The 937,712-nt window shown below is 44.3% G+C and overlaps 1 protein-coding gene across 1 annotated transcript; it reads right to left on the bottom strand.

Annotated features, from left to right (window-relative positions):
- Positions 1-110,132: 110,132 nt before the first annotated feature.
- Positions 110,133-743,144, bottom strand: DRP2 (dystrophin related protein 2). Its single transcript, XM_069213379.1, has 23 exons — positions 742,979-743,144; positions 594,192-594,334; positions 499,222-499,378; positions 419,399-419,519; positions 362,606-362,874; positions 338,886-339,032; positions 327,558-327,636; positions 311,451-311,511; positions 310,580-310,641; positions 308,550-308,624; positions 296,489-296,690; positions 289,456-289,541; positions 252,627-252,784; positions 237,851-238,017; positions 236,266-236,377; positions 229,771-229,907; positions 207,034-207,099; positions 202,585-202,650; positions 201,273-201,416; positions 199,263-199,500; positions 196,559-196,682; positions 142,739-142,825; positions 110,133-110,958 (listed from the first exon to the last, which is right to left on the bottom strand). The coding sequence occupies exons 1-23, from the start codon at positions 743,090-743,092 to the stop codon at positions 110,939-110,941; spliced, it is 2,835 nt and encodes a 944-aa protein (XP_069069480.1). The 5' UTR covers positions 743,093-743,144; the 3' UTR covers positions 110,133-110,938.
- Positions 743,145-937,712: the final 194,568 nt, after the last annotated feature.

Here is a 937,712-nt window from a genome sequence, read left to right as displayed (position 1 = left end):
CAGATGCCTGTCTGAGGGGTTGGCAGCAGCAGCAGCTGCAGTGAAACCCCAGGAAGGGCAGTTTGGCAGTACCAGGGTCTGTGCTACAGACCACTGGGATCATGGGATTGTGCCAACTATGCCAGGATGGCATAGAGGGGGCAATTCCATGATCATAGACATGTTACATGGCCATATTCGGAGTTACCATTGTGAAGCTACATATAGGTAGTGACCTATATGTAGTGCACGCGTGTAATGGTGTCCCCGCACTCACAAAGTCCGGGGAATTGGCCCTGAACAATGTGGGGGCACCTTGGCTAGTGCCAGGGTGCCCTCACACTAAGTAACTTTGCACCTAACCTTTACCAGGTAAAGGTTAGACATATAGGTGACTTATAAGTTACTTAAGTGCAGTGTAAAATGGCTGTGAAATAACGTGGACGTTATTTCACTCAGGCTGCAGTGGCAGGCCTGTGTAAGAATTGTCAGAGCTCCCTATGGGTGGCAAAAGAAATGCTGCAGCCCATAGGGATAACCTGGAACCCCAATACCCTGGGTACCTCAGTACCATATACTAGGGAATTATAAGGGTGTTCCAGTAAGCCAATGTAAATTGGTCAAATTGGTCACTAGCCTGTTAGTGACAATTTGAAAGAAATGAGAGAGCATAACCACTGAGGTTCTGATTAGCAGAGCCTCAGTGAGACAGTTAGGCACCACACAGGGAACACATACATATAGGCCACAACCTTATGAGCACTGGGGTCCTGACTGGCAGGGTCCCAGTGACACATAACAAATATACTGAAAACATAGGGTTTTCACTATGAGCACTGGGCCCTGGCTAGCAGGATCCCAGTGAGACAGTGAAAACCCCTGACATACACTCACAAACAGGCCAAAAGTGGGGGTAACAAGGCTAGAAAGAGGCTACTTTCTCACACAACCCCCCCCCAAACGAAGGACAATAAGGCTAACCTTGGCCAGTTGAGACTTTATTGTCTAAGTGGTGATAAGTAGAGAGTAGCTCTGCAATAGACTGGTTACTCCCTTTATCATCCACTATATGGTTACTTCCCTGTGGGGATGTAAACCACCCTGTTTGAAGTTTTTTTAGCTAAGCAACAATGTGAAGATGTATTTTCAGAGTTTCTATCAGTAATTTTTAGTTTAGAGCAGTGGGAATTATCCACTGAACCTATTTGTAATGATGGAAATGCCAGACAGGGATGCTGTCTCAGAAAAGCCATAGCTGGGCAAAAACTTTGTCCATATGGCTGGAAGAGAGAACAGGGATGCTGTTTCTCTTGAGTTGGAGCAGGGCAGGGATGCTGTCCTATGAGCTCCACACTAGGGCAGGGATGCTGTCCTAAGTGTTGTGAGGCAGTGCAGGGTTTCTGCACTAAAGTTTCTCTGGGAGGGTTGGAGGGATGCTCCATGTTAACTAAAATGGTGCTCTTTTTCTCACCAATGTTAGTTATCCCACAGAGAGGTACTTCTACCTCAGGGAGTCCAGCTTTGCCAGCTGATGATTCCCTTGGAACAGGTGCCACCCCAGGAGAGGTTTCTCCCACCACAGGAATGGTATCCTGAATGGTAGGGTGGTTAGGGGATACTGTGATACCCTTTTTACCTGTTGATGGAGAGGGATCCTGAGTTTTCAGGCCTTTTCTCCTTTGCTTTTTCATTTCAGTAGAAATGAGAGGGAACAATTCCTCTGGGATGCCCAGCATGGCTGCATGGGCATAAAACTCTACATCAGCCCAACCTGAGGCCTCTAGGTCATTACCTAAGAGACAGTCTACAGGTAAGCTAGGTGATACCACCACCTGCTTAGGGACAGTAACTCCACCCCAACTAAACTGAATTATAGCTAAGGGAAGAAACTTAGTGGAGTTATGGACATCAATAATCTTATACTGTTGTCCAATGATTTGTTGATCAGGGTGCACTAGGTTTTCAGTCACCAAAGTGATACTGGCACCTGTGTCCCTGTAGGCCAAGGCCTCAACACCATTTATTGAAACTGTCTGCCTGTACTTATCCATTGTAAGGGGACAAGCAGCCAGTGTGGCAAGGCCAATGCCACTAGGTGTTACAGAAACTGTCTTGGGAGTAACTACCCTAGTTTCTACTATGGACCCAAAAGTGAACCCAACTACACCCTTAACTTGACTGTTGCCAGCAGTCCCACCACTAGTACCACTACTGCTAGGGGCACTAGAGCTTGATGTATTAGTGGTGGTAGGCTCAGGGGGTTTACCTGGACAGGACTTATCCCCTGGCCTATGGCCTCTATTTTTACACACAAAGCACCAAGGCTTTTTAAATTGTGTAGGTTGAGAAGAAGAGGAAGAATTTGTTTTATCCCCACCCCCTGAAGAGTGTTTAAGATTTGAAGTGGGATCTTTGGTTTTACCCTTATCCCCATGCTTATCTTGAGATTTTTTACCATCTTTCTTCTTATTGTTCTCTTTGTCACCCCCTGTATGAACTTTTCTGTTCACCCTTGTTCTGACCCATTATCTGCCTTCTTTCCCAATTCTTGGGGAGAGGTCAGATCAGAGCCCACCAAGTACTGGTGCAACAAATCAGACACACAATTATTAAGAATATGCTCTCTCAGGATCAAGTTATACAGGCTGTCATAATCAGTAACTTTACTGCCATGTAACCACCCCTCCAAGGCCTTCACTGAATGGTCAATGAAATCAACCCAGTCTTGTGAAGACTCCTTTTTGGTCTCTCTGAACTTTATCCTGTATTGTTCAGTGGTTAAGCCATAACCATCCAGGAGTGCATTCTTAAGAACTGTAAAATTATTGGCATCACTTTCTTTCACAGTAAGGAGCCTATCCCTACCTTTTCCACTAAATGATAGCCATAGGATAGCAGCCCACTGCCTTTGAGGGACATCCTGTACAACACAGGCCCTCTCAAGTGCAGCAAACCACTTGTTAATGTCATCCCCCTCCTTATAAGGGGGAACTATCTTATGCAGATTCCTGGAATCATGCTCTTTTGCAGGATGACTATGGGGAATACTGCTGCTGCCACCATGGGTTTCTAAACCCAGTTTCTGTCTCTCCTTCTCTACTTCTAAAGTCTGTCTATCCAAATCCAGCTGTTGCTTCTTGAGCTTCAGTCTGGTTTGTTCCACTCTCAATCTATTGAGCTCCCTTTCTAACAATCTGTCATCAGGGTGGGTGGGAGGGACATGTCTTGAAACAGAAGTATGGTGAGAATGGACAGAAGGAGACCTGTCCCTTACTGAGGGCACCCTAACAGCTTGGCTGACAGTGTAATGTGAGAGCACATCATCTGTATGATGTGACTCCACCTCAGTACCAACTATGCTAGACTGTCTTGTAATGGGAAGGCTAAGAAGTTTCTTTCCTGAACCTTTACCTGGGGGAGTCCCTGGATCAGATTGGGAACCATTAGCTATTTTTTCAACAGATGGGGCATTTTTAGCCTTATCTTGTTCTCTAAGCATGTTAAGTAACAATTCCAAGGAAGGATTCTTCCCTACACTCAAACCTCTCTCTATGCAGAGACTCCTTGCTCCTTTCCAGCTAAGGTGATCATATGCAATCTTAGACAGGTCAACATTTTGGCCTATGCCAGACATTTTTAGAGAGAGTTAAAGTGATAGAAAAAGAGAAAAAAGTTTTCAGAACTTTTAGAAAGACAGAAAAAACTTTTTAAACTTTTTAGAACTTTTTAGAAAGTTAGAAGTACTTTTCAGCACTTAGAAAAGAGTGAAAAGAGGAAATGCAAAACTTTTTGGCTATGTGTATATACACTGAACTTGTTTTGTATATTTTTCTCTTATGAAAAGTACAATGACAAGAGTGGTAAGTAGTCTCAAAGCACTTATCCCACCGCTGCACAACCAATTTAGGAGGCTGGACTGGCTTGTAGTGGGCACCAAGGGGTACTTGCACCTTGCACCAGGCCCAGTTATCCCTTATTAGTGTATAGGGTGTCTAGCAGCTTAGGCTGATAGATAATGGTAGCTTAGCAGAGCAGCTTAGGCTGAACTAGGAGACGTGTGAAGCTACTACAGTACCACTTAGTGTCATATGCACAATATCATAAGAAAACACAATACACAGTTATACTAAAAATAAAGGTACTTTATTTTTATGACAATATGCCAAAGTATCTTAGAGTGTACCCTCAGTGAGAGGATAGGAAATATACACAAGATATATATACACAATAGCAAAAATATGCAGTATAGTCTTAGAAAACAGTGCAAACAATGTATAGTTACAATAGGATGCAATGGGGACACATAGGGATAGGGGCAACACAAACCATATACTCCAAAAGTGGAATGCAAACCACGAATGGACCCCAAACCTATGTGACCTTGAAGAGGGTCGCTGGGACTATTAGAAAATAGTGAGAGTTAGAAAAATAACCCTCCCCAAGACCCTGAAAAGTGAGTGCAAAGTGCACTAAAGTTCCCCCAAGGACAAAGAAGTTGTGATAGAGGAATAATGCAGGAAAGACACAAACCAACAATGCAACAACGATGGATTTCCAATCTAGGGTACCTGTGGAACAAGGGGACCAAGTCCAAAAGTCACAAGCAAGTCGGAGATGGGCATATGCCCAGGAAATGCCAGCTGTGGATGCAAAGAAGCTTTTACTGGACAGAAGAAGCTGAGGTTTCGGCAGGAACGAAAAGGGCTAGAGACTTCCCCTTTGGTGGACGGATCCCTCTCGCTGTGGAGAGTCGTGCAGAAGTGTTTTCCCGCCGAAAGAACGCTAACAAGCCTTGCTAGCTGCAAATCGTGCGGTTAGCGTTTTTTTGGACGCTGCCGTGGCCCAGGAGGGACCAGGAGGTCGCAAATTGGACCAGGAGGTAGAGGAGACGTCGAGCAAGACAAGGAGCCCTCTTAGCAGCAGGTAGCACCCGGAGAAGTGCCAGAAACAGGCACTACGAGGATGCGTGAAACAGTGCTCACCCACAGTTACACAAAGGAGTCCCACGTCACCGGAGACCAACTTAGAAAGTCGTGCAATGCAGGTTAGAGTGCCGTGGACCCAGGCTTGGCTGTGCACAAAGGATTTCTGCCGGAAGTGCACAGGGGCCGGAGTAGTTACAAAAGACGCGGTTTCCAACAATGAAGTCTGGCGTGGGGAGGCAAGGACTTACCTCCACCAAACTTGGACTGAAGAGTCACTGGACTGTGGGAGTCACTTGGACAGAGTTGCTGGATTCAAGGGACCTCGCTCGTCGTGCTGAGAGGAGACGCAAGGGACCGGTAATGCAGCTTTTTGGTGCCTGCGGTTGCAGGGGGAAGATTCCGTCGACCCACGGGAGATTTCTTCGGAGCTTCTAGTGCAGAGAGGAGGCAGACTACCCCCACAGCATGCACCACCAGGAAAACAGTCGAGAAGGTGGCAGGATCAGCGTTACAGAGTTGCAGTAGTCGTCTTTGCTACTATGTTGCAGTTTTGCAGGCTTCCAGCGCGGTCAGCAGTCGATTCCTTGGCAGAAGGTGAAGAGAGCGATGCAGAGGAACTCGGCTGAGCTCTTGCATTCGTTATCTAAAGTTTCCCCAGAGACAGAGACCCTAAATAGCCAGAAAAGAGGGTTTGGCTACCTAGGAGAGAGGATAGGCTAGCAACACCTGAAGGAGCCTATCAGAAGGAGTCTCTGACGTCACCTGGTGGCACTGGCCACTCAGAGCAGTCCAGTGTGCCAGTAGCACCTCTGTTTCCAAGATGGCAGAGGTCTGGAGCACACTGGAGGAGCTCTGGACACCTCCCAGGGGAGGTCCAGGTCAGGGGAGTGGTCACTCACCTTTCCTTTGTCCAGTTTCGCGCCAGAGCAGGGCTAAGGGGTCCCCTGAACCGGTGTAGACTGGCTTATGCAGAATTGGGCACATCTGTGCCCAAGAAAGCATTTCCAGAGGCTGGGGGAGGCTACTCCTCCCCTGCCTTCACACCATTTTCCAAAGGGAGAGGGTGTAACACCCTCTCTCAGAGGAAGTCCTTTGTTCTGCCATCCTGGGCCAGGCCTGGCTGGACCCCAGGAGGGCAGATGCCTGTCTGAGGGGTTGGCAGCAGCAGCAGCTGCAGTGAAACCCCAGGAAGGGCAGTTTGGCAGTACCAGGGTCTGTGCTACAGACCACTGGGATCATGGGATTGTGCCAACTATGCCAGGATGGCATAGAGGGGGCAATTCCATGATCATAGACATGTTACATGGCCATATTCGGAGTTACCATTGTGAAGCTACATATAGGTAGTGACCTATATGTAGTGCACGCGTGTAATGGTGTCCCCGCACTCACAAAGTCCGGGGAATTGGCCCTGAACAATGTGGGGGCACCTTGGCTAGTGCCAGGGTGCCCTCACACTAAGTAACTTTGCACCTAACCTTTACCAGGTAAAGGTTAGACATATAGGTGACTTATAAGTTACTTAAGTGCAGTGTAAAATGGCTGTGAAATAACGTGGACGTTATTTCACTCAGGCTGCAGTGGCAGGCCTGTGTAAGAATTGTCAGAGCTCCCTATGGGTGGCAAAAGAAATGCTGCAGCCCATAGGGATAACCTGGAACCCCAATACCCTGGGTACCTCAGTACCATATACTAGGGAATTATAAGGGTGTTCCAGTAAGCCAATGTAAATTGGTCAAATTGGTCACTAGCCTGTTAGTGACAATTTGAAAGAAATGAGAGAGCATAACCACTGAGGTTCTGATTAGCAGAGCCTCAGTGAGACAGTTAGGCACCACACAGGGAACACATACATATAGGCCACAACCTTATGAGCACTGGGGTCCTGACTGGCAGGGTCCCAGTGACACATAACAAACATACTGAAAACATAGGGTTTTCACTATGAACACTGGGCCCTGGCTAGCAGGATCCCAGTGAGACAGTGAAAACACCCTGACATACACTCACAAACAGGCCAAAAGTGGGGGTAACAAGGCTAGAAAGAGGCTACTTTCTCACAGGTGCCTCCAGCACTTTTAACTATTTCAAAGGACAGGCAACAGTCAGGATTGCAGCCCTTTATGAGCTGTGAAAGAGATGGTTTTCAGAGGAAAGGAGGGAGGCGTTACAACACAGGAGGGTTCCTGCACCGTGGACCTTCAGGAGCACATTCAGCTATTAAAATACAAACAGCCTTGGGTGAGCTAGTGAAATCAATTTTTGCATTTTTTTCAGTTTTATGTAGCACAAACTCAACCCGAATGTATTGGAGTGCTTTACATGAGCACCAATTGCATTATGTATGACGTAGTCCCAGGGCCACTGGAATTATGAGGCAAAGATGGACCAAATTATGCGTCAGAGTTTACTGATTTATGATGCAAGAAAATGACATTTTTGCAGCATAGAACAGCGTATTTTGAACCAATATCAGTTCATTATTTTGTCATTTCTACACCTTTTAATGCTGTCTGGGCAAAAGTTTCACCTAATTAGTATTAATTTAACACCCAAATACATCAATATGCACCTGAAAGGTGAAGAGTCAACCTTTGTGAAGTGCCTGCTGCTGCACAGCAACACGTTCAGCCACAATTTTAGTAACATCTGATCTTATTGAGCTATAAAAAAAAAAAACTTTTTTAAATTAACATCTGCAAATTATGCAGCAGATGATGGAATATACGTCAAATGTGGCAAATCCATAACTATGCGAAACATAATGCCAGTGGCCCTGCACATTCCTATGTTAGGCAAAAGGATATTAAGTGGTTTGCCCAGAATCACAGGATGCTGTCTTGATGCCGAGACTTGAACCTCGTTCCTTAGCTCCAAGTCGGCAGCTCTGGCCGTAGCGCCACATCCTCTCCCCTCCTCTACCCATGCTCAGGATCTATGCCCATGGTATTTATTTCTCACAATAACCCTGTTTTGGAGTGTTGCCATATTGTCAGATCAGTGGTCAAGGCACAGGGAGATTAGTATTTGCCCATGATTAAACAGCTGGTTAAAATAGTAGAGCCAGGAGTGCATTGAACTGCTACTTGGTGCAAAGGCTATATATTTATCACTGTACTGCATTTAGGGGTCTAAACCATTTGACTGGGCAACTCTCTCTCCTGCAAGGTAATAATGAGTAAATTTTTTAAATTACAATAGCAGTTTTTACATTGAATCAACATTTTCCCAATCTTGCCAAAAAGGGAGCAGCAGAGCAATATGTTAAAAAATGTAATTGCCCAAGAGCACATACAATTTGGCCAAATAGGAGGCTGCGCTTCCTAGTTCCATATTTCCAACTAGTCCACTAGATCACATCTGGGGGTCCAAGTGAGTCTGGTGGCAAGGTGAAGGGGCTACCCCTTCCAGGAAATTGACACTCTGGTCTGGGCCCTGCCCAGCTTTAGAACACAGAGTTTATTTCCACCACAAAGCTGAGATGGGCTGTCAAATATTTTAGTTCCATAGTTAAAATATTTTAGTTCTCTAGTTTAAACGCATCCACTGAAACTGACAGTATCCAATAGCAAGTAGTCAAGGCTTACTCCAGGAGGGGGGTAAAGGGATTAGAATTCAAAGATAATATGAAGAGTAATGACACTCGATAAACTTAGTCTCCTGCTGAGTTGTCTTTTAACATGATTTGCTTTAGAGGGAGGATGTAGAATTAAACCCCAAAATCCTCTGTGGCTCATAGTTCCTCTGCTCTACAACAAACATTTTCTGATGTCTCTACACAAGCAATGTCTCTTGAAATGTGCAGGTGTCGCCAAGGCACAAATTGTCCTGTAAAGTGATAATGGAAAATTGGGCACCCTACTTGGCCCTCACAGCGATGGCTGGGGACCATAACTGTGAGGCACAAGGAAGAGGACTTTTCTATTCTGCACCGCCTTGCAGCACCAGACCATGAATGTGAGGCCCAGGGCAGCTGGACCACACCCCATGGGCCCTCCAGCACTAGACCATACCTGTGAGTCCCAGGGCCTTGGACCACCCTCTCCTGTGCCTCACAACTTTGGATCATAGTGGGGTGATCCAGAGTTAAACCATTGTTGCGGAGCCCAAGGGAAAAGGCTCCCATATTCTTGGCCCCTTCTAGGCCTTGCAGAACTAGATCATGGTTGTGCGGTTTAGGAGAGTGGAGGCCCCTAACCTATGCCTTGTAGCCATGGTGCATCATTGCAAGGCCTTCAGGAGGGTCTCTGTACCCCTAAGCCTCGTAGCCATTGTTCATTGCTGCAAGGCCAGTGGGTAGTGGTGCTCCCTCCCTTAATCCTCTCACCACTAGACCATAAGTGAGCTCTGGTGCAAGGTGGCCTATAGCTCTGTGCATGGGTCTGTGTCAGGGGCATAGCCATCAGTAGTGCATCAGGCTCAGTGGCATTCAGCCAGTGGGTGCTAAGTGAACGATGTTCCCAAATTATTGCTTTAGTTTACTGTGCAGCCAGTGAATGAGAGTGAGGAGATGCTTTTAATTTTCACTAGGGTGCATGGCACCATTGCTGTGCTACTTGCCCCACTTTCATAGGCATCACAACCATGTTCCACCCTCCCCTCTACCTCGCAGCCATGGTTAGACACTCAAGGGAAGATGCACACACCCATGAGCTTAGCAACAATGGACAGTGGCTGTGAGGCCATTGGGGGCCCTCTCAGGGATGTAGCTAACAGAACTACAGCAGGTACTGTAGCACCAGAGCTCACGGATGTTAGGAAGCCAAAGCATCCAATTTATGGTTGTGTTTTACTGACCGGCATCATTTTCTTGGATCATGGGCCATTGCTGCCTTACTATGCCATGATCCAGAACTGTAAAGCCCAGGAAGGCACATCTCCCCTACGCCTTACAGATATGGTACAGTGCTGAGTGGCCACTGGGAGGGAGCCTGCTGCCCTGGGGTTTGCAGCACTTGTCCATGATTGTACTGCCCAGGGGAAGAGGCCCATCTGAAGGGCACAGCTATCAGAAGTGTAGCAACTGCAGTGGGACCAATGCCTTGTTGGGTTATGGATCCAATGCACCCAAATCATGGCTGTATTTTACTATTCTGTCAGTGACCAAAGGGTAATTGGGAGGAACACTTTATCTTGCTTGCACCAGGGCTGATTGCACCATTGATACACCACATGTTCCATTCTCCTGGGTCTCAGGGCATTGCCCTCTGATGCAACATCGCCTTGAGACCCAGGGGATGAGCCCCTCTCAGGGGTGTAGCTAACATTAGTGCAGCTGGTTCAATGAGACTCAAGCCCAGGGGTGATATGGGCCCAATTTACCTAAATTATTGATGTATTTCATGTCTAGCCCAGGGGAGGGGGACTTTACTGGGGCCTGTGGTATCATTGCTACACCATTGTCCAGTGCTTGGAGGCCTACCAAAGAAGGGTGGTAGGGTGCAGGACTGTTCTTCATTTTTGATGTTTGTTCTACATCCTGTAGAAAGCTCCTGCAGGATACCAAATATCCATTTTTTTTGCTTGCCAAGAGACTGATACAGGCATTCAGACTAATAAATACGGGATTTAAAGTACACCATTTTCTGGAACACCTAGAGCAATCCAGGCAAGTTTGATGCCCCAACATTGACTATGGGAACAACCGCTGAGCTGAGGTGGGAAGGGGCCTGCACTTGCTAACATGTTAACAGGGAGGGAGAACTTCTGTCAAAGGAAGTGACCCTACACAAGCCATTTTATTAAAATGTTTACCTTTAGGAATGCGAAAAGGAGAGAAAACTGAGAATGAAGCAGCCCTGAATAAACTGGCCCCACCCTAATATCTTTACTTTAAGATAAGTCACCCTGTGAGATAATCGCAGATAATGAAGAAAAGGTCCAGAAAGAACATGATTTGTACAAGCTCAAAGAATTTGGTCAAGTAGAAGAACTAAGATTGCACGATACATAACTTTCACAGTATACCACATCCTTGACCTGTTAAAGAGAATAGGTGTCTAATTTAAGACAGGATGTAATTGGATGAAAACTCCAAAATGAACTTGGTGATGTTTGGTAACCTCCATATAAACATGTTCTTTGTAAAACCACAAGCACAGTATGTTTCCTGCTATATAATGATGGAAAGTTAGCTTCTGTACTTGGGAGTGAGCCCTTGGGATAGGTGGGTGGGGTGATTGTGTAGCCTGTTCTTCACTTTTAGAGGTTTTAACAAACATGATGTTGGTCTCTGTTACCTTGCAGCGTTATAAATGTTTTTCCTGGCCAGAGGCTAGTGCCCCATGAGATCAATGGAGGTCCACCAGGGAGGGCCTACCCCAATTTGCAGACCTCTGCTCTTCACCATTTATTTTAATGTGTTACACACTTTCAATTTGGGAGATTTTACTTTGTTGATAAGGTAAGGATTGTTTAGTTCTATATTGTTACATCCCAAGACGTTCAGTTGAGCTTTTTTATTCTTTTGCTCTGGTTTAGACATAAAAATACTGGTCAGATGCAACCCTGGAGGCCTGGCCTCCCTCCCTTGGGCCTTCAAACCATGGTCCAGTTCTGTGAGGCCCAAAGAAATGGGCTGGTTAGTCAGCCAGACTTGCAGCATTATTTAATTGCATTTGAAAGTGTGATTTCCAGGTGTTCTGTAAAATTGGGAGAAATCATCATACGCAAGTTAAAGGAGATGAATCTCAAAACTGTTAAATATACATTATGCTATTTAACAACAGGAAATAAACTCTGGAACCATGAAAGTATATTCGTAATTAGTATCTGAAGATTTAAAGGCTTCAGATAGCATTAGAAGGGGGTTGTGGCTGTGTCTCATGACATATGATGTTAAATAGTTTTAGCCTACATTTACTGGTGTTTTACAGCGTCTTGGTTGATGCCTTTATTAGACCTTAAGCATTTTTCAACAGTTTTATTTGCTTTCATATTTTTCTTGAACTTATCTTATCTGGATATCTGGGAAACCATCTATCACACTAGCCCCCTTTAAGGGCATTGAAGATACAGCAGCACACCTCACTAGGGATTGAAGAAATGTAATCACATTAGTTCACCTTGTTAGAACTAAACAGATTCCCCTTGCCAGCCCGCAGCATATTGAAACCCAGCTGCATCATCTAAAGTGCCATCACAATGCATTAAAATTCCACAAATCAGTTACCTTTCCTGTCACTCCTTGACTTTATGATTCTCATTGACCCTGTATAGTGCTCCGCTGCCTTTTTGCTAGGTTTGCACTACAGAAGTACCACATACCTGCCTACTTGGAAGACAATATTACCATTACCAGTGTCTCTCCACACAATCATAGTAACAACATCTTCAGACTGAAGAAGAGGTGCTATAAAGAAAATAAAAAAGCAAAAGGCCTTTCCCATCTATGCACCAAGGTTTTGGAAGGATATCCCCATATCTACCCAGGCAGTCTGAACCCAGATCCAATTTAAAAACAATGAATACTCCAAAAAAATAATAATAAACTACATCAATATGCAGTTAATGTCGACAAACCTTCTACTCCGCCTATCACATGGTGACTGTGTCCTTGACCCTTGACAGGATTTCACAGCATTTTGACTAGGTGTGCGCTACATACCTACTTAATGCAATCTGGAAACAAATTGTGAACATATGATCACAGATATACTTTTTGTATCGACCTTAGCCGAACCTTTCCATCCAGTGTGACTAATATAATGTATTTCCACTTGACAGAAATTTAAATCACGTGTACTTTTTTTAATTAATGTTAATGTTTCGGTTTTTATTGTTTTACTGAAATCCAAACCAAGAAATTTGCTTCTTGTGAATATGCTTTAACCATAGGCAATTGATGCCACTTCCTGTGATTTCAAGGTCTATGTAAATTGGAGGGACCTCACACATTCCCTTTCTGCCCAGGTCCCCAAAAGTCCTAGGGGCATATTTATACTCCGTCTGCGCCAAATGTGTGTCAAAAAAGTGTAAACCTTGCCCCATATTTAAACTTTGACGCCCGAGCCCACGGCAACCCACCTTTCATTAATTATATGCAAGGTAGGCGTTCCCGTCCAAAAAATTACTTTAACGGCCGTGCGTCGTATTTATGCTTTTGGGCAAAAATGGTGCACGGACGGGAGGCGGAGCCAGAGAATGACGCACAGCCCAATTTGGTCAGGGCAGGTGTTAAAATGGGGCAAACACACCTGTATTTAATCAGAACACACAGAAGCAACAGCAGAGCAGCAGAGCAGCAAAAGGGAGACATGGAGGTGCTTCTCATCCAGTGGGCACGCAGACGCAGAGCCCAGCAGCAACAACAGCAGCTACCAGAACACCAGCAGGGACCCCAAAGGCAGCGCAGAAGGCAGGAGAGGATATTCCGCGAAAGAACAACCGTTCATGGCCTTAGGGAACATGACATCATCCAGAGGTACAGGTTGAACTGGCAGGCCATTCAGCAGCTGCTGCGAAACATAGAGCTACAGTTGGCACCCACCTTGCTGACACCCCGCACCATCCCAACAGAAACCAATCTGCTTTCCGTACTTCACATGCTGGCAAGTGGCTCTTTTCAAACAACTGGTGCCCTGGTTGCTGGAATATCACAGCCATCATTCTCTGCCTTTTTGCCCAAAGTACTGGATTCCATCATTGGACTTACACCCTGGCACATCTGCTTCCCTAACACACTGCAGAAGCAGCAGGAAACAAAACAGGGGTTCTACCTCATTAGTGGCTTCCCACACGTCCTTGGTGCAATCGACTGCACACATGTACGCCTTGTTCCACCTGTTGCAACTGAACACCTCTACCGCAACAGGAAGCACACACATTCCATCAATATGCAGGCCATTGTCGATCACCAAGGATTGATCACCAACATCGTGGCTAAATATCCTGGGAGTGTCCATGACTCATTCATCTTCCGTCACTGCACCATCAATAACCACTTCCAGGATGGACGATATGGCAATGGACTACTTGTTGGTAAGTACAAAAACGTACTTATATACACACTGCACAGCAACCCCCTAGGACACACAACACATACACCACAACACCAACATGTGGACAGGAACAGACTGAGGTTGTCACACCTCTAGCGATGTTTCTTAGGTCACCATTGAACCTGTCACACATCTGAAATTACTGTACAGCCGAATGTTAAGATGTCAATGATCACAACGTTTGGAGTGGTTTGCCTAAATGTCATCTTGCAATTTGTAAGCATCTCAATAATGTTTACATAAATCCATTGCATGAGTCTAAAGGTATGGGATGTCCAGGGTACATAGATGCTAACATGTTACCACCACTGTCAATTTTAACCTGTGTATGGAACTATCATCTCACCCCCAGTGAAGATACAGGGACACCAGTATCACAAGTCACAATGGTAGGGAGGGGACACTGTACTGCAAATCCCAAAACATACTGCTGACAACCGGTCAACAGCCAAACACTCGTTCAGCCAAGGAAACAAAACAATGTTGATGGTGCATCCTACTAGCCTAGGATGCGACATAATAACACAAAAGAGTCACAGACAACACAAGACAACTACTGCCATGAAAGGTGATTTCAATGGGGCTAGCTACATCAACATGATCCCATTCATTTTATCTTGCAGCTGATCAGGGGTATGGCATCCAGCCATGGATAATGACACCTATTGGCAACCCGAGTACTGCAGCAGAGCGTGCCTACAATGACACACATAGGAGGACACGCACCATAGTCGAGAGGACCTTCGGCATCCTCAAGTCGAGGTTCCGGTGCCTCGACATCACTGGTGGTAGCCTCCTATATTCCCCGGAAATGGTCTGTAAGATCATCTTTACATGTGCTATTCTGCACAACATATGCATAAAAAGGAACATTCCCCTCCTGGAACCCGAGCCACACATGCCTGAAGAGGAGGCAGAGGATGATGGTGGCCCGCAACATGAGGGGGAACAACAAAACACGGCCGCTGGTTTACGTAGGCGGCAACATATTGCACCTATAATAATCACCATATCATCGTTTGGCTATTCATTTTTGCACACCTTTATCTCTAACTATCAGATTAAGAGTGTTGCCTCATGGAGCATTGCTGATATACCGAATAGGACACTGAAAATCCCAGAGCAAATCTGATGCGTACCATGCAACGGTCACATACACACACACAGTAAATAACATATATCCTGTACATTTCACCTTTGGAAGGGCATTAACAGAGGACCACACCTATTTCATACATACATGTTGAAACCATGGTTCATCGCAGCATATGACTCACAACTAAGACACCATCACTCAATAAGGGGAAAACAAGCCTCATACATGAGGCAGTTGATGTGCTTTTGCATCAGTAACAGGAATGTATGACCAGACCCTTGACAGCAGTAAGTCCAGCTGCATCCAATCTTTGCAAGGACTATCTGTGACCAGAGTTCCATAGAAGCAGAGCATAGACATCACAAGTGCCACACATATGAGCAGCATTGTGCACATGACATTCCATGTACATGTCAGCCCATTTCCTAACTCCTGACACACCCATGCACCTGGTCACAACCCACCTGTCTGAAGAGGTCCCTGGAATAGTAAGATGTGTACCCTGATATTCCCTCCTCTACACACACAACTTGTCAATAGCAATCCAGTGTGCTACACCCTTTCCTATGGTATACCATGGTCATAGAACATCTGACTGCATGGACGTCAGGTCAATTAATACACTGGCTTCTAGTTTTCAAGCCCTGTTAGCACCTGTAGATTGCTTCCCGTATGAAAATGTCTGTTGGCCATTAGAATGCAAATCTCACCTACAGGACTTGTAAAACAAATGGATGCAGCCCACACCTGTGATCACCTCCATGCACACCACCCATTTCAACAAGCACTGGCCCTGCTGATGCCTGGAACAGCATAGGAGTTGCCATTTTGTCAAATACCATTGAGCATTGCTACGAATTAAGCTGTGTAACACAGCCCTTGGGTTCATTTGTCACCTTCAAAAACACAGGACGTACATAGTTTTACATGTCAACTGTCTAGTTCGTCCTCCAAACAGTCTTAGTCAGACCACTGATTATGTAACTTGTTAAATTGCTGGATCCTGATTCACCCTGCATCCTGTCAGCCTGACTGGCATCTGTCTGCGCATCACCCTAAAGTTTCCCTGTGGCTACAGATGTACCACACTTGCATTAGCAACCCTCTCATTCCTGAGAGGGTATTTGGGCATGTGCTTCATCAATGCATACCCAAATACATTGTATAGCATCATCTGCCTTTTAATTGTACCATATTTGTTAAATCCCCTGTGAATACCAAAATCCATGGCCCATTCCTTGTCTGGGTCTCATTTATGCATGAATGACAAAGTGTGACAGTTTCCCAGGGCCATATGCAGGGATTCGGTACAGGGCCTTCAGCAGAACCAGCAGCCTCTGATAACGTCCATGAAAAATCCACACGTCAGGACCCTGACAGTTCACACACAGAATTACATTGCTCACAACATTTTGATGGGCCGTGTGTGGTGAATAGCTGCGAGAATAATCAGCACAGAGGCTATGATGTTCACAGATGCAGAGGGAATTGCAGAGGCTAACCTGTGCACAAATGTTGTAATGACACCTGCCGCAACATGACACCTGAGACATTATCTCACTCAGCACACCAAGGTTGCCATGTTGACTGTCTCATTACGCGTCTTCAGTGACAGGGTGGGACCATCCCCATGTAGGTTCTTATGTCCACATCCACTTTACTCACATTGATCAACAAAGGATACTCAGTAGATACTGGAATAGCTGCCACTGACTCATGATGAGACCTAGACCTAACTGTGACAAATTACACCCCTAAAAATATACAGTCTCAACATTGGACCACACACATGAACAAGACACCTCTGTGCAATTGATCACTGGAAATATGTGGACACATGCTGCCTCGTCTGCTGGTCCACCACAGCCACTGGAGAGTTGTGGCACAGTTATATGACCTCAACTGTGGCGTCATATTACATTTGTGGTTCACCTTTGGCTGTCTGACCCAAATACATGGTACCCACTTCCTCTATGCATGTGTCTGACCCACTGTGGGATTCACCAACAAGTGCCTATGAAGCTGTTACCACATTCATACAAGCATATGTTCAATAATGCATCATGTGATGCACACACACACACACTTGGTCAACAAATACATTAGTTGCCACCGCACACACATTGAGCCATAGGCATTGAGGTATTGTACATATGTGTGTCACATTGCTATCATCTGCTGATGCCAAACATGCCCAAATTGTGCAATATATATATGTAGGTCACACATATGGCCATCTAGTGCGTCAGCCAACCGTCAAAATACTGTTAAGGAAGTAGCGGGTCATGGTCCGCTGCAGTATGATGTATCACATGTGAACATACACCATCAACACCATAGTGGGTGCCATCAGCCTATCTCTGATGTGTCCCAAATGTAACATAACAGAAAAACAGAAAAAATGCCCCAAACCAGTTCATGTACTGAAATTTTGACGTTGCTAGCGTTATGCGTCATTTTTCCCCCACAAATACTGTTTGTGTGTCATAATTTTTTACGCACAGGAGTGAAAATTAGGCCGCATCCAAATAATTGTACAGACTATTTACTATTATTTGGATGCAGGATAATTTTCACTCCTGTGCGTTGAAAAATATGACACACAAACTGTATGCGTGAAAAAATATGACACATAAGGCGAAAAACGGCAGACATTTTATGCAGGAAGTGATGTGATAGGATATCCTGTTTACAGATCATGTACAGTGGGTGTACTTTCACCTTGCAGTCTGTGAATCTTCTAGACTGTGTGGCTGTTTACTGAGTGGTGTCCAGTGATTTTGTGCTTTTGTGTCCTGTGTGCGGTCTTAATTGTCAATTTGTGAAATAAATATTGTTGGTGTATAGTGTCCTACTGTGTGTTGTTTACATTTGTCCAGTTTACTAGTGTTTTTGTTGTTTGTGGGAGTCTGTTGTGGGTAGTGCTAGTTTGGGTATAGCTGGGCTCCTTTAGTGGTTAAGTTTACTTTTCATCTGTTTTTCTACCCCTACTTTCCCCTTTTTCCCCTTTCAATTTCTTTAACCCCTATTCCCCTTCTCATTTGCAGGATGTCTGGTAGGCCACATCTTGGCAGGATGGGTGAAGAGGAGTTTTGGGGCTTCATATGTCTTGTGTGCCATTTCTTACCACTGATGATCGAGGCAGGGTGATACAGGGGTATCACACTGAGGCACCAGAATCCGGTGGGGAAAGGTGCTGCATCACCTGCAGCGTGTGTATGCCAGCCAGAGGAGTGACCACCAGCTCTGAAGCACCGGTGGGCTGACCTCATCACCAAGGAGCAGGATCTCTTGGACCACCTGGGAATCGTGATTGGTGGCACTGTTGGTGAGTACCAGTCATGTAAATGTGCACGATTAAATGCTCTGTAGTGACATCAGATGATTTGTACAATATCTGCCAGCTAACTTGCTGACTGTGTGTAATGCTGTGGAAACATACAGGGTACTTGATGCACTATGGGAAGGATCAGAATTGCTAGCTGTCAGGTAGCACGTGCTCTGCAAACTTACAGGATACTTTTCCGTTAAGTAAATTGGTGCTGCCTTTGTGTCAGACAACCAAACAAAATAGGGGCCAATCATGTCTACATAGGCCACATTTGCCAGAGAAGTAAAGATATACTAAAATATTGGGTAACTTTGTTGTCGCAATAGCTAGACTGACTTTAGAAACACTACATGATGCAGAAAATAAGTGCTGGCTTCACGTCAATTGATGATAGCAAAGTGGCCCAGACATATGTCTCATGTGAGTCCGGTGAATGTGGAAGGAAAGAGTTCACGGAAGTTCTATGGATGTTAGGGATGATTGTGGTCCTTCATCTTTTTGGATACATGTGAGATCTGGATTTGAAAACATTGTGAAAAGGTGTAAGGTGCCCTCAGCTAACATTTTAGACTGGTATTTGGAGTGAGTTGTGCCACGTTCCAATTAGGGATGGCAGTCCAAAGGTATGCACATGGCTTCACATCTCCATGGTTGTTGCAAATCACCATTGCAGGGCCACATCAAATGAAGAAACTGTAACATCAGGAGGGCTTACAAAAGTCCCTGCCCCTCTGTACATTGTACCTATGTGTATGAAATATGTCATGGCCACATAGGCTTTTTGACTGGTAATGCAGTCCTCAAGTAACCAGGCTTTGGATGTCTTTCTTGGATGCACATGATGAGATGATTACACTCCATTATTTTTTGTGGTCACTAATGACGGGGCATGTTTGCCACCACATGATAGTTAGGGCCACTGCATGTGTGCAGATATGTGTGTAACTGTCACAGGAGACCCATGCTATGTACATGTTGGCCGTGATATATCAGATGCAGTATCATCATGTCAGAATGGCTGTCACTTCCTTATTCAGCTTACACATTGTATATGTCTTTGAAATTGTTGGTCAGTGCACAGATTTTGAGCACATTTCTTCCTTCCATGCCTTACAGGTGGACTGGCATCCTACACTGTGGGAGAGGTGGGTACATTTGAGGACCCCGACCACTCCAGTAAGTGTCGATATGTCTGTTATGTGTTGTGTTTGCTGGTTATGTGTGATTGACTTGTGTGTGTTGAACGCATAGCAAGGTGTGATGCGTTGGCCAATCATTTGTCTTGTTCCATGAGTGGGATTTCAGTTTCTCAAATGTTTTGAGTTGCCAATTCTTATCCTATTGTATTATCTAGGGATTGTAGGTCATTCCTGTAGGCCCCACAATGAGTACAGGGGTTAGTCATGGGGATGACACTTGTATCAACAAGAGTTGCACTGGAAGTCAGCTCAGATTTAGTCAGCCTGTCAGACCCACATTCTCCCAGATTGGTACAGCAAATTGCTTTCCAACAGACTTCTGCTTCCCTAATTACCAAGGTACTTATTAAACTGTAGGTAGAACTTACCAGCAGCATGTACTTCCACATGTTGTGCTACATGTATGTGGAACTTGAGTGCAATGGCATAGGTGTGCATGCTAATCATGATCATTGGTGTTCTTGCAACTCTGTGTCTGGTGTAAGTCATGCCTTACTGGAAGTATATGTTGTGTACCAAGCTTTGCATTTCCTGATATGTGTGGCGCTATGATTGGTCAAGGGTTTGCAGACTCCTAATTGTTGATTGACCTTACCTGTGGTGTGTGTGTAGAGCCAAACACGTGTGGAGTTTTCTATACACTCCTCGGTGTCCATGTTGCTTGGAATTGTTCGTTGTTTCTCCACCCCACTCCTCAAACACAGGCATGGGTTTGTGAATAGGGTACCTAGGACTGATGCTACCAGTATGTTACACATACATTTGAATAGTTGACTGTTTGGTCGGAACCTAGTATACACACTCCGGTATGGCACATGGGTACTATACTGGCAAGTCCTGTTACAACTTGCAGACCATGTGGCTTTAGTTTTGCATTCCGTACACTGACATTTGTAGCCGAGGTATTGGCGGAGGATATGCAGCATGATTTTTAGCTGATAACTGGCAGAACTCAGATGGCAAGTCAATGCCAGTTGTTCCCCATCTTGCAGGTTTTGGATGTGCTATGTGTGATGTGACCTTTGTAGGCTGGCCTGCCATGTACTTAATCAGGGACATTCAATGATCTGTATGGTGATATGAGCTGTTACAAGTACAGTAGATGTATTGTCTGATTGACTTCTTGTGCCATTTCACACAATGCAGTTCCTAATGTAAATTATTTGCATTTGTCTTCACAGCTGCAAACATGACTCCCGACCAGGTCTGTGAGTTCCAGCGGCGGGCCATGAGATACCAGCATATCCTGCTGGTAGAGTCGGGGTTCAGGAGGATGGCTCGTCGATACCGCCATGAACGGGCCTCTGGGGCATGGAGGGCCTTCCCAGAGGGTGGCCCTACTTTGCCCACCACACCCACCACCAGCACAACCACCACTTCAACCCAGGTGGCCCCACCCACAGCTGGGACTGTTGTCCCCACGTCTGCTGTACTTCCAGGCCCCAGCATTGCAACAGCTGCAGGACAGCCCACTGGGCCTTGGCTCCACATGCTCACAGACCTCCTCCGCCGGTACCCAGACTGCCCCAGCTCCATCAGTTGACCCTGCAGCATTCCACAAAATGGAACGGAAGATGGACTGTGTCTTGAGGAAGATAAGCAATCTGAGCCGGGATGTTCGCCACATTAACAGGCGTGTGAAGTCCATAAAGAGGACCCTCCGGAGGGCCAACCTCTAGACTGTTGTGACAATGGACATGATTCCCTCTCCTCCCTCCTCTTTCCTTGTTCTCATACTTAGTGGGCTTAGGGTGCTTAGTGTTAGGTTAGTATAGTCTGTTAGTTTAGTTAGTGTTAGTGGGTGGGGGCTGGGGGTCCTGATTCTTTCTATTTTTACTTATTAAGTGTGTCGTGCTATGTTGGGGTTCTTGTGTGTTTAATAAAAATAAAAAATAAAAAAATAAAAAGATATACAAAAAAAGATATATTTGTTTAGGATAGTATGTGTTTAGGTTAGTATGTGTTGTCCTCCGTGTGTCCAGTCTCATAAGGGGGGTTGATGTTTAGAACGTTTCGTTACATGTGATAAGTAAGCTTAGCTTAGATTAGTTAGGGACATTTGTGGGTAATGAGTAGTCAGGGTAGATTAGGGTAGGTAAGACTTTTCCCTCAGTTTCCTCTTCTGTGATTACCATTTAATAAATATATAGTTAACCCTTTACAGTATTTGTTAAATGCTACTTGATCATGACCTTGGAATTAGTGTACATGAATGTTGTTCTATTACATTTGTGTCCTATGCTACAAATAAATCCCAACTGAGCTGTAAGATTGGCAGCTACCCCAGAGCTACCTTGCAAAGTTTCCACCATTCGTTGCAACCAACAATCGCAGTTAATATGGATCCCAACGTGTTTCTGTCGATAAGTGTGTTTTCTACGTCACAAACAGGGCTTCCAGACTTGGTATTTGGGGGAACAGTTTTAGGTCTGACTGCAGTGTGATGTTCAAGGACACCCTTATAAGATGAGTTCTCGTAAGCACTCTTGTATTCTTGTCTTCATAACTCACATTGATCATTTGTGACACAGTTCAGCATGATTACCTATTTGGATGTAAACTCAGACAGCTTCATTCATGCAGTTTTTGTAGTGTTTGCTTAGATTTGTGTGCACTGTTATATGTGTTAGTATTGCATGGTGACAACATTTTGCTGCCACTATTTGATGACTTAGATATCCCTTGAGGAAGCATTATTCTGTCCAACACAGCATGATGGTGTATGGTTTCTCACTTCATCAGTTATTACCCTCAGGAAGGGCAGAGTATGATGCAATCATGGCCACTATGCAGATTTATCTGACTACATAATATCAGGACAGTTGTATTGACAAGCTACGTAATTTGACAGTAGGCCCATTTCAGTTATCTACTGCACAGTTGATATGTCACATTACCCAGAGACAGATTTGTTGTGTAAGTGCTATTTATTGAAAAGTGCTGTAGTGCTATATGTACATTGTCCATGATTGTGAGTCCATTATAGTGACATCTTACATTGTGATCCTACACAAGGGGTTAAGGAAATGATTTTGACATGCTGGGGTGATGTTTCAGACAGTGCAGAGGGACAGGATTTGTCAATGAGTAAGAGAGAGACAATCACTGGGCAGGCTGACAAGATATACAGTGATAAGAAGAACAGTCATTAAGTAGAGTTGTTGTAAGACTGGCATGTTACAAAGCTCAGGACCTTGGTAATAGTTGGCCATGTGGCAGGGAGTAGTGCTTCTGGGTACTTTTCCGTGTGAATGTGATCTGTTCCATGTCTTCTTCTTCTGATGTGTGTGTTGCCTCCTCTGTCCTTGTTGGTGGTGGTTGTGAAGGGGCAACACACACCTCAGTGTTAGAAGACGTGGAGTCAGACATCCCAGTCGCTGCTACCTGTGAAGGTCTTAAGGGCAGTACTGCTGCAAGGAGGATCTGCTGATTCTTAAGAATAGCAGCCACATCACGATGGTAGGCAGCCAGGTCGGCCCTGAGGGGTTCAATGTTGCATTTGTGCACACGTTGACAGGATTGCTGTTGTAGGTGTTGGGTCAACTGTATTACAGCTGTGCTGATTTCCTTCAGGGTTTTTTGCTGTTCCTGCAAGATCGATGTTAGCACTTGCATAGTTGCTGCCTGATCTGCAGATGACATCATGCACGAGCGCACCCCCCTCAAGGCTGGCTGCCATAGTTTGCATCCCTACCCGCATCTCCTTGGCCAGCTCCCGCTGTACTCCGACTACAGTTCGCTCAAAGCTGGTGCCTGTGTCGTCTGAGTCCTCAGTTGTATTGGAGCTGGCAGGTCCTACAATTGGGGTGGTGGGTGGGTCCTCTGTGATGGCTGCTTGTTCTGTGCTCCTCCTTGTGACCGAAGGTAGGGTGTGGGGAGTTCCAAGGACCTCTTGGATGGTCTCCTGGGGAATGTTTGTCAGCTCGTCATCCATATCATCAGGGTATTCTGGGACAAGCATATCCGCAGGAGATCCATCTTCCTCTGCAATGAAACGGGGTACAATTAGTGTGTCTGTGTTGTGGCATTAGTGATGTGACATGCCTGCCTTGTGATGAATTCACATTGTGATCTTGTTTCGTGTTTATTGCTCCAGTCTTTCAGATGGGCATTCTCCCAGGCCTATGGCCCACCTGCATGTCACATGTATAGTATTAAGTTATTGGACTTCTCTGCATCATCTCCTCTAGTATAGTTTTAGGCCAAATAGTGAATTGCCACCTTTTTGTCCTACTCAACCCTCCCCCTACTTCCATTCTCATGGTGAGGCCTTTCACTGGCTGTGGGTGTTCTGATGGCACTGGCAGCACACTTAACAATCTGGACCTGCCCTAGTCTCTGATCTTTCACATCCACTGAAATGTAGTTGACATATAGCATATCCTATGCATAGCAATGTTATGGCACGATATGGATGTTGGCATTGGTAATGTATACAGCTGATGTTGGGAATGTGTGGTACATTGGATTGCCCTGATAAGCGTATCAGTGTCCTAGTTCCTCCTCTGACTGTGCATGTGTATTTCAGTGACCAGTTACATGTGTCCTCCCCCTCAATTCTGTTGTCTGAGCAGTATGACATTTGGGATGTTACATTGTGACCCAGGCACAGGATGGACCCTGACATATGCAGCATGGGTATGTCCTTAGTGCTGTGTAGCTCCTATTGTTGTTGACATTGGCTGATGTTTGCGACAACTATGGGCATTGACATTTGACAGTACTGGGGCCTTTGTCTTTTTTCAGGGGATTACTGGAGCTGTCATCCTCAACCCTCTAATTTAGGTGTGCATGATCCATGGGGAGGTTACTGCCATTGGCTACTTGAGCTGCACACAGAGCAGAGGTGGTAGTGGCAACTGTTGTCGCAGTTACATTCCAGTTGTCGGTATGGCTAGAGGTTGTTAATAGGGCCCTAGTTAATGTAGGGGGTATGGTGGCTGATGTGTGCAGGGATGTCAGTTTGACATTGTGCCCTTCCCTCCTGGCGTGGCTTTACCTTTGCTCCATCGTTGGCATGGCAGCATGCCCCCATGGGACTGTTGTTGGTGTAGTGTAATGGTGTGTCCCAGCTTCTGTCTGTGCAGGCCATGCCCCCATGCCATCCCCCTTTACCCATGCCACTCCATGTATATGATGACTTCCATGCATTTTGTGGTCAGTATCCCCCCGTTGTAGTTGACATTAGTGCATTTTAATTCCCCATGCGACTTACCCTGCATGTGCGTTGTCTCCTGGTAGTCTGCGCTGTCCTCTCCTTGAATCCCTGTGACGATCTCCTCAGGGATGACGGCTGCCACAATCTCCTCCATGTGGTCCAGGGCCTCCTGGTGTGCTGGACTCTCACCTCCAGTCTGCAGTGCTGCCTTCCTGTTCCTGGCTATCTTTTCCTTGGTCCTGCGCTTGCAGTCATGCCAGCGTTTCTTGCACTCAATGGCTGTTCTGCGTACTTCTGCCACACTGTTGATCTTGTCGACAATTTGTTGCCATATAGCCTCTCTCCTACTAATTGGCAATTTTGAGGTGACAAACAGTTGGTACTGGTGTTCCGTCACCTCTTTAACCAGAATTTCCTGCTCCTCTGCACTGAAGCAACACTTTCTTTTCTTCTTAAAAGTGTCCTGGTTCTTGTGTGGGTCCTCCTGGCTGGTTCCTGGTCTGTTGTCATCTCCCTGGGGTCTGTAGAGGCATCTGGGATCCATTTTGGCTCTCCTCTGCTGAAAAGGCAGTCTTCTCTGGGTTTTTTGACGCTATTGCATCAAAAAACGTTGCATATCCGGTTTGCGGGGTCGTAAATCGACCCACAGTCATTTCCGCAAGTCGTTGTTTTGCTTTACGACTTGACACTGCGGTGTGCATAAAAAGAAATGACTCACACCTGTGGTTTGCGCCGCCGTGCATCAAATTATAAATTTGACGCCCGCACGACGCAACAAAATTAGCATTAGCCAGCGATATTATAAATATGGCCCCTAGAACCAGCCCTGTCGAACAGAACTGAGGGTCGGTAAGCCTGAACGGCCTCACCAGACGCATGGTGCGCCTAGTTGCGGATGTTGCCGGAAAGGGACTCATGGTTCAGCACAGGCCGTTTGAGGCTTCTGACCAATGTTGAGCATTTGACAAGAGGATTCCTACTTGAACGAGGAGCATCAAGAATGATTTGACCCCTCTGGTGTTTCCTCTGTTGGCTGGCCAGAGCCTGCCTGGCTCACTTGCGGAACGTGATCTTTACCAATGTGAGGGCAGAAGTTGGGGCCTGCGGCTCTCAGCCAGATTGAGCCTCAGGGCCTGTCAGGGAAGTGACTTCACTCACCAGGTTCGTACATTTGTATGCTCAAGGACGCTGCAGAGGACTGGTATACTGCATTTCTTGGAAAGGGAGTCTGTTTACTCAGTGGCCCGGTTTCTGGTGGTGTTACGCTGGGAAGGTGCGCTGACAGGATCTGGTTGGGTCTTTCTGGCCATGTCCAGTTGGCTGCAGATGTTCCCTGCCTGTACCAGGTCTCTGGTATGGTACTCGCCGTGTGGCAGACTCTCCACTGTTTCACCACTAAGCACTGTTGCTAACCATGTGACTGAGCTCTTGGGCTGCGGTCTTGTCTTGTCCTGCAAGGGGAGTTTTTCTGGTTGCAGGCCAGGGGGCTTCAAAGGGGACAATGTGAGCTTTCAAATATGGGCCATTGTGACAGGCATCAGAACATTGACCACAGGAGGTGCTCACCTTCTGCCGGGAGCTAGACAATCATAGTTGCCCTCCCCCTGCTCCCCTCGTTCCACCACACTCAGGCTGATTCGCATGGGGAACTCTGCTAATCGACTTCCTCAATACTGTGAACTTTCAGTGTGAATATTGACCTCTCCTCTTGGAGAGGCTGAACACCCTACATAGTTACACCTGATGAGTCACTGGGCTGGCATGATGGGGGAAAGTGACCACCGACAAGCTAGAACATGATAAGCATCACACTATTGCACCCGTGGGGGATGATTCACTGTGGCTATCGGAGTCAGTGAAACAGATATCCCAGTGATTCTAAGGGAGGTAAAGGGCAGCCTGTGCATGATAGATGGCAAAATTGACACCCTTCGCCTTGGAATGGACAGGTTTGAGGAGCATGTTGACAAGTAGGAAATGCGCCTCACCCAAGCAGAAGGGTGCATATCCAATATTGAGGACCCACACCAGTGAATTAGGACCACCCTCACATCTCTTACCTGTGACCTTAAGCTCTTACAAGCAAATACAGAAGATCTTGATGGTCACTCGCAATGCAATAACATCAGGATTTCAGGTGTGCCCCAAACCACACAAATCAACAACACAGAGCTCTTTGTGGAGGGATTGACCATCTTGCTGTTGTAGCACCTTTTCCAAGGTGTTCATGGGGGAAGAGGGCTCATCGCTCCTTGGCCCCCTGACCTCGGTCTGGGCAGGTGCCTAGACCAATGATTGCTCATTTTATGAACTATAAAGATTGTGATCAACTCATATGCCTCAAAAGGGCTATCCTGGAACTACCACATGAGTTGGATGGGCCCTCCGTTTCTTTCTATCCTGACTTTGCTCCTTCAGTGATGGAAGCAAGGAAATCCTTACTAGAAGTGAAAAGACAGCTTCAGGCTTGATCAATCAGGAACTCTATGCTTAATCCTTCAAAACTTTGTGTGAAATACAATGGGAAAGCCTTTTTCACTCAGCCTTCTCAAGCTTTGGAATTTATAGACACAGACTTTTAACACGAGGGAGTGACCATCTCAAGCTCACTTGGTCCAGCTTGGACCAGGAATGGCTGCCTTTGTGGCACTTCAGCTCTTAGTGACAATGATTGTCCTGATAGTATTGACCTCTCTGCAAATCCTGTTTAGTGCACTGTGTGTTGTGAGTTCATTAGATATCACTTACTGGCCCTCCAAGTAAGAATAATACTCAGTACCTCTAGTGAACCAGCCTCCTGTTTTGATGTTTTCGAGTAATGTTGGACTATGTCTGGTTGTAAGTGTGATTGTGTTATTTTTCTGTGTTTGAGTGCTAAATTGTAGTTACAAGTACAAACGTACTGCTATTGATTCATTCCTGGCTACTGATTCAACTTATGATTGCACTGGACAGTAATAGGCTTTACTGGCCCTGGTGCATCCCAGCTTTTAGGCACCCCATATGTGTGGAGCACATATTAGGCGTCAAATTGCAGCCTTCTTTTATATGTGGTATAGTAATTGGTGGGAGTTGGGTAAGTCACTAAAATTTGGGGTTTGCATGGGTGTGGGAAGATTGAACCAAAGTTCCATTTGAATGGTTTTTGCCCTTTCTTGTTAATTTGCAGAGCAAGGACTTGGCCCCGATTTTTTTTTTTTGCCATTCGTTGCGGTACTCAATACTGCAGTACACACTATTTGCTCAGAAATGTTGTTTTCCAATATTTTATGTTGCTTTCCAGTACTCTGCACCATAGTATACACCCTCACTCATGCTATCTTACGGCATGGTCCTGTATGATGTGTGGTAAAATTGATTAGCTGGCATGTGCGGGGTATCTGTAATCCACGCAGAGCTCGGCACGTGCTAACATACCTTAACAGACATGAAACCGACACTATTGCTGCAGGAAACACATTGCTCACTTTTGAACCCACACAGATGTGCTGCGTGTGGGGACCGCACAGATATTTTTCATCCTGTTCAACATACTCTGGAGGAGTAGTCACACATGTCCGGAGGTTCCTGAATTTCTGATTGGTTTAATTTATGCCTGACACCTCAGGATGTGCGACCATAGTAACAGGCTTTCTCAATGCATATTAAGCATTGTTAGTTATTATTTACGGACCACACATAGACCATGTGGACATCTTTGATGCGGTAGTTGGTATATTTATCTGGAATGACCTATTTTTTAGGGGAGACTTTAATGTTAAACTGGCTCCACAGGTTGACAGTACCACCTCATCCTTGTGGAATCCACCCGTGAGCTGCGCTGGCTCTTTCTCATACTATGTGGCTTTATGATTTAGTGGACACATGGCGTGAGCTGCACCCAGATAGAACCAAATTCATGTTCTACTCACCGGTGCACGTCTTGTGCCCCATATTGATTTCTGGCTGCTAACCCATCAATTAGTGTCTCCGATAGAAGATACATCCTAGAACCACATTCGACCATTCAGCGATTATTTTGAGACTGGAGACACCCTTTCTTCCACCTCTGTTCCTTACCTTGTCTCTGAAGGTGCGTGAAGCCATAATTATAAACTTAGCCGGTATCTGAGGAATCCACTTTATCAGAGGAGTTTGTATTTCAAAAAGTTCAGCCATACTAAATTCATTACCAAAGAGCTAACTAACCTTTCCCAAATACAAAATGTTTTGATGGAGTTTTGAGAGGTGGCAGATGGGAAGGTACTGTCCCTGGGCAAACATGCTTGTGAGAAATTGATTGGAGAGGGGGGTAGGCCTGGTTGGATGTTAGTCTGCGTGATCAAGAATCAGCTTACATATACCTGCACTAGTGATGCTGACATTTCTGCTGCACCTACATTCTCACTACATTCCAAATTTTTTACACCTGTTTAAACTCTGTTAGGAAGGGGAAGGAAGCATATTTAAGAGCATATTGGCATGGTTAGATAGAGTGGCCCTTGCATGGGTGGTAGCGAGAACTGCTCAACCAGTACTTAATTTGAGCCAGTGGTTTCCTGTGAGGGCTGGCACTTATTTTTCAGCCTCAAACATTTACTCAAGCATTTACTGCAAGTAAAAGCCTCAGATAGGAAAGACGGAGGAAGAGAAAACCGAAAAAGCTTCAAAAAGGAAAAAAGCAGAAAGCTGCAAGAGTGAGTTTAAGGGGCAGGGAGTGGTTGTGCATGAATTAAAGAGGCCCAAGAAATCTTCAGGATTATGCTACCACAGTATTCTGTGCTCACACATGAGTGAAATCAAGTTTTATTAATAAATTAGTGACATAGAAGTAGCAGATGGCGGGTAATAAATCTGTAGTTTTCTAAAGCTTAACAGAGAAAATAAAATGTACACATTTAAAGTGGTGGACATTTGTGCCTAACAATCGTATTTTGACATCACATTTAACATGAAGACATGCATTTGCAATTTGCAATTTGAGTGAGTTATTAATAAACATTAACCTGAAAATATTACTTTCAAGTAAAACCAGAAGAAATCAAATATTTTATGAGTATTAATTGAATATGAATTAAACACACTCACATTGAAATAAATGGATTCCATAACATGTGACCACGGCCATGGCGGATTGGGCCAACCGGGGTTGATCCGGCGCGGTCAGAATGGCCCAGGAAGCACCGCCAGCCTGTTGGCGGTGCTTTCTGTCGTTCGCGGCCCTGGCGGTCTTTACCGCCAGGGTCGGAATGACCCCCTATATGTTTAAACCGCTTTGACATAACATAAGTAATGCCTCAAATTAAATAATTTGCTTTGCATATTGGATTTGAACTTTAAGGTGCACAATAGGTTTTATTATTACTACTGTATATTAAATGTATTATTGTGCTTTTAGGTTTCTTAAGGCCTTAAGATTCATTTTGCAAGCAGTCATGGAACGATTGTTTGATTATTCTTTCTCCTCTGACCTGAATTCTTTCTTTAGGCATCTAATGAAATGTTGAATGTTCTATTGTATTGCAGGAGAAGAGCATGATTCACATTTACTTAATGTAACAGTATTTGTTCTAGCTGTTGAACTGGGCAGGAAACTACAGTGCTCATGCAAAAGAATATTAGTTTAATTTATTGTGGATCGCATGAAAGGAACTGTAAGTTGCAAATTATTGGAAAATGTAATATTTTGGCAGAATCCTGTAACCGGCGGAAGATGACAACACACTTTTGCTGAGAATATTTCTAAAAGTTGCAAACTTGATGGTGCCATCTACAGTGATTGGATGCTGAAACTGACACCCAGTATGTGCCCACCTGAAGGACCAATCAAATGGATTTTGGCTATTTTAATTAGTGAAGCACTTTTGAACTGAAGTTAGTTCCTTTCTGAATCTCCTTGAAGGCAGTCCATTCTTGTCTTGCAGCTGTTTACAATTCTGTTCATGTCTGTCTGCTCTTACATTCCTATTCTTTAAGTTTCCTGTTGGGTTTCATCATCATAGTCTTAACTGACCTATTCTGTTATGTGGTTCAGTACTAATAAGACTAACTAAATCTGAACTGCTGATTTGTCCTATGTGAAGCCTGTGTTCTGCACCATCCTGAAGCTGCTGTCAACCGACGACGGAAGATGGTGACCACTCTGTTTTGATGAATGAACGCTGTATGCTCTCCCATGAGGCGAGATATAACTAAATGTGGTTTCTTATTTCCTTTTTAACCTAGTCACATACACCAGCATATTTTTATAGTTAGTTTTCCTAGTTAGATACTCAGCAAATTATTTTTGCTGCCTTTTATTTTTGCTTTTGCCGAAATGCTTTGGCCCGTTCCCTCACATGCTAGTCCCAATGTTGGTTAATATTAGAACTGGCCTAGCTTTGAAATTAATTGTTGAAACTGTGTTTTGATGATTTATTGATGTCATTGATGTATTTAATTTTAATACCAAGGGTAGGTCGCTCCCCCTGCCGCTGCAGCTCCACCAGCCCAGGCTCCTGACACCTCCCAGCAAGACCTGCTAAAAACAGTAAGTACTCCCCCCCGCCCAGCCCCTCGCCCAGCCCCGCGCTACTCACCTCTCTTCTCCTGTACCTCTGTCTTCTGCCTTCCGCTCCCTCCTCCAACCTCTCTCCGCACCTCTGCTGTCCTTCTTCCCTTCGCTCTCTGCTCCTCTTCTGCAGCCCTCTTGCTACGTGTTCTGCTCTTCCTCAGCCCCGCTCCTCTTCCTCACCGCGTTCTCTTCCTGCTTCTTTCTTCATCCTTGGTCTTCATCTGTGTTCTTCATCTGTGTTTCTTCTTTCTCCTCTGCACCCCGACCTGCGTGTTCTCTCTTCTTCTGTGTCCTTCTTCTGTGTTCTTCATCTGTGTTCTTCATCTGTGTGTCTTCTTTCTCCTCTGCACCCCGAGTCTCTCCGGACTCTTCTCCTCCTCTTCTTGACTCTTCTCCCTTCTCTCTTGACTCTTCTCTCCTCTTCTTCTTTACCCTTCTTCTTGACTCTTCTCTCTTCTGTTCTTCACTCGTCTCTCTTCTGTTCTTCACTCGTCTCTCCTCTCCTCTCCTCTTCTGTTCTTCCTTACTCCCCTCCTCTTCTGCTCTTCCATACTCCCCTCCACCTCTGTTCTTCCTTACTCCCCTCCACCTCTGTAACCCCCCTCCCCTATCTTTTCTCCCCTCCCCTCTACCTGACCCCCCCACCCTTGGCTTTCCCGCCACCACCTCCTGCTCGGCCCCGCCCCCATTCGTCGCCCCCCTCCTGCACCGCTACAACTCCAACACCCTCCACGCCCTCAACCTGGGGCGCTCCAGCACCTGCTTCCTAGCCAACCCGAAACGTACCCACGGACCCTTCGCATGCCACACCTGCAAACTCACCTTCCACCGCGAAACCACCCCGGCCGCCAGCCCACGCGACAACAACCACCTCAAATGCATCCTGATCAATGCACGCTCTGTCCACAAGCACGCCATTGAACTCTGGGACCTCCTGGACTCCACCGCACCGGACGTCGCCTTCATCACTGAGACCTGGATGAACACCTTTTCTGCCCCCGACATCGCCATAGCCATCTCCGACGGCTATGAGATCTCCAGGAGAGACCGCACCAACCAAGTCGGTGGAGGAATCGCCATCGTCTTCAAGGACTCCATCAACGTCACCACCTCCACCGAAGACACCCCCCTCGCCGCCGAACACCTACACTTCCAGATCCACACAGACCCCAGGACCACCCTCAGAGGAACTCTCATCTACAGACTCCCTGGTACTCGCGCCCTCTTCAGCGACTCTATCACTGACTTCATCTCCCCGCACGCCCTTGCCTCGCCGGACTACATCCTCCTCGGTGACCTCAACTTCCACCTGGAACAGAACAACGACCCCAACACCACCGCCCTGCTCGACAACCTCGGTCTCAAGCAACTGGTGAACACCCCCACCCACATCGCCGGACACACGCTCGACCCCATCTTCTCCGCCAGCAACCACGTATACTTCAGCCACTCCTCCGTTATACACTGGACCGCCCACAGATGTGTCCACTTCACCTTCCGACGCTTGACGCGCCACCTCCGCACACAATCCATCCCACGCCGACATTGGAACAAAATCCCCGCGGAACAGCTTCTCTCCACTCTCAGCGACAACCAACCCACCTTCTCCACCGACCCCCAACGACGCAGCCCTCAGCCTCACGCACTGGATCACCAACCTCAGACAACCTCGCAGACAACCTCGATCCCCTCAGACGCCTCCCAAGACAGACCAACACCAAGAAACCTCTCTGGTTCACAGACACCCTCAAGGAATCTAAAAAAAAACTTGCCGCACCCTCGAGAAAGCCTGGCGCAAGGACCACACCGCAGATAACATGTCTGCCCTCAAGAACGCCACCCGCGAACACCACCAACTGATCCGCGCCACCAAAAGAAACTCCTTCACAGACAGACTGGACAAGAACACTCACAACAGCAAAGAACTCTTCAACATTGTCAAAGAGCTCTCCAACCCTAATGCCAACGCCATCACGCCCTTACAAGACCTCTGCAACTCCCTCGCCACCTTCTTCCATCGTAAGATCACCGACCTACACGACAGCTTCGGACACCAGACCCAGCCAACCACCACAGAACCTACAACCCCAGCCATCACCCTCAACGCCTGGACTCACATCAACACGGAAGAGACCAAAGCCACCATGAACTCCATCCACTCCGGTGCCCCCTCAAACCCCTGCCCACACTTCATCTTCAACAAAGCCGACGACATCATCGCCCCGCATCTCCAGACCATCATCAACAGCTCGTTTGCTTCTGCCACCTTCCCCGAGAGCTGGAAACACGCAGAAGTCAACGCCCTACTGAAGAAACCTACGGCGGACCCCAGCGACCTGAAGAACTTCCGCCCCATCTCGCTCCTCCTCTTCCCCGCCAAAGTCATAGAGAAGACCGTCAACAAGCAACTTACCAACTTCCTGGAAGACAACAACCTATTCGACCCCTCTCAGTCCGGATTCTGAGCCAATCACAGCACAGAAACCGCCCTCATCTCAGTCACAGACGACATCAGAACTCTGATGGACAACGGAGAAACAGTCGCCCTCATCCTCCTCGACCTCTCGGCTGCCTTCAACACCGTCTGCCACCGAACCCTAATATCCCGCCTCCGCTCCACCGGAATCCAAGGACAGGCCCTGGACTGGATCACCTCCTTCCTCTCCAACCACTCCCAAAGAGTCTACCTCCCACCTTTCCGCTCAGACCCCACCGAGATCATCTGCGGTGACCCACAAGGCTCCTCGCTCAGCCCGACTCTCTTCAATGTCTACATGAGCCCCCTTGCCGACATTGTACGCAAACACAACATCAACATCACCTCCTACGCCGACGACACCCAACTGATACTTTCCCTCACCAAGGACCCCACCAGCGCCAAGACCAACCTGCAAGATGGAAGGAGAGACATCGCAGAATGGATGAAACTCAGCCGTCTGAAACTGAACTCAGACAAAACGGAAGTCCTCATCCTCAGAAACACCCCGTCCGCCTGGGACGACTCCTGGTGGTCCACGGCCCTTGGCACCGCACCTACCCCCTCAGACCACGCACGCAACCTCGGATTCATCCTTGACCCTCTTCTCACCATGACCAAACAAGTCAACGCCGTATCATCCTCCTGCTTCCTCACCCTCCGCATGCTCCGAAAGATCTTCCGTTGGATCCCCGCCGACACCAGAAAGACCGTGACCCACGCCCACGCCCTCGTCACGAGCCGCCTGGACTATGGCAACACCTTATACGCAGAAACCACGGCTAAACTCCAGAAACGCCTGCAGCGAATTCAAAACGCCTCCGCCCGCCTCGTCCTCGACATACCCCGCAACAGCCACATCTCCGCCCACCTGAGACACCTGCACTGGCTTCCCATCAACAAAAGGATCACCTTCCGGCTCCTCACCCACGCACACAAAGCCCTCCACAACAAGAGACCCAAATACCTCAACCGTCGCCTCAGTTTCTACACGCCCACCCGTCAGCTTCGCTCCGCCAACCTTGCACTCGCCGCCGTCCCTCGCATCCGCCGCACCACGGCAGGTGGGAAATCCTTCTCCTACCTGGCGGACAAGACATGGAATTCCCTCCCCACCAACCTCAGAACCACCCAGGACCACCTCGCATTCCGGAGGCAACTCAAGACCTGACTCTTCGAGTAGCAGTAACCCCTCCCCCCTAGCGCCTTGAGACCCTCACGGGTGAGTAGCGCGTTTTATAAATGTTTTTTTGATTTGATTTTGAATGTGCATATCATGTTGTTGCTAATCTACATAATTATTTTGGAGTGTCTAACTGTGTGACGCTTTGGTCAGTTTGTGGTTTTTATGTATGTTTCTGACTTAGTTGTGCACACCATTTATGTGAGATTGATTTTGGGATTATAATAAAGCTTTGAAACTTTATTCGGTTTGAAGTTTGATTTAGAGTTAAATTGTTATGGTGTCCGGAATTGTTTATGGTATATTGTAATTGATTTGTCATTGAATGTTTCTGACTACTACAGTCTTTGCCAAGTCCAAAGATTCAGTCAACCTCCATAGGTGAGAGAAGAGATGGTGTCTCACCTGCACGCTGGTGGTTGTTGAACCCGGAGCAGGAGAGAAAAAAATCCTTTCTGGGGCCCCAGTAGCACTCCAGCATACATTTAAATGTAACTGCTGCGTGTTTCAGAGGAGAGCTTTGGGTACTGGCACATTTGTATTTACAAATTAAGCACTGTGCTTAACATAATAATATAAATCATATATAGACTTGTTGGTGCAGCCCTATATATCTGCCACGGATAAAGGTCCATTGCCTGCTTCCACCATGGAGGCAGTGATTACCATATTGTGAAGCCAGGGAGTACCCCACGTTCTGTTCTTCTCTTTTAAATATCAGTAGTAAAATACTGGCTAAAATTCTTGTACAGTGGCTACAACCTTTAATGCGGTTTCTTGTCCTACCAGAACAATCTGGTTTTATTCCATGGTTGACAGCTTTTAATATACGTTCAATAATAGCTCTTCTACATAGAGTAGGTCTGCAAACCCATCTCTTGCTGTTTTCATAGATGCCAAAAAGGCCTTTGTTTCGCTGGAATGGGCTTTCATTTTGGAGGAACTCTGGCTCTTAGGGCCTGGTTCTTATTTCTTGAAATAGATTTTGCTTCTCTTTAACTCCCCCATTGCGGGGGTCAGAATAAATGGGAACTACTCTGGAAGGATTTTGATAGCCAGGGGGACACGGCAGGGCTATCCACTATCACCACAAATTTTTGCTTTAGCCATCGAGCCACTGGTCTGTTTTGTCAGAGATTTTCATCATGCCTTGGTCCACAAATAGTAGGGAAATCCCCTATTATTTCATTATATTCAGATGATATAGTGCTGTATTTGAAAAAGCTGAGGAGAACTTGGCCCGGGTTACCAGGGAAGTTATCTGTTTCCGTGGCTATTCAGGACTGCAGATAAACTAGGATAAAACAGAGGTTCGCCTCACAGACTTTCCCTCTGACCCAGTTTTGGAGTACCCCCTCAGATGGTGTCCAGACAACCTCAAATACCTAGGAGTGTTTGTTACTTGAGCTGTTCCCTGGCTTCGCAATCACATTAACTTCCACTCTCCATGATGAGAAGAATTGCCCTTATTAAATCATGAAGCTATCCCAATGTCTATATTATTTTACTTGCATTGTAACTTTCATAACAACACCTTAACACCTTCCATCAGATAACGTAACACCTGTCTAGAGTCCACCCAGGATTGCCAGGGTCCTAGCGACACATGATATCAAAGACACTACATCTCCTCCTTTGTTAAATAAAAATTACAAACACTACTAGCATCATATGTCCTCAATAAGCTACCAAAGGGATTGCACAGGTCTGCCAGATTGGGTGGTATGAAGCAGTTGAGATGTACCGTCATCAAGCATCGATGACATAGTCTCATATATGCGATCTGGATGTTCAGGCGGGGTTGTCTTGCTTGTGATTTTAGGAGCTGACGAATATCGACTTAGGTGTTTCAAGTGTGATGAGTACCATATGATAAATTTTCTGGAATGATGCACTGTCACCATGTGTCCTTTGCACGTCACGACCCCCAAAGGGTTGACAGCAAACAAGTGTCTGTTTTCCTCTTCTGTTTCTGTTTGACCAGTAGTCAGCCTCCTTCTCAAAGAATGGGAGCATCAGCACTGATAGGCATATGTCTTAATTTTGCACTTTTGAGAAGAATCTGTGACACAAACCTTATCTGCATTCATCAATAGGTCCGATGTCTATTGTGGTAGTTTGGTTCCAATGGCTCTCCCAAGAAGCAAGTTAGCAGGGCTCTTACCAGGTGTGGAGTGGGGAGTTGGTCAATAGGCACAAAAGTCTTGCCACAGGGCTTGGTGTAGATTGAATCCCTCCATCGGCGCTAGCTGAATTACCCCCTTGATGGTACCCATAAATCATTCAGCAACACCATTGGCTTGGAGCCAGAGAGGTGTACTCTTTTGATGCTTGACATTGAGTCAATCAAGAAACTCCTTGAATTCTTTGCTTTTGAAAAGCGGCTGAAAGATGTCAGCAAGCTGCTCAATTACTTTATTTTCTATTGTCAATGAAAAGTCTTCCACCAAAGGAAAACGTACCATGAGATGATGTCTATTTTCTAGAGCCCCAAAGAAATCGACTGCAAGTCTCTCCCAGGCATGTACAGGAACGTCAGACATTGCTAATGGATGCTGCATCAGCTTTACGAATAAGCAGTTTTAAAGGTGGCATTCTTTTAGTTCTCTTTCAACTCGTTCATCTAGGTGAGGGAACCACACTTGGGGCCTGATTTATGAAAAGTTAGCACCGCCTTTACGTCATTTTTTGACGCAAAAACGGCGCATACTTACAAAATAAAATTATAATCATGGTATAATTACATTTTGTAAGTTTGCTCTGCTTTTGCATCAACAAATGATGTAAAGGCGGTGCTAACTTTTCATATTTCAGGCCCTTGGTCTCTTAGGGCTATCTCGGAGCCTCTCAATATGATAACCTCTCTGGTGCTGGATAGCTCATCTTGTACATTTGTGAATTTTTGGAATTCAACATCATCAGAAAAAAGTCAAATACTTTATGAGGTCTTTCAGGAGGAACATGCGTTTATATGTTTTGGTAGCAACAATAATCTGTTAAATGGATTGAGCTGTTGGCAGTAGTGGCCGCTGCAAATCTCAAGCAGAGGGGTGAGGGGGGGAAGGGACAGGGATACGGGGGGCTGGGAAGGAATAACAAATAATTTAAAAAATAGCTTACCTCTTCCTGTCACTACCGCCAGACCTGCCACCTCGATACTCTTCTGGTGTCCCAGCATTCACTGCTGGGACACCATCACAGTCTCACCAGCAATTCTGGGACTGCCTTCATACAAAACCTTGCATGAAAGCAGCACCAGGATTGGTCTGAGTGGCAGTGCCTGCCGCTCAGAGACAACCCTGGGGTCTGTGCAGTTTCTCCTGCCCGGCTGTTCAACACCGCTGGATTGGAGAAGCCTAAGTGCATAAATGTGTTTGGCGGGACTCAGGTGGCTGGCTAAACACACATGCGCACTTAGGTGCACTCTCCCCTCTTCCCACCTCCCATGGCCCAGCCCGCGTCTCCCTGCACTGTTGGCTTTGCCAGAAGCAGAAAAATAAAACAATAGTAAACTATTGTTTTATTTTTCTGCTTCTGGCACAGCCAGTGGGGTGATACTCTTCGCCATATCGAAGGAGCCGCCCCAGGTTTTTGGCGTGCTGGGTCTGACAATGAAGTTGAGATACGTTCCTGCTGCTTTGGATGTCGAACTGTGGTGGTGTAGCGGCACTCATGAAAAGTAATCAGCAGGGTTTTTGTCTTTCCCTGGCTTGTGTACAATCATGTAGTCATACTCTTGCAGTTGCAACACCCACCTCTCGATGGGACATCTCAGCTTTCAGGTTTCCAAAGATAGTGAGCAAAGCCTAGTGGTCTGTGATGATAGTGAAAAGGTTCCCATATAAAAACACATGAAAATGTGTGTAGGACAACTCAATGGCTAGACTCTTCTTCTCTGGCTGGGAGTAGACATGTGCTGTTTTAGAAAGGCTTATACTGCAGAGGCAATAATGTGTCTCTGGACATTAGGATGTGCATTGTGTTGAGCAAGAATTGCCCCAGCCCCACTGGGCTCACATCTACTGTGATTTCAGTATGTAACTTGGGGTAAAAATAGGCCATTTCAGTTGCATTCTCAAACACGTTTTGTTTCTTTGAAACTGTCATCGCATTCAGGAGACCACTGGAATGGGACATTCCTCTTTGTTAAGTCTCTCAATGGGGCATTCACTGTAGCAAAGTGACAAATGTACTTTAAGCCATAACTGATCTTGCCTAAGAAGGATCATAGCAAGGTAACATCTTGTGGGTGCAGGTAGATGACAGTGCTTGCACCTTATCCTGGTGAGGAGACATTCTCCCATCAGAGAATATGTGCTCAAAGAATTTGTTTGGTTTTGTGAAATTCACACTTTGACACATTCAGAGTGAGACCTGCATCAGCAAGTAATTGGCACACTTGCGCAGAACCTTGTCATGCTCCTTTTGTCTTGCTCCCAAATACCAATATGTCACTACTGTAATTGAAAACATGCGTCACAGGTTGAATAACTTCCCGAATAACATCCTGAAATATCTCTGCAGCAAAAGACACCCCAAAACTTAGGGCCTGATTTATAGAAAGAGTGCCACTTTTGCATCAAAAAATGACGTAAAGGTTGCACTAACTTTTCATAAATCAGGCCCTCAGTCTATTGTATCTGAACAAGCCAACATGAGTAGAAAAAGTAGTAATGTACCTACAGTTCTCTTCCAGCTCATTTCAACACGAATGCGGACTGCATGTTCACTGCCCTCTTTTGGCACCACAACTCTGGGTGAAACCAAAAGCATTTGACCAGTGGAGCGTTTCTATGACGTGATGCTTCAACAGTGTTCCTAGTTCTTTCTCAAAAGCTGCTTGTAAGTGAAAAGCAACTCCTTAGTACTGTTGGACAACAGGGCGAATGTCTTGCACTTTCATCTGCTTGGGTCTTCCTAAGACATGAAACAACGGTGGGAACTGACTCACAATTTCAGCCCAAGCATGTATGTTGTAGATGAGAGATGTCAGTCCCATGTCAGCAGCAGTGGCAAAGCTAAGTAGACATGCACTAGATGATGTTCCCTGCAGGCCATGCATTGGTGCTTGCACTGATGTCGTTTTATGTTGCAAGGCTGCTGTAAATGACCCTTGACTGTAACAGTTTAGAAGCAGCCCACGTGTATACCTTCATGTTTAATGGAGTAAGTTGTGGTACAGGAGACAGGCTGTTGAACTTTTCTACTGACACACTACAGTCTATAATGATGGTTATGGTGTGACTGTTCACCTTTAATGTAATTTTAGGGCAGTGTCCAAATGAATTTTGTCATGTCATTTGGGGCCAGATGTATGATCACGGCCCAATGCGATTCGGTAATAGCGATTTTTAAGAAATTGCTATTACCGACTCGCAAAGGGCCATGTATCACATTTGCGAATCGGTAATAGCGATTTCTTAAAAATCGCAAATGCTATTACCGAATCGCAAATTGCAATACCGGCCCCATTCGCAGCTATGGGTCTGTTGGCCCATAGCTGCGAATTTTTTGCATTTCCAAAATTGCGATTTCTGAACCAGAAATCGCAGTTTTGGAAATGCAAATGGCCAGGGTGCTGGGGGCCTAAGGCCCCCTCTCCTGCACCCTAATTATTTTTTTTTTAACATGTAAGGTACACACATGCCAAAAGGGCATGTGTGCTTTACATTTTAAATTTAAAAATGCAGTTCTACTGCATTTTTAAATTTTGCACCAGGTTACCACCTGGTTGCAGATCACGGTATTTTGCATGTGCAAAATACAATTCTGCGAAAAATTGCAATTTGCGATTTTTTGCAGCATTGCCTTGCGACCTGGATTTTGCGAATCGCAAATTGCGATCCGCAAAATCCAGGTCGCAACGCAAAAAATCGCAATTTTTGCGATTTCTACTTCGTGGTCTGCGAATACCTTTCATGCATTGCAGACCACTCTTTTGCACTCGCAAACGGACGATTTTACCGTTTGCAAGTGCAAAATATTTTCATACACCTGGCCCTTGGTGATTCATTTTTGACTTTTGATTTTCTTTTCAAGCAGCTAATCCTACATGTCATTCCTCAGCCAGTATCATCAACATATATCTGTTTTTTTCGCTAGTGCTTGATAATGATGTTGAAGAGCCTATCTATGATCAACTTGACTATGATTGACTGTACTTGGTTTCTACTTGTCCTGACTGATGTTGCCATTTGGCCTTGTGGACATGGCAAGAATGCTTCTGGAATCATCTGGCATCCATTTTCTCTTCTCGCTGTGACGGATTTGTTTTCTCTTTTGCTTTGCAGACCATTATGAAGTATTTTTTCCCCACATCATTTGCATGTCTGTCCTATGGCTGGACATTTACCTTCATGGGGAAATGAAAACCAATATCGGAAGGATAACTCTTCCTTCTTCAGAGACATTGACTTGTGTGCATCTATTTTGTGCTTTTGCTTGCTTTTCATGCTCAGTGCGATTTCATTTTGTTAACCATTTCTATTAGCATTTTGTGCAGTGTTACAAGTACAATTTTTGGGTCAATGTCATTGGTGATCCCCTCATATGGTTACGCAGGATAACATAAGCAAACTCAGGAGTATACAGTTCAGGTCCTATACACCATTCTTCAACATAACAACAAGTAACCAGTCATTGTGCTCTCAAGAATATGTTTGAAATAATTGTGATTTAGTGTCCTATCCATGCAGGGGCCACGTCATGCATGTGTGGGTGGGCACGGAGGGATGGGCTATGTTCAATCAGTTAGGTTCCATTCTGGAAATCTTCTGCTTCCTCCTGGTGCTTGTACATCCAAGAGTAGCACCATCCATTTGACTGCTACGTGGTACTTGAACAGGCAGCAGACTTCCTCCTGTCTCAATGCTACTACCTCAGCTTATCCTCTCTTGAGTGTCTCTGGGCGGCAGTGTGCTACATTGGGCAGTGCTGAAGCTTTCCAATACATGGCTGTGAGTATACAGGCTATTAATAACGCCAAATCAATGAATCTGTTTGTGACCTTATCTACCTTCGACCATTTAAACAGCCCAACAAGTGACCCCCTCCAACGTGCATACATCCATGCGAACAGTCACCTCTTCTATTTTGTTAAATAATGAGGTCGACAACTCTACTGCTTCAGGGTAGTCCCAAAACATATGTATCATATCAGCCCCCATTTGTTGGCACCTTGGGCAGTTTGACGTAGATCCAAACAAGGGGGGAGAGGGAGGCCGGTGTGAGATAAACCCTATGTTATATGTTATATTGAATGTACTGAAATGTTGCATTATGCAATACTTTCCCAGGGTTCTCTATTACTTTCTCCCACTCTTTACTGGAGAACTCCCTACCTAGATCTCTTTCCCAATCTCAGCGGTCATAGCTCTTGTGTGGCATGTGTGAGTGCTCAGACGAGCCAAGTAGTGAGCATACGTCCTCCTCCCATTATGTGTAGTGTATGTATTGGTGGTGTTGGTCCAGTTCAATGTCTGTGATGCCCCAGGACCTTACTAGCTCTGCCAATAGGCACGCATGTGCTAGGAAAGGCCCTGCTGGGAGCCCATATTCCTCTTGCAGCAGTCTTTAGGGTTTTAGTAAGCCTTCCTGTAATAATGTACCTAGGCCCGTATTTATACTTTTTTAGCGCAGCATTTGTATTATTTTTTGACGCAAAAGTGGCGCAAACTTACAAAATACAATTATATTTAGTAACTTTCTGTCACTTTTGTGTCAAAAACTGACGCAAATGCAGTGCTAAAAAAGTATAAATATGGGCCCTAATGTACTAACACCTGCCTCATTCCAAATGCTCATCCCTGGTTCACCCACCATGCTGTTAAGTGTGGCTATGGACTGCAATGGCATTTCAAGTGAATAGTGAGGCATTCTCAGCATGAGTCTTAAACTATAGTTAAAGCATTTGAATGCTATCTTCAGTAATCCATTAGCCCCTTGCTGGAGTCTTGCATGCAGTAGGAAGGTCTGCTGTGTCACAGCACACACTTGGGGAGGTGTGGGAACTCCCTGCTCTACCGTGTTTTACGCGGTGCCAGCCAATGTGCAGACCACTGCAGTTGCACTACCAAATAATAATGTTCAAAGTTTGGGGCCCCTAAGCCTCCCTTAGTGACTGGCAGCTGCAGTTTGCGTAGTGCTACTCAGTGATGATCCTTATTGCAAATAAAAGCTCCCAGTGCTGAGTGTAGGGCATGAAACGTGGATCTTGCTATGCGGACTGGAAGGTTTTGAAAATAGTAAAGCAGCCAAGGGAGCATTACCATTTTGGACAAGGACATCCTACCCTGTACTGTAAGTGGCAGTGTGCCCCAAAAAGCCACCTGGAGCCTCAGTGATATTATGGCCTTTGTGAGGTTCGGATCAATTAGACCCCTAGTCTCATGGTAGATGTTGATACCCAGAGAAGGGAACATACAGGTTCCCACTTTAACGGCTACAACTAAATCCTTTTGGGCATTATTTGGGTTTAATGGAAATCAGCAGGATTTAGCCCAGTTCAGTCGCAAACTGGATGTGGCTTGGAACTCTTGTAGGCTAGCCTGAATTGCCTAATGCCTCTTTGAATGTTTCAGACATAAACCAACACATCATCCCCATATAGTGAAATTGTGTGTGTTTCCTTAGTTATTGGATGCCCCATTCCCTCCCCAGTTGCCGAAATTTCTGAGCCAATGGCTCCATGGCTAAGACAAAGAGTAATGGGTACAGCAGACAACCTTGCCACATGCCTCAGCTCACCTGGAGTAATACATTGCCTGATTTTTACTCTTGCCATTGGTTTGACATATAATAGCCGTATCAGCTCTATGCCAAATGTGGTCAGAGTAGAGAACAGGTATTCCCAGTCCACAGTATCAAACACCTTTTCCAGGACTAATACCAGGTGTGCAACAAACGGCAACTGGACTGAAGCAAATTCCAGACCTCCCAATTATAAACCCATTCTGGTCCGGCTGTACCAGTCGTGTCATATGGTCATTCAAAAGGCCCGTCAGGGCCTTACTAAATATTTTATATTTGGACCCCAGCATGGACAATGGATAGTAGGAAGCAAACTGCATGGGATCTTTCCGAGGCTTAGGGAGGGAGTCTTGAAGAGATTCCCAGCGGGACTGTGGGAGGCAGCCCTCCGCCTGCACGTCCTGCACATCCTGCACGTCCTGATACAGCTCCAGCTGTTCGTTCCCCTCATGAAATTCTATAGGGGAACTCATCCAACCCTGTTGTCTTATTGGTTGCCGCACCTCATACAGATCACTGCATTTCTTGTATCGTGAGGGATGCATTAAGTACCTCTCTTTCCTTTGGGGTCAGTGTTGGGAGGTAGACTCTGTTTTATTACGCCCCGTTCATGCTTCCATATCAGCAGCTTATCGATCTGCCCATTCTTCTGCTCTTGTAGTCATTAGCAACTACGTGACTCTCTCAACATTCTTCTAAAGGAATCTGAAAGGCAGCCATCAATGACTCTGAGGTGCATGGCTTTTTCATCATTAATGTTACACAACTTACAGTGTTTTAAAAATGCATCAAGTCTCCCACCAAATGTATTCACCCTTTCACCCTCTTTTTAACATGTTTGGTAGAAGATAAACCTCTCTTAGTAGACATTCGGCATCTGGATGGAACTTGACATTCAATGCTCCTTTTATCTCTTGGTACGATGTTGCATAAACTTGTGAGATTTTCTTTAGTACTTCTTTTACTCCATCATGGGCAAGGTTTTTCAAATATTTAATGATTTTCTTATTGCCTTCTTCTCCTAGCGCATCTATGAAGTCATCAAACATTTCACTCCATGCAGTCCACCTGGCACAGATGTTCTGTTTCTTCGCTGTATCAAACAAAGGTGGCAGCTTCAGGAATGCAGCTGTGTTGTGCTTTGCGCTCCCTTCTGTCGCTATTAAGAGCACATGCTGTTCAGTCAACATTCTTCTCGCAAAGGAGGACCAGAAACATCCCCAAGCAACTTCCCGTTGTTTAGGCTGGTTGCATTGTCTAATTTTCAAGGTTGTATAGCACTTCACTTGCTTAAGTTTCTGATTTTTGACCTGGTTGTCACCGCCTTCAGCATTTGCTTCATATTGATGATGGATTTCTGTTATGGCACAGCGCAGTAGCTCATCTTTCAGCCTTACCAGCAGGTTTTGGTGGGCTTTTCAAATGTGCTCCTCTGCAGGGCCTTCAACTTCTTCAATGGCTGTGTAGGGGCTGTAGTAGGTCCTTGACTCAATATTTGCCAATCACAGACCACTATGCATCGATTTGGAGTGCACATGGCATGCACAAGCAGTTTGCTCCACCTTTGCAAACTCTCAGGGAGAACAGTTTTGTTTCTCCATGGCACGTTCCCCCTACTCGTCGTCAGTTGTAGTGTCTTCCCCAGCCTGCGTGCATGCAAATTAACACACCACACATAGAGCTCTGTAATAGACATCTTTATTCTTCAACACACTATTGCACTGTCATAACTTTCCTAACCACACATCAACAGCACCCACCAGATTTTTTAATTCCTGTCTAGAGTCCATCCAAGACCGCAAGGGTCCTAGCTCCCATGATATCAAAGACACTACAGAGGTCACTCCTACGATCAATTTCCATGCAGCCAGCTCTGACTGCAATCGTTATAGATGTCCTCTGTGTATCTTGTAGGGCCTGGTGGTGGTTTGCTGGTCAACTGGGTCTTGGGATACCTTACTCGTTTAGTGCACAACCTGTTTCTTATGCCTACAAAGGAGGAAAGCACTGTATTGCTATTATGTTACTTAAGAAATGCAGGACGATCTGTTTGAAGAAGGATCCTTCCTGTCTCTTCAGACATTCAGGGCTAAGGGAGGGAACTCACCACTGTCCATCTTGCTTTATTATGGGTTGTGTTCTGCAGTCTGTGCAGCATTCAGTGATTTTTCCCTCCCCTATGGAAGAGGTGGCATTATTACCGGCTTATATGCAACGGGCGGAGACGGGCAAGCCTATTTCCTTCTTATATTCTGCACTCATTTATGCCAGGGTTTTTGCTTCCTTCAGGGCCAGGTGGGGGTTAGAGGTAGACCTGTGTCTGAGCATATCTGACAAAAGCTGGGAGTATTGCTGCTTGCATGTTACAGAATCCCCATTTAACTATAAACGTAACATGATATAATTAATAATTCTCCACAGAATGTTTTACACTCCGATTAGGTTTGTGCGGGGGAATGTGACTGGATGTGAACGAAATGGGCTACCAAGTGCCTCCTTACTTCATTTGCCTTGGGAGTTTCTCAGGGTTCAGCAATACTGTGAGGACATGTTCGTTCTGTTGAACGAGATGCTGGGTCTACAGTTTGCCCCATCACTGCAGCTCACCCTCTTGGGTGATACTTCTGAAATAGTTGGGTGTATGGGTGGGTTCATTTCTATATCTCTGATCCTCACCAAGAAGTATTTTGCATTAGTGTTGATGCAATTTAACACACTCTCAAGTACCCGCTGGGTGGAGGACCTGACATACAGCTGTGAGCAATCAGAGGTATACGTGGGATGCTATGTCCTACCGTCAGACCCACAGCCTTTTGGCCCCTTTCAGATCTAACTCATTGCAAGGAACTGACAATGAAAACGTCTAGTCATGATTTGTTTTTCATGTGCATTTCAGGTGTACATTAGGGGTGGGTGGTGTACTCTGCTCCGTTTGCGGAGTTTGCTGAGTTTTTCCCACTCTGTGCACTGCATAGCAGAGTTTTTTTTCTTTGTTTGCATTTGCCAATGTTAAGTTGGTGAGCGAGGAAAATCTAACTCAAACCACCTCCCAGCAAGATTTCTCAATGCGGGTGGTCACGGATGGACGCTACTGCTTGAGTTGTGAAATCTTCCGCTCGCGTTGAGGAAGCTGTCGTTTGAGTAGAAAATCTACTTAGGCGGCAGAAAAGAAGCAGCGCTCTCTTGCGCTGTGCGTGGTGTCGTTTGTGCTGATTTTATAGAGCGGGACAAACATCTGGCACTAAAAATCAGCTCCAATGGCACTACCTAAATGCATTCCACTGCTGGCGAACTCCGCGTAGCCAGAGTTTTATGGCCACTTTGTGCAACTCAATGAACTCCACCCAGGACTAGTGTACATATGCCAAACTGTGACACTGTATCAGTTGGCTAAGCTACAATGTGCTTCACTTATGGCCTCATTTATGAAAAGTTGGCGCCGCCTTTACGTCATTTGATTATACAAAATATAATTGTATTTGGCATAGTACACTTATTTCCCAGAACATAGGTAAACAATACTAAGGGCCTGATGTATGAAAAGTTAGCGCTGCCATTATGTCATTTGTTGGCGTAAAAGTGGCTCAAACTTACAAAATATAATAATTATATTATATTGTTGACTCCAATTGGACCGGTGCCAGCACTACCGGAGTATAGCATCTGTCCTCTGGCCCATGATGTGGATCTCCAGTCCTGTTGCGCAGAAGGTAGAGCAAGCAAAAGCCTGTTGCTCTCCCCTAAAATGGATACTCTGGAGGGGCTCAGTGAGCCAGCCTTCCTTCCTTCTCTCTCCCTTCCTTCCTTCCATCCTTCCCTCCCTCGATTAAGTGGGCTTCCAAGTCATGGGCATAACTACTGCTGTTCCAGCAAGATGCACAGGTTTCAGATGGCTTCTCCTCCCTTCTGGGGGATTGGCTATCTGACTGATGCAAGTTCTGGGTCTATGTAGTTGTTCAAGTAATCAGAGGAGCCCTCACTCCTTGGCCTTGAAGAGCTTATAACCCCTAGTAGTTTGGGTTCCACTTTTGTAAACACTTCCCAGAGAGCAGATGCTGATCCCGCTATCAATACCCAGAAATTGGTTTGAGGTGGTTCCTTTTCGTATTTCACGTTCATTCTGCACCACAGACACAGGGGCATATTTATACTCCGTTTGCGCCAGAATTGCGTCGTTTTTTTTTACGCAATTCCGACGCAAAAGTAACTCCATATTTATACTTTGGCGTTAGACGCATCTAGCGCCAAAGTCCATGGAGTTTGCGGCCTTTTTTAGCGTGGACACCTACTTTGCGTTAATTATATGCAAGGTAGGCGTTCCCGTCTAAAAAAGTGACTCCGCGGCATGTGCGCCGTATTTACACTCCCGGGAGTGGGCGGGTCAAAAAAAATTATGTACGGCCGCTTTTGCGCCGTTTTTTAGCGCCTGGAAAAGGCAGGCGTTAAGGGACCTGTGGGCTCGGAAGGAGCCCAGAGGTGCCCTCCCATGCCCCCAGGGACACCCCCTGTGACTCTTGCCCACCCCAGGAGGACGGCCAAGGCTGGAGGGACCCATCCCAGGGACATTAAGGTAAGTTCAGGTAAGTATTATTATTATTTTTTTGTGGCATAGGGGGGTCTGATTTGTGCCCCCCTACATGCCACTATGCCCAATGACCATGCCCAGGGGACAGAAGTCCCCTGGGCATGGCCATTGGGCAAGGGGGCATGACTCCTGTCTTTGCTAAGACAGGAGTCATGTCAATGGGGGTTGGGAGTAAAAAACGAATGGCGCAAATCGGGTTGCGGCGCAAATTTTGCCTCAGCCTGACTTGCCCCATTTTTTGGCGCCCAAACTCCATTTTCCCCTACGCCGGCACTGCCTGGTGTACGTCATTGTTTTTAACGCACACCAGACAGCGCCGGCGGCTAACGTCATTCAATAAATACGGCGCCCGCATGGCGCTTCAGAATGGCGTTAGCCGGCGCAAATTATTTTGACGCAAAACTGCGTTAGCGCAGTTTTGCGACAAAAAGTATAAGTATGGCCCATAGTCTTTGTAAAATCTGATGCTTCTCACACCAGAGCACAATGCAGTTTAGAGCACAAATTGTGATTCGGCCAGGACAACGCAACAGAAGCACATTGAAATCTGCCCTGAGGTGCTTCTACCAAATGATCAGGACCACCAAACGTGCCACGCTGCTGGACTACATCAATGACAACACTAAGAGAAGTACAGAAGTCTTCACCATCACAAAAGGTTCCACCTCACCAGCAGCCGCCTCCAGCTCAATCATCCCCTTGAAGGATCTCTGGACCAATCTCTCTCAATTCTTCTGCAACAAAATCACCTCTATTTACAGCAACTTCAACCCACAACAGGACCTTGCCAAATGCTTACCAACCTTATCCAAAAAAAACAATGTTGAACACATGGCCCGTCTTCACCCCAGAAGAAACTGCTGTCACCATAAAATCTGTCCGCTCAGGGGCCCCATCGGACCCCTGCCCCCACCATGCCTACTCGAGAGGGATGCAAACAATCAGCACCATGCTTACAGCCATTCAGAATGTCTCTAACTCTTCAGTGACCTTCTCAGATGCCTCTACTTTGGGAACACCCTCCATGCCGGTGGCAACAAAAACGCACAAGAAGACTGCAGACCACTCAGAACTCTGCAGCCAGAATCACTCTCAACCTCCCATGCAATACTCATCACACCACACCTGAATGAGCTCCACTGGCTCCCCAAACTTAAAGAAGCACAATTCAAACTCCTCACCCACACTTTCAAGGCATTATATAACACTGGTGCAGCATAACTCAACAATTGCATCTGCTTTCACAAACCTTCCAGACACCTCCACTCATCAGGATTCCTACTTGCACACATTCCATGCATATGGAAATTCAGATTTGGCATCAATCCTCCTCCTACATCATTACTGTTGCATGGAATGACTTGCCACAACACATAAGAGCCTTCACCTCACTCTTTGAATTCTGCAAGAAGCTGAATACTTGGCTTTTGGAGTAGTTCCACTAGACCCTAGGTTTAACTAGGATACCCTCCCGGGTGATAGTGCGCTCTGCAAATCTACATAACATATTATTACATAACATAGGGCCTGATTTAGATCTTGCCAGATGGAATACTCCGTTACAAATGTGACTGATATCCCGCCCACCGTATTACGATCTCCATAGGGTGTATTGGGATCATAATACGGCAGATGGGATATCCATCACATTTGTAACTGAGTATTCCCCTCTGCAAGATGTAAATCAGGCCCATAGTGACAGTGTTGCTTCAGACAGGACTATCAACATCTGGCTGTCATTAGCACTCCTGAACTAATACTCAGGCAGAGACGAAGTGACAAGCCCTGCTTAGAAGCTTACATTTCTCTATCAACAGAATCTGCTGACTTGCCCCTATTTTCTCCCCATGAACACAAATGGCATTGCTCAAAAAAGTCTAATCAGCAATCTCTTATTAAACAAGGATGACCACAGAATTTATAAAAAACAGGCCTGTCTCCTCCCCCAAACACTTTTAAAACCAAGGCCAATTCAAAATGGATAGTAACGGTATGAGCAATTTTACATTCACACCCACAAGCAGTCCTACTAAGACGCATGCTTTACACAGCACCTACTCAACATACACACAGAGGCACTCATTACAAACCTGGCGGTCGGTGATAAAGCGGCAGTAATACCGCTAACAGGCTGGCAGTCCATAAAATGGAATTACGACCAGGACAGAAACCACAAAAACAGACAGCCACTTTAACACTCCGACCGCCAAGGCGGTAGCAACAAACACCACGGCAGACACCGCCAACAGATAGGCGGAAGACAATGTACTGCCCACGCTATTACAAGGCACCAATCTGCCAGCTTTTCCGGGGCTGTACCAACGCCATCAAAAGCACGGTGGAAACAGTCTTTGGAAGGGAAACCACTCACCTCTCGACACTCAACGAAGAACCAGGACACCATGGAGCCCGAACTACAGGTCCTGCCCATGGTGCTGTATCTATTAATACACCACGAAGTGGAAAGAAGGCTGCAGCGGCGACGACTACCTCAGTGAGTACTGCACCTAGCACACAGGGGAGGGGAGAGGGAAAAGAGAATGACACACACACACAAAACGCAACACCCCCACCCACAACAACATACACACACATATCCAATAACATCACAGATACAACCCGTCACCCCCAGGAAGAACGCAAGGACCAAACTAAATGAGTTTAACTAGTGTAATATTCGAACAATAAGATAGCCCAAGAGAACAGCAAATAAGCAGTATACACAAATGTTTACAGCAAGTACACAAGTCCGTACACTGTCCCATGAAATGTCCGTGGACCAGTGGTGCGAAAAAGCATGGGTGAAGCTCACACATGACACATGCCTCAAAACAGAGAGAACACTGCAGGGGCATCAGGTCGATAAAAAAACAGGCACCTCAGGGGGAAGGGGAGGGGGGGCACCTCAGCCGGATGATGGTACAATGCCACTGCTCCTCGAGGGGGCTACATGCCCACTGCTTGCTCCTGGGGAGTGCAAAGCCACAGTCTCTCAAGTGGGTGGTTTTCCCACTGCTTGCTTCTGGGGAGTGCAAAGCCACAGTCTCTCAAGTGGGTGGTTTTCCCACTGCTTATTCCTGGGGAGTGCAAAGCCACAGTCTCTCAAGTAAGTGACATGTTCCACTGGTTCTTGATGGGGCTTTGTGCCCAGAGTGCTTCATCCTGCCAAGAACTGTGTTAGTGGATGCTTTGTGCCCAGTGATGCTGCACCTGGGGTGTGGCATGTTGACTTTTTCTCACCTGGGTGTCACAGCCACGCAATGTACCTGGAACAGGTAGCATGATGCTCCATGGAGGCAGACCCACATTCCATCCTGCGGCAATTTAGACTGCCAATTGTTTGATCGTGTCAGTGCTGGAGGTGGTGTCTCAAGTGGCGTATCCAGGGTCCAGGATGTCACCTGCAGACTCTGACGGCTGCACACTGGGGATGGGGCTGACGTCCGACAGAGTGGCATCGGCTGTGCACGTGGTGGTGCTGATGGTGGTGCAGGCGGGGGTGGCTGCGTGGGGGATGCTGCCAGTACTGGCCATGGTGCAAGTGACTGTTGGGGTGGATAGAGACACCATACAGTCTCCGGCAGCCTCGGATGGCTGATCCTTGGGGAGGATGCTGCAGATTGACGTTGTGGCAGAGACAGTGCAGGTGGCGGTCGGAGCGGCAGTGGTGACTGTGGTGCATGTGGCTGCCATTCCTGATGATTTGGTGGTCACCAGCCCCTCCCCAGGTGACATAGTGCCTAGAGGTGATGTGCCCTTTGGCTTGTGGCCCTTCCCCATCTTGACAGTCGCTGCAGGGACGTTGGCACTGTCCACTCTGTGTTTGTGCAAGGTCTTGCTGGGTGGGTGGTGTGACTGTCCCCTGCTGGAAGCCGGTCCCTTTTTGAGCTTTGCAGGTGGTGGAGTAGGGTGGTCCTTCTTTACTGTCGGTGGCACAGTGGCAGCTCTGACGGGTGCCCCCTTTGATCGTACTGGAGTAGCAGGGACCACAGGGGATGCAGATTTGGTGGATGAGGTGCTGGGCTGGAATCTAGACATCCTGGCCCTAGGAGAAGGACGGGGGGGAGGTGTAGGGAAGAGATTCAGGTTAGCTAGGTAATTTTTTTTTGACACACTGGGATGGGAAGATGGAGGGGGTTTGGGAGTGCACAAAGAGGTAGTGGTTGTAGGAGGTGTACGTCTGCTGAGTTTGGGTGAAGGTGCATGGGTTGGAGGCTGCTGTGAGGTGGATGGGTGTTGAGTGGGTGTGTGCCTGCGTTTGTGTAGTTTGGGAGGAAAGCTCACAGACACACTGGGAGAGGACACAGGGGATGTGTGAATGGTAGTGGGGGTGGTGATTGCACGTGAGCGGTGTGTAGTGATGGGCGTGCTGGGGATGGAGGTAGTGGCTGAGGATGTAGTGCATGCAGGTGTGAGTGGAGACAAGACTGGGAGGGAGGTGGAGGACGTGGAGGAGGGGGACACAGTGGAGGCAGTGGATGTTGGTGTTTCTGCATGGGTATGGTGCTTGTGTGAGTGCCTGTGGGATGTGTGGTGCTTATGTTTTCCTGAGCCACTTTTGTGTGTTGATGTGTGTGCATGCTGGTCTGATGGTGTGCTTGGGATAGGCTGAGGTAGAGGGGATTGGGTCTGGGTAGTGTAAGTTGGATGGGGGAGGCTGGACACAGGGACAATGGCTGCCATCAGTGCTGAGGCCAGAGCCTGAAATGCTCTCCGTTGGGCCGCCACACCAGAATGAATGCCCTCCAGGTATGCATTTGTTTGATGCAAATGCCTCTCGGCAACCCGGATGGCATTCAGAATGGTTGACTGCCCAACAGTGAGGGATCCTAGGAGGTCAATAGCTTCCTCACTGAGGGCAGCAGGGCTGACTGGGGCATGGCCTGAGGTTCCTGGGGTGAAGGAGATGCCCACCCTCCTGAGTGAGCGGGCACGGGAAAAACGCTGAGGGGCTCCTGGGAGGGCGGTGCTGGTAAGGGGGGTGGCGGCTGCACCTGTTGTTGCGGTGGGTACAGAGGTGCCCGCCACCGCTAGTGAGCTCCCATCAGAGGAGGAGTTGATGTCGCTGGTGTCCCCTCCTTTCCCTGTTGTGGAGCTCCCTTTGCCCTCTGTCCCACTGGTGCCTTCACCCTTCGTGGAATTACCCTCCTGGGCCATGTGGGATGCAGCTCCCTCCGTCTCTGATGCCTCTGCTCCTCCGTAAGGTGATGCTAATGCACACAAAGCCAGGGTGACAAAACAAGAAGGGGGGAAGACAGAGGAGACACATGGTCAATGCCAGCAACACCACTACTGTTGGCGGACACAACACACAGGGAGCAGCCCTATGCCCTAGGACATGCACTAGCAGGTAGTAGGAAAATCACCTGCCCATGGGGGACTATGCCTAACATCATTTGCTGCACACCTGGAACCCACAGGAGCCTGACTAGTTGTAGATGCCCATTAACACTATAGGGGTTGGAATGCCTCAGAGCCTGCCTGACAAGGGACCTACCCTACCAAGTTCGCCCTGGCCTAGGGGAACCCACAGCCCACATCCCCCACCCAGACACCTTGTAAAGCGTGCAGAGTCAGCTGAATGAGACTGTACTCACCCCCTCATGGCTGCTGTGATGCCCTCAAGCGCCCATCCAACTCCGGATATGCCACCACCAGGATCCGGAACATCAGAGGTGTCATGGTGCGACGGGCACCCCTTCCACGTTGGGAGGCCATCCCAGATGGGCCTCTGCCATCTTCTTGCTCCAGTTGCGCAGGTCCTCCCATCTATTGTGGCAGTGGGTGCTCCATCTATGATAGACCGTCAGGGTCCGCACTTCCTTGACGATGGCATACCAAATACCCTTCTTCTGGTGGGCTCTGACCTAGAGGAAAGGTACAGGATGAAATCAAAATACTCTACCGTCCGGACCGCCATACTCATTGCCCACCAGTTCACACCCATGCCCTGACGCACATACACTCACCATCCTCACATGCAGGCCTCAGCCCCCCCACATGTATCTTCCATCCACACCAGTCCATACATTCATGGCCCACGCATCATGCTCACAGTGTACTCACCTGTCTGGAGGGCCGTAGAGTAGCCTGTACTGGGGGAGGACCTCATCCTCCAGTTTGTCCAACTCCTCTGCGGTGAAGGCAGGGGCCCTTTCCCCAGACAAATGAGCCATTGTCGCTTCCAGACTGAGGTCACAGCAGCACTTGCAGTGTAGGTCATCTCCTGTTGAAGGTCAGGTATCAAGTGAGTGAACAGATAGAAAATGGCAGTCACGTCCGCGACTGTGCGTACCATCATTGCCGGCGTACATCATCATTGGCTCCTGGAACCCATAGGGCCCAATGATAACCAATGCTAAATTGCGCAGCGGTCTTCGACCGCCTACCGCGACGCTGCACAATGCCAGCGTAGTTACCTCATTTCCCCTTGTCCCTCCTTCCAGGTGAGGCAGCTGCCATTTCAGTGGGGCACATGGCATGGCACCTTACTGCGTCACAGCACATTTTGGCAGAAATACAGACAAAGTACGCCACACACAAATTTACTCACATTACAGCAAAAACACTTGTGCAACCTATGTGGTACATGATCCTCTGCTCACCATTCTCCTACATAGAGCACATCCACTGGGGCAGATGATGAGATGGCGTCATCCTCCGGTGTACACCTGTCGACAATGGAAGACAGACACATCATTATCACCTACAGACTTGATCGTGCCACAATCCAAGAACTGTGTGCCCAATTGGAGCCAGACCTGATGTCAGCTATCCGCCGTCCCACAGGAATCCCCCCTCTAGTGCAGGTCCTGTCAGTGCTCCATTTCCTGGCAAGTGGCTCCTTTCAAACTACAGTGGCCATGGCATCAGGGATGTCTCAGCCAATGTTTTCTAACGTGTTGACCAGAGTGTTGTCAGCCCTGCTGAAACACATGCACAGCTACATCGTTTTCCCCCAGGTGGAGGATTTGCCCACAGTGAAAGCTGACTTCTATGCCCTGGGACATACCCCCAACATAATTGGTGCCACTGATGGTACACAAGCACACCATCAGACCAGCATGCACACTCATCAACACACAAGAGTGGACATGTCAAACATAAGCACCACACATCCCACAGGCACTCACACAAGCACCATCCCCATGCAGACACACCAACATCCACTGCCTCCACTGTGTCCCCCTCCTCCACGTCCTCCTCCTCCCTCCCAGTCTTGTCTCCACTCACACCTGCATGCACTACATCCTCAGCCACTACTTCCATCACTAGCACGCCCATCACCACACACCGCTCACGTGCAATCACCACCCCCACTACCATACACACGTCCCCTGTGTCCTCTCCTAGTGTGTCTGTGAGCCCTCCTCTCAAACTACACAAACGCAGGCACACACCCACTCAACAGCCATCCACCTCACAGCAGCCTCCAGCCCGTGCACCCTCACCCAAACTCAGCAGACGTACACCTCCTACAGCCACTACCTCTTCCTGCACTCCCAAACCCCCTCCATCTTCCCATCCCATTGTGTCTAAAAAACTTTTCCTGGCTAACATTGACCTCTTCCCTACACCCCCCTGTCCTTTCCCTAGAGCCAGGATGTCCAGATCCCAGCCCAGCACCTCAGCCACGAAATCCTCAAGCGCTGTGGTCCCAGCAAGTCATGTAACATCGCGGACAGCACCCATCAGGGCTGCCAGTGTGCCACCTAGTGAGGCCTAGGATAACCCTATTCTGCCACCTGCCAAGGTGAAGAAGGGGCCCACATGCCATAGAGAAAAGCTGCACCAACCACCCAGCAAGCCATCATCCAAGACAAAAGAGGACAGTGCCAAGGTCCCAGCAGCGACTTTCAAGGTGGGGAAGGGACACAAGACTAAAGGGAAGTCAGCTCAGGGCACAGAGCCTTCGGGTGAGGGACTGGTGTCACCCCTTCTGCAAGACAGAACAGCAACCTGTACGGCGGTTGCCAACGCCGCAAACACCGCCACCTGCACCGCCACTTGCACGGCCACCTGCACTAACACCTGCAACGCCACCTGCACGTCTGCTGCCTCTGCAACAGTCCCCAGCATCATCCCCAGTGGGCAGCTGTCCGAGGCTGCAGGAGATATCCTGCTGTCTCCCTCCACAGGTGCTGACACATGCACCACCGGCGGCATCTCCACAACAGACACCGGACAACCACCGCCACCTGCCCAGCGACATGCTCAGACAGTGCCACCACAGCCGACATGAACATCATTCCCAGTGGGCGGCAGGAGATGTCCTGGACCCTGCACAGACTACATGAGGCACCACAACCAGCACTGGCAGTACCAGCAGTTGGCAGGCAAAGTCGCCACAAGGTGGAGTGTGTCTCTGCCTCCATGGAGTATCATGCTACGTGTTCCGAGAAACTCTTGTGGCTCACACACCCAGGTGAGGGAATGGGAACTGACACACACCATGTGCAGCACTCTGAGCACAAAGCCCCCCTCCCAGAACCAGTGGAGAAAAGCATCCACTACCCCAGTCCTTGGCAGGATGAAGCACTCTGGGCACAAAGCCCCCTCCAGTACCAGTGGAGAAAAGCATCCACTACCCCAGTCCTAGGCAGGATGAAGCACTCTGGGCACCAATCCCCCTCCAGAACCAGTGGAGAAAAGCATCCACTACCCCAGTCCATGGCAGGATGAAGCACTCTGGGCACGAAGCCCCCTCCAGTACCAGTGGAGAAAAGTATCCACTACCCCAGTCCTTGGTAGGATGAAGCACTCTGAGCACAAAGCCCCCTCCAGTACCAGTGGAGAAAAGCATCCACTACCCCAGTCCTAGGCAGGATGAAGCACTCTGGGCACCAAGCCCCCTCCAGAACCAGTGGTGAAAAGCATCCACTACCCCAGTCCTTGGCAGAATGAAGCACTCTGGGCACCAAGCCCCCTCCAGAACCAGTGGAGAAAAGAATCCACTACCCCAGACCATGGCAGTATGAAGCACTCTGGGCACAAAGCCCCCTCCAGAACCAGTGGAGAAAAGCATCCACTACCCCAGTCCATGGCAGGATGAAGTACTCGGGGCACAAAGCCCCCTACAGAACCAGTGGAGAAAAGGATCCACTAGAGAGACTGTGGCTTTGCACTCCCCCGCACCAATCAGTGGGCAACCCACCCACTTGAGAGACTTGTGGGACTGTGGCTTTGCTCTCCCCAGGGCCAAGCTGTGGACATGGAGCAGTGGCGTTGTCCCATCATCCGGCTGAGGTGCCCCCCCTTCCTCCTGAGGTGCCTGTTTATTTTCGACCTGATGCCCCTGCAGTGTTCTCTCCGTTTTGAGGTAGGGATCATGTGTAGGCTTCGCCCATGCATTTTGGGACTACTGGGGCACGGACAATGAATGGAACACTATCCGGACTTGTGTAGTTGCTGTACATTTTGTATATATTGCTCTTTTACAGACTTGTTGCCCTATCTGGATTTTCGATGATTACAGTTGTTACAATCATTTCATTTGGTCCTTGAGTTCTTCCAGGGAGTGATGGGGTTTAAATGTAATGTTGATGCATGTATTTGTGTGTATGGTGTTGTGGGTGAGGGTGGGGGTGGGGGTGTTTCGTGTGTGTGTCACTCTCTTTTTCGTTCCCCCATGTGCTAGGTGCAGTACTCACCGTGGTCGGCGCTGCCGTCTTTGATGTTCCTGGTAGAATAGGAGGTAAACCAACATTGGTAACACCTGTACTTCGGGCTCCATGGTGTCCTGGTTCCTCATTGGGTGTTGAGAGGTGAGTGGTTTCCCTTCCAAGTACTGTTTCCGCCGTGCTTTTGATGGCGTTGGTACCGCCCTGGAAAAGCTGGCGGATTGGTGCCTTGTAATACAGTTGGCGGTACATTGTCTTCCGCCTGTCTGTTGGCGGTTACCGCCACGGTGTTTGTTTCTACCGCCGTGGCGGTCGGAGTGTTAAAGTGGCTGTCTAAGATGGCGGTTTCTGCCATGGTCGCGATCCCATTTTTTTTACCGCCGGCCTGTTGGCGGTATTACCGCCGCTTTAACACCGACCGCCAGGGTTGTGATGATGGCCATAATTTCAATGGCTCACAAAATGAAAAGGATCCACTATGGTTACAGTGAAGAACCCCTATTCCAAGATCTCTCAACAACAAAACGGAGAGAATTCAAAACTGTGACACCTTTACTAAATAAGAAACAAATAAGTTACAGACGGCTTTTACCCGAAGAGCTTCAGATTAACTGAAAAGGAGATGAAAAAATGGTGAAAACTCCAGTGGAAGATAGAAAATTGCTTGGACTTAGTAAAGAAGATGGAGAAAGCGATCAGAAAGGGTCACATGTCTGCACAGACCTAAGATCAGGTGGGAAACAAACAGTAAGAGGTGATGCGAGTCAAGCCCTGGATCAGAGACTCACTTGGTGAAGAAGAGGACATGCTGTGCTGGCCTAAAGGACATGAGTAACCAAGTCGGGGTCCTGCTCGATCCACAGTACCTGAGCAGTGACCACTCCTGTGAGACTTTGGGCTGGTCGAGCAATTAGCGTGACTATATAGGAAATAATGGTCTCCTCTGAGGGTGCAGAAATAATAATTTCCCATCACAATGAGGTAAACTAAGACAGACAAGATGAGGCATCATGCTCAGCACACAGAGATAATGTGCAGACTAGGAGTGAGAATACACTAGCTGCTCAAGGGGGATTGGGAGGAGGGAGTGACAAGAGACACAAACAAGATCCTCAATACCCACAGTACACACACAATGCAGAGCGACCTAAGTCCACGAAAAAAGGGTTTAGAAGATCAGAACACTGCTCATATTCGCATAGAGACTTAGGTATCCTCTGCCCACAAAGGAGACAAAATTGATACCTTGATTTTAGGGGGTAAAAGATTTATCACACAACACTCAATAAGGGAGATGCAGGGACCTTGGTCCCATAGACTTGTATAATTAGGACAACATCATTAAATACATTACTCTAGGAGTCCTACCTTGCCACATAAATGATGCATGCTCTTGTGATATTTGCAACAACAACAGGAAGGTTTTTTTTTTTTTTTTTACAGAAAACACATCTTGTGAAACAAGACCAATTCAGAATGAATGCCAAGGGCTATCTGTTACAGTCCTGGCATTCTGAGGAAACAGAGGAAACCAAAAATGGGTGGAGTGGCCATAGAAATTAGAAGAAACCTCACAATGGAGGTACAACACATTAAAAGAGATAAGATGGCAGAAAATTGATGCAAGTAGTGATAGCTGGACCCCCCCTCACTCTTATCAACATATATGCACCCTTTACTCAACAGGTGCAATTCCTTGCCCGGGTTTTGAGCCCCCTAGTGGGCCCTGCAGAGGGAGGGATCACACTGGAAGGAGAATTCATTCCGATTTGGGACCCTGAGTGAGACTGGGTACCCCACACTCTCCATGAGTCGAGCACAACCTTCAAAAAAATTTGAAGGCACAGTTGGGTTATGGTGAATGCATGCCCCCGGACAGCAAACAATACTCCTTCTACTCGCAGGTACACAAGTCATATATGAATATCGACCTGTTCTTTATCTCCAAAGACCTGCTGAGGAGGATCACAGATATTCAAATTAGGAAAGGAGCCATCTCCGACTATAGGCCGGTTGATCTAATACTATAATACTATAGGACACCACTCCAGACAGGAGGTGCAGAACCTGGAGGTTTCCACCTGATATTATAAGAGATGCCCTAAACAGAGAAGAACTAGCCCAAACGATACACAATTACTTTAATGATAATGACTAAAAAAACACTTCCTATAATACCCATTGGTGTTGCGTTCAAGGCAACCTTTAGAGGAGTGGCCATAATACTGATAGCCAATACAAAAAGACAGGCAAGGAAATGGGAACAGCATCTTATACAGAAGCTAAGTCGAGCAGAAGAAACGCACAAACACCAGCCCACTAAGCAAACAGAAAGGGAAAGAAACAAAATTCATGGGTAGCTTAGGGTCCTTGAAACCGAATAGGCAGAGACAACTCTCCTTGGGTTAAAGCAACCTTTTCACGAAACAGGGAACAAAACAGATACCATTTTGCCAAATAAGCCAAGAGCACAGAACACAGAGAGGTCAAAGATGAAAGGGGAAAATGGTAAGTATTCAACAACTTTTACAGGAAGCTTTACTCATCGGATTTAGAAGACCCTGTATCCAATGCCTCGTATCTTGATGGACTCACATTGCCCATAGACCCAGTAGACTGAGGTTTTAGAATCCATCAAATGCCCAAAACTGCACAAAGCACTGGGCCATGATGGCCTGACAGGTTCCTTTTATAGAGGTTTTGGCATTGCTGAAATCCACCTTAGCAGCTTTATATAATTCCTTCCAGGAAACTGGAATGGTGACCCCCCCATGAGGGAGAGTGATGTGGTTGTGACTCCTAAACCAGGAAAGGCCAGGACAGATTGCAAATCACAAAGGCCCATTGCACTGTGGAATACAGACATAAAAATCTTCACTACAAATCTAGCAGTGTGGCTTTATAAATCCCTCCAGTCCTTGTTGAACTGGATCAGTTAGAGTTCGGCAGAGATAGACAGAGGGCTGACAATGTAAGAAACGTGGCTCACATATTGGCAAAATGTAAGAAAAACACAGATACCAGCCCTGCTAGCATCTTTCGATGCAGAGAAAGGTTTTGATAAGATTGATCTTGCATTGAAATTCAAATGTTCAATTCTAGCAAATTACATTCAGCCAGAGGCCAGAAAATGGATTAACAGGATACCCACCAACAAATTCACCTGGAAGAGAGGCTCCCATCAGGGATACCAATTCTCGTCCCTTCTATTTGCCTTGTCGATTGAGCCTCAGGCTATGTGGATTCGCTCCCACTTAGAGATCTATGGAGTGATCGTCTGGGGCAAATAACATATCATCAGCTTATTTGCTGACTATGACCGATGAAATGGGCCAAGCAATCAATAAAATACCTGGTAATTCACATTGCTATATCTGTCAGCACATGGACTGGGGCCAATTGGACTCAGCTGAAGGCACAAATAATAGTTGACCTGGCTAAGTGGAAATGACAATTCATATCCTAGATGGGGAGAATCAATGAAGTGAAAATGAATGTACTCCAACAAGTACTGTATCTGTTTCAAACCATACACATGGCCATATCACAAGCAGAAATATAATCCTTACAGCACCATATTACCAATTATGTATGGAGGAGGATATCTCAGGGAGTGTCGTGGTTAAACGTAGATTACCCCTTTCTCACAGATATATCATATCCCATACAAACACAGGCAATGACAAAGATGCAGTAATGTTTCAATAGTTTTTATTTAACATAACTGTAATTTGCGATACATTGCATGGGCTTCAATGATTAGGATAATGAATAATGCAAGGAACAGAATTGTGAAGACGAGAGTCATTATTACAAAGAACCCCACCATCTTGCAATGCATAAGAAAGACATACAAGATGTAATATGCCCATATACCCTAATGTGATAGGCCTAACCTCCTACCTAAAGGAGAGCTGGGTTTGCTAAACCTAATCAGCCAATGCCATGTCCATGAGAGGAGCCCCCAACCCTCGCTACCTTGGAATGAGGTCTCTATCTCAGACTCCGCAGGGATACGAAGGCTGGGTCAGCGTCAAGACGACGTGCAGCATCAATATCAGCGATGGTAGCGATGCCCCTGGTCGGAATCCCTCTGATTATCTGTCTAAAGTGTGATGTATTTATACAGATCTACAAGGACCCCTGACGTAGGTGTGTTCCCAAACAATAGATAACAGACATGCTTGGGAGGGCAATTAATATAAACAATCCCTTGAAAGTATAGAGAGGGAAAATCCCTAAGTGTGAACACCTACTGTTTGTTTGTCTTTGTTGCTTGATCTTGACGCCTTAGCGCAGTGACACTGATAATGTAAATAACAAGTGGCCTAACTATAAACAAGGCAGCCATCTTAGAATAATTAAATAATTAAATGGGCTAAGACAGAGCAAGCTAAGTAGGTTAAAAGTCACTAGGTAATGGGGGCAAGAGTCTGCAAGCCAGAGGCTAAGCTAACTCCTGTTATCCCATTAAAACGAACTAGGATTCACTACACATAAAGAGGGAATCTCAGCAAATAAATAAGGATGGCTCTCCTAGAGAAGGAGTAAGGTAGCTTGGCCCTCCAAAACATGATTAAATAGTACCAAGCTGCCCATCTCAGAATATTGGTGGAATGGTTGATGTGCGAGTCAGAAAAAAGATGGACAAAGTTGCTGGAGGCAGGGTTGTCTGGGATCTTCGATAGCTACTCAGGTCCCGGAGACCCAAATGGCCCTACTTCTTAGACATGACTAAAACAAAACTTGAAATATGGGACCGCATTTCCATTACACAGGGTCTATCCACACCAGTTGCACCATATACACCAATCCATGCAAATCTGGAACTCTCACCAGGACTGGACAAGGGGAGATTCAGGCCATGGGAAAAAAGGGGACTACCTTACAATATGCAACATGTTTCATAAGGGGATAGTAAAATCTATTTACAAGTGAAAAAGGAACCTCCCATTGACCAAAACAAAGAGACTGAAATAAGTCCAACAGCTCCACTTGGTAATGCAACATGAGAGCAAGGCGGCCACAATTAGACCTCACACCCTCTTCAGAAAAATGCTGGGCACGTACAAGATGACAAAAGGCCTTATAGGGATGTTGTATCAATTGCTGATGGAAAAGTCGACTGGACCAAAATGGCTTTATCAAGTAGCATGGGAAATGGAACTTGAACAGGCACATATAGTCAATACTTGGGCATACCATTGGCACACCCTTCGCCAAAACTTTAAACGTTTGCAGCATAGAGAGGTAGTATATGAAACACTCATGAGATGCTACTTAATAACTAATAAACTTAAGACTATGGGCCTGATTTAGAGTTTGGTGGAAGGGGTTACTCCATCACAAATGTGATTGATATCCCTTCCCCAGTATTATGGTCCATTAATAGCATATGGACACCGTAATACGGCGGACAGGATATTTGTCACGTTTGTGATGGAGTAATCCCTCTGCCAAACTATAAATCAGGCCCTATGTATCAGACCACATTGGAATGCTTTTGGAGATGTTGGGCAGGGAGAGGCACTTTTCTTCACATCTCATGAACATAATCCATGATTCTGTTTTGAAAAGAAATCTTGAGCCACATAGACCCCGTTTTGGGGACCAGAGATGTTGTTAAACATGACAAGTTAGCGCACATGGGAGGGAGGCTGCAATGGCAGAGTAGTCTTAGGTAATTTATTAGGAGCAGCAAAAAGGCTGATTCCATCAACATGGGTGCCTAGCCTGTGGCAAACAACTGCCCTAGAGAAGTTGACATATTATCTAATGGAGGACCGTGAGACGTTTGAAAGTATCTGCTGCCCCCTGTTGACCGCTTACCTCACTTCCATACAGATGAGACTCTCCATACCAGGATATGCCCAGCCAATAGGAATGTGACCTAATCAAACCCTAGACTCTAACGGTTGGGGAGCAGTGCTATTAAAGAAGGTGAGAGACTAAGCCTACAGTGTGTGCTGGATCTGAAAATACATTGCATTTGTGTCATGAGTAGGGTAAAGGGATGAGGAAGGGGTGGTTATTGGGATGTTTTTTTCTTCCTACTTTCTTTTAGATACTACATACCATTCATGATGGGAGGGCAACCGAGAGGCCTTGCATGGCTACCAGAGAGAAACGCACTGTACAATGGATCTATCCTTATGCTTTGGAAAATATCAATAAGATTTGTAACACACAAAAAAGACATTCACATCCAGAATACAGTATGTAGAACTGAAGCCACCCTATTTATTGTCAACGAGAATCAAGCATGCACTTTCCTCCTACTGGACCTCTAGGTAACATTTGATACCCTGGGTCATAGCATGCCAGAGCCGGCATTTAACTGTCCATTGCTCTGTATTAAAAATTTCAGTTTCACGAGGTATCAGGACAAGGCTGATGAACTAATACAGCTTTGGAGTAAATACTGCCCATAGTAAGATGGTGGCGGCAGGCCTGTTTTTGCCAACAAGGATCTGATATCAGGGCTGGTACCAAACACACATGTCCCAAACGTTGTTGAAGCCTCTCTAGCACATAAGCAGCCAAATAACATAAATAAGAACTGCTGTGGGCATGAGATGAAGGCAAAAGATGGTGTACAACTGCATTGCCTTGAACAGATAAAGGGGGAGGAGAACTATTAATGGATAGGCCCTCTACATATTTATAGAATTCTTAAAATTCAATAGGCATGCTTCTGCTCAAAGCACTATGGGGATCATTTTAACCCCAGCAGACAGTCTGCCGCAGGTGTTGAGGCAAGGGCCTCCACCACTCTGATACAGGACTGTGCGCACTATTCTGAGAGTCATAGTCTAGACATTTATGGTTGTGCAACTGCATTTTGTGTTTGTTTGTGCCTTGGTACGTGAGGCTGAGATTTAGAGCTCGATTTACCAATTGTGACACACTGTTCAAAAAATAACAGTCTTACTTTGTGCAGCTTTCTTTATCATGAGCAGTGATGACACATAGGGCCTGATTTTGTTTTTGGCGACTGGGCTACTCTGTCACAAATGTGATGTATATCCTGTCTGCCGTATTACGATTTCCATAAAATATAATACCACATTAATTCTATAGCAAAAGATAGCTTCTGGAGTCCCCAAGATCAATTTTGTCCCTTGTTTATGAATATCACAGAGGAGTGAGAGACTCACTTATACTTGTGTTCTCATAGTCATGCAGTACATCAGAGGGCACTGCTCATTTTGAGGCAGCATGCAGAAAGGACCATTGACAATAATGCATTTTGTGATGCAGATGCAGACTTCATACCTATCTAAAAATTGACTTGTACACTGTACAGCAGACAGGCAATAATAAAACACAAATTGATGTATGAAGAGATTGCTGCAAGAAGCTAAGCACCCTTTAAACAAAGGAATAAAGACAGAAACAGAGCAATGAAGAATAGAAGAGAAAGAAAGAGGAAAGAAGAAATAAAAAAGGAAATGTGAGCAACAAAAAAGGAGAAGATGGAAGCAAGAGACAAAAAGAGAAAGGAAGTTGAGCGGTTGAAAAATTATGAAAAAGGAATGTAAATAAGAGACAGTAGAGGAGTGAGAAAGAGAGAAAAGGATACAACAAGAAAAAAGCTGTAATAGAAGTGAATGAATGAGAGAGAAAGGAAGGTAGAGAAAGGTGGGGGTAAGAGGAAGCTTAGGAAAAGGAACAAAAAGAAGAGAATGAAAGGGAAAAGAGGAAAAAAGAAGAGGAGAAGAAACAAAAAAGGAGAACATAAATAATTGAGAGAAGACAGAATAACAAAGAGAAAGAAAGAGAATAAAAAAGAAAAGCAAAAGAGTAAGAAAAACAAAAACAGAAGCTAAACAAAGATAAAGAAATAATAGAGAAAAGAAAAAAGGAATATGAGAAAAAGGCAGAAGAAGAGAAAGGAAAAAAGCAAGAAAGTAAAAAGGAAGAGGCAGAAATGGGAAGAATTTAACAAGGAAAGAGGAAGTCAGAAAGAAAAAATGCGAATAAAAGAGAGAAGGAGAGCAAGTAGAGTATACGTCTTGAGGGAAAGGTAGAAAAAAGTAGAGCAAGAATGAAAAACAAAGTAAAAGTAAGGGAAAAATCAAGAAAGCAGAAGGAAATGAAGAGAGGATGAAAAAAGGAAGTAACAACAAATGCGAAAGGAGAGAAAAGGAAGAGAAGTAAATGAAAAGAGAAAATGAAAGTAAACGAAAGAAAAATGAAGTCCCACACGAAATAGGAGGGACAGAAGAAAAGAAGAAAACAAAATAAAGTAGCGAAAGAAGGAAACAAGTAACGAAAATAAAAGGAGAAAGAAAAGAAACAAAGAAAAACTTTTTCAGAAGAGTGTGGGCAATATAGTCCTGCATTGTCAGCTTCCCAGAAGCAATGTACTGTGTTTTACAGTGCTGCCTTGGAATTTGGGAAGCTGCATATTGTCAAACTAGTTGACTGGTAAGTATTATGTGCAAGCTACTCAGAAGCTAGCCTGAAAGCCACAGGTAACTCACAATTGACTTGCTGGAGACGCCTGCTCTACACTTTAAAATGTGACCCAAATAGTGGTGCTAAACCTTTGGATTGCTCCAGGATGGCAAGCCAGGAGAAGGTTAGAAGACCTGGGCCACACTGCAAAACGGAGGGAATACTCAGGTGTACTAAACATAGAAGGCTTAAGTTTACCCAGGAGGAGGTTGAGATTTTGATTAGTGAAGTGACAAGAATAAAAACTGTTTGTCTGTTTGTCACCACAAAGCTCTCACTAGCAATGAAGGCTGGTTTTTGGAGAGGCAAAAGGCAGGGCAACACGAACATGCAGATCTGTGGAGGAATGTAAAACGTTTCATAACTACAAGTGTAGGATAACTGAGAAGCTGGTGCAGAACCAGAGGGCTGCAATGGCAACTGGTAGAAATCCATGCATCCTGAGGGATGGCAGCAGCCATTGGCCCTGAGGTGGTTGATGGAATTGAGGGCACTAACATCACCAGACAGGTCAAGGTAAGTGAACTGAATAATCAAAACATATTTATTATGTACTCATGTTTTTATATATTTTTACAGTTAAAACATGTGTGAAATAAATTATTTGAGGTGTGCTTTCTTGCCTGTGTATAACGCAAGTTTAAAAACACTGGTTTCCCAAAGTTCCTTCTCAATATTTGTCCTCCTTTTATACGTTGACATGTGTAAATCCACGTACTTAGGCCCATATTTATACTTTTTGACGCTGAACTGTCAAAAAGTTTACCCCCGTCTAGCACCATACCAAGACGCCGGTGGGGCATCATATTCATTATATGACGCTAGCCGGTAGTAAGGTCCGGCTAGTGTCATAGAAAAGGACGCTAGCTGGGTGTGGGAGGAGTAGGGGGGACAGGAAGTTTAGCGTCAGAGGATGACGCTAGTATGGGCAGAGGCAAAAAAAAATAATGCCTCTGCCCAGATTAGCGTAATTTTTTGATGTTAAAACATGCCCCCCAGCCCAATGGCCATGCCCAGGGCACAGTGCCATATAGGGGGGCCAGAGTTAGGCCTCCCTATGGCACTTTGAAAAAAAAAAAAAAATACTTAACTAATCTTACCTGGGATGGGTCCCCCCATACTTAGGTGTCCTCCAGGTGTGGGTGCAGTTGGGTGGGGGTGTCCCTGGGGGCTGGGAGGGGCCCACAGGTCCCCTAACACCTTCCCATACCCAGGCATTAAATAATGGTGCTAAACAAGCTTAGCGCCATTATTTAAGGCACTCCTCCTCCTGTGCGTGATTTTTGCACGGGAGGGTAAATAAGGCAGTAGGGCCTTAGAGTCATTTTCTGCCCGGGAACACCTACCTTGCATCTCATTGATGAAAGGTAGTTTTCTGCAGGCACAAAATGACTTTAACTCCAATATTTTGGCGCTAGACATGTCTAGCACCAAAATATAAATATGGAGTTAAGTTTGTGTCACATTTGCATTAAAAAAATTACGCAGATCTGGCGCAAACAGAGTATAAATATGCCCCATAATGTTTTAATTCACCCCTTTATAATTTCTATTTACAAATACTTAAATGCCATATTTGATTAGAAAAAGGAAACGTTTTTAAATATTATTATTACTTAAACTTCATTCTAAGCTAACATTTAAAAAGGATAAAATACATTTAATTATCCTAAATTAAATGTGTTTAGGAAGCATTTTGACCCAATGTAATTAACAATACACACACACACACACACAGACACAGACACACACACTGGTAATGTTTTTTATGACAACACTACATTGATGAATACTTTTATAGAGTCAAGAGTTATGTACCATATAATATTCCATTCAGAAGTGTTGCTTTATGTGTTGCTTTATTTTCCATAAAGCATATATAACAGCACTACAATACCTACAAGCCATTCGTTTATCTACAATAATCCAGGATTGGAATTACAGTACAAATGTGAGAGAGTCTGTTGTACATGAAAACTATAAGTCACACAATACATATTACCTATTGATTTAAAAGCTATGATACACTACATTTTTTCTCTCATCTGCCTCAAAATGAAGCTATGCCCCTGTCTATGTATGGGATTTTATCTAAGATATAGATGGGTAAGCCAACAAATTTACAGGGGAGCCAAGCCACAACTGAGGTGAGGGTCGGTTCTAGCTCAAAGAGCCAGGGCACGATCCGAACAGTGAAACTATTTGGCATGTTAATCATGCAACAAACAAACATCATGTTAAAATATGATAAATTGTCTTCATAATTCAAAAAAGTGTAATTCTTTAAGACACTGAAGCATTTCACCTTAGTACATCAGATTATATCGCTGCAGTGTTTATTAAAAGTGAAAGTTTTTATATGTGAACTTAGAGACATTCCAGTCCCTGCTCTAAAAATAATGCTATTGGTGAATTAAGAGTCATGTCAGTTGTCCTGGGTACCCTATATGTGAATTTTGTACAGCACACAACCTGAACTCACGTACTTGAATGTGCTCTCACATGAAATAGGGAGTGAAAATAATCCTCAGTGAAATAAAGTGTATTCCCTAGAATCACACACGTTGGTCAAGCAGAGAAGATGAGATTCATTCCAAGTTTTCCAGTTTCACACTGTGAAATTCAGCTATTAGGTGGATTTCTCTATCTCATACCAAAGGTTAATGCCTTGTCCTTAATTGTTGGAGGAAGAGAATAATGCATGGATGAGAGGTAGAATCCACTTTTATTTTTAGCAGTTTAGTTAGACATGCCACAAAAGTTTCCCAAGGACATAAGAGCGCTTCACAGTAGACACAGTTATATATTTTTTTAGCACAGAGAGATTTGCTGCGATTCACAAGATGGAGAGTGGAGACTGGAATTCGAACTTGGTTCTCCATTTTACTAGTTTGGCAGCTGTAGTCATTAGGCCACATTGCTGCCATGAAGGCTATACTTGGTTTGGGCTTGACGTACCAAAGGACCTCGATCTGAGCCAGAGCCAGGCATCTGACTCTAGCTTTCAATGTGAAATATATTTAACCACTAAGGAATACAATGAACTATTTAAAACAAAACTTAATTTTCACACAAACGCACCTAGTCAGACTTTGATTACTATAAGGATATCAGATTTGAAGTATGACTACATACTTAAACACCATCCACATAGAATGCTGTTGTAAAGGATCACAAAATACATCATCTGCATACAATAGCCATTGTATTAACCTGCTATCAATGGGTATGTCATAAATATAGAACATACTTCCCCTCATTTTTTTAACCTGCTGGTTTTATAGCTACATTAACATTTTAATGCTTATTTATTTCAGTCTGGTCCTCAGGAAAGGCTTTAAGTTCAACAGCTATTATTTCAACAACGTTGAATTCGGGAGTTCCTCAATGTCGTTTTCAATAAAAGATGTTAGCACCAAAGTTGTTAATTAAAAGTCTGTGGTGAGGCTGCAGCTGATCGCTAGAGAGGTACCTGACAGACTGCTGGTGGTGGTGGAGGTATATGTTTCATTCTGCATGTCACAAGGTTACTGATATGGATGAGGAAGATATTTGAGAACTCATAGAAAATGTGTAACAATTATAGCTTTGTAAAGCACAAACCATAATTTAATGTAAAAAATAAGCCCCCTGTTTCCTCGTTTACAACAGTATCTTCTGTTGGAAATACCTTTAATTGTACAACTTTGACTTCATCAACATGGTGTTCCAGTGTGCCACACTTTTGTCATAGATGGGCAACTTTAGCGCTCTAATTGTTCATTAGAACAATAGGGTACCTGCAGTAGAACACTGGGGAAACAACTGACATCCTGCTGCTACTGGTGGAAGTACATGTTTCACTCAGCACACCAGAATTGTTTTCTGACATTGATGAGGATGATATTTGAGAATTTTGTAGAAAATGTGTTCTCATTTTTAACTTCTAAGGTAGTAGTTCCCAACCTTTTGACTCCTGGGGACCCCCACTGAATCACTACTGGAAGCCAGGGACCCCCAGGCAATTTGTACGATTGAAATTACAAACATTAACAGTAATTTGTAAACAATACACAAACAAGTACACACCAAAGACATACTTACATTACTAAAGATAACATTATTTTATGTTGAAAAAACATGGAAACATACAAAAAATTTAATTGGAAGGCTGGCGTGGCATCTCAGTGACTAACTTTTCAGTGCTTAGTTTTATTTACAAAAGCTGAATCCTCAGGTCATATTCCACATCCCCAAGCGATTTCTGTTTTAATTTTTTAGGTACATAGGATCTGAGAAAGCCTTTTCACATAAATATGTGGTGGGGAAAAAAGTAAAACCATAAGGGCCTCTCATGTCTCCATAGCCTCTTTGTCACATGTAATTCATTTTTATAGCACCTCTCGTACCAGTGTAGGGTGTTGGAGCACTTTACAGGGACTACAAGGTGTAGGGTTCACATGGCATTCACAATGGTAGGCATTTTCTAAGAGTGCTCCGTCTGAAGAAGCACAAACTCAGGATTCAGAACATAACACAGTGGTTAGCATTGACTTTAATAAGAAGAAGGTATTTTTACGCAAGCAAGCCTTTTTTAGCAGCATAAGGAAAATGAAAGATTGGGAATAAAACATAACTTTCCAATTTGTGCCATGCAGTTTGCATGCAGTTCTTTGATGGCAGTTCATAGCTCACTGTGATAGATTATGATTGTAAGTTATGAGCTGCACGGTAACAAAAGCATCTCTGTAAAAAAGCTGTAACCTACTGTGCTATGCACATAAAATACTGTTCTTTGCCTAATACACATTCTTTGCAGCAGGCATATTAACTATCTGTGCTAACTTGATGAGTCAAAACTGTCACTAGACAAAACTCCCATTTCTCTACAGTGGGTACATTAATCACCAGAGTTATCTTGACGCCTGAAAGCTGCTGGTTGTACTAGGAACTTTGCAGACCTTTTAAAAGTGCTGCACAAAAGAAGTAATAAACATGAAAACACGCATGCATGTGTTTCTGTGAGAGGCCCCAGTTGCAGAAGTGCCTTCCTGCTGGCCCAGCCTGCTCACCCCCTGGGAATGTGTCACAGACCCCTAGGGGATCACGGACCACAGGTTGGGAACCACTGTTCTAGAGCACTATCCATAATTTTTCTGACAAAATGAACCCCCACATTTCATTCATTTCTAAAGGAAATGCTTTACATTTTATAAATTTCATTCTATCAAGATGGCTTTCAGGTGTGTACATATTTGTCATAAATACGTAATGCTAGTGTTCTAGTTGTTCATTGGAATACTGAGGTGAAGCTGAGTAATCAACTAAAAGACTGCTGCTGTTAGAAGAACATGTTTTACTCAGAATATCAGACTCATACGGCTGAGTAAGACAGTGTAAACATATAGAAAATGTGTTCTCATTTTACCTTCTGGAACACCTTCCGTAATCTCTATGAGAAAATCATAAGAGAAAATGTTTTGTTTTTTTTTCAAATATGATTTAGCAAATACCTGTAAAGGATCAACATTTTCCATATGGTAAAATTACATTAGAACACACCACAATATTTAAAATTAGTAGGATACCACCAACAAGTGATTTACATATGATTAAAATATGTTATCATCCTTCAAGTGTGTTCCTTTTTGTGACCCTCAAAAACAGGCTTTCATTACAATGTATTTCAATGGGAATGCAAGGACCATGTCTTTGAGTCCTGTAATGCGTGCCAAAACATAGTGTTCGTGTTGTGATCAGCCAATCAGGTGTGACCAATGCCCTTTAAATTGGCCATATCTGGACACCAACAGTCCAGATATCAGTAACTTTTTATGGTGGTTAATTACTTCTTGCCCACCTGAGCACCGTTATAAATGTTAATTTCTCAAAAACTATTGAGTAGATTCACGCCAAATAATGAAAAGCATGCTTTCTGAGTAAAGTTCTAATTTTCTGCCAAACTTTTGCCCGCTTTCTCTGTATTAGAGAACAAACATTCCTTTGGAAATTAAGATAGGAAAGCAAGGTTTTGTAACCTCTTATCCTTAGCCCCCACTGCACGGATCAGTGCAAGAGGGAGCCAAAGTGGATGATCTTTTTTTGTGGTTTCACACGGATTTGTCGAAATGCGCCAAATTTAAGAAAACATACAAAATGCTCTTCCTATAGAAACTCTTTTTTATATTTATTTTAATGAATTGATACATAAAGGCCCTCAATACGAGTCTGGTGGACCAAGCACTGCCAGACTCGCCGTGGACCAACTGATTTGACGGCAGTCAGACCGCCACATTATGACCGTGACGGTTCGGCCATGGTCGGACCGCTAGCACTGCCAGTTTCCCTCCACTGGAGGGTCTAGTGGGGCTGGCGGTCCTAATACGCCAGGGCAGTGCTGCATGCAGTGCTGCCCTGGAGATTACGACCCTGGTCTCCGCCAACTTTTACATGGTGGTTACACCGCCATGTGAAAGCTGGTGGAGACGAGGTGCAGGGGGCACCAAGGGGGCCCCTTCACTGCCCATGCACTTGGCATGGACAGTGCAGGGGTCCCCATGGACAGCCCTGTTGCACTTTTTACTGTCTGCTGAGCAGACAGTGTAAAGCACAATTGGTGCTGTTGCCCCCTACGCACTGTAGCGTTGCTGCTTGTTTGATTACGAGCAGGTGTCAAAGTTGTGGGCTGTTTATCGCTGAACCAGCGGGCGGAAAGTCTGTTTCTGCCTGCCGACCCAGTGGGAAACTCAGAATAGGGGCCGTGGGAAGGTCACCGCCCTGGTGGCGACCTGACCATGGGAGTTTGGCGGACAACCTTTTCTGCCTGCCAAACTCGTACTGAGGGCCAAAGTGTTTAGTTTAGAAAATTGTACTAAGGCATAATGAGTTTTATCCATTAACATGTTTTAGAAAAAAAAATCTGTACAATTTCTACTCCTTTTCTCTATTTCTCCTCCTGTGTGTCAAAATCCTCATGTGTAGAAATTAGACAACAAAGTAATTTTCAGTATCTTTCTTAAATGGTAATTATCCTGCCCTAGCAATATTGTGAAGCGTTGTACAGACAATTATCACTTTACAAACTATTTTTGGACTGTACAATAGCCTCCCACAAGTGTGATCCAAATAACGATCATAAGACTTAAGTATGGCAAATGATCCTTAATGATGGATCTAGTTTTCCTTTGGCACCCCATACCTGGGGTGAGGGCTTGCACGTCGGTGAGGCGGGGGAGCATCCAACTAATTCCCAACAGCAGTTCACTAGCCAAAATCTAAAAAGGCAAGCACCCACTGGCAAAACAGGTCACAATCGATACATTTTGCAGGCCTGGTGAAGCAGTGACAATGCCCTTATCGGGTTGGATGAGTCTGGAGGCTGATCTAGCGGGCAGAGCTGGAGGTACCATCACTGATACCTCAAGAATGCTGGTGGCCATTGCTCGCTCCTGGGACGCTCTGTAGGCCACAATTAGAGCATTTGAAGCTTATGTGATGCTATTGCACCAGGACCTTCACCATGACCTTCACCATGCAGTCAAAGGATTTCAAAGGCAAAAATGAGGGTTTCTGAAGTGGAAGATAAAGTAGCAGATGTGAAAGAGACCATCTTATGCCTTACAACGATATCCAGGGATCTTCCTATGAGATTAGAAGATGCGGAGGGCAGGGCACTTTGAAACAACCTCCGATTTGTAGGATTCCCTGAGGTTTGTGTGGGTACCTCCTTTGAGATGTTTCTGGATCGTTGGCTGAGATTCTTGGTACCAGCAGAATATCTGTCTCCATGATTCATAATTGAAAGGACATTTAGGGCCATATTTATACTTTTTGACGCAAAACTGCGGCAACGCAGTTTTGCGCCAAAAAAATTAGCGCCGTCTAATGCCATTTTGAAGCGCCGTGCAGGCGTCAAATTTATACTTTGACGTACGGCGGCGCAACCAACAGGTGGGAGTCATTATTTCGTGACGCACACAGCGGCATTCCGTCGTAAAGGAAACCAACGTAAAGGCGACGCACATCACTGTGGGTCGATTTACGACAGCGCAATCCGGAAATCGCAGGTTTTTTTCACGCTATTGCGTTAAATTTTTGCGCGAAAACTGCCCTTCAGCAGAGGAGAGCCAAAATGGATCCCAGAGGCCACTACAGACCCCAGGAGGATGACAGCAGACCAGGAACCAGCCAGGAGGATCCATACAGGAACCAGGAAATTTAAAAAAAAAAAAGAAAGTGTCGCTTCAGTGAAGAGGAGCAGGAAATCCTGGTGAAAGAGGTGACGGAACACCAGCACCAACTTTTCATCTCGTCTAAATTGCCACTCAGTAGGAGAGAGGCCATATGGAAACAAATAGTGGACAAGATCAACAGTGTGGCTGAAGAACGCCGCACAGTCACTGAGTGTAAGAAACGCTGGCATGACTGCAAACGTAGGACAAAAGAGAAAATGGCCAGGAACAGGAGGGCAGCAATGCAGACTGGAGGGGGGAGTCCAGCACAACAGGAGGCCCTGGACCACATGGAGGAGATGGTCGCAGCCGTCATCCCGGAGGAGATCGTCACAGGGATTCAAGGACAGGACAGCGCAGACTACCACGACACAACGCACATGCAGGGTAAGTCGCATGGGGAATTAAATTGCAATAATGTAGACTGTAACAGGGTGGGAAATACCTACTACACAATGCATATAAGTCTGCACATATATGAACTGGCATGGGTAAAGGGGCACAGCAGGGGGGCATGCCCAGCACAGACTGAAGCTGGGGCACGACAAAATACAGCAACAACAACAGTCCCATGGGGACATCCTGTAATGACAACAATAGAGCCAAGGGAAAGCAGCGACAGGTGGGAAGGCAACTACCTCAAACTCACATCCATGCACTTGTTTTGTAAAATCTATCCCACATCAACTAGGTCCCTATCAGTAATCCAGTAGCCAAAACAACAACTGCAATGTAACTGCCACAACAGCTTACAATAACACCTCTCATCTCTGTGCAGCTACAGTACCAAATGGCAGGAACCTCCCCATGGAATATACATACCCAAATTAGGGGGTGAGGATGACATCCGCAACAATTCATAGAAATAAGACAAAGGCACCAGTACACTCAAATGCCGAATGTCCATACCTGACACATACATAAGCCAAAGTAAACAGCAATTGGAGCCACACAGCACTAACGACACACACATGCTGCATACGTCAGGGTCCCTCACGTGCCTGGCTAACAAGGCTACATCACTAATGTCATACTGCTCAGACAACACCTGAGGAGGGGACACAGGCAACTGGTCACTGAAACACACCTGCAAAGTCTGACAACCAAATAGGACCTACATACGATAAACAGGCCAATCCAATTAAACACACATGACCCAACATCATCTTCAAACATCAACAATGTTTACATCCATACCACATCCCAACATTGACATGCATAGGTAATGCCACGTAACATGTACAGTTCATGCAATGTGAATAAAAAGTGTATGGGGCAGGTCCTGAGAGGCAAGTGTGCTGGCAGGGCAGTCACAACACCTACAGTCAGTCAAAGTGTATTGTGGCAAGTGTAACGTATACTTTGCGCATTAGCCTCAGGCTGTAGGCCTTTGTGCACCTTACCCTGAATGTACTTTTACTAATTTGCTCACATCTAAGAGCCTCAGAGCACTTTGCACTAAATGCTTCTCATTGGCCTTCCTATCAGTTAATATAGCAAATAGCCAGTCCTAGGGTGTTGTAAATTAGTCAAATCACACTGTTTTGCCTACTTCTGCACTGGAGTTTGCCAGAACATATTCACTCTGTGCCCCAGTCAAGGATACAGTCTGGTACATTGCTGATAGATGTGGTAGGGGTTAAGATTTGGCATTCCTGTGTAGGGAAACTTTGTCATCACGATGACATATGACTTATAAAATCACTTCCTTGTCCCAAGACACGCAAGAGGGAGTTTCCAAACAGAGAAACACAACTAGATGCTGCCTGCCTTGCTGCTGATGCACAACCAGATCACAGGCCATTCCTCTGATATGAGGGATGATGTCTCCCCAGTGATTCCGACAGGCAAGCTCAAAACGTAACATGCTGTGCTATACATAGAACAAGCAGAGGGAGAGTAGAAACTGTTAGGCACCATGATAGCTGTGTACAAATGTATTACTCTCCTGCGGACTATTTCAATTCTAACAGTGTGTATTGTTTGGGCTATTGTGGCTCACACCTAAATATCAACAAGTCAGTTGTACAATGAAACCTCATATTAAACAAATACTGTCTTTGTCATTTGTGTATGGGAACATACCGGAAAAGAGACAATTGTGTAGGATCTGAGTGACCACGACTTCCCTGAAAAGTTTCAAAGATGTCATGCGTTCGGATGTCTAAACATTCCTTTGCTGTGGGAGACCAGAGGCACTGCTAGTTAGTCTGAGCAAAAAGAAATATCAGGGTGACTGAGTTATTTACAAGTGGGTCAGACTTAGTCCCCCACACCATTAGCTATCCTGCTGCCTAGAAAGCCAGTAATCACATGTAGGATAATGCGAGCCCACCCAACAAAATGTCCCTCCATACCAATAGTAAAACACCGAGGGAGGAGTAGGACAAAAACACGCCTATTCCTAAATAATTACAAAGCAACACCTAGAGGCGATCAGGCAGACATGTTTGATAGCTCCACATCATACATGTGACACACAGGTGGGCCATAGGCCTACAACAATGCCCTATGACGGACAGCAGATACCAAGACAAACACAGAGCACAAAGTTAAGGCATCCAAAGGCTTGTATCTTAGTGCAAAATTGTCACAACACAGACACACTAATTGTACCCTGTTTCATTGCAGAGGAACACGGATCTCCTGCCGATATGCCTGTCCCTGAGTTCCCTGAAGACATGGATGACGAGCCCATAAACATCCCACAGGAGACCATTCAAATGGTCCTTGAAAGCCTCCAAACCCCACCTTCAGTCACAAGGAGGAGCACAGAAGAAGCAGCCACCACAGGAGAACCACCCGCCACCCCAATTGCAAGACCTGCCAGCTCCAACACAGCTGAGGACTCTGACGACACTGGCACCAGCTTCGAAAGAACCGTCGTTGGGGTACAGCGGGAACTGGCCAAGGAGGTGCGGGTGGGGATGCAAACTATGGCAGCCAGCCTTGAGGGGGTGCGTTTGTGCATGATGTCTACTGCTGATCAGGCAGCTGCTATGCAAGCCCGAACATCGCTCTTGCAGGAACTTTTAAAAACACAGAAGGAAATCTGCACAGCTGTCATCCAGTTGACACAACAACTACAACTGCAAGCTAGTCAACGTGTGCACGAATGCAACATAGAACCCCTCAGGGCCGACCTGGCTGCCTACCATCGTGATGTGGCTGCCATTCTGAAAAACCAGCATGCCCTCCTTGCTGCTGTACTGCCCTTCATAACTCCACAGGGAGCAGCCCCCGGGATGTCTGCCTCCATGTCTTCTAACACTGAGGTGTGTGTTGCCCCTTCACAACCAACAACAACAAGGACACACCAGGCAACACACACATCAGAAGAAGAAGACATGGAACAGATAACATTCACACGGAAGAGTACCCGGAAGCCCTAGTCCCTGCACCATGGCCTACTCTGACCAAGGTCCTACGTTTTGTCAAAGGCCAGTCTCACTACAACTACACTCAATGACTGTTTGGCAATCCACTGTATGACTTGTCCCCATTGCCAGTGAATGTCTCTCTCCTACTATTTGCCAATTCCTGTCCCTCTGCACTGTCTGTGACATCACCCCAGCATGTAATGAGCATCATCCACACCCCTTCTGTAGGATCACCATGTAAGAATGCACCAGAACGGACTCAGCAAATATGGTGAATGGACAATTTGCACTACAACACCTATAAATAAATAGCACTTGCACACCTATTGTGTCTCTGTGTCATTTCACACTTCAACTGTGCAGTACCTAACTCCAAAGTGGCTGTGTGGCAACTATGTCGATTCTCTATACTACTGTCCTGATTTCATGTATACTGAAACATCTGTGCAGTGGCCAGGATTGCATCATAGCCTTACCATACTGAGTAAAATCACTGATGAAGGAACTAAGCACACACAATCATGCTGTGTTGGACAGAATGATGCACCATCTATCGCTATTCCAGAGAACAAATGGTGGCTGAGAAATGTAGGCACCATGCAATACTTAAATAAGAATTAATGCCACATAATGTAAGGAATCATGAACAAATTACACTGCATCAATCACCCTTACGGAGTATGCTTCCATGAAGGAAAGTCATGCTGAATCAGTACACACATGATGTAGGTCAGCAATGAAAGCAACAATACAAGAGTGTGAACAACTCCTCATCTACAAAGATCTCCCTGAACTTCACACTGCTGTCCGACCTATCAATTTACCCATATTACCAAGTCTGGAAGGACTCTTTGTGAAGTAGGATACATACCAAAACAAAACCTTGGTGATCAATGCACACTACCAATGGTGGGTCGCCCAAATGGTGGATACTTAACAAGTTAGCACACGGGTAGCTGGGATGTTAAACCTCCATTTCCTGGGGATGGTGAGCATAGGACACAAATGTCGTACTAAAACATTCTGCTACACTGATGTCAAGGCCATGATAAAGTAGCACCTAGCGCATCATGTAAAGGGTTAACTATATATTTATTTCTATCGAGTAATACAAGAGGCAACTAAGGGAAAGGTAAACCTACACTAATCTAACCTGACTACTAATAACCCCCAACTGTCCCTAACTAACCTAAGCTAAACTTACTCTACACATGTAACGAAACGATCTAAACATCAACCCCCCACCCACCATTATGAGACAGGACACATGCAGGACAACACTAACTAACCTACACACATACTATACTAACCTAAACAAACATATATTTTTTTGGAATTTTCAGTTTAAAAAAAAATATATATATTTTTTTTTAAACATGAATCCCAACATTGCCCCCCACCCACCCACCCACACAAAAAAATAGGATAGAAAGAATAAGGACCCCCCACCCTCTTCCCTAACACTAACTAAGCTAATTACCTATACTTATCCTAATACTAATCCCCAAAACCCAACTAACAGTAGAAAATAGGAAAGAGGTGAGAGGGGAGGGGTAAAAGTTCAAGAGGGCAAACGTGCTACAGGTTTGCCCTCCGTAGTGTGCGCCTGATGGAGCGGACCCTCTTTTTGATGTAACTCATGTCCTCACTCAGGTTGTCCACCTTTTTAACTAACTTGTCCAATTTTCTGGTCAATGCCAGGAAGGCAGCTGGGTCCACAGGAGGGTCTGTGCTGGTTTGCGTGCCGGCGGAGGTTGATGTTGTGGCAGGAGTTGGTTGGCCACGGGACAGTCCTGCTACCACCACACGGCTGGGTCCAGGTCTGGAGGAAGATGCAGGGTCCATTGCTGCAGACGTTGCTGGGTCCACTTGGGCAGACCTGGTGGATGTGCTGTTGGTGGTTGTTGGTGGCAATGTCGGGGGAGCCTGTGGTGTGGCCCACCACGCCCCGGAGGCCCGATCAGATTGGTACTTGCGGCCCATCCTCCGATACCCACACTGCACCTGCAGGATGTGCCTGTATCTCATGGCACGCCGCTCAAAATGGTTGCGATCTGCGGCACTCATGTTTGCAGCTGTGAAGAGAAAAGGCAAATATTTACCTTTGGATTTGCATTGTGTGGAATAGCACAATGGGTTATTTGTACATTACTAGAAATGTATTAGTTGCAGCAATTGTCACAACATAGTTCACGGAAGGGCTCAGAGGAAGTACATGTGAAGCATGCATACATAAGGGCATATCACACCTAGCATATCCATGTCTCTACATGATGGATGACATCACCCTAAACTACTCATCCAAATCATACCTAAGGCATTTGACATCATGGCAGCACCTCTTCCGCATACTGACTTCACTACATATGTCACTCTATGTGATAACAATCACACTCCTCAATCAATGCCATTTGGAATTAGTTGTGTGCTAAGATTGAACCCATGGGCCATAACCAGATGTCTACACTAGGGGCCAGATGTAGGAAGTTGGAAAATGCGACTAGCAATTTGCAATGCAGAACGGTGTCTCTGACACCGTCTGCGAGTCGCTATGGGGTCGCTAAGACCCACCTCATTAACATCAATGATGTGGGTCCCAAGTTGCGCCACCTTAGCGACTATGGGCACTCACGGGGATGGAGGCCTGCTGGGAACAGCAGACCTCCATGGCCGTGACTGCTTTTAAATAAAGCAGGTTATTTTTCCCCAAGTGTAGGCCGTTTACCTGAAAGGAAAATGAGCTGCACTTAGAAATAAATTACAACAACTTCAATCTTGGATAATTTCACGTCAGTTTGTGGTCCCTTGGACCACTGGCTGTTTTGTACAGGATTATTTAGGTCCACTCACAAAGGTGAAGGGTTACAATGGGGACCCCTTCCAGTTAGCAAGTGGGTTACCATCCACTTCAAGTGGATGATAACTGCGACTCACTTTGCAACCACGTACTCGGTTGCAAATGGAATTGCATACCACTGTGAGTTGCAAATAGGTCTGAAAAACCCCTTCATATTTTGGATTTGGAAAAGCATTTTGCAAATATGTTCATAATCACCAAATACATTTCGGCATAGGAAACAGACGTTTGCAACTCACAAACAGAAATTTATGACATTTGCAACTTGTAAACAGTTTGCAACATCTGGCCCTAGGTACTAACTCAAGTCACAAAAGGTGTCAAGTACGTGTAACATACTGGTTGCTACAGTCCTAGGTACCCTGTTTCACATTAACATCCCAGTCTTTGAGGGTTGTGTGGGAAGAACAACCAACAATCCCATGTTCAATGCACACCCAGGAGTGTATAGAAAGTTCAACAAGTATGTTCCTTCACACACAACACCTATGAATGGCTAGCAACACGTTGGAGTCAGCCAAACATTGTCACATCCAAGGTCCACACATGTCAAAATGATATGACTTAGGCCAACGTGACATACTATCAGTGAGGCATGTTTTACAACACACACAGAGGAGGTAGAACACCCATTCTCATGATTCGACAGAACACCTAGGCCATTGCACTCAAGTCACACACACTTCTAGTTCACCTTGTGGAAGTACATGCCCCCGGAAGATCCAACCTACAGTGTACACAGTCCATCCTCAACTAGGAAGAAGCACTTGTCATCAAAGCCATGTGCCTAAGCTATATGGGAGACTGTCAGTCTGATATGCAGACTCAGTTCATGCCAAGTCTTACATTGACCAGTGTATTCCAAATGAGTCATCCGATTCCCCATTGCGGCCCAACTGGAATGACCTACAGCCCCTCAATCTGAGAGATGGCTAGGTATTGCTTTACAGAAACATAAGTCCTATTTGATATCACACTAAAACAACAATGCCAATGAACGGCCAGCGCATCAAATCATGAATTCTCTTGAACACACAGTAGTCCATCATGCTTCATTACCAAACAATGAAAATAGCACTCAGGCGACACTCACTGTAGGTATCGGGGTCCTCAAAATGTGCCACCTCTCCCACAGTGTACGGGGCTGGTCCACCTGTAAAGCATGAAAGGAAGAATATACTCAGACTGGGTGAACTGACAAATAATTTCAGTTACAATGACACACTGTGAATATGACATGGTAATGATACACTTTCCCACATGCTCATACTGCATGGATGACTTTGTATTCAACATTAACATTGGATGAGTCTCCTGCTACAGTTACATACCCTACTACACACATGCAGTGGCCAGGACAGTCAGGTGTCGTCCAAGTTAACCTTCCATTAGTATGCCCCAACAATAATGTTATCCATACATCTCAGCATGTGCATCCCAGAGAGACATCCCAAAACTGGTTCAATGAGGACTGCATGACCAATCACAATCAAACAGGCTAGGTGGACATGTTCAACACACAGCAACCACACACACATGTGACATATCTGTGGACAACATATCTAACTTCATGTGACGTGAAGGCAACACACATGTATAGCATCATCATGGGTTTCAAATTTTCTGTCTAGCTATGGCGTCTACATATGTAGGTATGTTGTTTCTACATGACTTACTCACTGGCCATTATGACCTGTAGAGTACAAATAGAGCCGTTAACGTGTTGCGTGTCTGACACAAATGCAACACTACATTGCATACAGCTACAGGCATCTGGTATGTGTAGAAAAAATGAGCCATCTGACTGCTAGCATTGGTCTTCATACACATTGTGCAACAAATACACATTAGGGCACATATGTATACCTTTGTAGCGCCGCATCTGCATCATGTTGTCACGCAGAGAGGGGGCAAACTTGCAAAATACAGATATATGTTGTAAGTTGCTGCTGTTTTTGCGTGAAAATGTGGTTAAAAAATGGGGATATATGTGTATAAACATGGGCCTAGGTTTCCCTAGCATTACACACAGTCAGCTACTTATCTAGCAGATTGGGTAACAATCATCACATGTTCCCACACAGATTTCTATTATTCCCATGTAATTGAGTTATACTCAACAACATGGCCACCAATCCTGATTCCCAGGTGGTCCAGCAGGTCCTGTTCCCTGGTTATCAGATATGCCCAGCGGTGCTTCAATTGATGGACATTGCGCATGCTCCCGTAGACCCGGACCAGGTGATGGCGCACCTTCTCCCACCGGATTTTCCTTGTCTCCGTGTGATACCCCTGTATCACACGGCCCCCAGCCTCCAGCATCAGTGGGAGGAAATGGCAAACTAGCCATATGAATCCCCCCAATTCATCCTCACCCGTCCTGGACAGGCGAGGCCTACCTGACATATTGACAGCAAGAGTCATTTACAAATGAAATAAGAAAGTAAAAGTGGGAAATGGGGAAAGGTAGAGGTGTGAAGGAAAATGAAAAAGGAGAAAAATAGCCCAACTAACCCCAAAAACTATGCTACCCACAACAGACTCCCACAGACAATACAAACAAAAACAGGAATAGACAAAACTAGACTAAACAGACTGAGACAATGTTATGCAACAAGAATAGATTCACAAAAAGACAAAATACAAGGTACACAGGACACAAAAGCAGTAAAACACAGGACAACACCTTTCACACAACCACACAGTCTAGATAAATCTGAGACTGCAAAGTGAAAGTGAAAGTTAACTCCCAGTACAGATTTTGTAAACAGGATATCCTATTACATCACTTCCTTGAGAAAATGGCCGCCGTTTTTATTTTCCCGGTATGCGTCATATTTTCACGCATACACAATTGTGCGTCATTTTTTTTTAACGCATAACATTGCAAATAATGCCGAGTCAAAAAATATGATATGAATATTAATAATTTTTTAATGTACATGAGATGACCAACATATTGTCCATGTTGCGTCAATTTTACCACGCATACATCATGGGCGTCATTTTTTTCCACGTACAGTAGTGCACATGATGCTGAGTCAAAAAATATGATATGAATATTAATACTTTTTTAATGTACATGAGATGACCAACATATTGTCCATGTTGCGTCAATTTTACCCCGCATACATCATTGGGCGTCATTTTTTTCCACGTACAGTAGTGCACATGATGCTGAGTCAAAAAATATGATATGAATATTAATAATTTTTTAATGTACATGAGATGACCAACATATTGTCCATGTTGCGTCAATTTTACCACGCATACATCATGGGCGTCATTTTTTTCCACGTACAGTAGTGCACATGATGCTGAGTCAAAAAATATGATATGAATATTAATACTTTTTTAATGTACATGAGATGACCAACATATTGTCCATGTTGCGTCAATTTTACCCCGCATACATCATTGGGCGTCATTTTTTTCCACGTACAGTAGTGCACATGATGCTGAGTCAAAAAATATGATATGAATATTAATACTTTTTTAATGTACATGAGATGACCAACATATTGTCCATGTTGCGTCAATTTTACCACGCATACATCATGGGCGTCATTTTTTTCACGTTCAGTAGTGCACATGATGCTGAGTCAAAAAATATGATATGAATATTAATAATTTTTTAATGTACATGAGATGACCAACATATTGTCCATGTTGCGTCAATTTTACCACGCATACATCATGGGCGTCATTTTTTCCCACGTACAGTAGTGCACATGATGCTGAGTCAAAAAATATATGAATATTAATAATTTTTTAATGTACATGAGATGACCAACATATTGTCCATGTTGCGTCAATTTTACCATGCATACATCATGGCCGTCATATTTTTTCCACGTACAAGAGTGCACATGATGCTGAGTCAAAAAAATATATGATGTAAATTATACTTTGATGGCTAAATATGTGAAACTTCTGGATACAGTTATATTTGATTCTGCATTCTGTGCACTCATGTACGTGAACAAATTATGACGCCCATGCTGTATGCGTAGAATTTTGACCAATTTTTTTTATTATGTCTTCATGTTTTTAACTTGGGGAAGGTGATTTGTCATGGTCAAACGGTGCTATGTGATACACATTTGTGGTTGGATATGACACATGTCCGTTGTTGTATGTATAGAAGGCATTCACACTGTAATGTTTAGGATACAGTAAATAATGTATTGACCATATTTGTCAACATATTTTGGGTAATTGCTGATGGCTATTTTGAAATGATGGATGGGATACCAGGATGTATTCCTTCTCCAAAATGTGTCCACAATTATGATGGTGATGCTTTTATCTGTAGTCCTAACAGGGAGTGCAATAGTCACTTACAGTTTTTATGGGGCTAACCATGGCCCATTATGATTTTGTGTTTCTGATTTGTGTTGGACTTTTGACATGTAGCCCACATGTGCCTTATGCATGTGTTTAGTTCACAAGTACAAGATTCTTGTATGTTTGGGGGGCGGTAGAGGTGGACTTAGGCCACCAGCACCCTAGGATTTGACCATCCAGAATAGCTACTGTATCCATGTGTTTTTTTAATTATCTCATGGCAAACCTGCAGCAGCAGGCTAATGTAAGGCCATATGGTATGAATGACTGTTGACCATTCATTCATCTCATTAGCCCATTTGCCGTTTGCAGTAATGATGATTTGGAGCAAACTTGCATACCATTTTCCAATGACTATGTTTGCAAGACTCTCAGCGTTCCTGATGTGCTGATTAAAATTATTTAGTTGTTGTCTGTGTCCCTTTCTGCATTAACTGGTTTAGTGGCATGTTACATTCTTCCTGCTAGGTTCAAACTGGGACACAACTGTGATGGTCTACTTTCAGATATTAGGTTGATTGTATGACATATGTGTACATGTGTGTTGGAATGTGGATCCACTATCACCTGTCTGGGTGTATGTTGTCACTGTGACTTCATGGTCTCCTCCTGAGTTAGTGGCAGCTAATGTTGTTCCAATTGTGTATTGCTCATATCACACACTTGAGAGAAGCCATTGATGACATGGTCACGTACACATGGATGGTCCCACCCTGTCTCTGAACACGTGTGATGTGACTTTCAAATGATCGAAATTTTTGGGCTGGGTGAGAGACTGTCTCAGGTGTTTGGATCCGGCATGTGTAATTGCAACATTTGGACTCCTGTTGGCCTCTGTGTATGTTAATGTATCATGTCACATCCTACCCTCTGTGCATACATTTGTGATGTTAATTTTGGTTGTCATGATTGTTATAGCAGTATTGCTCAATGAGACGACATTCTTCTTCAGCAATATCAAACTAAAGATGGTCAGAAATGCATAGGCCAAAGCATGATGTGGTGTTTGTTATCTGTGTTTATTTACAAGTGTGGAATACAAGTTATTATGATACATTAAGAAAAAAAATTATTGTCAAGCTGTTGGCGCCTACGCACTCCCGCTGCTGTGTTAGGTTGTTCCCCCTCCTGTTGCAGGCCAGCATCCTCCTCTTCGTCATCCTGAGGCATGTCTGGGTCCAGTTCAAGGAGGGGAATATTCCTTTTTACACATATATTGTGCAATATGGCACAAGTGAGTATGATCTTACAGACCATCTCTGGGGAATAGAGTAGGCTACCGCCAGTGATGTCAAGGCAGCGGAACCTTGACTTTAGGATCCCAAAGGTCCGCTCCACAATGCTGCGTGTCCTCTTGTGGGCGTCATTGTATGCCCGCTCAGCAGCAGTATTTGGGTTCCCAAATGGTGTCATTATCCAAGGCTGGATGCCATACCCCTGATCAGCTGAAAGAGAAACACAGAATGGGATCAATTAGATGTAGGAGGCACTGTTGTACGGATCTTTGATGGCAGTAGTTGTCTTGTGTTGTCTGTGACTCTTTTGTGTACTAATGTGACGACCTATGGTTGTTGGTGAAAACTTTTGCATTGAGTTTTTTTCCTTGGCTGAGCAAGTGTTTGTTGGCTAACTGTTTGTCAGCAGTATGTATTGGTTTTTCCAGTACAGTGTGCCCTCCTTAGCATTGTGACTTGTGATACAGGTGTCCGTGTGTCCTCACTGGGGGTGTGATGATAGTTCCATGCAGAGTTGAAACATGAAAGTGTATTTGAAACGTTCATATGAACATACCCAGGCCATCCCATACCTTTAAACTTATGCATTGTATTAGTGTACAGGTTATTGTGAGACTTCCAATTTGCAAGGTGACATTTGGGCAAGCACAGTCATTAATGTCTTCACATTAAGCTGTAGAGTAAATTCCAATGTGTGACAGGTTCAATGGTGACTTCTGAAACATGGCTAGTGATGTGAGTACCTCAGTGTGTTCCTGGCTAGGTGTTGCTATTGTGGTGTATGTGTTGTTTGTCCTAGAGGGTTTCTGTGCAGTGTGTATATGAGTTTGGTTTTTGTCCTTACCAACAAGTAGTCCATTGCCATATCGTCCATCCTGGAAGGTGTTGGTTGATGGTGCTGTGACGGAAGATGAATGCGTCATGTACACTCCCAGGATATTTAGCCACAATGTTGCTGATCAGTCCTTGGTGATCGACTATGGCCTGCACGTTGATTGAATGTGTGTGCTTCCTGTTGCGGTAGAGGTGTTCTGTTGCAGCAGGTGGCACAAGGCGTACGTGTGTGCAGTCGATTGTACCAAGGACGTGCTGGAAGCCACTGATGGCGTAGAACCCCTGTTTCCTGCTGCTTTTGCAGTGTGTTTGGGAAGCAGATGTGGCGGGGTGTTCGGCGAATGATGGAATCCAGTACTTTAGGCAGGAATGCGGAGAATGATGGTTGTGATATTCCACCAACCAGGGCACCAGTTGTCTGAAACGAGCCACTTGCCAGCAGGTGAAGTACGGCAAGCAGCTTTGTTTCTGTTGGGTTAGTGCGGGGAGTCACTAAAGTGGGGGCCAACTGCTGTTCAATATTTCTCAGCAGCTGCTGAATGGCCTGCCAGTTCAACCGGTACCTCTGGATGATGTCCCGTTCCCTGAGGCCATGCAGGGTTGTTCTTGGGCGGAATATCCTCTCCTGCCTTCTGCGCTGTCTTTGGGGTCCCTGTTGTTGTTGTTGTAGCTGCTGTTGTTGCTGCAGGGCTCTGCGTCTACGTGCACGCTGAAGAAAAAGCACCTCCATGTCTCCCTGTTGCTGCTCTGCTGCTCTGTTGTTTGTTCTGTGTGTTCTAATTAAGTACAGGTGTGTTTGCCCCATTTTAACACCTGCCCTGACCCAGGCGTTAAAATTTCACGTTATTCGTGCTTTGCGTAATTTTTTTGCGCCGCCTACGGCCCGGGAGTCATTTTTGCCCGGAAGCATAAATACGACGCACCGCTGTGTGCGTCGTTTTTTGGACGGGAATGCCTACCCTGCATGTCATTAACGCAGGGCGGGGTGCCGCTTCCAGAAACTGACGCACATAGCGCCATCTACCTTTTGCGCCGGCTCGGGCGTCAGGGTTTAAATATGAGGCAACGTTTGCGCTGAATGTGCGTCAAAATTTTTGACGCACATTCGGCGCAAACGGAGTATAAATATGCCCCTTAGACCCCTGGCACAGAGGCTGCCACTGGGGGAACGCACAGGACCTGTGATTGCCCGCTCTTTGAATTACACCAACAGGAATGCAATCCTGTTGTGAAATCTTCTTTGAATCTCCTGAGGGGGTGTTACGCTGGGTGGAGGAGGTCAGGGTGAGGCTCATACCCCCCGGAGTTTGGAGCTGCAAACCCTGGAGGGGGAGTCCCCCAGCCCTCCCTGTGCAGATGTCACACTTGACAACAAAGCAGGCACCATCTGCGCTCCTCATGGTGCAACAAAAGACCCGCAGTGGATCCCAACTGGGAGGGCAGGCCTCGAAGTCGAATCCCTAGAGCTGAGGGGCGCAGTGGAGATGTACCCCCAAAGTATCACAGGATGACTAATGGACTAGATTGACGGATGAAGTCAGGGACTGGGCTGAAGGTTGGTGGCCTCCCACACCCATGCGGGGTGCAGCCCAGAGGTCCTTTACAATGTGAGATAATTTATTTGCTGAGAATGGGAATTCAATTTGACCTGCTTTGGGTGAGAGAACATTGGAGGCCACAGACACAAAACAGAGACCACCACCAGACATTGTTTTTCCTGTTTCTATTGTTGTGTGAGCCAGTTAGCCCACAGCGAAAGTTGGGGACTCAGTCTTCCTTTTGAGCATCCTAAATTAACACCATAATGCTGAGAAGGGATACAATTAGGGGGATGCTCCACCTGGCACACAGTTGGCACTGGGAGAGGGCTTACCCCATGACAGATACAGCAAGTTCCAGAAGTACGGAGGGGGCAGGATTGTGATATTATGATTCAGGTTTTATAGGTTCACTGTTGACACTGTTGATGACCCCATACCTGCTTCCCCCTATGTTTTGGAGACTTATGAATCCCCACCGTGATGGCCAAGGGTAGCCTTGCAATTTCAGGAGAACTGGTTGGTCTGGTCTCCTGGAATGTGAAAGGATTATTGGCCAAGATAAAGAGGAATGCTATTTTGCCCTGCACCAAATTATTGCAGGGAGACATCTCACTCCTCCAGGAGACTCTTACGCTTTGTGGCCCAGAAAGTATGGACAGATACATTGGGAAGGTGCGTGGCGGTCAGTGGACATATGCATGAGAAGGTAATAACCCTTGTCAGTGTTTGGGCACTGCCCCCCCTCAGGTATGACATTCTTGTAGAGGATAGTACGGCTGCTAGGCAGATTCCCTGAGGGACTAATAGTGTTGGGGGGGTGACTGGAGGGAGAAAGTGGATAAAGCCTGGGACAGGGAGAGGGAAACCCCAGAGGTTGTGCTCTGATAGCACTCTTCATGACAGCAATGTGGCTTCTGGATGTCTGGAAACACGGCTAACTGAGGGATAAACGTTATGCATACCATTCAGGAGTGCACAACACATTTTCAAGATTCAATTATTTCTTAATTCCTGTGGCAGACGTGCAGTGAATTAGACTTGTACACGTACACACCAGAGGGTTGTTGGATCACACCCCGACAGAGATAAGGATGCAGGATAACAAATGATTTGGAGATTGTCTCCCTAGTCACTGCAGCGATAGAGGAATACTTCTCTCACAATTGAGACATGGGCCCTCATTACAACTTTGACGGGCGGCGGAGGCCGCCCGCCAAAGTTGCGCCGCAGGAATACCGCACCGTGGTCTGAAGACCGCGGCCGGCATTCCAAGTTTTCCCCTGGGCTGGCGGGCGGCCGCCGAAAGGCCGCCCGCCAGCCCAGGGGAAAACGACCTTCCCACCATGAAGCCGGCTCGTAATCGAGCCGGCGGAGTGGGAAGGTGCGACGGATGCTACTGCACCCGTCGCGTATTTCACTGTCTGCTATGCAGACAGTGAAATACAAGCGGGGCCCTCTTACGGGGGCCCCTGCAGTGCCCATGCCATTGGCATGGGCACTGCAGGGGCCCCCAGGGGCCCCGCGACTCCCCCTCCCGCCATCTGGTTCCCGGCGGGAGAACCGCCAGGAACTGGATGGCGGGAGGGGGAGTCGGAATCCCCAAGCCGTTCGGCGCAAACGGAGTATAAATATGCCCCTTAGACCCCTGGCACAGAGGCTGCCACTGGGGGAACGCACAGGACCTGTGATTGCCCGCTCTTTGAATTACACCAACAGGAATGCAATCCTGTTGTGAAATCTTCTTTGAATCTCCTGAGGGGGTGTTACGCTGGGTGGAGGAGGTCAGGGTGAGGCTCATACCCCCCGGAGTTTGGAGCTGCAAACCCTGGAGGGGGAGTCCCCCAGCCCTCCCTGTGCAGATGTCACACTTGACAACAAAGCAGGCACCATCTGCGCTCCTCATGGTGCAACAAAAGACCCGCAGTGGATCCCAACTGGGAGGGCAGGCCTCGAAGTCGAATCCCTAGAGCTGAGGGGCGCAGTGGAGATGTACCCCCAAAGTATCACAGGATGACTAATGGACTAGATTGACGGATGAAGTCAGGGACTGGGCTGAAGGTTGGTGGCCTCCCACACCCATGCGGGGTGCAGCCCAGAGGTCCTTTACAATGTGAGATAATTTATTTGCTGAGAATGGGAATTCAATTTGACCTGCTTTGGGTGAGAGAACATTGGAGGCCACAGACACAAAACAGAGACCACCACCAGACATTGTTTTTCCTGTTTCTATTGTTGTGTGAGCCAGTTAGCCCACAGCGAAAGTTGGGGACTCAGTCTTCCTTTTGAGCATCCTAAATTAACACCATAATGCTGAGAAGGGATACAATTAGGGGGATGCTCCACCTGGCACACAGTTGGCACTGGGAGAGGGCTTACCCCATGACAGATACAGCAAGTTCCAGAAGTACGGAGGGGGCAGGATTGTGATATTATGATTCAGGTTTTATAGGTTCACTGTTGACACTGTTGATGACCCCATACCTGCTTCCCCCTATGTTTTGGAGACTTATGAATCCCCACCGTGATGGCCAAGGGTAGCCTTGCAATTTCAGGAGAACTGGTTGGTCTGGTCTCCTGGAATGTGAAAGGATTCTCTTACGGGGGCCCCTGCAGTGCCCATGCCATTGGCATGGGCACTGCAGGGGCCCCCAGGGGCCCCGCGACTCCCCCTCCCGCCATCTGGTTCCCGGCGGGAGAACCGCCAGGAACTGGATGGCGGGAGGGGGAGTCGGAATCCCCAAGCCGGCACAGCAAGCTGCGCCGGCTTGGAGGATTCCTTGGGGGCAGCGGGAAACCGGCGGGAGACCGCCGGTTTCCCTTCTCTGACCACGGCTAAGCCGCCGCGGTCAGAATGCCCCGCGGGGCACCGCCGGCCTGTCGGCGGTGCCACCGCGTCCCGCGGCCCTGGCGGTTACAAACCGCCAGGGTCGTAATGAGGGCCATGGTGTTCTCCCCAGGTGTGCTCTGGGAGATGCCCAAAGCCATGCTCAGAGGTCATGTCATAAGCTTATCTATGGGAGAAAAGCACAGGCGATTGCAGTTCATCACTGACTTAGTATTGAAATCCCAAGATTGGGAAATACAAGCCCATATTTATTCTTTTTTAGCACTGCATGTGCGTCGTTTTTTTATGCAAAATCGGCGAAAACTCAAAAAATGACACAAATGCACCGCTAAAAAAGTATAAATATGGGCCACAGTATCATAGAAATCAGGAATCTGGACCTAGCCCATACCTAAACCCTCCTTCAACAAACATTTCCAAATGAGGCAAGGGCAATATGGCTTGCATCTTGGTCTACCAATGGGGGGACAAATCAGGAATCGAGAACTGTGCTCCACAGCTTTGCCAAAATATACACCACAACTAACCAATATTGTCCTCAGTAGCCCCAGAGGGGGCAACAGTCACTGGCAATGGAAAGATTGCCTTACAATTTCCCTGATACCTTTCAAATCTATACAGCAAGCAGGTCTGTGTCTCACACAGGTTGATGGAGGACTTTGTTAACGACCTTCCCACATGGGGTCTCTTGAATTCAGAGAGGTTTTCCCTAGAATGTGGCCTAATGGCTAGGGCTTTTCTGCAGCTCTAAGGACAATAAATTCTGGTAAAGCTCTGGGACCCAATAACTTGCCCCTGGAATTTTATAAGCCTTACATAAACCTCCTGGGGGACCCTCTTGACTGCATGCTGACGGAGGCAGTGGAGATTCTGAGTCTACCCCCAAGAGGCATAGCTTATGGGGAAACCTGTGGTGAATAGATTCCATACATTACTTAGTTAGGAGGCTAACTTACAAGGATTTAGAAAATGGGACACCAAAGGTATCTTGATGCTGGGCGATGTAATGGAGAAAATGTGTCTCCAATCCTACCAGACCCTACAAGAGGAATTCAGACTGCATTACAGCCAATCTTTTTGTTACCTACAGTTTAGGCATTCTCCATCCCTGTATATCTCTGATTTGGAGGAAGTGTTTAACCCCCTTGATACGAAGAGACTTCTGGGGGAATTGGGAGATTACAAGGTGACACGGGTTTACTGTAAAATTAGTAATAACAAAAAAAGACTCTTTTGGATCATTGCAAGCCGCCTGGTCACAAGATTCAGTCTTGTTTACTGACCAAGTCAGCTGAGGCCAGGGTGGTTCAGCAGCACTTGAAGATCTTGTGAGAGTGTACATTTTCTAATATGTTTATTAATAATTTTGGTATGCTAAATGTATGATGAATTAATGTGGAAAACGGGTGACTTCTGAAAATGGTTGCCACAGTTCATTTTCTGTTCCTAACTGAGCAAAATTCTAATTAAATGTTGTGGTTATTTTCCATAATTCAATGCTTGTATAAAAGTGCATTCAGTGTTTTAATAGTTGTGTCCACAGCTAACCCTAGTGGATTGCTGAATTATGTCTTACAAGGCCATGTTTCAACTGAGCATTGCATAAGTTGAATATTCTATTGTTTGCGAATGTTACTAATACGTGATTTTTTCCTTGAGGATGGAAGTGGAGTTTGTAACAGTAAATGTTTTTCCTGAGCAGGAAAGTTTGGGGCGAGTTGGAACAATGGAGCTACAGACGAGACGGAAACGGAAAAGTTACTGTTGAGAAAATGTTCTAGCTAATGTAGTATTGTCGTATTTTAGGTTATCAATTTAGTTTTCTATTGGTTGAAACGTAACCACCCCATGAACTGACCAATCTTATGTTTTTAGAGATTAGTATAAAAACCTAGGTAGGTTTCTCTAGAGTCAGAAGATGAGATGAGGAGAGAGATTCCAATGTTGCTGTAGCAGTGTGGGTTTAGCTGTTGTTAGGCCCTATTCTTCTGAAGACATACCTGATGGCGTCCCCTTGCTGAAGTAGACTGCTTGTTGCTATTGATCTTAATAACGTATGATATCGAGATGTTATACGTGTCTCTTTTGCTTTGTAGGTAACAGCTGCAACTTATAATTTGATTGCTGCATATTAATGATTTTTTAATAATAACCCAAGTTAAAGAGTTTTTCTAAATTTGTGTTTCTAAATTCTTTTTACATGAAGCCCAACATGTTAATGCTAATTTGTGGTTAGTGAGGAAATTAACTTGAAATACCCCTGACTTACATTGACATCTTTTGAGTGTTGTACTAATGTATACTCTAACATTATTACCACTTTTGGTATTATTAAAAAGTGTAATTCTCTTGGAGATGATTTGTTTAGTTGTTTTGATTAAACTGAGATATATAAGACGTTCTAATCAACCACTAATAATTTTATATGCTTACCATTTGTGTTTGAGAGTTATTTTCGTGACCTTAGCATTGTTAATCTAGGGAAATAAATCTTATAATTCTTCTTAATAAACTGGTGTGGTTATTGTTTGAAGTTCAATATCTTTGTTTATGTAGATTATTGTTGATGCTTACATTACTCATTGATGACATCCCCTTAAACCTATGTCGCTTCGATCCATTGACCTCTAGCATAAAATCCACTTTACAGTATAGATAATAGCTAGGATTCCATGCCGCTGCAGCAATCTCCTCCAGATTGCACCTAATACAATTGAAACTTCTCCACAAAGCCTATTTTACCAACCATAGATTTTGGGTGACGGGGATTATAGACTTACTGGCCTGTCTCCGGTGTGCTAAGCCAGGGGGTGACCTCCTGCACACAAATTGGAGCTGTCTATGCTTATCACATTACATCACATAGAAGAACGCAGGTGCTCTTCTGTCTGGGGTCTGTCCTTGGATGGACGATACTATATGACCCCAAATTGGTCTTATTACATGTGAATTCTGAGTTAGATGCCAGTAGGCACAAGCTCACATTGCTTTGACTGGGGCTAATAGTGGCCCTAAGGGATATAACATGCAAATGGAGGGAGGTGGGCCCCCGGGTAGACAGAGAGTGGAGGAGTGGGCTGGATCACTGAATTAACAAGGAAATACCTGTTTATGAGGCCACAGGCTGTTCCCAGAAGTACACAAAGATATGGGAGGGTTGGGCATGATACAGAGGGTTTGCCCTTTTTCCAGGACCTCCCAACACAGATGTACTTGAATATGAAATTCGGATGATATGCAGAGTGAGGCTTGGAGGTGTGGCAGCGGGTCAGAGGGCAGGACTTAGAGTTTTGCTGCATATGTTGACATGGAAGGGAGAGGGGAAGCGAGGGAAGGGAGAGACTCTTGGTTTTGCACCCTGATTTTTCTTTCTCAAGTTTACTTTCCTTGTACATTGCAAGATACCCTACAAAACTCAGTAAACCGGGCCTAGAAAAAAATGAAACAGAATATATTTAACAATAAGATTGTGTTTGAAAACATAAGAAGACAAATTGACTTACCAAGTAATACGCAATCTCAATGAAGACCATTCTTGAATTATTAAATTATGAGGAGTGTGTGAAAATGTAGGTGTCATGTTTTTTCTCCAGGATATTTTGCATTACTCGTGTGTGGTTGGGTGATGTTCACTCCTTTGCGCATATAAATTGCATGTTTTTCATTTGCACAAATTGTGAACCTGTATGAATTTTGCTTGCGTGCATGGGATATTGAAGGGTAAAATAAGAAGGGATCCTGGTTCTGAAATATTCTATTGACCCCTGAGGGACCACCAGGCAGAAACATGTCAACTAGAAGGATGCAGGAGTAATTACCCTTTCATGCAGCAACAGTGTTACTTTTAACCATCTTGTAGGTAGTCACCATAGTAAAGGGTACTTGAGAAACCTAGGCAATTTTTTTCTCTCATACACCAGGTAATTATACCTCTCGCACACCAAATTCCCCCTACTGCTCAAATACTTTCCACTCAAACAGGGAGCCCATTTGCCCTTAAAATAGTTTTAAGCGATTGCAGAGACCCGAAGATGAGGCATGATACCTGGGTAGAAGTGTGAGGGAGCTACTTACAATTATTTGAATTGTCCGTAGCACAATCAGGTCTGGACATCACATGGTGTACCCCAATTGGGATAGTTTACTTGGAGCTTCCATGTATAGTATCACGCCAGGATTGCTTTCTTAATTTTCCAGGAAATAATTTTCCAAAAATCGATACAAATAGAACTATAAAGTCTGGAACCATGTTCATATGGCACTCACCGGTGAAAGCAAATGTCTTTTGTGCTACCTCACTTTCAAAGAAATATACAAAGCTAGCATACATACAATCTTAGTACTCAATGGAAGAAATTGAACTTTAACAGCCACTTCTCACCTATAAAAATGAGAAGGGACACACGCCATTGTTTTACATTAACTAGCGCAGGATGGATCAGATCCATGGTGTGGGCAGATCGCATGACACAGAGGCGTGAGTTTTGTTCAGTATCCATGCCCAACTAAAGGAGACGTGCTCTATGGTAACTCACTTGAACGGGAATGTTGACATGTAGGGGACAGTTGGTTAAGGTGCTGAGGTGTTTTGTTTCCAGGAGCAATGACGGAGCTTTTAGACATTTTAAGGACGCAAGTATATTTGCAGTGTGTCACAAGACGAGACTGAAGTTGATGTCCTCAGGCGAAAACAGTTACAACAGTGTCATTTATGTTTCATTTGCTGATCACCGGATATGTAGGCTAGACTGAGCTCCATTATTAATTCCGTTTCTTTCTATGTTTTTCTTCTTCATTTTAACATTTTCCAGTTGCTGGCTTACATGCAAACCGGATCTACTGCATAATCAAATCAATCTGATTTAGTTGTAGCTCAATCCAAGTTTGGCTTTATTGCTGAAGGGGAAAACCCCTGATGAAGGAAAGAAATCCCGAAATACATTGGGCATAAAGATATTACATGGAGAGAATACATGATCATGTTTATTGAAAAATCCATAATTTTGAACTATTTAGGAGGAGTAGTGGTTTGTTTACACTCCTAGGAGTGGGCGACAGTCATGGCAAACAAATGATAAATCACCCCGACCCATCCAGAAGAGAGAAGACATAAGCAGAAGCAAAGTACTGGAGCAAAATAGAAGACCTGTCTAATAGGCATCAATGCAATCAATCAATCAATCAATAATTTATAAAGCGCGCTATGTACCCGTTAGGGTTTCGAGGCGCTGGGGGGGGGGGTGCTGCTATCGTTCGAAGAGCCATGTCTTGAGGAGTCTCCGGAAGGTGAGAAGTTCCTGGGTCTGGCGTAGTGAGGTTGGGAGTGCGTTCCAGGTCTTGGAGGCGAGGTAGGAGAAGGATCTGCCGCCAGAGGTCTTGCGCTGGATTCGGGGGACGATGGCGAGGGCAAGGTTGGCAGAGCGTAGTTGACGTGAGGGAACGTAGAAGCTGAGTCTGGTGTTCAGGTAGGTGGGTCTGGTGTCGTGTAGAGCCTTGTGTGCGTGGGTGAGGAGTTTAAAGGTGATCCTCTTGTCCACGGGGAGCCAGTGGAGGTCCCTCAGGTGAGGGGAGATGTGACATCGGCGGGGTATGTTGAGGATCAGGCGGGCAGATGCGTTCTGGATGCGTTGGAGTCGTTTGATGTCTTTTGTTGGGATGCCTGTGTAGAGTGCGTTGCTGTAGTCGAGTCTGCTACTGACGAGGGCTTGGGTTACCGTCTTTCTGGTTCCTGTTGGAATCCACTTGAAGATCCTGCGGAGCATACGGAGGGTGTTAAAACAGGAGGATGAGACTGCGTTGACCTGTTTGGACATGGTGAGGGCGGAGTCGAGGATGAAGCCGAGATTTCGTGCGTGGTTGGCTGGGGTGGGTGGAGGGCCCAGGGCGGTGGGCCACCACGAGTCGTTCCAGGCCGAGGGGGTGCGCCCGAGGATGAGGACTTCCGTCTTGTCGGAGTTAAGTTTTAGGTGGCTGTTGCTCATCCATTCGGCGATGGATTTCAGTCCCTCGTGAAGGTTGGCTTTGGCGGTGTGAGGATCTTTGGTCAGGGAGAGGACGAGCTGGGTGTCGTCGGCGTAGGAGAGGATGCTGAGGTTGTGCTGGCGGGCCAGTTGTGCGAGGGGGGCCATGTAGACGTTGAATAGCGTTGGGCTTAGTGAGGAGCCTTGGGGGACGCCGCAGATGAGGTTGGTGGCTTTGGAGTGGAAAGGTGAGAGTCGGACCTTCTGGGTTCTACCGGAGAGAAAGGAGGAGATCCAGTTGAGGGCTTTGTCTTGGATGCCGGCTTTGTGTAGACGGGTTAGTAGGGTGCGGTGGCAGACTGTATCGAAGGCGGCTGATAGGTCTAAGAGGATCAGGGCTGAGGTTTTGCCGTTGTCCATTTGTAGTCTGATGTCATCTGTGGCGGCGAGGAGTGCAGTCTCTGTGCTGTGGTTTCGTCTGAACCCGGATTGGGAGGGGTCTAGGATGGAGTTGTCTTCAAGGTAGTGGGCGAGCTGTGTGTTGACGATCTTCTCGATGACTTTCGCTGGGAAAGGGAGGAGGGAGATTGGTCGGAAGTTTTTTAGATCATTGAGGTCAGCCTTAGGTTTCTTGAGGAGAGGTCGGATTTCTGCTGGCCCTTGGCACACTTGAACTGTTAGGCACCTGTGGAGACACCATTTCACCTCACTAGGAGCCTGACATGAAACAGAAGAGTTTCAGCAAAAGCAAAGGGGTGTTCATAGATAAAATCATCTGATGTACACAAGTTGAGAAAAGAAAAGGCTTGATCCCTGCTTGGGATCAAGCCTTTTCACAAGAGCAGAACATTAAGGAGCATATTTATACTCTGTTTGCCCCGAATGTGCGTCAAACATTTTGACGCACATTTAGCACAAACCTTGCCCCATATTTATACTTTGACGCTCAACCCCACGGACGTTAAAATTCCTCCATGTGCGTCATTTTTTGGATGCGGGAAACCGCCTTGCATTAATGACATGCAAGGTAGTTGTTGCCGCCCAAAAAATCACATTAAAGCCTGTGTGCCTTATTTATACTCCCGCGTCATTTTGATGCACAGGAGGAGGCGGGCCTTAAAAAACGGCGCCCAGCCTGATGTGCGCCGTTTTTTAACACCTGGGTGAGGGCAGGCGTTAAGGGACCTGTGAGCTCACTTCCATGGTCTCTGACCATGGTAGCAGTCCACAGGTGCCCTTCCCTGCCCCCAGGAACACCCCCTGCCACCCTCACCCACCCCTGGAGGACTCCCATGGATGGGGGGACCCACCCCAGGTAAGTTCAGGTAAGTATATATATATATATTTTTAAAAGTGGCATGGGGGGCCTAATTTGGGACCTCCTACATGCCACTGTGCCCAATGGCCATGCCCAGGGGACTGAGGTTCCCTGGGCATGGCCATTGGGCAAGGGGGCATGACTCCTGTCTTTGCTAAGACGGGAGTCATTTCAATGGGGGTTCTGCGTCAAAAAATGGCGCAAGTCCGGTTTGAGCCATGATTTTTTACTCAAACCTGACTTGCACTATTTTTTGAAGCACAACCCCCATTTTCCCCTATGCCGGCGCTGCCTGGTTTGAGTAATTTTTTTTTACTCTGACCAGCCCGCAGCGCCGGCTAATGTCAATCCATAAATATGGCGCCCGCATGGCGTGTAGGAATGGTGTTAGCCGGCGGTAAAACTTTTGACGCAAACCAGCGTCATCGTTGGTTTGCGTCAAAAAGTATAAATATGAGCCCAAATGTAGGAATTACCGAACACCCCGTAAACTTAAAGGCCACAGCCATCTTCTGATAATAGTTCTGGTGTCCAGAGATGTCATGGATGGGGTCCTAGTGCACAATGTGGCCATGAAAGTAGAAATAGACAGGTGTAGGTCCAGTGACCTGTATTCCTATCTAACAAATGGAATACTAATTCATGCTAGCAATTGACGGACAATTCAAGTCTCCATGATCAAACAGGTATAACACTAAGGAAAGAGTCTTATTTGGTTATAACAATCGAGCTTATGACTGCAGACGATCTGTATGAGCATCACATAATGATTTCCAGAACTGTTACTGAAAGATCCCAATTCAGGAGTTATTGGTCCATTAGCGCTGTTTCTGACCAATAGTTAAATTAATGAGAACCCATTTTTTTCTGGCTAGCTAACAGATACAGAAGCCCAACACCTTAGACAGACAGGTGAATTACTGAGATTTCTCAGTACTTGATAAACCATTCTGTAATATGCATGCCTGTCAATGGTGTATTATCATAGGTTGCATATCATTAAATGTCATATCATATATTGGAAGTTCTCAAGTAATTGAAAGCTTTCTTAAAAGTTGGACAGGCAATTCCAAGCAGGCAAAAAACAGGGAAAGTGCAGGGACACCCACAGGTGACCTTTTTCATTTGCATTTTCCCCACTGGCCACAAAAACATCCATTGTGCTGCCACAAACAAGCCATGGTGGCATCAATTCCACTGGAATAAGCCTTTGCAGACTATACATGCAAGCAATGATGAGCATGAAAATTTACAATACCTGTAAAGTGGGTCTAGGGCTGATAGTTTTTTCTGCCTCCTCTTCACTCTTCTTTGCCTTCTGTCCTGGATGTTGAAGTGAATGTATGCTTGTTTAATTAAGGTGTGCTCATCCCATTCATCTTAGATTGTGATGTATGCGTGAATGGTGTGTCAGTACATCATCAAGGCTCAACAACTGATATTGTGAGATGCATTTGGACCAACTCAGCAATACTCACTGTTGATAGTCTTTAGTGTATGCCTTTGATGAAAGGAGATTTTCGAGTAATGTATGTGAGTTTGTACTAGACCCTCAAGAATGTGCATACTATATGTGATGCAATAGCTTCCATCACCATACCATAAAAGAAATAAGACTGCAAAATATTGCACCACATCAGGGATGGATTAGAACGAGCTTCAAGCACCGGAGAGGGAGGGTGGAATTCAACCGGTTTGAACATCATGGAAGTGTGAACGCATGTTTTTACCACCAAGGTACCAAGAAACAAGTGTGGAATCCTTCTTGAATCAGACAATCAGGGAACAAACAGTGCAGACTGCTGGCACTAGAGCGACATTAAGGTAACACCAAGGCCTTACAGCAGATGCCTTGTAGGGATAAGAAGGACACATAAAGAATAGAAAAATAATATAGTACAAATGAGTTACACCAATGGTCTTTAGCCTTTTGATTTCTGTGGACCCCCACATAATCATTACTGGAATCTGTTGACCCCCACTGAAACATTATTAGAACCAGAGGATAACCACAGAGTCACTTCTAGAAGTTGGGGACTCTAGCCTAAGCATTATCGATGATTTTAACCCCAAAATAAATACTCAAAAATACACAAACATGCATTCATCCAGCAAATACATAAATGGTTAAATATATTTATTTCACAAAAAAATATTTTAAAACACTCAAAATTGTATCTTGAATCTGAAGGGTGAGGCTTTTCTATGTTCAATTTAACACACTCATCAGCCATACTATTTTCTGTTTGATGCACTTGCACTGCTTCCACGAATCAATCTGAGGATACTAAACTACATTTTCAGTCTTCAATTTGAAATGCCTTCACATTTACAGAATGTTTAAAATATTTCGGTTTTGCTTCTTTATTTGTATGCAATCAATACATCTGCAAAACTGAGACTGTCTGCTGTGATCAGAGCGACAGCGATCCAGTATGGCAGAATATTTAGAGTAGGTCAAAGGCAATTTGCATTAAAGTGAATTGGAAATATTTCAGGACTCTAGTACAACAGTTAGGGCAAGAGTGCTTTAGTCCATGACAAGCAGGCTATCTAGAAGTCTGCAAGTCCCGGAGGGACTGCAGGCTCTGTGGATGACTGCCAGCAACAAATGGGGTAGTCCATCTCTAAAAAAGTGTTCCACTAGCAGAGAGATGGTAGGGTTGTGTGTGACAGTCTGACATAACTAAAGAGTGAGGTTGTGTAGCAGTCTGCAAGTACATGAATCACAAAAGGTCTACATGGCAGCGCAGAGTAGGTCAGTGAGGACAGTCTTACAGCATCAGAGGCATAGCAGGTCAATCAGTGAGTCTTCAATCTTCAGAGACAGGCAGGTATACAAACATAATTCTAGGATGGGCACATCAGCAAAGCAGCATATTACTGATGAAATTAAATTAACATATAACCAAGATATGCCCTTGGGCTCATGAATAATTAAAACTATTATACTGGGAATATTAGCGTAATGGGCAGAATCAATAAATTCTAAAGGTAATGCAACTCACAGAGAAATTCGTGACCACATACAAGAATGAGCCCGAAGGTCGATTTCCTTCTTATGGAACTGAGAGGTGACTTGCAATATCATTTTAGCACACAGCAGAGGGCAATTTATTCCTTGTAATACACGGTCACACCATCATCCATCCAGCAGATTGCTTAAATCTTTTGGGCTTGATTCACAAACTGCATTTTGTTTTATGTAATGTAGTACTCATGAGCACCTTAAGACTCTCATGGGTGAGTAGTGCGCTTTACAAATTCCCTGATTGATTGATTGATTGATTGATGTACTACTGCTTACTCACTACAAAACTACAGCTGGTAATCTCCACCTCTACCTCTTTTCCCTTCTGTGTGGAGATCTTGGCACACATAGGTACACGTTTTTGTAGAAAATGCAGGAGGGACAGGGGAAGTGGTGGGGAATGTGTAATAATTACTCAAAAATGAGTGAGATAACAGGAAGTTAGGGAGTGGTTTGGTGCGACATACACAGATAAACAAGACAGCTACAAAACGACGAACATTGCAATATTCAAAATGTAAAATTTCTACAACACTAATGGTATCAAAACAGGCTTAAGTGTACTCTAGCCCAACCTTCGAGTAAGTCAACCACAACCTATTGCCAGCCACTGGTATTGCAACACACTGCCATAGGAAACAACTAAATTATGCTAACACCCTATAGGAACTTTACACTAGTAAATGGAGAATGGCAAAAAATTGACGAGCTGTAAGTAGGTGTAGGATTAGATCTACTTATGATTAGATTTACACATGTAAATGTACCTTTGTGAATCAAATCCTTTGTGTCTTCATCCTTCATATAAAAGAGACAGTATGGTTGCAGACATGAAGGATAAAAGTGTTATATGTGGAACAAAAGTAAATAAAGTACAAAACTGTAAGTTGTGGTAAAAACAAATTAGAATCAAGGTAACGTAAATCAGATTAAAAACGCTATAGCTCAGCATGACTAATAACATGCAGAGAGAATATTTCTTTCTTGTTGAACTAAAGCATGCAAGAAATAAACATATTCCAATCAATATCTCCTTTGTGCTGATTACTGTTTATTTTAGAAAAAGATCATAAGGACAAAACTGTTTAACTGCAGCTGTAATGCTGCACAGTGACCTGCATTTCACCTTGGCTGTTCACTCTGGTAGCAGGCATTATGACATCACAACTTAGATGTAATAAGTTATTACAGTTGAGCAGCTACATCAGTTGCTTATTACAGGTGACTAAAGAGGTCACAACTCGACTGTAATAAGGTATTAAAGTACAGTAATTCCATCAAGATTTCCTTCGCTAAAAAGAGACAAAGTACAATCTAGGTGGTGTGTACAGTTAGTTATAAGAAGCAAGAAGCATTAGAAAAGGATGTAATAATTACAAATGTATTTTCTACACTGTACAAAGCAGAGGAGTGAGCACAGTGAAACAGTAATTGGCAGTAAATGAGAGTAGCTTCCTCTTCCAACAGCTGCCCATGCTTTCTATACAACAAAGTTCTGAACTAATGTTCATGAGTTTTCATCAGTCCCTTGACATGAGAAGCACTGCATCCTGCATAAACAGTGGTGTTGGTTCGCTGCAGCTGTAGCCAGTAACAATGCAAAATGAGGGGCCCACTTTAAGAGACATGTTGGTAGACCTGTGAGATTCCTACCATCACAGAATAACTGTGCAGTCCTAAATATGCCCACAACATAACCCCACAATTCCACTGGCAGCAGAGGTCTGGTTTACTGCATGTGTACATGGCTCTCAGTTATAGTGGCAGGGCTACATGCTACCAGAGTCTTGAGCTGGGTGAGGGAGTTGAGGGGACTGACAAGTAGAACCTCTGGCTTAGAGCCCCATGCACCACTGGGGCAGCACTGGTGTGTGACATCCCTGACTAATGGTACTGATTTCTCACCCTTGCTGCAGCACAGTACAGGAGGAAGAGTTACAAAGTTTTTAGAAGAGCTTAGGCTTAAGTGGCAAAGGGAGTAACAGACAGCTTCTTCCCGTTGAGGCCTTTCTTCTGAGTTGGCTGAAATTCCATATTTAGCCCTAACTGCGTAACCAGGCAAACTAGGAATTATGAGTGAAATGAGATCACTGTACTCCTTATGTTCTCCCTATGGACATTTCACCAGGTGAAGGGGTAATGGAATATCAGTACAAGAAACTACAGGAAAATGGCAATTACACAGAAATGAGGGTTGGAAACAACAAATCCCTGGTAATTCTGCATTTTTCATGGAGGCCCTATGGCCCTACTCAGATATACTATGGCATTCAATTATCCTGGAATTACTGATACATATGGTAACTCTAATTATGGGAGAGAAAATACAGTAGAGATTTTCACAGGCCTGGTAAAAAGAGACTTTACGCATGTTTTATTAAAAGAAAAAGAAAAAAAAAACACCCAAGTTCTGGCATTTTAAGACCTGATCTTCTGAAACCCATCTGTGTATTTTATACATTTCCACTTTCATACAGTCACAGAAGACTTATCTGCAGCAACACTCTTGGTCATAATGTGAAATAAGAAGCTTGCTTTTTAGTGTTAAACCTTTGCTGTGGGAACCAGTGCTAATGAGTGAATACATTTCCAACAACCGCTGGTCAATTTCAAGTTTTCTTATGAAACACCACTACAATGACCACACTTTCCAAGTAGTTGTCCCAAAGAAATTATGGCAATGGATTAATCCATGCTATTTTAACTGAATGTTTTGATGTAGAAGTGATAAAAAGAGGCATGCTGATGGATGTCTTCCACTGATTCGGATCCAGTCATGCTCCACGCAGGTACAGCTTTCAAATTCTGAACACCAGACTGGGCCACGTGGAAGTCTATCAGACGGGCACGATGCAGCAGAAGATAGGAAGGACTGACTACTGTTTACCAATGCACTAAGCTTCCTTTTTTCAATGACTTTTTTTTTCCTGCTTCCACCATTATAGCAAAGCTCCTAGAATGCAATGTGGTCTAGTCCTTTCAAAACAGTATCAATTCCACTTAACTGAAACATTTTTTTACTGTAACAGCAGAACTGGAAATACAGCTATATTTTTCAAAAAAGGTTAGTCGTTTCCTAGTAGAAGGCAACATTTGTATGTTGTTTTGGATTTGCCCTCTGTGCTAAGAAATATTTTATACTAACGTCAGTCCGATAGCCATGCTCATGATGATCTGACATACAAACCTGATCTTACTTAGGGTGTTTTCTCCCGATATTTCTATACAACAAGAAACATTGTGCATCCATCTCAGAGCTTCACCGCGTACCTTTATAATTCGAAACACATTCTTTTTGGTGTACATTGAATGCATTTTCATACCACATTCCAATTGACATTGTGACATATTCCACATTGGAATTAAGAACAAAAAATATATATTCTCTTCTTTAACTTAGATGTTGATTGTTTACAAAGGACCCACAGAAAGACCATGGACAGGACTTTGTGCCTAGAGGCTGGATTGAATCTTACAGTCCTACATGACTTCATTCCTTTCAATACTTCTAACACAGAACCTATGTAATCAAACATGTGAATCACATAAACGAGCAGATACCGATATGCCTATATGCCTCCTCCTTACAGACTACACAGCAACAGAATACATTCCTTTAATGTGTCACCCTAGTATCAGTATTACCTACCTAAAGAGGTGTTCAATCGTTCCAACCCCATATGTAACAAATTATGTATTTTTCATTTAATTGGTTCTGAAATTGCTTTTGAAGCTGTGCACTTCAAGGATATTTGTAAACTCACATGCTAGTTTATATTGGGTCTTTTCCTATGCACATCTCTCAAGTCAATGCTCTCGAAAGACCCAACAAATAAAGACACAAAGCTCAACATCTGAATGCTGGGAAGTGAAGTCAAAGCAAAAAGTAATAAACCATTAAAAGAAACCTGTAACTTAGAAGACGAAAGTACCACATTTAATGAGATATAAGGTGAAAATGTAGGAATCAGGAATAAAATAATAATGTGAGATGATAAAATATCTGGCTGTAGACCTCTGAGAAAAGCAGTACCCTTAACATACTGCTGTGAAGGAAATGTTGTAAAGCGCCGACAGCCTATGAAAAGCTGTATTTTGTAATCATTTTCAGTTTTGAAGTGGCTGCAGCAACTTAGGAAACTGGAAAGTCAAATCTTAAGCAAAATGATTAATTTGAATATATGATGGTTGTTCCATGTCAAAAGGGCGCCTGTCTGAACTCCCCCTCCCCATACAGTGGGGGCCTTTTTTGTCATGTCTAATTGACAGGACTATCCTGTGGTTACCTCTGTGAACGTGGATGGGCCACTATTCAACATTTCTGTGTCTTTGCTACCCTGCACAATAAGTGATCCTGGTGGTTTAAATCTTTATTGTCTTCTAGATTTTTGGGATCACTTAATCTGTGCACATCTCTAGCACTGCCTTCCTAAAGCACCTGCATTATTCACCATGTCATGTACCTATATACATGTTATGGGCCACTGTGAGTAAAATAAGGATACAATATGTGTAGTACTTATTGGAAAATTCCACCACGATAGGCCATGTTTTATTTTCTTAGAAATTAGAAAACTATTGAAAGCACAAAATCCACCACAAAGTAAAACCACATTTACCCTCCCTTGCTAAGCAGCTGGGCCTATTCTTTCCTGGGTGGATGAGAATTGGAAGTTCAGACCATCCCGCCCTCTCAAACTAACAAAATCTGAATCAATTTCTGGTGACGGGGCAACAAAGGACTGCACTGCTTCCTTTGTTGCAAGTGATGGGTAGGCGAAACCCATATTTACTTGCGATGGACCCATCAGTGTGGGAGACCTGGACACTAATGTAAGGGTGCGAAGGGGGTTTTTGTTTTGTGCTTTCTCCTAGGAAGAAAAATAGTCGATCTCAGGCAATATTTTGTTAGTGAATGACTTTAAAATTAGTTTTAAATGCCTAAAGTTCCCATCTAAGCTCAGAAATTTCCACAGTGACCCCTAGAAACTCAAAACATACACACTTTGTGTTCCTAACTCATACCTTCCACAACATCAACAGTTCAATGTACTTTAGTGTAAACAAAACATCACGTTTCGCAGGATATTTAGGAAGAAACCGGCCAAAGTTCTTCTGGGGATTGTTAAGATTCATAATGCTTAATAACGTGCAGATTGCCAGTATGCCCTCAGGTAAATATGAAAAAACAACATTTAAGTTTATGGGAGGACTTTCAAACTGCATTTCCTTTTCAGCTCAACTCTTAACAAAGACAGCAAAGCATCAAGAGCACAGCACTATCTCACTCATGAGATGAAAATAGAGTACATACGCAAATGTAAGATGAAAAGGACACTCCCAAGAGAACTCTCCCATGATAATGGTGCTACGCAGAAGCTAGGTATGTAAATGTGACATGGCTTGTAATGTACCCCCCACCTGTTTTGCTGTCCTTTACAACTCTACCACACAATTCAAATAAATCAATGTACTCATCATGTTGGCTCATTTGGCTTTTCAATAACATCCCATTCCTAATCATATTTGAACTTGCACCTCTAAGGATACACATTTGCCCAATGTTGGGGGATTATCTGGTGTAACACAATCCTGACCAAATATACCGAACAAGAGGACGTGTAATTAAATTTGGACTTAAACCACAAATACAATATCAACCTGTATCAGTTTACTAGCATATATCATTAGAGTTTATAAACAGAAAATTCCTCTTTTTCTATATTTCGCATCTTTCTCTGCTATTCGAGCAGTGACAATAACATCTCTACATATACTACTGTTGAGTGAGGATAAGAATCAATGCATGGAAAATATTTCTAATTAAATGTGGGCATTTAGTCTGATGCTCCATGATGTAACGGTCCTTTGATTCTTTTTATAATCATTTCAAACTGCAGGTATGTGTTGTAAACCTAAATATTATGCATATCGCAAAAAGCGCATAAAAGCTGTGATTCAGTTGCTACAAACAATAAATCCTAGCACCCATAGTTTTTGGGCCCCTGCCACAGTTGCCAAACACCAAGGTTGCATTAGTCTTGATTCCACCTCAAGCTTCTTTCATCCATCAGCCTATACTTTCAATCTATTTATCTCACTCGAGCTAGTTCTTTATCATCCCTGCTCTGAACACTTGTCCCCTGTTTTCCTATTTGTGTTTCTGTCATTCTCCTCTTACTACTTTCAGCTTTTTCTGCCTTTTTCTCTCAAGCTCAGGAAAAATCCAAAGGTGAAGATAAAGGGCCTGATTTAGAGTTTGGTGGAGGGGTTCCTCTGTCAAAAATGTGACGGATATTCCATTCGCCATTTCACGATCCCCATAGGGTAGAATGGAATCGTAATACAGCAGATGGGATATCCGCCACATTTGAGACAGAGTATTCCCCTCTGTTGAAGTCTAAATCAGACCCAAAGTCTGGATCCAAGAAATGAGTGCCGGTGCCCACGAGCTGCAACAAGTGATACAAATTAAGCTTCTGGGCATAAGGGTAGGATAATGATACACATTCGAGATTGAAACCTATTTCATTAACTCTTCTGTTTATGTCTGATGCACAATACACATTGCTACCATTACACATGCACTGTGGTAGTAAAATTATGAAATTCTGTTTTATATTTATTATAGTACGTTTTCTGTGCATAACATCCCGGTTATACCAACACCTTATAAACAGTAGATAGATTGGTGCACTTCCCAAAACATACAGAACCATTTATGATCTGTTTAGGTGTAAGATGTGCATTTCTAAACGTCTGTGAAGACTCTCAGAGTAATTCATTTGTGGGTGTTCACATAATTTGCATTGACTTTGCTTTGTTACACCCACTTTTGCCATTTGTGTATGAAATTAAATGCACATAATGTGTGAATGAATTGCATGCACACAAGTAAACCCCATTCAAGACCATGTTACACACTACTACTATTTTCAGAGAATTGTACCAATGAGCTTTACCTAATTTTAGTAACTTGTTGCTACCACCTTTGCATATGTGGTGAAGTTACCATCAAATTAAGGGCCTCATTTACAAGGCCTGTGACGCAGGGTAGCCACGCCCTGCGCCACAGGCAAAGGGCAGAAATGGCCATGTCTACAATATACTGCACATTTCTCTCCTCTCCCCCTTCGCTGGGGCACAAATTGCAGCCTAACTCCAACGTAGGCACCCTTGCACCATGGTGCAAGGATGCCAGCGTTGTGGGGGATGATTGTTTTTGTGCAGGAAGGGACAACTTTTTGCACAAAAACAATTGCAAGGAAAAGAACAGGGAGAAATAAAGATATTTCTTTCTGTTGCGTCATTTTTATGCCACCCCTGAGGTGGCGTTAGAATTTTATGCATTCCCAGACTTGTGAATCTGGGAATGCATCAGATTCCCTTGGGTTTCATGGGTGTTGCACAGGAATGCCTCAAACATCACTCATGGAACACCTTTTTCACACAGTGTCATGCGTTAAAAGGGTCCATATTTACAAGGCCATGAAAAGCCACACAAGGTGGCTTTGCATGGTCTTGTAAATATGGGCTAGCACACTACGGTGTAAAAAAAATGATGCTCAAGTGGCACAGTGTATCGGTAGACCCTAAATATCCTCTCCTCATAGTTCACTCTTTCAGAAGCAGGTCAGAATACAGGTTGCAGTGACCAATAACATTATGGAGTTCCTCATCTTACATGTGAAACTGCTTAGCTAGTGTACGTCAAATAGGATTTTAGTTTTATTTAATCTGACATTGTGCTCAAATATGTGATAGTCCAAGCATCGGACATGAGAAAAACAAAATAGCAATAGTGTGCTCTAGAAGATAATACCACATATTCTATAGTACACGCACCCGCATCTCTATAGGAAACAACAGACCTGATTACTAAAAATATATTGCTACGTGTACCTAGATACAAGAGTATGTAACAGCACATGCATGTAGATATGCTTAAGGCTCTTTGTTACAAAGCATCCCTTAATATAAGGCTCCAAAGTCAACACCATCAACTCTGTCACAATTGCATCATACTAATTTGTCTCTCTCTCTCACTCTCTCTACAACATGCTAATTAGATTACAATGCACCCATGGTAATGCTGATGTTTCCTTATGACGTAGGTACACTCATTTCTCTCTCTCTCTCTCTCTCTCTCTCTCCAACATGCTAATTAGACTACAATGCACCCATGGTAATGCTGATGTTTCCTTATGACATAGGTGCACTTGGAACAGGACAGAAATCACACCTCTATGACTAGAATGACCAAATTAATAACCATGTCACTATATGATTCAGACATATTTATCTGACGGCATGAGGCATAAGACAACCGTTTCAAAGTAAGCATTATTCATGTCTCTACTAATAGAGCATATTTTTCTTAAAAGGAGAAAAAAATAAAAGACTTATTCAAAAGAGTTTAGGACAAGAAACAGAAAAATAAAATATCAGGACAGAAAGAAAACACACATTTACCACCAGAACTACCTCCTCTGTGGCATAAAAGGGCTAAGTGCATTAGTAATCTTTCAAAAAATGTTTTCCCAAGATTATTCAATCAAAATATCTGTTTGATAAAATCAACTTTTTTAACAGTTAAGACTGAGAATGGCATCTTTGTTTGACTTTTCGAAGTGTACCAACTGAGCAGGTAGCAGACCAGCAGCGCAACCACTTTGAGAGTGGGAACAAGCTGACGTGTTACACATTCTCCCCGATAATGCTCTCCAGCCAAGTAAGTGATGCTCTTCTCTGATATCATTGATTTAGCAAGATGAGAAGTTTGTTGTGGAGTTACCATTTTCAGGGTCTTCTCCTTTCCTTGTCCTTTAATTTCTCTTTAGACAGACCCTACTGCCAAACCATTAAAGACACATCATGCATATGGATGGAGTTTGGAATCGCTCCAGCAGGCAAGTAGGGAGAGCCCTCGCCTGTGCTTTTTTAGCCTATGCCAGTTCACCTGAGATCTTCAGAAACTCGAGAGCCTTGTTGAGGGAGAGTCGGTGTTTCCTCCATAGAAGAACTTGTGTTGGTCATCATGGAGGAGAACAGCTGGTTAGTATTTGGATCCTTCTTACTCACTGAATATATTAGATGAGTGAAGTCATCCCTAGAAGAGAAATACAGCATTTGTCATAAACATTCTGAAGTAATTATTATGTATCAAAGCAGTGTCTCATTACTCGCAATTGAGGCATCTTTCCCTTTTTTGCTTTATTTTATATAAAGCACATCTCGACGAGAATATCAGCACTGTGTACATTTAACAAGGTGAAGATCCACTGCACTGTCACTTTGAAAATTTTTCAATGGGAGTAAATCAAATTAGAAAGAATTAAACGACGATAGGTTCTGCACTTGACAGAAGGTAATGCTGCAAAAGGATGGATAGGTAAGGAATGGAAAACACAGGGAGGTGGGAGAAAAATAGGATAGGTTTGGTGTGGGTGAAGTAAGCAGATGTAAGGCGAGATATAGGCTTGTGAGGTGAATGGGCGGGGAAAACAGAAAACAATGTAAAAAAGTTTTACTGTGCATAGTTTAGGTATGGTTTGAAAAGGAAGATTTTTGGACTTTTTGAAAAAGTAATTAAAGATTCTGAATGTCTTATCCTAACTGGAAGATAATTCATAATTGTAGTCACAGCACTTGAAAAGAATTGTGCGGCTATTTTATCTTTGGTGAATTTCTTGCACTTTAGAATTTGAGCCTGTAGATTTCTCAAGCTCTTAGTGCCAATGGATCGTTTGATGGTTGTGTGAAGGAAATCAGGTTTGTTAAGAAATAGTATTTTATAAGTAATAAGAGTATCACTTTACATTTTATCTTTCATTTTACTTATTTTCAAAACTTGGAACCCAATCGAGATACACAAGAGTAACTTAAATGTAAAGCAATTATTAAAACATTCTAATTATACCCTTATAATGGCAAACCTCCACAATGCAATTTATTTTATGCTATGAATTATTCAATACGAATTTAAGAAGCGTTTCAACAATTTCAAAACTCGGATACAAAACATTTCTTTGGGAGGAAAAAACAATAAATGAAGGGCGTCAGGTGTTGTTCGGGCATGGTATTTGCAAATAGAGGTCTCATAAACATAAGGTGGTACAAAAGCAGGATGGGCCAGATAAAAAGCACATGGTTCAAATCCTGGACACCATTGTTACAAAATATTTCATATATTTACTGATTTGTGCCATTTTGCCGATAAAACTTTTAGGGGCAAAATATTTCAGTGTAGTAATGTCCAGAAACGCCTGACTCCATCTTCCATATTAATTAACTGCATTTTTCTCAAGAGAAAGGAATTAATTAACACTTCAAATATTTCTTTTTTACCACAAAGTTCAACATCCAAGCGTATACTCAAATTAAGAGAGACTTTCTTAAAGTAAGATTTTAGTTGTGCTTCAGATTATGAGCATAAAAAATGCTGGTTTATTTCAAGCAAGCACTGGCCATGTTTACAATTCCCATGACACGACTTTTCTTTTTTCATTTAAAAAATCTCAGTACCCATATGTGTGCAGTACACAATAGTTTAAATTGTATTCTGTCTTTCAAGTAGGAGCCAGTGTAAGACTTGAGTACCAGGGTGTTGTTATCAAACACCGTTTGTTCCAGTAAGATTCTTGCTGCTGGATGTACGACTGCATTGATGACGATCAGATCATTTGACGGCTAATCAGCTATATCATTTTCATAATCAATTTTGGACAGTACTAATAATTGGACAGCTCTGAAGTCATTGAGCTGAACAGAGGGTTTCTGCTTCTTGGTTTAAAACAGGGTTGAGTCCTTTTGTTTAGCATAGACAACTTCGAAAGAGTAGGCATGGGAACATTAGAATTAAGCTAGATTTCCGTATATTTAAACTTGAAGACTGCTACAGGAGAAAAACCCCTTCAAGTGAGCTTAAACAGCCATTCTTTATTTATTTTCACATCTTGTTGATACCTGATTAGGAATTGCCTCGTTTTGTTAGAGTTTAAGTAAATCCGTGGATATCTTAGGTTGACTTTTCTACAGAATGATGTTCATGATGCTAACATCTTGGACAGAAGAGATTTTCAGGTATACTGGGGTCATTAGCAAACTGATGGATGACGACCCCTAGGCCCTCCACAATGCAGCACAGTGGCTCCATACTCATATTAAAGAGTTTTGGAGCTTAAGTCAAACTTGTTTGAACTTCACAATTCAGGGAGGCAGTCTCAAATGTATGTCTTCCAGGCCTGACCAACCATTGTTGATCTATCTGTAGGGAGGGGTGTAAATCAGCTCAGGAGAACACCCTCAAAGCACATGCAATGCTCTAAAATCTGTAAGATGTAGCTGTGATTGTGTTGAAGGCTGCTGAAATGTACAATAGATCCAGTAGATAGGCAGCACCATAATTCAGAACAAAGTGTATGTCCCCGTCGACTTTGAGAGTCGAGTTTTAGCTGCTGCAGCAGTTCCTGAAACCAGATTGATATAGAGCTAGACAATATTGGGCATAAATACTGAGGATAATTAAACATGTGACATGTTACATATCTTAAAGTATTTGTTGTTGCTGATGGCTTTGTCTCACTTGTTTGACGTGAATTTTAATGACACATATCCAGATAGAAAGTATGGTACCTGTCCGCTACTTTCTGTGAATTGTTCTAACTAAGCTTAACTAATGTAAGAGCAGTGTACGACAACTTTCCCTTTGGGGTGATTGAGAAGCCTGGAGATATTGCCATTAGGATATTTGTTGATTTTCAGTAGAAATATATGTCCATAATATCATTTCACTGCCACCTGGTTCACAAAATTTTATATTTTAATGCAAGTTTGTTTAGCATCATGCTTCATTGTGCTTGATAATGAAATACAAATTATGTCAACAACCTGAAACCTGTGTCAGTGCGTCAGACCTTATTTGGTTAATTAACATTAATTTATAAGGGGATGCGTTTGTAGGTCAATGGACCTTTTGGATGCGCTTAGAGTATTTACCATTATGAGACCCCGTACCAACACAAATCAATAACAATAACAATCAATAATATCAACAATCATAAGAGTCAGTAATTTCCACACACCATAAACTCTCGGCTATGTATAACCACACCTTTATTTAAAAGTTAGAATGTTTATTTCCCTGTATTAACAATGCTAAAGTCACGTAACTTAGTCTCAAAGTCAAATGATAAGCATACAGAAACAATACTGGCTTCCCAAATCTCCAAAAGAATCACAGTTTAATCATGGCTTGGACCACTACTCATTCTAAGGTTAAAGTACAAATCAATAGCAAGAATAACTGCACAAAGGAAATGGCATACATTTAGATTCAGCAAAGAAAATACATCAACTGTTATTACATGTAGTGAGCATCATCAGTGAGTACCCTAACTAACCTTCAAATAAGAATAGCATGTTTAGGCTTCATGCAAAACAATTTAGTCACACAAATTTGGAAAAAAATCCAACTATGGCTCTGTCAAAAATAACGGTTGGTACCTAGGGACAAAAGCAAATAAACATAACAATCAATAACATTGTCTTATACCTTGCCTCAGTATGGTTCAGCAAACTGTGACAGTCTTCGTCAATTGGACATACATTCGGTCAGCAAAGCATCATAATTCAGCATTCAAGTTCAGGAAAACAAAGTTTCAGGACGGTTTAAAAAATAAAGGGCAAAAATGGTGAATGGCGTTTCTCCTCCTGGGGCAGTCTGGCTAAGTTAGATTCCCTAAAACTACTTCCCACGTTGCTATTCGTCAAAGAATCATACATTTACGTTTAGTCCAATGAAAGTAGAACCCCAAATCTAAGATTGTACTAGTCCCCTGTTCACATGTCGATGATTGCCTCCTTTTCTCCTGTTCCCGTCATTGGGCTTGTGAGGTAACAAATTCGTATCAGCTTATACTCCAGTCAGTGTATCCATTGTCTGCTCCTGTGAAGGTCGTCTTTACACACACTAAGTTATACAATGTATCCCTAGCTAGCACAGCATTTTCTAGCAAGCAGTTCTCATGGGAAATAATTTCAGCTACTAACATTTGGTCAATGCAATAGAAAATCACCATTTCCAAAGAAATGCACTTTGACATGAGGCTGTGCAACTAAGCCCAAGACCTTACTAATGTAAGGCCTACGATTAATAGAGCATGTACATAATATATGACCATTAATATGACATACTACTACAATAATCCAAACATGAACTCAAAATTTTACATTAATAAGCTGTTAATAAGTACACTTCGTGAATATTGGTGGTCACTCAAGTAGGCACAATTTCAAATGTGTGCATCATTTTTCTACATTAACTCATTTTCTATGCAAATTCAACAGTCAGGATACATGAATAATCATTAGTAAAAAAATCAGAGTTAACAATCCCTCCTCTGACGACTAAATATGTAATCGCATCTACATCTTCCCATAAAATTTTTCTACTTCAGCTAAAATTTGTTATTTCTATCTCTTCTAATTTTTGTTCCCTCTTTGAATTTTCCCTAAACAAATTTCCCTTATCATTTCTTCCCTCCTCTGACCATTCTTCATTTTCTTTAATTTAATCATGCAACACAATCTACATATTCCCCATGCTCCATTTTTGCAAATTACAATAATCAATTTCCCTTGTATTATTTTCAATATTATCCCTTTCCCAATGTTGCTGAGCCAATTTCCCACTGAAGCAAAATTCTTGCCAACTTTCTCCCAAACACCTGGTTCTTTCAGCTCTTTCAAATCAGCACTATCATTAGTCAGATTAGTAAGTAGGCTTCTAATTTCTTTGCTATTATCAGGAATATGCAAGCAGCAATGCTTCGAATTAAGCATTTTGCAAACTCTGCCATGCTTTGCTAAAAGAATGTCTAAAGCAAGGCGGGTCTGAAGAGTCATAGGTCTTACCGCAGCCATTTCTATATGCATTAGGATCATGGCTCCTGAAAAGTTTGTCAACATGTTATCCACAATACTAGAAAATGTTTGAATCTTTATAGAATTCAGAACAATTCCTACTGAAGGAATTATTGATCCAAATATATCTCCCACTACACCAAAAGGAGACTCTCTCTTTTGTTTAATTGATGTAATTCAGTCATTTAGGTAATCTTTGCAACTCCTCCAATTGGAATATCTTTGGGAAAACTATCCCCAAGTAACATGGGCCATACCATCCTTTGGGAATACAGTAATAAGCATTTGAACCACAGATGTAATAAATTCCAAGAATCGCTGGATCCTGTCCTTTCACCATAAATGTCCTTTTACTCTGAAACAAAAACACATGTCTACATTCACTCATTCCCACAAACAAAGTATCAGTATTAGAATTAGGCCTATATACACAAACTTCCCTAAGTGTTGTGCATCTAAAGCTAACCACCCTTGTGTTTTTATCTCAGTATTTGCGTAATCTTTTTTAAAAGTCCTTTTTATCTAAACCCTTTTCTAACTTCTTCTTTAATGCCTTGCTCCTGTCTGTCTGATCTAAAAAGCTCTTTTCTAATGGTGTAAGCAAGCGTGGATCTACTCCTGGTTATAGAATCTTGTTAGTAACAGACTACAACTTATCCCATCAGTGAGGGGTAAACTATGATAGGTAACTCTTTCTTCGGCTGATGAAGAAATCTGCCAGCAAACATAACAATCTCCCACATCCATTGTCTCAACATACTCACTCAATAAGCGATAAAAAACATTATAAGAAAGTTCTACTTGTGCATTGTCTATGTGCAGATACTTCTCATCTAACCTAAACTTCTCTATTTCTGTTATTGCGGTAGTTGTCTCTAAAGCTGACGTATGGTTGGCTTTACTCTTGTCAATAACAGTCATTCCCACAATCAATATCAAGCACAATACCAAACACACAATCGCCAAACCAATACTCATGTATTTACAGCACCTATTCTTCCTACCCAGCTGGCTAATGTTACTCATGATCTGTAAAGAATCAGAAAGTAGAAGAAAAAAATCTTCAAATCTTTCAGCAGTTATTTACAGCTTTCAGTCTCACTTCCAGGATCCATTGTCAAAATCGGTTTAGCAGCTTGTCAAATCAGGTTTTCTTGTCAAATCGCGGCCCATATTTATACTTTTTTAGTGCCGCATTTGCGCCGCTTTTTGATGCAAAAACGGCACAAACTTACAATTGTGGCCCATATTTATACTTTTTGACGCTAAACTGCGCTAACGCAGTTTAGCGTCAAAAAGTTTTGCGCCGTCTAACGCCATTCTGAAGCGCCATGCGGGCGCCGTATTTATGGAATGGCGTTAGACGGCGCAATCAGACCGGCGCTGCCTGGTTTGCGTGGGAAAAAACCACGTAGACCAGACAGCGCCGGCGTAGGGGGAAAATGGCGCATGGGCGTCTTAAAATGGGGCAAGTCAGGTTACGTCGAAAAAATCGTCTTAACCCGACTTGCGCCATTTATTTTCGACGCCCATCCCCCATCAACATGACTCCTATCATTGTAAAGATAGGAGTCATGCCCCCTTGCCCAATGGCCATGCCCAGGGGACTTCTGTCCCCTGGGCATGGTCATTGGGCATAGTGGCATGTAGGGGGGCACAAATCAGGCCCCCCTATGCCACAAAAAATTATTAAAATAAAAAAAAAAAATACTTACCTGAACTTACCTGGGGTGGGTCCCTCCAGCCTTGGGTGTCCTCCTGGGGTGGGCAAGGGTGGCAGGGGGGGTCCCTGGGGGCAGGGGAGGGCACTCTGGGCTCATTTTGAGCCCACTTGTCCCTTAACGCCATGCCTGACCCAGGCGTTAAAAAGCGGCGCAAATGCGCCGTTTTTAGCAACGCCCACTCCCGGGCGTCTCTTTTGCCCGGGAGTATAAATACCACGTAAAGGCCTGGGAGTCATTTTTTAGACGGGAACGCCTCCCTTGCATATCATTAACGCAAGGAAGGGGTTCACGCTAAAAAATGACGCACATTCCGGGAACTTTGGCGCTATTCGCCTCTAACGCCATAGTATAAATATGGCGTTAGTTTGCGTTAGTTTTGCGTCGAAATTGCGTCAAAAAAAACGACGCAATTTCGGCGCAAACGGAGTATAAATATGCCCCTGTATTTTTTATAGTTTGCGCCGTTTTTGCGTCAAAAAGCGGCGCTAATGCAGCGCTAAAAAAGTATAAATATGGGCCCAAGTTTTCAAAAGTCTTTTCAAGTTACCTTCAACGGTCTCTTTTTCTTCTTTGTACTTTCCTCAGCTTGTAATTTCAACAGTTCAGTTCATTGATTTCCTTCAAGTACCAAAATATTGATCTGAAATATCTCCAGAAAACAAACAGACAAAAATTCTCTTTGCCATTCACTTGTTGTTTCATACGCTCATTCAGGACCAGCGTATCTTCGACTTGCTATTTTCTTTCTTTTCAACTTTCGATCTCCATTCAACTCTTCTTCACTCAGGACTTCTCTTCTTGTCGTATCTACTTCCTCCTCAGTTGTTGTTACTGCAACTGCTTCCTTTCTCTTTGCTTGTTACTTTGACCACTTATCTCCTTTCAGTGTACCCTTTGTCAATGCTCTTTTAAGTGTTGAACTTGAAACTTCATCTTGTTCTTCAGGATTTTCTCTTGACGGACCTGCGACTGATTCAGGAGAAGTCAGACCACATTGGCTTTGATCCGCCTCAACTCCTTTACCCTTGGGGTCTAGCATTTGCTCTGTTTGTCTCTTAAAATTGTCTACTTCCGGGAGAACTCTCCTGCTGCCCCAATTGAGATTGGCTCACTGTCACTCTCCTGTAGGTCTTCTCTTTCGTCTCTCACAGGAGTGACTGAACCCTTCTCAATGTGCTCAGATCCAGTCTCCTTCTTCTCTTTTTGGTCGTTGTTGGTACTCTCAACAGCTCCTCTTCATTGTCCAAAGGACATGTCACTTTTCTTGTATGAGTTTGGAACTCCAGCGCACTTCACAGCAGTGGTAGTGATCAGCACCATCTGGAAAGGGCCTTTCCACAGAGGCTCCAAACACTACTTCCTCACATGTTTTCTGATCACAACCCATTCACCTGCTCTCAGGTTGTGTCCTTGATCTTGAGACGGATGCAGTGCGGTAGCTTCCACATGATGAGAGAAAAAGCGAACCACATCAGCCAGACCTTTGCAGCAGTCCAACACCATTTCATCTGTCATGTTCACAAGAGCATTGGCAGGAACCGCTGGCAACCTCATCGCTCTGCCCATGAGGATCTCATGTGTTGACAGTCATGTTTTCCTGCCGGGTGTGTTTCTCATTGTCATTAGAACTAACGGCAGTGCGTCGGTCCATTTCATATTCGTGGACACACACATCTTTGCCATTTTTGTTTTAATAAAGTATTTTTATTTGGCTTTCAATAGGTGCATAGCATATCCAAGTAGACATTACATAGCAGTATCTCTGCAAAGCACCAGAACTAAGAAAATGTAACAAACAAACCCTTCCCTCCCCCTCAAACCATCCCCAGACACATAAACCCAGTGGCACTTCGAGCAATCCCCAGTTCCATATCTCCTCTACCTCCAGTATATCCCGGAGGCCTTTCAGCATTCGATAGTATATGCCTTCCCATTAGCCCATGAGTCAATACTCAACAAGCGGCTACACATCTAAGGAGTAGTATGTCATCCAGTCTCCCAATATCTTCTTGAATGTCCATGGGCATCCTCTGTTTATATAGGTCACCTTCTCCCCCATCATGAACCCATCCATTCCTCCCCTCCACATATCCACTGAGTGGCATTTCTCGGAGCCCCAGAGGTGGGCAATATCTCTCTTTGCCACCATCAGTCCAAGTCCACAAATCGGGTCAAATCGACATCGTTGGGTATTCCCAAAAGGATAAATTTGGGGTCTGGGGGATCTGCGCCGATATCACCCCCTCCATCCCTCCTAATATCCTATTCCAGTACTCTTGGATCAAAGGGCATACCCAGAGTGTATGTAAGAAGGATCCAATATTGCCTCAGCATCTAATACATTTTGGATGCTGTGCTCTTCCCATCATATGCAAACGTTGTCTATCATAGTATACTCTGTGAAGAATTTTGAATTGAATTAGTCTAAGTCTTGACCAGATAGCCACCTCTCTGAGAAACATCAGCGCCGCCTCCCAATCTATACCCTCTAGTTCCCCTAGCTCAGCCTCCCACCCCCTACGCAGTTTTATAAGTATATTTGGCATATTATTATTGATAGTTGCTAGTGCGCCTGGTCCTTAGTAAGTAAACTTACAAGGGGATGCGTATAGGCTGATGAAACATTTGGATCGCATGGAGTATCCTAGCTATGTAGTAATCGATGAACATCAATTAACAATGTAATCAATCAATAGCCACTAAGAGAATCATTAAGCATGAGACAATTGTATCTACATTTCATGAATAACCACAACTCAATTATATGTTTTATCAATTGTATTTCCCTATTAGTTACAATATTAAGTCATCAGGTTAGATCAAACTTTCTTCAATCAGCTCAGAATTAGTTCAATAATCACCACCAATAACATAATCTAATCAGAACTTGAGAGAACATATACTCTAATGCCTCAGCATAAGCTATCAAAGATGAATATATCGGCATTAATAGCAGAGTTCAGCAATCAGTCTGTCAATCATTTGTCACTGTCAGTGTCTCCCAAAGAATCCTACCTAACCCAAATTAGCATTTTGCATGTGGGACTTCATGTGAAAACAATTTAGAATCATGAATTTGGAAAACATCTAACTAAGAGAAAACTATTAAACAGCGCAGTTGGTACCTAGAAAGTAAGGCACAAAAGTTAATCAGTCACATTGTCATAGCTACCTATCCACGAAATGGATCAGCAACAAAGTCAGTCTTCATCTTCAGGTCATCAATTGATCAGCAATGCTTCAGGCTCTCAAGAGCATAAACCCAATGACAGAATCTCGAATTGCATCTTCTGACATCATCAATTCTCTCCTCGCATCTGAAGTTTAGCCCCTTGTCATGACTTTTTATTAGAGTTTTTCAGTCCATCCCCCTAATTCCTAATTGGTGAGTCAATCGGCAGTTATGACTCTAACCTATAATATTAATTTTACAAATCTATGAATTCTAATATTTCGCCATCCCCAATTCGTTGATTGGTTTGCTGTACGATGTTCTCATCATCCAGCTCATCAGGTATCGAAAATGTTGCATCTTCTTCTCCAGTCAGTGCTTCTATTGTTCGAGTCCCGGGAAAGTACATCGAGTCTGTCTTACACCAAACTTGTTACATATCCTAATCCCTCATCTCCTGTTCGTCGGTGCATTGCAGAAAATTCTAGCTAAGCAGATTTTATTAACGTATGCAGTTCAGGGACAGTTCAACGCACCAGCTTGTCAGCAGTGTGCTAGAAATTCAGCTTCTGTATGAGGCCTGGAAAACTAGGCTACAACTTCTGCTAAGTTAACTCTAGAATATAATACAAAGCATAGGTTATACATCTTAATATGACATACTACTACATTATTATTATACATTTTCATTACTTCACACATTTTTAGTCCTTTTAGTACAAGTTCGTATAAGTGGCTGCCATTCCCCGTCATCACATTTTCAAACGTGCACATACATTTTTCTCTAGTATTAATTTCTCTATGAACTTTTATAAACCATAACATATAAGCATTTATTAATAATTTCTAATTATCATATCTGCTTCAACATAGTCTTATACGTCAGGGTCATTGCTTTAGTGACTAAGCCTTCCATTAGTAATCTACCTTCCAGAGGGCTATAGTCAGGTATTCCTTCTCCCGGGAGACCCTCTGCCCTCCATGCATGTCGCAAGCGTGCGTAATGGAAAAACTGTGTCTTGCCAAGCTCATACCAAAGAGATGTAAAAGGCATAATATCCCCCCTTCCATCACATCCCTTACCTTTGAGATACCAATATGGTCACAGCACTCAAAACCTGTCAACGTCCCAATTTCTGACAGCCAGCCTCCCTCCCAAAGAGGGGTCTTCCTGGTGGGGCGACGGTGCCATCCCGACAGCTTAGTGGCTCTAGTCCAAGCCTTTAAGGCCACCCGAGTGGGCGACAAAAGGTGTCTAATCCCCTCTGCCCCATATAAGTAATGTTTACATGATTTCCTTTCCCACTGCAATCTCTCTAGGCGGTAGGCAGGATTATCTCCCGGTAAAAATAGCCAGTCATTTACATTAACCAAGTGCGCTGCCCAGTAGTACGCCTCTTGATCCGGAAGAGACAATCCCCCGCATAGTGATTGCGCTTTAGCATCTTGAGGGCTATTCTTGGGTGTTTCTCCTCCCACAAAAAGAGCTGCACGTCTCGATCTATGGTCGTGAAGAGACCCGGGGGGATCTGGTAGTATGTGTTTTGCAAAACATAAAGAAACCTTGGTAGAGGGATCATCTCAACCATAGCCACCCGCCCAATCAGCTTGAGAAGCAGAGTTCTCCATCTTTCCAAATCAGCCCGGCATTCTCTCATTCCCCTCCCCAGGTTATTAGCATGACAAATTTCCACCTTATTTGTCATATAGATACCAAGTTATTTGAATCCTTCAGTAGTGCTTTGCAGGTGTACTGGGGGAGTACTATGGGGGTTATTCTAACTTTGGAGGAGTGTTAATCCATCCCAAAGTGACGGTAAAGTGACGGATATACCACCAGCCGTATTACGAGTTCCATAGGATATAATGGACTCGTAATACGGCTGGTGGTAAATCCGTCACTTTTCCGTCACTTTTGGGACGGATTAACACCTCCTCCAAAGTTAGAATAACCCCCTATGTCCTCTTGCGGAGCATATAGTATTGTTTTATCCCAGTTAATTCGATACCGAGTGTCTCCCATATTCTTCAAGCAAATGAAAGAGTATAGGTAGGGATATCACTGGGTGCGCAACATATGAGTATGTCGTCCACATACAGAGAAATACATTCTTCTTCATTTTCCTCCTCCTTTAGCCTGAAACCCTGTAATCCCGGACAGGCACGGATCCTACACGCTAAGGACTCCAGAATGAGGGCAAACAATAAGGGGGACAGGGGACATCCCTTCCTAGTACCCCACATGATGGTGAATTCAGAAGATAGGACCCCATTTACTCTTACTGCCGCCACTGGGCTACAGTAGAGCAGTTGCACCCATTCCCTGAATCGGGGAGGGCAAATCCAAATCGTGCCAGTGCGGCTTCCAGGAAAGGCCAATGCACCGCATCAAATGCTTTCTCAGCATCAAGTGCCAAAAATAAATGTGGGTCTTGGCGATCCAGTATGGTCGTCAACCAAATATGCGCTCGTCTCAGATTATGGGGGTCATTCTGACCCTGGCGGTCATGGACCGCCAGGGCCAACGACCACGGGAGCACCGCCAACAGGCTGGCGGTGCTCCCATGGGCATTCTGACCGTGGCGGTACAGCCGCATGGGGATTCCGACCCCCTTACCGCCAGCCTGGTTCTGGCGGTTTTGACCGCCAGAACCTGGCTGGCGGTAACGGGTGTCATGGGGCCCCTAACAGGGCCCCACCAAGATTTTCAGTGTCTGCCAAGCAGACACTGAAAATCGCGACGGGTGCAACTGCACCCGTCGTACCCCTTCCACTCCGCCGGCTCCATTCGGAGCCGGCATCCTCATGGAAGGGGGTTTCCCGCTGGGCTGGCGGGCGGCCTTCTGGCGGTCGCCCGCCAGCCCAGCGGGAAACTCAGAATTACCACGGCGGTCTTTTGACCGCGCAGCGGTATTCTGCCGGCGGGACTTTGGCGGGCGGCCTCCGCCGCCCGTCAAAGTCAGAATGACCCCCTATGTCTTGTGGAGCGTCTGGCATAAAGCCAGTCTGGTCCATATGAACTAGCGGGGAAATAAGTCCATGAAGGAGGGTTGCCAATATCGTGACCAGGACTTTCACCTCCACATTCAAGAGAGAGATCGGTCTATAGGATGCACACGACCACTTGGGTCTCCCTTCTTTATGTATAACGACTATTTCAGCCCTTCTTAAATCAGGGGGGAGAGCTCCTTCTCCTCGGGCCTCCAGAAACATACTTAAAAGATGAGAGGCTAGGAAATTGCATAAGTTCTTGAATAGCTCCGCTCCACTAGGACCTGTGACTTTGCCCGGTCGGAGCCACGTCAAGGCGGCTGTGACCTCTTCTAAAGTAATATCTCCCTCTAGATCTTCCTGTATCTCTGCGTCCAAGATGGAAACATCTATACTGCTTAAATACTCAGTAATGCGGTCAACATTTTCTAGTGGCCTTGCCCTATAGAAATCACTGTAGTAGTAGGCGAAGGTCTCTGCAATATCTTTATCCGAGGACACCCTAGCCCCCTCCTGGGTATCTACCTCCTGTATCCACCTCGCTTCCTTCTCCTTTCTTCTCAGCCAAGCAAGGAGTTTCCCGGCCTTGTCCCCATCTCATAAAGCCTATGTTGGATGGCCTGCAACTGACTCTTAGCCTCTTTCTCTACAGTTTCCCGGTATTCAGCTCTCACCAATTCCAGTTGACGGAGTGCTGAGAGTGTCAACGTTTGTCCTAAGGTTTCCTCAAGTACTAGGAGCCGATGCTCCAGTTTACTCAAGTTTTCATTCTCTCTCTTCGCTTCTGGGCTACTAGATTCTGAGCACTATCACAAAGTACCGTTTTATATGCCTCCCATAGCACCATTGCAGACTCAACTGACCCCATATTATCTCTAAAGTATAGTTCAGTGTCTATCCAAAGCCCACGTGCCACTTCACAGTCCTGTACATCTCAAGTACCCAACCTCCACCTTCTGCCCCTCCCGATCCGACTTCCTAGGCGCCTCATCAAAAGTACAGTTTTATATGCCTCCTATAGCACCACTGCAGACTCAACTGACCCCATATTATCTCTAAAGTATAGTTCAGTGTCTATCCAAAGCCCACGTGCCACTTCACAGTCCTATACATCCCAAGTACCCAACCTCCACCTTCTGCCCCTCGTGATCTGACTTCCTAGGCACATCATCAATGGGAGTGATCCGACAACCCTCTCGCTAAGTAATCCGCCTGTTGTATAGTGCCCACCTCTCTAGCAGGGGTGAAAAGATAATCCAGTCTGGAAAACACCCTATGAGCCCCTGAAAAGTAGGAATATTTTCTTTCTGCTGGATGGGCCCTGCTCCACAGGCCTGACAACCCCAAAGCTGTAGCAAACTCATTGAGTGGGGTAGTAGGGCATAAAGATTTAGTCGTCCCGGATCGATCCATATCCGCCTCCATAACATCATTAAAATCTCCTCCCAGAACATGGAGCGGGGAATTTACCCCTAACAGGATCTTTGCCAATTCTTCCAGTAGGGGGGCCTGGATCCTAGGCGGGACATACGCACTCAACAACATAACCTCCTTTTGTCCCCAGAACCCTTTCACTCCTACATATCTGCTTTCAGAGTCTGACCATTGACGGGTGATGCGGTATGGGGGGGACCTAAGAATCAAGATTGCCACTCCTCTGGATTCAGATGTCTATCCTGGATGTGCCAGCGTGACATAAGGCCCTCTGCCTAGAAAAGTGCACTTTGTGCCCTTAAGATGCCTTTTTATATACTGGGACACTAAGCACTGTTTAACCTTGTCTCCCAGTCTGTTCACATTCCAGGAGAGGACCGTAAGGCCCTGTTCACCCCCCAGGGGAAGCACTGTGCTGTTACTCATGGGGGCCATTTAAAACTACAAACAATAACAAAGCAATTCCTCCTCTGCCAGGGCCCCAAGGAGTGTAAAGGGGGAGCTCGAGAACCAACTTTCCTATGAATAAACTGACCAACTGTCTGTGGGATAACTCTGTGAGGCTGTAACCAAAAAAGAACAAACCCCCCCTTGAATAAAACCCTGACCCACCTCCCTCTCCACCTCCACCGGCCCCTGTGAGTATTCATCCCCTTACACCAGCTCAACAGAAGTCAAGAGGTCTGTAGCCCCCCCGCCCCTTTCTCCCTCATCAACACTTCGAATTAAGAAACTCAGTTAGGGGGGTCTCCCACTACAATGAGCGGAGACCCCACAGAGCAGCACACAGTGCACAGAGGTCTCGCTGCCCCCCCAGAGAGAGCCCAATAGTCATATGTGAGGTCTCTATCAAACGAGGGAAGGTGAAGAAACTGGTCCATAATCTTCCGGCCTCTACTCCTAATGTTGCCTCTCTGGATTTATGGGCCCCCGGGGCTTCTTTTTCAGTCTCTAAATTATCAATGACCTCTAGCAGTGGATGAGGAGACTCCCTGTCCAGTTCCAAGCGGCTCTATGGTGTGATAGAATCCATATCTTCTCTCCTGTCTCTCTTCCGGATACTCATGCTGCAGCTCCCTTCCGAATCAGTTGAATCTGCTCCCCTCGCGTTCCGTCGGGGAAGCCGCCACAGCGTGTCTCCTACACCGCTCTGCCTTCTCCGTCCCCTATGTCTAGGGAGAGACCACTCCTTTGGCCTCGCTCCCTCCTTCTCCTGGAACCCGTCATCAGTACCTTCAATTTGGCAGGGAAGAGGAGCATGTACTGGAGCTGAAGACCGCGAATCTTGGCCTTTACAGAGTCAAAGGTGCAGCTTGCTTCTGAACTTCTCTGGTATAGTCTGGGAAGACCAGGATCTTAGAGTTTTCATACCGGACCTCCCCCAGTCTACGTACCTCTGTTAGGCTCATGTCATGGTCTTGGTAGTTTAAAAACCGGGCAATCACTGGTCTGGGGGATGCCCCTGGAGGGGGCTCCCCCCCCAGTGACCTATGGGCTCGCTTAGTCACAAAACAAGTAGAGAACTTTTCAGGAGGAAGGACTCTCCAGAGCCATGTATCCAAAAACAAGTTCATATCTGTCCCTTCGAGTCCCTCCGCAAAACCTACAAATCGTAGATTGTTTCTCCGTGCTAGGTTTTCTGCGTCTTCCAGCCACCACACAACATCCATATTAAGGACTCTGGTCTCTGACATCTCTTTTCGCAGGTCTCTGATGGTGTCTTCAAGATCCGAGATTCATCTGACTCTTCCTCAACTGTAAAAGATCTCCTAGACTCTTTTGATCTCCACTCCCTAGTCTCGGAAGGGCTTCTGTTTGTCTTTCTACTAGCTTTCCTTCCTTCTCTCTCGCTGTCCTGTGTAATTGTAATTGCAGGAAACAATTTGATCCCCTGTAAAGTCTCAGTTCTCCAAAATTTCTGATCACTGTCCCATCTAGCCTCCGCTAGTGTCTTTTCCACCTTCCTCATCCTTCTCTCAAACGTCTGTTGCTGTTGCTGTCTAGGTACTAATTCCCAGATCTTTAATGCCTCGAATTGTGCTGATCTCGGAGGAGGTTTCAAGTCATATAGCACCCTCTTCAAATTCTCTAAGCTCCTCTTCAATTACAATGTAAGCTGGTGTACCTTCTGGAGGTGCAATATTCCGTACACTCGTTGTAATGTACGCATCTCCCATTAAGGCACTCTTTTAAGCTTTGAACATTTTAATTTTTGCGACCTTTATGTTATTCTAAATCAAATCAGGAAGTGACTTTTAATCCCAGAATCCTCTTCACCAATCTTCTCAACCAATTCATGGTTGTCCACCAATCCATCTGCGACCCTTCTCACTAGCCACCCTATCTCAGCGCGGCTCCAATGACATCACACTCACACATACTGTCTTGCGGCTTGTCCTCCTACCCACCATATTCACATGAAACTAATGCATTATTGCGAGCACTAAACAAAATTTGTCCGTTTACTACAGGTAACACAATTGCTTCAGAAACCTTACAGATTTTTGACTGACGGCGTTTTGCTCTAGCAGCTACTCCTTCTTTCTCAGTTTCCCTGGTTCGCAAGCAAAATTTGACCCACAAATTTCACTCTCAACTGATCAGTGAGCCGGTCCTGGTGCACATAAAACTCACCAGATCTCAGTCGAAAAAATATTTTGCTCACTTTGACTCACACTCTGACTTGTCAACCACGCCCGATCGACCGATTAAACCAGACAAATCATGACAAAAACCAAGTGTCTCATACACTTTTCAATGTACTCCGGAGTCTTAGAGCACACAGGGTCCATATACCAACAACCACGTGGACAAAGTTTAAGCACAAAGCGCCACACACATGTGAAGTTCAACGACTTCCCTACTTTCATACATTGGAGTATGCACACTCTTTCTACAACTTCATTTGGAGTACACAAACTCCCTAAACCCTCACAAACATCACAAGTCACCTTCGATTTGCATAAGCTGTGCAAACGCATAACCTACTTCATTCACACTATCACTAGAATGCTGGGAACATCCTCAAACAATCATTGACAAACTCCAAGGTTCTGGGAAAGTCATTCTAAGTACTTAGGGGCACATTTTCTCTTCACTTTGTACCATCAAATCTGAAAAATCCAAGCTTTCACCAATTTCTCTCACTAAATCTGTGGATTACTTTGCTCTCTGTAGGAGACTGACCATTACCCGACTACCATATCTGGGAAACCTGCTATTTCTCGCTTACCATCTGTGGAGCCAAATATTCTTCTACCTATCCCTGAACTTTATGATGGGCACTAAAAGAGACAAACCATGTACCAGCCTTTATGAAGGAGACTAACCATCACACTCTGCTACCATATCTGTTAGCATGTCAGACCTTATTTGGTTAATTGACATTCATTTATAATGGGACATGTTTGTAGGTCGATGGGCCTTTTGACTGCGCTTAGAGTATTTCCCACCACTAGACCCCGTACCAACACAAATCAATAGTAATAACAATCAATAGCATAGTGTTGGAAAATGGGTTATTGGTAGGGCAGGTAGGTACCTACACCTAGCAACAAGCCACTAACCTCCACATAGGTACAGTTAGGTCTCAGTAAATTAATCCCAGCTCAACCCTTGGTAGCTTTGCAACGAGCGTCAAGGCTTAACTTAGGAGACAAAGTGTAAAGCATTCAAATATCACAAAACAGTAATTAAATAAAACACAGGAAACAGTTTAAAAATCCAAAACCAATTTATAAAAATAGTTTATATTTTTATCTTTAAAATGACACAAAAACGATTACAATCGGTTCAGGGGAACCGGAGATATGAATTTTTAAAGAATTATTACTTTTCTAGCGCTTAGAAACCAAAAGCGCCAATCGGGTCATCTGGTTGCACCTCGACCGGGGCAAAGTCAAACTTTCAGGCCGACCGCGATGGAGCCCTGCTCGGCTACAGGTCGCGGGAGGCCTCGGTTAAAAAGTTACCTTCTGACTTAGTCTTTATTTTGAAGTTTTTCTTCACCGGGACAAACCTGCCAGTTGAATCTGACCTCCTGGAGCCCTTGTCCGGATACGCGATGTGGGTTTCCTCGGTGGAGACTTTTACCTTCGGACTTAGTCGTTTTTTCGAGATGAAAATCCTTCGACCGGGGTAAACCTGGATCTTGATCCGACGTCCATGGAGCCCTTCTCGGATACGATGGCTGGGAGGTCCCGGTCAACTTTTTACGTTCGGACTTAGTCTCTTTTTTGGATGTTTTTCTTTACCGGGACGAACCACGAAGTCAGGCCGGGTCGCGGTTGAGGCAAGCCGGCTAGAATTTCCGCGGCGGGTCGGTCCCTCTCTGGAGCTTTTTTCCAAACATTCTCAAATCTTTTCCAAACTTCTGGGGCTTCACCCAGATGTTCTTTTAAGGTTCTTTTGGGGTCCACAGCTCACCCCAAGGGTCCAGAAGTTCTGTGATGGTCCTTGGGGGGTGCGGACTTCAACTCCCAGAATGCACCTGGCGCAAACTCCTTTTTGGCCACTGGACAGTGGTCAGCTGGTCGCTTTCTTCAGGATTTGGTGCAGGGGACTCTGGTTTAGCAATTTTTCACCTGTAGCAAACAGGGAGTCCCTCCTTGAACCAGTTGAAGCCAGGCAAAGTCCTTCTTGTGGTGAAGCCCAAGTGTGCAGCTGGTGCAGTCCTTCTGAGTGCAGGTTCCAGGTGCAGGCCAGGGGTCCAGCAGGGCAGTCCTTCTTCTTCTTTAGTTCCTTTCTTGTTGAATTCTGGAGGGGATCTGAGGCGTGGGTGCAGGTCTGCCAGTTTTATCCTTGCTCCTGGGTGAAAAGCAGGGGGGGCCTGGTTCTCCAATCAGGGACAGGGTCATCCCCCTGTGATGACCACTTCCTGGGAAGTGTGGCAAAAATCCATCCCAGAAGGCAACAGTCTCTAAAAATCCAACATGGATGAATCTGATTTTTGGAGGTTACATCTGGCTGAGCCCACCCAATGGTGTGGCTAAAAATCATAAACACACCCCTCTCCTGCCCTCTCCTAATCTAATCAAGGGGGCACCTAATTGTGTGGGGTTGCAGGATGTGGGGGTGTTGCTGGGTGCTCCAAATGTCCTTCTCTGCCTTTGAAGACCAGTTTGGCAGCCCTCCCCCTTCCTGCCTCACCATCTGCTGAGGGGAGATTCTCTCCCCCAAGCACATTCCTTTGTGTGAAGCCAGGCCACTTCACACCTAATCAAGGCAGCCTGGCAGAAGCTGCTGCAGGCTGGCCAATCAGAGCACAGCAGCAAAAACAATGCAGAGCTGAAATTGGCATCTTTTTAGGTAAAGGCTAAACTTTTTACCTGAACAAGTTATATTAAATCCAACAACTGGAAGTTGTGGGATTTATTACAACAATTCATTTGATACCAAATTCTTGGTATGTAACATTTAAGGAGACTTTAAAATTTAAAATAAAGTCTGCCCATTCTAGCCTATGAAGGCCATTTACTTCAATGAGGGAAAAACGAATTTGGCTGTTTTTACCTCACCAGGGCTTATAAATCTATTTTTATAAAGTCCCTGCTTATAGTTACATGGCACCCAGCCCTAGGGGCACATAGGGCACACCTTAGGGGTGACTTATATGTAAAAATAAGGTAGTTTAAGACTTTGGAAGTACTTTTAATTCCAAAGTCGAATTTGCATATAACTTTAATTTAAAAGCAGCCAGCAAGACAGGCTTGCTTTTAAAATGACACTGGGCACCTCAGCAGTGCACCTAGGTGTGCACCACCTATGCTGTGGTCCCTAAACCTACATGCCCTACCATATACTAGGGACTTATAGGTAGGTTAACTTAGCCAATTATAATTAGCCTAATTTGCATATCCATTTTACACAGAGCACAGGCCGTGGGACTGGTTAGCAGTACCCAGGGCACCTTTAAAGTCAGGAAAACACCAGCAAAAAGTGGAAAATGGGGGCAAAAAGTTATGGGGCCTCTGCAATCAGCCCTGTTTTCTCACACATAGACAATCATAAGAGTCGGTAATTTACACACCATGAACTCTCTGCCATGAATAACCACACCTTTATGTAAAGGTTAGAATGTTTAATTCCCTATATCAACAATGCTAAAGTCACATAACTTAGCCTCAAAATCAAATGATAAGCAAACAGAAACAATACTGGCTGCCCAAATCTCTTAAATCAAGGCTTGGACCATTATGCAATCTAAGGTTACAGTACAAATCAATAGCAAGAATAACTGCGGAAAAGAAATGGCATACATTTAGATTCAGCAAAGAAAAGACATTACCTGTTATTACATGTAGCGACCATCATCCCTGAGTACCCTAACTAACATTCAAATTAGAATAGCAGGTTTGGGCTTCATGTAAAACACTTTAGTCACACAAATTTGGAAAAACATCTAACTATGGCTCTGTCAAAATTAGCGGTTGGCACTTAGGGGCAAAAGCAAATAAACATAACAATCAATAACATTGTCTTGTACCTTGCCTCAGTATGGTTCAGCAAGCTGTGACAGTCTTTATCAATTGGACATCCGTTCGGTCAGCAAAGCATCAGAATTCAGCATTAAAGTTCAGGAAAACAAAGTCTCTTCATGCAATTCGGAAAAAGTAACAGCAAAGCATTCAGGACGGTTAAGAAAGAAAGGGCGACAATGGGGAACGGTGTATCTCCTCCTGGTGCAGTCTGACTAAGTGAGATTCCCTAAAACTACTTCCCTCATTGCTATTGGTCAAGGAATCGTACATTTACTTTTAGTCCAATGAAAGTAGAACCCCAAATCTAAGATTTTACTAGTCTCCTGTTCACATGTCAATTATTGGCTCTTCTTCTCCTATTCCTGTCGTTGGGCTTGTCAGGTAACGCATTTTTATCAGCTTATCCTCTAGTCAGTGCATCTATTGTTTGCTCCTGGGAAGGTCGTCTTTACACACACTAAGTTATACAATGTATCCCTAGCTAGTACAGCATTTTCTAGCAAGCTGTTCTCATGGGAAAGAATTTCAGCTACCAGCATTTGGTCAATGCAATGGAAAATCACAATTTAATTCTCTAAGCAGCCATTTTATAAATCGCCTAAGAAATGCAGCTTGACGTGAGGCCGTGCAACTAGGCCCAAGACCTCACTAAAGTAAGGCCTACAATTAATAAAGCATATACAGTATATAATACATGACCATTAATGTGACATACTACTACAATAATCCAAACATGAACTCAACATTTTACATTAATAAGCTGTTAATGAGTACACTTCGTGAATATTGATGGTCACTAAATCTGTCACTCAAGTAGGCACAATTTCAAATGCATGCATTATTTTTCTACATTAACTCATTTTCTATGCAAATTCAACATTCTGTATACATAATCATTAGTAAAAAATCAGCATTAACAGCTGTGTGTGAAGGGGTACTTAATTTCAGTACATTCTTATAGCATAGAAAGATTAGATTTGGTAAGGATGGTTCTCCAAGTGAGCACACTCACTACTGAGATGGTGAGCAACCTGAAAGTCTATGCCTTTATGTGTAGATTAGTAAAGTACAACCATCTATCTCACTGGGCGCCTTTTGGCACCAAACAAAGCCAATGCAAAGAGGCGACAGAGATAGAGCACTAGCTATATAATAGAGAATGCCTGAATGACGATAATAAAGAGCCTTGTTTTTAGAGTCATTTTAAAGTTGAGAAGGTAATTTTCATCACTCAGGTGTGCGACCAGCAGTTTTCATGGTGTCACAATGAGGGCCCTGACAGATCTGCCATCCCATTTAACTTATCTCAGCACAATTTCAAGTCAGGTTTCTATAGTGAAAATTTCTGGTCAAGGCATTTAGCTTGACCAGGGTGAAATATTATATGCAATAAACTGAACGATTAAGTACCAGATGTATCAAAGGGTTTTACCTATTCGGTGTCTATTCTGTGTCTATGGGAAAATATGTTCATACATATGGCCCTAAGTCATCTTGTTTTAAAAGGAAGCAGTAGTGCATTTGGTGCTTGACAGAAATGTAGTCATATCTATCCGGATCAAAGGTCACTGCAGCACTTGTGTTTTGAGTATGCTACCCACAAGTATGGCATTCCAGATCCAGGAAATCAAAAGCTTTGAATCACCCCAGGATCAACTGAGTTTGTGTTTTTTCAGAGGTCCATAAAATTAGTTAAATCAAGTTGGATACCAGTAACATCTTATCTGACATTGTATAAAGTTACCTCCCAAAAAGCGCAAACATCAAATGAAAAGCACAATCTGTGTGAGCTGCAACTTAGGTCTTACTCCAAGCTCTTCGAAAATTCTTAAAAGCATAGTATTTAAGACAAAATGGCCCAAGGTGCTTCTCATCACACGTCTGTGATAATGGATTGAGAGCAATGCATTACCGTTGTGGGGAGTTGGCTGCTGACCAAGCATTTTAAGACAGGATGGGGTCATAGAGGCATCCATCTACAAATGACTGGCTGACATACCTACACTAGGAATTGTCTTACACATTGGTTCACAGGGGAAGTTAACATTCAAGAACATTAAAGCATCATTTATGATTTCCTGTGACAGTAAACAGTTGCTTTTTTCAAAATGTATATACAATTTACACATTTGCCTGTAATTCTTGAGCCTTGAATAAATAAGCAAAACCTTTGGATTTATTTCACGTTAAGTGGTATTATTTTACAAACGAGGCACATTCATACCACATCCCTCACAATTTGAAGAATGCCATAATTATGAATCAACACAATAGGACCAAACAACTATTTACATTTTTAGACCCTCACATGCACACCACTCAGGCTGACCCATGTAGGCAATTTTCTACCTTTGCACACACACACAAGTGAACTGGTCATCCTGCAATCAAATGGGCACATTGCCTACTATCTCAGCACTCACTCACAACTGACTGATAATGTATGTAGAAATGTTAATGAAGACTTTATAGCAATACTTATAGTATTGCATACCTAATTTTGACATGAAAAAATATAGCAACAAAAAAGAAAGATGGACGGAGTGCTGAAACTTTTCAAACACCCCCAGTCACTGATCTGCTTTTAATCCATCCTTCTTTTGCTCACCATGCCATCCCAGTTTGGACCCAGCCATATGCAAATCAGTCTTGACACTGTTCCCCATGGGAACAATCCAGCTTGAACTGCCAGGCCAGGTCCTCCCTGGAGCGTAAACAAGCATCCTGGGACCGGTTTCAGGGTATCACCCTTCATCAGCCAGGCTAGCTTGAATGCAGTGGCACAGTGAGCATGGGGCCCATGTCTGGGCATTCCCTTCCCCTAACTGCCATGGTTTATTTGCTGTTCTCAAAGAAATTACAGAGGAAGCCTTGGCTATTTGTTACCTTGAAGGCTCTACCTGCTCACTAGCTGGAGGCTCGACAACCATGAGTCTTTCCATTGTTCATCATAACATCTTTGTTCCGTCACCTCAGAATACATTAGGGCAGAAATTTAATATATTCAAATTAGGGGATAATGCTAACATGGTAGGTTTATGCGATATGCGGGCACCCCTATCATGCAGATTATCCAATAAATAGAGAGCCCATAGGTTTAAAGGTCCCAAATGTTTTAATGTTTCCAAGTTATTTTGACAGACACAGCACAGGATTCCACTCCATTACACCATGGGCAAACTTGATTCCTTGATGGCAAACTTTTCAAAAGATTTTTGTTTTTAAAAAACAAGTTCCCAAAGTGTGAGTTTATTTTTGAAAAACAAAAATCTAATGACTCTGGGAGTCATTATATTTTCCCTGTATCTTACTACCAGGTTTTACCCTAAATGGGGTTGATGGTGTAAAGTCCATCCTCTAACAACCCCTACTCAATTGGGCCACCAGCAGAAGTATTCCGTCAAGGAGTTGTGAGAGAAGGAATGGAACTATTATTAATTGAACTAAAAGTTAATAGAATATGAATCAATATTACCAGTAAGTCAGAGAAAAAGATAGAGTATCAATTACACAGATGAAAATAAACTTACCGAGAGATTTCAATCACTGACTTTATTAACACACTGAATAAACATAGATATGTCTATAGACATAGACATTTTGTTACCTCCTTTCTTATGACCTAGGGACCAATCATTTCAGTATCAGTATTGTACTCTTTGTTACATAGAATCCCTCTTTAGGCCATCTGGAATGATCTATCTGGAGGCTACTCTGTCAAACACTTTCTGCAATTCTTCATAGACCTCACTCCTTTTCACTCATCCACCTTTAGATCGTTTTGCTAAGTTTCAGTCCCTCTGCCCTCAGATCCACCCCACGGAGTACTGTGCCAGCAAAAGACAGTGTCTACCTTCACTTAGAGGTCAGGGTGTAACAGTCTCGGCATATTAGTCATCTTGCATGCTCTGATTTTTAAGCAAATACCTACCAGCCTGTATGTGGGCTAAACAGGTGGGGGTTTGCAGAGTTGACAGCATAAGAAGCACGAACAAGAACCATTTACAAAAGAGACATCCTAATAGATGTGGCACAGAATCACATAGGTGTCCTGCTCCCAGTCTTCTTCCCTCTCCTCCAGGCCATTCTATGCTTTCTGGTCCTTCTCCTGGTCCTTTTTCCAAGTTCTCCTTTTCTGGGTTGTTTCGTTCTACTGATCTTCATATTGGTCCTGGTTCAACTAGTTCTGGTCACCCTGGTACTGGTTTCCTGAACCTGGTGTTTCTGGGTGTAGTCTTTTCTGACCCTCTTCTTCCTATCCCTGCTCCTTGCCCTTCCTTGTATTATACATTCCTGGGCCTCCTGATATTGGTACTACTGATCCTCACCATGATCCTGCTGGTCTGCTGGGTCCTTCTCCAGCCAACCCTGTTGTCCCGGTTCTCCTGAATCTGGCACTCCTGGTTTTCCTGGTTTTGGTCATGCTGATTCTCCTTTCCTTGACCCCTGTCTGCATGGCCCATCTGGTACTGCATCTACAGGTCATGGTCTTCCTTATTAGGTACTGTTAGGCCGGGCCTTTTCATGTTGGGCCTGGGCTGGTCCCATTGATCCTTGTGGCTCTTGTCTCCTGGTCCCCTTGAACCTTGCCAGCCTGATCCTGATACCCCAATCCTAGTTCCCTTGGTTGTGACGCTTCTGATCCACCTAGCCCTGTTCCTGGTCCTACTTATTCTGATCCTTCTAGTCAACCTAATCCTCCTCTATCTGGTCCCTGAATCTTAATGGCCATAGTCCTCCTTTTTCTCCCCTGACTAGTTCAAGCAATCCGGTTCCGAGCCACATGGCTTGGTTATCCTGGCTCTCCTTGTTCTCTTTTCCCCCTCATCCTGGTTTGTTTTTGTTCTAGTATGCCAGGTCCTGATACTCCAGGGTCTCCGTGACTTGATCTTTCTATTTCCTTTGGTTGTGGTCCCAATGGTCCACTTTGTCCTGGTCCTCTTGGCTCTTCTCCTGCTGGCTCTGACTGACTGACCATCTCCTGCTTATTTTCCAGACCCTGTTCTCCTAGTCTACCTCACTCTGTGTGGTTTGCCTCACACTTGTCTTCCTAATCCTAGTCCTCATAGTCTGTCTTCTCTTCCTGGTGTTGTGCCCACTAAATGTAATATTTTTGTTTATGGTACTCTTTGTTTGGGTCTTTGTGTGCCCAGTCCCCTTGTTTATGGTCCTTGGAATGTCTATGCTGGTCCTTCTAGGCCCACTCCTCCTAGCTCTTCGTCTTCCTTTCTGATTCTCTTGCCCCCTTGTCCTCTGACTTGGTAATTCTGATCCTTTTCACCTTGCTTATCCAATTCCTAGTACATTAGTTCCTGCTGGTCCTCTCGGTCCACCTAGCCTCTCGTGATCTGATCTTCATAGGCCTTGCCCTCTTAGACCCTGTCTTGCTGGCTTGGATTTACCTGGTCCTCCTAGCCATGCGCCTTGTCATCATTATCTTCATGGCACTGCAACCAATGATCTGGGCTTTCTTAGTCCAGGTTTTCTTTGTCCTGTGAGTCTGAACCTAACAGACCTTCTGATCCTAGTGCAAATGGGCCTGGACTTCCTGGTCTTTTATATCTCTAGTCATATGAAGCTACGGGTATCTAATTCCTGATAGTTTTGGTCAATTTGGGATCCCTTGGTACTCCTTGATCTGATCTCTGTGGTCTGGGCCCTCCTGGCTTTGGTCCTTCTTTACTGGTCCTCTTTGGTCTGCAGACCTGGGTCCTCTACTCCTGGCCATCCTGGTCTCTCTGGTCTTGATTGGTGTGCTGAGGCCTGCCTACCCCTCCTCGTTCTTACGGTTCATGACCTTCTGTTCCTTCTACCCCTGCTACTTCTGTTCCTTCAGGCCCTTTCCACTGGGTCCAGATCCTCCTATCCCTTATCCTCCTGGTCCTCCCAATCTTAGTGACCCTGGTTTTGGTACCTCTAGTCCTGTTTTTTTGTCCTGTTCCTCATTGTGTATTTGTTACTGTTCTCCTTTGGCATTGGTAATCCTGATTCTCATACATTACGTCTCATTAGTCCTGGCTCATCTTGTCTTAGTCTGCATGCCTCTGTCCATCCTACTGGTTTACCTCCTGGCCCTTTTTCTCCTGCTTGTCATCATTCTCCTCCTGCTGTTCCTACTCCTTTTCTTCCCCAGACTCCCCTCCACCATGACCATATTGAAGTATAGCCTTCAAGCCGGTTTTGATTTTGGACCTCAAAACTGTCAAATAAATGATGGCTCAGTACAGAGAGGACCTTGCCAACTTAAAATACTGCCTAGCAAGTTAATAATCGAAAGTACAATTCCCAAGATACATGTCAGTGTGGCTGAAGGGGCCACTCATTACATTGAGCCAATAGGTATATATGCCTGAAACCCACTCTGCTTCATGAATATTATGAAACATCATGTTTAAAAACAGGCAGCTGAGAGAACTCCTCCTGTGAATTACCCAGATGCATTACTTACTGGCCCCCTGCTTTTACTTCCCCATTTCTCAGAAACCCCATTACGGTGTCTTGATCAATTTACCTCCTGCAAGTGTCCCAATGCACTGTGCCCCCAGGTCTACTGTACATGTTCCTCCCTATGGGGCCCAGATACCACCTATCTCTTTGCAGTCCATGTGTGCTGCTGCTTATTGACTGCTGCTGTTTTGCCAGGTCTGAAATACTACCAAGAATAATCCTTCCTAAAAAAGACTCCTAAAGCTAGCAAAAAGTCTTCTATTAGAAGCCCAAAAGAGCCGAGCCCTCAGAAATCATCAAAAAGAGGACAATTGACAATTAAAAATGTATTCTCATGAGTGAATAAAACATCTACTTAACATGCTTTAAATCATACTCGATATTCTTTATAGACAGCCAAATATTGCTAGACTGCAATGTAAAATACCTGTGTGCCATATCCAGAATCACCTGAAACAGAAGTTCGAGTCCTATATTTCTTATTTGAATATTAAAATAGCATACATTTTAATTCAAAATTGATTTACTGTTTTTACCTCTATAAACTGCTTAGTTTAATTCATCTATTTACCTTTGTACAAACTACTGTACATTTGCAAAGGCACTTCACACATGTTGCATCTCCATCATAAGATGGCCACCACCCTACTTTTGCCTGTGGCCCCTTTTTGCTTCATGGCTGGCTAATTAAAGACTACTTTCACATTATTTTTCTGGCCGCCAGCATAGCTTCCAAGTTTTCTTTCACTGACATGTGACATTTTCACATTTGCAGTGTTCTTTTGTGTGACTTTTCTCTGTGTTATGTGTAACACTGAGCAACACTTTCTTGCAAGACAAATAAAGCATTTATGTCCATGTTATAAGGTTAATGTTAGAAACAATCTACTGTTGTGCATCATATGGGTGTAAAAATGCTGTAAATAGTTCTCAACTCATTTAGTATAGTAGTAACAATGTATCTTTGTTAGAGTACTTAGTAAAAGGTTGCATACTTGCGCATTCACTGCAAAAATAATATGACATGGTCTTCTTGCCATGGTAGACTAATAGAAGGAAAAGGGTCTATGTTTGTGTAGTCAATGCATCAAGCAAAGAAAGGAATGTAAAGTCAGAGTCCAGAACCAAAGAAACACAAGGGCCCTGAATTCAGGGCTGCTGAATACCCACAGAACACAGATGACTGAAAGGAACAGTTACAGAACGAACACTGTAAACGCAAAAAGGAACAAATACATATTTTATTTGTCATGGTTTGTAAGAAAAAATGTGTTTTTGTTACCTATTTTTGTAAACATACAGCTCGATAGATTTTTTTGATAGATTTATTTGGGACACTCAGTGGGCTATTTCGTTTTCACAAGTAGTAATCTATACACAACAGACCTGTGGAAACTTTTTTCTGGAGGCATCTTTTGCTTGCGGGAGAATAGTCAGCAAAACAATAGTCTGGTGCCAGGATAGTGATGGTTTGGACTCTGGCAGGTACAGCACTGCCCCACTTAAAGCCATTCTCAGACACTGGGGTTCCAGTGGACTGGGCTGCAAAAGTATGTGGAAAACGGACTCTAGTTACTAGTGTGATTGCTGGCTGAAATCCTCCAGTGCAGCCAGGCCAGCTCTCATGACCTCTCGTTGGGTGATAGAACAGGTTAGTGTGCATCTGGCCCCTTTCTTAGGACTGGCACAGGGGGGAGCAGTGTCTCAATAGGACAGGGGGTTTCCAACATTTTCAGAAATAAGAGCTACCCATATTTGTTAGACCTGGCAGCTTTTTGGCGTGTCTCCCCTGTCTTTCTGCCTTCTGACCCCCTGGTTTTGGACTCTGTTTTTACTGGTTTATTGTCTCTGCACACTTTACCACTGCTAATCAATGCCAAAGTGCAAGTGCTCCCCTTATAAATTGTACTGTGGATTGTTTATCCATAATTGGCATATTTGATTTACTAATAAGTCCCTTGTACACTAGAGGTGCTTAGGGCCTGTAAATCAAATGCTACTAGTGGGCCTGCAGCACTTGTTGTGCCACCCTCATTAATAGCCCTATAAACATGGCTCAGACCTGCCATTGCAGCATCTCTGTGTGCAGTTTTAAACTGCCAATTCGGCTTGGCAAGTGTATCCACTTGCCAGGCCTAAACCTTCCCTTTTACTACATGTAAGGCACCCCTAAGGTAGGCCCTAGGTAGCCCCATGAGCAGGGTGCAGTGTATGTTTAAGGTAAGACATATACTAGTATGTTTTATATGTCCTAACAGTGAAATACTGCCAAATTTGGTTTTCACTGTGCAAGGCCTATCTCTTTCATAGGTTAACATGGGGGCCCGCCTTTAAATTTCCTTAAAGCGTAGATTCCTTTTCAGAGCAGATATAAAGGTGGAGTTTAGGGTCTCTGAACTCACAATTTAAAAATACATCTTTTAGTGAAGTTTTTTTTAAAATCGTCTGTTTGAAAATGCCACTTTTAGAAAGTAGGCATTTTCTTGCTTAAACCATTCTGTGACTCTGCCTGCGTGTGGATTGTCTGTTTGGGTCAGTTTGACAATTGGGCAGTTTTACACCTCTCTCTATACAGTGACACAAAGGGGGTTGGGGTGTAGCCTGCATATCCTGATGAGCCATCTGAGCTAGAGGGGAGGGAGGAGTGGTCGTTCACACCTGAAAGGACTGTGCATGCCCTCACACAATGCAGTATCCAACCCCCTGGTGTGTGTCTGGGGCCTGGCCTGGACAAGGAAGAATCTCACACACACTTAAGACTTTGCTTTGAAGTTTGCTCACTTCAAAGGCAGAAAGGGGTATAAGAAGAAGACCCAAAACCCCAGACTGTTAGAATCCTTCTGGAATCAAGAGGGACCTCTTCAAAGAGAAGAGGTGAAGAGCTGGAGGAGGAGTACTATCCCTTTGCTGTGTTGCTTTGTTGGACTGGCCTGCAGTTGCTGCTTCTGCCTGAAAAGAGTGCAAAGGGTAAAGTCTGCTGTGTATCCTGTTTGAAAGAGTTCTCCAAGGGCTTGAAGTAGAGCTTGAAGTCACAGGGACACCGAAGACTTCAGTTTCCTCAATCTGCAGCACTGGAAATTGAGTGTTCTGTGCTGCACAATATGAAAAACCACAGCAACGCCACCTATGAAGCCGCTGGCCTGCACCGTGAGCTGCGGACGCCGCACGGGGCCGCACTGCTCCGCTTCGTGACCCTGGTCTCACCGACGCTGTCATCAGACGACTTCATCAAGCCTCTGCTCGCACCGTGACCTGTGGGCCCCGCACTCCAGCAGCTTGCGCCTCCCCGATGCTGCCTTTACCTGCTGACACCCGCGCCGCTGCCTGCACAGTGGCCTGCGGACACTGCTCGTGAGGCGCACAAAGCACTGTCTCATCCGGCACTGCAGCCCCAGTCCTCCAACACCAGCACCATTGACTCCATTGTCGTCACCAGGCATCCCTGCCTGCACCATAGCCTGTGGACACCGCTCGTGAGGGTCACAAAGCACCACCCTGCAACGCTGACTTAGGCCTACTGACGATAGCATTTCCGCAAGATGACGACGCTGCCTGCACCATGACCTCTGGACACCGGACGTTGCACCGCCCTGCTTCCCACCGCAGCCCTGGTCTCACCAATGCCGCTGGATGCCGTCACCGAGCTGCTGCCTGCACGTGACCTGTGGGCACCACACGTAGCATTGTCCCACTTCGCACTGCAGCACCGACACCTGACTTCATCAGCTCGGAGTTCGATCTGCAATGCGTCTGAACTTCAAGGGCCTGAGAACTCCTGCTCTCAGGAGCTCACCGCAAGGATCACAATGCCCTGCAAATCCAAGGTACTGTTAACAGGTCTTCCTGACACCGTAACTGGCCTGCGACACCGCCGCCGGCCTGAACTGTTGGTTTTGTTGATCACAATGCTGTGATAGCCCCAGGTGGAGCTATCAACTTCAAGGAACTGTATTTTTCAGAGAAATCTTACAAAATTTTAATCTTTAGCACTGTATGTTGGATTTTTATCGTTTTGGTCTTGTTTTACACAGATAAATATTGGCTATTTTTCTAAAACTGGTGTGATGTCCTTTTGTAGTGTTTTCACTGTATTACTGTGTGTTATGTGCAAATGCTTTACACATTGCTTCTGAGATAAGCCTGACTACTCATGCCAAGCTACCAAGGGGGCGAGCAGAGGTTATCTGAGTGGGTATCTCCCTTATCCTGACTAGAATAAGGGTCCCTACTTGGACAGGGTGCAAACCGACTGCCAACTAGAAACCCCCAATTCTAACAATATTCAATACAAATCATCCTGAGCTACTAATAATATTGGTGCCATACACATATGAAAATATTATATTAGTGGTCATCCTATGCAAGATTTCCTCAGTGAAGGATTACCAGCAGTAATTTAAAAGCAACATCTACAATTCTGAATGCCCTTACCGGTGTAATACATAACAGCCACAGCTGCAATGACCCTGGCACCAACGTAATAATACCAAGCTAATAATATTAGCCATAAACCGCCAAATACATGATCTATCATTCACATATAGTATGGAAATTATAGGTTTTGAAAACACACACATTTTCTGCTTGAATACTCACTTTTGAATGTTGGTATACAACCAAGCTAAAGCTTCTAGTTAAGGAGGCTGAGCTGCACACAGGAGAGCTACTCACAGGTAGCTGGAGCCACTCTTTGGAGAATGCTGATCGAGGATACGTTACCTGTGGAACTGGGAAAGGCATTCCGTAGCTTGTCCATGATATCTTCTAAACACAAGCCAGTGTCCCGGTTTCTTGAATCAAAATCATCTGGGAAAAAGACATAGGAAACCTTATAATGACTGTATATTTCTAGGAATTCAAAATAAATTGTTAAAATGGTGTGAATGTTATCAGGCTTGTAGTCGAAATGTGCAGGAATGGATAAAATGCTGTGAAGCAACTTAAGGAAGCCAGCCTCCCTAAATACCCCTTCTCTCTCTTTGAGGAAGATACCAAATTTACAACCAAAAGATCCTCTCAGAATTACATCCTACTTTCCATTACTACCGCCACCCCTCCCATCATTAACAGTTTCTGAAGTTCAGAGTGAAACCCTGGTGCAGCAGACCCTGGTAGCTACTGATCAATCTCCACTTTCTCTGTAAACTCATGTCATAAATAGAGCAGTCTTCAGCCAAATTTACATCGTGCAAGTAAAAAATAACCTGGTTTCCGATCAACAACTTGTATTTGATGGGGCCAAAGAATCAAATTGCCCTGATTCTCATCTGGGATGACCTGAAGACCGGAGTCAACAGAAATGAACTTAATGTTCTATTACCATTCCATCTTTCAGCCACCTTCGAAACAGTCCACAACTGTCTGACTAATGAAGCAAGAAAATCAATGTACTTAAGCAACCATTCTAAATACGATTTCCTCCTACCCTTAGAAAACATTAACCATCATTTTATTCCCATGATACTATTCAACACCTTACTGCACCACCTCTGGTATCCAGGAACAGACCTTCATCAAGTCCTTAAACCAAGCTCATCTTCCAACTAGAAATCCCTGTGGGTCTAGTCCCTTCTGTTGTACACTGCTGCCTTCCATTTGTGGAACAATGGATGACAATCTACTAAAATCAAGATCCTCACCTGCATTACCTGAGAGAATTACCACCCTCTGACCATTCAGCTTCTGGAACTTAAACCACCTTTAAAGATATGAACTGAAGTAAGAAACCTGGGAGCATTTATGGACTGGGTTATCCATAGTGACGCTGGTACATCAAGTTACCAGAAATGCTTTCTCCTCCCTGCCAACCCGGAAATGGATTTCCCCACATTTAGGTTTTCCTCAAAATGTCCACAGTGCCACCACCGTTATACTGTCACACCTGGCAACGGAGTTTTCCTTACAGCTCCACTCTACCTATTGTAAATACTATGGCAGTGAGACAACTACTATATCCACATCTAGTCAAGCACATCACACCGGCTCTACAAACTTTCCACTGTATACTCATAGCCATACAAGCCTCATTCAAGAGGTTCATTTTTTCCCAAACTGTCAGGCCGTCTTTGGTGATCCATGCAGCACAGGACACCGCACTCAAGGCTGGCACTGCTTCTGACCATCCAACCCTTCAAGAAAATATGCACTGATGTTAAATCCTTTGAAACCTGGGAAACTCCCTGAAGGCAAAGATAAGAGATATTTACAGTCACCTGGATTTTAGGAAAGAAGTAAACACCAGGTTGTTACGAAATAAGATGGAATACTTATTGCATATACTTTCAAAGTTCCACGCCCTACCCTCTCGGTCCTCATCGATAAGTGTCTAAATAAAGGATTTTGTTGAGCATAAAGTCTGACATCATTGACTTTTGTCACCACTAATAGTGAAAAGACATCAGCAGATAGTTCTCTAATCCATTCAAGATCCATAAAAACACAGAAGGAGGTCAGATAAACAAAAAATGGGATCTCACAGGGTTAATTTTAAAGAAGGTGCCACCATTCAGCCACCCCCATGCTCCACAGTGACAGAGTGGAGATCATAATTTCAGATGTAAGGCAGTCTTGCCACCCCTTTCGGAAAAAATAAAAATTATTGATAGCAAGAAATTAGTTACTTCCTTAATTATGCTGTCAAAATATTGTATTTGCCAGCTTTTCTCACCAGCAGATCACGTTGCCAGGCTGTGAATGAGGCATTGTAATCTTTTGATTTATTAGGCAAAGTTGAAGTGCCTAGACATGCGTTATTGTTACATTGTGACACCAGACATTTTCCTTACTGTATGTGCCCAGGTCTCAAATGGACACAGGCTCCTATGTGTATATGCTGGACCTAACATCAAATTGATGGATGTAGCATTATTTACATTTTAAAGCATATGCGTTCTTAGAAAGTGATGCAAAATGAGCCTGTTTTGAGCTTCACTTTTAAAAGAAGGTAGGTCTGGGGCAAACTCAGTAACATGCTATGGTAATATCTGAATAGTAATGACAGCAAACTTGAAATATGACTAAATGTGTCAGCTATAGCTAATATACTAATCCATGTTTTCTCCCTCCCTCGTAATTATGGACCTGACTTAGTGTTTGGCTGACAGGGTATATCCCGCCCGCCTTTCTACAAGTAAAAATGATGTTCTTTTATAAGGTGGGCAGAAAATCTCTCATGTTTGTTACAGAGTACTCATCCACAAATCTCTAAATCAGGACCTAAATGTGCAGTACACCAAAAAGGTCCAACCTTTTATCCTACCCCTTCACAAAACCCTAAATGGAAAATGTAAATGCAACGCTGCAGGATAAAAAGATGAGTATGCATCAATATGGAGACAATATTCACTTTTATCTTAATATCCCAAATCCTGCAGACATACCAAGCTTAAAAATTCACATGAAAAATCTCACAAATTGAACATCCTCCTCGAAACTAAATGCTCCATTCCAGATAACTCCTTCTGCACTCCAAAGACTCCTTGCCTCATGTTCAATAACTCCTTCGAGCACTCATAGGTAGAGATACATTTCTCTTACCCTGTCCTCATTGTCTAAATCACTTGCCAACATCATTGATGAAATGCTAAACATGACACAACATATCTTTGAAGTGAAGAAAACTGCCTTCTTTCTGCTGTTTTACTTAAGCTGAAACTATACATTTATTCAACAGATTTCAATACTATAGTTAAAGCAATGGTTCCTTCCTATCTGGGTAGTAGTAACACTATACTTTCTACCCTGACCATAACAATTATTGCACCTCTCAAGGCTGCACATCATACAGCCCCCTGTCTTGTTTCAGGCACTAAGAAAGCAAACCATGTTGCACTGATTCTTTTAGACGCCCAATGGCTACACTTGGAAGGTCGAATTCCTTTTGAGATGACTAGTATCATTCTCTAAACCTTGAAGCATGGCCTCCCCTGCTCTATTAAGGACAAACTACATCTGACTTGAAGTCAAAGAGAAACAAGTGCAAATATCACCTATTACTGGAAGTCTCAAAATAAGAAAAATACCAAGACAGTGAACCAGTTCTTCATGTTCCAAACACAGAACAATCTGGAAATGTCTTCTAAATTGTCTAAACCTCAATAGCAACTTATTATTTTTTCAGAAAGCTAGAAAGGCACATTTGTTAAAATGTACCTTATTGTTTAATCTGTTTGACCTTCCTTAGGCCAATACAAGGCCCCACATTATCTTTAAAGGATAATGAAAGACACGTTTATACAGAATTTTGCTAATGTTTAGGCCCTTTCGCCCTCCTTACTTTTTAGCCCGTTTTAAGATTTCTCCTGTTATTCTGTTTTACATAAAGCATTCAGCTGCCCGGTACATAGGCCCATGCTATAAACATACACTAAATCAAATAAATAATATTTATAATATTTTTAATAACCATGAAAGGAAGAAAATGACTTAGCAAGCCCAACTTAGGGTGGATATTGTGGTGTCCCATTTTAGGTCGTGCATTCAAGACCTCTTGTATATACTTCAGTATATACTTCTATACTTCTCTGTGGGCTCTCTGCTTTTTCACTGGTTTGTTTCAGCGTCCTTAAAAAATCCTTGCTTGCTAGTGGTGAACCCTTGCTCTTTGTCCCACCTTTTCCACAGTCGTACACTCCCCTGGAACATGGCCCCAGTACTTGTACCATTCCACTTGTGCCAATGTAGCATGCGCTTGGGGACTACTTTTTTCTGAGGCTAATAGCATTTGCCAGAGCGCTGGCTGTTTCCAGTGACTCCAGTCTGTTTTTGTTAACAGGGCACTAAATCATGTTTTTCTCTGGTTACATGTGCTGTGCACTTAAAGACCAAGGTCAAATATTAGAGGCTGTTTTATGAGGGCGCCTATTTCTGCACCCTGCCTCCCCGGTACAAAGACAATTGATTGTCTTACTCACAGCCCAAGTAGAGAAATAGAGAAAATCCCTACGTTACAATATTTAAAGTAAATTCCCCCAATTCAAAATGGCCATCGCACATCATGCGCCATGGCATAATTTACATCATGACAAGGCTGTCTCTTTTCCTTCGCTGTTGCTTGTTTTGTTTTTTTAATTAATGAATACGATCGGTCTTATTTTCTTTGAAGTTCACTTTTATTCTATTTGAAGGTTGCATTAATTGCTTTCAGAAATGTATTTTGGAATCAACCTAATTTGTGTGTTTATTTAGCTTTAGTTATTTGAGCACTGAATAGTCGGAGGCCGTGCTGCCGTAGCCACATGCGTAGTCAGGAGGGCGCGGTATGCTAGGCTCGCACTCCTGTTCTGCGTGTGCCTTGAAAGCCTATCTCCTCTGTAGTTGCTCCTGACTCCCTGTGACCTGCTGCAAAGTAAAGCTTCCCAATTACATTATTCAATATAACTGCAATTACCACCTACCCCTCGTCCTCTCTCTCTTCCACTGTAAATTTACATCACGGCGTCAGCTAACACAGCCTGAAACAGCCAATGCTTTGATGCTGGTTGCTAGTCATTAAGTAAATGTTCGCCCGGAATTTCGTCCAAAATGAGGCTCACACCACACTTCTTTTTCGTTTTACACAAATCCCCTCTATCGTGTCTCTTTCACAAGTTTGTGCGACTAGATTGGGGCAGAGTTTTTGATCATACGCTCACTAAAAGAAACCTTCCAGGGAAAATTCAGTTGTGCTGAAACGGCTTCTGTGTGCAGTTTAATTGCTCAACTTTTGTAGGATTTCATGTGTGCATCACCTAGAGGTAAGTTGCTGTAGATGGAACAGTTTAGAGAATGAAGCCCAATACAACGGAACCTATTTACCCTCATAGTGCGAACATCAACTGTCTCCCGGCTGCAGGGGCATTTGCATTTTAGGAATTGTGGTCTGGTTTCTTTTGTATTTTAAACCATTTGAATGTATATTACATAGACACATAATTGCTCCCAGCTGGAGTGACCAAATGCTTGCTATTAGAAGCAGCACTTCCCCCTATGAGCAGAAATTATTCTTAATAAATACAAAATGCACCTTCCCCTCTCCACCGTCCATTTATATTTGCATATGCATTTTTTTTTATCCATATAGATGTATTTGCATGCTTAAGTGCCACCAGGTTTCTCAACAGCATTTTGTAGACCCATCTATACATCATGTCATGTATTGGCACTATTTGGCTAAAGGCCCTTTGCAGTGTTCTGAAGGCAGTTCCGGGAATAGAGCCCTGATGCCTGAGACGTTATGGCCTTTGTGAGAAAGATATCAATAGGTGAATTTGGGATGAATTTACTGTGGTGTAATAGGTGTGAGGTTTGCAGTCCGTTCCTTGCCCTGTAAAAGAGCATCCCTCATCAAAGCTCTTATAAAGTTGATGCTGGTGGTAATTAGAATTGTTGCAGATGTTCTCAAGGCACGTATATAATTTCAAATGATGATGAAACTTCTTAACTAAGGACTGCTTTAAAGTGCAGGTCTGCTCGAGTGTCTTATCGGCATCATAAAAATTAATGAAAAAAATAAATATGATAAAAAAAATGTTGTAGTATAATCATTGAGATAATGGTGTATATGCGACCCACATAATTTTACCTAAAAATGGCACACGAGAGCCAATATTTTTTTAATGCTTTAGTATGACGATTTCTGTATTTAATTTTTGGTTTTTATTTTTCACTACCCATCGAAATGGTAAGTTCTACTAAATATAGAACCTTTATGGTTTCCACTCTCTTTTGAAAGATCACATATAAAATCTCAAAATGTTCCTGAAACAAATAAAAGTGTTTGCATGTAAACATGTTCAGAAGTCTATGGAAAAACAGCAAATTTGCCATTACAAAACAGGTTTATTCAAGTCTATGTGAACAAATACCATATGATCTGTTGGGAAATGGCTGTTTTTTTCACATACTTTATGATTGTTGACTACAATAACTTTGCTGAACAATGATCTGAAGGTTATGGAACATTACAGTACTTTTATCTGCGGAGGTGACCTTTTTCAGGCAGCTTGAGTGATGTGAGTGTTGCACAATGTGATTGAGAAGTCACCATCTTGTGAGCTGTGACGAGTTTCAACCGAACCAAAATAATCCCACTCCCAAAGGAAAATGAGATTTCTCTGGCAATTGCTACGTCAGACTGGGTACCTTCCCCACGGAAAATGCAGGTGGTACATGCAGAACAAGAAGCTAGGACAACATAACAGTTGAGAAATAATGATCTCAAACGGCATCTCGCACCAGACGCTAGGTCCTAATTGAGGTTTAAATTAAAATTACTTTTCCAGAGATGCAAACACCAGCTCAGCGGATGGCCTGAATCACAGTAGACATTTTATTATACAGGGCAGCCAATCATCCTATTCCATTTAGCACTATAAATGCACACCCCTGCAACTGTACTACTGCTAGAACACAGGGTGTTGATTGTTAATAATTTAGCACCAACCACTAATCACATTTTGTCCAGGTAGATGTCAGGCCATCCTTACTTTAGTGGGCTTTCCCCTGGGGAAGATTAAAGCACACCATTTTATCACGGCACCTGTGCTTGGGACGTAATGCTGGAGCATCCCTCCATCGCTGGTGTTGATGACAACTCATGCACTCTTCACACTTGTAACATTGATGCACGGTGGTAGACATTGCTCCTTGTGATGCATCCATCATTAGGGTGGCATTGGCATACACAAATAAACAGAATTAACATTGTGCCTTTTCCCAGATGAAAACTAACACACACTGAGCAGAACTGCAGGTGTCACGCATAGGGCCCACCTTACAGGTAAGTCAGGGATTCTAAGGAAAGATATAGCAGCAGGGATAGCTCCTCCGCAATATCGGAGGAGCGTTTCCACCCCCACTCCCCCAGCCAAAAGCCAGGAGATGGAAAATAAAATAATAGTTACACTATCGTTTTATTTTTCATTTTCTGGCTCAGCCAGTAGTACAGGGAGGGGAGGGGCTGGGTCACGGGAGGGGGAAGGAGAGGAGAGTGCACCTAAGTGCGCATATGTGTTTGGCCGGTCATCTGATAACTTCTGCATGAAAGCAGCACCAGGATTGCTAGGAAGCCTGTACCACCAGAATAGGAGCAAGGTGGCAGGAGTCAGAGGAATGGTGAAAAGGGTATTTTTTTTTCTTTCTTTATTATTTTTTTTTCCTCCTTCCTCATCATCCCCCCACAACACCCACCCCCCTTGACGACTGCTGCTGTAATGCAGATGCCAGTGCTTGCCACAAATACAGTAAAGTGCAGGTAAATGTGCTCAAAGCAGCACAAAGGTGGTGCCCATTACCTGAACCAACACAGAGGGCTCAAGCAATTTCTTCCCAGTCGAATCCAAAGCCTAATACAGTGATAACTTGCACCAGCCCACCACACAGTTTGACTAACAGTGTTCTACAAACTGAATGTGACGAACGAGTCCTAGGAGTGAAAGCAAATGGGATTTGCTGCATTGTCCTAGAAGAGAGATGCTTTCAGGAAAAAGCTTGAAATCAACATCTGTGGTGGGTTGAGCGGCATCCTTCTGTACAGTTAAGACCTCTTCTTGATGTGAAAAACATTATCTGGCAACTCATTTGGACTAGGAAAACAGAATAACCCTGTGTTCTGCTCTTTCCAGAAAGCTGGCAGCAACTGGCTTTCTTAAATCAAAATTCCCAACATTTCCCTTTCCCATCATGCCTTTAAAACACTACATAACATTCTACTGTCCCTGGAAACACTAGCATGATGTATAGTTTACTATCATAGAATTCTTTCAATCTTCTAAAATTGCAAATATTTTAAATCGACTTTATAGTTAGGGTTGCGATACTGAGACCTGTTATTAAGTAGACTATGCGCTATTACAAAGATATTGTACATTTGTAGAGCACGTTGCCACCACTTGTGTGGCTTTACATTTCTCTTTTGACACACATTCTCTCTGTAGTGCCTGGATCAAGGTGTCATTCTGTGCTAACGCATTTGGAACACACCATAAAACACAGAACATCGCTAATGGAAGAGAAATACAATATTTGGGATTTTGAAGTGCCAGCCTGACGGAAGAGCCTCATGACATCCTTCTTCTATGTCTTTCTATGTTACTGTTCTCTGTTAGTATTGAGGCAATTTTTTGTTGTCATTGTCAAATTCAATCAAGCCCTATTGAAGAATAGATTTCCATCTTTTATTGTCATTCAAAAAACAATTCTTAAAATAGCAGATAATCATCTTTATTTTCCATCTCCTTATTTTACCAGCATACAGACATATACAGCCATTTGTTTCAAGAGTATACCATTATATCAGGGCTCATAATGCAGTTTAAAAAAAACACTGGTATCAAAATTAACAACTATTAGTGAGTTTTGCTGATGTGCACAAGAACCCCTCTGCATTTTGCTAATGTATGCTTCCATACCCCAGCACAGCTTAGTTATATGCAAGGTCACTGGAATTATATGGCAGGAAACGACCAAATCATGAGGCAGGGTTGACCAATTTATGTGGCAAGAAAAGTCTAATTATGCATTTACAATGCCAATAGCTCTAACTCTCACAAATGCGAGACCTATTGCATTGCAAATGCTTGTTGTCACTGTCACCACCAGGTAAAGCTGGTGGTGAGAGAGAAAACAAAACAGATAATGAACCCCACAAGCAGGGAAAAACTCCCTGGGTGAGGAGTTTCATTAATGTTGTGTTTGTGAGTTTGTTTTTGAAAAACAAAACGTTTGTAAAAGATTTATGGATGGGCATCAAAACAGACGGCAGCCACCAACCAAACATTTTTCACCTTGACATGAATTGCCATGATGGTGGTATAGAAATATAGAGGTATAGAGATCATTGCTGTGCCAGTGTTTACCTTTAAATTTTGCAGACAGTAGTCAATAAGGGTGGGGGATGTAATGTCCACCACTACCCTGATCGACAGAGTGCCATTCTCAAATTTTAGATCACCCCCTATGTCTTATTTTACAGGGAAACAAACAAGAGTCATGATACAGTACGCATGCAGTGTGAAATATACATTTGTGTACAGATGTCTGGTTTTATGTAGCAATTTTAAGATCTTTGCTACAGAAAGCGTTTGCTCCTTCCTCATTATCATATGGCTTTGTTGCCTCCTGAGGTTGTTTCATATTGATTCAATGGCTCACTGTTCCCTGCTCTTGTTTTTGTCCTGCTCAGAAGCATTTAGGTGTTGCACTGTTCTGTATGCTTCCATTCTGGACACTGTTTGCAATCATGGAATTGCTTTTTAAAATTTCTTTAGGCGCTTCATCAGAGTGCCTATGCTCTCTTAATCTCTCCCAAATGTGCTGCTTCCTTCTTCGCTTTGTCCTGTCCCCTTCCTCTCTGTTTCTTCCCCATCGCTTCCTGCTCATCATCATTCTCACCCACACTTAGTTGCTCCCCCACCTCCCCACGTGTCAACCTCGTCTCCTGCTCCTCTATAGCTATTTTTTTAAACTTTTGTTACTTTTTTGCCCATCATGCTATAATCATATTTTCATTTTAAAACGTGTTTTACCCATTTCAAGATGGGTGTCCTAGGGTAAGCACAAACATGTGCATAGTGGGCACCAAGAAATGGGTTTGTATTATTTGTACAAACCCATTTAAAGATGGCTGCCATGGATGCATGTGAATCCATTGAGCACGTCTTTGAATGGGTTTGTTCACATATTAAAAACACATTCCAATATGGCCACTAAGGCTCGCCATGGCCATCTCTGAATGGGTTGTTGAAATATTATAAAGGCACTTAAAAATGGCCACCAAGAATGCACGCTCCCCCACTGCATCCATCTTTGAATGCATTTGTATTCTGTGAACCAAATCACTTCGAGATTACAGCTTGTGTCTACCTAATAAACACAACATTGCCAATGCCTATAGATTTCACAGCTGAGACCTATAGTCTTTACCACGGTTTGTTACAATGTACACTGCTATGAAAACACTGCGCCAGAAACAGCTGAACTGAGACAGAAGCAAAACACTGAGGGGCATATTTATACTCTGCGCCGAATGTGCGTCAAAAATGTTGACGCACAATCGGTGCAAACCCTGCCCCATATTTATACTTTGACGTCCGACCCCGCGGGCGTCAAAATTCCACCCTGTGTGTCATTTTTTGGAAGGGGGAACCAGCCTTGCGTTAATTATATGCAAGGTAGGCGTTCCCTTCCAAAAAATGACTTTAAGGCCTGTGCCCCATATTTATACTTTCACGTCATTTTGACGCACAGGAGGGGGTGGGCCTTAAAAAACGACGCACAGCCTGATGGGTGCCGTTTTTTAATGCCTGGGTCAGGGCAGGCGTTAAGGGACCTGTGGGCTCGGAAGGAGCCAAGAGGTGCCCTCCCCTGCCCCCAGGGACACCCCCTGCCACCCTTGCCCACCCCAGGAGGACACCCAAGGATGGAGGGACCCATCCCAGGGAAGTTGAGGTAAGTATTTTTTTTCGTTTTTTTTAAGTGTCATAGGGGGGGCAGATTTGGGCCCCCCTACATGCCACTATGCCCAATGACCATGCCCAGGGGACATAAGTCCCCTGGGCATGGCCATTGGGCAAGGGGGCATGACTCCTGTCTTTGCTAAGACAGGAGTCATGTCAATGGAGGTTGGGCATCAAAAAAAATTGCGCAAATCTGGTTTGAGGCCTGAATTTTGCCTCAGACCTGACCTGCCCCATTTTTTGACGCACAACCCCCATTTTCCCATACGCCGGCGCTGCCTGGTGTGAGTCATTTTATTTGGCGCACACCAGTCCGCAGCGCCGGCTAATGTCATTCCATAAATAAGGCGCCTGCATGGTGCGTTGGAATGGCGTTAGCCGGCGGTAAAAATTTTGACGCACAACTGCGTTGGCGCAGTTGTGCGTCAAAAAGTATAAATATGGGCCTGAATTGTACAATTCACCTAACGGGGAGGGTCTGTTTCCCTCAATAAAATTGAATCGTCAAGCGCAGGAGTTCGGCTGCTTGTCATGGGATTGGGTGGAATGTGCTAATTGAAGACATGGATTAACAAGCATTGGCAAAACCAAAACTTCACAGCTCTAAAAGTTCAAGCTATATACTTTTTAGTGTCTGCATTGACTTGTCAGAATGACCAACAGTGCATGCTAATGCATGCGTTGTCACAAATAAGTAGATATGCAGGCACATGGCCAGCCATCTAAGAATGGGTTCCCTACTAAAGAAAAGGCATTTAAAGACGGGCATTGTATACACATGCTTCTTGACTTCGAGATCCATGGGTATGCTCGACACACTGGCAACCATTTTTGCACTTTTTGGTTACCATTCTAACACAGGGATGTCCATTTTAGCATAGCATATTTAATGTAAATAAGAAAGTGTCAGATGTGATGCGGCAACCATCTTAGGTGCTTAGAAAATAACCTTCAGTGATACACAGTTATAACTATTGGCCTTTACAGTGCTTGTAAAATTATGCTGCAGGCACAGCCAGCAGCCGCAGCTCACCATTTAAGGTACTTCTTAGATGACTGCCATGTTGTGTCGTAATTAAAACTAACTTTTAACCCCTTGGGTACCCTGGACATAACGGTTACATCATGGGCACCACCTCTTGGGTGCCCAGGATGTTACATCTAGATACGGGGCCTCGGAGGAAGCGCTAGCGCTCCCCCCGGGGGCGTCGCACCCCCCTCCCCTGGTCAGGGATGGAAGGGGAATCGTTTCCCCTTCCAGCCCTGCCTCCCTGACCGCCTGTGGCGTCTGATGACATCCGCGCTCGATCGCGCGCTGACCTCATCAGAGGCTTACGCCGCAGATCGGAGGAGAGATGCAAAAGCATTTCTCCTCTGATCACGTAGAGGGGGCGAGAGAGGCATGAAAGGAGAGGAATGGCCTTTCCTCTCCTTTCATGTCTCTCAAAGCATTTCTGCTGCAATACAATCGGTCATCAGGAATGCCACTAGACTCCAGGGAGTTTACTATTTTTTTTTATTATTGAATAAGGGGAGCGGACCCTTGGGCAAGGGCCACTCACCACGGGGGCATCTTATTTTAAGGTCAATTCAACCTATTGTAGTTAGGCCAATCTGCCCCCGGGGGGGCAGAAACCCCTAGACACCAAGGATATTTTTTTGTTGCTTATTTTATTTTTTTATATGTGGGAGCGACCCCTTAGGCAAGGGTGGCTCCCATGGGGGGCAAATTGTCTTTAGGCAATTTCTGCCCCCCTTGGGGGCAGATCGGCCTATTTTTATTACGCCAATCTGCCCCCAAGGGGGGCAGAAACCACTAGACACCAGGTATTTTTATTGTTGTGCATCAATTTCACATAAGGGGAGCGACTCCTTAGGCAAGGGTAATTTCCCCTGGGGGGGCACATTTATTTTAGGTCATTTCTGCCTCCCTTGGGTGCAGATCAACCTATTTTTATTAGGCCTATCTGCCCCTGTGGGGGAGGGGGAGACAGAAACCACATAGGCACCAGGGACTGGTGTGTGTATGTGTGGGTTTTGTTTGGGGGGACAGCCCCTTGGGCAGGGGTCGCTCCCCAGGGGGGAACATTACTATTGGCCATATCTGCCCCCTTGGGGGCAGATGGGACTATTTTAGAAAGGCCCATCTGCCCCCAAGGGGGCAGAAAGCCCACTAGAGACCAGGGAAGATGTTTTTTTTCAAAATAAGAGGGTGGGGGTATGGCCGTATCCCCATCTCAAATAAATGGGGCCAAAGTTGTTCTGCCCACCAGTGGGCAGATGGGGCAATTGCCCCCAATCCATACCCTGGGTGGGGGGGGGGCAGACAGTCTACTAGATGCCAAGGAATAAAAAAATAAATAAATAGTAAGGTGGTGGCTACCAACCAGTATGGGCATGGTTATGCCCCCACCCCAACTGAAGGGGGTAACAGTCTTTCAGCTCTCCCCCGCACACTAAAATATGTTATCTCACAGCAAGCAAGAGGGCATTTGATTATTTTAGGTGTTGGTTGTACATTTGGGCCATGAGAGCTTGGCTAACTCTCAAAATCGTCCCACTTGGAAAGGTGAGGGCTGCACTTTTTGGACTTTGGGACCTGCCATGTAGAAAAACCCACAAGACCCAGACACACCTGAAAACTAACCATCTGGGTGAGTCCAGGGTGGTGTGCTTCACATGCACCCCGCACCATCTTTTTACCCACAATGCCCTTCAAACCTCCAACATTGCTGGAAACAACAATTTCTTTCCATATTTTTGTGATGGAACCTTCCGGAACCTGCAGGAATCCACTAAGTTCCTACCACCCAGCATTGTCTCATCTATACCGAAAAAAATTCTGACCCACTTGTCAGCCTAGAAATGTTTTTTTTCAATCTGCCCTTTTGGACTCGCTTTGGTTCCCCCTCAATTTCGAAATGTTTTTGGCTCTTCCTTGTCACAAGCACTTGGCCCACCTACATAAGTGAGGTATCATTTTTACAGGGAGACTGAGGGGAACATTTGGTGGTAGGAAATTTGTCCCGGTGCGGTGATCCCACACACAAATGTGGGAAAACTGTGATTCTTTACCTAAAGTTGAGGTTTGTTGAGGATTCTGGGTAAGAAAACACTGGGGGATCCACGCAAGTCACACCTCTCTGGACTCCCTCGGGTGTCTATTTTTCAGAAATGTCTGGATTTGGTAGGTTTCTCTGTATGGCTGCTGAGCCCAGAACCAAAAATGCAGGTCCCCCCCCCCTTACAGTGTTTTGGGGCATTTCCTGTTGCGGGCACTAGGCCTACCCACACAAGTGAGGTACCATTTTTATCAGGAGACTTGGGGGAATGCTGGGTGGAAGGAAATTTGTGGCTCCTCTCAGATGCCAGAACTTTCATGTGAGGAAGAAGTTTTTTGGGGCCAAATTTTGAGGTTTGTAAAGGATTCTGGGTAACAGAACCTGGTGAGAGCACCACAAATCACCCCATCCTGGATTCCTCTAGGTGTCTAGTTTTCAAAAATGCACATGTTTGGTAGGTTTCCCTAGGTGCCGGCTGAGCTAGAGGCCAATAATCCACAGCTTGGCACTTAGCAAAAAACAGCTCTGTTTTCTTTTGGAAAATGTGATGTGTTCATGTTGTGTTTTGGGGCATTTCCTGTCGCGGGTACTAGGCCTACACACACAAGTGAGGTACCATTTTTATCTGGAGACTTGGGGGGAACGCTGGGTGGAAGGAAATGTATGGCTCCTCTCAGATTCCAGAACTTTCTGTCACTGAAATTTGAGGAAAAAGTGTTTTTTTGGCCAAATTTTGAGGTTTGCAAAGGATTCTGGGTAACAGAACCTGGTGAGAGCCGCACAAGTCACCTCATCTTGGATTCCCCTAGGTGTCTAGTGTTTTAAAAAATGCACAGGCTCGGTAGTTTTCCTTAGGTGCCGGCTGAGCTAGAGGCCAAAATCCACAGCTAGGCACTTTCCAAAAAACACATCAGTGTTCTTTGGTAAATTGTGATGTGTCCACGTTGTGTTTTGGGGCATTTCCTGTCATGGGCACTAGTCCTACCCACACCAGTGAGGTACTATTTCTATCGGGCGGCTTGGGGAATGACGGGTGGAAGGAAATTTGTGACTCCTCTCAGATTCCAGAACTTTCTGTCACCGAAATGTGAGGAAAAGGTGTTTTTTGGGCCAAATTGTGAGGTTTGCAAAGGATTCTGGGTAACAGAATCTAGTGAGAGCCCCACATGTCACCCCATCTTGGATTCCCTTAGGTGTCTAGTTTTCAAAAATGCACAGGTTTGATAGGTTTCCCTAGGTGCCAGCTGAGCTAGAGATCAAAATCCACAGGTAGGCACTTTCCAAAAAACATGTGAGTTTTCAACGTAAAAATGTGATGTGTCCATGTTGAGTTTCCTTTCACAGGCATTAGGCCTACCCACGCAAGTGAGATACCATTTTTATCGGGAGACTTGGGGGGACACAGAATAGCAGAACAAGTGTTCTTGCCCCTTGTCTTTCTCTACATTTTTTCCTTCCAAATATGAGACAGTGTGTAAAAAAGGCCTCTATTTGAGAAATGCCCTGTAATTCACATGCTACTATGGGGACCCCAGAATTCAGAGATGTGCAAATAACCACTGATTCTCAACACCTTATCTTATGTCCATTTTGGAAATACAAAGGTTTTCTTGATACCTGTTTTTCACTCTTCATATTTCACCAAATTAATTGCTGTATACCCGGTATAGAATGAAAACCCATTGCAAGGTGCAGCTCATTTATTGGCTGTGGGTACCTAGGGTTCTTGATAAACTTACAAGCCCTGTATGTCCCCACAACCAGAAGCGTCCAGCAGATGTAACGGTATATTGCTTTCACAAATCTCACATCGCAGGAAAAAGTTACAGAAGAAAACGTGGAGAAAAACTGCTTCTTTTTTTAGCTCAATTTCAATCAATCAATCAATAGTTTATTCGGCCTAAATTTAGGCCATTTAAAAATTGGAAATAACCATACATACAAAAAGATAGAAATCGTAAACCATCACATAAAAAGGAAGCATTAACAGTTAGCACACTGTTTATCCAAAAAGGTTAAATGAGAATTCCACAGTTTGTACTTCCCAGAAAGTGCCATTTACCAGAACGGTTACAAGGAGAATCAAATGATATGCCAAATCCTTTCATAGTGTGCTTAAAAAAAAACTGTTCTAGAGCAAATTATACTTAAAAAAATGGATCATAGTGCTTCATAAAAGATGTCATAAGTGGTTAAAACGAGACATTTAAAATGGTACCTAAATCTTACCATTTGCAAAGTGCTATGTGCTAAGATAATACAAATCAATTTAAAACAAAAGGTAGTATACCAATCTTTTCTGATAATACATATAAAACTATTCTAAAACAGATTTATGCATAAAATAGATCATAAAACTTCATGGAATAGTTCCTATTTACAAAAGTAAAAAAACAAACAGTGGAAAGGGGTGCCCTAGGTTGGCCTCTTCTCTTAGTTAAATTGGTCGAATGAATTGGGTCTTGCCGTTTACAAAATAATATATACTAGGGGACTGTGAGTCACTTTGGTTGGGGTAACCCGCTGGAAAGAATGCCCGGAGATACAATCTGATATCCTCAATAGATCAGCACTAATAGTTATATTTAAAATCCCTTTCTATTATAGCAGTCCACATCCGCTAACTTCTAGACCGTTCTTCAGCCATTGGATTGAGATCTGAAATAATCCTACTACGGATTGTCCATGCTGCTGACAAATATTTAGAAACAGAGCTTACTATCAGCATGGAAGTGTCATATTTACATAATCTGTAGACACTGGTTCGGTTTTGTGGTGGCAGTGTTTTACACAGAGGAATGATCCACTTTCCTCTAGGGTGTTTATACAAGGGACAAAAAAATAGGACATGCTCAGGAGTTTCCTTGCATAGATGACAGTTTATACATTTATCAGACATAGGACTATTGGACGACCAACAAGCCGTGAAGCTGTTGACCGCCAGTGTTCCGTATCTGAACTGAAGTAGTAAAGTACGGGCACGGGCTGGTATAGGGAGATCCAGGAAACTTTCAGGCAAAGGTTCGTGCTTGACCAGCAGGAACTCTGCTGTCAGCCGACCTGACCCATTTGAGCTGAGAAGTTCCTCATAGATTTTCCCCCAATATCGATCTTTGATCAACAGTCTGGCGTTAGCAGGAATCATCTCAGGATTCTCCCAATAATGGGATAAGCCCAATTTGACCCAAGCTGCTTTCATCTCCCTTAACCAGCGAACTTTTTCCCATCCATGGCAAGGTGCTATTAGATCTTTAACTGCTGTCCTAAAGGGTTCGAGTTCTTCTGTTTTCCATAATCGAACCCAGTATAGAAGTGGCCTTAAGTATGCTGTATCTTTGATGCTATTTAAACCCAAGTCTAGTCTTAGGGGGAGCATCGGCGTGCCCTTCCCTAGTCTAGATATGTGTCTAAGGAAATTATTTTCTTTGGTTTGAAGGGTGTCCAGTTGTCTATGTGAACCCCAGAGTTTCGCTCCATATAGGGCAGCGGCACGGATTTGGACTTTGTAAACTTCAGAAATAAGAGTCAAAGGGGGGCTTGCTGCAGTACTAGCCTTCCGTTCTAGCACTCCGCATCTTTGGCTGATGGTAAGTGCCCCTTTCCTTATAGCTGCATCCCAGCTGCCCTTATCAGATAATCTAATGCCCAGGTAATCATATTCCATTACCCTCTCCAAGCGGGCTGAATCCATTTTTATATTTACTCTAAGCTTCTTGTTCGGGGCGCTATATATAATGAGTTTGGTTTTCTTAACATTGATATCTAACCCGTAATCTCTGCAAAATTCACAGAACTGGTTGACCAGATTTTGGATTCCCATGGATGTTTTGGCCAACAGGATAGTATCATCTGCATAGAGTAAACATGGCACTTTAGTCCCAGCCAACTTTGGGGAGTCATTAGTACAATTTACTAAATAATTGATACAATTATTTATGTATAAAAGGAAAAGGGTAAGGGCCAGGACACAGCCCTGTCTGACTCCTCTCTCAATGGTCACTGGATCTGTTAAGTCACCATCTTTACCGCTCCTAATTTGTGGGTAGGTGTTCTCGTGTAATCGGACGATAAGTTTCAAAAGACCATATGGAACGCCCATGTTGGCTAATGTCAGCCATAACTGGTTTCTGGGGACCAGATCAAATGCGGCTCTAAGATCAATAAAAACTACAAAAAGGTTGCCCCCTCCTACTTCCACAGTCTTCCATTTGATTGCTCAATTTCAATATTCTTTACTTTCAGCTGGAAAAGGAAAACCTTGTAGGATCTACACATATGACCCCTTGCTCAATTCAGAATTTTGTCTTCTTTTTCAAAATGTTTAGCTCTCCGGGATCTGGCACTGGTTGCACACACATTTCTGTCACTAACTGGAAGGAGGCTAAAAGCACAAAAAATAGTAAAAATGGGGAACCCACAAACTCTGGGTACCTCTAGAATCCCTAGGATATTGGGAAAAAAGGACTTAAATTTGGCATGGGTCTCTTATGTGGACCAAAACTTATGAGGGCCTAAGCATGAACTGCCCCAAATAGCCAAAAAGGCCTGGCACCTGAGGGGGAAGAGGCTTGGCAGCGAAGGGGTTAAAGGCAAACACAAGCACATACATTGCAACCGCTTCACTTTACTGAGTATCCAACACAAGATTAATTGACCACAGCACTTTCTCAAAGTAAATAATTAAGGTATTTGTGTGCAATTACACTAACATTAACAATTTCTCTAGTACACGAATACAACCTGTGTTGTTGTTTGGAAAAATAATAACAGGTGTTTTTTCAACTTTAGTCGGATAAAAGATTGAGTTAAAATTTGCAAAAGATTCAACTTAGTTCGTCATGGTTTCATGGCGATGTTTGCAGCAAATTTACCACTCACTAAGCTTCTGTATCAGTATCTAAACTAGCTGATTAAACAAGATCCCCTGCAACAAATGGATTATGCTACTGAGCTATCTTGCTAGACTGGAAAGCTGTAAATTACATGCAAAGCTCTGCTGAAAGCATATCTAGTAGTGTGAGTCTATAGCTTTATATTGCACATTGATCCCTTTAGCAGAGTGTAGCAACCACGTGAGCTATATCGTTGAGAGTCACAGAATTAGTGTTAAAAAGCCTAATATAACATACAACAATAAGGGTTTCATCTTCTAGAATAAAATAATAATTTACAATGGAACCATATTAAGCGAGTAAGTATAGATGCCACACAACACCAGTTATTTATTAAAGCTAGAAAGGATTCATCTGCAGCAACAAACGATAGCAATATTAGATTAATCATCTGGAAAAATGTGTTACCATATGTGGTAAACGTATGACAATATAGCTGGTCGACAGACTCGCTATGGCACTCTAAAAAAGGCCCTCCTACCCAGATTCACCCAGCCTGCTGTCTTTCCTGCCCACCCTTAGAGAAAATACACGAGTGAAACCTGGCAAAGAAGATGTTTGGTGTTCAGTCCACAGGCTGCACTTCCACAAGTTGACGGAAAGGTGGCAGCAGAGCAGTGGTTGCCAGTTTGCAACAGGTGAAATCTTTACACCGAACCCGAGTCTGAACTCTTCCACAAGTTGACGGAAAGGTGGCAGCAGAGCAGTGGTTGCCAGTTTGCAACAGGTGAAATCTTTACACCGAACCCGAGTCTGAACCAAAGGTGACTGGGTGCCCAGGAAGTCCATTTGTCTGTGTTTTGGACAGTGTAAAAAGTGCTAGGTGTTGGGTTCTCTGATATCAGGCCTCAAAGGTGGGCTATATGCACAAAGTCTGTGAAACTAAGTTCTGAATGCTAAAACATGCATTCAGAATGTTCAAGAAAATTAAAAATAAATGTCTGCCAAGTTTGGATAGCTCACCAAAAAGAGGACAATTTGAGGTGCAAATTAAAACATCACAATTAACAGATCTCACAATTGCAATTAATAACTAGGTGTAAAGTAGCCACGAAGCAAGCATCAGCAACATCTACCAATACCCTGCACTGCACGTGCCATTAAGTAAATGCAAAATACATTTCGAAAACCTCAGTACTTCGAAAGAAATGACTGCCTTCCAGTGCTTAGTTTGAGCTTATTGTTTCCGGTGCGGTGCAACGGCACTTATTTTTTACGAACGGCGCTTATTCTTCTGCCTCAAGCATTTGCTGCGAGCAAAAGACACATATGGAAAAGACGGAGGAAGACAAAAACGAAAACCTTTCCAGTTTGCATTTCTAGAACGCATGGGTAACACGTCTGTCTAAATCTGCCCATTGCAGGTGTTACAGTTTCTCATACATAACCAGTTTCTTCAAAATGAAGTTAGTATGCACTAAAAAAACATACAATCAGGCATACAGGTTCCCAGTCGGAATTCGGAGTCTTTTTTTTAAAACTGTTTTTACTCCTTCATAAATGCCTGACCTGAAGCAGCGGTTAAACCCTGTGGCACAATTCCCTGCTTTACACCAGCACCACAGTTTCTTGTTAACATACAGAAACCACAAAATGGAACTCAGCACCTCACATGCCATCATTTCGTTAAATACATTTTTACTACTGATTTTTTTTTACCATGTGATTCATTTTCTTTTATATTTAATCGTTATTATCAATTTGTTAATATATGTTACTACATCACAATGCATCAAACCAATGCTGCTTCCATTCAAACAGCATTATGTTGCATCGTTTTCCATGTCAACGCGAAAGGCAGAACAGGTTTCACAATCATTAGGTACGTTTGCGCTTAATTATAATTGTACTTCTATGATCTATTCTCTTATTGGCATCTCTTATTGTCACTTATTGATTAGGTAGGCATTCTTTGTGTAGTCGGAAAGCTGTGCCTCTGTAGGTATATGTCCCAAATATCTCAGTATTCGTAGGTCATATACCCAATGGTCTCCCAAATGCGTTATTCCAACAGGATCCCAGCATTTGGGCTTCGTACCTAACCCTCCTATTCACCTTTATTATGGCAACAAGCACCATCCCAGAATCCTGGCGAGACAGCATTTTCCAGCCAATATATAAATCGGGCGAGTGCTAACTACAGATGAATTGCTCTAACAGATAACAATAGCTATGCCTCAGACCTACTCATTGATTTAGAGGACTGTACCAATTGTTCTAATATAGTTCCTAAAACCTAGACAGGCTTCAGAGCACGAATGAGCACTCTAACCAACCTGTTGGGGGTCACCGTCTTGGCAGAGCAAGCAATCGCCAAGTCTAACAAGCTCTATGCTTGTTGCATCGACCTAAAAGCCGTCTTTGATAGTTGTCCGATGGCTCAGTTGGGAAAAAAGATGGCAAGGTTGGGGTGTCGGCAAAATTGCTGGAGACAATTATCAACCTTTATTCCAACACGGATAAAAATTGAGCTGGGGAACAGCCAAAGAACCACCAAACAAATCCACATCAGCATTGGCCTAGAACAGGGGTGTATCCTTGTACCCTGTCTATTCAACATATATGTGGCTGACCTCGATAGCCATCTGGCAACAATGCAGGGAGGTCCCACCAGGCTAGGCAAAGAACACATTTGAAGCCTGCATTACGCCAATGACATCATTCTCCTCAGCAAAACTTCAATCGGGCTGCAGCAGGCCATTGACCAATTGCTGGGGTTTTCCACCAACTTGTGACTGGATCTGAACCACAGTAAAACAAAGGTTCTTTGCTTTACGTGTCTAGGTAACAGACGGCCTAAATTCTCCTTGTGGGCAGATGGTAACATCATAGAATTAGTTAAAACGTATAAGTATCTCGGGGTCCATTCAGACTCTCACTTAACCTACAAACTGCACCTACAATTGAGATGAGCCATAGCCAACAAATGGCCGTTTGCGTTTAAAACCTAGAAAACTAGACTCGAAACACTTTGGCCCATATTTATACTTTGTTAGCGCCGCAATTGCTCTGCTTTATGACACAAAAGAGGCGCAAACTTACAAAAAACAATTGTATTTTGGAGGTTTGCGCCACTTTTGCGTCAAAAAGCGGCGCAATTGCGGCGCTAAAAAAGTATAAATATGGGCCTTTGCCTAATCATCTCCTCCAAGTTGTGAGAACCAAACTCATCCCTTCGACATTTTATGGCTCTGAACTGCTCAAAGGAAAAGATGCTGCATTCTTAAGCGCCTTACAATTGATCCTCTTTAAAAAACTGTTTGAGATTCAGCAGTACATCTTGCAAGCACAAATCAGGCTCGAGTTTGGCCTGCATCATCAGGGCCCATCCAGGCAGGGGGCCCTAGTGAAATTCTGTTGGAGGAGAAGGGCAGCTGAAGCGGACCCACTCATACACCAGTGCTGGTTGAAAATAGAAAGGCTGGTCCAGGATAACGACTCTATGCTCCCAGTACTAAGGCACTCAATTGTAGCACTGCAACTAAGAGAAGCTTGTCATACCCCCAACGGAATGTACTCTCTTTAAAAAAAGACTTACCACCAAAGCAGCCAGACTTTCATCATTGGCTATAGACATGGCCGCATTAGTGAGCAAACCCCATGCATGGGTTTTCATAACGTCATATGCTGCTTGGGGTCCCCAAACATATCTATCTTCCCATTTCTCTGAGGCCATGAATCACGGCCTAATGCTAATACACCTGGGCGTGTTTTCAACAAAATAACTTGTGCCCTCCTGGAAGTAGCCCTGGTCCACCACAGAGTGCCGGCTTTGTGGATACATCAAGGAAACGCTGCTGCATCTATTGCGTGCTTATCCAGCCTTGTTAATACAGAGGTGAAAATGTATTACGGTCATCTTTAAAAGCCTTGCAAATTAGACCATGCCGACCAGTTTTAAACACCCTACTGGGAGGGGACTTGGTGCAATTAGCATTCAAGGCCGTAAAATTCTTAAATCTTGCTGTCAAGGAGCTGTAAAATGTTAGCTCCTGACTGATCTCTTCATCGATCCGTGCATTGAGTCGAGGGCTGAACATTGCTGACCTTGAGGAAGTAACAGGAACATAGCACTTTATACTCTGGGACTTGCAATTATTCTTAATCTGTGTTTATCACTATCTGATCAGGCCGGCGACTTTATAACAAACTGCAAATATCCTGCTCCTTGGGCCCCTGGATCAATGTCTCAAGTAAAAAGCATTTTACTTAGCACATTACAATTGCAATGCAAAAATATTTTCTAGCAATTGGTTTGCACAGTGTGATTGACCTCTTTACTTGATCACTTCATCGATCCGTGCATCGAGTCAAGGGCTGAACATTGGTGACCTTGAGGAAGTAGCAGGAACATAGCACTTTGTACTATGGGACTTGAAGTTATTTTTATTTCTTTTTATTACTGTCTATCAGGTCAGCGACTGTATAACAAAGTGCAAACAGCATGCTTCGTGGGCCCCTACATCAATCTCTCAAGTAAACAGCACTTTACGTAGTCTACCACAATTGCCACGCAAAAGTATTTTTTAGCAATCGGTTTTCACAGTACCATTAGCCTCTTTACTTGATGAAAGATGCATATTATTTAGGAGACAATGTTTTAGGGGATCCTCTCTGAAGTCGTCTTTTGGTCGATGTTAGACTTGGAATCATTGGCATTGTCTCCTTTAACTTTTTGCTTCTACTTCCCAGGTTGATCCTTTGGGCTGGACTCTGTTTTTGCTGTTTTTGTTTACTCTGGACACTTTACCACTGCTGACCAGTGCTAAAGTGTAAGTGTCCCCTGTATACATTATATGTATATATTGGCTTGTCCATGATTGGCATATTTGATTTACTAGTAAGTCCCTAGTAAAGTGCAGTAGAGGTGCTCAGGGCCTGTAAATCAAATGCTACTAGTGGGCCTGCAGCACTGGTTGTGCCTCCCACATTAGTAGCCCTGTAAACATGACTCAGACCTGCTACTGCAGTGTCTGTGAGTGCAGTTATAAACTGCCAATTCGACTTGGCAAGTGTACCCACTTGCCAGGCCTAATCCCTCCCCCTTTATACATATAAGGCACACCTATGATAGGCCCTAGGTAGCCCCAAGGGTAGGGTGCAGTGTATGTTAAACGTGGTACATGTACTTATGTGTTTTACAAGTCCTGACAGTGAAATACTGCCAAATTCGTTTTTCACTGTTGCAAGGCCTATCTCTCTCATAGGTTAACACGGGTGCTGCTTTTAAATGTGATTAAAGCGCATATTCCCTTTGGGAGCAAATGCCACTTTTAGAAAGTAGGCATTTTCTTGCTTAAACCATTCTGTGACTCTGCCTGTTTGTGGATTCCCTGTCTGGGTCAGTTTGACAGTTGGGCTGTTTGCACCCTTCCTCTAGACAGTGACACAAAGGGAGCTGGGGTGTAGCCTGCATATCCTGATGAGCCATCTGGGCTGAGGGGAGGAGTGGTCACTTACACCTGGAAGGGCTGTCCCTGCCCTCACACAATGCAGTCTCCTACCCCCTGGTGTGTGTCTGAGCCCTGGCCTGGGCAAGGCAGGATCTTGTAAACCAGTAATTCCCAACCTTTTGACTTCTGTGGACCCCCACTTTATCATTAAAGGAACCCAGGGACCCCCACTGCATCATCATTGGAATCCGGGGACCCCCACTGAGTCATTTCTGGAAGCATGGGCCCTAATTTGTCAATATTTGTTAAGATTTTTTAATTTTCTAAGCAGTCGCGGACCCCCTGAGAAGGCTCCGCGGACCCCCAGGGGTCCCCGGACCATAGGTTGGGAACCACTGTTGTAAACAACAGAGACATCTCTTTGAAGTAGGCCTACTTCAAAGGCAGAAAGGGGTTTAAGAAGGGTCCCCAAAACCCCTGAAAATCAGATTACTTCTGGAACCAAGCGGAACCTCTGCCAAGGAGAAGAGCTGGAGAAGCTGAAGGAGGAATACTGCCCCTTTGCCTGTGTTAGACTTTTCATCCTTGGCGCGGTCTCCCTTAACTTTTTGCCTCTGCTCCCCAGGTTATTGAAGTGTGCTGGACTCTGATTTTGCTGTTTTTATTACTCTGAGCACTTTACCACTGTTAACCAGTGCTAAAGTGCAAGTGCTCCTGTTTAAAATGTGTATGTAATTGGTTCTCCATGATTGGCATATTTGTTTTACTGTTAAGTCCCTAGTAAAGTGCACTAGAGGTTCACAGGGCCTGTAAATTAAATGTTACTAGTGGGCCTGCAGCACTGGTTGTGCCACCCACACAAGTAACCCTGTAATCATGTCTCAGACCCGCCACTGCAGTGTCTGTGTGTGTAAATGTGCACTGTAAATTCGACTTGGCAAGTGTTTGTAGACCTGCCACTGCAGTGTCTGTAAGTGTATTTTTACACTATATATTCGACTTGGCAAGTGTACCCACTTGCCAGGCCTAAACCTTCCCTTTTCTTACATGTAAGGCACCCCTAAGGTAGGCCCTAGGTAGCCCCAAGGGCAGGGTGCAGTGTATGGTTAAGGTAGTACATATAGTGAAGTGTTTTATATGTCCTGACAGTGAAATATTGCTAAATTTGTTTTTCACTGTTGCAAAGCCTGTCCCTCTCATAGGTTGACATGGGGGCTACCTTTAAATCTGATTAAAGTGTAGATTCCCTTTGGGAGCGGATGGAGATGTGGAGTTTGGGGTCTCTGAGCTCACAATTTAAAAATACATCTTTTAGTAAAGTTGATTTTAAGATTATGCGTTTGAAAATGTCACTTTTAGAAAGTGAGCATTTTCTTGCTTATACCATTTCTGTGACACTGCCTGTTTGTGGATTCCCTGTCTGGGTCAGTTTGACAGTTGGGCTGGTTGCACCTCGCACTAGACAGTGACACAAAAGGAGCTGGGGTGTAGTCTGCATTTCCTGACAAGCCATCTGTTCTAGGAGGGAGGGGAGGAGTGGTCATTTACACCTGAAAGGGCTGTGCCTGTCCTCACACAATGCAGTCTCTGACCCCCTGGTGAGTGTCTGGGGCCTGGCCTGGGCAAGGCAGGATTTCACATTCAAAAGAGACTTTACTTTGAAGTAGGCCTACTTCAAAGGAGAAATTGGGTATAAGAAGGGCACCCAAAACCACAGACTTTAGAAACACTTCTGGAACCAAGAGGAACCTCTGCCCGGAGAAGAGCTGATAGCTGAGGAAGAAGGGCTGCCCTGCCTGTGACTGTGCTTTGTGGAGCTTTCCTGCAGTGCTGCTTCTGCCAGAGTAAGAGGGCAAAGACTGGACTTTGTGTGCCTTCCATCTTGTGAAGAAATCTCCAAGGGCTTGATTTAGAGCTTGCCTCCTGTTGTTTGAAGTCTCAGGGACAGCAAAGAATTCTCTCTGCCAGCACCTGGAGTCTCTGGAGAGACTCCTGCTCTGACAAGTGGTGCCCTATCCCGTTCCTGGGCCCTTGAAAGGAAAGCTGGTGGAAATCCAAGGAAATTGACTTTTGACGACTCCGGACCGACGCTGCTGCTGAATCCGGGGACGTCGCCTGCACCCGACGCCGTGACCTTCGCTGGAACGCGACGCTCTTCTCAGGCCCGATGCCGCTGCAGCCCCGCTGAAGTCCGCGACTCCGTGGAAGTCGCCGCACCACGTCGTGACCGACGCCGCTCGAAGTGCGCGGATTCAACGCTTCGCACAGACGCTGCGATCCCCGACTTTGCGCATCGACTTGTTTTCACTTTTCACCTAAGGTACTGTACTTGGGGGTCTACGCGACTCCGTGTCCGGCGCCGCTGGTGTCAGCTTGTTGGGAACAACTCTGTCACGACACCGTGCTAGCACCTCATCGAAGCATTTTTGTTTCTAAGCGCTATTTTTGAGTTTAATCTTTAAAAATTCATAACTTGACTTGTGTATGTAGGATTTTTGTTGTTTTGGTCTTGTTTTGTTTAGATAAATATTTCCTATTTTTCGAAACCTGTGTTGTGTCATTTTGTAGTGTTTTCATTAAGTTACTGTGTGTGTTGGTACAAATACTTTACACCTAGCACTCTGAAGTTAAGCCCACTGCTCTGCCAAGCTACCAAGGGGGTAAGCAGGGGTTAGCTGAGGGTGATTCTCTTTTACCCTGACTAGAGTGAGGGTCCTTGCTTGAACAGGGGGTAACCTGACTGTCAACCAAAGTCCCCATTTCTAACAGCCTGTGACTGTGCTTTGCTGGGGTGGCCTGCAGTAGCTGCTTCTGCCTGAGAGAGGACAAAGACTGACTTTTTTGTGACTTCAAACTGGTGAAGAATCTCCAAAGGCTTCAACTTAGCTTGCCTCCTGTTGTTGAAGTCTCAGGGACAACACAGATCTCTCTCTGCCAGCACTTGAGCTTTCTGCTGAGAGTCCTGCCTGCCAAGTGGTGCCCTAATCTGTCACTGGGCCATTAAAAAGGTGCAGCTGATGGAAAAGGACAGAAATCCATGCGAAGACCGCCGTGTGGGGAAACATTTGATGCACCACCTGCTTTGCGGCTGATAAACGATGTGCCACCGACCTTGTGGCTAAACTCTACACTCCACCTGCATCGCGGCTGGGAGATTGGCACAACGCAGCTGGAGAAACGACATGCAACACCCACAGCGGCCTCTATTAATGACTCAAGCCCCCACTTGATTTAACGCCGCATAGTGTCAAGAAACCGCGCTATGTGGGGGCTTGAGTCATTAATAGAGGCCGCTGTGGGTGTTGCATGTCGTTTCTCCAGCCGCGTTGTGCCAATCTCCCAGCCGCGATGCAGGTGGAGTGTAGAGTTTAGCCACAAGGTCGGTGGCACAGCGTTTATCAGCCGCAAAGCAGGTGGTGCATCAAATGTTTCCCCACACGGCGGTCTTCGCATGGATTTCTGTCCTTTTCCATCAGCTGCACCTTTCAATGGCCCAGTGACAGATTAGGGCACCACTTGGCAGGCAGGACTCTCAGCAGAAAGCTCAAGTGCTGGCAGAGAGAGATCTTTGTTGTCCCTGAGACTTCAACAACAGGAGGCAAGCTAAGTTGAAGCCTTTGGAGATTCTTCACCAGTTTGAAGTCACAAAAAAGTCAGTCTTTGTCCTCTCTCAGGCAGAAGCAGCTACTGCAGGCCAACCCAGCAAAGCACAGTCACAGGCTGTTAGAAATGGGGTCTTTGGTTGACAGTCAGGTTACCCCCTGTTCAAGCAAGGACCCTCACTCTAGTCAGGGTAAAAGAGAATCACCCTCAGCTAACCCCTGCTTACCCCCTTGGTAGCTTGGCAGAGCAGTGGGCTTAACTTCAGAGTGCTAGGTGTAAAGTATTTGTACCAACACACACAGTAACTTAATGAAAACACTACAAAATGACACAACACAGGTTTCGAAAAATAGGAAATATTTATCTAAACAAAACAAGACCAAAACAACAAAAATCCAACATACACAAGTCAAGTTATGAATTTTTAAAGATTAAACTCAAAAATAGCGCTTAGAAACAAAAATGCTTCGATGAGGTGTTAGCACGGCGTCGTGACAGAGTCGTTCCCAACAAGCCGACACCAGCGGCACCGAACACGGAGTCGCGTAGACCCCCAAGTACAGTACCTTTGGTGAAGAGTGAAAACAAGTCGATGCGCGAAGTCGGGGATCGCGGCGTCTGTGCGAAGCATTAAATCCACGCACTTCGAGCGGCGTCGGTCACGACGTGGTGCGGCGACTTCCACAGAGTCACGGACTTCAGCGGGGCTGCAGCGGCGTCGGGCCTGAGAAGAGCGTCGCGTTCCAGTGAAGGTCACGTCGTCGGGTGCAGGCGACGTCCCCGGATTCAGCAGCAGCGTCGGTCCGGAGTCGTCCGAAGTCGATTTCCTTGGATTTCCACCAGCTTTCCTTTCAAGGGCCCAGGAACGGGATAGGGCACCACTTGTCAGAGCAGGAGTCTCTCCAGAGACTCCAGGTGCTGGCAGAGAGAAGTCTTTGCTGTCCCTGAGACTTCAAACAACAGGAGGCAAGCTCTAAATCAAGCCCTTGGAGATTTCTTCACAAGATGGAAGGCACACAAAGTCCAGTCTTTGCCCTCTTACTCTGGCAGAAGCAGCACTGCAGGAAAGCTCCACAAAGCACAGTCACAGGCAGGGCAGCACTTCTTCCTCAGCTGTCAGCTCTTCTCCAGGCGGAGGTTCCTCTTGGTTCCAGAACTGTTTCTAAAGTCTGTAGATTTGGGTGCCCTTCTTATACCCATTTTAGTCTTTGAAGTCACCTTTCTTCAAAGGGGACTCACACCTACTTGTGAAATCCTGCCTTGCCCAGGCAAGGCATCAGACACACAGCAGGGGGTTGGAGCCGGCATTGTCAGAGGCAGGAACAGTCCTTTAAGATGAGAGTGACCACTCCACCCCTCCCTCCTAGCAGAGATGGCTAATCAGGAAATGCAGGTTACACCCCAGCCCCCTTTGTGTCACTGTCTAGTGCGAGGTGAAAAACAACCCAACTGTCAAACTGACCCAGACAGGGAATCCACAAACAAGGCAGAGTCACAGAATGGTTTAAGCAAGAAAATGCTCACTTTCTAAAAGTGGCATTTTCAAACGCACAATCTTAAAATCAACTTTACTAAAAGATGTATTTTTTAATTGTGAGTTCAGGGACCCCAAACTCCACATGTCCATCTACTCTCTAGGGGAATCTACACTTTAATCATATTTAAAGGTAGCCCCCATGTTATCCTATGAGAGAGACAGGCCTTGCAACAGTGAAAAACGAAATTGGCAGTATTTCACTGTCAGGACATATAAACCACATTACTATATGTCCTACCTTATCCATACACTGCACCCTGCCCTTGGGGCTACCTAGGGCCTACCTTAGGGGTGCCTTACATGTAAGAAAAGGGAAGGTTTAGGCCTGGCAAGTGGGTACACTTGCCAAGTCGAATTTATAGTGTAAAAATACACTTACAGACACTGCAGTGGCAGGTCTGAGACATGATTACAGGGTTACTTGTGTGGGTGGCACAACCAGTGCTGCAGGCCCACTAGTAACATTTGATTTACAGGCCCTGGGCACATCTAGTGCACTTTACTAGGGACTTAACAGTAAAACAAATATGCCAATCATGGAGAACCAATTACGTACACATTTTAAACAGGAGCACTTGCACTTTAGCACTGGTTAGCAGTGGTAAAGTGCCCAGAGTAACAAAAACAGTAAAATCAGAGTCCAGCACACATCAACAACCTGGGGAACAGAGGCAAAAAGTTAAGGGAGACCACACCAAGGATGAAAAGTCTAACATTGAGTATAATGTTTTGACTGATTTTATTCAGCTAGTATTATGTGTCTTAATGGACATACTCTACTGTTTTGGTATTTTATGTTTAAGATCTCTTTTATTGATTTTAGTGGTGCGAACAATACAACTTCTCCCACCTACAACCACTGGCCCGTGGGGAGGAACAGATAGAAAAGGAAAGGTGGATAAATGGAGGGGGAAAGAAGAAGAACGGGGAGGCACATTGTTTGCAGGAAAGTAGAGTCCTCAGTCAATGGGTATGCCCTGGGTGTGCAATGCTGACCGGGAATCCCTTGTTGGGGGAATATTTACTAGTTTGATCAGGAGGGGTCTGCAGGGCTTGTCAATGGGAGGATGCGGAAGTACGACGGGCATGTTAATTCCCTGAATTCCTCTGACATGTATCGGATATATGGGCCCCATGTTTTATCAAAGAGGGGCAGCAAACCAGTCTCTGCTGCTGTCAATTTTTCCATATCCATGAGGGCCCACAACTTGTGTAACCAGTCAGTATGAGTGGGAATGGTCTCCGAGCCCCAGTGTGAAAGTAGTAGGATTTAAGCTGCTCCCAGAGCCAAAGTATTAGCCCAACCCTTAGGTGTGTGAAGCAGGTATGTTTTGGGGTTCAGGAGGCCCAACAAGAAATACCTAGGGAACCGTGGTATGTTAGTGTAGTGTATTTTGTCAATCGCTTGGAGGATTGTGCTCCAGAAAGAGGTGATTTTTAGGCATTGCCACAATATGTGAGTAAGTGTGCCCTCCTGTACGCACCCACGCCAACACATGCCCTTGTTGCGCACCCTCCATTTAGCCATCCGCGCTGGTGTATAATACATGTAATGGGCTATTTTCAACAACATTTCTTTGGTGTTTGTGGCGCGTGCTGTTACTCGTGCCTGGTGAAGAACATCTTGCCACTCCCTATCTGTGAAAGTGCGTTCGCATTCCAGTTCCCATCTATGCCTCGCTGGCGTTGCAAAGATCACAAGTGGCACAACCAAGAAGGCATAGATGTCGGACAAGAGTCATTTGTCCATTTCTCTAGATAGTAGTCACTTTTCAAAGCATGTAAGAGGTTGACTCACAGATGGGCGTATCGTAGGGGAAGTTACCCAATGATGGACAGCTAGAAACTGCCATTGTGTGGTTGCCGGGAGACCATATTCAGCTTGGAGACGGTTGAAGTCCATGACTCCGTCCTCATCAAAGAGATCGCCAAACCTCTTGCAGTTTCTTTCCTGCCAGGTTGTAAAGGCGGAATTGCCCATTGCGTGAGGAAAGTCTTGGTTATCTGTAGGGAGATTGGTGTGAATAGCCCTTTAGTGACCTGTACCTTGTCCCATGTTCCCAGAGTAGCCAGCAAGATAGAGAAAACATACACCCCTACTGGTCGATGTTTCTTTTGCAGCCACGGCACTTTCCAAATATGAACTCCTGCCACTGCCTAGTCGATAAAGCACCAGTATTTCTCTGTGAGTGGTCAGGCCCATTCAACCATGTACCGCAGCTGAGAAGCATAGTAATATCTCAACAGATGTGGGCCTCCCAGGCCTCCCTCTGTTTGTGGCAGGTGTGCCTGGGTCTTTGACATTCTAGCCCTCTTACCACCCCAAATATACTCCAATATAAGTGCTTGCAGTTTATCTACAAGGTTGGGAGGCGGTTGCATCGGCAGGGTCTGTATAAGGTAAGAGTATTTTAGGCATAAGAGTCATCTTAATTGCTGCTAGACAAGACAGACCATGTGCCTTCCATCTCTTCAGTTCAGAGCGCATGGTATCTTATATCCTATTATAGTTGTGAGCTACTGTAGCCTCAAGCGTGAGGTTTATACATAGGCCCAGCTACCTAATTCCATGTGTAGCCCATGAGAATGGGAGATTAGCCTCCATAGCAGCCCTTTCCACCTCAGGGATGGCGAGGTTCAGTAGAGATGATTTAGTGAAATTGGTTTTAAAGCCCGATGCTTTGCTGAATGCCGTCAGTTCCACCATGACCCTAGGAAGGAAAGTTTGAGGGTTGGGATAGTTGGGGAAGCACATCGTCTGTATAGAGCGCCAGTTTATGCAATGTGCCACCCATCAGCAAGCCAAATATGTCTGGGTTCTGCCGTATGTGCTCAGCAAAAGGCTCCATATATAAAGCAAGCAGTAGGGGTGAGAGGGGGCATCCCTGTCGTGTTTCTGTTGAGATAAGCCAAATATGTCTGGGTTCTGCCGTATGTGCTCAGCAAAAGGCTCCATATATAAAGCAAGCAGTAGGGGTGAGAGGGGGCATCCCTGTCGTGTTTCTCTTGAGATAGGGAATTGCTGTGACAATCCTCCATTCACGGCTGCCTCTAGGTTTGTCATAATTGCATCGGATCCACTTGCGGAAACTGGGACCAAGCCCAAGATGCATCAAGACCTCATGGAGGTACCGCCAGTGTACCGGGTCAGAGGCCTTCCTCGCATCACTGGAGAGGAGGAGGGTCGGGGTTCAGGAGAGATGGACCTTATTCAACAGGTGACATAGGGGCATATTTATACTCCGTTTGCACCGAATTTGCCTCGTTTTTTTCGACGCAAATTCGACGCAAAACTAACTCCATATTTATACTTTGGCATTAGACGCGTCTAACGCCAAAGTTCATGGAGTTAGCGTCATTTTTTTGCGTGAACACCTTCCTTGCGTTAATGATATGCAAGGTAGGCGTTCCCGTCTTAAAAAATGACTCCGATGCTATTGTGTCGGATTTATACTCCCGGGCAAAAATGACGCCCGGGAGTGGGCGGGACTAAAAAACCTGCATTTGCGCCGGATTTTAGCGCCTGGGTCAGGGCAGGCGTTAAGGGACCTGTGGGCTCAGAATGAGCCCAGAGGTGCCCTCCCAAGCCCCCAGGGACACCCCCTGCCACCCTTGCCCACCCCAGGAGGACACCCAAGGCTGGAGGGACCCATCCCAGGGAAGAAAAGGTAAGTTGTGGTAAGTTTAAAAAAAAAAAAAAAATTGTGGCATAGGGGGGCCTGATTTGTGCCCCCCTACATGCCACTATGCCCAATGACCATGCCCAGGGGACAGAAGTCCCCTGGGCATGGCCATTGGGCAAGGGGGCATGACTCCTGTCTTTGCTAAGACAGGAGTCATGTTAATGGCGTCTGGGCGCCCAAAAAAAATGGCGCAAATCGGGTTAAGACGATTTTTTTGCCTCAGCCTGACTTGCCCCATTTTTGGACGCCCAAACGCCATTTTTCCCTACGCCGGCGCTGCCTGGTGTACGTGGTTTTTTTTCACGCACACCAGGCAGCGCCGGTCGACTAACGACGGCTAACGCCATTCAATAAATACGGCGCCCGCATGGCGCTTCAGAATGGCGTTAGCCGGCGCTCATTTTTTTGGCGCAAAACTGCGTTAGCGCAGTTTTGCGTCAAAAAGTATAAATATGGCCCATAATCTTTCAGTGTTGTCGCTACATGATCGCTCAGGGGTGAACCCAGTTTGATTAGGATCAACCAGGCCCTGCATCTACGGGCTCAGCCGGCGGGCTAAAATTCCCATAAAGATCCTAGTGTCCACATTCAATAGTGTAAGGGGTGGGTAGGAGGAGCACAGTTGCGGGTCTTTTCCCCGGTTTAGGAAAAACGATCACCATATACAGTTGCATCATGGGGGGGAAAGGGGTGGGTCATGTCCAACATGTTATACAGACGAGCCAACACAGGGGCTAGCTGAGTTCCAAAAGATTTGTAGAACTATGCTCCAAAACCGTCCACACCTGGTGCTTTACCTATTTGCAGACGGTGTATAGCCGCTAGGACCTCCATGGGTATGATATCCCTCTCCAATATGGCACTATCTGTGGGGGGATCTGGGACAGAGAAGTGGAATCTAAATAGTCCTCCATGTCATGAATGTCGAGCTCTTCCGCAGAATATAAGTCTGAGTAAAACCTCTAGAACTTTTGTCTTCCTGACATGTCAGGGTACCATCAGGTAACCGCACTTCTACCCCTTTTTGGCCCGTGGCCTGCATGTGGAGGCGTTGAGCCAGGAGGTGGCCCGCCTTGTCTCCCCCTGCATAGTATTTTTGCTTAGTCTGGAGTAGGGCATACTCCGCCTTATCCCAATCCTGAGCCCATAATTGTTTCCTGTGTGCGGTAAGCTGTCTCCTCACCGCCAGAGACCCTATCCGGCTATGTGTGGCCTCCAGGACCCTTATTTCATCGCTCCTCATGGCATGTGATATTTAATCTTGCTGCTATCGCTATAAACTGACCTCTGATGACTGCTTTAAGGGCTTTCCATGGGGTCGTCATACTGGTTGTGGGGGTTTTGTTTATGGCTAGAAAGTGGGTTTTCGTGGCCCTGATTTCAGCTAAGCTATCCTCGTACGCTAAAAGCATTGTGTTAAGACACCAGTGTATTTTACTTGGGGTGTGAGAGGGAAGAGCAAGACGCAGTGTGAGTGGGGAGTAATCTGAAGTAGAAGCCACCCCTCGCTCAGACCTGGTACCCAGGTTAGTGAAACAGGGAGTGGTGAGGAAGTAGTCTATGTAAGAAAGAGGAGTATGTTCTATCCGCCGGATGCTGTCGGCGCCAGATGTCAGTTGGTCTTGCCCCCTCCATCCACTCCTGAAAACCCTTTGAGAAAGCTCCTGTATGGCCATATCTTTGAGTGGATCTATCCTTCTGGGGATCTGGTACTAAATTAAAGTCCCGCCCACCACATTGTCCTCGTCTGATGTTGCCAAGATCTTCCCCAATGCATCTTTTAGAAAGCATTCCTGACGTTCATTTGGCCCGTTGATATTAGCTATTGTTAGTCTATGCCACCTGGATATCAATATGGAGGGAGAGAAGCCTCCCTGGAATCTCAGCCTATACCTGAGTTACCTTCCCTGGAAAGTTCTTGGCCAGTAGGATTGCCACTCCCACCCGTCTCCCAGGACCTGAAGAATGGAATTGACAGTCAAATCAGCGTGACTGCAGTCTCTTCCAGTCTGAGCGGAGTAAATGAGTTTCCTGTAGTAGACAGAGATCACTCTTTGCATCCCTAAGCTGCAATAGAAGGGCTTGTCTCTTCACAGAAACATTAAGGCCCGAACATTTAGAGTAAGGATGGTGATCATAGGAGAGGCAAGTGTGTGTCGCTATGGTTCTGTCAAATGATCCAATCAGTAGGGTAATGTCCCAGCATACAAGCCCATGATCAATGAGGAGAACATATGCCGCCCCCATAGGGTCAAGGTAGGAAGGTAGCTGAACAAGGAGAAAAGGAACAAACAACCGGGGATAAACTGTTAAGGATGTTCCCAGGCTGGGAACGGGCATAGACATGTCTGGGGATCATCCAGGTCCTTAGTCCGTCTTCGGTCGACCACTACTCCAGAAGGGTCAGAGCTCGTTTTAGTACTTTAAATGTACATGTAATGGTTTTAATTAACTGTGCATGTTAAATAAATAAACTTGAAACTTGAAACTCACAGGTCACGATTGCTTACCCTATTATTTTTGGCAAAATATGGTTCTCAAAAGTCTTGAGGTCTAAGGGTAGGGTGAATGGTGGTACATTAGGTGCCAACTTGTTCATTGCATTGCACCATATCTGCCAGTCAGTCTGTATGTTGAGCTGTCCCTGTGCGCATCCATTTCAATGCTGCTATTCATTTAACCAATATTAGCACCAAATCTGCTTGTCTTTAGTATAAAAACTGTGTAACCTGATAGAGCTAGTATAGGGGTTTATGATAGGTTAGCATGTGTCTTATAGCTAATATTTTGAAGTAGTGTGGCCCAGTACTGCTTAATTGCAGTGTAATACCTGATTATAGTGCACAAAATCTGCATTTGGTGCCTGTCATCTCCCACAATAAAAGCTTATGCCTGGTTAGAATGTTTATATTTTGTAGGGGTGTAATAACGTGGATACATTTTGAAATGTGATTATTCTGTGCTCATTATTGAACTGGGCTAAACAGACCTGTGCGCAGCACTAGTGCCAGTACTAGTCTTCCAGTTTGTCCCAGATCTCGTTCCCATTTCTTTCTTGTGGCAGTCAATGCTGCCTGTCTGCGATTATGAGCTCTGCATACGTGAGTGAGACCAAGGGCAAGATGTATCAAAGGGTTTTTCCCATTCTGTGTCAATGGGAAAATGTGTTCGTACATATGGCCCCAAGCTTCTTCAGGTATCTTCTCTCTTCATAATTTTGGTAAGCACTTTCTATTCCACTAGTGGTTGTGGAAATCACTGCCATAATGCTCTCCCTGCTTGCCAGAGTTTGAAGTATCGAAGTAAAGCAGTGGTTACAACGCACCCCTAAACTTATAAACTACTAGTGTCAAAAATGTTCCTTCTGGGACTTGGACTCCCACAGTGGATAAATATTCTCGGTACCAACCTGCAATGTCAGAGGTACTGCCGGATTATCAAACAGTGGGACTATTGGAAAGTACAGTCGTTCCACTCCAGCTAAGGCTATACATGTTGCAATTACTCGGTGTAATTCTGATCTCCGTTTTCTCAGCCTCATATTATGGGGCTGATGACAGGGCGTACAAGATCACAAGTCTCCCCTCAATATTCGCATATTGGTGAAGGGATGAAGAAACCTAGTGGATAGATAAGAAAACCTGGGTAGCACCACCACTTAATTATAGATATCTGTCCCATGATGCACAGAGGGAAGGATGTCCAGCTGTTAAATTGTGTCGTTAATTTATAAAACACTCCTTTATTATTATTTCTCCTCCATATCTGCAAAAATAAATAGCAAGATACTCTTTGCACAGCTAGTCTTTGTGATTTGGTACCCCTATAATTTTTGGTTTTGTGCACATTACTTTGTTGCTTCTCAAATATCAGCTACCTTCGTGTTGCAGTTTTACTTTTTTGTATGTCTTCTCAAGTTGTGAAAGAAGTGGGCCATGGCTTCAGAGGAGACCTAGAAATGGTGAGACTCAGGGGCACAGTTTTACTCCGGGCTGCTGCAGTGTACTGGGCGCATGTTCTTCAGCTGATGTGTGCTGGGCTGTGATGAAGATGAGGCCTCACTGGCAGACCCATAAAATGTACGGGAACTTTGGGCACCGGCAAGAGACCGGTTAAAAAGGAACATGTTTTTTCTGCAACTGTTTTGCTGGCCTTTACTTTTCAGGTAAATACATATAAATATACAGCACACACTTTAAATGAAAAATAAACGTAAGTTAAAGTTAACAGTGTGAAATGCATTTTTTATGTTATGGAAGCTCAGTAAGTTAATGTATTCACTCTTATATCTGTGTGTGTAACCAGTCACAGAACTGAATCCTGCGTAGGACACGCGGGAATAGTGGCATGCAATTATAGTGCTATGAAGTCCCAATCTGCAACTGAAAGCACAGTGAAAATTCAAGTCATTATTTTAAATTTGTATAAGGCACAGTTTAAAACTGCTAAACGTGCCAAGAGATTTAGGGCCTCATCAGAATGGTGAGGCAAGCAATCTTGCTGCGCCGAGCTGCTTCATTTCCAAGACAAAGGGATGTGCCATATTTAGAAGAATACGGCGCATTCCTGTGTTTCTCCCTGCACTAAATTAGCTGCCTAGTGGGAATGCGCCATGGTGCAAGGATGGCTGCATTGCAGGGGGGATTGTTTTCATGCAGGAAGGGACACCTTTATGACATAAAAAACAATCTTTAATGGCGATTTGCTCCTTCTATGTGTGCTGCATAAAAAGAGCAACAAATTAGGAAAAATAAAAGTATTTCTCCTCGTTACACCATTCTAACACCTCCCCTGGGAATGCGGTAGCTTTTGGAGCTGCCTAAGGTTGACGATTTCTTGTAAATCTGAGGCAGTGTCAACAAGCAATGGTTGTTGCACCCAATCCACGCCCCTTAGCTGCAGAAAACTGCATCGGGCGGCCCATCTCTACAAGGCCGTGTTAAGCCAGGAAAAGTGGCTTAATGCCACATTGTAGATATGGTGCACTGCACAACGCCACCAGAGCGTCGCAAAAAGTGACGCTCCAGTGTTGCTAGGGTCTCGTAATTAGGCCCTTAGTGCGTATGATAAAACAAGGGAATTTAAATATATATATTTTTAGCAATACGCACCTTAGCGGAAACCTCTTTTTAAACGTTTCCATAAAAAAAAACACACTGCAGAGCTCAGCTGATTTTACACTTACGTTACCTCTCAAAAAGAACACATTTTAGTCACCTTGAAGCCTCAGATGACTCCATCAATTAAAACATATTGCAGCTCTTACTTTTGCTGATTAAACAAATGCACACATATACATTTTTTGGGTATCAGGTATCCTGTTGAGAAGGCTTGTTTCTTCTACCTCTCCCTCAGCTCCACAGCATAGGAAATCCCTGCCCTTCCTTTAAACAGGAGTCTCCCAAAGGTCTGCATTATACATTTTGGATTGGTCTTTTAAACGCAATGTATGGGTACTGTTATTGTAAAACTTAAAACGATACAGAATTCTGTTCCCAGTAGATCCTGCACACTTCAGATAAAGGAGGCTTTGCTTGTTTTTCACTGTATCTTGCGCCTCACGGTGTTGCACTCTCTCTGCTTAGTCAGTCGACGTGCTAGGTGCCCATAAAAGGCACAAGCCTCGATTTGGGATCTGTAGGGAGTAGAATTAAAGGGACAATTCCGTTCCACATAATTATAAGAGGTCCAGTGTTCCTCCACCTGGATTTACTAGTTGTGAGAACAATAAACCAGATTTTACTGACAGGAATACAGGAAATACCAGCAGGTAAAATCACTGTGGGAAAATGCTGCATTGTAGCCTGGACTCCTTGCACAATCCCTGCTCAAGCTTCAGACAAGGCACAGGGGTGAGCATTACATGCTTTTCTCCACCAGCCAACATTCGACTCTCCTTCCTTCACCCTCCTCACTATCTACCTACACCTCCGCCTTACAACAACCCCCTGCACACATTTACCTCCTGCTTACAGCAAGTGGTAAAAGTGTGTGTCATACCTCATGGAAAAAGAAATACCTTGTGGATTACTGTCTGGTAAATCCAGTTCCTCGCAGGAATTCAGACTTCTGTGGGGTGTCACTCTTAATCACACAGTACTGGTGGGTTCTGGTAATTACTGGTGCAGAGATGGCACCCTGCAAGTGTTGTGCAACTTGTAACTGGGGCCACAGTGGGCTCCTTAAAGTGCAAGCAGATAGATCAGCAAGAATTAAAGGTCTAGTTCCCACATCCCACCCAAATACACAGCTGAGTACGTTACCACACTTTCACTTTCACAAAACAGAGAAAATGCAAAATTCTAGCAGAATGTAATAGATGCAGGCAAATATATTATATTGCACTGCTATGTGTATAACACCTCCCAAATCTGTGAAATCCTAAAGTCGATATCTAGCAGAAACAATGTTTTTTTTAATTTTCTTAATGTTTTGCACCCATGCACAACATTTGACACTATTTAAACAAAAACTGCAAGAAAAAATGATTTATTCTGTCACCAGATTTTATCAAGTATTCTAATTAATGCTCCAGCCCCTCAAAGCATATCCGATTTCCTGATCCCAGATAACTGTTGTGGGTGGGTGATGTAAGCCCCCTTGTACTGTGAAGTTCATATGGCTTCTTCCTTTCACACGGATTGCTGGTTGATTGGAATGCACTACTGAGCCTCATAACTACCTCACTCCCTGCATTTACACCTCTCAAGGTAGCTCCTTGCATCTCTGCGCTTTTTCTGTGCCCCATATTCTATGTGGTTTGAACTGTACATACACAGACCACTCCATAGATGGAAGGTGCTGGCTTGTACAGCCACGTATACCCTTACGCTTCTCTCTCACACCATGTATAAGCACACCTACACACAACTTGAGCAGTTTGAGCAGTTTAATATCCACATACTGAAATACTACAAGCATAGGCCAGACTGCACTCACACACTTCCCTCCATCTATAAGAATTAAATGCTTAAGAAACCTATCTCTCACTCATCACTCACTCTTTTTCTCTAAATGCACACAGAGCCAGGGCAGCCAAATTTATCAAGTGCATCACCATAGGCCTGACGCATGGCATAAAAAAAAGTCCCCATAAAAGCCACACAACATACATGCGCTGTTCCATTTATTCCTCAGAGTAGCAAGCTACCCCTCCACAAAGGAGCTTTGACACCTCATTACGTGTATGAAACAATGTATAGCTACAACTACAATACAATACAACATATGCAAACCTTACAGCACTGTGATGCTATATCAACCACAATACAGAGCTCTAGGCAAATCTTATATATATATCCCTTCTATAAAATGTACAGACTTTTATAGACCTTTATTCAAAGTAGTGTTTGCACACAGATCAGAACTCTGAGTTGTGCATCAATTACCAATTTTTTCCTGATAGATTTCACTAAAAAACGCAGGACATCTAACAGCATAAAATGCCAGACATAAATGCAAAACATGACATGATCATTGTGGGTTGGGCTTCAGTTTGTGGTGGGGACATCAGCAGTAGTTAATTATGCTACTTATTCAACCCCCACACCAGTTTAGCATCAATTACTGTGTGCACTAAGTATCATCAGTATTCAACATAACCGGGAACCATGGCCTTAGTCTCCAAATCTGTATTTGTGCTTCTATCTTGATAATATCCAGAAAGGTACTTGGCTTACAATATATTGCTCTCAGTTTGGGGTCACCCAAACACTTAGATTGAACATTTTTCTATCCGCTGTAACTTCATAGCCTCTAATAGCCCAAATGATATATGCGTCCAGTCAGGACTCTAAAATCATTATCTGCAATTGTTACGCCTACTTTTACCTGCACCGTTAACACCTCTTTCTATCTTCTACTGCCACTAGGGGACGGAAGAAAGGGATCACACACACTGTATTCTAGAGCTTGGAGTAATCCTTGTATCCTTGGCATGCTAGAACACCCTTCATTGCAAAGTTTTTCAAGGCAACTACCATTTTTTCCAATTCTTTACGTAAACTGGCTTCCTGCACTGATGTAAAACAGGCATCTCATATGAGAACTGTTCAACTTGGGGTGATAAAAATACTATTTTATTTTGATTTAGAACACCACAGATTTCTGACAGAGTAATTAACAGGTGGTAATATTGTTAACTGTTTTACACTCAGTTATTTAATCTCAGGATTAAGGATTTTAAGAATGGAGAGCGAACGCGATAAGCAGGGACAGGCAGGTGGATCATTGAAAGCTGGGAGGCCCCTAGAGGAGTGGGTTAACTACCTTCTCTGCCAATGGCTGCACAGATGACAAAATGGCACCAGGAGGTACCTTTGAATGCAGCAGTGGCCTGACGCACAAGGCAAGAAGACTCAAGACACAACAAAACACTGCAGCAGTCCAGCAGCAGATAAAAAGAAGAGTCAAGGCATGCCTTAATGCAAGAGTGGCCTGACACACATGGCAAGAAGCCTCAAGACACAAAAAAACACTGCAACAGTCCAGCAGCAGATAAAAAGAAGAGTCAAGGCATGCCTTAATGCAAGAGTGGCCCTGCCACTGATGATAAGAAGCTGCTATGCACAGTGGAGTCCTGGACAATCCTCCCTCGCCCCTGATGAGCAAGGCTGATGCAGCCACCAGGTTCCTTCTGAAACGTTTGATGGCTGGATGCAGAGAGCTGGTGATGGGATCATGAAAGACTGCAGCACCGCCTATAGGCGGGGAGGAATGAAAGACCTCCCTAGAAGACTACTTAATATTGAGGTGAAAAGCCATGTCTTGCCATAAAAGAACACATACGTAGTCAAGCAGTTTTAAGAACTGTAATTGTAATTTGTATTTATACAGTGCTGACTACCCCTGACGTGGCGTCAAAGCACTTTGAAGTGAGTAGCATGGTACTCTGGAACCCAAGATTAGAGGTGGGCAGTTAGTAGATTAGAAAAAACAAATATTATTTGTTTTTTCTTTGTGCATTATTTGTGTTAGGTTTGTGCTCATGATTTTGGTGTGTGTAGTGGAGTTAAGAGAAGGGACACATATGCACATTACTCATCCCCATATGCGTGTAGAATATATAACATGGTCTGACATGCACAGTTATATTGTGGAGAAGTATGTAAATGTTTTAATGACATTTCGCAAGAGTTTTAGTAGCAGATATAAATTCCTCTATATATGTACCTATATGTACACAGAATCAGCAATTATGACGTTGTCTGAAATGCATGTCTATTGTAGTGTAATATACATTTCTTTGTCATTGAATGTATCTGCTTTTAACAGGGAGCATGGTTCAATGTGCAACAGTACATGTATAACAACAACTTCATCTCTATATCGTGAGAAGCATAGTTGGTAATGTCTGAGTGTACCGTAGTGGAAGACTGTTGTGAGAATAGTTGTCCTGTGGGGAAGAGACAGTTCTTGAGTAATCTTTGGAAGCTAAGATAGTTGTCAGTGCATCTTACGTGTGTGGCAAGGGAATTCCATAGTTTAGCTGCTTGAACAGAGAAAGATGTCCCACCCATAATTTTTTCTTATATGTTGGAATGTTGAGGCGAAAGCTTTTCTTGAGCATAGGTTCCTTTGCTGTATGTATTTGTTTATTTCCTTCCTGATAAAGAGTGGTCCTTTGCCATGTCTTGCTTTATGTGTCATAGAAAACATCTTGAAGTGGGATCTTCTGGCAACTGGTAGCCAGTGTAGGTCCCTCAAGGCAGGAGGGGTGTGTGCTTGTGGGTTTACTTATAGGTGAAGTCTAGTTGCAGCGTTCTTAATTATCTCTAATCTTCTAATAGTTGACAGTTGAGGCATGATACAGACCATTAGAGTAATTCAGTTTAGATAGGAAAAGCAAGATGGTAGTGTGAACTTTGTGAATTAATTCTAGGTGCAGGAAGATGTGTTTCAGTGTTTTCATTGTGAGAAAGCTTGATTTTCTACCTAGCCTAATTGCGCATTCATTGAAAGCTTTGTGTCCATGGTAATCCCAAAGTTACTTACCTCCTTAGATATTTTTGGTGGGTATTCTAGATCATCAGGCCAGACACAGAGATGGTCATAGGTGTTCCAGTCACAAGAGTGGAGAATGTCTGTTTTGGAGGCATTTAATTTGAGGTGGCTCCATGTCATCCATTGGTCAATGGCCAAGAGGTAATTGAACATTTTAAAGGTTATAATGTTTTTTGTGTTTTCCAATTTCACAAGTATCTGTGTGTCATCTGTGTAGTTATGAAAGTGAAAACTGTAGATCAGATCTGGTAACTATTTCATATAGATGTTGAAAAGCATGGGTGAGATGATTGAGCCTTGAGGGGCTGTTGCGATGTCACCAACACATTGTAGTTTGTAATGAAGCTTTTATTACAAGTCTTCCTTCATAACGCCAACAACTCTGTACACTTCCAATGTCTGAATTAAAAACCCACATTCCATTTCCCATCAACATTATCTTTCTCTTCCCTTCTATTCTATCACATACATTATTTCTAAGAACAACTACAGAGAGCATTCTACATGTAATACAACAGGGGCTCATGCTTTGATGCTGTATGGTTTAGATGAGAAAAGAGGAATATGTATAATATTTGTCCTATTGTGTAGGTACAATGTAATTCAGTCAAGAGCTGTGCCCTCTCTTCCAGCCTCCTCATTTCTTTGGATTAGTGTGTTGTGTCTGTCAAAGGTAGCTGAAAGGTCCAACAGTACACGGGCAGCATACCTGTTCATGTCTACCATGCTTTTAAGGTCATCCTTAAGATAAGGGCCGATTCAGTGCCTGTTCCTGGACCGTATCCTGTTGAGAAGTCAGAAAGGATTAGATTCTCTTCAATGAATTATGCCATTTGGGTGAAAGCTGCTCTTTCTATAAGTTTGCCCAGGACTACTAGTCTGTTTGCTATGGGCCTGTAGTTGCAGATGTTTTCAGTAGAGTTAGGAAATCAGAAGCTTTCCAGAGTTTTTGTACAGGATTGATTGTGGCCAGATCAGTGTTTGAGATAAGCAGGTTTTCTAGTTCTTCCAAATTTAGCTTGTTCCAAGGTTGGTATGTCGTTGAAGGTAAGATGATTTTAGTAGGGGTGAGCTTTGGAATCTTGTATTGGAAGGCAACAAGGTAGTGGCCTGACCATGTGACTGGAATAATTGTTGTAAGCGTGACTAGGTCTGGGTTGATGAAGATGGCATCTAGTGTGCGTCCAGTGATGTGTGTTGGGTTGGGAACAAGCTGTTCAAGGTTGTGTGTGCCTAGGTCAGTGAGGATGGTTCAGGGGTGTGGCATATTGTTTTGTTAAACCATATGTTGAAGTCACCAAGGATGCATATGTTTGAGTATATTGTAAAACCGTTAGAGATTGTATCCAGCAATGTGTCTGGGAATGTTGCATTGCTAGGTGGTGTTTTTTAGGGGAAGAGAAAGTAACATGAAATTGGAGGGTTGAATCTGACAAGAATTGACTCACAATCTTGTAAAGAAACATCCTCAGCTTAGGTGAGGTTGTTTCTGTAAATATAACAGCTAAGTGTTGTGTTTTAAAATGTGCAATTGTAATTTGTCGTTGGGGGTGGGCAGTGTACCTTTATGGAATGTTGGGTGCGTGGAGTTCTGATGACTTCATCGGCTCCTGAGTCAGTTGCTGTACCTGGAGCTGTGAGGACGTTGGTGTTGATGTGGAAATAAACTTCGTGTTCAAGAATATTCCTTCTCTGTTTTTCCCTTCTTTTGGATACAACATAAATTGGCGACGAGCTTCTATCAACACCATCCGGACCCACGTAACTGTTATGATATTTATTTCTTGTCCTCACACTCGTTTACTTCATGGTTATATTAAGCAGAAATCTTTCAGCTGACAGAGTATGCTGGTGTTTTTAAATCAATTTTAAAGCAGATTACAATCTCGTTCAGGAATTTTGTTAAGGGCCTTTGCCTGCTTGCGCCCGGCGAAGTACTCTGGTTTCAGTTCCTGTTGCTTAGTTACGCCTGTTCAACAAACATTTTACTCAGAGGAACCGGTTTAACTCTTCTTTGTTGCTGTAGTTAATGCGACATTGGGTTAATCTACATATTTTTAAACAACGTGGAGCAAATTCTGGTTACTGTAGTGTATGTTTTGGTTTACAAACAGTGATATATAAATCCGCAAATCGTCAGAGGAATTCTGTGTGCCTCTACTGTGTTTATTCACATAAACAAAGAAAACCTGTGCTGGACTTTCTGCACCAGAAAATAAGAATCCACTATCATGCGGACAGGTGCACAGTAATTCGCGCACTCTTCTTTTTAAGTGCACCTTGTGGATTCGTACATATTCTGGTATTTATTTCACTGTTGCTATTGGATGGAGGATATTTCTACGCAATTGCGGATCTTTTCAGTGATTCGCACACTTCTATTCTGACTGCGAGAAAATAAGAATCCACTATCACGCGGACAGGTGCACAGTAATTCGTGCACTCTTCATTTTAAGTGCACCTTGCGGATTTGTACATATTCTGGTATTTATTTCACTGTTGCTATTGAATGGAAGATATTTCTACGCAATTGCGGATCTTTTCAGTGATTCGCACACTTCTATTCTGACTGTGAATGTACAGTGAAAGTACAAATTGTATGGACATGTGGACTTAAAATGTTATGCGGACAGTGATTCGCACATTCATCTGCTTTTCTGGATCTGCAGACCTGTGAATCTGTTTGCAATATTTCACGCACGTATCACGACTACTCTACATTGAAGGCGGTTGCAGATTTGTACATTGATTCGCACACTTATTCAATTTTTATCTTTAGTGGTGTCTTATTAGTCATATACACGTTCATACAGTGTCTATTCCTCGGTATGCAAACAGCAAATTTGCCACTGGCATTTTTGCCTGAACCCGGTATTTCCATGATAAAATGTCAACACTGGTTCAAGTCTTTTGAAAGTTACTTAGTGGCGATAGATGGGGTACATTTTTCTGCGGTTCGAAAGAGGGCGATTTTGTATAATTGCCTTGGTACAGAAGGTCAGAGAATTTTTGATCATCAACCCCAAGTGCAACCTTCATCCAGTGATGGTTGGGATGTTTTTACTGAAGCTGTAAAGAGGTTAGAAAATCATTTTAAGGATGACCTTAGTATAATAGTTGAAAGACACAAATTTTTTACTCGAAAACAATTCCAACACGAATCGATTGATAATTTTGTAGCTGAGCTTAGGGTATTAGCAGCCACTTGTGAATTTTTAGGACCCCTCGATCAGTACCTAAGAGATCAGTTAGTGGTGAATTGTTATGATTCTAGAATCCAAGAAAACATTTTATGTTGTAGAAATCCATCTTTGTGTGAAACACTAGAAATTGCTAGAGGCATCGAGCATTCAGTAACATCTTCCAGAGAGTTAAGCAAAATGAAAGTAAGTCAGGCAGAAAATGTGAACATAGTTTTACAGAAGTCTAAGACAGTTATGTCGGGCACTCCAGATTTAAAAAAAAATAATGTTAAAAGTTCTCTATGCTTCAGATGTGGTTCTAAGTCACATGTTGCCAATTCCTCAAATTGTCCTGCACTGGGGAAAGTGTGCATAAAATGCAGGAAGTCTGGTCATTTTGCTCGTGTATGCAAGCAATCGCAAAAAGTAATGTTAGTTGAGCATCAGCAAGCCATTGACAAGCTGACAGATGGAGGGGAGGTGGACTTTTCAAAAAGATGTGTTTTGATTGTCGATGATATTAATTCTGATTGCAAATTTTCTAAGGATCCAGTATGTGAGGTTAAAATTGGGGAAGTCAAGCTAAGTGACACTGTGGATTCAGGCTCACCTATATCAATTGTATCTGATACAAATTATCATTCACATTGGAGTAACCTTCCCTTGTCAGCTCCTGACATAAAAACAGTAGCTTTTGATGGTCAAGAAATTGATATGATGGGGTATTTCTTAGAAAGGATTTGTTATCAGCAGAAGGCTATTAGTACAAAAATATATGTAGCCAAGAGAGGGTACAATATTCTGGGGTGGAAAGATCAAGGACAATTTGGGATGGTTCTGAGACCGGGTACTGAACGACCTATCACCCTGATTGAGAAAGTGGACATAAAACTTGATACTCTTAAAGATGTCCTAGACAAGCATACTGTGATTTTCAGGGATAAGCTAGGCTCTGTAAAAGGTTATGAGCATAAAATAATTCTCAAACCTGATGCGATACCTGTGGTACACAAGGTGCGTAATGTGCCCTTGAGCATCAGAGGGAAGTTAAAGGAGCACCTACGTGAGCTATGTGCTGATGGAATCATTGAATCGACTAATTTGTCTCAATGGGTTTCTCCGATTGTGGTTGCAGTTAAGAAAACGGGGGATTTGCGATTATGTGTGGACTTGAGGTCTTTGAACAAAAATATTCTAGTTGATTGTTTCCCGCTGCCCAAAATACAGGAGTTATTGGCACGATTGGGGGGTATGAAAGTGTTCTCCACGATTGACCTCAAGTCCGCCTATCATCAAGTTGAGTTGAGTAGGGAGTCTCGTTCTCTTACAACATTTGTCACTCCATTTGGGGCTTACAGATTTTTGCGGATGCCTTTCGGTTTAGCTTCCGCAGCATCTGTGTTTCAGAAGCTAATGTATCAATTGTTTGGGGAAGTACACGGAGTGTTGGCATATCAGGACGATATTCTGATAGGCTCAGAGTCTATTCAGGAACACATACACAAACTTGATAAAGTCCTAGAAATTCTGGAAGAGCACGGGATTACGGTGAGAAAAGAGAAATGTAAATTCATGGTTGAGACGGTTTAATATTTAGGTCACACAATTTGTGCACAGGGAATCCTACCCAAGAATGACTTATTAGGGGCTATTGGAAATGCTCCATCTCCTAATGATAAAGACCAGTTGAGATCCTTTTTGGGTCTTTGTGAGTACTACTCGCGATTTGTTCACAATTTTGCGTATCTGACAGAGCCATTAAGGAAGTTGTTGAGGAAGTGTGAGAAATTTCTGTGGCAGGATGAGCAGGCTCAAGCCTTCTTAACTCTTAAGACTCTCATAATTGAGGCTCCTGCTCTTCATCCTTTCAATGAAGACGTACCTTCTGTCATTACTGTGGATGCGAGTGGGATTGGCTTAGGAGCTGTTTTAAGTCAAATGATAGGTGGCAAGGAATTTACCATTGCTTTTGCGTCCAGACGACTTTCTGAGGCCGAAGTGAATTATAGCACAATCGAGAGGGAGGCACTAGCTTGTGTTTGGGGTGTCAACCATTTTTCAATGTATGTGTGGGGGAGAGAATTTACTTTGGTAACAGATCACAAGCCATTGGTTTATCTATGGAATGACAAAATTTTCAATAAGACTAGTCCTAGATTGACCAGGTTGTTGGCTAAACTTTATGAGTTTAATATGAAAATGAAACATATTCCTGGGGAGAACAATGGTAGAGCAGATTTTCTTTCCAGGTGTCCGGTTCACAATCCAATTGAGGGGAAGCAAATGGAGGATGAGGATGTCATGGTGGGAATGATAGACGGAGTGTTTGTTTCTGGGGAAGTCATTTCCAGGCAGGTTTGGGCGAAAGCTATGAACAAGGACAATTCTCTATTGCTTCTTAAAAAATATATTTGTGAGGGTTGGCCGGCCGGGAATGGTGTTTTAGAAGTAATAAAACTTTTTTGTAAGGTTAGAGAGGAATTGAACGTGGAGGACGACCTTGTCATGAGGGGGGAACGTTTGGTACCTCCTAATGAATTAAGGCACAAGTTGATACAGCTGGCTCATGATGGGCATGTTGGAATCACTGGCACAAGGAAGAGGTTGCGTTTATATTATTGGTGGCCGGGTATGGACACAGAGGTGGAATTTGCAGTTAAGAATTGTAGCATTTGCAAGGGGGCGGATAAAGGTTTGCATACTAGAGAAGTGCCTTTGTGTCCTGTACCGTTTCCTGATAAACCTTGGCAGAAATTGGGATTGGATTTCATTGGTCCAGTTGGGGGTTATAATGACGGGAAGAAATATGTGTTGGTTGCAGTAGATTATCATTCCAAATGGGTTTCGTACAAGTTTTTAAGAGAACCTAACACCACCAATGTGATTGGATTTTTAAAAGAGATCTTTCATTGGGAAGGTATTCCCAGGTTTTTGGTCACAGATAACGGGGTGCAATTTGTATCGCACCAGATGGTTGAATTTCTGAGAAGACTTAATATTAAGCATCTTACAACTGCATTGTATAGTCCGCAGGGTAATGGGCTTGTTGAGAGAGTAAATAGATTACTCAAGGAAACTATTCAATTGGCCATCAGGTCAGGGAAGAGTATACAGGAGATGGTGGCAGAAAGGATATGGTGTTATCACAACACGCCACATTCTTCTACTGGTGTTGCTCCTTTTGTACTTTTGAAGGGTAGACATTCTTGCAATGAACTGTCTCCAGAGTGGGTTGTACAGGAAACTTTAGGAGGTGTTGTTGCTTCTGATATCAATCAGGTGAAAGACAAGGTGATTAAGCAACAGGTCAAGAGCAAATTGAGATATGACGATCTGAAAAGAGTTAAGGAGGTTCAATTTGTTATAGGTGATGTAGTTAGAGTAAAAAAAACTCAGGGGAAGGGAAAGGGATTGTCAAGTTTTTTTCCCACTGCCAAGGTGGTCAGAGTATCCAAACATTCTGTTATGGTTGAGGGTGGCAAATGGTGGAATAAGAGGAATGTGGCGAAAGTGACAGATGTAGCCCCTGGGGTAAAACATTCAGGTGTTTGGGCTGATGTTGAGTTGAAAGATAGTGGTTATGATGGCAGTGCTTTAGGTAGAGGATCAGGTGAGAATGTGGGGTGTGGTAGTTCTCCACATGAAAGAGGATGTGTGTTTTCTGGGCAATTTAGTGATCTAGGAAGAGGGTCAGGAGAAGACATACGAGAAAATAACATGCATGACGGTCGTGGAAATTTTGGCATAGGAAATACTGTGGGGGTGATGGGTGAGGGTGAAGTTGAAAGGTTGGAGGAAGGTGCTAATCTGGAGGGTGTGATGGGTAGGCCCAAAAGAAATGCTGTTAGACCCAAATATTTAAATCAGTTTGTGACGTACTAGGTATTTAGGGAGGCAGTGGGATATTGCCTTTATTGCTTATATACAACTTGCCGTTATTGCCTATGTATAACTTGTTTTTCATTTCTTAGTCTATGTATGGAAGGTTTGGAATGTTTATTGGGATTTTTCATTTCCAATGTATCTTTTGTATATTTTATTGTAGCATAGAAGGGAATGTGTAGCATATGTGTTTGTATTTGTTCTGTTTGTTAAGGGGGAAGATGTGTTGTGTTTTAAAATGTGCAATTGTAATTTGTCGTTGGGGGTGGGCAGTGTACCTTTATGGAATGTTGGGTGCGTGGAGTTCTGATGACTTCATCGGCTCCTGAGTCAGTTGCTGTACCTGGAGCTGTGAGGACGTTGGTGTTGATGTGGAAATAAACTTCGTGTTCAGGAATATTCCTTCTCTGTTTTTCCCTTCTTTTGGATACAACACTAAGCCACCTCCTTTTTTGCCTATACGGTTTTGTGTTAGTTTGTTATACCCCGGTGGAACAGCTTCATTCAATACTGGTCCCATATCTTCCTCAGCCGTGATTTAGATAAGAAATGTAAGTCAGTTTCTCTGTCTATCAATAGGTCGAGTAGGTGGTACTTGTTTTTTTTAACTAGAACGTGCATTCATCAGGAAGCAGTCTATAGAATCTTTGTTGGAGTTGGTGTGAGATTGTGCAGCAGGAGGGTAAGCAGCATCCTTTGAAGTTGTAGGTGGTGTGTTCTGGAGGGCTGTTTTAACTGTTGGAGGACAAAGACAGTATTGTGTTTGTTTATCAATATCTTCCTCCAAAGTCTAAGAAGAATTTTTGTTGGGTCTGGCTGTGTGGGAGGTGGTAAGTGTGCTTGAAACTGAGGGGTTGGGCTGTGGAGTTATGTGTGATATGTAGGTTTGATTAGCGATAGAGAGGGGGATGCCAGGTTATGAAGAGTGTTGTGGAGTTCCTTTCTTTTGCATATGTTGAATATTGAAGGTCTATAGGTGAGGAGTGGTTGTGGGGCATGAGAGTCATGGGGTACGGCTCTGAAATGAGTAATGGATGATAGACGTATGAGTGAGTGTTGTTATGCAAGATTTTGTGTAGGTGAAGTTTGTATGTATGTGTGGTTTTCTTTTAGTGGTCTAGTATTATGCAGTATGTTGGCAGTGACTTGAGGTTGCTGAATTCAATATATTGTAGGAAAAGGGGGTTAAAATTGTGTTGGAGAGTAGAGAGTCTGTGTAGCGTGATGGTGGGTGTTGTGCTGGTGGTGGCTCACCCAGTGCAAAGATAATTAATGTCAATGAGTGTATGTGTATCGGACCACCAATGTTTTCATAATTAACATCAGTGTATGTGTGTGCACACACCACTACTTAAAGATGCAGAAACATGTACGCATTGGCAAAATGCTGTGGAAGCTGTATTGTGTATACATGTAGTGTACTGCCATGTGTTGTGTTTAATAGCGACATGAGGTTTTGCCAGAAAGCTAATGCTGTCTGTAGTGAGACCTAATTAACTTTATATTGCTCTCTGTTAACTCAGAATACTCATATTGCAGGTAAACCCAGCAGGTTAAAGATTGCAGCAAGCAATTCATTGAGCAGTAAAACATGATAAAAGGGACAGTGCCATACCTGTGAGCAATGTGATAGCAATGTGTATCTTTTCCAAATTCAAAAACAGTACTTCAGCTGTCTGACTTCAGGCAGGAGACACTCTGGCTCATTTAGAACCCTGTGGACAGTTCCAGGCCCCCACCCCATGACCTCCTCCTCGGTTTCACTCACTACCACCGGCAAATGTGCCCCCATCTCTAAATCGCTCCTGTTTTACATACATTCATGTGTTTTAAAGCACTTGGAAAGACTGGCTTTACTAATCCACTCAGCTAGCCACATAAAATATAGGGGTATATTTAAGATCCCTTAGCGCCATTCTAACGCTACATTAGCTTTTTTTTAATGCTAATGTGGTGTTATAAGGCCAAAAGCGCTGTGCCATACTTACAAAGTGGCGCAATGCATGCATTGTGCCACTTTGTATTCCATTGCGCTACATTATGCCTGTTCCAGGCATAATGTATGCATATTGGCATTTCCCCGTTGGGGGGGAGGGGGCAAAACAATGGAGCAAAGAAATCTGACAGATTTCTTTGCGTCATTTTTTTCTGGAACTTTTAACGCCTGCTTACAGCAGGCGTTAAAAGGAGGCATCTGTTGGTTACAATGGGCCTCTGGGTGCTTTACAGGATTGGCATACATTTTTTTATGCTAATCCTGCACAGCACTGGACTAGCATAAAAAATTCTGACACTAGTCCCCTAACAACCGCCATGTTGCGCCGTATTTTAAATACAGTGCACACATGGTGGCATTCGGGGAGCGCTAAGGGGTGCAAGGACAGTGGTGCTGCACTGTGTGCAGTGCCACTTGTTTCAAATATTGCCCAGAGAGGCATATTTAATAGCCCTAGTGTCATTCTAATGCCACATTAGTGTCATTTCTTTTAAGCGAATGTGGCGTTAGGAGACCAAAAATACTGCGCCATATTTACAAAGTGGCCAGGCATAATATATGCAAAGGGGGCATCCCCTTTTAGGGGGACCAAAAAAATGGGCCAAAGAAATCTGACCGATTTCTTTGCATCATTTTATTCTGCCACTTTTAACGCCTGCTCAGAGCAGGCATTAAAAGGAAGCTTCCATTGGTTATAGTGGGCCTCTTCATCTCACTCTTGCAGATTTCTGCTTTTTCCCCATTGTGACGCTTTTTCACTTTTCTTTTCCTCCGTCTTTCTTATATGTGTATCTTTCTCGCAGAAAAATAAGCGTAGACCCTCAAAAACAAGTGCTGGTGCTCTGCACCGGAAACAAGAAACACAAATTAAACATTGACATAGGGGCATATTTAAGAGCCCCTAGTGCCATTCTAACGCCACATTATTGTCATTTTTTTACACTAATGTGGCATTAGAAGGCCAAAAAAGCTGCGCCATATTTACAAAGAGGTGCAGTGCATGCATTGCGCCACTTTGTAATCCTTTACGCTATATTATGCCTGCGCCAGGCATAATGTATGCAAAGGGGGCATCCCCCCGTTAGGAGGAGCCAAAAAAATGATGCAAAGAAATCTGTCAGATTTCTATGCGTCATTTTTTTTTAGGCACTTTTAACGCCTGCTCACAGCAGGCATTAAAAGGAGACTTCCATTGGTTACAATCAGCCTCTGGGGGCTTTTCAAGATTAGTGTCAACATTTTTTATGCTAATCCTGCAAAGCACCGGACTAGCATAAAAAATTCTGACGCTAGTCCCCTAACTACCGCCATGGTGCGCCGTATTTTAAATATGAAGCACACATGGTGGCGTTAGGGGGTGCTAATGGCTGCAAGAAAAGTGGTGCAGCACCACTTTCTTAAATATGCCCCATAGTTCTGTTTTTTGCAGCAGGCATATTAACCCTCTGTGCTACTTTATGTTGAGTTAATAAGTGAACTATTTCTAACAAAGGTGCTGCTGCTGAATAGAAGGAAACATATTCATCAGAAATTGATGCTGGGCTGGTCGCTATGCATGCCGCCCTTCTTTACATCCCATGTTTTTTAAACAGGTGTTTGCTTCTGAAAAAATATAATCAATGTTCCTAATGGTTCGGGAGTGTATCTTCCTGCACACGGAAACCACTGTTTATTTCCACAGTCCCTATTCATCATGCCTTACAAGGGGCAGGCAAAATTTGCTTTTGAAAAATGACCCTATATACAAAAGAGATCTCGATGCAGTGAATGTAGTGACTCAATGGCAGATAGGATGTACTGTGAAGTAGCAATGCAATGGAAGTTTCATCGACACACAATCAGTAGTTTACTTTAGCCCATCTATCAATGTTACCTGTAGCCTGCGTTTCAGCTGTGCTGCCCTCTCGCTTCCCGGAAGGATGACTTCCTTCTGATTGATGTGGAGAGGAAGCTGTTGATGACCCTCCAGAGTGGTTTCCTTCTGAGTCTGTCTGGCTCTGATGAAGACAAAAGCATACTCTATTCATTCCTCTCTCCCTTTTGCTCCATCACTCATGATTCAGATGTACACCATTAGAACATTATAAGGAGAGTTTGGAGTGTGTGACATTTTCGCGTTCACAGCCTGCTTATGTATGGCATTCCATGCTTTATGTGTGAACATTATGGGTGACACTTTGAATGGAATTTTATTGCATGTTCTATCCATGTTATAATATACATTTTAGAAATAATCAATCAACAAGACTTGAGATACATTATCCATTAAATAGGCTTTAATTATTGTAGCATAGTTCTAAAAATATATTTTTTGGTTTGTGCACTTTTGTTATCATGCTACGGGCCCCTTTCCATGATTCTAAAGAATTAAATAGTAAATATTGTAAAGTAGCATCAATTAAGCTTATAAGTTTCCATAAATGAGCGATATGAATAAATATGTCTTATACAGTGGACTGTTGAGATTTATCTACATCATGGAAAAGAATGATCTACAGTGCAGTTTGCCTCCTGGTTTGCAGTGAGAGACCCATGTAGAGAACAATGTTCTACTGAGGGCATGAGTGATGAGAACACTTGCATGACTAATAGTTTACTGATCGTGGATTAATCTAAAGTGTGCTTTAATGATAGTTATTGCTCGACACAACACTTGGATTCTCTTATTCATCTTGAACTGTGCAACGTTTTACTGAGTGATGGCCTCAAAATCTATAACGGCAAATAAAAGACACTCCTGCCACTCCATCACAGTGCCCTGACTCCTGTAGCTATTCTTAGTGCCAGACTGAAACACTTCTCCAGCCCGGATCTGTGCTTGCCACTGTATCACATGGGCACAGGTGGACTCGGTCATGGAGCCCCTCTGTTACTATTACGACTCTGCTCATCTTCGAAGAACCCTGAATAGTTGCTGTTACGTGATAGCAGCATCTCCTGTACAGAACACCTTTGCTGTGTTTCTGATGCTTTTTTGGTTCACGCTCCAGGGCCATTCGCAGGAGGCCACTGAATTTCCTTTATAGCAACACAGACTTCACTGGCTGTGCATCAATAAATCTTGTTGTGGTGAGCAGGTCGTACAGCAGGACACACTTGCATACTGGTACTGACTAATCAGTGCCAGGGGGAGCCAGCCAGGTCAGCCTACACTGTACAGAACAATCAAACACAGTCCAATCAGGGTGAACCAGCTGGTCCCATCATAACATGCCAGAACATCCATTGGATGTCGCGTCACCTACCACACATAAGTGACTGTTAGTCTCACGAAAAGGAGCTGATACTACAAAGCATGAGAAGAGGAAATATACTTAGCTTTTTGAATAAGCTGATTTGCGTGGCAGTCTTTCTGCTTGTGGCAGTGCTGTACGTTGACTTTTAAAATGCGTTATTATAATACAAGATCTGCGATACCTCGCAGGGCTGCTCACAGACTGTAGCTCTCACCTCCTGTCCTCGAATAATAGAAAAAATCGGGAAGGTGTAAGAAGCTTTGGGTTTGGAGGAGTGGGACTCCCCTGGAAGGAAGGGAAGTTTGGGATTATCTCTCTTCTGAAAAGTGAAATATACATGAACATACCTCATTTAGAAAGCCCCTAAACATACATCTCATCCGGTTGTACTTTCATTGAAACTGTTAGGCTCTTGAAGGGGCGCAGAGTGATGACAGTTCTTTGGTCATTGACCCACACCTCCCAACCAAGACTTAAGGATGCACGTGGTATGGTGTCTCTAAAACTTGGTATAGCTTAACATAATGTAAGGAAAAATAAAATATTATAACCAAGGGTGCAAAGCTGAAAATTCAAATGACAACTTTGTGAACATTTTTAAGACCCTTTGTGAGCTTTGCAAAATGAGAAGCATGTGAAGTGTAAAATAAAAAAAACGTTACCATCCATTTGTGCCACAATGAAACCATTCCCATTGAAGAAAGCTGCACCAGAAGAATGGTCCAGCTTGCCCTTACAAACGTCTACTGAGTCAATATGCTGTATACTATTGCAATGCGTCCCTGCCATGCGCTGGCACCAATCAAGCAGTGCCAGCTTCTCCCCCATCTCCCTCTAATAGCGGTAACACCCCTGCTTTCCCACCACCACTCGAGCTGCCCCTCCTCCAATCACCTCCTCACTCCTGCCAACACAAGAGATATTCCGTTGTCATAATGCTGCATGCCCACAGCCCGCACTGGAGATTTTCCCTGTTTGGATTTCACACTACACACCCTAATCCGCATTCTATATTTCTGCCTCACCTCCGTGTAGAAATTGGGAGGGTTACATTGCGCAAGTCACCAGTAAGTGAGTGACAGGGTTTCAGACCAGGGATGTCAGCAATGTGTGGGCTAAGTTTCGTCTCGGTGAAGTCGAAAAACTATGTCTAACTTTGCAAAGGGCAATGTTCTTAACGTTGTTCAACTTCACAGCAGAGGTTCAGTTCCCCCCTCACATGACATGACTTAACATAAAATAACATAACATAACGTAACATGAGCACTATGTTTCCAGTGCACTGCACAGTTGTGCATTTAGAAATAGGTATGCTGATGTTTGAGTTTTTCACTAACTTACTGGAAGTAGTAGCTCCCTCAGCCTCTGCAACTGTGACTCCAGCTGCTTGTTGTGGTCTTCAAGGATCTGCATTCGAGTCTCTAGACGGGTCTTGTGCTGCCGGAGAATTCTTGCCTCAGCAAGGAGTTCATCGTTTTGAACCTCACTCCCTGATTCATGAGATCGCTCGGCTAATGTTGGAGACTCTACTGCTTCATCATGCTGCCATTTTAAACGTCTCAGCTCCCCCTGCAAGATTCTAACACAATAAAGCAACCATTCCAATTATTTATTACCAATTTGTTTACTATATATAACATATTTATATGAACTATTTGCACGAGTCAAAGGACATGGAATCAATTCTTTACAAAATGATTACAGCTTCTACTACACAATCAGAAAATAATTTGAAATATAACATCTAGGCATGTCCAGAAGGAAAGCAACTCCTATAAACCTTCCTGAATTAACAGTTTTGTATTTGATTTATGTAGAGTTAAGTTCCATGCTCTAGAGACAATAACTCTAGCATTCCAGAATGGGTAGTTGAGAAATCTGGGAATGGCAAGCAAGCATTTTTGTGTAAGTCATAAAGCATATTGAGTATTTGCCATAGACTTCAATTAGAAGTACCTAGGGTAAAAAGTGCTAAATATGGCTAGCATGTGGTACCACTTGCACTGCTCCCAATACTGCTCATCTCAGGGGCCATAAAAGCAGCAACAAGACCAGGAAGTTCCCTAAACCCAAGAGCCACGTTTACTTTATTTAGGGCCTCATTACGAGGTTAGCCAGCTGACCGTCGGGCTGCCAGCCCCGTGGAGAGGAGACCGATGCTTCTGGTGGTCTCTCTCGCAGGCCGATTACAACGTTTTCACTGGGCTGACCGGCGGAAACCTCTGAAATCAGAGGTTTCCACTAGTCAGCCAAGTGGAAACAATGCAGCAGCAATGGCCTCAGCTCTTCATGGAGCCAAGGCCAATGTCGTTGCACAGAGGGTGCTCCCAGCACCCTTGGAATGCACACTGTCTTCTGTAGCAGACAGTCTGCATTCTGAGGGTGTTGCACAGGAGAGGCCCTCTACTGCCCACAACACAGTCATGGGTAGTGCAGGGGCTCGCCTTGGCCCCCAACACTGGGTTTTCGCCAGCTTTTACAAATTGACTCGTGACCATCACAGCGGTGTTGAACTGAGCACCATCGTGGCTGAGCACGATTAGGACTGCTGCCACCCCATCTGGAACCTTGTTCCTGGTGGTGGCAGCAGTCTTCTGGTGGTCCGACCACCAGGAGTGCTGCGGTCCAACCGCCACCATGAGGCTGGCGGTCTCAAGACAGCCGGTCTCGTAATGAGGCCCATAGTTTCTACTCTTTGCTCTTTCCTTTTCAAGGACAGAAGGGTGGAGCAAGGGAGTCAACCCTGTGATGTGTTTGACCTCACATCTGGCTTTTTGGTGAATCAGCTTCCATGGTATTTGCCTCTGTGGTTTGAATCACATGGACCTGCAGATATGAGATGCAATTTCTAGAATGCATTTTAGCAGACGTGTTCCTTTAGTGAATGCAACCCCATAGAGAGTGGTCCCATCATCTGAACATACACAGAACAAGACTGGTCTAAACCCTTAGATTATTTGTAGATCATGTCTGTATGTAAATCAGCTGAAAACAAGGTAAGTATATGTGTTATGCTGTAATATTAAACCCTTTCATTTATACATATAGGGGGTTATTTTAACTTTGGAGGAGGTGTTAATCCGTCCCAAAAGTGACGGAAAAGTGACGGATTTACCACGAGCCGTATTACGAGTCCATTATATCCTATGGAACTCGTAATACGGCTGGTGGTATATCCGTCACTTTACCGTCACTTTTGGGACGGATTAACACTCCTCCAAAGTTAGAATAACCCCCATAGTGCCTGAAATAAACTGTAAGTTAACAAAGCATCACTCTTTGAGTTAGTGAATGTGTCTTTAAAATGAATTCAGTGGGAGAGTCATTGTTATCTTGTTACTTTCACTGTACCTGTTCTCGTGCTCTAAATGTGCCAAAATTGTTTCCAGGTCCCCCTTGTGCTCTTTGTTAAGCTGTATTTGAACTTGCTGTTCACTGGAAGGTTCTCTGTCTGTGATAGGGCTGGAGTGGCGAAGAAGGTACTGATCATCATCCCTTCACACAAAGAAACACAAGAACTATGATTACTATGATACACACACTCTTCATTTAAGTGGAGTATTTTGTAAGCAATATTATATGAAGATGGTAAGGGTGTGAGGCATGGTCACACACAGAGGGCCAACTTACAAGTGCCAATAGAGTAGTGCGATGTAGAAGAACACAGGGCAACCCTCCACAAACCCACAGGGGAGTCATTATTACATTGGAACATCTAGGTTGAGGAATGCACATCACACATGCTACCTCTGATACCTGAGGATGTAAGAAGCTCCTCAGCCATACATGAATGCAGAACAATATATGAGAATGCAAGAAGTTGCTCCTATACAGCACTGCAGATATGTGTTAGACATAATGAACAATTCAGGTACAGTAATTCGATAAGCTATATCAGTAGAGGTTTCTCAAACACGATAATCAGATTTGTATGGATGTATGAAGCTCTTCACATACTGCACTGTATGGTAACATAAACAACTACTGTCAATGTCACTAGGTCTGGCTTTAATATGCCAATGATTAGAAACACAAGCATTCACAAGTATATTTAGATGGGTTGCATGCACAAATGCAGTTAACACATGAAAGCCTACCACTTTGGCATGGGCAAACTAAACTGTGCTTCAGTGGTGATTATTGCTCCACACAACACTCTCATTCTCTCATTCATTATGCACTGTGTAGCAAGAAAAAGTAGCAACAAAATATGGCTCTCTGTTGAGAATGCATATGGAAGAATACAATGTAACAAGTAGTGTGATTTTTTAGCATAGTTTTCAGATGTAAAATAGTCCCTTGTATATTCTAGTGGAAGCACTTTCTGGAAGATAAAATGATACATCAAATAGCCAATCAGAGGAGGCGAGTGGGTAATATCCATGTGTGTGGAGCCAAAGTCTGCAATCTATGTATTTTTTAAATGACCGGTAACAATATGTCTTGTAGACAGCCATGCTTTCAAGCCAGGCTTAAACAATTCCCTAGTCACTGACATGTAAGGCCCACACACAGCATTAATGGAGGCACCATAAAGAGTTGAAAACTCATTTAAACAAAGGGCTGCATGAAAATATGTGAGAACTTTAAACATGTACCGTTGTTAAAGGGAAATCAGTTCACCACCTGTGTTCTGCGCACCAGTACAGAAGTGAATACTCACATGCTATCATCTGGAGACAAGCCATCACCATAGAAGAAACAATTTTGGTTTTCCATTTCAGCAAGCCTGTGGAACAAAGGAAACAGAACCACCAAGTGATGTGAGTTACAGTTCCATGATCTATATAGTGGACGATTTCTGTTACACCATTAGTTTAAAGCACCGAAGAAGCACCCAATGTCTTATGGATATAAATAAATATTTAATTTTGCTCATCTACACAACCCTGTGTTCAGTATCAAGCTGTTTAATCCCTGAACAGAATAGAGCAAACATAAGAGTTCTGGGTGTGTAGCTACCATACTTGGTCAAGCTGGAAAAACAGGAGTTAAGAAGGACGTTCCTGGTGGCAAGAAACAATCTCATAAATGCCAGTAATAGAACTACAGGATGACTTCTGTAAAAGTCAACTGTCTGCTCATAAAACAATCTATCAAGGGCAGAACCACACAATAGGCTTGAAGCAGGCTTGTGTCACAACGAATTAAGGAGTAAAACCCATAAAGAGATCATAAAAACCTTTGAACTCAAAAGCAAGTGGATCAAGATCAAATTTAATGCATAAAATCTCCTCAATTATGTGCGAAAAAGGCCTAAAAAATGTACATCTTTGCAAAATAAATAAGAAGAAGCTCTTGTATGTTTCAATTACGTACTGGCCAATAGGCACATGAAAGAAAGCTGTACTATCAACCCCTGGTGTTTAAAGGCCCTCCCACCTAGAGAAACATCCTGCAATAAGTCTCCTACATCAATCTAACAGAGTTGCCAAAACAAACGAGGGGAGAGTTAGTTGCTGGTCATAATGTCTGAAACGAGGACAGAGGAGTGGATGTAGCAGTAAGTAACTGAAACATTCCCTCCTCGTCTTATTTAGTGTTTTTCAACTAGATCTTTCTCTAGAAACTGCAGAAAGAACCTTTGATGCACTCATCATAATTTGAGCTTTTACATCTGATACGATAATAGTTAACAGATGTTGAAGGCACTGCCCAAGTAGCAATTTTACATTATTCAATATAAGCAGTCAAGATGCTAATGGCTACGTGGGCAAAAGAAACACTATCTTAATACGCAAATAAGAAATAAGGTACTTGTAGTATATAGTGTGATGATGCAGCTAATCTAGGTACAAACCCTTGAACGAACATGTCAGCATGTGTTTTTTAAATAAGGAAGGTGCATTTGCAACAAGCGTTTAGAGTAGTATGGCTTAATCCACGATTTTACAAACATTAATCTAAAAAGAGTAAATGTGTAAAGTCCCTACAGTGGCATAGTTTTTTAAGTTATGGTTGAGCATCAGTGGTTTCATGTAAATATTTTACCATCAGCCGTGCCAAATACTGCAAACTACTGCACGATACTGACGATTAGTCAGCCAATACATGTTTCTCCCTGTTCAATGGTGCTCCAGCCTAAAACTTTTCGAAGATTATATTGTATTGCAATACTAGCCTTGAAACGTCCTAGGCCTGCAGCTAGTATTTCACGTGCAGGCCGAATACTTTTTCAAGGCTAGTAATATGACTTTTTCAAGGCTTGTAGTGTATTGCAATACATGTCTTGAAAAAACACTTAGCCTGCGTGCCTTTGAAAAGGGTGAAACACCTGTTGTGGCATATCCATTTTTCTTTTTTTCAAAAATAAAAGCACCCTTAATTTCCACCAAGGATCACTTCATGTCTGTGACTGACTTCCCGTGTACCCCACCAGGAGAAGATAAATTGTTCTTCTCATAAGAAACAGTGGCCCAAATCAATCGATTCAGAGGATTCAATTGTGTTGACCCTCGTCTGACTGTGCCATAAGTTACAAATAAGAAACCCACTTTCCTAAAATCAGAAGCTCCTGCAAGATAAATACTGGTATTATGACTTCAAAACTAAGCAAACCTTCTTGTTTTGGGGAATCAAGAGGTGGAAACAACTCTGGTAAGATGATCTCCTGATCTAATTGAAAATGATACTGGACTTTAGGTCAAAAATAAGGGTTTATATTTAACACTAATATATCAAGAAAAACCGTCCAAACCAGGCTGAGGTAATGGCTGACTGACAAAAATGGTTTCCAAGTCTAAACCTGAACCAGTAGCAATTCCAAGAGTTTGAATGGATGGTTCTGGAGAACTGAAAGAACCCAAATCAAATCTTGCAGTGCACCTGAATAGCTAACCGGAACATGCTGAAAGAGAAAAACTTTGCTGCTGTCAAGCCACATAGTATCCAAAGAAGCAACCTGACTTTCAAGGCTCTTTGAAGGTTTTTTATAGCTGCCCACTGTAGCTTGTGGGTAGGCACTACCAAGCAGGTAAAAAAAACGATAAAGAAAGAATAAAAAGCTCATCGCATGAAACTGGATCAACCTTATTCTTCAAACACATTTTTTTAAATGCTGACTAGTTATGATAATATGATTTCAAAGTAGATCACCTTTTGGAATCCTAAACAGCCACAGCTAAATTGCTAAGTACACCCTTTCTCTGGAGACCTACCCATTCAAGCTCCATGCTGTTAAGTGCAGATTTGACAATACCTCCTGACACAGAAGGGGAAATTTAAGAGTCTGTTATTCTTGACTCTTCACCATCTGATAAAGAAGTGGTAATCAAGATGAGCGGGCCAAAATGGAACAATTATGGCTACCAAAGGACTCTTCTTCCTGATCATTGAGATCTCCACAGAAATCTTGAAAATCAGAGGAAAAAGAGGAAAAGCAAAGACACTATAGAGGTCACTGAGAAGATAGGGTATATATGACCATGCCCCCCTCCCCTATTCTCAAGCAAAACCTTGGATAGAGGGCTTTGATCCTGGTGGAAGAAAGATCTAACTTTGTATGACCCCTACCTCTGGCAAGTCCTGTGGTCTGCCACCGGCCTCAGACAAACGCTCTGTGATGAAGGAAACATGCTGCTTTACTGGTCTGCTGCAGTGTTCTCCACCATCCGATATGTATGGCTGATTAGGACAAAAGGTTCAGTTTGGCTCAGTGGAAGATTAGACAGGCTTGTGCTGCCATACTTCTTGTCTTATGCTGCCAAACGTGTTTTACATATTGTCCATCCATGTCAGAACTGCAAATCCCAGGAGGATATGAGGAGTAAACGCTAGAAAATCCTTCTTGGACTTCATTCAATGGCTCTCTCACCTCGTGGGAATCCATCTCCATTTCAGAGGAAAAGTCAGAAAGTAAAACTTCTGACCAGGACAAACCTAGTCTCAGTATCTGAATTGCGCTCCTTCACGGTCAGTTTTGATCCTTATGATTATCGCAGTCAAGCGCAGTCAGATGATCGGGTTGGTTCTTAACACTTTTTGTGCTATTATTTACCTAACAGTTTACAGCTTCATATGGCCAGTTCCACTTATTGGAGTTTGGTCATTTTGGTGTCACTTTGTTCAATAAAATAGTCTCTATTGTTATCAGTTGGAGTGGTATATTTTATTGTGTTGTGGTTTTGCCATTGTAACTGTTTTGGTACTTCTAAATGCTTTATACATTTTCATAAGTTAAGCTTGTCTTCTCTGTGCCATAGCTACCAGGGGTTGAGCTTGATTTAAATTCCAGAAACCTTTACTGGACCCAACAGGAATACAGATATTATTACTTGTGGTGGGCTACCATCCACCCCAGCTAATAATCCATTTTCTCACAGTCTTTATCATCCAGCATCAGACACCTCTATTATGGTCACCAGTCCCCATTTTTCAGGCTGTAGAAAGAGGCACCATAAACCATTTTCCTGAAACCCCATTATTACCTTTCAGACGCAGTGATCAATCTGGTTCCAGTCCCATGAGATGATTTTCTCATCAGTTCCTATAATGTTTAATGCACCAGCTATAAATAGTTCAATTCCCATGCCTATAGTGTGTATTTTGCTGACTCTGCCTGATGCTCTCACCTGAGCCTCTTAACAACTTTTGATAAGCCCTTTTCTTATGGCCGACTTTAACACAGTCAAGCACCTACGTTAGTATCAACGTATTAAATTGATAGTAACACTGGTGCTACCCTCTCATGGCTCTTTTTCTACCAAACAGACTAATCATGGTTCCTGTCTTTGTACTTCTTCAGATGTTCAGCAGCATTATTAACCAAGGGCATCCTCAAGATTCTCCCCTTGGTGCGCTCCTCTTCTCACTTTATACAACCGTCCTCAAAAACATTTACACCTCTATCAGTTTCTCCTTCCATTTCCTATGAATTACTTGTGTAGTGATATTGGCTTAACTGCTAAACATCATTTCTGAGGCGATGATAACGATAGTCACAGATTTAGATACACTTGGTCTGGTCTGCCTTGAGCGTTGCTACCATAAATTGAGAGAAGTAAAAAGGGAATTTGAGACATGAGACTTTAAAACGTATTCATACTATTTCCCACTTTGTTTTCTTGTATGTAAATAGGAGTGTATTCCATAAAATTAGAGAGAGGTAAATTACCTGCTTGCAAAGTGTTCAATCCGGGAGTGTGTGTCTGCATGTGGTAACATTGGGGATGATGCAGGACTGTAAGAAAACACACAGAACGTTAATTAAAAGCATTAGGATGTGAAATACACTACCCTTCCCAACATATGCAGAAAATGTACCAGACTGCTCACTCTATCTCCTCCTCTCTCTCCTTCTGTACGTGCCCCACATACTTCATAAGTATAGGTTTTCTCTGTTCACTTTTTTGTCTTTTACTGCAGAGTATGTCTCTCTTTATTTCTCTTTCTTTTTCCACATTTAAGAAGAACATTCCAAGTAAAATGTTTGTCAGCATTTTAAAATAAAAATGAATCAATAGTTCCCATCTCAACAGCCTTATGGCCTGGAGAGGGCAGGATAAATGTACCAATAGAGTGAATTTCGGGAAAGTTATTAGACTTCATATCCATAGTCCTCTATTCACATATTGTAATTCGTAACTCCAGGTGAGATTAATTTCCACTTATCTTTTGCACTATGCTATTTTTCTATGCTTGTGCAGCATGCATATCTGAAATCAGTTTATTTTAATGAGAAGTATATATTATCTTTAGGAAATATTTCCTTTTAGATGCCTTTTAGGTATGGTCCAGAGATTGTTTTATGGTTCAACTCTCTTTGTTTGTATTTCAAATGCAATGAAAAAGCAATGGCGAGCACCCAGTACTCATTAGCGTGAGACATGCGTAAACAAAAATAAGAACTCAGCATAACAACTGGGCTACCCCACTCCCTCCCTTACCCCCGCACTCACAAACGGGTAGTGGAAGTGTAGTGTGATGTACCTTGTAGCTAGCAGTGTCGTCCTGACTGTGGTCTCTTGGATGAGAACCTATTGCTAAGTCAGTTAGGCAAAGAAAATGGAGGTACTTGGGACATATACATTCTCGAAATTTGGTGGAAAGGAGAGTAATAAAAGGTCGCAAACGTTTGCATTATGAATCGTTTTGTGCAGTCAGGGAGAGTGTCAGCTTCTCCATTCCAAGGATATGCCAGAGCCAATAAAGCTATCCCAAATATGTAGGGGCAGTGTTTTTGCCCCAATGTGACAGAATATTCTGCAACGCTTCACCCGAAGCTAGCCCAATCTGGTCGCCCCTATGGGATTTGAGGGGGAAGGTAAGCACATTGGGTAGTCCCAGAACAACGTAAGCGGGGAAGCGATGGAGCTGTGGTGTGTAGGCGGGTATAAATGTCTTCCAGGATCTGGGTCTAATAAGAAGTGAGTTCCGGGCAATAGCATAATAGGTGCAGTAGGGTCCAGTGGGATCTGAAACCACGTCAGAAGTCAGCACTGCATACAGGATTCCCTCTATGTAAGCACACCGGCCTGAGGTACCAGTGGGTAGTGAATTTAGTAGCGGTTTCTATACTATCCCTATTGTGAGCCGTATGCATTGTGCTGTAGTATATGTCCCCCACTCCTGGTGGGGCAGCTGGCGTCCCAGCTTTTGCTCCCAACACATCGGTTCCGCCGACTTAACCTGCCGTGGGGAATGGTGCAGGAGGCCGTAAAATTCAGTCACTAAGCATCTGTCCAATGCCTTCATTACCAACCACTTTTTGAAAGGAGTGATTGACCGCTACACCCCTTGGCAGACCGTTGGCTGCAGCACCCAATCACTAATTTGATAGTAACACAAGCATTGGATCTCAGGGAGTGCAAAGTCGGTGCGAAACTCGTTAATGTCAAGGGGCCCTCCTCATCAAACATGTGGCTTATAGATTGACACCCAGCCCTCCATCACACCCGAAATGCTGTGTGGCCAAGGCCGGGGATGAAGTCTGCATTTCCAACGATCAGTGGGAAAGGGAACAAATTCAGAGTCCTCTGTTCTCCCACACAGTTCCAGATTTACATCAGAGATTTAGTGGCAGGGGAAAGGTAGAGACTCTTCTGGTAGACAACTTTGGGTAGGAAGGGGACCCTCCACAGATGTTGCTCTGTGGCGGCCTGGTCCATGAAAAGCCAGTGCTTCTCTGACTCCTCCCTAGACCACTCAAACAGGAAGTGGAGTTGCGTTGCTGATAATATTGTAGATTTGATATGCCTAGGCCACCCTATATGGGAGGTCTATAGCACAGCTCTGTGCACATCCACGGATGTCCAACTGTCCATAAGAAGCAGTTCAGGTTTCAATGGAGGAGTTGGAGCAAGCCAAGTGATGGCTCCACTGGGAGGGTCTGGAACAAAAATAGGTTAGTCCGAAGAATTGTCATCTTTAGGGCTGCTATTTGAGAAAGCCAGGAAAGGCGGTGGTGTTTCCATCTGGTCAGGTCAGTTTTTATGTGTTTTTGGAGGGATTTGTAGTTTAGAGTTGCAATTGCCTTGGCTGTAGAGGCTAGTTAGATTCCCAGGTAAGGGATCGAGGTGGTTGCCCACCGAATGGGGTGCTGACAGGTAAGGTTGGCCTCTGTGGCTGGGGATAGTAATAGGGTGAGCGATTGGGACTTGTGAACATTAACTCAAAACCCTGCCGCTTGCCCAAAAGTCTCCAGTTCTGCCAAGAGGCCGGGAGAGAGAGTGTTGGTTATTCTAGGGCCACTAGCACGTCATCTGCATAGAGGCTAACAGTGTGCTCTTTCCCCCGAAAGGGACCTCCTTGATGGCAGGGTTATCTCTCACACGTTTGGTCATGGGTTCCGTATACAAGGCAAAAAGGAGGGGTGGGACTCAGGGGCACCCCTGCTGAGTGCCCCTGTGTACGCGGAACCTGTCAGAAGCATGGCCGTTCATCAAAACAGAGGAAGTCAGACCACCATAGTTGCTAAGGACCCACTGACAAAACCTTCCCACTAAGCCAAAATGCCAGAGCCTGGCTTCTAGCTATGGCCTGTGGACCTGGTTGAATGCCTTCTTGACATCTATGGCTAATAGCATTCTCTTGCAGCTAGAACGTTGGGCCTTGTCGATCAGGTGCAAAATGTGATTCATGTTATTGCTGCACTCACGATGAGGGAAAAATCCTGCCTGGTCCGGGGCAACAAGGCCTGGCATGAGAGGAGCAAGGCTGACTGCCAGGATGCTCGTGAAAAGTTAAAGATCCACGCTGAGGAGGGAAATTGGGTGGTAGGAGACACACTGTTGTTTATCTTTTCCCGGTTTTGGAATAACCACTGTGGAGACCTCCAGCATGGAGGGAGTTAATGTACCAGGGCTTTGAACAGATTTGAACAGCTGCGTTAGTATTGGGCCTAGCGTGTTGCAAAATATTTTGTAAAAGAGGGCGGGGAATCTGTCCGGCCCTGGAGATTTGAGGAGCTTCTGACGAGCAATAACAGATATAACTTCCTCAATCCTGATCGGCTGATCAAGTGCAGAGGCCTGCTCTGAGGTTACTTGCAAAGTGCGAGCTTCCTGTAGGTAATAACCTGTTCTGTCTGGGGGTAGATCCTGTTCCATGTATAGACCTTATAGGATTCACAGAAGGTAGAAGCAATAGATCCGTCCCCTGTGAGTTCAGAGCTGTCTGTCACTATAATGAATGCATGCCTGCTGCTTGTCTCTGTAGCCTCAATTGATTGGCCAGAAGGCACCCACATTTGCCCCCCCCCACATAAAAGGAGTCTCAAAGCATAAGGGCAGCATATTATGCCTTGTCAAGGCCCGCCAACTGCGTGTGTGCCACCTCCAGTTGACGCCAGATTCTTGGGGCTCCTGTGCGTTTGTGCATATGTTCAAGTTCCTGCACCTGACGGGTCAGTCGGTCCCACTTCTCTCAGCTGAGTCTATTATTCGCCACTGAGATTGCTATCAACTCTCCTTTTATGACCGCTTTTAGTGTGTCCCAAAGAGTAGCTTCAGAAACCTCTGTAGTATTATTGATGTCCAGAAAGTCTACAAGAGCCCAGTTGACTCTGCTGACGATCTTGGGTCTGTGTAGTAGTGTTTCACGCAACTGCCAAGGGCTAGGGCGATGTTGCGTTGAAGGCAACGTTAGTGTGAGGGTTAATGCTGTGTAGTCTGAGAAGTAGCGGGATTCTATCTCGGAAGCCATTACCAGACCCCGTAATTCCTTCATGCCCAGGAAGTGATCTATGCATGCGTAAGTTTTATGTGCATGTGAATACAATGTATGGTCACACATATGTGGATGCAGGTCACGCCAAATGTCTCCCACACCCATCTCTTGTAACCAGAGGATAACATCTCTGGAAAGGCCCCAGTGTGACTATAAAGTTGCACAGACCTGTCCAGGTCATTGTCCCCCCCTCCCAAGACCACCAATCTATCCTGCGTAGCCATCACCTCAGTCACAGCGTAGCGCAGAAAGCACTCCTGTCCATTGTAGGATGGTCACTAGAGTGAGGTATGGGTGTCAAGGTGCACGGTATGAGCTAGTAGTCTACCTTTAATTTCAGCTGTTTGGGGATCTATACAACCACTGAGGGACTGGGCCACCAATATGGCTACATCTGTTGTTTTGGAGGGGCAGAAGAAAGAAATTGTTGCTGGAATGCCCACAAGCGTATTCTAAACCAGCCTGTGGCAAAACGATGACTTTCCAGGGAAAGGTCAGCCCCGATTCTTCAAGGTAAGCTATTATGGCTTGGTGTTTAATAGGGTTATTAAGGGCAAGAATTCCACATTAAGGGAAATAAATTATATTATCGTAGTCGCAATGAGAGTATGGTGAATTTGCTAAAACAAGCCTTACAGGTATGGATTCCGGTCACTGATCCCAGCTGTCTGCGCCAAGCATGAACGAACCAGTAAAAAGATGTGTGAATTAAAAATAGTCACATACTGTCAGCGCCTGCGGGGTCACCAGATAGGGTCTCTAACACCGCTCGTCGTTCCAGTGAGATGGTCTCTGGGTCTGGCCGGAGCCCCGGTGACGAAATCCTGGCTCCCTTCCATTATGGGCATTCTGTTATGGGATCCTTGATCACAATGACTGGCCTGTGACTCAGCGGATGAGGATTTCTCAATGTCAAGCAGCTGGCAGGCCTCCCTAAGAGGGCGGAGTTCATGAAACTTGCGATCGAGGCAGAAGATGATTCTGAAGGAGTGGCATCCAGAATATAATATCCCTTTATTCCAGAAGTGAGCAGTGACTGGGCGGAATTGTCAGCATTTCTGTAATGTTGAGGCTGCTAGATCCTGGTACAGCATCAGTTTGTGCCCCCAGAATTGAACCGGGTGGTGTTCCCTGGCCACCCCAGGGATGCATTCCTTAAGGGTAAAGTTGTGGACACAAACTAGTATGTCCACCAGGGTGCTGAGTCTAGTCTCAAAAGGCCAACTCTGTGAGCCCTGTCAATTTGAATGTCTGTCTATGGGGGCAACTCAAGGAGGGTTCTAAAGAGGTCTGTTACATATGCCCCCCACGTCCTTGCCTCCCGTCCCGTTGGCACCCCCTTGACTCTGATGTTATTGCGCCTCAAGCAGTTTTCCTAGTCTTCCGCGTGGGCCTGTAGAGCGATGTGTTGATCACGGAGTTGAATGATCTCCTGTTGTAGCTGTTCAATCTCTTCATCCTAGGTGAGGTCATGGTCTTCGAGTTTAACGACTTGTTCTCCCATCTCCCCAAGATCACGGCTGACCTCTCTAAGATCATTTCTTCATCCTAGGTAAGGTCATGGTCTTCGAGTTTAGAGACTTGTTCTCCCATCTCCTCAAGATCACGGCTGACCTCTCTTGGATCATTTGAGAGGTCCTTTCTCTTCGAGATGTCTTCTCATAAGGAAGCCAATAGTGCCTCCAGGAAGGAATGGGTCACCGGGCCCTCTGCCTCATCAGTGGTCAATGCGGTACCTGGTGATGATGAACGATTGCCTATCGGGGTCCCGGCTGACTTGAACAGAATATCCTTTAAAGTGTGGTCTTTTATTCCCTCAGGCCACAGCCATAGCTCTAAAGACCCTCTAGTATCCAGCATCGACTTCTGCTTCTCCACCCTTTGGATTTAGGATCCGATCTGTCCGTCTGGTGAGCAGTTCTGTACCCTAACACCTTGTCCATTCTCCTTAGGTGACAAGGTGTGCCATCACCCACCACAGTGCAATCTCCATGGAGCATGCTGTGAGTAATGAGACGGGTGATGTGGGGCTATGTGGACACACCGGGCTCTCCAGTGGGGATGCCCTCAAGTCAAAGGCTGTCCTGTCCCAGCGGCCGCCACCACTAGGATGGTGTCCCATGGGTTCTTGGGTGCCCCTCTCTCAATTGGGGTCCCAAGCTGGTACTGTCCCGCAGGGGAGTAGAGCCAGCTGGAAAGCCCCACCACTTAGGTTTTATGTTGTCACCAGGTCTCGGGACCCGCAAGGCGCTCTGTGCCAGGAGGGCTGGTGTTTGTTGATAATGCCTCTGACCCGCAGACCCTCTTGCACCACTGGCAACATGTCCCAAACCCACTCGGACCTCGGTACCTCATCTCAGCTCCACCCAGGATTGCCGCTCCTTCATTCACTGGCTGGTCGGCATGGATCTCAGGGGCAGTGCGGCGCAGTGCAACTGGCCCCCTCCCCCAACAGGGCTCACCTCACACCTCCAATGGGGCTCCCTCTTGGCAAGTCACAAAGGTGAACCCAAGGGGTGATTTGCAAAGTTCAGCAGGGGGGATGGCAGGAGCGCCTTGAAGTCTTACTCCGGAGCCAAGACATTAAGACTCTGGGACCTTTCTCCTGCATCTCTCCTCCACTGCTACTGGCCTTAGCTCTTCATCACATGCTGGCTGGGGCGCGGTTGCAGCATACATGTGATCCCATGAGGCAAGATGACGACCTAGATGTGCCCTTATAGCTCCCATACTGCAGTTAAAATACTGCCAATATTCTTTGGTTTTATTCGCCATCTACACCACCACTAGGTTGGTGTCCCACGGGTTCTTGGGTGCCCCTCTCTCAATTGGGGTCCCAAGCTGGTACTGTCCCGCAGGGGAGTAGAGCCAGCTGGAAAGCCCCACCACTTAGGTTTTATGTTGTCACCAGGTCTCGGGACCCGCAAGGCGCTCTGTGCCAGGAGGGCTGGTGTTTGTTGATAATGCCTCTGACCCGCAGACCCTCTTGCACCACTGGCAACATGACCCAAACCCACTCGGACCTCGGTACCTCATCTCAGCTCCACCTAGGATTGCCGCTCCTTCATTCACTGGCTGTTCGGCATGGATCTCAGGGGCAGTGCGGCGCAGTGCAACTGGCCCCCTCCCCCCACAGGGCTCACCTCACACCTCCAATGGGGCTCCCTCTTGGCAAGTCACAAAGGTGAACCCAAGGGGTGATTTGCAAAGTTCAGCAGGGGGATGGCAGGAGCGCCTTGAAGTCTTACTCCGGAGCCAAGACATTAAGACTCTGGGACCTTTCTCCTGCATCTCTCCTCCACTGCTACTGGCCTTAGCTCTTCATCACATGCTGGCTGGGGCGCGGTTGCAGCATACATGTGATCCCATGAGGCAAGATGACGACCTAGATGTGCCCTTATAGCTCCCATACTGCAGTTAAAATACTGCCAATATTCTTTGGTTTTATTCGCCATCTACACCTCAGCTGTTTTCCCTTGTACCATGCCAAGAGGGTGTAGTTTATTTCCACTGGTGGGGATCTGCTAATGGCAGCAAACTGTGAACAGACTGGTAAGGCCTGGTGGGGCTGACGAGCGCAAATCGACACTCACAGTGCCGGACCTGGCAGAGCATTGACAGCACGGAGTCCCTTACCTGCTGGGCCTGGAGGATTCCTCTGAGGCCCGGAGAGGGGGCAGAGGGCCGGCAGAGGAGGTGGGCAGAGTGGCCTGCGGTAGTGGATCGGCCGGGACTCCTGATCCCTGGGCCCAGTCGCTTCCCGTCCGAGGATCGTGGTGGGGGGAGTGGAGCTGCAGTCATGTCCGAGCAGTGAGTTGGGATCCAGCAGCGGGGCCTGGCCTCGGGAGCAGGACTCCCCCTGCCCACCTGGATCTTCGGGGTCCTGGGACTCCTGAGAGGCCTGAGGATTCTGCCGGCACTGACGGAGGCGGTGAGGAGAGCAATTTGCGGCAGTCCTTGGGGGCCAGTGGGGCATCCCAGCCTCTGGCCTGCCTCTCCATGTACTGGATTGATGCCCAGGGGTGGTGCCTCGTTTGGACCTGGGGTGGAGGTGGTGTCCCACGGCGATTCGCATCTCGGGCGCAGAGCTCCCCTGGCCTGTTGGGGCCTTGAGGCTCCCTGATCTGCTTCAGAGCCGGACCGGTGTGGCCAGTTGCTCTAGGCAGCTGGGCCTATAACGAGGATGGCCAGGCCCCAGTGATGAAAGGTGGCGGTCGGCCTGAACCCCAGGGTATGATTGCATGTTGACTGGGGAATACTTCGGGAATGGGGGCCAATGAATTCCTAGTGCTGCCAAGTGACTTGCCTGAGTGATACCTCGTGGAAGACCCCTGACCCATACTCCAATATAATCTGTAGCGAACGAGAGGCGACCTGTCTGGTGCGCACCGCATACGAGGAGGGATAGGTGGGGGATGTCAGCTGGAAGGCTTCCCATCTTTGCACTCGGTTGCCCCTGCTGCTACTGTTACTCAGATGGGTTTGAGGTGTACCTCCTTATGAGACGCCCCGCAGCTGATGACTCCGTTCTGCCAGTTCTAGTCACCCTAGTGCTGGGCATGAAGGCCACTGCCTTGTGAATGTCACGGCGAACAAAATACTGATATCAGGGGAACAATACAACTTCGGGCATCAGGGTTAAAGATAAGAGTCTGAAGGCAGCTCAGGCAAATAAGATAATCAACTACACTCACTCGATGCCACCCCCTGCCCATTCGGAGGAGGGGGAAGACCATGCATTTGATCAATGTTAGAGTTCGAGAGCAATAGAGCTAGCGAGGGGTCACCAACCTACTCGCTGACACTCCTATCTTGTGTCAAATCTAATCAAGAACGGTACAATGATCACTTCCCAACTACTTTGTGTATCCTTACTAAAGAGGCAATGAATCTGTAAATAGTATGACAAACTAGTCTGAAGCAGCTGTGGAAAGAACAATGCTGCTTTGCACTCTCAAATGTTGAGGTTACACAAAAGAGGTCTTAAAATATATAACCTCAGCTCTTTATAGAGTTCACTGAAGAAAAGCAAATGCAGCTGGGATTGAGACGATGTTGAGTTATATGGACATGGTATCAGATCTTGACTGTTATAAGCATTTGAAGGGTAAGATACCAAATAATCAAACCAAGTCTGAATCTAACCAGCTAAAATCTCTGATAACGTGGTACTTTGGTCAGATAGCGTTCCATTCCTTGGAGCAGTGCACAGAGGAAAATATGCCCCAACTATCTTTTTCTTTGACTCCAGCATTGTTCGCTTAGAATCTTGAAAGTTTAGTAGTTCATGCTTTACAAGAACCTTAGTTGAGCTTTGATGGTTTGCAGGTTTTCATAAAGATCAATCCTACCGATTGCCCGCAGGTCATCTTTGACATGCGTAAACCATCTAAATTTATGGGCCTGTGCCAATTTTAAACTGTCAGTGATCACCTTTTGGCCTAGCACAGCCTCGGGCCTAGACCACACCGACAAGGTCAGAGCTAACCTTATAATTTCTTCTAGATATTGAAGTCCTAATTCCTCATGTAACATTAGGGATGGGGTGCTGCTCGGGAGTGACAAAAGTCTACACAAAAAGCTATTTTCACTGGTCTGAAGGTGGGAACAGTCAATATACCCCCACACCCCTGCACCATAGGAATCATGCAATACAGATCTAGCTTTGTCAATGGTGATAGCGATGTCAGTTGGCATGGACCCTGATTTTGTGGCAAATTTAAACAATGAGGCTATGGATTTTTCTAATTGGACTGCCCAAACACCCAACAAATGTTTCCATGAGCCCGCACTATCAAAGGGGACCCTAAGGTGGCTGAAAGTAGATACACACTGGAGAGATGTGCCATTGATGCTGAAAAGAGGGAGGATCTTGCTCAGAGGCCAACCACACACCATGGCAAAGGATTTTGCTTTATCGGTAGAGATACCCAAATCAGACATAAAAGCCACAGACTAGTCTAGGAGCTTCTGGAGCCCCCGCCCTATTCTTGCCATTAAGACATAATCATCAACAAATATTAATACTACCAGTGGCCTAGTCCTGACCCGTAGAGGGTCTGCTTCCACCTCAGCCAAATAGTCAACAAGCCCATTGATGTAAAAACTAAAAAGGAAGGGGGTCAGCACGCAACCCTGCCTGACCCCGTTTCTGATTTTTATGGGAAATTAGCATTCTCCATTTGCCCTATACCTTACACCGGCTTCCACATCCTCAAGGAGCTGCAAGAGTAAGTGCATGATCCCCGAGTCAGACCTAACATATCCCACAGCCTCTCCCTTACAATATTATCAAAGGCTGCACTGAGGTCCATAAATGCTAAGAAGAGGCAGCACATATTTATTGATCAATAGAGGTTCAGACAATGGTCAGGTGTCCCTAGTCCCTGTCTAAAACCATACTGGGCTATTGTTAAAACAACTTTCTCATTTGCCCAGTTCTCCAGATGGTCCAATAATATTCTGCCCAAAACCTTAGCAGTGGAATCTATAAAGATATCAGCTGGTAACATTGAGGGTTGCCCCGTCTTCCTTTTTAAAGATTGGGACAATTCTGGCTCTAAACCAGAATTTGTGAGGACCAATACTAATCGCACATTGGAGCACATTCACCAGGACTGGAGCCCAGAATTTCAGGTACTTCTAAAAAGATCAACTGGGAGCCTGTCCGGTCTTGTTGCTTTATTGCTTGGACACCTTTCCACAGCAGACGTAACATTCTTGAGTGAGATTCTTAGCTGCTGAATATTCCTTGTTCTATGAGTCTCAACGGCGGTAGAACAGTTGTTATGATAATTGTTTACAGTGGTAAAGTGCTTCACCCAAACATGTCAGTTATAGCCTTATCTATATTAGTAGTGGGGCTATTTGTAAAAAAAAAGGGGGGCGTTCACTATCTCCCAGAATTTGGTTGCATCATTCCTAACACAGGTGACAATTAGTTGCTCCCAAGCCTCCCTTCTGACCTCCTCTTTTCTCATCTCAATGGTTTCTTTGTAGTGTTTTCTGAGAGTTCTAATCTCCACCTTATCCCTCAGAGGATTTTTGACTGCTTGCAAGTGGCTACTGTGTGCTTGGGTGCAGGCTTTATTAAATAATTTTTTGCACCTTGGGACTCAGTGCTGTTGGAATACCGTTAAAGACTCAGTTGCCTTCTTGCAAATTTCGAGATTGGCCCACATTACACTTATTGGATCTGGGTCAGTGCTCAGACACAGCTCAAAGTACAACCTTTGACTCTTCTTAAGAAGTGCCCGGAACACCTCCGGCTAGAAATCAATTCATTTGCAGTATACCCACCCACCTCATTCCTAGAATATACCATCGGAGCAGAAAACTAATTATGAATCGTCGTAGGCAGCTCTAAGTAAAGGCTTAGTTCCAGCGGGTTATTATCACTTATCTGGCACTTCATAATAGAGAACTTGCACACCTTTCTGTTCCATGACTTAGATAATGCAATACAATCAATCAGAGAGCCATTTCCCCTGCCTGTGTACATTACCTGTTTGAAAATTTCTGTGTGAGTCAAATCTATGGCAAGAAGGAAGTCATGAGTTGTCAACAGCCTATTAAATTTGTCGTCACAAGATTTGTGCTTGAAATGGGAAAGATTGCAAGATTCATCATCCCTACTCCACAAATACTGTTATTAGAAACAGAACATAATCTATGGTTAAAATCGCCACCCAAACCCCCATATTATAACAAAGTCCTTGGTCATCCCTGCAAGCGTCATGTCTAGGGCATTCATGAGTGATTCAATTACAGAAACACATTATCATGATAAAAATTGATAAGCACTATCAGTTGAATCCCTGTAATCGACACAAGTTACCTGAAAAAAGGTGGAATCTGCATAGACATTTTTTATCTTAGCTGGCAGGGTGGTACTTGCTAGGGTTAAGATTCCACCACTATGCCATCCTGACATGGACGAGGTTGCAGGGGTGAATATTGAATGAAAACCATTAATATGCGTGTTTGTTCAAGACTGCAGGGTGGTCATTATGAACCTGGCGGTAAACACCGCCCCGCCGGCGGTGGCAGTATCTACCACCAACTGGCTGGCAGTCCGGAACACCAAATAATGAAGCCTATGAAAAGCAAGTAGCGGTCCATCCACACACCGCCATCCTTGTAGTCCGACTAGGATAGAGGAGGCCGCCCACAGGCTGGGGGAAAGGTCCTACCCACCCATCAAATAATGAAACACAAGACCGCCATCAGTTCCGGGGCGGGAACCACCACCAGGCAAAGCATGGCAGAAACAAACAATATAAAAGGGAACACTCACTGGAGGCACACACAACATGCCGACGCAGACATGGAGAGAGAGTTGGAAATAATGCCAGTGCTGCTCCTTGCCATATACCTCCACGAACGTGACCACCGACGAAGACGACAACGGTAAGTACAGCAACTTAGTACATGTGGGAGGAAAGGGCACAATTATACACCCACCCCAGCTTCCCTGCAATGCACCCCCAACCCATCCCACATCCCAAGCCAAACATGCCATAACAAAATGTACTTACCAGACACAAGGCAACATAGACCTGCACCAAAGTACACACATGTGCACATCACCCCTCCATAGTGAAACGCTGTACAATATCACCATATTGTGCCAACAGCACTACTGGGCACTGAAACTTTATTTACAAAGACATTACGTCATATCCAAATAAGTCCATTGGCCAGTCCATTACAAATATCCTGAAGGGCCAAAACAGGCAGAACTTGACTCCCACATGTTCAAAGGGTACTCCACTCGAAAAGGGAATCAATGGGGCAGCCAGACACCTCAGGGAACAGGGGCAGGAGGTTGCGGGGATGGGAACTTACGTCTCGAAGGGGGGGGGGGTTTGGGCTTAGGTTTGGGAGGTGGAGGGGGTTTGGGCTTGCCCTTGGAAGGAGGGATGTGGGCTTGGACCAGGGGGGGTGGCAGAGGGACCTGGGGCAACACAGGGCTTCTTCCTCTCTGGGGAATGTGCACGGGAATGGGAAGGGTGGATTTGGATGTGGAAGGAATGGACTGGGCAAGGAGATGGGCACGTTTAGGGACAAGACGGGGTGGGCCAGTGGGTTCAAACAGGTCAACACAGAGAGGAAAAGCTTCTTAGGGGCACTTGGAGTGGATTTGGAGGCAGGTCTGGGAGTGGAGTTTGAGGGAGTACTCGTACCAGGTGTAGATGTGCTGGACGTGGATGCAGGTGCCTGTAAAGCATGCTGATGTGTGGTGGATGTGTGTGTTGTGGATGTCTGCGAATGTTTGAGAGTTTTGGGAGGAGGGGGGTGGACACAGTGGGACAAGACAGGCTGCTAGTGTACATGGATGTTCTGCAGGTCTGGTGAGTGTGCTGCAAGTGTCTGTCAATGTAGTTGTGGTGAGTGCAGGTGTGGTGTCTGGGATGCATGTCTGGATGTCAGGTGACTGGATGAATGGGGGCAGCAGCAGTGACTGAGGGTGCAGTGCGTATGGGTGTGCATGGTGAGGTCACAGACAGGGTGGGGAAGAGGTTGACACACTGGGGGAAGTGGATGTTGTTGTGTGTGCTTTGGTATGCTGGGTGTGTGCCTGCTTGTGGTGGGAAGTGTGGTGCTTGTGTTTTTCTGTGTGCTTCTTGTTTGTTGATCTGTGTGCATGGCTGTCTGTATGTGTGCTTGGGATGGGTGAAGGAAGTAGGGAGCTGGAAGGGGTAGAGGTGGTGGGAGTGGGGACAGAAAGACCAGGGACACTAGCTGGCGTCAAAGAGGAGGCCAGAGCCTGAAAAGATCTCTAGGCCAGACATGGCAGGTATGCATTGCATTGCTGCATCTGGGATGCTAGACCCTGGATGCCATTCACAATGGTTGTCTGCCCTACAGAGATGGTCCTCAGGAGGTCAATAGCCTCCTCTGTGAGGGCAGCAGGACTGACGGGGCAGGGGATGAGGTGCCTGGGGCGAAGGAGATGCCCACCCTCCTGGGTGAGCGGGCACGGGCAACTGGGAGGGGAGCAACTGGAAGGGCGGTGATGGCATGGGGGTGGCAGAAGATGGCATAAAATAGGTGTGCCGAGTAGGGTCCGCCACCACCAGGGAGCTGCCATCGGAGGAGGTATCAGAGTCACTACCTCCAGTGGTAGTTGCCTCCCGGTGGTACTCCCCTCGCCCTCCAAACCACTGGTCCCTTTGGCGTCGCTGGACTCTGCCTCCTTGGAACCGTGGGCTGCTGCATCCCCACTCGCCGGTGCCACTGCTCCCTCGCCAGATGATGCTGATGTACACAAAGGACACAAGACCACAGGGGTAGAGAGACAAAACAAGGGAGAACTTTGTCAAAACCTGAATATATGTACATCTCTGGCTCACACACACTCCCATCCAGGTCACACACTTACATGTGGCACATACAACACACGTCATGACTGTTCCCCCGACCAGTGGCCATTACCCCAGAATACACCACATAACCCACATGAAACACGGACCTGATACACTGTGCGAAGTACACCCAAGAGAGACCATTCCCAGCCAATGCACTTAAAGGTCCATGAGGCCACAAAGCATACCACATTACAGAAAGGGGACCCCCCCATGAGCCTATTGAGACTGCCCAAACTAGCCCTCACACCATGCCAGGGACTTTGAGGGGGCAGACTGCAGGAACACACCTGTCCAAGTGCCTGGCCCTAGAATACATACATAACACAGCACCAACATACATCCATCTCAGCAGTATCACATCAGTGTATGTACTCACCCCCTTGTGGCTGCTGTTCTGCCTTCAAGCGCCCATCCAAATCCGGATAGGCCACCGCCAGAATGCAGGCAATTAGGGGGATCAGGGTCCGACGGGCACGCCTTTCTCGTTTGGAGGCCTTCCCCAGCTGGGACTCTCCGGTCTTCCCGGCCCAGCGCCTTAGGTCATCCCACTGCTTCCTGCAGTGGGTGCTCTGCCGGTTGTAGACCACCAGGGCCCACACCTCCTTGGCAATGGCTTGCCACAGGCCTTTCTTTTGATGGGCGCTGACCTGCATGGGACACTCAGAGCAAAAAAAACAGACGTCAGTATGTGTGCACCGAATACAGATGACATGTCGTTCCCTATGGAAGGGCCATTGTTGAAAGGCATGTTATCAGCTCACATACAGTACATGCCAGACAGTCTATGGCTGGGCAGTTACACAACAAACCCACATGCATACAGGCATCTGCCACAATCACACACATGTAAGGATGACAGATGCCAACTCACCTGCCCCTCTGGTCGCCCATTCAACTTGGCATACAAGGGTAGGACCCTGTCCACCAGCTTCTCCAGCTCCTTCGTGGTGAAGGCCAGGGCCCGTTCCCCTGTAACCCATGCCATCTCAGGGACCAGAGTCAGGACACAGCAGCACATGCAGTGGAGTACTAGCCTGCACAGGAATCAGGAGTCAAGTGTCAAGGGTCTGACGAAATGGCGTGGGAATTGTGGCGGTGTACTCTGTCACCACCGGCGACGACCATGATTGGCCCAGGTTCCCCACTGACAACCATGTAATCCAATGATTGTGTGCACGGCGGTGAACACCGCCTTCCGCCATGACGACTAACGCCAGCGGAATGACGTCACTTCCACTCTCTCATACCTGGATGGCAGGAGGCTGCCATTTTACTACCACCTCTTCACCATAGCCTGGCCAGGGGCCTCAGCCAGGGCCTCAAAATCTCCACCCTTAGTCGCTTGTTGACATGAGTCTAGGATCCTCACATGTACCCATCTTTGGAAGTGTGTCTACATTGGGATGCCATTTTAACAGAGTTAACTCCGCATACATATGCCTGACGGTGTACTTCATACTTTGTGTCTGTGTGTGTTACCTACGTGTCACACTTACAAAGGTACAGTGACATCATGGGATGCAAGTGTAAGTTGACACTCAGACTGTGTTCTTTCCTCCCCCATAGGTACAGACCCATGTGGCGAGGGAGTGCCCCATCTGTTTACAGACCTCTAGTTGATATGGAAACTATGGAGGAACGTCACATCATTGTCACCTACAGACTCAATAGAGCTACTATCCATGACCTCTGTGCATTAATGGATCCTGTACTGAAACCAGCAAATCGTAATCAGTGTGCCACCCCTACAACTGTGTTAGTGCTATCTGTACTCCATTTTTTGGCTACAGGTTAATTTCAGGTGACAGTGGGCATGGGTGCAGGGGTCTCACAGCCAATGTTCAGCCTCATCCTGTCAAAATTCCTGGATGCATTTGTCCAACACCTGCAAACATATGTCCAGTTTCCCCAAAGTTCTGAACTTCCCGCCACCAAATCTGGATTTTATGCCTTTGCTAACATCCCCATGTGATAGGTGCCATAGATGGAACCCACATAGCTCTCATACCCCCAAGAGTGAGTGAAGAGGTGTACAGGAATCGTAAGAACTATCACTCCATGAATGTACAATTGGTGTGTACTGCTGACCAGTACATATCACATGTCAAGGCCAGGCTTCCATGCTCAGTCCATGATTCCTTTGTCCTGAGAAACAGCAATGTACCACACATGATGGAACATCTACAAGGGGAATGAGGATGGCTCGTAGGTGAGTGTGTATTACACTGGATCTGTACATAGCTGACAGCCAGGCTATATGCAAGTAAAGTCAGTTTATTAAGGTCCTGTTTCACCCACTTTTGCAGGTGATTCAGGCTACCCCAACTTGCAATGGCTGCTGACACTTGTGAGGAATCCCAGGACAGATGCAGAGAGGAATTATAATGAGGCCCATGGACGTACTAGGAGGGTGATTGAGCGCACTATGGGTCTCCTGAAGGCTAGATTCCATTGCCCCCATCTCTCTGGGAGATCCCTGTGTTATGTCCCTGACAAGTTGTGTAAGATAGTGGTGGCCTGCTGCATGCTGCACAACTTGGCTGTGAAGAAAGCTATCCCCCTTCTGGAAGAGGAGGGTGCTGTCCAACCAGCCCTGCAACCTCAGAGAGGGGATGAGAGTATGGTGAGGAAGAAGAGGGGGGAGATCTCAACTCCAGGACCCAGGTAATCCGCCTCTACTTCCAGCGACTCTAATGTACTGTTCAATGATGGTGATGTCTTCACTGCTTAGTTTCAGTCTGACTCATGTAATTGGTGAAGATGTGGTCTATAGTCACTGACACTGTTGACTGATGACTGAAGTGGCAGGTGCCAGGGAACCCAATATTATGTACAGTGTGACATACTTCAGACACTACAGTCCGTTGGATCCCCTCATATTGACGAGGGACATATGATTTGAGTGCATTGGTGTATTTATTAAAAGGGAAAATATACATATTTCGTGGGACATTGATAGGGACGGGGCACATGGTGCCAAGCCATACTCAGGTACATGTGCTCAGCTGTTGGTAGCACTGGGTTTAGGTCCATGAGGCCATGAGATGATGTTATGGCAGTGGCATGTCAACAAGGGAGCACAGTGGCACACCATGGAGACTGTTTAGGGCAGAGTCACTTCCTAGCGGTGGGCTTGGTCTTTGCTGGTGTTTCAGTGGCATATCTGGGTCTGAGGGCATGTTTGCGTAGTTGGAGCTGGGCTGCAGGGGTAGGGGCTCTGGTTTCCTGTGTGTCCTCTGGCAGTGCCACCAGTCCAGTAGCTGATGTAGAGGGCAGGGCAGTGTCCCGGCTAGTGGTGGGGCTTGCAGGTGGGTGGAGGATTCAGGCTGGCTGTGGTACTGGTGCTGCAGCACCCTGGCAATTGAGGCCATGCTGGCACTGAGCTGTTTCCATTGCTCCATGGCCTCCAGGTGTTGTGGTACCTGCAGCCTCTGATTTTGCTCCAAGGTGGCCATGATCTGGCCCATCCTGTCCTAGGTATGGTGGTATGCTCCCAGGGCCTCAAATATCACCTCCTGGGGCTGCTGCATCCATACTTTGGCCACCCCCCTGGGCCATTGATGCCCTCCCACTGTCCCTAGCCCCCTGTGCATGTGTCCCCTGCACAGGTCTGACAGTCCCACTTGCACTGGGCCCTTTGTCATCCTGACTGTTAGTGGATGAAGACTCTGGCCTCTGTACATGTGGGAGAACCTGGTGTTGGGTCGTTTGGCCAGAGCTAATGATGGTAGCTGGGTGGTAGGGGTGTCAGTGGTATCCTGGGAGGGGCTGCTGGAGGGTGACAGTCCAGGACTGTGTGATAGGCCAGGGTATTCCTCAATTTCCAGACATCCCTCTGCACTCTCCTGAGTGGGGCCTCTGTCTTCAGGTGGGGCGCAGGCACTCCTTGGCGTTTCCGTCCGGGTGGCATGGGTGCTGGTGCCTGTGGGTGGGGGAATGGACATGTGGGTGTCAATAACGTTTTCGGCACTTGCTGCACTGCTCTGTCCTATTTGATGGTTATATTCCCCTGTCGTGGTATGCAAGGTCCCTTCGTGTACATTTCTTTGCATTTTATGTGGGGGGTGGAGGTGCATTATGAGTACTGTAGTGCGACTGGGAATACATGCAACAGTAGGACACTGTGCACAGGGGGCTGGATGGAGGTCTGTTTGTGGCATATTGGGCTTGCAGGGTAGATGGATGTGGGTAATGTGCACTGGGTGAGGATGGGGTCTTGGTGGTAGTGAGAGGGGTGGGGTGATACATGCATTATGGGTGTGGTGAATGTTAAGGTATTGTAGTTGACTTACCTGAGTACAGTCCTCCAGTAAGTCCAGTGAGGCCCTCTGGGTGCAGGATAGCCAGGACCTTCTCCTCCCAGTCGGTGTATTCGGGGGTCTAGGTGGGGGACAGCCACCAGTCTTTTGTACGGCGATGTTGTGCCTGGATGCCATTGACCGAACCTTCCCACGCAGGTCGTTCCATCTCTTCCGGATGTCCTCTCTTGTGCGTGGATGGTTTCACACTGCGTTGACCTTGTTGACTATTGTCTGCCATAGCTCCATCTTCCTGGCCACGGGTGTCTGCTGCACCTGTGCTCCAAAATGTTGTGGCTCGACCCTGAGTATTTTGTCCACCATGGTCCTTACCTCCCCATCTGCGAAGCGGTGGTGTTTAGGGGGTGCCATGGTGTGTGTTGTGGGTAGTGTGTTGTGAGTGTATTGTGAGGGTGCTGTTGTGTGGTTGTGTCTGTGGGTGTGGCTTGTAAAGGTGTTTGGGGTTTGTGTGTGTTTTGGTTGTGTATTTGTGTGTGTGACTTGTGTGATGTGTTTGGCATTCACTATCCGCCACGCAGATTTGTGCTTCATTATTTGGTGGGCGGAGGATTTGTCTGCATGGCGGTGGCGGGTGGGATGTACTGCCTTTCTGCCGGTGTAGGCCCTGGCAGTGGGTGGAAGATGGAGGGTTTTTGGAGGTTTGTCTTTTTGGCATCATTATTCGGCGGTGTGCAGTCTGCCGTCGCTGGCGGTCTTCTGTTCACCGCAGCCACGGCGGTCGGCGGTGATTACCGCCAAGTTCATAACGAGGGCCCATTTCTCTTGAAAACAGACAATCTGATGTTGAGCTAACAATTTTATCCAGTTGTTGTCAGTTAACTTATTGTTTATCCCTGGAATTTTCCAAAGGGAAGGCTTATATAATGACTGGAATGGCTATTCTCTGCTTCGCCTGACGGCACTAGGCCTTGGCTGGAGGGTTGCAGAAATCTTACAGGCCTGTCGAATGTTGGAACATTATCATGCAGGAATCCGCCCTCAACATTGGATGCCTTATGGAGTGGCTGACCAGTAGAACTTGCTGCCTTGACATTTACATCTGATAAAGGAGGTTGTAGCTAAGGTCATCCTTTGATGCTCTGCTACTATATTGATCCATCGATTTGGGCTGAAGAGAAATACGTATTTAGAGTGGGAGGTAGGCCCATCAGAGGCGGGCTGCATCTCAGTGGGTGGATCAGCATGATTAGTCTTTTTCCTACGTAGCGGCTTGGCAATGCCTGGTAAACAGTGAGACAGGTCCTGGGGGGCAGTGTTGGGACTCCGTACCTGTAGGTTAATCGGGCAGCTTTGTTTTAATTAACGGAGATAGTTCTTTCAGAGTCTTGTGTATTCTCTGGAGGGCTGTCACAACGAGGCTGAGCAGTTTTGCAAATACCGTTTCTGACTATTGCTACCAAGGGCACTGGCTGAGAAAACTTGCATTCGAGGGGGGCAGGATTTGGCCCTGTGTAACTGAATCATAGTCTAAATGTCCCTCCTATTCTCCATTCATACATGCTCAGGGAATTTTCTGTAGTGATCTTTGGTGCCCGTGTTAAGCGTGACTTGCCTTTCTTTTGGTGGGTGGCGAGTCAGTGACATTCTTGATCAGGGATTTTCCAGCAGGGCTGTTGCCCCTGTGATGCCACTGTAATGTCCAAGTCCCCCTGGAATACATATGAGTTGGTTGTTTCAATGCCAGGCTCATTTTGAGGTTCACTTAGTGTCCCCGCAAGATGGTCACTTATGGCTGGAGCTGTATCTGTAACAGAATTACCTACATGCTCTTTGTTAGTTGTAAGTAATAGGACCCTCCTAGTCTCCACTGCCATTTCTTCCACGCTCTCAATTTTAGAATTGATAAGCATTCACTGCAGTGTTCAAATAATTTGTAATTGAGCTCGCTGTCCAGTGCTCATTGGTCAGGCCAGTGATGTTTCTGGCCTTTCTCTTACTCATTTGTTGTCAGCTACAGGTGATATGAAAGTGGAGCCTCCGTTGCCCGAGGAAAGAGGGATGGCCAAGCCCATCTCTTCTGGGCTCTGACAGACACAGACGGGCCCACTCTTGGCCTGGTCTTCGTCTGGGTGCAAGCCTGGGCACATCCAGTGCCGCAGGTAGAGATATGCGCTTTTAAAGCATGATGCATTGCAGCCCCTTCTCCAGGCACATGGGTTGAGTGGTATGTGGCGAGGCCTGCTGGGGGACGCAGTCCCACCCCAGAAGGTCACAGGTCTCAGGTCTCAGAACAAGCCTCCCCCGCTCTAGGTAGGGAAACGTGCTTCTGAAGTGCCACGGGTTGCAGCCCTTCCTCCAGGCACATGGGCTGAGTGGTAGGTGGCAAGGCCTGTTGGGGGACGTAGTCCCACCCCACAGGTCACAGGACCCAGAATAAGTACACCTAAAAGTCTCCGCAGTATGCTTCATGAAACAATTCCCTTGCTAACCCTTGGTCTATTAGAGCATCCGTGCTTATTGTACATCCCTAGTGTTACATATGTTTTACTCTATCACCATTTATTTGCCTGTAAATAATGAACTAAAGTATTTACCCACAGCATCTGCTTTGGGAAGGGCGTTACCCACAATTCATCCTCATCCCATCTCATCCCATATTCATGTCTATGTGCTCTTCCCTCACTAGCAAATTTAACGTTGTGCTTCCTAATGTGCTCAATTTGTGTCCTTGTTCTTTCCACCGTCGCCCCTGTATCAAAAGGTGGTTCTATATTTACTATTATGATGCACTGTTAATATTCAAGCAATACCATTTCCTTTTAAATAATTGTACTTCATTAATCATTTTACTGCTCGCAGGTGTTGTACGGAAAGTTTTTATTTGAACTAGCAATGTAAGATGAATCAACAATATTGCGTTTATTACAATGAAAGTTACTGTGCTGTTTGATTAACATTTTTGGATTTATACTTTATGGAGAATTTTATCTAACTTAATAATAATTGAAGAGGATTCAGCTTCAACGCCGAATTGCAATACTCATCATTTTGATGCCTCATCTTGGTGCTTTGCTGGTACCAGAGTATTCTGTGAAATTTGGGATTTCTACAATAAGGTTATTTTGTTTATGGTGAAATGCGAGATGTTACCACCATGTTCAATATTATCAAGGACGTTGGTGCTTTCTTAAAGGATTCCTGGAACCTAATGCTTCAATAAACTTGAAAGACAAGAGACTAATTTTATTGAGTCCAAAAGACAATGGTAGTGTGATATTAAAGGCTGTAAGCCTTCTTACGTAACTGAAGCAGAATGCTGCATATTTAATGGCGGCTGGACGTTCAATACATACCAGGCAGTTGCACAAAGGAAGGTCTTCATGTGCAGTTACTTAGCAGATACGAAGGGGAGCAGATGCAAGGTAGGCACCCCTTGCTCCTCGCAGCGACCACTCTCTCTCATTCTACTAGAAGGAGGGTCCCCTGAGGCTGAGCTAGATCCCTGCAATTCTGTCAGCCATGTGTAAGAGCCATCCCTATTTCTTAAGCCCCTGAATGTCCTCCTTTTCCTCTGTGTTAACTATGATGGTGGAGATAAGCAAGCAAAGGAGATGGGTGAAGAGTTGGGTGCGACTAGTAGTCAAGGTGTGGTATCTAAGAATGTTATCCTGGAACCATCTCTAGAGACCAAGAACATCCATCTGCCAAAGTAAACTATTTCCTTCCACTAACAGAGAAGTTCATATTAGAAATAGTGTCCTGAGGGAGTGGCCAGTACCCGGCAAGAATTGAGCGGCTGTGGACAGGTATTCACCAAATTAAACTTTATTCATGTCACCCGAAATACAGACATGTTTGTTTTGAGAAACAAAAATCAGTGCTTCAGCTTTAGGAACGTCTGTGCGCCAGGAGACACTCTCTCTGGGGACAGTGAGTGTGTTCGGCTGTATTAGTTTTGAATGGATGTCATATTTGACTGGTTATTCTTGAACATAAAGTGCAACCCCATTTAATTTCTGGAAGCATTAATGACCCATCTCTAGGTCAGATACTCACGTTTCGATGAAGTCCGCCTCCAGCACAGATTGCACTGGTAAGTATCCTCTCTGCGGGTGCTTGCTGAAGTACTGTTTGGTGCGAAACTTGTTTTTAAGGGTTGTAGCGAAGTCCCTCATGTTCTCAGTTGAAGTGGTCTGCAGAAAGACAGGAAAAGTGATAACAAAACAGGAAGCTTGCAATGTCAGGAATATGTCACTGGAGAACAGCAACAAACAGAAACAGCAAACGTGTACAGGCTCCTGAGTCACATTTACTTATTTTAGTTATTTGAAAATATTTTAGGGAAGTAGATTGAATAAATGAGAAAAAGAGCATAAAGAAAAACTCAAATGGCCGGTGATAATTCTGAAGGGTCCCATAAACTGAGCTTAAATTACCTGATTCATAGAAAATGCAAACTTCATTGTAGACAATTGTCTTTGATTTGCATAGTTTTCCAAAACTTTGGAGATTGTCAGAACTCCTGAACCATAGTTCAGAGGAAATTTGGACTGTTGTAGATTTCTCTGTGTATGCTTGTCAGTACTAACCTCACAGAGTTTACTTGGCTGCATAATGGAAAGCAAAAGCATAATTATCATTAGTGTAACCGGTTCAGCTGCACCAGGGCCTGGGAGCGTGACAGGCAGAGTGCATCCTAGGTTTGGTGTTCTTTTACTAACAAACTAGGAGGGTCCGTTTCTTGTTTGCATTGGGTCCCATGGTACCCATGCTGCACCACTAGTAGGAAAACTGCAAATGAATACACTTTGTGTAAACATGCATTTTTACTTTAAGTTGTTTGTCTTTTTTTGATCACATGAAAATCCATTGTATTAATTGAGTGACTTTGTATAGCATCTATAAGGTCCTAGAGTGTACGAGCATTTTAGGTATAATGCTATGAAGTACACACAGAAGCATTAGCATTAACAAAATCTAAACAACGAATAGGAGCTAAAATAAAAGCAGCGGTCACATGAGCATGGCATACGCAATATGCAATATAAACAACAACGTGGAAAGCAAGCAACACTGTTCAAAGCTATGTTATGAGGACAAGAAGTTATAGTGAGGGCAGTTATAAATCAAAATGCTGTACTTAGTCGATTTGCATCTCCCGACATGGCACAACCAAGTATAAGTACCAGAGAATAAGTACAGTACAGCAACAAAGTTAAACAGTACGTTACGCCTATCAGTGACAGTAGTTAGCAGTTTTAAGATGTGAGTTGTTGGTTGACTGAAGTGTTAGCTCTGGTCAAGCAACAACCACAATCCTTGTCAGGCTAAGACATAAGCAAACACAAAATTAACCTGTGCTTAACCCCTGTTAGCTTGCACAGAGCAATCAGTCTTATCTTGGAGGCAATGGGTAAAGTATCTGTGCAACATTTCAAACAATAAAACAGTGAAAACACACTACAAAGGAGCCCACAACAGAGTTTGAAAAATAGAGCAGATTTTATTAAATAAAACAGGACCATAACGACAAAAATCTAAATAGTAGAACTGAAGATATTGATTTTCAGAGTTTTATGAAAAAATAGCACACAGAAGCACAAAGCTCCATAAATTAGGATTTTAAATCTGATTCCAAAGACACCAAACTTGAAGGAATTATCCCTTCCATTGGGAAATTATGCCTATAAAATGTAATAAGGCAATCCCAATGTTATCCTGTGAGAGAGACAGGGCTTGCAGTAATGAAAAGTAAATTTAAGTTTTTCACTGCTGAGGGCCCAGGTCGACACAGTTTCATGCATGGTGCTGGCGTGGGATGAACTTCTGCGGCAAGCCAAACTTAACAGCCCATTTGCTCCTTAGTTGCCAATTATCAGACACCCCTCTTTTACCTTTAACAAAGAAACCAGTACCCGGGGTAAGCTGCGTTATATACAGCTGACGTCCAAGGGTGCCTTATACCCAGAAGACAACTTCATTGACCCACAGCGACCCTGCAGGGCCCTGTAGCAATGGTCCTCAATAAGTTTACATACTGTCAACTCCCTTCTGTAGCCCAGAGGATTCAAGATACATTCCCTATGTCTCCTCCCACATTACAGGTACTTGAAGAAACACTCACAAGCCCAGGAGACAGCGCCAAAATGAATGCCCAATAGTCAGTAGGCTTGGAACGCTGACCTGGCGACCCCCTTCATGGATAACCAGTGGAAGTGTTGCTACTCACAATCCAGTGCACGCTACCCAGATCACACGTTACGCCTAGTACATTTAAAAATTCTGCATTGCCTATACCGCACCCCTGAAAAAATGCATAAACTAGGATTACTTGATAATGGGCAGTGCAGGCACTTTTCAGCACCTCATGCTGACTTTTTACATCTCACGTGGGATTGCCTGGGAGTGCATAATTTCTGGATCACAGTTTTTGATACACTAGTCAATATTATCAGACACTCTCTGGAGCACTCACCAGATGTTTCACTGCTTGGGTTAGTGAAAGACATACATCAGGACATGCGTAAGTTGACAGCTCCTCTTCTTCTTCTGGTGAAGAAGTGCATGGCAATCCTTTGGGGAAGATGCCCAATGCCGCAAAGAGCCAAACGGCTTGGTGATGCGACCTTTTGCCAAGAACACCTGTCTGTGTACTGGGAGCTAATTCTGGCGAGATCTCGGCCCAAAGATATATGGACCTCAATAGAGCAGTACCTCGGTACCCTGGCTGATGGGGAGGACACGGCCGCTGCCTCGGGGGAGGTGGATCCTCCGGCCTCCATGCAGCTGGACCAGGGCCATCTGTGTGACTCTGTTTAAGAAGGGAATACTACATTGTCAGTGGGCAACTGCATAAGCAATCATGGATCTAGATATAATGTTGTGAAACTGCTTTTTTTGCTAAGTGGACACCCCTTCCCTTCTGTTAAGTTTGTTACTTTATTCATCCCTTTTTCTCTCTTGCTTTAACTCCTGTCACTGATTAGTAATGTCAATATTGTAACTGATGATGCCAAGAAGCTAAACGCCTGGTTCTAGTTTTGGGGACTGTACAAGAGAGTATACTGTCTCTTTTTTGACCTGATTAAAATTCAATAAAAAGATCATTTAAAAAAAAGAGTTTTCCACTACCAGGACATGTAAAACTAAAAAGTACATGTCCTACTTTTTAAATACAGTGCACCCTACTCTCTGGGCTATTCGGGGTAACTTATATGTATTAAAAAGGAAGGAATGAGCCTGGCAATAGGTTGATTTTGCCCGGTCGAAACGGCAGCTTACACTGCACACACAGACTCTGCAATGGCAGGCCTGAGGCATGTTTACAGGGCTATGTAAGTGGGTGGCACAATCAGTGCTGTAAGCCCACTAGTAGAATTTAATTTACAGGCCCTAGGCACATGTAGTGCACTTTACTAGGGACTTATAAGTAAATTAAATATGCTAATTGGGGATAAGCTAATACTACCATGTTTAGAGGAGAGAGCACATGCACCTTAGCACTGGTTAGCAATGGTAAAGTGCTCAAAATCCTAAGGTCAACAAAAACAAATTCAGCAAAAATAGGAGGAGGAGGGCAAAAAGTTTGGGGATAACCCTGCAGAAAGGGCCATTTTTCAACAACAGTGAATAATACTCTGCTTCATATTGAGAAGAAGGACAGAGTTAAATTGAGCAATTGTTTCAGCTCTTGTTTAAAGGACAGTTTTGATGAAATGGTGTAAACAGTGGACGAATGATATTTCACACTCTGAGAGCATACACTGCAAATGATCATTCAGAGCAGATGTTTTATTAATGATATCAGTCTCAAGGAATACAGGGCTTGAGCTGCCAAGCTGATAACATCCTCCTGAGATTTTAGATTTCTTTAACAGGGAGTGGAAGTGATCAGAGTGTATTTGTTTGTGTGTTAAGCAAGCACATTTGAAGACAAATCTGTCTGTTAATGAATATCATCCCAAGTTTAGTAGCACAGGAGTAATATAGTTAAATCAGTGTGTTCCAGAAAAGAGGCAAGCAGACCGTGACATTTAGCTTTGAGGATCATGAGGTGAATGTTTGGAATATGATAGAGAATGGAATTGTCATGGTCAAGCCTCGGTCTGGAAAGTCCTTCCTCTTCCCCTGTCAAGGCTTCAAACTGGGGTGACAAAAGAAAGGGCAGGTCTAATGTCTGATTCCTTTGTGTGTGCAGGAGGCAAACCTCTTTGAAATGTAAGTGGAGCTGGCTACCGCACTCTCCAGACATCCTTCCAGGATAGTCGATCTTGTCCATATGTTGTGTTACTGCCTGGAAGCATTACGCAAACTCCAACAGCACAGTCATTCACAGTCATGTGACCCAGGACACTGGCAGAAGGGGCAAATGGTTAGCAGAAAATGTTCTAAAATTGCTTTAAGAAAAATGGGCAGCTCAATCACCCTGGGACCAGGACAAGACAATAACAAAAGAAAAAAACTAAATTTCCCTATGGGTGTTGTGTAATCCTCAACTTTCACGGCAACCATACAAAATCATCACTAGATTGGTTTGAACAAAAATTCAATCAAAATGTATTCATTTAGTTTTGTTTTTTCTTTAGTAACTTTCTAAAAGTGGCATTTTCATATTTGTGATTGAAAATCCAACGTTATCATTAAAAAGGATTTCAAATACCATTATTTGGAGTGTAAACAGTATATTTCAACCTGATCTCAATCTAAAGATATCACTTATTAAATGTAATGAGGTAACCCAGTAGTAGTCAATGGGAGAGACAGGCCATTCAGTGGAAAACTACTTTAGGAGTTTTTCACTGCCAGGACATATAAAACTTAAGTACACATGGCTTACCTTTTAAATACAATGCTCCCTGCACCATAGCTTTTAGGGCCTACATTAGCAGTGAATTACAAGTACTACAAAGGCAGCTTTAGGCCTGGCAAAAGGTTTATTTGGCCAGGTTGAAATGGCAGTTTAAACCTACACTACAGGCTGCAGAGGAAGGCCTGAGACATGTTTTAAAAGGCAACTTTAGTGGGTGGCACAATGAGTGTTGCAAACCCACTTTTGATTCTGACTCGCATGTGTTGAGCAGATGCGGATGGCGACAGACGCTAGCGGTCCCATATTTAGAAGGTTAAAGTCCCCTTGTGTGTTGCTACAGAGTCTATGTTTGCAACCTGTTGTATTATTTAACAACACTGAGTCCTGATGATGGTCTGACGGACATTACCTTCTCATTTGACAAGCTGAATTGAAAGTCCATGTTATTGCTTGAACTGGGACTGAAAACCAGGCAATTATTGTGCAGGACTGTGTCCTGAGGACGGTTATATCCCCTTCCTGGATCTTCTGTTGGGATCCAATCTTGTGATCTAGGGGGCTTATATACAGTGTTGTTGTTTATGAGATGGACATTTGTTGGATTTGTTATACATTTTTTTGAACTTCCTAAATCCTATTGAGTAATATATTGGATTTTAACAGTAAAGAGTTGTCTTATTCATTAATTGAAGACTGGATCATATGTACACATACTATAGCTAAGCAATTCCTCTAGGAGCATTTTTAAGTGAGACACAAACCCACTACTAGCAGTTAACTTATAGGCCCTGGGTACATGTAGTACCATTTACTAGGGACTTAAAGCTAAATTAAGTGTACAAATTAGGTGTAAGACAACTTTACCATCTTTGAAGGAGAAAGCACAAGCCCATTAGCACCAGTTAGTGGTAAGGTACACAGTTGAAATGCCAACAAAAATGAATTCCTCAAGGCAGGAGGAGTGAAGGCAAATTGTTTGGGTGAAGACCAAGCCAAGGATGTCAGGTCTAACAGTTTTCTAACGCCTGCTTTGTAGCAAAGGCTGCAAACTGCACAGCCTTAGTTCCAGCAACATGGAGTTCAGATGTGCCTTGTCTATGTCACTAATACTGACTAATAGCACTTAAGATTTTCATTCGGAGTTTGTGGTGAAGCTACAATAGAACACAGTGGAATCAACAGACAATTTGTTGCTGTAAGAAGTATGTATTTCACTCAGAGATGCAAACCGTTTTTGAAGGATGAGAATGATATTCATGGCTTTAGAAAAAATGTAAACTCATTTTGGTTTTCTGGACAATTTTTAATACTTTCCATGATAAAATCATGAAGACAAACTGTTTTCTCTCAAAAAGTTACATCAGAACTCCAGGCGATGAAGCAACATTTTTGACTGCAATTCACTGTTCCTCAAATCAGTGTCACACCAAGAATAAGTTAATTTAAATTGTGATTAAAAGCCAATATAATCTTCTTTAACATGTTCCTTTTTTTTCTCCTAATCATCCATTCCAGAGCCTATCGATAGAAAACTCAGGATGTGTCTCAACAGGCGTTTCATAAATAATAGTTTTCCCTCATTACTTTGTTTTGGCTTCCAGAATTACTCCGATCATTTTTTGTGAGCACTGTAAGGATTTGTTGACTGATTAGATGTTATTCACAAGGAACTAATGAGTACATATGTTGAGAGACAGTTGTGTGCTTTGCATGGAAATCAAGGTTCATAAATTCTAACTCACCGGAGTGTAGTACTCCATGATTGGATAATGCAACTTGTTTCCTTTGCTGGCTCTTCCTGTCAGGAAACAAGTCTGGCAGATGTCCACATTAAACTGCTTCAGGCTTCGGTATCTGAGGAAATAAAACGGCATAAGGCAGCATAAAATCGATGAATGTATTGATTTACGTTTGTGCTATCAATTTACCACAAGCAAATGGATACAACATGCAAAATACTTAATAAGAAGAAAAAAACAAGAAAACAAATGACTTATAACATGGAACAAAATAGTACACCATTTAACCTAGAAGAAACATCCTTGGATACAGTCATTTTAATGATTTTTGGGGCCATTGACAAGAATTATATTGAGGCCCCTCTGTTTGGAACAATTGTATATTTTCTTCTCACTTTCAGCATTTTCAAGCCCTTATGATGCCAAACAATGTTGAAATGTATCTTAAACTTTCATAAACTTGTGCATACAAAAACAGCCAAAGTTCAAGTTGCATGGAAATCTAAAAATCTGAAAAGGCAAATCTCAGGCTGGTCAGATCGATTCTCACCTTGTACTGATTAAGGGATATTAAAATGGGTAGCTAAATACACATAAAACCAGAGAAAACCTTGAATAAGCATTGCCAGGGTCATTCCTTTTTAGGGTCGAGCGCAAAGCGCTCTGTCCCTGGTGTAATCTCTCTGGGGGCTTTTAACCACGCCTATCGGTTTGGTTGGTTAATGGGCTTGCCTTTTCCAATTCGCTTCATTTCATTAGTGAAAGGCATGCATACGTCATGCCGTTTATGGTGTTTAGCCCTCCTCGAGAGCACCGACCAACTACTGAAAACATACGAGGCTCCATGTTTTCCGTATGGTTTCTGGATTACTTTTTTCTTTATTTCACAGGCAGCGCAATCTCGCTGGGCAGTAGTCATTCGCTTTGCATGACATCGACCCAGTTACATGGCTATTTGCACTTTTACCGGTTAGATGGATAATTGTACTTTTGCCGGTTACATGGATAATTGCACTTTTGGCGAAATGTTTCACTGCAAGCTAACTTCTGTTTCCTTTTGTGTGTCTCTGTCACGCTTCCTTGGGGCCACAGGCTCGCTTATGTGAAACCCCTTCACAAGCTGTATTCTTGCTGTAACAGGGAAGATCAAAGCACTACTCCTTCAGAGTCAAGATCTTTGGAAAGTTCTACTAACATAATATGGCTGTGTGTGGAGCCTAGAAAGGGGGGAGAACTGCAATTATATTCTGGACGCATTACCATATGTGTAAGACATAAATATGTGAGCCTTGAGACTGGGTGATCTGGGAACTAATACTTTAGAAATGCTTCTTTGGTTTGTTTAATCATTCATTCTATGCTGGAAGACCATCTGCTAGAACTCTCATGGTTTTATAAAAGAGAAAACTGAGATATTGTCAGGTATAGCGGAGCTCCTCGGATGTGCCACAATATTATAGTGTATTATGTATAGTCCCATGAATAGTCCTAATTCATGCAGCGATTATTCAGTTTTATAGTTTGGAGAGGGACCATACAGTTGACAGATATGAAGAGAAACAGTGTGTTCTGAAGTGAATCACAATACCTGAAGCCTTTGATAGGGCACTGTTTGCAAACAGAGCACTTGGTCTGGTGCTTCACCTGTTCAGCAATGGTCACTCTGTGAAGGACAGCCATCCAGACCATGGACTGTGGCTCCAGGCTCACCCACTCCAGAAACTGGGAGGCCTCAATTGTGCCTTTTCCATCGCTCTGGGGGAACAGGAAAGGAGAAAGAATGCTGTACCATAAAATGTGCTTAAACACAGGTCCTAATGTTCCATGCATCTACTGTGATTCAGGATGGACAACTGTATTTTAAGCCTATTAATTTACTATATAAAGAAACATATGTTTGCAACACCAAGGATAATTAACAATGGGCATGCACAAATAGTACATTACTTGAAGACATAGACATGAATAGTACAGCTCTCTAAACTCATTAACCTCAGGATGATCTATGTCTAAAGGAAATGAAGAATGGCAACATCCGAAATAGTATGTTTTGTATTCCTTTCTGAATAGTATGTTTTGTGTCCCTGCAATATCAGTGTTGCTAGAAACAAAATGGCCCGCTTCACCTTTAATTGTATAAAGATAAGAATATTCCATAACATAATTGGGTGTAAATCTAATTGCAGTTTTAATCATGTATGTTTATATGATGTGGAATTCATGCAGAAGGTAAATCGTCTGCATTGTAACTATGGATTTGTTTGAATCTGTAAACTACCAATAAGTGTTACATTTTTTATAAGAAAATATTCTGTAAGCTTAGCCACAGCCCTCAAATTATTTACAACAGAACTATTTTATCGTTTGAATTATGCACGTTTTCACAAACTAAAGTCTAGCTTCTATTAGGATAAGAATCACCAATTTTAAATATACATTACAAATTGAATTTAGGTTGAGGCAAGAATTCGATACCTGTGATTTAACTGGAAATGGCAAATTTCAGGCTGGTCAGATCGATTCTCACCTTGTATGAACGTGTGGATTAAGGGGCATTAAGCTGGACAGCTAAATGCATTTGATGATATTTTCCACTATGTGGCACACTAGTATAGCATGACAAAATGTAAAGACTAGAGCAGATGAGCACAAATACAATAACAACAATAATGAAAATATAAAAGACAAAGGTTAGACCCTTGTCAAACCCCGTCACTTATGAGTATAAAGAAAAAACATTACCACTATGTCATGAAACAAATCTTTACACATAAGGTATTGCAGCGACATTTGTTATGTGGCCCGGTAATATCTTCGGTGTTAAACAATCACCATAATTTACTTTTATATGTGTGTATGTTTCTTGATTTGTTAGACCATCATTTTCTTTGTTTGCTCAACATGAACACCAAAGCACATAATTTTGCATCCATTTTGTGTCTTTATTCAATAATTTGGTAATCTAGTCTATCAAGAACGTATGGTCTACTGGGTTAAAGCTCCTATTTATGAAAAATCAGGAATGTTTGTGTTGATCTGTGCATTTTTTACAATTCTAAAAGCCTCTGATGTACTGCCTGGAAATCTAAAAATATGGTTGATCTCCACATGTACACAAGTTTCCCCAAAGCTTTTACATGCAAATAGCAGAACAACAAGACAAGGTAGTACACTCCAACACCAAAAGTCATCAAGTATCAGTCAGCAGCAAGACAGGACATGCCACTACCAATGAACAGCACAAAGGACACCATAGAGCCTTCGGTGGAGGTCCTTCTTGGCAATCAGCAGAGATTGGTGAGTGCTTCTAGGGAGCCTATTTGTCTCTGTCTCAAGTCAAGGTCTCTGTGAGCTGATTTAGACCATCCGGATCAGAACTAGGCTTGGGCCGAGTTAGCAGAGTTCTGCTACGAGGAACTCTGCGAAGTGCCGAAAAACTATTGCTGTGCTTTGTGGAGTTCCGCGAGCAGAGCAGTCTGGGTAAGCTGCGCTGTTTGCACTGAATTTTCCTGTGCTGTAAAATCAGCATGAACGGCATCACGCAGTGCGCCAGAGGGCGCTAACTTCTTTCTGCCACTTGAGTAGATTTTCTACTTGAGCGGCAGCTTCCTCAACGAGGGCAGCAGCTTTTTCATTGTGAGCGGTCACAGTCTACCATGACTGCTTGCATTCAGAAAACTCACTCCCGCTTGCCAAATTTGCAATTTAGCTTGCTTGTGCTCGCCAACTTAACGTTGGCGAGCAAGAGCGAGAGAAAAAACTCTGCATCACTTCGTGGAGTGTTTCGGAACGACGCACAGAGTGCGGAGTGGGGAAAACTCTGCAAACTCCATTGGCAGAGCAGAATTCTTTACCCATCCCTAATCAGAACCCCTTTGCTGAAGACCCAATAGATTTTCCATTTAACATTTATATTAAAGGAATAATCAATGTCGATGTGCATTATGTGACCTTCGGACTGTTAGGCCCCTCTTCTCAGTAACTATCATCACTGAACATGCATGTTGGTGAAATACCTGGCACACCATTATCAGCCAAGGTTTGTCGGTGGGGTGGCGATTGCAGGACTGGACATGATAAGCCATTGAAAGTTCAGAGACTCAACCAGTTCGAAGGTCAGCAGACCAGGAATGAACTTCTGAAGTGAACCAATCAAGTCTTCCTGTTCCATTTTTTCTAAATGAGTCTCAGGAGCCACAGTTCATGGCCCTAGCCAAGGCTTGTATTGAATATTGCCTTGATGTTTCAGAATTGCTATTTAGCTGAATCCAAGCAACTATGCAAAGAGGCAAGATCCTGGCAGGCAGGCCTCACTCAGTTCAAGAGGAAGGACACCTCAGGAGTTATTACCACACTCACCTGACACCTCCAAGTATTATATCAATGTAGGCTGTTGCGCTACTCAACAGTATTCACTCTGGGCATCACCGCTCCATGGAGTGCAGAGAAAGGAAAGGAATGATCTGCCTCCAGTCATTCCGGAGCCCAAGGAAACATCAGTCTGTTCCTTAGTTGCACTGAGATGAGTGCCCCCAGTCTGGAACCTCCTTCACTTCTCCAAAAGTTGGTAAAAGCATCCCCAGGTCCAGACACAGCCAATTGCGTGGGGTGGCCAGTGGACCTCTTCAGAGAACATCCATTATGCATGGCGCCAGCCTTCGCTTCCTAAAGTGTAGTATTCAGATAAAACTAAACCCAAAGCTTTTAATACAAAACTGCTCTTACCTCACCTATCAACAAGGCTCTTCTATTCTGCTGTAGTGCATCTCTCTGCCATGTTATGTTTCCCCTGGTAAAATAACTATTTAAGACTGTTAAGCCCTCTAGTACCTCAGCGGTTTTACTAAGCCATGTAAAAACTTTAAATAATATTAATACTAACTACAGTGAGGGAAGAGTATTTATCCAATATGCAAAGGCACACAGGGGCAAACAAGCACTCCAAAAGGGAGAAGTCTGAGGGTTCTGAATAACCAGTTTCCATGTACAAGCCCTGAATGGGAAAGTTGACCTCACTAGCCCCTTTCACTCTCTGAGTACATGTTTACAAGCAATCAAGGCCTTGTCAAAGATGGTGGTGCAGGCTGTGTCTGGGTACAGTGCAACACAAGTATCATCATTGTAATATCGATGTGACGGTCCAGCCAGAGTTGTGTGATAATACAAGAGTTTAATATTATCTTAGTATACATGCAAATGTATTTCTAGTATAAAGTGTAAGTTTGAAATTGCGAAATTACACAAAGAAAGATACAAACTATGAAAATTCATGATACTTAGTGAAAAAACACATTAGTAAAACCAAAGATAAGGCTATGCAAAATGTATAAAGTTCATAAATACCTGATGTTAGCAAAGCATGGAGTACACATGAAATGCAGAGATATAGAACCTGGACTTGGAGTCTAGAAATGTAAGGTTCAGAATGCTGTTTGCAGACAATGGAAAGATACTGTATCAAAATGTTGGATCACAATATTACTTCCAAAAATGGGTTATTCTGTATAGTTCATTATTAAGGACCACGGCCATAGAGATTCATGAATATTTAAAACAGTAAATAACAAGGCAAACACAATGGCAATACAATCACAGTACCTACTGCACCTGCAAAGAAAGGAAGCAGCTTGTTAGAGCGTGTGGTTGTGTGTTTTTGGCAACCAGGGAGGCACACCGACTTCTAAGCTTATGGTGAAAAAAAACTATGCAAACCCAGGTTCAAAAGGACTCGCAATTTATCAAAAGGGTCACTATGTTCTAACTGGCTTGCCAGCCAGGAGTTGGGCCTCCACTTATAGTAGGATCAGTGAAAATAAAACAACAAAAGTCAGTGCAGTGAGAAGACTACTTGCCAGGCAGAGAAGCTACTTATCTCAACTTTACATGTTGCAGTGGATCTATTAGTAGGCCACGTTCATCTTTGCTGAGAGACTGGAGGAGCTTCAACAGTTGTTTACCAACATCTGTAGTCATCAAATTTGTTTTGTACGTCATCCCACCTCCAGCCTCTCGTGAGGGATAAAATGACAAATAAAATAAAAAGACCTTCCAGGTGCTTCTGGTCTCCTCTGTTGCTTGGGGGCTTCCATGCAACAAGGGCAGTAGCAGCGACAGGGACATCCCACACAACACCAGCAGAACGTCCATGCTTAGACCCAGCTTATATTCGGAAAACCAGTGAATTAGGCAGATGCCCACTCCCAGTAAGGGTTCAGTGCAACCATACAGTTCAAACATCCACCAACTGAGGCTGAATCAGAATTTCCCTCTTTACAGAGGTGGTTGGGAAAGTCCTTGGCTCAGAATGAAATGCCTGTGGAGAAGCCCAGGTACATTTTCAAGGGGGTAATGTATCATGAAAATATGTTTGTTTCCATATAGGATTCCCACACAAAGACGAACAAAGGATGTAGTGAGGGTGTGAGTATCCTCTGTGGGTGGCACACATCTTCAGTCTTGCAAGGTCTACTCACATACTAACATAAATGTTAAAATTCAGCTACATATAACCTTAATGAGAGGTGCACAAGTAGTGTTTACAAGGCATTTACTAAAAGCATTTTTTCTAATGTTCACAAAGAGCTAAGGCAGTGATGACTGTTTCATTTATGGCTATTTCATGAACTCTAAGTGTCCCTCAGCTGTCTCAAGCTTCTGGCCATAATTTACACAGGTACATTCTGAGTGCCAACAAGGCAACACACAGAATTGGATAAACTGACACCAACCAGGGCTTGAGCAGAGGGGCCAACAGAAGCTATTCCCTGAGACTAGAGGTGGGTGGAACTTGTGGAGTTTCACTGCACAGAATTCCACAGGATTACACAAAAACTCTGTGAGATTCAGCGGAGTTCTTCCCACGCATAGAAATATGCCTGTTGCGCTGTTCACACTCCAATTTAGTGCCAATAGCACGAGCAGCACTGACAAATCAGTGTTAATGGCACTATGCAATGTGCAAGAGTTTACAGCCATTTAAGGCAATTTTGCTGCCACCTGAGTAGAAAATCTACTCGAGCAGCAGCAAATCTACTCCAGAAGCAGCACTCCGACCACGACTGCTAGAGACCGCCCAACCCCACACATTTTAGAACAAATGGCACTAACGTATGCCAAATCTCACTTGCATTTCTGGAGCCTCATGGAAAACAATTCAGCCACTCGGTGGTTGGCGGACTTTGACTTGAAATCCGCACTACTAAAGTAATGTGCAGTTGCCAAACTCATCCGAATAAGCGGGCAGAACGAAACATTCTGCCTACCTGTACTAGAGACTACAGGGTGTGGAGAACGATTAGGGTCTTTCCTCAGGCTGAAATAGGAACACCAGATGCGCAGTTTAAAGAGTTCTTCGGGCTATGAGGCCCCACAAGCTCTGCCAAAGATCATAAATCCAGGGCAGCATCTAAAGACAGCCGGTCAGTGCATGAATTTGGGAAGGTATTTCAATGGTACTCGAACTTTTTTGGTGAGTTTACTTTTGAAAGTTTCATTCCTCATTCAGCCCAGGGGAAATACATTGACGAAATCTCAGCAACTATGTACTATTTTCAATGAGGTGCAGTAGATCCGTCTAGGGCCTTGTTATATATCCAGTCCTACATTCTGCAATAATGACTTTAGTGGTAAGAGCATTACTGGCAGGCATTACTGTCTCATTTAGATAATGCCCATTGATTTTAGAAAATAACTGGCTGTTACATTACTACTGTCCATCATTATCATATCCTCACTCTGGCAGCATTTACCTGCTGAAACCATTTGTAAAATTATTAGGAAGTCTGTGGTATGGAGTGCATCTTCCAGTAATGTTCACAATTGTTGTAAACCAGTAGAAAGGAAAACATGTCTGGGAACCTAGCCAGCAGACATTTTATATGCTGCGGTTCAATATGACCCCATAACATCTACGAGCTGCTGATGGTGCAGTAATGGAAGTAATACAAGAGCAGAGATATATATCTCAGAGGAACATCTGAAGAAACCAAATATGTTAGGCATCTGCTTCAGTTTGGAAGTTAGTCAAGAGGAATTTCCGAGTTCACCTATTTTACTAAATATTTCTTGAGGAACAAGGTGAGTGGCTCCGATAAAAGAGGAGCTAACATATTCGTAAGTCTAAGAGGACAAAGAACATTTGGTGACCCTGATTCTACTTAGGCCATCAGCCTTATTTGCATATCTCCTCTTAAAGGAGGAAAATTGTCTCATACAGTCTAAACCTCGATCACTTCGGCCATGTCTGTATAGTTGTTTTTTTTGGCTTGCTATGACAGACTCTCTAATGAGACATATTTTGACTATAAAGAACTTATTTTAGTTATTACAATGAGATTGCGAGGTAATCACTGTTTTACTGACCCTATCTTTTGATGAAAGATCCTATATAATATTAAAAATCTCCCTATGTTGATTTCGGGACTTGCAAATCATGTTAGAAAACAAGTCCTGCGTAGTTTGAATAATCCGTTTTTGTAGCTGACATAAGATGTAAAAAGGGAAGCGACTTTTCACCTTACAGAATGATCACTTTTAACTTCTATTTTCTTAGTTCATTGACAGCTCAAAGGGAAGAATTGTATTAAAGTTACTGAAGTTTCCTTGGTGCAATTGTGATCTTACAAGTCACTCATTCAAGTAACATGCCTGCAAAACATCTTGGAAATGTTCGTTATTCAGCTTCTTTATGATTGTTTAACTGTGAATGTTTCCCCTGTATAGCTCACTAATGCATAGTGAGTCATTGACCTTTATAAAGACAATTTTAAACTTGTCCGTTCATCGAAAGTTCGATCTCCTGAGATGCTGAATGGGTCTGGAATGGTATATTTGCATTATACCTGTAAAGAAACAAGAACACAACTCTACCCCTTTTTGCAATTAGAGGAAATAATGTTTGGGGTCTGTTACAACAAAAGCGTTGGTTAGGGTGAGACATTTGGCTACAACAGGGAGAGGGATCAATTAGAGGGTTTGGAAAAACTGTCACCAAAATAACCTAGATTTACCACCACGTTGGCTCACATGAGAGCCGGGCAAATGCTTAAAAACAATGAATAATTGGGAGAGACCATCGGGGTACTCTCTCACACTGCTTGCATTACGAGGATTTAAACTATTTAGTGAACATTCGAAATACTAGTGAACTTTGGTTAGAACAGAGAAACGAGAAAATCAGTAGGGAGAAGCATATTTGAAGGTACCCGTAGTCACCAAAAGAGACAGTTGTCTCCAAACGCAAGCCAACACCGCAGCCGAGCCTAAGCTCAATGTCATCCATCACAAGCCAAGGGTGCTGCTGCACTGTTACAGCCAGTCTAGTGGCAAGGAGATGAAACACACACACTGGCGAGACCAACACGTAAAGAAGGAACTTGTTCTTTAAGAGAGGAGAGGACTGTTAAGAAGAAAGGATCAATATGGCTCTGCAGCATTAGATCAAATGAGCAGACTGTGAGTACTATTTTTTGTGCCATGGATGAAGAGAAAGTAAAAAGATCAAAGGGGGACTTCGGTTTATGGGGACAGCATAGATAGCGTGGTAATACACAAGGTTTCCAAGAAGTTGAGAAACCATGAACAGGAGGGAAGGAATAATAAATATTTGTCAGGTATGCCAAAGGCAGTCAGTAGCCATTCGCTGAGTAAATGTCGTCCACAGTGGATAGCTGCTAGTGCGTGAGTGACAGCACCTGGAGAGAGTAGGCAGCAGTGCTATAGAAATTCCTTTCATAATGTGCCTTATATTTTGGCAGAGAAACCCATGTCCCTATTATGAATGGGAATTACAACATAAGTACTTTGTAAGGTGCCTGTCCCTATAGGCTTCTAGTCCTGCATTTGCAGCCATACATATGGTGTTGCAGGTCATGAAGATCGCGAACAGTACAAAACCTGACCAGGTTGAACTGCAGTTGCTGCACTGTGACCCAGCCAGATGATACATCTAGTCTGCAATTTATAAAAAGAGCAGCGCTTAATTTGAGCTGGTGGTTTCCAGTGCTCAGCACCAGAAATGTAATCATCAACCCCAGCACTTTTGACAGACTGCCACATGGTGGGGCTGTTTGTCTAATGTAAAGATGAACTAAACAACAGGTGTTTATTAATTCAAAATACACTAAAAGTGTTTAATAATGGCTGTCACAGCAACATTTGCAGTGCTGGCACGGGGCAATGTTTGGTGCAAGCTGCAGTGGCCTCCTGACAAGGGCCCTGGGTCTTTTATTTTTACAAAATATTAAGCACTGAGAAAGAGATGTGTTTAAAAGTGTTTGAAGATGCCTTTGGCACAGGTGAAACATTGAGCTGTTCGTATAACTTGTTAGGTCATGGGCCCTGGGCCCACATGCAGGGCAAATTATGACATGGACAAGGGTGGTAATGGTACTCAACTAGGCACGAGTACCTGCACTTGGGCTGTTTCATGTGCAGGGTCACTTGACTGGTGACATCTGTGGTGGATGTGTGTGGGGTGGCTGTTAAGGTCCAGCCCTCGGGGAGTGGCTGGTGTGACAAACACTAGAATGTGTCCAGAAGGACACTACATTCCTCCCAAACATTTTTTAAAATAAAAAGAGTCCAACCTGTAAGAAAAAACAAAAACACACAAAGCACCAACTAAGTCTCTCAGCCTCGAGAGACGGTCCGCAAGACCAGAGTGGACAGGTGCAGCTGGGAGCACGCGGGCATCTCTGCACGAATCCATGGTTTAACCAGCTGCTGCTGGTATGAACACTGGGGAGATGGAGTCCGGATCCTTTAACATTTGGTTGGTTAGGTCTGTGTCCACTCACGCACTGTTGGTCAGTCCTGCATGCTCTCTCGGTGATGCGGTTGGTGTCAAACAGTTCAAACTTGGTGCATCAGGAGTGTTGGTGGAGTCCGCTACACAGGTTTCCAGTGAGGCATCCTGACTCCATGGAGACCAATCCGGAGAAAACTGGGAAGACAGCGGTGATGTTTCAACACCTTCCTCTAAAGACCTGGTGTTCCTGGTACTCTGTCAGTAGAACAGCTTCCAGGTCTCTCATGCCAGGATTTCCTCACACTAGAATGGCCTTGAGGCCCTTTTTCACTGGGTTGCATGGGACCACGTAGGCTGTGCGGGCCTCTCATAAGCCAAGCAAAGAGGTCACTGTGGAACCACCAACAGGCCCATGGCCAAGTCGCTCGTGCAACCACAAAGGGTGGATGTCTCATGGTCTGTATGCTCTTGCCAAACAGGACCTAGGTGCGGGTGGGATCTCAGATACTCTGTGGGCAATTGATCTCACACGTTGTCATTCGTGCCCTTCTGGTCTCTTGATGACTTGCAGGGTAAATAAAATATCTAAGATCTATTGTTCTTTTGAGGCTGAACCTCCTCCTGAGGTATTTCCCTGGCTCACCAGGGGCCCTTCTCCAGATGCCACCGCACAGCTATGAGCTTTTGAGTATTTCACAGAAGAACAGGTCTCAAAGTTGATGATAGAGACTAAGGGGGTCATTCCAACCCTGGCGGTCAATGACCGCCGGGTTGGAGGACCGCGGGAGCACCGCCGACAGGCCGGCGGTGCTCCCAAGGGCATTCCGACCGCGGCGGTAAAGCCACGGTCGGACCGGCAACACTGGCGGTCTCCCGCCAGTGTACCGCCGCCCTTTGGAATCCTCCAAGGCGGCGCAGCTAGCTGCGCCGCCGAGGGGATTCCGACCCCCCCCTACCGCCATCCAGTTCCCGGCGGTCCGCCCGCCGGGAACCGGATGGCGGTAGGGGGGGTCGCGGGGCCCCTGGGGGCCCCTACAAGTATTTCACTGTCTGCTTGGCAGACAGTGAAATACGCGACGGGTGCAACAGCACCCGTCGCACCTTCCCACTCCGCCGGCTCGATTACGAGCCGGCATCCTCGTGGGAAGGGAGTTTTTCCCTGGGCTGGCGGGCGGTCTTTTGGCGACCGCCCGCCAGCCCAGGGAAAAACTTAGAATACCCTCTGCGGTCTTTCGACAGCGGAGCGGTATTTCGGAGGGGGGAAGTCTGGCGGACGGCCTCTGCCGCCCGCCAGACTTGGAATGACCCCCTAAGTAAAGATCCCCCTTTGATCCCTGTCCTCATTTTATTTACTCTCATTTAGTTGCTACCCTTCATTTAGTTGCTACCCTCTGCCCTATTTTACTCAGATTTGTAATCAGTCCCTTAACAAGACTACTTTCCCAGAGACCTGGAAGGAAGCAATTGTTATACCTCTAGCAAAAAAAACAGGAATTGAGCCCTCCATCCTCTACACCTTTCGGCCCATATCACTTCTTCCTTTTATGGCAAACATTTTAGATAACTTAGTGAATAGGCAATTGGCAAATGTTGTGGAAAGCAATAATCTCTTAGACCCGTCTCAGACTGACTTTCGAGTCAACAATAGTAGTGAGTCAACATTGCTAGCTGTTTTGGATGATATTAGGCTTATGGTTGATAAGGACAGGGCCGCAGCTTTGATCCTGTTGAACTTATCCAGGGCATTCGACACAGACTCACATAACCTGCTGATTAGGAAACTTTATGATATTAGTATACACTCTAAAGCCCTTAAATGGCTGGGCATCCTTTCTGGAGAAGAGGTATTTTTCCACTCAACTTGGCACCTTCAGATCCCGATCTCACAACTCTGAATGTAGTGTACCACAGGGCTCATCCTTGAACCCTACTCTTTTCAATGTTTATGTTGCCCCAGTAGCAAAAATCATATGGACATGGGGCTTTTGATGTCCGCTCTCATGCAGATAATACCCAGTGGATTATCTCGATGGGTGAGAACATGGATGTAAACCGGTGCAAAATGCACAATTGCGTCACAGAAGTGGCAGTTGGATGACGAGTCAATGTTTAAAGTTAAACGCATATAAGACAGAGATCACGCTATTCGGCGGGGCTCATTCTATTTGGGATACCTCTTGCTGGCTTAGACTCCTTGGGGGTCATGCCTACCCCTACAAAATGGGCCAAGAACTTAGGGATCATGGTGGATGATGCTCTTTCCATGCAAGAACAGGTCAAAGTCACTTGTGGAAAGTGCTTTGGCATTCTTAAGCTTCTCAGAAGGCTCTTTAAATGGATACCAATTACTGGCGCAAAACTATAATCCAGGCTCTGATTACCAGTCACTCGGACTATGGTAATGCCCTTTTTGTGGGTATGCAGGATTATCTCTTTACCAAACAACAGATAATTCAAAATGCTGCTGCTAAACTAATCTGCAAAGTGGACAGATTTGGCTCTGCGTCAGCCTGCTTGACATCTCTCCATTGGCTCACTATGCAGAAAAGAGCTATCTTTAAACTTTCATGCCATGCTCAAAAGGCCTTGTTTAACATAGGACCCGAAATCTTATGATCTAGAGTCAAATTTTATAAACCTTCATGTGACTTGAGGTGGTTACCCAGTGGAACCTCTTCCATTGTCTCTCCACCTTACTGACAACCATCTCCTATTAAGAAAGAAATTAGAAACCTGTCTGTTTTCAGGATAGGCCCTTGGGTTTAGATTTTGATTCTTGCAGTGGTACTTCTAGGTGAAACTTGAGGGAGTTTTATAGTGCCATGATGTCCTCTAGGGGATGAGTGTCAGTTGCTAGCAGGGATACCATCTGCTTCAAGCAGCCAGTGACAGGTGGCTGGACGGTCGCACTGTGAAGGGCGAGGCAGATACACAATTCGCACATGCAGGTGGCTTACTTTTGGTACTCCCCTTGGGCTGTCTCATGTGAAGCCACTGCCCATGGTGCCTGGCTTGCATTGGTAGAAGCACTCTTAGGTAGTGGTACAAGTATTACATCTCTTCACCCTGTGATTTTTCACTTTTGTGCAATTATGGTTGCCAGGTCTTTCTGTGTGACAGGTCTTGTCACACTCTCTTCTCTTTGTTCTCTAACGCGAGATGGCGTCTGGACACGTCTTGTTAGTTCTACACACTGGGACCTCCTGCCAGTCCTGTCTTGTCTGTAGGACTGCAACTCTTCTCCTGTCTTGGAGCACTCACAGGCCCTGTCCTGTCTGTAGAACTGGATGTCTTCTTGCATGTGCAGCAGCCATTCTGTGGATGGCGGTGGAGGTAGGTTTGCTTTGATGGATCTGGTCTGCAGCATCTTCTGTACCTTTCTTCTTCTGGACAAGGCATTCAGGGTGCAATTCAGGATTGCTGTAGAAGATGAGAGTCTCCTTCGATTTGCAGTGGTGGCAGACTGACACTCGGGGATGTGTGACTCTTTTCAAGCCGGTAGTGGGTCAGCAACAGTTTCAGTTTTTGGGCAGTGTGGGGGAGCCCTCTCCCTGAACAGTCGCTGGCCCACTGCAGGGCCGGGCTATTGCAGTTAGGGTGTAGATGATGTCCTTCCTGCATTCAGGCCACACTAGGCCTTTCCTTTCTCTTTTCTCTGGGAAGTATAGGGCATGTGCTGCATCTCTTTTGCTGTCATCTGACTTGCACCCAGGCACTTACTGTAGTTGGAATTGTCTCTTTTGGGGGGCCATCTCTTGGCTCCCTGTATGACTGCGTCTACTCCGCTGAGATGGTGGTTTGCTGCAATGCTCTCCTTGTGGACCACTGAGCTATGTCTCCTGCCCTGCTCAGGGTGGTTTGTCATTGGAGGGAGTTCTACTCTCCGGTCACTACTCATCAAAACTTTGGGAGAGGGAGAAAGTTCGGAGAGTTTCCCCTTTTTTGCACCATGTGGTGGCAGCAGTTTACCACCAGGGGGCGTGCAGTCTCCTTCATGCAGTCTCATATCACTCCTGCCGCTACACTCTCTTCTAAAAAGGGAGGCTAGCAGTTTCTGTTCTTTCTCTCTCTGTGAGGCTTCTCATTAACCTTCTCTGTGCTTGATTCTCACCGGCGGCTAAATGCTAGTGCTCCCAGGACAGTCTCTTCTCCTCCATGGCTGGTGGTACTGCCCAGGGGCTAAGGATTTGCAAACAGGGCTGCAGTGTGAGGTGAAAGGTTTCATACCACAGGTGGTCCTGCACCAGTCTCTCTGGCTTGTGCAGTGTCACACTGTGACCACTAGGTGGCACTACAAACACCTCACAAGGCCGTGGCAGCCTTCCCTCATGCTGTGGGCCTCAGGATCATTGGGGCTATAAGTGCATCTATGTTTGCTCTGTGCTCGTGAGGCCCTAGTCCTTTGCGCGGCCTGCTGTATACAGATGAAGGTATACGGGAAGGGCACTGCAGGCTATTTAATGATGTTTTTTTCTTGGCCCTGTCTGAGTAGCCTGATAAGAGTATGCTAGATGAGGTGCAGCAAAGCCACCTATAAGTGGCAGTTTTTGCTGCGAGCCACGTCGCTCGCTCGGTTGCTGCAGAGGCCGGCATGAGAAAGTCAGTGCCGGGGCAGCCTCGTGCCAGAACACCGCTCTTTCCTTTTTCCCTCATGGAACAGAAGGGCACTGCTGGCATTTTAGTGCAGGCCTTTTTCTCTTGTGGGAGTGGCTTTAGTCTATGCTTGCCAGAGAGCACTGCCTAGATATAGGGTGACAGACAGTCTCTTTACCTCCCTGACTACTGCAGCAGGTGCAGTTTTCTCCCACTGCTCAAGCAAACTCTCTTCACGGGTTCAGCAACCCTATCTGGGAGCTCAGACATGCAGGAGCTGTAGCAGAACGCTGTGCTCAGTCCACCTCATTGGGAGGGCACTCCCCTCATTTCTTTCAATGACCGATGGCAGCATATGGGGAAGCTTGCTGGTGCCTCTCAGGTGGGTTCATGGTGTGTGCCTGGTCATACCAGGGGATCAAGGCATTCAGTCAATAGCACCATCCCCTTTAACAGTGCTCTCACAGGACCTGGGCTCTGCCGGCAGGAGTCGGAGGCAAAAACAGTCTCTTTACTCTCCCCTTTCACAGCGAGGAGAGGGTTCCCCTTCTTGGGGCAATGTGCCCTTTTCTTCAGGGCAGCCGACTTCTCACCAGGCACAATGGCGAGCAGCATAGTGGCATGGCATGGGGGTCAGCATCCTCGTTACCATTGTTATGCCGTAGGCCATAGGCCCACATGCTGGACAAATGATGAGATGGAACAGATGGTAACGGAACTCAACTAGCCATGAGCACGTACACTCTGGCTCTTTTCTTTGCAGGATCACGTGACTGGTGATGTCCGTGGTAGATGGGTGTGGGTTGGGCATTAATGTCCAGCCCTTGGGGAGTGGATGGTGTGACAAACACTAGAATGTGTCCAATAGGGCACTACATAACTGAAGGTTTGTAATAAAAAACTCTGACAGTGAGGGAGCAGTCCCTCTGGCTATACTTCGTGAAGAGTAATTGTGTATAGAAACGTGAGCACATGTGAGGTCGCAATCGTTCATTTTTACAAATATAGGCAATGAAGAACTTACAAAACGAAAACAACTTCGAACACTGGGCTCCACATTGCTTCCTCCAAAGGCTGCCACCTCTCCCAGCTGGCGTGGAATCTGGATGCCTTCATGTAGCAGGGCACTGAGGTGTCGCTGGTCACACAAGCCACTGGGATTGGCCCCCTGGCTGAAGAGATCTGCCATTTCAATCATAATAGATGGGCATAGGAGACAGATGGGGAGCCAGGATAAATAAAGGAAATATAAATAGACAGCAAGTAAATAGCAGAAAGGTACACAGGTCAAGATAAACATTTAAAAAAATAAAGAGGTGGGGGTGAGAGCCCAGAAAGGAAGTATGAGAGAACAAAAGGGCAAGAGAGAGGGAGAGTGAAAGAGAGAAAATAAGTCAATTAGAGTGATGGGGAGACATCAAGAGAAAAAGGAGGAGAGAAGGTGACTTGTAAGAGAGAACCAGCCGGAAATTTGGGGAGGGGCAAAGCAAGGGGGGGCAAGAAAGACAGATAAGCAGGGGCACAACAAGGAGGAGTAAGAAAGAGGAAGCAGGATGTGAGAGGAAGGGGGTAGACAGGAAAGAAAAGTGAGAAGAATAAACATTGAAAGAGGGAAAAGCACCAAGGAAAGAGTACATGAGAGAGGGAGAAAGAGAGAATAAGGCAACAGAAAGGGAGAAAGGGAGAGATAGAGCAAGAAATAGTGATTCAAACAGCAGATGACAAAGAATGAGAACAAGCCATTAGCATCTTGATGATATCGTACACATTTATTGTCAAAACATAGTAGTCCAGCTATTTCATGTCTTTATCAAGCACTGCTGTATGAGAATGGTGTATGCCCTGCATATACACTGCATAAAACCATGAATCTTATCAAATAGGCAAACGTCAGCGAGAGAATAGGCAGCGGAAGACCACTGCATGTAATTTTCAAACCAAGAGGTATATCAGGACTGACTTTACAGGGAACGTGCAGACCCAAGCACCTGTTCAATCCGCCTGCAGTACATATAGGGGGTTATTCTAACTTTGGAGGAGGTGTTAATCCGTCCCAAAAGTGACGGAAAAGTGACGGATTTACCACCAGCCGTATTACGAGTCCATTATATCCTATGGAACTCGTAATACGGCTGGTGGTATATCCGTCACTTTACCGTCACTTTTGGGACGGATTAACACTCCTCCAAAATTAGAATAACCCCCATAGTGAATTACTTTAACCTGATATTTCTCTAAGTTACTGCTTTATTTTATTTTCAGATAGTACCGGTTTTAAACAGAGTACACATTTTGCCCTTTTCTGTGTCTAAGCTGTGCTCCCAACAACATTCAATTTACCTGTAAAGTAAGCAGTTCACTAGCTGAAGGATTTTTTTTTTTTTAAATAAAATTTATCACCATTAACAAACCAACAATTAAAAAAAAATGTCTACAGCTTTAACTTTTAGCATGCAGAGGCTAGTTGTGCTTCTTCGGGGACGATGTAATCAATATGCCTGAAAAGCAGCCATACTACTGCCTGCAATGTAATTACATCAATCTACCTTTACACTATATGGCACCAGAATATTGGGCCAGATGTATGACCATTTCTTTTTGCAACTCGCAAATTGAAATTTTTTTGCAACTATCAATAAGGAAATGTACTAATGTGTCATAGACACATTTTGCGATTCCTAATGGGGCTGCAATTGACCTGCCTCATCAGCATTCATGAGGCAGGTCGCAATTTGTGACCAATTGGGAATGGGCAATAACACAGGGCTGGTGGACTGCCGGGAACAGCAGACCACCATGTCTGTGTTTTGCTTTTAAATAAAGCAACTTTTTATTTTGAAATGCATCAAGCTTTCCTGAAAGGAAATGCTTTTCCAAAAGAGGCATTTCAAAAAGAAAAATGGAAAGTTTTTAAGTGCAACAGACCCTGCCTGCTCTTAAATTTTTTTTTTGCTACCATTCACAAAGAGTAAGGGGTCCCCTTGGGACCTCTTCCCATTTGAAACTAACTTCCTATCTACTTGAAGTAGGTGGTAAACTGCAAATGTTTTGCGACCGCATTTCGGTCGCAGAACAATCGTACATCCCCCTGCAACTCGCTAGTAGGAAGGGACACCATTGAAATGCCCCTTCCAAATAGAGACTCGCAAAGCCTATTTTGCGAGCCGGTAATAGGTTACCGACTGGCAAAACGGGGTTTGTGCATGCCAAAGGCCATTTTAGCTGTTGCAAATGGGAAAAATCTCCGTTTGCAACCACTAAAAACAATTGTACATCTGACCCATTATGTTTTAAATATTGATTGACCCACATCCTTTGAGTTTTCCTCATTCCAGATGAAAAAAGTAAGGAATCTTAACATAATGGGGATCATTACAACCCTGGCGGACGGTGTTAAAGCGGCGGTAAGACCGCAAACAGGCCGGCGGAAAAAAATGGGAATTATGACCGTGGCGGAAACCGCCAACAAAGACAGCCACTTTAACACACCGACCGCCACAGCAGTACAGACAAACAGCGCGGCGGTCACCGCCAACAGACAGGCGGAAGACAAAGTACCGCCCACAGTATCACAACCTACCAATCCGCCACCTTTTCCGGGGCGGATTCACCGTGGATAAAAACACAGCGGAAACAGCCATTTCAATGGGAAAACGCTCACCTCTACACACTCCACGAGGAAGGAGGACACCATGGAACCTGAACTCCAAATACTTCCTGCGATAGTCTTCCTGCTCCTGTACGACCATCATCAACGCCGGCACAGAAGACAATGGTGAGTACTGCACCTACGACATAGGGGAGGGGGGAGGCAAAAGTCAGGGACACACACACATGCAACACCCCCACCCCCACCTCGACCCTCCCCCACTACAACACACACACCAATGCATATCCAAACATTACAGTAACAACCCCCAAACCCCCCCGGAAGAATGCAAAGACAAAAGGAAATTAATTCAACCACTGTAATATATCAAAATACAGTAACCAAATATATACAGATATAATTTCACATTCAACAAAATATACATCACGATTAGTAGTGCAGGTAATGCACCATTCAATGTCGTGGACCACTGGGCCCAAAGTGCATGGGCGAGGCCCACACACGATACCTGAGCAAAACGGAGAGAAGACTGCTGGGGCATCAGATAGAAATACAACAGGCACCTCAGGGGAAGGGAAGGGGAGGGCACCTCAGCCGGATGAGTGCAGCACGCCAGATCCACGAGGGGGCTCCATGCCCATTGATGTATCCTGGGGAGTGCAAAGCCACAGTCTCTCAAGTCTCTACAGTGGGTGGGTTGCCCACTGTTCAATCCTGGGGAGTGCAAAGCCACAGTCTATCAAGTCTCTACAGTGGGTGGGTTGCCCACTGTTCAATCCTGGGGAGTGCAAAGCCACAGTCTCTCAAGTCTCTACAGAGGGTGGGTTGCCCACTGTTCAATCCTGGGGAGTGCAAAGCCACAGTCTCTCAAGTCTCTACAGTGGGTGGGTTGCCCACTGTTCAATCCTGGGAGTGCAAAGCCACAGTCTCTCAAGTCTCTACAGTGGGTGGGTTGCCCACTGTTCAATCCTGGGGAGTGCAAAGCCACAGTCTCTCAAGTCTCTAAAGTGGGTGGGTTGCCCACTGTACCATCCTGGGGAGTGCAAAGCCACAGTCTCTCAAGTCAATAACAGTCTCCACTGGTTCTGGTGGGGGACTGGTGCCCAGAGTGCATCACTCTCCCCGTGACGGTCCCAGTTCCATCACTGCCCCTGCCGCACATGGGCTAGCGGTGCTTGAGTTGGCAGTGCTTGCCCTGTTCAGCGGTGCTTGCCATGGCGGTCTTTGCCCTGTTCAGCGGTGCTTGCCCTGTTCAGCGGTGCTTGCCATGGCAGTCTTTGCCCTGTTCAGCGGTGCTTGCCCTGTTCAGCGGTGCATGACTTTGCTGTCTATGACCTGTTCAGCGGTGTTTGCCATGGCGGTCCTTCATTGCCCAGCGGGGCTGTGGCTGCCGGGGCCCTCCTGGGCACTGACTCTGGCAGTGGCCTCCTGGCCAGTGACGATGGGGCTGCCCTCCTGGGCACTGACTCTGGCGGTGGCCTCCTGGCCAGTGACGATGGGGGTGCCCTCCTGGGCACTGACTCTGGCGGTGGCCTCCTGGCCAGTGACGATGGGGCTGGCGGTGGCCTCCTGGGCAGCGGGGATGATGGTGGTCTTCTCCGCCGTGCTGCTCTTCCCAGACTTTGGTGATTTCTTCTGCCCCTTCCCCACCTTGGGAGGAGTCACAGCTGAGTGGACACTCCCCCCGGGACCCTTTTGAGCGGCTTTGCCGGCTGGAGTCTTCCCCCTCTCCTGTCGGGCACTGTCCAACTTCTGGTGCTTCACAGGGGGGGGACTGGCTGTGCTGTGGCTCCGTGTCACACTGGCTGCCCTGGTGCCCGGTGCACTCCACATACCTCTAACAGGCACTACTGGTACCGGCGATATTTTGGCTGAGGTGCTAGTACGGGACCTATGAAATGGAGGGGGGGGGGTGGTGGGAAAGAGGTCAAGGTTGCTCAGGAAAAGTTTCTTATGAACACTGGGACGAGTAGCTGGAGGGGGTCTGGGAGTGGAGGAAGAGGAGGTGGTTGTAGGAGGTGTAACTTTTGTTGATTTGGGTGCAGGTGCATGCGCTGGAGGCTGTCGTGAGGTGGATGGCTGTTGGGTGGGTGTGTGCCCGCTTTTGTGTACTTTGGGAGGGGGCATCACAGACACACTGGGAGAGGACACAGGGGACGTGTAAATGGTAGTGGGGGTGGTGAGTGCAGGTGAGCGGGGTGTGGTGATGGGTGTGCTGGTGCGGGACCTAGTGGCTGTAGTGGTAGTGTATGCAGGTGAGAGTGTAGATGACACTGGGAGGGAGGAGGGAGACGACGACGAGGGGGGCACAGTGGAGGCAGTGGATGTTGCTGTGTCTGTATGTGTGTGATGCTTGTGTGAGTGCCTGTGGGAAGTGTGGTGCTTATGTTTGCCTGAGCTTCCCTTATGTGTTGAGGTGTGTGCAGGCTGGTTTGATGGTGTGCTTGGGATAGGCTGGGGTACAGGGGATTGGGTCTGGGTGGAGGAATATGGAGGGGGGAGGCTAGAGACAGGGACAATGGCTGCCATCAGTGCTGAGGCCAGAGATTGCAGGGTTTGATGAAGGGCAGCCTGACCAGAATGAATGCCCTCCAGGAATGCATTTGTGTGTTGTGGCCCTCCATGGCCATGTGGGATGCAGCTCCCTCGTGCTCCGGTGCCACTGTACCTTTGCCTGATGATGCTGATGCACACAAGAACAGGGAGAGCACAAAAAGGGAGGGGGGACGACAGAAGAAAGACAGGTTGAGTGCATGGCTTACTGCTACCGTTGGCGGACAATACAGACACAGCAGCCCCTTGCACTACGCCGCGCTGTTGGGCTCTACTGATGCAGTTCCTGGGATATGGCCTACATGGCTATGGTGGACATCAGCACACATAGATGACACAGGGACATGTATACCTGTACTTGGCACTCTACAGAGGTGGGGTGGAGTGCCACATGGCCTGCATTACGGAGGGGCCTAGCCTACGGAATTCGCCCTGGCCTAGGGAAACCCACAGCCCTCCTCCCCCACCCAGACACCTTCACTGCGCGTAAAGTCCGCTGAATGAGAGTGTACTCACCCCCTTGTGTCTGCTGTGATGCCCTCAAGCGCCCATCCAACTCAGGGTAGGCCACCGCCAGGATCCTGAACATCAGGGGGGTCATGGTGCGACGGACACCCCTCCCACGTTGGGAGGCCATCCCCAGCTGATCCTCCGCCGTCTTCTTGCTCCAGCGGTGAATGTCCTCCCATCTTTTACGGCAGTGGGTGCTCCGTCTCTGGTGGCCCCCCGGGGTCCGGACGTCCTTGGCGATGGCACGCCAAATATCTTTCTTCTGGTGGGCGCTGACCTACATGACATGTACAGAGGAAGAAGAGAAGTCATTACCAACTGCACCGTCAAAGTGAGTGGCCCACATCCCTACCCTTGCCATGTGGCACATGCATTCACAGTCCTTCATGCTCGCAGAACTCTGCCCCCTTCCTTCTTACAACCAGGCCTCTCCACCCAGGCATAGCCCATACAACTTGCTCCCTGTGTACTCACCTGTTGGTCTGGAGGACCGTAGAGTAGCGTGTACTGGGGGAGGACCCCGTCCACGAGCTTCTCCAACTCCTGTGCAGTGAAGGCAGGGGCCCTTTCCCCAGACGCACGAGCCATTGTCTCTTCCAGACCGAGGTCACAGCAGCACTTGCAGTGTAAGTCCTCTCCTGTCGGAGATCAGCTATCGAGTGATTCAACAGATAGAAAATGGCGGTCACGTCCGCGGCGGTGACGTCCGCGCCGGTGACGTCCGCGGCAGTGCGTATCATCACTGCCGGCGCACTTCGTCATTGGCTCCTGGGACCCATAGGGTCCAATGTTAACCAATGCAGCATTGCGCAGCGGTCTTCGACCGCCTACCGCGACGGTGTACAACGCCAGCGCAGTTACCTCACATCCCATTGTCCCACTTTAGAGGTCTGGCAGCCGCCATTTCAGGGGCCCACATGGCTTCATTTTCAACTGCATCACACATACCTAGGCCTGGACTCAACACACATACAGACAACTTTTTGGATTATGTTTCGTGTTCTGTGTAGACTGTAGGTACATACCTCTGAGTTGATTGACTGTGTTGGGATGGGTGGTTTGTGTTATTAGTACATTAGTGAGGAGTTGGAGTGATAGGGGAGGGGGTGAGGGTGGGGGTCTGTGATAGCATGCAGGTAGGGTGGGGGATATGATAGTTAAGATTTGACTTACCAGAGTCCATTCCTCCACCGACTTCTCCGAGGCTCTCAGGATGCATAATGGTCAAGACCTGCTCCTCCCATGTTGTTAGTTGTGGGGGAGGAGGTGGGGGTCCGCCGCCAGTCCGCTGTACCGCGATGTTGTGTCTTGAGACCACGGAACGCACCTTCCCCCGTAGGTCGTTCCACCTCTTCCTGATGTCCTCCCTGTAGTATGTCATGGGTAGGTATTAGCAATACTTATTATATATTAATTTGTTATTGTGTATATTTTATCGTTTGTATTTTGTCTTACTTAGTTATGTTTGGTATAGTCCGTCTCCCCCTCCAACTGTGATCATCTTTGTCCCTTCTGGACTGAGTGTTCCATGTAGATGACAGTTGGAGAGGTGAAGGCTGGATGACATCTGTATTTACTGTGGATGGAGTTTCTTTCTCTGAGGATTTATCAATAAACATTTATCTTGGCAAAGCATCATCTTTGAATGTTTTGGAATACAAGAAGCATACTTCATTTTTGGCAACGACTGGGTTTTCTGAACCTTCTTTGAATTTGAAAGAGACTTCAACACAGATACTGCCTGCAAGCGCTTCCGATACATTGATGCGGCATTCGTGTAAGTCAGGAAACAACATTTTGATGTTTTGTTTTGGTGCTTCCGCGTTGCGATACTTTTGACGTTTCAACATTTTTTTTTTCTTCAGCATGCTGTGAAATTTTGAGGCGCCGCCTGCCAGCTTCTGGGAGCAACAACTATTGTTGCTTTGTTATAGTGCTTCTGCGTTACCGTGCTTTCGGCGTTTCAACAATTTTTTTTATCTCAAGAAGCAATTGCGTTGTATATAACATAGCGCAATTGCTAAACGCTTCGTGTCTCCTAGCAACGCATACGCGTGCTAGGAAACATTGTCACGGCTCTCGGCAGCGCGTGCCGCATCTAAGCAACGCGCCCGCGTGCTTAGCAACGAGAGAACATTTTTGTTCATTGAGACGGCTCTCGGCAGTGCGTGCCGCATCTAAGCAACGCGCCCGCGTGCTTAGCAACGAGAGAACATTTTGTTCATTGAGACGACTCTTGACAGCGCGTGCCGCATCTAAGCAACGCGCTCGCGTGCTTAGCATCGAAGGAACATTTCTGACGTGGCTTAACTTCTGAAGATAATTGGCACATCGTTCTTTAAATACTCTGAGGTGCACAGTACAATGAGGATTAATCCAAGACTTTAAAGCAACATTGGATAAAAACTCAAATTTATGTTTATTATCTGGTTTGTTTTTTTTGGCTATCTCTTGGATCTCCTGGCTGAAGAAACATAAAGTATATATGTATATAATATAGTTAAATAAGAAAAAAAAAAAAATAATAATAATTTCCACAAGATGCAGAACATAACACCTCCTCCATTTTTTCTTACATTACCTGGTGAGCCACCTATTGCTTGGAACAAATGGAAGAAAGTCTTTCTCACTTATATTAGGGTGTGTGGGAGTAATTTATCTGCAGACAGAAAAGCGTCACTTCTTCAACACTGTTTAGGAGCTGAAGGTCAGGAAATTTTGGAATCTCTTCCTTCTATTGAATCCCCAGATGGTGCTGATTGGGATGCGTCTTTGAATGAATTTGAAATAATCCTGCTAAAAGTTGATAGACACTACTTACCTAAAGTGTCCATAATTCTTCAAAGGTACTACTTTGGCAAATTTAAGCAAAGTGACTCTGAAACTGTGGAGGATATTTTTACTAGCTTACGTAAGTTAGCAAGCCAGTGCAAATTCGGTACTTGTGTGGAGGAGCGCATCCGTGACCAATTCATGCTGGAATGTAAAAACGATAAAATCAGAGAAGCACTGTGGTCAAAAAGTGAACCAACCTTGGATGAAGTTTTGGTCATTGCAAAACAAATTGAGCACTCGGAGTTATGCATTGAGAACTTAAGAAAATCCAAGCATGAATATAAAACTGTTCAGCTGGTGGAAACGAAGGCTAAATTTAAGACTTCTACCGTAGCAAAATCTAAATTGTTATGTTTTAGGTGTAATTCGCCTTCTCATTTAGCTAATAGTAAGGATTGTCCTGCAATTACTGTTGTTTGCAATAAGTGTGGGAAGAAAGGGCATTTTGCGAAATGTTGCAGATCCCCTGGGAAAGTGAAATCTAAGGTTAATGAAATTGTGTGTGACAGTGATAATGACAAAGACCATGATTTTATTCTTCAGGTGATTAATGACGTAAATTGCGTAAATCATATTGGTTGTGAGTATCCTGCTGACAAGGTAGAAGTAGAGGGTATCAATATTTCCATGATGATGGACTCTGGAGCTAAGTTAACTTTAGTTTCTCTTTCCGACTACTTCAAATACTTCTGTGGTAAAGTAACATTGCTTGAACCTGATGTTACACCATATAGTTATGGTGGAAAACCAATTGAATTGAAGGTTTTTTTTTATGCGTCTATCAATTTCAAAGGTAACAAGATTAATGGTAAGGTATATGTCCCCGTGGTAGGGGATACTATTCTAAGTTGGCCACATCAAAAGCTGTTGGGCATAATTTTGAATCCTAATGCTGAACCACAGGTACAAATACAGAAGGTAAATAATTTTGGAGATGAACTTTTGAGGGAGTTTAGTGATGTTTTTAGCGCCAAAATTGGATGTGTCAAGGGCTACAAACATCGGATAATATTGAAGGAGAATGCTTCACCTATAGCTTGCAAGGTTAGGAACATTCCTTTTAGCTTAAGAGAAAAGGTTAAACAGGAACTTCAGAGACTGTTGTCAGATGGAATAATTGCTGAGGTAGAAGCTTCTCCATGGATTGCACCCATTGTAGTTGCCACTAAGGGCTCAGGTGACATCAGACTTTGTGTGGACTTACGCAATTTGAATAAAGTGGTAGTTGAAGATAAGTTTCCTTTACCCAATATTGCTGAAATGGTTGGGTCATTGGGAAATGCTAAATATTTCACAACCTTAGATCTCAGTTCCGCTTACCACCAAGTACCATTGTGTGATGAGTCTAAATTGTTGACTTCATTCATCACTCCATTTGGTGTTTATAAATTTAACTGTATGCCTTTTGGTCTTTGCTCTGCTGCCTCTGTGTTTCAGAGACTCATGAATGAGATTTTGGGTGGTATGACTTGTGTTAAGTTTTTTCAGGATGATGTTCTCATCTTCACTGACACACTTGAACGTCATGTCCAGTGTGTTAGAGAAGTTTTGAAGATTTTCCGACTGAAAGGCATCACTCTTAAGGAAACCAAATGTAAGTTTTTTAAATCTGAAATTACGTACTTAGGTCATGTCATTTTGGGCGATGGTGTAAGACCTAAAGGGGATTTAGTGAAGACAATTGTTGATTTGTCTGCTCCTGAGAAAAAAGAGGATGTGCAGGTATTTTAGGCATGGCCGAGTTTTATTCTAAGTTTGTGCCGAATTTTGCCAAGAGAAGTTCGTCGATCAGGAATTTGCGCAGGAAAGGAGTAGAGTTTGATTGGTCTGCCAAATGCCAAGAAGAATTTGATGATTTAAAAAAAGCATTATCCTCTGCCCAAGCTCTCAGTAGTTTTCAACCGGGTTTACCATGCTATGTTGCTACTGATGCTTCAGATAAAGGTCTTGGATGTGTGTTGAAACAGTTGAAGAATGGTGAGTTTAATAATATTGTTTTTGCTTCCAGGAGTTTGCGTGGGGCAGAGTGTAAATATTCCACAATTGAAAAAGAAGCTTTGGCTATATACTGGGCAGTTAAAAAATTCAAGCAGTTTTTGTGGGGAACATTTTTTGAAGTACAGACAGATCATAAGCCTTTGCTTGAGGTTTTTGAGAAGAAGGGTTTAGACAACATTTCCTCTCGTATATGCAAATGGGTTGTAGGACTTCAAGATTTTCATTTTGTGGTGAAGTATTTACCAGGGTGTGTGAATAAGACTGCTGACTGTTTGTCTAGATTGACGAGTAAGGATTACATTGAAGATGAAAATGATTCCTCATGGTGGGTCGAGGATGATGTTAAGATTTGTGTAGTAACTGATGGTTGCATTTCTGAAGAGGAATGGCTGCAGGAGACTGAGAGTGATGAGGAGTTGTGTGAAATCAAAAGACTTCTCATTTCTGGTATTGCTCCTTGTAATAGTGAGAATATTGGATTGCAATTTAAGAAAGTTTGGAATGAATTGTCTGTTCACGGGGAGTGGTAATGAGAGGAAGTAAATTGATACCACCCTCGTGTTTACGAAGTCGCCTTATGGATATTGCTCATGGAGGGCATCATGGTATTTGTAAGACTAAAGTGAGGATGAGAAGTGCATATTGGTGGCCAGGCATGGATTTATCAATAGAAAGAATGATTCGTGATTGTGTTGAATGTAAGTTGGCAGACAAATCCATGAAGCTTAGGACTCAGCCTATGGTATTAAAGGAGGTTCCCAAAGATGTGTGGGATGAAGTTTCAGTTGACATCATGGGTCCTATCAGCTCAGGAAGCTCGCCTAAATATGTTCTGGTTGTCATGAATGTATTGTCACGTTGGCCTGAAGTATTAATTACCTCAGAAATTACATCTATGACTGTTGTGAATTTTTTGTCAGAAATCCAAAATGTATATTAACGGACAATGGTGTTCAATTTACCTCCAAGTTAATGTGTGAATTTTTAGATTCTAGAGGAATTGTTAAAAAAAAGTGTGCTTTGTATCATCCAGAATCCAATGGCATGGTAGAACGATTTAACAGGACTCTTAAAGAAACCATTCAATTGGCAAAACAGATTGGTAAAGAGTGGGAAAAAATGACAAAGGATCGAGTTGAGGAATATAGATTTACTCCTCACACTAGCACGAATGCATCTCCTTTTCTAATGTTCAGAAAGAGAATTCCTCACACTAAGATGTGTCCTCCGTGGGTCAATTCCTATGTAAGGAACAATTTGACTATGATAAATGTAAAAGCTTGGCACTAAAGAAAGAATTAGATTGTCAAAACAAGAGGAAAAAAAATTATGACACGAGAAAATCGGTAAAGAAATTGCATGTAAATATAGGTGACCTTGTGAAGATTAAATTACCTGGAAAATTTAGGGCAGGTCAATCTCACTACAGTAAAAATTTTAAGGTTGTCAAAGTCTTCAAAGGTGCTATTAAGGTTGATGATGGTCGTATATGGAACCTTAATAGAGTTGTAAAAATTGGGTGATTGTATCATTTTCATGTTGTTTTGGTGTTTGTTTTCTTTGATGGGAGGGGAGGTGGTGTAGTATGTCATGGGTAGGTATTAGCAATACTTGTTATATATTAATTTGTTATTGTGTGTATATATATATATATATATTGTGTTTGTATTTTGTCTTACTTAGGTATGTTTGGTATAGTCCGTCTCCCCCTCCAACTGTGATCATCTTTGTCCCTTCTGGACTGAGTGTTCCATGTAGATGACAGTTGGAGAGGTGAAGGCTGGATGACATCTGTATTTACTGTGGATGGAGTTTCTTTCTCTGAGGATTTATCAATAAACATTTATCTTGGCAAAGCATCATCTTTGAATGTTTTTGAATACAAGAAGCATACTTCACTCCCGATTTCTTGGGTGCTGTCCCACTGCATTGACCCTGTCCACTATTCTTCGCCATAGCTCCTTCTTCTTAGCTATGGAGGTGTGCTGCACCTGTGATCCAAATACCTGTGGCTCTATCCGGACGATTTCCTCCACCATGACCCTGAGCTCCTCCTCGGAGAACCTGGGGTGTCTTTGCCGTGCCATGGGGTGGTGTAGGTGATGTGTGGGGTGGTGTATGTGGTGATGAGTGTGGTGATGTGTAGTGGTGTGTGGTGTTTTGTGCGTGGATGTTGTGTGGGTGATGGTGTTGTGTGCCTCTGTGTGGTGGGGTTGTCTATGCTGTGCAGTCTCTCTGGCCTTCGTCAAAATTTTTGGTCGTAGGGGTTTGTGGGTGATGTGGGTGTGTGTTTTATATAGTATTGAGTGTGTGGGAGTGGTGTTTGTATGTGTATGAGGTGTGTGTATTTTGATTTGTCCAATGTGGTGGTGTTTTGGAGATGTGTGTGTATTTTGAGCGCGGCGGTGTGTACCGCCAATGGAATACCACGGTTAAAAGACCGCCGCGTGGATTCGTGTGTCGTGATAGCATGGGCGTGTTTCTGTTGGCGTGATGGTGGAGGATTTTTTTTCGCCAGTTTATCACTGACCTTTGGTGTGGCGGACTTGTGTGGGTGTCTGAATTTCAGCGGGTTCTGAGATGTGGGTCATAATAGCTGTGGCGGATTTCCGTGGCCGCAGCGGTGTATTGGCGGTCTTCTGCACGGCGGTAAGCGGCTTTTACTGCCAATGTTGTAATGACCCCCAATGTTTTACTTAATCTTGATCTTTTACCCCTAAATAAACCTACTAACTAGTCATGCTCGACATGATCATTTCATTCTTTCTTCAAGGAACAGAGCAGATACCTTCATGTCACTGTGTCCCCCCTACAAGGTAAGGCAAAATCCAATAGACAAACTACGGAAAATACAGATTAGGTTTGAAAGGAGAGCATTATTTTTTCATCAACTAGTTTGTCATACAATACAAAACAAAAACAGCCTATCAAAACTGCATAGGAAACAACCAAAGCAATGATGAACAATACCATTATGTCAAAATTTAAACAGACAACATTCTTCCTAAAAAAAAAAAACTCTCAGAATGTTACTATATTATCACAACTATTTCTCTTTATATTTGCATAGCAAAAGTTAAAAATCGAACTAACTTCATACCAAGAACCTAAATTAGGCAAGGCTTCATAACGTATAATATATTAATACATGTAGGGCAGATAACAGTGACAGGATAAGGTTGTGCTGCGGCATCTACAGACTTCAAAGGGTCATTTTAGGAAATGCCACAAAACCTCTGCATTCTTCTCACCTTATTTATGCATTTTCAAGCCCCTACAGTTAGGAAAAAAGGGAGGGCCCCAAATGGAACATCATAAAAGTATGCATATAGTTGGTCGAGGATAGGACTGTACAGCCACAGTATTAAAACACATAGAAGGACTAGGTTCGCTTTGTAAGAAGGATTAACCAGAAGGACAGATCAGCTATCTTAGAACCTTTATTTATGTTGGCCTTTTGTTGAGTTTTAGATTAACAGTTAGATATAAAAAAATCTACTTAAGACATAAACATCCATAATTAATCCCAGCTCTGCTACTTTATAGATTTCAACAGGATTGCTCGAGCAAATTTGCCCTTCATTGATCTAACAAAAAAGTGTATCAGGAGAAGCATGTAATCCACGATACTACCAGTCTAAATATTCACCCAAACATCGCCCCAATCAGATTTGATAGACAATTCCAACACAATTGCATCAAACTAGTGTAGTATTTGTTTCATATCTTCCTTGAGGGCACATCATTATATAAGAGAAAAAGTACTCGCTGCTATACATTATGAGAACATTCCACGACACCGAGAAGTTTCATAACCATATAGAGGAACGAGACTGAAGGCCGAGTTCCTTTTTATGATTGTGGAACTCCGAGATGACTTGCAGTTTCCTCATCATGTATGCCAGAGAGTATGGGGGTACTTTATCCCATATAATACATATTCACACCATCACCTTTCCCAACAACACTTAAGCCTTGGTGCATAGATCTTTCATATGAAATAGTGAGCCTGTTTGCAAACATGAAGAATAAAAATATAACTTCTAGAGCAAAATTAAATACATCAAAAACCTGTCAGATATTTATGGCAAAGAGATATTAGAAAGAGTTTAATACAAGTACGTTTTAGGGGAAAAAAAGCTGCAGTAGCTCTGAATGTATAGAAACATGCAGAAAGATTCCAGATTTTCTCCATCTAGGGAGTGCAAAAATAAACATGTTCTCTCTGCTTGTGATTGTAAGTTATTACAATAGTACAGAAAAAAGAAAAGCAACGTTGTGTTTTAAATATCTGCTTCAATTATGTTCTGTGGCCTGACCTACTTTTCACCTCAGCTGCTGGCTCTGGCAGCAGCATTGTGATGTCAGAACTCAACAGTAATAACTAATAATAGTCGGGTTGGACTTCTTTACTTTATAATTGGGGACTGGGTGCGTCACAAGTCACTGATTTATTTTTGTTTGAATCTGTTTTATTGCATTTTAATGTTTTAGCACAGTGCATTGCATTACAATACTGACGTCATTCCAGTTGAGCAATATATATTTCGTAAAGCATGCACTCAAGAACATGTTCTATCATTCAGTAAATACTACATAGTTCTGCCAAGCGTGGTTCCAAGTCACTTATTATAAAGAAACCAGAGACTGACTTTCTTACCGGAATTACGCAATTCCATGCATTATAAAAAGAATATCATACAGCATAAAAAAGGATGCAGGTCCTGCAAGTACTGGACCAGAGACTCTGGAACAAGCTCATACAGCTGCTATTCAATACACTTCAGCAGTTCACACACATCTTTGACTTACCTAACGCAGAGTGACTTGGGAAAGTTACATGAGTTGATATATATATATATATATATATATATATATATATATATATATATATATATATATATATATGGTTATTCTGACATACCACTCGTAAACTGCACAAATGGCATTTAACCCTCCATAGGTTAGGACTATCTAACAGACCATAAAGCAAATGGAGCTCTCTGGAACAGATGGGAAATCCAAACAAAGTCATGCCTGCAGGGAGAGTGCATCAGTGAAAAGCACTGCATCTTTCTGAAATCACTACACCATCTTTCACTGCAGGTGGTGGACTGGCCTGATTTTTTTTAAATAGGGGCATGTATCCACATAGGTACGTGTCATATGTCCCTGAAGGTGCCTTAGAGGTCCCAAGGATACGTGTGCCCACTCCAAAAAGGTGACTTTTGGAGGGATCAACTTTCCAGGTGGCTCACAGACAGTCTAACTCACTCCCAAAAGCCTGTTTGTCCATACACTTGGTTTGCTAATGAAGTGTGGGTGCAGGGTTTTAGAAATAGGGTTTCTGGTTGGCAGGCGGTATGCACCCTGACCAAGCAGGAACTGCAGTCTTAGTCAGGGTAAGTCACAAATGCACCCTAAGTTAACCTGTGCTCACCCCATGGTAGCTTGGCACCGAACAGTCAGGCTTAACTTAAGAGGCAATGTATAAGTATTTGTGCAACACTTCAAACATTATCACAGTGAAAACACCACAAAAAGATTCCGCACCAGTTTAGAAATATAGCACTTAATTTATGAACAAAACAAGACCAAAAACGACATAAATCCAATAGGTATAAGTCGAGATATGAATTTTTAGAGAATAAACTGAAGTGTGGTGCTGAACAGTAAAAAGCACAAATCTGAGCTAGCTGGTTGCGCTAGATTGGGTTAAATCCAAAATTTCAGGCTGACCTTGATGGAGCGTGGATTGGATACAGTCCCAGACAAATCCTACGTAAGTTTTACCTTCTCAAGAATTGAGCCAAGAGTACTGTTCACAGGGAAGAAGTTCACCGGGAGCAAGGAAAGAGTCGCTGGCGATGGAAACGTAGGCCCAAAGAGACACGCGCTGATTATTTGGGTGAGCGGTGTGGTTCCAGTACAAGCAAGCCCAATTACGGAGAGCCTAAACGTGTGATTTCAGGAGCCAATAAACACTTTTGAGGGCCTGGGACTGGAAAGCTGCCTCTTGGGGCTCAAGAGCTGGTTGAAATGGGTACAAGGGCTGTAGCAGGTGAGTTGGAAGTCTTTTGTGTCCTTGAGACTACAGAAAAAGGAGGAGAACCAGCGAGCTCTTGGAGTCACTCAGAGTTTAAGTGAAATGGGTCCAGTCCTACTTCAGCGGGGCAGAGGGCAGCAGGCATGAGGGCAGCACAGCAAAAAAGCGAGTTCTTCCACTGCAGCAGTCCAGAGTGGCAGTACTTGTAGCAGTACAGCAGTTCTTCTTTCTGGGAGATGTCTTCACAGGTCCAGCAGTGTACTAAGTTGGTAGGGTCAGAGGTCCACTACTTATACCCAGTTGTGCCTTTAATGTGGGGTTAACTTCAAAAAATGGTTTTGGAAGTGTACAGAGGTCCTTTCTTCCTGCCCTGGCTCCAGACTCCTCACTTTAAGGTATGCATCCCTTTGTGGGAGCAGGACACTGCCAATTTAGGTGCTAGTGTTCGCTCCTTCCTCTCATCCTGCCCAGGATGGCCCATCAGGGTGTTGATGGCCCATCAGTCACACCTAAACTCCCTTTGTGTGTTGCTGTCAAGAGGAAATGCACATGTTACAGCTGTCACCCAGCCCAGACGTGTACTGGAGACAGACTGCAGGCACACACAGCTAAGAACAGGAAAATACCAACTTTCTAAAAGTGGCATTTTCAAAATTGTAACAATAAATCTGAATTTTCCATCAAAGATGATTTCTTAATAGGATTTCTTATTAGGTAGTAAACATGACATATCTACTCCTTCTCAATTAGGAATTACAGCTTTTCGAATTTGAGAAGGAGACCCCAATGTTTACCTATGAGAGGTGTAGGGGAAACATCCTGAACAACTAGGTCTAAACCACTACTTGCTTGAACCACTACTGCTAAACAACTAAAAAGTCTCTACAACTAAGTACTGAACAACTACTGTCTAAACAACAATTGTGCCTGAATAACAATTGCCTGAACAACTAATTTTAAGGTAAGGTTTTCTTTTAGTTTTTTGTGGTTTATTAGTTGTTTAGAATATATATATATATATATATATATATATATATATTAGTTGTTCAGGCAATTGTTATTCAGACACAATTGTTGTTTAGATAGTAGTAGTTCAGTACTTAGTTGTAGAGACTTTTTAGTTGTTTAGCAGTAGTGGTTTAGGCTATAGTTGTTTAGGACCTAGTTGTTCTTTCACACATTCGAGGGGTAGGCCTCACAGTAGTGAAAAACTAATTTGGGAGCTTTTCACCAGCAGGACTGGTAAAACTTAAAGGTATATGTTTTGCGTTTTAATTATATAGCACCCAGCCTATGGGATACCTAGGAGTGACATATATATATATATATATCTATATATATATATATATATAGATATATATATATATAGATATAATATATATAATAAATATATATATATATAGATATATATATATATATATATAACTCTATATATATATATATATATGACAAAAGGGGAGTTTAAGGCTTTGCAAGAGGTTTTAAATGCCAGGTAGACATGGCAGTGTGACTGCACATACAGGCTCTGCAATGGCAGGCCTCAAGATATGTTTAAGGGCTACTTGAGTGGGTGACCCAAGAAGTGTTGAAGTCCCACTAGTAGCATTTAATTTACAGGCACTGGGCACATGTAATGCACTTTATTAGGGAGTTATAAGTATATAAAATAAATATGCCAATTGTGGATGTATCAATCACATTTTTTTAAAGGAGACAGCACATGCACTTTAGCATTAGTCATCAGTCCTAAGGCCAACAAAATTGTATTCTAATTTTATGACTGTGTGTCCGATGGGTGCCTTGTGGAAAAGCTTACTCTCAAAATTGTAGTTTTATTGTGATAAACTATAGACCTGATTGATGCACTGTGAAATGTTGTCATAAGTCTGGCCTGCTTATTATGAACAGTTATGGCAAACATACTTGGTATAGCTTATTATGGAAGCAAATGGCTTAATTCATATATAGGGAAATGCTATGCCAGATGCCAAAGATCTGGCCTGTGTATTACAGACCTGCCAATTTATAAACGTAATTTACTGTGTGATGGGAAGGGCCTCGTTGGGGTCATGGCCTCATGCCAAGAGATATGAAACAGGCACTCTGCTCCTCACTGAGACTCCCATCCCCACTCACAAAAAACTCCCCGAAAACTCAAAATGTTGCTGAGGCTGTTGCCTATGTCCTGGGGTGTTTTCACACTCCTTAATGGACATCAGCTGCTCAGAGCTTCCCAAGATGAGCTAGAAAGCCACTTTGTGCAGAGGATTCTAGCTCCTTTTCTATGCCAGTAGACAAGGGTTGTTGGGTTGGTCACCCACTCTAATAAACCCTGCGAGTAGAATTTCACTATGCTGATTCTTGTTAGGCCCTATTGAGAGGAGTTGTATATTGTTTTGTCAACTGTAATTGTGTACATGTTTGTAATTTAACAATTGCATGCATGATGGTTGTCGGATTACACACACTTCAGTAGGCCTGTGTTGTATTTGGTTAGCTGGGAAACGTTATGTGAGATTCCTTATGTGTGATTGGTTTAAAAGGAAAAGGCATGCCGAAGCACGTAAACCTTCACTTTTGTGAAAAGCATGTGTTAAAGGCAATAGGCTTTTTTGGTTGAATTGCTTCCATACTGTGCTAAAGCCTGGAGGTAGGTATTTTGATACATGGAATCTCACTGATTACCTTGGTTGGCAAGGGGTTTAGGCCCATATTTATACTTTTTGACGCACAACTGCGCCAACGCAGTTGTGCGTCAAACATTTTAACGCCGGCTAACGCCATCCCAAAGCGCCATGCGGGCACCTTATTTATTGAATGACGTTAGCCGGCGCAGCTGACTGGTGTGCGTCAAAAAAAATGACCTACACCAGACAGCGCCGGCATAGGGGAAAATGGAGCTTGGGCATCAAAAAATGGGGCAAGTCAGGTCTGAGGCAAAATATTGGCCTCAACCCGATTTGCGCCATTTTTTTTTACTCCCAACCCCCATTGAAATGACTCCTGTCTTAGCACAGAGAGGAGTCATGCCCCCTTGCCCAATGGCCATGCCCAGGAGACTTATGTCCCCTGGGCATGGTCATTGGGCATAGTGGCATGTAGGGGGGCACAAATCAGGCCCCCCTATGCCACAAAAAAAAACAAAAAAAAAACTTACCTGAACTTACCTTAAGTTCCCTGGGATGGGTCCCTCCATCCTTGGGCGTCCTCCTGGGGTGGGCAAGGGTGGCAGGGGGTGTCCCTGGGGGCATGGGAGGGCACCTCTGGGCTCCTTCCGAGCCCACAGGTCCCTTAACGCCTGCCCTGACCAGGCGTTAAAAAATGACGCAAAAGTGGCTGGACGTCATTTTTTCAGGCCCACCCACTCCCGTGCGTCATTTTTGCACGGGAGTTTAAATAAGGCGCACATGCCTTAGAGTCATTTTTTAGAAGGGAACTCCTACCTTGCATATCATTAACGCAAGGTAGGTGTCCACGCTAAAAAATGACGCAAACTCCAAGATCTTTGGCGCTAGACGGGTCTAACGCCAAAGTATAAATATGGAGTTAGCTTTGCGTCAGATTTGCGTAAAAAAAAACAACGCAAATCCGGCGCAAACAGAGTATAAATATGCCCCTTAGTGTTGGTGACCCACCTGAACAAACCATGGGAATAGATGATTTACACTATAGGATCTTTATCAGGCTCTATTATCAGAAACTTTACATTGTTTTGACAACTGTGTTTTGTATACATTTCAAATTTTATGGTGGCATATCTAATGGTTGAATTGTGGAAAGGCTTATAACCAAAATAGTAGGTTCCTGCTGATTTCATTTCCATTGCGCTGCATGTCATGTGGCCACTACCTCTAAACCAGGAGATCATGATGAAATGCTGTTGTCCATGGAGTATTATTATTTTACCAATCCAAGATGGCCAACATGCTGATTTGAGATGTGGCAGCCAGGTTGGAGCTTTAAAACAATGATAGATTATTTACAATACTCCTGCAAGAGGGACACGCACTGCTATTGTTTGTTTTGTTATTGCAAGCATATGCCGACTGTATTAAGACAGCAGCAGTTTTTTTTTTCCTATTCCTATTCCTATTCCTTTTTTTAAAATTTATTGTGCACATGTTGTTGAATATGTGTGTGTGAGTGTGTTATTGCAAATGCGCCACAGTGTGAATGCAAGAATTAGTCAGTGGATGCATGAATGGATGAATGAGTGCAAAGATGGGTGACAGTCTACATGTATGATGACCTATAGAATGCCTACACCCACCAGTGACACAAGAGGCACTTTCATTCATAAACTAGTCCTACTGGCATTGACAATGCTTGTTAAGCTGTTAATTCTTTTGAGACTGTTGTTCCTTTAAGGAAGATTTGAAACAAATGTGCTTGGAATACATACACTAACGTACTAGAGATGTCACTATGGAAGTGGATGCTTAGTGAGTGTTTAGCCTTTGCAATTCTCTCTCATTTGATGCAATTAGGTTGAATAGTCTATCAAATCTACATGGTGTTGCTCTTTGGCTGTTTGTATTGTGCTGTACATGCTGCTCTTGATACACTTTTATAGTAAATAAAAGAAAAGCAAACAACTTTGAGCAATCCTGTCAATATCAATGAAATAGCAGAGCTGGGATTTTTTATGTTTACAGCTTATGTTTCATGTTTCATGGCTACCAGTTAAATTAAGGCTCATCTAAATGCCAGCTTAAATAAAGGTTCTAAGATTCGCAGAATGCACTTCTGGTTCATTCTTCCTACTAAGCAAGCCTAGTCTGTATATGTACACCTGTTGTTTTAATCCTGTGTCTATACAGCCTTATCATCACCTGCAATGACTCCCAATTTTAGGAGTAGCCACAGTTTTTTATATTATTTGGTAATATCAACAGTTTGTACAGCCCTGCCAAGTACCACGCATCAGGGGTTAGACTAATGCATTTTAGTGCTGGTGTCTGCATCACCAACGAAAAAATACATTGGTCATGCATTTACAGAGATCCTCGAGACACTGTGGGATTATGAGAGGCACTCAATGGCTTAATAAAAGCAGCCAGCATGTGGAACTTGCTGTGCAATTTACTGCTTAGTATCCTGCCTGGGGAACTCACTCATTACTATAGTGACTCCGGTAGAGTCTTAGACTTCACAGCTAAAACAAATTGTGCTCTGGCTGCCTCAACTCTCAGCTAGACATGTGGGCGCTGGATCATTGGTGCGGGAGATGAATCTTTGTACAAAATGCACACATCAAGCGCTGGGCCAAGCCTCACACTGATTTGGCGTCATTGCAAGTATTTTGTTAAACTATTCATGGTCACTGGCATGAGAGTGGGGTTGGGTGTCACCTCTGTGCCCACTGGATTCTGGATCTGAGACCAGGTCACACACCGTGACCACAGTGTGTCTGCACACTGCTCCCGAACCTTATTGAAACCGTCAGCAGCTTCTAGGTAATCTAATGTATCAGTGCTGCGACTTTGTACTTTATGTTGCATTTAGTATGCATGTAGTATTTTTTAAATGGTATTTTTTCATAGTGCAGGTGCTCACGTCAGATGCGCGATCCTGTAGGCTTGTGGTGTAAGTGTGTGGGCAATGTGCACGATCTCTGGGACACTCGCGCTCAGGGCTGGACTGGGAGCAGAAAGCAGCCCTGGTAACCTTGTCAGACCAAGCCCCAGAAGGGGAATGCTGGGTAGGAGGGGCTGGGTGTGCAAGAGTGAAGAGCTGCTGCTTTTGCTACTGGGGACCCATACTCCAGCAACACTGGTAAAGCGGCCCCCACTAACAAAACCAGCCCACACGGCTGCACAACTGGGCCCCACCCTTCTGCTCTCCTGGGGAAATGCCTGCTATGGCCAGTCCGGCCCTGCCCACGCACTCATTAACACTCTGCAAAATTGCAGTAGATACGGAGAGAGTATGAGAAAAAACACAGTTGTGGTTCTCATTTTTTCCTCATATTCCTACCGTGGCCAGAAAAGTGTGATAGGTTTTGCCTAAGCAAGGCGGGCCTGATGAGGAGAAGAAGCAGAGAATGTGGGAAGAAACAGCAGATGTTTACACCCACAGTTTCTCAGCATATATTCCCCATAACTTATATTTATGGAAACAGAAATGCGTTCCATATTGTATTGCGTCTGCTTTTATCAACTACTAGCTTTGAGATGGCTGTTCCACATGTAAATGTAAAGTGTGAAAGGGGTAATATTTGCAAAGTGATTTTCTTTAACAGAATAAATTATCAGTGTGCAAAACATATAATTTTCAGTGTATTTACTTTTTCATACTTCTAAAGCCCCCAGAGGGCACCTATACCTCCCAGCTATAAGCTGATAAGCTAGGAATTCAAGCAGGAGTAGACAGTAGACAGTAGACAGGCTGACAGAAAAACATTTTTCAAAAATAAGATGTGCACTTTCAAATGTGCCCTCGCACTTACAATAGAAGTGTCTAGAACAACCCTTGCCCTCTCTTCTGAGCTCATCTAACATTTGAACTCTCTGCAGAATGCACAGAGTGATGTTCATAATGATAGGCACAATTTTAATTTCTACTTTATATGTGTGTGAAGAAGTAATACAGAAATGATGAACTATTGATAGCATGGTAAGAAAATGGTGTGTTACAGTTGAGTAGAGAGGGCGAGTGTAGTGGTGTCTGGTGAAAGGGGCCATACAAGTAGTGTGTGCAGGACAGAGTGAAAAAACAGAGATGAAAAGAAAGGAGATGACATGTAAGATATGCAGATTGAGGATTTGAAAAAATGTGGAGAAAAGAACGTAAGTGGAATTTTACTAAGGGACTCTGTGTCCTTTAAACAGAATGGTGAGGAGTGTAGGAAGATGAGGAATCTGCTGTTAGATAAAGTTCATAGAGACTTGTAACCACAGATTCCTTAACTTGTGAATAGATACTAAAGCAGTATCTCCCCAGAAGGTGGGCCTGTGGAATGGATCAGACCAGGAAATACCACAGAACAGAACGGGCAAAGTGCCCTTCCCACTGGACCAGGCTATTCAGGAACATGTGGAGGGATATCCATGTAGCAGCCTTGCAGATGTCCAGAACTGGCACACCATAGCAGTAGGAGCAGCCACTGCTCTGGTGGAATGAGCATGCAAACCTTCTGGATACTCTCTTTAGCTAGCCCATAGTGAAGTTTAATGCATAAAACAATCCATCAAGAGATGTCTTATTCTGCACCAGTTTCCCCTTTTTTGCTCCAGAGAAGCCCACAAAGAGTTGATCATCCAATTGGAAATCTCTGGTACAATCAATGTAAAACTGAGAGCCCTCTGAGGGTGAAAATGATCGACCCACTCCTCCTTGTTACAGTCCATATGTCCTGGCTGAGGTTCAGCTTGAAAAGCGAGTATAAAAAGTAAAACAATTAAAATGATAACACAATGTTTGACTATGTTAATAAACTATTTTCACACAGAATGGCAAAAAAGCAAGATATACTACGTCACAAAAAGGCAAAACATTGCTCTGCATATTAAGCACACTTACAGCCAGGAAAGCAGAAGACCAGGAATGTAAATTGGAAATGTACAAAATACTATTCTACTTATTATGGGAGAGCTACAATCAAAAATGTTGTTATTAACACGAGAGAAACAACTCACCCCGAAATGTAACTGAAATAGATGTAAGGCATATCCTTCAAGATTTAAAAGAGGCTATGACTAGTTTACAAGAGCCCACTACATAAATACTAAAAGATATACTACCTAAAGTATCTGAACACATCATAGGTCAGCTACCAGCAGTACCCACTTTAAAACGCATAGTAGCACGTGCTGAGAAAGACACCAGTGAAACTCCTGCTACCTTTAGAAGATAGGAAGACATTGAAAATACTGATCACTTAACCACTACACATAACAATGAAACCTTCAACCTACATGACAACTATAATAATGGAAAAAAATATGTTTTCTATTGCATTTAATAATTTAAGAATAACATAATGTGAAACATAGATGATGAACTGAAGTTTCAAAATGTGCCATATACCAGTCACATAAATATACACCATGCATGGTGAATATCCAAACATCAACCTACACCTTTTCTTATGCACTGCTGCTTAAAAAATAAAATAGTACTTTTTACAAACTATTACATCACATCAAAATAAAAACTAACAACTACTCTCCACATAAAGCTATAATGCATACAATACTTAAGCAATACCCACACACAACTATACAAGTCTGCTATTACCACTTATAACCAAAGCATTTGGGACATCTAAAAAAATCTGCATTAGGTGTAGAATATGCAATAAGCAACCAGTTTGTCTTTGAAATAAAAAAGTACTTGAACTGGCATATGTTCCTATAACAAAGGTAGCTAACCACTACAACATGCTTATAGAAACCTGATTACACCAAGAAAATAAACAAAAATTAAGTTCCCTAATGGACTATTTTGAAGACACATGGGTTTGCAGACAGCTGTACTCCAGACACAGACACCAACCCAAATTGCAAATACCATGGTGAAATGTCTATGACAGCACAATGGCTCAACAAGCTACAACCAACAATGTTGAAGAGAGATTCCACAATGCCTTCCGAGCTACACAAGAAAGAAACGAGGCAACACTCTACAAATTCATAGAAGCCCTCCAAAAGGAACAAAGCTATTGACAACTAAGGATAGAGCTAACAGTAAACCACATAATACCTAAAATAAGTAAACAGACCTCTCAAATATACGAAATGCCACAATATAAAGTGAGAATCTTTATTATTAAGAAATAAGTAAACTACTTAGAATAGCAAACTCCCTACTATAAACCACCCACTCACCTACGTACTAACCAGTAATTTGCAACAAAAAGCACTGCAACCTAACCATTTTTAAATACACATAAAAAAGCTTATTTTGATACATTCGTCAGAAAATATAGTAAAATAGAAAAGAAGACCGATAAATAAAAATACATTATTTTAGTACGCAATTTAAAATCTACACATCAACAACCATCAATATTAGAAACAAACATAACATAAAAGCAATTAAATCATACACATAAAATGAAACTTCAATACTGAAACTAGAGCAAAATACAAACACGTAAAACAATATAACATTTCCCACCCAAAAATAAATAGAAATATAATACTTGCAGTTGTGCAACTGTGGATATTAGTCCACGTCCATCTACCGAAATTCCAATCCACTACAATGTAAAAAAAATATCTTCCAAAGAACCCAAAAACAAATGCAAAAATTAAAAGTCCAAATCCACTGAATTAATCCACTGTCATTGAGAATGATAAAAAAAAACAAAAAGTACACAATAAGAACCCAGGAAACCTGAAATTGTAAAGGAAATTAGAAAAGTAATATTGGTTTACAATAAACCAACATAAATTATTTAAAAAACATGTTAAAAACAGATCCAACACAACTCCCAAGCACAGAATGGCATTACAATTATACAAACACAAGAATTAATAACATAATATCTAAAATAACACAATAGTAGTACAAAAGTAACACATAACACTACAAAACAATGTAACACAAACTACCACAAAACAATCTTCAAAAACAAAACTAAGACTATAACCCACTCTAACTACATCTGCTCACATTCCACTTTGGGGAATGTGTTGGGCACTATAGGAATTAGATTTACTATTCTCACTCCAATCAAGACCATTCTGGGAAAGATGTTAAACAGATTTCAAATATTATGTACCAACTACACACAATTAAATGAAAAAAATAATTTACAATTTTACCATAAAATTATATAAAAAGCATAAATAGAGCTAAATAAGTAATAAATTATAAACCACATAATGTTATATGAAACATAATTTAAAAAAAAGAACCAATTCAACTTTAAACCATTTTGGGCTAAACACTAATGGGGTCAGATTTACTATTGCCACTCCAATAAAAACTACTTTGGCAAAGGTGTTGAACATAACTAAAATATTAACTACCAATAATAAACAAATAATATCTAAAACAATTATTTTAAATTTTACCATAAAAACCCTATTTGAAATAAAAGGATACAAAACATTAAAAATTAGAACATCAATAACGAAGTTTAGATCACATAACAATTTATTTTTTTAAATGTAACCCACCTGTTCCCATCCCCCACCTAAGATGTTCTTAAAATAAAAAAAAACATTTATCTACTAAATTTGAAATAAAATACAAAAAGAAATGACATAAAAATAACTTTTACCATAAATACATATAAAACAATTTTTTTCAATAACAAAGTGTATAAAACGATTATAATACATATACCTAATAAATCAACAAACAAAACAATATTGTATAACCTTACAACATTATTTTTGTTTATGATCTGTTGTATATTAAAAAAAACACTTAAAATAATATTCTTACCTCCGATATTTATATCCACGATACAACAACATATTCCTGCACTGATATTTCTGTAGCACAATATTGATTTTTGTATATTTTGTCCAATACACCAAATACATAGTTTTGTTGGATGGATACCTGGCTGCCAAGGTAACACTAACGGGGGAGGGAGTTTGAAAGCCATCAGCTGTCACCATTCAATCTCCATGCATGGAGGGGCAGTTTGTGCAGGCTCAGGTGCAAGACCCGGACGTGCTGTTGGGACAGAAGGCCCTCTCGGAGGTGAGTCGGAAGATGAATGCTCGTGGCCAAAAGTTCTATGTACCACAGTATCTTCTCCTAGTCCAGAGCAACTAGGAAAGCTTGGACCCAGTCTCTCTTGATCTGTTTCAATACTCTGGGCAGGAGAGGCAGGAGTAGGAAGGCATACAGGAGTGCTGAGCTCCAGTCTATGTGAGAGGAATCTATGAGGGAGAAATGCCTTGTGAACTCCTATTAGAAATGGGGTCTCTAGTAGGCAGTGGTTTGCACTCTCTCCCCCAGTAGGGACTCGCACTCTAGTCAGGGTAAGGGAGCGACACAGCTAAGATAAACCCCGCTCACTCCCTTGGTAGCTTGGTATGAGCAGTCAGGCTTATCTCAGAGGCAATGTGTAAAGTATTTGTACACTCACAGTAACCCAGTGAAAACACTACAAAGGACTCCACACCAGTTTAGATAAATAGCCAATCTGAGTATCTGAGTAAAACAAGACCAAAACAACAAGAATCCAACATACACAAGCAAAGATATCACTTTAAACAAATGAAATGTAAGTGTAGTTCCTTGAACTCAATGAAGCACTTGACTGAGTCAAGGTACCTGAGATGCATCAAAAACAAAGACGATGCGGCACCCAGTGGAGGTGATGCACCAAAAGAGCTAAAGATGCGTTGGTTCTTTTGTGTTGCAGGGGAGGTGATACGTAGTCCCTTACTGCTAGGCAGGGAAGGTGATGATCAGTTCCTTACTGCCACAGGGGAGGTGATGCATCGTTTGTGGCACAAAGCATCGGTTCAGTGATGCATCGGAAGTCAAGCCGCGATGCGCTGATCTCACAGCGATGAAGCTGGCATAGCGTCGAAGTCAGGACGTCACAGACTGCAGTGATGCAGCGCTCGAAACTCACATGGCTGTGATTCTTCTGATGCACTCTGACGGAAAGCCGAGACAAGCGCTGAAAACCGTTGTTGCTTCAAGCGGGGACCATCCTCCGGTGCAGGCAGTGTTGATGTGTTGAATTCTTGCAGCAATGCTTCGGTTTGGAAAGACGCAGTGAGTCAATACGTGGGTTTTCTTCTTGAAGCACCAAAAACCTCCTTCATGAGCCCAGACTGGATTTAGCACCACTTGGCAGGACAGGGCTCTCAGCAGAGGAGCCCAGAGGCTGGCAGATGAAGTCTTTGATGTCCCTCAGAATTCCTAACAAGAGGCAAGCTACACTTAAGCCTTAGAGAACCTTGGAAAGCAGGATGTGGAAAGCAAAGTCCAGTCCTTTCACTCCCAGGACAGAAACAGCAAGCAGCAGGCCAGCACAACAAAGCAACAGGCAGAGTGGCAGTCCCTCTTACAGCATGCAGCTCTTCTTCGTGGCAGAATGTCTTCAGTCCATAAGTGTTCGAACTATGTTGGGTCAGAGGACCAGTACTTATACCCATTCCTGTCTTAGTCAAACTTCAAAGAGAAGTCTTTGTAGTGCACAGGCCCCAGACACACTACAGGGAGGAAGTAGTGGGAAATGTAAGTAAACTCAATCCCAATGTAGTTAGAAACACATTGGGATTGTGCTTACTTGTATAGACGCCTGCACTGCCAGGTTTTCGAGGGTGGGGTGTTGTATAAGGAAGTTTGGATCTCAGGTGTCAGGCTATGCTGCCTTGTAATTTTTCAGTTAACTGGGGCAAGATCCTCATTTTGCCCAGGTTCTCAGAAGAATATCCAACAGGACCTTGTTAAAGGGGAGAATAAGTTCCAGATTACTTTGGCCTCGATGCAGACTTTAGTTTTGGCCTCCGTGGTAGGAAGTGGGAGGACCAACACTTCAGCTGCCCTCCGAATCACTGTATCAAAATTGTTTCACATTGTTTGAAAAGCTAGTGGAACAAATCCAGGCATTACACTGAAGCACCACGCTGGTTCCTACTACCCTACCCAGGCAGTCAGTAGTGTCCAGACCCAAACATATGGAGTACCATTGTAATGATCATCTTGAATGAGAAGTTGAGGGGTCATCCAGATGTCATCAAGAACAGCTGGCAAGAGGTCCACCGCTCTGTCTCACAACGCATGTGAGTATCATCCCAGGACTTAGCTGATGTTGACTGATTTGAGGGCGAGGCTGGCAGATGAAAACATGCATTTGTCAAATGTCTCCATACATTTCACCTCCCTCTCTGACAATTGGGATTGAGTTTACTTGTTTAGAAGCCTGCACTGCCAGGTTTTCCAGGGTGTGGTGTTGCGTAAGGAAGTATGGATCTCAGGCGGCAGGCTATGCTGCCTTGCAATTTGTCTTTTGACTGGGGGCAAGATCCTAGTTTTGCCCAGGTTCTCAGCAGTACTTCTAACAAGGCCTTGTTAAAATGGGAGGATAAGTTCCAGATTAGTTTGGCCTCGATGTGGACTTTAGCTTTGACCTCCCTGGTAGGAAGCATAGGGACCAACACTTCTGATACCCTCTGAATCTCTGTAGAGAATGATTCTGATTCCACCGAAGCTGTGGCAGGACTAGGGGAAATAAGGCTGATGTCTGGAGAGGTCACAAGATACTGGCATCCTGCAGATCCAAGATTTTATTATTGTAAGGGCTCTCATCTTCAGCACTATTGTCATCTCAGTAGTGATCAGGATCTGAATGGGGGTAATACATGATTGCATATGAATTTGCGGGTAGTCACGGTAGAGCTTCTGAATCTGATAAAATGATTGACTCCACTTCCAGCATCAGGCTTCTGGCACAGTTGGATTTGGGGTTGAACCTGCCTGCACTGCCCCAACTGAAGGCCACCTCGGATCCGTAGGGCCTAAACATGCTCCAGAGGGATCTGGAGCATGTTTCAAAAATGTTCTCTGGGGTAATTTTCAGCTCATGGAGCTGTTGTGACATTGCTGATGACTCTGGGAAGTTGGTGTGCATGAGGAGCAGCATCAGTTTCACAAATTCGACAACCTAGGGGTACTTGTTACATCATGCAACTCTAAATGGTGAAAGAGGCAAGACAAAGGAGTGCCTTGTTTAGACTTCTCATGTCTCTTGACCTTTTTTACTTACCTGAGCTTGGTGAATTTGGCGATAATGGGTAGTGAGATCAGCCTCGGGAGCATGTCTGTACCCCCACTTTGGCTGAGGTCAGGACTTCTTGGACTTCCTTTGGAGTTACAGATTTCATGGGTGTCTACCACCGGTATCTGGGGGTTACAGTCCCTGTGGTTTGGCATTTGTGTTTTTTAAGAGGATATGTCCGTAGCACACTGGAAAAAAGTTAGCAAGAATAGAAATTCCATCAAAGTGATTGGATTGGATGGAGCTCCGGATTTGTGTTGCATAAAGGAATTAACTGACATAGGTGCGCAAGGGTGGCACAGATATAGTGGCCCGACATCACATCCTCTGTGGGACAGACCCAGTGCAAAGCCATACAACACCAACGCCTGACACACAAGGGAATTGCTATGAAAATTCTCTAGCACCAGCCTGGTGCTGTGGAGCAATTCACAAGGGGAAAAATATACAGTTAGAAGTCTCTATCTGAAATAATGTTAACTCAGGGCAGAGGGAGGAACCTAGGTGTGGTGGGATGTGTTTGCTCAATTTGAAGTGACAGACAGCTGCCTAGACTTCTTCCTAATAAATGGAGATAGGTGTGCTATGGAGAAGCCAAGAAACAGATATGGGTTAAGTGTCTCGTTATGTGAGTTAGTAATGGTAGGACAGGAAATGCACAAGATGATATGGTTTCACCGGTTTTAGCCCATTTGGCGCAAAATATACTAGCGGTTATGTAGGCAGTCTATAACCACACGAGTAGCCACTGAGTTTCACTCAATCCACTCTATAGGCTGAATTTCTGTGCTACTAATTTATTAAGACATGTTTCTAAAAAAAACATGGGCCTTTCTTTTGCTTAAAGGGGGCTCTGGACAGCATTTGATATAGAGGTAAATTGTTTTTAGTGGGGAATCTTGTTATGAGAAAATAGAGGAAAAATGATGATTCCTGTCTTTTTGTTCTGTATGAGTAACAGTTCAGTGCGACACCAGCTAAAGGATGACGTAAGTGTTTCTGATTGTACCCCTGTCTATCTCCTTCTTATGTGCAGTTTTTGCTTTCCATTGCAGTAGACTTTTCTACTTACTCCTTCTCTCTACAGTATGTGACTACAACGGGCTTCGCCCCTGTCCCAGACCAGAGGTTGTTATCACAGGGTAAGGGCGTTGTTTTCACAAGCAGGTTGTGCCACAAGGTGGAATAGTGCAGTTTTTAAGATGCACTGACATAATCTAGCAGTGTGTCAGTAAGAGCGTCTAGACCAAGAAACATAGGGACGGGTGTGTTTTTTCCAGCACCAGTTAAAGTAGTAATGTGGGCAGTGGTTTGCAGTGTTGTTTCACTTTGCATGTTCAAATATAGTTTCAATGCACGTCATGACACAGATTGCCTACATATGTCTTGGTATGTTATCTCTCTCTTGTGTTAACATGATAACTTGCCACTCAGATAGGATGTGAGTTTGTTGTTTTTGCAACCTCTCAGGTAGAATAGGTGCTAATTTACTACTATGAAAATAGGGATCCATATCCCTGAAGAATGCCCCAGAGCAGCATAGGCTCAGAGTGAGGGCAGAAACATGTTGGATGTCTTAATGATGGGCTGAGCCATTATACTTATGCCGACAGTCAACCTACGTTTTGAACTATACTAGCGCCCTTAGACACCCTTATTAAAGGTAAAATTACTGGTAGTTCATTAGGTATTTTTACTGACCTGGATTCCAGCTTTATCCAGTAGGCTTTATCTAAAAACGTCCTCTGGTATGTCCGGACCATAAGGTTGAGTCCGCATAGGTGGCACTGTCCTACCAGGGTGGGAATAGGTGGTCTAGGATGAAGCTTGACACAACTAAGTGTGTGGGACCACCTCTTCCATGAAGGTGTTATTCCCTGCATATTCACCAATACAATACATTCTTCATGAAACTATTAATGGTGTTAGTGTCATGACCTGAGTAAGTGTGCCCACAACAAATAAGCTTTCTCTCTCCACACCTTTTGTGTGTACTCCTTAATTTTGGGAGGCTGTGTGGAGGGGTGAATACCTCTCACCTCTAACTTTGTGTTTTGTACTACTGTAACAAATGCCATTCCAGTTGGTTCAATGGTGTCCAGTAGATTGTGGTGCTTATCTATTGTATAAATACAAGTAAGTTCCTTTAGAGCTCAGTGGATAGTCCACCAACCAGCCAAGTCAGTGAAGCCCCTGGCTCACTGAATCTAAAGATCCCCACCTTCCTGGTGAGGATCTCTGTGATAAAGTGCATTCCCTTCCTAGTGACATATCTGGTGAAATATCACTGAAGGTAGCCCTAAGCTATAGAGGGCAGGCTAAATGTGACCTGTCAGTCGAGAGTGTCAAAAGGCTGACCTAGCTGAGGCTCCAGAGACAGAAGCACTGCATTCCCCAGTTCCTTGTTGGGCTGTGGGACCTCAAGCTTGGTGTGCTTGTTGCCCATCTGACACACTGTAAATGAACTCACAGGTCTCCTCCTTGCCCATATTTTATTCAGCTTTGTGTGTGCTTGAAGAGGGAGTTGGTGTGGGCATGCTGTTATGGCAAATGTGTTCACTGTGAAAGTCTTCCATGCATGATCATTGTATAAGACATCTGTGCAGTGGATTATGATAAAACGCTGAAAATAAAATAAAAAATTGAAAAATACATATAATGTCACATTTTTACAAACATCATTACGCTTTTGGCACAAAAAGTGCTAATATATGTCATGAAATTGTAAATTTGCAATTTTCCTACCTAACTACAGCAAAGGAAACATGGGCAAAGGGAAACATACTTATAAAAGCTCAACAGAAAATGAGGAAAGAATCTGAATGTGTTTGTGAATATAGGCAGCGAAAAAAAGGAGCATACACTATTCCCACAGCACTACTTGATTTTAAAACCATAATGCACCGAAAACTGTTTTTTTTATTTTGACCAGTGGTACTTCAATAAATAACATTGTGCACAGTAAATTCAAATAATACTGAGACCTTTCAAGACTGACACAAAAAATGATTACACTTAAAGCCAATGCCACCGACGAAATCAAGTTATACAGAGACAAAATTCTTCATGTGATCTGGCCCCTTATTTAAAACTCAAACATGTGAGCAGTTATATTGACTTTACTGTGATGAAATCTTCAAATACACACAGTAGAGGTTTTGGATGAGTGGATGGTCTTCCTTTATCCGCTGAAGACTGACTAATTGAGAAAGGGACATAAAGAAAATATAGTCTGTCTTCCAGTATACATCAGGCAGTATACTTACAATGTGGATGGATATCCTGGAACAGCAAATTGTCCTCACAGCACAGTTTTAAGGATTTTTACTATGATAAACTCCTAAATACATCACTTTGATACATCAAATCTGTCTGATGTCTTGTTGATTGTGCATGTATTTGCCCACCTGTTATTCCTGGGATCCAATGCTCACTCTCTTGCATGGTGTTATAGACCTTCAGTACAGGGCAACAGCAAGGTTAACAGACCCTTTTGGAAGAATGTACAGCCTAGATGGAAGTTATTTAAAGTTTGAGATGGTCCCAAGGTCTGGGGCTGGGAGTGACACTAGTGCTCCCGTCCCTCCATTTGTTTCCAGTGGAAAGAGTGATGGATGATTTGAACGGCCATTAAGATCTGTACTAATTAGTTACTTAATAGATGTTTTGGAAAAATACGCCTTTTCAAGTATGTGCATATGATGTCATGAAACTCCTTTTATTAGTAACTGTGGAATTTTAGTGTTGCTCATTTGTTGTCCTGTATTACACATACATTAGTGGCAGAGTATAAAGTGACATGTAGCCTGACTCATCCATACACCGCTTTACAATTACATCTTTTAAGCAAAAAGAGACTGCCCACTAAAAAATAGTAGATGCTAGATTACCATTCCACAATTTCAAATGCACCACACCACTATTTTATGGCATAGCTTTCCAATTTTCCTTACAAGAAGAGTCTTATCTTAAGGGAATTGAACCACTTATAGTTTTGGAAGCTGTATTACCTTAAGCTGTATTTATACTTTAAATAGGTTTGTGTGTTATTGCTTTTTCTAATTAGTTTACTCTTTGTACTTATACTAGCTAATGAATAATATTGACATTATTGACATATTATTGACATCATTAAATTTTTAGGTCTCGCCTAGCAGGCATTTTCAAGCTCTCTGATTGAGAAAGAACTCTTGTAGACCATACTAAAACCTATAGCAGGGTTAGAGCCCACCCATTGCTTACTATTGATTGGTGGAATTTTTACTTTCAATTGCTTGCTTTTTATTCTATGGCTTGTGTTTGTTTCTTCGCCCCACACCCAGTCGCCACGCTTCTTTCCCACCCTTCTGATTGGCTAACTTGTATCCTTCCACTGTTCACAGTTAGGGAACTACTTTTCTGTTTTCCCTTCAGCACTCTGTGAGAGTGCTCGTTTTCTAGCTCTCTCCTTTGTGTGTGTCTCTACACTATAAATACCCACAAGCTCCTCCGCATGCTCTGTATTGCTCATCCATCCCCACCCCCAAGCTTGTCCATTGGGGTCCCCACGCTGGCTTTTTAAATTATTCTTTTTTCTCTCCCAGCCTTTGTTGCTCCTTCACACCGGCCAGTCCTCATTGCTTGCTCCACCCATCCACCCATCCACTACTCTTCTTCATCCAATCCTCTGCATCCTTTAATTTGTATTTTTAATTTGAAAATTTTTAGAGGGCTGGCAGCTATTTGCTATTGGGCAACTCCTTCTGACAAAAACTGCTAACACGCAATTAAAATTATATTATTTTATTCACTGATACATGTGGAGTTTGCCATCTCAAATTAGTAAATGAAAAACAAAATAAAATTGTGTCCACCCTATTCTGTAGGCGCACACATGGGGTGATCCATGGTGGGCATAGGTCATCACGCATCTGAGATCCTAAGTAATGGAAGGTTTTTGTTGGCCAATTAAACATGTTATCAGCAAAAAGTATTAGCAAACCTAATAAGTAAAAAAACGAGACCTGTTGGCTTTATCAATGCTTGCTTATGCTTGTTACCTGCACTGTATGTGCATGAGATTAAAACATTTTTTTTTTTACCTTTTTAAATAAATAGTTCTATAGAAAAAAAAGAAGTCTAGCTTACACGTTCGTCAATTGTTTTCCTAATTAATCATACAGTATTAACCCTGTTATCAGACAATATTGCAAAGAGTTCATCAGTGCAATGATTAAACTACCCAGTACCTGAAAAGTTGTGCCTAAGCACAGCTAAGCATCCCTGTCATCTTACAACAGATCATGAGGACAAACTCATTGTTATTCAACATGAAACAAGACAAAGTGCCTGATAGGATAGAATGGGACCATAATATGTCGGATAGGATAGCTGTCCCATTTGTGATTGTGACTGAGTATTCCCCTCCGCTGATTTGTAAATAAGGTCTAGAGTTTCCAATCTGAAACAAGGTTTACGTTGGCAGCTGATTAAGACAAGGATAGAGATTAAAAGTCTTCTTTTCTCACAAATACCTCTATGGCTTTGCTCCCTAGTATTTGCCTGGCAAGATCATTCGATTCTGTACTAGCTGCTTTCTCCACTCTGATCAGCTTTGGAAGAGGTTCCCAAGAACCAAGTGCAAATATCCCAGATTGTCTGCACAGGGTTTCCAACAGTGGAGCGGTCTTTCAATCGAGCTAAGAGAAAACTACTCCTTAACCTCTTTTAGAAAAGCTTTAGAAGCCCCACACCCCATGTTTCTGATGGACTGGTTAGGAATGTTCTCCTTTGTGCCTCGGTACTGTTTGATCTGTGATGTGAGCGTTACAAATGAGTAAATAAATGTCTAAATAAGTATGTCCCTATGTACTTACGCATTTCCCCATAGACACAGGTACATCAGGCTCCATATCTTTACTTCACAGAATGAACATTACGACCTTCATTGCTTGTCTTGAGTCTGTCACTAACACACTAACCTCCGAGTCTAATTAAGGTTCCCCCAAATACCCCTTAATTACGGTGCTTTAACCTTTTGTTACACAATTTCCTGCTGCAAAGTGTATACCTCACAGAACGTTTGGTGATAATTAACTGGATTAATTTACTTGTATTACTCTCAGCAAATTAGGTGTTATTTATTATGCTAGTTTTACCTTAATGCATATACTAATGAAAAATGATTCAAATATCTTGTAAAACATTGACCTGTGCTATCTACCTCTACAATGTATAGCATAACAGAGCTAATCACTCCTCTGCAAGAGAACACAATTCATGCAAACCGATCAGAGTGAATAGCACATTGAGACTAATCAAAGAGCTGGAGCTAGACATAAAATATATGAAAAATACATAAGGAATTCTACCACTTTGCACTTTGATGTCATGGCATCCTTCAAATGCTGCTGATAATAACATAACCTAATATAACATACCATAACATAACAGAACAGAACAGAAAACAACATAACACAAAATAACATAACACACAGTCACTATATGGAATTGCAATGGCAACACTGACTAAGCAGGGGACTAGCATCACATTCCATTTCCACGTTGCATATTCATGTTTGCTGTGATAGTAAGGTTGGCACTTGTGTTCCTTGACTCACATTGGAATTTCTCTTTCACCTCTGTCCCACAAAGACACACGATTCCAGTCTTGAAGGATATAGCTCGCATCTTACCACTTCGACCACTGTGGAGCAAGAATAAAAGGCATATAAAGTTAACTATCCTTAGACTAGATTAAACTCTCAGAGCTACAGTATGAATGCTGAGATATAGGGCAAAAGTAGACTGAGCTCTGTAATAATGTTGCTCCGCACCTTCAACCCAGTGAGATGGCATATAATTGTAATGGGTGGCGTAAGCAAGAAAATTGGCACCTCACCCTTGGGTTTGAAAGTGAATATAATCTATACCTGGGGTACAATAGACCCCTCAGACACCTGCATCCGGGTGGCACGACACCTGCTGCACTAGCAGCTACCCCTGATTGTAACCAATTAGAGATATTTTAATCTATTGCTATAGAAGGAAGTCAGCAAGTGTTCAAGTGATGAACCTCTAGCTTTATAGCAGAGACACTCAACACTAGAAGTTTCTTTCTAGTAGGTAAACTAGCACCTCCAGACATCGGCACTATTTCCTGACTACAGACGTGCAAAAGGAAGAAATATGGGGAAGGATCCACCCTTGGTGTCGGATGTATGGCATTTGTTCAAAGTGATTTGTGCTAAAGAGTATTTGCTGGAAATCAAATGCTTGAAATTGATTTATTCTATAAATTCTGAAACCCCATATGCTTCCAGGTTACATTTTGTTTCTCTCTAAATAATTAGTCTACAAAAGCATTAGAAAGTAAATCCAACAAAAATTCATGATGTCAACACATAAATAGGTGGTAGACCTTCTAAATTTGACCCCAACCGCTCAGGTCTCAAATCCAAAGAAAAACCAAACACTTTATACTAATACAAAATGCAATTTTATACCAATTAGTCTAACACCCTATCACAAAGCCATAAAGGTACAACATAACCACCAGAACACTAGTAACTTTCAACCGAAAAAAAATGTATATGCAAACGACCGTTGAAGAACTCCCAGATGCCCTCACACTTGACTGCAGAACTCTAGCCCATAACTTAATGATTTGAAAAATAAAATTCAATGTAATTTACATTAAATAATGAAATAAAACAGACATCACATTCTGTTAACAGATTGGTTTATCTATTTAAGGAATTTATAAATTACAGGCGATTAGCAAAAATAACAGACCACCTTAATAAAAACTGTAGTAGTACATGACTGAAGTTGCAAAGAACATTGGAGAAAGCGAGAAAGAAAGAGAAACAGAGACAGGTAGAATAATAAGGTACATTCTAAACTGTTGTCTCTCTTAGTCATTTCAGAAGAATATCAAATTGTGTTAAGCCTTAGGTTATCTAGGAGGCAATTCCACAGTCTCAGTATGAAGCGTGAGAAGGAATGGTTCATTTTCTTGGATGACTTCTTTTTCAGCCTTTCCAGCACCGGGTAAGATTTCCTTCTATTGTCTGTCGGGCCTACAGTCATGTGTAGTTTGCCCTAAAATCAGCTGATGTGGGCAAGAGTTTTATTTTGTCGATTAAACACACCATTTTGCAGGAAATTTGAGCTTCTTGAAATAGCCATTGGAGGATTAATAGTACCAACGTGATCTGATCCATGATTTTTGTAGTGCAGGTAAAGGGGTTGTAAGAAGGATAGCCTTGAGAGGTGATATGATTGATTAGGGACCTGATAGTATAGCATTATCTCAATCTAGATATAAAAAGCCTTGCTTGAAAAGCTGATCTGAAATATGTGACAGTAATGGCAGGTTTCAGCATCCTTAGAATAGGAATTGGCAGGAGGCAGTTTTACTGAGTTTGAAGATGTGAGGAGTCATATTTAATTTTTGGTCAAAGACAACCAAGTTCTTTGGAAACTTGGACTAAGACTGATATCAATATTTGTGAGCACACCAAGCCATTTTTGAACCAGAGGTAAATACTCTTTGCACTGTGGGAAGAGAAATTCAGATTTTATAGGATTTAGGGTGTTTTAAAAATTATTTTTATTAGATGTTTGAGATGTAAGGAACAACACAAGATGAGATTCAATATGATTCTAAAACCCAGGTACTTCAGACACCACACAGATTACAAGTTCAGATTTTCAGTCGGTAAGGTGCAAAAATACCACATGTCAATGTTTGATAACATAGCAGGAAAAATAGTTAAATACAGTACACATTGATAGAATACAGTCCCATAGAGTAAAGTGCAATATAACAAATAAATGTATCCCTAAAACACCTATACGATTAAGAATCTCCTGTGAAGCCTTTAGACTCCTAAGTGTTAAGATGCATTAAGTTGGTGCCCTAAGATCCTCAGACCAAATCAAAAGCCTTAAGTCGCCAAATCCAGATAATGACCCAGCACATAATCCACTTTAAAACCTTAAAGTGCTTTAATACCATAAATGCATCATGATTTATTCTATCTCAGAGAAAAGTTCCCTAGTTACAGTTCCCCATCCACTCTGACACTGGTGACCAGATTAGCTCTCCTCGTCTCCTAGCTTTCCGGCCTTTATATACGTTGAGCCCCTTCTCCATACTGTGCATAGCTAGGAATCGTGACTTCCAGTCTTCAAATGTTGGTGGATCTGAACGTATACATCTGGAGGCAATGCACATGTGAGCAACACTGTAGCTATAAAGACCATAACATTTTGCCTTTGTCTAGCCTATCATCCTCACTGAATTCCAACAACACCACTTGAGGAGTGATGCTGATTAGTTTCCCGAGGATCTTGCCAAGAAAGGCCCGACCTCTTGGAGGCAGCTATTTAGCCTTTGGCATGTGGAAAACATATGTACAATATCTGCTTCATCAGCTCAACACCTATGGCAAATAGCATCAGTTCTTCTCCATATGAATAATTTGGCAGGGGTGTAATATAGGTCGAATACGGTTTTAAAATGCTTGCTCTTCAGGCCTTCAGTTAAAAGGGGTTCTCTACTGATGCCCAAAGAGCACTGGAGCAGTGTGCGTGCCACCCCAGTCTCTCTTCCCACCTATATTAGTAAACCATAAAGCTGCCCAATTCTAAAACCTGGCTCCACGCCACAATGATGGGAGATTTTGCGAGTGGAATTTGTTTCTTGTCCAGTTTAGAAATAAAGGGGGTTATTACAACTTTGGAGGAGGTGTTAATCCGTCCCAAAAGTGACGGTAAAGAGACGGATATACCACCAGCCGTATTACGAGTCCATTATATCCTATGGAACTCGTAATACGGCTGGTGGTATATCCGTCACTTTATTGTCACTTTTGGGACGGATTAACACCTCCTCCAAAGTTGTAATAACCCCCAAAATCTCTTACCAGTAGGTATTTAAAGAGTTTGTCTCTAGTCAGGCCAAATGTATCCTGCAGTTCACTAAACGAGCACAGCTGATTGCCTTCAAACAAATCTCCCATTCTTGAAATGCCATGTATCTCAAATCTTTTACCAACACTGTCATAAAATATGGCTGGTAGGTCAGAGGATCTCCTTAGAGGCATATATTGGTTAAACCTTTTGATATTAATTTCCTTTTTGAACAGCTGCCATACTTTGGAAGAAGCCCCTTCTAATATCTTAAACCTGGTCCTTTTATAGCAGCTCCTTTCCACGTTTCTAAAAAAACACCCCTTGGCTTCAAATCCTAGAAAAAGTTCATAGATAGTTGGCCTCTCTGTGTGGTGTACATTAGGCGTATGGCCCCTGATTGAAACTCCTAAGCACTGCAGCATACAGGACCAATAATACAGCTTAAAGTTGGGTGCTGCCCATCCTCCTCAATTTCTGGGAAGAATCATATATCTTGCAGTCCTTCACAGCTTTTTAAACTGCCATATAAAGCTGGAGCATAGACCATCCCACTTGGTCATCCATCTTTTATTCACTTCCAGAGTTATAGCCCTAAACATGCATAGGACTTTTGGGGGGATAAGCATTTTCAAGACATTACAATGCCCCACTGATGACAAATATAGATTGTTGATTCTGCTTAAGTCCTGTCTAATCTTCCCGATCAGTGGTGCTAGATTTATCTGCACCAGCCTGTCAAGGGTGGGTGTTATCCTCACTCCCAGGAATGCTGCACCTTCCATTCCCCTCTGGTCCCCCATGTGTCACTTTCATGATAGAAATCTTCTCCGAGGCCTCTCCCATCAACTGGAGCCTGGCTTTAGGAGCTTGATATAGAGCTCTAATGGCGTTAATAAAGCCAGGACTGAGCCTCTTCCATCTTATAACCTCACAAAGGAACTCCCAAGAGACTCTATCGAACGCCTTCTCAGCATCCAATAAAATTAGCCCGATAGGTGTCTTTGTTACTGCAAATAAGGTGATAACCCTAAGTACATGGTTGTTTGTTCCCTACCCCGTGATGAAACCATGCTGACGGGGAGATACCAGTTTGGCAATCACCTTGCCCAGTATTGTGGCTAATAGTTCAGAATATACTTTAATATCTGCATTTAATAAAGATATAGGGCTGTAGAACCCTGGGTCCATAGGGTGTTTATCCTTTTTCCTACTGACCACAATATTGTATCTTCCAATGAGATCAGAGCAGAGCTTTCTATCTGTACACTGAGGAAGGTAGCTGTCATCATATCAAGAGCTCGGAATGAAAAACCTGTAGAATTCCAAAGGAATCCTGTCCGGTCCAATAGCTTTCCCTTTTGCCAAAGACTGGACCACTTCGGCAACCTCTTCAGGAGTAATTGCCAAAATAAGGAAAACCCTCTCTTCCTCACTCAAGACGTTCCCACTAACTGTGCTAAAAAATGGTATACCTATCTGACTGAGGCGAAATATCTTCTGCATAAAGTTCTAACATTCTTTTTAAATTCAACAAAAATGAGAATAATCAGATTTTGACATTTTCCAGGAAGATTGCGCCCAGAGATATTTTTATCCTATGTCATTTAGCGTAGTGGCTCCATGTAGACGGTAAAGAAGCAAGGTCACAGGACAGAGTCCAGATGAACAATGCATTTAATCATTAGTGAAGTAGAGCTGAAAAAAAATAATTTTTGCAAATTGGATTATAGATAGAGAAAGGAATCCAACAATTTCAATACTTATGATGTATATGTGTGTTTTGGTGTTTAGAAAGTGCAAATCAAGCTGGCTAGAGATAGAAGCTTAACCCTCAGTTCCTGTATATTGTGTAGTGTCTCACAGTCCTTGGTACTGAAGACTGCTGAAAGATCCAGCAATACCATGATTCAGATATCTCCCTCACCAAGATGGTAGCAACAAAAAGGGAAAGATGTTTTAGAGAAATACATTTTCAATGTTTTTTTTAAGGAAAAGGAGTTTGGAACTGCCTTAGGTTTTGGATACCCATCGTGACAGGATTTGGTTTCTTGAGCAATGGGCCTATTTGGATAGAATATAGGATAGTGGGAAATGTACACTCTTCTTATGATTTTTCTGTTTTAAATGTATTAGCATTTCTATTTATTTGAAGGGATCCTTCCATTTTGCAGATACCTTGTCATTCTTGAATTCTAAATGTGCTGCTGTGTATCACTATGTCTTCTTGCTTTCTTCCTTTGTAAATGCTTAAAAATGCACCTTTTAAATAAAATAAAAATGTTATGCTTTGTTTTCAGGTATATAAATGAGAACAATTTAATTTAGATTGAATACATTCAAATGCATTAGGAAATAAACCACCCTGTTCATTCACCTAGGCATGTTTTCTGAGGTCTCAAAATTACCATCTTTGTTTCAGAAAGGTCATAACAATCTTCTGCTAACATTCACAACCAGATTTTGACACTCGAACAAAGGGGGTACTGATCAGGCACTGTACATGCCTTACATCTCCATACAACAGCCATTTTAGTTTTTTGGGCAATTTTGTTCTTTGGGATAGACTAGCAAAGTCACAAAAATCATCTGTTTGTTCTTCCTGAAATTACAAAGTAGCTTGAGTAGACAATCTACTCAAACCATTTAATGGAACCACAAAAGAAACTTTATGAACGCTCAAGCAAATATGAGGATACATGACGCGTGAACTACGAAACTCCTAAAAGGTATAACTAAAGAAATACTAGCAGTTTTCTGGATACATCCTTGGTGTCAGTTATAGTGCACTTCTCAATCAGAAGCCTTTGGGATTACCTGAACCTTAATGATATGCATTTTATTAAAGAATTGGTTTCTGTAGAGTAATATGCTGCTTTTCATGTGTCAATTTAGGCCTCTATAATTGCCATGCATGGCTAAACGTGTCCCTCTGAATGCCCAATTCATAAAAAAAGAACAAAAGTCATAAACCTGCTACTCAAGGATTACTGCTACAATTGGGTCAAATCTTAAGCTTATATTAGATTTTCAAACATTCAAAGGAACACTTCTCTAAATCTATGCAGTTTTTCCTTTCCAGGAGTGCCAACATGCGTAAAGTTTAAGTATACAGAACCAGTGGGGACTTTCTGCATCTGGAAATATTTTAGATTTGCATGAGTACAATTAATTGGTCTCCACTGAAAAAATTTGTTTCTACTTGGAAAACCCTTCCTACACTCCCATTAAATTGGGTGGTGTCCCTTTCCACATTCTTCCCCCTCCCACTAGCACAAGTAGAATTACAATCATGAAAACATGTCTGGAAGGGGCAAGTGAACTCCCCCAGTCTTCTACATTTATGGTTGCTCATTTAAATTTGTAGCTACAACCTCCCGAGAACATTAACTGTCTCTCCCTCAATCACAGTTTTAGGATTGACAGAATCTCACAATACTTGTGGAAAATATGGCTTCCCAAATTTGGCAAGCCAAGAGTAAAATTCTAACTCTACTGATTCTGTGAATCCGGCTAGCTGATTTACCCCTTCAACTGTTTTTTCTCCACCTACGCAGAATTTAAGTACCCAAAATCCTCAGTGAATCTGGTATTGAGTGTACTGATAGGTTAATCCCTGTAAATTTGTGGATGTTCTTTCATCAAAAGTTGGCCTTTCCACATTAGCAAAGTCTCAGTAGGCATGTAATAAAAGTAAAATATAAAAAACTTTTAGTAGCAATGAGCAGTCAATACCTGTCAAAGACGTTGAGCAACCAGTTCAAGCTCATGTCCACACAAAGGGGAACGTTGACTAGAACACCTCTTTCCTCCTCCAGCTGCTCATAAAGTGCAGTCAGGCAGTGGATGACTTCTACGACATCCATCACTCGGTCACTTGATTGCAGCTCATGCTCATTGAATACTTCGGAGGCTGTCTTCAGGGTTACCAAGTCCACTGCAAGGCATAAGCACAGGAAGAAGGCATGGAACCAGGCAGGATTGCATCAATGGAAAAAATGGGAACTTTGCAGAGGTCAGATTTGTCAATAGACTTTGGCCCCCATTATGAGTATGGAGGGAGGCTGAGGCCACCCGCCAAACTCGTTCCGCCATCAGGCCACCTGTGCGGCCTGAACACCGCCGGCCCTACAAAGAGTTCCCTGCAGGGCCCGCCGGTCCTGTGGTGAACAGGGCCTTAACATTGACACCGGCTCCTAATGGAGTCGGCGCCAATGTGGCGGTGCAGTGGGTGCAGCAGCACCTGTTGTGCTTTCCACTGCACGTACTTCAGGCAGTGGAAAGCACGGCGGGGCTGTCCATGGGGGCCCCTGCACTGCCCATGTCAAGTGCATGGGCAGTGCAGGGGCCCCCATTTGGCCCCCGGCACCCCCTTTCTGCCAGCCTTTACATGGCGGGGCTACCACCATGCAAAGGCTGGAGGAATGGGGACTTGTAATCCCCATGGCAGCGCTGCCCTGGAGGATTACAACTGCCAAGACCACCAGCAACAGTATTGGCGGTCCGATGCCACAGTCGTAATGTCGTGGCCGGACCGCCACTTTGGCGGTGGTCTGACCGTGACCCTGGCCATCTGGTGACCACCAGGGTCATAATGGGGGCTTTTATGTGAATAAATGATTGGTCCAACCAAAGATTCACCATAAGGCATATTGTGTATGTTAGGACTGGAATAGTTCAAAAGAAACATCACAAGCCTTTATGCAACTCAGGTTTCTGCCCTATCTTATGCTGTGATCTGTATATAGCTGATGACATTTGATAAGTATTTTAGGATCTACCAGTATCAACACACACTGTCCACTGAAGAGAAGATTGCACACAAAAGTGCAGCTCTCCATTAGGTATGCAAACCTTCACACTGCATTCTTGATAAATGGTATTCCTATAGAAACTGATTTTTGAAAATGCACTCTTGCACTTGGTAGAACACAAGAAGTTAAATTGTTGAATTATTGTTACATTTTCTTTTTGGATAGAGTAACAGAAATGCTAGAACCTGGAATGATTTAAAGAAGGAGGACCTGTGCATTGTTTCTCTGGTTATATGGCTACATCCTATTCATACAATTGATACTCTCCAAGGTTCCAAAAAAAGTAATCCCAACTGTGCCATGTCAACCTTCCAAATGTATACATCTTTAACATTTTCAGTTATTGAAACATTTAGTATGATAAACCTTGAAGAAACTACAACTCTCTTGACTGATCTAATTATCCAACTCAAAAAGGTGAGCTGCATAGTCTAATGATGACTTGTTAACTATAAGTATGGTATAATGCAATAGATCTGGATTCTTTAGACATTATAATACATTTGATTTTATGGAATTACAGATATTGTTTCTTCAATAAAGATTGGTTGTTGGTCAGCTTAATAGGCTATAACTGAATTTCTAAATGAGCACAACAACTGGTGATTTGCAGACCTAAAAAAGGCCACATTATTGATGTCCATTATGACTGCACCTATAAATTAAATAGATATTGTTACAACCTGATTACATTCTGCACATTTAATGATTCCTTCATCAGACCTCTCATACTCTTATTTCTGTTATTTGCATTGCCCTTCTGGTATAGTGTATTATATGTAATACAATGTCAACCTTCCTAAGTTTTTCTTGTCTAAACTCCATAGGATGTGTTAAAATGTGTAATCACAAGTAACGTCAATGGAAAATATGTAGGTGGTAGCAGTTAAAATGAGAAAGAGGTAGGGTTATTCCACATCTGACTGCATAGAGAACACAAAAGGGAAAAGATAAGTGGGTTACTAGAGGAATATAATTGCACTTTGTTTAATCAGAGAATGATTGGGGATGTTCAAACTCAAGTAACACGGATTGATGGATTAAGGAGCTCTATTATTGATTGTGCACTTCTTAATGGAATATTGGTCAGTGCGTACTTTGCTTACAGGATGACTCTGAAGATAGAGTGTGACTGTCATTATTCATAATTTATATTTCTTTATGTACGTAAACTACCAGCTTATAAACAAATATATGGTCAATTGAATGCTGAAGGCTGAAGTCAAATGAGACATGAGGAGGATTTAAATCGGTTGAGACAAAAAACAGGAGTTACTCCATAAGAAGAGTCTAGGGAAAATGAATGGTAAAATAACAGCATAATATTAACAAAATACAGATTAGCTGAAACAGATAGGTAACACAACAATTAATTTGTCTGTTGGGTATTTTAGGGTATTTTTGGATTTGCATAGGAAATCACCCACACCATTTTATCAGGGAACATCATATATTAGGATGGATTACATGAGAATGATATGATGAACAAAGAAGATGAGCTCTCTCCAAAAAGTCAGAATTCTACCAATAAGCGATCAAAAAAAGCAATATTAGTGTTCTTTTGAAACAAAGAAGGTGGGAATTATGCCAGACCAATTGATTTAATTTACATGAAGCAGTCATTAAACATAATAAAATGCCTTTTGGAAGTTAGCAGCTGTTATAATGAGAAATACCGAAGTTATATGTACAGGTTAATATCACACTTAGCAGGACCACATGGCACAAGCTCCTTGCGGTTCCTTTTTGTGACTTTAGCTAGAAAGGTAGTTTTGGATGAGTTAAGCGTTGGTAAAAATATAGGGTAAAGACACTGTCAATAAATTCTAGGCTTTTGGCAATGTTGCCTTTCTATGCTAAGAGCATCACCATAGAGCACCTGATGGAATGGGCCAAGCCTGCATGTACCATTATGGAATGGACCAAGCAATATGTCAACATTGTGTGTCATTTACAGTATTTAGGCTATAAATGTCAGCAAACTACTATTTATCACATTAATAAACCTGCTAAAATCAGCTTTTAATGATGTAGTTTTGCTCTTGCAAATATTGATTTGTTGACTTCTCAACAACACTTAATTCAAATAAAATGCTACAACTTTGGAATAAGATGATAAACAGGGGAACACCATACTAGCTAGATATGAGTCTGAATAATATCAGTTGGGCAAATGAACATTTGATTGAGAATGGACAATACACTGATGTAGCTCATCGTGGGAAAAGAAGACCTAGGATGTTTACTACTTCCTATTCTCTTTTCAAAGAATGTTAGTGCCCTTGTCAGAGTTATTGTGGCTGTACATTTTACGTAATGCACATTGACAAGTACATCAATCCATGTTTAATTAATAAGTAATCTATTAATCAGATGAAGTGCAATTGAACATGAGTCAGTCTGAAATGCAGCATGTATGCAGTTAACTCATACCCTCCTTGCACCTCCTGCGCTATTAACAAATATACATATTTATGGGAAAATAAAATCACAGCTTTTCTAGTATTTAGGTAGTTGAAGTTTAGACATACTCAAACACTATTGTCACTTGGCGATCATGATAAACAATTCTAGCTGTTGTCCCTTGGCTAAAAATACTACTAGCTCAGACAGTCCTTTCCAAGCCTGTGCATCCCTGGATGCCACTAGCCTGGGCTGGGAAGAAGTCATGCCCACTCCATCATGAGCGAATGATATAATGGTGGCCTGTCTTGTGAATATCAAAGACATTGTGCAAACCTAACTTTCCTCCATATTGGCTCAATTGACAGCTATTGGGAAGGAGACAGGGGACATTAAGCCGCTGTATAGACAATCAATTAAACCTTCTCTTTCAGCTACTGTTGCTCCACATGATAATGTTTCAAATCGCTTGACAAGTCTGGCACTAGAAGGTTCAACCATCCAGCAGTGTCTGGATACACAGAGCATTGTTGCCATCTCGACCCCCGTTGGATTGACAGAGACAGCATGTCCCCAAAGCACTGACTACGTTGCTGCTGGACCAGAAAACATAGGGAGCCACATGGCAGAGAAGGGGGGAAAGCCTGGATACATGATGAAAGTGTATGCTTTTTATCAGAAGCAACCTGTTATAAATCTTCTGCCTGAATACTGCCCATATGTGATCATCATAGCAGGTGTTACCTGGCTGCATGAGAACCAGAGAGAAGACTAGGATGAACTTACCAACAAATGTTTGAACTGGCTGGCCCAGCATAGGAACTTCCCTCTTTCTATAGCTAAAGATAAATTTACTCACAAGGTGGGCTGGCTCGGATCAGGGCCGATGGACCGTCAAGGCGATTGCATAGTGGTTAATTTCAGAACCCCTCGGGTAGTGCAAAGTTTATTATTTAGTCAATTAGGGGTCCAGAAAGGAGAAACATCAATTGATCTGCTACCACTGGGCTACTTTTATAATTCTGATTATGTCCAGAGGCACACCACAAGTGTTTGTAATAGTCATACCCACCTTGGTTGGGGGATGCTGTTTGTTTCAAAAGACCAAGCTAGCCACCTAGGCTTATTGTGAATCCCTGTTTCTAATTGCTTTGATGTTTAAAGGGGGTAGATTGACTTACTCCTCTTAGAGCTCCACCTTCCATGGCCAGCCCTGTAATAACTGAGGTTGGGGGCGGGGAGTAATATCAAATAAGGCTAGCAAGTAGGGTGACTTGGGTTTTGAAATTGCAGCTTCGGATCTGCAAGGGCCTCACTTGATCTCAGAACAGTACATAAAGTAAATCCTCTTGGTTGGGCCACCAACTGCTGCAGCTACAAATATGGCCATGGGGCTGGAATTTTCCAGATTTTCAGGAAGCTTATAGGACCCAGTAGTACAGGTTCCAGATGATCAGTGCCAGGACAATTAGCCAATGCAGGATGCCTCTAGTGTCCAAGGGGGTCAAGGGCATAGATGTGCATGTACCCTTGGTAGCTGCTGTGCATGCCCTGCCCCTACTCGTAGGATTGTGTCATCTGATCCTGACTACCACGATGATCTCATAGTTAACATTTCTGATTCCCATGTGAAATGGTTGTCGTAGAATATAGCTGGACAAGCCTCTAAAGCTGAGTCCGCGGACGGGGCTGAGTTTATAGATTTACACTTGATTTCAGGAAACATGGTCTATTAAGTAGGTCTATCGCTCTGGTTATGCTAATTTTAACAAAGTAGCTATTTCAAAAGAAAGGGAAAGACCATCAGGGTGCTTAGTAACTTGGGTGAGCACAGCTCTTAATTGTGGGGTCTGAGAAATTGAAGATCCCTCCCAAGACATCCTTAGTGTACTATTTGGTTGTCCATCCTGTTTTGCCTATATATATATAACATCTATCCAAGGCCATGGGGGTCTTATTGTGTTTCCCCCACCTATTGAGCTACTGTATTCTCACATGGACACTGCCTCAGGGGGGAGTGCTGAATTTTGTGGGCGGGGTCTTCAATTGACAGTTTGAACCCATAGATGGCAGTGGAATCACACTTACACAGGTTGAGGATAGTGCACTGTCCATTCCAAACTGAGGATCCAATTGATAAAGAGGTGGTCTCCTCTGGCAGTTCAAATTAATGCTTTAACCATGTACCAGGGCTTGCATGGCAGGAATGGTAGGACACTCTCTGATAAGAAAGAGAAGCACACATTCAATCGAGTCCCAAGTAGCAGCCTCATTGATTACATTCTGGTGGATGTAAGGGCGTGGTCATTCGTAAGTGACATGGTGGTACTTGATAGGATCGACAGTGATCATAATGCTCTGGTACTAGATGTTGAGCTTCCTTCTGGGAGTGAGAGGACCAGTATAGATGAACCATTTCACTGTAGTTTACAACTCTCCAGCAATAGGCGGAGAGTCAAGTGGTTCATCATGGCTCACAGGGGCAGCTAACAGAAATATACTGCTTCAGGCTGTGGACTAGAATACATATCAGGAGATCCACTTAGATGTAGTATGCACTATTCACAATATAAAGACTATTTTTTGTGACTATTAAAAGGCTTAGCTAGGAGAAGGCCTCCCCAGTCTTCGTACAATAAAGCCTGTAAGATGGCCAGGACTGACCTACTGACTGCTATACAAAAACAGGATAAAGAGGCTAAAAAAGATAAAAGGGAGGCAATTAAGAAGTCCATAGGAATGGCAAAATGGGAGTGGGAGATGAGAAAATAGGAGGGCCTGCTCAAAGCAGCTGAGGCAGGCGACCAGAGTGCTTCTTGGAACTGGTTTCCACTGGAAGTAAGGAAGGTTTTTCTCCAATTGAGATAAATGTTCCTGCTTCAGATTGGGTTTCCCACTTTTCTAACTTATATGCTGTGAATGGTGCTGAATGCACTGCTACATCTGTAGGGGACGTTGGAAACCACTCAGTGGGAAGAAGGCAGGAGGTTACAAGAGTGATAGTCCCGATCTCACTGATGGAAGTGAGATCAGCAATTGCCAAGATAGTCCCTAACAAAGCACCAGGGCTTGATAAAATCCCAGGGGATCTGTTTTTGGGAGAACCTGTTGTTTGGAACCCCTACACCTTGTAATGTTATTTAATTCAATTTTGCTAGAGGCACCCATTCCACCCACAGGGGCAGGGGCTGAGATAATTCCAATCCTTAAGAAAGGGTCTCCCTTAGATCCATGTAACTATCAACAATAAGCTTGATTTACTGCACACAGAAAGGGTTTAAAAGAATCCTTCTTGACCAGTTACTTGCCTGGATGGATGGAAAAGAAATACTATCCCTCTTTCAGGCGGGTTTTTGGAAATGTACTAGCACAGTGGGTAAAGTCTTTAGACTACAGCCTATCTTCTGGAAAATGGTCGCTTTGGGTTGTCGGCGTATCTATGTTGCATTTGTCGACCTGCGAACAGCTTTTGATTTGTTCCCAAGGCAAACTCTTTGGCAGGTCCTGAATATTTTGGGGGACCCTAGCTACCATCTGGCCATTATTATAACGCTTCATAGCATTAATTATGCTCACGTTCGATGTGGCTAAAAGGGTGAACTGACAGAACCTTTTCCTATCGGCAACGGAGTCAGGCAGGGGGTGTGTCCTAGCCCCGACCCTCTTCACGCTTTATGTCAATGATTTATTCTCCTTTCTGACCCAATGCAATGGAGATGCCCCTTGTCTTGCCAGCATTAAGGCTCTGTCCCAAATGTTCTCAGATGATACTTTATTACTATCTAAAACACCAATGGGACTGCAAAACACTCTACATTGTTTTGATAATGTTTGTGCCCAGAGATGTTTGGAAATAAGTGTAGCACAGACAAAGCACATGGTTCTAAACCCTTGTCCCTCCACTCAATCAAATCCTAAGTTACTAGGGGTTCCTCTAGAATGACTGTAGATATTTGAGTACCTTGGGTTGACAGTCAATGAGCAGCTTGACTGGTGGTGCCATATTGATAAGTGCAGACTTAAAATGTTGCCAGAACATTACAGAGGTCATTTTCTCATTCTGTATCCCAAGCACATTTATAAACAGCAGGCACTAGGATCAGCTCTATAATGCACTGGAGTTATGGGGACACAATGACCCAAGTAAACTATTTGCTGTGGATAACTGCTTTATGCGTCAATTGACAGGACTACTGATAAGTACCTGACTCTTGCCCCTCGGGTTGGACTTGGGCCTCAGGCCAATTTTGGAGGTGATAGGAATTAGGCTAGTCCTCTATTGGAAACATATTTGGTCTACACTAGAGCTTATGTCGTACCGTGAAGGGCTAAAGAAAGTCCTGGGTATTGCTGGCTCATCCAATCTCCCTTGGATGAAGTATGTGAAAGACACTCTGGTCAGGATGGGGTGTGGCAATTTGGGGGATGATCCTCTGGGTGCTGCCACAACTAGTAAATATTTTCTGAAAGGGAACTATAGGCAGATTTTAATGTGTAAATCGCAGGTGTATGATGTCCGGGGTAGTCTTACTGACAAATTTTTACTGTTTAAAGATGATTTTATATTCAAGCAGTATCTTGATTAGAGCGATCCTCCTCAAGCCAGGAAGCTGTACCTACAGTTTAGGTTTAGCACTTTACCTCTTGCCTTCTTTACTGTTAAATTGGGGAGCACGCCTGAGTCAGTCAGTCAAACTTGCCTCATTTGTTGGGCTAAAGAGGAAGCCAAAGGGCAAGCCCTTTTCTTTTGCCCAACTTACCAAATGGGCAGAAGGAAATGGCCTATCCCGGTTTGCTGTAACCTAGTGGTAAGGAGGTATGCTGAGGCCTTGCGTATCTTAAAATCTGGCACTAAACAAAGCTCAGACTTTGCTGTATCCCACTATTTACTATACATGTGGCAAATGAGGCAAAAAGCGAGTCAGATGTCAGCCACCTGAGTTGCCTTTGAGAGTTAGGATTTTAAGCCTCTTGTTTATGTAATATCAACTGTACAGCCTCTGTAGAACGGCCGAGTGACCTAGCTAATTGTGATTTTACGTATATCATGCATGTAATCATAACTGTTGATATTTAGTTTTTGGTTTTATGTGTGTATTTTGTTTATGCTTTTATGGCACTGGCTGAATAAAATACTTTGATAAACACTTTGCATCGATCCTGTTAAACGGTTTTATCATATGTATAGAAAAAAACAAAGGTCCTCCTAATGAAACGTGCCTGGAAACTCCTATTGAGCACAAATTTGCTTTTTTATTATAGAGGTAAATTGACTGCCTGGAAGCTGAAGCACTGAAATGGTGGCTAGGATTAGATGCCATAGTTTGAGTAAAGGTCACCCACTTGAAACCTAATGCTGCTTTGACAGTCAGGCCAAATATGAATGATCCTCCAAATATTGTGCACTTGGCACTTGTTAAGCAGGCATGTTCTCTTGAGGCCTACAATATTAAGTAGGGCCCTTCATTTCTAAAGCAATGAGCACCAACACTACTTAACCAAGGTGCAATTGATTATATTTCTGAGAGAAAAACATATCCTCTGAAAAAGGAAGTGACTGTGGCAATTAGGAAATACTTAGAAACTGCTGATTTACTGTTGATCCAGCACGGGGCCCTATTTATTTTCCTGTGGTCTGATAAATCTTTCTTCCCTGTTCCAGGGGTGAAGAGATACATTTTCCAGATTAGTCAAATCAATTACAGTGCAATTCAATAGTCACACATTAAACCTCAGAGTTCAAATTAAAGTTTCAAACAGCTTTATTACAGACTCAAGCCAAGGTTACATATGTGAGTCTCAAAACCATAGAATAGATATACAAAATTTCCAATGAAAAGTTAAGGCGTTGCACAATATTAAATTGAAGCAACATATAAAAGACCAAGGCTTCAATAGCAACAATGCAGAAGATCAATAAAGGTACACAATGTCTAGATTCTGAAATTAAGTTCTCCTGCCGATTCATTGAATCTAGCTTCTAAACTATTTGGAAAAGGTCAGAAAACAGAACTTCAGTAGAATATTCTGTTCGAGAGAGGTGAGGTGGCATAAAGCCACACAGAAAGTATGAGGCCGTAGATTAAAAAGGTCCGCTCTGACCAAGGGGCAAAGAGAATCTGAATCTCTCACTACTAAAGCACACTTAAACCTTAGTTTCCCCAGGTGTGATGACATCATAACCAAAACTCTCATTTGAAAAACAAGACTGCAAATCAATTATATTTAACACTCCAGTCATCCAAAGCCTTCTGCACTCGACTTCGATACACACTTGCATTCAGGAATCTCAAAGGCTATGTCAATTCTAGGATACTCCTTTCATCTGTTAGTGCTTCTCTCAGACTCTCTTATCTCTCGTGCACAACAAATTCCCTGTTAGTTTCTGCACCTACAGCTTTGGAATAACAAGCTTTGACATTGAAGATTAGAACATACAAAAAGAATGTGGGCTTTACTCCAACCAAGCTAAAATTAACACAGATATACTTTAGTTCAATATGTTTCAAATTTATAACAAGTTGAATATAAAATGGTTATAAAGAATAAGATTTCTAAAATACTTTAACAGACATCTCTTGCAAATGAGTATTAAATATGGCTTACATAAAACATTAACTTAGTTGTGGACTTTTACTAATATATGTCAATGCACTGTGTGTAACAATTTGCTTTACACATTACAAAAAAAAAGATAACCACCTCCTTTTCTCATGTTTTAAGAAGCATTTTGGTGCAGCCAGGTTATGCTCCTTCACTATACTAACTGGGAAGGAGACCGACCTAGCCCACTGTAGAGGCTAGGTAGACCTCCATGATTGAGAAAAGAAGCGGTCATTATTGTTATAGTACTTCCATTGCAACCAGGAGAAAAAAAAGGAAATCTGTTTTATTTTGTGTGGGGATATTGCCCTCTTTAAATAATGCTGGGTTATGTCAAGCCATTTTCCATTGTCTAGAAAGATGTTGCAGATTATACAGGGCTCCATAGGAAGATATCTCTCATCTCATCCTTAGCAGCTCCAAAAGTAGCATGTTCTAGTACAAACTGTGGTTTGAATCTGAAGTAACATTTGAGTATGATGAAATTAGTATTTAGATACATACTAGAAATTTGAAAATTACTGAGGATGTTATAGCAATAACTAGTTGTTTGATAGTTGCCTGGGTGTAGATGTATAAGCTAACATGAGTGAGTCATAAGAAAACATGGATTTTATAACCACCATAACTGTTTCTTTCCAAAATCCTGTTGTTATTGGTTTTTTTGCAGTTTAACTACAGACATCTTCAGCTGTCTATTGCAAGCAGCAATGATTGTAATGCTACATAGGGCTGACTTTGGGTGAACATCTTGCTCATGATTTGAATGGCTTTCTTGCTTATCTCTGTTCCCTGCACTTAATTGAACAGCCTTTCTCCCTATTCTTATCTTTGTTACTCCCCTGGAGTGTTTCTTCGTTACTCTATCTTTTAGTGGATGAGTTATATTCTTCCACTGCTGAAATCGGTAAACTATTTTTTCCACTTTAATTTCTCATGAAACACTCAATGAGAATGAGTATCTTGCCACTTGCTTTTTCCACTTGCTGTGTCTGCACATAGAGCGCCACTTTTCTCTTACTCCCCCATCTCACCCTCCCCTATCCCATCCCTCTCCTTCAATTCTCATTCCGACTCTCCAACACTGAGCACTGCTGCTGCACTGGTCATACTCTCTTTCCTCTGCCTCCGTCTATTCCTCTGCCTCTCTTTTCCATACCCTGGCTTTCTCTTTCTCCCATGTCACTTCCCCGCCAACCCTCTCTTGCAACACAAATGTCCCTGATTTGACTTTGCCAAGGCTGGGTACTTTTACAATTGTATTCGCATAAGCAAAACCAATAGCACTGGCCAGTGTTCTTGAAAGTGTATTTAGCATATTTTCACAATAGCAGCCAACACTGCATGATGCAATGCAATAGCTACCGTGAAAGTATAGTATATAACATTTTCATACCTTCAAGATGGCTAACAAATTGGTTCATACAATGTTGCACCTTGTGATGTGGCAGCCATCTTGAGAGCATAGGAAATACACTGTCAAGATAGGTGGTCACTGATACAGTCTTTGCCAATGCTGGCACAATTTTAAAAGCACAGCAAAACCAATGGGAGTGACCAAAAAGCACTTGCGTAGTCATTGTTGTGTGACAAGCTACACATATTGTTTATATGTTTTATGAGCTAAATCATAAAGAACTTGGATGCATTGATTATTTGGAATAGTGTTGTTATTGGCACAGCCAAATTGTCCCCTCCTAATTCTTCTCCCCCAGAATCTGAAATCTGCAACTCCCAACCACCTTTTTCCTTGTAGGAGCTAAATCTAGTCACTGTGCTGAAAACTGTCACTACTCCAAATATATTGCCTTTTCATTTCCCCCCAAGAGAAATCCAGACTAATAACAGGCTGACAACTCAAAGTGTAACCTGTGAGGTCAGCACATCTCTAGCTCAGCATCATTCATCGAGGACATTAAGTAACAACACATGCTTGAAACCTTAAAATAGAGATATGTAGATAACATGCTTCTTACGGCGAAGAGCTTTCTGGATTCTCCGGAGTTTCATAGCGGTCCGGTAGGCTGAAAACTTGATATTGTTTAGGTCAGCTGAATGACAGAATGCAGAAAAACAAAATAACACTAATTACGGTTTCTGGAGTTGTAGAAACACAATAATATTTCACAGTCAAGGCAGCACACGCTGAAGAAAACCTCTGCTGAATACAGATGACTTCACTTTGTGATGTCATGTCTTTCCCCCTTCTTGTGGCAGGAGGGCATCGGAATGGCCGAACAAACAAGATTAAAGCTGAGAGTAACATCAACCTGTTTTCAAATATTCATTATGCAATTATTGTAATTAAAACAACAGAGAACATATTTCCGTCCTCTGAAACGGCTTTGCCTTGCATAGAAAATGGAAAGTGCTGTGTGTGAGAGAGAGAGAGAAGAAGAATGCCAAGGAGAGAGAGAGAGGATGGCATGCAAGGAGCAGAGAGGGGAGAGGATGAACGAGAGAAGCCACAGGAGCTCAAATTCAAATTCTATACATAAGAGTTCCAGGTGTACCATACTGTGAAATCGGGGCATGGAGATGAACTAACAATGGTAAAGAAAGACTGAAGCTAGTAGATAACATGAAGATGAGTGTAATGCATCCATCTCAGCCATAGCCTAATCCTAACTGCAGAGCCTCGGAATGTCCTGACTCAAGTAAGGACCCCAGTTTGATGATAGGATCCCACCTTAAAGTGAAAGTAGCCACTACACACCTTTCTTCTGTAAAACAAACAAAATAATAAACCTCAGATTCCACCCAAATATGTATGAATATCAATCCAAAGAATAAGAAAACACAAAGACTGCACATTCAATACGTGGGCTACTCAGTTCTTTCAAATATTTCAAACGCAGAGGTTTTCTTTGAAATCTTCTTCTGACACATGTTGACACATGCAAATACATTATTTGGTGGTCATTCTTGTTTCCAGTTCGACTTTCTCCCTCTCCCTAACATGTGCCAGTGTTAGCAAAAGCTTCCTTGCATAGCGAAACCCAGCTCGAAGTCCCATATTCTCCCATCCTCATGTTTCACTGCATTTCTGAACATATGAAACATGCTCAAACACTTTGATCACTTTGATCATTTCTCCACACCAACAGGTGCTCTTATTCTCATCATATCACCACTGTCACCACAGTTTCTCTGCTAATGTTCTTCTAATCATAGTATTTGTTCCTCTTCCTTTGTAACTGGATGCCCTTTTTTCTCCATTTACCATTTTTACCCAAACATCAGGTACTCTTCCTTCTTTATTGAGAGGCCATCAATGCATTTTGTAACTTCTTTCTACAGCCTAAGCCATTAAACTTAGTCAGTTGAATTTCTCCTTTTTTGGGCTTTATCAAACTCCCTATCATCAGGGTGTTATAAGGCACTTTTTAATATATTCAGTATATTCAGTACCACACACTTTCAAGAACTCTTCTACTTCCCATGAACAAAACTGCACTTCATTGCACTCCGTTGTCCCTTTGAATTGTGTGTGGGAATCATTCTCTCCAAAAAATATTCTCCAAAAGACTATTCACACAGTTTGAACTGATGTTGCACATCCTTTGAACTTTTGGCAACTTATAATCGAAATCAACAAGTGCCAACAAATAAGGTGTACCTTGTACCTCCTCAATGGTCCTTTAATGTCTTAGGTCATTTCTTCCCAGATTTTCTCTGGTAATCTTCTGAAATACAGTGGAGGGGTGAGTTTTTAGTATTTTAGCACTTCTGCTAAGACTTTAAACAAATGCTAATCATGAGCTCATCTATCGGGTCTACACCCATCCCCCAATAATCTAACACAGTTCTCTCCTTGGCTTTAACCACTTGCAGATAATATTTGTGTGCAAAGCCAGTAAGCTGTTGCTTTAACAACCCAACGGGAATTACTCTAGTGTCCTGGATCAGGAGATCTTCCTTTAATGAAAACTGCAATTAGTAAAGGGGGACAGAAAGGAAAGAAAAACGAAAAGACAGAGCACACACATACAGTGCACTTACTTACCTAAGGTTTGGTAAAGCTCTGTCATCTTGGGATGATCCCAGCATGTGGTCTGAGCTTGGTGGCTGAAACATCAGAAAGCAACAAAATGAAACATAGAAAAAGTATGACATGAGTTATGTAACACGCTGTTCAGTGTTGTGAATAGTTCTCACTTTTAGAACTTGCAGTTTACTGATAACGAAGGAGGGGTCATTAAATGAACGTACAAAGACACATGATAGACATAAAAGGCAAATCAGGAAAACCCCATCATAAAGGTTTGTGTAATAAGTAAATGGTGTTTTACGAGATCAGTAGGTAATTAGATCATATACACTTCACAGACACCTGGATTTGCTGATCGTCCAATGATGTCATAAAACTCTTATTAATTAGTTTTTGACTTGCATGTTTTCTATTCACACGGTTAGTTCAATGGAGTATTCAACTTATTTAAAGTATAAACAAGGAAATGTGAACCTGTTCAGATGAGCTGATCATCTGACATGTGTTTCATTAAGGTCTACAAGCCTATGAACTTTTTCAAGGCTGAAGTATATTCATTTAGTCGAGTCACCTCTTGTACATGTATTATAATAAAATCAGTTACATTAGTCACTGAGGTTCAGTCCTTTTAGAGTCTCAAAACATCAATATAGTGTAACAAAACACATTCAAGCCAAAAACGCATCAATAAAATGTTATGACCTCATTAGATGGTGAATTCATTCATATATCCGAAAACCCAACTGCATATCTGGCAATTCTAATTGTGAAAAGGTATGTTCCTTTTAAGAAGAGCTGAGAAAAGAAATTACAATTAGAAAAAGATATATGAGAACATTAAGCATTACAAATATGACAGTCATTGCCGGAGTTTAGACAGACTCACTTTATGTAGTAGGGCACTTTGTTTGGTGAAATAGCTCTTTCCCAGGGAACCTGGACTGAGGCTGTGAACAGAGAGAGCAAAATGAAAATTAAACCAGTGCTCACCATGCACTATTCTTAAATAATGTAATGTTTCAATTACTTACAGTATTGCAATCTCTATTAATCCTAGTCCCAGTCTTTTTCATCACAATTCCTTACCATTGAGGTGACCACACCTCCCAGAAATGAAGCCTGCTGTTTTCAGCAATTAAATTAGCCCTGCAAACCCCTACCAAGTTAGTGGCATGGGCACTGCAGGGGCCCCCAGGGGCCCCGCGACCCCCCCTACCGCCATCCAGATCCCGGCGGTCGGACCGCCGGGATCTGGATGGCGGTAGGGGGGGTCGGAATCCCCGCGGCGGTGCAGCAAGCTGCGCCGCCGTGGAGGATTCAATGGGGCGGCGGTACACTGGCGGGAGCCCGCCAGTGGTGCCGGTCCGACCGCGGCTTTACCGCCGCGGTCGGAATCCCCATTGGAGCACCGCCGGCCTGTCGGCGGTGCTCCCCCGGTCCTCCGCCCTGGCGGTCAAAGACCGCCAGGGTCAGAATGACCACCATAGTCTTTATCTCAGTCAAGATTGCCATCTACCAAATAATAGTGGTGAACAAATGTTTTAGGAATCGCCCCTCTGGCTGTCTAGCACACATTTAAACAAAAGGACTCCTCACATCTGAATCCTTCAGGTTGCCGTTCTTCTAGAAGGTCTTCCATGAATGCACTCAAGAATTGCCTTACTGTAGGCCAGAGCAGTACTGGACCTAACCCATCTGCACTAACTGTCACAAAAGGCTACCCCATTTCCCTAATGAACATAATTAATTCCAAAACCTTAAACGGTAGCTAACATTCATACAATGTAGCAGAGTTCTTTCCTCCTCTGAAATTGGAGCAGGAAAATGGATGAAAAGCTCAATTTCTGGTGAATAGTGAAATATTGACAAAATTGTTTGTTACCTCAACTTCAACCTGAATATACTGTTCCGGTGTACCTCACCAGGTGACCTGCTAGAGACCTGGAGGAATCATTAGGAGTATCTGCTTCTACAAGCAATTGCGATCACCCATCAAAAGGTGGCATGCTTCACCATCGGGCCTGCCCTGTGTTGGGCCGGTGCTGCAATGCCCCATGGACCCCACAACGGGGCACTTTGCCAGAGATCTTCTTTCAAGAATTGCCTTCGAATGACTGGAAAGCAGATTTGTCCCAGATGATGAGTTAGAAGACTGGACAGGTGGAATCAACAATGGTGAGTCCTCCATCATAATGAGAGTTTCTGATATGCCCATAAAACTTAGCATCCCTTAAGTCCAGCAATGCCACGAACTCCCCTTTGCCAATTAGTGAAATTATGTACTGTGGATTGTTCTTCATGACTGCACCAATTTAACTCACTGATGGACTCATTACTCAACCAGTGTGTATCCCCCCACATGTCTTTAAGCATCAGGACAGTTGTGTTTCATTATGCAGCCTCTGGCAACACACTTTGTAAGACTCTATGGCCAGCATGTGCTTACCAGGCAATTTCTAAGGTCAGAGAAGCAACACCTATCTGGTATCCCACCTATGCCACCAGTCATTTAAGTGGGAAGCAGCTGTCAGACACTATGGCCCATATTTATGCTTTTTTTAACGCCACATTTGCGACACTTTTTGACGCAAAAGCGGTGTAAACTTACAAAATACAATTGTATTTTGTAAGTTTACGCTGCTTTTGCGTCAAAAAGCCGCGCAAATACGGCGCTAAAAAAGTATAAATATGGGCCTAGGTACCTCCTCTACTTACATTTGAGATATAAAGTACCCGTACCTCTCAGCAGCAATGTAATACGTTTAATGGAAGAGTACTGGGACTTTCCAGTAGTAAACATGTACACTGGGAGGGTGAGTATCTGGACTCCACAAGCACTTTTCACAAGTAAACTGGTACTCTGGGATAGTGAGTACTTGGATTCCTGTAATTCTATTTCAAGCATTATACAGCCTCTCATACATGTTAATGAATAATATGACATCTTATATCTATAACTTCACCTCTTCCCCGCATAGCAAGGAATGCTGTGTGGGTTGTAGGGGAGGAATTTTTATTATTCTAGTTTGGTTGTGAGACTGCCAGTCAGAATTGTAGAGAAGGATTTGATACAGCTGACAGAAGGACTGCACATTGAGCATGATGTTTTATGTTGTGTCTGTTTCATGGTTCCTGTGTGGACAGTCTTCTGCAGCTGATCTCTAAATAATTTAATACTTTTAAACAGCATGTTTGCAGTGCTGTTCCGCCCTGCATCGTGCTAACACTAGGAGGAACTGGATAAATGATCTAAGATGCATAGACGACTACGATTGTGCCTCTGCAGAACACTTGGAGCAGCGGAAGCAGCTGGCTGTGCTCATGCCCTTTCATGCCGGACTGTGTTCCCCCATTTCATTTGCGGGTTTGTCCAACACCCCAGGCCCACTCTCCCCTTCTCTGCCACCATCAGGGAGCTGATGGGTGAGTTGAGGTTGGGAGCCCTGGGGCTCTGGGATGCCGCAGTTTGACTTGCAGCCAAGGTGTCAGTTGCTCAGTTCGACTCACAGTTGTGCAGTCTTGGAGTGCCGTGCCATTTTCCTCCCAGTCCTCAATGGAGTGTTCACCAGAGTCACCGGTGGTACTGGAGTAGCTGAAGTCTGGAGGGAACCACAGGTCATTTTGAGCCTCTACTCCAGCTGACTCCAGCCAACTCAGGATCAATTCAGACTCAAGAGTTGCCCATCAGGGTTTTGAGCACATGAGGACAAGTGAGTAGAGGACCAAGGTGAGCACTATCTGGTGGTGCATTCTATTATCAATAGTGAGGGCATAGAACCCCTGCAAAAGCAGTTGGGCATTCATGCCCCCGTGGCCCTACTAGGTGTGCTGTCCATACTCCACCATTATACGTATTTTAACAGGCTGGGTGTGGGAGGCTGGGGTGCTGTAACATGGTGCTAGGGTGGCCTGCCCTAGGGGTGTAGTGGCTGTAAATGTGTACTAGAAACTGTTCCAATGCAGGATTCTCCATTTGGGTTTCTTTTGTATTTCATTGGTCTTCATGAATTATTAATAATCTCAAGCCTTTGTAGGAAGATTGTGCGGGGGTCCATTTGGGGGTCAGGGAGTAAGAGTTCAATATTAGTTCTGGGATTTCTTTAGAAGTTTGTTGAAGCCAAAAGAGATCACAAAAGAAATGCCTAGAAAATATAAAAGCATGGTTAGACATAAGTTAAGAAAGGTGAATACAAAGGCAGCAATCTCCACCACTTAAAATAGGTCTTTTCTGATCAGGAAAAGAGTTTAAGGAGAAGTGGAGGTCTGGAAATAAGTCCATTGAGAGCCGTAAGGTAAAAAATAAATTAAAAAAGAGAAAGGTAAAATCAAGTGTAAATTATTAGTAATGTCACAACATAATTCATTGACTATGAACTTTGATGATGAAGAATGATAAGAACTGCCTGTCTGAGTCTCAAGCATGTCTGAACAAGAGTTTGTCCAAATCACTTGGATCATTTGAATCATCATATATAAATTCTTCCTTAAATAATGTGTGTGTTATGAGTAAACAGTTGGGACTATCAGAGAATAAGGATTGGTGTCCCTTTTCTAGAATCGGGGCCAAAGAATCGAATGGGGTTACTTTGTTTGAACCCACTGTAGAGGTAATGATGAATACCTCATATATGTTTTATAATATAATAACCAAATTCCTTTATGAAAATCTATCCAGAATAGGAATTCTGAGATCGTGAAAACTACCATCACGATTTATTTTGGGGAGACAATAAACAAAAACAAAGGACTAAATCGCAAATCTATGCCAGATGAATATAGAAAGTTTCACATGGGGAAGAAATAAGATAAAGGTCAGTTGCTGAAGAAGAGGTTTTTGGAGATTATCAATACAGATGCAAAGAATCCTCTTAATGTCTTTAAATGAGAGAAAGATAATTCAACAAGCAGAGATGACTCAGAACTCAATTGTGGGAAAAAAATCACAACATAAAGTTCAAGCTGAAATTCATTTCCATATAGATAACAATCTTATGATATGAGAATCAAGTTCATCCTATCAGAAGAAATTCAACCAAGGTTACAGCAAATAAAGTTAAGGAAGAAAACAAAGCTTGTGGAGAAAATGTAATAATGCAGGTAATACACCTCTATGTAAAGAAGTAGCCGTGAAGACAAAGCAGAATGCTGTTTACAATATTATTAGTGATAATTTGATTCTTGTATCATTGCCATGTGATTTAGTTCAAAAGGATCAAGAGGAGGTGCCCTCTGATCATGTTATCTGGCAATTCAAAATATTTGAGGCAAAAATTGCATCATGCCCTGTACTCAATGCTGATAAAATTATACTACTCCCTATATTAACTTGTCATCAAAACTTAGATGATTTTCTTTTCCAAACATGACAGATCTTTTCATGAAAATTTTATGTCACTGGAAGAAACAATGCTTTCACTTATTAGGAATATAGAAATAGGTAGTAATCGATACCTCAGACAGGAACTGACCCTACAATAGGGTCTTCCATGATGCAGGCAATTCAACACATTCTGGAAGCAAATTTCAATATTCTGACTGAAATGGTTAAAGACTGAGACCATATTATCGACCAGTAAACAGCTATATTGCAACTTTTAATAGTAGAGAAGCTCAAAATATCTAGAGAGGAAGAGGTTGCTCTTCATAATTTCAATCGACATGAGCGAGAAGGTCAAACACATGCCAAAGTCAATTCTTTAGACTCTAAAGGATGTGATTAAATGGTGCAAACAGAAATGATAGGCATGGAAAGGGGAAATACTGGTGCAAAGAGGATCATTAAGTCTTATGGTGTTGTGGAAGATATGTTGGAGGCTAGCCTTGATAGGAAGATAGGTAATGAAAATCTCCAACGTACTTGCAGAAACATTCTGGAGAATGTTGCTAACAAAGATGTGAATCCAGGAACCTTTCAATGGTCATGAATTGAAAAAGAGGACAAGGATAATCATGAAAAGACAGAAGTACTTCAACCCTTGGTAGCTTGGCAACGATCGTCAAGGCTTAACTTAGGAGACAGAGGCCCTCATTCTGACCTTGGCGGGCGGCGGAGGCCGCCCGCCAAAGTCCCGCCGTCAGGTTACCGTTCCGCGGTCGAAAGACCGCGGCGGTAATTCTGACTTTCCCGCTGGGCTGGCGGGCGGTCGCCTTCAGGCCGCCCGCCAGCCCAGCGGGAAAGAGGCTTCCACGATGAAGCCGGCTCGGAATCGAGCCGGCGGAGTGGAAGCTGTGCGACGGGTGCAGTTGCACCCGTCGCGTATTTCACTGTCTGCGCAGCAGACAGTGAAATACATTTAGGGGCCCTCTTACGGGGGCCCCTGCAATGCCCATGCCAGTGGCATGGGCACTGCAGGGGCCCCCAGGGGCCCCGCGACCCCCCCTACCGCCATCTGGATGGCGGTAGGGGGGGTCGGAATCCCCTCGGCGGCGCAGCAAGCTGCGCCGCCTTGGAGGATTCAATGGGGCGGCGGTACACTGGCGGGAGACCGCCAGTGGTGCCGGTCCGACCGCGGCTTTACCGCCGCGGTCGGAATCCCAATTGGAGCACCGCCGGCCTGTCGGCGGTGCTCCCGCGGTCCTCCGCCCTGGCGGTCTTTGACCGCCAGGGTCAGAATGACCGCCAGAGTGTAAAGCATTCAAATATCACAAAACAGTAATTAATCAAAACACAGGAAACAGTTTAAAAATCCAAAACCAATTGATAAAAATAGATCATATTTTTATCTTTAAAATGACAGAAAAACGAATAAAATCGGCTAAGGGGAACCGGAGATATGAATTTTTAAAGATTTTTTATTTTATTTTTTGCGCCTAGAAACAAAAAGCGCCAATCGGGTCATCTGGTTGCACCTCGACCGGGGCAAAGTCAAAGTTAAAGGCACACCGCAATGGAGCCCTGCTCGGCTACAGGCCGCGGGAGGCCTCGGTTAAAAGTTTACCTTCACACTTAGTCTCTTTTTCAAAGATTTTCTTTACCGGGACGAACCAACAAATCAGGCCGGGTCGCGGTTGAGGGAAGCCGGCTAGAGTTGCCGCGGTGGGTCGGTCCCACTAGGGAGCTTTTTTACAAAAGTTCTCCAAACGTCCCCAAACTTCTGGGGCTTCTCCCAGATGTCCTCTTAAGGTTATTTTGAGGTCCACAGCTCACCCCAAGGGTCCAGAAGTTCTGAGATGGTCCTTGGGGGTGCGGACTACAACTCCCAGAATGCACCTGGCACAAACTCCTTTTTGTCCACTGGGCAGTGGTCAGCTGGTTGATTTCTTCAGGAGTTGGTGCAGGGGACTCTGGTTAGCAATTTTTCACCTGTAGCAAATAGGGAATCCCTCCTTGAACCAGTTGAAGCCAGGCAAAGTCCTTCTTGTGGTGAAGCCCAAGTGTGCAGCTGGTGCAGCCCTTCTGAGTGCAGGTTCCAGGTGCAGGCCAGGGGTCCAGCAGGGCAGTTCTTCTTCTCCTTTGGTTCTTCCTTGTTGGAATCTGATGGGGATCTGAGGTGTGGGTGCAGGTCTGCCAGTTTTATCCTTGCTCCTAGGTGAAAAGCAGGGGGGTCCTGGTTCTCCAATCAGGTGCAGGGTCCTTCCCCCTGTGATGACCACTTCCTGGGAAGTGTGGCAAAAATCAATCCCAGGAGGCAACATTCTCCAAAAATCAATCATGGCTGAATCTGATTTTTGGAGGTTACATCTGGCTGAGCCCGCCCACTGGTGTGGATAAAAATCATAAACACACCCCTCTCCTGCCCTCTCCTAATCTAATCAAGGGGGCTCCTAGTTGTCTGGGGTTGCAGGATGTGGGGGTGTTGCTGATTGCTCCAAATGTCCTTCTCTGCCTTTGAAGACCAGTTTGGCAGTCCTCCCCCTTCCTGCCTCACCATCTTGTTTCTAGGCGCTAAAAAAAAAAAAAATCTTTAAAAATTCATATTCCGGTTCCCCTTATCCGATTTTATTCATTTTTGTGTCATTTTAAAGATAAAAAGATAATCTATTTTTATAAATTGGTTTTGGATTTTTAAACTGTTTCATGTGTTTTATTTAATTACTGTTTTGTGATATTTGAATGCTTTACACTCTGTCTCCTAAGTTAAGCCTTGACGCTCGTTGCCAAGCTACCAGGGGCTGAGCTGGGTTTAATTTACTGAGACCTAACTGGACCTTAGTGGAGGTTAGTGGCCTATTGCTAAGTGTAGGTACCTACCCGCCCTTACAAATAACACATTTTCATTGCAGCTGCAACTAATCCTGTGAATGCATGGGCTAAACCTTTAACTTCCTGATAGAAACCATGTGTGAGTCTTGTCTTAGAATATAACAGGCATTAAAAGTAACTTCTTGAAATGAGATTTGATTGAAAACCAAATTACAATAGCATCCCTGCAGGAAACAGGGAAAACTGAGAATGTGGAATTTGAGGAGTGTCTAGTTTATGATAAGAGAATGTGTAAAACAGAAGAAAGGCATTGCTATCAGTAGGCTGTCAAACTCTTGGTAGGTTCTGAGGGTTCTGGTGGACAGCTGGTCTTTCAGGGCAAATGAGACCAGTTCCATCAATATAGTACTGTCATCTGATTGGTCACTACCTTAACTATGATTGTGATCTCTCCCATTTGAAATGGTATTTTCCTTCATTACTTATTGGGGCCTTTTCTGCCTTCAAGGCAACAGGTTCAGGAATATTTGGAGATCAAAACTGCACACCGAAGTAAACCCCAACATTGCAGTTTTCCTCTCAATTTATGAAGTTTTGTGGGTATAGAAAGAGTGTTGCGGTTTCCTGCTTTACATTTCATTACTAGTATTTTTGCAACTATTTTGTAATCAACACCGGTAAGCAGTTAAAATTGTCATTTTACCAAATCTAATCACTTTTGTAAAACAGTTAGGGCTGTTTTTCTTAGTGAGGCAGAAAGAGGTGCTAAATACACTTTTCTTTTAAATAGATACAGAATTATTTTTACTTATGTTTGATTATTTATGCAAATTATGGGGGTCATTATGACCTGGCAGTCCGGGTTAATACTGCAGTAGTACCGCCAACAGGCTGGCAATACATACCGCCATATTATGAGATTGGCGGGTTGCCTGCAGCCAACCTGCCACTTCTCCACTCATACCGCCATGGCAGTATGAACCGCCAGGCTGGAGATGCCTATCTCCAGCCCGGCGGCCCACAGAGTACCTCCCATGGCATTATGAGCCGGCCTACTGCCATGGTTTCTCTAGGTGATCAAATGTTTACTCTGGTTGGAAAGCTCAGTTTTCTATCTATTTTTATTTTCACACTTTGAAGCAAACTATTCTCTGCTGCATGTGTTAGTGTTTTTGTGCCCTTCGAAAAAGCCTCCAGCTCAAAGAATCAGGGAGAATATTGTATTTGTATTTGCATTCCCTTTTGTCATGTAACATGAATATAATGCTTGCTTTTGGGAGCCACAATAAATCCTGCATTACCCTTCGTCATCTCAGTCATACTCTAATGGTGTCAAACCTCCGGGACAGGAATTAGAGTTCTTTTATACATCCTAAGACACAGTCATTCAGATTTCCCTATTTTTGCAGGACAGGTTTCCTTTTTGGTTGTTTCTGCTCATCTGGTCTCAGGACACATTTAATATCCCTGCCCCATCAAGAGGGCATAGGGACTCACCATACTGAAGGTGAACAACAGGGTGAAATTCCACAGGCAAACATGGAGACGGTGTCAGTCATTCTGCAACACCCACAGACAACAGAGAGGCTATGGATGTTTAACTTTTTTAAAAGGTCTTTATTGACATCTATACAAATCAGTAACAAGCATTTACAATGCAAGGGGTCTCGCGTGTGCTCATGTTAGAGCAGATCGCGTTGTAAACTCCTAACCCGACTTTTTCACCTATCGGGCAAAAGTGCATTTATGTACGTAACCCGAAAAAGTGAAATCAAGTATGTAAAGCGCTCGACTTCTGCCAAGCGAGATAAATTAAATTAAATTAGAGAAAAAAAAGTCCACAAGCCGGATGGAAAACAGCGAGCCTCGCATGTTTTCTGTACTTGGTCGATGCGCTCGAGGAGGGCTAGCCACCGGAAAAGGCATGACATATGCGTGCCATCGACTAATGAAAGCAAGCAGATTTTATTAGGGAAGCCCACGAACCAATAAAAAACACTGACGTGAAGTTGACAGGGCTCCGAACCCTTTTCTAAATACAAAAGAGTCTTGCTGCGATACGCATGCGCGAGCGCAAGTAACGCAGGCTCGACCCTAAAAAAATACAAGAGGCTAATGCAGTTATCCGCTGTTGCAGATATCAGTATGCACCGATGTTGGTACATAGGTGTCCATCACACTTGTACGATGTAGCAGCATATATGTATATTCTCCTGAAGGAAATAAGCAGGCACTTCAAAAGAGGTACAAATCCTAGTGAAAAGTGATTGTGCAGAACATACAATGGGCAAGCTTATAACATACAACAACTGGAAGGAGGTGGATGGCTGTACCTCAAAGAACTTCACTACTTCTCTTCAGGAAATTATAGAGGCTTCACAAGAGAAATTGATAAGGTACACATGAAGATGCAGAAGGTAAGATTTATGATATGATTCAAAAGACACCTTCCACAGCCAAGTCCTGTAAAAGCAGGAAATCTCCCAGCTCAGCAGACTGTAATTCCCTTCTTTGCTGGGTTTAGGCTCCACCTCCCAGACGGAGAAGTTCATAGGAGGATATCCAAAGTGATAATATATCTATGATAATTCTCTTTGCCAAGTAGTGGAGTGGATAATATTCATTAAAGGGTTTCCAGGGCCTATGGTGCCAAGTACTTCAGAAAGTAAAGCAATTTCACTTCCCAGATCAAATATGTTTTGCATCACAGAAATCATTGGAGTATCATTCTAGGGTCTTAAATGGTTGAAGTTAGTTTACCATCTTAGACACTGATAAATAGTTGTTTCTCATTGGAGCTTTAAAATAATGTATTGCTTTTGTCTACAAGGGAAGAAGGATTTGCTGGTATCTGTAAAGTAGACAACAAAACATAACACAATACCTTAATACAGAACAATATAAGTAAAGCATAACTGAGCACACCACAACAAAACAGTCAAAACATAATAAGATTTGTTCCTCTTTTCAAATGCCTGCTTACTTCCTTCAGTAGAATATACATGTACGCTGCTACATCGTAAAAACACAATGGACACCCGTGCACCAACATGAGTGGATACTGATATCTGCAACAGCGGATAACTGCATTGCTCACTTGTATTTTTTTTACTGATTTATATGAATGTCAATAAGGACCATTAAAAAAAAAAAATAACATTCATAGTCTGTTGCCTGTGGGTGTTGCAGAATGACTGACACCATCTCCATGTTTGCATGCAGAATCCCACCTTGTTGTTCACCTTTAATATGCTGAGTCCTTATGCCTTGTTGATGGGGCTTAATTAAGCTCATTTCAGAACTCTTGTTTCTGCAGGGTCACAGACAATTCTGCGTATCTGCAACTAACTGTCATGTAGTAGGGATATTACAGGGTGTCTCGAAACCAGATCAGAAGGAACAACATAAAGGATACATGTCCTGCAGGGATAGAGAAAACAGAATGACTGTCTTAAGATGTATAAAAGAAGCTTAATTCCTGTCCCGGAGGTGTGACACCATTGAAGTATGACTGAGACGGGATGCTTGGATTTCAAAACACATCAAAAGTCATCTGCCTGACCCGTGGCACAGGATGCTTGGATTTCCATGGGGGACTGCATGTCCAAGCCTTCATCAGCTTGATTAAAAGGAGGGGCCGCCCGCACCTGTGAGCCGCAAAAGGCCTCAAACTTAATCTGCCCGACCCACAATGTGGGACGCACTCAGGTGCGTGTCCAGGCGAAGACAGGGCCAAGAGCAGGCCTGTCTGCGCACATCCGTGGCCGGTGGAGGCTGGACTGGGCCATCCTTCTGAGGCATTCAATTTAGTCACAGACAAACTGGGAAGCCTTGCCCCTTGTGTACATTCTGACTGAAAATGGGCAAACATAAATCAACGGTTTGTACTGGACTACTAGAAATAGTTTTGCAAAAACCTACTAGCATTGAAATCATGTTGGAACTGGCGATTGGGGTGATTTTGAACAAAATTGCTCTAAAAGAGTATAGGTTATCATTTGAGCTGAGGGGCAGTACTGTTCTTATGGAGGATAATATCCCTAGGGAAGCGTGCTTAGTTGGACAGGAAAGAGATGCAGAACATCCTGATTCCTGACTAATATCAGGCCCATTAATGACTGTAATGCCTGTAGCTACCCAGGGTATCGAACAAGTGCCCATGAAATTTAAAAAGCTTCAACCCCACTATTGAGCCTGCAACTAAAAGAAAGAGACAGTGTGCTCGAGCACCGGGGCGGAAGCCCAGTTGAGTGACACAGCGGCTAAGGAGGCTTTGAGTGCACCCCCAACAGTGAGTGCTATTACAGAGGATCACATTACAGGCTGTCAGCTATTCTAGAAGCCAAATTAAAACCAATAATGGACAGGTAGGATGCCATAGAAAAATACAATTAGCTTCAGTGAACACACCTGAATCAGTAGGACCGGACTGACTGCTGAGTAGCGTGTCTCAGGGTACCAGCGTACGTGGGGGCAGAGGAGACCACTGTCAGTTTAGGGCTTCTTGCCCAGCTACTGGACCCCTTCTCCATACTTCACCTATACAGCATGAGGATGAAACTGATAGTATGACTGTTTAGGCCCGCAGAGTAGAGAATAGTTTGTAATAACAATGGTAATGTTACAGGTAATGATCATCCCGTGCATAAACTGAGTAATCAAGTACATATGGTTAATAATGTTTCTGGAAGTAGCCATGTGAGTGTAGAGTCTAACCCAGTGATTCTGAACTTGCCTCCGGAAGCGAGTCCTTGTGTTTGAGTATGGCAGGGATGCAGCCTTTGGAAAGCAACCAGGGGGAGTCTTGGGTGCCTCTACGGAAAAAGTGACTAATTGGCTAAATATAAATAGGGACGTCAATCCTGAAAGAATTCAAGAAATTGTAATAGTTTGGAGAGTGGACTGGATTGGCCATTCCAGGAAAGATATAGCTGGAGACTGTGTTGTCGTCAACTTTAGGCATCCATATAGTATGCAAAATTTATGGGGGCCTTGTGTCCTGAAAAAAACTACAGCCAAGTCTCATATTGTGACGCTGCCCCTGGTTTATTTTTACAAGCCACCCAGACATCTACAGCAGTCATCTACCAACGACTCAGGGCTTAGATCCCTATGGAAACCAAAAGCTGATAGGCCCCCAACGCATATCTTAGCACACCAACTTACACTATGCTTAGAGTGTGGGACACAGTTACAAAGTTCCTGGGATAGAGCACTTTCCCCTCCCCTTATCCTCCCATACATTTCAATCCACCCACCCCTCTCTTTGACACCAGGTCCTTTTGATAAATGGGGGGCTAGGGGGATGCCTCATGATTTCAGGTCTCTTTCATAGTTGGGAATTATTGACTTTAAAAAATTGCCAGTGGGATTTTGAGTTGCTGGATACCAAAAGGTAACTCAACTAAAACATTGGGCATTACACCCTGACATGCGTTTCACAGCCATAAGAGACCTTACACCTATTGAGTAATTTATGAAGCAGACGATGGGCACTAAAGGCTCCAATGTCTTTTTATATGCCCATCTACTTCAAACTCTCCCGCCAACCACCCCACACCATGTTCAATTCTGGAACGGTCTTGTAGATACCACAGTTTCAGACTCAGAGTAGCAGAAATTGCGAAATGACATTCCAAGATGTAATCAGTCATTAGGACTCAGAGAGGCACACCATAAAATGTTGTATGACTGGTATCTCTACCATGCTAAACTGAAGAAGATCTTCCCTAACGTGTTGGATTTTGGTTGGAGGGGATGTGGTCTAGTTGGGGACTTTCAACACATCTGGTCCGGCTGTCTGATTATTAGACCATTTTGGACTGAAATGTTGGCATAAATCAAAATTATTCTGGACTACCCCATTCCTTCCATCTTGATCTTCATGCTCCTGGCAGTACAAGATGACTCCCTACGCCATCAATCCTCAAGTGATCGCTCCATCATGTGGATATGCAGCCAAACTGGAAAAAAGCTCTAGCACCTTCATTATCGCAATGACATGCTAGACTCTGTCAGAGTTAAATAGTGGAAAGAATGACAGATATCCTCCAAGGCACAAATTAGAATTTTGAATACCTCTAGGGAGCTCTTGTTAATTATCTGTCCGAAGGTCTCTCCTTTACCACTTGCCACAGCCATACAAGAGCCCTTCATCTTTTTCACTTTTACACAGGCTACCGCTCTGACCTTCCATACCCCCTTGGTGCAACCCCCATGGCTCAGTCCTTCATCACAAATTTAGATAATAGGCATGTTTGTCCCACGTGTGATCAATATGGTCATTGTTTATTTTCCTTTGTTCTCTTTAGCCTTCGTTTCCTTTGGGGGGGATGTTTATCGACACTAGTCAACACTTAAGTATACAAAGTTGATTATGGACTAACTACACTGTGTATTGCATTGGTGATGCCTTAAATATGTGAAAACCGTGTAACTCATCAGTCATGTACTGTTTCTACGATTGACTTCTGACACGTGCAATGTATAAGTCTGCTACTGTGCCCTGAAAAACCCAATAAAGTTTGACAAAAAAATCATAGTTCTCTTCTCCCTACAGGAAGCTTATAAAGAATTGTAAGCCTTTCCAGTGCAGTCTTCCTCCATACAGTATATCAGATGTGACTTGAATTCAACTAAGACAACCCTATATTCCTCTATAATATGGTCATGTTGTTATATGCATAGAAAGAGCTGCATATCACTGTCTATCTGCCCATGTTTACTGTTCAAATGTAATTTAATACAGCTGTTTAACATCATTACCTGTTTAGTGGATTTTTCCTCTTCCTTTGATCTGACCAGAAAGAAAATTGGTCAATAAGTTTCTACATGTCCAGAAAATAAGACCCAGTTGTACAAAGAATTTGTGTCATGTTTATGTTACTTTTTAATGCAGGCCTCATGCAAAGTCTAAGTTGATATTTACAAACATGATCTGCGATATTTGTAACCAAACGTAACGCAACACAGAGCAATGTACTGCATTGCACTACTTTGCATCAAGGGGACATCCCATGAGTGGTACATGGGCATTCTCGTACAACCATCCATGAGTTTTGACACAATCCCTATAACAAACCCACCCATAAGTTTTGACAAAATAAAGAGTAGTAGACAGGGATGTGCGCCAAAATCCTGTGCCTCCTTGAGGCAGGTGTAAAAAGAAGTAATATTTCTTATTTTTTCCTCTGTGTATGTGTGCTGCCTTCTAGGAGGAAAGGAGCCCTTCCTGTACAAAACCTCTGCTTACCACAATGCAGAAAACCTTGCACTATGGGTCAAAGGTGCCTGCACTAGAGAATGGCTGCCAGAAGTACGCCAGCACATGGAGAGTAGAACTGCGCCACTTCTTAGAAGATATGGCGCAGTCCTGCTTTTATGCAACGCAGCTCAGCAACTTTACTTGCTGTCCTGTGTTGCATGAATGTTTTGTAAATCTGGGCCTCAGTTTCGAGTAAAACTAGAACCAAAGACTTAGCAGGTGGATCTACAGCTTAAGATGTTAAAAAGAAAGCAGTGTATCTGGGAAAGGATGTTGGATGACATTTTTGTGCATTATTTGAATATTATAGGAGTAAGGCTCGGGAAACTGGGATGTGTGAGGATTTGAAAATTGCTTTATATCGTTTATGTTGAAAAAGTGCTGGTAGATTGGCTAACACACTTGTTCCACCATTCAATAACTTCTGCCAAACCCTAGATTTCAGACATGAATAGTCAAGCCAATCAATTTGTATATTTCCTGCCTTCTTTGATCATGCATTCACTTCTAATTCTACGAAAAAAATGAAATACTACAGAAATTATGTTTTCACATTTTATGATTATTAACTTCAAATCAAACAATATTAATGCACTTGTTTCCAAGTGAAAATTGCAAGGTCTCTCTTTGATTCCAACAAAGGCATGGACGTCATTAAGGGGTTGCCAAGTGTTGCATGTGTCAATCCCTGGCTTGCCTCTTGCACCCCCTAGCACTGTTTTTGTGACCCCCTGCCTCAAAGGTGGCAATAGCAGTACCAAGCACAGAAGGTAAATGTTGTTTGAAGAACACTACTTATTTCCTACCTGTCCCGGGGGGAGGACGGGAGGTTACTCTTTCAGTTAAAAATAAATACATTCAGAAGTAGAGTGTGCACTCTTTATAATACAAAATTAAATTAAACAAATCAAAAAGTACACATTTTCTTTAAACTGTTACCACAGTCCACAGTCCCTTAACGTGAATGTGAAAGAATGTTATTGAACAGAATCATCACCTCTATGCTTCACAAGTGTGATAGCTCTGTACAAGAGATTATATCAAAACCTATTATGTATAAAAAGGGGTAATTCAAGCTAAAGACATAGTTCATATGCAATGTATAGTCTCTATATATTGCTAGTATTAGTGGGCCTGATCACTAGTATTTTTTTAATCTCTTTTTTTTCCGGCATCTCTCTGTGACTTAGCTGTACATTTTCTCTTTGAGGCACACAGTAGGCTTCAGTGAAGTCTATTAATATCATTTCATCAGGATAAAGGTCTTGTTACATCATTTATACGGATTCAGGATCAAAAGTTATTTATGATGTTACTTTCTTTGATGTCACTGTGGTCAAAAAGAGTGTGCGAGGTCACTTTTGCAATCCCTGGCGTTATGGTGAATCGAAGTTCATGAACAAATTGCAAGGTGTCCACCTTGCCTTTACCAAAGAAGACAACCTGATGTGGGGAAATGTGAAAAAGAAGCAGACAGTGGATTGTTGTACCCTTGGGAGTGGCCTGTGGAATCTGTACTTCATTCTGTTCGTGGCACAAGCTGGTTCCTAACTGGATTGAGGGGTTTAAAAGCTGTACTCACTTACTGGAGAGGAAGTGCTGCGAGCCAGGTCCGAAATCCCGATGGGCATCCTGCAACTGTTTCAAGCGTTCATTGATGGAGGCCTGTTGAGGTAGAAACAAGTTTAGTTTGGGGATTTACATACTGGATGCCACATGCACCTAAATATTTTCATCTATTACCAATTCAATGTAAATTCCGAAACTGCAACAGTTCACAAGCCCACCATCCTAAGGCACAATGTTCATATTAGATACATATAATCCACATTGCATATGCTGCAAGAGTAGGATCTGCAGAATGCAAACAGTAGCAATTGACAACTGGTACAGTACCTTTGAACAGACTTAGATTGCAGATTGAACCATATTCATAAAAGTATACATCTAAGAACTGTGCGCAGGAAGATTGTTTGTTATGCGCTTGCACAGTTCACTTTGCACAACTGTCATAGTTTTCCACAGAAAGCCAAATAAATGGAAAAAGGAATACACTTATGCAGAGAATATGTGTACAGGGAAACACAGATTACAAATGAGTTACTCCAATAAAGGGATCAGGAATTAAATGATTGCAGGTTCACAAAATTACGTCCTTCAAATGTTACTTTTTTGAATGTCTTCAATTTCATTGCTCAAGAGATGAAAATCATACTTTCAGCTCCATCATCATCAGTGGGACATGCCTAAAACAGTAAATGCAGGATTAAGGCTCATTGAGAAGCACAACCTTTCATGTGTCCCATGTAACTCCAGGCATGATGTCATCCCCACTGTCACTGATTGCTTCCCAAATCCAGCTGGTCATACCTACCCCAGTGCATCTATGCCCCACAGAAAATTTGAGTGGTGATAGCAGGAAGTCATGAACTAGTGCCAATTGTATTTCATTTTCTACGCTTCCCATATCCTTTCTGACAAAAAAATGAAAAGAGACTATCTAAACTGGGACGTAGTAGAGCCAAGTGGTCCTTTCATGTGGCTGAAAAGAATATCTACTTGTTGTAGAACTACAACACAATCAAGGAGAGAAACTTTATACGTTATTTATGTACAGTACTGTTCAACCTCAAATAATGCAAGAATGATCTAGTGATGTACTTGTTGATCTTTACGTGCTTGACTGCAGAGGCTAAGCGGTCAGAGGAGAAGAGTTAATCTTTTTTCTACAGATGCCTGAAAGAACAAATAAAGGCTCTTGTACCCCAAGCAGTCGTTCTGCTGGATACATGCCCCAAATTCATCAATGTTGTGGACAATTTAGACATTAGGTTTACTGGTCGCCAATGAAGAAAAAAGGGAGACAAAAATCCAAGATCATCAAGATTAGTAAGAACACATGAAGGGTGAAGAATAGGAGAGATAAGTAAGCCTATGCATAAAGGTGTCCTGTGAGACCGTCTATCAAAGGCCAAAAACACAAGAGAGAAAAACAAATGCTTGTACTGTAGCAAAGATGGGCACTTCGGTGAAAGTGCCTGGTGAAACCCAAAGGATTGAAATCAGTATTGCTTGCTCAGGCAACCCAGGAGAATCCCACTGGACAGCAGTAACCAAAGTTGTCCTAGTGGGTTTGACATCCAGATATTAGAAACTGCCACAAACAAAAAGATATGTCATCTCACAATGTCAAAAACCAGGCTAATAAACAAAACTTCCCAGAAAATCATAAAGCCAATTATTTTTCCAGTGCCACTGAAAGCATTTTGGAAAAATTCAACTACTTTTAACAAAATTACATTGTCATATCATCAAATATATTGAGCATTTTCTGAAAATCGCAAAGGGACAATTCTTTTCACTTTCTATCAAAGAATGCACATCTCATGTCTCACAACAAAATAGTTTAAAAATTAAGTGATTTGTTAGAATGCCTAGGCAAGTCAGTGTTGGAAATGGCCCTTTTTGCGGGGTCATCCCTAAACGTTTTGCCTCCCTCCTCCTATTTTTTCTGACCTGTTTTGTTGGCTTTAGGACTCTGAGCACTTTACCACTGATAACCAGTGCTGCTAAAGTGCATAGGCTGTCTGTGTAAATTGTATTGTTGATTGGTTTATCCATGAATGGCCTATTTGATTTACTAGTAAGTCCCTAGAAGTACACTAGAAGTGCCTAGGGTCTGTAAAACAAATGCTATTAGAGGGCCTGCAGCTCTGGTTGTGTCGCCCACATGAGTAACCCTGTAAACATGGCTCAGACCTGCCACCGCAGGATCTATGTGTGCAGTTGTAAACTGTCAATTCGACCTGGCAAGTGTACCTACTTACCAGACCCAAACCATCCCTTTTTATACATGTAAAGCACCCCTAAGTTAGGCCCTAGGTAGCCCCATGGGCAGGGTGCAGTGTATGTTAAAGGTGGGAGATGTACTTTTGTGTTTTACATGTCCTAACAGTGAAATGCTGTAAAATTCAGGCTTCACTGTTGCAAGGCCTATTTGTCCCATAGGTTAACATCTTTGCTCCCGCTGATGATGGCCGAAAGCCAGAAACACGTGTCCAGAGATAAGGCATTCGCTGCACAACTTATGGTGAAAAACTTTCTACAACGTTACAGCACCTGCTGCACCCAATATGGTGAAAGACTTTTTGAAATATTATTCAAATTCATTCTAATGACTGCATTTATCATGATGCTTTGGGGCTATTCGAGCTGAAATATAAGACAGGGTGCTCCCTTTTCGATTGTGTATTTAACGGCTCCCGTGAGCCTTAGAGCTGACGAGCTCTGGTGAAGCACCTGTGCGCCTACTGATTGGTACAAAAACCTGGGAATACAATTAGGTGGCATTTCAAGCAACCTCGTCTGCCACACTTTGCTCTCCGCTGATGACGGCCGAAAGCCAGAAACACGTGTCCGGAGATACGGCCTTCGCCGCACCAACTTATGGTGAAAAACTTTCTACAACGTTACAACACTTGCTGCACCCATTTATGGTGAAAGACTTTTTGAAATATTATTCAAATTAATTCTAATGACTGCATTTATCATGATGCTTTGGGGCTATTCGAGCTGAAATATAAGACAGGGTGCTCCCTTTTGGATTGTGTATTTAACGGCTCCCGTGAGCCTTAGAGCTGACGAGCTCTGGTGAAGCACCTGTGCGCCTACTGATTGGTACAAAAACCTGGGAATACAATTAGGTGGCATTTCAAGCAACCTCGTCTGCCACACTTTGCTCTCCGCTGATGACGGCCGAAAGCCAGAAACACGTGTCCGGAGATACGGCCTTCGCCGCACCAACTTATGGTGAAAAACTTTCTACAACGTTACAACACTTGCTGCACCCATTTATGGTGAAAGACTTTTTGAAATATTATTCAAATTCATTCTAAGGACTGCATTTATCATGATGCTTTGGGGCTATTCGAGCTGAAATGTAAGACAGGGTGCTCCCTTTTTGGATTGTGTATTTAACGGCTCCCGTGAGCCTTTGCGCTGATGTGCTCTGGTGAAGCACCTGTGCTCCTACTGAGTGATACAAAACCCCGAGAATATGTTTAGGCGGCATTTCAAGCAACCCCGTCTGCCACACTTTGCTCTCCGCTGATGACGGCCGAAAGCCAGAAACACATGTCCGGAGATACGTCATTCGCCGCACCAACTCATGGTGAAAAACTTTCTACGTTACAGCACTTGCTGCACCCATTTATGGTGAAAGAATTTTTGAAATATTATTCAAATTCATTCTAATGACTGCATTTAACATGATGCTTTGGGGCTGTTCGAGCTGAAATGTAAGACAGTGTGCTCCCTTTTTGGATTGTGTATTTAACAGCTCCCGTGAGCCTTTGAGCTGACGAGCTCTGGTGAAACACCTGTGCACCTACTGAGTGGTACAAAAACCTGAGAATACGTTTAGAGGGCATTTCAAGCAACCCCGTCTGCCACACTTTGCTCTCCGCTGATGACGGCCGAAAGCCAGAAACACGTGTCCAGCGATACAGCATGCGCCTAATCAACTTATGGTGAAAAACTTTCTACAACGTTACAGCACTTGCTGCACCCATATATGGTGAAATATTTTTTGAAATATTATTCAAATTCATTCTAATGACTGCAATTATCATGATGCTTTGGGGCTATTTGAGCTGAAATGTAAGACAGGGTGCTCCCTTTTTGGATTATGTATTTAACGGCTCCCGTGAGCCTTTGCGCTGACGAGCTCTGGTGAAGCACCTGTGCTCCTACTGAGTAGTACAAAAACCCGAGAATACGTTTAGGCGGCATTTCAAGCAACCCCGTCTGCCACACTTTGCTCTCCGCTGATGACGGCCAAAAGCCAGAAATACGTCTCCGGAGATACGGCATTCGTCGCACCAACTTATGGTGAAAAACTTTCTACAACATTACAGCACTTGCTGCACACATTTATGGTGAAAGACTTTTTGAAATATTATTCAAATTCATTCTAATGACTGCATTTATCATGATGCTTTGGGGCTATTCGAGCTGAAATGTAAGACAGGGTGCTTCCTTTTTGGATTATGTATTTAACGGCTCCCGTGAGCCTTTGCGCTGACGAGCTCTGGTGAAGCACCTGTGCTCCTACTGAGTGGTACAAAAACCCGAGAATACGTTTGGCGGCATTTCAAGCAACCCCGTCTGCCACACTTTGCTCTCCGCTGATGACGGCCGAAAGCCAGAAACATGTGTCAGGAGATACGGCATTCGCCGCACCAACTTATCGTGAAAAACTTTCTCCAAAGTTACAGCACTTGCTGCACCCATTTATGGTGAAAGACTTTTTGAAATATTATTCAAATTCATTCTAATGACTGCATTTATCATGATGCTTTGGGGCTGTTCGAGCTGAAATGTAAGACAGGGTGCTCCCTTTTTGGATTGTGTATTTAACGGCTCCCGTGAGCCTTTGAGCTGACGAGCTCTGGTGAAACACCTGTGCACCTACTGAGTGGTACAAAAACCTGAGAATACGTTTAGGTGGCATTTCAAGCAACCCCGTCTGCCACACTTTGCTCTCCGCTGATGACGGCCAAAAGCCAGAAACACGTGTCCGGAGATACAGCATTCGCCGCACCAACTTATGGTGAAAAACTTTCTACAACGTTACAGCACTTGCTGCACCCAATTATGGTGAAAGACTTTTTGAAATATTATTCAAATTCATTCTAATGACTGCATTTATCATGATGCTTTGGGGCTATTCGAGCTGAAATGTAAGACAGGGTGCTCCCTTTTTTAATTATGTATTTAACGGCTCCCGTGAGCCTTTGCGCTGATGTGCTCTGGTGAAGCACCTGTGCTCCTACTGAGTGATACAAAACCCCGAGAATATGTTTAGGCGGCATTTCAAGCAACCCCGTCTGCCACACTTTGCTCTCCGCTGATGACGGCCGAAAGCCAGAAACACATGTCCGGAGATACGTCATTCGCCGCACCAACTCATGGTGAAAAACTTTCTACGTTACAGCTCTTGCTGCACCCATTTATGGTGAAAGAATTTTTGAAATATTATTCAAATTCATTCTAATGACTGCATTTAACATGATGCTTTGGGGCTGTTCGAGCTGAAATGTAAGACAGTGTGCTCCCTTTTTGGATTGTGTATTTAACAGCTCCCGTGAGCCTTTGAGCTGACGAGCTCTGGTGAAACACCTGTGCACCTACTGAGTGGTACAAAAACCTGAGAATACGTTTAGAGGGCATTTCAAGCAACCCCGTCTGCCACACTTTGCTCTCCGCTGATGACGGCCGAAAGCCAGAAACATGTGTCCAGCGATACAGCATGCGCCTAACCAACTTATGGTGAAAAACTTTCTACAACGTTACAGCACTTGCTGCACCCATATATGGTGAAAGATTTTTTGAAATATTATTCAAATTCATTCTAATGACTGCAATTATCATGATGCTTTGGGGCTATTCGAGCTGAAATGTAAGACAGGGTGCTCCCTTTTTGGATTATGTATTTAACGGCTCCCGTGAGCCTTTGCGCTGACGAGCTCTGGTGAAGCACCTGTGCTCCTACTGAGTGGTACAAAAACCCGAGAATACGTTTAGGCGGCATTTCAAGCAACCCCGTCTGCCACACTTTGCTCTCCGCTGATGACGGCCAAAAGCCAGAAATACGTGTCCGGAGATACGGCATTCGTCGCACCAACTTATGGTGAAAAACTTTCTACAACGTTACAGCACTTGCTGCACACATTTATGGTGAAAGACTTTTTGAAATATTATTCAAATTCATTCTAATGACTGCATTTATCATGATGCTTTGGGGCTATTCGAGCTGAAATGTAAGACAGGGTGCTTCCTTTTTGGATTATGTATTTAACGGCTCCCGTGAGCCTTTGCGCTGACGAGCTCTGGTGAAGCACCTGTGCTCCTACTGAGTGGTACAAAAACCCGAGAATACGTTTGGCGGCATTTCAAGCAACCCCGTCTGCCACACTTTGCTCTCCGCTGATGACGGCCGAAAGCCAGAAACATGTGTCCGGAGATACGGCATTCGCCGCACCAACTTATCGTGAAAAACTTTCTCCAAAGTTACAGCACTTGCTGCACCCATTTATGGTGAAAGACTTTTTGAAATATTATTCAAATTCATTCTAATGACTGCATTTATCATGATGCTTTGGGGCTGTTCGAGCTGAAATGTAAGACAGGGTGCTCCCTTTTTGGATTGTGTATTTGACGGCTCCCGTGAGCCTTTGCGCTGATGTGCTCTGGTGAAGCACCTGTGCTCCTACTGAGTGATACAAAACCCCGAGAATATGTTTAGGCGGCATTTCAAGCAACCCCGTCTGCCACACTTTGCTCTCCGCTGATGACGGCCGAAAGCCAGAAACACGTGTCCGGAGATACGGCATTCCCCGCACCAACTCATGGTGAAAAACTTTCTACGTTACAGCACTTGCTGCACCCATTTATGGTGAAAGAATTTTTGAAATATTATTCAAATTCATTCTAATGACTGCATTTAACATGATGCTTTGGGGCTGTTCGAGCTGAAATGTAAGACAGTGTGCTCCCTTTTTGGATTGTGTATTTAACAGCTCCCATGAGCCTTTGAGCTGACGAGCTCTGGTGAAACACCTGTGCACCTACTGAGTGGTACAAAAACCTGAGAATACGTTTAGGCGGCATTTCAAGCAACCCCGTCTGCCACACTTTGCTCTCCGCTGATGACGGCCGAAAGCCAGAAACACGTGTCCAGAGATACGGCATTCGCCGCACCAAGTTATGGTGAAAAACTTTCTACAACGTTACAGCACTTGCTGCACCCATTTATGTGAAAGACTTTTTGAAATATTATTCAAATTAATTCTAATGAGTGCATTTATCATGATGCTTTGGGGCTATTCGAGCTGAAATGTAAGACAGGGTGCTCCATTTTTGGAGTGTGTAAAGTTCAGATTTCCTTTGAGAGCAGATAGAAATATGGAGCTCGGGGTCTCTGAACTCACAATTTAAAAATACATATTTTGGCAAAGTTGGTTTTTAGGTTGTTAGTTTGAAAATGCCACTTTTAGAAAGTAGGCATTTTCTTGCTTAAACCATTCTGTGACTCTGCCTGTCTGGGTCAGTTTGACAGTTGGGCTGTTTGTGAATCCTCTCTAGACAGTGAGATAAAGGGAGCGGGAGCATAGCCTGCATATCATGATGAGCCATCTGTGCTATAGAAGAGGGAGAAGTGGTCACTTAGACCTGAATGGGTGGTGCCTACTCTCTCACAATGCATTCTCCAACCCCCTGGTGAATGTCTGTGGCCTGGCCTGGGCAAGGCAAGATCTTGTGAACAACAGAGACTTTCCTATGAATTATGCCTACTTCAAAGGCAGAAAGGGGTATAAGTATTGGACGCAAAACCCCAGAGATTTAGATTTCTTCAAGATCACTTCTAGATTCAAGAGGAACCTCTGCCAAGGAGAAGAGCTGAAGAACTGAGAAGTGCTGCCCCTGCCTGTGACTGTGCTTTGTTGGGCTATCTTGCAGTTGCTGCTTCTGTCTGTGAAAGGGTACAAAGACTGGACTCTGTTGTGCATTCCTGCTTTGAAGAATCTCCAAGGGCTTGAACTGAGCTTGCTTCCTGTGTTGAAATCTCAGGACCATCAAAGACTTCCTCTGCCAGGACTAGGACTCTCTGCTGAGACTCCTGCCCTGCCAAGTGATGCCCTAATAAGTCCCCTGGCCCTTGAAAGGTGAAGTTGGCAGACCAAGAGCTGAAAATCCAAACACAGACCGCGGTGCAATTTACGACACACCATCCACAACGCGGCTGACAAACAATGTGCTGCCGGCTTCACGGCTAAAATCAACGCTCCACCTGCATCGCTGCTGGAGAAATGACACGCAACACCCGATTGTGACTGCTGATAATGATGCAAAAGGGTAAAAATGTGGTGTTGGTAATATCTCCGGACAATGGTCTATGATTAGCTGCTGCATTGAATTAGTTGAAATAGACTTCTCATTAATAGAAGATGAAATTATCAACAGGAGCTTGTTTTTTACTGATTGGAGACAATCAGATCAGGAAGCTTCCCTGTGACATGATAATATCCAATCAGAGTGTGCAATCATGATCCGTATTTACTCCATTAGATTTCACATATTCTCTAACGTATCTCATTCCATCTTATTGACAAACTGATTCTTTTAATACATTTTGCGCCTAAAAAACTGATTTGGAATCAGAGCCTTGTATCAGATATTTGAGGGTATTATTAGATCTACGTGTTAAATAAAGAGCAAGGTCTTGTAACATCCTTAAAATATTTTTAAAATGGAAATAATATGCAATGCAATAATAAACAATCCAAGCTTAGCTAATATCTAAGGGTGACTCGTCCAACATTTGTCTTTAGGAACTGGGAACCAGATACCCCAGGCTGCCCAATGTCATTCCTGTTTGTTAGCTGTGGCTTACAGGCAGCTTGAGAGATTTCACAAGTCTAATGTTTTTCAAAGAATTCATAGTACGATGTATGAATCATGGAGCTTTCCATCAGCACTCTTCATCTACTGGAGTGTTCAAGTGACATTTACATTTCGCTTCTCCCCACAACAGCATATACGGTGTGGCAGTGGGTCAGCCAACTTCTTCAATTGCCTGTTTTGCGCTGAGTGATGGCATTTTTTTAGATTACATGTGCATCGAGGTTTGACCAGGCGCAGGCTACAGTGCCGGGGCTGGAGCACCAGTCCACTCTTTCACGTGAGTTTTTGTGTGAGTGTGTGTGTACATGCGCCACATATTTTGCTTGCATATTGTGTATGTTCGCAAAAAAAATGAATACATTGTATGGTCTATAGAACAGATCTGTAGGCTTTGCCAATGCTTGTTTTTAATTTTGGTGCATGTCGTTTTTCCCATTTTCAAATGTAAAGCCCATAGTACAAGACAGCAAAACGTTTCCTTTCCCAGTGGAGGTTTAGGCACACATATGTGCACATTATATTCAGGAACGATATGATGATGCCTGTTAGCATGCACAACAGTACACTCTCAGCCTTCCATGGAGGCATTGGAGCATTAGGAAGTTAAGTGTATATTCATTTATGAGACAGAAATGTGCCAATTTTCATAAAACCCTTTCTTGCAAGTACTGCTGTATTTCCGATAAGTCTGGTAATAGGAGTTACTGACCAATCCGAATTACAAGGTCTGTGAGACAACAGACGCCTCCAGATGAAATAATGAAAATGAAACGAAGAATAACCAAAAAAAGAGGATTGACATAAAATTCCTTCATTAACTGTTTAATTCTCTAGAGACTCTCTAGGCCCCACTTGTAATAGCCAGAATCTCTAACCTCTGAACAGTAGTATCAATAATCTCCTGGTGTAGCTGAATTATCTGGTACTACACAGTGCATTTGTAATGAGACCCTAAGAGTTGTTGTTGAAAGCCCAAATTACGAAAAGAAGGCACAGTAGTGAAAATATTGAGATGATGTTAGTGTGGAATACTGAAAAAAACAGTAATTGTGACCAACTTGAACAAGCACTGAAAACTTTAAGAGAGGATAGAACTCAAAATACTCTGTGCCTCTCATTAGAGAGCCCCAACATTTTGGGAGGCCATACAGCAGCGGGTAAACACTGATATTGTAGCAGGTGGTATGTACTAGGTGTGGTATTGACACATAAACCAGTGGGTCACACCCGGAAATTGGGGATAACAAATTAATATTTCAATTTCTTTTCTGTTCTGAGATACAAAACTCCTCCAGGCTGACCAATATTTTGTCACTAATTGTAACTCTGATTCAGGCATTTATTAAAATTGGAACAACAAATTGAGATTAGCTTGCCCATCTGAAAAAGGACCTTTTTATGGTCCACAAATCTAGGCTGTTCTTTTCAACTAATTACCCAGTAAAATAAATATATATCCCATACTTTAAGGAGGCACCCAAGATCCATAAATTCTAGATTATTACTATAATCTAAATACTGCACTATTACATTTGGCTGGATGGTCCTGGGATATCTCAGGCAGACCCATTCTTGAGAAAAACAAGTTCAACTTCAGGAAAAAATGACTAAAATATGACTTGGCTGCAAAGTTTAGATTAAAGGTTGTGTTTTGGATGGATTTTGGACCCGTCTTCAAATGTCTTTCTCAAACAAACTTCAGTGTTCCTTTCATTCCTAAAAATACATTTCCGAATCCAATAGCTCAAAACTTGTCAGAAATAAACATAAACAAAACTGAATTTTCAAAAGTATTTAATCGAGAGGTCACCGAGTACAACGTTGCCTGGCTAGATACTTTATGGCCTGTTGTTAAAGCTTTATCCTCTATAGTAATGCTGAGTTTTCCGTGTGAAAGGATGTTATCCAATTCTGCGGATTGGACAACATTTACAGTGTCTCTGTAGTACAGTCATGCAGACCATACCTACACAGGTCCATGAAGACCCCCTCACTGGGTGGAATGGTTTCTGGGTGCCACCCTCCATGTCACTTTACAATGCCCCTCTAGAAGCAATGGGAGCAAATGTCCCCTCTGTAAGGATATCAAGAGAAAATGTTAGAGGCCTGTTTAACCCCTTGCGTTGTTCTGTAATGCGAGCCTTTGCAGGAGCAAAAGAAAAGCAATTACTTTTATCGAGCACACACGGATGCTAATGAGGGAATGTCCACTTGAGAACTGCATCCTCATTAGTAGGTTCGAGAAAGTGCCAAACTGCTAAGGTATTCTCACAACACAAAGCCCAGTTTGCGGAGGAAACTTGAATTTAAAACATAGACATGTGAATGTTACTCACCTCGCTCGGTATGCAAGGGTCGCCATGTGTTCATACATTAAATATGCTGCTTTTACAGGTGTACTGTTAAATCTGTGGTTTTTAGAGCCCTCTGCCAAACAAGATCCCTTTTACCTGCAGTTGTTTCCAGCGAGTGTTGATTTGCTCCAGTGCCCGTGCATTATCCATAGACAAGTGGACGTCTGAGATGGCAAGCTGGTGCGCGAGGTCATTGACAAGTTTCACCCCATCTTTCATTGGAGAAAGCTCTTCTTTGAACAACTAGAACACCAAAAGCAAGAAAAGGGAGAAAAGGTGCAATTCACTTAGGGGCACTTTAGTATCTGTATTGAGCGGTAAAAAGAGTAAGCAGTGCTTAGATCAAGTTCAATTTTGCATAATCAAGAATTTAAAAAACAGCCTGCATTGACTGATCGAAAATACATGAAGAAAATGGGAAAAGATACACGAGAAAGGAACGACCAATGAATTGATACACAAACATAACAAACTGATCATAACCTTGGTCCACGCGCAGGACTGCAGGGACCAGGAAACCATGAAAATGAGCGCAGCTCGCATCAGTCTTTTCCAGATGGAGCTTTACAGCAACCCAATTACTTTGCTGCATTGGTTACTTTTTATATGAATATAAAAAGAACTAGCAATTTTGACTATTGTACGACAGTTTTGAAAATTGTATAATTCTCCAAGAAAGAGTTACTTTGTTTATGATTACGACGGTGAACAACCAGAGTCGAAGCTTCAGTTGCTTGCATAATCTGGTATCTGGCATTCCACTATGCCAGATAAGCCTTTTTGAGTAATGTTGTTTAGTTAATTTTGCCTTGAAAGAGTGTGATCAGACAAATTCCGATAAAGACCAAACAGCAACATTTCTGAGACTGGTGTTTCCTGATGCAAACCTGTGACAAGTCCAATTTACCCACTGTCTGCAAACACCTTCGTCTTGACTACAGCATATGGGTGACTTCAAGTTTAACCCTTTCACTGCTGTGCCTTTTCCCTACTTCCCCGATCCCCAGTGCTGAGCCTTTTTTTGTTATTTGGGGTAGTTTGTGCTTAGGCTTCCATACATTTTTGTTCACATCAGGTATCAACGAAAACTTGCACCGTTTTTGCCAACATCCTGGGGATTCTAAAGGTACCCAGGATTTATGGATTCCCCTGGAGAAGAGTGATAAAATAGCCAAAATATGGCTACATTTTGCTTTTTTGGGGGGGGGAAAGTAGGAATAAAAGTGCTCTGGATAAAGTGTCTATTTTTTCCCTAAAAATGGCATCAACAAAAGGTTTGCTGTGCTAAAGTCACCATCTTCCCAGCTTTTAGGAACATGCAGAGCTGAATCAAAAACAATTTTTGTTACCACAGTTTTGTCATTTTTCAAGGAAGTAGCCCATTTTCCATATTTTAGTGGTTTCAATCTACTTCCAGTTTGTGGTGGAAACCAGTGTGAAGCTCGTGGGTGATCAAGGAAAGCTGTACATTTTTGAATGGTAGACAAAATTCTGAATTCAGCAAGGGGTCCTATATGTAGATCCTTCAAGGTTTTCACAAAGAAATTAACTGGTGTAATTAAAAACTATTGGAAATGAACAGGAAAAAAGAGACAATGTTTTCTATCTGTAACTTTTGCGGGGATATATAGGGTTTGTAGGTTCTCCAAGAACCTGAGATACTCAGAGCCAACAACTGAGCTGCACCGTACAATGGTTTTTCATTGTGCACTGAGTATAGACCAGTTCATATGATGAAATATGTAGATTGAAAAATGGACATCAAGGAAACCTATGTATTTCTGAAATGGGCATAAGATATGGAGTTTAGGAGCAGTGGTTATTTGTATATCTCTGAATCAGTGGTTACCCGTACAAGCATATGATTTAGAGGCTATTTTTAAAAATGTCTTCTTTTCACTCTCTGACTTACATTTGGAAGGCACAAATGGAGCAAAATCCAATTGGTAATAACAAATATTCTACTATTCTATGCTCCCACACATCTTCTGATAAAAACGGTACCTCACTTGTGTGGGTAGGCCTGGTGTTTGCGACAGGATATGGCCCAAAACACAACATGGACACATCACATTTTTCCACTGAAATATGACCCTTTTTTCCCAAAATGGGGAGCTGTGGATTTTGGGCCCTAGCTTATCCAGCACCTAGGGAAACCTAGTAAACCTGTACATTTTTTTAAGCTAGACACCTATGGGAATCGAGGATGGGGTGCCTTGTGTGGCTATCACCAGGTTGATTTACCCACAATCCCTTTCAAACCTCAAACTTTGACTAAAAAGACACATTTTCCTCACATTGCTGTGATGGAAAGTTCTGGAATCTGTGGGGAGCCACAAACATCCTTGCACCCAGGATTCCCACAAGTCTTCTGCTAATAAATGTCACCTCACTTGCATGGGTAAGTCTAGTGCCAGCAACAGGAAACGGCCCAAAAAGCAACATGGATACATCACATTTTTCCACTCAAAACTGACCCTTTTCTTCCAAAGGGGAGGCTGTGGATTTTGGGTCCTACTCAGGCAGCACCTAGGGAAACCTAACAAATCCGCACATTTTTTTAAAACTAGACAACTAGGGGAGTTGAGGGTGATGTGCCTTACGTGGATCCCAGGAAGTTTTCTTACCTACCATGCCCAGCAAACCTCAGATGTTGAAATCACACATTTTCCTTACATTTCTGTGCTGGAAATTTCTGGAATCTGCAGTAATCCACAAAATTCTTCTCCCCAGCGTTACCACACTTGTGCCAATAAAAATGCTGCAGCACTCAGAGTAACAGATCAAACCAAGGTCAATTCAGCCCTTCGGGTGGAAAAAACACCAAATGTAGCAGGAAGCTAGATCTTAGACCTCGGATTGTGCTTTTTGTGATTTGGTGTAAATCCGTTTTTTTTTTTTTTTTAGAAATGAACGGTCAAAAAATGATTGTATATCAGGATGGTTGGGTCAGCAAGAGGCTCAACAGACTTTCAGGGGAGCACCAGTTCAAATATAAAGAGTTCTGATTGGCCCAGGAAGCTTTATTTCCTTTGGGTCAATTCACTCTGGTAAAAAGTCAAACTCCTCTCTAATTGGCTGTTGCAACAACAGTAAAATGTTCCTGGCAGCCATTAAAGGAAACAGAGATTTAGGGCCCGATTTAGAGTTTTGTGGAGGGGGTTACTCAGTCACAAATGTGACAGATATCCTGTCTGCCCTATTACGATTCCATAATAGTCTATGGAGATCATAATACAATGGGCACGATATTTGTCATGTTTGTGATGGAGTAACCCGTCCGCCTAACTCTAAATCAGGGCCCTAATCCTCTATCCTGAAAAATAAATGGGGGAAAGGTAGGGATATCCTGACCTCCCTATGTCCCATGGGGGCAATTAGAGGGACTCCCCAGGTCAGAAACAGAAAAGACCCAGCAATTTTCACCACAATCCTGCAGGACTATCTCAGGGTCAGAAAAAAACAGCAGCTGAGGGCTACATGGTCTAATTAGGGGAGGGGGGCATGTGCCCCCCCAAGCCGCTAATGCCCAGGGAGACCAACGCTGGGGCCGGCTCACTTGCTGTGTCCTGGGCAGCCCATCCCTGGGACACAGCAGTTTTCCTGCCCACACCTCCTCCAGCCTCACTGGAGAATGTTCAAAACTCCGGCCAAACGGGAGCAAACACAGAGGGCCTCATTACGAGTCTGGAGGTCACTAGAGTGCCAGATTACAACCCTGGCAGTCTGGCCACTAGGGAACCACCAGCTCCTGGAGGTGGCGGTGGTCCTAATGCGCCAGGGCAGTGCTGCAAGCAGTGCTGACCCGGAGATTACGACCTCCTTCTCCACCAGTGGTTTCATGGCAGTACCACTGCCATGAAAATGCTGGCAGAGAACAGGTGCTCATGCACTTGGCATGGGCATCGCAGGCTCCCCCCGGCTAGCACCCTCGCAATGTTCACTGTCTGCTTTGTAGACAGTGAACATTGCGAGGGTGCTGGTGCACCCTGCGCTCTACAGCATTGCAGCCGGCTCGATTACGAGCCGAAGACAATGCTGTAGGTTGCTTCCTGCTAGGCCAGCGGGCAGAAACTCAGGTTTCTGCCCGCTGACCTATTGGGAAACTCTTAATGGGGCCACCGGGGAGATAAACTGTGTAGTAGCGACCTCCCTGTTGGAAGTTGGGCGGACAGTGTAAACCGTCCACCAAACTCATAATCAGCCCCAAAGTTTGCAACCAGTGGGCAGGAGCTTTCTAAATGCTTCTGCCAGCTAGGAGAAGACGTTTGATCTATTTCCTGACTGCACTGATGCAGTGGGTGCCCTGGGTGGACATTAGGGTCCTCATCAGGGCACCCACTTACAATAAATCCATACTACACACATGCCCTGGAGGATGGAGTCCCTGGAGACACCTGTGATTTCAGAAACAATGTCATAAAACATGTCAAGAGTGATGTAATGTGAGGTCAAAAGCAGTGCATGGCAGGGGTGCAAGGTATAGCCAGCTCTACCAACTATAAATGTTGAATTTCTGTGTTCTTTTAGTTTAAATCATTAATGTTATCACTGACATGTTCACCTAACTTTAAGTTTACTGTAACCTTTATATATATATTTCACTCGCTCCTCACATCCAATTAGGAAGTGGCACTCTGGGAGCGTGCTACCTTACTTTATTTATAACAGCACCAAAAAGGGAAACAGAACGCGTTTTGGCATTAAACTGCCTTTGTCACCCTGTTTGACAAATTACACATTGCATGTAAGGAGAAAGCGAAATTAAAGATGTGCACGGAAAGTGCCTTATCAGGCACTGCTGATGGGGTGGAGCCGTCCAGCACTGCCGCCTTCTGTTTGGAAGAAATATATATATATATATATATATATATATATATATATATCACCGAGGCACCTATATGTAAAATTAGGTATAGAAGATGTATAGAAACATATCTTTCGATATTTTGTTCCTCAATATTCTTGTTTATTCTGGGACCTATTCTGGTCACTTATGGTTGTTGGGAGCATAACTATACATAATCCAGCAACTCATTAACATGTTACACTAGACTATACCCCTGTCATGCAGTGCTGGATGGAAAAATATGACTGTTATGTTATATACCATTATTCACATACAATAGTAATTTGTCTGTACTCAAGATGCTTTACAAATTTGAGCCACTCTAACTGCTATTAACTTAAGCACATCACATACCTTGCAAGCAACACTTATGTTCACATGATCATTGCAAGTATCAATTGCCTAAATTATACTGTGTCACTGTAGATCACTGCATCATCACACAGGACTTAAACCCTGCAATCTCAGCACTACTCTGAACAACAAGGGATGGCATCAAGAACGTGGTCAACTTGAAAGCAGCAGGAGCAGCCCTGCCTTTGGATCTTTCTGACACAGTCCACAATCCCACACTGTTTGTGGCACGGGAATCAGTAGAGATTCGGGGCACTTTACTTTGCTGGACCAACACATTTTTGACTAAGTGGCACTTCATTTGATCTATCATTCCCTTTTGTTTCAAACGTTTTCTGTCTAACGTGTTACAAATCTCAAGGATCTACTTTTTCCCTCTTCTTTAATGTGTTTCTCAAACCTCTGCCATCGGTGATATCTTTCTTCAGGCTCAGATGTTATAACTATGTCGATGGTGCACAAATCATTATAAAACTTGATAGCCCAGACATATTTTTCCTGTGTCATATGGACCACCTACGGCCGATCAACCATCTGCCTTAAAAAGTGCCCCCTCCAATTAATCTTTTCTAATGAGCAATCTACATGTGATAATAGATTTAAACTTCTCCCTGATCCCTGAAGTTAAACAAGTTATGAAAAGTTGCTTTGGTATAGGTTTTTTCCTTCGATAGGATTCTATCAAAAGATTAAAGTCACATGATTCTACTGCTGTTCTGCCTGGACTACAATAAAAACACTTGCTTTGGGGAATGCGAACAAATAACTAAGAAGGTTCAAGTATTCCAAAATGCAGAGGTGAGATAGCTCCTTCAGCTAAATTCCAGGTCTTGTATCCTCCCTCCTCTTCCTGGGTGCATGTTCTCAGATGCGTAAAATCAAAGCAATGTGCATAGTTTATTGTGCTATCCATGCTTCAATATCCTGCATCCCTCGCCAAAAAGGCCATACTTAGTAGTAAGTCAGACCACTTCAGTCCAGGATGACTCCCCTATATCTGTCTCATCTTTCAACAAATCTTGTGCTCTGGGAAATGCCTTCTCAATTCAAACAGCTATGATAGGCAACTCTATCAGCAAGAAAGTGAGCAATCAGCAACCATCCCAAATTCTAGAGAGCACTAACATCCTTACTCTTTCCAGATTTATAACTACTTTGTCAAAGCGTATCTCATATTTGGGTGTTTACAGATGCAGAGCAGCTATTCTCATACCGTTCTTCAGCAGTTCATACTAGAGTGCATTGATGCTACTGTACCATTATTACAGCGCATCTCCAAATCTCACCTGATGTTCATTTTATAGTTCACACTGTTTTAATTTTGCAGTCTGACAGGAGTTCACAGGATCCTGATGTCAATCGGAAAGCTTTGTGATCCCGTTAGAAGTTTAAAGTATTAGAAATGAGCTACAGTACAATAGATTGCAACACAATTTATCCTTGTTCCTCACAATACACTAAAGTATGGTTCTGCTATCAATATCTCATAACTGCAACCCATTCCTCAGTTCTTTCCAAAACAAGGAACTCACAGAAATTGCACCATAATATATCATATTTCACTTCATCACTTCTTTATCATCCACTCCGCAAATCCATAGGCTTCTATCACCACTTACAACATTGACTAAACAAACGTTCCATGCTCCCAACCTTTGCCCTGCACGCCCCTGTGCCACTTTAACATCAGTCACAAATCATTTACTGTCCTCCAACCTCTCCCCCTTGTCTAAATACAAAGCAAACATCACAATTCTGACAATTTCCTATATCTTTATGTTTATGAAACACCTGTTCCAACAGCAGCATAACGTACATTAAGGACTTTTTGGACTTATCCTTCCCCCTTCCCCCTTTCCCCTATTCCACTGCACTGCCATTATTGAGACCTCAACCAATTAAAAAGACAAAAATCAGCAGCTTTTCACACGGAATTCCTCGAATTTTCACATACACCCCACAACAATCAAAAGAGCAGAGGATTGCCCCTCCTCAACAAAATACTTATGGTCACACCAAATTCAATATTAACTTGCCTTCCATAATCCTTCAAGCACAACTGTAAATTACACTACTTCACCCCACTTATCAACAACAGCATTGTAGCCTTCAACCGCCCACCTGGAAACAAAGACTCCTTCTTTGAGGACCTTGAGTTTGTTTTATAATCTCTAGCACCCTCCATGTCATTCATCATTCTTAGAAGCCTCAACACTAACTACCACCAATACAATGCACTGTTCATCCTCTAAGATGACTATCATGCACTCCTAGAGACCTTAAGCAAAACTATTACCAGAAAAAGGTCCTATTAAGTTTCTAGGACAACTACCACCTAATTTTGATCCTCCGGTAGCATACTGGTTTGACATTTCGGAAGGCAACAAGAGAACAGAATGTTAAAATAAAATTGAGTCATCCCTCACATCCAGTAGTGCTAGTTTAGGAGTCAATTGGATTGGGGTGTCAAGTATGGCTGAAAGCGTGTTTCCAATGCACAACCGATTTTGGCCAATTTTCGGGCACTGCCACGCCAATGGAAAATTTTGGGCTATGAGAGAGGGGCAGCATGTGTAAGTGGAGCCAGGAAGGATGCCATCCGCACAGAGTCATCGGTGGGTTGTGTAGGTCTTATGTAGGTGAGGCAGTTGTATCTGGCATAGGACTAATGAAGGCAGGTTAGTTAGTTAATGTTAAAAAACGTGGCAGCTTTGAGAAATAAATGCTCTTGCAAGATAATCTACCAGCAGGTCAGATGTGGCTGCCCAACAGAAAAATCAGGTATATTCACAGAGGTCAGTTTCTCTGGAAGGGACTTTGAGTTTGGGCACGTTCACCAATATATCAGGTGAGCCACAGATGACTGTAACTTCCCCAACTTTACTCACCCACAGAGGTATTTTCCTATTTAGAAATCTTAAGGCCACATATTCCAGATTGATGTGACATTTTGTCTTCTGGTAAAGTTGCCCTTACCTTGGACAGTGGAAGACTAAGATCCAGATTACAGGCAATTGTCCAACCCTAAACCTGATATTTCTCGGGGGAGCACAATGTGTTATTCCTTTTATTGTGGATGAGATTTGTGGTCCCTACGCAAATGGGAGTTTGTGCAGGGATCAGAATTACAACATTCGAGGTAAACAAAATGTTAAACCAGCCAGATAGTATCAGGATAAAATGTGTGCAAAAAATTCTATAAATAAAGAATTTGACACAGTAAACAATTGTTCCTCGGGCCATATCCATATTCTGTGGAAACTCATAAAATACTCTGTCGCGGCTCACTGTCCTCTGAAGGGGTGGGGTTGGTGTGGTGCGCTGGAGGGGGTGAGTTAAGATTCAGTAAAATAAATAAATAAAAAGTTACCTCCTCTGTTGCCACCGCACCGCTCCTCTTTCCCTCATTGCTCCAGGCTGCAGGCACAGGCTCCCAGCCTGCCTTACTTCCATTCCTGACGTTGCTCAAAGCAGCATTAGGATTGGCTGAGAGCGCCCAGCCCGGGTGTTCCCAGGCAGACTGGGAGCCTGTGCAGACTCTCTCCAGCCCGGCAACTGTGCCCGAGACAGCTGCCAAACATACATGCACACTGAGGGAAGTACTCTGTGCACTTCCCTCAGTGCTCGTCACCCCCAATGCCCCACCCCTTTACAAGAAAACAATAATAAATACAGTTTATTATCATTTTCTTGTAAACGCTTTGCAGCTGTTGGTGGGAGGGAAGGGGGGGTGACGCTCCTCGGCCCTAACGGAGGAGCCACCCCTGAGGAGTCTGTATTTATAGCACCTGGTAAATACTTAACAATGAGGAAATAGTATTTACCAGATCTTGTAAATGCATGACCTTTCACAGAGGCACTTATATTCAGGGACTATGAATAAATCACTTAAAATCCTTTCCTACTTCATTCCAACGGGCCATCTGCCTGAAATATCTACTCTGCCTTCAGTTCCCACAGTCAACACTCCTGTTTTATTTACACCAGGATGAAAGATGGAGTACAACTTGATTAACATACAACTGTAAAAAAATCCACCATTTAACATAGTGCACAGGCTGCCATTCTCAAAAATACAAACTAGACACTTCAATTCTAAACTCACCAGAGGTCGAAGGCTTCTTTCCTAAATGCTGTTCTATGGTAAAGTCCCTTGGTTCATTCTCAATTCCTCCCTTAATCTCACAGACATCAACAGGTTGGCAACAGGTTGACAAAATCTCACTTCTTCCCCCAGACTCACAAGTAACAAACACTTATCTCTGCAAACCACCTGACAAGATCTGTTTATGTTTTTGGTGTTTCTAGCCAAGACTTTGGGAATGCGGTTCTAGCTGTTTTCTTACAATTTGCTTTTGCCACACTTCACGCAGCAACCAAAGTGCAATAGAAATGCAAGGATAAAATTCAAATGCTGCTTCCTTGCTCACAAGGGGGCGGAGAAGCCACCCCCCACCTTTTGCCCCTCATGTAGAGTAGCTGTCAGGCTGAGCAAAGGTCAGCCTGACAGACACTCTTCATGTTCAGCTCAGGCAGTCAGGAGCGAGACATGCACGATTTGCGCAGACTCCTGGCTGCCTGAGCTGAACTTTGCTGGGCTGAAGAGGTCACAGCTCCTATGGGCGTGACCTCCTCGGCTCAGCAAAGGTGCCTCGAGGTCCTAACCCTTGGTGATGAGGGGAAACGTCACCCATTGACTCCGACCTGGGCGCTTCAGGTTTATGCCGTGAAGCACCCAGGGCAAGTGTCAATCAGTGACACCTCGTCACAGAGTGGGATGGGGTCAGAAGTCTCACTGACCCCATCCCACTCTGTGACAAAGTTGGGACTGCTGCCTTCCCTCATTGGCTGACCTAAGGTCATCAAAAGAGGGAAAGCAGCACTCCCAACCCTCCTGGGACCTCCGAGCTGAAGTTAATTGTGTGTGTATTTTTTAAATGAATGTTTGGTGCATGCGTGTATGTTTGAATGTTGATGAGTGTTGTGACTGCATGTGCTTGCGTGTGTAAATGAATGAATGAATGAATGTGAGTGTGCTTCCCGCACGCCCCCCCTCCCTCCTAAAATTACCGGCCGTCACTGCCTAGAACTCCTTACCCGTAGGAAACAGAGCTGAGCACCCCTGCTTGCTTTCAGGAACTATCTAAAGTCGCCTCTATTCGGCCTCTGCTCTTTGTGAAGTAATTCTTGCCCTGACCAAAAAAAATTACAAATTATCAGGCAAACTGATTTATTATCCTCAGCTGCACATTTTACCAATTTAAAAATTACTAGAAATCATTCAGTGAATTCGCTTCATTTGTCTTTGAACTTATATGCTACATTTTGCTGTTATGCAGTAACACTAAGCATACACTGTTACTCATTTTTTCACTATTCGGTGTCATTTTTTAAGAGTTGTATACAACGTGCTGTAATACCGTTCAGTGCAGAAGTGCTATGTAAGTTGGTTGAATAAATAAGAAAATAACGATTAACATATAGATGACAAAAAATGATCACCCCTTGCTACTGGCGCAGAATATATGTTGTAAAATACATTACGTGCTCAGGCATTCCTAGTTGTTCTGTAACATGTCCGAATCTGTGCTTTGCGTTATAATGAAATGCTATGACATGGCAGGCTTTGTCATAAGCATAAGGTTTGCACTGCCTAAACAAACTATCCTCGCAGTTTCATTCTGCAGACGGTCTAAATATTTTTTTGCTTAACACATAACACTACAAACTACTACTTGCTAGAAGAGCTCTGACATAGCTCTCCACACACAATCTTGTTCAATTGCAGGTTCAGCAACTCCCTGAGAACAAGCGTAGGTAGGTCTTGCTCTCAGTGAAGTATGACCTTTATAAAGGTTTTCTTTCTCACAGTTTAGTGGATTTCACTTTCACTTCTCCAAACATTTCTCCAGTTAAGATGTTCCTTTGCCTCACTGACAATATTCCTTATGTATGCCCTCCTATGTACATCATTGCAATCTACTGCATGCTATAACCAGTTGCGGTATTGATTCTGCTCATGTCATGGAATTAGACAACTTCCATACTCCCTTCTCCAGATAATCCGTTTGGACCCTCTTCCAGATTTGCTGGTACAAAACAAATATTTCTACAATTGCACTTTCGCATTGTGAAATCTGATATGTCATTCAAGGCAAAGACTCATGTAGGCCACTGAATGCTTTAATGACCACAGAATGCTTAAATGACAGTGGCCTGCATCTAGGTTAGTGGCAATGTCAATTTTCTTTCCAATAATTTTGATTCCATACATTTACCTAGCTACAAGCAGTGCTCAATTTATCAAAAAACAACAATAAATAAGTAAGTGCCAGGGCCCAAGACGGAGATTTCTCAGGAGGCTACCGCACCACCTGCTATCCTGGTCAGCACTGGCAAGGACCAGCATCAATACCACCTATTGACCATTGCGCTCTTACAAATGGGACAATTTGGACTTTGCCAGTTAACATTTAAGAATGGCCGTAGCACATTGGTTTTTATATTTTTTTTATCCTATATTGATTTGCTAAACACTCTGCTCACGTGCTTTTAGACAATCAGCACAAGAGTGTGGTAGACTGTCATAAATATGTGCCGGTGTTACAAAATAAGTGCTGGTGCTGAACAATGGCAAATACCACACAAATTAGGCACTGGCTTCTGGCCCATATTCTAAGATAGGGTGATGGAGAAAGATTTGGTCATCAGATGCACCCACTGTAGGATTTATTCCATCTCTGTCCAATATATGCCCAGGTGTCTGGAACTTTGAATGTGCAGTGCCTGTATTAATGAAGTTAATAGCAGTATAAAAAAATTCACGTGCACCAGGTCCAAATGGAATTACTATTGTAATATTTAAAGTGCACGCTCTAGAATACTATATTTCTGTGTGTTTTGGCTGTCACTCAGACTGGTTGCATAACCAACTCATGGAAAAGGTATTATAAAGGTCTTACTACAAAAAAAAGTGACTGCTGTACACCAAGCATTTTCTGGCTAATCACACTGATAGATGTGCAAAGCAAATTATTTGCAAAGCTGATACTATTACATTATCGGAGTAGTTTAAGAAACAGTGAATTGTCAATTACCTAATTGGCCTATGTACATTGGGTGAGATAGTGGCATGTAAGGTGATAATAAAGCCCACAATGAGTTCAGTGTGCTGTACTATTGTTTTGCTGACCACAGAATAGCCTTCGACAGGGTGAACAGGAACAAACTTTGCCAGAAAGTTAATGGTTTGGGAATTAATCTAGCTTTTTTCCACCTAAAAATGTCTTTATATCAGGCACATAGGTGAGGATACAGAACAATCCGAAAGGTTCCCTAACTGCCGAGATTAGGTGGTAAAATGACACAAACTAGGGTATATTTTGGCAAACCCTTTTCAGTTTATACACAGCAGACTGAGAAAACTAATTTAAACCTGCAAAATGTTTTTCTTTATACCCTGGGATGGCGGAGATAAATCAGTGTCTATTTCTGCGTAGTAAAATTAGCTTATTCTAATGGATTAGATCTCAACATCCTTTAATCAAAATAGTAACATTCAGTGATGAGAAGAGCATATAAATGAATACTGAAAAAACGGTTATGGCATTCGGACATAGCTCTAAAAATCTTGTTATGTCAAAGAGATACATTTTAAAAATATAAAAAAATATAAATACCTTGGAGTTACTTTGACAGCACCACTATCCTGAAAAACTCTTTTAAGAAAAGCCAACGCTTAAGACTGGACGCAGGTGGTGGACTTAACAAACAGGTAACTGATCTTTTGGAGGCACCTCCTCTGAAAGGTACTGACATTGCTAGTTACCAGTAATCTTCATTACCCTGAAAAGGTGCCCTCCTCGTTCCAGTCCTAACAAATAGTCCCAACAAACTGAGATTAAACCCTCACCACAGTCATTGCATGCTAGTCTTGTTTTTTTAATTTAAGCCCCCCACCTCCTCCTGTTACATTACCAAGGAAGACACAAGAACACCCAGGGAGGAAAGGAGGGAAGAGGACTGGGATGAGGAGGACCCCTAACTGGGGTAATGAAGATTACCAGCAAGTAACAACTTAATTACCCCACTTGGCATCCTCCTCGCAAGAGTCCTAACAAACTGAGGATATAGCAAGCTCAGAAAGAACACAGAGCACATAAGATGCAATGCAGAACAGGTTTTTATTCACGTCACCACAACATCATTCTGTAGAAGTTGCCAAAGCCTGTGACCTGAAACAGCCTTCCAAGTCAGCACCAATAGAAAGACGGTAATGATGAAGAAAAGTATGAGGGGAAGACCATGTGCCCTCCCTGCAAATCTCCAAGAGGGAGCCTCCGCCCAAGAAGTAGAAACCGCCCTAGTGGCCCTGTCTTTATTCAGAAGGAATGTTAGAAATGGGGCCTCTAGTTGGCAGTGGTTTGCACCCTGTCCAAGTAGGGACCGGCACTCTAGACAGGGTAAGGGAGTCACACAGCTAGGATAACCTCTGCTGACCCCATTGGTAGCTTGGCAGTAGCAGTCAGGCTTATCTCAGGGGTAATGTGTAAAGTATTTGTGCGCACACACACACACACTCACAGTAACTCAGTGAAAACACTACAAAAGTACTCCACACTAGTTTAGAAAAATAGGCAATATTTATCTGAATAAAAAAGGGCCAAAATGATAAAAATCCAACATACACAAGCAAAGATACACATTTTTAAAGATTAAATCTCAGTAAAGTGCTTAGAAACACAATAACTCCAACTGGGGTTATCACAATGTTGTTGACGGAGTCGCTCCCAACAGTCTGACGCCAGTCGCAAGGGACTGTGGGCTGGTCACGGAGTTGAATGGAACCCAGGTACAGTACCTTTGAAAACGATGCAAAAGCAAAGATGTTGCACGGAGTTGGGGAGGTGACGCGTCGTTGGAGCCAGTACAGCATCGGTTCCTTATTGCTACCGGGGAGGGGAGGATTTGGTTCCTTATTGCCAGGCAAGGGAGGTGAGGAGTCGGTTCCTTACAGTTGCAGAGGAGGTGATGGGACGTTGGTGGCGATACGTTGGTTCCTCCCAATCCGGCAGGGTCAATGAATCCAGCAGGTCAAGACCCAAGGTGTCAACTTCGTGGTGTTGAGATCACACCACAGGGCCACAGGTCCTGAGGCGGAGTTGGAGTCAGGTGTCCCAGACATCAAGGACGCAACTCGCAGGACTCACACTGTGGCGGGACTTCAGAGGCACTGCAGCAGCATCAGGCCTACAGTGTTGGTTGCTGTCATTGCACTCAGTGGGCACCACAGCTCCTGGTGCAGGCAGTGGCGTGGAGTCAGACAGCGGAACCAGTTCCAAAGTCGCTCTGGAGCCAATGCACTTGGCTTCTTCTTGGTTACACCAGAACTCATTCCCAAGGGCCCAGAGACTAGATTTGGCACCCCTTGGTGAGTCAGGACTCTCAGCAAGAGAGCCCAGGTGCTGGCAGATGAAGCTTTTGATATCCCTGAGACTTCTAACAGGAGGCAAGCTCAGTTTAAACCCTTAGAGAACCTTGGAAAGCCAGATGTTGAAAGCAAAGTCCAGTCCTTTTACTCCCAGGACAGAAGCAGCAAGCAAGCACAGCAAAGCAACAGGCAGAGTGGCAGTCCCTCCTACGGCATCTAGCTGTTATTCCTGATAGAATGTTCTCAGTCCAGAAGTGTTCTGAAGGTGTGGTCTCAGAGCCCCAATACTTATTGAAGAAGGCAAACTTCAAAGGAAAGTCTTTGTAGTGCACAAGACCCTGCCTTTTCCACCCTGGCCCCAGACACACTCCAGGGGGTTGGAGACTGCTTAGTGTAAGGACAGGCACAGCCCTATTCAGGTGCAAGTGTCAGCTTCTCCCTCTACTCTAGCACAGGAAGACTCATCAGGATATGCAGAGCATACCTCAGCTCCCTTTGTGTGGCTGTCTAGAGTGAATTGACAAACAGCCCAACTGTCATCCTGACCCAGACGTGTATTCTACAACCTGGCAGAGGCACAGAATGGTTATGCAAGTAAATGCCCACTTTCTAAAAGAGGCATTTTCAAACTGACAATTTAAAAAACAATTTCACCAAAACATGTAGCTTTAAATTGTGATTTCAGAGACCCCAAATTCCACATCTCTACTTCCAATGGGAAATTACACTTAAAAGATATTTCAAGGAAATCCCCATGTTAACCTGTGGAAGGGATAGGCCTTGCAATAGTGAAAACCCAATTTAGTAGCATTTCACTATCAAGACATGTAAAACAAATCAGTACATGTCCTACCTTTTAAATGCTACACTGTACCCTGTCCATGGGACTGCCTTGGGCCTACCTTAGGGGTGCCCTACATGTAATAAAACTGAGGTTTTGGGTCAAACTGGCAGTTCCAAACTGCCCACCACAGACACTGCAGTGGCAGGTCTGAGACATGTTTACAGAGCTACTCGTGGGTGGTACAATCAGTTCTGCAGGTCCACTAGGTGCATTTGAGTTACAGGCCCTGGCCACCTCTGGTGCGCTTTACTAAGGACTTCCTAGTAAATCAAATATGCCAATTATGGATGAACCAATTACTAATCCAATTTAGACAGAGATCCCTTGCACTTTATGTATGAGGCTCACCTAGCTTATAGTGGGTACCTTGTGGTACTTACACCTTGTGCCAGGTCCAGTTATCCCTTTTTAGTAGAATAGAGGTGTTTCTAGCAGCTTAGGCTGTTAGGGGTAGTTATGGCAAAGCAGCTTAGGCTGAACTAGGAGACATGCAAAGCTCCTACTATACCACTTATATCATATAGCACAATATCACAAGAAAACACAATACTCAGAGTTACTAAAAATAAAGATACTTTATTTTAATGACAATATGCCAAAAGTATCTCAGAGGATACCCTGACTTAGGAGGTAAGTAATATACACAAATTATATGTACACAAATCCAAAACAGGTAAGTAATAGTAAGAAAAGTTGTGCAAACAATGTAGAATCACAATAGGGTGCAATGGGTAGACATAGGCCTAGGGGCAACACAAACCATATACTCCAAAAGTGGAATGCGAATCACGAATGGACTCCAGGCCTATGGGAGGTTGTAGAGGGTCGCTGGGACTGTGAGAAAACAGTAAGGGTGTCCAAAATACCCCACCCCAAGACCCTGAAAAGTAGGAGTAAGGTTACCCTACTACCCCAGAAAGACAGTTTAGGGGATTCTGCAAGAACCACAACTGCTACCAAAGCACTGAAGACGTATTCCTGGAACTGAGGACCTGTAAAAGAAGGGAACCAAGTCAAAGAGTCACACAAGTGTCCAGGGGTGCAGGAGCCCACTAAACCCCGGTTGAAGGTGCAAAGGGCTGCCTCCGGGTGGAAGAAGCCAAAGATTCTGCAACAACAGAAGGTGCCAGGAACTTCTCCTTTGGTCTGAAGATGTCCCATGGCGTGCTGGAGCATGCAGGAGTGTTTCCATGCAGAAATACCGCAACCAAGCCTTGCTAGCTGCAAGAGTCACGGTTGAGGATTTTGGGTGCTGCTGGGGACCAGGAAGTATCAGGATATCGCCCCTTGGAGGAGGAGACAGAGGGGGCGCTCAGCAACTCAGAGAGCCCCTGCAGAAGCAGGCAGAACCCACAGAAGTACCAGAACAGGCACTTAGAAGATCTGAGGACATCGGTCGACTCAGAGTCACAAAGGAGGGTCCCACGACGTCGGAGTCCAGCTCAGCGATTTGGGCTATGCAGGAAGGAGTGCTGGGGACCCAGGCTAGACTGTGTACAAAGGAAGTCCTGGAAAACTGCACAGAAGCCGAAGCAGCTGCAAATCATGCAGTACACAGGTTTGCTGTCTGGCGTGGGGAGGCAATGACTTACCTCCAGCAAATTTGGACAGAAGGGGCACTGGACTGTGGGAGACACTTGGACCCAGCTACTGTGTTCCAGGGACCAGGCTCGTCAGGATGAGAAGGGACCCAAAGGACTGGTGATGCAGAGGTTTAGTGCCTGCGTTGGCAGGGGGAAGATTCTGTCGACCCACGGGAGATTTCTTCTTGGCACACTAGACAACCCTCAGAGGATGCATGTAAAGAAATGGCTCCCTGTTGCAGTTACCCCCCACTTTTTGCCTGATACTGATGCTGACTTGACTGAGAAGTGTGCTGGGACCCTGCTAACCAGGCCCCAGCACCAGTGTTCTTTCACCTAAAATGTACCATTGTTTCCACAATTGGCACCACCCTGGCACCTAGGTAAGTCCCTTGTAACTGGTACCTCTGGTACCAAGGGCCCTGATGCCAGGGAAGGTCTCTAAGGGCTGCAGCATGTCTTATGCCACCCTAGGGACCCCTCACTCAGCACAGACACACTGCTTGCCAGCTTGTGTGTGCTGATGGGAGAAAATGACTAAGTCGACATGGCACTCCCCTCAGGGTGCCATGCCAACCTCCCACTGCCTGTGGCATAGGTAAGTCACCCCTCTAGTAGGCCTTACAGCCCTAAGGCAGGGTGCACGATACCACAAGTGAGGGCATATGTGCATGAGCACTATGCCCCTACAGTGTCTAAGCAAAACCTTAGACATTGTAAGTACAGGGTAGCCATAAGAGTATATGGGCTGGGAGTCTGTCAAAAACGAACTCCACAGCTCCATAATGGCTACACTGAATACTGGGAAGTTTAGTATCAAACTTCTCAGAATAATAAACCCACACTGATGCCAGTGTTGGATTTATTAAAAAATGCACACAGAGGGCATCTTAGAGATACCCCCTGTATTTTACCCAATTGTTCAGTGCAGGACTGACTGGTCTGTGCCAGCCTGCTGCTGAGAGACGAGTGTCTGACCTCATGCGGTGAGAGCCTTTGTGCTCTCTGAGGACAGAAACAAAGCCTGCTCTGGGTGGAGGTGCTTCACACCTCCCCCCTGCAGGAACTGTAACACCTAGCAGTGAGCTTCAAAGGCTCAAGCTTCGTGTTACAATGCCCCAGGGCACTCCAGCTAGTGGAGATGCCCGCCTCCTGGACCCAGCCCCCACTTTTGGCGGCAAGTCCAGGAGAGATAATGAGAAAAACAAGGAGGAGTCACTGGCCAGTCAGGACAGCCCCTAAGGTGTCCTGAGCTGAGGTGACTCTGACTTTTAGAAATCCTCCATCTTGTAGAAGGAGGATTCCCCCAATAGGGATAGGAATGTGACCCCCTCCCCTTGGGAGGAGGCACAAAGAGGGTGTACCCACCCTCAGGGCTAGTAGCCATTGGCTACTAACCCCCCAGACCTAAACACGCCCTTAAATTTAGTATTTAAGGGCTTCCCTGAACCTAAGAATTTAGATTCCTGCAACAACAAGAAGAAGGACTGCCTAGCTGAAAACCCCTGCAGAGGAAGACCAGAAGACAACAACTGCCTTGGCTCCAGAAACTCACCGGCCTGTCTCCTGCCTTCCAAAGAACTCTGCTCCAGCGACGCCTTCCAAAGGGACCAGCGACCTCTGCATCCTCTGAGGACTGCCCTGCTTCGACGACGACAAGAAACTCCCGAGGACAGCGGACCTGCTCCAAAAAGACTGCAACTTTATCCAAAGGAGCAGCTTTAAAGAACCCTGCAATCTCCCCGCAAGAAGCGTGAGACTTGCAACACTGCACCCGGCGACCCCGACTCGGCTGGTGGAGAACCAACACCTCAGGGAGGACCCCCGGACTACTCTACGACTGTGAGTACCAAAACCTGTCCCCCCTGAGCCCCCACAGCGCCGCCTGCAGAGGGAATCCTGAGGCTTCCCCTGACCGCGACTCTCTGAAACCTAAGTCCCGATGCCTGGAAAAGACCCTGCACCCGCAGTCCCCAGGACCTGAAGGACCGGACTTTCACTGCAGAAGTGACCCCCAGGAGTCCCTCTCCCTTGCCCAAGTGGAGGTTTCCCCGAGGAAGCCCCCCCTTGCCTGCCTGCAGCGCTGAAGAGATCCCTTGATCTCTCATTGACTTCCATTGCGAACCCGACGCTTGTTCTAACACTGCACCCGGCCGCCCCCGCGCCGCTGAGGGTGAAATTTCTGTGTGGGCTTGTGTCCCCCCCGGTGCCCTACAAAACCCCCCTGGTCTTCCCTCCGAAGACGCGGGTACTTACCTGCTGGCAGACTGGAACCGGGGCACCCCCTTCTCTCCATTGAAGCCTATGCGTTTTGGGCACCACTTTGAACTCTGCACCTGACCGGCCCTGAGCTGCTGGTGTGGTAACTTTGGGGTTGCTCTGAACCCCCAACGGTGGGCTACCTTGGACCAAGAACTGAACCCTGTAAGTGTCTTACTTACCTGGTAAAACTAACAAAAACTTACCTCCCCCAGGAACTGTGAAAATTGCACTGTGTCCACTTTTAAAATAGCTATTTGTGAATAACTTGAAAAGTATACATGCAATTGAAATGATTCAAAGTTCCTAATGTACGTACCTGCAATACCTTTCAAACAAGATATTACATGTTAAATTTGAACCTGTGGTTCTTAAAATAAACTAAGAAAATATATTTTTCTATACAAAACCTATTGGCTGGATTTGTCTCTGAGTGTGTGTACCTCATTTATTGTCTATGTGTATGTACAACAAATGCTTAACACTACTCCTTGGATAAGCCTACTGCTCGACCACACTACCACAAAAAGCAGCATTAGTATTATCTCTTTTTACCACTATTTTACCTCTAAGGGGAACCCTTGGACTCTGTGCATGCTATTCCTTACTTTGAAATAGCACATACAGAGCCAACTTCCTACAATGCACCACCAGGAAACAGTCGAGAAAGCCGGCAGGATGAGGCGCTACAATGTTGCTGGTAGTCATCTTGCTACTTTGTTGTGGTTTTGCAGGCATCCTGGAGCAGTCAGCGGTCGATCCTTGGCAGAAGTCGAAGAGGGAAGCGCAGAGGTACTCTGGTGAGCTCTTGCATTCGTTATCTGAGGAATAGCCCAGAGGAGAGACCCTAAATAGCCCAAACAGGAGGTTTGGCTACTGAGAAAGGAGGCTTGGCTACTAAGAGGTGTAAGCACCTATCAGGAGGGGTCTCTGACGTCACCTGCTGGCACTGGTCACTCAGAGCTGTCCATTGTGCCCCAACACCTCTGAATCCAAGATGGCAGAGGTCTGGGACACACTGAAGGAGCTCTGGGCACCTTCTCTGGGAGGTGCTGGTCAGGGGAGTGGTCACTCCCCTTTCCTTTGTCCAGTTTTGCGCTAGAGCAGGGCTGGGGGATCCCTCAACTGGTGTAGACTGGCTTATGCAGAGATGAGCACCATCTATGCCCATCAAAGCATTTCCAGAGGCTGGGGGAGGCTACTCCTCCCCAGCCCTTCACACCTATTTCCAAAGGGAGAGGGTGTAACACCCTCGCTCGGAGGAAATCCTTTGTTCTGCCTTCCTGGGCTGCCCAGGCCCCATGGGGGCAGAAACCTGTCTGAGGGGTTGGCAGCAGCTGCATTGAGACCCCGGAAAGGCGGTTTGGCAGTACCCAGGTTCTGTGCTAGAGACCTGGGGATGCATGGAATTGTCCCCCCAATACCAGAATGGTATTGGGGGGACAATGATCCTAGACATGTTACATGGCCATGTTCGGAGTTACCATTGTGACGCTACATATAGGTAGTGACCTATGTACAGTGTACGCGTGTAATGGTGTCCCCGCACTCACAAAGTCCGGGGAATTTGCCCTGAACAATGTGGGGGCACCTTGGCTAGTGCCAGGGTGCCCACACACTAAGTAACTTGGCACCTAACCATCACCAAGTGAGGGTTAGACATATAGATGACTTATAAGTTACTTATGTGCGGTGAAAAATGGCTGTGAAGTAATGTGGACGTTATTTCACTCAGGCTGCAGTGGCAGTCCTGTGTAAGAATTGTCTGAGCTCCCTAGGGGTGGCGAAAGAAATGCTGCAGCCCATAGGGATCTCCTGGAACCCCAATACCCTGGGTACCTAGGTACCATATACAAGGGAATTATAAAGGTGTTCCAGTGTGCCAATGAGAATTGGAAAATTTAGTCACTAGCCTGCAGTGACAATTTTAAAGCAAAGAGAGAGCATAAACACTGAGGTTCTGGTTAGCAGAGCCTCAGTGATACAGTTAGGCACCACATAGGGAGCACATACAGGGCATACATTATGAGCACTGGGGTCCTGCCTGGCAGGATCCCAGTGACAAATAGGCAAAAACAAACATACATACAGTGAAAATGGGGGTAACATGCCAGGCAAGATGGTATTTTCCTACACTTTAGTACTGGTCAGTAGCAGTAAAGTGCCCAGAGTCCTAAAGCCAGCAAAAACAAAATTCAGCACCCGATCAAAACAGGAGGTCAGAGGCCAAAAAGACAGGGGAAAGCATGCCAAGTGCTGACAGGTCTAACAAGGAAGAACCTCACCAACTACTTCATAGGCAGGGGAAATGGCCTAATGGATCCATCGACTAAGAGTCTGAGTGGAGACCTTCCTACCTTTCACAACAGAGCAGTAAGCAATGAACAAAGAGATACACACCAAAACAGCTTTGTGCGCCCCAAATAATTCAGAAGGGCCCTTCTGGCATCCAGAATGGAAGGGAGGTTAAAAGAAGAATCTACTAACACAGGTACAATGACCTCCTGAGCCAAATGAAAGGAAGAAGCCATTTCAGAAACAAACTGAGTTGAGGCAAAGCACCACCCCTGTCAGAAAAGAACTTCAGATAAGGAAATCTGCCATGAGAGCCCCATCTCACCAAGGCATCTTGCAGAAGTAATGGTCACCAAAAGACCATCTTAGTGGAAAGACACACCAAATCTGCTTCCTCCAAAGTCTCAAAATGAGCACCCTCAACCCCCTGAGAACAAGAGCCAAGTCTCAAAAAGGAACCTCCTTCCAAACAGAGGGATGCTGAAGTCAGAAACTCCGAAGTAGCCTGAAAACCAAAGGAGAAATAGTAGGGAAATCATCAGAAAAAGACTGGAATTCCTTAATTGCAGCCTACTGAGCACAATGGTACTAGGAGTCAGACCCTTTAGAAAATCATCCTGCAGAAAGTCACACATTTGGAAAAAGTAAATGGCCGTCGAAACCTCAGACTGAGTGAAACACCTCTTGGAAAAAGAAGCCCAGTGTTTCTTATGAGACTTAAGGGTAGACTGCCTATGAGATGATTGAATGTCTAAGGCCACCTGAGAGGAACAACCCGGAGACTCCAACCCTAAGCACTCAAGAGCCAAGCTGTCAGATTTGACCAGTAGCACTTGAAGAGACAGACATGGAAAGTGAAGAGGAGAGGGCTGACAATGGGGATGGAGCATCTGACTCTGAGACAGATTCAGAAGGAGAGGAACCAAAGGTTGTCTGGGCCAGAAAGGAGCAATGAGGATTACCCAATCCTTCTCCTGTCTAACATTTTGGAGAACCTGACTCAGGAGGGGAAATCAGATGGAAGGTGTACAGCAGCCCCTGAGGCCATGGAACTGACAGGGCATCCCATGCCTGAGGGGACAGACTCTCTGTGTAAAAAGCTGGGCACTGTGCATTGCCTGGGGAGGAAAACAGGTCCAGTCAAGGATCCCTGAAACTCTGACAGACAAAACGTAAGAGAGGAAGGGACAGATGGTACTGTACTGAAGGATGTTCATGCTGAGGCTGTCTGCCCAAAAATGCAACTCACCTTGAATGTAAACTGCAGTCAGGAACAGAACAATTTACTCTGCCAAATGAAAGCAGTGATGCAATCTGAATGAGGGACCCGTAATTTGCACCAGTCTGCCATTTCAAGTACATCCTTGCCACTTGATTGCCGGTGTGGACCACCACATTGGTGCACCATAGACTGGCCTGGAACCCCAGGAATGTATTCTGGACAGCCATCAACTCCCTCCAATTCGAGGACTGTTGACTCTCCCAGAGGGACCGAAGAGCACTCAGTTCCTAAGAGCCCAACACTGCCCCCCAACCCCACATGCTGTCATCTGTTGTCAGCAGAACAAGAGGTGGCAATTGGAACGGGACCTCCTTCACCAGGTTGTCCCGAACTAGAACAAGGACAAGCTCTGCACAACTTGATTTGTCATGGGAATCAACACATTGTAGTACTGTGAGGTGGGATGCCAATGGCGTAGGATGTGGTTCATCACAGGCTTTGAATGACAATGTGCCCAAGGAACCATCGCTGTGAAGGCTGCCAAAAGACCCTGTACCCGCAACCAACACCATGCAGAATTTTTTGAACATGCCAACAAAGTTCGAACCCCTGACTGAAGGGAGAGCAGTTTGTACTCCAAGAGAAAAGCTGCACCCACTCGAGTGTCCAGACGAGCACTGATGAAAGTCTGTTTTTATCAAAAGCAATAATTATTGCATTCGATTGAGGTCAACAAGTAATGAGGTCCAGAGTGTTTAAAAATTGATCATAATAATGGAAACAGTTGCAAAGATTGTTTTAATATTGTAACTGTATGTTTTTTCTACGGTGGATAAGTGTTACTCAAATGCTAAATAATCTTTGAACGATTCACTAGCATTTTGATTAGACTGTAAATTAGGAATGTGGTTATGAACAGTCTGCCAGACTTATGGATAATACGGTAAATGAAGGGCTTGAGTGAGCCGACCTGGCATTACCTTGGTTGTCTGTATGTGGTCTGGTAAAGAGTCAATGAATAAGTCTCCAATCGACTCCCAGGTTTCACGGACACCTTCTGCTTGAGTCAGTGTCACGTTGAGCTCTTCCATAGCTCCTTTGAGCTCAAGCAACTGCTCCAAAGTTCGCTCAATGTGACGGTGCTGATCAATACAACGCGCAGTAAGCTTCTCCCACAGCTCACTGGCCACATTAGCCTGCTTCCAGACAAAGCGGCTGATATTCTGGATTCGATGTCTTGGTGACACATCTAAAATCAAGATCAACAATGAGAACAATAATTAGATTCTAACGTTATTGACAGAGCATATAGGAATATAACTGCGAATAACATGAATGTTCTTCACTGGGGGATTCTGAGTGAGAGTTTATTGCAACAACACAGTAAGGCTTCCATCCACACTGCAGAACATTTGTTTGACTCTATGATCTCTCTTGATAAGGTGACCTGTTCAATTAACTCTACTGCAGTTGCTTGGTCAAATCAATACTTACTCACTTTGCAAATACACTTCTTTCACATCCTCATGTTGTATGTCATTCATCGAAGCTCACTCATGATTGGAAGAAAACTTACCGGGGATCTATCATTTCTGTCCTAGAAACCTCCTTCACACTTGGCCTAACCTATGCCAACCCCTCTCAAAAGTATGAAAAATATTATTCCTGGTTATCGATCACACTTTACTCCTTTACCACTAAAGCTAAAGAAATGACTATAAAATATACCAAAACCTCTCCTTGGTACAATACATCATTGCATTAACTGCAATGTGCCTCTAGAAGAGCTCCATTTCATGGTTGGTCAGTTATCATCTAAACAAAAACAATAATATGAGAAAATCCTGAGATCCTATAAGCATACCATCCACCGAGCCTACTTGCCATACTACTCAGCTAGACTCCTTAAATCATGTAACACAAGGAAATCTCTAAGATTGTGACCAAACTTTCACCTCCCCGTTCCAACTCCACCTTCACAGTCTCTTGGTGAAAATCTTTATTTTTATTCCATGAAAAAATGATGATATTAAAAAAACCAACAAATTTGTGCTTTTTCAGCCTCAACCTGACACTACTATACTATAAACTTTTCACCTTGTCCAATTTTGCCAAATTACTCAGCAACTGCAATTCAGACTTCCCATTGACCCAATCCTAATTCATTTTTTCTGTCATCTGTAAATGATATTTTGTAGCTAACTCTAATTCTCAAACCAATATCATCACATGTTACTAGGACCATCCCCTTATCTTTTAAACAGTGTATTGCAATCCAACTGAAAACCCCAAATTTAAATCTATCTAGTCCATCCAGGTAAAGGCCAATGGTCACAGTGGACCAAATCCATGAACTTCATGCTGCCAAGCAACTCTGTGCTTTTGTGGAACCTACTAATGCTGTGGACCATAATCAATCTGGCTTTCGCTTCTACATAAGCACTAAGCTTGCCAATACAGCTGTTCTTGATGATCTACATATTGCATGTGATATCTGCAGTGTCAACGTCCTTTATGTATAAGCCATAGACAGTGCAATTTAAAGGAAAAATAAAAACAGGAACCCGTTTTCCATCTGTGCTGTCCACTGTATGAGATAATGATGCAGGCCTAGTTCTTCTATTTGCTGCCCGTACATTAACTTTACATTATCGACAGTTGTGAGTAGGCTGGGTCACAAGTATCATGCCCTTGGACTCAAATAATTGGAAGGAGATTAGGTAAGCATAGGACACAAAACATGCATCTAGAGATATGTTTTATTACGTCTGAAAAAAATCAATAAATGAAGTGCATGTATCTTTAAACATAGAGATTACTAATATCACTACAATAGTCAAAGCAGATTTATTCACTAAACATTTGATTTGCCCCAGGTGTTCACCCACTGACTGTTTCATCAAACTTCAAAATGTGGGCCTGATTTAGAGTTTGACAGTCGGGTTACTTCATCACAAACATAACGGATATCCCATCCACCATATTACAAGTGCTATAAGATATAATGCACTTGTAATAAGGAGGACGGGATATCCGTTACATTTGTGCTCCTACTCCTGTAAAACCTGGTGACTCCACCCTAGAAGGCTGTATTAGGAAAGCAGTGGGAGCTCTTAATAAAGAAATAGAGTGTAGAACAATGACTATGTGCTACGGTACCTTTAGTTTCTAATACCCTACCTCCCTTGGAACCCTGGTTTTGTGACTCTCCAGAGATGCTAAAGAATAACATAATTCATTGGCTCAGTGTGAATCATATATTTCTGGCTCACAGAGCCAATCAAATATTGATTGCCAGAAGAGTGGGATGGATTGGTTTGCTAACGGAAAACCTTAAAGGGCAGTATATCATCATCAATTTTAAGAAACTTAGTTTTGCAGGGGAAACCTTAGCAAGGTCGATAGCAATTACTCCATTTGCAAGGAATATGGTTCTACTTTCAATGCGCTTTTTTACCACCATTTATGAGGTACTGAACTGTCATATAGTAGCAAGACAAATAATCAACAGCTGACTAAGTATGATTTTCTGTACACTTCCCCTATAGCCATGGCCAATAGGTTTCAGGTTCTTAGTTTGCTGCAAGATAATCACTGAATCTTACACACAAGGGGTTACTCTTTCACCCATTGTGAGGAGGTGGTGTAGTTTCGCCTCCTCACCCCAAATCACTATGTATAACTGGATCTGAGTACTGTATTGTAGACACTACTGAGACTTTTGTAACTACTAACAAAGATAACTGTAGTCTTACTGTGTCACCATCAGTGGAACAACTTAGGAGCATATCAAGTTAGGAATATAGGGGGTCATTACAACATTGGCGGTAAAAGCTGATTACCGCCGTGCAGAAGACCGCCAACACATCGCCGCGGCCGTGGAAATCCGCCACAGCAATTATGACCCACATCACGGAATCCGCCAAAATTCAGACACCCACACAAGTCCGCCACACCAAAGGTCAGTGATAAACTGGCGAAAACAAAACCTCCACCGTCACGCCAACAGAAACACGCCCATGCTATCACGACCCACGAATTCATGCAGCGGTCTTTCAACCGCGGTATTCCATTGGCGGTACACACCACCGTGCTCAAAATACACACACATCTCCAAAACACTGCCACATTGGACAATTCCAAATACACACACCTGATACACATACAAACACCACTCCCACACAATCAATACTATATAAAACACACACCCACATCACCCACAAACCCCTACGACCAAATATTTTGACAAAGGCCAGGGAGACTGCACAGCATAGACAACGCCACCACACAGAGGCACACAACACCATCACCCACACTACATCCACGCACAAAATACCACACACCACTACACATCACCACACTCATCACCACATACACCACCCCACACATCACCTACACCACCCCATGGCACGGCAAAGACACCCCAGGTTCTTGGAGGAGGAGCTCAGGGTCATGGTGGAGTAAATCGTACGGGTAGAGCCACAGCTATTTGGATCACAGGTGCAGCACACCTCCATAGCTAGGAAGATGGAGCTATGGCGAAGAATAGTCGACAAGGTCAACGCAGTGGGACAGCACCCAAGAAATCGTGAGGACATCAGGAAGAGGTGGAACGACCTACGGGGGAAGGTGCGTTCCGTGGTCTCCAGGCACAACATCGCGGTACAGCGGACTGGCAGCGGACCCCCACCTCCTCCCCCACAACTAACAACATGGGAGGAGCAGGTCTTGACCATTATGCATCCTGAGGGCCTCGGAGGAGTCGGTGGGGAATGGACTCTGGTAAGTCAAATCTTAACTATCATATCCCCCACCCCACCTGCATGCTATCACAGACCCCCACCCTCACCCCCTCCCCTATCACTCCAACTCCTCACTAATGTACTAATAACACAAACCACACATCCCAACACCAAGCCCTGCATGACACAACAAAGCATGGACACCCCTCACTAAAGCATGCCCACTGCACATACCCATAACACCCCCCCAACCATCATCACACAAGCCCCCACACAGGAATGCTAGCACCGGGGTACACGGTCACCCACCCATTGCACACCATGACACACACACATGCAATAATCATGCTTTTACACCCCTGCAGGACCACTACCCAACATCACCAGACAGGAGGGTCCAGACATCTCTACCCCACCCACAGAAGAGGCCCACAGTGATGACAGCAGCTCTGGCCAACTGGATCCAGATGACCAGCCCGGACCATCGTGGGCCTCGGGACAGTCGGTTCCCCTCGCACAGGCACAGCCCACCACAGACCTTCCACCCTCTGGTAACACCAGCACAGCACCCACCCAGCGGGCCCATACCTCCGTCCCCAGGACACGTCAATCAGCTGTGTGTCCACCACTACAGGGACCCCAGGATAACCCACCACCCCAACAACAACAGGGATCTGGGGGCAGTGGCAGTGGGCACACGGTCCAGGGGACGGAGGCACAGGAACACAGGGGAACTGGGAGGGCTGCCGTGCGACAGGGGGCGGACAGGCCAAGGGAACCCACTCTCCACGAGGCCCTCTCCTCCATCATGGGAGCATACCACCACTCCCAGGAGACGATGGCTATGGTCCTGGCCAAGTTTCAGGAGACCCAGCGCATGCAGGAGGAACAGTATTTGGGGTTCAGTGAGGAACTCAGAACCATCAGCTCCGCCCTGGGCACCATCGTAGGGGTGCTGAAGGAGATACTTAACACCAGGAGGGACCCACCACCCCAACAACAACAGGGATCTGGGGGCAGTGGCAGTGGGCACACGGTCCAGGGGACGGAGGCACAGGAACACAGGGGAACTGGGAGGGCTGCCGTGCGACAGGGGGCGGACAGGCCAAGGGAACCCACTCTCCACGAGGCCCTCTCCTCCATCATGGGAGCATACCACCACTCCCAGGAGACGATGGCTATGGTCCTGGCCAAGTTTCAGGAGACCCAGCGCATGCAGGAGGAACAGTATTTGGGGTTCAGTGAGGAACTCAGAACCATCAGCTCCGCCCTGGGCACCATCGTAGGGGTGCTGAAGGAGATACTTAACACCAGGAGGGACACTGTGGCACTCCAAGGGGCCCCTGACACTAGCATGGACGATGAACTGCCCACCACCTCCGCCGGCGCTAGTGGACAGGAGGCACCGCCACAGGACCACCACACCAGCACCCCACCCCCTGCAGACGGAGAACCACCCAGCAAGCGGTCCCTGAGATCCAGGAACAAGACAAAGCACGATGGCAAGACCCCCGCCAAGAAATGAGACCACCCTGATTGTCATCCCACTGTCCCACTTGGTAACCCTGTCCATATTGGAACTTCCCCAGCTCCACTTCCTATGCCCATATGGGCAATGCACCTGTGAGACTAGACTCTGCCATGGATATACCTCCACCATCACCCCTCACCATTTTACCACCCCCCTCCAATATTTAGCACTTCAATAAACACCCTTGAAGCACAAAACAATCTGGAGTCAGTCTGTGATTTTGAAAATGTGTATTACCAATGAAAGTGACAAAAAATGTTATCGAATGTAATGTCAACATACCTATGTCACACATCACAAGTCCATGAGGAATGTAAGCAGATGACACACGTTGGTAACCACACCTGTGAAACCGTAATGGAAATGTACAACTCAGTTACCATATACTGCTTGAAATTGACAGCCAGGATAGAGTTAGAAGTGTGAAAGTACTTTTAGTAGGCAGGAATGTGTTCTCACCTGTGTGTCACTGGAAATATTGCTGGATAACTGAGTCCCTGTTGTCAATTTCTTCTTCCTCTGCTTCCTCCTCATCACTGTCCACAGGCTCCACAGCTGCCACAACACCGTCATCTGGACCATCCTCCTGCAGAAAAGGCACCTGGCATCGCAAAGCCAGATTGTGAAACATACAGCAGGCGATGATGATCTGGCACACCTTCCTTGGTGAGTAGAATAGGGAACCACCTGTCATATGGAGGCACCTGAACCTGGCCTTCAGGAGGCCAGAGGGTGCGTTCGATCACCCTCCTAGTCCACCCATGGGCCTCATTGTAGAGTTTCTCTGCCCTGGTCCTGGGATTCCTCACTGGGGTCAGTAGCCATGACAGGTTGGGGTAACCAGAGTCCCCTAATAGCCACACACGGTGCCTCTGGAGTTGACCCATCACATAAGGGATGCTGCTATTCCGCAGGATGTAGGCATCATGCACAGAGCCAGGGAACATAGCATTTACCTGGGAGATGTACTGGTCTGCCAAACATACCATCTGTACATTCATCAAATGATAACTCTTCCGGTTCCTGTACACCTGTTCACTCCTGTGGGGGGAGAACCAGGGCTACATGGGTCCCATCAATGGCACCTATGATGTTGGGGATATACCCAAGGGCATAGAAGTCACCTTTAACTGTAGCCAAATCCTCCACCTGAGGGAAAACGATGTAGCTCCTCATGTGTTTCAGCAGGGCAGACAACACTCTGGACAACACGTTGGAAAACATAGGCTGGGACATCCCTGATGCCATGGCCACTGTTGTTTGAAATGACCCACTTGCAAGGAAATGGAGCACTGATAGCACCTGCACTTGAGGCGGGATCCCTGTGGGATGGCGGATAGCTGACATCAGGTCAGGCTCCAACTGGGTACACAGTTCCTGGATTGTGGCACAGTCAAACCTGTAGGTGATGATTAAATGTCGCTCCTCCATTGTCAACAGGTCCACCAGTGGTCGGTACACCGGAGGATTCCGCCATCTCCTCAAATGTCCCAGCTGACGGTGCCTAGGAAGGACAACAGCGACCACAGAGTCAAACAACTCAGAGGTATGTACCCACAGTGCACACAGAACACGAAACAAAATACAAAAAGTTGTCTGTATGTGTGTTGAGTCCAGGCCTAGGCATGTGTGACACAGTTGAAAATGAAGCCATGTGTGCCCCTGAAATGGCGGCTGCCTGACCTCTAAACTGGGACAATGGGATGTGAGGTAACTGCGCTGGCGTTGTACACCGTCGCGGTAGGCGGTCGAAGACCGCGGCGCAATGCTGCATTGGTTAATATTGGACCATATGGGTCCCAGGAGCCAATGAGGAAGTGCGCCGGCGGTGATGATACGCACCGCTGCGGATGTGACCACCGCGGACGTGACCGCCATTTTCTATCTGTTCAATCACTCGATACCTGATCTTCGACAGGAGAGGATCTACACTGCAAGTGCTGCTGTGACCTCGGTCTGGAAGAGACAATGGCTCGTGCGTCTGGGGAAAGGGCCCCTGCCTTCACTGCACAGGAGTTGGAGAAGCTCGTGGACGGGGTCCTCTCCCAGTACACGCTACTCTACGGTCCTCCAGACCAACAGGTGAGTACACAGGGAGCATGTTGTATGGGCTACGCCTGTGTGGAGAGGGCTGGTTGTAAGTAGGAAGGGGGCAGAGTTCTGCGTGCATGAAGAACTGTGAATGCATGTGCCACATGGCAAGGCGAGGGATGTGGGCCACTCACTTCGACAGTGCAGTTGCTAATGACTTCTCTTCTTCCCCTGTACATGTCTTGTAGGTCAGCACCCACCAGAAGAAGGATATTTGGCGTGCCATCGCCAAGGACGTCCGGACCTTGGGGGTCCACCAGAGACAGAGCACCTACTGCCAGAAGAGATGGGAGAACATTCACCGCTGGAGCAAGAAGACGGCGGAGGCTCAGCTGGGGTGGCCTCCCAACGTGGGAGGGGTGCCCGTCGAACCATGACCCCCCTGATGTTCAGGATCCTGGCGGTGGCCTACCCGGAGTTGGATGGGCGCTTGAGGGCATCACAGCAGACACAAGGGGGTGAGTACAAGATCATTCTGCGGACTTTGCGCGCAGTGAAGGTGTCTGGGTGGGGGAGGAGGGCTGTGGGTTTCCCTAGGCCAGGGCGAGTTCCGTAGGCTAGGCCCCTCCGTAATGCAGGCCATGTGGCACTCCACCCCACCTCTGTAGAGTGCCAAATACAGGTATACATGCCCCTGTGTCATCTATGTGTGCTGATGTCCACCATAGCCATGTAGGCCATATCCCAGGAACTGGATCTGTAGAGCCCAACAGCGCGGCGTACTGCTGTGTCTGTATTGTCCGCCAACGGTAGCGGTAAGCCATGCACTCAACCTGTCTTTCTTCTGTTCACCTCCCCTTTTTGTGGTCTCCCTGTTCTTGTGTGCATCAGCATCATCAGGCAGAGGTACAGTGGCACCGGAGCACGAGGGAGCTGCATCCCACATGGCCATGGAGGGCCACACCACGGACTCTGAATACACCAGTGGGACGGAGGGCGAGGGGAGCTTCACGGCGGGGACAGGATCAGCAACCAGCGACACGGACTCGTCCTCCGATGGGAGCTCCCTTGTGGTGGCGGCAAAATCAGTGCCCCCACTTCTACAGGTACAGCCGCCACCCCCCCTACCAGCACCGCCCAACCAGCAGCCCCTCAGCCTTCGCCCTGTGCCCGCTCACCCAGGAGGGTGGGCATCACCTTCGCCCCAGGCACCTCAGCCCCTGCCCCTGTCACCTCTGCTGCCCTCAGTGAGGAGGCCATTAACCTCCTCAGGTCACTCACTGTTGGGCAGTCTACCATTTTGAATGCCATCCAGGGTGTAGAAAGGGAATTGCAACACACAAATGGATTCCTGGAGGGCATTCATTCTGGTCAGGCTGCCCTTCATCGAACCCTGCAATCTCTGGCCTCAGCACTGATGGCAGCCATTGTCCCTGTCTATAGCCTCCCCCCTCCAACTTCCTCTGCCCAGACCCAATCCCCTGCACCTCAGCCTATCCCAAGCACACAATCAGACCAGCCTGCACACACATCAACACACAAGGGAAGCTCAGGCAAACATAAGCACCACACATCCCACAGGCACTCACACAAGCATCACACACATACAGACACAGCAACATCCACTGACTCCACTGTGTCCCCCTCCTCGTCGTCTCCCTCCTCCCTCCCAGTGTCGTCTACACTCTCACCTGCATGCACTACCACTACAGCCACTAGGTCCCGCACCCGCACACCCACCACCACACCCGCTCACCTGCACTCACCACCCCCACTACCATTTACACGTCCCCTGTGTCCTCTCCCAGTGTGTCTGTGACTCCCCCTTCCAAAGTACACAAACGCAGGCACACACCCACCCAACAGCCATCCACCTCACGATAGCCTCCAGTGCATGCACCTGCACCCAAAGCCACAAAAGTTACACCTCCTACAACCACCTCCTCTTCCTCCACTCCCAGACCCCCTCCAGCTACCCGTCCCAGTGTTCCTAAGAAACATTTCCTGAGCAACCTTGACCTCTTTCCCACCACCCCACCCCCCCTCCAATTCATAGGTCCCGTACTAGCACCACAGCCAAAAAATCGCCGGTACCAGTGGTGCCTGTTAGAGGTATGTGGAGTGCACCGGGCACCAGGGCAGCTAGTGTGACACGGAGCCACAGCACAGGCAGTCCCCCACCCTGTGAAGCACCAGAAGTTGGACAGTGTCCGGCGGGAGAGGGTGAAGACTCCAGGAGGCAAAGCTGCTCACAAGGGTCCTGGGGGGAGTGTCCACTCAGCTGTGACTCCTCCCAAGGTGGTGAAGGGGCAGAAGAAATCACCAAAGTCTGGGAAGAGCAGCACGGCGGAGAAGACCGCCATCATCCCCGCTTCCCAGGAGGCCACCGCCAGCCCCATCGTCAGTGGCCAGGAGGCCACCGCCAGAGTCAGTGCCCAGGAGGGCAGCCCCATCGTCAGTGGCCAGGAGGCCACCGCCAGAGTCAGTGCCCAGGAGGGCCCCGGCAGCCACAGCCCCGCTGGGCAATGATGGACCGCCATGGCAAGCACCGCTGAACAGGACAAGCCCCGCTGAACAGGGCACAGACCGCCATGGCCAGCACCGCTGAACAGGACAAGCACCACTGAACAGGGCACAGACCGCCATGGCAAGCACCGCTGAACAGGACAAGCACCGCTGAACAGGGCACAGACCACCATGGCAAGCACCGCTGAACAGGACAAGCACCGCTGAACAGGGCAAGCACCGCCACTCAAGCACAGCTAGCCCATGTGCGGCAGGGGCAGTGACGGAACTGGGACCGTCACGGGGAGAGTGATGCACTCTGGGCACCAGTGCCCCTCCAGAACCAGTGGAGACATGCATCCACTACCTCTGTCCTGCACAGGATGAAGCACTCTGGGCACCAGTTCCCCTCCAGAACCAGTGGAGACATGCATCCACTACCTCTGTCCTGCACAGGATGAAGCACTCTGGGCACCAGTCCCCTTCCAGAACCATTGGAGACATGCATCCACTACCTCTGTCCTGCACAGGATGAAGCACTCTGGGCACCAGTTCCCCTCCAGAACCAGTGGAGAGATCCATCCACTACCTCTGTCCTTCACAGGATGAAGCACTCTGGGCACCAGTCCCCCTCCAGAACCAGTGGAGAGATCCATCCACTACCTCTGTCCTGCACAGGATGAAGCACTCTGGGCACCAGTCCTCCTCCAGAACCAGTGGAGAGATGCATCCACTACCTCTATCCTGCACAGGATGAAGCACTCTGGGCACCAGTCCCCCTCCATAACCAGTGGAGACATGCATCCACTACCTCTGTCCTTCACAGGATGAAGCACTCTGGGCACCAGTCCCCCTCCAGAAGCAGTTGAGAACAGCATCCACTACCTCTGTCCTGCACAGGATGAAGCACTCTGGGCACCAGTCCCCCTCCAGAACCAGTGGAGACATGCATCCACTACCTCTGTCCTGCACAGGATGAAGCACTCTGGGCACCAGTCCCCCTCCAGAACCAGTGGAGATATGCATCCACTACCTCTGTCCTGCACAGGATGAAGCACTCTGGGCACCAGTCCCCCACCAGAACCAGTGGAGAGATCCATCCACTACCTCTGTCCTGCACAGGATGAAGCACTGTGGGCACCAGTCCCCCTCCAGAACCAGTGGAGACATGCATCCACTACCTCTGTCCTGCACAGGATGAAGCACTCTGGGCACCAGTCCCCCTCCAGAACCAGTGGAGACATGCATCCACTACCTCTGTCCTTCACAGGATGAAGCACTCTGGGCACCAGTCCCCCTCCCGAACCAGTGGAGAGATCCATCCACTACCTCTGTCCTTCACAGGATGAAGCACTCTGGGCACCAGTCCCCCTCCAGAACCAGTTGAGAACAGCATCCACTACCTCTGTCCTGCACAGGATGAAGCACTCTGGGCACCAGTCCCCCTCCAGAACCAGTGGAGACATGCATCCACTACCTCTGTCCTGCACAGGATGAAGCACTCTGGGCACCAGCCCCCTCCAGAACCAGTGGAGACATGCATCCACTACCTCTGTCCTGCAGAGGATGAAGCACTCTGGGCACCAGTCCCCCTCCGGAACCAGTGGAGAGATCCATCCACTACCTCTGTCCTGCACAGGATGAAGCACTCTGGGCACCAGTCCCCCTCCGGAACCAGTGGAGACATGCATCCACTACCTCTGTCCTGCACAGGATGAAGCACTCTGGGCACCAGTCCCCCTCCGGAACCAGTGGAGACATGCATCCACTACCTCTGTCCTTCACAGGATGAAGCACTCTGGGCACCAGTCCCCCTCCAGAACCAGTGGAGAGATCCATCCACTACCTCTGTCCTGCACAGGATGAAGCACTCTGGGCACCAGTCCCCCTCCAGAACCAGTGGAGACATGCATCCACTACCTCTGTCCTGCACAGGATGAAGCACTCTGGGCACCAGTCACCCTCCAGAACCAGTGGAGACATGCATCCACTACCTCTGTCCTTCACAGGATGAAGCACTCTGGGCACCAGTCACCCTCCAGAAGCAGTTGAGGACAGCATCCACTACCTCTGTCCTGCACAGGATGAAGCACTCTGGGCACCAGTCCCCCTCCAGAACCAGTGGAGAGATCCATCCACTACCTCTGTCCTGCACAGGATGAAGCACTCTGGGCACCAGTCCCCCTCCAGAACCAGTGGAGACATGCATCCACTACCTCTGTCCTGCACAGGATGAAGCACTCTGGGCACCAGTCCCCCAACAGAACCAGTGGAGAGATCCATCCACTACCTCTGTCCTGCACAGGATGAAGCACTCTGGGCACCAGTCCCCCTCCAGAACCAGTGGAGACATGCATCCACTACCTCTGTCCTGCACAGGATGAAGCACTCTGGGCACCAGTCCCCCTCCAGAACCAGTGGAGACATGCATCCACTAACTCTGACCTGCACAGGATGAAGCACTCTGGGCACCAGTCCCCCTCCAGAACCAGTGGAGACATGCATCCACTACCTCTGTCCTTCACAGGATGAAGCACTCTGGGCACCAGTCCCCCTCCAGAACCAGTGGAGAGATCCATCCACTACCTCTGTCCTGCACAGGATGAAGCACTCTGGGCACCAGTCCCCCTCCAGAACCAGTGAAGACATGCATCCACTACCTCTGTCCTGCACAGGATGAAGCACTCTGGGCATCAGTCCCTCTCCAGAACCAGTGGAGACATGCATCCACTACCTCTGTTTTTCACAGGATGAAGCACTCTGGGCACCAGTCCCCCTCCAGAACCAGTGGAGAGATCCATCCACTACCTCTGTCCTTCACAGGATGAAGCACTCTGGGCACCACTCCCCCTCCAGAACCAGTTGAGAACAGCATCCACTACCTCTGTCCTGCACAGGATGAAGCACTCTGGGCACCAGTCCCGCTCCAGAACCAGTGGAGACATGCATCCACTACCTCTGTCCTGCACAGGATGAAGCACTCTGGGCACCAGCCCCCTCCAGAACCAGTGGAGACATGCATCCAATACCTCTGTCCTGCACAGGATGAAGCACTCTGGGCACCAGTCCCCCTCCAGAACCAGTGGAGAGATCCATCCACTACCTCTGTCCTGCACAGGATGAAGCACTCTGGGCACCAGTCCCCCTCCAGAACCAGTGGAGACATGCATCCACTACCTCTGTCCTGCACAGGATGAAGCAGTCTGGGCACCAGCCCCCCTCCAGAACCAGTGGAGACATACATCCACTACCTCTGTCCTGCACAGGATGAAGCACTCTGGGCACCAGCCCCCCTCCAGAACCAGTGGAGAGATCCATCCACTACCTCTGTCCTGCACAGGATGAAGGACTCTGGGCACCAGTCCCCCTCCAGAACCAGTGGAGACATGCATCCACTACCTCTGTCCTGCACAGGATGAAGCACTCTGGGCACCAGTCCCCCTCCAGAACCAGTGGAGACATGCATCCACTACCTCTGTCCTGCACAGGATGAAGCACTCTGGGCACCAGTCCCGCTCCAGAACCAGTGGATACATGCATCCACTACCTCTGTCCTTCACAGGATGAAGCACTCTGGGTACCAGTCCCCCTCCAGAACCAGTGGAGAGATCCATCCACTACCTCTGTCCTGCACAGGATGAAGCACTCTGGGCACCAGTCCCCCACCAGAACCAGTTGAGAACAGCATCCACTACCTCTGTCCTGCACAGGATGAAGCACTCTGGGCACCAGTCCCCCTCCGGAACCAGTGGAGACATGCATCCAGTACCTCTGTCCTGCACAGGATGAAGCACTCTGGGCACCAGTCCCCCTCCGGAACCAGTGGAGACATGCATCCACTACCTCTGTCCTGCACAGGATGAAGCACTCTGGGCACCAGTCCCCCTCCGGAACCAGTGGAGACATGCATCCACTACCTCTGTCCTTCACAGGATGAAGCACTCTGGGCACCAGTCCCCCTCCAGAACCAGTGGAGAGATCCATCCACTACCTCTGTCCTGCACAGGATGAAGCACTCTGGGCATCAGTCCCCCTCCAGAACCAGTGGAGACATGCATCCACTACCTCTGTCCTGCACAGGATGAAGCACTCTGGGCACCAGTCACCCTCCAGAACCAGTGGAGACATGCATCCACTACCTCTGTCCTTCACAGGATGAAGCACTCTGGGCACCAGTCACCCTCCAGAAGCAGTTGAGGACAGCATGCACTACCTCTGTCCTGCACAGGATGAAGCACTCTGGGCACCAGTCCCCCTCCAGAACCAGTGGAGACATGCATCCACTACCTCTGTCCTGCACAGGATGAAGCACTCTGGGCACCAGTCCCCCTCCAGAACCAGTGGAGAGATCCATCCACTACCTCTGTCCTGCACAGGATGAAGCACTCTGGGCACCAGTCCCCCTCCAGAACCAGTGGAGACATGCATCCACTACCTCTGTCCTGCACAGGATGAAGCACTCTGGGCACCAGTCCCCCAACAGAACCAGTGGAGAGATCCATCCACTACCTCTGTCCTGCACAGGATGAAGCACTCTGGGCACCAGTCCCCCTCCAGAACCAGTGGAGACATGCATCCACTACCTCTGTCCTGCACAGGATGAAGCACTCTGGGCACCAGTCCCCCTACAGAACCAGTGGAGACATGCATCCACTACCTCTGTCCTTCACAGGATGAAGCACTCTGGGCACCAGTCCCCCTCCAGAACCAGTGGAGAGATCCATCCACTACCTCTGTCCTGCACAGGATGAAGCACTCTGGGCACCAGTCCCCCTCCAGAACCAGTGGAGACATGCATCCACTACCTCTGTCCTGCACAGGATGAAGCACTCTGGGCACCAGTCACCCTCCAGAACCAGTGGAGACATGCATCCACTACCTCTGTCCTTCACAGGATGAAGCACTCTGGGCACCAGTCACCCTCCAGAAGCAGTTGAGGACAGCATCCACTACCTCTGTCCTGCACAGGATGAAGCACTCTGGGCACCAGTCCCCCTCCAGAACCAGTGGAGAGATCCATCCACTACCTCTGTCCTGCACAGGATGAAGCACTCTGGGCACCAGTCCCCCTCCAGAACCAGTGGAGACATGCATCCACTACCTCTGTCCTGCACAGGATGAAGCACTCTGGGCACCAGTCCCCCAACAGAACCAGTGGAGAGATCCATCCACTACCTCTGTCCTGCACAGGATGAAGCACTCTGGGCACCAGTCCCCCTCCAGAACCAGTGGAGACATGCATCCACTACCTCTGTCCTGCACAGGATGAAGCACTCTGGGCACCAGTCCCCCTCCAGAACCAGTGGAGACATGCATCCACTAACTCTGACCTGCACAGGATGAAGCACTCTGGGCACCAGTCCCCCTCCAGAACCAGTGGAGACATGCATCCACTACCTCTGTCCTTCACAGGATGAAGCACTCTGGGCACCAGTCCCCCTCCAGAACCAGTGGAGAGATCCATCCACTACCTCTGTCCTGCACAGGATGAAGCACTCTGGGCACCAGTCCCCCTCCAGAACCAGTGAAGACATGCATCCACTACCTCTGTCCTGCACAGGATGAAGCACTCTGGGCACCAGTCCCTCTCCAGAACCAGTGGAGACATGCATCCACTACCTCTGTTTTTCACAGGATGAAGCACTCTGGGCACCAGTCCCCCTCCAGAACCAGTGGAGAGATCCATCCACTACCTCTGTCCTTCACAGGATGAAGCACTCTGGGCACCACTCCCCCTCCAGAACCAGTTGAGAACAGCATCCACTACCTCTGTCCTGCACAGGATGAAGCACTCTGGGCACCAGTCCCGCTCCAGAACCAGTGGAGACATGCATCCACTACCTCTGTCCTGCACAGGATGAAGCACTCTGGGCACCAGCCCCCTCCAGAACCAGTGGAGACATGCATCCAATACCTCTGTCCTGCACAGGATGAAGCACTCTGGGCACCAGTCCCCCTCCAGAACCAGTGGAGAGATCCATCCACTACCTCTGTCCTGCACAGGATGAAGCACTCTGGGCACCAGTCCCCCTCCAGAACCAGTGGAGACATGCATCCACTACCTCTGTCCTGCACAGGATGAAGCAGTCTGGGCACCAGCCCCCCTCCAGAACCAGTGGAGACATACATCCACTACCTCTGTCCTGCACAGGATGAAGCACTCTGGGCACCAGCCCCCCTCCAGAACCAGTGGAGAGATCCATCCACTACCTCTGTCCTGCACAGGATGAAGGACTCTGGGCACCAGTCCCCCTCCAGAACCAGTGGAGACATGCATCCACTACCTCTGTCCTGCACAGGATGAAGCACTCTGGGCACCAGTCCCCCTCCAGAACCAGTGGAGACATGCATCCACTACCTCTGTCCTGCACAGGATGAAGCACTCTGGGCACCAGTCCCGCTCCAGAACCAGTGGATACATGCATCCACTACCTCTGTCCTTCACAGGATGAAGCACTCTGGGTACCAGTCCCCCTCCAGAACCAGTGGAGAGATCCATCCACTACCTCTGTCCTGCACAGGATGAAGCACTCTGGGCACCAGTCCCCCACCAGAACCAGTTGAGAACAGCATCCACTACCTCTGTCCTGCACAGGATGAAGCACTCTGGGCACCAGTCCCCCTCCGGAACCAGTGGAGACATGCATCCAGTACCTCTGTCCTGCACAGGATGAAGCACTCTGGGCACCAGTCCCCCTCCGGAACCAGTGGAGACATGCATCCACTACCTCTGTCCTGCACAGGATGAAGCACTCTGGGCACCAGTCCCCCTCCGGAACCAGTGGAGACATGCATCCACTACCTCTGTCCTTCACAGGATGAAGCACTCTGGGCACCAGTCCCCCTCCAGAACCAGTGGAGAGATCCATCCACTACCTCTGTCCTGCACAGGATGAAGCACTCTGGGCATCAGTCCCCCTCCAGAACCAGTGGAGACATGCATCCACTACCTCTGTCCTGCACAGGATGAAGCACTCTGGGCACCAGTCACCCTCCAGAACCAGTGGAGACATGCATCCACTACCTCTGTCCTTCACAGGATGAAGCACTCTGGGCACCAGTCACCCTCCAGAAGCAGTTGAGGACAGCATGCACTACCTCTGTCCTGCACAGGATGAAGCACTCTGGGCACCAGTCCCCCTCCAGAACCAGTGGAGACATGCATCCACTACCTCTGTCCTGCACAGGATGAAGCACTCTGGGCACCAGTCCCCCTCCAGAACCAGTGGAGAGATCCATCCACTACCTCTGTCCTGCACAGGATGAAGCACTCTGGGCACCAGTCCCCCTCCAGAACCAGTGGAGACATGCATCCACTACCTCTGTCCTGCACAGGATGAAGCACTCTGGGCACCAGTCCCCCAACAGAACCAGTGGAGAGATCCATCCACTACCTCTGTCCTGCACAGGATGAAGCACTCTGGGCACCAGTCCCCCTCCAGAACCAGTGGAGACATGCATCCACTACCTCTGTCCTGCACAGGATGAAGCACTCTGGGCACCAGTCCCCCTACAGAACCAGTGGAGACATGCATCCACTACCTCTGTCCTTCACAGGATGAAGCACTCTGGGCACCAGTCCCCCTCCAGAACCAGTGGAGAGATCCATCCACTACCTCTGTCCTGCACAGGATGAAGCACTCTGGGCACCAGTCCCCCTCCAGAACCAGTGGAGACATGCATCCACTACCTCTGTCCTGCACAGGATGAAGCACTCTGGGCACCAGTCCCTCTCCAGAACCAGTGGAGACATGCATCCACTACCTCTGTTTTTCACAGGATGAAGCACTCTGGGCACCAGTCCCCCTCCAGAACCAGTGGAGAGATCCATCCACTACCTCTGTCCTTCACAGGATGAAGCACTCTGGGCACCACTCCCCCTCCAGAACCAGTTGAGAACAGCATCCACTACCTCTGTCCTGCACAGGATGAAGCACTCTGGGCACCAGTCCCGCTCCAGAACCAGTGGAGACATGCATCCATTACCTCTGTCCTTCACAGGATGAAGCACTCTGGGCACCAGTCCCCCTCCAGAACCAGTGGAGAGATCCATCCACTACCTCTGTCCTGCACAGGATGAAGCACTCTGGGCACCAGTCCCCCTCCAGAACCAGTGGAGACATGCATCCACTACCTCTGTCCTGCACAGGATGAAGCACTCTGGGCACCAGTCCCTCTCCAGAACCAGTGGAGACATGCATCCACTACCTCTGTTTTTCACAGGATGAAGCACTCTGGGCACCAGTCCCCCTCCAGAACCAGTGGAGAGATCCATCCACTACCTCTGTCCTTCACAGGATGAAGCACTCTGGGCACCACTCCCCCTCCAGAACCAGTTGAGAACAGCATCCACTACCTCTGTCCTGCACAGGATGAAGCACTCTGGGCACCAGTCCCGCTCCAGAACCAGTGGAGACATGCATCCACTACCTCTGTCCTGCACAGGATGAAGCACTCTGGGCACCAGCCCCCTCCAGAACCAGTGGAGACATGCATCCAATACCTCTGTCCTGCACAGGATGAAGCACTCTGGGCACCAGTCCCCCTCCAGAACCAGTGGAGAGATCCATCCACTACCTCTGTCCTGCACAGGATGAAGCACTCTGGGCACCAGTCCCCCTCCAGAACCAGTGGAGACATGCATCCACTACCTCTGTCCTGCACAGGATGAAGCAGTCTGGGCACCAGCCCCCCTCCAGGACCAGTGGAGACATACATCCACTATCTCTGTCCTGCACAGGATGAAGCACTCTGGGCACCAGCCCCCCTCCAGAACCAGTGGAGAGATCCATCCACTACCTCTGTCCTGCACAGGATGAAGCACTCTGGGCACCAGTCCCCCTCCAGAACCAGTGGAGACATGCATCCACTACCTCTGTCCTGCACAGGATGAAGCACTCTGGGCACCAGTCCCCCTCCAGAACCAGTGGAGACATGCATCCACTACCTCTGTTTTTCACAGGATGAAGCACTCTGGGCACCAGTCCCCCTCCAGAACCAGTGGAGAGATCCATCCACTACCTCTGGCCTTCACAGGATGAAGCACTCTGGGCACCAGTCCCCCTCCAGAACCAGTGGAGACATGCATCCACTACCTCTGTCCTGCACAGGATGAAGCACTCTGGGCACCAGTCCCTCTCCAGAACCAGTGGATACATGCATCCACTACCTCTGTCCTTCACAGGATGAAGCACTCTGGGTACCAGTCCCCCTCCAGAACCAGTGGAGAGATCCATCCACTACCTCTGTCCTGCACAGGATGAAGCACTCTGGGCACCAGTCCCCCACCAGAACCAGTTGAGAACAGCATCCACTACCTCTGTCCTGCACAGGATGAAGCACTCTGGGCACCAGTCCCCCTCCAGAACCAGTGGAGACATGCATCCACTACCTCTGTCCTGCACAGGATGAAGCACTCTGGGCACCAGTCCCCCTCCAGAACCAGTGGAGAGATCCATCCACTACCTCTGTCCTGCACAGGATGAAGCACTCTGGGCACTAGTCCCCCTCCAGAACCAGTGGAGACATGCATCCACTACCTCTGTCCTGCACAGGATGAAGCACTCTGGGCACCAGTCCCCCTCCAGAACCAGTGGAGATATCCATCCACTACCTCTGTCCTGCACAGGATGAAGCACTCTGGGCACCAGTCCCCCTCCAGAACCAGTGGAGACATGCATCCTCTACCTCTGTCCTGCACAGGATGAAGCACTCTGGGCACCAGTCCCCCTCCAGAACCAGTGGAGAGATCCATCCACTACCTCTGTCCTGCACAGGATGAAGCACTCTGGGCACCAGTCCCCCTCCAGAACCAGTGGAGACTGTTATCCACTTGAGAGACTGTGGCTTTGCACTCCCCAGGATGGTATAGTGGGCAAACCACCCACTGTGGAGACTTGAGAGACTGTGGCTTTGCACTTCCCAGGATTGAACAGTGGGCAAACCACCCACTGTAGAGACTTGAGAGACTGTGGCTTTGCACTCCCCATGATAAAGCGGTGGGCAACCCACCCACTGTAGAGACTTGAGAGACTGTGGCTTTGCACTCCCCAGGATGGTACAGTGGGCAACCCACCCACTGTAGAGACTAGAGAGACTGTGGCTTTGCACTCCCCAGGATGGTACAGTGGGCAAACCACCCACTTGTGAGACTTGAGAGACTGTGGCTTTGCACTCCCCAGGATACATCAATGGGCATGGAGCCACCTCGTGGATCTGGCGTGGTGCAGTCATCCGGCTGAGGTGCCCCCCCTTCCCTTCCCCCTGAGGTGCCTGTTGTATTTCTATCTGATGCCCCGGCAGTGTTCTCTCCGTTTTGATCAGGTATTTGATGTGGGCCTCGCCCATGCATTTTGGGCCCAGTGGTTCATGGACATTGAATGGTACATTACCTGCACTACTATTTGAGAAGTATATTTTGTTGAATGTGTCTATTGATCTGTATATATTTGGTTACTGTATTTTGATATATTACAATGGTTGCACTCATTTCCTTTTGTCTTTGCATTCTTCCGGGGGGTTTGGGGGTTGTTACTGTGATGTTTGGATATGCATTGGTGTGAGTGTTGTAGTGGGTGAGGGTCGGGGTGGGGGTGTTGCGTGTGTGTGTCCCTGACTTTGCCTCCCCCTCCCCTATGTCGTAGGTGCACTACTCACCGTTGTCTTCGGCGCCGACGTTGATGATGGTCGTACAGGAGCAGGAAGACTATCGCAGGGATTATTTGGAGTTCCGGATCCATGGTGTCCTGATTCCTCGTGGAGTGTGTAGAGGTGAGCGTTTTCCCTTTGAAATTGCTGTTTCCGCCGTGCTTTTTATCCACGGTGAATCCGCCCCGGAAAAGGTGGCGGATTGGTAGGTTGTGATACTGTGGGCGGTACTTTGTCTTCCGCCTGTCTGTTGGCGGTGACCGCCGCGCTGTTTTTTTGTACCGCCGTAGCAGTTGGAGTGTTAAAGTGGCTGTCTTTGTTGGCGGTTTCCGCCACGGTCATAATTACAAATTTTTTACCGCCGGCCTGTTTGCGGTCTTACCGCCGCTTTAACACCATCCGCCAGGGTTGTAATGACCTCCATAATGTTGATTATAAATTTGCTATGTGGAATGTGTGTGGGCTACAGAGTAAGCTGGGCTCTCTAGATTAGCGGCGTATTATCAGCGGTTTTGATGTTATCTGCATACAGGAAACGTGGTGTTTGAACCGAACCCATGGGGAGGGTTTTTCTCAGAATTTCTGGATACTGTACATTGTCAAATAGGGCAGAACAAAGGAGGGCTAGAGATATTGAGATATTGTTTGACCTGTCAGCTCTTGGCTCGGTTTCCCTTGTTTTTTGGCTCCTGACCTCCCACTTGATCCTGTGCTGAATTTCATTTTTGCAGGCTTTAGGACTCTGGGCACTTTACCAATGCTGACCAGTGCTAAAGTGCAAGTGCTCTCGTCTGACATTGTATGGATGATTGGTTTATCCATGATTGGCATATCTGATTTACTACTAAGTCCCTAGCATAGTGCACAATGTGTGCCCAGGGCCTGTAAATCAAATGCTACTAGATTGCCTGAAACACTGATTGTGCCACCCACATGAGTAGCTCTGTAAACATGTCTCAGACCTGCCACTGCACTGTCTGTCTGTGCAGTTTTAAACTGCCATTTCGACCTGGCCAGTGCACCCACTCGCCTTGCCCAAATCTTCCCTTTTACTACATGTAAGCCACCCCTAAGCTAGGCCAAAGGCAGCCCAATAGGCAGGGTGCAGTGTATTTAAATGTTAGGACATGTACTGGTGTGTTTTACATGACCTGATAGTGAAATACTGCTAAGTTTGTTTTTCACTGTTGCAAGGACTATCTCTCCCATCGGGTAACATGGGAATTGCCTTGAAATATCTTTTCAGTGTAATTTCCAATTGGGAGTAGATAGAGAATTGAGTTTGGGGTTTCTGAACTCACAATTTAAAAATACATCTTTTAGTGAAGTTAGTTTTTGTACTGTGAGTTTAAAAATGCTACTGTTAGAAAGTGGGCATTTTCCTGCTTAACCATGTTATGCCTCTGCCTGGCTGTGGAATGCACGGCTGTGTCAGGATGACAGTTGGGCTGTTCATGAATTCACTCTAGACAGTCACACAAAGGGAGCTGAGGTGTGCCCTGCATTTCCTGGTGGATCTTTCTGGGTTGGAGTGGTGGGAGGAGCTGACACTTGCACCTGAATAGGGCTCACCCTGTCCTTACACAAAGTAGTCTCCAACCCCTTGGAGTGTGTCTGGGGCCAGGAAAGGAAAAGGCAGTGTCTTGGGCACTACAAAGACTTCTCTTTGAAATTTGCCTCCTTCAAAGATGGGTATAAGTATTGGACCTATGATCCCAAAAAGGTAGAACACTTCTGGACTGAGGACATTCTGCCAGAAAAAAGAGCTGGGTGCCATAGGAAGGACTGCTGCTATGCCTGCTGTTTTGTTGTGCAGGCCTGCTGCTTGCTGATTCTCTCCTGGGAGTAAAATGACTGGTCTATGCTTTCTACATCCCACTTTCCAAGGTTCTCCAAGAGCTTGAATTGAGCTTGCCTCCCATTAAGAAGTCTCAGAGACATCAAAGACTTCATCTGCCAGCACCTGGGCTTCTCTGGTGAGAGCCCTGCCCTGCCTAGTGGTGCCAAATCCTGCGTGGGTCCTTGAAGGAGGTTTTGGCGCTACAAAGAGAAAATCCACTCATTGACTCACTGCATCATTTTGAACCAACTCATCACTGGAAGTATACAATGCATCGCCACTGCCTGTACTGGTGTGTGGTCCCTGCTCAGTGCAATGACCACAGTTTTCAACGCAGGCCTGAGCTTCCCATCGCAGAGTGACAGAAGAACAACTGCTGCGTGAGTTTCAAGCACCACACCACTGAAGTCTTTGACACACCACCCTGACTTTGACGCAGTGCCTGCTTCATCACTGTGAGATTGATGCACCGTGGCTTGACTTCCAACGCATCGTCCTTGGGTGCCATTTTTCGACATCACACTGCAGTAAGGAACCAACATTTCATGCCACAAATGATTCATCACCTCCGCTGTGGCAGTAGGGAACCGACACATCACCTCCCCTGTCTAGCAGTAAGGAACCAACGCATCACCTCCCTTGCAACAGTAAGGAACCAAAGCATCTCTGTCTCTTTTGACGCATCACTTCCCCTGAAGCCCGCATCGACTTTATTTTTGACGCATCTCAGGTTCTTTGCCTTAGTCAAGTGTTTCATTTATTTCAAGGAACTACAATTGAATTTAATCTTTTAAAAGTGAAATCTTTGCTTGTAGATGTTAGATGTTTGTGGTTTTGGACATGTTTTATTCAGATACATATTGAGAATCTTTCTAAACTGGTGTAAATTACTTTTGTGGTGTTTTGACTGTGTTACTATGTACAAATACTTTGCACATTGCCTCTAAGATAAGCCTGACTGCTCGTGCTAATTTACCAAGGGGTAAGCAGGGGTTATATTAGCTGTGTGACTCCCTTACCTTGACTAGAGTGAGGGTCCCTACTTGGACAGGGTGCAAATCACTGCCAACCAGAGACCCCATTTCTAACAGATATTGTTATTGTCTGTAGGGCCGCGTACCAAATGTTTGTGGTTAGTTACAAAGGGGGGCCCTGATCTGGTGTTCTTCAACTTTTATACCAACGTATTTGACATCTCTGTAATACGGTGGTCCATCCCCTAGATTTGGGCTTGGAAGCTTCTCATGCCCTATCCATTCTAATTTTGCATTCATATGGGCGGACGATTTTAATATACAGACATGCCCCTTCCTCGGAATCAGTGATATGGCTATTCTACTCCAGATGGGTTTGGTATTATGCATGTTTGTTATAATGATTATGGGAATGCACTGAATTCAGTAATTTGTAAATGCGATCTTCTTATGTTAGAGTGTAAGCATGGTCCTCATGGGGAGCAGATAACTTCTTTTATTGGTAGAAAAGCAAATACTGTCATAGACCATGTTTTGGTAACTGCTTCCGACCGTGATCTTGTTGGTACCCCTAGTATCATCCCGACCGCAATGAGTGATCATAACCCTATCATGTTACCCGTTTTCTTCTGGAATAACAAAGTTGAGGTATACACTCCCGTCCTTAATACTACTCCAGTTAGGCCTAATGGCATACAACGCATTAAATGGTCAGGAACAGAGCCTAATAGTACTTTACAGGAAATAATAATTAAGAATTCAGCTGAGGTTAGCTATTGTTTGCATGAGGAGGTGCACCATGGCAAGCTGTTGTTTAGCTTTAATCAGATCACAGGTCGTATTAATTCTCTGTTGGCATGGATTCGGAGAACTGAGCAAACTAGAAATCTTAGGTGGTTTGACCACCCATGCACCCATACCTCTCAGCATTTGAAAGCGGCCTTACATAGTTCTCCCAGGGACCATATGGTTATTAGGTCACTCCGAAAAACTATAAACAGGTATTAGCAGTCAGGAATAAGGTGTTACAGGAAGAGGCATGGTTAAAACTGACCCAAGCTGCTGAAACAAAAGATAACAAGCTATTTTGGGATACTGTTAATGGCCCTTTTTTAAAACAAAATGGCGCAAATCCAGAGCTTAACTCCTTTGTTCCTTGTGAAGCATGTGTAGCCCACTTTTCAGATATTTTTAAACAGAATCAGGAGGACTGTATCTCAACTGTGAGTGTGGGAGTTCTAAGCTGGAGTTTTTCTTGCCATACAGTATAGTGCAGGTGGAAAGGCTCCTGGTCTTGACGGTGTACCAGTAGATGCTTTTAAAGCAGCCACGGATTTATGGGGACTTATTTTACCTAGGTACTTAATGCAGCAGTAGAGAGTAAGATCCCTCCCTCCTGGGCTGTTTCAGTACGTGTACCCATTTTTAAAAAGGGTGATAAATCAGATCCCAAATGTTATCAGTTTATTTCTCTCTTGGACACCTTAGTAAAATTGATGAGTAGGATTCTACTGATGAGGTTAGAGGAATGGGTACAGGATAACTCTATTCTATCAGAAGCACAGTTTGGATTCAGGAAGGGGCTTGGGGCGGTTGGGCAATGTGTAAATTTGGACCAGCTGATTGGAAACTATACTAGAGAAAAGCTGGACTCTCTTTAATTTTGCTTTGTGTATCTAAGCAGCACGTTTGACCTGGTTGACTATTCCATACTTTGGTCAACCTTGATTTCCCTTGGTGCCCCTAGGCGAATCATTTAATTCCTTGCACACCTGTATAGGAACTTATCATCTAAAGTTCAATATGGTGGAGCATGGCCAAGCAAGATGGTTGGAGGGACTCACTTCCAGGAAGCTCCTCCCTGCCCCAGCCCTATCCTGCAAAATCCTGCTACGTCTGCTTTTTGTGGGGTACCCCCAGCCAGGGGATGAAGTACTTCTACCTGCCTGACTCTTCTACCGCCTCTGGGACGGAGTGTTGAGGACCAATTGGACCGGTGGTGAGGCATGGTGGGCCGAGACCGCATGGAGGCTGGCAGACGGCTAGCATAGAGTGGACTGTGGTGGGCCTACACTCCAACATTAGCAACTGGGGTCGGCGGTGCAGCCCGGTATTGATCCCTGTGGGGGATGACACTTCCCAACGCTTGTGAGGAGAGCAGCGTGATGTGAGTGCCCCCTGCCTGAAACGCAGGGAGCGCATTGCCAGTTGGGCCTTTGGGAGAGGACTGGCAGAGATAGTGAGGACCCAGTGATGAGGGTTGCTGCCCTTACTCTTCCATTTGGTAGGCCCCTAGCGCTGATCTGATCTGGCCGCACGTGGGCGGTGCTGTGCTGGGGCTGCCGGTGACTGTGCAGGCTGGCCTGTGCTAGTTGGAGTGTGCGGGCAGGCAGCCAGCGGAGGCCGTGCATGAGCCAGTGGGCCGGCCAGGTGCTCCTAGTGTTGCCCCCCCCACAGCATTGTGCTGGTTGGAGCTGTGAATGGTTGAGCTGAAGGATCTTGGTGCCACAGGCATGGAACACTATGCTGCGCTGTAGCTGGTGTGGCCTGTTTGGGTCCTCGTGTCAGAGCCTGCCGAGCCAGGTGAGAGGCACACCAAAGGCAGTAGAGGCGGCCTCAGATCTTGAGATGGAGCTCGTGGCCTCTCCCTACATCGTCCTTCTCACTGCAGTGTGAATGAGGACTGGTGACATTGTGCTGACTTTACATGACTGTGCACCATGACATACTGGTGAGTGGTTGGCGAAGATGCGGTCTGACTGCGGGCACTGTTGACTGGATAATGCTGCTATAGTGATGCTCGTTCACTTCTGAGTTGCCCAGGGTGGGCAGCAGAACTCTGGGTCTGTTAAATCATCATTGGATTTTGCTCAAGTTCTGTCCCTGTTGCTTATTGTTGAGCTATTAATGACATCCGCTCTCCTCGGGGTGGACTCCTGGATCTGACCCATTGCTGTGTGCTGCATGGCACTGTGTAACTTTGGATTCTTTGGGATGTTGGACCCTAGTTGTCTCTCCTAATGATTCTGCGAGACCTGTACCAGTCTTGGATGGTGCCCTGCAAGTCACAGGGATTGTGTGGCTGGACAGAGAGGAACGGGCGGACTCTGAGTGGTGCGCCTGGATCTGCATGGGCAGGTGACTCTTGTTCCTTCCCCTTGGTATGAACAGTGATGGGCATAAGCAAGCAGCTCCTTCACAAGGGAACACTATGGAACACGATACAACGTCCACCCCTCTTCCTCAGCAACAGACATGACACGGTGGGCTGAGAGACGAACAGGCAATGATTACATCCTTGAAGGAGCCATCTTGTGCTTAACTTCTAGCAACAATACAAGGTTCTAGAGTGGCTCTTGAAGGTAAAATAGAGACTGTAGGTCTGGAAGTTAATCTTCTCCGAACAGACCTCGGGAAGGTCTCCAATAAGGTCAAGGTGGCGGAAGGATCCATTATGGATTTGCAGACAGAGATTAGCACCCTGCGTAATCAACTGGTGCAGCTCATCTCCAATTCGGGGGCTCTGGAGGTGAGGCTGGAGGACGTTGAGGGCAGGTCAAGACAAAATAAGATCCGCCTTCTTGGGTTCCGAGAGCATGCAGAGGGTGCCTCCACAGAGGCCTTTGTGGAGCAATGGATCAGAGATGTGCTAAACCCTGTGGGGTTTTCCACTATGGTCACAATAGAACATGCGCACATGGCGCCGGTTGCTCCCCCCAGGACCTGGGGTTGCCCCCTCAGGCCATTATTGTGCAGATCCTAAATTATAGTCATTGAGACTGTATCCTGCGGTCGGTCTGGGAAACCAACAATGCTGTTTTTAAAAATCATAACATTTCCATGTGACTGGACTATACCAACAAAGTGCAGAGCTCGAGGAAGAGCTTTCTGGAGGTGAAGGCCAAGCTCTGTTCCATGGCTGTGCGGTATATGTTGTTGTACCTGGTGCGCCTGAAGGTCATTTCTGGGGGCAGGTCCCACTTCTTTGATCGCCTGGAGGATGTCTGGAGATGGCATGAGATGTGGGACAAAGCACCACTGGTCAGGTTGGGCCGGGCCTGTGCCAAATCTGGGTGAACGGGAGGTTCTGGTAGTCCCAACTGGAGACAATGCAGCACTGAGCAGATGGATACTTCACTGAGCCCTTCGAGGGCAGGCCTCCCTAGAATTTAAATACCTCAGGATGCTATCATGGCAGTGGCCCCCCCAGTTAGTTTCCAGCCCCAGATGGACTGTCACCAGCACTGGATCTGGGGACGGGGTCAGCAATGGAAGCCAGCTAGCCTTGCTTTTCAGAGATTTTCTTCTTATCTTTCTTTCTTAATGGAATGTACCATTGTGATAACTGTATTTTGACCATGTTGTATAGGGTGGTGGGTATGTAACTAATTGAAGGAGCTATGGTCAACATCTGCCGGAGCGGGCAGCTACAGAGCCCCTACAAAGTTATTGTACCACCTTGTTGGGTGCAGTCATTGATTTTTTTGTTTTGTTTTTGGGGTTTGTAATAATCGTAGTGCAGACACAGTATACTTTGTTTATGGGGTGGGGGATGCTACCTCCATTGTAGTCGTAGGCTTAAGTTTTAGGGGGTTTGGGATTGGGCTGTTAGACCTCATAGCGTACATATGTATGGATTTACAGTATGCTTTGTTTTTGTTGTTATACCGTCTATCCAGGGTGGGAAGGGGGGTTGGGGTTTGTTTTCTCTGTGCATTTTTATATGTTAGTTTTTTTTATAGTGCAAACTATTATGTGAGATGTGGGAGGGACTGTAAGAATACTTCTCCTACCCGCGTGGGGTGCAGTGGGGAGATGCTGGACACTGGGGGGAAGTCTTATGGTTTGATAGGTAAATATAGTGACCTGGAATGTCAGGGGACTGAAGGATTACTCCACTTGATACAGGGTACATTCATTTTTGCCGCAGCACAAGATCCAAATAGTCTACCTACAGGAAACACATATGATGGATGATGAATTCCAGAAACTGCCCAAGAAGTTGCAGGGTCAGTTGTTTTCTACGTCTTTGCCCTCTTACACCAGCGAAGTAGCGATATGGGTGGAGTCTGATATCCCTTTTCAAGCACACCTATAGTGAGGCTGATGTGGGAGGACGATATTTGCTTCTGCAAGGTACATTGGATGGTGCACACATCACAATCCTTAACAATTATGCACCCAACACTTATGATCATTCCTTTTACTACAATTTCCAAGCAGTACTTGAGGCTAGTATAGGATCCCCCATTGTCTGGGCTGGGGACTTCAATTGCATATTGGATGGGGATAAGGACCGTCATTCCCAGAAGCAGGGCACTAAGGCCCTCATTCCAACCCTGGCGGTCATAGACCGCCAGGGTGGCTGTCCACGGAAGCACCGCCAACAGGTTGGCGGTGCTTCATGTGGTATTCCGACCGCGGCTGTAAAGCCCACCTAACACTCTAGCAGTCTAGTTCAGACTCCTAGCAGTCTGAACCTAACACTACCACATGGCTTTCCACAAAACCTTCTGGTTTTTATACCTGTTGTGAATGTAATATGTGTGCCTTTGGTTTGGACAAAACTAGAACTTTTAGTTACAATAATACTGGGAGATACACGATTAAAAGTTTCATTAACTGCAACAGTAAATTCGTGATTTACATTTTAGGGTGTTCATGTAAGAAAATAAACGTGGGCAGCACTATTAGATCTCTTAAACAAAGAATGCAGGAACATGTGCGTGCTATTAGGAACAAAGATAGTAGGTACCCTCTGTCATCACATATTGCGTTGGCTCACCCTAATGATGACTCGATTTGGTTTCAAGGGATCGATCACATCCCGCAACATCCTAGGGGAGGGAACAGGGAATTACAACTATGCAAAAGGGAGGCAGCTTGGATATGCCGATTACGAGCAGTAGAATTGGGACACAACACGGATCATGAGTTCCATTACTTTTTATGAGGCCTGTTTGTACCAAGTACTCATTTATATGTGTTTCTTAGTTTAACCAATTGGTCTATGTTTAAACTTCATTTATGACATACTTATGGGATCTTAGCGTCCCTTAAGCTTTCTTCATGTACTCCTTGATGACCATCTTCATTTGATATCACCTGCTCGTTGTATGTTAATGTATTTGTTTATTGTCTGTACAACGAAATTTATTTCCTTTCTAATCTTATGCATAACAAGTTTATGTGGTCTTGACATTGACCTCCATAGAAAATTTCTGTCCTGTTATTCACTAATTGTATGTGATATTTTGTGTTCGCAAAATTGTATCTCTTTAGTTGTTCCGTAAGTCCTTTCAATGTATTTTACCTTGGTTATATATTTTTGAAATTCATCTAATTTCTGTACAACATTTTTCCTTGTTTCAGTTTTATGTATGACATATGTATTAGTTTGGAGTACGGGCTCATATTGAAAACTTACTCTTTGTGATTGTATGTCACCATCTGATTGTTTGTTGCATTTTTTCTGTGGCTATATTTCTATTTTGTGCACATGTTCTTTGTACTTTCATTTGATTTAACTTTATTCTATTTCATTTTTTTATTTTTTTTCACTTTCCTTTCTCATCACTTCTCTCACTATGTTCTAATATGGGAAAATATTTTTCCTTAATCCCTCTTCTCCTTACATATGGAAATTTTTGGGTTTCTATTTCTTTCTCTTACTTGCCACTTGATATTCCTCAATAACCTGTTCTTTGCTTGAGGATATGTATTACTTTTGCCCACAATCGACATTAATTGCGATCTTGTACTCTTCAAGATGGCCGTCAAACTGCAGTCCTCTTTTTATTGTTACATTGCAGTTAGTACACATCAATACGAGGACTGCTATTTGCAGTCTGTCGTCTATTTTTATACTTGTTTGCCGGGACAAGGCGGAAGCTCTGGGTTTTTGGTGTCCACCTTTCCCTCTTCCATTATAAAACTGCACTGCGAATACGATCAGTGCGCACACGGATAGCGTAACGGGCGGCACACAGCCGGGCCCGTTACGTTCTACACAGACCGGCCCTTTGTTACGCCACCTCTGATTTTCCTGGCTAGATGCTCAAACACTTTTTTCCTATACCACACAGGTAAGGGCAATATATTATTGGCTGAGATGCGCTCTTTTATTTTATTTTGGGATTTACTTACCGTCCCATTACTCTTGTGGCTCCTGTTGTTTTTTTGACTTCATACCAAGTAAATTACTATTACGATTTTCTTTCTTACTAGGCTTACTTTATGCCTCAGGTAGTCACACTACGCATAATTACCTTTGTATCATCGGGAATACAATTTTGGTATGTGTTTTCAATTTATTGACATTAGTATCACTTTTTTATCTTTTATACACATATGAATCTTGTCCTTGGCGGAGGAATTCTTTTCTTGAATTTTCAAATATCCCTTGTGCACTTATCTTTCACGAGGAACTTGCTCTACCACGTTTCATGCACAGTAAATTTTCCCTAATTTATGTAGTATCTACGTTGCACATTCTGGATCCTTCTTGGTGTCTGTCTCGTCGCCTTGCCGGTTCCTTTTATTATGTATGACTTCATCTTTGGCTTACACCAACCGAATATCTGACATTTCATATTATACCTTTGATTTATTATCATACAATACTGAGTTATCAATATGTATAATTGCACTTTATATATATATATGATGTTTATCTGTGAAATATTGATATTGCTATATTATTTTCTTATCTTCTCATGGTTATATGTTAATTTGCAGCCCTGAGGAAGCCCATTTGTATGGGGCGAAACACGTTGGCTGTCTTTTCCTTCTGTACTTCATGTCACGTCAAAAATAAAATATCATCGGAAGGCAATTGAAAGAAGCTTTGTATCAGTATCATTTCTACAGTATTGGACTCTTTCTGGTTTATTGTGTTTGTTACACGCCTTGGAGTGGTGCACCCCCTATATTTATTAGTATGCACAGTTGGCCCTTGTATTGGCCAAACGGAGGGTGGACATAGTATGGATGTGCTCCAGGAGCCCTTTGGTTGATTGCCGGTTGCGCGATCTCCTGGAGTGGGGAGTGGCGGAAGAACAACATGTGAGGTTGGTGCACACGGATGAGGGTGCACCTGGCGATCTGATGCCGTGGGGACAATTGTTGGAGCGCTTCATTGATGCTGGGAACTCGATTTCTGAGACCAGTACAGACACTGAAGGCTGATAAATGGGGTTAGCTTATGAGTTAAATTACTGTGATGACCAACTGTGTTGATCTCGAAATTTTGGAATGTTCACAATTTGGTTACATTATGGAATCACTACATGTTGGGGATTACTCTGAGGCTCCCCTTGACAAGTGAATCCTGATATGTACTTATGACTGTGTAAGTCTCTCTCCTAGGAGGGCACTGCATTATATTGTTTTAATTTTATTTGTTTAAAATAAAAAAAAAGTTATTAAAAGAAAAAGTTCGATATGGTTCCCCAGGTGAATGTATGCCCACAAGTAAAAGTAGATTTCTGTTCTTTGACCACGCTATTGAAAGCTGACGACAACGACCTAACTTCGATCCGATGCTAGCTTGCTCTGCCTACTCAACTCTTGTGGTGCTGGCTGTACGGCGGTCACAGTGCTCCGCTGCTGGAGTGCTCCGGTGTGGGAGCGGGTGTGGGTCTGCGGGCAGAGGGGGCTTCGCTACAGCCCGCGGTATAGCCTGTGACCCACCCACTGCTACAGCCGAGGTCCACCCGCTAGTCTGCTCCTCGTGTGTGCACTGGCCTGCCTGCCAGTCGTCCTCTAGCTGGTAACAAATCCGCCCGCCCACAGCCATCGCTCCTGAGTGTGCAGCGGCCCCCTGCCCACCATTTAACGCCGATTGACCAGTTTTGCAGTTGACCTGTTTGCACCTAGAGACTCAGCGGCCAGAGGCTGGAGGTAGGCCAGCAGAAAGACAGTGGTGGCTCGGCAGTAGCAGCCCTAGGAAGGAAGAAGATGGGGGACACATGAGACAGTGGGCAACGGACAATGGACAACAGCTTGATTGCCCTGGTGGAACCCCCTGACCGAAGTCGGATGTACAGTGGCCCAGAGGCACAAGGTAAGGAGCTGCAAGATTGTGTTTGAGGAGGGCAGTGGGTTCAGATACCAACTGTTGAGTGTGTGCCCTGTTGCAATGCGGAAGCAGCAGTTGGGTGCAGCTTGTGGGGTTGATTTGGAGAGACCTGCTCGCCCCTGCTCGCCTCTACCTACATTCCTCTCTTCGGTTGATCATAGCTTATTAAAAGCAAGCAACTAAGCAACAAAGTAACCAGCTAAGCTCAGTCTTGTAAAGCTACTTAAGCCACCTAGCCACAGCAACTCAGCCACACAGCACGCCAGCTCAATGAGCAACTACCCATTTTTACACTGCCTACACTGCCTATATCAGCTTATACTGTTGATAAGTAGAGATGAGATCAGGCAAAATATGAGGCAGGACTTCATTCACAAGTAAGAGAAAGGAGGAATCACTGTCACCAAAATTCAATCAAAAAGGAGACCAGACAGCAGAGTCCATCCTGCAAGATCATCTAGGGACCTCACCTTGAGCCCCCAGAGCCCCTCTCCCCCGTCTATTGAGTCTCCGTCAATGCAGGACTCTGTAATTGTAGCGGTAAAAGCTAAGCCAGTCAAAGAGACCAATAGCCTTCAGCCTGGGGGGGTGGCCCCCTCAGGCAAGGAGGATAGACATTCTAGCCTCCCTCCAGCTCCAGCCAAGCCTTGTAAAATAACAGATTAATTTGGGGCAACAAGCAGGATGAGTGATTATCAAGCGCCCCCCTCCTCTTCAATTTTGGATCAGGATCAGGCCCCCAACCAGAGAAGGGGCCAGAGGATGAAGGAAACCACCCCGCCTCCACCCCTCTCCCCCATTATTAGCATTCTGGAGGGTAGAACTATAAGGGCTAGCTCCATGGATAAGGATTCCAAAGACATCAAAGATCTCAAAGATTGCCCCCCTACATCAGGGGGGTCATTGCCCACCGCAAGTGATCAGGGCCCAGTTTTATGTTCTCCGTCGTGAGAAAGCCTGACCAAACAGCACCCTGCCTCTCCCGGTTAGACTATTCCAATCAACCTACTTAGTGACGAGGACAATGCCCTGTGTGTGGTGCGAGGAGAGAGGGTTGTCAGACTCCCCCAAGGAGTTCTGGATCAAAATACTACTATTTCCACGCCATCAGTCCAAAAAATGTATCCCAGAAGGGGCCATTCTTAAGGGAAAAACAAGGCTCCAAAATTGGAGAGGGTCCAAAGTGCTATTCTCCTGTGTAAATGCCTAATTCCTAAGATAGGGGACTCGACCAGAGGACAGGGACCCAAAAGTCCTCTAAAATAGAATATACACCATCAAAGAGAGGTAAAGCCCCACTCGAGGTTCTTTAAGTAATCCAAATCAAAGTTTATTGCATTGTTTTTTCACTCATTGTTTTGTTTCCAAACGTTCAAAAGAAGAAGTCACTTTTGTATCCTTCAATAAAAGTAGAATCCAAAATGATGGCCTGAAAGGAAAAGAAGAGAAGTAGCCAACACGTGTTTCGCCCCCTCTGGCATTATAAGCCGGGGCTTTCTCAAGGCTGGAAGACAAAGGAAAAACCTATTGATAGTATTGGTGAAAAAGTATTAGTGAAAAAATATTAGTGAAAAAAATACTGATAGAAATTCTGAAATCACCGAAGTGTGAACAAAGCGGCAAAGTTTTCTACGAAAGAAGTCACCAATGTGGTGCAATAGATAAAACCAATATAAGAACGTTGGTCATTTATGAGAAATTACAAAAGTCACTTAGGTAATAGTAAGATAAGATATCTGGTACCTAAAGTCCTGAAGAGAAAATAGAAGAAGGGAAAGAAAAAGAGAAAATAAAGAAAAAAGGGAAAAAGAGGGGAGAAGCGAGTGCTGAGAACATTATACCAGTTAATAATGCACTTAGGTTAAACAAAAATGCATCTTACAAATGGACATACATTAATAATGTGGATTAATTACATTATATGGCTACTGTATGGCAGTTGTAAGAGCATATTCAAATTTGAGTCATAGTGCTCAGAATTAATAATGATAATGTAATTAATTAAACATACAAGTTGAGTTTAAGCCATAGAGTTCATCACGATATTCGTTGGAGTAAACTTTTCACAAATACTACCTCACTAACATTGAGGTAAATTAGTTAATTAAAGAGATCCATTGGGACTAAAAGGTGGAATCTCCGTATGTAGAAGAGACCGCTCCTTACCTTGAAAATTCTATTTTTATCGAAAACGCCAATTCTCATGGGCGAAAGACCATACGAAACCGGGACGGGCGCGTTAAGCGTCGCGCTCCCAGTAAACTAACGATTTTATCGGCTAGAAGAATCCTAGCGTCGTTCTGTTTCCGGATGGAAACAGACGATGGACTAATGTTAATATAAACATTAGAAGAAAAGAGGGGAAGAAAGTGGCCGCCATTTTGGCACTATGCATATAGTCAAAGGAAACAGTTATAAGAACTTGTTATTATAAACACGAGAAATATATTCATCGTTATTATGTCAAATTATATAACAGGCACACCACCTGAAATTACATAAAGGTAAGAAAATTAAGACAAAATTAAAAAGCGAAAAAGAGAAATGTAAAGCAAGGAAAAAGAAAAGAAAATCGGACTAGAGAAATGGTTCAAAAAATCAATCAAATGCTTGTATAAGAGAGTCTAAGTAGGAACTGATATTATAGATATGAAGGAAAAGTAATTTATAGAGAAAATAACAGTGAAAAGAAAAGCATAGCCAAGAAAATATGTCTGGAACAGTATTATAACATATATTAACTCGAGAAGACATTTGCCTAACAAGTGCGAGCACTGACAGTTTGCTAAGGTGAGACAATATATAAATATGAAACCAAGAGACAGCCATTTTTCTACAGTAGCCAGAAGTGCCATTCATAGTCTTTGTTGAGACCTTTGTTGACTGTATCGTACTTAATAATAAGGCGACTTTCTTCTTGACGAAGTCGTAATGCCCTATTACCGCCTCGCGGGGAGAGTGAAATACGTAGTAGACCACTAAAAGTAAAGGTACATTGTTGTGAGTGACAGTTATTATAATGTTCAACCAGTGGTGCTTGAATGTCAGATTTTTGTATATTCCGAAAATGTTCCTGGATTCTAGTTTTTAGTGGGCGAATCGTACTGCCAATGTAGGTTAGATCGCAAGGACACCAGATGGCATAGATAACATAGGTGCTCGCGTAGTTAATAAAGTCAGGGATCTGGCAAGGTTCAGAAATTTTTCTTCAACAATTTATTCAGTCCCTCAAACCAAATCCCTTTGATATTGATGTAACTTACCACATCTCCAACTCCTCAATTGAGTACCTTGATCTTTTGATTTATGTTGAGGATAACAAACTTCAGACAAAGTTTTTCCGCAAAACGACATCAGCTAATTCAATTCTCCATGCCACCAGCTGTCACTCCTTTAGTACCATTAGAAACATACCGAAAGGAGAATTCAGACGAGCAAGGCTCAACTGTACTAATATTTCTGACTATGATAACACATCCTCTGAAATGACCAAAAGATTAACACTAAGGGGGTATAATCAGGCCTCTTTAGATACTATTAGAAACGAAGTAAGAAATATGGACCGGAATACACTGCTAAATACACCTAAAAAAAACAATAAGAACAACTTGATTCGTTTCATTACCACTTTCCATAATGGTCATAAATATATACGTAAATCACTTAGGAAATTCTGGTTTTTACTTTTAAACAACACTTCAATTAACCAATACATCACTAACTATCCTCAAATTGGCTTCAGGAGGGCACCTAACCTTCGGAATAAACTTTGCCCCTCTTTTCTCCAACCAAGACCTTCTACGACTTTCCTACCCTCAAAACCAAAAGGCTTCTTCACCTGTAGCAAATGTTCTGTATGCAAACTGGGTCGTTCTAAATCCACAACAGTTAGTATTAATAATCACACTCATCAGATCCCTGACTTTATTAACTGCGCGAGCACCTATGTTATCTATGCCATCTGGTGTCCTTGCGATCTAACCTACATTGGCAGTACGATTCGCCCACTAAAAACTAGAATCCAGGAACATTTTCGGAATATACAAAAATCTGACATTCAAGCACCACTGGTTGAACATTTTAATAACTGTCACTCACAACAATGTACCTTTACTTTTAGTGGTCTACTACGTATTTCATTCTCCCCGCGAGGCGGTAATAGGGCATTACGACTTCGTCAAGAAGAAAGTCGCCTTATTATTAAGTACGATACAGTCAACAAAGGTCTCAACAAAGACTATGAATGGCACTTCTGGCAACTGTAGAAAAATGGCTGTCTCTTGGTTTCATATTTATATATTGTCTCACCTTAGCAAACTGTCAGTGCTCGCACTTGTTAGGCAAATGTCTTCTCGAGTTAATATATGTTATAATACTGTTCCAGACATAATTTCTTGGCTATGCTTTTCTTTTCACTGTTATTTTCTCTATAAATTACTTTTCCTTCATATCTATAATATCAGTTCCTACTTAGACTCTCTTATACAAGCATTTGATTGATTTTTTGAACCATTTCTCTAGTCCGATTTTCTTTTCTTTTTCCTTGCTTTACATTTCTCTTTTTCGCTTTTTAATTTTGTCTTAATTTTCTTACCTTTATGTAATTTCAGGTGGTGTGCCTGTTATATAATTTGACATAATAACGATGAATATATTTCTCGTGTTTATAATAACAAGTTCTTATAACTGTTTCCTTTGACTATATGCATAGTGCCAAAATGGCGGCCACTTTCTTCCCCTCTTTTCTTCTAATGTTTATAATAACATTAGTCCATCGTCTGTTTCCATCCGGAAACAGAACGACGCTAGGATTCTCCTAGCCGATAAAATCGTTAGTTTACTGGGAGCGCGACGCTTAACGCGCCCGTCCCGGTTTCGTATGGTCTTTCGCCCATGAGAATTGGCGTTTTCGATAAAAATAGAATTTTCAAGGTAAGGAGCGGTCTCTTCTACATACGGAGATTCCTCCTTTTAGTCCCAATGGATCTCTTTAATTAACTAATTTACCTCAATGTTATTGAGGTAGTATTTGTGAAAAGTGTACTCCAACGAATATCGTGATGAACTCTATGGCTTAAACTCAACTTGTATGTTTAATTAATTACATTATCATTATTAATTCTGAGCACTATGACTCAAATTTGAATATGCTCTTACAACTGCCATACAGTAGCCATATAATGTAATTAATCCACATTATTAATGTATGTCCATTTGTAAGATACATTTTTGTTTAACCTAAGTGCATTATTAACTGGTATAATGTTCTCAGCACTCGCTTCTCTCCTCTTTTTCCCTTTTTTCTTTATTTTCTCTTTTTCTTTCCCTTCTTCTATTTTCTCTTCGGGACTTTAGGTACCAGATATCTTATCTTACTATTACCTAAGTGACTTTTGTAATTTCTTATAAATGACCAACGTTCTTATATTGTTTTTATCTATTGCACCACATTGGTGACTTCTTTCGTAGAAAACGTTGCCGCTTTGTTCACACTTCGGTGATTTCAGAATTTCTATCGGTATTTTTTTCACTAATATTTTTTCACTAATACTTTTTCACCAATACTATCAATAGGTTTTTCCTTTGTCTTCCATCCTTGAGAAAGCCCCGGCTTATAATGCCAGAGGGGGCGATACACGTGTTGGCTACTTCTCTTCTTTTCCTTTCGGGCCATCATTTTGGATTCTACTTTTATTGAAGGATACAAAAGTGACTTCTTCTTTTGAACGTTTGGAAACAAAACAATGAGTGAAAAAACAATGCAATAAACTTTGATTTGGATTACTTAAAGAACCTCGAGTGGGGCTTTACCTCTCTTTGATGGCCATTCTTAAGGGCACTGGAGGAAGGTGGGGATGGATGGCTACCCACTCAGATTAATCAAGCTCCCCGGGGATCCCAAAGAAGTGACTTTAATGAGCCTACTGCCACTTTGGCTCCTGTAACGGATATATGGGCAGCAACTTTGAACTCAATGCAGACAACAGTAACAGCTCTTCAGTTCCAGTCTCACAAAATGGACATTCAGGTAGACCTGTTAAACACCCTGACAGTATTTGTCACAGGAATTGATGGCAAACTACAAGAATTAAACTCACTAATAATAAGGATACAAAAAAAACAACTTAAGGACTTTACTATCTGCTCCTGCAAGGAGGTAATAGATTGTATGGTACAATTGCCAGTAATCTTTGAAGACATTTTGAAGGAGATCCTCTGTGCGTGCAAAGAAGCGGGCACAGGTGTGGAGATTCCATTGCCGTTGGGCCTGTCTGTAACCCCCAAACATCTAGCACCCTCGGAGAAGAACCAGTATAGCCCGGGAGGACCCCCAGTTACGAGGTTAAGTAACTGAGAGGGGATCGCAATCAGAGAAACAGTTCCGGAAGTGCTCCGGAACACTCCTTTCAAACAACAGAACCTAGGGACTTGGAAGGGCACCCCTGCCACTGATTCACCAAGAGAGAGCGGAAGCGTGCAAGGAAGGGCAGGAAGAACACTCAGGTGGCTTCTATAGACAACACAGAAATACTATCCTATAAGGTGCAGGAGGAAGATGTGGGGACAGCACGCCCCCCTCCAAAGACATCACAGCCCTGGACATTAGATCATAGGAGGCCCCTGCCCCCTGCTCCGGCAATTGAAGGGCTGGAGTTGGGAGGTATGGTTAGGCTCTCTATGGACCGGCAAGCAACCATTTTGTCACGGTCCTCTGAATCTAATCAGGTAAAGTCGAGGCCCCCCTAGGCAGGTGAGCAGAGGTGACACCCAAAGCAGGGGAGGTAGATGCCACAGCATGGAACTGACATTTGAGGTCAGATAGAGTGGAGATCTCAATAGCACAGTCAAGTTTGGCAAATAGTTTAAACCAGGCCATGTTGGATCGAGGCTCGCAGTTGTTATGGACCCCAGAGTATAAAACTATTCTCAAATTAATAAACGCAATCCCAGACCTGGCACCAGGGTATTCTGATGACAGTACCGCTATAAAATTAATCCAAGCGCAGGGTAGTCAGCAAACTGATCCAACCATTGTGATATTTGCAGGAACTACCAACGCAAATCATAGAAAAAAGAAGCATCCTGAAAGATTGGGTAATTGAGGTATGCTTCCACCTAGGGGAAAGATACCCGCACCGCTACTGCAGGGAAGTCATCTGAACAAGATAGAAGGAACAATCTGGTCTAGCCTACGAGGAGTAAATGGGAAGTCCCATGTTGCAGAACCTGGCCAAGACCCGTCAGGACAAGGAGCGGCAGCTCAACCAGATTTAACAATAGAAATAAGGGAAGAAGAGGGCTGAAGAAGGATAACATCCAGACAACCCTCAAGAGAAGGCCGCCCCCAAGACAAATGGTCCTGGCTTCCAACAGTGCTAGCCCCCAGATTACCCCCAAAAGCCTGAATGACAGTCCAGCAGTGACCCCGGACGCAAGGATTATTAAGTATCTGCTCATGAAATATAGGGGGCCTTCAGTCGAAGCTGGAAGATGCAGAGGTTATCAAATTCCTGGGCTGCTTCAATATCGTAATGCTGCAAGAAACATGGGCACTTACGAACTTTCCTCTAATTGGATACGAGGAATTTAATAAGCCTGCAGTGAAACACAACACGTTTGGAAGGGCAATAGGAGGTTTGTCAATCTATATCAACTCTAAGCTTGAAACCGTCCGGAGGACAGATGGGCGATCAGCCCTTACTGTGGGTTTGCTTGGACGGCTGGGCAAAAAAACATTCATGATCCATTGGTCCTGATCGATGTGTACATTAATCCCAAAAAGAAAATGTTGGAAACCAATAATCTGTTAAAACACCTGCTCCACATAAAAAATGCACACAATTCTGCCTATTGGCTGGTTTCAGGAGATTTTAATTTTAATCTATTCCACATACCAAGTGAGGATCATGTACAATTAGCGGTTCCACTGCCTATTCAAAACCTACCACACCGAAGAAAGAAAGATAAAATTGGCACTAAGCTATTTAAGAGCTGTGAGCTAGCAGGCTTCTTTGCATTAAACGGGTGGTTGCCGTCAGATACACCTCCGGCCTGGACAAGAGCCACTGAAAAGGGTGTTTCATACCAAGATTATACTCTGGTAAATGCCCCTCTATTTAAATCTGTGACTGACTTTAGAATCCAAGATCATTCAGAAAGTAACGATAACCCGCAAAATATCACAATCCAGACCCAAGTGCCTATCCAGGAAGATACAAACCTCCTCAATGGGGAGCTTCGTTTTGAAAACCTAAAGCAATTAAGATGGACCTTACATTCGTTCGCAGCTCAAGCAGAGGAAGCGGTTGGGAAATTGGAAAATATGGCCAATGATCCACTAAGGTCAGTTGCTATATGGGAGTCCTTCACTAAAAGACTTATTAAGCAATCCCCATGGAGGGGCAGGTTCAGGGGGGCACACCTGGGGCATAGAAATATCATGCTCATGCCAACTGCAATACGGCTGAGGAAATCGGGGGTGAATAGGCTTCTGATACAATTGTGGAATTATCCGACTGAATGATCAATTTTAAAAACCCTAAGGAAAGAAAGGAACCTACTAAAGAAGGATATCTGGCTCTTTAAACGATCAAAGCAGGAGACACAAAGGGCAAAATTACATTATGCATCAACACTGGCAAACTCTAGTCGGTTCTGAAGCTTGATAAACAACATTGAGAAAGGCCCCAGAGCTGCGATCAACTAGAACGTCACAGAAGAGGCATGGGTGGGATATTTGAAATCCCATTTTAAAGAATCATCCCCGACACATTCCGGCTCAGCCCAATGGGCGATGACTGCGGATAGGTCTGAGCCTCAGGAGCCCATGACCTTCAGTTTACTTGAAATAATCAAGATAATGGAAAAAAACACACCAAGACTGTGCTCCTGGCCCCAATAGCCTACAACAGGCCCTATTTAACAGCTTACCTCAAGGTAGGCAGCTTTTTCGCCATAATGTTCAATTACATCCTCCGTCTCAGACAGCTGGAAGGGCTTGATAATCTAGCCCATTTACAAGGGACGGAAGGCTTCTTTACCTCCCAATTATCGTCTAATCACCCTTTTGGATGCAGACTTACAATACTTCTCCACATGGATCCTGCAGCCCTTAGAACGGTGGGCCATGGACAAAGGAAGGCTCCCCATTAATCAAACAGGTTTCGCACAAAAAAGGGCACGTTAACAAACCTCATGGCATTAAGGGGGTCATTACAAGCCTGGTGGATGGTGTTAAAGCAGCGGTAAGACCACCAACAGGCTGGCGGTCTTTTTTTCAGTATTATGACCATGGCGGTAACCGCCATGGTCATCCGCCGCTTCACCGTTCCGCCCGCCAGGGCGGAGACGACCGCTGGGCTGGAGACCTGGGTCTCCAGTCCGGCGGCCGTCACAATACCGCCGCCGGTATTTCGACCCGGCTTACCGCCGTGGATTTCCAGCGGTAGGAACCGCCATGAAATCCATGGCGGTAAGCCCTATCAGTGCCGGGGAATTCCTTCCTTCTCCCCCACCCCGACTCCATCCCCTACACCCCCCACCACCCCTGCCACCCCCCAAAGGTGGCAGGGCCCCCCTCCCCACCCTGACCCCCAACATCACATAACTCACACACGACACGCACGCAGGCACCACCAACACACATACACGCACACACACCAACATACATGTCTACATCCACACACTCAGTCAGACACGCACATCTATATACAGACATACATACAGACATACACGCACTCATTCACAACACACGCAACACACCTGCAAGCATCCACGCACTCACACCCCCCTCTACATACACAGACGCACACCCCCATGTACCCACACAACACACAACACCCCCGCCCCCCTCCCCTAACGGACGATCGACTTACCTGTTCCGTTGATCCGCCGGGAGGGGACGGGAGCCATGGGGGCAGCTCCGCCGACACCACACCTCCAACAGAACACCGCCGCGCAGAATCACAGGACGTGATTAGCTGGGCGGTGTTCTGTTGGCGTGGCGGTGGAGGTGGAGCAACCTCCACTTCCCCGCCGCCCGCAAGTATGGCTGTTGGCGGCTCTCCGTTGGAAAAACGACGGAGGGCAGCCAACGGTCATAATACGCCGAGCAGCAAACCACCACTACTGGCGGTCTTCCACACGGCGGTCCCTCTGGTAATTAATAGAGCAAAGGCCACAGGGACACCCCTCTATATGTGCTTCGTGGATTTTAAAGCTGCATTTGAATGTGTCCCCAAAGACAACCTATGGATAAAAATACAGCAGTGGGGGTTGCCAGGGAATCTACTAAATTCCATTATTATGCTCTATTCTAACACTTGGGTAAAAACCAAATTGGGAGACGGCTCTTACTTATCCAGGCCCATTAAAACTACTGTCAGTCTGAAGCAGGGCTGCGTACTAGCTCCGCTTCTTTTTAATCTGTATATAGCAGATGGATCTCCAGCCCTGGATAAACAGCCAGCTCACCCACCAAGCCTGGGGGGTCGTCAAATATCTAACCTACTTTATGCAGATGACCCTTTGCTGCTTAGTAATTCCAGAGTAGGCTTACAGAAACTCTTTAGCAATCTAGGAGGGTATGTGCTGGCTAATGACTTAGAAACAAATTATGGGAAATCTAAAATAATCCCCCTCAAACGTAAACCTGCCCTACAACATAAGTGGTATTTGAATGGACAGCATATTGAGGAAGTAGTAGCATACACATACATAGGGATCAGGATTGACTCTAAAGGCACGTTTGCAGGCCACAAAGAAGTAATTAGGGAGAAGGCACAGGCTTTAAATCAGGCCTTTGGAAACTTGGCAAAGTCCATCTTTGGGCGGCCCCTAAAGCCGATGACCATGGTTATGAGAGCGAAATTACTTCCGACTCTTGCATATGGGACAGAAATAATGAGGGGGGCAGAGGTGGCCATACTAGATAAGTTATTAGCGAAATCATATAAACAAGTCTTTCAACTACCTAGATAGGCCTCCCTGGCCCTAGTCAGACTACAGTTTTCTCTAATAATGCAACCACTGGCAAGACCGGCAGCAAGGGCTGCTACAAACTACATCTAGCCCCTAAAGGGACTCTAACAAACTTAGGGGGTCATTCTGACCCCGGCGGGCGGCGGGAGCCGCCCGCCTGGAGGGAACCGCCAGAATACCGCTGCACGTTATTCTGGGTTTCCCACTGGGCTGGCGGGCGACCGCCAAAAGGCCGCCCGCCAGCCCAGTGGGAAACACCCCTCCATGAGGATGCCGGCTCCGAATGGAGCCGGCGGAGTGGAGGATGTGCGACGGGTGCAATGGCACCCGTCGCGTATTTCAGTGTCTGCAAAGCAGACACTGAAATACAAAGTGGGGCCCTCTTACGGGGGCCCCTGCAGTGCCCATGCCATTGGCATGGGCACTGCAGGGGCCCCCAGGGGCCCCACGACACCCCTCACCGCCATCCTGTTCCTGGCGGGCGGAACCGCCAGGAACAGGATGGCGGTGAGGGGGTCGGAATCCCCATGGCGGCGCAGCAAGCTGCGCCGCCATGGCAGATTCCCATGGGCAGCGCAAAGTTGGCGTTACACCGCCGGCTTTCCGCTTCTGGCCGCGGCTGTACCGCCGCGGTCAGAATGCCCGGCGGAGCACCGCCAGCCTGTTGGCGGTGCTACCGCCGACCCCGGCCCCGGCGGTTTTTACCGCCGGGGTCAGAATGACCCCCTTAGTCTGACAGGAAATTAATTTTGAGAGGGGCAATAATATTTTTAAGGATTATTGGGAAAAAGGCATAGCCCGGCTGGAGCTGGGTGACGTGTGGGGCAGCTCATTGCTGGCGCCAGCTTTCAGAAAAGCAGTTAACAAATCAGCTACAATTCTAAGCTGGATAGAAGATATGGAAGCCCTATCAAAACGATCACATGAATGGCTAAACTCATATGCATTGGATAAGGAATCACAAATCCTGTCCACCCCACTAGCCCGAAAATCTAAACAGGGCCTCTTACGGATGAGGTTGGGAGACTTACCAACTCTTGATTTCCTACCAAAATAGAAAAGAGAGGCCGGGCCACAACCACAGGTTTGCCGACTATGCCATCAGACTAGGGAGACCCTAACCCATGTGGTTTGTATATGTTCAGCTCTGGGAAGTCAGAGAAGGGAACTACTGAAAAGAGAATTTAATACCCTAGGAGTTTGATCCTGCAGGTCGGCTGTTATATCAGCACTCGACCCAAGTAACGAAAATAAATATCAGATTAATCCAGTTCCTGAGAATCTTTGCTGCCCTGGCGATCCCACTCAGTTTATCCAGCTCACTCTAGGTAAAGAAATGGACTGTCCAGTTATATAAAGCCACAGCCTAGTCTATAGACATTAGGTGTCCCTAATGTGAGGGTTTTGTCTACTTTGAATACACTTTCAAATAACAGGTTGCTTTGCCTAAAAAAATGCTGAGGCCCTAGGTTTCCCCAATATGATGCTTTTGATTATCTTGAATGTATTTTCAAATAATAGGTTGTGTTTGTGTCCCAGAATTGTATTTGTTTTTTTTTGTGTCCTAATCACGAGGGCTTCTTTTAATTTCTGTTTACATTTTATTGTCCGCATACGTGTAAGATTAAGTGACACTGGTGTCTATTTAGGACAATAGCCAAAAACCCGTTATTGTATCTTTTAGACGTTTTTTATTGTTTTTATTAACTAATAAAGTATTTTTCTACATACCTAGCATGCCCACTTTTAGAGTAGGGAAAGGTACTAGACAGCCCCCTTATTGTTTTCACGTTTTATTAATGGAGTTGATGAGACTTTGCAGGCTCTGTCAGCTGATGTGCCCAGCGTCACTGGTCATCCCATTCCTGTGTTGACGATGTGCTGCTTTCAAGGACACCATAGGCCTAAAGAAACTGATGAATGCATCTGTGGAGTTTATGCGATCAAAAAATGATGGTGATTAATACATCTAAAACTTATTTAGTGATATGTGGGAAGAAACCTGTAGACCCTTTTTTATTGATGAGCCCCCAATTTCTGGGGTAAACTCCTTTTGTTATTTGAGGGTCCTATTTATGAGCAATGGTGTGTGGGCTCAGCAGGTTTCAAATGCTAAACCTAGCATGAGCAGGTGTTGCCATGGAGTTTTTAGGTTTTCAAATAAACTGGGTAGTCAACATGTTAAGGAGATGGTTTAGATATACAAGGTCAGAGGGGTGTCTACTGCTATCTTTTGGGTGGGACTGTGGGGTATACCCTCAGTAACCCTCTCCAAGTTGAGGAAAACAAATGTTTGAAATGCATGTTGTGTCTACCCCTTTTGGCTTCATCTTTGATTGCCCATAAGGAGGATGGTCTGCAGCATATGAAGGACTTGCTTTCAATAAAACCTTTATTACTTTGGTTCTCTATATGGTCGATAGAGGAAAAAAGCTTTATGAAATAAATTATTGCCTAACTCTGGATAATGTCTGTCTTATTCTCTGGCTTTCATATTTGAATACAACTTTTAGGGACTGATTTAAGAGGACCTAGTGCCACGTTAGCGACACTTTAGCCTCATATTTTGTACGCTCAGGTTGCCTTTTCCCTACACCATATTTACAAAGGGGCGCAATGCATACATTGCACCACTTTGTAACCCTTTGCGCTACAATATGCCTGCACTAGGAATAATGTGTGCAAAGTAGGCATTCGCCCGTTGCAGGGGCAAACAAATGGTGCAAGAAAATCTAAGAGATTTCTTTGCGTCATTTTTTTGGCCTTTTTTAACGCTCAGACCAGGCGTTAAAAGGGGGCAAACCGTGGTTTACAATGGGCTCCTATGTACTCTTCAGGGTTAGCGATTTTTATAAGAATCTTAGGTGTTTTTATCTTATACCAGTTGTAAAAATGCAATGGAGTACCTGTTTGTACTTGGTGATCACTTTATCCGTTATAATGTAAATACACCAAAGGAAAAGTATTGTGTTAGATGTTAGAAAAGGGTGACATTTGGCTATCTTGCAAAGACTGAATGTTTTTAACCATCTGTATCTGCTTTTTATGTTGTATATTTATTGTATGTAGTTTTATTGCTGTTTTTAAATTTGCCAAATTAAGCTTTGACCTGAGCTGACAGGGTAACCCATCTGTCAAACTCTAAATCAGGTCTTATGATATTAATATATGTCTGTGAATATACTCTTTCACTAAACGTTTTCAGTTGGAGAATCTGTGATTGAGCAAGATGATTAGTCTTTGTTTTTTCTACTGCAGGAACCAGCTACAGATTCTGATATCTCTAAAGATTTCACTGGAAGAAGAATATTATTTTTCTGTCAACGAAGGTTTTTGTCAAGATTAAAGTGGATGTGCATAACTGTGAATTCTATTCCTTGGATATTCCCTGTGGAATAGCTACTTGACTAGCATGCATCATTTCTTTGTTTCTCATGTTAACCTTTTTGTGTCCTTTTTTCTTTGCATTCTATAAGTTCTGTCAATACTTCCCATACAGTTGGATGAGTTATTCTAATCTAAGCTATGTACACTAAAGGCATTACAACAGAATCTTCTCATCACTGTTGTATTCCGTATAATTGTAGGAGCCTTTCAGATGTCATTAATGGTGTTGTTCTTTGTCACCCATGTGACATCATTAATGATGTAATCATAAAATAATATAATGAAGTAATCAACATAAGCGTCTTGGCATTTAAATTACATAACATATTGGACATGTGAAGTGTCAGTTTTACAACAGTGAGGTAAAATCCCTTCGAAGAAACCTTCTGACTCTTGGGAGAGCTATTTCATTGTGTAAAGTCATTGTAAGATGCAATCTGTGAGGCAGTAAACATTGTTTTTCTCCTGTTAATGTCACTCCACTCTGTTAGTTAGTACCACTGCAGTTTTAAATGTGTTCTTGAATATTTACTAGTGCAGTTGCCTTAAAAACATGTATTATTGAGCTAAATGTATTTTTTTAAATTCCCCTGGCATTGGCATGGCGTTACACTTAATGTAACAGATGTGAAATTATTACAGATTATAAATGTCGTAAATTACTTTACAGATAAGATTCAATACACTCTGAAAGAGACAACTTTTTAGTATTATTTATTGGTTTGAATATGTGTGGTATTTCTATAGCACTGTCCTTTTAGGTGTAGCTATTTATTGTTATAAATATTGTGAGGTTACAAGCATGGTAATTGGTGTTCAAGTTATTCTTCTCACTGCTATTGTGTGATTTATGAATTGCCGTCCTAATCATAACTTGTAAATTTCAATGTTGTTTCATATGTAATCAAAATCATAACTTTACTTTAACTATGCTTTTACAATGCATTTCCGAGGTTTATTTAAGCCTATGCTACGAGTAAACACCAAAGCTAACTATAACTTGATTTTAACCTTTGTATTTCTCAGTCATTTTTGGCCTTTTGATCATATACTTCATCCAACAGTTTTGAAGCGGCTGCAGGCAACCAACCACCCTATAATTCATGCCTCCACTATGCACAGTCAATGACCTAAGTTTAGATATCATTAGTGACGTTATTGGTGACATCATAGAAAATTTCCTAATTTATGTAATACATGAGGTTATAAGCAGTGCATGGTGGGAGTGGGAGTTATAGTCACTAACTTTAACCTTAAATTGTCAACTGTAGTGTTTCTTGGAGTTTAAACTGTTATGTTTCACATAACTATAACATCACTTTACCCTTTGATTTTTTCAGTGAATTCCTATGTTTTGTTTTATTGTAAAGTAACAACATAAAGGCATGCTGTTTTATGAATGGCATACCTACAGTCTTTGTCAAGATACACCAAAATATAAAAGGCTTTCTTCACAATTTTCAGCTCCTGTTTGGTGTGCTTTAAAAAAGATATTAAGCCCTCTAGGGGTCATGTATTGTACTTCCCAGAAGACTTACTGACAGTTTAATTCTTCAAACAAACTCTATTGCGCTTCCTGCAACCCCCGACAACATTGGGATGGGTCTCTGGGCCCTTGAAATGGCTGGGGAACACTGACCCTTGGAGGGGGTGGGGTCTCCAGGGCCTTCAATTGGCTCAGGAGGGGGAATGCATGCCCCACTCCCCTTAAAGATCACATCGGCCATGGAGGATGTGTGCACTTGGCCTCAAGCCCACACTGTGAGGCTTTTTCTTTTTAATAATTTACAACAGCTCTGTGGATCCTCTGTGGATCAGCATTACATTTGTTTTCTCAAACTTATTTTTTATTAAAGTTTTATTGGAAACAAAGAAAGGCAAAGTCTCTGGGTAAAGGTTACAAAGTTTATCTTCGAGCTACTATAAGATGACTCATCATTCTGCAGACAGACAGTGTCCTCTATGCTCCAAAGTGTACAATGGAAAGCACCATGTCAATGCACCATTTATATATAATCAACAAACAAACCTGAATAAAAAAGATAAGTTATAAAGGTAAATATCCAGGTGAATGAAACATGTCACACGCCTTTACTGTGGCTATAAGGAATACAATGCATAGTTCAGATCTGGAATAGATGCAGTGCTCTTACACAGGAGGGACAGGCCACCAATGGAAGCTCTATTGAAAGGTAGCATACAAGTGAGCCCCAGGAGTATTCAAAATTTTTGAAGTAATCTCTGAAATTGTCTGCCTGTCTTTCCTTTATAAGTATTTGCCATTGTCTTCCGTGCCAGTGCTGCTTTCTTCTTCCAAGCAGAAGCAATTGTTATTTTTGCCGCTCCCAGGCATAACTACATTATGGCTTTGCCACTTCTAATTTGGTATTTCAGAAACTCATCCCTGAGTGCAAATTCCGGGATATCTGAGAGTAGGTAACACAATATATCCTTAATCTGAGCCAAAATGTCACCCCAAAAGGGACGTATCACAGGACAGTCCCACCAGATGTGACAGAACTCCCCCAACAGCCTACATCTCCTCCAGCAGAGGTCTGCGATCTTGGGAAAAATATGCTTCAACTTAATGGGGTATAGATACCAATCATATTCTATCTTATAGTGAGCCTCTCTCATGCCTCGTGAGTGGTTATGTTTTGGTATGTCCTTCCAGACTGTTTCCCACTTCCCTTCTGTTATGTCCTGTCTTAAAATGTGTTCCCAAAAGGCAATGTGGCAGGGCTGTGGGGTGGGCTGTGATTGTAAGAATAAAGAGAAGAGAAAATAAATTTCATCCTTAGAGGCCCCAGCGCCTCTCGCAAACCTTTCAATTGGTGAAAGTTCCCTAGTGGCAGCTCTGCGAACTTCTGGTTGTAGTGGCCAATGTTTCAGTTGTAGGTAATGGAAGTTTTCTGAGTTCAGGGGGTGATAATCTTGTTGGCAGTGTTTGAACATCATTATATCCCAGTTATGGAAAAGATCAGACAGAGTAAGGCAGCCTCCCTCCCTCCAAGTGTCAAAAGGTCCTGGTTGAGTGGCGAGAGGGAACGCTAAGTTGAAATGAATTGGAGTGAAGGGGTGATGGAAACGTTGTCCAGTTAGCAGACCTATTCACTTAATCGCAGAACGTAAGTGACGTTCTAGTGGGGGTACTTAAGTATGCATTCTGGGGTCTGGCTGCTTTCGGTTTCTATAAACCATCCAAAATGACTCTTCCCATGACCGCCCTATCCATGTGAAGCCAATTTTTATCTGACTCATGCTGCAACCACTCAGAGATGACTTGTAACTTGGCCACTTTGTAGTATAGGTGGTCTGGTAGACCTAAGCCTTCCTCTTCTTCTGTCTACCTGAGTACTTTGTATTGCAATCTAGCTTGTTTATTTTGCCAAATAAAATGTGTGGGTGTGGTGTGTACCAATGGTAAGAATTCTCGATCATTTAAGATAATTTTGTAGCTGTTGTAGAAGTGGGGGGTATTTGGCTTTAAACAGAGACGTAGGTTTAGGGGTTATTTTGCTGCCTGGGTATGTGATTTCTTTTTTTCCCATTGGAAGGGAGTAGAATCTACTAAGATCATCATATAGGTGTCACATAACGTTAAGTTGAGCTTGAAGGATTTTGTCATATTAATGTGTAGGCTGCCACGCCTTCAAAGAGCTGTAACTACTCCTGTAGTGCTAACAGTGATCATTGCAGAGAGGTAAGAGTCAATAAAATGTCTCCGCAAATAGCGAAGTTTTATATTCACTAACTGAACATGATACCACTAATGGAGAGTTTTGCTCGTATCCTTGCTGCTTAAGGTGGTTCTATACTTAGTGCAAACAGTAGTGGGAAGAGGGAACGTCCCTCTCATGTCAGCTGAACAGTTCTAATCTAACTGTGTTAACTGTAACCCTAGACATGGGCATTGTATATTTGGCTTTAATCATAGCAATGAAAGCCTTGAGGAAGCCAAATTGTTTCAAAGTGTGAAAAAGGAAGGGCAAGTCCACCCAGTCAAATGCCTTCTTGACATCTAGGCCCAATAAAATACCTGGGATGTGTTTCTTGGGGGATTTTTCAATCAAATGTACTACCCTTCTTACGTTGTTGTGCATTTGTCTGTCCTTGATAAAGCCTGATTATTCTGGGTGTATCAAGTCAGGCATCATATCTTCCAATCTTGAGCCTAGAATTTTGGAATATAGTTTGGCATCAAGGTTAAGGAGGGCTACGGGCCAGTAGGAGCTACAGTAGTGGAGGTATTTCCCTGGTTTAGGCAAGACTGTGATAATTGCCTCATGACTTGGCCTCCTTCTGCAATATAGTTGAAAAGGGATGTCAAATGGGGAATCAGTTCAGAACTAAAGATCGTGTATAAATGGGTGGTAAATCCATCCTGTCCAGGGAATTATGAAGTTTCAGGGCTCCAAACGCCTTTTGTACTTCCTTATCACTAATTGCTCAGTTTGCCTAGGTGTCACCTGCAGGAGATCGAGTAGCTGAAGGTAGTCAAGCTGTGAGTGGGTATCAACATGGTCAGCCTTATATAGTGCCTCATAAAATGTGACGAATAACTGTGCTTTCTCTATTTCTGAGGTTACTAGTTCTCCTGAGTCACTAAGTATTACCCCAATGTATTCCTTTTCCCTCTTTACCCGTAATTGCCTCATCAAGTTTGTCCCCACTTTGTTGCCATGTGTATGAGATGGTTGCTTTTAACGCAGGATTGACAATTCACCCCAATTAGTGTAAATAACATTGAGCTTTCCTCTTAGTGCTCTTACGCTGGAAGGTCAGAGTTGGGGTAGCCTTGTGTGCCCTTTCCATGTTTTCCAATTCCTCTTACAGCACCATACACTCCTTTATCCTTTGTTTATTGCCACACATTTAACCCTCATTACTGCCTTAAATGGATCACAGTTGTTAAAGGGTGTAGTGTCCTGGGGAGGTTAACTTGAAAAAATCCCTGATGGCTTTCTGTAAGTCATCATGTAGTAATTTATCACGCATCAGCGTAATATGGAAGAACTATTGACTGTGTCTCAGTGGGGGGGTGGCCCACTCTAAGGACACAGAGATTGAAGCATTGACAGATATTGTGATTGGATGGATAATGGCCTCCCTCAAGTCATGGGAAAGTGTCTGACTAATGAAGATGTAGTTGAGATGGGAGTATGTATGGTGTACATGGGAAAAATGTGTAATCTCTTGTAGTATAGTATAATGACCGACAGGCATCCAGCAAACCTTTATCCTGTATTGCCTGTTTTAGTGCCTTCATGAAGCTACCCACTGAGGATCTGTGTGGATGTGTACTACCTATGCCTGAGTGCCATGTCAGGTTAAAGTCTCCCATCAGGAGTATTTCGCCTTCTGCAAATCCTCCTATCAAATTCAACAGACAGTTCACAAATGCACCCTGATGGGTTTTGGGCGCGTATACCTCTACATGGTGCATAATATTTCACAAATGTGACCCTTTATCATGACTACCCTTACCTCTTTATCCATTTTGTACCCCTCAGGCTGGAACGTCAAAGAGGAATGGAATAATATTGCTACCCCATTTTGCTTTGTTGATACTGAACACTTATAAATCAGGGGATAAACCCTGTGTTTTAAGCTGTGATCCTCAGCCATTTTCAGATGGATATCCTGTAATATCACTATATCGTAATGTTGGTGAAGCAGGTATTTTCATATTTTTGTTGTTTAGCTGGTGAATTTAGACCCTGACATTCCAGAAAAGCGTGGTAATCGCCATGGCATTGGGCACCTCCTCACTCCTGGAATTTCAGCATCTTATTAAATCGTATCTTCTATTCCTCATGTTTCTGCCACTCATCGTCTCAGCCTCCCCCTGCCAGGCATCGCCCTCCCCCCTTGTTGCCCAATAGGCACCCCAAAAGCACTTTAGGATGACAGGCACTCACTTGGAAGTAACAGCACAACAATTTCAAAACATAAGGACAAATGGTACCAACTGTTGTTAGTTCTCTAGGACAAAAAACAATATGATAGAGGAATCAGACAGAAACTGCTGCCATTGCATAAGTGTTAAGAGAGTAAAGGATTTTTAAGGTGATGTTGAGCCTTTTGAGCCGTAGACCCTTGCTGGTTGTGGGATGTCCAGGTATTACCCCATCACAAACTGCCATGCTGTTCCAGTGGGTGAATATATCTTCTGCAGGAGAGTGTTTCTGCGAGGTGTGCACCCACTCGACATGGGCAACCAAGCAGACCCTCTTACGGCAGCCCCAATCCTGAACGGTTAAGGAGTTGTGCATTTACTGTCATTTCTGATACCATGGATGATGCTGTGAAAGCCAGAGCCCCCCATCTCATGACCCCCTTGCATCCTTCCTTGCTGCACCTGAGAGGATGGTGTTTCAGATTTCTCAGTTTTTCAGCGATGGGTCTAAACTGTTGATGATGCAGTAGGGTTGATGAAGCAACATCCTGGTATAGCGAGCAAATAGTTCCTTGAAATTTTACAGTGTCCAGGTTCTGGGTTGCTTGCAAAATAGCCTCACTTTGAATGAGTGCAGTATGGTTAAGATATCTCGAGGGCGTGCTCTGTCTCCCATCGGTGGTCGCCCTACCCTGTGCACCTGGTCTAGTTTGACCTTAATATATGGATGTCTGAGCATGTCCAAAAACAGACCAACAATGAACGCCTCCACATCTGTTCCCTCCAGTCCGTCTTCCAGACCTCTAATTCATATGTTATCTCATCCAGACCTGGTCTCCAAATCCTAATTTTTCAAGAGTTTCACTTGTAACTGCCTCTGGAGGGATTGTGTGAGTTCTCCTATGTGGTCAGAAGGTAGTTCTATTTCACATGTTCTAGTTTCCAGGTCCATAACTCTTGTGCCTACTGAGTCTATATCCCCCTGTAAAGAAGTCAGTGTACATAGAAATCTGCTCTCAGTGCCTCTAGAGAGGCAGCCATGTCCAACTTAAGCTCCTCTAGCAACTCCATCTTGAACTCACTCAGGGTTGAAAGGAGGCCCTCTTTTGCCAGGGACATGGTATCACCTTTGTCAATGGCCAGGCAGTCGTCTCGTGCTTCAGCTGGAGTGAAATATCTGGACACTCTGTTGCTCTGCAGCTTTCTCAGTAGCATAAAGGTAACTGTGATGGTTGGGTGTTTTACTCAGTCTCTCCTATTGCGGTCCCAGAGTTGTTCCCCGCAAAGAGGCGTAGTTGTACAGACAGCAAATCAGCTCAGATGGGTCTGTTGCATGGTGGTGCCATGACCACCGATGAGGGGGTCCCACAATCAGGTTTGGCGGGAAGTTCCCCAACGCCGAATCCGATGCCCCACAAGCGGGTGAGTATTATCTATTTCACAGATCTTGTGCTTCTTCCTCATTCACACGGGGAAGGGACAGTCCACAGTGTCTAAAACCACCACTGCTTTCTTAATCTAGATTTCTTTCTTATCTTAGGCACAAATTTGTGAATTACCAGTTCTCTCTATGGTTTAGGAATGCTGGCAACCCTCGACGAAACCGGTGACCTTCCCACAGCAGCAAACAGGTCAGGTTCTGAACAGAAGTGGTGCATACTTTTGGAATTCCATTTGTGCAAACAGACAGCCAGTTCAGCGTGTGAGAGTTGCCGCTACTGCCATCTTGGAGTCAGGCATTAGGCAGTATTGCATTTTCTTTGTGTGCTTCCACCCACGCTGTTCCACAGTGGAGGCTTATAAGATATGCTGCTTCATGTGTGGCCCTTTTCTTTACCACCCTGTCCATATGTGCATCTCCCCTCTTCTCCTCTCCACATCAGTGTAGGCCGCAAAGGCTGTCATTGAGGAGTCAGGCAGGCCACCTCTCCGAGTATCCCCATCTCCATACCTCAAGGCAGGGCCTCACCATGCCGCCTGCTCGATCGCCAGAATCTGGTGTTGGGGCACCCTGTCCCCCCTTAGCTAACCGCCGCAGAGATTCGCCTCCCATTAGGCTGTTGCGTTGGCTTTCATTGTACCAATGAGGATGCTGGATTTGGGTGGCAGCATCATCTGAATTGTGGTAAACTGAGTTTAATCCCACATCATGTGACAACTGTCAGCCCAATCTGTACCCGGCCTGCTAATAGCGCCTCACCTATGCCCAAGTGCAGGGGTGATTTGTGGCAGCTAAGCACATGATATTGTTCCCTCTCCTGGAAATCATGGTGGATCAGATTTTATCCCTTTCTCTCAGTTACATTTGTCTCACACATGCAAAGACAAACAGAAGCAGAAAATGGTTCAATAAGTTTTATTGAATCAGCTGTGTCCTAGATAAAAAGACATGGACTGCAACAATTAGGATGATGAAACATACTAAAAATACAATTGTGACAAGAAAAGTGAAACACAAGAAAAGTCCACTGTCACTATGCAAGATGTATGATTTCTACCTATGCCACTAATGTTCTATGTTAGAGCACAGCAGGATATAAATCCACCCTTCAGGACCTCCCTGCAAGGACATCATCCCTCATACCTGAGTATGGCAGTATTGAAGAAGCCTGTTGAGACACGTTCCCCATATGGGCCAGTGAACCGGCAGTCTCAGCAAGCAGCTGTAGCGAAACCAAACAGCATGTGTTAGCAGTCATCTGGTACCTCCTTCTAACATACAGGGGTCAGAGGTATGTTTTATAATAAAACAGCTAGTGTTCTTAGAAAGTGTCCCCATGTAGAAATGCGTATGTTTATGTGAAATGTTAGAGATCCACTGTACCACTTTGTGCTGGCAACCCTGTCTTGTCGCAGCCTTGAACAAAGTACAGAGTGATAGAATGTTGTGCTAAGAAATGTAAATGCATTCCTAGGAGAAAGAACAGCAAGACAGAGGAAAATAAAACATCACCTCAAATGTGATAATTTCTAAAAGAATAAAATGGAATAAAATGAAATGTTACTAGGCACAAGCAGCTGACATCTTTGCTAAAATAACATACCAAAAAACACAACTAAAATGGCTTCATTTCAAGGCGCTTAACCCCTGCAGTCCTCTCACTGGTCCAGCCTCCAGTGTCGTCTGCCTCCTCCGGGATCCTGTAGGTAAGTCCTCTCCATTCAGTATGCTGGTTGTCAGGAGAAGGGGACCACAGCCCTGGGGGCCCCCAGCCATCTGTCCGCTCTCAGTAGTAGCAGCAGAGGCCTACATTACCATCACGCCCCTTGCCGAACGCTCAGTGATCATCTCCCATCTGGCTCATTCTGGGGCTTAACATCCATTCGGCAATCACTTACTGCCTCTCTTTATGTTGTGCATGTCACTCCTGTCTCATTTGTCCAATCTGAGCTCTATTTTCCTTAACTTTCCTCGAAGTGGTAGTGGAGCCTCCGTGGACCACTTCCACTAGGCCATCTTGGCTGGCCAAGACCCCCAGCAATACATTTTTTTAAATTTATGTTTTTGACTGCAGAGGGGGACACATTGGGGACCCCTCCATCTAGGATTCCTTACCTGGTCCCCCAATATACTAAGTCCTGAGCCATTAAATGCATGCCATAACATCTTTGTTGATGTTAATGGTAGACAATCAGGTCTAATCTTTTCATCTCCCACGCATGAAATACATATACATTTTGAACCTTAATTTCTCAAAACCTACTGAACAGATTTACACCTAATCACAAAAAACACACTTTCCGGGTAAAAATTGAGCTTTCTGACAAATCTGATGTAATCCCGTTCAGCTATTTTGGCTGTAGCTGTGTCTAAAGTTCCTATAGGAAACTGCATGGGGAAACACTTTATGGGATCCCACTTTTTTTAGCCCCATCTTGAGGGATCACTCCAAGACTTCTCGGGTAGAAGGTGAGGTGGCTGAGACAAACTGTGTCGAAGTTATTGCAAGCCAAAAAATCAATTTCCTTTAGAAATGTGGCCCTAACTATTACTACTCAGTGGTGACTGCTCTTAACTCCACATCTATGTATCTACATATCTTGAAGAGATATAATCAAGGTATGTAGATCATCACTTTTAACCTCTAAGAAAGAGACAGCATGCTGGGTGAAAGATCTGCTGTATGGCATAAGCATAAACAAGAACTCTCCACTGACCTTTACTTTCAGGAAGAGGTTCTTCCAATTCTTCAAAGGGATGCTGAGACAAGAAGGCTTGTGCTGACTCCAGTACAGAATAAATGTATGGTCCTCTGGATTTAACCTCCTCCATGAAGGCCTGTAAAGGAGAAACAAAAACAGCATAAATAAGATTGACTAGGCAATATTTATTTTTTTGTTCTAAATATTTTATTGGATTATTGGATTATTAGAAAATACAGAAAGCAATAAAAAATGCATACCATGACTAGGCAATATCAAGTTAGAATCTACAGAGATGAAAGGATCTAACACTTGGCAACCATAATACCAAAACATTTTGTCATACAAATTCCTGAAACTCAAGGCAAAGATGAAAATAGTAATATGTATTATGTACCGGTGTTATTAACATATATAATGGCATTTCTAATAATTACCCTTTAATGTAAGAACGCTCTATCTTTATCATAAAATATTTAATCCGACATACTAATAGTAGAAAACACCAGAACTATTCACAGAAAAATAATTTTACCATCAAGTTAATTTTGAACAAGGTGCCCAGCCAAGCACAGTGTTGTTATCATTGGTGTAATTTCAGATGTTGTAGAGATGTTATAAATGCTGTCATACAACATGTCATAAGTGATGTAATGTGTGAGGTATTTGTTCATTTAAAAAGGTAAGTTTTAAATGACATTTTCAGCTAATTATAACATCCCTTTAATCTTTGTTTTTTTGTCATACTTCCTTTTTATTCGTTTTTATCAATCACAAAGCACTGTACAGCCTTCATTTAGGTGTTACACTTTAATGAGGGGCTATAACCTTATTCAGTGTTTCATAAACAAACCATGTCCCCTATACTCTAAAATGCACACTTAACAGCTATAACAATGCCAACATGTGCATATATTTTCAAACAAACCTAAATAACAAAGGAAAAATTACAAGAACAACCAAGCAGGTGAAGTAATGAGTCGCTTCTATGATCAATATTTGATGAGTGTATTTCCTTATTTCAGATATGGAACAAGTGAATCGCCCAAACACGGTGGAACCAGGCCACTAATGGGAGCCCTTTAGAAAGGTAGCGTACCAAGGGGCCCCATGAGTATTCAAAGATTTTGAAGTCATCCCAGAAAATGTCTGCCAACCTTTCCATTGTAAGTGCATGCCACAGTCTTGTATTCCATTGCGTCAGGAGGGGTGCTTCTTTTTAATTCTGTGCAGCAGCAATTGCTACTTTGACCCCAGACGTAGCCACATTATAGTTTTGTGACTTTTTTTCTTTTGGTATTTCAAGACTCATCCCTGAGGCCTAAAAGCGCAAATTCCGGGGTATACGGGATTGGGGAACTCAATATAGTTTAACGTGAGCTAAGATTTCAGTTCAAAAGGGAAGTATCACAGGGCAACCCCACCAAATATGGCAAAAATCTCCTAAAAGCCCACATCGCCTCCAACAAAGACCCGAAGTATTGAGTTTGGTGTCTCTCTCCATAATGTTTTCCACTGCTCCTCTGATATTTTGTGTCCTAAATTGTGTTCCCAAAAGGCTACGTGTCGGAGCTATGGGTTGGCCTGTGTTTGTATTACTAAGGAGTATAGAAAAGAGATGATGCCACTTACAAAGTGCTCGACTGGTGTAAGTGTTCCAGTGGCCGCTTCACAGAGTTCTGTAATAACCAACGTTTCAACAGTAAGTGGTTTAAGTGTTCTGAACTTGGGAGGTGATAGTTCTCTTGACAGTGTTCAAGGGTCAGTATGTCCCAGTTGTGGACACGGTGAGGCACCCTCCCTCATGGCATCAAATGGGCCAGAGTGAGCAGCCGGGGGGAATCCCAGATTGAAATGGATCGGGGCAAAGGTGATGGGAAGGTTGTCCATTTAGCTGACCTGTTCAGGTCATCCCAGACTGTAAGAATTGTTCTTGTAGGAGTGCTTAAGTAGGCATTCCATGGACGGGTCACTTTCGGTTTCCATAATACATCCCAAATGACTCTCTGCACTACTGCCCTGTCCATGTGAAGCCAGTGTGTATCTGATTCACGCTGCAACCATTTAGAGATGACACGTAACTGGGCTGCTTTATAGTAGAGGTGAATATCTGGTAATGCTAGGCCTCCCTTTTCTTTTGGCTGTGTTAGTACTTTGTAAGGCAATCAAGCCCATTTATTTTGCCATATAAAGCATGTGAGTATAGTGCGTACCTTTGGTAAGAATCTCAGTCAAGAGCAATGGGGAGACTCTGGAAAATATATAAAAATGTCGGTAGGACTGTCATCTTAATGGCAAATATTCTCTATAACCATTACAGATATAAAGAGGGACATCACTTAAGATCCTCTTTAAATTGTTGCAAAAGTGTAGGATAGTTATCCTGTAACAAAGTCAAATGTTTTGGGGTGATAATAATGTCCAGATATGCAAGTTCTTTATTTGGGAGTTGTATTTCCTAGGGCCGTCATGTCTAAGTCAGAGAGTGTTAAGTTGAGCATGAAGGATCCAGTCAGATTAACACGTAGGCCTGACACTCCTTCAAAAAGCTGTAGATCCTCTTGCAATCCCCAGAATGATTGAGGAGCCGTTAATGTCAATAATATATCATCTGCAAATAGTGATATTTTGTGTTCCACTGAACCAAACATCATGCCACTTATAGATGGTGTTTCTCTTATCTTTGCTGCTAAGGGCTTAATACTTAGCATAAAAAGCAGTGGTGACAGTGGACACCCCTGAATCCTCCCACGCCCCAGATGAAATAATTCTGAGGTGATGCCATTGACCAGTACTCTAGACATGGGTGTGGTATAATTAGCTTTAACCATGGCAATCAAGGCCTCACAGAAACCAAATTGTCTAAATGTGTGGAATAAGAAGGGCCAGTCCACCCAGTCAAATGCCTTCTCTTCATCTAAGCCCAGAAGAACAGCTGGATGTGGTTTTTAGTGACTTTCTCAATCAGGTGTATAACCCTCCTTACGTTATCCTGTGTTGGTCGGTTCTTGATAAAGCCGGACGGATCCGAGTGCACCAAGTCTAGCATCATATCCTCTAGTCTTCAGGCTAACATTTTTAATACAATTTAGCATCTAAATTAAGGAGAGTGATGGGCATGTATGAGCCGCAGTAGCAGTGGTCTTTCCCTAGTTTAGGCAAGACCGTGATATTGGCCTTGCCCATGGTAGGTGTGACTTGTCCTTCCTCTGTAATTTATTTGAAAAGGGATGTGAGATGGGGGACCAGGTCAGAACTTAAGTTCTTGTAGAAATGAGCAGTTAGTCCGTCCTGTCCTGGGGATTTATGGAGTGTAAGAGCCCCAATCGCATTTCATACTTCATCTTTGCTAATTGGCTCTTAGTTGTTCATTTTGGTCTGATGTTACCTGTGGGAAGTTGATCGTTTTAAGGTATTCCAGCTGGGAGAATGTATCGGAGTGGTCTGCCTTGTATATTGTCTCATAAAATGTGGCAAACACCCTCGCTTTCTCTTTTTCCGAGGTCACTAGCTCACTGAGTCATTAATTATGCCAATGTATTCCTTTCCCTGTTTGACACATAGCTGCCTTGCCAGATGAGACCCCACCTTATTGCCATGCATATACGATGTTTGCTTTAGATGCAAATCATCAATTTAGCCCTGTTAGAGTATATAGCGTGAAGCTTTCCCCTTAATACTGTCACCTTGCGCTGGAGGGTCGAAGTTGGGTGGTCTTTTGTGTCTCTTCTAATATTTTCAATTCCTCTTCTAGTGTCACTCATTCCCTCTTCCTTTGTTTATTGAGTGCAGACATCAATGCCACACATTTACCTCTTATTACAGCTTCAAATGTGTCCTAGTTGTTAGCGGGCGTAGTGTCTTGGGGGAGATATAGTTGATACATTCCCTAATGGCCTTCCGCAGGTCGTCACGTAGCCATTTATCACACGTTAGTGCACTAGGGAAAAACCAGCGTTAATGTTTAGGTGAGGCATTATCCCAACCTAAATATACTGAGATTGGGGCATGATGAGATAGTACGATTTTATGGATAATCGCTCCCTTCAAATCATGAGTAAGTGACTGACTGAGAAAGACATAATCTATGGAGGAGTATGTTTGGTGTCTTTGAAAAACATATAGGCCCTCATTCTGACCTTGGCGGTCTTTTCGCAAGACCGCTGAGTTACCGCCGCGGTGAAGACCGCCGACCGCGGCGGTGTGCCGCTGTGCGCATTCTGACCGCTGGGAGCGTTCCGCCGGAAAACCGCCAGCAGCCACACTGGCGGTCGGCGGGAAAGTGGAGACTGGTCAACCTCCACCGCCACGCCAGCAGAACACCGCCCACAGAATTACGACCCACATTTCTGTGTGGCGGTCTTCTGTTGGCGGTCTTCTGTTGGCGGTCACGTCCCTATGGCTCCCGTCGCCTCCCGGAGGACCAACGCACAAGGTAAGTTGATCGTCCGTGAGGGGAGGGGGTGGGGGGGTGTTGTGTGATGTGGGCGTGCATGGGGGTGTGCGTGTGAGTGTGTAGAGGGGGTGTGTGAGTGCGTGTATGCGGGCGGGGGGTGCTGCTGTGTCTATGGGTAATGTGTGCTGTTCGGCAGGTGCGCATGTCGGCATGTATGTGTGCGGGTATGTGTCCCCGTTGTGTATGTGTGTGTAGGGGGTGTGTATATGTGCATGTTGGGGGTGTGTGCATGTCGGGGTACATGTATGTGCATGTCGGGGTGGGGGTGGGGAGGGGGTTCGTACCACCTCTGGGGGGTGGCAGGGGGGTGGAGAGTGTGGGGGGAGGACTCGGGTGGGTAGTGGGGGGTGGGGGAGACCCCTATTAGTGCCAGGGAAGGAATTCCCTGGCCCCGATAGTGCTTACCGCCATGGTTCGCACGGCGGTTCCCGCCCGCAAGAAACCGCGGCGGTAGGCAGGGTCATAATACCCTTGGCGGTCTTGGGACGACCGCCGGGCCGGAGTGCGCAAACTCCAGCCCCGCGGTCATGACCGCCGTGGCGGTCGGAGTGGAGAAGTAGCGGTCGGTCGCGGCGGGGACCGCCGCGGTCAGAATGCCATTTTTAATACCGCCGGTCTGTTCGCGGTCCGACCGCCGTCTCTCCGCCGACCGCCAGGGTCAGAATGAGGGCCATAATCTTTTGTGGTAGGGAGTAGTGCCCGCAAGGCATCTATCAGACATAGATCCTGTACTGCTTGCTTTGTGCTTTCATGAAGTTACCTGTCAGGGATCTGTGTGGATGAGAACTGTCTATTCCTGAGTGCCACGTATAATTAAAGTCTTCCATTAAAATTATTTTGTCTTCTGTAAATCCTCCCTCCAGATTCAGCAGAGAGTGCACAAAGGTACCCTGATTATTTTTGGGTGCATAGGCTGCAGCAATTGTGCAGATTTTCCCTCGAATGTAACCTTTTACTATGACCACCCTCCTTTATCTATCTGTCTTACACCCCAGTGGCTGGAAATGTATAGAGGACTGGAATAATAGAACGACCCCGTAGTGCTTTGTAGATCCCTCGGACTTTTCAATCAAAGGGATATGCCCTGTGTTTCAATCTGTGATCTTCAGCCCTTTTAAGATGTATCTCTTGCAATGGCACTACATCATAGTGTTGGCCAAGCAAATATTTCCATAGTTTTTGCTGCTTAGCTGGTGAGTTGAGGCCCCTTACGTTCCAGGAAAGCATAGTAATCACCATGACATTGGATGCCCTCCTACTCACTGCTCCTGAGGTCTCTGCATTCCAAAGGATAACATCTCCCCATTAGCACTCCTCCTCCTCATGTGGTCCCCAACCACTCCCCGCCCGAGCACTGCTGCTCCACTTGCTGCACATTAAAACACTCCAGTTCCACAGTAGAACGACATACATTCACCTATAAGTAGTAACACAACAGTCTGAATACTTGAACTGACAGTCTGGATATTTGAACTGATGGGACAACAGGTTCCGATTCTTGGCGGTTATCTAGTAATACTAACATTGTGATAGGCGATTGGGTCAGCTATCGATACCATGGCCAAATTATTGTTAATTTGAAAGGTTACTTGAAGCCCTTTGGGTTGCATGTTTGCATCTCTCTGGGTTTCGTAGCGTTGCTTCCTTGTAACTCTCCTTGCTCATATACTAATTGAATGTACCTTCAAAGAGATAATGTTTCTGAGAGGTGGTTTTCTGCTTGCCTCCAGCATGCTAGAGGGCTATGAAAGGGTGAATCCCACCCTAACCTGATGTCTGAGGTGTGCACTGTGCATCTTTCATCATTTGTTTGGATATCTTAGGTGTCCCTGTGATAACCAGGGGCCCTCACTCCATGGCCCTTTTGCACCCTGCCTTGCCACTCCTGTGTCCTATTGTGAGTGTTGCATTTCAGATCTTGGTAATTCCAATAGTGTCAGTGCCTCATCAAAATCTGTGATGTGGTGTATGCATCTCAAAGGCGAGGCCGCATGGGTATGTCTATCTGTACTTGATATGATTCTGGCTCAGTTTTTCAGTGATGGGTCTAAACTGTTGACGACGCGCCAGTGTCGCTGAGGCAATGTCTTGGTAGAGGGAGCATGTGGCTCCTTGAAATGTTATGGTGTCCAGCTTTCAGACTGCTTGCAGTATGGCCTCTTTCACTTTTAAGGAGTGCAATTTAGTTGGGGCGTGTTCTATCGCCTATTAGTGGTCCCCCAACTCTGTGCACTCTATCTAGTGTAATTTTCAATTGCGTGTGGCCAAGCACCTCTGAAAACAGGCCAACTATGAAGGACTTCAGATCTGTGCCCTCTGCCCCAGGCCCCTTATCCGTATATTATCTTGTCTAGACCTCTTCTCCAGGTCTTCCTGTTTCAGGAGTGTCGCCTGCAGCTGCTGATGGAGGGCACGAGTGAGTTCACCCATCCAGGCTGTGTGTTGTTCTATATCAAGTGTTTTGTTTTCCATGTCCTGCACTCTTGTGCCCAACGAGTCTATGTCCCCCTTGTAAAGAGGTCAGTTTACCATTGAGGTCTGCTCTCGGTGCCTCAAGGGATGTGGCCATGTCTGTTTTAAGTTCCTCCCATAGTTCCATCTTGAACTCCAGAAGTGATGATAGGAGATCCCTCGTCAGAGACATGCTGCCACCTCTATTCACGGACAGGCCTACGACTTGTGTTTCTGATAGGGTGAAATATCTGGACACTCTTGCTCTGTGACTTTTTTGGCAGCATGAAGATTGCTGGAACTGGGGTATGTTGTGCTCAGGCTCCCTTCAGTTTCTCCTTTGGTAGTTTCAGAGTTTTTCACACAATGTCACCGCTTGCCAATTGTCTTAGCGGAGCTTATCGCAGAGCTGGCCTGAAATAGTGATAAGAGGGTCTTACTAACCGGTGTAGGGAAATAGCTTCAACGCCTCATTGTTGGGCAAGTTTTTGTCCAGATCGCAGCTTTTGTGCCACTCATTCATTCCCCTTGGTGGGCTATGATTAGCACTGTCAATCACCACCCCAATGTAGTCCCAGGCCAAACTCCCTTCTGTTCTCACTGGGGGATCATCAACAGGCCAACAACACCCTCTATTGCTGCATTCCTATATGCGCCTCGAGGAGCAATCTGTACTATTCTCACTGCTACAAGTGATGTTACTGCAGAAGTAGGCATTATATAGAGGTGGTCTTCACATCAGGGAACTCCAGTCGCATTCAGAGGTAGCTTGGTTGTTGTAGTGGGGGGCAGATCACCTGCCATTTTGAGGTCAGGCACTAGATGTTGTAGAATTTCCTTTGTGTGCCACCCACTATATGCTCTTGTCACTGATGCTTCGAATGGGAGTCACTTTATGTGCAGCCTTCCTCTCATCCCCACAGTGGATGTGGGACCCCGGCTCCATCACCGTAGCACAGTGGACCATAGCACCGCCATCCCACAGTCAGGAACTTCGCGTCCCCCTGCCATATAGGGTCACTTAGTCCCATTTACTGGCCTATCCGCTGTTGTCTGTGTCTTCTGAGGCCAGTCCCAGGCCCCTGTTCCCTCCGAAGCTCCAGCTGCCAAAGACGGACCCCCCTCCGGCTGGGCTGCCCACACGTCCTGACCACCGGTCCGTCTGCCTCCAGCCGCTGCAAACTCCATAAGGCCGCAGGTGGGCCCACTCCTTGTGTGATGTGCCCTGCGTCAGGTGAGGGTAGAACGCTCCCGCGGCCCCCTAACCTCTTCCTTGCTCCCCGAGGCAGCCTTAAAGGCCTATGCTGCCATCTTGCCTCACGCCCTTAGTTTGATTATCTTCTTACCTCCGGCTTAGCACAGGCATAATGTGCATTTAGGGATCATTCGCTGCCTCTGTGCATGTTCCGCTTTACTCTCTGGTCCTCTTTTATCAAGTCAAAGACGTTTTTCCTTAACTTAATCTTATGTGGTAGCGGAGCCTCCGTGGATTACTTCCATTTGGCCATCTTGGTTGGCCACACCCCGAACTTTGTTTTTTTAGTGAAGGTTTTTTTAATGTAATGCAAGCTAGTAAAACAATTCCTAATTGTAAATTCACTTTACCGAAAGTAAGATGCCAACTGCCATGCTCAGTGTGGTCCTCTTTTATCAAGTCAAAGACGTTTTTCCTTAACTTAATCTTTTGTGGTAGCGGAGCCTCCATGGATTACTTCCATTTGGCCATCTTGGTTGGCCACACCCCGAACTTTGTTTTTTTAGTGAAGGTTTTTTTTAATGTAAAGCAAGCTAGTAAAACAATTCCTAATTGTAAATTCACTTTACCGAAAGTAAGATGCCAACTGCCATGCTCAGTGTGGGGTTGGGTGCAGGACCTGGCCCCATGGCAATGCCCCATACCTCACCAAGTACAGACTTCAGCTGTATACGATGTGGGGCTGAATGCAGGGCCTGGCATGAAGCAAGACCATGCGCCCAGTTCTCCTTGGGTGTGAACCCCTGCTGTCAAGTACAGCCTTTGGATGTGAGGGGGCTGGGCAGGGAGAGGGTGCAGGGTCTGCGCCTAACCCCCTATTGCGGCGCAGGTCTGACTGCCATGTAACAATGCAAAGGGTGTCATTTTAAGTAAGGCAGCCCCAATGGCTTTTTGAAAAGGTCAAAATACATAAAGTGATGGACCTATTGGCTTAATCGAGGGGCAGGACACATCAAAATATATGGAACAGATATATAGACTTTGTCAAATAGTCACCAATATTTATAATCAAATGTATGCTTTATAAATGTGCGCACTGTCGTGTTTAATAAAAGTGATTACCATAAAATATTTTTAATAAAGCACTTAGAAAATCAATATATTGGTTTTGAGCCTTTCTTTAGTAGTTTTCAGGCCACAAAGTGCAACAAAAGATCCAATCATGCGGAGGAGTGGGGGGTGTACTGCGATGCAGCTCAGGAGCATATAGCTCCAGCTCAGAGTGCCCTAAAAAAGCATGGTATGCTCTCCTGAGGTCATGAATTCAATGAACAATAAGACATTGTTTTATTTTATTTTGTTGGGGAGCTGCCTCACTCCCTGCATGCCCTAAACATCAAAAAAGGCTGGTGGTCCCCTACCCCTTTTAGAGGCACCACCAGCAATAAAAAATATTATTTAGTAAAAACAAAAATCCCTGGGCATTTTGGGGTGCTTCCCAGCTGGAGCACTGAATGTAAAATGAGAGGCTGCTCCACTCATTTCACATTCACTTTCTATATGGGGAGACAGAATCTTCCCCTCGAGTTTTCTATCTGCCCCGGGCACCCCATCCCGATGTTTATTTTTTGGGAAGGGAGCATGCGGCTCCCTCTCCCGTGCCTTTCAAAGGCACTGATGTCTCCCTCCCTGAGCATATCCCCAAGGTCTGTTTTATGTTTTGGGGGAGGGAGGAATTGGAGACCCTATGTCAGAATCTCCTGTGGACCCCAGAGACCCCATCCCCTGGAGCCTAAGCATTTTTGGTGGGAGGGTACGTGAGAGGCTTCTTTCCCTTTGCCATCTCCTAGCCCCGGGGCCCTATCCCACAGTGTCAAGGACAGCAGTGTCCCAGGGACCCCAATCCGTGGGACACAGCAGTTTCCTGCCTTCAAGAGCATGAAAAGGGAGAAGTCAAACTCCATGGCTGCACTCTTGCAGGCATGGGATAAAAGATTGCTGCTGCCTGGCAGGAGCAAAGAAAAATTGCTCCAGCTGTCAGGAAGAAACAGGTGAAGCAGGTGCCTGTCACACTGTAAACAGTGCAGGCTGGAGAGATGGAAGCTGCTGGCATGCTGGAGCTCCTGGTGTGGTCCCATAGCCCAGAAAAATGAATGTGGATGTGGGGGATGGGATACCTGGGACCTGTAAAAGGCTTAGGGATGGGGGTGCATGTCCCCTCCCCTTATAAATGGATATGTCTCCAGAGAATGGGGTCCCAGGGTTGTAAAAGGCTCTGAGAGCAGAGCTGTGATCCCACCTCCCGTTAGAAGATGAATATGGCCCCCAGGGAGGGGGTCCCCAAGGCAAGGAGAAGCAACCCCCTCCTCATTCAAAAAAGTATGCACCGATGGGGGAGGGGTTTGACAGTGCTGGAGCCCTTTTTCTTTTTTATTTTTTTATTTTTAGGTTTACTGCAGATCCATTGATCCAATGCAATTTTATTTTAAAAAAGGCGTTTTGGCTTCTTGGTCCCTCCACCAGGCCTAGGGTGGCAGGGAATGCCTACCCTGCCCCTTAATATGTTTTTCAAACTTATTTTTAGGACTCAGTCACTGCTGCCATGACTTTGTTGATGTGGTGGCAGCCAATAAGATCCTATCCTAATATCCTTTGGCTCTGCGGATCCTCACCAGCATGAAATATCTACATTTGTTAAACATTAATTTGTCAAAAACTACTGAATGGATTTACATCAAATCGCAAAAGAATGCTTTTTGCACCGAACCTAGCCTCCTGCCAAATTTGGTGTACATCTTTTTTGTGGTATTGCTGTTCTATTTTCATATGGCAAAAGGGAAGGGGAAAACATGCTTTGCTTCCACTCATTTTTTTGGACAGAACACCCCGAAACTTTCCAGGATTGAGCTGAGATGGTTAAGAGTTTTTTTTCTTTAAAGATTTGAGAAAATTACTCAAATAATGTTAATTTTAGAAAGGATACCAAAAAAAGTATTTCCTGTGGAAATGTGGTTCTAACTATAACTACCCAGTAGGGATAGACAAGTACACACTTCTTGATAGCGATAAAGCATGTATATACACAATGACAGAGCTACAGACATGCACGTATGCAAAATACAAAAAAAAGGCCAAGTGCCTGGCTCTCAAACCCTATTAATGTGTTTGCTGGAGGGGTCCCAATTCGTGGAAACTAGTGATTAATCATCATGGAACAAGCAAGTGAAATTCCACCTCCGTGTAAGTCTTGTTTAGTTAAAGGCAACAGCCTGACTAACATGATGAACGAAGAACAGCACTTTAGGCTCTACACCTTGAGAAAGAATGGTCTGGCAACATTGTGCATCAGACAAGGCCTGGTAATCAGAGGCCAGATTTACCAATATTTGACGCAACGCAACGGAGCAAGACAACTTGCTGTGCTGCGCTGCATCACATGTAAAGGGCAGAAATTCTCCATATTTACCAAGGTGTGGCGCATCCCTGCTCCCTCAATAGGCTGGTGCCCTATGTGCTGCCTAACACAAATGAGGCACTCTTGTGCCATGGTGCAAGGCTGCTTGTGTTGCCGGCCAGATTGTTTTTGGAGCGGAAAGGGCCACTTCCTGCACAAAAACAATCCTTAGAAAGAGGAAACAACAAGGAGAAATAAAGATATTTCTCCTTGTTGCACCTCTATCTGGAAGGCATGCAATTTTTTATGCATTCCCAAGTTTACTACTCATGGTTAATCTGGTAATGCTCCAAAAAGCATGGGTGAATGTGTGGGAACACCCACTCTCCACTCAGGTAACAACTTCTCGGTGCAGAGTAATGGAAGGCAGCGACTTGAGCTTCCTAGCAATACCCCAGATTTACCAAGTCACACAGGGTCAGGCAGGGTGGCTTTGTGTAATTTAGTAAAGGTGACTGAGAGACTGTGTGGCGCTTGCATCACCTTGTGTGACATCATATATACACTGTCTTAATCGTGCAACAAGAACCTACCTGAAAATCGTCTCACACTGTGAAATTACTTTGAAGAGATGTCAGTATAGAATGAAGCACAGAAGCCCACAGTAATGAAACAATCAACAGCTCTCTTTCCCTGGCAGCAGGGCAGAAGATGAAAGAGCAGGCCAGTCACTGACTTCAGCTTTGACATCCTCACCATCTTCCAAACACTTAGGGCCTGATTCTAACTTTGGAGGACGGTGTTAAACCGTCCCAAAAGTGGCGGATATACCACCTACCGTATTACGAGTTCCATAGGATATAATGGACTCGTAATACGGTAGGTGGTATATCCGCCACTTTTGGGACGGTTTAACACCGTCCTCCAAAGTTAGAATCAGGCCCTTAGTCTGTGCCCAGACCAGACAATGACTGCTCCGCCATCCCGAAGAAAAACACTTCTATCAGTGTATGCAAATTTGCCATCCTCCTTAATCAGGCCACTACCCACAGTTGTTTATTATTATTGTGTGTCAAAGATACAAAATAGAAGGCCAGTTTATTATTTTTGCACCAGCAGACCCTGGCTCAGACAGAATGCCTCATAACACTCCTAGGGAACCTGTGGCCATAAATTTCAAACCTTATCTTCCAACAATGCCTATTTCCTTTACAAATTTGAATGGCTCTGTCCTAAACGACATCTAGTTTTACTACCAATATATACATATTTATATTATTATAAGTCTTTTACCAGCCCGAAAGACATCCCCATTTGTTGATATTTAATATGTCACTTCCTCTTCCGTATTAAGGATGTCAATCTGTGGGATTTTTATACATAAGGATATTTTATATCTAAGCATCACGTTTTTACAGTGTACCTAGACTGCTACCTCCTTCAACACTTCCTCAGTTTGTCTAAACCACACCACATTCTTGAACAAGTATCAGCTTTGTCACAGATCTTTGCAAACAGGCACATCTAACTTACAACCTCCACCTTTATTTCACTCATTAATCACTCATTAATCCCATTGGAAAAAGCAGCAGTTGAGAACGGATCCATTCAGCAGTTCATTTCCATTTCTGTAGTATAAATGCCATCACGCCATTAAAAGCCACGTTGGGACCTGATTGCAGCTTTACTTGGTCATATATTTGGTCATGAGGTAGGTCTCAATTTGCGACCCTATTGGGAATGGCCACCCTCACAGGGATGGTGGCCTGCTGGAGACAGCAGACCACCACGTCTGTGACTGCATTTAAATAAAGCAGTTTTTTTTAATGCAGCCTGTTTTCCTTAAAGGAAAACAAGCTTCATTTAAAAAATAAAAATTACGTTTTCTTTTTTTTTTTTTTTAGAGCAGGCAGCGGTCTGCGGTACCACTGCCTGCTCTAAAAAAAATATTTTCACTGCTATTCACAAAGGGGAAGTGGTCCATTAGGGACCCTTTCCCGTTTGCGAATGGGTTAGCACCAGTTTGAAACTGGTGCTAACTGCGATTGTTTTGTGACGGCATACATGGTCACAAAACAATGCTACATCGCGCTGCGACTCGCAATTAGGAAAGAAACGCCCCTTCCTAATTGCGACTTGCAAACCTATTTTGCGATTCAGTAAATAGATTACCAAATCACAAAATAGGGTCTGTACATGCCAATTTTTTTGTTCCTGACGCAAACGGTCCGATTCTGCGAATCGGGCCGTTTGCGACAGGAAAAATGGTACGTACATGTGCCCCTTAGAGAGATGCTCCTATTGCATGTACTTGTATTCATGTATTGTTACTTCAGTATGAACATGGGTATTGCCTTTGAACACTATGCAAAAATAAATGTCAGATAAACACATACACCTAGATTCCTACTGTGCTAACCTAAATCTCCGTCCAATGCGGTTACACTAGATAATATGCTAAAATCTAAACTTATCACATCCAAAAACATGCCATGGTGTCTCTCCTGGTTGCCCATGTATTTGTAGGCTGTAAGTAGATCTACATTTTGTCCCGGCCACTGATATGTGATTTGCTGGCTTTGCAGCCTCTTTCTGCTTTCATCTTTGTAGTGTCAAACTACTTCCGACTTTTCTCCAGTCACAGATCATTCTTATGTCTGGCATTGACAATGCAATTGTATCTGTATGTTCTATTGCGGTCTTAGTATGTATGCAAGCAAATCTGTGGACTTCATCCAACTTTGTTTTTAATACTGAGCTAAAGCAACGGTTGAACATTTTTTCTAAGTAATCTTTTACATCATTTAATACTTCTCATCTCAGATTCACAAGCTCACTCTTTTAACCTTTTTTTCTGTTATAAGTCTTGTAAAATTTTGCCTCAGGCCGTCAAGGATTTGCTGACATTTTCATCTGTTTCTATTGCAGCCCCCCATTTTTAATGCATTGTTGCTTAATTCGTTTTGCCACATGTATACCTTAAATACGGAACAACTGATTTCTGTGCTTTTTTTGCAATTCCAAATGCAAAAATAACAGATAATGGATGGAATGCAGAACAAATGAAACATTCAACCCCAGTCACAGATTTGGGTTTAATCCGTCAGTTTTTTTTGTGCTTGCCGTGGCATTCCAGTTTCAACCCAGCCATATGCAAATCAGTCTTGACCCTGTTCCCCACGGGAAATAGTCCAGCACGAACTACCAGGCCTGGTCCTCACTGGACCAGAAATAAGCAATTTGGGACCGATTTCAGGGTATCACCCTTCATCAGCCAGGCTAATTCCAACACATCTCAAACTTTCTCTCGCCAGTCAGATCTCTGCTGACCTATTGCTTTACCACTTCACTTTATATGTTCCTCCACCAATATACACTTGATATGTTAAAATGTATATGTGTCCCTGCAGAGAGTGGTTTCATGTGTAAGCAGGATCCTAGGGTTCTCATGAAACCACACTGCTTACGATGGAGGCTGCAACGAATGAGTCACCCCATACGAACAAGTCTTCCAATCCTTTCTTTTGAGAATACATTCAAAGTTTAATAACACATTTCATAAATAAATGTATGGATAAAGCTCAGTTGCTCATAAATGGTCTTTACAAACATGAGCCACATACCAACTACAGAAACATATGAGCTACAAAGCAATGTAGTATATATCATTAGCCTCCTAATACTTTGTATGATCCCACCATGCATTTATGCTATGTAGCTCTGTATGTGTATGAGCTACTGAACCATACATTAGAGCAAAACATTCAAACTAGAGCATTATCTTTATTTAGACCCATTTGCCCAAGTGAAGCAATCCACATCTAAACAACCTTCATGAAGCTAACCTAGGCCATCAATCACACTTTCTAGGAGCAAATCTGCAAAAAGTCCTGTGCGCATAGGTACATTTTCAATATTCACATGACCCACAGCAGCCTCCAATGACTAAATCACTATTGCAAATTAGAAAAAAGGTTAACCACCTAAAAGTCCAAAAGTTTTACAATACTCTTCTGCACATGTAGTAAAAAAAAACAGTGGGTCCTCTTGTAATCCATGTTTCTAAATGATTGATGCACCGCTAGTCCTCAGTAAGCAGTGGATTCATCATCATCTAACCTAACAGAAAGAGTTAATCTTACAGATCACTCTCATTCCAGGTTGTATTTCCAATTAGAGCTGACTGAAAATCCTGATCAACACTAAATGCCTGATTTGGATATTGGCAGACAAGTTACTCTCTCACAACAGTAACGAATATCCCGGCCACCGAAATCAAAATCCCATTATACCCTATGGGATGTAGATTTCGGCAGATGGGATATCCGTCACCGTTGTGACTGAGTAAGTCGTCCGCCAATATTTAAACCAGGCCCTAAGTATCTATGCTAACCTGTCTACCGCCAAATGGAACATAATCTCGTTCTCACCAAATGTGTCATAGTATTTCAGAGCACATTGGTAAACAGATTTGTTATGGAACATAAATCCAAAAATGCAAGGAAGAGACATAAATATAGCATCATAATGAAAAGACTGTTGTTAGACCTGACAGCTATTGGTGTGGTCTTCCCCAAAACTTTTTTCTTTCTCTCCTTCTGTTTGCTGAAATTCATGTTTTGGTGCTTTAGGACTGCCTGCAGTTTACCCCTGCTAACCAGTGCTAACCTGCTCGTGCTCACTTCTTAAAACATGATGGAACTGAGGTGCAACAAATTGGCACATTCAATTTACTTATAAGCCCCTAGTAAAGTGGTACTACATGTACCCAGGGGCTGTAAATTAAATACTACTAGTGGGCCTGCAGGACGTATTATGCCGCGTCTCATGCCTGCCATCGCAGTTAGTAGGCAGTTTGAAACTGCTAATTTGAAATGGCAAGCAAATCCTTTCCAAGTCAAAACCTCACATTTTATTACATATAGGTCACCCCTAAGGTAGGTCTGAAGCAGCTTACAGGACAGAGTGCATTTTATTTACTAGGTCAGACATGTACTTTTGAGTTTTATATGTCATGATAGTGAAAAACTATCAAATGTGTTTTTCACTATAGTAAAGCCTACCTCTCCCATACAATAACTTTGGGTTACCTTATTATATTAAATAGGTGCTAATCTTTGATTGGGAAGAGGTGGAAATTTCATGTTTGGTTATAAAATAATTGTAATTTAAAAATCTTTTTAATGGTATATTTGAATTTCAAGTCACAATTCCAAAACAATGACACTTTTATTAGAAAGTTGGCATGTTCTTGTTTTAACCATTTGGTACCTGCAACCTGTGTCCTGGGTCACATGACTGTTAATAGTTGACAGCTGAACTTTGTGAATACGTCCCAGACAGACAGAAATGGACTAGGTGTTGGCAAGATGGGCCATCCTGCCAGGACAGATGGGGCGGAGCTGTTCCCTGTCCCACTTATATTTTAAAGGGCTGCCTCCAGTACACTCACAAAGGAACATGACACCAGCCTTTTGTCACCCTACACCACTTGGAGCCTGGACAGAGGAAGGAAGGACATTTCCAGAACCAGGGATAGTCTACACATTTCTAAGGCTGGTGCAAGGTATAAATATTGGACCCACAGACCAACTTTTCAATACATGCCTGTACCTGTGGAGGACCCTCATAAAGACTCCCTTATACTTCAGAGGACTGCTCTGCTGCTGCCAGAGGACTGCCCCACTGCAGCAACGTCACCTTGCACCCTCAGGGAGCTGCCCTGCTGCTTGTGGCCTGCCTTGCTGCTTGATCTCTGGACTATCAGAATGACTTCAAGAGCAAGTTGGCTAGCCTAATATATGAGCTACAGGGTTATAAAAAGCTCCAGATACCTTGAATCCTGCACCTGACTCCTGCCTAGAGTGAGTCCTGACCCCGTAATGGTCTCTGGCTAGTCCTGGACCCTTTGAAGTAGTGCTTCCTCAGCCAAACTCTGAAACCTGGGACTTTAAATATTTTCCACCAAAAAGTGGTCTGACAGCAAACAGAAGATTGGGACCTACCTGCTCACAGGTCAGTCTGACTTCACAGTAGCTCCTGCTTTCCACAGCAGCAAATCCTGTTCAGTAGGACCTTTCAGATAGGGTATACAGCCTTGTGAAGCCCTCATCAGCTACAGCTTCTTCCAGCTGGAGATTTTTGATTTCCATGCAACGGACAAAGTCATAACGTATAAATCTTCACCACAATGCCTTCTCCTCAGACACAGCTTACAGCCTGGTTCTGCTGAACTGTACATTCTCAAGAAGTTTTCTTTGAAACTTCTAAGTCCAAAGATAAGCCTAGATTGGGTGCACCACTGCATTCGGCCATAACTTTTGACTTTGGGCTTGTGCCGTCTGACCAGATGCCCACATTTGGTGCTTTGTTCTTTTTGGTGCCATTTTCTCTTAAAACTTAAAAAAATCCTAATTCTGTTCTACTGATTGGATTTAATTTGTCTTCGTGTAACTTTATTTATTCTTTGTTTCTCTATTTTCCTAAATTGGGGGATTTTTCTTGTGTTTTATTTTCACCTTATTACTACTTGTGTATTGTATCTTTACAAATTCCCTCTAAGTTAAGCCTGACTGCTTTTTTGCCAAGCTACCAGAGGGTTAAGCACAAGTTAAATTATTGAATTTTGTAGTTCCCACTGCCATGGATTGTGGTTCTTGCTTGAGAAGGGTGTTCATCCCTGCATCAAAAACTCAGGCGGATATTTATACTTTTTTAGCAACGCATTTGCACCGCTTTTTGATGCAAAAGCGGTGCAAACGTACAAAATACAATTGTATTTTGTAAGTTTGCGCTGATTTTGCGTAAAGAAATTACGCAAATGCGGCGCTAAAATAGTATAAATATGGGCCTCAGTTTCTTACAACTGTTACCTCTCATTGTAACCTTTCTGTAATGAAGTAGGCAAAAGCATAACTTATCTTATATTGCACTCAACTTACAATAAATCATGGCTATCAATGTTTGCCACTCTCTTGTTTGTCATGGCAAATCAATAATCTGAAGGGAACTGGAAGTCCTAACGTAGTAGCCTTAACAATTGATGACACATAACATAGGGACAACAATAATCCAAGATAATAAGTCAAATATCAAATTTGTTTATTCTTCTTTTCATTGCCTTACTTATTTCTTTAAGAAATGTATAAAACAGTCTGTGACCATTCAGGTATCCTGGCACTGATATGAGACCACTGGGACAGGTAAAAGGGGAAGGGACAGAATACAGACTGCCACTAAGACAGGTCATAAGGGGTACATTTGCAATAGTTGAGAGATACAATGTAGGTCACCATTACTGTGGAAAAAGCCAGGGTTTCTGAAATGCAAAAGGTCAGTCAAGGATCTGATGGAGCCGGAGAGCTGATTCCAGATTTCAGCATGTCTCAACGTAAGGGGACGTCTGCCATGTCTAGATTTGCTGACTTTTGGTAACCATACAAGGTTGGCGTAGACAGAATGAAGGCATCTCCCAGGAGAGCATCTTTTCAGTTCATTGTGTAGCAGTCCAGAGCCCATGCCCTAGAGGGCTTTGAAAATGATGCAGAGGGATTTAAAAACTACACGCTGCTGCAGCGGAAGGCAGTGCAGGTCTTTTAGAGCCATAGAAGCAGATGATCTCCAAGGTCTGTTTAGAGCCATCTTGGCAGCCACAATCTGGAATATATGTAGCCTATGTAAGAGGAAATCTGTTACACTTAGCAAGAAGGAATTGCAATAGTTTAGCCTGCTCAAAATGACACTGCGAACAATAATTGTTGTTGCAGAGGGAGGCATTAGCGGGACAATTTTCAAGACTGAAGAACAGTAATGAAAAACAGGTAGCGGCTAGTTGGTTCACGCGTGTTTCCATTGATAGCTTTTTGTCAAACATAACCCCTTAATTATGGGCTGATGCAGAAGGCTTAAGGCTTTTTTAGCAATCTGTCCCTAGTCGCAATCTCAGACATCTAACTGCAACATAACTATCACCATTATACAAGCTTAATCTACTAATCCAGAAAGAGCATAGGTTTGCTTACTTAATGCAACAAAAACGAAAGGCAAAGATTAAGATTCATCAAGCTCTCAGGCCCAAAACAAAATAGTCATCCAACAATGAACCAAATGGCTGAGCCCTCAACACACGTCGAAATATGCACATACCAGGGGAACAGCAAACACTCACAGACTACTTCAAAGTTGACCCACACATGTATGAACAATGAACGTCTAACGGGAAAATGTATCACACTATTCACCAATAATGGCTAAACTATCTAATTCCAATTCTTCTTTAGACTGGCCTTATCAGTTCTCACTCAGAAAAAACATCCTGTGAAAATCTGTATTCTGTTGGAAGAATGATGCATTCTTGGCATAATGGAGACAAGGTTATAAATCAACACCCTTTCTTTGTTCGAGGAACTCCTTCCCAAGGATGCAGAAAAATGCACAAGGATAGAGAAGTAGCCACACTAGGAGCAGTATTACACTTACCCCCCACTTTCCTTGTTTGCACCATAGTGCACCTTTCAAAAGGTGTGCCATGCGCAAACAAGGAGAGTATGCAGTATTCGAGTGAATGCCCTGCCCCCAGCGCTACCACAAACTCATGATGCCCTCGTGCATGTAAGAGATGAACAGAGCGGCGGTTTAAAAGCTGCTCTGTTCAGGTGGCACCTGCACTTTTAAGGGGGATTAGAGATCCCTTTGCAGGCGAGTGCAGCAAGGGACTGCACCCGCCTGAAAGCGAAGGTCTGAGGGTTCCATGGGACCCCTTTTCTCTCTCCCAGAGGGCTGCCTTCAGAAGTCACACTGTAAGTGCACCATGTTTTAGTGGCTCACTTTCAGTGCACCTTCTAAAGGCATCTTTACCTCTGCACCACGTCAGTAATACAGCACGAGCGCAGAGGCAAGGGGCCAAATGTATCAAACGTTGGGCTGTTTTCAATCACAAAAACTGCATTTTGGTATATATAAAATCCAATTTGCGATTCGGTAACTTGTTACCGAATCGCAAATTGGATTTGTGGCTACATACCTATTTGGTATTAGAAAGGGGCGTGTCAAGGGTGTCCCTTCCTAATACTGAATCGCAGAGGTATGTATGATTGTTTTGTGACCGTGAATGCGGTCGCAAAACAATTGCAGTTACCACCAGTTTCAAATTGTTGATATCCCATTTGCAAAGGGAAAGATGTCCCTAAGGGACCTCTCCCCCTTTGTGAACGCATGTGAAAAACAATTTTAAGAGCAGACAGTGGTCCACGGATCACTGCCTACTCTTAAGAAATGAGAAGAAAACTTTAAATTTTTCTTTTTTAAACGCATCCCGTTTTCCTATAAAAATTGCTTTATTTAAAAGCAATCACAGAGATGGTGGTCTGCTGAGCCCAGCAGGCCACCATCCCTGTGATTGTAGCCATTTTCAATGGGTCGCAATTTGCGACCTACCTCATGAATATTAATGAGGTAGGTCCATTTTCAAGCCCTTGCGAATCACTATATGAAACTCCTACATTCCAATATCGATTACTTAATTGCGATTTGCAAAAAATTGCAATTTGGTAATCGCTATTGGGAAACTTGTCACATCTAGTCCAAAGTGATTCCCTCATTTGCATGGGACCACATGTGGCCTACTTTCTCTTTCATCACTAGGACACCTATACGTTATCAATGTGCTTTAAAAATTCAGTAACATAACATAGCATAACTTAAAATAACATAGCACAGCCCTAAAATGGACCACAAAATATTTCTGCAAAGCCTAGAAAAAAGGGACAATGTGACGGTACTAATCCTACAGAGGATATATTTCTTCCTTTCAGAATAAAGTCAACAGGTTAGTATCAGCAACATGACCTCATCATCCAAAGCTCTTACTTGTAAATTGCCACAAGACTTCATCTGCCTACAATTACCTTACAATTGTTCCATGAGGATACTGGTGGATGTGTTCATGAAGCCACAGGTGAAATTCCAAATGTAGGCCAGTGATTCACAAACCAATTCCTCTTTAGGAAACACTCCGAATGAATGTTTCCAGGATGGCAAATGCATACGTTAAGTATTTTGAATGAACTAAAGCAACCTTTATCTTAATGGCTCTACGTCTGAGACTGTGATAATAGGGCATTCAGATGAACCTGATCTACAGTTCACTTGGACAAAGAATTTGGTTTGACGCCGAGCTTTCTTTTAGCCAACAAATCACAGTGGTTAAAGCAGAACACTTAATGCTTAAATGTGCCCTCATGCTAGTCCCACTGAATCAGACACTTTAATTTACAAGATCTCTTGTGCTCTCATGTCTAGACCACTCTAATCAGTTTTATTGGGGCATTAAAAAAAGTCTAAGAAACTCATGAGATTTCACAATCCAGCGAATAGGGTCTGCTTAAATCTGAGAGGTTTTGACTACATTACACTAGCAGTAAAAGAACTCTTCTAGTTAAAGGTGGAAGACAGCATAAAATGTAAAGTTCTTTGCACGGTTTATAAATATCTCTGGGATATGAGGCCTGGGCACTGCTAAATACTGACTCTACGTTGGAACCTGAGGTCAAACAATGAAAAACCAAGGCAAATATTTGACAAATAAATAAAGAGGAATAAGCATTATGCTTGAGGATCCGTACCTCTGGAACTCTATAAACACTCACTTGACCTCACTACTTGGTGTACTTGCATTGAAAAGAGTACTGAAAAGAGAACTAGGACTCTTGATCTAGCCACGACAGGGCTTCCCAAAAGCCTCACCCGGGCTGGGCCCTTTCTCCACCCGAGTCTCCCCTGCATTCCTTACCTGTGCAATACCCTTTTAGTGTGGCCATTTACCCTCCCTCAGTGCTCAATGGAAATAAAAACTAGAACATTTGAGCTAAAATGGCACTGCAAGGTAACTTTGTGAAACATGTTCAGCGTAAGGTAAACTAAATAAATATTCAACGATTGACAGTGCCACGGGGTGGCTGCCGGAGCATGAAGATGTCAAATTATAATACTGTTGAAGATCCTAAAAATTTATATATGCACACGTAAAACTGTAGCAATATTTATTTCATGTGCATTAAGTCCGGTACAAGCATCGATTCTATTTCAAGATAGTGCTTCAAAATAAAAGGCCCAGACCGTGCTATTGTGAAACTGTAGTGAATGAAGAAGAATGCAGGTGCCATGGCTTATTAGCTCTCTCACAGGTATTTTGACAGCGTTCAGTGCACTGTACACGGGCACTGTAAAACATGATTATGTGTCTATATTAGCCAGAGCAGAGGAAGGCAGAAAAGCCATTAAGATAGTGCTTTCTGCAGTCTGGCTGAGTGCCTTGACAAATAACCATGTCATAATTGATTTTCTAAAAAACAGTTGGCTTCAAACAATTGTTAAAAGCGATTGCAAAGCTTTGACCGACCGCTCTGAATGAGTTCCCTAATGCACTAGTACTTCTTAATGCAGTGGTACTTTGTCTAAACATAGCAACTGAAGTATTGATTTGCATTTTCCGGTATTTCTACGGAGTGCAAAGCCACACTTATCAGAAACCACATCATTGGTATACGTACTGTACTTTGAGAACACCAGCGAATGTACTGCAAAATGGTGATTGGAAGCCTTGTACAAAAATAATTTAATGGTGTCCTGGACGATTTTTTTTAACGTATTTATTTAGTTATTTGATTGTTATGCTAAGTTCCGACCAGGAGGTTTCACAGCGAGTTTGGATTCATATGCATGGGGCAATTTATTATGAAAATAGCAACTCGCTTAAATTAAGCCTTATGCAGTTTAAACGTTAACTAAATATTAATAGATGCAAGTGTCTTTCAGCTGGATTTTTTCTAATCATACAGCATCATTTACAGTTTGAGTCGACAGAGTTTCTGTGGATAAATGTGTTTTGAATTCTTTCTTAAAAAGAGCCTAATTCGAATTTCTTGTAATTAAAGCTTCTGGGCTCACTAAAGACAGTTCAGAGCTTGAATCTTAAAACCATTTTACTCTGGCAATACATTGATGGATATATGCGCGTGTTCCGGTAAAAAGACTGCAGCTATTACTAAAAACTGTGGCTCAGATTCTGGCAGGGTTCAAAATGGTAATATGAAACACACTTTGTGCTAAGATCTATGCCTTTTTTTGCAGCAGTTTCTTTTTTAAAAGTACATTTTGATGGGACGTTTTAACATTTACAAGGCACACCAAAAAATAAAATAACATTTCTCCGTGCTTGGCATAGCCTTCAAAAATGAATGTATATTAAGCAGGGCAATCCAAAAAAAGTCTCAAAGAAAGAACTGTAACGCAAAATAACCCTCCTATGCCGCATTTCAATTGATATGGCCCTACTCCTGTTCAGTCTGAGGAGTTCAACCAGCCTACAACCAAGATCAAAGTGTTGAATTTGCAGGGCCCATATTTACCTACATTTTCTGGGGCATCCCTGGCTCTCAGGAAACACCCTCAAAGTGGCCATGAAGGAGTCCACGTTCAAACATAGGGGCCTCCTGTCCGTGTCAGGGGAGGCAGAGGTTGCTGCCCCATTTCCGTGCAATGTCTGGGCATGTTGCCACTATTCCTGGAATGCTATGATGTTTGGTATCTGGAAGTTCTCTATCTCTGTAAAATCTTTAATGGTGTAATCTTTGCTGACATATTTATGTTGCCTTACTTGGCTCTTTACAAAAGGACTTAAGACTTGGGACCTTTGCTAAAAGTGTGTATAAACATGCCAGCTTTCCCACAGTCATCGGGCAGTGCCTGCCCAACCCATCGCGTCCATGTGTTATACATTATGTTAGACTTTAATAGAGCCTTAGAGTCCATCAATATGGGCTATACTGGCCATTAAAGTCCTGTTCCAGCGTTAAAGGCCTGAGCTGAGGGCCTTTAACAATGGAGCAGGACTTAAATTGGGGTGTAGCCCAGCTTCTAGGGGCTATAAGACTATTAGAACAGAATGGTCTAATAAATAAAACAAAGTCCTCGCGGAGCTCGAGGGGATTAAGATCCCCTCACGCTCGCTCTGTGACGCCTCTGTTCACAGCTGTTGCTGTGAACAAAGAGCATTGGAATGTTGACGCTCCGGGCTTTCACCAGCTGGTAAAAGCCCAGAGAACTCCATTGTCTCCAATAGAGCCCCCAACATTCCAATGTTCTAATTTTGATTAATGTACAGCTGGCCTTTAACACCTCTTCTGTTGGTGGAACGAGGTCTTCCTCCCTCTCCAGAACTTCACATATTCCCTTTTCCCTTTATCATGTAGCCATGAGATGCCATAGGAAGCCCAGATCAAAATTTTATTAGTGTTTTATATCATAGATATGCTGCCTCTTGTCAGTCATTCCAATAACATTTTGGCTTCAACTGGCGTAAGTGCCAGCATTTCTGCCCCTACATCCATGTGCATAATTCTAAATACATATCAGACCAGCAAGGATTTGACAAATCTAGCCTTGTTCAAATCATGATTCATTTGAAGCTGTTCAAAGAAAAGCAGTCAGTCAGGATATCTCTATCACGTTCCAGTTTACTAAACTGTTCAGTTTGCTTAGACTTTCCAGTCCACCACTAAACAACACAGGAGTCTCAACTGACCCCATAGCCTAGAGTGACGGTTTCAAGAAATGTATAGCTGCCTCCATTGCTTCGAGTGATGCTGAGTTCCTGGTCTCTGACCCTGTACAGACAGTACGGGTAGAATTTGTACTTGAACGCCATTCTGCACATTCTCACTGATGGTTCACTCTCTGAGGTGAATGCTCATTTATAAAATGTGACCAGATGCTTTCCTTGCATCTTAAATACTCAGGTTTAATGTTTCAAAGAAAACACTCCTCCAATCCATATTAATGTTCTCAGAACCGCATTTGCTTTGCTGAAAAATTCTTTCATTATCAAAATGAGGTGCTCCGCAGCAGATAAAGGAATCCAGAAAGAGGGATCAGGGGCCACATGTACGAAAGTCTTTTCCCATAGAAACAGAATGGGTAAAATCCCTTCGTACATCTGGCCCCAGGTTCGGTAAAGTTGCTATGCACAGGAGCCTGTGTCATTTATAACTAAATTGGAGCGATAACTTCTCCGAGTTGGTTTCTCAATACCTGCCCTTAGATTCGGAAATAACCATCCCTAAATATTTACATTCTACAGTTGCCACGTGGATATGGCTGTTAACTAGTCGGCCCAGTTCTTATAGATGTAGACTGGAATAGGAAGTTTGTTTGCGAATTGATTTGGAAACAGTAATATCTGCTGTATTCAGTAAAAATAGCCAATAATTTTAGTATCACATTACAAGGATCTGCCACATAGACGAGAACATCACCCACGTAGAACCAGATTCTCCCTTCTCAGTTTCAACTCCAGCAGAATCCCATAACAATAGGGTCTTGTCTTATCCAGCACAGCAGAGGCTCTAAGTCTAATACAATCAAAACTTGGAAGGGATGCAACACAATAACATTCTGTGAGAGAACAGGGCTGATTGCAGAGGCCCCCTAACTTTTTGCCCCCATTTTTCACTTTTTGCTGGTGTTTTCTTGACTCTGATGGTGCCCTGGGTACCGCTAACCAGTCCAGGGCCTGTGCTCTGTGTAAAATCAGTGTGCAAATGAGGCTAATTATAATTGACTAAGTCAACCTACCTATAGGTCCCTAGTATATGGTTGGGCATGGAGGTTTAGGGACACCAGCATAGGTAGCGCCCCCATATGTGCACTGCTGAGGTGCCCAGTGTCATTTTAAAGGCAGGCCTGCCTTGCTGGCTGCTTTTAAATTAAAGTTACATGCAGAATCGACTTTGGAATTAAAAGTAGTTCCAAAGTCTTAAACTACCTTATTTTTACATATAAGTCACCCCTAAGGTGTGCCCTATGTGCCCATAGGGCTGGGTGCCATGTAACTATAAGCAGGGACCTTATAAAAGTAGTTTTATAAGCCCTGGTGAGGTAAAAAGCCAAATTTGTTTTCCCCACATTGTAGTGAATGGCCTCCATAGGCTAGAATGGGGAGACTTTATTTTAATTTTAAAAGTCCCCTTAAGTAACAGATACCAGAAGTTTGGTATCAAATTAATTGTTATAATAAATCCCACAACTTCTAGTTGTGGGATTTAATATAACTTGTTCAGGTAAAGAGTTTTAAACTTTTCCTGAAAAGTTGCCAACTTCAGCCCTGCAGTGTTTTTGCTGCTGTGCTCTGATTGGCCAGCCTCTGGCAGCCGGGCCAGGCTGCTTTGATGAGGTGTGAAGTGGCCTGGCTCCACACAAAGAGTTGTGCCTGGGGGAGGAGATATCCCCTCAGCACATGGTGAAGCAGGAAGGGGGAGGGCTTCCAAACTGGTCTTCAAAGGCAGAGAAGGACATTTGGAGCAACCCAGCAACACCTTCACATCCTGCAAACCCAGACAATTAGGTGCCCCCTTGATTAGATTAGGAGAGGGCAGGAGAGGGGTGTGTTTAGGATTTTTAGCCACACCAGTGGGTGGGCTCAGCCAGATGTAACCTCCAAAAATCACTTTCAGCCATGATTGATTTTTGAGGAATGTTGCTCCCTGGGATTGATTTTTGCCAAACTTCCCAGGAAGTGGTCCTCACAGGGGGGGAAGGACCCTGCCCCGATTGGAGAACGAGGACCCCCCGGTATTTCAACCAGGAGCAAGGATAAAACTGGCAGACCTGCACCCACACCTCAGATCCCTATCAGATTCCAACAAGGAAGAACCACAGGAGAAGAAGGACTGCCCTGTTGGACCCCTGACCTGTACCCGGACACTGCACTCTGGAGGACTGCACCAGCTGCACACTTGGGCTTCACCACTAAAAGGACTTTACCTGTCTTCTACTGCTTCAAGAAGGGACTCCCTGTTTGCTACAGGTACAAAGGAGCTGCCCAGAGTCCCCTGCATCAAGTCCTGCAAGCAGAACCCAGCTGGCCAGCGTCCAGTGGCCATTTGAGGATTCTGACCAGGTGCATTCTGGGAATTGTAGTCCCAACTCCCACAGAGCAACTCAGAGTTTCTGGAACCTTGGATCGAGTTGTGGACACTTCAAGGACACAAAAAGGACCTCTGGAAGAAGATCCAGAAGTCTGGAGACATTTGGAGCAACTCCATAAGTTGAAGAGGTGCATTGTGGGAGTTGTAGTCCCAGACCCCAAGAGGCATACCAGAGTCTCTGAACCCTTGGCTGGTGCTGTGGACCACTTTCCTGAATCAAACACTTCTGAAAGTAAGTGTGACAGTGTTATTTCATGGGTGGCCTGAACTCTGGACTTTGTTCCTTTCCAGTGTGAGCTTTCTTTAACCCTTTGATTGCTAGTTGCTTCTATGCGCTAGGAAGCATTAACTCTTTAAAAATTCATATCTCCGGTTCCCCTTATCCGAATTTATTTGTTTTGGTGTCATTTTAAAGATAAAATTATAATCTATTTTTATAAATTGATTTTGGATTTTTAAACTATTTCCTGTGTTTTATTTAATTACTGTTTTGTGATATTTGAATGCTTTACACTCTGTCTATTAAGTCAAGCCTTGTCGCTCATTGCCAAGCTACCAAGGGTTGAGCTAGGTTTAATTTACTGAGACCTAACTGGACCTAAGTGGAGGTTAGTGGCCTATTTCTAAGTGTAGGTACTTACCTGTCCTTACCAATTACCCATTTTCCAACACATTCACTACCCAAGAGGCAGTGGGCCACACCTACCCACCACACCATTTTCCCTGACAAGAAAAGTGTCTGTGAGTCTGAGCAAAGGTCAGCCTGACAGGTACTCTCCTTGTTCAGGTCAAGCAGCCAAGAGCTAGGTGCAAGCACCTGGCTGCCTGAGCTGAACTTTGCCAGGCTGAGGATTTCACAGCCCTGTGTTTGTGATCTTTTTATCCTGGCAAAACATCCTTGAGGCCCTCCCCCTTGTGGCGAGGGGAGCATCACTAATTGCCTTATACCTAGAAGTTTCCGTTTTAAGCAGGGCCACTGGAATTATGTGGCATCAGTGAGCCAAATTATGTAACAGGGTTGAGTAAATTATGTGACAAGAAAAGGCAAATTATGTGGCATAATGCAGCACATTTTGCAATAGTATTACTTCATTATTTCTTCAATTTTAACTTGGTAACAGTGTCTGGTCATTGGTTGCACCTAATTAGTACTAGTTTAATACCCAAGTATAGCAATAAGCAACAGAAAGGTGACCATTCACCCTTTATAAAAGGCCTTCCACTGCCCATCAACACATTGCTGCATTTCTTGTAATTTGAACCATTTGAGCTAGAAACAAAGTTTTTTTATTGAAATCTGCAGACTATGCATCAGATGATGGATTTTGCACTAAATCTATAATTACATGAAAATCGCAGTGGCCGCACAATTGCATAATTCCGGTAGCCCTGGTTTTAAGCCCTGCGGTTCCAAGGGCTGAGTGTCAATCAGTGACACCTTGTCACAGAGAGGGGTGGAGTCAGCAGTCTCACTTACCCCATCCTACTGTGTGACAAGTGAGGGACTGCTGCCTCTTCTCACTGGGTGACCTAAGGTCAACCAGTAAAAGGAGGTAGCAGTCGTAACCCTCCGGGCATCGCTGAGGCTTACCACCCGAGCTGCAGTGCCTGTAAGTTTTATGGTATTGAATGTTTGGTGCATGTGTGCAGGAGTTTAAATATGAATATATACATTTGTGAGTGAGTGTTGTGAATGTGTTGTGTGTGTGCGCATGTGTAAATGCATAGGTGTGAGTGAGTGTGTATGTGTGCATCTGTGGCCCACCCAAACACTCCCTGCTAAAGTTTACGCTCATCACTGCCAAGAGGAAAGTCAGAAACAACACCCTTTTCCCCTCACCCTCCCTGCTAGATTTGAACACAACATCTGTACCCCACCAACATAACAAACTGCCATTCTAGAGAGTAAAAACCTTTCAAAATCGCGTAGGTCGAATGGGTTAGAATGATTATGTGATAAGGGTGCTGATGCTATAAAGCACATTGTTGCAAACTGAAGTGTCAGCCGGCAGAAAGAGAGAGGCAAAGTTATTTATTATTTGTGCGCCTGAAAACAGACTGGAAGTCTGATTGGCAGGGTCTTGATGTAACTTTACTGCAATTCTGAACATCGCTCTTCACTTATATAATAGGGGCTCCGACTTAGATGATGTGAAATGAGTTATGTACCGAGCATGCTGTTGAGTGGGATGCATTATGATTACGGTGTGTAGTAGGATCGATGATTACGCACTAAATTGTATTTTACTGTCACTGAGCACTTTTGGTGACTAATGTGTCTTGCAGAAAAGGGAGTTGGCAAAGTTCTTTCACACTGCTGCAGCACATCGAGGCCATGAATGCCGTGAAACAGACCAAAAGCATGATGGCAGGTAAAAACACACCTGTCACATAAAATTAGGAACTTATGGAGTACATTGCACCAGTATTATCTGAAGCACAGCTCTCCAAATCTATCTTAGAACATGCACTATTTCCACAGTTTTTTTTGGCAATTAGCTACATGACACGTTGAAGGTAAACAAATAACCACAAGAGGAGTGGAGGCTTGCAGATGGCTTGTTGTATTTGTGGATGTTCAATTCTCACATGGTGAATGACTACATTCCCACATTTGCACTTTCCTCCTTTACAGGAATCCTCAACTCAGCCCGACCTTCCTCAACATCTACACGATCTAACTCTCCAGCATCATCCACATCTATGGACTTGAGGTTCTAACCTAAGCCACTGACAGATGATGACGCAGAAAAAGAAGGTTCGACATATATTCATGTATACCGTGTGATCAATACATATAATGAAGTGTGATTTTAGTAAAGAAATAATGTACGAGGGAAATTGTGCCCTCGGGGTAGTTCGCCATCATTATAAACGAGCTTTATTAATCACGAAGTATTAAAATTGTAGTAATCCGTCATAATCGCAAATGTATGCCATGATTTCTTGTTTGAAAACTGTTTTGCTTAGCTTAAATTTAGTACAGGCTTTGGCCTAGTTGCTTGCTTTCAAATTCTAACTGCGTGATTTTTTTCCTTGAACTAATGAAACATATATTCTTGCTTGAAGTTGTATTTTTCCAGTAGAAACTGGCTGGTACACTTATCTCCAAGGTTTCGTGCTAGGTCGGTTACATCCCCTTTGATACAAGGTCAGTCTCTGCAGGTGCGGACAATGAAGGTACAGATAGTAAAATAATTGGCAAACCATGATACAATTTGTGTTCCAAGGCTCCAAGGACAGTGTATGCATAAATGGGCGCTAGTAAAAGACAATTTTTGATTGGACAATTTGAAGCCAACCTATGAACCCTCCAATGGAAGACCCTGCAGAATTTGGAATGTTTCTTACTTAAACCCACCGGACAAAGAGAAGTCAGCCATTTTCCTCGATGCCAGTTTGAAGCCTGATGCCAGACTCCATTTTGGACGACACCCTGATTGCCCTTTTCTCTATCTGAGAGAAAGAGACTTTAAGAATTCTCACCCTAGAGACTTTAACTTTGATTTGCCCCCGTCTTGCCCATGCAGTAACTTTGCCTCATTCTCCTTGCCGCTGCAAGGAAACTTGCCCTTAACTTTGCCCCTTTGAAACTTGCCCCATGCTGATCAACCGGTACCTGAAGGACGAAGACTTTTCTTGAATGCTGATTGTATTTGGTAAATATGAAAGGATAATTGTATTATGCATTGTGTTTTTCCTTTTACGTACCAACTGCTATTTTGATAGGGTCCTAGCTAGAAGTTTTCCAAATTTGTGTTGACTAAATTCGTTTTGCATGAAGTCCCACATGCCAATGCTAATTAGAGGTTAGTCGAGGTATTCATTCAATGTATCATGAAGAATTGAAATCTTGTTATGCTGACCGAATGTATGCAATTAGTCAAATACAGTTAGTCACATTGGTGATTTGCATTGCTATAACAGAGTGTATCATCATTCAGATTTTGCGTAGATTGCGTTTCTTCCGCCGTTATGGACAGCTAGTAATGTTCATATACATATATCAATTGGTTTTGAGACATATATACATCGTGCTAGCTTTGTTAATATAGGGAAATAAATTCACTAACTTTTAATTAAACTGGTGTGGTTATTCATGACTGAAAGGTCATGGTGCGCCGAAATACCAACTGTTATTGATTTCTGATGTGTTATATTGATCTATTAATTGAGTACTGATTACCGATTACAACAGTTATTGATTATTGATCACAGTGACTCGACTATTGAGGATGAGGAGAGCCCGACTCGGTTAAAAGATTCACCGACCTCCAACGTGTCCAGGTACAGGTAATTTATAAGGGCTGGACGCGTTATCAGTAGATGGTAGCAGAGATTGATGGTTTAGCCCTTTGGGACCCCATCCGAACAATAGATAGAGTCAGGTTAGAATTTTCTTTGATAAAACAAGTTGGAGAGATGATGATGCCCTAAGTCCCCAATGACTTTCCCGGGATCTCGGAGCTTGCGAATGAGGAACATGGAGGTATGAGAATGGTCTCAGCGTTTCTAGTGACGGTATGAGTGAAGTTAGGGTTTCGCGCTTGCACAGCTTATCGCCGCAGATTAATTGAGAAGTTTGTGAGGATTTAAGGGGTTAAAAGATATTAGAGGAGTGTTCCTCCAAAGGTGTGAGAGTAGGGAAGTCGTTGAACTTCACGTGTGTGTAGCGCTTTGAGCAGAAAAAAATTGTCCACGTGGTTGTTGATGTTGAGACGGGCCCTGCGAGGTCAAGAGACTCCGGAATATGTTGAAAAGTGTATGTGACACTTGTTTGATGTTGTGATCTGGTCGGTTTAATAGGTTGATCGGGCGTGGTCAACAAGTTGGTATGAATGTTGCAGAGTGAAAGAAAACTTCGACTTTGAGATTTGACGAATTCTAAAGTGCACTAGAATAGTTCATTGATCAGTTGAGAGTAAAGTTTGCGGGTCAAATTTTGCTTGCGAAAGTGGGAAACCGAGAAAGATGGAATAACTGCCGAGGCTAGTGAAAAATCCCTAAGGTTTCTGAAGCGATCGAATTACCTTTCCTGTAGTAGACCGACAGATCTGTTTTATTCTTTTGGTTAAGTGCTCGCGTTATAGTGCAGAAATTAGTTTATGAGTGAAGCCGAATGAAAAGAGGACAAGCCGCGGGACTTTGTCAGCCGCAGTGTGTGAGTGTGACGTCACTAGGAGCCGCGCTGGGATAGGTCGGTTGGTGAGAAGGGTCGCGCACGGATTGGACGCAGTCCGTGAAGCGCAATTGGAAGGGGAAAGGCAAGCGAAGAGTATTCCGGGAATTAAAGTCGCTTATTGATTACATATTTTAGAAAAACAAAAGACGGAAAGATTAAATTTTTCAAAGCATTCAAGAGTGCCATGAGGGGAGATGTTTATATTAAAGCGAATGTAGGAGAAGAAACACCGCCTGAGGGTACACCAGCTTACATCGTCATTGAAGAAAAGGGTGTAGCGCCGTGTCTTTGGCTAAAACAATGGTGCAAATTAACAGAAAAACATGGAAGTGTAGCGTTCCCTATCCATGGGTCGTTTAACCTAAGGGTTTTAGAAAACCTGAGATTTGCGCTATACGACATGAAAGTACCTCCAAGGCCAGCACAGTTTGAGGCATTAGCAATTTGGGAGCTAATAGCTAGAAACCAACAACAAAAGAAATTTGAGACAAGAATAAGAAAAGTAGAAAAGACACTAGCGGATGCTAGATGGGACAGTACACAAAAGGTTTGGAGATCAGACGTATTACAGGGAATTAAATTGTTTCCAGCGATTACCGAGGAAGCAGAGACGGAAGGAAGGAAAGCCACCTGTAAGACAAACAGGAGTCAGTCCAGGGAGGGAGAGAGCAATAGGAACTCGAAAAGAGGAGACGAGTCAGATGATGAGGAGTTCATTATACAATTGCTGAATGATCGCCCACCACCATATGTGGAAAGCGAAAAAGGCTCAAGCATTAGTACTGCCCCTCCAGAACCAATACAGGGTAATGTAACACCAAATTTGAGAGTATCTCAGAGACCGAGCAGCTCTGACATGCCTTTCTCACCACGAATACCACGGATTCAGAGAATGTACCCAGACGTGCCAACATTGAAACCTGCTGATAACTATCAGCCACAGGTTCAAAGGCACTGTTGCGATGAGCATAATGTGGGAATGACTTCTGATTCAATGGCGCAGGGAGGACAAAACTATCAGAGACCGACATTGATTCAAGCTGAATCAACACAGTTCTCGATGCCTCAAAAGCAGACACAAGAAGTGCGAGTAGTAGAAAGCCAGTTAGGTATGCCAGCAACGATGAACCACAATGTGGGGATTAACATGCCACAGAATTCGGGGAACAGACAGAATCCAGATGCAATATCTCTACCTATCACTGTAGGTCCACCAGCACCACTGTACATACAGGCAAATTCAAGCACAAGCGACCAAGGGTTAATGATACAGAATGGGACAGGGAGAAGATGCATAGAAACCACTCCAGAGACAACTCCGATAGCGGCACTGCCAAATGGATCTGGGTCCTTGTCGGAATTTAGTCCAATTCCAATCTGCGCTCCGTCAACCGTGGTAAGGTCACATCCACCACTATTAGTACCGTTAACCTCACAGACTGAAACATTACAGAAACCGTCAATGGCAGTTGATGTAACTGCTACATTGATGGGACTGAACGCACAACAATTAACACAATGGTTCAACAGCCTGAACTCCCCGCAGAGTACATCAAGCGGGAAGGGAGAAGAATACCTGAATAAAATAAGGTTGGGCATGGAGGCAGATGAACTGGTAGAGGGAACAATGGGCTTGAACAGATTAGAATCATACACAGAGGAAGAACTAAGATACATGTGCCCTAGGATTACAAGAGAAGTGAGCAACATACATAAGAAGTTACAAGAAATTGCAGACAGAAACGAGATCGATATAGGTAAGACTAAACACCTGAGCAGAAGTTACAGGTTAGACTTTGAGACAAAAGATTTTGAACACATGAGATCCGCAGGGATGAAAACACACCTTAAAGAGATACTGCAGAGTGCACAGGTCTGGAGATGTTTAGACAAGTGGGAAAGCAGGTGGGTTAAGAAAAAGGATAAAAAGAAGGAAAATACTTCAGAACGAAGTGAGAAAAAACAACAGAATGACGATCTGATAACCATGTTACCAATGAGGGAGACAGCAGGGGGAAAACTCGTGCATGTACCATGGCACAGGTGCGAGATTCAATCCTTTACGGATGACTTTCCCAAATTAAGAGAGAAGCCGATTGAGTGGTATCAACAAACGGATAGATTTGTGAAACTCGCGAAGTGTCTCTGGGAAGACCTGAATACCTTATTTGAAATTGTGGTTCCGGCTGATTTGTGGGAAGATTGTAAAAGGGCTGTAGGTTGGCCGACGAGTGAACCAGAGAGAGATAGGGACACAGGTGCGCCATCACCTATGGTAATGAGTTTGTACCACAAGGTGATCGAGCACTTGAAAACCAAGGTTGCGTCGAAAAATGTGGATTGGCAAAGGATTGACAGGACCGCTCAAGAGGTTAAAGAATCTATACACGCGTATTATGAGAGGTTGTTGAAAGCGTTTAAAAATTACAGTGGCACGGAAACGATTGAGCCAAAAGACATTTTCCATTTTGTGTTCAGGTTTGTGGAAGGGCTGAGACCCGAAATTAGGCAGATGATTAAATCGCATTTGATTTGTTGGCAGTCAAAGTCGATCGATGAAGTGTTGAATTATGCAAAATACTGCAGTGATGAGATTGAGACAAAGCAGAAAAGTTTGAAGGAAAAGGTGATGGTGATGCAGCTTAGAGCAGCTCAGACAGGTTTACAAGGTTTGCAAGGTTTTCAACAACAGATGCCGCAGCAGCAGCAACAGGGAAATGCTATGTTTCAGCCGCAGATGAGAGGCAGAGGCCGGGGAGGTTTTGTGAATAATGGTCCTGATTTGAATACCGTTATGATTCCAAATGGTATACAGGCAATGAAGAAGGTGATGCCATGTCACACGTGCGGAATTGTCGGGCATTGGAAACGGGAGTGCCCAATGATGGTGCAGGAAGGTGTAGGTCAGCAAAACAATGATATCAATGCATTTCAGACTATGAGAGGACCGAAACTGAGAGGTCCGAACCCAAATTTTCAAAACAATATAAACCAGATGCAGGGTCTACAACCCATGCAACCGCAACAGGTGCAAATGCCTCGTGTGCAAATGACACAATTGCAGCCAATGCAACAGCAGTTTCCTATGGTACCTAATCAGCAAATGCAAATACCCTTAGCACCAATGAATCAGCAGCAAGCAATGCTTCCTCAACAGGTCACGGGTCAGGGAATGAGTCAAAATGACACAGTACACCAATTCCCACTACACAGCGAGAATGGAATAAACGATGCATGGGAGAGTGAAAGTTCAGATGAGGAGGGAAATTGTGTGCTTGCAGCATCTTTGGAAGTTGATCAAAAGGGTCCGTATGTGGAGGGAAGAGTTATGGGTCATTGCGTTTCATTCTTGGTTGACACAGGAGCTACACGCTCCACTGTTAGGAGCATTGAAGTACCAAATTTGCCACTTTCAGGGAGAACAGTTCAAGTAGTGGGAGTAGCAAATAGGTACCTGACGAACCCAATCACAGATCCAGTACAAGTCAGAATTGGTAACTATCAAGGGACACATAATTTTGTGGTATGTGACTCAAGCCCGATATCACTGTTAGGGAGAGACCTATTGTGCAAATTGGGATGTTCGATTATGTGTTCAAACGATGGAATTAAAATTCAGACGAGCAGTGATGGGGAAGAAGAGGACAGTGTAGAAGGGGACGAAGTAGAAACTGTCGATGAAGAATATCCCCTGATTACCCTTTACCCAATGATTACTGAAGCAGATATTCCTGCTGAGTTACAAGAAACAGTCGGAAAAGAAGTGTGGGATATGACAGGAAAAGAGGTGGGATTGGTGAAAGGAGTGGAACCAGTGAAAGTGACTGTAAAACCCAATGTAACCTTTCCCCAGACCCCACAGTACCATATGGCACAAGACACCCTCATGAAAGTCGCCCAACTCATTGACGAGTTTGTAAAACAGGGAGTACTGAAAGAAGTGTTAAGCAGTCCATGTAATTCACCAATCATGGGACTAATAAAGCCAAGTGGAAAGGTCCGAATTGTGCAGGACTTGAGGAAAATAAATGACATAATAATTAAATGCTGCCCTGTAGTACCAAATCCAGCTGTGATAATGTTTCAAGTCCCTTGTGATGCTGAGTGGTTCTCAGTCATCGACTTGTCACAAGCATTCTTTTCGGTGCCTCTTCATGAGGACAGCCAATTTCTCTTCTGTTTAAAATTTTTAGACAGAGTCTACAGTTGGTGTCGAATTCCTCAAGGGTTTTCGGAGTCACCGTCAATTTTCAATCAGATTCTAAAGAAAGACTTGGAAGCGTTAGAATTGCCATTCGAGTCAACCCTAGTACAGTACATTGACGACTTACTGATTGCATCCAAGACAGAAAGTGACTGCACAGCCGACACCATTGCTCTATTGAACCATTTGGGAAGGAACGGACACAAGGAGTCTCCTTCAAAATTACAGTTCTGTCAGAAGAAAGTGAAATATTTGGGCCACCAAATAGAGAAAGGGTCACGAAAAATTATGAAGGAAAGAATAACAAGTGTACTCCAAATGAGTCCCCCAAAGACGAGGAGGGAGGTGAGGAAGTTTTTGGGAATGGTGAGCTACTGTCGCCAATGGATTCCCAACTTCTCAACCCTAGCAAAACCTTTACTGAAACTGACCCAGAAGGATGCATTGGATGAAATTGAACTGAAAGGAGAAGAGATGGATGCTTTTATTGAATTGAAAGAATGCATGTGCAGGGCTCCAGCTTTAGGTATGCCTGACTACACAAAGCCTTTCACATTGTTTTGTCATGAACGTGATGCATGTTCCTTGTCTGTCTTGACCCAAGCCCATGGTGGCGTAAACAGACCAGTAGCATATTTTTCAGCTACTTTGGATCTGGTCGCAGCAGCACTGCCAGGGTGCTTGCGCGCCGTAGCCGCAGTTGGTATCAGCCTCACTCAGAGTGAAGGAATAGTGATGGGACACCCTTTAACAGTCATGGTCCCTCACTCAGTTGAGATACTTTTGACACGTTCCCGAACACAGCACATGACTGGTGCTAGACTCACAAGGTACGAAACAATAATTCTGGGATCACCTAATGTGCAGCTCAAAAGGTGCACTACGTTGAATCCAGCAACCTTGTTTCCCAGTGAAAATGCTGAAATTGAGAACGCTGAAGACATCGAGCATGATTGTCTTCAGGTGACTGAATTTTGCACCAAACCAAGTCCTGATATCAAAGATACCCGATTGGAAGAAAATGATCAAATTATTTTTGTTGATGGTTCATGTTTAAGAGATGCACTGGGGGTATTGAAAGCAGGGTACGCTGTATGCACGGTAACAGGCGTTTTGGAAGTATCTTGGCTTCAAGGAGTTTACTCTGCACAGGTAGCAGAATTGGTAGCCCTTACTAGAGCTTGCCAACTCTCTGCATTAATGAAAGTTACCATTTACACTGACAGCCAGTATGGGTTTGGAATAGTGCATGATTTCGGACAATTGTGGTCACAGAGAGGCTTCATGACCTCTTCAGGGTCGCCAGTGAAAAATGGCGAAAGAATAAAAGAATTGTTACATGCCATCCAACTACCAGGAGAAGTAGCAGTGGTAAAATGCAGTGCACACTCGAAGGGACAAGATTATGTTTCTCTGGGAAATGGATATGCGGATCAAGTCGCAAGGTTTTGCGCATTGAACTGTATATTGCTTAGGGATGAATGGAATTTGATAAGTGAACCAGAGCTCGAACCAAGCGAAATATTTGCTCTAAAGGTGATAGATACAATGGACGAATTGAAATCCCTACAGAATGATGTCAGTGAGGATGAGAAACTCTCGTGGACCAAATCACAATGTGTAAAGAGACTAGATGAATTATGGGTTTCAAGTGAAGGGAAATTCGTTCTTCCAAATAGCCTTTTGACACAGATAGCCAGATTTTACCATGGACAAGCTCATCTTGGGAGGGATGCCATGATTAGGTTGTTTAAACCTGATTGGTTTAACCCTAAATTCCGTCAAGTTGCTGAAGCAGTTTGTCACTGTTGCGTCATTTGCCAACAGATGAACGCAGGGAAGGGAACCGTAGTAAATTTGAGCCACATTGGAAGAGCAGGGGGTCCATTCAGCAGGATGCAAATGGACTTCATTGAGATGCCTGTGCATGGGGGTTTGAAGTATGTGTTGGTGGATGTGTGCATTTTTAGTCACTGGATTGAAGCATACCCTACACGCAGAAATGATAGTCTCACGGTTGCAAAACTACTCTTGAGAGAGTTAATACCACGTTTTGGATTCCCGATCTCTTTAGAATCAGATAGGGGAAGTCACTTCAATAATGAAGTAATAAAATTGCTTTGTGCAGCACTGAACATTGAGCAAAAGCTGCATTGTAGCTACCGCCCTGAAGCATCAGGTCTAGTGAAGCAAATGAATGGCACATTGAAATCAAGAATGGCGAAAATATGTGCATCAACAAACTTGAAATGGCCTGACGCATTGCCTTTGGTACTAATGTCAATGAGAAACACCCCTGACAGAAAGACTGGACTGTCCCCACACGAGATTCTCATGGGCAGAGCTATGAGACTTCCAGCAGTTCCTGCAAATGCGCTTTTGAATATTACAGATGATATGGTGTTAGACTACTGCAAAGGTCTAGCTGATGTGGTTCGATCTTTCTCTCACCAGGTGGAGGCAACCACCTTGCCACCGATCCAAGGTCCAGGACACACCCTGAAAGCAGGTGACTGGGTCGTGATAAAGAAGCACGGGAGGAAGTTGTGTTTGGAACCCCATTGGAAAGGACCTTTTCAAGTGATTTTGACGACTACCACCGCTGTGAAGTGTGCGGGAGTTCCCAACTGGATTCACGCCAGTCACACAAAGAAGGTGTTGTGTCCCACAGATGAGGAAGTTGAAGCGCTGAAGTTACCAGTACCTGATAACAAAGTACCGAGTGCTGAGGCAGAGCAAAACAGAACTAGAAGCGAACAGGCAGAAATAGAGGAGGGAGAAATATTCTCTGAGGACGAAGCAACTGATTCACTTGGGGAAGGCCAAGGAGGAGCCTCAGACAGCGACGAAGCAGATGAAGGTAACAAAGAGCCTGAAGCAGCTGAAAGTAACAAAGAGCCTGAAGAAAGTAACGGTGACAAAGGGCTCGAAAGAGGTGAAGAAGCAGGAGAGCCTGATCAGAGGAGGGCTTTCCCAGAAGCAGACGATACAGAAAAAGAAAAGGAAAACCTGATTGACTCCCCAGAAGGAGGGGACAAGGCAGAACAGAACGAAACTGCTCAAACTTCTTCAGAAGAGATCGCAGGTCCATCAAGTGGACATAGTGCAAAAAGAAGACCAAGCATATCGCCAGTAAAATTAAGAACTAGAGAAACGTTGAACGACAGTGAAGGGCCAAGAGTGAAAGAGAAAAGAAAGGAAGTGTCTGTCGTAGTACCAACACCAAGTGAAGAAAAGGACTTGGCCAAAGAGGAAAATACCAGTGAGAAAGAATCAAAGAGAAATGCAAAACTGAAAAGAAAAAGGATACCGAGCAGGAGATATTCCAGTCCGGAGTGGGCATACGTAGCCAATAACGATTGGTCAGACGAATTCGTATCCCTCAGTCTTGAGAACGAAGAGGCAGAACTTCATTTTGGAAATAAAAACTTTATGGACTCTGTTGATTGAAACCATTGATCACCTGATTGACTTTTCAACCGGCTAAGACATTGCTAACTTGATTGACTTTGAAACCGATTTTGAGACAACGCTGCTAACCGATAAGAGACTAAGCTGCTAAAGAAAACTGTGTGAACATTGAACTCGTTCAGCTTTGTAAATACCTGCAAATACGCTTTGATAAAGTGTCTTCGACTTTCTGATTCTATACAGATCATGACTAGCTTCACTACACAGGGGCGTAAAATGAAGTAATGTAAATACATGTGTATAGGCTTAATAACCGCATGCGTACTAATAATTGTAGCAATAGTTCTTGGAATGCATGGTAAAAGTGAGAGTGAGACGAATGATGCTTCTACTTCTAAACCTATTATCGTTACTGAACTAACAGCTCTGAAGAGACTCGAGCAAGACGAGAGACACTTGCATGATAAGAAGGAACTTTCATCTAACGTTTTCTATCGCTTACTGAGTGAGTATGTTGAGACCATGGATGCAAAAGATTGTTATGTGTGTACACAAATACCTACCTCAGTAGTGGAAGGGGTAACATATCACAGCATGCCTCTTACGTATGGAATTACATGTAGTATAGTAGCTTCCAGATTTTATGCTCAAAAAGACATTCATTATTTCTATACTAATTACGATGTTACTTTTGCATATGTCCCCATAATAGAGCACCTAAGTAAGATAGCTCGAGATTATTATGCCAAATTAATGAGGGAATTCTTCGAACTGATGTCACCTTTTCACACAGCTCACGCACATAGAGAGAACCTTACATGCTTGCTTTCACCAGTAGAAATAGAATTTTTAGACCGCACTGATGATAGGAAGAATGAAATGAAGGAGAAATTAGAGAAGGAATTACACGAAAGGACGTCTGTAGATAATTATGCTTTTGCTGCAATAAAGACACAAGGAAAAATAGCTTTAGATACATTGCATGCAGGAAGATTTTGTATACATAGATTTCCATCATATTATGACACAGTTTTTGTGGGAACGAGTGAATGTAAACATACGTATGCATTTCAATCTAAGTGGACGTTCATGCTGAATGGACAAGACCCAGTTATTCCTGGAGTATATTATATTTGTGGACTCAACGCCTATTATCGTCTTCCTAAAGGATGGTATGGGAGGTGTTATTTGGGGATAGTGTTCCCAAAGGTTTACCAACTAGACGACTTAAAGAAGTTTCCAAGGCTGTCGGAATCACATCGTGTTCAGAAAAGGGAGACAGCTGCTGGTGTGGTAGGAGATATATTTGGAGCTTTGATTCCTTCAGTAGGAGTCATATTGAATTCAATCAAAATACGAAAGTTGTCTACTATTGTGGATAACATGCTGACACAGTTTTCAGGAGCTATAATCCTGATGGATGCTGAACTCGCTGCAGAAAGAGCTATAACTCTTCAAAATCGGCTTGCCTTAGACATTCTTTTAGCAAAGGATGGCGGCGTTTGCAAAATGCTTGGCACGCGTCACTGTTGTACATATATACCAGACAACAGTGGAAAAATTAGAACGATGCTTACAAATTTAACTAAAGAAAGTGTAGATTTAAAGGAATTGAAAGAACCCGGAGTTTGGGAGAAAGTTGGAAAAGGATTTGCTTCTGTGGGAAATTGGCTCAGCAACGTTTGGAACGGATTGTTACTAAAAATAGTAAAGGGAATATTGATAATATTAATTTGTTTATTAGGCTCTTGGGGAATATGGAAAGCTTTCAAAATGTTAAAAGTGAAGAACAAAAGAAAAAGAGAAGAGAAAATAGAGAACAAAATGGTGGAAATATATAGGGAGAAGTCAAAAGGGACTAAAAGAAAAAGGGAATTGACTGAAGTGCCAAATTACTATACAGAATTTTAATGGAATAAAATTTGTGGGTAGATTTGATGTGATGACATAATTAGTCATCAGAGGAGGGATTGATGACGCAGAAAAAGAAGGTTCGACATATATTCATGTATACCGTGTGATAAATACATATAATGAAGTGTGATTTTAGTAAAGAAATAATGTACGAGGGAAATTGTGCCCTCGGGGTAGTTCGCCATCATTATAAACGAGCTTTATTAATCACGAAGTATTAAAATTGTAGTAATCCGTCATAATCGCAAATGTATGCCATGATTTCTTGTTTGAAAACTGTTTTGCTTAGCTTAAATTTAGTACAGGCTTTGGCCTAGTTGCTTGGTTTCAAATTCTAACTGCGTGATTTTTTTCCTTGAACTAATATAACATATATTCTTGCTTGAAGTTGTATTTTTCCAGTAGAAACTGGCTGGTCCACTTATCTCCAAGGTTTCGTGCTAGGCCGGTTACATCCCCTTTGATACAAGGTCAGACTCTGCAGGTGCGGACAATGAAGGTACAGATAGTAAAATAATTGGCAAACCATGATACAATTTGTCTTCCAAGGCTCCAAGGACAGTGTATGCATAAATGGGCGCTAGTAAAAGACAATTTTTGATTGGACAATTTGAAGCCAACCTATGAACCCTCCAATGGAAGACCCTGCAGAATTTGGTATGTTTCTTACTTAAACCCACCGGACAAAGAGAAGTCAGCCATTTTCCTCGATGCCAGTTTGAAGCCTGATGCCAGACTCCATTTTGGACGACACCCTGATTGCCCTTTTCTCTATCTGAGAGAAAGAGACCTTAAGAATTCTCACCCTAGAGACTTTAACTTTGATTTGCCCCCGTCTTGCCCATGCAGTAACTTTGCCTCATTCTCCTTGCCGCTGCAAGGAAACTTGCCCTTAATTTTGCCCCTTTGAAACTTGCCCCATGCTGATCAACCGGTACCTGAAGGACGAAGACTTTTCTTGAATGCTGATTGTATTTGGTAAATATGAAAGGATAATTGTATTATGCATTGTGTTTTTCCTTTTAGGTACCAACTGCTATTTTGATAGGGTCCTAGCTAGAAGTTTTCCAAATTTGTGTTGACTAAATTCGTTTTGCATGAAGTCCCACATGCCAATGCTAATTAGAGGTTAGTCGAGGTATTCATTCAATGTATCATGAAGAATTGAAATCTTGTTATGCTGACCGAATGTATGCAATTAGTCAAATACAGTTAGTCACATTGGTGATTTGCATTGCTATAACAGAGTGTATCATCATTCAGATTTTGCGTAGATTGCGTTTCTTCCGCCGTTATGGACAGCTAGTAATGTTCATATACATATATCAATTGGTTTTGAGACATATATACATCGTGCTAGCTTTGTTAATATAGGGAAATAAATTCACTAACTTTTAATTAAACTGGTGTGGTTATTCATGACTGAAAGGTCATGGTGCGCCGAAATACCAACTGTTATTGATTTCTGATGTGTTATATTGATCTATTAATTGAGTACTGATTACCGATTACAACAGTTATTGATTATTGATCTGAGTGACTCGACTATTGAGGATGAGGAGAGCCCGACTCGGTTAAAAGATTCACCGACCTCCAACGTGTCCAGGTACAGGTAATTTATAAGGGCTGGACGCGTTATCACAGACAGCTATGTTCTCCCTCTCAGACAAAAAAACCTAACACCCAGACAAATTTGTAGCCTGTATGACTGAGATCGACAACTGGATGAAAACCAGCAGTCTCAACAAGACAGAAGTTGTGATGTTGGGCAGAAATTCCTTACTATGAGACTCCAACTGGTACACTGGCAAGACTTGAACCCACAGTCACAGTCACCAACCATGTCAAGGACCTCGGCATTACTATCATCAATCAACTCACTATGTCCACCTAAGTCAACACTGTCACCATACCTTTAAGATGCTGGAGAAATTCTTCACCAAGCCTTCATTGCAAGCAAACTGGTCTATGGCCACACCATCTATGCCGTAATCAGCACACAACTCCAAACCATACAGAATTCAGCATTTAGGATCACACTCAACCTACTGTGCTGTAATGACATCACCTCACACTTTTGGGAGCTCCACTGACTTACTATACACAAATGAGTTCTGTTCAAACTTCTCATTAACACCTTTAAATCCCTATGCAACAAGGGCCAAGGTTAGCAGACGTAGCACAAATAAGCAGAACTATGTCTATAGGTAGGGCGTTCTTCTACATCACTTCTAAAGCCTGGAACAACCTGCAAATACATTTAAGCCGCCTCTTCAATTCTCAAATTCTAAACAAAGCTGAAGACATGCTCTTCAAAGAGACATCTACCATCCTAGCTCTTGCCCACAACCTCATTGCCCCTGTTTCAGTGCCACAATACCCTCACGTGTGCTAGAATGCTTTCCACAAAACATAATATTACATAACAGTGCTGTACCTTTAGAGTGCTTGTGGAAGAATGTTCTGTGTAGAAACACGAGCAAATATTGGTAGATGTAGAGTTTGATGTTGATGTAGACATATTCTCCATCTGGGGTTGCTGTACTGCCAATTTGATATAAACCTTTTTAACAAATGCTGGAGTATGATGGTTGTTGTACCTTTCATATGAACTTTCATTCATGTAACAAGGGAATGCAACAGTTCAAGCTACCTTGACTGCAGCATTCTCATTCCAGAAGTTCTATTGTCTTTGACAAAAAAAAAACTTAAAACTGAATCTAAGCTGCCTTTCAAATGATCCTGCTGTGAGTCAAAATAAAATGACATCTACAAAAGGGTCATAGTGGGTAATCATTTAGATCTGGCTTTCAAGCCAGTGTGTAACATATGGAAAACAAAAGGAAAGGTCAGCGCTAACTGGCTTTGAGCCAATGATCTGCCAGTGTGTGGGAAGGCACTGGGCCAGCAGTGTTATTATGTGAGAGGTTTTGTGTGAGCAAGTAGGTATGGGGCAATAGGTATAGTACACAACCCAGAATAAATTCACAAGGTTAGGTATGTTGTTGCAGATGCAGGAAAAGGAAGAAATGGTAAATGTGAGCCAGGAAGGCTGAAAGAAAACTAAGACAAGTCCTTTTGCCTGCCAAGGATGACTCTAGGAAAGTTAAGACAGAGCAAGTCAGCCATGCAGACCTGTAAATAGCAAGATAAAGGCGGATGTTTGGTTAGTTTGAGATACATGTTTGCATGGTAGTCCCCCACTGCCAAAAAGCCGATATGTAAAAAATAAACTCTTACCAGAGAATTATGAATCTGTCTGATTTTGGTGGCCAAACTGGGCTGGCATATTGCTGGTCAGTTACATATTAGTAAGGTAGCTGCACAGTAAAACCCAGTAAACAAGGGTGGGAGGTTGGTAGCAGAGCACAAGCAAACACCAGCTCAAGTTAAGTACTGGAGAGGTATAGGAGGAGGGAAGAGCTCAAATTTCAAGTAGGAACGTGAGAAATAATTATATTACAAGGTATGGCACTGTAAGATTGGCCAAGCAATTCAAAGTGAGGCAAAAGACTGTGAATTAAATTGTTGTTCGGAAAGGTAGTCATTGAAAGCTATTGATGATATCAGAGCTATGACACCTTTTCAGTTCTCCAGGTGAGATCTGAGCACTTTGGGGGCAATTGAGATTGTATTTCAGCAGGCCAACAAAGTCAAAATGTTAGTTTACCTTTTGAATTAATTAGTGGAGTGAATCCATTGTTTCTGCACAGTCACCCAGATGTTTTGCCTTTTTTCTGGACTCTATTCTGCTGGCTTTAGGACTCTGTGCACTTTACCACTGCTAAACAATAGCAAATAGCCCCCAACTCCCCTCTAAAGCATGTGTTGTCCGTTATAACTCCCTATTTGGCCAGTTTAACTTCCATATAAGTCCATTGTAAATGTATCCAAAGTGAACCTATATCATGGCTACTTAAATGTTTCACTCTATAGGCCTAGCTAGACTAGTTATCTCTTGCTTGGTTTTTTAAATTTTACTTAATGGTGAAATCAGGTTTCTAATAACATAAGCAGAAAAGTAACTTTGTAAAAATGTACTTTGGGCTCCCTGAACCAGAACTGTCCTAACTGTATTCTGCCACCCTTCACACTTTCAGAACTGGAATACACATCCTTGGAAGGGAGAGTTTGAGGACCCTGGCTCACAAAACAAAGGACTGCCTCTGAGCACAGGAAAGGTTAATGCGTGAAAACCACTGACCACTTGGAAGACATTAGCTATCCGGGAGTGCACAGGAGCAGTTAGCAGAACAAAAAGGCAGCTTGACTACTAACTCTTTTGATTTGGAGATGCCTGGGCAGGCTTCTCCTGCTAATTTCTAGGACCCTCCTACACAGCTACTTACTAGTCAGAGTAGGGGGGAATCCAGTTCTATCACTTATCGCACCTCCAGAGTTGAAATAGACAGGAGAGTTGATAACTCCGGCTCAGAGGACAATGGCTTGCCTCTGGGCCCACAAACGAAAATGGGTATTACCTGATGACCACTTTGTGGAGATTAGCTATCTGTGAGATGAGAGGAATGATTGGTAGAAGTAAAGGCAGCTGTAGTCCTACCTCTTTTGATGTGAAGACGCAAAAGATGGATTCTCCTATTCATTGCGAGTAATCTCCTAGTCAGTCTCCAGCTACAGTAGGAGGGAAAACCAGTTTTGACCCTGTCAGTTAGGGGAGTGACCAAGAAGTTGAAGACAGACCTGTATGGAGGCAGATGGGTCCTGCCATGTTGAAACAGAGGATCCTGGATACATTTACAATGAGGCAAAGAAGAAGTGCTGCAAAAGGAGATGGGAATATGTGTGAGAAAATGGGGTTGGATAATATATTTTCTCCAGACACTGGCTAGTGCATAGAATAAATCTGGTATCTCAGACACAACCTCCTGAGAACCTTCCAGGTCCTGGGAAGACCATATATGGAGATGAAGGCCCTGCTGGTAGAAGAAGCCTGACTTCTGATTCAGGGCTCCTGCTGGAAGGAGAAGACTCGTGCAAGAACTCCTGAATCCTGTTGGCACCCAGAGACTGGAACTCCTCTTCAACGGTAAGTGGCTGGCCACCTATTTATTTGTTCCAGGGACAATAAAAGCAGAAGCACTCCTGACTCTAAGAGGGTCCTGCTAACTAAAGAGGACTACATCTTGCAGGAGATCTAAAGAGATGTGGGTCCAGATTTAAGCCTTTTCATTGTGCTTGTATCACGGGAGGCAAAGCAAAAACAGCACAAAGCCTTCAGTAATATCCATAAAGTTACACAATCAATAATTTGTGATACCTTGCGCAGCTTTGTAAAGACATGTAATGCAATGTAGCCTCCTGCTCTGTGTTACGTTATGTTGTAGTTGGACTCTCGCTCCTAGGCGAGACTGCTGGTTTAGGGATGACAGCACTTTTTGTTTGTAGGCAACTAAGCCATTCCTACAACAAGTTGCAACTGTTGGCCTAATCCTCCTTGCTCACATTCAGTACCTCACCAAAGCTAAGAAGCAAAGGTGATTTCTGGCATCCTTATGCATGGACCCTAGATTGCAACATCTCAGGGAAGTCGTGGTGGAACGGAAGTTACCCTTTTCTCTTGTTAGCAACAAGTCTCACTCACACACAGGCAATGAATGAGATGAGGGAAAGTTTGCAAAATATATTTATAGAAAAGACTGCAATATATGATAAAATGCACGAGCTGCAATCGATAGAATAATGAACAGTAAAAGAAGCATAATTGTGAAGATGAGAGTTGTGAATATAAAACCCCCCACCATCTTACAAGAAACATGACATGTACAATTCCTAGCAAGGAGAACCTAATCTCTAACCTAATGAGAGCTGGGTATGATATACGTAATCTGCCAGTACCATGTCCATGAGAAGCGCCCCCAACCATTGTTACCTTGTAATGAGGTCTCTAGATCGAAATTCATGGTGACCCAAAGGCTGAATTCTGCAGCAAGGTGATTTGAAGTGTAGATAGCACCTGGAAGGAATCTCTCTAATGACCTTGTCCATGTGAGATGTATTTATACAGATCATGTAGGACCCCTGATGCAGGTTTCTTCCCAAAGAACTGATAAGGAAGCAGACTTGTGGCAGCAATTATATCAACAATACCCAACAAGTGTACATTATGGCCCTCATTATGAGTTTGGAGGGGCGGCGGAGGCCACCCGCCAAACGCATTCACTCGGAAGACCGCCATTGCAGGCTTCCTCCTGCTGGCCCTATTACAAGTTTCCCGCTGGGCTTGCGGGTGGAAACATTGCTTCCGGGGCGGGGCTGTCCATGGGGCCCCTGCACTGCCCACGACATCTGCATGGGCAGTACAGGGCCCCCAGCACCACCTTTCCACTAGCCTTTGCATGGCGGGGCTACCGACATGCAAAGGCTGGCGGAAAGTGGACTTGAAATCCCCAGGGCAGAGCTAGCAGCACTGCCCTGGCAGATTGAGACCGCCGGCACCACTAGGCTGGTGGCTGGCAGCAACCTAGTGGTTGGACCGTGGTGGCTCCATTAGGGTCGCAATATAGAGGCTGGACCGCTGCTTCGGTGGCGGTCCGACCTCCACCGCGGACCTGGCAGTCTCATGACCACAAGGGTCATAATGAGGCCCTGTGTCTCTATCACACATAAGTGAGAAAGGGACAGGATAACAATACCTACGTACATCATTGATCATGACGCTGATAATGATGCCTTCTGGGAGTGGCACTGATAATGCAAATCAAAACATCTTTATAAAATATAAACAATGCCAGCCATCTTAAAAGAAATAGTAAAATAAATGGAATAAAACAGAGCAAGCTAAGTAGGTTAAAAGTCATTAGGTGAGGGGGACTGGCGATGAGGACTGGATTGTAATACGCTGTGCACAAGTGGATGAAAGGCAGTAATGAACAAGTTACATACCTTGGGTAATGCATTATCTGGTAGTGACTATCTAGCTTCAGATTCCTTACCTTTGACTTTCCCCAGGCATCTAGACTGGATCTGGAAATCTTTGCTTGAGCAATAACCCTGAGTGCATTGTAGGGTGGCTCCGTTAGTCTCTGTGTGGAGCTGTTCGTGCTGGAAATTATGTTGTGGTCACCTATATAGGCGCCACCCAGGCACGTATGCTTTCCATACCAGGAGCACAGAGCCATGAGAAGAACTGATAATATATGTGTCCAAACTAGGGCCATAAAAATGGATCACCCTGACCTTAGCAAATGAGTCTGCATGGGTGCGGGTAATAAATCTACAGCTAGATAGAGGCTCTACCAAATAATATGTTACATAAGTAACTTGTTCATCTGATAGAGAGTTCTACCTGCAGATTCCTTACCTTTGAATTGATACCCAAGCCATATCCTCCTGGCGGTGGGCTGCAGACATTTCTTTCAAACTAGAAAGTCCTGCAGGACCGAACAGGTGAAATGACCATCCCTGCAGACCTGACGGTCCAGGCATTAGTGTTTGGCTAATAAAAGAGAGAGAGAGAGGGTCCCTTACTCAAAAGGGGGATGGTGCACCTACACCATTAGGAAGAGAAAAATGTTCCCCTAAATAAACTTTATCTACACTCACTCTCAGTCACATACTCCACAACAATCATATACTTAAAAATAGCTTGTATACAGTACCACAACAATATACGGTTCACAATTATGTAACAAAAATACACAAAATCATGTATTTGTTAACAAAATATATTCAGGGTAAATATCACATAACACAATACATCATAAAACCATATTTTTGACCTCACCACTTTTAAGCAAATTTCTTATACATACACAAAAGAAATAACAGACCCCTTCTCCCACTTTATTAAAATAAAATAAAATTAATTATAAAAAATAAAAAAACTTAGCCAGAAGGCAAATTAAACAGAGTATATATTATTTTGTCAATGATGAGTCAAATTGTTAAGCATGGTGTTAGGAGAATCTTTATCAACCTACAACAATATGCTACAAGACAAATTCTGTGTTATTCCCACTTTGCCGTGTTTCGGTGGTTTACGATGATAACGTCACCTTCTTCAGGACACCCCCAAATAATTCTCCCGGTTACAGTAAAAGTTTCTTTTCATATCTTTCTTTATCCCCGTAGTCCTTTCATATATGTCTACAATCTTCAAGGGGGTGGATATCCTTTACTATATTGGTAACCGTTCCCGAATTCAATTGAACTAGTAGTCATGGCACATGCCTCACACATCCTTTTGTGACTGCAGCCGTTCAACTTGTATGTATAACCTTCAAAGAATTGTTTTTCTTTTCTTCTCTGCAGTTATATCAATTTAGCTGGCAATAATAACACGTGCCTAATACGCCAATAATACTGGCATTAGTTAATACATAACCTTGTAGGTTATGAATAACAGAGCGTCTGAGAGGGAAATGCAGACGTTTCACCGTAGTCTGGAGGGGGGAAACAACTGCCTGGGGTGAATCCGCCTTCTATAGCCAGTCATCGAGGTATGAGAAGACTGAAACCTCTGACCTGCACAGATGGGCTGCGACCACCGCCATCACCTTGGTGAACAACTGAGGGGTGCTTGTAAGACCAAATGGCAGCACGGTGAACTGAAAGTGTTCATATCCTACCTTGAACTGCAGGTAACGCCTGTGGGTCGGCAGGATGGGAATATGGAATTACACAGCCTGTAAACCCAGCACTTCCAACCAGTCTACTCGCTCTAGGGCAGACAAGACCTGAACCAATGTCAGCATCTTCTTGAGGAAGAGATTTATTGTCTAGAGGCCTGGAATAGGGTGAAGACCCTTGTTCTTTTTGGGTATCAGAAAGTAGGGATTAACAACCACTACCTACTTCTGATATTGGGATCCTTTCTATGGCTCCCTTGACCAAGAGAGACATAACTTCCTCTTGGAGCAAAGACAAGTAATCCTCTGCCAGCTGCTTGAATGTTGGCGAAAGAGGGGGAGGAAAGGATTGGAAAGGTAGGGCATAGCCCTTCCGAATGATCTGCAGTACCCATGTGTCCGAAATGATGGACTGCCAGTTGAGGAGGCATGGCGCCTGCAGAACGAAACTAGGAGGGCTTTGAGGCTGCAGCTGCCGGGCACCTGGGTGGCAGACAACTTTTGGCTTCCAGACACTCTAGGTCTTAATGCACCATGCACACGTCCTTGCATAGCCTGGATGGTGGCTGGCATAGGTGTGGCTCACTGCTACGCCCCTTCCGTGGCCACGAAAGGGGTGGAACGAAGAAGGTGGATGAAGGGTCACCGAGAGGCCCAAGCACTTAGCTGTAGCTCAAGAGTCCTTAAAGCGCTCCAGCATCAAGTCTACCTCCTCGCAAAACATTAGAGTCCAATCAATGGTCAAGCCCATAAGGCTTGCCTGAAAATCCCCCCAAAAAACAGGTGTTCTTAGCCAGGCATGGTACTGTAAGGCCACCGTCGAGGCATCCTCGCTGCCCAGCGTGTCAGTCCTATTTAAGACACACCGAATGGTGAACTTAGCTCCATCTATCCATCTTTTGCTGCTTGGGAGAGTATGGCCCGGGCTTCCTCTAGGACTTGAGCCAGCACTTGCACAACCATATCCCAAATAAAGTGTGAGAAGCAGACCAATAAACATGAGGTGTTCACCAACCTCAGTGCCAGGCTGGTGTAAGAAAACATTTTCTTCCAAATATAGTCCAGCCTCTTGGATTCCCCATCCAGGAGAGTGGAATGGAACGTGCTGCAGGAATCTTAGGCTTGGACTACCAAGCCCTCAGGGACAGGGTGTTGGCTGAGGAAACAAGGGTCGCCCAGTGCCAGACGATGGTGGCAATCATCCTATTTACAGGCGCCCCTGTGCTGGGCTTGGGCCAAGTTCCCAGCAGGACGGCTGTAAGTGCTTCTTTAAAGAGCAGAAGGGGTTTGGAAGGGGAAGCCCCAGGTTGAAGCACCTGAGTCAAGATGTTCATCTTGACAGCCACTGAGGGCATTTTGAGGTCAAGGACCTCCGCTGCCCAAAGCACCACCATTGCTGATGAAGCTCCCTCGTCCATAGCCACAGTAGGGGGAGAGAGACAGTATCTGGAGAGGTGTTGAATCCACTGGCCTCTCCTAGTGCCTCATATCAATCCAAAGATCTTTCTAATTGGCATTCTAAAGGGTTCAGTGACCCCCACCAATCTTCTCCCTTGCATGGCTGTGAAAAATAAGGCTCACGCAATGATCTCGCACCTGTGGGCCCTGTCGGCACCAGAATTGGTGTTGTGCGACACCGTTCAGGCTCTGGATCATCCAGAATCAGAATTGGCTTGGCATCATAGGTGGTGCCGGGAGCATCGACGTCGGGACCGGAGCCTGAGAAGATGGCCTGGGTATGACCAGTGCCGGTCTTGGAGCCGAGGCCCAAGTCACTGGCGTGGAACCTGATGGGCCCTCCTCCGACCCCACAGGGCCCAAAGGCATGCCAGAGAGGTCAGCCCACTCAAATACTCGGCACATAGCCTCATAAAATTCTCTAATTTGAGCGGGTATTAATCTGGCTCTCGGAAACAGGGGGAGGAGCGGAGTTGAACTGGGTAACAGCTCTGCAGAACCATGCCGGGAATGTCAGTGTTCCCCGCTTGTCTCTTCGACTAACGGAAAAGGTGAAGTCAAAGTCCTCTTGGACTTTTTCTTCTTTTTTGTGCCTCTTCCCCAGGTGTCCCAAGCACCTCGAGTATGACGAAGAGGACTTGGGCCTCCTGGACTGCCGGGCCGCAAGCAGCTCTAGGGAAAACTCCTTCAAAGTCTTCGGCACCATGGCCCAGCAGTCCAAGCATAACCTGGAGTCATGGTCACGCTGTAGACACCAGAGGCAGAAGTGAGGGTCCATAACCGACGTAGCACAGTGACAGGTGCCACACTGATTGAACCCTGTCTTCCTACATGACACCCTTGACACACGAACAAGAAAAATGTTTGTCAAAACATCAAAAAAGGCCTGTCAAAAGGCGACAGAGGCGTAGCTCTCTCCGGATCTGCACTAACTGGCACAAGAAGAAAAGAACTGATGCCCCTGTGCCTGGATGGTGCCTATGTAAGTGACTGCAATGTTACTTCTGGCACCAACAACGCCACGCTGAGCCGAACGGAGCCACCCGACAGCTCTCACAGGGGTACTGCTTGAGCAGAAGTTTCTGGGTCCACTCTGACGCTTGGGGAAATTCAAAGGTAAGAAATTTGCAGCTAGAAGTCTCTGTCAGATACGTCCTTACATCAAGGCGGCACTCCACAGTGACCACATCAGCACAGTGGGATTTTCGTGTATTCAGAAAACCCCAAAGAGGCAGTCATTCCTCTCCTTTCTTCATCTCTCTGCTACTCTGGTGCAGAAAGGAACAAAGTCATGCATGAGGCATCTTTTTGAGCACTTTCCATCTCCTCCCAAATTGCTATGATACATTCAAAATGGTGGCTATGCTGATGGTTCGCACCTCCTTAAGTATGCATTTAAGAGTATTGTTCATATAATATGCTTTCTCCTGTCAAGGGTGCCAACAGGTACTTCACCAAACCACTTCAGGTGCAATCGTGTTGGTTGAAACAACCAACCTCAAACATGAAGAAATTATGTACCAGGGCACACCGACAAGTCCAAAAAGTCTAATCTTTACTGTGCGTGCAAATCAGCTCGTAACACGGGTATATAGTGCGTCATGAGGATTTTATTTATCTGCTGTCATATTTTTCCAATGAAAGCAACAGCTAGTCCAATGAAAATACAGCCGACACGTGTTTGGTCAATAAGACTTCCTCAAGCCATAAGTAAAAAGGATGAACCAAATTGCACAGATTCTGGCAATTATCCTATATCCTGGACATACTGAGAGTCCAATGTAAGAAGTTTATATATGCAGCGTATGATATGCTCATATACAGTACAGAGCTAAGGCCTTGATAAGTCGAGATAGTCCGGTTCCAACCCACGTTTGTGAAAATTGCTATCTGGCCTTTATCTCTGAATTCAATTTAGTGACATTACACCAACACTAGGTCTCAGCCTCACTTTTTATGGCTCTTTCATCTCTCTCTATACCTTAAAGCGTGCATAACTTTTAGTGTGATTCTGTAATAATAGTGTTCCACTGAAACAGATGCAATATCTTTCATTTTCTGCTAAAAATGTTAGAATGAATCGGCCTTCTAAAAGCTGCTTTTCACCGAAGAGATGCTATTGCTTAATGACATCATGCCACACACATGACAGAACCGCAAATGCAGAAACTCGCTGGCTCTGCACCTCATTAACACCATCTGCGAAGGGCATTTAAGCGTTTTACAGCAGAATGCCTAAATTCCTATATTTGCATCTTGAAACTACGTGATGACAAAAGACCGCTGCTGGAAAAACGTTGGCATGAACATTCACATTTGCTCTCATTTTCGCTCTTTATTTCACAGTGCTAATTTTGAAGGTTAATGTTTTAAGTTCCACTTTTTTTTACTTTTTATCTTTTTGTTGGTATATTTTCACAATGAGAATAACTACTTTTAAAGTGGAATGATTAAATGTACATTTCACTAATTTTCTTTGGCGTGATTGTTTTCCTCATGTACATCATACAAATTGACAACCTGGCCTGCTCTATAACAAAACGTTGCTTCTTAAACCAAACTTATACTTAGTCACACTGTATAGGGAAATGTAGAAATGTACACTTCCTATTTAACGGGCGGGCTACACCGAGATGTGTATTCATGCTACGATATGCGCACACCCTGTTTGGACAGAAATCCTCCTGCGTGGCTCTGGACAGGAGTGCTGCCCTGCCCTGTGTCGTATCTCTATAGTTTGTCATCTTACCCCAGAGTTCACACATGGCAAGATAGCTCATAGGCCAGCTCCACCCGTAAGTACTGACCATTTGAACCAGTCCAATAGTCTTACTCCCAAGTTGGAGCAAGGATGACATGCTCTAGGGAAAGTATTCTACAAGTGGATTCTCTTCTGGAAAGTGGGGACAAACGTTAGCTTCAATCCCAAAGAGGAAGCACTGTTGGATTCACCCTGTGGGAGGAAGACTCGTGCCTGTGGATGAAGACACGGAGAGTGCCAAACCGACATGCGCACTGGCAGCAGTGCCCCCTACTCCTCTTGGTCCTCCACCATTTTTTTTATGGTCCCGTCCCCAAGACTCGGCTCCTAACGAAAAACGAACTGATAATAAACATGTTATTGCCATTTAATTTTTTGTTTGCCTCTGCTGGCAGGGGGGCGATGCTGCTTCTCCACCTTAACGGAGGAGCCGCCCCTGGGTGGGCCTATGGTTAGTAGTTCTCTGGGTCCAGAGAAGTTTCATGGCAGGTACATTGCACCATTATAAAAACTTCACTGCCTTCACCAGAGAACTAAATTACTGGGAGAATAAAAAGATTGCAACATTTACCTTTGAAAAATAGCAAAGTGAACCAATACTACTTTATCTTACACAGACTGCAGTACCAGCTACTGTTTTGGTTGTACACTCCATGGGCAGGGACTGTTTCTGACTCTAAAGTTCGAAATTGCAAGAGCACTCTCAAGTTAACCCCCCTCAAAAAACAAATGGTCATCAGCTTGTGAGTCTTGGTTCTGTGCTCTAAATTCAGAACTGGTCGACACAAAAACTTGCATAGGCTAATACTGGTCACAGACTCCAACTTTAACTGAAGAGATCTCTGGCTAGGAAGGAGCTAGAGACTTTTCGTTTTTCTTGTCTATCATTATTTCATGTCCAATCTTTTATTCTACATAAATTAATGTACTTCTGCATTCATAAAATTAAAGCATTGTCTTTAATTGCAGGTATCATGGCATAGCAGAGTTGGAAGCTACAAAATAATTTATTGCACATATGTACATAACACCACTGACTGCACCTCTCCATACCAGCTAATCCGGGTCCAGCTAGCTTCTTCTATTGCCCTTCCTGGGATCTCCCACACTCTAGAATGTATGGACATTGAAACATGTACCCATGCCACAGCTCCCTAAGAAATCATAAACCATAACCCGCTGAGTGGATTCAGTTATGTTTTCTGAATGTTTAACCACATCACCTCCTTGAGGAAGCCTTAGGCTGCTTTGTCCTGTTGGCATTGGGAGTTGTTTGGTAAAAAGGGGTACTTGGACATTTCAATTTGGGGTTTAACAATAATAAGAACATCAGTTCCAAATAGTTCCAAATATTACCACAGGAACCCAGTCACCATTAATTACCCTAGGACTCCCAACAACTCAGAGTGCATGTGGGCCTTGCCCGTGGTACCCTAAATAAACAAAAGAACCATGGTAAAGGACAATACACTAACAGTGAGTACATATGCAAAGGGAGACAGCCTAAAGGGGCCAGAGAGTTTGGCCCATCAAGGCCCTGAATCTGGTCCTACTTATGCTTTCAAATCCACATGATTACTTTCTTGGACCACATACAGGAATGGATAAGACTGTTGGAAGCTATTGTCAAGCAACACTGTAGAATAGTAATTCTCAAGATATTCTAGTTTTGTTTTTCTCATCTTAACTTGACTGTGGCACATGAAATAGATTTAACATCACTGTTTTATCAATCCTTAAAGTGTGTTAATTTAAAAAAAGTGAACCTTAAAACATTCCTCATATCTGTATCCTCACTCCTGGTTCACTACTTCTTGACCCGCCTCCCTCCTTGGCTTCTCCCCTTCCTCATTACAGGCACTATGCTAGAATTCTTCCTGTCTCTGACCGTTAGACCTGACATCCTAAGGGTGGTCTTACCACAGTCTTTTTGTCTTTCACCTCCTGTTCTTAGCTGTACCCTTTTGTTGGCCTAAGGACTATGAGCACTTTACCACTGCTAACCAATGCTAAAGTGTATGTACGTCTCCCCTAAACACGATAACATTGGTATATCCACAATTAGCATAATTAATTTATAGGTAAGCCCCTTGTAAAGTGGTATTCCCTATACGTAGAGACTGTAAATTAACTGTTACTAGTAGGTCTGCAGCAATGATTGTGCCAATCACTTAAGTAGCCCTGTAAACATGTCTCAGGCCTGCCACTGCAGAGCCTGTGTGTGCAGTTTCACTGCTACTTTGACTTGGCATTTAAAACCTTTTGCCAAGCCCAAAAACTGCCTTCTTCTTGCATATAAGTCATCCATAAGGTAGGCCCTAGGTTGCCCAGATGGCAGGGTGCCATGTAAGTAAAAGGCAGGACATGTACCTTTAAGTTTTACATGTACTGGTAATGAAAAACTCCCAAAGTCGTTTTTCATTACTGTGAGGCCTGCTCCTCTCAAAGGTCAGAATTGGGAACTTCTTAATACACTTTTAAGCTGTAATTCCTGATCAGAAAGGAGTAACTACATCATGTTTCATATCATTGAGATTGTAATGTTAAATCCTCTTTACTGGTAAAGTCGGATGTATTATCACTATTTTAGAAGTGCCACTTCTAGAAAATGAGCATTTCTCTGCTGTCACTGCTCTGTGTGCCTGATAGCCTGTCTCCAATACACATATTGTGTGGGCTGGGTGACAGCTACATTTTAGCATTTACTCCAGACACCCACAACACAGGACACTCAACTGCATCTGCATTCATCCGCATACTGATGGACGTTCCTGGACTGGAAGGGTGGAGGGGAGCTCAAGAGAGATGTGTCTGTCCCCACAAAAAGGGCTGATTACCCCTGATAGTGTGGAGCCAGGGCTGGGCTGAAAGGGGGACCTGTACACTTCACAGAGATCCTTTGAAGTCATCTGCCACATCAAAGGCACTTTTTTGTATAAGTACTGGGTCTCTGACCCCCTGAATTGAGTATGCTTCTTGGCCAGAAAGAAACTCTGCTGGAATAAAGTCTGCTGTGCTGAAAGGATTGCCACTTCACTGTGCCTGGAAGTTCCCAGGAACTACTGTCCTGCTTCGCTGCGCTGCCCTGAAGCCTGCTGACATCTGCTCTTCCAAAGGAACCTAAAGACTACATCCAGAGTGTTTCCAAGGGCTTGCTGGATTGCCCCATGTTCTTCCCGAGATCTCAGGGACATCAAAGATCTCATCAACTCCTTTGGGATGTTCTCTCTGCATCTGGGGAACTGCAGTGCTGCGCAATTGCCACAGGTTCAGAGGGCCATGTTCCCCTCCAGCACAACCTCACTGATATCATCTTGCTACTGAAGTCAACCGACTGATCATAATACCAGCCCCTCAGCAGGAGCGCTGTACCGGAGACCACTCTTCCTACAATGTACTTTGTGTTAAGAGCCGCTGGACACAAGCGGTCCTCACCATCGTGCTGCACCCCTCACGGCTGCATGCCTCTGACTGCCTTGATGTGTGGCTGGATCCGAGTGGTCCTCACCACTGTGCTTAGGTTCTTGCAGCTGCATACCTGTGTTTGCATTGGTGAGCGGTTAGACCTGAGCAGTCTTTGTGACTATGCCATGTGTCTTTCCCCGCTGGGTGTCCCTATGATCCTTGTGTTGTGGCCAGCCACTAGAAGCCCCGTTGTGTTGTTGCTGCGATCCTCACAGCCATACTGGTACTCCTCCAAAAGAGACTAATTACAAGCTGACCGCTCTACGGAGGAGAGCGCCGCCGAACCCCCAGCGGGCCCATAAATTACCTAATAGAAGTGTACTGGCTTCTAGAAAAAACGTAATATACATACCTTGAAAAGCTTATATACTTCTGAAAGCACGGCTTGATCTATTTAAAAGTGAATACCTCATAACCTATTGATTGGATTTATGTCCTTTTGGTCTTAATTTGCTCAGATAAATATCCTCTAATTTTCTAAATTGAAGTGGAGTCTTTTTTTTGGTGTTTCTCTGTGTTATTGTGTGTTGCACAAATACTTTACACATTGCCACTTAAGTTAAGCCTGCCTGCTCTGCACCAAGCTACCAGAGGGTGCGCACAGGTTAATTTAAAGTGTGCATCTGACTTATCCAGATCAGGGTTGTGGTCCCTATTTGTACAAGGTGCATACCTCTGCCAACTAGAGACCCCGTTTCCAACACTGACTATCTCTGACATGAAGAAGTTATAATGCCTGTCACAATGATCTGGCACCTCCTTTCTTAAAAAAAGGAAAGAAAGAGAAAAAAAGAGAAAATTGATTAGAAACACAGCTGATGATATTTCTTAACAGGACCAAGAGTTCATATCTGCTCAATTACAGTGGTGTTTATGTGATTGAGCTGGATTTGCATTACTACCAGCTTCACTCACAGGATGGTCCACAGCTTATTCAGATCATCATTATCTGACCTGAACTCATAAGCGTCCTCCCCTAACGGGATTTCCTCCTTTACACAAAGTGGTGTTTCAAATGTGCCATTCAAAATGCGCTCCTTAAAAGTCTTGAAATATGAAATAATTTAAGTAATTATCTTTCACTCATCCTGTGCAAATCCTATAGTACCTTTACGTAAACATAAACGTAAAAATGTAAAACATAAATGTAAAACGTTTTATAGTACCTTTCACATGCAAAAACTTTGAAGAGGTATTTTAGAAAGGTAGGTATGATTTTCTAACTTTTCTCTGATGTATCATTACCCAGTCTCAGGCACTGAGGTAGGATAAACTTGCATAATGGCTCTGGTCAGTTTATTGTTTGATTTTGGCTTTAATTGTTTAATCGGCTTCAGCAAGCTTCTCGTTTTTAACTGGTGGTAAAGTGTTCACTTATGGGAGGGAAGTGTAACTTGATTGACCAAACATTATTTTAGCTGGAAGCTTAGAGTCATATGGTATAACACAATACACCTGAAGAATCTGACATAATCCTTGGTGGACAGAAATCTGCATCAACCTAGTCTGTTTTACTGTTTTTAGTATTTTACCTCTCTATCTGCAGACCTAATATTTCCACTAAATATCATATACTTAATGTGTACTTTAGGCCAACACTTTCTTGGGAGTAGATGTGTTTGTTATCTATCCCAGTTGTCTGCTGTTGAGTCAATGCTTTTACCTTCTATTCTGCTCTGACTTTTCCAAATAGATTATAACTGCTAACTGGGCTTGGTCATACTCTTCTGACTGGCCGATGAAGTATTGTCTTACATGCCTGATGATTTTTCTAATGTATTCCAGAAAAATGTAAGCCATGGAAAACATTCCAAAGCTGTGTCTTTTGAACCACAAAAAACCCATGTGACCGGAAAAAGTTGTTATGGGTATAGAATATTCGTCCAACTAAAACTTGCAGTGGTGCATGAGTAGATCCTGTTTGGAGAAGACTGAAGCTCTGTTGAGGTAGCTGATCAATTTACTGAGGAGCAGTCCTGGGTATACTTGAATTTCCATTGCTGTTTTGGGTAGGAGTATGTCAATAAAAAAGCACATTTTTACGCTGACTTTCTTGAGTATTGCTACAACTAGGGTCATCCAAGATGTGGGGCCTGACATTGGTTCAATGATCTCTTGACTCAATTCATCTTCTGGAGATGCAGTGGTAGAGATTTGTAAATGTGCAATGTGATATGAGTGTCCCTTAACTTCCATAGGCTGTTAAAGAGAGAAGGGAATATTTCTTAGAATTGAATGCTTGGATGACATGTTGAATTTCGTGGTGACTAAGCCCATTACTTGTGACATGACATTGCTCAGCAAGGAAAAAGCAGGCACTTTTCTCTACAGTACAAGTATTTCATTTTTCAAGGTTGTACAACCACATGTCAGAGTTTCTTTAGATTTTCCAAAGTAAATGACAGGCTTGCAGGAAACCTTATTGAAAAACATTGGCATGTGATGACTCAAGGATCTGTTTGGTCACCATATTAGCAATCTCTAAAGTGCACATTATATTATACATTACCCTACTGTCCAAGACAAATGTGACACTTTCTTGTCCCTATTTCAAGTAAGCTGATGTTGTCTTCTTTATTTGTCACTGAGCTAGAGGATTGATGTGTTCACAGTTAAAGTTGATTTCATCAAGAATCACTCCTTGTATGATGTAGAACCTTTCACTAACAATTCTGAAGATGTGTCATCAGATGGGGCACCTTCTTGACTGCCCATTTGCTTAACATGAGGTGAATGTATTCTGTTCTTGTGACCACACCTCACTCGTTCCACTTTTTTTTTTAGCTTGTGTGAACACCAGTTCTACAGACATTCATAAATATTATTCTCACTCTCACACTTATTATACCTATGGCCCATAGCTGGTCTCACACCTCAATGTGGAAATATCAATTACCACATATCAACACTGCTTCTCCCTTTTTCTCAGGTCTGACAATTTGTCTTACACATTAGTGCTACGGTTTGTCACTGGGCATGCTTGGGCCATAGTTCTGCTGCACTTAGTATTCATGTGAACACTTCTGTATGGGCCACTTATAAAATCTTTGGAAGCTCCAGCTGTCCTTATAGCAACGTTGTTTTCTAAATTTGATTGAGTAGCAAACTCAGGTGATCTGTAGGCAAATAATGGATTCATGCTCAAATTTATGAAAATGACAATAAGAAACCACATTTCTCATATGTGAAGCAAATTTGTCGATTTATACAGCTGTACCTTGACGTACTGTATTAAAGGTGTATCCCTCAAAATCTATGCTATGTCGTGATTCGAATCACTTATTTAGGCAGTTGAGTAGATCTTCATTTGTTTGAGCCTCATTTGAAGGAAATTGGTTAATAATGTCTTCCATATAATTTCCTATGAGATTATGCAATATATCACATACTTGCTTAACAGTATATTTCTTGTATGTAAATAGTTTTCAAAACTTCTGAGCAATTGCTCTCCACCTGGGACCCAGTATTTATTGATCAGACATGCCAAATGGCGGAGGGTGAAGACTCAGCTGCAGATGTCTTCATCTTATGACATTTTGGCAGGAGCTGTATTAGGAGGCTCAGACTTGGAGGCCGTTTTTTATCTGTGGTCATTTTGCCCATTACTGATTTAGGATGATATGTTACAAAGTTTGGCTGGTTACTTCTCACTGAAATAGAAGATCAGATTGACCTGCAAGTGTATAATAATATTCTTTACTATTCTACAGCTAGGCAGTTACTATCTGAATTAATTTGCAACGTGAATATACTCCTTTTTATGAGGGCCACCCTGAAACAATGTTTGTGAAATGTTTTTGAGTATCATAAATCTCAGTATTTGGGCACAATGTCTTTAAGAGTATGCACTTATTTGATAAGTAATTATGTAGATCACCTAGATTTTCCTCTCTGTTTTAGGTTCATGCCTGAACTTCCAATGACACATGTCAATAATGTTGTTTGTCCACATCACACAAGACGTCTCAAGCTACAGTACTTTTGTGTTAAACCAATGAACAAATGGCCCAACTTGGACCTTCAGTTCTGTTTGAAAAGTTCATTTCAATACTGAATTATGCCTATGCAGTATTATTTACATTTCATTATCAACCCCATTAGTGAGGACATTGGCCAACGATGGACACCTGCACTCCATCCCCATCGCATCCTGGCCAACACTGGGGATGGTTTATAGGGAACCTCCAGTGTTCACAATGGAGATTTCCGTTTTTATAATCCCAAGGGTGAGGGCAAAGTAGAAGTGCTTCCTCTTCAGACCCAGCCCCTCTACCACCCATATGTGACATCAGCGTGCTGTGCTGATGTCACAATTCTCCACTGGCCATGGGTTCCAGAAGCAGGTGAGTTCTTGCCACTATATCCAGTGTGGATTTCTTGCCAAAAATGGCCTCCCCATGTTTCAGGAAGGCATAATTAGAAAAGAGGGTCTACCCTTTCTAGTGATGCAAGAGTGCTGCAATCTACAAGTAGGAAACCCACTAGTCCAGCAGGAGTTTATTTGTTTGAGGGATGGTGGCCTCTCTGGCATACAAGCCGCCCCCGAGGCCATTTTTTGTATTGTGTAGGTGTTTTTCCTGGTTTTTCTAAGGGGACATCATTGTGCTTCTAGGGGAAATAAAAAACAAAGGTCATTTTTAGGGATCAGCTCTCCTGAGAAACGGGTCGCCGCCCGCCCCCCAGATCCCAAAAATATATTTTTGAAATGCATGTTTTCCATTTGAGGGCCGACCGAACTCCTAGGGGAAAAAACAGATTTAAAAAAAGTGTTGTTGGGGGTTCAGCCCTTCTGACACACAGGTCAACCCCCTTTGTGCCCATACAAGTTTTTTTAAAGCATATTTTTTCCTAAGAATACACACATTTAAAAAATGTTGTTAGGGAGTTGGCTCTCTTGACATATAGGCGTTTTTATCCATTAGTCTGCTGTGTCATAAGGGTTTGTAGAAATCCCTCTTTATCTATTGGACTGTTGTGTCATTCACATTATTCTTCCAACCACTGCAGCTTGGGGCATTTGGTCATGCCACTTCTGTCATAGTGTAACTTCACTGTGAGTGACAGCATTGTGAATTTGCACAAGGAGCACACAAAATGGGAGTCTTCAGTTGCAGGGATTACTATATGAACGTGTGTTTCTTGGGATCAAAGGTAGATTTTTGCCTTTAGGAAAATAATTTTAGTCTGGCAATGGGACATGACAAAACAAGCATTCACAAAGCTAAAAGGCTGAGAACGTTCGATCTTCAGACATATTGGCTTTGCAAATGGCTGTTTAGCTGTCTGATTTGCTAATGAGGGATACTTTTATTTTTGTGCCCAATCCTAGTTTGTGGGCCTGCCTGAGTAGGATTTTCCTTTTAGTTGTCTTTCACCTAAAAGTTTCTATGCTACATACCAGTGCCATAATACATGAATAATGGCTGGAGTTGGCTCCCTCCTTGCACTTCAAAGTATGCTGTGGTTGTGGATATGTGGCAGGGTGAAGTAATATTTTTTTTACAAAATCACAAACATCTCACAGATGCACACGTCCACCCATCGATAAACTAAGTGCTTTTACACTTTATCACGAACATCTTACAGTTACACACACTCACTGACTGTCTTAGAGCCATATTTCCACCTTCTATTTGGGCAGTGTTTTAGAAGGAAATGTTTTAGACAGGGTGTAGACAGCCATCGTAACTTGCATCTTTGTGGATAGCTGCTGCCCAGGTGTTAACTTTTGTTACGAAGGACATTTCTGAGGCAGAATCAGATACTGACACAGCATCTGGGGTAGATTAAAATGAAGCATAATCTGGAAGCAATTTTTTCAGCCAGTACGAGCATTATCTGTGCAGTGGAGAACAGACAGCAGGGAAGACCAGCACCAAGAGGTGACATGTGCAGAAGCAAGCACATACAGAGTGCTCACTTGGCAAAACCCCAGTTAAGTGCAGCCCTAAATTCCTCCATCCACTGAAGATGCTGGATGTAAGTCAATACAGCAAACTGATTTTGCATCTCTTTTTGGATTTTGCTTTCCTTAATAAAACTGTACACCAATTATATCTGTGTGCCGAAATGTTTCCAGGGGTGCATGGAAGCACTCAGGCCTCATTCTAGGGCACATTGGTGGACTCTCACTTTACTTGGGGAGTTGAAGAAGTTTCTGGGCCTTACGTTAAAAATGGGATAGTGCACAAACCAAGCGTCAAACAGTTCTGCTGCTCTGCTCAGATGATCTGGCTAACACCTAGCTTTGCACTGGTCATGAGAAGAGATCGGTTATTGCTATTGCAGAATATGCTGTATTTCAATGATAATTCTTCTGCATTGGCCAAGGACCATCCAGACCATGACAGGTTATTTAAAATTGAGCCTATCGTGGAACAATTATCTGCAGGGTTTCCAAAGATTTACACTTCTGGAAAAATATAGTCATGGTGAGTCCTTAATCCTGTACAAAGAGGTGCTGCTGTTCAGACAGTACATACCAAGAACAAGAGCTTGTTATGACATCAAAATGTATATGCTGTGTGAGAGCACTACTGGTTATGTATACACTGTGGGAGTGTTTGGAGGGAAGGGCTCTGTTCTAAATACTGTAGGCTGTCCTTCCATGTTAGGAGTCACTACAAAGATTTTATGGGAGCGTGTCCAAATACTCCCTGATATGGCAGTAGAGCTGTTATGTGAGCTGTACAAAGCTGGCACTGTGGAATACATTGCAGTTTGATGTTGCAGCTAAGGATTTCTGCAAGAGCTTGTTTGTGAGAAGCTCCAGAAATCCAAGAGCACTATGTTGCAATACAACGAACTGCTTGCAGTCAAATTCTCAGATAGGTAGAAAGTGTATGTGCACAATACAAACCAAGACGAGAGAACTTTCCTGATCATTGTATGGGGTCAGTTGGCTGAAATTCACAAGCACACCTGTGTACTTGATTACAATAAGTACCTGGGTGGAGTGGATAAAAATTACCAGGCATTTTCATGAAACAAAGCAAGTCATAAAATTTGCATATGGTATAAGAAGCTGTTTACCAACCTGATCCAGTTGGCAACATACACTCCTTAAGTTGTTTACCATCAGACCACCACAGGAAGACCGGTGTCTTTCCTTGAATTTCAATTGAGCGTCATTGAAAGTCTTACTGCTGAAGAAGCAGTAGTCTCCACTTTACTGTGGAGGAAGTGGCAAGGCTTCAGGATCGGCACTTTGCAGGCAGCATTCCAGCAATAGCGACAAACACTCAACCATGTTGTTGTTGCAGAGTCTGCTCTAAGCAAGGAAGGATGTGGGAGACTTATTGTTACTGTACCAAGTGCCCATCTCAACCAGGCCTATGTTTTCCACCTTGCTTTACATTATTCCTTTGAAAAGTGAAGTATTGGGAAATTCAATGAAGTGGAGCTGTCCTACAATATACCCTTTGAGTCATTGTGCATGAATACATACCTTCCATTGGCCACTACTTCACTAGGCAAGCAGCCTTTCAAATTGTTTCTGTGATGTTGAGAAAATCTTTGAGTTGCTTATGGCCCGATTGATTTATTTATCCACTATCAGAACAAGGTAGATGTTCTGTTTGATGTATGACCAGTACATTACAGTCACAGCACTAGACATAACGGTGGGTGGAACATAGCTAACATTGTCACAGAGTACCCTGTGCAGCAGAACATGAAGTCTTTAGTAGTTTTTGAGGTGCCCATTAGGGAACTTAGGCCAGTCTTTCCCAGTATGTTTATCTTAATTTTAATAATCGGATATGCTCACTCCAATTATGGAATCTAGGCTTCAATGCATCCTTTGACACCATCTAACTTACACACACAAATGGTAAGGAGTTGCATTTAGCACAGTGACTGTGTTAAAGGTGCATGAAAGACATGTCTTCTTGAGCTTCAGGTAGCTGCCATAGAAGGCATTAGTAAATGTTGACAATTGTGGGGTACTGTTGTTATCAGGAGACTGTGGGAACTCTGTGGTAGAAACTTTGTGGATCCCTTCACATTTCAGAACTTTCTAGCACAGAAATATCAGTCTAAATTAGAGATTAGCAAGGGCTTCTGGGTAAAATAACCTGGTGGGAGCCACATAAGTCATGCCGCCTGGACTTTCCTGGGTGTCTAGTATTCAGAAATATGCCGGTCTGGTAGGTTTCCCTAGGTGCCAGCTGAGCTAAGGCTCAATGTCCACAGCTAAATAAATTACAAAAAGAGTGTGCTTTCAGTGGAAAAAGTTGATGTGTCCATGACGCATTTTGGGCACTTTCCTGTCACTGCTGTAGGCTCCCTCAAACAAGTGAGTTACCATTTTTATAAGGACACTGTGGGAAGAAAATTTGTGACTCCCTGTAGATTCTAGGACTTTGAATTACAGAAACCTGATGAAAATGTGTGCTTTTGGAACAGATTTGTGTTTGCAATGGGTAAAATACCCTCATGAGAGCCAAACAGGTCATGCCATCCTGGCCTCTCCCGGGTGTCTAGTTTTCAGGCACGTTTGGGTTTCATAGGTTTCCCTAGGTGCCAGCTGAGCTAGGGCTCAAAATCTACAGCTAACTAAATTGCAAAAGAAGGACCGGTTTTCAGTGGAAAAAATGAATGTGCCTGTATAGTATTTTGGGACTCTTCCTGTCACTGAGGCTAGGTCCACCCACCCAAGGGAGGCACCATTTTTTATCAAAAGACTTGGGGGAATACTGGGTGGTAGGGCATTTGTGGTTCCCCACTGATTCTAGAAATTTTCATCATGGATATGTGAGAAAAATGTGTGTTTTAGCCAAAGTTTGAGGTTTGTAATGGCTTCTCTGTCAAATCGTCTATGTGAGCCACATGAGTCATGTCACTCCAGCTGCTCCTGGGTGTCTACTTTTCAGAAATGTGCTGGTCTGGTTGGTTTCCCCAGGTGCCAGGCTGAGCTAGCACCCAAGATTCACAGCTAGCCAATTGGTTTGTTTTCAGTCCAAAATAGTGATGCATCTTCACTGTGTCTTCGGCCCTTTCCTGTCAGCGGTATCATTTTTATCAAAAGACTTGGGGTAATACTGGGTGGTAGGAAATTTGTGAATCGCAACATAGGCCAGAACTTTCCAGAAGTCACACCACCATGGACACTTCCAGGTGTCTAATTTTCAGAAATGTCTGGGTATGGTAGGGTTCCTGAGTTTAAGCTGAGGTTAGACCTAAAACCCACAGCTACCCATGTTTATTTTAAAAAGCATGGATTCTGTAGGGGTAAATTATGATGCTTCCAGGTCGCATTTTGGGGTGTATTGTTTCGCAGGTGCAAGGCTAAGCCACAGGCTAAGCCACAAAAGTTAAATTTTTATCAGGAGACCCGTGGGAACACAGAATAGCAGAACATGTGTTATTACCAATTAGATTTCTTTGCATGTGTGCCTTTCCAGTTGAAGCCAGAGTGAAAAAAGAACACATTTTGCAAAATGCCCTCTGAATCACAAGCTAGTATGGGTACTCACAAATTCAGAGATGTACAAATAACCACCACTCCTAAACTCAGTATTTAGTGACCATTTTAAAAATACAGAGGTGTCCTTCATACCCATTTTTCACTTTTTATATTTTACCACATGAACTACTCTATACTCACTACACAATGAAAAACCATTATAAGGTGCAGCTTAGTTGCTGGCTCTGGCTACCTCAGGTTTTTAGAGACCCTACAAACCCTATACACCCGCAACCTGAAGAGTCTAGTGGATATACTGGTGTATTGCTTTTGTAAAGTGTTAATTGTGACAAAAACTTGCATATGAAATGGCTGTTTTTTCCTACCCATTTTTCATATGTTTTTATTTCAACAGTTACTTTTCAGATGTGTATAGCTTTCGGGCATCAAACATGGGTTTCACATGTTTCCACCACAAATTGGAAGAAGGTTGAAAGCACAAACTTTAAAAAAAATTAGCTACTTCTTAGAAAAATGCAAAAGCTGTAGTAAAAAAAAACGCTTTATGATACAAATCTGCCAGTTCCTGGAAACCGAGAATATTGTGTTTTTAGCACAGCAAATTTTTCGTTGATGCCGTTTTAGGAAAAAAACAGATAATTTTATGCAGAGTACCTTTTCCCATGTTTCACCCCCCAAAAAACCCAAAATGTAGTTATATTGTGGCTTTTTTCATAGTCACCTCCAGGGGAATAAACAAAACCAGGCCACCTTTAGAATTCCCAAGATATTGGGAAAAACAGGGCGCCAATTTGGCATGGATACCTTATGTGGGAAAAGTTATGGCAAGCTAAGTGCAAAGTACCCCAAACAGCAAAAAAAAGGACTTATCACTGGGGTGGCAAAGTCTAAGCAGTTAACGAGTTAAATGTCTCGATGTATGACTCTGTTGTAGTCAGAGTTTTGTTTCTTGACTACGGAATGGCAGTTTACATGCATTTTATAACTTTCAGTTGCAGTGCCTGATTGCACCTGAAATGTTAAGATTTTGTATGTCTTCAAACGGTGTGGAGATGAAGTTTGTCAATCCTTAGATGGTTGTCTTTGACAGGCACATGCTGTTTTCAGTGTGCTCCATCTTCTAGTACCATAGTGTTGTTCCAATTCATTGGAAGGTCACTTTCGTTCAACAAGCAGGAAGACAGAATCAAAAGGTAGATTTTTGCCTACAGCAAAAATGTAACTTATTTTCATGGCTATGCCAGGTTGAATCTTGTTTTGAGGAGACAAAGAGCGGGCCAGGGATGCGAAGGGAACCACGGCTAACATACCCCAATGGCTCCAAGACGTATGGACATTAGGGAAAAGGAGTAAGAGGAGCGTGGAAGCAGAAAACATATGCACCCCACCATCTACTCTTTGACTTCCACAGGTAGCTGCTGTACCTTGAAGTGGCAAAACCTGTACTCCAGAATGGCCAAGGTCATTTTGAAGGAACCAATATCAGGAGATGGGATTGACCCCCTCCTGAAGTCTAAAGGCTGAGACTGGGACCAGCGGTCATTTGTCGACTGCAAACAACCCACCCACCCACACCGACCTGAAAGTAGGCATTGCAGCCACTGCTCACAAAGGGGGGAAGGGATTCACATCAAATAACATGACGCAACGGCATCGGTAATAGATAAGGGCAGCCAGTAGGCGAAAGAGGAGTTGCCACAACAGTGGTCCTTGGGATGCCTGACGGCAGGGACCCTTGGCTCAAAGACAGGAGTCATTCATTAAGTATTTTAACAGCTCACGAGTAAGGCATGTAATGCCTCTTGGCATCAGTTGCTAGGCCAGGGGGTGGCACACGGAAGAAATTTAAATTTTGCTGTTTTGTTTATTTTGCAACATTTTCAATTCAAAAATATGTGCCTTACAGCACTCCTCATACTTTCATCCTCACTCCTGGCTTTCTTCTCCTTGACATCCTCCATCATTAGCTCCTCCCCTTCCTCTTTTCCTCCATTTGTCTGATTGGGTCTCTGACATGCGTGAATCGAGCATAATTACCTGTCATTGCACTGCTGAATTACAATGCGTGGGCTTCCTTGAGTTGTTTGGCATTGTTGATTAGTTTCTTTGTGCTATCAGGTACTTGGTGGTATTCCTTAAATATATGGACGATAATATGTATTTGTTTACAAATGTGTGTTGGGGTATAGCTCAAATACAAAAGCAAGAACTAATATGACATAACAGTTAATAACAGCAAAATCCTAATTCTGCACTATCTTCCCTGAATGTCACTCTCCATGCTGTTGTATCACTTGTAAAAGGAATGAAAATCAATCATTTCACACCCAGATTGAAGAGATGTATCCTGGCTCCCACTGAAAGCCATGAACCAGTCCAAAATAACCTGTATTCCCTAGAAAGTCATCCATCTTGGACTTTCCACTTATATAAAAAAGATAAATGCACATCATAGGGCGAGAGAAACTAAAAGCAAAGCATGCATACTCTTTAAAATCCCCAATGCAAAAATGTCTGAATATCTAAAGTTCAAGATTTTGAAACAATTTACCTGAAGATCTCTGGCTTAACATCCACCTCTTTTATTTTACTGTTGTTTAAAGTAAAGTGCTCCATTAATAATGTGTGATGTTGAAGTGAGTTCTTTAATCTATGAAAAGGTTCAGTTGAATGGGTGTCACAAACACTATTTAACCTCTACAAAAATATATATTAGAATCAGAATCTAAGTAAATTAATTTCCAGTTCATTAATTTCGACACCAGTGAGAAGTGAATTTATACTCAACGCCAGAGTAGAGTCAGTAATTTTTCTTTCCAGATGTATTTACAAAGTGACACAACGCTTTTTAGAGGCGTTATTGTCCCATGCACGATAACGATTTTTAATGTATACTGATGAGTAAAATTAAATCCTCATGGACAGATCAGCAGGCCTGAGATGACTCATTTTATAGCATGATTGAGACATAGGCTTGGGGGTGAGCATCATTAACTGGAGAATATGAGGCAAAAATACAAGCCTCCACCCATATTTATGGGTTTTGGCGCAGGGCAGCACAGCAAGTCACCTTGCTTCCCTGCCCTGCATCAAAGGGAAAGGGCAGGAATGCGCTGTATCTATGGCATGTGACACATTCCTGTCTTTTCCCCCTGCGCTGGCGCCATTTCGGCAGCCTAGAGCTAACACAGACGCTAGCACCATACTGCAAGAGTGCTTGCATTGCATGCAGGATTGTTTTTGTGTAGGAAGGAGTACCTTCCTGCACAAAAACAATCCTGGGAGGTTCTTTCCTCTATGTGTGCTGCACAGTGCAGCACACAGAGAAAGAGTAAAAAACGAGGAGAAATAAAGATATTTCACCTTGTTGTGCCGTCCCTTAGGATGCATAAGGTTTTGGCGCATCCCCAGGTTTACAAGGTTGTGTAAATCTGGGGATGCATCAAAATCCATGGGTTTTGCATGAGAGTACCCAACACCACCCGATTTGCCTCCATAGCTATGAGGCCATTCAAAGCCATGCAAAATGGCTTTGCGTGGCCTCATAGATAGGATTTGAAGGTTTGTGCCGCTGCTGCGCCACAAAAAGTGACACTACAGCAGCACAAGGGGCTCATAAATATGCACCCTCAGTCGCTGCATATTTCAAAAGCGAGGTGCAAAAAAGCGACCAATTTAAGTGTACTTATTAAGTCAAGATCTTTACATCATGAAATCCAGTAATCAAACTATGTTTCAGAGGCAGAGATCAAAGCTCCTCCCCTCATCAAGTAAGAGATGGCCCATCCTGCCAACACCTATGGCCCTTTGAATCAATGTCTGGGAGCAATGCTCAAAGACCAGTTACCAGCTACACCTAATCATGTGACCAACTAAACAGGCTTCAGGCACCAAGGCCCATATGTACTAAAGCTTTTTCCCATAGACACAAAATGGGTAAGATCCTTTTATACATCTGGACCCAAATGTTTGGGACAAGAAAATGCCAACTTTCAAAAAGTGGTATTTTCAGAGCTGTTACTTACAATCCAATGTTACAGTTAAAGAGGGCTTTAAATTACAATTCTTCAGACACCAAACTCGACACTTCTACCTGAGCCCAACTAAACGTTATCAGCTATTAAACGTAATAAGTTAACTCAATGTTATCCTATGGGAGAAGTAGGGCTTGCTGTAGTGAAAAATGACTTGAAGGGGTTTTCACTACCAGAACATGTCAACGTTAAAAGTACATAATTTTCCACTTTTTTAATATACTGTACCCTGCCATCTGGACTATTTAAGGCGAACCCTAGAGGTGACTTATATGTATTAAAAAGTAAGGTTTAGGCCTGGCAAACGGTTTATTTTGCCAGGTCAAAATGGCAGGTTAAACTGCACACACAAGCTGCTGTGTCAGGCCTGAGGCATGTTTAAAGGACAACTGAAGTGGGTGGCACAATCGGTGCTGCAGGCCCATTAGTAGCATTTAATTTTCATTCCCTAGGTAGATGTAAGAGCATGTTAATAGCGACATACAAGTAAATTAAATGTGCCATTTGGGTGTAAGCCAATGTTACCAGGTTTAAAGAGAGCACAAGTACTTTAGCACTGGGTACCAGTGGTAATGTGTAGAAAGTCCTAAAGCTAGCAAAAACAAAGTCAGCAAAAACAGGAAGCTGGAACGCAAAGGTTTGGGGGTAAACCACACCACAGATGTCAGGTTCAACAGAAAGGCACTAGGGGCCTGATTTAAATCTTGGCGGAGGGGAATACTCTGTCACAAATGTGACAGATATACCGTCCTCCTATGGAGATCTTAATAAGGCGGACAGGATATTCGTCACATTTGTGACAGAGTAATCCTGCTGCCAAGATCTAAATCAGGCCCTATATTTTTAGGAAAAAGAGAATAATAGGCTTGACTATAGACATGGGGAGCAGTGGTCAAAATGTATCGTACTGAGTCCTAACAGTACATTGGTTCATTGTCCAGAGTACCACTGGTTAGGGCATGTTCTTTGTCAGCAAGTAGTTTAATATATGCAGGACTTTGATGGCACCAGTCATGACAATGTACTATACAAGGAAAAGTGGAGGACAAAAGCTAAATCTCAGACTCAGGCTGCAAGTGGGAAGGCAGCCAATAACAATTATTATGTGATTTTGATTCTAAGCCTAGGGAATATAATTAATTTCCTCTACTGTGCATACATTCCACACATCACAGTGACACATTTTGTAAATTAATGCAAGAATAAGTGAGATGTGCCTGCTTGTTGTGGCCCATATGATCCGCTCACATGTAATCAGTTTACGCAGAACATGAGAGACTGTGGAGGAGTTACAGACGCACTGGTTGTGACTCCTGAATACCAGGTCCAAGATATTGCGGGCACAAATATCACAGCCAAATATTGAAAGGTAAGTATGCATAGATTTTCAATACCTACTTCCACAACTATGTACCTTGACAATATATAGTCAAGACAAATAGGTGTGGAGGTAAGAATAGTAAATCTATATTTCCCTCTGTGCACTTACCTTTCAATATGTTGTCCTTAGATATTTCATCCACTATATTAGTGTACCACACATTTCTACATTCAAGAGTACAACCTGCACCAGACTTTTTTACACAACCAACTGGAGAGGTCAGAGGCCACTGCCCTGCATTCCATGTTTCACATGCACAGCAATACAAAATTGTGAGCCACTGGACTATCATTTGCAGGAAAGCAATGGAGGGGCTATTCTCCACTCAGACTCGTGAGCAGCTAATAAGCAGTGGTTGCTGTGCCTTATTTCTGTCTGAGTGCATTAGCTACAGATCTGTGAGAAACACCAAGAACCTGCAACCTACCTGCTGGACATGAATTTGCTAAAAAAATGGAAAGAGCACATAAGAATCTTAGGGGCATATTTACATGAAATTGGCATAGGGCCGCGCCACAAGTATTTTTGCAACGCTGCCCTATGGCAATTTGAAAAGGCAGAAGTGCACCATATTTACACAATACAGTGCATTTTCAGTCCTTTTCCCTGTGCTGGCAGACAATTTGCTGTCTAGGACCAATTCAGGCATCTTTTTGTGCAGGAAGTGGCACCTTCCTGCACAAAAACAATCAATGGAGGCTTTTTGCTCTTGCTATGTGTGCTGCAAAATGCAGCACACATAGAAAGAGGAAATACAAGGAGAAATAAAGATATTTCTTCATGTTGTGTCTGACATGGGGAGGTGTAAGATTTCAACGCATTCACAGGCTTACAGATTATTGTAAATCTGGGATGTGTCAGAACCCATGGGTGTGTTGCATGGGAAAATCCACCACAATGCCCATGGAACACCCCCTAATGAAGTGTGAGCCAACACAGCAACTTGCACTGTGTTGCCTTACACCATAACTACGAGGCCATGAAAATCCATGCAAAGTGGCTTTGCATGGCCTCTTATATATGGGTCTGCACTCAGTGCTGCCGGTATGTTACAAAAAGGTCTGCACCCGGCAGTGCAAGAGGCTTGTAAATATGCCCCTTAGAGTGACAGATTTAATTCAGTTGGTTAAATCGTTACCCGAGGCCTTTTATGAAGATGTATACATGAAGGAAATGAAGACAAAAATTGTGTTTCTGTTGGCCACTATCCTTGAATTAAACTTTGAGGTCAAACTTACTACTTGGCCTTTGCGCGCCAGATGCATTCCACAAAATCAGCTCTTCATTGACTTGGTTATATTTGACCATTGGAAATATCAAGGTTTTGGATATGTGCTCAGCTCATAACTTTGTCTTGTGGAGTAATAGCTTTAAAATTAAATTATAGATAGATTGTTCTCTAGTTAGAATCATTGATCTACTGGCAAAATATCTGATGCAGATAACCTCTGTCGTTGATGCTTTGAGATGGAGCCAATGCCACCTCATCCAGATTTCATTATTTTCAAAATGTCCCCCCAAGATAAGTGACTGTAAACCAGGCTGGCACTGGCATGGCAGTTGCATACCAACTGAGAACTACTAATGCTCTCTCAGAAGTTCTGAGGAGAGACTAGTGTGACGAATGGACTAGGTCTCACCGAGTGGATCTTAGGGACCATTGAAGAGATATGGCATATGGCAGAGAGGGGAGGGAGTTCATACTATACCAGCCATAGAAGTAGCAGGCAGGCATGATGCATATTCATGTTCATGGTGGACAGATTTAGCAGAATCAACATAGCACCTAGGCTGCAAGAGGTAATATCCACTACATCATTCCACATTCCTGTCAAGCTGCTTCAGTTCCCTGACCTGGTTTGAACTTTTAAAAAGCAATGCAAACCCTTTGTTTTGACACAGGAGACTTAGATAACATAACAACAGAGAAGCATAAAACAACACATGGTCTTCCAGTAGCTGAAATATTTGTTCCTAATTACCCCTGGGCTGGCATGCCATCCATTATTGCATCTGAGTGTGGTCTCTATAGCATGTGCACTTCAATTAGAAAAGTTATTCAGCACAGTGAACGCCATCGAAGAAAAGCACACAAAAACAGAAGCTCCTAAAAAAACTCTGGTTGGAAGGGAATTCAAGAGGGAGGATAAAACTTTGAAACAGAGCCAAAATGCTGCATTTAATAATTGTATCAGCAATAAATTGTGTGCCGCACATTTCGAGTAAGGATGTTCAGCGTTTGTTAAGTGAGAAAGACTAGGCAAAAGCTGTGGAAGTATAGACCTTTAGTCACGGATGAAAAGTGGAGCTGACCACTGAAAGGCTCAGAGTAAAACTTATATAGTATGACCATCAGGGAAAAGGGCCAAAGACTTTACACTGACAATACTGGTCAGAATGATAGGGAACCCTCTCACCTAGGACACAGCTCATGGAAGCAAGATAATGTAATATTTATGTTTTTGCAAATTTTGCAGTTCAGTTGATTCTGCGGTCCTTTCGATTACAAAGCTATCCAACCACTGCCAAACAGGAATATGTTTCCAGAAGTATTTTGAGCTGCCCAATCAGGGCCCAGTACACATCAAGCTGCTGGGAGGCCAACCAGTAGAGCACTACTCCTATAACGTTCAAGGGAGGTGGTGCATTATCCCCCAAAGGACAACAAATCAGCCCTCAACTTCAACTTTTGGTGAATATAAATCAATAGGCTAAAGACCATGCACTCACCTACTGGACAACTGCTACATTACACCATCTACCGAATTTTTATGTACATTTGTAAATGTTGCTGCTTAAGTGGAATTTTAACCAGTTCATCTACAAAGATGACTAATTACATGTCTTTTTAATAACATTTTCCTGTTCTATCATTGATTAAAGAGAAGAAAGCTATGTGATGTCACCACATCAGTTGCTGAATAGGTGCTCCAGAGAATTTATTTGCAGGCTCCCAGGTCTCAGGTTAGACTCTCCTTATTATGCCTACCTCATTGTTCTACATCTCAGCCTCCAGGAGGACAATCCTGCCAACACGTACTTTGCTAACCAAGAGTCTGCTTACTGTTGAGAACCAAGGACGGGTGATAAGTTCTGGTCTATGACAAAATATACAGCAGGGCCACAAATAAAAGGCGGTATTCACATTTTCTTGACTATTCAAAGATGGTATTCTACTCTTGTTGCCTGCAGGTTGAGGGCTGGAGCTATGTTGAAGTTTTCACAGTGATGGGGAATTTTTTAACACTGAGGATTGGGACTTTAGCAATCTGAGATTGTTCTACTGGCCTGCATGGTGCTGACTTTGAAAAGGGGGACTGCTTAGTCCAGTTCAACGTGGCAGAGAGGGCAGGTGAAGCTAAATCTAGATGTAAGATATCATCTCAAAGCATATCAAAACCAAATTGACAACATTGCTATTATGATTATTATTAATATTAATAGTAATCCTACCGTGTTTTACATAGGTGTGCATTGCAATACTCCTGCTGCTTTTAAACACAGTAATTACAGATGCTACTGTCTTTGACCCTGTACAGCGCTCCGCTGCCTTTTGGCTAGTTGGGTGCTATAGAAATACCACATGATATGCATAAATACAACATACATTACCAAACGTAATAATTATATATTTAGTAGTTTGACACTGGTTTAAAAACATGAAAATAAGAATTACAATACAAGTTAAAAGTTGATCTCTTATGTGTAATTAATTGCATGTTGTAAGAAAAAAAGCCTCTAGTCTACAAACCATGATTAACAAGACTATGGATGTGCGAAATTCACTACGTTGCTTTTGCAGAATTATCCAAAATTACAGCAAATTACACGAAAATACACATAAGTACGTAAAATGCAAATTCCTCATTTTGCACAAAATGCGACCTTGCATTTATTTTTGGCATGAGGATGCATTTATATAAGAGCACAGTGAACAACAGCTGCTCGCAGTAACAAGTGTAACGCGAAATTGTGCAATTTACACCAGTGTAATTTACATTTCTGCCAGGTGTAATTATAACTAAACATTTACTGGAAAGAGCATACAACCTAATTATACTTTTGTCCCCCACATTCATTCTAAATTTATCTTTGACTCCCAAATTTATTATACTTTTTGGTAAAATCAAGTCAAAATCAAATATAGGCTGCCAGTTGACTGTTCAAGTTTCCTAAACTACTAAGCACAAACGATAGGTAGCTGTATTTTAATTGTACCACTGTTACAATGTCTAGATATTCTCCGAAGGCTGGAAAAGCCACATCAAACTCATGTTCTCTTGTGGATTATGGTATAACCCAATCAGGTCCTCATAAACTGATGCTTTAGTTGCTGGTCAATCAATCAATCAATCATTAAATTTATAAAGCGCGCTATGTACCCGTTAGGGTTTCGAGGCGCTTGGGTGGGGGGTGGGGGCGGCGGGGGCGCTGCTATCGTTCGAAGAGCCATGTCTTGAGGAGTCTCCTGAAGGTGAGGAGGTCCTGGGTCTGGCGTAGTGAGGTCGGGAGTGAGTTCCAGGTCTTGGCGGCGAGGTGGGAGAAGGATCTGCCGCCAGAGGTCTTTCGCTGGATTCGGGGACGATGGCTAGGGCAAGGTTGGCAGAGCGTAGTTGGCGTGAGGGAACGTAGAAGTTGAGTCTGGTGTTCAGGTAGGTGGGTCCGGTGTCGTGTAGTGCCTTGTGTGCGTGGGTGAGGAGTTTAAAGGTGATCCTTTTGTCCATGGGGAGCCAGTGGAGGTCCTTCAGGTGGTGGGAGATGTGACATCGGCGGGGTATGTCGAGGATCAGGCGGGCGGATGCGTTCTGGATGCGTTGGAGTCGTTTGATGTCTTTTGTTGGGATGCCTGTGTAGAGTGCGTTGCCGTAGTCGAGTCTGCTACTGACGAGGGCTTGGGTCACCATCTTTCTGGTTCCTGTTGGAATCCACTTGAAGATCCTGCGGAGCATGCGGAGGGTGTTAAAACAGGAAGAGGAGACAGCGTTGACCTGTTTGGACATGGTGAGAGCAGAGTCGAGGATGAAGCCGAGGTTTCGTGCATGGCTGGCTGGGGTGGGTGGGGGGCCCAGGGCGGTGGGCCACCAAGAGTCGTTCCAGGCCGAGGGGGTGCGACCAAGGATGAGGACTTCCGTCTTGTCGGAGTTAAGTTTCAGGCGGCTGTTGCTCATCCATTCGGCGATGGATTTCAGTCCCTCGTGGAGGTTGGCTTTGGCGGTGAGAGGATCCACTGTCATATTCTATGAGGTGCAGAATATGTGCATTGTGAATGGCAAGGTAGAGGAGATAAAAATGTAATTGCAATGGCACGGGTGTCAGCCCATTTAGGTTCTGTTCCATCTTTATTTTAAGCACTGAGACAGCAGACTACAAATGGATGTTGGCCTCCGTGGTGTTGATCATCTAGTCTCTTCTACAACATGCCTAGAACGGCTGCTTGGTCATCTGCTCTTGATACACCACAATACCAAAGCGATATTATCAGTAGCAATATACACCATAGCGAACTGGTATTGAGTTCTGATGTCTTCACCTCAACTGGAGAGGATTTCAGCAGACAAGCATCCTACTCAACGTGATTGATTCTGTCACTTCCTAGGTTGTTTTCTGTTTCCAATGTGGGATCCATACAGGTGCTTTACATTTATCTTTGGAAATAGATTCATTCTATACGCTCTTAATAATGGCTAAGCAAAAACAAACCTCTTCATCATGCATTGTACTAATGTAGGACAATCACACACAACAATCCATTTTTTTTTCTCTCTGTATCGGGGAGACATCAACTTACGTTTTTGTGTATCATTAAGCCTACCTATTTTACGCTGGTGACCCTAAACAGTTTGGTTCTATTGAAGAACTTCTCATTCACTTTCTCAAAGCAATTAGGTGTCATTAATCAATGTATGGTACTCAGTGTACTGACCTCCGTGGTACACAGCACTTGTAACCTTCAGTTTGCTACATGTGCTACATGTGTCAACGTCCAGATTTCAGCTCACTGAGCAATCCTGCAAGCGTTAGTTGTGAGTGGTAGATGTAATGTGAGGAACTAGACTCAGATGGAGCAGGACATTTTAACCGTTTTGGAATAAGTGCTGAGAAGAGGGTGAGTCTGGGATATTTAAATCTTATTGGTCCACTTGGTGAGTTGAAGGCTTCTTAAGAGTCAGGCATTTAAAAGTTTGGGTAGTGCCCTAAAGCATTCTAATTAAGGTGTAAGGCAGATTTTGTGGTATTGGAAGGTGTTAGGTTCAGTGACCGTGGTTGTATTCAAGAATAGGCTGGTGACAGTATGACACAGTATTCCAGAACCTTATTGTGTGTAACGTTGTGTGTTGCGTATGTGTTGGAGCTGGTACACTTTGATGGACAGCCATTGAACCTAAATTTCTAGTTAAAAATGTTAACCAGGAAATGGCGACAGCATTTCCGTTTTGTAGTCGACAAGTTCACTTAAATCACAATTTTTACCATTGGACAGTAAAACAATCCTTACTGCAGAGTTCAGCGTGTCTTAGAAATCGCTGTACATACCATGTGTTTCTCCTTCCCTTGTTGCACCAGGAGGACATCTCCACGTAGCGGTAACTGTGCAGACATTTCTTCATCCTTCTGGGTGAGCCAATCAACAATCTCTTGCAGTGGAGGCTGCAGTTTTGCACTGTGGTCGGAAAAGGCCTCCAGACGAGCCCTGTGTAGGGTAGAACAGTAAGGGAAAACAATGGGAAAATACAATTATTTCTTTCATTAGAAGCTGATCAAAAATCACTTTCACAAATACAACTTGCACAGGCTCTTGGTCATCAAAGCCATCAAGGTCAATGTCCTGAAAAGAAATGTGATGTCATGCTCTAGAAGTGACGTAGCCAGGGAGTGGTGTGGAAAATAAATAATAAATAAAAATACCATGTAGAGTTAAAATTATGAAGGACACAGTGGTCAATAAACTGAGAAAATCTTAACATCTCTGTACTCAGTGAGAGATTGTATAGCTAAGCATGAGCGTAAAGTACTGGAAATCTCTTCAAAAAAGACACAACAGTCTCTTAAACTTCTTCATATTTAAAAAAAGCATTGGCAAAGCCAATAGCTTTGGCTTTGGTATGGCTGCTAACTTTCCTGTTTTTTTTTTTTTTTAAAGAGCGCTCTACAACCTTTTTTTTAATTTTGTCTCCGGGTGGGCGAGGTCCCGGGGTCCCTGGGACTTTAAAAACGACAGGGGCGCACAGGGCCTCTCTCTTATGGGCTTATATTAGCCCTGGGGAGTGCCACCTCCTGGGGGCGATCAGAGATAAACCTGCAGGAGGGCTGCGTGGGACCCTCCACCATGTTCACCACATCCCTGGGGCAAACATTGAATAAAATACAGGGGGCTGCTCAGCCCTCCGCAGCCCTGTAGAACACCACCTCCTCAGGGCAAATAGTGAAAGAAATGCAGGGGCCGCATGCCCCTTGCATCCCCAGGGACTGCCACCTCCCCGGGGCTGAATTTAAAGATTGAAGGGGGTCTGTCACAGACCCCTGCAATGGGGACCACCACCTGCCCGGGGCTATTTACATGTTGGAGGGGGACCCCCCTCAAGCAGCCATTAATGGCCCTGGGCTGGCTCCTGCTATGTCCGGGGGTGCCCACCACCAGGACTTAGCTGTTTGCTGTAACTTGGTGAGAACTTTGACAGTTCCCGCCAAGTTAGAGCAAAGACTCTGCTCGTGGCAAGTGAGAGATGTCAAACAGCTTTCATTTGCTATGAGCAGAGGCTTCCTCTGTATTCCTGTCCGTGGGTAGGGAATCAGAGGAAGCAATTGCTTTTGCAGACAGGAAGCTGCATCTTTAGCAGGTCCCTGTGTGCAAAAGCAATGCCAGCTCCCGCAGGAGGCATGATGCCGGCTTGGACAGCGGGGGGCCTTCAGGCTCCCCCGCAGTCTCCAACGCACACTGGGGGCCCTGTGGGGAATCCGGGGGCTGAAATCGGCTGGGTGGAGGGGACCCACCTAAAAAATAAAGCATATGGTGAGGCTGGGCTCGAAGGGATGGGGTACCTGGGGCTGAAATTGGCCAGGGAAGGGGGTCCGCGCAGCCCCCCTCCAACAAAATTAAAACACATAATAAAAGACTGGGCCCTGGGGGATGGGGTTCACAGGGCCAAAATCTGTCAGGGGAGGGATGCTGCGTGGACCCCCCTCCCCTGCCAAAACAAAAAAAATTAAATGGCTAAGCTGGTCTGGCCTAGGTGCTCATTTCACAGAAATTAAACCTCAACTGGAAGCAATTAAAAATATAAATGTAGCAGGTGCCACAGTTGAAGCTCCTCTTCTGGAAAGGACAAAGGCTGTTTGCAGCATTGGGTTGGTGGTAAGAGGGCTTGGCCGCTGGGACTGGCCACAGGCCAGGCCCTGCGGCCAACCCCCTCTGTGCACAGCTGAGGGCTGTGTGCAGCGGTGGTTGGATTAACGTATAGTAGTGAAAAATACTTTACGTTAAAAAAAATAGAAATTCACTGAACAAAGCAAAGATTACAGGGACATTATATATAGGAAATAGAATTTAAAAAAACATGGAAATTCACTTAAAAAACCAAAGGCTATAGGGACGTTATAGTTAGGTTCTGAATTTACTTGTATAAAACCTTAGAAATGCACCAGTTATAGTTAGAGTTATTTCAAGTAACTATAACTCGTGCCCTAATGTAACTAGAACTTGCACCCTCACCATGCCCTGCTAATTACCTCAGATATTACGGTGCTAATGACATCTTTTATAACATCATTGATAATATCACTTTAACATTTGTTGTAAAATTATTAATAAAATAACTGTGCATGGGGGGGTCGTGCAAATATATATATATATATAGATAGATAGATAGATAGATAGATAGATAGATAGATAGATAGATAGATAGATATAGATAGATATATATGTGTATATATATATATATATTGCCTAAATATCGCCACTAGGATATAAAGCAAAATTATTTTGGTTTTGAAATGCAAACCTTGTCATAGCAGTATCTGGCACTGAAGCGAAGTACTTTGTTTGTGTATATGGTCCTTCTGAAAGCACCACCATTCACAATGAACTAAACCAATGGCTAAAGTGGGTCCACCCACTCCCCCATGCTATCGTGGGCAGAAGAAGTATGTGAATGACAAAACAAGAGACCACTGGATGAAGAGGGTTGCTGTTTGTTGTTGTGAGCAGAAGAAATATGTGAATGACATAAAAGAGACCAGTGGATGAAGAGGCATGGCTCAAAGTACTTTTACTGTATATAATAATTCAGTAAATTTAAAAGGTCACGGCTAAAGCCGGGTCTAAAAATTACCTACAGTACAATTTTCAGATTCGTTCAGTTAACATTCATGCTCTTGAGTCTCCATGAACTGTATCAGTGAACTGCTAGACACTGAGTTCGCTACAATTACTAGTATGTGGTGATCACTAACTTTGCATTCTAACATGTGTACACCTGCATTTATAGTAAAAAAGAATAACTAGAAGTATCAGAAAGCAAAAAGATGTGAGTTTAAAAATGCAGAACTGGCTATACATGGCAAACCTGAAATTAGAGAACTAGAGATTCCTATAAATATGTACAAAGAGAAACGTGTTTCCTTTGAAGGTAGCTAGATTTTGTTGTTATGCTTCCCAATGTTGTAAATCTGTTGAGAAAGATCAAAGCATGTCTTTTGAGGAGGATGCAGCCTGTGCTATTTAATACTGAGACCAGTAGACTATACATTGATATCTGGCTTCTACCTTCATTTGACGTTAAACTTTTGTCTACACCACCCTGTCAATTATTTCTTCCAGATTCTTCGAATCTTCTTTTTTGACGTGATATGACTGAAGATACTACTGACAAGTGTTTATTAGTAAAGGTCTTCTTAAGTAATTAACCACCTGGAGGGTACCGACCAAATCAGTCTTGTTACCAAGGACAGTGAAACTGAAATCAGTATTCTATCTCATCAACACACATGCTGGACACCGGCACGCCTGAAGCCTGGGTCAGACATGGCAGTGAGAAGACTGTCCACGTTTGGCAGTGTCTGTGATTGTCTAGCTTCTTCCGCAGTCCTTGTAGTCACAGGGACAGACTGGCAATATTTAAGGCGAGGCTGATGGTGTTGCAACTAACCAGGACGCTGGGTGCTCGGTCTGCAAAGGAAAGTTGGTCTCTCACCACACCTGGACTGATCGGGTAGGTTGATTGAACACTGAAGGTCTAGCTCAAACGTAGCGATGTGAGTATTAAGTTGAAGTACATTACTACACAATTATTCCAGCTTCATTATATAGATGGGAATATCCTCTACATGCTTCGTAAATTGCTCAAAACCTGAGTTTTTCCACAGTGAATGGAACAACAATCTTGGGAGGGTCAAGCATGTTTTTACTTCTGTTATTTGCCAACCACCAATAATCTCTTCTGCGACTCGAATGCTAGATAACAAATACACAAAAATAACAATAAAAACACAGATAACTGAATCGGTGGCCTTGTCCACACTCTTGCCTCTGTGCCTTCTTCTTACAGCATTCTCCCGGCATCTGTTACATCAGAGAAAAGTGATGCATTGACTGTGGTTTTCTGTGCCTTTATAGAAAGAACAGAATTTTGGTTGATTTATCGTTTTGCCTCAGCAGTCTAGGCGCTACGAACTGTAGGATAACTGCTTTATTTCTGTGATGTTGTTTCAGAGGCGCTTCCCCTTTTAAACACTTTTCAGTCTCTCTTCATATTCCCTTCTGAAAAGCCATGATTATATTTGCCTTAATCATAACAAACATAATTTATAGCAATAGGTTTGTGTGGGCTGCTATATTCGTGTCAGGATTTCTCTTCATGTGCAGTGTGTTGAGAATACATGCTCTCCCACTAAAGATGTATTTATACAAAGGTGGAGAATCACTTGCAAGAATACGCAGCCATGGGTCTCTGGTATTTTTTATGTTCTGATTTGTACAGTGCTCTATTGCCATTAGCATGGGCTAGCACCGCTGTCAAAGTCAATGTACCTCCATACCATGTCTTTAGAATTCCATCGTAAAAGGTAGCCCATTTTCTGACTGTCTGATTTAGATAATCACAAGTTTGGAAATGATTAATAAGCCACTTACATTTGTTTATTTGCATGTGTATTGTTATTGTTTGTTTTTGTGTGTAGCTGGAGGGCAGTGCTAATCTGGGAATGCACCATCTGGGAACATTAGTATGTGCACTCTCTTGCTAAAACTCTCTGTCTGAGGAAAATTAAAAGTATACAGTCTTCTTAAAGTAGAATAGTTGTTGGGTACTGGATTAGTGTCTTATGTGTTGTCATGGAGTGGTGTATAGTTTAATGAACAATGGGAATCTGTTGTGAGCTCCATGAGGACTATAACTAACTGTGAGAAAGTCATCCTTTTAGCATGTTCACCCCATGGTTTCTGACAGATACTCTTGGTAACTGACCCTGATTGTGCCCTGGGCTTCACTAGCCAGGCCCAGGGCCAGTGCTCTGAATATAATGTATATGGTAAAATGGTATAATTACAATTGGCAATGACAGAGTACTGTAAGTCCCTAGTAGATAATAGGGTGAGGGGGGTTCAACTACTTAAAAGTCCCTAGTATATCATAGGGCAAGAAAGTTTAGGGGCACAGTCGATTTCCTGCACTCGAGTGTGCACTACTGTGTTGCCTGCTGTCGGTTTTAAAGGCAGCACTGCCTTGCAGAATGTCTTTAAAGACTAAAAATGTGTGCAAATTCGACTTTGGAATTAAAGGTATTTCTAAAGTAATAATGTACCTCGTTTTTACATATGAGTCCCTCCTGAGGTGTCTCCTAGGTGCCCAAGTGGTGGGGTGTCATGTAATTAAAAGCAGGACATTATAAAAGATGTTTTATATGCCCGGGTGAGGGAAAAACTGCACCTTTCATTTTTCCTCAAAGAAGATACTTAGCGCAATAGGCTAACATGGGAATATTTTCCATAAGCAAAAGTATTGCTAGGAAGCAGTTAGATGTGTTGTGAGAGGGCACAGAAGATTGGTAATGATAAATCCAACAACTTGCCACTGTTGAATTTATCATAACTAATACAGAAAATAAGCTATAAGATTTTCTTTTCTGCAAGCCAGATTCCAGCCTGCTAGTGGCCTCTCCATATTGGTCAGTCTTAACAGGATTCGCCAGGCTGCTTTGATGAGGCGATAAGTGGCCAGCACTGAGCAGAGGTTATCTGATGGGGGCGGTCTGCAGCTGCAGTGGCCAGGCTAGGAAGGGGGCTGGGTAAAGCAAACTGGACTGCAAAGGGAAGCAGGACGGAAAGGAATACCAGCCAGGCCTGCCCTCTCGCCCCATAGATAGCAGGCCCACGAAAGGAATTTGCAGATGTCTAATGGGGGAGTGTTAATGAAAATGAGCCACACCAGTAGGTTAGGTTTTTAACCGGGTCGTGCTCCTCTGGAGGTAAATCCTCCATGTTGGATTTTAAAGTGCAGTGCTTTATGGGACAAGAAAATTCCACACTTCGGAGGAAGCTGTCATGTTTTTGGTTGGGACCATGCAGCTCATTGGACAGGGGTGCCCCCCTACATATCCCCTAGGATGATTGAATAAATGTGGATGAGCTGCAGCGCAACTCAGATCTGCTACCTCAAACCACAAGAAGAAGGACTGCCCTGCTGGAACCCTGGTCTGCTCCTTTTGCACGCTCACTGGAATAACAGCCCTAAGGACTTTGCCTTGCTTCAAAAAGGACTCAGGAGTGGGCTCACTAAAAGCAACAGGTTACAGAGCTTGGTTGCAACAACTACCACAAAAGTCCCCAACCTAGAGTTTGTCCAGTGGACTTTTAAGGATTTGGCCAGGCGTATTGTGGGAACTGTAGGCCTAAACGTCCAAGGACCATCTCAGTGCTGCTAGACCCTTGGATTTGTGTTTTGGACACCTTGAACCCTCAAGAGGAATTTCATGGAGAAGTTCCAGAAGCTAGGAGCAATTTTTGGAAAAAGCTCTATAATTGTACAGATCCAATGTTGTTAATCAAGCCGACTACTCTCAACCGCGACCCGGACAGGATTTCAGGTTCGTCCTGCTAAAAGCTCTGGAGCTCCAGACTACCAGAATTGGGCCAGGGCCTTGCAGAAAAGCAGTCTGACGACGTTGCATCATATTCACCTTGCTGAGGAGGACCGCACGATGTCAAGAGAGAAAAGCTCCATAAACTTTTGTAAGCGCAAAGGTAAGATTTTGACCAAGGCCTCCTTCTCAGTGTATTCGAGCAGGGCTCCATTGTGATCAGCCTCAAACTTTGACTTTGTCCCGGTCAAGCGCGACCAGATGTCCCCGGTTGGCGCTATTGATTTCTAAGCACTAGAAAGCACATGTTTTTAATTTAATCTTTAAGAATTCATAACTCTGGTTAATTATTTTGGATGTTTGTCATTTTTGTGTCATTTTAAAGATAAAAATATTTACTATTTTTATATAAATTAGTGTGGGATTTTTATTATGTGTTGTGTCTTACTTATTTACTGTATTGGTGTATTTAAATGCTTTACATACCTGTCTCCTAAGTTAAGCCTGCCAGTTCATTGCCAAGCTACCAGGGGTTAAGCGAGGGGCTAATGTTTTGAGACCTTGACTAGACCTAACATTGTCTTGGGGGCTTTATTGCTAGTGGTAGGTGTGTACTTACTCTACAAATAACCTAGCTTCCAACATTAACTATAGGGTGCCTGTGAGCTATGCTAGGTGTGTATGTTGTTCTGACTGTGTTATGTTTTTTTTATTTTTTTTTATTATTAGACTTGGTACCGTTGTGAACTCTATGATACCTAACCATCTGGAATACCTAAGCTGCACTGATGTTTGCCGCAATTAACTGCAAAATTCTTACTGTAGCCCATAAAAAGCTTAAGTGATGACTGTTTTTGGCATGTTTTTATTTGAAAATGCCAAAACCCACAGTTCGCCGGAGCGGGCAAACAGCTTGATGGAGCAGGCAAATGCTGATGTAATTTGAATTATGCAAAAGCCATGGGAATCAACAATATTTGCGCTTTTCCTCTAATTTGCCTATATTTAGTAGGTATCAGGCCAAAAGAGAATATCAATTGCAGTGAAGGACAATCAGTGCTGTAGTAATATCTCAGCAATGGCAGATCTTGGTGAATTTTCAAAAGTAGATACAGAGAGATTTCTTATTCCATTGAAATGTAGGAACAAGCAGAGAAGTGAGGAACGGACAGGAAACAACTGGTTAGTGGGCTGGAGCAGTCATAAACATGATGTGTAGTTGGCATAGCTGTGGAGCGGAGGTAGACAAGGGCTGGAGCAGAAGAGAGGGAAGGAGTGATATGGAACACAGACGGGTCATTGCAGCAAAGCAGAAGAGTGTAATAGAACAGCTGGGAAGTTGTATCATTCTACCTGCTGGACAGCAATACATCTATGCTCCCAGACATCAGAGTGGACTCTTCCCATACAGATGTGGCTTCCCAAGTACTGTCAGGCAACTACCCACCATGGAGAGCTGGCAGTGGGCAAAAGGGCATACATGGGAATGTCCCTGGGGGTTAAGGGTTACTACATCAACCTCAACTACATTGTGGATCACTAAATTACAGGCTAGCACTAAATTGTGAAGGCAGTTTTTCAATAATGTCGCTACCTTCCCAGCCACCGCTTCTTCTAGCCTACACCTACCCTTTATTGACATCAACTTTATTATATTTTTCTTCCATTTTTTATTTTAGGTGTAACCATATTCATTTTTACTATTTGCACTTTAAATGCATATCATTATGCTAATTGCAGTATCCAATAGTCTAACAGCACCGACAATTATAGTAGAGTATTCTATAATTACCCACTGATTTATAATTGCTCTGAATTTAAATGAATTACAATGCATTTTTAATTTTCTAAATTTATTTTCTAATACATTTGGTAAAGCAACCTAGCACTTTCATTCACGTATAATTAATTTGTATTTATTTTAATTTCATAAGTTAATATTATCCAATTACATTTATAAGTAAATTATTTTAATAATTTAACCTAACTGTAGCCCCTTAATTCAGTCTATTTTGCATTAACTGTATTTATTAACCTAACCTATATCTATCTATCCATCTATCTATCTATCTATCTATGCCAAACAAAGGAATACACTTCTCACTTCGGGAACGGTTAGTGAATCCTTCTTTTAAGTTGTAATTTATACAACCATACAAATAACCGTGGATAGTTGTATAAATTGCAACATAGTAGGACCCACCAACCATGATAAGGACCGCAAGGGTCAAATCGCATCAGTGCAGTTGTATTTCTTTTCTTTAATAAATAATTTTAATCAGTTCATGAAGTGCGACGCATATTACTTTGTTAAGCAGTTCAGTGAGGGTCACGGCCTATTCCCCAGCGCATGCACCAGCTCACGAGCGCACCACCATTTACCACATTGCTGGAATATAGATATAAATATACATATATATATATACATATATATATATGTATATTTATATTACCTAGTGGTGGTAATAGTTAGGTCCATGTTTCCATAGAAAAAGCTATTTTTGACTTGCCTATATCTTTGGCATCGTTTGATGAATCTTCACAAAGTTTTCCCAAAAACTGTTTGCCAGTGATTCTTGTTGTGCATGTGAAGTTTTGGGGTGATCCGTCAAGCGGGCGCTGAGAAAAAGGGGGGGGGGTAAAAAAAAAAACATATGTTTCCCATGTTAATTTCCATAGGAGTTTTAAACACAATACAGTCCAAACTGCTGGACAGCATTACACCAAATTTGGCCGAAATATAGCTTTCAGTACACAGATTACGCTTCAGTTATTTGGTGTAAATCAGCTCAGTAGTTTTTGAGATATTGAAGGGAAAATAAATTTGTGTATCTAAGGCCGCTAAACCTCTTGGACTAATTTGAGAATAATAAGAGATCATGCATGGAGCTGCACAGCTCTGATTGGCTGCCAACATGTCAAACCAGGAAGTGTTGGCAGCCATCTTGGGTCTTGGCTTCAGCTGAGTCCCAGACAAAAAGTGAGAAAGAAGAAAAGGGGCCAGGGTAGGTACACCCAGACTCCTTAGCTCTGGTGCTGGAGTCTCAGAGAGACCCTGCCAGGGCATAAAAGCACTTTTTTAAAAGTTTGGGCTGCAAATTTGTGATGACATCCTTGATTCTATGAAGCCCCCAGGTGGGCCAGGTCACTGGGGCATTTGAATTAAAGGAGGGGGTGCATGTGACTGCAGTCCTAGGGCATTTTGATGCCTTGAGGACCGACACCTCCCTGAGGTTTTATTTAAAATGAATGTGGGGGCCTCCTGGCCCCCTGCATCCCCAGGGACAGCCAACACCTGGGGTCTTTGATGAAATACAAGTGCAGAGTGACCACGGAACCCCATCCCCACAGCCCTGGGGTCTGCCACATCCATGGGGCTTTAATGAATTATAATGCTAGGAGCTGTGTGGCCCACTGCAGCCCCAGGGACTGCCACATCCCTGGGCTTTAATCAAATGCAATGCAGAGGGGCCACGCAGCCCCTTCACAGCCCCAGGGACCACCACCTCCCCAGGGCTATTTTATTTTGGAGTGGAGCCACGTGGCCCCCCTCGAGGAACCATAGATGGCTGGCTCCTGCTATGTCCCAGGGGGCCCATCCCCACAACACAGCTGTTTGCTCTGACTAGGCAGGAGGGTTGACAGCAAACACTTCACTTTCTGCAAGTGGGAGCTGTCAAACAGCTCTCACTTGCAGAAAGTGATGTTTTCTTCTGTTTTCCTGCACGTAAATATGTGTGCAGGGAAACAGATGAAAACACTGCTCCCACAAGCAGGGAGCTACTATTTAAAGCAGCTCCCTGCTTGCAGGAGCAATGTTGGCTCCATCAGGATGTGGGGAGCTGGCTAGGACTGCAAGGCCTTCATGCTGCCCCAGTGTTCCTTTCACTCTCTCTCTCTTCCATCCCATAGAGGGATTATTGCAATGGTCGCTCCATATAATGACTTCAAAGAGTCAGACTAGCAAAATGTTTGGTAAGAATGTTATAGTTACGTTTGGATGCAGAGCAGAACAGGCCTAATGGTTAATGTCTTATGCTGTCACTCAGTAGGCTGAAGGTTCAAATCCTAATGTTGCTTGGCAGTGTGTCTGTTTATTTTCAAGTGATTTTACTGTTAAACATTTCTAGTGATAGAACATTGAAGTCTTTTCTCCTCAAAATCTGTGGGTTGAATGTCATAGCTAAGTCTGCAGAGTGCACAGTAAGATGTCACCTCTGGCCTCGTGGTTAAAGTCTCAGATATGCACACTAAAGGTTAAGGGTTCGAGTCTGTGGTCATTTCCTGCTTTAGTTTATTTTCAACTATAAATATTTAACTACACAGTGAAAGGTGATCCCACTCTTTATAATTGACAAAAACATTTTTCTTTTCAGTTTGTCCAGAAATATCTCATTCTAAGTATATCATTCAACAAAGCCTAAATCGCTCTCTCTCTCTTAATCTCTCACTTTCTCTCTCTCTTTCTCCCTCTCTCTCTCCCTCTCTCAGGGTTGGGTGGACAGGGTGGTTGGCCGCAGGGACTGGCCGCAGTCCCTCTGTGCAAAGCCAATTCTGTGCATGGGCTAAGGTTGGGTGGTTACAGGGGGTTGACCCTGCAGCCAAGCGGTGGTTGGGTTAACATTACACTGCGTTACAAAAGCATAGAAATTCTCTGAGAAAACATAAGGTTACAGGGATGTTATAGTTAGGAAATAGAATTTAAAAAACATAGAAAGTCACTTTAAAAAAAACAAAGGCTATAGGACTGTTAAAGTTAGGCTCACATTTAAATATACAAAACCATAGAATTTTACCTTTTATAGTTACAGTTACCTCAAGTAACTATAACCTGTGCTCTAAGGTAACTATAACTCGTGCCCTTGTCATGCACTGCTAATTACCCCACAAATTATGGCACTCATTACATCTTTGATAACATCATTTAAAATATTAATTTAATATTTGCAGTAAATTTGTTGTAGAAACAACTGTGCATGGTGGGGGTGTGAGTTATAGTCACCTTAGGACACAGGTTATGGTTACTTGATGGCACTGTACAACTGTGGTTTTGCTGCACTTTCCATTCCCATTGAAAAAGCTATTTGTTGTTTGCCTATATTAGACCTTATGGATAGATCTTCACTAAATCTGGCAATCGTTTGGCATAGTCAGCTAAAGTAAGGCACGCAAATATTTGTGCAGATTTATGAAGGGGGAGGAAATGTTAAGGGGGGGAAACATGTTTCCCCTTTAGCTCCTAGCTTATAAGAAATGTTGCCCACATCTACAGCCCAAAACGCTGAACACATTTACACCAAAGTTGGCATAAAAGTAAAATATTACCCAGAAAATGTGTTTGTAATGTTCATCCATTCAGTATTATTTTGGATTTAAGGACCTGATTATGAGTCTCGCAGTCAGAAAATCTGACAACCAGACTCGCGGTGAGAAGATTGCCGCGGTGCTGGTGGTTTCCCAACCTGGCTCATTACAATGCTTGCAAAAACAACAAGTGATGGACGGAATGCTGAACATTGTCAAACATTCACCCCCAGTCACAGATCTGGGTTTAATCCATTGTTTTTTTGCTGCCCATGCCATTCCAGTTTGGACCCAGCCATATGCAAATCAGTCTTGACCCTGTTCCCCATGGGGACAGTCCAGCCCGAACTGGTAGGCCAGGTCTTCCCTGGACTGGAAACAAGCATCCTGGGACCGGTTTCGGGGTTTCACCCCTCATCAGCCAGGCTAGATTGAATCCAGTGGCATGGGAAGCACTGGACCCACGTCTGGGCATACCCTTCCCACTTAGGGCGACAAATGCAAAAACAACAAGTGATGGACGGAATGCTGAACGTTGTCAAACATTCACCCCCAGTCACAGATCTGGGTTTAATCCATCGTTTTTTTGCTGCCCATGCCATTCCAGTTTGGACCCAGCCATATGCAAATCAGTCTTGACCCTGTTCCCCATGGGGACAGTCCAGCCCAAACTGCTAGGCCAGGTATTCCCTGGACTGGAAACAAGCATCCTGGGACCGGTTTCGGGGTTTCACCCCTCATCAGCCAGGCTAGCTTGAATCCAGTGGCATGGGAAGCACGGGACCCACGTCTGGGCATACCCTTCCCACTTAGGGCGACAAATGCAAAAACAACAAGTGATGGACGGAATGCTGAACATTGTCAAACATTCACCCCCAGTCACAGATCTGGGTTTAATCCATCGTTTTTTTGCTGCCCATGCCATTCCAGTTTGGACCCAGCCATATGCAAATCAGTATTAACCCTGTTCCCCATGGGGACAGTCCAGCCCGAACTGCTAGGCCAGGTCTTCCCTGGACTGGAAACAAGCATCCTGGGACCGGTTTCGGGGTTTCACCCCTCATCAGCCAGGCTAGCTTGAATCCAGTGGCATGGGAAGCACGGGACCCACGTCTGGGCATACCCTTCCCACTTAGGGCGACAAATGCAAAAACAACAAGTGATGGACGGAATGCTGAACATTGTCAAACATTCACCCCCAGTCACAGATCTGGGTTTAATCCATCGTTTTTTTGCTGCCCATGCCATTCCAGTTTGGACCCAGCCATATGCAAATCAGTCTTGACCCTGTTCCCCATGGGGACAGTCCAGCCCGAACTGCTAGGCCAGGTCTTCCCTGGACTGGAAACAAGCATTCTGGGACCGGTTTCGGGGTTTCACCTCTCATCAGCCAGGCTAGCTTGAATCCAGTGGCATGGGAAGCACGGGACCCACGTCTGGGCATACCCTTCCCACTTAGGGCGACAAATGCAAAAACAACAAGTGATGGACTGAATGCTGAACATTGTCAAACATTCACCCCCAGTCACAGATCTGGGTTTAATCCATCGTTTTTTTGCTGCCCATGCCATTCCAGTTTGGACCCAGCCATATGCAAATCAGTCTTGACCCTGTTCCCCATGGGGACAGTCCAGCCCGAACTGCTAGGCCAGGTCTTCCCTGGACTGGAAACAAGCATCCTGGGACCGGTTTCAGGGTTTCACCCCTCATCAGCCAGGCTAGCTTGAATCCAGTGGCATGGGAAGCACGGGACCCACGTCTGGGCATACCCTTCCCACTTAGGGCGACAAATGCAAAAACAACAAGTGATGGACGGAATGCTGAACATTGTCAAACATTCACCCCCAGTCACAGATCTGGGTTTAATCCATCGTTTTTTTGCTGCCCATGCCATTCCAGTTTGGACCCAGCCATATGCAAATCAGTCTTGACCCTGTTCCCCATGGGGACAGTCCAGCCCGAACTGCTAGGCCAGGTCTTCCCTGGACTGGAAACAAGCATCATGGGACCGGTTTCGGGGTTTCACCCCTCATCAGCCAGGCTAGCTTGAATCCAGTGGCATGGGAAGCACGGGACCCAAGTCTGGGCATACCCTTCCCACTTAGGGCGACAAATGCAAAAACAACAAGTGATGGACGGAATGCTGAACATTGTCAAACATTCACCCCCAGTCACAGATCTGGGTTTAATCCATCGTTTTTTTGCTGCCCATGCCATTCCAGTTTGGACCCAGCCATATGCAAATCAGTCTTGACCCTGTTCCCCATGGGGACAGTCCAGCCCGAACTGCTAGGCCAGGTCTTCCCTGGACTGGAAACAAGCATCCTGGGACCGGTTTCGGGGTTTCACCCACAACAAGTGATGGACGGAATGCTGAACATTGTCAAACATTCACCCCCAGTCACAGATCTGGGTTTAGTCCATCGTTTTTTTGCTGCCCATGCCATTCCAGTTTGGACCCAGCCATATGCAAATCAGTCTTGACCCTGTTCCCCATGGGGACAGTCCAGCCCGAACTGCTAGGCCAGGTCTTCCCTGGACTGGAAACAAGCATCCTGGGACCGGTTTCTGGGTTTCACCCACAACAAGTGATGGACGGAATGCTGAACATTGTCAAACATTCACCCCCAGTCACAGATCTGGGTTTAATCCATCGTTTTTTTGCTGCCCATGCCATTCCAGTTTGGACCCAGCCATATGCAAATCAGTCTTGACCCTGTTCCCCATGGGGACAGTCCAGCCCGAACTGCTAGGCCAGGTCTTCCCTGGACTGGAAACAAGCAACCTGGGACCGGTTTCGGGGTTTCACCCCTCATCAGCCAGGCTAGCTTGAATCCAGTGGCATGGGAAGCACGGGACCCACGTCTGGGCATACCCTTCCCACTTAGGGCGACAAATGCAAAAACAACAAGTGATGGACGGAATGCTGAACATTGTCAAACATTCACCCCCAGTCACAGATCTGGGTTTAATCCATCGTTTTTTTGCTGCCCATGCCATTCTAATTTGGACCCAGCCATATGCAAATCAGTCTTGACCCTGTTCCCCATGGGGACAGTCCAGCCCGAACTGCTAGGCCAGGTCTTCCCTGGACTGGAAACAAGCATCCTGGGACCGATTTCGGGGTTTCACCCCTCATCAGCCAGGCTAGCTTGAATCCAGTGGCATGGGAAGCACGGGACCCACGTCTGGGCATACCCTTCCCACTTAGGGCGACAAATGCAAAAACAACAAGTGATGGACGGAATGCTGAACATTGTCAAACATTCACCCCCAGTCACAGATCTGGGTTTAATCCATCGTTTTTTTGCTGCCCATGCCATTCCAGTTTGGACCAAGCCATATGCAAATCAGTCTTGATCCTGTTCCCCATGGGGACAGTCCAGCCCGAACTGCTAGGCCAGGTCTTCCCTGGACTGGAAACAAGCATCCTGGGACCGGTTTCGGGGTTTCACCCCTCATCAACCAGGCTAGCTTGAATCCAGTGGCATGGGAAGCACGGGACCCACGTCTGGGCATACCCTTCCCACTTAGGGCGACAAATGCAAATACAACAAGTGACGAACGGAATGCTGAACATTGTCAAACATTCACCCCCAGTCACAGATCTGGGTTTAATCCATCGTTTTTTTGCTGCCCATGCCATTCCAGTTTGCCCAGACGTGGGTCCCGTGCTTCCCATGCCACTGGATTCAAGCTAGCCTGGCTGATGAGGGGTGAAACCCCGAAACCGGTCCCAGGATGCTTGTTTCCGGTCCAGTGAGAACCTGGCTTGGCAGTTCGGTCTGGACTGTTCGCATGAGGAACAGGGTCAAGACTGATTTGCAAATGGCTGGGTCCAAACTGGGGTGGCATGGTGAGCAAAAGAACGATGGATTAAACCCAGATCTATGACTGGGGGTGAGTGTTTGACAATGTTCAGCATTCCGTCTATCACTTGTTGTTTTTGCTTTGTCACCCTAAGTGGGAAGGGTATGCCCAGACGTGGGTCCCGTGCTTCCCATGCCACTGGATTCAAGCTAGCCTGGCTGATAGGGGTGAAACCCCGAAACCGGTCCCAGGATGCTTGTTTCCGGTCCAGTGAGAACCTGGCTTGGCAGTTCGGTCTGGACTGTTCCCATGAGGAACAGGTTCAAGACTGATTTGCATATGGCTGGGTCCAAACTGGGGTGGCATGGTGAGCAAAAGAACGATGGATTAAACCCAGATCTATGACTGGGGGTGAGTGTTTGACAATGTTCAGCATTCCGTCCAGGGGCTGTCTAGCACCTTCGGAATGCACCCCTTGTGGCCCCCGCACAACCTTACCACCACCCTTTCCAAGGTGGGGTGACAGCCATGGGAAAGCAATCGGTAAGGTGAGTTGTAATCAACCAGGTGGTGCTGAGTACAGTGCCATCCTGGCTGAGTGCAACTCAGACCGTCGTCACCCCGTATGGAACAGTGTTCCTGCAGGAATAACAGTCCCTTGGTGGTCCGACTTCCAGGGTCATGTGACCACAGTTGCGGTGGTCCAACCGTCTCCACGTGTGTGGCAGTCCTAGAACTGCCACAGTCATAATGAGGCCCTAAGCGTTTAAATGGTTGCTGAGATGATAGTAAAGTGTTAACACTTTTATATATTGTGGCCGTTTTTACTGTGGAAGATTCATTGATACAATCTGCAGATATCTACGAATCCAAAACCTAAAATAATAAAGGAATCTGATTGAATGAGAAAGCCTTCTTCAGGACATGAGTCACATCCAGTGGGCCTTTAAAAAAAAAAAGCTGCAAGACCATATAGGAGGTCAGGGTGAGCACACCATAATAACCCCCAAGCCATAGTAGGGGGGCCCTCAGAGGGACCACATGGGTTAAATAAAATAAAAATTGCAAGATCTGTGGATTTTTCTTACGCATTCCTGGTACCCCAACACCTAAAATAGCAGCAGGCGTCCACAGTACTGAAAGAGGGACTGCAGACCTCGGACACTATTATGAATGTAAGGGTACCTTGAATTCTGAAGAACAACTGTGTAGCAGAGATTGATGTCTGCTAAGGGCTGAGCCAAACTACTGCTGGAATTTGGGTGTGGAGCCTGGCTGGAGGCCAGACTATGTTTCCAAATCCCACAGTTGACCACATGCTCTCTCACTTTCTCATTCACTGCTGCTTCCTCGCACCATTCCTCACAGCCTTCTTCGCTTTCACTCAGTCTCTCACTCACCTTCTTTCTTGCTTTCACACTTGCCTACTCACACCGTGAAACTTAATTTCATGCACTGTTTCACTCATGTGCTCATTTATTCTTTTGCTCACTCATGTCCCCTGCTGTTCATCACTTTCACTCACTTTTGCACACATACACAACAAAAACATGTACATTTTTTTATCATACTTGTTTTTATAAGGTTGAATTCCGTGCAGGCATTACAATACTCAATAAACCTTGTATGAACCATCTGAGTATGGTTGCTAATGGTTGCTAATTAAACTCACATTATAGTACGACACAGTATCAACATCAGCTTTGTCGTGATAGAGAGTTTCAACCAATTGTGTTAATTAAGAGAAAGAAAGAAATCCTAGGAGTGCGCAGCGGTCTGTGATCGCTATAGGGTATCCCAGTATTTCTTTGATGTGGGCCAGGATTTCATTCCAAAAAGGGTGGATTGTGGGACAATCCCACCATATATGTTTGAAATCCCCTTGTATTCCACACCCTCTCCAGCATAAATCAGATGTGGTTGGGAATATGTTCTTCAGTTTTGTAGGATAGCGGTACCAGTCGTACATAATCTTATAGTGGGCTTCTCACCAGAACATAGAGCGATTATATCTCCCAATATCCCGGTATAATTTATCCCATTGTATGTTAAGGATTTCTTCCCCCAACACTTGCTCTGAGAAGTGGTGGTGGTGGGGCCTCGTCAAGTGACCTGTGGTTGTTAATAAAGTATAGAGATGGGAGATAATCCCTTTCGAGGAGCCCTCTCTGCGAATGAATTGTTTGAATGGTGTGAAGTCCTTCGCGGCTGCCTGTTGATTTTCAGGTTTCAGTGCCCAGTGGAGCAGTTGAGTATACAGTAGTGATAACATTTTGCTTGTGGAAGATTGAATTCTCTCTTACAGTTCTCAAACGTCATTATGTCAGTATTGTGGAACAAATCTGCTAATACCAAGCATCCTCCCTCACGCCATTTATCAAATGGTCCTGTTTGTAGGGTGGGGGAGAGGCTGGGTTAAACTGTAGTGGTGTGTGTGGGGAAGGGAAAGTCGGCCAGCCTCTTGAGTTTGTTACCTCATCCCAGACCTTGAGTGTAGTTTTTATTGGTGTGCTAAGTATGCATTACAGGGGCGGTCTGCCTTGGGTTTCCACAATACATCCCAGATCACTCTCCCCACCACAGCCCGGTCCATGTGGAGCCAGTGTTTATCGGATTCTCTAAGGGACCATTCTGTGACTACTCTTAGTTGGGCAGCCTTATAATATGACTGAAAATCTTGCAAGCTGAGGCCGCCCCTCTCCTTAGGGATGCAACACATTTTATAGGATAATCTGGCTATATTTCTCTGCCATTTAAACCGCACTAGAAGGGTGCAGAGGGTTAAAAAAAAGTCATGATCCACTTCCGGTGGGAGCCTCTGAAATATATAGAGCATCTTTTGTAAAAGTGTAATTTTAATGGCATTGATCCTCCCCAACCGTGTGAGATAAAATGAGGCCCAACATTTCAGGATGTCTTTTATGCTTATCAGTAGTGGGGAGTAGTTGGCCTTACAGAGGCCTGCTATATGTGGTGGGATTTTGATACCCAGGTAAGTTATTTCCTTATTTGCACATTGGTACGGTGTGGTGGCTGCCAGTTGTTCCATCTCCAGTGGGGGCTTGGTTGAATTCATCATATAGGCCTTTGAACGATTTACTTTAAATCCCACCACCTCTTCGAAGTGACATCGTTCCTCCTGCAGGGCAGAGGATGAGGAGGCTGGATCAGTAAGTGTCAGGAGAACATCATCCCCAAATAGTGATATTTTATGTTCTGTTGTCCCAAAGGTAATCCCGTGTATGTTGGGTGCTGCACGGATGCGCGCAGCTAAGTGTTCTGTACTAAGAGCAAATAGTAAGAGGGAGAGAGGGCATCCCTGTCTCATCCCCCTCGTCAACGGGAATGGAGCTGAACTAGTGCCATTTATTAACACTCTGGGGTAGGGAGCTGCATAGTTGGCTCTTATCATCTTGATAAATATTTCCCAGAACCCATGCACCCTTAGAACTTGGGTCATGAAGGCCCAATCTACTTGATCAAATGACTTTTCTGCGTCTAAACTCAAGAGGATGGCTGGGACCTTTTTCTTATGTAAGTGTATCACCCTACGAATGTTATTGTGTGTCTGACAAACTTTTACAATTCCTAATTGGTCTGGGTGTATCAGATCAGGAAGTAGCTCTTCAAGTCAGGAAATCAATATCCTGGTGTAGAGTTTTACATCTAGATTCAGAAGAGCTATGGGTAGATAGGAGCTACAAATTTGGGGGTACTTCCCTGGGTTGGGAATGACCGAAATGACAGCTTCAGCCATTGTGTGTGTGGTGCTCCCTGATGTACCTATATAGTTGAATAGTTTGGTCAGGTAGGGCATCAATTCTGAGCTATAAGTTTTATAAAATTGAGCAGTCAAACCGTCTAGCCCTGGTGACTTATATTGTTTAAGGCGGTTTATTGCCATCTGTACCTCAGTCTCCTCGATGGGTGCCTCCAATTGCTCGTTATGTGCTGTTGTGACTTTGGGCAGGTCAATATTTTCTAAGTAGGCCAACTGGGTGGAGTTTGAGGTGGGTGTCGCCGTGTATAGATCACGGTAGAACCTGCCAAATATGTTTGCCTTCTCTACTTCTGAGTCAGTCAGTCCATTAGTGGGGTGCCATACATCCCCTATGTGTTCCTTTTCCCTTTCACCTGTAACTGTCTAGCTAGGTGTGAACCCACCTTGTTCCCTTGTTCATACGATCTGTTAAATATTTCCATATTTTGTGGTACTTCACTGGTGCGTTTAGTCCTTTTACATTCCAGGTGAGCATTGTCACTACCATCCCGTCAACAATGGGTGCTATCCTCTCTCTGAGGCTAGCATTGAGCTGGATCGGTGACTATTGTGCCTAGTCCTCAGAGTCATCCCTCGCGATTTCCCAAATGCCCATAAGGGATATTTTCTCTCCGTCTCCCCCTTATTTAGGTCTGTTTCTCGATTCTTGTCTAGTATATGTGGTCTCCCATCTCCTAAAGAAAACCTAACAATGAACAAATTAAGGGCCACAGGTCCTGTGTGTAGAGATATCCATAAGTCTTTTAACGACAATGTGAGTAAAGGCCTTATTCCGCTTTGTCGCTGTACAAGTAGATGTTATTGGGCTTCAATAATGGGGAATGTGAGGTAGTGGGGCCTGCCTTTTGTTTGACTCTGACGTGGGTGGTTCCCATGGGTGTGTGTCTTCGTTATCCTGTGGGATTCTTCTCTATCGGTTTTTGTTTGTGTGCTCAAGGGTTTTGTTGGGGGCAGCCATCGTCCGGGGTGCAGAGGCTTTTTTCCGACTTGTCACAGAAGGACCTTCCTTACCATCCTCTCCAGACTGGGAAATTCCAAGTATTGTCAGTGCCTTTGTGAGGTCTGTTACATGATAAGATCTATTGTTCAGTTCAAAGGGCATGACAAAGGGGAAGGTCCAGCGGTTTCTTACACAGTCTTCCCTTAGTCTATCAATGATGGGCTTGAATTGTTGCCTCCGGGAGAGCGTGGCTGGCGCTATGTCTTGGCACAGGGAGCAAGTTTCTCCCTGAAACATTATCTTGTCAGCTTTTCGTGAGGCTTGGGGGATGGCTTCTTTGACCTTAAAGGAATGTAGCTTGACAAGAATATCTCTTGGTCGTCTATTGTCAGTGAGGGTGCTGTTGCCCACTCTGTGGATTCTGTCTATCTTTATTTTAAGCTGTGTACTGTTCACTATCTCTTGGAACAGGCCCATCACAAATGCTTCAAGGTCGGGCCCCTCTGCTCCTTCTGCAAGATTCCTGATTCTGATGTTGTCTCGTCGAGCCCTGGTTTCCATGTCTTCTTGTGTAAGTGTTGCTGTTTGAAGTTCCATCTGGAGTGTCTGCGTGAGAGTATCTAGTTGGTTGAGACGGGTCTCCATTTCTTCAGTTTTCATCTCTGCGTCTAAAATTCAGGAGCCTACGGAGTCTACATCTTGCTGCAGTGAGGATAGTTTGTCATTAAGATTTGCCTGGAATTGTTTGAGTGAAGAGGCCATATCTGTCTTCAATTCTTCTCTTAGTTCTTTTTCAAAGTCTCTCAGGGAGGCCATGAGGTCATCCCATGTGAGGGTGATCTCCGCGATCTCTTGCTGTGCTGTTCCCCCTTTGAGGGGCGAGAAGTAGTTGGAGACCCATGTAGAAATTTTGTTTTTTGGAAGGCATGTGTAGGAATAAGTTCTCCTGGCACTTTCTGCGTCCGGCCACCATGGTTCGTTCTCTAACTGCAGCTTTTCACGTGATACGCCGTAGCTCCCAACTATTGCTCCCATACACACATCATTGCCTCATTCTGTCATGGGTTCTGTTTTCCGCCAATTCTGCAGTTTCGTGCTGTGATCTGGGGTACTTTATTGTAAAGTCATGGTCTCAAGACACACAAAGACTCTCATCCGCTTATTATTCTGCAACCCTCACTCCGAGGGGGATCTTTTCAGCAGCTCTTTAGTTTCAATCTGGAAGAGTTCCTGGGTTTAAGTTATTAAGCCAGCATGGCCAGCACCCATTCTATAGTGGGGTAAGGGTAATCTCAGGGTCAAGACTCCTCTCTGCCTGTTCGGGAACCCCTGGGCATTCTCATCTCGTGACGGCGTGTCTCAATGCCTCTGTGCGATCGCCATTTTAGGGTCATGCCTGCCCTTGCTTTTGGGAACCCCATTAGTGACACTCCAGTCGCTGCCTGCACCGGTCACTGCCTGTTCCCATGCTGCAGGTCGCTCTAGAGGGGGTAGGGCCTCTCTCTGCCACCTCACCCACCTTCTTTGCTGATTTTGACGTCCGGTGTTCCCTCGTTGCAGTCAAGTCCTACACCAAGGGTCGCACGTCATGGTTCCCTCATTGTCGGCGTGTCTATGGGGGGCCCGTCTTGCTCCACCACCCTTCACATCCCTTTTAGGCGTTATTCACGCTTCGGTTATCATCGATTTGCCCAGTTTTGTTGCGAGTGACAGCGGAGCCGAGGGGATTCACGTCCCGTCGGCCATCTTGGCAAGCCCTGCCTCCCTAAAAAAAAAAAACATATACATTTTTTCTTGTTATGAACTATTAAAGGTGGTTCTGAAATGAACTTTTTGTTTAAAGATGTTTTTACATTTTTTGTGTTTTTACTTTTTGGGAAAGCAAAACAAAAATAAAACATGAAAAATAGAAAAAAATGGGTTAAAAAGATGAAGACAATAGATTTTGCACATGTTCTGATCGAGATCTTGAATTTTGGCCATTCTTTACTCACTACAATAGAGGATCTTGTAGACACAAAGCAATGAAGTTTCACAGTTTTGAAGCAGGCATCAATGTATTCTTCCTCCTCCTTCCGGATATGTTCAGACAACCTTTCTCCAGTAGGATGGCATATGGCATGGTTTTAGAGGATCTACTAGCCTGTTTGGCATCCCTTATCAAGTTATTGGCAATGAGCTGCTGTTCATGCAATGCATTAACATACTTGTGCATCAATGTTGTTCCAAAGCTGTATTTTCCTCAGCTGCCCCTTCCCAGCATATTATCGCACATATTTGGATGACAATTCTTTTTCATTCAGTGGAATGGTGAACATTTTCCAAGCAATAGATTCCTTTTTCTCCTTGTTCTTCTGGATTTCACTTCTCTTTTTCTTCTTGCCAAGAACCATCAGTAAAGTAAGAAACGCCTTGCTTCCCAAAGGAAGAAAACGACAGAAAAATAAACTATGCTGTCTCTGTTTGTGAGGAGCTGTCCTATGGCAAGGTGTGCAGTTTCAGACTTGCAAGAACTATGAGAATGTGGACAAAACATTAGCAGGATCTAGTCAAGCCTATGAAATGGTCCATACGTTTTGGGGGATGCTCCACCAACCCTGGAAAATAGGCATCAGTGGACCCAGCGATGTTGTGTTGAAAAAATAAGATTAAAAAATTCAACAAAGGTTAAAAAAAAATATACAGAAAGTGTGAACAAAAGGTAGTTTCAGAGGCTTAAAAAATATATAAATTCCCAAAAACAAATAAACAATTATATCATGAAATAAATACCTACATCAAACTTCATTCAGCTGGTTCACATATCAGGGTGGAGGCACGGTCTGGACAAGACCAGACCCTGCGGACACCCCTTGTTGCACATAGCTAGAGCCTGCACACTGCTGGGGTGGCTGCTGACAGTGGGGGAGAACAGAGCCTTGTTTGAGGCTTGGCCCTTTGGCCTACCCCCACAGCAACACGACTAATGATCATGCGCAATAGAAATTGGTTACCTCCTAGGGGTTGGGTCACAGTCTGGCTACAGCCAGAGGCCCTGCATAGCAAGGATTGTACATCTGCAGCCGAGTCTCCGAAGGGCATGCCATGCCGTTCACTCAACTCCTGCTGCAGACAATCAAAGGCTGTGCACTGCCAGGATTGGTTATAAATAGCATAATAAGTACAAGAAACAGTTGCATGAGATATATGATAAAAGCACAGATTAAAGTAAAGTTATAGTGAGCCTTACTTATATAAGACTACTACATATGTTTAAAAAACCTCTGAAATAAACTTAAAAGAATACACACTTAAAGTGCAGTTATGGTTGCAAAACAAAATCTAAAAACCACTGAAATTTGCCAGCTATGTTTAGATGAACTAATCATAACCCAGGTCCTCATCATGTACTACTTATGACTCTATACATAACAGATGGTACCTCACTTCACCGGGCATAGAAGAAAATACAAAACAAAACACAAAAAAACACTTTTACAATGATACAAGAAAATAATGGCCTTATTTAGAGATTCTTTGTACATGTTTTCATTCCATTATTTTGCACATTTTAAACATGCACTTTCATTTGTACTGACCTTCCTTTACGAGCCTCACAGGGTGATTTATTAAATGCATTTCCTAGACTAAGATTTGCATTCCAGAGATTCTTTTCAGTGTGTGTGTAGTTCAGCTCGGTCAGCAGTGAAGCAAAACAATAAGAGAGTTTAGAATTCCTATGATGTAGGCATGTTGATACAATTTCATTTAGGATTGACTTAGGTCTCTGGTATTGAGGCTTTTGGGTTCCATCTTCACATGCAGGTAGGCTGTGGTGATTATGCATTATTTTGGATCTCAGTTGCGGAAATCAGTTTTGCAAATTCTTTGCTCAAATTCCACAGTAGAATCAATGATGACAACTAATTTGCTCAGGGAAATGGAGACTGGGTGAACATGAATGAATTTGTAAAAGTATATGAATCAATGGCAGTTAGTATGCTCAAAAGTTTATTTTAAAGATATAACTAGAGCTAATACAAAGATCATGTTTCTTAGCGCTGGATGAACAATCTAATAGAAAATGTAGGGCCTGATTTAGATCTTGGTGGAGGGGAATACTCTATCACAAATGTGACGGATTTCCCATCTGCCATATTACGATCCCATGTTTGTGATGGAGTATTCCATCAGCCGAGATCTAAATCAGGCCCTAAGTCATTCCAGTAAATTGTTGAGCAGCACGATTTGTGTAGTTTAATATTTTCATAAAAAGGCAACAAAGCTGTAGTTAAAACACAGTATGACTATCTTTGAAAGACTGATTTATCTTGTCTTTTCTCAGTTTAGGATCTTTTTGTGGTGATTGGAGTAGACGTTCTTCAGATAATAGGGAGTACTGCTTATTTTAGCTCATGAGTAAGATAAAGAACATTTGTGAAAATACTGCAATATACAGAATACATTGCTGTTATAAAAAAACTGCATTTTAATCATCACTTAGTATCACAATCTTAGTTTACCCTGCCAAATTACTCTATGTTCATCCATCCACCTACATTGGTCCTCTACTCTGAAGCTCTCTCCTCAGACCTCTCCACACAGTTCCCTGTTCTGACGTGAGTTTATGAATATAAAATTAACCATACCCATTTGTCTTCCTGTTACCTCATATGAGTCATATTGTATGATGATTTCTCCTTTGCATTGGTGATAAGGGGCTATACCTTACTACTCTAATGAAAGTCCCACGGTGTACTATAACATGTAATGAACGCTCTTCTATACGTATATCCTTACAATGGCTGTACCAATCCATCTGTTGTATTATGCTATGATCTTTCATATTAAATGTTCTCGGTGTGCAGCTCTTAGATGCCTTCAGAACTTGGTTTGTGTTTACAAAAAACATGATTAAATGGTGATATACTCTCACTCATCTCCGGTAGAAAGTAGCAGAAGCATTTTTAAAAAAAATATGCTTGAATTTTGTATTGGAAGAATGCATTCTGGTGATTCTCTGGGTCATTGGCTATGCGTATCTCCATCTCCTGGTATTTGAGTTATTCCATAACCTTATCTTTAAAAATAATAATATCCATATATGTTTCAATGGTCTTCCACAACTGTTATCTTTTGTTTATTCTAAGGTAACTGTGACACCAAGGCAACATTTCCACAATGTCTTTTAAAGGTTTGATAGGTGCTTTTGTATCTATTGCCCTTACTTTGTATGAAACACAGATTTTTTTTATAAATAAATACCCATCTAGCAAACTCTGAGTGTATGTGAGTGGACTTATAGGCCATTAAGAGGAAATAAGAAAAAATCAGACATCACAAAAACGTAGTAAGGAAGCAAATATGTTTACGTCTTCCAACTCTGCATGGCACAGTAATGTAATCTACCAATGTAAACAGGAAAAAAACCACTTATGCTAAGTACTTCAACATAAAACAGGAATTTTGCTGCTACATAACGTCATATTGAATGAAAATGTTGTGTTTAGTGTTTTCATTTTCAAATTCATTTCCTAACATGCCCAGTGCATGTTATAACAGACAACAACAAGACGTTAAGGTGGAGGGGCCCCACCCCTCCACCTTTTGCCAATGTGTGAAGAGTTTCTGTCAGGCTGAGCAAAAGTCAGCCTGATAGACACTCTTCATGTCTGGGCCAGGCAGCCAGATGCCGTAGATGAGTGAAATGTGCTGGGCGCTTGGTTGTCTTAGCTGTAGTTTGCCGGGCTGAAGACTTCACAGCCCAGAAGGAGTGACCTCGTCAGCCTGGCAAAGTCTTCTGTGATCCTCTCCCTCATGATGAAGGGGGAGCACTGCTGACAGCCTTTACCCTGGGTGCTTCAGTTTTAAGCCCTAAAGTGCCCAGTGATAAATGGCTATCAGTGACAGAGTGCCATAGAGTCAGCAACCCTCACTGACCCCATCGAACTCTGTGACAAGGTAACAAAGGTCCTCCTGTCATTGGTTGACCCATGACAAGGTCAGCCAATGAGAAGAGGCATCAGGATCTTGCCTCCATCCCTTCCTTACTTTTTTTCCTCCCTCACGCCACCCCCTGCAGCTGGTAAGTTCTTAATGAATGTTGAATGCATGGGTGTATGTATGAATGTATGTGCACATGTGCTGTAAAAGGGTGTGTGTATGTGCTTGTGAATGAGAGGTGTCTGTGTGCACACTTGTGAATGATTGCAAGTGACTGTGCATGTTGATTGGTGTGAGTATGTGTGTGTGATAGAAAGTGTGCATGTGTGTGATAGCCCCACCACTGCTGCACATTATTAGGCGCCACTGGCTGAAACCACGATTGTGTTATTTTATGACAAGAAGTGGACTGGGAAATCTCCAGATAAACTGCAGGAAAGTCTATACTGAGGTGGGCAGTTTGACAGGATTTATGTAGGAGTTCCTATAGGAATGAAGTTTGATCTATCAGGGACAGTAATAAGACAGTAGAACCTGACAGCAAACCGTAGTCAATGACTATGGTAAATGCCCTATGACTAGTCCATATGGTTTTTAGGTCCAAAAGGAACCCCAGAGAATCCTTTCATATGGTAAATCACACCATTTTAGATTTTTATCTTTCTTTACCAAAACGGTGGTTATTCACTCCTTCATTATGTGTGATATAGTACATGCATGATACGCCTTACATGGTACATAGTGACACTGAGGCTCTTAGGTAGGTGAGAGGTTGCTCCCTTCTCAGACATGATATGATTAGTGATGATCCATTAAAAGTGTTGTGTTACACATTTGTTTCAACAACATTTTAAGACTCCCTAACACCCTCGTCGGTGAACACTAAAGTTTTTACACGACTCAGACAGTGTCCTCTCTGAGTACACTTGCATAGTAGTTCTAAAACTTTTTAGGAATCACTTTGGACTCCAAATCCAATAATCCTTCGATCTCCGCATTTGTGAACTTGGTTAATACTGTTCTCCTCAGTCTCTATTCTCCTAATTTAAAACGCTCACCCTTGTCCACCTACCACAATCTCTGTCAACTACACACATACCACTATCTCTGTTAATTAAAACTATTTACTGTAATGTTCTGTGCTTCTGTATTAATAATGCTCTTCACTATATTTGGAACTTCTTCCAGTCCTTATTTTTTCTCTGTACTAATTGCACTATCTCTCACTATGTATAACTCCATGTACTATGTTTTACATATTTTTATGTATCTTTGTGAACAGGCCCCAAAACACCTGAAATGGGAATCAAATGTCATTATTTAGGGAATATTCATATACAATATGTTCAAATAGAAAGGACTGTGCCCTCTGCCCCTTTAATAGTAGGAAGTTGGATGTTTTGAAACAGGTTCACAAAGGCAGGTGAGGGCACATATAGTGCTTAATTTGTAGAAGAACAAGTGCTGGTGCTGAAATCTCTGCTCCAGCGGTGCTATTAAAAATCGGCGCTCCGAATAACAAGGCTGCAGAGTGTTGAATTCACCTAAGGCCTCTTCTATACACTACCAGGCACTGCTGCCTTTATCTCACTCTTACCGGTCCCTGTATTCTCCCTTTGTGTCCACCTGTCAGTCTTTTTCTTCCTCCTACTTTTCCGTTTGTGTGTTTATCCTCCTCCTTGCTCGTGGTCAGTATATGCTGAGGAAAAACAAGAGATGGTACCGGTGGGCCCCACCGATTCAAATTAAGCACTCTGGGCCTCACTTACAAGAACTAATGCACCGGCATCGATGCGTCAGATTTTTTGCACCTGACGCAAATGCCCTAACGACGCCATGGATGCTCTGTATTTACAATACAGAGCTCCCTGGAGCACGTTTTCACAGATGCATCTGAAATTCTGATGCATATGTTGGCGCTAAAGTAACGCATTGCTGGGGTTGCATCGTAAAACTGACACAACTCCAGCAATCCGTCAGAACACAGAGGAGAGTCGTCCTATGGTAAAAGCCCTGCGTCAATCCTTACACCTGGTCTGAGAAGGCGTAAGGATGTTGATGCAGTCAAGTCACAGAGTGACACAGTGAAAAGTTGTAAATTTCACTGTGTCAATTCTCCGTGCGTTTTAACGTGGGAACACCTACCCTGCATACATTATACCTGGAACAGGTATGATGTGATGCAGGCCTCTACAAACTGAGCCCATTTTGTCTGTTTGTAAATAAGGATCAGAGTGGAGCACGGATTGAGCTGCCGCTGCGTCAAAAAAATGATGCAACAGTGGCGCAATCTCCTTGTAAATGAGGCCTGAGTACATAAAAGAGTACTCTTGTAAGTACCACCTCCTGTACTCATAAATGCTTTTTTTAAATCAGCCCCCCATGTCTTTTCCTCTAATCCACTTTAGTGTGTGCTCAGCATATTCTAATATAGAGCTTCAAGAAATGGGAGCATGGCCTTATTGGAAAACAATTTTCACTGCACAGTGATGCCAAATCCTTTATCTTTGTCAACTTGCACTGGATGACAGTTACTAACAAGCGCAAGGTGAGATAAAATCTCATTCCAAGTCTGTGCAGGTGACCTAGGGGTATACATTTTAACAGTGAAGTAACTTTATGAAATAACATATACAAATATTCCACCTTCATCGCCTCTTAACAGTTAGCCTTATCTACGACATACATAAAGTAGCTGTGGTGCCATAGTGTAGTAGTATTTACTTTACTGGCTAATGCAAAAAATCCCCATGAAACAAGAGCCATGTATCCCATGCATAAATGAGCAAACATTCCCTGCAGATTGATTGGCTCTTTTCCTGCTAGATTCAATTACGGATTGTTGCCTATTACTAAGATTTAATACGAGATTAATTTAGAATTACGATCATCATCATTTTCCACAACTATCTGAGGGGAAAATGCAAACAATAATTTTGGAATATAACATTAAATATAATTCCTGTCAGGCTCAGGAAAGTGGATTTCTCTCTTTTTTTAAAAGCAAAACAGCACACACGATTGTGCAAGCTACTCCTAGTATTCTACAGGGACTTGCAAGAAAGGACGTGGTATTTATTCCTGTTAGTTGCATTCGTTTTAATTATCTTTTTCAGTGTAAGAGGGAGGAAAAATGTTTAATGAAAGCATCCAAGACTCAACATGTTAATGGTTGCTGCATGAAGGAGGCTGTTGAGAGCAAGTGCGTGCAAGAGAGGACTAGTCAGGTACAAATAATAATTTGACTGACAACCTTGCATAATAAGGAGCAGTAACCCATTTCTGCGTGTGCAGCTCAGAAATCTGACGTACTATTTTGCCAGTCACGTTGGGAACAGGGGGTGAGATCCATGGTATTTGTCGTGTAATCCTTGCAGATTGTCTGAAGACTGGGGTGTGGTTTGGGAATAACTGCAGTTCATGGGCTATATAGGAGATAAGATTCTGGGTGCTGGGATCAGTGGCACACCGAATGGGTAATGCTTGTCCAGTCCAGGACATGACAAAAAGAATATGAGTCTAATAATCCTGCACGAGAAAATCAAAATGGAGAGATATAGGGACACATTTGAATTCAAAATCAAGCAAACATTTCTGACTTTGCAAATTGGATTAAACATAGCTTGTAAATGTCTTTACCCAACAGTTCCTTCTAACGCATTCTATAATGCAATTAGAGTGAATGTCTCAAACAGAAATCGATATTTATTGCTTTCATCCTTCCACTAAATTTGATTTACATTGACCACACTGTAAAGTGTCAGAAGATTGCTCTTAACAATTAAGGATGGATCTCCTTCAGATCACCTATAAAGGAGGGATTTTTGTTGAAATGAAACTATAAAGAGAAAACATGGAATTCTTTGAAAAATTATACCTCTGCAACACTGTGCTTTTATGACAAAACTCCATTGTATCAAACTCAAGAACTGTCTATTTAAAAGTACACAAGACAACAGCAAACAAAACATTGATATACCCATGTTAGCCTCAGAAGCAGCACAACTACTATTCTCCATGTCTTCACAGCAGAACGTTAACAGGCTCAAAGGCCAGTACAATGAAACACAGCAGGGATATCAGAAATCGTTGCCCTTAAAACAATTAAACAGCACTAAAGATAGATGTACTCTAACGAGGTGAGTCAGGGTAAGCTCTCATAGCATCCGATCAAAGTTATCACCAAACCCTCTCTGTGGAGAACATGGCACAGCATTAAATTGAAAGAAAGAAAGAAAGAAAGATAAAAAGCATACCTTCAAAGCTAAATCTACCTTCATCAAAAAGGAGAAAGACAAAGCAAAGCACTGACTGAAAAAACGTTCCACTCTGCGCACACCAGAGGGGTCACCAGCAGCTCCAATGAAAGATGGTAGAAACTCTCAACCTTCATTGTAAAAAAAAAGGTAAAGAAGATGAAACTCTCCCTCACATGCCCCATTAAATCCCAGAAAAAGAATATCACCTCACCAGAATCCAGTCACCCGGGGCTGCATGACAGAATGTGCCCCAGTGACACTTTGGCCCATATTTATACTTTTTTAGCCCCGCATTTGCAAGTTGTATTTTGCAAGTTTGTGCCGTTTTTGCGTCAAAAAATGACGCAAATGCGGCGCTGAGAAAGTATAAATATGGGCCTTTGTGTTATCAAAGTGGCCATAGATGATTGTGCAAATTTGTGTCTCTACAGCATCCCAAGGAGTAGTTCTCTTATTTACATAGTGACGTGGATACATACAAGTGAGGGAACACTTCAACCCAGGCACAAAACAGGCCAGTGGGAGGCACATTCATTGTGCACCACATATGAAGTGGTGCACAACCTTTGCACCGCCTAAGATTGTCCCTAAAGAATTTCCTGGGGCTCCAATTATCCCACAAGCATTCCAGCTTCCACAAGTGTGTGCAGTCATACACAGCACCTATCTGTAGAGATATCAATGTCCCCTTCTCAAAGTGCTGCCAGAGTTTCTACATTAAAAGACAGACAGGTGGTTTCATACCATCAGTCTGCCTTTCAATTCTATACTTTCTCCAGAAAGACTATACATGAAGGTATACACACTGTCAAGGTACATAGACCAAGGAGACAAGAATAGTAAATTGATACTTAAATTTGGTTGACATAATGAAATGGAGATAGTCAATCGGCACTCAATAGTTTGCAAGATGCTATTAAACACACAATTTTGCAGTATTACATCTATACACAGATGCACTAACACACACCTTATGTACATGTCCACACATATGAAAGCAAAGAACCTCAAGTGATATTTGCAGACTGTTTCCATGCAGGATGCTATTAGCTGTCAACCCCTTCAAAGGTACAGAAGGGTGTGCCCCTTCATCATAAAGCATGTACCCACAGACACCAGTCCCACAAAGCCTGAGTAGTGACTTTCTTTTGGGTGCCACCATGACCTCAGAGATTAGCTGTGACTCTAAATCCATCAAAGAGGGAGATCCGTCACAGAGCTTACATGGCTTGAAAGATCACTCAGGAAATAACAAAAAAATGACAGCAACCTACTTGAGAAAAAACACACAGCAGTATGATTATACATAGTAAAAGATGGTGTGGTAAATTGAGCCACATAAACTAGTTGTACTTAGTTACTTGCCCACACCCCTGGTTAAACCGTCACAAACCTTCAAATCAGAACACTATGTTGTAATTGAGAGGCATACTCTATAACAGCCTGAAGATTTGTAGAAGAATCAGATCAGATAAATGAGCCCATCCAAACCTTTTGATTTTCTTAAAACTGTTATTTATTTAATTTTCCAACACATATCCAAAGCTCCCCATGTCCAATTTAAATGAGACTCCTGCCTCCTTATCCTTCTAGACTTTTCAACTCCTTTCAACATTGTGAATCAAGGCACTATCCTGAAAATTATCAGAAATAGAATGGTTCACCAGGCTTGTCATACCTGCAAAACTAGTATAAAGAATAAAATGGTCACATTCCTCTCAAACCCAGTCTCTCCAACTAGGGGTTCCCCAAGTTCCATTTCTCATTTACCTTCTTCAGACTTTACATAGAACCTCTCACCTTCATTTTCAGTCATTCTAACAGGACACCCAGCTCTGCCTGAAAGCTTACTCTCTTGATAATGTTTATGTTTATGTTCAAGGATGTACAGGACTTTTAAGACTGAATATTGCACCACCCTCAACAACAACAACAACTTAAGCTGGTTAAAACAGAAGATCAAACAAGACTCAATTATTGACAGTGTTAAGCTGTAATCTGTTAGACCTGGCATCCATGGGGTGGTTTCACTTGTCTTTTGGCATCTGCTTCCTATGTTTTTGACTGTGTTCTGGACTTTGATTTTGCTGCTTTCGGTACTCTGGTCACTTTATCACTGCTGACCAGTGCTAAAATGCAAGTGCTCTCTGTGTAAACTGTATTTATAATTGACTTTTCCATAATTGGCATATTTGATTTACCAGTAAGTCCCTAGTCAAGTGCACTAGAGGTGCACAGGGCCTGTAAATCAAATGCTACTAGTGGGCCTGTAGCACTGATTGTGCCACCCACATGAGTAGCCCTGTAAACGTGTCTCAGACCTGCCACTGCAGTGTCTGTGTGTGCAGTTTTACACTACCAATTCGACCTGGCAAGTGTACCCACTTTTGAGGCGCAAACATTCCCTTTTTGTACAAGTATGGCACCCCTAAGGTAGGTCCTAGGTATCCCCATGGGAAGGGTGCAGTGTATGTTAAAGGTGGGACATGTACTAATGTGTTTTACATGTCCTGATAGTGAAATACTGTCATATTTGGTTTTCACTATTGTAAGGCCTATCTCTCTCAAAGGTTAACGTTAAATATCTTTTAAGTGCAGTGTCCAATTGGTGGCAGATAGAAATGTGGAGTTTGGGGTCTCTGAACTCACAGTTTAAAAATAGTTATTTGGTAATATTGCTTTTTAGATTATCAATTTGAAAAGGCCACTTTTAGAAAGTGGGCATTTTCTTGCTTAACCATTCTCTACCTGCTTGTGCAATCCACATCTGGGTCAGACTGACAGTTGGGCTGTTTATGAGTTCCCTTTACACAGTGACACATAGGGCACTGGGGTCTAGCCTGCACATCCTGACAAGTCTCCTGGGCTAGAGTGGTGAGGGAGGAGCTGACACACCTGAAAGGGCTGTGCCTGTCCTCACAGAATGCAGTCTCCAATCCCCTGGTGTGTGTCTTGGGCCAGGCCTGGATAAGGCAGGATCTTGTAAACAACAAAGACTTTCCTTTGACGTTTGCCTACTTCAAAGGCAGAAATGGGTGTAAATAGTGGACCCAAAACCCCAGACTTTTAGATTACTTCTGGATCAAGAGGAATGTCTGCCAAGCAGAAGAGCAGAAGAGCTGAAGGAGGAGTACTGCCTCTTTGTCTGAGAGTGTACTTCGTTGGGTTGGCCTGCAGTTGCTGCTTCTGGCTTAGAGAGGACAAAGACTGGACTTTGCTGTGTTTTCCTGCCTGTGAAGTTCCTCCAAGAGCTTGGAATGAGCTTGCCCCCTGTTCTGAAGTCTCACGGCCATCAAAGACTTGTTCTACCACCCTGCTAAGTGGTGCCTAAGCCAGTCCCTTGAAAGAAGAAACTGGCGGAACCAAGACTGAAATCCACTCACAGGAGAAAAATCGATCCAGCATCTGCTTCGAGGCTGAAAAAGTCAACGCATCACCTGCTTCGCAGTTGAGAAATCGACGCAACACCTGTGTGCGGCTGCCGAAATTGATGCAACACCCACGCAGCATGGCCAACCACCGTGCACCGGTGTGTAGCACACATTGTCACTGGGCGTCAAAACCACAGTGAACCTGCGCGGACCCGAGGTTGCCCGTCCGAAAATTGACGCATCGCTCTTCTGCAGGAGAGAAAAACAATGCATCCACTACCTGACTGGAGAAGAAACAACAAACTGCCTCACTTGTGAGTCAGGAATCAACGCATCGCTTACTTTTCCGACGCACGCTCACATGTGTGGCTTTATTTTGATGCAAATCTATGGATTAAGACTCTTTTTTCTTTTAAAATTCATATCTTTGTGTATGTTGGATTTTTGTCGTTTTGGTCTTGTTTGATTTAGATATATATTGGCCATTTTTCTAAACTGGTGTTTTCACTGTGTTATTGTGTGTGTTGGTACAAATACTTTACACATTGCCTCTGAGTTAAGCCTGATTGCTTGTGCCACGCTAGCAAGGGGGTGAGCAGGGGATATCCTAGGTGTGTATCTCCCTTACCCTGACCAGAGTGAGGGCCGCTGCTTGGATAGAGTGCCAACAGAGACCCCATTTCTAACATAATCCAAAACCACAATTAGAGAAGGGGTGAGGCTATTCCGGATACCGCATCTGCCTAAGAATTATCACATCACAATAAGATGTGGTAACCACATCTTTTTTTGTGTACTAAGTTTAAAAGTAAACAGTCCACCTGTAGTATAACGAGGGTGGACTCGACCTCAAAGGCGGGTTCTCTTGAGGGAGTTCTTAGAAATTATTAATCTGGATAAATTCTCTGGGATCAAGTTATACCCATTAAAAATACCTCAGGATAAACCAAAAGACTATTCTTTGTTTGGTGGTACCCTCAGTATACATACAAAATAATAATAAGCATTCATCAGAGGACATCAGTGGGTATTTTGGCCCTTGTCTACCTCTTTTGTGCCAACATGTTTCTACCCTTTTTATAAGTCTAGTCATGTCTTGTGCATTCTTCAGGGGTACGTAGGATCCCTATTCTATCTAATTCCCTAATGTTGTGAAGATAAAGGAAAGGACCTGCCTCTCCTGATCACATAACAGGTAATGCACGTAATCCTAATAGACCAAGTGCCTCATGGTGTGTAGGGGGGTGGACACTGTACGTGGGGGCAGGGACGGAAATCAGATGGCAAACCTCCTTGATGAAAGTGTGACTACAGGAGGCATCCACTCCCCTATATACCATGAGGCACGGGGTCGATTAGGATTAGGTAAACATGACTTCAGGCTTACCATGTGTTTCCTGGCTATTGCTGATTAAAACATGCAATGCGACCTGTCAAAATAACACTTTTTGATACAGGAAACATTCCTTCTAAATGTTAAGAAGTCACCCCATAAGTAGGCTTTGCAGCCCACAAGGCATGCAGCATGGTGTTTAAAAGTAGGACATTAAAAAAATTCAACTTAACATTTACTAGCACCCAAAACCTATTTTGACTGTAGGAAGGCTCAAACTAGCCCATATGAAACAATTGGAAGCAGGATTAAATATTAATTCTGCTATCTCTGGATTACGACCAGCTAGAAACATGATTAAACCCCTTCTTATAATATTTATTGAGAGGCCAATTTAATAGTGAAGTTGAATTTTTAACTTTCTTATAGAAAGTTACCTTTTCCCTGCCTGAAACTTCTGGAGGCTAGTCTCAATTAGCTCTCCAGCTGTAGCCCAGGAGATGATTAGCCCTGATGAGGTATGAAAACTGTTCCCAGAGCAAAGACAATGGGTTGGGTGTGGGAAGGTGCTTTTATCTTTCCTTGGCAGGAAGACCAGTTGGAATGTGTCCAGGAACTTTAGTTCCTTTGAAGGGTCCTTCACTGTCATAAGCAAATATTTTTTTAACTGTGTTTTTATTTGCATTTTGTATAAACAAGTTTGCATGTTTGGGCGAGAGGTTGAAATTGTGTGTTTGAGGTATCACCCCAGTATCTACCTTCCAACCTTAGTCTTCCTCCAATACATAGTGTTCCTTTGGGACTTTCTTTCTAGATGCAAAGTTGTGTACAACAGTTTATGAACTTTCAGCAGCCTCAACAGGCTCACCATGTATTCCTCATTTTTTCCCATGTATTTTGGGCAGACACTGCCCTCATATATTGTTTTCCCAGCCAGCATGCACCGGTCTAAGTCATTTCCCCAGTCATTGAGAGTCAGAAGACCATTCCCCCTCATTTTTAAGCAACGTTTAGTTTTGCCACAATTAGACCCAATGCGAGACACATTTTCAGATTTTTATGGGACTTATACCCATCTATTTAAGAGGGATCATTTAGATGAGTCGTTTAAGTGCAGTGGCAGTACCCGGGGCATACACCCAGAGACAAGCAAGTAGCTAAAAAATTACAATACCACCACTTTAGACTAAATATATGATGGCACCAAGCAAGCGATGCAAATGAGACCATACTTCCCTAGAAGAGCTCCATTGTTTCTTTCATTCAAGCATCTATCCATTCATGATTTTAGCCTTCCATCTATCCACTGGCATCCTTTACATTTTATCATCCATTAATTCTTTCATTCATTGTTCAGTCTTTCACTACTCCCTCCATCCATCCATCCATCCAGCTAATATTCATTCTCTTTGCCATCCATTCACTCTGCCATCCACCCACCCACACATCCATTCATCCAACCTTCCATCCATCTAGCCATCCACCCATCATCTATCATGCTATCCATCCAACCATCATAGATTTTTCCATTCTGCCATCCACCCATCAATCCATTCATTCATGTGACAATCCACTCTACTATTGACACTCGTCTTTTTAGCCACTCATCCATCTATCCATTCCTTTACTCTGCCATACTTTCACCTGTCTACTCATTCATTCATCCACCCTTTACTCTACCATCATTTCACCTGTCCATCCACCTTTCATTTTATTCATCCTTTCACCCACTTATCCATAAATCCACTTATTCATCCACCCACTTATCCATACATTCTTTCACATTTCCTTTCATTCAATAATCCTTCCATCCTTCCCTGTTGTAGTAACCATATTTTGTTCTTCCTTGCTCCTGTTTACTCTTGCTGCATTCCTTTATATCATCATTTATCAGCTTTTGTCTGCTGAGTTGCAGACAGAAAAGGCCCATAAACAACCCCACCCCGCTGAAGCTGGTAAGGCAGGGGGTTCACCATGCCCCTGCCCTGAGACCTTCTTCCAATAGTTCTGCATATATGGACATGCCCAGACAGTGAGAAAGAAGGACCAAGCTGTTCATACCCTCTCAAAGACCTATCAGAGTGACACCCTCCACCTTAACCATGTTTATTCTAGAGTAGTAGAATCAATGTAAAATACCAAGAATGTATTGCTTTAATCTGTGGGTCCTCTAGTCCTTCCTCCCATTCCACATCCTCAAAGACTCCAGGTCAACCTCTCAGGCCTCCTTGAGGGTCTGTAGATCGTAGGGGGAACTGTTCATGATTTATATATGGTCTGTTTGGGCAGAGGTTCTACGAGTACACCTTCCTCTAGAGGCAAGGAATCTGGTTGTTCCATTCCTTTTTAGTTATGGGTTGCCAGAGCATGTCTGACCTGCAGGTAACAGTATGTTTCAGTAACTGTTAAGTGCTATTTCTTACGAGGAGTTTGTAGGCGAAGCTTAGAAATGCCTTTAAAGCTACATCTGGCAAAGCCCCTCAAGTTCCCCACAGCTGAAAGCATGTAATTGACCCACAAAGACTGCAGCCTCCCACCATATCAAGACCATTGTTTTGGTGTGAGTGGGCAAGTCACACAGTGATGCCATTCTACAGAGTGCTGTAGGGTAACCTCTATCTTCTATTTTATGTATGTCCATCCTCACAGTTGTTTCAGTTTGCGCCGCATGGACCCAATCATTAATCATAGCTAACTGGGACACATTTTATTAGTTCCATATTTCTGGTAGGGTGATTCCCCCATCGTATACTCCACACAACAGTTTGTTGAAGGCTATCTGGGGAGCCTCCATCCTACAGCAACAACCTCAATTCTGCCTCTAGTTTTTTTAAGAATTTTGTTGAAACACAGAAGGGTGTGTCTTGAAGTCCATATAGGAACCTGGGCAGGCGCATCATTTTAAACACAGCCACCCTCCCAGAAGTGAGATTGGCATTGTTTGCCAATGATGGACATTTCGGCTAAATTGGTAGGGATGTGAGTATAAATTGTGTTCTAGGAACACCTCTGGTACACTGGGCATGTATTTGGCCAGATATCTAAATCGTTCCTGCACTACAGGTTATTAGACAGTCAGGCAGTATTTTTTATATGCCTCCTATTAGTGGGTATATTAAGGACTCGTCCAGATTCATGCTATGGCCAGCATATTTGCTAAAGTTTCTCAAAATCTCCATTAACCTGGATATAGTTTGCTCAGGGTCCACCATGTAAAGTAGTAGTACATCCTATGCTTATAGAGATAGGCGTTCCTCACATGCGCCACTCCATTACAACCCCTTAACTAATGGATCTTGCCCAACCCATGCCACAAGTGGTTCAAGTGAAAGAGAGCAAAGATCAATAGTAACAATGAGCAACCCTGCCTTGTTCCACTTTTCAACTCAAAGATACTGGGTTGTGCCCAATTAACCCTGACCAGTGGTTGGTTACATAGGAGCCATACACATTGCTTGAATTGGGAACCAAAACCCAATCTTCCCAGGACTTGAAACATATAATTCCATTCAAGAGTGTTGAATGCTATAATGGTATCAAGGGAATTATCAACATTTGCCTCCGTGTAGTGCCAGCGCACCCCAGAACCCCACACAGACAACGGATGTTGAGCCCCATTCCTCTGTTTGCTGTGAAGTCCGGCTAATTGGGGTTGGCCAGGATTGCTATATCTCTTTTAAGCCTTGTTACCAATATTTTGGCTAGTATTCTGACCTCTTCATTTAGCAATGAGATTGGCCTATATGAGGCACACTTGTAGGGTGGCTTAACCTTCTTTGGTATGACCAGTATGGTGTCCAGACTTTGATCTGGTGGGAGCTGGCATGTCCCTTTCACCTCAGTGTACAGTGGCCATATTCTTAAAGAACTTTATAGGAAGTTAGTTAGGTCCCATAGCCTTCCCAGATTGTAGGTCCCTAATTACTGCCGCAATCTCACCTGTTTGCTCTCTGTCTCAAGTCCATAGCAGTCCCCTGTGAAAGTAGAGGCAGTTGTATATCTTTAAGAAATTTGTGTATCTCTGCAGTTGATTTAGTGGTTCTGGGCAAATATATTGTAGAGTAATATCTCACAACTTCTTCTGCTATCCCAAAGACACCCACCCGGGTGATTTACCCTTTAGTGTTTTTGAGCTCTGTGACCCAATTTGTCAACAGAGCTCAAATTTTAGTCAGGCTAAGGATTTCCCTATTATTCGCAACATCACAAAGGTGGCCTGGATGCTTTCTTTTTCTTCTTTTTTTAATAATTTCATTTTGCATTATGAATAAAATAACATGTCACACAGTACATTTCCGGATGAAGCAATGTGAAAATTAAAGCCTGGGTAACACAAACCTACACTCTTGCTAAAGACAAGGATTATTCATGTGGTGTAAACCCACACAACAAGCACATAAGAAAATACAGTGGCCCCTCCATCCGGCCCCAGTGAGCCACATCAATCAAGTCAGGAGTTTGGCTCCTTATGGGCCACCTTCTGTGTCTGAGGAGGTCATGATATGTATCTCAGATGCCCTGAGAGACCTAGTCATCATCAGATGAAGTCCCCTGTCCTTTGTAATCATTGTATGTAAGTAGTGAATGGGTGCCATGTTACATCAAATTTGGCCACTCAATCACAAACAAGTGCTTTTAGTTTTTCCATGGCATACAGTGACCGGGTCTTGCCCCACCACATGTTCAATAAAGGGACTTGCAGCTGCTTCCACAGCTTGGCCACACTCAATCACGCTGCTTATAATGATTGGGAGAAGTTGTGTGAAAGAGTCTATCAGTCCCCAGGTTCCCTGGGTGGATCATAAGTGGGTCATGTGGTAACCAGACATTGCGATGGATTCTGTCATGCAGAGGACTTCAACCAAAAATGTTTGGAATACTGCACAGGACCACCAAGTGTATAGGAACATGCCTTGTTCCCCGCACCCCTTCCAACACAAGTCGGAACCACCAAACATCTTGGCAAGTCTAACGGGTGTGAGGTACCAGTGCGTTAGTATTTTATAGGTGTTCACTTTATACCGAAGACAGACAGAAGGTATAGCAGTTCTCTGTCATATGGCCCCCTACGTCTCGTAGGGAATCTCAGTGTCCAACTCCCTCTCCCGTTGACGCACATATGCATGTTTTTTAGGGGAAGCAAGGTTCAAGATACAACGGTATAACCATAATATGCTTCTGCCGTGGATGTTATTAAGGTATAGGGTCTCTAGAACTAGGCATGCTGGGGGCCTGCCTGCCCAGTGTAGTACCTGACTTAGCCTGTATGTGTCTTGTCTTGTCAGTGCAAATTTATAAACCAGATCCCCCAGCAACCTCATATCCCCATCACTGTAGAAGTCTTGCAATGTAGGTGAGCAGCCCTGATCCCAATTAAAGGAGCGAGGGTTGACCATGCCAAGGGGAAAGTATGGATTGTGCGTCAAGGGGTAAGTCGTAAATGACCTTCTCTGCCCCACCTCCCATCAATGCACCTAAAGTGTGAATGTCAACGGCAGCGGTTGGGGAGCCCCCTTTGAAACAGACAAGGGGAGCCATAGCTGGGGAGCCCCATCCAAGCTGACAAGGGCAACCAGAGAAGCCCAGACAGAGGAATCAGGTAAAAAGCTTGGTCGGTTCCAGTTGTAGTTCCAGTCAAGGAAGGGGTGGAGTTGTGCAGCGAGGATACACGTGAGGACATCTGGAAAACCCAGGCTTCTCTACGAGTCTACATAGTGATGTCCTAGCCACTCAAGCGAGGCATGACATTCAGTTTCAAGCTGTTAGGCCTGCCCAGGCAAGAGATCTCTAGTTTACCCCTACCTTTAGAGGTCTTTGAAAGGGGAAGTGAGAAGAGAAGGGATATTACTGTTATATATGTCACTCGTGCATGGTGGAAGTTGGATCCCCAGGTAGGTGATCACTGACATCTTCCATAAAGGAGAGGTCCGGTCAGAGGAGGAGAATAGCCACTCTCCTGGACTTACAAGTGTTAAATGAGTGGGACTGTGTAGGGTACATATAGGAGTGGAGACGTTTTGTCTTGGGTCAGAGAGGGTGTGTCTCCTCTAGGAGTGCCATGTACCCTCCTTGTGGCATAGCCAATTTGTCAATGCCCTGCATTTGAGTGGGGTATTCAAGCCTTGTACATTGAGGGAAATGATGTGCAGATTGGTCATGGAAATGTGTGTAAATTATCCCTGTTCACGCAGATGGCATAGTTTTCAGAGTGTGGAACCTCTTCATCAACTCGTATCATGGCGCACATGTGTGTCAATAACACAGGCGGGGAACTGGGCATCAAGTGGTCAAACTGGCCACTGGCCTTCTGTGATGTCTATAAGCTGTCTCACTAGGAATAATCAAAGTAGAGAGTCTTAGAAAATAGCAATTCAGTACAACAAGGTAGAGGCAGGATCCTGGAAAAAAAGGCCCCCCTTAGTACTCATGCTCAGGTTCAATGGAAGGAATCAATGTTCAGCAGGCAATGGAAAAAATGCCAACTGATCGCCAAAAAGGCAGGATGTCCATAGGCCCTCATTCTCAAAGACGAAGTTCAGGGCAGAGCGTCTTCATCCAAGGAAGGTAGAGACATCCCTGTCCGCTTGTCTCCACTGCTTAAGTGCCTTCATCTTCGCCTGTCATGAAGGCTGGATACGCCAACTTCCCTCCCATCTACCAATGGCAGGTCTCTAGATTTGTGAAGGGGTTTCTGCATCAGAGGCAGTCCAATCACCTCACGAGCCTCCTGAGGCGTGCGGGAAGCAATCCTTTTGTCCTGGAACGTGAAGTGGATGCAGAGGGGGAAGCCCCAGCGATACGGGATTTTGTTGCAGTGCAGGCGATGAGTGATGTCCTTGAAGTCTTTCCAGCGGGCCAATGTGTGGGCAGATATGTCCTTATACAAGGAGATAGTATCTCCTCAAAATACAATTGGTTCTTGTTGCTGAGTAGCTCGTAGAATCTGTTATTTCTGGTGAAAACAGTGTATCCTGGTGAAAGTGTCCGGCGACAGGTTCTGTTGTTGAAATATGAGTACACCCTGTGAGTGTTGTCAAGGAGCGCTGGCTGGTCATTGGGTAGTTGCAAGAGATGTGCGAAAAGAGCCTGGACATGAACCTCTAAGGTCTGCCTGTGAAATAGTGGACACCAGTCCTCTGATCGGAACATTGTTGCATCTCGAGCAATTTTCGAGATCGTGGATTTTGCAGTGGAGTGCTGTTTGAGCCCATTCCAGTGTCTCTATGTGGGGCACTTGATCTACATTTTCAAGAGTGTGGTCTGCCACTGTAAATTACACTGCTGCTAGGCGACAGTCAGTTTAAAGCAAGGACTGATCAAGGTTGGTGAGGGTCTTGGTGAAATCTTGCTGGACTGAAGTGAGATACTTGCGGAATTCATCGAGGAGAAGCTGAATGTCTTCTTTAATTGCAGGGGCTTGACAGTCTGAGCTCTCCACCGGACCAGGAGGCTGTGTCAGGGGGTCTCCCTCCAGTGGTTGAGGAGGCTCGGGCTTTTGTAGCATGTCCAAAATTGAGGAGCAGTGAGGGGGCTTTGCTCTGCTCACCATCATCGTTCTGGGGGTGGTCCAGTAGATATCGGATCTCACAATTCACCTAGCAGAAGAAGTTAGGCCACAATGTCCTCAATCAGGGCTTGAGGCAGTGCTCAGGACATACAGTTTCACTTCTTGGGGCCACCTCGTGTGACCTCTAGCTCAGAGCTTTTCTAGGGATCAGAGGTCCTGAACCATAACCACCCCCAATATGGGAAAAGTGAAGGCTGCCCCTTGGCAATATGGATTTGCAACTCCGCTATGTGGGCCGAGGAGAAGGAAGCTAAGCGTGTCACTGAGATGCTGGGCCTGGTAGAGAGTGGGCCCAGATGGCTGCACACACCCATTCACATGAGGCGCTAGAGAGAACTTCCATTGTTCGGGCGGGGCCTCTGAACCTTTGGGGGGCACATCGATCGTGCCTCTACCCCTGGGCCAATACAGCTTCCGCAGTGGACACCCCAATGGGCATTCCGTGGTTCACTCACATTGGTACTGCAGGATCTCTGATACCGCCAAACCTCAGTGGCACACCCAGGCAAGGCTCCCACAATGAGCCCCCATGCCTCCAAGGCTGCTCCAGTGACTTCCTGGGAAGCTCCAGCCCACACTGGTCTCACCGCATGGCCCCAAGAAGGTCACTGTGTCTCCGTCATTTGCTCAGCGCTGGCAAGCTCTTGCCTGAAAACAGCTGTGATAGGGCTCTGAAGGGGCCCCTAGCTCACACTGCTACAGCAGAGGATTGGGGACCATGGATGAACGCCTCTCCTGTGGGGTTTATCACTGCAGGGGGCACTAGGGCTTTACATGCAGAGTTCAGAGGGGACGCGTCTTGCTGGGTCTCCTCCTTGGCCATGCCCCCCGGTGCCTTCTCCTTCTATGTTCCAATATTCCTGCTGTTTCAGTCAAAGCCTGTGTTTAAGCATCAAGTCTGTTTGAGGGGTGATAAGGCACTTCATATCCAGAATAACCCTCTCTAGCTCTTCTATTTACTGACTCTTTTTCTTCTTTGCATCTGTCACCAGAGACTGCCTCCAAGAGCATGAGTGCAAGTCTACATTCCCTTCATTTTCTGTCAAATTATAGTCAGTGCCCAGGTGGAACTCCAACAGTATCTCTTTGTTTTTAGGGTGTGATGGAATGATTGTTCAGTCCCTCTCACCTCACTCCATTCTACCTCTGAGCTCCCCCCAGGTGGGTGAGTAACCAGAAATCCCTCCAGCGAAGTGTTGGGCCCCAGAGAAACTGCCTATGTGGAGCTGAAGTGTTAAGATGTAGTCAGTATACAAAAAACTATCATGGGGTCATGGGTCCCAGAATATTATGTGTATAGCCTCCCAAGGGATTGTGCACCCTCCAAATATCGATCAATCCTATTCTATTCAGAAAGGTCAGTAGTGGTTCTGGCCATCCCTTTGCTCCCCAGTGGTCGCCCTGCCTTGCTTTCCAGAGGCCACTGCATGAAATTCACAGCCCAGTATTAGTATGCCCAATGGGAGGTGAAGTAAGCCTTTTTCAGGGAGGTGGATGCATGCAGTTTTGGAGGAATATATACTGAACAAACGTTAACCGTCAACTCATCTGACTGCCCCGTTTGTGCAACATATTTGCATTGCTGGACATCCACATTCTGTCAGGAACATAGGGGACTGATGTATGGATTAGGAGACTAAACACCACCACCACCAATTCCCCCCCCCCCCCCTCATGTAACCAGATTGGGGAAGCCTCCTGTAGCTACATCTACCTCAAACTTTGCAGTAATTTCCCTTTAAATGGCTCTCCTGCAACACCACACCACCCCAGGCATGCCTCATAATGTAGTAAGTGCAATACACGTACATGTAGCACATGCCTCTTTTAATTTTATTGCTCAAACCATTGACTTTCCAGGCTAATGTCACAGGGAAATGTTAGGTGACACCTGAAAAGCCCCCAGCTTTTGTCCTCCCAATCAGGCACCAATCCTATTAGGAGAAAGTTGCCCCCAGAAATGATCTGAAGTGACCACAGAGAACAGGACCGCTAATTACACTGGCCACATCGCTGTGTCAGCACACAGGCTATGAAAAAGAGGTAGAGGGTTTCCCCATCTTGTATTTTAGGAGAAATGAGCACTGTGGCATTGTTTGCAGTAGGACTAACAGGAACTGCTGCAAAAGGGGTAGGGTAAACCCTGGGTATTTTTTACCATATTGGGTAAGGAGGAGACAGGATCACCCTCACCCACTTATAAGTGACAGGCATACTCTTTAGAATACTTTCTGGACCCACAGAAGAACAAAAAAGTACTGAGAGGATCCCTGAAGAACTGGACCTGCTCCCTCTTTCACCAAGGACAAACAAGTGGACTCTAAGGATCAGTTGGCTGACTTCCTCTGTGGCTACAGCTCTTCAAAGAGCTGCAAGAGGCCTTTTTCCTGAAGTTCCCAGCTGACTAGTACCAAATGTACCTAAACTGAACCCTGCTGGTGACCTCTGCTGGAGTGAGTCTTGACCGTCCAAGAGGTGTTCCTGGGGTCCTGTGTCCCTTGGCTGTGTTTAACTCGACATCTCCTTCCGCCCATGAAAACATAGGACTTAGGTACGTTTTGGTCTTCCAGACTTCTGGAGGTCCTGGACAAACCATCCCAGCCTAGTCGACCAAGGCGCAAGCTTTCTGGGCCTAAAAATCAGGTTTTTCCTACTGTGAGCGTCTCTACAGCAGGAAATCTTGTTCAGTGGACACTCAGCAAGAAGGTATCTGGCCTCATGAAACTTAATGTTGGATGCAGCTGCATCCTTGCTCTGCTGAAGGATTCCAATCAGGATGATAGAGATGAAGTCCGAAAGTAAGAACCTCAGATGAGACCAAACTTAATTGGTGTATCCGACCCGGGCTCCATTGCGATCAGCCTCAAATCATGCCTAGGGCCAGACCACTGACTACTATTGACGCTTTGTACTTTTGGTGCTCTTTTCACTTAAGACTTTAAAAATTCATATCTCTGGGTCCCCTTCTTGGATGTTTGTTATTTTGGTCTCATTTTACTCATTAAATTGTACTCTCTTTTTCTAATTCAGTTTGGGATTTTTATTGGTTGTTGTTTTGACTCTAGTTGTGTTTTCGTTGCACATAAAAACTTTTCACATTGCCCAAAATTAAGCCTGTTTGCTGGGTGCTATAGGCACCAGGGGGTTATTTTCAGGTTAATTTAGTGACTTTAAGGGTTCACCCTGAAAAGAGTTGTGTTTGTTGCTTTAGGTGGGCATTTCTATTTACAATGATGCTGACAAAGCCGCCATAATACTGTTACATTACGACTTCAGCAGTCTTTTCTAAAGACTGCTGAAGCCGATGCAGCTTCAGACCGCCAGTGCTGGTGGCCTGCTGACAACCATATTAAGAGTTGTGAATGGACTTCTGCCCATTCCTGGGCAGAAGTCCCACTCTGTCGGCCTGGCCGATGGAGGTGCAGAGGAGGGTGCACCACCAGCATCACCATACCACCAAGACTCCGCCTGCCATCTTGCTGGCGTAGTGGTGCGAGACCACCAGGACCCACCCCCCATGGACGACCACCTCACCAGAAAAGGTAAGTGGATCATCCGCAGGGGGGTGCTTGTGTGTGGTGTGTGCGTGTATGTCTGTGAATGGGGGTGCTTTTGTGTGAATGTCGGTGTGTGAATGTATGGGAATATTTGTGTGTGTGTCAATGAGGGGAGCGTGTGCATGTTTGAATGGGTGTGTGTAAGTGAGTGTATGCATGTTCCAGTGTGCATTTTTGTGTGAGTGTGTATGAGTAATTGGGGGTGTATTTAGTGAGTGCGTGGATGAGTGGGGTGCCTGTCTGTATGTGCATGGACGTGTGTGGGTGCATGTGTGAATGTGTGTGAACGTGTTGGGATGCTAGTGCTGGCGACAGGAATAGGGATTCCTGTCACCGGGTGCGTGACCGCCAGGGTTTTCATGGCGGGGTGACACCACGGAAAGCCTGGTGGTGTGCAACCTCGTAATCCGGATGACAGCCTGAGGCCTGCCACCATATTTGAGGTGGTCACCGCCAGCCGCAGCAGTGCGATCATACCGGCGGGCCAGGAGGAGTTGTGGAGGTTTGGCTTCAGCCCACAACTTGTAATACGACGGTCTTCACCGCCAGCTCCGCAGTGGTGGGACCGCCATGGCGAGTCTGATGGTCTCATGACCGCCAGACTCGTAATGAGGGTCCTAGTGTCGCAAGCACTTCTAGAAATCTTGGGCGATGATTGGCATTTCATAAACATACTGTGAGAAATTATGAAGCACAGCAAACATTTTCTTCAACACTTGTTAAAAAATTGCAATTAGTTCCATTATTTGTTAGGCAACTTAAATTGTTTTTCTCAAGGACAGGGTGCTCGCATGAAATACATGGAAATCACAGTAATAAGGTCTGTTCAGAGCTGAATCCACATTAGCACCTGCAATCACCTTCCGTTTTAATCACTGAAAGGCCACAATCTTAATCATCAGGGAAGCAAAGCGTGCAACAAAAGCCACATTACACCCAGCTGCAGCGCGCTCCCTTACTACGAGGGCTCCTTGTGAAGCCGGAGTAAAAAATAGACTGCAACTAGTAATTATGCTGAAGCTGTGCTGTAGCGAATGCCACCTGTTTAAAGCAGAGTAAACTAAGCAAGAAATACCAGCTTGTCGGTTTAGGAAGACTGTACCATAATTATTCAAAATGTTTTTAAAATGTACATTGCAACTAAAATCCTCTTGTATTCCTTTCCTGTTTAGGGGGAAAATATTTTCGTAATAATGAAAAGAAATCTAAATAAATAAATAAAAAAACGGCATGACCATTTGTACACTACCTACAATTACACAGGTGGAATTTTCCTCAAATTTGTATAATTGGGAATGCACACACATTTTACAGACATATTCATGGAAACAGTTGTTTTGTGAATTCTAAAAATGTATAAATCTGTGTCCTAACTACACCATGGAGTACAGATCTACACATTTTTTGGTCCGGGTTTTGACAGTACAGATGTTAAGCAGAGCTATTACTTACAATATACATAGAGAAAGCTATGTGTCCACCCTTTTCAACCAGTGTCTTTATTCGAGTAGCCTCTTCCAGGTATTGTTCAAGAATTGGACTGACAATGCAATAAGATGCACTTTCACTATAAGGAGCGCTGTTGCAAGTGTTGATTCTTTTTGTACTCTGGGTGTGTTTAAAGCTGCAGCCACGTATCTAGTGCAAGTTGGCCCTGCTGCTAAAGGTATCAGCTCTTACGGCCTGATTTAGAGTTTGGTGGATGAGTACATTATGTCAAAAGTGATGGATATCCAGGACGGATTATTACAAGTGCCATAGAATATAATTAACTTGTAATAAGATGGACAGGGTATCCATCAAGTTTGGGATGGGATAACCTATCCATCAAATTAAAAATAGGGCCCTTACTCTTAAGCAGATTCCCTTAAAGTGCTGAAAACTTTACAGGCTACTACATCCCGAACTACCGTTTCCCTCCTCTATGTTCTGTTATCTTCTAACAGCGTCCCTTGTTCTCCCCTGTCACATTGAAGTATCATCATTTCTCTGTTAGTAGTATGAAACTAGAAACTCTTCAAATAATTGCAGCACAATAGAAATAAATGTCCAAAAGCTAATGTAAATACTTCTCAGCTGAACAAAAGATCTTGGTAACTTATTTTCTTATTTCAGAAAGGAAGCTAAACTTTCCTGGAAGCCAGAACTCAAAGCACTCTACATGTTGGAAGACAGTGTGCCACCAGATAGTTTTACTTCTTGTGTTTTTAATTCACCTTTAGAAGTATAAAATATAAACAGAGATACTGAAGACACAGAATGAGAGAACCACCAATCCTACTTTGTCTAAGCATATTTCTGTATGCTGAAACATGGCAGACTGTACTTAGAGCCGATAACGAGTTTGACGGTTCGAGGACCACCAAACTTGCAGTGGCAGTTGGACCGCCACATTCCTGGCGGTCTGACTGCCAGATTGTGATCCTGGCAGTCAGTCCACCAGGAGACCTCCTCCTCCACCGGGATCAAGGATCCCGATGGGTTGGCGTCAGTCAAAGCCGTGGTCAGCCACGGCGGTGCCAAATTCGGCACCGCCGGGCTGATCAGAACTTCCCTTTCCGCCAGCCTTTTCATGGCAGTTGCACTGCCATGAAAAGGCTGGCAGAAAGACAGTGCTAGGGGCAACGGGGGCCCCGGCACTGCCCACAAACATGTCATGGGCAGTGCAGGGTCCCCCTGCCAGACCCCTTGGAATGCGTACTGGCTGCTATGCAGACAGTGCGCATTCCAAGGGTACTTGTGTACGACGGCATTGGCCGCACTGTTTCTTCTGGGCTGACCGGCAGAAATGTCGTAATATGACGTTACCAACGGTCACCCTGGTAGGAACATTGTAATAAGATGGGGGTGAGGCCACCACTTAACTGTAGCCACGCCCCTGCCATACTGGCAGTCTCAGTGGCAATGCTGCCAAGATCATAATCAGCCCCTTAGTCTCCAGGATCTCTTCGCTCTGTCTCCTCTTTGCCATTTGTATTTTCTTTCTGGTTAGCCTAGCCCACAACACATGCAAAATGCAGTTTCATGTATTAACCTCTTTTTCTGTGAAATGCGAATTCTAGTACCTCCAAACCTAACCCAACAAGTATTAATCAATTGATTTGCTCTAGTGAGAGGCAAACATTAACTGAACCATACAGATTTAAAAAGCATTTGCTGAATAATCAGTACTGTCCTAGATAGTTTTGCTGAAAGAAGATGGTCACCACATAGGAATTTCTTCAGCTGGAAAATGCCAGTGTGAAGAAGGCAGCCCTGAACAATCACTATTAACTTCCTCTCCTTTAGTAGTACTTTCATGGTCAATTCCAACCAGTTTAATTACTATATTAGCAAAGAGATATTTCACACATGTTAGCAGACACTGGATTCCTATTACTCAATATAAGCTAATGCTGCAGCCACAATCAGAACATGACTAAATCACATTTTTGTGGTGATTGGTTTCCTGATGTGTATTGTTTTATGGGCTTAGGTTAATTGGTAGCTTTCCCATTACTAAATTTAGTTTTTTATGACACCCTGTCAAAAAAGCTATCCCAATTATAAGCCTAATGAAAACTCCAGAGTGCTTGATGTCTGTCGAGGGATGGATTTTGAATTTAAATATAAACCTATATACTTCCTCCTTGCTTAAACATAAACATCCAAAAGAACAAGTTATTTACCTTCAATAAGACTCTTTCTGATGGATCTCTAACCACAGATTCCCCATTTGTAAATATTTCCCAGGCATAGGACTGGATCTGGAAAGTTTAAAGTAGCAGTTCAGTGTGCCCGTAGGTGGAATTGTGTGGTTTTGTGCCAACATCATTCCACACCAGAAGTGACAAGCAAATCTGCAAATAAGCACCACCCATGCTCGCCGACCTCAGTTGCTTTCTTATGCTGTCTGCGGATTCAGAAACAGAGCCTATTGGCATGACCAGTGGGAAGATCTCCAAGTTCAGACCTTTTTCGATGAAAAAGAGCCCGGTTGATGGAACAGGAAGCCGGGAGGGTAGGTGAGGAATCTGCTGATAGCTAGAATATCCACCAGAAAGAGTGTTACTGGAAATTAAGCCAGAGAGGTGATAGCTTGCCGAACATGAAATTGAGTAACCACTTTTAGGAAAAAAGAAACTATGATCCACAACAACAACTCATCTTGAAAGAATGTTAATATAAGATGCATTTACTGAAAGAGCCTGCAGCTCGCTTGCATGCCTAGCCAAAATTATGGGTATGAGAAACGCCGTTTTAAACATCAAAATTCTAAACGACAACTGTACAGCAGGGCTCAAAAGGGCTGTGCATCAAAAAAGTGAGAACTAAGTTCAGGTCCAACTAAGGCATCACAAAGGGTGTTGATGGAAACTAATATTGCAAACTTTTCATAATTCTCATAACAAAATGTGACCTAAACAAAAAAGACAAATGAACTGATTTATAGCCTTTAACAGTGCCCAAAGAAAGTGGTTGCTGGGCCAGGAATAAAACTAAAAAAATACTTCAGGCAAATTGGCTTGTAAATGTATTCCAATGAAAGGCATACACCACTTTTGTAGAGGGATGCCTCGCCGTCAAGATGGCATTAATGGCTTAAGGAAGATGGTTGAAGTAGGCCAAGTACCACCGTTCAATCTCAAAGCATGGCTGATGTAAATTGTACAAGCCCGGGTGCAAGGCCCTGCCCTGCTGCTGCGACAGAAGATCCTCCTGAGGGTTGCTTGATCAGGGAACAGATGTTCAAGCTCGGGATTTCAGAGTATCACAATCTTCTGGTTCATCCAGTGCCACTAGCACGACTTGGCCCTGGTCAATCCTGATCTTCTTCAGAACTCAGAGATTGAGTGGGAGCTTTGCGAAGGCATACAGGAGTCCCGAGTTCCACTCTAGATGCCTTGCGTCTCCAAGATAGATGCTTTGGAACCTCCAAGGTGCAAAAAGTGCTGACATTATGCTTCATTGGGGGTGGCAAAAAGATCAAACCAGGGTTCTCCTCACTGAGGGAAGATGTCCTATACCACCTGCGATTGTAACTACCATTCTTAGTACAGTAGACGTCAGCGGCTGAGATTGTCCACCCTGGCATTTACAGATGCTGGCTGTATGGCAGCAAGGACACACAGAAGAGGTTTTGTGGCTGCATGTTACCCCTTCTGTCAAGGCTGTTACTTTGTAAACTGCGGACTCAGTCACTGCAGGGCTGAAAGACTTGCTGTGGTGGTGGATGGGCTGGAATTGTCTGTTGGGGTGAGAAAGACCCAAGGAACGTGTTGTGGCCCTGCTTTTCTTAAACAGCTTCAGGACCAAATATGCTTTGTCACCAAAAAGGTAAAAGCCATCGAACAGCCTGTCCATTAAAGATACCTAGATCCCTTCGAGATGCCCATGGACCTCATACAGGCATGGCACCGAAGTGCCACACTTGTTCCTCGCAGCCACCGCCTGGAATGCCCTTCCTGTCCACATCAGACAAACCACCTCCCTCCTCAGCTTCACGAAGGAACTGAAGACATGGCTTTTTTAAGAAACACCGGTGAACGCTACACTCTCCCCCGCGCCTTGAGACCCTAACAAGTGAGCTGTTGCGCTTTACAAGCATTGATCGATTGACTGATTGATACCCATCGCTTGATGTAAGCAGATGCTCTTGTCCAAACCAGACCAGATTAAAAACTTTGCGGCATTGTGGACCTCCTGGATAGTTTGGGTGAGGGGTGGCCTGTGATCACCTAGAACTGCACGCAATATTTGAGCTGCCTCTTTGCCCTACAGGGCATTGAATTAGCAGCCTAGAAGATAGTTGTTAGTCACTGAACACAGTGAGTCTTGTGGAAGAAAAAATATGTTTGCCTAAAGATTCTATTCTCAGACTCCTAATCAGGTGGTGTGGTGAGGAAGGCATTTGGATTTAATGTATGTGTGGATGCCTGCACCATGAAAAACTCTGGTTCAGGAGGTTGTGTAAGAAAAGCAGAGTCATCTGGTGTTGAGTGATAGCACCTAGGGCCCTGATTATTAACAGGTGCTCTTGAACATGATTTGCCCAAGTGCCAAAAAGGGTATCCATAAGGGCTTCATTAAAAGGCAATAGAGGTTCTGTAGATGCTTGACCAGACTGGAGCAACACTGGTTTTCACCTCCATAGAGGGTATTTGTAGATCCAATACTTCTAACGTCATGCACATAACAACGGCAAAGGGGGCACTTTCCTCAGTTACAGGGCAAGGAGGCAAAACAAGGCCAGTATCTGGAGAAGTATCGGGCCACTGAGGTTTTGGAGTCCTTCGATTTGCTTCATCATACTAAGGGGCCAAAATCACTCCCTCATCAAAATTGACATTGTCTGGGTCAATGCTCAAATAGTTGTGCAAAGCCTGGGCTCTAGTGTCTGGTAAGAATCAGAATCAAAATGAGAGGAATTGCCCTCTGGCTGTCCTCAAATGAGAACTAGGAGCGGCCATGGTCAAGATTGTGGTGATTTCTGCTCAGAGTAAGAAAGCACAATTTGCTGTAAATTCCCCTCCAACATCAGCAGCGTCCGTACCAGCATCGGTGCAAAGGGAACCAGCGTAGAGGATGGCACTGGAACCAAAGTCGCTGTCAGTGGGGATTCCAATGTGTTTTCTAGGGGCACAGACAGTGCCAAAGATTGACACACTGGTGAAAGCCTGAATGGAGCCCCCTACAGATCCCTGGAGCCCGAAAGCTTGCTAAAGGGAACCAGTAAAGCACCAACAATGTGCAACATGCCTCCCTAAAGGCCTCTTCTTGCCGTGACGTGGCCGACGGACTCATAAAATTTGAAATTTGGGGTGCATTGTGTCTAGATTCTGAATTGGCTCCAATGAAGATTGGGAGTGAGATCACCCTTCTCTGGGATTTATAAGTGGCAGGAAGGGGCAGATTCCTGATCAAAGTTCTTATGATGCCTTCTGAATTTATCCCTTATCCAGATACTATGATTATGACTATTAAGACTATGACTGCAACAATAATATACCATGAGAAGGACTTCAGAAGCAGGAAGAGAGCCTTCCTTTCGGCTTTGATCTGTCGTGGCACGAAGTCTTTGATGTTTGGCGACATACAACTTCATGTTATATTACAATGCTTACACTTACGTTGTTAGAAATCTAATTTTGACAACCGATAGTAAGTATCATTAGGATGGTGATTCAAGAATTTTTACAGTGTTTGTGGTGTATATTACTATTGATGTCTTTGTCAAAAATAAGTAATACACTGTTCCAACCATATAAAACAGAAAGTAGTGACCGGGGTCCTAAATTCTAGGAGCAAGAGGCCTCACACACCCATAGGGTGTCATGCTTCATCATAGGCACTGCTCCTCGTCAGACCGGCGCTGCAATGTCTGACGGGCACCACCCCGTGAGGGGGGGCTCTTTGCCGGAGATCTTTTTATGTGGTGGTGCCGTGACCCCAAAGGTAATTGAAGTGTCAACGGAGATCAAAAAAGAATGTGATTTAAAATTGACTACCAAAACCGCCACTGAGACAATGGATTTTATTAGACCAGATGGACGGTCAGGGCCAAGGTTAAAAATATATAGTCAGAAGAGTGAATAGAGAAATTAAGATCAATCACTCTTATAGTAAAAAAATGTATCAAAAGGAGGGGTCTGGGAATTTTCCAAAATCTACCCTCTCATGGGTCAACATGTTTCGCATCCTGGTGGTCCAAACGGATCCAGTGATGCTTCATCAGGACCTTATATGACTATGTGTATCTCCTAAGTACTAAGGGCCACATATATTTCCGAACAAGGTATACAAGTTACTATCAGCCCGCAATTAGCTGGGGGGAGTAACAATCACTTACATGAACGTGGAACCAGTCGTTCCTAACTCGTGCCCTAGAGAGAGAAGTACAAAAGTTATACCACAGTAAGCACGAGATATGACTTATGTGTATCATGGGAAAGGAAAGCGACCGTGCAGTACAGTGAAAGTGTTAACTCGTGAGCAGCAAACATGCAAATGCTTGTGAATACGAGCTTACCGTCCTAAACTTGAAGACGCGCATCCTAGGAATACACAGACCAATGGTCCAGCGCTAAATGACGTCTACAGAGGAGATGTGGAACAAAAAGTTTAAATGACAAGTAGATTACTCACTCAAATGTCTCAAATGTCCAATAACATAGAGATCTAATGTGTAATAATGGTAGGTTCTAAATTAGAAACATCACAGGGAACATGGTAGCTCAAACGTGACTGGTAAAAGTCATAAGTACTGTATTCTAATCAAATAACTGATGATCAGTAATAAAAGACACGGTGTCTCTGGAAAGCAGAACAAAACACAACAATACAAACATTAGTTCCGTATTGGTAGAAGAGTTTAAACAACAAACAGTATATGGGATGGTACAAAATATTTGTCAATGTCCCGGTAGAATAACGAGTGTCAACTATGGGGTGGATCACAATAAATGTGGAGGTATCACCTTAATCGATGCACCGGTTCATAATAATAGGCCACCAGGTAATAGGTCTAACGGTGAGAAAAGCCGGAGAGTATAAGCAGAATCTTGCCTCTTTATAAAGAGCGCAATGCACGTGTGACCGGCCGAGTCCCGAGAAAGCAAACTAGCCTCGGAAATGTAAAAACGGAGATCGGCGGTGCACTTACTTTTGTCTGCTGCTGTAACCAGGACGTAACCTACCCCGGTCCGTGGTTCCCGAAGATTGGAGGGGACCGGGCTGGGGCGTAGAAATGAGCCTTACACCGGAAGCCGGAGAATAGTATTTCCGGCAAGAGGCAAGGTCAGGCAGTCAGGCAACGCGGGAGCGTTGGTCTGAACAAGCTAGAAAGTGAAGAAAGACTACGAAGCGGCCCGGGAAGCAGAAAGGGGGAAATGCATGCAAAGTCTAAGAATAGCTCAGAGCACAGATCACAACACTGGATCAGAAGTCACAGGGCTAATAGTATTAAAAAGTCAATAATAATACAAGGGTAACTCCAAGTCAATTATCAGTCAAAGATAGTTGGGACATGGGGTACTGTAAGTTCAAAGTCGAAGAAGGCAGGCTAGTGGAAATCAGCAGTAATGACTTTTCTAGTCAAAAAAGTATAAAGAAGAATTATTTGGATAGACAGTTCCAAGGAATGTCATCATTCAAGCCATACACATGGGTGCGTAACTTAAACACCCATCGTTGTTCTAACTCAAACAGAGAGTTAGATGTATTGCGTGAGTCAATTTGTAATACTACCCACCACATGTCGTCAGGGCTATGTCTCTTATCAAGGAAGTGTAGAGCCAGTTTGGTCGTGGCACGGCCACATCTGACGTTACTGCGATGTTCATTAATTCTCAGTTTTATTGCTCTTATAGTCATACCTATATATTGTAGTTTACATGGGCAGGTGATCATATAAACACAATTCTTTGTGTTGCAATTCGTATGTGAGGCTAAAAGCCAGAGACCTATAGAATCAAATTCGATGGATTTTAAACGTTTGGTAAGACTGCATATATTACATGTACCACAAGGAAAATGTCCGGCCACAGGTGGAATACCCCATAATGTTTGAGAATAGGGGGGTGATTGGATGGGGCTGGGTCTAGTATGGACGAGTAAATCTTTTACATTAGTGGTGCGTTTAAAGGCAAATAAAGGTTTTGAAATCTGTGCACCACCACTACATAAAATGGACCATCTCTTATTCACAGCTCTTTTGATGGCGTTAGAAAGAGGAGTGAAAGTAGATACACACGTAAGTTTTGGGTCTGTATCCTGTGAAGTAGTAGATAGTAAAGTGTCTCTATTGCAGAACTTGGCCCGTTTGAGGGCTGTCCTAACCACCTTATCTGGATAATGGCGGTTACAAAGTTTGTTGGTCAGGTCATCAGCTTGGGAATTGAACATACGTATGGTACTGCAGTTCCGTCGTAGTCGGAGGAACTGGCCGTAGGGAAGATTGTCTCTCAATGTCTTGGGATGGTGACTCTCATACATAAGGAGACTGTTACGGTCTGTAGTTTTATGGTAAGTATGAGTATATAATTTCCCACCTTCGATGCAGATCATGAGGTCCAGAAAAGGTATCTCTGTTTCGGAGACAGATGATGTAAATTTCAGAAATGGATTCAGTGTATTAATCCAGGTAGTAAAAGCTTGTACCTCCGACTGGGCGCCTTGCCATATGATCAAGATGTCATCAATATACCTGCGCCAGAGTTTAATATTGGTATGAAAGGGGTTGATGTCAGGAAGTATAAACCTAGATTCAAAGTCAAACATATATAAACATGCCAAGCTGGGGGCGAAGGTGCTACCCATCGATGTTCCGCGTGTCTGATGAAAAAGGAGGTCCTCGAACTGGAAGAAATTTTCTTTCAAGGCTAGAGAAGCGCAGTGCATGATGAAATGTATAGGAGAAGTAAGTGTCTCATTAGTTGAATGAAGTGCAGTTTCCACAACTTCCAAAGTAGCCTCTTGTGGGATATTCGTGTAGAGGGCTTCAACATCAAGAGTGATAAGGGCGTGAACTTCAGTGGTTAAGTTGATGGCTGCAATCAAATTGAGGACGTCTTTAGTGTCCTTCAAATAGGTGGAAGATGACTGGACAATCGGTTGTAGAAATCTGTCACAAAAGGTGGAAAGGGGTTCGAGAATAGACCCTATGCCGGAGACTATAGGGCGTCCCGGAGGGGGTATCATGCCCTTGTGGATTTTGGGGAGACAGTAGAAATACGGGATACGCGGGCTCGTGGTGTCTAAAAAAGTAGCCTCGTTGCGTGAAATCCAAGAATTCCCTAAGGCTTCCTCAATCATGCCTCGTATTTCAGTTTGTAATCGTCTCGTTGGATCAGTATTAATCCGTGTATAGTAGGTCTGATCCCCCAATAGACGTAGGCATTCATGTCTATAATCGGAAGAATTAATAATGACCGTGGCTCCCCCTTTATCCGCAGGTTTAATGACAATACTCGTGTCTGTGGATAGTGCTTTGAGGGCTTCTCTTTCAACATTGGAGATGTTGGAAAAACTCCGTTTGGGTTGTAAAGAAGCTAGGTCGCTTAATACTGCTTTTTCAAATGCTAAAACCTCGCAGGGCATCGCCGTGGCAGGGGGCATGAAGGTGGATGGTTTGCGGAGGCCCGTGTCTGTGGGCTGATCAGGTGGAGCTCGATCCTCAAAGAAAAATTGCAATCTAATCTTCCTGAAGAAATGCGACATTTCACAATGGAGGCGGAAAGAGTCTTCTCTAGGAGTAGGGACAAAGCCTAGTCCTTTATTAAGGACCTGCAGTTCAATAGGGGAAAGCGATCGTGATGAAAGGTTGACCACTAGATCCGATTTGGTGGATTCTTCCCTTGACTGCGGGTTACCATCTGTGGTTCGTCCTGGGCCCAGTGTACCCTTCTGCCTCTTCCTCTCCTTCTGCCTCTTCCCCTGCCCCGGCCGTGGCCTAAAAAAGGCATGTAGGGGAGCATGGGGCGAGGTTGATAGAACGGAAATGGTTGTTGCCATGCTAAGGGTTGTCCAGGGGGGTACTGGGAATGTCCAGGAGGGTATTGGGGGTAATGGTAGAATGGATAAGTCCCATCATCATCTGTACTCCAACCATCGGATGAAGAGCTATTACTATATTTCCGTGGTTTCTTCATTGATGCAGATGATTCATCAGAAGAGGAGGGAAGTGTCTCAGTAGTAAAGTCATCTGTGATGTAGGGGTAGACTTTGTCACGGCTAAACCTCGTAATGTCTTTTTGTAACTTCGTAATTTTCTGTTGAGTTAGGAACTCCCTATTATCATTAAGTTCAGAGTTGATTTCAGCTAGTCGACTCTTAAAAGCAGCCAATGAGACTGTAGTTTTGAGAGCGCCTTCCATGAGAGTAATCTGTACCATGATGGAATCAGCCAAACGTTTGGAGGTGTTGATAATGAGCACCAGCCAATCTCTAGTGCATTTCCATGCTACCTGGGCCCAGTCTTTTCTAAAAGCTAAATCTTGCAAGAAAATCCTAGGCATGTTTGAGACGAGCAGACCATTAGGGGCTATATTCGCCCTCAGGTATTCGGTCATAATTGTGCCGTGTAGGACGGTTTTAATCAGGTCTCTTTTAAGTGAAGACAAATTGTCCCACTCTTCTTTTGATGGACCCGAGGGTCCAGCGCCATTGTTTCCCAAAATAGAAGGGGTCTGTAAAATAGCAGATACTATATCGTCATCAAAACTCAACCCTTGAAAATTATCCATATTGGGGGGGTTTTGAAAAATGATAATAATCCCACAGCTAGACTGCTGTACTAATATGTTCAAAATACGGGAGGGATCAGGAGGAGTTATGGTCCAGTGTATATCCTCCAAATGGAAACATCAAAAATAAGTAATACACTGTTCCAACCATATAAAACAGAAAGTAGTGACCGGGGTCCTAAATTCTAGGAGCAAGAGGCCTCACACACCCATAGGGTGTCATGCTTCATCATAGGCACTGCTCCTCGTCAGACCGGCGCTGCAATGTCTGACGGGCACCACCCCGTGAGGGGGGGCTCTTTGCCGGAGATCTTTTTATGTGGTGGTGCCGTGACCCCAAAGGTAATTGAAGTGTCAACGGAGATCAAAAAAGAATGTGATTTAAAATTGACTACCAAAACCGCCACTGAGACAATGGATTTTATTAGACCAGATGGACGGTCAGGGCCAAGGTTAAAAATATATAGTCAGAAGAGTGAATAGAGAAATTAAGATCAATCACTCTTATAGTAAAAAAATGTATCAAAAGGAGGGGTCTGGGAATTTTCCAAAATCTACCCTCTCATGGGTCAACATGTTTCGCATCCTGGTGGTCCAAACGGATCCAGTGATGCTTCATCAGGACCTTATATGACTATGTGTATCTCCTAAGTACTAAGGGCCACATATATTTCCGAACAAGGTATACAAGTTACTATCAGCCCGCAATTAGCTGGGGGGAGTAACAATCACTTACATGAACGTGGAACCAGTCGTTCCTAACTCGTGCCCTAGAGAGAGAAGTACAAAAGTTATACCACAGTAAGCACGAGATATGACTTATGTGTATCATGGGAAAGGAAAGCGACCGTGCAGTACAGTGAAAGTGTTAACTCGTGAGCAGCAAACATGCAAATGCTTGTGAATACGAGCTTACCGTCCTAAACTTGAAGACGCGCATCCTAGGAATACACAGACCAATGGTCCAGCGCTAAATGACGTCTACAGAGGAGATGTGGAACAAAAAGTTTAAATGACAAGTAGATTACTCACTCAAATGTCTCAAATGTCCAATAACATAGAGATCTAATGTGTAATAATGGTAGGTTCTAAATTAGAAACATCACAGGGAACATGGTAGCTCAAACGTGACTGGTAAAAGTCATAAGTACTGTATTCTAATCAAATAACTGATGATCAGTAATAAAAGACACGGTGTCTCTGGAAAGCAGAACAAAACACAACAATACAAACATTAGTTCCGTATTGGTAGAAGAGTTTAAACAACAAACAGTATATGGGATGGTACAAAATATTTGTCAATGTCCCGGTAGAATAACGAGTGTCAACTATGGGGTGGATCACAATAAATGTGGAGGTATCACCTTAATCGATGCACCGGTTCATAATAATAGGCCACCAGGTAATAGGTCTAACGGTGAGAAAAGCCGGAGAGTATAAGCAGAATCTTGCCTCTTTATAAAGAGCGCAATGCACGTGTGACCGGCCGAGTCCCGAGAAAGCAAACTAGCCTCGGAAATGTAAAAACGGAGATCGGCGGTGCACTTACTTTTGTCTGCTGCTGTAACCAGGACGTAACCTACCCCGGTCCGTGGTTCCCGAAGATTGGAGGGGACCGGGCTGGGGCGTAGAAATGAGCCTTACACCGGAAGCCGGAGAATAGTATTTCCGGCAAGAGGCAAGGTCAGGCAGTCAGGCAACGCGGGAGCGTTGGTCTGAACAAGCTAGAAAGTGAAGAAAGACTACGAAGCGGCCCGGGAAGCAGAAAGGGGGAAATGCATGCAAAGTCTAAGAATAGCTCAGAGCACAGATCACAACACTGGATCAGAAGTCACAGGGCTAATAGTATTAAAAAGTCAATAATAATACAAGGGTAACTCCAAGTCAATTATCAGTCAAAGATAGTTGGGACATGGGGTACTGTAAGTTCAAAGTCGAAGAAGGCAGGCTAGTGGAAATCAGCAGTAATGACTTTTCTAGTCAAAAAAGTATAAAGAAGAATTATTTGGATAGACAGTTCCAAGGAATGTCATCATTCAAGCCATACACATGGGTGCGTAACTTAAACACCCATCGTTGTTCTAACTCAAACAGAGAGTTAGATGTATTGCGTGAGTCAATTTGTAATACTACCCACCACATGTCGTCAGGGCTATGTCTCTTATCAAGGAAGTGTAGAGCCAGTTTGGTCGTGGCACGGCCACATCTGACGTTACTGCGATGTTCATTAATTCTCAGTTTTACTGCTCTTGTGGTCATACCTATATATTGTAGTTTACATGGGCAGGTGATCATATAAACACAATTCTTTGTGTTGCAATTCGTATGTGAGGCTAAAAGCCAGAGACCTATAGAATCAAATTCGATGGATTTTAAACGTTTGGTAAGACTGCATATATTACATGTACCACAAGGAAAATGTCCGGCCACAGGTGGAATACCCCATAATGTTTGAGAATAGGGGGGTGATTGGATGGGGCTGGGTCTAGTATGGACGAGTAAATCTTTTACATTAGTGGTGCGTTTAAAGGCAAATAAAGGTTTTGAAATCTGTGCACCACCACTACATAAAATGGACCATCTCTTATTCACAGCTCTTTTGATGGCGTTAGAAAGAGGAGTGAAAGTAGATACACACGTAAGTTTTGGGTCTGTATCCTGTGAAGTAGTAGATAGTAAAGTGTCTCTATTGCAGAACTTGGCCCGTTTGAGGGCTGTCCTATCCACCTTATCTGGATAATGGCGGTTACAAAGTTTGTTGGTCAGGTCATCAGCTTGGGAATTGAACATACGTATGGTACTGCAGTTCCGTCGTAGTCGGAGGAACTGGCCGTAGGGAAGATTGTCTCTCAATGTCTTGGGATGGTGACTCTCATACATAAGGAGACTGTTACGGTCTGTAGTTTTATGGTAAGTATGAGTATATAATTTCCCACCTTCGATGCAGATCATGAGGTCCAGAAAAGGTATCTCTGTTTCGGAGACAGATGATGTAAATTTCAGAAATGGATTCAGTGTATTAATCCAGGTAGTAAAAGCTTGTACCTCCGACTGGGCGCCTTGCCATATGATCAAGATGTCATCAATATACCTGCGCCAGAGTTTAATATTGGTATGAAAGGGGTTGATGTCAGGAAGTATAAACCTAGATTCAAAGTCAAACATATATAAACATGCCAAGCTGGGGGCGAAGGTGCTACCCATCGATGTTCCGCGTGTCTGATGAAAAAGGAGGTCCTCGAACTGGAAGAAATTTTCTTTCAAGGCTAGAGAAGCGCAGTGCATGATGAAATGTATAGGAGAAGTAAGTGTCTCATTAGTTGAATGAAGTGCAGTTTCCACAACTTCCAAAGTAGCCTCTTGTGGGATATTCGTGTAGAGGGCTTCAACATCAAGAGTGATAAGGGCGTGAACTTCAGTGGTTAAGTTGATGGCTGCAATCAAATTGAGGACGTCTTTAGTGTCCTTCAAATAGGTGGAAGATGACTGGACAATCGGTTGTAGAAATCTGTCACAAAAGGTGGAAAGGGGTTCGAGAATAGACCCTATGCCGGAGACTATAGGTCGTCCCGGAGGGGGTATCATGCCCTTGTGGATTTTGGGGAGACAGTAGAAATACGGGATACGCGGGCTCGTGGTGTCTAAAAAAGTAGCCTCGTTGCGTGAAATCCAAGAATTCCCTAAGGCTTCCTCAATCATGCCTCGTATTTCAGTTTGTAATCGTCTCGTTGGATCAGTATTAATCCGTGTATAGTAGGTCTGATCCCCCAATAGACGTAGGCATTCATGTCTATAATCGGAAGAATTAATAATGACCGTGGCTCCCCCTTTATCCGCAGGTTTAATGACAATACTCGTGTCTGTGGATAGTGCTTTGAGGGCATCTCTTTCAACATTGGAGATGTTGGAAAAACTCCGTTTGGGTTGTAAAGAAGCTAGGTCGCTTAATACTGCTTTTTCAAATGCTAAAACCTCGCAGGGCATCGCCGTGGCAGGGGGCATGAAGGTGGATGGTTTGCGGAGGCCCGTGTCTGTGGGCTGATCAGGTGGAGCTCGATCCTCAAAGAAAAATTGCAATCTAATCTTCCTGAAGAAATGCGACATTTCACAATGGAGGCGGAAAGAGTCTTCTCTAGGAGTAGGGACAAAGCCTAGTCCTTTATTAAGGACCTGCAGTTCAATAGGGGAAAGCGATCGTGATGAAAGGTTGACCACTAGATCCGATTTGGTGGATTCTTCCCTTGACTGCGGGTTACCATCTGTGGTTCGTCCTGGGCCCAGTGTACCCTTCTGCCTCTTCCTCTCCTTCTGCCTCTTCCCCTGCCCCGGCCGTGGCCTAAAAAAGGCATGTAGGGGAGCATGGGGCGAGGTTGATAGAACGGAAATGGTTGTTGCCATGCTAAGGGATGTCCAGGGGGGTACTGGGAATGTCCAGGAGGGTATTGGGGGTAATGGTAGAATGGATAAGTCCCATCATCATCTGTACTCCAACCATCGGATGAAGAGCTATTACTATATTTCCGTGGTTTCTTCATTGATGCAGATGATTCATCAGAAGAGGAGGGAAGTGTCTCAGTAGTAAAGTCATCTGTGATGTAGGGGTAGACTTTGTCACGGCTAAACCTCGTAATGTCTTTTTGTAACTTCGTAATTTTCTGTTGAGTTAGGAACTCCCTATTATCATTAAGTTCAGAGTTGATTTCAGCTAGTCGACTCTTAAAAGCAGCCAATGAGACTGTAGTTTTGAGAGCGCCTTCCATGAGAGTAATCTGTACCATGATGGAATCAGCCAAACGTTTGGAGGTGTTGATAATGAGCACCAGCCAATCTCTAGTGCATTTCCATGCTACCTGGGCCCAGTCTTTTCTAAAAGCTAAATCTTGCAAGAAAATCCTAGGCATGTTTGAGACGAGCAGACCATTAGGGGCTATATTCGCCCTCAGGTATTCGGTCATAATTGTGCCGTGTAGGACGGTTTTAATCAGGTCTCTTTTAAGTGAAGACAAATTGTCCCACTCTTCTTTTGATGGACCCGAGGGTCCAGCGCCATTGTTTCCCAAAATAGAAGGGGTCTGTAAAATAGCAGATACTATATCGTCATCAAAACTCAACCCTTGAAAATTATCCATATTGGGGGGGTTTTGAAAAATGATAATAATCCCACAGCTAGACTGCTGTACTAATATGTTCAAAATACGGGAGGGATCAGGAGGAGTTATGGTCCAGTGTATATCCTCCAAATGGAAACATCAAAAATAAGTAATACACTGTTCCAACCATATAAAACAGAAAGTAGTGACCGGGGTCCTAAATTCTAGGAGCAAGAGGCCTCACACACCCATAGGGTGTCATGCTTCATCATAGGCACTGCTCCTCGTCAGACCGGCGCTGCAATGTCTGACGGGCACCACCCCGTGAGGGGGGGCTCTTTGCCGGAGATCTTTTTATGTGGTGGTGCCGTGACCCCAAAGGTAATTGAAGTGTCAACGGAGATCAAAAAAGAATGTGATTTAAAATTGACTACCAAAACCGCCACTGAGACAATGGATTTTATTAGACCAGATGGACGGTCAGGGCCAAGGTTAAAAATATATAGTCAGAAGAGTGAATAGAGAAATTAAGATCAATCACTCTTATAGTAAAAAAATGTATCAAAAGGAGGGGTCTGGGAATTTTCCAAAATCTACCCTCTCATGGGTCAACATGTTTCGCATCCTGGTGGTCCAAACGGATCCAGTGATGCTTCATCAGGACCTTATATGACTATGTGTATCTCCTAAGTACTAAGGGCCACATATATTTCCGAACAAGGTATACAAGTTACTATCAGCCCGCAATTAGCTGGGGGGAGTAACAATCACTTACATGAACGTGGAACCAGTCGTTCCTAACTCGTGCCCTAGAGAGAGAAGTACAAAAGTTATACCACAGTAAGCACGAGATATGACTTATGTGTATCATGGGAAAGGAAAGCGACCGTGCAGTACAGTGAAAGTGTTAACTCGTGAGCAGCAAACATGCAAATGCTTGTGAATACGAGCTTACCGTCCTAAACTTGAAGACGCGCATCCTAGGAATACACAGACCAATGGTCCAGCGCTAAATGACGTCTACAGAGGAGATGTGGAACAAAAAGTTTAAATGACAAGTAGATTACTCACTCAAATGTCTCAAATGTCCAATAACATAGAGATCTAATGTGTAATAATGGTAGGTTCTAAATTAGAAACATCACAGGGAACATGGTAGCTCAAACGTGACTGGTAAAAGTCATAAGTACTGTATTCTAATCAAATAACTGATGATCAGTAATAAAAGACACGGTGTCTCTGGAAAGCAGAACAAAACACAACAATACAAACATTAGTTCCGTATTGGTAGAAGAGTTTAAACAACAAACAGTATATGGGATGGTACAAAATATTTGTCAATGTCCCGGTAGAATAACGAGTGTCAACTATGGGGTGGATCACAATAAATGTGGAGGTATCACCTTAATCGATGCACCGGTTCATAATAATAGGCCACCAGGTAATAGGTCTAACGGTGAGAAAAGCCGGAGAGTATAAGCAGAATCTTGCCTCTTTATAAAGAACGCAATGCACGTGTGACCGGCCGAGTCCCGAGAAAGCAAACTAGCCTCGGAAATGTAAAAACGGAGATCGGCGGTGCACTTACTTTTGTCTGCTGCTGTAACCAGGACGTAACCTACCCCGGTCCGTGGTTCCCGAAGATTGGAGGGGACCGGGCTGGGGCGTAGAAATGAGCCTTACACCGGAAGCCGGAGAATAGTATTTCCGGCAAGAGGCAAGGTCAGGCAGTCAGGCAACGCGGGAGCGTTGGTCTGAACAAGCTAGAAAGTGAAGAAAGACTACGAAGCGGCCCGGGAAGCAGAAAGGGGGAAATGCATGCAAAGTCTAAGAATAGCTCAGAGCACAGATCACAACACTGGATCAGAAGTCACAGGGCTAATAGTATTAAAAAGTCAATAATAATACAAGGGTAACTCCAAGTCAATTATCAGTCAAAGATAGTTGGGACATGGGGTACTGTAAGTTCAAAGTCGAAGAAGGCAGGCTAGTGGAAATCAGCAGTAATGACTTTTCTAGTCAAAAAAGTATAAAGAAGAATTATTTGGATAGACAGTTCCAAGGAATGTCATCATTCAAGCCATACACATGGGTGCGTAACTTAAACACCCATTGTTGTTCTAACTCAAACAGAGAGTTAGATGTATTGCGTGAGTCAATTTGTAATACTACCCACCACATGTCGTCAGGGCTATGTCTCTTATCAAGGAAGTGTAGAGCCAGTTTGGTCGTGGCACGGCCACATCTGACGTTACTGCGATGTTCATTAATTCTCAGTTTTACTGCTCTTGTGGTCATACCTATATATTGTAGTTTACATGGGCAGGTGATCATATAAACACAATTCTTTGTGTTGCAATTCGTATGTGAGGCTAAAAGCCAGAGACCTATAGAATCAAATTCGATGGATTTTAAACGTTTGGTAAGACTGCATATATTACATGTACCACAAGGAAAATGTCCGGCCACAGGTGGAATACCCCATAATGTTTGAGAATAGGGGGGTGATTGGATGGGGCTGGGTCTAGTATGGACGAGTAAATCTTTTACATTAGTGGTGCGTTTAAAGGCAAATAAAGGTTTTGAAATCTGTGCACCACCACTACATAAAATGGACCATCTCTTATTCACAGCTCTTTTGATGGCGTTAGAAAGAGGAGTGAAAGTAGATACACACGTAAGTTTTGGGTCTGTATCCTGTGAAGTAGTAGATAGTAAAGTGTCTCTATTGCAGAACTTGGCCCGTTTGAGGGCTGTCCTAACCACCTTATCTGGATAATGGCGGTTACAAAGTTTGTTGGTCAGGTCATCAGCTTGGGAATTGAACATACGTATGGTACTGCAGTTCCGTCGTAGTCGGAGGAACTGGCCGTAGGGAAGATTGTCTCTCAATGTCTTGGGATGGTGACTCTCATACATAAGGAGACTGTAACGGTCTGTAGTTTTATGGTAAGTATGAGTATATAATTTCCCACCTTCGATGCAGATCATGAGGTCCAGAAAAGGTATCTCTGTTTCGGAGACAGATGATGTAAATTTCAGAAATGGATTCAGTGTATTAATCCAGGTAGTAAAAGCTTGTACCTCCGACTGGGCGCCTTGCCATATGATCAAGATGTCATCAATATACCTGCGCCAGAGTTTAATATTGGTATGAAAGGGGTTGATGTCAGGAAGTATAAACCTAGATTCAAAGTCAAACATATATAAACATGCCAAGCTGGGGGCGAAGGTGCTACCCATCGATGTTCCGCGTGTCTGATGAAAAAGGAGGTCCTCGAACTGGAAGAAATTTTCTTTCAAGGCTAGAGAAGCGCAGTGCATGATGAAATGTATAGGAGAAGTAAGTGTCTCATTAGTTGAATGAAGTGCAGTTTCCACAACTTCCAAAGTAGCCTCTTGTGGGATATTCGTGTAGAGGGCTTCAACATCAAGAGTGATAAGGGCGTGAACTTCAGTGGTTAAGTTGATGGCTGCAATCAAATTGAGGACGTCTTTAGTGTCCTTCAAATAGGTGGAAGATGACTGGACAATCGGTTGTAGAAATCTGTCACAAAAGGTGGAAAGGGGTTCGAGAATAGACCCTATGCCGGAGACTATAGGGCGTCCCGGAGGGGGTATCATACCCTTGTGGATTTTGGGGAGACAGTAGAAATACGGGATACGCGGGCTCGTGGTGTCTAAAAAAGTAGCCTCGTTGCGTGAAATCCAAGAATTCCCTAAGGCTTCCTCAATCATGCCTCGTATTTCAGTTTGTAATCGTCTCGTTGGATCAGTATTAATCCGTGTATAGTAGGTCTGATCCCCCAATAGACGTAGGCATTCATGTCTATAATCGGAAGAATTAATAATGACCGTGGCTCCCCCTTTATCCGCAGGTTTAATGACAATACTCGTGTCTGTGGATAGTGCTTTGAGGGCATCTCTTTCAACATTGGAGATGTTGGAAAAACTCCGTTTGGGTTGTAAAGAAGCTAGGTCGCTTAATACTGCTTTTTCAAATGCTAAAACCTCGCAGGGCATCGCCGTGGCAGGGGGCATGAAGGTGGATGGTTTGCGGAGGCCCGTGTCTGTGGGCTGATCAGGTGGAGCTCGATCCTCAAAGAAAAATTGCAATCTAATCTTCCTGAAGAAATGCGACATTTCACAATGGATATCTCCTTAGTACTTAGGAGATACACATAGTCATATAAGGTCCTGATGAAGCATCACTGGATCCGTTTGGACCACCAGGATGCGAAACATGTTGACCCATGAGAGGGTAGATTTTGGAAAATTCCCAGACCCCTCCTTTTGATACATTTTTTTACTATAAGAGTGATTGATCTTAATTTCTCTATTCACTCTTCTGACTATATATTTTTAACCTTGGCCCTGACCGTCCATCTGGTCTAATAAAATCCATTGTCTCAGTGGCGGTTTTGGTAGTCAATTTTAAATCACATTCTTTTTTGATCTCCGTTGACACTTCAATTACCTTTGGGGTCACGGCACCACCACATAAAAAGATCTCCGGCAAAGAGCCCCCCCTCACGGGGTGGTGCCCGTCAGACATTGCAGCGCCGGTCTGACGAGGAGCAGTGCCTATGATGAAGCATGACACCCTATGGGTGTGTGAGGCCTCTTGCTCCTAGAATTTAGGACCCCGGTCACTACTTTCTGTTTTATATGGTTGGAACAGTGTATTACTTATTTTTGATGTTTCCATTTGGAGGATATACACTGGACCATAACTCCTCCTGATCCCTCCCGTATTTTGAACATATTAGTACAGCAGTCTAGCTGTGGGATTATTATCATTTTTCAAAACCCCCCCAATATGGATAATTTTCAAGGGTTGAGTTTTGATGACGATATAGTATCTGCTATTTTACAGACCCCTTCTATTTTGGGAAACAATGGCGCTGGACCCTCGGGTCCATCAAAAGAAGAGTGGGACAATTTGTCTTCACTTAAAAGAGACCTGATTAAAACCGTCCTACACGGCACAATTATGACCGAATACCTGAGGGCGAATATAGCCCCTAATGGTCTGCTCGTCTCAAACATGCCTAGGATTTTCTTGCAAGATTTAGCTTTTAGAAAAGACTGGGCCCAGGTAGCATGGAAATGCACTAGAGATTGGCTGGTGCTCATTATCAACACCTCCAAACGTTTGGCTGATTCCATCATGGTACAGATTACTCTCATGGAAGGCGCTCTCAAAACTACAGTCTCATTGGCTGCTTTTAAGAGTCGACTAGCTGAAATCAACTCTGAACTTAATGATAATAGGGAGTTCCTAACTCAACAGAAAATTACGAAGTTACAAAAAGACATTACGAGGTTTAGCCGTGACAAAGTCTACCCCTACATCACAGATGACTTTACTACTGAGACACTTCCCTCCTCTTCTGATGAATCATCTGCATCAATGAAGAAACCACGGAAATATAGTAATAGCTCTTCATCCGATGGTTGGAGTACAGATGATGATGGGACTTATCCATTCTACCATTACCCCCAATACCCTCCTGGACATTCCCAGTACCCCCCTGGACAACCCTTAGCATGGCAACAACCATTTCCGTTCTATCAACCTCGCCCCATGCTCCCCTACATGCCTTTTTTAGGCCACGGCCGGGGCAGGGGAAGAGGCAGAAGGAGAGGAAGAGGCAGAAGGGTACACTGGGCCCAGGACGAACCACAGATGGTAACCCGCAGTCAAGGGAAGAATCCACCAAATCGGATCTAGTGGTCAACCTTTCATCACGATCGCTTTCCCCTATTGAACTGCAGGTCCTTAATAAAGGACTAGGCTTTGTCCCTACTCCTAGAGAAGACTCTTTCCGCCTCCATTGTGAAATGTCGCATTTCTTCAGGAAGATTAGATTGCAATTTTTCTTTGAGGATCGAGCTCCACCTGATCAGCCCACAGACACGGGCCTCCGCAAACCATCCACCTTCATGCCCCCTGCCACGGCGATGCCCTGCGAGGTTTTAGCATTTGAAAAAGCAGTATTAAGCGACCTAGCTTCTTTACAACCCAAACGGAGTTTTTCCAACATCTCCAATGTTGAAAGAGAAGCCCTCAAAGCACTATCCACAGACACGAGTATTGTCATTAAACCTGCGGATAAAGGGGGAGCCACGGTCATTATTAATTCTTCCGATTATAGACATGAATGCCTACGTCTATTGGGGGATCAGACCTACTATACACGGATTAATACTGATCCAACGAGACGATTACAAACTGAAATACGAGGCATGATTGAGGAAGCCTTAGGGAATTCTTGGATTTCACGCAACGAGGCTACTTTTTTAGACACCACGAGCCCGCGTATCCCGTATTTCTACTGTCTCCCCAAAATCCACAAGGGCATGATACCCCCTCCGGGACGCCCTATAGTCTCCGGCATAGGGTCTATTCTCGAACCCCTTTCCACCTTTTGTGACAGATTTCTACAACCGATTGTCCAGTCATCTTCCACCTATTTGAAGGACACTAAAGACGTCCTCAATTTGATTGCAGCCATCAACTTAACCACTGAAGTTCACGCCCTTATCACTCTTGATGTTGAAGCCCTCTACACGAATATCCCACAAGAGGCTACTTTGGAAGTTGTGGAAACTGCACTTCATTCAACTAATGAGACACTTACTTCTCCTATACATTTCATCATGCACTGCGCTTCTCTAGCCTTGAAAGAAAATTTCTTCCAGTTCGAGGACCTCCTTTTTCATCAGACACGCGGAACATCGATGGGTAGCACCTTCGCCCCCAGCTTGGCATGTTTATATATGTTTGACTTTGAATCTAGGTTTATACTTCCTGACATCAACCCCTTTCATACCAATATTAAACTCTGGCGCAGGTATATTGATGACATCTTGATCATATGGCAAGGCGCCCAGTCGGAGGTACAAGCTTTTACTACCTGGATTAATACACTGAATCCATTTCTGAAATTTACATCATCTGTCTCCGAAACAGAGATACCTTTTCTGGACCTCATGATCTGCATCGAAGGTGGGAAATTATATACTCATACTTACCATAAAACTACAGACCGTAACAGTCTCCTTATGTATGAGAGTCACCATCCCAAGACATTGAGAGACAATCTTCCCTACGGCCAGTTCCTCCGACTACGACGGAACTGCAGTACCATACGTATGTTCAATTCCCAAGCTGATGACCTGACCAACAAACTTTGTAACCGCCATTATCCAGATAAGGTGGTTAGGACAGCCCTCAAACGGGCCAAGTTCTGCAATAGAGACACTTTACTATCTACTACTTCACAGGATACAGACCCAAAACTTACGTGTGTATCTACTTTCACTCCTCTTTCTAACGCCATCAAAAGAGCTGTGAATAAGAGATGGTCCATTTTATGTAGTGGTGGTGCACAGATTTCAAAACCTTTATTTGCCTTTAAACGCACCACTAATGTAAAAGATTTACTCGTCCATACTAGACCCAGCCCCATCCAATCACCCCCCTATTCTCAAACATTATGGGGTATTCCACCTGTGGCCGGACATTTTCCTTGTGGTACATGTAATATATGCAGTCTTACCAAACGTTTAAAATCCATCGAATTTGATTCTATAGGTCTCTGGCTTTTAGCCTCACATACGAATTGCAACACAAAGAATTGTGTTTATATGATCACCTGCCCATGTAAACTACAATATATAGGTATGACTATAAGAGCAGTAAAACTGAGAATTAATGAACATCGCAGTAACGTCAGATGTGGCCGTGCCACGACCAAACTGGCTCTACACTTCCTTGATAAGAGACATAGCCCTGACGACATGTGGTGGGTAGTATTACAAATTGACTCACGCAATACATCTAACTCTCTGTTTGAGTTAGAACAACGATGGGTGTTTAAGTTACGCACCCATGTGTATGGCTTGAATGATGACATTCCTTGGAACTGTCTATCCAAATAATTCTTCTTTATACTTTTTTGACTAGAAAAGTCATTACTGCTGATTTCCACTAGCCTGCCTTCTTCGACTTTGAACTTACAGTACCCCATGTCCCAACTATCTTTGACTGATAATTGACTTGGAGTTACCCTTGTATTATTATTGACTTTTTAATACTATTAGCCCTGTGACTTCTGATCCAGTGTTGTGATCTGTGCTCTGAGCTATTCTTAGACTTTGCATGCATTTCCCCCTTTCTGCTTCCCGGGCCGCTTCGTAGTCTTTCTTCACTTTCTAGCTTGTTCAGACCAACGCTCCCGCGTTGCCTGACTGCCTGACCTTGCCTCTTGCCGGAAATACTATTCTCCGGCTTCCGGTGTAAGGCTCATTTCTACGCCCCAGCCCGGTCCCCTCCAATCTTCGGGAACCACGGACCGGGGTAGGTTACGTCCTGGTTACAGCAGCAGACAAAAGTAAGTGCACCGCCGATCTCCGTTTTTACATTTCCGAGGCTAGTTTGCTTTCTCGGGACTCGGCCGGTCACACGTGCATTGCGCTCTTTATAAAGAGGCAAGATTCTGCTTATACTCTCCGGCTTTTCTCACCGTTAGACCTATTACCTGGTGGCCTATTATTATGAACCGGTGCATCGATTAAGGTGATACCTCCACATTTATTGTGATCCACCCCATAGTTGACACTCGTTATTCTACCGGGACATTGACAAATATTTTGTACCATCCCATATACTGTTTGTTGTTTAAACTCTTCTACCAATACGGAACTAATGTTTGTATTGTTGTGTTTTGTTCTGCTTTCCAGAGACACCGTGTCTTTTATTACTGATCATCAGTTATTTGATTAGAATACAGTACTTATGACTTTTACCAGTCACGTTTGAGCTACCATGTTCCCTGTGATGTTTCTAATTTAGAACCTACCATTATTACACATTAGATCTCTATGTTATTGGACATTTGAGACATTTGAGTGAGTAATCTACTTGTCATTTAAACTTTTTGTTCCACATCTCCTCTGTAGACGTCATTTAGCGCTGGACAATTGGTCTGTGTATTCCTAGGATGCGCGTCTTCAAGTTTAGGACGGTAAGCTCGTATTCACAAGCATTTGCATGTTTGCTGCTCACGAGTTAACACTTTCACTGTACTGCACGGTCGCTTTCCTTTCCCATGATACACATAAGTCATATCTCGTGCTTACTGTGGTATAACTTTTGTACTTCTCTCTCTAGGGCACGAGTTAGGAACGACTGGTTCCACGTTCATGTAAGTGATTGTTACTCCCCCCAGCTAATTGCGGGCTGATAGTAACTTGTATACCTTGTTCGGAAATATATGTGGCCCTTAGTACTTAGGAGATACACATAGTCATATAAGGTCCTGATGAAGCATCACTGGATCCGTTTGGACCACCAGGATGCGAAACATGTTGACCCATGAGAGGGTAGATTTTGGAAAATTCCCAGACCCCTCCTTTTGATACATTTTTTTACTATAAGAGTGATTGATCTTAATTTCTCTATTCACTCTTCTGACTATATATTTTTAACCTTGGCCCTGACCGTCCATCTGGTCTAATAAAATCCATTGTCTCAGTGGCGGTTTTGGTAGTCAATTTTAAATCACATTCTTTTTTGATCTCCGTTGACACTTCAATTACCTTTGGGGTCACGGCACCACCACATAAAAAGATCTCCGGCAAAGAGCCCCCCCTCACGGGGTGGTGCCCGTCAGACATTGCAGCGCCGGTCTGACGAGGAGCAGTGCCTATGATGAAGCATGACACCCTATGGGTGTGTGAGGCCTCTTGCTCCTAGAATTTAGGACCCCGGTCACTACTTTCTGTTTTATATGGTTGGAACAGTGTATTACTTATTTTTGATGTTTCCATTTGGAGGATATACACTGGACCATAACTCCTCCTGATCCCTCCCGTATTTTGAACATATTGATGTCTTTGTTCTACCATATCGGATAGTAAGTAATATTAGGATGGTGATTCAAGAATTTTTACAATGTTTACGGTACATATTACTATTGATGACTTTGTTCTACCATATCCTCAGATGTGTGTTCGACTTGGAGGAAGTTTCCAGTTGCTTTGGACTGCTGTTACCATTGTATTTATGATGGGAGAGTGATTGACCTAGAACCTGATGAAGAGATTTCATATTTGAGTGTTCCGTTATTATGCTAAGCTCTTTTAGAACCAAGAGTTTACCTCTCGAATAACAAGACCTCCAGTATTAAAGTATAAAGTGTTAGAAACAGTGCCTCATTCCTTCTTTCCAGTTTAAACATACATGTGAGAGGAATTCAAGGATGAAACAACTACTATGAAAGACTGTCACAACTTCTAATTAAGTGAGATATTTGACCAACGGGTAATCTGTTTTGTGGCAATATCCATATAACAGTATGGTATAGGCCTAGATTTTGCAGAACTTTACTCATTAAATGGATATTAAGAAGTTACTCTAGGAGCATGGTGACACAGCTGCCTGTCAATAGTGTAGTGTGTTAAAATGTTTGTGTATTGTATTTTGGCTTTTATTGAGGGCATAGGGTTTCATTACTCCTATTTAATATGAAAACAATGTTACGTACAGACAAGCACATGGTTTTCAAGAGTGCTGTACGTATTTGATAATTTATTATATTTTTATGTTTTTTAATGCACTGTTATCAATGATATTGCAGCCCTGAAGAAGCTGGGTGACCCGCAAAATGAACGTTGGCGGTTAAACTTTGCAACTGGCTGCTAGACTTTGCAAATGGCTTCTAATATCAAAACTTGATGATTGTACTATGTAATATTCACCACAAGTGGTATTAATTGGATTTTGATATGGACTCTTCCTGTTGACGATACAAGTTATCATGTTTTGACAGTAGTAATGTTTTTAAGAAAAAAGAAAAAAAGATATGCAACAATAAATTATTTCCTTTGATAAAATGTATTTATAGATTGTTCCTGATATTTAGTGTGACTGAGAATGTATTGGTTCCTTCCTGAAATGTATCTCATACACCTTCACCTCACAGTCCAGTATAGCCTTCAGATTCATCTGAGCACACTTGTCACAGGCCCTGGAATTGTGTTCTGACCCAACACAGTCAGCGGGTTGTAATCTCAGCTATGAATCTCAGTGAGGTGAAACACCCCTAGGGTGTCCTCAGCTTTAGGATAGCTCCTAATACTACGACATGGCACCTACGAGGCAGGTTAACTGGTCCAGAACTTCTGGGTGTGAATTAGTCTGGCCTGCATGGCAAGTGTCCCTCTTCGACAGGTGAGGCCTGTCAGACTAGATGCAGATGAGTATTTGATCTCAACAGTTGCAGCCCATGGTACAGATCACCAGTGAGTCTTTATCTTCAGCAGTTGAAGCAGGACAGATCTGGGCTTTTTGCATGGGAGGGCCAAATGGCTCCTTTTGCTTGGCAGCCCCAGAGTCAGGCAGCAGCGCACTAGTCTCTTAGCACACGGCATGGATCATGAACAAGAAAATGCTGCTCTTTAGTTGAATGTCATGGTGCAGTTCACTATGGGGACTGCCCAGTGAAACAGAGAGATCTGACACATCACAGGTTAACTCCCTCTGGCATTCAGCTTCACCAGTGTTTCTCACGCCAGGAACATCCTGGGACTTCCTCCTGGATTGTCTCTTTTCCCGCAGGGACAATCACACACCTCCCATCTCTTAGAAGGCAGGCAGGCAATCAGGCTTCTAGGTACTTTTAGTTACTAGGCAGACTATAGGCTCCTCCAAAAGAAATGCAGACTTCAAGTGGTGTTCCCTCACTTCTGGGAGACTGACTGTCATGCAGACACCAGTCCTGGTCACACCAACATTTTATGACTACTCTGCAGAGCATTCCCTTCATTGATCATAAAGAACGTAAACGAAGTGGGGTGGTTTGTGTTCCTCTGACAAGTGTCAATGCAGACTCTGCCTCACAAGAGTCTTACCTAGTAAAAGGAACACCAGAGCGATGTGTATCAGATAGACAACAGTGTTGCAGTGGAACCCAAGAGTAAACGCCACCAATCACTTTGGTGAAACAACCCAGAACTGGGTTACTACAGTCGACCCCTATGAGTGGGATGGCAATGTCTGAAGGTTGGAAAGGTCAACCTTGATTCCCAAGCCAGGCTACATGAGGGACAACATAGTGGGCCATAGTGGGCCATGATACACTGCAAGTCAACTGACATTCCCAGAGCCCTTCGCCAGCTAGAAAGAGACACAAAAGAGGGAAGAGCCAGGTATTAAAGGAGGTGGGAGGTAGTTAACCCACCAATTAATAGGGGAACTGGGAGAATGGGGCGGTCCAGTATAAAGCCTCCCTAATCATATACACAGTGCCTAGTGGACAACCGAAGGTGTGAAAAATGTTGACTTGCACACTGGGATAAGAATAACTTTTCTTCTAATTTTTCTGTGGTGAGTATAGCAACATTAATATCCTTGACACTCACCCTGTTTGTTTTTAACTTTGGCATAGGCTCTTGAGGGAATAATAAACTTGCTAATCTTAGGACCTATAGTCAATTTTAACTTACACTGTCCAGTCCCTTACTGTATCTAATTGTGGGTTTGAGGACAGTCCTGCAGTTAACCTCTGCACTTGCCAACCAAAAGATTTCCGTCAAAGAGTCCCTTTGTGGTACCCATAAGGCACTGCAATGCCGGCCCGATGAGGAGCAGGCCCGGTGTTGAAGCATGCCACCAACTTGTATGTACTGTGGTTAGCTAACCCCACCTGCCCAATCAGAACCCAAGGGACGTTTATGGACATCAAACGCCTCCCTCTCTGAACTCCATCGTATATAAAAAAGAGAGAAAAAGATGGCAGACTTGCAAACATTCTGTCTATATGCCAGATGACTACCAGCCCTTCTTTCTTCCAGGTAGGAATTTCCAGGAGAATAAAAGGTTTGTCCTAAAGGGAGAGGATGAGCATTTAACCCACACACCAGAAATAAACATTTCTTCTTCTTTCTTTCAGGACTAGAAAATATTAGCTGATGAAGATTAATGAGGGAATTATTTGAAGGTGTCAACTAATCCTCACCATATGGTCAACTCATGGATAATGACTTTGTTATTAGCAAATGAGTTGGCCTATAACCAATTGAACTGAATGTCATGGGAATATTAAGGAATATTCTCAGTAAATCAAAGAAAGAGATTTAGGCACAGAACAAAACAAACTGAGCGACTTTATTACAAATATTGTAAGAAATAATACACTGCTAATAAGCATATGCTTTCTGTTGCCTCCATTCTTGTGACACACAGATCAATCATTTTACAGTCACACTTTTATACTCATTTTCCAGACTGGGGATTTAGATCCACTGTCTAAGGTTTCAGAACTGGTTTGAGGTGGTTATCTTTCAAATGTAACTTTCTGGCTATAACTCAAACACAGCCTTTGTGTAAGGTGGTGGCTCTCACAGCAGGTAACAATGGTGCTGCCTCCAAGCAGGAGTATCCAAAACAAAAGCACAATGAAGTATGAAATCGCTGCACCTGACTGTCCTCAGGGTCTCTAAAGCTGTTATCAGCTGAAGCATCCTGGTGTTCAAAAGAGGGAAGCAGTCATCAGGTACAGACAAAAGGGATGGCCATAATTTGATATCTTCCTCACTTTTAAAAACAAAAACTTCTGATCTACCCCTTGCTTGTACCATTTACCAAATATTGTTGCTCAAGAAGAACTATTCAGCAGCCTTTTGATAACAAGGACCTCATTGAATTTCTGTGGGTATCCCTTTCTCCACCCCTCACTTCAATGTTTGAGTTTCCACCCTCCAGCCACAGGGAACATCTAGAAACATCTAAAATGCATTCCACTGGATCAAGCACTCAGAACTTCGCCACACATGGAGTCTTATTACTATACGCTTGCTACAAATTCACCACAATATACACACCCCACACACACACTGAGTGCAAGCACAAAGGTCTGAGAATCACAGACTTTTCTACTGGTCTTGACACTCTGATCCTCTTTGCTGGCCTTCTAAACACTTCTGTCGTATTTGTACCTTCACCATGCTCCAACTTGCCATAGGTGTTTTGCAGACCACTGATCTGGCACTGAAGCTACTACTGCTGGCCTTGGTTGTCAGAGCTATCAGAGCTATCACAGTACTATAACTTAGGGTCCCTCTGTGGGCAACTGGCTCAATCTATCTGCACCCTCTCTGACCCTTCATCTGCTTATTAGAGCCTTCTTATAATCCTCAATTCCCCTTTGCTGATTGCCATAGCCCTTTGACACTCTTTGTAAGACATTACACATTTCTGCTGACCTCAGCCCTCTGCAACTCTCAAAATCTTCTTGCCATCTTTCACAGATCGCAATCATTTTCACACATCCACCTCTCAACCCTTCTGCCAATTTTAAGTCCTTCTACCCTCAGACCACTGTGCCAGAATTTAGCAGCATCTGTTAGCAATCAGAGCCCAGGGAGCAACAGTCCTGACTTTTTGTCCACGTTGCATGCTCTGATTTTTTTAAAGATTCTTACTATCAGTTCTATAAGTTTTGGAAAAGGTTCAGGTTCCTATGGGTTGGCAGCATAAGAAGCGTGATTAGGAACCATTTACAAAAGGGATATCTTAATACATGCGGCCTAGAAACACATGTTTTCGCCTCTTCCCAATCTTCTTCCTTCTTTTCCTGGCCCTTTTATGCTTTCTGGCTCCTGTTCTTGTTCCACATCATCCTTTTCTGGACTGTTTTCATTCTCAATGTCCTCTTCCTGACCCTAGACTCCTTGCCTCAGTCACTATGGTACTAGTGTCCTGAATCAGCTGCTACTGATTCTAGCCCTTCCTGACATTGCCCCTTCCTGACACTTCCTAGCCATGGCCCTTCCTAATATATGCCCTCCCTGGACCTCCTGGCCCTGGTCCTAGTGATTCTCCCCTACCAATCATGCTGGTCTCCTGAGCCCTTCTCCACCTGGCCTTCCTGTCCTGGTCCTCCTGAGTCTGACATTCCTTGTCCTCCTGGTTGAGGTCATCCTGGTGTTTCTGGGCCTAGCCCCTGTCTTCTTAAACAACCTGACACTGTGCCACTGGTTCTGGTCCTCCTTAATAAGTCCTTTTGGGATAAGCCTAGTCTCCTTGGCACTGGTCTGGTCTACTTGGTGCTCCTGGCTCTGGCTGTCCTGGTCCCCCTTTTGCTACTCTCCCTGGTTGTGCTACTCCGATCCTTATGTTTCACTTGTTACACTGGGACCTGGTCATCCTTATTTGGATCTTTGTATGCCTAGTCCTCCTGGCACGGGTCCTTCTGGCCACCCTGGTCCTTCCAGGTCTCATTCTCCTAGCTCTTCTTGTTCCTTCCTTGTCCTCTTGACCCTCATCTACCTTACCTGGTCCTTCTAATCTCCCTCACTTTGTTCATGTGATTCTTGGTGCACCAGCTACTGGTCCTGATGGTTACTCTTGATCCACCTCGCCCCTTGTATCTTAGTTCTCTTAGGCCTGGCCGTTTTAGTCTTTGTGCTCCTGGTATGGGTCTTCCCAGCTCCCTTGGCCTTGTTCCAGGCCCTGTTATGTGTCCTTATAGCACTGCACCTGTTATTCTTGGCCATCTTATTCCCGGTTCCCCCTTGTTTTGGTGCTTATGAGCATAGTCATTTTAGTCCTGGTCCTCTTGGCCACCCAGGTGCAGTCCCCTGGGTCTTCCTGGCTCTGGCTATCCAGGCCCCCCTGATCTTCCTTACCCTGGCCCTGTTATCACCACAGTCTGCATTTCTGCTCTAGATGGTGCTCTGGGACCTGGTACTGAGGTCCTGGTCCACCCGGCACTCCTAGGCCTGTTTCCAGCCCTCTTGGTCACAATCCTTCTAGTCACCTTTCCCTGGTCTTGGAGTTCCTGGTATCCTTAGTACTGATCAATCATCTTACTTGCTTATTTTGGTACTATAGGCAATAGTATTCATGCTTTTGATCTTCACAGTACTCCTTGTTATGGTCCTAATCCTCATGGCCTTGGTTCTCCTGCCCCTTCTCATTATGATTCTACACTAGCTGGCCATGATCCTCCTTGTTCTGGACCTACTAGGCCTTGCAATCCTGTTTCTTAGCCTCTTGGTCATCTTGTTCCTAGCCCTTTGGCCTGGCCCTTCTGTTGTGGCCATCCTGTTCCTTAGCTACCTTATCCCGATCCTCTTCATCCTCCTCACTCTTGTGTTGCTGGTCCTAGTAAGACAAGTCCTGGCCCTTTTTGCCCTGATTTCCTGGTCCCCACAGTTCTGGTCCTCCTGGCTCTCTGTTCCTGGATCTCGGGTAACTTATCCTTCTGGTTGGCTGGCTCTCTACTCTTGGTTTGCATTATCTGTAATTCTTTACCCACTGGACCAGTCCTCTCCTCATCCTAGTCCTCATAGCAATTCCCAACCTAGTCTCCTTGGTCCTGATCATCCTGGCCCTTCCTGTACTTGTCCTCTTGTGCTGGGAATCATAAACCTTGACTTCTGGCCATCCTGGCCCTTTCTAAACTCCTCATCCTTGACCTCTTCTGGCCCTGTTTCTTTCTGGTCCCCTTGCCCCTGATCGCATTGCCCTGGTTTTCCTCACCCAGTCCCTCCTATCCATGTCATGTCCTGGCACTCCTAGTCCTGGTCCTCCTGGCTTGGGTTGTCTTGGTACCCCTGGCTCAATTTTCTGTTCTTGTGTTGCTCTTTGTACTGCAACCACTGGTGCTGGCCCTCTTAATCTTGTTTCTGTTTGTTCAGGTCCTATTGAGCCTGGTCATTTTGGTTCTGGTCCGTCTAGAAGCCTTTGTCCTGTCACCTTGGTCTTCCTGAGAATGTTAGGCCTTCTCACATGTGATCCTCATTAATCTTGTCCTGCTACCCACGATGATCAATGTGTTACATAGGGTGTTCTGAGCCTGTCGCGTAGGCTCTCATTATCCTAATGAGACTACTGGATTTTGGGCGGCAAGATCGTTCGCAGTGTGGGGGACTAAGTCTGACCCATGGTGAAGGACCCTTGTCACCCTAAATTCGGGTTTTGCTCCGGCTAACTAGCAGTGCCTCATCTCTCCCAAAGGGTAGAGACAATTGGGCAGCCGAGCACATGACATCATTAGTACTTCCCAGGGAAGTCGTGGTCACTCAGGTCACAACCGGTTCTCTCATACACAGTACGGTCTCATATAGATATGATAAAGGCAGATTAAGTTTTAAAGATTGGTTTAATAAAACAACTGCATTTTAGATAGCAAAGCGTGAGCTGCAATAACCAGAACTACACAACACAGTAGGATTGAAATAGTAACGATGAGAGTGAAGCACAAGAATAAGGCTATCATAGTGCAACTAGATTGTGTTCTCTCTAAGTTATTTTCTGAGCACAGCATGTGAAGCTCTAAGCCTGCCTTTCAGGTTCCCCCGGGAGGCCATCAAACCTCATACCTGAGCAAAGGCCTGTAATCTGCATCAGCATCTGGAACGGGCCAGTCAGCATCTAGTTGTAGGTTCCTGGTCGGAATCTCCCTCTGACGTGTCCTAGGACTAGAAAGTGTTTTTATAACTAACACGCAGATGTTCTAAGAAAATTTCCCTACGTAAGGATGTGTATTTTCTACGAATACTGCAGACTAAACTTCTACCATGTTTACTGGCAATGTACCAGACTGTAGCCTTGACTGAAGCATAGGGAGATCAAGAATGTATTATTTGAGAACATAGTGCTGATCTAAGCTAAACAGTGTGATAGAAGGAAACTAAAACAAGACCGTAAAACTGGTTATTGTAAAATAACAGTGCGAGGCTGAATAAAATGTATCTAGGGCGAAGTGCACAGCGGCCTAGTATGTTAAACTAACGTGCATGGAGCTATATTAAAAATGGCTACACTACAAGCCCTTGTCCTCTAGATCCTGACCTGATTCCCCTCTGAGCCCTGTTTCTGGTCCTCCTGGTTATGATCATTTTAGTCCACCTAGACCTACTTGCTCTCATCCTCCTGGTGGCCTTGGTCCTCTGATTTGTCTGGTCCTACTCATTCTGCACTGACTCCTCCTGGTCATAAAGTCCTGGTCTTTGTTCTGGTACTCCTTTGTCTGGTACTCTGTTGCTGGTACCACTGGGCTTGGTTTCACTAGCCCTTCTAGTCCCCTTATCCTCCTGTTTTATCCTAGTGCTACTGTTCCTTTTGGTCTTCTGGTTTGCCTGTTCCACCTTGTTCTTATTCATCTGATCCTGGTCCCTTCTGCCATGGTCTTCCTAAGAATTGGTCCTCCTAGAGTCCATGTAGTCCAGTCAACCTGGCTTAGGATCCTCCTGAGTCTAACCCTCATTGATGTCCTGATCCTGGTCCCAGTCTTCCACCTCCTAGTATTTATCCTCCAACTCTTCATCATGCTCCTTCTACCAGTCCTCCTACTTCGCTTCCTAGGTGCCCTAAACAATGGCTTTACCTGGGTACAACCTCCATTCTTGTCACTCAGACTTTATTTGGCTTCCATATTTCTTTTGCTAAGACAACACTGTGAAGCACAGACATGAGGAGCCAGAAGAAACAGGACCTAGCCCACTTAAAACACTGCGTAGCATGCTAAAAACAAAACTACCACCCCCAAAATACACTAGGTGAATGACTAAAATATTAGTGTGGCTGAAGAAGCCACCCATGACATGGGACCAATAAGCATCTATGCCTGAAACAGACTTTGCTGGTTATATAGTGTGAAATAGTGATTATTCAGCTGGCAGCTAGGCTAATAGACACTTGCCTTGTGAATTACCCAGATAATTTGTTAGCATGTCTCCTTCTTTCACTTCCCCTGTTCCACAGAAGCTCCATTACAGTATCTCATCCAATGTCAACCTGCAAGTGCCCCCAAAGCAGTCTGCCCCTTAGCACCTATTGCTTTATGCAAATGACCCTTCCTCTGTGGGGCCCAGATACCCATGCTGTTGGTTGCTGTTGTATTGCTGAGTCTGAAATACTAAGCAAGCACAATCCCCCCCCAAAAGAAGTTCAAAACTAGCACAAGAGAACACGACCTTCCACAAGGAGCCCCATAAGCATCCAGACTTCAAATCATCAAAGGATGATCATGAACATTAAAAAAACAATGTATTCTCGTGAGTGAAGAAAACATTTTTGCACTACACATCACAATCATACTCATTATTTTTTTTGCAGACAGCTAAATACTCATAGACTGCAGCACAAAGTCTCCCGAAGCTCCATGATCAGAAGTTTGATTCCTACATTTCTGTTTTTTAAATAAGGTAATTTTTGATTTTACATAAAGTGCCATTCAATTTGACACAGTCATCAATAACACAATAACTTTGGAGCACAAACGTACATAACATCAGTATAAACCATAGCTCCATCATGATGGTAGTTCATAATAACCCCACCATTTCCCCTATATTTTATCTTGTTTCTAGGGACAGACATGTGCCTTGTATATTGTTTTTTCTTGACGAGTGCACTAGCCCACTCCATTATACCATAGTTGCAATGAGAGGGGTGAGGGGTGTTTCCACCAGTGGGCAACACCTCTTTTGGCCACCATACACACTATCCCTATAAATTTCCTTCCAGACCGAGGTCCCTCCAACGCATCCAAAAGACCTAACAGCTCCATCTTAGGGTCCATGTCAATGGAGCATCCCAAAATTGTTGATAATTCACAACCTATCCCATCCCAAAAGGGCACAGCACAGGGCAATCCACACCATATTGTAGAAGTCTGCAGCGGGGAAGGTGCAGCAGGAGCAGCCTGGATGAAAGGGAGGTGCCATCCGCAATATGCAGCAGGGGGATAGGTCAGTTGCGTGCAGGTAATTGATTTGAATCATATGCAGGCAGGAGGAAATTGCTAAATCCGGGGGGCCTGATAGTCATCCCTCCAGTCATCATTGTCCAGTTCACCCACCTAACCCTCCCACTTATGTCTCAGGGGTGAGAGGCCATTGGGAGTATTAATAATCAAGGGGCGGTAGATCACAGAGACCGCTAACCTGCCCAAGCATCCCATGAGTATCTTGGCTTTAAGCAGGCTAAATTTGAAAAGCTGAGTTGTTAAGGGAAGAAGAACCCACAAGCATGTCGCAGTTGGAGGAAGAGATAGACTGTGCATGTGACATGGTGTACTGGTCTTTTAAGTCTTGAAAGGACATCAATGCTCCCCCTCAATACATGCCCCCAAATATATAGGGGGTCATTCTAAGTCTGGCGGGCGGCGGAGGCCGCCTGCCAGACTTCCCCCACCAAAATACCGCTCCGCGGTCGAAAGACCGCTGAGGGTATTTTGGGATTTGCCCTGGGCTGGCAGGCGACCGCCAAAAGGCCGCCCGCCAGCCCAGGGCAAATCATCCTTCCCACGAGGACGCCGGCTCAGAATTGAGCCGGCGGAGTGGGAAGGTGCGACGGGTGCAGTGGCACCCGTCGCGTATTTCAGTGTCTGCATAGCAGACACTGAAATACAAAGTGGGGCCCTCTTACGGGGGCCCCTGCAGTGCCCATGCCATTGGCATGGGCACTGAAGGGGCCCCCAGGGGCCCCGCGGCACCCCCTACCGCCATCCTGTTCCTGGCGGGAGACCCGCCAGGAACAGGATGGCGGTAGGGGGTGTCAGAATCCCCATGGCGGCGGAGCGCGCTCCGCCGCCATGGAGGATTCACAAGGGCAGCGGAAAACCGGCGGGAGACCGCCGGTTTTCCGCATCTGACCGCGGCCGAACCGCCGCGGTCAGAATGCCCTGCGGGGCACCGCCGGCCTGTCAGCGGTGCTCCCGCCAGACCGCCGGGGTCAGAATCACCCCCATAATCCCTATGTGGTTCCAGTGGACAAAGCCCTCAAGGCTGGACACCTGTTGGAGCCAGGTGTCCCACCACAGGGGAGTCAGGGCTGTCAGGCGGAGATTCCGGAGGACAATGTGCAGTGCTGCGCTCCAGCACTTTACAGCCACACGGGTGCATGACGGATGGATAAGGCCAGCCTGTTGTGTTACCATTTTAGCTATAGTTTTATACACGTTATTTTAGCAAACTAGGCCTGCCTCTGTGCACTTTAACCTAGATATGTTTTATTCTAGGTTTGCTATATTATTTTAACAAGTCACATTTGCGCTCTTATTTCATTTTCTCTTTCTAGCTGTTCTTCACCTAGGTCAAAACTGCGTTCTTAAACAAGACATTTCTTTCACTCTGTGCTTTTCTCAAGGTTTCAGTAAGATAGGTTGCTGGCAAAAGTGTTACGCTTTGTCTTCAATACTCACAGAAACATACAGACTCTTACGTGGGGATCCTTTCTTGGAACATCCGCTGTTTTATTATAAAAACACTACTTTAACCCATGCATGTTAGAGGGAGATTCCAGCCAGACGACCACGACTGTATGCTGATTGCTGAGTGCTTCGCTCCAGCTGCTTATGTAGACTATAGGCCTCTTGCTCAGGTATGAGGGATGATGTCTTCCCAGGGGAACCTGAAGGGCAGAATTAAAGCTTAACATGCTGTGCTCTATTATAGCTTAGGTAGGAACTATCCTTCACAGTCTTAGTGACACAGTGGTAGAGTTATTTTAGTGTTTTACTCTCCTTGTCACAATTTTAATCCTATTGTGCTTCATGGTCCTAGTTATTGCAATACATGCTTTATTATCGAAGATGCAGTTACCTCAATAAAACCTTATTGAACCTTACTCTGCCTCTGATTGTCCTTGCATATGTGAGACTAATGTAACTGAGAGAAAAGGATGAGGTCTGAGTGACCACGATTCCCCTGAGGAGTCATTTTTGTCATGCGCCTGGTTGCCCAATCATCCCTGTTCTTGGATGGAGATGAGGCACTGCTAGTTAGCCAGAACAAAACCCCGGATTAGGCCGATAGGTGTCACATGGTGCGGGCTCAGACTCAGCCCCCGCAATCCAGGCGATTCTGCTGCCCGACTCCAGTAGTTTTATTAGGATAATGAGAACCTACGCGACATGGCGCTGGTAACGTTTGGTCAGGCACTAATTTTTAGGTCCTCCTGAGTATCTCTGTCTCACTATATGCAAAGACACCTCAGTACTATTTACTGAGACGTCTGTGGTATTGAGGATTTTCCTCCTCAGCTAAGTAGGGAGTACCTAGCTACCGATGTAGGTTGTTCAAGCTTGAACCCTAAAAGGATAATCCCCATTTGGTGTGCTTATCTCTGAACAAAATGTACCATTCACATTGGCGAACCTGCAACGGGTAGCAATTGCAGTCAATATGTGACCACCCTTTACCGCACATTTACTGGCACATGGCCTAACGGCCCAGTGGGGTCCAGTTACTTTTGTTGTTGAGGTTCATCCAGCCTATAGAACAGAAACTTTTTGTTTTTGGGTCACATTTCCAACAGCTGATGGGAACACAAATACATTTCACCATTATACACCTGCAAACATACCTGCATAATATAGAGCATATGCATATTTGGAAATACCTCTACCTTATCAAGATCATAATAACTGGCTTGATGGCGCCCTACCACATACAATCCTGCATGTTAGGTTGGGTCCTCTAAGTAATGATGGTCCTAACTGGCCTTTATTGGCCACATGTACACCACACCCTGATGCAGCAACCTTGACGGTAGCTGAAGTCCGCCGCTCATATACTGAGCTTACCGGAAATATACAGACTGTTAGTACAGTTTGTAATGCAAACATTAAATACAAACCCAGCACGTGCAGCCCCAGAGCAACTACATGCAGCAACGTCAGGCATTAATCCTGCGACTGTACATTAGATTATGGGTAAGGTACACGCTAAACGAGAAGAGATTCCATTTTGGTTAGCTCAAAAAATAAATGCACTGGAAGCAGTATTTCCCCATATGGGACCTCAGGATAATCATAGAATATTAACTATGTGCATGCCATTTGGGATGGTTCCCACAGTAGATTACTGTAATACTTGGGGCACAGTATTTGCCACATTTTATACTACCGCACATGGTACACCGACAATTGCCAATCTACCAGAAGTGTTAAAACAAATTCAAGATGAATATGGGGCTGCCCTGGCCCTGGACTTGGGGATGCAACTCATGGGCAATTTTGCCACTGTCTTTTCAATCATATTAAGTAATCTTAAAGAGGAAGCAGTTGCTCTAGCAGTGCACATGCAGCTCCGGGACATTCCTCCACACGATCAAGAACGTGAATTGCCAGAGATTATCGCGGAGACCTATTCTAGTATTGGTCGAGATAGTCTGGGGGCCATACCCACAAAACTACAGTTTCAGGGTAAATCTAATAAAGATTCTACCAAGCAAGCTCCTTAGGGTTCTAAAAAACGCTGGGATACAAAACAGCAAATACCTAAAAAAGAAAGGGGAGAATTTTTCGCATATGGAGACCCCATACAATAGATATGTCAAAAATAGAGATAATATTAAAACGCCTGAAAGATATCAATATACTGATACACGCCAATCTCGTTCAATCAGGACTCACCGGAAAAATGCAGTGAGAGAGGTGGGCGGTCAGAGCGAAGAACTGAGTACGTGAAACCAAGACAGGAATCACAACGCTCTACAGAAGTTTCTGTTAAAAAAGAGGAGAAACTTCCCCAACACAAAACCCAATTTAAAAAGAAAAAAGTGGCAGCAGTTGCGATTCATCATGCCACTCAAGAAGAGGACTCCATTTAAGAACAAGACATGGGTGCTAGCTCTGCTAGACAATGCAGCAGAGGTCACAATAATTTGCCGGAATCTTCTAGAGCATCTGGAGGTGAAAGCAACTGATGACTTCTTAAAAGCTGAAACTGCGGACATGCGTGTCTCCATGCCTGACAGGGTGTACAAAGTAACAATACAGTTAGAAGGAGACATTGAACGCACAATCGACGCAATCTTTTGGGACCAAGTCGTAAACATTTATGATATTTTACTGGCCGAAAGGGATCGGCTACCTGAATTTGTCTGTACTTGCCCATATGGGGAAGAGGTTATCAAACCTTCTTTCTCATCTCTTGTTCCGCAGAATCCTACACCATTGATTGGGCACTGGCGCAGGTACCCACGTTGTATTGCAACCATGTAGGGTGGGATAAAGAATCCCCCTATCATGTTATTCCAATTAAGAATCAACCCCAAACTCAACCCCAGTATCCAAAAAACATGATGCTAAAGCACCCATGAGGGAAATCCTCACACAACTAGAGACCACAGCGTAATTGAACCCTGTGTCTCACCAATTAATAATGCTCTGTGTCTGTAGCTAATCCGGACCATTCGTACAGAATAGTCTTAGATTACAGACACTTAAACAGTCACACTCGCACATATGCTATACAAAACTCACACAACGCAGCACTTATGAACAACATAGTGCACAAGAAATACAAAACAACATTGGCTATTTCCAATGGCTTCTTCTGCCAAAATATCGCACCTGAGAGTAGAGACTTAAAATGTTTCAGCACACTAGGCTCCCAGAAAGAATTATGTTGTTTCCCAGAGGGGTATAAGAACAGTCCAGGACTGTTCGCGGCTCCTGTAACTTCAATATTGCATGATCTTGACCCTGAAGCATTGTCCTATGTAGATGTTATCTATCTCACGGATGATGAATTACTGCAACATCTAAGATGGGTAGCCCGCATTGTTGTAGGATTTGCCAAATACGGCTACAAATTCAATTTAAAAAACAAAACAAAAATAGCCTTCCTTAGTGTCCTGTTTCTGGGATACGAATTATCAAGTGAAGGAAAGAGCATAGTGCCACAATTCTTAGAAAAATGCACAGTTACAAACTCCAAATACCATTAAAAAACTCCATTCACTATTGGGTTTTTAAAATTTTGGCAGAGCATGCATTCCAGATTATGCATCACGCATAAAACCCTTATATGACTTGATACGTCCTGATTTTTCCAGTAAATTCTGGACAGTCGAACACACATGCATTCTCAGAGGATTGCAACAAGACATGCTTGCAGCACGACACACAAGGGACAATAAAAAACATCGGGTTATCAGGGTAATTGCTGGTGCCATTAGTTTCACCCATGTAACATTCAATAAGGGTGAAATAGTCCTGACTGCATACAAATCACATCTATATTCAACAGTAGAACAATGTTTTGCTCCCACTGAGAACATTCTCACTGCTGTTCAGAAGGCTGTCATTAAAGACCATAGAGTAGATCATGGGCCCCATCAAAGCCTATAAGGTGAAGCTCTAGGCTGGATCATCCCAACCTCCATAATCCACACATTTATTGCCACTAAATGCGCCACCAGGTAATAGGCATAGACATCTGACTCACACAGTCCACTGTCAAAGAGAGATTTACACGCCGAATTAAACGCCACACAATGGCACTTTCTAGCCCATACAAAGGAGGTAAGTTTAGAAGTCAGGGAACAGAACCTCCCCGAGGGATCAAATAAGGATAATTGGAGAGAGTGTATAAATAGCGGGAGAGGCACATCGTTTTAAATAAAGCAGTGTGACCCGTGAGATTGAGAGTTAGTCGGTTCCAACTATGAAGGTCTTGATCTATGAATGTAGCCAGTGGCTGGAAACTGAGGTTCCAGGCCACATCAAGGAGGGAAGAACACGGGAATTCACAAGTAAAGAAAGGAGTTTCTTATAAGAGGTATCTCGGGACACCAGTGTCGTCCCATTGCGCCCTAGACACTTTCACATTTCTGTTTTTTTATATTATATTAAAGTAAATGTATTTTTCTCAAACTGATTTAATTGTTTTTTTTTTTTTTATTTGTAAACAACTTTGCTGAATTCATGAATTTACCTTTGTACATGTGGATATGCACTTACTTTTAAATGCTTCACACACTTCCATGTACCCCCAACACAAGATGGCTATCACTGTGCCATTGCCTGCAGTCTCCTTTAATATTCATGTCCAGCAAATAAAGACACTTTCACTCTATTTATCCTCGGTCGGTCAAATAGTAAGTGATCGCTACTATTCAGCCTACGGCCGGTTAAACAGTGAAGTTCAGCTATTTAGCCAGCTTCTGGCTAAACCGCAGAACTTAAGTACAATTTTGTCAGCAGCCGGATAAATAGCATGCAATACATACTATTTGGTCGGCAGCCAAATTAAAAAAACTTTCTTAAATTCAAAATGACATCAGCTTCTGCAGAATTACATTTTCAATACTTTTAATCGTATTCATAACAGTTACTTTACGGAATAAGAGCTTATATGCATTTTTGATTTTTAAAGTGTTCACTTTTTCAGATCAGATTACAAAATGATTTTTTAAGCTCTATGTACAGAAAACTATGTGAATGCAGGACAGGCAGTGTAGCAATATTGTCATGGAAAGCAAAACTCCCTTAGAAAAGAAATCAAACAAAATAAATAACATGTAGCATGACTAATAAATTACTGATGAGACTAGTTTACAAAATGAAAGCACGCAGTGAGTGCCTGAAGAAGGTTTAGAAACAAGATATGTAGGAGACAACTAAGGAGGGGTCACAAGAAAGATATGAGTAGAAATTGTCAGAACCCTTCTCTCCTCCCCCTAAATAGAGGCACATTGCATGGCAACAGTAAAACTGCACAATGTAGCTTCTCTTAAACCAAAGTTCATGCGAACATGACTGAATCACTGCTTCTAATTACATGGTACGATAGTAACCAGCATAGAGCAGCTATTAGAACCATGAAACAAGGGTGACCAATGGCTTGTGCACCACCACCCTAGTTGAATGTTGACAGAGCCAGCATGGATTGAGAGTCTTGTTGAGTCAAGAAGAGACTTTGAGAGGGTGTACAAGCAGTACTTAATTTGAGCCAGAGTGTGCCAGTAGGCACCCCTGGCATTTTTTACTTGGGACCAGGACTCTTTCCAGGTGGACCTGCGGTCACTCTCAATCTTCAGTAAACTTAAATGTAATGTCCCAGGCCTGAAGTCATCTCTTTTTTGTGTTGTCATGTTGGAGGCCCGCCAAGGGGTAGTCATTCTTGATATTTTCTGACCTTGTGTGCGGCATGTCTTAAAACAACTGAAGAGTCACACAGAAACATTCCGCATCCAGGGTTTGTTGTAGTTTTTGCACTTCAGCTCCTGGATGGACCAGGGTGAGAGCACAAGCTGACAAACTACAAACTGTCTGCCCATGTGACTCCCGGTCTGCCCACTTCCTGTTCCAGTCTAGTCAGTTTACTTACCGTGCCAGTCTAGTATCCACACAGTCACTCTGCATTAACAGTACATGCCAAACAGACATCTGGCTAATAGCTCACAAGAGAGGGGTTGACATAGCTTTGGTTTTGAACAACAAATGCTACTGCTCTGCTCAGCTAACCTTGCTGCAGTGTCTCGCAGTGCTGATGTGTGTGTCCTTGGGGTGACAATGCTGTGGTGCAAAGTGAAGAGAGGGGTTGGAGCAGAGAAGAGATGCAGAGAACTCAAGGAACAGGAAAGAGAGGGGAGCTATAGAACAACACACAAAAAGAGAATGGCTAGAGAGAAATTAGAAAGCTGGCAAGTGCATAAGAGGGAACATCGAGATAAAGGGAGCTCAAGTAAAAGACAAGCATTTGCAACGCAATGGGTCTCGCGTTTGCTCAAGTTAGTGCTATTAGTGTTGCAAATTCCTAACTGGTCTTTTCTTGCCACATAAACTGAAAATATATAGTAAAACAGTTGTCATAAAGCAAGTCACTTCAAAGCGCCTCGGCTGCCATGAGGGTGAGCACGAAGGAGAGACACTAAAGGAAAAATAAGTTCGCTCGCAGTCAAACATATCAGCAAACATGCAATTATCCATGTAACAGGGTCGGTCCCAAAGATGGCAACAAAACCACCCCAAGGTGGCACAAATGTAAAGCATTTACCAATGTCATCAAAGGATTTTTGAAAGGCAAGCCCAAGAACGAGTGAAAGTCATGGGCCTGAGGTGGGTGTGGTTAAAAGCCCACATTGATACCAACATGTCAGAAAAGCAGCCCTTGCGCACTGCTATGCTCGACCTAAAAAGGGGGGAACAATGAAGAAGAGAGTGAAGAAGCAAGCTAAATTGAAAAAGAGTTTGACAAAGAGGTTGAGGGACTCAAGATGAGAGTTACAAGAGAGAAGAAAAAGAGATGAGAGAAGAGAATCTAAAAAACAAGAGCTAGAGGAAGGAGAACAGAAGAGGATGAGGGCTGGGTCAGCGCAAGGTGAGAGAAAGAGAACTAGAAGCAATGGAGTGAGAGAGGAAAAGGAAGAATAGTGAAGACATTCAAGTTACGGAAGGGACAACCTAAATGAGCGAAAGGAGGAAGGCATAAGTGATAAGGAAGGAAAAGGATAAGAGAGAGGAGAGGAAAAGGGGAGTGGGAGAGGTAACAAGGAGGGTGGTGACAAGGATGGAGAAGAGAGTCAGTCCTTCATTTGTAAAAGAATGAGTGCCAAAGCTCTGTCCAGATGCCCGCAACCGGTGCAACTAAATGCTGGTGCACTGAATACCAAGGCTACCTAGTATTAAATCCACCATGTGCCTTTTTAGCCCAGTACCGGACACTACCTGCCCCTTTACCTCACTCTTGCAGGTTCCTGCTCTTTCGCTTTGTGACGGTCTTTCTGTTTTGTTTTTTCCTTTCTTTTACCCGGTAAATGTCGGATGCTGAAAAATTTGTGCTGGTCCCCAAATCCATGGCCCTCACCGGCAACAACCGGCTCAAATTAAGCACTGAAGAGTGTGGAAGTTGCAAGAAGAGGAAAGAGGCTAGGGTGAGATAGACAAAGACATCCAGAGGAGAAAGGAAGGGGAAATGAGGAGGAAAGGGTGAAAGAATGGATGACACCAAGGGAGAAGGGGAAGAAGCAAGAGCATTAAAAGGATGAAAGTGATGGGAGAATGAAAAAGGGACTGGAAAATATGAAGATTAGATTAGGGGAGAAAAAGACAAAGTAAATGACAGGAGCAGCAGGAGGAAGACTGAAAAGAGAGAGAGAGAGAGACAGAGAGAGAGTGAGAGAGTATGAGAATGGTGGATGATTAGTGCCTGAGGAAACAAAAGAAGCATCCATGGAGAGACAAAGAATAGGGGAAGGTAACAGAGAAAACAAGAATGAAAAAAAGGTGAGTGTATAGGGAGGGAAAAGGGCAAGAGAGGAATCAAAATAAAGCAGGAAAGGAAAAATAGATAAGAGGCTGGAGGAAGGAAAGTGCAAGGAGTAAAGAAAGCAGGAGAAGAATGAGAGAGCCGGCGAAGGTGACAGAGGGGAGGCTCTACACGGGTAAACCCTGTCAGCTCGGGCTCCCTGTTTCATTCTTACCCATCAGAGTCCCTCCCTTCCCCCTTCTGTTCTCACTTAGCGCTCGGAAGCAGCTTCTATATGGAGGGACACACATACAACAACATGGCATGGCGTTCCCTTCTTCCATCTCAGCTTTACTCCTTGGCTTTGAAGTGAGAGTGGAAGGCAGCACTGTACGGGTCTGAGAGGAAGGCGATGGAGGATTTACGGGTTAGTGTGAAAGAGACTGTGAGCAGCATCGCTCACCAGAAAGCACCACAGAAGTGGGAAAGAGTTGGACAGGGGTAAAACGAGAAAAAGGAAAGAAGACTCCAGGACTTCAAGGGCAGTTGGAGGTGGAGCCACCTGGAGAGAGGCCAGTGCCTGGTAAGGGAGATGAGTACAGGGCTCGAGAGGGGTGGAGTGTTTAGGCTCACGCATCATCTCTAGTGGCCCAAGGGGCTCTAAGAGCGAAATTAGTGTTCAAGCTGCTTGCTTGCTCTGTGGAGCATCCTAATGAGTACCTCAGGAGTATTGGTGAGGGGATGTGGGAAAGGAGCATGATTAACAAAATGTGCCCTAAACTCCACTTTACCGCTATTAGTGGTACTAAAGAAAGAATGTATCTCACAGGAATGCAATCTGAACTGTAAGTGTGGTAAGAAAGGCAGCGCAAGCGGGTGCTTCAAAGCAAGTGAGGTCTTGGAGACGTTTGGTGCATTCTTGAAATGGTCAACTGAAGAAAGGTCCGGATATGAACAATTGTTGCACTACTGATCACTTCTTGTTTGAAACATATGGTATATTACAATAAACAAGAATCTACCTTTGAAGCCACGGCTGCTGAATTTGGGGTGTGGTTGGCAAATGAAAATGCACAGGTTCCTGCAACAACGTTTACATTTGTATACAACAAGTAAATTAGATTTAGGAGCCCTGGCGTTCAGGACGACAACAGGGCAAACTGAAAAATGTGATCGTTTTAATACAAGTAGCAAAAAGGGAATTAAGATTATCACAGAAATGGAGGCACATAGACACCACCAGCAAAATAGCGGCATCCATCATTTCGAAATTGTACAAGTGAATCTCGACACCAAGAATAGCATGCCATACTAATATTGAAGACAAAATATTGAGACAAAATATCGAAAATTAAGTGCATACAGGGAAGCACAGATTTACTATTTCAAACTCCACATCTACGCACCTTGAAGATATATGCACCGCATAGGCACATATATGTGGAGTTAGGCGTAGAAAATCTAGACTTACTCATCGATATTTTTTTCGATATGCTGCCCTCGATATTCTGTCCAATCATTGTTGTTGATTCAATATTCAGGGGGCACACAGTATTTGGATCGCAAGGCAACATGCTCTATCTTTAAAGTGGGTGTAACGCTTGCCCCTCTGGCGCATGAATGTGGTTGAAACCGCCAACACAATGTCTGCTGTCTCAGGCGTTTGAAGTCTGCCAATGGTATCTGCAGCAGACGCTCTGCTTGGCATCATCTGCTTGAGCCTTTGGCTATTTGCAGACTGCACGGAATTACAGTGTACAACTCTGTTGATAATTATTGAGATTCCACCTTGACAGTGAACCATCTTGTATACGTTTTCTGCTGTTTTAGGCTCAAGTATATCATGTTTGGTTTGGTATGTATAAAGAGGTTGGGTAATCAGTATTAAGGAGGCAGAAAGTAAGTCCGGGGTTGCTGTAATAACTGAATTTGAACTTCACTTTTTATGATTTCCGTGTCACTACACACAGAACAAGGCATTCACTGGTGTCTAATCATTCCTTCCATATAAATGGGATTCCCACAGAGCTAGGGTGTGTTACCAATGGCCCTGCTCCTGCCTCCACACAGATTATCCGCTGCCCCATCAGGCACCTAAACGTTCAGTGAGGGTAGGAGGAAAAGAAAGGTGGACAGGATGGATTGATGAAGCGGGGATGGAAGGAACGAACGAAGGGCGAAATGAGATGAGGTAAATGACGAGTGGATGGCCTGGCGGGCAAGCGGATCGGTCCATGAACATAGAGCTGGATGAATTAGTCGCAACAATGGTTTTACCTGAGGCTGTGAGATTTCTTTTTGATTTCATTCCAACAGAGATTCATTTCCAGTATATGTTCGGGCTCAGCGCCTACATCGGCGGCTTCGGCCTGCTGGCTAAGGGTGGGCAGCTGGGCACCATCTTGGGATGATGAGTTATCCTAGAAGAAACGCAAAGGAACGCTTTCACCTGAGTGTCAAAACAAGATACTGCCACAAAAATGCACGACTTACCCAAGGTGACAAAAGCCCACGCGGATGAGAGTCAGTGGACCCGCGTGCACACAAGACAAGACACTGCTACAAAGTGTTCCCACCTAGAAATGACCAGAGAGCGGGGGCACTGCCATCGCCATGCTTTTGTCAAAAGTGCATGTGACGCTAGAAAGAAGCAGCTTGTAGAATTCAAACATAGAATACGACTCAAGAGTTTGGGCAAATATAAATGTTGCCTAGTGGCTCTGGGGTGCTGGAACCGCCAGGTTATTTTAGCGTCCCCACTATGGCTTAGGTAAAGCATGTATGTGTGTGCGTGGAAGCTGCAAATGCAGCGGAGCGAGGGAGGGGGGAGCAAGTCGATGAGTGAGTGACAACGTGAGTAGACGAAGGAGTGATTAGTAAGCAGCTGCTTGTGTCAGTAAGCCATTAAGTGAGTGAGTTGATCAGTGAATGTTAAGTGAGCAAAGTTGAGAGAGAGCTGAGTGAGTAAAGCTATGCAATATAACACACAACACACCTCGAGGAGATTCTTGTTATTTCTCAATAACGTTAATGGCAATGTACTGGCGGTTATAAGGATTGCGCACAAGAGGACATCAGTCAGTAAGGGCCAGCCCGCCCCATGCTCTGCCCCACGAAAGATTAGAACCACAGATAAGCTATTCTTTTTAACACAATTTATTAACAGACGTGCATATAGTTTGCAATCAATAAGTATAGGCAGCAACAAGACTAAACAAGCAACCAATCGACCCCAAATCCATGACAGTAACAGGGGGTGGTCGCTGGCTTCACAGCCAGGATACCCCAACCCCACTATCTTAAAGGTGCTGTAGGCAGTCTGAATAATACGTGCAGACAGCAGGAGCTGTTCCTACCTGCGCCGGGAGATCAGAGGCTTCTGAACGGGGTCCCAGCCCTCAGAGGCAGTCCTGCACGCGCCCCAGCCGGGGAGGATGGAGCAGGAGGAGGCTCGCGGCCTACGGGACAGCGCGCGGAATGGCAGGGTAGCCGGGAGCAGCCAGCTGCATGGTCTGTTTACTGCTCCCTAGGAATCTGAAGGGGCGGAATCAACTGCTGCTCAAGTAAATGACAGCTTTGTGTTATCTAAATTCCAGCTCCTTCCGACATGGGTTAACTGCGTTACAAGAGTGCGGCGTGCGCGTGGTGAGAGGGGTTGCTGGGCTGGGTCACTAAAGAGGTCGTTAAGCACTAACGTTAGCGGAACGTTTTCGCTGATGGGACCTCGAGCTCCTAAGTCCTGACGGCCAATGGTAAACAACGAGTAAAAACAGACAAGGCTATTACCCTTTCGTTGGTCTTCCTCAATATTCCTTCACTTTGCGACACTGGACACTCACTTTAGACCAGTAACCTCCATCCTTTCATGTAGTGAGAGGTACTTCTGAGTAGTGAGAAACTGAAGGCTAAACCACTCCGCACATTGTTAGCAGACACCCCCATGGCAAGACTCATTGACCTTAAGCCTAATGTTCATAGAGCCGGATACTATGTTTTGAACAAAATACTTTGACGAGGGACACTATGACAGTGTTGTCATGGTTGTCAGTGATAGTGTGGTCTTTGGGGGATATATGAACACGTGTGCATATGAATGGGATATGTGTGTATGGATGACATTGAGTGGATGTATGTACGGATGGATGGCTGCATGGCTGAATTCATAGCGAGGCAATACAAATTCCATAAATGCAGACACACATGACCAGATAAATGAATAGCAGCAAGGAAGCCACTGTAAAACTGAAAGCTTCTACTTATTACGGTGGTGTACTATATTGGAGACAATAGATTGTTTACCTCAATCCATATTGCTCATTGTTAATTACCAGCTACTTGAGTGGGCAATATATTCTTTTGTCCATGAATACCAAAGAAACTCCTCATATGAACACAGAAAGGTCATATGAGAAGTCCAAATGTGTATGAGTAGAGTTGTTATGGATATTATACCTCATCCTCCAAGCTGGATCCCTCCTCCTTTGGACACCAAACAGGTATCAAAAAGTAATCAGAGAAATAGTAATGAAGGCTACCCTGCAGAGAAGCTCCAAGGTATTGGACCTGAAGATGGATGATGTGGTGCTGGTTCGTGACAATATTCCAAGCAGCAAAGTTTGACTGCCTTTCAAACCCTCCTTACAACAGGCTGTAGGTCAGTGAGGTACGCCGGCAACTGCTCATTGAGAGGGTGAGGAAATCACAAGGGATGTGTCATTCTTGTCGGAGTTCCGGAACTAGCTCGATGATATGGCTGTAGGTGGTGTAGAGCTCTGCCAGGCACCAGTCCCTGTGGTTGAAGTTATACCCCATGCAGGGGGCAGTCCGGTTCATGGTGGAAAGGGCAGCACTGTCCTGGGAGGGTTACTGATAGGGCTGAATGGTATCGGTAGCGAATCAAAATCTGCTATACTGTGTACTGCTTTGACTTCTGAGGCCAGGGGGGGAGGGCCCCGTGTTTGGGACCCACGGGGATCCTCCTCATTACAGTTTGAGAGCTAATTCTTTACTTTTTACCCGTTACCTTGACTTTGAATTTGATGTAGGTTTGGATGAGTGATTGGAAGATTTTTAACTCAGTTTATTTGACCTTTTTACTGAATATTGTATATTGTGAGAGGAATATAATATAGTAGGCTTTGACTTAAAGCAAAAGTGCACTATATTGGAAAGAACAGTTTGATCATCCCACAAGATGCTAATACACGGACCCGTCAAAGGTCAGGTTATGTGGTTGATAAAAGGGTGGACCGCACCCATGCGCAGAATCAGTTATGTAGTGCACAACCAGGATCTGTGAAAACACAGCAAAAACAGGTGGAGAGTGCCAAAGACGCTCGCACATCGACATAGGTTTATCAAATGTTCATTAGTAATTGTCTTTTTCGAGCAACAGCTTGTAGTGGGTGCCAGGCTAGCCGTGCACCTGCCACCTCAGGTGTCAAAGGAACACACACTGGAATCAGTGAGTGGTAGCCTGTGTCATTAGAACATAAAGGCCAGGGCACACCCAAAGTAAAATTTCGTATGATAGATCCAAGTGGCGCTTCAAGAATTGAATCGAAGTCCGGCAAACAGGTGACACTTGATATTTATTACAGGTGAGCACAAAAATGGTCAAAGTTCCAATCAAGTGACCATATACAGTACAAGTCCAAACAGCAAAAACAGCTGACACGTGTTTCGTCTTCAAGACATTGTCAAGGCTTTAGCTATGCGGATATATGCAAGTAAAAGTAAGATGCACAGAGAATTCATATGGAGGATGTGAATCTATCGATGAGTCGAACATGCAGAGTACGGTAGCAAAAGGGGTTATAATAAACCTTGGAATAAGTAGACTGATACTAGAAGTACTTAAAAGGTCTGTCTCGCTCGTGGAGTAAGTGGAGGCCGTACCCTCATTAGGTAGGTGGGGGGTAGCCTCATGTCTATCCAGTTTAATGTTGTCAAATTTACGTGAGTAGGTAAACACCCTCCCACTTTGATAATCTCCCTTGTCTCTTTTTAGTTTGGGTAATTTTTTGTCCTTAATATATTCTTGGTGTTTAAGTAGTACTTCTTTGAGTATCTTGTAGTTTTTCTCTTTGGCCTCTGGTAAATTGATGTCTTTAATTTCTTTTTCCAGTGCAAGAATATCTTCAATAAGTTTATCTCTTTTGGCACGTGCATCTCTGATTAATATGTCCATCATGGCAAAAGAAGAAGTCACTAAAAGGTGCTCCCACTCCTTAAGTAGTTCAGGGCTAAGGTCCTCAAATGAGGATCTGTGTTGTTGCTGCCTTCAAGTCATCTTCTCTTCCTGTCTTGCCCAGGCCCACGCCCTCACCCACTCCCTCTTACCATTGTGCTCTAATGTGGTGGAACAGCGCTCACCTGGGTTATGATTGCAGAAGAGCTGCAGACAGGCTACTGCTAGAACTGTGTAGGCATCACCTATGGAGCCATGTCTGCCATATCATGCACCAGCCAGGACCCACAATGGGCAGAGCTGGGCAATGGTGGTGCATGGAGAGTCCGATCAACAGCCCACCGTTAACCTCAAACTGGGGAAAACAGTGTTCAACACACCACTGCACCATGGTGAGGGGCTAAGAGGACACAAGGAAGGGTGTTTGGACAATGGAGAGGTTGCTGCTGTACATGGCAGTCTCTGTGCAGAGCAGCTCAAGAGAGTAGTGGCTGCAGCTGCAAACTCTTATGCCACCTCCCAAGGCTCACAATGGGTGCTCTTTCTTGGGCTGCTCTGAGAATGTAAAAAGAGTTCACTTTTTCCTATGCAGGTTTGTCTCACTCTTGCACTGTTTCATCAATGACAGAACTGCACATGGCATGACTGATAGTGACAACAAGCAATGATTGCAACATGGGCTGATCAACATATGAATGGAACTTTCTACAACCAATTGGGTTTGGCCTACTGCCCTTTCTGTGTACTATGTCTTGATAGGTTATCCTCTGGGCTACAGCTAAAACTGTCCAAGTCAGATCCCAAAAGGGACTTCAGGAAAAGTTATAGGGATGATTTTCTTGAAATGTTTGTGACCTGTACAATAAATAAAATTGTAAAAAATGGTGCGAAACATTAAAGCATTTTTGAGCATTGTATGTACTTTGAAAAGTAAGTTCATTATTCAAATCAAGTTGATTACCAATACAAGGTCAGCTCTAGATAGTCTAATAAGGTGCAAAACAAACTCTGACTGCAATAACTGCTCTAACTGCAATAACTCTGACTGCAATAACTGCTCTAACTGCAATAACTCTGACTGCAATACCTGCTCTAGGAGCCCATGACATACACAGTTGCTGCTGTCTTGGTCTTTTTTGCTGCAAACATGTCATACACTTACATTTTAGAGGAAACAAATGCAGATTGTTCATGTTTTTATTTTTACTAAACTGATTTATTTTTGTTTAAAATATTCATATTCGCTAATGGTTGCTAATAAATTAGTGACTAGGAGACTCCAGCTAGTTCAAAATGCTGCCACCAGACTCTTGTTTTTGCTACCTAAGTTCTGCTGGGTTTCTGGACTTCTAGCAAAGCTACACTGGCTTCCTGTGGAGAAACAAATACTTTTTAAATCCCTGTGCATAGTACACAACATTCTATACTCCCAAGGACCTCCTATCCTGGCGAAATTGATGCTTCCCTATCGCCCAGCCAGCGCATTGTGTTCCCCAGATCTCTTGTTAGCTGAGATCCTCCATGTCAGACGAACAAGAGCTAGTGGCCGTTTTTCAGAATTAAGTCCTCTGCATCCTGGAAGTTGCTCTCCCTCTATATTAGGAACAGCAAGAATCATCTGAATTTCAGGAAGTCCTTGAAAACCTGGCTCTATTCTGCAGACTCCTGAGGTATCATACTCTCCGTTTCTCCTCCCCTGGCTAGCGCTGGGAAGCTCCGTAGTTGGAGCAGCCATGCGCTTTACAAATACCATAACATATTATATGTAAATGTTTTTCGCTGATCATTACATATCAGTTCAGTTTTCTATTAGATTTTGTGGGCTTTAGGTTCTTTTTGCTGTTAGTAGCACTTGGAAAGTGCCTGCTTTGAGCTTCTTTCCATTGAGGAGGGTACTTGGTTTAGATTTCAGACCGAGCAACACCGGTTGGCTGCACGCATTGAGACCATGGAAACCTGTCTACAGCTTACCAAGAGGGAAATGGCAATTGTAAATTGTCACTACCAGAAGTGTGCTTGCAAACAAGCTGCAACACTGGTTAAATGTTGAAGAAAATTAAGGCAGTGTTTACCATGTGTGATCCTTTCTCGTGGAGCACACAATACCTAGAACATGCCCCCATCAATAAGACTGTTGTGGCTAAGTTTAAAGCAGTCTCTCCAAGTTACCGAAGGAGCTTCAGAGGGCGAGTTGAGTCACTCAGACACAGTCGAAGATGGGCATGTCAAAAGTTAACTGAGCCCTGGCCTCACTCAACCTTCTGAAACTCACCCCAAAACAGGTAAACTCACTGGACTAGGACATAAGGAAGGAAGAGATAGCAGTGACTGACCGCCTCCTGTATAACAAAGCTCCAGGAATCAACAGGATCTTGTCAAAATATTTGTCACTCTTGGTAGCACTGTTATGCAATCTATTCCTCGAAATTAGCGAAGGGACTAAACCCATAAGGAGACAAACACAGCTAAAATAGTCCTCACTGTGACGCCAGATGAAGACATGATGACACAGCTAAAATAGCCCTCATCGTGAAGCTGGATGAAGATACGATGGACTGCTGAGCTTAACTCAACACAGATTTAGATTTACTGTCTAAAGTGCAGGCCAATAGGCTCAAAATAGTGCTAACATCCTTAGGTAAAGTCATTTTCATGCCAAATTGCTCCTCTGCATCCCACTTGAGATCGCTAGCACACATGCTGTAGAAACTACAATATGATATGGACTGGAAGGTAGGTTCTCTTGCTGGACATGGACAAAACCATTCATAGAATGCTATGGCCCTACTTGTTTTAAATCCTGATGAGATGTGGGCCTGGGAGAAAAAAAGCATCACCAAAATCAATTGGCTGTATACTAACCCAATGGCAGTAGTGAGTTGTAATGTACACATCTCATCAGAGCTCACTATTCACAGAGAAACGTGACAAGGGTGCCCACTATTCCCTCTGCTGTTCATTTTGAAATATCAAGACCCAATCATTTACTATTAGGCAAAATAAGGATATCAAGGGCATTCATTTGAAAGTACGGGAAGACAAAGCACTTTAATACATAGATGATATCCCAGTTATCTCATCTGACACACTTACATTCTTAAATGGCCTTGTCAGGATCATCTCACACTTCTCAAAGTATCAGGCTATAAAATAAACTGGGAAAAATGTGAATCACTACCCCTTACTCACAGTAGCATCCATAGGCGGGACACAAGTTTCAATGGAAACATTCCAATTGAAAAAATCTTGGGGATCAACTTAAGTATGGACTTTTACAATGTAGTAGAAGATATTGAGAAACTTTTTTTTCCCAAATTTAAATCAAACCTACTGCGTTGGACTTCGTTTCATCTATCAATGTGGGAAAAGTCCAAACTTTAAAATGAGTGTGATGCCGTGCTTGAATTACATTTTTGATTTATTGCCAAATTCAACCTCTGCCACATGATCTCTGAGCTCACAAAATTGATGAAAACATTCATATGGGAGGGATGGAAGCCTCACCTAAAAATGGGGAAGCTTCACACTGCAACGAAAAGTGGAGGACTGAGATTACCTCACATTGTTTCACATTCCAATTTACACAAATATGTGATATGATCCATGACTCCTTGGACATACTCATGTGAATACATATAGAGAAATCCCTACTTAAGACTGAAGACAGTACACAAGTATTGTATAGAGAAGGCAAGAAAGGTTGTATATGTTCCAACTTGATACTGCAGGCTTTGATGTATGCATGGCATAAAGGATACATTAGGTTGGGAGAAAACAGTCAACTACACAAAGGAGCTCCCTTACGGAATAATGATTACATCAAAATCGGAGGTACAGATTCCTTCTGGGAAAGGTTTTGGACTAAAGGGCTAGGGGTGATAGACCCACTAATAACAGAGGGCAGGCTAAAAATGTTTGCAGAAGTCGAAACTGGATTTTACTTACAGCGCTCCCTTTGTTGGGATGTTCAGTGACTTCACCACTGCCTTCATAAGAGACTTATGCCTCCCCTATAGCATTAAATTATTCCATCATACTTAACTTCCTCTCATACACGGGGGACGTTTAAGGGACAAGCCTATACACAATTTTCACAAACAACATGTTCTCAGTCCCTACATCTGGCCTATTGAAAACATGGTATTCCCAGCAGCAGCAAACTGACTATTCAGATTAAAATGGGTAGAGCTACTGACTATTCAAGATAAATCGCACAAGGAGGCACATTTGAAGTTGAGATACTATAAAATATTACATAGATGGCTTTGGTCTCCCAAATGGCTCAAAGATACAGGCATCCTGCTTGGAGCTAGGTGTTGGAGGTGCAGATAATCTGATAGTAATATAGTGCACCTACTCTGGGAATGCCCAGTTTTGAGCCACTATTGGGAGAGGTGTAGAAAGTTATGAGAGTATCACTAGGAACTGAGCAACTGACAAGCCAACAGCCCTTCTGTATGATCACATCAACTACCCTGAGGTTGCACAGAGGCCTAGATGACTTGACACCGCAGTAGCTCTGTTCCTTCAGGCTCTGGATGAACAACATGGCAGACAACCATTCCCCACAATCTGGACATCCCAAATTTAGACATCCTAAAATATGTACCTCATCTAGTTCTCCCACAGATTAGATTGCACGTTAAGGCACCTCCTAAACATCAATTAGTAGATTAAAATAGTTTAGCTGAGTAATGAGGCCCACTCATTAATTGAGTTTTACATCAATTAAAGTTTAAAGGGTTTTATTGCAAAAATTCCAAATAAGTGATAAGGGGTAAATGCCATAGAGAGCAAAGTTACACAGCATAGCATATGCAAAACAGAATTATTCTAAGTCCCAATTGAGCAGCAAAATGAGTTAGACAGCATCCCTAGTAGAACATGCAAGCCTTCTGGCTCACCCCCAAAATTCAGGGACTCTTAAACAGAATTCACGCATAACAAATTAGTAAAACTGCTAAATCATCATGGTCTGAGCAAAAAACATTGTCTCTTTGGCAAATAAGAAAGCAGAGAAAACTGAGAAAAATACACATCATTACCTTAACACATAAGTACCATCCCATTTCAAAACCGCATTCATCACCTTCTATGCTAATACTATTCAGAGACGTTCTAGCAAAAATTAAACATTTAAACAATTAACCTTTCAGCAAATAAATGAACTAGTATTCACAACAGAAGGCAGTGGAATAAACATTGATAATGTTTCAAATCATAGGGACCAGGAGAAAGTTCATCAAAAATAATTTGATCATAACAGTGGAAATAAGTAATTCCACATCTGACTTTGCTCATAGAACTCGGAGACCACCAGCAGGCCCTCCTCCAACACCGGCCCTACACAGTCCGACAAATTTGTCTTTTGTTGGAAGAAGGTTTTTATTTAATTTTCTCATTGCAAAATTAATAACAGATATTTCTAGGTATAAATCACTTCAAGAGAAATTCAAAGCATATTTACAAATCTTAACTGTCTTCGTACCATTGATTATGTAACCATAAATCATATTGACAGGATCCCTTCCTGTCCTGAACCTCCTTTGGACCACACAGGTGAACTATCCACCACCTGTATCTGTAGGGGGGGGGGCGGCTCCCCTGATTTCACCGTTCCTTGCCCACACGCTCAGGGTTCCGCCCCCTCTCCAAACACCAATCTGCCAAGGGGTGTAACAGGGCAGCCAGGGGCAGGAGCCCCATGCCCACCCCAGCGATCTGGGCTCCCTACCCCTTAATCTGGTGTGCACATCCACAGGTTGGTCCAGGACTTCAGGATCCTATCTCTGGTGTTATCCCGGGGCTGCAGCCTTGGGGACCCCTCTGTTGCTTCAGGTTACTTTACTACCTCTTCTCCCACCACAAGGGCGACCAGGGCCCCAAAGGTCCTTCGCCATCCCACCAGAAAAGAGACTGCGAGAGAAGAACCACATGTCGGAGATAAATTGGTCTGCCCCTGCATCTGACAAGTGCACCATATCCCAGTGAAACATCCCGGGCCCTTCAAAAGTTTGTGTGGAATATTCCATAATCGCCCAGGCCCTGGGCATAACTTGGCCATCTCTACGTTGAGCCTCCTCACCGACACGTTGAGAGTTCTTGATTTAATGCCGGGGCCCCATTTCCGACAAGGCACCATATGGGACCAAGCTATGGCTGTGTTTGGGAATTGTTTAGACAACTTGGTGATCTCTATAAAGATTGTTTCCCTGAGTGTCTTCCTGCCCATGCACACCAAGTCATTACCCCCAAGGTGGATAATAATAAGATCCAGGAACTGGAGTCCCTTGTATCCTTTTGCCAATGCGACAAGTTGCTGCAGCTGCGAGATTCCAAGTCCGGCAACCCCGCACCACCGAAAGGCAACATCTTGGCTTGCTGCCGGATTAGGCTCACGGAGCTGATGCAACCTGTAAGCTGCCTGCCGAACAAACGAATGCCCCAAGACCCACACCACACAAGGCGTCATTGAACTGTAAATGAAAGAAGAGTGTGTGAGAAAACAACGTCAATTCCAAATCATGGTTTTTCATGAATGTACACTGATCATATCAGCTGAGGTCTAATGTAACGCTTGTAGCAATCAGATGACCACCTCCCGATGGATTTCACATCTGCTACAGACAACCCAGCTCCAGCTGCTACTGTGGCTGCACCGATTCTAAATGAATGGGGCGAATACCCCCGCGGGTCAACTCCAGCTGTCTTCAGCGTAATGTTCAATACCACCAAGAATTGGTAGCGTGAGAGGCACTCCCCATTCGCATGCAGAAAAAGTGCGGGAGACCCTGTGACTGGGCGAGCCGCTAAGTAAGCTTTTAAGTGACTCACCGGGCATACCTGGGACCCCGGGGCTGTGCTAAGTTTAATGCAAGTACCCCTGCAAAGCTTATCCGTCTTGGACTTACGCAGTTGTATAAATACAGACTCTGGACTGAGAATCACCCCATCCCTTTGGAGTCATCCTAAATGAGGCGCCTACTAGTTCGCTAATGGGAAATGCGCCCTAAAATGCAACTGAGAAGGCAGCGGTGAATAATGTCTCAAAAGGAGAAGAAGTCACTGAGGGGATAGTACCCAATAGTTTCTCTAGTAAGGGTACTGTTATAGGACACCTAGGATCTGATTTGGGACCCTCCACTCTAGCCCACCCCGCGACAGCCCTTTTTATGACAAAGATATTTAGCTGGGACTCTTGATTGTGGAGATGGGTGAAAAAACGAATAGCGGCCAAGCTAGCTTTTGCGCAGGAAACTGGTCTGCCCTTGTCTTTCAAATGTTGTAAAAATGTACAAATGGCCCCTTCTGAAAACCAGTCTGAAATCTGCTGGGATTTTAAAAAATGTCTGTATTGGTAAAATGCCCTTTCATACGCCCCCCTTGTACGTGTGGCAAGGGATGTTGCTACTAAGGCTGGGAGGGCGGGACACCAATCTTCCACTGAAATTATGGGAACTCCGTCATCTTCTCCGCTGCCTGGGGGTGGAACCTCAGAAAATCCTCCATTAATAAGCGAGACAAGGCGTCAGCCGCATTGTTGTGAACCCCCGGCACATGCTTCGCAAGAAAGATAACATTTAACTTTAAACAGGACAGCACCAAGTGTTTAAGGAGGCAGAGAACTATTCTGCATGTAACTTTTTGTCTGTTGATCGCCTCCACTACAGATATATTGTCAGAACAAAAAAGCACTGATCTGTCCTTAAATTTTTTGTCCCAAATGGTTACAGCAACAATAATGGGGAACAGTTCCATAAAGGCTATATTCGTAGTTATCCCCTTGCTGACCCAATCTGGTGGCCAGTCAGCTCTGCACCAAGACTGACCCAGGATGGCTCCAAAGCCTACGCTGCCTGCAGCATCTGTGAATAAACCCAAGGTGGTGCTCGAAAATGGAGGGAGAGGCCAGATTACCGCCCCGTTAAAATCCTGTAAAAATACATCCCATATTCTTAAATCCTCCCTCACTTCCAGCGATAGCCTGGTGTGATGATGTTTTTTGGTCAAACCAATCATGGACCTAGCAATGGACCTGGAGAATGGGCGGGCCAAAGGAATAATCCTCAAGCGAAATTAAGCTGACCTACTAAGACCTGTAACTGATGCAAAGTAACTTTTCTTTGTGCCAACAAAAACCTTATAGACCCCCTAAAAACCTGTAGCTTGTCTGCAGGAGATGGCACTCCCCGGTTACTGAATCAATCTCAATCCCTAGGAAGGTAATGCAAGTAGAAGGGCCTTCTGTTTTATCCGGGGCCAAAGGTACCCCAAATTCCCTGAACATTGCTGTCAAGGCCTGAAGGGCCCACAAGCACCTTGCCGACCGCGGGGGCCCAGCACCAAGAAGTCGTCCAAGTAATGTATCACCTCTTTGTGCCCAGAACATCTGGTAAAGATCCATTGTAGTGCTGAGCTGAACTGCTCAAAATAACTGCAGGACACACTACATCCCATTGACATGCATTTGCCATAGAAGTAAGCCCCATTAAATTGGAATCCTAGTAAATGGTAGTCATCAGGGTGTACTGGGAGAATCAGAAAAGCCGATTCAATATCTGTTTTAGCTAGCAAAGCCCCGTGCCCTAAAGTCTTCAGCTTCAGCAAGGCCTGGTCAACCATCGCATAGTGAACCGAGCAGAACTGAGGGTCGATAGCCTCATTTACAGATGAACCCCGAGGAGCCGATAGATTATGGATCAACCTGAACTGGCCTGGCATCTTTTTGGGTACTACCCCCAAAGGGGAACACACATAATCTGAGGTCGGGAGAGAAGGAAAAGGGCCAGCTAACCTCCCCAGAGCCCTCTCTTTGTCAATCTTTTTTGCTACTACCCCTGGGTACTTAAAGGCGGACATGAGATTCCTGCAATGTTCTAGAGGGGGGATGCCGGTTAGTGGGATCCTAAAGCCCTGTGAAAACCCCTTAACTAGTAAGGCAGCTGATTCTTTGATTGGATAATCCTGGAGCCATGGAATTAATGCGTCAATTTGTATAGGTGAAGGCAGAGCTGATTTAATTACCGGGCTTACTCCCCTCTTTAACTTTTTCTCTGGATTTCTTAATGCATTTAAACTCAGGGTGGGAGGGATGGCCGCAGAAAGAACAGGTGTGCCTGAATTTGCATGAGCCGGGGGGGGGGGCGGGAGCAAATTTTTCTATTAAATGCCCAACAAGACCGTTTCTTGCCGCTGGGAAAATGGGAACGAAATGACTGCTTCCCGGGTAGTTGATTATTCACACGCTCCAGCCAAACGTTCACTTCTGTCTGATCCCAACCAATTGAGGGGTCCTCCACCTTTGCCCACCTGAAATCCCTGTCATATTCCAACCATGCATTCCCCCCATACATATGTTGGGCTCTTAGTATTTTGTTGGCATAACAAATCATAGCAATACCCAACTCTGTATTTTTCTCAAGCATTACTGACATGAATACATTGAAACCAAATAACCAATTCGTAATATTTTCTTCCACCTTAGCTTTCCTATCACTAGTAGAAGACACTTTCCCCTCCTTCTCCTTGGTTTCAATTTCCCTTCTGTTTGCCCTGATCAGGGTGAAAATGTCGACAAATTCCCCCTTCCAAATTTTTTCTTTAACTTCGGGACCAATATGTGCAGCAAGCTTACCTGGTCTAGACAATAATGGGGGTTATTCTAACTTTGGAGGAGTGTTAATCCGTCCCAAAAGTGACGGTAAAGTGACGGATATACCACCAGCCGTATTACGAGTTCCATAGGATATAATGGACTCGTAATACGGCTGGTGGTAAATCCGTCACTTTTCCGTCACTTTTGGGACGGATTAACACCTCCTCCAAAGTTAGAATAACCCCCAATGTCTCTTGTCCCGGCCTTCCTACTGATGTGTCAATTTTTGCTGAATCATTGTTTGTATCAGCTACTTTACCATTACCCTTTACCAGGGGGGTAGCGGGAAGCAAGGTGGCCTGGCCAGTGCCGGGGTGACACCGGGGTGACTGTTGCCTGTAATGGGGTACGCTACGCGCTGCCAATGCCCCCACCTGGCGTTTAAGCTCTAACACCGAATTATGTAAAGAATCCTTCGGCCCAGGGGCCGTAGGAGGGGGAGGAGTTGCTGCGGTAGTAATATTGGCTAATAATTGCGCCACCGCCCCCAGTGCTTGCGCTGTTGGATCCTGCGTGGTTAGCTGCGAGTTAGGACCAGCCTGTGTCTGCACAATGGGAGGAGGTGCTGTTGGTGCTGCAACCTGAGCCTGGGGGGGTCGAAATGCCGCCACAACAGGCGGTACTACTAGGGTTGCTAATGACTGTCTGATGTCGCTCAACATAGCTTCCACCCCTAGTCCTGGTCCCGGAACTGCATTCCCCCCCACCCCCCAGAGATAGGCTCTGGAGCAGGGACCCCAGCTGCTAATGAAGAGGCAGCGATTGTGGGCTGCTCGGGGGAGGTAGTAGTCGCTAAAGACGGCAAAGGATGCTGGCCGCCAGGAGCTTGTCCTTTAGTTCTGCGTTTCACTGGGGGGAAAGCCGCGCGTGGGGCTACATGCGATCTACGTGGCCGACTGGGTCCGGCCTCCACATCCTCTACTTCTGAAGCCGCACCCTCACTGTCTGAGTCACTATTGCCCAATTTTGCCAAAGCAAGCTTTAGTAGTTGTGACAGTTCAGGGTCGCCTCTTTTTCCTTTACCAGCCCTCACGCGTTTGGGTGCCATGTCTTGGCCGCACTAATGCAATACAATTAAAACAATTGAGCGTGCCTGACCCGTTTTAACTCAAATTGTACCGTGTTCCCAGGAGTGCAGCAGTACAGATCTCAGTGCAATGGTAAACCCAGTCACTGTCTAGCTACACCTTAACAGGAATATTATTATTACTGTGTAATATGGGAGAAAACACATTTATATGCTAACATTTAGTAATAACATGAGCAAAGCAGACTTAACCAACCAACAGTACGTGACAACGTGTTAAAACAGGTCATAACCAGGCTGATTCTGCTGCGCCCACAGAACCCGGTAGCAATTACAACCAACAGCCAGAAAGAGGCACCAAATTGGAAAAGTTACCAGATCCCAACAACAACATACTACTTTGATAACACATTTTGTTAACATTCTGACCGAAGCGGGAGAACGCAGGAGTGTTAGCGCAGAGTTCTCAGATATGCCCCACAGTATGCAAAAATAGGTGTATCTGAAAAAAGTGAAGGGCGTTTCTAAGTATCCTGCGGGAAGCAGTGACAATTTGTAACTAATCACTTAAACGTGATTTGGTGAAGAAAGAGTGTGAACAAATAAAAACTTCAGCTTGCAACACAACAGTACTTTGCTCTGCCGTGTTTGGGATAAAAATGCGTGCCGCTCCTCTTTCAATCCGGCACGCACATGTAATTACAATAAATGCCCTGCCTGGCGCGAGAACCTGACATCCAGCAATGCGCATCAAACGAGGAAACCCAGTACTACGCTGCTAGAACTAGCAGCACGCCGCAGAATACACGCGCCAAATAGCCCGCAAACGTGACCTGCGCCCTCTTGGCCAAGTCGCAATGGAAAAAAGCAGCTGCGACACAAGAGGAGCACCAATTACCACAAGCGCGGCGATTCGGGGCTGAATTCTAATCAAGCCTCGACCGCCTCCCCAGCCGTCTACTCTGCACCCACAAAACCTGTCCGACGTGGGAGGATACAGGAGCCAAAGTTCTTTTGGCGAACGAAGATCCGATCCTTGGGGGTTCTCCCGAAGAGAGTCCACACAATCAAACGACGCGCCGTCCGGCCGAGAATCCACATGATCCAACGACGAGCCATCCAGCCGATTCCCTCCGCGCTGCCACAAGGCCGAGCCTTTCTGGGGGGGCGCTTATGTAGCGGCAGTTCCAGCCGGATCGGCAATCGCCACCACAACGTACATCTCTCGTAAGGTATTTCCGCCCCCACAACTCACGAGGCGTGAGGGCAGAAATACAAAGGCCAGCCCCCTGCACAACTAGTGGGCGGGGCCCTTTTCCAATGGCGCCTGTAGAGAGAAGATGCAAGCAGGGGGAAGGCAGGAATGAGTGACAGAGATGGCATCCATATTGTCTAAGATGGTGTCGAACAGGAAAATGTGGTATAACTAAAACACATTCATAAATACACTTCTACTTCTACAAACATATCAATTCAGCCTATGTATGCAGAATCAAATGTGAAAAGCCATATCAACAGTCAATATTAATGTACAAATTATAAACACCCTCCCCCAAAATAATCTAACAAAATAATTTAACACCAACCATACAGCAGACAGTCTGTGATGCAAGATGGCAGCCTATGAAGAAGTGAGTTCACAGCGCCACTGGTCTCTATGCTCCCCACAAAGCTAAAAAGGTTATGCACAGACAATTGCTTTACACAAAATACATTGTCCTACAAAAGATAATAGAAGGGGACTACATGAAACACTGCATCACCCTTCCATGAAAACGACAAGATAATTGGGAGGACCTTAAGATATGATATTGGGAATATTATGCAGCGTTGATTGTGTATTAACACAGTAAGTGTTAAAGCAGTGATACTCAAAGTACAGCCTGGGGGGCGCTTTCGGCTCTCTTGACCTTCACACGTGGCCCCCTGATGGACAGAAGCACTGAGTTTCTCTATACTTTAGACAGCACCAACATTCAGAAAGATGTTAAATAAATGGGCAAGTATTAATTTAAATTGTAGTAAAAGGAAAGAAGCAAATATGGTATCCTGCACCACTTAACTTTAGGAACACCTTCATTTTTAAAGACATCTTGCAAACATATTATAAAATCTCTTCATAATTCAAAAAAGTGTATTTATTTGCCATGCAAAGGTGTTTAACACTAGTATATCAAAGTATATTAGCGCATTGAAAACTACTTTTTTAAATGTAATATTTTTCCGAAAGGAAGTACAAACATATATGCCTCCTCCCTTCCAGAGAACAATGCGAGTAGTGAATTAAAAAGTAAGACAGTCATCACGTGGACCCCTCTAGGTGGTCTGAATTGGTATGATACATGGACAACATTGCAGTTCATTAAATTAAAATGCAACAAAAGGTTTTGTACAGTGAACATTCTGAAATCATATGTTTCAAGGTGCCATTGTATATGATAATGAAGAAAAAAGAGACAAAGTGAAATAAAACATTTGCCCAGGATCACACAATTTGGTCAAGTGAGTAAATCTGAATTAATTTCAGGTTTTCTGGTTCCACATGAGCAAATCTAATTAATTTCAATTCAGTAACCAAGTTACTTTCTTATTAAACTTGACTCTGGACTAGGGTCTCAATTTAGAGGGCAGTATGGAACAAAACCTTCAATAATAACTCCACAACTCACTGTCCACACCTTTTTCACTTTCCCTACACCCAGCTTACACCACACACCATGCCCCCCTCAGGACTACTCCCACCCTACTGGAATCAATGCAGCTATTGGGCACACTACAGATCACCTTTTTGGCCCCTGGGAAAATATTTGTGAGTATCTATGTGTTAATGGAAAGGAGAACTCCTTCAGAGAGAAAGGCTAATCATTGTCTTTAATTGAGAATTTGTATTTGTTTTGTTTTGTCTTAGATCAAACGTGGACATAATTTGATCTGAGTGGTGACTGTTTATACATAAGGTTTGCTGCATCATAATACTAGGCTTCATGCTATGCTGGATATTAATAATGTTATGTATTGTACATTGTTTAAAAGAAAGTGGAATGGGACAAGGTGTGGTGCTGGGGCCAACTGCTGTGATCGAAATCTCCATAACTCTTCATTGAACAAACAAACTGATGTATACTCCTGTACTTGAGTTTGCACCAGCAATCTGCATGGTGCAATCGGATCCTGCTGCAAACAAAGCATCAGTCTACTGGCCTGGACCCATCATTTTGGTGAGGCCCTATTAAAAGTCACTCTTTATTCTGGTTTCTGTGGGATGATGAGGACTAGCGGACAGGATCCTAGAAGAAACCAGAGACCAGAGATGCACTTCAAATTAGAAAATGTAGATTATCTTACCAGCAAAAGATAAAAACATACTGCTCCATTTTAAATAACCGGACCATGACTGAAAAGATACTTAGGCAAGGTAAGATATGAAGCCCTTCCATTAACAAGATGCAACCAAATCACACCAGAAAGCCACTCGCTTGTCATGAAGCCAGCCAAAATTCTAGCGAGAATAGTGTGCTGCTACGAGTTTGAAAAAAAAGTTTATTCCTTTTTTAACATTTTATTGCATTCCATCATATTTCAAAATTGAAACAGTGTAGAAATCAATGACATTGTTGAGAAGGTGCATAGAAATCCATTCTGGCTCAAGATTATGTTTAACAATCTACTATACAACAGAAAACTGTTACTTCAATGTTCTTTAAATCTGTTCGCTGCCAGATGTGGTGGATCCAAGCTTGTATGGATTGAGAACATCAGGCATACCTAACACAAAATCTTACGAAGTCTCTGGGTCTCAGACAATTAAAAAAAATGCATCTTTACAGGCTCTCTAAAATATGAATCATATTGAAAAAAAAACAGTCTTGTGATCAATTCATCACAAAATGTGCCCCTATACTTCATTTAATGTAAAATCCAAAGAAATGTAAGTGTGCAATATGTCTAAAAAACATTGACAAAGTCAATAGATCTCGCATAAGCGAAACCTATTGGCTTTGCAAAAGGTTGTTATCCCTACCCAAGCCCCATTTGAGGTCCCCCAGCTAGAAAGTGCATGCATCCTCTTTTGCCAGATTCATTGTTAGCTTGCAGTGGATTTAGAGCCTGCCCATTGCTTACCACTGACTGACTTCATAGTCACTCATGCACTTGTTTTAAGGTGTAAGCATGTGAGGGCTTTCCTTCTGCTTCTTGTGTTTATCCCTCCCGTAGAGTATGGATGCATTACTGTTCACTTTTCAGGGGCTACTTTTTAGGTTGAGCACAAGCGTTCAACCTTGTGTCTACTTTTAGCATACTTCTTATGGTTGAAAGCGAGTTAATTTGTTGGTTGTAGTGTCCTTTAAAAATTCTTGCTTACTAGTGGTCAGTTTTGCCTTTTTAATCCCTCCTTTTTCTGTTTCAAAGCAGTGACCAACTACTGTATTATTCCACTTTGGTTTCTTTATCTGTGGCTCTGATGGACTACTTTTGTAATTTCTTTGTTGCTGCCTTTTCACTGTGGGTGTTTTGGGTTGGTACCTGCCTGCGTTTTATTGCAGCATTCCATTCCTCCCACCTCCTCCCATGTTGCAGACATTTGTTTTGGCTTTATACAAGTGCTGTCCTTGTTTACCTCTGGCTCATGGAAAATTTGCTCCACCATTAAATCTTTAATAAAAGGTAACTCCTAGACTTTGTTTTTTTTAATGGTATTTAAGTTCTTTCAGTACATCTCAGCGCGCAAGCGTTGATTTAATCCTGAAGTGAGCTTATTTTTGCGCATTTTCATGTAACATTAAAATAAGCTTATTTTACGAAAGAAACACCTGGTGCCTAAATGTTTAACTCACTGCTCAGGAAAGCCACAATATGCACTGTCTCGTAGAATGTAGCTAAACCTAGAAGCAATAATGTGAAACTTTCAGAGCCTGGCATCTGGAGTCCCTCTACAGGGCCTCTTCCTGTCAGCTCTCATGCACACAGGGCATTGCTTATCTCTTTTATTGGGGTCTTAAAACTTTTCAGGCTGCTCTGCTATATTAACATCATAAGAGCTTTGTTGAAATACAAGGTAAGAATGTTTGCAAGACTTTTCATTCTGGTAACATGAAAAGAAAATACTTTTCCAGCCTTATTTTCCAATTTCTGTTTAGACATTTATACAACTTAAGCTAATTCTTCTTGTCTCTCCTCAAGGTCTTCTGATTTCTAATGTCAGTAGCCTCCATAGAGCACTAAAACATGGCAGGAAAAGATAACATTATGAGGCAGGGTCGACCAGTTTATGTGGCAAGAAATGTCCAGTTCGGAATTTACAATGCAAATCGCTCTAGCTAAAGAAAATGCGAGACCTATTGGATTGCAAATGCTTGTTTTCTTTTTGTTTGAGCACTCCACAAGAATGGGGCTACTTTTTTCTTTTTGTTTTAGCACTTCACAAGTGTGCATGTGTATTCCAGATGTCTCCCTAGTGTGCCCTCTTCCCCTCCATGCGCTGACCTCTCTTGCCCATTGTAAGGAAATGCCTCCTTGGCATGGTTGCCCCCTGACTTTTTGCCTTTGCTGATGCTATGTTTACAATTGAAAGTGTGCTGAGGCCTGCTAACCAGGCCCCAGCACCAGTGTTCTTTCCCTAACCTGTACTTTTGTATCCACAATTGGCAGACCCTGGCATCCAGATAAGTCCCTTGTAACTGGTACTTCTAGTACCAAGGGCCCTGATGCCAAGGAAGGTCTCTAAGGGCTGCAGCATGTCTTATGCCACCCTGGAGACCTCTCACCCAGCACAGACACACTGCTTACCAGCTTGTGTGTGCTAGTGAGGACAAAACGAGTAAGTCGACATGGCACTCCCCTCAGGGTGCCATGCCAGCCTCTCACTGCCTATGCAGTATAGGTAAGACACCCCTCTAGCAGGCCTTACAGCCCTAAGGCAGGGTGCACTATACCATAGGTGAGGGTACCAGTGCATGAGCATGGTACCCCTACAGTGTCTAAACAAAACCTTAGACATTGTAAGTGCAGGGTAGCCATAAGAGTATATGGTCTGGGAGTTTGTCAAACACGAACTCCACAGCACCATAATGGCTACACTGAAAACTGGGAAGTTTGGTATCAAACTTCTCAGCACAATAAATGCACACTGATGCCAGTGTACATTTTATTGTAAAATACACCACAGAGGGCACCTTAGAGGTGCCCCCTGAAACTTAACCGACTATCTGTGTAGGCTGACTAGTTTTAGCAGCCTGCCACAAACCGAGACATGTTGCTGGCCCCATGGGGAGAGTGCCTTTGTCACTCTGAGGCCAGTAACAAAGCCTGCACTGGGTGGAGATGCTAACACCTCCCCCAGGCAGGAATTGTCACACCTGGCGGTGAGCCTCAAAGGCTCACCTCCTTTGTGCCAACCCAGCAGGACACTCCAGCTAGTGGAGTTGCCCGCCCCCTCCGGCCAGGCCCCACTTTTGGCGGCAAGGCCGGAGAAAATAATGAGAAAAACAAGGAGGAGTCACTGGCCAGTCAGGACAGCCCCTAAGGTGTCCTGAGCTGAAGTGACTCTAACTTTTAGAAATCCTCCATCTTGCCGATGGAGGATTCCCCCAATAGGGTTAGGATTGTGACCCCCTCCCCTTGGGAGGAGGCACAAAGAGGGTGTACCCACCCTCAGGGCTAGTAGCCATTGGCTACTAACCCCCCAGACCTAAACACGCCCTTAAATTTAGTATTTAAGGGCTACCCTGAACCCTAGAAAATTAGATTCCTGCAACTACAAGAAGAAGGACTGCCTAGCTGAAAACCCCTGCAGAGGAAGACCAGAAGACGACAACTGCCTTGGCTCCAGAAACTCACCGGCCTGTCTCCTGCCTTCCAAAGATCCTGCTCCAGCGACGCCTTCCAAAGGGACCAGCGACCTCGACATCCTCTGAGGACTGCCCCTGCTTCGAAAAGACAAGAAACTCCCGAGGACAGCGGACCTGCTCCAAGAAAAGCTGCAACTTTGTTTCCAGCAGCTTTAAAGAACCCTGCAAGCTCCCCGCAAGAAGCGTGAGACTTGCAACACTGCACCCGGCGACCCCGACTCGACTGGTGGCGATCCAACACCTCAGGAGGGACCCCAGGACTACTCCGATACTGTGAGTACCAAAACCTGTCCCCCCTGAGCCCCCACAGCGCCGCCTGCAGAGGGAATCCCGAGGCTTCCCCTGACCGCGACTCTTTGAATCCAAAGTCCCGACGCCTGGGAGAGACCCTGCACCCGCAGCCCCCAGGACCTGAAGGACCGGACTTTCACTGGAGAAGTGACCCCCAGGAGTCCCTCTCCCTTGCCCAAGTGGAGGTTTCCCCGAGGAACCCCCCCCTTGCCTGCCTGCAGCGCTGAAGAGATCCCGAGATCTCTCATAGACTAACATTGCGAACCCGACGCCTGTTTCTACACTGCACCCGGCCGCCCCCGCGCTGCTGAGGGTGAAATTTCTGTGTGGGCTTGTGTCCCCCCCGGTGCCCTACAAAACCCCCCTGGTCTGCCCTCCGAAGACGTGGGTACTTACCTGCAAGCAGACCGGAACCGGGGCACCCCCTTCTCTCCATTCTAGCCTATGTGTTTTGGGCACCACTTTGAACTCTGCACCTGACCGGCCCTGAGCTGCTGGTGTGGTGACTTTGGGGTTGCTCTGAACCCCCAACGGTGGGCTACCTTGGACCAAGAACTAAGCCCTGTAAGTGTCTTACTTACCTGGTTAACCTAACAAATACTTACCTCCCCTAGGAACTGTGAAAATTGCACTGTGTCCACTTTTAAAACAGCTATTTGTGAATAACTTGAAAAGTATACATGCAATTTTGATGATTTGAAGTTCCTAAAGTACTTACCTGCAATACCTTTCGAATGAGATATTACATGTAGAATTTGAACCTGTGGTTCTTAAAATAAACTAAGAAAAGATATTTTTCTATACAAAAACCTATTGGCTGGATTTGTCTCTGAGTGTGTGTACCTCATTTATTGTCTATGTGTATGTACAACAAATGCTTAACACTACTCCTTGGATAAGCCTACTGCTCGACCACACTACCACAAAATAGAGCATTAGTATTATCTCTTTTTACCACTATTTTACCTCTAAGGGGAACCCTTGGACTCTGTGCATGCTATTCCTTACTTTGAAATAGCACATACAGAGCCAACTTCCTACATTGGTGGATCAGCGGTGGGGTACAAGACTTTGCATTTGCTGGACTACTCAGCCAATACCTGATCACACGACAAATTCCAAAATTGTCATTAGAAATTCATTTTTGCAATTTGAAATTTTTCTAAATTCTTAAAAGTCCTGCTAGGGCCTTGTGTGTTAAGTCCCTGTTTAGCATTGTCTTTTAGAGTTTAAAAGTTTGTTAAAAGTTTGAAATTAGATTCTAGAAACAGTTTTAGATTCTTTAAAAAGTATTCCAACTCTTAGCAGAATAATGTCTGATACAGAGATGCAGGTGGTGGAACTCGACACCACACCTTACCTCCATCTTAAGATGAGGGAGCTAAGGTCTCTCTGTAATATAAAGAAAATAACCATTGGCTCCAGACCTACCAAAATTCAGCTCCAGGAGCTGTTGGCAGAGTTTGAAAAAGCCAACCCCTCTGATGATGACATCACAGAGGAAGAAATTAGTGACTTGGAGGCCAATGTCCCTCCTCCAGTCCTAAATAGGGAGAACAGGACCCCTCAAGTCCTGTCTCCAACTGTGTTAGTCAGAAATAGTGAGTCCCTCACAGGAGGGTCCCACATTTCTGAAATCACTGAGGATGCTCTCAGTGAAGATGACCTCCTGTTAGCCAGGATGGCCAGAAGATTGGCTTTAGAGAGACAGCTCCTAGCCATAGAAAGGGAAAGACAAGAGATGGGCCTAGGACCCATCAATGGTGGCAGCAATATAAATAGGGTCAGAGATTCTCCTGACATGTTAAAAATCCCCAAAGGGATTGTGACAAAATATGAAGATGGTGATGACATCACCAAGTGGTTCACAGCTTTTGAGAGGGCTTGTGTAACCAGAAAAGTGAACAGATCTCACTGGGGTGCTCTCCTTTGGGAAATGTTCACTGGAAAGTGTAGGGATAGACTCCTCACACTCTCTGGAAAAGATGCAGAATCTTATGACCTCATGAAGGGTACCCTGATTGAGGGCTTTGGATTCTCCACTGAGGAGTACAGGATTAGGTTCAGGGGGGCTCAAAAATCCTCGAGCCAGACCTGGGTTGACTTTGTTGACTACTCAGTGAAAACACTAGATGGTTGGATTCAAGGCAGTGGTGTAAGTAATTATGATGGGCTGTACAATTTATTTGTGAAAGAACACCTGTTAAGTAATTGTTTCAATGATAAACTGCATCAGCATCTGGTAGACCTAGGACCAATTTCTCCCCAAGAATTGGGAAAGAAGGCGGACCATTGGGTCAAGACAAGGGTGTCCAAGACTTCAACAGGGGGTGACCAAAAGAAAGGGGTCACAAAGCCTCCCCAGGGGAAGGGTGATGAGACAACCAAAACTAAAAATAGTAAAGAGTCTTCTACAGGCCCCCAAAAACCTGCACAGGAGGGTGGGCCCAGAGCCTCTTCACAAAACAATGGGTACAAGGGTAAAAACTTTGATCCCAAAAAGGCCTGGTGTCATAGCTGTAAACAGCATGGACACCAAACTGGAGACAAGGCCTGTCCCAAGAAAGGTTCCACTCCAAACTCCCATCCAGGTAACACTGGTATGGCTAGTCTCCAAGTGGGATCAACAGTGTGCCCAGAGCAAATCAGGGTCCACACTGAAGCTACTCTAGTTTCTGAGGGTGGGGTGGATTTAGCCACACTAGCTGTCTGGCCGCCTAACATGCAAAAATACAGACAGCCACTCTTAATTAATGGGACTAGAATAGAGGGCCTGAGGGATACAGGTGCCAGTGTCACCATGGTGACAGAGAAACTGGTTTCCCCTGGCCAATACCTGACTGGAAAAACTTACACAGTCACCAACGCTGACAATCAGAGAAAAGTACATCCCATGGCAATGGTTACTTTAGAATGGGGAGGGGTCAATGGCCTGAAACAGGTGGTGGTCTCCTCAAATATCCCAGTGGACTGTCTGCTTGGAAATGACCTGGAGTCCTCAGCATGGGCTGAGGTAGAACTAAAAACCCATGCAGCAATGCTGGGTATCCCTGAACTGGTGTGTGTGAAAACAAGAGCACAGTGCAAGGCACAGGGTGAACAAGTAGAGCTGGAGTCTGGAAGAATGGCCCAGCCTACCAAGAGAACAGGAAAGTCAGCTGGGAAACCAACTGCAACACAGCAAAAGAAAGGGAACCTCTCTTCTCAGGAAGAAGTTCTGCCCTCTGAGGGAACTGAGCCTTTGGAGCTTGAACCTTATCAGGTTGAGCTCTTAGGCCCAGGGGGACCCTCAAGGGAGGAGCTGTGTAAGGGACAAGAAACCTGTCCCTCTCTTGAAGGCCTTAGGCAGCAAGCTGCTGAAGAGTCCAAAGGCAAGAAAAATGGAACGCATAGGGTCTATTGGGAAGATGGACTCCTGTACACTGAGGCCAGAGACCCCAAACCTGGTGCCACTAGGAGAGTGGTAGTGCCTCAGCTGTTCAGGAAGTTCATCCTAACATTGGCCCATGACATTCCCCTTGCTGGACATTTGGGACAAACCAAGACGTGGGAGAGGTTAGTCAACCACTTCTACTGGCCCAATATGTCCAACATGGTTAAGGAGTTTTGCCTCTCCTGCCCCACCTGTCAAGCCAGTGGTAAGACAGGTGGGCATCCAAAGGCCCCCCTCATTCCACTTCCAGTGGTGGGGGTTCCCTTTGAAAGAGTGGGTGTGGACATAGTTGGTCCACTAGAACCTCCCACAGCCTCAGGAAATATGTATATCCTGGTAGTAGTGGATCATGCTACCAGGTATCCTGAAGCTATTCCCCTTAGGTCGACTACTGCCCCTGCAGTAGCCAAGGCCCTCATTGGTATCTTTACCAGAGTGGGTTTCCCTAAGGAGGTGGTGTCTGACAGAGGTACCAACTTCATGTCAGCATACCTAAAGCACATGTGGAATGAGTGTGGAGTGACTTATAAATTCACTACACCATACCATCCACAAACTAATGGCTTGGTTGAGAGATTCAACAAGACATTAAAAGGCATGATCATGGGGCTCCCAGAAAAGCTCAAAAGGAGATGGGATGTCCTCTTGCCATGTCTGCTTTTCGCTTACAGAGAGGTGCCACAGAAGGGAGTAGGATTCTCACCCTTTGAACTTCTGTTTGGTCATCCTGTAAGGGGACCACTTGCCCTTGTTAAAGAAGGCTGGGAGAGACCTCTCCATGAGCCTAAACAGGACATAGTGGACTATGTACTTGGCCTTCGCTCTAGAATGGCAGAGTACATGGAAAAGGCAACCAAAAACCTTGAGGCCAGCCAACAGCTCCAGAAGTTTTGGTATGACCAAAAGGCTGCACTGGTTGAGTTCCAACCAGGGCAGAAAGTCTGGGTTCTGGAGCCTGTGGCTCCCAGGGCACTCCAGGACAAATGGAGTGGCCCTTACCCAGTACTAGAGAGGAAGAGTCAGGTCACCTACTTGGTGGACCTGGGCACAAGCAGGAGCCCCAAGAGGGTGATCCATGTAAACCGCCTTAAGCTCTTCCACGACAGGGCTGATGTCAATCTGTTGATGGTAACAGATGAGGATCAGGAGGCAGAGAGTGAGCCTCTCCCTGATCTTCTGTCATCAGACCCAAAAGATGGTACAGTAGATGGAGTGATCTACTCAGATACCCTCTCTGGCCAACAGCAAGCTGATTGTAGGAGAGTCCTACAACAGTTTCCTGAACTCTTCTCCTTAACCCCTGGTCAGACACACCTGTGTACCCATGATGTGGACACAGGAGACAGCATGCCTGTCAAGAACAAAATCTTTAGACAATCTGACCATGTTAAAGAAAGCATCAAGGTGGAAGTCCACAAGATGCTGGAATTGGGAGTAATTGAGCGCTCTGACAGCCCCTGGGCTAGCCCAGTGGTCTTAGTCCCCAAACCTCACACCAAAGATGGAAAGAAAGAGATGAGGTTTTGTGTGGACTACAGAGGGCTCAATTCTGTCACCAAAACAGATGCCCATCCAATTCCAAGAGCTGATGAGCTCATTGATAAATTAGGTGCTGCCAAATTTCTAAGTACCTTTGACTTGACAGCAGGGTACTGGCAAATAAAAATGGCACCTGGAGCAAAAGAAAAGACAGCATTCTCCACACCTGATGGGCATTATCAGTTTACTGTTATGCCCTTTGGTTTAAAGAATGCCCCTGCCACCTTCCAAAGGTTGGTGAATCAAGTCCTTGCTGGCTTAGAGTCCTTTAGCACAGCTTATCTTGATGATATTGCTGTCTTTAGCTCCACCTGGCAGGATCACCTGGTCCACCTGAAGAAGGTTTTGAAGGCTCTGCAATCTGCAGGCCTCTCTATCAAGGCATCCAAATGCCAGATAGGGCAGGGAACTGTGGTTTACTTGGGCCACCTTGTAGGTGGAGGCCAAGTTCAGCCACTCCAACCCAAGATCCAGACTATTCTGGACTGGGTAGCTCCAAAAACCCAGACTCAAGTCAGGGCATTCCTTGGCTTGACTGGGTATTACAGGAGGTTTGTGAAGGGATATGGATCCATTGTGACGGCCCTCACTGAACTCACCTCCAAGAAAATGCCCAAGAAAGTGAACTGGACTGTGGAATGCCAACAGGCTTTTGACACCCTGAAACAAGCAATGTGCTCAGCACCAGTTCTCAAAGCTCCAGATTATTCTAAGCAGTTCATTGTGCAGACTGATGCCTCTGAACATGGGATAGGGGCAGTTTTGTCCCAAACAAATGATGATGGCCTTGACCAGCCTGTTGCTTTCATTAGCAGGAGGTTACTCCCCAGGGAGCAGCGTTGGAGTGCCATTGAGAGGGAGGCCTTTGCTGTGGTTTGGTCCCTGAAGAAGCTGAGACCATACCTCTTTGGGACTCACTTCCTAGTTCAAACTGACCACAGACCTCTCAAATGGCTGATGCAAATGAAAGGTGAAAATCCTAAACTGTTGAGGTGGTCCATCTCCCTACAGGGAATGGACTTTATAGTGGAACACAGACCTGGGACTGCCCATGCCAATGCAGATGGCCTTTCCAGGTTCTTCCACTTAGAAAATGAAGACTCTCTTGGGAAAGGTTAGTCTCATCCTCTTTCGTTTGGGGGGGGGTTGTGTAAGGAAATGCCTCCTTGGCATGGTTGCCCCCTGACTTTTTGCCTTTGCTGATGCTATGTTTACAATTGAAAGTGTGCTGAGGCCTGCTAACCAGGCCCCAGCACCAGTGTTCTTTCCCTAACCTGTACTTTTGTATCCACAATTGGCAGACCCTGGCATCCAGATAAGTCCCTTGTAACTGGTACTTCTAGTACCAAGGGCCCTGATGCCAAGGAAGGTCTCTAAGGGCTGCAGCATGTCTTATGCCACCCTGGAGACCTCTCACCCAGCACAGACACACTGCTTACCAGCTTGTGTGTGCTAGTGAGGACAAAACGAGTAAGTCGACATGGCACTCCCCTCAGGGTGCCATGCCAGCCTCTCACTGCCTATGCAGTATAGGTAAGACACCCCTCTAGCAGGCCTTACAGCCCTAAGGCAGGGTGCACTATACCATAGGTGAGGGTACCAGTGCATGAGCATGGTACCCCTACAGTGTCTAAACAAAACCTTAGACATTGTAAGTGCAGGGTAGCCATAAGAGTATATGGTCTGGGAGTTTGTCAAACACGAACTCCACAGCACCATAATGGCTACACTGAAAACTGGGAAGTTTGGTATCAAACTTCTCAGCACAATAAATGCACACTGATGCCAGTGTACATTTTATTGTAAAATACACCACAGAGGGCACCTTAGAGGTGCCCCCTGAAACTTAACCGACTATCTGTGTAGGCTGACTAGTTTTAGCAGCCTGCCACAAACCGAGACATGTTGCTGGCCCCATGGGGAGAGTGCCTTTGTCACTCTGAGGCCAGTAACAAAGCCTGCACTGGGTGGAGATGCTAACACCTCCCCCAGGCAGGAATTGTCACACCTGGCGGTGAGCCTCAAAGGCTCACCTCCTTTGTGCCAACCCAGCAGGACACTCCAGCTAGTGGAGTTGCCCGCCCCCTCCGGCCAGGCCCCACTTTTGGCGGCAAGGCCGGAGAAAATAATGAGAAAAACAAGGAGGAGTCACTGGCCAGTCAGGACAGCCCCTAAGGTGTCCTGAGCTGAAGTGACTCTAACTTTTAGAAATCCTCCATCTTGCCGATGGAGGATTCCCCCAATAGGGTTAGGATTGTGACCCCCTCCCCTTGGGAGGAGGCACAAAGAGGGTGTACCCACCCTCAGGGCTAGTAGCCATTGGCTACTAACCCCCCAGACCTAAACACGCCCTTAAATTTAGTATTTAAGGGCTACCCTGAACCCTAGAAAATTAGATTCCTGCAACTACAAGAAGAAGGACTGCCTAGCTGAAAACCCCTGCAGAGGAAGACCAGAAGACGACAACTGCCTTGGCTCCAGAAACTCACCGGCCTGTCTCCTGCCTTCCAAAGATCCTGCTCCAGCGACGCCTTCCAAAGGGACCAGCGACCTCGACATCCTCTGAGGACTGCCCCTGCTTCGAAAAGACAAGAAACTCCCGAGGACAGCGGACCTGCTCCAAGAAAAGCTGCAACTTTGTTTCCAGCAGCTTTAAAGAACCCTGCAAGCTCCCCGCAAGAAGCGTGAGACTTGCAACACTGCACCCGGCGACCCCGACTCGACTGGTGGTGATCCAACACCTCAGGAGGGACCCCAGGACTACTCCGATACTGTGAGTACCAAAACCTGTCCCCCCTGAGCCCCCACAGCGCCGCCTGCAGAGGGAATCCCGAGGCTTCCCCTGACCGCGACTCTTTGAATCCAAAGTCCCGACGCCTGGGAGAGACCCTGCACCCGCAGCCCCCAGGACCTGAAGGACCGGACTTTCACTGGAGAAGTGACCCCCAGGAGTCCCTCTCCCTTGCCCAAGTGGAGGTTTCCCCGAGGAACCCCCCCCTTGCCTGCCTGCAGCGCTGAAGAGATCCCGAGATCTCTCATAGACTAACATTGCGAACCCGACGCCTGTTTCTACACTGCACCCGGCCGCCCCCGCGCTGCTGAGGGTGAAATTTCTGTGTGGGCTTGTGTCCCCCCCGGTGCCCTACAAAACCCCCCTGGTCTGCCCTCCGAAGACGTGGGTACTTACCTGCAAGCAGACCGGAACCGGGGCACCCCCTTCTCTCCATTCTAGCCTATGTGTTTTGGGCACCACTTTGAACTCTGCACCTGACCGGCCCTGAGCTGCTGGTGTGGTGACTTTGGGGTTGCTCTGAACCCCCAACGGTGGGCTACCTTGGACCAAGAACTAAGCCCTGTAAGTGTCTTACTTACCTGGTTAACCTAACAAATACTTACCTCCCCTAGGAACTGTGAAAATTGCACTGTGTCCACTTTTAAAACAGCTATTTGTGAATAACTTGAAAAGTATACATGCAATTTTGATGATTTGAAGTTCCTAAAGTACTTACCTGCAATACCTTTCGAATGAGATATTACATGTAGAATTTGAACCTGTGGTTCTTAAAATAAACTAAGAAAATATATTTTTCTATACAAAAACCTATTGGCTGGATTTGTCTCTGAGTGTGTGTACCTCATTTATTGTCTATGTGTATGTACAACAAATGCTTAACACTACTCCTTGGATAAGCCTACTGCTCGACCACACTACCACAAAATAGAGCATTAGTATTATCTCTTTTTACCACTATTTTACCTCTAAGGGGAACCCTTGGACTCTGTGCATGCTATTCCTTACTTTGAAATAGCACATACAGAGCCAACTTCCTACACCCATGTGGTTCTCCCCAACGTAATCTGTGAAGCACTAACTTTGTGCGCTCTCCCTGCCTGTGTGTGCTTCACACCTCTGCCAACTCCACGTTGTTGTCTCTCTGTAATCTGCCTGCTTTCCTCCCCTCCTCTTTTCTCCCTGCTGCTCTCTCTTTCAGCAGTTTGCTCATCCAGTGACTTTCATTTAGCTTACCCCCACCGCTTCCTCCTTGTTGGTTCCCTCACCCATGTTGCTCCAATCCACATTGGCACCGTGTTACTTCCGTGCCTCTTTGTGTTGCTTCCGCCACCTACTTTGCCCCTGTGTTGCTTTTTCGGACCTCCCTGCATGTTCTTTTTCCACAAAACACTTTCACTCTTTTTTTTTTTTAATTTGCAATTGCCAACTTGGATTGGCAAATAAGAAGAAAAAAATGTGTTATGTCAATTTGTAGGCATGCACATGCTTGGTGCACACTACAAAATGATGCAAAATATATCTTTTCATGTTTAGCTGTGCTGCATCGCATTGAGGATGCTGTGTAGTATGGCTAAAACATACTTACAAAGCCATAGATTCCAAAGGTGAGACCTATTGGCTTGGCCTATGCTTGTTTTGCACACAGTTGTAGGACAGGACTCGAGAACCCACCTTAGAAATAGGTTCTCGTCAGCTGGTCACGACTTATCATACCAGTCTTTCACTAATCACAGATGGGAGAAATGTATTTTCCAATTGAAGGAAGAAAACACATATTAACAACAGAGAAGTCCCAAAACAAATAAACAATTTACTAAAATTGTAATTCTAATTAGACTGAAGGGTAGGCTCGTCACTCAGAGCTGGATTTTAGACTCGTACAGAGGTAGGTGACAGACAATATACACATCTCATTTGCCCCTTTCAATGCTGAACCACGGAATCATTAGCCGCCTATTTAAGTTGAGATAATTAAGCCCATTGCACTAATTGTTTTGTTTTCAGTGATAACCAGGGCTTAATTAGTGCTTGTGGTTTCCGGTGCGGAGCACCTGCACTTATCTTTGAGGGTCTGCACTTATTTTTGTGCCTCAAGCATTTATCGCGAGAAAAAGTCACATTTGGGAAAGACGGGGGAAGAGAAAAACGAAAAAGCGTCACAAAGGGAGAAAGAGAAGGGACGGGGAGCAGCTGTAAATGGATTAAAGAGCCCGAGATGGCTTCAGGATTACACTGCCCGAGTATTCTGTGCTCGCACATTTAATTGCAGCAGCCGTGTGTTTAAGAGGAGGGCTTTGAGCATGGACACGTTTTTATTTCCAAATTAATCACTGGTGATACCTATTGGTTAAATGGGCTCAGTCGTCCCATTATCCTCGTATTTTCGTGAAAAACACATCCATGCCTGGCTCAGTTCTACAATGTAGTTTCATAAGCCTCAATAAACACATATTTTCTAAACTGTGCATCAAACCAAGCCCATCAGGACCACACATGACTTCACCTCAGTTTAAGGACGCTCATAATAGAGCAAACAATCGCTCTTTAGCCTCAGAGGCTTCTCTTTTGCCTCAGTTGAAAGTGTCACATGTGTCCTGGCATTTTGAAACTATTTGGCCCACTGCCAGCAAGTGGTATTTTCAAGTGACATTTCATCAATGCCTCTTTGTGCTGGAATACTGCAGCAAAGGTGACTTCCACACAATTTCAGTTGGGAACTCCAACCCTCATGCACATGAGTCACAAGATATGAATTTCATATTTTTCCTAGGGTACCATCTTTCAGTTTTATCAGCACTTCCTTGTCTGCTGCATATACAGTACTGAGGACTCCTTCGATCAGAAAAAACAACCCCCGACTATTAGCCCAGATGAAGGGCAATAATCACGCAAAGCGCTTCTACCCAAGCTATCGGTTGTGTTACTTCTTGAACTAGACCCACGGGGTTTGCTGATTATGCATGAGCAGGGCCGGCTTTATGGTTGGTTGCGCCTGGTGCAGCATTCTGTTTTGGCACCCCGATCCCATGACCACGTCTTCAGATCCCCTCACTAACATCTGGCAAATGTAACCCTCATCTCTCCATAGCCCCGCTCATGTGCATTTCATTTGTTTTAAAGCTTTGCAAAGGCTGGCTTTGCTAATCCACTGAAATATAGATCTGTTCTTTACAGCAGGCATGTTAACCCTCGGAACTACTTTATATCGAGTCAAAACTGGCACCGGACAAAGCACCGATCTCTTGCTCTAGCAAGAACATAAATCACAAGAGTTATCTTGACATTTTAATTGCTTCCTGAAGGCTGGACGCCCAAATAACTTTTCAGCCTGTGCTTTTAAACCGCAAGTTTCGTAAATTAGTGCTAAACACAGCCTCCCCATCCTCCACCCCCCCCCCCCCCCAGGTCAGCGCACAGTGCGGCCCCACCAGTCGCACCACCCTTAAGCCGACCCTGATGTATGAGCCATTTTTATTACATTTGATGTTTTGCATCAATTCAGCATGCTTTTTAAAGAGATTGGTGGGTCAACTGGTCCCATTCTATCTTTAAGGTCGTACCTGAATATGTGCTAGGACTGAAGAGATGTGCCTTTCTACCAACTCTGTGGGGTGTGTAAGATGTACAAAGTAGATTTTGCACTAACGGTTTGGATGGTGGATTCCATAGGTTTCCTTGCGTAACTATTCTTTATTAAAGTTTTATGACATCTTCCCAGTCTGCTTTACGTTATATAACAAAAAATAAATACAGACCGCGAACTGTATTTCGGTTAAGACTGGTGTCCATAATAACTATTCATTTCCCCTCGACTCCCCCGCCCCTCCTGTAGGCAGCGCCTGTTGAGATAATACTTCAGCCTACCCAGTCTGCATAGCGCATCACAGAACACTCTTGAAAAAATAACACTGTCCTATGGTTATACGGATTATATCCCACACTACTATCCTCAAATGTCAATGTAATCCCCACGGACTACAGATGTGATTTGGCCCATCCGTAAACCAGCGATCATGTGGGGTACTTACACCGCTCTGCCTTCTGTACCCTCACTTGGACGGGTTCACACGAACCCTGGAAAACCCTCCTGGACCTTTCGCTGTCCTGTGGGATTTAGCGCTGGCTGTCCTCCTTGGAGCAGGGCTGTGTCACGCGGCGGGGGTGGCAGGGACCCGAGAAGGCGTCACACTCGATCGCCTGATTATTTGTGAGATAAATCACCTGCTCATAGCACGACTTCTTATATATTTCATGCATCAACATCTCCCACACTGGGCTATGGTGGTTTTCCATTGCCAAAATATGCGGTTCTTAGCTACTGCTGTGGCAGTAATGAAGCATCTGAGCTTTACAGTCATGTTAGAGAACAGCATGGCACGTTAACAAGGTAAGGTAATCCTTTCCTTGTCGTTAATGATTTCCCATACAGCTTTCCAGAACCTGTCTAACGCACAGGGCATACTCATAGTGTACTGTATCACCGTCAGGGAGATTACACCTTCAACACGTCGCTCCAGGTAAAATACCTGTGTTGGTAAGCCTCTTAGGATACCAGTGCCATTTATGAAGGATCATGCAATTGAGCTTTAAACAAGCTTCTCATAGAGATTTCTCATGAGTGGACATGTTTCTGCATTCGCATCATCATAGTCTTTTTGAAGACGGGTTGACCAGCAATCCTTGAGTGAGGCTGAGGTGGTGGCAAAGAATATATGGTTTGTGAGGAGTGCACATATGCCAGACACTAGTCCCTTAAATGTTCCCCAGTTGTGTAAGTATTTAATAATAGTGGAGTCCCCTAGTATGATGGGTGAAGGTGATAGAGGCCTGCAAAGACTGTGGCCAAGTCATTGGAAATCCCAGAAAAGGGTCTCCGGAGCATAATATTCCACCTGGGTCTACGCAAATGTCTTCAATCTGCCTTCTGTGACCAGTTGCAGAACTGCCTTTATCCATTTTGATAAAAAAAATTCCCATGTTCTATTTTAATACTACCATTGTGCCACGGCGGTTTTTGTATATCCTACTGCCTTCCTCCAGCAAAGAAAGTGCTGTTCACCATGCATGCCTCAAAATGCTTAGCACAGGTCGTGCTAAGGTTAACTTCTTGTACTCTGTATACAATACGTGAAGAGGTCCCATGTTATCCATTAGGGCTCTCTCTGTATGTACCCATCACGGTGTATCGAGGGTATTGGGTATCATGTAGCGTATCTGTGCATCAGGTCGGGCAAACTATTAGCTTGGCTGGTGCGTCAGCCGTCACAAGCCTCACCTATAGGCGCAATCAGAACACACTCAGGAGAAGTGGTTAACACTCAAGCTGAAATAAATAGATCCTTTCATATGTATTACCGTTCTCTATATCAGTCAATTAGCTCCCCAAATGAGCAACAATTGTCAGAACTCCTATCGATGATTCCCCAAAATAGACACATTATTGAGGATGCAGATACACTAGACGGCCCCATCACTATTGAAGAGCTCCGCTTAGCTCTATCTCAAATGGCACGCGGCAAAACCCCTGGATCAGATGGATTACCAATAGAATATTATAACTCACTATCCGTCCAACTTCTGCAGCCCCTGATTGAGGTATTCAATGAAGCGCGAAATAGAAAACAGTTGCCAGGCTCCATGCGCGAAGCACTGATAGTGGTACTGCCAAAACCAGGACGTGACCCACTTGATGTAAAATCCTACAGGCCACTCTCTCTCTTAAACACCGACTGTAAACTCTTAGGGAAAATCCTAGCAAACAGATTACTCCTGTATCTACCAAACTTAATTCACCATGACCAATCTGGATTTATACCTGGGAGGAACACTTTTCTAAATATAAGACGATTAATCTGCATAATGCACAGCACCACAGAAGCAGAAGCAGTGGCCGTATCATTAGACATAGAGAAGGCATTTGATACGCTCGGATGGGATTACCTCTTCCGTACTCTTAAAGCGTTGGGCTTTCAAAACGGCTTCATCAACTGGATCACCACCCTATACTCCAAACCAAGAGCCCGTGTTAAAACAGGTCAAGTGATATCGGAGATGTTTCCCATTTGTAGGGGCACCAGACAAGGATTCCCCCTTATCTCCTTTATTATTTGCAATAGCTATGGAGCCACTGGCAATTAAGCTCCGCAGCTGCGCCCATAAATGGGGCATCCAAGAATTAAACGCACACCATATTATATCCTTATATGCGGACGATGCCTTAATATACTTGCGTAATTATACCACCTCCCTTCCAGAGGTTATGCAAATACTAGATAACTTCGCCCTCTCCTCTGGCGTGCACGTTAATTGGGCAAAATCATGTATTTTTCCTCTTATATACATACCTCCTGAGAAGCAAATAGCACTACTAATTCACCAACTGACATGGGCATTTCAGACTTCTAAATATCTAGGGGTTCAGGTATACCACTCCATGATGGACCTACGTGAGGGCAACTTAGACAGGCTGCTGCGCTCCACTCGCGGGTCCATGACATTTTGGAGCTCACTTCCATCACCCATGGGCCGCATGGCCATACCCAAAATGCTAATATTACTGAGATTTTTATACTACTTCACAGCGCTCCCGCTGTCTCTGCCACGCTCGTTTTTTCAAAAACTGCACTCCCCGCTAACTGATCTGCTATGGGGTAGGGACAGACGCAGGGTAGCGCTAGCCATCACACAATACCCACAAGAAGAGGGCAGACTCGGCATGTCAAACTTTGAATTGTACTACGCGGCAGCCCAGCTTCAATGGGTAACCACGTGGCTTAACGAACCGCCCACACCAGAGGGCACAGCGATAACAGCCTACACGACACCACAAACAATACTGACATCTCTTATGTCTGGACCCCCCTACCCGCCTAATAAAACACCTCTCTTAGACACAGCCAGATACTGCTGGGAGAGATATGCCCAGGGGAGAACCCCAATCCCCCCTTACTCACCATTAATACCAATGGCTCAGGTACCAGGCGTCCAAGATCTCTCCTCTCACCATAATATATGGGTAACTAAAACATTGAACACGGGCGATCTGTTCTCGAGTGCTAAGGCAAACACTTTTGCAGAACTTGTGTCTGCCGGAATCATGCAACCCGGGGCCTTCTGAACATTCAGCGCCATTAGTATACTTCTACAAAACCTATGGAGGTGCAACCCCACCAAGCCTGTCGAATTCCCTTTACTTACCTCATTACTCACTATAGGAAATACAAAGGGCATTGTCACTAAACTATATAAAATACTCCTAGCACATACCTGTCCCGCTCTGACACAGGTCAAAAGCCGTTGGGATGCCGTCCTTCCCACACCAATCACCCAGAAATCCTGGGAAGCTGCCCTCATTACGATTAAATCTGTATCCCGCAACGTGCGTCCGAGATACACACAATTTAATTACATCCACCAAGCATACCTGTCCCCGGCCCGTATCAATAAAATATACCCAAATTCTAAACCAGAATGCCCTAGATGCGCTACCCCTGCCGCTAATTTCTACCATATGGTCTGGGACTGCCACACAATAAGCACCGGCTGGTGCCGCATTACTGAGACGGTAGCAGACATACTAGACAAAACGCTCGCACCTACACCTGAATCCTGTTTGCTGGGTATACGACATAGGAACAAGAATGAAAAACATACTCACAGGTTTATAGACCTTGCGTTTGTAACCTACAAGCGCTTGATCACCACACACTGGAAGGCCCCTAACGCCCCTCCCTATTCTGCTTGGCTTACAGATCTACACAGCTCCACATTAGCAGAAGCCCACACACTCAGACAGCTGCAACATAAGGGCCAGACACAAGAAGGGACTGAACACTGGGACCACTTTGTGGTAAAAATAGAGTCTAGGAATGATATGTATCCCCCTTGAACCACGAGGCACAAACAAAAAGCCCCAGATTGAACACCTAGCAATCATGATAAGGGCCACATCATACTTGTTATAATACCTTTGCTGACTCTTCCGTATTAAACCAAAATATAAAGGTAGGCAAGAAACGCAGTTCCACCCAAGTGCGAACATGGAAATCGGTAGTGACTGCTACCAACTCGTCAGTGATGTCCCCGCCTTACCACTACTCGCATAACACGCAAGTAAAGCACAAACATCTTTTGCACCTACATAACCGAAAGTTACCGTTATTACTTAGAACACCACGCAATATATTTAAGTAAACATAAAGATATGCCTATTGTTATAAATCGTACCAAGTTAAGTTGTGTGTCAGTACACTAAAATGTAACCGTATTGCATTGAAATTACAAATATGTGTAACTGTATATGAAAAGAGAAACTGTTCACTCTCTTACCAATCCAAGAGAAATGTACTGCTGTTTGTGAGTTAAGTTTAATAAACAGATAAAAAAAAAAAAAAACATGTAGCGTATCTGTGCAAGCGGTAATGCTAGCCAATATGTCTCTACATGGGGTAATCATAATCCACCACTTTCACTGGCTGCATGTAACTTCCTCATTTATAGATGCGTTTTTCTCTCTTCTCATATGGAGTTCTTCATAAGTGTAGTTAATTTCTTATTTAATCACTATGGTATTTTTATCAGCAAGGGGCGGAAATGTGATTCATAAAGGGCAATACGATCAGTTTAGATACCTGAACCTTTCCCCACATCAAGATGTTAAGCAAGGACCATTGTGCCAAGTCTGATTCTATTTTTAGGATCAGGAGTTCGGTGTTATCTTCTATTATGTGGTTTAGCCTGGTATTAATATGGATTCCTCAGTATTTCCAATTGGAAGTCTTCCATCTAAAAGGGTGACCTCCTAACGAGGCCGTTGTTGTGATTTTGGTTAGTGGCAGTGCCTCGCATTTCTCCCAGTTTATTTTGTAACCTGAGAATATCAAAAATTGATTTTGTGTGAATGAGGTTGTTTATGGACAAAATAGGAGCAGACAATGTAACTAGCACGTCATCCACATATATGAGAACCATGTGTTCCCCTCCTGGCATATGTTTACCTTTGATGTCTTTATGTTGTTGAATAGGTTTAGGGAGAGGTTTGAGTGCCTGTATAAATATTAACAGTAATAGTGGGCACCTCCTGTCTTGTCCCTCAATGAATCTCAAATACTCTGGAAACGTGACCATTACATCGGTATCAGTAGGGCGACTCCATTCTATCAAAGGCTTTCTCTGAGTTGGACGAGACAGCCACCTTATCTCTCTTATCATCTTTAAAGGGCCATAGGGCATGGGTCAAAGATCTCAGGTGAGATGCTGAGATGAAGTCAACCTGGTTTTGGACCAGCGATGGTATCATAACCTTGAGCCTATTGACTAATACTTTTGCCAATATCTTCAGGTCTACATTAATTAAGGATATTGGTCTATAGCTGGTGCACCTCAGCGGATCTCTATCTGGTTTTAGTATGACAGCAATTTTGTCAGTGCTAATTTCTCACAGGAGCATGTGGCCATCCTGTATTTTAATAACAGTTTACACAGTAAGGGTGTTAATGAGGCTTTGTTGATCTTATAATATTCAGATAGAAGACCTTCATTCCTGGTGCCTTGTTATATGGAAAGCACCTGAAGAACAAGGTGATGAATGGAATGCTAGAATTAATCTCAGCCATTGGCAATTGCTCGTGGCTGCGTCCCAATCTATCCTTTTTTGTTTACCATGCCACCTCAGTTTGGACCCAGCCATATGCAAAAAAGCTGATCGGAACAGGCCCTCAACTGCCAAGCCAGCTCCTCCCTGAACTGGAAAACAAGCAAATAAGGATCGTTTTGCCCTTATTATGAGCTCATCAGGGAGGTATAGCTTGATTCCAGTGGTGCAGTGAGCACAGGACTAGAGGTGGGCGGTAAAGTCAGCTCCACCAGTGGAGTTTGCAGAGTTTTGTCACTCCGCTTGGAGTGCGGAGGTTGGCAAAAACTCGCCCATCCCCTGCGTGGCGGTGTTAACTGACAGCCACAGCTTCAACTATGCAAGAGTCTCCAGCATGGATCCGTGTGAAAGCTCTCTGACTTATCAGTGGTCCCCTGCAGCTAAGTAGGGCACAAACCTCAGCCCTCAGGATCATGTGTATGTGCATCGAGCAAAACCCGGGAATCCGCATGAGTTTGCCGATGTTGCCCCATTAGCTCAGAGTGCAGACTGCCATCGATCGCCTCTTGCAATCTCTCAAGCATGCACACACCGAGCTCTGGTCCTACGGAGTCTGCAAGAATGGCCAAGTGTTATTCATGAAGTAAGCCCGGAATTTTCTCCTAATTCCTCTTTGTTAACCCACACTGCACTCCCGCACATCTGCCCAGCTCTGTATTTTGCAAACTGATGAATGGCCTGTTGGGACAATTGTATCTATGTCAAATTATAGTTTTTAAATTGTGTTTTTCTCAGTTTTCTGCCACTCTGCTAACTTCATATTCCAGTCACTTCCCAGAATGACCATGATCCTTGAACGTGGGCATTGGAGTATTATCCTAGAAATGGCTTTGTTTTGAAGATTCGAACGCTGGAGTCGGGGACACATATTTTGGATAAGACGTGTAAGTGTGTTGCTCAAGAGCTGGTTCTGGTTACTTTGAGATAACTGTGACATACTCAAACCTTCTCACATACACACCAGGAATACAAACACCTGGCTATTGACGATTTCCTACTGTGAAAGTAAAGCATTCATTTTCCCTACATAAAAGGTGTAGACAATGTATGACATGGAATTGAATTTACCACAAATTGAAAGGTTCATCATTTGTAAGTGCAACACGAGGGACCTTCGGAGCCAATAGAGAACTCTTTCCTGTTTGGAAATACCTATTTCTAGAAGCTCCAGCTCTTCAGGCATCAGGAGCTTGGCTTATTCCCACAAGATGTACTCAGCCAAAGCACAAAGTCTACTCTGCAGCTGGAAGTAACAAGCGTTTTCAACATGTTTTAGTTTCTAATCAAAATGTTTAGGGCAGCCCTATACCGGGTCATAGTAATCAACAATTATGATATCTGGGAGCTGCACAAACAATCCTTCCGAATCAGACCGGAATGTATGACCCACTGTGTTTGAGAAGGCCACACACAGGGTGTGCACTGTAATCAACCTCAGTGACACAGTCCACATCACAACTCGACCAATAACAGCCGTGGAGAGCAAGCCATGGGGTGGGCAGAACTCTGTGGAATCATGTAGAGGTTTTATGCAACTCCGTGGAATTCTGCGGAGTAGAACTCCACGGGTTAAGCCCAACCCTACATGGGACCCATGTCTGGGAAAACCGGTCGCACTTAGGGTGGCATCTGCAACAACATCAAAATAATGCCACTGACAATCGCTTGGGCTGCATTCCAGTCCATTGTTTCTCGTATACCATGCCACCTCAGTTTTGACCCTGCCAAATGCAAATCTGCAACAACGGTAAGGTGATGGATGGAATGCTTGAATTAATCTCAGTTACTGGCAATCACTTGGGCTGCATCCCAATCTATCATTTTTTGTCCACCATGCCTCCTCCGTTTGGACCCTGCCATATGCAAATCAGCCTTGACTCTGCTCCAATTGGAACAGTCCAGCCTGAACTACCAAGCCAGGTCCTCCCTGAACTGGAAAACAAGCAACTCAGGACCAGTTTCACCCTTATTGTGGGATTATCAGCCAGGTATAGCTTGATTTCAGTGGCACAGTGAACACGACCCACAGTTGGGTATACCTGTTGTACTTAGGGTGGCATCTGCAACAACAAGAAGGTGTTGGATGGAATGCCTGAATTAATCTCAGCCACTGGTAATCGCTTGGAGCTGCATCGCAATCCATCATTTTTCACCCACCATGCCACCTCAGTTTGGACCCAGCTATATGCAAATCAGCCTTGATTCTGCTCCATTTGGAACAGTCAAGCCTGACCTGCCAGGCCAGGTTCTCCCTGAACCCGAAAACAAGCAACCCATTCTCGGAGTGGTGCTGCTAAAAATGAAACAGTATAGTTTCTTCCTTATGTGTAAGCAGTTGATTTAGGTCATTAATATTAGTTTAGTAAAGTTAGTTTAATAATAAGAGGTAAGACTTCCCTGTCTTGTGTAGTGTTATAAGTACTATTAAGGTCTTTCTCCTTCCTATCCAGTTCTATGTGGTGTTTTGCCAGTTCTTTCTTTTTCAGGGTTGCATACCATATTATGTCACCTCTTATGCATGCCTTACCTACAGCAGAGACCATTTGGGTAGATGGAACAGTATTTTCATTTTCCCTGAGATAGGTAAGGAGCACAGTCTGCCTTTGGCAGTTTGTACCTGGACATATTGAGACTACATTGGTCTACAGGGGTTTTATCAAGTATAAGTCTAGCCAAAGCTGAATTGTGTGAAAATCTGAAACATCATTAGGGATGATAGTTGTTTTTATTACTCAGCTGAACAGCAGGTTGCAAGTCAGGAAAAATCTACTTGCGAGCGGATGCCATGCATGCATGAAAATAATGTGTATTCTCTATTTGTAGGATGGAGTGGTTGCCCTTGGTAATGAAGGGCATAGTCCGCCATGAGATCCTACAGAAATGCTCTATCCCAGGGATGTCATGTCACTGGGTAGCCTAATTTGTCTAGGTACAGGTCTAGCTTCATATTCCAGTCACTTCCCAGAATGACCCTTGAAAATGGGCATTGGAGTAATATCCTAGAAATGGCTCGAAAGGTGTCTTTTTTGTCTTTTAGCAGTCCACATATTGATCCTATAAGACATGTATGATCCTGTACCATAGCCTTTATAAGTATATAACGTCCATGCAGATCTTGCCATTGCTTATGTACCCTGATGGGTACGCCTTTTTGTTTTAGGATAGCGTATCACCTCTGAGGTAGCTTGTGGTGGGCATAGGTGCAGTGTGTTCCTTTGATTTGTCTTACAAGTGTGATATTCTTTATCCACCCACTCTTTTCGTAGTTTCTGCCCTTCGAAGTCTGATAAATGGGTCTCTTGAATAAGAGCAATATCTGTCCATAGATTGTGTAAGTATGTAATGATTTTTTCCTCTGCATAAAATGTGTCATCCAATTCACTTTTAGGGATACTACTGCTAGATGATTACATGTGTGTTGGCCGTTGAAGACTTCTGCAAGGGATTAAGAAATGGGTCATCTAGTGCCTGCCAGTTATGTTGGTAAGGGCTCTTGGTATGAATATGACTATTGTTCTGACTGTCCAGTACTAGAAAGGGTAGCAATGCATGCCAGTAGTTAGTCCGGGTGTTAGCTCTAAGTAAGTAGCAAATGTCTTTAGCCTCTACCTGTTCTTAATGTGGTGGACAGCTAGCTTAGGTTGTAAAGATAGTGTGGAGAAGGGTGTCGCTCTGTGTGAGGCCAGTTAGCCTGTGGCCCAAGTTTGAGCCCTTCATCTCTGGATACTCACTGATGCATTTGTGCTGTGTGTTGTACAGCAATGCAGTTTGAGCAATATTAAGCTTCTTCACCTTTGATGCTTTTCCACCAGGCATAGTTAGGCCAATTTGTCACCCACCTGCATGAAGCATGGTAAAATGAGGAATGAGTGGTAATCCCTTTTGCACCTTTCACCCAGAGTCAATAATGTCTCAGGTTCTTCAAGTGTCCCTACCCTTCTGCCCACATATCCCTTGTTTGAGTTAATGATCAAGGAGCAAAACAGGGTCACTATAAAAATTTATCTCAGGAATATTTGTCTTAATGATCACTTAATTGTTGGTATCTGCAAAACTGTTTTTGGTAGATGAAATTCTCTTGAGAGGTCTGTAAAGGATATGAAAACTCCAGCTGACATCACATGCTCAATATTCTATAATCCCTTATCTCTCCAGTCTTGCCACATAAAATGCCTATTCTCTATTTGGAGTCCTGCATTGGGCCACGTATGTCTCCTGGGTGCAGAAACCCATCTTCTTCTAGACTTTATTGGGTGAGGCCCAAACACACATCATTAGGTCATCACTGGACTATCCAGATCTTGGGTTGATTTACTTCCTCATTAAAGGATTTGAGGCCCCCTCACACTCAATTGCAGATGTGGTTCGGTCTGGATCCAGTCTGAGATGTTCTTGCTGGGGTTCAAATAATAGGCCATTTGTGTTAGAGGATGCATCCTGAAATATGTTTTTGTATGCAGCAGCATAATCCTCCTGCCATGGTAACAGCATAAAGCTTTGATGAGACAAGTTGTGGCAGTGTCTGGCCCCAAACATATTTCTGTATCCGGGTGTCAATCAACAGCATTATAGAGGACAGTATCTTAAAGGACACAATAATTCTTAAAATACAATCTGGGGACCACCACCCTTTTCACCATTTGTACCCTCCCCCATAGGAACAGCTGCAATGCTCCCCATTCAATGAAATCAGCTTTCATTTTCTCTAGCAGGTTCACTACCTTATCCTCTACAATGTAAGCGAAATTCCCACTAACCAACTTTCCCAAATACTTTAGTTTGTGGGGAGCCAAGTAAAGGGGAAGGTGTCCTGCGCCTGTTGGGTTGCAGCAGGCATCAAAGGCATAGACTAGTTTATTTTGCATCCTGAGAAGACAGAAAATTCACCAATATAGTCTATTAGAGCTGGTATCATGGTTTTTGGAGTACTAATTGTTTGTAGTTAATCGTCCACATACAGCATTAGTTTAAGCTCCCTAGCTGCTGTTATGGTGCTATTATTCATGTGAGACAGCCAGATGACAACAGCTAGAGGTTCAAAAGTGAAAAGGAAGAGCAAAGTTGATAAAGGGCACCTCTGTCTGGTGCCTCTACCAATCTTGATGAAATCATTGTAATTTATCTGTGCTGCTAAATTACTTTATAACCATTGCACTATTGTAATGATTTTTTTCCTTAAGCCAAATCGTTGTACTGAACAGGTATTGCCATTCCACTCAATCAAACACTTTCTCAGTGCCGAGGGAGGGAAGCAATTTTTGGTCCTTACTATGTTTGATTTTCCATAGCAAGTGTGTCAGTGTTTGCACATGGTTTCAAGGAGAGTTGGGAGGTACAAAAGTGACCTGATGCTTATGCACAAGAATGTGTATAACCTTAGTCAACCATATGTACAATGTCTTTGCCAGAATCATCTTGTTGCAACTGAGGAGTGAGCTATGTCGATATTTTGAACAAAAGTGTATGCCCCTTCCCGATTTGGGGATTAAGGATATGAATGCCCTATTAATTTCTGATCATAGGGGCCTCTTCTTGAAGGCCACATAATAAATCTTTGTTAGAAGTTGGGCTAGAAGTGAACTTGTCACTTCACAGCACAGAATTCTATCAAGAATCTATTGTCTCTTTGTGCTTAGCCCTTTGACACCAATTATCGCCTTTGCAATCTTTGATTCAGACATTTCCTGACTTAGGCCCTCATTATGAACTTGGCGGTAATCACCGCCGACCGCCGTGGCGATGGAGAACAGAAGAGCGACAGTGGCAGAAGACAGGACACCGCCGAATTAAGATGCCAAAAATCAAGCCTCCAAAAAACCTGCAACCTCCACCCACCGTCAGGGCCCACAACGTCAGAAAGGCAGTACACCCCACCCCACTACCGCCATGCAGACAAATCCTCCGCCCACCAAATAATGAAGCACAAATCAGCGTGGCGGATAGTGGATGACAAACGACCACTGGCGGTACGGACCGCCAAGGCCAGCAATGAGACCCACCAACAACAAATGCACACGTTGACAACTTTGAAACCCACACCCCTGACACCCATCCACAACACTATAAAACACACACATACACATCCCACAATCCGTCGCAATGCCAATAGCACAACTGAGATTGACAACACAACATGCATACACTGAACACAACATAACACAAGTCACACGCACAAATACACCACCAAAACACATACAACCACCAAACACCTTTATAAGCCACACACATAACCACACAACAGCACCCTCACCGATACACCCACAACACACCACCCACAACACACACCATGGCACCCCCTAGACCCCCTGCTTCACAGATAGGGAGCTAAGGACCATGGTGGAATAAATACTCAGGGTCGAGCCACAACTATTCGGGGGCACAGGTGCAACAGACACCCGTGGCCAGGAAGATGGAGCTATGGCAGACGATTGTAAACAAGGTCAACGCAGTGGGAAACCATCCACGCACAACGGATGACATCCGGAAGAGATGGAATGACCTGCGCGGGAAGGTTCGGTCCATGGCATCCAGGCACAACATCTCCGTACAAAAGACTGGTGGAGGTCCCCCACCTACACCTCCTGATTACACCGACTTGGAGGAGAAGGTCCTGGCTATCCTGCAACCAGAGGGCCTCACAGGACTCACTGGATGACTGGACTTGGGTAAGTCAACTACAATACCTTAACAGTCACCCCACCTATAATGCATGCATCACCCCACCCCACTCACTACCACCAGGACCCCATCCCCAGCCAGTCCCCAACACCCACATCCAACTACCTTGCATGCTCACAATCCCACAAGCAGACCTCCATACTGCCCCCTGGGTACAGTCCCCTACCCCTGCATTGATTACCAGTGGCACTACAGCACCCACAATGCACCTCCACCCCCCACATAAAATGCAAAGATATGTACACGAAGGGACCTTGCATGCCACAACAGGGGAATATAAGCACAAAATAGGACAGAGCTATGCATCAATTGCCGAAAACGTACGTGACACCTACATGTCCGTTCCCCCCCTCACAGGCACCACCACACGGAGACAGAGGCCACACTCAGGAGAGTGGAGAGGGATGTATGGAAATTGAGGAATACCCTGGCCCATCACACAATCCTGGACTGTCACCCTCCAGCAGCCCCACCCAGGATACCACTGACAGCCCAGCCACCCAGCCACCATCATCACCTCTGGCCAAAGGACCCCACACCAGTATCTCCCGGCCACAGATAGCGGCTCACATGGACAGAGACCACAGTCTCCACCCACCAACAGGCAGGATGATGAAGGGCCCAGTGCAAGTGGGACTGCCAGACCTGTGCAGGGGACACAGGCACTGGGGGCTAGGCATCAGTGGCCCTGGGGTGTAGCCAAAAGATATATGCAGCAGCCCAGGAGGTGATATCTGATGTCCCGGGAGCATACCACCATACCCAGGACAGGATGGGCCAGATCCTGGCCACCTTGGAGCAGAATCAGAGGCTGCAAATAGCACACTACCAGGAGTCCATGGAGCAATGGAAACAGCCCAATGCCTCCAAGGCCACCATTGCAGGGGTGGTGCAGCACCAGTACCACAGCCAGTCTGAGACCTCCACCCACCTGCAAGCCCCTACCACTAACCAGAACACTGCCCTGCCATCTACATCTGCAGCAGCTACTGGACTGGTGGCACTGCCAGAGGACACCCAGGAAACCAGCACCCTTACCCCTGTAGCCCAGCTCCAGTCACGCAAACGTGCCCTCAGACACAGACATGCCACTGAAACACCAGCCAAGAACAAGCCCACTGCTAGGAAGTGACTCTGCCCTGAACTGTCTCCCTTGTGTGCCATTGTGCTCCCTTGATGACTTGCCACTACCATCACACCATCTACCAATGGCCACGTGGAACAAAACTCAGTGCTACCAACAGCTGAGCATATGTACCTGTGTATGAATATGCACCAAGTGCCCAATCCCATCACTGTTCCATGAAATATGCATATTTTGTCACTTAATAAATACACCTATGCACCCAAATCATATGTCCCTCATCAATATGAGATATCAATTGTGAGTGTGTATGCATTAGCCAGTCAATATCATAATCATACCTTTATTTCAGGAGGGGATCCAACGCACTGTAGTGTCTGAAGTACGTCACACTGTACCTACTATTGAGTTCCCTGGCACATGCCACGTCAGTCATCAGTTAACAGCATCAAAGACTTGATATACACCACATGTGCGGATCCTGTGGGTCTACAACCAGTGGAGCACCCACAGCAGGAAGCGGTGGGAGGACCAGAGGCGCTGAGCCAGGAAGACCGGAGAGGCCCAGCTGGGGAAGGCCTCCCAACGAGGAAAGGGTGCCCGTCGGACCCTGACCTCCCCTAATGGCCCGCATTCTGGCAGTGGCCTATCTGGATTTGGATGGGCACTTAAAGGCAGCACAGCAGCCAAAAGGGGGTGAGTTCCAACACTGATGTTATACTGCTTTGATGGATGTACGTTGGTGCTGTGGTATGTATGCTGTCTAGTACCAGCCACTTGGACAGGTGAGTTCCTGCAGTCAGCCCCCTCAAAGTCCCTGTAATGGTGTGAGCGCAAGTTTGGGCAGTCCCAATAGGCCAGTGGGTGGTCCACTTTCTGACATCTGGTATGCTTTGTGGCCTCATTGGCTAGTAAGTGCATTGGCTGGGCATGGTCTCCCATGGGTGTCCTGCACACAGTTTATCAGGCCCGGGTTTCCTGTGGGTAATGTTGTGTATTCTGGGGTAATGGCCAGTAGTCAGGGGCACAGTCATGACAGATGTTGTAGGTGCTGCGTGTAGGTGTGTGACCTGGAAGGGAGTGTGTGTGAGCCAGAGAAGTACATATATTCAAGTTTTGACAAAGTTCCCCCATGTTTTGTCTCTCCACCCCTGTGCTCTTGTGTCCCTTGTGTACATCAGCATCATCTGGTGAGGGAGCAGTGGCACCAGCGAGTGGGGATGCAGCAGCCCAGGGTTCCAACAAGACAGAGTCGGCGGATGCCAAGGGGCCCAGTGGGTTGGAGGTCGAGGGGAGTACCACGGGGAGGCAACTACCACTAAAGGTAGTGACTCTGGTACCTCCTCCGATGGGAGCTCCCTGGTGGTGGTGGAACCTACGGGGCACACCCATTTTATGTCATCTTTCACCATCCCCCATGCAATCACCATCCTCCCAGTTGCTCCCGACCCAGTTGCCCGTGCCCAGTCACCCAGGAGGGTGGGTGTCTCCTTTACCCCAAGCACCTCATCCCCTGCCCAAGTCATCCCTGCTGCCCTCACGGAGGAGGCTATTGACCTCCTGAGAATCATCTCTGTAGGGCAGACAACCATCATGAATGCCATCCAGGGGCTAGCATCCCAGATACAGCAATGCACTACATACCTGGAGGGCATTCACGGTGCCATGCCTGGCCTACAGAGATATTTTCAGGCTCTGACCTCCTCTTTGACGGAAGTCAGTGTCCCTGGTTTTTCTGTCCCCCCTCCCACCACCTCTACCCCTTCCAGCACCCCACTCACTTCACCCATCCCAAGCACACGTACAGACAGCCATGCACACACGTCAACACACAAGAAGCCCAGAGGTCCAAGCCCACTCCCCCTCATTCCAAGGGCTAGCCCAAATCCCCTCCACCTCCAAAACCTAAGCCCAAGCCCCCCTTCCAGACATAAGTCCCCACCCCTGCCACCCCCTGCCCCTGTTTCCTGAGGTGCCTGGCTGCCCCATTGATGCCCCTTTCAAGTGGAGAACCCTTTGCACATGTGGGGGGCAAGTTCGGCCTATATAGGCCCTTCAAGGATTTTAAAATGGACTGGCTAATGGCCTTGTTTGGACAATTCTGTTTTTTGGTTCTTATAAACTTTGAGAGCCCAGTAGTACTGTTGGCACAATATAGTGACGTTGTTCAGCATTTCACTTTGGGGGTGTGTACTTTGGTGCAGGTCTTTGTTGCCTTGTGTCTGATAAGTACATCTTGTTATGGTATGTATGGCTTGGGGTTGGGAGTGCGTTACGGTGTGGGTAACTGTGCCCTTTCTTCCCATGTGTACTAGGTTGCAGTACTTACTATTGTTGTCTTCGTCAGCGGTCACGGTCCTGGAGGTATATGTGTGGGAAAGTACCATCTTGCCTGGCATGTTACCCCCATATTTCACTGTATATATGTTGTTTTAGTCTATGTGTCACTGGGACCCTGCCAGGCAGGGCCCCTGTGCTCATAAGTATGTGCCCTGTATGTGTTCCCTGTGTGATGCCTAACTGTCTCATGAGGCTCTGCTAACCAGAACCTCAGTGGGTATGCTCTCTCTGCTTTCCAAATTTGTCACTAACAGGCTAGTGACTAAATTTACCAATTTAGTCACTAACAGGCTAGCGACTAAATTTACCAATTCACATTGGCATACTGGTACACCCATATAATTCCCTAGTATATGGTACTGAGGTACTCAGGGTATTGGGGTTCCAGGAGATCCCTATGGGCTGCAGCATTTCTTTTGCCACCCATAGGGAGATCTGACAATTCTTACACAGGCCTGCCACTGCAGCCTGAGTGAAATAACGTCCACGTTATTTCACAGCCATTTACCACTGCACTTAAGTAACTTATAAGTCACCTATATGTCTAACCTTCACCTGGTGAAGGTTGGGTGCAAAGTTACTTAGTGTGTGGGCACCCTGGCACTAGCCAAGGCCCCCCCACATCATTCAGGGCAAATTCCCTGGAGTTTGTGAGTGCGGGGACACCATTATACGCGTGCACTGTACATAGGTCACTACCTATGTACAGCGTCACAATGGTAACTCCGAACATGGCCATGTAACATGTCTAAGATCATGGAATTGTCACCCCAATGCCATTCTGGCATTGGGGGACAATTTCATGATCCCCTGGGTCTCTAGCACAGAACCCGGGTACTGCCAAACTGCCTTTCCGGGGTCTCCACTGCAGCTGCTGCCAACCCCTCAGACAGGCTTCTGCCCTCCTGGGGTCCAGGCAGCCCTGGCCCAGGAAGGCAGAACAAAGGATTTCCTCTGAGAGAGGGTGTAACACCCTCTCCCTTTGGAAATAGGTGTGAAGGCTGGGGAGGAGTAGCCTCCCCCAGCCTCTGGAAATGCTTTGATGGGCACAGATGGTGCCCATCTCTGCATAAGCCAGTCTACACCGGTTTAGCCCCCCAGCCCTGCTCTGGCGTGAAACTGGACAAAGGAATGGGGAGTGACCACTCCCCTGACCTGCACCTCCCAGGGGAGGTGCCCAGAGCTCCTCCATTGTGTCCCAGACCTCTGCCATCTTGGAAACAGAGGTGTCTGTGGCACACTGGACTGCTCTGAGTGGCCAGTGCCAGCAGGTAACGTCAGAGGCTCCTTCTGATAGGCTCTTACCTCTCTTGGTAGCCAATCCTCCTTTCTAGGTAGCCAAACCTCCTTTTCTGGCTATTTAGGGCCTCTGCTTTGGGGATCTCACCAGATAATGAATGCAAGAGCTCATCAGAGTTCCACTGCATCTCCTTCTCCACCTTCTACCAAAGGATCGACTGCTGACTGCTCAGGACACCTGCAAAACCGCAACAAAGTAGCAAGACGACTACTAGCAACCTTGTATCGCTTCATCCTGCCGGCTTTCTCAACTGTTTCCAGGTGGTGCATGCTCTGGGGGTAGCCTGCCTCCTCTCTGCACCAGGAGCTCTGAAGAAATCTCCCGTGGGTCAACGGAATCTTCCCCCTGCAACCGCAGGCACCAAAAGACTGCATCACTGGTCCTCTGGGTCCCCTCTCAGCACGACGAGCGTGGTCCCTGGAACTCAGCAACTCTGTCCAAGTGACTCCCACAGTCCAATGACTCTTCAGTCCAAGTTTGGTGGGGGTAAGTCCTTGCCTCCCCACGCTAGACTGCATTGCTGGGTACCGCGTGATTTGCAGCTGCTCCGGCTCCTGTGCACTCTTCCAGGATTTCCTTCATGCACAGCCAAGCCTGGGTCCCTGACACTCTAACCTGCAGTCCACAACCTTCTGAGTTGTCCTCCGGCATAGTGGGACTCCCTTTTGTGACTTCGCATGGACTCCGGTTCACTCTTCTTCCAAGTGCCTGTTCAGGTACTTCTGCAGGTGCTGCCTGCTTCTGTGGGTGCTCCCTGAGTGGCTGTGCGCCCCCTTTGTCTCCTCCTCCAAGTGGCGACATCCTGGTTCCTCCTGGGCCACAGCAGCACCCAAAAACCTCTACTGTGACCCTTGCAGCTAGCAAGGCTTGTTTGCCGTCTTTCTGCGTGGGAATACCTCTGCAAGCTTCATCACGACGTGGGACATCCATCCTCCAAAGGGGAAGTTCCTAGTCCTCTTCTTTCTTGCAGAACTCTAAGCTTCTTCCATCCGGTGGCAGCTTCCTTGCACCCTCAGCTGGCATTTCTTGGGCTCCTACCCACTCTCGACACTGGCGCGACTATTGGACTTGGTCCCCTTGTCTTACAGGTACTCAGGTCTGGAAATCCACTGTTGTTGCAGTGCTGGTGTTTGTTCTTCCTGCAGAATCCCCCTATCACGACTTCTGTGCTCTCTGGGAGTAGTAGGTGCACTTTACAGCTACCTTTCAGGGTCTTGGGGTGGGCTATTTTTCTAACCCTCACTGTTTTCTTACAGTCCCAGTGACCCTCTACAAGCTCACATAGGTTTGGGGTCCATTCGTGGTTCGCATTCCACTTTTGGAGTATATGGTTTGTGTTGCCCCTTTACCTATGTGCTCCTATTGCAATCTACTGTAATTGTACACTGCTTGCATTACTTTTCTTGCTATTACTTACCTAAGTTTGGTTTGTGTACATATATCTTGTGTATATATCTTATCCTCATACTGAGGGTACTCACTGAGATACTTTTGGCATATTGTCATAAAAATAAGGTACCTTTATTTTTAGTACTTCTGTGTATTGTTTTTTGTTATGATATTGTGCATATGACACCAGTGGTATAGTAGGAGCTTTACATGTCTCCTAGTTCAGCCTAATCTGCTTTGCCATAGCTACCTTCTATCAGCCTAAGCTGCTAGAAACAACTCTTCTACACTAATAAGGGATAACTGGACCTGGCACAAGGTGTAAGTACCTCTGGTACCCACTACAAGCCAGGCCAGCCTCCTACAATATGACAAGGAGCAGCACTGGCATTATTTCCAACTCTCTCTTCATGTCTGCATCAACGTGTTGTGTGTGCCTCCAGTGAGTGTCTCCTTTTCTATTGTTTGTTTCCGCCACACTTTGCCTGGCTGTGGTTCCCGCCCCGGAACTGCCGGCGGTCTTATGTTTCATTATTTGGTGGGCGGGTAGGACCTTTTCACCGGCCTGTGGGCAGCCTCCTCTGTCCGCGTCGGGACTACAAAGATGACGGTGTGTGAATGGACCGCTACTTGTTTCTCATGTGCTTCATTATTTGGCGGTCCGGACCGCCAGCATGTTGGCAGTAGTTACCGCCACCGCCAGCGGGGCGGTGTTTACAGCCATGTTCATAATGACCACCTTAGTTCTTCTCCACGTTGTGGGAGTAAGTTTAGATTTCTATGTCAGCCATGAAAGTATCTTCTTGTGTGGTATCGGCAACCAGAGAACTGGAAGCTTAAAGCTTTGCGTAAAAGGATACAAATTAATTTGTTATAACCACTGGGTGTGGGGAGAGATTTCCCTTTGAGTAAAGTAAGGCAGGTATATCTAACTGAGCTTTCCATTGCTTCAACTGGAAAGCTCTCTCTCTGTTTATATTAGGCCCTTTACTGCTGCTGGACGAAAATGAGTATTCAGTTCAAATTTCATTATCAGCATGCTCTGTAGGAGTTATATTATAGAATGCTGATGATATCTGTTCTGTAACAAGTCAATATCCCACTCTAGGTTTGGTCTATTGTCATCTGCTTCCTTGTGCACCACACTCGATTGATTCCTTTTAGAGCTTGTTTTGTGGATAACAGTTAGTAGAGCAGGCTTTGTCTGGTTTTGTGATAGCCTAGGAACTATACAACTGCCCTTTTCCTCTAAAGAGTACTGGTTGCAACCCCACATGTAACTATTTGGGGGATCCATTTAGGCCTCACATAAAACTTTCACTTTCACAGAGGTCTGTGGTCATACTACATACACAATCACCTGGATATTCCACTCAAATCCATACCTATACACTCCTAAACATATACAGTGCCTAGTGTAGGGGCAGGAGGAAAATTTTTGGATTCCCTAATTTGTTGCTAATGCCAGGCCTCCCAAGTTGCACCATCTCATGGCCTCTGAGGCTTTCCTTTGGTGGAAAAAATCCTTACTTTAGAGGAAAGTGAAGTGTGTTGTTGTGGATGTAGACTGCAGGGCTTCTTAGCCACAGTGAGGGATGGCCTTGCTTTTTCCTTTCTATCAGGGAGCATATGGATGGATTGGGCTGCAAAGACTTCTAAATTAATGTCCTGTTTATACATACCAGCTAACAAACCACCAGGGCTGATGTCAGCTCACACCCAGGTTTAGTAGCCCTATATTGTAATCCTCTGTTCCTGATCACTTTGTTCCTGATCACTTACTATCCTCCACCAGGATTTCAATGGAAATTGCAGCCAATGTATACAGGGCCCTAAACCCACTAGAAGCTGGGTAACAGGTTCACCAGAAGAGCATATATGGGTGGCTTAGGTGGAGCCTGTTGCCCACCTCTCCAGCTCGTGATCTATTTCTTTGGCCTTTCTCATGCTTGGGGAGCCCATCAAAGGTTGGGCATTCCCTAGGGACACACAGTGGGTGTAAAGCAATGGCCTTCTTAGAGCTACCATCCTCCTCACTCTTTCAGTGCCAGTGCACAAGTAACTGGGGTTTCTTCCAGAACACTCTGACCCGTTCTGATTTCAGGTGTGCCCCGTCATCCATTTACCTGGCTAACCACGCATGTTCACTCCTCATAGTGATGGCTTCTCCAACGATTTAGTCTAAGCTCTCTTCTCTCCATTTACTCTATAGGTAAGGAAGAACCCTTCCCTTCCTGTTTTAAAGGTGCATAGCTGTCTTTTGTTAGCATCTATATACCACTCCAGGTCATATCCATTAATAAAGGAATTTTTGTCTTAGCTTGTGATATGATTTCTGCCCTCCGGCATGATTACAGTCACCATGCACTCTTCCATATCTAAAGGTTATTTTACATCACTGCTCATGTCAGGTGGGGAGAGTAATCCGCCCCCCACCAACCTTTACTAGCCCTGGAAATGGTTAATTTATTACACCTTTTTTCCTATCAAAACAAAAGTGATACGATCCTGAGCTCTGACCAGTAACTTCCATTCAAATTATTTCATTGTGTGTAAATCAGACATATTTGTCTTTAATAACTTTCTGGTACGTTTCAGGCAGGATATCTTTTAGTAAGTAATTATACTTACTCGTGATGATCTATTTTTAAATATATATTTAGCAGCAAGCCTTGCTTCAGTATTCTCATATTCTGAATACCAAGCTCTAATCTGGCAACTCTAACCAGGGAGCATAACACGGGTTTGGGACTGCACACTGTGGCCCAGAGTTATGGGCTTTTGATGCAGGGCAGCGCAGCGTCACCTTGCTGCGCTGCCCTGCATCAAAGAGAAAGGGCAGGAATGCACTGTATCTATGCACGAAGGTGCATTCCTGTCCTTGTCCACTGCGATGGTGCCATTTGGCTGCCTTGTGCCAACGCAGGCACACTTGCTCCATGGCGCAAGGTTTCCTATGTTGCATGCAGGATTGTTTTTGTGCAGGAAGGGACACCTTCCTGCAAAAAACACAATCCTGGGAGGCGTATTTCCTCCTATGTGTGCTGTAGAATGCAGCACACAGCAAAAGAGGAAAAACGAGAAACTCATACCCACTCCCGTCTGCATCCCAGCCCTTCAAATTATACCTGCACATTCATCACACAGCACTCATTCTAATACAATCTCTTGTTTAAGAAACACCCTATCGCCTCCCTTATACAGAGTAGTAGTGCACACCAGGGTCACTAAGAACAGTGGAGTGCTAGGAGGGTCCCATTTTTATGGGCGAGTGCAAAGCGCTCAGTCCATTCAGTAATCTCTCTTTGGGCTTCAAATCACACCCATGTCACGTCAGTCACTTACATTGGTTTGTGGGCTCGCCTTTTAAAATCCGCTTGCTTTCATTTGTGAAAGGCATGCATACGTCATGCCTTTTCCGGTGTTTAGCCCACCTACACAGCACCGGTAAACTACTAGAAACATACGAGGCTCGATGTTTTGAGCCAGGGGTCCGGACTACTTTATCTGTTTATTTTCCACACAGCGCGATGGCGCTGCATTTTACATAGTGCGATCGCGCTGCGTTTCTTTTTTCTTTACACCGCTAATAACTCTATCTCGAGCCAATGCGAGACCCGTTGCATTGAAAATGCTTGTTGAAGCATACCACCTATTCAGTGGGTGAGGGACTTTTGTCCTGAAAACAACAGTACCTAAGTACGTACCTCATAGCTAACATGTACTTTTGATTAAGGAGTATTTGTTGTGGTTACATTAATTGGAGGTCGTCTGTCAATGCTTTTTTTCTCCTCCCCTTTCCCCAATTGTGAATTAATGATTTAGCACATACATAACTATCTATTTTTAGTTTCGTGACCCCGTGAATTGTGTCGAAGAGTATTTTTTTAACACCAGGATGTCAATACCCCCTTGTAACGATAAAAAAATCTGCTAACGTTTATTGTGGTATATCATCCACATGCAATTCACTTGCCAATGGTTGTTCATTTTCTTCCAACTTAATTTGGGTGAAAAGTCTTCATCATGTGATTTAATTATCACCAAGTAATTAATGGTTGCCTTGTCCAAAATAACAGAGAAATCTTAATAAAACTAAATTCCAGTCTAATTTGGGGCGCTGACGTTTCCCTAATCAACTCAACAATCACACACTGGACATTATATTACATAATTCTTGACATCTATGCTGCCACATGTGATCAGAGGTGATTATTTTGCTAAAATGTTTTTCTAAATTGCTTAAATGTAGGCTCACCCACATTTCTAAATAGCATTAGAAAGGTGCATGATGTAGATGCCACTTGGGCCCTAATTGCAGTCAAATAAGGATTCCAACTAGATAAATCTGCTACAGTTACAATACCTGCATAGGGTATAACGCTCAATTCTGCTATTTACTAAATGGCATTTTCAAGTTTCAAATGCAAACATATTGGGGTTTTTATTATTCATAACTGTGTCATCGACATTCATAATTTACTGGATGTCACTGTAAGACAGCTAAGGTGCAAAAAACATCAAGGAAGCTCAGATAACGTGCTACATTGGCACTACACAAACTAGTTGCTAGTCCATTTTATTTTTGGTCATAATTGGTTACCTATTCCTACTCTAACAAACACATACATATTCCTCAGCTTGCTTATATTTGACAACGTTTAGCCTTGTCTGCTGTATTGCACAGTCACGGCTGCTACCAGGAAAGGGTGGGGGGGGGGTAGTGCATGGAGCAGGGGCGTGCAGTTAAATAAAAAAAAAAAGGACCTGCCCCTCCGTGATGCGCTGCTGTGCTCCAGCCGCCTCGTCATCTCTCCCCAACCAATCACGATGCTTTTTCATGCTGTCACACAGCATGAAAAAAGTGCTGCGATTGGCTTGTGCGGGCAGAAATGCCATTCAGGGAGAGCGTGTGGCACTGTGCTTGGTCTCCACCAGACTGTAAAATACAGCTGGGTGGAGAGTTTCTAAGAGTGCATGTCAGTTTGCTCAGCCTCAGACAGCCGGCCAAACTGACATGCGCACTTAGAAGTGCACATACCACTCATCCTCCACTTGCCGTGGACGAGGCAGGCCCCTGACCCACCCCACAATATGAAGGCAGAAAATAAAGGGATAAAAAAATGCTGTTATTGTCCCTTTATTTTTCTGCTTTTTGTCAGTGGGGCGATACTCGTCCTCCATAGTGGAGGGGCCACCCCGGTATCGCACACAGCAGCACAATCCACACATGACGCAGACAGATTAGCCTTTATTCAATGTTGTTATTCATAATACTATTACATTTTTTGTACAGCACTTTATGCCACAATTCTGCAGTTTCTAAGAGCTGTATATAACAGTTGTTACTATTACCCATTTACTGACCTTATTAATGTATGGAAGGTTGAGTCATTTTGCCACGATTCAAATTTGTGACCCGTCGATCACTGTTTTGTTCTAGCAGTACATGCTCAGTTGATTAAGCTATGCCTCTGGCAACGCAATAAATGTCAGAGCAAAGATATTAAACAATGTCTTTATTTTGTCTAAAATCTATTTGCATAGATGTAGAGGATCTAATTATCCTGCATCAAGGTTATAATTTTCCTTCAGAAGTACCTTAAAACGTTTAGCTCTGAATTTAATAAGGCTATGAAACTATAATTGCTCATATTAATGATGTACCCTTCTATAAATAGGCTGCAGTGCAGAACATTCCAAGATTCCAATATCTACCTGGAATTTTGAATATTATTACATAAAGGAAAAAGAAATGTAGGCCATATTGATCAGTGTTTAGTGCATATCGTGAAAGTCCACTTGGACTAGGGGCTCAAGTATGCTCAGCTTCTGCAATATATTTGATGAGAATAAATACTCAGTATAATCTTAATCGATTGTCAATTAGATGACTTCAAAAACACTGATGACTCACCTTTCTATAGCTAAGGAATATGCATTTCCATAGTGTTAGAAATGGGGTCTCTAGTTGGCAGTCAGTTTACATCCTGTCCAAGTAGGGACCCTCACTCTAGTCACAGTAAGGGAGGTACACAGTTCAGATAACCCCTACTCACCCCCTTGGTAGCTAGGCACAAGCAGTCAGGTTTATCTCAGAGGAAATGTGTAACGTGTTTGCACAAACACACAGAGTAATACAGTGAAAACACCATAAAAGGACTCCACACCAGCTTAGAAAAATAGCCAGTATTTATCTAAATCAAAAAGGACCAAAATGACAACCATACAACATACACAATCAACAATTTGAATTTTTAAATTAAAAAGAGTCTTAATCAATGGATGTGTTGTTTTGGCACAAAGTACCTAGTATGCGTCAAAAATAAAGCTGCACAGGCGAGTGTGCATCGGAAAAGCAAGTAATGTGTTGATTCTGTGCTCGCAAGTGAGGCCGTGCGCCGATTCTTTCTCGCCAGATAAGCAATGCATCAATTCTCTCTTTGCAGGGAAGAGATGCATTGACTTCCAGACAAGCAGCCTTGAGTCCTTGCGGTGATGTTGAAGAGTTTGACACCCAAGGATGATGCATGGAAAATCCATGAGCATGGCAGCGATGAATCCTCGCTGAGCTGGCGATGTATCGATTTCACTGGCGCTACATTGATTTTTCAGCCGTGGTGCAGGTGCTGTGTCGATTTCTCTGCCACACGCCTCCGATGCATACATTTTTACTATGGTTCTGCCAGCTTATTCTTCCAGTGGCCCAAGTACTGGATGTGGCACCTCTTGGCAAGTCAGAGGTATCAGCAAGAGAGCTCAGGTGCTAACAGATAAAGTCTTTGATGTCCCTTTGACTCCTTAACAAGAGGCAAGCTCAGTCCAAGCCCTTAGAAAATCTACACAAGCAGGATGCACAGTTAAGTCCAGTCTTTGTCCCCTCTAAAGCAGAAACAACAAGTGCAGGCCAACCCAGCAAAGGACAATACTCCTCCTCACAGCTCTTCATCTCTTCTCCTTGGCAGAGGTTCCTCTTGATCCAGAAGTGTTCTAGAATTGTGGGGTCAGCAGTCCAATACTTATACTCATTTCTTCCTCTGAAGTAGCCAAACTTCAAAGAAAAGTCTTTGTAATGCAAAAGATCCTGCCTCTTCCTTGCCCTGCTCCAGCCACACTCTAGGGGTTTGCAGACTGTATTTTTGAGGTAGAGATTGACCTTTCAAGTGCAGGTGACAGCTCCTCCCTCCCACTCTAGCCCAGGAAGACTCATCAGGATTTGCAGAACACACTTCAGCTTCCCTTTGTGTTACTGTCTAGAGTGAATTCACAAACAGCCTAATTGTCAGTCTGTCACACACGTGGATTCAGCATTCAAGCAGATGTACAGAATGTTTAAGCAAGAAAATGCCCACAAAAGAGGCATTTTCACACAATCTAAAAACCAGCTTTACCAAAAGATGTATTTTTAAATTATGAGTTCAGAGACCCCAAACTACCTATCTCTATCTGCTCCCAATGGGAAACTGCACTTAAAAGATATCTGAAGGCAATCCCCATGTTATCCTATGGGGGAGACAGAACTTGCAATAGTGAAAAAACAAATTTAGCAGTATTTCACTATCAGGACATGTAAAACACACCAGTACATGTCCTACATTTTAAACACACTGCACCCTGCCCATGGGGCTGCCTTGGGCCTACCTTAGAGGTGACCCACATGTAGTAAAAGGGAAGGTTTGGGGCTGGCAAGTGGGTACACTTGCCAGGTCGAATTGGCAGAGCAAAGCTGCGCAGACAGACACTGCAGTGGCAGGTCTGAGACATGTTTACAGGGCTGCTCATGTGGGTGGCACATTCAGTGCTGCAGGACCACTAGTAGCATTTGATTTACAGGGTCTAGACACCTCTGGTGCACTTTACTAGGGGCTTACCAGTAAATCAAATGTGCCAATCATGGAAAACCAATCAGAATCACAATTTACACAGACAGCATGTGCACTTTAGCAGTGATTAAGTGCCCAGAGTTCTAAAGCTAACAAAAACAGGTCAGCAAAACTGGGAGGAAGGAGGCAAAAAGGTTGGGGATGAACCTGCAAAAAGGGCTAAGTCCAACACTTAGAAAGATATAAAAACAATTTACATGTATGAAAGATCTAGCATAAATATTCTATTAAGTGTGAGAATTATCCATTTTATTTGCAGCTTGGCCTGACCAACTTAGTTAATGTTTCCTCTTCTAATCTTTTTTTCTTGGCCTTCAAATGTAATGTCTTATATTTCTCCCTTAACTTTGATGTCTCTGATATCTGCATTCAAGTCTCTATATGATTTGGATATTCATTCAGTTTTCTCAACAAATGTTGGAGAGACATTTTCTGCTTCCTCCCAGTGCTATTCAACCATCTGCTTCTGTGTTCCTCTGGATATATTACGCTATAGTTTTAAAATATTCATATTATCAGTTAATAAATTATATTGAATAAAGCCCTTTTCAAAGGAATTACAGTTCGTTATAAATTTTCGCAACACAGGATGTGATACACCCTGAATGTGAAAGACCCTGATGAACAGGAGAGCATCTGCTGCCCCGCAAAGTGTACTTGGCCGGACACACTAAGCATGTAAGTCCTGAGTGCTGTACCCTTACCTCATCCTTCCTATGGCCGTGACTTTTGAATGTGCATCTTCATCTGTGATATGGTGCTGCTGCAAGGACAGGAATGTTTTCAATTGCAATGGACCACACCCACATAGATATTCGACAACACCCTTTTTAGATCACAGCCTACCAGACAGCTCAGCTGTCTGGTTTGCTAAAGACATCTTGGGGACCAGTGCTTAATTTGTGCTTGTTGTTTCCGGTGCTCAGCACCAACACTTATTTTTGAGGGCCGGGGCTTATTCTTCTGCCTCAAGCATTTGCTGAGAGCAAAAGACACATATGGGAAAGACGGATGAAAGGAAAAACGAAAAAGCCTCACGTAGAGCGAAAGTAGAAAGCTGCAAGAGTGAGCTGAAGAGACAGGGAGTGGCTTTATATGGATTGAAGAGGCCCGCGATGGCTTCAGGATTACGTTTCCTGAGTATTCTGTGTTCACACATTTAATTGCATCAGCCGCGTGTTTGAGGAGGGCTTTGAGCACCGGCACCTTTTTATTTACAAATTAAGCACTGTTGGGGACATTTAGAAATCTGGCCTAAGAATGCAGTCTGCCTGTTGCTTGTCATTAGCTTTGTGGTTTGTAAATCACATTTTCTTGCTTTTCATTTGCTGGCTTTATTTGTTTTAGGATGTCCAGCTTGTGTTTGTTCCTTCCCTTGCCCAAACCTTATCTACAGTATCCTTCCCAGTGCTCCCTTTCTGTAAACAGGCGTGTAAATCTTGTTCATATCTCATTACATTTGCTGTACATTCAAAGACTGAGGTTAAATATCAGGTGCTGTCTTTCGCGTGTGCTTATTTACCTTTCTTTCTCTGACATCAAAGTGAGAGGATTTATGTGATAATCTTGCTGGATACTGGGTGTAGTTCAGAATATATCAGAATTAGGAATACAAATGAAGCACATGCTTTATTATTTGTGAAGTGTGTTGGAAACTAATACTTTAATATGATCAAAACAAATCATTACAGTAAGTGATGTTATTTTCACACATTTTGGCCTGTGCACAGTATTGTTTTATTAGTAAAAACGGCATGTCTGTGCAAATATAGTGGTCATTTCAATTCAAAATGTGTTGCCTGTAATGGTAGTGTGCTACCACACCATGAATATTCCACTCTATGCCACTCCACTCTACTTTACACTACTCCACACCACTGCACTCTACTCTGCACCACTCCTTTTTACACCACTCCATGCCACTGCACTCTGCACCACTCCACTCTTTGCCATTGCACTGTAGGCCACTTCATGCTAAGTCTCTCTACTCTACCCTGTATCACTCTACTCTACACCATTGCACTCTATACCACTCTGTTCTAGGCGACACCAATCTACTCTGCAAAACTCCACTCTACAACACTGCATTCTGTGCCAATACACTCAGTGCCAATACACTTTACCCTGTAACACTCAACTCTATGCCCCTCCACTCTAAACAACTTTACTCTATGCCACTCTACACAACTGCACTCTATCCTGCACCACTTCACTCTACGCCACTTTACTCTACTCTCAAACAATCTACTCCATGCTACTCCACTCCACACCACTCTATGCCACTACACTCTACTCTTAACCACTGCACTCCATGCCAATGCACTCTACACCACTGCCCTCTATTCTGCATCACTGTAATCTACACCAGTGCTCTCTACACCACTCTACTCCACTCCCCAACACTGCACAATGACACTCTGCTCTGCAACACTGCACTCTCAGCCACTGAAGTCCATACCACGCTACCCTGCTCTACTCCCCTCTGTGCCACTATACTCTATGCACTCTACTCTGCACCATTCCATGCTACACCACTCTATGCTACTCTACTCTGCACCACTGTATACCACTACACTCTATGCCACACAACTCTACTCTGCGCCGCTGCCATCTGCATCACTCAACTCTATGCCACTCCACTATATGCCACTGAGACACTCTATTCTACACCACTCTACTCTATGTCACTCCTCTCTGTGCCACTCCACTCTGCACCACTGCACTCTACACCACTGCACTCAACTATGCACCACTCTAATTTACGCCACTGCATTCTACGGTGCTGCATTGTACGCCACTGAATTCAATGGCACTCCACTGAATGCCACTGCACTCAATGCCAATATACTCTGCAACACTTTACGCCAATGCATTCTACACCAGTCCAATCTACTCTATGACGTTCTAGTGTATGCCACTCTGTGCGACTTTACACTGCGCCAGTCAAATACTCAACACTCTCTGCCACTCCACTCTGTAACACTCTACTCCACTCTTCGCCATTCCACTCTACAACACTCCACACCACTCTCCTCTACACCACTAACGTTTAGCCATGCTGAACAGCAGAAACACTGGAGTACAACATGGATAAAACAGATTGCCAAAGCCAATAGCTCTTGCGTAGGCTAATGCTTGGTCCATTTTGCAGGCACCATCTTTGCACCTATAGAACGTACAGTAAAGAAGTGGTCACAGGTTACCCATTCTGAAAAAGTAATTTACGTGACAGGTTGAAAATGTGCACAAAAACGCCGCTATCCAAGAGTAAGTTATATAGTGCAGTCCTTATAGTATCCTACTTGGGATTAGATGACTGTAACATACTTATAGCGTTATTGGATCACAAGGAATATGGCGAGTTATCTGCAGTGTATTAACGGTTCAGCAGCTAAGGGAGCGATTGACAATAGTCAAGATAACCGATTTCATCTTTGCACTACCATAGATTGCAAATAATACTGCAGTTTTGCTTTGACAGCGTGCTTTTGTATTAAAGGAAGCTGGAAATTGTGCAGCAAGCCGCCGAGAATGCATCCTATAGAAGAGAAAACACAGCCAAAACCTTTCCAAACTAGGTCTGTTTTCAGTTGTATAGAATGACAGACATATTGAACATGCATAAAATGAAGAAAATATATATATAATAAGTGAGTGCACATGAGAACCCAGCAGTATCAACGTGACACTTGCGGTAGGGAGGGACAGAACGATCGAAACCTCATTCTGATATGCAAGTCATGACCATTCCTCAACTAACATTTGTACCAGTAAGGCAGAGAAATATGGCTGATTTTAGAAACTGGATTGATAACTAAGAGAAAAAGCAAGCCTCAGTCCTGATGTGTGCTGTGGCTAAACTCTCACAAAGTTGAACAATCTGGCACCGAAATAGTAAAACAGGTTTATGTGAGGAATCCCAAGCTTACCCTCAGGAGCTTGGCATTACTGGAAGGCTTTCCATAGCAATAAAGCACATTTAGCACCGCAAAAACAGCACTGAAATCTAGCAAAGAAAGCAAATAAAGTCACCAACGCATTTTAGCAAAAACGAATATAATGGAATGATTTAAAATATACCAGAATTACTACAATCATTTAAATGCCACATTTTTTGAAAAAATTACAAAAAAAAGACAACAGAGAACAGTGGGAAATGTAAACACCAAAGCTATCTTATAAGTACATTTTAGGCCAGTTTTCGTGTACTGAGGATCAGGTAAAGCCTAACACTTATTCCTGATAAATAGTTTTACATTCTAAATCAGAAATCATTGTATCCCAAATCCCTTCAGTGGGATAAAGAGAATATTTTAGCCAAACATGGCGTGACGAGCTCAGATGCCTTCCTTTATGTAGTCCTCATTAGCCTTGGACGTCGTTCTCAAAAACTTAGGGTAGGACATCCTGGGAAAAATGGTTGGCGGGCGTCTGTCTTATTTGTGTAGGTGTTGTTTCTTATCACTGTCCTATGGAAGCTGAAAAGTTTCAAAATCAAAGCTGTACCAAAAATTGAATAATTTCATCCTGGATGCTCCCTTGACAGTACTTTTTGTGAGCTGTTTTTTAGGATACCACAGTAGGAGATAGGCTTCTAAACTACTCCCTTTAGAACTATAGGCAAAGGTTCAGTTCCTACAGGCCCTCTGGGGTCAATATTCATGAGGCAGGTGGCAAATTGAGACTCACTAAGATGGTATGCCATTACAGGGATGGTGGCCGACTAGGGGCAGTGACCATCATGTCTGTTATCACTTTTCAATAAAGTACCTGTTTTACATGCACTCTGTGTTCCTTAAAGGAAATCGGTCGGTATTTAAAAAAAAAAAAAAAAAAAAAAAGATCTTTTCTAAAAAAAAAAAAAGTTTGCTTAAGAGTTACCAATCATCCCCTGGAATATTGCCTATTCGGAAACATTTTGTTTGCATTCTCAAAAGGGAAGAGGGGGAGGGGGTCTACAGGCACCCCTTCCCCTTTGCAAATGGATTTCCACCCTGGCTAGGGAGTCTGTAACTTTTCAATGTTTTGTGACCGTACTTTGATTGCAAAACATTTATAATCCATTTAGAATGACTATTTGGAAGGGATGCCCAAAACACACCCCTTCCACATTGCAATTTGTAATGTATTTCTAAATCAATTTAGTATTTCAGTAACCTATTACTGAATCGCTAAATGGGTGTAGTGCAGCCCAATAAGCCATTTAGCGGTTGCAACCCCTGTGATTTAACCAATAGCAGAGTCTGTAATCGCTAACTGGCTTTGTACACCCACCCCTACTTTAATTAATATTCGTCTGTTAATCAGGCTGAAGGCTGTTGGCATAAGGTTTAATTTAAATTTGTTAGAGGAGATTATTATGTGTTAGGTTGCCAGTAAGCATTCATGTTCTTGTTTTTAACTATTTTAACAATAGCCACACCAGTCTTTCCAATGCGTATTCAATCAAACACCTGTACAGTGCAACAATTTAAATGCAGATTTACAGACACAGAGTTACTAAATAGTATTGGAATGCCTGCAAATGTATCTACAAACATGCTACAGTGTCTATTACTGTTTTCAGGGGCCTTCGTTTATATTGATCTGACTTTCAGTGCATTTGTTGAAAATTCAATAAGGTATCTACAAACAAATAATCCGTAGGCTGCATTGTATTTAACTCTGCTATCTCAATTTCTTGCTGCCTGCTTTAAATAGATTTTCAGAATTCTAACCCGTCTTTGTTTAAGAGCTCCAGGCACTGGAGAGACAGCAGGATGGCATCTATGTCTTGTGTAATGATGAGGGAGACTGGCACGGGATTCCATTTTCAAATGCAAGATGATAAAACCTCCGCTCCTTTGTTAGCTTCTGCTTGTCTGTCTGTGGTGAAAGTATGACCTTGACACTTAGGGTCTAACCTACAAGGAAATGGTGCAGCAAAGTGATGCAAGCAATCTTGCTGCGCAGAGCTGCATCATTTCCAAAACGCAGGGATGCGCTGTTTAAAAGGATATTGCACATCCCTGTATTTCCCCCTGCCCCGGAGCTAAATTAGCTGCTTAGCGCCCATGCCATCACCCTTACGCCATAGTGCAAGGATGGCTGCGTTGCGGGGGAGATCGTTTTTGTGCAAAAAGGGACACCTCGCTCCTTCTATGGTTGCAAAAAGATGATTGTGTGGTCATGTATGTGTTAGGGAGAAAGACTTCCATACAGCAGCATGCCCAACACCAGGTCTCTCACTCACCTATATACTTGTACACACACATAGTGCTTGCAGCAGTAAAGACCTACTCTGACTTACATTACGTTCCACTCTGGCTCCACCTCCCATGAATGGCCCACATCTTGCTCAACTCCTCCACTGATAAAGCTTACCGCTGCACAGTAAGTGTAACTGACTTGCAGAGCCTGCAAAATTAACAATCACCGTGAGATTTGAGCTACATAGTGATTGACTCTATCGTATGTTTGTCTTCTTTTATTTATTAAACTTAGCATACTTTCCTAGATCATATAGGGGATCTCACTGATTGGCTTTTTGACTTCCATGTTTTTACTGTTTGTTAAATTTTTCTAAGGGAAACCTGCAGTTTTGTGCCATAGCTACTTGAGGTAGGCCCAGGTTTTCTTACTAAATCTGTACTTACCTAACAAGATATGGGTTTATGAACCTAGTTGCGGTTCATCCCGTACTCTCACCAAATTAATAAAACATTTGGCTATTATGGCACCCAAAAGAGCTCACTGCCATCAATTGTCTTATACAAATGTATTTCAACCAGGCACATCCTCTAGGACTTGTGTGTCCTGGAAGATGGGTAAGTGGTTCAGCAACCTATCAAACACAAAGAACATTCACCCACAACTCACTCAGGTTGACAAAGCCACCTAACATAGAAGAATACCACTTCACGGTATCCATAGCATACCTTCAGACGGCAAATATGCGATGGAAGTTTCCGGTCCAAATAGTCATTCCTACTGAAAATGGTGCAATGCCAACGGTAGACTATCTGTGATGTACTAATATGATAACAAAGTGCAAAACCTTAATTTTCAGTGACTTTGGTAGCACATTTGTTTTGCTTGATGCCAAACAAGATACGGCCACTAAAAATGTTGCGAGCCACTATTTTCTATCACCATTGGACTAAGACTCCATGCGAGTGTCACAGTCATGCCATTAGCTTGGCGTTAGGTGGAAAGAAAATGTTACAGTATGGAAGAACTGAGGAGCTTTTCACTGAGTGTGCCTTCTGAGGGTACGCTCGAGGTGGCTAAGTGGCACTGAAGGTCACATTCAGTCATCAACACAAACACACGCCTTGCAAAATCTGTACACATTGCTCTATTGCAAATAAATCCAGCTGGTACACTCGGACGTTAAACGGCTCTGTTTTCCTTCGCTGGCTTCCAAGTGAAGATATTTTGTTTTTGCCAACAGTACTTTGTCCTTTTACACACCAGCTTCCCACGTAGTTCTCAGGTTTTCCAGGCCGGCATTGTTTCCATACTCCGTCCACCTACAGCGAACAGCATGAAAAGCTCGCTGTCTGCGCCCCTCCCGCCCTCCCCCGCTGCTGTCACTGCCCTCGCGCTCCCTCCATCTGTCGCGCTCGGTGGCATCCCGCCTGGAGGGAGGCGAACCCAATAACACATTCTTTCCCTGCTCCCAGCAGAACATTACTGGATGAATGAGGCAGATACTTGAAGTGTGTGCATTGTTTAAGTAAATCTGCAGAACAAGACCCACACTGACACAGGGGGGTTAAGAGCTCGACGAATTCACGCAAGTCTTCGTTTCTTTCCTCTGCCCTTTGTCAATATGTTTGTTTTACACTTTACAGTATGTTTATGCGCGTGCATAAGAATAATTAGGTTTCGTTTCGTTTCATAACTTTATTTCGATCAACACAGATCGTAAATGTACAAGTACAGCTTCCCTAAAAACAGGTACTGCACATTTTGATCTCACACATCCATACGTGTTACAATGACTACTAGCTAAAAATACTAAAAATCAATTTTGCAAAAAAGGTAAAATTACTTTTCTTGCTTCTGGAATATAATGCATACATTTGTATCGGAGGAAAAACAACACGTAGGACTGATGTAAAGTAGCAGTGCATCTGAGCTAGATATAGCCAATACAAAATGCATAAGATTGCTAGCACAGAGTGATACAATAAAATTGTTACTATCAAAAATATTATATATATATATATATATATATATATATATATATATATATATATATATATATATATATATATATATATATATATATATATATATATATATATATATATTTGTGTGTAAAAACCCAGTTAGGTTAACAGAACTTCCACTATGAGTTTGCGAAAACCACCAGCTTTGTAGAATCAGGCCATAAGATCCTAAGGACATTCCAATGCCTCCTTATACACTTAATCCTGCATAAGGGCAAGAACCATTTCCTCCGCTGAGGGCCACGCGCAGGACTGAAAAAACAGAAAGTATGCTATAGTTTCAGATGGGTACCTACACACCAGGCACTCCGTGCTCTTACGTTTTTCTGTAGCCCACTTGGCACAGAATGTCCTAATTAGAAGAGTCTGGTACCTAAATTGTAAAAACAGTTTCCAGGCTAGAGGCGTTGAAATCTCATCAATCGTGACCCCAAAACTGGAAAGTATTTTAAAATTCATAAAATTAAGAGCAAAAGTGCCTCTGCTATTGCACATAATGCCAACACATGCATTCTGCCAGTGCGTTGATTTGATAGTCATTTTGGAAGTAGAGGAAATATTGTCTGGATCAGCTCAGAATCTTTCCATCCCCATAGCTCTTACATGCACAAACCACTGTAAATTTGGAGCACTAGACAGAGCCAATCGATCTTTAAGTTTTTTTTATATGCTTCTAGGTCAGGGTACGACCTTATCCTATGCCAGTAAAGCAAAGGCCTAAGAGCAACTTTCCAGGATATTTTCTTAAATGCCAGGTCAAGGAATAATGGAATTAAAGGCGTACTTTTTGGCAGGGCAAACAGTTGCCTAATAAGTCAGTTTTCCGTGGACTATAAAATATTACAACATGGCCCCAGACCATATATTAACATGGCCCCAGACCTTAGCTCCATATAAGGCAGCTCCCAATCTCTTTACATTGTAAATTTCTTTGGCTGGGGGATCTTTCTTGGAGAGGGTTTTGGTGAAAGTCATCAGCAGTCACTCTAGACGTATAATAAATCAGTGAAAAGTCTGATTTGCGAACCTGCATGGACCAATCCAAGATAGAGGTTAGTCTTACTCCCAAATAGTCAAAACTGGGAACCTACTCTATTGGATCTGCATCAACGTACAGCTAACATTTATACTTTTTGCTTCTCTCTTGGTGGAATGTAATAAATTTGGTTTATAAACTATCAAGTTCTATCCCCTGCTCATTGCAAAAAAAATGTTAAAATCAGCAAATAGCTGCTGGAGTGCCTTCAGTGATTTGGAAATCAGGAGAGTGTCGTCTGCAAAAAGCAGAGCAGGCACTCTCCTGACCCCCACCTGAGGTGCATCACAGCCATCCTGGTCAAACAGGTTCACAACATTGTTAATAAAAAGTGAAAATAGGGGAGGGGCCAGGACGCAACCCTGCCTAACCCCCTACTGGATGCTTAATAGAGAAGTAAGCTGCCCCTGTGTCCCCCATCGAACCCTGGCGTAGTTTACTTCATGCAGGCGTACTAGGTTCGCTAATAGGTTAAGCGGGATACCCATCTTGTCCAATGTTAACCAGAGAAAAGCCCTGGGGACTAAATCCAAAGGCTGCATGCAAGTCAACAAATGCGACAAAATTTCTACCCGTGTTGACTGTTATAGTCTTCTAATAGAGACAGTTAAAACGGAAGACCTAGTCTACAGTACCTCTTCCACTTCTAAATCCCGCTTGGAATTCAGATAGGATATTACTCTCACCAATTCAATCATGGAAATGTTTTAGGACTTGTTTGCAAAATATCTTCTACAAAGCTTCAATTAAGCTAATTGGTCGATAATTGCTTTGGACGCTATGTTGGCCCTTCTTCTGGATTTGGATGATTTCAGATGAACACCAGTATGTGGGGATCAAGAATAATCGCCACCAAAGGTGTTTATGCCCCTAGAATTTGGCCCATGTTCCATCGCAGAAGTTCAGTTCATATTTCTCTGTTCTACATTTTTGAGAAATGATATAACAGAAAATCACCCACCTCCTGTGCTATTGCAGAATGTGGTGAGGGGCCTGAGACTCCCATATCACAGGCCATAGGCTGAATGGGCCTCCCCTAGAGGGTGTGGCACCGCTGTACTGCAGGGCCATCAGGGCCTGTGTTACGCTCTTACTTTTCAGAGCACAAATTTAGTTAAAATCTTGGTGTCCAGGTCTTTTTAGCAAACACATTTCACTGAAACAAACACAGCAGCTACACTAGTTTATACTACTTTGCAAGTGCAAAGCTGGAGATGGAGAGTGGTAAAGTCTAGGTTACAGTAGCATGGAAAAATAATGTGTCATATCTTTCCTGAAATCTACATACATAAGGACACATGCGATGAAAAGGGTCCCAAATGAAAACAAATCAATTTTATAAAACAAACGGCAATTTAAATTTCTTCTGAATAAAACCTGGCACATCGTCTACACTACAAACAAATCCCTGCACTCATGCTATCACTCAGGAAATTAAAAAGCCCTTAGAGACCTCTAGGCCCATATTTATACTTTTTTAGCGCCGCATTTGCGTCATTTTTAAATGCAAAAACGGCGCAAATTTGCAAAATACAATTGTATTTTGCAAGTTTGCGCCATTTTTGCGTCAAAAAGTGGCGCAAATGCGGCGCTAAAAAAGTATAAATATGGGCCCTAGTGTCCATAGATAACTACGTTATTGGGGGAAAACTCAGGTAGTTTGGTGGAAGAGGTCGGATTATTTGGAAGCAAGCAGAGCTCTAAACATATCATCATTCACCAATCCCCCTTCCCCTAAATATTACCCTTCCCTTAAAGGTTTAAACATCCCATTTCCTTAATACCAAACACATATTAGGTCTACAAAATAAAAGCATATGCCCTCAAGCTGCCCAAGCTTGATGTTACCCTACATTTTCCTCATCTTCCTTCTAGCCAAACATCAGCTTATTCACTCCAGTTGCTGCACCAGTCCTAAAGAAATAAGCACCATATTTATCTAAATGCCATCCTCCTGCCAAAACATCCTCTTCGATCCTTCTGCTTGAAAACACTCCCCAGTCCTTTGCTTCTTATTCTCCCATATTCTCGATAAGCTATCAATGGCCATATCTCACTAAGCCATCAATGGCCATATCTCACTCAGCCCAATCTAGCCAGCAACACCTGCACTTTCCTTGCCTTCTGATCAGTCTTTCTCCTGTGTGCCATAATCTGGAGTCTGTGACCATCAACTACCAGCTCACCCACACTCATCCTTTCAAGATACCTCAGTCTTACCATTTCAGATACACTCAGTGCTCTGAAGAACAAAATGGCAAAAATGGCCACATTTAACAGGCCCTCTCAGGCAAACATGCACACAGTTATCAACGTAACTTACTGTTTTCCAAAATGTTCACTATTATGGCCAATGTCTGGTTTTCCAACTGCCCCCTTTCTAACTCACCTTTTAATAATGCTTCTCACAAACTCTTCCACAACATTCCCAAAAGCACTTCCTGCAGAATGCTAAACCAGGCAACTTCCACGCTAGAATCACCCGAAACAATTACTTCTCAACCTACCTCATTAAGAAGTTCACCACATCAGCCTTCCACCCTTCCAAGCCTGCCGTGTCATCGCCCTTTCTCCTTCCTCTGACTCTCACAAACTGTTCCCATGCTTGTCGTTATGGGGACCTCATAGATGGCGCTACTGAGCCTTTGGCTAACTTCAACACCTTCACCTTCCTAGATTCCACATCTACTTCAATACTGCCCCACTGTGCCTGTCCGCTCCCAAAGCCAGCCTACAGCACCTCAAACACTGAAACTGAGACAGTGCATCAGCAATGTGATTGTTCAAGCCAGGGATGTACCTTACCCAAAACAAGCACCTCAACACGAACTCTCTCAGCAGCCACATCACCCAACGGTCATTGGCAACTGTTTGTTATTTATTGCAATCAATGGCTTGTTGTTGATACCAAACATTACCTAACCTGTTCTCCAGGCTCTCACCCCACAGTCTTATAGCTAGTATGACTGGAAAGAACCAGTGGTCTATCAAAACCTCCACACAGTACTCTCAGTAAAGGCTGAAACTGCACACACCTGACGCATCAGAAAAGATGTCCAAATCGCAGGCTACGGGGTCCGCAGCCATGTCATCACATCTTATAACATAACTCTCTATGAATTCAATCCAAGTCAACATGTCCTGTCTCATACCCTCAGTAATTCTAACACAGTATTGTGCTTTCCATGCTCCCATCATAACAAAGGCCATGAATCTGCAGTACACCCTGGCCAGAGCCCCCATCTTACATGCAAATATCAGATGACCAAAAACCCGCTGTAGTTTCTTCAGCTCACACTTCTTCCTTCTTACTATTTACTGCAACAAGCCTCAAGACTTTAACAGGTTGTTAGGCTGCAAAAGTGGCACCATGACCTTAGAATCTAGCGCAATGCCCTGAAATGTGATGGTTGTGGTCCACCATTCAGTCTTTTCAAAGGCCGAGAACACTACAAAATTCTTAGTCACGTCTCTAACTGATCACAGCTTTCCTGTCTAATGGCTACAACACATCCCTAGATATGGTCTACTCAAGGCCGGCTTCAGGGCATTGCACCTGAGGCAGCCGCATCTGGCACTGAGCTCGGGCGCTGTGATTAGAAATAACTTAGGGTTTAAAAGCACCTGCTGCAGAGTTGTGTGTGAAGCAGTTTTCAGGCAACAATAAAAATGTAAAGACAAGTCAGATGATTAACATTCCTGCTGGTGATTCAGTGGAGTTATGTCTATTGGCAATTGTGACTCATCATAAAGAAGCACAGAGGGTTAATATGCCTGCTGCAAATAATTTGTACAATGTAGATCACAGAACAGTGTTGCATGTGGATAGCTCAGTGGCCTACTGTTTTTGTGACGAGACCCTTTAGTTACTTGCAGTTCATAAGTTACAATCCTAATAAAGCACAGTGACATATGAACTGTGAACAATGAGCTGCAGGCAAACTGCATGGTATAGTCTGACCCTTTATTCACCCTTAGAGAAAACAATAGCCTGCATTTCAGAGATTTATTGCTACATTCTTTCCCTAAGAGTAGCAATGTATGTGTATTATCAGTTTGAAAATATCTAGGAGTGACAAAATTTGGTAGGAGTCCAAGGAACCATGAAGGATAAATTGGACTACTAGGCAAGAACCCTTAGTTAGATTGCATTGATTAATCTTGGCTGGACCATCATAGTAGTATGTGCCCTGGGATAATCTACAACTGTGCATGCATGTATACTTAAATGCTAGAAAAGTGAACTAGTATACAGGAAGATGTGCTTACATTATTGTAATCTGCAAATATTTTAAATGTGTTATTCAAATTCACATCTAGTGCGAAGGGCCTAATCGTTTCAGAAAGTAGTTTAATATTTAAACAACACATAGTTTGATGTGGTATTAATTATTACAGCTTGTAGTAACTTAGAAATGATCAAATACGTGGCTTTCTTTTATATCTCTATGCTGCGCTTAGGGAATGGGGGTATTGACTCATCTTATTTGCAGAGCACCAGGCTTGATAAACAGTAGGTGAAGTCAGTTAGCTTATGGCAGTACTCTTGTGATTAGAGAACCAATTATTGAGTAAAATCCTCTTGAGATAATGCTAATCGTTATTAAGTTAGAGAATTTCAATATATGGTTGTAAAGATGACTATAATTGAAAAAGCAGCCTTTCTATATAATAAAACACATTATGTGCTGCTTCTTTTATTTATAAAGGTAAGCAACAAGTGTATGTACTGCTCTTTTAAAATGTAGTATGTGGCCCCAGGAACAATACCTGGAACCAGCTAAGGTGGAAGTACCAATATCGTGGATAATCAAACTTAGAGGAACCTACAAGATGCTTATGGGCTTATAAGCAGGGGCCGGCATGTCATATCAATGAATCCATTGTCTGAATAGATGAGAACAGCTTTTGTTACTATGCCCTTTGGGATCCTGGGCAGTAACTTGCAGATGCGAAGGAGAGACGTCCCCCTGGCTAAGAGCCAGCAGCTGAAAAATAAAACGATACTTAACTATTGTTTTATTTTTCAACTGCTGGCTCAGCCAGCATGTCCATGGAGGGGCTGGGCCATGGGAGGGGTGAGAGGGGAGGTGGAGTGGAGTTACTGGGTGCACTTAAATGCGCACATCAGTTTGGCCAGCCATCTTAGGCCAGCCAAACTAACATGCACACTTAGGTTTCTCAAACTGCACAGATGCCCATGCACTGTCTGAGCGGCAGACCAAGCCACTCAGACCAATCCTGGTGCTGCTTTCATGCTAGGTTTAGCATGAGAGCAGCGCTAGGATTGAGCGGGGAGCCTGTGCTGGTGTCCCAGGGTCTGCTGGGACACCAGCAGTAGAACGCAAGGCAGTTGGCAGCTTTGGGAACGGTAAGTTTAATTATTGTTTTCAAAATTTGTTTTCAGAATTACAATTTCTTTTATTTTTTTTCTGCTAAAAGTGTTAATATGTCCTACAGGGTGCTCTAAACATGACAGTGATAAAATATCACTTAAAAACTTAAAATTACTTCCTATATGGAACTTTATCATTGTTACATGAAAAACATCCTTTTTCTTATAATATTACATTGTAACAAAAGCATGTCTATTTCCAACCATTACAAAAGCATATCCATTGCCTTATTTATATTCATACACAAATACTGCATTTTGTAATCTTCATAATATGTCACAAAGTACATTAATTTAATCATAGAACTTAACTTGTATGGGCTCTTATTTATAGTTTGTTAGGAAATCCTTCTTAAATCTGGTTTTGCACAACATGATCTTGTAAGATTATGTTTAATCTTACAACATCAAGTTCATCAATTCATCTGAATTATTTAGCCCATTGTCAACAATGGCAAGTTTGTGAATAAAAGCAAGATCCCAAGCAATCTAATTTTCTCCGCTCCTGTCGGTCTGGGGTACTGCAAATACTGTTTGTACCAACTTGTTTGGTCGATAGCCTGCCTCCATGTAATGGGCAACTAGTGGGGCATTTGCAGCTCTACGGTTAGCCCTACATTTGTTATATAACCAGTTTTTTTTAACAGTTTGTGTAGCTATTTCAATGTAAGATTTGTCATATTGATATGTGATAGTATACATGACAACTGTGTTATTACAATTTAAGAATGTGCTCTGTTGTGTTTTTGACTACTCATTTGACCTTCAGTGCTATTTCGTGTGAGACTACGAACACTGCAGTTTCCACATCTATAATGTCCTTTCACTCTTGGGAGTCCCCATAGTGTGATCTGTTCACTAGTCTGTTTATATAGAATGCCTTTGACTACTGACCCCCTAAATTCCTTCCTCTTTTGAATGCAAACAGTGGTGACTGCATGACCAAAGATTGCAGGGAATGCCATTGTTTGATTATCTGTTTCTTATACCCATCAGAGGATTATAAGCATTGACACACACTAGTGGGGATTCTGGTCTCTTACCTTGGGATGTTAGTAAAGTTCCTCTTGTGTATACCATGCTTCTTAATAGCATTATGGACTTGACTCCTATATATCCATTTTTCTTTGACTACAAACATGTCACCATTTGCCATCTCAGGAGCAAAGGCACAGCCCAAGACTAGACCTTTCATCGAGTTACAAAAGTCCTCGGTATGCATGAAGACATTATTTTTCAATGCCTGCAGAAAAATCGACTATAAATTCAGTAGGCAAAATAAATAGCCCATCTCTGTTAGTGAGGTGGAGTCTGAATGTTTCAATACCTTCATCCTGAGGGAAATTTTTAGAAAATGTTTCAGTATCACAGCTGATTAGTAGTTCTTTGTCACATCAAGCTATTCCCTTCTAAAACATGTTGTTGAGTCTCTAATAAAGTGTATTGAATCTCTAGTATAGGCACAGGTGTTGGTCATAAATGGCCTTAAGTATTAGTCAATATACTGAGAAATTGGTTTTAAAATTATCCCACACCCGGAAACAGTGCTTTCCCAAGAGGTTTCTCCAAGTTCCCATGTGTTGTGTGTAGAACCTAAAGCAAAGGTGTTTAAAGGTCTCTTTGATTAAGAAAATAAAAATAATTTTGGCTTACACAATCAATTTTTTACAGCAGCCCGCTTAGCAATAATTATATCTGTTCTTGGATTTCCTTACTAGGATCTGCTGTTTACCTCCTGTAGTGGCACATATTACTCAAGTAAGTTAAAAAGGAGAATAAAGAAGTGGGAATTTTTCACCACCTTGTTGTAAAATATCCTCCTTCTACATGAACCCACATTGGAGTATAAGTGTGTTTGTCAAATGAAAGACAATCAGGGACTCATTCAGTTATAAATGAAAAGTGATGAATTCTAGTAATTCTGCTTTTAGTCATCCTTGGTATAAATGTGGAATACTCCAAAACATTTGCTTTTTTGAGTTGTAGTCAACAGGTTTCAAGATGTGATGGTAAAAATGAAACTAATATAATTTTTGTAAATAATAAAGCTTTGAGTGGCAGATTAATTCTAATATTTCTGTGAATTAGTACTGAATTCATCCCTAATAGGAATCACTATGAATAGTTCACACTTAGGACCACAAAGGTAGGCCCCCTCCTTTGCAGAATATGTTGTCTGCAATCCGAGAGATTGATAAATTCATTGTAAACATGTGCAAGTTAAGCACAATGTGGCACCCATATGGCCACCAATATCGTGTTAATGTATTCCTCCCCCATCTTTCCAAATGTTCCTTCATGGGAAGGGTGGCTCCTTCCCACTGCTCAGGGGCCGCCTTTGGTCTGTCAGCCTACTGCTGAACCACAGCAGGTGTTCCCCTTTCTGTATGCATGACATTTGGAATGAGAAGTAAATAACTGTGTTGCATCCCCTGTGATGATGGCTGATTGCTTGAAACTCCTCGTTTAAATCTGCAGAGGAGAAAGCCAACCACCATTTCGAAATGTCGGGGTCTGCAGGCGAAAGCAAAATTATATATAAGTATATTTTACCATGTTAACTTTACTGTGTTAACTGTTGTTTTCTTTTCTGTCCTAGGTGGGATTATATGCTTATTTTAACACAGCATGGCACATCTATGTGAATTATGAAAGGAACAAAGCTACAGTTCAATAGCCTGCGGCTACATTTTTACCGATATATATAATGGCCTCAGAAATGATGCAGTTGTGCTCAGACACAATGAGGACAGTTAAAGACAGTGAACAGACAAGACAGAGAACACCGTGAATGATATGGTGCTGTCTTCACACTAAACATGATGCGCTGGTACTTCTATGAAAGTATGGTAAATAGATTTCAATTAGTTCATTTTATTCCACCAATGATAAATTAAACAAAATCTGTAATAGCAACTCCAAATACTCTGTTCTTGTCTCCCAAAAACTAACTTTCAATTAGCAGTCAATGTGACTTTTTTATGAACCACACCTCTTTGTACTATCTGGGGATATGTTTCCCAGTAATTAAATGAATGCATGGATACACTAATTTTAATCATCTAAAAACTTCAAACTGAATAAACTTAGTTGGCAGTTTTTTTTAATTGGCATGGCCTGGTTTGAGTCATTGAGATTGTCAACATTTACAGTGACATGGGTTCAAATTGTTTACTGCAGCACATGCAAATAGACAGGATATCTTCAAAACCCATATATCCCCTAACTTTAACACAGTCATTCCAATTCACATTAGTGAATTCTAATAGGAAATAGACTTGCTCTAGACTGTAAGAGTGGCAGAATTACTGCTAGATGTGGTATCAAACCACTCCACGAACAGAAAGTTGAACCTCACATCCATGTGGTGAGTAGGATCCTTGGTGGTTCAGTGATATCATAGACAAGCTCAGTCACAAGCCTCATTCACAGTTCTTCTGTTACAAAGAGTTGCTCTAATTGTGAGCCCATTTATGTGCATTTGGCTAGTTCTACTATGTTCTCAGATTAAGTATGTTCTTACTGGACAGTTGTGAATGGAGATATGTAATAAGACTTTGTCCGCATATACAACCTTGTTCTGTGTTTAGGCAGTGACGTAAACAATGTCTCTGCTCATTTCTGTTTTATGTTGACATAGATTTCCTTATCTGGCACATCAGGTACATCAACAAACTGGACGAAAACATATTGAAAAAAGCACACCATCTTCCAATACCGACTGTGGTTTCGTGATCATGACCCAAAGTTCAGTAGCTGACATCTAAGGATCCACCCACAAAGCAAGCATCTGTGGCTAGAGCAAGTAATACATTATATCATGTCTTTGCCCATATGATAATGAGTAACCAATTTTAGATAATATTTCTGTACTGTTTCTATATGAAAATGTTTCACCCACATTCACAAATACTGTGCAATATTTCTGTTTTAAAAATATCCATAATATATAATATGAAAGAAACTAATTTTATTTCTGTTTCTTTTAGCTTTAAGGGTAGAAAAAACATACAATGTTGCCTTAGAATGCAGAAGTGGAGGACAACATTCAATTACGGGGGAAAAGCCTATCCTCCTCCAAGATGTTATGTATGCTCCCTCGACAGATCAAGATAAGGTGGAGGAGGAGGCGATTGTTGGTTGTAACCAGGGATATTTCTCCATGAAGACCTTGAGATAAGCCAGAAGACTCCCTCCCAGACAACTGACGCAGATTGCAGGTGAACAGTCAATGGCAATTAATACACTAATGTTAACGCAAATGTTTTGATTAGAAATTATTAATGAATGTTCATGTATTCTGAATAATGAAAAAGGTAAAAAACAATTAAAGTAGATAAATAATGTGCATGTTTGGAATTGTGATCTCGGGGAGTGACCACCAGCTTTCATGAATTATATCAAAAGAGCAACTAACGTGTGGGAAATATTGAAAATGTTTTAAAATAATGTAGTAGTATGTCACATTGAGCAATATATCCTATGTTCGCAGTATGTTGTAGGCTTAACTTGACTAAAGTCTTGGCCTAGTTTTGCCAGGCCTTGTGCAGAAGCTGTATTTCTAATGTGCAATGAAAATGCTGATGAGCTGAACTAGCCATGAACTTTTCATTGTTTAATGAAAGGTGCTTAGCCGAAACCTTTGCATGGACCAACGGACAGGAGATAATGGAATTAGAAATGTAGCATAAAGTGTGTAACGTGCTCTGAGTTTACTTTCCCAGAACCCGAACAATAGAGACACTGACTGGAGAAGATGCAACATTTCCGATACCCGACGAGCCGGATGATTAGGTTATCGTACAGTGAACCAATCGACAACCTGAGAACTGTGTAATATTAGAATTCAGAAATTTGAATTTAAAAATTTATTGGCTAGAGTAAAATCGTGTGATTAATTGAACAATTACTAATTGGGGGATAGTCTGGGTGACTTTGATATAACAACGTAAAAGAGGGAGAGAGTTCAGATGTTAGGTGCAGATGTTAGGGGAGAGACTGCAAGATCGAAGATTTGAGATTCTGTCATTGGGCTCATGCTCTTGAGAGCCTGATGTGATGCTGATCAACTGATGACCTGAAGACGAAGACTGACTTTGGTGCTGATCCATACCGAGGATAGGTAGATATGACAATGTGACTGAATTACCTTTTTTGCCTTTTCTTTCTAGGTACCAACTGCGCTGTTTTTCTCTTAGCTAGATGTTTTCCAAATTTATGTTCTAAACTTTTTTCGCATGAAGCCCCACATGCTAATGCTAATCTGGGTTAGATGAGGTTCCTACTCTAAGACACTGACAACCACAGAGACAAGTGATTGACGGACTGATTTGCTGAACTCTGCTACTCATGTTGACTTATTCACCTTTGTTTCATTTGTTGACTTATGCTAATGCTTTAGAATGTATTCTGATGAAAGTTTTGACTAGATTATGTTTTTGGCACCTTATGATGAATTAATACGGATTTGTTGATTTGAATAAAGTTTGAACTAATGATTAGTATTGTAACTGATAGGGAATAAAAACTACTAAACGTATCTTGAGTTGTGGTTATTCATAGCTGAAGGGTCATGGTGTGATGTTTATTAACTGATGATTAATGATTAGCCTAATGGTTATTGATTTTTGTGTATTGATTATTGAGAAACATTGGTTACACCGTAGCTAGGATACTCCATGTGAATCAAAAGGTTCATCGACCTATGCGCGTCCCCTTGTAAGTTTACTTATTAAGGACCAGGCGTGCTAACACTAACGATCGTACCAGCTATGTTAAAACCGACATTTTAGCCTACAAGTACTCGAGTCGACACCCATGCTGTAACCTTCAATTTGGGGTGCAGTGTCTGTCTTCTCTTTTTCTCTTCAGTCAACAGTGTGTCTCCCACAACCTCCCTAGGCAATCGGCAACTTGCTGGCATTAGACTGCCAGGCATGAAGTGACAGAGGTGTAGGCATGAGCAAATCCTATTCTCTGTGAGGGAGGGTAGTCATAAGATCAGAGAGGACATTTGCACCATCCTGAGTCAGCAGGAAGAGGCACTTATGTTGATGAAGAAACAGAAAAGTGTTTTGTAATTGATTCAAGTATTTCTCTAAAGCATGGAAAGTTACACCAGGAAAATTTTTGTTTGTTGACAGAAGAGGATGCAAGGCAACATGCCTTGAACATTCAGTGATAAAGAGAAAATCACACGAGTGCCAGTGTCAATCTGCAAGGCAAAGGCAGACACCTCGGTTAACTGGTACGAAACAGAAAAGCTCCATGTTGTAAATTATCATCTTTTGTGTGGTGTTCCCCAGATTTTTGCCTTAACTGTTTTTGTTGGCCTTAGAACTTTGTGCACTTTATCCCTGCTAATCAAAGGTAAAGTTCCAGTGCTCCCATTTAAGCATGATAAAATTGGTACCCAACTGATTAGCCCCTTTAACTTACCTATAAGCCACTTTAACTTACCTATAAGCTCCTAGTATATGGTACCCAGTGTACCTAGGGCCAAAAAGGTCGATATCACCTTTGGGCAGCAGCACCCAGTTGTGCCACCTACTGCAGTGACACAGCAAACCTGACCCCAGCACTACCATTGTAGCATTGCAGTGCAATTTAAATCTGCCAGTTTGACCAAATAAACCCTTTTAACAGACCTGAACCTTCCTTATTAATAAGTCACCCCTAAGGTGGGCCTTATCGATCAACCCGTAATGCAGGGTGCATGGTATTTAAATGTGGGGCACACAAAGTGTAGTGTTTCACATGTCCTTACAATGAAAATGTCTAAAAGCTATTTTCACTAAAGCAAAACTAGTTACTTCCACAAGAAAACACTGTATCACAATATTACACCATATAGTAGTAGCAGTCAGAAAAATAATACAAGGACTCTGCTGTAATTAAAAAAAAATCCAATGTAATGGTAATGTTGGATTCTTTCTAACTATTGGGCAAAAGGCACTTATATAAAGTTGTTGTTTTGTTGCCTAGAGCCTATAAAGACTATAAAGTATTCCAACTGTAGTGATATGTGAACTGCTCCCAAGACAGGATCAAAAGGCCTTGGGTATGGCAGAAATTGCCCTTCCTTTGACAGGATGGCCTGGGGACTGTGCTCAGTAACTTGGTTAACTTCAAAGAGGGCTTCCCTGTCACAGAGAGATACAGCTCACACCTGGGATTGCCCCTCAATTTTCCTCCTAGTCAGGCTGGCACCAATTTCAGAGAAAGAGGGAGCTGCCCTAGAGCCGGTTTTGAGTGACCACAGGGAGGGTTTGCCCATTTCTTTAGCTGCACCCGGGGGTGGGCACAGGGAACTCAGACAGGAGTTGAAAGGTTCTGCCATGCTGGGTTTAAGGACAGAGGGGCACTGTAGGATTGTTTACAGTAAAACACACAAGATGTATTGTAAAATTGAGTAGGAAAGCCCTGGTGAAGTTTAACACTATTAGTTAAGGGAGTAGCCAGGGGTTTCCCCTACACACAGGCTGGCACTGGGCATAAATGTGACATCCTCAGTACCCTCCTCAGATCCTACTGCACCTGAGAAGAATCAGAAGAAGAACTGCCCTGCTTTCTGAAGAAATTTGAAGCTTAAGGAAGACTGGACCTAATCGCCTTGAAACTAGGACCTCACAAGTGATTCTAAGGGTCAGTTGGCTGACATCCTGTTTGCGTTCAAGGTCAAAAACTAACTTCCAGAGGCCTTTTGCTGCTTACCAGCAGACCAGATCCAAGCTGCCCTTAGAGAGAGTATGTCCTAAGCCCCAAATACTTTCACCAAGGTCCTGGACAGGGTGTAGTCCCTTCTGCTTAACTGAAAGCTTCACAAGACTCAACGTCAAACCTGGACTCCAACAGGCTTCACTGTTTTCAATGCAAAGCAGCACCCAATCAGTGGCTATCCTGAACTCGATGTGGAACATCACGTAATCGATGGCTTCACCGGACCCGATGCTGAACAATCAGTGGCTATCCTGGACTCGTGTGGAGTATCGCGTGATCGTGACTTCACCAGACCCGGTGCCGAGCAGCCTTCGGTCGATTTCGATACCACACATTGGGGCTACCCATCATCGTCAAGCCCTTCCTTAAATCCAGTCATCCACCTAACTCCGCTGAAGGCTTTCTAACTCCATCAAAAGGTAACTTTGTGGCCACTACGAACCTGGTTCTTGTATAGGACCCATGCTCTGTCTCAGACAGCCTTAAGTCTTACCCTTATCCCAGTCCCACACAGCCAGATGACCGCAATTGGTGCGTAATGCTTTTTGGAGCTATTTTTCAACTCAGTTTAAAAATTCAAAACTCGTGTTCTACTTATTTTATTTTTGTCATTTTGGTGTCATTTTAGTAATTAAAATGCACTCTATTTTCGTTTTTTGTGATTTTGTTTTGACTTTATTAATGTTTGAGTACTGTATAGATACTTTACACAATACCTCTAAGTTAAGCCGGTCTGCTCTGTGCTATAGCTACCAAAGGGTTGACCTCACGGTAATTTAGTGACTTTAAGGATTTATCCCGACAAAGACTGTGATTATTACTTGAAGTGGGTACTTATCCCCCTCAACTATTAACTCATTTTCTGACACCCTTTTCTCACAAACCCGACCAGCAACCCATCTGTACCACCCACAAACCTACCAGCTCCCACTCCACAGAAACGACCTCAACCTCCAGTGCATCCAATAATGTGCAGCAGGACACATTGACAACCTCTTCCCCAGGTATGGAGAACAAACACCACACCCATGACATTACCACTCTTTCACCTATCCTCAGAAAATACACGCTGGTTATACAAATTTCTCCTTCCACAAATTTGGGTGTATATGGAAACACTATTATTGTTCATGTATTTCACTAAATTTCCCTTAGACCTACCTTTAACGTGTGTGTTATGTGTTGTGTGCCTAGCCATGAATATATATGTATTAGAATGTAATATGCAATGTTTTACAGTGTGTGGAGTATTTTGCAACAACCTTCACAACAACACAATCACATACATCCATAAGCATCCTAACACGCACACATATAAAAGTAAAAACATAGCTATTTTCAAGCTTGAAAATAATTTGCTTAATAAAAAAAGTCAACTGCCCTGGGGAAGGGGGATAAAGAATTGAAATGGAGCACTTGTCCATGATGGGTGATTCAACTTGGATCGGGGTAAGCAATCTAAAAAACATGTTAGTAGGTTCACGGGACCAATCTATTTACATTTTCAAAAGTGGATAATGTTCAATAAAACATGTAAATGGTCCAAAAAATACAGCCCAAAACTAAATTCAAAAGTCTGAAGTTGGTGTTCAGTTTTCAAAAACAAAGAAATATAAAGTCAATCCCTCAACCCATATGGAGTGCAGGATAGGTTTTCCTGGATTGAGCAACAACACTCCTGGATATATTCCTCTCCTTCAAAGACCAAGATCACCTAGACCTCCTTCATAGACTCAGGAACTTAGGGCTGCAGACTGAACCTGCAGATCTTCTCACAAGGAGTGTGGGTTTAGGGACAGAATGAGAAGACATACTGGGGGACACAAAAACACTGTAGGTGAGGGCTTGGGCACAGAATACATGGAGATGTCTGCGGACACCTCTGGAAGACATTTTATCAATGAGATATAGCTTGATTTCTAAGGCACAGTAAGCACAAACTCCGTCAGGGCATACCTATCGCATTTAGGGCATTCCATTGAGCACACAGGTACTTGACAAGAGAGTGAATACTTTTAGTTCTTTATCTATTGGGACATTATAAACACACTGCAAACTGAGTGGATAGGGATTGAACTATAGAGCACTGCAGACATTATCTTGATATAGGTGCTTTACATGGTGTGGAATTGCATACATTGGCCGTGTGTTTAGCATTACATGCTAGGGCATTACAGACACTCAACTGGGGATGGTGCCTTAAATACTGGGGCGTGATAGATGATGGTGCAGTGTTGTCGCTTTACTTCCTGGGGTATTACAGACACTAACCATTTCGTAGTGCATTACACACTCAAGTGTTGAAAAATCAGGGTAATGTTGTTGCTTTGCATCCTGGGTCATTATACTTACTGTTCTGTGCATAGTACATTACTGGGGTTAATATCTTCCTGATATTTTTTTTCAGGCAGTGTTTTGTTCCTCTGTGTGTTGGCTCAACGCCTCTATGCTTCGTGAGCTGGTACTTTCTTAGGAAAAGCATTTTCATGTTAGGACCTGGAATGTTTGATGTACTCCATTTATGGGGCTTCATGTTTGTCCGTGCCATGTTCGACCTGAGCTGTGTTTGCAAGAATGTGGATATGGGAGAGTGTCTCAACGAGACAATATATATTGCCTGTGATGCTGTATTAGATGATTTGTGTTTTTTTCATGGACAGCAGCTGTTTTTGTTTCTGTGGCTGTTTATGTAGAATAGATAGGGTATGATAGTTGGACATTGACTGGCATGGTCTTTTGTAGTTTGAATTAACTTTTTATTAGTATATTTGGTCCCACTTTTAAGGAGTATGGCTGTAGCATCCATGTCAAATTTGCTGTCTCCTGAAGTAGGATGAACGTGTGGAGTCCTGTTGAACGTTTTGTTGAAAGGCTTCATAAATGTATTCCTTTGGGTTGGCCATATGCTTCACTGTTGAGGCAATGGCATGGTACTCTCATGTTGTCTAGATCTACAGTTGTGATGCTATGCGTCACCCTTGTTTTATACTGTGAGCTCCCAGGTGGCACTCTTTGGTTTACAGATAAAGGAGTGATGATCAGCGCGTAAATGGAGGGAATGATGTTCTAAGGTAAGTCCTGCATCCATTGTGTTGCTTGTGGAACGGTGTTTCGCTGGATGGTTGTGGGATGAACTCCCACGCATTCAGTAGGGTGGACAAGGCTGCTATCTCCCTATGCAAATTCTACAGTTGTGCCCTCATCTGTGGTTGGTTGGTGCACCCCTAAACGCTTTAATATTTTCCAGATATTGTTTTTTCAGTATAAATGTTACTTTTTCCAAGTACTGCTCTGGTCGCCGTTACTTCGATCTTCCCTGTTGCAGTTTCTGTGGAATAAGTGTCTCTGCTTTCAGCAGATAAGGATAGTCTTTGAGCTGCACGCCTGATTGTGCTTTGTTAGAATTCGCAATTTAGTAGGAACGAGATGCAATTTTTGTATGCTGCTATCCAATGTGATTTGGTCTGTGAGGATGTTTATCTGTGTGGAAATTGACTCCCAGATGCAGTTTTGTATTGTTCAAAGTTTTGCCACTCTTCATTTTCATGCTTGCATTTTTATTGCGACAATTGTGCACCACGACGGTTTAACAAATAGCATTCTTACGCTGCTGACATAGTAGCATCTGCAGGAGGGATCCTTTCCACATCTTCTGCACTGCGGTACAAGACCTTAAAACCGCAAAACTTCATTCAAAAAAGCTGATCAGCTATAGCAACATACTTTCTGCTGCTCCTACAAAGATCAAGATCACTGAGACAAACTTGTAAATGAGCCATTTCTAAAAGTCGCTCAATTTCTTACCAGAGCAGGATCAAAAATTCTACCAAAAAGGTGATAATTAGCAAACTTTCTAAACCAGCTGTTTGCAACAGTCACATCCATGTATCTCCTACCGTATCTGAGTATTTATGTATATTTTTTGTATCTCTGAAAATACAGCTTTTCTGTCTGTAGAGTCATTGTTTTATCTGGCTCACTTCAGATTGATCAGCGGTTCTCCGTGTGTCCTTTTCTCAGTGCCTTTGAGCCTCTCTCTACTGAATTTATTTGTGCAATAATTAAATCCATTACATCAAGCCCTCCCCTGGATCCCATTCATACTAGTACTTTGTCCTGGTCTTAGCTGAAGGGTGCTACGCTCTTCTTCACTGCAACTCCTTTCCCTAGAAGAAGATATTGGCATCCCTCTTTACATATATACCCCTTCTTCCTTTTCATGCTTAATCCTCAGTCAACGGCCTTCTTGTAACTCCTTACTCGCTCCTGCCCCAGGGGGCTTTGATCCTGGCCACGGTACAAATCATTGGGACTCTTATCGAGAGGCGGTGTCAGAATGGAGTCGGGTGGCTCTACGGCTCTTGTTTTACTGCACCGCTTGGCAGACTTTGATATGGACTATCTCCGACCCAATACTTGCCACCAGACTGAAGCACCGCGAGAAAGGAGGCCCCGAGGAGGGCCGCAGTGCATGTTTTCTATCTGACTGGACACACCTATCCTCCTTTCTTCCTTTTGTTTCCTTTTCAGTAGCTACCATATGGGCGTTTTTAAGGATCTGCCGTCAGCCGTATATTATTCAACAAATGTATGGCTCTTCTTGCGCATCTTATTTTGGTTTTGAGCTTTACTGTTAAGCTGATCATAAATATCTTGTTGTGAGACCTGATCCTTTGGCTCAACAACATTTCCCAGCAGTACTGTTGCTATCTCAGAATGGAAATTCGACAGCCACCTAAAGTGAAACGCTCATAACACTGAGATACTGATCGTGGCAGGGATTTTTAGTACAGCTCACAGTGGCTCCATCCCATCCTTGTTATTCAACCGATAAACCATGGAGTCCGTTTTGAATCTGAGTTATGTTTTATGCCTCTTTTGCATTCTTGTCCTCAGAGCTCAGTGTAAAAGGCTACCTCTACTTCTACCCTCCTTCAAAAAATCACTATCCTGGCTGTTATTTCTTGTGGGATATATTATACACACTCGATCTGGGCTTGCCTCGCTATTCTCTTCATAAACTACAGCATCTCCAAAACCAATCAACTAGCCTTGTCCTTGACCTGTGTGGCAAAAAACGTATTACATTCCATGTTTCTCCATCTTGTTTGAAATGTTACATTACTTCCAGTAACCTTAGATCTTCTGCTCTCAATTTGATGGTTTCTTGATTTTCAGACCCACAGTGGCAGTAGATCTCTCTCCCACCTTGGACCCAAGCTTTGGACTAACCTACCCATTTAACTGCAGGACATGAACAATATTCAGATGTTACACAAATCATTAAAAGCATGCCTATTACTCGAAATGGCATTTGTAACAATGCTGTAATGTCCTTTTTGTTAGTTTGTTAATTATGGATTGGGCCAAGGAGATCATTAGTGCGATACTTCGCATGCGCTTTGACAGGTGTCATAGAGAAGCTGCTGCAAGTTATCAGTCACTCCATGCACACATCAGTATTGCCCAGTTCCAAAGCCTGCATCACTCCCCGGAAGGCAAAATGCACATATTTTATGTCACCTACAAAAAGCCATTTCACTGGCCCTCGATCCCAACGGGCCGAGACTGCTCGAAGGCATTCTCCTGTTTTGCTCCAACCCTATATTACCCCCAGTGCTGCGCACAAACACCGGAGGACCCTTGGAAGCAGCTGCCTCTCTGCCTGGGGCAGCACATTCTAATTGGCAGTCGCCACAGGCAGTGGACACAAGTGCAACATAAACAGAACGGAGCAGGTAGTTAAATGTCACCTTCCCAGAAAAAGGAATATCATTCTTGGCAACAGGCGCCCAAGGGGGTTTAATAGTATGTTACAAATTGAGACAGGCTCTTTTTAACCGAGACTATTAAATGACAAAGTGATCTGACTATCTTTAGATCACATTCATTTTAATGTGTTTCTAAATAGCTCGTAGGAGGTACTGAGTTCTCAGCTGATGGATGGAGACTGATCGTTATTGCCAAAACAATTCAGGCCAGACTATACGCTAAACGTTTAAACACCTTAAAACTGCTGAATACAGAGTTGATGCTGTTCAATCACAGCGTAGGACTGAATGTAAAGGAGTCATAGCAGATCCTGTCTCATACAGGGTCCTGCCCAGTGTAATGCCACCAGACTGCAAGAGCCTGCAGGCATGTCCAAGCGTGTCTAGATTATTTTTGCAAAGTATTTCATCTTCTACTCTAATGAGGGTTCGACTTCCAGGAATCCCATTCCTGCAAATATGTTGTATTTTCCCCGTTTTTATGGTATGTTATTTATTTTATTGCATGATATGTTATTAATGCCTATTGCACTAACATGCCCTGGTCCCTCCTTTCACTCCCTGGTCATGTCCACCTTGTCTGGAGTCCGTTATCTATTTGACAACCTGACAAGTCTTTGCCACACAAGCATGTAGTCTATTTTCCGGGCGCAACTATTTTCAAAATCAACACTACAACTTGCCTATTGTTTTACGTATGCCTTTCCTAACATTACCCTATTTCTGTAAGGTCACCTCTACTCTTATGTAAAGTGCTCTGACGTCAGTATCATGTGGCCCGTGCTATTGAAATCGCAAATAAATAGCAGTTTAGAAAACTGCAGGGTGTCAATGTTTTATTGTCAATGAAAGCTTAAAAATCACGACTTACGGAAAAACAGAAGATTATTTGCAGACCATAGAAAGGTTGTTCCAGAAGTGCATGAATAAGTGCAAACACCAGTGACCTCACAAGTGCCTATGGTGGAACCAAGAAACCTTGAATTTCCTTGTACAGACAGACAGAAGAGCACAGCTCTTAACTCACTTGTGTTGTGTGTGAGAGTCCCCCACCATGAAGGGCAGGGGTCGGGGGGTGACATTATAACCAGTCTCCTTCCAGCCTCCGTTCTCCATCCTCGTTGTTAATTTCAACAAGCTGAGGCTCTGCAGTGAGAACAAACCGCAGGAGCTAACAATCTGCGTGTAATAATAACTTCCTGCGCAGTAATTAACAGATGTTACTATTTCCCAGTCTATGGTACTCAATTTATGGACCTTGAGGAGGATGAAAGGCCTTCTTGGGATTCGATCGTGTGACCTAAGGCCCAACACTTTGTTTAAGGCCCGAAGGTTCGGCTCATTGAGCTAGTCCTTCACAGTGGTGACCGAAGTTTCACAGGTGGAAGCGTAGTCCTGGACAGATGCCACATATAAAACGAATACTACTTTGTTAAATATGACAAGAGCTTCAATCAATGTTTAATAAGTGTGTTTTCTAAACATACAGACTCAATTATATGGCTGACAGGTAGAGTTATGTTCTACTCAGGAGTCCCCTGCTAGAAATTAGCGTCTTATCGCCAAACTGCAATAAAAGCTTGAGAGATGTGTAAGTGTGTAAGTCAGTGCGTACTCCTGGGTCTAATGCATGAAATGAAGGACCCTAACCATCAACGGACTGAATCATAAATACGCTATTTGCCAGGCATTATCATTTGAACATAGCCCACGGGGCCTCTGCAGTGTCCCTGCAATTGTTACTGCTGTTTTGCAGCAATAGAAGGTATTTCATTAGAGATACACCCCATTAACCCAAGTGCAGATAGGAGATGTTAGATGCACACCCACCTAACAAAACACTTGAATAAATGAGTATGTAATGAGTACCATTGCCAGTGTGTCTATGATTCATAAAATGTATTTACTGTATTCATATTCTTGAATTTTCATTTTTAATTCTGAACTGTGGACATTCTTGTATCAAATGTAATTTTTCATCTAAACTTCAGAGCCAATGCATTCTTCGTCCTGGGACAGAATATTTCAGGAAAAACTCAAAGTAGGTAGAAAATGGCGGATCGATCTGTATACATCTGCTTCAAAACTCTATTCAAATTCGTGCTAATGACTGCATTTACCATGATGCCTTGGGGTCACGAATGCTAGAATGGAAGACAGGGTGCTCCCCGTTTTGACTGTTGTAATTAAGGCTCCCGTGAGCCTCTGAGCTGACGAGTTCGGGTGAAGCACCTGTGCGCCTTCTTGAGTGGTACTTAAACCTGTGAATACTTTCAAGGCGGCATTTTAAGCAACCCCGCCAGCTACACGTTGCTCTTCGCTGATGACGGCCAAATAGCCAGAAACACGTGTCCGAAGTTACGGCACTTGCCGCACCAACTTATGGTGAAAAACTTTCAAAACTCTATTCAAATTCGTGCTAATAACTGCATTTACCATGATGCCTTGGGGTCACAAATGCTGGAATGGAAGACAGGGTGCTCCCCGTTTTGACTGTTGTAATTAAGGCTCCGTGAACCTCTGAGCTGACGAGCTCGGGTGAAGCACCTGTGCGCCTTCTTGAGTGGTACTTAAACCTGTGAATACTTTCAAGGCGGCATTTCAAGCAATCCCGCCAGCTACACGTTGCTCTTCGCTGATGACGGCCAAATAGCCAGAAACACGTGTCCGAAGATACGGCACTTGCCACACCAACTTATGGTGAAAAACTTTCAAAACTCTATTCAAATTTGTGCTAATGACTGCATTTACAATGATGCCTTGGGGTCACAAATGCTGGAATGGAAGACAGGGTGCTCCCCGTTTTGACTGTTGTAATTAAGGCTCCCATGAGCCTCTGAGCTGACTAACTGGGGTGAAGCACCTGTGCGCCTTCTTGAGTGGTACTTAAACCTGTGAATACTTTCAAGGCAGCATTTCAAGCAACCCCGCCAGATACACGTTGCTCTTCGCTGATGACGGCCAAATAGCTAGAAACACTTGTCCGAAGATACGGCACTTGCCGCACCAACTTATGGTGAAAAACTTTCAAAACTCTATTAAAATTTGTGCTAATGACTGCATTTACCATGATGCCTTGGTGTCACAAATGCTGGAATGGATGACAGGGTGCTTCCCGTTTTGACTGTTGTAATTAAGGCTCCCGTGAGCCTCTGAGCTGACGAGCTCGGGTGAAGCACCTGTGCGCCTTCTTGAGTGGTACTTAAACCTGTGAATACTTTCAAGGCGGCATTTCAAGCAACCCCGCCAGCTACACGTTGCTCTTCGCTGATGACGGCCAAATAGCCAGAAACACGTGTCCGAAGATACGGCACTTGCTGCACCAACTTATGGTGAAAAACTTTCAAAACTCTATTCAAATTCGTGCTAATGACTGCATTTACCATGATGCCTTGGGGTCACAAATGCTGGAATGGAAGACAGGGTGCTCCCCATTTTGACTGTTGTAATTAAGGCTCCCGTGAGCCTCTGAGCTGACGAGCTCGGGTGAAGCACCTGTGCGCCTTCTTGAGTGGTACTTAAACCTGTGAATACTTTCAAGGCGGCATTTCAAGCAACCCCGCCAGCTACACGTTGCTCTTCGCTGATGACGGCCAAATAGCCAGAAACACGTGTCCGAAGATACGGCACTTGCCGCACCAACATATGGTGAAAAACTTTCAAAACTCTATTCAAATTTGTGCTAATGACTGCATTTACCATGATGCCTTGGGGTCACAAATGCTGGAATGGAAGACAGGGTGCTCCCCGTTTTGACTGTTGTAATTAAGGCTCCCATGAGCCTCTGAGCTGACGAGCTCGGGTGAAGCACCTGTGCGCCTTCTTGAGTGGTACTTAAACCTGTGAATACTTTCAAGGCGGCATTTCAAGCAACCCCGCAAGCTACACGTTGCTCTTCGCTGATGACGGCCAAATAGCCAGAAACACGTGTCCGAAGATACAGCACTTGCCGCACCAACTTATGGTGAAAAACTTTCAAAACTCTATTCAAATTCGTGCTAATGACTGCATTTACCATGATGCCTTGGGGTCACAAATGCTGGAATGGAAGACAGGGTGCTCCCCGTTTTGACTGTTGTAATTAAGGCTCCTGTGAGCCTCTGAGCAGACGAGCTCGGGTGAAGCACCTGTGCGCCTTCTTGAGTGGTACTTAAACCTGTGAATACTTTCAAGTTGGCATTTCAAGCAACCCCGCCAGCTACACGTTGCTCTTCGCTGATGACGGCCAAATAGCCAGAAACACGTGTCCGAAGATACGGCATTTGCCGCACCAACTTATGGTGAAAAACTTTCAAAACTCTATTCAAATTTGTGCTAATGACTGCATTTACAATGATGCCTTGGGGTCACAAATGCTGGAATGGAAGACAGGGTGCTCCCCGTTTTGACTGTTGTAATTAAGGCTCCCGTGAACCTCTGAGCTGACGAGCTCGGGTGAAGCACCTGTGCGCCTTCTTGAGTGATACTTAAACCTGTGAATACTTTCAAGGCGGCATTTCAAGCAACCCCGCCAGCTACATGTTGCTCTTCGCTGATGACGGCCAAATAGCCAGAAACACGTGTCCGAAGATACGGCACTTGCCGCACGAACTTATGGTGAAAAACTTTCAAAACTCTATTCAAATTCGTGTTTATGACTGCATTTACCATGATGCCTTGGGGTCACAAATGCTGGAATGGAAGACAGGGTGCTCCCCATTTTGACTGTTACATCTGCTCAGATTAAGGAACTCATAGCTAAACAATTCAAGTCTAGTCTGTGCAGTGCCTTTGCCTGGTGTAGCAGTAAGCACACATCCTGGTTGTCCAAAATGCCTAATCTCTATGGTCCACAGTATGAGTTTAACAGAACAGAATCCTAATCCATTAGGAGTGCGTGCAGTTCCAAAGTGTACACTTAGAACAAAAGGTTGTCAGTATCCTTCTGAATAGTTGAACGCCAACTCCTGTGTCATTCTTTCACTTTGAACGTGGTTCAAAAGGTGTATTGTGTTTTTTAATTAAAACCATAGCAAGTAAAAGCTACACTAAACCTTTTAGTATAAAACTTCACAGGTGCCTTTCTTGCCGAAACTAAATCACCGTTTATCATATGAGCAGGAGCTTAGAATTAGTAAACTTAAAAAAAAGTGATATTGCGACAGCTCTAAAATCCACCAAGCAGCTAATATATTGCAAATACGCTAATTTTAAGGGGTAGCATGACATAGTCAGTAGATTCCACTGAACAACTTATTTCTTGGGGGTCTTTACCTTTCAGGCACAACCTTACAAAGTTGTTGCAGTGTCTAAGACAATGATGATGAGACAGGGATATTAATAACCACTAATGCTCAGTCGGTAATGCAGGATATAGACATAGATGGTATTCAAAAGATTCATATTTAAAAAGACATTTTGAACCAAGTATAATTGTCTGCCACTTTATTCTCCCAACTACGGCGGTAGTCCCTCTGTAATTTGAAGTAAAACCTAAGCCTAATAAATTTACGCTTTGTTAAGAGTGACAAAGGCACAGTCAACTATTCTTCAACACGATTCACTGAAATGATTCTTAACACACATATATATATATATAAATATATATATATATATATATATAGAGAGAGAGAGAGAGATCCAAAGCAGCTGCTAATCTTAAAGACTGTCAATAAGGATTATCTTTGCCCCACAAGAATTTTAAATTAGAATTCTTCAGAACTGCACCCAGCTATAAGGACCATTACCACTGATGAATTTAAAGACATCTAAGTGAATTTCTTGCAAATTCAACTCTTTAAAGTATCTCAGAGTGTGAATTTTCTAATATGTTTATTAATGATAGATGTGTAATGAATTAATGTGTAAAACAAGTAACGTTTGAAAATGATTGTTAGTGTTCGTTTTCTGTTCCTAACTGAGCAAAATTCTAACTAAATGTTGTGGTTATTTTCCATAATTCAAAGCTTACATAAAAGTGTTTTTGAAGTTTGTGTAGACGTGTCCACAGCTACCCCTAGTAGGTTGCTGCGTTATGTCTTAGAAGGTCATGTTTTAACCAAGCATTGCATAAGTTAAAATGTCCTGTTGTTTGAGAATGTTACTAATATTTGGTCTTTCCTCGAGGATGGAAGTAAAGAAAAACTGTAAAGGTTTCTTCCTGAGATGAAGCATTTGAGAGGCGATGAAACAATGGAGCTACAGACGAGACAGAAGAGGAAACGCTACTGTTGACGAAAATGTTCTAGTTAATGTAGAATTGTTGCATTTTAGGTCATCAATTTATTTGTTGATTGGCTGAAACATAACAACCCCATAGATTGACCAATCATAAGCTTATTAGGATTTAGTATACCAACTGACAGTTGGCAGAAGAAGACTGGAGATCCTATGTTAGAGATGAGGAGAGATTCCATGTTAGAGACTTGAGAGAAAGTTTCCGATGGTTCGAGTCTAGCTGAGTGGGTTAGCTGTTGTTAGGCCCAAATCTTCTGATGACAAAACTGATGGTGTCCCCTGGCTGAAGCAGGCTATTTGCTGTTCATTATTGAGAAAGTATGTCATTATATTGTATGAAGTGTCTCTTTTGCTTTTCAGGTATCAGCTGCAACTAATGTTTAAATTGCTGCACATTAATAATATTTTTATTAATCGAGTTTGAAGAGTTTGTGTTAATAAATTCTTTTCACATTGAGCCCAACATGTTGATGCTAATTTGTGGTTAGTGAGGGAACTAATTTGATATGCTCATGAAATATCTTGGGATCATTTGAATGCTGAACTAATGTATACTTTGTCATTATTATCGGTTTTTGTATTATTAATAAGTGTGATATTTTTGGAGATAATTTGTTTGGTTGTCTTAATCAGATTGAGATATATAAGACGCATTAACCAACCAATATTGATCCTATATGCTTATCATTTGTGTTTGAGAGTTGTTTTTGTGACATTAGCATTGTTAATCTAGGGAAATAAATTCATTAATTCTTCTTAAAAAACTGGTGTGGTTATTGAGTAAGGTTTTGTATTATTGATTATATTGACCTTTGTTGATACTCATAATACTCATTGATGACATCCCCTCAAACCTATGTCGCTTCGATCCATCATCCTCTAGCGCAGAATCCACTATTCAGTGTAAATAATACCTAGGAGTCCGTGGAGCTGCAGCAATGGCATTCATGATTTTAACACAACTACATGTTTTGTCAGGCACAATTCCAAATTATTTACTGCCTGTATGGTTGCACATCTGGGACCAAAAACACATCTAAAAGTAGAGCATTGGCCAACATCAGCCATCTACATATTGGTCTGCTGTTGTGTCCTGTAAGAACATATTTTGTTCAGCCTTTATCAAAAAACACTGCCTTCTTAGTAATTTTCCATGATAAGCAATATAAATATTGTTAGAAATGGGATTTCTGATTGTCAGAGTATGCATGCTGCACAAACAGAAGCCACCACTATAGACAGGGTAAGTTAGATACACATTTAGATGTAACCTGTGCTCACCCTCTGGTAGCTTGGCACTGAGCAGGCAGGCTTAACTAAAGAGGCAATATGTAAAGTATTTGTGCAACACATGCACACAGTAACACAATGAAAACACCATAAAAGGACTCACACAGGAGAATAGTTATCTGAGTAAAACAAGACCGAAACAACATAAATCCAAACAGTAGAAGTTGAGATATGATTTTTTAAAGAACAAACCAAAAATAGTGCTTAGAAGTCAACAGCGCAAAAGGGTGGCTTAAGGTCGCAATAGATCGGGATGTATCAAAGTTCAGGCTGACAGCAATGAAGGGTAGACCGGCACCAGAACTCAGGCAGAGCCTACTGAAATAGTAGTTTGGATGGAGCAAGCTTCTGCATCAAAGACTCGATGCGTCAGTTCCGATCCACGCAGTCAGGTAGATGCATTGCTGGTGAGTCGCGCACAGGTGTCCTCAAATCAGCGATGTGTCATCGTCGAACCTCGCAGTCAGGTCATGCGTCATCATCAAATCAATACTGCATTAACGTCGATGAGCACTGCTTTGGTTCCGGGAGGTTCAACGGCCTGGATGTGTTGTTTCTGATAGAAAAACAGCTGCAAACCCCACTTCTGAGGCCCAGGATTGGATTGGCATCTAGGCAAAAATAGGACTAATAGATAACAGAGTCCAGCAGCTGGAGTAGAGTTGCAGGCAGTCTTTGATGTTACTGGGACTGCAGATATAAGAAACAAGCCAGCAAGCCCTTGGGAGTCACTCTGGGTTAAGTGAGATGGGTCCAGTCCTTGTCCTCAGCAGGGTAGAGATCAGCAGGCAGCAGGGGCAGGTCAGTAAAGCAATGAAGCAGTTCCTCAGAACAGTCAAGCAGAGTGGCAATCCTTGTAGCATAGCAGTCCTCACTCCTGACTTCTTCACAGGTCCAATAGTGATTTGATTTGGTGGGGTCAGAGCCCCAGTACACATACCCAAATGTGCCTTTGAAGTGGGGGTGACTTCAGAGCAGCTCCTTGAAGTGCACAGGTCCTCCTTTCACCCCAGCCCTGGCTCCAGACTATCACTAGAGGGTAACCTTCCCTTTGTGTGGGGATAGGCACTCCCTATTCAAGTGTAAGTGTCAGCTTCCTCCCACCCTTCCTGCCCAGGAAGAGCCATCAAAATGCAGAAGAATGCAGAGGAGTACTCAAACACACCTAACCTTCCTATGTTTGTGACTGTCTAGAGGGAATGCACAAAGTGTAGCTGTCACCCATCCCAAACATGTATTAGAGGCAGGCTACAAGGCACACAAAGCAGTAAGAGCAGAGAAATGCCCCTTTCCTAAAAGTTGCATTTTTAAAATAGCAATGTTAATTCCAAGTTTACCATTTATCATCACCATTCCAACAATATGAAACATGATGTAGCTACTCCTTTCTGATCAATATTTACAGCTTAAAGGTGTACCAAGGAATTCCCAATGCTGGCCTTTGAGAGGAGTAGGCCTCACAGTAGTAAAAAAGACTTTGGGAGTTTTCCACTACCAGGACATGTAAAACTCAAAAGTAAATGTCCTACATTTTACTTACATAGCACCCTGCCCCCTGGGTTACTCAGGGCCTACCTTAGGAGGGACATATGTAAGAAAAAGGGATTATAAGACTTGGCAATAAAAAGGGACTTTAAGGCTTGGCAATGGGTTTTAAATGCCAAGTTGAAGTGGCATTGAAACTGCACATACAGGCTCTGCACTGGCAGGCTTGAGACATGTTTAAGGGCTATTGAAGTGGGTAGCATTATCAGTGATGCAAACCCACTAGTAGCATTTAATTTACAGGCTTTAGGTATAAGGTATACAACTTTACAGGGGATTTACAAGTAAATTAAATATGCCAATTGTGTATACACCAATGTTACTGTTTAAAGGACAAGCACATGCACTTAAGCAATGGTCAGCAGTGGTAAAGTGCTCAGAGTCCTAAAGCCAACAAAATACAGCAAACCTGTGAGGCAAACAGACAAAATGTTTGGGCGAAGACTGCCCTAAGACAGACAGGTGTAAGAAACTTGCAATCGTTTTTTTCTTCTTTAGATGAAACTCTATTGTACTAGTCTGTTTTCTGTGGAATAAGTGCACTCTATGTTGCCTACTCAAATGACCCTGGATGCAGTGAAGACAAGTGCAATATTAGTAGTTTGTTTCTTTTTATTACGTTGCTAAGAGTGGCAGTGTGGAAAACAAAGTTTCCTCAGGATGCAAAAGCTGGTTGTCCATTTTTTAGACAGCAAAGGGAATCTACTTCTCTGATTAAATGTTTTTTTATGTGCTTTCATATTTCTGCCACATTCTGGTCCAGAGGGACAGCTTCAAACTTTAGTGCAGGCTTCATCTCCAGCCCACGGGGCCACGCCCCTTGGACTTCTTGAGGCCTAGACTCCCCAAAACTTCCAGTGGCTATGACGAGGCAATGCCGGAAGCCATACTTGTCAGATGGGGCTAAGGGCTTCCTATGCTCACTTCCCTGCATCTCTTCTTGCACTCACTTGCTCACATCAGCCATATAGATAGGTTTCCACTGAAAGCAAAACATTTAAGAAGATAGTAACTTTGGTGAAATGACTCTTAAGATTGGTCATGCTGATGGATTAAATAAATTCTTAAGCATGTGTATGAAGCCTTAGTTTAGACCATAATCTTTTATTGAAGTGAAATGCTAAATGATTACAATGACTTTTTCTTTCTTCTAGTCAAATGCCCAGTTACTTATAGGCAGACACCGTCTCTATCTGACACCATCTAAGTGCCATATACCCCATGTAGACGGGTCCCGGAGACCGCGTCTAACTCACCTCGAATCCGCCATCTTTCGGCTGACTCCACGGAAACGGCGCGGCGTTCCCCTGGCAACGGGGAGACGCCACGTCGTTACAGCATCGACGACTTCCGGTCAAGGGGATTAAAAAAGGGGGCGGATCCGGCAGAGGGATGCGCGACGGACAACCAGAGAAGAGAAGAGAGGAGCACGACGAGAAATGAGGAAGGAGAGAAGAGGACAGAACCTTTGGCAGCCCCGGTGAAAACACAGGAGGAGGTCCACAGGAGAAGTGCCGAAACGCGAGAACCGGGGAAGCAAGCGACATCGGAGAAACGAGAAAGCCGCCATGACCCCGGAGGGTCGTGGCTTGACAAGGTACGGTCCCTCCTAGGGACAGGAAGGATCACGGGGAGTCTCGGGCATGGGGAAAGGCACCAGGGAAGTGGGAGGAAGGGCGGGGAGGGTGAGTAAGAGACAAGGGAAGGGGCACGAAGGGAACCAGGCACGTTGTGGACCCCAGGAACCCTAAACCCCACCACTGATCATCCCCTCACGAACTTTCCCGCTTGCTGCCTTTTTCCCTCACGAGCACAAGACCCCACCCAGTACCGCCGAAATACTTACCTGTTTCTTTTCTGTTAATTTGCATTTCTGCCGGGATTCGAGGGAGACGACTACATCCTCTCACAGACCGGAAGAGACCAGGGAACGAGGAAACCCAGGAGAGAAAAGAAAGGAAGAGAGGAAAGCAGAACCCCTAAGACTTATCCAAAACCCCTTTGAACAATGATTAAGAGAATGACCTGTGAATAAACAGAGAATAAAAATATCAACCATAAAGAACCCCAGTCTTTTGCCTCTGCTTGATACGCTCGTAAGACAGACTGCCACACCCCACTTTGCTCCTAAGATGATGACCTTACTTTTACAATGCTGTTTAAGAATAAGTTTTAAAGCTATATTTATTTAATCATATTAAATATCTGTGAAGGACAACAACCATCCTATCTAATACAGTATCATCAGCATAGTCCAGAAATGCTAAAAGATTACCACCAAATTTTGGAGGAAATATTTTGGTTCTGATAAGGGTGTGCTTGATATCTGTAACGTAGCAGGTAAAACACTGGGGCATGATAATGCATCCATGCTTTAATACTTTATTCATATACTTTATTACATTATGCTTGGCCCACTCCTCTAGTGCCTGGAATATGATTTTTGTGAAGCATTTACCACCACTGTCAGGAAGGACCATTAGTCCATATATAGATAGACAGTGATAAATCCCTTATTTGTAAATAGTGAATAAAAGAGGCCCCATCTAGCTGTCAGGTAGATGCGCAGAATGTAAACAATTGTACAATAGAGTAACCAGCTCAGACCAAAAACACTGGTTGTCCTTAAATATTGAGGAAGGGATAACATCTGGCTTAAAACTTTTCAATATTTTTTAAACGTAGTCTTTAGTTACACTCCCCAGGGAACCATCATAACTCATTTCATAATGTGTGCGTTCACTCTCCATGACAGCATCTAAAAAATCTGTGATATCAAGCAGGAGGATGTTAAAAAGATATCTATAGGGAAGGTGCCGAAGAGTCAAATCGTGGCTGGGTATAACAGATGATGGTTGGATAAAAATATTCTTAGTGCACTGTCACTAGAAATCAACTTAAATTGACACTGGTGGATCTAATGAAGCTCTAGAGACCACTAAATATGACCTCAAGTAAGATAGGCAAGCAATAAGAATGTATGTATATATTTCTTTCATCCCTCATTACAGGAAGTGGCATTATGGCAATTCCCAGCAGCCACATCTTCAGGAAGTGACAACACTGGTTTCCTGTCAAAATCATTATTTAAAGAAGAAATCAGTCAAGCGTTCTTGTTTCTACATCATTCATCTCTACAGGAAGTGACACTGTATTTCCCAGCATCTACCCTTCTAGGATATGACATCATTGATTTCAGCCATAAAACAACTTTAAAAGAAGAAGCCAGACAAGCAAACTTCATTTTCCTGCATCCATCTCCACAGGAAGCAGCATCACTTAATTTCCCAGCATGCACTTCTACAGGAAATTACCACTTTTTTTATCTGTATCCTCCTATAATGGAACATATATCACTTCCTGCATTCTATGTACCTCAATCACCTTTTCTGGGTGTCCCAAAATCTGTGCATCCCAACAAAGGGTGGACACACTCAAGGACACTGACTGCTGGAGCATGTTAGGGCCAGGAATGACCCTAGACCAGAAACCCTGTTTCTGTACAACATAAGATTATAATAATGTGTCTCACCAATCACCCTCCACAGTCCACCATGAAACCAAACCCATACCTAGATCAAACATACCCTCACATAGCATCTTCATGACATATGGATCTGACCTCATACGCACCCCACTAACCACCATATACCCTTAAACTACCGAAAACACATCAGTTCATGCTCGTTAATAGATGCTGTGCAGTACTCTGTGCTCCAGACATTGCAGACCTTATTAACTATCACAGGCTTGATGCACTCTTTATCTCAGAAACATGCTTAACCACCACATCCTTGTTCTCACAAGCTTATGCATTCATCTTGCTGACAGCACACATAAAAAGGATATGAAGTGTCACTGTCATAAGTTAAGTCCTCCATGGCCTGCACCTCAGGCACGCAATGGGAATGAACTCCATGGAGCTCCTCATATGTCCCTCCCTACTCTCTGCAACTCTAACACCACAACTACAGGCCTCCCACGCAGTACAAGAATTTTATTGAGAAATTCTCAGATCTCCTCACCCCACTATCAAATATGACTTGCTCTCACCACACTCCTGGGTGACTTTAATCTCCTAGACAACGCAAGCACAACAAATTCAAATGACACCCTCCTCAACCACATCAACACACTCAGTTTTGAACTCTTCCAGACATCACCAACAATCCAAAAGAAAAAACACCCCTACCTCTAAACCACCATGCTACCACACTTCCCCACTCAGTGTCCAACCAGCAACCCGAAATCAACCCAAAAAAAGTCAGATCTTCAGATCCTTCAAAGACGTCTTCATATCCAACCTAAAAAATTAAGTATTCTCTCACCCTGCCAATTTAATGCCGACATCAACACAGAAATTCTCAAAGTTAATGTACAAACTTTAGAGCGTATAGTCAAAAACTGAGAGAGGCAATCCCTGTTCACTGCTTCTGACTTGTGTTTTCTTAATTTCATTCACAATTTGGAGAAATTCTGAGTCATATCGACTAATATATTTTATGTATTAACTGTAGGCACCAGAAATGTCAAAAAACAAGTGCTCCACTCTGCACTGAGGAAGTGCAGCTCTTTATGATATTGCCCCTGTTATTTTTCATCCTTGTGCTGGTCTGGACCTTCAGAGCAATACATTACAGGAAATTACCTGCAATAAAACCAAGTAAGTAGCTCAGACCAATCCTAAACCTGGAGGAGCTGGAATTGCATTGTTTGGGAAGGGATGTGTGCTCATGGTACTGTAAATTGTGGGCTTATGCACTGATAATCTGATTCACTTCATCACAAAAATTGAAGATATGTTTGAGATTTCCTTTCACCTAAGAATTGCAAGCAAATTGGTTTTTGTTTTTCTATTTACGGCTTATAACTTTAATTCCTCTTTTGTGATGCTGCAGTTTCCTTCCTACTACTCTACAGATCACACTGATCCTCTCTCTAGACCCTGGATAGACCCGGGCTTCCATGGCACCCTGTCCCACTACACGTCTATCTCCCATACAGGTGAAGCACATTCACCTGTTCCACATTGTCTTAAAAATGAGTGGAGAGCCCTTACTGAACTTCCCCGGAGTCACCAAAAATATCTATATTCTAAAACTAAACAAACACTGGCAAAGCTGCTAAGCAGTCCTATTGTCTGTGCCACTGCTTTTTGCCGATGCTTTTCTGGATCAGTGAAAAGATAAAAAATGTTTGTTTGCTGACGCAGAATTGGAAAATAAAGAAAAAATGACAATGTATGCCCAATTACATGCCTCTTCACTCACATGTATGTATGCATCATGACACTCTCATTACGAATTTAAAGCCACGGGTGCCAGGAGATCACCAGTGCTGGCAGTCTCCTGCCCACCATATCACGGGTACTGCCGGATTTCCGCCACACTTTGGGCAATAATCCATCAGTAATCATGTTGGCGGTGTCCTGCCGGTAGGGCGCTGCCTGCGGTGGAAGTGCCCCTTCCCGTTCCCTGCTGGAGGACCTTCTCCCCGGAGCAGGTAAGGTGATCGTCCGACAGGGGAAGGGGGTGGGAGGGTGGAGGGTGTGCATGTGTGTATGAATGTGTGTATGCGTGGTTGTATGCGTGTCTGAATGTTGGAGTGACTGCATGTCTGCATTTAAGTGTGTATGCATGTGAGTATGCATATTTGTATGGTGTGAGCATGCGTGCTTGAATGGGCGTGAGTATGTGTGCTTGTAAACATGTGAATGCGTATATGGATGCGTGTCTGAATGCATGTTTCAAAGTTGTTGTGAATGCATGTATGTAAGTGTGTGAGTGGATGCGTATATGTAAGTGTAGGTGAATGTGTGTATGTGTGGTGCGTGTGGGAATCTGTGTGCATGTATGCGGGGAAGGGGGTAGGGGTGCTGTCGCTGAAGGAATGTTGGGAGTTGGGGGAGAGGTGGTAGGGGGTGGAGGGAGGGGGTCTACTGTTTGCTGGTGGGGTGCAGGAGAGGGGGTCTAGTGCTTGCTGGGGGGGCAAAGAAATGACCTTTCACCATGGTTTTGTGGCAGTGCTACCGCTGCAGAAACCATGGTGGAAAGCCAGCTCCTAATACTGCTGCCGGTCTTCTGAGGACCGCCTAGTTGTAGATGATCATCTCCGGCCCGGCGGTTCCTACCGCCATGGCGGTATGAGTGGAGATGTGGCAGAAGCCAACCCGCCACATTTATAATGTTGCGATCTGCACCGCCAGCCTGTTTGTGGTGGGAACGCCACATTTACTCTGGTGGTCAAAAGACTGCCAAGGTCAAAATGAGCACCTTAGTGTAATGACATATACATCATATGCATCAACATGCAGGTGCGCACATGGCATGTGGAGCCACCGATTTGGATTTTTTTATTTATCATTACAAGATGGTGGATGCCCATCTTGGAGCAGTAAATTAAAAAAATGAATACAACACACGCAAAACTGCCTTCTAAGAAATGTGCAGCCTAGCAGCAAAATAAACTGTAAAAAAGAATCTAATAAAGGATCAGCTGGGGAATTGGGGAAAATCAGCACCCGAGAGGGTGAAGGAGAGGAGATTGGGAAGCTTGGGTGTGGGTTGAAAAATAATCATGAAAAGGGGGTTTAGAGGAGGGAATCAGTATATAAGGTAGAGTGGAAGAAGGAACATGCATTCCATTGGAAAGTTAAAGCAAAAACAAGTAGCTCCCTGAATGTGAGCAGTGGAAGGATATGAGTTTTCCAATCAAAAGGATAGTATGCTCCAAAGGAGAAGCAAACTCAGAAGAGAAAGGAAGGAGACTGAATAAGAAGTGAAGAAAGTAGAGTAAGAAGAAAGTCAAACAATGCTAAGCAACATTCTAACCCTAAGCCCACTAAAAGTATTGGTATTGTCCACAATAGATGTTAGTGAGACCTACCATGTGTACTACTAATACTTCAAAGAAAGTGACATGAAGGTTGCATATGATTATTGGTGCTAACTGAGGGTGCCTATTTTTGCTTGTTTGTGTACACCTGCAAGTTTGTGTGTTTCTGTGCCCAGGTGAGTGTGTCTGCTTGTATCAATGTGTGACTGTATGCATGTGTGTTTTTCTTAATGGGTGTAAGGAAATGGCTCCCTGTTGCAGTAACCCCCCACTTTTTGCCTGATACTGATGCTGACTTGACTGAGAAGTGTGCTGGGACCCTGCTAACCAGGCCCCAGCACCAGTGTTCTTTCACCTAAAATGTACCACTGTTTCCACAATTGGCACACCCCTGGCACACAGATAAGTCCCTTGTAAAAGGTACCATTGGTACCAAGGGCCCTGTGACCAGGGAAGGTCCCTAAGGGCTGCAGCATATGTTGTGCCACCCCCAGGGATCCCTCACCTATTGCAGATTGTTTGTGTTGGTGGGGAGAAAAAGTCAAAGTCGACATGGCATCCCCCTCAGGATGCCATGCACACAAAAACCTGCCTGTGGCATAGGTAAGTCACCCCTCTAGCAGGCCTTACAGCCCTAAGGCAGGGTGCACTATACCACAGGTGAGGGGATAGCTGCATGAACTGTAACACCTAGCAGTGAGCCTCAAAGGCTCAGGCTTCGTGTTACAATGCCCCAGGGCACTCCAGCTAGTGGAGATTCCCGCCCCCTGGACACAGCCCCCACTTTTGGCGGCAAGTCCAGGGGAGATAATGAGAAAAACAAGGAGGAGTCACCCTCCAGTCAGGACAGCCCCTAAGGTGTCCTGAGCTGAGGTGACCCCTGCATTTAGAAATCCTCCATCTTGATTTTGGAGGATTCCCCAATAGGAATAGGGATGTGCCCCCCTCCCCTCAGGGAGGAGGCACAAAGAGGGTGTAGCAACCCTCAAGGACAGTAGCCATTGGCTACTGCCCTCCCAGACCTAAACACACCCCTAAAATCAGTATTTAGGGGCTCCCCAGAACCTAGGAAACTAGATTCCTGCAACCTGAAGATGAAGAAGGACTGCTGACCTGAAGCCCTGCAGAGAAGATGGAGACACCAACTGCTTTGGCCCCAGCCCTACCGGCCTGTCTCCCCACTTCGAGAAAAACTGCAACAGCGACGCATCCCACAGGGTCCAGCGACCTCTGAAGCCTCAGACGACTACCCTGCATCTAAATGGACCAAGAAGCTCCCGAGAACAGTGGCCCTGTTCAACAAACCTGCAACTTTGCAACAAAGAAGCAACTTTTAAAGACCACACGTTTCCCACCGGAAGCGTGAGACTTTCCACTCTGCACCCGACGCCCCCGGCTCGACCTGCCGAAAACTAACTCTACAGGGAGGACTCCCCAGCAACTGCGAGCCGTGAGCAGCCAGAGTTGACCCCCCTGAGCCCCCACAGCGACGCCTGTAGAGGAAATCCAGAGGCTCCCCGTGACCGCGACTGCCTGCCTCAAGGAACCCGACACCTGGAAACCACACTGCACCCGCAGCCCCCAGGACCTGAAGTAACCCAACTCTAGTGCAGGAGTGACCCCCAGGCGACCCTCTGCCTAGCCCATGTGGTGGTTACCCCGAGGAAACCCCCTGTGCCCATCTGCATCACTGAAGAAACCCCCGGGTCTCCCTATTGAATCCTATTGCAAACCCGACGCCTGTTTGCACTCTGCACCCGGCTGCCCCTGTGCCGCTGAGGGTGTACTTTCTGTGCCTGCTGGTGACCCCCTGGGTGCCCTACAAATCCCCCCGGTCTGCCTTCCGAAGTCGCGGGTACTTACCTGCTGGCAGACTGGAACCGGGGCACCTCTATTTCCATTGAAGCCTTTGTGTTTTGGGCACCACTTTGGCCTCTACACCTGACAGGCCCTGAGCTGCTGGTGTGGTAACATTGGGGTTGCCTTGAACCCCCAACGGTGGGCTACCTTGGACCCAGCTTTGAACCCTGTAAGTGTTGTACTTACCTGTGAACTTAACATTTACTTACCTCCCCCAGGAACTGTTGATTTTTGCAGTGTCCACTTTTAAAATAGCTTATGGCCATTTTTGCCAAAACTGTACATGCTATTGTGATAATTCAAAGTTCCTACGATACCTGAGTGAAATACCTTTCATTTAAAGTATTATTTGTAAATATTGAACCTGTGGTTCTTAAAATAAACTAAGAAAATATATTTTTCTATACAAAAACCTATTGGCCTGGAATTGTCTTTGAGTGTGTGTTCCTCATTTATTGCCTGTGTGTGTGCAACAAATGCTTAACACTACCCTCTGATAAGCCTACTGCTCGACCACACTACCACAAAATAGAGCATTAGAATTATCTCTTTTTGCCACTATCTTACCTCTAAGGGGAACCCTTGGAATCTGTGCACACTATTTCTTACTTTGAAATAGTATATACAGAGCCAACTTCCTACATTGGTGGATCAGCGGTGGGGTAAAAGACTTTGCATTTGCTGGACTACTCAGCCAATACCTGATCACATGACTAACTTCCAAAAATTGTCATTAGAAACTGATTTTTGAAATTTGAGCTATTTTTCTAAATTTTTAAAAGTCCTGCTAGTGCCTTGTGTTAGTCCCTGTTAGCATTTCTTTTAGAGTTTATACGTTTTGTAATAGTTTGGATTAAGTTCTAGGGATAGTTTTAGATTCTTAAAAAGTAATCCCAACTTTTAGAGAAATAATTTCTAGCACAGATGAGATGGTGGTGGAACTCAACCTCACCCCTTACCTGCATCTAAAGATGTCAGAGTTAAGGTCTCTCTGTAAGCTAAAAAAGATAAAAACTGGGTCCAACTTTACCAAAGTACAGCTCCAGGAGCTTTTGGCAGAGTTCAAAAGGGACCAGCCCTCTGAAGATAATCCTTCAGATGGGGAAATTAGTGAACAGGAGGATGACTTCCCCCCTCCTGTCCTAAATAGGGAGAACAGGGTCCTCCAAACCCTGACTCCTCAAATCCTAGCCAGAGAAACTGGTTCTTCCATAGGGGAGTCCAGAACCTCAGAAAACATTGAGGGCAGCCTCAATGAAGATGACCTCCTGTTAGCCAGGATGGCCAAAAGATTGGCTTTGGAGAAACAGCTCCTAGCCATAGAAAGGGAAAGAAAAGAGATGGGTTTAGCTCCCATCAATGGTGGCAGCAACATAAATAGGGTCAGAGAGAATACTGACATCCTCAAAATCCCCAAAGGGATTGTAACAAAATATGAAGATGATGATTACATCACCAAATGGTTCACAGCTTTTGAGAGGGCTTGTGCAACCAGAAAAGTGAACAAATCTCACTGGGGTGCTCTCCTTTGGGAAATGTTCACAGGAAAGTGTAGGGATAGACTCCTCACACTCTCTGGAAAAGATGCAGAATCTTATGACCTCATGAATGGTACCCTGATTGAGGGCTTTGGATTCTCCACTGAGGAGTATAGAATTAGATTCAGGGGGGCTCAAAAATCCTCGAGCCAGACCTGGGTTGATTTTGTAGACTACTCAGTGAAAACACTGGATGGTTGGGTAACTGGAAATGAAGTGCATGACTATGTTGGGCTTTATAATTTGTTTATGAAAGAACACATTTTAAGTAACTGCTTCAATGAAAAGTTGCATCAGTATCTGGTAGACCTACGTCCAATTTCTCCCCAAGAATTGGGAAAGAAGGCAGACCACTGGGTCAAAACGACGAGGGTAACCAAAACTTCCACTGGGGGTGACCAAAAGAAAGGGGTTACAAAGCCTCCCCAGGAGAAAGTGGGTGACACTAGAAACAAAGAAACAGAGTCCTCTGTAGGCCCCCAAAAACCAGACCAGGTGGGTGGGCCCCAAGACACAACCCAAAACAAAGGTGGGTACCAGGGTAAGAACTGGGATGCCACTAAGGCATGGTGCCAAAACTGTAGACAGACAGGGCACCACACCAAGGACACTTCTTGTCCCAAAAACAAACCCCCTAGCAAAATCCCAGGGGTGACCAGTGTAGTCACTGGGGATGACTCCTCAGATGAGGAGGTCTTCATAGCCTTCAACTGGAAAAAGGGCCCAACAGGTGAGTTGGAGATTCCAAAGGGAAGTAGACAATTCCACCACCTACGGGTGAATGGAATCCCAGCCACTGCCCTGAGAGACACTTGTGCCACTCACACTATTGTGCATGACAGGATGGTGTTCTCAAACCAGTACATCCCAGGTGAGACTGCCAGAGTAAGAGTTAGCCCAGACAGGGTCACTGATAGGCCTGTGGCTTTTGTGCCCATAGAAGTGAGTGGGACTTTTAGCTGGAGAAGGGTGGTAGTCAGTGCAGACCTCCCCCTTGATTGTCTCCTTGGAAATGACTACCCAGAGGTTAGTCAGAGCCCAAGAGAGGAACTGGTCCAGTGCCAGTCCTCTCCCAAGGATTCTGGAGGTGCTACCCCTGCAGTAACTGCAAGTAGGCCCCAAAAGAAAAAGAAAGGAAAACAGAGTAGGAAAGGTGGACAACCTTTAGCCAAGGTTCCAGCAAACCAAGGAGATTCTGCTCCCGGAAGGGAGAACTCCAAAAATAGCACTGGTAAAGTCCAACCTGACCCACAAGAAGTCCTGGCTAGTCAGGCAACTGTTAAACCTGAGTGGGTGGCTCCTCAGTTAACAGAAGAAAGAATGGAAGAAGGGTGCTTACTACAACATGTAGTAACCCCCCACTCTTACACAGCAGACAGGCACCCTGAACCCAAAGAAGCCTGTAACGTAGCTCCTTCCCTTGTAGGTGAAGAGCTAAAGGTGTGGTTATGGGAACTGACAGCTGTCAGTGGCCTCTGCTGGGTGTTAGCCTTTATGGCTGCACTATCCTTGGCATGGTGGTCTGACCCCATGCCAAATAGCAAGATAGGCCCCCTGGCCCTGTTGTTCATGGTGGGGTTACTCCAGCTCTGGGTAACCTCTTTGGGTAAGCTAGGGGTGACCCTGGCTAAAATAAGATTAGCAGAGGTGGATGCCTCTAACCCCAAAATAGAGAGACATTAAAAGCACAGACAAGAGGCAATTCAGATTAGGTCCTGTCACTGTGGAAGTGGGTCAGTTCCCCAGAGGGAGTGACCTGAACAGGAGGATGTAAGGGAAAGTAGGCCCTGCAACAAACCAGCCTATTTCCCCTACTCTTCCTCGCCTGACAGACTAGGAAGACTCTCCCAGCTTTGGCTGAGTCTCCTGGCCTGTGGGCTGGGGGGGGGGTGGAGGGGGGATCATGTAAGGAAATGGCTCCCTGTTGCAGTTACCCCCCACTTTTTGCCTGATAGTGATGCTGAATTGACTAAGAAGTGTGCTGGGACCCTGCTAACCAGGCCCCAGCACCAGTGTTTTTCACCTAAAATGTACCATTGTTTCCACAATTGGCACACCCCTGGCACACAGATAAGTCCCTTGTAAAAGGTACCAGTGGTACCAAGAGCCCTGTGACCAGGGAAGGTCCCTAAGGGCTGCAGCATATGTTGTGACACCCTAAGGGATCCCTCACCTAACACATGCACACTGCCATTGCAGATTGTTTGTGGTGGTGAGAAGAAAAAGGCAAAGTCGACATGGCATCCGCCTCAGGATGCCATGCACACAAAATTCTGCCTGTGGCATAGGTAAGTCACCCCTCTAGCAGGCCTTACAGCCCTATGGCAGGGTGCACTATACCACAGGTGAGGGCATAGCTGCATGAGCAATATGCCCCTACAGTGTCTAAGTCTATTCTTAGACATTGTAAGTACAGTGTGGCCATATTAAGTATATGGTTTGGGAATTGGTCAAAAACGAACTCCACAGCTCCATAATGGCTACACTGAATACTGGGAAGTTTGGTATCAAACTTCTCAGAATAATAAACCCACACTGATGCCAGTGTTGGATTTATTAATAGAATGCACACATAGGGCATCTTAGAGATTTTACCCAATTGTTCAGTGCAGGACTGACTGGTCTGTGCCAGCCTGCTGCTGAGAGACGAGTTTCTGACCCCATGTGGCGAGGGCCTTTGGACAGAAACAAAAACCTGCTCTGGGTAGAGGTGCTTCACACCTCCCCCCTGCAGGAACTGTTACACCTAGCAGTGAGCCTCAAAGGCTCAGGCTTCGTGTTACAATGCCCCAGGGCACTCCAGCTAGTGGAGATGCCCGCCCCCTGGACACAGACCCCACTTTTGGCAGCAAGTCCAGGGGAGATAATGAGAAAAACAAGGAGGAGTCACCCACCAGTCAGCACAGCCCCTAAGGTGTCCTGAGCTGAGGTGACCCCTGCATTTAGAAATCCTCCATCTTGATTTTGGAGGATTCCCCCAATAGGAATAGGGATGTGCCCCTCTCCCCTCAGGGAGGAGGCCCAAAGAGGGTGTAGCCACCCTCAAGGACAGTAGCCATTGGCTACTGCCCTCCCAGACCTAAACACACCCCTAAATTCAGTATTTAGGGGCTCCCCAGAACCTAGGAAACTAGATTCCTGCAACCTGAAGACGAAGAAGGACTGCTGACCTGAAGCCCTGCAGAGAAGACGGAGACACCAACTGCTTTGGCCCCAGCCCCTCCCGGCCTGTCTCCCCACTTCGAGAAAAACTGCAACAGCGACGCATCCTACAGGGTCCAGCAACCTCTGAAGCCTCAGAGGACTACCCTGCATCTAAAAGGACCAAGAAGCTCCCGAGAACAGCAGCCCTGTTCAACAAACCTGCAACTTTGCAACAAAGAAGCAACTTTTAAAGACCACACGTTTCCCGCCAGAAGCGTGAGACTTTCCACTCTGCACCCGATGCCCCCAGCTCGACCTGCGGAAAACTAACTCTACAGGGAGGACTTCCCGGCGACTGTGAGCCCGTGAGTATCCAGAGTTGACCCCCCTGAGCCCCACAGCAATGCCTGCAGAGGAAGTCCAGAGGCTCCCCCTGACCGCAACTGCCAGCTTCAAGGAACCCGACACCTGGAAACCACACTGCACCGCAGCCCCCAGGACCTGAAGGAACCGAACTCCAGTGCAGGAGCGACCCCCAGGCGACCCTCTGCTTAGCCCAGGTGGTGGTTACCCCGAGGAACCCCCACTGTGCCTGCCTGCATCACTGAAGAGACCCCCGGGTCTCCCCATTGAATCCTATTGCAAATCCCACGCCTGTTGCACTCTGCGCCCGGCCGCCCCTGTGCCGCCGAGGGTGTACTTTCTGTGCCCCCCCGGTGCCCTACAAAACCTCCCTGGTCTGCCCTCCGAAGTCGCGGGTACTTACCTGCTGGCAGACTGGAACCGGGGCACCCCTATTTCCATTGAAGCCTATGTGTTTTGGGCACCACTTTGACCTCTGCACCTGACCGGCCCTGAGCTGCTGGCGTGGTAACTTTGGGGTTGCCTTCAACCCCCAACCGTGGGCTACCTTGGACCCAACTTTGAACCCTGTAAGTGTTGTACTTACCTGTGAACTTAACATTTACTTACCTCCCCCAGGAACTGTTGATTTTTGCACTGTGTCCACTTTTAAAATAGCTTATTGCCATTTTTGCCAGAACTGTACATGCCATTGTGATAATTCAAAGTTCCTAAGATACCTGAGTGAAATACCTTTCATTTAAAGTATTGTTTGTAAATCTTGAACCTGTGGTTCTTAAAATAAACAAAGAAAAGATATTTTTCTATATAAAAACCTATTGGCCTGGAATTGTGTTTGATTGTGTGTTCCTCATTTATTGCCTGTGTGTGTGTACAACAAAGGCTTAACACTACCCTCTGATAAGCCTACTGCTCGACCACACTATCACAAAATAGAGCATTAGAATTATCTCTTTTTGCCACTATCTTACCTCTAAGGGGAACCCTTGGACTCTGTGTACACTATTTCTTACTTTGAAATAGTATATACAGAGCCAACGTCCTACAATGTGTCAATTATTACATAACATGAACACAAAAATATGACAAAGCCTAAGTATCTGGCACATGCAGGCCTGGAATATTTTGATAATTTGTTTCCAAATATTTGCAATAGACATGAAAAGTAACAAAAATATAAAATGCCACATTTTAAAGGTAGTGTTCAAATGTGTGCATGAAACTAAGTAAAACAATGATCTATCACCTAAATACACATGAATACATGAACAACACTCTGAATTTAAAGAAATGATATGCTCCGCATTTGCACAAAGTTTAACCCCAACGTAGGTAGTCGTAGGAATTACCCTTAGGACAGGTGAATCAGACTGAAAGTTTAGATAACTTGTGCTTTAGAGATGTTGAGTTCGTAGCCGGAAACAGCCCTGCGCTTTATCAGCCTCATTTGTAACCTGTCTCATTGCCAACAAGGGATCTGTAGATTAGCTTGCAATATCATCTGCATCTGCATATGCACAAGTTTTCAATTCTACACTGTTGGAGTATAAATGAAGTGATTTCTACAAAGCTGTTATAAAAAGGATTCTACATAGAATACAAATAATAAAGAGGAGAGCAGCCTTTGTGGGTACCCCAATGAATATTAAATGGAGGAGAAATACATCCATCCAAGACTAACCGGACCAATGGCTTTTGATAAAGGGATCTAACCAGGGCTGTGAATCAACGACCCCAACAGAGAGGTCCAGAGAAATGGCCAGGACACCCTGTCAAAGGCTTTCTCAGCATTGAGCAAGACCATAGCGGGCTGACTACCAATATTCCTGGCCACATCAATGATGGTAACAGTCATGTTGCTGTGACTGATAATGTCGGGCCAGAGACAAAACTGTGTTGTTGCAAACAAACGAAGTGCTGGATCAAAGGGGCTACACAAGCTGCCAAGATTTCGGAAAAGATTTTAGCGCCAGAGTTAATCAGCAAGATCTCAAAGGAATGAACCTTTCTCCTCTGGTAGTTTCTTTTTTAGAAACACAATGATATTCGAAAGATTCCAGAATGGCAGAACGTCAGATCAGCTTCCGATGCTTGATACCAGATTTGTGAAAAGGGGGAGTAAAATATGACTAAGGGGGTTATTACAACCTTGGAGGAAGTGTTAATCCGTCCCAAAAGTGACGGTAAAGTGACGGATATACCACCAGACGTATTACGAGTTCCATAGGATATAATGGACTCGTAATACGGCTGGTGGTATATCCGTCACTTTACCGTCACTTTTGGGACGGATTAACACCTTCTCCAAAGTTGTAATAACCCCCTAAATGTTTTGTAAAATTTCATCGGAATGGAATCCTCCCCTTTTGCTTTGCCCAATGGCAATGCTGATAGCCCCTTCAATTTCCTGCATTGAAATATCCTTCTCTAACTCCATGTGCTGCGACAAACTAATGCAGGAGAGACATGCACTCTGAATATAACCATTAATGCTAGATTGTGCCACCATTTGTGAATGGCCATATATGTCCTTATTCAATTCTGTGAACTGTTCTACTATGGCAGGAGTTCCACAGTGTAGAGTAACATCATTGCCCTTAATACTTTTAATTACATTCTTATTTCTCCTTTCCGTGATTTGCTGAGCCACAACCTGCCCAATATTCTCCCTATACTCATATTGAACCACCCTTTAATGTAGATACTTAGCTGCAGTTTTTCCCCATAATCGCTGACAATGAAGCTGCACTAAGGTAGAGTAAATGGAAGACTCATCCAAAGTTCTATTCTTAACCACTTGGGAATGTTGGTGTTCAACATCGCAAAGTATGAAACACCATCTAAAAGCCTCCTCCTTCTGTAAGTTGTCAGTCTGTCGCATATACTGAAATGTAATCCTACATACAAAGGCCTTCATTGCATCCAAAACTATGTGGGGTGCTAAAGAGCTAGTATTAGCTGGGATAAATTCCTTAAGCAAATCATTTATCTGGTTAACGTATCCTGGAGTGGTCAACAAGGATCTGGGAAATGTAAAACCCCACCTTTCCTTTCCAAGGACAGGGAGATGTAAATCCAATAAGACGGGAATGTGATCTGAGATGAGCTTAGGTCAAACTTTCATACTTCCACTGAATCAGCTGCAAAGCTATAAAAACCATATAAATCCTTGAATAGTGTCTTTGTGTTGCAGAAAAAAGGTATAACCAGGGATCTTAGGAAGCAGGACACGCCAGAAGTCAGCTAAGCGATGAACCTAGCCAAGTCGTGGATAGCAGCCATAATTTTAATCATCTGTGGATGACCCACTGAGTTGGTAATATTTTGTGCATAGCTCATGATACAATTAAAATCCCCAAGGAGAATTATATCCCCCACCATCCTGATAATTCCAGATTCATCCTGTCAAATAAAGCAGGATCATCAAGATTTGGGCCATAAATCGTAACAATAGTAATTTGCCTATGTTGAATATCAAACTTAACAGCTGCCCACCTGCCCAGATCAGAAGCCTTCCTCTGAACTGAGTAATCCAGATTCCTGGTACAATGAATTGCCAACCCCCGTATAGAAGTCGCCTGACTAGTACAAATGACAAGATCCAGACCAAGCTGCTTATAAAGAGACCGATCTTTATACCCCGGATGAGTGTCCATCAAACAAACAATCTGTGGTTTATAACCCAGAATCTCTTCCTTGAACAGTCGCTGCTTGAGAGGAGGATTGAGGCCTTCTATGTACCAACACATCATTTTTAAACAAGACATAATATCTTAATGAGCTGAAAACTGGCCAGCCATGTAGCACCAAATCCATGCACATGCACCAATTTAAAACACTTGTGATTGCAGCAACAGATTTTTATAATCCCCACCCTCCCACTCCAGACCCCTGTCCACCCAACCTCCCAATCAATCAATCTTGAAACCCAAAACTTCATAATTAAGCAATACACAAACCTACCCATACCAAAGGGAAAAATTATCTCACGCTCAGGCTGTTAGGAATCTCAGACAGCCACTGGCGTGCCCACCCATTCACCCATCCCCACCCCGCGCCCCAGGGTCACTCATTGTATATACATATATCTCAGCAATTAGAGGAGAAAAGAGAAAAAAGGAGCCAATGTAAATCAATATCATATGCCATTAGTAGAAAAAATGGAGACGACAAACAGGCAAAAGATAGATTATCAGTTCTAACACTGCCACTTCTTAAGTGTTTTCGTGGCAACATCTTCGGTTTAGCAGTAATGAGCTTGGCCATCCCTGAGGATCTTCAACCGGGCAGGTTCCTGAAGAAAAACCTGTGCACCTACTGCCTTTTATGGATCAATCATTTGTCATAGCTGCCAGCGCCTATCCATTGTCAGTTTACAGAAATCTGAGCAAACATAAAAAGATATTGCATCAACAGTAATGGGAGCTGTGGGTCAGGCCTTCAGAAAAATTGCCTGTGGAAGCAGATAGTTACTGATATATATTAAAAAAAAGGTCGAGAATGTGTTTTATTTAAGTTAGTAGTGTTCTGTTGAAGTGAAAGGTGGTGGGCCCGTTGAATTTGGCAGCCCATATCCCAATCTGATGGCTCCGGAAAAGCCTTTATAAACAATTGAATGAGAAATCGCCGGGGATCGTCTCCTTCCCCTCCAGAATTTCAATTACTCTGAGATTGTTTCCCCACTAGCGATTCTTCAAATCTTCAATCTTTGCCTGTAGCTGAGACAGATGGCCCTCATGATCCCAGATTGATTTGGCAGAAGCTGTTGCAACCTCTTATGTGACCAACACTCACTGCTGAAGTTCCAAAACCTGCACCGTCAAGGTGAAAACCTTCCCTGCGTTTTCAGCTTTAAATCCTTTTAGCAGTAGATTATCACTCTTCACCTGAGCATACTGTTGCAGTGCCTTAGCTGGATAATTGTATACAAAGAAGATTCATAGGCTTAAAGATTTGAGGAGTGAATCGGGGTGGTAGGGTCAGCACTCAAATCCATTGGTGGTGGAGCCTCTCCCAAAATCTCCCCCCTGGTCGGGTTCATGTCCTGATTTGATAAAAACTGATTTGACAAAGAAAATAAGTGGGTAGAGGTGCTCCTGGCTTGCTAGCACTACACAGCTGTTCCTAAATGACCAGACAGTAGCCAAATGAGAAAGGGGATGTGCTGCAAACCAATGACTGATCACCAGTGGAAAAAAGTGCTTTGAGGTGTGCTGCCGCCCTCCTCCAAAGACCGAGACCTGTCCATGGGGCGACCACTATTGCCTGGAGGTATGATAATCTTAGTATTTGGTTTCAACATCACCCAGTGCTGTAAAGGGTGGGCCTTTGAATGTGACGGGCTGTGACTAGCCATATTTCTCTTTTCCTTTACCACTACCTTGGCCGCTACTACGTCTGTATCTATATCTGCACAATCCTTTAAAGAAACAGAGCAGGGCACTGATAGGGGTGTTCCAATACAGCATTCACAATCAGTTGCACGATTGTTGGAATTTAATGATTTGAGCAAAGACCCCCCTGTCTTGCTCCCCGCTGCCATTACCTTAACACACATTACTATCCTGAGTCTCTAGGGGCATAACAACATAAATATCAGATGTGGGACTGGACATAGCTGTACTCCACTGACTGCTCCCGACCTTCCTTGATTCAACCAGCTCATTTGGTCACTGCAGTCATTAATGTTATCAATCAGGGGAGCAACATCATTACAAGAAAGAGGAATCTCTGTAGCTGTTACCCCCCATTGTGGATACACTGTTACAAATCTCTTGTTTCAGCTGAGCGTCGTGCCCAATGAATTTATCAGCTTCAGAGATTGTCATGACCAATGATTCCATCAGCATCAGGCCAACAGGAGAAACTACAGCAGAAGAGGACGGGGGTCCTCACTTAGGGACTTCAGGTGACAGCAAAGATGCTGCAGCACCTGAAGTCATCAACTCCACAACAGGGTGCCTGATCACAGAAACCAAATGTCTCCTGGCTGAATGTTGCTGAGCTAGGGTTGGGACAGATGCTCGGACTGTGTTAACCCCTCTTAAATCTTAAAGTCAGCTATTGCAAAGATGCGGTCTTGCAACCGCCTTCCAATCAGTTTTCTTGGGTGATGTGATGTTGTCAAAATTAATGTCTTACGTAAGTTTCTGTATCTTTTTCAGGAAATTCCACTGCAGGTTCCGAACCACTTCTTTCAACATCTCGGGGGAGCTGTAGACAGTTTTATCTGGGGCTATTGGAGTGCCAGAAGGGCTATTTGCCCTTTAAAGCTTCCACCTAGCCTTGGCGGTCTGTCTTTTCTGGACTTTAAGTTATATGTTTGGACCATTTTTGCCTCTTGTTGTAGGAATATTCTCACCCACCAGGAGCTAGACAGCTAAGCTCAAGGGTATAAAATGGGCTGAGGGACACATTTTAGTTTGCTCTGAGCAGATGTAGCAATTCAATCTGTTTCAAGAGGGTACGGCTCGAGATCATTTGGGATGCCTTTCGAATCTGAGGCGAAATATGTGACCGATACTCCTTCCAGGCTATTCATTCACTTAACCGATGTGGGCAGACCCCAGTTTTCCAGCTATCTTTCATGACTTGGTGTTCAAAAACTGGGTTAATCGGGGTATTAAAACTGTCAGTCAGATTTTTGACTCTGATGAGGTCTGTGCTTTTGCTACTTTACAGGTATTTTATGATCTTTCCCAGCAGTCTTTTTTAAAATATTTACAAATGTGAGATTTTTTTCTACATAATCCGGTATGCATGTCTGGGAATAAAGATAAGGATCGTCTGAATTTTTTTTTTTACACTATCTTGTAAACCCTCAATTAAAAGTCTGAATCAAATCTTCACCATTGGTAGGGCAGATGGTAGGTTGACCTTGGCTGCTAAGTGGGGTTAGAAGCTTGGCCAGGATATTCTTGTTTGTGAAATATTGTAGCTTTTGACATCTTCAATCGGTTTGTCTGCTCAGGCAGCCTTAAACTGCAGCAATTCCGAACACCATGTATGCTACACCTCGTACAGAATATCTGGACTAGGAATAGTCTGAATTATAAGGCGCATTGCTCTAAATGAGGCCAATACTCAGCCAATATTATTCATATGTTTGCGGAATGCACAGAACCTAAAACATTCTAGTCCAGTGTAGTACAATTATTATGTTTTCATTTGGAACACCATTTGGAGTGGACTGTTAAGGATATTATATTGATTTATAAACCTGATCTTGACCCCAGATTAATATCGTTTGCATCAATCGCTATCATTGTAACACGTTTTTGCATTGCTAAAGCTTGTGTACAAGCTACCCCCACCCTTACGGTTTCTGAATGGTGGGCATTGTATTTATAGATCTATAAACTTGAGTCCGCTGTTCTAAAGGCCAAAGTCCCAAGGCTTGAATGCATTTAAATAATGTCTGAGTGAATCTATTTATGTGAGGCCTTGAATTGGACTTTTTTTCTCTGCTTTATTTTCTTCTTCCTTTTGTCCCTTCGTGGCTTTTCTGGCCTCCACCCTGCTTTAAGATCTACGCTTAATGCTGTGTGCCTGTTAGTTGATATTATCGTGTATATGGATTTACTGATTGTAACAACTTAAAAAAAAATGTTTTTTTTTTTTTAAATAGAACAAAAATATGAAATAAAAGCAGAAATGAAAGTACGGATGTGCTCAACAGCCTCGGCACTGAAGTATTTTTTTAGGAGGATGCACATATATGTAAGAGCAAAAGACTCAGGGTGAAAAGAGCCAATTAAATAAACTGACTCATTTCCCCATGCTGTTGGCTTTGGTGAGCAGAGGTAAAATGTGAATGACACTTGAACAAACCTATTGGTGAAGAGGGCAGCGTATATATATATATATGATTCACTAATTCACTCATATACGTATATATATATATATATATATATATATACATACATACATACATATGAGTGAAATAGTGAATACTCTATTAACATGCTTAGTTAATTAAAACCTTTACACAGACCATAATGCTCACTAATCGCAGTACAATTTCATATAAAAACTTTACCCAATGTCATAGTTATTTTTAACAGTACAAAACCTTGTAATTTATACAATCCTTAAACACTGCAAATAAAATTCCATTACATTTTTATTAATACATATAAAAATAAAATGATCAATACTTTTTCTCCCTAAAACAGTCCAATGTTAATTTAATTAATAAAATAAAAGTCTGAGTATACCAATATCTCATTGGCTAAGAGCCTATAAACTAAAACAGCTATATGTCAGCTAACGTCTTGTCAGTTATGACTTTAAAACTGATAAAATCTAACAACCAGAACTCAAACTCATTCCACACCCACAACTGATTTTAACGTACTTCGAGTGTCCAGTTTTTTTCGAGGCCTGACTTAAAAACTTTACTAACCTAACATTCACTGAAGTATCCGAGGAATTAAAACAGGCAATCACAGCCTGCCTACAAGAACGTATGAGTCTCTGATTAAACAAGACCTTAAGGTACCTTCTTCATTCTTGCCCTAAGCTTTGACATATACAAATCAGATGTAAAAGATACCCATCTCCACTCCCACATAGAGATCAGGGTGACGTTGATCCTGAGCTAGCCCATTGTGAAAACTCTTGACCTCCTGGAAGTTGACCAAATCTGCATTTAATGAACAGATCTTTTTGCTTTTTTGACCAACCCAGGTCCAGATTCAACTGGAATTTTAGCGTTTTATGCTCTATGATTATAGACCATGAATGGAATCTACCAACAAGGAGACTCTTAGCCACAACCAGGGACTTTTTCTTTACCATACGATTAATGTTTTTTTTTTTTTAAATGGCCACTGGCAAGCTCTGATGCCATAATGAACGGGCACCCAGATCATCCAAAGACTGGTCTAAATATAACCGTGAGAAGGACCTCGGGTTCGTATTTAACTCTTTCCAGAGAGCTTGACTTAACCCATTTTAGTTTGCAAGTTGCACCCTTTTCCAGATTTTAATGTAGGCACCCTGTCTTGCAATCACTTGATTCACGTACCCAAACTCCAGCCTAATTTGGGCCTGAGATGCTTTCTAGGGAAGGTGGAAAAGGGATCTAAAACTTTGCCAGTGATGCCATTCAGGGTGATTGCATCCCTGACCCTCAGGGCTTCGAGTGTGTGTATGTATTTATGTATGTCTGCATGTATATATTTCAAAACAAATCCCTTTCAGGGTTAGAGTGACACATAAATTATGCAAAAAAGAACAGAGAACTCTGGGAAGTTCCCAAGTTTAGGTGGAGAGCAGCTCTAGTAAGGAGCACTCTGCAACACCAGCGACACTCTAGATTTGCTCACCTCAAATGTCTGTTTATCTAGCAAAGATTTTAAGCATAGGATTAGCACAGTGCTATCCACGCCGAGCTAGATAGTGACAAAGTCTTTTGCCATTTGTACAGCAAAGTCTTTAAGCATAGGTTTGACACAGTGTCAACCTTGCCAAGCTGTAAAATGACAAAAGCCATTAACCACTCCAGGCACAGTATTACAGCTTTGGACTGGTAAAATACCGTCCAAGCCCACCTGGAATGAGCAAAAGCAACCCCTGACACGTGTTTCGCTCTCATTAGAGCTCATCAGAGAGGTTTAGCTTTGTCCAGACACAAGGGAGCACCCAGTATAAGTCAAAACAAATCCCTTTCAGGGTTAGAGTGATGCATAAATTATGCAAAAAAGAACAGAGAACTCTGGGTAGTTCCCAAGTTTAGGTGGAGAGCAGCTCTAGTAAGGAGCACTCAGCAACACCAGCGACACTCTAGATTCACTTACCGCCAATGTCTGTTTAGCTAGCAAAGTTTTTAAGCATAGGATTAGCACAGTGCTATCCACGCCGAGTTAGATAGTGACAAAGTCTTTTGCTATTTGTACAGCAAAGTCTTTAACCATAGGTTTGACACAGTGTCAACCTTGCCGAGTTGTAAAATGACAAAAGCCATTTACCACTCCGGGCACAGTATTACAGCTTTGGACTGGTAAAGTACCGTCCAAGCCCACTTGGAATGAGCAAAAGCAACCCCTGACATGTGTTTCGCTCTCATTAGAGCTCATCAGAAAGGTTTAGCTTTGTCCAGATACAAGGGAGCACCCAGGCCCATATTTATACTTTTTGACGCTAAACTGCGCTAACGCAGTTTAGCGTCAAAAAGTTTTGCGCCGTCTAACGCCATTCTGAAGCGCCATGCGGGCGCCGTATTTATGGAATGGCGTTAGACGGCGCAATCAGACCGGCGCTGCCTGGTTTGCGTGGGAAAAAACCACGTAGACCAGACAGCGCCGGCGTAGGGGGAAAATGGCGTATGGGCGTCTTAAAATGGGGCAAGTCAGGTTACGTCGAAAAAATCGTCTTAACCCGACTTGCGCCATTTTTTAACGACGCCCATCCCCCATCAACATGACTCCTATCATTGTAAAGATAGGAGTCATGCCCCCTTGCCCAATGGCCATGCCCAGGGGACTTCTGTCCCCTGGGCATGGTCATTGGGCATAGTGGCATGTAGGGGGGCACAAATCAGGCCCCCCTATGCCAAAAAAAATAATGAAAAAAAAATAAAAAAATACTTACCTGAACTTACCTGAATGTCCCTGGGGTGGGTCCCTCCAGCCTTGGGTGTCCTCCTGGGGTGGGCAAGGGTGGCAGGGGGGGTCCCTGGGGGCAGGGGAGGGCACTCTGGGCTCATTTTGAGCCCACTTGTCCCTTAACGCCATGCCTGACCCAGGCGTTAAAAAGCGGCGCAAATGCGCCGTTTTTAGCCACGCCCACTCCCGGGCGTCTCTTTTGCCCGGGAGTATAAATACCACGTAAAGGCCTGGGAGTCATTTTTTAGACGGGAACGCCTCCCTTGCATATCATTAACGCAAGGAAGGGGTTCACGCTAAAAAATGACGCACATTCCGGGAACTTTGGCGCTATTCGCCTCTAACGCCATAGTATAAATATGGCGTTAGTTGGCGTTAGTTTAGCGTCGAATTTGCATCGAAAAAAACGACGCAAATTCGGCGCAAACCGAGTATAAATACGGCCCCCAGTATAAGTCAAAACAAATCCCTTTCAGGGTTAGAGTGACACATAAATTATGCTAAAAGAACAGAGAACTCTGGGTAGTTCCCAAGTTTAGGTGGAGAGCAGCTCTACTAAGGAGCACTCTGTAACACCAGCAACACTCTAGATTTGCTCACCTCAAATGTCTGTTTATCTAGCAAAGATTTTAAGCATAGAATTAGCACAGTGCTATCCACGCCGAGAGCTAGATAGTGACAAAGTCTTTTGCCATTTGTACATCAAAGTCTTTAAGCATATATATATATATATATATATATATATATATATATATATATATTCGCCACTACATAGTTATAGTTAGGACCAAGTTTCTATAAAAAGACCATTTTTTGTTTTGCTAATAACTTTTGCACCACTTGACGAATCTTCAGAAAATACAACGCTCACTTGAGCTGCTGTCTCGAAAAATTCAGGGAGATCCATCGGGGGGGGGGGGTGATAGGCAGCAGGGCGAGAAACAGGGGGGATCTGAAAACACTTTTCCCAATTCATTTTTCCATAGGGATTTTGAACAGCGATAGTGCCAAAACTACTGGACGGAATGACACCAAGTTTTGCATAAAGGTCGTCGCTGGTCCAGAAAGCAACCTTTTTTGTTTTGGTGTAAGTCTGTTCAGTAGTTTTTGAGAAAAATAACTGGAAAATAAATGTGTATATCTAGGGACGCGGATCTGTCGCAAATACAAAACGGAGCGCTGCGAATCTGCAAGCCACACGGAGCAGTGCGATTGGCTGTCCCCAACCTTTCCAAAAGTTGCGGCTGCCATTTTATCGACCTGCAACTGTCCTGGGGGACCGGATTTCTGGATTTCTCCTAAAAAATAAATACAAGAGGTCAGAGTAGAGGTATTCTGACACCAAGAGTGGAATGAATAGGTTAGTGAAGGATTAATTATAAGTTTAAAAAAGGTGAAAGCCCCTTTTTTTTTCACGTTCGTGGAGTTGCGACTCCATCGCGGCACTCAGTGCGACCCCCCATGTAACATTATGACAGAGATGCGAAGCCTTACAATAAAAGGAAAAAAATTATACCCACAAACTCATTGTTATGCACACTGTGACAGCCATTCAGACACTCACTCATCTAGTCTCAGACATACACTGACCATCATGCACCCACTCAAAGGCCCACTCAGACCTTCAAGCACACACTCACAGACCCACTCACACACTACACACCTACACACAGCCCCAAAAAGACACTGACGCATCCACTCTCACACCCAGACATTCTCACCTCTCAATACACTCTCTCACACCTTTTCCCACCCAGAGAGACGGGCTGCGGCCAATTCCCACCACGCACAGCCACAGGGCCATGCGCAGCATGGGGTTGGGTGGTTAGGGGGGTTGGCCTCAGGGTTTGGTTGCAGACCAGGCCCTGCGGCCAAGTGGCACCACTCACAGTCAAAGGCCGTGCGCAGCAGAGGTTGGATAACATATAGTACTGAAAATTACTTTACATTAAAAAAGCCATAGAAATTCACTGAAAGATCCAAAGATTACAATGATGTTATTGTTAGGAAATAGAATTTAAAAAACCATAGAAATTCACTTAAAAATTCAAAGGTTACAGGGACGTTATAGTTAGGCTCATATTTTAACCATACAAAATCATAGAAATTCACCTGTTATAACTTGTGGCCATAAAGAATCTACAATTCACATCATTGCCATGTACTGCTAATTACCCCACAAATTACAGCACTCGACATCTTTGATATATATATATATATACATGTTGGAAAATGGCCCTATCAAAAGGGTCAACCCAAACCTTTTGCCTTCCTCCTCCTCTTTTTATGACCTCGTTTTTGTTGGCTTTGGACTCTGGGCACTTTACCACTGCTAACCAGTGCTAAAGTGCATGTGTTCTCTCCCTGAAACATGGTAACATTGGCTCATACTAAATTGGCATATTTAATTCACTTATATTTTCCTAGTAAACTTCACTAGATGTGCCCAGGGCCTGTAAATTAAATGCTACTAGTTGGTCTGCATCACTGACTGTGCCATCCACATAAGTAGCCTCTTAACCCTGTCTCAGATCTGCCATTGGCAGACCTCTATGTGCAGTTGCACTGCCACTTCGACTTGGCATTTAAAACTACTTGCCAAGCCTTAAATTCCCCTATTCTTCCATATAGGTCACCCCTAAGGTAGGACCTAGGTAACCCATGGGGCAGGATAAGTAAAAGGCAGGACATGTACTTGTAAGTTATACATGGCCTGGTAGTAAAAAACTCCAAAGTCATTTTTGACTACTGTAAAGCCTGCTCCTCTCATACGCCAGCATTGGAGATCCCCTTATATGCTTTTAAGTGGTAATTTCTGATCTGAGAGGAATAGTGTGGTTGGAATGGTAGTGAGCAATCCTACTTACTGGTAAAGTTGGATTTCACATTACTGTTTTAGAAATGCCACTTTTAGAAAGTAGTAATTTATCTGCCCCCCACTGCCATCTGTGCCTTACAGCCTATCTCCAATCCACGTCTGGTCTGTGCTGGTTGACACATCCCCTTGTGCATTATACCCAGACAGCCATAAACACAGGACACTCAGCTGCATCTGCATTCATCTGCATACAGATCGGTTTACCTGGGCAGGAAGGGTGTATGGGCTCTCTCTTACACCTCAAAGGCCAGAGGTCTGTTCTCAAACAATTGACGGACAACCCCCCACAGAGCTCCTGGCAGACAGGGCTGTGTTGAAAGAGAAACTTGTGCACTTTAAAACCACTCTGATGTTTCCTCTGCTTCACAGGCACTTTTGGGTGTATGTATACTGGGTCTGTGACCCTATCAAATCAGACACTTCTGGACCTACAACTGTACTGTCAGAGGGACGGCCTGGCTGCCCAAAGGATTTATAACTGGACTGCTTTACTGGAAGGACTGCTGGCCTGCTTGTTGCCCTACGGACTTGTGACCAGTGACTCTGCTGGAAGGACTTTGCCTTTCTCCATAAGTACTCTCCAAGGGCTTGGATTGAGCTTGCCCCCTGTTCTAAGGTCTCTCTAAGGGCTATCTAAGACTTCCTCAAAGAGAAGAAAATCCAGCCCTTTGGAAAATCGATGCAACACCTGCACAATTCGACGCATCGCCTGCCGGATCAACACAAAGCCTGCCTTGTGGCTGAAAAATCACTGCATTGCCTCCCGGATTCGCGCAGCGCCAGGTGCCTCTGCTCATCCCTGGGTGTCAAAATATACTGCATTTCAGTGAGGAACCAAGGTTATGCTCCTGGAAACCGATGCATCGTCTTTGCCATGGTAGAGAACTGGCACATCGCCTTATTTTTCAACGCATCTCCTCCTCTGCTGCCCCTCTGCGTCATTATTTTTTACGCATCCCAGGTACTGTGTGTTAAAAGGATACAACCACTGATCCTTAAGAATTGAGACTCATTTAAACCTTCAAAAAGTGATATCTTGACTTGTGCATATTGAATTTTTGCTGTTTTGGTCTTATTTTATTCAGATAAATATTATCTCTTCTCCTAAACTGGTGTGGAGTACTTTCTGTGCTGTTTCACAGTGCTATTGTATGGGTTATTGCACAAATACTTTATATATATTTACATACACATATATATATATGTTTTTTCTGAAAACCTGTGCTGTGGCTAATGACCGATCAAGCTGTCTCTTGGCTAGTCCAATACACAGTCTGATCTATTGACTTTGTCAACTGTTATTACATTAAGTCCTAGTTTCATTAATTGAGCAGGTGTTACAGAACTGTGATTTAACAGTCATTTTCTGATACTTTGTTTCAGAGGAAAATTATATTTTATGTATCTTACTCAGCTGCTTCCCTCATGCATTGTTCCTCTGGAATGTTTAAATATAATTGGTCTATAATTTGCAAGCTATTGTGTGATATGATTTGGTTGTCAGAGCAACAGCAGAAAGGCTCATTACTGTAATCCATAAGCTTTAGAGATAACTTAGTTGGTGAGCTCTGTGTAGTGTTGACCCATGCAAAATTATAGGAGACACGATTCATCCCTCTAATTTGCAATGTACCATACGCCTCCACTCACATTACATGGAAGGCATACAGTGAGCAAATTAGTTAGCACAAAATAAAATGGGTCAATCTGAAGACAAAGGGGCATATTTAAGAGACCCTGGCATCACCTTAGCCCCACCATAGCGTCATTTTTAGACGCTAAGGTGGCACTAAAGTTGCTTTTTCCACACGCAATATTTGCATTGCGCCACTTTGTAAACCCTTGCACCACAGTTTCCTGCTCCAGGCATAATGTATGCAAGGGGGGCGTTCTGGCACTAGGAGGCCCACAAAAATGGTGCAGTGGCATTTAACAGATTTCAGAGCCATGTTTGGCATAATTTTTAATGCCTGCTCAGAGCTCTCAAAGTAACCTATGGGCCTCCTTGCACTTTGCTATACGAGTGCTATACTAGTGTCAAATATTTTGACTCTAGTGTGGCAAAGCACCACAATAGCATCAAAACGTTTGATTCTATTGGGCTAACGACCGCCATGGAGTGCCGTATAATAAATACTACATAACCATGGTGTCGTTCGGTGCTGGTAGGGGGAAAATAAATAATAGCCCACCAGCTATGATGTGCCACTTTTTTTAAATATGGGCCAAAGTCGCTCACAGAATCCAAAAATTAGCGTGGATTCAGTCATACATTTTGGAGCATGTAAATTGATTTATTTAAAAATGAATCGGGTATTTATATAATAGGATCAATTTGCTAACACAATAAATATGTTTGTAAACTCTCAAATTGCAATCCTCCAAAATTACCATGGTGATTTTTGGTGCGGCGAATCACGGAGATTAACGCCTGGCAACCAAAATTTGCAGCTCACTCCCATACATCAGACAGATTGATATTGTCCAGACTTGAAAGCACTCTATCTTTTTTTACATGTTTAACTGAAGTCATCTGTTAATATTTGGTCTTTCTGAATTAATGAAACTTAGATAAATGACTTGGCCTGGAGAGCCACACAAAGAATGTTACCAACTGGATTTATAATATTTGTAGCTTCAGATGGTCTTTACCTGAATTAATCTTGTTTTGTATTCAGTATTGTATTTACAATACCTATTTAGAGGTTATTGATGACCAGTTGTGGGTCATTTTATAAACTTTGTGGTCATTCATTCAGTTGCAGAACATACCTGATTGTGTAAATTAAACATAGATGGCTGCTATAGTTTAAATAACCGTGACGCTAGTGCAGTTTACATTACTTCTTGTGGTTATGGCGTTGTATTTATACACGTGACCTCCAAAGCCTTTCCCCAAATTCATAGTAGATGCAGGTAGTCATTGACTAGCTGCATGATTGAGGGACACACGTAAACTAATACCTTCTAATTCATTCCTGGGGGATAGCTTAAACGCTAGAACCTGTTGAGTAAATTAGGTAAGCAATGCATTTTACAAGACATTTTCTTTAAACCATTTGTTGTAGAGCCAGTCATGAAGGAGAGATCATGGAATAGTTGGATAAATCAAAGACACAAGAGGGATACAGATAGTATATCATTTATTTTAAGAGCACACATAGGCCCTTATTACAACTGGCCCTTTAATTCTGATGAGGGACGTAACAGCAGTTACCAACCCCATCAGAGCTATACTTTTTTTTACTTCCACAGAGATTTTAGCTGCTGGAAACAGATGAAATCCCTGTGTGGGATTTCACAGCAAATGAAGCATAACTAAGCAAACTGGATCCAGAATTACCAATTCCACTGGTAATTTCCTGCTTCTTAGTGGAACCTTAGCATCCAACTCATAATGGGCTGGATTTTCCCCACCTACGGAGCCACCAGTATCCATAGGTAGCAGTAACTCTGGAGTAGGGGACAATTCGGCCCATTTTCTGGGCTACGTGTAAGGCGGCACTAAATATCATAATTATCAAATAACGTTTGCTACATGGAATCAAATCTTTTTATTTTTATTTTACCTTCAACTGTATACAGTACTTTTTCTCAAAATCAACATCACATTTGATTGTCTTTTAATGTACTTCCTGGCATGCAGACTTTTAATCTTGGCACATTACCTCTGTTTTGTGGCGAAATCTTCTTTACTGAAGAGTATGTCAGTGTTACTGGAGATAAGGGGCCTATTTAGTGTTTCGTGAATATGTGACCTACGTCAAAAAATCTGATGCCCCCGCTGCTATACTCATGGTTTGCCCACCACATTTAGATGTGGGGGAGATGCCAGGTGCCAGTCAGTGGATCCTCAGCTGGATCTTCTGGAAGAATCCTTTGACTGATAGCTCAACCGCCAAAGAGCCATCTATCAATGATTCCCCAAGCATATGGCCTATTTAGGAGTGGCTATTTTGATGTACACTTTTTCAGTTCAGGACTGCCAGGGAAAGCTGACATGGATAGCACAGTATGTAGATGATCCCACGTCTACAATCTCCCTTTGCAGGACAAATTTAGATACTGAATCTAAGCTGTGTCGAAGAAACCCACAATTGTATGAATAATTTACATTTCTTTATTTAGCACTAACCAGACCAACCACAGTAGGTGCAAGACGATTATAGTGAACATAGGAAACACATTAGCTCAAGTGAATATTAAAAATGTAAGACACAGAAATACTTAATGTTTTATTAAAACCTTAAAAGAGCATATGTTCTGATGCGTTCCTGAAAACTCTCTAAGACAGCCTCACATAGCCTGAGGCCAGCAATGGTTGGTCGAACTTTTACGATCCAGTTACATAGTTCATGGGCAGCGCGCCCAGTTAAGAGGTAAAATGTTCCCTGGAATCCAAAAAAACCTCCTAGAGAGACTAAAACCTGTAGTTTTCAGAAGCATCCCCCGTTTGAGGGACGAAAACCTGTAGTTTCTGTGGAGGGCTACACTCTAAAAACATTGCTGTCTTTGTTACCTTTCTCAAAAGACATCAGGCCACACGCTGAGAATCTATCCTTTCATGTGGTAACAAGAATCATAATTATATTCTACTCATATATTGTGTATGCAAGCAAATTAAAATCATCATGTCTCAACCGAAAACTTTCATCGTTAAACCCATTTCATGTTACCCCACCAGAGAAGAGATCACAGGTAAAAAGGTTATAAGTGGCAATAGATGGTGGCAATTGGCGATAGTTACAACAGGTCGTTGTGGTCAGCTAAGCAAACAGACAATGATCCTCACAGAGAAATATGCCGCATGATTATGATTGGGAAGGTCAACCCCTCAGACACGCATGTGAGGCTTCTGAAAGGAGTACTATATGTTGAAGAGACCTGGCTATTCAGAATGCCATTTCGGAAGATATATGGATTTTTCCGTAGAGTAGTTAAATGAAATATGCAAGACCCCTTCTGCGTCGTAATAAAAGTTCAGTTTGGAACTCAGGATGTTGTGTGTGAGAGTCAGTAGTTAACAATTCATTTACAAGCTCCTGGTACCAATGAACCAGGGTAGGGCAAAAAAAGATATTTCATGGTCACTGTAATGTTTTTAGGCCTGAATGTCGTGCCTTTTTAACATGCATGCTCTCCTGCCACCTCTCAGAATACACAGCTTCAGGCATATAACCCCACTACTGTTTTGGGCACACAGCGCACGCCAGTGCTAATGACGCAAAACACACCCCGCATGTTAGCACTGTTCTATGGTCTGATGATTGCTTAAGAGCACGAAATGCTTATAAGAGTATTTCCAGTATTTACTGAACAGTATTAAACTGCTGAAAAGGTACGAGGGGATGTCACAATGACCATCTGGCACCATGCTTCCCCACCTCCCCTATGTGGCACCATGCCTCACCTCTGCCATCTATGACTCCAGGAAGTCAGTCAGAAAGTCAGGCTCTAGGACAAAAGTGCTTCCTTATATGATGGATACATAGGTTTCTAGTATGTGGACAATGTGAGCCACCTATTCAGAGATTTGAGGAGTTTAGAGGGGCAAAGTCCGTCGTTTGTGCTGAATAGTTGTCGCCATCAAACGCTGGACTGTCACAATATAAATAATAAAAAAAATCTGAACCCCTTCAGTTAAACATTTTAACTATGCGTTCTTCTCTGGTTCTCGGTGGTGGTGCGAACCTACAGTGCACTTGTTTGCATTTACTTTATTGTAGGAGCATTCAGGTAAGAGCTCTAAATTTACGTGCTGTCCGCCCTTGTTTTCAATTATCAATTCAGTTTGAAAATGCTTTATTGTATTTCCCTCTACTTACAACCGATTACACCGCAATAAAACAATCCAAAGTACTATTTTTATTTCAGAGTGCCAAAAAGTACATCTGTCTGGTTGAGAAAGACATATTGTGGACGTATTAAGTGTTTGTCCCGTTGATAGATCATAGCCTTTTTACCATCTCTTTTGATTTTTTGGCTTCTGTGTTTCCACTGCTTATTATTCAAGCACTACATTTTTCTTTATGGCTAAGCACTTTATGAGGGAGTATGTGTTTTCTAGCTGTCTACCTCATGTACTTTGCCCTCCTGCATCCTGTGTTAGCCTTTGTCACCAGTATGCTTCTCCACACACCCCTCCATTTTGCGCTCATTATTAGGTCCTCTCCTATTGCATTCTTGCTCATATGCTTCTCCCCCAGCTCTCCACATTTCTCTCTTGCCTGCTGCTTTTCCTTCCTACCCCATACTCCATGTTGTTTTTTGTCTTCCACCCTATGTAGTACTGCGCCCAACCATGTCCTCTTTCTGTGTTGCCCATTGCTTCTCCTCCTGACCTCGCCCCCAATGCTGCCTCTGTTCCCCCGCCCTCCATGTTGCTTTACCTGATCCACGCCCTCCTTCTCTGTCACCTGTTGCATCTTCTCCCCACCTCTGCATTGCTTCCCCCACCCATGTCCTACATGTTGCCCCACCGTGCCCTTTGTGTTGCTCCCCGCCACACGTCCTTAAAAAACACCCACTTTCAGACATTTTTGTGTGGTCTGGTTGGACAGCACAGTTGTCGCCAGCCAATTATGTGAGCATCACTGGAGAGGGGCTTTCGCTTCACCCACATGTTGGGATCCTGGAGTACTTGTTTTTATTGGGCAAACGTTGTGTGCTTCCACAAAAAAGGTCTGGCCCACCACTTATCTATGATTATTTTATGTATTTCCCCAGTTGCTTAAACTTTAAGGGCCACCCACATGCCATTGGAATTGAAGTGTCTTAGATAACTAGATAATTTATGCTGTTTTCTCTGACAGCAGCACATATGAAGAAGGGGAGTCATTAACCTGCATGGATTTTTATGTCTGAGTTGACAGTGCAACTGTCACCTGACTTTCTAACCTACACTAATATTCTTCTGTTCTTTGATTCCACACAAATATATATCTATCCCCATGCTATTTATTGCTAATGCTTCACTTTTCCATGCATCAATCCTCTAAAGCCATACCTATTGGCATAGCCAACTATGTTATTTTTATTTTCCAACCCAACTCGTCTCAGCAAATAAAAAGGGAAACATCTGCCACATCTTAGGCTTTTTTCTTATTTAGCCATGGTGCACAGTATAGGGCATGCTGTAGAACATGACTGAAAACCATTGACAAAACTAATAGGTTGCTGTAGGAAGTCGGCTCTGTATATACTACCTCAAAGTGAGAGATAGTGTGCACAGAGTCCAAGGGTTCCCCTTAGAGGTTGATAGTGGCAAAATTAGATAATAATAATGCCCTATTTTGTGGTAGTGTGGTCGAGCAGTAGGCTTATCAGAGGGTAGTGTTAAGCATTTGTTGTACACACACAGGCAATACATGAGGAACACACACTCAAAGACTTAACTCCAGGCCAAGATGTTTTATATAGAAAAATATATTTTCTTCATTTATTTTAGAACCACAAGATTCAAGATTTTAGGTAAGTACACAAAATGCAAGGTACATCACACAGGTAAGTATAGAACTTTGATTTAAAACAGTAGTACACACAGTTTTGGTTAAAATGATAATAAGCTATTTTAAAAGTGGACACTGCAAAAATCAACAGTTCCTGGGGGAGGTAAGTTTGGTTAGTTTTCTCAGGTAAGTAAAGCACTTACACAGTCAGTCTCCTGGGCATAGACAGCCCACCATTGGGGGTTCAAGGCAACCCCAAAACCACTGCACCAGCAACACAGGGCTGGTCAGGTGCAGAGGTCAAAGGAGGGCCCAAAACACATAGGCACCTATGAAGAACAGGGGTGCTCCGGTTTCAGTCTGCCAGCAGGTAAGTACATGCGTCCTCAGGGAGCAGACCAGGGGCACTGTAGAGCACTGGGGGGGACACACACAAGCACACAAAACACACCCTCGGACGGCACTGGGGCAGCCGGATGCAGTGTGCAAAGTAGCCCGGGGGTCACTCTGGCAATGCAGCTAGCGCACAGGGGGGTTTCTCGGGCGAGCCACCGACTGGGCTAGGTTGAGGGCCACCTGCTGGTCACTCCTGCATTGGTAGGTGGTTCCTCTCGGTCCTGGGGGCTGCGGGTGCAGTGCTTGGTCCAGGCGTTGGGTTCCTTTGTTACCAGGAAGTCGAAGTCAGGGGGACCCTCTGGAACTTCTATGCAGGCATCGCCGCAGTGGTGCAGTGAGGTCGACTCAGGGTGTCCACATCGTTGGAGTCACCTGGGAGTCATCTCTGCGGTGTTTGTAGTCCTGGACTCGAGCCAGAGGCGTCGGGTGCAGTATGTGAAGACTCACGCTTCTGGCGGGAAGTGAGAGTCTCTTTAAAAGTTGCTTCTTTGTTGCAAGTTTGCTGCTGTTGCTGAACAGTGCTGCTGTTCTTGGGAGGTTCTTGGTCCTTTGGGTACAGGGCAGTCCTCTGAGTCCTCAGAGGTTGCTGGACCCACTGGACGTGTCGCTATGCAGGTTCTTTGAGTCTGGAGACAGGTCGGAAGGGCTGGGGCCAACTCAGTTGTCGTATCCGTCGTTTCTGCGGGGCTTTCAGGTCAGCAGTCCCTCTTCTTGTTGTAGGTTGCAGGAATCTTATTTCCTGGGTTTAGGGTCACCCCTAAATACTGAATTTAGAGGTGTGTTTAGGTCTGGGGCAGTAGCCAATGGCTACTCTCCTGGAGGGTGGCTACACCCTCCTTGTCCCTCCTCTCTGAGGGGAGGAGGGCACTTCTCTATTCCTACTGGGGGAATCCTCCAAAACCAAGATGGAGGATTTCTAAAGGCAGAGGTCACCTCAGCTCAGGGCACCTTAGGAGCTGTCCTGACTGGTAGATGACTCCTCCTTGTTTTTCTCATTATCTCCTCTGGACTTGTCGCCAAAAGTGGGGGCTGTGTCCAGGGGGTGGGCATCTCCACTAGCTGGAGTGCGCTGGGGCATTGTAACACAAAGCCTGAGCCTTCGAGGCTCACTGCTAGGTGTTACAGTTCCTGTAGGGGGTAGGTGTTAATCATCTCCACCGAGTGCAGGCTTTGTTTCTGGCCTCTGAGAGCACAAAGGCTCTCTCCCCAGGGGGTCAGAAACTCGTATCAGTGGCAGGCTGGCACAGACCAGTAAGTCCTGCACTGAAGGATTCGGTAAACTCCAGGTGGCATCTCTAAAATGCCCTCTGTGTGCATTTTGTAATAAATCCAGCACTGGCATCAGTGTGGGTTTATTATTCTGAGAAGTTTGATACCAAACTTCCCAGTATTCAGTGTAGCCATTATGGAGCTGTGGAGATTGTTTTGACAAATTCCCAGACCACATACTTAATATGGCCACACTCTACTTACAATGTCTAAGAATGGACTTAGACACTGTTGGGGCATATTGCTGATGCAGCTATGCCCTCATCTGAGGTATAACTCACCCTGCCGTAGGGCTGTAAGGCCTGCTAGAGGGGTGACTTACCTATGCCACAGGCAGTATTTTGTGTGCATGGCATCCTGAGGGGGATGCCATGTCGACTTTGCCTTTTTCTCCCCTCCTACACACACAATCTGAATGGCAGTGTGCATGTGTTAGGTGAGGGGTCCCTTAATGTGGCACAACACATGCTCAGCCCTTAGGGACCTTCCCTGGTCACAGGGCCCTTGGTACTACTGGTACCTTTTACAAGGGACTTATCTGTGTGGAAGGGGTGTTCCAATTGCGGAAACAATGGTACATTTTTAGTGAAAGAACACTGGTGCTGGGGCCTGGTTAGCAGGGTCTCAGCACACTTCTCAGTCAAGTCAGCATCAATATCAGGCAAAAGGTGGGGGGTAACTGCAACAGGGAGCCATATTCCTACAGTTGCAAAGGCAAAACCTATTGGCTTTGCTAATGATGGCTACTTTTTCCATCAATGGGCAAAGATACACTGATTTTATAGTTATATTTCATATTATTTTATGCACAGTTCAGGTGCCAATAAAAACATTGTATAGTTAAAACATACTTCATCGTCTATTCTTAAAACTGCTTATTAATCTATAAGTACTTCATCCGAATACATCTACTAACATATTTAAAACATGATTGCCATAAAACTGGATTTCACATGAATAATTATTCAACGCATCCGTAACTTCCATCTTCTTAAATGTTAATCAAAAATAGTGGTAGGCTTCCGGGCATGTTCTTACACCATTTCTTCTCCATGTAAGTTTGAACCATTTTACTCTCAATTAAGTGATGTTATGTTTATACTGTTTTCGTATTACACGAATATGTTACGTTTATGTGTTGCTATGTTTGGTTCTGTTTATGCATAGTTATGCTTATGTTTATTTCTGTTTATTTCTTTAGTTGTATTTATATTTAATTATGCTTAGTTAGTTGTATTATCGTTTTGTTGTATTATTTTTAGCTGTGTTGTATTATGTTTGCATGTGTATAATGTTCATTTAATCCAGCCTACTTCTCACTCTCCCTTCAGTTCAAACAAAAACCTGGCTTACTGCTGCATTGTCTATTCCTCTCCAAACAAGCTAGTGTCCTCCCTCCCAAACCACCATCTGAGCATTTCCTTCCAACCCCAGCTCAAAGAGTCGCTCTGTGCTCACACTGAGAGGGGGAGCCACCACCACACTGACAGCAGCTCTGTGAGAGCCATAAGTCGATGTGGACTGCTATTATTCCCTCTCAGCTTGGGTCTGCATGACTGACATGGAGATGAAGGTTTGCAGTTCAAGAGCGAAACCAGCATCCCCTCTCCCCCTCCCCAACCTCTGGCATCTAGAGACCCAAAAGGAGGTGTTGTAGTGGCATGAGTCAAAGCACAGTTTTATGAGTCTGGCATCACTGCTCTGTCAGACAAGGGAAAAACCAAAACACATTTTGTCACTGCTCTGCTATCAGATCAGTGACTAACCAGGTTTTTTTTAACACTTTTATTTTATTGGCATTTCAGATTAAGTAATCAAGTCACAGTAAATCTTTTCCAAGCAGTGCGCACATATAACAATAACAGATGCATCTGTACTCAGGGTTCAACAGCACTCTGATCATGGGATATAATCTATTACAATCTTACTACCCCTTTGTATGAGCATTCCACTAGCAGGGTATCAGGTGGGAATATTGTGTCCAGGATAACGTTAGAGACTGTGGTCGGGTTAGGGTTGAGGTAGAGGTGAACATGTAGGATAGATTTACAGATTATTACATCTGGTCAACACATGCCAGTTGGGCGAAACTAATCAATTTTACAATTAGTAACTGGTAACTGGTAACTTGCCCGTGTTATAAATATATTTTCAAACAACCAAAGTGACAGTACTAAAATTATGTTGCACCTTCTATGTAGTGTCTTCCTGAGGTTCTGTGGGGGTAATCCAACAGGAGAGGGAGGGGAGGCATCATGGTGACTACGCTCACATCCGACCAGGACTTTTTTACTTCTTTGGAATTGCCCTTACCGCCAGGTAAACCCTATCTGGCTACTTCACCACTCCCTATGTCACTTCCCGAATCTGACTCTTCTCCCATAATTGGATCTCCCAACTGCCAATCATGTCTGTCCACAGTGGGGCTATCGGCCTACGCCTTATCCCCCTACTCTCCTCTCTCCTTAGGGCCTTCTCCTGTTCTGGCCCATCTTGTAACATCCATTATTCATGCATCCAAGCTCGGTCCCCTGTTGTGTTTCCAAGCCATCGACACGCTGCGCTTAGCCAGCACTATGACCAAGTCTATAAATCTGTTACCAATTTTCTTGGGGCGTGGCCTGTTAAACAACACCAACAAGCAAGTTGCTATTGTGTTCTCAAGTCACCTATTCAGCATATGATTAATTTGTTGTATGACCCCATCCCAGAATTCTTGCAGCTTCAGGCATCCCCATGTCATATGGCCAAATCCTATGTCGGGCAGTAGGCAGCGGGGTCAGCCTATTTCCTCAACTCCATATATGGGCCTAAGCCAGTGTAGGGCAAGATAAGTCCTGTGAGTGTAGTTATACTGTATGTACTTTAGTTGTGTGTTTCGGGATACTGAGGGTGCGTACACTAGAATCTTGCTCCAGTCTGTGTCTGTAAGGATCTATGCACCATTCCCATCAATGCTCTATAGAGCTAGGAGACCAAGTGAGAGCCCCCTCCAATGGACAACATAGTCTGAAGAACCCTGTGTGTGGGTGGTTCACCTTCTGCATCGCTCCAGAGGTCCCAAATAGGTCCCATCAGTGCCTCATAAGTCAGAAATTGCCCTTGGGGAAGTCCGGTCTGGTCCAGTAGGTCGTTGAATGGGATCAGAATTTCCTGGCAATACATCTCAACTATAGCATGTATTCCTACAGTCGTCCAGTACTAAAGCTGTTTTTTTTTGTAAAACAGGAATACGGATCTCCGTGAGGGATCCCCACCAGGGGAGTATCCAGTGCTTAGGAGACCTTAGTTTTTGTTTTCCCGAGTACTCTCAACCAACTGGCTAGGGCCATCAATAGTAGTATACCTGGTTTGGTGCCCCACAGGCTACGTTTAAGCATCCTAGCTAAGAGTCTATTCTATTCCAGTTTGGGTCTCCCTGATCAGCCACCAGTTCTGGAAGCCCCACCTCACTGAGCCAACGTGCAGGCCATTGGAGCTTGGCCACTAAGAAATAGAGCTGAAAATCAGGGACTCCAAGCCCCCCTGAGTCCGGAGGTAGGTGGAGAGTGGCCAAGACCACTTGCTGACTCCTGCCATTGCACAGTACTTCCCTGAGGAGTGCATCTAATGAGTGAAACCAGGAGGCTGGCAGCTCAATGGGCAAGTTGGTAAATAATAAAGCAACCTGGGGCGCATCACCATCTTAATGAGGGAGATGCGTGCCTTAGTATGCAAGCAAAGGGAACAATAAAAAGTGACAGTGGGTCATAGTGCTCGAATCGCTTTCTCCAGATTGTCCTCCCGAATATCTCACAGCTCATGGTAGATCTGAATACCCAGGTAGCAGAATTAGTGAGGCACCCATGTCGCATCTTCGAGCCAAGAGGCTGGGCAACCCATGGACCATCAGGCACACAAATGTCTTTCTTCGGTTTAAACAGAGGCCTGAGCAGCCGCCAAATTCGTCCAGCAGTCTGAACACCTGTGGCAACGTCGCCGACCCACTCCTGAGATAGATAAGAAGGTCATTCGTCCATAGGGAGACTATGTGAAACTGCACGCGCCAGTATATTGCCAATTCTTGACCCATTTCCCTGAATTTTGCCACCAGGGGTTCTATGGCAATAGCGGATAACAACGGCGACAGCGGACACCTCTTTTGGGTGCCTCTATATATGTTATAGCTACAAGAGATTGCATGTCCTGTCTTAACACATGCGGTAGGGTGTGAGTAAAGTAACCTGACCCAGTCACCCCAAGAACTCCTTAGTCCCATCCTCGACACTGTAGCCCCTAGGAAGTCCCAGCTCACAGTGTCAAAGGCCTTCTCGAGATCCACCTACACAATCATTGCTGTTGGATCTGGAGGGTGGATGTCATCGTAGAGCAGGGAGTATAGTCTACAGAGGTTATTAGATTTGCCACGGGTGGGAATAAACCCATTCTGATCTTTATGTATGAGGTTACTCATATGAGGTAGCAATCTAGTGGCTAGGGCCTTGCTGAGGATCTTGAAATCAGTATTAGGCATAGACAACGGACAAAAGTAGGTAACCCTCCTGTCACCCTGTATGCATTTGGGTAATGGGATCCCCATGGCTTCCCGGGTCGAGGCCAGTTGTGCCTCCGTTTCATAAGTTTAAGCATACATCTCTACTAGCTGCGGTGCCAGAACCCCACAGCCCACTTTATAGAACTCTGGTGGCAAGCCGTCATTGCCCAACCCAAGTTCCTTGTCCGAGTTTCTCACCTCCGCCAGGGAGGCCGCCACCTGGAGTGCTGCCCTCTTCCTTTGGCATGCCTGTTCCTGTGTGGGCTTTGTAACCCGCTTGTTTTCTGCAGGATCCAGTGTGTGCCTTCTCTTGCCACGGTGCTGGGGCGGCTTGTGTTCTGTATTCTTGGCTCTATCTGTATATGAAGGGTACATCTCGAGCCAGGTCCATTCTTCATCTGGTTCTTGGAGTCTTATTCATCGCTAATGTTTTAATATCTGCCTTAATCTCTTCCACTGACAGCCGCACTCCCAGAGTGTCCCTGTCAATTTCAGAGAGAATACTCTGGAGTAGTATGGCCAAGAGGTCCTCCCTTTTGTGGTCGTGTCCACTTGTATGGGACCGTACAGAGATGTGTAGTAGGTCATGAATTAATCATTTATCTGGGTGGGCAAGTATAGAATAGTACCCTCCATGGTAGTCAGTCGGGTAATCAGCATCCCTCTGGCCCTCTGGCGAACCAGCCAGGCCAGTAACCTCCCCGCCTTTCCCTCTTCTTCATGTACTCTGGCTATATACTTCTTGTAGTCATGACATCAAAGGCGTTCCAGTGCTACATTGTGCAGCCCTCGGGTCTCCAGCAGCTTTGCCTGTACTTCTGAGGTACCGGCAAGGATGTTGTCGCACCGCTGTAGTTTATCCTCTGGTCATGTGATGTCCAGCTCGAAGTCTCGCCTAATACCAACAGTCTGTCCCAAGCAATGCCCCCTTATTACCACTTTTAGAGTCTCCCACTCGATACCACGACTAGATGCTGACCCGGAATTCATTTCCAAGTATTTAATCATCCTATTGATCAACGCCTCCCAATAGGCGTCATCCTCCAATGCAGCAGAGTGCAACCGCCATGTTGGGACACGCTGGAGAGTCTCTGTCATTTTAAATAGATCAATAGTGGGCTGTGGTCAGATATGGTCCGGTCTAAGTATTCCGCATGCGTCATTGTACCATTAAGGGAGGCAGAGGATACGGTCTATTTTGATGTGCACTCTGTAAAGGTGTGAGTAACACAAGTAGTCCCTAGTGGGTTCTGAAGTCGCCAGACGTTCCTCCATGTCCCATTGAAATATCCAAGTCGACATACCCGTTGCCACTCTAACTGTTGCCGCACCTCGTAGCGGTGGGGTTGATCGGTCTAGAAGGGGGTCTAAAACTCCGTTAAAGTCCCCTCCAATAAGGAATGGAACATCAGTGAATCGTGCCAGATGGGCAGACAGGGAGGACAGAAATTGGATCTGGTCTTGGTTAGGGGCATAAATACTTCCTATACTAGTGGCTTGCCATGGAGGCAGCCCTCTACCAATACATAACGACCATCTTTATCCACGTCTACTGTGGAGGCCTCAAAGGGTACCACCGCTTTTACCCAGATTGCCGCCCTCCTTGCAAAGGCAGAATATGCAGTTGTGAACTGTTCTCCAGGCCAACGCCTGCGGAGGCCGTCTGCCTCTACCTGGGTGAGGTGTGATTCCTGCAGCATGGCAATATGTACCCCTCTGCGTTTTATGTAGGAGATCATTTTAATGGCGTTTCACCATTGATCCCATGCCCCGGATGTTCCAAGACATTATTTTAAAGGGGAGATGTGAGGCAGCCATTCCATCTAATGAAAACGTCAGGCAACATAGTCCCTGCCTCCCCATGACTCCCCACAAGGCACCTCAACAATGTGTTGTGCTCCCTAAAGTGACCACAGGCTAAAACTGGCAAAGCTAACAAACCCCTTTTCCCCTTCCCAAAAGCAGCCAAGCATTCACTGGACGCCCAAACCATAGAAATCAATATGTAAGTGTGTACTGTCATCATCCAACAGGAATATCCGGTGGGTGATCATGGGGCAGGCAACAGGAGCATCAGGGCTACCCGTCAGAGATCAGGTCGGCCCACATCCTTAATTCAGTAGCTGGCGATAAGCGAAGGTAGGGCCCTGAACTCTCAAGCAATGTCATCCGCTGTCTGGAGTGTTATGTGGGAGAGTCCCTTCATAGCGCTAACCACAGAGTCTTTGTCAATGGATTCTCCTATGTCCAAGGGGTCTGGCCGAGACCCTAGTTCCTTGTCCGAGTTTCTCACCTCCGCCAGGGAGGCCGCCACCTGGAGTGCCTCCCTCTTCCTTTGGCATGCCTGTTGCTATGTGGGCTTTGTCGCCCGCTTTTTTTCTGCAGGATCCAGTGTGTGCCTTCTCTTGCCACGGTGCCGGGGCGGCTTGTGTTCTGTATTCTTGGCTCCGTCTGTACCTGAATGGTACATCTCGAGCCAGGCCCATGTTTCATCTGGTTCTTGGAAAAAGTGGATGTTGTCCTCCAGCATAATCTTCATCAAGGAGTACCTGATTCCCTCCTTGCGCAGTGCCTGTTTCACCTCCATGAAGGTGGCTTGTTTGGACTGGACCACCATTGTGAAATCCGGAAATAGGGTGGTCCAGCCGCCCCCTACATCAAACAGGCTTCTGTAGCCACAGGTCATGATCTCTACAGTGTAGGAGTTTTGCCACTATTGGTCTAGGTGGCCTCCCTGGCTCCAGCCTACGAGCCGGGACCCGATGTGCCCTTTCCAATGCCACAAATGGCTTGAGGGGTCGCTCATCCATGAGCAATCACAGCCAAGACTCCAGGTAGGTCACCACGTCAGGCCCCTCCACTCACTCTGGTATATCCACAATGCGCACATTATTGCGCCGGCTCTGGCCCTCTGCATCCTCTGCTGGATGCTCAAGTTTTTGGATCCGTTTGGTGAGTTGGGCAATTTGGGACCTAATTACCTGGTGGGTAGTCTGTAGTTCCTCCAAGACCACATCTGTGTATTTCACCCTGTTGGACAGCTTGTGGTGGTCTGTACGAAGGTGGCTCAGTTTAGCGGATACCTTGCCTATCTCTTGGCTCAGAGTCAATTTAGTATTCTCAATTGCCCCCAGGATTCTGTTTAGGGTGTCTTGCATATTAGAGGGTGCCAAGTCCCCCCCTGCTTCCCTGTCTATCTGCAAGCAATAAGGGCTTGAGGCTGGTAAGTGCAACCCCTGCGACTTAGGTCTGGGTTTCCCTGTATTCAGCATGTGGCAGTTAACAGGTGTAACCCAGAGCTATCGCACCCACACCTAGAGTCTAGGCAGCTAGGCCAGCCCCACAGCACAAACTCCAGCAACGGTCAATCCTGCGTGCCCCCTGCAATCTCCGGTACAGCAAAAAAGCTCCCAAAATGAGTTTGGAAGCAGGGACCAATCCTGTGGGCGCACCAGCCCTAGTCATTTGCAGCCCTGGTGCGCCCCCATCTCCCCACAGAAGGCCAGGTAGGTCTCCAGGGGTGCTCCACTTCTCCATCTGTCCCATGCGCAGCATGCAGACCAGCAATCCAGTGGGTGTCGGTAGGGAGACCAGGGCGTATCACTCTCACAAAGCAGTGCCAGCCGTTGGTTCCTTTCACAGGGTCCTCCTCCTGTTGTCGACCGCTGTCTCCACTCACTGGACCAGGGGGACTCAAATCATTGCTCTCTCGCCAGGCCACACGTGGTGCTAGGGCCCTGGCTGAAGCACATCCACAGCAGCGGTTGCCCTCATGCGCCCACCTTCTATGCTGGGGGAATTCTTGCACCCAACACCCCTTCAGGTTATCCTGCTCCAACCCTTACAAAGCACCCCCTCACAGCAGCTCCAGCGGGGTCCTCACTGGCAGCCTCCACTGGGTCAGGGTCCCTTGCGTTGACTCGAAAGGGCCTGTCCACCTTCCTCCCCACTCCTTCTTTGGCTCCTCACCTCCTCATTGCGGGCCTTGCTGCTGGCCCACCCGGTGGGTCCCTGGCTACTACTCCCGAGCAGGGAAGGTGACTGCACACCGTGGCAGCATCCAGTCCCGATGACTGGCACTGCAGGCAGGTTCAGGCCTGAGTTCTCCTCCCACTCGCCTCCATGCTAGGCCACATCTTTTGGTCCAAGGAGCACAGTCATCGGCTGAGCCGGCCATCCAGGCAGGCCTGGCGCCCCCAAGTCTCTCTACCAACAGATCTGTGCCCAAATGGGCCCCTGACCCAACTTTGATGTGACAGGGGCACCCTTTGCCGGAAACAGGATATTTGGTGGGCCGACCGGGAGCTCCAGAATTATGCAGGCCAACCAGGAGCACCGGAATTAGGCGGCCTCCATTTTGTCCAGTCAGGCCCTGCCCCCAGTGACTAACCAGGTTTAAAACAGTTTTCTAGGTAATGGCTTCCATTAGAAGCCAGACCTAATATACAAATAAAAAAAGTGGAACAAAAAGGAGGAACCAGCAATATAAGTGAGACTGTTGTTGATTCTCCCATTGTGTAGCCTATAATCCTTACAATTGCCTCCTTGGTGGCTCATGCTCCTGTAGGTGCCCTCTTACATAGTTCACACCAGTTTAGTTCTTCTTGTATATGATTCATTCCTCTTTCAATCCACTACTTTCATCCTCTTTTGTGTGTACAGACACTATTTTACGGACATTATGCTGATGATGGCCTTTCTATCTACTCTTCTGTGGCAGATGCGGTGCCTGAAACACTTTTCAAATGGTATTGTACCAAGATACCCTAATCAAAACATCAAATATTGCATCTTAACGATAATTTACAAAACTATACCTCCACTGGAATTAATAGAATATCTACAACCAACAGAAAGATAGTTTTGTATACTTTATTAGAAGAGAGAAAGTCTATCAAACGGTATTTTTGCTAACAATATTATGAAATACAACTCGTTCAAACACCTGTTGCATAATGATCTCTGGTACATAGAACGTATGTGAAACTGATACATACAGTCAGGGTTTTCCTTCATTGCCGCGTTGGATGTAAAGGCCCCGTCATTCTTCATAGTTTTTCTGAGTCCAACCTTTAATATCTCCTTTAGCCGTTTGTTGCTCTAACACAATGATAATAGGTAGGACTAAGACCTTTCAACCTTCTCTTCTCTCTTTCTCCCCTGCCCCCCTCTCGCTCATTCACACTTTTTCTCTATCTTTTTGTTTCATTTCATAAGCAGGTTTCTTCCTGTGATCTCTTTTGTGGTGTACCTCCGTGTTTCACATAATACATCTGACTGTCGTGTCATGATGCAACTCTGTTGAAACATACATATTTCTGTTGCTCCCTCCCCAAACCCATGCACAATTCCTGTTTAAAGCAAAAAGAAGACTGACAGCTGATGAAAACCGCAGCATACTATCAACTTCGTTACACTATGCTTTATCATTACAGAGTCAGCAGCCACCTTCCACACTGTGATCTCTACAGACCAGAAAGAAACAAAGGAAAAGCAGCTACTACTGTTGGCACATCCTCAACCTTCCAGAGTGCGGGTACTTAAGGTTTTTGCAAGAACAAAGTATAATAGTACATGTTGTCAATGTTTTAACTTCCAATAGATTTGATTTCCAAAAATAATTTCATTCTATCTCGTTTTAATTTGATTGTAAGCATGTTTCTTACTTTGCTGGCCTCCATTTTGAGGCCAGTCTTCACTTTGCACAACAGGAAGTGACGTTAAAACATAGGAAGTGAAGTCTGCATATCTATTACAGCATCTATGTTTGGCAAATAGTCACACATGTGCATAATCTTCATGACCCTCTTACTCCTACACATAAGTCATGCCCCTTCTCTCAGATGCAATGCAAACATACACACATACATTATATGATAACCTGTTAATAGCCGTGGTACCCCACTCCCCTGGGTCATTTAAATGTAATTATAGGGAGGGGTGCATGCGGCCCCATTCCCAGAGACAAATCATTGCCCCAGGAACATGGAGTCCCCTTCATGTGCCATAGTATGGCCGGGGGGACAACATCATCCTCCCAGGGCCCGCAGTTAGTTAGTGTCCCAAGGATCCTGACTGAGACAGCAGGCAATGAATACAAATCTAATTCTCTGCCCACAATCTTGTAAGCACGGAATTTAGACCTCAGGCGGGAGCAGAAACAAAAGCTTCTACCCCTGGGCAGGAGAAAAACAATAGAGCATGCTCCTGCCGCCACTCAGGATGGGTACTGGCGGAAGCCAGCAGGCATGTGGTGTTTTCAGGCCTTCCCCCACAACCACAGTGTATTTTGCGGGTGCCAAGGGTGGGATTAGGGCACTTACTTAAAAAACTGGGCCAGGGCACCCCCAAAAAAAAAATATATATATATATATGGCTGCTTATAAAATATTCACTGCACTCCTTGTGCTTCAATGCTTCAATTTTATAAATTAAAGTTATTTTGTGCCCCAGGGAGAGGCAGGGACACCTCCAACAATTTACAAAAGTATTATGGGAGCTGCAATGAGGAGCAGAAGCTCCCCAGGAAACTTTTTTTTTTTTTTTTTTTTTAAAGGGTAGGTCTCATATGACATTGAATGTATGCCCCAGGAGATCTTACTATTATTTGTGAAGCACTCTGAGTTGGAGCTGTATGCTCTTCGGCTGAAATGTAGGGAACTCTCGTGGTTGATTCTCTTGCTGCGTGTTGTGGCCTGTAGAGTGTGAAAGAAAGACTCAAACATGCATTTAGAGTTGTTTGAAATAGAAATGCTTTATTTTAAATATTTCAAACAATAGTTATTAAGCACTGCTGCCTGTGTATTTATACACACATCATGCAATTGTGTGTATCTATAAAAAGTATTTTGGAATATGGTTATTGATAAATTATTGTGGTGACTTTTTGACAAAGCCAATAGGTCAGCTCTATATAGTTTGATATTCAGAATCCTAGTTAAAGCCAATTGGCCAAACCTTTGTATTTTGGTGTTCGACTCTTTGCCAATACTAGTAAGTCTGCCTTATTTAAAATGACATCTCTTTATATTGTTACCTTATGTAAAAAAAAACTCAGAAATTCACTCAAAAACACAGATTAAAGTGGTTATATAGACAGATCTGGTAATAATATCTTACTTTACATTAAAAAAGTCTTAGAAATTCACTGAAATAATAAATAAAGGTTAATGTGATGTTATAGTTAGGTCATGATATCAGTTAAAACATAGGCCCCTATTACGAGTTTGGCGGGTGGCGGAGGCTGCCCCCCAAACTCATTCCGCCATCAGGCCGCCTGTGCGGTCTGAACACTGTCAGACCTATTAAGAGTTCACCTCAGGGCTGGCGGGCGGAAACAGTGTTTCCGTCCGCTGGCCCTGCAGTGAACAGGGCCTTAACATTGACGCCTGCTCCCATTGAAGCCTGCGCCAATGTGGCTGTGCGGCGGATGCAGCAGCACCCGTCGTGCTTTCCACTGCCCGTAATTCGTTTAGTGGAAAGCACGACGGGGCTGTCCCTGAGGGCCCCTGAACTGCCCATGCCAAGTGCATGGGCAGTGCAGGGGCCCCCCGGCACCCCCTTTCCACCAGCCTTTGCATGGCAGGGCTACCCCCATGCAAAGGCTGGCAGAATGGGGGCTCGTAATCCCCAGGTCAGCGCTGCAAGCAGTGCTGCACTGGAGGATTACAACCGCTGAGACCGCAAGGGTGTTGCCTGGCGGCAATCTGGTGGTGTCGGCAGTCCGACCGTGGCGCTTTCACCACGTCGTAATGTCACAGCCAGACTGCCGCTTTGGCTGCAGTCCCACTGCGACCGTGACCCTGACGGTCTGGTGACCAGCAGGGTCATAATGGTGGCCATAATGTTTAAAACCAAGAAAAATACTGATATTCACCAGTTGTAGATATCTGAATTAACTATAAATCATGTCCTTCCCATGCACTGCTTATGACCTCACATAATACATCACTCATGACATGATCTATGACATCATTGACAACATCACTGAAGACATCTGAAATTACATCATTGATGACAGCACTGTGCATGATGAGGGTGTGAGGTATAGTTACTTCAGTTAACTATAACTGATGAGTGTCAGTGGCTGGTTAGTTTGAAACATTACATTTCAACTGACATTATGACCATTATGACCTAACTATAATGACAACTTAGCATTGCTTTTTTCAGTGAAAAATATTTGAGATGTAATATATATATATATATATATATATATATATATATATATATATATATATATATATATACATATATATTTTATCATCAATACTATAAGTGGTAGTGTGGGCACATCAAGAAGTAGAGCTACACCAATTACAACTGCTGCTAGATTTGATAATAATACTATTGTTCCTACTTCTGTTGCTACTACTGGTACCAATTGTGCACTCCTGCTTCCCTTAATATAAGTACTACCTAGGTATAGCCATGCTACTAGTAATGCGTCCTCTAGTGCTGTTAGTGCAGTTAGTAATTGTACAACTACAGCTACTAGTATTATTGATATTATTATGAGTACTCTTAATGCTACAATAATTCTACTACTACTTGCAATGCAAACACAAATTATCAGAACAACTATTGACTGTTACCTACTATGGAAACTATTACTAGTAACAATGGTAGCAGTAATAACATAAGTACTGCTACTCCCTCTGCCAATAATTTTGAGGCAAGTTATTATTACTGGTAGCAGCACTTTTATTACTATGTGTAATTTTAGCCTGAGTAGCAGTAGTGCTAGTATTTCACTAATGCTACAACCAAAAGTAGTTGCTATTGCAGCAATAGTAATAGTAGTGGTAGTAATAAAAGTATTGGCACTGTCAGTAGTGACAGTGGTATTAGTAAGGCATGTAGTAGTATTCCTTGGAATACTATAGTTTTAGGACCAGCAATATTAGTAGAGGTACTTACAATAGTAAAGGTATTCATAACTATCATAGTAACTTGCTCACTAGGGGCAATTTTCCCGTGTTAGGACCAGGGCTGCCATGTGTTTGTATATAGTCTGTATGCATTACAATCCACAGAATGAGTTAGATGGGATAGGACTGGCAGGAACAATAGCCTATCCAGTGTGAGGAAAAGACTTTCCAAGTTTGTAAAATAGACCAGGAAGTTGAGCGAGCACTGAGTGTGATTTGATGGACACAGGTTCAAATCCTGGCAAGGTTCCCGCTTGTTTTATCCTTCCAAGATCAGTAAAACGATTCCCACTTTTTTTCAATCCTTTCTTTTGGGAGATTTCTTTTGTGTTAAGAACAAAGATGTAGTACGTCATGAATAGACAACCATCAGTCGTTAAATTCGCCAAGTCTCTCTCATCTCTGGGTTAGCAGGGTCGTCTCCACAAACATTGCGTGCCAGGAAAACTATTCATTTTGATTTTGTAAAAATAATTGTACTTTAAATATGTTCTATTGATAATAGACTGTATAATCAACATGATATTTATTATATCACAAAAAACTAAATGCAGATGTAAAAAAGATATGTGGTAGCACCTTCTTTTTGTTATAATGGACAATTAAATTAATGTCTTTAAAGTACATGTTTTTATTATCATAATTCCCAGATTATAATTTATAAGAAAAAAGAGCATGAGGGGATTATTCGAAGAAATTGCCCTTATGTTCTTTACAACAAGGGATGAATCAGGGGTATTTGACCAGAGGCGGCCCCTCCACTATGGCGGAGGAGCATTGCCCCACTGACGAAAAGCAGAAAAATAAAGGGATAATAAAACTATTTTATTTTCCCTTTATTCTTCAGCTTCGTAGGGCGGGGCAGGGCCAACCTCCTCCACGTCAAGTGGAGGAGGAGTGGTATGTGCGATTCTAAGTGAGCATGTCAGTTTAGCCGGTAGGCTGAGGCCGGCCAAACTGACATGCACATTTAGAAACTCTGTATTTTACATCCGGGTGGAGACCAAGCACAGTGCCCCACTCTCTCCCTGAGCAGCATTTCTGCCGACTCAGGCCAATCCCAGCACTTCTTTCATGCTGTGTGACAGCATGAAAGAAGCGTCATGATTGGTTGGGGGGAAGCACACAAGACAAGACAGCTGGTGGGAGTGGCTGATTGCGAAGGGGCAGGTAAGTCTATTTCTTTATTTTTTTTTAACTGCCCCCTCCCCGAAGTCCCTGCTCCACGTGCTGCCCACCCCACCCCTTCCTGGCAGCAGCCGTTACTGTAATTGACTGCAATTCTGGAGAGTAGGTCAGCGTCCTATCAGGCTATTCAAAATGGCTCTGAGTTGTTGTTTTTTTAAGTGTATTTCCCCTGATAGAAGTATTGACATGTTTCAACACAAAATAATTCAAGGGCTTCCTCAGGATAATATACTGGACTGGCCTAGCAAGCAGACAAAAGCATCTAGCTCCCCAATAAGTGAAAGTTCACTGGTATACTGGAGAAACTCAGGGGCATTGGATGCTGGAGGGATTATATTTTTCAGTTAAAAAAGGACTTAAAAAGATTCTTTCACAATAAAAAGTCTGTAAAAATATTTAAACACGTTGCACGTCAGTCAGCTCGGCTGATGCACCCGGGTTGCTCCATCCTACCTGTGCACTTTCATTCATTGAGGAGCTAGATGACTTTGTCCTATTCTGTGTATGTTGTGGTGTATAGAACCTATGCAAGAGCATATGAATACTCTCTAAAAGGTGGTTTTGAATGAAATATTACAAGGATCAACTAATTGCTTTTGTTCCTTTCAATGAAATAACCATCAAAAGCTATGATATGTGAGTTTTGTACTTTGTATTCACAATTTGCAGTGGTCCAACCTCCCATTTTTAAGGACTCACCCTGGTTTCCCTACCCCCGCCCCTGGGGGCAGCCACATGGCATTGTTCCCTGGCTTTTTAGAGCTGGGGCTCCACTTGTTCTTACCTGAGACAGCTTTTCAGAGGAGTTGCTGGTGGTGAGCTGAGATGGTTCTACAGTCTGCAATTCATGACCTTGTAAGAGGGTGCAGGCGCCTCCCTGCATGACCATTGGATGCATAAGAACGGAGGATCATGGAGACGGACACAGATACGAGGATGGATAAAGACACCTGAAAGAGAACACAACAGCTTTAGCAAGGCTACATGCTTACAGCTTACGTTCAGGCAATGCATGATAGATGGTGAGGTAGAACATGTATGGCCCTCATTTTGGTTCTGCAAAAGACAATTAATTGTTGATTGAAACAATTTTATTAGATATTGTGCAGGGTCTCTCCACTAGCCATAGTACACAAAGATACAGCAGTTTTAACTACGGCAGTTGCCATAGCATCCTGAGGTAGTCTGTCTTTCTATTGCTGCTTATGGTGCAGTTATATAAGCTACATTTCTACATTAAAGGGTTGTCAGACAAGGGTGGTCAAACAAGAAACATTGAAGCCTTTTCCTGATTTATGAGAATAATATGTTATTTTGTGGACTTTGGTGGTAAAACATTCCATATACATGCTTGCATATTTACTCTAGGTTGAATATTGATACATATTGCTAAAGACCCTTGAGTCAGATTCATAAAGTTTTTATTGCAGTAGTTGTGATTTCTCCAAACATGGATGTGACATTCTTACGTATGGGAAAAATTGTTTGGAGTAAGGTAATACTACTCCCACAAAATGATTTACGATTCAAACATAGTAATTCAGAAGTTATTTATATCTCACACAGGAAGACAAAATAATTAGTTATAGAAAATGCTTCATCAATTATACCCCATAAATTTAAGTTCTTCCGAATAAGGAGATGATCCTCTATGTAGCTTATTTCCATGGGGATGTGGTTTCAGTGTCTTGCTCCCAGGACTGACACAGAGCCAGCTTACTTCTCTTTTCATTTCTTCTGATATGAAGTGTGAGGAGAGAGGAAGATGCTATGTTTTGGTTTCTGGGGCTCAAAAAGATTTTGGATAAAAAGGTAGGGCCTCAAACACAAAGGCCTGTTGTACTGCATCTTTGATTCATTGGCTAGAATGGGAGGTAAGCAAGAGTTAGTATCTTCTGATGCTTCTTTTTGAGTCATTGGTCAGAAAGTGAGGTGAGTGAGACCAAGTCCTTCTGCTGCTTGTCTTTGAGTCATTAGTAAGAAAGTGAGATGAATGAGACTAATCCCTTCTGCTGCTTGTCTTTGAGTCATTCAGAAAAAAGTGAGGCAAGTGAGACTTAACCCCTTCTGCTGCTTGCTTTGAGTTACTGGTCAAAAAGTGATGTGAGTGAGAACTAACCCTTTCTGCCGCTTGCTTTGAGTCATTGATCAGAAAGTGAGGTGAGTGAGACTAATTTCTTCTGCCGCTTGCCTTTGAGTCATTGGTAAGAAAGCAAGATGAGTGAGACCTTTGTCTTTGAGTCATTGGCAAGAAAGTGCACCCTCAACCCCATTTTCACTTCTACCAGTAGAATCAAATACAGTTGCACCTTCGAGCTCACCTGGACCAACCACGCCATCGCCCATTTCAACTACCTTGTCACACTGAACAGAACACCCAGATTTCCCCCCCACATCACATCAAAATTGGAGCAAGCTAAGCAAGCACCAATGGACTGATGCCCTCAACTCCTACCCGCTGGACTTCAGTTACCAGTCACCTGACTATACCCCAGATGTCAAAAGAGACGTCAAGCACTTTTCCACCTGGATATCACACTGCGCAGACATCGTCGCCCCCACCAAACCCAACAAAACCTCCAAACAAGCAAGTTGGTACACGCCGGAGCTTTACAACACTAAATGCACCTGCAAAAAACTAGAGAGAAAATGGCACCATTCCAAACTACCCAAAGACAGTACCTCACTCAAGGATGCTCTCAACCACTACCACAAGCTCATAAAAAGTGCCAGAAAACAAACCTTAGCCACTTGCATTAATGATTGTGCCAACCACAGCAAAGAGATCTTCACCATCGTTGAAGAATTCCCCAACCCCACAGCACTGGAGAACACCGTACAGGCCACTCATAAACTGTGCGACTCCCTCGCTGCATACTTTCATGTCAAACTCACCACTACCTACAGTAACATCGCACCCCAGCCCACTACAGAAGACACCATCAACCTTCTCAACCTACTGGATACCACTCCTGTGCACAGAATCCCCAAGTGGAATCAGATCACCACCCAGATGACCACTGACATCATGGAACCCATCCACTCAGGATCCCCCTTTGACCTTTGCCCTCATCACATGTTTAATCTCGGCATCAACACCATCAGCAACAGACTGACAGACATCATCAACTCATCCATCAACACAGTCACCCACCCTGATGACTGGAAACACAAGAGAGTCAAGACAATCTTCAATAAGCCCTCCCCCAAACCCAACAACCTCAAAACTACTGGCCTATCTCCCTGCTCCCATTCCCAGCAAAAGTATGAGAGAAAGCCATCAACCAGCAATTGGCCACTTACCTAGAAGACGACAACCCACTAGATTTATCACAGTTCATATTCCGCCCCAATCACAGCATTGAGACTGCCCTCATTGCTGTCGCACACAATATCAAAATCCTTTTAGACCAAGGACAATCAGCAACCCTCATCCTCCTGGACCTCTCCTCAGCATTCAACACAGTCTCCCACCACACCCTGCTAAAGAGACTCCACCAGATTGGTATCCAAGTAGATGCTCTGAAATGGATGGCTTCCTTTATCCCTGGCCAGATGCAAACCTTCCACCTCACCTCTCAACAGTAGCCCATCATGTGCGGAGTCCCCCAAGGATCCTCCGTCAGGCCGACCTTATTCAATGCCTACATGACCCCCACCAGCCAACATTGTAAGAAGCCACGGACTAAACACTGTCTCCTACGTAGATGCACGCAGCACATCCTCCCACAAGCAAAGACCACACCAAGACCGACTTTCAACTCTGCATGAACAGCATAGCCGACTGGATGAAGGACAGCTGCATCAAGCTTAACACCGGGAAAAACGACGTACTGGTACTCAAAAACTCCACATATCCCTGGGACATCTACTGGTGACTATCAGACCTAGGGCCCCCAGCCACCCCGACACAACACACCCACAACCTAGGGGTCATCATCAACAGCAAACTAAGCATGAAGAAGCAGGTCAACACAGTCTCCACCCCCGCTTTCGCACCCTCCTCTCCTATGCAAGATATTCAAATGGCTCCCCACCGACACTAGATATACTGTCTCACAGCCCCTCGTCACCAGCCACAGGACTCACAACACTGCTCACTTAGAAACCCCAGATCATTCAGAACGCAGCATCAAGGCTCATACTCGACCTCCCAAGAGCCATGCACATATCCCCACACCTCCGGAACCTCCACTGGCTCCCCATATACAAGCGTTGCCAATTCAAGCTATTTACACTGTCCTACAAAACACTACACAACCATAGACCTCCCCACCTCAACCACACCTGAACTTTCATTGACCCACCAGAGACCTCCCATCTGCCTCCCTCTACCTTGCCCACATCTGCTGCATCCACAAGAGCAACCAGGGAGGACAAACTTTCTCCTACCTGACTGCGAAGACATGGAACACTCTCCCTCTCAACCTACAGTCCTCCCCCTCTAATCTGGACTGCAAAAGACAGCTCAAGACCTGGTTCTTCGACTGAGTCTTCCAGCTGGACCCACACAGTAACAGCCTCTGGATGCCCTCACAGGTGATAACTGTGCTCTACAAATCCAGATGATTGATTAAATGATTGAGGTGAGACCTAACCCATTCTGATGCTTGCTTTGAGTCTTTGAGTCACTGGTCAGAAAGTGAGGTGAGTGAGACTAACTCCTTCTGCCACTTGCTTTGGGTCATTGGTAAGAAAGTGTGGTGAGTAAGACCTAAACCCTTCTGCCACTTGCTTTGAGTCATTTGTCAGTAAGGGAGCAAAGTGAAGCCTAGCTTCTTGTGTGCTTCACCTTGAGTCATTGGTCAGAAGGGAAAGGGAGGTGAGCGAGGCTAAATCTCTTCTGCTGCTTTTTAAATAAATTTGCTTTACATGCATTACGAAATTATAACCCGTTGCCTAAAGTTACCTTATGGCATGAGGTATAGTTTCTTCATATAAGTACAACTATAAGAATAACTATAACTGCTGAATTTCTAAGGTTTTGTGTGGGTAAAAAGTCAACCTAACTATAACGACCCTGTAACCTTTGTTTTTTTCAGTGACTTTCTATGTTTTGTTTAACATTGTTTTTTTTAACATTAAGTAATATGTAATTACCATACGTTAATACAACCACCACTACGCACAGCCGTCAGCCATGAGCCACGGGGTTACAGTGGATGTTGACCTGTGTTCCTCAGTAGAGCCGCAGATCTGCCCAAAACAAAATTTGACAATTTGTTGCCCCTGAGGAGTCCCTTAGAGACCCATCCATGTGTCCTTTGGGGTCACGATACCTCTACCCTGACCCCGTATGTGTGTTTTAATTTATGTTTTCTACCCAGGGGCCCAGCCAAGAAACAAAATGGGGGTTACAACTTTCCTTTCAGGTTGCGGCCAGACAATCAGGGTCATGCTTTTCACTCGGATCAGCGGGTATCCACAGATCCGCGAAGGATCCACGCCCCTTAATATCTATATTTTATTTCCTTTAATTACTCCAAAACTACTGAACAGATTTACAGCAAATTATGAAAAGCACTCTTTCTGGACCAAGATCTAGCTTTCTGAAAAACTTGGTGTAAACCCGTTTAGCAGTTTGGGCTGGAGCAGTGCCTAAAATCCCTATGGAAAATTGCATGGGGGAATACGCATTTTGGGAACATCACCTTCTTTTCGGCCCCTGCCTGACGAATCACCCTGAAGCCTCCCAGACAGCAGCTGAAGTGAGTGAAAAACTAGTTTTGAAACTTTTGTGAAGATTTGTCAAACTGGGCCAAAGTTATTAGTAAAACAAAAAATGCTTTTCCTGTGTAAACTAGAACCGAACTATAACTACCTACTGGCGATTGCCAGTATGTAATGCTGGCCGAAATGAAGAAGTGCTGCACTCAGTATCAAATAGTGTGTCGTAGTTGGACTCTCGCTCATAGGTGAGACTGCTGGTTTAGGGATGACAGCACTTTTGTTTGTAACCGATTAAGCCAACCCTACAACAAGTAGCAACTGTCAGCCCAACCCTCCCGGCTCACACGCAGTACCTCACCAAAAACCAAACAATAAAAGGTGATTTCTGCCAGTTTTACTCAAGGACTCAAGAGTGCAACATCTCAGGGGAGTCGTGGTTAAACGGAGAGTACCCTCTTCTCACATAAGCAATAAGTCTCAATCAATTGGTTTATTAAAAAGACTGCAATCTACTGTAAAAGGCATAAGCTGCAATGAGTAGGGTAATGCACAGTGCAAGAAGTATAATTGTGAAAATGAGAGTCGTGGATACAAAGACCCCCACCATATTGCATCAAACATAAGATGTGAAATATGCCCTGATACCCTAGTATGGAGAACCTAATCTCTACCCTAAAGAGAGCTAGGTATGATAAACCTAATCTGCCAGTACCGTGTCCATAAGAAGCGCCCCTCCAACCCTCATTACCTGGGAATGAGACCTCTAGGTCAGACTCCGTGGGGACACGAAGGCTGGGTCTGCATAAAGGCGATGTGTAGCATAGATAGCACTGATGGCATCTGGTAGGAATTCCTCTGATAACCTAACACTAGATAAGAAGGCATGCTTGGGGCGACAATTATATAAACAATTCCTCCCAAAAGTGCATTATTTTCCTGTCAGACGTAATTGGAAAGGGACATGATGTGAATACCTACATATATCACTTGTCTTTGACGGTGATGGTGACTCCTTCACAGGGTGGCACTGATAAAGTCAAATCATAACAATTTGTTAACTATAAATATAGCAGCCATCTTGGAAGAAATAATTAAACAAATGTGCTAAAACAGAGCAGGTTAAGTAGGCTAAAAGTCACCAGGTGATGGGGGTAAATGTTTGCAAGCCAGAAAGCTAAGCGAACTCCTCAATCCCAATAAAACTAAATAGGATCCACTACAGTGTACCTCTCTTAATCTGGAAAATTTAAAACAATCTTGAATTGAGAAATGTATACCTTCTCATAACTGTAAACCTATATCCCATTTCTTAATGGTTATGGTCTACATCTCAAATTGCAGATATCTTGTTCACACTGTGAACGCTGAAATAAATCTAATTCGCACTGTAGATCTTTTCATTATCAAACAACACAACCAAATCACTCGTTGGCAATAGTGAAGTAGTAATGGGTAGACCACTCAAAAGGATTTGTAGTACTGTTAGAGAATTTGTGTTTTTTATAATATAGTGCACTTTCAAGGAACAGAGAGCATAACCAAACAGACAACTGACTGAATTACAGCACGAGCTGACTCTGACACTGCCAGGCAACAGATCTCTCAAATCCATGTTTTGAAGGCACCATGACACCCTTTAGCACTGCGAGGTCACACTAATGACAGAATGTGCACTGTACAGACACATTTAAAAAAACATAGACATTTAGGGCATTTGATAACACTCAATGCCACAGCTAAAATCCAACATACAACAAGGGTAGGAAAGGAATGCTTCAATTGATCCCAGCTACTGGTCATCACTCTGGACTCTATTCCAAACCATTGTTTTTTGCCTGCTATGCCATTCCGAACAAACAATGCATACATGTGATCCTGCTCCAATACGAACAGTCAAGCCTGAACTGTCAGGCCACATTGCCTTCAGACAGGAGCATAAGCAATCCTTGACCAATTTCTACCTACTTGGGTCTCCTCAGTGAGGTATTGCTTGGGTACTTTAGCACAGTGAGGACATGCCCCTTGGTGATGGGACTAATGCTTGAATTACTGGGCAGCATTCCAGATAACACTTTTCACTCACTTTACCTGTCTAGATGGAGACCTGCCATATGCAAATGAGTCTTCGTCCTACTTCAATAAGAACATTCCAGACCAAACTGCAAGGCCAAGTTCCCCCCAGACTCAAGGGGACCAGGCCTGGCAGTTCCTGTGAGCTATTTCTATTGGAGCAAGAAGAAGGCTGATTTGGCCATGGCTGGTTCCTGTCTAAGGTGACATGATAGGCAAAAAAGCTGGACTGGGTGATGGCCCGACTAGTTACCACTGGCTGAGATTAATTTGAGCAAACCATCCATCACTTTTTTGTTTTGCTCAGTGCAACGTTCTGTGTGTGACAGGTATACCCAGACAGGGATCATATGCTCACTGTGCCACAGGATTCAGCCTGCATCCTACTGTCAAGGACCACATAGGCCAGAACGTGTCTTGGGTTATTTGAGTTCCCACTTAGAGGAGAACTGGCCTGGCTGTTCAGGCTACATTGTTCCCATTAACAAAGTATCAAGGCTGATTTTCTTATGACTGTTTCCTATTTGAGGTGGCATGGTGGAGACTAAACGGTGGACTGGATTGTGGCCAAAGTAATTACCAGTGCCTGAAATGAAGTCAAACATCTCACCCATCAATTTTTTGTTTTCCTCACATTGTGAACTTAAGGCAGTGATTCCTTTACATATTACAAGAAGTTTTATCACAACTCAAGTTGTTTACTAGCTGAACACAGAAAAGCTGGATGAAAAAGGAGATAAGATAATCAGTACACATGTAGTGTACCAGAAGCCTTTATGTCTTACCACTATTGCTCATTATTGTTATATTACCACTCGACTAAAGTGGGACAATTAGGATCATGAGGCAGGTCTAGATGTAACATTTTCTTCTGTATCTTTTCTACTAATGCATGGAAAAGACAGAGGAAGAACAGAAATGTTCTTAAGAAGCATAACATTTACAAGGGAAATATTGTGTAGAGGAAAAGGCAGAGTTGGATGATAAGCAGAAGAGTGTAATGAATATGTGCACAGTGGGCAGCTTCCCCTTTCACAGAAAGCAGGCCTGGTTTGTAAAATGCTGCAGATGTAGGGAAGCACAATAAGGTGTTCAATGGTGTTCTCTATGTATTTGAGTGACAAACTCAGATTACACACCAGGCATTTGATCAGCCTATTAAGGACTCATTAAAGCTAGCCAGAGAGTGAGAGAGCACAACTGAAACAAGGCTCTGCAACTTGTATTCACAAGGCTGTAGTGGGAGGAACAAAAAAGACAAAGGGGAAGGTGGTAAGAGTTTTGGTCAGCAAACATCCTCCTTTCAACTACATTTTACAAAAAAATGTGTTCATTTCCGTGATGTAGAACTGCAAAAGGTTTTGGCAAGGAAAATGTTCAGGTCAGGGTCTATGCAGAAAATATTCTTTCTGCATACCCCCAGAGATGGCAAAGTCCATCACTGAGCCGTGCTCCTCGGTGAGTGGCTGCTCCAATACCCAATGGGCCTCACAGGGAGTGTCCTTGCCAGAGTGATTACTCTTCATTGTGGTAGCGAAATTCACATACCACAAGCGAAAGCCCCTTTGTACTATGGTAGCCTTTCAAAGTAGTAGATTTTACAAAGAAATGGTGAATTAAAATAAAATAGGAACTATTGGAGTTCGTTTACTTTGATTGGCTGCTGCTGGTAAAGTTTAAAAGCAAAAGAAAGGCATACAGTTACAATGGTCCAAGAAAAAAGCAAAAGAAAGGCATGCAGTTATAATGGTCCAAGGGTCTATCTGTAGGTCAATATGTTTCTTGCCACACGTTCCCTAAAAATGGGCCATTGGCAGTGCTTTAGGACCAGAAAATAAGAGCCTATTCTACTGAGGTGGGCACCTCAAATGTTGGTGCCTTCCAATGGTGACTCAAGTGAAAATACTAATTTATTTCAGTCAAAACTAGGCCCTGTCTGAACACCTTCTTAAATTTCCATAAACCTCACCCATTTAGTAGTAACTATTCCCTATTTTCCTGCCACTTCCTCTTGTCTCTGACAAACTAACTACTAGTAACTTCACACAAATAGGTGAGATGTCTGCCACTTTGGTGAGATCTCCATGCAGAAAAGATAGGAGAAGGGAAGGTCTCCAGCTTTAGGTTTGTTAATAGCATTTTGAAGTACTTTGAAGTACATGAGTAGTACTACTCTACATACTACACAATGCAGTTAGTGAACAGGCCCATATGATGGGACACTAGTGATAGTTGCAGGTTATACAAATGTCAGTTAATAATACCAACAATGACTGTAAACAAGCACTGACGAGGTACACATTTTAGACATTGTGACCCAGATTTCTAAGATTTTGTATCAGCGTTGAGTCATTTTGTTGTGCAGCCTCAGTGCAAAATACATTTTGGGATTTACCAAGTCACACGAATCAAGATTTATCTTAAAACTAACATAAGGCAGCACACAGAGATTCCTTGAATTACTTTGCGCCGGGGAGGCATTACATGGGTGGCTCCTGGGCATTCTTGTGCATCCACCCATATATTTTGATGTAATCCCATATTCACTAAGTTCAGTTAACACGGGTTTGCACCAAAATGATGTGCCTATGTGATGCAGGCGTAACTGGTAGCAATATTTATATTTCTCATTGTTTTTTCTCTGTGCCCTTTGTGCTGCATTAGCACACATACAAAGAGGAAATAGCTTCAAAGGATAGTTGTGCAGGAAGGTATTCCTGTAGCCACAAAAACTGTCTTCACCACACCACAGACACCCTTGTGACATTGCCCTCTTACTGTTGTCATTACTTTAGTGCTGCTCTGGTCGGTGTAGCTTCATGTTTTTCTTCCCTTAATTTGCTTCTGTCTGGTAATACTTTCTCTAGTTCCTCCTGCATCTGAGACCTATCCTTATTCTCTGCAGCTGCCAGGGGTATGAGTAACCCCATATCACAGCTTTCAGAGCTTGCACTAGTGTATCCATAAACGTTTCCACTGCCTTGGTCAAAAACATTGAACATATTCTAGATTATGTGTGCTGCACATAAAAGAAAGCTATATAGTCCCTTAATTCAGGCAGGAGCAGGCACCAGATGTCTACTAGCCCAGAGTATCTCAATGGTGCCCCTATATATCAGACTCGCTTGTATGCTATGTAACTGAGTTCTGACTGAGTCTGAGTTTCTCCCTTAATTGAAGTCTCCCCCATAAGCATGTCTCCGTCCACAAATCTGGCAACCTTCCTAAGGTTCAGTAGATCAAACCATCTCATCCTTGCTTTGGGGCACATGTCTCAACAACAGGCCCTTTAATCTCACCCAACATTCCTTCCCATTTTGTCCACTAATGTCAATATAACTACCACCACCTAAGCATTCATCAAAAGCACCCCTAGATGAGATGTCATGTTAGGGACTTGCATAAACGTGAAAGGTGTGATTGTGTGACTTACACCTGTCACACTCTACCCTTTTTAGGTCAGTTTCCTGCAGTACTACTAGTTGTTTGGCTTCCTCCAGCTTGTTGTACACTTGCATTCTTTTCTGCAGTAGAGTGAGGTCTGTGAATCCTGTAACATGCTCTTGCATTCTTCCATCTTTCAGTCTAACATCCTGCTCTGCCATGGAATATTACTCACCAGATTCTATGGGCCTCATTACAACATTGGCGGGAGGCAAGCGCCGCCTGCCAAGTTGTAACCGCCGGGCGGCCGCCAATGCACCCACACTCACGCGGTGCCCATTTTGACATCCCCGCTGGGCCGGCGGGCGGAAACCGAGTTTGGAGCCGGCGGTGTTGCGGCCGTGCGACGGGTGCAGTTGCACCCGTCGCGCTTTTCACTGTCTGCATAGCAGACAGTGAAAAGCCGCATGGGGCCCTGTCAGGGGGCCCCTGCACTGCCCATGCAAGTGGCAATGGCAGTGCAGGGGCCCCCACGGGCCCCATGACTCCCCGTACTGCTATCCTTTTCCTGGTGGTTCAAACCACCAGGAAAAGGCTGGCGGTCGGGGACTCGTAATCCCCTGGGCAGCGCTGCAAGCAGCGCTGCCCTGGTGGATTACTACCGCCGGGGCCATAGTGGCAGAAAATCGCTGGCCTCGGCGGTGCGACCGCGGCGCTTCCGCCGCGGTCGTTATCCCCCAGGAAGCACCGCCAGCCTGTTGGCGGTGCTTCCGTCATTTTAGCTCTGGCGGTCTCGTACCGCCAGGGTCAAAATGACCCCCTATACTTTTTATATACCCTTTGCCTTCTGCAAACTGAAAACAGGCTAAACGAGCATGTATTGTCAATATTACAAAAAAATTGTAAAATAAATAAAATTAGCTCCACTCTCAAAGCCTGAATTCCAAGATGTCCTTCTATGGCCTTCATCTTTCTAAGGTTTTCACACCCCAAAAATCCTCCTTTCTAAAACCCTTATGAAGTAGATTCTATCTGTGATATTCTTCGTCATGTTAACAAAGAATTTTATCAAAGGTCATACATCATCTCAATTATAAACAGTACCCTTTCTCTGTTGCTTTTTCCCCTTTCTGGCAAAAACTACTTCATGGTATCACCTTCACCTTTTCACAGGATGTGCCTCTCTTTTGAAACATTTGCTGTTCGTCCATTTCTCCGGTTATTTGCTGACTGGTCTCTGTGTACAGTCATGGCCTTTGTTGGAAATGGCCCTTTTTGCAGGGTTATCCCCACACTTTGTGCCTTCTTCCTCCTATTTTTTCAGGTCTGTTTTTGCTGGTCTCTGCACACTTTAACACTGCTAATTGTGCTAAAGTGCAAGTACTCCCTAGGTAAATTATACTGTTGATTGGTTTGTCCATAATTCCCAAATTTCATTTACTGGGAAGTCCCTAGTATAGTGTACCAGAGGTGCCAATGGCCTGTAAATCAAATACTACTAGTGGGCCTGTTGCACTGATTGTGCCACCCACATGAGCAGTCCTGTAAACATGGCTCAGACCTGCCAGTGCAGTGTCTGTGTGTGCAGTTTTAAACTGCCAATTCGACATGGCAAGTGTACCCACTTGCCAGGCCCAAACCTTCCCATTTGGTACATGTAAGGCACCCCTAATGTAGGCCCTAGGTAGCCCCATGGGCAGGGTGCAGTGTATTTAATAGATAAGACATGTACTGGTGTGTTTTACATTTCCTAACAGTAAAATACTCCCTTCACTGTTGCAAGGCCTATCTCCCTCATAGGTAACATGGGGGCTGCCTTTAAATAACTTTAAAGCACAGATCCCCTTTGAGGGCAGATAGCAATGTGGAGTTTGGGGTCTCTGAACTCATAATTTGAAAATACATTTTTTAGAGAAGTTGGTTTTTAGATTGTGAGTTTTAAAATGCCACTTTTAGAATGTAGGCTTTGTCTTGCTTAAACCATTTTGTGACTCTGCCTGTTTGTGGATTCCCCGTCTAGGTCAGTTGGGCTGTTCACACCTCTCCTCTAGACAGTGACACAAAGGGAGCTGGGGTGTAGCCTGCATATCCTGATGAGCCATCTGAGGTAAAGTGGAAGGAGGAGTGGTCACTTACACCTGAAAAGACTGTGCCTCCCCTCACACAATACAGTCTCCAACCCCCAAGTGTGTGTCTGGGGCCTGGCGTGGACAAGGAAGGATCTTGCAAACTCTTGAGACTTTGCTTTGAAGTTTGCCAACTTCAAAGGAAGAAAGGGGTATAAGAAGGGGACCCAAAACCCCAGACTTTTAGAATCTTTCTGGAATCCAGAAGAACCTCTGCCCAGGAGAAGAGCAGAAGAGCTGGAGGAGGAGTACTGTCCCTTTGCTGTGTTGCTTTGCTGGACTGGCCTGCAGTTGCTGCTTTTGCCTCACAAGAGTGCAATGGGTGAACTTTGCTGTGTGTCCTGCTTGAGAAACTTCTCCAAGGGCTTTCAGTAGAGCTTTCCTCCTGTTGGGAGTCTCAGGGACACCAAAGACTTCAGTTTCCTTGACCTGCAGCACTCGGAACTGTGTGTTTTGTGCTGTGCAAGAGGAGACACCACTGTGACGCTGCCAACGATGTCACTGGCCTGCACCATGACTTGCTGACGGCACGGAGCCACCCTGCCCGGCTTTGCACTGTGACCCTGGTCTCACTGATGCCGTCATCGGACGACTTCACAGAGCCGCTGCTCACACCGCGACCCGTGGGCCCTGCACTCTGGCATCGCCTGCTCACATCGCAGCCTGGGCCCCCCTCGACACCGACGCTTCTGCTCACACTGCCGCAGCTGCCTGCACCGTGGCCTGTGGACACCGCTCGTGAGGTACAAAAAGCACTGTCCCATCCCGCACCGTACCCCAGCCCACCAATGCCGCACCAGCGACTCCAGTGTCATCACCAGTCATCCCTGCCTGCACCGTGGCCTGTGGACACCACTCGTAAGGGTCACGAAGCACCGTCCGGTCCCGCACCGCTGGCTTGGGCCTATGAATGACAGCTCTTCAGCAACGATGATGACGATGCCTGCACCCTGACCTGGTGACACTGCATGTTGCACCATCCCACTTTACACCGCAGCCCTGGTCCCACCTACGCCACTGGATGCCGTCACTAAGCTGCTGCCTGCACTGTGACCTGTGGCCCTGCACGTCGCATCGTCCTGCTTCACACCGCAGCCCCGACACCATCCACGCCAGCACTCCTGACTTCATCAACCTGGAGTTCAATCTGCACCACATGTGACTTCATGGGCTTGACAACTCCCACACCAACTCCGGAACCAACACCGTGATGCCAGCAACCCACTATCTGGAGCTCAACGCCCTGCAATTCCAAAGGTACTGTTTGCGCGTCTTTCCGACATCGTAGCTGGCCCGCGGCGCTGCGGCTGGCCTGAACTGTTGGTTTTGTTGATCACAACGTTGTGGTAGCCCCAGGTGGAGCTATTGACTTCAAGGAACTGTATTTTTGAGCAAATCTTGCAGAATTCATATTTTTATTACTGTATGTTGGATTTTTATCGTATTTGTTCTTGTTTTATATAGATAAATATTGGCTATTTTTGTAAAACTGCTGTTGTGTCCTTTTGGAGTGTTTTAATTTATTATTGTGTTATGTGCAAATGCTTTACAAATTGCTTCTGAGATAAGCCTGACTGCTCGTGCCAAGCTACCAGGGGGGTTGAGCAAGGGCTATCTGAGCGGGTATCTCCCTTATCCTGACTAGAGTGAGGGTCCCTACTTGGACAGGGTACACACCGACTGCCAACTACAGACTCCATTTCTAACAGACTCTTTTTGACTGTCTTCTAGGTCTTTGATCCTTTCCCATCCTGCACCAAGCTGACATGGTAATTTTTCCCATTTATTTAGAATTGGATCCCACATGGTAATACCCAGCGAAATCTAAGTTCTCTTTCAACCAACTCCTTTATTATCAGTCAAACAGCTTCCTTTTAACCAATGAGGCTTGTGCCAAGTCTTGCGGCAGCAACGCCTTTTCTCATTGAAATTCTAGTTGGCTTTTATGCTTCAAAACCCTGATTAATAGTTTTTGGGTTGGTAGGATGATAGTTAGGCCCCAAAGACTGTCAAGTATTTGTTGCCATTCTGCTCCATCAGACCCTCCCCTGTCCCCTTGTTCAACATTTATTTATTCTCTTTCTGTCACATCAGGACACTGACTGTAGAACAGTTTCATGTACTCCATGAGGTTAAACCTTTCTGTATTTTCAGTGATATTTCTGATGTCCATGCTATCTCGTCATACCTGTTTTTTAAGTCCTTACATTTAGTGTTCTGTCTTCTAAGTTCTCATCCATCTCTTTCAATTTGTGCTCTGTCATTTGATCAGACGTTAGGGTACTGGTGTTGAAAACGTGTTCTTGGCAAAGCAGATGAAGTTATGTGCCTGCAGTCTACCTGGAAAGAGAATGTTGTGGCACATTTGTTGATTTGAAAAGGCTTCGCAGAGGATCCGCAGCTGTTAGGTTGAACTTATCATGCGCCCTCAAGAGTGTATTATCCTGTCAGGTCCTGCCTGTAGAGGGTCTATCAGGGACATGACAGAACATAAAAGCAATCAGATTTGAAAATTAGTCAGAATTACAACCGAGATGCCTCTCAAGCAAGTTTTCCAATCAAAAAGAAATCCACTGTCTTTGAGTAAAAAGCAGAACAATTTTCAAACATCTGACAACTTCCACATGACCCAGAATACGTTAAAGGTATGAGGACCAGTCCTGTAAGTCACAAAGGCAAAATAGCAAGCATCTTAACTGACTGCCTGAATTAAGTTCAGCAGCTACATTAGTGACTGTCTCTGACTTTGGCTCATATGAACAGAGAAATTGGTAACCTGTTGCTTTCCTTCCACTCTGTCTATGTTAACGAGTAGGGCTGAAAGTAGGGATGTAAATTTACCAGTAAAATTCAGTAGCACTTTCAAACTCCTGTCCGGACTCTGCCGACTTGTATATTTTTCAGGTACAAAGCCAATTTTTGATAGAAAGTGTGGATGAATACAGTCTTCCATTTATTTCTTAGCAGAATCACCTCATTAATATACTTCAGTTTCCCTTACGTGAGCTGACCAACCATTTCCATATTGCACTAACCCCAGTGTGGAAATGAGCTGTCTAGTGCAAATGGAAGGCTATGTCCTCTCTTCGCAGACTAGAAGTACCCTCAGAGGATGCAATAAGGTAGTCATCAGTGAAGTATACCTTAAGGTCTTAGGTGTCAAGAGGAAGGACATGGTCTAGCAGTTTGGAACTGCATTTTGTTCGGTATGGCCAGACATATTTGTGTAAGGTTGGTTCTCTTTTGTGTGGATATCTAAAGAGTAATTAAGAAGTGATTACGGCTGCATTTATCCTAAATTCATATTAGTTACTTCTCAGATTTAGTTAATGAGAAGAGAAAGAAGATGGGGTCAGGTCTGTGTCTCCTCTCCTCATTGATCTAACATGTTTTTAGGATTAATCTAATGAGGAAAAGAATAAGAGGGGACAAGGTCACTTGCTCTTTTCATTGAGTTATCCTTTATAGGATTTAGCTCATCAGGAGAAGAGGATGGAACCATACCTCAAACTTAATTTCTTACTAGCTGACCCTATCAAGCTGGTCTTGTCCAACAAGGAAATCAACTGAATGATGGGAACGACAAGCACAAACTGTCAATCAGCATCCACCCACATGTCACTTCTGTCAAGTTGGTGACCTTGAGGTTCAAACCATTTCCAACCCTAGCAGTCCAGGACTTCACCATAGAAATTGATGCCCAGAAGCCTACTGTGGAGGTAGATCTGTAGATCCAACTGAGATGACTGAGGAAAACCAAGAAGCAGTTCAGTGGGTCCTCTAACTAAATAACCCAGAAAAAGGGCCCTTTCCCTCTTGCTTACCAAAGGAAAGTCATATAATATGTAAACATGAAATATCTTCATTTCCTATGTCATGTCCTCCACTCTGATCTTTTATTTTAATGGTGCACAGGCATTTTGTTCCACGAACATTAGACAATTAATGATCAAGGAAAAAACTCTTGATGCAATCTCAATTGGCTCAGTAACAGTCAATCGACTCCAGAAAGTTTATGAGAAACCCATTCTGTTTCTTTATGATAGAACTGAAGTACTGTAGCTTTAACTTATGTACTAACATTCACTTACTGCATTTTGTTTCAAAACATTGCGCATAAAGGCATCTTTGGCCACTTAGCCGCTAGTGCCAATATCTGGGGAAACTACCTGCCAATTGCTCTACTTTATTGTCTTAAGAAAATAAAACAGATTTTAAATTACCATATTCCATTCTGCATGACTTAGATATGTGTGGCGTGGGTTAATATCAGGAGCCACACCATTTCATTTTTAACCATTAAAAATGTATATTTTTGATTTAGGGACATCCCCTTGTATCAATAACTCATCTATTCTACGGGCTTCCTGTACTTTGCTCCGTTGCAGAAATAAATATATATCTGACATGCTCTAGTCAAACAGGTACTGCCTTCCTTATCAAATCAAGGAATATAATGGACTTTTCAAAGAATGGTCTTTTCTCTGTAGGGAACCATGAGTTATCTTTGTGGCTCTATTTATTAAAAGAACAATGTCACTCCTATCCTATAACACACCTACCCTCGCACAAACAATGTGCTGCCCCCAAGGCAGGCTTGAACTTGTACATGCTCTTGGGGGAAGTCCATTATTTAAACACAGAGATGCCACTTAAAGTGGCAACCCAGTCATTAACTGTGAAGACAGCCCCTGCCTGCACTTCAAATGTGGGTGGGGGGGCACAGAGATCACTCTGTAAGTGGGTGAAGTGAGTCAATGCACCTACATGTAGGAGGTTTCTGGGGGTCACAAGGGTACTAGAGGAGGGCACACTAACTGTGTGCAATCTCATTGTGGCACACAATCAGTACACCTCCTGACAGCCTTTTCACATCTGCACCAATATTCATAATATGATGCAGAGGCAAAGTGTTTCCCTCATTTGCATAGAGCTTCCCTCATTTGCATGGAGCCATGCACCTATGCAAACTAGGGACCACATACTTGAGATAGCACTAGGGCTATATATATTACAGAATGGGCAAACAGAAAACAGGTGCACACTCCTTTTGCGCCCTGTGAACTGTACGTAACATGGTCGTAGTTGTGCTCACTATCCCTTCTGCCAAGCACACACAACCTAGAGCAGCATAGGGGCTACATATAGGCTGTCTGAGAACATCCTGAGAGGAACAGACCTGCTTCTGAGGGTCTCTGCAGATTTTCTGCTAATGATGACATCGATATAGCTTGCAATATTCAGATGCTTATCGGGCATGCTTGCACAGTACATTTTAGAGCTAATATTTAGGTGCCCACCACTGAGTGGAACCCTCTATGATTACGACAAAGAATTATGGGGGTTATTCCAACTTTGGAGGAGGTGGTAATCCGTCCCAAATGTGACGGATTTACCACCAGCCGTATTACGAGTTCCATAGGATATAATGGACTCGTAATAAGGCTGGTGGTATATCCGTCACTCTACCGTCACTTTTGGGACGGATTACCACTTCCTCCAAAGTTGGAATAACCCCCTATGTGTCTTCCGGGCATTCATCATTCTGCTGGTGCTGTCTACCTGCTCGGAGATATTTGCTATTAATGAAGCTTAAGACTGGTCCGGATCCAAATAAATTAACAGAATAATTGAAATGTGCTTCCATTTCGCAAAGTCGTCAAGAGAAAATCTTTGACTAGCGTTATACCAGTGATCATGAACTGGTTCTGTGCCGCAGACGTAATGGTTACGTCTAGCGGCACAGTGCTCCTGGCGCCAGAACTCGGATGGAGAGCTAGAGCTCCCTCCGTGGGCTTCCCTCCCACACCCACAGGGCAGGGATGGAAGGGGAAGCTCTTCCCTTTCCACACCCGACCCCACCCACCCCCCTTTAACGACCTCAGCACGCGTTCGTGCGCTGATATCATTAGAGGGTGCTGGTCGCGCTGGAAGCCATTTGCTTCCAGCGCACGTTAGGAGGAAGAGGTGAGTTTCTCCTCTGGCCGGGGGGGTGGGGGGATTTTGCACAAAGAGGCATCGGGGGAAAGGAACGGGTTTTCCTTTCCCTCGATGTCTCTTTGAGGATTCATGCTGCCCGATCACATTATGATCGGGCGGCAGGAATGCCCACTAGACACCAGGGATTTTATTTATAGGTTTTATTTTTGGTTTATATGTGTTGGGGAGAGGCCACTTAGGCAAGGGTCGCTCCCCTTTAGGTGGCTTATTTTTTATGCCATTTCTGCCCCCATTGGGGGCAGATTAGACTATTATTTTTAGGATAATCTGCCCCCAAGGGGGGCAGAAACCATAGGAATGCCAGGGATATTTTGTATTTGTTTATTTCTGTGGAGGGGCATAGAACTGTTGGCCATTTGGGGCAGAAGCCACTTAGGCATCAGGCATAGTATGTGTGTGTTTATTGTACCGCTTAGGGGGGGGCATAATATTTATGGCCACTTCTGTCCCCCTAGGGGACAGATCAGCATATTATTTTTAGGCTGATCTGCTCCCAAGGGGGACAGAAACCACTGGAACGCCAGGGATTTTTTTTCTTTGTTTATTTCTGGGGGGGGGAGACCCCCTTGGGCAAGGGTTGCCCTCCCCCCAAGGGGGGGCATAGAACTGTTGGCCATTTCTGCCCCCCATGGGGCAGATCGGCCTCTTTTTTTTAGGTCCATATGCACCCAAGGGAGTCAGAAGCCACTTAGGCGAAAGGGATAGTGTGTGTTCATTGTATGGGGTGCGGCCCCTTGGGCAAGGGTTGCTCCCCTTAAGGGGGCATACTATTTATGGCCATTTCTGCCCCCCTTGGGGGCATATCAGCCTATTATTTTTAGGCTGACCTGCCCCCAAGGGGGGCAGAAACCACTGGAACGCCAGGGATTTTTTTTCTTTGTCTATTTCTGGAGCGGTGCCCCCTTGGGCAAGGGTTGACCCCCCCAAGGGGGGTATAGAGCTGTTGCCCATTTGTGCTCCTCTTGGGGGCAGATCGGCCTTTTTGTTTTAGGCCCATCTGCCCCCAAGGGGGCAGAAGCAACTTAGGCACCGGGGATAGTGTGTGTGTTTTTTTATTTGGGGGTGGCCCCTTAGGCAAGGGTCGCTCCCCATGGGGGTACACTACTAAAGGTCTTTTATGCCCCCCTTGGGGCAGATAGGCCTATTTTTTAGTAGGCCCATCTTCCCCTAAGGAGGGGCAGAATCCACTTAGGCACCAATTTCTAAATGCTTGATGACGGGGTGTTTGTCAACTGGCGAAGTATTTGTTATTATAACAGTTTCTTTCTCCTTTTTGTTCTACTTCAAAGCTTTTGCTTCCTTTGCTGTGGCTCCTTGTGGTTTTGGCAGTGGTTGATCTGCGGTTTGCATAGTTGCATGTTTTAGGTAAGTAAAAACAATCTACTCCAAAGGAGTATTGTTGCCATGCATGAATGGCATGTTTGTAGGTGGTGTACTAAATGCAGGATTGTGTGTAAATTGTCCTTAGATTTGTGCACAATTATATTTGTGTTGTCTTATGTCTAATTTGGTTTTCTTTTTTTTCTTTTTAGTGGGATATCATTGGTGATTGCTGTGTCTGTGCAGGGTAGTTGCTGGTGAGCAGGTTTTTCCGGCATGTGAGTGGTAGAGTTTTTCAGTACATAACTCTTTGTGATAAAGCCACACTTTGTTTATTACTTATCTTACACATTGCTGGTTGTTGGTGGTGCATTTGCCAAGTTACTTTTCGTAGGAAGGATCATGGCTAGCCGTAGGATGCCCACTCAGCAGGTTGCTGGTATGCTTTTTGAGTCATTGTCTGATCATGATTATGAGACTGACTCTGCATCTGGGGGAGAGGAGGAAGTGAGAGATTCTGGCAGTGAAGTTTCTGTCAGAGAGGAATCTTCTGATGAGGAAGCCACTCTCAGTGCAGATGAAGGGCCTGTTTTAGAGGAAGACACTGATGTGCCAATGGTGCAGCAACCTGGGTCTGAAAGGTTTCCCATTGGAAGACCTGAACTCTGGGTTGCCCCAAACATGGAGCAGCCAGAGTTGCCTGCCTTTACTGGTCTCCCGAGGTGTAGAGTCAATACGGAGAACTTTTTGCTTGTCAATTACTTTCAGTTGTTTATGGACGATGTGTTTTTGGAAGAGATTGAGGAGCAGACTAATTTGTATGTGGAGCAGTATTTGAGGGACAACGCTGTCAGACTTAGGCCACACTCTAGAGCTACCCAGTGGATTCCCGCAGATTTGGAAGAGATGAAAACGATTTTAGGTTTGACTTTTTTGATGGGGTTGAAAAGGAACCCGTCACTGGCTTCTTAGTGGTCTACTAGTCCTTTGATGGCAACGGCTATATTTGCTGCAACCATGAGTCCTAATCGGTATTTGCTTCTTGTAGGAAAATGGCTTCTTGTTGCAGTTCCCCCCCCCACTTTTTGCCTGATGTTGATGCTGACTTGACTGAGAAGTGTGCTGGGATCCTGCTAACTAGGCCCCAGCACTAGTCTTCTTTCACTTAAAAATGTACCATTGTTTCCACAATTGGCACAGCCCTGGCACACAGATAAGTCCCTTGTAAAAGGTATCAGTGGTACCAAGGGCCCTGTGACCAGGGAAGGTCCGAAAGGGCTGTAGGATGTGTTGTGCCACCTTAAGGGACCCCTCACCTAACACATGCACACTGCCATTGCAGATTGTGTGAATTAGTGGGGAGAAAAAGGCAAAGTCGACATGGCATCCCCCTCAGGAGCCATGCACACAAAATACTGCCTGTGGCATAGGTATGTCACCCCTCTAACAGGCCATAAAACCCTAAGGCAGGCTGCACTATACCACAGGTGAGGGCATAGCTGCATGAGCAATATGCCCCTACAGTGTCTAAGTCCATTCTTAGACCTTGTAAGTACAGTGTGGCCATATTAAGTATTTGTCAAAATAAACTCCACAGATCCATAATGGCTACACTGAATACTAGGAAGTTTGGTATCATCTTAGAGATGCCTCCTGTATTTTACCCAATGCTTCAGTGCAGGACTGACTGATCTGTGCCAGCCTGCCACTGAGGGATGGGTTTCTGACCTCCTGGGGTGAGAGTCTTTGTGCTCTCTGAGGCCAGAAACCTGCCCTGGGTCGAGGTGCTTCACACCTCCCCCCTGCAGGAACTGTAACTCCTAGCAGTGAGCCTCAAAGGCTCAGGCTTCACGTTACAATGCCCCACGGCACTCCCGCTAGTGGAGATGCCTGCCCCCCCGAACACATCCCCCACTATTGGCAGAAAATCCGGGGAGATAATGAGAAAAACAAGCAGGAGTCACCCCCTCAGCCAGGTCAACCCCTAAGGTGACCAGAGCTGAAGTGACCCCCCTCCTTGGAAAATCCTCCATCTTGTTTTAGAGGATTTAGCCCAATAGGAATAGGGATGTGCCCCCCACCCCAAAGGGAGGAGGTACAAGGAGGGTGTAGCCACTCTCAAGGACAGTAGCCATTGGCTACTGCCCTCCAGCCCTAAACACACCCCTAAGTCTAGCATTTAGGGGTGACTCTGAACCCAGGATTTCAGATTCCAGATGACCTGCAACAAGAAGAAGGACTGCTGACCTGAAAGCCCTGCAGAGACGACAGAGACAGCAACTGACTTGGCCCCAACCATACCAGCCTGTCTCCAGACTCAAAGAACCTGCAACAGCGACTCATCCAGTGGGACCAGCGACCTCTGCTGACTCAAAGGACTGCCCTGCACCCAAAGGACCAAGAAACTCCAGAGGACAGAGGCTCTGTTCAACCAACAAAGAAACAACCAACTTTAAAGGGACTCCAGTCTCACGTCGGAAGCGTGAGTCCATAACACTCTGCACCCGATGTCCCGGCTCGTGTCCAGAAGAACCAAAACTGCAGAGAGGACCCCCAGGCGACTCCAATAACGTGGGCAACCTGAGACGACCTCCCTGCACCCCCACAGCGACACCTGGAGAGAGAATCCAGAGGCACCCCCTGACTGCGACAGCCCAGTAACAAAGAACCGGACGCCTGGAAGAAGCACTGCACCCGCAGTCCCCAGGCCTGAGAGAAACCAACTACTGGTTCACGAGTGACCAGCAGGTGGCCCTTATCCTTGCCCAGTCAGTGGCTGGCCCAAGAAGTCCCCCTGTGCCCTGCCTGCATCGGCAGAGTGACCCCGGGATCGCTCCATTGATTTCAACCTAAAACCCTACACCTACTTTACACGCTGCACCCGGCAGCCCCTGTGCCGCTGAGGGTGTATTTTGTGTGCCTGTATGTGACCCCCCAGTGCTCTACAAAACCACCCTGGTCTGCTCCCCGAGGACGCAGGTACTTACCTTCTAGCAGACTGGAAACAGAGCACCCCTAGTCTCCATAGGCACCTATGTTATTTGAGCCCTACTTTGACCTCTGCACCTGACCTGCCCTGTATTGCTGGTGCAGGATGTTTGGGGTTGATTTGAACCCCCAACGGTGGGCTGCCTATGCCCCGGAGACTGTACTTGTAAGTGCTTTACTGACCTGGTAAACTAACTTGTACTTACCTCCCGCAGAAACTGTTGATTTTTGCAGTGCCCACTTTTGAAATAGCTTATTGCCCATTTTTGACGAAACTGTGTACATTACAGTTTTAATTCAAAGTTCCATACTTACCTATGCTAAGTACCTTAACATTCAAGTATTTACTTGAATTCTGAATCTTGTGGTTCTAAAATAAATTAAGAAAATAATATTTTTTCTATATAAAAACTATTGGCCTGGAGTTAAGTCTTTGGGTGTGTGTTCTCATTTATTGCCTGTGTGTGTAAAACAAATGCTTAACACTACCCTCTGATAAGCCTACTGCTCGACCACACTACCACAAAATAGAGCATTAGTATTATCTATTATTGCCAGTATCAACCTCTATGGGGAACCCTTGGACTCTGTGCACACTAGCTCTCATTTTGAGATAGTATATAAAGAGCCAATTTCCTACATTGGTGGATCAGCGGTGGGGTCTAAGACTTTGCATTTGCTGGACTACTGCGCCAATACCTGATCACACAACTAAATTCCAAAATTGTCATGAAAAAATTGATTTTTGAATTTTTACTATTTTTCCACATTTTTTAAAGTCCTGCTAGGGCCTCGTGTAAGTCCCTGTTAGCATCTCTTTTTTAAGTTTAAAGGTTTTGTAAAAGTTAGGATTTAATTACTAGAAGTAGTTTTTAGTTTCTTAAAAAGTAACCCCAACTTTTAGAATCATAATGAGTAACACAGATGAGATGGTGAAGAAACTCCTCCTCGCCCCTTACCTGCATCTAGGGATGTCAGAGCTAAGGTCTCTCTGTAAGATGAAAAAGATTAAAACTGAGTCCAACCCTACCAAGGGCCAAGCTCCAGGAGCTCTTGGCAGAGTTTACAAGGGACCTCCCTCTGAGTTGGAGGATCCTAACCTCAGAGGGGGAAGTCATTAGTGCAAAAGAAGGATACACTCACCTCTCCTGTCCTAATTAGGAAGAAAAGGGCTCCTAGAACCTTGTCTCCACAAATCGTAGTCAGAGAACCTAATTCTTTCACAGGGGAGTCCAGTACCTCTGTAAGCATTTGAGGGCAGCCTCAATGAAGAGGACATCCTTCTGGCAAGTATGGCCAAGAGATTAGCTTTGGAGAAGCAGCTCCTAGCTATAGAAAGGGAAAGAAAATAAATGGGTTTAGAACCCATAAATGGTGGCAGCAACAAAATAACTAGGGACAAAGATTATTCTGACACCCTTAAAATCCCCAAAGGGATTGTTTCAAAATATGAAGAAGGTGATGATATCACCAAATGGTTCACAGCTTTTGAGAGAGCTTGTGCAACTATAAAAGTAAGCAGATTTCACTGGGGAGGTCTCCTGTGGGACATTTTCACTGGTAAGTGTAGGTATAGACTCCTCACATTCTCGGGTAAGGATGCAGAATCCTATGACCTCATAAAGGCTACCCTGATTGAGGGCTTTGGGTTCTCAACTGAGGAGTATAGAATTAGGTTCATGGGGCTCACAAAACCTCGAGCCAGGCCTGTGTTGATTTTGTAGACTACTCAGTGAAAACTCTGGATGGTTGGGTAACTGGAAATGAAGTGCATGACTATGATGGGTTTTATATTTTGTCTATGAACGAACACATTTTAAGTAACTGCTTCAATGAAAAGTTGCATCAATATCTTGTAGACCTAGGTCCAATTTCTCCCCAAAAATTGGGAAAGAAGGCAGACCACTGGGTCAAGACTAGGGTAACTAAACCTTCCACTGGGGGTGACCAGAAGAAAGGGATTACAAAGCCTCCCCAGGAGAAACTGGATGTCACTAGAAATAAAGAAAAAGAGTCCTCTGTAGTCCCCAAAAACCAGTCAAGGTGGGTGGGCCCCAAGACACTACCCAAAACAAAGGTGGGTACGAGGGTAAGAACTGGGATGCCACAAAGGCATGGTGCCACAACTGTAGACAGACAGGGCACCACACCAAGGACACTTCTTGTCCCAAAAACAAACCCACTAGCAAAACCCCAGGGGTGACCAGTGTAGCCATTGGGGATGCCTCCTCAGATGAGGAGGTCCTCATAGCCTTCAACTGGAGAAAGGTCCCAATAGGGGAGTTGGAGATTCCAGAGGGAAGTAGACACTTCCACCACCTACTGATGAATGGCATCCCAGCGACTGCCCTGAGGGACACTTGTGCCAGTCACACTATTGTGCATGACAGGCTGGTGCTCTCAAACTAGTACATCCCAGGTGAGACTACAAGAGTAAGAGTTAGCCCAGACAAGGTCACTAATAGGCCTGTGGCTTTAGTGCCCCTAGAAGTGGGTGGGACTTTTAGCTGGAGAAGGGTGGTAGTCAGTACAGACCTCCCCCTTGATTGTCTCCTTGGAAATGACCACCCAGAGGCTGATCAGAGCCCAAGAGAGGAACTGGTCCAGTGCCAGTCCTCTCCCAAGGATTCTGGAGGTGCTGCCCCTGCAGAAACTGCAAGTAGGCCCCAGAAGAAAAAGAAAAGAAAACAATGCAGGGAGGGTAGACAACGTTTAGCCAAGGTTCCAGCAAGCCAAGGAGATTCTGCTCAAGTAAGGGAGAACTCCAAAAGTGACAATGGTAAAGTCCAACCTGACCCACAAGAAGTCCTGGCAACTGTTAAGCATGAGTGGGTGGCTCCTCAGTGGATCTAAAATAAATTAAGAAAATAATATTTTTCTATATAAAAACCTATTGGCCTGGAGTTAAGTCTTTGAGTGTGTGTTCTCATTTATTGCCTGTGTATGTACAACAAATGCTTAACACTACCCTTTGATAAGCCTACTGCTCGCCCACACTACCACAAAATAGAGCATTCGAATTATCTGTTATTGCCACTATCAACCTCTAAGGGGAACCCTTGGACTCTGTCCACACTATCTTTCATTTTGAGATAATATATACAGAGCCAACTTCCTACACTTCTTCTTCGGATGCTGCATTTTGTTGACAATGCTTTAGCCTTGCCACGTGATCACCCTGATTCTGACCATCTTTTTAAGATTAGGCCTGTCCTTGATCATTTTGTAGGTCGGTTTTCAGAGGTCTATGTTCCAGGCAAAGAAATAGCTGTGGACGAGTCTTTGGTCCTCTTCAAGGGTTGTTTGGTTGTTAGGCAGCACATTCCTAGCAAGAGGGCACAGTATGGAATTAAATTGTATATCCTGTCTGAAGGTAGTACAAGATATGTGTATAATTTCTGGGTCTACCCTGGTAGGGATGCCAGTATTGACCCCCCTGGTTGTCCGCCCACTTTTGGAGTTAGTGGGGAAATTGTGTGGGAACTTGGTAGACAACTGTTTAACAAAGGTCACCATTTGAATGTAGATAACTTCATTGGAGTGCAGTTGTTCAAGGAATTGTTTAGAGTGGACACTGTTGCTTGTGGTACATTTCGTTGTAACTGGAAAGGCTATCCAAGGGAGCTTGTCTGTAAAACACTTGAGAGGGGACAGTGCAGTACCGTTCGGAATGGTGAGCTGCTAGCTCTGAAATTTACAGACAGCAGGGATGTCTACATGCTAAGTACCATCCATGATGAGAGTACATCCCCTGTGACTGTTGGGGGCCAGGTTGCCAAAGTGCGCAAACCTGTGTGCATTTTAGATTATAATAAGCACATGGGAGGTATAGATAGAGTTGATCAGAGGTTGGAACCTTATACTGCTGTTCGTAAGTCTTACGTTTGGTATAAGAAGTTAGCAATTCACCTGTTCCACCTGGCAACTTTTAATGCTTTTATTGTGTTCAAGGATAGGTCTTCAGAGTCAAAGATTACATTTGTGAAATATCAGGAGTCAGTGACAGAGAGCCTTATTGTGGTGGAACAGGCAAGAGTTCCTAGAGAGGCAGTGGTGGAGGATGTGGCTAGACTGAAAGATCGCCACTTTGCTAAGCACATTCCTCCCACGCCCAAAAAAGACTTTCCAGCTAAGAAATGTAGAGTCTGTGCTCGGAGAGTTATCCGGAGGGAGACTCGAATGTACTGCCCAGATTGTCCTTCAAAGCCTGGCCTGTGTGTGGTTGGCTGTTTCAGGAATTACCACACCCAGAAGAATTGCTGGGAACTACCGTGAGCATAAACTGCCTGTTTTATATTTTCATGTGTTCAGTTTCATGGTTTGCATTTCTGTCATATATTTAGTTAGATCTTTTGTGTTTGTAGATTTGTACTTATTTCTAGTTAGTTAGTGGTTTCTTTGTTGTTAAAAAAAAAAGTGATGGCATTGTGCATGGAGTGGCGCTTGTCTGACAGTGTAAATATTGACTTGCTGTTGGCTACTGCAACACACTGCCAGCCAAACGCCAGTCCACACACTTCCGTCAGCCGGTGTGATTGCTGTATCAGGCATGTGGGTGTAAGTAAGTGATGGGCCCTTGAGTGGCGCTGTCTTTCGATGTGAGCGTTGTAATGTGCTGGGCCCGTGGCTGGCGGCGTGAATGGTCTTGTGCATGTCATGTATGAAAGGTGTGTGAATGGACTGTAAAGCAGTTGGTGCCTTGTCGTGGCTTTGCAGCTCATTGGTTCAGTTTTTTGGCATTTCAGTTATTAACAGTGAATTTCATTTTTGTGAAATCAAATTTGATCTACTGAACCATCACTCACCCTCGTGCCAAATCCAACCAGTATGTGTGGTAAAAATGACAAAACCTGCTCCGCTGTAATCAGGCGTCACAGCACACCCATGACACGCTCGGTGTCTCGGGTGGGACCTTGATGATGAAGCATTCCACCAACTTGGTTGGTGGGTGAGGGGTCTTTTTAATATAATCTAAGTGCATTTCTTTTCACAATTTTAGTGTTTGGAACATCACAGAAGTATGTGAACACATCAAAATGATCTACTGTAAAACTACCTGTGTTTGAGGGGGGACACCTATGTTTTTGGTCCCGGATGCGGCCTTCATCTAGGGAAACCTACCAAACTCAGACATTTTTTTAAACTAGACCCCCAATGAGTCCAGGGAGTTGTGGCTTGCCTATATCCCCCAATATTTTCTCACCCAGACTCCTCTGCAAACCTCAAAATTTGCTTTGCAGGATCACCGCTCCAGCACAAATTTCCTACCACCCAGCGTTTCCCTCAGTCTCCCAAGTAAAATGATACCTCACTTGTGTGGGACCCTAAAGCAGAGTCAGCCTAAAAATGTATAAAAGAAAAATATGTGCTCATCAACTCGCTGTGTTGTCCCCTCAATCTCTACAGGTTTTTGGCCTTTTTCTGTTGTAGGCACCTGGGCCACCCACACAAGTGAGGTATCATTTTTAGCGGGAGACTTGGGGGAACGCTGGGTGGAAGGAGATTTGTGGCTCCTCTCAGGTTCCAGAACTTTCTGTCACCAAAATGAGAGGAAAAAGTGATTTTTTTAGCCAAATTCTGAGGTTTGCAAAGGATTCTGGGTAAGAAAACACTGGGGGATCCACGCAAGTCACACCTCCCTGGGCTCCCTCCCTCGGGTGTCTAGTTTTCAGAAATGTTTGGGTCTGGTAGGTTTCCCTATATGGATGCTGAGCCCAGGACCAAAAACGCAGTGGCACCCCCTACCCCTGCAAAAACAGTGTGTTTTGTATTTGATAATTTTTATGTGTCCACATAGTGTTTTGGGGCATGTCCTTTCACAGGCACTAGGCCTACCTACACAAGTGAGGTACCATTTTTATCAGGTGACTTGGGGGAATGCTGGGTGGATGAAATTTGTGGCTCCTCTCAGATTCCAGAACTTTCTGTCACCGAAATGTGAGGAAAAAGTGTTTTTTTTTGCCAAGTGTTGAGGTTTGCAAAGGATTCAGGGTAACTGAACCTGGCGAGAGCCCCACAACTCACCCCATCTTGGATTCCCCTAGGTGTCTAGTTTTCAGAAATGCACAGGTATGGTAGGTGCCGGCTGAGTTAGAGGCCAAAATCCACAGCTAGGCACTTTGCAAAAAACAGCTCTGTTTTCTTTGGGAAAATGTGATGTGTCCATGTTGTGTTTTGGGGGCATTTCCTGTTGCGGGCACTAGGCCTACCCACACAAGTGAGGTACCATTTTTATTGGGAGAATTGGGGGAACGCTGGATGGAAGGAAATTTGTGGCTCCTCTCAGATTCCAGAACTTTCTGTCACCGAAATGAGAGAAAAAAAGTGTTTTTTTAACCACATTTGGAGGTTTGCAAAAGATTCTGGGTAACAGAACCTGGGGAGAGCCCCACAAGTCACCCCATCTTGGATTCCCCCAGGTGTTTAGTTTTCCAAAATGCACATGTTTGGTAGGTTTTCCTAGCTGCCGGCTGAGCTACAGATCGAAATCCACAGCTAGGCACTTTCCAAAAAACACGTCAGTTTTCAATGTAAATATGTGATTTGTCCATGTTGCGTTTCCTGTCGCAGGCATTAGGCCTTTCCACGCAAGTGAGGTGCCATTTTATCGGGAGACTTGGGGGAACACAGAATAGCAGAACACATGTTATTGCCCTTTGTCTTTCTCTTTATTTTTTCCTTCCAAATGTCAGACAGGGTTTAATAAAGACGACTATTTGAGAAATGCTCAGTAATTCACATGCTAGTACGGGCACCCCGGAATTCAGAGATGTGCAAATAACCACTGCTTTGCAACACCTTGTCTTGTGCCCAATTTGGAAATACAAAGGTTTTCTTGATACCTATTTTTCACTCTTTATAGTTCAGCAAATTAATTGCTGTATACCCGGTATAGAATGAAAACCCATTGCAAGGTGCAGCTCCTTTATTGGCTCTGGGTACCTAGGGTTCTTGATGAACCTACAAGCCCTATACATCCCCGCAACCAGAATAATCTAGCAGACGGAATGAGATATTGCATTCAAAAATATGACATCGCAGGAAAATATTAGAGAGTAAAATGTGGAGAATAATGGCTGTTTTTTCATCTCAATTTCAATATTTTTTTTATTTCAGCTGTTATTTTCTGTAGGAAAACCTTGCAAGACCTAGACAAATATCCCCTTGCTGAAATCAGAATTTTGTCTACTTTCCAGAAATGTTTAGGTTTCCGGCATCCGGTATTGGTTTCACACCCATTTCTGTCATTAACTGGAAGGAGGCTGAAAGCAGGAAAAAATTTTAAAATGGGGTATGTCCCAGTAAAATGGCAAAATTGTGTTGAAAAATGCGGTTTTCTGATTCAAGTCTGCCTGTGATTTTAGCACCACAAACCCTATTTGATGCAATTTTCAGGGAAAAAAACACAAGCCTTCTGCAGCCGTTGTTTCCCATTTTAAAAAAAAAAAACTAAATGTTCGCTGTATTTTGGCTAATTTGTTGGTCTCCTCCAGGGGAACCCACAAACTCTGGGTACCTCTAGAATCCCTAGGATGTTGGAAAAAGAGGACACAAATTTGGCATGGATAGCTTATGTGGACAAAATGTTATGAGGGCCTAAGCGCGAACTGCCCCAAATAGTTAAAAAAAAAAAGGCTCTGCACAGGTGGGGAAAAGGCCTGGCAGCGAAGGGGTTAATGGAGAAATGTGATAAATGATTTAATCTCAGACAATGAAAGGGGTGGCTTTGCGAGATATTCGCGCAGTACACTGCCTCTCCACGCGCAGCACATTATAAACCAACAACTGTCAGTATACGCGGGCGCGCACGAGGCGCAGGCAGACTTCAGATGTTAAACGCTTCCCATTCTTCTACGACGGCGAAGGTTACATTGCCTTGCTCGATAGAAATCAAAAGTCATCGGTTCCTCAGAAGGTTAGATATGAGGCTGCTCTGGGATTTTATCTTTAATGTGTTAATGATCCGTTTCAATGAGCGGCAGTGCTTGGAAAAGAAAGCCGAGATAACAAAAGCCTCCTCTATGCCTCTTCAAGGACGAAGGGCTGTCAGATGCCGAGTTTTGAAAAGCTGATAAACATTTTGAACTAGTTGCAGCCGACTTTCCGGGGAAATCATGTCTATGTACTGCAGAGCGGAGCTAATGGGGCAGCGTCACCCAGCAAAGCCGCCCCAGCTAACCTGCCATCACTTAGGGAGCTTCTTCGCCCCCTCCCATTCCTCCTCGTGTTCCTCCTCTCGGGCCTTCGCACTTCCCCTCGCTCCTCTTCATATTATACGTATTCTCATGCCCGTAGTCAGAAGCCGAAATGTATAGTGTCAATGAACATGCAACAGTGGCAAAGCCAATAGGTGTGGTTTTAATGTGTCAACGTGTGCAGCTTTAGCACACTGAAGTGAAACACTGAAGTGAAACACTGGAGAAGGAGTCAGGTAGATTGGACAGACCGGGCTACAGTTGTAAAGTAGTCCCTGATGTGGTTTAATGCAAGCACTCACCTGGGAGCAGAAGGATATACCTAATAGAATTAGGACACTGATGAATACTCCGCTGGGCTTAGTCACCATGGATTGACAGTCTCATCTCAAGCCAATGGCTGAAAGAGGCTGGTAGACAAACGCCACTGGTTAAAAGTGGTGGACACAAAGGCCACTGTAATTATACTGTGTGTAACAGATCTATGTGGCAGCTTTGCTGTCAAACCCCTGACCTACTAAGGGGTACTCACAGATGTAGGTGGCAATCTTCCCTTGGACCTGTTAAGGAATAATGGTATAACATTATGAGATTTACAAGCATTCGTTATATATCTGTGATATTTTTATGACTGGCATTATTCTACCAGAAGGAGACAGAAAACACTTGTAGCAAGGGGTGGTGCATTTCTAGGTCTTGCCTATTAGACAGCACATTCTGTGTATGTTGCTAGGCATATTGCCAATTTACTCTACCCTTTAAGCCTGTCAAGTGCTTACCATTGGTTGGCTTCATTGTCACTCTCGTTTTCTTGCTTTTTTTGGTTAGTTTATGTGTGCTTTACTTTCTCTTCGTGTGATTATCCCTTCCAGGAGCATGGATGTATTTCTTGTGTCCTTCCAATGCTCACTTTTCAGGTATTACTTTTTTCTTCTCATTTAAGGATGCAACAAGAGTGCACTTTCTTTCCAGGTGTCCCCTTTGTGTACTTCCCCTCTCCACATGCTTGTGTTGCTCTTTTTCTGCCTGTATGCTTCTGCCTCTGTGTTGTTTTCTGAACCATGTGTTTCTTCCCCCAGCTCCACGTTGTGCCATGTCTCGTCTGTTCGCTTTCCACCACTCTATGTTGTTTTCTCCTTGCTTCCCTCCCCCACACCCTCTATGTTGGGTCCCCCCACCAATAGCCCCTGTGTTGCTTCCAACTTTCCCTGTGTTGCTTCCCCACCACCACCCTGTTATGCTCCACCCCCCACCTTCTGGATTTCGCCCCCCAGTACTGGCTCCACAGCTGCTTGCGGATCTTCCCCTACTGCTCACACTTGTGTCTCTTAGTAGGCACACACATGAATCGAGGATGGCTAAAACCAGTGGCCAAGCCAAAAGAGGCCCAAAGATGAGACCTATTTGCTTTGCCAATGCTTGTTAAATCTGACAAGGAATGTGGATTTAAAGTACAGAGAATGTAAGAGGAGTATCCCCACAGACACATGAATGCCCACATCACACTCACAAATAGGAAGGAAGCACTCAAGGACTGCACAAGAGAATTCCCTCCTGGCGTGATCTGGGTAGGCTTTTGGAGCAGCAAGAGCAAGGCCTTAGTGAGACCTTCGGCCTATCAGGGGCATTTACTCCATTTCCGTCCCCAAATTCAAGAGTAGTAGAAGGCGTGCAGCTGCCCAGTCCCTGAAACAGATCCCCTAGGCCAACATTTCTCAGCAATGGTACAGGTTGGACCACTACCTACAGTACGTGGTACAACTATTTGATCATTCTTCACCAATCAATGCAGGAATACGTGGCATTGATGAGCACGTGATAGGATTGTCCAGCCACCTGTGCAAAAGGATTTAAGCTTCTTTCCCACGAAACATTTTTGAAAAATTAGTAGAAAATTGTTATTCGGGAGGCATGTTCTGCTGCTAACAATATCAAAAAGCGAATATGCCTTTTAAACTCTACCGGTCCCTTGCCCTGCTCGTCTCTGTCTCGCTTTGTCACTCCACATTCCTCTTTTCTGCTTTCTAATTTCATTCCCTCACAATCCCTCACCTCTCTACATCACTCGCCCTTTACTCGCCAACCTCGCCAGTGTCTCTGTCGGCTGTTCTTCAGAGCCCTGTTGTTTCCTAGTGAGGATCACGCTATAGAAATCATAACATCCTTTTCTTGCTCTTCTCCATCTCTCTTTATTCGCTCACTTTCTTCTTTTGACTCTTATTTTCCTTTACTTTGTCTTCCACTGGCTTCTGCCTTCTGTGAACCCCTCCTCCGTTGACTATTTCTCTCTCTCTCTATGAATGTCTTTATGTTCTGCTCATTACCACACTCGCTGACTTTTCTCCCTCACATTCTGTAGTCTTTTTCTCTCTTTATAAATAGTCACCTTTTGTCGTCTCCAGGTTCCCTTTCTTTTTCTTCTATCTGATTCTCCTCTCATTCTGTCACTCACTGCCTTCATTCTCTGTCGGCGGCACTCCTCTTTGGCTGCTCTCCTTCTGCCTCTCTCTTTCCACTGCTGTAAGCTGGGTTCTCTTCCTGTTAGGTATAGATGAAGACAGCTTTACCTCAGTGAGGCCAGACTGAATTGATTAAAGTAGCCTACATAGGAAGCTTACAATGGAAATGTCTGGACCAGTAGCAGTTACCTTCAGTGAACCACTGGTTGCAGCATAAATTACCATTAAAAGCCATGTACTGCCCCTGAACCACCCTTTTAACTCGTAAACTCTCAGGGTGCGTAGTGGGGAAAATAGCTATAAATGAAGATAGAAACTTTGCAGGGGATACATAAATTAGTATATTTTTTGTGTTTTAAGAGCACTGTTAAGAGGATTTGTATAGCGCACTTATCACCTGAGGGTATCCAGGCACTAAAATAGATGAGTCGGCCGATCAGGCTCGTAGTCCAATAGTCAGGCCTTCAGGTTTTTGTGGAATTCGAGAAGGGATAGGGAGGTCCTGTTTTGGTGTGTAAGGGTGTTCCAGGATTTGATGTAGATAAAGGAGCAGTCTCCTGCCTTGCTCCTGTGGATGTAGGATATTTGTGCAAGGTAGAGTGAGGCTAAATACAGTTTCCTGGTGGGTTGGTGGAAACTGAGGTGGTGGTTGAGGTAAGCAGGTCTGGCTTTGCGGCTTAAATTGGCATCGCTTCTGAATTGGGAGCCAGTGTAGCTCTCTAAGGTGGCGGACGATGGTGTTAGCTTTGATGGGAATGTTGAGGATGAGTCTGGCTGCAGTGTTCTGGCAGTCTGGAATCTTTGTAGAAGTTGGTTTGTGATGCTGGCATACAGTGTGTTTCAGTAGTCTAGTCTGCTGGTGATGAGGAACTGAGTGAACATGTGTCTGGTGTGGGTGGGGACCCAGTGGAATATTTTGCAGAGCATAAGTGGAATGAAGAAGCAGGAAGAGCTGAAGGCATTCATTTGTTTGGCCATTGTGAGTTTATCGTTCACGATGGTGCCAAAGTTTTTGGCATTGGCGGTAGGGGCAAGTATGGACCTTAGGTCAGTTGGCAACCATAAAGAGTCCCATGGAGAGCTGTTGTCCCCAAAGGTCAGTACTTCAGTTTTATATGTGTTGAGATAGACACAGTTCTGTTTCATCCATCTTGCTACTACAACATGACACCAGAATAAAACCAACTGGTTGTCCTATTAGAAGTGCAGCAGCCCTTCAGAGAAGTGCCACTACTCATTCAGTTAATGTGTGGATCCCCCTGATGAGACTTGGTGCTACAGTTTGATTATAAGCATAGCAATCCTCAGAGGGAATCTGGCATTTTCAATCACAAACAGAGCCACCTCTATCCTAGAACTGCCTGTACTGTTCCATGAAAAGTACAGCAGCCATGAAGAGACATGCCAGAACTGAGTGCAAGCATAGAAACCCTATAGCAGAGGTCTTCAAACTGGGGGGGCAGGCCCCCGTAGGGGGGCCTGAAGTGATCCCAGTGGGGGCCCCAGACTCTGGCCAAAATAAATATTATACAGATAACAGGCCTTTGTTTTAAGCAGAAGCATGTTATAGCAGTTTTAAAAAGGTAACAGTACTTAACTGCAATGTTTAAATAGGTTTAGACATATTTAAACGTTGCCATGTTTATAAAATAATGGTGAAAAATTCTGAGGGGGGCCCAATGATTTTTATTTTTCAACTGGGGGGCGCGGCATTAAAAAGTTTGGAGACCTCTGCCCTACAGAGAAGTACTGGGAGTGTCTGTATTAAATAAATACAGTAGTTCTCCTGAGAAGTGCCAACGCTATTCCTTTAAAAGAATAGGAGCTGCTGATAATCGCTCTTCTTCTTCTTTTTTCAGAATTGAATTATCAGAATTAAGGCAGCTCTCTTGAGAGATCGTGTTGCTTTTTGGTTGTAATTATAGTAGCACTTCTGACAAGCGTTATTATTGTCCCAGTAATGGTGTAGCAGTACGATGAAACGTGTTGTGCAGTCCCTTTAAATGAACTGCAGCTCTACTGACAAATCCTTGTGCTGTCCGATTCAACATACAGCAGCCAGCTGAGGCATATGGCCGATTAACAACAAACTAGCAGTCCTGTGAACTCCTCCAGGGAAAGTGCTCCAGCCCTGTTCATAAAAGAAAAGCTAAAACAGGGCAGCTTGGCAAGTTACATGCACATTTTTGTCAGATGCATACTACCTCCTCAAACTACTCATCAGTACCAGGGCCTGGGTTCTGTAGATTATATGATGGTCTCTGCAGCAACGATAGTAACCGACCAAGCTATATTCTCCAGCAGACTAGCACCTGAGAGAAAGGCTGCAGGGATATAGTAGTCAAATGTAAGGTGCACCAAAGTAGTGATTGGCTCTCCCCTACTAAGTAATAACCTAAATGAAATTCAGAAGATTGTCACATAAAAAGGGATAAATGCATAGGTGGTCCGGTTGGGCAGTGTCAGCCATTTCGTTGCACACAGGAGTAGTCACAAACAAGTATTTGCAATGCAATGGGTCTCGCATTTGCTCGAGTTAGAGCTATTAGCATTGTAAACTCCTAACCGGACTTTTCTTGCCACATAAATTGAAAAGTAAAAGTTTGAAATAAGCAAGCTGACGGCTGCCATCGGCGCAAAGCAGAAACACAAAAGAAAATAAAAGTTCACTCGCAGTGAAACCTATTGGCAAAAGAGCAATTATCCATGTAACTGGCAAAAGTGCAATTACCTATGTAACAGGATTGATGTTATGCAAAGTGCTCGACTACTGCCCAGCGGGATCGTGCTGCTAAATAAATAGAAAAAGTAGTCCAGAAACCGGATAGAAAACATTGAGCCTCGCATGTTTTCAGGAGTTGGTTGGTGCCCTCGAGGAGGGCTAAACACTGGAAAAAAGAAGGACTTTTGCATGTCTTTCACTAATGAAAGCATGCGGATTTTAAAAGGCAAGCCCATGATTCAATGAAGGTGACTGACGTGACATGGGCATGGTTAGAAGCCCAAAGAGAGATTGCAACAAAGGACTTTTTGCGCTCGCCCCTAAAAAAGCACTGGAAAGATGGCACCTTGACGGGAAGTCCAGCACAGTAGTACTAACTTTTGACAGTGACATCCATGTACATTAGTGTTTATATGCATCGTGAGACAGACACATATTAAGACTATGACTATTCAGTCCTTGGCATTACAACGTCAAGCGCCAAAAAGTGTTGACACTTTCAGTAGACGCATACCAGTCCTCGCACAGTTTAAATGCACAGGAATGGATGCATTAGTAGTTCAGTTCCACTTGTAATGTACAGGAATAGATGCATCAACTCTGCTTTTACTGCATAGGAGGGGATGCATCAAAAGTACAGCAGTCCTCCTGCTCCACTTTCAGTGCATAACGAGGATCCTGCATTTTTAATACATAGGAGGGGATACATTAAAAGTACAGCAGTCCTGGCCCACTTTCAATGCATAGACGAGGATACTTTACTTTCAATGCATAGGAGATGATGCATTGAAAGTATAGCAGTCCTACAAAGGAGAGCTAGTGGGTTTTTTTACAAGTTTTGCGACCCTGCAGAAATGCACTTATTTTGTCCTTCGTCCATAGGGTGTGCATTGCACCCCTTCAGGAAGATGAAGGAAGGGAGTAGACTCCATGACCTTTCAGTTTTTCTCCTCACGTATGAGATTAGCAATAAGAAACTGAAACACAAATTTAATGACCAGCTACTCATAAAGTTTCATGCCAACCAGTCTCAACCACTTCCAGTTCTAGCAGAGATAGGGACTAACTGAGGAACTAACAGCTAAAGTAATCTGCCTAGGATCACAAATTGCAGGAAAGTAAAGCAATTATTACAATCTAGGGTTTTAATTTAACCAGTACACCACCCCAGTATCCTTTCCAAACACATAGCCAAGCGACTCCATATGCACAAAGCACCTTCTTACTTGCACACAAAAGTGTCTAAGGGCCTGCTTGCGATCTTGGAGGACGGGGTTACTCGTGACAAACCTGACGGATATCCCGTCCGCCAAATTACAATTCCATTATGCCCTATTGGATTCGTAACACGGTGGACGGAAATCGTAATCAGGCCCCCAATGTCACTAGAAAGAAAACAAGTCAGACGGGCTACTGGGCTATCCCAAAGCTTGTTTACCCCGACTCTTGTTTCTAGTTCTACCTCCGACCCGTCTGTGTCTTCTTCTCTGCTTGCTTTGCCCAGTTCTATCTTTTGTCAGAGTTACATGTCTGAGGTAAGGATTGGTAAAGCTGCCTCCTCCACTCCCACCGACTGATAAGAAAGATAAACAGTAGAACTGAAGTGCTGATGGTCCGTCGTTCTATACTAAAAACAAGCGGTAAATAACCCGCCAGCGGAACGAAATCCCGGGTGATGACACTATGGCGTCACCCTGCCCCACCCTCTTTCAAGTATGCTTCGAAATCCTGCTAATTATTTCGTACCGTACACATTTAGCATGAATGTATTTTTTGGCTGCCAACCGTGCACTCTATGGGCCATCAACAATCAGCAAGCAGGGGGCAGTCAACCCCCACAAAAGGCTCCCTCGCCGCCCTGCGGTTGGCCCTCTTTGACCCGTCTTTAGCCCAAATTCACACTGCTGGGAAATACAACTTCATAAGTTGGTGTAGGCTCTTATCCTGCTCTGACAGGCTGTGATTGAGGAACCTTGGCAACCGCCCCAGACTCCTTGTTTCTTGGCATCCCAATTTTCACTGGGTAAATCGATAGTTTAATGGGGCATTATAAATGCATGCTTTTCCAGTCTGTAAAAATGCCAAGTATTGTAATGAGTTCGAGAGAATGCCAACAATTTAATAGCCGGCCTTGTTGTACAATCTCTATGCTAGGAAGCGAGGCATACCTGGCGATTCACCTAAACTTCACAAGTAGTGGAAGTAGCGTCCCTTCCCGTTTGACCCTGGATGACATCACACTGTTGAACCCTTGTTCCACACTTTGTCCCTCGACAGCCTCACATTTGCTGCTGCAGAGGACGAGGAGAGGCAAACATTGGAAGGTATAGGAAAAACACAGATCTATAAGCCTGGTTTACTTTCTGTTACTATCACTGCTTTCATGACCCCTCATAACAGGGTTAGCACGGACAATGCCAAGGGTACCATGGGCAAGCAGAAGTAGCCCTAGGCTACTCTTAATTGACTTCGATAAAGATTGGCGTATTTACACAACGGATAAGCAAAGTGTAGGAGGCTGGCCTGGCTTACAGTGGGTACCTTGTGGTACTTACACCCTGTGCCAGGTCCAGTTATTCCTTATTAGTAGAATAGAGGTGTTTCTAGCAGCTTAGGCTGGTAGAAGGTAGCTATGGCAAAGCAGCTTAGGCTGAACAAGGAGACATGCAGAGCTCCTACTATACCACTTATATCATATAGCACAATATCATAAGAAAACACAATACTCAGAGTTACTAAAAATAAAGGTACTTTATTATAGTTACAATATGCCAAAAGTATTTCAGAGAATAACCTCACTTAGGAGGTAAGTAATCTACACAAGTTATATGTACACAAACCCAAAACAGGTAAGTAACAGTAAAAGAAGTAGTACAAACAATGTAGAATCACAATAGGATGCACTAGGTGAACATAGGTCTAGGGGCAACACAAACCATGTACTCCAAAAGTGGAATGCGAATCACAAATGGACCCCACACCTATGGGAGATTGTAGAGGGTCGCTGGGACTGTGAGAAAACAGTAAGGGTGTCCAAAATACCCCACCCCAAGACCCTAGAAAGTAGTAGTAAAGTTGCCCTACTACCCCAGAAAGACACAATAGTCGTGATAGGGGATTCTGCAAGAACCACAAGCACCAGCAAAACACTGAAGACGGATTCCTGGACCTGAGGACCTAGTCCAAGAGTCATGAAAATGTCCATGGGGGCAGGTGCCCACTAAACCCCAGATGAAGGTGCAAAAGGGCTGCCTCCGGGTGGAAGAAGCCAAAGATTCTGCAACAACGAATGGGGCTACAAACTTTTCCTTTGGATGGAAGATGTCCCACGGCGTGCTGAATGTTGCAGAAATACCACAAACAAGCCTTGCTAGCTGAAAGGAGGAGATGGGGGGGTGCTCAGCAACTCAGAGAGCCCCCGCAGAAGCAGGCAGCACCCGCAGAACTACCGGAGCAGGCACTTGGAAGTTCTGTGAACTCAGAGTCACAAAAGGAGGGTCCCACGACATCAGAGTCCAACTCAGAGGGTTGAGCACTGCAGGATGGAGTGCTGGGGACCCAGGCTAGGCTGTGCACAAAGGAACCCTTGGAGAAGTGCACAGAAGCTGGAGCAGCTGCAAATCACTCAGTAAACAGGTTTGCTGTCTGGCGTGGGGAGGCAAGGACTTGCCTCCACCAAATTTGGACAGAAAGGCCACTGGACTGTGGGAGACACTTGGACTCAGCTCCTGTGTTCCAGGGACCATGCTCGTCAGGATGAGAGGGGACCCAGAGGACCGGTGATGCAGTCTTTTGGTGCCTGCATTAGCAGGGGGAAGATTCCGTCGACCCATGGGAGATTTCTTCTTGGCTTCCAGTGCAGGGTGAAGGCAGACAGCCCTCAGAGCATGCACCACCAGGAAACAGTCGAGAAAGCCGGCAGGATGAGGTGCTACAATGTTTCTGGTAGTCATCTTGCTACTTTGTTGCAGTTTTGCAGGCGTCCTGGAGCAGTCAGCTGTCGATCCTTGGCAGAAGTCGAAAAGGGAAGTGCAGAGGTTTGGCTACTAAGAAAGGAGGCTTGGCTACTGAAAGAGGTAAGCACCTATCAGGAGGGGTCTCTGACATCACCTACTGGCACTGGCCACTCAGAGCAGTCCATTGTGCCCCAACACCTCTAAATCCAAGATGGCAGAGATCTGGGACACACTGGAGGAGCTCTGGGCATCTCCCCTGGGAGGTACTGGTCAGGGGAGTGGTCACTCCCCTTTCCTTTGTCCAGTTTCGTGCCAGAGCAGGGCTGGTGGATCCCTGAACCGGTGTAGACTTGCTTATTCAGAGATGGGCACCATCTGTGCCTACCAAAGCATTTCCAGAGGCTGGGGGAGGCTACTCCTCCTCAGCCCTTCACACCTATTTCCAAAGGGAGAGGGTGTAACACCCTCTCTCAGAGGAAACCCTTTGTTCTGCCTTCCTGGGACTGGGCTGCCCAGGCCCCAGGGGGGCAGAAACCTGTCTGAGGGGTTGGCAGCAGCTGCAGTGGAAACCCCGGAAAGGCAGTTTGGCAGTACCCGGGTTCTGTGCTAGAGACCTGGGGGATCATGGAATTGTCCCCCCAATAACAGAATGGTATTGGGGGATAATTCCATGATCTTAGACATGTCACATGGCCATGTTCGGAGTTACCATTGTGACACTACACATAGGTAGTGACCTATGTATAGTGCACACGTGTAATGGTGTTCCCGCACTCCCAAAGTTCGGGAATTTGCCCTGAACAATGTGGGAGTACCTTGGCTAGTGCCTGGGTGCCCACATACTAAGTAACTTGGCACCTAACCTTCACCAAGTGAGGGTTAGACACATAGGTGACTTATAAGTTACTTATGTGCAGTGAAAAATGGCTGTAAAATAACATGGACGTTATTTCACTCATGCTGCAGTGGTAGTCCTGTGTAAGATTTATCTGAGCTCCCTATGGGCGGCAAAAGAAATGCTGCAGCCCATAGGGATCTCCTGGAACCCCAATACCCTGGGTACCTAGGTACCATATACAAGGGAATTATATGGGTGTTCCAGTGTGCCATTGAGAATTGGTAAAATGAGTCACTAGCCTGCAGTGACAATTTTAGAAAGCAAAGAGAGCATAAACACTGAGGTTCTGGTTAGCAGAGCCTCAGTGATACAGTTAGACACCACAGAGGGAACACATATAGGCCACAAACGTATGAGCACTGGGGTCCTGACTATCAGGATCCCAGTGACACATATCAAATACACTGAAAACATAGGGTTTTCGCTATGAACACTGGGCCCTGGCTAGCAGGATACCAGTGAGACAGTAAAAACACCCTGACATATAATCACAAACAGGCTAAAAGTGGAGGGTAACAAGGCTAGAAAGAGGCTACCTTCCTACACAAATTACACCCAAATGACTGCTCCATCAGTTCTCAACACCGTGTCAGGGATCTGGATAGCTATAATGAAGCCATGCAGGAAGCAAACCAATAAGGAAGCTGAATGCATGGTCAGACATGCTGAGTACAGTGAACATATAAAAGGTGGGCCATGAGTAGACGAAATACAAGCCTTTTCTGCCAGCAAAGAACCAAACAGATAGCACCATTGACTCAGTCACTCTTGGCTAGTGTGCTCGGACAAGGTAGCCTGAAAAAAAATGAGGCTAGTCCATCCTGGAACACACATGCACTCGTAGACTCAGCGAGTGGAGGAAAAAGTAAGGGATCCACCTTGACAGCCCTTGGAAGTGATAGGAGCAGCACTTGGCACCATCAGATAAGTTGAGGTGCATCTTGGTTGCTGAGTAAGGATTGTATTTAAGCTCCCACTAATGGAGAGTGCAGGCACTGTTAGTGCCTGGAAACGAAAGGGATCCAGTCCGACAGCAGCATGGAAGGGACAATGGGTGATGCAGTGGGTGTTGCGAATGGTGTCATCAGTAGCCGGTCCTAGCACTGTCAGGTAAACTATGAAATTACCCTGTGGCTTAGACTGAAGATCTTAAAAAACATTTCCAGAGCATGCATGCTAAGGTTCCCTGCAAACTAGTGGCCCGGAAGAGCCTACGGGTGTTGCCAGAGCTGTCAGAATCAGGTAGGTTCTGGAGTATTGCCATTTTTGCCTATCCTATAGAGCTAATGGATCTATCACTGTGGTTTCAGAAAATATATTTGTCCATTGATTTCCAAGGTGATACTCATAATGGGCATATTCTTCCACTCTTCTCTTTTTAAATTCTTTCTCAATCCTAAGGATAATGGAGAGACTTAAAAGTTATATAGTACTAGTATTAACATACATACGAACAAAGAAGAACAAATAATGTGAGCTAGACGTAACATTCAAACTGTTCTAGTCACCCTGGCATCCCATCACTGAACAGATGCTAGACCTCTTCTTCTGAGTATGACTGTGACTTTTCATGTTCAGAGATGTTATTTGTATGTGGTGCTGTGGTCTCTTGAGTTGGTTGCTTCACTTAGCTCCAAGGAACCGGCCATTAGGCATGTCTGGTATCTACAAATTCCAGATCCAAGCATGTGGAAAGCAGACATTGGAGTGTTAGTACTCAAACGTACGCAGTTGGAGGTCGCTGCTGATGGGTGAGGTTTACCCTTCTTACAGACTTTAACTTCAACTAAATAAAGCCTCTACTTACTCAATCCTTCAGCTGCACCTTCTTTTTGGCAACAAGGATGAGATCAGAGTAAATTGGAAATGGATACTAAAGATTGACAACCTGAGGAATTATTAGCACATGTGAAGCAGAAGATTTATTAACACAGAAGGTGAGAATTTCCATTCAATTCCCAGTAAATGGTGAAATAGTCAAGGTGGCAATGCTACAGGTCTGAGGGCAAGCTATGGCAGCAGATGATGTTAATTACCTGAATATTTGTTTAGCTCTGCTCCTGGAGGACATCTACAGAAAGTGAGCTTGTGCAGGCTTGACAGGGCATGAGGGACCTGCGCTCTTCCCAGAAGCATTGTCAGAGGTGTCCTCAATGTTATTTCCGCATATGTTAGGTGTCAAGCATTCAGCTTGTTAGCATCTTCGTTTGAGAAGTGCTCTTGTTGGAGGCACTGGCGTGTTTTTCACCCTGATCAGCAGATAGTAACATAACGAAAGTAGACGTACACAGCATAGCATGTCAACCTGTTTAGCTAAGGAAAGTAGGGTTACTTTCCAAAAAAGATAAATGTGACCATTGATGACTGACAAAAGTATTTAATTCCAAAGAGTTGCTATTGTAAACAGGTGTGAAACATTTTCAATTGGACATATTTATTGGGAGAATGGAATGGCTTGGTACTTCTACAAATACATCTGTTGTCTGCCAATATTCAAGGGATTGGTACCATCCACATGCATCAGAGGTATTGGTCATATTTTGAACAACAGGTTTAACAATCTGAAAAAGATCTAGTAAGAAAGGAGAATCACCTACTTTAGAAGCACAAGTTGGTATCCTGAAGATAATTACCATAAAAAACTGCATCTTGCTAATGATTACAGTGCTGAATGCCAAACCACCTCAATTTTATAGAACTCCTGGATAGCCAAACGTACATTGGAACAACTTGAAAAAAGTGTTTAATCGCTACTGTTGTACCATTTTCATCCTTCGCAGGAAGGATGACGCACCAAGGTTGATGGACCTTTTCACCTAGTAAGTAGTGGGGTAAAACCATCAACAAAATTTCAATACCAACTAATTAAACCTAATGCCCATGACCAATGTGGCCACAGAAGGAAAACTCAAATCAGAAATGAAGTAAAAGGGTTTATTACTAACACAAGCTCAAAGTCATGAAGACAATGCTCAAGACCAAGTTATAAAGATACATAATCATCAAGGGTTGCCCAAGGCATCAAATGGATTCAGGCAAACCAATATTAATAAAACTAAGCATTCAAGATGAATAGGTCATAACATCAATAATAATATCTGAGACACTGAGATAACATGTTGCACAGAGTTATCAATTATTAATAAATTCAAATTTGCAAGGTCAAAATCATTGGCAGGGCACAGGTCAGACCTACAGCTAACCAAATGAGGTAATTACAAGTGTGGGGGAAACACATGCAGACAAAATTAAAAAAAGGACACAAATAATTTGGAAAAAGATAATCTTGGACTTCAGGTCACTAACCAAGTTAAGGCAAAAGATAAGTAAAAAGAAAAAGAAAGCGTCAGCATCTCAGAAGCTTGGTCAAGAGTCTTCTGAATGGGAAAATGAAATTATTTCTACGTCTAAAAATGGCATTTCAAAGGTAAGGGCAAATAGCAGAGAGGAAGATACCTCTCCATGGGTACAGCATTCAAGGAATCTTCATCAGCAACGCTTTAGGATCAGCAAGCATCAGGACAGGATCTGCATGATGCTAGGTACTGCTCAAGAATGTTCAGGACTGCTGCAGACGGCTCAAAGTTCAAATGTCCATCAGTATTTTAGACTTCACCAACCATTCTGATTCATCAAAGATATCAGTTCATGTCACATTGAATAAGCATCACCCAATGAGAATTAATTGTATGACTCTAAATTGAAACAGTCCAATTTCTTACCAGGTCTGTCATGGGAACATCTCACTTCCGTATGATTCTAAACAGGGTTGAAACAAATGTATATGAACTCACTCCATGTTCCTGCAATGTACTGTTTTCAAGAACAAATGAATACATATTACCATATTTAAACAATGGGTCTATTACAAAAGATCTTTGCTTCTCATGGGAACAAAATATGAAAGAAGGCTTCACTTTATGAAAAAATAATAATTTAACACTTTTATGTGACTGCAAAATACAAGCTCTGCAGGCCTCGCTCATACTAACACAAAGAAAAATATTAAATGCATTTAATTATATCGTTTTAATTGTATGCAAACTTATAAATTCAACATTAATAATATTTCATCAAAATTAATAATACTTTTCATTTCAAACAGGAAGCTTTGTTACTGAATTTCATTAAGTACAATAGAGAACTGCATGTCTCTCACTTTGCAATTCATTTTAAAACTCATTAATCATATATCAACCACTATAAATTCAACATAATTTCTTTATTACTGTCAGTCTAAATTACATTTTAACATCAGTTTTATCCTTCTAACATGTGATTTAATTCAAAAGGCACCTAAGTCGAACTCTGAAATACAAGGAATTGCACATCTAAGTTGCTTGTCAGTACAGCGTTCTACATTCTGAATTTTAAGCTCTATCAGTCCCTCTATTGATGGCAAAATATGCCATAAAAAAAGCCAAATTCTCTTTCCAAAGAGACAGTTCAGAGTTTCAATGACTTATTCTGATAAGGTCTGCTGTAATACTCCAATCTGCTAAAGTCACAATAATAAATGCTTCTCGTAGTCTCCATTTCCATCTCCTCCTTCTCCTGCATAGTCTTGGCTCTTCACTCTTTCCATATCTTGTATAGTTTGTAAAGTCTAAGTGTAACTGTGACACACAAAGCCACAATCAACAAAGGTCTCACAATGGTACATACTATTCCCTTTCCTATGTTCCCAAACCATTTACCAATGGCTGAAAAACTGCTTCCAATAGCTTCCCATACACCGGTGACTGTCAGACCTTTCAGGTCATTTTTCAAATTGGTGATGTTCAAGATATACTTTCTTATCTCTTTATTATTGCCAGGAATGTACGTGCAACAATGTTGCACATGCAATTTTTACAGACTCCGCCTTCCTTTGCAAGCAATATGTCTAAGGAAAGGCGATTTTGCAAAACTATTGATCTCACAGTAACCATCTCCATGTACATTAACAACATAACTCCTGCAGTGTCAATAGCTAGTTTGTCTACTATTGTTAACAACTTCCTAATCTTGAGATCATTCAAGATTGCTCCCACTGCTGGAATTATGGCACCAAAAATATATCCCACTATCTCTGAGGCACTTGCTGTTCTTTTAACTCTGGAGTTTGATTTCTCATCCCAGATTGGATCATTAATGTTTCCAAATGATACAGTTTCGGAAAGACTACTCCCTGGTAACATGTTACATGCCAGCCTCTCAGCAGCTTGGAATAGGAGTTTTTCCCACATATGAAATAAACACCTGGTATGGCGGGATTCTGTCCATTTAACATGAAGGTCCATGTGCTTCTAAACACAAAAACATGTCTACATTCACTAGTTCCTACAAAATGAGTGTCTGTCTTTGACTTTGGTCTATGTACACGTAATTTCCCTATCTGTTGCCAATCTAAGGCTTAGAACCCATGACTATTCTTCACTCCAACATGTGTGGGGTCTCTCTCCGAAACTAATTCTACAACTCCTTTTTCCAATTTGGTTTTCATTGCTCTCCTTTCTTCAACTTGTCCAGTGAACTCTTTTTTTCTACTGGGCTAAGGATGCAAGTCAAGTTATTCTTGTGGTCATATACTGTTCCAAAGGTCAGGGTAGGTTCAAAGGATCCTCCCACAGTGTCAATGTGTTTTGCTTTAACAATGCTACTCATGTTCTTCATAATAGGCATGAAAGAAAATACTAAGTCATAATTGAAATAAAAGGAATCAAAGTATTAAAATTACTCCTGCTCATACAATAAAGCTAGTAACAAACTAACTAGCAGAAGTCACCTGACTCTGTCTCTAACTTCTGTACCTTCAACTTCTGTTAACACGCTCAGAATTTCACCTGACTGTGCATGCTCTGCATTAGCCACTTATCCAGTCCCCACAGCTTCGCTAACCTGAACCCTCTCTCTCACTTTAACCAACCTTTTGGAACAGGTGCTGTTTCATCAAGAAGACATGAGACTTTGCGTGTATGGCTTGCATGAACCCAGTTCAGAAGACCAGCACACTTCACAGCTGTCGCTGCTACTAGAACAACCTGATACAGCCCAATCCAATGCAGTTCCAAGCATGTCTTTCTAACATGCTTTTTCACAATCACCCATGTACCAGGACACAGTCCATGACAAAGTTCTTGCTGCTGTTGTGCGGTTGCTTCTTCAGCCTGGCAAGACAAAGAACAAACCACTTCAGCTAGTCTTTTGCAATACTCCAGTACCAAGTCATCTGTGATGTTCACAAGAGCATTTGCAGGCACTACTGGCAATCTCAAAGTATGCACCATGATGATTTCATGAGGTGACAAGCTGGTCTTCTGTTAGATGTGCTGCACATACTCATCAGGACAAGACACAAAGTGTCTACCCATTTCAATGTTGTAGATGCACATACTTTTGCCAGTTGAGACTTCAGTGTTCCATTATCTGCTCTACCAGTCCTGAAGCTTCTGCTCTGTAACTGCAATGCAATCTATGCTCAACTTGTAATGCAGCACACAATAATTTGAGAATCTCATGGTTGAAATGAGTTTCTTAGTCTGATTCCAGAGAAGACGGGAAGTGGAATCAAGGTATCAACTTCCTCAATAGCAGCTTTGCAGCTGTGAGGCTATCATTCCTTTGAGTTGGGTAAGCTTCTACCCAATGGGAGGATGCACACACTACAACCAAAATGTACCTCATCTAATTGCACATTGGCAATTCAATGGAATTAAGTTGCATTCCGTTGAATGGTCCTCCTGATCTGTCTATGTGACTCAGGGTAATAACAGTGTGTTTCCCTACATTCATCTGCTGACATGTTACACATCTGTGACACACTTTTTCCTCAATTCATCTAAATCTGGGGCTGTACCATGTTTTCCTGAATGTTCAGATCATCACATCTCTATCTAAGTGTGTCTGTCCATGGTAATATCTTGCCACTGGGGAAAATAAGCTATTTGGTAGCACTGCTTTCCCATCACTTGACAACCAAAAATCATCCTCATTCCTCTGGGCACATCCTGCTTTAACCCAGCCGTGTTTTTCTTCCTCTGAACTTCTTCCTGCAATCGTTTACCTTCTTCTCAAGTGTCAATGGCTGTCATAAAGAAATTTGACTTGTGTCATCATCATTTCCACAGCTCCATTCCTCATTAAAGGAAATGTAATGCCGGGCACAATGCCTTGCTACCTCGGCTGCATAGGTATTGCCCAAGGATACATAATCATTTGACTTTTGGTGAGCTGCACATTTTACAACTGCAATTTTCACAGGTAACTGTAACGCTTTCAACAATTCAGAAACGTCACTGATTCGGATAGGTGATCCAGAACAGGCCACAAAACCTCTCACCAACCACAACTGTCCAAAGTCATGAATTGAGGAACCCAATATAACGTACTCATAATGGGTCAAACGTGCATTGGTAAGGTACTGAGTATTGGTGCGGGTTAACAAAATCTCTACTGAATGGGGATAAAAACAATCACGAATGGCCCATAATAATGCCTTCACACTGTTCAATGCTGACATGAAGTGGGGCCATGGCTCTTAAACAGCCAGGCAATGCAGCAGCTACCGGATCAAGTGTGGCAGAAAAAATGTCAGTCTTGTTTGCATTTCAATGCAGTTGTGTCAAAACAGAGAGAGCACATCAGTCCCTCTCACAGCAAAACAAAGAAAAACATTTGTTGTAATCTGGCATTCCCAGAGCTGTGGCTCAGTACAAGCTTCCTCTCAGCTTGGTGAAGTCATGCATGAATTGGTCATCAAATGGTACCATAGGGTCAGACACATCATTGTGTGTCAGCTTCTGCCAGGGGTTGGACAAAAGGGAAACATTCAGCATCCATTGGCAGCAGTAGCTAACCATTCCCAGAAACATTCTAACTGCCCTCTGAGTAACTGAGGGATTTATCTGCATGATTCCTTGCACCCTTCTCTATGTGATGAGCTAAATATCGGGCTTCCTATTTACAATACTGCAATTTCTATGGGGAAACTTTATGTCAATTTTCTCCTAAATGATTCAAGAAAGCTATGGTATCTCTCCTGCAAGCTTCACAAGTATTTGACCCAACCAAAAGGTCAGTGACATACTGAACTAGAACTGAATGATAGGACATTTTAAGGGTTTCCAATTGTTTCTTCAAAATCTGATTAAAAATTTATGGCGACTCCGTATCCCCTGGGGAGGAACAACACCATGGTAAAATATGACTGCCAAATTTAAAGGAAAAAAGAATTGGCTATGTTTGTGAAGGGGAATGGAAAAGAAAGCCTGACACAAGCCAATGACCGAAAACCACTCTGCTTCACACAGGATCTGAATCACATTCACTGCTGGATTTGGTACCTCTGGACAACAAGAAACAACAATCTTGTTCTCTTTTCACAGATCCTGAACTATGTTGTATTTTCCATTGGGCGTCTGCAATCCTAAAATAGGGGAATTACAACAGCTTCCCAAACATCTTTCTCAATAAAGGGGGTTACTCCTGCAGTTGCCTCGGGTGTCATATCGTAATGTGGTGTCCTCAGATACACTGTATTTGACTTCTCTGTTATTTTGACTGGTTCAACTCCTTTCATAAGTCTTATGTACTTTCCTGAAAATCCCAAACCTCAGGAAAACCTGTCTGCCGTAATTCTTTGGGCAAGTCACTACATGTCATTACTGGATACAGCGAGACAAGTGAATAATGTTCTGCAACTTCAGAGGGGACATCTTCTTTCTCATTTGTTTGTATTTCTATTCCTCGAGGTGTGCACCAAATAATACAGTTTAACTTACACAGCAGGTCACATCCTAACAAGCTTACTGGACTCGAATCGCAGACCACAAATTGGTGTTTATCTTCAAACAAACCTATTTTTATTGAAGCATGCTCTGTAACTGGTTTTGTCAACTGCTTATTTGCTATTCCTACAGCCTGAATTCTCCTTACTGTTAGGGGGCATGTATGGCAATTCTGCAGTTCTGACAGTGGAACATGTAGCTCAACTGTCAACCAAGAATGATGCATCATGTCCCATAATGTTGGAATTTACATAGGTACCATGCTGATCTACCTCTAAGGTTGCAGCTAGCATGCAATACTCATCATCATAAGTAACACTGCGAAATGTTTTCATAAATTTCTTATCACTCAAATCAATTAAGGGAAACTATGATGCTATCTGATTCACATTTGCATTCGCCATTTGATTCATGTTTTGCTGAGGAACAATCATCCACTGCTGTGTCATTGGAGCTTGTGGTACCTGCATCTTTTGTCCTGGGACCCTGGTACATTTGTAATTTGGGGCCTTTGAACTCTCTGAACCTGATTATTAACTTGAGTCTGAGCAACGCCAACATTCTGTACCAAATTATTCACATTATTATAAGGAAATCCTCTCAGTGGTGTCAAAGACCGCCAGGACTGTTTCAACGGTTGCACCGCCAACAGGCTGGCGGTGCAATCCTTGGGTTTACAACCGCGGTGGAAGTGCCGCGGTCGCACCGACGTGTCCGCCGGTTTACCGCCACGTTGGTCCCGGCGGTTGTAATCCTCCAGGGCAGTGCTGCAAGGATTACAAGTCCCCCTCCTGCCAGCCTTTTCATGGCGGTAGGAACTGCCATGAAAAGGCTGGCGGAAAGGGGAGTCGCGGGGCCCCCTGCCACGGCCCCATGGAGCTTTTCACTGGCGTGACGGGTGCAACTGCACCCGTCACAACACCGCCGGCTCCATTTGGAGCCGGCTCCTGTGTTGCGGCCGACATTCCTGTTGGGCCAGCGGGCGGAAACTCGGTTTCCGCCCGCCGGCCCAGCGGGGATGTTAAATGGCCACTGCGGAAGTGCGGCCGCATTGGCGGCCACGCAGCGGTTACAACTAGGCGGGTGGAATTCAATGACCTTATAACACTTTTTCATCACCTCTTCAGAAAACGCACCTGTTACTTGATCTCTTGGAGGTTCACGATCTGGCCAATCAACACTTCTTTTGCACTCAGTCCACAAGTCAGGGGGAACCACAGTGTCTAAGTATTCAAATCTTCCCACAGGCATTTGAAAGTGTCAGAAACCACTCCACAGGCTACTCTCTTCATCTCGGGTAATCATTAGTGAATGACAACATATCACTCCAACTCCAGGGTACATGCACATAGCCTCCACCTGGTATTTCTCTTATGGGCATCATTTCTACATTGTTCTCAGCTTGATTTGCTTCTGCTGGAGACAAATTCTGCTTAGCATCCTTCTGATTTCTTTTCTTTGCTTACCTACCTTCCCACTTATCTAATGCTCCCCATGTTTGAATGTATGTTTAATGTACATTTTCATTCTGGGTGATCTCAAGTTAAGATTGTCTTTAGTGGTTTACATTTTTCCAAGTCCACTTCATATTTCTCAGCCAATTCTGCTAACTTTTCATAAGCCTGTCCTGCTCATTGTGTATCGTTCTTACACATGAATTGCAATTCATCTTTTATATGTGTTTCTAATTGATCCATATCTAACATTCCCAAAACAAATTTGTTTAATTCTAAATTCAATTAGGGCACATTCACTGTCCTGTCGCTCTCTGGTGTCTCTTCACATCTAACGCTGCCATTCGTCGCACTTGTTGCACCTTGCAAGCTCAGATTGTTTAACCAATCTCTCAATTGTTGTGCTGAAAGACCTTGAAAACTGATATTATTTCTCTGGGCCACATCTACTTGCAGCGTATTGCAATGTACACTGGTAATCTGATCAGGTGTGAGCACAGGATACAGTGGGGTTCCCTGAGAAAACCTCTCATCAAGAACTGGTCCTGCCTGATTTAATATCTGGTTAGCTTCTGTAATTCATATTTTCAAAGGTGGAACAAGAGAAGCTGATCCCTCCATCTATGAGTTGTTTGAATGGAATGATCTCTGAATACCAATTGGTGATATCCCAGCAGATGCAGCTAGTGTTTCAGGAACCATTGAAACATTAATTACTTCCAGAATTACCTGAAGCATACAAAGGTACAACTGGACCTATAGTCACAGGAACTGTTAGTGCATCGGGACCCATAAGAGTTGTCTGATTCTGTGGCATTGCCATTCCAGCACTTTAACCTGTTACAACAGTAAGTCTGTCTTGTTTGATTTGGGGTAACATTTGACATTATCTGCACTGGCATAAACATAGGAAAAGACTGATTCTGATTAAAATTCTGCACAGGCGTAGTCACAATAGGCATCTGCACTGTCTGATTCATATTAGAACTTGGCATTACCTGTTTCATAAATGGGCTTGATACTGCTTGATTTACAACTAGTCTTGAAATGGACTATGCTCTATTAACAGTTGAAACAGGTGGCTAAACCACGGGCACTTGTGTCACCGAATTAGCAGGGGACGTGGAACTATCTGATTCTGTGTTTGCTCAACTGGAACAGTTGGCATAGTCAGGCCAACATTCTGCACTGCTTGACTTCTTACTTTTGTCTTAACTGAATGATAAAGTGGGGGGCGATTCATCAAAGGCTGATTTATGAACTAATCTTCTGAATCACTCTCAAATGTGGCTGTCTTTTTACCCTCATCTTCTGGTGTCTTCTCTGCCTTTGCTGTCTGTTTATTTTGAATGTTGGACCTGGCTCTTTTTACAGGGTCATCCCCAATCTTTTTGCCTTCTTCCTTCTATTTTTCTGACCCCTTATTGTTGGTTTTAGGACTCTGGGCACTTTATCACTGATGATCAGTGCTGAAGCTCAAGTGTTCTCCCTTCTAACGTTGGTATGATTGGCTTACACCTGATTGGCTTATTTAATTTACCTCTAAGTCCCTTGTACAATGGTATCTATTATACCTAAGTCCTGTAATTTAAATGCTACTAGTGGGCTTCCAGCACAGCTTGTGCCACCCACAGAAGTAGCCTTGCAAACCTGTCTTAGGTCTGCCACTGCAGGACCTGCATGCACACTTTACTGCCACATGGACCAGGCATCTAAATTTACTCGCCAGGCCTGGAACTTCCCTTTCACATCATAAACGTCACCCCTAAGGTAGGCCCTAGGCAACCCTATGGGCAGGGTGCTGTGTAGGTAAGATGTACGACCTGTGCCTTCTAGTGTTGCCTGTTTTAGCAGTAACAGCCTATTTGGCTTCTCACTGTTGTGAGTGTTGCCTGTCTCATATGAGTGCATTGGGAATGCCCTTTCATATGGCTAAGTAGTATTTTTCTGATCTATGAGATGTGGCATAGGCATGTTTGGTATGGCTGGAATGGTAGTGAGAAATGTTGCTTACTGGTGTAGGTGGATTTGTTATTACCATTGTAAAAATGTCACTTTTAGAAAGTGGGCATTTCTCTGTGCTTATAGCTTTGGAGCTTTTGCAGCTTAACTCTAATCCATGTCTGGTGTAGAGTGAAAGCTGGGCTTTGTGCATACTTTCCAGACAGCCATCACACAGGGAGGTTGGAGGTGTAATAGGGGTACATCTGCATACTGAGCTGGAAAAGGTAGAGGTGGGGCACACTTACATTTGTATAGGGTGTGTCCTGCCCTGACACAAAGGACTTGTTTATCCCCTACTGATGCCTGGAGCCAGTGTGGAGGAGAAAGGGCATTTGTGGAACTGGCTAGAGCTGGTTGGAACCTTCTCCCCACTTCTAGAAACTGGGCAAACTGAGTATAAGTATTGGGGTTGTTCCTCATGTTTTTAGACACTGCATGGACTTGTGCCTGGATGCTGCTGGAAGGGACTGTGACCACCATTAGGAGTAACATGCTTGTTGTGCTGACCTGTGGCCTAATAGGTCAGCAGAAGGACTGCCACTGGAAATTTCAGAACCCTCTTGTGCTTTTCTGCCCACACCCTATCTAGGGGCCCAAGTGGTCTCCCAGGGGCCAGCAGTGGATTCGCCTATTTCTAGGGTTGCCCCTGATCCTGCAGCATTACCGGCTGGAAGGCACAAGGCTTTGTATTGTCCCTTCATTTGGTGAGCACTGTTTCCTTCCCCTGTGGTCGCCTGCCTTCAACAGCGTGATCCGAGTGCCTATTGTTGCCAGTGGGGGCTAGGCCTTTTGTGAGGGCCCTTTCACTGTGCTGAGACCCCCCCATTCTGTGAGGAGTGGCCGGGGAGAGAAGCAGGAGCATGGGAAGACAGCTGTTCTGGATTGTGGGGAGTGAGGACAAAGCGCCCACTCCCCTGGTGGTTCCGGGGTACAAGCAGGCATCCACTTTGTGAGGTCGAACACCGCCGGGGCCCAAGCCGCAGCACGAAGAGAGCAGGCTCACCCAGAGAGGCTGGAAGCCAAGGAGAGTGAAAAGTCCTGCCGGGCAGGAGTAAGGGGCTTCACGCTCCACAGCCAGGAAGCTCACAACGATTACCACAGTTCTCCTAGTAGGAGAACTAGAAGTGGCATTTGTGGGTGTTGGCACCCATGGGGGATCCCAAAAGGTCATCCCGCTATTGTGGAAGGTGAATGTGCCCCTGCTAATTGTAGAAGCATACCTGTTGGTTTGGCAGACGTTGGGGGACATTTGCAATATGGCTTGCAGGACAGGAGGGGAACCCTTGATGGAGGTGTTGTTCCTGCCAAGCCCCTAATTTACCATATTCACCTTAATAGGTGCATAGGAGCTCCTGGCTCCAGTGTGATGGAATGGGGACGACCACATAACTTGTGAGAAAAAAGCAAATGCACCGTGGCCCTTCCTGTTGGAGGTTTCTTGGAGGGACTGTTTAGGTTCCACATTTTCCCTACTGTGTTGTACACCCTCAGTCATTATGGTGCATTTTCTGCCCTGATTGATTAACTGTTTTGCCTGGCTATGGTGACCACTATCATTTCAGGATCTGTATTGTCTGCATAAAGAGGGTGGGTTGAGGATGTATGCAATATAGGAATACTCCTTGTAGTTGCATTTATGAAATGATGGTCTGACAAGTACCTGTTTGGTACAGTACCATACATTGTAGTGGTCTTATAATGTTTTATGCATTACAGTTTATTTTTATATAACTTGTTGTGGAGTTGTCTTTGCAGTGTATTTATTGTGTCACTGGTGTTGTGTGGATTGTGCAAACACTTTACACATTGCCTCTGGGATAAACGTGTCTGCCCGTGCCAAGCTACTGAGGGGGTAAGCAGGGGTTATCCTGGGTGTGTAGCATCCTTGCACTGACTAGAGTGGTGGTCCCTGCCTGGATGAGGTGCCTACCCTACCTAACCAGGAACTCCATTTCTAACATTGGTAATCAGCTGTGAGAATAGGACTTGCACAATACCATTTGTTACAAATTTTTGCACCACAAATTTCACTTACATGTTTTGCTTTTCCTGATTTTTCTCATTAGTCATTTTTCCTGTTTTCAGCTCTTACGCCTGGGTATTTTGTTGTTGCACTTGTATTTTGTGTATCTTGTCAAAATGGGGCTAATCTTTAATATAGAGAGCCTGTTGTAATATAATCAGGAGAAATTAAAGGTTTTCTGTAGGGATAGAGGACTACCAGAAGGTGGGGATGTTGTGAGATGCCTATATTTCATAACATATGCCCAGGGGGATCATGTTCTTAAGGGGTCCCCAGAGGATCCTGACTGTATGGAGGGTTCCCAATGGAAGGGCTCCCAGACCTCATCCAGCAGTGAAGAGGCTAACCAGAAAAGAAGGAATGACCGAGCTGGGACGCCAGTTGACAGGGAAGGCCCCCACTGAGAGAGAGTCCCTTGCTGGGTCCAGTGTTAGGAACAGTGTCATCTCCCATTCCTTGTTGCCCGATGATCCCATTCTGAAAGGTCTTGGTGATATTAAGAGTTTTTCAGGATGATGTAGTAGGACAAAATGTATATGAACAAAATGTGAGGAAAGTAGTATTGGACAGATTACAGAGGAGCAGATTTGCTCGGAAAGCTAAAAAGTGTGAATGTATGACAAGAGAAATTTAATACCTAGGTCTCTTGTTAACATTAGAGGAAATAAAACCAAAAATGTACTTAGCTGAGAACATAGTGAGTTTGTTAAGTCCCACACACAAGGAAGAACTTATGTAATTTCTTGGTATGCCAAATTTTTACAGTAGATGTGTTAAAGGGTTTTATAGTAAGATAGTACTTATAAAAAACTGCTGAGGAAAATAATGAATTTTGAGTAGAAATGAAATTGGTTAGGGTAAAGGAATATTTGAAACATGTCCATTCTCTTCAAACACTTGACATCATTAAGCTCTCTACACTAAAAACAGCTGCTGGTAACAAAGTTCTAGGGACAGTTGTAATTCAAGGAAATATTACCATTGCATTTGCATCAAGAGCACTAAGAGATAATTAAGAACACATTTCTGTGATAGAAAAGAAGCTCTTGGAGTTATGTGGAGAGTGAGAAGAGATTCCGGTTTTATTTATGGTGTAAGAGATTCTTTCATAGAACAGTCAGATCATAAACACCTTAAGGCAATGTTTAACAAAAATGCTTTAATAATGTGTTGACTAGAATCTAGAATTTTGATGTGGGTGGTATCTCTACAAGAATATGACTATGATGTTTTATACTCATCAGATGTATAAAAAAAAAAAACAGTAGCAGCAGACTTCTTGAGTAGACTTGGGGATAATGTAAAATTCCCAGAAGAGATTCCAGGTTGGTCGTGGGGAATGACAATGTATGAAATAACAGGATGTATCTCACAAGAGGAATGGCTACCTGAAATTATGAAAATAAAATTTTAAAGAAAGTGATGGAGTGGATCAATAATGAGTGACCAAACAAGAAGGAAGTCTAGGAAAAAATGTCACCTTACTGAAAAGTACAGAGTCAAATGGATGTTGCAGATGGACTACTCTTTAGGGGTATCAACTTGGGTCCTTCACACAATATTAGCATGAAATTGGTAGAAATGGCTCATAAGGGATAAGTAAGGCGAAAGGAAGAATGAAGTCTTACCTTTGGTGGCCAGGTCTAGATTTAATGATGAAAAGAACTGTGAGAAATTGTTTTGAGTCAAATCAGTGATAAATTAATAAATGTTAAAACACCTCCTATGAAGATTAGGGAATGTGTTTTGGAACTAAGCAAAAAGGTTCCTTTAGACATATAAGGTCCCATACAAGGAGGAAAGGATCATAACTATATGATTGCACAAATGGATCTATTTTCCTAATGGCTTGAGTTAGAAATATTTTCTGGTGTGACAGAGTAGAGTGATGAAATTTGTGACCTTTTGTATATAAGGGACGGTTTTACAAAAGTGATACTCACAGATAGTGGGGTGCAGTTATCCCCTAAAGAAATTGTGTTGTTTTTAATGAGGCAGAATATAAAAGATAAAAAAGGTAATATCAATCATCTAGAAACACATATAGTAGTTGACCGCACACTAAAGGAAAGCATTCAAATAGCTACGATTAATGATTTGTACTGGGGAAAAGAAATATTCAACAAATTATGGTCAGGTTGAATAACACTGCACTGGGTGACTGATATATCTCCATTTGACTCATTTTGGGGAAGGAAATCTCAATAGGCATCTATCATCAAGCTGGATGTGTTAGAAAAAAATGTAAATGTGAGCATGGATTCCAGGATTCCTGCCTGCATGACCAACCTATTCCAGGTTCTCAGGAGGATATGGCTTTCTGCGGCGGGAGGTATTCTCTGACTACATAGATTTCTACTGTCTTTGCATTTAGCACCACTGAAACCTGGGATCCAGCAGATACATTTCCTATCTAAGTAAATGGAGTAGAGAAATACGTTTCATATTGAAGAGTTTAGGTGTTTTTATGCGGGCTGCAGCCTCAGCCTTCTCTGTGCCTTGGGCTCATGTGCTGTAGCCTCTTTGTAGTCTTGGCTTAGTCCCATCTCATCCAAAGGGGCACAGATGCTGCGTTTCCATGAACAATGCATTAGACTCTGGTGCAACTCGAGCCTCCTTCCTAACCTCTTCAAACTGCTTTCTAGTGCCCAAGTCCCCATGGGTTGGATTTCAAACTTTTTTTCTGAGGCCAGGAGTTTTTGACAGAAGACATGTTCTCCCTTCTTGGAAGAGAAGGATTTAGAAATGCAAAGACTGGGCAAAAGCCTGTCATAAAGTAATTGTGATACTTTTTAGTAACAACACTACATATTTCCCTAGAATGATGTCACCACGTATAGGAATTATCAATGCAAACCCAGTGCAAAACAGATTAACCCCAATTCTGGTTCATCTTATGCTAACATATTAATGTGGTTGTTCCTTTCTCGCCCACAAAGCATGCAGATGGCAAAGGCTGTAATCTTTGATCACATGGCATTCTTCCAGGTGCAGCATGGCCCACAACTCAATGGTGGTGTTACTCAAGCAGCTACGGATTGTGGATGCTGTGAAGGCAAAGACAGGAATAATTGCAAGTCGTCTGGTTAAAGTCTGAAAGATTGTCCACAATTGTGAATCCATTTTGAGATCAAGAGTTTTCACCTTATAATAGGGCAGCAGATTGTAGGAAGATGGCTCTTTACATGATATATCAAAATGAGATATATCGTGCAAAGAGGCCAGGGGTTCCCTTAGTAGTGGACAGGGGCATGCCCTAGCAATCCCAAGATGCCCTTTAGGGGTTAGTGTGGTTGAGCAGCCTTAGGGTTATCAGAGAGGAGTGTTAAACAAATGCACACAGTCGATAAAAGAGACACATGACTCAATAAGGAGATCTACACCAATCTACAAAAATATATTTATATATGTTTTGGCACTAGAATCATCACAATCAGGTAAGTATGTTTTGCAAGAAAAATCTCTACAGTTTAGAAAAGTCATCACAGTGCAATTCTTGGAAGCTGCAATGTTATCTCATGGAGGAAGAACAAATATTGCAAACAGATATAATACAGAGACTTATGGGACCAATCTCCTTGACTTAAGGTACGTATTTGGCATGGGAAAGGGCTTTACCAACAGGTCACACTGGGCAGCATGGGGGCAGTGGGGTTCAGAGGTGTAGGACAATGTTGGGTGCCCAGTGTTAGGGGATTGGTCCAGTTGAAAATAGGCTACAGGTTAGGACTGGGGGTCAGGTCAGGGTGAGCCACTTAGTGGCCATGATTTTTGCAATGCTCAAGAACAATTGGACATCAGTGGTCCTCTTCCTCTCGGTCTGGGGCATCGCGGTGCACAGGGTTTGTGGACCATCAGGTATCTGTCACCGGTCATGGTGGAGGGGGCCCACAGAAACAGGCTGTTGGCGTGGACCGGAGGACCAGTCCAGGTAAACCAACAGGTGAGCTCAAGTCTCACAAACATAAGGGACACAGAGACACCAGTGGTCCTCTTCTCCTTGGTCTAGAATGTCTGAGTGCAGAGGTCCAGAGAACCGTCAGGTTGCCATCACTGGATGCGGGTTGAGGGGTGCCTGGACAAAGAGGCTGCAGACATCAGGGGAAACCCACAACAGGCTTTGTCTCTGAAGAGGCTGGGGGCCAAGCTGGAACCATTGACCCACTTCGACTCGGGCAGGGGGGCTTGGGTGGACTGGCGCTGTCCGGAGGTGGTTTTAGCAGTCCAGAGTCAGCTTCAGCAGTTCCTGGGTGCCTGCAAGGATGCAGGAGAGAAGCCCTGTTACTCCACAGGATTTCTCTTGTGCTGGGGTAAAGGCTGGCAGTCTTCCTGGGCTTTTGGAAATCTCAGTAGCTGGAGGATGAGGCGGCTTTCACACAATTGTCAAAGTTAGTTGGCAGGCTGTCAGGGTTGGCGCTGACTCCGCCGCTGATCTTCATTTCTTGCTTTTAAGTTTCTGGAGTGTCTTTTGTCTTCAGGCTAGCTTGATCTGATTTTCTGGTACCAGCTCCTTCCTTAAATACTGAATGTAGGGGTGTTTCAGGCAGTGTAGGGTAGTAGTCAAGGGGCTACTTACCCTTGCGGTCACTACACCCCCTATTTGACCACTTCCTGTGTGAGGTGGGCATAACTCAAACCCAGAATTCCTAATTCTGCCAACACTAACATAGCAGATCTCTAAATGTTGTGTCCACATCAGGCAGCTCACCTTAGGGGTGGGACTGACCTGAGGGGTGAACACATCTCCCTATCTCCTAATTTTTCCACCTGTCAAGATGCCAAATGGGCCTTGGGGCAGAGTGGCCGGCATCCTTTTCTTTGACGGGAGCCAGTTCTACATATCAAGGGCGGTGGATTTCTTTGAAGCCCCCGATCTTGGAATGCAGATTCACAGGTCATCCTGTTAGGAGGGGTGAGCTGACACCCTTGCCAGAGCAGGGTTTGGTTCTGTCCTGCCTGAGAGCAAAGGCTCTCACCCCTGCAGGGTCAGAAACGTATCTGGTGATGGCAGGCTAGTTAGAACTGGTCAGCCAGCACACGGGTAACTATTAGGTTTTTCATGGAGCTATATATATATCTCTAAGTTGCATGTATTTTATAAATCCATCACTGGCATCAGTGGGGGTTTATTAATATGAGATGGTTGATACCAAACATCCCTATGTTCGGTGAAGCCCATCATGTAGCTGGGGAACTCGTAATGACCAGTGTACAGCACATGTACTTAAAGTGGCTTCCCCATCCACTTACTGTCTGAGAATCGAGAAAGACATAGTGGGGGCACATCTGCTGATACATCCTTGCATGTAATAGAGTGCACCCTGCCTTAGGGCTGTAAGGCCTGCTGTAGGGGTGACCTACATATATTGCATGCAGTGATGTGTGGGCCATGGCTTGTTTTCACTTTTAGCTGCACCAAGACATGCAGCCTGCAATGGCAGTCTGCAGGTGCTAGGTGAGGGTCCCAGAGGGTTGCACAATACATGCTGCAGCCCTCGGAGACCATCTTTGGAACCCATGCACTAGGTGCCAGGAGTACCATTTATTAGGGACTTATTGGGGTGCCAAAGGTATTGCTAATTGGGGAACAATTCCACAGTTGTAGGGAAAGAGATCAGGCAATGGGAACCTAGTTAACAGGAATATAGTGCACAATCAGTCAAAATTGCATCAGCTACCAGACAAAAAGTGGAAGGTGACCATGTCAAAAAGGGGCACTTTTCTACACAGATGACTCAGCATTCAATTTTCTTTCTATGCTGAAAGATATAATTCTGTGAATTTGTTTAGAAACTTACTCACACAACACAGATATTAGTTTTAGATCCACAAGATGATTGGTGCTGTAATGGGACAGGTGCTGATAGCTTCCATCCTTACAGGGCCTACATCTGTTGCTTGCTCAGCATCAATCTGACTAAAATCTGACTGGAGCGGAACAGCAGCTACATGTGGCTGAGACCTTTCAGAAACCATTGCTCGTGTTAATCCAGTTTCTTTACAATAGATTATAATGTCATCAAAGTATGACAAAACCTCAGGAAAGTTTATATCTCTCACTGTTTTCTCCATGAACTTCATTGGCTCCTGAGAGGTCTTGTGGAGAAGACATGGGACATCTAGGAGCATAGCAAAAGGCTGTAGAATGATGGTGTCCCGTAATGTTCAGAGGTTTCAAAATAAACTTTGGTATTTCTCAAGATGAGCCTGTGTTTTGGGCCACTGGGACTTGCAGATGCATCTGTGAAAACTGTGTCAGAAATGGCGGTGGGGTGCTTTGTGACATCGGTACCTGACAATGTGACGGTGGATGATGGCTTCATCTCCATGGGAACCAGGCCCCTTTTAAACAAGACGCCTCCTTAAAGAGATTCATCTCTAGGACTTTCATCGGGACTGTTGTGCATGCGACTTCTGGCACTGAGACATTTGCTTCAACCATCTGGCACCCTCTAGTGAGTATTTTCATGGATAGGCCTATCCATATTTTGAAACAGGTTGCAGAGCTTGACAAGTAGGGTTGAGATGGTCCCTACAATGCACTTTAATTTCTCTTCATGGAAAGTGAATGGGAAGAACGGGAACAGTTGTTGGAGGTTCCAAGTAAACTCCTTCTTGAACATGATTCAGATCTAATAGCCAAGACAGGATGAGTAAACTTCTCCCATGTCATAAAGAATGAGCCCTAACCGTGGTTTCGGAAGAAGTTTCTCCAAAGTATTTTGCATGGTGACTCACTGATATTGGTGATATTGGAGCAGCTTTCGAAGAGTACTACTTTCAAATGAAATGCCCAATTTTGGGCCTTTTAGGCTGCTAGGTATTAAGAGATACACAATGTTGTGGATACCCTTTAACAGCCAGCTCCTTTGCAGACTTATTCTGTCCTCCAGTCTTCTTCCCAGACTTCTTGTGCTGTTCCTGTTCGGCAGTCTTGAGTAATCCCCTCCCAGATCTCCTGGAGCCATTGCCATATGGTTCCTCTTTTTACAATGCAACAGCTGATTTGCTGTACCTCCTTCGTTTGCCTGCACCAAGGAGAAGAGGAGTTCTCTAGAGGAGAGATCCTTTCAGTGTAGTAAAATGGATGCTAAATAGTGGTGTTCCCAAAGCCATGGGAACCATGATTCCTGGAGGACTCTTGTAGGCGGATTGAGTTGGCAGAGAAAATGGAGGCGCTAATCTCAGAAGTCAAGTGCCACCACAGGATCCCAAATGAGCACTATTACAAATGTAGAGTTGAAGTGGAAGTATTTAATAATTTGTGTCTTTGGCAACTTAACTGCACTGGAATGTAATCCATCAGTCTAAAAATATCTCACATTTCTAAAGTCTTTAGATGCGATAGCTTCTTTTAAAGTTGATACAGTTGGTTAATTGCTTTTGTTAGACCCAACAGCTTTTTTTTTTTTTGCCTTCCGTCTCCACTTTTCTGCCGTCGTTTTTGCTGGCTTTAGGACTGTGCACATTTCCACAGCCAATCAGTGCTAAAGTGCTTGTGCTTTCTACCTAAAAACATGGTACCATTAGCTTAACCCCAATTGGCACATTTAATCTATTTATAAGTCCCTTGTAAAGTGTACTACATGTGCCCAGCACCTGTAAATTAAATTCCACTTGTGGACTTGCAGCATTGATTGTGCCACCCAGTTAAGCAGCTCTCTAACCATGTCTCAGTCCTGCCATTGCAGGGCCTGTGCGTGCAGTTTTACACTGCCATGTTGACCTTGCTAAATAACGCTTTTGCCAGGCACAAACCTTCCCTTTTTATACAAAGAAGTAACCCCTAAGGTAGGCCCAGGATAACAAAGAGGGCAGGATCCAATGCTTTTAAAAGGCAGGACATGTACATTTAAATTTTACATGTCCTGGTAGTGAAAAACTCCCAATGTCATTTTTCACTATGGCAAGGCCTATTTCTCTCATAGGATAACATTGGGGTTACCTTAATATATTTACAAGGGTATTTCACAATCTGGAAGAGATATTTTTTTCATATTTGTTGTCTCCAGAATCACAATTTAAAGTCACAATTTATGGTGAAGTCAGGTTTTAAATTGTAGTTCTGAAAAGGCCACATTTATAAAGTTGATATTTTCTTATGTTAACCATTAGGTGCCTAGGCTGTCTCTGATTGGATGCACGGCTGATGGTGACCGCTGGGCTTTGTGCATTCCCTCTAGACAGCCACACACAAAGGGAGCTTAGTTGTGACTTGATGGGCCAGCCACATCCTGATGGGCAAGCCACATCCTGATGGCCATCCTGTGCAGGATGGGAGGGACAAGCTGGGCCCAGACTCACATTTCCACCTGACTAGGCTGTGTCTTGTCCCCACACAAAGGGATTAATACCCCTCTTTAGTGAGTCTAAAGCCTGGGCAGGAAGGGAGGACATTTGTGCTCTTCAAACTTCTTTCTTTGGAGTCTCCCCCCACTTCAAAGGCACAAATGGGTACAAGTACTGGACCTCTGACCCCACCACTTCAGTACACTTCTGGACCATGGATACTCTGCCAGGAAGGACTGCTGTGCTGCTACAAGGACTGCCACTATGCTGGACTGCTATTCTGCCGGGCTCCTGCTTTGCTGTGCTGTCCTGCTGCCTGCTGTCTCTTGCCTGGAAGTGAGAAGGACTGGACATGCATCTCTCCACCGCAGAACCCAGAGTGAGTCCAAGGGCCAGCTGACTGGTCTCTTGTATTCTGAAGGCTTAGGGACCGAAAAGACTTCCAATTATCCTACATCTGTACCTGGAATCTAACATCTGTGAGTATGCCCTGCCAAGGGGTTCCAACCCAGTTCTGGGCCCTTGGAAGTGATGCCTAAGGTGCTTCTTCAATCAATCTACGCATCACCTGTATCTGGCTCACACTCCATCGCCATCAACCTGAACTCGTGGCTCTTCTTGCTTCTAAACGCTTTTCTACAGTTTATTCTTCACAAATTCATAACTCAAGTTTTAGTCATTTTGATCTTGCTTGCTTTAGTAAATTAAGCTCTATTTTTCTAACATGGTGTGGAGTCTATGCATGTGATGTTTGCAATGTTTTACTGTTTGAAGAGTTGCACAAATACTTTACACATTGCCTCTTAAGTTAAGCTTGACTGTCCTGTGCCAAGCTACAAGAGATTGAGCACAGGTAAACCTAGGGTGTGGTTGTGACTAACCCTGACTAGGATTGTGGTTTCTTCTTGGTCAAGGTGCATACCTCTGCCAACCAGAAATCCCAATTTCTATCAGCTTTCACTTTGATTTCAGAAAGTTAAGAGGATATGGAAGACAGTTTTGCACCGCCAGACTGTTTACAATTAAAAGTAGATGTTAATTCATTTTAAAAAAAAAAATTAAATTCATTTTTCTTAAGCTGTGCCTCTCATGAATTACTGCAATCAGCTGCTCACTGCAGTTGCAATTGTGCAATTACTATTTTTAGAAGCATCTTGGTGTTGCACAGCAGTTGGAGAACCATTTGGGTTAGGAGCTCATAATGGTCCAGGGCATATCACATCCTGTGACAGATTCTGGGCCATGCACCATTTAACAAAAGCAATGCAAAGCTTTCAGAAACCATTATTTGCGTGCCACTGCAGATGCTTTCTACACAAGCCAGAAAGAAAAGAGTTACTTTGAGTTCTAGTGGCTGACTTCCAGCACCAAAAGAAAATGTGTAGAATGGGCATTTCCACTGTGCATATGTCATGTAAATTGATAATTTGTAATGTATTTGTTGCTCGATAACAGTATGAAATGGTCAGTTAGGAATCAAAGGATATTCAGGTATAATAATAACTTTTTAATAAAACACATGTCAAGTAGATACTATAACTCATTTTCCACAGTCTGCGCATCCCAGCCTATCGCAAGATCTTAGCAGCTCTCCATTTCTTTGCCATGATTTCATTCCAAAGGGTCTCTGGTGACCTTGTGGGCATCTTCCAGGCAAGCCAGTCCCGATGCCTGCATCAGGTACTGAGCTGCATCAATGAGAGAACCCATTGCCACATACAAATGCCCCATGCACTGGCCAGAAGGCACTAATCCTCATGCCACATTCATGCCCTCAACAGAAACAGTACGTACCATTTCATACAGCATGTACTGTACAGATGCATGAGGAATATTTACAAATATTACTTTATATCCTTACTTAGGTGATGCTGCATATGCACTCTCCCCTAGTCTCCTCACACCATACAGACTTGCAACCACTGTACCTCAGCAGAGGTAAAGTAGGGCACACAGATGTACACGAGCCACCATTGAGTGCATTTGTGGGCTCTTGAAGTCAAGATTCAGATGTCTCGACCATACAGGGGGTGCTACTGTACTCACCTCAAGTTGTGAAAGTGTCACAAACGGGATTGGCTTCACCATTGGGGTGAATGTCCTACATCAGAGGGTCAGTATCTGTAACTAAGGGGAAATTCCTGCTATGAGATTTCAAAGTGTAGTGATCCTGCCCCAAGTGCGGTGAATCACCTACAACTGTGTGGCCTCCTTCCGAGGAGCAGAGGCCCCATGCGTCCCTGGCCCCTTGTATGTGTGTGTGTGGCAAATCATAGGGCAGCGGGGCCATAGGTCTGACATAGGTACACCATGGAACCGATGGGCCAGTATTGAGATATGGATTGTGCATGTTCCTAGCTGACATGTTTGGCATCTGCTCATGGGATGTCCCACTCCAGGTCTGTGGTGCTTTATAGCGGAGATTGGGCATTTTGTCCTTGTTTCCCCATGGAATGACCGAGACTACAAGACCCTGAATGCATTATGATCATCTGGCCCAGATCACCACAACATAAATGGACCACATACATTTCACAGTGCTCCATGATCACAAACAGTCTTCCTCATGAATCAGAATAACTCCTACTGGTCACACTCTAAATGTGTATTCATTTTGTATTGTGTGTAATGGAGAGGGCATCACACATGCAGTTCTCATGTTACCCAATGATGACATGTCACTGTCTCCTGTCAAACCAAGAGGCACCTTGTGAGACATATGACATGGAATGCCTGACACTATCTGTGCAAGTAATGTTAGTCTAACACATACCCTGCCCCAAAGGTACATCTTGGACTATTGCAGGTAACAAGACACACTACCCTGAAGCATGCAGTGAATAAACTCCACTTGCTGTCTCCTACAAAGTGCCCCCGATATGTATTGTGAATATGAACCTGCTCTGTGCACCCTCCCGGCACATCTGTAGTGCACACCCTGATGTAAGATCCTGTACAGTAGAGGAAACAGGTGGTCCTACAGACCCCCAGACATACCTTTACTGATGGGTCTAGTCACCCACTGCACCTGCCTGCAAGGGCATCTCCAATTCCCCCTCAAATGTGCATGTGGATTGACATCTGCATAGTGCTACATGGGGTGCCTGCTGTATGACAGCTCCTTTGTCAACATGACTGGGCTACACCCAGGGCAGTGTGAATATGTGGCTGACATACTCACCATAGGGGCACTGCATTCTCATTGTAATGGGACTCACTTTCCCACACGCACCTTTTTTAACTCTGTCATAGTGCAGACAGAGAAAGTGTGTTCCATGTACAATCATACCCCAGTCATCAATGTGGACAGCAGCATGCATCTGTTTTCCTGAGTGGGACTACCTAGCAAGCACACTCTCAGTGTATATGTCCATATCTGTGTCATTGACTTTATGGGTGCCTCGTCCACAGATACTTCAACATTGTTGGGTGAGGTTGGTTCAACAGTACAGCAGGATGACAGGGGATCCAGTTCAGAGTTGAGACTGACTCTGAATGAACATGAAATGGATGTCAGCCCCTCCATTATGTTGAAAGGGATTTGGAGTGCTGTTCACTATTGATGGTGGATAAAATTCCAAAAGAAAGATTTGAGTCTGGGTCACAATGGACCCCACTTTGATGTCCCATTGTGGAGATTGTGCCCCAAGTGCAATGACTGAGGGGTCTCTGCAATGTTGCATAGGACATAGGCATGGCCAGACTAGCCAGAGGGGTTGATGTATCTTTGCCAGGGGGGCTGGAGGGGTGGGAGCAGGTCTCATTACTGTGTTTCACTTCAGAGCTGGCACTGCAGTATGTGCCCCCAGTTACAAAGCAGAAATCCTGCATGATCTACACACTTGTATTTACTGTCTCTGTGTTGAAGCTGGTATGACAAACTTGTCAGTGCTGCTATGGGTTCCCAGTATTGCTCAGTACCACTGGCCCTGGGTGTACTTGGCACTATGGCCCTCATTATGATCCTGGCGGTCAGTGATAAAGTGGGGGTACTACCGCCAACAGGCCGGCTGTAACTACAGCCAAATTATGACCATGGTGGTTAGATCTCCAAAAGACAGCCAATGTACCACACCGAACACAGGGTGGAAAGAACAGGCACCACGGAGGTAGACGCTTATAGCCAGGCAGAAGTCAAAGTTCCGCCCTCCATATTATGACTATACAATCTGCCACTTTTTCCGGGGCGGTACCAACGACAACAAAAGCCTGGCAGAAACACTTTACAGAAGTGAAAGGACTCACCATTGGAGACACAGGGAAGAACCACACTGCCATGGAACCTGAACTGCATGTATTTCTGATGATAATCTATGTTCTGCTCCACCACCAACGCCGGCAAAGACAACAACGGTGAGTATAGCCGTCTAGCACACAAGGGGGGGAGGAAAATGAGAGTGACACACACTCCATACACACACACCATACACACAACCAGATGCACAAGAAAACAAGTTAATCCACCTAAATCAGATGAATAATGCAAGGACAACACAAATATACTAAAGTTAATGGAATAAGATCAACACAGTATGACAATAATTTAGCCAATGTTACAGATAGCTAAAACTGCACCGAAAAAGGGACACTGCCCAGTCCTTAGTTACCATGGGCCACATGGCCAGAGGGCAAAGTCCAAGGCCCCACTTGTCACCTGCATCTATACGGAGAGAACACTGCAGGGACATCAGTTGGCAAATAGGCAGGGACCTCAGGGGGAGAGGGGGCACCTCAGCCGGGAGCGGAAACAAGACCACTGGTTCTGGAGGGGGAAACATGCCCATTGCTCTTGGTCCTGGGGAGTGCAACGCCACAGTCTCTCGAGTGGGTGTCTTGCCCACTGGTTCTGGAGAGGGCAACATGCCCTGTGCGTGGTCCTGGGGAGTGCAAGGCCACAGTCTCTCGAGTGGGTGTCTTCCCCACTGGTTCTGGAGTGGACAGGCTGCACAGCAGCCCATGGAGGCAGGATCACATTGCGTCCTCCGGCGGTGACCATTGCACTGTGGTGGTGCTGGTCGTGGTGGTGCACAGCCCCTGCACCCTTGGATGGCTGCACACAGATGGTTGGTGGTGGGAGCTCCATAACAGCTGCTGGTGCAGGCTCCTTGCCCTTCTTGCCTGCTGGTGCAGACTCCTTCCCCTTTCGGGTGGCTGGTCCAGGCTCCTTCCCCTTCTTGTTTGCAGGTGCAGGCTCCTTCCCCTTTCGGATGGTAGAAACAGGCTCCTTCCCCTTTCAGCTGGCTGCTGCAGGCTCCTTCCCCTTCAGTATATGTGGCCTGGAATCCTTTCCACCACGATTAGGTGAGGATTGAACTGGGCCATTGGACTGTGTGACTTAGGCGCTTGGCTGGGTTCGTTATACCCTGGCCATACGAGCTAGACGGGGGGTAGGGTGCGGGAAGAGGTCAATGGTGGAAAGGAAAAGTTTCTTGGGAGCATTGGGTGGGAAGAGGGAGAAGGAATGGGAGGGGAGGATGAGGGAGTGGTTGTTGGAGGTGTCTGTCTGCTGGATTTGGGTGCAGGTGCATGGACTGTATGCTGTTGTGAGGTGGATGGCTGTTGGGTGTCTGAGTGCTTGGATTTGTGTACTTTAGGAGGGGGGACAGTCCCAGTGGGAGAGGACACCGGGGACATGTGCATGGATGTTGTGGAGGTTTGTGCTAGTGAGGTGTCTGTTCTACTTGGTGTTGTGATGATGCAGATAGTGGATGATGATGTAGTGCATGCAGGTGTGAGTGTGGGCGCAACTGGGTGGGACGTAGAGGAGGAGGAGGGGGAGACAGAAGAAATAGTGGATGTTGTTGTGTCTGCAATTGGATGGTGTTTGTGTGAGTACCTATGGGATAAAGTGTGGTGCTTGTGTTTGCCTGTGACACTCTTGGGTGTTGTGCTGTGTGCATGCTCGTCTGGCTGTGTGCTTGGGATGGGTTGGGGTTGAGGAGAATGGGACTGGGAAGTGGTAGTTGGAGGGGGGATGGTAGAAACAAGTACAATGACTACAATCAGAGAGGAGGCCAGAGCCTGGATCGATCTCTGTTGGGCCACCAATCCAGTGTGAATGCCCTCCAGGAATGCATTAGATTGTTGCATCTGGGCTGCCAGCCCCTGGATGGCATTCACAATGGTTGACTGCCCTACTGAGATGATTCTCCGGAGGTCAATAGCCTCCTCACTCAGTGCAGCAGGGCTCACTGGGCAGTGCCTGAGGTGCCTGGGGTGAAGGAGATGCCCACCATCCTGGGTGAGCAGGCATGGGCAACTCGCTGAGGGGCTGCTGGGAGGGCGGTGCTGGTAGGAGGGGTGGCAGCTGTAGCTGGGGTGGTCACAGAAATGTTCACCACCACCAGGGAGCTTCCATCGGAGGAGGTATCTGTGTCAGGGGGGTTAGGGTTTGACAGGCACCCCTTCCTCGTTGGGAGGCCATCCCCAGCTGGGCCTCCACCATCTTCTGTGCCCAGCGTCTCAGGTCCTCCCACCGTTTGAGACAGTGGGTGCTCCACCTGCCATAGACCCCCAGGGTCCGCACCTCCTTGGCGATGGCATGCCATTTACCCTTCTTTTGATGGGCGCTGACCTGCAGAGGCAATACAGGCAGGAGAACACCATTAGACAAACAGTTCAGCTAGTTACACATATGGCCCACCATACCCGTTGCCATCACCACTGGCACACACATAGCCCAGCACACAACGTGTACACAGCAAAGAGGACATCCACCCATCCCCCTTACACGAGGCCTTCACACATGCAACTCCGTGCATTCATGTCATATGCATCGTGCCCACAGTGTACTCACCTGTTGGTCTGGAGGCCCATACAGCAGTCCGTACTGGGGTAGGACCCCATCCACCAGTCTCTCCAACTCCTCCAAAGTGAAGGCTGGGGTCCTTTCCCCAGTCACACGGGCCATAGTAGGTTCCAGACACAGGTCACAGCGGCACATGCAGTGTAGTTCCTCTCCTATGGAAGGTCAGGTGGAAAGTGAGGAATCAGATAGAAAATGGCGGCCACGTCTGCGGCGGTGCATACCGTCACCGCCGGCATAGATCACCATTGGCCACTGTAACCCATAGGGCCCAATATTAAACAATGAGGAATTGCACGGCGGTTCCCGACCACCGACTTCCACGGCATACAACGTCAGCGGAATTATCTCACTTCCACCCGTCCCTCCACACAGGACAGGAAGATGCCATTTCGGGGGGTGGGTGGCAGCCCTATGAATTCATGCTGCATCACAGGAGAAATATGAGATGGAGACATACCCCCGTGTACAGACCCCTGGTGGACTTTGCTACCCTGGAGGACAGGCACATTATACTCACCTAAAGACTGGACAGGGTCACAATCACAGAGCTGTGTGCGCAATTGGAGTCTGACCTGATATCTGCTATCCGTCAACCCACTGTGATCCCCCCTCTTGTGCAAGTACTATCTGTACTCCATTTCCGGGCAACTGGTTCTTTCCAAGTGATAGTGGGCTTGGCAGCAGGAATTTCACAGTCAATGTTCTCAATAGTGCTGACAAGAGTGTTTGTCTGCCCTGATAAAACACATGTGCAGCTACATTGTTTTCCCCCATGTTGAGGATTTGACCACAGTGAAGACCGAGTTTTATGCAATGGGACATATATTCAACATAATTGGGGCAATTGATGGTACACATATTGCATTTGCCCATCCCCCACACACCAGAATGAACAGGTGTTCTGGAATCGTAAGAGTTTCCACTCCATGAATGTTCAGATGGCAGATTTGCGGACCAGTACATCTCCCACGTCAATGCTAAGTATCCTGGGTTGGTGCATGATCCCTTTGTCCTGAGGAATAGCAGCATCCTAAATGTGATGGCCCAACTACAGAGGCACAGGGTGTGGCTAATAGGTAAGCCTTGGTCCCCACCCAGTATATGTTAGTATATGCCTCTGCTGTTATCCTCATAGGATGGTGTGTGGCTAAATGTTGTCCCTCAATATTTGCAGGTGACTCTGGTTACCCAAACGTATCATGGCTGCTGACCCTTGTGAGGAATGCCAGGAAAAGGGCAGAAGAAAGTTATAATGTGGCACATGGGTGAACCAGAAGGATGACTGAAAGGACCTTTGGCCTCCTGAAGGCCAGGTTCTGGTGCCTCCATCTAACAGGTGCTACTCACCCAAGAAGGTCTGTCAGATAGTAGTGGCATGCCGCATGTTGCACAACCTGGCCCTCAGATGCCATGTCTTTTTCTTCAGGAGGAGGAGACTGGAGAAGCCCCTGTGGCAGCGGTAGACCCTGTGGATAGTGAGGATGAGGAGGCAGAGGATGAAGATGAGGACAACAGAACATCAGTTAAACAACAGTACTTCCAATGACACACAGGTAGGACAGTCTAACTTTACATTTCAAGGACTTTGGTTGTAATCCGTGTGGCAATGGCATGCTGATATTTCCCATTTCTATACCCACTTACTGTTCCCTCTGCCAATTCATTTTGCAGATGTTGGTGAACTGAAATATACTCCTGGTGTGATCACTACAGCCAGCTACAGGTCATTTATCTATGCTCACTATATGTACAATTTTATTGCAATGTTTGTCCATGTTTCAAAGAATACATATTTGATATACATGACATACTCCAAATAGATTTCTTTCAAATGGTGTTTATTGAAGTGCTAACATATAGGGGGAAAGTGCAATGGAATGGGGTGATGATGGAGGAAAGTCCAGGGTGTTGTTCCAGTCTGTTTGTAGCACAGGTGCATTGTCCAAGGGGACATAGGAAGGGGAGCAATGGCAGTTCAAGGTGGACATGGTGACTGAGTGGGACACAAGGGTGACAAAGAGGAGAGTCGAATTTCCTGGCGGGGGTCTTGGCAAGTGTCTCTGGCTTCTGTCTGGATCGCAGGGAACGTTTGCAGGGTTGTTCACTTTCTGCAGGGGGAGGGGTGCTGGTGGCCTGTGAGTCCTGTGGTGGGCCCTCCTGGCCACTAGCAGCAGCAGATGTGGAAGGCTGTTCAGATGTCTGGCTAGTGGCAGGGGCCCGCTGGTGTGAGACTGCCTCCCTTATAGTGTTGGCCATATCTGCCAGCACCCTTGCTATGGAGATCAGGGTGTTGTTGATGGCCTGCAAGTCCTCCATGATCCCCTGGTACTGCCCCTCCTGCAGCAGCCTGTTCTCCTGCACATTGTCCAGGATCTGGACCATTGTGTCCTGGGAATGTTGATAGGCTCCTAGGATCTCGGAGAGTGGCTCCTGGAGTCTCAGTTCCCTGGGCCTGTCCTCCCCCGGCGCACAGCAGTCTTCCCAGTTTCCCTGTTCACCTGTGCCTCTGTCCCCTGAACTGGGTGCCCACTACCACTGACCCCAGGTCCCCGATTGCCTTGTGTGCGAGGTGTGGCCTGGGGTCTCTGTGCAGGTTGGCACACTGCTGATTGACGTGTCCTGGGGACAGAGGTGTGGGTACACTGGGTGGGTGCTGTGGTGGTGTTTCCAGATGGGGGAGGCTCTGTGGTGGTGTGTGACTGACCTTGGGTAACCGGCTGTCCAGTGGTCCCTGATGGGTCAGGTAGCTCGTCCAGATCCTGAAGACCAGAATTACTGTCATCACTTTGGACCTCTTCTGTTGGGGGACTGGATAGTGCTGGCACCTCCTCTCCGCTGACATTTTTGGAGTACCTGTGGGGATGTAAATGATGTGTTATGGTTGATGTGTATGACATATTGTACATCCCTGGCTTCCCCTCTATGGTTGGATTTGCCCTGCCAGCTTTCACTAGTGTATGTTAGTGTATGGCGGGAGTTTTAGTTCTCTATGGTGTGCATGCTTTAGTAATAAGTGTCCATGCAGGGCAGTGAGGGGTGTCCATGCATTGGTACAACATGCAGGGCTTGGCATTGGGATGAGTGAGATGTGATGGTGGAGTGTGTGGGATGGAGTGGAGTGATGGGAGTGACAGTGAGGGTATGTGATGGCATGCAGGTAAGGGGTGATAGTAGTTGAGAGTTCACTTACCAGAGTCCAGTCCTCCTCTGACTCCGGCCAGGCCCTCAGGTTGCAGTATTGCCAAGACTTGTCCTCCCATGCTGTGAGGTGTGGGAGGAGGTTGGAGTCCACCCCCAGTCCTCTGGATAGCGAGCTGGTGTCTTGCTGCTATGGAACGTACCTTCTCCCGTAGGTCATTCCACCTCTTCCTGATGTCATCACTAGTTCTGGGGTGCTGTCTCACGGCGTTGACCTTGTTCACGATTCTCCGCCAAAGCTCCATCTTCCTGGCTATTGATATCTGATGCACCTGTGCTCCAAATAGCTGTGGCGCTACCCTGACAATTTCCTCCACCATGACCTTTAGCTCTTCCTCTGTGAAACGGGGGTGTCTTTGTGGTGCCATGGATGTTATGTGTGGTGTGTTGGTGAAAGTCTGTTGGGTAATGTGTTGGGGTGTGTGATGTGGAGTGTGTGAGTGGTGTATAGGTGTGAGTAGTGTGTGGCTCTAGTTGTGTCACTGATCTTGGTGTCTCTCTGTTGGCAATGCTTTTTAATCGTAAAGGGTTGTGGGTAATGTGGGTGGGTGTTTTATAGTGGTGTGGGTGTGGTTTGTGAATGGGTGTCAGGTGTGTGTTGTTTGAATTGTCCAATGTGGTGTTGTTTTGTATGTGGGTGTCCATTCTGAGCACGGCGATATGTACCGCCAATGGTTTACTGCCATTGAATGTCTTCCATGGTGATTCGTGGGTCATAATGTGATGGACGTTGTTCTGTTGGCGTAACGGTGTGGGTTTGACATCACTACCTGTGCCTACTTCGGTGATACAGTAGTCTATTTAGATGTAAGCAAGATATGTTGATAACTGTGCTAGGAAGTACTGTAGTGTTCAGTGTATCTACAAAACCGTCCCTTTCTCCCTTAGCATTCCTGCCCTTCTTACACATGTTTGCAGATGTCACACTTGTCTTTAATGTTTATACCACTCTGATTGCAGATCCTACGCCCCACATGCAGATCCTACGCTCAAAAAAAGTGTAGCGTATGTTCCGGGTGCAGATGATCCGCACTCGGGGGTAGAATTGGGAGAAGGGCCGGACCCCAATGTGTTTGTCCAGGAAATGACAAAGAGGAAATACGTTCCTGACAGGAAGATGCAGGCAGCCATTTTGTCATCATTCTGAGTCATCCTCACCTACAGACTGAATCCACTGCCATCCTGCTGCTCTGTTTACATGGCTGAGGAAGATGAGGAGAGGGCACCCCCATTCAGTGAATGTGAATTGGACGTTTTAGCTGGGGGGGGATGCTGGACAATTACGCTCAGTTTTATGCGGGGCCAGAGCACCAGCTGAGCAATGCAGTGCATGCCTGACTCTGGGAGGAGATTGCACAGCGCTGCAGTGTAGTGGGCATCTACCAACGGTGGGCCAGGACATGCCACAAGTGCTGGGAGAACCTGAAACATTGGGCAGGACTGAGTGCCCAAAAACTATTGAGCCAGTCCTCCAAGCACCACGTGCACCAGCCCGCCTCAGACCACTGTACAGGAGGGTCCTGAAGACAGCTTGGCCGACCCTCCATGTCCAGTTGGGGGAGTTGGAGCAGCAGAGATCTGGTAAGTGCATGGGCTGCATACTGTGCCTGATAGTATAATGTGAGTGGTGACTCAGCTGTACCAACATGTATCACATGTCACCATGTACTCATTCTGAGCAATTGCTGCAGTAATCATAAAGCAGATGCCCCATTGGAGCACAATGGAAACACTAATCAGAGTGCATCCTAGGACTTGTAGTGTACTAACCACTACAGGGCAAATAGCAATCACTGTTGCAATTATGTGGAAAAATGCAATGCCAACCCCATGACTGGTGAACCAAGTGCCTTATCACTGCTGGGTGCAATGGCAAAGGGATGGTCCAGACACTGTCCAGAATAGGGTCAAGATGTTTATTGGTGTTGGATGCCATATCACACATGCCTTTTTGTGTGTGTTTCATCAGTGTAAAATATAATTTCATGTATCTTGGAGTAAAGTATGACTTTGGAATACTTGTCTCACACAAAATGGTACTAACATTTCCAAAGGTAAACAAATTCACATATCTTCACAACAGTGGCTCGTATGTCCTATGTAACATCTAGCTAACTGAGCCAACTTTGCATGTGTGAATTGGTGTACAGCACCAACAGGCAGTCTTGACATGGCAAATGTGGAACATGCTATGTAGATTGGCTGATATTTACAGTGATCCTCCAACACATAGAGTCACAGCTTAGCAAAGGTCAGCACCAAGGCCTGTTTTTTTTTACATGTACACCCCTTTAAGCATTTATGTGGAATCACACCATGCTACACATCAGATGACATGCAATATTTTGAGACTATCAATTCTGCACTTGACAGGGTGATCATGGACACGTGCTTTGGGATGGACAGCTCCATCCAGACTGTCCCCCAACTCCACTTGTAGATTGACTTGGGAAGATGATTAGGTAGCAAGAACAGGAAACCCTTGGCACAATTTACTAAGGTATACTTGGACTTTTGTCCAAACTTTCACACATACAACTTTTATGGCCTTTGTGAATCGAGCCTAGATATTGCAATATTGCTTAAGGCTTTGTCACAACAGAAAATTGTGACAGATGTCAATGTGCAAGTTACGTCTGGACATCACAGTAATAGTAGACATTCATTCGGGATGTATGTCACTTGGAATTGGTTAGTGAGATCAAAGGAGAACACAGTTAGCACTTGCTTCTTGTACTCATGTATCGTGCCCTGAATTGGACAACAACTACATAATGTTCTCACTTCTATTTCAGGGGCCCCTGCTGGCCCGGAAGACCAGGAAGAGGACCAGGGACTGTGGAGAGTTTACTGGGGACATCGATGGGCATGGCCTCTTTCATCCACAAAAGAGGAGGAGTGCGCCCGCCCAGATGGCCACAACAGCTGACAATGACAGGGTGGAGACTGCGGAAACTGTAGGGGGGCCTTAAACTGGACACCTCTTGATGGGGTGGGGTGGATTTCACCTCACCCGGACAATGTAGAACTTGACCTGCTGGAGGTGTCCCCAGAGCAGGAATCAACGTCACCTGGGCCTGCCTCTGACCACTCTCTACCACATGGAGCCCCTGCCCATGGGGGCACCCAGCTGCCACCCCTGCCACCAGTCCCCCTCCAAGTGCCTGCCCCTGTGGATCCTCCATGTCCCCAACACCCTATATCCCTTGTGTTCCACCAAACCCCCCGTGGCTGTATACAAGGAAGGGATCTGAGGTGGAGCAGGGCATCCTCACTCAGTCCCTACAACAGTTGATTGAGGAACAGCATAGGTCCTGAGAGGAGATGACTCCTTCCTTGGATGCTATCAATGCCACCCTCACTTCCTTGGGTGCAGCCATGATTTCAGCCCTGTCTCAGTATCCCTCCCATACCACTCTTCGTGTGTCTCCCTGTACATCCACTCTGTTTCCCCCCGTAACCCTCGTAACCCCAGTGCGTCCCGGTCCCGTGGGGTGTCAGGTCCTCCACTGGCCAGCCAGGAAGCACCAACCACTGCAAAGGATCTGATTGTCATGCAAAAGGAGGATGATAAGGATGACATTTGACTGGACACTACAATTTGACTGGACATTTGTTTTTGCCCCTGCACATGGACTGATTTCCCTGACATTTCCTAATGTGTTCTTTTTATTTTGTCCAAACCCATTCAAGTCCCCAGCCCATTCTCAGTGAAAAGCATTATTTGATTTTGTTTCTTTCTTTCTAATGGATGGTTTTTGTTTAAGTTTCTATCATATTTATATCAACAAAAAGAAAACAAAAAAAACTGTGTTGTGTAGTTCATTGTATGTGCTGGAACCAAAGTATGGAAGTATATGTCTGGAGTTGGTTATCTATGGCTTCCGCATGGCACAACTGTAGGCCGATGGTTCTAGTGAGGGACACGTCTTTCCCACATTGTTGACACACATTTGGCCAACAGCCACATTAAGCATTTGACCATCATCTACAAATGCTCAACTCAATTTAAATGTGGAATATGTCTTTTATTTACATAGTGCTGTGCAAACATATGTTACAGTGCTCATGGGGGATCTCGCTTGAGTCTCCTCAGTTTTGGTGGTGAGGATCGCTGCAATGTGGTGCATTTCCTGGAGTTCTTAGTGGCAGGTGGGTGTGTTTCCTGTTCAGGTTGGGGGTCTACCTGGACAGAGGAAGGTGCTCTCTGCACAGTATGGTTGTCTGCCTGGACAGGGCGTGGTATTCCCTGTACAATGTGGGGGTCTGCCTGAACAGGGGGTGGTGTTCCCTGCACAGTTTACGGGTCTGCCTGGACGGGGGTGAGGGACCCTGTATAGTTTGGGGGTCTGCCTGGGCAGGGGGTGTTTGACCCTGTACAGGGAGAGGACATGACTGTGCAGTGGAGGGCGTGTGCAAGGGGAGTGTTTCCATCATAGATTATTGGGCGCCCTGTACAAGTTTCCTAACAAGGCGCTGTGGGTGATTTGGTGCAGGTAGATGTGTTGGCTCCCCTCCATACATTGACTGTTAAGGATTTGGTATCATTTTGATTATCCCCTGCATCATCTCCATAGCCAATCCATGGTGTCTTTCACTTTCTTCCCTCTGTATTGCCATTATGTCATTCAACCTCTTTCTCATGTCTTTCCAGAATGTATCCATCCTCTCCAACACCTGGGTCATTCTGTGCACGAACTGTGGCAGTTGGTGCATGTCCTCTAGTGAGGCAGACATGTCAGACAGTGTAGACCCTTTGTCACAAATGTCCTCTCTGACGTCTGATTGCGGCTGGAAAACAATCTCCCCCCCCCACTCTCCAACATGAATATCTGCCAGCCCTCTCTGCCTGGGACAGCCTTGAATGCGATCAGCAGGTCCACCAGCAGGGGCTGGGGGGGCAGGTGGGAGGTTGTGATGAAGAGATTTCTGTCTATGGCCTACCTATCCCTCACTCTGGGTTGGCATGTCTTTCAGATGATGGAGAGAAGGCTTGGGAGACACCGTCAGAGTGGGAGTGCACAGGGGAACCAACATGTCTAACCTGGATGTTAGGACTGTGAGGAGATGAGGTTTGGATTAAGGTGTGCTGGGAATGGGCAATCCTTTGGGCTGTAGGAGGAGGCACCATGCCAACCACGGAGGATGTGGGTTTTTTGGTAAGCTGCATGGGCCAACAAGGGAGGTAAGGGGACTGACCTCCACATCTCTTGAAATCATCCCCTGATCTTGCTCCTCCTCTGCTTCCTCCTCCTGTGCATTACTGGCAGATGGTAAGACAGCTTGGAAGAGGAAGGGATTTTCCCCTTGGATTGCCCGTCGCCCGCCACTGGTAGATGGCCTTTCATCCAGACTGGATTCATCCTCCTCACCACCTGTAAGACAGAGGCTGCAGCAGGCTAAGTATTTGCCATGTGACCTGGTCTGTGTACACCTACACACGGTAGTTGACATGTGGCATTGAGGTGCTCAGTGCAGATGTATGATGCAAAAACAAACTCACCAGTTGCAACAACAGGTCTGTCCCATAGCAGAAGAATTGGTCCATGAACCAGCAGCTTGGGAAGAAGTGACACCATGGTAAATGTTCTGCATGAATATTATGTAAATATGCACACCTGACACACACATCACTGATCTTGTTTGGGACATTTTAAACAAGAACTTCAGATATAATGCTAAAATGGCAATATCTGCTCATTCCCTTTCACAGGGATTTGGTTGTTGTTCATGGGTAGGGTACCAATAGACTGCAACACTTAACTGACAGACGGATGGCAGTGGGTTTGACTGCTGCAGCCAGGATGTCTCCTAAACCCCTGGACTTTGTCATCTGTATCACTGAAGTAGTGCTGGCAACAGCTGTAATGTGACAGCTATATCCATAAATAAGTGCAAAGGATGATGGTGATGATTCTACATGTCCATGTCAGAGGAATGGACCAATGATCTACAAGTTACAGGCTGCCCTCATATCACCCAGGTATCAAACTCACAGGCAATTATGTATTTTGAGGTTACTGAGAGCTATGTGATGGAAATAATTAAGCTGTTTTGCACTGGCTAGGATACACATACATTTTTATTGGCATCACGCATCTTATGTATGATGTGGTATTTGCTCATTTGTAAAAACGCCTTCCAAAACATGCATAGCTGGTTCTTTTTTGCACATCAGATTTTGTCAGTAAATTGACAGGCATGTTTGATAACATTTATTCACACCCCCTTCACCCACCTAATAGGACAACATTGCTACTTTTGGAGTGTGAGGTCAGCCATTTCCGATGTGCACTTTTTCTTTGTACTGTGATTCCAATGTGTGTACAACATTCAGGTCTATTCCACCTGACACTGGGTATGGTTTTGTACAGCACACATCCTGTAGTCCTCTATTCAGTGGTTCTCTCTGATCACAGTGGCAAAGTGAAATGAACATTGTCTTATGATCCCATTATTTGGTCAAGTAGAAAAGCTGGGCTGATCCCCACTTTTACTGTTTTCAAGGTTTGCAGTTCAACCACTAGACTTTTAGGCTTCCCCTCCTCCATACCCACCTTGCCAGCCACTACCACACTCCCATAATGCAAGCCTGCTGCTTGTCCTATGATCCCATTATTTGGTCAAGTAGAAGAGCTGGGCTGATCCCCACTTTTACTGTTTTCAAGTTGTGCAGCTCAACCACTAGACATCTAGGCTTCCCCTCCTCAACACCCACCTTGCCAGCCACTACCACACTCCCATAATGCAAGCCTGCTGGTATCAGTGCACTCCTCATCCACATCATTACTTTAGCTGTTGTTTCCTGGCATTTATTTTGTCAGCAAGTATCCATGCTATCAACTTAGGAGCCGGTTGTGACTCCTCCTCTCCATGATTAACATGGAACAGATTTATAAGTCCCTCCAGGCACCGGAGCATCACTTTTTGTAAAATCCTGCTGCACACACCAGCAAATCATGTCTATGTGGCCACAGTAAGCCACTGTGAATGTTTTGAAATGGCCTCCTGGAGTGTGTCAAGGCTAAACAAATCACTGTGTTGCCTCACTCTGCTCTTGAATGTAATTCCATGAACATTGGGGACACTTGTGACACTTCCCCACAATGACAGGGCCATGTACACCTGGGGGGGCACAAACAACTTACTCCTCCTGAGGTGAGGCATAATGACTTGTAACATATAGACTTGCTGCACTGATCTACGCAAAATCCACCTACATTATGGCCAATATGAACACTTAGGTAGGGACTGTACACATACATTTTTGGTTGACCTATCATTAGCCAACATGTCAGGATGTGGCAAACTGTTATGAGCCATATATGAGCATTTGGGGATGAGCGACAACAGTGACATTAGACACACACAACATACTGCTGACATTTACACCACAGTTTAGAAGCATAAGCATTTAGTAAGGTAATTTTTATGTGTCCTTACCAGTGTCCAACATCGGCCCAGTGTGGGTCTTTCTGGACAACCACACAGGGCCTACAATGATATGTGTGTGTTCAGTTAACATACTAGTTGACACATGTGATACACATTAGTTAATTTCCCAGGTTTGGCACAGTGTGTGAATTCCATGAGCCATATCTATGAGTCAGCTCATAAAAATGTAGAAGAAAATGCCCTCACCTGACCATATTTATGTACCAGTTGGTCCTGATGATATGGGTTGTTGTGCACCGTGACGTTGCCTCCCTGGTGGTGCAGAGACCTGTGCTCCAGTGTGTGAATGTTCTCTGGCTGTATGTGGCAACAAAAGGGAAAGGCCATCAGACACGACCATGATATTTGATTATGTGCAACCTGTCATATAACTACACATTTGCATCTACAAGCTAACAGCACTGGTAAATGAATGAGGGACATTATCTATTGCCATATACCAGTGTCAAGTGGAGGAGGCAGCAGTGATGGGCCACTGTTTGGGGCTGATTGTTTACAATTAGCAATTGCCATCACAAAGGATTCTGGTCCTTGTAGTGTAATGTAATAGCTGAGACACATGAGGGTTGGACTCACCATACAAATTGTGATACTCCAACAAAATGTGACTATGAAAGTTGTCCAAATTAAGTGCAAATTTGTTGTCTCATTTGTTGTCATGTTAGTATCATAGCATCTTACCTGGCACCACACTGAGGTCATCACTCACAAGCAATCCATGGTGCAGGTGGGGGTTTATAGTGAAGAGGACATCCCTTTCAAGTAGGGTGAGTTAGAGGTAGGCTCCAGTTTGTACACCTGGGAGAGTTTGTGACTACTATCCTTGTGTACTTCTCCTTCACTCTCCTCTTCTCATCCTGCCACTTCTTCTTGCTGTCATTCGCCATCCATATGTCCTCCCCAGTGCAGTGACTGCTGTTGTCAACTGCTGCCATAGGGCTGCCTTCTGTGAGGAACTAAGGTGGGAGACCATACAGTCTCTTGTAGTTCCTCACAACATTTCAGTATCATGATGGTCTCCTCTTCTGTGTAGTTTATTTTTCTCCGAGTGGGCATCATGGCTTCAGGATTTGCAGAGAAGGCAGGCACAGTGTGTTTGTGGAGAAACCAGACCCTTTCCTGTGTGCTTTTATCTAGTTTTTTGGCTGGGCTGCAGGTGGGATTGATAATGTGCAGGTACATGTAATTACACTGATTCCAGCCCAGGGTCATGTGATCAATCCCAAGTGTGAACGTAAAGATACTACTCGTAACTTTCTTTTCTGAATACCTGAACACACCAAACTTATACCTTTGGTCTAAACTTAGACCAAATGTGTAAGTTTACCTTTGTGAATTGGGCCCACTATTAGCAGTTTTTCCATATAATTATACTTGACAGTTGGCTATGAAATTTGTTCTTTAATAATACTATCCACTATTCATGGATCTTGTCAGTGGTGATGCCAAAGTTTTCAAATGGTTGTATTGGCATCTTAGTAAATATGTGTGTGGATTGCCTTACTCATTTAAGCGCTATTTAAAGCTTAAGGCCAAGAAAGATGAGAAGAAATCTGCAAATCACTGCGTAGGCTCGCACTGCTGCTTGAAAAGCAACAAATAATATCTTGTAATAAAGTCTAAACTTTTCATTGGCATGTGTGCAGTTGAGAAATCTGATTATGCCAGTGGGTGTAAATTTCATGTTACCTAAACATGTTTATAATTTTATGTTTATTTGTATTCCACTGTCTCGTAGGCTCTCATTATTCTAATGAGACTACAGGATTTTGAGCGGCAGAATCGCCCGCAGTGTGGGAGACTGAGTCTAATCCACTACAGGTGGTGCCTGTCGCTCCAATCTAGGTTTTGCTCTGGCTAACTAGCAGTGCCTCATCTCTACCTAGGGATGACTGGGCAGCTGAGCGCATGACATAATTGGTTTCTCAGGGAAGCCATTGCCACTCAGGTCTCATCCGTTTCTCTCAGTTACATTTAGTCTCATATATAAATGACAAACAGAGGCAGTATATGTTTCAATAATGAGTTTAATAAAATGACTGCATCTTAGATAGCAAAGCGTGAGCTGCAATAACCAGGACGACACAACATGACAGTAGTAAAATTGTGACGAGAAGGGTGAAGCATAAATTAACGCTATCATATTGTCACTATTGCCAATAGACTAACTCCTACCTAGGCTATGATAGAACACTGCATGTTAAGCTCTAATTCTGCCCTTCAGGTTCCCCTGGGAAGACATCATCCCCCAAAACTAAGCAAAGGCCTGCGGTCTGCGTTAGCATCTGTAGCAAAGCATTCGGCAATCAGAATACAGTCGTGGTTCTCTGGCTGGAATCTCCCTCTAACGGGTAAGGGACAAGGAAGTGTTTTTATAACAACACAGCTGATGTTCTGGGAAAATGTCCCTACGTAAGGTTGTACATAAGGTTGTGTGTTTTCTGTGAATGTTGGAGACTAAACTTCTACCACGTTCACCGGCAATGTACTGTGCTGTAGCCTTGGAAGAAGCACAGACTGATCAAGAATGTCTTGTTTGAGAACAGAGTGCTGGCCTAGGCAAAAACATTTAGCTAAACAGAAAATAAAACAAGACCGTAAAAGTGGCTATTGTAACAATAATAAAATGAAGCTGAATAAACTATATCTAGGCTAAGGTGCACAGCAGCTTGGCCTAGTGTGTTAAAATAACGTGCATGGAGCTATGGCTAAAATGGCTACATAACACCACAATGTTTAGCGAGCTTTATCAACAATACAGTTGTCTATTTGACAAGGCCTCACCAGTTTAAGTGCAAAAGGAAAGCAATTTGAACAAGCATTGGCAAAGCCAGTAAGTCTCAAAATTAGCCATGTTGTATAGCAGGGCAGCCTCTGTGCATCGTGGCTAAAAGTTTTTAAAAGTTGTTTTTAAAACGGTATTACGTGCCCGGCACTGGCCACGTTTTGTTTTAAAAAACTTGGGCATAATCAGGGAAACTTGTACTTTTCACAAACTTTGGTAACTTAAAACACGACTTTTATCTCCAATATATCACACACCTTAAAAGGAAAGAGTGCCAGTAGTAGATAAAATCTGCACTCAAAAGCTGATCGCCCTGTCTTGGTATTTCATCTTCACTTCGCCTCACTTCACAAAACCTTAAGAGCAATTGAGGCTTGAAGATGGAAAAGATGGTCCAAGCATAGTATTTCTAACAGGTGCAAGTGAGCCCACGTATCGCTTTTTATGCAGGTACCCGAACCTTCAATACTACAGCATTTACGAAGTAGGTGCCCTGTCATGACAAACTTTCCAAAACGTTCCTAGTGTTGTTTGCAATTTTTTTAAGCACAAACATAATTAACTTTACAAGTTTAATAAAAGTGGGCCAGGCACTGCTTAGCTTTTCACAAATACTAATAAACGGGTCGAAACACTATTTATGCACTCTACTACAGCTATCAGCTGTTGGAACCAAGGCCCAAATGTATGGGGATTTGGAGCAAGGCAATGCAGCAAGTCACATATTTATGGCATATGGTGCATTTCTGTCCTTCCCCATGTGCTGGCATCGTTTTGGCAGCCTAGCGCCAACGCAGTCACCCTTGCACCATGGTGAAAGGATGTTCGCGTGGTAGGCAGGATTGTTTTTGTGCAGGAAGGGGCACCTTCTTGCACAAAAATAATCCTGGGAGGGTTTCCATTCTGCAGCACACACAGAAAGATATTTGCGCCTCCCCTGGGTAGGGGTAAGTTTTTGGCTCATCTCCAGGTTTACAGGCCCTTATAAATCTGGGGATGTGCCAAAGTCCATGGGTGTTGTGTTGGAAAACCAACAGTAACCCCCATGGTATGCCTCCCTGATGCAGAGTAAGGCAACTCAGTGATTTGCGCTACCTTGACTTACTCCGTATCTATGAGGCCATTCAAAGTCATGCAAAGTGGCTTTGCTTGGTTTCATAGATGTGGAAAAGAGGTTTCCACTACCACTGCATAACCAAAAGTGATGTAACGCTGGCACAAGCCTCCTCTCTTAAATGCCCCAAGTATCACAAGCCAATACATTGCTACATATAATGCCAGAAAAAGTGTCCAAGCGTAGCTTAAGCAGTTGTAAAAATAAGCGAAGGGGGGGGAGATCTTAGGAGGGGGAAGAAGCAACACTAAGGTTAAATTAAAAAATAATCAAGATAATAGACAGCCATCAAGCTGGAGCAATCTGTAGAAGAGGTGACACCGGCACATGGTGCCTAATCATATCACAGCAAATAAGAGTGACAAAGAACTCAACCAATGGTAAAGAATTGGAGGCCAGCAAGTCCCTTGTTGTACACAATGCGTATCTCAGGAGAGAGTACATGTGCACGCACCACTAGTGAAGGTGCGATCTAACAATGCAAATTCTTCTTTTCAGCCACTAGTTTTTTTTATAAAGCTAAAATTGAACACAGTACGGGCAGGAGGTTTACGCATGGTAACTTGCTGGTTATGGCCTTTCAACTTAAACACATTTAGATATTTGGGCCAGGAACAGGTTTTAGAGGAGGAGTGTTTTTAAGAACATTCAAGCAGCCAAAGTGTCCTGATAGTCAGAGTGCCCTGGTATAATGCCTGGATTCAGCATAACCATTGCTGTATGGCAAATACATGAGCAGATCTTGAAATAATGAGTCAATATACTGGGCCACTGATGTATTTGATACTTAGCGCATGTGCTCTTAGTGTGCAGGACATTAATCCAAGATATCAGCTGACCAAAGGAGATCCCAAACCAAGATGGTGTAGTAAACTACTTCCTAGATGAAAGGTCCCCCTGAAGTAATGTTAGCCCTAAAGAGTTATGAAACGGCTGTGAAAAAGGAGTCATTGTCTCAGCAACTTATTCTACAGTAAGTGTAGCTTGAACGCAACAGTGCTGCTTGCTTCGGATGTCTGCCTTGTCCTTTGTTCCAGTGATGCCTTATTTCTTGCTCAACAGATGTCCACATCATTTTTAGAGTGGATGCCATATTTTAGTGATTGGTGAATAATTCTATTGGGAGATTTTGCGTTGTTTATTAGTTTATATTTGATGTATCTTCGTGTAATTGAGTCATTCATATGTAATGCAGTTTAGTAAGCTGGGTTTTGTTTCCTTGGTGGTCACGGAGGGTTCCATTTATACAGGTGCGGTTTCTCTTTTAGTGCTGAGGGGCTGCACCCCTCTGAAATTCCTACACATTCATATAAAAATATTAACTACATTGATTTGTTTAGAGATATGATTGTATCTCTAAACAAATAGATGCATTTAAGTCTGGGCTGCCTGCCCCCATCTCGCTTTGAAACATAAGACAGAAACCAGGCAGTAAATCAACTTTCTACACTGTGATGCACAACATAGAGTTGACTGCTCTAAAGCCCTTCATTTCCATTGTGGTGTATGGCAGTATCCTCTATAGGCCAGTGATGCTTTTAGCATCATGATTTTCGGCGTTGGAGTCTTCATCCCTGCATGAGGGCAGCCATCATTAATTCATAGGCATAGATCCCACCCATTCCTCACACAGTGAGAGTGGATGCAAGCATGTGTGATTTAGTTCCTTGTCTTCCGTAATAGTAAGTGTTATAATGCTAATCTTGTGTTATTTTTATTGTACAGATAGCTGGCTCCTTTAGAAGAGGAGCTGCTGTATTTGTTTCTTGTGAAACGGTTCCAAAAGACGAGCAGGGTTAAAACTGGCCCTATCTTCATGCCCTCAACATTAATGCCACAAACAAGGATTTATAAAAGCAAACAATGAATGTTGAAATCTGTGGAATGTGTGTCAGCCATTTAGTTCCTTTTATTTCACATGTTTTACTTAATGTAGCATTACCCAAGAGAGTTAGCTGTTTTATCGTGCTGTGTTTCTGTGCTTTGCATTACTCTTGCTTAGTGCATACTTTGACTCGTGCCAGATGTTTATGAGGGGCTTTGATTGAGAGCAGTGGTGCTCAGGCTGAAGGCAAAGCAAAGTGCCTGACAGTATGTTGGTCTCTCTGCAGAGCACACAGAACAATGGTCACGTATTCCAGCTGAAAATTAAATTCAGAGTAAATGTGTGTGTGAAGGGGTGTGTAGAGGTCAAAATATTTAGAAGGCAAAAGCAAAATGAAATAAAGTGCTTAAATGTGAACGAGAGCAGTGTATGTTTGGGGTGGTAAAATGAAGGAGATGAGAGGGAGTGCATTAAGGGGAAAGAGAAAGGACGGCGCTGAAGAGGTATGAGAGGAGGTGGAAAATGTGAAGATGGATGAGTTGTAAAGAGAAAAGGGGCGTGCATATCTACCGTAAAGCACACATAAGTGAAGGCCGTTCTCTTTCCATAGGCCTTAGTAATATTTAATTCACTGTCTCACAATTTTAGAATTTAAACATTTTCAATGTTAATTATTTATTACTAATCATTGCTGTTACTCATTTATCTCAAACAGCTAACAACCATTGACAAAGCCAATATTACTGACAGACTTTAGGTGTATATCAGTTATGTTATATTTCTGGATGCAGTAACATCTCAGAGTGAAACCAACATCCAGGCCGGGTGGCACACTATGGGAATCACAGAAATTTATTTTACATGTTCTCTTTTAGCGTCTCCTCACTTTTTTCATACCACTTAAAGATCTGTCTACACATATTTCAGTATGATTGATTGCAGCCAGCAGCTGTAGATGCTTCCCATTACATGGTTAGTGCATTTTCTTCCAAAGTTGACGCTGCATGCAGTGCAAGACACTGGGCAAGCACACACTTTAAAGGGCCTGGAGTTGTCGCGCTGTACAATGTGTACATTAAATCAACTGTTGAAAATTATGAATGTAGTAATATGTGGGCCAGTTTTTAATGTGTTTAGTATTTCAAGGCTATACCTTCCCACTGCTTTGTAAACCTTGCTTTCTCACTGAATACATTTGCTTTCAAATGCACCATTTGTCAATCTTTTTTTTATGTTTTCTTGGGCCCCAAGTTTGTCCATTAAGCTTGCTCGCTTTACTCACTACATAAAGGTCATACCCAACTATTACACCCCACCACTTTTAAATATCACCGGCCGCTGCTGCATTTGTGTCAGGCCCTACACTGTGATTTTAATGCCTTGGCAGCCTGCCTTGCTCTGCACAATTAGTGCTTTAGGTAAGGATGTTAATGTCACATTGGGAGACAATGAACATTACCTCCTAGGATGTTGAGGTCTGATTTACCTTAACCCTGTAAAACTAAACTCTCTCCAGAGGCAGTCAGAAAGCGTCCTGCTGTTAGAACTAAACACACACAAATATTTTACTACATGGATTTTCTTTTCATTTTTTACTACTTTACAGTTGATAGCCCAGATTCTTATAAACTAAACAACTATGTGATATTTGCTATCATCACCGTATCCAATATTTTAATTTATTTTATGCACCTCAAGTAGAATTGAACAAACACTGCCCCGATGAAGACTTATGGGGTGGAAAAGTACCATGATAAATAGTGTACCATTAGGTGTTGCTTTAAGCACACGTTACTCAAGGTTACTCATATTTTCCACAGCATTCCCGAAGAAGGGCTCCATCTGAAGAAAAATACATTAAAATGCTGTTTTACTTTCAAAGCTCATGATCTACAAAATCTCAAAGTAATCAGTTGAATTACTTTCTGACTGCTATTTACCAATTTAGGATGTATGCTTTGTAGGCTCATGTGAAGCATGTACAACTTTTTTTCAGTGCTAACTTTCGATGTACCCTGCAAAACAATGCACCATACATTTCTTCATTAACAGCTATTCATCCTAATTAACTAAGGAGGATAATTTGGGCTCATGAACTCTAAAGCTTAGAGGTCAGTAGATGGCCTGCCAGTGATTTTAATGAACATGCTGATAACTCTGCTGGTGGCACTTTTGGTGCAGTTCTTGAGACTGGTAAGGTGCCCGGAGTTTGGAAGAAACTGTTCTTGTATGTTTTCACAAGAATTCTGGGCAACATCCCACATAGTTGACAGTGGAACGTTTTGGGTGGATCAAACTGCATAATTATAGAGCACCAACGAATTAATACCATCAACACAATATCTGGAAAGACTTTGTCTGCCTTTGGATTCACAGGCAGTATTTTCATCCTGCTCTATTTGGTTATAAGAAGGGGATATGAGCTTTACTCTACACACCTTTCGGCTCCCACAGCCTCTTCAACACGTCACAGTTTAATGTCCATATAATGTATTGTGATAAGGCTAAAGAAGAGCAGTGTCTTAGATTTACTATGAGGTTGAGCATGTTGAGTCCGTGTTTTTTGCAGAAAAGTGTTGCTGGTACATAGAGCCCCGTCTGCATGCAACAAGGCCTTCATTTTCATTAAGGTCCTTCATTTTGTCCCTATAGCCACTTAGAAGTGCTGGTTTACCAGTTCAGCTAAGCCGGAGGTGATCTCTACATGTAAACGTTTAAGACTGTTATTTGATCAGGGTACAAACTAAAGGTTGATGTTTGGTGGTAAGAGGGGTGGTGTTATGCGTTTGCCTGGAAATCGTGAAGAATTCAGTATTAATCTTGGTAGTTATTCAATTTGGACATTCGAGAATGATTGCCAGGTCAAACTTTTGTTGATTTTGATTTAATGCGCAGGAGCCTGGTTCCGGCAGGTACGACTGATTTGGATCTACTAGATCTTACATGTTGGAGGGAGTTTTGGACCTGCATAGCTCAGGGCATTAGAACTGTGCCTGATGTCAGCCTGAGATGGTTTCTTGGCTAGCTTTCTGAACTGACTCTGGGGATGACATGCTTCGTTAGTTGCAGGATAATACAAGAATTTAAGGTTTGTGATAACTTTCACTCGACCAGTGGGTACTGACTGGCTACCGAATGACACTGTTCATTACGGATGGCACCAAGGTGAAAAAAATGAAAAGGAAAAAAACAAAAGATTTATCAAAAATGAATACAAGGCAGCCTGGAGGGTGTTACTTGGACGAGGAGGCACAGTCATAAAAATCAACCCAACAGAGTGGTCGTAAAAATGTTAACCAAAATAAGTTGCTTGTAGGTTCTCTAGGTTATCCTTGAGGGTAGGCTTTGTACAATGACTTGCTTGACTCTCCTTAAGTGAGGCTTTGTACTTGTAACTATTTAAAACAAGAGATTGGAGCCGGATATTAAATCACGGGAAAGGAAAGTTGTATGTGTAATAAATATAAAATACTCGGCACTGCATCATTTAAATTACCCCGTGTTAGTGTCTGTTAGTAGATTGTACTTAAAGCATGTTTTAAAAAAAAAAAAGTGAAATAAGTAAACTGTCTGACATAATGTTATTTTGGAACAAATGAGGGCCATAAATGTAGCACTTGGGTTGGGAACATCGTTTTTTTCTGTGAGAACTATAAAATGTGCGAATATTTTAATAATGTATGTTTTTGATCTGATGTCGATTGTATATATAGTTGTATTGGGGCTTCATGGCGTAAATAAACTATTAAGGTTTATATTAAAATAACGTGTAGAGACTTTCTTTATTCCTAATGTAAGTCATGGCCATAACTGTATCCATTGTATGTATCCACTGTAAATAAAATCATTTTACCATGCTTTGCGCTTCCTTACCCATTTCAAAAATATGATTTCTGTAAATTGCTGTGAACGTGGAAGGTCAACATCTACTCATTTGAAAGATATCGTCTTTTCATCTGAGCTCCGCAGGGAAACAAAGAGCTGCTCTGAACAAAACAGACTGGGTAGCTGCCAATGAATTATAAAATATCCACTGTGTGAAAATCACACAATAACAGAAGGTCTTGAGCATGCAGCACCACGCAGAAGTACCAAGACAAAAGTATAGGGTGAATAATGCCCTCTAGAATATAGTCAGATGAAACCTACATGTTGATCCTGCGGGTCACATCTTCCCTGGAGCATACAATGACCACATCTAATTGAAAAGGGAGTTTGCATGAGAGAAGTGGGCCTCTCCCAGTGCCTGAGCTCTTGATTGAATGCAGTCCTCTAAGATACCTCTATTCTCAGATCACTGTTTGTCTGGTACAAAAAGGCATTTGTCAATGCATGCTTTACCGAGGAATGCCTAACTAGCGCCCCTGGATTTAACAGGCCACATGGAGGGGACATAATGGAGTTGGAGACAGCGGGAATTAGCGATGTGGAAGATGCACAAGGGGTGCCCTTGCCATGCACTGCCCACTAGTAAAACCAAAGAAGGGAACAAGTGTTGCATCCCTCAAAAGCTTGCAAATGTGGCCTTATCACATGGCGCTCAGCGTGATCCTGTGAATATAATGATTTATTGGCCAACAAAAGCACTTTTACAATTTACTTTGTATTTCTCAAAAGTATTCAGGGCGTGTTGTTCTCAAAGTCTTGGCACGACCAGTAGCTGGGAAAATAACAAGGCAACTGATGTAATCCACATCTTATGTTTAGGATTGACTCTACTCTGAGCTTTCTAATAACAGGTATGAGTTTATTTTTTTTATTATATTACATAGTGCTTATCTCGCCTCTCGGTCTCAATAACACAACTAATGCTGAAGGTACCAGTCACTCAGAATTTCCCTGCTGCATAAATACTGCTACAATTATCACCAAGGGAGATGTACCTACATTGGTCTTAACATCCATGGTGTGCCCCATATAAAGTGTCATACCCTTCTCCAGACCTGTAAAAACTCATAATTTACAGACAAATCACACTATGAATAATACAGCTAGTGCCTCTCTAAACCCTTAACATTTCTTTTATAACCTTCTAGAAGGTTTACTACTAAACTGCCTCTTATGGAACTGTATGTATCTCACAATAAATTTACATCACCAATCAAAATCGAATATAGAATAGAAAAGCGGTTTTTTGCATGCCTATGTCTTTGGCACCACTGAATAAATCTTCACAAAATTTTCCAAAAATATTCAGCAGTCATGTGAGCTGCTCATATGAAAGTTTTGCGGTGATACATCAAGTGGGGGGGGCAAGAAGAAAGGGGGTGAAATTTAGAGCATTTCCAATGTTAATTTTCATTGAAAAAAATTGAACATCAATAGTGCAAAAACCAGTTGACAGAATTACACCAAATTTGGTAAAAAGGTAGCTTATGGTCCAGAAAGAGCCATTTTTGTTATTTGGTGTAAATCCGTTCAGTAGTTTTTTAGAAATTAAAGGAAATCCAAATTTGTGTATCTAGGGATGTGAAGGATTTGAGACCCATCCAGATCTCGTGCTGAGATCTGATTGACTGCCAACACTTCAAACCAGGAAGTGTTGATAGCTATCATGAGACTCAGCTTGAGCCGAATCCCAGAAAAAAGAATAAAAATGACAAAATGGGTTAGGGTATGAACACCCTGACCCCTTAGCTCTTGGGATGGTGTCTCAAATGGGCCCCGTTATGGCTAAAAAGCATTTTTGATTTTTTTTTTACCACAGAACCATGAGGTGGTCACAAATCCACAGTAAAAAATGTATTAAAAAAACAAGTGCGGGCTCCCGCGCTTGTTTTTAAAAACACCCACAGTGGGCCATGTCCTGGGGCACTCTTTTCCTTTTAATAGCGGGGCTTCCGCCCCCCACCAACAGCCCGAGGACCACCACATCCCCAAAGCAAATAATAAAATATGAGTTGGGGGGGCCACGCAGCCTTCAGTGCCCCAGGGACCACCAACCTACAGGGCACAAATGCTTTTCAAATGGGGGGAAGACTCAAGGGCCTGCCCCACATCCCCGGGGACCACCTCTTCCCGGTGCAATAGTGAATTATGAGAGGGGGTCATGCAGCCCCCCACACCCTGGGGACCACAACACCCCATTACAAAAATTATTTTTATATGTTGGGGAGGCCCGAGGCCCTCCTCACAGCCTAAGAGACCACCACCTCCCAGGGGCTATAAAGAATAATGCACAGACTGGGGATCACCACCTCCCCACGGCTTATACTAAATAATGTAGAGGGGATCCATTTTGGACCCCATTAACCCCAGGGCTCACTGCCTCCCGGGGCTATGCCTACGTTGGAGGGGGGCCCCCCCTTGAGAAGCCACTAATGGGCCTGGGGACGGCCAAACCCCCAGGGCTGGCTCCTGCTATGTCCCAGGGTGCCCACCCTGGGACATAGCTGTTTGATGCAGCTTTGCAGCCAAGTCACAGCAAACACTCCACTTTTTGTTAGCAGAATCTGTAAAGCAGGTTCAGCTGTTAAGAAGTGGAGCATTCACTTAGGGAGCTGATGTTAAAAGCAGCTTTTTTGCTTGCTTAAGCAATGGCACCACAAGGGAAACCTCGGTTTACCCCGTGGTGTCAGATAGCACATAAAGGGCATTTTCCAAATAATAAATACATATATAAATAAATAAATATGTAGGGACCGTAGGGGAGCCCTTAAGGGCTCCCTTGTGGTCCCAGATAGCCCATAAAGGGCAATAAAATTGGAAACAAAGAGAAAGCAATAGCTCAGTGTGAGCATTCAGGGTTCGAGTATAGCCAGACTTGCTTCCCTATGTTTTTTTTTTAAATCACAAACTATTTTAATTTTTTTAAATGGCAGATAATTTTTTTTATTTTAAAGTGTTCAGAAATATCTCATTCTAAGTATATCATACATCAAAACCCTAAAAAACATGCTATCTCTCTCCCTCTCAATTTCTCTCTCTCGCTCTGTCTCTCTTTCAATCAAATTCTCCCACTCAGGCACCCAGCCAGACATTTATGCACCCACTCACAGACCACTCAGATGCTCGTGCACCCACTCACAGCCCCAGTGAGACCCTCATGCTCCCACTCACAGAGCCACTCAGATAGTTACGCACCCACTCATACTCTCACACACCCACTCACAGCCTCGCACACACAGTGATGCACCCACTAAAACACTGATGTATGCACTTTCACACCCAGACACTCACAGGCACTCTTACCCCCCCAGATAGACACTCTCACACCTATTCTCACACCCAGAGAGGCCGTGGCCAACTTCGGCCGCACACGCCCAAAGGGCTGTGCACAGCATGGGGTTGGGTGGTTAGGAGGGGTTGGCTGCAGGGTCTGGCTGCAGGCCAAGTCTTGTGGGCAATCTTTGCTGCACATGGGTGAAGGCCGTGCACAGTGCAAGGTTGGGCCCTTATAAGGGATTGGCCAGCTACGCCCTGTGGCCAACCACCGCTGTGCTCGGCTGAGTTTGGATTAACGTATAGTAATGAAAATTAGTATACGTTAAAAAAAAAAAACAAATTCACTGAAAAAAACAAAGGTAACAGGGACGTTATAGTTAGGAAATAGAATTTAAAAAACATAGAAATTTACTTTAAAAAAACGCGTGCCCTAAGGTAACTCTAACTAGCGTCCTTGCCATGCACTGCTAATTAACCCACAAATTACGGCACTCATGACGTCTTTGATAACATTGATAATATCAATGTAATATTTGCAGTAACATTTTTGATAAAAAAACTGGGCATGGTGGGGGCGCAAGTTATAGTCACCTTAGGGCACACGTTATAGTTACTTGAGGTAACTCTAACTATAAATGGTGAATTTCTATGGATTTGTATGTTTAAAATGTGAGCCTAACCATAACGTCCATGTAACCTTTGTGTTTTTAAGTGTATGTATATATATATATAACAGAGAGAGAGACGCACACACAGACACACACACACAATGAATATATATATATATATGTATATACACCTAGTGGTGGTCCCACGAGCTAGTTATAGTCATGTCTGCTTTGCCATAGAAAGAGCGTTTTTTGTTTTGCTAATAACTTTGTCATCGAACCTTCACAAACCTTTCCAAAAAAACCCCGTCAATCCACCTCAGATCCTTCCTGGAAAGTTTCAGGGTGATTCGTCAAGTGGGGCAGAGGAAAAAGGGGGTCCCAAAATGCAAAATCCCCATGCATTTTCTATAGATTTCTTTAAGTTGGGCTACAGCAAAAACTGTTTAACGGAACTAGACAAAATTTGTAAGAAAGCTAGATCTTGGTCGGCAGAGTGTGCTTTGTGTGATTTAGTGTAAATCTGTTCATTAGTTTTTGAAAAATTAGGGTTGAAAAATAATTGATTATCAGGAAAGTTGGGTCCCTGAGAGTCTCGAGAGACTCTCACAGGAACAGCAGTTTAAAAACAGAGCTTTCTAATTGGGAGATTTTTTTCCCTTGGGCCATTTCGCTCCAGCAAGAGTCAGACACAGAGGGAGCGAGCACTCTCATTGGGTGTCACTAACATGTGCAAAATGGTGCTGGCAGCCATTACAGGACTCGGGGACTTAGTCCCCTGTCCTGAAAAAAATATATATAGTATAAGTGAGCAGAGTAGGGATACCCTAATCCACTGGGCCCAATAGGTGGACCCAAATAGAGCCCCAATTAGGAGAAAAAAAAAGATAATTCAATAACTATAAGCCCTGTGGAGCCCACCCCTGGGACTGTACTCATGAATGGGAGGTGTGCTGTGCAGCTGCCTGCCCCCTTCCCTGAGTCTCAAGAGACCCCTAGGGGAGCCTGCCCTGTGTCCAAAATGCAACAAAAAAGGAAGGGTGCCCCCCCTTACTGAGCCATTAATTGTCCCAGGGACCCTATCCCCCAGGACTGGCTCAGTAGCTATGTCCCAGGGAGCCCATCCATGGGACATAGAGATAGACAGTCCGACCGCTACATTACGAAGATGGAGGAGCAGCCACGGTCCGACTGTCCGCACTGCCAGATTGCCGCTAGTCGACAGCTTGGCAGTCTCAGCGGTCATAATCCTCTGGATTACGAGTCCCCTTTCCTCCAGCATCTACATGGCAGACGGACCGCCATGCAAAGGCTGGAGGAAGTGGCATCGAGAGCTCCATGGGGCCCCTGCACTTGTCATGGGCAGTGCAGGGGCCCCATGGACAGCCCTGTCACGCTTTTCATTGCCTAAATTACAGGCAGTAAAAAGCGCTATGGGTGCTGTCGCTCTCGAAGCATCACAACATTACTGTCGGCTTGATTACGAGCCAACATCAATGTTGTGGTGAGTTTCTCGCTGGGCGGGAAACTCGTAATAGGTGGTCATCCCAACGTGGGACTTTGGCAGGCGGCCTCGGCCGCCCCCCAAAGTTGTAATGAGTCCCCTAGTTTCCATAGCAAGAGTTGTTTTGCCAATAACTTTTATGCCGCTTGGTGAATCTTCACAACATTTTGAGAACTAATACTTCCGACAGTTCAGGTGCTGTCTTGAAAGTTTCTGGGTGATCAGTCAAGCGAGGGCCGAGAAAAAGGGGGAAGGGGTCTAAAAAATGTTTTCCCCCCCTGCATATTCCCATAGGTATTTTGAACACGACTACAGCCTGACCCACTGAACGGAATTACACCAAATTTGGCAGAAAGCTAGCTGTTGGACAGGAAAGCATGCTTTGTGATTTGGTGTAAATATGTGCAGTAGTTTCTGAGCTATTAGAGCTTAAAAAAATATAGATATATAAGGAAGAGGATCCTCCGCAGATGCAAGGATCGGGGGGGGAAGCAAGACCCTGATTGACTGGCCGCAACCTGACAGAAAAGTTGTGCCGACCATTTTGTTTGTTGCATCAGATGTGGGGTGTGAACGGAACAGTGCAAAATCACATAAGGGGTCAGGATAAAGGTATCCTGATCCCATAGGACACATACAGGGGTCCCCTAGGGACCCCTCGTGGGAAAGAAATTGTCCAATTTTCGTGTTTTTTTTGTCCAATCAGAGGATCTGCAGATCCATGCGGTGGATATATATATATATATATATATATATATATATATATATATATATATATATATATATAATAGAAACAGCGCGAATGAGTCAGACCCAAACGCGGCAGGCTGTAACAGGGTCGCGAACCCTAAATATTCTGCAACACATCACTTCTTAAAAAAGAAGAAGTTACAGCCACTCGTGTCACTAAGAAAAGAAAATTTAATGTGGCAGAACAGACAAAACAGCAAATAAACTCTAACGCGTTTCAGGAGACAAAGCTCCCTTGTTCACAGAGATATCACCAGGCCCATTTCCATCTCCATTTTACATACTACCAAAACATTAACATAAAAGATGGACTAAACTTCCTTTTGTACACTACCCAAACCTGAAATTCTACCTGTATGCAAATTACACCTAAATCTACTTTACTATCAGGAATGAACTAGGCATTTTCTCAGTCACAATATGAAGGCACATTGTCTTTCTCCATTACCACATTGCTTATAAAAACTAGTCAGATTATTTGCCGATCTACTTTATATTAAAAGGTCAACCTTGTCAGAGCTGTCGTCCCTTCTCGAATAGGCTACGGTCTTCTTTGTATGCCTCCAGATCAAAGTAAAGAGTACAAAACGGGGTGCTGTAGAGCTGAAGCAGACCACACCAAATCAGCCTTCTCTTAAGCCCTTCTGAATACAGAAAAGCATTTAAAAGACTGTGCACTATTTACAAACCCTGCTTATGTTTCTTTCTGGTTACCTTTGCAAACCGTTGCTCCAACCATAAACCTAAATTCAGAGAGTCTAATGAAAGGGTTTCAAGATGTGCATTAGTTACCCTCTGCTCGCCATTAGGATCACAGATACACTTTTAAACACTTTCCTTATGACTAGTAGTTTTGTCGGGTGTTTGGTGAATGTAGCCGCAATCGTTTGGCGAGAAGAAAGTCAAGAGAGGCACGATTCGAAAAATAAAACTACCATCTTAATTTCTCATTGCTAGGCCTTCCTCCCCAAAACAGTGCATAGGAATTGTGCAAACGCATGCATACCTCTCTTGTATGGCAAAGTACATTGTGTTTGAAGGGCAGACATACTGCTGCAAAGTGTATATACGCATTCACACTCAACCAACCAGCTACCTCTCCTATCGATCGTTGACTTTATGCTCGTCTTTGACCTGCTAGGTTTGCGCTATAGAAATACCGCATGCATGTATACATACACTAAAGGAGTAGCAGGCATGAGAAAGCCAAGACATGACTGACCTAACGGTAACTGCTGGGAAATCCCCATTCTAGAAGCAAATTAAAACATGTCTAAGTTTGTGTGATAAAATAAAAGGGCTCATCCATAAGCAAATCAGTCTTTGCATCCCAAACAGGCAACGTCCAGGCCACGCTCGGGTCCCACATACCTCTGCGTGGGAGCACAGCCCCCTAGACTCATTTCAGCCTTACCGCCCTCACAGGTGAGGTGACACTGGAGTCCAGACGTACAGCCAGCTTGTGACTTACGTTTGGACTCCTGTTCAACTAAGGAAGAATCAAAGATGTACCATAAATGTGATAAATGAAAATGCGTCACTCAGTACTTCTAAGCCAGTATAAACATTCTCCTGGTAGCCTTCAACCCCATTGTTTGGAGCAGGGTTGCTGTTACAGAACGAACCACCGACATGCAGATCATTTGTGCACTTCGTTTAATTAAAAAAATAGACAAACAGGAAAAGAAGGACATATTATGAAATCTGTTTTTCCATGTTTTGCCTTTTTGCAAATTCTTTCTGCTACGTTCTGTGTTAAAAAAAAAAGCACAGCGAACAGCGCAAGTGACTGTGCACGATCTTTTTGCACCAGTGCAAGCTAACTGTGATTTAGTCCCAGATGGTTTTTGCTTACAGCGGCTCATCAGTGAGGTGCACTTTGGGCGTCATGAGCTTAGGTCTCATGTTGGGCATACCCCTGCCATTACAGAAGGCACTCTAAAATAACAAAAGAATGACATCAACATATTAAACAGACCTGATAACTACTGGGAAATCCTCTGTATCCCCTTTACACTGGCACACATAAGTGGCTACTAAACAATGGGCCAAGAAACTCCATCCATCATTTCTTTGGTGTCCAGTTAGTTACCCTGAATTGGAATGATATGCCCTCAGGTAGGTCCTGATTTGCCTGTGCCTAATCTCTCAAGCTTCACCTTTGCAACATGGCTAAGAGGCATGTGGGGTTGCTTCTGTGCCAACTCAGAGTGGCCTGAACTACCAATCCAGGGACAGTACAGGGGTGGGCAAGCAAAGACTATTTTGCATAGGAGAGGCCCTGTTAGAAATGGGGTCTTTGGTTTCCAGGCAGGTTGCCCCCTGTCCAAGCAAGGACCCTCACTCTAGTCAGGGTAAAGGAGAATCACACTCAGTTAACCCCCATTTACCCCCTTGGTAGCTTGGCACGAGCAGGCAGGCTTAACTCAGAGACAATGTGTTAAGTATTTGTACAAACACACACAGTAATACAGTGAACCACTACAAAATGCCACAACACAGGTTTAGAAAAATAGTAAATATTTTATCTAAATGAATAAGACCAGAATACGATAAAAATCCACAATATACAGTTAAAAATAGAAATTTAGCACTTAAAAGCTAGAAAACAGTGCTTTGAGGTAAAACACTGCAAGTTGGTAAAATGCTGTGTCCTAACGGAGTAGTTTCCTACAATGCAACACCAATGGTTCAGTTCACGGAGTCATTCGACCCCCAGGTACAGTACCTTAAGAACAAGTAGAAAACAGGCCAGTGCATGGAGTCGGGAAGGGCAGATTTGCTGGGTCCGAAGTGGTGTCGGCTCCGGTGCCACAGGTCAAAAGGACTGAGGCGTCACGCAGTGGCATTGGGTCCTCTCTACAGGGTGGTGGAGGTGAAGCGGTGTCAGATGCGAAGTCGGTCTCTTTGTTCCGGCAGATGCAAAGTCCAGTGGAGTTACGATGCGTCAGGGCCACCGCACGGGGTCGCAATGACATCACAGGGCCACCGGCACTGCAATGGCGTCAGATCGTCACAGACGTTGGACTTACGACACTTCAGTGTCAGTAAAGTCAGGCAGGATCAGCGGTTGCAGTGATGCGAGACCTACAGAGTCATCGCACTTATATGACGTCCACGGCCTCGGGGCAGGTGGCGTTGTGGTTCCGGGGTAGTTGTGTCAGCTCACAGTCATCGGATTCATGTTCAGCAAGGTCCATGGCCTCAGGGCAAGTGGCGTTGCGGTTCTGGGAAGTGGCGTCCCTTGCGAAGTCGCACTGCGTCGTCCGGCATCGATGGACTGGTTTTTCTCCAGGAATTGACTTCCAGGGGTCCCGGAACTGGAATGGCATCCTCTGGCAAGCTACAGTAAGTAGACTCAGGTCTAGTTGGTGAATCCTTTGCTGTCCCTGAAGCTTCACAACAGGAGGCAAGCTCTACTCCAAGCCCTTGGAGTCACTTCTCAAGCAGAAATGCAACAAAGTCCAGTCTCTGTCCCCTAAAACAGGTAGAAGCAGCAACTACAGCATAACCCGGCACAGTCACAGGCCAGGGCAGCACTTCTCCTCAGTTCTTCAGCTCTTCTCCAGGCAGAGGTTCCTCTTGAATCCTTGAAGTAATCTAAAGTCTGGGCTTTTAGGTGCTCTCTTATACCCCTTTCTGCCTTTGAAGTGGGGGAAACTTCAAAGTAAAGTCTCAAGCATCTGTAAGATCTTTTCCTGTCCAGGCCAGGCCCCAGCCACACACCAGGAGGTTGGAGACTGCTTTGTTTGAGGGCAGGCACAGCCCTTTCAGGTGTGTGACTGACCACTCCTCCCCTCCCCTCTAGCTCAGATGGCTCATCAGGATATGCGGGCTACTCTCCAGACCCCTTTGTGTCACTGTCTAGAGAGAGGTGCAAACAACCCAACTTTCAAACTGACCCAGACAGGGAATTCACAAACAGGCAGAGTCACGCAATGGTTTAAGCAAGAAAATGCCTACTTTCTAAAAGTGACATTTTCAAACACACAATCTAAAAACCAAATTCACTAAAAGATTTATTTTTAAATTGTGAGCTCAGAGATCCCAAACTCCATATTTCCATCTGCTCCCAAAAGGAATCTGTGGTTTAATCACTTTTAAAGGCAGCCCCTACATTATCATATAAGAGAGACAAGCCTTGCAACAGTGAAAACCGAATTTGGCAGTATTTCACTGTCAGGACCTGTAAAACACATAAGTACATGTTCCACCTTTAACATACCCTGCACCCTGCCCATGGGGATACCTAGGGCCTACCTTAAGTGGTGCATTACATGTAGAAAAAGGGAAGGTTTAGGCCTGGCAAGTGGGTACACTTGCCAAGACGAATTGGCAGTTTACAACTGCACACACAGACTCTGCAGTGGCAGGTCTGAACCATATTTATAGGGCTACTAAGGTGGGTGGCACAACCAGTGCTGCAGGCCCACTAGTAGCATTTGATTTACAGGCCCTGTGCACCTCTAGTGTACTGTACTAGGGACTTACTAATAAATCAAATATGCCAATCATGGAAAACCAATTACACATAACCTTTACATAGGAGTACTTGCACGTTAGCACTGGATAGCAGTGGTAAAGTGCCCAGAGTAACAAAAACAACACAGAGTCCATCACACATCAACAACCTGGGAAACAGAGGCAAAACGTTAGGGGAGACCATGTCAAGGATGCCAAGTCTAACAGGCCCTCATCTGTAATATCATAAATAAGTCAAGAACTCAGAATTGGAATGCTACCCAGAGTAACTAACATTGATTAAGAGCACTGAATCAGACAATGCCACTCACAGCTCTTCCTGTTATCTTCTTCCAAGGTGCAGTTACTTACCAGCAGTGAATCACTGAAAAAATAAACACCTGTAGGGTATATTTTTTCACCCTTAAGTCTTAGTGCGCTCAGTCAAAAATACACCATCCCCGTTTTCAATTATCTCAACAGAGTGTACAACATCCAGTCACAGTAGCTTACAGCTACAGTATGAGCTTTTACTTTCAAATTAGATGAAAGTAGTAAAGCAACATAAAGGGTTGCAGAAATAAAACCCATTTATACGGTCCTTATTATTATACAATGGCTGTATTTCGTAGTGGTGCTCCTTTTGATGCACCATTAGCAGTCTTCCTGCATTCCCCACCTCTTCACACATCAGTGGAGGCCACTTTCCTGCCAACTCCATGGCATGTATCTACCTACCATGATGCACGTAATAAAATAATATGTTGTACTAAAACAACTTGATGCATTTTTTTGTCTGATGAGCATAGGTGTCCGAGTGTATGCTTATATTGATTGTTCGCTAACCAAAATTCACAATGGAAATCAGAAAATCACAAAGACGTTTTAAACAACTGCAATGTTTACTATTGAGATGTTGTTGTATTGTATATTAGAGCAAGTACAATGTTGGCACTGCTTGCATTGGTATGCGGTCTCTTTGTAACAGTGTTTGCAGTTAGTTACAATACACTCTACTTCATGCTTGGGTCAGCATAGGTTTTCTTGTGTTGTCCTGTGTACTGAAAAAGGAAGTTATTAAATCTAGGCTTGGGAGTAATTTTAAGTACTGGTGTAGTCGGAGTAATTTTGGTAATTCCTTGTTACTCTTTGATGCGGAATTACTGTTAACAAAGTAATTACACCTGCTTGCATGATTAAGAATAATTTAGAGGTAAACAATCCTACCATAAGAGCAAATTAAGTGACCTCAAGGGGCAGCTCATGCTTGCTATTTGCATTTTGTGCTGAGAAAATAGCGCTATATGCCAAGTGAAAGTTGGTGGGAAAAATCTACTCCAACAGCACATTTAGTACTATTTCTTAGCATAAAATGCCTTTTCACACCCATCTTGGACGCAAGGGGGCATTTTGGGTAAAATTCTACCCCAACAGCACATTTAGAAAGCACGAACAACTGTTTGTGCTTCCCATTTGTGTTCTGTTGCATTTTAGCAATATATGTCTTAGTGCAAAATGCATTCTTGCACCCATTTTGGACACAGGTGAGCATTTTTGCATTAAGAAATGCATAATTACTCTTCTCACATAATTATGTGTAATCTCACAGAATTTTTAGATAATTTTCGTGGTTATGCTACATTAAATTACACGAGTTACGCTCACCCCTAATTCAAACTAAATATATTAAAATCATTGCTTTACTTTCCTATTTGTGTTCTGTTGCATTTTAGCAACATATGTCTTAGTGCAAAATGCATTCTTGCGCCCATTTTGGACACAAGTGAGCATTTTTGCATTAAGAAATGCAGAATTACTCTTCTCACACAATTATGCGTAATCTCACAGAATTTTTAGATCATTTTCGTGGTTATGCTACATTAAATTACACGGGTTACGCCCACCCCTAATTAAAAGAAAATATATTAAAATCATAGGTTTACTTTCACAGTTCTTGGTCTCCAAAAGCTACGAAAAATAGCTGTTGCAACTTTTGAAAACATGGCAAACATTCCCATTACACACAGTGAATAAGTATCAAATTTAATGAAACACAAGGCAAAATAAAATCTACCCAACAGAGTAGAATTTGTGTTGGTCCAAGGAAACATTTTGATCTTTTCATTGCAATCTGTACGACTGAAAGTTGTAATTCCATACAGATCACACACATACTATGGCCTTCACCAAATATAAATTACTGTGGTGGCCAGTAGCGCCAGAGCAGTTAAAGTCAGGTCAGAGTTTCCATAAGAAATACATTTTTTGTTCTCTTAATAATTTTGAAGCCGTTTGACAAATCTACATGAAACTTACCAACAAAAACAAAATCACCCACTCTGGCTCTTTCATGTAGAATTTGTAACTGATCTGTGAAGTGGGGCCCAAGAAAAAGGGAGTTGGAGGGTCTTACATCAATTTGCCATTTCAAATTTCCTAGGAAAGTTTGTTCTCCGATACAGAATACATGTCAGAACGGAATTACTCCGAATTTGGCAAAACGTTACAATTTTATTAAGAAAGCATGTTTTTAATTATTATTTAGTATAAATAAGGTCAGTAGTTCTTACGAAAAATGAAATTAAAGAGGTTCTGGGGCTGGCCATGATATGAAGGGGGTTACCCATAAACAAATAGTTAGTGATATCTGCACTAAATGTATTCAGGTAACTCTGATTGTACAATTTAAAGGGGGGTAGTCAATCCTGATTGGCTGGTCACAACATGAATAATATGTTGTGGTAGCCATTACAGAATTCAGGGACATGGCCCTTACATCCTAGAACTTAATTAAAAAAATATAAGCGGGCAGGGTGGGCACACCCTGATCCCCTATGCCTGTGAAGGAGGGACCCCAAAGGAACCACTCCTTGATTGGCTGGTCACAATAGTCACAACATGTATGTATAACATGCTGTGGCAACCATTGCAGGAATCTGAGACATTATCCTTACTGAAATACATTGTAGTCAAAGTATGTTTTTGAGGCTTGAAAAGGAATTCATATGGAGTGTGAGAACAGATTTTAGTCACAATATAAATCAGTTGTTGGCGATATTATACTAATTTTTGGAATTGTGGTGCATTCTAAGGTGATTCCCTGTGATTAATGCTGATCCTCTGTGGGGATTTGATGAGCCATGTTTAAGAGAAAACAGTTTTTTTCTCATGATTTGTTTTACAGGTTATAGAAGGTGCTCCAGAAACTAACATGAGAATACACCTTACATTAGCTCACACTGTCTCCTGCAGTCATGCAAGGAAACAACTGCTATTCTGAGTAAAACACGTACTTTTAACTGCAGTAGCAGTCTGTCAGTAGATTACCCAGTGTTCTTCTGCAAATTCACTACAGTGTTCTAATGAACTACTAGAGTGCTAACATTCAGTGTTTATGAAAAAAGTGTAATACACCCGAACACCATCTTGATTGAAACAAAGCTATAAAACCTAATGCATTCTTGAATAAAATGAGGGTGTTTTTTTGGCATAGAAATTATAATTAGTGCTCTAGTAAGATACAATGAGGAGCATTTTCTATATATTCTCAAATATCTTCCTCATCACTGTCAGAAAAACATTCTGGTATGCGGAGTGAAACATAACTCTGCAACACCAGCAGCAGCATGTCAACTGATTCCCCAGTGTTCTACTGCAGCTTCACTAAAGTGGTCTAATGAACAGATAGAGTGGTACCATTATGTATTTATAACAAAAGTGTGGTACACCTGAATGCTATCATGATTGAATCAAAGAAGTAAAACTTAAAGCATTTCCTTTAGAAAATAACACAACCAGCAAAGGGGTGTGGGCATGTTGTCATAGAAATTATGGTTAGTGCTCTACAAAGATAACTGGGGACGCATTTTATATAAATTCTGAAATATGTTCCACATCAATTTCAGGAAAAAGAAAAGGCTGATATGCCAATGGAAACATGTACTTTCAATGCATATCAGATGACACTTTATAATATATATTTATATATAATTTTCAAAGAACGGTGCAACATATTTTAGCACCAAAAGGCTGCACAATATCCAAGAGATCGTGGAAGGTAGATAATGAGCACAATTAAAAAATAATTAATGTAAAAAATTGGCAGCTCCATTTTTTAGAAAAGTTCATGCAGGCAAACAAAAATAGACTTAAAAAAAGTCACTACAAAAATACATATATTAATAATCAAATTGGTGCCCAAAAAGAACAACAAACACACGCTGTCCCGGCCAAATGACGAAGCGTTTCGATAAAAAAAGCCTTCAACTGGACATTGGCAGACATTTTTGCACCTATCTATTTAAATCTTCTAGTCCTTCTTTAATTTTAGCAACATAGCTGAAGAGTTGTGAAACAAGGCGGCCATGTTGTAACGTAATAGTCTTCAGTCCAAGATACCAGATAACATCCATATACTTGAATCAAGATCATAAATGTCACATTGTTATTTATCTCCTATGACCCCTTATATCTTCCCATTATAAAAATAATCACTTTTAAGCATCTATTCTTCCAATACATGGGAACGATATAAATATAAAAATAAATATTATAAATAATTTTCAACATCACTTTTAAGGATAATTTATATATAAATAGGTATATAAAATATAATGTAAACATCAATCAATTCATCAACAAAATAAATATATATGTTCTACAAATAGAATAAATAGTTTCAACATATATATGAAAATGATAATATACATCAATAAATATAAATATCCTCATAATTGGTGCCAAATATATATATATATATATATATATATATATAGGACACCCACAACCTATTTTTTGTTGGAGGCTGTGAGGGGAGACCTAGGGCCCCCATGGCCTAAGCTAGCTCTCCTAGAGGGAGCTGGACACTTCAATTGTTGGTGGGTGTCCACTCTGGGCACCCACAATGTGTGCCTCATTTGGGGCTGAGGAGAAGCCTCAAGACCCTCGAGGATCTTGCCAGCTCCCCAGCCAGAACCCTACTGGGTACTGGTGGGAGCCAACTCCATTTCTTTGCTCCCATCTGGGTGGGAGGAGCATTTTTTAGTGCTCTATAGGTTTCTGTTCCCTGACTGCACTCTCCCGAGCAGGGAACCACAGTGTCCCAGGGGATTGGGTCCCTGGGACACTGCAATTGAGCTCCGGGGAAAAGGGTCTCCATAGCGGGTCAAGGAGGATGGATGGTATCCCCCAACCCACTTAATTAAAGCATGCTGACCCCAGGGGACAGGATCCCTGGAGTCTACTGCAGTTTTAGGGAGGGAGGCCACATGCCTCCTTTCCCATATTATATTAAAAAGGTCCTGGAAACCTCCTGAAAGGCTTGTGAGGGGGGTCACACGCCCTTCTCCCCTCATCAATTAAACAGCCCAGAGGGATGGGGTACCCAGTGCCTCTGAGGATTGGGGAGGTTGGCCGCTGGTCCCCTCTCCTTAAAATGAAAAGGCCCAAGGAATGGGCATACCCAGGGCTCCTATGGGTCACAGGAGGGGGAGTTGCAGGTTCCTTCCCCTTATTATGAAAATGGCCCCCCGGGATGGGTTCATGCATGCTAGCCTCACCATACTTTTTAAAAAAAAGAAAGTATTCCGACCCCCGGGCCCTAGCCCACCCCAGGTGTCATTTATTTATAAGAAAATGAATAAATAAATGTCTGCAACTTTTTTTTTATTGCTATCCTGCAGGAGACCACATGATGGGAGCAAAATATTTTTTTTATTTTTTATTATGTAGTATTCCTACCCTGCCTCCCTATATTCTTTTCTTAAATCTTTTTCAGGACAGGGGACCAAGTCCCCGAGTTCTGTATACCCGCCACAACATTTCTTTTCATGTTGTGGCCGGCCAATCAGAGAGTGAGCTGCTGCAGGAGCCCTCATTCCAAGTGGAACTACGTAGCTGACCAGAAAAAAAGCCCCCTTCGCCATTCAGATCCCTCTACTTTTGTGTGATTGTGGGACTCTTGCTCATACCCCAGGAACCCAGCAGGCCAGATACACAAAGTTTTTGAATTTCTCAAAAAGTACTTAACAAATTTACACCAAATTACAAAAACATGCTCTGTGGGCCAAAAACTAGCTTTCTGTCAAATCTGCTGTAGTTCCGTTCAACCATTTTCATGGTGTTCCTATGAAAAAATGAAAGGTGGCTTTATGTTTTGGGCTCTCTTTTTTATCTTGGCCCCAGTAGGATCAACCCGAAACTTTCCAGGAAAGCCGTGGATGAACTTCATATTGGAAATTTTGTGAAGACTTATCAAACGGTGACAAAGTTACTAGCAAACAAAACAAGCATTGGCAAAGCCAAAAGTTCTCATCTATACAAGAGTTGTTGGCTTGGCAATGTGTTTTTTTCATGTTGTGCACCAGTGTGGCTGCTGTTCAGCATGGCTAAAAGTTAATTGCGTGGCATGTCATAGAGTGGAGTGGGGGAAGTAGAGTGTCATAGAGGGGAGTAGAGTTCAGTGGTTGAGTGGCAGAGTGTTTTTGTAGTGGGGTGTTGTAGAGTGGAGTGATGCAGAGAGGAGTGGGATGGAAAAGGGTGGAATGGGTTGGAGTGGACTGAAGTAGAGGGCTGGATTGGATTTGAGTGGGTGGGTTGGACTGGGGCATGGTGGGGTGGCTTGAGTTGTCAGGGGTGGAACAGAGTTAGGTGGATTGAAATGGGGTAAAGTGGATTGGATTGGGGTGGATTGGAGTGGGGTGGATAGAATAGGGTGGATTAGATTAGGGGGGTTGTTTGGATTGGAGTGGGGTGAATTGAAGTAGGGTGAATTGGAATGGGGTGGATTGGATTTATTGGATTTGAGTGAGGTGGATTAGATTAGGGGGTAGATTGAATTGAAGTGGGGGTGAATTAAAGCAGGGTGGATTGGAATGGGGTGGATTGGATTTATTGGATTTGAGTGAGGTGGATTGATTTTATAGGATTGGAGTGGGGTGCGGTGGGCTGGACTGGAATGGGTGGGATGGATTTGACTGGAGTGGGGTGGACTCAACTGGTGTGGGTGGATTGGGGTAGGGTGGGGTGCATTGGAGTAGACTGGATTTGAGTGGAGCGGGGTAGATTGGAGTGGAGTGGGGTAGATTGGAGTGGAGAGGGGTGGATTGGACTGGGTGGAAGTGGGGTAGACTGGATGGGGTGGATTGGACTGGAGTGAGTTGGATTGGAATGGGGTGGGGTGGATTGTTGTTGATTGGATTTGGTTGGAGTGTGGTGAATTGGGGTGGGGTGAGTGTATTGGATTGTTGTGAGATGGATTGGATTAGAGTGCAGTAGATTGGTTCAGTATGACTGAGGTGGACTGAATTGGAGTGTGGTGGATTGATGTGGGCTGGAATGGGGTGAATTGGGATGTAGTGGGGTGGACTGGATTGGGGTGAGGTGAGGTGGACTGGAGTGGGTGAGATTGGAGTGGGGCAGATGTGAGTGGGGCAGACTGTTTTGGACTGGAGTGGGGCAGATTGTTTTAGATTTGAGTGGGCAGATTGGAGTGGGGCAGATTGTTTTGCATTGGAGTGGGGCAGATTGTTTTGGACTGCAATGGGGCAGATTGTTTTTGACTGGAGTTGGACAGACTGGAGTGGGACAGATTGTTCAGGGTTGGAGTAGGGCAGATTTTTTGGATTGGAGTGGGGTGGATTGTTTGGAGTGGGGCAGATTGAATTAAAACATTCTGCCCTGCTCCAATCCAAAACAATCTGCCCCACTCCAATGCACCCCATTCTAATTCAATCCACCTCACCAAAATCCAATCTTCCCCACTCCACCACAATCCACTGCACTCCAACCCAATCCACTTCAATCTGCCACACTCCAATCCAAAACAATCTGCAATCAGAGTGGGCAGATTGTTTTGGATTGGAGTGGGGCAGGATGTTTTGAAAGTGAGTGGGCAGATTGTTTATGGTTGGAGTGGTGCAAATTGTTTTTAATGGAGTGGGGCAGATTGTTTTGGATTGGAGTGGGGCAGATTGTTTTGGACTGGAGTGGCAAAGATAGGAGTTCAGCAGATTGATTTAGATTGCAGTGTGGCAGAATGGAGTGGGGCAAGGTGTTTGGATTGAAATGGGGCACATTGGAATTGGGGAGATTGAGTGGGGCAGGTTGTTTTGGATTGGAGTGGGGCAGATTGTTTTGGATTAGAGGAGAGTGGGGAAGATTGGAGTGGGGCAGCTTGTTTTGGATTGGAGTGGGGCAGATTGGAGTGGGGCCAACTGGAGAGGGGTAGATTGTTTTGGATTGGGTGGGGCAGATTGTTTTGGATTGGAGTGGGGAATATTGCAGTAGGCAGATTGTTTTGGATTGGAATGGGTCAGATTGGAGTGGGGTCGAATGGAGTGGGGTAGATTGTTTTGGATTGGAAACGGGCAGATTGGAGTGGGGTCGAATGGAGTGGGGTAGATTGTTTTGGATTGGAAACGGGCAGATTGGAGTGGGGCAGATTGTTCTGGAATGTGATGGGACAGTTTGGAGAGAGACAGATTGTTTTGGATTGGAGTGGGGCAGATTGTTTTGAATAGGAGTGGGACAAATTGTTTTGTCTTGGTGTGTGCAGATTGGAATGGGGCAGATTTTTTTGGATTTGGGTGGGGCAGATAGTTTTGGATTTGTGTGGGGCAGATTTGTTTGGATTGGAGTGGTGCAGATGTCTTTTACTGGAGTGGGCCAGATTGTTTAGGGTTGGAGTGGGGCAGATTATTTTGAATTGGAGTGGGGCAGAATGTTTTGGATTGGAGTGGGGGGGATTGGAGTGGAGTGAGACAGATTTGTTTTTTTACTGGAGTAGGCCATATTGTTTAGGATTGGAGTGGGGCTGAGGTTTTTTTACTGGAGTGGGCCAGATTGTTTAGGATTGGGACAGATTATTTTGAATTGGAGTGGGGCAGAATGTTTTGAATTGGAGTGGGGCAGATTGGAGTGGAGTGCGACACATTTGTTTACTGGAGTGGGGTAGATTGTTTGGGATTGGAGTGAGGCAGATTATTTTGAATTGGAGTGGGGCAGACTGTTTTCGATTGGAGTGGGGCAGGCTGGAGTGGGGCGAATTGGAGCCGGCAGATTGGAGTGGGGTGGATTCTTTTGGATCGGAGTAGGGCAGATTGGAGTGGGCAGATTGTTTTGGATCTTTTTATGCTCTTTCACAAATATTTGCTATTTACCACGATTAATCGAGACTAATCACAAATATCACACATGGTGGAAAAATCATTAAAAACCCATATTTGACCTTAAACACCTCTATATCACCCTCCGGATCAGGATACCTCCATCCTAACCCCTTAAGCTACTTTTCATGTTCTTTTTCAGCCATGGGGACCGTGTCCCGTTCTCTAAAATGGCAGCCGCAACTTTCTAGTCAGATTGCGGCCAGCCAATCACAGCATTCCTATTTGCAAGCACATTCGTAAATACGTTGCAATCGTCACATGGAATTCACGACCTCAGACATACACAGTAATTTCCCCTTTAATATCTAAAAAGTAACTACTGAACGGATTAACACCAAAAGCACAATCTGTGTACCAACAGCAGCTTTCTGCCAGATTTCGTGTAATTCCGTCCAGTGATTTGGACTCATGTCACGTTCAAAGGTCCTACAGGAAATAACATGGGAAATGCAACTTTTTTGCCCCCCCCCCCCCTTTTTCTTGGTGCCCGCTAGACGGATAACCCCGAAACTTTCCATGCGCAATAAGAATCACTGGCACACGTTTTTTGGGAACATTTCGTGAAGATTTGTCAAATGGTACCAAAGATATATCAAAGTCAAAAAACGCTTTTTCTATGGAAACATGGTCCTAAAGATAACTACCTACTGGCGTTAGCCAGTAGGTAATTAAGAGATATATATATATATATATATATATATATATATGTGTGTGTGTGTGTGTGTAGGTAACTATAGTAAGGATCTAGTTTCCATTGAAAAATTGTTTTTTTGACTTTCCCATTTTAATTCCCCTAGGAATTTTGAGCATACCTACAGCCCGGAGGGCTGGACAGAATTACACAAAATTTGTCAGTAAGGTAGCTTTTGCTCCAGAAAGAAGCCTTTTTGTTATTTAGTGTAAAGTTGTTTTTGAGATATAAGAAAACCAAATTCTGGAGGTGCAACGTGTTTGTGAAATCTCCTGATCTTGTGCAGAGATCTGATTGGCTGCTAACACTTCAACCAGGAAGTGTTGCCAGCCATTTGGAGACTCAGCTTCAGTCGAGTTTCAAAAAGAAACATTAAATGAGGAAAAGAGGGCTGGGTACCCAAACCCCCTTGCCTCAGTGCAGGGGTCCTCTTGGGACCTCCACAACCCCCTCCCCCCCACCCTCAAGGCTTAAAAGTATTTTTTTTAATAGCAGTGAAAATCGTGGCAAATCCACATATTTTTCTGTGATAAAAAAAAAAAGCAAGCACAGTCTTCTAGGGTTCTTTTCATCTTACCCCTGGGTGGGCCAGGTCCCGGGGGCATTGCCAAAGTATAGGGCTTATCAAAGCCCTGGGGACCGTCATCTACATGGGGCACAGCATATTAGATATGCGAGAGGGCCCACATGGCATCCGGAGTCCCAGCGACCGTCACCTCCCCAAGACAATCACTTTTATGTATGCAGGAGGGCCTGCTTGGCTTGCCCACACCCGGGGCAATGAATATAATGTATGGGGAGCCATGCAGCCCCCCTGTGCCCACCACCTCCCTGGGCCAAGGAATATAATGTATGGGGGTGTGCAACCACTCCACAGCCTGGGGACCACCACCTCTCCGGGGCTCAAATAACTTAAAGGAGGGGGTCTGCCATGGACCACCCGCTCCTGAGACCACCACCTTCCCAGGTCAAAATTGAATGAAGAAGGGGGGCCATATATGGCCCTGTGGACACCCCCCACAAGGGCCAGCTCCTGCTACCTTCCCATGTGCACGCCCTTGGAAGGTAGCAGTTTGCATTTGCTTGACAAGAGCTGACAGTTCCCATTAAGCAAAAATAAACATAGCTCCACTTTCAGCAAGTGGGAGCTGTCACACAGCTCCCGCTTGCTGAAAGCGGAGTTGTCATCTCTTTCACGCAAACACATGTGCAGGGAAAGAGGTGCTAACGTTTCTCCCACAAGCAGGGATCTGCTACTTAAAGTAGCTCCCTGCTTCCAGAAGCAATGACAGCTCCTACAGAAGATGGAAGCTGGGTGGGACCGCGGGGCCTTCAAGCTCCCCCCACAGTCCGCATCTAATGTAAATATGTTTTCTCTGCAGCTTCACCTTGTAAAGTTACCTGAAGAAGATGCACAGGGAAGAATCACTTTGACAAAGTTACAGACACACAAGGTTTCTGAAGACATTTCCTAAACATCCTTTATGCACCTGGAGTGTAAGAGATTCACTGTACATTTACTTAAAGAGGTAGCACTTACGAATTAGCTAGTACAAAGTATTTCAATTGGGTAGACATTTTGCACAAAATGGTTGCTCATCTTGGATAAATTTGCATGGCAGTATTTCACAGAAATTATACCCTACTGATATAAACAAAGCAGATGCCCAAGTTGAAGCTCCACTTCTGTAAAGTACTAATCATCAAAATGTGTTGCGCTTGGTGAAGACAAAGCAAGTTTTTTCTCTTTATGTCGACCTCGTATTTTTTTAGTTCAATATTTCATGTAGCGACTGTAAGGAGAGGGTTCTTTTTTGTCAACTGCTGCTGAGACCCAACCCCCGCCGCGCACAGCCGAAGTTTAGGGGCTATAAGGGGTTGGTTTTCAGCCATGCGTGGCGTGGGATTGGGTAGTTGGATTACCGTATAGTAATTAATATTACTTTACGCTAAAAAAGACATAGAAACTCACTAAAAAAAACAAATTTACAGGGATGTTACAGCTAGGCTCACATTTTAAACATACAAAAACATAGAAATTCAGCAGTTACAGTTAGAGTTATTTCAAGTACCTATAGCTGGTGCCCTAAGGTAACTACGACTCACGCCCTTGCCATGCACTGCTAATTAACCCAGATATTACATCACTCATGCATCTTTTATAAGATCATTGATGTAACATTTGCAGTAAAATTGTTGATAACTGTGCATGGTGGAGGAGCGAGTTATAGTTACCTAAGGCCATATCTGTTTGCACAGCCTACCCATCTTCTCTGTCGCTTAACAGCTCAAAACTTTTAAAATGGTATCAACTTGGTAAACAAACTTTGTGTACAGCGAGGTTCGATCACCTGTACATCGACCTATTTGGAATATGAATAAAAATGCAGAAATTCATAGAAAAGAACAAAGATTAAAGTGATGTTATAGTTTGGTTAGGTGATAAGTTTAGTCAGCTAACTATAACTTGTTCCCCCGTTATGTACTGTTTATGACCTCACATATTAAACCACTCATGACATGTTTTATGACATCAACAATGACATCACTCATTAGTAATTTGAACAATGTTCTGTTTTAAATCTAAGGACTACCATCGTCCCCAAAACAAATGTAAAGGGAAAAAAGCACATGAAGCAGAGAATGAGAGCAAGTGGAGGGTTGGCTACAAATGTCATGAGTGATGTAATATATTATAAGCTAGATATATCAGTATTGTTAATGCATGTTAATTTGTGCTTTCTTCCTTTTTTACTATTTTCCTATCTTTCTCTTTCTCCTTTACTTGCGTTTTATGTTGTTCACTCTCTCAGGGATAGTCAAAGTATGATGATGAAAAATATATACTCAAAATAAAGTGCTGCTACCCACCATCTGCAACCAACAGAACAAAAAAGCACTGAAATCATACTGAGGCCTTGACTATGAAATATAAGAAAAAAATCAATGAAATGCAACCGCTCCTGGACTCTGCAGGAGAAGGTAAATACAGAGTGGATATTGGAACAGAATAACAAGATTTTGCTGTCGGAATGAGGAAAAGCTTTGCAAACCTTTGTGCACCGGTTTTCACTAAAACTCGCGGTAAAGGCCCAGTTAGAAAACAGAGATGCTTCAGGTGGCACCTTCTTCAAACCAATTTGTAGAGTTACCCTCATTCAATTTTTACCTCTCAGAAAAGTGTATTTTAAGTGATTTATCCATGCTCCAGAACTGGAGGGCTGTCATTTACAATGGTTTCTTCATTTCTGAGTAAAGCTGGGGGGACGATGGTAGTACAACATCTATCAAAATTGAAATATTCTTGACTTTCATCTGAGTTTTGTACAGAAACAAACGCGTGAAAACGACAATGAAACGGTAGCTGCTAATGAAAACCTCAGTTTGAGCCCCTGGATAAAAGCCAAACATTACTGGCAGAATAGTGGCACTTATATGTAGCACCTAATGTACGTATCAGGACAATATAGTGAATGCAAATAATACAACAAAGAATATTGTCAGATACAACATCGTTTGTACAGCTAAAGAGATGCATTTCCTTCAGCATATAAAATGCCACATCTGCCTGAATAGGAGCTTGAATAAGTGCCTGACTGAATTAGCCCAGCTCTTGGTTCAATGTATTTTTCTATTTCTTTCCTGTTTTCAGAATTGCCACCAGTCCACGGGGACAAATTCATTCAAAGTATGCATCATCTGAAGAGAGCAGGTTTGAAGCCTCGGACATAATCCACTCATATTCTTCTCTTTAGGTACATGAAATGAAAAGCCCAGGATTGTCACGGGACTGGAATCACTGAATTAAGCAAGCATTGCTGGGAATGCAGTAACATGTTTTGGAAGTGATCATTCCCTATGATAGAGGAGCGAGGAGTCTAAAGTCATTCTCATATTATTCATAAGTTTCCCGGGCATGTATTTCTCTGCGCTGGGGGTTTGCAGTGGCTCAAAAGTGATCTTGCCAAGAGAAAAAGACATTGCCTTGTAACCCGGTGCATATTTAGAGTAGAAAGAGAAATAAGGGCTCAGCGCAGAAATCTGCCACAGCTCAGTAACGTTTAGGTTCTCAGGATCAGGGCTAATTCTGAGGAGAAGAATGGTAATGAATACAGGGAAATGCTTTTGTTTATTTTTGTTTATATAGCTCACACAGCAAAACATCATGGCTTCTAGGCGCTTAATGGTGATATGTGCGTTATACGGCAATACATGTAAAAGGTGCTACAGAGAGCTTTTACATGCATTATGCATTCCCATCCACGCTGACTTTGTGCAAGAGCTGCTTATTGGTTCTCACAAATTTAATTTACCTGTACATTTTACATTACTATTGCACCCTACTGGGAATACATCAATTTAGCTGTGTTCAGGGTCATCAGCACTATGTTTTATCACAACATAGCACACGGACTTTTATGCGAAGAGTGGGATTGGATTAGTGGGCCATGCCTCGAACCAGTGTCAGAGATGTAGCCAGGAAAGATGGAGGTTTCCGTTTTTCCCTTTAAACTTTGGGTGTTTGCGGCGCTGCAGGTGTTTAAGGGATCTTAATATTCGAGAGGCATAGAACTAAGGGTTGTGGTTATTCCAGATGTACCAAGCAAGAAGCATGTGTCTTCTCTGCTTTTGCATTTTGCCCTGGAGACCACAAGGAGGCTGGCGGGCTCGATCACAATGGAAAATTTGGTTGGTAACCTTTAATTGCTTTCGGTTGGTACCTGGGTGAAATGTCTTGCAGCACAGTGCAGGTGACACACAGTCTAGTTTTAGCCTTAAGAAAGGGGCAAGGAGTCCTTCCAAGTTGCACTGTGGCTGACTGGCATAATGATAGGCCAGTAAAACTGCATTATAGGAGGCGGAGCATGAGTGTACATGCACCACCAATCATGAGACAATTTTCTTCTGGGTTTGAGGGTAGTTATTTTTTTAGAGGAGTTTTGTTGGGGAAAATAAATCTTTAATAACAATGACCCTTCTTGGGTATTGGAAATAAGGTCAGCATGTCAAATTATTCCTGTTTTTTTACTTTGTTAGGGATGATCGCTCTGAAAACATCGGGGTCAGGTACTGTTTTGTTTACAAGGTGCTGTGTGGCCGGAGCAGGGATCTTTGTTTTAAATCCAAGGTATTTTGCCTTATCCATGTTTCTGTGGCTTTGAAGCCTTCTGATACATTTCAGAAACTATTTTGTCTCCTGTAACACACAAATATAGTCACAGAATTTCGGTGAAGGAGTCGAATTGCAGGTTATGAGTCCTGAGGGGGTCCATGTAGGGCTATGTGGATGTTAAAGCGAGGAGGGGAGGTGGCAGATGAGACATGTGGGGGAGTAGCAGGTAACTGGGCTCTGTGGGGAGGTCAGGTCGCCATGATTGATTTTTTAAGGACGATGTAGAAGAAAGAATATGAACCAATTAAGAGAATCGCTTGAAGCTTTTGCTCAGCTGCAGGAGGACTATAGAAGGGCACGAGTGTTCTTAGTTTTGATTTAGATGATGGAAGGGAGAGCAGCTCCCATACAGGTGGGAGCAATTGGTGAGTACTATAGATGCTCTAATTTTCTGTACTTTTTCAATGAGAAAGGAGCCAAATGTGTGGCGAATGCCTGTTGTGGTACATTATAGACTAATAAATCTTGATCCACGTTGTACACACACAGGGCCAGCTTTAACGCTAGTGGTACCCTGTGCAACAGCCTTTTTTGATGCCCCCCACCCAATGACCACCTTCTCGGATTCTCTCACCACCACCCAGTAAATATGCCTCTCATCTCTCCATAGCCCCCTTTCACATACATTCATTTGTTTTAAGGAGCTTGTAAAGACTGGCTTTACTAATACATTCAGCTATCCATATAAAATACAGATCTGTGATTTGCAGCAGGCATATTAATCCTGTACCCTAACGTTATGGAGAGTCAAAGCTGCCCTAGACAAAACTCCCATTTCTCTCTCCCTAGCAGGAACACTAATCACGAGGTATCTTGAAATTTTAATTGTCTACTGAAGGATGGACGCACAAGGAACTTTTTAGCAGGTACTTTTAAAACGCTAGTTTCTAAGTTATTGCTAAACACAGTGCCCCCCTGAGGTCAGCGCCCCCCAATCCAGGTCAGCTCCCGGTGCGGCCGCACCGCTTCCACTGCCCTAAAGCTGGCCCTGTACACATACACTGTTTGGAATGAACCTCTTAGTCTCTTCTCAAGAAACTGTCGTTTTTCATTGAAACTTACCTCCTAGCAAGTTGGCTTGCTTGTTTGAGGGTTAGTATTGTTTGTGGAATTAGTCACTGTCAGGAGGCACATTCTAGAGTGGAACTGTCCTTCAATTATTTTGTGTGTCTGTGAACCATGGTTTGTGTGTTTCTCCGCTTTTACCTCTCTGTAGTGCGGGCAAGAGATGAAACCTTGGGTGATGGCTTTGGATAGCGGCTCAAAGCGTTGTGGTGCTGTATTAAGACTAACTAAGGACAGATTTTCGGACAGCTTGGTTTTAAAGCTGTCAGACGGCAGTTTATGACAGACCTATGCATAAGACTGGTTTGTTGCTGGCTTTCTCAAAAGAATGTGATGTGAGGAGTGAGATTGTGCATGTGTAATCTGGTAGCCCACCCGTATGTTTGGAGTAGTTGAGAGTCCACTTACTTGTGAGTCATGTTGGAATATGATATCAGGGCAGTGGTCTTTGATGTGTGAGGGACGTTTAGAGAGTGTGTCAAGGTGAAGGATGTCACATATATAAAGGAATTATTTATTTATTTTAGGATTGAAATGTTATCTAACCAGAAGTTGAAGTTTCCTGGGTAAAAAACAAGTGGTTATAGCTGAATATGAGTTCCTAGGGGAAAGAGAAGAAGTCTTTAAGGAAGGTGTGGCTGTGTCAGGTAGGTATTAGCTTTTTAGTATTCTGCAGGTAGTATTTGAAAATGCTTGTATCAGGTGTTCTATAATTTTGGGTGAAGACTGGAAAGGAGTAAAATCCTTAGTTTGCTGAGGTTGGTATTGAAATAGTAATTTTATACAAGCATACCCTCCTTCATCAGCATGAGGCATCCTTAGTGTTCACTACTTCGTTATGCTCTTGAAGGGTCTGATAAATTACATGTGACAGTCGACATCTGAGTTGATGCCAGATACAACCGACTAGCCTTGGTTAGAAACATCGTCTTTTGTGTTAAAAGTATGCCTTTGTGTAGCCTCTGCACTGAATCTCTTAAGCTTGGTTTCTTCCTTATTTTATCAAACATAATGTGCTTTTGTCATGAACCCTATTCCTGCATTTGCAGTTAGGTTTGCTGACAATTATGTATATTTTATACTTTCACATCGTTGCCACTAATTGATTACTATCGAATGTCAATTATTTAAGTGTTTCAGATATGTTTCTTTGTCAGCCTAAATAAAAAATATATGCATCTCAATTTCACATACCACATATCAACCTATCCGATTAAGAAAATATACTATGTGCTGTGTGTAGATGTCTGTATACGCTAATCCCTAAAGAACAAATATTTTACCCATCATAAAGCCACCTTTTTGCACTCAAGGTCCCCAATTATACAAATATTTCATCCATCTTGCATGATACGTCCATTTAAACAAGACTTTTGTAGAATGATTCCTCACATTTGATTTCTTTCAGAACATTTGAATGTCAGCTTTTAATTAATCAATTTACAGTCGTTGTTTAAAATGAGATCTTAAACTTCATTTGATTTTTGGCATCTTGTAAGAACATATCTGATATGGTCAATAGTGAGCCATGTTATAGAAGACTTATGCCATATGATCACTATGAGGAACATCTTCATTGAAGATATATTCCATTTCATTTATTAAATACACTTATTTGATGTTTTCTTCCACCAACTACTTTGACAAATATTGTTTAAAACTTTCTTTTAATGAAGGATCTAAATATTTGTAACTCTCATTAGGCAGGTGAAACCATGCTTAATTCAATATGCCTTCCGAAGAAATATATGTGAAATATTTATGCCTCGGGTTCTAATATTTTGGCTCACGCCTTTACCATCAAAATGATTCACAGTAACATATTTTTTATATATATTATCTGTCCCAACATCTCATGGTTTGAGGACACTAAAAAATGAAAATTACATGGTCCCGACCGATTTCTACTTCTGTTGCAGAATGTTACTTCTTGTCCTATGGCTAGCATTACTGTTCTTACCTCTCCACTGACAGTCAATTAAACATAAGTGATGCAAAGTCACTGATTACCCTTAGCTCCAAATCCGATAGGGACCACTGCCATTAAAGAAACTATTGCCCTAGTTCCCTCTACAACCCTCAATGCAAGATCTTTGATAAATCTGTGTCTCGTGCCTACTGTGGTAACTTGTTTCATCATGCCAAACCAAACATGGTATTGGCAAACATCAAACTATTCGCTACATGATTGTTTAAGCCAAACATCTGACAATTGATGTGCCATGGCCCTAACACAATGAAAAGGCATTTGTCAGTCTTGAACCTCCCACTCCAAAATGTTTATATATAGATTTTAGGGAATCTTCTAGGGAAGATTCTATTATTTTCTCTGAAAGCATTTACTCTTATTAATGGGCGAGCTCTTCCATCTCAGGGTCCAAAGAGGCATCCAGTTAGGCTTCCCACTACCCCTTCCTTCCACCATCATTGGCATCCCTTCAGCTCTTGAAATAATATAGAACTCTCAACATGTATGGTATCAAAACTCAAGGATATGATTTCATACCTCACGCCTATATGGATGATGTCATCCTATGAAATGATAACCCTAAATTCTACATACCAGCTGGTCTAGCTCAAATATTTTTTTTTGCATGACTTACCTCTCACCAGCCATATATGGAATACTTTTTAAATTAAATATTTAGGCATTCACTTTACTACATTCAATAACATTTTTCTCAAATAACCGAAAAGCTGTACTGTTTAGTATCCAAAATAAAGTTAAGACGTATTCCTCATTCAATATTTTTTGGTGACCCAGTTTAGATACCTTAAACATGATACTGATTTCACAAGATCTGTCACCCCTAGGTAAATCTACCAGTCTCTTTTATAAGATAATAAAACAGGCATGTAAGATTCCTTTGGGTTAGGAAACATGTCCAAATCTATTTTAGGAAGCACCAAAATCCAAAACTTTCATCTCTAGTATGAAGTCTTCAAAATAAATCACACCTCACTTTGATTGAATCATTGAGAATGTTTTAATACTCGCTCTTCCTAGATTGTTTTAACTATTTTTTCACAAAATCTTTACTCAACAAGGAATGAAAAAACTGTCATACAAACTTTGATTGGTAGGACAAGATCATATTGCTCAGCAAAAACTTCAGTACCAATCAAATAGGACATTGACTGTTTTGAACAACATCACCAAGAAGCAACAGTTTTAACCAAGAACCATCACACATCATTTTCTGAATTACCAAGAGAATATAGTGTATGATTCAAAGAAATGCATAACCACTAGAAGCTGACAATGAATATAAACAAATTCCAAAATATTCCTGTGATATACTACATGCCAATGTTTTGGGCCCCTCCTTAAGGAACACAATTGCTTTATTAAGATTAATTCTCATAGAAATCACTTTCCAACCACCTCTTATACAAATTCTGAGCTAAAATATCGACTAGAACCTTTATAGCACCAATTCTGTGTAACATACCCGTTTTGTTTTCTTCATTGTCCACAGAGATCTTTGGACCCTAAAATGACAATCCAATGCCGGCCAGACTGGGTCAGTCTAGTGCCAGAGAAGGCAAAATAAAAAGGCAACACACAGGCATATGCCATCCACTTCCTCATCTCTAAAACCTACGGGAGCATCCTAATGACATCCATTATCAAAATAGTTACAAAATTATGTAGACATCTAAACGACACTCTTCGTAGGTCTCTACGAAGTAAGACCTAAGTTTCCAACCATCAAAACAAGAACCTAGACACAATCTTTTCCTGTGCACCGAAATTTCAAATGCAGTTATGGGGAAAACCCATAGTCCCTGACCTATGCAGGACACCGGCTAGTCTTGTTACCTTTTTAATATTCTAGCCATTCCATGTTTTGAGCACTTTGCTACCATTGTTTACCATATTTTATTATCTAATACGAAGAACAATCAAAAGAAGAAACAATGATAAATCTGCGCATGAAAAACTTAAATAAACACAATCGTTGAGAGAGGAACAGTAAGAGGCAACTACGTTGCAATGTGCATTTTATCAAATAAATCATTCCTTTTCTAACTTTGCATCAATAACAAAACATACTGCAATTGAAAACAAATGCATTATGGAACACCTTGTGATTTTTTTATCTTTCCCTTTTTATTTTCAGATATAATACTTTCCACTCAGAAGTGCTCGAATGAGGGTTTAACACTCAAAGGTACAAATAACATACAGTTATAAGAAAATGTATTTCAAAATGTGAGATTAATAATTGCAAGCACCAGTGAAGTGGTCAGCATTGCAATATGGCAGGCATGTTTTAGGCCCCCCTATATCACAGTGAAATCCTTAAAGATACTTTTGATGTAGCACTGTTAGCTTCTCATCCAGGAGCTGAATCAACACTAGAAGCAATTCAGTCCCTACCTTCCTGGAATCCAGTGACACCGAAGCTGATCCCATGGTAATATCGGGGATGATGTGAGACACATCCCTCCTTTCTGTCTGCACTATTGCAGAAATTGTGAGCCTTTGCCTGACTTGTGGAAGAGAGTTAGGGAAGCGGGTGCAGACTGAGGAGTGTTGTGGTACATGGTCCTGACAGAGCCCTCCCTGGTGGAAGTAGAACAGAACCCTCATAAGATGGCAGCACAGGATGAAGACGTCGTCTGTGGAACTGAGGTGGCACGAACTACTGGGGCATTCTTGCTTGGGCCAGAGTGGTGCAATCTATGCCAGTCTTCAGGGTTCTGGAAGAGGAAAAGTGCATGTCCTAGTATGAAAAAATGTGGAGGAGGGAGGTGTGAATGTATGAGCAGCCAGGTGTGGGGCCTGCTAGTGGTTTGGTGGCAGAGCAACGAGGTGGGCTGGATGGGGTTCTCAGACCTAAGTAACCAAAGGCCTTTCTAGCAATATGGAGGTGGCCAGAAAAGGGACAAACACACACTGATAATCCTGCCCTCAGGTTCTATAAGCTATGCCTCTTACACCAGTTACCCCTTTTCCAGATGGCCCGCCTGGAGTAGAAGTCAGTGTCCAGAGGAGCTGGACTGAGGCCACTGAGACGTCCATTGACACCACTACAATTTGCATTCACTGTGGAGCTTCTCAATCTACAGATTCATATTGACACTGTCAGAAAGTGGAGTATTATGCAGTGAGGCTGGTTAAGTTTACTCTCAAAATACCCCAAAGATGGGCCCTCGGAATTACAGTAATAAACCCTTACTCAGTCCTGGCAGTGCGGCAAAGATCAGTCAGGCTTTACTAGAGGAACATATGTTAAGCATTTCACAGTACCAACATGGATGGTAAGTAATTGACGTGACTCAAAAGGAATCAGACACTAATTTATAAAAATAGAGCAGATTTTTATTACATTTTAGACACCAAAATAAAGCAAATCAGTTACATATAACAGGAGTTATTAATTTTAAAGCAGAAATAAAATCAGTGAATTTACAAGCTGTCACATTTCACCATTGCGGTGAATGGGAAAAGTTACTAGTGACACGCGGTCACTTGAGGGGGAGTTCAGAGAAACCAATTGGTAGTTAAGGTTGTGCGGGTTCCAAGACCAAGCTGCGACAGTCAGACCAGTTTTGCCTGGCTCATGTGGCCCCTGGTGCAGAGGTGTTCTGGCTGTCCTTGGTGCTGAATCCGGGAGCTGCAGGTGTTGAAAAATGGTACTTGCGATACTTGGTCACTTACAGGTCGAGTTTGTGGGAGTCCAATGGGGGTTAAGCTTTGGTGCCCCCCCCCCCCGGACCAGGATTCACAAGGCAGAACAACTCCATCTAGTCTTGGCGTCTTGTTGTAGAGGTGTGCTTTACTAACCTTGGTGCTGAACGGGAGCTGTAGTTGCTGGTTTTACCACTGAGATGCTGTGGGTGAGGAAACAGATGCAAAAATTCAACAATGGAGCCACAAGTGATGTCAGATGAAGGGACAGCAGTGTGCCACCGAGTTGCAGTGTTGATTAAAGGTGGTGATGACCGGACTGACCACCTGTAAGCCTTGGCAGTGGTGAGGTGGAGGAAAAGCTATCTTCCCTTCTGGAGGTCCAGCAGAAAACAGTAGCTGGCTGTAACTTGTCAAGGAGCTGGACTACAATTTGCACAATGCCCTGGACCACCTGTCTTTGGGCGGACCATTGGAGGATCCGATGGCCAGTGCTTCTTTGGCTCCAATGAGTACTTTTTACCTGTGGTGGGCAGTCTGGGTACCACTAGTCCAAGGGAGTCTGGTTTTGCCTTTGGCTCACAAGGGTTCCCTCTTGCTGAGGGAAGCAGTCTTTGGTCCAGGACGAGCCACAGTCAAGCAGTTCCAGGAGGTTGCCACAGGTTCACGGTATCACACCTGTTGTTGGTGCACATTCCTGTTGTCATCAATGTGGGTCTTCTCTTGTGCTCTCGTCGCAAGCTGCTGCAGATCTGAGGCTCTGGTACCAGGGAAGCCCCTTCAATCCTAGATTTAGGGGCATTAGGGTGTGGGTGCAGGTAGCCAATGGGCTACCAGCCCCAGCTGCTAATCTGCCATCCAGCGGGTCGTGACACCTTTTCTACCCAGAACCCTCTATTCTGGCTCTTTCCAAGGCTGTACAATGGTGCTCACCATAGAGGTGTGGCTATCCTTCTGGGGCTATATGCCTCCTAACTAACTAATGTGGCTGGGGGATGTCTTTGCCCTCCAATGGGAGACAGCCTGCTTGCATATCAGAGGCGGTGTGCCCTTTAAAGCTCACTGCTTTGATGTGCCACTACACTAGCCTTCCTGGGAGGGAGGGAGGGAGGGAGGGAGGAAGGAAGGAAGAAGGTGTGACCTTCTTCCCAACCAGGACATTGTCCTGACTCCTTGGAGTACTTGCACCTCTGCCCAGGGGGTCAGAATCCTGTCTTGGTGGCAGTAGCTGTGAGCTGGCAGTCAGAGTACAGGTAAATTGGGGTAACTTGGTGGGCAACCTCTATTGTTGCTCTCTGGGTCCATGCCACATTGCCCTCAACACAAGATACATGGTAGGGGTGAGAAGGCATGTTGTTTGATTCCAAGCATGATCCACTTCAGAGGTACCATAACGGAGCTGGAGACTTCAGGTTTGCCCGGTTGCCAGCCCATGTAATCCTAGGGACGTCAGTCATTTATAGTAGCCTTTAATGGAAAAGGCCACAATAAGGACATATAAGATTGCACTTATATGTCCACACCTTTAATATAATGCACCTTGCTTCCTAGGCTAAGGATGCCTTCCTCATGGGAGACTGATATATATTAAATATAGTGCTTTGGCTGTGCCATACATGGTGTAGGCACATTCGAGTTTGAGCATTTCACACTGCTCCTGCAATTTGCAATGGCAGGCCTGCTGTCAGTAGTTTACGTGGGTCATGAAGGGTGGCACAAACAGTGCTTCAGTCCCTGGTGACCCCTTTAACACCCGTTCCGTGGGTACCACAAATATAATAATACTAGTGACTTATCAGGGGGTTAAAGTACTTGCCAACTGGGGATACCAACTCATAGTTACTAATTTAGGGGGAGAACACTTGCACTGGAGCCTGGTTAGCAGGCTCCAGTGCAATTTCAGAGTCATAACTAACAGCATCAAGAACACAAAGTGTGGGGCTGATTATCCAAAAGGGCACATTCCTACAGCCACCCTTCTGTTTTTTTATTTATTATTTTTTATTTTAATTTTAATATGTCGGAGGGAGGGGGTTATACAAAAAATAAACAAGAGAAGAAGACATAGTATATCCGTGCCGAGAAACGGAACAACAAAAAAAAAAACGGAAAAAAAAAGAAAAAAACCCACAAACGAAACAATGGGAGAAAGAGGACCTTAAAGAATAAAACAGTTGTGTATATCCGTTATCGAAACAATTAACATTTTTTTACACTGTGTCTTGATATTCCAACCATCTAGTCAATGGTGCCCACATTCGTTCTCCTCTATATCTCTTCTTATGACCCTTTAACTTATAAAGACTTAATTCAGTATTATAGATGGCAAGTAATCTAGAGCGCCAACCCTCAAATGTGGGGGGTTCTTTTTTGAGCCAATCTGTGGCAATACATAGGCGGTATATTGCCATTGACAGAAATAAAAATCGCCTTATTTTATACAGTGCAGGTTCCATACTTTCGGGTGAGTCCACGACTCCTAATACTACCAGCATAACAGTAACCCGAATATTGCAATGTGTGATCTTCTTAAGGAATACCTCTATCTCGTTTAATATTCCCTGCAACATTGGGCATGCAAAAAACATATGCGTTATCTCAGCTTCAACTCCCCCACATCGATTGCAGCTTCCAGAGGATATCCCCCACTTTTTCAGCTTTGCTGGAGTATAATATAAGTCCATCAATGTTTTGTAATGCTGGGTTTTCAAATTTGCTGAAAGAAATGTTGTATCAGCCATGGCTAAAGATTGGCCTACCCACTCTCCAGCCACCCCAAATCGTACAATCCATCGCTCATTCTGTTGTACCATATCATCTACTTGTAACTCTGTTAGTAACTTATATAGCTTGCCAATCTTTGCACCATTTTTAACAGCCTCAACTACCGGGATCTCCGACAACTGTACTCTGCCGTACTTCTGAGACTGTAAAAAATGTTGTATTTGCAAAAATTTTTCAAAATGGGACTTAGGTAAGCCAAATTGGGACTGCAATTCCGTAAATGATTTACAACCGGATTTACAATACAAGTCTCCGACTTTGTTTATTCCCCTAGAGCGCCAAAAATCTATTATGGGATCCCTAAAGATGTGATTTGAGATAGCTGAAAATTTAATTGGTGTATAAGTCGTAATCTTTCCCAGTCCCATACTCCGTTTTATCTGAGCCCAAACCTTGAAGGCGGCTAAAAAAGGCTTAAATCTTACTTTTTTGAAGTAACTTGGTTCCTCAAATTTTGATAACCAACCACTTGCCTCCCCACCCGCCATCATAGTGTAAATAGGGGTTGGTTTTACTTCTTCATTACCCTTGAAACTTCCCCTTATAAGTTCATCCATATGTTGTAGACAGCAGGCATAGTAATACAATGTAAAATTAGGGACTGACCACCCGCCTCGGTCCTTGGGAAGTGTCATATACTTCATTGCCCTTCTCGTTTTAGCATATCCCCATAAAAAATTATTCCCCATCTTTTCCAGCCTTTTAAGCCATTTTTTATCAACCTCCAGGGGAATGGCCCGAAATAAATATAGGATTTTTGGCAGAACCATAATTTTCAGTACATTGCAGCGACCCTCTAATGATAGGTGCAAATTATGCATTCGATCTAAGTCCCTCTTTATTCTATTTAATAGTGGGATAAAGTTGATTTCCACCAATCGATTAACTACTGATGTAATCTTCACCCCCAGATACACTGCTTCAGATACCAGCCGTTTATCTACTAATGAAACGTGCTCAGAACATACTATCGGTGTTTTATCTGAGTTCAACTTATATCCGGAGTATCTTCCAAACTCTCTTGCCTCTATTTCTATTGCTTTAATAGCTTCCTCCGTATTGTTTGTCACTATAGCTACATCATCAGCACATGCAAACACCTTATATTTTTCTCCATGATATGATCGAGGTTTAATATTTTTGCATTCTTCTAATCTCAGCAAGAAAGAATCAATGTATAGAGCAAAGAGCAAGGGGGAACATGGACACCCTTGTCTAGTCCCCCTAGAGATTGAGATAGTATCTGATTCCAAACCAGCGATGCATATTCTAGCTTTTGGGGCTACATATAAAGCTTTTATAGCTGTAATATATCCACTCCCTATGCCTTTCCAACGCATGATTTCCCATAGAAACTTCCACGATACACGGTCAAATGCCTTCTCGGCATCCAAAAGTAATAATCCTAAATTTGTTTGATGTAGTTCTGCAAGATCAAACATGGATATTATTCTTCTTATATAATCTATTGTGTCTCTGCCCGGAATAAACCCATGTTGTTGTTTTTTAACCAACCTGACTATCACATTTGCCAATCTACTGGCCAGAGTCTTTGCATAAATCTTTCCATCTACATTTAACAAGGATATAGGTCTATATGAACTGGGGAGCTCTGTCGGTTTGTCCTTTTTTTTTAGCACTATAATACTTGCACACTCCCATGATAAGGGCGCCTGACCTGTCTGTGCTATACAAAAAATACTATGCATGTCCTTTTAATGTCTATCAAGAAAGTCTTGTAAAATTCAAGTGGTATTGCATCCGGCCCAGCAGCTTTCCCTGTTGCCAGGGAACTCACTGCCCCAATGATCTCATCGATACGAATTGGTGCGTCTAATGTAACTTGTTCCTCAGAAGAGAGCCTTGTACTTTTCAATTCCCCCAGAAATTCGCTAACCTCTTTTTGTAGCTGTTCAGAGTACATTATATCTTCTCTATACACATCCTGATAATAACCCTTAAAAACCTCTAGAATTCCTTCTAACTCTGTATGGTTCCGCCCATTACCATCAATTATATTCAAAACATTTTGTTTAACCGCCTTTTGTCTGACCCGTCTAGCTAGGACTTTTCCTGTGGATTCACCATATTCATAACACTCAAATCGGTGACTTTGATAAGCGGCTGCCACTGTTTTATTCAAGTAAGCATTTATTTTAGCCTTAAGAATCGTCATCTGTGTCTGAGTAAGAGTAATGTCTTCTCTACTAGCAATTTTATTAGCTAATTCCCTCTCTTTTGTTATTAATCTTTCTTGAAGTTCTGCGATTTCCTTCCCCCTGATTTTCTGTATTCCCAAACTATAGCTAAGAGTTTCACCTCTCACCGCAGCTTTAAATGAGTCCCATACCATCCCTGGATCTGCTGTATTCCTATTAGTATAAAAAAAGTGGTGAATCCACTCTTTCATATGGGATATATATCCTGGGTCAACCAACAGTTTCCCATCAAATGTCCATACGCGACGCGGATTAGATGGTCCCTTTATTATTATAGACAATATTAGCGGATTATGATCTGATAAGAATCTGGGTTTACATTCTATTTCAGCCCCACGAATTAAACTTTGTGATATAAAAAAGTAATCCAACCTTACTAATTTGGCATGTGGGAACGAGTAATAGGTATACCCTGGATCTAAAGTTTTAATATTTTCCCAAACATCCCTCAACCCATGTTCCCTCACTAACCTCCTTAGAGCTTTCCATACTTTGGGCTTTCGTCCCTGATATAAACTCTGAGTGCCCATGCTACTACTACCTACCTCTAAATGAATATTTAGATCACCACAAATAATTATTGGTAAGGGCCATCCGACTAGTTCCATGTTCAGCGTATCCAAAGGCTTAGCCTCGTCAAAAACTGATCCATATATAGTGCAGAGGGTAAATTTGAATGTATTCACGGATAATTCTATGAGAGCCCATCGCCCATCATTGCTTGCTCGGGATCTGAAAACATGCACATTGTTATTTCTGGCAAGTATCGTCACCCCACGTGTCGATACCTCCTGCCTGGTACAAACAAGAGGTATCAACCCAAGCTCTCGTATGAGCTCTCGCTTACTCCATGCAATGTGTGTTTCCTGCAAGCAGTATAAATCTGATTTGATTAATTTAAGGCCAGCTGCCACTCTTTTCCTTTTCTGCGGGCTATTAAGGCCACAAATATTCAGTGTACAAATCCTTAATCTATTTGCCATATCGCTCAGTTTGATGTACCAGTCTCACGTCATTACTTTCTCCCTTAAATAAACCAACTTGTTGATATTGAGTCCTATACATCCTCTTCTTTTGATATGTCTTCATTAAAGTATTCTGAAAGTTCCTACCTATATTAGTACCCCCCCACTCCCCACCACCCCTCTCCCATCCTCCTGCCCCTTGAACCCCAACCCTACTACCAACCACCCCCCCACCCACCTGCACCCCCCCTTACCCCTACCCTTACACCCAGTTTATGGAGAGTATGGGATCTCACTGTCCCTGATGATGGTAAAGCTTCCGCTCCGACCGTCCCTACCCAGTGCATGATTTTGTTTTTCTTTTACCTTTTACCTTTTCTCCCTTTCTTTGTCTCTATCTCTCTCTATCTGAACCCTGTTTTATCCAAAAAAAAAAAAAAATTCTCTCTCCTCTTTCCTTATCTAAGTTTTTCTAAAAGGGGGGATTCATCCTAAGAGGTTTCTTTCTTACCCCCAGCTCGACTTCTCAGGGCTTAACTCCAAACCCTTTCCACTTTGCCCCCACCCTGTGTCTTAATCCAGGAAATCTATCTTAAGAAACCGGACCACTAAGTCCACCCAAAAAAGCCCTTGCTTTCTCCTCTGACTTGAAGTAGTGGGTCCTGTTATCCATTATTACTTTCAGTTTAGCTGGATTTAATAAAAAAACCTGTGCCCCCTTACTTTGAAGTGGCTGAATTAACTGACGGAGCCTCCACCTTTTTTCAACAGTACTATGGCAATAGTCTGGTCTCACAAAAAACTCACATCCCTTAGCCTTACTTCTAGCATTGGGTCGAGCTCGGTCGTATATGGCCTGTCTTGCCTGATAGTTAAGCAAAGAGATTAATATTACTCTAGGTCTACCACTTCCTCCTTCTGAGTTTGACCCTATTTTACTAAAAGGAAATCGATGGGCTCTTTGAACCTCTCTATCCCAATCCCACTGTTGTAAGTCCGGAAAAGCTTCCTTAAAAAGTGCGACCATGAAGTTATGTGTGTCTGATCCTTCAAGTCCTTCTGGTATACCCAGGACGCGCAGATTATTTCTCCTCATTCTGTCCTCTAAATCTGTCAATTTCCACTGAGTGTCCTCAAGTTGTTTCTCCATCGCTTCTCGAGACGACTGGTGAGATCCAGCCTCATCCTCCAGACGCGAGATCCGGGTCTCTGCTTTTTCCATCCGTGTGGTAAACTCCGAACATGTCTTGGCCACCCGACGAATTTGGATTTGCATCTTACGGCAAGCCATTTGAGTCCTAAGGCTCTCTAATTTGGATTCCTCTCGGTGTTCCATAATGCTTTGATATATGGTTTCCAGTGACACAGGATTGGGCTGTTTTTCACCATTGTCGTAAAGAGTTAAATCATCCTTGGAATACTCCCACTGAAGCCCCTGAAGACCCTTAGGCCCGTATTTATACTTTTTTTGCGCCGCATTTGCGTAGTTTTTTGACGCAAAAACTGCGCAAACTTGCAAAATGCCATTGTATTTTGTAGGTTTGCGCCGTTTTGCGCCAAAAAGCGGCACAAATGCGGCGCTAAAAAAAGTATAAATACGGGCCTTAGTGTCCAATGGGTTAATGGAGTGCTTATTAGGTCCTACTTGCTCACTTCTCTTCCTCTGTTTTTTCCTAACGGTAGCATTCCTGCTACTCTCATGTAATTCCTTTCCCAGTGCCAAGGAGGACACCTCAGATTCAAATTCAGAAGAAGTTTTATCCGCCTCCAAGTCCAGCTGCTCATTACTTGACCAACTTGAATGATCTGATAATGAAAAAAACTTGTCTCTTTGTGTTGTCTCATTATCACGTAATATCACCGGCCTCTGCTTTAACACTCTTATACCGCCAGGGAGTGGCGAATCTCCACTACCACTAAGAGTTTCTTATTGCAATTGTTGGTGACCTCCCATAACCGCCTGTGGTAATATCGTAACGTTTTACACGCTCTCCCTCTGCTCCATCTGACTCTCAGTACCTTGTTTTTTTAAAGTCGCCACATCTACAACATCACTCTGCCTCTCCCCACCTTCCTTGTGGGGGGGGCCCATCTATAGCCGCCATCTCCTCGGTTACTAGGGATCGACCTCCTCCACGGCTGTGGGGGGGGTATCTACATCCCCCACCAGTATGTCCTTCCCTTTCTCAAAAAACCTGTCCAATGAGGCATTCTTATTTTTGGAGACAACCTTCTCGCCTAAGCCTTGTTTTATATCCATAGTCCCCCCCTGCCGAGCTGACAAACTGACTCTTACCGGCTTGCCTCGCCCAGACAGAGTCACATTTTTCGCTCCCTTAGGTGGCATTTTTACTTTTTTTTGCTTTCTGATGCAAAATACGTTATTATAATGTATGCCCAATGTCAAACACTTATAATAGAGTAAAGAAACTCTGACCGTTTTTTGAGTCCACGTCGGAAATTGCCCCCAGTTGGCACCCGGGGGCACAGACCTGTAGTTGTCTTCAGGTAGAAGCAGGAGCAGACCAGACCACATCCCGGGGAGGCACTATGCAATCCTTTTAGCCTCCGTCAGAAAATCCACATAGTTTTGCTTCCCCCAGAAAAAAAAAAAAAAAAAAAAACGGGAGCCAAGTATTCTAGAGCACTCCTCACTTGAATAGTTTGCAGTCCTCCAAACAACGACACCATTATCTTCAATATTTTCGTAGTGCCGCCTTTCCTGCCGGCTATGAGATGTTCAATCCCATTCCAGCTTCTCCATACGTTTTGAATTGAAGGCGAAATTACAATTATTTCTGTCTATAAAGCCAAGATATACTCAATCCAACAAAAGAAAGGGAACAGGCGAGGTAAGATGAATAGAAACAATGCCGCTACATTGTATCCATTTTTAGCGCCGCTGCCGAAAGAGGCTCCAACCCGCGGGAGAGCTGCCGCAGCACTGGGAGGTTTCCCAATCGAAGCAGACGCTTCGCGGCTGCGTTACGCGGCTGCCATCTTGCTCTCCCTGACCATCATCGCAATTCCCAGCCTGTCTGTATCCAATGAGATTCTGAATAGAGCAGCAGCTGCCATACAGCCACCCTTCTGAATGAATTTGTCACACCACATTTTTCAAATGTAGGATTTCCCTTTACCTCGTTGGCCAGAGGCTGCATGTGGGTTGTCAAAACTGATGAGGCTCATTGCCCGCATAGAGTCTACACAGGTTTGTTGCTTCCTTCAGTCTCCATGCTAATTGACATACATCATTTTTGTTTTCAGTAAAGGGTGTCATGAGGGCATCAGAGCTGCAATCAAGGATGGCAGTCAAGATGGTAGGATTCAGAAGTACAGGTGTATATGTTGCCCAAAGGAGCTGGCCCACTGAAATCACAATGTAGTATTTATATTGTGCCACTCTAAGTGTGACTTGAAGGAATGGGGGGGGCTCTCCTCACTTCACTTTTCAAAATGTTGCCCCTCCCTAAACCACAATATTACTTTCATCATTTTACCTTTGTGAACCCCAAGGGCTTCTCAATCCAGACCAGGGCCAGAATACAATAGTTTTCTCTGGAATAATAGAGTACTAAGGGTCTCTGTGTTTAAATGCTGCAAAGAAAGTGATGGTGGAGGACTAGCTATAGTCAACATGATGCTGTACTACTGGGCTTCCAAATTGTCAGTAATTACTCACTGATACAGATCCAGTGATCCATCTTGATTTGTAGAGGATTTATGGTATGGGCCCCTTATAATTTCTCTACAGAGGAGGAGGTGCAAACCGCCCTCTAGCATGCTACTAGAATAGCATCTTGCATATGGAGGGAGGCCTAGAGGTCAGCAAATTAGTCTGGCCAGTTGACAGGGGAGATGTCATTTTGGATGAGACGATGATAGGAGATTATCACCAGTCATCAATATTGAGCTTTTCCGAGAAAGGGGATATAGATATTTGGGGCCAGATGACTACCGATTGCACACTAGCTGGCTTTACAGATACCTACATTTGCAACACGTTATGATCTCCTGTTTGTAAGATGTTGTCATTTTACCTGAATTAAATCTGCTCAAAGCTACGCTCACCATGTAAGAATTGGATTCAAAGAAAGTGCTGCAGGTGCATCGTAAACTCCTGGTTAATACAACTGATGCAATGGGAAAATCAATGGAGGTATGGGACACTAATGTAAGTGAGTTTGATGATGATGAGTAAAGAATTCCAGAGATAGCAATTTCATCACACACCAGGTTGATACAACTGAATTGATTACACAGAATCTACAATGCTAGGAGGAGGACTTGACGCATGGGACAGTTTACTACATTTGACTGTCTGAGTTGTCTGACAAAGAGGAGGAACTTGCATCATACAGTCTACAGATGTCTGAAAAGTCAAAAACATTGAGTGGAAGTATTGGAAAGCTGTCTGTATTGATAAGATGTCAAAATACTCTAACCTCAAAAGCCTGCTGACGTCTGCTTGGTGATCTCATTCTGTCAGCCAGTTTATATGCTTGGCTCGTCCAAGCATCTGATGCTCTCTGTCACACCCTCATTTAACTGACTCACACAGGTTTGGGACATGGTTTATATTGCTTCTTAGCACAGTGCCAGGATGTTCATTCATGAGTGAAGATTACACTTTACAAATGCCCTATTCATTCATCCATAAATCTTGGGTTGCTTGTGTGCCCAGAAGAGCTATACATAAAAGTGGAGACAAAAAATTGCGCCACAGTGGTAAATGGGCATGAGACATGAATAAATTCCTGTTCCTAAAAGTCACTTTTTCTAAGTCAAAGGGGATGATCTGTGAAAGACAAGAATATATTTTGATATTAGAAATCATAACATAAGATTGTGAAAACTGTCAGTTTTTAATAAAGTACTTGGTGAGAAATAGACAACTCTTATGTTGGTGCTAGCCCTCTTGTTTTCATGCAGTATATATGATCTGGAACTTTGTGAACTTCAATTATGCTTCAGTTCTTCATATTTTCTTATTCTACTTGCTAATTTAATTACTGCCTCCTCTGCGTGGCAGAAAGACTATCTGGTTCCCAATTGTGGAAACTGATGGGAAGACTGGCTGACCCCACCACACATTCCTATTTGAACACCAGTTTTATAGGTGTATAGATCACAGCTTCATGGCATGAAATGCTACCCCTCCTGATAATACACAGAAGAAAGTCAATCACATCTGTGGTGCATGCACGTCACAGCAGTTATTGGAAATTATGCACAACATATTGAAGTAAAAGCTGAGAGAGATTATCTTAATGCAACAGAGGATATCCTAATATACTGCTATAAATTTAAAATGTATTTAATTTTATCCTTCAAAAACTTTTCTGCAGCAACAATCAAATTGACCATATCTGCTTTCTGTTCCAACACGTGTTTCGGGCCCAAAGTGGCCCTTCCTCAGGGTATAACTGGACCACACAAAGCAGTCAAATCCTATCCTTGGTGTCTAGTGGGATTTCTGCCCCTTGGGGCACAAGGAGAACCCTCCAATCTTCATATAAAGGGAGGTGAAAGGCTGCTTGGTGCCCGGGGTGGGCTGAAAACCAGTGCCAGGAGGGACAAACCCCACCCGAATTCTGCTTTTCACTTATTTCCTCTGATAGTCTTGTGGGTGTCCGAAACCCCTGTGATAGGCAAATGGGGTAAACACCACAAAAGTACCATGCAAAAAAGTGAGAAAAGGAATGCAGTGGGAAACTAGACCATTTTCACATCGAACCCCACCCCTAAAACCCAGAGACTGTTTCTGCCACCAGGGGGAGTCAACATATTGGTTTTATCCCCTCTATGACAGTCTATTTCTCAAACCTAAGTCCAAAGAAATGCTAAATTCCTCTCACTTGCCATGTGGAATAGCTGCAGTATTCAGGTTCTCGTCAGCCAGACCCAGAGAACCCTACCAGCCCCAAGTATTCCTGAAATCTAGGAAAATACAGTGTTGTGGTTAGCCTGGATTCCAGCACATTTTCTTAGCTAGAATACCCTGCAAAAATCATAACTATGGTAAAAATACCCAATTTCCACTCTCTGTCCTCAAGGGTTGGCTGTAACAGTTCGTCCTAGGACTACCCAGTACACCAGGAACTCTGCCAGCCTTAGGTATTTATGAAGTTTAGAGGCCTAGGGCAATCCGTGGTGGTGTAGCTTGCATGGATCCCAGCATGTTTCCATACCAGAATGTCCTGCAAATTACAAAATATAGGTCAAAACACTATGACCAATATTTATGGGATATTGGCGGGGGCAGCGCAGCAAGTCCCCTTGCTGCGCCACCCTGTGTCAAAGGAAAGGGCAGGAAGGTGTGGTATTTAAGCAATACAATGCATTCCAGTCCTTTGCCCCTGTGCTTGTGCCCGTCTGACTGCCTAGCGCCTAGGCAGGCAGTCTTGCACAATGGTGAAATGGTGTCTGCACTGAATACAGGATTGTTTTTGTGCTGGAAGGGGCACCTTTCTGCACAAAAACAATCCTGGGAGGCTTTTTCCTCTTTCTATGTGTACTGCAGGATGCAGCACACAGAAAACGAGAGAGGGATATTTCTCCTTGTTGCGCCTCCCCTGGGGAGGCGTAAGGTTTTTGTGCATCCTCAGGTTTACAAGGTCTTGTAACTCTGGGGATGCATCAAAATCCATGGGTGTTGCATGGGAACATCCACCGCAACACCTATAGAATGCCTCTCTAGTGCAGAGTATGGCAACACAGCAATTTGTGCTGCCTGCCTTACTCCATATTTATGAGGCCATTCAAAGCCAAGCAAAGTGGCTTTGCGTGGCTTCATAAATATGACTTAATGGTTTGCACGACCGTTGCATCACAAAAAGTGACACAACAGTGGTGCAAGGGCCTCATAAATATAGGCCTATTTTTTCCCCATACTTATGTGACATAAACTTTACATACTGCCAGCCAATAGCCAAAGTCTTTACACCCTGCATTACCACACTACCTCTAATAAGAAACCCTTTGCCTAATTTTTGAGGGTCTAACTCACTTCATAGATGTGCCCTAAAGCTGTACCTTTGCAAAGATTGTATTGCCACTACACTAACTTCACAAGAATCAAGATTTGCTAACTTTCTGTTGCAGAAAATAGGCATACACATTAAGCATTGTTTTCATCTGGAGAAGTGTAGGGATTCTTGAGATCAGGAATTTTGCTGATCCTGCAGGAACTGAAATATGAGAAAAACTTTGATGTTTGCAGTGAATTCTGGAAACAAATGTATGTTAGGTAGGATTCCCTGGGTGCAGATAGACCCTTAGCCCAAATACCACAACTACTACATCCCATGAAAGATTGCAATTCTAGTGAAAATTGTTGATGTCTCCACTCTGTATTTTGGAGCCTATCACGCCCACCAAAACAAGTAGCGTTTCTATCAACAGTTGTGTGGATGCTAGGATTTTGCCAATCCCTGCAGATTCCAGAGCTCTCCTTCTTAGAAATCTGAGGAAAATCTGTTATTTTAGCCAACGTTTAATGCTTTCAGGGAAGTTTGGAAAATAAAAAAGTGGTGGGAAGTTTGACTGCACTTTCAAGCTTTGCTCTATAATTTCGCATTGACTGCAGTCATTGTGAGCTTGTGTCATTGTATTAGGCCAAGATGGCTCGGTCTGTTCTGTTTAGTGTAGGATAATGGTTCCTATGTTTCAGTGAGATGAATATGGGGTATCACATCATGCAAGAGATCTTATTAGCATACTTTGTGCATGATGCATGTGCCATGGGACCTTGCAATAGAATGTATTTCATGATGGCGAATGCCTCTACACTGCATAGGTTAAAGTGTCTCCTCTACAGAGGGTGCAGTGCATGACATTTGGTTATCACATTAAATGAGATTAATACTACAGTATGCAGCTTAACATGACAAATGCGATATGATGAAGTGATGTCCTGCAATTTAAAAGGGATTATCAACTCATTACGTCATTATGGTCTAAGTCGATTAGCACACAATAAGTCCTTTGAATTGTACAAATAGAGACAGTTCACTGTGTGATAACTGAGCAATGAGGACTAAGGAAACTGAATTAGTTTAAATTTACGTCCATGAAGTGTCAAAGAGAAAATCTGGATCTTCCGCATAGCTGTGACATGGGGTGTGTGAGAATTTTTTGTAAGATCTGTTATTGGAACTAAAAGAAACATAACACTGTCATATGTGATTGTACGACGGAACACCGATTTCCTAAACAACTAGTGCCTTAACAACGAGGTCGGAACACCGACCTCGTTGCTACTACTAATGATTTTACCACGAATGCCTTAACGATTTTCATTGTAAAGGCATTCCTGATAAAAGCATTACTAATAGGCACCATTGACCCTACATCCCTCACCCAACCCCCCACCCCCTCCCCAAAACCAAAAACGCCCCACCCCCCCAACCCCGCCCCAAAGCCTAAAACCCCCTGACCCCCACCCCCTCCCCAAAACCAAAAACGCCCCACCCCCCAACCCCACCCCAAAACCTAAAACCCCCTGATCCCCCACCCCCTCCCCAAAACCAAAAACGCCCCACCCCCAACCCCACCCCAAAACCTAAAACCCCCTGATCCCCCACCCCCTCCCCAAAACCAAAAACGCCCCACCCCCACAACCCCACCCCAAAACCTAAAACCCCCTAACCCCCCACACCCTCCCCAAAACCAAAAACGCCCCACCCCACCAAACCCACCCCAAAACCTAAAACCCCCTGACCCCCCCAACCCCTCCCCAAAACCAAAAACGCCCCACCCCCCCAACCCCACCCCAAAACTCCCTGACTCCCCACCCCTCCCCAAAACCTAAAACCCCCCACTTACCCTAGTCGACCCCTTGTCACCTGCGTCCTCCTCCTTCGCCAACTCCCTTCTTTGTACCTTAACCACGCATGTTCGTAGTTCAGAACATACGTAGTTAAGGCACAAAATAACTGAGTTGTGGTTAAAAAAAGCATTGTTGCGCTTTCGTTAACCACGACTTCGTTAAAAAGACTTCGTCATAAAGGATGTTTCCCTCATATGCAATCTCTGTTCACGTTTGTGTGCATTATAGGGATGCCAAATACAAGAAATAAACCCGGTATTGGGAGCTGTTGCTATCCCATGTCAGGAACAGAAGTGGCCATAAGTGTACCATATTAACAGCAAGATTCACTGGGATATTCTAGGATTTTAAAGAGTAACCCTGTCCCAGCAATCCGATTGCCATATTACTGAATGGGAAATCCTTGTAGAAATCACTCTGATGCTAACAAATGGAACATAAGGAATTACACAGTTCCTCGAACAGACACAGAATGAAGATGCCTATATAGCATTTTTGTTAACTTAAACTATTTGAATTATCAAGCAAATGTTTTGCATCAAAATATAGTATCTGAACAAATGAATAGAAATTAGAGGTTTTGTTTTATGGGTTAATAAGGTGAAAAAAGCTTTCCTCGCCTTCTTGCTAAAGGGCCAACATATTTCACATACCATTACAGGTGTCTTCCATGTGTTTTTTTTTTTAGACAATTTCACGTGATCACATTTACAGAAAACTCTTCTTATTGGTAAAAATGTCCCAACAGCTGTTATATATGATTAAGCGTAGTAATAAGGATACCTATTTATCTTAATCATGCTAGCTATGATACTGATGAAAATTAAGCAGGTCCCATTTTGCCATGGATCATAGATCTTTCAGTTTTGGAATATGACATTTTGAAGGATTATTTTCTCATAAGAACTTAGCAATTCATTATTATTGTGCCTGAAAAAACTTCCTTAGAATTCTTACCAACAATGGCTGTGAAATGTGAGCTAATGGCCTTATTTTGGTGTAATAACTGAACCCAATTACAGACAAGTGTGTAATATTAGTTCGGTATTCTCTTCCATTTAACTTGACTCTAAAACGCAGGTAGCTAATAGTGACGCATGGGTATTTTGACAATATTTCAACTTTTTTTTTAGCAAACCAATATGAAGTCAACCATAATGATAATATATCCAGAGATCTTGACATTTTCTCTAACAATTTTCTCATTGATTTTGTATGCCATGTCTAGGTCAGAGCAATACACTGTTTGGTTGATACTTAAACACGTCAAAATACCCCGTGAATATTTACATTGATCATTTGGAAACCGAGTCAGCAGCTTTCATGTAAAGCTCCACATCCCCTTAGGACTGGAGTGTTGCCCTCTCGCTGCGAACATGGACCCCACCTGTACAGGAAAACAGTAAAGCTGTACAAGAGGTTAAACCCAGCTCAGAGTTTGACTACCAGCAAGTTAAATGAAATATATGCTCACAGCTACAGAAAAAAAATATTTTTGTTATATGTAATTTAATATCCACGGTAAAATTGCTTAATCAGACGTGTTATACAGTGATCATATTAAGCTGTAAGGTAACAGAGGTAAACAGGAAAATTCTCACTGTTTACAGTCTGTAAAAAAATGTAAAACTTTTGACTGGCCACATGCCTTAAACTAGATGTTTATGACTTTTGTTAATTAGTGACGTTTATCAATATACTATAGAGAGTAAGGATGTAGAACATCATCAAATATACATTCCTGTTACATAATTTCTATTATAAAGAGGAGGATTCAGCCAATACCTATAGAATTATTTGTATTCTTTCATTGTTTACTTCTGGGTTCTTTATCATAGCAGGGATCACAAGATCAGTTTCAAACTTCTGCCGACAAGATTATCTGCCCTTTATTGACATGCAAGCCTAGGGCTCGCATGCCAAGGGGTATTATATGATATCTATTCTTGGTAGGCATAGAAAAAGTACATAAGTGCGAGCAAACGGGAATATAAAAATGAATGAATATACACAAAAAAAGAAACATATAAAAAAGACAAATGGAGAAAGAAGAATCGATAAATAAACGCACGACCTTTTAAGAAAATGAACGAGTCAAATAAGAATGAAAAGCAAAAAGAACTATAAATTAGTTTTGCAATAAGGCACTCAGTGGTGCTCACTTAACACTGAAATCCTTGGAGGAATGTCAACCTTCACTTAACATTAACTCAGCCACGTAATTGTCGAAGACCTCAAGTAGCCACTGGCTGGTGTGCGGAGGTGTCGCCTCCAACTAGTTTCTGGGAACTTGTATGAACAGGGTCAAAAGCGACCAAGTCACGGGCTCTGAGTGCGGAGGTGTTCTGCACTGGGTTGTGAGGCAGCGTTCTTTAAAGCGCTGTGTCTTCATCTCATTCCTAAACTGGAGGGCAGTGGAGGTCGCCCTGGTGGGTACCGGGATGTTGTGAAATAAACGAGCCACACACATGGTGTTTATAATGATAAATTTAAGCTTTTGCTTGGGATGGTGCCCATGTTATACCCTCAAATAAAAAAGAGCTAAGGCATAAAAAGGTCTCCCTTAAAATTCCTGAAGCACTGGTAAGCGTCAGAAGTATGCCCAAGGGCACCATCATTCTCAATTGCCCCTTCGGGTTTGTTATGTGTATTTGTTAACCAGATGTACAGGCTCCTGAGTACATTTGGAAGTCCTTAGGCAAGGTAATTTGGCTTGCTTTTAACAATTTCTTTTAATCATTTCAGGTGACTGATCCAAATCCCATAGCTCCGAGTATTAAAGGGATGAGAGATTTGTGTGATGTGGAAAAAAACAGGTGGGCACTGAGAGCGCGTGCAGCAGAGAATGTGGGCATCACAGTTCCCCAGCCAAATTGCTATTTATGATTCCATTAATTTATACGAGGAGTGAATGAGAGCACGTGTGAAAACAACCCATGGTGTTAAACGTGTCACAACAAACAGGCCCCCTTCGTAAACGAGCCCCAGCTGTGAAACAAATTAGGCAAATGTGCGCTTTTCAATGAATCATCGTGAGAAGGTGAGGAAAGGTGCATGACAGTAGAAACAAATCTTCGCATGTTAGTAATACTGTGAAAATGGGGGACAAATTACCTTAAGAGTAAACATACGAAACCATAGCAGCATGTATTCAAATCACTACACTCTCCTTCCCTAGTATGGAAATGTCTCTTTGTGGTAGATGCTCCTGTCATTTTCTGAGGAAAGATTTGAATCCATGCATTTATACTAAGGACCATCTCTAATACCACTGGGTTGAACCCGGGACCCTCAGTTTGCACACAGATCTCTGCAGTATGCTCATTAGGTAGATCTATGCGGACCCCAATACCTTTTTTTGTTTTACCCAAATGACCCTTTTGAGCGCATCTAATGAGGTCTCCCTGCTCTCAGTGGCAAATCCAAGTCCATACAGGGAGTGCAGAATTATTAGGCAAGTTGTATTTTTGAGGATTAATTTTATTATTGAACAACAACCATGTTCTCAATGAACCCAAAAAACTCATTAATATCAAAGCTGAAATTTTTGGAAGTAGTTTTTAGTTTGTTTTTAGTTTTAGCTATGTTAGGGGGATATCTGTGTGTGCAGGTGACTATTACTGTGCATAATTATTAGGCAACTTAACAAAAAAAAATATATACCCATTTCAATTATTTATTATTACCAGTGAAACCAATATAACATCTCAACATTCACAAATATACATTTCTGACATTCAAAAACAAAACAAAAACAAATCAGTGACCAATATAGCCACCTTTCTTTGCAAGGACACTCAAAAGCCTGCCATCCATGGATTCTGTCAGTGTTTTGATCTGTTCACCATCAACATTGCGTGCAGCAGCAACCACAGCCTACCAGACACTGTTCAGAGAGGTGTACTGTTTTCCCTCCTTGTAAATCTCACATTTGATGATGGACCACAGGTTCTCAATGGGGTTCAGATCAGGTGAACAAGGAGGCCATGTCATTAGATTTCCTTCTTTTATACCCTTTCTTGCCAGCCACGCTGTGGAGTACTTGGACGCGTGTGATGGAGCATTGTCCTGCATGAAAATCATGTTTTTCTTGAAGGATGCAGACTTCTTCCTGTACCACTGCTTGAAGAAGGTGTCTTCCAGGAACTGGCAGTAGGACTGGGAGTTGAGCTTGACTCCATCCTCAACCCGAAAAGGCCCCACAAGCTCATCTTTGATGATACCAGCCCAAACCAGTACTCCACCTCCACCTTGCTGGCGTCTGAGTCGGACTGGAGCTCTCTGCCCTTTACCAATCCAGCCACGGGCCCATCCATCTGGCCCATCAAGACTCACTCTCATTTCATCAGTCCATAAAACCTTAGAAAAATCAGTCTTGAGATATTTCTTGGCCCAGTCTTGACGTTTCAGCTTGTGTGTCTTGTTCAGTGGTAGTCGTCTTTCAGCCTTTCTTACCTTGGCCATGTCTCTGAGTATTGCACACCTTGTGCTTTTGGGCACTCCAGTGATGTTGCAGCTCTGAAATATGGCCAAACTGGTGGCAAGTGGCATCGTGGCAGCTGCATGCTTGACTTTTCTCAGTTCATGGGCAGTTAATTTGCGCCTTGGTTTTTCCACACGCTTCTTGCGACCCTGTTGACTATTTTGAATGAAACGCTTGATTGTTCGATGATCACGCTTCAGAAGCTTTGCAATTTTAAGAGTGCTGCATCCCTCTGCAAGATATCTCACTATTTTTGACTTTTCTGAGCCTGTCAAGTCCTTCTTTTGACCCATTTTGCCAAAGGAAAGGAAGTTGCCTAATAATTATGCACACCTGATATAGGGTGTTGATGTCATTAGACCACACCCCTTCTCATTACAGAGATGCACATCACCTAATATGCTTAATTGGTAGTAGGCTTTCGAGCCTATACAGCTTGGAGTAAGACAACATGCATAAAAAGGATGATGTGGTCAAAACACTCATTTGCCTAATAATTCTGCACTCCCTGTATATTGCTCCTCTTTGATCTGACTTTACAAAAAAACTGGCAACCCTATTTCCACTTTGCTCTCTCAACTCAACTTTTTTCCAGACACTTCTAAACATGTGTAGCACCAAAAAACACTTCCAATGCATCTAACGATCTCTCACTGGAAATAAGAACATGCATATGCTCTACCACATATTGAATGTTATCAGTGAAAAATCCTCAAGCCCGCTCTCCAGAACCTGGTTCTCTAATGCCCTGAGACATTCAGGGCAAATAAACAGCCAATCAATGTTTCCATCCTGGTATCCCAACCCTACATTAAAACACTTGAAATTTGACAGGCAAGCCACCTTGGCGATCTATTCGGTTTCAAAGCAACCATTAAAGGCATGTGCATGTTAAGGTTGCACAATTCCCTGAGGGTATTTTCTCAGTCAGTTTCCCAAACAGGGGCTAGTGCCTCTTGACAGATCAGAGAAAATCATCATCTTGCATTACTCTCTAAATGTAAAGTCAATGCTAGAGCTTACCCTCCACAGAACCAGGTCACAGGAGCTTGGATCTACTTAAAATTAACTGTGTTACTACATAGAACAGTTTCAAACTAGGTGCATTGTCACTTACCTCTTTCATGCAACCGAATCCTTGCTGTTTTCCCTGACATTGAAATACCCACCTTTACAGAGTACTCTGCAGTACCCATGAACATAAATGAGCTTTCATTTTGAATGTTGTTCCATCTCCAGTTTCTTAAAGCAGATCAGATTTTGGCCTAGCAAGTCTATTCAACTCATCATAACTTTCCATTTCACTTTTCTAAGTATGATCCTATTCTCAATAACATGTCCAGTCAGACTCCAGGAACCTGTAAAGGTCTTCTTGGGTTCTTCCAAAAAATGTGGGGCCAATTCACAAAGGCAAAACTATTTAAGAATAAGTGAAGCAGTGCTTCTATACTCCACATTCATGCATGCTCATAACTGCCTTTGTGAATAGGCCTCATGGTTTGAAATAAAGACGAGTATGAAACAGTTGTTTCATTAAAAAGGAAGCCACCAAAACATTATTTTAGGGTTAGTTAAAAAATTATGGAGCCAAATTACAAATGCATTTTCAACATCCCCCTTGTGATCTTAACCCTTAGCCCATCACCTCTGTAAGACAAATGCAGCTGAGCCTAATCCATATGGCAGCTGTGGAAAATGGAAATACCCCTGAAGCTTACCCCTAATGACCCTGGTTCATACACCCTCTCGAAACACTGTGGTGGTCATTACAACCTCGGCGGTCTTTTAAGAAGACCGCCGAGGGACCGCCGTGCGGAAGACCGCCAGTAGTGGCGGTTTGCCGCACGGCGTATTATGACCGTTGGCTGCCCTCCGTCGTTTTTCCGACGGAGAGCCGCCAACAGCCATACTTGCGGGCCGCGGGGAAATGGAGGTTGCTCCACCTCCACGCCACCAGAACACCGCCGAGCTAATCACGTCCTGTGATTCTGCGCGGCGGTGTTCTGTTGGCGGTGTGGTGTTGGCGGAGCTGCCCCCATGGCTCCCGTCCCCTCCCGGAGGATCGACGGAACAGGCAAGTCGATCGTCCATTAGGGGAGGGGGGTGGGGGGTGTTGTGTGTTGTGTGGATGCATGGGGGTGTGCGTCTGTGTATGTAGGGGGGTGTGTGAGTGCGTGTATGCTAGTGGGGGTGATGCGTGTTTCGGAAATGTGTGCATGTCTGTCTGTATGTATGTCTGTATGGATGTGTGCGTGAATGTGTGAATGTGGGTGTACATGTCTGAGTGTCTGTGTGGATGTTGGCATGTATGTCGGTGTGTGTGCGTGTATGTGTGTTGGTGGTGCCTGCGTGCGTGTCGGGTGTGTGTCAGTAATGTTATGTTGGGGGTCGGGGTGGGGAGGGGGGCCCTGCCACCTTTGGGGGGTGGCAGGGGTGGTGGGGGGTGTAGGGGAGGGAGTCGCGGTGGGGGTGGGGGGTGGGGGGGGACCTCTATCAGTGCCAGGGAAGGAATTCCCTGGCACTGATAGTGCTTACCGCCATGGATCTCATGGCGGGTCCTACCGCTGGAAATCCACGGCGGTAAGCCGGGTCGCAATACCGGCGGCGGTATTGTTATGGCCGCCGGGCTGGAGACCCAGGTCTCCAGCCCAGCGGTCGTCTCCGCCCTGGCGGGCGGAATGGGAAAGCGGCAGATGACCATGGCGGTAACCGCCATGGTCATAATACTAAATAAAAGACCGCCAGCCTGTTGGCGGTCTTACCGCCGCTTTAACACCGTCCGCCAGGATTGTAATGACCCCCTGTGTCTTCGACCCGTGAATTCCAGTGCGCACCCAACTGTGGATATTGCCTTGTGCGCTTTCTCCCTCTATTCTGCTTAAAAGAAAACTGGTTCAAATCAATAGCAGCCTTTCTGAATATGAGATTAGAGGCTATAAAGTGACTTTTCACTCCATACTGTGTTGTTCAACATTCCTCGCTGTGAGTTTCCCTTTGAAAATGCCGCTGGGTTACCTTCTGTCAGTGTGCTGGCTGCTTGCAAGAGACAAAGTGAAGCACTCACAGCTGGCGATGCATTGCAAAACCGTGGAAGCTGGCTGTCAGGAAATGTAGTCTGAAAAAGGTGAAAACAGATTTCTTCATTCAGTGTATGCAGAAAGGGGAACTCTCTCCCTTGCCTAAATACCCTCACAGGAACAAACTCTGAACTAAGTTCTATGATGGCAACTACATGTGCCATAATCTCCTTTCAGCACCCACTTCACCAGCCCACTGCACTACTCCAGACGGACAGGCATCTGTGCCAACTGGTAGATAATTATCAGCACTGTGTTTGTCTTACTCTCCCTCTCTGGACTGGCAGCTGATCAATGTCCTTGGTCACCTAAATTGGTCTCCTGCAGACCCGGCCTCAGGCTTTCAGCATAAAGGCAGGGACATCAGCACGATCCTCGGCAAGGTTAGTAGCGTGGTGCATTGCTGCCCTGCAGGGGCAACACAGAACTCCGGTACCTCCTTGTTAGAAAGGGCCTGTTACGTCCTTTCCCGACATCTACATCCCAAGCTCATCCATGCTGCATCAAATGACTTCTGAGCCAAGCAACATACCAGACTACACCGTGCATCCTGGTTACCTCGTGGCGTCCATCACACAACACATTTCTTTTCCTCTCCCTCCATTGTATATTTCTGGTTGCGTAGCCTAAATGTGTGCATATGTGTCAGCGTTGTAGCAACCGGCATTATTCAAAATGCTTTAATCTCACCACAAAGATCGACTGCAAAGGCATGTATGACACGTTCTTATTTCCAGTGTCCAATATCAGCTGCAATGTGTCTCTGTAAGTCATGCTTTATTTCCCACTGCTGCTACTGCACTGCTTAATGACCCACTTTGCACCACCTACCACCAACAAACCATCAATGACAAGTACAGGAACAATCCATCTCCCTACTGGTTAATCTGCTCACACAGTCTCATCTTTAACAAGCTTGATGGTCTAAAACTCACATAAAGTACCCTGTATTGCTATAAATGCTCACCTCACTGTACCATGTCTACCAATGTATGATGTAAATATACCCTACAGATATTTTGATTACATTGCAGCTCAGCATTACTTACCTACTTCACCAAAATAAGCACAACTATACCCAAGCACTAAAAACACCCCCCTCTACTAATATACCCCGCCTCCACTTGACATACAAAACTTACAATCTCTCCAGCTGTAATGCTAAGCAGCATCTCTCCCAATCCACTCTAATCACTCTAAATGGATCAGATATGACATCGGCAAACAAAAATAGAAACAGTGAATGCCTTCCAGGTGGGCATTCTTCTGCTGCATCTGGGATGCCAGCCCCTGGATGGAATCATGATGGTTGTCTGTCCCACAGAGATGGTCCTCAGGAGGTTAATAGCCTCCTCATTGAGGGCAACGGTGCTGACTGGGGCATGGGCTGAGGTGCCTGGGGTGAAGGTGACGCCCACCATTCTGGGTGAGCAGGTACGGTCAACTCAGTGGGGAGCTACTGGGAGGGCGGTGCTGGTACGGGGGTGGCGGATGAAGATGTTGTTGGGGTGGTCCCAGAGGGGTCCACTACCACCAGGGGGAGCTGCCATCAGAGGAGGAATCCAAGTCTGATGTTGCAGTGATTTTAGGTTCCCTGTAGTGCTCTCCTCGCCCTCCAACCCATTGGTTCCCTCTGCGTCAGTGTGCCTCCTGGGTCCCGTGGGATGCAGCATCCCCACTTACCAGTGCCTCAGCTCCTTTGCCTGATGATGCTGATGCACACAAGGACACAGTAAAACAGAAAGGGAGGGGGAGACAAAGAAAGGGATGCAGGCTGTGAGCAACTGAACTATGATACAGGTAGGCACACATGTAGTACACTTCAGCCCCAGGGCTCACCTCATCATGCCTTTGCACTACAGGAATGTGGTTTCAATGGAGGGATCCGGGGGTCACTCTAGCGGTGCAGGCAGGACACAGCGGGGCTTCTCGGGCCAGCCACCACCTGGGCTAGGCAGAGGGTCGCCTGGGGGTCACTCCTACACTGAGATTCGGTTCCTTCTGGTCCTGGGGCACATGCTCTCATCTGTCGTTTGATGCATGCCTCAATCGCTCCCCTCCCCACCATCTTTCATCCACCCCACTCAACCCAGGCATTGCCCACTAAGCATGGTCCCAGTGTACTTACCTGTTGGTCTGGAGGACCGTAGAGTAGCGCATGCTGGGGGAGGACCCCATCCACAAGTTTCTCCAACTCCTCCGCAGTGAAGGGAGGGGCCCTTTCCCCAGTCGCATGAGCCATTGTCTCTTCCAGACCGAGGTCACAGCAGCACTTGCAGTGTAGGTCCTCTCATGTCGAAGATCAAGTATCGAGTGATTAAGCAGATAGAAAATGGCGGTCACGCCTGCGGCGGTGCGTACCGCGGCGGTGCGTACCGCGACCGCCGGCGCACATCGTCACTGGCTCCTGAAACCCATAGGGTTCAGTGTTAACCAATGCGGCTTAGCGCCGCGGTCTTGGACCGCCTACCGCCGCGGTGTGCCACGCCAGCGCATTGACCTCACATCCCACTGTCGCACTTCACAGGTCAGGCAGCCGCCATTTCAAGGGCCCACATGGCCTAATTACCAACTGCGTCACACATACTTAGGCCATGCACCAACACTCATACAAGCCATTTAATGCATTGGGAATCGTGTTATGTGCAAGCTGTGGTTACGTACCAGTGGGTTGATTGACTCTGTGCTCGCTGTTGTCCTTCATAGGCACTGTCCGCTGGGACATGCGAGGAGATGGAGGAATCTTCCCGTGTACAGACCGCTGGTGGACCTGTCGACATTGGAGGAACGACATGTCATACTGACATACAGGCTTGACCGAGCCACTATACAGGAACTGTGTGCCCAGCTGGAGCCAGACCTGATGTCACCCATCTGCCAACCCACAGGGATCCCCCCTCTAGTGCAGGTGCTGTCAGTAGTCCATTTCTTAGCAAGTGGGTCATTTCAAACAACAGTGGCCATATCATCAGGGATGTCCCAGCCTATGTTTTCCAAGGTGTTGTCCAGAGTGTTGTCTGCCCTGCTGAAACACATGCGGAGCTACATCGTTTTCCCTGAGGTGGGGGATGTGCCTACAGTGAAGGGTGATTTCTATGCCCTTGGACATATCCCCAACATCATAGGTGCCATTGATGGGACACATGTTGCTTTGGTCCCCCCCAGCAGGAGTGAACAGGTGTACAGGAACCGGAAGAGTTATCATTCCATGAATGTACAGATGATGTGTTTGGCTGACCAGTACATCTCCCATGTTAATGCCAAGTTACCTGGGTTAGTGCATGACGCCTACATCCTGCGGAATAGCAGCATCCCGTATGTGATGGGTCAACTCCAGAAGCACTGGGTGTGGCTATTAGGGGACTCTGGTTACCCCAACCTGTCCTGGCTACTGACCCCAGTGAGGAATCCCAGGACAAGGGCAGAGGAACGGTACAATGAGGCCCATGGGCGGACTAGGAGGGTGATCGAGCGAACCTTTGGCCTCCTGAAGGCCAGGTTCCGGTGCCTCCATATGACAGGTGGATCCCTACTGTACTCACCAAAGAAGGTGTGCCAGATCATCGTGGCCTGCTGTATGCTTCACAACCTGGCTTTGCGCCGCCAAGTGCCTTTTCTGCAGGAGGATGGTCCAGATGGTGGTGTTGTAGCAGCTGTGGAGCCTGTGGAGAGTGAAGAGGAGGAAGCCGAAGAGGACGACATAGAGAACAGGAACACAGTAATACAGCAGTATTTTCAGTGACACACAGGTAAGAGTAGACACCGGCATATTACATTTACTTAATGACTCCTACCTCTCTACTGTCTGACTCTTTTCCCCCAGTGTATGGTAACTGTGTTGTGACTTTCCCTTCCGTTTTCAGAGATGTGGGCCCCACTGCGTGACATCTGCTTTGTTTCCCCATGGACTACAGCTGTGTGACAGCGGTTTGTTAGCATCACAATGTGAATGAACATTTTGGCACGGTCATGTCTAATACATTTATTCTAAATCACAGCCAGATTCCAGATTGTTTTGTGCAATAAGTGTTTTTATTCAAGTGCTCTAAATTGGATGGGTGGTTGCAAATCGGTGAGGGGTGATGGTGGAGGATTGTCCATGGCAGAGTCCAGACTATCAGTTTCACAGGTGCATTGTCCAAATGCCTGTGGGAAGTGGAGCAGGGGCAGTTTAAGGTTGGACAGGGTGACAATGTGGGACAGTGGGATGACAATCAGGGCGGTATCCTTTGCTGGCGGGGGTCTTGACATCTTACTCTGTCTTCTTCCTGGATCTCAGGGCCCACTTGCGGGGTGGTTCTCCTTCTGCAGGGGGTGGGGTTCTGGTGGCCTGTTGGTCTTGTGTCGGGGCCTCCTGTCCACTAGCGCCGGCGGAGGTGGTAGGCAGTTCTTGATGCATGCTAGTGTCAGGAGCCATTTGAGGTGCCACAGTGTCCCGCAATGTCGTGACTACCTCATTCAGGGCCACTACGATGGTACCCATGGCGGAACTGATGTTTCTTAGTTCCTCCCTGAACCCCATATACTGTTGCTCCTGCAGAAGCTGGATCTCCTGAAACCTGGCCAGGACCGTCACCATCATCTCCTGGGAGCGATGGTATGCTCCCATGATGGAGGAGAGGGCCTCGTGGAGAGTGGGTTCCCTGGGCCTGTCCGCCCCCTGTCGCACAGCAGCCCTCCCAGTTCCCCTGTTTCCCTGGGCCTCTGTCCCCTGGATCGTGTGCCCACTACCACTGCCCCCAGGTCCCTGTTGTTGTTGGGGTGGTGGGTTAGCATGGGTTCCCTTTAGTGGTGGACACACCGCTGATTGACGTGTCCTGGGGGCAGAGGTATGGGCCCGCTGGGTGGGTGCTGTGCTGGTGTTCCCAGAGGGGGGAAGGTCTACTGTGGCCTGTGGCTGTGTGAGGGGAACCGACTGTCCCGAGGTCCCCGATGGACCGGGCTGGTCATCTAGATCCAGGGAGACAGAGCTGCTGTCCTCACTGTGGGCCTCTTCTGGGGGTGGAGTGGACATTTGTGGACCCTCCTGGGCGGTGACATGGCGTTCGGGTCCTGCAGGGGTGTAAAAGTATGGTTATTGCTTCTGTGTGTGTCATAGCGTGCAATGGGTGGGTGCCCGTGTACCCCAGTGCTGGCATTCCTTTGTGGGGGCTGTTGTGACGGTGGTTGGGGGGGGTTGTATGTGTATGTGCAGTGGGCATGCTTAGGTGATGGGTGTCCATGCTTTGTGGACGCATGCAGGGATAGGTGTTGGGATGGGTGGGTTGTGATGGTGAGACAGTTGCAAGGAGTAGGTGTGATGGGGGTGAGGGTAAGGGTGGGGGTATGAGTTGGCATGCAGGTGGGGTGGGGGGAAGAAGTAGTTAAGATTTGCCTTACCAGAGTCCATTCCTCTGCCTACTCCTGTGAGGCCCTCAGGATGCAGGATGTTTAAGACTTGCTCCTCCCATGTTGCAAATTCTGGGGGAGGAGGTGGGGGTCCGCCGCCAGTCTTCTGCACCGCGATGTTGTGCCTGGATACCATGGAACGCACCTTCCCCCGTAGGTCGTTCCACCTCTTCCTGATGTCGTCCCGATTTCTTGGGTGCTGTCCCACAGCGTTGACCCTGTCCACTATTCTGTTCCATAGCTCCATCTTCCTGGCAATGGTGGTGTGCTGCACCTCTGCCCCGAACAGCTGTGGCTCTACTTGTACAATTTCCTCCACCATGACCCTGAGTTCATCATCAGAGAACCTGGGGTGTCTTTGCGGTGCCATGGGGTGGTGTGGGTGATGTGTAGGGTGGATTGTGTGGTGCTAAGTGTGGTGATGTGTATTGTTGTGTTGTGTGAAGTGCGTGCAAATATTGCTGGGTGACAGTGAATTGGGCGTCTGGATGCTCGGATGTCTTTTCTCGGTGCGTGTTCACGAATCTCTAGGAGTGGAGGTTTGTGGGTGATGTGGGTGTGTATTTTATATTGAATTGGGTGTGTGGGAGTGGTGTGTGTATGTGTCTCAGGTGTGTGTATTTTGAATTTTCCAATGTGGCAGTGTTTTGTAAGTGTGTGTGTATTTTGAGCGCGGCGGTGTGTACCGCCAATGGAATACCGCGGATGAAAGACCGCCGCGTGGATTCGTGTGTCGTGATAGTGTGGGTGTATTTCTGTTGGCGTGACGGTGGAGGTTTGGTCATCGCCAGTTTCTCGCTGCCCTTTGGTGTGGCGGACTTTTGTGGATGTCTGTATTTTGGCGGTTTGCCTGTTGTGGGTCAGAATGACCGTGGCGGTTTACCGCGGCCGCAGTGGTGTTATTGCGGTCTTCTGAACGGCGGTAAGCGCCTTTTACCGCCGAGGTTGGAATGACCCCCTTAGTTGTTTTCTCCCCACCAGCACACACAAGCTGTGAGGCAGTGTGCATATGCTGAGTGAGGGGTCCCCAGTGTGGCATAAGACATGCTGCAGCCCTTAGAGACCTTTCCTGGCATCAGGGCCCTTGGTACCAGGGGTACCATTTACAAGGGACTTATCTGAGTGCCAGGGCTGTGGCGATTGTGGAAGCAAAGGTACAGTTTAGGGAAAGAACACTGGTGCTGGGGCCTGGTTAGCAGGGTCCCAGCACACTTTCAATCATAACTTGGCATCAGCAAAAGGCAAAAAGTCAGGGGGTAACCATGCTAAGGAGGCATTTCCTTACACATGTGCTATGTATTCCCACTCTTCCTAGGTGATTCTGGCTAACCAAACTGTCCTGGCTATTGACACCAGTGAGGTATCCCAGGTCAGGGGGTGAAATTCACCACAATGAGGCACATGGCATGACAAGAAGAGTTATCGAAAGGACCTTCGGCCTCCTGAAGGAAAGATTACAGTGCTTGCATTTGTCAGGCGGATCCATGTTCAACTCCACAAACAAGGTTTGCCAGATCATCGTGGCCTGCTGCACAACTTGGCACTAAGGAGACTTGTACCACCACTGGAAGATGAGGACAGTCCAGATCCACCGGAGGCAGCTTAGGGGGACAGAGGACAACGATGAAGAAGGGGAGGATGATTTAGACTCCAGGACACAGCTTATTCACCTATACTTCCAATAAATTGCAGGTGCATTTAGCCTAATGTTTCTGCAACATTTCCCTTGTAAAGTTGTGTATAGTTGTAAGATTGTGCAACCAGTGCCAGAGACACAGCAGAGTGTGTGTGTGGTGCAATGTATACTGTCACATAGCCCTTACTGTTTCATGTGTTTGTTGACTCCCAAAGGTAGTTCACACACAGACGTTTTGTTTCCTGGGTGTGTTTCCTGTCTTCAGATGTATGGACTGTTTGGCCTACAGTTGTACTCATTTAGAAAGCTGCATATATATGTGCATAACTGGTGTGTAGTACAACTGAAAAGTGGTGATGCTGGTCAGTGAATAAGTGACAGTACTCTGTCAATGATGTTCAGCTTTGGACACAATGCAGGTATATGTGCCATTGAACAAACTGTACCTAAATGTATACTACATATCTGTTCCTTGCAGTTCTTACTATGCTGGAATACCCTTTGCCATGCCGTGTACAAGGAGGACTAGGCCATTCCTGGTGCAAGTGTGAGGAGGCCATTTCTCAGTTTTGGAATGTTACATGCCTGCAGAAATTCGCCATAGCCTATTTCTGGTACTGTTTAACATTTGACATTGAGAAAGTAATACATCACATGCATGCATTAGGAATAAAGCACAGATACATTGGGTGTAAAAGACCGACTTTTAATTAAGTGCAGCTACATAAGGGATGGTGAAATACAAGGGAGTGGGCAGATGGTGGATGAAATAGTCTGTTTGGTGTTCACAACTATTGGTTGCACAGGTCCACATTTCATGGGGCCATTGGGAAATGGAGGACGGACAGTAGATGGTCAACAAGGTGTGTCAGTGGCACACAAGGGCGACAGTATAAGAAGGGATCACTTCCTGGTGGTGGGTTTGGTCATGGCTACAGTTTCTGAGGTATGTCTGGTTGGACGGCCACATTTGCGAGGTTGTTCTTGGGCAGCAGAGGAAGGGGTGCTGGTGTTCTGTGAGTTTCCTGGCAGGGCCAATAGTCCACTACCAGCAGCAGATATGGAGGGCTGTGGTGCCTCGTGTCTTGTGGACAGGGCCTGCTTGCGGGTAGAGATCTCATGCAGTACTCCAGTCGTGTCTTGCAGCACCCCTTTGATGGAGGCCATGGTGGCGTTGTGGGCCTACCATTGCTTCATGGCCTCCTGATGGTGTTCACTCTGCAGCCTCTGAATCCCCTGCAAAGTGGGCAGGATCTGGCCCATCCTGTGCTTTGCGTGCTTGTATGTTGAGAGGATTTCGGAAATGGCCTCCTGGACAGTCGATACCCTTGAATAGCTCCCCCCTTGTCCCACAGACAGCCTCCCTCTGAGCCGGCCCCCCTGTGCCTGTGACCCAGTTATAGCCACCCCACTCCTACTTGCAGCAAGACCTTCATCATCTTGCATGGAGACAGGTGGTGACTCCGGTCTCTGTACAGGTTGCCACCCAGTGGCTGAGCCAGGGACACTGGTTTGGGGCTATTGGCCCACTGCTGTTGGTGGTGGCTGTGTAGAGGGTGTCTGTCTGGTGGGCGGGGTGGGGCCTCATGAGAGTGACTGACCAAAGGGTTCCCGATGGGCCAGGCTGCTCGTCCAGATCCCGACATCCAGCTATGGTGTCATCACTGGGGCCTTCTTCTGCTGTGGGACTGGAACTTCCTGGCCCCTCCTGGTGGCTGCCATGGGCAGTGTTACCTGTGGAGTACAACAAATCATGTTGATTGTGTGTCCTGAGGAGTGTTTGACTGTGCGTTAGCTGGGTAGCAGTTGTGTTCAACAGCTTCAGGGGATATGGCATTGACAGTCAGTTGGTTGTCCATGGTGGACATTGCACAAGTGCATTGCTTGCACACATTTGCTTCGGCATGTGTTTCCCTATGTTTCTGTCCTCTGTCCCTAATTGCCATTTCCTTGTCAGCATCTGCCACCTGTTGATTGTGCTTATATCCCATACATCTGCGTACAAGACTCCCATTGGGATAGGTGCAGTGCATGAATTAGTGGGATGGGTGATGCATTGTATGACTTGTGTTTCAATCATTACAGGCAGGGACTGGTGGTTGTGTGCAGATTGGTTGGGTAGGTGTTAGTGTGGTGCGTGGGCATGCAAGGGATGGGTGTGGGTGATTGATGGGGTGGGATTGATATGGGATAGGGTGTCTTGGGTTCCGTACAGGGGGACGGGGTGACATGCCTTTCAGGTGCAGGTGGTGGGAGGGATGTGTCATTGATTTACCAGAGTCCAGTCCTCCAGTGAGTCCAGTGAGGCCCTTAGCATGAAGGATAGCCATGACCTTCTCCTCCCACTCGGTCAACTTGGGGGCAGGTGGTGGGGGACCACTGCCAGTTCTCCGGATGGCAATCTGGTGTTGTGATGCCATGTTGTACCTTGTGAGTGGATGTTTCCCACTGCATTCACCCTGTTGACGATCCTCTGCGATAGCGCCACCTTCCTGGCTATGGATGTCTGCTGGACGAGTGCACCGAACAGCTGTGGCTTCACCACCCGGATTATTGCGTCCACCATGGTCTGCAACTCCCTGTCAGTGAAACAGGAGTTCTTAGGGGGTGCCAATGAGGGTTGGTTGGGGAGATATGTGCTGTGATGTAGTGGTGTTGTCTTGGGTTGTGCAGTGTGTGAGTGAGTTGGTGGCAGGTGTGGTGAAAATTGAGGGTGCAGTTGTGGGATGCGTGGTTGTGTGTTTGTGAGTTATATGTGGTGTGTGCAGAGATGTGACTTGAGTTCGTGGTGTCCCTTTCTAGTTGGCCGGTAGTTGTATGGCAGTAGGTAGGAATAGCTCTGGATAGTGGGTATTGTGGGTGGGTGTTTTATAGTGGGATGTGTGGTGTATGAAGTGTATATATGTGTCTCAGGTGTGGGGTTTTCAAATTGTCCAATGTGGGGTGTTGTTGTTGGTGAGTCCATTTCTTGACCACAGCGGTCTGTACCGCCAATGGCATACTGCCATTGCATGACCTCTGTGCTGATTTCTGATTTGTATTTCGGAGGGCAGTTTAGTTTTTGACATGGTGGTGGTAGATTCTGTGCAGCCTGTATCCCGCCGTCGTTTGGCCTGGTGGGGTCGGATGCCTCGCTCTTTCTGGCAGATTTTGCCTTTGGGATCGTATTACGGCAGTAAGTTTTCTGCATCCATGTTGGTCCTTTCACTGTAGACTGCAGCGCAGGTATTGGTATTTACCACCAAACTCGTAATGACCACCATAATCTTGAGGCATGTGGAGAGGACAATAGGGGCTTGGGATCACAAAAGGAAAGGCACACTGGGGCCATTGGGAGAAATATTGTGGCTCTTTGGGGCTCTGAAATGCAAACCTGAATGTTTGGGGTACATAAGGGACTAGGAGAGAAGGACTGGAGTAGCTGTCGTCACTTGGAGGCACGTAAGCAAAGGATTGGTACATTGAGGTGACTAGGGGCAACAATGGAGAGAAGGCTTGTGGGTACTGGAATATGTTGCTTTCGGCCTCATAACAGGTCAACTGGAACATAATTAATGTATGCTTGCCCGCACTAATTTTGTTATGCCTGATTACACGTGGTTAGTTTTATCTACTCTTGGGTTTACTGGGTGTGGAAAAAACTGACATGACTTTTAGACAAAAGAACATTGCATAAGACTTTGGCTACAGTAGCATATACTTTCCATTGTTAAAAATAAACTTCCTCGTCCCTCCACTAATCCCCACACCAGTGCTGCAAACTCCATGCCACGCAACAGCCCCTCATACCTTTATCATGCTCTGAGCAGGTGGTAAAGGTATGTGGTGAAACTGCATGGAAAAGGGGATTTTGCGCATGTTGCAAAGCATCCCTTTTAGGGTGGTCACCCCCAGTTTTTTCATTTGTTGAGACTCACCTGCTTGTAATTTTGAACTCTAACACTGAGATACTGCTGTCCAGTGCTTAGTGTACTTGTCCATAAAAGAAAGTCGAATTTAGGTTAAAAGCCCATTTGGCATATTTAGTTTTACTATACAAAACCGAATATGAGGTGTGAAATTCCTTACAGAAATTACACAGTAGACTTTGTAGAGGTTGAAATGAACAAATGAATGAATGACAGGTCTTGTAGAGTGCCCAGCTACTCAGTGTGTGTCCAGGTGCTGATCAGACAGGTAACATCCATAATAATAAGTTCAGTGTGACCTAAACAGATGTGATTTTCACCTTTTACGGAAACACACTTTGTTGTGTGTGTCTCTGCAATCAAAAGGTAAACTATCCCAAGCTTGTGCAACTATTCCAGGCTTGTACAGACATAACCGTAAATGAGAATCCACCTCTCCTCTTGTAGGAAAATATTGCTGCCATTTAGCAGACTGATACTGCGGACCAGTACCATAAAAAGCCCAATGGGCTAAAACCAGAGTCTTAAACAAGATTACCTTTTTTCACTGGCAACCAATGTAACTCTATCAGATTCGAAGACGTACAAGTCTGTCATGAAAATTTAAATAAAAGGCAGGCTCTGTTCTGCATGACTTGCAGACGCTGAAGAAGGTGATCAGAAATGCCATGCTATCCCATGTCAGGAAGTGAGATAGCCACAAGTGTACCATATTTATTGCAAGATTCAGTGTGATATTCTAGGATTTTAAAGAGCTACTATATTACTGAATAGGGAATCTTTCTGGACATTGAATGAAGATGCCTATGTAGCATGTTTGCTAACTTAAAATAATTGAATTATCAAACAAATGCTTTGTATCAAAATATAATGCATTTCAAAATGAACAGAAATTAGAGGTTTTGTCTTATGGGTGAATTTAAGGTAACAGAATTTTTCCTCACCTTCTTGCTAAAGGTCCATTTTATTTCACATATTATTATAGGTGTCTTCCACGTAATTTTTTAAGACAATTTCACGTGATCACATTCACGCAAAAATTGTCTTAATGGTAAATAGGTGCCAACAGCTGTTATATGGGATTTAGCGTAGTGGTAAGGATCTCTATTTATCTTAAGCATGCTAGATATAATACTGATGAAATTTAAGCAGGTCCCATTTGCCTTGGATCGTGGATCTTTAAGGTTAAGCATTTAACATTTTAAGGAGTATTTTCTCATAAGAACGTAGCAATTCAATATTTTTGTGTATGAAAAATCACAGAATTCTTACCAACAATGGCTATGAAATGTGTAATATTAGTTCTGTATTCTCTTCCACTTGACTCAAAAACTGAGGGTGCTAATGTAGACGCCTAGGGATTTTGTTTTATCCTTGACAATATTTCAGCTCTTTTTTTTTTGCAAACGAATATAAAGTCAACTGTAATGAGAGTACATCCAGAGATCTTGACGTTTTCTTGAACAATTGTCTCATCGATTTTGTATGCCATGTCCAGGTCATAGCAGTATACTGTTTGGTTGATACTGAATCACATGTTAAAATACTGTGTGAATTGTTGCATTGATCAGCCGGACCCCAAGCAGTAGATTTCATGTAAAGCTCCACATCCCCTTAGGACTGGAGTGTTGCCCTCGCTGCGATCATGGACCCCACCTGTACAGGAAAACAGTAAAGCTGTACAAGAGGTTAAACCCAGCTCAGAGTTCGACTACCAATAATTTTTTATCAAATATATGCTCACAGCTCCAGAAACAAATGTTTTTGTTATATGTAATTTATTATCCACAGTAAATTGCTTAATGAAACGTGTTATATAGCGATCATACTAAGCTGAAAGGTAACAGAGGTAAATAGGAAAATCCTCACTGTTTACAGTCTGTAATAAAATGTAAAACGTTTGAATGGCCACATGCCTAAAACTAGATGTTTATGACTTTGTTAATTAGTGACGTTTAGCAATATACAATAGCATTTGGGGGGTTATTCTAACTTTGGAGGAGTGTTAATCCGTCCCAAAAGTGACGGTAAAGTGACGGATATACCACCAGCCGTATTACGAGTTCCATAGGATATAATGGACTGGTAATACGGCTGGTGGTAAATCCGTCACTTTTCCATCACTTTTGGGACGGATTAACACCTCCTCCAAAGTTAGAATAACCCCCTATATGTCTTAGAGAGTAGGGATGTAGAACTTCATCAAATACACATTTCTGTTACATAATTTAAATTATAAAGAGGAGGATTCAGCTAATACCTATAGAATTATTTATATTCTTTCATTGTTTACTTCTGGGTTCTTTATTATAGCAGGGATCACAAGATCAGTTTCAGAATTATGCCGACAAGAGTTTCTGCCCTTTATTGACATGCAAGCCTAGGGCTCGCATGCCAAGGGGTATTATTTGATATCTATTTTTGGAATGCATAATAAAAGTTCATAAGTGCGAACAAACGGGAAAATAAAAATGAATGAATATACTCAAAAAAGAAACATATAAAAAAGACAAATGGAGAAAGAAGAATCGATAAATAAACGCATGACCTTTTAAGAAAATGAACGAGTCAGATAAGAAAGAAAAGGAAAATAATTATAAATTAGTCTTGCAATAAGGCACTCAGTGGTGCTCACTTAACACCGAAATTCTTAGAAGATTGTCAACATTCACTTAACATTAACTCAGCCACGTACTTGTGGAAGACCTCATGTAGCCACTGAATGGAGTGCGGAGGTGTCTCCTCCAACTAGTTTCTGGGAACTTGTGTGGCAGGAACACCACACTGTCTCTGGGTGGGAGGTGTACTGCACGTGGGTGTGATGCAGTGTTCTTTAAAGCGTTGTGTCTTCATCTCATTCCTAAACTAGAGGGCAGTGGAGGTCGCCCTGGTGGGTACAGGGATGTTGTTACATAAACTATCCACAAAAATGCAGTTGATAATGATACATTTAAGCTTTTGCATGTAATGGTGACCTGTTATAACTTCAAATAAACAAATATTTGCAATGTAATAGGTCTTGCATTTTATTGAGTTAGAGCTACTGGCATTGTAAATTTATAACCAGACTTTTCTTGCCACATAAATTGTTCAACCCTGCCTCATAATTTAGTCTTTTCCTGCCAAATATTTCCAGTAACCCTGCATAAAACTAAAGCACTTCCATTTGCCTTCTTCCTCTATCTGCAGCAAAAAATGAAAATGTTGCTATTTAGCAGCATTTAATTATGCAAAGCTTAATTGAAGCACGCTAACGTTGTGTTTACTGAGGGCAACTATGTGCTTACAAAATACACGAGTTCCACTTAAAAACTATGGTCGAACCACAGAACAAATGGGCCACACGGAAAATAAATATTTGTTAAAAGCTAATGTCTGCATATCAACCCCTAGAGTGTGGGCGTCGGCCACTGGTTGACAGCCACACTACCTCCCTGGTGCGGGTCACGACCAGTGGCCATCACCGGGGGGGGGGAAGGGGGGGTTGGGATTTAAAATCTGCACCGGAGGTTTTTTTTTTTTCTAAAAATACCCTGGGAGACAGGGAAGATCTTCCATGTCTCCCCCTGCCCGCCCCTTTGTGACATCAGTGTGCCGCGAGGCACGCTGACGTCACTGTTTTGTTTTCCCCATCAGAGCAGGAAGCGGCCTTGTGGCCGCTACAAGGCCGCTTCCTGCTCCAATGGGGAAAATGGCCCCAAACAGCCTTCCCGACATTTTGGAAGGCCTTGTTTGAAATAAGAGGCTCCCCCCTTTCAAACAAGGCCTTCCTGAATAGACAACAGGGTTTCACTTGGGGTGGAGTCGGCCCCCTCGGCAAACGGGCTACCATCCTGCCGGGGGGCATAACATATTTTTAAAAAGTTAGGTGTCCCCTGTGGGGTGCGTGATAAACCCCCTCCCCCCAGCAGGGGCCAAATTAAAAAAGAAATTGATGGGGGCAATAATTTTTTTTTAGTAGTTGTATGGTTTCCCTAGGGGCCACTATGGCCCCCAAGGAAACCAAACAGCTACTAAAAATATATATGGTGATGATGGTTTGGTGACTTTTTTTTACTACAAATAAAGAAAATAGTTAATTTTTTTCTCCTGGAGTACAGTGTTGCAGTTGTCATCAACTGTTTGTTCGGGAATATATATATATATATATATATATATATATATATAGATAGATAGATAGATAGATAGATAGATAGATAGATAGATAGATATATATATATATATACACACATTTATAGATCACTTTTGTCAATGCGTGTGTGGTTTCCCTGGGGGCTGCGATCGGCCCCCAGGAAAAACAGACCCACATATAAAAGTGATCTAAATATATAATATATTTAAATATATATATATATATATATATATACATATATATATATATATATATATATATATATATATATATATATATATATAGATATTCTTGCATTTCTTGTAAAGTAGATTGAGCCCAGCATTAAAGGGGCGTTCTTGCATTTCTTGTAAAGTAGATTGAGACCAGCATTAAAGCAGTTTGAAAATGAAGACCTTTGGAGTGCTGTTTTTCCTTTCATAAAACTAAGGAAATCGTCTTTATATATATATATATATATATATATATATATAGATACATGTATATAGATATTCGCCACCAGTTGTCTTTCAGTTGCAGTTTGTGTCTTCAAAGCAATGCACATACTTCAACTGTAGCTTTTAGGCAGCAATAAAAAAGTGAAGTAAGTGTTGCGATTACGTTTCTGCTACAAAACGATCAGACTTTTGTCTAGTGGCAGTTTTGATGCCATAAAGTTGCGCAGAAGGTTTATATTGTATTTTATGTAAATAGCTGAGTACATTAGTAAAGTCAGCCATTACCTGCGCTATAATACAAATGAAATGTATGTGCGGGGGTTATGGAGAGATGAAGGGCAATTTTGCTGGGTGGTAGTGAGGGAATCCGAGGAGGAGGTCATGGGAGTGGGAGCACCAATAATGATTGTCAGACTGGGCGCTATAGGTGTTTAAGACTGTGACAAATGGTATGTGACAAGGTGAAGTACTAGTGTGTCTTTTTTTGAGTGTCTTGAAAGAACGTGCTGATTGAGGGAAGAAGCGAAGGTAAGGTGACCTCTACTGTTGCACGTATCACAGACACACACACACTAGCAATTTTGTGGCTGTCTACGTAGGCTAGTGTTTTATAGCAGCAGTTTAGCCAGTAGCAGAGATGGCATCTCGTTGGATGACTGCTGCTCAAGCCCTCAGTCGGGTTATAGAGGACAGCTCTGACGTAGGGTCAGATACTGAGACAGCATTTGAGGGATAGGTCAATGGCGCAGACTCTAGGGGTAATTTTTCAGTCAGAGGAGTCCCATTCGATAACTCCTCTTCCAGTGATTATGAAGGAGGTGATGAGGACAGTCCAGCTGTCCCTTTGCAAGCACAGACTGTGCAATGGGACAATAGCGGTTTAGCCCAACCCAGAGAGCAGGTGCATGCGGCAGCAAGCATAGAGAGAATGCTCTCTCGGGAGCTCCCCAATTTAGTTCAGCCCCAAATTCCACCACCCAAATCATATTGTGGAGACATCAAAATTATCTATGACAAAACAAACTGGCTTTGAAAGGCAGGCACCTATGTTTTTGGTCCTGGGCTCATCAGCCTTATACGGAAACATACTATACACAGACATTTCTGGAAACTAGACATCCGGGGGGACTCCTTAGAGGTGTGACTTGTGTGGATTCCCCAAAGTTTTCTTACCCAGAATACCCTACAAAGCTGAAATGTTGAATAAAAACTCTATTTATTCTTGCATTTCTGTCACACAAACTACAGGAATATACTGGGATCCACAAAATTCCTACCACCCAGTGTTTCCCCACCTGTCCTGATAAAAACACTATCCCACTTGAGCGCCCGTACCTAGTGCCTGCATCAGGAATGGATCACCCCAGGGTCAACAGTTGCCCTCATGTAAGGACCAACATTGACCGTTGTGTGATTTATTCCTGTCGCAGGCACTAGGCCTAACCACACAAGTGAGGTACCATTTGTATCGGGAGACTTGGGGAAACACCGGGTGGAAGGAAATTTGTGGCTCCTCTCAGATTCCAGAACCTTCTGTCACCGAAATGTGAGGAAAAAGTGTTTTTTGGCCAAATTTAGAGGTTTGCAAAGGATTCTGGGTAACAGAACCTGGTGAGAGCCTCACAAGTCACTCCATCCTGGATTCCCTTAGGTGTCTAGTTTTAAGAAAATGCACAGGTTTGGTAGGTTTTCCTAGGTGCTGGCTGAGCTAGAGGCCAAAATCAACAGCTAGGCGCTTTCCAAAAAACATGTCAGTTTTCAATGTAAAAATGTCATGTGTCCATGTTGCATTTCCTGTCGTGGGCATTAGGCCTACCCATGCAAGTGAGGTCCCATTTTTGTCAGGAGACTTGGGGGGACACAGAATAGCAGAACAAGTGTTATTGACCCTTGCCTTTCTCTACATTTTTTCCTTCCTATGTTTTTTTCAGCTCAATTTCAATATTTTTTTATTTCAGCTGTTATTTTCTGTAAGAACACCTACAAGGGTCTACACAAAGTACCCATTTGTGAATTCAGAATTTTGTCTACTTTTCAGAAATGTTTAGCTTTCCGGGATCCAGCATTGGTTTCGTACCCATTCCTGTCACTAACTGGAAGGAGGCTAAAAGCACCAAAAAATAGTAAAAATGGGGTATGTCCCAGTAAAATGCCAAAATTGTGTTGAAAAATGTGGTTTTCTGATTCAAGTCTGCCTGTTCCTGAAAGCTGGGGAGATGATGGTTTTAACACCACAAACCCTTTGTTGGTGCCATTTTCAGGGAAAACATCACAAGTCTTCTTCACCAGCCCTTTTTTCCCATTTTGTTTTTAAAAAACTATTTTTTTGCTGTACTTTGGCTAATTTTTTGGTCTCCTCCGGGGGAACCCACAAACCCTGGGTACCTTTAGAATCCCTAGGATGTTGGAAAAAAAGGATGCAAATTTGGTGTGAATAGCTTATGAGGACAAAATGTTCTGAAGGCCTAAGCGCGAACTACCCCAAATACCCAAAAAAGGGCTTAGCACTGGGGGTGGAGTTGGTGGGGAAGCCCAGCAGCTAAGTGGTTAATACAATTGTGTCTTTTAATATTTATGTTTACGTGTTGTTTTACTTGTGTGTCCCATATGGTGTTTGACTGCAATTTACACTGTTTAGGTGTGATTCACTCCACAAAGCTTTATAGCATCTGATAACATCGCTGCTGTCTACAGAGCAAGCCAGCCAGCCAGTCATTTACATTCTTTCATCTGGGTGATGGTACCCTTTCACAAACACATGCTAATCTTTCTGTTCTGTGTTTTTGTTTTGTATGTTAAACTTTCGTTACGTTAATTTGCTGTATTTTTACAAGTAAAGAGTGATTAATGTCCTTGTGTTCAAAAATGTATTCTACAACATGATAGCATCTTGCTGTTTAACCTTCCAGCCTGACAGCTTGTTTATAGTTTGGAGCGGAAGGACATTTTCACATGTTAGAGTTTTCATTTCTAATAAATTATTCTTTATTTTGCCCACAGTAAATCAGTGAGGCAGAAAAATAACTGATGGCCCTTTAACAAACATTGTTTGTGCCCTGCATCGGACCACACCGGCTCAAATTAAGCACTGTTAACATAATAAGTGTGCATTCTTTAGATCCAGCTATTACTCTACACAGAAGGCCGATTTATTTTTCCTTTATAGTGAAGCTATAAGCTTTATGTTTTTAGCTTATGAGAACCACAATTGCCTTGTTGGCATACATGAAAAGTATGTTTTTCTAGGTTCAGCTGTCACTTCATACCGCACGCTATTAACTGCTGCGTATATTCTTAAGAGTACTGAATACTAAAGCAGGCTAATTGGAAATTGCAAAGAAGCACATTTCTGTTGCTTGTGTTGCAGTTTCATTTTGGTTTTGTTATGACTTTCCCAAGTGTCTCTTTTGGTCATATTACATGCAGCGCTGTAAGCAAGATATGAAGCTTGAAATTACTATAAGGCAGTGCAGAGGGTTAATGTGGTTGCTGCAAACAACGTGTTGTAGTCAGATTACAGACTGCATTCAAACTTCAAATGTTAAAATAACTCTGATGATTAATGTTATTTCTGGAGAAAGAACGTACTATTCTCTAGTGGAAGCTTGGACTAATTATAAAGTGGCGCAGAAGGTTAATGTGCCTGCTGTTAGGAACATGAACTAGGCAGATCAAAACTAGTAACTAATATAACAAGCTGACAAGAAAGTTGATATTTAAGGGCTGCTGGCAAGCAGTGGAAACTTCCCTGGTAGAACAGATGGAGATTGTTTTTTTCAAGCTCTTTTCCCCTTTGGAGGTGTTTCTGAAAGCGATTGAAGCCAGGGGCCGGCTCAACCACTTCCCTCCGGATAGCTGGGGAGAATTTTGGAAGGTTCGCCATTTTTAAGCAGTACCGTAGTACCCCTATAGTGAAAAACAAAAACATGAGCTGATCAGAATTAAATATTCCAAAAACAATGGCTGGTCAGCCCATGCCCTTCAAACCGAGGCTGTTGTGAGAGGAAGAAAGGGCATAAAAGATAAATAAGGACAACACACACCAAAGACATGATCAGTAAACAACTAATACAAAAATAAAAGTAATACAGTTTCACATAAGCGAGCCGACGGCCGCCAAGAGCATCAGTGTGAAGAGACACAAAAGAAAAAAGAAGTTTGCTCGCAGTCAAACATATAATTAAAAGTGCTCTTAGCCATGTAACAGGGGCGATGGCCAAAGCAGTAACAAACCCGCCCCAAGGAGGGACAAATGTACATTATTTACCAAAGAAAAGAAAGGATTTTTGAAAGGCAAGCCCATGAACGAGTGATAGTGATGGGTGGGCAGTGGGCATGGTTAAAAGTCGAAGGGGCATATTTATACTCTGTTTGCGCCGGATTTGCGTCGTTTTTTTTTACGCAAATCCGACGCAAAGCTAACTCCATATTTATACTTTGGCGTTAGACCCGTCTAGCGCCAAAGATCTTGGAGTTTGCGTCATATTTTTGCGTGGACACCTACCATGCGTTAATGATATGCAAGGTAGGCGTTCCCTTCTAAAAAATGACTCTAAGGCATGTGTGCCTTATTTAAACTCCCGTGCAAAAATGACGCATGGGAGTGGGCGGGCCTGAAAAAATGACGTCCAGCCGTTTTTGCGTCATTTTTTAACGCCTGGTCAGGGCAGGCATTAAGGGACCTGTGGGCTCGGAAGGAGCCCAGAGGTGCCCTCCCATGCCCCCAGGGACACCCCCTGCCACCCTTGCCCACCCCAGGAGGACGCCCAAGGCTGGAGGGACCCATCCCAGGGAACTTAAGGTAAGTTCAGGTAAGTATTATTATTATTTTTTTTGTGGGATAGGGGGGCCTGATTTGTGTCCCCCTACATGCCACTATGCCCAATGAGTCCCCTGGGCATGGCCATTGGGCAAGGGGGCATGACTCCTGTCTGTGCTAAGACAGGAGTCATTTCAATGGGGGTTGGGAGTAAAAAAAAATGGCGCAAATCGGGTTGAGGCCAATATTTTGCCTCAGACCTGACTTGCCCCATTTTTTGACGCCCAAGCTCCATTGTCCCCTACACCGGCGCTGCCTGGTGTGGGTCATTTTTTTTTACGCACACCAGTCAGCTGCGCCGGCTAACGTCATTCAATAAATAAGGCGCCCGCATGGCGCTTTGGAATGGCGTTAGCCGGCGTTAAAATTTTTGACGCACAACTGCGTTGGCGCAGTTGTGCGTCAAAAAGTATAAATATGGCCCGAAATACATACCAACACTTACCTAAAAATGAGCTAAGGCATAAAAAGGTCTCCTTTAAAATTCCTGAAGCACTGGTAAGCGGCAAAAGTATGCCCAAGGGCACCATCATTCTCAATTGCCCCTTCGGGTTTGTTATGTGAATTTGTTAACCAGCATGTACAGGCTGATGAGTAAATTTGGAAGTCCTTAGGCAAGGTAATTTGGCTTGCTTTTAACAATTTCTTTTAATCATTTCAGGTGACTGATCCAAATCCCATAGCTCCGAGTATTAAAGGGATGAGAGATTTGTGTGATGTGGAAAAAAACAGGTGGGCACTAAGAGCGCGTGCAGCAGAAAATGTGGGCATCACAGTTCCCCAGCCAAATTGCTATTTATGATTCCATTAATTTATACGAGGAGTGAATGAGAGCACGTGTGAAAACAACCCATGGTGTTAAACGTGTCACAACAAACAGGCCCCCTTCGTAAACGAGCCCCAGCTGTGAAACAAATTAGGCAAATGTGCGCTTTTCAATGAATCATCGTGAGAAGGTGAGGAAAGGTGCATGACAGTAGAAACAAATCTGCGCATGTTAGTAATACTGTGAAAATGGGGGACAAATTACCTTAAGAGTAAACATATGAAACCAAAGCAGCATGTATTCAAATCACTACACTCTTCTTCCCTAGTATGGAAATGTCTCTTTGTAGTAGGTGCTCCTGTCATTTTCTGAGGAAAGATTTGAATCCATGCATTTATACTAAGGACCATCTCTAATACCACTGGGTTGAACCCGGGACCCTCAGTTTGCACACAGATCTCTGCAGTATGCTCATTAGGTAGATCTATGCGGACCCCAATACCTTTTTTTGTTTTACCCAAATGACCCTTTTGAGCGCATCTAATGAGGTCTCACTGCTCTCAGTGGCAAATCCAAGTCCATATATTGCTTCTCTTTGATCTGACTTTACAAAAAAACTGGCAACCCTATTTCCACTTTGCTCTCTCAACTCAACTTTTTTCCAGACACTTCTAAACATGTGTAGCACCAAAAAACACTTCCAATGCATCTAACGATCTCTCACTGGAAATAAGAACATGCATATGCTCTACCACATATTGAATGTTATCAGTGAAAAATCCTCAAGCCCGCTCTCCAGAACCTGGTTCTCTAATGCCCTGAGACATTCAGGGCAAATAAACAGCCAATCAATGTTTCCATCCTGGTATCCCAACCCTACATTAAAACACTTGAAATTTGACAGGCAAGCCACCTTGGCGATCTATTCGGTTTCAAAGCAACCATTAAAGGCATGTGCATGTTAAGGTTGCACAATTCCCTGAGGGTATTTTCTCCGTCAGTTTCCCAAACAGCGGCTAGTGCCTCTTGACAGATCAGAGAGTATCATCACCCTGCATTACTCTCTGAATGTAAAGTCAATGCTAGAGCTTACCCTCCACAGAACTAGGGCACAGGAGCTTGGATCCACTTAGAATCATCTACGTTCCTGCATAGAACGGTTCCAAAATAGGTGCATTGTCACTTACTTCTTTCATGCAACCGAATCCTTGCTGCTGTGTGCCCCTGACACTGAAATACCCACCCTTTCTCAGTAAACTATGGAGTGGCTCAAATAATTCGCTGAAATGGCTTACCAACTTTTCAGGGTACCCACGAACATAAATGATCTTTCATTTTGAACGTTGTTTCATCTCCAGTATCTGGAAGTCGATCAGATGTTGGCCAAACAAATACGTTATAATTCATCATAACTTTGCATTTCACTTTTCTAAGTGGTGGTACTGTTCTCCATAACATGTCCAGTCAGACTCCAGGAACTTGTAAAGGCCTTATTCGGTTCTTACAAAAAAAGTGGGGCCAATTCACAAAGGCAAAACTATTTAAGAATAAGTGAAGCAGTGCTTCTATACTCCACATTCAGGCATGCCCATAACTGCTTTTGTGAATAGGCCCCACGGTTTGAAATAAAGACGAGTATGAAACAGTTGTTTCATTAAAAAGGAAGCCACCAAAACATTCATTTGGGTTAGTTAAAAAATTATGAAGCCAATTCACAAATGCATTTTTCAACATACACTGTGTGATCGTAACCCTTAGCCCATCACCTCTGTAAGACAAATGCAGCTGAGCCTAAGTCATTTGGCAACTTTGGAAAATGTAATATACCCCTAAAGCAGAGGGCTGCAGACCCTGGTTCAGACACCCCTTGAAACACTCCGTCTTCGACGACGGTCGTGCGTGAATTTGGTCAAGGGGCCAAGCCGCCAGGTCACAGGCACCGGAGACAGGTGCGGGCCGGATCGGACCGGTCAGGGTCAGTGGCCACCTTTTTGAATTTCCCTCGCTCCCACAGTGAGCAACCATTGGTTGCTTGTTGCGCCCATTGGGGGGGGGGGGTTACGGAGTCACCCAGGCGGTCGTTAAGGAGGGGGGCAGCCGGGCATGTTAAATAGCAGGCAAGGTTGCCCAGAATTACACATTGCTGCCTGGGTCCCCCCTGACGATCGCTGACGCCGCCCTTTGGCCTCTTCAAGCACCAGAGTGCTTCCTTTTTCCCCCACCCTCCCATCCCTGTGCTAAGTCCAAAGGGGAGTACGTACGGGGGATCGTGGGCTGGTATAGGGACCAAGGTATGGCCCGGTTGGCCAAGACCCACCTCCCGATGGGTGCCAGGGGGAATCCCTGTATTGGGTAGCTCTGGCATGTTTGTTTGGGGGTACAGCTGTGATGCTGGCCCAAGCTCCCTCTGTCTTGAGGGGGCAAGTGAGTTCAGCTTGTAAAAGACAACTTATGGAGAGACCAGCAGGGTGTTGTCCTGGGTCCAAGTCAATTAGGTCAATTGAATGAGTCCGCACCACCAAGGGCCTGAGGGGTGGTCAATCATGACTCCTTAATTTGATATGAAATTTAATGTAGTCATGTATTAGCTATGGAGTGTATTTGATAGGAGATTTATGTACGTATTAGATACGCTCATGCGAATATTATGCTGTACTATCCTTATTGTGTTATTTTATGTGGAAAACAAAACTTTTTGTTGTGTTTATTAATTGTAATAAATACGGCCGGAGAATGAGATATTCTCTAACACAAGAAGCTGGCTTGGTCATTCTGGTATAATTTGCTATATGAAGGGTGACTAATGGTATGTTTGGTGGAGATATGACCGGTTTCGCTACGGTCCCCCACCTGCCGGTGCGCACCCAACTGTAGATATTGCCTTGTACTCTTTCTCCCTCTATTCTGCTTAAAAGAAAACTGGTTCAAATCAATAGCAGCCTTTCTGAATATGAGATTAGAGGCTATAAAGTCACTTTTCACTCCATACTGTATTGTTGAACATTCCTCGCTGTGAGTTTCCCTTTGAAAATGCTGCTGGGTTACCTCCTGTCAGTGTGCTGGCTGGTTGCAAAACACAAAGTGAAGCACTCACAGCTGGCGATGCATTGCAAAACACAAAGTGAAGCACTCACAGCTGGCGATGCATTGCAAAACCGTAGAAGTTGGCTGTCAGGAAATGTAGTCTGAAAAAGGTGACAACATATTTCTTCATTTAGTGTATGCAAGCAGAAAGGGGAACTCTCTCCCTTGCCTAAATACCTTCACAGGAACAAACTCTGAACAAAGTTCTATGATGGCAACTACATGTGCCATAATCTCCTTTCAGCACCCGCTTCACCAGCCCACTGCACTACTCCAGACGGACAGGCATCTACCATGTGTTTGTCTTACTCCCCCTCTCTGGACTGGCAGCTGATCAATGCCCTTGGTCACCTAAATCGGTCTCCTGCAGACCCGGCCTCAGGCTTTCAGCATAAAGGCAGGGACATCAGCACGATCCTCGGCAAGGTTAGTAGCATGGTGCATTGCTGCCCTGCAGGGGCAACACAGAACTCCTGTACCTCCTTGTGAGAAAGGGCCTGTTACGTCCTCTCCCGACATATACATCCCAAGCTCATCCATGCTGCATCAAATGACTTCTGAGCCAAGCAACATACCAGACTACACTGTGCATCCTGGTTACCTCGTGGCGTCCATCACACAACACATTTCTTTTCCTCTCCCTCCATTGTATATTTCTGGTTGCGTAGCCTAAATGTGTGCATATGTGCAGCGTTGTAGCAACCGGCATTACTCAAAATGCTTTAATCTCACCACAAAGATCGACTGCAAAGGCATGTATGACACGTTCTTATTTCCAGTGTCCAATAACAGCTGCAATGTGTCTCTGTAAATCATGCTTTATTTCCCACTACTGCTACTGCACTGCTTAATGACCCACTTTGCACCACCTACCACCAACAAACCATCAATGACAAGTACAGGAACAATCCATCTCCCTACTGGTTAATATGCTGAGCTCTAAAACTCACATAAAGTACCCTGCATTTCAATAAATGCTCACCTCACTGCCGTGTCTACCAATGTATGATATAAATATACCCTACGGATATTTTGATGACATTGCCGCTCAGCATTACATACCTACTTCACCAAAATTAGTACAACTATACCCAAGCACTGAAAAATACCTTCCACTACCCCACCTCCACTTGCCACTTGCCACTTGCCATGCAGAATATAACATCTCTCCAGTCAGTAATGCTTTGCTGCATCTGTCACATACCACACTAATCAATCTAAATAGATCAGATGTAACATCAACAACCAAAAACAGAAAAACCGCACTTTCTTCGTTGATGACACTCTTGCCCTACAAAACAAGCATTGGTAAATGCAATAGGTTTCGCCTATGAGATTAATAATATGTTTTTTTTTGTTCTACGTTTTAGCTTGGTGAGCAGTTGTGCAATGTGAGCTTTCTTGAATGACGGAGTTACTAAAGAAACCGTTTAAACACAAACATGTCGCTCCTACTCCCTGCCTCTGTGACCCAGTGCTTAATTGGCAGAGGGAGCTCTGGGTCAACGTTTACTGTCGCCAGAGCCAACAGAGACTCCACTAAAAGAAACCAAATAGTTCACGTACCTCTAAATAACCTCTACATATCTTATAGCTGAGAGAGCACTGGTTTTACAAGTGTCAGGTTGAATTATCTCTGGTTCTTTCGCCATGTAACAATTTTTTTCTATCTCAGGTCACTTCACTTAAAGCTGAGGCCTCCAAACAGTTTGCGCAAACAGAAATCAAAGTAATTCTCTTGTGCACAGAATAGTGCAAGTGAGACGTCACCTTCAGAAAGATAAGCACGCTTTTAATGAGATAAGATGCCCAGACAAAGCTCATTTGCATGCGTGTTGGAGGAGGGGCTTAGAGTCAGGTGCACAGACATCTGGAAGAGACCGAGACATCTTTGGCAGTGATCGGCCAGTGCACGCTTTCACCCTAGATAATGGCCTCAGTAAAGGCCGATGAGGGGGGAAACCTCCTGAAAATGTCCAACACTGGAATTATGTATTGTGTGGGGCCGTCCCCCACGTGTGAAAGCTTTGACTAGTACGAGTGCTGGTAACCATACGCACCTAAGCAAACACATTAGTACTTGCCAGGGCTGCTGGAAAGTCTTGGGTGTAAAACAGTTAAAGAACATACCGGCCTTTGCTTGGATACGGGAACTTCCAAAGAGGAGGACTACGAGGGGCCCGTAGAATGGCCACAGTGGCCAGTTCTTGCTGTAGGGCGAGCACATGCTGCAATTATTGGCTGATAGCGTGTGGCATGGCGTGGCCCTTTCCCATATAACGAGTGTCCTATCTGCCAAGACATATGACACAAGCCTCTGGGATAACTGATGGCGGCCACTGGCCAGTGCGTGCAATGATGAAACAGAAAAAGAAACAAGTTAAGCCAGGCACACAGCTGCAAGGGACGCAGCTCACTCTTTCAGAGCAAATACCTTTCATATGGCCGCGAGCAGGGTCTCTGCAAGCGACTGTCTCTGATGTGGGGTTCCCTCTGGCTGGCGGTGGTTCACAAGTTGCTCTGTTGCAAACAAAAGGGAGCACTAGAGTGGGTCTCTGCTTCAACCCCGGGAAGGCTGGTGAGTGCGCTTTTCTCTGGAGGGACTGGTGAGTGCCGCTGCAATGGGAGAGTTGGCTTCCCTTAAAGCATGCAGGACTGCGATCACCAGGTCTCCACTCAGTTCAGCACAGCGTGCTGAGTCCAATGCACCGGGGCAGCGCTGTTGCTTCAAAGCAAGGATATAGATCTTGCAGTGACAGCAGGGGTGCTGACAGCTTGAAAGAAGTTTCAGGAAGGTGGATGGAAACAGTATTTGGTCCTCGGGACACAGATAAGAGCAAACACGTGAGGAACAAGCATTAATAAATGCAGGAAATATGCTACAGCCAATAGAAACAGAGGAGAGGTAAGTGGCAAGCACACAAACCAATAAAATGCAAGGGCAGGATGTAAGCCCCTTTAAAGATTTATATAAAATACAATAGGTTTCAGAAGAACAGCACAAGCGCTGTGGAGGCGAAACCTAAAAAAACAAGAATTTCTAATTACATTTTCTAAATGAACCAGAATTCACCTCAAGGTAGATTACTTGAACTCACTATGCCCTAGCTTTACCTTTGTTTGACTTAAAAAATATGAAAGAGTTATTTAAAACCCTTACAGTATAAAGCCCATAACAGAATAACAGCTTTAAACATGTTCAGATATCTAAATAATTACGTATGGCTTTGAAATAGGACATGGAAAAATGTGACCAAAACGCCATAAATAACACCTATAACAAAACTCCAAGAAATCTTTCTCCACTCGGTGCCCAGAGTTAAAAAAAAAAAAAAGAAAACACATTCTGCCTCCCTTCAAGGTTAGCTATCTGCCACCCAGACAAAAAATAACAGCCTCTTTTACATGGGTGAACACAGGTGATGACACATTCATGGACGTCATTTAGAGGTCGCCAGAGATAACAGCTGCAACCCCTGGCTTATCCTTTGCAACCGCTGGCACTGCCTTTGTGACCCCTGGCACCAAAACTGGCAAAGTCAGTGGCAGGAACACAGGGGCAACTCGTCCTTATGGACGTCAGTTGGGGCTCCATCTCTGTTTTCTGTCAATTTTGTTATTACACAAATAGTGAATAATAATATATCAATCACTGTTAGTATAATAAAATAGAGTACAATTTGCTGGAATATGCCTTTCCTTGGCAGCTGAGGTAAGTAAATGCTTTTAAGTGTGTGCTGTGTGCGTACTTGCGGGTGAGAGAGTGTTTGTGTGAGAGAGAGAGAGCGTATGAAAGTGTAAATTTGTGTGTATGCATAAAAGTGTGAGTGTAAGTGAAAGTGGAGGTCAAAGGGCCTGTGATGTCACTTCCCCTACCCCTCGCATTTTTTGTGAATTGACATCCATGGATACATTCCTTCCCGAGCTAACATTTACACTGCAATATCACATTCAGTTGATATTTTTCTGCAATATTTTGTAAGCTCTAATAACTAAAATTGGAGAAATTACGTGTGAATTAATACACCTATAGTCTGTAGCGATAATATTTTATACAAGCACTCCTGAGGCGTGACACAGATTTAAGACTCCACCAGCAGCCATTGAGAGCAATAAGTACGTATGTGTTACCACGCTTGCCTAATCCACGCATGCCCCTTAACCACACATATGCGTGGTTAAGGCACCTTGCCTATGCGTGGTTCAGGCCCACAGTGGGAACAGCGGGGAAAGGAAGGAAGGAAGCTCTGGATGCGGCAGCCAGGTGGCTGGGGCCGGGTTGGGAGTGTGGGGGGGGGGTATATTTAAGGACAGGTTGGGGTCAAAGGGCTCAGGGCGGTGGAGGGGTGGGAAGGGGCAGTTTACAGAGGAAAAGGAAGGAAGCTCAGGACCCGGCTTGGTAAGTGGGGCTGAGGCCGAGTTGGGGGTAATTTTTCAAGAGGAGGGTGGGGTTGGAGGGCTCAGGGCGAGGGGGAAAATGGGCAGTTTGTGGGGGGTTGGATTTTTTTTGTAGGCAATCGATTTTAGGGATCAAGGTGGGGGAGGCTGGTAGGGTTTTCAGGGTGGGTTTGGAGGGCTGAGGGGGTGAAGTGGCAATTTTAGCACTCAGGGCGTTTTTTTGGGCAAGGTGGCAGAGTGGAGTGGGAAGGCTCAGGGCAGATGGAAGGGGCAGCTATGGGGGCAGTTTTAGAGCTCAGGGTGGGGGTGGTCAGGGTTGTTTTTTGGCAAGGGCAGTTGTAGGGCTCAGAATTGGGCAGGGCAGGGTAGTTTTCAGGGCAGGGTGGGGTTGGAGGGCTCCGGGCAGGGGGTGAAGGGGAAAGTTTAGTGGTCATTTTTAGGCCTCAGGGCGAGGGGATGGTCAGGGCTGTTTTTTGACAGGGTGTCCTTTTTAGGGCTCAAGGCAGGGGAAGAGAGAAGTTTTGGGGTGGGGGTGGTCAGGTTTTTTTTTTGCAGCTGGTTGGTTTTAGGGCTCAGAGTGGTGTGAGGCAGGGGTAGTTTTCAGGGCATGGTGGGGTCAGAGGGCTCTGGGTGGGGGAAGGGGCAGTTTTGAGTGCAGTTTTAGAGCTCAGGGCAGGGGGTGGTCGGGGTTGTTTTTTGGCGGGGTGGGGTGACAAATTTACGATGCATATTGCTTTAGCACACACTCATTTACAACAGAATTCATTGTAAAGGCATGCCTGGTAAAGACGTCGTCCTGGTTCAGACCTCGTTATTGGAGCATGAGTGGTTTAATTATATAAGTGTCTATTGCATTTATGAAATTGGCACACATAGGTTTCTCTTCATCTTTAGATTTAGGTCTTCTTAGAGGTGTGCATATGAAGCTATGCCGGACCATGCGTTACCCACTGCTACATCACCAAAGAGGCTGATGAATTTGAAGGCCAGGGATTCTGATGGCCATTCTTCCCCAAATTAATCTTTTCCCAGACTATTGGTTTTATTTAACTGGAGACAAGTAATCATACTCTAAACTTTATTAAAATGGCCTCACAGGCCAATGTCAGTCTCACACTTTCAGATTTCAGATGTATTTACACTTGGATAGTTGATCGAAGTACATCAAGAAAGAGGTCTATAAACTAAGCATTGTACAGATCAAGCCATTTATTTTCCTGCTCCAGAAGTGCCTCCAGCCCATATATTAGAGATGGAAATATTGTTGTCCATACAACAGAAGTGAATACGGTGCTGAGGAGGAGATTAAGCTCATATTTCTAAAATCAAACAATAATGTGGATGATTTATTTTTGGAATCAGATTAATCCCAAATCTTCCTAGCCAACTTTCTAAATAGTTATGATAGAGTGTGCAATCTAAATTGCATTTGTTCAAAAACAAAACCATCTGTGACATCATGTGTACGGTCATAAGCAGTGAATTTAATGAACATCAGGAGATAGCCTAGTGTGCCTATCTCACCAGGTAGCCAACTACCTATAAACATGGCCCACCACCTGACCTGCAGTCGGCCCCTGCCTCCAAGTCTTTGTGCAGCCTTCCCACAAGTATGCAAGGCCCTCCACTATTTTATATATTTACAACATTTTTAACAAGAGGCAGACAATCCAATGGATTAAAAGCATGTAACAAATGGAAAAATGACATTGGGTTTAGGGCAGCCAAGTATCAGTGCTAAGTAAATAATGAGGGTGAATGCAGGTGGTTATGATTAGAGTAACAACATGCTATTTGGCCAATAACACAAAACCTAATGGATGATATACAGGCTACCAGTATCTCCGGGGACAAATGAGAAAAGAAGGGAGGGCAAGGAGAAAATGAGTAGATACCGTGAGATCAAACCCTGAAACACAACACACAGGCAGGCACAACGTGTAGGGCTTTATCACACATCCATCCATCTATTTAAGTTCCTAGCAACTCATCTATAGAGAGGCCCTTTCTATAAGGCCAAAGAAGGAGCCAATTCTCCGCCCCACTCAATAACCCTTTGAGAGAACCAAGGAGGCCTATTATTATTGTTGGCCATTTCGAGCAGGTGCGTCACCCACACAAGAGCCATAGTTTCACTGCATGTTCTGTCACCCAAAGCATTTTGCACTCAGACTCGACCCATTGGATTATATTAGATAGTCACCTTGTAAAGTTCTAGGTAGTGGCAGATTTTGATGCCATGCCAATTTTTTGCTTAGTGATCACTAACACCAGGCCAATAAGTCTAAACTCCACATGGTGTCTCTTAGGCCTAGTCGTGTTTCTAAGCAAACAAATCTCAGACTTGCACATCTCAGATTTGTTTGTTTAGATCATGACTAGGCCTACGAAATCACAGACCAAGGTCCGCCCATTGCACAGAAGAGCAAGTCAGTTGCTTGTTTTCAAAACAGTTGTAGTCTTAAGCAGGTCCAAACCATGTCATAGGAGTCAGCATGTTGCGCATAGCAACTCAGGCATGTATCAGAAGCTGTGGTGTCAGTAAACCTTAGGTTTAAGTATGAATGGTGTAACTGTAAAATATTTAACAGTAATCATTCTAAGATACTTTCACAACATGTAGTTTTTCCCAATCCAAGTCATCACCCAGAATGTCATCTCCTCAGCTGTGTACCACTGTCTGGCCAGGTTGCGCACCGAATCCACTTCCTTCAGCCGTGCACAGTAGGACTTAGCCAGTATCCCCAGTTGTGCAAAGCTGTAAGACAGGCACAGTGGAGGCTGTACAGATGACTTAGCCTATGTCCATGCCCTACACTCAACATTCTTTGCAGCCAACCTCGACCGCACACAGCCTCCGGACATGTCTAGTAATGGTTGGATGCAGGGCCTGTCCGTGGCTATCAGCTCCTGTAAAGCTATGCCCTTTGAAAAGAAAATCATGGTAACCTAGAGTGGCTGTCTGTTTTTAGTCCTTGCTAGTGTATTAACTAGAATCCCTCACCTGGCAGCAAAACAAGGCTTGCACTTGGCACCTGAGATGTGAATTTTAAAAACACTGGTGCTGAGAATAAATTGATAAGAAACTGGGTTTCGTGTTTAGAAACAAACGGACACCGTCCCTGAGTTCCAGTGTTTCACTGTTTCATATAATCTCATTACAACACCTGCCTCAAAGTATTGAAACTTATAACCATGTTACCCTTCTCTACAAGCTTCCAATATTTGTAATAAATGTAGAGCTCATTTCCTTCGAAGTTGCCATTGGAAATTCTTGCTTAACTTTCTGTGATCATAGCTTTTTAAATATATCTATTCAGAGATTTATTGCAAATGCAGAGTACTGGCATTTTTGTTCTACAGCCCTACCCCTACATTATATGGCCAACATCCCCCTGAACAACTGGGCAGTCAGAGGGTCCATAAAGGTGTCTACATTTTATAATTATTCATTCTCTCTTGCTCTATGGGCTTAGGTACAGGGCATGGTCCACTGCCAGGCTCTGTGCCAGCCCAATTCTTTAGGACAAGCATCTGCAAAGAGGTGGTGGGAGACCATGGACTTAGAAAAATAATTTATAATGAGGCCAGAGAGATGGAGACATAAAGTGGGCATCTAGACAAAGAGAAGATATATGGCATGGGGTGCCTTGAGACACTTACAAAAGGAAGATATGACCTGGGAGCAGTATCCTGGCAGCACCTAAAGGTGCCAGAAGGGAGAGGGGGAAACAGAGGAAGTTGGTGTCCAAGACACATGTACAATACAAAGGCAACTGGGATTTGTGGCACAAAAAATGGGCAAATGAGGCTGTTGGTTGGTCACTGGGGGTTAACATGAGGGCATCAGGAAGTGCACATAGGGACATAACAAAGGTGAATCTGGGGCACAAACTGATAAGGTGCTTGTGTCACTCAGAGGAGGTAAGTGGAATATGAGAGCATTGTTTCTGGTGAACCTTAAACGGAGTTAAAAGAACAATACCTTCTTGTATATTGAGGGGCAATTAGGATAGATGCAGTGTTAGGTAGTTGTTGGAGGGTTACAGTGAACTAAGAGCACAAACGGGACTGGTACATTAGAGTGCAATGAGTGAAACAGAGGATTGGTCTGGGGAACACAACTGGCAGACAAGAACACTTAGAGGCACATAAAGCAGACAATTGGGGCTGGATGCACAGCACTTGGAATTTTTTTGTCAGAAACAGCCATTCAGGTCCAGGCTCATTAAAGCAAACATGGCTAGTTGTGACAACATGAGCAGGCCTCTGTGGCACACCAGAAGGGGAGTTATGGGGCACTGTGAAGTGCTATAGTGGAATGAAGAATGAACTTCTAGGGCTCTAAGGAAGGTTGCTACCTGGGTCTATTAGAGGAGGCAACTGGTTTGGGAGTAAAGAGACTGGTGGTGTTTTCAGATGGCTACTCAATTTGTAGGTACAGTCCAGGAAAGTAAGTGAGGAGAGAGTTAGGACTGTGGCATGCCACTTGTGGGTGTCAGGGATGTATTGTGGATCACTAATGGAAACCATGCTAGGGGCACTGAGAGGTACTGCTGTGAAGGTGGTACATGGAGAGGGAACAATCAGTGCTAAATATTTGGTGGCTGTTGGAAGTGGCAGTTTGCACTGGGCCCAGGAACTATTTTACCTGAATCTGCCTATGGAGACACATAATCTAAAGGCACGTAGAGAGGAAAATAGGGGCTTGGGATCACAAACGTAAAGGCACAACAGGGGCCACTGGGTGAAATACTGTGGCTGTTTGGGGCTCTGAAATGCATTGGATGCTTGGGGTACATAAGGAACTAACGGCCAGATGTTCAAAGCTTTTTGCACGTCGCAAACAGCGAATTTCGCTGTTTGCGACGTGCAAAAAGCACATTGTGATGCCCAAGTCCCATTTTGCGAGTCGGTAACCTGGTTACCGACTCACAAAACGGGACTGCGAGTCGCAATTAGGAAGGGGTGTTCCCCTTCCTTATTGCGAGTCGCCGTGCAAAGCAATCGCAGTTACCACCAGTGTAACACTGGTGGTAACCTATTCGCAAAAGGGAAGGGGTCCCTATGGGACCCCTTCCCCTTTGTGAATGGCATGAAAAACATTTTTTCAGAGCAGGCAGTGGAGTACTTACAGAGAACTGGTGTGGCTGTAGTCACTTGGAGACACTTAAGCAAAGAATTGGTGCATTAAGATGACTACAGGCAAAGATGGAGAGAAGGCTTGTGAGGACTGGAAAATGTTGCTATCAGCCTGGTAACAGGTCAACTGGAACAAAGTTAATGAATGCTTGCCTGCACTAATTTCAATCTGCCTGATTATAAGTGGTTAGGTCTATCTACTCTTGGGTTTACTGAGTGTGAAAAAACCTGACATGAATTTTTAGGCAAAAGAACATTGCATGAGACTTTGGCTACAGTAGCATTCTATATTTTCCATGGATACAAATAAACTTCCCCTTCCCTCCACTAATTCCCACACCCTTCTGCAAACCCCATCCCATGCACCAGCCCCTCACATTTTACCATGCTCTTAGCAGGTGGTAAAGGTATGTGGTGAAACTGCATAGAAAAGGGGATTCTATCCGTGTTGCAAAGCGGCCCCTTTTAGGGTGGTCATCCCCGTTTTTTTTTTTTCATTTTGTTGGGACTCATCTGCTTGTAATTTTGACCTCTAACACTGAGATACTGCTACCTAGTGCCCAATGTATTTGTCCTTAAAAGAAAGTTGAATTTAGGTTAAAACCTCATTTGGCATATTTAGTTTTACTATACACCACTCAATATGAGGTGTGAAATTCCTTACAGGAGCTGCACAGTTGACTTTGTACAGGTTGACATGAATGAATGGCAGGTCTTGTATAGTGCCCAGCTACTCAGAGCATTGCGGTGCTGATAAGACAGGTATCATCCCTTATAATAAGTTCAATGTGACCTAAATAGACGTGTCTTTCACATTTTACGGAGCCATCCTTCATTCTGTTTGTCTCTGAGATTAAAAGGTGAATGATTTCAAGCTTGTGCACCCAGAACAGTAAACAAGGACCCACCTCTCTTCATCTGCTTAAAGCAATAGACCACCATCAGCCAAACGTTGCTAGAGTGCAACACTCTTGTTGGACAATATTGCTGTAACCTGACAGACAGATACTGCGGATTGGTACCATAAAAAGCTCAATGGCATACAACCAGTCTTAAACAAGATTGTCTTTTTTAACTGGCAAGTAATGTAGGTTTATGAGATACGAAGAAGCAGAAGTCTGTGGTGAAAATTTAAGGCGGGCCATTGTGTTCTGCATGCCTTGCAGATACTGAAGAAAGTAATCAGAAAGGTAAACCACATTGGCATAGTCCAGTTGAGAAATGACCAGAGACTGATCAACTGATCTCTGAGCCTCCCTTGGGAGTTAAGCTAAGAAATTCTTTAAAGCTCTTGTAATACTTAAGCAAAATCCTACTACCGAAGAAACCTGAGCTTTAAAAGAGAGATGACAATCAAGTTTAATGCCCAGGTTTCTGGCTACTTATGATCCAGAGGTGGGGGGGAGCTTGCGGGGCTGGATTCTCTCTTGGCCAACACTTTGTCCACCCTGGTACAAGATCTGAACCAAATAACAGAACTTCTGTTTTGTCTGGGTTGCTCTGTAGATTATTAATTCTCAGCCAATTCATCACTGCTCATATATAGACCTAAAATACCTCCTTTTCTGTTTCAGAGCCACCCTCATAGGAAAGCAGGAGTTGAGTGTCTTCTGTATGTGATATGATAATAAAGACAAATGATTCCACTAAAATGACAAGAGGGGACATGTAAATATTGAACAATGTCAGACTCAGTGAAGACCCTTGAGGTACACCCAGTTTAAGTGTTTTAGGGCCTCATTACAACCTTGGCGGGCGGCCACCGCCGCCCGCCCCGGTTTAACCGCTGTGCAGCCGCCAATGCAGCCGCACTCCCGCTGGCCCCATTTTGACATCCCCGCTGGGCCGTAGGGCGGAAACAGAGTTTACGCCCACCGGCCCAGGGGCATGTCGGTCGAAACATGGGAGCCGGCTCCTAATGGAGCCGGTGGTGTTGTGGCCGTGCGACGGGTGCAGCTGCACCTGTCATGCTTTTCAGAAAAGCAGTGTGGGGCTGTGCCTGGGGGCCCCTGCACTGCCCATGCCAAGTGCATGGGCAGTGCAGGGGACCCGCGACTCCCCTTCCCGCCAGCCTTTCCATGGCGGTCTCTACCGCCATGGACAGGCTGGCGGGAAGGGGACTCGTAATCCCCTGGGCAGCGCTGCAAGCAGCGCTGCCCTGGCGGATTAAAACCGCTGGGACAACCATGCCGGTAACCGTAATCTGCAAGATTGTACCGCCAGCCTGTTGGTGGTACAATCTCTAAAACAGCCCTTGTAATGAGGCCCAAAGTGTCCAAAGTGTAAGGGTTCATCCAAACTGCCAGATGGCTGTGATCCAACAAGGAGCTGATCAATTGCAAGCCAACCCTCCTACAGTGCTGATAAGCGTTGCATAAGAATATAATGGGAAACAGAGTCAAATGGAGCCAAGTGATCTAAAAAAATCAAGGTATCATTATGGCCCTCATCCGAGAGCAACTTATTAGAGTCTGCTGTTTCCAGCACCATCATCTCTGGACTGTGTCATGGTGGAAGCTAGGCTGAGAAGGCTGTAGCAGTTTATATGTCTCCAGAAACTACGTTAACCATACATTAACAATTCTTTCCAAAATGTTTGATGCCGCAAGTAGAAATGAGATATTTCTGAAATTAGACAGCACTGAATTTTTAGAAAGGGAAACACTTTTGTCTGTTTCCAAATCTGAGGAACTTGACCCATCTACAACAAAATGTTAAACAATTTGGAATGTACCTGATCGATAATATCGACAACTTGCCTCAGAAAGTGAAGCGGGCAAGGATCCAGAGTAGGGTTGACCGATTTGAGCTCAGGTCAATATTTGGGGTGGGTGTGCTGCCCCTCCTGTTGGCATAACAGTGCCAAATCCTGCATGGCAGGCATGTCTGAGGCACACATAAAATGTATGCGCCTTTGAAAGAGATCAAATAGGCTTAGATCATAATTCTTGTGTATCCTCTAGTAATATAATGGTTAGTGGCTTTATATTACTCGACTTCTGCTATGGGTCTAGTGCCTGTTTCAAACCGGATTTTAGTGTTAGATGTGGGAGGACACCAGTAATTTTCATTGTACACTCTCCTATATACCCTGAGCTCTCATAGCCCAAGTTGAGAGTGGCTGAAGCCTTTGGCCATCCTGGGATTGCCCTGAAACATTTCATTTTGGGCCTGTTTGCAGTAAAGAAAGAGGAACTATTGAATAAGTAGGTGGGGGCCAGAGCATATGAACATTTAATCCATATGTCAGAGAGGTACTAGGAGTGACTAGGGTGTCCCTAACCACAGGACGGTGAACCACACAAAGCTGGACCCTCACTCAGCCTTCCTCAAAACATGGCTGAACTTGTGGAAGGATGGCAGCTGTGCTGAATCTGCTGTATTTGGCATCTGTGACCTGTGGGAAGGGCCTGAGGAGGCTAGACCGTCTTCCACTTGAAATCCAAGGACAGAAAGACCTCCACGGTTCATACAGCTTATCTCCTGGGTAGGCTCAAGGAACATAAAACAGCTAAAGAGGAAATTGCTGTGAAGACTGGACAGAGATAGGACTTTGCAATTGGGCTCAGTCTGAGGTCATTAGAGTCTCCAGGTACATTTCCCTGAGGTCCTGGGGGCATTAGAACTTTACTCCTATGGATGTTTGGACAGCAAAGGAAAGTTTTGAAACTTTTGAAACCTTTTCCGCTTCCATTGGACTCACCAGAAAAAGCATCCGATAAGCAGTTCCACAGTGACAGATTGGCATTCAAATTGTAATTTTTACATTTTATAAAGTCCAAGACTATATTGAGTGGTAGGCATAATAGGACAGAAACCTAACTATTTTGTCTGTATAGTAGGGATCCTATACTGTTTGACCATGGCCTGGCAAATAGGACAGAAATGGCATTATTCACAGCGGAAACAGTTTAGAGTCTCTCCTGATTACATGGGAAACATGGCAACATTTCTATTTGCCTGATGGCAGCCAAACAGTATATGTTATTCATTAGGAGGACAGGTAAATCGTTATATTTCTGTGCCCTCTGCATGGCCGATAGCCACATGCTATGAAATCTCTTTTTAGGTGTGGCCTAGAGATAGCTTTAACTGTCTCCCCAGACTCTTGTTTCCTAAAAAAAAAAACTATAATAAATAAACATATATATATAGAAATAGAGAAGGATTCTGGACAACTTTCTTCATCCATTGGTCTGTTTAACTCCCATTCACATTTTTCTCCTGCACACCACAGCCTACAATATAGGACAGTGGGTCAGACCACTTCAGTCACATGCTCTCTTCACCGTGAATGACAGGACCTTGCTGGTGCACATTCACCTGGAAAGTAGTCCACTTCAATTTGAATGCTAGAGGACCAATCTAGGCATTTACTTCTGCTCTATGTTATGTATTTTTCTGCACATGTAGCATTTGTGTTAAAACCCAGGCATTTATATAATAATGGGACTTCCCTGTGGCACAACAGCACAAAGCAGGGCTGTAGCTTGTCACTATTTAACATCTATTTCTGATTTGATAGTAATAACTTACATATGCTCATGGCCCAGCAGCACCCTTTTCCTGCCAACCAGGCAGCTCTTTTATTTTTCAGCATACCTGCCATTTGTGCAAAAACCTGGGTTTGTAATAGACATAGTAGTAGGGCTACAACATTGGGCTTCTCCTGTGCCTCAACCAAAGATAGCCTGGCCACACTAAGCACAGCATCATTAGCATTGAAAATCTACTTTTACTCTACTCTACGCTATTACAGTGTATGCCACTCCACTCGACCCAACTCCACTGCACACCACTCCACTGTATTCCACTCAACAGCATGGCACTCCACTGATTGACAATCTACACCCCTCCACTCTACTACACTATACCTCACTCTATAGCACTTCACTGTACATCAGTGTATTCCTGTCACTGGCAGTCTACACCACTCTAGCTTAATATATGGCACTGTACTACACTCCACATAATTCCCTGTATGCCATTCCACCCAACTTTACTGCATTCAACTCTATGGCACACTGCTCCACTCTACGCTACTGTACACTACTCTATGCTACTTAACTGTACTCAACTCTATGCCACTACACTCTCCTCTACTCCACGCTGTGCCAATCTATGACACTGTAATTTACTCTGTGGCACTCCACTGTACTCCACTCTAAGGCACTTTCCAAGACTGTACAACACGCCAGACCACTCCACTCTATGACACTTTACTCCACTATATACTACACAAGGCCACTCTACCCAATGCTACTCTACTCTACAGCATAACACTGAATGACAATTAACTCCACTCTATGCTACACAACTCCACTCGACTTCATTACACTTTCTGTCACTATATAATACTTTATCCTACTCTACACTACTGTTCGACACTCCACTGTACACAACTCCACTCTAGGCAACTCCTCTCTACAAAACTGTATTACACTCTATGCTACTCTACGAGACTGTACTTCACTCTGTCCCTGTACTCCCCACACTACAACTCTATCCAAGGACACTCAATCGCTCTATTACAATGTACAAGACTTTCCAACACGTTACAACCCAGCACTCAACTGTACTCCTCGATATTGCATTCCATGTAGTTATAACACTTTACTCTACTCCACACTACCCCACTCTACTCTATTGCACTCCATGCTACTGTACTATAGAAGTCACTGCTCAACTGTATGACACTTTAGCCCACTTTATGTTATGCAACTCAACTCCACTGTACGACACTGTCCTCCACTATACTGTACGACACTCCATATAACACCACTGCACTCAATGACGCTGGACTTTACAATCTAAAACACATTTCTTTTAATAAAAAAAACACTGAAATTCACTGAAATAAAGGGTAAACTTAGTTATAGTTAGGAAAATTGTATTTATTCTTTCTGTACAAACCAAACTTAAACAACACAAACATTAGAAATGCTAAAGCAGGGGTATTCGAACTGGGGTGTGGGCCCCCTCAGTGGGGCCTGAAGTGATCCGTGGAGCAGGGGGCACCAAACTCTGGCCAAAAGAAGCATTATGCAGATAACAGTGTTTTGTTTAAACAGAAGAACATTTATCACATTTTTAAAAAGGCAACAGAACGTAACTACAATGTTTAAACAAGTCTAGACATACTTAAACATTGCCAACCTAATAGAATAATTGTGAAAAATTCAGAGGAGGACGATTATTTTTTCCCCCACTCTGAGGGGTGGGGGATTTTGGCATTATGAAGTTTGAAAACCACTGTTCTAAAGTTATAGTTAAAGCTTAAATGTCTAATGTAGGCTCCACATTTAAATTACTTTAACTTTATTTCTTCTTTCTATGCAAATCACACTTGAAGTACTCAAAAAATAAAAATGTAAAAGTTAGTTATACCTTAGATTTTAACTTTAGGCACCACCTTCACATTATGATAACTAGCACAACTCCATACACTATCTTTTCAGCTCACTAACCACACTATAGTTACTATAACGCAACACTCTACCATGCACTGCTCATACCCTTTCATATTACATTACTTATGCCATCTGAAATCATAGCATTGAGAAAACAGTGCATGGTAGAGTGGTAGGTTATAGTTATTGTTGTGTGGTTAGTGGGCTGAAAACAGTGTTTATGTAAGGGTCCTGAGTTTCCAGGAGCGATACATTGGGGTCCATGAAATAGATGAATTGTTTCTTCTGGCTTCCACTAGACCACAGCACACAGTTAATGTGCATCTCTGGGGTGGAAAACAATTTCCCAATTCTCATCTTTCTGGCCCAATCAACAACTTTCAGCGTTGTCCACCACTCTATACTGAAAAAACACCTTATATAGCACATATATATATATATATAGACTGTTATGGGAAGCAGTTCATGTCAAAATCACAGCTCCCCATATAGGACACCTCCTGAAATGCATAGCAGGTTGCAAAATTAATATGACAGTTACCAGAATGAATGTACTATGTGTGAAAATAAATATGATACCTGGCAGAATGAGTCTGACTTTAACCAAAACAAATATGCAACCCAGCAGAGTGAATATGCTAGTTAGTGATTAATATGAATAACTCACACTTTGAGTTGAATAGAGATATACTGAAATATATATCACTCATAATGAAATAAATATGGCTCTCACTGTAAACAATAAAGCAATCACTAAAACAAATACAATATTCATCAAAGAGAAAGGGACATTTCTGGAAATAACTGACACATGCCAAGAGAAATATGGCAAAAATTGGAATGAATATGACAAATTGAAATTATTATAAGGTACTGACATAAAAATGTATTATTCTGAAAACATACTGTGCAATGAACATTACATTTATCAAAATGAATATGGTTTGCATTGAAAGTAATATGATACACATTGACATGGTTACATGTGTTGCAATGGGATTCATTTATGTTAAAACTCATATGATGTGTTAATATGAATGAGACATCCACAGAAAAGAATATGAGACATTCTGAGATGAATATGACATGCTTTGAAATCAATATGAGCCCCTTGAAATTAATTCAACATGCCCTAAACTGAATATGACCAAGGCTGAAATTAAAATGAAACTTGTGAAAATGAATATGTTATGCCTTGAAATTAATGATACACATCAAACTGAATATTGCATACATTGTAATGAATATGACCTATGTTGAAATGGATATTATCCATGTTAAAATTATGTCAGGGGTTAAGGTGAATAGGACATCCATTAAAATGAATATGACAGTCATTGAAAGCAATATGACAAATGTTAAGATGAAGATAATCCACTTTGAAATGAGTATATCTGTGAAGATACTATGACCCACAACAAAATTAATATGACATTCATTAAAATGAAAAGGACACTTTTTGAAATTTATATAAAACTATGTGACATAAATGTAGCATGCGTTGAAATGAATAAAGAACATATGGAAATGAACACAAGTCATGTTTAAATGAATATGACTCCTGTTTAAAGGCATATGATTGCATTGAACTGGTGTTGAGTTGCTTTAAAATTAATATAAAATATTGAAATTAATAAAGAACATGATATGAAAACAATTAATTGACTAAAATTAATATATGTTTTTGACTATGTGCTGAATTTAATTTTTGCTGGCTTTAGGACTCTGGGCACTTTACCACTGACCGCTGACCAGAGCTAAAGTGCAAGTGCTCTCTGTCTAAATTGTATTGATGATTGGTTTATCCATGATTGGCATACCTGATTTACCGGTAAGTCCCTAGTATAGTCTACAATGTGTGCCCACAGCCTGTAAATCAAATGCTACAAGTGGGCCTGCAGCACTGATTGTGCCACCCACATGAGTAGCCCTGTAAACATGTCTCAGATCTGCCACTGCAGTGTCTGTGTTTGCAGTTTTAAACTGCCATTTTGACCTGGCAAGTGCAGCACCCACTTGCCAGGCCCAATCCTTCCCTTTTACTACATGTTAGTCACCTCCTAAGGTATTCCCAAGGCAGTGCCATGGGCAGGGTGCAGTGCTTTTAAAAGATAGGATATGTACTGGCATGTTTTACATGCCCTAAACTGCTAAATTCAGTTTTCCCTTTTGCAAGGCCTCTCTCTCCCATAGGGTAACATGGGGATTGCCTTGAAATATCTTTTAACTGTAATTTCCCTTTTGGAGCAGATAGAGATGTGGAGGTTGAGGTGTCTGAACTCCCAATTTAAAAATACATCTTTTGGTGAAGTTGGTTTTTAAATTGTAAGTTTGAAAATGCCACTTTTAGAAAGTGGGCATTTTTTTAACCATTCTGTGCCTCTACCTGTCTGTGGAATACACATCTGGATCAGGATGACAATTGGGCAGTTTGTGAATTCACTCTAGGCAGCCACATAAAGGGATTTGAGGTGTGCCCTGCATATCCAGATGGGTCTTCCTGAGCTAGAGTGGTGGGAGTTGCTGACACTTGCACCTGAATAGGGCTCTGCCTGCCCCTACACAATGCAGCCTCCAATCCCCTGGAGTGTGTCTGGGGCCAGAGCAGGAAAAGGTCTTGTGCACTACAAAGACTTCTCTTTGAAGTTTCCCTACTTCAAAGACAGAAATGGGTATAAATACTGGACCTCTGACCTCACAAAGTTAGAATCCTTCTGGACTGAGAATATTCTGCCAAGAAGAAGAGCTGGGTGCAGTAGGAGGGACTATCACTCTGCCTGTTGCTTTGCTGTGCTGGTCTTCTGCTTGCTGCTTCTGTCCTAGGAGTGAAAGAACTGGACTTTGCTCTTTACATCCTACTTTCAAAGGTTCTCTAAGGGCTTGGACTGAGCTTGCCTCTAGTTAAGAAGTCTCAGGGACATCGAAGACTTCATCTGCCAGCACCTGGGCTCTCTTGCTGAGAGTCCTGACTTGCCAAGCGGTGCCAAATCCAATTCCTGAGCCCTTGGGAATGAGTTCTGGTGCAACCAAGAAGAAACCATGTACATCAACTCCAGAGTGACTTCGGACCAGTGCCGCTGTTCAACTCCACACAGCTGCCTAGACCCGAGCTGTGGTCTCCACTGAGTACAATGACCGAGACAGATGCTGCAAACACAACACCACTGCAGCACCTGCGAAGTCCCGCCACAGTGTGACTTACGAGTGCAGTGTCACTGACACCCGTGTCACCCAACTCTGACTCCACCGCAGCACCTGTGGCCCTATGGTGTGATCACGACACCATGAAGTCAATGCCTCGTGTCTTGACCTGCTGGATTCATCGACCCCACCTTGTTGAAAGGAACCAACGCCTCACCACTGATGCAGCATCACCTCCCTTGCAACCTTAAGGAACCAATGCCTCACCTCCCCTGCCTAACAGTAAGGAACCAATGCATGCCTTCCCTGGTAGGAGTAAGGAACCGACACCGCACCGGCTCAAGTGATAGCTCATCTCCCCGACTCCGTGCACCATCTTTGTTTCCTTGTTTTCCAAGTTACTGTACCTAGGGTCCAAGCGACTCCATGATCAGCCCATACTCCCTCACAAGTGGCGTCAGACTGTTTGGGAATGACTCTGTCAAGATATTGTGATAGTCCCAGTTGGAGCTATTGTGGTTCTAAGCACTATACTAATATCTAGGGCCTGACTACGAGTTTGGCGGTCAGACCGCCAGACTGCCTTTTTGGTGGTCCCAAAAATACCACTGCACTGGCGATTCCCAGACCACCATATTATGATTCATACAGGCAGGACTGATGTCCACCAAGCAAAAAAGGCAGACCACTAGTGGTTCAGCGGCCTGGATTTAGGCGCTCCAGCCTCTAGTGCCGCCAGTGCAGCGGACAAACACCAAGCCTATTACGAACACAGTGGACCCTATTCACAATGGTAAACTTAGACCAAAAAGGTAAAGTTAGACTTTTGGTCTAAGTTTACCTTTGTGAATCAGGCCCACAGTCCCCATGGCAGTCCCCGTGCGACGGTCAGCCAATGGTGGTCGACCACCACGGTCCGCATTCAGCAAAGTAACAGACAAGTGCACACTGGATGAATTCAAAAACAACAGAGCTGACACACATTAACCAAGTGGACACACCAGCAAAGGGAACTATAGAACACACGCCTTCACAGACCACAATCCTTTTCATTTCCATTGCAGCACAATGAACCAGCCCACACTTCATTTTGTCCATTTTTTGCATTAAGGCAGTCCTTTTTTTCCCATCCCATTTTACACCTTTCACACACAATCTATTTTCCCCCCATATTCACTTGTCTTGTTTAGTTAGTCACTGTCACTCCCTTTAATTTCCAGGCATGTCACAGGCCAAAAACTCATGATTTTCAGAGGATGAGTTGAGAGTCATGGTGGATGAAATCGTTAGAGTAGACCCACAACTGTTTGGAGTCCAAATCCAGCACACTCCTCTCAGTATGAAAATAAAAATGTGGGACAGGATAGCTGACAGTGAATGCTGAAGACACTACCCTGCACACAAAGGAAGACATTAGGAAGAGGTGGAATAACTTTAGAGGCAAGGTCCATTCCCTGGTCCCCAGGCAGCAGCTGGAGGCCAAGATGACTGGCAGTGACCCTCCCAGTGCCCCGTTAAGATGCTTTCCCTGGTAGGAGAAGGTCTTGGCCATCCTGCATCCTCAAGGCTTGACAGGAATACCTGGGGGAGTGAAGTCTGGTAAGTCACAACACATATAATTTCACAAAACTGCAATGTTATGCATGCTCACAGCTTAGCTATTGCCACTGTCTTGTTCATGTACCTCAACAAAATTAAATACCTAGAGTATCTAAGATGTAACACTGTCAATCTGTATGATTGGGTCCAACATCACAGCTACCGAGGCCCATTTATGCCATATGTGCGAATGGTGTCTGGAAATCTCACAATAACAAAAACACATTCCAGGATTCATGATATATCCCAAAATGTAAACTTATGCCCAAACCTAAATGCAGCCTGCATACATATATGTAATACCAAACATTTGTCAAGTTTTGGGGAATAGAAAGAGTGAGCCTCCTGCAACCTCCTGAAGGCACTGTCCCAGTAATTCTAAACACCAGCCTAGTGGTCACTTGTCTAAATACCCTTGTTTGTGAACTCTCAACTGATGTGTACTCACCTGGGGGGATGCCATTTGTATAGTGGAGAGTCTAGAGAGTGACCGCAAAGCACAATAGGGCCTGCTCCAGTAACTGCAAACACCAGCCAGTAGTCACTTGTCCAAATACTCTTGTATGTAAACTCAAAATTGAAGTGTACTCACTGGGGGGTGGAGGGTGGGGGGCAGGAAAGGGATACCATTTGTCAAGTATGTGTAGTAGAGGGAGTGCCGTGACTACAACTCACAGGAGGCACAGTTTTAGTAACTCCAAGAATCAGCCCAGTGGCTACGTGTCTAAATACCCCTGTTTGTGAACTCTCAATTGAAGTGCACTCACTTGGGAGGATTCCATTTGTATAGTGTGTGTAGTTAGAGAGTGATCTGGCTGCAAAGCACAATAGACCAAGTTCCAGTAACTCCAAACACCAGCCCAGTGGCCACTTGTCTAAATACCCTTGTTTGTGAACTCTTAATTGAAGGTTATTCACCTGGGAGTGATCAAGATACAGATCATGCTCAAATCAGAGATGTGTCTATCTACCTAGCTCCATCTTGACTTGCTAATCCAAGATGAAACTATTGAGGAAAGGAATGACACTTTACCCAGTGTGTACACCAAGTATTCCTAAGGTCTCAAGATGCATCAACAGCTTGGTATTGGCAGCAGACACATTGACACAGCACTGTGCACATGATGACTCCAGTCACATCTACAGCAAAGTCCTGATTTTTCTTGCATCCAACTCAACTAAGCCTCCATATGGTCAAAGCCATATCTTGCCTCTCCACTGTGTTGGTTATACTGGTGGTAAAAACTTATTTTCAGGCCATCTTCAAAAGTGAAGCTGATCTGCACATCTCATCAGCTGCTTGAGTCAAATTGTGTTGGCATGCTTCACACATGTCATGTCAAATCACCCAATACCATGGTTACTTGGCATAATTGGACTGCCTACAACTTAACTTTGTCCAAGGTCTCTACTTACTGTAACATAAACCCTTAAGAAGTAAATGTCACAATTCAATGAGTAACAACATATATTTTTCATCAACAGGTGGATCTGGCTCTGGGCATACTGAGGCCACAGAACAGACGGCCACTACCCCTCTGGATGAAGCCCTAAGTGATGATAATACTCATGGACTTGTAAACGTGGAGCATGGTGCTGGCCTATCTGAGCAACCTGGTCAGATAGCAACAATGAGTCTCCCTTCCCACAACCTCACCTCCCAGCCCTGTTCCTTCAACATCACAGGAAACCATTTGCCCCCAACCTGTGTACCTAGCACAGTTTTCATCATCTTGTGCCCCCCCTTGTCCTCGATCCTGGTTTGCAGCTGAATACTTCAGACAATGAGGGTCCGTGAACAAGTTGGCAAGTGCACAGGCCTCTGGGGGTAGGGTGCGTGGGAGGGAAGCTGTGAGCCAATGGGGAGAGGCCACTGGGGCTGCTCTTGGCCAGGGCACCTTCAGCCACGTCTTCAGGGGTCTATCAGGAGTCCCAGGGCATGATGGACCAGGTATTGGCTGAACTCTGTGCCTGAACAGATGGATGCCCACAATTACAACATGGCCTCCCTAACAAGGGTGTTGAGGGACATACACTGAACCTTGACCAGAGCTTTTCAAAACCAATCTTCCCCTTCCTTTGGCTCATCAACAGCAGGCCCATCATCATCGGCGGCAGCCACAGGAAGAGAGGCCCTGCCAGAGGAAGCCACAGACACCCCTGCCTCTGTAGCAGCTGATACCCCACCTCCTGCAAGCAGGGGTGTCCAGCAAAGAATCCAGGAAGTGCGGGTGGAAAGACACCCACCACTGCCAGCAATAACCCTCCTCTTAAGGTCCTTCTTTGTGTGTTACACATTCACTTTGTGGACTGATCCAGAACCACCTTCCATTTCAAATGGGAGGTGTACTCTGGACTTCCAATGGTGTGGCATCTACTCTAATGATTTAATTCGCCATGACTGATCCCTTCACATGTCTTATGTTTTGGTTGATTCATGTCACATATATTTTCGGTCAGTTGTAGCTTAACAATAAATTCACTCATCACTGACTCATTGTCTGCTGATTTTGCTTTCATATTTAGCCCTGTAGATGTGAGAGACCATGTGAACCATACGATGATGATCCATGGTACTTGGTCAAGATGGGATATATTGCATGTACACAGTTTCCAGCTCAAGATTACAATCATCCCACACAAACACATACATAAATGTGTCTGGTCAAACTAAAAAAATATTACTGTGTTAAGCAGATAGGCTGTCAATATATCTGAACTATTGTAAATAATTAATGATTGACTCATACTGAGTAAATTAACATATTTCCAGGTACTGACCTCCAGACCACAGAAGAAAGGGATTTGTCAGACACTGTCCTGTAGAACATTGAAGTGGTTGATGCCATCAGCTTGAGCTCTAGCACATACCACACCAAAGTAATCCAACATCATGTAATCCAAGATTCAGACAGATAGCAGTACAACAGTTCCTGATCACAGGACCCTTATAATCTAATACCCATGCATCTGGTGATAGGACACCAGCGATGATTAAACATATCTACAGCCACATACAGGTTATACAAAAAGTGTTTAGTCAATGTGAAGAAACCCTGACTTGGTTGTATGCTAGGACTATATATAAAATGACCACATGATGACATACGTGATGCATCATGCCCATCACAGGTCACAAAAGTGCAATGGGCACTTCTGAAACTCCACCCAAACACTGTGCAAACTATCTTGGTACAGGTATCATACACCTAAACTCTGCGACCTACATTACCTGGAAAAATCCATGCCCACTTTATGTGTCAGAACAGCATAACATACCTGCCAATGCCACAACTCTGAAATGTCCACATGAAGATGTCATGTAGAAGGTACCTGTACAAAGAACAAAACAAGGAGTATAGGCTTAAATCATACATATGACACAAATCACATAGCAAGCATCTGGAAACCAAGTTACATTGCAAAGCAATTTGTACAAACAAAGCAACATCCTCAAGGTGAGGATGTGTCAAAACCTATCTTCTCAATCAGGCGTTAGCTGATTTTTGCAGAGCATCACCTCCCTAACTGTTTCAAAAACACTAAACTCCACACTTTCTCACAACTACCGTTCATTGCACAGTCAGAGTCATGACATCACATGACATACTTGCACTCATGTGAAGTATCCGTGGATAAGATCTTCTCGCAAGCCAGCTCCTTCCTCTTTACCACTGTCATCTTCATTTGGCATTTCACAATTCTCACCCGGTGGGACTGCAGGCTGCCCCTCCTCTGGGATGTAGGGAGCATTTCAGCACAGGGCAATGTTGTGGAGCATGCAGCATGCCACAGTTATTTGACGCACTTTCCTGAGTGAATAAAGGAGGGCTTCACCAGTCCTGTCCAGACAGCAGAACCCTCCCTTCAGGAACCCAAAATCCTGCTTCACTGCCTGCCATGTTCTTGCAGGGGCCTCAATGAAGCAGACTTCCCCTGGCATAAGTAGATTCCTCAGTGGTGTCAATAACCAAGGACAGTTTGGATAAGCTGAGTCTCCTGTTAAGGAATGGGTCACTCAATGCATAATTGTAGCACCTGACATTGCTAACACATAATCAGTACAGATGTAACTTACCAACCAGTCAGGCCCTTTCTAGTTGCTGTTGTGACATTAGCTGGGGTATGGTGTTTTTACACATTACAAAGGAATCATGGGCTGATCCAGGAAAAAGGGCACACAACGCCAAACGTACAACTTGCACGTTGATGGAATGGAAGTGTTTTTCTGTTGCAATAGACTTGTTCAGTGGCCTGTGGTTGCACCAAGCCAACATGTTCTTATCAATGGCCCCCACCACATGAGGGATGCAGGCAAAACCATAGACGTCAGCCTTCATATTGGCTAAATCCTCACATCGGGAGAACCTGAAATAGCTGTCAATGTGTTTCAACATTGCTGATAAAAAATCTTTGAACAGCAGACTGAACATAGGTTGGGACATACCACTAGATAGGGCCAATGTATGCTGGAAGGACCCTGTGGCCAGGAAGTGCAATACTGACATGACTTTTACAATGGGACGTATGCAGTATGGATTACTGTTAGCTGGCATCAGATCAGGCTC

The sequence above is a fragment of the Pleurodeles waltl genome, chromosome 2_1 (assembly GCF_031143425.1).
Source record: "Pleurodeles waltl isolate 20211129_DDA chromosome 2_1, aPleWal1.hap1.20221129, whole genome shotgun sequence".
NCBI lineage: Eukaryota > Metazoa > Chordata > Amphibia > Caudata > Salamandridae > Pleurodeles > Pleurodeles waltl.
The sequence above is the reverse complement of the archived record's forward strand: the minus strand, read 5'-3'. Positions and strand labels throughout refer to the sequence as shown.

What these genes read in the sequence shown, in the direction of transcription:
- DRP2 (XM_069213379.1), bottom strand. Translation starts at nt 743,092, where the DNA reads ATGCATCCAATGGTCATGCAGGGAGGCGCCTGCACCCTCTTACAAGGT. An exon ending in AAGGGAAGGAGAAACACATG is followed by an intron (nt 419,520 to 499,221) that starts GTATGTACAGCG and finishes TCTCCTTTACAG; the next exon opens with GCCTTCATGGAGGAGGTTAA. An exon ending in GGTGAAAGAGAAATTCCAAT is followed by an intron (nt 252,785 to 289,455) that starts GTGAGTCAAGGA and finishes TTGAAATGGCAG; the next exon opens with ATCTCTTCAGCCAGGGGGCC.